At 42.1% G+C, this 1,057,397-nt stretch overlaps 29 protein-coding genes and 1 long non-coding RNA gene across 64 annotated transcripts in view; 12 read left to right on the top strand and 18 right to left on the bottom strand.

The window, feature by feature from the left end:
- ppargc1a (peroxisome proliferator-activated receptor gamma, coactivator 1 alpha) overlaps window positions 1-28,758 on the bottom strand; it is a 308,069-nt gene extending 279,311 nt beyond the window's left edge. For all 3 annotated transcript variants that reach the window (XM_079580342.1, XM_079580341.1, XM_079580345.1), the window contains exon 1: window positions 28,624-28,758. In XM_079580342.1, coding sequence (XP_079436468.1) covers window positions 28,624-28,704 — 81 coding nt within the window. In that variant the 5' untranslated portion in view covers window positions 28,705-28,758. The remainder of the gene's footprint in view (window positions 1-28,623) is intronic.
- Window positions 28,759-67,504: 38,746 nt separating this feature from the next.
- ccdc149a (coiled-coil domain containing 149a) lies at window positions 67,505-75,952 on the bottom strand. 4 transcript variants are annotated; one of them, XM_079579807.1, is made up of 13 exons: window positions 75,749-75,952; window positions 74,946-75,107; window positions 74,837-74,875; window positions 74,563-74,670; window positions 73,998-74,114; window positions 73,466-73,638; window positions 73,261-73,333; window positions 72,954-73,032; window positions 71,764-71,908; window positions 71,557-71,633; window positions 71,192-71,224; window positions 69,411-69,503; window positions 67,505-68,582 (listed from the first exon to the last, which is right to left on the bottom strand). In XM_079579807.1, the coding sequence occupies exons 1-13, from the start codon at window positions 75,827-75,829 to the stop codon at window positions 68,023-68,025; spliced, it is 1,740 nt and encodes a 579-aa protein (XP_079435933.1). In that variant the 5' UTR covers window positions 75,830-75,952; the 3' UTR covers window positions 67,505-68,022. The 4 variants fall into 4 exon arrangements, with proteins under 4 accessions (XP_079435933.1, XP_079435936.1, XP_079435935.1 ...); XM_079579808.1 differs by having other exon boundaries at window positions 67,506-68,579; XM_079579810.1 differs by lacking the exon at window positions 71,192-71,224 and having other exon boundaries at window positions 67,505-68,579.
- Window positions 75,953-81,650: 5,698 nt separating this feature from the next.
- On the bottom strand, window positions 81,651-84,836 carry LOC306980433 (uncharacterized protein). Its single transcript, XM_079579806.1, has 6 exons — window positions 82,996-84,836; window positions 82,752-82,915; window positions 82,467-82,687; window positions 82,278-82,407; window positions 82,100-82,200; window positions 81,651-82,015 (listed from the first exon to the last, which is right to left on the bottom strand). Exons 1-6 carry the CDS (start codon window positions 84,053-84,055, stop codon window positions 81,769-81,771), a joined length of 1,923 nt encoding a protein of 640 aa, XP_079435932.1. The 5' UTR covers window positions 84,056-84,836; the 3' UTR covers window positions 81,651-81,768.
- A 2,425-nt stretch (window positions 84,837-87,261) lies between these two features.
- lgi2a (leucine-rich repeat LGI family, member 2a) lies at window positions 87,262-93,657 on the bottom strand. Its single transcript, XM_079580668.1, has 8 exons — window positions 93,308-93,657; window positions 93,155-93,226; window positions 91,923-91,994; window positions 91,387-91,458; window positions 91,086-91,157; window positions 90,842-91,011; window positions 90,559-90,723; window positions 87,262-88,411 (listed from the first exon to the last, which is right to left on the bottom strand). Exons 1-8 carry the CDS (start codon window positions 93,484-93,486, stop codon window positions 87,594-87,596), a joined length of 1,620 nt encoding a protein of 539 aa, XP_079436794.1. The 5' UTR covers window positions 93,487-93,657; the 3' UTR covers window positions 87,262-87,593.
- Window positions 93,658-96,275: 2,618 nt separating this feature from the next.
- On the bottom strand, window positions 96,276-103,657 carry sepsecs (Sep (O-phosphoserine) tRNA:Sec (selenocysteine) tRNA synthase). The gene is made up of 12 exons (XM_079580442.1): window positions 103,577-103,657; window positions 102,743-102,858; window positions 102,489-102,643; window positions 102,297-102,415; window positions 102,028-102,186; window positions 101,767-101,920; window positions 101,578-101,680; window positions 101,372-101,501; window positions 100,234-100,325; window positions 98,644-98,737; window positions 98,419-98,509; window positions 96,276-97,101 (listed from the first exon to the last, which is right to left on the bottom strand). The coding sequence occupies exons 2-12, from the start codon at window positions 102,854-102,856 to the stop codon at window positions 96,858-96,860; spliced, it is 1,455 nt and encodes a 484-aa protein (XP_079436568.1). The 5' UTR covers window positions 102,857-102,858; window positions 103,577-103,657; the 3' UTR covers window positions 96,276-96,857.
- Window positions 103,658-114,368: 10,711 nt separating this feature from the next.
- On the bottom strand, window positions 114,369-147,323 carry LOC306980858 (solute carrier family 24 member 2). Of its 9 annotated transcripts, none has more exons than XM_079580373.1 (12): window positions 146,923-147,323; window positions 145,224-146,260; window positions 132,502-132,540; window positions 131,409-131,517; window positions 129,164-129,178; window positions 125,257-125,307; window positions 122,279-122,377; window positions 120,392-120,474; window positions 117,798-117,932; window positions 117,625-117,714; window positions 116,513-116,679; window positions 114,370-115,161 (listed from the first exon to the last, which is right to left on the bottom strand). In XM_079580373.1, exons 2-12 carry the CDS (start codon window positions 146,118-146,120, stop codon window positions 114,912-114,914), a joined length of 1,935 nt encoding a protein of 644 aa, XP_079436499.1. In that variant the 5' UTR covers window positions 146,121-146,260; window positions 146,923-147,323; the 3' UTR covers window positions 114,370-114,911. The 9 variants fall into 9 exon arrangements, with proteins under 9 accessions (XP_079436501.1, XP_079436503.1, XP_079436502.1 ...); XM_079580372.1 differs by having other exon boundaries at window positions 132,502-132,548; window positions 145,223-146,260; XM_079580370.1 differs by having other exon boundaries at window positions 132,502-132,552; window positions 146,923-147,322.
- Window positions 147,324-152,822: 5,499 nt separating this feature from the next.
- Window positions 152,823-154,896, top strand: rpl34 (ribosomal protein L34). Its single transcript, XM_079580206.1, has 4 exons — window positions 152,823-152,978; window positions 153,055-153,154; window positions 154,579-154,682; window positions 154,776-154,896. The coding sequence occupies exons 1-4, from the start codon at window positions 152,914-152,916 to the stop codon at window positions 154,855-154,857; spliced, it is 351 nt and encodes a 116-aa protein (XP_079436332.1). The 5' UTR covers window positions 152,823-152,913; the 3' UTR covers window positions 154,858-154,896.
- A 610-nt stretch (window positions 154,897-155,506) lies between these two features.
- Window positions 155,507-156,904, top strand: ostc (oligosaccharyltransferase complex subunit). The gene is made up of 4 exons (XM_079580234.1): window positions 155,507-155,721; window positions 156,033-156,126; window positions 156,225-156,422; window positions 156,620-156,904. Exons 1-4 carry the CDS (start codon window positions 155,583-155,585, stop codon window positions 156,636-156,638), a joined length of 450 nt encoding a protein of 149 aa, XP_079436360.1. The 5' UTR covers window positions 155,507-155,582; the 3' UTR covers window positions 156,639-156,904.
- A 365-nt stretch (window positions 156,905-157,269) lies between these two features.
- On the bottom strand, window positions 157,270-164,442 carry etnppl (ethanolamine-phosphate phospho-lyase; the record flags this gene model as incomplete). The annotated part of the gene is made up of 13 exons (XM_079580542.1): window positions 164,360-164,442; window positions 164,062-164,180; window positions 162,821-162,980; window positions 161,246-161,320; window positions 160,963-161,056; window positions 160,216-160,332; window positions 159,951-160,033; window positions 159,641-159,866; window positions 158,520-158,674; window positions 157,978-158,067; window positions 157,640-157,770; window positions 157,441-157,505; window positions 157,270-157,359 (listed from the first exon to the last, which is right to left on the bottom strand). Exons 1-13 carry the CDS (start codon window positions 164,416-164,418, stop codon window positions 157,270-157,272), a joined length of 1,464 nt encoding a protein of 487 aa, XP_079436668.1. The 5' UTR covers window positions 164,419-164,442.
- Window positions 164,443-168,251: 3,809 nt separating this feature from the next.
- col25a1 (collagen type XXV alpha 1 chain) lies at window positions 168,252-220,428 on the bottom strand. Of its 7 annotated transcripts, XM_079580381.1 has the most exons (34): window positions 220,366-220,428; window positions 217,391-217,417; window positions 209,367-209,438; window positions 208,694-208,810; window positions 206,749-206,784; window positions 197,827-197,853; window positions 195,018-195,062; window positions 192,479-192,523; window positions 191,301-191,327; window positions 190,476-190,520; window positions 184,002-184,034; window positions 183,869-183,904; window positions 180,573-180,617; window positions 179,102-179,164; window positions 178,282-178,350; window positions 177,585-177,629; window positions 177,005-177,049; window positions 176,757-176,834; window positions 176,495-176,518; window positions 176,097-176,141; window positions 175,755-175,799; window positions 175,517-175,597; window positions 175,371-175,433; window positions 174,459-174,509; window positions 174,028-174,054; window positions 173,819-173,899; window positions 173,159-173,194; window positions 172,693-172,746; window positions 172,548-172,601; window positions 172,381-172,407; window positions 172,170-172,223; window positions 170,630-170,707; window positions 169,075-169,113; window positions 168,252-168,567 (listed from the first exon to the last, which is right to left on the bottom strand). In XM_079580381.1, exons 1-34 carry the CDS (start codon window positions 220,411-220,413, stop codon window positions 168,565-168,567), a joined length of 1,665 nt encoding a protein of 554 aa, XP_079436507.1. In that variant the 5' UTR covers window positions 220,414-220,428; the 3' UTR covers window positions 168,252-168,564. The 7 variants fall into 7 exon arrangements, 6 of the variants coding, with proteins under 6 accessions (XP_079436507.1, XP_079436509.1, XP_079436511.1 ...); XR_013794059.1 differs by lacking the exon at window positions 172,170-172,223 and having other exon boundaries at window positions 170,630-170,736; XM_079580383.1 differs by lacking the exon at window positions 172,170-172,223.
- On the top strand, window positions 183,281-652,710 carry LOC306980883. Its single transcript, XR_013794060.1, has 3 exons — window positions 183,281-183,370; window positions 649,665-649,806; window positions 649,838-652,710. It is a non-coding gene; the product is annotated as an uncharacterized lncRNA (long non-coding RNA).
- LOC306980613 (collagen alpha-1(XXV) chain-like) lies at window positions 278,850-383,388 on the bottom strand (the record flags this gene model as incomplete). The annotated part of the gene is made up of 4 exons (XM_079580039.1): window positions 382,804-383,388; window positions 382,532-382,601; window positions 283,636-283,680; window positions 278,850-278,920 (listed from the first exon to the last, which is right to left on the bottom strand). Exons 1-4 carry the CDS (start codon window positions 383,035-383,037, stop codon window positions 278,850-278,852), a joined length of 420 nt encoding a protein of 139 aa, XP_079436165.1. The 5' UTR covers window positions 383,038-383,388.
- Window positions 388,492-392,872, bottom strand: larp7 (La ribonucleoprotein 7, transcriptional regulator). 2 transcript variants are annotated; one of them, XM_079580489.1, is made up of 13 exons: window positions 392,795-392,872; window positions 392,247-392,449; window positions 392,034-392,134; window positions 391,878-391,961; window positions 391,599-391,763; window positions 391,414-391,516; window positions 391,048-391,323; window positions 390,528-390,681; window positions 390,298-390,440; window positions 390,109-390,221; window positions 389,134-389,293; window positions 388,961-389,052; window positions 388,492-388,828 (listed from the first exon to the last, which is right to left on the bottom strand). In XM_079580489.1, the coding sequence occupies exons 2-13, from the start codon at window positions 392,446-392,448 to the stop codon at window positions 388,754-388,756; spliced, it is 1,668 nt and encodes a 555-aa protein (XP_079436615.1). In that variant the 5' UTR covers window position 392,449; window positions 392,795-392,872; the 3' UTR covers window positions 388,492-388,753. The 2 variants fall into 2 exon arrangements, with proteins under 2 accessions (XP_079436615.1, XP_079436614.1); XM_079580488.1 differs by having other exon boundaries at window positions 392,735-392,863.
- On the bottom strand, window positions 394,387-398,050 carry LOC306980614 (protein NLRC3-like; the record flags this gene model as incomplete). Its single annotated transcript, XM_079580040.1, has 5 exons — window positions 394,387-394,708; window positions 394,909-394,986; window positions 395,385-395,468; window positions 395,531-397,235; window positions 397,762-398,050. 5 exons carry the CDS (start codon window positions 398,048-398,050, stop codon window positions 394,387-394,389), a joined length of 2,478 nt encoding a protein of 825 aa, XP_079436166.1.
- Window positions 398,474-498,807, bottom strand: LOC306980836 (ADAMTS-like protein 1). 3 transcript variants are annotated; one of them, XM_079580327.1, is made up of 26 exons: window positions 498,462-498,807; window positions 451,995-452,111; window positions 424,795-424,922; window positions 417,858-417,903; window positions 416,692-416,928; window positions 416,150-416,276; window positions 415,997-416,071; window positions 415,127-415,284; window positions 413,773-413,884; window positions 413,515-413,653; window positions 413,379-413,429; window positions 413,099-413,303; window positions 411,799-411,946; window positions 411,337-411,421; window positions 408,183-408,469; window positions 406,159-406,288; window positions 403,847-404,057; window positions 403,555-403,734; window positions 403,328-403,481; window positions 402,332-403,256; window positions 401,764-401,891; window positions 401,122-401,236; window positions 400,838-401,036; window positions 400,636-400,745; window positions 400,018-400,238; window positions 398,474-399,842 (listed from the first exon to the last, which is right to left on the bottom strand). In XM_079580327.1, exons 1-26 carry the CDS (start codon window positions 498,519-498,521, stop codon window positions 399,736-399,738), a joined length of 4,455 nt encoding a protein of 1,484 aa, XP_079436453.1. In that variant the 5' UTR covers window positions 498,522-498,807; the 3' UTR covers window positions 398,474-399,735. The 3 variants fall into 3 exon arrangements, with proteins under 3 accessions (XP_079436453.1, XP_079436452.1, XP_079436454.1); XM_079580326.1 differs by having other exon boundaries at window positions 398,474-399,845; window positions 498,462-498,805; XM_079580328.1 differs by lacking the exons at window positions 451,995-452,111; window positions 498,462-498,807 and adding an exon at window positions 428,851-428,974 and having other exon boundaries at window positions 398,474-399,845.
- plin2 (perilipin 2) lies at window positions 508,822-511,763 on the top strand. The gene is made up of 8 exons (XM_079580247.1): window positions 508,822-508,844; window positions 508,977-509,023; window positions 509,165-509,360; window positions 509,718-509,800; window positions 509,962-510,247; window positions 510,877-511,055; window positions 511,128-511,241; window positions 511,314-511,763. Exons 2-8 carry the CDS (start codon window positions 508,994-508,996, stop codon window positions 511,752-511,754), a joined length of 1,329 nt encoding a protein of 442 aa, XP_079436373.1. The 5' UTR covers window positions 508,822-508,844; window positions 508,977-508,993; the 3' UTR covers window positions 511,755-511,763.
- cdca9 (cell division cycle associated 9) lies at window positions 511,901-513,538 on the bottom strand (the record flags this gene model as incomplete). Its single annotated transcript, XM_079580041.1, has 7 exons — window positions 511,901-511,994; window positions 512,063-512,152; window positions 512,362-512,443; window positions 512,872-513,047; window positions 513,114-513,154; window positions 513,231-513,362; window positions 513,433-513,538. The coding sequence occupies 7 exons, from the start codon at window positions 513,536-513,538 to the stop codon at window positions 511,956-511,958; spliced, it is 666 nt and encodes a 221-aa protein (XP_079436167.1). The 3' UTR covers window positions 511,901-511,955.
- Window positions 515,109-556,271, bottom strand: dennd4c (DENN/MADD domain containing 4C). Of its 3 annotated transcripts, none has more exons than XM_079580312.1 (35): window positions 556,263-556,271; window positions 535,147-535,302; window positions 534,670-534,814; window positions 529,913-530,165; window positions 529,765-529,834; window positions 528,420-528,589; window positions 527,910-528,151; window positions 527,737-527,803; window positions 527,589-527,647; window positions 526,938-527,082; window positions 525,547-525,722; window positions 525,335-525,435; window positions 524,579-524,803; window positions 524,041-524,186; window positions 523,844-523,882; window positions 523,344-523,474; window positions 522,849-522,981; window positions 522,531-522,737; window positions 522,329-522,457; window positions 521,468-521,615; window positions 521,238-521,375; window positions 520,456-520,569; window positions 520,237-520,368; window positions 519,070-520,109; window positions 518,792-518,981; window positions 518,580-518,671; window positions 518,328-518,500; window positions 517,997-518,155; window positions 517,575-517,782; window positions 517,394-517,504; window positions 516,950-517,087; window positions 516,752-516,869; window positions 516,455-516,611; window positions 516,312-516,376; window positions 515,109-516,181 (listed from the first exon to the last, which is right to left on the bottom strand). In XM_079580312.1, the coding sequence occupies exons 2-35, from the start codon at window positions 535,298-535,300 to the stop codon at window positions 516,045-516,047; spliced, it is 5,712 nt and encodes a 1,903-aa protein (XP_079436438.1). In that variant the 5' UTR covers window positions 535,301-535,302; window positions 556,263-556,271; the 3' UTR covers window positions 515,109-516,044. The 3 variants fall into 3 exon arrangements, with proteins under 3 accessions (XP_079436438.1, XP_079436437.1, XP_079436439.1); XM_079580311.1 differs by lacking the exon at window positions 556,263-556,271 and adding an exon at window positions 547,105-547,426 and having other exon boundaries at window positions 535,147-535,311; XM_079580313.1 differs by lacking the exons at window positions 523,844-523,882; window positions 556,263-556,271 and adding an exon at window positions 547,105-547,426 and having other exon boundaries at window positions 535,147-535,311.
- haus6 (HAUS augmin-like complex, subunit 6) lies at window positions 548,220-552,930 on the bottom strand. Its single transcript, XM_079580207.1, has 16 exons — window positions 552,483-552,930; window positions 552,299-552,394; window positions 552,149-552,227; window positions 551,942-552,074; window positions 551,713-551,857; window positions 551,292-551,354; window positions 551,109-551,166; window positions 550,871-551,044; window positions 550,591-550,787; window positions 550,376-550,505; window positions 550,196-550,298; window positions 549,865-549,925; window positions 549,464-549,611; window positions 549,291-549,389; window positions 549,080-549,215; window positions 548,220-548,932 (listed from the first exon to the last, which is right to left on the bottom strand). The coding sequence occupies exons 1-16, from the start codon at window positions 552,614-552,616 to the stop codon at window positions 548,304-548,306; spliced, it is 2,385 nt and encodes a 794-aa protein (XP_079436333.1). The 5' UTR covers window positions 552,617-552,930; the 3' UTR covers window positions 548,220-548,303.
- On the bottom strand, window positions 553,274-557,767 carry plaa (phospholipase A2-activating protein). The gene is made up of 14 exons (XM_079580360.1): window positions 557,522-557,767; window positions 557,092-557,285; window positions 556,904-557,004; window positions 556,314-556,434; window positions 556,062-556,229; window positions 555,832-555,967; window positions 555,567-555,736; window positions 555,328-555,479; window positions 554,816-555,035; window positions 554,624-554,689; window positions 554,455-554,532; window positions 554,271-554,378; window positions 554,038-554,205; window positions 553,274-553,956 (listed from the first exon to the last, which is right to left on the bottom strand). Exons 1-14 carry the CDS (start codon window positions 557,668-557,670, stop codon window positions 553,388-553,390), a joined length of 2,400 nt encoding a protein of 799 aa, XP_079436486.1. The 5' UTR covers window positions 557,671-557,767; the 3' UTR covers window positions 553,274-553,387.
- On the top strand, window positions 558,130-562,720 carry zdhhc21 (zDHHC palmitoyltransferase 21). Its single transcript, XM_079580235.1, has 8 exons — window positions 558,130-558,239; window positions 558,624-558,788; window positions 558,877-558,975; window positions 559,301-559,412; window positions 559,478-559,616; window positions 559,687-559,803; window positions 559,897-559,940; window positions 560,799-562,720. The coding sequence occupies exons 2-8, from the start codon at window positions 558,635-558,637 to the stop codon at window positions 560,929-560,931; spliced, it is 798 nt and encodes a 265-aa protein (XP_079436361.1). The 5' UTR covers window positions 558,130-558,239; window positions 558,624-558,634; the 3' UTR covers window positions 560,932-562,720.
- LOC306980861 (nuclear factor 1 B-type-like) lies at window positions 571,655-646,434 on the top strand. Of its 7 annotated transcripts, none has more exons than XM_079580389.1 (12): window positions 571,655-572,239; window positions 575,844-576,375; window positions 615,962-616,018; window positions 619,124-619,192; window positions 622,502-622,622; window positions 623,597-623,718; window positions 629,638-629,766; window positions 630,303-630,487; window positions 635,284-635,425; window positions 635,601-635,683; window positions 641,036-641,124; window positions 646,241-646,434. In XM_079580389.1, exons 1-12 carry the CDS (start codon window positions 572,222-572,224, stop codon window positions 646,371-646,373), a joined length of 1,680 nt encoding a protein of 559 aa, XP_079436515.1. In that variant the 5' UTR covers window positions 571,655-572,221; the 3' UTR covers window positions 646,374-646,434. The 7 variants fall into 7 exon arrangements, with proteins under 7 accessions (XP_079436515.1, XP_079436514.1, XP_079436517.1 ...); XM_079580388.1 differs by having other exon boundaries at window positions 571,660-572,239; window positions 629,635-629,766; XM_079580387.1 differs by lacking the exon at window positions 571,655-572,239 and adding an exon at window positions 572,776-573,547.
- A 46,776-nt stretch (window positions 652,711-699,486) lies between the features above and the next one.
- Window positions 699,487-735,208, bottom strand: LOC306980616 (B-cell scaffold protein with ankyrin repeats-like; the record flags this gene model as incomplete). Its single annotated transcript, XM_079580042.1, is given in 17 exon segments — window positions 699,487-699,525; window positions 708,048-708,065; window positions 708,067-708,128; window positions 708,360-708,389; window positions 709,777-709,978; window positions 711,032-711,219; window positions 713,393-713,449; window positions 716,311-716,517; window positions 716,679-716,742; window positions 725,788-725,984; window positions 727,201-727,315; window positions 728,677-728,819; window positions 728,890-729,028; window positions 729,119-729,261; window positions 730,624-731,019; window positions 731,413-731,519; window positions 735,080-735,208. Coding segments are annotated over 16 exon segments (2,013 nt in total). The 5' UTR covers window positions 731,426-731,519; window positions 735,080-735,208.
- Window positions 735,209-735,334: 126 nt separating this feature from the next.
- LOC306980862 (protein phosphatase 3 catalytic subunit alpha) lies at window positions 735,335-833,914 on the top strand. Of its 3 annotated transcripts, XM_079580393.1 has the most exons (14): window positions 735,336-735,672; window positions 775,329-775,529; window positions 793,297-793,421; window positions 794,520-794,631; window positions 795,279-795,424; window positions 797,516-797,655; window positions 803,943-804,020; window positions 809,441-809,535; window positions 821,905-822,030; window positions 822,941-823,012; window positions 826,618-826,702; window positions 827,823-827,920; window positions 829,487-829,516; window positions 832,234-833,914. In XM_079580393.1, the coding sequence occupies exons 1-14, from the start codon at window positions 735,612-735,614 to the stop codon at window positions 832,434-832,436; spliced, it is 1,572 nt and encodes a 523-aa protein (XP_079436519.1). In that variant the 5' UTR covers window positions 735,336-735,611; the 3' UTR covers window positions 832,437-833,914. The 3 variants fall into 3 exon arrangements, with proteins under 3 accessions (XP_079436521.1, XP_079436519.1, XP_079436520.1); XM_079580395.1 differs by lacking the exons at window positions 829,487-829,516; window positions 832,234-833,914 and adding an exon at window positions 828,183-828,476 and having other exon boundaries at window positions 735,335-735,672; XM_079580394.1 differs by lacking the exon at window positions 829,487-829,516 and having other exon boundaries at window positions 735,337-735,672.
- Window positions 833,915-836,125: 2,211 nt separating this feature from the next.
- LOC306980876 (uncharacterized protein) lies at window positions 836,126-844,602 on the top strand. 2 transcript variants are annotated; one of them, XM_079580415.1, is made up of 13 exons: window positions 836,126-836,478; window positions 838,367-838,426; window positions 839,314-839,397; window positions 839,465-839,554; window positions 839,630-839,713; window positions 840,559-840,588; window positions 840,748-840,807; window positions 840,882-840,923; window positions 840,999-841,097; window positions 841,902-841,926; window positions 842,012-842,094; window positions 844,285-844,416; window positions 844,459-844,602. In XM_079580415.1, the coding sequence occupies exons 1-12, from the start codon at window positions 836,412-836,414 to the stop codon at window positions 844,296-844,298; spliced, it is 738 nt and encodes a 245-aa protein (XP_079436541.1). In that variant the 5' UTR covers window positions 836,126-836,411; the 3' UTR covers window positions 844,299-844,416; window positions 844,459-844,602. The 2 variants fall into 2 exon arrangements, with proteins under 2 accessions (XP_079436541.1, XP_079436540.1); XM_079580414.1 differs by having other exon boundaries at window positions 836,131-836,478; window positions 839,462-839,554.
- A 1,882-nt stretch (window positions 844,603-846,484) lies between these two features.
- Window positions 846,485-851,953, top strand: LOC306980946 (DNA damage-inducible transcript 4-like protein). Of its 2 annotated transcripts, none has more exons than XM_079580494.1 (3): window positions 846,485-846,816; window positions 850,178-850,326; window positions 850,760-851,953. In XM_079580494.1, exons 2-3 carry the CDS (start codon window positions 850,236-850,238, stop codon window positions 851,248-851,250), a joined length of 582 nt encoding a protein of 193 aa, XP_079436620.1. In that variant the 5' UTR covers window positions 846,485-846,816; window positions 850,178-850,235; the 3' UTR covers window positions 851,251-851,953. The 2 variants fall into 2 exon arrangements, with proteins under 2 accessions (XP_079436620.1, XP_079436619.1); XM_079580493.1 differs by lacking the exon at window positions 846,485-846,816 and adding an exon at window positions 849,730-849,990.
- A 2,792-nt stretch (window positions 851,954-854,745) lies between these two features.
- Window positions 854,746-868,214, top strand: spag17 (sperm associated antigen 17; the record flags this gene model as incomplete). Its single annotated transcript, XM_079580543.1, has 48 exons — window positions 854,746-854,935; window positions 855,436-855,573; window positions 855,703-855,762; window positions 855,831-855,959; window positions 856,033-856,192; window positions 856,293-856,478; window positions 856,550-856,728; window positions 856,812-856,958; window positions 857,036-857,102; window positions 857,564-857,676; window positions 857,752-857,952; window positions 858,595-858,693; window positions 858,762-858,909; window positions 859,192-859,401; window positions 859,480-859,517; window positions 859,593-859,706; window positions 859,777-859,931; window positions 860,016-860,119; window positions 860,198-860,265; window positions 860,344-860,589; window positions 860,665-860,779; window positions 860,847-860,984; window positions 861,079-861,183; window positions 861,270-861,391; window positions 861,639-861,741; window positions 861,869-862,023; window positions 862,786-862,894; window positions 863,001-863,155; window positions 863,232-863,355; window positions 863,483-863,841; window positions 863,937-864,122; window positions 864,553-864,677; window positions 864,822-864,952; window positions 865,152-865,285; window positions 865,378-865,566; window positions 865,773-865,886; window positions 865,946-865,997; window positions 866,066-866,150; window positions 866,222-866,272; window positions 866,341-866,434; window positions 866,519-866,594; window positions 866,668-866,707; window positions 866,810-866,868; window positions 867,185-867,321; window positions 867,390-867,568; window positions 867,655-867,715; window positions 867,784-867,931; window positions 868,138-868,214. The coding sequence occupies exons 1-48, from the start codon at window positions 854,840-854,842 to the stop codon at window positions 868,212-868,214; spliced, it is 6,081 nt and encodes a 2,026-aa protein (XP_079436669.1). The 5' UTR covers window positions 854,746-854,839.
- Window positions 868,215-868,703: 489 nt separating this feature from the next.
- Window positions 868,704-878,785, top strand: LOC306980859 (transmembrane protein 151A-like). Its single transcript, XM_079580379.1, has 6 exons — window positions 868,704-869,267; window positions 874,867-875,205; window positions 876,227-876,361; window positions 876,634-876,773; window positions 876,871-876,910; window positions 876,981-878,785. The coding sequence occupies exons 1-6, from the start codon at window positions 869,199-869,201 to the stop codon at window positions 878,169-878,171; spliced, it is 1,914 nt and encodes a 637-aa protein (XP_079436505.1). The 5' UTR covers window positions 868,704-869,198; the 3' UTR covers window positions 878,172-878,785.
- Window positions 878,786-929,223: 50,438 nt separating this feature from the next.
- Window positions 929,224-1,057,397, bottom strand: part of LOC306980998 (pyruvate carboxylase, mitochondrial-like) — a 362,010-nt gene continuing 233,836 nt past the window's right edge. Inside the window, exons 13-27 of the mRNA XM_079580544.1 lie at window positions 1,007,793-1,007,937; window positions 1,006,734-1,006,823; window positions 992,873-993,094; window positions 983,175-983,331; window positions 976,325-976,565; window positions 973,496-973,663; window positions 971,964-972,045; window positions 961,791-961,948; window positions 959,794-959,880; window positions 944,574-944,753; window positions 938,322-938,496; window positions 937,962-938,035; window positions 932,949-933,089; window positions 931,011-931,112; window positions 929,224-930,189 (exon numbers count right to left, since the gene is read on the bottom strand). Coding sequence (XP_079436670.1) covers window positions 930,040-930,189; window positions 931,011-931,112; window positions 932,949-933,089; window positions 937,962-938,035; window positions 938,322-938,496; window positions 944,574-944,753; window positions 959,794-959,880; window positions 961,791-961,948; window positions 971,964-972,045; window positions 973,496-973,663; window positions 976,325-976,565; window positions 983,175-983,331; window positions 992,873-993,094; window positions 1,006,734-1,006,823; window positions 1,007,793-1,007,937 — 2,172 coding nt within the window. The 3' untranslated portion in view covers window positions 929,224-930,039. The remainder of the gene's footprint in view (window positions 930,190-931,010; window positions 931,113-932,948; window positions 933,090-937,961; window positions 938,036-938,321; window positions 938,497-944,573; window positions 944,754-959,793; window positions 959,881-961,790; window positions 961,949-971,963; window positions 972,046-973,495; window positions 973,664-976,324; window positions 976,566-983,174; window positions 983,332-992,872; window positions 993,095-1,006,733; window positions 1,006,824-1,007,792; window positions 1,007,938-1,057,397) is intronic.
- Window positions 1,027,062-1,057,397, top strand: part of LOC306980618 (leucine-rich repeat and fibronectin type-III domain-containing protein 2-like) — a 46,107-nt gene continuing 15,771 nt past the window's right edge. Inside the window, exons 1-6 of the mRNA XM_079580044.1 lie at window positions 1,027,062-1,027,560; window positions 1,028,376-1,028,986; window positions 1,051,001-1,051,588; window positions 1,051,662-1,051,824; window positions 1,054,564-1,054,734; window positions 1,056,441-1,056,602. Of these exons, the coding sequence (XP_079436170.1) occupies window positions 1,051,027-1,051,588; window positions 1,051,662-1,051,824; window positions 1,054,564-1,054,734; window positions 1,056,441-1,056,602 (1,058 nt within the window). The 5' untranslated portion in view covers window positions 1,027,062-1,027,560; window positions 1,028,376-1,028,986; window positions 1,051,001-1,051,026. The remainder of the gene's footprint in view (window positions 1,027,561-1,028,375; window positions 1,028,987-1,051,000; window positions 1,051,589-1,051,661; window positions 1,051,825-1,054,563; window positions 1,054,735-1,056,440; window positions 1,056,603-1,057,397) is intronic.

The raw sequence follows: 1,057,397 nt of genomic DNA on the forward strand, positions 1-1,057,397 counted from the left end.
GGGACCGGGAGAGAGCGAGAGGAGGGTTCAAGATGGATGTGAGAAGGGAGTGTATCAGTCCAGCAGCACAATGGCTACAATTAATCAAGAGCGGTGTTATTTCTTATCTGGAGATTATTTAGGAGAGGGAGGGGCCGAGATGGGACGGAAAGGTGAGAGGGAGCGCTCAGCAGAGGAGGTGCAGCCTTTGTTGGCTGTCAGATGTTTCCGCGTCCAACAACACGGTTAAAATTTGATGTCCAAGGAAAACAAAACCACAGAAGAAAGAGGCAAACAAAGCAATATTTGCAAGTGAAGCAACCAGTCGTTTCACTGTAGTCAGTAATCTGTAAATCTACTTAATAGACATTTGTTGCTATTACTTTTCTACCTGCAAAACCAGTCAATGTGAATGTATTTTTTTTTTATGAATGGACTTTAATGTACTTTTTTCATAAATGCTCAAAAAAAAAGCTCAACTATGATAGAGAACAATAAACTAACCTCTGAATACTAAAAGGGACTATACAGAGTTTAAAAATGTTTAAAAATTATGTATGTTCCCCCTACATGTTCCAGCAATGTCCTAATGTGTAAAATGAGCTCAGACCTATTCACCACAACTGCCTCTAAAATCCGGCACTGTCACTCAAAAAGGTGTTAATTCGGGTCCGAATTGCCGTCATGCACAACCTTAATATAGAAGGTGCAGTTACACATATGACCTGAGGTGGCAGTAGTGAGTATAAAATGGCAAACTTGCCTCTAACTCTAGCCCCTTTAAGTCACAATATAATTCTCGTTTCTTTCTTTTTCTTTTCCAAAACACTTAGTTTGGAAATCACCAATATCAAATAAATGCATGATGTCAATATCATGGGTGGCACGGAAGTTAGCGCTCGTGCTTTACAGAAGGTCCCAGGTTCAATTCCCACCTGGTCGGGGCCTTTCTGTGTGGAGTTTGCATGTTCACCCTGTGTCTGCTCCGGTTTTCTCCGGGTGCTCCGGTTTCCCCTACTACTAAAAACATGTACAATAGAGTAAGAGTGTGAGAGTGCACATGGGGGACGATGGATGGAAATTAGCTCAAGGCTACAATCCAGCGTGGCGTGTTTACATGCATGAGACCCATGTATGTTCAATAACATGCACTGTCCCGACCCAATAAACCAATAATAAATCATTCTGCAGCATATAGTGGTAAATAAAAGACATTAGAACATTAAAACATTAGAATGTTAAAGGGGCTAGATGCAAGTTAGCCATTTTATACTCACTACTGCCACCTCAGGTCATACGTGTAACTGCACCTTCTATATTAAGCTCGTGCATGACGGCACTTCGGACCAGAAATGACAGTGCAGGATTTTAGAGGTAGTTGTTGCGAATATGTCTGGGCTCATTCTACACCTTAGGACATTGTTGAAATATGCAGGGGGAGGAAAACACTTAATTTTAACATTTTTATACTCTGTATAGTCCCTTTAATATCATTAAGATATGGTGACTTGAATAAATCCTTAATAAGCACAAATGTGGACATATGTGAAATCTAGACCAAATATTGGAAAAGTTCTGAAGAGGATCATCATCTTGTGCTTTATTTATTCATGATTTTCTTAGAAGGTAACGCGCATCTTCAGTCCTATTGCATGCTAAAGATACCTAAGGACATCAGTAATGCCAGATCTAGTGAATCTCCGGGATGGCAGTGCTTGAATGTTCCACCATTAATATCGGATCAAGCACCTCTCCTAATGACTCTAATATCAATGGCCTGCACTTACAGCGGCACAGCGCCTCCCGAAATGTCAACAGTGGCATTTCATGTGCTAATGCCATATGGGTGCATTGGGCTGGTAAAAAGCTTTTCCTTCTGTGCTCCACGCTCAGATGCTAATACCTCGCCACTCTCTGGTCCGCTTCATTCTCGGGCTTCGTTCTGCTAGATTAGCGGGCTGACGTGTCGCAGCGGGCGGTGGCTTACGTAGGAACCGGGTGGGGGGGGGGGGGTTGTTTGGTGGGAGGGCCATTGTGAGTCAAGAGCAACAGATTGGCGTGCCGTAACAAAATGTGCGCACTCGGTACCCCACGCCTCGGCCCCCTCCAGTTCAGTCTCCGCAGTGCAGCAGGTAAAAAGGGCCCCGTTCCACCGAGTTATGCAATCCATTTTTTTTTTTTTGGCAGAATAGACCAGCCGGACTGAGGCCACCGTGCACAGGCGCAAATGAAGAAATGCCTAGCTTGCCATGTACCATTTAGATAAGTAATAAACGCTACTGATGTCGTCCCAAATGGAGATCCGTTGTATTGGCGAGTGATGAGCTGTATTTCATAGTACACAAAGAGGGTCCAAGCGTTTGCTCATGTGTAAAAGTGGATCAGCAGCAGAGTCATTTGAGCATTTTCACTCATGCAGAATTTCACCAGATAAGGGAGGAAAGATGATTCTATCGCGGGGTGTTGCTTTAAAAGTTGATAAGCCAAATCAGGATGGCAACACAAGGCCGGGGCATCTCCAAAACACCATCTCCTGTTCCTGGTTTGTGGTGGACAGTACATGGCAACGAGGCCCAAGAAAAGAAAAGAGATGGAAGCGACAGATGCAGCGTGCACAAAGGAAAGTCTGTCACTGTTGCTTTCATGGCCGATAAACAGAATGCTTTTTTATTCTTTTTTTGCTGGACACGTAGCATCATGGTGTGACTGGGTCTATGGTGAAATGATTACGCATAACTGACCAGAGTTTTAAGTCCTACGTTATTATAAACTAGCCAGACATGCGGTACAGTTAGACGTGCTCAGTTGGGCCTGCTCTCCTCCAGTCTCTTTGTTCCTCATCACAGTCCATAACCCAAACTGATTGACCACTTTGTCACTCACTTCACGCTAAGCTGTCCTTGCCTTTTTTTGCCCCGTCAAGCGACTGTGGCTCTAAATCTTTGCGTAAAAGATGGGAATCGTGCCCGGGCATCTCCTCACAGAAAGGATTTTGAAATTAGGTTGATAACCTCTGGGACATTCATTCCTGCCGCCAGCAGTTGTCGTGACCCGCAGGTCTTTGCCCACACCTCCTTCCCTGACCCGCTCACCCCTGCTCACCTCTGATTGCTGGTCACCTGCTACTTTACATAATTCAAACGGAAAAATCGGATATATTTGGGCCGGGAAATGTTGAACAAGAGGTGCTGCCAAAGAAGGTCCAAGGGTTTTGTAGTAACACTGAACACTTATTCTGATATTGCGGGGTCCTATTATAACATAACATGATGCTAAAGTAAAGCAGGAGTTGGCGCAGTGGTGGTAGCATTGTTGCTTTGATATACAGTAGTAGCAGAATTAGAAGTGCTTATAGCAGTTGTTTCACATGGTTTAAAAAAAAGGGGGGTGAAAAATAAAAGTGCTGATGCCCGGAGAACGCCTGTGTTTATCTGAACTGAGATCTGCAGATGAGCTGACTGATCTAAAGCTAGCAGGGCTGGGGGCAAAATGAGATTTCTAATCCTAAACAAATTCTGAGGCGAGGCAGAACAGAGGAAGCGGAGCGCCCTTATTTACATAGACTGGTATCACAAACACAGAGCGACAAGCGGCCGGCCCAAATGTCAGCCATGTTTGACTGACCTCATAAGGCACATTAATGCCGACATAACCTGCCATTTAGATACAACGCGGTAATCCAGGTTCACGGTATTTGACTATCAGGAGGCCTGTCCGCAAATTCATTACAGAGTCCACAGGCCTGGACATGAAAAGCAGCCGTGTGTTTTCTCGAATCGCCTGAAGACTGCGCGGAATCCTGAGCGGAGTTATCACGGCTTTATCTCTGCATGTGCTGACGGAGGGGGAACGGGAATGGGTTCAGAGTGGAGTATGCATATAGGCCAGGAAAACATTTCATCTTAGTATTGTTCGCAAACAATACTGTATTCTTGTTTTGTATTCATATGAAGAAGAAGAAAACTAGCCATGTGCTTATAGCATTGCCAAAGAAGATCCAATTTGTTTGAACTGGGGAGTGAATGAAAAGGAAGGAAGAAAACACACATAATGTATAAGATTAGATTAACTTAATTGTTCAGCTGTACTGTATAGGAGTTTGTTAATACTCCTATACAACTACTTTAATCAATCATGCAGGATTTCTGTTATTGCAAAGGTTTCCAAAAGACTACTCCTTGTACTTACACAGCTTATCTTGACAGATTCAACTAGAAAAAGCAAGTGCAGGCCCCAAAATAAAGGTGAATAGGTTTACTTACCCAACATTAAACGCTAAAGTCTTGCACTATTCTAAAGCCGTGAGGAATAGCAGTCAGACTCGCTTGTTTTGACCTCACACTCTGCGAAAACAGACAGCGGCTTTTCATTTGCGTGTGGGGAGTCGGCTGGCACCACTTCCAAACACGCCATCACACCTTGGCACGGACCATAGACCATCCACACGCTTCTGGAACTGGCGCTGGTTTCCCCTTTCCAAAATCTAAGTTTAGGGCCCGGCGGTGACGCAAAGTAGCAGTATTTTGGGATAACGCGCGTGGGTTCCCAAGGAGCCGCTGGAGGTAAATTTAACTGAATGAACACGATTCCAGTCTCTTCCAAGCGTTCCAGTGGAGAAGTTTATTTTGGGCCTTGCCGGTGTACAAATGAACGGGCAAATGCCACACAGTCGGGGGAAAGGGAAAAAAAAAAAAAAAGAGCTCAGCATGACACATCTGACATTGCAGCGGGTCCTCGAGCCAAGGATAGGTGCGGACGAGCTTGTGTCCCACATATAGCCACATAAGGCTCCTGTGGTTTTTGTGAATGCTGCTAAAAATGTCTGATGCTTGATCACGACCTGCAAGGTGTGAAGGTTACACTGTGGCCAAAAAATAAATCTAAAACTGTACACAAACTCTATGCATTTCTAATCTCTAATACAATCGCTATCAGTTGCTATACAATCCTTGAAAAATCATTCTTTGGGTCACACAGAGTTTTACAGCGATCTTTTTGGATTGCTGTAAGCCGAACTGACTGAACTCTTGCCTCGCATCAAGAGGATTCGAGGTTCTCTACGGAGTTTTTATGTTGTAGGTTTTCTCTGGGTTTTCTGGTTTTCCCCATCAATCTAAAATGGGCACAATAGACTAATCATCCAGAATCCTCACCAAGCCTAATATATAAGATTGGCTAAGCCTGTTGTGCGACTTGGCGGGTGTAGATATGTCCTCCATGTGGTCTGCATCTCTCGAGAGATTATTAAAAAATCATTAGCTCAGTCGAAAAATCCAAAACACACAGCAGCGTCCACATTACTGCAACAGCAGTAGAAAGACTTCCGTGAAAAACCCTGTACATTGAGAACACCTGCTCGGGCCGACTGCGCTGTCCTAGATTTACCCAGTATATAAAAAGAGAACAAAAGACAAAAAAGACCATTGTTATAAAAAATAAAAAAAAGTGTGTGGTTTTCAAACGGCACCAGTTTCCGGGTTTCCTGTTGCAGGGCTTTGTGCGGACGCTGCACTTTCTGCTCTCTTCCTGGGTTTCATGTAAAGCGATCCGTGGCACACTGCTTTTCCGGACCGTCTTCAGTCATCCATTTTTTCAGCCGTGCCAACTTGCGCACTTTCAAGTCCCTCGTCTCGTCTTGAACAACTGGTAATCGGAAACCTCAACCCGCCGCCATCTTGGTTCGCATATTTGTGGGATTCATAGCTTAAAGTGATAGTCTGTAAGTTTGCAAAGTGAGGAGAGATAAGAGTGACATTTTAAAGTAAACAGTCAATTTCATCCCTCTTTGACCAGAAAGCCCTTCTTAGTCTGCAAGATGAGGAGGGCAGGAACAGAATTTTCAAAAGCAAATGATCAAGCTCCTCCCCCTCCCTCCTAATTGGTCCTGACAGGCTGATTCACAGGAAAACCTCGCCTCATTGGTCAATGCGGGAGGATACTAGACTCTGATTAGTTGCTTAGATCTGGGAAAAATGAATACATATATATTATTACTTACTTTACACCAAAATGTAAAACCAGGTGGTTCATTTTGCACATTTTATCACATTTGTAAAAGATTTAGACTTCCAGACTATCACTTTAAGTGCCTTTTCCATAGTAGACAATATTATATGTCCACTTTAAAGGGAACAGGCTACATCTGCAAACATTTTCCCCTTGTGTTGCTTTCTTCTAGGGCAAAATTGCAAACAAAGACATTAAAAATACCTTTCTTTTCAGCCCAAACAAGATCTGATGAAACTAATCACTCTAAAGAGACATTTAAAATGTCACATTCAGTCATAAACATCACATCACTGGCTTGTGCATGAAGAAAACAATGAATAACCCCACGTTGCCATTTGAGTGAGCGACAGGACGAGTATATCACTTGCAATGCGCCCGCGAGCCAAACAGGTTTATGATGGGAGAAAATTCAGATTTGTTTGGCCTCGGGCTTTGTAGACCTATGCCAATGCAAAGACTGATTGTTCTCAGACAAGGACAAATGAGCACTTTACAGAGGCTCGTGCAATAATTAGCTCCCGCCAGGCCCGAGAAAAGTTGATGCTTGAGTAGGTATGGAACATTTAACTTCGGAAAAAGGAGGGGAACGGGGGGGGGGGGGGGGGCTTGAAAGCCACTCCGGGGAGGCTAAAAGCGTGCCGTCAATCAGCGAGCAGAGGTGACACGAGGTGAACTGTGTTTCTGAGGGTTTAGACGACATTAACAACTTTCGCTGCTCGGTTTACATGCACGAACAAACTGCAGAGCGCGGTTCAAGTCTTATGGGCCCTATTCAGCAGTGATTCAAAACGAAGAAGGTCCATAGTCAGTTGAGTTTTAGTGGATTACAAGTGAAACACAACAACAGTAAATACAAAAAGGTAACGATTGACACTCTTTTTTTATGTTACACAAAAAATGGTCGAGAAGGTTAATATTCCTGCACGTTCCTTATATAAATATACGCGTTTGCCAGCACGTGTGTCGAAGCCCTAGTGCTCCACGGCTCGTTCTCCTAATCGCGCGGAAATCCAGACTACTTACAGGAGCAATGAGGGACGTAATGAGAAAGTAATTTTGACTAATTTTCCGACCGCTCCGCCGCCGTTCTGTGGGCGCCGTCTGCGTCGTTATAAGCCACATCTGCAGCGGGACGCGTGCGACGCGGAGAGGCGGACAGGAGTGTGAGGGGAGAGAGTGACAGAGCCTGACACGGTGTGAGGACAACAAAGACTGTCAGAAGTCCGTACTCACACTGCCTCCTGTTGTCTGGATTCGGCTGCTAACAGCACAAGACGCTGGAAATACAAGGAAATGATGCAAAAGGGAAATATCCAGAGATGCAACGCAAACCATAAATGATTCAAATGGCCAGGCTTTTCAAAATGTTGGCTCTATTAATAAATAATGTCGTAGGATTTTGACTGGGTACCGTTGCATTCACCTATACTTTTAGAAGGGAATGTCTTGCTAAAATGTCAGCGTTTTGCATTGTTTTGTTCTTTTCTTCAGCCAGTGCAGTTTGATGCCATGTGAAGACAACTAAACTTCATAATACTCCCATTGAGCGAAAGCCCACGCCATAATATCATCTAAATCTTTGTTGAATAGTCTAACTCCCAAAGTTCGCAGCGGCCTGACACGCTAAAACGCTAGCTCATTTGTGGCCATCCATTCCTCATCCCGTAAACTGTGGGAAAAAAACATAGGCCTCACCTGAAACGGCTAACAGCAACTTGACGATGACATCCAGAGAAGGGAAAATGTGGGACTTGTTTGGCGATCACAAGGGTTTTGATGCCGCGCGCGTTATCTGAAGACGCAGTGCTTTGCCATTACGGTGCCCCTGCGCTTATTATAGATTCCATTAAGATGGCAGTTAAATTGGATGTCCCCCATCAGCTGCGGAGCTTGTTGTTTGTTTTAGCGGGCGGGACGCTGAGTCACACGCAAGTATTATTAAGTCTTTCGGTTGATAGCAGATGAAATGAAGAGACAAAGAAGCAGCCGTCCATGGGAGTCCCCCAGCTCCGGTAAAACAAAAAAAATCTGCCAATGAATGACTCATAATGCAAAAGAAAAAATCAAAATAAAATCGCGCTTTGAAAGGTTGCAGGTACCAAATCGCAAAGGCTATGATTATGTAGGTAAAATAACAATACACTAAAATTGATAGAGTCTAAAACATATTGCCGTATATTACAGTCACTCCGGAGTATACGTCGCACCAGCCAAAAAATGCACAATGAAGAAGAAAAAAACATATCTAAGTCGCTCCGGAGAATAAATCGCACCAGCCTTGGGAACTACTTGGGCATGGAGGCGTAACTGCACTGTTGACAAGCCTCTCCCGGCATCACGTTGTTCAAGCTCTCATTTGCAAACTCGTTCCTCTACGGCCATCTACCTTTTAGTCCACGATTAGCTTATGTTGTGTTCTTCATTGCAGAAAAAGTAACCTCCGCTTTTCGCCAGCTAGATTGCAGCTCGATCTAAATCTTCAGTGGCACAGGAGTAGCAGATACTGGTACGCAAGCCAAGAGCGCCCTCTAGCAACTGTCAGTATGAAAATGAATATATTTTGATATATAAGTCGCACCTGAGTATAAGTCGCACCCCCAGTCAAACTACTGTATGAAAAGAGTGCGACTTATAGTCCAGAAAGTACAGTATATCTCTTTTCATTGACCAATAGCCAACCTTAAATATCCTGAAAAATAAGCTAGGACCATATCTTGATCATCTTTACCCCTCACTACATCACTACATTTGACCACAATGGTATAATGTTGAGATATGCCGCGTTTAACACTACATTACGGGACAAACCAAGGTGACAAAAGCTACAAATCAGCTTTTTCATGACATCTCCATCCTAAATGCCTTTTATGCCCGTTGTATGATTTCCACATAGCTGTCAGTTCAGCCTTTTAAGACATTTCCTTTGCATGGCTGAGAAGCGAGCACATTGTAAATGAAAGATTAGTGCAATTTTGTTACATCATTGTGTGCCGCTTCTCTCGAGCTTATCCTGATTTGTAGCGCACTCCCTTTTTGCCATAGACGTAGTGGTCCATGAAGTGTTGTGCAGTCAACGCCATTCAATTAATACAGAGCCACCATAAAATCACTATTGGGATGACGAATGGTTAAATGAACAAGTATGCACAGGTGAGGATCGGTGAGAATTTATGCCGGGAAGCTCCTCCAGTGATGACGCTCGATATATCCCACACAAGGAGAGACAGGTAAAAAAGAAAAGGCCCCGTTACACCTCACACCATCAACCAATAATGGCCCGTATGAATATTTACCGCCACAGTCGCTCTGCCATTAGGCCACAGCCCCATTGGAAACGTGAGGGACGAGACACCGGGACAAAAGGAGGATTACTATCACTAGAAACAGATGTAGAAGGATGACCGGATGGTGGTAACGCTTTTGTCAACATTTGTTTTCCGCATCACAGGCGTAAAAAGCTGCTGTAAATATGCACCATGCAGCTGCTCAGAGGAGAAAGACACCTGTTGTCAAAGATATGGGTTTAAATTTGTATGAATTTCGTTAACTCATGAACAGTACAAACGATTACTGCCACCTATTGGCCACTCAAGCTGTGATAATCAGATCTAGTCAAGTGACTCAGGAATTAGTATACTTTTCTTTTTAACTTGTTTTTTGAATGCTGATTTGGGCTTCACAGTTCTTGGAGCTGCACTTGTTTGGGATAAACACAAAACAAACTACATTTCTTTTCAAACTAAAACAAGAGCCAATTACTACTTCTCTACAAGTTATTTGGTTGCAATTTAACTTGGTTAGACAGCTGAGTGGTCTTCACCGGCAAAAGAAAAAAAAATCTCTAATGAATAAAAAAATGTGTCATAAAAAGCTGAATAGGAGGCCACTGTGTGCAAATGATGCAGATCTAACAGTGCAGAATGACTGTGCCATGTCAGAGCACTACAGGGCGAATCAGTTTTTAATTTACGCTTTGCCTCATCAAAAGGTTGTCTTGACTTAGTCATGGCTGTGATAATTGGCCCAGGACATTTTTGGCTTTCCAAAGCTGGTTAATTTTGATTTTGCTTGCGACCGCTCACTCTAAGTACATTTGGATGTGGCTGTCAACTTGCATTTTCTGGAAAGACTTCAGTTTTGTAAAGATATCGTTGAGGAAGGTAAACAGGGGAACAATTTAGGTTAATTGTGACACCAGTTGAAAAATAGAGGTCTTAAGACAAGGCTGGCTGGAAAATTTATGGTGTCCAGCATGTAGTTCACGTGGGTTTCAATTAGCAGTGTCTAAATGAATTAAGAGGTGTAGAGCCATAGCAGTTCCAGTGGTGGTATTAACCTGGTGCTTCTCATTAGCCACCCCTGGCTGATAAAGAGAGGAAGGGGAGCGTGGTGCAGACAGACACCTCTCCTGACATGGGTGACAGAGTGGATCACACCGCCTCATGAATAGTAATGGGCACAGACATGTCCCGCTCTCCCTGGTGTGAGCTGACGGATCCCCGTGTCAGCAGGCCCCGTGGCTGGGGAAAAGGGACTGACAACTGACTGAGATGTTCTGGAGGCTGAGGCAGGAAAAAAAAAAAAAAGAGCCGGGCGTGACATGAAGGCTGCATCATAAGATTGTTTGTCTGTCCGGAATGCCTTCATCGCCTCCCCCTCGAGTGAGTAAATAAAGAGTGTTTGCCGGCCGAGGAAGTGGGACTGGATTGTTACCTGGTGGCCCCTGGGTGAGCACCGAGGCGCCGGCGCGTCTCAATAAATCAGGCCAAGCTTAATGCACTCCCCCCAAACTATTGATAAGGCCGCGCTCAGGCAAATGCGTCTTTTTCTAAAGGGGTGATGTCACTGATAACCCGACGGGCACGCGGGCTTTGTGACTGACCCGGGACTGGACGATCGATGGCGGCACAATGGCGAATGCACAGGTGAGCGGAATGTCAAATAAGAGGCAGAAAAACCAGCGGAACAAAAGCACAGTTTCTAATGGAGAGAGAAGTGGCGGCGCTGGCTGAGAGGGCCAGCGTTTTAGACAGGAGCCACAAAAAGGCATTCTGAGGAGAGCTGTCGGACATCGCGATTTAGCCAAGTCTACAAGCTGAGAAACAGGACCAATGTACAGCCGCTCACAATGGGCTGACTGGAGATTTTTCCGCCTTCAGTCATTCAGAGAGGGCCGAGTATTGAGCTGTGGACTCAGATCTGCACACAGCTGGATGCACAATTTCTCCCCTTGATATCAACAAAATGATACATTACTCATTAGACAGAACACATCCATATAGTTTTGAACTGTCAACATAAAAAGCAACAACAGTTCTTTTTGTTTAAGCAGTGAAAGCTTTTTTCCACCACTCAGTTCTGACTGTCGGGACAGGTAACGCAAGGAACTTCAGAGATGTCATGTTATCGTCCTAATTTCACCACTTATGTCTCATCATTCACAAACAGAAACTAAATTGATTTAGTTCTGTGGGTTCCCTATAAGTGACAGGTAACATAACCTTTAAAGAAGGTTTCCATCACTAATAAGCCTCACTAAAACAGACCACATACCTCGTCAAGACACTCCTCGGCAGCCTCAGGCACACAGGAATGTAAGGCATCTGTTAATGTCCTGATAGAAATGTACCCAGCGTCATGTTTCAGTCTGCTGGCACAAAATATGACCTGGTGTAATGCAGAGTATGTCCAGGACGCTATTTCTTTTTTCCCTAGGATGGGAACGGCCACATTTGCATATTGATTCCCTGATTGGTCAGATTCGTGCTAACGCCTGCAAGACACCTTTTGTAAACTCCACTATCCTTAAGGTTAGGGCTAAGGTAAGGTTTAGTTTAGTTGGTTAGTTTGTAACACTCCACTATCCTTAAAGGGACTAGATGAGATTTGACATTATTATACTCACTACTGCCACCTCAGGTCTTACGTGTAACTACAGTTTCTATATTAAGCTCATGCATGACAGCAATTAGTACCCGAACTAACACCTTTTTGATAGTGCAGGACTTTAGAGGCAGTTGTGGTGAATAGGTCTGAGCTTATTCTACACATTAGGACATTACTTGGGAATGTAGCGGGTGGAAAATACATAATTTTAACATTTTTAAATTCTGTCTAGTCCCTTTAAGTTTAGGATTAGGGTCAGGTATATGGTTAGTTTAGATTAGTTGAAGGTCTAGTTGTTTTGTGGAGGTGACGTCATGGTTGGAGCTCCACTTATCATTGGCTGCCAGTGTCGGCGACTGGCCAATCAGGAAGCGACTGGCCTTTCCCATCCTAGGAAAATATGAGTAGACAAAGAACATCAAAGTGCTTTAAGCCACACAAACTTACAAAAAGGCACCGAAATCTGAAATCATTAAGTATGTACAATTAAACGTAAAGAATGCACAGTCTAATAAATAGAACTGTTTCTTTTTTCTTCTGTTTTGCCAGGATCGTCCCTGTGTTTAGTCCTAACTCTGGGCAGCAGGAGACCCTCCTGCAGAGGCCAACATGGCACTAACTTGTCAGAGATTAACTTTGGCGCTCGGCCACGGAGAGAATTGTAACCAAGCAGAGCTGTTTTAAAGTCTATTCTCTGAGTGAGGCAGGATCTCACGAGGGCATCGGTGCACGCTTACAGGACGGCATGTCATCTTATCTGCGATTTCTGTCTGGGACTCCCAATGAAGCTAGAGCATAGACAGATTCCTTTTGTAAAAGCAGTGTTAATGTTTAAAGATTTGCTTTATTACACTTTCTGTGTATGTCATAAGAGCTAAATTATGCGCATTACAGTTCACGGAGATCACATATTACGCAGGTGCTACTTGCGTTTATAAAAGTTCTAAAGGCTCCTCTACATGAGCGAGCGCCATAGAGATGCTTAAGCCAGCCCCCACATTGTAAATAAACAATTTGAGCAGTTAAAGACTTCCAGCAGTTGAGCAATGTTGTTACATAAAGCTTGTGACAGACTGCACTGACGCACGCTCCATTAGATAATCTTTGACTCAATTTGTTTCTATATTTATGTTGTAGTCATTTCAGTCGGAGCAGCGGACATAAAATGCACTTTGAATGGGATTTGCGCGGTAGAAAAATGAGCGGATGCTAATCTCAAATCTTAAAGACCATATTAAAAGCAATGCCAGGACGTTTACGAGCGGCGTAATTTATCATACGCTATTAATGCTGGGGTATTTTCTTCTCTCATTTCCGCATTAATGTGATGTGGGCACTGAGGCGCCGGAGTCACCCACTGCAGGTGTAGCTTTACGGCGATTTCGGGGGTTGAATTGAGAAAAGACGAGTGTGATTTCTGCCATCGATTATTCAAGCGCACAGTGTGTCCCTCTAATCGCTGTCCCGTTGTCACTCAGAACAATATCACGATCGCATAAGGGAGAAGAGATTGGGCGCCTCAGCAGGAGAAATAGGAGACAGATCATGATTTGAACCTCTGTCCACCAAACTGTCTTTTTTTTTTGGTTCTTCCTAACTCCGGGGATCAATATAGCATCACCCACAATTGACATAATCATTTGTGATAAGATAAAGGAGCAAACACAAAACATGTATGAGCCTTTTGTGGTTTGTCGGTGAAGCCAAGCCTTTCGACACTTGTCTCATTCAATCACGTTGAATCAGTCATTTCCGCGGCACGTTTAATCTGGTTTCCATGCGCCTCACTTTGCTCTGCGGTTGTGTGTTGCCGTGTTCAGAGGAGCATCATTTATCGCGTGCTTCTGCAGCTGCTCGGAGGTTGGTGCCTGTGTTTCAAGGGGGGGGGGGGGGGGGGGGTTTGCTTGTCTCCGTGTGCTGGACGACTCCTGGTTAAGGAATCAATTTGACTGGACAGCCTTACAAATTGCATAAAGAGACAAAGTTGTCCTTGGAGTGCGTCACCATTGATTGATGGCTCAACACGCGCGCCCCGTAAATCCTCCCGACAGAACGGAGACAAATCTGCCCCGCTCCTGGGCCCCGCCCCCTCCGCTATTCTCACGACTCCCCCCATCTGGCCTTGTTTCGACCGTCCATGAGCGAAAAGACTGAGCAATCACAATAAGTGCAAGTGCGTTTGTCTACTTTTCTTCAATGAAGTTTGAAGAACGAATTCACCGTTTTGGTATGATGGGTGTTGTAATTGCAATTTGATTTTTTTTTTTTTTAAATCCAAGCTTCAGTTCACGGAGCGCATTTTAAACACATCCAGGAAAATAAATCCCAAATGAAAACTGATTAGGTTTGCTTATTGCAGCCATTCAAACTGCGAATAATTGTGCAGCCCTGCAACAAACACATACTTATGAACAGGAATAGAGCGATGGTGTGTTGCGTTGCCTGGCAAGCGGAGTAGCAGAAGATAGCAAAAAAGTTCAAGATTTACATGTCTTGCTCTGACTTCTTTCAAAGCTATTGTGCAGTGACAGAGGAACAGAGCAAACCCGGATACGTTTTTGGGGAGAAGAAAATGTTGACTTACAGGCAAGTCAGACATTTTATATAGTGTAATTCAATATTAGAATTTCCCTTTCCCTGCATGAAAAGCAGTCACAGTATTAGAGTTATATAATGATAATATGAAGTTCTCATTGTAACCATCCTAAGCCAGGCCATCATAAGCAGTCCCAGTTCAGCGTCTGGTTTGAGCTGTAGGCAAGTGGGAAGGGCATCTGGCCTTTCCCATTGACTGTGAGTCAGTCACACAAACCCAGCTGCATTCAGTTTGTACCAAAGCACCACATAATACTCCAGATCAACCATTCCTTTACCATTATCGCTCAGCAGTATGAGCACCGTATAAGACGCTGATGTAACAAAGTGGTGTGATATAAATCAACTGTGATTATGCAAAACCTTTTGTTCAGTTTTGTAAAATAATTAATAATTACTTCAGCAATCAGTAATTATACTCCTTCATTAAGCCATAATTGGTACTATAGCAACCAGTGGGAAGAATCAAAATCTACTCTGATATAAAGACTTAAATTAGTCTATTATGGTAATTAAATAACAACGAAGTAAAGAAAGAATATTATTATTATTAAGATTCTACTAAGGATGCAAAAAACATATATGCTGTATTTTAGAAAGTACTGTCCCTGATTGATAATAGTGCTACCTGTCACCACTGCTACTACTATTACTAGTCTTTTTAGGCAGACAACCCAGAAGGTGACGCAATCGTGACCGGGTACAGCACCCTGTAGATGTCCGCACCTGCTAAATGGTAAATGGCCACATTTATATAGCACCTTTCTACCTGCTTTAGGCACTCAAAGCACTTTACATCAAGTAACCGGTCACTCTTTCATGCATAAACCAGTGTACACAGACACTGGAGGCTAGGTGGGTGAAGTGTCTTGCCCAAGGACACAACGACAGTGTGCACCTGCAGGATTCAAACCACCGATCCGCCGATCACAAGACAACCCGCTCTACTCTCTGTGCCACCGTCGCCCCAAGGATGACAGTGCTTATCAAGCCCTGGAACCTGGCCCATATGGAGGGAAGCTGAATTTAACTAGTTGTCCCTTTCACTTCTGTGTGGACACCAGTGCTCTGAACCAACACTCTTCTCTGCCTTTATCGCTAAAAATACTTACTTTGGCTCTTTGGGATGAGCAGAATATACAACTACGACGACTGCTACTGCAAAGACTGCTAGCAGTATTATGTCGTCACACATAATATCTAGTCCACATGAGCATCAGTTGAGATAAAAACCATTTGAGGGGGTGCTGTGTGGAGAGAATGTCAGTGTTCCCCGGGGAGGCCACACCACTGTTTGTTTCTGCAGAAGAACACTGCGGGCACCTTCTGCATCCGCGCTAATCACAAGTGATCAGTGCACTTGTGCAAGATGCCCACCACAGGGAGAAAAGTGAGGCAACAGAATACATGCGAACTGCACATACAGAATCCAAAAAATATTATATTATTTGTAGGTCACTATTTTCAACCATCAAAATTCGTCACTATCAGTTCTATACGCCATGTCTTGGAAGTTGAATCTCCAAGTTGTTCCAGTTTTGCAAAGTGTGCATTTTAGAACAATGCTCCTTTCTCTGTTCATAGCCCAAAACACCTTCCAAGACTTTTTCCACTGCACTGTACGCGTCATAAAAGTAGGGCAATGTGTGAAAACAGCTACTTTATGACTCCCGCACCTTGGGCTTGACTTCTTAATTCGCCAGCTTTGTTCTTGTGTTGGCAAAAGAAGCCATCTGTTTAGTACACTCCTTGTCTTTCACGACGGATACAAAAGTCCTAAGTCGACACAAGGGGAGGAATATTAGATTCCCTCAGTTGTAGCCTATGCATGTTCGTGTCCTCCTGATCTTCATACCGTAACAGATAGGCATAAATTATTTAGCGGCCTGTTGCCGTGAATAGCTTGAGCGCCGAAGAGTGGAGCGAGGACAGGGGGGAAATTAACAGCAATCGGCTTGCTCACGGCATTTCAAAGTACCACAACATTGGCATAATTAGATCCCCTCTCTAGGAATTTTCTCCCAGCAAGACAAAAGCGTCCCTTTCTCTCCTCTTCCTCATAATTAAAACGCAGCTTGTCCAGTGTGAAGGTGCTCCAAGACGCCGTAATGAGAGTTGTGCATGCTACGCTAGGCTAGCTATCGGCCGTTTAGAAATTTTATGGCACGGATTGCTGCGTAAAGGTTGCAAATCAGACGAATGAGAGATGAAGGACAGCTGCAAATGGCGGAGTGCGGCCCGAGCAGGTAATTAACCAGAGAGGACCTCCCCAGGTAACGGCCTAATAGGCGAAGCAAGCGCCGACACAGATGGAGGGAGGCGGCTGGAAAACAAGGAGCACTTCTCAGTCAGTACAAGGGGGGGAGAAAAAAAAGTTGACATTTCACAACAGGTCGCGGCCAAATTTAGCACCGGCGTCATCAGTGTCGCCATCAACAAAATACAGTTGCATCGAAGAAGTTCAAGCCGCCGAGTGTCGCCCATGTTGGTGGCCAATTATCTCGACAGCAAATGACAAACAGGACATTGTGAGTCAACAGGAAACAGACAGAAATTTGGCATTCATGATTTTTAAAGCGAGCACATCACACTTACTGTTTGGGGTTATGTGTGACTGATAATCCAAGCCAAGTACTTCAACTTTCCCTTCTAAATCAGTTATACAGCAAAACATTTTTCACACAACATCAGTGTCAAATCCAGTCGTTTTGTTTGTTCCCTCACAAATGCAGAAATGACAAAAATCCCTGTGAAACTTCATAACTTCTTTGACTTTCTTTGGTCCCTTTCAAACATTTCTTTAACTGCCAAGTTTTTTTTTTTATATGGTCGGACCTCAACTGTCAGTTTTTCTCATGGCGTACCAGACTCTGTGTATGGAATAGGAAGATCCTGCCCAGCTATAGCAAGGATGGGCCATGGAGAGAATTATTAAAAAGTTACTGGGCTTAGATTTGCGTTTATTCACCTAAATCTACTCAAATACATTCATGTCTTTGGATGGGGTCCGGATGCTGAGTCGCTGAACAGAACAGTAGCAAACGGAGGACACGCAGGCCTTGGTCATTATTCCCCGCGCCAGCTCTGTGAACATAAAACAGTTTACAGTCTGTCAGTATTATAAGGTTAGGGCTGTTGTAAGTGTTGAAAAATAGTCTAAGATAAACGCAATGTGGTTTGTCCTAACTGATGATGTGCGGCTGTAAACAGGGAAGCCTTTTTCACAACAATTAAAGTGCGAGGGCGTATTGATTTCCGATGGTGCTCTCCGGTGCCTCTGTGGCTGTCACACCGAGGCCCGGGGTAAGGTGACCATGTCTGCGCTGGCCGTGATAAACCCGGCTGCTTGTGGTCAGCTGCTCCTGTTTACTCCAAACACTCACTGAGCACTTCTCCACGCTGCACTGTGGGATTACACGCTGCACTGTCAGGTGATGAAGTCAGCAAGAGTCAAAGCTGAAAGTTTAAAACTCCCTCAAAGACAAACAGGCAAATACAGGAGGTTTACACAGAAGCATCATGGGAATTGGAGTCAACCGAGAAGAAGGGTCACAACTCCAGGCACACCTCTGTGATAAACAACCATAAATCAGAAGACAAGCTGTCAGTCCAGTAGATCCATCATGGCCGACCCGCTGCGTCCAACACACGCTGCACCTCCACACACGTGTCAGTGTAAGGCGGACACGGGCAGACAGAGAGAAATGGCCCATGCAGATTGATTGGCTCTTTAAATGAGTGGCAGTGGGGTTATGTTGATCGATTCCATGGATAATTGACTGATTCGGGTGTTGTTAGACGTGAAGTAATGACTACATGTCAGCGCTGTGATGCAACATAGCCTGGGGGCGTCTTAACTTCTACAAATGACTTCGAAACTCAAGGAAGACCTTGTAAAGAAGAAAACTAAATGGTTGAACTAAACTGCTGGACAAAAGAGAGAGAAAACAAAACAAATTAAAAACACAGCTAATTACAATCGTTCAGATTTCAAAATTCACACCACATCAACTGAAGGCAAGCAGTTTCCCAAAAGGAAAAATAAGCCAGCTTTATTATGCCAAGAGGTGGCGACTGGTAAAGGGAAGGACACTGATGCATAGAATGCAAAGCGACTTTTAATTATTCTTGGGAAAAGAGCACAAGCCCTTGGCTTGTTTACCACTTTACCGGAAACTGCTTGTGATTGCTTTGTAATTATCTCCTGGATAATGTAAAATTCCCCCTCCCCCTTTGGTCCACTCCTTCATAGTGCCACACGCAGAAGTGATCAAGCATTCATCATTTAGCCCAAATGTTTGGACTTTTATTTGTGGGAGGGGGAGGCCGGGCTAATAGATTATGGGTAATGAAGCAGCTCGAGCAGGAACACAAATAGGACTTGTTGTTGTGCGAGACAGTGAGGCGCACCTCTGCTGGATAATCACTCTTCCTTTTGTCTCATGATAAGCCTAGAGCCTAACCTTCACCCAAACAGCCCATCATTTCCCCTCTGTGAGACCTAATGAGACATTAGCCATACTAACAAATGGTGGAGCAGAAAGTCAAAGTGACTTTCCAGGTAAAGGCCGTTTGCCGGACCATAATCAGTCCCAGAGTGCAACTAAAAGATGGAAACAAGTCGGAGTGTGTGTCTGCTGCGCGCTGTGGCTTTTACAGTCCGCCTCTCAGGGCCCATCAAAACACATGTAACATCTTAATACGCCTCAAATAGAACAGGTAATCTGCCAGTGCCGGGAGCAGTCTGAGCCACTGTCCACTCGCCCCAGTCCCACTCATTAATACAGGAGCAGCACTTAGATGTGGAGATAAACGAGTGGACCTGCGTGTTGAAGCTCATTATTCACTACACCATTTTATGAGTTCTGTAAACACAATTAAAACAGTTAGCATGCACACGGCTGTAAACGCCATGCTACAGCGCTCTGATTAGCATAGTGTGGAATGAGCCGCAGACCTAATCCTAATGTTCATCCAATACACATGGCACTACATGAAACACTAATGCATGCTTGAACATACTTATTGTTTTTTGGAGTTGTGGGACCGCAGATTCGGGGGGGTTGATGAATACAAGATGAATAGAGAAAGCTGGTGACGCGTATGTGCATAGAGGGCCGCGTTCCCCCCGCCGGGCCTCCCTGCACAATTAGCTCGGCTCATCCCGGCTTTCTGCTGATGGGGAAAATGTGCGCCAACCCTGAGTAGCGCGCAGTCCGGGGAGTCCAGCCTGTTAGCCGGTCGCAAGAACGCGGCTGTATTAGGTTTGTATTAAGGCGGCATTAGCGCGGCGTATGGGTTCGGGGAGCGGACACGAGTGGGTTGGACCGGAGCCCCATAGAGTTCTCCAGATCAAACACCTGAACCAATTAGACGGCCCTCCTCGAAAATCCCCCAAGACACTTACAGTAATGTCATAAACACTCGCACGGCAGCAGAGATACTGTAGAGGCGGATGGGTTTAGGAAGTGCTCATACCTCCCTCTATCACACAAAATCAACCATTTGGAACTTTTAACCATGCTATAACCGTCAACTAAAACATACCTAGACTAGTAATCCTGTTCTCTTTCTTTGTTTCTTCTACTGCTGAAGCGGTTTCATCTGAATTTCCTGGACTTTGCTGTGCAGTAGATAGAATCCGGATGTCTTCACTGCATTTTTAGCTCATAAACTATCACCAAAAACAGATTTGAGAACTTGTACAATCAAATTACGTATTGGCATCATGGATTTGTTAGCATGCTTTTAGCTAAATACGGTGGCTTGGCTTGTATCTTGTTTTTATCCCTTTCAGAGCAGTCTTCACCCATCAAGTGCATTCACCATAAGCAGAATAATTAAAATGATTGAAAAATGGTGCTCAAAAGCAGATATATAAGTCACAAATGCATGTATACACTTTGAACCTGTGTGTTATTATGTTGTGTTGCAGAAAACTGTTTTTTTTTTTTTCTTCTCTTAAATCTACAAATCAAGGCTTAGAGGCTGCAACTTTCTGTATCAAGTGCAATCGATGGCTCTTTCCACGGACATAAACGTTTGTGAGTGTTCCAAAACTACATGATTGAAAGCGATGGAATGGGTTTAGTATCGTTTTGGAACCATTTTGGAGCAGAATGCAACATAACAAAATAGAAATACTCAAAAGAGGTATGAACACTTTCCCAACCCGCTGTATATTTAGAGCGCAGAACTGAACAGGGACCAAGCTAAAGAAAAGCTATTATGGATTATAAAACAGGCTGCTCGAAAGATTACTGCTTTACAGGGAGGTCTGTGCCAAACACTGACGAAAAATAAACTTCATGCCTTGATATGAACTCGAAGAGATGTCTTGTTTCGGAGGGACTTTTTTTTTTTTTTTTTCAGCATTGACATTGGTCGGGTGTGTTTGCATGCACATTAATCATTAAGATTGTGTTTTTGCAATGCCCTGAAGACACTGAAGGCCAAGGCCTGAGCGAGGGGACACTGGTACATGATAATATTTGGAGAAGAGGGACTTTCTACGGGGACGTGATGCACATGTCTGAGTCACCAGCCAAAAATACATTAAGTGCAGCATCCAGTGACAGTGGAAGAGATATGAGCCATTACAGCTTTGGGACATGGCTTAACACAAAACAGGGTTCAGTGCAGGCAGAAAAGGCACATCGAAACACGGATCCAGCAGCTTATTTGTCTACCTCCTTTTTCTTCTGGGGTCAGCCACGCTAGCACTTTACAGCACAGTATTAGCCTGGTGAGAGACACTTATGTGGTGTATTAAAGAGAGGGCATTATGCTTTGTGCAGGTATTTGGTAATATAATCTCAAACACATCGTCGTCACTATCCAATATTATTATCCCGCAGTTTCACTTTCTGATCCTCAGTGCAGGACAGAGTGAATGACAGCACAAGGGACCAATCAGAGGAGGTGCTTTGTGGGCGTAAAATGTGTCTGACACGTTCATTGGTTTAAGCATCACACGGTCTGTTGTGGTCTTTCCTAAAACTGGACCCAACTCAGTCTGACACACAGCGGATTTTAGGGAAATGTTTCATTATTTGACGACTCATTTGGATGGATTTAAAGCTGGCGAGGTGCGGGAGCTGCTGTGTGTTTGTGGAGTTTATAGAAGTCCGTGGCAATGTGGGCCTGGATATGTTCTGAGATTGTAAATGCATTGTTTGGCTACTGCTTAAAGGGACTATGCGGAGTTTAAAAATGTTAAAACTAAGTATTTTCATCCCCCTACATGTTCCAGCCATGTCCTAATGTATAGAATTCGCCAATACCTGTTTACCACAACTGCCTCTAAAATTCTGGACGGTCTCTCATAAAGGTGTTAATTCGGGTCCGAAGTGCCGTCATGCACGAGCTTAATATAGAAGCTGCAGTTACACGTCAGACCTGAGGTGGCAGTAGTGAGCATAAAATGACCCACTTGCATCTAGTCTCTTTAAAGATGTCGGATCATTTGTTTTACTGCGGTGCTAGTTCTGAGAGCCATATTGATTTTGTGGCTAAAACAGGCTCATGTTGCCGAATGAGCACTTTTTCTTGCAGTATTTTTAGTAATTACTTTGAACAGTAATGAGCTACTTTTGTAATACTCTAACTCACTCAATTATAGTCAAAACACACCAGTCATACTTCATTTTGTGGTGATTAAGGCAGCAGCTAGTGATTATTTTGATTTTGTTTTTAGTTACAGCAAAAGAAGGTCCTCATACAAACTACTATATTGACGCCGGTCTGTTATGTGATTATTAATAATATCAAAATAACAGGGACAAATATATTGCCAAGTTAGAGCTATCACAATATTCGCTGACACAACATCCCCAAAGTATAGTTTTGCACAACTTACAACAACGTTAAAACCGAGTGTAAAGAAGCACGACGACTCAAGCTTTCATCTCTCCTAAACCAACTCCTACCGCGATTTCTCCCAGCAATGAATCTTTCTTAGTCCAGAAAACTGCTGTGCGCTAACTAGCTAAACAAACAAAGTAAACACTGCGATAATGGCTAAAGATAACATCCACAGTGAAATGAAGGGATGAAGGTCAGTAATTGGGCGCTGGTGAAAAGGGGGGGTTTGTTTTGCTCCTGGCGGGGGTCCAACTTGGGCACGTGCGGTACGGGGCTCCTGGGCGGCTGCGGGAGCGGAGGTTAAGAAAAGCAATTAATCGTCAGCGGCGGTAATCAAAGGAACCTCCCCCTCCAGACACCTTGAGAGAGAGAAACAGAGAGAGAGGAGGGAAAAGAGTTGTTTACAGATGCCGCGGGTGCGATCAAAAGAGCCGCCACCGGGGCCCTAAGTCATTTCAGGTGGGATTGATAATGCTTCACAAGTTGAATTCCATGTTTGTGAGAGTGCTTTTTACCTCCCACTGTGAAGGAAAGGTTTTTTTTTTAAAGCCGCTATACGACTTTCATCTGAGATTTAGGGAAAAGTATCAAGAGATTGTCAATGAAGCCTTTTTCCCACACATAATCAAAAACAGAGCGGAGGATGCGCACTTCCTGCTCCAGTGTGACAGCTCTGTATGAGAAGACTCAGATCTATGCAAACTGATACAGGGGGGCAACTTATTTCAGGAAACTAGCATTTCTTAAGAGCAACTCGTACTTTTTAAAATGACAAAGTTTCTCGTTATTAGCGATGTACGATTGTTCAAAATGCGAGTACAATTTAATTGCAATATCTTACTAAAGCAATTTGTTTATTTATCAAACTGTGTTAAAACAAGACAAGACAAGACAAGAATAAACAAGGTTGAAATGTAACTAAATTAGGGAAATCATGACGAACACTGAACTTTTGTACATAATAACAATAATAATGCCTTACACTTGTATTGCGCTTTACAAGCCTGTATTACCAAGTTTCTCAAAGCGCCACACTATCGTCATTATTCATTCACTAAATACTCCATGGTGGTAAGCTACTGTTGCAGCCACAGCTGTCCTGGGGCAAACTGAAGGAAGCAAGGCTACCAGTCTGTGCCATCGGCCCCTCTGACCACCACCAACCACTCACTCATGCACCACGTTCACCCCAGGCTTCCTGGTGTTACCAAACGGTCTCCCATCAAAGGCCCCACCAGGCCCTTCCCTTCTTAGCTTCCAAGATCTGAAGGATTGGGCAGAGCAAAGGCCAATACATATTCAAATGCAGTATTATTTTAGACTATTTTTTTAATATATAATTTATATATGTAAGTCTGAGTTAGAGGGATATTTGAGCCATTTAGCTAGTTTTCTCCCATTGCATCTTAGTTTTAGAGTAAGACCAAGCTGACCCTTTGTGATGCTTATTTAATGACCTTTTGTCTGCAAGCAAGTAAGCGATTTCCCTGACACGCAAATTCATTCACAAATAATGATATATCTGGTATCCACATGTAGTATGAAAGGCGACTGAGAGGACGCTGTCATGACTCGATGGCCATAGTCGCGGCTAAAGACAGGCGAAACATACAGGCGCTTGCATAGACGTTACATTACTTAAAGACCCAAGACTCAACATCAGTTTTGTTTGTTTTTTCGCTTACAAAATGTCCACCTTAGTAGCTTCTATAGACCTGCCCAAATAGTAGAAAATGCTGTAGTTGTAACAAAGACACCTGTATGAACCACAAAAACAAATCCAAAAATGTATTAGATCACATGCGCTACCGAACACATGATGCATGCTTTGACTTTAATCAAATATTACAATTTGTCAGAGCAAAAACCACAGCTTTACAGCAGCTTTACAGCTTTAATTCCAGCTTTCCAACTTTATGTACCGAAGAGCCATCGACGAGAGCCGCCATCACAAAGACAAAGGCATCATTCCCCCTCGGTGTCTCCGTTTCCCTCCCCTCAAACGGTTTTTGATGTGACGCCTAAAGTACAGCTCTGGCACAACACCACAGCATCTGCAGCAGCGGGTGAGCACGTTTAAACAAGTACCACTCGAACGCCGCGAGCAGGACAGTTGGTCCAGAAACAGAAAAGAGAACCCAAATAAACTAGGGTTTACGCAGCCAAAAACAGTGCCTCCTCAAACCAAACTACGCTAAAATGAGCTTAACGTGGAAATATCTTTCAAAAACATTATTCTGTGTCTCTTAGAATTGATATTTTATATATTGATACACTTTCATTTTGGAAATATCTTTGCTAAGAAAGCACAAGCAAAAAAATGACATTCTGAAATTGGCAGTGGGAATAACATGATAAAAAACTGTGAAAACAAGCTTTCACTTTTAGCTAACGGCTAGCAAATTGATGGCACTACAGGAGTTCTCAAAACTGCTTGTATGCAGAGAACTACAACCTTGGTTTTGGCTAGGGGACAAACTTATAACGTGTTTATGAGCATTTAAAAGTTTATTTTACCCAATACGTCTCAATCCAAAACATTTCCAACTCAAACTTAGCCTTGCTCAGTATAGCACTTAAGAATCATTTCATATAGTGCACTGCCTGCCCCGTGAATGGCACTTGTCTTATGAAATTGAGCTCTGTGATGAACTGTAATGTGATAAAGAAGTTGGCAGGATCTACAAAGAGGGTGATGCAAACAAATGTAAGAACACTAACAAGAAGCGTACTATATGGCATGCGCACTTACCGTTATAAAACTGGCACTATCAAAAAAAGGGTGAGCTGAGTACTTTGCGGATTGGTCGATTGGCATTGCAGAAACTTCAGAGGCAAATCAAGAAGTATAGAAATAAGAAAATGTATAAGCAAAAGGTGTTTATAGTGTAATATTACAGAAAGAAAAGAGAAAGGGGAAAAATGGCACATTGAGTAAACTAAAAGAAACTAAAAACAGAGTCTAAGAGTTTAAGTTAAAAAAAAGTAGTAGTGGTGTTTTAATATGTTGGATGTGAGTCTACAGCAGGCTTTGATTTCTCTGAGTGGTAAAGCTGCTCTACAGCCCAATATGTGCTTGGGCCAAGTCGGGCAGCACTCCTCCAAAGTGGCGCTCGGTTAGCCAGTCTTTACGAAGAGTGAAGTGAAGTACGGATCAAATACAGAGCATAAGTGTGCACACAAAAGGAGCTGAATTTAACTAAGCCATGGCGCGAGTAGTAACACGGCTGGGACTTGCTGTGATGAAACGTGCTGTAGGCAAGAGCAGACGCTTGGAAAAAAAACGGAAAAAAAAAAAAAAAACGCATTAGTCTGTGTGCCTGTGTGAGCGCACTGAGGTACCTGCAGCTTTTTAAAATGTCCTGAATGATGGGCACCAGTCTTTTGCGCCTGACTGCCGAGTACTGGCACACTTTTTTGTCCGGACTAAGTGAATACATTGCTTTTGAAGAGCAGTCGGCCCGAACTGGGACTGGGAAACTGGAATTCTCTTTAGAAAAAAGCTGCTCAAAATGTGTGATGAAACTTTCAGCACCACGGACAGCGGCCCTGGAGTAGCCTGACTAGGGAAGCGTGTGTAAGAGCGGAGGCAGCCCACGAAACAGCAGTGAGCCGATGAGTTCATTTGATAACTGAGGCTTCATCCTCTCAACCTCATGCATTTGGCTGTTTATGTCTCAGCTCGTCCGAAAGTGAAGCCGTTCACCCCAAACATGCACACACTCCTGAGGCGGGCCCGCCCTGCTCCCCTGTCTCTGGGTCCTGGCTGCATAATGCAAGGCCTGAACCAGCCACTCAAGCATGAGAGGATAATCTGGCCACAAGGACAGGCTGTGTCAACATTCCCTTTCCTTCCTTATTTATTTCTTATTTATTTATGTAAACAGCAGCTGCAGGACTGAGGAGACCGGTGTGCGTGGCTACAGATGAGCCACACTCACAACTAGGGCAACGTTTCAAAAGTACAGCGAGTATTTAGTTCAAAGCCAGCCTGAAAACTGACAGCTGAAACCATTACATTTGCACTTATCATTTATGTTTTGCTAATTTGATTTGTCTTCAAGTGTAATATTACGTATTGAAAAAATAATAAGAAGAAAAACGAACAAATTGCAATCTATAAACCTTGCCTTGCTATAGGGTTGGGCGATATGGACCAAAAGTCATATCCCGATATATTTAGGTTGAATATCGATACTGTATGTCCCGATATTTTTTCCACAAAGTGAGAGCTGTGAAATGAAATGTTAAGTCAAAGTCAGCATTTAAAGAGACAACAAAATAAAGTGCTCAGTTTAAGATAAACCTTTTTAAACATCAGCTTGAGATTGCTGAGGTTTCTTTTCTTTTTTTTCTTAATAGCTTATCTGAATTTGAAATATCCTGTGATACACCATATGGTCTAATTCCATATCTCATTTAAAAATATATCGATATATCTTAAATATCGATATATCGCCCAGCCCTACCTTGCTAAGCCTAGTGTGCATGGAGGCTACAACCCTTTGAATCTGCAGATATTTACCTTATCATTCATTTATTAGTTTCACGATAGGGCTGAACGATATGGACAAAATGTAATATCTCGATGCGATACGATATAACTATGGGTTAGGTGAAAATAAAAACATAATAATAAAGAGTGCAGTTTTATTGATGAAAATCTACATCGTTTATGTCTTGCTTTAATGTTTTGAATGTTCATATCTCGATACGACACGATAACAATATATCTTTCGTCCCTGTTTCCCGATGTAACAGAACTAGCCTTGGTCAGAAGTTTGACAATGTCTGATACAAACTCTTTATAGAAGACTTTAAACGTGGATTAATTCTTGCATTCACAGCAACACACAATGATGAATTCCGGATTAGGGCTTGGTAACATATTTGTGCTTATAGCTGACATCTTGGCTGAGTGCGCGTGAAACCAGAGAAGCAACTCGTGTCAGAAGAAGCAGATGGAGTCTTTAAATGTCTGATGTCTGTCGCTCGAGCGTTTCACAATGATCGGCCTAAATCCATTTTGCAGCCACAACTGGGCACTTTTTGACTCACAATGACTTGCATTTCTGATTCATGCTTCCTTTTGTTTCCGGTGTCTAAATAACCGCCACAATATGAGTCTTCCGCAGCCAATCAGCAGGCAGCAGCTGGAGAGGCTAATCCTCTTTAATTTGTGATTATTTGTAATTCTAAATGGTAGCCCCGCTAAAACCGCAGGAGATTCATTGTTTAAAGGTCCTCCTGCACTGTAGCAACCTGGATACCGATAAGAGAAATAAATAGCCTGTATAGATATCCCCGGCTCTCACTGTGCTGTTCAAGTAAATTACCATAAAATCACTGTGCAAACATTTGGCATCAATCGCCGAGTATGAAGTGCTAAATAGCTGTGAGCCCTCTTAGCATTCATAAGGAGCATTTCATTGGCATTCTTGTGGCTGATGACTTTAGCCTCACACATTCCCCGCACAAATTAGAATGTGAGAATTGAGTGGGATTTCATACAGCAGCACGGTAAGTGTATTTTAAAGGCAGCGCTGATTAAGCTGGAGGGAAAGAGTGGAAGAATGAGGTAATTATCTCCAGTAGACTCCACTGTTGTGCTGTGAGGAAAAAAAAAAAAAAAAAAAGGGGGCCCAGTGCTGCAGGATCAAAGTGTTCCCTGCATCAAACCCTCTCAGCATAATCCACGCCTGCATCACCTGGCGTTCACCTTACCTGGCAACCCTCAAGTCCCAGGACGCACACACACACCGCTACATATAAAAAGAGTAGCAGCTTCTCTAGCCAAAGATTAGACTTTTTTTTCTTCTTCTTCTTCAAAAAGTTAAGAAATGCTAAGTTTGTATTTGCCTCCCGATTATTGACAGAACGCTTGGCATAAGATTTATTTTGTCTACTAGGTTAAATCATTATTGATCCAGGGGCAGGATGCTTGAGCCTTTACCGGGAGCTGTTGTACCTTTCACGGAGTAGTTTGGAGACTATACGGGGCGCTTACTCCGCTACTTTTCCGTTCAATTAGAGGTGTAATGTCGCGGAGCAAAAAAAAAAAAAAAAAAAAACTTTATAATGAGTAGTAGCCCACACAGCAAACTGCGCACGCTGGCAATAGAAAACGCAAATCGCAGTACAAGTTTGCATGCGTGAAGTTTCCCGAGAGTTTCGACTTTTACGCATGTTAGCTCTCCAACGCGCGTAAAAGCCGTGCGGGCACATACGGAGTTGCCAGAGTGTAAAAAAAAAAAAAAAGGCAGTGATATTTCAGACGGAGACGTGCCCTACCTGCTCGTAGCAACTCTCCCAGGTGAGGTTGAGGAGGCAGGACGAGAACAGCTCATCTTCGCTCCGCGCATAGCCCTCCATGGTGCAGCAGACACTCAGGCAGGCAGCCGTGTCGGGGGTGAGGAGGAGGGGGTGGGGGGGTGTTTTAATCCCTCGGCGGGTGTCTCCTTCTTCTCCCTTTTTCCCGCGTGGAGTCGTCCCGCGCCCCCGCTCTCCGTGCTCCGTCCGGCGCCGTGGAAGCTCGGATCAGACGAGCCTCGCGCTGGGCTGGCTGCTTGTCTCCGCTGTCACGTGGTGGGCACTTTCTTCCCCCCTTCCCAAAAAAAAAAAAAAAACATTGAAGGGAATTTTGTGTGTGCAGCGCATAGGCAAAAGCCTCCAGATGTGGCTCAAAGCGGACGGTACCACATACGAACCAATAATAAAGGTGTTTTGTTATTGTTTTTTTCTCCCGCGCAACTTTAACTTCCGGTTTGTGATTCATTAATTGGACCCGGTGTAGCGATTTCAAACTACCCCCCCATTCACCTTACCCCCCGGTACTTTGAAATTGATTTCAGACTACCGGGGGGTAACTTGAAATCGATTTCAAATTACCCCCGGGGGTAACCTGAAACTGATTTCAAGTTACCCCCCCTGATTTCAGATTACCCCCGCCACAATATGTATTGTTTGTTTGGCACGGCTGTGTTAAATAGAAAATGCCCGGATGTTAATTGCTAATAATAGCTACAACTCTCGTAACTTTTCATCTGGTAAGGTCAGCTTTTGTTCGGAAACTCCACTATCCTTAAGTTTAGGGCTACGGTAATGTTAGCTTTAGTTCGTAAACTCCACTATCATTAAGTTTAGGGCTAAGGTAAGGTTAGCTTTAGTTCGTAAACTCCACTATCATTAAGTTTAGGGCTAAGGTAAGGTTAGCTTTAGTTCGTAAACTCCACTATCCTTAAGTTTAGGGCTAAGGTAAGGTTAGCTTTAGTTCGTAAACTCCACTATCCTTAAGGTTACGGCTCCAACCGCGGTTCCTGTAAGGTATTTTATGGATGAAGAAAGCAGTTGAGAGGGGGGTAATCTGAAATCAGGGGGGGTAGCTTGAAATCGCGTTCATCTTACCCCCGGGGGTAACTTGAAACTGATTTCAAATTACCGGGGGGTAGCCTGAAATGGGGGGTAGTTTAAAATCTTTACACCGGTGTGAGAGTACATGCTACTGCTAATTAGCTTTAAACTTTGTTGCAGCTAGCACCTTTTCTTGTCAATTGAAGGCAGTGATGAGTGAAGTTTTAAGTTTCAGTTCCAGCCAAAAAAAACATACTCACCTGTTGCTCGATTTCAGTCACTGTCTTTTTTTTTTTTTTACCATAATGTAATCACAGAAATACAGTTGTGAGAAAGAATGGCAGATGTTTAATCAACCTCTTAACCCCCGCCTGAACCGAGCACATTTTCTCCATTTTGGCTTTATCCAAATCTAAAAGCTTCTTGAAAACAATAATTGAATAAAAAAACACAAAAAATAGTTTTGAAAAAGCAACAAAGAAGCAACAAAAGAGTGAAAAAAATGTGCCGGAAAAGCAACAATAACTCGAGAAAAACGCAACAAAAGAGTGACAAAAAAATAAACTAAATTTAAAACATGACGAAAACACGTAAAAAACAACAATGAGTCTTAGCTTTCAATAAACACGTAAAAAAACAACAACAATGGGTCTTAGCTTTCAAATGTGGCGTTACACTGGTCGATGCCCTTTTAGATTAGGGTAAGTAAGTACGGAGGTAAGTAAGTGCTTTATTTGTCATTGTACAACCGTACAACAAAATTGTACTGGAGAGTTAACGCCTAAGCTTCATTTCGACCTGGATAGACTCAAACAGACGAAGCAAGGAAGATTTATTGACACGTATATTAGTTTTGGCGATCAGACCCCAGCAGTAGACATCAATGTAAGTATGAAAGTCAGTATGGATGAACAGCTTGGAGTTAGGGATGTCTTCCCCAGAGCCTGGACACTGGTGGTGGTATGGAGACCTGTGAAGATGTAGCAGGGAGAAGACGTGGATGGAAGAGGCGGAGATGGGGTGGAGGTGGGTCGCAGCGCAGCTGGGAAGCGAACGAACCATGATTGCTGGGGCTTAAACGCTTGACCGAGGGCGATGATTGGCAGCTACGGAGGTGCGGCTCTTAGCTGATGGCTGATATGGAGGTGTGGCCCTCTCGGATGGATGGATGGATGGATGGATGGATGGATGGATGGATGGATGGATGGATGGATGGATGGATGGATGGATGGATGGATGGATGGAGGTTGAAATGTGCTTGGTTAAAGGTGGGTGGTAAGAGGTTTTGGTTAAGGTACTTAATTGGTCAATATACAACAACTGTACATTGATTTGATTTATTTTCAGTGGAACCTGTTTCGAAGAGCTCCAGACGCTGTCATTACACAGTGAACACAGCGGGATTTACAGTAAGTGACAATGCTGTCTCTGTAACTTGGATGGATTGAATTTCCTAACTATCATGAAAGTCAGATTATCAAAAAAATACATATATGTCATCCACTTCGAACACCGCTTAGGACAAGGAAACAACATACAGTAAAAAAAAGTTCTTCTGAATGTTTTGACAGTCTACAAAAGCTATCTGAGCTCGGTAAACCTTCCCTTCTATTCAGAGCTACAGAGGACTTGTACAGTGAAAAGGGCATTTGTGCTGGTCTCCTCTTCCCTCTCTTCTCTCTGCCTGCCTGCCTGCCTGCACCAAAGATGCTGTACCCGAGCTCATTTAAGGAGCTGTCTGTTGCCTCCTTGTTTATGGTGATGTAGGACAGGCCTTTTGTTCATCATTCTTCAGTCCTGGCCCCTGCGTTTGATCAGACTGTTTGCCACGCATGAGCTGTACGTGTTTGAAGCGCGGTCAATCGGCGCCCCGCTCTCCGCATTTCCCTCTTTCTTGGAGAGAAAGAATCGCTGCGGCAGGGAGAATATGAAGAGACCCAAAAATGACAGGCAAACGTTCCCATGCTCATATATTCAGGAGAAGATACACGATAACGCGGTCTTATTCTTCCAGATGATCCTCGGGAGACTTGTTAGCGGTGTCAATACTCTAAATGGGGTACGGAATACAACACATTTCTAGGATTTTGCAGAGACAAAAGCAAATTTGCTGTTTTCGTTGCTAATTTTGCTTATTAACTGGGTAAGTATTTTAGTCCAAATTGGAAATGGATAAATTAAATATTACCTTCCCAATAAACCAGCAAAACAATGTATGAAAGCACGGGTATAAATGTGTAAAAAAAAAAAATTTCATATAGATGAAGGTTTAATGTTCTAAATACTGTACTTACTTATAGAGTTATAGTGCAATTTAGATGAATAGCTTCCTTCGTTCTCTATGTATGGCTTGCTTGGCTCATTTGTCCAGCAACTTGGATCAACAGTTTGCGGTCTATTTAAACGTTTGGAGCTGCTTCAATCTCTTAATAGTGAAAAGCGTTGTGTCCTTTGACATGACGCTTCACCCACCTTACTTTCAAAGGCCGTGCAGTTTTCCCCTGTTTTCAAACTAACTTTTTGCCCTCTTGCAGTATATTAAAATTTAAGTGTGTTTGCGGTAGCCATAGAAGCAGAATGGTAGCGTCTGCCAATGAGTTTGTCTGTGAAACTATCAGGAAGCTGAACTCCCTCACTTCCCTGCCCTCCCTGTACTTCCAACACTTACTCCACATCCCCCGCTCCACAACAAGGACGAGAGAATGAACTATTTCAATTCATTGTGAACTGAATTGACAAATCTTTGAATCTTTTGAATGTTCACGGCTTTAACATCAACATTGTTAAGTTAGATGGAGGGGGCAGGAGACAATACAGTAGCTCTATAGCAGTGGTGTAGTCTACGTGATACGCAGGTATACGCCGTATTACCACTAGAAGGCCTGCAGAATTTCCGTATAACCACTACAAAGTGGGAAAAGATACGTATCACTCATTTGCACAGTGTTATTTTTGCGTTTTCTGTCCGTTTGGAGACCAGCACAAACTCCACCACGCGGTGCTATACCCTCCCCTGAAAACGAGAGATCACAGGCTCATCCCTCTCTCTCTCTCTCTGTCCCTCTCGACAGACCGACTGTTCCCTCTCAGCTGTGCTCGTGCGCAATTGCGCACATCTCCGGTGTAGGCTACATGAGCACACCATAAAACCCGGCCTGAGAATAGCTCATAATGACAGAGGCTTATTAACCGTCGTCACGGCGCTGGAGGAGTCGCTACGTCTCAGCTCATAGACACTTTCCCTGTTCATCCCCGCTCTGGGAGTCCACAATGCAGAACGCTTCTCTCCCCCCCCCTGCAGCAGCGCGTGAGAGCGGTTTGGGCAAAGGCAGTGACAGGTGCAGGCGGGAAACAATCTGTATTACAAAGCGCTGAAGTCCACGGGAAAGACCGCGTAGACTGTTCCAAGTGTGCGTTTTACTCTCAGACACTGAAGCTGTGCCTTGACAGAGACTGAAAAGTGGATGTGCCCCGCCCACAGCGCTGACCGAGCCACGCGCGCTCCTGTTCATTAAAAAAATGTCCTAAAAGAGTGGTTCTCCAGAAGCAGCGCGCATGGTTTTGCGAGTGGGGGAGTTTGCAGGCCCAGAGCCCGGTGATTGACTGGTGGAGGGGTTGGTGAAAGCTGACTAGGCTTTATTCATTGAAGTTTTCATTTTGGCTTCAGTCCCACAGCCTTATAGTCTAGATCAGGGGTCACCAACCTTATTTCAGCTGAGGGCGACTTTAAGAGCATTAAGTTGTTCGAGGGCGACCAGTTAAAAACAAATCCTAAAGACTTAAACGTACACTGTTCAATTATAGGATATTGACCCCATATTATATTAAAATAATAGCTTTATTTTAAACTCATACCGAGTCACAAGAACCGAAATAAATGTAATTTTAAGAATTAGATTCAAGAAAATGAAGTCCCAAGGGCGACTGGACATGCCCCAAAGGCCCCTGGGTGCCCGCGGGCACCACGTTGGTGACCCCTGGCTAGCTACAGCCTTTGAATTTCTAGAACATTCCTATAGGTCTATTGCTTGTTATTTCAATAACATTTATATTCAGTTTGGTTTATAATCTATTTAATTCTCTGATACATTTAATATTAGTAATAGTATGTGACGGACTATTCTTTTCAGCGCATATAATTGGCTATCCCCCACGCCTGCTAAAAAATACAGTATACCCACTAGAAAATTAAAGACTACACCACTGCTCTATAGGTTCTTCACTGTGCACAATTGATGAAAATAACCAAATAGAAAAGCCACATGTTAAACTTGCTCATTAGAATGTTACAATGTCATGTGAATGCATCCAAGTGTAAAGAGACTTCAAGACTTTCTCTCTGTTTTGCCCATTTTCTCCAGACTATGATTCACAAATCCTTGCACTGAATCACAGCAGCCACATAACAATAGCGTGTATGATTTCATGTGACGACATCCTGTATCTCCTCGGGAGCGAGAGTTCATAATTGCTCCTGTCAATTATCACATATTGTTATTTGTTTTTCTATTGAGGTTGTGCCCACTCATTCCTGCACAGATGAAATTCACTGGACGCACGAGTCACTCCAAACTGGCGGCTCCATTTTAAACATGCAGCCAACACCACGCCACTTCTCGCCGACATAACCAATCTATCAAAGTTAACTCGCCGCTACGTGCATCTACTCCCGTATCACGGAAGAAAGGGGGTGGGGGGACCCGGGCGAGGCAACTGTCATAGATGGCATGATTGAATTGTTCCCTTGCACTGTCACCAGAGGGGCTATTACTTCAAATTAGCATACAAATTCGAAAGCGGGACAGATGGATTTGTCACATTCCGGTCGCCATCTTCCCTGCGAGATTGGCCGTGCTTTCGCTGGGATACAGAGATAAGACACCTGCTGCAATTGCTGGTTGGGACACGGGCGCGGGACGAAGGGAGGAGGTGGGCGGATCGACTCCCCTGAAATGCTGAGGTGTTCTACAATAAACTCGCTCTACCCACGGTCTCCGGTGATGATGTTGATGATGAGGCACCATTTTGGGCACAGTGGGGTAACGAGAGATTGAGCCGGTGATTCATGCTCCTTTAAAACTACAATGCCTGTCTGCTATTTGTATACGCCGGCTACTTTTGTTGAGTTACTGTCAAAAAATGTACATAAAATGCCCCCCAAAGTCAGCAGCGCAGGCACAGAAAAGTTGCTTGTGTCAGTAGCAGCTGTGAGGGGAAAAAAACGTACAGTAGAGGAGATCAAGATAGCGGTTTTCAAAGTGTGGTGCAGGCAATATGGATTTTGCAGGTTTCTTTCCATGGTTTGGTCTAGTTAAGCAATTACTAAGTTTTAGACTATTGATTGATTCATCTTTATACTTGTTTTGTTGTCCTATTTTAGACGCGGTTTAGTCCTAATTCGTGGTAGTTTCTAGCACCACTTTCAAATACGTAGATGTTACAATTCTATCCTGGTTTAGTTTAGTACCGTATTGGTTTAATCCTAATTTGGGGGTTATAGTTTCTAATTTAGAGGTGCTATTTCCAGACTAGTTTAGTGCAGTAGTTTATTTGCAATCGGGGTTTACTCCTGGTTAGGATAATTCCTGGTTTAGTCTTACTTTGCTATTGAAGTACTACTAGGTTTGGAGGTTGTAGTTTCTAGATCCATTGTTTAATTGCATCCTGGTTAAAGGAAAAGGCCACTGTTTTTCCATACTGAGATATGTTCTTACCTTAGCTTAGACGAGTTGATGCGTACCTGTCTGGTCTTTATGCGTGTGCTCAAAAGACCAACGATGTTGTTTGCATTTAGGCAAGACTATATTGTAAGGAGTGCTACGACATCCGTGCAGTAATATCCTTACTTCACGGCACGGACGTCGAAGTTCTCGTAAGGTTTTATTACGCCTCACAGTATAGTATCCCTTTTTATCCGTGTTTCATGTTGTGTAGCTAGACTTGGATCATGTAACTGCTCACGTAACTGTATTTAAATAGGGAAAACATGGAAGAGAAATTTGGTCTTTTTGCATGACTGAGCGCACGTGTAAAGACCAGACAGGTACTCATCTACTCGTCTAAGCTCAGGTAAGAACATATCTCAGTATGGAAAAATTGTGGCCTGTTCCTTTAAGTCCAGTCTTAGTCCTGGCTTGGTCCTGTTCAGTGTCATGCTTTACATGAGTTTAGTCCTTGTTGATCCTGCTGGTTTAGTGGTTTCGTTAGAGAGATTCTGAAAAGACATTTTAATGAGCTGGGACTTGGGTCTGAAAAGTTTAAGAATAAGAGGAAACAGCTATTGACCTCAGATAAAAAGCCCCTATTTAGAAGGCGTATTATTATGGCCAACCGACCAGTGCCAGACACACAATTAAATCTAAAGAAAATACTTGTTCTTGCAGTGTGGCCTCATATCAGCCACGAACAAAATACAACTTGGAGAGGCAACGATTTTCATTCGTAATTATGGCAGCGTGAATCAATGGGAAGTATTGAGCATGAAAAACTGTTCTTACCCCAGGATCAATTCTATATAATTTCCAAATCAGCTCAAACTAATGGCTTTTCTATCGGCTTCACTTAGCCGGGGCTACTCTCCCCGGCACCGTTTTTTTTGCGCTTCTGTGTACGTTCCCCTGCAAAAGGCCATCCACTTAAAACGGCGCCTCCCAACAGTCCAAAAATATTAAAGCGCACATGTTAATTTCCTGACTTAGCATATTACACAATCTGCAGGCTTAATTTAAAAGTCCCATAGCAGGTCTGGTATCTCCGGCTGCCTTGTTCCAGACACTACGGAGAGCGCTAAAGTTGCTTACGTCTTTAGTTCTCGCACTATCTTTAGAGCTACAACCTGGAAGATGAAAAGTTAAGTTGCAAGCGGTTGTGCTGATTTCATAATAATAACAAACAAGGCAGCTTTTATATTGTGTTTTCTAGCTTCTGTGCTTTGGGATAGTGTCTCCCAACTAGGATTACGGGGACCCCGGGGTGTACCGGAGCCCTTAGCAGGGGGTAGCTACAGAATAATCATATTTTTTTATGGAAGTATACCATTTGAATATTAATCTTTCTCTGTAGTAATTACCAACTTAACAGGCATACATACATCAGGTCCTTCAGCAGACTACACTGTATCTACATTATAGCTCCCATAAAAGTGGCTTTTGGGGGGTTTCTGTGTGTTCTGGTAAATAAATATGAAATTTTCCAAGGTGCCGAAACATCGCTTAATATTTCCGCCCAAACATTTTGTGCATATAATTGTATTGTTTTCTATTATTTCCAGTGGCGTGGAAACAGCAGGTGAGTTTGCCATGTCCAAGGCAATTTTTATTTAAGAGGATTAGCTGCATAACAAAAACAAAACGCCAAAGAAAGACTGTGTGTGGTACTACAGTGGAATTGTAAAATGTTTATTTGCATTATTTATTTTTTTGCATCCATCTTATTTGGCCTCTTTCATCCAGCTCCAGTAGTGAAAGGAAGCCAAAGTGGATTACTCTGTCGAAAAAGGAGTAAAAGTAATAAGATTTAACATGTCAAATGAAAATTACTGTGAAATAAACACTTATTCCACATACTTTTTGTGTAGGAATACTTTTTTTTTTATTCCACTTACTTTTGCTGTTTCTCTGGGATGGACACTTCCTCATTGCTCACAAGTCACATAGTTTTGTGAACCCAAGAAATTGTCTTTCCTTCAGTAGTAAGTAAATACCGATTATATAGTTGTGTAATCTTATATTACTAGCCTTCGGCCGGGCCTCGCTAGTCTCCACATTTGATATTCTGAGATTATGAGTGATTACAAAGAAATGTCCAACCCGTCACACAGTTCAGCTGTAGAGCAGTGGTTCCCAACCCATTCCAAAAACTATGGCCACTACAAATGTTGAAAATAATGAATGCTAAAAATAATTTCAAACAATCTGCAATTGGAGTGTTTGATGCACCCGTGCTCTTTTCTTATAAACTACAACGACAATATGTTCGCTAAACTCAGGGAATAGAATTCAAGAGACAGTGGGATAATTATGGATAAATATTAGGGGTTCAGCTGTAACGGTTTGGTTCACGGTGCAGGACCCGTGATTTGGTGCATCACGGTAGTGCACAATCAAAAAAATAATAAGTAGGTTTTGAAATGAAATAGCCTAATGATGGTTGTTAGACAGTATTTTTAACTGTACAATAAAATTGGCAATGCGTTCAAAGCTGCTTTAAAATGAAATATACCTCTGGGCTCACAATACGTGAAAGCAAAATAGAAAACAAATGGTACAGCAGCAAAAAAAAAAAAAGAAAAAAAACTACGCAGTGCAGGCCATGCGCTCGTTAAGTTGTAGTTTCATTTTCGCTTTTACTCACACGGAGAAGAAATCAGTCGGAGCAGCGCGTGTGATTAGAGGCTTTTGGGCAATGTTTTGCGTGAACTGTTTTTCGGAGACAAAGCTTTAGAGACGGAATACTGTCTGGATCTATAATGAACCACAGCCTCGGTCACTGCAGGAGAGACTTAAACAAAGACGCGCAGATGTCTTTTGGAGGATGTAACTGTACCTGTGCGGAGCGTCTGCAGGTTAGCGGTGAGTGACGATGACACACATCGCCCTGTTTGGATGCGCGTTGTTGTGACGGCGGGTTGTCCTCGGACAGCAGCACCGCGGTCCATATGGACCCGTGGTCAATGCCCGCGGCTGGTGGGACCATCACGTGGGGGCCGGCCGCGGATATAGCGCTTTTCCAGACGCTCAAAGTTGCTGAACAATTATGCGCACATCAGCCCCCACCACCAGCCACCAACCACGCACAAAGTCACTACTGTCGCCAGGCTTCCTGGTGTTCCCAAACGGTCTCCCATCCCAGTCCTAACCAGGCCCGTCCCTGCTTAGCGTCAAAGTCGGTATGGGAAATAAACATGGCGGCGCCCAGGCGGCGGCCATTGAGATAGCGTTTTCTATAATAGATGTTTATTGTGTATCTTTGCTGAACCTAGTTAAATATAAAGGCTTCAATGTACAGAAGGCAGTTGTGGGTGCAAAACATTTCCAACACAATTAAAACCTCCATAGTTTTCCTCTGTCCTCCCCATGACTCTACTGTACCAGGCCTGTCTTGTGCATCGACACAAAGCCTCAGAGGAAGACCAGGCTCCGTCACAGCAGGGATTTTACACTGATCCCTCTCTGAAACACTTGTAATTAACATCCTCTCTCACTCCAACAGTTTCTGAAGCTATCAATATCCCAGTGAGCAGATTCTCTCCACTGCCAAGCAGCAGCTGAATTTGGCAGGTCAGACATGCTTTCTCAGCGTACGCTTGTGCGAGTATAGACTAGAGTGAAAAAGTTGAGATGCACGTTAGCTACATCACATAATCATGAGAATTTCAGTCATATAACAAGCGTTTTATTTGACCTGACAGTGTGTAGGACTTTACAGTATTTTGCTGAATAAATGTCTCACTTACCACCATTAAGATTCATAAGTGACTGGAGCTTATAACAGGAGCGTTGGCCTTAAGTGGGCTGCCCTCTTGGCTGTAAGATGCATACCGTATTTTCCAGAGTAGAAGTCACACCAGCCAAATATGCCTAATGAAGAAGAAAAAAACATATATAAGTCGCTCCGGAGTATAAGTCGCTCTTTCGAACTCATTCCTCTAGCTGTGGTCATCTAGCTTTTAGCCCGCGATTAGCTTTTTTGTTTACTTCAATAAGTAGCCTCCACTTTTCTCCAAGTTCCTCATTTAAGTCGCACCCCCAGCCAAACTATGAAAACAAGTGTGACTTATAGACCGGAAAATACGGTAAACAGTGGCAGTGCATATACACAGCAGCTTTATCAAGAGCCAGCCATCTGTCCTAGTATCAAGTGTGTATGAATAAGCACTTTGTAGTGGCTCAAAAAGTATATGTTGATGATAATTAACCAAATCTGTTGATAGCAGGAAGATCATACAAATCATACAAAGACATTGCCTCACAGTGGAATGAAAAAGATTGCAAATTTGTCTCAAATAAAGGTTAATATTGTCAAACATTTATGTGAACACAATAATAATTCATCTTGTCAGGTTTGGTTGTTTTAGATTACGCCAAATAAATTTTGCATAGAAAATGCTTTTCATCCCTCTGAGCCGGCGCTGAATTGACTTGATTTCTTGCTCACAGAGAAGCTGTGCTTGTGGTAGAATGTGGGTGTGCTGAGGACAATATCTATTAACGAGATATGAAAATATGAATAAAAAACATGTTCCGTTTTTAGTCTGAGGGCATATTTTGCTGAAACACACAAAGCTAACAAGGGCAAAAAGTAATAATCATTTGCAAAAGCACCAGAGACAAACAAATGCAGTCGGTTAATGTAGCCAATAAAATGACAGAAGGGGAAGTTCGATAATGGAGGCCATTAAAACAAAGTAATGGAAGCTCAAGGTAGCAGCTTCACTCTCTCTCCACTGATAAAGCAAGTCTCACAGTGTGCTGCTGTGTCTACGACCTGCTGGAGAGGACTGGGAACGCTGCTGGGTGCAACTGTGTGACCCTGATAAGAATAAGCTTTCAAAAGATGATTCAATGATAGACACGAGTCAATCAGGCACTGCCCCCTTCTTCCATTTGATTCTGAAAACGTGTCCGTTTCACGTCATAAGCAAAAGGGGGAACTTAGTAATGGTAGCAAGTTTGTTACTATTCTCGTCCAAATCCATTTTTTGATTTCCCACTGCAGTGATAGCATTTTCTGTGTTGAGCTGATCATTGGGGGCATGTCTTATACTGTAGTCCGAAATGTTACGCAGTGTGCCTTTAAATATACTGGACATTAGCCTTCCGACACAGTAACTAGGCCTGAGTCACAATATCAGTGAAGGAGGGTGCCCAACCAATTTCCCGATCCCCTCGAGAACTGCTATCAACACGATCCACAAATAAAAAGTGTGAAAGTGCAGCGCTGGGTGAACCGGGTCTGAACTGTTTAATGTCAAAGCGGATCGTGTGCGCGCGTTTATTGAGTCCCCATGGTTGGTTGGCGCCGCTGCTCTGAACTCAGGGGTACTTTTGCCTCCGTCTCTAATGAACTCAGGAAGAAGAAAAAAAAAAGGCGCACGAGAGAGAAACGGCATCCCGAAACACCTGCTTTAAGTGCAAACTGCGTCTAAACATCAAGTTAAATCCACTTCCTCCACTCTCAAAGACCCTGGCGCTGCCTTCAAAGGAGTCAGGATTCATCTGAATGAGCAGCATTCTGCTTTGGCAAGCCCGAAGAGCAATTACAGCCGAAGCACACCGCTGCCTTTCCACTTACACCTATACATTTTGTACAGACATGTATTTTCCCCCCATCCCGACAAATAATAACTGACTCCAAACACTTCACTCTGGTTGAGTTTGCAGGTACACATAGTAAATACACTACACCACAGTAAATGTTAACTTTGGAGGTGGAAAAGAGCTTCAACAATCAACCAGCAGAAGTATTCCTCCTCAAGAATTTGTATATTTTATTTTGCAGTAGCAGTATTAGTAGTAGGAGTAGTAGTAGGTAGCCCCAACTTTGGCAGGTACACACTTTTACTTCTTTGTATAGTTCATTATAACAAGAATAAGATTACTGTATTTTCTGGACTATAAGTCGCTCTGGAGTATAAGTTGCACCAGTCAAAAAAAATGCATAATGAAAAAACATATATAAGTCGCTCCGGAGTATAAGTTGCACCAGCCATGGCAAGTTCCTGGGCATGGAGGCGTAACTGCACCGTTGACAAGCCTCTCCCGGCATCATGTTGTTCGAGCGCCCATTTGCGAAGTCGTTCCTTTAATTGTGGCCATCGAGCTTCTAGCCCACAATTAGCTTTTTATGTTTAGCTTTTCGCAAGACTTTCTTTCTACAGTTTTAGTGGTACAGGAGTAGCAGATGCTGGTACACCAGCCTAGAGCGCCCTCTAGCGGCTGTCGGTGTGAAAATAACAAACGTGGAATTATATATTTTGATATATAAGTACTGAGCTCCTCACCCGATCTCGGAGGGTGCGCCCAGCCACCCTGCGAAGGAAACTCATTTTGGCCGCTTGTATTCGCGATCTTGTCCTTTCGGTCATGAACCAAATCTCATGACCATAGGTGAGGGTGGGAACGTAGATCGATCGGTAAATCGAGAGCTTTGCCCCCCGACTCAGCTCCCTCTTCACCACGACAGACCGATACAGCGACCGCATCACTCAGTTACCCGGGAGGAGCTCGGAGTAGAGTCGCTGCTCCTTCACGTCGAAAGGAGCCAGCTGAGGTGGCTCGGGCATCTGTTCCGGATGCCTCCTGGTCGCCTCCCACGGGAGGTGTTCCAGGCATGTCCTAGTGGGACAAGGCCTCGTGGAAGGCCCAGGACACGGTGGTGGGACTATGTCTCCGAGCTGGCCTGGTGTCGCCTCGGGGTCCCCCCAGAACAGCTGGAGGAGGTGTGTGTGGACCGGGAAGTTTGGGCATCTCTGCTGAGACTGCTGCCCCCGCGACCCGGCCCCGGATAAAGCGGAAGAAAATGGATGGATGGATGGATGGATGGATGGATATATAAGTACCTGAGTATAAGTCGCACCTGAGTATAAGTCGCAAACTATGAAAAAAGTGAGACTTGTAATCGGAAAATACGGTATTACTCATTCCAAATCTGGTGAAATATATCCAAAACTGAAAGTAAATACATCTTAAACTGTCAAAAGCCATTCTCGAGTGTCACCTGCCAACACAGAAGACATGGAGAGAATCTCAGTACAAGATCTGGCAGCTGCCGACCACCGCCTTGGCCAGCCGGGGGGGCGCTAGAGAGCTGCCAGGTGGTTCCGTCACTGCAGGGCTCACATCAGGGTCTCGAGGGCTGCACCAGAAATAACGGGAGAGACGGGCCAAGCCTTGGGGGAAACACACTCCTCTGGCGAAAAACAGAGAATCATTTGGCAGGTTAAAAACACAAGTCAGGTTTGATTAATAGTCACTGTCACAGCTACATCCTGAAGCAGTTATAGCGTTGACAACTATTTCTTTTTTTGGTGCGGCTGCAGAAATGCAAGTACTGCTAACTTCTGAAACATTACAGGACATTATGGGTGCAGTGCTAACCTCTGTTTGTCTCTGCCTGGCCTGATTTCCTGTTGCAGATACCTATTTTCAGGATAGTATTTGCATTAGAACAGGTATTTCGATACTTGGTTGATATACCCGTGAATACCATTGCAGGAAATTCTTTGCATCGACTCGTACTGCCTTCCAGGGGGGCCATTATGTTCCTACACACCACTCGCCTCGCAAAGTAAATATCGTTTGTAAATGGCTTTTATCAAGTGACACAGTGGTTTCAAACAAAAGGAGGCAGCGGTTAAACAGAAGCCGCTCGCGTGTGTTCTTTACTTAAGGAAGAGCGCGTCATGAATAAAAATTAAAACTCTTTGGTGACGGCCAGCGCTCGGCGGAGAAGTAATCATGGCAGGGCCCATTTTTCATCCAGGCAATCCCAAACAACTAATGCAATTACAGGGGGAACTTTCTACTTAACGCTCCCCACACAAAAGGCTCGCGCCGTTTGGTTAAAAGATTTTTTATTTTTTTCCTACAGATGCAATTATTGACCTTTGCCTTCCAGAGAGCTGACGCTTAATGACCGGTTGCATGTAAACTGAAAATTAGCTTTGAGCGCTGACGACTGCTTTACTTTCATATTTCTCTCTCCAAAAAAATTCAATTTCAAACAATCACTTTTGGTGGATTAGCAACTATTGATTTAAAACATCAAAGATATTTTAGACACAAACTGTACTTCCTGCAGCTATACTTTAGGATGAAACATAAGGTGCATTTTGGCTTAAAATCTGGGAAGGAAAATGGTCACTCATAGACTTATACAAATAATACTAATAATAAATGTGGAAAATCAATCTATCCAGACACATCAGAAAGTGACTATTGACTGGCTCAAACGCACAAGAATCAGATATATTAACCAAGGGCCAAATCAATGGGATGAAAGGCTAAAGGTACATTAAACCACATTGGCTTCTGAGAGGCACTTCTGTGGAAATGTCACCAAGCAAATGAATCCCACCCAGCCAAGTCCTTGTGCAAATCGCTACTGATTTCTTTTGGGGTTTTCCGTTTGGTTGGCTTCTTCACGCGGCTGCTCTTGTGTTCAGTAAGTGGAGAGGAAGGCGGGGGAAAAGAGAAATAAAAGGTGCGTGTTAGAGCTGGCGATCCGTCCACACTGGGATGGAGTTGAAAAAGCATAGGCGATATCTTTGACAATCAGAATAAATGAGAGACAATCCAAGGAAACATCTTTCATTTTTGTCCTGTGTTTGATGGACAAAAAGATCTGGTACTGTAAGCCTTACAGAAACACTGCTTTGACAAATGTGTGCTGTCATGTACCTGCTAGTCTGTCCCTGAATAAGTCGTCAAATGAAGTGACAAAAGCCTTGCGCGATCGTGTTGTTTGCTGACTCTCCGGAGGCACTTCTTTGACCTGTCCATTTAGCGGCGGGTGGGCCTTTGACACAGCATATCACAATCGATCCGCTGTAACCAGATATTATAAAGCTCCTGTCTAGAAACTCTCCCGGCCTACTGTATTTGTGGCCACCGTGTACTCAAGGGCTTCTTCTTAGGACTGTGTTACTGTCAGCAGTTGGAATCAGTGGGAAAATGCTTAAGAGTGCTGTTTCTTTTAATTAAGTGGATGTAAAAAATGAGTGAAGAATTGACGCAACGAATTAGGCAACGTTAGGCAAGACAATAAACTTTAAATCCCCCTTTAAATGCTTGTAAACAGAAAACGGAAGGTGCAAGAAATTAAGCTGCTAAATAGCGAGTGTAAGTGTATGTGCTATGTAAATGACAGAACGCTGCGTGAGTTAAAAATGCGCAAAACACTCTATTGCTGATTAACTTTTGCATGTGCTACTCATTTTTTTTAAGAGCTTTACAATGTTGTTTGTGTCTGAATGTTTCCTCAAGGCTCCTCCCGAGTCCCCAAGTATCCAGGAAATGCTTTCCCGACCTCTCAATCACTCCGGAGTATAAGTCGCACCAGCCTTGGCAACTACCTTGGGGATGGAGGCGTAACTGCACCGTTGACAAGCCTCTCCCGGCATCACGTTGTTCAAGAACCTCTTGCAAAGCATATCATTTCATCGCGGAGTACCGGAGGGCAAGATACATTCGTCATAGCGTCGCTGCGGTAGGCGGCACGGTGGCTGAGAAGTTGTGCAGCAAAGGGGTGCATGGTGGGAGGGGCAAATGGTGAGTCTGCTTGGAGAATCAGGAAGTATTGGAAATTTTGTGCAAGCAGTACACCAACAAAGTGTGAGATAGTGATCAGGATGTGCTTGAAATGCTTACCACATTGAGTAACTCCCTATTTAATTTAGGGATTTACTCACAGGATAATAACACATATTAAAAACATAAGAAAAGGCATAAAGTATGTGATGGCTCCCAAAAAGTACTTAAAAATATATACAATTACTACTCGCCTCTGCTCTGGACGACATAAATAAAAGCTGATCGTCTCGCTTTCCCTTCCCCTCATTTCCCCCCAGTCAGACAAGGCCAAAGCAACTGTTGCTGCCGACTGTAGTGGCTTTTATACGGGGAGTGGGGGGTCAGTCACGTTCCACTGGAGGAATATAAAGGGAAAGCAATAGCCAAGGTGATAGCGCCACTATTGATGTAACCAATTTCATTCTCAAAATGGCGTTTGCCACAGTGGACTGGGAGAGATGAGTTTAATCTCAGAGGTGAGATGAAAACTATATTATGGTGAGAAAAGGGGGAGGGAGCAGCAGGCGATGGAAGGAGGGGCAGAGGTGGCGCTTGGTTCGAGCACAGTGACGCATAGGCTTTTAAATATGACACGAGAAAGGCACGCGCAATGCCACTTAAGGCTATAAAATAACACTTAGAATGCAAACTTGGAAGAGCCGTTCATTTGCCTATTTTAGTCATTCATTTTTGGGGGTTTCTATTTACATACAGAGATCTACACAGCCATGTATGCACAAAAAGCTTCTGTTATTGAGGCTATACGTAATATTGTATCACAACAGGGGAACAACTCATGGCTTAAGGCCGATGAAATGTCAGTGGAATAAATAAGCAGCTTTTCCATCTTTTCTCTATTTATCTGCGGATCCTCAGACAACGCAAAGCAGATCGCAGCAGATAAGGAGTGGCAGGAGAAGACGGTGAGGGTGGGCAGGGTGTGTGTGTGTGTGTGTATGTGGTGAGGGGGGGCTAACCTTTCACTTGGCAAATCCTGGATCAATTACAAACACCACACTGGTGCCGGGCAGGGACATCTCAGCCATGTTTGTTGACACAGAGACCAGTGGGAATAAGATGGGTTAGAAAAAAGTCATGTAGCCGGGGATATAGAGGGAATGACGGGGCTTAGGGATGTACTGCTACATTTTAAAAGAGAAACAGCAGAGCAGAGGAGGGTTGAACAAGTTTGTTATATGTAATGGCATAGTACCTTATTATAGTTCTCACACGGACGGCCATGCCATCTTCTGCTAAACCAACAGGCGAATTACAAGTGAGAGGGGTTATATAAAGTTTGTTTTGAATCACATGGGATTGGGAGAGTCTTCCATATTATTGTGGTATTGTATCGTGACTAAAGCGGTACATCCCAGCCATTCTCCAACATTTTACTGGCAAAAAGTGTTGAAAGAAAAACAAGAAGTTCCCAACTGGCGCAATCGGCAAATCTCTCCAGTCACCCTTAAACATGAATACTGAAGAGACAACAGGTGCATGTATCTGCTCAGCTTACTCTCAAAAACAGACAGGAGCCAAGCTGAAGACGCCTCGACGTGTCTCCACAGCGTGGGATCAGGTTTTGTGGATATGCCAGTTCTTAGAGAAACGCTGCTGTAGACTTTGTCAAAAATCACAAGAAATAGTACTAGATGTAATGGTGCCTCTTAGGAGGCCTGCTTTTGAAACGCACCGAGAGCACAACAACGCTTAAGGCGTTTTTCAGCCCCCAAATGCGTCATCACATGAGCGTAGCATGTGCTGTAGAAAGTGGAGCACTGCGGTTAGCACACATGGGTTTGATGGGGCCCAATGGCTTCAGCTGTGAATGATTGTTCATTGTTAGGCTACAATCAGAACATGTGTTTGAGAAAGTAGGAAGAGAAAGGAAAAGTGGGTACAAATAAAAGTAGTCAGAGTAGTGGGAGGCTTATGTAGCAGCATTGCAAAAGCAGGTTAAGATATACTGTTTATCCCCGTAGAGAAATTCATTCTCTGCATTTGACCCATCCTCAATGCCGCTGGGCCGACCTGTTGGAGCAGTGGGCAGCCAGCGTAGGCCAGCGCTCGGGAACCCCCTGGAGATGGGGACATCTGGAGGCTTTTAGTGGTAGGGGAAACCGGAATACCCGAAGGAAACCTCCGCGGATACGGGAACATGCAAACTCCACACAGAAAGGCCCCGTCCAGGGATCAAATGGTGTCATGCAACAAAAAGAGCTCCAATAAGTTTGTTAGTAGATGTGACCACTTTTAATCGAGTTGCTCTCCTCCTTCTGGACTACTTACCTAGAAGCTCATGCCTGTATGTCCATAATCACACTGAAGTAAACGAGGCAAGACTCTCTGGAAAGCAAAAACCTGCTGGAGTCGACTGCAAGACAAAGCTTAGAAGTGATGGCAGAAGTATGCATTATTCCCATCAGAAGATATGAAGTTGGTGGCAGCTTTCTACTTCCTATTTCCAGTGTGACTGTTCTGTGCAACCATCTACAAGCAATACTGCAAGGCATAGTTGCGGGAGATGTGTGCAAAAATTTGGTACCTAATAACATTTAGCTGTCACAGTGTGAAAACGTCTTCTGGTAAAAGCAACTTCTCTGTAATTTCTCATTCGCGACAGAAGAGCAGAAAGCTATCATCATACACTTTAAGATGAAAAGATAAAAGCTTTTTGTTGCATCAAGTCAATAACAACAACAAGAAGCAGCAATTTTCTTGGCATTACGAAACATACTTCACAATGTGCTATAAAACATATTTGGAAATTGGACAATCTTTTACTTCTTGCTCTTATCATACAACTTAATATCAACACGCACAGACCCTTTACTGTCCGGGTTATGGGGTGTCTCTGAATGACATGCCGCAGTGAGTGGCCAGAGGAGCTCTTTATCTCCATCAGGGCACTTGACTCTGCAGCGGCACAGTCACATCACTCCCTCCTGCCAATCGCCTCTCCAGTGTCATCGCTCTCTGCATGCGAGTGGCTCTTCAAAAAGGCCTCTCATAGCCAAGCGTCCATGCGATATACAAACCCTGATCCAATATCTCTGTGTGTTCACTTCGACTGAATGTGCATCCCAAATGGAAAAAACCAAGGGCTAGGAGAACATCCGTGGGTCTTCAAAACAAAACAACATAAAGGGTCATCTTGCTCAAAGCATAAAAGCGCTCATGTAAGTTGTCCCATGACTCATGCACTGTCTACCCTTGTGATAAAAACACGTATACAAAGCCTAACGGTGCTCTCTTGGCTGATACGGGACCACAGAGGCAATTTCACACACTTGACACACTTCCTTTGTAGCTGTGCCTCTTTAGCGCGCTTCAAGCTGGGAGCTGTAGAGTCTCTTAAATCCCACCTTTTAACCAGGGATTTCTCTCCACCCTGAGAACGCCGGGGTGTTTAGTTATTAATACCAAGAGGCCTGAGTCCCTTATTCAAAGAGAGGCCCGAAAATACAAACACAAAGGCGTTGAACTATTATGAACCAAAGCTAAATTAATAACTTCACAGAATCCTTGGCTTTTCTCGGATACATGCGGTAATTAAGGAGAGAGAACTGGGGCTGATCGAATCGTGTTCAAGTTGAACTCAAACATAATCAATGTAGCTAGACTAAAGGATAATAAAGGATCATATTTTAGCTAAAACTTTCATCAACTGACAAACGATCATCGATTAAAGCCGGAGCAGGACCTGGAAAGCTCTCGATGCTTCAAATGAGCAAATGAAGTTGATGACACTGTCTCCGTGTACCGCAAGTATAGGTCCCCGGCAGATGCCACCATGACACCCTCTCACATTTCACGTCTTCTGTGTGGCCTCATTGACTACATTGATTCTGAAGGATTATCTGGCGCGGGGCCATTTCACTGCAACGCCACGCTGGCTCCTTCCAGTCTGTTGCAGCGCAGGATAATCCCAGCTTCTTCATCAGTAATATTGTTAGGCCATCATCTCTGCATGTTATTTCTGGGTTATTACCTGCAAGAGAGGGAGTACGGCCGCTCGCAAGGGTCATTTTTCAACATTGGGATATAGGGATGTAATGATGCGATGTGATTTTAAATTCAGTTTTAATTTAGTTACTTTTTAAGTGAAGGAGGTGGGGGGTTAAAAACATGGTGTCTGTGTATCATTACATCAAAGTCGAAGTGTTCATTTTAAAAACAGTGAACGATTCATTGAGTTATAATTGGATTTTTGCCTTTATTAATCCAGAAAAGTCCCACTGACATACAGAATGTAATTTTGAAGGAAGTCTCCTTGCACATTTAGTGGTCGGGGAAACCGTGGCACCCAGAATGTGCAGACATGAGGAGAACACGTCCCACCTAGTTCAAGAAGCCAGGACCTTCTCCCGCTGAGGAGCAAATGCTAACATAGATTGTGATCATGGACTGTAAAATTAAGAATGAGGCTTCCTACATAGTGTTCAGCACTGGCTAGCTGAAGCTCGTCCATGCTAGCAATTTGACTTGGGTTTTGGAGCCAGCTCTATGATTTAAAATAGGGCGAAAATAAAAAATAGTAAAAGAATGTTGTGTAAGACAAATACAACAAAGGGCAACAAAGTCCTCTTACAGTCTATCATTGTGATACGTATATATCTTTCTATCTACTGTATCTATCTATCTATCTAACTATGGTATCTATCTAACTATGGTATCTATCTCTCTGCTGTATCTATCTGTCTACGGTATCTATCTGTGTACTGTATCTATCTACGATATCTATCTACGATATCTATCTACGGTATCTATCTACAGTATCTATCTGTGTACTCTATCTATCTATCTATCTATCTATCTATCTATCTATCTATCTATCTATCTATCTATCTATCTATCTATCTATCATCCATCCATCCATCCATCCATATATCTGTCTATCTGTCTATCTGTCATCTATCTATCTATCTATCTATCTATCTATCTATCTATCTATCTATCTATCTATCTATCTATCTATCTATCTATCTATCTATCTATCTATCTATCTATCTATCTATCTATCTATCTACTGTATCTATCATTTAAATGGTCATAAGTTTTCAAATGATGACCATTATAGGAAAAAAAATAAAAGCTCCTAATTAAATGCCTGATGAGTACATTTGCCCCCCATCAGCTGATCTTCAAAGGGCCCTTCATAGGAACAGACAGCCCCTCTTTGGCGCGTGACAGTTTGCATTGAGAGCCACTTGTAGTACCACCTGCACTGGCACACGGTTGGCCAGGGATCTGACACAATATCAGCTCAGAATCAGAGGCAGCGAGCGAGCGCGAACGCACTCACAACATCTGATAGAGGCGGCTGATGAATGAAAGAACAGGGGCGGCCTGTGTAAAGGTTTTTTCGTTTGTAAATAGAAGTTGAATCGCTGATATTATTGAATGACAAGTTCGTGGTATAGTTTAGCGTAACCAAAGCCAGGTAATTCCCCTCGCAGATCTCTTTACGTCAATCAAGTCAATTTAGCCTCTGTTTTTTTTATTGTACCCCCCATCTGATGACCTTTTCCCCCCTGTGAATCCATTTGTCAGGGGCCTGTCTAATTGGTGGAGGTTGCCGTCTGAATGTGAAGTTGCGCTGCGAGTAAATGTGCCACTCTCGCGTGACTGACTGAGCGACCCATCATGTGACAAATGCAGGCATGTCAACGCCAGCCGCCCGAGAGGAAGTAGTGAAAAAGAATGAAGCGTCGCCGCGTCTGCCGCCGTGCATGCTAACGACAGCATTAAAAACCCCTCAATTATCATACGGAGCTCGATCCACGTCCCTCAGATCCAGTCGGAAAAGCAAGAGATCGTCCATTTGGGGGCACTTTAAACTTTTGGGTGGCCAGAGTTTGAATACATCCCTTGATTGTGTGTTTTGCCAGACATTTTGATTTCAAGAGCGAGAAGTCCATGAAGATCTGAACTTCAAAACCAGTCCCTTCTGTGCACAACCAATTGTTCCCATCCCACACTTTGAGATCATTAAAGCTCTGGTGTTATTTGCTTTCTATCATATGATGTTGCAAATCTTAGGGCTCACATTTTGTCACGGCAGAAGCAGCGGCAGAGTGGCCCATGTGCAAATGTGCCGGGGAGATAAAAACGACTGAGAATGCAGTACTTTCTTGGGCTCGGACGGCGTGAGTAATACCCCAGTTATAATTTAGAGCAGGGAATCGCATGCCGACAAGGGCGGCATATGTTGGGTGAGTCAGTCCTGCGCAAAGCTAAGGAAAGCAGGAGAAGACAAGTCGATTCCAGCAGCGTGAATGGACGGGGACCGCACGATTTCGAAATAAATATCGAGATGCAAAGTTTCTGCAGGAGTTAAGACGGAAATCCAATTTTTTTTTTTCTCAAAACAAATGTACCTGTTCGGAGTGGAAGTTGCCTCTTGTATGCAAAACTCAAAATCATAAACAAATGCTAAACAATGCAGCGGTTGAAAACGTGGCTCCCTGTTTAGCGCACATTTGTTGTAACTATCGCTCCATCTGACAGAGGAAATTAAACCTGGGCCGCGTTGTGCGTTTTCCCCGAGCTCCCTGTGGCTCTGTTGTCAAATGCAGCAATCATAGAAAACACATCCACATACATATACAGATATACACAGGCAGGCAGGGGAGGCAAGGCCGGGTTCATTATTCCAGTGTGCTGTATTGTAGGGGGGAATGTGAGATGAGACCGCTGCACTGATGCATAACCAGCAGCAAATCATGGCAGATCAGTTTAGTGGAGCTGAACGCAGGAGCCGCTGGGCTGGCAGACAGACAGGGATCTGAGGAGGGGGACGGGAGGAACAGGGCAACAATGCTATAAGGGCCTGTTACCAACCGCTGCGGCATATTGTCCATATATTCAGTGTGACAAATATCATCTACATATGTATTGCATAGACTCAGCATGTGAATAATGGATACTGTGTGTTTCAGTGGTGCATGTATAGGATGACCAACACAAAAGGGAGTGCAAAAAACAACCCCGACTTTACATGATGGACTATGGCTGCCTGTCAAGCCGTCCACTGAACCATGTAGGGTGTTGCTGCTCCTTGCATGAGTTTGCGGATGGTGACAAACACGGTTTTGGCTGAAAGGAGCTGGCAACTTTGGCAGTAAAGCTCACGGCTAACTACCCTCTGTATTTTGTATTTCTACAGGTGAGGCCAGTTTGAGATCTTTAGGTCATGCAGTACCGGGTTATGATCAGGTCACTAAGCCCATTCTGAGCTAAGTGCGTAGAGGCGCACACCTGAGTCTACCATCCCACACAGGTAAGCGAGGCTGAACTCTCTCCAGAAACAGCAGTTGGTTTTGTTCAAATAAACAAAACAATAATGTAGTAGTTGTAGCTGTTATCGTGCAGGGATATTCACATGTTGGGCCAACTTTGTAACATTGTATTGACAAGTGCAGAAGAGCTTGAAGTATACAGGGAATAGGATTCAATAATAATAAACCAATTCAGATTTTAAAATGCAAAAACTATTCACTTAAAAGCATTTGGACATTACAAGGTGTTCGAAGTATAAACCAGCGTCTCTATTCTATACTTTGAAAATGTTTTTTTTAATGTACTGACTGTGGACAATGTTTGCTAGCTCCCCTTAAAATGGCGGCTTGATGGTGACATATAATAATTCATAACATCTCACAGTCATTGTTGTCATAGTCGTATCACACAAATGTAGTAGTAGTAGTAGTAGTAGTAGTAGTAGTAGTAGTAGTAGTGGTACAGTTTTGTACATAGTAGAGTTTCTGCATAGCAAGAAGGTCCTGGGTTCAATTCCGATGGGATCTCTCAGTGTGGAGTTTGCCGTGTCTTGGTTGAAAACTGTTTTCTAAAACAAAAACAACGACAACTCTGGTGCTTGGCCTCCCCTGTTGATGAAATTCTGAGATTTTAAATCTTACAGGGACTTTTCTGGGTTAAATAAACAGCAAGACAAAAACAAAATCTGACTTTTAACTGAACACCATTTCTAAATGGCAGGGATGGGGGGATGAATGCAAATGAGTAAATTCTTGTGACATACAATAGTGGCCGTCATTAATATCCAGGTTAGAAGACTACTGTTATATACAAGGGCAGCGGAGACGGTCGCTAACAAAAAAAAATCTGACATTTCTTCCAAAGTGTCTAATCCATGGAGAAAGGCTGGCTCACTTAAACTTTTCAAAGGGGTTAAAACAAAGAACAATAGTGTCTATTCCTGTAACAACCATTAGCTCTTCATAGCTTCAGGGATTTCTGTGGGTCACAGCCTGTGTTGTTGCACCACCTGCAGGCCCCTGGGAGTAATGCAACTACTGTAACAGTTGAAATCATCAAGGGATGAATAAAGAGAGAGATAAATCAGCCGAATATGAAGATTTTGACACTTTTTTTTTTAAAGACATACAAATAAATTCTCATGTAGAATGGTTCTTAAACTTTTCACACCAAATACCAAGGAAATCATTTAGCTTTCCATGTTGTATCTAAACCATGGTCGATAACTGGACCGAAGAACCAAGCCACAGTAGGTGTACACAAGGACAGATTTAATCAACAATGTGAAAGAATAGCATTTAAATGAACCACAGACCTGCAGAGGACCAGCAGGAGCAGCTGGCGTGCCATAATTTGAGAACTCCTGCTCTTGCACTGCTCTTGTCTTATTGTGCGTGGGAACTGAGTTAGCATGGCTTCATTTGTGCGGTTTCCTCCTTGTGGATTGCTCTCCCGGTTAAGTGAACCGCACCCTGATGGCCATGTGCCTCTTAATCAACACGCTGACAAGTGGAAACAGTAAATCTGAATGGATTGGTAAAATTAGCCGGGGTATTAATAGCCTATCAGGCCTCTGGAAGCAGCAGCTGCCACCGAGGGGGAAGTGGGTATCTTTGCCAAAGAGCTGTAAACAGGCTGGCTGCCTTCTCCTTAGGGAGCGGCTGTGGATTGGCAGAGGTGGGCAGTGCTTTCGATGTGTAGTAGTAGTCTTGTTACTTACTTGAGTAATATACTGTTAATCAAATACAACGTTGAGGTCAATTCTTTTTTTCTTTTTTTTTTCTTTTATCTGATTTGTACTTCAGTAAGCGCTCAGTCCAACAAGAATTTCCCATCATAGAGTCTCAAGAGGCATCATCAGCAACTAATGATCTACCAGCAGGCTGAGTATATGCCAATTTTGAGAGGGATTTATCACATTTGATTTTTGTTTTTGTTTTTTTTTGTTTATTCATTCTACATTTGTGTGAATTACTTATTAAAGCCTGTCAATATAAAAAGGGACATAATGATTTATGTCCACTATCCACTTTTATTGTTTTGGATTGACACTGACAGAAGAACAGTTATGGCCGCTCTACCCTCCTCTGGCTTATATGGGACATCGCCGGGAACCTGTCCACCAGTTTTCCTTGTGACCCCGAAAGCCACTGTCTCCAGCCAGGCTGATAATAACTGAGACATTTCCCGCAACCTCCCGCCAACGCTGATGTTTTGAAGTTAGCCGCTGTGGGCGAAGCTTAACCACTTATCTTCCCTAAACAGCTGCGATAACTTTTCTTGTTTCTGCGGTTCATTACTATCTATTTGCGGGAGTTAAATATCTAGGAGAAAAACGAGCTTCTAAATGAAACCGTCAGATAAAAAGGGTGGATCTTGCCCCGCGATCATTAGTCGACATCAAAGTTGTTGTGGGGGGGGGGGATGAAGAGGTTAAGACGCGCTGGAGGGAGCCCTTTTGAACAGTCAACTCGGCTTTAGACCTACCGCACATTAACTCCTTTAACCCAATTAGGATGAGCTGATACATAAACTCACTGGGAGCGCTAATGTCTTGGATTGTGGAATGTGTGAATCAACAAAATAGGATTTGTGAGTATTGAGATTGCGATAAAATTTGCGATGTACCTTTTTTCATACAAGTGGAGTGAGCGTATTATGAGCACTATGACCCGGAAGTATTGCTCTGATGATAAAACAATCAACCTGGCGGCGGAGAATATTGTGTTACGAAGTCACTTTGCCCTCTGAAAGCTGTGAAACACGTGCCCAGAGCCACCTTAACCAATGGGCTAGCAGGGGCTGGAGCCCAGGGGCCTACCATAGTCAAGGGCCTATCAGAATTAAGGGGGAAAATATAATCATGTCAATCACTTCACTTTGCGGCAGGACTAACCATATGCGATGATTGCGCTAAGCTCCTATACTGTATGTGCACTTGGAGTAGGCCCGCCCTACCTGGTCCAGAGGGATACATAGGAGTAGCAGAGTTAGGGTTTTTGTGGGATTTAGTGTTAGGGTTATAGGTTAGCATTAGGGTTAGGGTTTGCGCTGAGGCGAGGTGGGGCCTACAATTCTGTTTAAGCCCAGGGGCCTATGGGTGCATTAAGGCGGGCCTGCACGTGCCTACAAACTCATCCCCCGTGAAAAATCAGGATTTTACCAATAAGGAAAGTTTGGGCCACGACATCAACATTGACAAACTCCATTTTTTGTTTTAAAGGGTCTTTCCTGCAAAATTGACTTTTTGGAGCTTTTAGCCATGTTGTTTTGCTAATTCCTCATCAAAAACACCCCCAGTGTGTTTTTTGGCTTAATTCTATGTTTACGGCCTGATTTTAATTTGTAAAACAGCTTTTAGATTATTTCTCTCTTAAGAAAGAAATAATAATAAAGAAAAAAAGGTGTCATGATGTCATGTTTGCACCGAAAGCTGTGAAGAAGGAGCTCTTTCTAACCTACTCTGGACCCCTGTTCTTTTTTCTCGCTTTTGGCTGAGAGGTACAGGACTTTATTCAACCTTCCTAAAGAAGAGGCCACTCGGCAGAAGTTGGAATTCCTTTCCGGGATTCGGCGACTCTCAGCCAAAATAATGTTTTTCTGTGACTGTCTCTTGATGGATGTTTGGTGAACCTTCTCCAGAACCAAAGTGGATTAACTTTTATAACCAACGCGAGTCCCATAACGTAAACAGCGATGGACCAGAGCGGTGAGTCAATCAAAGCGCGTGTTAGCTTGTGTGTTAGCTTGTGTGTTAGCTTGTGTGTTAGCTTGTGTGTGTTAGCTTGTGTGTGTTAGCCATTTATGAAGGTGTATTGCAGATGTCAACTCTTTATAACTGCATCTTGAACTTCACTTTTTGCTGTGTATTTATATTTCCACTACTGCAAAAGTTGCATGAGCAGAGAGAGGGGTGCGGAGTTAACTGAATCCAAGCGCTTTGTCTTCCGGGTTATAAAAATACCTCCAGAAAATACTAAAATTGTGTGCTCCATAGTGGTAGAGGTACAATATATCATATGAATGCCTATTCTTTACTTTGGAATGGCTAAAATAGCATGCAATTTCAAAGAGCGTGAACAGAAATATGGAATTCATTCACTCTAAAACATAAGCAGACGACATGGAGATATCTTGTTGTTTCAGATGTGCTACCTGAGCTAGTGACAGCCTTTGCGACATGCCAATAGCGACCATTCAACTCCCGGTTTTGATTCGACTGTGATGATGTGAGGCCATCATTTAACATCTAAAACTGCAAAATGTATTCAAAATGACTTGTTTCTGCACGTCTGAGCAACCAGGGATACCACCAGTAAATCTAAAATCAATTACTAGCCCTCGATGGAGAGCACTTCAAACATCCAAGGCTTCATTCCCGTCGTAACAAGCTGCATGTATTGATCCCGCTTTAGCAAATGAGAAGTGACGGGTTTACTCACAACACTCCGAGAGCCAATGAGTGACAAATGATCACTGCAAAACAAGGGCTTTTCCAGATTTAACAAGAGAATAATGGCACGATCAAGCACACTTCCTGTTAGGGCTGAACAATTGTGGCAGGAATAAAGTTGGCATGATTTAAATAAATGAGATAAGTGCACATGAAAACACAAAAATCACAGGGATGATAGGTTGCATGTTTGATGTTTGTGCATATTAGTCAGTTATGCTTCCTGCTGTACACTAGCCTAACTCAAGTCTTGGAGAATATATAAGAAAGTTAGCAACTAAACAATTAAGGCTGGGACAAAATTGGATCACAATACTTTATGCTGCATTGCCAAGTATCATAATTAATCAAGCATCTCAGTACTTTCAATACTTGTGTTTGGAGGTCCTGTTCAGGCTATTTATTCACTACCCATTCACACATTTACTTGCTTGAACTGGTTAAAGTACCCCAGAAACAGATCCCATATAGAATGAAAATCATCTACCTTCCCTTTATGTCTGTATTCTTTTTAGACATTACTTATCATAATTACTTTCTATATTGCAATACGTATCGGATCGTAACAAAAGTGGATCGTCCCAGCTATTACACTGTATGTACTTTCCTATTTTAAAAATGTTTTATGTTCAAAATTATGAAACATACAATTCTACAATTCCTCTTTTGTGGAAGATTATTTAAAAAAGAAAGAAAGAAAGATAAAACTAACAAAGTGCTCACCTCCAGGGTTTCCTATATATCAGATGTACTGTTTTATCCTATACAAACTATATTAGTCACAGCTTGTCAGAGGTACAAAAAATTGTATAAATCTACCCAATGTAATTAAATTTTCAGCCCTGATATTATTATACAACCCTTTTAATTATTATTTTTGATCAAGTGGTTTAAAAAAAGATACCGTGTCATCATTGAGACAATAATCATGCCAGTGGATATCAAATGATGACTCTCTCAGTCCCCATTCAGCTCTCTCTCTCTCTCTCTCTCTCTCTTCTTTTCTCTCTCTCTTTATATCGCTCTCCCTCTCTCTCTCTCTTAATCTCCCTCTCTCTCTCCCTCCCTCTCTCTCCCTCTCTATCATCTCTCTCTCTCTACCTCCCTTTCTCTTTCTATCCCTCTCTCGCCATTTCTTTCCATCTCTTTCTCTCTCCCTCCCTCCTTTCCCTCTCTCTCCCTCTCTCTATCTTTCTCTCCCTCCCTTTCGCTCTTTCTTCCTCTCTCTCCATCTCTCTCTCTCCCTCCCTTTCTCTCTCTATCCCTCTTTCTCCATCTCTCTCTCCCCTTCTCTCTCTCTCTCTCTCTCATCTCTCTCTCTGTCAATCTCTCTCTCTCCCTCCCTTTCTCTTTCTATACCTCTCTCGCCATCTCTCTCCATCTCTTTCCCTCTCTCTCCCTCTCTTTATCTCTCTCTCCCTCCCTTTCTCTCTCTATCCCTCTCTCTCCATCTCTCTCTCCCCTTCCCTCTCTCTCTCTCTCTCTCTCTCTCCCTCTCTCTCTCTATGTCCAGTCCATCCGGCTGTGACTGAATTCATCATTCCGGGCATGCCCTCCATTACACATCGCTGGACAACATTTGCAGGGGGGAAAATATAATAAATGACTTAATTTCAGAGATTTGTGGGCAGGGCCAAATCTGGGTCGCGCTGCTCATTTTTTATACTCCCAATATTTTTCTACCTAGCTGTAAATTCTGATCCCCAAGTAGCGCGTGTTAACATCTGTCAATTTTTGGATTTATTTCCAAGAATTTCAAAGTGTGTGACGAAAGTCCAAACACCACGACGGAAAGATGACTTGTCACATCCCTTTGTTTGGGCCAACAGCCAGAAACGCGACAAGCCAAATGTTAAAAGGGCTTCGCCATAAGCATCAATCCCTAAGCTGTAACACATCACTCATTCCCTATTTTCCTAACAAAGATGTATATTCTTGAAAGCTGTTATCTTGCTTGGGTTCTTTCATCTCCATCGTTTCTTTGATAAGAACGTTTTAGCGTTTGCAGCGATGAGCAAAGTCCAATAAACTGAGAAAGCAGGACACCCTTTGATTCCAACAACCAACGTTTCATTTTAAACCAAACCACTTCTTCAGGGCAAAAGTTAGTGTCTTCATCTTCCACCAAGATGTCAAAGTGCAAGGCAAATGTGCTGGATTCTACATCAGTCAAACAGGAATTCTCATACATCCTGGCATCAATAAGCAAGGGCTGATGAATAAAGATGTATAATTGCTACCATGCTGGATACTATGACCATGGACATAAGGACCCAAGATGGCGTCCACAGTGTTAAAGTTGCCATCACACTTTGCGCCACTGACCTCCACGGGGCAGTGCCAGTCCTTGTCCCTTATGCTGAGGACACAATGTTCTCCCCTGGGCGCATTAGATCAAGCACATTAGGATTCTGATGGGAAACGCGTCTCCCATTTTCAATCTCGCAAACATTTTCAGGGGCCAGCGTCTCGAGCATTTGCGCTTTACGCTCTGCGACACATCATAATTGCTCTTAATCAAGGCAAATTAAACTTTCAAATTTGGTAGAGGATGTGGATGACGGGGGTCGATAGAGAGAGCGGGGCGTGGGCGGGTGATCGTTCCCAATATCCTAATTTAACAGTCGACGAACAACAACCTTCGCTTCCACACCGACAAACAACTAGTCATTATCCATCTGCTTCATGGGAATAATGTCTGGCTCGCCGTGACTGTAAAGCTCCCCCCGCCGTCAGCGCCAGACACGCAGCTTCCTCCCACGGCAGTTCATCGACTCAACGTGACATCAACCTGAGGAGAGGGATTCACAGCTACCTGAAAGTAATGATTGTTTTGTAGGTGACACGTCAGCGATTGATACCTTGAGTCATCTCCATTTAAGAGCGCAGTGTTTGCAATAAAATCTGTGTACAAACCACATAATATTGACTACTGATTTGTTTTATTTTAATAGTTACAGATTCATTGGATTAGCAGCTCTTTTCCTCTGCTGCCTTACTTCAGGGGGTGGGGAGCAACCAAGTAACTGTACTCTGTACTGCAATTACCGGCAGCCCAATTAAACTTGACTTACAATATCTTTAGGAAACAAGTTTGGTGGGTCCCTTATTAGTTACAATGGCATCACTTTATTTTACAGTACCTTGATACATTGTACCTAACTAAATTTAGTACAATGTAATGTGCTCTGTAACAATCTGTAATAACTTGTACCTATGGATTAGATACACAATGGAATAACTTGTATTAGTACTTTGTAGGTACATAATGTAATAGGACACAAGACCCTATGTCTTATTACATTGTGTACCTACAAACAACATATTATTCCATTGTGTATCTAACCCATAGGTACAAGTAATTACAAATTGTTACAGAGCACGTTACAGAGTACTAAATTTAGGTAGGTACAATGCATCAAGAGTAGTGTAAAATAAAGTGCTACCGTTATAAATATATATTATATATAATTTCTTGAGACTTGACCTTAGTCTCTTAGTATTTATTTTATTTTAGATAAGTAGAAGCTTGAGAATTATTTGATTTGAGCACCTTTGGAGTCATGTAATGTTGTTTATGTTGCTTGTGTGTGAGAGGGGATGCATTATTTGACTTGAGGCCCATCATTAAACGTGTGCTGATCAGGGTCAATATGAACGATTGTCCTGTATTGAGCGTTGTGCATTACATTACATTATTTTGAATATTTTTTGCATTAGAAGTGTAGTCACACTTAAGGGGTCCCCTGGTTGCCTTGGGCCCCAAGCAGTTGCTTAGTCTGCCTGTAGGTTGGGCCAGCCCTGGTTACATAGATCATTATATAATACATAATCTTTATCGAAATACTAATACAGGCCCCTGCATAATGTACAGCAATGACGTTTTGTTTTGTTTTTGTGACATTTTTATTTGCTCAGCTCACACTCAGCTGTTCAACCAACAAACCGCAGTGATTGTATGCATCGGGAAAGCAGCGGGATGAAGGATTTGTTCTTATGGACGACAAAATGGGTTCCCGCCTCCTTAACAAGCTGTTATGAAGTGAAGCGCTGAATCAGAGGTTGCAAAATTCCGCCAGTTCAGCCGAAAAAATGTACCTTAGGACTCGGATGAGGTCACTAATTGCCATCTCGTACATATGCCCAAAAGAATAGAAAGCACTAAAAAAAGACACTATTATGATGTTGTTGAGTTGCAGTCCTTAAGAAGACGTCAGCCATAGTTCAGAAATCCACCATGGCACCAACTTCTCATTTTGAAGGTGTGTGAGTTTATTTTCACTAAATTACCAATAGAAAATTAACCCAAAAACTATAATCCGTGCAAAAAGTATCCTGACTTCACTCACCACTCGAAAAGTCACTACTGTACTGTTCGTGATTTTTGCACAGTTCCAGCAATAGAAGAGCTATTTACTCCCATTCAAGGCACACAAAACAGAAGCCGTTTTACAAGAAGGCCCTAACACAGAGAGGCACCCACTCTATTAAGCCCGTACTTCAAATGACTGCCCTTTAAAGACGATTCAAATCTTACCAGTCTTTTAAATGTCAGCCAATCACGCGAGCGAAATGCCAATGCCTGGTTTGGACGAGGTAAATATTTCATAATGGCTTTCAAAAGCAGGTATTAGTGGTCACTAAATGAGAACAAAAAGCAAGAGGACTGCTCTTATGGTACTTGGTAACAAACATTAAAAAACTATACATTCAAGTTTTTGTTTTCTTTTTTTGGTATAGTATATTATCAGCTACTTTTGCAAGAATATGACTATGTTGCAGAAAGTTTGAGTTCATTCAGTGAGTTATAGAAGGTTTTTGTATTAAATAATTATATAGACTATTTAATTATCATTAGTAATTGTCCCAAATGTAACCTCTTTTATATTTAAACTTTTTTTCATTGCTTTTTGTTCATTGTACTCACTTTTTCATTGCACTTTTGTCGCTTTTTCATCAAATTTTTGTTGCTTTTTCATCCCTATTTTTTAGATTTGGGTAACGTCAATCTGGAGAAAATGTGCTCTGTTCAGGTTGTGGTTAAGAGGTTAAGATATCTTATGTTTATCTATTGTTTTGAAAGGGGCTATAATATAAATCATCACATTAGAACAAAATATATAATATAAAAAAGCAAATGTGTCAAAGTCAGCAGTGCAAAGTTTATAGTCACACTGCAGCTGCAAACCAAATACCTTCAATGTCATTTAAAACTATGCAGGTGTATTATATGGTGGTATTAAAGTTACAATCCAAAGCGAATCGAAGAAGAAGTGCCACACATTCACAAACTAATTGTTTAGTTTGATCAGTATCTGCGGTGCGTTTTCTTGATTGTAATTTCTCGTCTTTGCTCTCCCTGGTCCACTTCCATTGCATCGCTGCCTATTAATACTCACCATACACAGCCTTCAGAGCAGCATGTGGACTTGCATAATGTGCTAATAATGCATTAACAAGAAGTTTTAACAAGTCTCTGGGCTGCCAGTGAAATTTTATAAGGGTAAGGCATTTTATAAAATTGGACAGCCGAGAATTAAATGTGCTCAGTATGGAGGTTGTTAGGGAGTTTGGGGGAATATGCAAATGTTTGGCAAAACTTTAAAAGGGTATTTTCAGTTCAGAGTATTGGGATGATTATGTGACTTTTGCACATGAAAACATCCAAATAAAAAAACTATGCAATGTAGGAATAACTACTTTGAAGGAGCACATTCATGTCAGGAATTCATTACATTACTTCTTGTTGCGACTTTCTCAATTATAACTAAGCTTAAATATTAACTATTTACATAAACAGAAATCAAACCTTAAATTTATTAAGGTTTGATTTCTGTTTATGTAAATAGTTAATATTTAAGCTTAGTTATAATTGAGAAAGTCGCAACAAGAAGGTCTTGGGATGAATTCCCAGATCAGATGTGCTAAGTTTGTTGTGTCTGGGTGGGATTCCTCCTGCTGTTTGCAACCCTCATCAACCTAAGATAACAACAATATTCCATCTTAAAGCTCCTGGTTGAGCTCTGTGAAATGAAGCCTTGGCGTAAATTCAACCTGGGAGACCAATTTAGCGTCACCTACCTCCTGTCAATGATTGTGTCTTTGAGGGTCACACCTCCATAGCAGCCAATCATCGCCCTCAGTTCTGCTTTGAAGCCTCTGGCATTCATGGTTTGTTTGATTCCCAGCTGTGCTGTGACCCACCGACGCCCCTTCACCGCCTCTTCAATTTGCTGCATCCTTCTCAGGCCTCCCATACCAACATCAGTGTCCAGGCTCCGGGGCAAGACATCTCCAACTCTAACCTGCATATCCATTCAAAAATTCATTTCATGTATCTCATGTCTACTGCCGTGGTCGCCAAAAATACACATATCAGTATGTCAAATAATCGTTTCTAATCGTTGCTTTTGTCTGATTGAGTCTATCCAGGTTGAAATGGGTTTCAGCATCTTTTTTCCGAAACCCACTTTAAGGACTTTTGACCATTAAAAATCTATAATATTCTGTCTTTAATTGTTTGCTGTGGCAATACTTCAAATTTTAAAACCCATGGACAGCCTCTTCACTACTTGCTACGGTTGCACTGTCTTGGCCTTTATCAGTGGGAAATACAGATAAAAGATACTCTCCTGGGGTCAGTAATGGTTACTATATCCTGTCTTAACCCTAGCGTGATTTAGCTTCCCATGCGACATAAAAGTCCAAAACAATATGACCACATGTCGAGACTATATACAGCAGTTATACAGTTATGGCGTTGGACTCATATAGTATATAGTGCTGATTCCCACACGACAAAGGTCCTGTCCACTGTTATCACTCTGCCCCTCCATCTGCTATCTTAATAGAGATCTGACTCTATATGCCGTGGCTGCGCGATGACCCCTGGTTTGGCCTTTCCGCTTATCGGCCGCCCACCAGCTCCCGCTCCCCGACATCTTGTGCCTTCCACTGACCCCCCCTTCACAGCGGGACAGAGGGAGCATGTCTGTGTTGTGGAAATACTGACACCGTCGAGGCAGGTCACAGTGATAAGGCCTGTGGATGCTTTGGAAAGGTAAAAATATCTATAAAAAATGATAGGATATAGGATAGGAGTGGATATTCAATTGGGGATAACACTTAGACTTTTTATCGATCAACTAATAACAACAACATTAAGTGGCTGCTAAAAACAAATAGATTCAACTCTTTATTTTGTGTTTTTCATAGAACAAGTGGTGCATTTAGGCGTAGCACACTTTATATATCTCCACATGAGGCACAGTGGATGCAAATGACTGACACTTTATGCCACTTTTTTTTTTTAATCACTATCATCCACTTTAATAGCAGCTTGTCATCAACAGAGCAGAAAGTTACACTTCCCAAATCGTAGCCCCAGGGGACAGAGCACCCGCGGGGATTGGCGTGTATCTTACAGGCACGATATAACTCAAATTAGGAGGAAAAAAAAGTGTGAAGTGGTGGTGTATTGGCCACCACTGGCAGGGGCATCCAGTCGGTGTTGCAATTAACCCTGCTGAGTGGTTAGCTTGGAAACTGCTGGCTCCAACTGCCCTGGTCAACCCCTGCCCCTCGAGGCATTGAAGTACCGATATGGCGTGTGTGTGTTCGTGTGTCAAAGTACCTCAGCCCAGTCGCCTCCTGCTCATACAGTCTCACTTATTAGAGCCGCCGAGTGTTGTAGTGACCCGGCTGGTCTCTCTCACACTGCTCAGAGCCTAGTGATCTGGGAGTCACAACAAGGCAGGTTCAAGTGCTGGGTAAAAGTTGAACACAGCTTTTGGACAAAAAAGTTAGACAAATTAAAGCTGGGACATGATATTGTTTTGTTGCATAATGGTGATGCAGTTTTTGTTTATTTCCTTTTGCATATAGTTTTTGTATTGTATTGTTCATGAGGGTCAACAGAGGGTCAAAAGTGATCTTGAGTTCAGGCGGGACAGGAGAGGACGGGACTGCAGGACAACATCGAAGCACTTCAGATTGACATTTGGTTCATAACTTTTCCAAAGCATAATGTTCTAAAGTGCCTACAGTCCCTCCTGGAACCGCCACCGTAACGTGGTGGAGGGCTTTGAGCGCTCGAATGATCCTGGGAGCTCTGTTGTCGGGGGCTTCGTGCCCAAGGTAGGGTCTCCCAAACTGGTCCTAGGTGACGGGTCAGACAAAGAGCGGTTCAGAAGCCCCTTATGAGAGACCAATAGGCCCGGTTTGAATCGTGAGGCCGTGGACCCACCACCTGCAGGAGGAGCCATAAGGGGTTGGTGCAATGTGATTTGGACAGCTCCAACAGCTGCCCCCACGGATGGATGGATGGATGGATGGATGGATGGAGTGCCTACAGTTTAAAATTGAGATGAAGCTTCAGCGCAAATTCAACCTGGAAGACCTACCTGCAGCATTCATTCAGCGCCTCATCACCGGCAGCTCTTCACCAATCATCCAATCACAGTCCCATCTCAAGCTGCACCTTCGTGTCAGTCGATCACTGCAGCTGCTCATTCCTGCTTCCGCCATTCATTGCCCAGGATCACCTTCTTAAGCGTCCTCGTCCATTGCTCGGCCGTTGCCCAGCTGTGCTGCAACCCTCCTCCGCCCCTCCTCTGCCTGACCTCTCCTCTGCTCGTCGTTGTCAACTGGCCGCCCCGGATCTCGTCCTCTACCACCACCAGTGTCCAGACTCTGGGGGAAGACTCTGTCAATCATTCATCATCGCCACGAAATTCATATCGTTAATTCAATCTTCCGCCGGGGTCTGAGTCACTCTGTTTCTGTCAGTCTTTTCTTTGAATTGGTGGGCAGCTGGAAATCCTGTGGTGGTCACTACGGTAACCGTCAAAATGCAGATTTTTGTGTAATGTCACTGTCATTACTGGGAAAATCCACATGAAACAAAAATGGTCTCAAAGTTAAATGTCTTCTCAGTCAGCACAGTCTAAACTAAGGTGAACAAATTTTCTCTGAAAGGTGTCCAAAAGTCGTGACAGTATTCAAAAACATGTGCGTGATGAAGCACAGTAGAAAGGCCTTTCTGCAATTAAATACATACAGTGGGGAAAAAAGTATTTGGCAATAGAATGTCTATGTGAAACTGACCAAATACTTTTCTTCCCCACTGTACATATACATACACACTGAATTCTTAATTTTGTCCTTATCCTTGATCGAACTTCTACAAAACCTTAACAATTTGATCTCACCAAGTAGACAATTTCCACATCTTCAGTAGTGTAGGTACAGTCGCAGCTACAAAGTTCCCAAATCCGACAAAAGACACGCATACAAATCACTTTTCCAACTCACCTGAGTGTTTTGTAGATCCATCAGTGCGCTCCCCAAATAAAATTATGAGTTGAGGGTTGTCGCTGTCACAGATAAGAGGCTGAGAGGACTTTTTGTGGCTGGTACTGTAGCACTTTATCTGTGGCCGTGGTGATTGGTTATATCAGCTCTCAGCAATCCTCTTTAGCTCTCGGGGCATTGGGAGAGGCAGCCTGAATCTTTTAGCTGTGTGACAAGACAAAATATTGGCCAATAAAACCCAGACAGGCAGCACTGCTCACAGTCTGAAGAGCAGTCTGATGGATCTTTAGAAGTCTGGAGCGGGCCGTGCTGCTTTTTTAGGATCCTACCTGGATGTTGGATGAAACACTTTGAAGAATTTGGCTCGGCTGTCTGTGTCTCATGATCGATCTTCCAGAGACCCAGTAACAGCCTAAAAACAAACTGTTGTGCATTAGAAAAAGTGTAAACTTGTGCAATTTGAGTAGTGCATCAAAGTTTTTGAAAACTTTAAAATGCCTGTCCTCCTATGTTTTGTTGGATGTAGTTTTTTAGTGTTTGGCACCAGTTTGAATATCTATTGATTTTTGTTCAAAACATGACTGGTCTGACTGTATGTGGCGGAGCAGCTGCCTTGCACACGGCTGACACTGGCCACACACCGCAGCCTTTTTCCTCTATTTCTATTTAATACAGCTCTATTTCGTGTCACAGATTAAAAATAGCAAGTCGCCTTCTGCAGAATAAGCAGTTCATGGATTCTGGCTTTGACGCTGCGTTTGCCTGGAGAGGCCAGCTGTCACCTGCACCAAAACTAGACCTCGGGCAGATTTCATCACACACTGATGGGGACTATAAGGGCAAATGTGTCTTCTTTTTTTCTTCATTTTGCATAAAATCCTTTGCTAACGAAGAGCGTAGACCTCTCCCAAGACACAGGACCTACAATAGCTCGTAATGGTAATGGTGTACTGAGCCCATATCTGGACTCAAATTGAATGTACATCTTATTTTCCCAAAAATCTGCATTAGACCCATTCTAGGATGCTATTGGGGCAATCTGTAAGGAGAACTGATGGAGAACTAATGGTCAGAATCAGCTGGCTGGAGGGTTAGCCTATTGTGGATGTTTTTTGGGGTTGATGGGGGAAACTGGCGCACCAAGAGAAAGGCCCGCACAGTCCGGGAATAGGCAAGAGCCTGGCAGTGCAACTCATGAACCACACAACCAAATATCTCATGAATTTCCAGAATTCATAAAGAATGAATTATTTAAAACTAAAGCACAAAAGTGTAATTCAACAAAGAGATGCTAATATATATCCATTAAATACTGACGTGCTTTGTAGATTCTGTATCTCTTATCCATTATTTTCTGCATAATAAACACAGAAGAATAATATCTCCACATAATCAATAGCACAGGAGCCACTCGTTCAGGTTAGTATTTATTATTAAAGCACAAAGTCTTCTTGTACTGTTAATAAGGCACATGTAAGGCACAGTCTCCATAATAAACAAGCATCAGTCAAATCTGTTTCTCTATTACCCACTTTCATGCATGTACACGTCTTTCTAGCATACATGAAAAGCACTGTTATTATATTAACTACAGAGAAAAAAACTGCACTTATTGCACTGATGTCCCTTTGGAAGTAACACAAACAGCAGGGATTTTCCAATCACACAGGGAGGAGAGCTGGGAATTTAGAAGTTCAGGTTTGTGTATCTGTTATTTTTGTAGCTAAATTCTTTCTGTAGGGCATCAAGTTTGAAACTCCATTGATTTCTAGATTGCCTGTTGTTGCAGAGCAACAAGCCTGTGTGGATAAAGTGCACCTCGGGCTCAGTCAGTGGTGGCTGTAAAAGTGTTTTCTCTGTTTTATTGACTAAAACAGAGCTGCAGGCTGAAGAAGTGAGCCAGTTCTGCAGCGTTTTAGGAATGTGACGAGTGATGAACACAGTCATCAATAGAGATGTCACCCACAAGGATTTAAATAACCTCCGTAAGTCTCTGATGTCAGACTAGGCCAGGTCGGCAGAGTGGCAGGTGTCAGTCTGTGCAGTTCCACACTGAATGTCCCAGTTGGCCGTGCTTGACACATCTGGAGCCTGACTATCTGTTCGTGGCTCTGAGTCTCCAACACAAGCCTCAGGTTCATGCTTAGACTCAGGGTCCTGGGACGTACAGTCCACACGAGGCGCTCCACTGTGATCCTCTGAGGAGTGCCTGAGAGAGAGCCATGATAGATCAGGCTCAGAGGGCGGGGCGTCCAGAGCAAGAGCCGCCTCCTCCCCCTCCTCCACAGTGCAGCACAGTCCTTCATCCTCAGCTTCTTCCTCCTCATGTCCCGCCTCCTCCACTGGACTCCGCCCCTCACCCAGCTCCACCAGGGCGCCCTCTTCAGTCAGGGTCATGTCTTCCTCGCTTCTGTCTATGCCATTCATCTGCACCCCCACAAGAGGAGCCAGGCTGCTGAGCAGTGCAGGTGTGTCTTCCCTGCTGACGCCATCTGTGCCAAGGTCGCTGCCAGCGGTGTGGCTCTCCCGTGATGATGCATGCGAGCTTCTGTTGTCTGGCGCTGCTGGGAGGAAGAGGAGACCACTGGTCATTATAATCACCTGCTTAATACAACGCCACAAATACAAGTAAAGAAATGCAAAGCTGTGACCTTTTTGAATTCAAAGTGTGAAAACTTTTACAACATGACAAGAAAAACACATACACCAAATAAAATTAAATATTCACAAAGCATAAGGATAATTATAATGAAAGTTTCTGACAAACCCCATCCCTTTCAAAGTTTGACAATGTAGTCAACGTAAAGTCATTTCAATTACTTAAGTGACTGAAAAGCTTCCATGGCAACAGTCTAAATATAGCCTCATCACTCCGGACATGGGACATTTAGAGGAGTGTGACACCCTTCATATCTGTAACAGCTTAGTTCTGCCTCTTCACCAAAGTCTGTTCTAACTTGGGAGATTAGTGACCCATATGTGTGCCTGTGCAGGTGAAAAGGTTAAAAACTGCACTGAGTCTCAGCCACCTTCTCCCACACAGGACTACTTCGGGAGAGAGCAACATTACTAAAAGTGGCATCCATATTTATGGGCCTTCATCCCTCTCCTCCTCCCTCCTTCAAAGAGAACAAGGCACAAGTTTGTGAATGTCAGCGGACGAGAATTTGCTTCACATTTCCAAAATGCCATGGCATTTGGGCAGCTTGCGCCAATGAGAGGGAGAGAGCAGTGCAGGCGGGAAGGAATGAGACCTGGGCTAAATGCTCCAGATAGTTGGGACGACTTTTTAGCACACACACAAGCTAATTACAGTTGTTTATGCCGTTAGCTGTTTGTGCTCTTATCAATGGAAGTGAGAAGCTAGTACTTCCACACAATTACACACTCACCTTTGGGTGGCAGCATGTTTGGCTGTGATGTGACGCGTGTAGGATGGAGCTCTGGTTGCAGATGTTCCTTCACTGCGATATTGTCTTGTGCTCCTGCAAGCACCGAGAAGTTACTTTATTATCAAATGAGAAACTTCTGAAGGGTGCATCCGTGTTCGCTCTGAGTGCAGCTGATTCAAGGACACGTCAGATTTCATGTTCACAATCTCACATGCAGAATACAAACAGACACACATGTACGCACTGCAGCCATCACAGGAAGTGGCTATGCTTCTCTGTCATCTGTCTTCATTAGTGATGGCTGCACGCCTCTCAGGCTGACACCATATGCTAGTCATAGGGAGTCTGAACGCCATAAACCAGAGACGAGAAACACACACAAAACTATCCACGCAAAGACACACATGTGCTCCAAACATGTGCCTGTGTCCCTCGTCGTTTTCATACAAAACCATGTGAACAGTCAAAGCCTCGCGTGTTTGTTTGTGCAGCCAAGTGTGAGGCGCAAAACAAACAAATGAATGAGAAAACGGATGGCTGGGTGACACCATGCATGAGAGATGTGAATGGAGACCAGATTGTAATGGACACATACCATATTGTTATGAATGTTTAGGGTCTACTCGGAAAAACACACGGAAGAAACCTGCCGTGTTTAAATTACAAAATGCACAATTAATATGGAAGCAATCTTTTTTTCCTTTCTTTCCATTTTTTTTAAGACACTTCCAAATGTAGATAATATAAAGTTATCTGAAAACAGCTTAATATCCGTCTCTACAAGGATTTTAAGTATAAATCTTGCTGCCGTAGATCTTCATTCAAAAGGAAGTGTTTTGGGGCCTGAGCTGGTTAGACTGTGTATCTATCAATCCGCGTGACTGCATTGATGTCAGTGATATTGTTTGGAGCTGTCTCTCATTCGTAGATAACACAGTCACCTCGAGACATCTTCAGACTGCAGGTATAGGCAAAGCCAAGGCCCCTCCATCCGATCCCGTTTGCCCTTAATATCCATCAACCCAATTTCATATCACATCAAGGCCGCAGACAGTCGCATCTCTCTCTATATCGGTGTCTCCCTAACTGAGCTGGACAGCGTGGTCGGCAGCCACTCCGGGCCCTTGCCTACAAATTCCCTAATAACGGCACATTCCCCTAAATGTGTTTGTAATGTGGGCAATCATTTTCAGTAATGGATGCTTGTCAGTTTTATGGCGGTGAGAATGACAGTCTCATGACAGGGCACCTCTATCCAGCCACAGCCCCTCCACCTCGGCCGACTTCAGCGCGGCCCAACATCTCCCTCTAGTGGGCAAATATGAGTGGGTTTCATGTGCTCATTTCAAGCGCAAAAAGATTTTTCAAACTGGGAGGTTACTGGGGTTTTACACTTACGAAGATTGTTCAAAGTACTCAGAAGTAAAGTGTTTCCCTGCACAGTAATTTTGTCACCTCATCTATTTATTTTAACGACATAGCCTCAACAAGGTTTCCTCCCTTTTGATATATATCATTTTGCTTTTCAAGTTTTCCTGATGCTATGGTTTTTAAAATTTTGACACACTCACTCAAAATAAACCCGGTGCGATATTCAGCGGCTGGAATTTGCCAGAGCTAGCAACCATGGAGCGTCACAGGAGCGGGTGGTCAGTGGGAAATGACACATTGTAAACGGCGGGCATGAGATGGCACGGTTTCTGGACATCTGCCCAGATGTGTCCTGGCATGACTTGGTGGAGGGCATGGTTGGGGCTAAGTGGGGCAGAAGGAATACATACTCCCAATTCCCACCGATACGTGGTAGGTCAAGCCTGAGATCCAGCCGGAGAAGAGAGCAGAAAAGTGATCAGGTATTGAGAAACAAGAGAAGGAAAATAACTCATTACAGGAATACAAAAAGAACAAAAATATTTTATAAATTAATCTTTGCAACATACATAATCTAGAGTAATTCATTAATAGGCTAAATGTATCGATAAATGACCTTTGTACGCATACAAAGCTAAATTAATATTGGCAAATGAATTGAACAGATACAAGTTTTTTTTAATGAAGAGGCAATGCTCATGGGCTTAGTGCAACAACTATATGTCGGGACCCTGTTTGAGTGTCATATCCTCGAGCTGTTTCAAGGATTACATACCCGGAAGACTCCAGAGACCAGATACTTCCAGTGTTTTTAACTTCTTCTCCAAATCTGCTACACGATTCCCCAGTATCCTGCAGTCAGACAAATAAGATCAGCCAGCTGTTTGCTTTGGAGGTGGGGCTGAGCACGGCAAACATGACCCCGTGTGCCAGCGTAAAATTAGAAATCATTGACTTGCAGAAGGACAGATAATTCCTGTACCTGTTGGTGTGCCTTTGGTGTTGAATGACCAGGTTTTTCTCGTGAATGGTCTCCAGCAGCGCCGTAGCCAGGGACTTGAGGTCGGAGATGGACTGTGGCGTGGCTGGGAGACTGCAGCCCTGTTCTTCAAGTAGCATTTCTTGCACTGAAGGGGAAAGACAGAATTTACAAATGTAGGAATGGTAATACCTATGTAAAATTTTAGTACTAAAGTTGCTACAAATACTAAAACTGCAACTAAATCTCCTATTGTTTTAATCAGCAAGTCCATAGTGTAATGGTAATCTGATTCCCAATTAAATCAATGAGCTCCAAACTATACACATCCAAATCTAAGGAACAAGTCTGGTCCTTGGTACAACTTTTAAAGGGCAACGAAGTCATGCAACATGAATACTTACAACTGTTGTAAGGAGCACTTTTGGATTAACAAAGGTTTAGTCAACAACATTTGGACAATTAAAATTACGCTATAACTAAAATGTATTATTTGGATAAAACTTGACTTGAGAAAGGTGCAGCACAATATGAGAAAAGAAAAATCTATATGTAATAAATATTTGATACAGTGTATATACAGAATTGCAATATTTTTTTTTAATAATTTAATGTCAGGTGGAGAACCTCATTGATTTTGTTGTGGATTCTTGCCATATAGTTATTTTGTCACCCAATATTGCAATAACAATACATTTTCAAAATATTGTGCAACACGATTTAACAAAAACTAAATTACATTGAAATTGACACTCTTTTCCCAAAGTCGAGCAAACCATTTGGTAAAGTTCGAGCCTGTAGGATAAAGTTGAAGAAAAGTTTAATGATATTTAATCGATTTAAGGAGGGTGATATAACAAGAGACGGCTAAACAGCATGACAAGAGCGAGGCAGAGATGGAGAGCTACAAACAGCTGTCTACTAGCCCAGACTCCTCTGACTTTAACTCTGGAGCCCACTGTGCTGCTGCTGCCTGCAACTGTCAGTCATGAAGGCAGCCTCGTTTCCCTGCCAGTGGTGCTCACCATCGCTCACAATACAATTAGTATCTCAGCAGGGATCCGGCTTCAACTTGAACGGTGCTTTGAGACACAGTTAAAAACATCTTTGAGGGACAGTTTGGGTATTGAGGATGAGTTTGACTGAAAAGATCAGTTTAAAGTTCAATTTGAAATCAAAACTTTTGTTTATACCTTGTTTAGCAGACAGAACACCGGTGAGGGGAGTGCTGTTGCCTTTCCCGAAGGAGTTTTTTTTCCTCTCGAGAGCAGCCTGCAAAAATCATGGAAAGTGGAAGAGGGTCAAAGTTTAAAGTATGATCAAACCCCACTCCCCAACCCTCCATCTCATTTGAAGAACGTTTTCAAGTATTGCTTGTATTTTGTTTTCTTTCAGTTGTTAATTTAAACAAGTACAGACATTTTACAGTACATTCAGTAATGCCTGTCGCGACATTTGCCCATTATCTAAACTATCATTTCAGTAGAATCAGACGGATACCTTGTACTTCATGATGTTCGATTTCAGCAGACCGACCTCCTCCTGGAGTTGGCTAAAACGATCATGCAAATATCTGCAATACAAAATAACAATGTATGTAATTCTGTTAAACACTATACAAATGGCCTTACCCATAGTATAGCATTATGTTATATGGTTAACCCAATAAAGCAAAGAGGTTTATAGTAAATTGTTGTACCTTTACCTGTTCTCCATACAGAGAGCATCCACATCAATGAGACGGGATTCATTGTTGCCTAAAATATGATTTAGTTCCGTGTTGAGTCTCTTTGACTTGTCCCTGTACACGTTGCGTTCAGCCTTGACATCCTGCAGCTCATCAGTCAGCGCTTTCACATTGTTCTCCATTTCCTCCATCTGAGAAAATAACCAGTGTTATTAAATTTTAGTTGGCAGGTGCTTTTAGACTTGTTTAGTCAGTTAGACTTTGCTATGCATACAGTTTATTTTTACTTTTAGCAGCTACGGAGCCTCTCAGTGTGCATGTTGGCTTAATATAAGTTTACTTGACAGTTGACACTGAGTAAAGCTTAAGCACAACTAAAAAGCTGTGAGGATGTGAAAAAGTATGGAACTTGGATGGTGCAAGGAAGCTACCAATTTCAGAAAATAAAAAAGGATGATGACGGATAATTAATGAGAAAAAAATTATCAAAACTTTAGAGTTTTTTTTTTTTTTATGGGTATAGGATTATAAAAAAAGCTAGCCAACAAACCTTTAGTCCTGCTTTTTCAAGCTGCTGAACCAGATCTTCACGCTCATGCGCAGGGAAATGACGTGCCCCGACTTCTTCATCACCGAGCCGCTGACGGGTTATTGTCATCCTCAGAAGCTGCAGAAAATTTAAAAAAAGTATCCTGTTTTCAGAGGTGGATACAGTAGCCGAAATATTTACTCAGGTAACAGTACAGGTACTTTAAATTGGCTTTACTCAAGTAGTTGAACAAATACTCATGTGAATTAAAATGTAAAAAACGTATTCTTAGTAAAAAATACTAGAGCGTAAAAGTCTCTGGCATGTTTTGGTAGTGATGTGATTAATTCACTAGCAAAATTTTCTGTAAAATAATTTAAACATTCTGATTCTGACAAGTAATAAAGTAGGCTAAAAGTAAAAGGTGTTGTGTGTTCGAACTACTCAGTGCACTTCTTTCTAAAAGTTGCTTGAGTATATAACGGAGTGTAATTAATTGCTGCTAACCTCTAGATGTTATATAAATACCTGCATCCAAATGCTTTGCCTTGTCTGTTCACGTGTGTGCTAGTACAGGTAATCTCACCTTGTTGTCCCCCTGGGCCTCGGAAAGCCTCTGCGTCAGCTCCTTAACCTCGTCTCCAAGCTTCTTGTTTTTGTCCCTTGAGTCTCTCAATAGCTGTGCTAAGTTCACCTCAGGAAAAACAGCAAAATATTAATGAACGGACCATTGCTAAAAAGAAAACATCTTCTAACTACATTTCATTATTTGACCCTGAATTACTTAATTTTTTTCCCAATTCATTTGTCTGTCTGTGACTGTAGATCTAGAATATACTTCTTGCACGCACAAAACTTACTTGATTGCGTTTTTCCGGTGGCAGAGAGGGATCACCGTCCTAAAATACATTCTTTAATAGGTAAAACTGTACGCACAGAACAATCTATCTAATTTTAAGAAATACGTACAATAAGTTCTCTGTATTTCTTTTTCAGTCCTTGGTGGCGCTCTCTCAACTGGTTGGCCATGAGCTTGTATTGGTCCCTCTCTTGCTGACAAGTGTCCAGTTCTTTGGATAGAATAAGCAAGGCTTCCTTCTTGCTCTCCAACTTGCGCTTGCAAACTAGGAACTACAAAGAAAAGATCCCATGTCACACTCATTCAAACTGGGGCAAACCACTAACAGACCATTAGCAAGGAAGTAACAACTGGGTGTGCAGCAAACCATGATACCAAATACACAAGTTTTGTTTTTTGTTTTTAACCACAACAAATATTTCTCAACTATTTTGTGATTTTTTGATTAATTTTAATATATATATATATATATTATATTATTGTAAAAAGTTAATTTAACATCGCTTGAAGTATTTTGAGAGATGTTACGACTGGCCGTATCTCTTGTTCCCATAGCAACCACGCAGGTGATTAGCAACATCTGCTACTTTTACATCGAAAACTGATAACCCAATTCATCAAGACCATGCAGTCTATGATCAATACCGACGTTGCCCTGTCATTTGATCCTACAGGTGGGCGTGTGCGCAATTTTACAAAGCGTGATATGTCACAAAAAGAGATCCTAAAGCTTCGCAGCCGGTGAGCTAGCTCTTTAATAGCATGCTAGCACACTTCACCAGATACATGTTTTGTGTTCTTGAAGCATTATCATTTCAGCATTTGATCTTGTGTAACATGTGTCCTTTTCTATTTCCATATGGAGCAGAAAAAGCAGCCTGTCTTTGCACGTCGGTAGCCCAGGATGACTTACCTCGCTGACCAGCCCCTGCCAGTCGCTCTCACTTCGCTTGGAAGACAGCATTTTGGGCTCCACGTTGCAGAAAGTCGACATCTTAATAGGAGTACCACATCAGCGAGCGACCTCACCTTTCCTTTCCCTAATTTCTTGTTTATCTTGCAACGTCATACGTCACTGTTTTTGCCTCACGTGGGCAGTCACCATCACCGCGGACACCTAGTGGTAAGAAATAGAACGCCACACCTCCAATTTCTTTTCCACAACATAGGCACACAATGATACAAGGTTTTTTTTCGTTTTTTTGACATCCTTTAATTATTCGTGCATATTCTATTAATCTTTTCATCGCATTTCTCCATTTCACTCTCCACATAATATTTTTTACTTTCATAATTACATAACACAAACACCATTTGCAAGAAATAACAAATACATGTTTGTAAAGTGAGGACATTTTGGGTGGTCCTCACTTATTTGAAGGACTGTTTGAGGGTCAAGATGTGGTTTTAGGGTTAGGGTTACTTAGAATTGGGTTTAGATAAGGGTTGGGGTTAGGATTATGGTTAGGGGACTGAACTTTAGGGTTAGGGTCTGGGTTGTACATTATGTCTATGAGTGTCCTCACTAAGATAGAAGTACAAGATTGTGTGTGTGTGTGTGTGTGTGTGTGTGTGCGTGTGCGTGTGCGTGTGCGTGTGCGTGTGCGTGTTCCATAAATAATATGGAATTATGCTATAATATTATGCTATGTCTCTCCGTTTGGGCCCTGAGAACTCTGCTTGGGCCCTGTCAGAGCATTAAATCATGTGCTTAAATTGGTATTAGTGGCTCCTCTGCACCAGGGCTTGGTTTGACGTGGTCTGCTGTGGCTCCCTACTCCCTTTGAAACATTTCTCTCAGAGGTGTCTCAGAATTCCACCCCCGTTTTTTGGCAAATTTGAAAATTGATCCAAAAATATCTGGAAAACGCATCATCACATCAGCTTCAACTGCTTCCACAGGACTGGAGAAAAATAAGTGAATACACTATTATTTAAAGGGAGGCATAATTCAAAAGCAAATAAAAATATCAGAACTGCTGGCAACAACAGCCTACTTACTGATGTTCATGAAGGTTTCGTATGAAGCGCAAAAGACCCAGGGTGTTTTCAGGATAAGCTTTGCCTCTTTTGTCCATTGTCTGGACTAACTCCCTTGAGAACTGCAAAATTGTGTATAAAACCAATGGTTAGAAAAATGTTTATTTCTCAGTAATATCTGTTTTCAATTCTCACCTTTGTTTTCCAGTCACTTGTGGACCCGGCAACAACAAATTCTTCCACTGCAGAAATTAATTCATCTTCAGCTTTTCGGCTGTTGGCAATCTCTTCGCGGTTCCCAATATTCCTTAAGTACTCAACACGTCTAAAAGGAAAATGTTTTGTCACTAATATCAAGTACATATTAATTACTTCTTCCTTACTTGCTCTTGGTCCAGAAAAAGGGGTGGCTTAAACATTCCTCAACATTGGGTCTGTTCCTTGGTTCTTCATTGATCATCCACTCAATGAGGTCGTTCGCCACCACATCCTCAACATGTTCCAGGCTGTATTTTCCAAATAAAATGTTTGTCTCACATACAACTCCTTTTCCAAAGGGATGGTGTCCTCTAGACAGGATATAATAAATCAGCATCCCAGCCACCTGTAAGGTGTTTGACTTGTAAGGTGCCCCACTTTCCTCCTCGTTCAAAGTCTCTTTGGCCATCCAGCATTTTGTCCCAGCACTGGCCGTCCGCAGAGTGGTTTGACCTTTGTGCAAACGACGACTTATGCCAAAATCAGCTAATCTTGCTCTTCCGTTTACATCTATAGAGAAGAATACAGGTGAAATACAGTTCTCATATACACTATTTAAAGTATATTCTCTCACCTATCAGCACATTTTGTGGTTTTAGATCCCGGTGAAGAATAAGAGGTTTCTGACTGTGAAGCACCTTCAAACTTTCAAGGAATTGTTGCACCAGTTCTTTCAGTAGAACATCATCATTATTTTTGAGATATTCTTCCAGTGTGCATTCACAAAGCTGAAGAGCCAAATATCCAAAGTTCACATCCTCTGCAGCATCGATGTATCGCACGATAGAGGGATGGTCCAACTCTGGGAGTCTGAGGAATCCTTCCTCGTTCTTCAACACCCGGTAGTTGGATTTTGTCATTCTCTTAATGGCCACTTCAGTGCCATCGTCTCTTAGCCCCAGAAAGACCTCAGTCCCATCACTGCCTTTAGCTATGAGGAACTCTGCATCATTCACATACACCATACTTCCTATATTAGAGACAGCACTTTGCTCAGAGCTGTGAAGCTTCTCCAGCTTTTCCCTCCACCTTTTACTGATCTGGAGCCATTTGTGTTTTATCACTGAGGTGACCTCACATTCAGAGTTTGTTCTGGTGAAGTGACCATTGAGTCGCCTCAGTCCCTCTTTGAGCTTATCGTGCATTTTCATTTCTGCAGAGGTCAGAACATCTTCAGGCACAGAGGAGATCCCCACTGAGGTGAAGATGCTGGCAGCATGTTTAAGTGAAAGTAAGTTTGCAAACACACCATATGTGTATACTCTAATTTCAAAGGAGTGTTTATCTGTAGCAAATGGAGCTATACTGTTACATAATATTTCTATAAAGTCACTGTCCCATGCTTGGGCCTTTGTTGTTTTCTGTGTTATCACATACAGGGTTTGAATGACAGTCTGACTCAAATCAGCTCTGTCTTTTAAACACTGAAGTAAATGAGGGATTATCCCCACTGTCTGCTGTAGTGGTATTTCATCTATAGTGCAGGAAACTGTATGTAAACTATTTATAGCCCTATTCATAGAAAGCGTATGAATATTTGGGAAACGAGTGACAACATTGTTAATATAGAAATGCAGATTACCAGTGTCTTTCAGCCATTTGATACAAAGTTGGCTGTATTTTTCTTGATTTGGTCCTGTTAGAGTTAGAAGCAGTTCGATGATGATGAAGTGGTACTGTGGATGTTCTTTGAGCATGTCACTGTGAAAACTTGCAAAAACCTCCTCTGGAGTTTTCTCTCGTTGCAATATTTCCAGTTCCAAAAAGCACCTGACATCAGAGCATAACTCATCCCCTTCTGAAGCCAGTCTCCCGATCATTTCAGAGAGCTTGTTGTTTAGCATGTTGGGTTCAGTTGCTGGCACAGGTGTTATAAGTGCTCCTGCAGATATCAGCATCTTCATGACATTTAAATCTTCTTCAGAAAAACGTGGAGATACCTGGGCTTTTGAGGTGCTGCATTTTGAAACATAATGAAGTGCTAAGAAACCATTTGGGGATTTTATGTTGGGGTCTGCCTGTTGTTGCAAGAGAAAAGTGCACAGACTCATTTTCCCAAAGAAAACAGCAGCCATTAATGGAGTTATAACATCATTCAGCTCTTTGCATGGGTAAAGACCATTAATGTCATAGGACTTCATGTCTTTTCTTAATTTCTTTAGACTGTTGTTTATAATAACTTGTATTAAAGTGTGTGTTTCGCGCACAGGAACTTGTGATTTTACTGGTGAAGTCATTTCTTTACTCCAGCGAACTGCAAGACACAATACAGGTAATAAAACCACATGGTGAAGCTACTTTAAGAAGCAACACAGCAGAACAAGTTATAAAGCATTTCTATTGTGTCTGAATCAACCGTCATTCAAAAGGACGCAGTCTTCACCTGACCAGTATGTGAAATTATACGATTTGACAGTTTTTTAACAAGGTCCAGTCCAGATTGTGTCCAGGTCTGACTGAGCAACACACACCTTCATTTACACAGACCCAGATAAGGGAGCCGCCACACAAGAAGTATGTATATAATCAAAATTACATTTTCAAGAGAAACATTTGAGAACATCTCATCTACTTTAATGTTTTTTGCCATCATTATCCGCTTCAAACACACACCTTTCTAAAATCAGAACATGCTGTAGGAAAGTAGTAATACTAAGTGAATATCTATGTTTGGCCTTTTACCAAGAACAATAATTAAATGAACTAAATCATGTCTATAAACTCCCCTAGCTTAACAGAAAAGGCATCAAGCTTCATAGACAGACCAATCCTTAAACACATTTTTTCAACTTCCACCCAAATTGTGTCATACTGTACATGCATGCATACACACATTTACGTAAAAGGACATTTTTCTTACAATGATAAACAAAAAACGTTCAATGTCAAAATTTAACATACAGTACCTTTTCAATGAGTTGGTAGGCTATGGCTTTGAAGTTTATTCGGTGCTCTGTCTTTATTCTTCTGCTGATTTTTGATCCTACAGTTTCTTTTCACCTCCACCCACTGACAAACGTGCTTGTCGAGACTTGAAATGTATGACAAAGGGTAGCTTATTATACGCTTATGTTCAACACCAGTGCAATAAAGTGTAATAGACATGTCTCTTACCATATCAAATACTTAATTTGAACATAATGTTTGTACCTTTGGTCATATTTTTGTATGTTTTATGGTTTGCTAATCAGTCTCAGTTGCTTCTTTTCCCCCATTGCTTTGACTCATGCTTGTCTAAGTGCAGTAGGCATTTAACATAACATTTCCAATCATAATGTTTGGGTAGTTTTCCCACAGCCATTATTTATGTTTTGCTATTATTCTCTAAGTCAATGTCTGCAAGATGATGGATACAATTCTTAGGATTTGCATATGATATAATAGTCCCTAAGTCTCTTAAGGCCAACAGTTACACTTTACAATAAAGCTGTGTGTGACTGTGCGACACAACCATAATATTTTAATAAAGTAGTAACAATACTAGTAATTGCAATACATAGTTTTAGCCAGTAGGTAGCACTGTAATCCTGCAGAATTTCAAATGCATTTCAATGGTTCTGTGTTACTGATTTATTTATTTTACTGTTATATGCAAAACAAAACACATTATATTTTAAGATAAGATAAGATAAAACTTTATTAATCCCGAAGGAAATTCATTTGCCAGGAGGAGCAGCATTAAAGACATTAATAAAACTATTATAAATTTTAAGATCTAAGTAAAATATTTATGAATACCTATTTATAAATACATAGATTGTACAGAAAAACTAAACAAGAAGTGCAATTGTAACTTATGGCCCTTATTCCACCTTACTAAAGGAGGAAGTATTAAAAAAGGCCTTTGTACGCTATGTAAGATCCTAGTTTTACAGAAAAACTATGAGCTCCTTTGGCCAGCTGCTACCACAAGGCCGCGCCAGAAGTGAATAAGGCCGTAGCTACTAATGTAACATATATTACAATTTTAAAGTAGCCTAACTTGCCCAACACTGATCAGGAAAAAAACAATCCTGTGCTTCCCAACAAAGCTGCGTGTGACTGTGCGACACAACCATATTGTTGCAATACATAGTTATAGCCAGTAGGTGACACTGTAATCCTTCAGAATTTCAAACGCATTTCAATGGTTCTCTGTTAAAGGTTGTTGTCTTTTTGGTCTTTACTGTCATGATTCTTAAGATTCTTCGTTTTTTTGTTTTTCCCCCCTAATATAGCAGTCGAAATGATATTCAGTGCATTTGTTACGGATGCCTCCTGGACGTCTCCCTGGGGAAGTGTTCCTGGCACGTCCCATTGAGGGGAGGTCCCGGAGAACGACCTAGGACACCCTGCAGGAACTACATCTCTGAGGGGTCTGGAGATTCTTTGGGATCCCCCCAGAAGAGCAGGAGGAAGTGTGCGTGGATAAAGAAGTCGGGCCATCTCTGCTCAGCCTGCTGCCTCTGCAATTCAACCCCAGATAACAAAAGGCATTGATTTTATTTGCACCTCAAACAAATTGTTCAATTGCCTTTATTTAGTGAACCATTTAAAAGGCAGTACACAAATAATGACAAAGCAACTTGTTATAGTTTATCATTTTTGCTTTCCTTCTATAAATCTGACACATTGTTTTTTGTTGTTCTTCTGCACCTTGTTCTGTAGGCTCTGGCTTTTACTTATATACAAATCATGCAGCATGTATTATTTTTATTATTTTTTTGTTTTGCCTTCTGGGTCTTTTGTCATGTCAGTGCATTGGGACTCCTGGACTGGGACTCCAAGTGTGTCCTCTTCCTCAGGGCCTGGGTTGACGCAGCCTGGGGCCCCCTCCTCCCTTTCAAACATTTCTCTTAGAGGCGTCTCCAAATTCCACCTCCGTTTTTTGGCAAACTTGTAAATGGATCCACAAAGATCAGGAAACAATGCCATTACGTCAACCTGGGCTGCATCTTTAGGGCTGGAGAAGATTAAAGAAATACATTTTTACTGACCATTCAAAAGCAAACGAAAACAATTAGAAACTACTGGTAACAATACTTACTAGTGCTCATGGAGGTTTCGAATGAAGCGCAAAAGTCCCAGTGTGTTTTCAGGGTAAACTTTGCCCCGTTTGTCCATTGCCTGGATCAACTCCTCAGACAACTTGAAAATTATGAATTAAATCAGATGGTTGTAAAATACACTTTGTTATATTATTATTGTAGTATTTTAGTCCCCACTTTTGTTTTCCAGTTTTCCATCGACTTCTCAACAACAAATTCTTCCACTGCAGAAATTAATTCATCTTCAGCTTTTCGGCAGTTGGCAATCTCTTCACGGTTCCCAATATTTCTTAAGTACTCAACACGTCTAAAAAGAAAATGTTTTGTTACTAATATCAAGTACATATAATTACACTTCTTCCTTACTTGCGCTTGGTCCAGAAAAAGGGGTGGCTTAAACATTCCTCAACATTGGGTCTGTTCCTTGGTTCTTCATTGATCATCCACTCAATGAGGTCGTTCGCCACCACATCCTCAACATGTTCCAGGCTGTATTTCCCATTGAAAATGTTTCCTTCACACAGGAACCGGTTTCCAAAGGGATGATGGCCTCCAGACAGGATATAATAAATCAGCATCCCAGCCACCTGTAAGTAACACACAATATTACAAAATGTTATTGTTTCATTTTTATGAGAAACTTAAACCAACCTGGATATCAGTGTTTGACTTGTAAGGCGTCCTGTCGTCCTCGTTCAGAGTCTCTTTGGCCATCCAGCATTTTGTCCCAGCACTGGCCGTCCGCAGAGTGGTTTGGCCTGTCAGCAAACGACGACTTATGCCAAAATCAGCTAATCTGGCTCTTCCGTTTACATCTATAGAGAAGAATACAGGTGAGATGATGAATGAAAGTTCTCTTGTACACTGTTTAATTTCTCTATATTTTTATTCTCACCTATCAACACATTCTGTGGTTTTAGATCCCGGTGAAGAATTGGAGGCTTTTGACTGTGAAGCACCTTCAAACTGTCAAGGAACTGTCGCACCAGACTCCATTTTAGTTGAGCATTGTCATTATTTTTGAGATATTCCTCCAGTGTGTATTCACAAAGCTGAAGAGCCAAATATCCAAAGTTCACATCCTCTGCAGCATCGATGTATCGCACGATAGAGGGATGGTCCAACTCTGGAAGTCTGAGAAATCCTTCCTCGTTCTTCAACACTTGGTAGTTGGATTTTGTCATTCTCTTAATGGCCACTTCAGTGCCATCGTCTCTCAGCCCCAGAAAGACCTCAGTCCCATCACTGCCTTTAGCTATGAGGAACTCTGCATCATTCACATACACCATACTTCCTATATTAGAGACAGCACTTTGCTCAGAGCTGTGAAGCTTCTCCAGCTTTTCCATCCACCTTTTACTGATCTGGAGCCATTTGTGTTTGACCAAAGTTTCATCCAATGACATTTTAGACAAAAATGGCTGAACATTAGATGGTGATTCTTCAACGGGAACACTGACACTCTCACTTTGGTCTTGCACCTCTGGCTTGTCCTTCTTTTTCTTCTTTTTCTTTTTTTTCTTTTTGACTGATCCAGAAGCCACTGGGTTTTCATCACATTCAGATTTTGTTCCGTTAAAGTGACCATTGAGTCGCCTCAGTCCATCTTTGAGCTTGTCATTCATTGTCATGCCTGCAGATGTCAGAACATCTTCAGGCACAGAGGAGATCCCCACTGAGGCGAAGATGCTGGCAGCATCTTTAAGTGAAAGTAAGTTTGCAAACACACCATATGTGTATACTCTAATTTCAGAGGAGTGTTTATCTGTAGCAAATGGAACTATACCTTTACATAATGTTGTCATAAAGTTGGCGTCCCATGCCTGGGTCTTTGTTGTTTTCTGTGTTATCACATACAGGGTTTGAATTACTGACTGACATAGTGTCTTCTCTTTCAACCAAGTAAGCAAAGGAAGGATTAAAGCTTCTGCCTGCTCCAGAGGTATTTCATCCATAGTGCAGGAAACTGTATGTAAACTACTTGTTGCGCTATCTCGATATTATTTATTTATTTTTGAGAAACGGCTAACAAAATTCTCAAAATAGGATATAAGATTGCCAGTTTCCTTCAGCCATTTGATACATAATTGGCTATATTTTTCCGGAAAGTGAGGTGGTAATGAGAGAAGAAGTTCTATCATGATGAAGTGGTTCTGAGGATGTTCGTTCATCATGTCAGAGTGAAACATTTTAAAAACCTCTTCAGGAGTTTTCTCTCGAAAAGCAATTTCCAATTCCAAAAAACACATGACTTTGGTGCATAACTCGTTCCCCTCTGCAGCCAGTTTCCCGATCATCTCAGAGAGCTTCTTGTTTATGTCGTTCTGCTGATTTATTGGCACAGGTGTCACTAATGCACCTGCAGAAATAAGCAGCTTCACAATGGCTTCCATTTTATTACAGGCTGCTATCTGAAGAGCAGTGAAACCAATGGGTGAAAATATGTTTGGGTTGGCCTTTGCTTCAAGCAGACGTCTCACAAACATAGGTGGAGCCTGGTGTGCTGAGGCACAATGCAACGCTGTGAATCCACCTGTGTTCATTATATTTGGGTCTGCCCCCTTCTTCAAAAGAAAATCCATAATGTCCTCATTATGAAGAGAAACAGCAGCCATTAATGGAGTGAACACATTATTAAATTCTTTGCATGGGTAAAGAGCATTGATTTCATTGGACAAAAGTAGTTTTTTTAAATCCTTGTTGTTGTTAATAATGCTCTTAATTAAAGGATGTGTTGTTGTTGCTGTTGTGTTGTTATCCAAGGATATTTTAATGTTGAATTGTCCAAAATTCATTTTTTTTTTTTCACTTTACAAAAGCTGTAAGACACAAATGCATCATCATCAGAATTTTGTTCAATCCAGTTTGTCTCCGTACAGGATTTTATCAGAGTGTATTTTGAAAAAGATTATTGTTATTATTGTACAGAACGTCATATATTTCTACTGTATACATTCTTGTATTTTTGGTTTAAATGCAAATGTAATGAGATGTAATTTTAAAATATTGCACTCTAGACTTGCCATATCAAAGAAAAACAGCTTGTTAAAGATGTGAAAAAGGTAAATGTGGGTAAAACATACCATTTGATGTTGAAGTCGAGTTAGAAAACTTTAATGTAGCTCCACTTCCTCTTTGATCCACCAGCATGGATTTATTTTTTTTACTGCTCCACCCTCTGACTATGACTCACTAAACAGGTAATGCTGGAATGAACATTGGACTATGTAAACACGTCAGCAATATTTTGCATTCACACAGACAGGTCTCGATAATTTCACTTATTCTGAAAAGAGGAAGTGCAGATAGTCATTCAAAATACTTAACAAATAATAAATATAATAATATAATATTATATATATATAATAATAATAAAAAGATATTATAGAATGTGAATGTAAAGTTTGCTCGTAAGGTAGTTAACAATAAAATAGATAGATTTTTGCTATTATTATATATTTTTTTAAATTATTTATCACATTTACTTTTCAGTAATTTTCAGTGTCTTGCTTTGATTCTGATTCAGCTCTTTCCATGGATAAATTAATATAGAATAGTTCTGCAAGCTTCCATTCAAAGAACTGTAGATTGTATTAAATGTAGGGCGTGACAATGCAGAATAATAATAATTATTATTCTATTTAATTTGACTGAATGTTTCAGTCATGTTCATGTTTAAAGGTAACCTTTGTGTGCTTTCAAATGGCACAGTCCAAAAAGCTGCGACAAACAACAGCTTTGAGACATGCACCCTCTCCCCATTGAGAAGTGCTTGCCTGGCTCTACCATACTATTCCCTGTCCATTCCACGCAGAAAAGAAGTGGGTGTGGTTTATCAGGCTAGAGAAGTACTCCCTTAACTTTCAAAAAATCCACAAGTAACTTATTTCTGCCTCGTTGTCATTGTTACAGAATATGCTCTAGCTTATTTTCTTATGATCATTTATAAAAGAAACGCATGCTCCAAATGTAAACGTACGTGGCATGAAAGTTCATAATTTTATGTTGCATAGGTGTAGCCTGCGATACATTTAACAACTTGTCAAAGTAGCTTTGTGATATTGACAATACGACCTATATTATAAAAACATATTTCACGGCCAAATATCAGAACAAGTAAAAGTGGAACATAATTCAATGTATGATTGTCAACAACTAACAAAACCCCATAAAATATGTGTTTTAATAATTTCACATGTTTATTCTAAACAGATCAAACATACATTAGATTCAAAATACTTAACAGAGGACATACAAAATGTTCACTGAAAGCCTGCCTTGCATATTGAGTTTTGGATTGCTATTTTGTTTGATCTATGCTTTTCCTAATCAGTTTAACTTTGTAATTACAATAAATGATTTTGCCTGGGGATCATGCTCTTCCAAGCTGCACTGTGTCAAAAGGTGTGAGATTGCAGAAACATTTATACATTCAAATTTAAGTCAACATTAGAAAAGCATAATATTTACAACTCTTTTGTGAAATAGCATTGCTTCCTTTGCTTAGGTCCATATTTGTGAGCAATTATGTTATTTTATTGCCAGTTTTTCATCTTCTATTAGGGCTTTTCTGTCAACTCAACTTTCTCATTAACATAATGATTACAAATCCTTTTAAATCAGTTTCATTACTTTACATTACAAGTTTTACAGTTTCATTAAACCTCACTATGATCATTTACAACATCCTGACTGTGTCAAACATTTTTTTGCAATTAAAAGTTTGTGCTTTCAAAGGCATTCACTGTTTGGCATAAAGGAAAAAGGTGTGATGCATATTAGAGCCACTAGGTGGCAGTGTAAGCCACACAACCTCAGCAGATAAGGCAACGTGCAGTTCTTCACCAAAGAGACATGAGCGGGTGCGAAAATATTTCTCCTAGGATAGTTGGCAGAGTGAAACGTCATACATATATGAACCAATCAGCTTAACCCTGACCCTGCCCTAGCCACTAACCCACTAACCTTTAGGATAGTGGGCTGGTGCCTGATCTTAATACGTCTCTCATTGGATGATTAATGTCCACCATTTACCAACTATCCTTGGAAAAATATTTTTGCGAGCGCCGTTATTTCCCAAGATCAACAGTTAGTCTTACATCTTAGACGCTGCAAAACAAGATATTCAAAAATAAATACAATAAAATAAAATTTTGTAAATTCAGTCGCTCTCTCAAAGTAAAACTAAGAATAACTTTTTTTTTAAATACTCTTCATTTCAGTGAACTGACTGGTCACGAGTCCAGTGAACCAAGAACCAGGCCTTTTAACATCGCTTGCTGTTCCAGTCCTAAACAGTGGCAGTGTCCATAAGGGGGGCATGAGACAGAAAAATGTTTCCATATTGATACATAAAACACGGCATGCTTGAGAGCGAGGGATCTGCTGCAGTAACCTCAGAATCCAAGACGAAATATGTACATACATTCTCAGTCTTTCGATTTACAAATGCATCTTGTTTGTGGAAGACGCTGATCGTAAATAAACGGCTGCTCACAAGCTCAAGTCGATGATGATGTGCTCAAAGATCTGCGTGTTTCCTTTGAAGCTGGATGCAAAAACAAAGTCCCTGCGGTCGGTGGAGACCACAGTGAAGGAGCGCGGCGCCTGGATGTACACCTCCTTAAAACGCTCAAAAACCTTCCCCTCTTCGTCCCACAGGTAGATCTGAGAGAACGTGTAGTCACTGCCCAGTGCCAGGTAATGCCGATCTTTAAAAGAGAACGGCTGGAGAATCATGGACCCCCTTGAAGGCAGAGCTTGGACCTCCGCAAACTGCTTGGTGCCCCAACGCAGAACTTTGGAGTCACCGATGTAGCGCGTCATGGTCAGATAAAGCTCCTCCTTGATACGGAAATGCTTCACCGCCACAACATCTTCCATATTGGGAATCTCGCCTTGGAGGATGAACTTTTGGTTGCTGCGGCTCCACTGGTATATGACCGGCACTTGAGAACGACTTGCCAAGATAATGTGCGCCTTCCCGTCCAGGTCTAAGACTTCAGCATCCGTGTCCCGGTACCACTCGTGAAGCGACTGGTACGAGTAAAAACCTTTGTCGTTCCATTTGTAAAGGGTGGAGAGACCCGCTTTTGAGCTGTCCGCGACCACGAAGAACCAGTCGTCGCCGATCTGAAATGCCTCGATGTCGTTGGGCTTGGAGATTTTGGAGACCTCGATGTCCTGGAACTTGCTGAATCTGCTTTGGTCCTCGTCAAACTTGTAGATGTGGGAGCCTCCAAAGAGCTGAGCCACGATGACGAAGACTTCATTCTGGATTAGGACCGACTTACACGCCACAATAGACTGACCTGAAAGGTATAGAAAAAATAAGTCATTTTCTGCATCGTCGCATTGCAGTTTTCATCATGGAAAAGGTCTTCAAAAAGTAGTCATCTGTACCGAGTAGATTTACATTTTTAGGCATTTAGCCTCTGTTTATAGTATTTGACAAGATAGGCCAACTGTATATACCCTGGACAATGACGAATTATTTGCAAGGTGAACATAGAGCACATGTATCAAACACAAGGCCCGCGGGCCAGATTGGGCCCACAAGATGATTTAAAGTGGCCCTTTGTTGGGCATGAATTTCTGAATATAAAAAAAATAAGCCCTAGCCCATTCCTGTGCGGAGTTGTGGAGTTAAGAAATAACCAGAATGCTAAATCCAGCCTCTAGGGGGCAGCTTAAATTAATAAAGGGAAAGAATTCTGCATGTGTCCAGCAGAGGGCACTGACATAATATGACGTCAGGATATAAATAGCCAGTGTTTGGAATAACGCCGTTTAAAAGAACGGCGTTAGGTAACGGCGTTATTTTTTCAGTAACGGAGTAATCTAATTCATTACTCTCCTCGTCGTTACAACGCCGTTATCGTTACTGGGTAAACAAAGTGGCACGTTACAATTGGGCTGAATGAAGCGCCGCGGTGTCAGCATGGGGAGAGCAGTGGAGAGGGTGGGCGGTGTCTGACGGAGCAGAACACGCACATCTGACTGTCCGTGCAGAGTACTGCATCGCGCTCTCTGCTCCATAAACTACTTGTGTCCCCGACCCGCGGCTTGTCATCCCCACAGCGCGGTGCAGCCGCAGGGGAGAATCAAGTTGGTGATCATTGATCAGTAGTGTTGGAACTTATTTTTAACCCAAAGACGCAGTGGACGCGGTGGAGACACGTCTTTCTCCCTCTCTCTCTCAGCGCCTTTCTTCTTCCTCTCTCCCCGCTCTCCGCTCCATAGAACAGTGCAAGGCCACTAACCTTCTGGGGCATGTAAACTTATATTTGCTGTCGATTGTTTCACGGAGAGACATCATGCTTGTGCGTAAAGTCTGCCCTGATCGTTGGCACATGTTTCTCTTGTTCCTCCCCATTCTCTTTGAATACGGCCATATTCCTACATTAATAAAACAGCGGCGCAAATACAATACCACTCAGTCACAGGGGCCTCCCCCACTCACCCCCCATTCAGTTCATTCAGTTACTATGAACATCTTTGAACATCTTTGAACACCTGTCTGTTCTAACCATTTCAATTGACTTGTGAAAACAGCAACAACAAAAAAACAAAATTCTTTGACATATAGCAACACAAATAGTTACTTTCCCTGGTAACGAGTTACTTTTATTATAGAGTAATTCAGTTACTAACTCAGTTACTTTTTGGAACAAGTAGTGAGTAACTATAACTAATTACTTTTTAAAAGTAACGTTCCCAACACTGTAAATAGCATATTATAACCATGTGGTAAATAGTCAGTCTGCGGCTGCAATAGTAACCTACTGCCATCCAGTGTACAGTGAATGGATAATGACTTCATGCAGCACTTTGAGAAGCGTGTGACACAGGCTGATGAAGCACAATAAGTGTAAGTAGTAGTTATTTATTAGTCCTATACAATATATGCGGCCTGCGACCCGCCGTGGGGCTGAATTTCGGCCCATGACCCAAACGAGTTTGACCCCTGCCAAAGAGGGATACACAGAAGGAAGATCATCCACTTCCATCAACATTGCTCAATTTGTAGAATTTTGAGTGAAATTCCGATTTTTGTTATTCTACTCTTCTGCGTCTTGACCTCTAAAAATCTCAAATCTAAAAGCTTCTCTACTGGAGAGCTTACAGCCTCTAGGCCAGTATAACGTCTGATTACAAAGCTAAGGCCTACAAAACTGATCTATTATTTTTCCTCATATTGTATTGTCATCACTTTTTTTTTTTTTTTTTTTTTTTTTGCATTTTCATCCTCATTTTTGTCACTATTTTGACACTTTTTGTCAAGAAGCTTTTAATTGGGTAATGCCTTTACCATCATGCTTTTACGGCTAACAACGAGCACTTACTGATAGGGATGCAGTATATACAATGCGTGGCAACAACAGTAGCAGCAGCAGCAGCAGCAGCAGCAGGCTAGTTACACCTCAGCCTCATGTGTTATTAAGTATTTCACACAAACCTGTGATATTGTCGTAGGTCCTGTAGTTCATTTCTATGTGGTCCCATTGGAAAACCATGCAGCTCTCCATACTGGGCGCAGCTATCGCCACATAGACGTCATTCTTGAAGCTGAACGTGTCCACAGACAGGGATTCTGATGCGATCGTCTGATGGAGGATGAAATCTGGGGAGAGAGATCATCATTAGGCGCAAGTCAAAAAATGTACATGTTATTCAAAATAGAACAAATAGAACATTGGTTTTTGAATGAGAACTAACTGCTTTTCGCATGTGACTCCTACCAGTTGAAATGCACTCGTTCTGCAGACTGGTCATGTCGTTGAGCCTCTTGCCCTTCATCTCCTCGGGGCTGGCGCACACGACATCGGACACTGTGGCGTTGGTGTTTTTGAGCCACGTCATCAGCCACTTTGCGCGGCAGTCGCACTCAAAAGCATTACCCCGCAGATCCCTGGAAGAGGAGCGGCGCTGTTACGCAACCACAGGCAGTCCGAAACAACAGATTACACTATAGGGGAGACTTACAGTTCAATGAGAGAGTCCAGGTCACTGAAAAGGTCCCGGGGCAACGCTTTGATGTTGTTGTTAGCCAGTGATCTAGGAAAAAAGTCGAATACATTAAGATACTTATAGGTCATGTTAGAAAAATATGGAAAAACTTCCTTATAGACCATATAATAGCACAGTAATAGCTTTATATCATGATGGAATATGCACTTACTGAACTAGATGATACATACTCGTTTTCACACAATAATTGAGCCATTTTAAGTTCACAGAAGCTCCTTCTTTTTACAAACTAAAGACTTAAACACAGTGAACTTACAGATGTGTCAAGTCTCGGAGTCCTCTGAAGGCATATTTGGAGGCAGTTTCAATCTTGTTACTCTCTATAAACCTGAAAAGGACATTATTCATTAATTAATAGACCATTTGATAATACTGATGTTAAAGGAATTGACTCTGTGCATAACTTCAAACTTCCTGTTTCGATCCAGCACGCCAAAATAAAAGCACCATCTTATTCATTAGGTCAGCGGTTCATTAGTTACACTTTCTTTCTGCCTAAGTATTAACAGACAAACACTTGCAAGTACCTGCTTAACTAATCAATGAGACGAGCTGTGCGCTTTTATTTTGCTGGATCGAAACAGGAAGGCACCTCTTGGGCGGTGTTGTTGTGATTTGAAGTCATGCACAGAGTCAATTCACTTACAAATTTGAGGAGGATAAATGTTGATGAATATGAAATGCCTTATACCACTTGATGAAATATTGCAATGATATTCCTTTTTGTTTTTACATTTCATACAAGTCTCAGCATGCACATACAGTATAATCAAACAATGTTTTTTTTCTTACAGATACTCCAGGTGTGAGAGGCCAGAAAAGGCATCATCCCTTATAGTTGTGAGAGAGTTGGAGTTCAGGAGCCTGTCAAAGACACACACAGATAAAGTGCACATGCCAATTTTGTTTTACCTCCTTGACCCCCGCCTTAACCGAGCACATTTTCTCCACATCAGCATTACCCAAATCTAAAAGCTCCCTGACTGGAGTTTACAGCTAGAGTGACGCCTCATTTGAATGCTACAAAATAATCTAAATGGATCTTTTCCCTTGCGTTGTTGTCACTATTTTTCATGGAGCTTTACGATTTGGGTAATGGTGCAACTGGAGACAATGTGCTTGGATCAGGTGGGGGTTAAGAGGTTAATAAACTATATAAAAAAGTTAGAAAGTGCAGCCTCTGACTGTAAGGGAATGGCTCCTGCCTGTAGAGATATAATTCAGTTAAAGCTTTCTGCTGCCCGAATTCAAGGAGCAAAAATGGAAAATATCACTCGCCTGTCCAATCTACTGTCTACACTGATTATGGATTAGTTTCTGTCTATACAAATCTGAATGTAGTTTCCAGTGTCAGGGTTAGGGCCACAACAGTCTTTAACAGTCTGTAATTGCCCGGTGACCCGCTGGTTACAAGGTCAATGCTTAACTCACTACACCACTCCTCCATTAATCCACTCATAATCATTTACCAATGTTGAAACTGCTGGTGTCAGTGCAGAACCATTCAACTGCTCAAGGCAAAAACATCACGCGTGACCTCCCCCCTGCCCCACCTCACTTTAGGATGACACCATTGTGCAGAGGAGACACAACACGGTGAAGATTGATTGCTTGAGCTAAATCGCTTGTAGAAGTCATTCATCCCCAGCCCCTTTAAAAGCTCTCCCTCCTAAAAGCCGAACTAAACTCTTGTGAAAAGTGCATTACAGTACCTCCTAATGGACACTTGGAACAGGCTGCTGCCTCTGTGTTTCCCCTGCACCAAAACTGCATTTAATTCTCCGGCTTTTAGAGCCACTGCTGAACTAAACAGCAGGAGAAATCAGAATTAGGAGTGATTTTTTTTTTTCCCTTTCAGAGCTGGATATCCTCTTTTTCATAACCACTGTTGTGTGCCTATAAAGGAGTTTCTTTTGATCAGATCTGGGTGATTGGAAAATGAAATAAATGCAATAAAACCCAAGTTCTGTATTCGGACAACAACTCTTAAAAAGTCAATACATTTTAAAAGGACATATACTCACACGAGCTGGAGAGAAGGCATGTGCGCAAACATCCCCTCCTTGATCTCCGAAAACGTCCCATTCACGATACTCCTACAATGCAGAACATGTAGTTAATGGCCAACCTCAGCTCGCGCTAATAAAGCTAACCCAAAGGCGCACGAAGCCCCTCACAGTGAGTGGATGTCGTTGGGGGTGATCCTGGGCGCGTAGTTTGACCCCACGCAGATGATGGACTCCTTGGAGCAGCTGCACGTATGGGGACATTTCTGGGGCTTCCTGCAGTGCCCCGGCTGAGGCACGAGGCAGCACAGCGACACGAGAACCAGCACTATCCACGCTGCTCGAGGCATCTTCCCTGTCGGGCTCGCATGTGTTAAAGTGGATCGTGGATGTCGCTCCCCTGTTTTTTTTTCTTTTTTTTTTTTTTTGGTACCCCCGAAGCGACTGAAAAAGGCACGCGGTAGAAGCTGCAGGAGGAGGAGGAGGATGTATAGGGACGCGTCCACCCCTGCAACAACACGACGAGGAGGGAAAAATGCTGCACTGACTCGCTCAGCCTGACATCAGCAAATCAGACAGCAGCTCCCCTCCATCGTGCGCTTTTTTTTTTTTTTCATTATTTATTTACAGCGGGTTCACTGTGAAAAACCGATGCTTAAATAACCGCCGGCACGCACTGAGCAAATATGAGCAATTCAAAAAATCTTACATGAATTAATGCATTTGGTAAGAGGTGTTTGCTATATGTAAGGCCCAAATATTTAATAATAATAATAATAATAATAATAATAATAATAATAATAATAATAATAATAATAACAATAATAACAATAATAATAATAATAATAATAAATAAAATGACCCAAAGAGCCAACTCTTCTTGAAAATATCACATTCTAAAATAGCAGCATTTCTTTATTTTTGTATGTCCAATGTGAAGACAAAACCAGATCGAAATCATCTAAAATGAGGCATCCAGATCAAACAAGGACTAAATGATGTCCAAACCAGGACTACACCAAAAATCTGCTTTAATTTAACAGAAATTCAAGCGATTAGGAAGATTTATTGAAATGTATATTAGTTTTGGCGATCAGACCCCGGCGGTAGACATCGATGTATGTATGAATGTCAGTATGGATGAACAGCTTGGAGTTAGGGATGTCTTCCCCGGAGCCTGGACACTGGTGGTGGTATAGGGGACCCGTGAAGATGCAGCAGGGAGAAGCCGTGGGCAGAAGAGGTGGAGATGGGGTGGAGGCGGGTCGCAGCACAGCTAGGAAGCAAGCAAACCATGATTGCTGGGGCTTAAAAGCAGGACCGAGGGCGATGATTGGCTGCTACTGAGGTGCGACTCTTACGCTGATGGGCTGAGGTGGAGGTGTGGCCCTCTCGGAAGCAATCATTGGCTGGAGGTAGATGATGCTGAAATTAGTCCACCAGGCTGAATTAAGGCCGAGGCTTCATATAAACCACACCTCTAGCAACCGTTAGTTGCAAAATCCATTGGGAGTAACCTACTTCAGCACCATGGACAGCTCCTTATGGGGGGCTATAATGGTGGTGGTGGGTTGGCCAGAAAAGCTTTAGATACATTTTGATCTAAATTTAGTATTACATTCTTCATCTGCTACTGTGATCCAAAACATTAACAATAAGATCTTTGCTCTTTTGTTGTGCACTTGAGCTTAATGCAAATGCAAATTTTGACTGAACTGAATTGATGTGATGTGCAGGAGAAATATTTAATATGTATATTAATATTTCAGTAGCATTATCCGGATTGACTCCAAGCACTCCATGATGCTTTATGGACTATACGCTAATAAGTCTAATAAAAGTATCTTCCAAACTCTAGCAGTAAGGTGTGGTTTTGTTCTTTGTAGCTGAAATCTTCTGTTAGTTTTGCTCCATTTCTGTTGGGTGTCTACATCATCCAAGAGTCAGTGAGTCCCTTTTCCCCCAAGAGATTGTGGGTTTTCAGAGATGTGCAACACTCATTGCATTATTATTCTGTTAGATTTCATTCAATATAAACCGTCAGCCTTTGTTAAATAAACACCAGTAAAGAAATATAGTCTAACAATTTTGAGTCTCTTCTCAGCCTCTGTTCTTTTCTCAAGCTGTGAGCTACTTTCATAATTGAATCGATCACACTCCACTTCTCGATATCTTTCATTTGATTTACATACTGCACCACTCTGGTCGATAAAGGGGTTCCTTCACTCGTCTGGAGAGAAAAGGGGGTTTGATGGACTCTGATCAATTGGCCACAGCATCAGCAAGAAGAGGACAGGCTTTGTCAATGAATACAGTCACATCATTGACAAAAATGTACACACTTTCTCTGGGTTAAGAATGTAATGTGTTTGTGCTATGGTTTGAATATGAAACAACTGTACTTCTCAGGGCTGCACAATACAGCAACGCACATTTATTATATCTCTAACTAACACTATAAGAGGTAATGCCACATCCATATGGCAAGAAATCCTAGAGGGCACATCTACAATTTTTTTGCAAACACGACCTATAACAAAAAACATAGCGCAACTTTAAAATGTGCAAAAGGTCAGTTCGATTTAGCTCCATTTCAGCACTGTTTTGATCCTGATTTAGGTTTTCAAAGTCTTGTTTCAGCCCCACATTCAAGCTACTCATCAGTTAGCTCAATTTCGCCTCATATTGTGCGGCCCCCGGGCCTTCTTTCTTCCACTGGAGTGATGGCTGCTGATGTGAGCTCTCACTGTGCTGCATTGAGCCCGTGCTGCTGGTTACAGACAGTGTTTTTCCACTGGTTGACTTCAGCCTGGGAACAGTAAAAGTGTGCTGAGACAGCAGCCTCTCGCTCACATCCAGAGCTGCTGAGGACAGTCCTAACGCTTGCTTCGCTTTCATATCATTTGTCCTGACAAACAGCGCTTGCTGACGTACTTGCATGCACACCTGGGCTGCTTAGGAAGAGCATGTAGCCGCATCTTCCTATACACAGAAGACAATATGATATAGTGGAGTGTGAAAGTCCCAGGCAGGTGTGGGGGAAAAAAACGCAAAAAATGTATGCTTCTTCATTTTTATGTAATTTCTTTTATTGTAATGTAGATTCAGGACATGTATAAAATGATTATCTTCATGCTGTGACCAAAACCTCACTTAACCAAGGGCAGATCTATATTTAGCCCACTGTATTGATTATGTGTTACTTGGTATCTGTTACAGAGCCTTGGAATAAATGGCCGCTCCGGTACACACTGCTTGGATTGGGTTTAATGATTTGGATTGTATTTCAACTTGCTGCAGACAATTTAAAGCTGCATTTTTGTCTTTAAAGCCATTCAACGTAACGTTTTATCCCACGACTAGAATAAAATACACACATATATACATTATCACGAATGATTTTATTGGTTATTCTATTTCGTTTGAACTGCGCATTAGGAGAACATCTGGTGTGGCTGGCATGCTTACTGTATGTGTCACAGTTTTCTGATCGTTTAATTGCTCCAGGTATCCTCCACTGATCTGCTTTAATAAATAAACAGAGACAGACTGTTTCTTGTAAAAGCACTTGATCATAATTGCTCAGTTGCTCTATTCTTTTAAATAATTTATCTTCACAAATGCAAAACCTTTTACAGCAATTTAGACAACAATCAGCAGCATCCAGCAGTGGGATGATGTAATGCTAGACTTGTTTCTCTGTAGAGTTTGTTGCAGTAAGTTACTCTCCCGTGGCGCAGTCTGACTGATTCTCTGTTGGCTCGGAGGGGGCACTTTTAGCTGCCTCTTTCTTCAGGCTCTTGAGGCACTTGTCCAGTCTCTTGATGCACAGTGTCACGTCGTCCCGAGTGATGCCCACGGCAGAGGCGGCGTTGAGGTACGGGCAGGGGTACGACTCAGAGTGGGACATGAAGCCCCGGAAAGTGTGTCCAGCGATGGTCTGCTCCTTTCCCAGTGGAATCACCCTGGGAACAAAGGCTGGTTTTAAAAAAGGATTATGAGCCACAAACTGAAGGCAACCTCTTAACCCCCACCTGAACAGAGCACATAAAATGTAAAAAAAAAAGAAGCAAAATGGCGACCAAAACAAGGATGAAAACATGACAAAAAAGAGACAAACATGTGACAAAAACGTGATGAAAACATGACAAAAAAAAGCAATGGAAATCAACAAAAAAGCGATAAAAACACAACAAAAAGTGACCAAAAAAAGGGATAAAAATGTGACGAAAACATGATAAAAAAAGCAATGAAAAAAGTCAACAAAAAAATTATAAACACAGCAAAAATGTGACAAAAAAGAAACAAAAACATGACACGAAAAAGCAACAAAAAAGTGACAAACATGTGATGAAAATGTGATGAAAACACGACAAAAAAGTGATAAATACACATCAAAAAGCGACAAAAAAGTGATAAAAATGTCTTAAAAACCCTGATAAAAAGCATTGAAAAACACAACAAAAAAAAGCATCAAAAAGTGACAAAAAAGGGGGAAAAATTAGACGAAAACACGATAAAAAAGCAATGAAAAATAAATTAAAAAGTGACAGAAAAGTGAGACAAACATGAATAAAGAGGCAAAAAAAGAGACAAAAACACAACAGAAATGCTTCAAATATGTGACAAAAACACAGTGACAATCTAACAAAAAGTTACAATCACTTTTGTAGGTCTTAGTTTTCAAAATGAGGCGTTACACAGCATCTAAACCCTCCAGTTGAGAAGCTTTTAGATTTGGGTAAGTCGAATTGGAGAAAATGCACTCAGCTCAGGCTAAGAGGTAAGAGGTTAAAGGTAGGTAAAGGAAACAATTGAATACACGCTTCTTTATTAATATCAAAAGAATCATGATGGAAAAAGATGTCATCACTGAGCTAAATAAGTGAATAAGATAAAAGAAATTCTTGGTAAAATATGAGAAAATACAACAACAAAACAAAGAGATTGAGAGCATTGTCCAGTCCGTTTACCCCAGAGACACCGCCCCTCGTGCAGACAATAACGAAACAAGCATCCATTTAAATTCTTAGCAGGCCCTGTTATGACGGGACAGACGATCTAATCATCTAAAGTACGTCCCGCTCCACTGTCCTCCATCTGGCTGATTGCTCATTTGCCCGGGACAGCTTTCCCCCCCCCCACCTTTATTTTGATGGCACTGACAAGGCAGTATATCAGAGCTTTACTTGGTGGTACAAAAGGTGATGTGCAGGAGTCAGAATGCAGTATTTATTTTGATTATTTTTTCCACACTGCCCAGAATATTGAATCTTTCGAACCTGGCTCCAGACACTTGGCGCGTGAACAACATGGACCCGAGCTGCGTCACTGCCTTGTCATTGTCTCCTTGAAATCCACTCAGAGACATGGCTGAGGAAAACACACACATTATAGGATTATCACTCATTCAGGAAGTCATTATTGATCCTTTTTACGGAGGCAATATGAATCTGAAGTGGTGGCAGTTTTTTTTCTGCTTACACAGCACATGGGCTTAAGCTCACCCAGTGAAATGGGGTTGTGGGGGGTGTGGAGTAGCCTCTCTCCGTGGGCAGAGGCCAGACTTTTCAGCTCCTGGGCCAGGAATGAGTAGATCTCCTGCAGACAGACAAGACGCAGGGGCTGCTCAGAGTGCAAGGTGCACAACGGGGCTATAAATAGACACTCCTTAACATTGTGCTGCCGTGGTCTTTTTATAGAAACACGGTCGGCAAGAACAGCGGGTTTTGGCTCGGCGCTAATCGAGCGAATCTCCAGCATCAGAGCAGGAAGCGTAAGGCCAAATACTTTCCAGTAGCGTGACCTCATGCATAAAGTAAAAAGGCTAAGAATTTTAAGTGTGGACGTTACTGGGTGCCTGCCACTTCCACCTGACTGAGATTTTAATGTTTTTTGCTAACACAGTCTAAAACCAAAAGGCAACCTTAACTTCAAAGTGCAAAATTTCAGTTTTGATCATGTTTTTAGTAATTTTGCTCAGTCTTTGCTTAGGCACCGACCGTTTACATTTATTTCGATACTTATACTAAATCCAGCTCCAAAAATGATTCCTTCCATTTCATTTATTTTGCATTTGTATCATTTGTTTAAGGTGAAACAACCAAGAAGACTACAAAAGGGCAAAAAAACACTTTCGAAGTTTGTCTTATTTTTCCCCCATGTAAAAAAATTTCCATTTTTTTCCCCTTAATTTTCCCCTGTTTGTGCACCTTTTTTTTTTTTTTTTCTAAATGCTGCATGTTTTTTCCATTCCCCCCCTTTTTTTCCCAAAATGCTCCCAGTTTTTCTCCATCTTAATTCCCAAGTTTTTCACCCCATTTTATCCCCAAGTTTTCCTAGTTTTTTTCCACATTAATTCCCAAGTTTTTCTACTTGAATTGAACATGTTTTAGAAGTCCACTGTGTAGACACTATACAAAATGGTATATTATCCGGTATATTAATTATTTACACTGTGGACCATGGTAAAAAAAAAAAATCAATACGCCTGATGGCATTAGGTCATGTGAGTGGCTTCCTAGAAAAACTGTCTCCTGCGTATAAAAACAGATTTTACATTCATACTACACCACCCCTTTTAGGATATGAGCAAAACGCTTCAGGCATGACCGTATACATTTCACTATTCCCGTAAATCTACCTTACTAACAAAGTACGTCATTTCTAGGAAGTGTAAAACATTTATTTCTGTGCTGGTTTGTTTCTAGTATTGATAGATTCACTCTATGTTTATTGTACTGCAGTTCAGAGGAGCGAGAATACTGCAGTGTCTACATTGAGAGGAGGAGGCTGCTGCTGCATCGTGAACAGCACTGAGCCACGAGGGAACATTTGGAAAACTTAAAGATCCATTTAATCTCCCACTGCAATCTCCAAGTGAGCCCTCCGCCGACTTTCTCAGTATAAACCTGGACTCTGGTGAGGTTTTTAAAGAAGGCTGTGGGCAAATATCGATGCCAGAAAAGTGAATCCACACAGCTGTGTTTTAGACAGTAATCTCATCTTTGATCATTTAACCTGAGATACTGGGATGGTGCAGTACATGCAGTATTCAGTGAAATACTTAGCAGGAGGAGAAGCTGTGCGCTGTGTACCTTCCTCTCACACAGTAGTCTCTTGTAGCCGCTGGCTCCTAAAGTGAGAAGGGTAATCAGGACGTCCAGGGAAGGAGAGGCCGAGGCGCGACCTGCAATCAGACAAAAGTGACTTTGAGAAGGAGAAATAAAGCGGGACAGAAATGTAAAGACATCCGGTCACATTGTGAAAGGTCGCAAAGTTTATGTGTAAAGTAAAACGATATTTCTTCAAGAATATAGGGAAAATGTACAAGTATATGTCTAATGCAGTGCAAAACTAAATCAATACTACAAACATCCATCTTCATCTGCTTTATCCGGGGTCAGGTCACGGAGGAAGTCTGAGTGAATGATTGCTGAAGGATAGATAACGCACCTATGTATGTATTCAAATTAGTGGTGGGGCTCCATTAAATATCCTAATTGAGTTAATTATGTTTTTTTTTTAATTAATTAATCCCAATGAATTGCATTTAAACATAATTTATTTAGGGGTTGTATTTCATTTTTAGAGGTTTAGATGCTTCTTTGTATTTACCTGCATTTTAACTCATTTGAAGTGACTCCTGTGTGATCATGTCAAACACTTTGAAACACAGTTTGATTTATTTTGGAGAATGATATTTTTAAATAAGTGAATGTTGGCTTAACTGTGTGAATAGACAAGGTTGTATTTGGCTTTACGTGTTGTTTGTGCCTCAGCAACGTCTGCAGGAAAAAAGGAAACTGAAGTGTCGAAAGTAAAGTGCAATTAATTTCGCTTCATATTTTAATCACACTAAACCTTATGTAATTAAGCAATCGTAATTAATAGAGTCCCGGCCCAAATTCAAATGAAATCTATGGTTATGCTCAACTTGAATGACCCAGTGAAGGTCACCAAATGGTGTCAGTGCGTAGCAGAAATTAGGGCTAAGACACAATCAAATTTTAAGCTCATATTTGACATGATCATGTTAATTGACAGGTCTACAGCCTCCTGTGGCAAATACAGCGAGGACCTTTGATAAATAAACGAGAGACAATCTTGTACTAAATGGTACTGAAGTGAAAAGTAATCATTCATTCATTCATGAGATGGATCCATGAGAAAAATCAAAAGCTAAATTTTTGGCCATATTGCCAAACTTTGATTCAGGGTCTGATGAGAATTCACCTGGATACATTTTGCTTATCTCCTGGATAAAGGCATCATCAAAGCCTGCAATTATGGCGCCACCTACTGGAACCATGAAGTTCTTGTCCAAGCTCTGTACAAAGGCATCAACTCTCCCAACTCTAGAGCCCTGACAAGAGACACAATCAAGTCAGCTCGTACCTATAGCCTTTATAATTCAAACACAGCATCTCTGCATGACATACCTGCTGTATAAGGTGCATGCACTTAGATGACTGTACTCCATACGCGTTATTAACAATGTGGGGAATGTTGTGTTTGGAGCACAAAGTCGCTAGCTCTTCAAGTCTATTGGGAAATCATGAGGAAGACCAAATAAAGTCATAAACATACAACCTACTAGGACATTATCATCAGATTACTTGAATGATTACCTGTCAGGAACGCGAGGAGCGAAGCATGAAGTCGTTGAGTGAACACAGAGGATATTTTCAGCCCCGAGTTCTTCAATCTTTCTCTTAACGGCCTCCAGGTCTGTCCGCAACTCATCGCCTTCAAGAACATTCTCCACCACGACTGGTTCATATCCTGAAGGAAAGAGATAGCCCCCATTAGTTCTTAGTTTTGGTTTAAGTACTGGTTTTGTATTTGATTGCATTTTTAACAGAAATACAAAGATTTCCAGTACATTTTACCTGCAGTGATCATGGCTTTGAAACAGGACTTCTGGTCGATGCGAGGCCAGATTATGAACCGAGCTTTAGGTCTGCGATGCCGAAGGGTCAGGAAACACAAGGTCAAACTCATCCCCGTGGCCATGGGCACAACAAAGCAACTAGACGCACTTCGGACCCCTGTAAATCAAACTGCATCACATGACGCTGTCATCATATCTCCCACAAAAACAAGTGTCATCAAACTGTAGTCGAGAGTCTGGCAAGGACCGGACGAAGTTTGCACAAACCTGAGAGCCTCAAAATGTCCAGAACAATAGAGTTTGTTAACTTGTTGAGCAGACTGGATCCTGCCGCTTTGGGTTGAACAGCAGCAATGTCCCCGGATCGACCAATGCCATGGATCAGCCTATGGGGAAGGAGACCACGACAAATTCATGAACTTATTCTGAAGCGGTATAAAACACTATCTGCATCCATGCCTGTAATGTCGTCTGGCCACAAGGCTGGATGCGACCCTGCCTTCTCTCTCCCCGACTCCACAGTTTGAGAGGAAGTTATTACTGTCCATCAACGCCAGCTCACTGAGGAAAAGCTCAATGGTGCTCTCACTCCACCCATGCTCCGGACACTTGCCCTGTCATACAAAGAAACAAAAACAGAAACAACAAAAAGAAGCAAATGTATTTAACCTGTAGGAATGACAATGGCTTTGAATGTGACCTCTTTGCCTCACCTGTTCTAGCAGTTGTCTGATAAGTTGCTCATGGCCACGTCGCGCCTCTGAGCCCTGTCTGATGTAGGACGATGAGACGATCTTCTCGCTCAAGCTGATGTTTTCACTGTTCATGTCTAAAAATACATTGAAACATACTTCATGCACTTTTACTATTGCAAGAGATGCCATCAGCAGGGCTTGATAACAACACAATAGCCAAAAGATTTCTGTTTTGCCTAGGAACCCTTTCACTCTCTCAACATTTGATTTCAGTGAATAGTCCTGGAAAGCCATGCTGTTAAGAGGAGAAATATGTGCTATAAAGTAATCCAAAGGGTGCAATGAAATTAGGGGTGAGTGAGTAAATTACTGGATAGTGTTTGAAAAGTCAGTGCCAGATCATGCTAAATGAAAACTGTGCATGTGGACAACGTTTTAACCTCTTAACCCCCACCTGAACCGAGCCTTTCTCCAGCTTGACTCAAATCTAAAAGCTTCTTGAAAAAGTGTCAAAATGAGGCCTATACGCTGAAAGCTCCAGAAGCTTTTAGATTTGGGTAAAGCCGAACTGGAGAAAATGCCCTTGGTTAAGGCGGGGGTTAAGGGATTGTGTATGGCTTCTTCTTGTTATTTTGCATTTTATCGCTTGAAAATAATATAATTCAGAACCTAAACGAAAGTGTTCACTTTAGAGTTTGCACGTGCGCATGCATTCATACTATTACATTGAGGAGTTTAAGAGTTGCACTTGTCATTCCTAAATCCATATTGCGAATGAACGACTGATGAGCTACAAGGTACCGTAAACTTTATATGTGCCCAGTCATCAAAGAGTGAGTGAAATAAACACACCTGACGGTCACAGCGTGGACAGAAGTTCAGTAAAAACATGTCATGCAGATACCCGGAAGAAAGCGTGGGCGCTGTGATCATGTGACTAACATAAAAGTCAGACGCACACGCTACGTCATATTACGGCGACATCCTGCATGGTTGGTTGTTGTTAGCTCGAAGCCAAAGCTCAAATCAGTTTGCTGAAGTGCCTTTAGGCCAAACGCTGAGAGTTTTGGTGAAGCAGCGGCTGACTGCGGCCGCTGACGAGATATTTATGTTGTTTGAAAAGACCATTGCGGAGTATGAGGTGGAACTGTGTCGCTCCAATGAAGAGAACCAGAGGAAACTGTTAGACTCGACCTTAAACCCCGTTGTCCTGCTGCCCAAAGTGGAAGCTGGGGCCCAGATTCACTCGCAGGGTCCAGGAATGAACCGCGAAATCCCCGAGACTCTAGAGCCTGTCCCAGAGATTCTGTTCTGTGCGAGACTTCACTTCTCAAAGAGGAAACACAGAGAGAGGAGGACATCAGCCCACAGCTACAGTTCCTCGAAAACTCTTCTGACACTGACAATAGTGAACACTGGGGACCTCCATTCAGCTTTTTAGCTTCATAAATGGAAGATCTCTCCTCAGAGTTTAATTCCCCACGTGGGATCAGTGCCACTGTTATCAATAGACCCACGTCAGAAACTCAGAAACTGATGATGAAAGCTGATAGGACCTTTCCTGATCCTGAAAAGACAACTTTCCAGTGCTCAGTTTGTAAGCAGCGTTTTGGGAGCAAGGCTGACTTACAAAGCCATGACAGAGTTCACACAGGAAAGAGGCCGTTCAGCTGCCCCACCTGTCAGAGAGCCTTTAAAGAAAAGTGTAACCTTGTAATGCATATCAAAAAACACACAGAGAAACCATTCAGCTGTACAATATGCAATAAGGTGTTTCTTACAAGGGATTTGCTACACGCACATAAGTCACACACAGCAGAGAGGCATTTCAGCTGTCCCACCTGTCAATGAGCCTTTAAACAAAATTGTCAACTTGCAACGCATCTGAAAGACACACAGGAGAGAAACCATACAGCTGTTCGATATGCAAGAGTGCGTTTCTTACCAGAGGTTTGCTCAAAGTACATCACAAGTCACACACACAGGAGAAAGGCCTTACGCTTCAATTTGTAACCAAACATTTACCCTAAAATCTTATCGGAATGCACATAGCAGAGGAAAACACCCAGGAAGCCACATTCCAGCTGTTCAATTAAGCTGAAACATAACCAAAAGGGTGTGAAAGAAAAGTTCATACACAGACATTGGACCCCATTCTAAAAGAAAATGTACAAATGTACATTATTCAATATCAACGTGCGTTTTTTTTTGTATCTCTTTGATGGGAGTAATCCAACAAAATACCTTAAATAAAAAGGTGTGTTGTAAAGCTCAGGACTGCTGCCATATTCCTTATGAAAAACCAATGAAGAGTTAATGCACTGTTAAAAATATTGGAGTTATGATACACACAAAAGCATTTGGGCACTACCGGAGGAATACAATATGTTTTAATGTGTCAATGATAATGTTTCAGTCCATAACCATATTAAAGCCAGGCATATTTGTTTTAGGAATACAGATAGGAAAATCAAAATATGAATTGTAAATTGAATGCCATATAGACCATTGCATGTATTCCAAACAGTAGTGTTCCTTCTGTTAATGGATTACTTTCTGCTTTGGATTTAGCAGTTTGTCCTTCCTCCTCCTGCGTCGATAAAGATTTGCAATTTATCGAGAACTGGATATAACATCTTGCTACATCCTATTCAAAGACATAAGGCATATTTTTGTTCATTATTCTCCATCTTTTGATCCTTCCTTCACTCAGAAGGCCTGCAACTGTGGTACCGGTGTGTCTCTTCTTCAGTGCGAGGTTCTTGGGATCTCTTGGATTTTTGGCAAATTGGTAAAGATACTGGTAAGAACTACACTGTTTTAGTAAAGTGTCAACGGTTTTATTAACATTAAGAAAATGGTCAAAACAATAATTGATGAGACAATACTAGATTAATCAACAGTAAAACATTTATTTTGACTTTGTTTAATATATACACAACATCAGTTCACAAGCAAAATCACAATACAGCCATCTCATTTTGTTTTCCGCATTTCCACATTCAAGGGCCATTTTAATTCGGAACACATTCTTTTGACTTGTTACAATAGATTCATTGTGGCAAAGTAAGCAGAGCCACGCTTCCTCTTGGACTTGCAGAGTCATGCCGAGAAAGATGGCAATTTGATGGCATAGCAGGGTTTTTCAAAACGACAGCTATGCCAACATCTTGCCTTCTCTCCCGGCACCTTTTCCATGTCACGTCGGTCTCCGTTCATCCATTCAGATTCTTCAGCTAATAGTGACAACAACAACAACAGCAATAGTTAATTCATGTCGTAAGTCAAACAAAAGCATTACTTCACACTGCAGATCATGTTCGGAGGTGATGACTGACTTTAATTTTTAGCTAGATCTGATTTGGTACGCACTAAGGAATTTAAAATCAAACCTGCATACTCCTGTCCGAGGTCAAGTTACCCTGTTTTTGCAACCCACATCAACAAGCTTTTCTTGTTATAAAAAGAAAGGTGAAAAAGTCCATGTCAAGCCTCGCAGTAAATCAGTTTTCTCAAATACATTTATTTGGGTAAGATACTGCACTTCAGAGAGTAGTTTGTGTGTGTATTGAGTAAATTATTTTAAAGTAACAGTTTGAAAAAAGTGAGTACAGTGACAAAAAATGTTGACAAATGGGAAAATTTGTTATTGGATTTAATGCAGTATTTCACATTATTTCATCCTTTATGTCACTAACAAAGCTGAGCTACTGTAACTCTAAAACATAAGTATTTATAGTGCTCCCTTTTGAGGAGAATGACTGATTACAACGTTTAGCTACTTATCCCACCTCTGATTGCAGATCTGTGGCTTCTTCTGTTTGGATCCGATTCAAAGTCGGATTTTGAGCCACTAGTTCTCCTTAATTCTAGTCCTAACTTAATCCCATCTTTGCTCTGTTCCTTGTTTACCTCCCTGACATTCACAAAAGACAAGCCTTATCCTTTCTACAAAACGAAACACCGAAAATAAATATGTACTTACTCATAACGCCAAGCAGGATGTCGACCTGTAACTACCATCTGTAATCCTCAATCCTTCAATGTCTTCAGGATCTAAAGCAGAGTGAGGATTCCATGGAACTATATTTCCCAGAGGTCCGTGCGTCTTCTTCTTCTTCTTCTTCGTGTGTCGGCAGATGAAGTTATAAAGAAGTTGCAGGGAGGAGGAACCTTTCCCTCTTTTCCGAGGCACTGCCCATGAGCGTAATGTGTGACCTACAAAGGCTTAGAGGTTGGTTCAAATTTACTATTACCCAAGCAATTATTTACAAGTCAGAGTTGCATCATCTGCGAAACGTGGGAATCCGCCCTGGCTTCTTCAGAAGAGCTTTAAAAATCACATTAAATGGCCTATATGGAAAACAATTATTAGTAAAGCATTAGTTGTAGTAGTAGTAGTTGTTAATTTGTTGATTATTTACGAGTACCTAAATAGATGTTGGTTGTGGGTGTGTGTTGCCATAGTAACACTGTGTACCATCCTGGTGTCTGGCTAAGTTTTTGGTTGAGTATTTAAGGATTGTATTTTTGAGACAATGATGTGGAATGTGTTGTGACTACTAATAAAGGGAGGTTGTTATAGTGTTGCTAAATATGCTCCACATTTTCAACCAGGAAATTAGTACGCAGTCAACAATGTTATTTTTTGCTTCTCTCTCTCTTCATTTCTCCTCATTTAATGAATTAATGAATATCAGCTCAGCCTAAAACGTAGGATAAAGACCTAATTTAGAGAGTCTTCATGAATCACGTGTGACTCAAATGTCTAGACGTTTCTAGTTTGGGCTTCTTTTCAACTCAGGAAGTGTCAGTGCTTATTTTGAACTTTTTCAGCAGATTTTCCAGCAGTGAGTCAAAGGTTTGTGTGTGTAAGTCAATATTGTGCGGCCTGACTCAATAACATCAGGAGATTTTATTTGTGCTATTTTTTTATTTTTTTATTTACTCAAACCAAAAGCATGTTTAGTGAGTAAGATGAAGTAGTATGAAGATATATTTCGGACACCACTATTATGTAAATGTATTGCAACAGAGCCAAATATACGCATTTATTCTCCAAAAAAAGTACATTTTGACCATGAACAGGGCTCGCCTCTCCTCAGAGCTGACTCGTAACCAGCTCGTCTCCATGGAGATGTTGCTGTTTCCTTTAAAGGAACAGGCTACCGTTTTTCCATACTGAGATATGTTCTTACCTGAGCTTAGACGAGTTGATTACGTACCTGTCTGGTCTCTGTGTGTGCCCGTGGAAGAGCTCGATAGCTTCTAACCTCACCCCCGTTTGGAGCTTTAGGAATACATTGGGAGAGGCCAAATGCTAATATTTGGTCTTTTTGCATGACTGAGGGCACACACAAAGACCAGACTGTTACACATCAACTCGTCTACGCTCAGGTAAGAACATATCTCAGTATGGAAAAACGGCGGCCTGTTCCTTTAACTAAATGAGATCCTCTAATGATGAATTTTTCATATTCCACAAAAAAAAAAAATACCATTGTCACGTTTCCTGAATTCAAATAAGTTGGATATTTGTCCTTGACTTGAATATAAGTACAAATAAAAAAGGATGCTTCTTATTTTAAGTGCAAAAATACATACTCCACCGGTAGATTTTTTTTTTTTTTACATGGCAAGTCAAGATTACTCAAATTAAAGTCAAACATTTTTAATTTGAGTCATTTTATTTGATTGTAAATAGAAATTTGTAAGATATTTTTTGCAGTGTAACCTGGAATGTTAAACTTGTCATTTTTGTTTTTCTTTTGGTAGCATCTTTTTTGACTACTTGTCCTCTTACTATTAAGTATACTTCATTGGCCATTGGCTCTCTAAGTCGCAGCAGTTAACTTTGGCGCCTCTGTGTGACTCACTTCCTCAGACCACACCTGTCACTCCCATTGAACAAATACCTCCTCACGTACAAAGGCCCGGCGCACGTGGGTTCGCCTTTCCATTACGTCTTTATGTGTGTTTATTATGGTTACCGAGAGGATTCCTAATGTGCTTTTTGTCTTAGGGCCAAATAGGTGAATTCAAGATAATGTAGGGACGGGTGAGCTGCATGCCAAGGAAATAAATAAAGAGTCTGCAGCGTCACCTTTGAGCAAACACGACAGGTGATGTAGGCTAAGTGAACCTTGTGCAAACGTCATCTTAACATAATCTCTCCTTTAAGCATGGTAGTAGCTAATTATTTTATTTGTAAAGGCACACGACACAAGGACAGATACAGTCACTTTACGTGCAAAAAGTCTGAGAAAAATGAAATAAGCCTATGTGTGTTTGTTTTTTGAGGTTATTCCTACTTTTTCTTCAGCCCATCTCAAACCCCTATCTTTCTTACTGTGTATCCAATTGTGTTTGTTTTAAATATAAAGCTATAGTAAAGCATGTTGAATTCCTAATTCCCACAAGGTTGAAGTTCACACACCCCAGAACAAAGCCTTTTTCTGCAAATCCCAAAGATCCCCCAATGGGGTTAAAGGAATAGTTCACCGTTTTTACACACTGAGATATGTTCTTACCTGAGTTTAGACGAGTTGATGCGTACCTGTCTGGTCTTTGTGCGTGCCCGTGGAAGAGCTTGGTCGCTTCTAACTTCACCCCGTTTGGAGCTATAGGATTACATTGGGAGAGGCCAGTGCTAAAAACATCGTTGGTCTTTTTGCGTGACTGAGGGCACACAGTTCTTCCATACTGTGATATGTTCTTGCCTGAGCTTAGACGAGTTGATGCGTACCTGTCTGGTCTTTGTGCGTGCCCTTGGAAGAGCGTGGTAGCTTCCAACTTCACCCTGTTTGGAGCTATAGGAATACATTGGGAGAGGCCAAATGCAAACAACATCTTTCGTCTTTTTTGCGTGACTGAGGGCACGCACAAAGACCAGACAGGTACGCATCAACTCGTCTAAGCTCAGGGAAGAACATATCTCAGTATGGAAAAATGTTGAACTATTCCTTTAACATCTGGACTCTGTGGTGACCAATCCATGTGTAAAAATGATGGCTCATGCGTCCTGAACTGCTCCCTCAGTCAGCTCATTCTTTGACCCCATGATGTTACTGACCCGGGACCTGACTAACATCAGCAACCCCAGATCACACAAAGCCAAGTGGTGACTTTATTTCAGCCATGCAGTAGGCTATGTAAAGTATATTGGCTCTCCACCCACCCCTGTGTGTAATAGTAAAACGTGGTCACACCGATGTTTCTGGTTCCCTCCACATTAAGTCGTTGTGACCTAAGTTCAGGCCGAATGACGCATCCACACATTACTACTTTACTTTAGTCACTGTTGAGTCGTGAGTCACTTTCTGAAGACCCCGCTCATCTCGCCGTCTCTAAAATAGCACAAACATTGCACTTAGTCATGACTCCACCGTGCAGTACCCCCAGTAACAACTCAAACGGCCAACTCTGAGCGCCTTTAGTGCCTTGTGTCTCGAAAACACATGTGGAATTGATTAACTTAACTAAAATGACTAAACCGTTGCGAGGCATGGAAGCTGATTCAGTGAAAATTATACTTTACTGCTTAACATTTCTCTGTCACTATAGGCTACACCCATCTTCAAAGACTCTGATGCGGCTTTGCATGTAAACAAAATAAACCCATAATGTATAAGCCCTGTAGATTACAGGCAGAGGGGATCATTTGACATTCATTGACTTTTTGTTTTCTTTCACTCTTGTTGTAGTGAGGGATAGTAACCAACCAGGTTAGTGACATCATTGGCGTGTTGAAGCAAGTGACGAGTGGGAGTGGAGAGCTAGCTGTTTGTTGGGTGAGGATGATTTTAGCAGTGACATTAGTCTTTTCAAAGGAGTATTTGAACTCACAGTGTTTGAACTACACAAGCCTACGATGACAGAGCGAGATTGAATAGAATAGTGCAAATTATTATTAATATAGGGTGAATTCGGGATGTCAGGTAATTTGGGACAGGATAAGCATAATTACTTCAGTTCTATAAAGTGTAAGCCTAAATCAATAGCCCTGAATTCTTGCTCTGGGGGTCTATTTTACCCTGTGGCATGAAATGTGGGGATTGGTCAGCATCAAAAAGGAAGTAAAAAGGAAGAAAAAAACATATTGTTGTTTTGCCTATCACACCCCATTGGAAACAACAGTGTCCCAAAACGTGTTCTCTGTCAACCCCAACAAAACTGCGAGTAACATTTTGTAAAAACATCACAGAGACTTCAGATTTTACATAAAGAAAGAGGACTCCCTGAGGATTTCAGGGATATATCACATGCTGGGACTTTGTCTTCACTGTGGGCAAGAGCATCACAAACAAAAGTCACAAATGAAAATAACAAAAATGGTCCCAAATTACCTGAAATGACCCTGTCTACCTCAAGGGCTTAAAAATGAGCAGCAATAAATACGCTGTAATTACTTTTTATGTATGTCAACACCAAAATAATTTAATCCTCTCTCACAGCTTATTCATAGTTCAACTTAAATGAGTCTTCTTTCTCAAGAAATGTAAGCCCTTCGAGGGAAACGCCGAATTGGGCAACCTCACATTTTTGCAGCCTCACACACGTCCACAATGAAGTCGTTATGTCGTGAGTCGTCACTAGAGGGCGCACTCTCCCATAAATCCACCGTTAAGTAAGAGAGGATAGATTTAATACAAGATTAAAGGGGAAAAGGTCATCGGTGGAAACTAATACAAATAGTCATGTTTAAATTGAAGGTGCATGTGTTTCAGGCTTTTTCTCATGCTATACTCCTATACTAACATACAAAACAACATTCTCCACAGCCATTGTTGCATATTTGAACGATCTTTATTCATTTTATAATATACTTTGTGTTGAGTTTTTACATAAAGAGACATTTTTCTTTTACACATATAGATTATATCGTGGTTAATTTGTATCTGTATATATGTACACTTTAAATAAATCTTACAATAACACCAAGAAAATAACATTTACAGTGCAAGAATGTTGAATAGTGGTCACCCTCTCGTGCCTTTTGTTTTTTTTTCCTTTTCTTTTTTTTTTTTGAAACATTTTTCCCTCGGTCGAGCTCGTGCCCCTCAAAGATTCTGTTCGTTCGAAACGGCGGCGAGAGAGGAGGGACATGAGGAATACCTGCGTCTTGAGTGAAATGCGTTTTTTAAAGGGTTTTGGTGTGGCGAGGTGTGCCCGAGAGCAAAGGTTCATGGGAGTCGTAGGCCTTAGAACACCCTCCGAAACGAAAAACAAAAAGAAAGAAATAAAGGCAGGGATTTTATTTACCCATAAACAGTTACATTATCATAGTTTGTCATGGCATTTTTGCATTGCGAGACCCACTGCTTTTCGAGCTCTTTTTAAGGCAAGACACTAAAGACGATTAATCAAAGCGAAATCACTTTTTTTTTTCCTCATTTAGCAAATCACAAAGCCAGTGGTTGAAATGTCCGACAAAAACATCCGTCTTCTCTTCCTTCTCTCGAATAATTCTCCTAGATGATGCGGGTCTACTGTAGTGTCTTGCCTTGAATCTCCCCCCCCCCCAGTCCAAACCAATCCGACGTCGCTGTCCTCTTCCATCCCCGGAAAAAAAACGGCGCAAAGAGAAGTTCCAAACTTTCTATTTACAAAGCAGTCCTTCAGGAGCAGCATCTGTAACACACTTGTTGGGTAACCAGCCCGTTGATCGACAATTGCATGCATTATTATTATTTTTAGTTGTTTTTTTTTAACCGCACACATTCGACCTCGATATACATACGACTATGTTACACTTAAGAGGGAGTACTTTGCTGCTGTACAGGTGTTTGAGGTAAAGGAAGGAAGGAGGAGTAGCAGAGATTTCTAAATATCGTTGGCTACAAGAAGCTTTCCTCGCGATGTTTAAATCTCTTACCACGATCAGCCCTGGAGAGCCTTCGCAAACGTAAAGGAAGGTTTTTTGGGGGGGACTACGGGTCACTCGGATCGGGTATCGGATAAACGGCCTATCCCGCGTTACAGACAAAATGGGTTTTATGCTCAACATTTTCTTTTTCTACACACACACACACGTGGTATAAAGTATTGCTGTTTCGTTTGTGTTTCCCCACATTCTAGTTTTTCTTAAAGAGATTATGCATCTATAGGTCCAGTATCAAAACACACAGAGTGGGAGTATAGGTATAGTTTTTTGTTTTTGTTTTTTTTTGCTGTAAAATACTGCTAAGTGATGATGCCTCTACTGTAGTTCTTTATAATGTATGAACTTGTGTTGAGTGATTGCACGCATGCACACGAAAGCACCTCGGACTGGTAAAGGAAAACTGCACTAATAGTCTCGGTCGTTTTTACTGTATGTCGCCCCTCCACCCCCCCCCCCCCCAAAAAAAAAAATGTGGTTAATTTTTTTTTTCAAGGCTGTGTGATAGTATTCAGTATATCTTTTGTCATGCAGGCCGTTTCTACGAAGCACTATACACCAACTAGTCTAAATCAATTGTTAATTTCGAACATATTTAGCTTTTTTTCCCGTTTTCTTTTTCGTACCACCGGTGAGTGTGAGTATAAGCGCGTACGTATACTGCATTGTCTATGTCTAGCGACTTTCATGTACGTTTTTAGATCCGTCGCCGTGTGCGAACGCGTAGAGCTGTACAATCAGAGCAAAGGGGGGAATTGTGAGAAAACAAATTGGCGAGAGGGCTGTTTTTTTTTTTTTTTTCTTTTTTAACGAATACTGCTACAACTACTGCTACTTCTACGTCGTCTACTTGTTAAATGATCCTAAGATAAATGAAGAAACCTGCCCCCCCCCCGAATACACATTCAGTGGTGAGAAGATGACAGGGAAGAGGGGAATTTGTCAAGTCTTAAGTGGAGAAAAAGAAAAAGGATGTCTTCTGTTGAAATGCGGAAAAAGGCGAGGAGTCCTGCACGCACAAAACTATCTGAGAACGGACAAATATTCGAAAACTAAAGGTCCATCCACGCAGTCCACAGTTTCCTCAACAGTTTTGTGTCTCTCCTTGCAGCCCCCGAAACTCCTCGCGTCAGGTTTTCCTTCTCTTGTTCTTGAAAAGTTGATCGAAAACGTGCGTCTCCTCCCTCAGCTGAAATAGCAACACTAAATGGCATGCATAATGTTTTTTGAATGTTTTTTGGCCAACACACCCCCTTTTTTCCCCCCTCCCCAGAAAAAAAAAAGAGAAATAAATAATTTAAATTCACACGTCACTCAAATCCAGCTAATGTCTGGGAGAGGTCCAGCCAGTCGCCATGTAACATGAAGAAGACTCTTGCTCGCTCGCTGGCGTCTTCTTTAGGTCCAAAGATGAAGGATTTACGTGCAGGGCTTGACATTAACATGAGCCAACCTGCTAATCACAACAGAGTGGACTTTGGCTATGTATGCATTTCGTTTCACTAGCCGCTTTGCCCGCACGAAATAAAGGTAATGCTATGAAGCAAAACGCAATGGGAGGAAATGCTAAATTTAAACATAAAAGCATCAAACGAGAAGTAATTGATGTCAATGTAACTACAGTATGTCTAAAGTAGAGCTGCACAATATATTGTTATTGTAATATTAGGTGAGACAAAATTACTGATGTCTTCCATCTGGGTGAGATTTATACATTTAAATAAATGCATTTTAACTTACAAAATCTGCAAAAGTCAGTCATACATTTTCTAATTTGGCTTGATTTTGGTCCTGGTTCAGTATTTTTTAAAGTTTAGACACAAAGGGGTGAAACTAACAATTTGTTACAATCTTTGTTTACATTTATTACAGTTATAATTACTTAAAATATAACATGGTCCATTAATATATTATTCAAGACCAATATCAAATAACGTTCTTGTTTTCTCATACATTGTGCAGCCCTATAGTCTCAATCCATATTTTTTGGTATTTATGTATTATTATCAATGATTATTTCCATTGAAAATTGTGAAATAAATTCAGGCACATTCTAGTTTGATCAGTAAATATGATTAAATAGAAGAAAAAAAATCTACCTACCAACCTAAGGATAAATGCCTTGTAATGAAAATTGAAATGGGCCGGCAGCATTTGCGTAAGACTTTGCCACACACTGACCGGAGAGTAGACGCTAATGCCAAGTCCTGAACGCGTAAGTTCGAACAAACACAAATTTTATGTAATGGTTGCGTGTTTGATTCCGGGAGCAACAGCAGCAGCAGCAGCGTAACGGCGGTGGCCTCCTTATATGCTCACGGGGCAGGTGATGATCCGATCCTCCAGCATGACGCTGACCACCACGAAGACGAAGTACAGCAGGAACATGATGAAGCCCAGCAGTTTGCTCATGCGCCACTTGCAGGCGGCGATTGAGATGATGACGAACAGCAGCATGAGGAAGAGCAGCACGATGGCGCAGAAGAGTCCGTTGGAGCTGACCTGGATCGGGCCGAAGCCGCTGAACATGGACCACAGGAGCCACGGGAACGGGAGCCTGTGGACACACAAATACGATTGAAATGTCCCGAACAGTTATTGATCATAAGTTATTCTCATGTCGAGTACAATCATATTTCCCAAAATCATCTTGGGAGCCAGGGACTTTAAATCCTGGTAGTGCATATTCCCACTGCCTCAAGGGTCAGTGGTCTGATCCAAGCAAAACCTCTTACCCCCCACTTCAACCGAGTGCATTTTCTCCAGTTCGGCTTTACCCAAATCTAAAAGCTTCTCGACTGGAGCTGACAGCCTATAGGCCAGTGTAATGGTGCGTTCCAGGCGACTGGTGACTGGTAAATTTCCCACCTCCCACTTGGAAAAATGCCTTGGAACGCCGACCGAACTGGTAATTACAACTTGTAAACTCGGAAACCTCAAGACTGCTACGAGTTCATATACGAGATGAAGACAGTAATGGCGGCCCCCAGTGGTGGAGCGCAGCTAGTGATAAAACTGTACCACGGCATCAGTGATGTGGACGTTAGTTTTAGTCACAGTTTTCACATGTTTTTAGTTATATCTGGTTTGGAGAAACTTTCTAATAACGCTAGCATCGTATGAGCTAACAGTTGTAGCATTAGCCGTTTTCTTTACATACGAGTTTAATCACCTGGAACGCTCTGAGGTCGTAAGTCGTAATTTTCCAGTGGGAAAGATACCAGTTACCAGTTGCCTGGAACGCACCATTACTCCTCACTCGAAACCTAAGACAACTTTTCATCGCTGTTTTGGTCACTTTTTAGTTCCTCTTTTGTGGCTTTTCCATCACTTTAAGATGCATTTTTGTTGCTTTTTAATTGTGTTATTGTTGCTTCTCTGGCACGTTTCCCCATTTCAACGCTTTTTTCAAGAAGCTTTTAGGTTTAGGTAAAGCCTGCTGTGCTATGCAATGAAGTATTTATCTAAAACTTCTTTCGCTTCTTGATTTTCATGTGATCTCCCCTTAAGCCCCTCCCACTCCCCCTTCTCTTGCTCTCCTTCGCAGGGCAGCTGTTTCAATAAAGAGTGAAAGAGAGTAAACCTATGGCGGGTCATTTTACTTTGCGATGAGAGGATTAAGAAGGTATACCTGGTAAAAAAATATTGAAATACTAGTTAACATATAAGGAGATTATGTAATGGAGCCATCGATATCAGGTGAAAGGAGCTGCAAGTTAAGATTGTTTAGGTCATTATTGATGACTTTATACTGAATGGACAATGCTAAATAACCAGCTTAATTAGGAAGGAATCAGGAAGTTTGCCATGTCGGTCTGTAACTGTCATATTACACCCTTCATTGCAAAATATTTGGAGTATTTGTAGATTAAAGCATCCATTTCAATAATAATAGTTTTGTGGCGTACCCAACGGTGATGTCAAAGATATTGGATCCTACAGAGCTGGACACTGCCATGTCGCCCAGGCCTTTGCGTGCCACAATGACACTGGTGATGAGGTCAGGGATGGAGGTTCCAGCTGCTAATATAGTCAGACCCATAATCTCCTCGGTAATCCCAATCGTCTCTCCAACCTGCCGAAAGAGAAGCTACATGTAGAAACTAAGCTTTGGGATGGAAAAAAAAACAACACAAAAATAACACAAACTAATCTTTCACTCTAGCTATTTTCAATTTTCTTCGGAACACTGGCAGCTGTCATGAGTGGCAAAACCCTAGTCCAGAAAAAGGACATTTCACATGTTCATGGATTAGACTGGAAGGATTATTATGGAATATGCAGATCGATGTGGTCAAAGAATATAGAATTTTCACACTCCACACCATTATGATAGTGCCAAGAAATTATACAAATATACATTCACCCAGGGCCGGCCCTAGGCATAGGTGACCCAGGCGGCTACCTAGGGCGCCTAGGCAGCAGGCATTTTTGAACCGCATACTCCCGACATTCATAACATCGCCAATTTTTGGACATAACTTTGGGACAGAACATGATAGAGACTTGCAACTAGAAATTTCACTCCGGGGAGCCATGTAACCTTGAACATTTGTATATTCACTTCAGAAGTAGAGGTTCCACGTTTCATGATGCACAAGCTCTGTTTTTTGTTTGTTTTTTATATAATAACAATTTCAGAATCATAATATAATATAACAATGATATTCATTATAAAACAAAATAGCCTTTTCCATATCCAAAGTGTGTTCAAAAGGATTGGGGAGGGAAAAAAACAACCTATAAAACAAACATAGAATGCTATTTGGGTTGAGAAAATTCCGTAAAAGAAAGAAACATACAGAAATATGAAATGGAAATTAATAAATTTACATTACTGTTTAATTATTATTTCTTTTTTTTATTTCCATTTAAATCGTTTGTTTGGTTGTTTTTTTTGTTTTTGGGAAGGCATTGGAGATCACCTTTCAATCATCTCCAATGCCCACACTCAAAGACTTGAAGATGAAGATGTTTTGCTTCAGTTGTTACTTCTTTAAGTCTAAATGCTGTTTTGTACCTGGTGAGCCCACCACACCATGAGATAGGAGAAACCTGCGATCCAACAGATGGCGCCCACAAAAGTGACGGGGAAGAACTTCTTTGATGCCTGGAAAAATAACAGTTCAATGAGATTCAAATTCCAAAGCATTGCCAGAAAAAATCTGTCATGGTCACAAATGTTCCTGGTACCGCTTTCCGAACGTCAGGCAGCGTGAGCCACAGCGGGAGCACGATGGGCATGATGAAGAGGTAAGTGAAGCGTTTACGGTACGACTCGGGCCACGACAGGCTCAGAGGCTGGTCCTCCTCTTCCTCCTCCTCTGCCTGAAGGTACACAGATTAACACGCATTAATGTGGTCCCACAAAGACTACATTTTTGAAGTGTGGCAAAAAACAGACAGACATCAAACTGTCAGCGGCAGTGACCTCAGACAGTGGCTGGGTGAGCGTAATTGCGGCTCTATGTCCCAGTCATCAGGAGTGATCAGGCGGCTCTGCAGAGACTCTACAGAGAGTCTGGCTGCAGCTGCCACAGGAATATCAACTGACACTTCTCCATCCAGATTGGAGAAACTGAAGATGACATGGGCCATTTCTTAAAGAGTGTTATTTATTAACTATTCTGTGTCTGACCTGGCGCTTTTGTCAGCAGTCATTTCTGCTTACTATAGGAAAACACAATTCATAATTAAACAATAAGGTACAATAACAATGCCTTCTGAGACTGAAATCCAGTCCCGGATCCCTTTGTATGCAATTAGACAGTAAGCTCAGAGCCAGGGGACCGGGACAGGTCCTCACATGCACATTTGAATCTGCTCCTTCCGGGACCTGTAAAAAGGATTAGACCAGTGGATTTTCAAAACATGTCTGGTAGATGTGTAAAACATTACCTTTAAAGAAATGCAAAGTGACACTCTTCATTTGGCATTCACTGCACTTATTCATGTAGAAAATCATAGTATTAAATATGGCGGAGAGGCTCATGAATCATGAAGCTCGGAGCAGAACTGCCTGGTAACCTTGGTAATGAGAGCTGCCAAACAAAGGCAGCGCTCAGTATTCTGATGTACCCCACTCCACATCCAGATGGCTGCATTGTTCAGGTAAAATGGCCAGCCCCAGACCAAGGCTCATTCCTGAGCCGATGCCCCGGGACCAGGCTAGGCTCTAATACATGTAACTATATCAGTCCAGTTGACGATGTTTTACTCATGAGCTCACACTATCCTCATGTATCATAGTGTATCCTCACCCAGCTAATGTGTCAGATTAGTCATCATGTTGTAGCTTCTTCAAAGAGCCCTCATCCACCATATGGGTTTTCTTGTGTTCAATGTGCGGCCTCAATGGACCCCTCAGAGCTGCAGCGCCCCGTGTGGGTCACTCTCCAAATGCCAGCCCCCAGGGACTTCCAGCGCCCTGTGGCGCCTCAGCCGGCAACACAGCCAACTCTGAGCTTAAAGGCAATGACTTTTAACAGCCGCCGCAGCAAGAGAGGCCTGGTATTTTCTTTGTTCCAAGAAGAAAGCATGTGCTACTAAGGACACAGCAAAACAACCTGAGTGGAGTCTCTTCAAAGTATCCAATAGTTATAAAACGTCAACATATGATTTAGTTACAGCGTTGTCCACAAGTCTTAATTCATGACTATAAAGTTACAAGCAACCAACTGTAAGAAATTGTTTGACTGTGAGTCTAAACATTCAAATTTTTCGCAAAACAAGAGTGCATTTGACAAATATGCAGATGAGTAGCAGTGAAAGTATATCATCAGAAGAATTCCTCTTTTTTTTTTACCTGGTTGTTCCTTCTAAGACCCACCGTCATATGTGATATGTAAAGTTTTTAGTTTATCATCTTTAGCAAGAGTGATCTTGTGTGGTTTTGGAGTGATAGTGTTTGTACTGCAGGCTGCTCCTTTTACAGTGACCTTAACCATCCTCTTATTCCCCAAACCTGATGACTGAGTCCAGGAGGAACAGAACAATTAGTATGACGGCCTCCAGCTGACACAGACTGGCACAGGCGGGACGTGTTTTAAAAATAGCATCAAGTGGGAATTAGATATGCCAATATGCTCTTCTAAAGTGACTGATACACCACCTGGTTAAGGTGGCTCGGTCCCACCTGGCTCTGCCAGTGCGGAGCTTAGGGACGGCCAAAAATACTGGTTTTGAAACATTTTCATATTCAGGTAAAAAAAAAACTGTTATAAACAGAGGAGTGAACGATAACTCTGAAAGTGTTTGTGAAGGCTCTCTTAATCTGAAACAAAGAGGTCGATACACAAGGTCACGGTTGGAAGTGAAAAACACTTTTTTTCCTGGGAAGTTAAAATGATGTAGTGCTTTCATCTGTAAAGTTAGTTACATGAAGAAAAAAATATTTATATATAATTTGTGGGTTCCCTTTACCCCGTGGCTCACTTGAGCTCTTCTCTAATTGTGTGCCGGCAGCAGCGGGCCAGTGAACAGTGTGATTACAGAGCTCAGTGGGAGGAAGGCGTGTCGCTGGCAGATCCAGCTGAAACACAGGAGCCCGCCCAACAGCATGCTGGGAAATTATCAGCAGCAGTGACCTGTGCTACAGTCGACACTAACTTAGCATCAGTCAGACTCAAGGTGAAACACGGGCAGATGAGAGGCATCAATAATTCATAGATGTCAGTGAAACTTTGATATGAGTCTCTCTGTCCCTGTTTCTTTCTGCCGCAGTTACAAGGCTTCGCTTCAGCACAGTGTAATTTTGGGTAATAAATATCTGTCAGAGGGTGACGTACCGTTTCTCCTTCTTGGCCGGCAGTTCCATTCATAGGTGGGGTGACCTCCACTTCCACACAGGAGCTGTTTGGAAGGTTATTCTCTGCACACATAAAAAGTTGAAATAATGTTAAGGTCTGCGTTATAGTGACAGGAACTTCACATCATTCTCATATAATTTCAGATAATACTAAATTATATTAAGTAGGTTTGAGAACAGATGATAAAGGACAACAGACTTTCACTACAAACTTACCAGGATTCTGATTAAAATGCTAAGATGTTAATGCCTTACTGTTAGCATAATTCTGATCAACATCTAAGCGACTTTGATTGTGCTACACCGTGGCCATAAAAGCGCTTCCTCTGGGCCTTGCGCTAATCCTTTGGTTCAACGCTCTTTGATGTGAGAAATGCATGAATTACAATTGCCTCTGACTGCGATGGATTTAAATGCTGCTTGAAGACAACACTTGCAATCAATTGGGCTGTTCTTGATAATGTCATGCTTGTTTAACATCAGACGTGAAGCTCATTCATTATTTCATTGGACGGGTTTAGTGGCTCACGGAGTAGCCCCGTGTATGAAGTGGCTGCAGTTAGGCACGCACAATATATCACCGTACTATCACAGTCACAATTTTAGGTCACTGTCTTCTATCGGACACAGCCAAACACAAGAAGCCATGTTTACTTGAAAGCAGAACTAAGTAACTCATGCCCCTAGAGGCCAAACGCGCCACTGCAGGTGTCTTAGCATGTTGCGTTTTTTTTTACTCATTAATTGGCCATGAGAGTAAATACTACACTGACAGAAAAGACTAAGGGAGAGAGGGATATTGTACATCCAATTACACAGTGGAGATCATTTTTTTCACTCAAACTTGGCTGCAAATACTGTTTAAGTGCCCGTTAGCCTGTTAGCTTCCTCTTTGTGATTCTTTGAGTGTGTATTGCGCCTCTGACCCCATGCAGGGAAAGCTGCATGAGTTGACTCTGTGCATAACTAACTAGCATGACAACGCCGCCCAAGAAGTGACTTCCTGTTTCGATCCAGCATGCCAAAATAAAAGCACACAGCTCGTCTCATTGATTAGTTCAGCAGGTACTTGAAACATTACAAGAATATAATTAAACACACACATTGTAAGTGTTTTGTCTGTTAATAGTTAGGCAGAAAGAAAGTGGAACTAATGAACTGCTGAACTAATGAATAAGATGGTGCTTTTATTTTGGTGTGCTGGAACGAAACAGGAAGTCACTTCTCGTTATGATTTGAAGTTATGCACAGAATCAATTGTGGTTTTCTGGCCAGAGACACCGGGGAAGGTGAAAGACCCCCCCAATAATCCCATTAACACTTGTATTACCCCCAGAGGGACTACGGAAAGGATTTATTTAGGTAAACAAGTTACTTAGTTTTTTAGCCTTGCTTAAAACTAAGTATTTTCCTCCCCCTACATGTTCCAGCCATGTCCTAATGTGTAGAATGAGTCCAGACCTGTTCACCACAACTGCCTCTAAAATCCTGCCCTGTCACTCAAAAAGCTGTTACTTCGGGTCTGAAGTGTCGTTGTGCACGAGCTTAATATAGAGACTGCAATTAAGTATAAGACCTGAGGTGGCAGTAGTGAGCAGAAAATAACCAACTTTCATCTAGTCGCTTTAAGTGTATTTTTAAAATATTATCTTATTCGCATTATTATTTTTTTGTTTTAATATTTTGAAAGGTACTTTGTTGAAGAGATTTAGTAAAGTGTTTCAAAAATAAGACAGGTAATAAGAATATACCAAAAAGCTACAGAAGATGTGTTGTGATAAAACCATTTTCAACAAACTGCACGTTTTTTAATTAGCCTAACTAGCTTGACACATTTTCTGAATATATGCAATGTTTAAACTGTTACCTGCACGGCTCGCGACCCCATTGGCCTTCTCAATATCCTCCACTTGGCATTTCTTTTTAGCAATCTTATGAAGAATGGATGCTTTCTCTCTGAATTTACCTGTAAAAAAAAAGCAAGTGGGTCACGGTTAAAACCATAAGCACCATTTTTTTCCTTTCACTGCCAACTTTGACCCCTGATAGGTCATGTTTCCGAAGTACATTGCAGTGACTTAACACAAAACTGCTGCCTAGACAAGACTGTGTCATCATAGCATATCATATACTGATGATCTTGCAATGTCCCGGGCCTTGGGAAGAAACAATCTCTTGTTAAAAGATATGGGCAGTGTTTACAGAGATGTCAGATTAGTGAAGAGGATGAAGAGCAAAAGGAAATAAAAACATGAACACATTCCTTTACAGGGTAGTGCTAAGGTTTTTAAGGCCTTCTCTTATCAATCAGAATCAGCTTTATTTCATTGTTACTTAAATCAGCTGCTCGTATAAAGTCCTAGAACAAAAACCTTAGGATACCCTGATATACTACTGTATGAACAAACATAAAATACAACTGTTTAGTACTTTTTAGAAAGATTTACAAAGACAGTGACTGAATCCTATCCCAACATTTCAAGTGCTGTTGAATTCAGTAGCCGCTGACCCTATGATCTGTAGCTAAGTTTAGATACATCAAATGTACTGAAAATATCTTAAATCTCAAACTAGTCATATGTCTTGGCCTTATTTAGCAGTGTCATATTTTAATCCTGTTTAAAAGATCACATGGGTCATGGATGTAGACTCATTTCAATGCTTTAAGGATTGTACTTCTGTGGAAAAAAAAAGTTTGAGGACCATCGGCAAAAATCATTGATCGTTTCCACGTCATTGCACTCATTTCCTGTGCATGCCATAATAGGCCTGCGTGTTTTGTCTTTCTAGCCAAAGCCAATTAAAATCAATGAGAAAGATCCTTTTATAATTGTTTCACGAATGGTGGACTAGTCTCTGACCTATTGACTAAATCTTTAATGTCTCCCAAGGAAGGACCTCCTCCATATTCTCCATGTTGTAGAGCCACAAAAATATCACACAGTAGCATTTTGGTTTGGTAAAGTGCAACTCTAGCTTGGATGCAATATCTTTTTAAAAAAAATAGTTATTAGTACCATCAGATGTTCATGCACACTGACCAAACTGTTCAATCACATGAATAACAACCAAGATTTGAATCTTGATGTTAAAAGAAATGGACACCACTCCCTCGACAACACCACAGTCACTCAATTTTCCCTGTCAGCTCTTGCCTGTTATGCAACCGCTGGCTGGATGACTCACAACAGTTTGCCCAATTCAGCGCCACACATCTGACATGCGAGTACAAGTAAAAGCCCCCCGGGTGAGTGCTAAGGCAAGAGTGATGCATTAGTCAGTGAGGGAGATGGGTAAAAAGGCTTGAGCGTTTCTGCGGGGGCAGAAGAAAAGGGAATCAATGGGGGAAATCTTGAGGAAGGGATCCGTTTTGTTTAGATATTTGTGTGTGCGGAGGTGGTGGTGGTAGTGGTGGTGGTGCTCCAGATACAAATGTACTGTAAGCTGTCATGTTAGGAAGACACCATTGATTTTTAACACTGATTAAAACAATACAAAGAAATACATTATGTAGATGAGGCAAAACATTATGACCAACGACAGATTTTGCATCACCCATAGCAATGACAGGCTTGCTCTTGAGAGGTGTTCTTGGTTGATTAAAAAAAGATAGGTAGTTGGGTTATTTTTCTAAAGTTTTGATCTTGTTAAAATGTGGAGGGCTGAGGCCAATACATCTGGGAGTGGCACTGTTCATTTCAGTAGTTAGGTCCAAAAACCACATTAATTGTATGGCCTTCAAATGGTAAGAGTTATGCAGTGGTTATGCTTCACAGCCAGATTCCCACCCGGACGGGACCTTTCTGTGTTTGCACGTTCTCTCCGTGTCTGGGTATAGGTTTCTTGCAGGTGCTCCGGTTTCCTCTACCACTAAAAACTTTGGTCACACTTTATTTTACACTGCCTTGATACATTGTACCAAACTAAATTTAGTCCATTGTAATCTGCTTTACAATTTGTAATAACTTGCACTTATGTGTATTAGTACTTTGGAGGTACATAATGAAATAAGGCATAAGAGCTTAGGGTTAGAGTTTGGGTCTTATGTCTTATTACATTATGTACCACCAAAGTACAAATACACATTGTTCCATTTTGTATCCAACCCTCAGGTACAACTTATTACATATTGTTGCACTTCATATTACATTGCACTTAATTTGGAAGGTGCAATGTATCAAAGGTAGTGTTAAATAAAGCATTTCCAAAACATTTTTGAGAGTTAGTCCCATGATTAGTATTTGAAACGACAGTACTTTGTAAAGAGATACTGCGCTTTGTTACCAGACTTTCATCTACCCCATGTTGAGAACCATTTTTAAACGGACTATAATTATTATGTCCATGTGTGTCCGCTTTTGACGCAAGCGTGAAACAATACCTTCACATTAATCCATGGTTATTATCAGAACAATTCCTGCGGGCCAGTTTTTGTTTCAGGCAGCTCAAAAATTCAACACTGTCATTCTGATCTGGATAGTTATTATGTCATCTGGTTTCACACGCATGACTTTTTCTGTTATGGACGTGGTTTTGAGAACTTGAAACTTGAAACCCATGCACATGTAAACAGCCATTATTACTGTGGCTGAAAAAACTGATTTTAATTTCTTGCGTTCCCTATGGGTTGCAAAACAGTCGGATGGTCATAACGTTACACCTGTACAGAGATCGAACTCAAAATAAAGCTGAAAAATTATAAGCAAAAAAATGGCACAGTCACGATTTCCACTGGTGTTAGTGAAATCTTCAAGAGTCACGGGTGAGCAAGCAAAAATCAAAATCTGGAAAAGACACGATGGATGACTGACTGGAAATAGTCAAGGGAAAACTTTAGGGGCTTACCTTCCTCAGTCATTGAGTGATAATATTTTAGTTTCCCATAAGTCCCAAGCTCTACAACATCACAGCAAAAGACAAGGGTAAGGCAGCAGACACACACAGATAGGAAAAGAGTGGACAAACAGTACAGGTCGATTCGGCACACGAGTTCACACGAAAGTCACAACAAAGAGGACTCCCATCACCAGCCCATCTAAAGCGCTGTCACAGAGAGGGCCAACGGGGTAGTAAATACAGTTGTAAAATAATAAGAGATGCACGCCACGGTGACTCAGAGAACAGAACAGGATGACAAGATATTTACTGGGTCAAACATGCAACAAAAAATATGTCCTCCTCCTCCTCCTCCTCCTCTCCCCTGCGCCAATGACTCAGCGTTTTATTCCCACTATGAAAGGCAGACAATTCATATGATTCTCTGAGCTGAAGCAGTTCCTCCCGTTCCCGGTACAGTAAACAGACACGGGTCAGCATGTCCGCGTGATGAATAGACCCCACAGAGCAGACCTGCAGCAGCCATCAATCCAACAACCTGCACACTACAACTCCCATGGTGCTGTGGGAAGGGCGCCTGGGTCACACGAATGCAGTGGATTAGGAAGTTTGGTCGGACAAAACTTAAGATCCTTTATAAGTTTGTTAACACACTGGCAAAAAGCGGCCACTAGAGGCTATAGAAATTTGGAGTTGGAAACTGTGTTGACCATCATTAGCTAACAAGATTAGGGTGGTATTTTCTTTATTTTTTTTATTCTGAAATAAATAATATTGAAACAAAGTAATTAAAGCAGAACTAAGTAACTCGTGCCCCTAGAGGCCATAAGCGCCACTGCTGGTATCGTAGCATGTTACGTTGTTTTACTCATTCATTGTCCGTGAGAGTAATTACTTACGCTGACAGAAAAGACACAGGGAGAGAGGGATATTGTACATACAATTACACAATGGTGATAATTTTTTCCACTCAAACCTGGCTTTAAATACTGTTTAAGTGGCGCTAGCCCGTGGTTAGCTTTGCCCATTAGCCTGTTAGCTTCAGTGTGTATAAGAAAGTTGCAATTGTGTGTTTTTTTTACACCAGAGGGAGATGAAAGACCCCCCAATCATCCCTTTAACACTTGTATTACCCCCACATGGACTACGAAAAGGATTTATAAAGGTAGAAAAGTTACTTAGTTCTTCTTTAAGTTTGTGAATTTTACATACAATAACTGTTGGATTGTGTCAGCTGTGCTACTAAATCCCTTTTGGTTGGGAGAAGGCGGCTCTGACTCATACACTGTACCGAGCAGGATGAAAACCTAACGGGACTACCTAGGTAGGAGTGAACGTGCTATAACCTGATGAGGGTAGAAACAAAACCCACAATCTTGTTCATGGTCTTTAGCACAATACAACATTAGTTGAATGTTTTCAGTGTCAGCGTTTTGGCTGTAGCACATTCTAAACTACAGATATTATGACTGTACTAAAGTCTTACTTGACATATAAGCCCATATATAACTTATTTATCCTGGGTTCACAATTGGTCTCCACTGCTTCTATGCTGCGATACTTTGTTTCAGTCATTTCAGAATTGTTTCAACTCGGTTTTGCAATCCATCATCCCTCAACAACAATAAGTGCTTCTAGCCGCAACTACTTATTATCATTAATGCTTGGTTTGTCGTTAAAAAAAAAGATTATGTAACACTTTCCAACAAATATGCACAGTGGGAAACTCAACAGCACCAATCTAATGAGATGAAATGGCATCCACATCTCAGATTGCCTTTTCTCGTCTGCTACACTTCCAGACAAGTGCTCCCATCTCGCAAGACGCACTACAACCAGGAGAAAGACGCTCTGGGGGCAATCAACCCTCGTACGAAGCCTGTCCAGCACACAGAGGCGTCTGTCTGTCGTTCTGCACGGAGCACGTCGTTGTTGTTGTTTACCAATCTGCTCTCTTGTCCTTGTGGCCGACCTCTAAACCTGGGGCCATGCTCGTGGGGGCTGGAGTGTCAGGGAAACTCAGTCAGTGCAGAAGCAAAAAGGCTTTTAACATTGATTTTTTCACAAACCCGGAACAGGGTTTGCTCCAAGGGAGAGAGGGAGTGTCTGGGTACTGGACAAACAGATGCTAACTTACTGTGTAATATTATGGTAATTGTCTAGTGTTGATTACATGGAGGTGCGGCAAAGTTAACACATGTTGTAAAAGGTATAGCAAATACTACATTATTTATCACGCATTTCCAGCCACATTACTTTGCCAACAACATAATGTATAGAGTGCAGTTGATCTGTAAACAGTGCACACACACATTGAAGGAATGGACAGCTCTTCTAAAACCCAAAAAATGTCAATCTATCACATGTACATTAATGGAACATAACTTTCCGTTGAGCGCACTGTGGGCGGCTGACTCCAGTGAGGGGATTATTGAGCCATGTGGTCAATTGGAACACAGAAAGCACAGCTGGCTGCAAGCTGGACACCAGTATGTAGCAAACTGGAAATAAGAAAATTACTACTATTCTAACATATATTCCAAACTTGCCTATAATTGCTGCGAAAATCCACAAGACAATTTATCTCAAAGTTAGAAAGCAACATTCATTGACTGAATGATGTAATTGATTATTGAAATGCAAGTATTTTTTTTGCAATCAATGCTACGAGCGCACCCGTTGCATAATACAGGTCAATGCTGCTTCGTATGGATTTATGCTGTTACGCCCAAATGACCTTCTCTTGTCATGGTGTCATGGGAGGCAGACTGTGTACTTTATCTGGCTCATAACTAATGGCGTCGTCAGAGATGTTCAAGGCTGTTTGTGCATTCTCAGCAATAGACTCCCCGTTATCACAGTGAGATAATGGTCGGAGGTTGAAGGACGGCTATGGCTCTCTTCCATATCCTCACTTATAGTATAGTACTGGAATGTAAACATCAATCATGAAATGCTAAGCATCAAAAATAAAGAATACAGACATGCTGGGAAGGACAAAATATTTACGCTTCTTGCAGACTACACACATTTAAGGTGAATGGACTTATCTATTTCCAATTTCCAGTAGCTATAAAATACAACGGTACAGACCAAGATGGGCAATGTCTTGGCAGCGCACTCTATTAGTCAGCTTCAAGCCCACTGAGTCAACCACAAATGAGATTGATGCTAAAAGCAGAACTAGAATGCGCGAGAACCTAAAGATGACATCAGTTTGAGCATTACGACCAGTAAATCCATGATCCATCCACGAGGCTAACTTTAGTGTTTGAAAATGGTCTGAGTCACCGATGCTTAAACTCCTGTAGTTGCGACTTAATGCTCTTCTGATGAAAGAGACGTTGGCGTAAGAGCCACTCTAGCTCCCACGTTTCTCCTCACAGTTCAATATTTCATGCCACTCATACGCGATATTGTTGTTGTTGCTGCTGATGCTGGAAAAACAAGACTCCTACCGGTAACAAACAATTAAAAGCATATTATTAAACCAAAGGGCATTCACAAGCAGTTTTCTTTTCGCCCCTTCTGCATCGTCAGAGTCCTAGAATCAATGATCCCTTGTTGAGAATGGCTAATTGTGAAAAAGCCAAATTCAGCCGACTCCCATTAATTGCTCTGTCTCGTTTCTATCGACCATCTTCATGAAGGGCATGTGAGGAGGGCTGACACAGACTGGCACGGTTCGGGACGAAAACAACCAAAGCGCTCTGGAGACGACCACGACAAGAGGACACAGAGGATTGGATCGAGGACAACGGGGGAAACAGATGGGAAGGTCCAAATATCCAAAAGGGAGAGAAAAGTACAGCTGGGGGGGATAATGGTCAAAGTAACAATGGAAGAGAGAGACGACGGACGACACACAAAACATTCTGGAAGAGAGAAGAGGGTTGTAGCGGAAAGAGTCACTCACCAGAGTCAGCGAATTCTGAAGGGACAGTAGAAGAAACAGATAGGAAGACAAAACAGAAGAGATAAATCCAGTGGTAGAAGTGCAATGGTGTAGTTACAAAGGAAATAGTAATTGAAAGGTGTCCATGCCACATAGTGTAAAAGGAGCAAACTCGTGATCAATGCAAAGTTCTCAATCCCCAATCCATTGCTTAGTAGTCATGGTAGAATTATTACGTTTTTGTAAGCAGTAAGCTGTGCTGTAATATTGCTCGAACAGTGGCGCTTGCTGTTTTTCCAACACTTCCATCTTTGAAACGCACGCACACACACAACCCCACAATCAAACACTACAGCATATTAAGATCTTTTCTCGCATGAGTCATTGACCTCACTCTATCCTTGGACTTATTTTGAGAGTGCTCTATGAAAAATGCATGTCCAGAGCAGTGCCACCTCCCCGCAGAAACCCGCCGTTACTTAGAGAGCGCGCAAGGACACGATGGACGCCGCCTTTATTCTAACGCCGCCTGGCCTTTAGGTGTCATCCCGGTCGGCATTTGCAGTGTATTTACGTTCAGTCTTACCGCGGGATCTTATACAACAATGGCCCTTTTCAACCGGCAACAGTGGGTATTTTTAACAGCAAGAAATCATTTGAATGTACTGTTCTTCTTCTTTGTCAAAAGTTCCAACGTACCAAATGGAAATCACTCCATTATGTATTCAAATCGAGCCCGAAGTGTTGCTTTTGTTCTTGCAACTAATTAATTCAATCCTCAGTCATGTCACACGGCGCCTCTGCATTCATTTCCAGGCCGTCATTTGCCAAAAGACTCATCAGTATAATCTGGTCAATTGCACAAGACACTCAGTGCGGCTGCTGAATGAGTTGAATGAAGTTGAAGTATTTATATTTGTGCGTTTTATAGGTTTAAAGCTGATTGTGCTTGGCGGAGCTACGCATCTTGCTGTAGCACAGCATTAGCAAATCATTCTATCAGAGGAACTGTGTTACATCGACGTAAATAAGGCACACTTTTTAATATCTATGGTTCATTTTAGATTCTTGATTCTTTGTGCCTAGATCTTTACACATGCTTTTAAACCCACATCTGCTGCTTCAGAAGGTTCACACTGCACTTACTGCGTGACTCCGACTGACAAATTGAAGGAATTGTGTGGAAATTGACTGTTTGAGCATAGAGCTACATTAAAACACTGAATCACTGTATGACCAAAGTGTCACAAGGAGCACCAGTTCATAAATGATTACAGTTACCGTATATACAATTCAATTCAATCCATACTCACGTGCCCTTCCTTTGCAATTAAAGTCAGCCCGATAGCTACAAGGCTGATTCTTTGCAATGGACGGCCAGGGAGCACGTTTGTTTAGTCATGTCAACATGTAAATGGCCAACTCGGAGAGAAAAAACCTCTTGCAGCTTCTGATTTACATTTTAATCACAACGATGCCTGCTTCGGTGCCTGACGACAACTTGCATGTTAATGGGCACCTTATACCACGTGTTATAAATCCTGACAGGGATTTTTTTAAGCCAGGCTGTTGTTGAGAATGTTGAGAAATCTACAAATTGGCAAAGAAACATATCCTCCATTCTGTCTGGAAATGTGAAAGTGGCGCTCAAAATCAGACATGTTCACATAACATAAAGGGCAAAAGTTCAGTAAGCTGAAATCCCATAAATATTCATTTTGAAGGATTAGGTTTTCCGACAAGACACTAGTTCCACCAGCACTAAATCTGGACATTTCCCCGAAGCGAAATGTGATCTTTCTACCACACGCGATATGTCAATGCCTGCTTGCACCCGCATTAATATTCAACATTTTGCATAGCTTTGAAGCCAGTGCATGGATTGGCATGACACTGATTCTCCCATGGCTATTAACATATATTTCCCCTGTGTCGCATTGCCATTTCGCAATCCCCCTGGCTAAAGCTAATAGCTTGCATCTGGAATTAAAAGAGGAAGATCTTCTACCTCAAGGGGACTTAAGCACAGTGGGATCAATTCGCTGTGGGCATGTAGAGATAAGTAATATGGCTAGGAAGGCTCATATTTTATTGAAACAATACAGAGAGATAGATAGAGAGAAAAACAGAGAGGAAAACAAGGATCAGAATCATGATAGCACTGTTCACTGTTCACTTTCATTTATTTGTTTACTTCCTCCCCCCTCTGAACCTGTATTGTATCTTGGACCTGTGCCTTACCAAAAACAGACAATGAGCGCTATACCTTCACTTAAAGGGTCCAGTGTGTGGATCATGAGCTGGAAGATGCTGTTTCTCATCAGACTGTTGTGGAGGGAGGCTGAGCTGCCCCCTCTCTGGAGCCGCGGTCGCGCCTGTGGGACAACACGAAACAATTACACACCCTTCACATATAGAGAGAATGAACTCCAAGGGTATGCTCATTAACTGTGAAGCATATGCATGAACCAGCCCAGTGTAAGCACTTGACCCAAGCCATTTGTAATCTGTAAAGCACTGCGGGGGAATACACAGCACGTAATGATAGTGAATTACAATCTATTAAGAACTTTGTGATGCAAATGCACAGATGAATGTACATGTTTAATCATGGACACGTGATGCTGCACCATCTTTGATGTCCCGGGATGGCAGATGATATTCATTTGTTTCATATTACAAAGAATAACACAATCCAGGTATAGGCAAAGCCATGCATTTAAGCTCAATTTCCATAGATCACCAAAGCAAGATGATCATGACTTCAAGGTGATGCATGAAGATAGTCAACACAGGACTCGACCTGAGAAAAATATACACAACACCAACTCCACCTCAAGCTACATCCCTTAAGTTATGATGAAAAGTCCCAGACATTGTTCTGAAATTACCTACAGCCTTTGCCCAAAAGATGTTGGAAAGATGGATGGATTAAATGTGTAGACAAATGACTCCCTAGGGACAGAATAACCTAACCCCCCCCCCCCCCCCCCCCATTTCCTCCTCACTCCCCAAGGTCACTGAGCTTGGAACAGCTGTTGAAGCAGCGTCTGGTCTCTTGCTTCTCCACAGATGAAGGTAGGAGGTGTCTTGCATGTCACTAGTTTAGAAAAAAGGTTCTTCTTCAAGCAATATGTTCTATTTTGGATTTAAACTGTGGCCGGAATTAGGAATAAGATTTATAGATTTCGTTTTGCCGTTTGCATGATATAAGTACAATAGGCATATATGGAAACAGATGGAGTTGCCTCAGCCCTCATGTCTCACTTGCTCATTCAAACAAGCCTGAGAGAGTTTTAACATGAAAGAAAGAACAAAACATGAAGAAAACGAGACCAACACAAAAACGAGATACCTACCGACAACTTGCTGTCATCCTCCGGCGCCACTGGACTCGCCTTCTCATCCAACAATAGGAGAAAAGGTGAACAAAATAGGGAGGGAAGGGGGGGGGGGGTAAAAAAGAGAAAAAAAAAACAAGACATACACGTGAACATACGTACGAGACAAAAACACAATGACAAGACAAGTACAGTACAGTTACGAATAGGGTTGGTGACACTGACTGACTTTGATACAACTGGACAAGACTCGACATAATACAAACTGCTGAGCTAAGCTGATTAGATTTCACTGTCATTCACAAATATCATTTTAATCGCGGAGCTCAGCGTTTAGCATAGTCATAACATGGAAGGCTTGTACAGGAATTTTAAGGAAGCAGTGGAAGCAATCACTGATAAAATGTAAAGAACATTAGTACAGAACTCCCGTGAATGTGCATTATTAGTGCAGCATGGAAGCGTGAATCTTCATCTCAATTATTGGTAAGTAACTACAAGTCAAACATTTTAACTTCAACACTTTCTACAGACATTTTGTACTTGTCTTTGTGTGGAAGAAAAAAAAAAAACATCCAAGCCAAAGTAAAGTGAACTCTTTAAACCATCTCTTAACTCTGCCACCATCGCTCTCAGCGGGCCCATTTGGCTCGCTCCGTCTGTACTGTAGCACGTTATTTCTGAAACAAAAGGCTTTCACTAACTGCCTCACTGAAGCGTGCTCACTTTATCTCCAAAAAAAAAAAGAAAAATGTGTGTGTGCGGATAACAGTCGCTTTAGGCCTATGTTTGCGACTACAAAGGGGGAGACTACACACAAAGCTTTTTTGTTCAGATCCCAGCATATCGGGCCTTTGTAACGCGGCCTACACAGTTTTCAGACAGAACATGTGAAAAGTGTGGAGGCAGTGGCGTGTGTCGATATGCCGCGGCATGCCAATACGAATGAAAATGATCCAGTTTGATCTGTCATTTTAAATGTCAATATGTGGAGTAGAGATGCACCGATCCGGCTTTTTTGCTACAGACACCGATACTGGGGTTTGAGTATCTGCCGATATCCGATATTTACCGATACCGAGAGACTTTCTTAAAAGTAGCTTTCTTTGAGTGAAAAAAATAGCTCAATAAAGTCATATTTTATTGTCATTATGGTACAGATCAAATATCAATGATGTCTATTGATAAAGTCTTGGATTAACATTAAACAAGGATCACTGTACTTTTTCTACACTAATTATCCTTTGGTACATGACGCTTAGGTTACATCAAAATAAACAACTGGACCATTACAACTAATATTATTTCTTAAACTAAACAATCAGCTTCAGCAGTGGTTATTTTATTGTATTTGGCTTCTTAAGTTATTTCTATCATAGTTTCTGACCCAGCCTTGATTAATTTTCGTTAGCATTAGCATGCTATTGCTAGCGCGGCATTTTGCGCGGCGATCAACAATTCATTTGCGGAGGTTAAAACTAAATCAACGATTGCATTCACCAGGTTCTTAGCTTTAAAATGACATACAGCCCATATTCACTTAGATTTAGTCGGTAAAAGTTGCGATTTTAAGGCTTTGAGAGCCAAAACTGACATCGCTGCAGTATCGGATATTTGTAGCCGATACCCGATATCGTATTTTTTCCAGTATCGGCTCCGATATCCGGTGCATCCCTAATTTGGAGTTAAAGCATTTGAGTGCATTACAACTGTTAAAATTACATACACTCAATTTACTGTAAAATATTTCCCTTTCCATGAACTTTAGCTAACAGTCTCTGCGCCGCACTCATTGTGACAACACTAATTTCTGCAAACTCCTCATAATTTTACATACATTATCCCCCCTGACAGTGTAATCACACAAATGTGGAAGCTGGAATAGACCAGTTGCCCCCCCCCCAAATTAAGCCGAAACTAATCCTAACTGGCTTTTTCCATTTCGGATCTTGGGGGTAATTCTCCCCATACTTGAGGTGTAATTATTCTATTTCACCCTCCTCAAAGGCAAGTCAGTAAAGAGGCTTGGGAGTGCGAACAGGTGAACGTGCCAGATAGAGATTAGGCTGCAGGGCGATCATTAAGCCAGCGTTAAATATTATGACTAATAATCACATAGGGAGATTAGTATGTTCTCTAGAGCTGCTGCTGCTGCTGCCTCTTCCGGCGGCTCTTATGTAACGCTAACATCAGGATGGTTCTTGGAAGCGGATCAGCGGAGGGAGCGTGCGACGCAACGTTCCAGGGAATTATCGATAAGAGTGTGACATCATGCTAAACTATTTCCACCAGTTTTTTTTTTTTTTTTTTAGAGTCGCGGCTTAAGAAGGAAGTAAGTCTTGCCTTTTTGACATGAGATAAAGATTACGGTGTGTTTCATAAGGCTGATTGGAGGGCACAAAGGGTGACTGTATCAGGGAAGATTGTATTTACATTGTCAAATCATAAATGGAACAATGTGATACAGTTTAATAAGGTGATTAACAGTAATACATGTAATCAGAGCTAAAGGCCCAAGATAGAAACCCAAACCTCACAATTCATGAGTTATCATAATGATCAAATATGTGCCTGTTTTTCTACATTCATAGAATACATACTTTGAATTGGTGTACTAAAATGATCTACTTGCTTACTGGCATGTTATGTAGGAGAGGTGACATTGAGAACATAGAACTGTAGATGCACATGGACATGACATAAATAAATCACGCTTCCTATCTACTGATGTGCGAGAGGCGAACCACAACTCATCTCCAGGCTTTTTACCATCGCACACACATATAGGATAGTACAGAAGCAATGTGATGTCTCCCAGTGTACCCTATGAGAACTGTCCATCCACAGTCGTCACATCATGGCTCCCGCCGTGGGCACTTCCCCATCCTCTATGGCCTGTTTGCCTTGAGATGATAATGATGATCTTCGAGAAAACGGGGGCGAAAAGATGCACAACAAAGTCAAGAAGCCCATCCACTTACTAATTAGTAACCCCTTCATTTTTTCCCCCTAACAAGCAGAACTAATTACAGTAGCTGCCACGACGCTGATTTCCCACAAGGCAATTGCTCCCCATACACCCACCCCTTTAAACCAATCACACAGGCTTTTAAGAGCAAAAACTGCTGTGTCATTTTAGCCACTGAATACAATCTCCCAGAGGTGGAGCACACGCAAGCTCAAACTTCACCACTCTAGTCACTGTATTCACTGTATTGAAGAGTTTCTCCACTGACTTCATGCTCTGTCGACTTCCACGGTAGAAAACCCTAGGTATTTCATACAGACTTTTTCTATTGGAGTCAAACATATTACACTGTGATGTAACTCCAGCCGCAGACAACCAGACAAAAATAAATCATTATGTCCCGCATCAGGTCGCCCAAAGGCAAATGGGCTGCCTGGGCCTTTTCCAAATTAACAGCCAAAAAGCACGGCACGCACATCATATCTGGATTATCTTACAATTTATGCCAGTAATAGGCTCTACGCGTGGAATGTTGCACAAGTGCACAAAAACATCGCTCACTCTGGAACATCGCTCATTCCAGCGGACGTCCTGAGCTCATAACTGTTTCCTGTCCTTGTTTTAGCCCTTTAGAAAGTCAAGTCTGGCCAAATGCAAATTTAAACACTGCGTGAGAGAAGACATTTTCCGGCAGATAAACATGTTTGTAAGTGCATGTGTTCAAGGTGATGGCTAATGTCACTTTGAGGTTTTGTCCTATAGTAACTTCCAAATTCATTCCTAACTTCCAAATTCTTCACAGGGATGAGTTTGTAAACACTTTTCACTGGGTCTCTTCTCAGGGTCACTGTCACAGAAGTGCTAAGAAACTAGCCTGCAAGTTCACAACATCGATAAGAATGCTTTATAATGAGATGCACAATGTTTTTCCTATAAATCACTGAGTTTACAATGTACTGAAGGAGGACAATGCAAATTTTGTTCAACTTAAATAGATATAAAAAAAAAAGCCTCTGGCATAGGGACTTTGAAGGGGCTAGATGCAAGTTAGTCATTTTATACTCACTACTGCCACCTCTGGTCTTATGCGTAACTGCAGCTTCTATATTAAAGGAATAGGCCACCGTTTTTATATACTGAGATATGCTCTTACCTCACTTTAGCCAAGTTAATATATCCCCGTCTGGTCTTTGTCCGTGCGCTCTGCCAGGCAAACGGAGCACATACGCAGTCTCTCCCACATGTCATATAGCTCCAAAAAAGCTCACGATAGAAGCTACCAAGCTCTTCCACGTGTTCCCTATTTAAATAAAGTTACGTGAAGTGTTTTCATGCGAAGTATATTTACACAGAAATGTAGCATGTCGATTTTATAAGAAAATAAAAAGGGGGACTATATTGTGAGGCGTAATGATACGAGGAGTAAAACGTCCGCGCAGTAACTCCTAAAGGTTATTGACGGAAGTGAGCGGGGGAAGTCTTTAGGAGTTACTGCGCGGACGTTTTGCTCCTCGTATCATTACGCCTCACAATATAGTCCCCCTTTTTATTTGCTTATAAAATCGACATGCTACATTTCTGTGTAAATATACTTCGCATGAAAACACTTCACGTAACTTTATTTAAATAGGGAACACGTGGAAGAGCTTGGTAGCTTCTATCGTGAGCTTTTTTGGAGCTATATGACATGTGGGAGAGACTGCGTATGTGCTCCGTTTGCCTGGCAGAGCGCGCGGACAAAGACCAGACGGGGATATATTAACTTGGCTAAAGTGAGGTAAGAGCATATCTCAGTATATAAAAACGGTGGCCTATTCCTTTAAGCTTGTGCATGACTGACACTTCGGACCCGAATTAACGCCTTTTAGAGTGACAGTGCAGGATTTTAGAGGCAGTTGTGGTGAACAGGTCTGAGCTCATTCTACACATTAGGACATGGCTGGAACATGTATATAATATAATATAACATTTTTTAAACTCCGTATAGTCCCTTTTAACAAATGCTAAAAAAACACAATCCAAGCTCATTTACATTTGTCTTATTAGTTTATTTTTTCTTATGTTGTTGTTGAGTTAATATTTTTATTTTAATGGATTTATTCCTAATGCACTCCTGACACTCATGACACCTTTTTTTTGTAGGTTACTTGATTATGAGCACTTGCTTTTCACATCAAAATAACAACCAACTCGAAAGAAAATGAACATACTGTACTGTATCTATTCTCGGGTCAAAGAAGCATTACAACCACGATGTGTTGTCATGGCGTTTTTTTCAACACACGGAGGTTGCACATCTGTCCGAAGCCATCACTGTCATGTAGTATGTGGTCATATCTCCCAGAGGTGGAGCACACGCAAGCTCAAACTTCACCACTCTAGTCACTGTATTCACTGTATTGAAGAGTTTCTCCACTGACTTCATGCTCTGTCGACTTCCACGGTAGAAAACCCTAGGTATTTCATACAGACTTTTTCTATTGGAGTCAAACATATTACACTGTGATGTAACTCCAGCCGCAGACAACCAGACAAAAATAAATCATTATGTCCCGCATCAGGTCGCCCAAAGGCAAATGGGCTGCCTGGGCCTTTTCCAAATTAACAGCCAAAAAGCACGGCACGCACATCATATCTGGATTATCTTACAATTTATGCCAGTAATAGGCTCTACGCGTGGAATGTTGCACAAGTGCACAAAAACATCGCTCACTCTGGAACATCGCTCATTCCAGCGGACGTCCTGAGCTCATAACTGTTTCCTGTCCTTGTTTTAGCCCTTTAGAAAGTCAAGTCTGGCCAAATGCAAATTTAAACACTGCGTGAGAGAAGACATTTTCCGGCAGATAAACATGTTTGTAAGTGCATGTGTTCAAGGTGATGGCTAATGTCACTTTGAGGTTTTGTCCTATAGTAACTTCCAAATTCATTCCTAACTTCCAAATTCTTCACAGGGATGAGTTTGTAAACACTTTTCACTGGGTCTCTTCTCAGGGTCACTGTCACAGAAGTGCTAAGAAACTAGCCTGCAAGTTCACAACATCGATAAGAATGCTTTATAATGAGATGCACAATGTTTTTCCTATAAATCACTGAGTTTACAATGTACTGAAGGAGGACAATGCAAATTTTGTTCAACTTAAATAGATATAAAAAAAAAAGCCTCTGGCATAGGGACTTTGAAGGGGCTAGATGCAAGTTAGTCATTTTATACTCACTACTGCCACCTCTGGTCTTATGCGTAACTGCAGCTTCTATATTAAAGGAATAGGCCACCGTTTTTATATACTGAGATATGCTCTTACCTCACTTTAGCCAAGTTAATATATCCCCGTCTGGTCTTTGTCCGTGCGCTCTGCCAGGCAAACGGAGCACATACGCAGTCTCTCCCACATGTCATATAGCTCCAAAAAAGCTCACGATAGAAGCTACCAAGCTCTTCCACGTGTTCCCTATTTAAATAAAGTTACGTGAAGTGTTTTCATGCGAAGTATATTTACACAGAAATGTAGCATGTCGATTTTATAAGAAAATAAAAAGGGGGACTATATTGTGAGGCGTAATGATACGAGGAGTAAAACGTCCGCGCAGTAACTCCTAAAGGTTATTGACGGAAGTGAGCGGGGGAAGTCTTTAGGAGTTACTGCGCGGACGTTTTGCTCCTCGTATCATTACGCCTCACAATATAGTCCCCCTTTTTATTTGCTTATAAAATCGACATGCTACATTTCTGTGTAAATATACTTCGCATGAAAACACTTCACGTAACTTTATTTAAATAGGGAACACGTGGAAGAGCTTGGTAGCTTCTATCGTGAGCTTTTTTGGAGCTATATGACATGTGGGAGAGACTGCGTATGTGCTCCGTTTGCCTGGCAGAGCGCGCGGACAAAGACCAGACGGGGATATATTAACTTGGCTAAAGTGAGGTAAGAGCATATCTCAGTATATAAAAACGGTGGCCTATTCCTTTAAGCTTGTGCATGACTGACACTTCGGACCCGAATTAACGCCTTTTAGAGTGACAGTGCAGGATTTTAGAGGCAGTTGTGGTGAACAGGTCTGAGCTCATTCTACACATTAGGACATGGCTGGAACATGTATATAATATAATATAACATTTTTTAAACTCCGTATAGTCCCTTTTAACAAATGCTAAAAAAACACAATCCAAGCTCATTTACATTTGTCTTATTAGTTTATTTTTTCTTATGTTGTTGTTGAGTTAATATTTTTATTTTAATGGATTTATTCCTAATGCACTCCTGACACTCATGACACCTTTTTTTTGTAGGTTACTTGATTATGAGCACTTGCTTTTCACATCAAAATAACAACCAACTCGAAAGAAAATGAACATACTGTACTGTATCTATTCTCGGGTCAAAGAAGCATTACAACCACGATGTGTTGTCATGGCGTTTTTTTCAACACACGGAGGTTGCACATCTGTCCGAAGCCATCACTGTCATGTAGTATGTGGTCATATTGACTGAGTAATGCGCTCATGGAGGCCGCGGAGGTCACCTTGTCAGGCTTCTATTCTTTCATACAGACGTGAGGATGATCCATTCTGATGAGAACGGGGGCTTTCAGCAGATTCATCGAGCCCCAGCACAGCTCCTAATTAGCTCATTAGAGACTTTCTGATTGCAATCACTTCCATTTTAAGAGTTTGCTTTAAATTCCTTTTTCTGCCGAGTATGTGTGCAGCTGTGATCTACATAGAGAACCTTTTACAGAAATCATAATCCTGTGTTTAACAAATGATGGGTATAGCAGAAATCTGATATAACATTATGCTTTTAAGATTGCCAGTCAACCGTCTAAAACGCCCCACATAGGATAGTAAGTTACCAATCCTGTACTTCCACGCTGGCCATCAGACAGATAGGGATCTCTGTGCCGCCCGTGATGCTTTTTCAGCGCAGTTACATTAGCTAATTCGACCCCGCGCTCAAAAATAGCTCCTTGATCGATAGAGCTTCTAGCAACGTTTCACCTTCAGGCTCTCTCCTTTGAGAGAGACAGAAGAAGAAAAAGAAGAGATCTAATTTCATCTTTTATTTTCCAAGATTGTTTTGTACTCTCATGTAGCGGAAGGATTACAAAATCAAACGTAAATTGACCTTCACAATCCCAAACCGGTAACAAACTGAGTGTCATGTAATGTATGTGTACACAATGGTCAGTCAATCCATGTTTTTTTTTTCTTCGATTATTCGAACACACACCGAGCCTTTGGGCTACCGTTACAGAAAGGCAGAAATAACACCGGACAAGAATAGTTGCGAGAGCAGACATTAGATACAGCTGGAGCCAGACCTGGAGACAGTAGAGTACGCAGCAAAACGCCCGTGAGACTAAATACAGCTTCTGTTGCTACTCATTGGCTTATGAACGATCGGACTTGTTCATGTCCTCACACTGGACCCTCCCGGGGCCATTACAGGGAGAATGGCAAACACAAATGTGACACTAAGGAGCTAACAAAAATATACCGATAAGAAGTATTTCTACACGATAAATCAGACTAATAAGGCGATAGGGAGAATACTTGAATACATGAATTAATGAAACTACATGAAACAATTGAGCAAAGCGAAATTGCTATGCACTTTGAAGATGTATGATGATTTGTATGATGTATGTTGGTATCCGGGCAACCTTCACTAATCAATGACACAGACCTCTTGAGAAAAATGCACTCACAAGGGAATGGTGGATAATAACTTAAGGTTATTCACAACAGCAGATTTGTATGGAAAAAAGAGCACATAGAAATAACATAAGTAAAAACATTATCTAGGCAAACGAGATGTGTGAAGATAAGGGTTAGATTGGGAGACATGTGTAATATAAGTTTTGCATAAGTATGATCCATCTCAGCAGTTAAAACACTGCGGTGCTGTCCATGGTGCTGGAATATGGACCAAAACTTTAAATTATATGTAAGATAAAGTTAAACAAACTAGTTCTTGGACCCGACTTTTTAACAAACATTATAGACACATTGGAGAGAGGAAAATAATGGCTGAAATATTACGTTCTTTGTGAATTAGACAAATTGACCATACCTTTCAAATATAAACCTACATGTGAAGAGAAGAGATTAAAGGCTTACTCTATCCACTCCAGTCACCTTTACATCCCCCTCTCCTACTGTTGACTTGATTCTACATAATAATCTAGTCTAACAGCCAGACAATACAGTTAAGATAATTAATAAAACAGAAACACGAATGGATGGCACTATATTAAATTAGAGGTCGGACTGGGCAGTTCAGCGAAAGCAGAGAATAAAAATCCAACTATTCATTTTTGAAGAGCGTTTGACGTCACATGACTACTATACATCAGCTCACTCGGTCATTCCAGGCTAAACAGAGCCGTTTTACTATCACTACTTTCAACACTATATTAAACACTATATTTTGACTACCTACTTTCCTTTGGAATCGCCGATAGACACTGACCAGCAACCCCAAGCTACTCCAATTCAGTAGCCGCCGCTTTTCCCAAACACTTATCTGACTAATCAACTTTCCCCCATATCATTTACATATCTTATTTCAATTAGTCACAGAAACACTTTGTCATGATTTGTGTCATTTTTTTTCTTCTTTTCAGCCCGCTACTGTGCTCAGTATTCTACAGGAAAAACCTTGTAGTCAATTCAAACAAACCTTGAACTACTTTTCAACAGTGACAATGATTCATCTTCATCAAGGACATTCTTACAACTTTGTATGAGAAACGCTTGTGACTGAATTCAACAGTCCATAGCAAAGGAGGGCTGAGAAGTATGACCCTGGCCGTGCGAATCTCTTTCAGGCCTTTTTCCTGTTCAACAAGTCATCTGCCTCCAAGTTGATGAGCGTAATGATCTACAATACCAGATGCCCTTTCAAATCATGTCCATTTATGCTGGTCCCAGACTAAGAGAGTTTGAGTCTACAGACGCACTTTTACTTGTTCGTCCTCATCTGGATATGGTGGAATACTAGCTTTACTTCATCTCAGCTGTGCGTCATGAAAGACTAAAATACCCAGCTGGGATGAGCGTGCGAGGTGGATCGAGGTGTGCAAATACAAATAGCAAGACAAGCAGCGTGTGAAAACAGGTTGTATGTGCCAATATTATACGGCGTCAGCAGTTGGTGCATCATTGTCAAAACCCGCGGGGAGGCAACGCAAATATAGTCTGCTCCCTGCACACAAGCCGCTTTGTAACTGATCTTTGAAGCGCATCCCGACGGAAGATCTCGCCTCCGTCACGCTATTTATAGATCAGTAATGCATCAGAGGTTGCACCTTCCATCTCAGCAGAACCAACATCTGCCTTACTACACGTTGGCTTAGGCAGCATTACAGTAGCAGCTGATAATGTCGCCGGACGCACACTTTCGAAGTCTCTGCGGAGAAGTTATGGTTTCAACAGGTTTCTCGGATCCTCACTACGCATTGCATTTAAACGTGTGTTTTTAAGAAGAAGGAAATGATGTAAACAAATGGTCTACTATAAATGTAAATGTCTATCCTCTGCATACTGAAGCTACAGAATCCACACACATGTACGCAGAAACTTTCTCCCATTTTGAGACTCGGTTACGATCTGTTTACGCGCAGCTCTTATTTTTGTGGGCGTAATATCTGCACGAGTGAAAAGGAGGAAAAGCGTAAACTGGCACTGGGTGACCTAGTGCTCTGTAATCAGATCTTTGTCCGTCTCATAGTCACAAACTGTACGGCCAGACTAAGAGGCTTAGCTTTATACAATTAAAGTGAGGAAACAGTGGAATGATGTCAGATGTATGCACCCTAAAATGATCATGGGCTAATGTACACCAATGTATTAAAACTGCCAATACTGTCATGATTTTATAGTATATATGATTTTTATAGTTATTAAATAACATACACATCTATTCGACATTACATTTTATCTGTACGTACTGTATATGCTGTGAGAAATACTGACAACCTGCACAAATCTCCTAAACCGCAGTACCCAGAGTTGCTCGTTGATGGTTTTTGACAGTTAAAATGGACTGTTGCAATTTGAGATTAAAACACAATAGCCCAATTGTTGAGATTTACAATAGCCCTCATACCAAAACACTTGTGACTACACAAAGGTTCTGAGCACCACTCAGAGCAGAATAATTAGGTCAAGGTAACCTTCCAAAATCAACTGCACAGGACTGCTTCCATTTGTTAGAAGATGCATTGCACATTTTTTTTTTGCATATTACAATAAGTGCATTGTCTGTGCAGTGTGTCTGTGAGAAGTTGAATTAAACTATGAATTGCTATTGATGTTGTAAATTTTAGTCTTTTATTTCTAAGGAAGGCTTTTATAACTTAGAATATAATTGAAAAATGAAGTATAGAAATGATCATATTAAAAGCAATAATATAGTATGCCGTGACATAGGCTCAGCTATTGGGCCTGTGTCACCGTCAAAGGACAGAAAAACAAAACTCTAGATGGCGTTATAACGGCTCATGAAACAAATCTATATATCTTTATGTCATCATGTCAGCTGCCTCTTGTTCAGGGTGACCTCAGCAGTTCGACTGGAACATCCCACTTCTCTAATGCCTTCAATAATCAAAGGGAAACCCATTTTAATCATAGGCTTAGTCTGTAGCCATTGCAGCAACTGTCTCTTTTTCCTGTACAAAGCTCACGCGCACAAAGAAAATTAACTATTCCAGTTAACAAAGGCAATATGGTATTAACTCAGTGAATCCCATCTGTTAAGTTGGCTGTTTTTGGTTTTGTGTGTCTTCGCTTCTGATGTGAGACTATACACACGATGCAGGCGAAACTACATTTAATCTCAATCATCGCACATGCCCCCAAGTGTCAATGCGCGATTAAAATGGTGTTTAGATGATTACATTCTAATAATAAGTCGTCCCCTATTCATCCTTTAGATTGAGCCCATAACAATACGACCTATCGATATACTTGAATGCATTTCCAGCTTTTTAGAGGTATAATATTTTCTTAAATGCTTTGCAAAATTGTTTCCTTCCAAAAAAGTTTGTTAATGCATCCGTCTCTCTTGGCTGAACTCCCCAAATGTAATTGCGACTCAAGGTCACTTCAATGTTCCTGGCAAACAGTCAGTGCACCTCACAACATACTTTTTCCTAACACTGTCGAGACAAAACTGCATTTTTAAAAAACATTGTGACTTGCGGTCTGAACATATTTGATTATCCTGAAAGTCCAGATTTAACAAAAGCTTGATGATACAACTTTATCTGCATTTTTCATTTCCATCTCATGTCACAAAGAAATCTAAATCCGCCTCGGTAATCGGTACATAGTATCAAACTGCCAAGTGCCATATATCAAAAACAATTACAAGACTAAATTTCACAGTTCACATGCGATATATTAGTAACAATCTATAGACTAGAGCAGAGATGATAGATGATAGAAGATCTGGAGCTCTAAGGGATTGATTTGCTAAACTGGAGTAGAATTTGAAGAGAATTACACATTTGACTGGTTTATTAATCCCTCCATGGAACACAGTGTGACAGATCAGCGCAGTCTGAGTCCAATCATTTTAATGCAGAGATCAGTTCTTAACAGATACTACTCCCTTAGAATCTTACCTGTCTGCGACGATTTAGGATCAGTGGCAGTCTGAACATTTAGGAAAAGTATTTGCTTTTTATTTCAAAGAAGAGTTATTTGTAACTCAGCATTATCAGTAACTGGGCACATGTAATGCTGAGGAAACCAACTCACCTTGGGCTGCACTTCCACTTCTACCACTTGGTTCTTGTTCATGCAGTTTTTGACAAAGCCCTCCACTTGTGAATTGCACTTCATGAAGATGACATAGGCTGCATATCCAGACAGCAGCAAGATACTTTCCCAGATGGAGATGTAGTTATCCAGGAAGAAGATGATGAGCATGATGAGGTCCAGGATGTAAAAGGACACATCTCTAAACAGTGGCCACCAGGTCAGATTGAGGATCTCTTTAGAGAAAATGGCACACATCCCGATGACAAAGAGAATGTTGAAGACAGCAGAGCCCACAATGGTCCCAATCCCAACGTTACTGTGAGAGATGAAGACCCCTATTATGGAGGTGAAGAGTTCTGGGGCAGAGCCACCTGCCGCCATGAAGGTGGCCCCTGCCACATCATCAGAGATGTCAAATTTCTCTGTGATGACTGTCAGGGCAGGAACAAAAAACTCATCACACACTATGGCTAAAGCTATGAACATGTAGATCATGCCAAACATGTGTAGGACGACTGCGCCCTGGCGCCTCTTCTCCAGGGAGAAAATGTCCGGAGGGTAATCACCTTGACTGTGATTGCTATTGGCTGTAGATTGCATGGCTATTGGCATGTCCACTGACACATTGGGATCCCTCTGGTTTTGGGAGAAAAGTAGAGTCCTGTGGGGGGCAGTCTGACTGAGACTGTCCCGAGGCAGTGCTGGGTCATTGAGGCCACCTGAAGTCCAGCTCAAGGCACAAAAGGAGACAGCACTTAGGGCCAAAAGGCTGAAGACCAAGCCAAGGATCCGCACTGGTCTGAATTTTCTTCGCACGCATCGGCTGAGCGGCCTCTTGCAAGCAGAGCCCAGGGGGGGACCCTGCTCACACATCTCCACACAGGGCTTATCCATGTCTGTAGCACCGTGTCCTCACTCTCAAGAGCCGATCACCGGAGACACTGCATGGTCATGTTGTCCTCTTCAAATCAGATGAACAGATTCAGCATGCTTCCCAGGGTCAGGTTTGCCAACCCAAGACTTCATTCTAGAATCTGTTGGAAAGACAAAACAAATGAAAAAGCTCAAATTAACTGTGATTCTCGGCTGCATTACATACCAACAACCAACAATGATACAGTGCAAAAAAGCCTTTAAGAAAACAAACATAAAACACATCTCATAGGCTGCAACAAACTAACACAGAACCAGTAGCCCGACAGCCTACATGTATGAGTTTGTCATATGTATGCTGTATTAACCTGGTAAAAAAAAAAAAAAAAAATAGTTAGAGCACGCAGTTGCCCTTTAATTCAACAAGACCCACATTTTCAGTTAAGCAAATAACCAAGCGATCATTCACATAGTTCAAACTATGTGTAAAAGTAAAGCAACAAACGCATCGATAGCATAGTGCTTCATCAAGTAGTAAAATAACAATGTGTCACATCGTAATGTAAATCATCTAACGTGATGCACCTATTAGGCCGAAGCAATAAACATATGACGCCGCTGCTCAGGTTGACAAGATAACACACTGACCTGTTTGACTTTTCTGCAGCAGCCTCTTTCCTTTACACTCAACATCTGACAACTCTGACTACGTGTCCTTCTGTGTTGCCTTGTGCCCCTGACTGTCTGATAGATACACCATCCCTATACACGCGATCGATCCGGTGGCATGATGACGCGCGGACTGGTGTGGATGGAGCCTTACCTTTGTAGTGATAGAAAACAGCACCAGCAGGTTGGGTCGCAGTTTTAGATGTGGAAATCAGGGGCGTCTCGCTGTCATTGAGCGGCTGTGACTGCTCTCCGACGACAGAGGATGAGCTTTGGTGTGTGGTGTGCGTGTGTGTGTGTGGGGGGGGGGAAACGCTTCACCAACTGCGCTCGCCTCTGTGTGCTCACATCAGCGCGGCGGCAGCGGCAGCATCTCCGTGTGTCCGCTGAGAGAGGAAAAGTGCCCTCGCTGATGTAGCGGTGCCGTGTTGCGCTGGGCAGGGCTGATCACGTGAGTGGCTGGTGTATTAATAAAGCCAGGTGAACTGCAGACAACCAGCCCCTTATGCCAGGCGCACGCAGCGGGAGCTTCGATGATGTTGCGCTTTGAGGGAGGAGTTGCCGTGGTTACACAGCAAAGGCTGGATTTACACTTTTTTTTTTTTTTTTTTTCCATCCCGATGATGACGAGCTGGGGACACTGCTTCAGCTCATTTGCTGGTTTACGAGCACGTCTAGGGTCATTTCAAGGTTATACTCATTCACACCGAACAACACTTAAATTCGCATCATCAAATCGCTCCGCAGTCCAAGCACTAAAAGGTCACGCACTTTCAGACCGCGTAGTTCCATCGCCATAAACCCCTCCTAGACCACTTAACATTAATCGACAGTCCAATCCTGTAGGACAGAACCACACATGCAATCTGTACACACTGTGACAAACTATGTGTGACACTAATGGCCTCGTGCTGTATAATAAATCATGATTCACTGACCTCATTGATTGGCCCCTCTCTGTCCTCTTCCACCAACTGGAGCTGTCATTGTTACCTAACAGGAAGCACAATCACCCTATGGGTTATAGCTCTAATAATCAAACTGACAGAAATTCACAGTCTTGATTGTCTCTTTCACTGTGATAAGAAACTTTCGTAAAGTCAACAAAAGATGAACAATGCAACTGCTGCTGACACAGTTGGTGGTGACTGCAGTGGCTGTCTCCAAAACAATAAAGTATTATAATTATACTAAAAAAGTCTGCCTCATACTCATTGTGCCAACAAGCAGAGCGTTTGCTATAGTCAGACAAATTAGTGCAATTGTCTCACTGTTTTCTAGCTCTCATATGATTCCACATTCCTGTGCAGAGAATATTAATGTGTGCTGCGAGCAGGATAATGACCTGAATATGAACCCAAGTCTACAAATTACAGCTGCCAATATGTTTGCCTGTATCAACTGACATGCCAGTCTGTCAGCTCTTTCCCCCCGACAATAGTGCGCCAGTCCAAGCCATGGGTTAAGGCTGGATCTGGCTCTGTTTCCAGCTTAAAAGTGATGACTATTGACAGGTCATGCGTGCCACAGGAAAGAGAGGGGATTTGGAAGACTCACTGTGGCCTGTTGTGTTGATTTGTCTGAAATCGGTCCTGGGACAAAACAACAGAAATTTCCATGCCCCACCCCCCTCCCGCCAGGCGTGCTAAATCCAAGCCTTTGTGCCCCACATAGTTGTATGGATTTGTCAGCATTGGGGCAGGGGTGGCGGTGGGTACAGGGTTGATGATAACCAAGCAAGTTTGTTCTGGTGAAGAGGGATCAGCTAGGCCAGAGTGAGTTGAAGCAGAATCTTCCAACAAAATATTGCTGTAGGAAGTGGTGAAAGTGCAAAACCACATGTGTTTTATAAATGACTTGCGTGGATTAACCTAAAGAGGCTTGGGGAAGACCGCCTGCCGTTCAAAAATGTGTCAATCTAAACAATTTGCAACCGAATGGAAAGATGCGTATAGTGGAATTAACCAGAAATGTGAGCGAACAGTATAAACTTGTTGCAGTTTTAGTGGGCTGGTAAGCGCCTCTCTCGAGTCCTGTGAGGTGTTCCATCCTGGGTGGTGTTTGTCAATCTAGATGAGGCGGAAAACAGAAAATGTCGTGTTGAACGGGAGGATATTTGAGCACAAACTGTAGGTGCGAATGAGAGGTGAAAGTTGTTCATCAAATCCAGTGAAACGTGTGAAAGTGGAGTCTTGTTTTGCTGGATGGTGTGAATAAACACGGAACTGGAGATGCATCACATCACTCCAGCATCCAATATCACAGTGAAAACCTGACAGAAAATCATGCTTTGGGGACAAGTTTCCTCAGGTTTGCTTTCCACAGTGCGTTGCTCCTCAAGCGCCTTTCATAACAAAAAATATACATGCCTTTCAGTCATGTGACTTTTGTTGTTATGGTGGCCATTTTGAATACCGAAGTAGAATTATGCAGTACTACGACACGTAACATTATATCTACTCAGGATATAAAAGAAAGACAACTGATTGATTGTGACATCTTTATGTAGTCGTAATCATCGCTCAAGAAGATAACAGTGAGTCAGTGTTTAAGGCGTTAGCATGCTACCGGTTAGCATTTAGCTCCATCAGTGCAGCTCTGACCTCTCCAAGAGAAAGACCTGAACCACACTCCAAACACCTAGCCTTGGATACAACATGTGACAGTGGTCAGAGTTGAGCTGTTACTGTAGTATTTCTGGTAAGTGTTGAGCCATTGACAGTTGGTTGACAGTTGCTAACCGGTAGCATGCTAACATCTTGAGCAGCTTAAACACTGACTCAGACTCTGTTGACATGACAAACTGTAAACATCACAGAGAGAGGTTTTCTGTTTCCTCTTTGATGGGTTAAATTAGTCTAAGGAGTGAAGCAGATCTTTAGTAAATCCGGCTATAGCTCGACAGACAGAGCTGCTACGTCTGTGCCACATTTGCTGGTTATATCACATAAATATACATCTCTAGGGCCGTGTTTAACTGTTATCTTCTTGAGCAATGATTAAGATTATACAAAAATGCCACTTTAATTTTCACCCTGAGTAGAGATTTTGTTTCATGTTGTAGTACTGCATGATGCTACTTCGGTATTCAAAATGGCCAGCGGAACTATGCGTGATGTCATTGGAAACGCATGTATACAGACAAAAACTTAATAATATAACATATAGACCTTGTATACAACCTGCTAGCTAGTTTAGGGCTCTGCCAAATGTATTAGGAAAGCAATCTCAAATTCTTCACGTTCTTTAACAGACCTTTAACAGCCCAATGCAACCATGTAACTTTATATATGAAATCAATGTCCTGCTATAACAATGAGTCTCGAGGCCTTCTCATTTACTTCACATTGTACTTGTGTGACACATTTCTCTCTTGAATGATTGGCGGAGGTCTAATCGATCTTCTTTTCTTGGCGCGACCATACACCGGTTAACCATTACAGGCCAGTGTGAGGGAAGGTCAAAAAAGACAAGGAAATGGGCTTGTATTGATCTGTCGCGTTCATCCCTCATTTCACACCGGGTACTCTGCATGCCTTTTTTAAACATTCAGGTGAAAAATAATAACACTCTTCCTTGGAATCTAATTTGTGGTTGACTTAATGGGACAGCTTGACGAACAGGAAACCGAAGAGTGGAATGTTGCTTTTGCAGTGGAGCAAAGTCTACACGACGTCACTGTATTCTAAACATAATCCAATGCCTGTTTCACTGAACTGAACCGTCTGAAAATCGTGTTTTTCGGCAGGACAAGGCAGTCAAAACAGCAATGGAAAAGGGGTTTGTAAAGGGGGGGGGGGAGTTGAAAAATTGTTCATGCTGTGATGTCATACGAACGGCGAAAGCAGAGCCGTAATCCTATTTTAATCGCTGTGGATTTATTAAACAGGAGCAGCAGGTTTAAATCTCAGCAGATTACACATAAGGTCCAAGGAGATGTGGACAGGGGGTTGAAAGGGACTTACATAATCATGTCACTTAAGGTGATATGGGTCATCTTTGACTGGACACAGTGTTGGATGGATTTAAAATATGTTTCCGGCCACAGTGTAAGCAGTGCGATACGTCACAGCATGCGCCCCGTTTGGGTTCTGTCCATTTCCTTAATATACCGCAGTTCCGGCTCCAATGGCTCCATTTGCAAGACAGCAATGTTACTTCCTGGTACCCAGACTGATGACTGCAAACAAAGAACATGAACATAGCTGAGGTGCAGAGATTGTAAACTCCCTGGCACATCAACAAACTGTTGCCCGACCATAGTTTATTGCGATGGTGCGCTACTGTTGCGAACTCGTAGAATAATTTGACAAGAACTACAAGACAAAGAAACAGCAGATGTCTGAAAAAGGATTTTGTGTCACAACAGGTTAACCTTGGCAAGTGACACATCTGGACTTAATCAAACTCATCCGTTACCAGAGCATGCTCCAGGCTCTAAAGGTCACCGTCTAACACAAAAGATTGACTGGGGAGAGGCCCAAAGTGAGACAGATTTGAAACATTTCAGTGTAAAAATACACCATGTATAAAAATAGATGAGTGCAAAACACAATATTACACTGTACACAGTCTTGTGTTGCCACTGAACTTTGCCTTCACCAAATTGGTCTGCCAAGCTCACCATCTGTTGGCTGAGTCTGGCAAATACCCGCTTGTGACACAGTGCCTCTTTGAACAGGAGCCATTTTGTGCTGTTCCTCACAGCATTTACCACTTGGATCATTTTTGATTTCGTGCACATGGCTGTTTATGCTCAGTGTTCAGTATACCATATCGGAAATATGGCATGCCAAAAGCAGAGCAAAGCAAACTGGGAGTATTAGTTATTAGAAATCAAAATCTGTAGTAAAATTATGTGGACATTATTGTGTGATATCCATATACCGTGCACAAATTCATATTCACAAAAACTGAAATGTATCTGCAAACCTTGGGAGTCTTTGAGTAGGCCTACTCAGATGTCAGAGTTGAAATGCCATCAGTGCTTGGGGATGGGGTATAATGTCATATCTGACAGGGAGTCGTTCTTATGTTGCTGTTAACCAAACGGTGCTTGAAGGGGATGGGGAGAAGTTTATATGAAATCAAAGAAATCTCTCTCATGAAAGTCTTAAGGGTCTTTTGATGTCACAGTTGAAATACCATCAGTGACAGGCCGACCTGGGTTGTGCAATGATTAGCCAGGAACCCAAGGAGATATCACTACTTAAACAAAGAAAAAATATTAAACTACTCAAAGATGATTATTACTAGAGCAGCCTCTACTTCAGCCAGACAATGCAATGCTGCCACCTACAGGATATCTACGCATAGAGTTCTTTCGACGGTGAAATTTAGTATTTAGTATTTAGTTAAGCTATTATTAATTAGCATACCTGTCACTCGAATTAAATATTCCATATATATTCTGATGGTAATGTTAGGTTTATTTGGCAAGATAAAAAAAGAAAAAAAGAAAAAAAAACAACAACCATAAAATACGCACAAAACACACCAGTTGGAACAAAAACAATACGTTGATAACGAAAAACGTGAGGACTTTGTTGTTTTTTATTGTTTATTTCCCAAGAAAACCTGAAAGCATATAGCTATATTATCTTATGATTTTTAAACACGATGTTTTTTTTTTTTAGAGAGATTGTTTTGTATTTGCTTACCTTACCAATGATTTCTAAGTTGAAATTGTAATATAATGGAAATACCAACAGGGGGCAGACTCGCGGGAGAAGGCTTAAATAATTTTTCCCTGGCCTTCTTTCTTCCTCTTCCGGTCGCGGCTATAGCAGGTATGGCGACGCTTCTGTTACTCTGGCATAAGACTACTTGAAATCCAAAGTAATCTCCAGGTGGAGACAATAAATGTGGATAATATTCATAGCCGATTAAGATAATAAACCTATACGGGTCGATCCCCCCGATAATTGTGGTTCTACTCTGCCCGTAAGACGTGATATTTTGGCGATGTTGAGGGGCTTATAATGGCCGCTTGATGCGCTCCCACCATGTATGACTGTAATAGGGAGATAATGCACACATTTTCGGTTACTGTTTGTATTAGCAGCTCCATCGTAAAACGTTTAGCTTTCGCATCTTGGCTGGTTCCCTCTCAATAACATCAGTTGTGTGTTTTTGTAGCTTCAAGATGGTGCAGCGCCTGACGTATCGTCGTAGGTTGTCCTACAACACAGCCTCCAACAAAACCAGACTGTAAGTACTCAGAAGCACATGTGTTTTATTATCACAATCAGGACTTATTTTAAAACATCCGTGTCCCACTTTATAGGTCTCGGACCCCTGGTAACCGTATTGTCTACCTGTACACAAAAAAGGTCGGCAAAGCCCCGAAGTCCGCATGTGGCATCTGCCCAGGAAGACTGCGTGGAGTAAGTCCTCTCGATTATTTACAGGAGTCTAAAAGCTGTTGCATCTCTGGGAAAATGTTGCATTCATTGGGTGGCAGTTATCAAGAATTGGGGGAGGCTGTAATGCCTTCTAATGGTCATGAGAGCTCTTTTGATCCGCTGGAAAGATGAAGCTAAGACGTGCTAGCTTCATCTAAGATGATGACTTCATCTTGGCTTCATCTTAGTTTGCTTGATGGAGGCCTGATTTGTCCCCCTTCGTGGATGGTGACCAAAACTCTCAGCATTCAGACCAAAAACGACGGATGGAGGCTTTTTTTTTTCTGAAAGGGATGGGCATTTTTTATATATTTTTGGAGAACTTTTAACAAGTGTGCTTTGGTATCAAAATAATCTAGAGAGGCCTGAGCAGATGTTAAAAGGCTAGATTTTGCCGTTGGTCTGGTGTGGCCTATACAACCCATGTTCTATCAAATGGATTACTTTAAACAAAGTAGGAAATTCTAAAATGTATATAAGGCTGTGAAAAATGAAAAGGCTGTATGACCTTTGGCTACTAATGCTTGTACAAAGTGCTGCACTCTTGCATCTGTAAATGTAAACAAACTGCGTTGGTAGCATCTACAGATGGCTCATCAGCAGAGGTGGATAAAGATGCCGAAATATTTAAGAGCAAATAATTCTGCTCAAGTAGAAGGGAAACTTGAAGACTCAAATAGTCACTCTACTCAAATTACTTGGTGGATTTGCTACTGGAGTACTGTGTATATACAAACTGGGAATAATAAAAGTAATGGTTTCATGTAGTGACTATTTGAGCTCAAGTCTAATTTGTTGAAATCAAATGAATATACAAAACCTTTCAGTTTAGATTAATTAAACTTTGATTCATTTGTATATGTCGTGAAGCTTTTGTCATAGAATCACTCGGTAGAAAAAGTAACCAAATGTTGAACTCGCATAAGAGTGTTTCCTTGAATTACGGTAACGCAAGTAAAAGTACTCCAAGTAAACTGTAATCCAAGAAGTAATGTCAAATTGTTTCTCAAGCACTGTACATGTAATTAAGTACTACCCACCTTTGGTCACTAGTAATTAACTATCACGTCATTCAAAAGTTTTTTAAAAGGGACATTGTGTTAATTTATTCTACAATTATTGTAGCATTCTAATGGCTTTTAAAAATAAAGCTCTTTGGTTGTACTGAGGTTGCATTATAAAAATAGCCTCTTGGATGAAATTAAACAAATGGCTTGGCTGTGATGAGGCATTTAATCATTGCTTACTTAAATTCATGGCTTCGACAGTAGAACTAATATAACATTTCTGATAAACATCATTTGCCAGAAGATTTGTTTAGTCATGACAATGCTTTTCTTTCAGCAAAACCACAGGCAAAGAAGGGGATCTTTCCGAATATGTAATAAAATGTCCTTTGTTTTCAGATCCGTGCCGTCAGACCACAGGTTCTCATGAGGCTCTCCAAAACAAAGAAGCACGTCAGCAGAGCTTATGGAGGCTCAATGTGCGCAAAGTGTGTGCGAGACAGGTAAGCAGCCATGTGAAAGTTTTGCTCGTCATTATTTCACTGAAGTGCATTTTAAAATGATAAACTAAAACTTTTTTTCTTTTTCATTTGAAGGATCAAGCGTGCTTTTCTGATTGAGGAGCAGAAGATCGTCGTCAAGGTGCTGAAGGCCCAGGCACAAAGCCAGAAAAAGTGAAATGTGTTTGTACAATGAAAATAAAATCCACCAAACAAATGCTACTTGTGTCATAGTTTGTCCAAATGGTTCATTACACTGCAGCTAATTTTGTATGATGAGTTATATTCTCTGTATTTTCAAGGTTATAAAATTGTATGTGGTATGGCTTCGGGATCCACCATTGCCAGAGGATGAATACACATAATCGTATGAAATATTGTATTTTCTACTCAAGTTTTTATTGAACAAGCTATAGATTATGAACCCAATAACATTGATTTAACAGACTCCGATAGTGTTTCCATGCAGTTCCAGATGGGAATTTCAGTTTTTTACATTTCCTGAAATAGGCACGCAAGTCCTGACCCACTTCAGAATCACTGATATTAATGTCATAGTTACTTTCACATATCCAAGCTCGACGTTTTTTCATGAATAGCTGAGCCTCACATAAATGCTGCCACCTCTTGACTGCTCGTGCAAAGTGCTATTCAGTGACTGTAATTAGTGATTAAAATTGGTGAACATTATCCATTTGATAGAATACGGAAACAACGCAAATAAAAACAAAACAAAATAACCGCTCATGTTTGTATATTGATTTTATATCATATTTACACGAACGTAAATCATGTTTTACGCATTGACGTCAGACGTAGTCGCCGCTTCGTGTGCTTCCGGGACACGTCTCCATCCAGTTGCAGGAACCGTGCATCTGGGACATTGGTCTGGGAATATAAACCATGGAGACTCTGTACAGTGTACCGTTTACAGTGCTGGAATGTCCAAACGTAAAGCTGAAGAAACCCTCTTGGCTGCATATGCCGTCTGCCATGACCGTCTATGCGGTGGTCATTGTGTCCTACTTTCTGATCACTGGAGGTAAATAATGCTATGCTAACCAATCTGCAATGAACATATCTAAAAACATATAGCTACTTAAAGTATGTTCACTGTGCTGTCTTTTTGTTTTGTTTTTTGAAATTCATGTTCAAAATGCGTTGTTTATACTGTCAGTAGCTTTTCCTAAAATACAGAAAGCTAAAGAGCTAGTTGATAGCCCATCAGTCAAGCGCATTATAATACTGCTTTCTTACATACTTTAGCACCACAGGATTTCCCATGGTGATCTAAGGTAGAGTAATTTCATCTCCACATTTATAAAGATGTGTCAAATACCCCTTGTTTTGTAGGAATTATCTACGACGTTATTGTTGAGCCTCCAAGTGTGGGTTCAATGACTGATGAACATGGACATCAGCGCCCAGTTGCCTTTTTGGCCTACAGGTATTACCCACACGATCCCCCTGACTGTGCACTTGAAATGTTGTGATTATTTAACATGTTATGATTATTTAATATTTAACATGTCACTTGATTTTCAGGGTGAACGGGCAATACATTATGGAAGGGCTGGCCTCCAGCTTCCTCTTCACAATGGGAGGTCTCGGCTTCATAATCCTGGACAGATCAAATGCCCCCAACATTCCCAAACTCAACCGATTTCTGTTACTGTTTATCGGCTTTGTGAGTGTGCTCCTAAGCTTCTTCATGGCCAGAGTGTTTATGCGCATGAAGCTGCCGTAAGTTATTTTGTTTGTCCTTATTTCGATTCATATTATTATTAGTTAATATTGAAACCCAAAGCATTACTCAAAACCCACCTACTGGCTTTTTTTGATTCACCAGTACAATGTTAAGTGTCTTTGAGTGTTCAAAAAAAGCGCTATACAAGTCTGATTAATATTATCATTAAAAGCTGTGTTTCTTTTTCTTCCAGAGGATACCTGATGGGATAAAGTTGCACACTGCCACCCGTTGAAGCCATCCAAGGATTGATCATGAAATGAAAATGAACTGCAGTCTGTAGATTTGGAGACAAAGGCACTGATATTGTAAACAATACTTGTGTTCATATTGATCATAGACAAAAGGGTCAATACTGTAAAAACTGAACTATTTGGCCCCATCTGTGTCTTATTGAAAGCCAGTCTACACATCATTTGTATAGCATTATTTGTAATGCTTCGAATTAATACACTTTTGTATGAGATAAATTAAATCTTGTTTTCAGATGTTGTTGCTGTTCTTGTTTTAGACAGACCTTTACAGTGGAAACAAGTATTAAGTGCAATGCAAGAATCCTCCAATAGGTGGCGTTCTAAGCTTTTTTTAGACAGCAAACAATGAAATGTATGTTACATCAGTTTAATACATGTTTTTAAAACAGCTCTAGTTCAAAAAGCATTTTGCATTTAGTGCAATGTATTCATATTAATACAATTAAAAATATTCACATTTCATAAATAGGCAGGACCATCAAGAAGAGAAATATAATTAACACTTTTTCATTTGTATATGTGCAGCTTACAGCAGTATTGCAGTTTACTTAAAAAAAAAAAAAAAGGATTTATTCCCATCAAAGCAGCATTATGTTTTGATCCGTTTGCTTCGAACCGCTTCCTTCTTGCCTCCGTTGCTGTAGATCACACTGTGGTGATGTTTGTTTTCATCTGATACCTTAAATACAGCATGACAGATATAAGACATTAAGATTTGCTCTTTAAGTAACTCGGATGTTGGCAGTCAGGTTTAACTTGCCTTTGTTTTCCCTCCTTCATTGTTGACACTTTGCTTGTTCGTCATGCCCAATGCAAGTTCAATTTCTGTAAACAATGTTAAATCGTTTGAGCTCTTTCAGGCACCATGAGCTATCATTACACCTTGATACTTAATTATTAACATGACAAAAAGAGGTCAGTGCCGCCAAGAAATAAATGATAAGGCATTGGATAAATACCAGTGAGAATGTGGTCAATCTTTTCCACTACGAAGTCAACGTCTTCTTTAGCAAAGCACATTGGCGGCTTGAACTTGAGCACATTGCGATGAGGTCCATCTGCACTCAAGAGGATGTGCTGCTCCTTTAGCCTAAGGGAAAAAAAGGTAATTCTCTTAAACAGTAAAAGCAGATAAACATGATTTGAGTGGTTGCTAAGCTGATCATAACAATCTGTAAAGACAACTAGCATGACCCTACTGTAGATCGCTGACACATTTTTAAGTAGAGCCATTCATTGGTCGTCTGTATTCTCTGCTTCAAATTTGTATTGTTAAATTGATTTTTAGTATGTGTACCTGTAAATGACTTCTTGTGCCTCCGCTGTAGCTGGGGTTAGTTTGTGCTTGTCTCTCACCAGTTCCATGCCAACAAAAAGGCCACAGCCCCTGAGGGAAACACCATAATTTTAAACACATGTAGGCTGCTTTCAAGAACATATATAACCTAAAGATAGGGTGACCAGGCGTCCCAGTTTACCCGGGACAGTCCCAGTCTTGAGCCCTCTGTCCCATGTCCCAGTGGATTTCTCCAAAACCATTGAGTTGTCCCAGTTTCCATAGTGATTGCACCACTTAAATAGCTAAAAGTCTATCACCTCAATGCTAATTGGTCCATTAAATTGACAATAGACTTTTATAAACATGAAGTTTGGTGAAATGGGTAAAAAAATAAAATAAAAACCTGGCTCCCCCCCACAAGCTCCCGATGCTTCCCAGTTTTTAATGTGGAAAATGCAGTCACCCTACCTAAAGATTAATTTTCTTAGGTAATGTATGGTCTGTTATCTGTTGAATGCACTGGACCTATAGCTCCTGGTGTAACTGTACATGTACCTCACCTGATATCACCTATCAGTGGGTGTTTCTCCTTGTGTTTCTCCAGCAGACCGCAGAGGTATCCCCCCACACGCAGTGCATTGCCCTGGAGATCCTCTTTCTCAATCACATCGAGCACAGCCAGGCCGATGGCACACGACACGGGGTTACCGCCAAACTGTGAAATCGAAAACCCATCAGAGAGGAACAGCCACGCCGCGTTTTGGTCAGACTTAAACCACACACATGACATAGGCCGACAGGCGAGTGAAGCATCATGGGATGACAATGCATGATTATAATGTGACAGATATCACATGAAGTTGATGCACAAGCAAGTTATTTGTGGCGGCTAAATGACAAGGTTAGATAAATCTTTAAAATATAAGTCTTTCTCTCATATTAAAGGAATAGGCCACCGTTTTTATATACTAAGATATGTTCTTACCTCACTTTAGTCGAGTTAATATATTCCCGTCTGGTCATTGTCCGCGCGCTCTGTCACGCAAACGGAGCACATACGCAGCCTCTCCCATATGTGACATAGCTCCGAAAAAGCTCACGATAGAAGCTACCAAGCTCTTCCACGTGTTCCCTATTTAAATAAAGTTACGTGAAGTGTTTTCATGCGAAGTATATTTACACAGAAATGTAACGTGTCGATTTTATAAGCAAATAAAAAGGGGGACTATATTGTGAGGCGTAATGATACGAGGAGCACAGCGTCCGCGTAGTAACTCCTAAAGACTTCCCCCCGCTCACTTCCGTCAATAACCTTTAGGAGTTACTGCGCGGACGTTTTACTCCTCGTATCATTACGCCTCACAATATAGTCCCCCTTTTTATTTGCTTATAAAATCGACACGTTACATTTCTGTGTAAATATACTTCGCATGAAAACACTTCACGTAACTTTATTTAAATAGGGAACACGTGGAAGAGCTTGGTAGCTTCTATCGTGAGCTTTTTCGGAGCTATGTCACATATGGGAGAGGCTGCGTATGTGCTCCGTTTGCGTGACAGAGCGCGCGGACAATGACCAGACGGGGATATATTAACTCGACTAAAGTGAGGTAAGAACATATCTTAGTATATAAAAACGGTGGCCTATTCCTTTAAAAGTTGTTACTGTTGTTGTACTTACTGTGTTGAAATACTCCATTCCTGAAGCCATGAAGGCCTCAGCCACCTCTCTAGTCGTGACCACACACGACAGAGGGTGCCCATTGCCGATTGGTTTGCCCATGGTCACAATATCGGGCACAAAATCCTCTCCTTGAAGCTGGAAGGCCCAAAAGTGCGAACCGACTCTGCCAAATCCCACCTGGACCTCATCAGCAATAAAGATACCCCCAGCTTTTCGGACATGCCTGTAAGAGAAAGTATAGTAGTATTTAGAGTTTGTTCTTCAAAATTGAGAAAAATCCAAAAAAGTGGATTGCTGGTTTACACACTCTGCCACTTTTTGGAAGTAGCCCACGGGGGGGATGACCTGTCCACCACAGCTCTGCAGCGACTCCGCAATAAAGGCAGCGATCTGGTGAAAACAAGCGCTTTGTGTCAGTTTATGTAAGCCTGGCTCATAAAAGCAACTCATCGTTCTGACATCTACAAAATGTTATCCTTTCATAACAACAAACCAAGCTACGGGAACACTTACATGTAACAATATTACCCAACCTTCAACCAAACAAGGCATTATGCACAGTAGTACTCTACCTTTCCTCCCTTTTCTTCAGCTTTGTGAATGATGTCTTTCACGTCATCGGCGTATGCTGTTGCTGGATCTGGGTGGTCCCTTCTGTATTCACCCCTGTACACATCTGGACTGGGAGCCTGTTCAAGAGGGGAAATTCAACTTAATACTGTCAATGGAAGTTTCAATGCTTTGGAAAGTCCTCTCTCTTATTAACTCAGTTTGTTTATAGGGGCTAGATGCAAGTTAGCCATTTTATACTCACTACTGCCACCTCAGGTCTTATGTGTAACTACACCTTCTATATTAAGCTCGTGCATGACGGCACTTCAGACCGAAGTAACAGTTGTGGTGAATAGGTCTGGGCTCATTCTACACATTAGGACATGGCTGGAACATGTAGGGGGAGGAAAATACATACTTTTAACATTTTTAAACTCTGTATAGTCCCTTTAACTCAGTTTATCCACTCCTATGCAACATGAAAACTATGTAAATATTGTACATTTGTGTTATTTTTGTTTTATTTCACCATTTACCGTGCCTTAACGAATAAAGCACTTGACCTTGTTTTGAGGGTTGTGTGACAAGGTAATGAGGCCTTCTTTCTTAGAGAGACACAAAGTTCCTCAAGAATCAAGTCGGTGCACATTTCTGGGAGTGAGCCAAGCCCCAGTCTGTAGCACCTAAATGAAGCAGTTGGAGAGGAGCGACCTGCCACAACATGTCACGTCATGGCTGTTTAATAGTGTACACAGGCCGGCACTTACCACATGTACACACGGGTTCATCTCGTAACTGGACAGCTGGTGAAACTTGTAGGGACTGATGTCAATGAGCGACGAGACGTGACCGTGGTACGCGCTGCAAACACACAAAACACATAGGCATCAAAATACAAAATACACATACCAATAATTGGCTAGTCTCTATGTGAGGTTATCGTTTTATTTTTAGAAGGGAAATAAAAAAAAAAGAACTTGCATTACCTTCCCTTATAAAAGTCCCTGAAAACATTATCTGGCAATGATGAAGCACTTTTCCCAGACTTACTTTTGGAGGGTGATGACGTCTTTGTGCCCCGTGTACTGCCAGGCCATGCGCAGGGCCAGGTCGTTGGCTTCTGAGCTGAAAGTTCAAAGAGCAAAGGTAACCGTGAGTTAAAGAGTCACTACAGAACACACAGGGCAAGCACTGTTTGACTTCCCAGGACGAGGGTGACAACAGGCCACATTTATTAGTGCTATTACAATTACGTTGATCAGTGGAAGGGAGGAAGGAAGAGGGAAAGTTCTTATCTTCTCATGTTTGTAGTGGAGAGCTGGTTTATTGGAGGATGGAGGGAACATCTTCAACAAAAATTGAAAGTGAGAAAAAAAGATAGATATGATTAGATAAGATAAGATATAATTAGGTCATACAACATTTTGTGAAATACTCATGGTGTTTAATATTGTTATAAAGCAGTTCATTATCTTTTTGTCTCTTTTGTCCATACTGGTAGGTTCAATGAGTTCGCAGACCTGTCGGCCGACTCCGTACAGGACGTGCCATTGTCGCGCTTCTTATCTATAGCCCACTTGGCACTAAAGTGTTTACTTGTAGAGAGTTTCAACCAAGTTTGCCGCAGGTGCTGTTATATCAAGCCAGTGATAAGGACGCCAAGGGTTGGATACACCTTGGGCTCACATATAGCACTGTAAAACATGTTATTGCAGACAGCGCTGTGGCTGCCTAATTCCGGTTCACACTGAAGACGCCTGGGTGAGTCAATAAATAACGTCTAAATAAAGGAAGCACTGACGCAGCATTTGGGCGGGGGGAAAAAATATCACGATTGAGCCTTCGTTACATTTCACTGTGGGAGTAATGCCATCTTAAGTTATCCACACTTTTAATCCCATGCGCCAGTCCTTGGGCAAGACACTTTATTCCCACTGGTGCATGAATGTGAGAGTGAATGGATGAAAGCGCTGTATGAATTGAGATCATTTCCCAGGTGGTTTGGATGGTCATTTTAGGGATCTGATACGTTTAGGAACACCTGGTATAGATTCTTATTTGAAGGGTATACAACAATCAATCAGAAACAGGCGATGAAGACTTGGATTAGCTTGGGTAAACAAAACTGTGAGCCATGCATTTTCTGCAAGCTTTGTTTTGTAACTAGGTTTGAGCGCACTGTCCACGCCAACAAGAACAGGAATCTCAAATGAACCGCCACAATCACTCTGTATGGACTGAAAGTGCCTAGATATTAAGGTTTGCAAATAGCATCATAGTGTCAATGAGTTTATGCAACACTAAAAGCACATTTCCCCTGAAAATATTTTAGGAATGTAATAGATGTCTCACTTATGGCACTTACTCTGCAGCATGTTTTGTTACCACTGTTATTTGTTACCACTTGTTGCGTTATGTTTTGCATAACATGAACATAAAGTGGTGGCAAAAAGGTTCCATACACCCACCACACCTTTAACATTTGTTTATTCTGCACACAAAATATACAAAGCGAAATTACTAGCTGTCACGATGTAATCAACCACCATAGTCCACACCTTAAAAACAAAAGCTTGTGTTGCCATTTGTTTTTGCAAGGCGACTGAAGCAGTTTCATGCACCTACCCAGAATTTACAAAGTAGCAGACAGACAGCTTTTCCGGCAGCGTGGATTGCAGTTTCTGGGCGAAAAGGACAATGTTGTCGTGCAGAAAGCGCGAGTTGGTGTTGAGAAGCGCCATCTGACTCGCGCCCGCCTTCACCACCTCGGGGTGACAATGGCCCACTGGGGAAATAAACAAGAAAAAGAAGCTAGAGCTAGACACTACTCTTCTACAAAAAGCAGAACGTTGGGTCAAAGAAAGGCAAGCTATAACAAATCATATGAGGCAATGGATTGGGCAGCGTGAATTAAATGACCTAATTCTGGGAAAGGGTTACTTACAACTGCTGCGTTATTGCAACTATTTTTATTTATTTTTTAAACATGTGTTGACACAAATGGACTATTAGTTTAAAAGTACAGAAGAAAAATAATGAGTTCTTTCGGTCACTTGCTTTTCGGAGTAGTGGCCTATAGTCTCATAGTGATTTTTATGTTTTTCAGTGTCCTACAATGTACAACGTAGTCATTCATTTACTCCATTCTCTGTACTAAGCTGCTACTTGTAGCCGCAGTCGCCCTGGGAGTGACTGGCCTCTCCGATCACCCCCAAGTTGCACCAATCACTTCCAAACTAAATTCACGTTCAAGCGATAAGATAAGATAAGACAAGACTTTACTGATCTCACAATGGAGATCTATCAGCTCTCAAGAAACAGGAAATTTAACTATTTCCTATAGCATTTTAAATTCCAGTGGAATAGGGGTTGTTTCATGACCACGTTTTTTGTGACTGTAAATGTAAATGTACTTTGTATTTCTATGTTGTATTTTTGTGAAGCACTTTGTGACTTTTGTCTGTCAAAGGTGCTATATAAATAAACATTACTTACTTACTTACTGTCAAGAAAATAGACACACTCAAGTAATAGTACTTATATACAATGAATAATAGCTTTAACGGGCAGGGTTAATTCAGATAATTTGGGACAGTTTTTGTTGTTGTTTTTAAGGTTGCATGAGTGTCTTGCCCATGGGCAGCACATCAGTTTGTACCAGTCAGAGTTGGGATTCAAACCGCTGACCTTTGGATCCATGGATGAAAGCTCCAGCCAACTGAGCCGACCAGTTGGCACTACAAGTTTTTATATGGGTTACAGTAGTCATTGAAGTTCATCAAAGTATATTAAAACTGTATTCACCCCATTATTGCTACATATCTATTGTCATATTATTGCTATTAGTACAGTGGCTGCGGATTTACCATGAGCTACATTGTTGATGCAGTCCAGGTAGCGCTGTCCGTTCTCGTCGTACATATACTGGCCCTTTGCTTGCACAATCTTGATGGGGTCATGGCTGAAGAAGATCTTACACGAGGGTCTACAGGAAAGCACCTATTAACTTGGCACAATTGTCGCTTGAAAATTAGATAAAACAAATACTACAGCACATTCTTAGTGTATGTCATAGCAAAGACTCACAACCTTTATTTTTCAGTCGGAAGAAGTAAAAAAAATAATTTAAAAAAACGTTAAAAAAAAGTAACTGTTTCGACTCACCCTATATGCTTTTTCCTCAAGTCTATCGTTCTGCTCTTCTCAAGTTCCACGCCAGACATCTTGCTGTCCAGAGGCTCACCTCCCGGTCCTTCGCGGTGCTCTGACTGTACAACTAAGCGCAGGAATGGGCCGGCTTTTTTATATAAGCGCGTCTCTCTCGTGCTGCCACCTCCAGGCGATAAGTGAGAATGCTGACTATCAACATGCATATACGTAAATCTATACAAATCAATAAATAATAATATGAGAAGAAAATGTAAATGAGTGAATAAAGCTTAGCACACAATGACACACAATGACACAATAACAATATTAAGTTGTATATTTGAAAGTCTGCATTTATTTGGCTCCAACAGTACAGTCAAATGAAGTCACTTGAAATTATGGTGAACATTGTGTCAAAGCAATGCCAATATGGAGAGACAAGAAATGAAGAAAGAAATACTTATCATTTTTAATCAGAAATACAATTAAAGTATATCAGAAAGAACGTAACATATGTTCCTGTTTTCACTGTAAAACAAAAAAAAAAGCCTAATAATTGGATGTATCTATCATAATGCCAAAAGGACTTCAATTATTTTGTTAAAGAAACTCGTGAACAAGAATTGTAGCTTTTCGCCAACTCACTATTGTCATACTGATGGTAATAAATGTGTAAAATATTTTGGCACTTCAGCATGTTACAATGAACAAAACATTAAAACTCCAATAAAAAAAAAAACTCTAAAATGTATTAAAATAGCTGCACTCACTATAGATACAGCACCTGTGAGAACAAAGTGAAGACACAAAAAAAAATATTTTGAAAAGAAACAACAAACTTAAGAAGAGAAACACGGTGAACTTCCTTAATGTCAAAGTAAGCATGTTTTCAGGTAGTGGTATACAAGGTAGCACACAGAGCTATCCAAATCACATACAACGCTGTGACGTTTTAGCTGCATTTGGTGCTACACGCATGAACCAAAGAAGAAAAATTGCACTTTTGTCAAAATGAGCACACATTTCAACAATACACCTAATAATCCACTGTACATATATCAAACTACATTCAATGCGAAGATGGAGAAATGAACGAATGTGTGACAAAGCTGTATAGGTGACTGCATTGACTTGAGCCTGCATACATCCAGGCTATATTCAGTTTTTTTTTATACATACGATTTTAAAGAAACGTACCCCATGATAAGGCCTATACACAGAAGTAAATGCACAAAGTAACTCAAAATTACCTATTCACACAGTACCATTTTCCAGCTTCTTCATCTTAACCTTCTGGACGTATAAAAAAAGAACTGGAAGGAATGCTGTTCACAACCAAAACAATGCCTTCGCTTAAGAAATCATAGAAAAATAAATAAGTTTAAAATATGGAGACAATACACATAATATATGCACAGAAATTGTTACACGGACAAACCAAGCAAGCAACCGACGACAATAAAGAAACTTGTGTGCAGACGTTCCCACGGGTGGAGCTCTCATTACTTCCACTACCAGAACACTTTGATGACGTGAGACTCATCCACCTGTGGTTTCAGCTGCATCACAAGAAACACCGGTTGCTCGCTCTCACTCGAAACCATTGACCATATGTATATATGACTTTGCAACCACAACTCCATAACCTCCGTACAAAAAAAACACTGATAACGGTGTTGCTGATTGTTCAAAAGGGAATGTGACATAACTGGCCACAAGTTGCACTAGTTTATTTCTGGTTTGCTTGTGTGTTTTTTGTCAGGGAAATGTACTTCACTTTAACTGACAGGAATCTTAAACTAGGGCTTCACAATATATATATATATATTACCACTATCCATAAGAGAGTGTGCAAGACTCTGAAAGACAGTCTAACCTTTAAACTTTTGCTCATGCATATGGTATGTCAACCTATACATGCCTTTCGGTCATCGGTGACTGTTGTTGTTGTGTTGTCCATTTTGAATACCGAAGTAGAATTATGCAGTACTACAACATGTAACAATACCTCAGGATACAAATGAAAGACAACTGATTGACAGTAGTATTTTTATGTACTCGTCATCATTGCTCAAGAAGATAACAGGTAAAACACGTCCCCAGAGACGCACGTTTATGTGGAGAAACCAGTGAGTCAGTGTTTAAGATGTTAGCATGCTACCAGTTAGCAGTGAGCTTCGACAGCAACCACAAACATAACCTTGGATACAACTTGTGAGCTGTTACTGTAGTATTTCCTCAGTGTTCATAGATATGAGCCACACATGTGTTTATCGTGTTGAAGCCATTGACAGATGACAGTTGCTAACTGGTAGCATGCTAACATCTTGAGCAGCTTAAAACCTGACTCAGACTGAGACTCTGTTGACATGACAAACTGTAAAAATCACAGAGAAAGGTTTTCTGTTTCCTCTTTGATGTGTTAATTTAGTCTGAGGAGTGAAGAAGATCTTTAGTAAATCCTGCTGTAGCTTGACAGACAGAGCTGCTACGTCTGTGCCACATTTGCTGGTTTTATCACATAAACGTGTGTCTCTGGGGCCGGGTTTTCACTGTTGTCTTCTGAAGCAATGATTATGAGTATATAAAAATGCCACTGTCAATCAGTTGTCTTTCATTTTTATCCTGAGTAGAGATATTGTTACATGTTGTAGAACTGCATAATTCTACTTCGGTATTCAAAATGGCCGCCGGAACTATGTGTGATGTCATTGGAAACGCATGACGCATATTGTTTGCGGTAATAAGTTGTTTTGCGTGATTTGCTTATATTGAGCAGCCCTACTTAAAGTATGTTAATATTGTGTAAAAAGTCCTTCTGCATGCAGCAAATCCACTGCACAAGAAACATCTCATCAGCAAATCCAGCGTCAACAAGAAGCACATGTGAAAGTAACGGAACAGCACTGGATATGATGAGCACTTCAATGATTGTTCATGTGAGTGTATGCTCTGGGAAAGCTATGACCTATGTTGATTTAACGCCCTAAAGTGTAAAAATGTTTCATATGTTCTGAGTGGGGAGAAAAAAAAATCCAATGTTGTTAATGTACAATGCTTACACAGGAATGAATAAAAGCTTGAGGCACAAAGGCTATCATACACAAAATATAAAATGCTTAAGAATCAGAGCAAAAACAAAAAACATGAAAAAAAAAAGAAAGTGATTGCATCATGTTGAAGCTCTCTGCAGATCTCCAAATCAGCTGGTCTCCCAGAAGACCACTCATGTCTACAGCACTGTCCATTCCCACGCTTGGAGGGGGTCCTGAACGCATCTCCCCTCCAAAATAGAAAAAAAAAAACCTTAATGCGTTTCCCAAATGCTGTTGGATCACAGCCTGCCAAGTCCTCCTCCTCGAGTTCGGGAGACAAGCTTTCCAATCACTGGAAATTCGCCCAAACCAAGAACGTGGCGCTTGCACGGTGCGTTCAATGGTGAAAGAATAAAAAAAACCTGCTTGTATGTATCACATCAGCAGGTGTCACCACGATAAAGCGATTATGACCGACTTTACTTTCTCTCGGCGTTTCAGGCGACCAGCCATGGTGTGACTCCCTTGAGATCAGAAGAAAAGAACAAACGTCCAGTTGTTTTAAGCGTGGATTGTTAACGTCCATGCCATTTTTTTTTTTTTTACACACCGCAGAAGCCAACCACGAAACAGTGACGTATGTACAGCACATACTATAAATAAACTCACTATTTATCCATGCTTTAGGGGTGCAATGTCCTGCTTGTCACAGTCTGTTTTTTTCTTTTTCTTTTAGTCTTTAAGAAAATGGTGAATGTTGCAGTGACAGGACAAAACACACACAAACACCGAGCGTTTTGGTGTTAGCAAGCCAGTCCAAGTCAGATCCCCCCCCCCACCCCCCTTTTTCACGCTCCACGTCTCCATCTTCAGTGAACACGGCTGGGCTACGGGACTCCAGTCTAGACCATGCAAAGACTGAAGGGAAAAAAAGTTCTGCCGCCAGCCCGGGATCTCGACTTCGACGTCATGAGAGTGGACACACACACACACGCGTTGTTGTTGTTTTTTTCTCCACACGGCACGGCGAAGTGAGTATAAGAAGAAGCAGCTTCAGGACGATTATCTCTTTTTGTACACATAGACTTCTTTTCTCGTAGATATATTTTTTTTGTCCATTAAAAAACTATAAATACCATAAAAGAAGCATTATTTACAAACTCCATGCGATTGGGGTTAGAGTGATCACTGCAGAGAAAAAAAAAAAACACAGGGGAGAAGAGATATGGATATGAATTCATTAGTGAGTTATTTTACACACTTCACACTGTCACACAATAATGAAAAAACATGCTGACATAGTAAATATTCACTCTAAGATTTGTGACATTTTACACCTTAAGGCTGCTGTACCTCGTCTTAAACTCGTCTTTAATTAAAATTCAATGTTATGCTTTAGTAATGCATTTATACTGGGCGTTTCTTCCGGTTTAAACATGGTTTACAGTAATCTTAGACATGATTTACTCCAATTTAGGTCTATTTTACATCCACTTTTGTCCTGATTTGATCTTGAACTTTTAAGGTCAAATATATGATGACGTGGTACTTGGTGTGAAAAGTTTGAGAATCTTTGCAAATAAATATTACTCTAGGAGGAAAATGTATAGGTACAGGAGCTTCAAAGATAAATGTTCTGCAGCATTGAATTAGTAATAAATATTGTAGTAAATGTTTAAACGTCCATAGGCTCACCTTTTGCCAGCATCCAGGCATCGGTAATCCATCTGGACCCTGTTGATAATCAATAGGACAAAAAATTAGGACTGAACATTTAAATATTGAAGACCAGTTGAGCTGCTGCATATAAGTATGTACATGTAATTATAATGGATTAAAGTTCATATTTGTGCCTATTTGACCTTGTAGTACCCAGCGGCTGTACGAGTGGTCAGCATGGCACGTTTACTTTCGATCACGGTGGTTTCTACAATGCTCCTGGATCAATTGTTTCATAGGTTTTCTGGTGAGAGGCTTCGTTAGCAGTGAAAACCTTCCAAACAACTGATCCTGGAGGGTCTTAGAGACCACTGTGATGGAGAGTAAAGGCGCCATGCTGACCACTCATACAGGCGCTAGGTACTACAAGGTCAAATAGGCACAAATATCAACTTTTTTTTCCCACATAAAAAATTGCATAATGCACCTTTAAAAAACAGTGATTATGTTCTTATACTTAAAGATGCACTATGTAACTTTTGAAGTGAAAAAAAAATCATAATATTTGTGTATATTTGACCTTTTGGGACTCAGTGGCGTTATGGGTGCAGCATGACACCTTTACTTTCCCTCACAGTGGCGTCTATGATGCTCCAGAATCAATTGTTTTGGGGTTTCTGGCCAGTTTCTGGTATGAACCCACACAAATCCTGATCCTGGAGTGTCATAAAGGCCACTGTGAGGGAAAGCAAAGGAGCCACGCTGCACCCATAAAGCCACTGAGTCACTACAAGATCAGATATACAGAAATATTAAGATTTTTTTTTTCACTTCAAAAGTTGCATAGTGCACCTTTAAAGTAGTGTAAATAAAAAATGCTACTTTTTATTGTCACAACTATTACTTTATAAATAGCTTATGTATGTTCTTCATGCACTTCTCACTGCAAATGATGTGTCATGCAAAGCAACATGTAAATGCTGTTGTAGTGCCCAGAGAGGAGTTTTGTGTCATTGATGAAGCGATATCTGGGCACTATAACAAATGAAGGCAAAGTATGTTGTATAATTGCGTCAAAATAACAACATGACAATAATGAATGAGATCCTAATGAGCTACTTACCTATAACACTACACTACTGTATTTGATACCTTACGTTCCCATGGTCTGGCCCAATTGGTACATAGTATCCACAGGAGGATGGGAAAGTTAACAGGGGGGTGTTTCACTGTCTCCAGGAGAGTGTTAGCGAGAAGTCATAGTAGGTTTATGAAGGAATTAGAGGGAAGGATAAACATTGCTATTATATTGCCAAAGGAACAAGGTATTTTTGTTAAACAGCACTTAGTTGATATGGAAACTTGCATGACTTTGTTGGTTATCAAAAGCTCTTATTGTCAGCTTTTCTGAGATGGTGTGATGTTAATAAAATAATGAGAAGTAAACTTTGGTGGTAACATGCTCGCCATGCTTTTATGACTTTTATCATACTTTGTTTTGTTCTTTTTAAAGCTTCCAGGGTGACTGGAGGTGGGACGCATGCATAGAAAAGGTGCAAATGGGTAGCAGGAAAAAAGAGAAATACCGTACCAATTGGCATGGGGCATCCAGCCCATCCAGACCTGGCTGCCCTGGCTCCCCCTTTTCACCCTTAAATCCCCGGAAACCCTGTTTGCAAAGATGACCTAGGAGTGTTACTGGGAGAGAGGCGGAGGACTCTTAGCCTGTGTCTTTCCACTGGGACAGACACAGAGAGGTGCGAGGAGGAGCTGCCCTGTAGCTGCCGTTACCACTCAACCCAACCCAATTGCACAGTGTTTGGAAATAATGTCATGCTTGTGTGTCTAAAAAGAGCATCCTTATTTCAGGTTGCAAAGAGGTCTCCCCATAAAGACTGGCACAGCGTCACCACAGGGCACTCATCCTGGTTTAGACCCAGCTACAGGAGGTGGTTTCCAGCTCAGACATACCAATGGGCAGGGTGCATCTAATCCTGGCGCACCCTGTTCTCCTTTCTCGCCCTTAGGCCCTTTTTTGCCCTTCTTTCCCTTCTCCCCCTGTGAATACAACGCAGTGGTCAGATTTTTTACAAGAATGACTTTCAAAAGATAACGGGGCGGCACTGCTATTAGAAAAGGGAGAGATTAAAAAGGGGGGGAAGCTTTAAGGCCAAAGGAGAGGTGGTCAATTGGAGTTAGATAGGAAAGTGCTATAGAAGACTGGGCGTTCTATAGCAGGGAGAGGACACTTTAGAGGGAGGTCAAAGGGCACAAAGGATGAGAAAGTGTAGCAAGGAAAAAACCTCTGCAAAACAGGGTTACATCATTGAACTGTATCCCTTCTTATTTGTGTTAGCAAAAAAACCACTTATCTTGCAAAGGATTAAGCTTATATGCAACATGAGCCAGACAGTTAGTGAATAGAAAACCATTGGATTGCACATTTTTCACAATTTCTGCTCTTTGTTAGATTTAAAATGTCTTACGGCATGCAATTTTGCCAAACGCAGGTCAAGCATAACATTTGGACAACTTCTGTTATTGCATAATGTATATTCCAAGCGTCAAAGAACGGGATACAGTTTCACAACAAAGTAAAGCCTAGACTACACATGTATTATTAGCAGCTAGGAATACGGAAACGTTCAGTCGAGTCGCTAAAGCTCAGGCTACAAGAGGTGAAATTGTTATGTGCATGCATGTAAATAAAGAGAAAACAGTTATGCACCTTATGCCTGTTGTCAATGGACATGTTTCAACGACATCTGCGAGGTGTTTTTCGACACTTTGTGATGAACTTTGAAATGAGGTGACAAATATGGAAAGGTGGGAACAAAAACTGAGTGGAAATTTAGCTTTTTCTGTGTGTGTGAAATAGTCCCATTGTTTTGGTTCATTTCAAAGAGACTCCATGATCTACAGTGACCTGGATGTACATTAATAAACACTGATAAACCAAACAAAAAAGTGAAGGATTTTGTTGTTAATTTATGCAGATCTTGCTGAAGCTTTTGCGCAGTACTCTATGACACGACCAACCCTAGTGAGAGGAGGTATCCACTGTGACTGTCCATTGACATCAGTCCTCTGTAAGGCTTTAGAGACTTTACAGAGATCTACTGTACATCTACCTTCTCTCCTCTTTCCCCAACGTCGCCTTTCTCTCCCCTTAATCCTGGAACCCCCTGTGAAAGTACAACTCACTTTATTACTGCGACTCTGCGCTCGGCTCAGAAAATGGACACTCTTCTGATCTAAAGCCTCAGCGCATTATTGACATGTATAAATGGAGATGTACAGTGAAGCTGTAACTGCGCATTGTGGCTATCGGCAAAGACTTACGTCCTGGCCCGGTTGACCAGCCGCTCCCTGCAAACAGCAGAAACAAACAATTAAGTCTCATCTTCGCTTCCATTCCTCTTTTAAACGGTGGCAAGTACATGTATTTTTGATGTTCACTGGGGGAAAGTGTCTGAACTGTGTCTTGTCCTTTACATAGTTGTACTTACAGGAAGTCCATAAGGTCCCCTAGGTCCAGGCTCACCAGCTATTCCCCTTTCACCCTACAACACAAGCACGCCTTGTTATTATCACACCAATAAACATGCTTAAACAAACCTTATAAGGCTCTGCTAACACTTAACAGCGACTTACTCTGTCGCCCTTTGGCCCAGCTGGACCGGCCGGACCCACAGGCCCATCCATACCCTGTAACACCACAATCACTGCATGAATGAAAGGTTTAAAGACAAAGCCAGTTCACAAAATGATATGTCCAAGATCCAGATGTGTGTGATACATTTGTGATGTAACCAGCACACAGAGCTGCTAGTGCACGTGCATCGGTCACAGAGGACATTTGTAGCACTGCCCACACAGTTAATATATGAGTGTTTGTTAATGCTGAGTTAATAACACAACGACAGACAAGAGCTTTCATTATGCGTCTGACAGGTAACTCTATATGTCTATATGTCTACTTGGTGTACACTCTCTTTTCATAATCGGATGAAGTAGCTGTATGGTCTAGGGTGTTGAGGGGAAGGGGGGTGTGATGAGGGAGGGAGGGGGAGGGAGGCTGGAGTTAGGTGGTGAAGCCTCTTGGTCGCATGACACTCACCCGAATGCCGGGCTTGCCGTCCAAGCCGGAGGCTCCCTGTGTGGTTATGGAGGTATGAGTGACATGAACAAGGCGGGATTAGTACAGATGAACACTGTTATTAGGACAGGTTGATGGCAGGGTTTTCAATAACTTAATAGGTTGCGTTCACGTCATAATACTCCAAAGACTTTTTTTTTTTTTTCAAATTGATTCCAGCTTCCTTGTCAAAATGCTGTTGTTGTTTTTTTTACCTGGTTTATTACAAATATGTGTTTGCAGGGCCAACCCTCATTAAATAAAAACTGCCGTCATATATTTTAAAGTCTATTTGATCAGAAAATATCAACTAAGGTGGAAGATTTTGTTGCATATACAGCATAGATTTAACATTATCTTCTAAAGAGATCAATCTGAGGACCCAATCTAAAAAAAACAGAACATTGTGTGGATGTCTCCTTCAAAAACAGTGAATTGTCCATGAGTTATTATGGGCCCCCCAATCTTCACATGAACTCAACCTATTATACCATGTTACAGCGGTCAGTTCAGGCACATGAAAATGAGCACAAGAACATGAAAAAAGGCATTGCTGAATTACTGCCACAAACAGCACACATTTCACTTTCAGTAGCTGTAAATACACTGCTGTATCCAAGTACTGTCTGAGTCTGTACTTACAGGGAGACCCAGTGGTCCACGATCCCCTTTGTGGCCTGGCTCCCCTCGAATACCCTTCAACCCATTCAACCCTGCCTCGCCCTAAAACACCAACACCCGCGTTAGGTTAGACACTCAATGGGACTAAAGCAATGAGGCGTGTGGCTTTAGTGTTAATGTTAGATCAACACCATGCTCTACACCACAGTTTAGTGCTATGCGGATGTTACCTTTGAACCAGGGAAGCCATGGGGACCCTGAAACACATCATACAAAAACATTTTAATTCAAAAGACAAAGAAGCCATGTGAAAGACCACCGAAACTGCCCAAATTAAACTGGCAACCTATTACCAATGTATCATTCATTCTTAATAGAAGAGAAACGTAAGGTCAGGTGCTTTATTTGTTTTTAACTGTACAATGAAATTTGTCCTCTGTTTTTGTCTTCTTTTGGGATAGTCCTTGTTTAGAATTACTTTATTCACCTTTAGTCCTACTTATATCATAACAGATCTAGTTGAGGCCTTACTCAGCATAAGATTAGTCCTGTCACAGACTTGGTTTAGATCTGATGGTACTCCAAGAGCCAATCTATGGTGGACTTAATGTAGCCAGTGGTCTATGCGATTTCATATTTTGACATTTTTTGGATAACCCACCATTGGTCCCGGGGGTCCATGGGGTCCTGGAGGCCCAGAAGGTCCAATGATCTATAAAAAAAAGTCAAAGTGACACTACATTAAAATACTATATCCAATCTAATACTACACCTCACCCAATAGCAGTTATAATAATAATGTTATTGGTTATGTCTATCAATAGAATAGAATAGAATAGAATAGAATAGAATAGAATAGAATAGAGAAGAAGAAGAAGAAGAAGAAGAAGAAGAAGAAGAAGAAGAAGAAGAAGAAGAAGAAGAAGAAGAAGAAGGAGGAGGAGGAGGAGGAGGAGGAGGAGGAGAAGAAGAAGAAGAAGAAGAAGAAGAAGAAGAAGAAGAACTTTATCTGCATAACGCCTTTCAGAGACAAACTAGTCACAAAGTGCTTTACATGAGACTATCATGCACCAACAGTCCCTCTGACCACCAACGCGCATCCATGCACACATATCATTCATCCTGTCCAATTGTACATGTTTTTAGTGGTGGGGAAACCGGAGTATCCGGAGGAAACGTAGACATGAGGAGAACATGCAAACTCCACACAGAAACACAGACACAACAGCAGCAGATTAACCTCATCAAAAGAAATGGGACGGAACTGACTGAATGGCATTGGGGGGCTACAACTTACTCAGCGACAAATTCCTGAACCCATTTTCTTGGCATAAGGAATTCTGTATCTCTATAGTCATGACAGGAGCCCGAAGTGGTGAGACAGTGGATGGCTATCGTCATCTAAGATCTCATGACTGAGACAATGCACTACCTTACTTTAGTACAATTGTTTCCTTTAGTACGAAGAGACTATGTGAAATATCAGTACACTCTCAATTAAGAACTGATAAACCCTTGTCAAGATGTGATCACTGACGTCAAAACCTAAGATGCAAGAAAACCATGAACTTACCGAAGTACCTGGTGGACCTGTCAGGCCGGCATCGCCTTTATCCCCTTTCACTCCGTTCGTGCCCTGAAACAAAACCGTTTAGAAACCCACATTTTAGCAGCCATCAATCTCATGCTCAAAGCGTTCGGGGCAGTTCTCTGACTTACAGGGAGACCGGGCAGACCTGTCACACCCTTGTCGCCTGAAGCTCCTGGCATTCCCATGTCTCCCTTTGAACCTTTGTAACCCTGGGCAAAAACAGGTCGCACAATTTCATTTTTAGTATTTGATCTACTTAGATTATGTGTTATATTAATTGCGTCCATATTCGCTCATTGGCCATTCATAATAAACAGCTTTTTGATTTAACATTTTGTCAAAGTTGTAGAAGTTGCAGAAACTCACTCTTTCACCATCCAGTCCAGGGAGGCCAGGCATGCCACGGTCACCCTGAAATGATATTCAAATGTTATTGAAAAGCTTGATGTAATAATCAAAATCCAATGTGTGTATATTATCCCGTCAGTGCCCAAGAAAAGTACCAAAGCAATATAAGTTTAAGAAAGGTAGACAACAGGACAGAATTTGAAGATATTTCCCCTGTCCTCCAAAAGGCTTCAGTTCAGTTCTTGGATGAAAGGTGAAAAACTGAAAATGATCCATGTACCGCCAGGGGCTCTGTACACCTGATGGGAAACACTTCTTATCTTTGCTAAAAATCTTATCCAAAAAAAAAAATCACTTTACCTTTAAGCCTGGTGGCCCAATTGCTCCAGGAGGCCCAGGAGGACCCTGTTGAAAACGAAAAAATGTCTTCAAATACAGGTAAAGCATATTAACTACTCACTGGCAATGCACAAAACTGTTAGTACACAGTTATAAAACATGAACATAAGGCTGAACACATGCCAAGTCACACTATGTTCTTCTGCAAAACAATGAATTAACAACAACAACAACAACAACAGGTTATCGGCCGGGCCAAACCAAAGCCAAGCCCTGCACTTTCATCCCTGTTAGGTTTGACGTTGGGTGTTTGGGAGCAGGACAAAAGCGGTATAGTCTGAGGGTTTGGGCCCATGCAATGTCAACGACAATGAGGAATGGCTGGTTCACATGACACAATACACAGAGGAGTTTATTACCGTCACAGTAATAGTGGTAATCTTCTGCAGAGCGCCAAAGGAGTGGAAGCATAGGGAGGTGAGATAAGATTGTGGAGAGAAGAAACCTTTGCGTCAGCTTGTTTCACAAGACTCCATAAACTGTACACCGCGGCTTAATTTATACACGCTGAAGATTAGAACCCTATTATCACCTTGTAAAGGCTATATCTATATTGATTTATCAGCATTTTATTTCCAAAGGCTTGTACATTCAATATCTATTAAATAATAAGTGTCTAACCTGCAAGGCCTCCTGTATGTTTCCATTATAGTCGATTATTTCAGTGGCACCTGGGTCGCCTTTCTGCCCTGGTGGACCCTGTAAAAAAAACAATTAACGTTAAAAACAATTGAAGTTATAGCTATATTATAAATATACATAGTCAGACTATAGGAATATAACAGTGTCAGTTGGCTGTGAGTGCTGCCCCCTGGTGGTAGTTACAGGTCAAACACAACAAGAGGTTTTTGCTGTCTTCCCACACTCACCTTCGGCCCAATAATTCCCACTTCGCCATTATCTCCAGTTTCACCCTGTAAAGAACACATTGTCTTACACATTTCCTCAACAGTACGGTTCACAAAATGCTGCTTTCTAAAAATGTGTAAAGTCAAGCGAATAAATATGTGTTTCTTCATTTCCTGAAGTGACAAACATTGTGAAGAATTTTGCTAAATTTGCTCTATGAGACAACAGGAAGTACAAAGAGCTGTAATTGTTGTACTAGCCATTATGGGGGATATTTTGGCTATTTGGAAAGGAAAAATAAATACAGAATGCCATGAGCAACTTATTTGTAATTGATTAATAACTTTCCACCTCTGATTTTTTTAAAAACACAGACAGTGGGTGGGTGTCGGTGGATCTGTGCTTGAGCACTTGCGTGGGCTTGGGTTGGATAGAGGTGAAAAGAAGAAGAAGAAAAAAAACAAACAGGCTACAACTGCTATGCCAAATTTAGAATATTATTAGTCATGTACTTGTGTTGCCAGCTTTATTGTTCCTACAAATCTCTACAGTGTACGTTTATGCACAAATTTAAAAAACAAAACACACTCCTATTCTTACCTTGGACCCTTTAAGACCAGGCATGCCACCTTCTCCTGGTGAACCCTGTCAAACATCAGAAACACATTACAGCTACCTGGTGTTTAAGTGTAAAATGAACTCTACGGTTGACAAAGCAGCTCTGCACTTTAAACCCACAACTGGAAACTGATATATGCGCACACTTTTCTTGTCTCTCTTCAATACAGTATCTGGCATTCAGTTTGATAAAGCTGCCACACAATAGTCAGAGTGCTTATTTGAACTGTCCAGTTGATAAAGAAAGGGGCGAGATCCAGATCTGTGGCCTGTCCTTGTTTAGACTAGACGCGGAGCTACCTGCTGGATCACAGCCAGATGTAAACGGTCATAAACCTCCCCGCGATTGGTTTATTCTAACAAAACCCCCCGGGGGAGAGACCTGAATGTTCTTAACCGTAATGATTTTGCCGGCTCTTGTTATCACAGCTGGATCTGGATAAATGACCACTGTGGGAATTGTTCAATGCTGTGTGCGTCAAGATGAAGTCAATGTAGCTATGGATGGGAGGCAGCAGAGGGCAGCAAAGGGCAACGACATAAATAATATGAGACACTCCAGCTTGCATGAATAGTGTGTTGGTACAGAATCTATTAACAATGATTTATCCTTGCTGGTTTTGCCAAAGCACCTTCTTCCTTTTGCACAGAAAAGAAAATGTACTTTACATGAACTAACCTTTGGTCCCATAAGTCCAGTTTCTCCCCGTTCCCCTTTTCCTGCGGGACCGCGCTCGCCCCTCTCGCCCTGTTCAAAAGTACACATTGGAGCTTTGGAGGTTGATTGAAATATCACAGAGAGCTGCTGAGTGTAGATTTATTCACAACAACGGCTTCAAGTCTCGGGCGGGAATGTGCGCACTAAGCGCTTTTACAGACGGTAACGTGTGTTTAAGTCTGAAATTATTTATTTATCTGAAAAGGCACAATGTGATACGCATCTACTCAGCATCAGGTCAGTCATGCGAATGTTTTGTTTCTTTGCTTTACATATCTTAAAAAGCAGAGTGTGACCCACCACAATAAATGATCAGCTGATACTGAAGCAGAGTACACAACATTTTCTGAATGTTTTAAACCAGATGCCCTTCCCGATACAACACTTCTGTACACCTATATCTGGCCTCGGATTAGCCCCTCGCGACTTGAATGGAGGTCTGTCATTTACCTGAAGGGAGATAAGAAGGCCAAAAGAGGGCGCTGTGGTATAATTTAAGGCACATCAGTGATATTCAGAATCTATCTATAATTGATCCAGGTTTCCTTTTGTTTTTTGTAACAAACAACAACTGCAGCTAGATTAAACAGGTATAGGCCATACTGACTACGGTATATGTAATAGAAAAGCCACCTCTTTCTTTTGTCTTTCTAGATTTCCATTCAGAGGATTTCTATTTCCAGCTGAATAAAGATCCTATTGATGTAAACGCACCCTCTAATCAAAGCCATTTCTTTCCATTATCCGCACACTGTTGCAGAGAATGACTGAAAGCACTGACCTTAGTTCCTGGGAGTCCTGGCAGCCCGGGCTCTCCCTGTGGACCCAGAAACCCGGGCTCTCCCTGGAAATAATCACAGCAAATATTAGTCACTTTCCCACAACCCCCCCTCTCTCAATGAGCACTAGCACTTCATCCAAGTTGGTGCTAATGAGCTGGAGACACAAGACGCTTGGCCTGACAGATCACAGGCACATGCACACAGACACTGGGGGACATGCAAACGCATGGACACAGGAGTGTTAATGTATCCCTTTTAGCAAATAGTCTGGAAGATCAGAACGGTCCGTTTCAACGTGTTTTTTGACTCATACTCTTCACACAAGGCACCTGCTATCGGATCATCAAGTGCTTTTCTTATAAACCAAAGTCTGCTTGATATGATGACTCGATGGGCTTTTTTTTAGCCGATGTATCATCCTGGATGTCTGAGTTTCCTGTTCAACCAGTAATTCACTACAAACCAAGTCTAAACCTGGAATATAGCAGGACTAAGCCAGGTCAAAATTACAACTAAACCTTACAATAAACCTGATCTGCAAAAGACCCCTTTTATCCACCATTGTTTTACATACCACAGTCTGAGAACCATTCATTTAATACATTAATAAACTCAACTTTCACCATTGTTGCGTTACAGTATGAATGGCCAAGGTATGCACATGCGAATGAGTTGAAAGCATTGTTAATAAAATGCAGTTAGATCAAACGTTCGGCCCATAAGCAAAAACAGGAGTGTATAAAAGTAGAATGAAAGTGTTTTTCTTTTTTTTTTACTAACAATGCCAGCACGCAAAGAGTGGAAAAACAATGCAAAACAGCAGCAAGCATCTCTTAAGCATTCCTCGCAGAGCAGTGAAGCGGCTAGTTCTAAGGTCCACTGACTTGATAGCTGCTCTAGATGGCAGCGTAATATTAATACGGGCCTTTATAGTTTCACCATCTTCCAGTGTTTTTATACGACACTGTAAAAGTCAATCTCCTGAAGGGAAGACCATAAAAACCCTGCTGTGTGTAGATACCAAATGCCACTTCCAGGAGCGTACACAGATTCACCAACTATTTTCCGCTCATTATTTTTTTGCGGATTTTGTATATGCAAGAACATTATTTCCTATTCACCTTTTCATAATGAATGCTCTGAACTGGTTGGCATGGCAGTAATGATTTTCAAAGCAGTCATGTGGGAATGAGAGCATCACAAGTTCAAACCAGCCCCAAACTATACATAAATTAACAATAAGTCTGAACTACTGAACTATGCAGCCCAATCCAGTATGCACACCCAATATCTGTCAGTATGTTTAGTTTAGTTTAAAGGTTTTTTCACCATAACTAAAGTCGAACCAAGTCTAGATTGTGACAAAAGTCCACAAAGCGTCTATAAGCTGCCTTCAAGATGCTTCAACAATGAAAGCAAATGGACATGGGGACAACACCGGGGGAGCGACAGAAACAGCAGAGCATTTACCTTTATTCCCGGGAGTCCAGGCAGCCCTGGAAGTCCTGGCTCTCCCTACACAGGAAGAGTGGCACACGTTACCGCCGAGCCAAGCTAAGCTGAGAAGACCCTATTGGAGGCCATTGTTGTGGAGTCTACAAGCTTCAAAGTACTGTGTCTCTGCAATCGCCTGCTAACTACTACAGTGGGAAAAGCAGCCTACTATGGTTTGCTGTCACCATGAGGCAGAAGAAGGTACTGCACATGCACGTTCGGAGCATCTCATGCAGCTCGACAGTGATTAGTGCTGTTATGGCACTCAAGCGTTTCAAACGGTCTCTGTTCTTCTGTTGCTTTGACCATTAGATGGAGGATTTGGCTTTCCGTCCAGTCATAAATTGTTTTAGAATACACTATCTTGAAGTATTGTTTAGGCCTGTAGCGCTAATTTTTTTTATTTCACCTGTGGATGGATTTTCCAGCCAGAAAAATGAAGTCATTTAAGTTAACCAAACACATCACATTATAGAAAAAGAATCCATGTAAAATGCAGTCAAATGTTTTTTCCTATTCTCCCACTGGGGTTCCCTGGGGTTAGGACCACATAACTTGACAGGGAGTCAGTTTTGGGGTGCCAAACTGCAGGACTTGACACCCAGGTTAGGAATCACTGGTTTAGGCCACTGTATGAGCTGAGATCAGCAGGAACTGCAAAATAGCTAAAAAACACAAAATGTTTTGAACATGTCAACCCTAGCACCATCCAAAGTATAGTATGCACTGTATAATGGCTACACAACTGCATAACAATAACCATGCACCCATGACAGTTACTTTTTTACCATCAAGGTTAGTGACAACAGACAAAAAGGTCATCCAATCATCAGTACCACCCAATTTAGTCTGGTTGCACTCTCAATGTTCCACAACTTGTTTTGTTATTGTCAAATGGAGGACCATATATGAGAACCATATCATTTTTTCATTTGGAATTGGGTTTACAAATTTACCATATTGACAACTGCTGAGCCTGTGAGAGATTGAACAATGGCACACAACCTTTTTTAAAACTATAGCTCAGTCGTCTGTTTTTGCTGACAGGAAAGACATTGAACTTCATGCCATGTTTTCATGTGGATGGCCCAGATATTAACTTTTATATCACACTAGGACAAGGAATACATAGGAAATAGCCATTCCAGGAAAAAAAAACAGTTACTGAAACCCATCCATAGTTTTTAGAATGATCTGTAACATGAATGCAGCCCATTAGGTAGTGCGAATAAAGACTTCTGAAGTCTGAAGAACTTGCATTGTGGTGCTCTAAATTCCAACGTGTAAAAAGTCTTCAATGTCACTAAGAAGCTGGCAGTGCTGCTGGAGACTTTCCTCCTTCACCAAGGTCAAACCCCCGTCAGCTCGGCTCTTGTTAACACGCGAGTTTGAGTAACACGGTGGAGCGACGGAAAATCCGAGAGGTCAGGTCCCATGCGAGGCCGCTGGGAGTCTTTGAAAACACCCTTTCTGACTGCAGATAATTTAACGCTCTATGAATGCTATTGTATTTACGGCATATGAAAAGAAAAGCTCCGTTGCCGCGTGGGAATGATCAACTGCAACGACACTCTGGGGGATTTGGAAACAGAGCTGTAAATTTTCAGTATGCCTTGTGAAAAGAAGTGTCAAATCCATGAGTAAATGTCTTCCTCGTGAACTCCTAACGCGAAACCAAATGCCAACCAAAGGGCAACGGCTCAATCTGTGGGGAGAAATTTCCCGCTCTACGATGGACACCGCAAAGGAAATTCACACTGATGTAGCATAGTTTTTCAGCCAAACAGCCTAATGAGTCGGAGTTCCCATCGTAGAAAACGATTCAGTCTGTCTTCTGTATGGGGTTGCTTCAATGTCTAGCTGCGACATGATTGTTAGTTGCTGATGAAGCCTCTTGAGCTGAGAGCCGAAACATCTTCAACACTGAAACAACCCAAAACAGACGTCTGATTGATCCCTTTTCTACGGCGTTAACATCAATCGCTTTCATTGCAAAGGGTTTTTTATTCGGCGAGCGTTTTACACAGCAATATCGTCTCCATTTGTCTCCCAAATGAATATCAGACTCGATGAAAAGAGACTGGAAGACAGGCTAAAGTCAACACAAACTGGACTGAGCAACACGACGTCCTGCAGATGTAAGAATGTGACAACCGTGGGCCGAAACAAAAAGGCATTCAGCATTTTCCCTCTATCTGTGAGGATTTTTTTTTTACAAAGACAAGAAGAAACAGAAGACTGGATCAAAACATTTGCGGGGCCAAAGCAAATGTAATTGAAGTCGGGATGCTGTGATGGACCGAAGTTCTAGCTCCAGCCTCCCATGGACTGCGCCACACTTTAGACGGGCCCAAATATGACAGGAATGCCCGCCTTCCCCTGCGTTATGTCAAAATATTACAACATTTTCATCTGTTCCAATAAGCTGGGATAGAGCGACTGTTGGGTTGACTCTGGAGTGATTTACCGCCTCAATCGATTTCATTTAGGGAAACACTGTTTAAAGCAGAGCTAAGTAACTCATGCCCCTGGAGGCCATAAGCGCCACTGCAGGTGTCGTAGCATGTTACGTTTTTTTAACTCATTAATTGCCCGTGAGAGTAAATACTACGCTGACAGAAAAGACAAAGGGAGAGAGGGATATTGTACATCCAATGACAGAATGGAGACATTTTTTTCCCCTCAAACTTGGCTGTAAATACTGTTTAAGTGGTGCTAGCCCACAGTTAGCTTTGCCTATTAGCCTGTTAGCTTCTTCTTTGTGATCCCATTTTGTGTTTTTGGGCCAGAGACATCAGGGGAGATGAAAGACCCCCCAATCATCCTATTAACACTTGTATTACCCCCACGGGGACTATGAAAAGGCTTTGTTAAGGTAAACAAGTTACTTAGTACTGCTTTAATCAGACTCTCCATCCATATAGAGAGAGGAAGAAAATTGACAATATCTTTCTATCATTTTAACTGTCTTATTCCATAAAAAGAAGTTAGTCTAGAGCTTTGTCTTAAACAGGAGGATGATTGACAGCAGTAACCAATTCCTTTGTCCTTACTGGGCAGCCAAATATTTAGCCCAGACCTTCTTTTAATTCAGTAAATATCGATTTAGCCTTGATTGGGCGACGAGATGCCCTCCTTGACACAAGCCTCTCCACACATCCAAGCTTGTGACCAGGACAACATTTCTCAATAGTATATTTGAATGAGAATGCGCTAATGTGCTAAGTTAATGATTTCACACCGTGCCCATCAAACAACAGAGCTCGAGTTACCTTGTGTCCACTTCGTCCAGGTTCACCGGGTTCACCCTAAAAAACAACAACACATACTTTTCTCATCTGCTATTTTGCTTAAGGTATGAATCCACATGTAGGTGCATTATCCTGGCCAATCTTTTGCACTCACCTTGATGCCTGCAGCAGAGGAGCCAGCGTCTCCCTGTAAGCACAAATGGACAAATAACACCAGTTAAGGCGAAACCAAAGGAAGGCAATTTGTCTGAACAAGAGAAAAATGTCTTGCTGGGTGGTTTTGGGAAACCTCTGATATCGAGTTTTTTTCTGCCATTTCACATGGTCCTTTTGGCCTCTCACGAACAGTTTAGCCATTTTGTTTTGCAACTACATCTACGGTGATTGTTTTTAATTGTCGGGACCAGAGCCTTGTGTTGTGAATAACACGACAGAAAGGTACATGAGGAGCAAACGCTTTTTATCTGAAGATCATGTATAGTATATCTTGTCATAAAGTGTTTTGTATATAATATGACCTTTAAGTGATTTCTTTACATCCCCATTCAAGTCTATCCCTGTGTATTCTATTGTAAAGGCATAAACCATTTGGGGCAATAACTATGTTTACTGTAGTGGTGGTTGTGGGAAATAGGGGTTTCAATCTCTGGTGCAAGGCTGCGGTTTCACTATACAACTCACTGCCTCAACTTTATGATGTCCTAATGATACATTGCACACTATGGGCACGTTTAATGTATGCTTTTTTTCCAGGCAGTAAACAGCGTGTTAATGTTTACAGCGAAAGCTTTGAGCGCAGCCACATCTTCCTTTGCCATTCTAGATTTTATATGGGAATTTTAACATGTTTGTTCACATTCATAAGAGGGCCGAGACAAAAGCATGAAAGAGGTTTATAGTTTCTCATCATGTTACCGCACCTTAAGCCATTTCTGAATGTGGTGCTTGGATTGTGTGCTTTGGAAACGGAAGTGAAATCAATGGCAGGTTAATAAGTTATAAAACTAAATCTACCCATTGGACTTCATCAAAAGTGCAGTTACACATAGATATCGGGGTAGGCATAGAAAAAGGTTGTGGAAAGGAAAGCTGCTATGCTCATGTAGTAGGGCTAGCCAAGATAATGTAGATTTGCGCTCATCTGAAGCTTCCAAAATGTTTTTTTTTTAATGGTCAGGTGATAAATTAGTGCAAAATTTTGGGATGGGAAAACTAGCAAAGGTGTAACGCATGTGAGAGAAATAGCATCATATCTGTTCCAAAACTGGCACTGGTCTGGCAACGAAAGAGTGCTTTCAAAACAACAGTCACTGAGGTAATCCGCTCTGAAACCCAAAGTTGTTTGAATCTGTCAAAGCCAAAATGGGATTATACCTGCAACGCAAGAATGCCACATCTGTACTGAATTTCAGCAAATAAAACAAATGATCTCACCTCAACTACAGCCATTCTTTATTTATTTTTTTTGGAAATGCAAAGCCAAGATTAAGTTTTGCCCTATTAATTACACAGCAAGGCTCAAGTTACTCCAAAACATTATATCCAATGGGACTATAAAATGAAATAATTTTACATAGGGTTAACGACTATACGCTTGCTCTGTTATTAGCACGCTCAGACACATTTACGTTACTATAATTATTGCATTTATGGTATTGGGAATGGTATAGCAATAACCAAGCTTAACCACTTCTGCATATGCACTTCAGGACTACCTTAGCAACTCAACAAACCACCTCAGTGAAAAACGCTAGACCTACATTTCTTTGCAAGTGACACAAGACCGAGGGAGCTGAGGGGAGGCTTTAATCATCGCTTTAATCTTTTCCAAATGAGGCTCTGCGCGGCGGAAAAAAGCGGTGGATTTTGGGAGGTGAGCGGAGGTGTGGCACAGTGTATAGCGCTGAAAAGTCCCGCTTGGGCCAATTATCGCCCATGAGGCTCCGGTCTGAGATCCAACCGCAACCGAACGGGACGAGAGCTGTCACCGCACTCCCACTTCATTACAGTCAGCCGCAACCATCAACGGCTATTGGCACCGGGGGTAATGATATAGTAATGTGTGCAAATATAGGGACGTTTTACAGCTGTTTGGACTAATGGGAGCCGCGCTATGTCATGATATGGCCATTAGAGGAGGTGCATACGGCATGACATCTACTTAAAACCAATCATCCAGGTTATATTTCCCTAGTGCCCGAGGAGAAGCAAGTCGGCTCACAGTAAAGAGGCATGCTTTTCAGGTATTGTTTAACTGTCCTTTCCATACACTGAACTAATATACTGTCATAAAACATAAAATATCAAAGCTTATTTTCGGCATGTGCGCCACCTCTGGTCCAAAGATGAGCAATCGCAGCAGCTGAGTATTGTCAGTGACCTTAGACAATATATGCATGGCAGCACACGCTACGAGTGGCGCCCGAGGCCAAGACAAAGCCGTGCCAGCCTCTGACACGGGACCAGTTCGCGAAAGCTTGGACCGGATCTTTACACTCCGAAATTACACCAACTGCTGTGCCACGCCGGTCCACGGCCAAATGCCTGGAAGTTCCTGAAAAAATACGATTCAACCTTTTAATGGCTCGTAGTTGTTCACGGGGTGTTTCTGCAAGCTGCAGTGTTAAATACAGGGCCGGGCACAGCAGCAGAAAGTGGTGAGTAATGGATGTGCTACTAGTGAGACCCGGTGATTAAATATTAATAGCCCTAGCTGATTATGGCGTCAATGCAGCGGGCGAGGCAATTAAAAATGTAAATAAACAAGAGTGATATTAATGTTCTACAACACGCTGGTCGCTGCCTGTAAATTTGTGGCATCTACTTACTACATAACGACTGAAATAGGCAAGAATAATTCAGTCATTTGCATCTAAATTTCAATGGGATGCATTTTATTGAGACACTACTAGCAAACTAGTTGGGCAAATGTATCTCCTGACTCCTCACTGACAGAGAGAAGGCAGTGCAGGTCGGCCATCACATCTCCTCCCCCCTGGCCCTCAATACTGGAATCCCACAAGGATGTGTTTTAAGTCCCCTGCTCTATTCACTTAACACTCATGACAGTGTGTCCACTTCAGAGTCCACTGTTATTGTCAGGTTCGCAGATGACATAGCTATGATTGGTCTGATCTCTGGCGATGACGAGACAGCCTATCGCTTGGAGATAGATCATTTGATAGACTCGTGTCAACACAACAACCTGAAACAACGGAGTTCACAATGGACTTTCGCAAGAGCAGGCCGGAACACTACCACCCTATGAACATCGAGAGAACACCAGGGAGAGAGTGGGCAGTTTTAAATATCTGGGGGTGCACATATCTCAGGACCTGAGCTGGACAACAGTAAAAAAGGCTCGCCAACTCTTGTACCATCTCAGGCGACTGAGAGACTTTAGACTCTCACCCCAGGTCCTGAAAAACCTTTTACACCACTGAGAGCGTCCTGACCGGCAGCATCACAGTGTGGAGGGGAGGCTACACTGAGCAGGATTGCCTGGCTCTCGGGAAAGTTGTCCACTCGGCAGAGAGGATTCTGAAGATCAGTCTCCCTAAATTGGATGACATTTACACTCAAATTTCGGCACAGAAATGCCGACGCAGGGCAGTGAAGATCGTGAAGGACACCAGACATCCTGATAATAACCTGTTCTCCCTGCTCCCATCAAAGAGGATGTTATACTGCATGATTAAATAAACTAAAAAATAAACTAAACTAACTAACTAAATGTATCTCCTGTGCCTCATGGTAAGAAGGTCTAGGGTACCATTCTCTAGCCTTGTAAGATCTTCGCGTAAGACTGCATTTTCCTATCACAACTTAGTGTTTTCTCCCCTAGCACTACAAGAAGCACCTTCTGGTAGCAGGACTCCACTGAAAATGGGGGTTTGGTTCTCAATTGGCCTTTATTGACCACTTTAAAGCTAAATCAATTGGAAAAAAGGGTAAAAAGTATAGACATTAAGTAATTATGTTCAACTTTCTGATGACCCACAATGCAGATGATGTCGCAACATGGCAAAAGAAGCCAAATGAGTGTCAGCTGTGAATTATGGCTCGAGCTGTTTCCGCCAATGTGTGGATTATCTCTTACAACGCACTCCTGAAATTACAAATCGAAAAGCTCAGTACTGGTGCAATCTCCCAGACGTTGCCTTCTATCACAGGGTCTCACTCCGCGGCCCCCCTGCAGTCTAAACAATCCCCTTTTGTATTATGGCATCTCTCCTTCACAGCTTCACCTCTCACCTCTCCGTCTCCCCACCGGTGCGTGCTGCGTATTGTTAACTTTGGCATCTTCAGCCTTCGAAAGATTAAAGACGCTTTCTCACCCCGTCTTCCCCCCCCCAATCCCCCCGTCCGCTCTCCGGTTTCCCCCTCTCTGTCCCGCACATGTCCAATACAGACTACATTCTGCTCATAGACCCAATCTGTTAAAGTCCTTTGGGTCGGGTATTAAGTTATGCCTTTACGGGAAGTCCGATTGTTTTTGCCATATGTTCGGGTTACTGACATTGACAAATATAATGAGGCTATGCTATTCAATGACACCCTCTCAGCGTGTGTCGCACCTTCTGTCATTTTGTCCTATTTTCTGAACAACAACCAAAAAAAAATCAACTTTTTACCATATTTTACGGCAAGCACAGCTGAGGAAAGTTTTATCGCCTTTCTTTCCTCCACACATGGCATCTCTGCATCTGCGCCCACCCCCTCCCCAAATGGTGTCTCTTTGGCAGATGTATCTCGACAGCGGTGAAAAAAAACCAAAAAAAACATCGGGCCGTAAAGTGCGAAGTTATCAGAAGTTTTTTTTCCACGTCGGGCTGCCATAAATTGATGCTGACGTTTTGAGCACACTCTTTGTAGTCCACGGTTTACCGGTTGCGTTATTGCTTTTTCTGAAGCGCACACTTTTGGAGCGTGCTCTTGGCTTGCGCTGTTTTGCTAAATTGACCAAAAAAACATTTCAGGGAATTTGGTAATCATTTTCTCCAATGCTTAACAGCTTACGATTTCTGTCAAGAAGTCATCCATGGGAATCAAAACGTTGAACTGTTTTCACTTCCAGCTTGTTCTTCTCCTATAAATACCCATTTTGATACAATAATAGCAGTCAATGTGGCGGGTTATGGATGGAACATATTGCTCTTTTGGCTGTGATGTTGTTGCACTAAACAAAATTTGGGAAAGTATCCTCCAAACAACATCTCATCTTGGATACAAACATGAATCTATTACAGCTTGAAGCCTGTACAATCTGTCCGGCGTTTCTCTCTTTGCGTTTCTTGGAATCCCAACGTGACAGGCTGTCTCCGTGATAAATGCTTTCGGAATTAATGCAGCCGCCATCCGAGCAGAAAGGGTAGCACCGGCGTAGCATCGCAATTAAGTCCACAATAAGCACAAAAGGGAGTGTCGAGAGCGGAGACGGCGTGTGTGAGATCGCTACAGCTGATGCCACTCCACTTACATCCCGCACACGAGGCGGGCCAGAGGAGCTGGTGCATGCGTTCAAGAGGCTTCTACAGAGCAACGCTTCAACACATAGATGATGAGGTACAAGCGCGGAGACCAGATAAAGCGTACATTGAACATACTTTGAGACAAGAGCTGCTCAGAATCGGTCTGGTTATGGACGTATGGAACATGTAATGGGTTCTATTATTCAAAGAAATGCGGGAAATCCAAAACAGAGAGTCAGTAAACAGGATTACACAGAGTCTTGTGTGAAGGAAGAGAAACCCCTTTGATGAGGAAATAACATTATAACATGGCAAAAAGAGCGAACAAAGTTGATTTTGCTTGATATGGCTCTTCCTACCCACCGCCTTAACTGAGCACATCTTCTCCAGTTCTGCTTTATCCGAATCGAAAAAACTTCTGTACTGGAGACTTTACAGCAGGGGTAGGCAACGTCAGGCTCGGGGGCAAAATTCGTCCCTCCAGCATAAAACCTTTGGCCCCCAAGAGAATTTTGAAGAAACAGTTATTGATAAATCAGAGACCAAATACGTGAAAAGGACTCTGTCAGTATTTTCAAATTTCCCAGCAAAACACCCCATTAGGTCTTATATTATGTGCAAAACTTATATTTGTAGAAAAATGGTGCTTTACTTTGGGCTACAATAGTGGGTTTCGGAAAATCGGCCCTCCATGACACAAACTTGCCTAACCCCTGCTTTACAAGCCCATATAGGCCAGTGTAACCTCTTACTTGAAAGCTGTAAAGTTGATCTTAAGAGATCTTTTCCTCACATTGTCTCCTTTTAATCACTTTTTTTTCCGTGTTTTTGTTGCTTTCTCATCACTTTCTAAAATTTCTTTTTTCTCTTTTTTTCTTTTTTTTCAATGCTTTTTTGCTGTGTTTTCATCCGTTTTTTTGTGGCTTTCATGTTGCTTTTCCATCAATCTCAAAAGTTGTGCTTTTGTTGTTTTGTTTTTTGTTTACTTTTCCAGCATTTTTGTCTCCATTTTGCTTTTTTCGAGAAGCTTTTCGATTTGGGTAAAGCCAAACTGGAGAAAATGTGCTCAGTTCAGGTGTGGGTTAAGAGGTTAAAGTAGCATTGGTATTTTGGGCTAATTTTCTTAATTATCATAATTGTTGATGATCTTTACATACCTTCTCCCCTATTTCTCCCTTCCGTCCATCCTCGCCCATGTCGCCCTGTGATGACACACACATAAAGATCCATAATTAGACGACGTCATGCTGGAAACGGTGCTCGCCTCGATTTCTACCTGAACTTACTCGCTACAGCCGCCCACAGCCAAAGACAGCACATTATGTTTGATGCATCTGGCTCCTCGCATACTTACAAAGCTCTGGAGTGAAAACTTCGAGCATGAAACTTGAGTTTTATTGCAGTTCCTGGCAACTCGGTTAGCTTTTCAATTTGAATAAATCCTGATGATTTTATATTAGGAAGATGATAAGTGTATTAAATCATGAGCTGTACTAATCTGACATCATGGCTGGCGCTGAATGCGAGCTACTGCTGCAAGGCGCACCGTGACTTTTTTATGAAGTTTTTTTTTTTTTTTTTACTGTTTTCAATGTTAGAGTCCACTTCGATTAATATTCATGATGACGCACGACTTCAGCAGGAGCCTCACTTTTCTATTTTCATCATGTTTCAGGCAGTCTAGCTTCATCTGTTCAAAGAAACAAGTCACATATATGTATATTTTGTTGGTGGCGTTGTGGGGCAGGCAGCCGGTATACAGGGATTCAATTCAGCCCTACTTCACTTATTTACAAATTGCTACAGATAAGTATAAATCTTGCAGACAGCACTAGTCCATAGACATCTTTGACTCACCAGCGGTCAGAACTTTGGGCGCTCGGTAAAAGTCAAGTCATTTTATGTCGAAAGCTGCTCAAACACTGGGGGGATCTCGGGCTCACGCTTAGAATAATGTTTAGAGATGAGAGTTAGCACGTTACCTTTTCACCTCGATCTCCCATTTCGCCCTGTCGGGAAAAAGAAGCACGGATTAGGGACAATCTCATGTGTGGGATCTAACAACCATTGGGTCATATGGAATATCAAGGGCAATGTACGTACAGTATTATGGGACAAAAAAAGAAGCAGGGAAGAAAAGCCTTGACAGAGGTGGAAGATTTCACCAATTAACCTCTCAACCCCCGCCTGAACCGAGCACATTTTCTCCAGTTTGGCTTTAGTGCCAAAAAAGGGTAAAAAAAAAATGGTTAAAAAAAAGAAAAAAAGACAAAAAAAAAGGGTAAAAAAATTGCATCAAATGGGTCAAAAAGCGCATAGAAGTATCAAAGAAGTGTCAAAAAAACAACAAAAAATGTAAAAAAAAAGCAAAAAAAAACGTTTAAAAAAAAGGATCAAAAAGGCGCCAAAAAAAACAGTAAAAAAGAGTCAAAAAATTGTCCAAAAAAGCGTCATAAAAGGTAAAAAAAAAACGAAAAAAAGTGTAATAAAATCTTCACTGTAGAGAGCCAAAAAGGGTAAAAAGAGGATCAAAAAGAGTCAAAAACGCATCAAAAAAGTGTCAAAAAGTACAAAGTTGTGTCAAAAAAACGTTAAGAAACCTTGACAATAAAGCGCCAAAAAGGGTAAAAAAAAAGGCATCACAAAAGGCATCAAAAAGGCATTAAAAGGCGTCAAAAGGGTCAAAAAGCATCAAAAAGGTCAAAAAGGGACAACAGCTTCTGGACTATAAGCTTTAAACTCCAGTCAAGGAGCTTTAACATTTGGGTAAAGCTGAACTGGTTGAGGTGGGGGTTAAGGGGTTAAAAACCTTCAAACACGACTACACTTACCAGGGCTTGGCATTTGCATTCAAATTTCAATACCCTTAATAAAATTTCTTAAATCAATCACAGCCAAAAGAGAAATGTACAAGTGTTTGAATAGTTGGTGTTAATGCCCTTACTCATCCAGCATAAAATAATGTAACAAAAAAATGCAAATAAACACATTTCAGAGGTGTACTATGGCAGGTACTTGAGGCAACACACACCTAGGACGTGCTGAATGAAATTTCAACACAACACTATGAAATGGGACGGTGAAAATGCCAGAAAAAACAAGTTTGATGTCGGGGCAGGGGTGAATTGGGGTTCAAGATAAAATTGGTCAGACGGCAGACCTTGGATCCTGGGATACCGTCCATCCCTGAGAAGCCCATATCCCCCTACGGAGAGCAGAACATAACACACAGGGCTGTTTCAACAACTCTCTGATGCCGGGTCGGGACATTGTTTTTCCTCAAAAGCTTCAGATAACCTTTTGACCTTTACTGAGGGGGGGTTACTCTTATGGCACAGGTGTTGCACATTTTCACTCCACTTGACAACGAAAGAGCTCTCAGCACATTGAAAACGGATTGTCGCGGTTATGAACCAACGCTAAATTAATCCCATAAAATTCAATAAAACCGCATGAGAAATTACGGCGTATAAACAAACTGATTAGGGGCTTAATTATCTTTGGTTCGAACGGGGATATGCAGGGGGGGGAGAAGTAGAAAGTCGAGTCCGGGTGCCTGCGGTTAGTTCGAGCTTGTGGGTAGCATGACTTCAAACTGACAAACAGACCTCAAGTGAGTTTGATGCCAAAGACAATTAACCTTTTGACCTTTTCAAACCAGCCACGACAGCAGTGAGAGCGGAGAGAAACCAATGCGGCCGGTGAACGAATACAAACGTCTGCTGGAGTCAATGCTGAGGGTTTTTACAATTAAAGAAGATACATGATTCTGGCAACAACTAAGCCTCTAAAGCTGAGCACAGTTTCTTCAGTTTGGCTTTGCCCAAATCTAAAAGCTTCTCGGAGAAAAGAGTTGAAAATAGATAGAAATGAGGATGAAAATGCAACAAAACAGTAACAAAAATGTGACAAAAAAGTGACAAAAATGTGTGACGAAAACGCAACAAAAGAGCAACAAAAATGTGACGAAAAATGTGACGAAAAAGCAATGGAAAAGTCACAAAAATGAGTGATGGAAACGTAACAAAAGAGTGACAAAAACTTGATGAAAAAGCGACAAAAATGTGTGACAAAAACGCAACAAAAGAGCGACAAAAATGTGATGAAAAAGCGACAAAAATGTGTGACAAAAACGCAACAAAAGAGCGACAAAAATGTCATGAAAAAGCAATGGAAAAGTCACAAAAATGAGTGATGGAAACGCAACAAAAGAGTGACAAAAACTTGATGAAAAAGCGACAAAAATGTGTGACAAAAGTGCAACAAAAGAGCGACAAAAACTTGATGAAAAAGCGACAAAAATGTGTGACAAAAACGTAACAAAAGAGCGACAAAAATGTGATGAAAAAGCGACAAAAATGTGTGACAAAAACGCAACAAAAGAGCGACAAAAATGTGATGAAAAAGCAATGGAAAAGTCACAAAAATGAGTGATGGAAACGCAACAAAAGAGTGACAAAAACTTGATGAAAAACTGACGAAAATGTGTGACGAAAACGCAACAATAGAGCAACAAAAGAGTGACAAAAACGAGACAAAAACGCAATGGAAAAGTCCCGAAAATGTGTGACGAAAAAGCAACAAAAGAGCGACAAAAGAGCGACAAAAACGTGACGACAAAGCGAGGGAAAAGTGACAAAAATGTGTGACAAAAATGCGACAAAAAAAGCAATGAAAAAAAAGTGAAATGAAGACAAAGTGAAGAAACAGATCGGTTGAGATGAGTTTTGTCGGTCTTACCTTTCAAACGAGGCGATACTATAGGCTGTAAACCTTTAGATTTGGGCAAAGCCAAACCGGAGAATGCACCTAGTTAAAATAATGACTTCTACTCCAAATATAAGCACAACTGTGTATTCGGACAAGCATACACTGTTCTCTTTCCATTGATGTCTGGACTAGATTTCATACATTTTCACTTGATCAAAAAAAAAAATTGCATTACGTCTTTTTTTAGCATCGCCTCAAAAGTCCAGCGCACTCCTATCACCTATCAGCTCACATATGGAACTGCTCCACATGATGACATTTTGTGATTACCGCAGTCTACGGGGGTGCGTATCTATGTTTGATCAAAATGCTGCGTGCCAGTTACAGTGCCCCAGCTGGTATAGGCGACCCCGGCTATATTTTTGGAGTTCGACTTTCTGCATGAGTGACACCTACATACCGTGGCAGATTGTGTTTTATAACGGCGCTGGGCTTCTATTTCATGGGCGCGGGGCAAAATGCACCCCCATAGAGGTATAGAAATGTTGGCTTTTTCACTCTAAAAATGAAACCTATCTACTCTGGTTCCCATTACAACCATCCATCCATGTCCGCCACTCTCTCTCCCCCGTCCGTGTTTAAGATTAACCAAGATGGCGCCTCTCGTTCCGTTTTCCTATTCGCTCTTGTCACGTTCTGCGACAGCTCGGCGGAGAAATACACCCTTTTACCTCTTCGTGTGATTGTGTCGCATGCAGTTTGCAGAACATTTTAATATAGAAATGAGCCGGAATTGTGTCATTTAGGGCCATTTTGCGGTTCGGACTTGACTCGATGGAGCCGAGGGGATTGCGAGTGAATGGGAGAGTGGTTTGAAATTGTCAGAAGGCATGGGCTGGACATTCCTGGTTTTAAAAAAAAAAGCCTTTGTCAAAGAAAATTATAGCCAGTTCTTTTAAAGTTCGTGTGAGTGGTTCATCGACTCTCACCTTCTGTCCGTCCACACCTGGGATACCTGGAGGCCCAAATGAACCCTGGGGGGAAAAACAAGTTCAATATGGATATATTATTCATGCAACCAGGGACTGCAGATAGAAACAAGCTATTTGGCTGTAATCTGGTGCAAAGCATATCTGTCTTTGAGCTTAATGTCTGCACTGTCCCTTCAATAAAGACTAAACTAAACAAAACAATAAAGGTCAAAGTATGGTAATGGTATTGCTCAATGGACTCATTATGACCACTGATGGTGAAGTGAATGGCACAGCTTAAGTGATTATCCGGTTAGTTTATGTTTTAGAAGTTGGCAGGGTTGGCAGAGCCATTTTTAATGTCCAAATACTATATTAAAATGCCACGATGGCAAAAAAAACAAATCTGTACATATTTCTTAAGATTTGCAAGCATTTCATCAAACAAAGGAATGAGGTGAAATGTTGATAGTCAAAAGCAAATTGGACACAAAAAGTGACTTTTGAGCGTAACATTTTGGACAATTTCTGCCATATTTACATACCAGTGCACACACAATATGTACACATTACATCAATACATCAATATATATACTTTATCTATGTAGGATGTAGTATACATATGGGAAACAAATATCACAGTCAGTCTAAAGAGGGAAAACTTACTTCTCTGACTTCTTAAGAGTCAAAAACATTCCATTGAACAGAGGAATGAGGGGACATTTTGATATTCAAAAGCAAATTAAACACAAGCAACTTTTGAGCAAAAAACTGCAGCTGGATTGGTGATGTGACATTCATGATCAATCGGCTCTTTTGAACGGCAAAAAGATCTTTTTTTCAGTCAATTTTATCCAGAACTCCCTCAAACAAACTCAAGGCCGGCCCAACAACCTGGAACAGGCAAAAGCTTTTTGCACTTAAGTCAAAGCTAAAAGTAATTAGTCAGAAAATTGCTGCCTCTTTTTATTAGTTGTGGCACAAGATTCACAAACAAATAAATAAATAAATAGATAAAGATCAGTCCCGTTGTAATTATTTAAATCAGAAAGTGTGTCCTTTATTGATAGCGTCTTAGATGTTGTGTGTTATCTGGCTGCTGTTATTAAAATTTCATATTTAAAAGAGCCCAAAGACTTGGCTGCCAGTAAAGAGCAGCGCATCACGCCACTAATTCATAAAAAATGGGAAAGTGGGGGCGCATAAGATATTGATCAAGCTTGAGAGATCAGTTGTGAGAATAAGCTCCACTAAACTAACACAAAACATTGATGAAAGGGGTGACAAACATTAGTGTTCTTGTCTTTTTTCCATGTGATATATGCCATCACAGCCTATATGTAAGCCCAATTCGGCCTTCAGGTCACACAATGCCCCTATAGCTGCTCTCCAATACACCAGTCTAAACAGTTCCAGCTAATGTTACTTAATCTCTGTTAGTTAAGAGTTTTAGCACATACTTAGCTTAGTGGTTTTTGCCAGGTGGTGAAACAGCACACGTTTCCAGCACCGTTCATTCACATTACCGAGCTGGTCATAATGTTCTGCCTGATCAGTGTACATTGGACTCGCCAACCCAGACATAAACACAGTCCGGACAGGTTGGCTCGAACATACGTGGCTTTTAACAGTCCACAGAAGCAGCCTGTCTATTGTTCACTCTCCTGCACTTCATACACACAGTCCTACCAGTATAAATATCCCCTGTCATATTTTAGGCTCTGCGAAGTTACGGCCGATAGCAGCAGCAGCAGCAGCGGGCCGTAGACTGGGGGATTCGGGTGAAATTTTGCTGAGTTTCAAAGCGGGATTTGAAATATGCAATATATTTTAGCGACTCTCTGGTCTCTAGTTTGCAGTAAACATGTTCTAACAAGCTCGTGGTTTGATTTCATTGGCATTTTACCCCTTTTCATAATATAAGAGACTTATTATTACCACAGTTCACAAATATAAATCACTGTAGGTCTGTGGTGGATTTTGAAAATGCTTCAGCTTTATGTATTTATTTAACCCTAATCCTAATGAGAACTATTATGGCATCTGTACTGGGTTGTCTTAGTGTTGAGGACGTTTCTACCGAGTAAGTAGGAAGATTAAAACGACTTTTACTCATTATTTTGTCTTTGTAACATTATGCACACGCTGGGATTTGAAGTCAAAGATCCAATACTGAATATACATATGAGTTGGGCACCGTCCTTCTATTTATCCAACTCTAATGAAAGCAATTTGCAAAGTGCGAGCTCTCTCTTGATTCCACGTCCTCAATCAATCACTGGCTTTGCAAAAAAACAAATTAGTCAAATAGCGGGCCTTCTGTGCGAGACACCAGCACGTCTAATTGCGCTTCGCCTGCGGGCCTGGCGTGTATGAGTCATTAACACTGCAGCGTGTCATCGATGACCCCCTCCTCGCCCCCCCCCACACACACACACACACCGACGGGACGGCCCAGACAGGAAGCGCGTGATTGGGTTACACTGAACAAACACTGGCAGCTACCTGACGGCTGGATATGGCTTACATCTGTTCTCCACATCAGCCTCTCTCTCTCTCTCTCCTCCATCTCACTCTCTTCTCTATCTCCCTTTTCTCTTTTCCACACCTTCTCATCTATTGACTTGCCCTGGCTGTGAGCCTTTCGCGGCTAATCTCCAGGTAAACAAATTCCGGCGCCTTTTTCAGCTGTTAATGGGCTGTTGAAGTCTAATGAAAGCCCAAACACTTTCTGTTTTGCTAAAATAAGCAGGTTATGTTGATATTCGTGGCCACTATAGAAACAGATAACAGTGGGAAAGTATTGGGAACAAGATGTTGACCTTACCTTGATTCCGGGCGGCCCCTCTGGTCCCTACAAAGGCATAAAGTACATGTCAGATTGAGAAAGCTTGGAAACCATTAAAGGGACATTTCAGGATTTTATCCAAAGTGTTGTTGACTTCTAGAGATTTTTTTAAATTTTTTATTCATGCGGTCCTTATATTTGAAGAGTTTATTGGTGCTAGGCTAGTGCATGTCTATGGTAACTAGTAGCCTGCGTTAAAAACAATCTGACCTAAGCAGAGTGCACCTGAGGCAAATCACTTATAACACCAGACTACTGATATAAATGTCTGTGTTGACTGAATCATGTTTTTAAATATAACCATTTTGCATTTAAAAGAACTTACATTTGAGTAGCATCAGCTTCCTGGTCGCAAGCTACGCAGCTGTGGAGTGATCTGCTAGGTTACCGCATCTACAGTAGTTTGTTTACCTGAGCCCGGCATTACTACACGTGGGATTCACAAAGGAGCTTTCTACAAATCAGACATGGCAATGTTTGGAGGACGACCCCATGATTTTGAAGAGGTTTTTTTTACTAGTTACCATAGACATGTGCTAGCCTAGCACTACCACTAAACTCTTCAAATATAAGGACTGCATTAATAATAATAAAAAAAATCTCCAGAAATCAACAACACGCTGTATAACTAGGAAATGAGGCCCTATGTCAAAAATCCTGAAATGTCCCTTTAAGTAGTGATATGACAAATCCTTGTTTTACAAATGAGTAAGTATTACTATCTTCCTTATTGAACAGCACAATAAAACGTCCCAGATCAGGGCAATGAAAAACAAAACTTCTGAAATTGAATTTTCCATTTGTCGGACTCGGTCTACTCCCCAGTCTACTGTCCAACATTAAAAGAACTCCATTACTTCGCTGAAGTGGGCAAATCACAGAAGAGAGACAGTATTACAGGTTACTGCTAAAAAGCAATCTGCATTTAACTCTAGTCAGATGTGTTTGGGAGTTAAGTTTCACTTTGTGTGCAACAAATGCCCCATCAGACTCGATCTATTTATTCCTTTTCCTCTTTCTGTACACATAGTAATTTTACGTCGACTTAATGTCCTTATAAGATGTCCTTGAAGAGCTTACACCAAAAGGGCCTCACAACAATGCAATGAAATAAGACTTCTAGCAGGATAGATGTCTCCCCAGTGCTTCAGGAGTGGCCATCTTGGCTCCACTGGTCTCATTCGCAGTGGCACAACAGCTCATCAACACCTTTATCCTTGGCTGCCATGACACATCGTGGTGGCCAATGGTTATCTCACTGATGACTGCCGAAAACTACGCCATTTGGCTCATCAGCAGCCCGTGCGTGTCCAGACCCTGCCCCACGCTTTTCTAATCCTGTCATCCCACTCGTGGTGATACAGTAAAAATGGCAAAGAACCAAATTTGTTTCCCATGTAAAGGAAGTGAATCATATAAGGACACAATCAGGGTGAAAAGTCTGACTGTCAAAGTGGATTTCAGTGAAAAGCTGCACTTTAGGGGTGGCCAAGTAACCAAGTGTCCAAGCGCATGTTTGGCTTTGGTAAAAGGACAAAAATAATGACCGCTGAAAACAGAAGTGTCTGCACAATGTTCACACACATTTTTCCCATAATCCTCTTTGAGAATTAAAAACTTTCCGTCTAAAGTAAACTATTCACTTTGGGTTGAGACAATCACCATGAATAATTCTGATTATGTGCTCTCTTCTAAAAAATATGAAAGATTTCTACTTTTTCCGATTTTCCATGGTTATGTGAACCTTGGCTTTCTTAGTTTGTACTTTCTAAGCTCCTCCAAAACTTTCCTTCCCAGTATACAAGCCACAACTAAAAGTTCTCACATTTGGGGAAATTGCCCACACAGTTGCCATTTCACAGCGGATTTCACTCGCACTTCGACGAAAACCTCCGAGAACAGCTTCCATTATCTCAGACCAACAAAAGAATAGGGTTTTCCTCTGCTCGACTTTAACGGCCTTTGTTAGCGATCCTCGGTACGCCTTGGTAAACATCTTTATGGGGCTCTAGGTATGTGGGAGCATGTGCCACTCGCCTGTGCACTAATTAGCTTGGCTACATCTGAGAGCACTCAAGGGCTACTGCCTGGAAGAGGAAGTCATTCACAAAATCCCGCCTTGGACCGTGACATTAATGGAAATGCAAGAGAAACAGCTTCACCATGGGACAGATATATAGGGCTTTTGTGTGTTTTCTGCACTACAACACGGATAGGATGATGGTACTTTCTCCTTCCCATTCCCGTCATGTGAGGCACCTATTGTTATTTCCAAACACCGATCTTTAAACAGCGTAAAAATTAAGTCTTGCTTTATTTTCCTTTTGACCTTCCAATCAAGTAAATGTACTCCTGTTGAATGAGAGAAAATGCTTGTACTACTGCTTCCACTACTACTACTACTACTACTACGAATAAATCTGACAGCATTTCAGGATCGGACAAACGGAAGTCAAGAGCAATTGAGGAAATCCTGACTTGGACCTCGACGTTGCCAAGTTCAAAAGTCCTCCTCGGCATCAGCAACCCTTGACCATCTATTACAAGGGATTTTCAAATGTGCAGTGTCGTCAAAACTATTCAGGCCTACAGCAGGAAGCACTACATGCCCGAACCTTTCATTCATTCGGGAAACAAACAATTGAGCTGACAGTCCGGTCCCCCTCCCACACTCGAACTCTCCTCAGCTGAAGTACTTCCTCAGAGTACCTTACGAGGCATTTGCAGGAGAAATATTTGTTCTGATCAAAGCAAAGAACAGCTCGAGATTTGGAGAGTATTGGTCAAAGCCTGCTGGACTTTCGGCAATATCATAGCTTTATTGACGTTGTCTTACAATATAATCACCAATTAAAGAAGGACATGAGCGAGGAATGGTGCTCTTAAGCTGGTCTATTAGAGGTGTGGGTTACAATAATATGGAGCTTACTGTACACAGAACCCGCGGCTTACGAATCATTGCTACACGAGCTTTTGATCGGCGACCTGTCAAGAATAACAAAGACTACAGTTAACTGGAAAAAGTTATACTATTTTGACTAAAGTATATACTGTAAAAAGTGGTGCAGTCAGTCTGATTTGAAGCATTTTACATTATTATTCTACACTTTGTTTTAATCATTCCATAATTATTTAATCATTCCATAATTATTTACTATCACTTTTACTATCAAATGAAGAACCACATGAGAAGGATAATATCTTTGATATATAGACAGAGGAAAAAGAATGACAAAGAACTTTAAAGGGACTTATACGGAGTTTAAAAATGTTAAAATTATGTATTTTCCTCCCACTACATGTTCCAGCCATAATGTGTAGAATGAGCCGAGATCTGGACACCACAACTGCCTCTAAAATCCTGCACTGTCACTCAAAACGTTGTTACTTTGGATCCGAAGTGCCGTCATGCACAAGCTTAATATAGGAGCTGCAGTTACATGTATGGCCTGAGGTGGCAGTAGTGAGTATAAAATGGCCAATTTGCATCTAGCCTCTTTAAAATGTGGAGAAAAATATTTTTTTATTGTATCCATTATATAACTTTGTCTTGAACCCTTTTCTTTGTTTTATCAGTGGAAGTTTTTCCATCATGGTGCTTTTTTCCACCCAAAGGAACACTCTTTCTACAACGTATAAAATCCATTGTTAATTGTCTAAGAGGCTGCCTCAAATGTTTGCAAACTAGAAGAGCCAGAACCCAGAAGAAACTAATGAAGCTTCTTGATTAATTCAAAAACAACTTAACTATTTGAAAAGAGCCTTGTATTGTACCAATCTGTAAAGGTATATTTTAAACAATTAAATGGAAAAATATAATGTTTTCTTAACCATCACAAGTAATGTTTCAAAACAACTATTTGTACATCTATATCTATAAACCATCCATGACCATCTGTCTTGATATTAAAAATGTACTCTTTATTTACATACCACAAAGAAAAGCTTCGTTTTGCACGAATTTCTATTGTCATAAGAAGGTATTATAAAAATACATAATAAAAAAGTATGCATTTCTCTAAAGAATAGCACATTTGTTTACAGAAAAGTTACTGTACATACATTTAAAGCCTTCTGTTGTTTTGGCTCAAGATTAAAAAAACACAACTGCAATGTGGGTACATCCTCCGCTGCAAATGAATAAATCGCTCGGTGAATTCCAGATGCATTGTGGGTCGTATTGATTTGGATATGAAGAAACAGATGCATGTTTTCTGTTATGAATTCTGCAGTGTACACAAGTGGATTTCCATATCTGGCCTTTTTGAAGCTAAACCAAGGCTGCGAGCCACCTTTACTGAGCCGAAGACCCCCTGATTTACCCCAGAGGCCTTATGGCACTGATGATTTTGAATTGAAAATATTTCCTTTCTCTTTTTGTATCCCGCCTCCCCCCACCCACAAGAGCTTAATCCCCCTAACCAGCTCCATATGTCCCGGGACGACGGCTGCTGGAAAACTTTTGGAATCTGCCTTTTGCTGTTGTAACAATAGCGTCAGAAAAAATCAAGGAGTTGTGTAAAGTGGGCAAGAGAAAAGTGCATTTTGATGAGGCGCTGACCTTAAAATCCCTTCCTTCGAGATAATTTGTCTAGATCTAAAATATCACAGAATATATAGGCACCTCGAGCGCATAAGGGTCTAATTTGAACTGATTGTCAAGTGTGCGGGCTGAGGCAGGTTTCAGAATACAGCTTTATTCCCTCTCCAGATCCCAAAATAATTGTTTATAAAGAATGTTTTTCTAAATCATTATCTTGTCCTAACAAATTTTACCTCCAAGGAGATCAGTGTTATACGCAGTCGGAAAAACTACTGATACAGAAAGCCTCTACTGCTACCACAACAACTGCTGCTTTTAACTATAACTATACACTTTTCAGAGAAAGATACTTTCATGTCTCTACAGGGAAATCTGTTCTTCACATTTGACCCATCCTTCAAGTTCAGGTGAATGATCACAGTGCAGCAAATGGGACCCATCTCATCCCATCAAATCTTGAGCAAGACTGAGTACTACACTTCTATATTACTTCTCATGCAGCTATTATCACTAAACTCGAACTAGGACTTCTACTCCACCACTGCTGCTTTAACCTCTTAACCCCCGCCTTAACCGAGCAGATTTTCTCTAGTGTGGCGTCAAAATGGCGACAACAATGAGGTGAAAACAGAGACACAAAAAAGACTCAAAAGAGCAGCAAAAAAGTGACAAAAATTAGATGAAAACGAAGATGATAAAGTGACAAAAACAAGTGATGGAAAAGTGACGATAAAGTGACAAAAACAAGATAAAAACGCAACAAAAAAGCCGCAAAAAAGTGACAACAACGGGGCAAAAATGCGAGGAAAAAGATACATTTACATCAGTTTTACAGGTCTTAGCTTTCAATTGAGGCACAGAGCAGAGCTTCTTGAAAAAAAAAAAGCGTCAAAATAGCAACAAAAACAAGAAGAGAAAACGAGGATGAAAACGCAACAAAAAAAGTGACAAAAACGTAACAAAAGAATAACAGTAAAGTGACAAAAATGTGCCGAAAAAGTCACCAAACGCCACAAAAACACAAGGAAAAAGATCTGTTTAAATAAGTTTTGCAGGTCTTAGCTTTCAAATGTGGCGTTAATCTGGCCTAAGATTTTAGATTAGGAGCTTAAGTTGTTCACTACCAATACTGCGATTACTACTACAGCTACTTCCACCGCACGTAACTAGACAGAAGCAAAAGTCAAAGAGTTGCGGGTTAACTGCTACTGGCCGGGAGAAAGTGTAACCCGAGACGCAGTGATTTCATAGTATCTTTATATAACCACTGGGAATCGGACCTGACTAAAAGGTGGATAGATTTCTAAACAATGACATTATTCCTTGTTAAAAGTACATTAGTGTCACACGGTGTGTATACTCGTGAAACTCAATACTTTATCTGCGAAATTACCTGCCGTGCATGGCAAATCTATTTTATTCATAGCCGCACACCGGGGCTCATTTTGAATGGGAGTCTCCATTTGTCTTGCGGGGAGATACTGCAGCTGTCTGGAGTGAGTGGTGGAGTGGCGCTGAGGGGAGTGCACCTGCAGCCACCGGAGATCTGTCAGCAGATTAGCACTCGCAACGGGGAGGTGTCTGGGAAAAAGCCTGGACGCGCATCAGAGGAGGAAGACACCGAAATGTACGGCTACTCCCGCTACTACGACTGCTACACAAACACTGAGCTTCATCCCAGTGCTATTCCTGTCCGAGAGAAATGCCAGATGTAGATAATGGAATAAAATATAGACATTTGACTGCTGCACCTACGACCTAGGGCTGTCACGATAATTACTATATCGACTTATCGTTCAATAAAATGTTCTTTTCTAACTGAAGCAAATTGAGATACATAATATTTCATGTTTATTGTAGCTTGTGTGGTATTTAGGGTTTTGTTTTTGCACTTTTAGAACAAAGGTTTATGTTTTAGAGTTGACAGTATCTAGTATCGTTAGAGTCAATATTATCGTGTATCGCGATACTTTCCTGCCTCAATATATTGAAATTCAAATTTGTTCTCGTGACAGGCCTAGTACTACCACAATTATTACTTCTAAGACAACACCAATGGAATAAAATATAGACATTTGACTGCTGAACTACTACCTACTATCACGATAAATACTATATCGACTTATCGTCCAATAAATTTCAGATAAACGATATATTTTTTGCCTCGATATTTATCGTCTGTACATTTATTAGTATTTCCCCCGTATTTTTTCTTCGCAGAACTTTCTTTTCTAACTGAAGCAAATTGAGTTACATTATATTTCATGTTAACTGCAGCTTGCATGGTAGTTTAGGATATGATGATGCACTTTTAGAACAAAGGTTTTCTGTCATTTTTATGCCGGAGAGTTGACAGTATCTAGTATCGTCAATATTATTGTGTATCGCGATACTTTCCTGCCTCAATATATCGAACTTCAAATTTGTTATTGTGACAGGCCTACTACACCAGAAAGATCAAGATGTGTCCTACTGTACTTGTAAGCTGCTTATACTGTGACTACTACAGGGACAAAAACACAAACTGTCCTACTACTGTATTGTTACCTTTGAACTGCTACTATATAGACTCTGATTTCTGGTATTTGTATTACTGATTACCACTGAAACTGTCAGTACACAGATAAAATGACAAGAAAGAAACTACTGCACAATTGTACTGTCCTAGAGGAGCTCCTGTCCCTCAACTTCCTCTGAACCACCGAAAGGACCAGACACGAAGGCCTCAAAGATCACAGTGTGCAATCACCTTTCACCCTTCCCCGCATATACAGTGCTCGGAGCTGCACTTGTATAAATATACAAGTGTTTTTGGCCTGTCACGCTTTCCGTCCTCCGCTTTCGCCGTGGAATTTTGGCTTCCCTGATTCGATGTAGCTTTTACGAGGAAACTTTAATCAGCTTCTTTATTTGCCGAGCACCACAAGTCGTATCCAGTTGCGGCGAATGGAACTGGCCCCCGCCGCTGTACCCTGCTACTACTACGGTTGGTTTTGTTAAGGAAAACAATCAATTTTCTTGCAGGCATCTCATAAAACGTGCCATTATATTAAGCTTCTGTGTTCCAAAACAGTTGGATGAAAACTAAACACGCATTAGAAGTGGTGGCAGTCTCCTGAGTTGACACTATTGTTAAACTTGTAGACAAAAAAATAATAATAATTGAGAATCTGGAGATTGTTGGCGACTGAGAGAAAATGACTTTTGCTTCAGTCACCCCATTAAATTAAGAAATAAAAAGTAGAATAGACTGCAGATGCAAAACGGAAATAAAGTGAGTGCCAGGCGTTTGACATAATCACACACAAAATCAGTTTGTGTACCAGATGAGCTTCCTGACCGGTCCATTCTTTATTTATGTAGACTCAGAAGCTTGATATCTCATCTGGCATGGGTTAACAGCTTCACTATCTGCCATCTGCCTATCAGTCAAGCTCATCTGAACTTGGGTAAATAAGATCCGAACCTAGACTATAGCTTTTGTATAGAACAAGAAAAAGATGAGTCAGCACATTTTATTACTATTACTTTGTTGGTTAGAAAGTGTAATGTTGATATAAATCAGCTGAAACCACATATACAGTAGATTCACTTCCTGATTGACAACCCTCACTTCCTGATTCACAACCCTCGCTCCCCTTTGCTGAGCAAGTTTCAAGAAAGAGAAAAAGGAGACTATTGTGAAGCTACGGCAAGAGTTTTACTCCACAATGAAAGGATTAAGCTTAGCAAGAGATCGAGAGGGGAGGACAGCACTTCCTGGATACGTACGTTTGTGCATTTGCTTTCATAGCTGCATGGCTAATTTGCATACTGTAGCTTTATGAAACAGCTGTTGAGATAAAATAAGGCTAAATGTTATGGCTCATTTGGGTTTTTCTCTTCAATTGTCTTTATTTGGACACTATGTTGTTGCATATGCAATACAGTAGGTGGCAGCATGCGCTTTTGTTTGCCTGCAGTCTGCCAATAACCTTAAAGAAGAAGAACAGCAGCTGTTGGTGATGTCACTTCCCCTTCCCCCGGGTAAGGACAGTCAAATTGGGCAGATGCTGCTGAAGTTCACTAACTGCATAGAGATCTAACAGTTGACCCCATGAAAGGTTAAGGATCAGGAGCTAGGGTTAGGACATAGAGGCTATAATTTGATGGTTTCGGACGCAGCCAAAGATTACTCAAAGATGCGCAAGTGGCTCCAAAGACAACTCCAGGTATGTTCTTGATGAGAGAACAAAATCCTTTCAAACAGCCACATAGACATAATCAATAAGAGTCATTGTCAAGTCAAAAGTACACATTAAAAACATATCTAAAAAAAGTAGCCCCTATATTTTTAAATCAGCAAAGTCAGTACATACCAATGGCCCTGACTCTCCTGGATGTCCTGGATCACCCTGCAAAAAAGAAAAAAAGCACAGCCATTTCAGCACCAGAGGCCAAAACAGCCTTGCGCGACTTCTAAATTCATTGCAAACTATGCTCATAAAAGTTCATCCAAATTTCTGGTGAGAAGTGCATTTTCCACATTATGGCTAATACAGTAACACGGGGACCCGCGCGCCAAGTGGGGCTTAGCATTGACTGGCTCACGCTCGGGAGTTGGCTATAAGCAGTAATCACGCTGTGCCACCTGTACTACCCTCATACACTCACTGTCTCGGCATAATAACGGGCTGATGATATATTCACTGTGTGCGTTCTGCTCTGGTATTCCTCAATAAAGACGTCAATGGAAGAGACAGAGGAGGCAAGGCATGAAAGAAGAAGAAAGAGTAAGAAAAAGTATGTCAATCATGTACCAAGACTGACCTACATTGCATAATTTTTTAGTAGGTTTTCAAAGTGGACAGGGGTTGTTTTGAGTTGTTTGTCCGAGAAGCTTCTGCGTGTTCATCAGAAGGAGAATCAAGCAGGGATTTCAACTCTCCTCATTTCTGGCGCGGTCCACAAAATAAACCAATGACGCTATTAAAATGTCAAATCCTGGGGAAATTGTTCATGTAAAAGCATTTGGACACGAGAGAGTTAGACGGATTTACCAGCAGTGACCCAGCTGCTAATGGAGTTGTTCCATTCCAGCTGACAATTTGGAAAACCTCTATGACAAATGAAAATCCCTGGACAATTAAGAGCTTGCACAAACAAATAGATCTACAGCAATGATTAGAGAAAAAGTAAGTGTCAATATTATTTTGTTTACTATGTGCACTTTTTAGACCAAACCTAATGGTAAACCTCAGCAAATATTTCATTGACTGTCATTACATCACATCACTGTATCCCAGTCATTCATCCACATTTCTATGCTTTCTGAATGTGATTTACAGCATGGCATATAAACTATGTGCAGTTGTATCGCTCCAACAAGTGAAGTCTAATTTCTTGGAAAAACAACACAACTATTTTAACGCATTTCAGGCAGCCACTGGCAGAACCGAGAACTACACCCATCACTCACTTGGACGCAAACAGATAAACAGCACTTAATTTTTTTTGCACTCAGCGAGATCTGCCAAGGCAATAAAGATCAGCTGCAACCGCTGTGGAGTTTACGGCTCGACGTAATTGACAGGCCTTTTCTGTTTCTTCTTTCTCACACAGGCGCAGAGCACATACATGAGACCAGAGCCAAAGATAGACTTTAAAGAGTGGAAAAAGTTACATTATAATGTGGGTAACAAACGCATAAACATAAATCCATAGAGTGATGTGCGAGTAGGATGCTCTTGTGAAGATGTTAAAGTCAAATTAAAATAGGGTCAAGCCCTGAAGGCCAACAATTCAACTGAGTAGTACACAAATATCAACTAAATACAGTACACACAAATATCTACTAAAGGGCATCGGACAGTCCTGAGCTGAAAAATAACTATGGTTAACAATGACTGGAGGCAACTTTTGTTGGATAGACGCAATGTGTTCTTTCACCTCTTAACCCCCGCCTTCCCCAAGTGTATTTTTTACAGTTCGAATTTACCCAAATCTAAAAGCTTCTTGACTGGAGAGCTAAAGGCCAGTGTAACATCTCATTTGAAAGCTGAGACCTACAAAACTGATCTAAATTGATTTTTTCCTTGCGTTGTTGCCACAGTGTTGTCTCCTTTTGATTGTTTCTTAACGCACTTTTGCCTTTTTTTCCCATGCCTTTTCCTAAATCACTTTTTGTTGCATTTTTGACACATTTTTCAAGAAGCTTTTAGATTTGGGTAATGACAAACTGGAGAACATGTGTAACCTACACAGAACCAGCTAGAACATCAGCATCTGATTTTACACAAATTAACTGATTTAACCTGTACTTACGGGCAGACCAGGAACTCCTCTGGGTCCGTCTTTGCCTGTGTCCCCTGGAGGCCCTCGGGGCCCTGGAGGACCCGGAGGACCGGGCGGCCCTGGTGGTCCGGCCTGGCCCTGGTCGCCCTGTAGGACGCAGACATTAGACATGAGTAGAGTCTGATATTGTTGGATGCACTGAGGCTGGAACCACAGCAGATGAAGAGTAATAATGAGAAAGTGGCTACAGGCTATAGCTTCATTCTAATGTGAGTTCTGACTTATGTTTGACACTAAAACAATAATGATCCAACAGTAATTGATCAGATTTAAGGCTGACGGGTTAATCTTGTAAAATGCATGCAATCCAAAGTAGACTTAATGAGATCAACAGAGGCTGTAATGGACTCAGCACTCAATAGAAAAGGTGCATTTGTCAAACTAAGTGTTCGCCATTATGCCAAAATACACAGTGCGTGTGGGCCATTAATATAATACATGTAATGATGAATATTAAAACAAAACATTAGCCGCTCAATATCAGAGAACATAATAATGTGCCAAGGCAATAAATGACAGAACCATTAAAGCTGGCTCTGACGCAGTGTCTTTAATAATACTAGGCCGTATGTGTGTGAGGTTTACATGCAGACTGCAGACTGAAGATGGCACAGTGCACAGACAGAAGAGACAGAGGAACTACCTTAATGAGCCGTCGCTTTATGAGCTGCTGATCAGCGGAAAGAAAGCCATGATTGATCTTAGGGAAGACCATCTGAGCAGGTGTGAGGTCAAAGATCGCAGGTCAGAGGTGACAGAAGATTGAAGATGCATGAGATCCCAGAAGAAGGAGGAGGAAAGAAACGGGGAAAATAAAGTTTGTTAAAGGTCTTTGTTCATAAGGACTGCAACAGGGCTTTCACAGTGGGACAAATCCGCACTTTTCCACCAAAGAAGCGGTTAAGTGAGGAAGTTTAGACTTATTTTTTGGCATTCAAACCCATAATTACCACCTCAGGGGTGCGAGGGCGCCACAGCTGACTCGCGGTCCCCAGAAAAATGTGAATTTATCCTTTCTGTAAAGCGCTGTTGACATCACGGAGCTGCTGAGTCCGACCCGGGAGCGGCACACACTGCTCGACCCTGGAGTTGAGGCTAATTTCCCGCCTTGTTCCTGTCAATGCCTTCATTATTCTGCTACTGTCCATTGGTATTAAGTGGCTTCATCCATCGCTAAAATAATCCCCAAGAACCAGATCGGTGGATGGAGGGATTTGTGGTGAGCCGTGGGCAGGCGCTGTGCAAAAACACTTGCCACTTTGGTTGTTCCCATTTCGAGTTCCTTCCATTCATTTATGCATTAACGTGCTCAAGCCAGACCATGGATTGGTTTTTGAATGTTTGATAGTATTAAGTTTATACTGTGGTAGCAGTAGCTCAGTTTGTAAAAGCCTTCATTATAAGGTTGGTGGCTTGAACACTGCTACTACTAGGAGGACTAGGGTTGCGTCCTTTTCTAAACTGGTGACCAGGGCTGGGTATCAGAATCGGACAGTAGCTTTTATTTGGTTCATTGTCAGGAGATGCGGTTTGGCTGACGGGTCGGACCGAACAGCCTGGCACCACCGCCACGACAAACCTTCATGGTCAGGATCTGATTGCTGTGCAGAGCAGCCAACGTGGGCAGCCCGGGCAATCCCTGAAGACGACAAACAACACACAATGGCACAGCACGACATGCATTACGTCAAAACATCACATCCACCCCAAAAAAAAAAACATGTTACAAATAGGTTGCGTTCATGTGACATAAGACAAAAGAGTTTATACTTTGAGGCAGAGGACAAGCCACAATTGTTTAGTAGAATTTGCCTTTAAATGTCAAAGTGCTGATGCTTTAACTCTCTACTCAGCCTGCAAAAACCCAAGGTGATTATATATCTGCTTTTTACCACAGGATTAAAAGTAGTTGGCATTATTCAATCACACAGCTATATTCAATTGAAAGAATATACCTGCTGGCCTTTCTAGTTTATGCAAGACATTTTGAAATGTATAGATTAAGGCTGGGATGATCCACTTTTGTCACGATCCAATTCATATCATGATACTCAGGGGCCGATCCGTATTGCGATGCAGTAAGTAATTATAACAAGTGATATGTTTATGAACCAAATGCAATTTGACATTTACTGAAGTGTTTAGTGTTGAAAAGTGCATTTACAAAAGTGCTGTGTAACTGTTACTGGTAAACAAAGTAGTGTATGATTAAAACATGCCTCCAAACACAAGTATTGAAAGCATTGCGATACTTGACAAAGTATCGATACTTGGTATCACAGAACAAAGTATTGCGATCCATGTCCGATGCGATATTTTGTCCCAGCCCTAGTACAGATATTGTATTATTCACATAAAATGTCTCTTTGCATTTGTTTTTAGTAGGCCTGTCATGATAATAAATTTGAAGTTCGATATATTGAGAAAACGATATTATTGACTCTAACGATACTGTCAACTCTCAGGCATTTCATGACCCTTTGTTCTAAAAGTGCATAATCATATCCTAAAATACCACACAAGCTGCAACAAACATGTACTATAATGAATTTGCTTCAGTTAAAAAGTTTTACAAGGAAAGAATAGGGGAGAATGCTAATAAATCTGCAGACGATAAATATCGAGCCCAAAAATGTATCGTCTATCTGTTTTTACTGAAAGATAAGTTGATATAGTAATTATCATGACAGCCCTATTCTTTAGATGATGTTACATAGACATAGACCAAACTCTATGGTCTCTGTCCTTTATCTTATACTGCAATATCACATTCTTGTATGTCATGAACGCAACCTATTGGTGTTAGAATCATTATTAGAGGTCACATGGCTTCACAAACACTTTCGTAAATAACCGAAAGCCAAAACAACATGTAACGCTTGTTTGTTGACGAACGGACAAGGCGTTTACATTTGTCGTGTCCAAGTTTATTTTGTGGCGCTGTGTCCGTCGGTTCAGAGACAAGTGAAGCATTTCCTGTTGCTTCCTCTCCAGTAAACATTGGCCGCGATGACTATCATAAAGCAGACTTTGAGCTAAAACATGACTGTAATTTTGTGTCTTTGAGGACATGAAGAAACCAAGACGGGAATTCAATTAAACGTCTGCCAGTTGTCGCGGTGACAGATGACAGATCTGACCACTAGAAGTGAGCAGTGACATGAAGCACAGAGTGGATGGTTTATAGATGGATGCCAAACCTAATACACATTCTTTTTTTTATTTTAGTAACTTTTCTTCCATTTTGATGATTTTTCGACACACGCTTTGTAAATACCTTAATCTTAACAGCTTATTGCATGCATGAAAAAGGTTGGAGAGCGCAGCACATTTGAATCCCAAGTTTTCATTGTTTACGTTAAAATACCAATTTCAGATGCCATTGCACCTGAATAAACCAATGACCGTGTTCTTCCCAAGACTGGCACACTTACATAAACATGGCCTGATAAAATCTATAGCCTTTCCCAAACAGAGCTCCAGTGCCATCCAGAGATAATTTAAAAAGCATGGCTCCAAAAGGGGGGGAAAAAAAGAAAAGGGATTTCGATGAAAGCTAATTCAATTCCACTCACAAACGGATAGGCTTACCCAGCAGACAATAGCCATAGCTGTGGATTGAGTGAAAATATTTCTCAAGTTATTTACAACCTCAAAGACAAAAAGCAGGAGCGAAAGCAACATTATGGTCAAAGAGAATGGACAGCATAAAGCCAAAGTGAATAGTGAAGGAAACATAATTTGGGTGATTGGCAGTGGTCCACAGAGCGACTGCATTCACAGTATTCGGGCAATTTCCCCATCCGAGGCGATTTATCTCATTTAAATAAAAAAGGAAAAACAAAAGTAACTCGAACAAGGCAGATGTCATTCTCAACCATTCACTAAAGTCGGCTCCATCGTTACTCACATGCTAATTGTTGCTTATGTTTTGCTAGGTTATGTGACTCCCTCCAAAAATGTATCACAGTTTGGTTCACTTAAAGCAGCACTAAGTAACGCGTTTACCTTAACAAATCCTTTTCGTTGTCTCTCTGGGGGTAATACAAGTGTTAATGGGACGTCTTTCATCTCCCGTGGTGTCTCTGTCCGGAAAACCGCAATTGCAACTTTTCTGCCTCCGTGTCGGAGCCACCAATACACACAAATTGAATCACAAAGAAGAAACTAGCGTGCTAACGGGCAAAGCTAGCCGTGGGCTTGCACCACTTGCACCACCATGTTTGAGCAAAAAAATTCTCTCCATTGTGTAATTGGATGTACAATATCCCTCTCTCCTTCTATCTGTCAGCGTAGTATTTACTCTCACGGACAATTAACGAGTAAAACACTGCAACTTGCTACGACACCTGTAGTGGCGCTTATGGCCTCTAGGGGCATGAGTTACTTAGTACTGCTTTAAGGCACCATTTAACGGAATAATGATGAGGGAGAGAGACATTTCAAAAGCAAACGATTGGCAATACAAGGGTAAGCCATTATGATTTTTAATGGCCATTGGATGTGTATCTGATGCCACAAAAAGCTGAAATTTGATTTGAATAATTGATTCTATGTGATTTAGCATTTAGCCTGGTGCTCACTTTTATATGCTAACCATCTATCTAAAGTAAAATCTCAAAAGATCATTGATTAATCATTTCTACCTCGGCTTTGATATAAGGTAAGGACAGTGCTTCCTAATAATGTCGGGCCATGGACGAATTGGGTGGCAAGTGAAATTTTATTGTGAATAATCGCTGTGTAGTGTCCTCAAACACAGCTTTTATCAGCTCTATCAGGTCTAACTAACTATTTATCCCACTGTGAGTCAAACACTGTCCCTGTTTGGTGTCCCGAGGGAAGAGGTGTACAACCGGTCCCACTAAAGAGTCTGGTTTGGAGGAAAAAGGTTGTTCTACATCACATTGCCATTGGCCACTGGAGCCCCTGGTCTGGAGCAGGAAGATCTCACATTGTGCCCCTCCTATGCGAAAAAGGTTGCGCCTAGTCTGCGTTTAGAAACATAAGGTATATTTCTGATGAGGGAGCAACATTATAGCATGGTAGAAAGCTTTCAAAAATATATCAATTGTACAATACCCCCAACCCCTGTTAAAGAGTCAATAGCTCTGCAGTCTAAGAAGTTCAATAATTTAGCAACACAAATTTCCATTTAGCTTTAGTAAGAATACCCATATGACGCCTTTTCAATTGCAAAAACGATAACGCTATCTAATGAAGCGTCTGGATTACATAAGACAGTGGTTTGAATTTTTTTGTACCCCGTTGCTTTTAAGCCCTGCCAGTATCTCATCTCTGCCCTGGGGTCCGGGTTGGCCCTGTGCACACTGGTGTCTATGTGTGAGGACGATAATGACAATGCGGTTGATGGGGATTCCTAACCATTCACAGATTGCACTGTTTTGCCTCTCTCCTCCAGATCGGATGTGTGTTATTATACGACGGGGAGGAGCGGCGCGCGCACGGCCCGCGGCGCAAAAGTGACTGTAGTAAACAAAAAAGCCAGATACAGTCATCATAGACACTGGCCTTTCTCAACCACACCAAACAACCACAGCCCATTGCGCACGAGCGGCATGCAGATGGCTTTAATGTACTTAGGAGTGCAGTAATACATTCATTTGAAGCCTCAGCTTTGGCTTGAGAATCAAGCGTCAAATTTATCTCAACTGAATTTCATTTTAGGGCTTCTGATATCATCTGCAAACAATAAAAGACCAAAACACTCCTTTGTTCGCAAGTCCAAAATCTAGTCCTGGAAATTGCATAATCCGTGGCTCTTTATCTTGGAGCAAAAATTGTTAAGTGATTAAATTCCATCATACAGTGCCGTGCGTGAGTTTATGAACAAAGGCAGGAAAGTCTTGGGAAATTTGTCCATTGCGTTTGACCAGACAGTGCCTCAGCGCTACCTTTAAGGAGCAGAAAGCCAACTGCGCATGGAGAGCAGATCTCAAACCAGGGTGGATGGGGGGAAACCAGAGCACGCAGAAGAAACCTGGACTCTCACCCACCACATCAAGTAACCAACATCTCAATACAAGACGGTTCTTGTTGTTTTCTCACCAATCTCTTCCTTGCAGCTGCAGCCAGTGCCATCCTTCAATCGGACCACACACCTTTCCGTAATCACAGTAACTCCAGTTGACGAACGTCCCACCAGAGGAGCGCCAACGGTGGCCACACATAAGTTTGTCAAGCGTAGCCAATTTATTATTTGTTGCTTGGTTAACCTTCCACTGGTGCAGTTGAACTCTGACCTTTGGGCCGGAGGAAGCGGGTGACATGTGGCCAACAGGCTGCACAGCGCGGTTTTCTAGGAAGTAACGCTGTCCATATGGTCAGCTATCCTTCAGGTCGATCAAGGCTTTGGCAACAAACAGCCAATCAGGTATATTAGAGCACGAGACTATTATGTATTAAAGCACCATTATGCCTTTTTTTAAGTCCCAGTTAGAGAGTGTATTGTCTGACTTGTTGTTTGGCAGCAGTAGACGCCCAAATGCTTAAAACAACATTGGTTACATAGGGTAAATGTGAGAAAAATGAGCGGGATAAGCGAAGATGCGGTGTAGGGTAAACTAAGGCCAATATGTTTTGATGTGCAAGAAGAAACCAATGTTCTGTGGCAACGTTTTGTAGAAAGTAATACCATTTCCCGTAAATAACGCATGTTCTTATTTGACTCCGTTGAGATAAGAATCCGAAAATAATCTTCAGAGGAGCGATGACTGAGATTTTTCCATGTTTTCCAAAGCTACAGACTTTTTCTGTTTACATCGAAACACGCAAATTGATGCCTTGTTTCTGCCACATTGATCCGGAAAAACGTTGGTTTGGATCGACCGATATTAATAGTCATGTCCACGAATTGAACACATCTGGTCGGAGAAAGCAAAAAAAAAAAAAAGCAAAAAAAAAAAGAAAAAATTCAATACGGCGCTCGAAACATTTGCAAGCAATAACATCCCCTGCTATATACAAGAAAAGCATATGCCGCGCTTTAAATGTGTCCGGGCTGTTTACGCCGGGGCCGCTCTTTTGGCAGACGCCGGGGCTGGGGACGACACACTGGCTTGTTTACATGTTGTCCATATGGCTTTGATTGAGTCGGCGAAGCCAATAGTGAGCATGAAATGAGCCGGGCGGATTCAAAAGCTCCAAGGTCGGCCGACGCTTGTCCTGTTAGGCCTTCATTTATTAAGGGAAATCTCGCTAATGTAACCCTGCGCCATTGCCAGGGCTAATCTAATGCAAAACGTCAATATTGCGGTTCCCGGTAATGTGATTCCGTGGTGACCTATCCTGTTCCAAAGCTGTTGTGCCACAAAATTCACCCACAGTTATCGAACATCGCCGATATCAAGCGCTTCTCTGTTTGTGGGTGACATTTTCCCCCGTCAGTTAGGGAAATGTTCAAATGGACAGCTTATTTATTTACACTACAAGACAAATAGGCCTCGGCTGGCCCCTGCTGCAAGTCTTTCAGCCACGCCAATGTTTCTCAACTATAAATCACCCAACGGATAGAGACGGATGACCCTATTTCACAGGTTAAAAGGCTAGAAATTATGGCGGCGAGCATGAAATCCGAACCAAACGGGGATATTTCAGCCTTTGTGAGGGCACGTTTATACCCTTCCTGCTTCACTGTGGCGGTTTGCGACTTGTAAGACAACCCAATATCATTAAAAATTAAATAAGGAACTGCGAAAAGTGTTGGCAGATTTTATTACGGGCATAAGGCAAAGAAGTATAAGGATTGTAGATCTCCCGGCTGTCATTGGAAACCGTTCAAGCGCGGTATTATAGAGATGCACTTTGTCACTTTGAGCCCACTAATCAAATTTTGCAGGGGGAAGGTCATTCGTATAGACTTCCACATCATAAGAAATGCCTATGCGTGCACAAGTGGTCCCCGGAGGACGGATGACAAAGTTAATGGGCAAAGAGCACTGAGATCTGGGTGGCCGCCAAGATCTGATCTGTTTGGGAGATGGCTAGTTTTTTTTTTTTCCCGAGTTGACAAGACAAACCATTGTGTTGAACCGAATCATTTAGAGAGGTTGAAAACAAACCAGAGGCTGTGATGATAGACAGATAGAGAAGAAGTCAGAAAATGTGCGCGTCACGTGACTGGGTAAATGCAGTCTACTTTAAACAAACCTGCGCAAAGAGAAAAAAAAAAGGTCCATTTATAACGGAGAAAAATGATTTCTGGTGTTTTGAGCCATTCATTTCAAGCACGGTCGAGCACGAAAGAGCACTTATATCCCCGTTTAGAAGCTGCACTCTTATGGAAACGTCAAGCCGCATCGCTGGGAATGATTAGTGCTCAGAGCGTCGACTGAATCGTCAGTGATTACAGACGCAGTTGGCTTTCCAAGTCAATTTCTCATTCCTTAAAACGTCGCTTTATGTTAGATTTGTAAGGGATAGTTCTGCGCGGTTGTGAAAGGAAGAAAAAAAAAGTGTACCGCATCGTTCCAAGGTGTCTCGCGCTGATTTAGGGGGGAAAACGCTGTTAAATTTGCTTGTTGCGTTTGGCCACATGGGAGGAACACTATCCTAGGAATTTCACGCATCTCCAACCTCTTTTTATTTGAAAAAAACAAAAAAAACAAATCACATGCACAGTCACACATGCACAGGCAAAGCACATACCCGGGGTCCTTGGTCTCCTTGATCCCCCTGCAAAAGACAACACTTAGTATAACAAAATTTACCATTGAAATAGAAGAAGTTCACATTCATTTCTCGGTATTGAATCAGAATAATTACAAGGCTCAATCAATATCTTGGCCGGTGGTAACTTTCTGCATATCAATCATCCTATCACTATTATTCCTCTTTCACCAATTTCATGAATCAACACTCCTGTAGTTGAGGCTTCCGTAAAACTGTGCCTAATACTTTAAACCATTCCTATAAATATTGTTAATAGCGCAATCAAAACTATTCTTTGTGGTGGGGGATTAAATCACTTGTGATAACATCTGCTGAACTGGATATCAGTGAGTGGGAGACGGAACGCAGCGGTTTGGTGTGTGAATGCGGCGAAGTCACACTGCCAGGCCAAATGTTACGCCACAAATGAGAAATGGTATTTTCAGATACAGTAAATCTTGCTCTTGTCTTCCCATAGGCACAGAGTTCAGTTGCGATGACTTTTTAACCTCTTACCCCCCCCCGCCTTAACCCGAGTGCATTTTCTTCGGTTTCGCTTTACCCAAACCCACAAAACTTGTTTACCATAATAAATCCTTTTCGGGGTGGGATGACTGGGGGGTCTTTCATCTCCCTCTTGTGTCTCTGGCCAGAAAACCACCCTTGCCACTTCCCTACCTCCAGGTCGGAGCCACCAATACACACTAATGGAATCACAAAGGAGAAGCTAACAGGCTAACGGGAAAAGCTAACTGCAGGCTAGCGCCACTTTAAACAGTATTTACAGCCAAATTTGAGTGAAAAAAAAAGATCTCCATTGTGTAATTGGATGTACAATATCCCTCTCTCCCTTTTCTATCAGTGTATTATTTATTCTCATGGGCAATAACTGAGTAAAAAACCGCAACATGCTACAACACCTGCAGTAGCGCTTATGGCCTCTAGGGGCATGAGTTACTTAGTTCTGCTTTAAGGGATCTTTTTTCTTGCGTTGTTGCCGTGTTGTCATAAATTTTTGACGTTCTTTTGCCGCTTTTTTGTTGCTCCTTTATCACTTGCTCTTTGGGGACTTTTTAAGCACTTTTTGTAGTTTTTTTGTTGCTTTTATGTTACTTTTTTGTTGCTCTTATGTGGCCTTTTGATTTACGCTTTGATGCTTTTTATCAGGAAGCTTTTAGATTTGGGTAATGCCAAACTGGGACAATGTGCTCGGTTCAGGCGGGGGTTGAGAGGTTAAAGCACTCGAGCACATCCTGCAAACATTACCGTCATTGTTTTGTAGCCTGCTTTGATAAAAAACTGCAGCTTTCTCCCATATTAAACCTTGGCGGACTTTGGTTTCAGATGTAAATGAGAGAAGCCCCGCACTTGGACATTGAATTATATCCCTAATCTGTCCCGGAACGGATAAGCGAACATCCCTAACCCCTCTCATTTGCTGCACTCCGCTGCTGGGGCTGGCAGCTTTACAACACCGGCCGCAGCAGTAAAATGAGCTCAACAACTTATCACACGCCGGCAGGAGTTTTTCACTCGCACAAACTCGAATGCGAGGCCTGGGCACTTTCAAATAAAAACAGGCCGTGAAGATTGGGTCCAAAAAAAGTGGGGGTTTTAATGGGGAAAATGTTTGTGAATGGTGCACGCTTGGTTCATCTTGGGTGGGAATGTTTTTTTGTTGTTGTTTTTTGTCGGTTAATGTTTGCAGTGAGGGCGAGATGGCGTGCTTTATATGAGAAGTTTAGGTGCGTGCATGCACTCAATCATCTTAATTAATTGTAACTGATTATTTTTAATAGATGAATTTATCAATGTAAGTTTAAGTGATATTTCAGGATTTTTGACATAGGGCCTCATTTCCTATTTATTTTCCTATATATATATTTTTTTAATTTAAAGAGCTTTGTAGTGCTAGTGCTAGGCTAGCGCATGTCTGACCAAAGCACAGTGCACCTGAGGCAAATCACTTACAACACCAGACTACCGATTTATTTAGCATTTAAGGTAACTTATATTTGAGCAGCATCAGCTTCCTGGGTGCTGGCTACGCAGCGGCGGAGTGATCTGTAAACCGGATCTACAGTAGTTTGTTTACCTGAGGCCGGCATTACTACACGTGGATTTCACAAAGGAGCTTTCTACAAATCAGATATGGCAACGTTTGGAGGACTACCCCATGATTTTGAAGAGGTTTTTAATGCAGGCTACTAGTTACCACAAAACTCTTCAAATATAAGGACTGCATGAAATAAAAAAAAATAAAAAATCTCCAGAAATCAACAACGAGGATAACTAGGAAATGAGGCCCTATGTCAAAAATCCTGCTATACCCCTTTAACTATGTATCTGTATCATTGCCTTATCTGTGCTCACCAAATGCTTACACATTTACTGCAAATTCGCTCCGATCATCGTGTCCTTTCACATGAATATGAGACATAAACATGCACCTGTTTCCACTGCCTTTGCCTGATCCAGAGCTTTTATCATCTCTGTAATGAATGGCGGTCTCATTGGTCTCACAGTTTTAAGCCCAAAGCCGCGGGCGCACATTTGTCCCCGCGTCCTGCCGCGTCATAAAGAGACACTGCGGTTTATTTTGCATGGATCGCTGCAGTTTTATGGAGGAGTGCTCAGCGAGGCATTTAAAAGACTCCAGTTCGGGGCTCGGGCTTTTTCGCTCATTATTATTATTTTTTTATTCCCTCTGCTGCAGATTTGTAAATGTCACTAGAATTTGAAAACTCGAGACTTTCGATTACAAACCACAATGGCCAAGATATATGTTATTGTATAGGAGTGAGTAGTTATAAGTTACACAAACGGTGAAATATTTGATAAGGCTGCAATTGATTCCATATGTTTGAACAAAGGATATCAATTGAAGGGAACTCGCTGGTTCTGGGTGTAAAAATACCATTCATTTTTTGTGACAAATGGAATAGCTTATGGAAAGGTGGGCAGTCACTCACCTTCTCACCCCTTGGACCAGGAGGACCCTGTGAAAAGAACAAAAACATAATAAGACATTGTTTCATTGGGACTTTTTCCCATCACTTCAGTCGTTCGGTGCCATTGGACAAAAAAAAGCAAAACAATTGTAGAAAATTGCAAATAAACTGCCAAGCCTGGGTTGCCAAACGTGACTGCCAAACGTTGCTGAACAAGACTCGACACAAACAGTGACATTTGAAGATTAACAAATTGAGTTTTGATTAAACTAACATTGTTTACTCGTGTGATGGCACGTGATTAAGTTTTCTTGTCATGAGTTGGGAAGGCAGAAACTAAATCATCATAGGTGGTTTACACAAACGCACGGCCAAAGCCAAAGACGAGGCCGAAACTCGGATCCATGTTTACATGATGCAGCACCAAATACAGATTCAACTTAGAATCATCAAGACCAATGATGCAACTGATGGGGCACGGGCTCCTTCTGGCGTCATTTTTCAATCTTTCTTTTTAATCTTACAACATATTTTTGGCATGTTTTGAAAGAACAATCATGCAGTTTAGCCTTGGTTTTAGAACTGGATCTGATTCAGACGCTTTAAGATCTGGCTAAGCCTTGATTTAGTGATGGCGCATAAAGGCCAAGCATGAGGTGAAAGATACGATGCTTCAAGGGTATGCAACACCAGGACCAATAACACAGATCAAGTATTTGTTGAAGTTCACCAAAAAATACAGAAAATATTGCCAATTTCTTCACAAAAAAGAGATTCAAATCCAGTGCACTAGAACTATAGGTTTTGTAGCTTTCAATATGGTTCAATCAGCATGCCGTGACTCTTGGGTGGGCCTCCGTATTTTGAATCGAATGAGGTGTGTATCCATACACTTTCCTCGTAACGATTTAGGATTTAAAATAGCCACTTGGACACGGCTGATGGCGAAGGACCAGGCTCTTTGCCTTAGTTTGAGGTCCAACTTTTGAAAAAAACTCAAAGCTTTTGGAAAATTCGCCATTAGTCCAGCAGTGACTAACTGACCACCCGCTTTGCAAGAATCTTTCTGGGCCACTGCAGAAAAGTCCTGCGCCATCTATAACAATTGAAATTCTTCTACAAAAGCAGCCGGTTCAACAAATTGGACAAAGTTGCCAGAGACTGTAAAATGAGGTTTAAAATGTAATTCTTTCACGTGGAATATTCCAAAATTTGTATTAATCTCTGTTTTATGAGTCTATAAGGGATTGGCTCGTCTAAATTTAACATCTCAGACATGTTGAGGAAGTTTAGGCAGCTTAAAGTTTGTTTGTTTTTTCCCGTCTTGCAGTGAATTGTGTTTGCAGACGTTTGAGAATCTTCACAAAGAATCGTGATGTTAGGAATACGTGAGGAAAGTTCCATCGTTTTACCCCGAACAAACTCCCTTTATGCAGTTTGAAAACAGGAAAAATGGAGCGTCAGTGGTGGCCCCCAGGTGCCTCATGCAGAAAACATTCTTACGGTACGTGAACCTAATTAAAATGTACAACTGGTAAGCTTCACTATAGCATGTTATATAATCTTGACCTTTGAGTTACTTCTGGAGGCAAACCTCTTCTTACTAATGAAGATTGTGGTTTATGAAACGAGTCAAAGCTCTATCGTGGATCTGCAGTAGAGTGGTCTTGGATAATGAGCACTGAATGAGGCCATTTAAATCCACCATTTCATGTTTGCAAGCTCTGTAAAATAGCCAGGTACCACGTTTTTGTATCAGTTAAGAAATTGAACACTTTCATGCACTCAACTAAGAAAAGTGTGCAAAAATTGTTAGCCTCATGATACAGTGATGGTAAAAGCCAAAGTATAAGAAGAGAGTGACAGACGTATTATGGCAACTAGTCAATAATATAAAGAGAAAGTGCTGCCATTTTTATAATAGCTAGTTGGTTTCCATAGACATCCAACATTGTACAGACGCTATGACAGTAATCCACTGGATTCGTCCATAGACCAGTGAACCAGAACAGCAGACTTCTCAGCATAACCAAATCTCCACAGCACATAGTGTAGACCCGAGGTAGGCCAGCAGTTATCCTCAGCCAATTTCTACCACAGTGCATTGTGGGAACAGAGCTGCAGCCAGCTTTCTGCCTGCTCTCTGCCTTTGGACATTAGTTTTGATACAAACTTAACTATCCGTAGCTTTTCGTTTATGTTTAGCAGCGTCGGTGTTGGCGAATGAATGGATTCACTTTAGATCTAAATCGTGTGGCTGTGAACTTGTGCTCTGGTCTCTCATAGAGCAACATCAAGAGTATATTTCATAATTCAATAGACAGAGGTGGAAGTGAGATGTACGGTCTTCTAAACAACATAACTCACATAGAAGTACATGTGCATCAAAATTATTCGGCAGCAACATTTTGAGGATATCAACCGTAACCTAATTTAAAGCAGTATTAAGTAACTTGTTCACCTTTATAAATCCTTTTCGTAGTCCGGGGTAATACAAGTGTTAATGGGATGATCGGGGATCTTTCTTTTCCCCCTGGTGTCTCTGGCCAGGAAACCACAATTGCAACTTTCCTGCCTCCGGGTAGGAGTCACCAATACACACTAATGGAATCATGAAGAAGAAGCTAATAGGCTAACGGGCAAAGCTAAATGCGGGCTATCGCCACTTAAACAGTATTTATAGCCAAGTTTGAGTGAAAAAAATAGATCTCCATTGTGTCAGCGTAGTATTTACTCTCACGGACAAATAATGAGTAAAAAAACGCAACATGCTACGACACCTGCAGTGGCGCTTATGGCCTCTAGGGGCATGAGTTACTTATTACTGCTTTAACAATGGTTATTTTTGGTTTGCGCCCACTGAAAATGATCCCTCTACCCGCTTTATATCTTTATATATCTGCGTGTTAGCCTTGCTGATATACAAGCCTGCCATTGTGTAGGGTGTTGGCTGCTTGAGGCCTATAGGTGGAAAATTAATTACAGTTTAAGATGCCCAATGCAAACTGTTGAATTTCATTCCCACCACTGAAAACACCACAGCCAAGCAACTCATACCGGCATTGTAACATTTTTATTTTTTCATGAAATAGGGCTGTTATAATAATAATTTATGTTTCTTGTTCCAAACTTCCAAAGAAAATCCAGCATATAATAATTCTCACTTTTTTGGAACCACATGTAAAATACACCTCACTGCCAAGATAGTTTTTCTGAACATCTTTTACTCCTTCTCTGTAATGCAAAGTGAAGTTGGTTACATTGTCAGATTTGGATGGCAGAGTTCTCCATGTTGCTTGCGGCTTTGGCTTGAGTTTTCTACATCGTTTTTCTTTTCTTTTTTCTTACATCTCCAGGCAAACCTATTCACATCTTTCTCTCACTCTTTTGTTTCTTACCAACAGCTCATTCGGGCCGTTGCTGGAGTTGGTGGTCGCACATACGGTTTGGCCAGGCCCCAGAAGCTGAAGTATATTCTGGGGTTGAAAAATGCATCTGAATTTCTATCTAGTGTCTTCACGTACACTCAAACTCTAACCCTCAAATATTTTTTTGATAAAGCAGCAGATGATGGAGCTTGTGGCTGTGCCGTTTCCAATAAGAGAGTATAGTGAAGTTGCTGCGTGTTCAGTGCTATGTGCAATGGCATTAAAGCAGTACAGTGTGTGTTTTAAACCACAGACAAGAACATAATAAAGTCAATTTTGTCTTGTCTTTGGTGATTTGACACAGCAAATCATCTGTCAATCATTCTTATAGTGATACATTTCTTATCAAACTTTTTTTTAATAGAGACTTCGCAGAGAAAAGAACATTGACTTGCACTTAGGGGGGGCCTCCCTTTTGGATAATTACTGCATGACCATCAATGTTATGAACGACCAGGCTATTTCGTCAGGGCTCCTGTCTTCTTCCCTCATGGCGCCGGCTTTTGTGCGCCTGGCAGCAGCGTCCTCGATGGGGTTAAGGTCTGGCCTCTGCGGTGGCCAATCCATGTGTGAAAATGACATCTCATGCTCCCTGGACCACATTTTTCACCATTTGAGCCCAATAAATCCCCACTTTGCTATCTTGTGTCTGCGCCACCAAGAAAGAAAAATCTGGCCATTCACTATATTCAGCTAGCCTTAATCCTCGGGCAGAAAACCTTTTAAAAGTATTAATTGTGTACAGGCCAATAGGGAAACCACAACACCTGCATGCTGCCACCAACGCAGGAGGAGAACATGTAAACTCTACAGAAATTAGGAGTGAAGTAACTCATACCCCTAGAGGCCCACTAGACCCCTAGCATGTTGCGTTTTTTTTACTCATTAATTGTCCATGAGAGTAAATACTATGCTGACAGAAAAGACAAAAGGAGAGAGGGATATTGTACATCCAATTACACAATAGAGATCTTTTTTTTTCACTCAAACTTGGCTGTAAATACTGTTTAAGTGGTGCTAGCCCACAGTTAGCTTTGCCCCTTAGCCTGTTAGCTTCTTCTTTGTGATTCCATTAGTGTGTATTGGTGCTCCGGGTCAGAGCAGGGAAAACTGCAAAGTGGTTTTCTGGCCAGAGACACCAGAGGGAGATGAAAGACCTTCCAATCATCACATCAACACTTGTATTACCCCCAGAGGGACCAAGAAAAGGATTTATTAAGGTAAACAAGTTACCAAGTACTGCTTTAAAGTGCAACAGAAAAGCACAGAATCATACTAATAATAGTCTTAAACTTACAATGTGCTTCATATCGTCACATTCCAGTATACAGTTGGGTAAATTCAACATTTTCAGCAAAAGTATATTTTAGTCAAGCAGAAACACTGAGATGAGCCTAGAGCACCTGCCTCGAAGTGCCTTTTGAACACTTGCCAGAGCAGCAGCGGCAGTAAAAGACGACCACAGCTTACTAGGTGCTGATTGGGTTCTCTCCGCTGAGCAGACTAAACCCACAGCCTCCACCACCATGTACTGTTTGCTCCTTTGAAACGGTCTTTTGTGAAACGGCTGTTTAATAGTGTCTATAAAAAGGCCTGCCGTACTCACTAAACTTCTTGGACGCGCTCCAGTGGATACTGTCTGCTGTCTGAGTGATGTGCAAATGATGGGCTGTATAATGAGCAGGTGCGGAGCGTGCTACCAATCATTCCCACATTTCCACATGCTTCTGGGACAGATGGAAGCAAGCAGGGAGCGAGGACTTTCTGTATCTTCACTATCCTTACAGTAAAGTTCAGCTACGGTGTTTAAGTACAGGGTGAAGTAATATTGCTATTTTTGCTGTTGACACCAACAATAAACAATATATTTTGAATTTCCTGAAATCATGTTTCCATTGGTGTCGGCAAGTTTTCTCTTTTTTTCATCCACTCTCTGTCCAAAGACATGCATGTGTTCATTCTAAAATCTAGTACATCTACTTACATTGCTTACCATGTGAGAGTATGACCTTGTCCTTAGCATAAAACATCATTTTTCCAGGCTCTACACAGCCTTAAGTCCATAGTTACTGGATGTTCAGCAAAAGGGAAAGAAACAAAGCTACTACATTTTGTTTATAGTTGCATTTAGGGGCAATAGAGAACGAGATTGAATGTTATGAATTCAACATAATGGAAATGGAAAAGATATTTCAGGGGGAACAAGCTAACACTGTCCAGAGACTTGGCTTTAAAACATTAGCCTTAACACATACAAACTGAGAAAAGAGCTACAGAACAACTTTGTCTGCTGGTCCAGTTTCAACTAGTTTCATTGCACTGAATGTAGCATTTTCCTAGAATATTTAGCAGTTTTGACAGCACAAGGTCCAATCGTGAAGAACTACAGAGTGAAACAACCCTGTTCTGTCTCTTGATTGACACAAGCATCATGGATTTATCAGTGTGACAAAATGTGTAAAACAAACATTGCACTTAACAGACTGACTTTTTTCTTCTCCATAGTGACGTGCCACAATGACACAGTTCCTGGACGAAATTTGGGAATTCAAATTGGATTTGATCTCTTTGTTGTTCCAGTTGCTACGAGACAATCTAACATTCATGAAAATCTTATAAAGCTGAATTTCTTTCCACTTCATGCCCAGCCAGTTTGTCTCAGGCCAATCTTTTCCTTTACTATTTTCAAGTGCCAACACATAATGGGAGTATTTCTTTCTTATGGCCATTCAAATGTTTGCACTCGCGCCTTGTCAATAGTCTCCCTTTGTCCCAGTGCAATTTTCTTCCACAACAAAACGCACTGTTTATTCTTTATTCTGTAGCAGTGCAGCACTTGCAGAGAACTGCTGGGAATGTATTAAGTATTTCTCCATCATTATAGAAGTCTTCGTCACTTCTGAGCCTGTTATGCGGCAGTGCATTCATTCCCATGGAGCAGCAGCGGAAACAGTCTTTTTACAATGGCACATTCTGTGTTTACAAGTGTGTTGCGGCTTTTCTGTTGATGTTCGAAAAACAGCAAAACGATGTGGATTAGCGATGGCTTCGCCGTCTTTCTCTTTCCCAGCATTTCTCAAACTGTGGTACAAGCACCACTGCTGGAAGACTGGCTTCTTCAGGTGGTACTCAAGTTATGCGTGTGCTCCCTTTTGGGTTGGTCTTCAGGTTTTGCCCTAGCTTTTACCTGATTTAGCGGAGGTTTTGACCTAGTCTTGTTCTAGATCAGGTTTATTTCCAGTTTTTCCTTTGGTGGTGCTTGGTAAGAAAATAATAGGAACTAGTGCTCTAACCATAATCATCTATAGTGGTACTAAAAGTTGTTCTACATTCCAGTTTACGATATCACCCATATTGATTTTGTCATCCTGCCTTTTCTATCGTTACTCGCCAAAGTGAACCAGTCGCATGATGGTTTGGGCAGATGTGTACACCGGATGCCTTTCCATCCTGCCACAAACTGCCATACCATACAAGAACTGGAGCAAAATATGAGTGTATTGTCCATGCCTCGAACCTGCGACCTTCTGATTCACAGACAAATGCTTAAACCAGCTGTGTCCAAACTATTTTTTTGCCCGAGGGCCTGATTTTTCCGAAGGCTTTGGCCTCTGGTGGACATAAAACACGAACACCCATTGCTATCACAAATAAAATCCACAATCAGCACCTGAATTGAAGCAAGTACAGTTGACTTTGAGTGAAGAAAATGATCAATAGACTAGATCAATAGATTGTTTGGAGGGCTGCATCTGGTCCCTGGTCCTTGATTTGATTAGACCTGGCTTAGACAATCGCACTGCTGAAGATAAATCATGTGCATTTCGATTCTCAAACCTATTCTCAGACTTCCATGGATCTCCCTCTTTTTGTGTCAGTGTGCTGTAAACCGTCAGCCAAGCCGGGATAAAGCTGAACATCCAAGCACTCAAACCAAAATTTGCTTCGTAAACCATCATCCTAATTTCACATTGTCTTCGGTTCCTCTTTAAATCCCGGACGCCCATTCTCCTCATTCCTCCTCTCCGGTAATTTTGCGCAGAACGTGACAGATGAAAACTTGACATCCTCTCAGACGCAGGCAGCAGAAACGGAGCTGGCCCGCGTCCACTGATTTAGCTGTTGTTGACATGAGCAACATGATTCCCCACGGTTTGGCTGCACAATCTTGTAAAGCAATCCACCTAATCCGACGAAATACGGAAAGTCATGGAATGGGAATAGCCTTGTAACCCCTGTCTGGAGCGGAGCTGTATTAGTTTTCATCATGGCGACCCGGGATCCAAAAAAGTCTATCTATCAAAAAGAGCTCACATCCACGCTGGAGCAAGTGGGCCAAGTTAGCTGGCAGCCGCTTCGAAGTCGAACCCGATCCCACATGGATTCAATCATTTCACCCCGGAGCATTGGCATCTCCAGGGCCAACAACTACTGCTTTTACAACCTGCGTTTTACAGGCGCACAGCTTTCTCACAAGCAGCCCTACACAATATGCATAAACATGTGTGTACACAGGAAGCCGTGGGGCAGGGAGTCCAGGAGGCGGCAAGTGTTGACAAAGGGGCGAGTGAGTGAAGAGGGGCAGGTGAGGAGTGCTACTGGCCACAAAAGCAGGACACGGGCCAAAGCAAAGCGTCCGACTGGGGCCAAATCCTGACTTGTGCGCTCGTTTGATGCGAAAGCGAAAATATTAACTGGCCATTTGTGCAAATAGCTATAAAAGTTAACATACTTTGACTTTATTTTTCTGTTTTTCTCATAAACTCGACATACCAAACAAAGTGGTGAAGCCATAAATTTCTCTAATGCGAGAGCCAAATTTGAAGAACATGTTAGGCTTATTTTGTGTTGTTCTCATAGTACAATTGTAGTCGTTTCGACTTACCATATAAGTTTAATTTAAATGTCCATCACTCATTAATAGTTGATGTTTTTACTGTATGAAATCCAAATACCATCTATGGACTAAAGCAGTACTAAGTAACTTGTTTACCTTAATAAATCCTTCCCATAGTCCCTCTGGGGGTAATACAAGTGTTAATGAGATGATAGGGGGGTCTTTCATCTCCCCCTGGTGTCTCTGGTCAGAAAATCCCAATTGCGACTTCGCTGCCTCCAAGTCGGAGGCCCCAATACACAATAATGGAATCACGAAGAAGAAGCTAACAGGCTAACGGGCAAAGCTAATTGTGAGCTAGCCTCACTTTAACAGTATTTACAGCCAAATTTGAGTGAAAAAAATTATATCCATTGTGTAATTGGATGTACAATATCCCTCTCTCCCTTTGTCTTTTTGGTCAGCTCAGTATTTACTCTCATGGACAATTAATGAGTAAAAAAACGCAACATGCCACGACACCTGCAGTGGTGCTTATGACCTCTAGGGGCATTAGTTACTTAGTTCTGCTTTAAAGGAATAGGCCACCGTTTTTACATACTGAGATATGTTCTTACCTTAGCTTTGACGAGTTCTATTGGACCTGTCTGGTCTTCCCCCGTGCCTTCAATCACGTAAACACAGCGCAGACGGCGTTAGCATTTAGCCTCTCCCTCTCTCCTCTATAGCTCCAAAACAGGTCAAGATAGAAGCTACCAAGTTCTTCCACGTTTCCCCTATTTAAATATGGTTACGTGAAGTGTTACACTACAAAGTATAATTACACAAAATTAAACAATGTGGATTTTCTAAGCGGATAAAAGGGGGAACTATATTGTAAGGCGTAATAATACCAGGAGTAGTTCGAAATCCGCGCAGTAATCTTCACTTTACTGCGCAGTAATCTTCACTTTACTGTGCGGATGCCAAACTACTCCTGGTATTATTACGCCTTACAATATAGTTCCCCCTTTTATCCGCTTAGAAAATCCACATTGTTTAATTTTGTGTAATTATACTTTGTAGTGGAACACTTCACGTAACTATATTTAAATAGGGAAAACGTGGAAGAGCTTGGTAGCTTCTATCTTGACCTGTTTTGGAGCTATAGTGGAGAGCAGGAGAGGCTAAATGCTAACGCCGTCTGCGCTGTGTTTACGTGATAGAAGGCACGGGGGAAGACCAGACAGGTCCTAAAGAACTCGTCAAAGCTAAGGTAAGAACATATCTCAGTATGTAAAAACGGTGGCCTATTCCTTTAAGGGTAGGATATGAGCAACCATTGATCATTCATTCATCAATGGAAATTTAAATTCGTAGTAAAGTATTTTGATAGTTAGAGAACCTATATCACAATTCAGAAACATTTTAAGGACACTACAAAGATACACCATTGGCAAATGCATAAGGCATACATAAGGCACAATAAAATCAAAGCATGTATTTTGATTAGTACCATATCACTTATCTGACTCTTTTATGAGTTCAGCAAATGTTTGGGCTCTTGGAATTGTTTAAAATGTACATAGTAGCAGAAGTTTTCAGATAAATCACAATCTAAATCGTGCAGCCCTATGAAGCATGGTGAATTGTAGGCGACCAAGGAGGATTTTTTTAATGAAGTGAAGAACGACATGATGTTTCTTTTACATGAGAGCAGACGGGGCACAGTTTTAAAACTTTATGGAAGCAAGTGATTCGCTGTTATGCAAGAAGTGAATAAAGTACTTTGCCACTTGCACGTGAGCTGCCAGTCAAGAAATAATTCCAAATTCTATAAGCAATTTACGACTTGACAGGGGGCAAGAGACCTGTCAATCTCATCTGCCACTCAAACGTTAACAAGAATCATTGCCTTTTTATCTTGTTGACATCTTGACTTGCAACGAGACTGCTGACTTACGTTGTCATTAGGCAATTTTTGTGCAATTTTTCTTCGTTTTCTTGCTGAATGAATAAATCAATACCGCCGCGCTCCCGTTGTGAGTGACATATCTCTAAGTCTCTCCATCTGGTAGGTCTACTGCTGCCTTAGCTGTTTCGCTCTTTGCCTGGGGGGAAGTTTTTCAACTTAATGGAGGATGGGGATGTGAGTAATCAGAGTCGAATGGGCAGGATCGGACAACCACAAGTGGCTGGTGGAAATGTGGACATCGAGGTTAGGCAGGGATAGAAAACCACATTGAAACGGCGGACTTCGCTGTGGCATCTGGTTCCCATATACACAGCATATCACAATTAGGAGAAGCTGAGAGCGTGTGCATGCATTTTTTTGTGCCGAAAGACTATTGTTGTGCACGTGTTGTTTGTCAATGAAACCTGCGGTGGGATTAAGCTAGGTGTTCGTTACATGCAGTATGCGTAGCGTCAAAGAAGGAGATTTTGGACTTGAGGAGAGGAGGTGTTTAAACAGCTTTGAGCAAAATTGTAGGCGTTGCATCCAAATAACAAACCTAACCTTTCGCTGGACAACAGCAAGCACAGTATCCTTGTCATAGGTTTGAATAAGGGACAATTTTCCATTCGCAGAAGTATCTCCTCTGCTTCAGTTTCAACCGCACTGGCTTCTTGTCGAACGAAGATGCAGGAAAATTATCCTTAGCACAAATGCCGTCAAGTGTTTCTTTCCAACATTAGTTTCGAACCGTGCCAAGGCCTATACCAAGTTAAGGTAGTGGCCGTCCCTGCGAGAATTCGGTCAATTTAACCAGTGACGGATGCTTTTCAACACCATAGCGCAAAACCGTACATTTGGGCTGAGTTCTGCTTCTTGTCATTTGCAGACAGACATGGGATGGGTACAGCATTTACGTCAAGAAAGGTCATTTGAGTTTTGTCAAATTGAGTGCCAACAGCTCGAGAGCGATGCAGTCAAAGAGAATACTGTACTAGGATGAAGAGGATAGGGCTATACAATGACGCAAATGATCTGCTGGCTCACCCTGAAAGGGAAGTTTGCCAAAAAGTTTCCAAATTCATCACATAAAGAATCCCACATGATTGGAAACATAAGTGTTGGCAATTACCCCGGTTAGTGATCATGGGTTCAAGCTTGGGCACATGTTGGACAATTGTTAGTCACTAGTGGGCAACTGCAGTTAGTTAAAAGACCCACCTCTTGATCTTGAACTAGTGTGGTTTAGTCTGTGCTGTTTTAGGTTTATAAAAAACAGGGATTCAACCTTCAGTTTCTGGTAGAACATTGGGCATACCATCCAGTCAACTTTCATTTACTCACTATAGGCAAATTTGATTCTCCAATTGACCAATGGATGTCTTCGATGGGAAGATGCACCCCTTCCAACTTTATTTCCACTCCGAGTGAACTGGCACCTCTTGCTCGGCTGTCCTTCAGGCTCCAGCTGGGACATGTTTTATTAACAATGGTAAGGCTGCCATGAATAGCACATGATGAATAGCGGGCACCATAGTCTTTGCTTCACCCCTGCATGCGTAAAAGGTCCTACATTATGTACTATTCAGATGCTTGAACAACTTTTTGACACCTCAGGCTGTGGTGTTTCATGCTTTATAACTTACATAATGTATTTGTTTATGGAAAGCATACAATTACAAGCATACAAAACGCCTGGACTGAATCCATTTGAAAATGACTTATTATCTGTTAGCAAAGACATGGGTATCAGTACAGCGACGATCAAAGAAGTCCTGCCACCAAAACATAGGAACATCAGTGTTTAACTATTGAGACTGAATCACTCAAAAAATGAATGAGACAGCAAAACTTATCAGCAAATGATATTATAACATGCTCGGGAAATGTCTGTTTAGCAGTTTAAAATCTTGGTACCAGTGCAGTACAACAGATCAAATTGCTGGAAACTGTCTAAACTTGAGGTCTTTAATCCCGGCAGAGAAGCAACACTTGAACATACTTGAAGTCTCGAAGCGCAGTGGCCTGGCATGCGTCTCCAATGTGGGACTGAGGCATGCTTTAGCGGGCTGCACTCGGTTTTGGTGTTTCCAACATTGTATCGCTTTCAAATATGTGCCTTTTCCTTCAAACCGAGATTTCAAAGCGGCTTCTTTTATAACCCTGTATAATTCTAATTTACTATGGCATGCAGAGGCAGTGCACGGGGCTGGTGGTACAGTGGGCAGCGAGGTGCAGTCTCGGGGATGGTATTTTATGCTTGATTGGCGCTAAATGGTGTGCGCACACAGTGGTTGGAGCATCGGCTTGATGTTTTGACACAGTGCGCCCTTGAGGAGCCGCAGAGAAGATGAGGAATACGATAAAAAATGAGAAGTGACGACTGGATCACCCCACAGGCCTCTCTAACCTCTATTTCAGTGGCAAGAGTTGATACACTTTTGTACTTCTAGCCAAGATCTCAATGTCATCTATAGTATACTGATAATAACATGCTATTGATAATAACATGCTTTTAATATGAGGTAAAAATGTATCTCCTGATTGCTCTGCTCCACTGGTTGATGTCACGAGGTGGTTCACTCTTTAATTACCGTATTTTCCAGACTATATGTCGAACTATTTTTCATAGTTTGGCTGGGGGTGCGACTTAAACTCAGGTGCGACTTATATATCAAGTCGCACCTGAGTATATAAATATATAATTTCACATGTTTGCCATATTCACACTGACAGCCACTCGAGGGCGCTCTAGGCTTGTGTGGCAGCATCTGCTACTCCTGTACCACTGAAGAATTAACAAACGGTAATCGAACAGCAGAACGAAAGTTTGGAGTGAGCTAGAAACTTGTCGGGGACTGGCGAAAACGCGGAGGTTACTCTTGTGGAATGAAGAAAACAAAAATCAGCTAATCGCGGGCTAAAAGCTAGATGGTCATGACGAGAGGAACAATTTCGCAAATGGGAGCTTGAACAACATGATGCCGGGAGAGGCTTGTCAACATTGCAGTTACGCCTCCAGACCCAGGTAGTTGCCAATGGTGCGACTTATACTCCGGAGCGACTTATATATGTTTTTTTCTTCTTCATTATGCATTTTTTGGCTGGTGCGACTTATACTCCAGAGAGCGACTTATAGTCCGGAACATACGGTAATTCGTAATATAGGACAGGAATATTCTGACTCCACTTCTATGATGACTTTCTTTTTATTCTCAAAGCTAAAAATATGAATGACAACTCTCTTTACAACTTCTGGCAAAGAATACTCATAACAACACAAGGAAATCGCACTGACAAGCCAGGTCAACAAAGCGAATCACACGTCGAAGCACCGATCACAATCTGCCAATGAGGAGCACTCTTGATTTGATTGAGGAGCGCCTCTCCCTGTGTCCACAAACCGCACCCCCCCCCCCGCTGCGTTCATCAGCCCGGAGAACAAGCAACAATTAAAGCCGCAAGCGGCATCGAACGGCCCTCGCGGGCCGTGCCTCCTTTAGCGCCTCTATGTAACCGTACCTAGGGCTCCAGCGTGGCCGAACTGCATTTTATTGTCCTGATGTGCCATTAATTTTTGTCAGTAAACATCTCAGCTACATTTTTAGCCACTCCATGTAAGCAATGGCTCCAGCCTGCAGAGGGCGCTAGCGCGCCCGTAATCTTTTTAATTTAAGAGATAGCATCAGACGGCCCTGGCGGGCCGTACTTCCATGACCACTGTCCACAAGCTCCTGACAGGGGGCGCTAACGCGCTGTAATGTTGCATAATGTGACATTTATGTGTCAGCCCCATTACAATAACATGGGGGGCCCCGGGCATCACCATGGCAACACCGTACAAAGTACGATATGGGTCTCATTGGCTTTTTGGATCGGGACGCCATCAACTATTTTTGTACCGAATTTCATCCATTTCCGACAAACTAATTTTTTTCCCATAATGCATTTTTTCTTCTGCACCTGGAGGGGGCGCTATCGCGCCCAATGGCACTTTTTCCACATTTGTTGCGTCCAGGGGTGAAAGGTCAACAAAATGTATATTTCCGATTTTTAATCGGAGTTTGTTTGTGCGAATGGGAGCGATTTTTAGTTTTTGATGAATCGCAAAATACTTCGGAAAGATTGCGGCTTCGCCACAAACGAACCATAAAACTTAGCCAAAAAATTTGGATAACTTTTGATGCCCCACATCTGGAGATGAGCTGGAGCGATTTTGAGCTCATTTGGTGAAACGCCCTAGGAGGAGTTCGTTAAAATGCGATGGCACCGAAAACGCTGACTCAGCATTCTCCAGAATTCCTGTGAAAATGGCGGACTTCCGGTTTGTCAGGGGGCGTGGCCACTATAATATATTTTTTTTGTCGTCACATGACGAATATCTGTACCGAATCTCGTTGCTCTACGACAAAGTTGACATTGGCCCGGGTTGGTCCCGCCTCCATAGACGCAATGTATTTTGATTCACCATGGCAACACCGTACAAATTACGATATGGGTCTCATTGGCTTTTTGGATCGGGACACCATCAACTATTTTTGTACCGAATTTCATCCATTTCCGACAAACTAATTTTTTTCCCATAATGCATTTTTTCGTCTGCACCTGGAGGGGGCGCTATCGCGCCCAATGTTACTAATTCGCATTTGCTGCGTCCATGGCTGAAAGGTCAATAAAATGTATATTTCCGATTTTTAATCGGAGTTTGTTTGCGCAAATGGGAGCGATTTTTAGTTTTTGATGAATCGCAAAATACTTCGGAAAGATTGCGGCTTCGCCGCAAACAAACCGTAAAACGTAGCCAAAAAATTTGGATAACTTTTGATGCCCCACATCTCGAGATGAGCAGGAGCGATTTTGAGCTCATTTGGTGAAACGCCCTAGGAGGAGTTCGTTAAAATGCGACGTCAGCGTAAACGCTGACTCAGCATTTTCCAGACTTCCTGTCAAAATGGCAGACTTCCGGGTTGTCAGGGGGCGTGGCCACAATAATATTTTTTTTTTGTCGTCACATGACGAATATCTGTACCAAATCTCGTCGCTCTACGACAAAGTTTATTTCGGCCCCTCCCCCATTGGCGTAATGTATTTTGATTTTTGTAGGTGGCGCTGTCGCGCCATTTTTTATTTCCCCAATATGAAACACACATTTAAATTAATTTTTCACCGGACCTGAATTTTGGGCAAAGTTTGGTGAGTTTTCGACTATGTTCAGGGGGTCAAATTCCTGCTCAAAGAGCAGAAGAAGAAAGAAGAAGAAGAAAGAAAGAAAGAATAATTAAAGCCGCAAGCGGCATCGAACGGCCCTCGCGGGCCGTGCCTCCTTTAGCGCCTCTATATAACCGTACCTAAGGCACCAGCGTGAACGAACTGCATTTTATTGTCCTGATGTGCCATTAATCTTTGTGCGTAAACATCTCAGCTACATTTTTAGCCTCTCCATGTGAACAATGGCTCCAGCCTGCAGAGGGCGCTAGCGCGCCCATAATCTTTTTAATTTCACAAGTAGCATCAGACGCCCCTGACGGGCCGTACTTCCATGACCACTGTCCACAAGCTCCTGACAGGGGGCGCTAACGCGCTGTAATGTTGTATAATGTGAGATTTATGTGTCAGCCCCATTGGATAACATGGGGGGCCCCGGGCGTCACCATAGCAACACCGTACAAAATAAGATATGGGTCTCATTGGCTTTTTGGATCGGGACGCCATCAACTATTTTTGTGCCGAATTTCATGGATTTCCGACAAACTAATTTTTTTCCCATAATGCAATTTTTCTTCTGCACCTGGAGGGGGCGCTATCGCGCCCAATGTCACTTTTTCACATTTGTTGTGTCCAGGGGTGAAAGGTCAATAAAATGTATATTTCCGATTTTTAATCTGAGCTTGTTTATGCGAATGGGAGCAATTTTTAGTTTACGATGAATCGCAAATTTCTTGGGAAAGATTGCGGCTTCGCCGCAAACAAACCGTAAAACTTGGCCAAAAAATTTGGATAACTTTTGATGCCCCACATCTCGAGATGAGCTGGAGCGATTTTGAGCTCATTTGGTCAAACGCCCTAGGAGGAGTTCGTTAAAATGCGACGTCAGCGAAAACGCTGTCTCAGCATTTTCCAGACTTCCTGTCAAAATGGCGGACTTCCAGTTTGTCAGGGGGCGTGGCCACAATAATATTTTTTTTTTGTCGTCACATGACGAATGTCTGTACCGAATCTCGTCGCTCTACGACAAAGTTGACGTTGGCCCCGGTTGGTCCCGCCTCCATAGACGCAATGCATTTTGATTCACCATGGCAACACCGTACAAAATACGATATGGGTCTCATTGGCTTTTTGGATCGGGATGCCATCAACTATTTTTGTGCCGAATTTCATCCATTTCCGACAAACTAATTTTTTTTCCCATAATGCATTTTTTCCTCTGCACCTGGAGGGGGCGCTATCGCGCCCAATGTCACTTTTTCACATGTGTTGCGTCCAGGGGTGAAAGGTCAATAAAATGTATATTTCCGATTTTTAATCGGAGTTTGTTTATGCGAATGGGAGCGATTTTTAGTTTTTGATGATTCGCAAAATTCTTCGTAAAGATTGCGGCTTCGCCGCAAACAAACCGTAAAACTTAGCCAAAAAATTTGGATAACTTTTGATGCCCCACATCTCGAGATGAGCTGGAGCGATTTTGAGCTCATTTGGTCAAACGCCCTAGGAGGAGTTCGTTAAAATGCGACGTCAGCGAAAACGCTGTCTCAGCATTTTCCAGACTTCCTGTCAAAATGGCGGACTTCCAGTTTGTCAGGGGGCGTGGCCACAATAATATTTTTTTTTTGTCGTCACATGACGAATGTCTGTACCGAATCTCGTCGCTCTACGACAAAGTTGACGTTGGCCCCGGTTGGTCCCGCCTCCATAGACGCAATGCATTTTGATTCACCATGGCAACACCGTACAAAATACGATATGGGTCTCATTGGCTTTTTGGATCGGGATGCCATCAACTATTTTTGTGCCGAATTTCATCCATTTCCGACAAACTAATTTTTTTTCCCATAATGCATTTTTTCCTCTGCACCTGGAGGGGGCGCTATCGCGCCCAATGTCACTTTTTCACATGTGTTGCGTCCAGGGGTGAAAGGTCAATAAAATGTATATTTCCGATTTTTAATCGGAGTTTGTTTATGCGAATGGGAGCGATTTTTAGTTTTTGATGATTCGCAAAATTCTTCGTAAAGATTGCGGCTTCGCCGCAAACAAACCGTAAAACTTAGCCAAAAAATTTGGATAACTTTTGATGCCCCACATCTCGAGATGAGCTGGAGCGATTTTGAGCTCATTTGGTGAAACGCCCAAGGAGGAGTTCGTTAAAATGCGACGTCAGCGAAAACGCTGACTCAGCATTCTCCGGGCTTCCTGCCAATATGGCGGACTTCCGGCTAGTCAGGGGGCGTGGCCACTATAATATTTTTTTTTTGTCGTCACATGACGAACGTCTGTACCGAATCTTGTCGCTCTACGACAAAGTTTACTTCGGCCCCTCCCCCATTGGCGTAATGTATTTTCACTTTTGTAGGTGGCGCTGTCGCGCCATTTTTTTTTTCCCCAATATGAAACACACATTTTAATTAATTTTTCACCGAACCTGAATTTTGGGCAAAGTTTGGTGAGTTTTCGACTATGTTCAGGGGGTCAAATTCCTGCTCAAAGAGCAGAAGAAAGAAAGAAGAAGAAGAAGAAGAAGAAAGAAGAAAGAATTAAAGCCGCAAGCGGCATCGAACGGCCCTCGCGGGCCGTGCCTCCTTTAGCGCCTCTGTTGCCACAACCCTACCAAGGGCGCCAGCATTGCCACACTGCATTTTATTGCACCGATGTGCCATTAATCGTTGTCAGTAAACATCAAAACAACATTTTTAGCCCCTCCATGTGAATAATGGCTCCAGCCTGCAGAGGGCGCTAGCGCGCCCGTAATCTTTTTAATTTCACAATTAGCGTCAGACGGCCCTAACGGGCCGTACTTCCATGATCACTGTCCACAAGCTCCTGACAGGGGGCGCTAACGCGCTGGAGTGTTGCATAATGTGAGATTCATGTGTCAGTCCCAATACGATAACATGGGAGGCCCTGGGCGTCACCATAGCAACACCGTACAAAATACGATATGGGTCTCATTGGCTTTTTGGATCGGGACGCCATCAACTATTTTTGTGCCGAATTTCACCCATTTCCGACAAACTAATTTTTTTCCCATAATGCAATTTTTCTTCTGCACCTGGAGGGGGCGCTATCGCGCCCAATGTCACTTTTTCACATTTGTTGCGTCCAGGGGTGAAAGGTCAATAAAATGTATATTTCCGATTTTTAATCGGAGTTTGTTTGTGCGAATGGGAGCGATTTTTAGTTTTTGATGAATCGCAAAATACTTCGGAAAGATTGCGGCTTCGCCGCAAACAAACCATAAAACTTAGCCAAAAAATTTGGATAACTTTTGATGCCCCACATCTCGAGATGAGCTGGAGCGATTTTGAGCTCATTTGGTGAAACGCCCTAGGAGGAGTTCGTTAAAATGTGATGTCAGCGAAAACGCTGACTCAGCATTCTCCGGGCTTCCTTTGAAAATGGCGGACTTCCGGTTTGTCAGGGGGCGTGGCCACAATAATATTTTTTGTTTGTTGTCACATGACGAATATCTGTACCGAATCTCGTCGCTCTACGACAAAGTTTACTTCGGCCCCTCCCCCATTGGCGTAATGTATTTTGACTTTTGTACGTGGCGCTGTCGCGCCATTTTTTTCCCCCCCAAAATAAAACACATATTTAAATTAATTTTTCACCAAAATTGAATTTTGGGCAAAGTTTGGTGAGTTTTCGACAATGTTCAGGGGGTCAAATTCCTGCTCAAAGAGCAGAAGAAAGAAAGAAGAAGAAGAAGAAGAAGAAAGAAGGCCGTGCCTCCTTTAGCGCCTCTGTAACACCACTACATTTTATTGCCCTGATGTACCATTAATCCGTCAGTAAACACAGACGAAAAGTTGCATTTTAGCCTGTCCTTGTGAATAATGGCACCCACCTGAAGAGGGCGCTGGCGCGCCCACTATATTTTATTGCCCTTGAGTGCCATTAATCTTTGTCAGTAAACATGAAAACGGCATTTTTTGCCTCTCCATGTGAATAATGTCTCCAACATGCAGAGGGCGCTAGCGCGCCCATAATCTATTTAATTTCACAAGCAGCATCGGGCTCTATTTCACTGACCACCGTCTGTGCCTCGATTGTTGCATCTCCATTGCCGCGCCTCTGTAACCCGACCGAGGGCGCTAACGCGCCAACTACATTTTATTGCCCTGATGTGCCATTAATCTTTGTCAAAACTAAATATTTAGCCTGTCCATGCGAATAATGGCTCCAACCTGTAGTGGGCGCTAGCGCGCCCCAAATCTTTTTTGTTTCACAAGCAGCGTTGTACGGCCGTATTTCAATGACCACTGGCCACAAGCTCCTTATAGGGGGCGCTAACGCGCTGTAATGTTGTATAATGTGAGATCTATGTGTCTGTCCCGTCAGAAAAACATGGTGGGCCTCAGTCGTCTCCATGGCAACACCGTACAAAACACCGTGTGGTTCCTATTAGCTTATTTTATCAGGATGCCATCAACTATTATTCTGCCAAATTACATACATTTCCTACAAACTAATTGTTTGACTACCAATGCATTTTTTCTTCTCAAACTAGAGGGGGCGCTATCGCGCCCACTGTCATTGGTTTACATTTGTTGTGTCCAGGGGTGAAGGGTCAACATACTGTTTCTCTTTTTTTCATGGGAGTATTTTCACTTTTGTAGGTGGCGCTGTCGCGCCTTTTTTATTTCCCACAAATGGAACACATATTTAAAAAAAATAAAAATCATTTTAACATTGGGTAAAACTTTGTGACTACACATACAGAAGGCGCCAACGTGCCTGGCATTTCTGACTTTACTTACATTAAGTGTGATTAAATCATGTGAGCGATCAGGCAAACACATGTAGGATCTCATTATGCATCTCCACCAGTCATCAATGAACCACTATTCCACAGATTTAGCTTCTGTGTTGATTTATTTGAGTAAACCCAATAAAAACGACTTACATGTTCAATAAATGTCATGCTATTGTTGCAAATGCAAATATGCAATTCTCTGGCCACTTTCTGTCCTTTCTTTAAGAGCAAATATTTTCCATCAGTATAATACATGTCTTATTTAATTATTGGAAATCACGTCATCACAGGAGTAAAAGTATATCTGTATAATATCTGTATATAAAGTACAAAGAACTCCCAGTTTAGAAACTACATCTCTCAAACTCCAGTCTGAGTGATTAACCATTGAGCCAAAGACAAACAGAAATCTACTAAGAATTGTGATAAAATAACTCTCCCCTGATCACACAGCTCTTGTGCAGATATAAGTATCTCAGAAACAAATAATCTCTCCTGTCCTGGTTTATATTTGTAGTCCTGAAACTCACTAAACTAATCATGTCCAAACGGAGGCTGTTTCTGTGTCTGTTTCTGCTCCGCACAGAGCACGTCTCCTCAGCCCCTCCCATCCCTGTGTATTTTCTGCCCAGTAACAGCGCCCCTCCCCTCCCCCACGAGCCCCACCCTCCCCTCCCTCCGCTCTGATTGGTGGAGAGACGGCGCTATCTGTGACTCACTGGAGTCTATAAATAGAAGGGGGAGAGGACAGAGCGTTCCAGACTTCTGGAGAAGTCACTTGTGAGTGAACCAGAATTGTCCTCTCTACCTTTGGCTTGCCTTTGCGATCATCGGATCATTGGATTACTGTTTTTTGGTTGTTAGTCTTTTGTAGTCTTTTGTGAGTTTTATCGTCTTTTGTGTGGACTTTTTTTTTGGATTGAGGACATCTTCTTCGGCTGGAGAAAGGACCGTCTGATCGTCTTTGACTTCAGCAAAGAGCCACTTTCCCAGGAGAAGGTAAGAAAAAACAATGTTTTACTCTCTTTATTGCTGTTTATTTCAAATGTTGGGTTAAAGTGCTAGCTTTTTTGTGATTAAGTTTAGTTTTGTTTGTTAGCCTATTGTTCTCAGATGCTAATGTTGCTAGCAGGTGGTGTTTGAAGACCTCGTGCATTAAGGCTGGCTTTTGTGTGATTTAATTTACTTCTGCTGGATGCTTATTGTTGGCTAAATGTCTATCACACTGTTGTAGGTTGACAGAGTTCATTAATGTTGGCTTTAGTTTGATTTTCGTTTAGTTGTGGATGGAGGCCTCGTGTTTTCTTCATATGCTAATGCAGCTAGCAGGCTTTTTTTCTATGTCACTGTGCCCTGTGCAACGTGTTCAGTGATCACATAATAGAGCTAAAATAATGGCATAAAGATGCTAAATGTGCTATCACGCTGTTGTAGGTCGACCACATTCATTAATATTGGCTTTAGGTTGATTTTCGTTTAGTTGTGGATGAAAGCCTCATGTTTTCTTCATATGCTAATGCGGCTAGTAGGCTTTTTTCACTGTGCCTTTGAAGTTGCGTCTCATGCTCCGGCGGCCATTACGTCTCTTCCATGTGCTATTATCTGCATAACACGGGCGGCCATTTTGTGTCTCATGTGTAACAGGGCTCTGTTTTATTGATCCATGTTAACTTTACTGTCGTGTTCTGACCTGGCTCATGGTCCAGTCTCAGTGTGGTACTGGTTCAGACCTAATGTTCCTCCTCGTGAGAGGTGTCTGTGTGATGGAGAGCCGCCATTTTGATTCTGGGACTGTGTTTGCATTAGACCTGCTGGTTCATCTTTTTTTATTCGTCATGTTGTAAATATGTTTTGGAACAGTTTTATAGTGTCACTTAACACCTAATGTTTCTTAAACAAAATGGCATGTTTTTTTAAAAACTGATTTTATGGAGATTAAGTTGGCTTTTCTATCCTTTTCAAATCACTATCTTATTGAAGTTGAATTGTTTTGTTAGTGAGGAACACTCTTATTTCTTGTTTGCATTAGGTGAAATGGTCCAGTTATTAACAGTTAGATCCTCTGTGGTGATGTGTTTTTTTTGTGTTTCTCTGCTGTGAGAGCGTGTGTGATGAGGCTGTTTTATTGTGTGATGTGAAGGTAATGTAATGTAATTGTGTAATGTTCTGACTAAGGTTATGGTTCAGACCTGCTGTGAGGGGGAGGATGCTGCTCCTCTGTTTGTTATTGCAGCCAATGCTGTCGACCTGTTGGTTCATGACTTGTCATCTTTCATGATGTGGAACATGTAAGGATTAAACAACTCGGAGCCGTGCATTCGACGGTTATAATGCACGACGCGGAGTCAAGAACACCACGACGCGCAGCGGAGTGGTGTTACTCCGCGAAGTGCATTATAACCGTCGAATGCACGGCTCCGAGTTGTTTAATCCGCTTATACCATGGTCCCACAAACGTAACATTTATAATAAGTATAAGTTTCATTTACTAAACTCACTAATTATGCCAGACCACCGGGACTATTTTCTGTGGATTATTAGCCGGTCACTGAAGGCTCGTCTCAGAGCGAGTCATTCTCCGCAGCTTTTACGAGGATCTCAGTCAGGCGCAACCAAACAACATAAGCACACGCTGCATCGCCAGAATCACAACACAACAGGACTAACCGGGCACTTTTCCGTGGAAGTAAACACCGATGTGCGGCACTCGTGGGCAGGAGTTGTTTCACTTTTACGCTGTTTAACCTGAAGCTAGCTAGCTAGCTCAACGAGCTCAACTGTTTATGGAAACAGCTGCGGTGGAGTCCGCCTACACCAGAGCCCCACGAACTGAAACTTTTATGATTGACTTTACTAATCCAGCCAAATATGTTTAAATGCTGGATTATTTTATGTACGCCTGAAAATCATGAATAGTGCCTTAACCGTTTTCAATAGAAATGGAAAGCTCATATTTTATTAACAGTAGCTAACCTAGCTGCTCACTCTCCTCTACTTCACATTTATCAAACATTTTGTTTTGGCCAAACACGTTGAAATTAAACAAAATCCATCTCATACGTTCCTGTCAGTCACTAATTACGTGTTTATCTGATTCAGCTGTGTCATGCGTTGCTATGGCGATGCCCACAGCGGAGTGATATCCCAGTGATTTAACTACCGGACTACGTGTGCGGTTATACGAAAATAATGCACGCTTGTTAGCACCCACCAGCCAATCAGAATCGAGTATTCACCCAGACCATGGTATAATCAGATTTATTGCACATGTTCTCTATGAAGATTTCTGCTTTAGTTCTGATGTTCTAGGTTAAGATTGAGTTGGTGTTTTGTGTTTTAAGTTGCATCGTGTATTTCTGATTAGTCCGCTTTTTGCAATTGCTTATCTGATCTGTTTGTGAATGTCTGAAATTGGCAATAGTTTTCAGTTGCTCATATAATCTGGAATGTTCCCACTGTGTGGCTTTAAAGTGATGGTCTGTACATTTCAGGCTAGTTTCTCGTTCTGTTAATGTCCTTGTGTTTTACTTAAAGCTTCATTGTGTAACTTTTAGGAGTGTTTTAAAGACCACTGTGATGGAAAGTAAAGGTGCCATGTTGACCACTCATATACAACCGCTGGGTCACTACAAGGTCAAATACACACATTTGATCTGTTTTTTCTCTGACACCTCACAAGTAAATCATCATTTAAAACTGTTGTGAAGAAGTCTTTGTTCTTGGTTTTGCCTGTTTGCATTGGGTGAAATTTGGAGCACAGTTAGCCTCTGTGTGGTGGTGTTTTTTGCTGACTCTCTGCTGTGGTAGCGTGTGTGATGTACAGGTGTTTATATTATAATATCTGAAGTGCAGTGCTGTGGGCAGCCATTTTGTCTTTGTAAAAGGTTCATACTATCTTGTTAGGTTAAGTCTATTCCAGTTTTGTTCTTTTAGTAATACAGAAGGTTTAGTTTACCTGCTTCACTAGTTTCAATCACTTCCTGTGATCTTCCTCTGGAAGGAGGGAGATGAAGAAGATCACAGGAAGCGATCGAAACTAGTGAAGGAGGTAAACTAAACCTTCTGTGTTACTAAAGGAACAAAACTGTAATAGGCAGCCATTTTGTGTCTGCAGGACAGTTGCTCAGGCGGTTTTATTGCAATGTGAATATACATGGGTAACACTTTATTTTACATTACCCTTGATTACTTTGTACCTGCCACATTTAGTACAATGTAATGTTCTATGTAACCATAACACATGGTTACAGAGCAGATTACACTGTACTAAATGTGGCAGGTACAATGTATCAGTGGTAGTGTAAAATAAAGTGTTACCTATAAATGTACTGTTATAGTGATTCATGTCAACATTACTGTAGTGTTCTGGTACTGGTTCAGACCTGATGTAGGGTTTGTACTTGTGAGAGGAGGTTCTATGTGTTTAAGGACAGCCGCCATTTTGTGTCAGATATGATACTGCTAATGTGTTTGCATTAGACTTGTTGGCTCGACTGTGACACTTCACAAATAAATCATCATTTAAAACTATTTTGTTCTAGTAGCTTAGCTGTTTGTGGGGAACAAGTCTTTGTTGGTGTAGCCTGTAGTGTTGTGTGAAAATGTCCAGTTTTGACACAGTTGGCATCTATTTGTTTGCTTTTTTTCTGGTTCTCTGTTGTGAGATTGCATGTGATGAACAGGAGTACATATTCTCTGAAGCGCAGTGCTCTGGGTGGTCATTGTGTGTATTGCAGGTCATTCTGTTTTATTGTGTGACATGAGGATAAATGCTATGAGAGCGTGTGTGATGATATAAATGTAATGTTCTGACTAGGGTTATGTTTCACACGTGTTTGTCCTTGTTTGAAGAACACGTCTGTGCTGAGCTGTGTTTGCATTAGACGTTTCAGTTCATGATTTAAACATCTTTAATGTTGTGGACAGTTTTATCAAGTCATGTGAATGTTCATGCAGTGATGATGACAGTCTTGTTGAAGACTTGGTTTAGTTCTGTGTTTTGGGGATCATTTTAATATGGCAGGTCTTCTATTCACAATAAAGTCTGACCCTGGCTCATGGTCCAGTCTCAGTGTGGTACTGGTTCAGACCTAATGTTCCTCCTCGTGAGAGGTGTCTGTGTGATGGAGAGCCGCCATTTTGATTCTGGGACTGTGTTTGCATTAGACCTGCTGGTTCATCTTTTTTCATTCGTGATGTTGTAAATATGTTTTGGAACAGTTTTATAGTGTCACTTAACACCTAATGTTTCTTAAACAAAATAGCATGGTTTTTTAAAAACTGATTTTATGGAGATTAAGTTGGCTTTTCTATCCTTTTCAAATCACTATCTTATTGAAGTTGAATTGTTTTGTTAGTGAGGAACACTCTTATTTCTTGTTTGCATTAGGTGAAATGGTCCAGTTATTAACAGTTAGATCCTCTGTGGTGATGTGTTTTTTTGTGTTTCTCTGCTGAGAGAGCGTGTGTGATGAGGCTGTTTTATTGTGTGATGTGAAGGTAATGTAATGTAATTGTGTAATGTTCTGACTAAGGTTATGGTTCAGACCTGCTGTGAGGGGGAGGATGCTGCTCCTCTGTTTGTTATTGCAGCCAATGCTGTCGACCTGTTGGTTCATGACTTGTCATCTTTCATGATGTGGAACATTCAGATTTATTGCACATGTTCTCTATGAAGATTTCTGCTTTAGTTCTGATGTTCTAGGTTAAGATTGAGTTGGTGTTTTGTGTTTTAAGTTGCATCGTGTATTTCTGATTAGTCCGCTTTTTGCAATTGCTTATCTGATCTGTTTGTGAATGTTTGAAATTGGCAATAGTTTTCAGTTGCTCATATAATCTGGAATGTTCCCACTGTGTGGCTTTAAAGTGATGGTCTGTACATTTCAGGCTAGTTTCTCGTTCTGTTAATGTCCTTGTGTTTTACTTAAAGCTTCATTGTGTAACTTTTAGGAGTGTTTTAAAGACCACTGTGATGGAAAGTAAAGGTGCCATGTTGACCACTCATATACAACCGCTGGGTCACTACAAGGTCAAATACACACATTTGATCTGTTTTTACTCTGACACCTCACAAGTAAATCATCATTTAAAACTGTTGTGAAGAAGTCTTTGTTCTTGGTTTTGCCTGTTTGCATTGGGTGAAATTTGGAGCACAGTTAGCCTCTGTGTGGTGGTGTTTTTTGCTGACTCTCTGCTGTGGTAGCGTGTGTGATGTACAGGTGTTTATATTATAATATCTGAAGTGCAGTGCTGTGGGCAGCCATTTTGTCTTTGTAAAAGGTTCATACTGTCTTGTTAGGTTAAGTCTATTCCAGTTTTGTTCTTTTAGTAATACAGAAGGTTTAGTTTACCTGCTTCACTAGTTTCAATCACTTCCTGTGATCTTCCTCTGGAAGGAGGGAGATGAAGAAGATCACAGGAAGCGATCGAAACTAGTGAAGGAGGTAAACTAAACCTTCTGTGTTACTAAAGGAACAAAACTGTAATAGGCAGCCATTTTGTGTCTGCAGGACAGTTGCTCAGGCGGTTTTATTGCAATGTGAATATACATGGGTAACACTTTATTTTACATTACCCTTGATTACTTTGTACCTGCCACATTTAGTACAATGTAATGTTCTATGTAACCATAACACATGGTTACAGAGCAGATTACACTGTACTAAATGTGGCAGGTACAATGTATCAGTGGTAGTGTAAAATAAAGTGCTACCTATAAATGTACTGTTATAGTGATTCATGTCAACATTACTGTAGTGTTCTGGTACTGGTTCAGACCTGATGTAGGGTTTGTACTTGTGAGAGGAGGGACGATGTTCTGTGTGTTTAAGGAAAGCCGCCATTTTGTGTCAGATATGATGCTGCTAATGTGTTTGCATTAGACTTGTCGGCTCGATTGTGATACTTCACAAATAAATCATCATTTAAAACTATTTTGTTCTAGTAGCTTAACTGTTTGTGGGGAACAAGTCTTTGTTGGTGTAGCCTGTAGTGTTGTGTGAAAATGTCCAGTTTTGACACAGTTGGCATCTATTTGTTTGCTTTTTTCTGGTTCTCTGTTGTGAGATTGCATGTGATGAACAGGAGTACATATTCTCTGAAGCGCAGTGCTCTGGGTGGTCATTGTGTGTATTGCAGGTCATTCTGTTTTATTGTGTGAAGTGAGGATAAATGCTGTGACAGCGTGTGTGATGATATAAATGTAATGTTCTGACTAAGGTTATGTTTCACACGTGTTCATGTTTGAACACGTCTGTGCTGAGCTGTGTTTGCATTAGATGTTTTAGTTCATGATTTAAACATCTTAAATGTTGTGCAGCTGCTGTTTTACCAAGTCATGTGACTATTCATGCAGTGATGATGACAGTCTTGTTGAAGACTTGGTTTAGTTCTGTGTTTTGGGGATCATTTTAATATGGCAGGTCTTCTATTCACAATAAAGTCTGACCCTGGTGGGTCTTATTGTTTGTGTAGGCCTTGCAGAGTTCTGGTTCTTGTTTAGTCCTGTAGTGTCACGTTTTTACTGTACAGTTTTGTGCAACAGTTAAGTTGATCTGTTTGTGTATGTTTTGGTTCTCTGTGTGAGATTGTGTGTGATGAACAGGAGTAGTTCAAAGGCTTTGTATTTTAAAAAGGCATTATGTTTACTCTTGTTGTTTCTGTGGTGCTGTGGCCATGTTGTGACTCACAGGACAGTGGTTTTGTTGTATTGATTCATGTGAACTTTCCTGTAGTGTTCTGGTACTTGTGAAAGCGTGTAAGAGGATATAATGTTTGGTTCTCTTTCTGTTTGTTTATGTCCTTGTGTCTTAAAAGTGCATTGTTCATATTTTAGATTTAATCTAAATGAGTTCTGTTCTTGGGAGGACTCTGTTTACATGGTTTGTTTGTAGTTTGTTGAGTTCTGGTCCAAGCTTAGTGCGGATGTTGTTTCAGTGTAAGGTTTGTTAATGTCCTTGTGTCTTAAAGCTACATTATGTAACTTTTATGTGGAAAAATAGTTTATATTTGTGGGTATTTGACCTTGTAGTAACCCAGTGGGTGTATGAGTGGTCAGCATGGTGCCTTTACTTTCCATCACAGTGGTCTCTAGGATGCTCTAGGATCAATTGTTTAAAAGGTTTTCACTGCTGACTGAGCCTCATCAGAAAACGAAAGTTACGTATGTAACTACGGTTCTATGAATCCCGGATGACCGCCAGAGCTTCTCTGTCAGTGCTTACAGCACCGCCTCTGGCGGTCAGGAGGGAACCTACTTAACAATTGATCCAGGAGTGTTTTAAAGACCACTGTGGTGGAAAGTAAAGGTGCCATGTTGACCACTCATATACAGCCGCTGGGTCACTACAAGGTCAAATACACACATTTGATCTGTTTTTACTCTGACACCTCACAAGTAAACCATCATTTAAAACTGTTGTGAAGAAGTCTTTGTGCTTGGTTTTGCCTGTTCGCATTGGATGAAATGTCCAGTTTTGAACAGTTAGCACCTATTTGTTTGCTTTTTCTGGTTCTCTGTTGTGAGATTGCTTGTGATGAACAGGAGTACATATTCTCTGAAGTGCAGTGCTCTGGGTGGCCATTGTGTGTATTGCAGGTCATTCTGTTTTATTGTGTGATGTTTGGATAGATGCTGTGAGAGCGTGTGTTAAGAACAGTAGTGTTGGCATGGCTGAAGGTTCAGCCTCAGTATGGTGCTCATTCAGACCTGATGTAGTGTTTATCGTTGTGACAGCACATCTGTGTGATAGAGAGCGGCCATTTTGTCTCAGATGTTTTGGTTCATGATTTCTCATCTTTCATGTTGTGGAACAGTTTCATTGTGTCGTGTATTCATGTTTGTTTTTGGTGCAGACTTGGTTTTGTTCTGTGTCTTGTTGATTTGATTTATTTGTTTTCATTTTAAGCTAACTTGATAGATTCCTCTAAGATTTAATCTTAATGATTTCTGTTCCTGGTGGGACTGTTTACATGTTTTGTATAGTTTGCATTCTGGTCCAAGCTTGGTGCGGATGTTTCAGTTTAAGGTTTGTTTCTCGTTCTGTTTGTTAATGTCCTTGTGTCTCACTTAAAGCTGCATTATGCAACTTTTATGTGGAGAAAATAGTTGATATTTGTGGGTATTTGACCTTGACCCTGAAGTGCAGTGCTTTGGGTGGCCATTTTGTCTTTGTAAAAGGTTCATACTGTCTTGTTAGGTTAAGTCTATTACAGTTTTGTTATTTTAGTAAGACAGAAGGTTTAGATTACCTGCTTCACTAGTTTTGATCACTTCCTGTGATCTTCCTCTGGAAGGAGGGAGATGAAGAAGATCACAGGAAGCGATCGAAACTAGTGAAGGAGGTAAACTAAACCTTCTGTGTTACTAAAGGAACAAAACTGTAATAGGCAGCCATTTTGTGTCTGCAGGACAGTTGCTCAGGCGGTTTTATTGCAATGTGAATATACATGGGTAACACTTTATTTTACATTACCCTTGATTACTTTGTACCTGCCACATTTAGTACAATGTAATGTTCTATGTAACCATAACACATGGTTACAGAGCAGATTACACTGTACTAAATGTGGCAGGTACAATGTATCAGTGGTAGTGTAAAATAAAGTGCTACCTATAAATGTACTGTTATAGTGATTCATGTCAACATTACTGTAGTGTTCTGGTACTGGTTCAGACCTGATGTAGGGTTTGTACTTGTGAGAGGAGGGACGATGTTCTGTGTGTTTAAGGAAAGCCGCCATTTTGTGTCAGATATGATGCTGCTAATGTGTTTGCATTAGACTTGTCGGCTCGATTGTGATACTTCACAAATAAATCATCATTTAAAACTATTTTGTTCTAGTAGCTTAACTGTTTGTGGGGAACAAGTCTTTGTTGGTGTAGCCTGTAGTGTTGTGTGAAAATGTCCAGTTTTGACACAGTTGGCATCTATTTGTTTGCTTTTTTCTGGTTCTCTGTTGTGAGATTGCATGTGATGAACAGGAGTACATATTCTCTGAAGCGCAGTGCTCTGGGTGGTCATTGTGTGTATTGCAGGTCATTCTGTTTTATTGTGTGAAGTGAGGATAAATGCTGTGACAGCGTGTGTGATGATATAAATGTAATGTTCTGACTAAGGTTATGTTTCACACGTGTTCATGTTTGAACACGTCTGTGCTGAGCTGTGTTTGCATTAGATGTTTTAGTTCATGATTTAAACATCTTAAATGTTGTGCAGCTGCTGTTTTACCAAGTCATGTGACTATTCATGCAGTGATGATGACAGTCTTGTTGAAGACTTGGTTTAGTTCTGTGTTTTGGGGATCATTTTAATATGGCAGGTCTTCTATTCACAATAAAGTCTGACCCTGGTGGGTCTTATTGTTTGTGTAGGCCTTGCAGAGTTCTGGTTCTTGTTTAGTCCTGTAGTGACACGTTTTTACTGTACAGTTTTGTGCAACAGTTAAGTTGATCTGTTTGTGTATGTTTTGGTTCTCTGTGTGAGATTGTGTGTGATGAACAGGAGTAGTTCTAAGGCTTTGTATTTTAAAAGGGCATTATGTTTACTCTTGTTGTTTCTGTGGTGCTGTGACCATGTTGTGACTCACAGGACAGTGGTTTTGTTGTATTGATTCATGTGAACTTTCCTGTAGTGTTCTGGTACTTGTGAAAGCGTGTAAGAGGATATAATGTGTGGTTCTCTTTCTGTTTGTTTATGTCCTTGTGTCTTAAAAGTGCATTGTTCATATTTTAGATTTAATCTAAATGAGTTCTGTTCTTGGGAGGACTCTGTTTACATGGTTTGTTTGTAGTTTGTTGAGTTCTGGTCCAAGCTTAGTGCGGATGTTGTTTCAGTGTAAGGTTTGTTAATGTCCTTGAGTCTTAAAGCTGCATTATGTAACTTTTATGTGGAAAAATAGTTTATATTTGTGGGTATTTGACCTTGTAGTAACCCAGTGGGTGTATGAGTGGTCAGCATGGTGCCTTTACTTTCCATCACAGTGGTCTCTAGGATGCTCCAGGATCAATTGTTTAAAAGGTTTTCACTGCTGACTGAGCCTCATCAGAAAACGAAAGTTACGTATGTAACTACGGTTCTATGAATCCCGGATGACCGCCAGAGGCGGTGCTGTAAGCACTGACCGAGAAGCTCTGGCGGTCAGGAGGGATGAAATAGAACGAAAGTTACGTATGTAACTACGGTTCTATGAATCCCGGATGACCGCCAGAGCTTCTCTGTTAGTGCTTACAGCACCGCCTCTGGCGGTCAGGAGGGAACCTACTTAACAATTGATCCAGGAGTGTTTTAAAGACCACTGTGGTGGAAAGTAAAGGTGCCATGTTGACCACTCATATACAGCCGCTGGGTCACTACAAGGTCAAATACACACATTTAATCTGTTTTTACTCTGACACCTCACAAGTAAACCATCATTTAAAACTGTTGTGAAGAAGTCTTTGTGCTTGGTTTTGCCTGTTCGCATTGGATGAAATGTCCAGTTTTGAACAGTTAGCACCTATTTGTTTACTTTTTCTGGTTCTCTGTTGTGAGATTGCTTGTGATGAACAGGAGTACATATTCTCTGAAGTGCAGTGCTCTGGGTGGCCATTGTGTGTATGTCCTTGTGTCTCACTTAAAGCTGCATTATGCAACTTTTATGTGGAGAAAATAGTTGATATTTGTGGGTATTTGACCTTGACCCTGAAGTGCAGTGCTGTGGGTGGCCATTTTGTCTTTGTAAAAGGTTCATACTGTCTTGTTAGGTTAAGTCTATTACAGTTTTGTTATTTTAGTAAGACAGAAGGTTTAGATTACCTGCTTCACTAGTTTTGATCACTTCCTGTGATCTTCCTCTGGAAGGAGGAAGATGAGGAAGATCACAGGAAGCGATCAAAACTAGTGAAGCAGATCAGCTAAACCGTCTGTCTTGCTAAAAGAACAAAACTGTAATAGGCAGCCATTTTGTGTCTTGCAATACAGTTGCTCAGGCGGTTTTATTGTATGATGTGAATATAAATGGGTGTGTAATAACACATGGTTACATAGAACACATGGTTACAGAGCAGATTACACTGTACTAAATGTGGCAGGTACAATATATCAGTGGTAGTGTGAAATAAAGTGCTACCTATAAATGTAATGTTATATTGATTCATGTCAACATTACTGTAGTGTTCTGGTACTGGTTCATACCTGATGTAGGGTTTGTACTTGTGAGAGGAGGGACGATGTTCTGTGTGTTTAAGGACAGCCGCCATTTTGTGTCAGATATGATACTGCTAATGTGTTTGCATTAGACTTGTTGGCTCGACTGTGACACTTCACAAATAAATCATCATTTAAAACTATTTTGTTCTAGTAGCTTAACTGTTTGTGGGGAACAAGTCTTGTTGGTGTAGCCTGTAGTGTTGTGTGAAAATGTCCAGTTTTGATACAGTTGGCACCTATTTGTTTGCTTTTTTCTGGTTCTCTGTTGTGAGATTGCTTGTGATGAACAGGAGTACATATTCTCTGAAGTGCCGTGCTCTGGGTGGTCATTGTGTGTATTGCAGGTCATTCTGTTTTATTGTGTGATGTTTGGATAGATGCTGTGAGAGCGTGTGTTAAGAACAGGAGTGTTGGCATGGCTGAAGGTTCAGCCTCAGTATGGTGCTCGTTCAGACCTGATGTAGTGTGTATCGTTGTGACAGCACATCTGTGTGATAGAGAGCGGCCATTTTGTCTCAGATGTTTTGGTTCATGATTTCTCATCTTTCATGTTGTGGAACAGTTTCATTGTGTCGTGTATTCATGTTTGTTTTTGGTGCAGACTTGGTTTTGTTCTGTGTCTTGTTGATTTGATTTATTTGTTTTCATTTTAAGCTAATTTTAACTTGATAGATTCCTCTAAGATTTAATCTTAATGATTTCTGTTCCTGGTGGGACTGTTTACATGTTTTGTATAGTTTGCATTCTGGTCCAAGCTTGGTGCGGATGTTTCAGTTTAAGGTTTGTTTCTCGTTCTGTTTGTCAATGTCCTTGTGTCTCACTTAAAGCTGCATTATGCAACTTTTATGTGGAGAAAATAGTTGATATTTGTGGGTATTTGACCTTGACCCTGAAGTGCAGTGCTGTGGGTGGCCATTTTGTCTTTGTAAAAGGTTCATACTGTCTTGTTAGGTTAAGTCTATTACAGTTTTGTTATTTTAGTAAGACAGAAGGTTTAGATTACCTGCTTCACTAGTTTTGATCACTTCCTGTGATCTTCCTCTGGAAGGAGGAAGATGAGGAAGATCACAGGAAGCGATCAAAACTAGTGAAGCAGATCAGCTAAACCGTCTGTCTTGCTAAAAGAACAAAACTGTAATAGGCAGCCATTTTGTGTCTTGCAGTACAGTTGCTCAGGCGGTTTTATTGTATGATGTGAATATAAATGGGTGTGTAATAACACATGGTTACATAGAACACATGGTTACAGAGCAGATTACACTGTACTAAATGTGGCAGGTACAATGTATCAGTGGTAGTGTGAAATAAAGTGCTACCTATAAATGTAATGTTATATTGATTCATGTCAACATTACTGTAGTGTTCTGGTACTGGTTCAGACCTGATGTAGGGTTTGTACTTGTGAGAGGAGGGACGATGTTCTGTGTGTTTAAGGACAGCCGCCATTTTGTGTCAGATATGATACTGCTAATGTGTTTGCATTAGACTTGTTGGCTCGACTGTGACACTTCACAAATAAATCATCATTTAAAACTATTTTGTTCTAGTAGTTTAACTGTTTGTGGGGAACAAGTCTTTGTTGGTGTAGCCTGTAGTGTTGTGTGAAAATGTCCAGTTTTGATACAGTTGGCACCTATTTGTTTGCTTTTTTCTGGTTCTCTGTTGTGAGATTGCTTGTGATGAACAGGAGTACATATTCTCTGAAGTGCCGTGCTCTGGGTGGTCATTGTGTGTATTGCAGGTCATTCTGTTTTATTGTGTGATGTTTGGATAGATGCTGTGACAGTGTGTGTTAAGAACAGGAGTGTTGGCATGACTGAAGGTTCAGCCTCAGTATGGTGCTCGTTCAGACCTGATGTAGTGTGTATCGTTGTGACAGCACATCTGTGTGATAGAGAGCGGCCATTTTGTCTCAGATGTTTTGGTTCATGATTTCTCATCTTTCATGTTGTGGAACAGTTTCATTGTGTCGTGTATTCATGTTTGTTTTGGTGCAGACTTGGTTTGGTTCTGTGTCTTGTTGATTTGATTTATTTGTTTTCATTTCAAGCTAACTTGATAGATTCCTCTAAGAATTTAATCTAAATGAGTTCTGTTCCTGGTGGGACTGTTTACATGTTTTGTGTAGAGTTTGTAGATATCTGGTCCAAGCTTGGTGCGGATGTTGTTTCAGTTTAAGGTTTGTTTCTCGTTCTGTTTGTTATTGTCCCTGTGTCTTACTTAAAGCAGTACTAAGTAACGTGTTTACCTTAATAAATCCTTTTCGTAGTCCCTGTGCGGGTAATAGAAGTGTTTATGGGATGATTGGAGGGTCTTTCATCTCCCCCTGGTGTCTCTGACCAGAAAACCATGTTTGCAACTTGACTGCCACCGGTGCGGAGAAAGCAATACACACTAATGAAATCACGGAGAAGAAGCTAACAGGCTAACGGGCAAAGCTAACTGCGGGCTAACGTCACTTTAAACAGTATTTACAGCAAAGTTTGAGTGAAAAAAATATTTCCATTGTATAATTGGATGCACTGTAACCCTCTCTCCCTTCGCCTTTCCTGTTGGCGTAGTATTTACTCTCCAAGACAATTAATAAGTAAAAAAATCATAACTTTCTACTACACCTGCAGTTGCGCTTATGGCCTCTAGGGGGAAGAGTTACTTAGTACTGCTTTAAAGCTGCATTATGTAACTTTTATGTGGAAAGAGTTGATATTTGTAGATATTTGACCTTGTATTTGACAGTGGCTCTGTTTTCTTGTGTCATGTGAACTTTACTGTAGTGCTGTAGTACGCAGGTTCTGGTTCAGACCTGATGTCGTGTTCTGGTACTTGTGAGAGCGTGTCATGTAAGAGGATGTAATGTTTTGTTCTTTCTCTTTGTTAATGTCCTTGTGTCTTACTTAAAAGTGCATTGTTCATATTTTAGATTTAATCTAAATGAGTTCTGTTCTTGGGAGGACTCTGTTTACATGGTTTGTTTGTAGTTTGTGGAGTTCTGGTCCAAGCTTAGTGCGGATGTTGTTTCAGTGTAAGGTTTGTTAATGTCCTTGTGTCTTAAAGCTGCATTATGTAACTTTCATGTGGAAAAAGAGTTTATATTTGTGTGTATTTGACCTTGACCCTGAAGTGCAGTGCTCTGGGTGGCCATTGTGTGTATTGCAGGTCATTCTGTTTTATTGTGTTGGATTGATGCTGTGAGAGCGTGTGTTAAGAACAGGAGTGTTGGCATGACTGAAGGTTCAGCCTCAGTATGGTGCTCATTCAGACCTGATGTAGTGTTTATTGTTGTGACAGCACATCTGTGTGATAGAGATTTTGTCTCAGATGTTTTGGTTCATGATTTCTCATCTTTCATGTTGTGGAACAGTTTCATTGTGTCGCGTATTCATGTTTGTTTTGGTGCAGACTTGGTTTGGTTCTGTGTCTTGTTGATTTGATTTATTTGTTTTCATTTTAAGCTAATTTTAACTTGATAGATTCCTCTAAGAATTTAATCTAAATGAGTTCTGTTCCTGGTGGAACTGTCTACATGTTTTGTATAGTTTGCATTCTGGTCCAAGCTTGGTGCGGATGTTTCAGTTTAAGGTTTGTTTCTCGTTCTGTTTGTTAATGTCCTTGTGTCTTACTTAAAGCTGCATTATGCAACTTTTATGTGGAGAAAATAGTTGATATTTGTGGGTATTTGACCTTGTGTTTGACAGCGGCTGTTTTCTTGATTCATGTGAACTTTACTGTAGTGTTCTGGTCTGGCTTAGGGTTCAGCCTCAGAGTGGTACTGTTTCAGACCTGATGCAGGGTTTGTATTTGTGACATGTCTGTGGTAGGAGGAGGGATGCTGCTGCCCTGTGTTTAAAGGCCCTATGTGACTTTGTTGATTGCAAACACAGAAAAGGAAATCACTAAATTAAAATGTTGTTTGTGGGCCAAACTCATTCCTAACTTTCGGAAACATATTTGTAGCATCCAAATTTGTCAGTTTAAAGGCAATATATTAGACCTGTTGGTTCTTTCTTGTTGTGGAGCAGCGTCATGTTTAATGTAGTGATGATAACACTGTTGGTGCAGACTTGGTGTGGCTCTGTGTCTTGTGTACGTCTTTTTTGTTTATTGCCTTATACCTGATGGGTCCCACTAATGATGAATTCTACAGTTCAGATGAATTCTACAGTTTAGATCATTTGACTGTTTTGAGTTAATAGTTTTTAGTTGCTCATGTTATGTGGAATGTTTTGATGAAACGGGCCGTAAATGACTGTCTTCTTGCTACAACTGAGATAGTGGCTTAGTGCTGCTTGGGATAAGGTCTTTCTTTTGTTACTCTTTGGTGAAAATTTGGGAAGTGGAGCGTTTTCTGTTGTCAGATTTGGAAATGTATTGTCTGTGTCTGGCAGGTTGACTAAATCTCACTTTAGGCTATATTTGGTGTTAAACTAGATACATCTAGGATCATGTGGTTTTGGTTTTGCTGGTTCTGGCTTGGTCCATGTCTGGTCCTGTCTGTGAGGACACTGAGGACAGAAGTTGTTTCACATTAAACCTGAATTAAATCTTTAGCTGTTGACAGTGTGGACTGAGTCATACCAGTCCATGCTGTGGTCGTCTCTGCCTCAGTCCATTGATGCCAGAATGAGGTCAGTACCTTCTACAGCACCATCACAAGACTGAGGCTAGGATGATATGAAGTGTTGTTTCTCTATGCGTCTGACTTTAGTTTAAGACATGGCTACTTCGGTTTGATTGTTTGACCATTGTGTTGTTTACTCATTCCACTTTTGTATTTCAGATGCCGCGCGGCAAGGGGTCCAGGCGATCCCTTGCGGCCAAGAGGAGGAGGGAGAAGCAGCTCGCGGGGCAGTGCGCTGTTCCTGAGGAGGAGCTCGCGGGGCAGTCTTCTGTTCCCGTCGAGCTGCTCCCGGGGCAGTGCGCTGTACCTGACGAGCTGCTTGCGGGGCAGTCCGCTCTTCCCGAGGAGGAGCTCGCGGGGCAGTCCCCTGTTCCCGTCGAGCTGCTCCTGGGGGAGTCGTCTGGTCCCGTCGAGCTGCTCCCGGGGCAGTCGGCTGTTCACGAGGAGGAGCTTGCGGGGCAGTCCGCTGTTCCCGTCGAGCTGCTCCCGGGGCAGTCGGCTGTTCCTGAGGAGGAGCTCGATCCCTCTCCTCTTTGGCCCCCCATCGAGGAACGTAAGTGGATTTCAGAATACTTCCACCTCCTTTTTAATTCTGTTTGATATTACAATGATTTCTCTTGTCTTTGAAGCCCGTGGACCCGGCTACCGACACCGTCCCCAGGTTTGGCCCACTGGAGTGTCCGGGAAGCAGCACCGGCTGGTGCTCCCGCAGGAGTCTCCCGACAAGAAGGCAAGTTCATGAGTTTGAGAAGGAAATAAATGTGTGACTTTTGATGTGCTGACAATCACTAAATACAGATTGTTTCTTTTTTGGTCTTAGTTCATTCTGCTTGTCGGGAACTCCCATCTGCGAGCCATCGTGGACCAGCACGTGCCGATGCAGGAGGGGCACTATTCCTTCGGCTTCAGCGCGACGCCTGGTGGTGGACCCTCGCACATCCACAGGGAGCTGGCTGGGACCACCCTGCCCCGAGGTGGGTACAGTTGTACTAGCAACATTTTAGCCTTTTAAAAAAAAAAAAATATTTTTTTTTTTTTTTTTTACATTTTTGAAATGTCTCATATAGTTCAGCACGTTTGACCTCTGACCCTTCTCTTGTTGTCAGAGCCAGCTCTTGTCGTTCTGATGGCACCCTGCAACGGACTGACGACGTGCCGGACGTTGGACCAGGCTGCGAGGGAGTTCGGCCAGCTCCTGGCCTACGTCTGTGGACGCTGGCCCAAGGTGTGTACTTCACTTCTATGAGGTCTGAGTACTTCATTATTGTATTTAACTTGTCTAAATTGTAATTTTGTGTTCGTAGGTGTGTGTCGTGGATTTTCCACCTCGGCTTAGCGCTGGGGTGGAGATTCAGACCCTCCTTCGGCAGGCGTACCACCGCATCGCTGTTGGCATGGGTATGTATAAAAAATGCAACTGTCATCACTATTTTCCTTAGAGTGGCGCATACTTTAACATGTTCTTTTTGTTGCTAACATCTGTTTTACGGATCCGCTACTTCCGTGTAGCACACAAGTTTCCCCGGAGCAAAGGGCATCTGTGGGCCAGGGATGGTGTAAGTACAGTCTCTCTCTTTAAAGTTGACCATTTTAATGACTGTTGTTTTATTTAACGTGGGTGAATGATGTGTTTCAGACTCACCTGAGCGACGACTTTGGCATGCCCATCCTCGTCCAGCTGCTGTGGCAGGCGTGCTACATGCAGCTGGAGCTGGATGACGCTGCCGCTGTTGCGCCGGTGTCTCCTCCCCCGCCCCGCCCGGTCACCAGGAGGGTTTCCCCAAGAGTGGAGGTGCCCGAGCCGCCGCCCGTGCCACCTCCACCCCCTCCTGAGTGGACCGAGGTTCGACGGGGCAGCAAGGTGAGATACTGTTCCTGTTTTGTTAAAGCATTGTTAACTGAAGTTGCATTATACTGACTGCTTTGTGTTTATCTCCGTCACTCAGCCTGGGGTCTCCCCCGTGAGCCCCAAGGGACTGCTGCAGGCGCAGGAGGTTAGTGTTCTACTCTATAAAGCTATGGTTAGATTGTGAGTGCTGTGACTAAACTGTCTGTTTCCTTTGTTTTGAGGTGGAGACCGTGTTCTCCTTTCCCCTGTCGCCTTGCCTGTTCAGCCCTGCCATGCTGGTGGAGATGGAGCGGTTCTCTCCATCTCACGGCGGCTGTGGCCAGGGCATCGGCTCCTTTCCTTCGGGAAAGAAGGTAAGTATCAGATCTTGTGTGAAATGTTGTTGTTTAATCTTGATTTCTAAGCTGGTGAAGTAACACGTCTTTTTTTTTTGCAGACGTCTCGGGCGAGGCGTCGCAAGCGTGCTGCCCCAAAGAGACGCCGGCCCACGCGGCAGGTAGGTGTTTTTAAGGCTGTGCTCATTATACGTTCTAAAGAAACTAATGCATATTTGTTATTTTGTTTATTGTAGGCGCGGGCAGCACAAGAGGTTGTGGCGGTGAGACCCGGCTCATCTGCCAGCTCCGTGTCTACTATGGAGGAGGACCAGGTCAGTGTCGTTTAAAGAGGCTGAAAAAGTTTTTACATTGTAACTTCTTTGATTATTAACAAACGTTGTCCTCTAGGTGGCGGCAGCTGTCGTGGAGGTGACACCAGGAACGTCACCTACCAGCGTGGTCATCCTGGACGGCTTCCTGGAGGAGGAGGTGTGTGTACTTTTTATTAATTGACATTCTATGATCTGTCATGAAGTAGTATCTAACACGTTATTCTTTTTGCAGCTGGAGTTCGTGGATGTGGGGGTGATTCCAGGAGCATCACTCACCAGTTCCCCCGACGCCCCAGTGGTCTTCGTGGACCAGGTGAGATGATGATTTTTATGTATCATTTTCAAAAGCAGCTACACTGAACAGAGTGAGATCCGCTTTAGTTTGAGAGATGTCTAATGGTTATGTGTTTTCTTTGTGACTTGTAGATGAAGAGGACCAGCCCCCTTTCAGCCAGTCAGCCTTCTCCACGCCGCAGCATTCCACCAGCTGTCCACGGGGAGAGCGCTTCTGACGCCAGGGACCAAGATAAGTCTTGCATTTGTTGTGCACAGTCTGACATAGATGTTAGTGATAGTGAAAGCCTTATCACGTTTGGTAGTAGCAATGTAGAGATGGAGGTTGATAGTCCTGTAGCTTGTGCTGATATAGTTATGGAGGATAGCGTTCCTGTTGGTATTCCGAGTTGCGTTAGGGGTAGTTTTCATCAGGCTGATGACAGGTTCCCGTATGGAGGGGCTCAGTGTGCAGCCATAGCTCTGGTGGCATTAGCTAGGCACACTGTGTCCAGTGTGTTTACATGGCAGCAAAAGGATTTAGACAGGACTTTAGTGATTGGTGATGCTGTTTACACAGAGCTTAGGGATAACGACCTGACTCATGGGCACGAGCTCTTACTAGCTTCTGACTTGCCCAAAGAGTCAGTTATTGATGGTCAACCGTTTGAGTTTGAGTTCAGTCAGCCGGTCGCTGGGGCTGCAAATGTACTTGAGAGTGAGCTGATTGTTTCCGGTACCTGTGTGACCTTAGATGGTGGTTTAAGAGAGATGTTGGCACACTATGATGCATGTCTACTGACGATGTGTGGCAACACTTGTGCAGTCATTAAAGACAGCGGTAGGTACGCGGTGGTGGACTCACACAGTCGTAGTGCGACTGGGATGGTTGACCCTGATGGTAAAAGCGTTGTACTTTACTTTAGCAGCCTGGATGATTTATATGCTCATTTTTGCGCGTTAGCTGACTGTTATGAAGTTGAATATAAGTTGTTTGAGATTACAGGTGTTGTTGTCGTGGTTGTTGGTTTGAAGTGTGAAGCGTCTGAGGTCATTTTGCCTCAGAAGCCTGACACTTCTGACCAAAGGCCAAAGCGTAAAAGGTCAGTTAAAGCTAAGTCGTCTGTTCCCAAACGCACAGTCACAAGTAAGAGGGTGAAACGTGAACGTGAATGTGACGATTTGGATGTTGTGTGTTCTGATATAGTTATGGAGGATAGTGTTCCAGTGGATAGTCCTGTTGTAGTGTTTTCTGATATAGTTATGGAGGATAGCGTTCCCGTTGATATTCCGAGTTGTGTTAGGGGTAGTTTTCATCAGGCTGATGGCAGGTTCCCGTATGGAGGGGTGCAGTGTGCAGCCATAGCTCTGGTGGCATTAGCTAGGCACACTGTGTCCAGTGTGTTTACATGGCAGCAAAAGGATTTAGACAGGACTTTAGAGATTGGTGATGCTATTTACACAGAGCTTAGGGGTAACGACCTGACTCATGGGAATGATAACTTGCTACCTTCTGACTTGCCCAAAGAGTCAGTTATTGATGGTCAACCTTTTGAGTTTGAGTTCAGTCGGCCGGTCGCTGGGGCTGCAAATGTAGTGGAGCATGAGCTTATTGTTTCCGGTACCTGTGTGACCTTAGATGGTGGTTTAGGAGAGATGTTGGCACACTATGATGCATGTCTACTGACGATGTGTGGCAACACTTGTGCAGTCATTAAAGACAGCGGTAGATACGCGGTGGTGGACTCACACAGTCGTAGTGCGACTGGGATGGTTGACCCTGATGGTAAAAGCGTTGTTGTTTACTTTAGCAGCCTGGATGAAGTGTATGCTCATTTTTGCGCGTTAGCTGAGTGTTATGGACTTGAGTATAAGTTGTTTGAGATCACGGGTGTTGTTGTCGTGGTGGTTGGTTTGAAGTGTGAAGCGTCTGAGGTCATTTCCCCTCCAAAGCTTGACACTTCTGACCAAAAGCCGAAGCGTAAAAGCTCAGTTAAAGCAAAGTCGTCTGTTCCCAAACACACACACACACCTAAAAAGACAAAGCTTGATCGTGAATGTGATGTTGATTGGGATGTTGTTTGTACCGGTGCCACAGATGATGCTCTTGATTTTATTCCTCTTCAGGAGAATGTTTGTAGGGCACTGTGTAAGAACCTAAACATTGACTATGAGAGACTCGCTGTAGCAGAACCAGAAACAATAGATCCTTTGAGATCGTTAAAGTTAGATGTGCCGTGTACAAATGATAAAATCGTTGCCGACGGTAACTGTTTCTTTCGCTCGATCTCGCAGGCTGTTAGTGGCACACAGAAACATCATAGGAAACTTAGACTTGCGGTCGTTAAACATCTTAAAAGTAATGCATCAAAATACAATAGTCTTTTGCGCGATGGCTGCTCTTCTGTGGCCCAGTATATTAACGATAGTAATATGCATAGAGTTAACACGTGGGCCACTGAGATAGAGATCCAAGCAACAGCAGATCTTTTATGTGTAGATATATATACGTTTTTGAGTGGACGTTGGCTTAAATATGGTTGTTCTACCAGGCCTTTGTCAACCAGCGGCATCTACCTAGAAAATATTAACAATATTCATTATGAAAATGTAACTTGCGTTAAAAACCCTGTGACCCATAGTTGTTACGCAAGCTGCCAAATTAATAGTTCTATTCTTATGGGTTACAACACTAGGTCTAGACAGGTAGATGCCCAATCAGTGGTTAGTCCAAACACTGAAGCGAATGTACAAAACACTAAATTATCCAAGTACATTCAAAACAAAAAGCATAAACATTTAAAAAACAAATATGCCACAATTAAAGATAGACTGCGTGAAACATTGAGAAGTAGATATAGGGAAAATGTAGATTATAGAGAGGGAAAGAAGACTGCAAATAGAGCTTCAGTCAACCTTAAATATAGAGAAGATGTAGATTATAGACAGGTAAAGAAGGCTGCAGTCAATCTTAAATATAGAGACAATGTAGATTATAGAGAACAAAAAAAGGCTACAAGCAGTGCTGCTGTCAATCTTAAATATAGAGAGAATGTATTTTATAAAGAGGAAAAGAAGGCTGCGGTCAATGTTAAATATAGAGACGATGTAGATTATAGAGAACAAAAAAAGGCTGCAAGCAGTGCTGCAGTCAATCTAAAATATAGAGAGAATGTATTTTATAAAGAGGAAAAGAAGGCTGCGGTCAATGTTAAATATAGAGACGATGTAGATTATAGAGAGAAAAGGAAAGTGGCAATCAAGGCAGCAAATAAACATAAATATTGTGCTAATACAGAGTATAGACAAAAGAAAAAGACCGCTAGCATTAAAAAGTATGAAGATAACTTAAAGCACAAACACGATGTCAGGGCCGCCAGTAAACAGAAGTACAAAGATAGTCCCAAACATAGGCAGAAAGTAAAAACCTATAGTAAAGTGAAATACCACAAAGATGAGCAATACAAAGCTCAAACTCGTGTTGCTTACAGAAATCGTAAAAGGCAAATTAAGCAACAATTGGCCGATAATTTTGATTTGGTTAAGGAACGCTTTTGGCGGGAAGTTGAACACGGTCCTGAACACATTTGTTGCGTGTGCTTTAAATTATTATTTATCAACCAGGTCTTACCTTGTAGAAAGGATGATTTTATGGCTGATCCTAAATGTGCTGCTGTTGCTGAGGCTTGTATCTCAGATGCCTATTTACATACGTGCAGTAAGAGTTGTCCGTCACCGTGTCCGCTGTCTGATTGTAGAGGGAGTTTGTGGATCTGCTACACTTGTAACTCCAAACTTAAAAAGGGTCAAATGCCGGCTGAATGCTCAATAAACAATTTACAATTAGATGATATTCCTCCTGAACTCGCGTGTTTGAACACAGTCGAACAGCATTTAGTGGCGCTCAATATAGTGTTTATGCAGATGTACGCTCTGCCAAAGGGGGGTCAAGGGGGGACTCATGGTCCGGCCACATGTGTGCCGTCCAATATTATTGACACCACTAAGCTGTTACCGCGTCGTAGCATGGACGGATGGTTATTACCTGTGAAGTTAAAGCGGAAACTTACTTACAAAGGCCATTATGAATATCAATACGTCGACACGGGTCGCATTAAGAGCGCGATAGCATTTCTCAAAGCAAACAACCAGCATTATTTAGACATAGAGTTTGATGAAGAGTGGGTTAATGAGTTTGTGAGGCAGGAAGAGGAAGCTACGGATACGGGAGCGACACCAATGGAACAGGGTCAGGCGGCGCAGGGACAGGCGTGGCAGGCGGCGCAGGGACAGGCGGCGCAGGGACAGATGGGGGCTGCACAGGGACAGGAGGCGCGGGGACAGGAGGCGCGGGGACAGGAGGCGCGGGGACAGGAGGCGCAGGGACAGGAGGCGCAGGGACAGGCGGCGCAGGGGCAGATGGGGGCTGCACAGGGACAGGAAGCACAGGTCCAGGGGGCGAAGGGGCGCGCGGCGAAGGGGTGCGCAGCGAAGGGGCGTGCAGCGAAGGGGCGGCCGGCAAAGGTACGCGCAGCGAAGGGACAGAAGGGGCAGGGACAGAAGGGGCAGGGACAGAAGGGGCAGGGACAGGGGGGAGAGGGACAGGGGGGAGAGGGGCAGGCAGCACAGGGGCAGGCAGCACAGGGGCAGGCAGCACAGGGGCAGGCAGCACAGGGGCAGGCAGCACAGGGGCAGGCAGCACAGGGGCAGGCAGCACAGGGGCAGGCAGCACAGGGGCAGGCAGCACAGGGGCAGGCAGCACAGGGACAGGCAGCACAGGGACAGGCAGCACAGGGACAGGCAGCACAGGGAGAGGATGAAGATTTAGATGATGAGCATCTCCATGACCGTCAGCGTCATTGTATGTTCCAGGACACCTTCTTTATGCCTGCAGATATGGCTCAGGAGGCTCTTGACCACTACTTCCAGGGTGTACTGAATTTGGCTCCGGCAGAGGGGAACAGTCCAGTGAGTTTGCTCACCGATAAGGAAAATGAGGCAAAATGCTTCCCAAAAGAGTTCCCCTTTGGGCGTAATACGTTTCACACCCGTAGGCCTGTTCGTATTACTTTGTGCCGGTATTTCATTAACAGGCTATTGCACGCGGACGGTCGTTTCGCGCGTAATCTTAAATTTCTATTCATGGCTCTGTACATGTTGGAAGTAGAGCAGGTTGTATCGAAGGTCTCCATAGCTTTACGAAAGGGACATGCGTGTCAGGGTTCGGGTAATGCTGCTGCAGATGAAGAATCTTTGGAAAATTTATTACAGTTTGATAGCGGTTATCGTTTTTTAAAGCCTATTAGAGGCACGCCCCCATACTGGCAAGCCACACTCAAAGACTTAATCGCGATGGTGCGCCAGCTCGGTATTCCAACATGGTTTTGTTCATTTAGTTCGGCAGATATGCGTTGGCCAGAAGTCCTCGAGGCCCTGTTAAAAATAGAAGGTAGTACCAGGAGCGTAGAGGACTTAAATTGGGCAGACAGATGTGATCTTTTGCGTCGCCACCCCACAACTGTCGCCCGTATGTTTGATCAGCGGTGGCATAGATTTCAAAATACCGTCCTGAAGTCCCCGGCTCACCCGATAGGCGAAATTATAGATTCCTTTTATCGTGTAGAGTTTCAGCAGCGCGGAAGCCCTCACGTCCATTGTTTATATTGGGTTAGAGATGCTCCCAAGCTCGGAGTTAATACAGACGAGGAGGTAATTGACTTTATTGATAAGTACATTAGTTGTGAATTACCCTCGGATCCAAAATTATTGGAAAAAGTTACTTCAGTGCAGCAGCATTCAAAGCGTCACTCAAAAACCTGTAAAAAGGGAAAAAAGAAGTGTCGCTTTAATTTCCCACGTCCTCCGTCCATGCGTACATTTATTAAAAAAGTAGACCCGGAACAGGAACCGATTATGCCTAAAGAGGAAGCTGTGGCGTTTATGACTGCACTTAAAGATGCTATTGTAGATGAGAATGTTCCCATTGATAGTGTGCAGTCATTGTTTGCAGCTGCCGGTTTAACACAGGACTCGTTTGAAATGGTGTACCAGGCTTTAGGCGGTCACACTCATGTAGTTTTAAAGCGGGGGATTAAGGAAGTCTGGATTAATAATTATAATGCGAAATTGTTGGATGCTTGGGATGCGAATATGGATATTCAGTTTGTTGTAGATGCGTGGGCGTGCATAGTTTATATAATTTCATATATTTCTAAGGCAGAGAGGGAGATGGGTTTGCTCTTGGGCGCTGCCCAAAAAGAAGCTTCCAAAGATAATGTTAGTGCAAAAGAGGCATTGAAAAAGTTAGGACGCGTTTATTTGCATAATCGTGATGTCTCTGCGCAGGAAGCTGTTTATCGCGTTACAAACATGCACCTTAAGGAATTCTCACGTAAAGTAGAATTCATTCCGACGGGAAACAACATTGTTAGATTGAGCAAACCTATCAGTCAGTTAGATGGTGATTCGGCTGCGGACGATATTTGGATGACCAACATTATAGATCGCTTTAAGAGTAGGCCAAACGATAGTACTTTTAATGATATGTGTATTGCTTCTTTTGTATCTGAATACCGTGTACTTAGTCAAACAGACACATGTCAAAAGGCTATTCCTTTACAAAATTCTTTAGGTGCTGTCGCTAAACGGCAGAACACCAAGCCTGCAATTGTTAGGTATGCACGGTTTTCAGAGACAAAAGATTCAGAGTTATTCCATCTAAGCATCCTTCAATTGTTTTTACCATATCGCGATGAAGCCGACCTTAAGCCGGCTCCATACGAAACGTATAAGGACTTTTATGAAAATGGGGAAGTGCGCTATAGTGACGGGTCGGTGCATTCGGTGAAGGCGATAGTTGATGCGAATAGGTGTCGTTTTGAAGTGGAGGCTGAGGATCTGGATGAGATCCAAGAGGCAATGAACTCTGAAGAGCTTTTGGAAGAGGCATGGGCCGATCTCTGCCCAGAGCTGGAAGTTGAAAGGTTGGAGTCGAAGGAGGAGTTTAGGGAGATGTTGCAGGAGGTCCTCTCTGAGCATGAGCAAGAGCCCATCCCTGACTTAGCTGTAAGGAACGAGGACATTTGTCATTTGGAAAGGACAAATGTTATGAGTCGTCCAGAGGGTCTTGCACTTTTGCGAAGCCTGAATGAGCAACAGCTGTCCATTTTTTACAAAATACGGCAATGGTGCTTAGACAAGGTTGCCGGTAACAACCCTGAGCCATTGCACGTATTTATATCAGGTGGAGCTGGCACCGGGAAGAGTCACCTGATTAGGGCTATTCAGTACGAAGCGTCGCGGTTATTGGCTCCTATTTGTCATAGTCCCGATAACATTAGCGTTTTATTAACGGCTCCGACCGGGATAGCAGCGTATAACTTAGAGGCGGCGACAATCCATACGACGTTTTCTATCCCTGCGAATCCTCCAGCAAAGTATGGTAAGCTCGGAGAGGAAAAGCTAAGTACACTGCGCGCTAGATACATCGATGTTGAAATTGTTGTAATCGACGAAATATCGATGGTTGACAAAAGGGTTTTTGAGTGGATTGACGGTCGTTTGGGTCAAATTAAACAGACGGATGAGGAGATTAAATTTGGAAACGTTTGCGTTATTGCAGTTGGGGATTTTTATCAGTTAGCTCCTGTTGGGGGGGAGGTTCTGTATAAAGAAAATGTAGGCGTCGATTTTTTCAACGATTTGTTTAAAGTAGCGGAATTAAAAACTGTTGTTAGACAACAGGATAGTACTTTCGCGGACCTCTTAAACCGGCTAAGAGTGCGCACGAGAGGGACACCCATGCTCCAAAGCGACATAGATATATTGAAGCGTCGTGAAACAGGCGAAGAGCCCGACGTATTGCATATTTTCGCGAGGAGGGTTCATGTTGGGGAATATAACTTAAGAAAGCTTAGTAGCGTTTGTTCAGAGGTGATGACCATAGAGGCGCGTGATTTTGGGATTGATAAGGGCTCCGGTAAAATTAAGGAACTCCATGGTCATCTGTGTTTCCATAAGTCCAAAAAAATGAAACCTAGTTTGGCGGAGGCACTGCATATCGGCGTCAATGCACGCGTTATGCTTTGTAAAAACATAGATCTTTCTGACGGTCTAGTAAATGGGGTATGTGGCATTGTAACTTATATAGTCGAAGATCCCCAGAACAAGAGGTTTCCTTTAGCTATTTACGTGAAATTCGATGACGATAGAGTAGGTGCGAAGACAAGGAAACAGACCCGTACCCCTGCAGACCTGACTGGTTCTACCCGCATAGGACCAGCTGAAGAACAGGTGAATAAACGCACCGAGAGGCGTAGACAGTTTCCGCTTAAACTCGCGTGGGCCTGTACAGTACACAAAGTACAAGGGGTAACTGTAGATGAAGCTGTGGTGTCCCTGAAGAAAATATTTACCGCGGGTCAGGCGTATGTGGCCTTAAGTCGCGTCCGGAGTTTAGAGGGTCTTGTAATTCAAGACTTTTCGGAAAAGGCCATTTACTGCAAGGACAACATTAAAGCCGCGTTAGAGAACCTGCCTCCCTTCGTGGCCGACAGTTTGCCCTGGCACAGACAAGAGGCACATGTTTTGACAGTATTTTTTATGAATGTACAGGGATTAGCCCGACATGTGTCTGACTTAGCTTCACGCACACAGCTTTTGCAGCCTAACTGTATCGCTGTGGTAGAGACATGGTTATCTGTAGACTCATCTTTTGATGGTTGTCAAATTGAAGGTTATACCTTCCATAGTCGTCCCCGTAGTATCTCTTACCAGCGCAGTAACCACACAGCGTTGGTTAGTTTACGTGGCCAACAGTACGGTGGAGTTGGCATGTACTGTGAGGAAAACCTTAACTATGAAATCACAGTACGAGATTTCGATTTGGAGTGTTTAGTTAATTATTTTGCAGAGCATCAAATCATCATAGCAGTAATTTACAGGCCACCGTCTTATCCCATGTCTCTATTCAAATATAACTTTGACAGGTTTTTGAATTGGCTAAGCTCACATTGTGCCACTGTGGCTGTGATGGGAGATTTTAATGACGACGTATTGAAATCTACAAGTCTCTGCAATTTTATGGTTGAAAGAGGTTATGTTCAATACGTTACATCTCCCACAACTGAGAGAGGGACATTAATCGATCATTTTTATCTAAAGTCAAGTGATTACGACACTGACTGTTCAGTCGTGCCAACATACTTTAGCGACCATGAAGGGATCGTCTGTTCTTTTAGGGGGAAATGCGTTGAAATGCCGCGTTTAGATTAGATTTACTTCATAGTTTAAATGGACAGCTGCTGTTTATTGTGTCGGCTCATCACATTGCTCCTTACATATGACTTGTCTTGTCTCTTACAACTTTGTCTTCCCATGCCTTTTCATTATGCCCTAAGCAGTCCATTCCTCTCTTGATTATTGAGCATTCAGGATTGACTCTTTGTCAAAATTGTATATAACATTTTTATAATTGGCAGTAATCATGTATTCTGACTTTTGTGTGTGTTTGTCTTTGGAAACATTTCGAGTGTTGTATATATTTATGTGTTGGTTCGTTTTGATGATAGCTTTAGATGTTGGATCATGGAAATTCAGTGGAGTATTTTGAGATATTTATTTGCAGAGGTTTTCTCTTTGCTGACAGGTTTTTTGTGAATCATGCATTACAATATTGGTCTTCCTCCTCTCGTCCTCTTTATTAGGTGAAGCTGTGCTCAGTCTTGTAGTTTTCTAATGTCATCTTGTCAGACTGGGAAAACTTATCTGTGACAGGAAAGTTTTCCCATTTTGTCTGACAAAAGTACATTAGAAGACTACAAGCCTTTACACAGTGACATCATGTGAAGAGGGAGGTTTCTGAGGAAAACCAAACTTGTAAAGCAGGTGAACAAACAAACCTGTCTGTGAAGAGACTGCTCAGCTTTGGATCATGTGTTTGCTGATTTAGGCGTTGTAGTTTTAGGGCTTTCGGTTGTAGTTGTTGTTACTGTTTTAGTTTTGGCTTTATTGTGTGTTGTACCTTACAGTGATGCGTGCACACATACTGTAAGGTTTGTTGTCTCTGGTCTTGAACCATTCTGACTGGTTCAAAGGGTCCCTCGAATGATCAATTAATTATGTAATGTATATATGCATGCCAAATAATAATGTATGTATTGTATTTATATTGTATATTTTTATGTACTGTTATGTATTTTATAATGTATTATTGATAGCAGAATGTAAATCATGTATTCAATTGTAATGACACTAATAATGTTAATAAATTTTCCTCTCCTTGAACCACCACCTTATCGTGGTGGAGAGGTTTGAGCGCCTGAAGGATCCTAGGAGCTATGTTGTGAGGGGCTTTATGCCTCTGTAGGGACTCCCAGGGCAAACAGGTTCTAGGTGACAGGCCAGACCAAGAGTGGTTCAGATCATATTAAATTAAACTACAATGAAGTTTTCACTGATTTATCCTCATTTTTTGTTGTTGTGTATGATGTAAATAGGTTTGAATGTATTCACAAAGTTTTTAAAAAGTAGTTATTTTGTAATAATGTGACAGAAATTGAAAATGTTTTGTGTTTGTATTTTAAGCGACGGTTGTTAATGTTTGAATCATGTGTATAAATGTTTTGTCAATGTCAATTTAAAGAAGTGTTCAACTCAATAAATGTTTTGTTACACTTGTTATTGATTTTGCTTACATTCAAGGCTTTGTCATTTTTCTGGTATAGACATTTTATGACAAATTACAAAGGCAGCAGATGAAAGAATTCACAGACATATAGAGCAGATTAAGTGTTTAAGATACATGACATGTTTATCTGTCAGGTCTTTTAGAATGTTTCCTGCCATTTTAGCTGCAACTTTTGAACACAAAGAAAACAGAGGTCATAATTGATTTTGGGAGAGAACGAGAAAACGCCTCACAGTGGTCTGTGGACTGATTGGGTGGAGGTGGAGAGGGTCTCAGACTTCATGTTAGGTCCTCACTGATCTGCACACCCAAAAACCTGGAGTGTAAACACCTGCATTATTAAAGTCCCTATACCTGATATTTTTATTTCAAATAATCAGCTCTTTTCACAACTTGCAGGGTCACTTTTCAGGATCACTTTCGCCTATCATTTTATCATAGAAAGCATACTACTTACATACTGCTGCACAGCATGGTGTGCGAGCTGCTGCTGAGAAGGACCTGCAGTGTGTGATAAGGACAGCAGACAGGATCTTGGGCTCCTCTCTGCCAAACCTGGACAACATCTACGCCACTCGACTGCTCACACGTGCAACCAACATACTGCAGGATCCCACTCACCCAGGAAACTGCCTCTTCACTCTCTCCTCAGGCAGCCTCCAAACTCCCAGGGCACACACAAACAGGCTGCAGAACAGGTTTACCCACGATCAGTGGAAACATGGTGCAAAGTGCAAAAACAGTTGCGTTTGTAATCCTTTTTCAACTTAAGGTGTACTTTTAAAATAAACTCATGTTTATGATCATTTCTTATGGTATTGGGATAAACGGGGTAGAGACTGAGTGCACTTTAGTGAGGTCCATCAGTGTTCTGGTCTATGGTTCCATTGTATAAAGATCTGTCTTATCTTTTCTACTTCTAAAAAAAAAAAAATTGCATCATTAGGTTGTGTTCTCATGATGTCACAAAAACAGCCTACAATTTAAAATCAAGTTGGCACAGAACAAATTTTTTACGAATTTTATTGTAAACATGATTACTATTGGTTTATGGCTGGACATATCCATATGAAAGAAAACTTGTCCCAAGGTCCAGCGTCTTCTCTCAGGACATGAACTAACATCACATGACTTTCTCATGAAGGCATCCAAATGTGCTGATATTTTTAATTTGTCTTGATTTTTGGCTAAAATCTGTCACAATGTTGAGGATTTTCTGTCAACATTTATGAAATTAGGTCAATATATTTTCCCATAAATGTTCAGAGAAGATTATTGTAAAAAAAAAAAAGAAAAAAAAAAACCAAAGTGACTGTGAGTGGCACTTTCCAGCAATAACAATATGTTTGGTCACTGTTTGAGACGAGATTACGTATGAATGTGAGACAGTGCATTTTGCCTTTCTCAGGTAAAATTTTAGCCTCTCCATGTGAGAAAACCGCTCCAACCCACAGAGGGCGCTAGCATGCCCAAAATCTTTTTCATTTCACAAGGGAATTTGTACCTCCATGTCCGCTGTCCAAACGCACCTAACAGAGGGGTCCCATTGGCTTTCTTGATCGGGATGACATCAACTATTTTTGTACCGAATTTCATCCATTTCCGAGAAACAAATTTTTTCCCCATAATGCATTTTTTTTCTGCACCTGGTGGGGCGCTATCGCGCCCAATGTCACTTTTTCACATTTGCTGTGTCCAGGGGTGAAAAGTCAGTTTATTTCCGATTTTTAATCGGAGTTTGTTTGAACGAATGGGAGCAATTTTTAGTTTACAATGAATTGCAAAATTCTTCGTAAAGATTGCGGCTTTGCCGCAAACAAACCGTAAAACATAGGCAAAAAAATTGGATAACTTTTGATGCCCCACATCTTGAGATGAGCTGGAGCGATTTTGAGCTCATTTGGTGAAACGCCCTAGGAGGAGTTTGTTAAAATGCGATGTCAGCGAAAACGCTGACTCAGCATTCTCCAGACTCCTTGTCAAAATGGCGGACTTCCGGTTTGTCAGGGGGCGTGGGCACAATAATATTTTGCGACAAAGTTGACGCTGGCCCCGCCTTCATCGACGCAATGTATTTTGATTCACCATGGCAGCACCGTACAAAATACGATATGGGTCTCATTGGCTTTTTGGATCGGGATGCCGTCAACTATTTTTATGCCAAATTTCATCCATTTCCGAGAAACTAATTTTTTTCCCATAATGCATTTTTTCTTCTGCACCTGGAGGGGGCGCTATCGCGCCCAATGTCACTTTTTCACACTTGTTGTGTCCAGGGGTGAAAGGTCAATAAAATGTATATCGGAGTTTGATTATGCGAATGGGAGCAATTTTTAGTTTACGATGAATCGCAAACTTCTTCGGAAAGATTGCGGCTTCGCCGCACACAAACAGTAAAACTTAGCCAAAATATTTGGATAACTTTTGATGTCCCACATCTCGAGATGAGCTGGAGCGATTTTGATCTCATTTGGTGAAACGCCCTAGGAGGAGTTTGTTAAAATGCGATGTCAGCGAAAACGCTGACTCAGCATTCTCCGGACTTCCTGTCAAAATGGCGGACTTCCGGTTTGTCAGGGGGCGTGGCCATAATAATATTTTTTGTTTGTCGTCACATGACGAATATCTGTACCGAATCTCGTCGCTCTACGACAAAGTTGACGTTGGCCCTGGTTGGCCCCGCCTCCATAGACGCAATGTATTTTGATTCACCATGGCAACACCGTACAAAATACAATATGGGTCTCATTGGCTTTTTGGATCGGGACGCCATCAACTATTTTTGTACCGAATTTCATCCATTTCCGACAAACACATTTTTTTCCCATAATGCAATTTTTATTTTGCACCTGGAGGGGGCGCTGTCGCGCCCAGTGTCACTTTTTCACACATGCTGTGTCCAGGGGTGAAAGGTTAACAAAATGTATATTTCCGATTTTTGATCGGAGTTTCTTTGTGCGAATGGGAGCAATTTTTAGTTTTTGATGAATCGCAAAATTCTTCGTAAAGATTGCGGCTTCGCCGCAAACACACCGTAAAACTTAGCCAAAATATTTGGATAACTTTTGATGCCCCACATCTCGAGATGAGCTGGAGCGATTTTGAGCTCATTTGGTGAAACGCACTAGGAGGAGTTCGTTAAAATGCGATGTCACCGAAAACGCTGACTCAGCATTTTCCAGACTTCTTGTCAAAATGGCGGACTTCCGGTTTGTCAGGGGGCGTGGCCACAATAATATTTTTTGTTTGTCGTCACATGATGAGTATCTGTACCGAATCTCGTCGCTCTGCGACAAAGTTGACGTTGACCCCGCCTCCATCGACGCAATGTATTTTGATTCACCATGGCAACACCGTACAAAATACGATATGGGTCTCATTGGCTTTTTGGATCGGGATGCCGTCAACTATTTTTGTACCGAATTTCATCCATTTCCGACAAACTAATTTTTTTCCCATAATGCATTTTTTCTTCTGCACCTGGAGGGGGCGCCATCGCGCCCAATGTCACTTTTTCACATTTGTTGTGTCCAGGGGTGAAAGGTCAATAAAATGTATATTTCCGATTTATAATCGGAGTTTGTTTGTGCGAATGGGAGCGATTTTTAGTTTTTGATGAATCGCAAAATTCTTCGTAAAGATTGCGGCTTCGCCGCAAACAAACCGTAAAACTTAGCCATAAAATTTGGATAACTTTTGATGCCCCACATCTCGAGATGAGCTGGAGCGATTTTGAGCTCATTTGGTGAAACGCCCTAGGAGGAGTTCGTTAAAATGCGATGTCAGCGAAAACGCTGACTCAGCATTCTCCGGACTTCCTGTCAATATGGCGGACTTCCGGTTTGTCAGGGGGCGTGGCCACAATAATATTTTTTTTTTGTCGTCACATGACGAATGTCTGTACCGAATCTCGTCGCTCTACGACAAAGTTTTCTTCGGCCCCTCCCCCATTGGCGTAATGTATTTTCACTTTTGTAGGTGGCGCTGTCGCGCCATGTTTTTTTTCCCCAATATGAAACACACATTTTAATTAATTTTTCACCGAACCTGAATTTTGGGCAAAGTTTGGTGAGTTTTCGACTATGTTCAGGGGGTCAAATTCCTGCTCAAAGAGCAGAAGAAAGAAGAAAGAAGAAAGAAGAAAGAATAATAATATTTTTTACAAAAACAATATCGTCGCTTTCGCGACGATGTCATATTATACATTTTTGGAAAGCTTTCAACGATCCGCACGCACCCGTGGGGTTCCTGGGTGGATGACGAGCGCTTCGCGCTCGTCATCCACTATATACCCCCATTCACACTATATACCCCCATTCATTTTAATGCAATAATAAGTATAAAGGGCCCACACCTTTGGTGTGGGCTGTCACTGTTTTACACGGTGAGTTTACGGTTGACATGGGGACAGCGCTTCGCGCTGTTTTTGTGCGCTCCGCGCACTTGGGTTCAGTGCGCTGCGCGCACTGCGCTGTGATTGCGATTACAATAGGCCCTTGCGACGGCAGGCCGCTCGGGCCTAATAATATTTCCGAGAAAAACAATATCGTCGCTTTCGCGACGATGTCATATTATACATTTTTGGAAAGCTTTCAACGATCCGCACGCACCCGTGGGGTTCCTGGGTGGATGACGAGCGCTTCGCGCTCGTCATCCACTATATACCCCCATTCACACTATATACCCCCATTCATTTTAATGCAATAATAAGTATAAAGGGCCCACACCTCTGGTGTGGGCTTCACTGTTTTACACGGTGAGTTTACGGTTGACATGGGGACAGCGCTTCGCGCTGTTTTTGTGCGCTCCGCGCACTTAGGTTCAGTGCGCTGCGCGCACTGCGCTGTGATTGCGATTACAATAGGCCCTTGCGACGGCAGGCCGCTCGGGCCTAATTAAGTCACAAAGCGCTGTAATGACTTCAGCAGGGTCAGTCCGCCTGTGTACAATTTACACACTGTTCCTCCAGTTAAAGAGGGGGGTCGGTGGGGGCGCGTTGAATATTCATGTCGGCGCGCCCCAGCCATTACAAGATGAGATCACTCACTGGTGTCTCTTTTTTTTTCTTTTCCGGCTTCTCGGGTTTTTGAATGTGATGATGTGACCGAAGTGACTCATTGTCGAGAGGATGTGAAGTTTGAGCTGTATGTTAAAGCTTTAGTATTTAAGGCAGGACACTATGGGGGGAAAAAAATAATAATATCAATGTGAAACTTTACTGTCATTTTATGCTTTCAACTAAAGATAAAGCAATTTATGCATAAAAATGGCCAAAACTGCCCATATTTTCACAAACATCTAAATAATTGGTCAAGCCAGGTTTGAATTTGTGATTTTATTGTGTTGATATATCAGTTCCAAGGATTTTTTCAGAGGGGAGTTAGGATATCTTCTTTAGTTTTTAATAAGCTTGTTAAAATATCTGTAAAATTCAAATGGGTTGGGGTTCAAAATTCAATAAATCTGGCTTGGAATTACATATTACAAATCCCTCTGTAAAAAAAAAAGACTCTTAAGTGTAAGACTGGAAAGTTTGGAGGCTGCAGGTGCTGCTAAAGCGGAGAAGTTGTTCCAAGAGTGGAAGGAAAACTTGATTTTGAAAGTTCCATGATCCATATTTTACAGAGTCATCCCGTTGCCTTACGACACGTGGACACCAAACATGTCGATATTTGTGAATGAATAGGCATGGAAAAGATGAGATTTCCTGAAAAACTACGACATGTGGGTCTATAAAATGCGAAACATCATAAAAAGTGAGTTTGGTCTGTGTTTTGCTCTGACATTAACAAACATTAATCACTATCTTACATTATGTTGGTTAGGAACGGGTAATTCAAACTTTCACTTGGCCTGTCACTCTTTCTACCCTCACTCTCTATCTAAACATATTGTCTCTCTGGGTCTGCGGATGTATAGACTGTCGGACATCCATACTAGTATCAGAAGGGGCTGCAATGTTTCCATTTCTTTTCTGTGCAACAAAACTTCGGGATCAACAAGGTAATAAAAAGCTCGAAAATGTTGAATTTGCATAATGCCCCATTTGAAATTAAGATTGGAATAAATTGGGCTGCTGGGAAGAAATGATAACACATTAACGTTTACGAGCGTCTTGTCCCAAGAATATGAAGATAATATAACATCCCAAGATAGCCATTTCAGCACAGGAAAAAGACACATTGCACAGTACTGTCTGCTTCAACCTTTTCTTGAGATCTATTCAAGCAGGCATGCCTTCTTCTATTATCGTCTATTGTTTATGTTTTACAAAGAACATGTCTTAGTATTCTTACATTTGAAAAACATCGTGCACATTCACATTGGTGCAGAACAGGTTTGCCAGAAATGCAGCGCCCCAACCGCTTACAACCCCTCTGCAACCTATAATGACTTTATGAGATTTTATGGCCACAATTGAAGCAACGTCAGCCATGTCTTGGTGACCTGAATTTGCCATTTCACGCCCAGACAGAACGAGCCAGATTCATAAAAGAAAGAAAAAAAAGCAAGTGTCCTATACATTTTCTTCTCGTGGTGTAAGAACAGACAGCTCTTGGACTCCTCCTCATAGCCAGCTTTTGTTGTCAGTGGAGCAGGCCTGGCGAGTGTACCAGTGAAAAGTCGGACCACCTGCACTTACTTACTTCGCAGAAACCCCGGGAGCGAGTGTCTCAGAGAGGCTCCGAGGATTAACTTACGACTTTTATAGCTCATTCTGCACACGCTATTACACCCATTCAATCACACTTTGCCTCCGGGCCATAAATAATTTTAACAGAGCAGCACATACGCACAGTGCCCGCTTGACCCTGGACCGCGGCGAACTGTCAGAGGGCCTTACGCATGAATGTATGGACCACTCTGGAGTCAACTGTTTTGGGGAGAAATCTGGAGTTTTCCAGTCGCTGAAAGAGGAGAGGAGCTAAGGGCATTGGCAAGGTGATGAGGTAACATGAGTGCAGGCTAGTAGACGGGATATTTCAGGGTTGGGGTTATCGACTATACAAGAACACATTTGTTTACCTGTTTGTATCCATTTAGTTTTAGTGGCTGTTTCATATGTAATGGGTCACTCAGAGTCACTGATTTAACCTAATCCAGGGGTTCTCTGTCATTAGTTTTTCATTATTTATATGAAAGTACAACTTTAAGGAAAAGGCCACAGTTTTTCCATACTTAGATATGTTCTTACCTGAGTTTAGACGAGTTGATGAATTGTTAGCATTTAACCGCATTGAATTTTATAGGAGTGAAGATATTACTGTGTGGATTGGGAAGGTGTTATTACGCCTTACAATATAGTACCCCTTTTTTTTTCGCTTAAAAAAATCAATGTTATATTTTGTGTAATTATACATGGATTGTGTAACTACTCGCATAACTGTATTTAAATAGGGAAAACATGGAAGAGGTTGGTCGCTTCTAACTTCACCCCGTTTGGCCGAATAGAAATGAGTAGAGGCTAAATGCTAACAACATCTTTGGTCTTTTTGCATGACTGAGCGCACGCATAAAGACCAGACAGGTACACATCAACTCGTCTAAGCTCAGGAAAGAACATATCGCAGTGTGGAAAAACGGTGGCCTGTTCCTTTAGCTTTAGAACTACATTGCATGGTGTGGTTTAGGCCTGTTTTAGACCTGTTTTAGCCCTGATTTGTCTAGTCCTGGGGATACTTCAACAGCATCTGTGTATAAGAGCTGGGGTTGCTGCTGTTGGTCAGGTCGAGCTTCAGTGACACAATGACTGAACCCAAAGCCCAAAGAATGACCTGAACTTCCTGAATGATCAGGTTAGCCCATCAATGGATTTCTTCTAATGGCTCTTAATGGGCATTTCCGTGTTATCTAGACTAGACCACTTCTCTTCTACAGAAAAGACAAGGACCATATAGTCTGAACGGCTATGGATAGCAAAAAAAAAGAGGGAAAAAAAGTCATATAATAACACGAAAAACCCACTGATCAAACAAACCCAGCACGAGAATCTCCCGCACTGGGGTACCAAGGACTCCTGTCGTAACACACAGTGGCCTCGATCCATTCTGGTGTCCATTTAAATGTGGCTTATTTAGCAATTTTACCTTCATATGGGACCAACTGTGCAAGATGTGGAACAGGCATACTTACAGGAGGTCCTGAAACAAAAAACAGAAGAGAGAAGAAGTATATGGTTAGTGTTTTCAATCAGCAATCAAACAGATGCAGATCATCAATGTCCCCCGTAAAACCACATCTGAAGCACAGGGCAGGACGTTCAGAAATCAAAGACTGAGGAGAACATGTTGGTGGGACATTTTGTGAACTGGCAACAGAAAAAAATACAAAACCTATAAACTTTGGGCACCTGTCTTTCAGTCCACATTGATTTGCATATTGGCAAACTATACATCAGATTCCATCTTCCTACGCAACACTATTTACCAGCTCATGGAACTGATACAAAAGTTAAAATGGCGTATGACCCTGTTTGCCTGTCCTGCATTTACTGAAGCAATTACCTATTTTTAAGAGGTGTCGCTAGTTTCCTTTTCCCCTAATTATCAAAGCTTTGTATCACTGTCAGAGCTCTCCAGAACACCCCAAATAACACTATTAAGTGGGCACCCAGCTGTTGAAAATTAAGGTCAGTTTTTACTATAGTTCTTTGGGACTAAGGGGAAAGTGCAAATGGCTCCTGCAGCTGGGGCATTCAAGGAGCGCTGTCCTTTTGATGCTCGCCCTGCCGCTCTTTTGTATGCTTTTTATGGATGGCTGAGTTACAGTAGACCACTTAGCTTTTAATAAACCTGCCCCGGTGCGCGAGTTTGCCGACAATTCCCACTGTGTTGAAAGACTCAGCGGGCAGCGTTCAAAGAGCAATTATGGAAAAGTCTTAAAGGCCCTAGATACTACCGAACGCATTTCCTCAAAAACACAAAACATTTATTGTCACTGTCTTTACGTGTATGGTAAAATAGCACCACGATCTGAAGTAATTTGCATGAAGAATGACTTTTATGATTTCAGTGGTCCGTGCAAAGAGTTGTGTGAAAGGCCCTGAGCAAGAAACAATTTGGAGACATAGCAAACAGTTTAAATTCAACGAACTCCATCTGTCACAGTTTGAGAACGAGAGGTGCATTGATCCAGCTTTTTTGCTACCGATACCGATGCTGGGGTTTGAGTATCTGGACTTTTCTACACTAAATGTCCTTGGGTAAATGAAAAGCTTTAGGTTACATTAGTATAAACAACTCACATGAAGTGATCTGATCATTACAAATATGTGAGATCAGTTATTTCTTAAACTAAAATACAAACACTTGGCTTCAGCGGTGTTTATGTAAGGGATAATGTATAGAACGCTGGTCATTATTAGACTACTTTAGGTATTTCTATGTTAGTTTCTGTCCCAGCCTTGATTTGTTTTTGTTAGCATGCTAGCTTTAGCATACTGTTGCTAACTGTGGATTGTTTGCGCAGCGATCAAGGTTGAATCTAACTCAGGGACTGAATTCTCCTCTTAGCTTTCCAATGACATACAGCATGCCCATATTCACTTAGATTTAGGCGGTAAAAGTTGTGTTTTTATGGCGTTGAGATCTAAAACTGGTATCGGTTCAGTATCGGATATTTGTAGTCGATACCGTACTTTTTCAGTATCAGCTCCGATATCCGATTCCAGTATCGGATCGGTGCATCCCCATTGAGAACATCAGAAATTGATTACATGAGTTCAAAAATTCAGCCGATGTGACGTTTTTGATCTCCTTTGTGAAGCTATGTTTGCAAACAAGGAGTAACTTTTCCAGATCAGTGGAAAGCCGCGAGGACACTTCTAACACTTTCCAGCATTGACCGCATGTTGAATCATTTCAAAGCGCGGCTTCCACTTCCACAAAAACGTCTTCATCCTAACCATGTCCTACCGCCGCTCTTTTCCTTTCCGTATGGCGGCGGTACACAAACACGCGGCTAATGAAGTATCCCATTGACTTTGGGCGCATGTGCAGACACCGCTATGTCTTTTTCCTATTTGTCGTCCCTGTCAGCCTTTGCCAAGTCTAGACCTGAGGCTTCCTGCTCCTTTGTAGATGAGTAAAAGGCGTCGCACAGACTCACACCTCAGCATGGATTTTGCGCGGGGGTACGGGGGGGGGGTAACCTGCGGAGGCTTAGTTACTTTTGGGTTTTAACGAATCATGAATTAAATATGCCTCGCTCCGACGTTCGCCGCTGTTGAAAACTTTAAAGAGGGTAATTGGATTTGCAGAAGGCTTACAGTGCAGAAAGCGGTACGCCTGTGCCCATCAAGGACTGAATCTGACTGTCGCGCGTTTTATGTGTTTTCAAATGTGCTCATAGTCTGGCTTCGGGCTGCTATACTTCTGTGCTTATGCTCATTTCTTTATAACTTTGAATGTTTAACTGTCTTCCGATAGTCCTTGCCAACTGAGTATAAGGAGATGGTAATGAAAATGCCAATTAGAGACCGAAAAAAAGTTCGGGCACCTGATCCAATGGGTAAGTTAAACTACAATTTCTTAGTTAGTGGTTGTTGGTTAGTGAGTACTTGTTGCAGTGGAGGTAGTTTGGGGATTTGGACACAAACCAGCACCTGTTACTCATTTGGTGGTTTAACTGCGACAAACCTTTTCACTCTGTCCACTCCGGTTTGTTCCAACGTGTCTGATTTGATAACACTACAGTATTGTGGTCAAACGTAATGGCCTTCTTATAGAAAACTAAATGTTACGGTCCATCAAGCAGCTGTTCTCCATTGTGTCCGCTTTAATAGAACCACTTGTGCCGCCGTGAGTGGCCTGTGATTGTTTTGCTTGTTTCCCATTGATTTGTCAAGAGGGAGCCGTTTCCCTTTTCCCCCCACAATCGCTCGGCCTGATCGGTGACTGAAGAGCTGTCTGTGCAACAATGGGGTTTTCGTTAAAAAAAGGAAAAAAAGCCCTGGCTTGGTGCTGTGGATGTTTACGGGAAAGTCGACTGGCGCTCAGACCTGCGCGTTGCCAAAACATTGATCTATTGTCCGTCTGTCAATGGATTTGCTGTTCTTTCCATCATTTGTGGCTTTCACGCTGGATGGGAACAAGTGAAAGGCGTAAAAAGCCCACACCGCAACCCTCCAGATTCTAAATGCAAAACAGGGTCTCGTAGGGTCCCGTGCTACATTATTATTACCTTATTAAGCCGTAAATAAAGGTAAAACTGTGCTTCTGTACAGAAAAAAACAAGTACATTTGTTTTAAACTTCAAAGTCATGTCAGTGGTTCAAATCCAGGATGTGCTATTGTTGTGTTCTTGGGCCAGACACCCACATTACCTTCATTCTACCTCTACCTGGTTTCACTGTCTGTGTCTAGGGATCAAGAATAAACATTACAATTAAAGCTAAACCAGGGATAAGTTGTGTTTTAAGTACCATGCTAATGTGTCTATTTCAAAATACATAGTGGTTCAGAGGGACTAAAGACAACTCCTAGCTTCTGCAACTCTTAAAATCACAGGGGCCACACGTTTTATAGAGTGGCATCTGACATTAAAAGTACATTTAATTATGAAGCAAATGCACACCGGTGATAAGTTGCTTTGATGAGTCAGCAAATGAAAACTGAGGCAAAAGCGATCTAGTCATAAAAGGAACTTGACATTATCACTTTCAGTTATAATGTCATGCAATTTCCACTTCTTTTTATTAGTCCGGTTCACTATGTTTAGATTTCCACTGTCTCCATTTTCGTGGAGAGTATGACAAGGGCAATGTTTCCATTTTGCCCTTGTCATTTGGTAAAATTGTGCAATTATACCATTATTCCATTATGGGGAGTTCTGGTCATCGCTACGGCAACACCATGAAAAATATGACAAGGGTTTCATTGACTTTTTTGATTGGAACGACCAAATGGAACTTTCTGCCAAATTTTGTACATTTCCGCCAAACTACGTTTTATACTCCCCATATAAATCTTACCGCTGTTATCGCACCTTCTTTTTTCAGAGGAAATGGAAACAGTGTTTTTCTGATTGCTTATTTAATAAAGTCTTCTGTATAGTCTATAGTTTTGATACTCGAAATTACATAGTGAACCAGACCATATGCTTTGTTTGAACTTATTGACGCCTCAGTTGAGCCCAACAGTTCCATTTCTATGGACAATCAATGGCTTTTATGACCAATGTATTGCCCTTTTGCTCCGCCATGACTCAGTACTTTACAAGGACACTCGTCTTCCACCCTCTACTTCTCCTCGCTCTCTTTCTATCGCTCTTTCACTTCTCCTCTCCCTCCCCCGAAACACCGCCTCACCCCAGAAACCATTATCACTCCGCTATCAGGTGTATCCTCCAAACTGCTGGGGCTGCCTCCTGCCAAGCGCGTGTTCTCGCTGTGGATTCAATTTGAGGCGACACTTTCCATCTGTGGGGCTGTCACTGCGCGGCGTGTCCGTCTCCTTGATTCTCCGGTGGGTCCGAGGGCTTGTGTCGAGTCAGCTTCGTGGAGTGACGATTTGGAGTGAGTGGTGCAACGCCGGACTTATCAGCACATTTGACCAATCGCGTCGCTCGGCATTACTAACCTGCCCAAGTAAAGCTTTTCTGAAAGGCGCAATACCAACAATATTTCAAGTTTACAGTGCACATTTGAAATACAAAGTAAGACCCCTTTGAGACAAGACAGTTTGTTGCTTACAGAAGACATTGTAGTCCCAGAAAAATTACAGCAAATTGTGATTTTGATTCAACTCGGAAAGTAATATAGTGTTCTTTACACGCTTGAATGAATGACCTCTGTGAAGGTTTATGAAATTGGAGAAGATGGTGATTGTTGTTGGCCACATAGAAATAAATTACTTACCAGGTTCTCCATCTCTGCCACGTCTTCCCCGTTTCCCTGGTGGTCCTGAAAGAAAGCAGAGGCAGTTGTGTCAGTTCTTTGTCCAGTTTGTTACTTGCAGTTGCAGGAATGTTCCAATGGTTCGTTACTGTGAGAGAAATATTCCAAACTGTGATTTTTTTCATTTTTTTGCTGTGAGCAGTACACTCAACACGACCACCACCACTACTGATATAAAACATTTCTTAAGCTGTCATTTGTACTGGGTTGCCTAAGTGTTGGGGACATTTGGGGACCTTGAGAGGCTTCGTCAGCAACTCTTGATCTCATACAAATTGTCTACAATAGAAAACTCCTTTACAACTGAGAACTTAAACACAAATCTCACTGCTACAGCTACCACTACTTCTGAAGTTTCCATTTGCTCTGATATGTAAAAGATCAATAATAACATTTATATGGGGAGTAAAAAACGTAGTTTGGGGGAAATTTACAAAATTTGGCAGAAAGTTCCATTTGGTCGTTCCAATCAAAAAAGTAATTGAAACCCTTGTCATATTTTTCATGGCGTTACCATAGCGATGACCAGAACTCCCCATTTACTCTAATGGGAAAATGATATAATTGCACAATTTTACCAAATGACAAGAGCAAATGGATTTTTTTTTCTCATTGCTTATACCATAAGGTTTCCAATAATATATAGTTGTCGGTAACACTTTATTTTGCACTACCCTTGATACATTGTACCTAACTAAATTCAGTACAATGTAATGTGCTCTGTAAGAATGTGTAATAACTTATAACCTATGGGTCAGATACACAGTGGTATAATATGTATTAGTAGTTTGTAGGTACATAATGTAATAAGACATAACTCGAACCCTCACCTTAAGCCCTAACCTTAAGTGTCTCGTGTCCTATTACATTTTGTACCTACAAAGTACTAATATTCCATTGTGTATCTAATCCATAGGTACCAGTTATTACATTGTAATCAATTTAGTCAGGTACAATGCATTAAGGTACTGGAACATAAAGTGATACCTAGTTTTCATACTCTCCATGAAAATCCAACAACAGTGGAAATCTAAACATAGTGAACCGGGTTAATAGAGCTTTTCTACCTTCCTAAGGCCCAACGTGCTCGACAGCAAAGAACCAGTCACCCATTCGCACTCTCATCGACACACCAATGTACGCATACACTGATAAGACAACATAGTAAATGTTTGACAACCAGGGATCATTAAAAGTGTAAAATTATGAATGAAACATTTTAAGAAATTCCCACTCCAATTACTACGCACCTCAACTCCCACTACATCTGCTGCTTCTGATGCCGAGAGAAAACACATTCTTCTCAGTCAAACCCTACAAGTGGTTTGTTTTGAAAGGTCGTGAAAGGTAGTTGAGCATAAACTATTTTGAGCCGCATCAACTCATTCCTAGCTCTCACAGTACCTCTCGCACATAGTCATGTTTCACGTGGAACAATGACATGTTTCAGGCACGTGCACAGCTTTGTTGGAGTGAATTGGGGAGACACATGATTCCTAACAATCTATAAAAATACAATAAGAGATGCTAATGTTCACAATATATGACTGTGGAGACAATAGAAATTAACACTACAAAATGGAATAAACTGGCAAAAGAGTTGAAAATACTGGCTTTATCTTTGTTTGTTTGTTTGTTTGTTTGTTTGTTTGTTTGTTTGTTTGTTTGTTTGTTTGTTTGTTTGTTTGTTTCTTTGTTTCTTTGTTTGTTTGTTTGTTTGTTTAAGATGCTGCAAGTTTGTGCTTTGCTTGTTTACTTCGCGGCTTCATTTTCTGGCTCTTCTCTGTGAACAATGCACCCGAGCTCCAGCCCGGAGGAGCAAACAATTACACGCTTTGCCAGGTTTTACACACTCAAGGCCTGACTGCTCGCTATTGTACACAGGTGCTCCTCTGTGACAGGAGAACGGATTCACAAATTTATCTCCTGAAATGAATTTGGTTCTCGCTTTCTTTCCCTCGGAGCAACACAGCTGTCGCCGAGATGGGCAAGAAAGGGAAACAAACTTTGACGACCGCAAAACAAAAACAAAAGTGGAAGATGGGAAGTTTGTGGAAGAAAACTCTTGAGTGTCTCTTGCCTTACTTGGCACGCATATTCTCCATAATTGTTCTGGGCATTTGATTAGCTTTGTTTGTAAACTAACTCGAAGTTTAGTTATTTCATAGAAGAAGTGAACAAAATGCCACAGTCAGGCAATGGCGGCATCCTTTGTGCCGGTTCCAAGCCTGTATAAACACAGTGAGAGGTCCGTTTTAGGAGTCAAGTTTATATACAAATTAATATGTGTGGTTGGAAAGCCTCTGGACAGGAAAATTACAGAAAAAATAAGTTATTTGCAAGTTATACAACCAATCAAAAAAAAAAAAAAGTCATTCTCATTTGGACAAACAACTGTGTGTGGTCAATAGAGCTCCGACATGTCAGGCTATATTCCAAATTTCCAAATATTTGTTAAGCTTTTCATCAGGTTTATAATTCGTATGATATTTATCTTCAACATTTATGTCAATATCTACAAATCTAGACACCAGTATTCGTAAACAAAGTGTGTCCGGGTCTGAACCGCTGCGCTGATGTGTAAAAAAAGTTGGCAGGCGACCTCGGATGGCTTTATATGTCCAACACACAAATCGATCATTGAGTGTATCAGCGGGTATCCATCTGTGAAGTTTCGGGGAGAAGTCAAAATAAAAGAAGTATGGCTTTAACGCCGTGCTTGGCTGATTTATGGGTCCTCCGACGTGTTACCGGGGGCGCAAAAAAAAAAAAAAAAGCAGGATTACGTTGCACAACTCCTCTGCTCGACGCTCCGGACCGGGTTCTATCCCACTGTTTGGCTCAGGCCGTTGGATGGGGGCCAGGATGGTGTCAGAGGCTGCCAGTGAGGGGCCAAGTGCAGTGTGAAGAATGTAACCACAGGTGGAGACTTTACTACCGCTCCCATCAGCCCCGGCTTCTGCAAGAGCGCGTTATTGAGGTTTGTAGAAGAAAAAACACTTGGCAACAAAATGGGAGATTTTGACAGTTGATATGTCTGTTGATGAAACAATGCATTCTTGAATTGAGTGGTTTGGTCGGAGGTGGAGAATTACTTACTACAACTAAAGTATTATTATATGAACATAATACTTGGGATTGGAAGGAGTTACGGTATAGTAAACACAATTATAAGAGGGAAGGGATTGATGGTTTACTTAAAGCAGAACTAAGTAACTTGTTTACCTTAATAAATCCTTTACGTAGTCCTTCTGGGGTAATACAAGTGTTAATGGGATGATTGGGGGTCTTTCATCTCTCCCTGGTGTCTATTTCCAGCAAACCACAGTTGCAACTTCCCTGCCCTCAGGTCGGAGGCGCAATACACACTTGTAGAACCATGAAGCAGCAGCTAACAGGCTAACGGACAAAGCTAACTGCGGGCTAGCACCACTTTAGCAGTGTTTACAGCCAAATTTGATTGAAAACAAATATCTCCATTGTGTCGCTCTCCCTTTGTCTTTTCTGTCAGCGTAGTATTCACTCTCACGGACAGTTAATGAGTAAACTTACTTAGTTCTGCTTTAAGACCTGCTATTGCCATTACAGTGCCTCAATCATACAACATCCACCAGCACATCAGCAACTAAATGACTGATAACACTGGCAAGGTACAACCGTTTCTCTATATAGAAAAAAAATGATTCCATCTGTATATATCAGCTCATCGGAAATCTACAAAAAAAACTGAACCAATCCTGTAGCTACAGCATCAAACCTGACATACTCCCACTTTGCCATTGCGGTAAACAACAAATATTTCAAATGTTCCGACGTAAAGGTATGCAGTGCAAAATGTACTCACTTAAAGTATTCAGTTACAGCCCTGTATATGGCAGCTGGTGCTCAATGGGTGGAACGCAGAGGTCAGGACAAATACCATTGAACCATATTATTTCTTGTATCACCATGATCTATAATTTATACAGCTTGGTTTTCTTCACGGTTTAAGAAAGAAGATATTTCACTACAACAATGCCAAAATTGGGGCCAAAAGCAGCACAATGTAATTCTTGAAAGGATCACTTAAACAATTGGAGCAGAAGCCAAAACAGTTGACATCACAGCACGAAACTGCTTTTAAAGAAAGAATACTTGAGCACTGATTTAAGTGCTGAGAGATGCTCAGTTTCTCATCAGTGGGTAACACTAGAGTTCCTCCAAAACATTGGGATTGGAATTTGGATTTGGATTTTGAAAGTCTGTCCCAACTTCGGTCATGGAACGACTTGTAAAAATGTGGCTGGTGCTCCGGGTCACCACCGTCTCCTCCTCGACAATGGGTTTAATTTTAGGATGGGAATAAATCAAGGCAGTCGTTTTTTTTCTATCAGATTTTTTGGAAACAACAGGAATGAGTATTGAAATGATGAAAGAGCAAAGTTAAATAGCGGAGAGTTGGATGTAATATAAAAATTCCACATGATGGTTGCATGCTAACAAACCCCATAGTGGTCTTTGAATGCAATTTTCAAAGTTTATTTTGTAATGGATCAATTTGTGTTACTTCAAGTTGACCAGTGTATCATTACAACACACATTCGGTTGTTTTGGTTTATATGAAGGTTACCAAACTAAACTGATTATGAAGGGCATGAATGCACAGTGGCAGCGTGATTTCATGTTGAATCATTGCATGGATGAAGGTACTGGAATCGATTCCTGGGTGCTGTGAAATTTCCATAATATTTCCACATTTAGACAGGCACTCCAGCAGTCCTCACCTATAAGAACCACCTATAAGGCAACAACCTCCCTCTCTCTCGGTACAGCTGTGTTTTTTGCCTTTTTTTCTGCGAACTGCATTTGTGGTTTCTGAGCTCCACATTGTTTTAATGGATGCTTTTTGCTTTCGGAGTCCTAATGATCCTGAAGAAAGTCGCTTTTTAAAAGTAAACAAACAGCTAGCTTATCAGCAAACCCCATTTGAGACCTACAAATCTCTTCTTCTGAGACACTGAAGAGGGACCAAGTGCCCCCCGCACCTGCAGCACAGTGGAGGTGTCAAAAGAGGAGCTACAGGAAACATAAAAAAAAGGGACAAACGAGGAGGTATCCGGGCGAGACTCACAGCTCCGCCACACATGCCTTCTTTTGTTCTGGCTCATGGACGTTCACTGGAGAATAAAACAGATTAACTGCTAAGCTCTTCCCAGAAGATGGTGAAAGACTAGGGGAGAGAATGGAGGAAGCTGCACTGGAGGAAGAGGAAGGAGGAGGTGCTGACCAGTGCAGGACACCACGCTCTGAAACAGGGACAAACCCAGGAGGCGGTGCACCGTTTCAGAGGATCACAGTAGCACTGGAAGCAGCCAGCCAGGTTTCCTCCGGGTGCCACGGTTTCCCCTATCTCCGGGTCAGGTTGACCCACAATGGCAGTGCAGCTTAGTTGCAGCGGCTCAGGACAAACACCTGAACACTATTTTGTTGCATACTTATACAATGACAAATACTTAACTTACCGGTAAACAAAGCAGTAAAGGCCCTGTACCATTTTAATTGTTAGCAGGTTCAAACTCATTCCCAACTTTACCAACACATTTCAAACAACCCAATTCCCCACAGGGCTGGCATTCAAAGCACTGACACAGTAACTATATTTTATATTTAGATACAAACGCACAAGGACTATGAAGTGCACCTGTGTTGGAAAGTTAGAAAGTGAGAAAAATCCATCAAAACCCCTTTGATTCATTATGACAGGCTTCCAAACAATAGCATAAACCCACAACTGCACAATGGTCTCGATTTCCTTTGTAAATGTACTATTTTTTCTGCTATTTTAACAAGCTAACTGGGATCCTCACAACCTCACAATGAGCCTTTTGTCCGGGACACAGACAGTAGTAGTCATTTTTTAATACCATTTGGCACAAAGGGAATTTGGCAGCTTTGTGAAGCATGCTGGGCGGCTTTGTTGTTTTACTAAACTCACATTGTTAAAAGTCAAACACAACCCGACGCTATGATTGTGAAGTTTATAACCAAACAGGACAAAACCCATGCTTTATCACATACAATTATCCATAAAGAATTGACTGGCGGTTAAAAGGCTAACAGCTCCATTCTCAAATTCCACCAAATCAATCAGACGGATGTGAAGCGGCAGACGTTTTTACAAAAGCATCATTGTTTTAGACCTCGATATACATAATCAATCCACTCAAAACTTCTCTCAAAATAATACGGCTATTACTCAGACGGAAAGCCCAGGCCAAGCATAACAGGCCCACATCCGACAGAAGGAAGCGGGGTTCGACGAGGCTGGCTTTTGTACTTCGCACCGAGCTAAATTGTTTCTGGGGAAGATATGAATAAATTGAGCCGCGTGGTGCGTGCTCATAAAGTCATTGGTTTCAGTTCAGCGTGAAACATGACATTTCTCAAAAAAGGCTCTTTTGATTTGAAGAGGAATGGGAAGATTACATTTGTAAAATGTCTGAGTAATAGTTTACATTTTGACCGTGGAAGTAGTTGCTTACCGTATTTTCCAGACTACAAGTCACACTTTTTTCATAGTTTGGTTGGGGGTGCGACTTATACTCAGGTGCGACTTATTTGTCAAAATATATAATTTCACATGTTGGTTATTTTCACACTGATAGCCGCTAGAGGGCACTCTAGGCTTGTGTGCCAGTATCTGCTACTCCTGTAACACTGAAGATTTAAAAAACAGTAATCGAGCAGCAGAAAGAAAGTTTGGAGTGAGAGAGAAACTTGTGAGGGACTGGCGAAAAGCGGTGGTTATTCTTACTGCAATGAAGAAAGAAAAGCAAGCTAATCGGGAGCTAAACGCTAGATGGCCAAAGCTAGAGGAATGAGTTCGCAAGTAAGAGCTTGAACAACGTGATGCCGGAAGAGGCTTGTAAACGGTGCAGTAAGGCCTCCATGCCCAGGTAGTTGCCGAGGCTAATGCGACTTATATTTATGTAGTTCTGTATAGTTTATGGGGCCGCACAATTAATCACACATGAATCAAAATCACAATGTAATCATCAAAGTTGGCAACATGGGGGCCTGTGCACATTAAGGTTAAGGTGTACTTTTGTTGTGTTGTGAGGTCACTAAAAACCATGCTACCGTCCCAAATCTTGAGCCAGGATTCAGAAACCCAACCAGACACACAGGGAGGACATTCTTTTTAGGCTATTTATTTGACATTTACTCCATCATTTACGTGTGTCCGCGCTTGAGCTAATTTCCTGTCATGTGGATAGGAAACACCCAGTTGCAGCACAGACGCAAGCTTACATAGACCAAAGCCTCTTACTCAACCATGCCACTTCTGTTTTTCAGAGTGGATGTACTGTGAGTTGGTCCTGGTAGAGTCTGTCTTAAAAAAAGGTAGCTGCAGAGTTGGACATGCACAAATGAGGTGGTAATCCATTTCCACCAAAATTACGGCAATAATGCTGTCTCCGAAGCTGCTGTTTGGAAATGAATGGCCTGTCAAAAGAAGTGCCGTTACAACCTGTGTGCACTTTTGACATCCAATCGACTTTCCACAATAACTTTGGAAACTGCGGGATTAGCCCAGTTGAAAGCGCATTTCCTCAAAATCTATCAGTGTCGTCAAAAAACAGTGAGGGGATTGAGGAAAATTTAGTGGGATAGGGCTTCACTATAGTTCATTTAATCTCGCAACATGGATGGATGAGTTTATTAAACCTGGCAACACTTTGGGGAATCCAAGGCAAAGGGAACTAAAGCTGTGCGAATGCTGGCCTCCCTTACCGTGCAATCATTTTTAACTTTACAAGGACATATTTGTGGGAACGTCCTGGCAATGACGACAGCAGTTGTGCTCCAAGATCCTTATTGCCATGCATGACAATGAATAAATCAACATGTAAAATGCTCATTCATACAGCGGCTCTACTGTTCAAGGGGAAATATGGAAATCCACTCTCATACAATACGTCTTGCTGGTGAAGGAAGTTACTTTGGTCATGTTTCTAATGTTGACGTAAGAATTATTGGACATGTTGGCTGCTTGACTCTCTTTCAGTAAAGGCCTAAACAAAGTCTGGAGATGCACAGGAAGATGTGATCCAACACACTGCAAATGAATCAAGCGTAAAGTCTGCAGTATAGTAGTTATATCTCTATTGCTAGAAGATTTATAATACAAGACAAAAACATGCAGCTTTTGACCAAGATAAACTGCTGCTCAAGGAAGAGATTAAAAATGTTAAGACTATGTATTTTCCTCCCCCTACATGTTCCAGCAATGTCCTAATGTGTAGAATGACCTATTCACCACAACTCCCTCTACAATCCTGCACTGTCACTCAAAAAGTTGTTATTTCGGGTCCGAACTGCCGTCATGCACGAGCTTAATATAGAAGGTGCATGTATGACCTGCGGTGGCAGTAGTGAGTATAAAATGGCCAACTTGCATCTAGTCCCTTTAAGCTTGGAGTTCTTGGTTGTTCAATATACAATGGATATTGATAATTGATAGCGCTTTTTCAGATGTTCAAAGTTGATTCACAATTCTGTGCATTATTCATTCACACCATTCTTGGTGGTGGTAAGTTGCTATTGTGGCCGCAGTTGCCTTGGGATAGACTGACGGAAGCGAGGCTGCCAATTTGCGCCGTCTGCCCCCCCGATCACCACCAACCACTCACACACACACACACACATTCACCCAGGCTTCCTGGTGTTCCCCGGAGGTTTTCTATCAAAGTACCAACCAGACCATACCCGACTTAGTTTCCGAGATGTGACAGGATCACAGCAAAAGTGGAATGGCCTTTACTATGTGTTGAACTATATTATATTAAAACAATAAATCTAATGGAGTACATACTCGGCTGTTTGTAAAGGCTTTTGTACCAATCTTTGCAATTTACTAATTAAAATCATTCTAATTGCATTTCCACTATGACCCCTAATGGGTATAAGTGGCAGAAAACCTATCGCTCATGCTAACCTTGTATCACATCAATAAGATCGCTCCAAAGCAGCAATAGTGTCAACAGTCAGACATTAGCTCCTGAACAGAAGCCCTGTGGCCCCGTAAACGACCTCGCTAACGACATTTTGCTAACCACTTAACTTCCATAGACCTTTCAGTCTGAACTTTAGCAGATGAAGTGATGGCAGGCAGAACAAAGAGGAGTTTCCACGAGCCACTGCGAGTCCCATCGACCTCAAATATGACCTGAAATACCAGAAAATTCCCTCAAATGGAAATAGCATGACAAAGTACAGTTAACCTACTCGACGTAGTTCAGTGGTACACTGTCAACCACTCAGTGTAAACAACACAATCTATTTAGCGGCTGCTACAACAGGTCATCCAAAGTTTGCCTTGTCAGTCGTGAGAGGCGTCCCATGTGCTATGAGGCTCGTAGTTGATAATTGAACAATCGTCAAAGGGGGAACATATCTTTCTCCATTGTGGTTAACTGATACAAGGAACAGATTGCAGTGGGATAGTTAGCGTGTAATATTGATCAATTTTATGGAGTAACCCGATCATCAAACGTTACAAGCAGTACTTTTGATTTACCGACTATTCAAAGAGAAAGACTGTTTGGAAATAAAATAAAAGATGCTCTTTTTACACTAAACTGATGGATAATTTGATGCTCCCTTTGCCTTGACATGAATTCAAACCGAAATCACAAAAGTTTTTTTTTTTTTTTCAAAGAAAGTTCATGTTTCTGTGACATACAGTATATCTTCATTATCTGTCGTTATTTTGTGCCAAAGCTATTAGTTCCTCAAGGAATCAAATGATTGCAGCCATTTCCAAAATAATCTGTTCCAGTTGCAAACAATGTGTGGCCCAGATTTCGCCGTTCTCTTTAAAATTCTGATTTGCTCAACGGCGGGCGGCGTTGTTAAAATTTCAGTTCCCATCTTCGCCCTTGGTCGTTATGAATGGACTGTTATGCGCCCAGAGACATGTTTACATTAGCGCTGGACCAAAGTATGATTAGTTAGCTGGAAATACCGCCTTTGATTTATAAGATGTCCGTAAAGCAAGACGTCTCGCTGATTAGGGCCTAAATTTAATCTAACAAACAGTCATGAGGGGCAATGAGCGGTGACGCCTACCGCACCAGTCCTAATGGAACACTCCGATTCGCAGTTTTCAATTACAGCTACATGAAAGTGTTTCGATAAAGTTGTTGTGGAAGCTCTTGCAGCGCGGGTTGGGGCTAATTCGCTGAAACAACAGGACACTTGTTATTGTCAGTTAAGCTTGCGGCGCCAGGCAGCAGGAGTCGGAAGGCAATTATACAAAACAGTGTTCGTTACATGGCAGAAAATTGCAACTCATTACGGAGAGTAAACGAAGCATATTTTTTAGAGGACGTTATTATCAGCTGAATGGAGTGATTTCGCTACACACCCCCTGATAAATATGGTAATTTCAGCTCTTCATGCGTGCGTTTGTGAATATGTCGATTGGTACGCTCGGTCCGTCCTGACTCCGCTCGCGAGTTATCAGTTCATTACGCACCAGAGTCCATCCATTAGGAGGTGAGAAATGTGTCTGTCACTGTGGGCTCCATTAACACCGCATCAGGCAGATTGAAAACTGGATTAAAACCCATCAGTCTGTCCAATCATGCCGGACATACCGCTCCTGATGGTTGCTTAACTTGTCAAGAGCTGAAAGTCAGTTTTTCTCATGATATCCAATGACATACAGGTGAATTGTTGAATCTAGAATTAGAGATGAACCGATCCAGCTTTTTTGCTGCTGATACCGATACTGAGGTTTGAGCATCTACCGATATCCGATATTTACTGATGCCAAGAGACTTTCTTAAAAGTGTCATTCTCTGAGTGAAAAACGTATTGATCTTACAATGGAGAAGAGTCAATTAAAGTCATATTTTATTGTCATGCTACAGATCAATTATCAATTATATCTATTGATAAGCTCTTGGATAAACATTTAACATGGATGACTCACATGAAGTGATCTGATCATTACAAATATGTTACATCAGCTATTTCTTAAACTAAAATACAAACACTTGGCTTCAGCGGTGGATATTTTATTTTATTAGACTACTTTAGGTATTTCTATGTTAGTTTCTGTCCCAGCCTTGATTAGTTTTTGTTAGCATTAGCATGCGCCCGCTAGCTTTAGCATGCTACTGCTAACCGCAGAATTTTGTGTGGCGATCAAAAACACATTAGCAAAGGTTAATACTATCTACGTGACTGCATTCTGCATTCGTTTTTAGCTTTACAGTGATATACAGCATGCCCATATTCACTTGATATTCACAGAGCCAAAACTGGTGTCGGTTCAGTATCGGATATTTGTAGCCGATACTCCAATATCCGATCGGTGCATCCCTATCTAAAATGCTCATAGTGAATGAATGACAAGCAGTTGTTGTTTTTATCTCCCCACACATCAACGCAAGTGCTCGGTGAAAATGAATGCAACACTGGCTCTTTTGACATTGCAGAAGCTTTTGGTGAATGTTGTCTGGAGCGTTCGCCTGATATGTAGTCACAAAAGTATTCCAAAACTTTGAATCGTAACAATGCAATGCGTGAATCTTTCCTCAACTTTCCAAAAACCTGAATAGTTTGAGTGAAAATAGTGAAAATGAACAGCCATGAAAGTAGCCTCCACAGTGTAAATCCATTTTTAAGGTTCATAGTTGCCAGAAAACATTATGTAAAATGCCTTGATATGAAATCTGGAGCATTGCCGTATTTTGGGAACACAAATCACCTTTGGACAACTTGCTGCTATGCTAATTGCACGTGTTGTTTTTGCACTGACAAACAGCTCGCAGTCTGGTCAATCTTTTTACACCTCACACTGAAAAGTCTACGGCATGCAAAGGTAAATGGTTTGCATCTGACTATGGCTCGCAGGCATGCATGGATCATCTCCACTTTGCTCCGGTTCAGTGTGGAGGCTGGAACAACCCGCTGAGGAGGAGGAAGGAGGAGGAGGAGGATGCTGGGCCTTTGGAGAGAGCCTTTTCATCACCTTCAGAGATCAATGTGTTTTCCTCTGGCATTAGGCTGACTGCTGGGATACTTGAGACCCACCCCATGCTCCTCCGCACACTGCATTTATCCACCCGGCGATCCTGGCCGCGGTGGAGATGGGTGCACAGCACGCTCGCTGATTAGGAGCGCTCCGTAATATGCTGATCGATTGGCCCACTCCCATCGCTTAGGGCTGCCAGTTAAATTGGCAGCGATGGCCTCTTTGACGGATCTATCAAATGGCTTCACTGATGACTGTCTAAAGTTTGGCTCAAGTGCTTCTGAACCCTACAGAACAATGTACAGTATGCAGTTTGATACCGAAAAAAGGTTATCTCAGGTCTTTCCCAGTAAAATGAGAAGTTGCCGCTTGAGTTTACTGTCATCGCTAACGTTTTATGTTAGGTATCTGGCCATATTGCTTCACATATTCAGCCGCACATGCATAGCCACAATTACAGAGCGGACAGTTGAAGTGAAGCTTTCGAGTCTGACTTCTCACGTACTACTTAGCCGAACTGATAAAAAACACACATCATCTGCCTCAATGCACCACCAATCTCCTCCTGAGTGTAATTTATGCTCTCAGACTTGCATGAGCATGGGATTCAAAGACACTGAGCTGGGCTAACATTGACCAGGCATTAATGAATGTACTCAGCATATGTGCACAGCAGGAAAAACAACCCGGCCCTAACCTAGCGCTCATCGATTACCCACCGGCAGTGACTGATTTAAGCCCCTGATCCACGCCCTCCCATGGTCGATCAATGGGCCTAATTAGAGCTGAAGATGCAAAGATGGACTGGGTTTGCATGCTGCAATGGAATCTCCGCATACTTTTACTTCTACTTTAGAAATGTTCTTATTGAACAGTAATAGAGCAGTAATACTCAGGGAATTACTCATATATTTTTCAAGCTTATCCATGCTTGAGAATCAAAACAAATCAAAAGAAAACCTTCTATCATTTCAAAGGTCAAAAGTCGTGCGATAGATTCATTTTCATATCCAAATGATTCAATATATTAAGACGTTTCAAAGTGCAATGATAAAAAGAAGTTCTGAAGACACTTTTGCATTTTATTTTACAGACCAAGATTTTTTTAGTGTCCACTTCATTCATGTTGGATCTCTCTCCATCATGTCCTCACCTTCTTAATTTGGATTCTCATTTTTAAATTGATCCCTTCATTGGCTTCGGACCGCAGATGCTTTTGAGGTTTAGCGAGGGCGTGTTGCATACCCGTATCACGCGCCCCCAACCGATGCCGTTGTATCATGTAAACCTGAGTTGGGAGTTGCCGGGAATATTTGGAAGGGCATTCAAACAGCCGAATTGTTCCTTGACCCCACGAAAGCCGCACAAGGCACTTGGTGCACGATTAGCCTTCTGACCGTCGCTCTTGTTCGGCTTCAAATGAAATTCTTCATACGCATTTATGGCTATTGGATGTCGCCCTGAAATCGTAAGTAACCCAATACCCGGCGCTCGCGGATGACATGACTGCTGGCTGACCTCATTGACGCGCGGGGATGTGAGAGCCAGTGCTGTCCCGGGACGTGTATGTGTCTGAGAGCGTGCGGTTTAGCGTTAGCGGTGCAGCGCTATATCATGCGAACCGCAGGGCCCCCGAAAAGCGCTCAAGGACAGTAAGTGCAGTTCCTCAGCTCAGATAAAAATCACTGGAGTCACGCCAGAGGTATGGATATACGGACGTCAAAATGCTATTATAACCCACTAGTGTTTAAACGGCCAGGCGCGTTTTGTTTGTGAACCTTTTGCCAGAGTTTTATTGTTAACATAAGCTTACACCGAAGACCCATGCGCCGTATCCCAGCTATTGGTAAAGAGAAGGCTTCTTTATTGAGTCTGATATCTCCGTGGGTCTATATTCTCATGTTATTTTTCTTTAAATGATCCGATGTCAAAACGTCCACAATATTTTCCAACATCTGTCGCGGGCCAGGCCTCCTGACCGAGGCAATGTGGGCAGGTTTTCGCGCTCCTTTGATCTTCCCCACAGATATGCACGCTGTATTTTCTTTTGTCTTTGCGCCGTACTGTATCTCATCCCCGGAGCTCGCGGGGGATCGGCTTTCACTCTCCGCCACTTATCAACCCGCATTGGTGGTCTTAGGGCTGGTGTGTTTACTTGAGCGCACCGTGACCCGCTCCGGATTATTCCAGCACAAGTCGGAGCACGCGAGCGCGACGGGTGCACACGGGCTTTGTGTCATGGAGAGCTTGTCAACAGCTGAGGGGAAAATGCATGATGCAGAGGCTGATGATAATGAAAGGGAGGGTGAGGGGAGACAGAGGAGAGGAGATCCCCCTTGGAAGGATGAAAGATTTGGGGCAAAATGGAAATATACTGTATGCAGACTTCAGTATGTGGCACGCGATCGTTGGAAGTCATGGCAATTTACTGGATTCGTCATATTACCATGAGATAACGTTGAATGAAAGTGTATTCATTCTTTCATGGGCAATTACTGCTTTCTATACTTTTTAGCTCCATGCCATTTCCATCCAGTTACTTACTTAAAAACTCCACTAACATTAGCCTCTTAACCCCCGCCTTAACCAAGCAAATTTTCTCCAGTTCAGCGTTAACCAAACCTAAAAAAGCTTCTTGGAAAAAAGCGGCGTAATAGCGACAAAAACAAGAGGAAAAAAAAAAGCAATAAAAACACAATAAAACAGATGAAAAAAAAGTGATGAAAACTCAACAAAAGTATGACGAAAAAGTGACAACCACGCAAGGCTATATCTTCGATCAGTTTTCACATGAGCCGTTACACTGGCCCATAAACTCCAGTCGAGAAGCCTTTAGATTTAGGTAAAGCTGAATGGGAGAAAATGTGCTCAATTAAGGTGGAGGTGAGGGGTTGAAAAAAGTGCACAAAATTTGAATAATAAAATTAAAAAATCTTTCATCATTGCGTTGCTTGCCAACTGTCCCATTACTTACCAGGCCAGTTGTAACACAAAGGATTTGATGTAAGTGATAAAAACTATTCATTTGAATAATGTGACATGGCTTTTAAGCATGGGCACTTTATAACAGGCCATAAAAGTACATTTATTGCCTTTATGCTCTATTGAGTTGTAGCTAGTGTCTATTATAGGTGACTGCCAACCCACCAGCAGATACAGAACCATTTCTCATCATTCTGTGCATTGAAATCACATGTGAGCAATTCAACATGTGTACAGTATATGGAGCCTATGGAGGTGTGGACAGCCTGCACAGGGAGGCTGACGCTGTGAAGGACAGTTAGGTGTACAGTTACCAAACGGGAAGAATGCAAATGTCAAAACAAAGACAGATAATAGCATTTGGCATCGGGAAGTCTGCACGCATCCATCCTTAACGCGTCAAACACTACCTGCCTTCTTGAATTTGCAGCACGCCAATGAGCCCAGACGCCCCTTATACAAAACACGAGACTGGAAACGCAAATAAAAACGTCTTCATCGAGCTGTCAACCCAAGCTTTACAATCCCAACGTATGGTTTATTTTCAAAACACGGGAAAGCCCTCCGAAGCAATTAAACGGATGAGCATCTTTCCTTCCTTCCCCACAAGCCGGGCCTAAAACAACTCGATCAAAAAAAGAAAAGAAAAAAAAACAAAAAACGATGAGACCACAGTGCTCTGTAAGCCCGTGCAAATAAACGGTTATTCAGGATGGAAAGCTATTAGCCTAACAAGCCAAAATTTCCTCTGAAGAATGACTGCTTCTGTTTGTTTTTTCACCAGTCCCATCCCAGAAAACAACCTGACTACTCTGCTACTTTGTGGAGCATTAGTTCCTCCTAATAGGCAAAGTATTTGTTTGAGTTGGCATTTTCAAATAACTAGGTCCCCAAAAGTCCCCAAATGGTCCCCCAAAGTCCCCAAAGGGTTCCCAACAGTCCCCAAATATTGTTTTTTCAGTCACAATTATGCACAATACCCTCCTTAATGTGTTTGAAACAAATGTATTCCTTGGCCTTCGACTGACCTACAAGGCAAGCCAAAAACAACGGAATCAATAAATAGGGGACCACAATCCACGGTCTTGTCTTCGAAAGAAAAAATTAGCTCGTGCAAATGAGCTGTAATTCAGAATGGAAAAGAATTATTCTAACAAGCCAAAATTTCCTCCAAAGAACCACTGCTACTGTTCGGTAACCTCTGTCCACTTTCCAAACACCCCACCTTTGCCGTAATTCACTTTAATAGGAGGTGTTTTTCAGTTACCAAGCGTTCTCTGAGTCATCCCCGCCGACCACAGGCTTCTTTAACAGGCCCGGTGGTGTAAAGGGAGACCTTATAAACGCTAATTCAATGTAATGCTATTTCGAAGAGGCCAATGAAGAAGCGAATCAGTGCCTGACCTTTTACGCAAGCAGTTATTGTAGTTAGAAGAGCTAAAGCCGGCGAGGTGTGAGCTCAATTGATCACTTTTCACAAACACAAATGACACTTCAAGTTCTCATGACATGATTATATCTTTGATGAACCACAGTTTGTGCGCATCATTAAGCCTATACATTCAGTACAGCGGCTTACCCAAAGATATATTTTCAAAGAACAAGTAGTCCAACTCACGAGGCCTGTTCAAGGATGATGACAAACCTTGCATTAAGTTGCTAAGTATGGGATAAATGAGTAGGAAAGACCGCAGAATCTGTCCATAAGAAAAGTCTTGTTTGACATCAGCAGCACCAAGTCAAACCAAAGGCACGGACCATGAACGCTGGCGTCTGCCGCTCTCAGGCCGTGACTGGGTTCAAACGCATGGAGCACGTCACCATTTAAACTGTAATCAAAACAGTCGGAGAGCCCGGCGAAACACGAGAAACACAATTAGAGTAATTGTATTAACTAAAATATCTGGTGCGAAGATACCAGTGCGATGGCATCAAGAGGCCCGCAGGCATCATAAGGAAATGGTAACACTATGCCAACTGTGGAGAAAGGCCGATTTTTCACCGGCCCTTGAAATCTATCTGTGATTGTTTGGAGAGCATTAGGCCAAAGCGCCACTGCATCATGTTTCCACCTAAAGTGTCAGTCAGAGTGACCAGTTCAAAGGTCTGAAGGGGTCGCCTGAGGGGGCACGTTCTCGCGGGACGGCCCTAATCCTGACCTGTAGTTTCAGGTGGGGTGAGGGCCTCGGAGGAGCAGATGGTGGGGCCCGACTTCTCATCAAGACACATTGTTCCTATTATGGGTTTATTCTGAAGGGATTCGCCACAAATACCGCCACGCTAACAACCAGCTCAGTCCACAGATGGCAATGGCCTCGCAGGAGTAAACATTATACCCCTCTCACATGTGTTGCATAAGTAGCGAATTTATGCAGCGACTCAAGTCAGGTTTTGTATAAATATTTAAGAGAGCTTTGACAAGTTTAACACAACTTTTGGCTGATAAAAGCAGATTCTCGCCCATAAAGCTGTCCGATTAGATTCCAGAGGTGTCTGCGGAGATATGGCATGTGCGAAGAAATTCAATTTTTCAAAGAACTCGCACAGCAGCCCTGAAGTTTCTGGTCCTCATCTGTTGAATCAGATCACACAGCCCAACATCTCCGCGTGCATCGCTCGCACCTAATTCACGTTTGCTTTCTTCCACTGCTTTACAGCGGAGCAGGAGTGTCGAACGAAAGCTGCAGATTTGGAGGCGCTTTCACAAAATCCCTCACTCTTGACTTGCTCAATTTTTTGTTACGGAAATTTGCCTGTTTCATAAACTTAACTTGTACTTAAAAGGCTATAGCGCCGCTTAAACAGTATGAAAATTGTTATCTCCATTGTGTAATTGGATGTATAATATCCCTCTCTCCCTTTGTCTTTTCTGTCAGTGTAGTATTTACTCTCACGGACAACTAAAAAAACGTAACATGCTACGACACCTGCAGTTGCGCTTATGGCCTCTAGGGGCATGAGTTACTTAATACTCCAGTGCTGTAAGAAATAGTTCACTCAGAGTTGCCCGAGACAGCTCTTGGACGCCACTCAATAGACAAGGTCAGATATGAAAAACAAACATGTCTATTGACTGGCTGTCCTAAATGTTGAACCTAATTGGCCAACAGAAGGTACAGATTTGTGTTCTTTCGCGGTTTAGACATCACAGAGCGTCATCACTTATCACCGCATCTTTGCAAATGTCCCCGTTTATTAAAGCTCTTAACCGGAGTGGCCTTTTCGTCCTCTTTGAACGCAAAGGGCACGGTCGTCACATGTGTGGTCGCGGCCTACACAAGAGCACAGGCTTACGCTACTGTCTGAGCCCATTTTCATTAGTGCGCTGGAAATGGACTCAAAAGACACGCCAGTTTTTGCGGTTGTTGTCACTTTATTTGGTCAGAGAAAGCCACATTTTTGATCCCCGCCCAACTTTTCGTTTTCGACTTTCCCCCCACTGTCATCGTCTGTGGCCTAATTCTGTCTTTTAATAAAGCAGCCCAAGCCTTTGATTAAACAAAAAGCTGGTGAAAGGTGACAGCAACATGCATGTTTTAGGCTCTGCAGACATGAAAGGGAGCGGACCATTAGACATGCGGCTGACAGAGAAAAATGACTTGTGTTTTCTCGTTTATATGTGGCATGGTCAGAAGTGGGTTGTCTGGTTGTTTACAAGGTAATTACTCAAGTAAAAGTTTTCAGTATTCACAGAAAAAGCGACTTAAGGACTGTCTGAACTTATTGATCTCTGAGTTCTTCCCGTCTCTGTCAGGTCCAATCAGGAGGAAGCTTGATTGTTTACTTAAGGAATATCTCTCTTCTTCCTTTTCTTCTTTCGCCAGTAACTCAAAGTAAACAACATATTTAAGTAAGTAACAACTCTTTATAAAAAAACATATTTTTGAAGGACGATTTTTCTCAAAAGATTGATATAACTACTATCCATCCTGAAATGATCGGTTATGGAACACAGGTAATTCAATGCAGGAGACCGTCTTTAGCTCTAAATCAGAATAGATCCTATCGCAGCTTTGTTCAGCAACTCAATAGGAACATTGTATTCTGATGGATTTCAACTTTGGCCCGCAATGACACAAATGGGTGGTCTGAAAGTTTCATCCAATGCTACCATTTTTGGACAACGAGTTTTAGTTCTTGCAGACAATCAACTTTTACAATCAGTTCCCTCCCGCTATCGCAGGGTGTAATATCCATGCGGCTAATGTCGAGCTAGCAAGAAGAATTGAATCTCGCTTGTGTTCTTTTGATATATGGCAGATAGACGGGGGCTTGATCTACTCTAACGCGACTCATTACTGGAGAGATTAAAGATTATTGGCAGTCTTTAATTTCAAACATTTGTGAGTTTTCATAAACTCCATGAAAAATGCCGCTCTATTGCTGCCAGTTGGCCTCAGCTACCAAATAACGTGCACCCCTCCCTGAAGTTTAAAGGCTGTTTACATCCAAAAGCTAAACATTCTTATGATAAAATGCAACCACAAGAGTAATTATTAGCACAATCCTCTCGTGTAAGCTGCTTTTTAAATCTTTATTATGTACAGCTTTCAACAGGTAACACCCTACATATGTTGTTCTTGTTTCAAATCCTTATAACAAAACTAAAAGGGATTAATAAAAAAGGATTAAACAATCGGAGCCGTGCGTTATACAGTTGTAATGCACGATGTGGAGGCTGCCCGTCGTGGTGTTCCTTCGCGAAGTGCGAAGGAACACAGTGCGTTAAAACTGTATAACGCACGGCTCCGATTGTTTAATCTGCTTATACCATGGTCACACAAACTGAAACTGTTCATTGTGCCCTGTTTGCTTTTAATATTTTTTTCTAAGTCTGGGGCTGGAGTTATTTCATGTTTAAAGCTGTTTTACATGAAAATAGTTCCAGCTCAAATGTTTGTCGTTACTATTGAAACAGCTGCAGTGGAGTGATATACGTTTGTTAAGTGTGACGTCACGACTTCCGCTTCCGGGTCCTAGCATACCGGCTAATATGCGAGAAAAAACCCCATTAAGAACTCTTTAATACAACAATCAATATTTCTGAAGCTCAATGGGGAGTGACTGAACTTATTTCTCAGACTCATTAGCCAAAAATGCCGCACCTACTGCTAAAAAAGTATTATTTACTAACGTCTGTACTTCCGGGTTTAGCGTAGCTGCTGCGCTGGTAGCATTTATCTCCGCTAAACTGGAAGTACCAATTTTGGTAAATATTATTTTTATAGCAGTAGGTACAGCAATTTTGGCTAATGGGTCTGATAAATAAGTATGCAGTAAATTTCTGTTGAGTTTCAGAAATATTGATTGTGGTATTAAAGAGTTTTTCGTACTTTCTCACACATCTACGACCCCAGAGGTAGAGCTGTGACATCACCACTTAACAAACGTATAGAAAAGAAATGCCCAAGTAGCAAACGTGTAAAAAACTAAGCTATGTTTCCTTTGTGTAACTATATGAAAAGGTCGGAGGAAGAACATCATAATGAAGCAATAGACTTTGGCCATAATACTACCATTGTGGGTCATACAAACTGAAACCAATAGTTCAAAGCATGGTTAGAAGCTATAAAAGCAGATTTGGTGGGATAAGTCTGAAACTCTGTAGCAAACAACTTAAATCTCAATCCAGGCCACTTGCCTTTTGAGAAGTACAAACCTTTCTCCCCCAGAACCCAGTGCTGATTGTGGGCCTGCTGAAGTCAATTACTCGTGCGAGTGGCGGCATGCTGTTCACATTACAATTGCCATGTTACGCCGTTCATTGCCGCGTATGTTCCACGAGAGCCCGTCACCGTGTTGCACTTGCGGGAAGCAGATAAAAGAACTGCGCCAATGTGTTACTGCGCTCCTAAAAGTGCGGCTGAATTATGCAAAGCCAGCATGGGAAGATCCACGCTCAACAGCATGACAATCCCTCTCTGAAATCTAACCATCTCTGTGGCCGCGGGGACGCTGCGGTTATCCCGTGCGGCAGGCCGATTCTACCAGCTTGCGTCATGCCCGTTAGCTGCATGTGGATAGCCGGTATGTCGCGTGTTTGGTTAACTGCCTGTAATTGCTCTCAACACCTATAGCCTGGGAGCTTTTCCACCAGTGCCACTGTATCAATCGGCCCTGGAAACGTGCCCGAACAGGGGCCGGGGCGGCTAATCTCCCACAATCATTCGGTGCGTTCAAAGGCAAGTGTGACTGACGTAAACATTAAACATTCGCACATGTGTGGGGATTATAAAAGTGAGTCATGAGAAGATTTTCATTTGCTTAAACTTTAGCCGTAATAAAGAGGGCTTTCAGTTGTAAATGTCACTGGAATAGTGGGGATTGCAAGGCAGGCTTTGCACTATATGAAATTATTGTTGGCAAAATATGAAATTCTATAAACTCCTAAAGCAACTCCTACAGCGACTCACTTATGCGCTCAGTCCTTACCGAACCAAAATATAAGAAGAAAAAGACGGACAAATCTATTCATCCTTGCTAAAACTTTCTTTTTGGCTGTACTAGGAGGAGATTTACCAGGAAACATTGTTGCTTTTGTCTTGGTAATAATATGGGAATAGGGCTGCTGAATGCATTTCCCCTTGTTGTCCGTGATTGCGATGCTATTTTCTTCCTATTACCAAGTTATTACCGTTGATAAAGTAAAGCCAAACTATTAAACTAAGCTTAAGAGAGGATGTAATGCAATATTTCTGCAACAACAACAACAACAACAGTGCATTTTTACCAAATTCATCCTAGCTACTATCCATCAAGTCATTCAGTCGAAAAGTATCGATTTCGACCGCCTTCATTTGATGCAGACTTTTTAACGCAGGAAAAATCCCAAAGGCACAATCAGAAAATCAGCCTTATCATCCTCTTTTACAGCCTGTCGTCAGCAGCCGTCTTCGCAAATCAATGTTCCTCCCCTCGTCTTTGTTTTGACATATCATCCGCGTTTCACTCTAACAAGCATCTCCTGAAGGGAACTCTGCTCAGATGAGTTGATTATCACAACAGACGGTGAGAAGGCGCGAGTGTCGAAGCATGCCAGGATTCATAATAAGGCGTTGGTGGTGGTGGTGGTGGTGGGGGGGGGGGGGGGGGGGGGGTGTAGATGTGAGAAAGTGCAGGAAGAGAAGTGTCTAGACAGTGAAGTTGGATTTCAGGGGAGAGTTCTTGGCCTTTTTCACCTACAGGCTGCATTAGCAAACATGAGAGGTGGCTAAATGTTCCGGGGCCAGAATCTATCACGGAAGCTACAGCGCAGGTTATACATAGCAATACTACTGTAGCCACTGCTCCTCATGCAAGTTTTCTATATATGCGTTTTCATCTAAGAGATTTTTTTTTTTTTCAATATTACAACATACAGTATATTCCGAGGAAAATGCTGAACTGTTGCCAAATCTCAAGTCTCTTCAAAATGAATCAATCGCAAGTTTAGACCTTATTTAGTTTCTTGATGTTTCCCCTTTTCAAATGGTGAAAGATGGAGGTACTTGGACAAATAGTTTTTAGCTCTCACAATGTATTCCTGACATCCCAATTGCTCCCATGTTACAACTAAATGTGTATTTTAAGACCAGCAGGTGAGGAAAGCACTTCTTTTTGGTCTTCATGTTGGGTGATGACATTGCTGCGATACCACCCCCTAGTGGCAAGGAGCGACTCCAGAAAGTCCACGATAATATGGAAACCACTGGGGACTGGCTTTTATCGTTTCTAAAAATAAACTTTTCTCCCACAACAACTGGAGTGATATATTTTTAACTACGCTGTTTTTGTTGTGTTCATTTTTAAAGGTTTAGCTTTGGGCTTTGGTTGACAGGCCCAGGAGAACTGTGGAGTCTTTTTGTCGCCCGCTCGCCTTTTTGGCTTTTTTTGGTATGTGTTCTTTGGGAGGTGACTGAGCTGCCATTATGGATTCTTTCTTGAATCGTGTTTTATTAATGTGAAGGGGGAGCAGTTTTATTATTTTATTATTTCATCTCCCCCGGTGTCTCTGGCCGGAAAACCACAATTGCAACTTCCCTGCCTCCGGGTTGGAGGCGCAATACACACTAATAGAATCATGAAGAAGAAGCTAGCAGGCTAATGGGCAAAACTGCAGGCTAGTGCCACTTAAACAGTATTTACAGCCAAGTTTGAGTGAAAAAAAATGATCTCCATTGTGTAATTGGATGTACAATGTCCCTCTCTACCTTTGTCTTTTCTGTCAGCGTAGTATTTACTCTCATGGACAATTAATGAGTAAAAAAAAACGTAACATGCTACGGCACCTGCAGTGGCGCTTATGGCCTCTAGGGGGTTGCTCAGTACTGCTTTAATACTTGTTTTTGCAAATATAACCTCATAACACTCCACTTAGTTTTGCTAGCAGTCATTGTTACATTGACATGCAAGCAAAACAATTTGGTCCACAAATTCCCAGCTGATTTTGAATGCAACATGGACAGGCTTGTTCAATCAAAACATGTTTAATGTAAAAATGCTACTGATTAGTTGCTGCTATTGTCACACAATCATCTCAGTTTCTGCAGCTAGCGTTGTTCTGTTCCATAACTGAGGGCTTCAAAAGGTTTTACCATTTCCTATAAAGCTTGGGAAACTTCGTCGGGCTTTGGCCTTGGCCCAAAGAGAAAAAAATCTTCTGTAAGGCATGTAGAGGAGGTTTTTTTTTTCTTCTTTACTTTTTCCCCTTGCCCCATTTGCAGATGGTGGGACTCCGGTTTGCTGGGTTCCCCCTGTGCCAAAGCCCTGCCAGGGAGGCCTCTTTGATAATGAGACGTGCACACAATTTACAGTCGCTCTACAATAAACGTGCAACAATGGTTTCCACATAACATTTGACAGAGTGGACTTTTATAGCAATGACCAGGTTAGGTTAATAAGCCCTTCTTTGTCATTGACCAAGGTTTACCTCACCGCTCCTCCCTTTCTGCCCTCGGACCGATACATCATGTTGTCTTGAGTCAGCCGTTTCCGAAATACTCCAGGTCTTTTTAAACCAGACATAGCCCCGGGATGGCGAAGATGGATCACCTAATAACCCCTTAATGCCCTCCTTAACTCCAGTAAGAGCATTGGAAGCGTAAAAAGGCGCGTCCAAAGTCACAAAAGCCGGATTGTTCGCAGTTGTTTCTTGCATCGTCGGTAAAACAGAAAAAAAAAAGCAGCTCAGTGGTTATCCTGTCACATAAAAAGACACAAGACAAGAGGCACTGCCAGAAGACATTACGCATGTGTGACCGTACCACAGTAGTCTCAAAAGTACAACCGGGCGAAACGAAAAAAAGCCCCAAACACCCGTTGTTGTTTTGTGATTTGTGGATAGCTGGAGTAAGATCATGGGCCCACAGGCTAAGTTTTGTGCCAAGCGGATGATGCAAAGGGAAAAAAAAAAAAAAAAAAAAACATAAGAGAGACCAAGGGGTGTGGGAATTGGAGCAGCACAAGAGTCTCCAACCTGGCAACCTGTGTTTGCTCAGCGTTCGACCAGACACAAAGAAGGGCCGAGGAAGGGACAGAGGAGGATGTGCACAAGCCTGTCTTTTATCAAGTGGCAGCCCCCCCCCCGGGACATCAGTCAGTTTTGTCTCTGAAAAGTTACTTAGAGCAACAGCATGTAACTTGCTTTCTCTCCCAGAACGACGCCTTAATCCTAATTTATACACAAACATGAAAGGAAGTCTGTGCCATATAGCTTTCTCGGGATGAAAAAATCACTGTGATATTGTTCTTGATATTAGATTAACCCCAAGTTTGGCTAAATTCATGGTACATTTCTTTTCATAACTTGCAAACCACAGTAAGTTGATGAAATGAGAGTGAAATTACAGCATGAAAAGGCAGGCACCATATTTGATCATACGCCCTGTTCACTTAAACCTAAAGTTTAAAGCACCTAAAGCATGTTTCAGTTGTTTCATTATTAGTATCATTATCAGAAAGTGTTGTTGAAAATGCTGGATACAATGATTTTCTGGATCATTGCTAAACGTACATACGGTTTGAGGGAAAAAAGCCACTTCCAAAACTATAGGGAGTAATCTGACTTTTCTGACAAGCATAGATATGTTGCGTTTGCTCTGATTTTAACTCAAAAGTAGCTAATACTCCCTGGTGCTTTTTTGACCATGTCTTCTTCATTCATCACGTTGTCCGCTGACGCATACATGAGCAGATGTCTGGACAGCTGACATATCCCATACCGGAGACATTTCCTCTTACCCCACTAAATTTTCCCCCCTGAAAGCGCTTTGTTCCTGTCCTGTCGTCTAATGTCTCCGCAGCATATGCCAGAAGGATTGACAGAAACCTTGTCCTAAAAAGCGGACTCTCTTTTTTAAAAGACTCCTGTAAGGGTAATTGGTGTTGTCCTGGGAGTGCATGGGGGGAAAGCCAGAGACAGGTGCATCCCATGGGCTCAGATCCACTCCGCTGAGACGGACTTAGGGGGTTAGATGCTCCAGACGAGGTCACGGGCTGTTTTGACTTTGCCACTCTGGTTTAGTGAGTTTGTGGCAAGTGCTGACAGCTGAATGTAAGCAAAGGGGGATCGGCATCTCTCAGGGGGCAATAGCTCTTAATATAAGCTCAATTTGGTTTTGTGTTTTGGTATTTCTATCTATGCACAAATTATGGTCTGGATACAATATTTATGAGTCATATTTTATCAACTAACACTATAGACTTGCCTTTCTAATGCCCAATTGACAATTCATCTAAGGACAATGTATTAGGCTAATCTTCAACTGTTTTCAATAGGACTCTTTGTTGACTCATCCCAACTTTTTTGGTAATGTTTTACTGCCAGAAAGTCTAGCTATTACTGTTACAACCCTAGGTAAATAAAAAAAATGCATAGAATATAGAAATGTCTCTTTTCATAGAGTTAAGTGCCACTTCTTGAGAGGTGTAACAAAGTATCCACTCATGTCGTCGGAAAATGCCAGCTTTTGTCCTGTTTGACCTAAGGCTTTTATCGTAAGACAAGCACTTCCTGAACCATGGAAGAAATTAATGCAAATGCATGCTATGGTTACGGAGGTAATTATAGCTGACCTGATAAAACGCGGCAAAGCGCTCTATTAAAAACCAAAGCCCTCAAAAAAAATAATTAGTCCCAAGTGTCGCGGCCTCTTTCGCCCTTCGTAACCCGAGGTTTGATTGCTAATTAGACGGACGTTGATGTCTAAAATTTTAGAGTGCGGCTCATTTAAATTTCGTCACTTCATTTAGAAACACACAGAGACCTGAAGGGTTTTACAGATCGCTTTTAAATAACAGGAAAAATAACACTCAGCAGTTGAATTTGGTTTGGCTAAGGCCGTATAAACGATGGATATTTCGCTTCGTTGTATGAAGTAAGGACAATCATAAGCTGCCAAAGGTTGATGTAAGTTTTCAGGTTGTTCTCAAATTATTCATACCAAGTGACATCTTTCAATATTTCACTTCCTGGTTACGATCAGGGACGGACAACTGTTAAACTAGGACAAAAAGTGTTTCAATCTGGGCCAAAACCTGGACTTAATCATAACTAAACTGGGTCTGAACTAAACCTAAAGCCCCACTCTATGTAATACTGAAGTACGTAATAAATGGACTTGGTAGACTTGATCATTGCGGGTCAAAACGTTACATAAACCACAGCATCATGCCCCTCGACTACACTGCGAATGTCCATTTGAAAATACATGAGTACAACCATCCAGCGTGAATGCATGTCTAGAATCCAATTCCTATTGCATCAAAATGTTAACCGCGTCTTGACATTTCAATCCCACCAGGTAATTGCTGCATTTTGTCCCGGGCCTGAGCAGAGATAAGGTATGATCCTTTTGAGTCGAGCTAATAACATGCCAAGTCATCTGTCCGCAGCAATACAGACATAACACGTAAAGCGACAGAAAAACTGAAGCTGTGCGACGTTAGGGCTTTGAGCATGAATGTAAAGCCGTCTGCAAAGTGCAATTGGAATAAAGTAGTGTAAAATATTAAACATATTTTTTATTGTTTTTATTTATTTGTGTTGAATGAATAAATGATGATTCGGGAGTGAACATTTAAACCATGTTAATGTAGATGCGGGACCCGGATAGTAAAACCATTTATCGCCATTTAATTAAAGATGCAAAAGGCTTAAACCATTACACAGAATAGACTGCAGATAAATGGAAATTAATAAGAGAGCTTATGTATGTGAAAGAAATTGTATGAAAATCACTTTTACATGCTTGTCAATGAAGTGGCAGGGAGTGGGCATGTCAGTTTTCATCTCCTCATTGAGTCACGTTGTGTTGGCGCGTGTTCACCTCCAGCAAAGTCGCACCAACTTTGACTTTTGCTCTTTTGCCGGTCATTTCATTCTCCCATGCAACGCTAGAGTCGCGCCACAATTACGATCTTGCCAAATGACAAGGCTGACTGTCTCAATGCAGCTTCACAAGAGGATTCAATATCACATCAATAAAGCAGCAGAGGCTTGAACACACACTGACTTCAACTACATTGTATAATATCATTAAGAGTTGCCAGAATCCGCCCACAAAAACACACCCATTTGTCCATTCATCTTAAACGCAGACCACCTAAAGTCTAAGTGGCCAAAAGTGATTAAGATTAGTCCGTCCGTTGTACAGGAAGCCAATTAGCTTTGCCGGTTTGACGCCGATATCACAGGCTTGGTTGAACCCAGGCACGTATATCGATTACACTTCGGAAACCGACCAGACGCGCTCGCACTTTTGTACTGGCAATCACCGTCTTTCATCGCGGCGGCCGAGGAAGAGGGGGAAATGAATTTTTTGCGTCTTTTACGGGCCGTGATTGGGAAGTGGTGGAGGGGAACACAGTTGTCTTTGTTCATAGCCGCATGTGCTTCAAATTAGGGTTCGACTTGGCACTTGCATGCTCCCCTGTTTTATTGCGCCATTGGGAAGGCATATTGAATGGCACCGTCCCGAACCGTAGCGCCTGACAGCAGTTGTCTAAAGCGGTCACGAGGGTGCTAATGGCTTTGTGTACCATCTGCGATAGAGGAGATTGAGAGGCCGTACCGAATGAGCGATGGCGGAGGATTTGAAAAGGCTCAAAGGGGCAAGAAAAATCATTATGAAAACGGGGGCGAACCTGGAGACAGGAGCGCGACGTAAACAAGGCGGTCAGGGGAGATTTGGCTGAGATGATAAGGACAGAGCCCGGCCACTAATGAGTATTGGATGGAATGGGAGAGAGAGGAGGGTGAGCGGGGTATTGACAAGTGCGCATCAAGACGGCACCGTGCAGCTATTTCAAAACAACAGTCACATCGCTGGGATAAAACAAGAGTAAATCTGTGACGATATTATCTTCAAGAGTTGATTTGAGTTGTCTTGGGAACCATACTGTATGCTCAAGTATTAATTAGTTTCTTTTTATATCCTAACCACAAACACAAAGCATTTAAACACCATTGGTTTCATCATGTAAACGTAGTTGCACACTGGAATATACAGATGGCGCTTAACAATAAGTGAGCAAGTAAGTAAGTGTTTCATTTGTCATTGTGAAACCATACAAAGAAATAGTGTTCAGGTGTTAGTCCTGAGCCGCTGCGACTGAGCTGCACCGCCACTGTGGGTCAACCTCTTGGAGAGGAAAGAGGAAACCGTAGCACCTGAAGGAAAACTGGCTGGCTGCCTTCAGACCCTCTGAAACGGTGCACCGCCTCCTGGGTTTGTCTCTGTTTCAGAGCATGGTGTCCTTCTTCCTCTTCCTGCTGCGCAGCTCCCTCCGCTCCATAACAGTCTTTCACATCTTCTGGGAAGAGCTTAGCAGTTAATCTGTTGTTTTCTCCAGTTAATGTCTATTAATGTCTATTAGCCAGAACAATTAGCCTACTATTGTTCTATGTTCTACAATTGTTCTGTCTTGTCCGGATACCTCCCCCTTTGTCCATTCCTCGTTTCCTGTAGCATCTCTTGTGACGCCTCAACTATGCTGCAGGTGTGGGGGACTCTTGGTGCCTCTTCCATGTTTCAGAAGATGAAATGTGTAGGTCTCAAATGTCTTTAGCTCATAAGCTAGCTGTTTGTTTACTTTTAAAAAGCTGCTTTCCTCAGGACCATTATGGACTCTCTGCAGTAAAAAAAAAATCAGCCTAACTTCACAAAAACATGGCATGTACAAAAGTATCCAGTAAGACAATGTGGAACACAGAAACCACAAATGCAGTTCGCAGAAAGAGGGAAAAAACACACAGCTGTACCAAGAGAGAGGGAGGTTGCTGCTTGTTTACAGGTCGCCATGACGATTCCCGAAATAAAGCACTGTACCTCTCATCTATCAACACAATAGTAATGCAGCCGATCTGCTCCACAAATGCCTCCAAACACAACCTATCACTCACTCACAGATTTACTCACAGGGGTCAGGAAGCGTCTTGCTCAAGGACATAATGCTGCTCCACCGTCACCCAATCTCCACCTTATATAACCATATAAAACAAAGACAAACCTGGACAGGAAACTACATTAATAATGTATCTCCAATTGTATTTGCTGTTTGGCCTCCAGATACTGCTGTCTACTTATCCTCATAATTGAGAACGAACCTTGAGGCTTGAATTTATCAAAACAAATGGCCCAAATCAAAAGTAACGATTCTCCTAACTTTTAAGCACCAGCTAGCTATAGCCATTCTCTCATGTTTACAACATTATGCTGAGCTCTAATAAAGGATAACCTATTAATTTCTACTTTCCCGCAGCAACAACAACATCATAAATATTGAAAGTCTACATACTAAAAAAAAACGCATGCTGTGCCTATTCGCTCTTATGGTTTATTAAAAAGGTTGTGCAAACACATTATAATCGGGCGAGGTCAGCTCCAAAGAGGCTAATTGCCCGCCGAGTCTCGGAGATCCCCGCGTGCCTACTGCTCCTGTGTGATAATTGCGGCGAAGAAAAATGTTATTGTACTTGCGATGCCGGTGCGGAGCAGGTTGGATCGCTCCTGAGTGATGGTAGGCAGCGTTTACTCACAGCGCAAAAACACCAGAGGAGCTGTAGCGGTAGTTAATTGGGGAGCGGACATGTGTTTACTTTGCAAAGTGAGAAGGGGTTAGGGAAATTATCGACGGGGCCGGGTTCTGGTGCAGCGCCGCCTGCCCTTGAGCGCTCTCTCATGCTGGCTGCAAATGGAGCGTCTGCTTGGAAATTTCAGACAGGCACGTTTGCGAATTATTATTAAGGCAATGGTCCTGAGTAAGCATGAATCATAGAGGTAAGAGCAAACAAGTATGCGGTGATTATTCTCCAGTGGATGCGGTGCGTTTTCTTAGTCGTTTCCAAGAGAAGCATTTGCTCAACATGTTAAATGATAAACACTGGTGTTACCTCTATGACCTCTTCACTTTCTCAGTCTAAAAAATGCAAAAGGAAACTATAGACCTCCATTTTGAAGGCAAGAGTTAGAAAAACAAAGGGGGCTGAAAACAAAACAGTTTTAGTGAAGATCATTATCGGTGTGAGATGTGATATGTTCCAGAGATGCAACGATCCAGCTTTTTTGCTTCCAATACCGATACTAGGGTTTGAGCATCTGCCGATATCCGATATTTACCGCTACTAAGAGACTTTGGATCCACCCGAAATCCTCAAATACGTAGTTCTACGTCCTGATCCAAGGTAAGATCCTGATATGGTCAACTGTTAGATCAATATGCAGTTAGAAACTAGAGCTTCAGCAGCATTTGCCCAATCCGACCGTCCTTACCATAGACTGTAAAAAATAATAGACAGTCTAGCAAATGGGCTGTAATCAAATGTGCTTTGCTTGCAGCACATTTGCTGTGGCATTGTTTCAATAAGCATTTGCAAAGTCAAAAGATCCGGTCTTGCATTTATTTTCCACCAAAATCTTGTATTGATGATGAGAGAGTGTGACCACAACGCAAAGCCTTCTCCAGCACATCCCAAAGATTCTCAATGGGGTCAAGATCTGGACTCTGTGGAGGCATGTGTGAAAATTAGAGATGCACCGATCCAGCTTTATTGCTACCGATACCGATACTGGGGTTTGAGTATCTACCAAATTCCGATAAAAGAGACTTGCTTAAAAGAAAATGTTATTTGACTCTTTTCTCCATTTTAAGATCAAGAAAGTGATATTGTCATGATGTTACAGATCAATAACCATCCATCCATCCATCCATCCATCCATCCATTTTCTTTCACTTTTCCGTTTCCAGGTCGCGGGGACAGCTGCTGGAGCAATTTTTACCCTTTCTCGTCCGTTGTGTCAGTTCTTCTCAAACCCACACAAATTGCACCCACTATCAGACGAGAAAGTGCTGTCAGAACTACGCGGTTAGTTTCCTCCCTAAACCTTGTAGCATGTAGCGTGCTCTTCCAGGCTGCTGTTCGAGTGCCCTTCAAAACATTCAAGAACATTGTTTATTTTTCCAAAAGTGCTGAGCGGAGAGAAAGGCGACATGGGCGCTCAGACAGGCGAGGAGCAACTGTGCAAATGCGGTTGACATTAATAAGCAGGCAGACTCTGACCCTTTTAAAATCAGACTGCTGATGCATAAAGAGATATGTGCGGAGGAAGTGGCAGCAGACGCCTGGGACTTCCACACCGGGAGACCTCCGCCGTGGGCTCGCAAATTCTCAAGAAGTGCAAGGTAAACAAAGCTGACGGAAAATGCTATAGCGTCTGAGAAGTTTCGAGGAAATCGCCGGGAAATAAGACGATGAGGGGAATACAGATTTGTGAAAAGAAAAGTCTGCAAAAATGCCAAGAGAAATTCTATAAAGGTGGAGTCCAAAGCTTAATTTTGTCTGTGAACCTACATTTCTCTTTTGTTGTGTGGTGTTTTGTTTAATTCAGTGGCTTTAAACTGGTGGGTCGGGATCCAAAAGTGGGTTTCAGAACAATTTCCAGGGGATTGCAACACTTTTACCAGTGAATGTTTCTTTAAATATTTGGTAAATACAGGGCAGAGACCTGACCTCAAACACAAACATCATTTAGTTCATGGGTTATGCTCTTTCAAATGAGCCTCTGAAACATGTCATGGTGAAGAATCGACCACAAAACTGTTATTATATTTACAAGTGTAAGTTTATCAGTCAATATCAGAATCAATTCACACTCAGGACACAGGATATTATTCAGATTCATGAAGACAATGTGCAAGACTTGTTTTATTTCCGAACAATGTGGTCAACTGTGGTCAAGATCCCTAACTTTCCAAACACATTCATCACAATCCTTCACTGGGATGAGTCTGTAAGCACACAAGTTTAACCTCTTAACCTCTGCCTGAACTGAGCACATTTTCTTAAGTTTGGCTTTACCCAAAGAAAAAAACTTTCAAAAACTAGCATCAAAAAAGTGACAAAAATGTGGCAAAATGTGAGAAAAATGAGAAAAATGTGATGAAAAAGTGAGAAAAATGTGATGGAAAAAGTAAAAAAAAAAATGTGATGAAAAAGTGACAAAAATGTAAGGGCAAAGTGACAAAAAGTGGGAAAAATGTGACAAAACAAGACAAAAAAGTGAGAAAAATGTGATGAAAAATGTGAAGAAAAATGTGAAGAAAAAGTGAGAAAAATGTGAAGAAAAAATGAGAAAAAATTGACAAAAAAGTGAGACAAATGTGACAAAAAAGTGAGATAAAATGTGACAAAAAGTGAGAATAATGTAATGAAAAATTTGACAAAAAAGTGAGAAAAATGTGATGAAAAATTAAACAAAAATGTGACAAAAAGTGATTAAAACAGAAAACTGGCAAAAAAAAAGTGACAAAAACACAAGGAAAAAGATCAGTTTAAATGACTTTTGTAGGTCTTAGCTTTCAAATGACGGGTTCCACTGGCCTATAGGCTGTAACCTTTTACATTTAGGTCAAATGAACAGGAGAAAATGCACCTGGTTAAGGCGGGAGTGGAGGTCCTTTCATGGTGATGCTAAAAACTATCCTGCTAACTCTGCTAAGATCAAAATGCTTTATAATTAATAACACAGCACAAATGTCTAGGTACTTTTACAATATCCTATGACAGGAGGACAGGAAAAATTTCATTCCACTACTAAAAAAATAAAATGGGGTAAAGGATCTCTATCATTGGCCAGCTTCTAATATGCCACAAAGTGATAGAAGTCACAACTTTGGAAAATGATATTTAGCAGTTACCCAACACCGAAAGAGCCATCCAAATGCGGTCTGAAAACATTTATTGCTCGATTCGCGGGAAGGGCGAAAGACAGATCCAATCTTTAGTCGACCATTCCGCCTTTAACATACATTCAAAATCAAAACGTTGTGCAAATTTGGATTGGCACTTCCCAGACGCAGTGTTGAAACCTTTACTTTGGGGAGAGTGGAACTTATCTTTGAACATGCATCTGGTACAAGTCATTAACACCCACAGTGAAAACTCAACACCATTACCGCTTTATGTTTCCAGCCTCGACTTATGATCAAATTAATTCCTGGACAAGTAATTGCCAGATATTGCTCTTACACGACTGTTGACTCTGGCGGGACGGGCAGAAATCACTGATATGCCTTTGAAATAAAAATAAAAAACGTATTTATTTAGGCACTGTGACTGTGGGGCGCCATTTGCCAAGACCTATAGCTCTGGCACGGCAGCCCCCCCTCACATCTGGGCCTGATTCAACCGAGTATTTTCACCAAACAACGTGCAAACATGCGTAATGAACAAAACCCACTCAAGAAAATGCCTACATGGAGTAAATAAACACAGCAAATTGAGACGCAACGAGGCAATTTTGGCCCCTATTTAGAAAAAAACAAACAAAACAGATGCTCGAGGGGCCCCTACGCCGAAGACTTTAATGAGAGCCGATGACAAGCGATGGAACCGGGTCAATGGGAGGTTTTGGCAGTGTCTGTGTGGCGCGGGGCAGGAGGGGGCTGCGCGGGGAAGAGTCCAAGGTAACAGCGTGTTTTGGAGCGCTCTTTGAAAGAATTATACTCGCCTAAAAGCTTCATGGGACGCAATGTGAGCATCGGTAACGACCCACAAAGCTTAAGACATAAATTCTTGTTCATAAATTATACAGGGTGCACCTCAAATGCAGTAGACACGGCGAAAGTATTCAACAGGCCTTTAACCTTTTAACTCCCACCTGAACTGAGCACATTTTCTCCAGTTTGGCGTCTTCTGCTAAAAGCTTCTGGAAAATAAACACCGAAACAGCTATGAAAACGAGACGTAAACAAGGCACGAAACGCAACAGAAATGGTACAAAAAAACGCATTCGAGCCGTTACTAAAAAACAAAAACATGGCAAAACATGACAGAAATGCAACAAAAAAGTGACGATGCGGTAACAATGCGGTCTTAGCGTTCAAATAGGGATGCCAGTATCGGTGATCGGACCGATACCACATGCTTGTACTCATACTCGTACTCATTCATCAGGTCCCGATACCAGAAACCGATACCACTCTCCGCTGAGGAGAGAAAATAGCAACAAACTGGAGAGTTCTTTAGTGGAAATACAATATTCCACATAGAGCTGACTTTATTACAGACCACAATCCCTAAATCTATTTATATGTTGCTAAATGTTGTTAGTGCTGCAGCGTGGAGTCTGCAGTGTTTACAAGATACAGGCTAATGTTGCTAACTAGCCGCTAACTTGCGGCAAGCACTTCTGCCGATTCTTATAGCGTTTTATGCCCAGGGGTTTATTCATCTGAAAAACTAACCCAGCGAATGAAAAGTACTCAGAAAATCCAAAATAAAGAGATACAGCATGTCCACATTGAGCGAAAATGAGCTGCAGCAAAGCAATCAAATTCCTGTAGCAACTCGCTAAGTGGGAAAATATACACAGAGCTGTAGTAAAGGTGAAAAGAGACTGCAGTAATAAGTAACCATCTCAATTCTATTCTTATACAAAAATTATAAATGAATAAAGCATAACCATTAAGGAGCTTTTGGACATTTGTTCTGTCTATGAAGGAGAGGCAATAAAAATAAATTTTGAATGTAAAATAAAAATAAAATAAAATGGCATCTGTTCAATTCTGATATAACTTATCTTAAAAGTGTAGCCTACTGTACTCAAGCAATGAGTAGCTAAATTAATGAACCAATCTGCTGTGGAAAAGTCAGTCTATAGGATAAACCGTCTATTCACAAAAAGTATGTTGAAGAAAATGCCTTGTACTTGTATCGTTATTCGGCATCGGCAAGTACTTAAATCATAGTACTCGTACTCGTATTGGTTTTAGAAAAAGTGGTATCAGTGCATTCCTACTTTCAGATGAGGCGTATCGGCCCATAGGCTGGACATGGAGAAAAGGTGCTCAGTTCAGGCGGCAGGTAAAGAGGTTAAGAAAGTTTGGAGACGAGAAAGCAGCTCAAACTGTCAAGCTTTTAGCAATTGGGTGAACTTTACAGCAAACGGATCCATCCAAAAAACACAATTCTAAGCCAACAACTTTATTTGTCAGACAAACCCTTCACTTTTTGCAGAAAGAGAAACTCCAAGATGAACTTTCTCCGAGTTTCTTTACGTCGGAAATATAGTGCAAAAGCAAAACTGCCGCATTGTGGGAAAGTCAAGAACGGGTCACGGCGAAACCACATTATCATGCAGTTTCTCTCGCTGCTAAATCTCCGCCTGAAATCAAAAACCTCTTCGGGGACTGCGCAAGTATGTTTTCTTTCATTTGTCAAAGAGTAAAGTAAATTCACCTCCGACCTTATCGCCGATTTCGCATCCTGGAAGCACCGAACACGGCTCTAGCGGGGCAATCATTTGAGAGCGCCTTCCCCCAATGCATTCAAGACGATTATCAAGTCGCTTTAAAAAAAAAAAAACATCTGTAAAAAATCAAATTGGTGTCTCTTGGATGGCTGCGTTTGGGCGTCATTATTTCATTATGTGAGGGATGAAGGTCTCCTCGTAATTATTGCTGATGAAATGAAACGCTTTCCTGTCAGGCCTTCCTTGCGTCTGTGACATGTTTTGGCTTTCGGAGCAAAGGGTGGGGTCCCGGGGATGTTGCATGATGTTTTTGGGGAGACCACACAATACGTGCTAAGAGCTGGCCTAATAGGGAGAGATTTACAAGCAAATGAGGGCGAATCCAACATCCAAGCATGGGGCGCGGTAAACACGAAGGGGCACGGCAACTGGATGGGACTTCACTCGTATTCTCTCGTTGTACAGGTGGTGAAGAGTTTCTGGTGTGGTGTCCCAGTGGTCCCAACGCTTTATATACAGAACATAGCCACATTCAGCCAACTGTGATCTCTCTGAGCAGGTCGATGCCCAGTTCGGACACTCAACTGTGGAAGTGTCGTAAGAGCACTGACAGCTTTGAGTGTTGGAGACCCTTGTTGAAGCAGATGTTGTCTACGGCCCTTCTGACCCCGTTCACAAACACTAAACGCACGAGGTCACACATGTGTGAGCCGACCATAAGCACCGACTGAGAGCTCGGGAGTAAACACATGGCAATGTAGCAGTAGCAGAAGCAAGCTGTTAACAGGTCCTAATGAAGTTCCTATGTCGACCAGTAAGAACACACTTTAAAGCAGGCGTAGGCAAGTTTGTGTCATGGAGGGACGATTTTCTTCATTGCCGAAACACCCAAGGGCCGAAGTAAAGAACAATTTTTCTGCAAATGCCAATGCTTTACATCAGTGGTTCCAAAGTGGCAGGGCTTTGGGATCCACCATTACCCTCGGATGACAAGCCGAGGACCCAAAAAAACCTGTAATTTGTCATATATAGTAAAAAATATTGTATTTTCCACGCAAGTTCTTGTTGAACAAGCAGTAGATATCCCTTTAAGACTGAAATTATGATCAAAACAACCCAATAGCATTAATTTTAACAGACACAGTTAGTGTTTCCATGCAGTTTCAGATGTAAAATATTGAATAAAAGTTCCCTATAGACTCGTGACCCACTGAAAATGGTTCCGTGACCCACTTTTGGGTCCCGACCCACCAGTAGAGAATCACTGTTAAACTGTTAAACAGTGAAAATCCCGCTTGGTCATATATAATGTTAACATTATATATGACCAAAGCGGGATTTTCTGACAGGACATCTCTTATTTGCATAATAATATTTCTCAAAATCATCTTGGGGGCCAGAGGTTCTGTGCTGGAGGGCCGGATCTGACGTTGCCTACCCCTGCTTTAAAGGAACAGGCCACCATTTTAACATACTGACATATGTTCTTACCTTAGCTTAGCTTAGAGTTAATGCGTACCTGTTTGGTCTTTGTGAGTGCGCTCAGTCACGCAAAAAGACCTAAGATTTTGTTAGCATTTGGCTTCTCCCAGTGTATTCCTAAAGCTCTAAATGAGGGGAAGTTAGAAGCGACCACACTCTTTCACGGGCACACACAAAGACCAGACAGGTACGCATCAACTTGTCTAAGCTCAGGTAAGAACATACTTCAGTATGGAAAAACTGTGGCCTATGCCTTTAACGAATGAATGAAAACTTCCATATGGAGAGATTGGGGCTGTAATTATCACCAGAAGTGACTTTTCTTTGTGAAGGAAATACCAGATCTTTCTAACAATTGTGCAGTATGCTGATGATGCCATGACAAGCTGCAACGCTATCCTCCCAATCAAAACGTATTGTTGTGTGGAACATAATGCCAACCAGTCTGATCTCCAAGCACCCGAGCTACTGCATTACTCTACGTTCATAACTAAGCGTGTTGCATGATGGCAAAGGGGCACCAAAAAACAAGCTGTCACTAGAATAGAGAGGCAGCGCCAAGCATTTATTTAGACAGCTTGTGTCTATGGTAGGGGGGAATGCAGACCACAAACTCCAGGGGCTGAGTGCGCCCGATTGTGCACAAAAAAAGCCCCGTGTTGAGATTGGGTTTCAACGAGATTAGAGAGCCTCAAAGTGGTAGCTCCTTTGGCACTTTTACTCCCGAGGCCTTTTCATGGGGCGTTTAGCTCTACTGTAAAAGGCATGACTTATCCCGGGATGAGAGACGAAACATGTTAATAGGCCGACCTTTTCGGCATTACATGTGTCCGTCCAAAAGATCCAGGCATGTTTCAGCAGACAAAATGAAGTCAGGGAAAGTCGCTGAGGCGAGGCTTTCGCTCTCCGTCTCATCTTTTAATGTTAATGGTAGATGGGAATGCGGCGGTGGGGATGCCTGCGGCTGTGGTTTCCTCCCCCCCCCCCCACCTCGAAAAAAAACCCTCCTTGGGTCGCCGATATTATTTAATGAATCACTCGGGGTGGCTTAAAACACGAGCAGACGGGTGCGCGCCCTCCCGCCCCCCCGCCGAACCCCCCGCACGCTCATCGACCTCAAATCACAGGCTGCGAATGGTTCACACGGCTTTTACGGCTGGGGCTTCACACCAGCGATGTCATTTCATCTGCTCGGTAGCGTTCTGTTCAGGATCAGGATATAAAGTACAAAATCATATGGACACTGCTCTGATGGCTTCAGCAGATATATTGGACTGTGCAGCATTAGAGGAACATGCAACAGCAATGATGAATATTGCGATGATGTATTTTGATGGACTGTTTTGGCTGAGTAAAAAAGCGGTTAGAGCTCTCGCCTCACAGCATAAAGGGTCTGGATTTGTTTCCCGGATTTTTGGGGGGAGTTTGGGAAGAGAATCTTATTTATGTAGCACTTATGCCACCGACAGTGCAATGATTAACCTCTTAACCCATGAAACCACCGAGCACATTTTTACCCATTTGGTTTTACCCAAATCTAGAAGCTTCCTGAAAAAAGTGTCAAAATAGCAAGAAAGATTTTGAAAAGAAAATGAAAAAGATGAAAAACTGATGAAAAAGTGACAGAAAAGTGACAAAAAAAGTGATGAACAAGTGACAAAAAAGTGATGAGAAATTGACGAAAAAGTGATTAAAAAAGTGTTCGAAAAAATGACAAAAAAGTGTTCGAAAAAGTGATGAAAAAGTGACAAAAAAAAGTGACAAAACTGGCAAAAAAGTGATGAAAAAGTGACAAAGAAGCAATGAAAAAAATGTCCAAAAAAGTGATGACAACGCAGCAACAATGCAAGGAAAAACATTTGATTAGATTGAGTTTTGTAGGTCTTAGCTTTCAAATGAGCCGTTACACTGGCCTATAATAAATAACCTTTGACCTTTGGGTAAACCTGAACCGGGTTAAATGCACTTGGTTAAGGGGGGGGGATAAGAGATTAACTTGGGAATGCATGTTCTCCCAATGCCTGTAGGTTTCCCCATCACTAAAACATGTACAAAAGCAACCACCCTGGACACCCCTGGAAAAGAGATTCTGAATCTCAGTGGGATTATCTGGTTAAATACAGATGTGTTCAAAGGTTTATCAAAACATCAGTCATTCTGAGCATCACAAGATCTGAACAGGACAACACCTGGACTACAAGAAGACTGTATAACATCTAACCAAGGACAACATAAGGGCCAAAGTCGGACTAAACCATCACTAAAGTTTCTCTAAACAATACCAGACCTAAGGAGGACAAAAACATGAATAACTTCGACACAAAAATAAAGAAAAACTGTAACTAAAGAGGACAAGGGAAGTTTTCAAACTGAATTTTTACCATTTCAATAAGATCTGTAGACAATGTGCAAAGACCTCAGCTGTGTTTATTTTCTTTCTTTCCACTTCATTACGCCAATCATACAGATGAATTTACCGTAGCAAAGTTCAACAAAACAGACTGCTCCTAATTAACAGTTCACCTCTTATATATATATAAAAATCAATAAGAGGAAGATGACTCATAATAAAAATGTGAAGGAGAAAATGAAGAGCCGTTCACAGTGTCTTGGCGCCAACAGAAGCGTGACAAAGCTTTCACTGAAGGTGGTTTATTCAAAACTCAATTAATTAACGGCGATAGCGGAGTGCTTCGAGGACGGGCTCCAAAGGAAAGTGGCTTGAGTTAAAATATTAATCAGAAACTATCACACATTCACAGGAAAACTTCTGACAGGTCTGTGCTAGGAGCTTGTGACTTTTCACCAAAGTACCTCATTTTTACACCCAAGTGAGGAGAAGTTAATCGAATCCAGAATAAACTTTTTGGAGATCATCAGGGCACTGAAGCAGAACTGTGTATTCCGTGATGTTGAAGTAAGACATTGCAAATCCTCAACAAAGTCTAACGTATTCCGCTCTGTTTGCATGGAAATCTAGACTTGTGATGCCAACAGCTTCATTTGATCTCGCAATGAATGGTTTGTGACAGTGTTCCACAGTAAAAAATCATGGCCCACTGCTAACCCTTTCGCTAAATCGTTAAATCAAACTTTTCGCGTATCAAAGCAACCAAATCAATGCAATGTGACTTTTCCAAATGAGGAAACTGAACGCATTTACTGAACCCTTAAAAAGGTGATCGGATTTTCTGTTTTGTTCTGATTTTTCTATTGGCCATTTACAGTTTAGGTGGACATATCACGCATGATTGAGGATAGAAGAAAATATTATTGTGGCGCCTTAGCCTTGATATTCTATGTCTGACAATATGAAGTAATGTCCATATGGAAAAGACAGTAAGGAGTGAGACTGGGCTGGTCAGGACTTCAAATTGGCCATGGAGCACCCTCTGCAGGCAGCACTGTCAATGACATGTGATAGAAAAGTGAATACATGCATTCATCTTAAAGGTACACTTTGTAACATTTTGGACTATACTGTTGCCGTCAAAACAAAACATGCTCCTAATAAAATCTCAAATTCCACTGCCTTTCGTCACATCTCCATGGAGACGAGCTGGAGACGTGCCCACGAGGTGTTGGCGGATCGATATCACAGTATCGATATATCAATACCAAATGGCTACTTTTTAAGTATCGATATTGGGCAAATAGTATCGATAGTAATTTGCATATGTAAAAAAAGGCGTGGCAGCAATTTAAACATAAAAGGACGATTTTAATCTTTGTTCTGAGTCGAAACAGTCCACAGCAGCAGGGGATTGAACTAAGCCAGCCATTAAAGTATCAATTTTAAACTTTGTTTATGCATTTAATTTCACATTAACATTGTTTAATTAACCAGTTAAAGTAATATAATTGTAATTTATCTATTAATTATATAAAATAACCAGTTTTTAAAAAGTATATTGATTGAAATACATTCACCCATATTAAATGACCAGCATCGGTATCGCTATAGAGAAAAATGACCTCAAAAGAATCGGTATCGTATCGATTCCAAAAAATTTGGTATCACCCATCCCTAGTACCCACTCCCGGTAAAGATTACAGTCAAATCTCAGGAGAGGTGAGCGTCATAAATGTTTGTTTGTACATTTATGAAGTATTTTTCATTCATGAAAATGTCTGTCATAAAACAATTGCTTATATTTCAATTTATTTATTGGGTAAAATTCTACACGGTGTGGCTTTAAACTAATGGCATGCTAGCAAATCAATAGCACCGCAATGAACACATGGGCATAAAACTCCTCAGTTTATGGGCTTTAAAACCGTCGAGAAAAGTTTCACGTTCCATCTGTGACTCGAAATCCAGGGAATACAGATCGCCGCAATTCAGCAGTAGAAGAAGAAACAACCAAGGTGAACAGGATTACACATAAGTGAAGAAGCAAGCAAAGTGAGCAATAATATAAGGTTAACCATGTGCTACAGCCAAATCCATCAAACATCCCAGTTTGTCTCCCCATCATTTTCAGCCGACGTAGCACAAAACGAGCGGCGCGCATGTCTCTCCCCGCCCGCCTCTCATCAGGATGCGCGTTACAATCATTAGGAATTTCGGGGCGGTCGCCTCTGTCTAATCTTCGCAGTGAGGGATAATGCGAGGTGACGCGGCCCATCAATGCGAGCCGCTCCTCGTTTGCATGACTGACTCGGTTCGGCAAATTGTGCGGCTGCTAATGAGTCGGTGCAGGGCCTGTACACAAGATGAAGAGCAGAGAGGGGGAATAAACTGCGGCGTTCTGCCATTCTTCCATAACAACTCCAGAGTGGAAGAGGGAAGAGAAGTTACTCAATCTCCACAGCTGAATATAGTAAAAAGTGAAAGTATCATTGTACCTAACCCATAACTCACAACCCGCGTCTGCTTAATGATATTTGCACAAAGCAGCTGAACATTTTTACTGACAGTCCCCGGTATTATATTAACACTGACACTCCAGACATTTCTTTGAACGTCCTTAATGGAGAAATAGCAGTGCTCTTGCGTACTCTGTAATTTTAGGGTCAATTTTAAAAGCTTTATAGGAGCATAACTCGCAGCCGCTTCTCTTCGCCGCTTTTCCCGCTGATTTCGTACGAAGCCTTCCCTCTCATGTGGGTGCTGACAACGCCGGATATTAATGAGTCCAAGTTCGGGGCCGTATTATCCTGTCATACGACTGCCGTAAGTGGTTTCAGGCATCCTCGGAAAAGGAAAGAAGGAGAAGAAAAAAGAAAAGAAAAGCCATGGGAAGTGAGGACATGCTTGTAGCCAAGGTAAGAGGCTTGATTAGCCAGCTGCTTTCTGCCCGAGTGCAACCTTTCTCTCCCAATCTGAGCGAGACGGCGTAAAGAAGACAGTTCACTTTGAATCTGTCGCTGGGACCGGTTTTCAGAGCCGCCGTAACTGGAAGGGACATGAGCGCAAGGAATGTCATTACAGGCAGACGGGGGAATTGTATAGTATGTGAATTCGTCCACCAGGAGCTATAGTCAGGCTTCCTGAAATGCGTTTTGCGGCATTAATGTTGCCTGTTCAATTTGTTTTTGCCTCTTTTCGCCGTTTTATAGTGACTAATCTGCAAAAGTGTATTAAGCGACGCCTCATGGGGACTGGACTAAGTGATTTTCCAGCTCGAGCGAGATAAGTCATTTTGCGTGTATTCCCAACATTACAGAAAAAAAAAAAATGCTTTTTTTGCCATTTACTAACATGACGCTCCAGCAAATTTGCAAACGGCATTTTTGTGGTTATCCAAGCCCGTAGTATTATCAGACTATTTCATGGACTACATATTTTTCTATAATTGACAACATTAGAAACTGGCTGCCAAAGCAACACTCATTTCAACACCGATACTCATTGGGCTTCAGATGACATGCGGTGACATCATCTGCATACCCTCTATTCAAGAACAAATATTCTTCATCGATAGGGCTGGGTAACGTTACATTGTGTTTGATATCTGTACTTGGTTTTCCAGATTGGGAGGGAGGGCAGGGAGTTCAGCTTCCCGATGGCCTTGTAAATGAAACTGTCCTTCAGTCGACTGGCACTGACCCGTAGATTCCGCAGTCTCCTTCCTGTGTGATGGGTGCGTAGGGTACCTGGCGATTTTGACGGCTTTGCGGGTCGATACCGATACCTGAACGATACTTTTTCCGATACTTTTCCCGATACCTATACTTACATATTTGTCATCTAGAACCAGAAAACAGAACAATAATGTGTGGAGGATCTGCAAATGTACAATATAGGGTTCACCTCCAATGTCAAGAAATGTGTGGGGAAAAAATTGGGAATAATTTGGGGGGAAATTGTGGCAAAAATTAGGAAAAATTGGGTAAAAAAAAAGAAAAAAGGAATAAATTAAATATTAATAATAAAACATTAGCAAAAATGAGGAAAGAATCGGTGCAAATAATGGGTACAAAAAAACCCCAAACATTTATTTGAGCAGAAACAACCAAGTCACTTCCTTTAATGCTGTCCCTGGACCAACAGCATCAAAACTTGGATCTAAAGATGTATGATTTTTTTGATATCATTCCTTTTTTTTTACCAGTAGTACCTAAACCTTTTTTCCAGCACCAGACTGGTATCCTTTTATCCTCATCAATGGGCTCACTATATTTCGATTGCAATTACCCTTGCAGCTCACTACTTTGCAACCGAAACATCTACTTTCATCACAACTTCCTTCTACTTCTAAAACCACTAAATATCCAACATCTACCATTCAGTTGATACCGTGATTACTCCAAGTACCCTCTGTGCCATTGCCCGAAATAAATAAATGAATGAACTTTAACTAGGCGAGCGTTCAGTGATTTTAACTCAGCGAGGGAACGAGGAAAAGAGGGGAGGCCTAATCAAATATTGATGGAGATAAAGGTTAACTGCTCATCTCCCGGTGACTTTTGATGACTAATTTATTTGGCACACACCGAACAAGCTGACATGGTGCCGACTTTGAAAAACGGAAAGGGGAGCGTCTCAGTTCCTACGCCGATGTTCCGGGCTGCAATTAGCGCGAGTGCCCTCCAGACAGTGTCATCCCCAATGTGTGATTGTGAATTAGCCCGCTCGTCACCTGCTATTTCACTGTCTATCAAGAGCTAATTACCAGAGCGCATTTCCAAAAAAAAAAGGGTGAAAGCGGCCTCCGAAAGTCACCAGTCATGTATACTTGCAAATGCACAAGACAGAAATGCTAATGCTTTAATGGACCTTGAGTATGTAGAAGCCATTAGCAAGCAAAGTTTTTGATGTTATCTAAAATGCAACAAACTTAAAACGTCATTAATTGAATGTGAACCATTTAATCTGCTGCACATTCTTTGTGATGCCACAGGTCCTAGACAGGAAACCTCAGTGGTTGTTAAAGGATCTGTATCATGCTATTTTAGCCATCCCAAAGTAAACTATAGGCATTTATATGATATATTGTACCTCTACCACTATGGAGTACTCATTTTTGTGAGAAATATAAGTATTTTCTGGGGGTATTTTGCAAACCTGGAAGACAAGATGGTTTGATTCAGTTTCCTCCGCCCCCTCTCTCCGAGCTAATCTGCCCATGCATTAATAGCAGTAAGAAATATAAATATCACAGCAATAAGTGAAGTTACTTCACAATGCAGTTATAAGGAGTTGACATCTGCAACACAGCTTCATAAATGGCTAACACACACAAGCTAACACGCGTTTTGATTGACTCACGGTCCATCGAGTGTTTACATTATGTGACCCGCGTTGGTAATAAAAGTTCATCCACTTTGATTCTGGTGAAGGTTCACCAAACATCCATCAAGAGACAGTCACAGTCGCTGAATCCCAGAAAGAAATTCCAACTTCTGGCGAGTAGCCTTTTGTTTCCTCCGTGACATTATCATTAGGTAAGAAAAAAGAACAGGGGTGTCCAGAGTAGGTTAGAAAGAGCTCCTTCTTCACAACTTCCAGTGCAAACATGACATCTGTTCAGTCGGTTAGGGGGTGCGTTTGTTTTGTCCGCAGGGGCAGTGCTGACCTTTTATTTTTTATTATTATTATTTTTTGTATTACAACAGAAATAATGAAAAAGCTGTTTTATAAAGTAAAACCAGGCCGTAAGGCATTACATTACAGACGTTGGGCTCCTCCTGTTTGACACTAAGACATAAAAAACGTCAGAGTGTCACAAGTCAGTCGTTCACCAGGAGAGGGCGGAGCAGCTGTTCAGAGAGCAGGATTCAGGAGGATTGCTGAGAACTGCGTGAATTAAGCCAAAAACCACTCTGGGGGTGTTTTTGAAGGAAGGAAGGAAATACCTTTACAAAATGGCAAAAAGTCTTCCATTTTGCATGATATAGGTCCTTTAAAGCTGATTAGATTTATTTTCGTACATAGCCTTTACTAGGACAGTTCAAGGAAAAGGGGTCAAAAGCCAGAGATGCAGGCATTTTACCAAAAAAGAGTCTCCACTGTATTTACAAGTGACAGCGTGCTAAACTTAGGCTCTGGATATTAGCGTGCCTGAAGCATCAGTCATTTTACTACACCGGCATTACTTCGTTCTGCGTGTGGTAATCCGGTAGCCACGTTAAATCTCTGATCACGCATCATTCGGGAGCGCGTGACGATCGAATGCGCCCGTAAATGCCTCGTCCTGCCCTCATCTTTAAAAATAGCGCCCCCTCTGCTCAGAAGACACCTGACACGGCCACTCTGCGAATGGGCGTGCGTTGGTATGTTAAAGCCGCTCCAGAATGTTGCGAGCATCCCGAGGCCGCGTTCCATTTCAAAGCCCCAAGACGCCGACGGACGCTGTACTCTTCGGGGGGCTATTTGAGAGAGTTGACCTTGGACCCCAGTCACCCACACCGCGATCGCTGTGTCCCGCTGTGCGTGCTTTCAAGAGATCGGCTTTTTAACCCTGAAGACGGGCCTGCGGAGTCGCCGCAAAACAAGGAGCTTCCGTGGTGAGGATGTCAAATTTGAGTGTTAAAGCAGAACTAAGTAACTCAAGTGCCTCTGCAGGTGTTGTAGCAGGTTGCATTTTTTTATTCATTAATGTCCGTGAGAGTAAATACTACGCTGACAGAAAACACAAAGAGAGAGAGAGTGATACTGTACATTGTGCCACAACCCAATTACACAATGGAGATGTATTTTTTTCACTCACAGCTTTGCCCGTTAGCCTGTTACCTTCGTCTTCGTGATTCCCTTAGTGTGTGTTGCGCCTCCGAGTTGGTGCTGGGAAAGTTACAAGTGTGGTTTTCTGGCCAGAGACACCAAGGAGAGATGAAGGGAAGGGACTAGATGAAGGGACTATGAACAGGATTTATTGAGGTAAATAGGTTACTTAGTTCTGCTTTAACGGAAGGATATTTAGAGTGCACTCTTACTGGTTTAAAAATGGCGCGATAAAACTGAACTTAAGTTGCCTTAAGATGCATATCAAAAGGCCACAAACACGTCTTTACAATCTCACTATGTAGAATTGGCGAACATCCTTTGAAATCTTGGATCTTTCTGTAATGAAACTATAACTGGAGGCCTGCTGTAGCACTAATTATGGTAACGAGAGACGTCTTTAGTTGTTGCTTAAACTGGTTTTAGCTATTGGATCTGGCAACAAAAAGGCTATTTTTCATGTCTTGATTGGCTATTTTACTCACAAAATAAGCTCAAACAACTTTAACATTGTGTGTAAATCCTGAATAAACTGGCATTACAGGTCTTCACTGATGTCAAATGGAGGCCAGTAACCATGGCGACTCACTGCAAAAGGTTTTAAGACCTTTGATAACTCCAGAAAACATACAAATCAACTGGTCGTTCACTTGTATTTCTGAGCTGGTTCTTTCTGATAAGAATTTGTAAAAACGAAGCCAGAATTAACAAAGCCCAGACTTTTAACTTGAGTAAACAATGCTTCAGACGTCCAAGAATGTCAAATTAAAAATAACCAATCTTATCAGTAAAATAATTAATTCATTTCAACATTTTTCTGGGGACACAGAATAATAAGGAATATAATGAAATGTTAAAAAAATACATACATACCCTCACTTTAACTTGCATAAATATACAAATTATCGCTATCCCACTATAGTAAACTCCCCGGTTCTAACGCCTACTCCACAGTTCATCATGCGCTATGTGCGTTGCTATCTCTGGAGGGAACCAGAGGTTGTGCTAACCTTGGCCTCAATGCTCCAGCTATTCTCCCCGTGGTCTTAATGGCAAACGCATTAGTCAGGGCGTGCCAGACGTAGCTCTCCGTGCCAACGGGAGGCCTCGCCATGCCAATACAAACCACGCACACTGGCCCCCAACACTGACTCGAGTGTAATGAGGTCCAATACCCAACAGGTGGCATTATTTATAGAGAGAATATAGTCACTGAAGGGGGGATGAAGAAGTTGTAGAGGGGTGGGGAGAGTTGTGTAACAGGATGATTGACAAGGGGGAAATGGGTGACATGGGGTTAAGGGATTTTGACAAGACGGCAGTGAAATATGGTGGCAATTTTACTACACAACCTTTATAGGGCTGCCAATATGCAGGATTTAGAAAGAGCAGGAGTGTCCAAACTTCGACCATACCAGTTTTTGCTTATTTAAATCAAACTTAAACAACAATAGCCTCAATCAAAAGTAAGCTCTGATATTCCAAGCCTGAATAAAGGTGTAGTCTCATCGTAAAACCAAACAGTAACCCACTTGCTTTAGTGTTTCAATACATTGACTATCACTACAGAGCATCTCGTCATAGAAGGGGGCGGTGGCTTCGCCGAGGGGAAAATAGAATCTTCTGGGAAACACAGTTTTTCACACTTTTTAGCCGTTTTCCGGCGAAATATAAACTTTTTTATCACATACAAATAAAGTCAAGTCTAAATCGGCTCATATGGATGTTCATTCACAGCAGATTGTTCAGTAGAAGTGAAAAAACGGAAGTCGTCGCATTAGCACGATACTAACATTCTCCATTTTTTATGTGCTGTTGAACCACTTTGCTCCTCCCCATGTCTTTGTATCTTTATTTAGTAGAAAACTATATTCATAAATAGTACTGCCCTGACGAAGGCCTATACGGCTGAAACGCGTAGGCAATGTTTCAATCTAATGGCCATGCTGCAATAAAGGCCTTTTACCGGCACCTTTTCTTTGAGTGCCTCAGTTTTGTATCTTTTTTATATTCATAAATAATTTGTTAAAGTAGTTTTTGAATAATCAGAGAAAGCTAAGTTTAGTTTCCAAATTGTTTTCCCCCCTTAACTGTTTTCAAACATGACCATAGGGGGGTTACAGAGATATCGTCTGTATCTATTGGACCGGCAAAAAGTTCAAAATGACAGAAATGATACTGGACAGAGAAAGCAGCAAAGTACGTATGTAAATTCTTAATTAAATCTATTGAACTTGCAGTACTAGCTGTTGATGAAGTTCACTGGACTCCAGTATCAGTCTATCGTGACCAGCCAAGTGGTTCATTAACGCCTTATGGATAACAGAAATTGCACCATAAAGATTTCCACATGGCGAGAAGTTTGAAAAGTAAGGGAAAGCTACTTCAAGGTGTTGCATTACCATGACCATTACAGTTCCGTTAGAGAGGTTTATCTAAAATGAATCATGAAACCTTGTATATTATAACAGCTCTTTCCTAAGTAGCCCACTCAACCAATATCCAGCATCCATCAGTCTGAACGAGGGCATATCACTTGGGAAATGGGTAAAATACCATAAGTAGGGATCATTTGCATTACCCTAATCCGAGCTGTAATGACCATAACAAGCAGATTGATGAGATTATTTTGTGATTGGCCGGGCTGATGCTGTTTGCAGAGCTCAGCTGGCTGCCAAAATCCTCCTATTAAGACCCCGGGATTAGAAGTCTTTTCACTTGATCTCTCTGCCTCGTGTCGTGCATTAGAGAAAAGCCCACCCCAAAGATGGTCAATACGCCGTCTTTTGGTGAAGGAAATCAGAACCTTGACCCTGAGGGAAATGAAAGGAAATGCTGGAATACCTAACAACTTTCATTTTTAGTCTGAATTTAATGTTGAAATACACTTTCGTAAAACTACTGCGTTGCGAAACTACTGTCAACGCCGTTGTAAATCCATGGTGCTAAAACTTTGGATGCAACACTAGTTTTCTGGTTGAAAAGTGCAGTGCAATTACACGGTGCAGATATACAGTACACAGGGGCTTAAGGGGCTATAAAGCCATTCATTCAGCGAAGCGGTGCCAGCACAGTTTGGATGTGTAACACAGACAGGGGAAAATAACATTAGGAGACTGCGGTAGTCTGGGCCACTTCAAAGCCTCATTTAGAGTCCCCACTGCGGACTTTGAAGCTAAATGAGTGTTTATTTGCATTACATATTAATTAGCAAAAAAATTCCTTCAAAATCTGAAATCCTCGCACGGCGTCGGGGTAGGATATATTCAGAGCAGCAAGACCAAATATCTTTGAAAAGGGAACCGCGACTTGTACTCAGTGTCATGTCGCATTTGTCAGCGCGAGACAGACATATTGTTGCGCACACGTTGGACGCGAACAGCAGCATCTGGCAAAGCAGTCATCGGTTAAACAGAGTGATGTGAAGTGACATACCTGGAGCCAGTAGAAGGAGATCCAAGGTGATTTTCCCCGGTTTGATGGAATAAAGGAAGAAAGAGAGAGAAAGGAAGAGAGAAAAAAAAAGGTTAGTTCTGTGTAAGGAGCACATTTCTAGCATTGAAATAAAAATGACATCAGCGATTGAGCAAATGGTTCCATCTCACGTCAACGTACAATGACTATGCTTGTGATGCAGCTTTAATGATTTAATTTAGTTGGTATGGTTTAGTAGGTAGGTAGGTATTTGGCATTACACGAACAGTGCCTTGGCAGAAAGCAATCTTCCCCTTGTGCTTCATTTTCATACATTTTTGACTTTTCCCAGATCTGCCTGCGCTGTAAGGCTGGTATTTGCACGCTGTTGCTGTTGTGCTCATAAAACAACACATTGCCAGTTAAACCTATACACAACATTCTTGAGCTGTCAACATAGCTGGAGTATGTGGGAACATGCCGACCTTCCACAAGGCGATACCTGAAGCCACCGTGCAACCAACACCGCGTCCAAACGCACCCTCCTCAGATCCATTTCCAAAAGACGGCAGCAGAAGGAAGAGACACCACCTCATCCTTCACAAACAAAAGACTATTTTATCTGTTTCCATCATTTTATCAAAGTGTGACATTTTGCCAGCGTTGCCATAACAGATAAGCAGTTTTGTATGGAGTGTCAGTCCAAGTAAAATATCTGCTCAGCTCATTGCATATGTAAACATCTGAGAGGGCCAGGGCTGTCGACTTTGGGATATATTACCAGACTGAACAGAACTAAGCAGATGGATTTGTTGACAAGTTTTCTGGCCAAGCCATGTAGTGTGATGTTGACGATCATAAACACGGGGCGCACAGACCAAACATAAACAACATGCATTTCTTACTAATGCACCACTGAATGTAGCTTATTTATGTGTAGCTGTAATGTCTTGTTGTCACAAGGTGCGCTTGCAATAAATGACCATGCGGCGCTGGTATTTTGCTGCGCTCCCTGCAGTTTTCCTGCGAGCTGAGCCAGCTGATCGATGCTCGTGGATGTGCCAGGACCAGCCTGTGCACTGTGTGATAGAGAATGAATGCTACACATGCATAAGCAGGGCTTACAGACTGTGTGTCCCGCTGCTCATTAGGGATTAAGACGTAACACGGAAGTCAGCTATTCATGTAAAACAGAGGCCTTTGCAGTCAGCGCATCAAAATGATGAGTAGCTCAGGCCACATTTCTGTTTAGGCCTGTGATAATGTGCTGCCGTGTGGTCGGTCTGAGGTAACAATGAATGAATTTTCATTACAACACATTGCAATGGTATATTTTTCACTGAAGTATTTACATATTTCACAAAATTCTACTGCACCAGATGCCTTTAGAGGGGCCATAAATCCTATATTTGGACGCCCGATATGTCTCCTGTTTATAAGAGTTAAACCTGCCAGTAAACCTTGGGTTTTGCTAAAGAGCGCAGAGACTTTTCCAAGCTGCAGGGGCAAATGACTGTGGCCCATCTCCATGTAACAAGCTGCTTTTGTGGTGAGCTGCCAGGTCAAAGCCTGAATTCGACCTCATTTTTCCAGGATAGTTTTTGCATGAGCCATGGCATTTGGGAATGCAAAAACTTCTGATTGTTGCAACATGGTATAACAAAGTCTGGACTTTCCATTGAGCCTTTAGTCGAGCAGAATACTTCTGTTAATTTTCAGTGTCTGCACATTTTTCTGCAGAGTCCAATTATAGGCTTTTTTCAAACACAGCTCTATCTTTCCTTTGAACTGTTTTCTTGCCCACCTTACTTTCTGCACTGTCGATACTTTGCCTATCCTCAGCAGTAGAACTGGAGTAGCCGCTACCTCAAGCGCTAAACCACATGCTGCAGATGGTGTGTGCTACTTTGATTTACACGCCAGTCTTCCTTCGTTACACACAGCGCCGCCACAGAGTCACATATGGAGGGTGCTGAAAAGTCATCCGGCCTGATCAGAAGCGCCTTGTGACAGCCCTGCATCCTCCACCCCAGAGCCGCACTCATTTGAGCTGGATTGTGTTTCTGAACAGCTAAGGACAAGGAGAGAATTCAAACACATCCCCTGCACAAGCTCCTCTTTGGTGGCCTCTTTTTAAAAAAAAAATATTTTCATAAATCAGAGTGGGGGTACAGGGATGGCACGGGGACAGAGGAGGGGACACCCGCGAGGGGAGCAGCTGTCTTTGAGATCGCTCCAATGTGTGAGTGCCAAAGAAAGAATCCTTTTGTTTCCCCGCGGTTTGGACTTCACCGCGGACCTTTAATGTGCATGGTGCGCACAAAGGCTCCATGCATGAGACCTCAGGAACAGAGAGCAGCATGGGATGTATGGCTATGCACAATGTTTCAGCCTGGACATCGGACTGAAGGCCAACAAAGATCTACTACACAATTACCGTATTTTCCACACTACTATAAGTCGCTCTGGAGTATAAGTCGCTAGGGGTGTGACAATATATCGTTTTTCCAATACTTTTTATTCCGATATCAATACTTTTGATGACATCATGCATATTAATGAGTGACATCATGCGTATTAATGCAGTAGCAATGCTCTCCCACTTTCAGTCAATAAAGGCCAATAATGAGAATTCAGTCTGGACAGTCAAGGGCCTCACTTGGGCCTGTCACACAGATGCATTACTTTTAATGAATAAGATTAATTTGGGGTTGATTTATTCCTTTTGAAACAGGACTATGGTTTCTTGTTTATTTAAATGTAAAAAATTGATGCCACTTAGACCCATTTTCAGTGTGTCATCATGTGATCATTTCTTGTGATCATTAGGGTACTAATGTACATGAAAACAAATGTAAATCATGAACAATATGTTGTATGTTAAAAAAAAAAGTTAAAAACTGCATGTTTCTTTAAAAATCGTCATGTATCGTAGGTTATTTTTGTGCAATATATTGATTATTGCAGTATCGGCGTATGGTGAGATTATCGTTAACGTGAGTCATGTATCGTGTATCGTATCAAATCATGAGGTACCCAGAGGTTCCACCCCTATAAGTCGCACCATTGGCAACTATCTGGGCATGGAGGCGTAACTGCACCGTTTACAAGCCTCTCCCGGCATCACGTTGTTCAAGAACCCATTTGCGAACTCGTTCCTCTATCTGTGGCCATCGAGCTTTTAGTCCACGATTAGTGTTGTTTTGTTTTCTTCATTGCAGTAAGAGCAACCCCCACTTGTCATCTTGATTACCATTCTTTAAATATTCAGTGGAAGAGGAGTAGCAGATCCTGGTACACAAGCCTCGAGCGCCCTCTAGCGGCTGTCAGTGTGTAAATAACAAACATGTGAAATTATATATTTAGATGTATAAGTCGCACCTGAGTATAAGTCACACCCCCAGCCAAACTATGAGAACTTCATCGATCTCACTCTGCAATTTTAATTCACTTTAAACTTATGAAAACACATTCCTTCTGTCTTTATCCCATGTGTTTCATCCTCAGATCAGATAAAACTCACAGCCTCAAGCGGAAAGCTGTGTCTGCTTCAACCAAAAAACTAGATCAAATATTTTGCAACTGCAGTGGATTAGGCCACAAGGTCAGATTCCTGTTTAATCAATGTAAACTCCCTGCACACATTTTTAACCAATTTAATCTAACAATAAAACAAAGGAAGACTGTCTTTGCTTTTTAGCTCACACAAAACGGAATGATCTACACGCACATTCCGGGCACTCGTATAGTTTTGTCAAGTTTAGCACAGAAACAAATGACTTCTCCTGTAAAAGTAGTCGGTGTCGCTTTGACTTTCTAATGACTGCACATGTTTCAATATTAAAACGTTCCGCAGCTTTCCTTTATTAATTCAGAGCTCTGTCAAAGTGCTCCGTCACGGATGTTGCAAGCGACCCCGTTCCCCACAACACACGGCTCCGGTGTCCTGTCCTCATCGATCCGGGGAGGAAGGAGTTGAACAGATGTGGGCTGCTGTTTCGGATGTTGGGGAAGAGTCTTTTAACTTCAAATCTTCTTCTGAACATGGAGGAAGTGGAGCTATGACATAACCTTTCAGATCATATTGTGGTGATGGGGGAAAGACGTCAGGCTGTAATGCTTTAGCCAGTGAATTCATCAACGTAAGCCAGGGCTCCATCGCAAAAGAGGGTTAAAGATTAGAAAAACGGGCTGTACCATTTCGGGTTGTACTCTGAAAAACAATAGAGTAAAGCAATGTGCATGTATTTTAGCTAATACATATTCAAATTGTGGCAAGTTGAATAGCTGAAAATGGAAAACTACTTCAATCGACTCTTTAGTTGAAAGTTATCAAGCAGCAGACTGAGTTCCCTGTTGGCCGTACGGATACGCTTTGGCTTAGAGGCAAAACCGCCCAAATCAAGAACATCTCTTTATAAACAAGCTGCTCCAGTGGACTTTAGGGTAAATTCTGATGTCAAGTAAGGTCGACCAGCTGATGAAGCTCAACCAAAGAATTTTATATTTTGAGAATTATTCATAACATAAACACTATATCAGAATGGGCTTGCATCGTGCGCCGTTGTGGTCTAATCAAGATAGTGTACACAAGTGGTGTATTACTCTCTATAAGTGTAGGATTTACCTTGAAGTGGCTGCAAGTCAAAGCTCGCAAAGTACATCCTGCTCTCATGACTAATGCAATTATTCTAGGGCTATATTTTATGAACAGCATGTACTGAAACATGTTAGTGGGTAGGTAGACAAAGCATACATTTGCCTTATGTTCTTTTAGTATTTCTTACAATATTTTTAATTTTTAAAGGTGCCACCAGCTAAAAGGTCACGTGCTGTATGTGTGAATGCTGTAATCAAAGCTGTGGCATTGTTTCAAAAAGCTTCTGCAACAGATCCAGTGTTGCAGTCACTTTTTACCAAGATCGTGTATTGATGGAGAGAGAGTGTGACCGCTTTAGCTAACATTATGTACTGAGCTAACAACAACGCTGTGCCAAGTGGCCAATGTGCCGTTTGCAGGCTGAGAAGGTGGCACACAACCTGGGGCTCAATAGGGTGTTCCAGCTGAGTATGCACATGTTGAGAGTCCGAATAGAGGTAAACACAAGACAGGTGCATTGTTTAGTGGAGGCGAAAGGTTCTGTGCGCCCCAGGTCTTGCTACCCATAGATATCATATAATAAAGGCTAGATGTCTTAAGGTGCACTCACTTCTGGCATTACCGGCGGCCATCTTGCCACAGGGAAGCTTTCTGGTGAGCTCTGTGGTATCTGAAGTAAAGTACGAACACAAATCCTCTTATCTCGCTGAAATCTTGACGGATTTACAAACGGTTTGGTTTCTTATAAACGTTATTAAGGGGGATAGATGCAAGTTGGTAATTTTATACTTACAACTGCCACCTCAGGTCATAACTGCAGCTTCTATATTAAGCTTGTGCATGGAGGCACTTCGGACCCAACTTTTTGAGTGAGAGTGCAGGATTTTATAGACATTTAAGAGACATCTAGCCTTTATTATATGATATCTATGGTGCTACACAGCCTGCTGCGGGCGCATTGGCCACTTGGCACAGCCGTGAGCATTTCACCGGTAAACGTGCATATCCACGTCCATTTCTCCACATTTGTTAGCATTTATTTTTTGATATAAGAAAACTTGGATTGAATGTACTCCCAATAACCTGCTTCAGTCCCCCTGATGCCCAAATCAAGAATCAGGAGGCAGAAAACTCGCTGTTGACCTCAGAAGGTACAAGGGAAATCTCGCTTTCCTTCATGTTCTGATGTGACAAGTAAACCGCGGGAACAGAAGAAACCGTTTAACCTGCCACTTTTGCATTACGCTCAAGTTGTAAATAACTTAAATTTGATTGATTCCCAACATTATAAATTGCATCCTCGGCACATAAATTATAACTCCATGTATGAATTTTGGCATCGCGAGGTGGATAAGTACTGCTTTGCACCGACCCAAAACTCAAAATAGGACATAATTTGCTGTCGCTAAATAACCACACACAGATGGCTGTTTTTGTACTGTTGTATTTATTGAAATTGCATTTGGGGAGTGAAAAGTGCACAGCTGACAGTCTTTTAAGTACAAGGAAGTAGTTATAGTCGTCCTACACTATATAGCGTAATGGAAGAAGGTGATTCGAGTCTTTCTGGCGTGATTTTGTGTATTGATTTCCCTGTAATGCACTCCAGGCATTACAAGCGACAAGGGTTAAGCTCCTATTGCCCAATGATGGAGTGCAAGTTTAGTTCATTGGCTTCGAGCACAAGTGTCTTTCATTCATTATCTGCAACATAGTGGAGTACATCATGTCTAATTTCCTTGGCTTTTTACTGCCACTTTGCGTCTGCGGCGCTCCCCGAAGCGGTCTGAAGTCGGATTCAAAGGGTGTCCTTGAACGCCCCGGGCACGCACAACCGTTTTCCACAGGAGTCGGTTGCTTATGATTAATTGTGATGATTATGACACAGCCGTATAAATGCCAGTGCGTACCACCCAACCGAGACATAATGGAACATCTGTGCAGACTCGTAAAAAAAAAAAAAAGTCCTATTCATTCAATTCACTGCTTTTAATAAAACTGTCTGGGAATCAGTCAGTCAAAAGAAACTGGGAGGGGAAGCAATATGTTCAGTATAGGCTCAGTCCATGCTGGGAGATAATGTCCAACAACTTATCGTGCACCTTTCACTAAAACGTACCGTCAGTTCATGCTGCATAATAAACGGCCTGATCTGGGGCTGCTGCAGATGGTCAGGTCTAGGTTCAGCAACACTTTGTGCCAAAAGAATGACTACCTGGATATCCTGCATTACCAATGGATGGCATGGGCTTATTCCGAGATGACGATTATTCATCGGGGTCACGTTGTGTTTCAGGGAGCATGACACATCCTTTTCACACATGGATTGGCCACCGCAGAGTCCAGTCTTAACCCCATTGAGAATCTTTGGCATGTCTTGTGCAATCCTATCCCATCTTGCAGGATGTCAGATTCTACACAAATGTTGAGTGTCCGCATCTAGGTGAACATAAAACTACACAGCCTGCAACGGGCGCATTAGCCACCTAGCACAGCGCTGTAGTTAGATCCATGCTAAAGCGCTATAGGTCCAATGCCATCTAGGAGGATGTCATATTCCAAAGAGTGCAAATATCTCAGGACAAAGACCTGAGCATTGATGGGAGTTGTTTTGTTTAATTGCATGAAACAAAAAATGCTCATAGCAGACATTTCTGGGTAATTTTGTTAAAATGTATTGAACAAAAGATACACAGACCTTGGTTCCCCCACTGCCAATAGTCAGACAGTCGGAAACAATCAGAAAGCCCTTAGACAACTATGTTTTGGGTTGCCAAATAGCTAAGCAATGCAGGCATAGAACCTGTACAAATGACCATGGCAACACAGGCTTATTATTGTGTTGTGTAATTTTACTATGACAAAATTGACTTTTTAGAGGTTGGACTCACATTAAAAGCATACCGGGAGTTTGAGCCAGTCATGTATCTTTCAGTAATCTATGAATCTTCCCCCGCATAACACACTCACCCCATTGATAAAACGTCTGGACATGCTCCAGTTGGAAACATTTTACATTTTCTGATAAGAGATTAACTATTTGTCCAGGCATGGTTAATTGTGTTGCTAGGCAGAAGATCAGCTAATACTGTACATGTAACTTGAGAGAGAATCATAAACGAATCGAAAGAAAAAAAAGCATGACAGCAGAAATGGGGGCCATGTTCCACTGACATTTGTCCAGTAAAGTATCTAGATCAACCCACTGTCTCCATATTTATTTTGGTATCTTGTGCAACGATGGCACGGCGGATTAGGAATCAAATATGGCACTAAATTAACAGGTGTGAATAGTGTCTGAGTCAGCCCGTGAAGCATCCTCGCTCATCTCTTCCAACTTCGCCTCTGATGTGGATCCAGCAACAAAACGGGGAGAGTAAATACATGCTGCAAACATACTGGACGTAACAGAATCACTGCGCTGTAAATCAAACAGACTCCCACACCTTCTCTCTCCTCCCTCCCACCCTCTGTCTCTCTCTCTCTCTGGTAGCAGTTAGTGTCAGCAGAGGCGATGGGGGGAAAGTTGGTAGCCTGACGCCGCGCGGGCAGGGTGTCGGTCTGACTTGACACATGGTTTTGACCTGGGCCAAACTCTGACAGGAGTGAGTAATGGGCCTCTCCTGTGCGTTTAGGTAACAGCCCTCAACCTACAACAAGCTGCTTAGTACAAGATAAGCCACCGGGGACACAGTAAATTTAGGAAAAACGACTAGTTCAATGGTTCGATGTCGTTCTGGCCACAAATCAAGAGTAAAATTGGATTATTCTGAAGATAAGTCAGTGTTTGAAACTAGAACAACTTCAAAATATGAAAAAACTGCATATATAAACTGCAACTTGAGTGGTAGTAACGAAAAATACAGAATTCCTTCCCATCACAACAAGCAACAGTAGCTTTTGTGGCAGATTTTAAAAACACAAAAGAAAAAGAACTGGGCCGAAAAACAACTGGATCAAAAATCAAGGTAATATTTGTGGTTAGGAGGCGAAATGTCAGAGGGAACTAACGGCCCACGTCGGAGGGATTTGGAAGCTAAGGCTGGATGTTGACAGCTTTGAGGGAATGAGTCTGAAGCCCTTGTCAGTCATTTGGACATGGCCTTCAGGGCGATGGAGGGAGGCAGTGGTCAGGGCTGGTATTTTATTCAAAAACACTTTTCTGTGTGTGGGGACTTCTGTTTTTCATTCTCTCAAGATGGGAATTGTGAATGCGTCCACAAATGACCGGGAGGTGGTGTTTTTGTCGTTGGTTGATTTGCCTGTTGGCGAGAGAATAATAGTACAAATTCATTTTTGTGTTTCACTCACGCTACTTTACTGGTATATTTTGTTGTAGAACTAAGCAGAACTAAGCAGAACTAAGTAACTCATGCCCCTAGAGGTCATAAGCGCCACTGCAGGTGTCGTAGCATGTTACGGTTTTTCACTCATTAATTGTCCATGAGAGTAAATACTTTTATGACAAAAAAGACAAAGGGAGAGAGGGATATTGTACATCCAATTACATAATGGAGATTTTTTTTTTATCACTCAAACTTGGCTGTAAATACTGTTTAAGTGGTGCTAGCCCACAGCTAGCTTTGCCTGTTAGCCTATTAGCTTCTTCTTCGTGATTCTATATGCAATTGTGGTTTTCAGGCCAGAGACACCACATCCCATTAACACTTATATTACCCCCAGAGGGACTATGAAAAGGATTCATTAAGGTAAACAAGTTACTTAGTTCTTCTTTAAAATAATGTATGTGTGTGCATTATAACAACACTAAAACCTAAAAATTGCAAGATATAGGCCCATTACATAATTTCAGAATAGCCACAGTATAATGTGCCAACCCACTAACTTTACAAGTCTTAAGTTGGTGCAATCACAGCAGTGTTTCATTCGTATCCATTTCCCCCAGACATGGATTGTGGCTCTTCCATTAATTGGCTCATTTAGCGAGTGACACAAGACAAACTAGTTAAAGGCCCGCAGTCTGCCCTCAGTCGGTCGGACTTTCTCGGAGTCCGCAGTTAAAACGGGGGCTAATTTCCTCCCCATTAATCACACGAGTCCCCGTCCCGACAGCAGCAGGACTACACGGATCATCAAGATTTATGTGGCTATCCAAACGTTTCGCAGATCAACTCACAATGGACTGAAGACTAAACAGAGAATGATAAATATTATTCCATCGATTGTTTTTAGACAGTATTTCAGGAGTGCCAACTTCTCTGTGGAAGGACATTCGCTGTGTGAAATTTGTGAAAACATATCAATGTGTGCATGTGAGGAATCGCCGTGTGCAGATGGATGGCTAACAGATTAAGTTCAACATCCTGTCTCCAGGGGGGTCGGACAAGGAGGCAAAGGATACTGTTTGTACAGCCCAGGGAGGTGTCATCAAAAAGCCAATTGAACAAAAGACGCATAACATGAAAAATCAACTTTAAGCTATTGAGTTGTGTCCTCATCAAAAAATACACTGCACAACCAGAAAAAAAGCTGCCACCTGGATGTAACTAACTGTTATGATCTGGGGTTGGTGCAGTTGATCAGATCTAGGTTCAGCAACACACCTGCTAAAATAAAATAAAAAATCAGGTTTGAAATCTAGGAGTAACCATGGACTCAGACCTGAACTTAAACAGCCACGTCAAAGCAATAACATCAGCAGCTTTTTACCATTTGAAAAACATTGCTAAGATCAGAGGAATAGTGTCAAAACCAGACTTAGAGAGACTCCAGCAGGTTAGATTACTGTGACGGCTGCTCACTGGCCTCTCTAAACTAGCTGTTAGAGCTGTAACACTGCTGCTCGAGTCCTGACAAGAACCAGGAAATACGACCATATTAGTCCAGTGCTCCCGTCTCTGCACTGGCTTCCCTTCACTCAGAGTATAACATTTAAAACAGCTCTGCTTGTGTACAAGTCTTTTCATCGTTAGCACCAAAGTTCATCCTGACATGTTAGAGCCGTATGAACCATCTCGGGCCCTGAGATCTTCAGGGAGGGGTCTCCTGGTGGTTCCCAGAGTCAATAATTAACACGGTGAGGCTGCGTTTCAGTTTCATGCAACTAAAATCTGAAACAGTCTTCATGAGGATGTGAGACAGGCCTCAACTCTGACAATGTTCAAATCCAGGCTCAAATCTTTTTACCCATGCACATGACAACTGAAAGTATTTTATCTACTTTCTTGCAATTTTATGCAACTGTGAATCACTTTGAATTGCTTTGTGTATGAATTGTGATCAATAAATAAACTTGCCTTGCCTATGTGCCCAAAGAATGCGATCAGGTGACGACCAGAGCATCCAGAATGACCATGTTATTCCCTCAATAGATTTATTCTTCTCTGACGGCACAGCATATTCCAAGATGACAATGCCAGGATACATCAGGCTCACATTGTGAAAGAGTGGATCAGGGAGCACAAGACATAATTTTACAAGCATGGACCACAGACTCCAGATCTTTACCCCAGTTTTATAATGCGTCATTCCTCCCATTACTGTCTTGAGATTGACTACACAACATAAATGCTGAGGTATAAGATTTAAGCCTCAATTATGCATGACATATCCACTATAAAAACTCCACTATAAATTGAAGTCTTGTGGCCACCAAGATGGTTTGTACCCAGGGCTCAGACTCCTGTGCTGAACATTTTCCTCCCGCTATTGCTGTTTGAGGGATCATGTACAGAAGCTTTACCGGGGTGTCAATGTGGTTTCAGCGTCTGAAATGTTCAAACGCTACGGAGTTACCAGCTGCCTCCATGTGTCTTTAGTCACCAATGAGCCCTGTAAAAACATCTACACACTCTCAGCGTCCCGATCGAGTCCACACACGAGCAACACTTGACACCGGGAGCAGTCGTCCAGCGGATCAGGCGCAAATAACCAACTCGCACCACTTCAGCTGAGCCCAGCAGACCACTGTGGCCGCTTGTTCACTTCCGCAGCATCTCCAGTTCACAGGGTTCGAGGCAGACGGGATCAACAACAGGGCATCAGCTTTCATTGTCTGAACCACTCACGGACGTCTATTTAAGATCAAAACACACCTGCTTTGGGTACAATAAAACATGCTGGAAAGTCCCATGAAAGCTACTGTTGGCACTGTCTGGTTTGATTGATGAAAGAAATAAATGGTCAGATAAAGATGTTTTTTTTTTCCCACCAATAGCAGCAACAACAGAGGAGATTCCCGCACACTGCCAAGCTTCCAGACAATGAATAGCCCGAGGTGCACTGAATCCGTTCTCTCTAAAAGCTTCAATTTTTAATCAACTTTAAGCATCATCTGATGAATTGATGTTGTGGTGAATCCTCCTTATTGTGCTACAGACTTTTTTGTTTCGGTATACGGATAAAACTTATATTTGAATGGACGAACCCTGCCTACAGGGATTGGACAAGAAGAACTGAATCTCCAACAAGGACTGGACATTCTGTGATCTTGACCCATATGCTGAGGGACTCCCATCGGCCCTGGGTCTCTATAAACTGACAGTCCATGGGAGTGGATCTCTCCTTCTGTAGTTCTCCCCAAGGTTTCTCTTTTCTCCCACTGGGTTTTTGAGTTTTTCCTCGCCAGGCTGGAGAGTAAAGACAGGGGCCACCACCTGCTGCCGACACTTATTTGGACTTTATGTTTGCCTGAACTTTACATTGTCTTATTTACTGTTCTGTTTTATTGCCTTGATGTTTGGTTCAGCCCAATGAGGCCCTGTTGAGATATTCGGCTATACAAAACCTTTGACTGATTGATTGATCTGTCGTCCAAACTTACTCATTACTTTCCCATTGCCTTTCCAACATCCTGATTTTTTACAAGAATGAGTTTAAGAGGACACAACTTTAAAGACCGTGCAATTCATGATCAATAAATATATTTATTTTTGTCTTTTTAAAAGTTTTTATAATTACATGCTGTGGGCAAGGGTCTTTTTCACAAAACTGATCTTTTACACAAACAGGTAAAACGCCTTTAAAGGCAAAATACAGAGTTTAAAATTGTTAAAATTAAGCATTTTCCTCCCCCTACATGTTCAAGCAATGTCCTAATGTGTAGAATGAGCCCAGACCTGTTCACCTCAACTGCTGCTAAAATCCTGCACTGTCAATCAAAAAGTTGTTACTTTGGGTCCGAAGTGACCTCAAGCAAGGGCTTAATATAGAAGGTGCAGTTACACGTATGACCTGAGGTGGCAGTACTGAGTATAAAATGGCCAACTTGCATTTGATGTGCAAAGTGTTCATATTTCGTCAACTTAGCCTAGCAATACAATGTAAATAACAAAAAAGTGCACAGCAGACAACAAAAATATTACACAAAGTACGGCAAATAAATCATTCAGTTAACATGTTGAGGATAGCAATAGCTGCTCCGGATGCTTTGGGCTAAAGAGCATGTCGCTTGTTTTTTTTGATAAACAACATCACATCCGAAGAATGCTCCTGATTGGCAGCAACACTACAGCCGAAGCTCCTGTTTTGAACTGCAGTGCCCTTCGAGTACAATAGTCTTGGCACAGGAGCAGAGCACTGTTTGTAGTGACAGGCTCGTCCAAAGGGGTCCCGTTGGGAGTCCACAAACATGCTGTCTCACCAAGATGACAAGGCCCCATCAAACACTACTCACAATGGAGTCTCCGGGATGCTTACAATGTTGGCCTTTCATCCTGGAGCCAAAGTCGCTTCGAAATGTCCGGACAACAACCCCCTCTTTTCTGAAACCGGGGGCCCGCACTGCCATGGCGCTAAAAATACTCCTCCAGCTATGTTACTATCATCGTGCAACGCTAGTGGAGATGCATTTGCAAACTTCCCCTCTCAAAAGCTAGATGACATCGTGTGGGTGGGTCTCTCCAGGCGCCCATAAACTTCTAATACATAAAGGCAAAATCGGGATTTTCGAACAGAGCGGGGCTATTTTGTTGTTTAATTTCAAGCACTATTAACTACACTCGAAATGCGAGGCACAGCCCGGTCTCACTGCTTTGGTTCACCAACTTTATTCCCCGTAACTTACTTTTTAACCTTCTACAAACGTTTAGCTTGAATAACTACAACTATGCAGTGTCCTGCTTTGTGAAATGGCCATGAAACCACTGGCCCAATACCCTATAGAAGCTGTGTGATATATGCTGCAAATGTACTCGCTGAAAGTTTGAATTCCCAAGTGCATCTTCAGAGAACGTCTTCGATTCAAAAGGCTCTCCATCATGATTTGTATCCGAATTCTTCAGACAAAAAGGCCCACGTTCCCCCAGTTTGCATGGGGATATCTCTTTCCATGTGAGGAGCACCTTTAGATTTGTGGGTTTTCTAAACTTTAAGTGTAGCATGAGGGCTTTAGCAGCAGACATAGCCTACTGTGCCTTTTTTTTTTTTTTTTGCTTGAGACACAATACCCCTGCAGCCTTGAGTTCGCTGTTGGCAGAGCTGTCACTTTGGACACATTAAACTCAGTCTGGGTGGGCAGCTGGAGGAACCCGAGACGCGCGACGCCGGTGCCAAGTCCTAAGTCGGCGCTGGTCCTCCGGGGCGCAATTTCTAACCTTACAAACTTACCGGGACAATGACTTACAAAATTGAGTGCTTAATAAAATGTAATACGACAATGTGTTGCAAACTGGCATGAGCAGAGCTTGGGGATTGCCTTGAAAAGGTAATACCCGTTAAATTGAAATTACTATTTGAAACTGTATCACGTAATTGCAAAGTCTTCAAAGCAGGTAGACCAACTTTTTATTTTCGCTGTATTCCCTGAGCTGTAATAGTACGGGGGGGAGTGTAGGTTTTCGACAGAAATTGTCATCTAATGCCTAAAGCTGTGTCATTACTTGAAAAGAGAAATCTGCACATTTATAAAACAAAGAAACAAAAGACTCTAGTGCATATTCAAAACCAAAACAAACCTCGAGGCCCTCTGTGCTCGTCCAGAGATAGATCCGCGCGCTATCACTTTTGCACTTAGTTAATGACCCCCAAAGTATCTGAAAAGCGACTTCACATATTTGAGGAAAGTAGAGTCCTATGTGCAGGGTTGCCAGATGGGCCAGAGTGCACTATGATGCAGTGAGGAAGGGTGGAGGGTTCTGGAGGGCGCCGTCCAGCGCGAGCCAGACAACCGGGGACTTTCACTTCAGCGGCGCTCGGTGCACAGCCTTAATCCAAGCACAACAAAATATGGCTCATGGAGTCAAATCTGGCCTTGTCCGTTATTCCCTTTAGTATTTACAGACTGGACTGACTCAGACCAGCAGCGACTTGCTAATGCCACGGTGACGAAAGGCCTACTCTGTTTATGACTAACCGTGTTTACCAAGTTGTGAATGCTCCCCGAGGAAAAATTTAAGGACCTTTCCCAAAATACCAATATTTGCATAACACCGGCTGTCGATTTCATGCTAGGATTTACAGTTCGGGGCGGCCATACTTCTCACACGGGGGGCCCAGCTGTCAGCGTTTGCCTGTTGTGTCTGGGGTGAAACAGTAAACAGGATCGTATTTTATGTATTTTTTAACACGGGATTTGCACTATTTGACCGAGGGGCTGTATACTTAACAACTAACCTGTCAGCAGCTAGAATGTCTGCAGACTGGGCTTGACTAAGCTGTGGGTTCACGCAGCAGCTACCATGTGTTGTCTTCTGTGAATGCCTGGAAGTTTTCAATGTCATGATAGTCACAATTAGCAAATAACAAAGGTTCTAGTTATTTAGAGTATAAAATATGTACTGTAAACAACAATGCATCGCTTCTTTATGGGCTTTTAGTATGCTTAAAGCAGAACTGAGTAACTCATGCCCCTAGAGGCCATTAGCGGCACTGCAGGTGTCGTAGCATGTCATAGAGTAAATACGACACTGACAGAAAAGACAAAGGGACAGAGGGATATTGTACATTCTGCCACAACCCATTTACACAATAGAGATCATTTTTATCATGGAAACTTGGCTGTAAACACCGCTAAAGTGGCGCTAGCCCACATTTAGCTTTGCCCGTTAGCCTGTTAGCTTCTTCTCCGTGATTCTATTAGTGTGTATTGCGCCTCCGGGACACCAGGGGGTGATGAAATACCCCCCAATAATCCCATTAACACTTGTATTACCCCCAGAGGGACTACGAAAAGGATTCATAAAGTTACTTAGTACTGCTTTAAAACCTGCTGTTGTGTGGACCTCGCCAAACACGTTTTGAAATGCATGTGATTCTTGTTTAGCAGTTCATATTTCAGTCTTCTACAAAATGCTAACGTGACTCCTGATTTTAAAACATAAATCGCAATAAGTTTTTTTTGCAGTCCTACTGAAGGTCACACTCCAGTTCATCGCCTATCTGTCAGATTTAGTACCAAACTATTTTCAGATCTGGGATTAACTTGGATGACCCGCCGATGGTGCGAAATGTTTTGAAACTTTGGCTCGAAAACAGACGCTTTGCACACGCAGGGTTTGAGTATCAGTCGATTTTGCTAAAAAAAAAAAAAAAAAGAAAGAAAGAAAGTGGGGGAGTTAGTGCTACTGTTATGGCTGTCCCGTTTTGCAGCTGTCCACAGCTTGTTGGCAGACATCCAGACCAATCTCTCCTGTCTGAAGACGCTATGATATCCACACTGGTTCGGGACATTTCATAAGAGTTCCAATATCTACAGTGGGGAAGTGAAATTACATGTGGAACAGTCTTTTATAGCTTTGCATGACAGTAAATAGTGAGTATATGAACTGCTAAACTAAAACACATTTCTGTTTGTATAGAGGCCACCAGGATTGATGCATAATAGGACAGGTTTTTTCTTGCAGAGGACAATGTATCATTTGTACAGCCAGCGATTTGCTGATAATCGATCAAATTGCAATTTCTATTTCTCTTGCCGCTCAGGAGCCCGACTAAAGGTACGTGAAACTACCCCAAGGTGAGTCTCCATGTGCGAGACCAACAGCTCATCCACACGCGCTCGTCTCGTCACTCACCCAAATACATGGGGGATTTGCGTTCAGCTGCTGCGTCTGAGAGTTGATCCTGCGATTGGTGCAGCAGGTGCAAGTTCCCTGACCCACTTACTTTATTGTATACTCTGTTTTGTGTGCCTTTTAACACATGACTGACATGCATGGCTCTTCACACGGAAGTGACAGTCTTGTATACAAAGGCAGCTGCGGTAAATTGGAATACCTCCAGAAATATCTATGCGTTCCTTGTGGGACCTCTATAGCGTGTAAAGATACTTCCTTTACGTAAAGCCAGGACTGGGGCCACAATGTGAAGTGGCTTTGCAAAGATACAGACCCTGAAAGAGAGTATGGTCCGTGTTTGCGGTTCATCTCAGTTATCGTCATGCTACTCAAAATTCAAATAGATTATTTCTTCTGAGTGAAAAGTGGTGAAAACAGTGAAATAATTCAGTTTAATGTTACATTGACGTGTAGTTATAGAGTAGGCATGTCCAACCTGCCCTCAGGCTTCTTGTTTTATTGGCACACATCACCAGATATACTTTTTACTGCAATCTTTATAGGAACAGGCCACCGTTTTTCCATACTGGGATATGTTCTTATCTGAGCTTAGACGAGTTGATGCGTACCTGTCTGGTGTTTGTGCGTGTGCTCAGTCACGCAAGATGTCGCTAGCATTTAGCCTCTCCTCCTCTCCTCTATGGGGCCTAACGGGGTGAAGTTAGAAGCAAACCAATTCTTTCACGTTTTCCCTCTTTACGTGAGTAGTTACACGATCCAAGTACAGTTACACAAAATGATACATGGCGGTTTTCTAAGCGGATAAAAAGGGGTACTGTATTGACTCTGTGCATTAATTCAAATCATATCAACTCCGCCCAAGAAGTGACTTCCTGTTTCGTTCCAGCACGCCAAAATAAAAGCACACAGCTCGTCTCATTGATTAGTTCAGCAGGTACTTGCAACATTACAAGAATATAATTAAATACACACATTGTAAGTGTTCTGTCTGTTAATAGTTAGGCAGGAAGAAACTTGAACTAATGAATAACATGCTGCTTTTATTTTGGTGTGCTTGATCGAAACAGGAAGTCACTTCTTGGGCGGCGTTGTTATGATTTGAAGTTATGCACAGAGTCACTTGTAAGGCACAATAACACCCCTTAGGAGCACTTCGACGTCCGCACAGTAAAGTGAAAACTGCGTGGATGTCGAAGTGTTCCTAAGGTGTAATTCCACATAATTAAAGCCTCAATAAGCAACATTTATTGTGAGATAGAGCTGGAATTTTGGCTCCAAGCCTACATAAATGCATAGGGCACGGTTTAAACCTCTCTTTAATACAACTCCCAAACTTTTTGCAGAGCAACCTCCTGTCTGCTGTACCATGTCTGTAGCCTACAATTGTAATTGTGTAGATTAGGAAATACTTCCTTAATAGATGCAACTATGTATTGCTCAATGCTGACTGCACTCTTCCTTAATTTGAAAGAATTATTCTGCATTGCTCAGGTTGTGACTGACTGTCTTATGTTTAGGATGCACTAATCTCTGTCTCAAAGTATTAGCAGGTTTGAAAATAAACCTGGATCAACTCAACCAACCCAGTCCATTCGACGATATTGGAACATTTCTACTACCATGGACATTCTTGGACGAGGGAAAGCCCACACAAAGTTATAAACTGTGCAATGTCAATGCTACATGTGTCCAAAATGATTTAAAAAGCCAGTTTGTATGCATACACCATTACATTTAGCCACATCTCAGAGCTGGCAGCACATTTATCAGGGGTCACGCTGCTGGCACAGGGGATTTCAGGGTTTCCCAGTGTGGCTTCAGAAAAACAAAAGCCGTATTGAAAATAGCATGCTGTTTTGTTTCTCCTTGAAGGTTGCTAATAGTTCCCACATTGTAAACATTTCACCACAAGCCTGCATTGAAGGGAACGTTTCCCAGAAGAAGGGGCAGTATTGGCACCCGTCAATCTCAGTGTGTGTTGCTCCCCAATGGTCCTGGCAGCGACAATAGAGAGAGATCGGTCGGACTTTGGAGCAGCGATCGGCGTCCCTGTCCCTGCTGCTCATCATTCACAGCACATAATTTTCCAACGAGCTCTGGGCCAGTATTCAACGTACCACACACAAAAGAAAATATGCTCAGACGTTTTATTATGGTTAAAGCCAAAAAAATGAAATAGCACTTCATTTTCTATGTAACCAATGACACTTATGTCTTTTGGCACTCCTTGACAGGGACCAACATTCACAGTAGTTTGCTTTCTTAAGGCCGTTTGGGGAAACCATATATTGTGTGCACGGGCCGTGACAATCCGTAATGAGCGGAGAGAAAGTCTGTTTATTTAACACAGTTGTAAAGGTACAAATTTGTCTTTCGAAATGATGTACTGCGCGCTTGTCTGCGGGATTTAAAGCCAGCTGGAGGCTAATCCCCTCGCTCGAACCGCCACCTCACCAACCATCCCAGTAATGCACGAGTCCAGCGTGTCTCCAGTGTCTGAAAACTTTCCCCAAGAGAACTCGTTCGCAAACTCAAATGTCACACAAAGTTTAAGGCGTGCAAAAATATTATAACCGCTTTCTGGGTAACCATTTCGTAGCGTCACCCCCGTGTTTTCTTTGAACAAAACAAATTCAATGTTATATAATTTCCACAAGGGGACACACGACAATGCCAAGACAACCCTTAACACCACATTACAGCGTAGATACTACAAATAGTGCGGATCGTGTTTCTATCAGCACTCGCACTCGCCGGCTAAGTGTAGGAACAGATGGGCCCAAATCTCATGTTTCCTCTGTGTTACTATTCTAGCCGTTAGTTGTTCTGCCGCCTGCATTACTGATCTGACTGGCCCCGGCTAAGGTCAGAGGGCTCGCTCGGTACATGCTCGTCTACCGTAAACAACTGGGCAGCCCTGTCATCACAATGCATTTCTATACTGCTGCAGAAAGCTTGATATATAATGTAATATTGAAGATTGCACTGATGCTAATCCTATAGAGCTCTGGTTCCAATGCAGCCTAGGTGGTCAGACCCTGAATTTTCGGGATTCCTAAGCATTTAAATGGATATTATATTGAGTGTTGTTAAAGGGAACATGTATGAACAAATGAAATGAATAGAAATGCCATGACTTTTTTTCATAAAATACATTGCTTTGTCAGTGTGTTAAAGCAGTACTAAGTAACTCTTGCCCCTAGAGGCCATAAGCGCAACTGCAGGTGTAGTAGTAAGTTACGATTTTTTTACTTATTAATTGTCTTGGAGAGTAAATACTACGCTGACAGGAAAGGCGAAGGGAGAGAGGGATATTGTGCATCCAATTATACAATGGAAATAATTTTTTTCACTCAAACTTGGCTGTAAATACTGTTTTAAGTGACGTTAGCCCGCAGCTAGCATGTTAGCTTCTTCTTTGTGATTCCATTAGTGTGTATTGCTTGCTCCGGTCTGGTCGCAGTCAAGTTGCAAAAATGGTTTTCTGGCCAGAGACACCAGGGGGAGTTGAAAGACCCACCCAATCATCCCATAAACACTTGTATTACCCCCACAGGAACTACGAAAAGGATTTATTAAGGTAAACACGTTAGTTAGTACTGCTTTAAGGTGTGTTGGGATTCCGTTGCCGCTGCATCGACTGGTAAAAGAGGTCACTGAAGGAAAGAGGTTGGGAATCCTGTAAAAGTGATCATCCCAAAAGTGCTTCTTCTAAATACAGTGCATTCAATAGGTTTTCAAACACCCAGGAGCAGCCGGACACTGAATCGAAGTTGTTGAATAGTCGTTTTCTTATTTCTCCTTGAGTTTGCAGGCGTCGACGTCCGATCGTGGCATCCCTGACATGTCCGATGGGCCTTGTGGGTTTTTTTGGAAAGGTGGAGGTTGATAGATGAGCTTTCGGGGGGGGGGGCGTCACCGAAAAGGGGACTGAGTGTGTCCGCGGCCCATGCCAAAGAGCAAGAGCCTCTGTGTCTGCCACCTGCCCCATAGCTGCACATTCAAGGTCTGGCAAATGCTGTCAACGCTGGCTGGCTCCAGTATTGTTTAAACCACGTCGTGACCTAAGGTTTACAGCACTGTGGACCTTCGCCCTTTACCTTTAAGGGCTCTGAAATCACACATTGTTTTTAGTAGATTCCTCAGAGATTTTTCAGCTTGAGCTCCATTTAAAAGGGTCAAGGTCACTGCCAAGCAAAGCACGTTTGTTCCTTAATACTATTAGCCTTTACTATATAATTTCCCTCCACTGCACCAAATAAAGACATGATTTAACGGCACATATTTACAGAGCTGAATATTTTTGTGAACTGCTATTAAAGGGGAGCTACAATTACAAAGACTGTCCATATTTTACTCAGCTTATGGTATGCTCACGTAGCGCACATGTACAAATCAAGTGCTTTATGCTCCTAATTAAGTACCCTATCGCTTGTAAGTTTGCCGTTTTTATTTGACACTGTTATGTATCCAAATAGCTTTCAGTATTCACATTACAAGTGGTCACGGGGTATCTCTTATGTCAAAATCAGCAGCGGCAGCCAAAACTCACAGCCCATTGGCTGGGGCTCAGTATTAATCTCACCATCAGAGTAGTGAAAGAAAACACTTTGAAAGCATCCCGCAGCCACTAAAAAAAGAAACCTCCAAGGACACGGAACGTCTTGGCTCGGGGGCGGCAAGCGAAAATCACCACGCCATAAAATCATTTGAAAAATCCTTAAAGAAAACAGAATTTGAGCCGGGAAAGATTAGGCGGGCGAACCGGTTTAAACTGAGGTGGCACTGGAGCTCGTAATGAGGCTGTCAGGATTGACTAAAGCCACTTTGGCAGGAGCCTCCCCACAGCTGCAGCACAAGTGGACTGGCACTGACGGAGAGGGGGGATAATGTAGTGTATGTGTCAATAAGTGCGGCATTATGGTGTGTTTGTTTGAGTTTCCATTTGAGGGCTATTTAGCTGGAAAGTGTAAAATTCATTGCTGTGATATGAGCGGCGTCTTGCATTACTGCGTATCCTCGTCAAAGCCGCACTGCAGAACAATCCAGGAAATACACTGCCATGCTCTGATATTTCAATGGAGCGCCTTTAGCTTTGATTACAGTACTGTGGTGCTGCTTCAGTAAGCTTCTGCAATGCTAAAAGACCTTGTGGCGCAATGTGAGCTTGATTAATCCTGGTATTGGCATCTTGGAATATGCCCGTGCCATCAGGGAAGAAGAAATCCATTGATGGCATTACTTGGTCATTCAGGTAAATGGACTCAACTTCTATAGCGCTTTTCTACCGTTATCAGGCCCAAAGCGCTTTACAGTAAGGAACCAGTCACCCATTCACTCTCTCATTCATACACCAATGTACACAGACACTGGTAGTCAGCTGATCTCATTCTTTGGACACATAGCAGTGTTGCTGAACCTAGACCTGACCAACTGCAGCAGCCCCAGACCAGAAAAGTTAGTCAACCTCCCTAACCCCCACCTTAACCAAGTGCAGTTCAGCTCTACCCAAATCTTAAAGGTTACAGCTTATAGGCCATTGAGTAGCAATTCATTTGAAAGCAAAGACCTACAAAAGTCATCTAAACAGATCGATTTCCTCACGCTGTTGCACTGCATTTTCATCACTTTTCTGTTGCTCTTCTGTGGATTTTTTTGTTATGTTTTTGTCACTTTTTTATTGCTATTTAGTTGCATTTTCATCACACATTTCTGTTGCTATTTTGTTGGACTTTTGTTGCTTTAATTCAAGAAGCTTTTAGATTTGGGTAAAGCCAAACTTGAGCAAATGGGCTCGGTTCAGGCGGGGGGGGAAGGGGTTAAATCCAGGTGGAGACTTTTTGTAGCTAGATGCAAGTTGGCCATTTTATGCTCACTACTGCCACCTCAGGTCATACGTGTAACTGCACCTTCTATATTAAGCTCTATATTAAACAACTTTGAGTGACAGAGCAGGATTTTAGAGGCAGTTGTGGTGAACAGGTCTGGGTCATTCTACACATTAGGACATTGCTGGAACATGTAAGGGGAGGAAAATACATAATTTTAACATTTTTAAACTACATATAGTCCCTTTAAGTTTGGCTTCCTGCAATCAAAGCAATTGTGCATCACTGTAAGGAAAGAAAGTGCATTTCTCCTCAGACAGCTGAACACCTCACCTTTTTTTTTTATGGTTTCTTGCGATGCCAAAATTGCATCGGCTAACATTGCGATACCGGTTATTTGACATGTATCGCTGACATGTATTATCCTTGACTTACAGCAGAATAAACCCCTCTAAGCCGCGCAACATGGCTAATATCAAGCACAATATGGCAGGCAGATCCTATTGACAGCCCTGGAGGGTAAACACAGACAGGGAGCAGAAGGAGGCCGGCCTGCTCGCGCTGTCATCTGTTTCGCGTTTGACTGGGGTCGGCTTTGGCCAAAACAGCGGGACGGAGCAGGCGGCGCTCTCACCTTCCGTAATCCCCTGCGCAGAGCCACCCCGGAGGTGCCGCAGACCTGCACCTGTCCGACGGGGGGATTGGGGGCCCGGTCCATTCCAGGCCCATTCAAGAGGGCCAACAAATTATAACAGACAAGTGGTGTCCTGCTGTTGAAATGTGAATACCCCCAAAGGATGTGAGTGGGAGAAAGGGATACTCGAACTGTGGCGTAGGTGCAAATGGTGCAGGAGGATTTCTTATGATGGATTTTCGGAGTCAGAGTCCAGTTTCAAACGGAAAAATCAGCCTAATTTTTGCTAACATTTCATGAGATTTGGGCCTAATTTTACAGCTGCTCTACAGATTGCAGCCTTGTATTAGCTTAGTGGACTTCTATCCTCACCGCCGGCTCATTTCAAGGAAAAGGTGTTAATGCTATACCTTGGCAGCTCCGTTGATACACTGGACGAGGGCCACGCTAATCCACTATGTAATGATCGCTCAAGTGTTTCGTTTTTTTTCCATCTCTCCGGTGGGCTCTAGGATTCTTTCTCAAATATTTGCTCATGCTTGAACTACACCTCCAGTTTCCAAATGAGATACTTAAGTAACTACACGCTTATAGAAGGGATATGTACTGAATAAACTTTTAAATAGCTGTCAAGGATAGGCAGATTTTCATTAACTCGTGAAACAACACATTATGAATTGACTCTGTGCACTTCAAATCAAAACGTCGCCCGAGAAGTGACTTCCTGTTTTGATCCAGCACGGCAAAACAAAAGCACACAGCTTCGTCTTATTGACTAGTTCAGCAGGTACTTGCAACATTACAAGAATATAATTACAAACACACATGTTAAGTGTTTTGTCTATTAATAGTTAGGCAGAAAGAAAGTTGAACTAATGAACTTCTGAACTAATGAATAAGATGATGCTTTTATTTTGGTGTGCTGGATCGAAACAGGAAGTCTGTCAATAATCTCTTGCCTTTGACTTTTGACAGCACGTTTTAAATTGCAAGTCATTCATCTCTGAAGCACATGCGTGTAATAAAACCATTCAGTTTGCAAATATATACAATGAAATGCTTTGGCCACAGCGGGGGGGGCCCTCATAACCACCAGCCAGCACTTAGCATCCCATCGTGGTTCGACTCTAATTCCCCAAGTGTCATTGCGCTGCAGAACAGAGCGCCTGTTGTTCGCAGCGACTTTGCCTGTGTGGCGTGGCCTGTTCACCTAATGAAGCATGGCCACTTCCTCGCTCCCCAGCGCGCCGCCTCTGCTTCAGTGTGAGGAGGAAGGAAGCAGGCGGGCTATAAAAGGACCCTAAAACAACAGCATAGGAACATAGGATGAGGCGCCCTACCCCCAAAACTACTGTTGTATGTGGAGTCCTTAGGTGTGCGACCGCTGAGCCCTGGGTTTGAAGTGGCGCTGTCTCTCAGAGTGTTAGCCAAAGCCGTCTGTTTGTCTCGGGCTGGTCAATGCAGTGGGGCTTTTTTTTGGTAGGTGCAAAGGTCTCACCTACGCCTATTCGATATTGTATTGACACAAGGCAAAGTGTGAAGTGTCATGCCCAAGAACACAGCAACTTGAGATAGATTTTTTTGTGTGAGTGCTTGAAGGAAGAAAAAAAAAAGTGTGAAAAATGTTGGCACAAGTCTAAAAAAAAAACCTTCTATTTCACTTTCCAACATCCTCTCTCTCAAGTGTAACCCTTCTGATCTTTGCTTTTAGGGCATCCGTCCGCTCCTCCACTGCTGCTGCTGCTGCAGAAAACCCCCAAAGGGAAGAGGGAGAGCGCGCGTGTGATGGAGTCAAGGCACTTTTCGTCCGGGATAACCCGAGAGAGGATGGTTTCAATGAACAAACAGGGCAGGGGCAGTGGACCACATGAGAGGGACTCCGATGGAAACCCCTGGGTGCGTGCTGCAAATCAAAACCAACTAAAGCGTTTTTCCACATATACTTGTAGGAGACGGATGCAGAGACAAGTACAGCCTGGTTCTGCCACTTTAGAACACAAACACTGATATCCATGTTATATATGTGCTAAAGTAAAAGAACGCTCAAATGGTACGGTATAGTTTAAAAGAGGGCATTCCCAGGCACTAATGCTGCATAATTTACTGATTTTTCTAACATTTTCATTCATCAAGATTGATTTACTAGCTCAGTGATCAACTGCCATTCTCTAATCGCAACCACTCAAATTGCGATCTTGAATTTGTTGCTATTAATCTTGCAGCCCGACCAAACGCAGACAAGTTTGCTCCTGTCCTGTTACTTTTGGATAGAAAAACAGGGACCGCTTTGATTCCAGGAGCAAATATTGACTTGTCCAGTGGAGCTTGGCGGCGGCCGGGGGTAAAAGGGGCAGAGCTGCTCCTGAAGGGTGCTCCCCTCACCTGCCGCCGCACTGGGACGGGAGGACGCGGGAGGGCCGGGGGACACGCGGGCGCACGAGTACACACTAACTTTTAAGTGCACGATAATGTTTCTTCTACATGACTTTCTCTTTGCCAAACCGGAGAGCCATGCCAACGGCCTGTCGAACCTCTATTTGATGTTCTACATGATCGCAAACTGAAAAAACATGGTATTTTAAATCTAAAGTACACATACCGTATATAATGGTGTCTTATAGACATGCTTTTTGTATTCTTATTTCAGGTTTTATCATTTATATGAATGTGTGCGCAAAGAAAATACACTTGATGGGTGCTCTTGTAGGAAATTGGGAAGTTGCTTGGTGCACCCTCCACTAGTAGCAGCATATAAGTCATAATTTTTAGATAAAGGCAAGCTAATCCATAAATGGTGCTGTGATAAATACAGTGCAGAAGGGGTCTGGTGATGGTTTAAGGACTTATAATGCACATCTCTGAGTTCTTTATACAATGCAAAACCCCAGGAAATTCTGGTCAGAGCACAGTAGTAGTACAAGCAACTAAAGTATACAGAATACATCAACACTGCAGTGATATTACTCCAGACTAGCGACCGACCGATAGGGATTTTTGGGGTCTGATACCCATATGAAGGGGGTTGGCATGGCTGATAGCCGATAGGCAGATATTCTAAGTTATTAAATTGTATGCACTATTTTGAATCTCTCAAATAACCTATAGTTTAACATGTATTGTTATAGTAAAGGTTTCATCATTGAAATACAAAGAAATATAGCTAACAGAGGTCGACCAATGGGGTTTTCCAGCGCTGATATTTTGTCTCTTCTATAATCCTGTGTATTATGCTTCAAAAGGTGTCAGTGTTGAACTGTGACAGCAGGGGGCGCTGTATATTCATGCTAAGTAATTACTTCAGAGGGAGCTCGTTTGAAAGACAAAAGTCAGTAGACTCCAAAAACAAACAAACAAACGGTCAGTCTCTATTTCTTATGGTTTCGAAATTTGAATATAAAATACTGTAGGTGTACAAACTTGTGACCACAATGTTTTTCCGCTCTCCTGAGGCCTATTAAGCTCTGACAGGAAGTCCCTATCACTTCCGGAGATATATGCCTTTTAACGGCTTATATCGGCCGATAGCCAATATTGAAAATACCGAAATATCAGCCGGCTGATATATCGGTCGGGCCCAACTCCAGACATAGTGTTGCCCATGGTTACAACTTACAAGCTCAAAAAAAGACATGGCTCCCTTTAGTATCTCCATATTTGCCCAAAACCTGATTCGCGTTTTCCAAGCTTCATACGGATGTGGTAACAGCCTAAACAAGCTATAGTGACAACAAGTGACAATGCAGTAACATCAATTGTCCCGCAGCTGGAGGCACACAACAGCGCTCGCCGGAGGGAGACCGGCGCAGGGCCGCGAGAGAGGGGGGGAAACCTTTTCAGGACTCATGGCATTTTGTCAGAGCAGATAAAACAGTGTGCCATTTACTCTCACCGAAGCAGCCATCCACGGGGCGCACAGTCACCTCTCACAGGGCCTGCTATTTCGAAGGTCCATTTAATGTGGCCTCCCAAGACATTTATATCATTTATCATTCTGAAGCGTCAAGAAAGCCCCTCCCTGTTTTCCCTTTCCCTTAATTTAGCAAAAGCAAAAATCCAAATGCATTTTCTGAGCCGTGTTTGCAGAGGGACTTGGCCCGTCTCAGGGAGGGTCCATATCAGCGTCACGCACACAGGCCGCTCACTGGAAACAAAGAGGGGGATTTGTCCACCCTAATCTCACTTCTCCCGGTCACTTTTGTCCAGAACAGCCGATAAATCCAGCAAACAGCAGCTTTCTTCCGCCGCAGACTGTGGAGTGGAAAAAAAGTGGCATAAAGCGACAGGATCAAACAAAGAGAGAGAGTGCGGTAAGAACAGACGACTCCTGTTCGGCGTGGGCGAAATGGCCACATACAGTAAAATCAAATCGTGATCTGCTAAATTTGGAGAGCTGTAGCTAATATCGTGCATGTAAGGTGGTTCTCTGTTCAACACAGTCAGTTGCAGAGATGAAACGAGCTGGGATATCTGGCCAGGCAAGCATGAAGATTTCTTGAAAATGTGGGCAGCACCATGAGACCCCAAAGACCTACAAAGAGAACATATTAAGATAATTGGACGACGATTCACATTTGGTTTGAGGAAAGTTGTGAACGTGACCAAAATTTGAAGATCAAGAGGTGACGAGTGTGTTGTTTCTGTTCAACATTTGGGAACCAATTTTCCTCCACTTACGCAGTTATTAGCCTCTCTACCTCTGACCTGAAACTATGAAGACGTCAAAGTGGGGGGGAAAAAATGTACAACAACAGACCCCTCGTTCTTTCACTGGTTAAAAACAACTTTCTGCAGACAAATGTAGATCTCGAGGTAGTAACAGACCTGGTGCGAATGAGGGAAGCCACTGCTCTACTTCCTCACATGTTGACTTTGGCCGGTGTTCATGCGTTTCAGTGCAAGAAAGAGGGAACACTAGAGAAGACTGTCAGAAAATTCCAAAGAAACCAAAATGTTGAGAGAGTTTGTAAAGCTCTTCTCCTACAACATGCCCCAAATGTTGTGCTTTTGAGGGCCAACGACCAGCCTCATAAGCCTCTTTTCCACTGGCAGACACTACACAGCCCAATCCCTGGTCAACTCGGTTGGGCGTTGAGCTTTTCGACTGCCGAGGCCAGGGCCAAACCGGTCTAACCAGGTGTAAGTTGTGGCACCAACCAAGTGTTCTAAACCGCAACTAACGGTTGATTGGCCAGAAGAGAGAGGAAACCCCTTACAAATTTAAAGGGATATTTCAGGATTTGACATGGAGCTTCATTTCCTCGTTTATCCAGAGTGCTGTTGATTTCTGGAGATTTTTTTTATTTTTTATTCATGCAGTCCTGGAAGAGTTGAACCAGGAAGCTGATGCTGCTCAAATATAAGTTCTTTTAAATGCAAAATGGCTATATTTCAAAAATGATTCAGTCAACACAGACATTTATATCAGTTGTCTGGTGTTATAAGTGATTTGCCTCAGGTGCACTGTGCTTGGGTTAGACTGTTTTTAATGCAGGCTACTAGTTACCATAGACATGCACTAGCCGAGCACTAGCCTAGCACAACTAAACTCTTCAAATATAAGGACTGCATGAATTAAAAATTTATAAATATCTCCAGAAATCAACAACACTCTGGATAACTAGGAAATGAGGCCCTATGTCAAAAATCCTGAAATATCCCTTTAATATTTCACATAATACCGCTGTCCTAAAAGGGGATTTTGCCAATATTAGCATTTAGCCGCTGTTAGCGCAACTATAGCGGGTGCTACCATAACATTAGCATTGCTTACCTTCATAGTTTGTATTTTAGCTGCTTTTTTCCTGTAGTATTCCTCTGAATGATTCTATAAACCCCACTAGAAGCAGCATTTGTCCACATTAGTTATCACAAAAGTTTACAAAACTTGTAATGACCTTCTGCACAGTGTGCACATCTGTGGGGGCGCCGCCCACAACAATTGCAGTTGTGTCATGTAGTGGAATCACAAGCATGTACTGGGTCGATATGTGACAATGCGAGTACATAGACCGTGGCGTGTGCGGTAGAACCGTGTTCAGTGGAAAAACAGCTTTAGTTGCAGTGTTATTGCTACAAGCCAGCGAACAAACACTCTCAAACTTTAAATCACACTGCAAACATTTGACCCAATAAGTAGAACACAATAGTCTTCAAAGTGATTGGTCTCGCACCAGCTCGTCTTCATGGACATGTAGCTGCTTTACTCAGACAAGTTTAGTTGTGCTTGTAACATTGCACCATACAACCATGGGATCTTGCACAGTGTGGCTTTAAGCGCTCAGATTCAGTGGATGATTTTTCTCTTACTTTGCCTGAACTCAAATTGCGCTGTACTTGTTTGACGCATAATATGATGTTATTCTTTCGTTTGGTTAGAAACAGAAGAAACACCACAATGTCCACATTTAGCCGCAAAAGTAACTTTATAACTTCTACCACATGTGTTTCTCGCCCTCACATTGCCACAACCGTGTGCCACTTTGCCAATATAAATCGCTCACAATAAATTACATTTGTAGCTTGTCAGATTTCAATGGATTTTCATGTATTCCGCATCCAATTCAAACACAAATTATATTAAGTAATTTTTTCTCAGTACCAACCTTCAGAAAAAAAATTGGCTCTTTCTGCAAGCGAAAGTTACTAATAACATCCAGCTCATCAGTTTTAAGTGCAACTGGATCCGGCTTCAAAATGTACAGTAGATTTATGGCCGTGACATTCATAAGCTGGAGTGTCTGAGCTCCTGTGGGACGTGCTGTGTCTTGGTTTAAATCCTAGGTCCCTCTGAGTTATGCCATGTTATTCCCCGTTCTCACTCGGATGAAACCTACACCCTGCTTTTATGAGAGCTTGACATTTGCAGAAACACAGACGTTACACCGGCCCATACCCAGCGGCGCGACCTCCATCTCCACAACTGTTGGAGCGGGCAGATCTTCACAGGAAAAGGGGAACATCTACCAAGTTATAAACGAACTCTCCAAGATCCATAATCCTGCTGTAACGTGACATCCACAGCTCACTGTCATTACTCCATGCACCACTTGGAAGCACAACGGGGGAAAATGAAAAGAGAACGCTGTTGGCGCTCGACACAGCTGTACAAAGCAATGGCATGTCATTTCCTATTGAGTCAAACCAAGTGGATGTCACATGCGGTCACATCTCCGCTCTGTCACCCATCGCATCGGGTGCTCGCCAGTGTCACAGCGGATTTAAAGAACGTAATTTCTTTTCGAAGGTCGAAAGTTGAGCGATTCGTTACAGTTCAGAAAAGATATAATCGTCACCTGGCCCACCTTGAATCAGTCACAGTGACACCCAGTACGCTATCTACCACCGAGGCAACCCGCAGCGGCGATAACCTTGAGAGCTATGGATTCAAATGTAATCACTCAGCGGAGGATCACGGGCGGCAACGCAATCTGCCTTAGGATTTAGAGCTGGCTGTTCGACACACGCGGAACACAGGCCATGGGAAAAGCACGGAAAGTACTTGTGGCCGCACTCAGGAGCACAATAAACATTTACAGTGCGCTAAAAACCAGGGCGGCTCCAATTAGGTCATTAATCCTGGGCTGTCGGCAGGTGCGGCGCATAGAACACCAGGAGCAGAGTCCGAAAAAAACAGCTTCAAGAGAAAGATCAAATAAATTATGCATCTGCCCATTGTTGGTGGTTGTAAAAGGGTTGTGTCTTGGGCAATTTTTCATATTGACAGGTCCAGAACAGGAGAACATATTGCTATAGCTCCACCGCTGACGAAACCGACAAACATTTGCCAGGTTTCAAATGACGAAAAAAAGAGCTAACAAACATTTTTGTTTATAGAGACATGGCTGAACAACGATGATTTGGACGGTGCTCGTTCCACCGTTTTCTCTTCTGCAAATCTCAAGCATCCGTATCACAGTCTCTCCAGTCCAAATCTTGATCAGGTCCAACAGACTGATGCACAGCTTCATTTACGAGGCTGTCAGGAAGCTGAACTCCATCCGAAAGTCTCTCCGCTGCCCCCTACAGTGCACATGAAGTGCTGTAGAATTGACAATAATACTAGAGTTATACTGGAATTGTTCATTGAGGTCCTTCAAGAGCCTCGTTTAAACAAAGGCTGGTAAGTGTATTTGGAATAGTTTTGCATTTGAAAGACTCACGGAACTATGTCAGCACACAGAACTCAAGAGTTAACCAAAGGGAATAATGGACAAATATTTCTGATCATTCCAAGGCGTCCGCTGAATCCAGGGCATTTAAATATAATAAGACAGATGTAATAACTTATCTAAATGAATATATTCATGAGAGATCTAGATAGCGGGACATATAACTCAAATTTCACTGATTTATTCTGGGTCAACGCATAAGTCGGATATTACAGCTAGTCTTAAAAGAACATTATGCTTTCATGTTACAATGGAAATGTATAAAATATGCATAGGGGGTACAAAGATTTACAAGCTTATGCATTTTTCACTCCGTGGGCCATTTCATTAAAACCGATCCAAGGAGGCTGACAGAGCCGCATGATGCAGACGAATGGTATTTTGAACTATGAGATCAGCTTTCGACGACAGTGACAAGTCGATGAGAAAGTTGTGACAAAGCACAGCCCGCAAATGAGGACGTACGCTCATGAGTTACCAAGCTATTTCCAGGCTGTTACAACAAGTATCACAGCAGTTTATCAAGCTGTCCAAAATTACCACTTAACTAGCCGTCTAGCCAGCTCAGAGCGTATCAAGTGACCGGCCAATTCAATTAAGAGCGCGCGGGGGTTGTCTGTCTCACCGCTGGGGTTTTTTGAGCTTTAACTGCGGCTTACACAGCTGTTTCTGCCTGAGCTTCATCAGATACATGGGGAGGGGCCCGTTAGGTTAAACTTGCCTATCCTATCCATACAGCCCTGTACTGACTGATGCAAGGGCAGAGGGCAGGTGAGCCGGCTTCAGGGCTTTTGGCGTCAGATTGTCTTTGTTGTCCCATTAGGTGCCCCTGCGACATTTGCACAGTGATGTCACAGTATAAATCAGGCCCATGAATTAATGAAAGAATTAAAAGAATTAATGAAAGTAGAACATCCATCCATGGTTAACCTGTTACTTGCTGTTGCCCCTGATCAAGGACTAGGGATATGTTTATTATTAGGGTTCAGGACTGCATATGTGATCTTTAGAAACTAGAAGGTCTTGGCTTTCAAAGTAAGTAAGTAAGTAAGTAAGTAAGTAATAAATAAGTGAGTGCTTTACGAAATTGCGTTGTTTGGTTAGTCTTGAGCCAATCAGCAGGCAGCCATTGTGGGCCAACCTGACCAGCATGTTTTTGGAAGTCGGGGAAACTGGAGCACCCGGAGGAAACCAGGCTGGCTGCCTTCAGTGCTCCTCTGAAACGCTGCACCGCCTCCTGGGTTTGTCCCTGTTTCAGAGCGTGGTGTCCTGCACTGGTCAGCTCTTCAAAACATGGGGGATGCGGAGCAAGACGTCACAGTGAGCATGCAAGAAAACACAGACAGGAAGAGAAGCAGGTATAACGATTTTAAGCCGGGGGAATTCAGGTTGACCTCTTGACTTAAGGTGACCACTGTCAAACTGAACCCACAACTACTCAAAATGATGTACTTACTGATGTCCTGGTCACTCACACGGGTAACTAGATCTTGCTTTACGAAAATTCTTTCTTTCACCGTCTCCTCGAATGCCCCCTTTTATATATTAATTCCTGTAGCTCCACTTTTGAAGCCTCCACTGTGCTGCAGGTGTGGGGGGAACTCGGTGCCTCTACAGTGTTTCAGAAGATGAAATAACCCTAAGCTCTCCACTCATCTGGATATGCATAATTGCTAACCTTAACTCTAAACCTAACCCTAAGCTGACAGAAACAGGTTAAAAGCTCAGTAAGTAAATTTTGTATAATATAGTTGGTATCACAGAAGAAATTAAATTAGAGTAATTCTGAAGGATTTCAGAGTTTAAGATGCAAGTAGGTAAATGAAGCTAGATTTGTATATACAATAGTCTGCTCAACAGGCCAAAGGATATGCAGAAATGTTACTTGCTTGCTCACAACACACTTACATGTATTGGTGGTTGTACCGTGGCATGGAAACACCCAGTATTGCAGTTTCTAGGTTGTGCCAACGTGAGACACTCTCCGCTGACAAAATGTGAAATGTTGTCATTCGTCATGGTGAATCTGAGTAATATCTGGATGTAAATTACACATAGAGTACAAACACTCCTCATGGTTATTACTTATTCCGAAAATTGTGATTGAAATGCTTTGCAGCCGTTTTGAATTTTAGAAGATGAAATTAACCAGACCACAAGAACATCAGAAAAACCTTTAGCCACTGGTAATAGATTAAGTTACCGCCACTGTATTATGGGAGGACACGCATGGCTGCTGGAGCGTGCTGCCTTTGCCGCAGTGTCACTGTTTTGCCTGTATTTTTTTTTTCCTCTCTCTCTCTCTCTCTTTCCCTTTTTTTTATATTTTTGGTTCTTATGTGTTTGCCTGTTGCGCTTATTGCTCCCTCAGATCTCCGCCGAGACTCATATTTCATGTCACATTTAGCACGAGGAGGAAGAGCCCCTGATGAGCTGAGGGGGCAGAACATCAAGACATGGGGGATGTGGAGCAAGACGTCACAGTGAGCATGCAAGAAAACACGGACAGGAAGAGTGATTTCTGAGAAGCAGGTACAACGATTTGAAGCGGAGGGAATTCAGGTTGACCTTATGACTATAGGTGACCCCTGTCAAGGATCTAGCTACCCGTGTGACTGACCAGAACATCAGTAAGCACATCATTTTGAGTAGTTGTGGGTTTATTCCTATTAACCTATTCTAAGTATTACACCAGATGCTCCTCCTGCAAATCCTCTCCATTGATCCATCCGGCGACTGCTATTTCATGTCACATTTAGCAGAGCTTTGCAGCAGAAGAGCCGCCTGGTGGAGTCCTGCATCCCTCCGTGAGCAGCTGAAAGGGGGAAGGACCATCAAACAGAGTCCAGGGGATTTCGAGCGCGACGTCAAAGCGAACAAACACAAAGACGGTGAGGAGCAGAGGCAGTAAAAATGTCTTTTAGGTAAAAAAAAAAAAAAAAAAAAGGAGAAAAAAACACCAAGCGCTTGATCCTGGCGTTATTCTCTTTGAGCCGACCTCTTGGTGGCGCCCCGTGGGAGTCTGGGAGCGTACATCATCCGGCCGGGGCCCTGGGCGAACTCCACATGCTTCCATCACTTTTTCCATTTGGAGAGATCGACCCGAAATCCCCGCTGCTTTCGGATGGCTTGAGGGATGGCTTGCTTGTTTTAGCACAGCCTAAATGTTATAAAAAATTGGAAAGAGCCGTAAGCTTTGATAAATGCTCCGCAAAGAAAGTATTACCGGCGATGATATACTGCCTCAGACTAGATTTGACTCTATTGCTTCATAAAGTAAATCCTCATTTTAAAAGTGGTATTATGTTTTAAGTGTATTGATTTTCGGGAGTGCACGTACATTATTGAGTTGGCACAAAGTTGTAAGGACACCAAGCTGTCTTTCATTAAAACTTTTCCCTCCTTACATATTCAGTTTGGAAGAATTCAACAGATCTGTATGTTGCCGATATTTGGGGGCTGATAGTTGTCATTTTCACTCAAAATATAGGATACAAAATCCGTAAAAAACCTGCAACTGCCTTAGTGTGTGGATTGTGAAATAGTCACATAGCTCTCTGCCATTTTTGTGACATTAAAGTAGCTCACATGGTGGAAAAGGTTGGATAACTCTGCTGTAGACTGTCCTTAAAGTTAAGTAACTTATGACCCATAAGCGCCACTGCAGGTGTCTTAGCGTGTTGTGGTTTTTTACTCATTAATTGTCCGTGAGAGTAAATACTACGCTGACAGAAAAGACAAAGGGAGAGAGGGATATTGTACATCCAATTACACAATGGATATATTTTTTTTCACTCCAACTTGGCTGTAAATACTGTTTAAGTGGTGCTAGCTGCAGTTAGCTTTGCCCGTTAGCCTGCTAGCTTCTTCTTCATGACTCCATTAATGTGTATTGGTGACTCCGACCAGGAGGCAGGAAAGTTGCAAGTGTGGTTTTCTGGCCAGAGACACCAGGGGGAGATGAAAGACCCCCCCAATCATCCCATTAACACTTGTATTACCCCCAGAGGGACTACGGAAAAGGACATATTAAGGTAAACAAGTTACTTAGTTCTTCTTTAAGGTGCTCATCCTTATGCTAGAGCTATAGGACCAACGCCTAAAAAGTGCAGCAATCGACCCAATCTATGGTTTATGTTTTACAATGGCTTGGCTACCCTTTTCATTTATCCTGGCTAAGAATGAGCACAAAAATAACACTTTAACCGTGCTATAAGCTGTATTATGGTTCAGCATTTGCCGCACCGTCCTCACCTCAAACCGACTCTAATTTAAAATGCACTTAATTAACTGGCTTGGTCCATTTGAGCTGTGCCAGTAGATCCGACCGCAAATCACCACTCCCTTCTCCATGTTTCTTACATTCTAGCCTCACGCACCCTTCGCTGTAGATCAACGCGCAATAATTTGGTCCCTTCGCAGGATCCTGAAACAAAATGTTAAATTACTTGGCATTAGGGTTTGCTGTTTTTGGCCCGGGGAACAAAAGGCAGATTCAGACTGGAACTGCCTCTCAGCCCGTGTGGACTTACTGTAAATGGTGGATAAAATAAACAGTCAGTGTGTGCCATCGCTGCATTGTTTGCTAAATTATCTCCCAAATTTCCAGGAATGCCCAGGACCAGGAGGGAATATTAGGCATAGTTTTGATGGTGAAAAGTCATGGCTGTCGAAATGGCTCCCCTAATGTGGCACGTAACAGTGAGTTATTTCGCACACCAGCCTGTTTTATTTGTGATGCCTGGTCTTATTATGTTGAAGTACAGCAGCGGGCAGCGTTTGCACCCCTTGCCACGCGCCTTCATGCCAGCTGGAGTTATTGGTTCCCGGGACACAAAGTCCAAGGAACCAGTGTCCCTTCTTTTTTTAATTTGTACTAGTATTTCCACGGCCCGGGGCGGATACCGTGCTGTTTTTGTCGGGATTTGAAATTGTCGACAGACGCTGGCATATCATCCGTACGATCATAAGGAGTGGGGGATAAGTAATGCTTCATGAAGACAAGCATAAAGGGCTAAATTGCTTCCTAAATAAGAGGCACATTTTACAGAGATTTGCGTTTGACATGTGGCTCGGTTTGTGCCAAAACGAAATCTGACTTTTACATCAAGGATGGAGTTGAAATTCCCAAAGCTTTAGAGACGTTAGAAAAGAAATGAAGAGAGTACAATAATCAACTTAGGAAAATAGACAAAACTAAATTGAGATTTGGCATGGACGATATGACGTGAACCATCATATCACGATTTTAAAGAAGAACTATGTAACTTGTTTACCTTAATAAATCCTTTCCATCGTCCCTCTGGGGGTAAAACAAATGCTATTGGGTTGATTGGGGGGTCTTTCATCACCCCCTAGTGTCTCTGGCCAGAAAACCACCCTTGCAAATTTGCTACCTCCGGGTCGGAGGCGCAATACACACTAATAGAACCACAAAGAAGAAGCTAACAGGCTAATGGGCAAGGCTAACTGCGGGTTAGCGCCACTTAAATATTATTTACAGCCAGGTTTGAGTGAAAAAAATGATCTCCATTGTGTAATTGGATGTACAATATCCGATCCCTTTTCTGTCAGCGTAGTATTTACTCTCACGGACATTTAGTGAGAAAAAAACGGAACATGCAACGACACCTGCAGTGGTGCTTATGGCCACGAGGGGCATGAGTTACTTACTTCTGCTTCAACTTTACAATGATTTATGTGCACTTAATATCTTCTATCCCATTTTCTACTCCTCAAAGTTCCTTGTTACGCTGTGACTGGTTGAATCCGCCCGTCATTCAATGAGAATATGACCTATAGCACGAGTGAGAGGGAGAAAGAGCCTGCGCTTGACCATGGACTTGCATTAAACAGAGAAGCAATGAATCACGACATGATGTTCTCTCCAAATTGCCAGATCGTCATTGGACCCCTATCACGATTTGTTTTATTTTTCTTGCCTAGCCCTTATGGAGAGCATAGACCTCAGCTAAGGCACAAAGGGTGGAAAATTGAGGGCCCAGAGCTACAACGCAAATATCCATTGTTGTTGCCACAGATAACAAGAGTGATTCGGTTTCCAGTTACAAATATGATAATAAAAATTCTTTAAAGCAAAAGTGAATGGCCTATTCCGACTTAAACTTGCACACAGTATAGTGCATAGGTTACTTTAGATGTTTTCTCCTTGATGTCACAGTCATTGAACAGTGCAGCAGCTGTTGTTGAAGCCATCACTGGGCCTTCTTCTTGTCTAAGTCTATTTTAATACAAGTGGGTCATGAGTATGTGCTGATGGGACGAGGGTCGCAGTGGTCACAATGGGAACTTTAGTGGGACAGAGGCCGCGGTTTGAGTCCAGTGTCAGAGGGCGACTGTAGGGGTTTTGTGAGTGGAGCTTTTGTGAAGGATCTGCACGAGGACTGAGGAGGCACATGGCGGGGCAAGTGAGCTTCCAGGGGGGGCAAAAGAAACAGCAGTCATCTCTAATGCTCAGCTGGAGGTAACAGGGTAATAATATGGCAATTACATACAATTTCAAGGTTACAAGTAAGTTCGAAAGAAGTCAACGTTGAGCTAGAAGAAAAGAATATAGGCCCCTGTGTCGAATCACAATGCGTGGAAAAGAAATGGCAAAGACTTATTCTCACAGGGGATAAAATAACAACTGGACAATAATGTAGAGCAGCTGCTACGAGTTAATGGTATGGCAAATACATGTCATTTAAAGCAAAAAAAAAAGGGAAATTATTGAGCTTTGCATAGACACACAAAGGAGCACATAATCAGTTCCCATTGATAAAAGCACATTTGTAAAGCGTGAGTAAAAGGAAAAGGTAAAGTTTAGTGTTCACAGCTAAATTGTGTTCTATATTTGACCCATTCCATACCAGCGCAGAACCCGGGGACCTTGAAGGAACAGGTCACCGTTTTCCCATACTGAGATATGTTCTTGCCGGAGCATAGACGAGTTGATGCGTAACTGTCTGGTCTTTGTGCGTGTGCTCAGTCACGCAGAAAGACCAAAGACGTTGTTAGCATTTAGCGTCTCCTAGCATATTCCTATAGCTCCAATCTACAGTTTCATTGCCATATTGCCACAGTTTATGTTTTCCTATGACAAAATGTCCTATCAGTGTTACAATTAGGAGAAAGTTCACGCATGAAAATAAGGCATTTTGGACATGGAAATTTTGTGTTTATATAATTTTGTGGTTGTGCAAAAAATAATAATATCCGGAATAAATCATACAGTCTGTCTTATGACCAACAAAAGAAATACCAGTACAAATGGCTTATTCCAACCACAACATGAGATTTAAGAGCTCATAACCATGAAATAAATGTGCTTCCTTTAACAGTTTGAATTGCACTGCCCAATATAATGCAATGACAATACAGTGCGGTCAAAGAGAGCCTTTCATTCACTTCCAAGTTGAAATAAGCACTGAGCATAGCCTCTCTGTCTGTCTCTGGCATAAAAATGACAATGGACCGTTCCTTCCAGGGCATATGCGGAAATTCTGATGGCCAAAAGCATGAGGGATAGTGGCTTTAGTTTTCACTGGGACTCAAACCGTTGGGGTCCATTCGGTTCAGACTAGTTCATCAACTGCTACACCGAATCATCTCTAACTCACGATACCTGCTCTGCTTCTTGCGTTTGTTCAGTCAGATCAGTGTAGAATCGTATAAAAAAACAGACAATATCCAAATCCGGTCATGAACCATCCTCTTCTGTGTCCCAGGGCCTTTGAATCAGTCATAAAGTCGAGAGCAGCGGTGACACGGGCCATGTAAGAATCGCGCTGCGGTCGCCCATTCACGCTCCGTCCCCTCAGGTTAACGCGCAGTGGGGGGGGGGGCAGAAGTGAGTGCTGCGCGTCATTAACCGGGCTTTCAGGGCTGGCATGCCTCATCGTCTCCCGTCAAAAGTGCTGCGTCGAAGGCATCAAAAGAGTGAGCATCTGGGCTATTTCCAGCAGCATGGCCTTTATGACGGAGCCTCGTGTGAGAATTGAGAATGAGAGCAAATGTTCCATAATCCTAAATCACGACGGCAATGTTGATATTGGATGCTGTTAATCATGTTTTATGCAGCAGCGTATGAATGGGCTATATGAATACTGCAGCTCTATAGTGACCCGGGACTAGCTTAGGCCTCAAGGCATGACAGCACACACGCTGGCTTGGGCTTGTGACTGACCTTAAACAAGTCACTGGGAATGACCTGCCCCAAGACGTGTGGACAATACAGCAATTCACTCTGTACCTCCCAACATAGGAAGTGTCCAGTCGCACAAATGTCTTGTGTGTTTCCTACATAAAAGGTACAAACAGTGTACTCCTCTTAGACCTTCAGTTACTGAACCGAACTTCAAGATGTGTCGATGACATGGGATCTCACTTCCAGAGTTAGACTTGGCCACGCCTCAGTGATTCAACACCGAAGCCTCGAGGAAGGGCTTACAATCAAATTGAAATTGCAATCATGAATGTCATAAAGATTGCAGTTATGTAGGCAATTTAATGTCCTGTAGAGAGAAGTGTAAAAAGTCTAAAAGTCGGGCTCTATAGAGATTTTATGTATAGAATTTGCAAAACCTGTATTACAACTTGCATTAGGTAACCAGGATTCTGTGTCCTTAATAAAGCCTTTTTGTTGCTCTTTGTGGCTGTTTCACCACTCCTTAGTCATGCTTTTTGTCACTTTTTTATTGTGTTATTGTTGCTTTTCCGGCACGTTTTTGACGCTCTTTTGCCACTATTTTGTTGTGTTTTCGTCCTCGCTTTTGTCGCTATTTTGAGGCTTTGTTCCAAGAAGCTTTCAGATTTGGGTGAAGCCAAACTGGAGAAAATGTGCTTGGTTCAGGTGGGGGTTAAGACGGTTTAGCATTTCATCACTCATTCTCAAATTTGAATACTTCTTAAGAACTGAATCATGGATTTAAAACTTAGATTAAAAACTAATTCAAATCACAATTTAGTTTTGTCCCAGAATTGTGCAGCCCTTTCTTGTTTGAACCGGCGACTCGGCTATAGAACACAGACATAGTGGGTGACTAGAAAAGGGGCACTTTTGTTACATAGGCTCACATTTGAGCTCAATAACTCTTATTTATTAGTCTCTGTTGAGCCATTCTAGACCTTTGCACTGGTGGTACTATGTAATATACTGCATAGAGGCACATACCACCCACGACAGCACTTACTCAGTTTTCTAATATATCAGCACCTTCACCGTGGCAACGTTACTAAAGCTACATTACACAGAATTCCCCCCAATTCAATATCAGTGGCCGTCCAGACACTGTTGTACAACTTAAAACTCACTTCACTCATGGGAAGTCTTTGAACTTTTTAGGTGGGCTATTTTACCTGCCTGCATCCTTCTTCCACAGCTGCAGTAATTCTCCAAAGAGCAAGGGGTGAGGGAGGAGGAGGGGATCCCAACATTTACCGACTGAAGTGTAACATATGGAATCTAATCCTCTGCAATCCTACTCAAATGAAAACTAACTTCATTTCCAGAGCTAGAAAACATCCTTCACGCGGCGATCCGGTCGTTCTGAAGTTTTCCCAGGCTCCATCCTCCTTAACTTCACTCGCGTACATGCATGCACAGGCATCGCTAATCTGAACCCGGGCTAACTGAAAGCAGCTGGCTCCCGTGGCTACCTGGAAGTCTGCTCAGCTTTACCTAGCACCCAGTAATTACGCAGCCGTTTGGGCAACCTCCCCGGCAGCGGAGCGGAGCGCGCACACTGGGGAGAATTCAAAAGCTGTCGGTGATTAATCAACAACGTGCCCGCCGACTTGAGGATATCGGGAGGAGATTGGCACAAATGTAAAGGCTATCGGGCCGCTGGGAGTTGGACAGTTTGTGAGGCGGAAAGGGGGGAGAGTAACCCGATTTGGCCACGAGGAGTTGAAAAGGGGTCGATTAGGGCAAGAATGTTAGTTTTACGGCTGGTGAAGCGAAATCAGGCACTTGGATGTAACCTCGACTCTCTGGCCACTATATGGGATCTCGGTGGAAAACTAAAGATGATTTTATTGACTATTATTTAGTTTTAACAGACATAAAGCGAAGTGAGCAAAAGGGGAGTGGAACAAATGGGGACTATAAAGCGCCAGATTAAAAAATAAATAGTCATTATTTCTTCCCTTCCAATGAAACATCCCTAAACTTTATTTATACCCCGCATTTCGTACACAAGGCAACTCAATGCGCCTTACAAAATAACAATCAGGTTAAAGTCAAGGCACGTACAGTACATAAAGCATCAAGATATGGGAAATACATAGTACACTAGGTCCATCTTGGAATTTTTTCTTGGGTAGGGGGGAGTTGAAAACAGGTCATGAACACAGATACTGAAGGATTGGGGCGTGGTTAGGGAAATGTGTTTATATGGTTTAGCTCAAGAAATGAGTCTGGCCCTCTTGCTGCAGGGAGAAAAAAAATAAATCATACAAAACATAAGAGAAAAGAAAACTACAGGTGTGTTTGTGGCTTGATCTTTCTCCTTTTATTTGTCTTGGATTAGGCTCTTCCTGTGTGCTGGGTTGATAATAAAGCATGTCAGACGTATGGCCAGTGACTATTTTCCAGTGATGTTTTGAAACTGTAGCCACATGTCGACGCGCTGCCCTCTCGCCCCGGCCGCCCAGCGCTGGGTGTTTAGTGGTGGGGCAAAACAAAGACTCATTACCACCGAGTCCGATGTTGCCGTTTTCTCCGGGAGCACTTGGCAGAGTGTTTAGCTGTGAGGCTTTTTGAACGCGTTTACTTGAAGAAATGCTGCCGAGTGAGAAAATGGGGGGGGGGAGAAGCGGGGCGGGGTGAGAGCAAGAGAGAGAGTGTGTGTGGGTGGGGAGGTGGGGGGGTATGGGTGAGTAAACAGGGAGAGAGCTAAGCACCAGTGGTTGCTGACTGCACATTTTATTATGGTCCCATTAAACAACGGGCCCTCTATGGAATGCAGATCCCAGGGGAGGGGAAGGTGCGCAAAAATGGCAAAGTAAACTGCGTGCCAAAGCTAAAACAATCGTTTGAGTCGACTTGCAGACGCATGCCAGGAGAAATTATGTTTTTACGCAAAGTGGTTCTGACAGGTTTGTTTTGAAGTAAAAAAAAAATTCTAATTGTATTAAGGTTTTGAGTCATGTTGGACATTTCAGACGAGGTTTGTTGCTATATACATTTTTCAGTATCAGTGCAGTAAAACATGTTATGAAGTCAACATAGTCAGCTGGAATTGCTTGATTTAGAGATGATGTTTCGCCACAAAACACGTCCATTTTTCAAAGCAAAAACAAAAGCCAGATATTATAGTGCAATTATCTAATATTTAAACTTTAATGTGTTAAGTTAGCGCAGTAATATCAAACTGGAACGGCTCCTGTTGGCACTGTTTGGATTCAAGCATGCACCTTATAATCACAACAAAGTCTCGAAACGTTTTCAAGCACTGTTATAGTGTTTGTAGAAGCAGACCATTCCATAAAAATTAGTATGGCTTAGTAAGAAGTGCTCCAGTTTGCTTTAGTGACTGTGACTCTGCCAAACTGTAATTCACGGTTTAATTTCTATAGTGTGAATGCCCAAGTTCAGAACATGTCATTATCTATTAACACACATGCTTCAGTAACTTTGCTGCCCTTACCACTTTTCTGAGAACTGGATTCCCTTCTTTCATTCTTGTTATTCCCTTCTTTAGTCCGAAGCTTTACACGCAACATGATCTATTATACACTGGCCCTACATCCAACAAAGCGCAGCAGCCAATGTTCTTAATGCTTTAACGTAAGTGCATAGCTTACAACAGTTTGCCTCTTGACACGATGATTACATTCCATATGAGTAAAAGTCTTTCTCTACATTAATATCCCTCATGTTCATGACATACTTAGTTCAATATAGAGCGCACTGATAGAAGTGAGCTGTAAAATGTCCTGAAGCCATACGGACCATTGCACTGTCTACGCAGCCACTCCATCTTCTATGACAGCAATAAAGTCAAGACTGTGAAAAGTACATTATGGGCTCTCCCCTCAGAAAAAAAGAAAGAAGAAGAAGCTTCATCGGTGCCACAGGCCGCCTTTGATATACAAGAGAGGACAACTACTGATGCACTCCCAGTAAAGCTGCATATGGACGAGTCAGGCACGGGTAATTGACTACACTTGGGCTGAAAAAATATTCACAAGTTTTGTTGCAAATCTCTTGACTGACTTTTGACCATCTCTTTCCACTCCAACTTGGCCCCAGACAAAACGAAAATTCCCAAATGTCTACTCTTGCCTATTTCTACAACTTGAGAATGATCTATTTCATGCCTCGCCAAAATGAAAAGACAATGCATGATATTCCCTTCACCTGTCAGTGTTCTGCCTATAATTGGCATCTTTTGCATACAATACCTTGCACGCAACACATGGTTTTAATACATCACTGTCCATTGAAGAGCTGTAAAACAATGGACATCTTTTTTTTTTCCTCATCGAATTTGTGAAGTCTCTGAGATTAAGCACAAAGCCGTCTTGGTTTTATCATCGCTGCGCTTCATTTGAAATGCACTGTTTTCTTTGTTTTATTTTTGGGCCTTACAGAAACACGGCTGGAGAAAATAAATGGGCAGGCGTACAATTGGGACGGAGAACAGAGCGCGGCGTGATTGGGAGAGGCCAATTATGGTTAATACTTCCAGTACTTTAGCTCATTACTGAAGGAATTCCCACTCCGCTGATGACTCACTTTACTATTGATAAACCACTTGTGAAAACTTTCAAATATGGCTCATTAAGAAATCTATTTATACTAATTGCGGTCGCAATCATGAATTATGCTATAAAAACTTCAACTTTCTTCAACTTCAGCTTAAAGTGATGAAGAAAAACATATTCAGTTAACATGCAGCACATGGAAATGATAAGCACTCTTGCATACAGTAGGTAAATCAGTGGCTTCAACAATGCAAAGTGGCACAGTGTCTGACTCTCGTCTCAAAGCAATAAGGTCCCGGGTTTAATTCCCGAGCCAGATGGGGTTCTTTGTGGTTTTAACATCGTTCCTATATTAGAGTGTGTTTGCTACTGGCCATTAAACTAAAGCTTGTACAAGGATGGGTCAATTAAAGTTAAAGTAACTCATGCCCCTAGAGGCCATAAGCACCACTGCAGGTGTCATAGCATGTTGCGTTTTTTTACTCATTAATTGTCCGTGAGAGTAAATACTACGCTGACAGCAAAGACAAAGGGGGATATTGTGCATCCAATTTCACAATGGAGATTTTTTTTCGCCCAAACTTAGCTGTCAATACTGTTAAAGAGGCGCTAGCCCGCAGTTAGCTTTGCCCGTTAGCCCGTTCTTCTTCGTGATTCCATTAGTGCGTATTGGTGGCTCTGACCCGGAGGCCGGGAAGTTGCAAGAATGGTTTTCTGGCCAGAGACACCAAGGGGAGATGAAAGACCCCCCCAATCATCCCATTAACATTTGTATTACCCCCAGAGGAACTACGAAAAGGGTTTATTAAGGTAAACAAGTTACTTTGTACTGCTTTAAAGAGGACAAATTTCCCAAGTGGATTAACCTCGTACCTCCCGCTATAACCGCGCATTTACTCCTGTTCGGCTTTACCCAATTCTAAAAGTTGTATAGTTTTGTTGCTATTTTGTTGTTGTTTGTGTGTGTTTTTTTTGTTGCTGTTGTTTTGTTATTGTTGCTTTTCCATAACTGTCTTTGATCATTTTGTGTTGCCCGAGTAATCATGGTTATAATCGTGAAAACTTTTGCAAATTGTTCTGACTTTCCTCTAAAAAGGAAAAACTTGAAAATCTGAGGTTTTACGGCGGAACAAAGCAGTTCTATGTTTCTGTCTTTTTTCCTGGTAAGTCCTGATGAAGTAAAGGTTCGAAGGTCATGCAGCCCAATAAAGCAGCGGACATGTCTTTCACTTTGTCATTCCAAAATGGACTCCCGTCGCCCAGATGCTAACCACCACCTGGACGGTCCATCGGAACGTCCCACCACAAGCCCCGGCTCTGCTCTCTGTCACTGCCTTCGGGGTTCCTGAGAGGTCAGCGACACGGTGTTCACACTTACTGTATCCCATTTCCATATGGGCCAGTGGAGATCCATTTTCAGCCCACTTGAAGAAGTTGTGAAAACATGTCAGTTTCCTGCTGCAGGTAGGACTGATGCGGTCCAGGGTTCACATATGGCTCATTCAGAGCAACTTGGACATGCTGCAAGTTCTCTCCGGGCCCCTTGTAATACATTATGCTGAACTAATATCAATTATCGGGTCCGAATTGCCAAAAATCAAGGAGATGGATGTCAAATGTCATGCCAAATGTGAGGAAACGCAAAACGGCCAAGATGTACCCGCAGCTCAAAATGTTTCTCATCTTTTTTTCAATAATCATAGGGCTCATAATAAATAGCAAAATTATTATTATTGGAAGATAAGATGACGCAGTATCTATTAAGGCGATACACTTTTGTCATGATCCGATACGCATCCCATACATATTGCAATACAGTAAGTAATTATAACAAGTAATATGTTTATGTTAAAATGAGTCATGTGTCCAAAGTTTATAAACCAAACACTGTTTGACATTTACTGAAGTGAAGATTGAAAAGTGCATGTAACTGTTGCTGGAAAACAAAGGAGTGCATGACAAAAATGCCCCCCCTTACATGAGTATTAAAAGTATTAAAATATACTTGATAAAGTATGGTGGTATCAATACTTGGTATTGCAGCACAAAGTATTGTGATCCGATCAGATATTTCCTATTATCTATGGTAGGGCTGAATGATATTGAAGTAACTTGCGATATGACTGTGCAAAATTGCAATAACAATATTATTGCGATATTTCACAAAACCATTTCAACACGATATGTTCCATTCTAAGGAAACGCAAATTGTAAGTAAATCGTTATTCAACCAATCAGGACCAAAACAAGACTAAAATTGAACAAAATTAGGAAATGTTTAACTAAAACGGAACTTCCACACATTTATAAGTTCAATGCACTATTTGTTTTTGACTGTGTTTGCAAAAAAAATGTGTCGATCTCAGTTAAATGAAGACTTTGGTGATGCTGTGATATATTGAGGCTTTTGCGATACGCGATTGCATTGCCTAATATCACCATACGATATTTTTTGTGGTATAGTGTGCAGCTCTAATCTATAGCCTACAGAAAGATGCCATTATGTATTGCAAATCACTGAATTCTCTTACCTGTCTAAGCTTCACACATGTTTGTATGGTGACTTAATATGTGCACAAGTTCACTTTTTGTCATGATTTTCTTGATTTACTTCCATTTTATCCTGTTTTGTCCTTTTTTGGTCCCGCTTTAGTACTTTTTAAGCACTTATTTTCCGATTCAATAGAACTTATAGTGTTGAAATGTTTCAGTAAAACATTGCAGTACAGTCATTATCGCAAAGACTGTTTAGAGTTTGTTTGGCCTTTGTCATCAGATGTTTAAAAACCATGAACATAGCCTTTGTACCAGCTAACTTCATGTTTGCTTTCACCACATCCATAAATCTATTCTCTGGGCTTCTTTTGGTTTTCCTCGTGGCCTCCTGTTCCTTGGCAGCTCTTGCCTCAGCATCCTACACTCACTCTCCCTCCTCTGTCCACCTGTGCACATGTCCAAACCATTTTAGTCTGGGCCTCTCATTTCTCACTTCATTTCCAAAACACCATGAGCTCAACCAGAATTTTGTTCCCGTTGCTAATCACATCCATCCTCATCGCACCACAAAAGAACGGCATCCTCCAAGTTCTGCCTTTTTGTTCCCTCTTCCTCCAGGGCACTGTCTCAAAAACCCAACAGCATATGGTGTAGGAACGTCTTAGCATTTTCTATTCTATTCTGAAGCTGAAATATCAAGGTGCCACGTTGTAATAGTGAAATTGCAACAAGTCTGAGCGCTGATGTATTTCGAAAGTAACAGAAAGCAATTTATGTCTTGAGTGGTTGTGAGAGAAAAAAACACGCTGTCAAGTTGCTCAAATGTTTTGGTGGATGGTAACTGTCTCACAAAAAGTTGTCCTTGAGGCCTATATAACGCTCTGCAATATAGAAATCCTCTGCTTTTTTCCACTAGCTTTTGCACAACTGGTCTAAGAGCCATCTTAATAGGCATACCATGTAACATTTGTACCAGTAAATAGAGTAAAATACAAGCAATAATTTGATTACCGTATTTTCCGGACTATAAGTCGCACTTTTTTTCATAGTTTGGCTGGAGGTGCGACTTATACTCAGGTGCGACTTATATGTCAAAATAGGCTTGTGTACCAGTATCTGCTAAGACTGAACACAAATGCCCCCAATAAGAAAATCCTATTCTGCAGATTACAAGCTGCAAGTAGTGAAATGTGCAGCCGAAAACGGTAATTGAGCAACAGAAAGAAAGTTTGGAATGAGTGAGAAACTTGTGAGGGACTGGCGAAAAGCGGAGGCTAATCTTACTGCAATGAAGAAACCAAAAGAAGATTAATTTGGGCTGAAAGCTAGATGGCCATGGCGAGAGGAACAAGTTCGCAAATGGGTGCTTGAACAATGTGCTGCCAGGAGAGGCTTGTCAATGGTGCGACTTACAGTATATGTTTTTTTTTTCTTCATTGTGCAGTTTTTTTGGCTGGTGCGACTTATAGTCCGGAAAATACGGTACAGGTGGAGATGAAAAACACACAGCATCTTTACTTTGCATGCTCACCTCTCCTCAGACCTGACTCTTTACTGGAACTTTACTGAAAAAAATAAACAGCCTCATGAAATTATGATGTTGAAATTTTTGATTTTATGACCAAATACCATTGTCAGTGTCCATAGGAGCAGCATCAGTTTAAAGGTGCATTATGCAACTTTAATGTGGAACAAAAGTTGATAGTTTTGCATATTTGACCTTGTAGTGACAAAGCGGCTGTATAAGTGGTCAGCGTGGAGCCTCTACTTTCCATCACACTTGTCTCAAGGACACCCCAGGATCAATTGTTTGGAAAGTTTTCACTGCATATGGACCCTATCACCAGAAAACCTACAAAACAATTGATCCTGGAGCGTTATCGAGACCACTGTGATTGAAAGTAAAGGCGCCATGCTGACCACTCATACAGCTGCTTTTCACTACAAGGTAAAATACGCACAAATATTTGTTTCCACATAAAAAGTTGCATAATGCCGCTTTAAGTTTTGCGACAGTGTAGGAGGAGCCCTTGGCCCTTTCATCTGGAATATTACGCAGTGTGGATTTCCCTTTCCATTCTTTAGTTTCAATGCAGGTCTAAAAGAAATGTTGCATACATTAAGAATGCATTGCAATTTTATTTTTATTTTACTCTTTTCTCAATCATTGAAATCACACGTCTGATCTAAAGCAACAGATTATGTTATTGTTCAAACATCAAATAGCCCAACTGCCACTGGAACTCCCAAACAAGCGCCTTCCACATTTCCCGCTTTTATCCCAAACCTCCACGGAGCACTAAAGCGGAATAAATGTGTCCATCTACTGGCCATGAACGGGAATTTCAGCGTGATTTCCAAAAGAACAAGTGAAGTGAGCGCGGGGCAACATCATCAGTGGTCAAACTAGAGCCCCCCCTCAGAGCGTCTATGTATAGCACTGCGTTAAATGCCTTTCTGTTTCTTTCTGTTAAGTGTCAGCTGTCTGCATGCTTCATAGTGATCATCGGCGCAAATGCAATGAAACAGAACTCCAGAGACATGACTTCCATTCATTTTGCAGCACAAAAGCCAAGCCGCAACACCCGGTAGGCCCGCAGAAGGCACACAGTGTGACAGAAATGTACAGGGAAAGTGGGTCTTTTACCTGGTGGGCAGTTGCATTCAGGTGATGTTTGTCTGGCAGTGCGTATCTTGACGTAGTTCTCATAGGAACGCTGCAGAAAGAGAGAAAGAAGAGCCAAGAGGATTAACACGTGGATCAATTAACATGCAATTTAGCCACTTTGTGATTTAAATGAGGAGTTGGCTTTGAATTAAGCTGGGTACGGTGTGATTTGGGACTTCAGAAGTTGGGGATGAGGGATAATTCACAGCATAGATAAAAAATAAAAAATGTAATTGAAAAAAAATGCTCACCTGAGATAACAGCTCGTCCACTCTCTGCTGAATCAACGAGTTAAAATCCTCCGCGGAATGGCCAAAGGTGTGATCGCGCTTCCCGCTCTCCAAATCCACCACTCGGCTCCTGATGTCAGCCGCGTTAAAGCTCAGAAAGACGCAAAAGGCGACGGAGGCCACCGAGAACAGCGACGAGATGACACCGAGCGCCGCGGAGTGACAGTTCCGTCTCTTCTGGGCTTCTTTCTCCATGTTTGCCGCGCACTTCTTGATGCTCCTCGTGTTCCTCCGGGGTGCTGTTTTTTAGTGGGTAAAACAACTACTGCTGCACGCGCTGCTGCTGGGAGCGAACTGCATTTGGCGCTGTGTCACCAATCAGAGCGCTCCGCTACGAGGAGCGACGGCGGCTCGACGCACGCTACAGTGGACGTCAAAATACAGTATGGAGACTGAGAGGAGCGCGCCAGTGAGTCCTGGTAACTTGTTGCGCTTGGCCAAGTAGACTGCACGTGTGATTATAACACAGTAATGGAAGTAGTGTGTAGAATATGCGTGCGTAAAAGGAGACAGGGCAAACTCCTACTGCGGGCTCCTTGCTCCTCTGTGCTGCTTCTCCTTCATAACACGCCTCCCAACTCGACACACGCGGACCCCATGCTCAATTAGAGGCAATTGTCAGAAAGGGGCTGGGAGACTCGAGTCTCGCAAGGTAGTCATTATGAGCCATTAGCCACTTTCCTGTTCTTTCTGATATAGGCCATGCAGCTCCCATGGCAATGTTCTCAACCATTAATGCACATCTGGGGTTCTATGCATTATAGACTTTTGAAAGTACTTATTGACGCCTTTGCAGGGTCTGATCACTTATAATGCGAAAATGAGTAAAAGTAATTGAACCTTATTTTTTAAGAAACATGCAACTCTCCTCAAAACTAGACGTTAATCATTATCAACACATTAGTTGTAGTGGAGGCAATCTGAGCACTGAAAATATCAGAACGCAGGGCCGGCTCAATCTGTCATGGGGCCTTAAACAAAATTTGATTTGGGGGCCCTCACAACATCCAGGCGATCCTAGCCAATTTGGTGCCCTTAGTCTGAATGAGCCATGTTTGGATTATATTTAAGATTAGGACTATATGTACCTCACTCACTGTGCAGTCTTTAAACATTGCTGTGAGCGATCCAGACACGAAGAGCCCAACATCACAGTTCAATCCTCCTGACATTGTGTCCATGTTTTCAGTCTTCTCTCAAAGCATTTATGTCCCAATAAAACAAGCTCCCTCTGGTAGTTCTTGGTAAATTGTCCTGTACATTAGTATTGGTAAATGCTCTCAACTTATATAGCGCTTTTCCACCTACATTAGGCACTCAAAGCGCTTTACAGCAAGGATCCATTCACCCATTCATACTCTCATTCATACACCAATGTACGCAGACACTGGGGGCAATGTGGGTGAAGTGTCTTGCCCAAGGACACAACGACAATGTGCACTTTCAGGAGGTGGGATTCGAACCCCCGACTTTCCGATCATGAGACAACCCTCTCTACCATCTGTGCCACTGTCGCCCCATTTACCATTTACCATTTACATTAGTATTGCTGTTTAGATTAGATTACTAGATTATTATAAAATCTATGAATAAAACAAAACTCGCATTCAATTGGGGCTTTCATGTGGGAGCATTATAACAAATCTCAAAAAAGTCAGTTTAGTGTAAAAATTATGTTTGAATTTAAAGCAATTGCACCACAATCAGCAGAAAGATACATATAGAATGCATTTTTAATAAGGCGTGTGTATGACAGATCAGTGTGAGATGCCATCTGCCCACCTCAATGATCCTTGGAGCCTTGATCTTTACAATACAGTATATTGTGTATAGGCGGATAATACTTGTAGACTTAAAATATGTTAGGTTCATTGAGGAGAACATGTGTAGGATCACTTCTTAGCACTCCTATTCAAATTCCTATTTATTCCCATTTCTTTTAATGCCATTACTTTTCACATGCATTATTGAGATCCACCACAGTGAATGGGTCGATTGATGAAAAGAGAAAATCATAGGAATTCCATTTTGCTTCGTCCACACTATATTTCAAAGTGATCCACACAGCAACATAATGAAAAGCAGTGGCAAAAGGAGACAGCTGCAAAAGCACTTAATTACTTCCACAAAAGGGCGGAAATTACATATTCATATCAGCAGTTGGTAAACACACTGGGGCGGCCTGTGGATATGAATTCAAAATGCACTCCTCTTTGCACATGAATAACAGTCTACAATTTCTCAGAGATACCTAAGAAGGTACTATAGTGTATTGTATAAGCGAACACAACAGAGATGCCTCTGATCAGGATTGTTTCCAGAACAATGAGACTGACTGAGAAAAAGGAATCACTTTAAAGATTGTGAATATTAGCAAGCACTGGCAAAGAGGAGAATTTATATGTGACCAATATGCAACTAACTTACACGTCGTCTTTTTGATAGTGGTAATGGGGGGGGGGAAAGTAACCAAATTGACAGTCATTTGGCTTCTGTTTCCGTGTCTGACATCATGTGCATACTCTGACATGGACCCATCAGAAGAACACAGTCAGGCTTGTAAATTGCAAAATACTGTAAATCTGAAACAAAAAATAGACCAAGGCAACAGGGGGAAAAAGCAATTTGATACAAGTCCAACTAATAACAAATTTAGGCTTAATGATTTCCATTCCAAGACAAATAGCTAAACATCATGGTTGTGATAAACACTAATAATGTGTGCGAACCTGCTTATTATACAAGTATATGTCTCCATCTAGTGACCAAAAGACAAATTGCAGCAGGTTCATCATAGACACAAACGTTTGAAGTCAAATGGATTTCAGTTCAGCTGAAAGGTCACCCTCCGTAATCGAGCATTTTAGAATATGATGAAGTTGACGCGTGCTCATGCTTTTAACCAGAGTGCAGCTAGTTTGTGTTGACAGATGGAGACCCTTTTAAACCACGTAGCAAAGCTTCCCCTCCTAGATATTCAGTCCATTAAGCGCACCCTGCATTATGAATCTGATACGTGCACAATTTGGCCTTTAAAAACATTTTGTGAATAGCAGCATCTGGCGCTCTGGAATTACGCGCCTTAAAAGAACATCTTTGGATCTCGCCAGCGCGCGCGTCCTCGCCATGACAACGATCCCGCATCCGAGTGTAATCCATTAGTGTTTATTTTTAGATACTCCGACGCTGCGTGCCGCTCTCAGTCACCTCACATGAGCCATGTCCTTACGGTAAATTATTTAGTTGATTCAGTAGGTCTCTTGCAAAGATCTCTAGCGTTAGTAGGGTTACCGGGGATAATACGCACGCACGCACGGTCGCACCTATAGGCTCCGTGGTGAGACACATGAGTGTGATACTGAGAGGCAAAGGATAGCGTAGGAAAAAAAGGCATCTGCGGACGACCAGCCATGAGGTAAGGACAGGCTATTATTAGTGCTACCGCCACTGTAGGATATTGGCACCTTGAAAACTCCATGCTGAAATAGCAATGTTGTGTATCCATTGTATACTTTCAAATGTCCAGTTCAGAAGTTGTCTATTTTCCTTGGTTGCTTTGGACGTATCTCTAACTTTGGGCTGTGCTATAGTATATCTGGTTCACAACTTTTGGTGCAAGAAGATTTCAGTGTGAGAAACACTCACGTTACAACATCTGTTTCTGGTTTATCAACATAGTAAATGAAGCCCATACCTCTGCTACAACGTTACTAGGCAAAACTTTGTGTTGATGAGAGTAGTAGCAGTAATTAACTCAACTTTTATACTGCCTAATCTACTCTACTCTCCCAAAATTGTAGTGATTTATACTGTACTGCAGCTAACTTGACTGTCTGTGCTTGTAGTAGACACCAAGGCCTGAGGGGCTACCACCGGCCTGTCATGATAACGGAGTACCAGGACAAGTTCCACCCTCCCAAGTGCCACACCGCTCAAGTCCTGGGCACCAAAAACATGCACCCCTTCCAACAACAGTTGATGGCCTTGAAAAACAACAAGGAGGACAACAGGATTAGGACAGGCAGTGGTGGTGACAACGAAAAGACCCTGGAAATACCAACTTTTAGGTAAGGCTTTTTATAAAACACATACAAACACATAGCCTACACTTCTGAGCCTACTATTTGAAGTTTGTAGATTCTAATGGTTTGTTCAACATAGGAGTGTATGGCATTGTTAGAAATGTCATCTACTTGAGATAAAAAATTATACATGTGTGACAGGTCCGCCTACGTGGCTCAGAAATGGGCAAACCATCCCTCAAAACTACCTCAGGTCACCAACTCCAAGCCCATGAGCCCCCAGAAATGTTGCTCTGCTCAGTTCTGTCCTGTGTGCGCCAAGGAAGACAACATCACAATCTACAAACGTAAATATAGATAATTGTATCCTTTTTTCCCCCTCCAAACAATACTTTGATACCAATTCACAGCTCTTTATCTCTCGTAGGTGACTTTCAGGAATGGAAACTCACTAAGCGCCCGCCTTTCAAACACCACGACAACCTCAAAGTTTTCCAAGGTGTGGGTGCAGAAGATCTAGACGGCAAAGCGCGCCTGCCAATCGAAGGAACAACGAGCTACAGGTCTTCTTTCATTCCTCATCCAGTGCAACCGCGGAGAAACCAGGAGAAACCACGCTTCCAAACAAGCAACTTCCAACTGGGGCAAGCAACACCAATGTGCAGTGGTCACTGCTCTGATCACTGTAAAGGCAAGGTCAACCACTCCGTGACACAACGGACAAAGTTCCCCAGCGATGACAAATGCGATGCCGACAGGTTCCGCTCTACTACGCTGGCCGATTTCACCAAGCACAAGCTGCAGAGAACAAAGCCAATTATACAAGCAAGGGAGTCTCAGGAGAAAAGCAAGGAGCCTTTCCAGGGGACCACAACTATGAAGGATGACTACAGGCAATGGGATCTTCCACGCCGCCGCGCCAAAGACACCAAAAACAACGGCAGAAGGGGCTCTGACCAAATCTCCTTTTTGATGAACGCTTCTGAAGGCGATCACTGCAAAAGGTGCCATCAAAGCAAGGATTTGGACAAGAGAAGAGGAAATAGTGTCCAGGTAGAGTGCGCGTCGGCGGGCAGCACAGGGTACCTGCCACGGTCTGAAGTAGCAACATGGATTAAGTGCAATATGGACAAGGACCAAGCCCAGATGGTCAGCTGCATGGTCTCCTCCCGAAACTAGGAGGCCGACCACAGGTTGTGGAAGCAAATAAAAATGACGCATACATATATACATGTAGTGATGGCAGCTATTTTTGTGCACCTTTTTGAGCAATCAATCAAAATGTAATCAAAATCTCTACATTGGTCAATCTCAATAATCATAGGTCTTTATAATCATCAGGTTTACAGCCTTTTCTTTGGCAGAAACACAACCTCGTTTTGGAGTTTGGATGAGACAATCGGGAGATGTTTGTGGATAAAATGATACTGGGGAAAGTATTTTTTTGTTTGAGCTGAGGTTTGTACAAAAGATTTGTCTTGGTTAATGAATGAGCTACATGTATTTATTTTATTATAGAAAAAACAATATCAATATGGGGGGGGGGGGGTCATGATTAATTCTACTACTTCTTTCATTATTAAGATATGTCAAAACTATACTCATGGTCAAAAAAATCATTTTATTAAAAAACAAAAATCTCAGGGAATTTCCACATTATCTACTGGAGAAGTTTTAAAACAAGTCTATTTACATAATGTACAGTTTTCCTAGTTAATGAAAATCAACACTAAAAAGGTTGCTAAGCGAAAACTAAAAAGTAGGCATTTTTTGTCTCCAGTGCAAAAATATCCTACAGGTCACCAATAGTTAACTTAATGGACGCAGAAATCTTTTTTTTAAATTATAGCCAAAAAGGCCTAACTGTCTTAAGCCTAATGGATCAGTCCTCAGTCGTCAAAACGGATATGTTTATTGGCCTCCTTGGCTCTGGCCATGATGATTTTCTCTGCTTTAGATATGAGCTGAAAGACATGAAACAAAGCAGTACATGCATTGATTGTGATATTGATTTTTGTACAAGTTACTGAACTAAAATTATGTTGTGAAAATTCAATATACAAGTAAATGACATGTCAAATTGATAAAGGGCTCACCTTCTCTGTCCCTCGCTTCTTTTCTCTTGGACGATTCAGCTTAACTTGACGATCCACCAGGATTTTCTGCCAATATCGCTGCTCATGATCACCTTATAGAGGAAGTACACCATGCACTTCAGCATACAAAATCATTTACTTTGACAAGAAATGTATTATTATTAAATGTCTACCTGAGAGGATCTCGACTTTCCAGCTGTGTTCTTTGTGTAGTTCAGCCTTAACAGCATTCACAGCTTTGGTCTGTTCAGGCGTCTGGAAGCGGATATGAGCCTCAACATCTCCATCTGTGGTGTCAATGTAGGCCACTGGGGCGATTTTCGACAGCACTTCCTAAGAGGACAGAGAAATTAGTACGCTCCCTTCACTATTCATTAGAATTTAAGCTGTAAGTGGGTTATTAAACCTTCTGTTGGTCTGTAAATGCAGTAAATTAGAATAACTGCCTTGTATAAAATTGCTGTCTCAAAATGGCTGTAGTGAATGTCTTGAAATAGGCCCCTGTTTCTTTAAGAACCTCTGACCCTTTCCGACACGCCCCCTCCATGGCATCAGTGGGGAGGGGGTTCTGCTGAGGAGCAGTGGTTGGTTACTTGGCTGGTGGTCGGAAGCGTCTCCAGGAGGTGGGGGCGTTCCTAGGAGGACTCAGGCAAACCTATCCCTAAAATGGCTGCCATCAGAGTTTTTACAGATTACTCAAAAATACGTGAATGTGCGATGGCAACACTTCAGGCATGTTTTTAATCAGGGAATGACATAACATGATGTAAAGCTTGAAAAAGTCGATTTTGCATAACATCCCCCCTTTAAAAAACAACAGCAGGGAAACAGAAGCCAAATGATGTGTCATTTGTTCCGACTTTAAGTCAACATTGAAGGTTCTGTTTAGAAGGAAAAATTAAGTTCATTCTCTCTTTGTACCTTGAATAGGTGTACCATGTTTTATATTGGATACAAGATCAAATCTTTGCATCCAAAATGGCTTGTGAGAGTAAATGAGTTACAAGTCAAAAGAGAAAACTTTTTTGTGTTTGGCTTGTTGGTTAGTGTTAGTGTTGGAAAAATAAGCTCTAACCAAAGAATGCACATTAGCTTTATTGAATTAGTTAGTATTAGTATTAGTATTAGTAATTAATATTTCTGATTACTTTGATGGTCTTCCTTCCTGGTAGTGGCTTGCTATCTGTAATCTTGAGGATGACACCGCTGACAAACTGTGGGCCTTGTTTTGTCATCTTGTCATTTCTTTCCTCCATAGAAACTAGAAACAGATACCACACTGATGTTACATAAAGTCAAAGAACCTCTACCAAAACAGGAAAATAGAAAGTACTAACCATGCTCATCTTTCTGTTTGGTTTCTGTGTCTTTTTGGCTCTTCTGGTCATTGTGTTCGATCTTTGTGATGCATTTCTTCAGAGCTGCCATGCTGTGTTTCTGCAACGTCAAGTACTCCTGCTTCAGTTCAAGCCATTCCTTCCTTAATGTTGTGAAATAGTAAAGAAATTAAAGGAAAATCCCCAAAACATTTACATTACATTGTTTTTTAATTAAATACATTACTAACTTTGGTAAAACCCGTAGTGGAATGACTTCCTCTTCGATTTTTAGCTTCTCCTTGTGCTTCTTCTTTCTCCTCCTTTTTGCTTTGATCCCCGAGTCATCCATGTTTTCTTTTTCATCTTTAATTCCGTCTTTCTTACTACTTTTAGTCTGTCGACCTGTTAGAAAAATAACAATCATTTAATCTTTGTTCAACTTTTTAACAAATAACAACAAATAACTCCCACCCATAATTAATTCAAATTGTAACATAACCAGTACGTATAGCACATGAAGTAATGGTATATCAAGTTTAAAGATATGAGCAAAGCACATGAACAGTTTGGTCACAGGATTGGTGAATAAGAGGAAGAAAAAATCACAGGTATTTCATGAAGACCACACACAACATGCAAGTAGAGCAATAACAATTAGTCATCTGAGGTATAAATAACCTTTCTATGCATCAGGTTTTCAAAGGTATCATGCTTCATGTCAGACTAGATATATTTAATCTGGATTAGAAGTTGATTAACATTGCATACTACTCTTTGAGCCGTCCTCTCCAGTTCCACTTCCACTTGTCTTCCTTATTTTAGACGGTAATTCCCCTTCTGAGGCATCTACTGTTTGCGACCGGCGTCTCTTTTTCTCTTTGCCCGGTGTTTTCTGTGGGCGGCTTGCCTCGGGTTCACTCTTCCTCTTTTGCCCTGTCGACTCTGCTTCCATTGGCTGCTCTTTATCTTCATTCGCCGAATTCTGTAACGAGGTGCTGGACTTCTTTTTCTTCTTTTTGCGCTTTTTCTTCTCCTCTTCCTCACCTAATGCCAAAGAAATACAGTAATCAGGGCTACAAACCAATGGCAAACTAGTGAATATAGATTACTTGTAATATTTTATGTTTTTTGTACTTGAGGTGGGGTTTTCAGGTGGCATTGGTAATGGCTTGTGGCTAAGTGTCTTGGGGAAAATGCCTGGCTTCCTGGGTGCATCTTCAGGGGGATTATTCAACATCTAATTTGAATAGATCGCAAACAAATATATACATTATTTTGACATTTTCAGAAGAAAATATTTGCATATTCCATTATATTACCTCAATGGCCTTCTGCGCTTGATCAACTTTCTCAAACTCGACAAAGGCAAAACCCTTGGAGTCACCTGTGCTCCTGTATCTGGGGATGCTGATATACACCACATTCCCGCATTTGGAGAACACTCGCTCGATCCAGTTGTGCGTGACGTCTTTTGGCAAAAGTTCCTGTAACAAAAGAGGTCAAGTCACGAAGAAGAAGAAGTCATTAAACATAAGGGCAAATGGGGCACCGAGATTCAAAGTAAATAAACAATGGAGGTCAATGAAAAATGTACTCACAACATAGACTGTGCGACATTCCTCATCCTTAGGGGGATCACCAATTGGATGCAGACGTCTGACTTTATTTCCTTCAAGATTAATCTGGCAAAAAAATCTAATTAGCAACATGCATGTTAAAAAATGTCTTGAAAGAGCAGCTTTTCTCTAAGATACCTCAACCACAGATGAATTCTTCAATGCTCGTGCAATCAGCTTGGTGTCAGCGGTCAGCTTTTTCATTCGATTAAAACTAGCCAGTACCGATAAATCTACATCTGTGAGGGTAAAAAATAACAACAATGTTTTCCCAACAAGTATCAAAAGGCTCTACACCTGATACATACAACATACACATAAATAGATACAAAGTATATCATCATTTCTTACATCCATGATCTGATTCATCAAGGAGTTTTCTCAGGAAGCGGTCTTTGTGGAGGTTGACATCTCCAAACCAGAACTCCACTTGCTTCTTCACATCAGTCAGGAGTTGTTTCACGCGGGACCTCTTCTTCTTTTCCTTCTCCTTGCTCTTCTCACTGGAGCCAGCAGCATCACCAGCCACGGCCCCCTTCTCTGTGTCAATCATCCTGGTGGGACAGTTAGTTAGAAAGACACATTTAGTCTATATCACTGAATCATGGGACGTTCATTATCTGTGATCACCCATGGAAACTCTGCATTGGTAAACACAACGAACTAAAAGAGAAAACAACCCCATAATGATTCTAAAAAGTCAATCAAGCAATCTGAATAGTGGATGAGTTAGTGATCTGCAAGGTTAGCAATGCCCGTGCTAGCACTTTATTTAGCTTTATTTAGCTAGATTCTCTTGCAAATCAAACCCAAGCTCTGTATAAGCGAACACCACTCACATATTCTCTCAAATGTAATGCTCAAGAAAATGATGAAAGAAAAAGAAAACAAGAACAGACCTGTTGGCTAACTTTAATCGCAAGCGCAAGCCATTAGCCTGTGCAGTTAGAGGCGTCGCAGAATTACATCGTCACTGAAGGAGACGGGGGGCACGAGGAGGTGTGTCGTTGGGTCTGATAAAATAGTAAGACGCTTTACTGATTTTATGTTTTATTGACAACGTAATTATACAATATTTGTATAATGCTTATATACACACCATATATTACATTATATGCAGCATTGACTTGCAGCAGTATACTCAGTGCAGCCTTTGGGTTTGCTTCTGTGTCGCATTTGGATTAAAATGTATCTTCGCTCCGTTTGAACTGAACACATGTTGCAAATGAATAGCTCTTTTCAGTGGAAATGAAGCTCAAACTCTGAATTCATAGTGAGGTTTTATATTTCTCTTGTGCCTTGACGTTTCGTGGCCGGTTAGCTCAGTTGGTTAGAGCGTGGTGCTAATAACGCCAAGGTCGCGGGTTCGATCCCCGTACGGGCCACTGTATATTTTCCATTTTCTTTCAGAAATATTCAAATTATGGCATGTTAAAAATAAATGCAGCATAATGCAGCCTAAAATTCCACAGTTACCATGGAGATCTGCCATCTTTGCAGCTGTTAGCATATATTTCTTTTGAGTAACAATAGTGGAGAAAATAGCTGTGGAACAACTCCGTTTGCTGCTGAGTTACTGCTGGTAAATACATCTAACACACTGTGGTGTTCAAGTGTTTTAATGTGAACAATAACTCCAGTATTTTTACTTTTAAAATCTCCATTAGTTTACAATTGCTGCTAATCCCATAATGCTTAGTAGTAGTAGAAATGTATGTGTGGGGAAATTCATTTGCAGTGAGTGGAAATACACAAGGACAACAGTGACCACAGCAGACAGTACAGCATCCAAACATTGACAACATACAAAGAACAAACCATGGCCCATCAACCACAATTTAAATTATGCTAAAATAATCATTACCTACATTCTTTAAAACCTTCTCTGACAGACCAGCTGTACAGAATAGAAATGAAAAATCACAGCTGGTCACTTTATATTCTTTGTTTGTTTAATTGTAAAATGGCTTGTGACTGCCTGGTCCTGTTTTTAGACTGGGCGGGGCACCTGTACCTTCGACCTCAGGGAAGCAACTCAAACTCTCTTAAAAGAGGATGTTTTACGTCCGATAATATTTTGTCTGCTTAATCTAGAGCTCGAGCAATATAAATGTCCTGCAGACCCTTGATAGGAACACCAAGGATGTTGCTTGCGCCTGTACCTATTTTCCTAAGGGAGTTCTTTTGCGCATCAGTCATGACAACAGGTGGTGCAAAAAGTCAGAGCACTCTCCACAAAAGCACTGTAAAACATTTTCAACATGGTTTAATCCACTTGAAAGGACACCAGTTTCTTCATAAAATATAGTCTCTGTTGACTCTTTTTAGTGATCTGTATTTTTGTCATTTAAGATCACACCCAGATACTTGTGCTCAGAAACGGAATCAATGACTTCTCCTTTTATGATGGTTGGGCTGTGTGTAGACTCTCGCTTGAAGTCGAAGGTCAGCGGTCGCTTAGCAATATGACATATGTAAAACTGATTTTTGCTCAAAAAGATAAAGTACTTTGAAGTTGCTTAAGCTTTTTGCTGGTATCCTCTTCTGTACAACATTCAATTCTGCTCTCTATAAGTGTGTGCAAATTCTTGTAGAAGGTTTTAGCCCACTGGGCCTCTAAGAAGTTCACTGAGATGTTGCACACTTTGTGGAGCACCGTGATAAGCTTCTCATTGCTGCTGACCTCACATCTTTTAAAGACCCACTCTCCCCAGGCATCCCACATGTCATCATCTGTGAAGTTGGTGGTGATGCTTTCTTGAAAAGAGCATGAATCCACACAATCTTTATCACCCAGGTCATTCCATATGGCTCTGTGGTTAAAGTGGATAAGATAAAGAAACAGAACATCACAAATATGTTATTATTAAATTACATTTGTCATAGCCAAAAGTGATTGGTTTAGTCAGTGCAGTAATGGTTAAGTCTGTCGGTATAGGTTCAAGTCCTTGATTAGTTTCTGCATTATTGTTCTAGTCCAGCTTTGATAATCACTTGAAGTTTGTTCACTTACACAATTTTTTGCAGAGGATGTGGAGTCAAGTCAGCAAGTGACTGAAGACCCCGTTGACCCACTCTATTTCCTTCCATCCTGTGATGAATTAGTTAAACGTGTTCACGGTAAGTTAATGCCATTTTAACTCATTCTTATGTGTTTGCCAGCATTCTTTCAGTTCCCCAAAATGTGTCACATGTGTTCTTCTTACCACAATTCCTTGAGCTGCTTATTGTGACGAATGGCATCAGAAAGAATGACTAATTCGTCGTCACCAATATTTGACCAACCAATGCTGAAATGAAAAGAAAACAAGCAATGCAAATTCTGAGATTAGAAGAGTGAATTTAGTATTTAAATCATGTTTATTTATCATTACCATTAATACTATTCAATACTAATACCATCCCCTTCAGGTTTGGGACATCACCACACCAAACCTTGCTAAGACTGCATAACATTGAAACCTAATAGCTTATCCACCAAGTTCTTACCCGAGATCTCTTATCAGATCTGATTTTTGCAGAACATCAGCAATGATCCAAACTGTGTCCATATCAAGGGTGTTGTCTCCAAGCCTTCAAAATAAAAATGCATTATGAGAAGAATGCCAACAGAACTCAATCCAAAAACAACTCACCATAGATTTTCACATCTAATTAAATGTGGATAGATACTTCTTAGTCCTTTGCATGTCAGTCCTGTTCCTGTCAGATCCAGCTCCGCTATTGCTCCATATGTGAGATTTAGAAAGTACTTCATAGCATTATAATCCATTTCTGAGAGCGTTTCATCACTAACATTTATGCGTAAAGTTGTTGGTTGCAAATCAAGGCCCAAATCAGCATCCTGCTGCTCGACAAGACAATGCAAATAGTTTAGGATATTTCCTCCATTCTCGCACAGCATTGTAATATTTCTAATCAGCATCTGACGGTAAGAGTGAACTTTTTCTTTGCTGCAGCTCAAACCTACTTGTCTTGATAGTAGGCTGGAGTTTCGTTCAGCAAGGACCCCAGAAAGAAAGCGATTGAAAAGGTCTAGGTGTCCACTGTTTGCCCCATCCCCCTTACTATTTAGTACTTCCTCTGGGATTGGTTCATCTGTAACAGCACAATATACTGCTGCAAAAAATTCCTGAACTGTAAGGTGTGCGAAGGAGTAGACTTCTTCCACACATCCTGGCTCTTGGGACATTGTTTTGTCAAGGAAGGCACCAACAAGAGCGTTTCCCTCTAAGGCTTTTACATCAGGGTCATTGCTATAGAAAAGAGTTTGATGCTCCATAAGTTTGTGGAAAGCTAACTGGCCCAGCTGTAGCACTATAAGACACAGTGGTTGTGCAACATCTGCATCTTTAAAAGTTTCAGCTCTTGCTTGAGTGTGAGAGCGAAGCATGGCCACCAGATATTGCATATAAATGTCTGTCATGGTCTTCGGGCCTTCTCCACATAAATCTTTGTTGTCTTTAAGGATGCAGCACACTATGTAGCAAAAAGCAGGTATGTAACACAGTGTCAGCATTAACTCATTTTTTGATACAAATGCAAACATTTGGTCTGCGAGTGGTTTGTCTTGGAAATAGCGGGAAAAGTATTCTTGGACTTCGGTCAAAGAGAAACCAGAAATGAGAACAAGTCGGTCGATACATCCAACTGGGACGTAGTTGATAGCGGTAGGTCGACTTGTCAGTAGGACGGATGCATTGGGAAGCAGTTCACCTTGTATTAAACTCCCAAAGATCTCCACCACCTCAGCTTCTTCATCTGGTTCAGTCACAAAACAATCCACATCACATTTTCGATATTGTTTGAACTCATCAAAACCATCTAAGATGATTAGCAGTTTGTGCTCATTTGCTAAAATGTTATCCAGCTCTTTTGCCAGGTGTTTGTTTTTGCGTAAAATCAAATCTTGGAGGTTTGTTGGTTTCTCAATCAGGTTGAAGTCTCTGAAGGTCATATGAATGATGAAGTCAAACTCAAGGTTTGCTTTACCCCTCCCAAAGTCAAACAGCATTTTCTGAACCAGAATGGTCTTGCCGATGCCTGCAACCCCTGTCACCAAAACTTTCTTTACCAGCCGCTTTCCATTTGAAGTGAAGAGCGCATTTGGGGCAATTTTCCTGTGAGATGCAGACTTGTTCTGTAAAGACAGACGGTTTTGCCCAAACGTGAGCACCTCATGACGCTTCATCTCTAAACCCTGATGTCCATCCACTAAGAGGAGATTGACATAATGTTCAGAGAATAAGATTTTCTCTCCATGCCTGGTGTTGTAATACAGCATACTCTCACTTCTGCGCTTGAGGACTTCCTTGTGCTTCTGAATGACTTTGATGTACTCTGAAAGGGAAAATAAGGTGTGTTAGATTTGTCTGAGCTGTGTTACATTACTTTGTGGTACAATAACATACATCAGGCTAACTTTATCAGCTGCTAGTCGGCATATTGTTAGCTGTGCCTAAAATACAGTAATCGTCTCACAGGCAGCCGCAATCCTATTGTCATGTAGTCTGTTTTGGAAATGTTTTTAATCATAACTTTTTGTGAAGTCATGACACACAGTTACAGGATTAAGAGCTTCCCAAACAAAGATAAATAAGTCCTGCTAGGAATAGGTGTTCTGGTAACATGTGATGTGCTAATAACATATTTATTTTCTTAAAGAAAAATATAGGCATCCTGGAAATGTAAATAAATGTGTATGAGATCAATTTTGCGATTATATAATGGCATACTGTTGGTTATAAAGTTTTTATCAATACATTTAATCTAAAAGAAGCAACTCTTTATAAAGTAGTATCATGACCACTACTCACCACTGATGTAGAGTTTTAACAAAACATATGTACAGCAAAAATGGTCCTACCTGTTGACTGGCTGTTGCTTCTTGACTGTGTCTCTTGGTGTAAACAGCTGTTGATAGAGAAAAGGGCATTGGCAGCTTCCTCTCCTTTGCACTGCACGATATCCAGCACTTTGCGGACTCTGGCCCTGGGCCCCAAGTGACACAAGACGTCCTCTCTGTCATCTCGACTGAACACGCCACGGTTCACGAGATTCTCCAAAAGTGACTCAATGTGTCCTTCAAGCTCATCCACAAGAGAAACACGTAACACTTGTACAGCTTTTAAACAAGAACCATCTACTTCCACCATGATGAGTTCAGTCCTGCATCTTCTGCTATTGTTATCTTTACCGCAGGTTGCTTTCATGTAAATAGAGAAATTGTATCAGAGAAAGAAAAAGGGGAAGTGTCTGAGTAAAAAATTCACAGCTGCCTGTATCTGTGACGTAGGCATAAGAGGTTATTCTGGTTGTTCCTGTCCATCTGTATTAGGAGGGCATGAACAACACTTAACTATACTGTCTTTTAAACTCCTTTGAACTATTCAAAATAATGCCCAAATAATAATAATAATAATAATAATGATTATGATAATAATAATTATAATAATAATAATAATAATAATAATAATAATAACACAATTCATAATAACAATAATAATAATATAATTCATAATAACAATAACAATAATGCTTTCAATCTTTTTTTCTTTTTTATAGGAATGTGACTCGTTTTATTTAATGCTTTTCCAAATATCAACAGAGAGCAATGCATTATGTCACCAGCAGGGGTCCCCATAACGTTAATGTCAATACAATCTACAGGGCAATGAATACTCAGGCATTTGATATTTACAGATATATACATGAAAACGTACATTAAAATAAATAGTCGAAGACAAAAAAAACATATTTACATAATTTAAAACAATGTTTTTTCACATAAAACATTTTACTCAATGAAAGGCCTTCAGCTAATCTGTGTGCTGTATTAACTACCAAACTTTAATGTCATGTATGACATGCTCAAAGTGAAAAGTGCAAATTTTCTTGCTGGATGAATGTTTCAGTTATTAATTTCAATAATTGATTTTATTCCCACCAAACGCTTTCATGACTGACCCAAAATTATGTTCATTAATTACAGTCACTCTGTCACTAAGTGGTTAAAAGGAACTTTTCTAAGACATATCTCACAAAATTAAAACTATGAACACTATTTGTTACAAACCATAATTTGAAAAACACCTCCTAAAGCCCTGTTTTCAACAAAAGGCCTAACGGAGTTGGGAGTGCAAAAGTCACTCTTTTTTTTTCCTGAAAATGTCAAAGAAAGGTATTTGCTTCAGTCAAACTACTCAATATTAGATTAGTGCAACTCATGCCAAAGCAATTTACGTCAAACCTACTCTTTGTTTGGCCAAAACCATTAAAACAACTGTGATCCAAATTCATTTTAAACGACCAGCCGCTGCTAAACCACCCATAATAAGCCAGGAGCCATTATCCAGCTGACTATTATTCCTCATTTACAACTTAGAGCTTTAAGCTGCTTTCCCTCCAATATAATAAAATTGGATCTGCTGCAATAAAAGCAAATATCCAGTGATTAACACAGGGCTCTCCCATCAAGAGATTTTGTTATATATTGTACATATGGTATTTTCACACCACACAATGAATGTAAGGTGCTTCTATAAATCTCAGCCATTTCACTCCACCTTTTGGAAAACTGGTGCAAATAAAGCTCAATTAGTTTCCCTAAAAACAGACACACCACAAGTTTCTATTCACATAATTAAAACAGGTGTTTTGGTGTTGGCAAAAAAACGGAGGCCTTCATTAACAGTTCATCTGAAAACATTCCCCAGCCAAATCTGTTTGTGGGTAGTACGAACAAGAATCCGTCATATTGGCTCCCCGGTCCCCACTGTTCGGTTGTGATGACAGTATGTGGGTTTTCGCTCTGTTTGTCCAGTCCACTTCATTCCAGAGCTCAAGTGTTTCTGCAGGAGTGACAGCAGCGGCTCTTGAACTGAGGCAGGGGGCAGAGCTCAAGCTGCCGGACTTTATCACAGTATCTGGTGCTGTCTCGGCACTCCCCTGCTGAAATCAAAGCAAGAAAGACAATGCCATTGAAAGTCCTTTTCATCCGTTACTCAGCCCTCAAGAACACTCGGGGTGCAAACGAAAATTCAAAGAAGGGGGATAGTATTTAAATTCTGTCTTCACATCAATTCTGAGGATAAAACGTTCCTTCTTCATTTTGTGTCTTTACCTCTGCCACAGGACAGTATGTTGCACCTCTGCCAGCTGGAGGGGCGTGGCTTCCACATGCAGTGATGCTCTCTTGTGGCCTTCCCTGTTCGCCGGTGCACACAGTTGACCAGGCGCGACTGGAAACCATGGCGACCACACGAGGCAGTGCACTGTGTCCACGGACCTATCCTCCACTGGAGAGCGCAGGCATCAGTGGAGCAGTTCTTCACAGAGATGGGCCTTCAGAGGAAAACAGAAGGTACATTTTACACTATTACACTTAAGCCGGGGCAGCACTCTCGTTCCCTATTCTGTACAAAGACTCTGGAACCTTGTAGTAAGAGTACACAGCCAGAGTGGGAAGGGAAGGGGGTAGTGGCGAATGCTATTAGAATATGTGCGGCTCAATCTTTGATAGACAGATACTGATTTCGAAATTCTTCTGCAAATTAAGATGTCCAGGAAAATTGGGAGTGTCTGGTCTCCCTAGGCATGTGTAAGTTCACCTGTTGCATGCTTGTAACACTTTGTTGTTTTTCCTTCACATTGAACCAGTTTTACTCTCGCCTAAGCTCTAGCAATATATCCGGATGATTGGTCAGCACATGTTCAGCAGCATTAGTTTTTTTATGTTTACCTTTGTAATCCACTGCAGTGCCTATAGGACACTTTGGTCCCATTCGTGTCCTGGCAGTAAACATGACGGTGCTGTGTGGCCAAACTTGAACCTACACACTGGCCATGGCACTACGAAAAATGAAAAATATTCAGTATAATAATGAAGTTCCACTGTTTACAGTATATAGACTCATTGTAATATACTGTATTCTTCCTTTTACCTGGCCCCATGGAGTGGCTGCCCATCTGACACAGGGCAGCATGTTGCACAGTCGTGTGTGTGATGGCCTACGTAAGGTGCAGTGATGGATCCCCACTTCTTTGGCTCTGTCATCGGGACCTGTCACACACCGCACCCTCCTGCGCTGGGACCCTCCTCCGCAAGCTGCAGAGCACTGAGTCCATGGCTCAACTTGCCACCTAAATCAACAACATTTTTGAAAGACTGTACAAAAATGTAGCATTTGCAAGATGTACGCAGGCTACAGAACAGTATGGGAAGTACCGGAAAGCGCAGGATTGACCGACACAGAGCGGCACAATTCGGCTCGTGTTACTCCTGTCATCGCACACATGGCCTCCAATGTTGTTACCCCGGGGACACCCTCCTCCTTTTCCAACTGCAATACAGCAAAGAGTAAAATTTCAGTATAATTTTTTTTGGTATTTTTTATTATTTATTCTCTCGTCGGTATGAATTACATTTTGTTTTACATGGAAAAAGAAAATTTATGGCTTTAAATAAACATCCCAAACTTAATATTGAGTACACGCCCTCGTGTCCGCACGCTAAGCTATCTCATTTTGAATCATGCCCTAGCCCCTAATTGTTGTCATATGTGAAGAGGATGTGCAGGAGCACTGAATAATCAGAATGACTGTGCTTTTGATGGTAGACAGTGCAGAGGTGACCAGGCTCCGGACATTCCCCAACACTGAATCACTGCCACTGACGGCAAATTTGAGTGGCTGCACGTGTGTTTTCCAGTTGAAGACAATGTTTTCCCAGAATCACTTCTCCAGAACTACAATAGAGGAATTACGGCAAAAATGAAAGTACAAATTCAATGTGACATGCTGTTTAATCTTGCATTCCAGTGTGTGCTACAGCCTAGCTTACAGTATTATGTTTCAAAGAAATTCTCACCATTTACTTGCAGCCAAGATGAAAGAGTAGCGGTCCCAAGACGGTTCCTTGCGGTGCAGGTGTAAAGCCCCTCGTCCTGTTTGTTTGGTGAATGTATCATTAGTGAGCCACTCGACGAAGCAAATACTCTGTCAAAACAAATAAAAAACACACAGACTGTTTAATATAAGGCTATGTCAACTTTCAGATACATTTAACTGTCTTATAATTTGTGTCACAATATCGTACATATTAACACTACTCGAGTATGATTTTGGTATAATTCCCTATATACTGTAACTATTTCTTGTAAGCATCCCCCTCCCTGTCTCTGTAAGTGCACTTTCAGGCCAACATTGTAAATAAGAACGTGTACTTAATGTTTTGCCTGATAAAATAAAGGAAATATTTTGACTTAACTTTTTGACACCTCTCTTCTGGTCATAAAAGCAGTTCATAATTTAAAAGTATATATATGATGTAAATGATTAGCATAAACACACACGCAAGAAATTATGTACTCCTTTACATTCAACTTTTTTACTTGAGTAATATTACTTTGAAAATAAAAAGTGCAAACACAATGTACCTGCTACTGTACTGAATTGCTTTTCCATTCTTTGTCCATATTATAATCGGCTGTGGACTCCCCAGCGTATCGCACTTAAGCTCCAAACTTGCCACTGGTTTTTGCAGTAAAACCGGCACTCCTATGTGGACTACTTTTTCAGATGAAGATGGTGCCACTCCTACCCTTCGGGGCTGCTGGATGATCACGGGTCGTCTTGGCCTTGGCGTTTGCACTTTGATATTGAAATGAAGTGGGTTTTGAGTTGGCGTGTCCGGATGGAGAGTAGACTCATTGCTTTCGCTATGCATCTTGGTTAGCTCATTTAGCAGGTGTGCGAGCTGTTCTTCCCCAGACACACTGTGCATGACCTCATCCAGCTTGTGGCTATCAACAATAAGCACAACTGGGCCTCTTTCATCTTCCAGGGTCGACCTGTCTTTTTCACTTAAATACAGTTTATCAGCATCTTTTACATCCTGGAAAGATCCTTTGAGAGCTATTATGCGTTCCACAATGTTGTCATACTGGTTTAAGGAAATAGGTAGCGCAGTCTGGCCAGGCTTTTGAGGTCCAATTAGCCTTGACAAGGCTGCTTCCGACAATGACAGTTTCTGCTTGCTTCCAATTATCTTCAGAGCTAAATGTTCCCTTGTTTGGCCGTCAAGGCAAGTATAAACCCCAGCATCAGAAGGAAGTAAGTGGTAGATCTTCACATATCCCAGTGACGTGATGGAGAGATGCGTGAGGCTGAATAAAGGTTTCCCATCCTTTAGCCAGTGGATGTGCCCTTTCCGGATGCGCCGTGTTGGACAGCGAAGGACAACAGGAGTCCAAGGAAACAGATAGGCATAGCCTCCAACCAGCAAATGCAGCTTTTTGCCCTTTCTCCACTGGACATACACCTTTTTGGGGGGTCGGTTGGTGACTTCTGGCTTGATTGAATCTGTTGAAAGACCACTCACATGAGTCACTTAACAAGGTTTTATATTATTACTCTAAAGAAACCAAGCCTACTTTCACAGACACTGAGGGTACAGGGTCGGACGCTGTTGGGATGGGCAATCTGAGAACAGTTTTTGGGAAGTAGTGTGTGATATCGACCATCTTCTCCTTGTTTCCTGCACACGGCCTGAAGCCTCTGTACACCACTGCCACAAGTCACCGAGCACTAGCGATATAAATGAGAAGTATTTCAAATATGTTACCTAGCTCTGCAATGATAATAAACTGACATTCCGTACCTGAGACCACTCAGTGGTAACCCACATCGCGGGACAGTCCTGCCTGGCACAGGTCTGCTGGGTCACTGGACTCTTTGAGGGGCAGAAAGTGTCTGGCAGCTCCAGAATGCTGCCATCTGCCAAATGCTGTTTGCACATGACCTGCCTCCTCTGAACTCCTCCACCACAGCTGCGAGAGCACTGCAGCAACACAAATACAGAGGTGCCATTTCCTTTAGAGAGGGATCACCTGGATTATATCTACAGTCTCCGTTAAATGCATCACTTATAATCAGATGTTTACTGGCCTCACCTTGCTCCAGTCACGTGCGTCCCACATGGGAGGGCAGTCGAATCGGTTGCATGCTTGCACAGGGCTGGGCTTGGGGCTCTCACAGTCCTCCACACTCAGGACCTCTGTGTGGTTACTGCCGCGATAGGGCCGGCGAGTGCAGGCCACTGAGCGAGTCATTAGGCCCACGCCACATGTAGCAGAGCATGAGCTCCACTCTCCAGTGTCCCACCTGTGAACACAGTGTTTACTGCCAAACTGTATCATGGACAATATATATGATAAGCATTGGCTGCTTATTAAAATGTCAGCACTGCACACATGGTTTAGTTTTGTGTGATATGCATCAAAGCCTGGCTTCAACTCTATCCTCCTCCCGCTCTGATTAGTCACAGCTCTTATAGATTGTGAACATTTATTTCAGGCTTGTTATCCTCACCAAAAAGAAATGTAGTCAGGAGCAGTTCATGTTTGTTCAGTAACCCCAAGAGAGCACACTCTTGAATGTGTAAATTCATAAAAAACAAATTTTGTAAGAGACTGATTCATGGAGCTAGGCTGTGGTCTCCCCTGCAGACTGTGATATTGGAGAAATCCCATGGCAGGCCTTTTTAACCTTGTGTTTTTTTCCACTGACCTGTGTGGCTCACTATCCACACTGTTGTCCAAGCAGCTTTCACACAGGGATTAATAAGCAGCGTTTTCTATTCCATCTTGAAACCAATATGGCTTATGTACAACTTTAGCTCACGGCGTCTAACTGTAACCGTTATGGCAGGGACTTTACTTTAGGCTTGACAGATTAGGTAATATTTTAGAAACTATCCACCGTTACTCCGGGGTGCAGGACTGAGGAGAATTGGGAATGGGGCTTGTTTCTGGACCGTTACGATTCAAAGCCAAATCCTATGGCTGTTTTCCCTTTCGGGGGGGAACAGTATCCAAGCAGAGCGGCTTAATATGGGAGGGTGAGGAGGCCTTTGGGAGGGAGCGCAGGGCCAAAGGAAACACGTCCAGTACAGCGTTTGTTGTGCCTGAAAACAAGATTGAAAGCTTGAAAAAACAGCCGAGAGCGAGCCGCCGGCCTCTGGGCTTTCGGACAGAGTGTGAGCGGGCAGCACTGACAACAGCACACGGTGTTAACTTGAAGCGTGTGGCCTACCGCAAAATCACTCGCAAGCTGCGTATCCGCCACTCGTCATAACGCTATTTAATTATTCAGCTATTGCAAGACACACTTAATACAACTTCCACCCCCCCCCCCAATTTCAGAAGTTGCAGATAATATCCATCTTCCAAGCTGAATTGTTCATATTATCCAAATTCCTTTTATACAATAAGCTTTCAGTCTGAAAATAAAAAATATGGCGCTCAAAGGGAGAGTCATAATGCATTACTCTGCCTCACCACTGGGGACCAATATCTGCGTGAGCACTATATCTCTCTGCGAGTTGTTCCTATTAAACATATGGTCTTAGTTTTATGGAAAATACTGCTCCCTAAGGACAAATTCTGACCTTTCTCCTAAAATGCATTATTGCTCACATGAAAAGTCTATTTAGATGTCAGTGCGGTGTTATAAATGTAGTCAAATATATTTTCAATAGCAGCATGTGTTGAGCACTTCTTTACCAGATAGTTTCCCTTTGTCAGATACTATTTAAGGACCCAGTGTTCATTATTTATTGCTTGTGTGTTTCTCTTGGAGGTGAGTTTGTAAGTATGTTTATGGAGCTTTACTGTTTTTTTGACACCTGTCTGCTGTTACATTATACCGAAGGATGAAACTCGTTTTATCCCACTACTAGACTGGTTGAACCTGTACTAAGTTCTTCATGGGACAGTTGCACACAAGTCTAGTCCGGACCCGCTCCCCCGATACTTGATCCTATTGTCTCTGATTGTGACCAGGCTCCGTGCAGTTTCCAGCTGACTTCATTTCCTCCTCACAGTGATACAACTATCCATCTCTGTCACTATAACTCAGCATCACTACAAGTCAGATGGCTACAACACTGACTTCATTGGCTCAAGTAGTTTGGATTAAGGGGGGAAAAATGTACTGGATTAGTGGGATTTCTGTCTCTCTCGAGTATGTTCAACTATATACTGTATACATTTGTGAGGATTGATCATTTCAACAGGTATTTTGTTTTAGGGCTGTTCCAGACATGCACTTAAGAATATTACCCTCACACTGCTTATATATTGTTCAGCATTTAAGAGCTTAATTGGGGTAATATTTTCTTAGCAGATGCAGCCAAAAGCTTCTCCAACTCTTCCTTTCCTTAATCTTATAATGACTTTATAATGGGCTTTGTAATTGTTCCTACCTGGGCGGGCAGGGCTGACGGTTGCAGTCCTGGAGGAGTTGAGGAGGTCTTCTGGAGCTCTCACACTGACTCTGGTCGGCTGCTTCTCTCGTCTGTTTGTTCAGGCAGATGACAATGGCCTCTTGTACACCTGTGTGCGACACAAAGCAGATATGCAGTATTCAAGACTAAATAGACTTTGCATTGTTGCACTATTTCACTACCTCCATGTATCTGATATTATGTCCTTGCCCTGCACTTTACAATGATTTGCCCGCCGTGGCTATAACTGTATTAACTGTATAAACAGGCAGCAACCTCCCCCTCTCGGTAAGGCTGCATTTTTTGTCTTTTTCTGTGAACTGCATTTGTGGTTTCTGTGCTCCACATTGCTTTACTGGATACTTGTGTACATCTTTGCTGTCTTTTTGTGGGGATCGGTGGATTTTTTTTTTTACTCCCATTTGAGAGTTATAAATTCATTATTCTGAGACACTGACGAGGCACCAAGACCCTCCACACCTGCAGCACAGTGGAGGCGCCACAAGAGGAGCTACAGGAAACAAAAAAGGGACAAACAAGGAGGTATACGGGCAAGACTCACAGCTAAACCACACATGACTTCTATGTTTCTGGCTAATGGATGTTCACTGGAGAATAAAACAGATTAACTAAGCTCTTCCCAGCATATGGTGAAAGACTGTTGTGGAGCGGAGGAAGCTGCACAGGAGGAAGAGGAAGGAGGAGGTGGAACTGACCAGTGCAGGACACCACGCTTTGAAACAGGGACAAACTCAGGAGGCAATGCAACAGCCAGGTTTCCCTCCGGGTGATACAGTTTCCTCTACCTCCAAAAACATGCAGCTCAGTCGCAGCGGCTCAGGACTAACACCTGAACACAATTTCATTGTATGCTTGTACAATGACAAATAAAGCACTTACTTATTACTATGTTGCACTGATGCCAAGATGAGCTAAATGTTTGGGTATTCTGGGAATTATGAACTTGTAGCACTTGACATCAAACTATGACAGTGTTGATTCTCTAAACAGAGAATCAACACTGTCATAGTGTAGGGCTCGTGTTCCGTTATGTTTCTTGGGCTTATGGGATCCTTCTGGTCTTTAAACATCATACATCCTCACCCAAGCGACACGAACAAGGTTGATCTGGACCTGGCCTGTGCCCGAGCAGCAACCCAAGGATCTCCCTTTTTTAACCAGTGCCTTCTGAACGCTCTCTCCACTGTGCCTGTGGCAGTGGAGATGGCTCTTGATTTCTTCTGCCCCAAGTGCATAGTAGGCTGCCGCCTGACCAATGTTACATTCCATATCATTATTCCATATGTACTTTTATTCTTATGGGGGATGGTTTAGTGCACCCCCGTCAGTATGCAGTACATTTTTTCAGCCTTATTAAAGAAATAAATATCCAATTGTAAAGGATCCAGAGGACATACACATTACTTTACCCTAAGCCTGTGATGTCCGACTTTGTTGAACATGAATAATTCCGTCTGTTCCCAAAGTTGGGGACACTAGCAAGAGCTATGTCCTGAAATCGGACTCCTCTGTAATCATCCCACTATTTTAGAGTTTGGGTGGGATAAAAGCCGACGCCCGTGCAAACAAGAAATTAAATTAGCTGGGGACACACAAAGCAGGCACACGGACCTAAAGAGATCAAAGGGGACCTTAAATTAAGATGGCGGAGTGTTTATGCCGACTGTCTGTGTCTGGCACTGGATTCCCGACAAAGTGGGTGAGGCTGTAAGAGCAGAGCTTGTACTACGACCGTTAACACCTAATAATATTCAACTTTTCCTTGTATTCACAAATCTTAAGTTACATTATCCTCTTTAAACATTAAGTATGAGGCTGAGCTGAGGTCTTTTTTTTTACCTTGCCTGCTAAAAGTACTCTGAGTCTCTCAGCACATGGCATGTCAATTATTTGACAACTGAATTAGTTTCAAAATATTTCTGAAGACAATTTGTTGTAATATTAACCATTGAAAAGTACTTTGACCATACTTCTCAACATACCTCCCCCACAGCTCTCTGAACACTCAGTGAATCCCTCATACTCCCAGTCGTGTAGCTCTTCCCTCTCAAAGCTCTTCTCAGTGGGGTCTTTCTCCTGCTCCTCGGCTCCAGTGCAGGGCGTCCTGTAGCAGGACTGAGCCTCGGCCGGTTTGACCCCCTCACACTCGTCATCGGGCAGGTCGGCCACCGTTTGAGAGAAGGACAGCAGCACTTGGCATTTGACCGTTCGATGCTGCACACCAGCTCCACACGTTTTGCTGCACGGCTCCCAAATCCCAGGGATAAATCTAAAGAGTATGATAAAAAGTCATTTAGGTAAAATAAACTCAAGCAATGCCATTATACTTAACAGCTGTGTGGCACTGTCAGTGGCACTTTTTCCCCAGATGAAATAAACTGAGCGTTCTGTTATTAGTTTGCTTGTGGAAGACAGCAAACTCTCCCTTTCAAACTCATCGTAACTTTACTATGTATACAAGAGATTAAGTCATCTTACAAGTTTGTCTAAAGCTGATGTTAACCTCTTAACCCCTGCCTTAACCAAGAGCATTTTCTCCAGTTCAGCTTCACCCTAATCTTAAAGGTTACAGCCTATACACTGCGTTAACAATTGTTATGCAAATTGTATTTCAGTGTCATAAAGGTAAATTTCAATGAAACTCATGGATGATATTGAGTCTCAGGGCTCTTTGAATCACTGACATCAATCTCAGACGCCTGTGATGATTAGTTGTCTTAAAACTACTGAAAAAGGACATTCCACATTATTAAGCAATAAGCGAAAGAAAAAGGCTCTCTCTGCTGATGAAAAGCATGAAATAGCTGAATGCCTTCGACTAGGTATGAAAACCTTCGATATCTCATGAAAGATTAAACATAATCATTGTACTGTTAAGAGATCTGTGGCTGATTCAGAGCAGATTCTTATGCAGATAAAGGCACAATGACGACGGTTTTTGTCAGACAAATACATCAGATTAAGAGAACAGCTGCTACAAAGCAGCAAACAGGTATTTGAAGCTGCTGGTGCCTCTGGCGTCTCCCGAACATCACACTTTTTCATCACATTTTTCTCACTTTTTCGGCACTTTTCTGTTGCGTTTTCATCCTCTTTCTCAGCTCATTTTTGTTTCTAATTAACGCTTTTTTTTTTTCAAGAAGCTCTTAGATTTGGGTAAAGCCAAATTGGAGAAAGTATGCTCAGTTCAGGTGGGGGTTAAGAGGTTAAAGAATTTATGTTCAATAAACAAAAATGTACAGTGTGTCCGAATGAATAACAGGTCTCACAATGGTGGTGCAACAAAAGCAGAACACTAAACTTGACGGGGCACGTCATATTCTGGTTGCGTTAAAAATAGTGTGATCTAACACCAATAATAAAGCTGATATTGTACGCATTCTTAACACAACAGACTAAAGGTCAGTCTGCACGAAGCCCATAAATTTGCAGCTTGTACGCTCAAACTACATTCTTCCCTGGTTAACCTGTCTTGACCGCAGCACGAGCGCACCCCGGAGCTTCACAGGACAACTCCATAAAATACTCATAATCACTACACAGACTTGGCTCCGTTGCGGCTGCTGGGGAGCTCGTTGAGATTTGGGCAAACAAATGAATCAGCGCGCGGTCCGACTTTGGACTAACAACATCTGCGTTTATCTTCACGCGCTGTTAACCGACATCTGTTGTTCGGAGCACAACCCTGATTTCATTCAAATAACTCATTACACTAAAATGTCTCCTAATGTTATCAATTACATTAATATCCAAGATTTACTTCCTCTTAATGGTCAGTACTGAAGATTGTGACTTAATTTGTGTGCGTAACATTTTTTGGCTTCCTGTCACTACTCTTGGTTTGTGACTTAACTCTATTATCCGTTGATTGCTATGCTTTACACGCAAAAGAGCAAAAAGTCTGGCATTTTGGGGCATATTTTTCTTTCTCTCGCTCCGAGATAAGTCAACACTATGTTTCGAACTGGCTAGCACGGTCGCAAACGCAAGTCACGCAAGCTTATTATCCAAACATTGTCCATCTTCGGAAGAGAGAGGTTGATAGGTGAACATCTGGGGCGCTCCGCTGAGGTAATGCTAGTAGCTTTTTTACCTTAAATTACCTCATATAAAAAACACGGAAAATGACTTTACATGCGTTTGGCTGTTCGCGCATTACCTAAAACATTATGAAAAGTCAAGACAGGTTAATACGCTCAAACACTTGTCCTAACAAATCTAATCTAGCGTCATTTGTAGACTTTTTTTTTTTGGCAAGCGCAGGTGTGTTGAGATACATGCAAGGATATTATGACAGGCGTGTAAAAAAATAGGGGCTCCAGCTGTACGCTTCGACTTGAAACGTTGACGCAAATGGCCGCTGACGTGAACACAAGCACGATACTGTGAAGGTTTTCAAAGGAGCAGTGAGGCCTGTCCGAATCAATTTCACCTCAAGGTAAATTTTGAGCTGCACTTTGCGCGGCGTAACTGGTCTGGAATCAGTGCATGCTCGTCACTCTCTGGCTCCCATACCTCAGAGGCGACAGTAATAAAGTGACCGAACAGTGTTAGAGTCTGTTTTCCGGGTTATGAACCTTTATGTATGGCTTCCGCAGCCACTTATCCCTCGATGTCTCATTTATGGGGCGCTTCAGCAGAAGAAGAAACAACCAAAGCGAATGAAATAGGCCACTAGAGCAAGAATGCTTTGGATGAGGGAACAATCTAACCTGGTTAAAAGCTCAAACAAGTTGATTGTGCAGAATTGTCTCTCTTTGTTCTCGTGCTGGCTTTTACCTCCTTGTAATTTCTCCTATAGATTATTGAGCAGTTCAGCAAGCCAATTTACCCTTCTCGACTGGAGCTTGCAGCCTATAGGCCAGATTATTTGAAAGCCAAGACTGACAAAACCTTTTTCCGTGCGTTGTTGCAGTGCGTTTTTGTTACTTCTTTGCTGCACTTTCATCGCTTTTTGTGGAGTTCTTGTCCAATTTTTGTTGCTCTTTTGTCCGATTTTTGTTGTGTTTCCATCCTCGTTTTCTTCTCTTTTTTTGTTGCTGTGGTGAAGCTTTTTTCAAATAGCTTTTAGATTTGGATAAAGTCAAACTTTAAGAGGGGTTAAGAGGTTAACAAAGCATATAAATGAACACTCACTTTGGCTCCTCCGTCACAGCTGTCTCCTCCTCCAATTCGCTGGCCTGCTTTTGCCATGGTTCCTTGGCTTCAACAGGCTGTGGATCTAAAAGAAATGTATAGGTCATTTTATTAGATTATTACAGTACAATGTGTGTGTTTACAATCAAAGTAAAAAGGTTAAGTTCATGTCATGGCCTCTAATGAATAGGAGGAGTATAATTTGTCCGACAGTGATGCTATTATCTGCTTCTTGAACATGCTTATAAGCTCATCCCTCTGAAGAATGCCAATAATGCTTTAGGAATGTTAGGAATGACTGTGTCCCTCTTTCATTGTTTAGAAATGAAAAAATGAGCACCAAAACTTTAAAATGCATTGTATCTTTGGGATGTTTTGATCTTGTTTTTGTATATGTTACCATAAAGGATGAAAAAGGATCCGGTTGTATTGACAAGACAGTTCACTCAGGAGTCAACCCACCTACGGATCTGAAGCAGGGCACGGTCACCAGGCACTCCTCCTTGATGTGTGGTTTAGTGGTGGGGTTGCAGCCTCCGGCGTGCAGCCCCCTGTGGTCGATGCACAACACCACTCTGTATCGCAGGCCCTGGCCACACGTTACTGTACACTGTCGAAAGAATACAACCTCTTCACTCATCCGTTTTTAGATAGCGATAAGGCTAACGTTTACATTTTTTCCCTCCGTGATTATATCTTGTTGCATAAGGTCAGCTCAAGGGAGGCACACACAGGCAAACGCGAGGCTTCCAAGCTTCCCCACTGCGGCGTGCTCAGGGGTGAACCTGGAGCGTCCTTTTGCCAAAACAAGCATTTAAAGTCGAGTTCACAAGGAAGAATGTGCTAGGTAAACAGCCGGCCAAGGTTTTCAGAGCGAGGCCACAAATATGCTCCGAGGTTTTAGCAGCCAGCAACTGATAAACGTGAAAAATCCCCAAAGAGGTTCATTGAGCAGTTCAATGGGACATTTATGATCAGTGTAATCGCAGCATCACCATTACTGTAAGGAGGATTTAGGTTTGGCTGCGCAATACAAATTTGAATTCGAAGGTGCACAAATACAGATAAAAATTAAAAAAAACAGTAATCCTTGGTACTGTGTACTGTATTTTCTGGACTATGAGTCACTCCGGAGAATAAGTTGCACCAGCCAATTATGCATAATGAAGAAGAAAGAAACATATATAAGTCGCTCCGGAGAATAAGTCGCACCATTGGCAACTACCTGGGCATGGAGGCGTAACTGCACCATTACAAGCCTCTCCCGGCAGCACGTTGTTCAAGCTCTCATTTGCAAAATCGTTCCTCTAGCTGTGGCCATCTTGCTTTTAGCCTGCGATTAGCTTATTTTGTTTTCTTCATTGCAGTAAGAGTAACCTCTGCTTTTCGCCAGTCCCTCACAAGTTTCTCGCTCACTTGAAAATCTCTTTCTGCTGCTCGATTACCGTTTTTTAAAATCTTCAGTGGTACAGGAGTAGCAGATACTGGTACACAAGCCTAGAGCGCCCTCTAGCGACTGTCAGTGTGAAAATAGCAATTATGTGAAATTATATATTGAGATATATAAGTCGCACCTGAGTATAAGTCGCACCTGAGTAACCCCAACCAAACTATGAAAAAAAAGTGTGACTTATGGAAAATACGGTACTTTAATGTTTGTCTGTTTTTTGTAAAGTACAATGCTACCAATAAGGCCTCTGAGTGTTAATTTGTGTGCTACTCCTGCCAATGCAGGTATTAAAGCCTGTCAATAGTTACTTACAGGGGACCACTCTTGAGCGTGCCATGTGGGGCACTCGAAGGTGTTGCAGGGCTGGATGACGGCCGTTTTGGTTGAGTACAGACACTTCCACTCGTCTGTCGGGGTGATGTTCCCCTGCATGTCCTCTTCCACGCACGTCACCGAGCGACTTTGTACGCCGCCGCCACAGGAAGTAGAACAGGCGGTCCATGGACTGTTCTCCCATCTATACAACGGTTTAAAAAGATGTTTGTTTTATGCTTACGTCAGTCTACACTTTTGAAGTTTTGAGTGCTTTTACCTTGGCAACGGGTGGTAGAGGTCATATGGCATGATTTGCTTGTAGCCATCACTAAAAAGAAAGCCATTGTTCATTCATTTGCATTGTCAACATGAGTGATGGGTGACTGACGGCAGCATTTGGCAGCCATACTAACCTGGCCAAGCAAGGCTCCATGTTGCACTCCTGTAGTTTGGGTTTAGGTTTTACATTCTCTGGGTAATAATGGCAGTACTGGTCCACCACCACTCGGCCGGTGCGGAGGTCAAAGCACTCTGCCGATGTGAGCTGGTAGCCTGCACCCAGAAAAAAAAAAAAAAAAAACAAACAATGAACGCCAGTCACGGGGAGCTTAAAAAATGGATCTAATGTAACATGTAATTTCACTTGCTGGAAAGATGCAAAGTTTCCTAACCTCCTCCACACGTGACAGAGCAGGGGAAGAAGTCTGTCTCTGTCCAGCGGTGAATGATCGGCTGGTAGTAGATGTACTGCACCACGCTGTCGGCGCCGCTGGAAAACTGCACCTACGGGAACAGTGAGAGGTTTCAGACACTGCTGCCATTTCCACAGTCTTGAGTGATGCGGCTCATTTACTTATCCAAAGATCCCACTCTATTCAGTGGGCTGATTACAAATTTAAAACTTAATAGCTTTTTTATTTAGTTCGCTGCTTGTCCTCATAGGTGCTCTAAGTACATGCTGTATATAGATAATTTACCATAAAAAAAGATGACTATAAACATCCAATAAAAGTTGATGAGAGAACCGCTTCTTATCCAATATCTTGCCATAACAACACCAAATACCATGGCACTTTTATTGATAATAAATTGAAATTCCCCTCCTGCTTATTCGCATTTCGAGTGTTGATTGTGGAAAGACGTTCTGGCAGTTTGCAATACACTTTCCATTCATGACAGTTTGACCTGGCCCCGAAAAGATTAGAAAATTACAGTCACCGCGGCTCAGATTTCTGTCTGCTCACTTCTCATTTATTGTGCTTTGCCGACTTTAACTGTTTACGAGGAGGGAAGTTTTCACAAGCGTTTCCCTCTTTGTGGCCTGTATAATTTTAATACAGGAAACCACCAGAAATTTCACACCTATTGTGCCAGAGAGTGGTAAAATAGTTTGTGTATTATTGCTGGACTTTACATTATTAACAATGTCTTATTTAGAAAGGAGAGATGACTGATCCATGCGCGGTCCATGAAAGCATCAGGATCTTTTCCCCAAGTTCCTTCACTAACATCCCTCAATATATCTTAAGTTATTTGATGTAAAATATACCAGTTTACCTAAACAATTTGCATTTTGGTACAGAAGGAAACAGTCTACGCCACAGCCCCAAACAGTTGCTCAGGAGGCATCAGTAGCTCGACAGGCATTTCCAGCTAGCTCCCCCAAAGGCTTTCCATATGGCTACTCCAAGTGATTGGGTTACGAACACAATGAAGAGAATCTGAAAACATTTAAGTAAACCTGATAAAGATAAATTATTCTTTTTCTTCTTTGTGTTGAAATTGTGCCTTTGTTGCTAAATGTCCAGGTTCTCCTTCGCCTCCATCCCAAAGCTCAGTGGTTTTGGGAGCCTAAAACGACTGCTGACTGATAAATTAATTGTGATCGCTTAGCCTTATGATGAATCCTTGAATGAGAAGAACTTTGTGATCAAATAGTACAGTACAACTGAACTTGTGCCACAAAGGTCACAGGAAAAATTATTCTATATGAAAAATATATCGTTCTACCAATAATGTACTCACTTTTATGGTGAAGTCAGCTCCAAGTGGCCCAGTGATCCTCAGCACTTCCTTATCTGAAAGCTTCTGGTAGTCCAGGGTGGTGTTCTCGAGATGGTACTGTCCAGACTGTTCCAGGACGAGTTCACCTCTCGCCCCCTGTAAAGTCCTGCTCTCCACGTCTATAACGAGAACAAGTTGATTTGAATACAAACTTAAAAGAATACAATCCTCAATGAGATATTTCAGTCAAGAGCCAGGAATACAATGATAGAGATGATAGAACCAGATGTTAGAATGAAAATACAAACTCCACAAACAGTAGAATGAACATGATGTAAGTGTGTACCCTGTCATTTCATAGCACAACACTGACTTCTGTTACCATGCTGGGAAATCACCCGCCTCTTCTCCATTACCATTACTATCGGTTTCCCGTGGTTGCATTGTATAACAAGATCTTTGGCACATGGGCCGGTTACGTAGGTTAGAATGAAACAACTAATATCAAGTCAAGGCAAAATGACGCTTGGAGTCCCAGTTTGGCACAGCCCAGAAGCACATGGTGGTCCGCACATGGGCCCGCCTTGTAGCGAGCAGTCTGACCTCAGTTAACCCCTGACCTCGCCGGGTGCCGTGTGAATACAGCGGACATTTAAAACAATGTCAAAACTCGGCAACAAGCTGTAACCCCTGGCGACACATGGTTACAATTTAGGTGCCGATTCACAAAAAGAGGAAGTTTGGAGTGATAATGGAACAGTGAAACTTACATTTTGATCATAAAATCAAGAGTTTGTTTGCTCAAAGGTTTGTGGTACATGATGCATCTGACAATATAAAACAAGTCATCTTATTTGGATGGAAGGGCACCCTGGACCTACCAGGACTTACACAAGTGATCCGGGCCTTTCAGCACCAGCCGCACATGCCGACTCTTATAGGGAATCGAGACCACTGTGTCCTCAGCTAGGAAACAGAAACAATCAAACAAAAGCTATTACACCAGCGCCTGAAACATTCATTGATGTTACAAAGCTCCTGTACTTTTTCCTGATGCATGCTGGGATTTGTAGTGCCCCCGCACCAGTCTGCAGGACGAGCCGTCTCCATTGCAGACTCCACAGTTGTCTTCCTTCGCCGTGCTTCCCAACTCGTGATCACAGCCCACAATCTGCGAAGAACAAACCGCATCAGGAAAATTGCCCCTGATTTATTTATTGTGAATACTAATGCTGAGACATTGTTTATTTTGCTTTTCACCGCCCCTATTGTTTCCCATCTATTTACATAATAACACGGCTCTCAGCAGGGCTTTAGGTTTCACAAAAATGCTCCTCGGCGCTTTCTATTTAGCATTTCTTGCACTGGTCCGACACTGATTGATGGATTTGTGCGTCGGCAAGACAAAACTCCAACCACAGATATCCGAAGTATGGTAAGAAAACAGGCACAGATTGTAATGACACTTTGCCTAGGGATGTAATTCTACTCAAGTGGGTCGAAAATGCATGCTAAATATTTCCCGTAACGTCAGTCAAAAACCCATTATGTTCATTGATTATTCATTGCTGGAGCATATGGGGCACCTGACACGCTCCGCTGATGCACATGTCCAGGGATTCGGTGTAGCAGCGCGTTCCGTCCAGTACTTTCGGGGCTAACTCCATTATTAAACCCGAAGCCCGGGATTTGCACTTGAGCGCGCAGGGGTTTTCGGGGTCGTTGGGGATGGGCAGCCATTCGTGGTACTGGCCCTGGTATCGGACGTCCGCGTGGGCCGAGCACTGCTGGGCACGGAAATCGCCGGCTTCCGGGGGACAATCCTGGAGAGAAAATTACAATGAAGTTAATTGGGGAACATTTTTGACAATATGGAGGATTACTGCCATTATCAACACTATACACACATGCATACAAATTGGTTCACCACGTGTTGTGAGGGTTTATTAAAAATCATGCAAGATATTATCTGCTAGCTGCAACCCTTAAAGCAGCACTAAGTAACTCATGCCCCTAGAGGCCATAAGCGCCACTGCAGGTGTCGTTTACTCATTAATTGCCCATGAGAGTAAATACTACGCTGACAGAAAAGACAAAGGGAGAGAGGGATATCGTACATCCAATTACACAATGGACAATTTTTTTTCACTCTTGGCTGTAAATACAGTTTAAGTGCGCTAGCCCGCAGTTAGCTTTGCCCGTTAGCCTGTTAGCTTCTTCTTCGTGCTTCCATTAGTGTGTATTGGTGGCTCCGACCCCTAGGCAGCGAAGTTGCAATTGTGGTTTTCTGGACAGAGACACCAGGTGGAGATGAAAGACCCCCCAATCATCCCATTAACACTTGTATTTCCCCCAGAGGGACTTCGAAAAGGATTTATTAAAGTAAACAAGTTACTTAGAACTGCTTTAATACTTTGGGAAAGCGTCAAACATGGGAACATTTATTGACTAAAGTTGACAGCTCAGAAACTTCATTGTCAAGCTGTTTCACAAATCAAAATGCAACCCCACATTGATCTCCTCATCTTTTAACTTTGAGGTCAACTTTGAGGCCTTGTGGAGCGCAGTAAATTGCATATTGATTTGTCATAGACTTGCACTTGACGCCCTTCTTGACGCAATATTCTGATAATGATCATATTCTAGCTTCAGGTTTTTTATCTTAGCCTGACCCTTGAGTTTGTTTCAAATGTAAACTTCTCCAGGGAGCTATTTGGCGCCCGTTGCATGGAGATGAGCGCGCTGAACTTACCACATTACTGCATGTCCGATACTTGATATTCTGCCCCTCGCAGCTTCTGCAAAAAAAAAGAGAAAGAATGAACAATTTTACTAAAAAATACTCTCGGGGTGAATGATAAAACAAACCACAACACACAGGGGGATTATGGGCCTAAGGCTAATGGTGTTTTGACAAAAGACCCCTATCACTTTGAATTGCAGTGCAGTAAGAGAGCGTGCTGGGCGGACATGGCAAGTTGTAAAACAGTGGAATGGTTTCAAATGCTTAGCGGGATGTTTGTTAAAAAAAAAGAAAATGAAATGTTGAGTCAAGAGCAATAAATTCAACCTACTGCCTCACAACAATAAGGCTTGATTCCCATACAATGGTTTCAAATTATAATTTTCCAAAGAGGTGCTCTTGAAACGAACTCGAGATCTGGAGTTGGGTCCCTGTGCGCTCAAGTGCTCCTCACAGGTTTACCAAGCAGCCGAATTATGGGGCAAATGCAGAAGGTAAATTACCCCAGGGAGACAATCAAGTACCTCTTAAAGGAACAGGCCACTGTTTTTCCTGCTGAGATATGTTCTTACCTGAGCATAGACGAGTTGATGCGTACCTGTCTGGTCTTTGTGCGTGCGCTCAGTAACGCAAAAAGACCAAAGATGTTTTTCCTCTTCCTTTAATGTAAATATTATGATATTCTGTTATATGGGGTGCTCTGATCAGAAGGCAAGAAAACTTTTGTTTTTTTCCTTTTTGTCTGATTATGATTATTTCTACTTTGCATGTCGAGGCTGCTAAATTATGCTAAATACCGTTCAAAGGTTTATCAGGGTGTCCAAGCAATCCTTATGACTAACTAAAGGTTCAAAATGTGCTTCCCGCCAGAATTTAAGACCTTTGAGGACAACTCTATCTGCGCAAGCGTCCTATTTGTAAAAGCAGGAGTCACAAATGAAGATGTACAGCTTCATATTAGGGGAAGGACAGAGGGGAAATGGAGAAAAGGGAAATCCAAGGTAATGTAAACAGTGGCTACTATAGCTTTATATAGCGGCAGTAGTTCATGCAGACTCTCCTGGGCCCTCCTTCTGCTCAACACATTGGAATATTTTGGCTCACAGTGTCCCAGAATCAAATTCTAATGTAACCACTTATAGAAAATTCAAATTCCTTTACGCTTTGATGGTGAAGTGATGATTTCCTATTGATACCGCCCTATGATGGGACTATTTCCCCTGATCCTATTGAAAAATAATCAAAAGGATATTTTTTTACCCAAACTGAGGACATAAGAGAGATTCCAATGTCATTTGCCATTAGCTAATCTAGAATCATGATTGGAGGCAGCATTGGAGAGCTTGGACTTCCCAGACGAAAAGAAAAGCCAGGGAGGATTTTATAGTGTTATCCCAGTGAGCGAATGTGGAGTGTGTGGCATGGCAAGAACATTAGATGAATGCAGACGGTCAACTCAGCCAAGTAAAATAGCGAGTCACAAAAGCTAAAGCCGCTAGTTGAGAGACAGGTAAGACTGGAATCAGGCTGGAAAATTGCACACAGCTAATATTAGATAGACACTTAAAGTAGCATCGGACACTCAAGCAGCAATACATCGACAATGCTATATTTTGCTGTGTGTTAATAAAATAAAGCATTTGGAAGATAACCTACAGTGTAAACCTAAACCTAACCTAAACTTCCAGCTCCCAGCAAAGTTACGAGTCAGGTCTGAAGAGAGGAGAGTCTACTCACAGTGAAGACGTATATAATATGAAACACACATTTTCCATGAGGTAAGAACATTATGGTTAAAAGCTCAAACGTGTGAATGTATGTTTTTTAATAAAAAGGGGGTAAAAGCTCCGAAGGAGAGGCTATAAGCAGGGGCTACGACTCAGACTTGGGATCCATCGCGGCGTCATCTCAGGTTAAGGAAAAATGAAAATGGCTGGAATATCAGGATCCCTGTTTCAAATAACTCACAGACTTTGACCTTCCTCTGCCAAAAATATACAAAAGTGCACTCAAGTACTTCAAAGCGCCCCACCGTAAAACTAGCATATGCCGAATTTTATTACGATAACATCTAACAATATCAAATATGCAGCCCGATTCATCTGGTGCGTAATGTTTTTGTATTAAATGTCGTCAACGTATCCAAGTAAATTAAAAGGAATTGAAGAGCGGTTTCTCTGACCTTTGCCATCATTTTTGATCAATACGCAGGGAGTGTGGAGATGGCAGTTTTAGTGATGCCACAGATGTGCTCCTGCTGTGCGCGCTGCTAAAGTAAGAAGAAAATACGGTCCAACACAAGCAATCGACGTGAATTAATTACTTTCACTTTTGAGGTCATGTTTTCACTTGCCTTGGTGTCTTGTTAGCGAAGTAGCTCAAAAATAACAGTCACATTTCAATAACAATAGTCTACAACGGTTAGTAATGGGCGACAAGGGAAATAGCACTTTTTGCGATGGTGATCCAAAACACCACGTGGATCTAGGAATGTCTTGAAAAAAATATCTGTGTCAACACAAGCTAGGTTAAAACATTGGGGAGATATTATTCGTTTAGTTGATTCTTGATAGCAAGCCTGAATAAATAGAGGAAGTTTTTTTAGGAAGGACATCCAGCTTAAAACCAATGGCCAAATCAATTTTCCAATCAGGGGTGCTGCTTAAGACCAAGATTATTCTAAATGTGTGGTACTCAGAGAGTCATTGGACATTTCAAATAAGGTCCGGGCACACATTATCTCTACTAGAGATGCACCGATCCGATACTGGTATTGGATATCGGAGCCGATACTGGAAAAAATACAATATCGGGTATCGGCTACAAATATACGATAGTGAACCGTTACTAGTTTTGGCTCTCAACGCCTTAAAAACACAAGCTTTACCACCTAAATCTAAGTGAATACGGGCATGCTGAGGTAGTTTTAACCTCCGCAATTGCCGGGCAAAATTCCCCAGTTAGCATCAGCATGCTAAAGCTAGCGTGAACATGCTAATGCTAATGAAAACAATTACGTCTCGGTCAGAAACCATGATAGAAATACCTAATGTAGCCTAATAAAATAAAATAAGCACTGCTGAAGGAGTATTTTAGTTTAAGAAATAACTTATCTAACATATTGTAATGATCAGATAACTTTATGTGAGTTGATTGTATTAATGTAACTTAAAGCCTGTCATTTACCCAAAGATATTTAGTGTAAAAAAGTCCAGTGGTCCTTGTTTAATTTTTATCCATTAGTTTATCAATAGATATAATTGAGAATTTATATGTAGCATCATGATAATTAAGTTTGACTTTATTGATATTAAAATTGAGAAAAGAGTCAATAAAATGTTTCACTCAGAGAAAGCCACTTTTAAGAAAGTCTCTTGGTATCGGTAAATATTGGATATCGGCAGATACTCAAACCCCAGAATCAGTATCGGTAGCAAAAAAAGCTGTATCAGTGCATCTCTAATCTCTACCATTGCAAGATAAAGTCAATGCCTTGGTGGTGGTTTCTTTAGATGTTTCAATACATTTGACTTTCGCATCAAGTAACCCGGGTACAAGCACGGCCCACTGTAGTTCACTTGGCCTTGGCTGGCGTATTTCATAATGAGCCTTCTCCAGTTTCATATTTCTGAAGGATGCATGGCTTTTGTTAGATTTACTACTGTTTTCTGCATTGCGACACAGAGGGTGGTCTCTATACACTGTGCAGTCAGTCATGCAGTCACAGTGCCAGGCTCCGGTGCCACAGCGTTTCCAAAAGAAAGCTTAATGACAACTGCTGGCTAAATTGGCTTTAAACGCAAACTTCAAAAACAGCTGCGGCACGCCACTGGAGAACTCCCAAAACACCAGGCTCATTTAGCCCCAGTGCCTGCTACTTCTGTAATCACTGACCCGACGCATTGTAAAAACATCCTTATCAGTAATTACAAAGTTATTTCAAGGCCTTGGGATGAAGAACCATTTCCAGAAGCGCTGTCACCACGCATTATGAGTTGCGCGATTCTTTCTAATCATCATTTACTTCGAGCGGGGGGCTGGAGTGTGTTTGGGAATGGAGAAAAGAAAAGTCCAGATCTTCAATCGTTTGCCAGTCGCGAGACCCATAAATCAGTGACTATTGCCGCTATGTGCCACAACACCCAATCCATATGCCAATACGGCTTGAGATGAGGAAGCCTGTTGTTAATAATGTTTGGTTCGTGCTCTTAGGGGCAGTATAATAGAAAACGAACAAACTCTGCTTAGGACTTCCAGTGGGTGCAGCATGGGTAGAGGAGGTCATAGAGTTGATATTAGTTGAGGGTGTTGGCAGGTATCCAGTGACAGTCTTTACTTTCCAAATAGTCATAAGGGCCCTAGTATTTTTACTTTTAACAACACTTGTTTGATCTGCCACCGGGGGACAAGCTGCTACCTCCTTCCTACCTTCTCGCAAGCAAAGTTCGCCAAGAAAGTCACATACATTAATGTGATTGAGTAACCAACACCTAGAATGCTGCGCACAACCTTAGCACCTTTTAAAAAATGGCAAATTGCTTTTTACAGCCGGGAGCATTCTGAGGTTTTTCTGACCAAAAATATATTGGGAGAGGAGTGGGTGTGGGGAGAGAAATGGTGCACCTCAAAACACACAAAGCTTAATATTTACTGTGGGCACGAGTTAATGCTAGGGGCTATTTGGCACCTAAGAGGCCTGAGGTGCAAACACATAAAAAAAAGTAACATTGAGTGTTCTGAGCGACACTGAGACGCTTGTGAAAATTGTGTAAGAGTTTGCGTCTTGTCTATGGAGCATTTGTGAGTCATTCTAAATGAAATATTCAATCTAAGCAGTCGTAGTGTGTGGTAATAGTGCCACGTTTGACTGATTAACTCAATATGGCTCTTTTTTGTTATCAGTTTCAGCATCCCGTCAAAAGCTCAAAAAACATTAGCTTTAAGGGAGACACTGTGGAGTCTACGGGCCGGGTCCAGCTGACTGAAAGGGCTTCATTCAGCTGTCGGGAAGCTGAACTCTCCCAAGGAACATACATTTTTATTGTTGTAGCATGCAGAGAGCCCATCATGTCCACTACAACCTCAACTGTTTTATGACCTCGCTGTTTGATCTCATCACTGCTAGCGCTCAAAGGGAGGTGACCCTGGCGCTTGTGGCTCACTGGCTACCTTTCACCAGTGCGTAGTACATTCTCGGAACAGTAAAGTACAGGAATGCAATGAAGTCACCCTGCAGCTATTTCCCAGTCTATAAAAGTGACAGCATTTCTATGGAAAACATACCAAATCACTTTTTTTCAACTCCAGTACTTCATATATTTGTAATTGTCCACTTTGCCCAGTATGGCGCTAGTATAAAGCTTTCATCTTGGTGCTAGAGTCCAAATTTGAAGCTGTAAGTCAATGGGGTAACTTTGGCACAAGAAGAAAAGGTCCGGAGATCTTGAGACTTAAGCTTACATGATGAGAAGGGGATCCGACCAGAGGGAGTTCAAAGTTTGTCGCATAAAAGTTATTCAAAACGACAGGCACTTCTTTGGTGAGAGACAGTGATGGTGATGCGTTGTGCCATTACTTACAAGCAGATTGTTCCAGATGATTCCAAGACGTGGGCCAAGCGGCTACAAGGCGAGTGGGCAAGTGGTATCAGTTGACCCCTGTGGACTATTTAGCATGCATCCTGCGCGCTCCCCTTACAACCTCACGGGACGGGGACGATTGATGAGATTTACTTGTGCTATTAGGGGCGAGAGTCAGTTTTATTTGACAGCCAGGAGGGAAAAGAGGTCCTCTCCCTTGCCTCCCCGTGATACTCAGCGCTAGCATATGGCGCGCTAATGGAAAACAGGCCTGTCGCAGTTAAACAGAGGATTACCTTGACTAGTGCTTGAACATGCGTTTACAAATTGTCCGAGAGATGGTTCCATTTATAAGGAGTCTAATGATCTTGTAACTTGAATGGCACCCAGGCGTTAGACCTTAGCTACAGATAACCACAGATTAACGTAATCAAAATGGTATAAAAATACAACTTTAATGTTTTTGCACAAATTTTCATTATTATTAGATTATCCTTGTATAACTACATTAGTAACAAACAAACAACAAAAGCGTTTTCTTTTTTTTATGGAACCTGGGAGACTCATTTCAGCGTCTCCTACTTCAAGCCATTGATCATGTTTGCGAGGGTCACACCTCCACCTCAGCCTATCAGAGCAGAGCCACACTTTCATTGCAGCCAATCATTGCCCTCTGTCCCACATTTAAGCCTACAGCGTTCATGGCTCATGTCTGCTTCCCAGCTGTGCTGCGACCCACCTCCACCCCTTCACCGCCTCTTCCATTCATTGCTTCGCCTTGCTACATCCTTTGTCGGTCTCCCTTAACACCAGCAGTGTCCAGGCATGATAGATAGATTGATTGATTGAATGAATGATTTTAATGACTTGGAAGAGAGTCAGTTGCAAACATAAATACATTACAAAATAAAATAACAGCTTAACACAGTCACATAGCTCCGGGGGAAGACATCCCTAACTCTAACCTACCCATCCATACTAACTATAATCCATATATCGTTGTCTACTGCCGGATTCTGATCGGCAAAAACAACTGTATATGTCAATATATCTTTCTAATCGCTGCTTTTGTCTCTGTCTGAGTCTATCCAAGTTGAAATAGCTAGTGTGTTAATGTGCTAGATGTACTTTACTGTCCCAATAAAGAAATGTGTCCTCTGCTTTGATAAACTGTCTGAGGTTTTTTGCCTATATGGCGCATGTTTTGTGGTTGATAGGAGAATAAAACTAGTTTGTGACATATATCCCACTGTAGGCATCTTTATTACTGAGGGTAACATTATAACATGGTCTCATTGGACAGAATCCTGAACCAAGTCCAGCGGCGGGGACTGTATTCAAATATCGAGATTGCAAAGGACCCTTACTTGGAGCTGAGACATCTCCTCAGTGAGTAGGATGCGCCCCCTCCGCAGGTACGAGAACATTCACTCCACGAGCCCCAGGCGTCCCAAAGCGTGTCCCTGTCCTCTTCCGACCGGGCGGTCCTGGAACTCTGCACAGCAACAAAAAGCAAAATATTAAAAGAAATCAACAAATAGTGAATAAAAAAAAGGTCTTGACTCATTCTCTCAAATCGTTAGAGCGCAAAGTATGGGGGTTTCTACTGTGGGTTTTTAATTGCATTGCGCTGTATTTGGCAGCAAAGATGACTTGTACTGCTCAAGGATCCAAAATCAATATAAGGAGAAGATGAATTTGTGGCCCCAAGGACAATTCACACCTCCGATATGGCCCGCGCCTTTTCTGAAAACTCTCTCTACAACATTCAAGGTCTGCCACATTTTTCAAAGAACATTACAGCCAATCTAATTCATGCCTAAATTTGTTTATATATATTGGAAGCACCTGAAGCTTCCTTTTGATTATAATTTTGCAAAACAGTCTGAACTTTTGAAAGTGACATTGTGCACAGAAAATGGAATAAGAATGCTTATGCTTGCAGGAAAAAAAAAACTTTCTTTCAGGGACACACAGGCAAAAATGTGCTGCTGATAAATAGCAGAAAATTGACAAAAGTAAATGGAAAGAGTGGCACTAACATTGGCACAAATGCAGCTTAAAGCTCCATGGCACAATGACATTCTTCTGCAGAAGCCAAACGTATGAAAAAAAAAATGGTCCGCTTTCTCCAAGAGTCTTTGATTTTAATGAAACCATGACTGTGTATTGTAGAGCTGACAAAACCATTCCAACACTTCTATTGTGAGCTGCATTTTTTAACTCCATCGGGTATCGGCTTTGGGTTTGATGGGAACATAAAAGACAGGAAAAGCAACAGAGGCAGAAAGTGACTGTGAATACAATAATTTGATTTGAGAAGAAGTAGAGCTGTGTATGTTTTATGTATTTTGATCTATCATGCATTTTCTCAGGTCGAAGGCAAAGTTGGTATAGCACAGTGTAATGTAGCAATGACTAAAATAGTAAAAGTGGTAGTTCCAGGAAAGAGTCGTCGGTAACAATGTCTATTACGGGAGAGTACTGGCCCCAGATGGCCCCTTATTGTATATATTTTTAGATATCGGCAACTATTATAGAGGTATACATTTACAAACACAAGATCAGAAGATTGAATGGTCTTCAACTCTGCAGAAATATAGCTCTGCCATTACCTGTAGTGTAAGAGGAAATAGCAGTACAGTGCAATACAGAACAGTTTAGTGGTACTTATACTTATGTGAAGCCCTTCTTTCACCAAACCATCAAACCATGTTCTCAAGTCTCAGGGTGACCCCACTCACCGCAGACACATTCAATAAGGAAGTCTAGTTTGTCAAGTTTATGTGCAGCACCTGCTCTTAGGAAGATTTATGCCCCCCCCCCCCCCCGACAGGGCATTTACAGTGAACCTATAGGATTGGCCGAGGAAGTTGCTTTGACCTTTGTTGACCTTTCTTCCCAACAGCGCAGCATTGTGCGGACCCTGTCTGGTAAGATAAATGGTGCATGGAGGGGGGAAGCAGATACGGGCCAGAATATTGTTCTGATTGTTTTCTTTGGGTCGCAGATGAGGAAGCCAGTGGAGAGTTCACAATATTAGAAGTCAAGTGGACTGATGTAAATGGGTGTCATTGCAGATGAGACGCGCTCTTGGCACAGCAAGTGAAAACTCCAACCACAGAGAACATACTGCTAGAAGCACAATGTGGGATTATTGGGACTGTTTACAACTACTCTTACTACCTACACTGAGGAGAACCACTACTATACTGTTTAGTTTGACTTTCACTTCGAAAGACTTTACCTGGGGTTTTTGGGGGACACATCCGCCATGGAAGACCAAGTGATGGTGAGACCTTTCTGTGTGGTATTTGCATATTCTCCTCTAAAGATCTTATGGCGGCCACAGCTGCCAGCAAAACAACTCAGTGGGGGTCTATGTCTAAAGAATTTGCCGACACTGTTTCAAGAAATGAACTTACCAAGGGCAAACATTTCCAGGCTGGTGTACAGCAAAAGTCACCAACACAGGCCAGTGCCCAGTTGCATACCTTCCACAAACTTCATCCAAGGAGTAACTACGCCCGTAGTGCACAGTGTAGGTACGACTTCTATTGTTGATGCAATCATGAACCAAAACTACAGCAAGGTTTTACGGACAGAATTTGCTCCAAGGTCACACAATTGAAAGATAAGGAGAGCACATTACGTTGCTCCAAATCTTAAGTTAAAGTAAGCCTATAGCTTAGATTATCAGCCACTGTAAGAGCAGAGGATATAGTGAGGTCTAAACAGATCCACTGAAGCGTGCAGCATAACACGCCGCTGCTACTTTCTTCCCCGCGCCAACTATTTCAAAGTTTGGATCTTCTGTAAATAAACACAAACTGAAATCTGGGCCGCTGTTGAGCACGCCACCCTCCTTTGAAAAGCAATCAGCGTATTTTGCACTCAATTACAAGTGGGCGCTCTGTTGGGAAGCCAGAGGAGCAAGAGCAGATGAAGGAGATGCGAATGGGGAGTAGTAATAGCTTGTTTGGCTGACTGTGACTGCATTGTTCTCAACCAAGGAGGTCGGACATTAGGCTCCGCTCGCCCCGATAGCCGGTCCTGTCGGGATTTGGAGTCAATAATTGAGTGTATCAGATAACTACTTGGATGCGTTTCTCGTGGCTACATCGTCCCCACCTCCAACGCTATGATCCCTCCAGGGCTTTATTTGGACTGGCCCGGATCACCCAGGGAAACCGCGTGTTGGATCTAGATGCCGGGCAGAAAATATTGTCATGTGCGAACGAAATGATAACTAAGATTGTTGAAATAAATCATCAATCATGTTTTCGTATGAGAGTTAATGATTTTTCTGTCAGTTATTTAGGTTCGGTTCTGGACGACTCTCTACAGATTCTCAGAAACCCCAAAAACCAAAAGTCTGCATGAGCAAAGGTTATTTTTGGTGGGCAACACCAACAAATCAATAGGCAAATCACGGCACACTCATCCACTGTGGGGAGTTTGGGGACCGCAGAAGCCAAAAAGCGACTAAAGCTAGAAGAGAGATCAAACTTACTGAATCCACTTGTCTCTTTTTGATCTAAAAGAGTATCCACAAATTCTTGGATTGCGTATATCCACTGTAGCCTTAATTTACGGATTACCCAGTCAAACTCTCACCCTCAGCGCTTTGGGGCCGGACGTGTGATTTTAAACTTTAGGGGAGGAAAAGTAGCACATGTGGCTCCCAAAGCTCCCTTGGCTGTCACCCATCCCGTCAAGAAGGAAATGAGGAAACGGTCGGATGATAAAAAAGGCGCCTCTGATCGCGGTATTATGTGTTATCCTGATGGACAGGTCCGATTTGAGTCACCTGTCAGAATGGTGGGAGGCTACGGGGACATTTTCCGCCAGGATGGAAAACTCCTTGAAGAGAAATCGGAAACTTAGTGCCTTCTTTTGCAGACTGTGTCAATATACGAAACGTGGATGGCCTTTTCAGTTGGCAGGACACGCGATCTTTGCACATCTGCTCAATCCCTTGTTGCGCGGGACATCCTGTGCTTGACATCACACTGGCCATCATAGTGGTTCCAATATGGGACCATAACAATGAAAACAAAAACACACACTTTATGGGAGATATGAAGATGATGAGGTGATAATATAAATTGTGGCGATATTGCTTTGAGGTTCACAGCGCAATCAACACTTTTTGACAACTCAGCCTGAATAAGTTGGGAATGGAAGGGCATCTGGCTTACATAAAACTAACATTTGCTGTATGGTGACCCCAGAAAAAGGAAGAACTGAATGAAAACATGCACTTCAATTTTCAACAGTCAAAGGAAAAAGCAAAACTCCAGTATACAAGGGTGAAGTGAGAATACTTAGAATTCTTGCATCACTGATAAGTTACACCTACTATAATTGACAATGTACAACACCAAGCATTTTTTTAACAAATCTAGACAGCAATACTGTACCAGGATAATAAGTGCGGTCAGTAGGAGCTGGTAGGGTGAAAACTCCTGCTCCATGCCTGCCCAGCGTCACTGCCTCTGGGGTAAGATGCTCCTCTATGCTGCCTTCTCCTCACTGGGCTTCCCTGGCTCTGATCTCCGGGACTAACTCGTGAACAGGCGCAGGAGGAGGAGGAGGAGGAGGGGGGAGGAGGAGGGGAGCTGGGAGGACCTGCTCTGGGTGTGTGTGCATGTGTGTGTGTGTGTGTGAGAGAGAGTGATTTTTGATGGGGGGATGTAATCTCAAAGTTCCAGGTCTGGCACACGGGCCAATCAATAAGGTCTTCAGTGGAGCGTGCTACTTTGAAACATGGCACGGAGCCAGCAGCGACTTCACAGCTTCACACATGCTCTGGACAGATATAGGGAGGGCATAATGACAAACAGTCAAAGTGTACAGCTAGTGTGCTTCTAAAAGTAAGACAGTGTCATTTATCTATTGACTGTGTTATCACGTGATGCATCTCTTTTTACAAGTTCGTGGCCATGTTTCACAACTGCCGACCCTTTTCTGGAAACGGCAACAGCCTAGAGATCACCTTTAAAACCAAAATGACGTATATTTTTATATTCTGAACATGTAAGTCGGTGGTGTGACGCATACAAACAAGCCAGGGCGCACATGAAGTCACACTTTCGGTTTTATTACATGTAAATCAGATGACATTGGCCGGTCAACAAAGCTATCGGAGTGGACGTATTCTAGCCTACGGTAGTTCTCTCCAAACCCTTTATGAGAAAAGGGCTCGGAAAGGAGCTTCAATAGAGGCTTTCATAACATCTGGCAGTTTAAGCCAAGTGAACATTTGCACTGAGGAGGTGGGAGAGAGCCAGGTGTCCCCGGGAGGGACAATTCTCCTGAATACAGAGGAAAACAACCAGTCAGATGGACAGCTCTTGGCACAGGCAGAGCTCACTGTGCTTTACATACAAGCGTTTAGTTTTAAAAGCAAAACACCATGAAACTCTCTCTCTCCCTCCCTGTTTTTCCATCGAATATATCAACAAGTCCTACCTAGAAACCAATACGTGACAATGTTTCTGTTACCAAGTCGAATTCTAGTGTAACGTTGTTTTCAAATGATGTAATGCACTTTTATGGAGTTAGTGGCACTTTGAATTAAAATAGTTGCCAGATGCCCTCCTAGAAAGTTTACCAAGGACTACAACTAACACAAAGGTGCCATGGCCTTAGTGCTGAGTGTTGCTCTGATTACAAAAGCCTGATTCAAAAACACAAAGCCAGAGCAGTAACATAGTCCAGTCTGTGCTCGTGCCAACCCACTGGTGCCCCTTAATGTGACTCACAAGGTAGCAGGGGCTATCATTCAGGCATTTAACCCTGACTTTCCAAAGACAATAAAATCTCTGTGCCCCCCCCCAAAATCAGGACCGCCAATCCGCCTCCCAATCAAACACCAAATCAGAAACCACATAATCGCTATCAATTAAGGCCGGGAGGAATGTGCCGCACTCCAGAGCAAACAGTCAGAGGGCCTAATCACAACAGAGCAGCGGACAGCGGCACCGACAAGACGCACATGCAAAAGGGAATAAAATAGGAAAGGTGTGGTTTGCCAAGTTGGGTTTGGTAAAATGTTCGCTGAGATATGTTTGCTGTCAAAATACCAGTTTTTAAAGCCATACGCGGAACATTCCAGGTTATGTTGCAACTTCACACCAGCAACTTGGATTGAGGCTTTAAACAACAACAGCAGCATTTATATTTTAACGCTATATCATGCCAAAAATAATGCTGGTGTAAAGAAAAGACAGTAAGGACACTTTTTCCAAATTCAGCTAATGGCAAGCAAGCAAATCGATGGCGCCGCGATGAACACACTTTGAGCACAGAACAGCTCAGAATGGGTCCAGTGATGGATATCAAATATGGAAAACTGTTTTCTGTGTCATATATGATGCCATATACAATCCAATAGACTGGTGCACTTCAGCAGTAGAAGAAATCAAAATGAAAAGGAAGCTAACTGCTACACAAGGTAATTTGTAGTTTAATGATAAGAGTTGATTTTGCTTGATGCGTCTCCTTTAAAGCAGAACTAAGTAACCTTTGCCCCTAGAGGCCGCAAGCGCTACTGCAGGTGTTGTGGCATATTGCGTAATTTTACCTATTAATTGTCCGTGAGAGTAAATACTACGCTGACAGAAAAGACAAAGGGAGAGAGGGATATTGTGTATTGTGCCACCACCCAATTACACAATGGAGATTTTCCCGCTCAAACTTGGCTGTAAAAACTGCTTAAAATGGCGCAAGCCCAAAGTTACCTTTGGCCTGTTAGCTTCTTCTGATCGTGATTACCAAATAACAATGTTCTGCAAAATGATCAGCAACAAAACATATAAAATGAAGTCAGGACTTTCTTGTACCATGTCAAAAACCTCACAACTGAGAGCAGCAAGGAAGATGTTTTCCATTAGTGTGTATTGGGGCTCCGGGTCGGGGCAGGGAAAGCAACAAGTGTGGTTTTCTGGCCAGAGACACCAGGGGGAGATGAAAGACCCCCCTAATCACTCCACTTTTTACCCCCAGAGGGACTACGAAAAAGATTTATTAAGGTAAAACAGCTACTAAGTTCTGCTTTAACTTTATCTCTTCTAAACCCTTTGTAGCACATAACCTGGCATTTTAATCGCTGGCATTGTAATCTTGCTGTGTGGGTCATTTCTGTGTGTGGAGTTTGCACGTTCTTAAATAAAGCTATAACAAAGAATGCTGTGAGATTACACCATGAACCCAGCCTTGTTTAATTACAAATGTTGAGTACAAGCCAGACAAACTCAGCTCTCTCCTTAACACCGAATGTATTTAGTGGCTCCAGCGAAGTGGAAGTGCACGTTTTCACAAGTCTACACCGAAATTATACCCCGCAAACCTTTTTAATCCACGACTTGGGTTTATTTGCTTTCACTAGAAATCCTTCTCACGTCTGCAAATGTACCACTACAGAAAATAAACCGAGGCCTCTGTGAGTTCGAAAACCAAACAGCCAGAAGGAAATGAATGTGATATTAGGGAATACAACACGCTGGAGGTGTTGTCTGCCCATTCGAACAATAACCTCTGAAGACGCCGAGATGGGGAGAAATGATCACGTATAAAGTTATTGTAAGAGGTTACTCGAGTACGTTTACTTGAGTTACTGGAGTGAATGCACTTCTGGAGAAGGTTTACGTCTGTTATTCTTAATCCTGCAAAAGGGACATCAAAGCGCCCCCTTATAATTTATGTTGAGGCCAGGGTTTAACATTCAGGCGGCGTACGAACAGCGATTTGTCAGATATTACCCCCCTCCATATGTCAACAATGGAATGGGCTACACAGGTGAAACTTGGCACACAGTCAAAATCATATCCTGATGACCAGTAATAGGCTGCAGTGCTTCTGTTAAAAGCTTTCTGGGCCTGTTATGAAGTGTTTTAGCAGGACAGCTGTTTTATGAGCTTCAGCTTGAACCACCCTCCACCGCCCGACCCGAAAACCAGGATTAAAACAAAGGCATAATTTCCCGAAAAATCACTTTGAACGATTCACTCCAGATGGGAACCTTGTAATATGGCAGCCAATAGAGATAAACAGTTTTATCCATACAACCTGTTTTATGTCTATTGAATTTGTTGTTCTGAAGTAGGATTGATGCAGCTGTGAGGGATGAAGAAAACATATAAAAGTGTTATTACTTCTCGCATGAGTTTGCGGATGGTGACTTCTGCAGTACACCAGCCGGAAAATGCCAATGGGTACTTGCCCCATAGGCTAATAACGCCAAGGTTGACCCATCCATATGCCCATTCCACAGAGCAGGAGTCCGCAACTTTTTTTCTCTGGGGGCCACATTATCGTTCCTGACTGTAATGGGGGCCGGGCCGGGTTGGCTATAACATAAAATTGTATGACCCAGACCAAAATGCAGCAGGCCTCATCGTGAAGTAGAGATTACAAGCCTAGCACAGTCATCCCCACTACTATATCCACAAGATCAACATTTGATTCCAGGCACATATTTGTTTAGCTATAGCGGTTTGCAAAAATAGTAATCATTCTTTCATCAATCATTTTTATTTTGTAATAAAACATTGCATAATGTGACTAAAATAATATCTGCTTGTATTGTGCTTTACAAGCCTGTGTCACAAGTTTCTCAAAGTAACACTATTCATTTTTCATTCACTCCACACTCTGTGGTGGTAAGCTTCATTTACCACGTGGCTATAATGTGTTGTTTATATCCTGATCTCTTATGCCAGTGGCCCTGCTGGACACATGTGGTATTCTTTTTTATTTAATTTGATTTGCCCACAGGCCGTAGATTGAGGACCCCTGCCATAGAGCCCCACTGACTTTTTTAGCAGGACACATTTTTCATACACCTCTGTTGAACAGGATTGCTACCGCCTTAAATTATCACATGATTTTATATTTTGTGGAAAGCTGAATGATCTACTTTAAACACACTTACTGTATCATGCATCTTTCATTGCTAATATAAATGGCTCCATATGAACGGCTACTCTTCTGGCATAACTTAACATAACAAAACTCCCTACTCCCAAAACCAGACTGAGTTTAAGTAGCCTACTGCCGCCCACAGCAAAGAGGAAGAGCAGGTCAAGAAATCAGGGATCATTGGTGACATTTATAACTTCCTGAGCCCCAACCGTTTCCCCATTACTACATTCAGGAAGGCTCATGTGTTTTAGCAGCTTTCTGGTCTGGTCCCTCAGCACCAGCAGCACCAGCCCCCACTTTTGCAATGTGGCCTCTTACTTAACCCAACCCGGACCACTGCAGCGTTTTAAAGCAGGTATGACAGGATGGGACGGGCATAAATTAGCCGTGTAAATCCGCTGGAGTGGCCCAATCTGCTTTGCCAAGGTGGGCCAGAGGGGAAGCAAGAGGAGCGTGGGACCAACATCAAGTTCTTGGGCAAGATCCTAAAAAGCTGTAGATTATTTATGGACTTCCACCAAGCACCAAGAGCTGATTGATGCCCCATGCTTCCAAATTCAGACCACATTGCCGTATCATCTGGGTATTATGCGCGGTCAGATGGGTTTACACGACTTGTCAGTAACGTAACTCGATTTCCTGAGAATGCAAACTGAGTAGATACAATAAACTGAAGTTACAAAGAATGTGAACTGAAAAACAATTACACAGTTTTATGTAACAGAATGATCTCCTAGTCTGACACAAACTAGTCTTGTCAGACGAGTTCGAAAGGCTGCTGCACGTGAACAACACTGGACATGGTTCAGGCCTCACGGGTTCAAGTCCTGGCTCTGACAGTTTGCTGAATGTCTCTCCCCTGTCTTTACACCATCTTTACCTCTTTTTACCCCGTACTGTCCTGTCCAATACATCTCACAGGCTAGAAGACCTTTAAAAGTGCTCTCTTTTACTTTCTGATTTACTCTTTCTCTGTGTAATAAATATTTATATATTTACTTTTCTTGACAAAATCGCCTCCCATGAACCTTTTTTTTTTTTTTTTTCGTATTTTAGCCAGGACAAGAAAGTCCCCTTGAGATTGGAAATCCCTTTCTCAGAATCCTCAGACTGAAAGATATTATTGTTCACTATATCACATTGTGATATACAGTTGTATTTGTTTCAAAAGTTTACATACCCTGGCAGAAGTTTTGATTTTTTGGCTCAAGCAGAATAAAGTGAAGGTTAGTGGCTATCTCAGTCTCCTGACCTCAATATCATTGAACCACTGTGGGGAGAGTTCAAACATGCAGTTCATGCAAGTCAGCCCAGGAGCGTACAGGAACTGGAGGCATTTTGCCACAATAGACTCCAAGCTGTCATTAATGTTAAAGAGGCAATACACAGTATTAAGAACTGGGGTGTGTAAACGTTTGATCAGGGTCACTTCGGTACTTTCTTTTTTCATTATGATTTAAAAATAGCAAACTCAGTTGTTTCACCATAAATGGCTTCACACAACCACTAACTATGAGTGAATAGAAAACCTTTTGTGATATCTTTCAAATTCTTTGAAAAATTGTCAAAAATCTGCCAGGGTATGAAAACTTTTGAGCACAACTGTATGTGCTTCTAAAGTGGACACTGCTCAGTGTTCAGCATCACATCCCCCTCTGATGGTCCATTGAAATGGAACAGCAGACATGGACAGTCCCTCGTGTCCCTGTCTTCTTTCTCTCTCTGTCTGACTCTGATCCACTTTCAGAGTCTCTGCATGGTCTTTGCGCACTCCCTGCGATATCACAGCAGCCATGACATAATGCTGCACATCACGAGCTCGCAGCGGCATATGGAAGCTGAACGGAGTAATCAGGAGACATGTGGACGGGAGATGGACAATTTGCTCTGTTTTGTCTGTGTGAGCGCTGAAGCCCCGCCATTGGCCGCTTCGATAAACAACAACTGTATCCAAACTGTGCCAGAGCAGAGAAAGGGAGTGAAGAGTAAACGGTCTGGCACGAGTTGAATGAACAGGAAAGATGCATGTTATTGTCAAGTTTGAACTGCGGCCAAAAAAGCAAGGCACTTTTTGGATGGAGCAAAGCATTGAGACGTAGAAGCTCTACTCAACACAATATCGGCGCCTGATGAGTGTTATAGCAGCACATTGTGAATGAATATGCGCTCAGGACATGATTCTGTTACAAATCTTTCCACCAAATGGTAGAATTACATTATCGCAGCATACAATTTTAATAACTAATGGGCGCTTGTGGAAGTTGGACACCTTTTTGAAGGGTGTCTGGTAAATTTTACGTTGAAGCGACAATTTATTCCCGTAATTTGCGCTAATCAGCACTCGGAAACCCAAAACCAATGGCCGCAACAACCTCCATCAAATATGACACATCCAGCCATGCAAAAATGTATGTAACAGGAGCGTAACCCCTGAAAAACAAGGATGTAATTCAAGGGAGCTGCTCTTTTAGGCCGCTCGTGATGCCAAAAGACACAGGGCGAAAACGCTGGTCAAATGCACAGAGCATCCGAGCGCAGACATGAAACAGAGTCTAGTTAACCTCGCTTGTAATTATCATGCAAGTTCAACGGCAATATTTCATGTGAAGACACTAAGCAGGAAGTCCAAACACAGAGAGACCTGGCTTACATCACTGGATTATTATTCACCGTAGTCCACATTCACACCCGAGACTTTTCTGATCTTCTATACATGCCTATGTTCCAGAAATGCAAAAAAAAAAAAACACATGCTTTTGATTTGGGAAAAAATATACATGGCGTGTTTTCATTGGCAGCAGGAAAAACTGATAGTGCGACGATAAACTTGGTCAGAACGCGGGCTGCGCCTTCGCGTGCTCCTAAATTTGACACTTTGTTAAATAATGATGCAATATTGGGAAGTTCATAGGGCGACGGTGTGTTGTAGTGACCTGTGCCTGACCCAATATGGAAGTTATTAAGAACAAAAGTGCGACACCTCCAACACATTGTTCCAATTCCCCTCGGAGCCAGGCGGAGATTCACTGGATCCTGTATTGTCAGGCAATTAGAGCCGCAGGCAATTTCTCATCCCCACAAGAGAGCTGTCAGGGGCTTTGCTGTCTTTGATTTAGCTACTTTTTGAATTTCAGCCACGATAGTAAAAGGAAATAAAAATAAACGTGAGTGAATGAAAGACGTGGGATCTACTTCTCGATTCTTTTTCAGGTGAGGAGAAAAAACAAGACTTGTAAGGCCAATGAAAGAAACATTAAAGGCAGGAATTATATATTAAAAAGCCATTAGATATTCATCAATCCAAGACTGGAAAGTTTGAAGTCTGTAGGTGCGATTAAAGTGCATAGGTTGTTGCATGAGTGTAAGGAAAACTAGATTGTGAGAAAACTGGACCAAAGGTTTTGTATATCGCCTTTTGCCTCAGCTTTCTCCCAGAAACAAATGCTCGCCCTGACCAAAGACTCTTGCAAAACATCTCCACATTGCGAAAACAAAACAAAATTCAAAAACGGGATTTTTTTTTTGAATGTGTTTGAGGAACTGCTCTCAACAAAGTGACGTGAATGTAATTACTTAATGTCATTGCATAATCTACGCTGTGAAATCTCTCCTCGAGCAGAAAGACGTGGGATGCTCTTGCAGTGTCATTTTTTCCACATCTCGAGGTCTGTGGGCAGAGGGTGAATGTGGAAATGTTAAATTACGTCTCATGTGAAGTTTCTATTTCTGCGATGATAATAGGCGGCCGCCGCTGGCCATGGAAGCCCCATATCAGTGTCTCTGAATGTCCTGTGGCTCAGAGAAGAGAGAGGAAAGGTAATGGAAAAAGTGTGCGCGAGAAAAAGCTCTCAATATCAGGAACCGGGGGTTTTCTGTTTGCCAAGTAATACATCATAAACTTGAATGTGCTTTAAGAAATGTCACTCTTTGCTTTGGGCCGTTTTTAAATTATTGTTTATGGGCTGAAATGTAATCCCGCTTCTTTTCAGTTTACAAAACACCATCCAGAAAAGCCGACTCGTGAAACTCGATCGGTCATTTGTCATGTGTCACTTAAATGTGGTGGTGAAAGAAATGACTTCAAAACTGCGCTCGATTAAAAGTATGTGCAACAGCATTAACTGCAACCACAGACATAAAGGAACTAAACTAGTGAAGTAAGTAAGAGTAGGTGACAGTACGAACACCTACTACAAACAATGGAAGTCTTAGCTGCCCATGGTGACCACATTTACTACACTATTGTAAGTAAGTAAGAAAGTGCTTTATTTGTCATTGCACAATTGATCGACGAAATTCGTTCCAGAGCGTGGTGTCCTGCACTGTGTCAGCTCCTCCACCTCCTTCTGGTTCCTCCTGTGCAGCTCCCTCCGCTCCACAACAGTCTTTGATTATCTTCTTTCTCCCCTTTTTGGATTCCTGTAGCGCCTCTTGTGACGCCTCCACTGTACTGCAGGTGTGAGGGGCTCTTGGTGCCTCTTCAGTGTCTCAGAAGAAGAAATTTGTAGATCTTTTGTTCATAAGCTAACTGTTTGTTTACATTATTGACCCTCTGCAGTAAAAAAACAAACCTACCTAATACGTTGGTTAAGTCTCTAACGTGCTTTAGCCCTATTCACTATGATGGGATTTAGCTGATTTTAACCTGCTCTAGAGCCAACTACAAGGCTAAGAAATATTACATTTATGCTGGATTTTCATTAGTGATGCTTTTTTGTCATTAATTATCAAATTTTTTTTTTTACACAGTCAAGGCTTATTTTGAAAATAAAAATATCTTCATTTTACTTGGAGATATGGTGAGCTATATTGTTCGAATTAGTTGTATAACATTTTTGGCCTTTTATCCGTTGTTATATCAGCAGGAGATACAGATACAGTTGTGTTTTTTGCTGTATTTATCAATGGAGCGTTTGCTGCTTATTATACTATATGTACTTAAATGGAGGGTCAGTATTGAGCATTTGTGAGCTACTATTACAAGTATTTGTGTCATTTTTGGGTGTAGTCATATTCCTCAAAATCATCTTGGGGCTGGAAGATGCTTGACTGCCAGACTCTCCCTGACTGATTTTGCCTATAAAGACACATGCATGTAAACACGCCACGCCAGATTCTAGTCTCTGTAAAATATACACAAGAACAGAAGTAGCTTTGGATCAATTCTTCCTCATCTGTCTCTGGATTGAGAAAAGTGCCCCGGTGCCCTGATTTCCCATGAGTCTTTGGGTCTTGCAGCTGTCTAAATACGCTACTGTAGTGAGCTCCCTGAAGGCTTTGGGCCGATACAGGTGCTGAAAATGATGACAAATGAGGAACAGAGGCACAGGCTGCACTTAAAGCTCTTAATTACAAGCTCTCTTCCAGGAACTTGAATCACAGCCCCAGTTTAAATATTAGAGATGTCAAATGAACCATTTCTACAGAAATGAAAGCTCCTTTTGTGAGTCATGCTTAGACTGCATTTGAAACCAATCTGAGTGACACCACAGCTCTTAAGAAAACAAAAAGGGAAACTTGCCTAACAATTATAGGAAGTGTCATAGCTCAATACTGGCCTCGTGTGTTGGAAAACTAAAACTACAAACATATATATAACATAAACAAATAGCCTTGGTTTTTAAAGTCCTTACCACAAAAACTCAAAAGACACTTCTAGTATTCATTTGTTGTGCATATGAAACAGAGACCAATTAGCTAAGGTATTTTCTACATGTTTATAAATAGTTGTGCAATGCCGTGCGCTGTGATTTAGCCCAACATAAGGACACGCACACAGCCTGACGGGACTTGTTTTACAGTCTGAGGTGGTCTAAGCATTTTAAGTGTGGCACAGATGTAGCTATAGCTCCTGGCATAAGCCTCTAAATATGAGGGTATTTGTCAAAATCCCGTCTGCTTTTGTGCACGCAGACACATCCATAGATTGAGTAAACACTGCATCACGACTTCTTTTATGCCTATAGCCGCAGATCAGTGGCAGCGCACTGGGTTGGTCTTGCCCTAATTGCTTTGCGCCTCTGTGCTAGTCAGCCCTAAAACCTCAGTAACTCCCCTTTTCCATCATCACTCCATCAACTGCAGAGATGCCAAATCAAAGAGGAGCCTGTTTACAGTTTCCCCTGCCCCGTCATTATCCGCTGAGGTCATACAGACACGAGAAAAGTGACTGTAGGAGATGGCACAGTCATAGTCTTACTCATTGCCTGACTGGGGTATGATGATTGATGGCACTGTATTTTTAGCACAGATTTAGCAAAACATACATCTTTGGGATAAAACAGCAGATAGCGGAGCTTATGCAGGGGACAGTGTGGGACTTCTCCTAGATGTTTTTAGTCAACCAACACCCTGGCACACAGCCCAAGCCTGGTAAACGATCTTCTCAACTTATGCACAGTCAAAGCAGCCATACCACCATAAATCTCAAAGCTACAGCGTTCTTTAAGTCACCTTTTGATGGTATAAGAACTAGTGGGGAGGGAGAGAAAAAGTACTTGATGAAAATCCTACAAAGACCGTACATGTCATAGTGTCATTCTGTCTTCCTCGCGCATCTGGAAGGATTTTGAAACCATTTGCTTTGAAAAGAACAAGGCAGTAAAAAGTAAAACAACAAAGACTCGCGATAATGAAAAAATACTCATTGTGAAAAACTACACTGGAATCCCATTGGGCTTGGCACTAGAAGAGGGCTTATTTTTTTGTGTTTAACATATGAACAGTCATCTGGGAGGAATTAATACGTAGGACAAGCTACTTTTATCGTCTAAATCAGAGGCGCTTTTGTTTAACGTATTCTTGAAGACAAAGGCATGTAACGTAAACCCACATGCCTTTTGAAACAGAGCTTTCGGTTCGACCTGCCTGCCGCAAGATAGGGTCATCTTAATCAACGTGGATGGAGAAAGTCTATGCTGATGAACAAAGGGCAAAACATAACAGCGTGGTGCAAGCAGATTTATTACATAGTCTATCCATGTTTTTGGATAGATGTAGTTTAAAGCTGGGGTATGTATTGGAATTTATTTAAAGAAAGACATCATAAAAATGAGCCTGTTCCCCTTCTTCAGTATTCTTGAGCCAATTACCCAATCAGAAAACAGAATCAAATCTTACTTATGGCAATATATATTTGGATTGAATGTAGTAATATAAATCTTTCTCTGATTTAAAATGGTTCCTACTTTCTACCAAAATCCCAGCCCCTGTCAGCAACCAGTCAAGTTAAGTCCTTATTAGTGCAGCATCAGTAACTGAACTCTGAAGTGTCTGAGCTTTCAGGTTTGGTATGTCCACATACTGACATTGAGTAAATGCAACTTGATCATCGCACATGTCATATACTTACCATTAATACTTAGTTATTAGTCATGCACCAATTGCACCTGTAAACCTCTTCACCTCGATTTTGGCTTTACCAAAATCTAAAAGCTTCTTGGAAAAAGTGTCAAAATAGCAACAAAAAATGCTATTCACAATTGTTTCACAGGAAACAAAAAAGGGACAAACAAGGAGGTATCCGGGCGAGACTTACAACTAAGCCACACATGTGACCTTTTAGATTTAGATAAAGATGATGCAAAGATCAGAAAGAAAATGCACATGGTGAAGGCGGTGGTTAAGAGGTTAAATTTACAAAGTGTGAACCATGTTACCGCTGAAGTGGATAAACCAAGGAGTAAGAAGAGCCTGAAACAAGTCCACAGCTCCAAACCAAAAGAAAGCGGCACTTATGTTAATTTAGACTCAAAGGCCTCACCTCTCGCTGTAGAAAGAGCCAGTTTAAGTACGGCTTCTTGTGTTGCATTTCACCTCGGAGCATGGACAGGTGCCAAAATCATTTTTCAATTTTGTGGTTTGTGGACAGATTACGTTCTCTCCCAGGGCTCAGCGGAGCAAAAACTCAACGCGAACATGAGCAGGACGGTTCGTTACTGGCCTTGTTGCAGGTCCACCACGCTCTACCCGTGGACTTTCTCAAGCAAGGCCACATCGAAACCTTCTTTCAGTACGCTCCCAAGCAAAAAGTTAAGCACCGGATTAATGGGATTTCTATGTATCCAGGGAATGCCGCTTAAAGACAGACAAGCGCCATACCTCATGCCCTGCTTAACTTGAATTTAAATATACTTTGGGGACAAGACTGTGTTGTTACCATAAAACATTCTTCAACTACTTACACTGTACTACTAAAGTACATCCAATGCTAATTTTACTTCTCACAGCTCTGTAAAAAACGAGTATGTGGTATTCCTTATGGGTGAGCTGCATGTTTGTACAACTGGTGTTTTACATGCTTCGCCAGCACCACACACAGCCATTACCCCCCACATTAAAGACTGGTGCGCCATTGGCTCTGGGCTGCTCCCTGGCCATCGGCTGTGGCCTGAACCGCACAGTGCATGGGTGGCGGACCTCTCTCAACACCAAATAATTACTGCACGCTGGATGCGAGCCCTGATCTGCAGACCTAAAAACACTGAAGCTCATGTTGGAAGTGTTCACAAGTTATCAAAGCTCTGAATACAACGAAAAATAATGATAATACTAGCGCTAATTAAGTTTGGTATTTCATGCTTTGTAACTAAATCTGTAATACCCAAGTATACAGAACACCTGCACTCGAGAAGCGAAACAGTGCACAGAAAGCAAAAAAGACAATATACCTTTTATTGTACCGAAAGCCATTTAAGTGCTACAATTATTTAAAGCAGTACTAAGTAACTCATGCCCCTAGAGGCCATAAGCGCCACTGCAGTCGTAGCATGTTGCGACAAAGACAATGTGAGAGAGGGATGTTGTACATTGTGTCACAACTCAGTTACACTGCTAAAGTGGTGCTAGCCCGCAGGTAGCTTTGACTGTAAGCCTGTTAGCTTCTTTTTCGTGATTCTATTAGTGTGTATTGCGCCTCCGACCCGGAAGCAGGGAAGTTGCCGGGTGGTTTTCTGGACAGAGGCACCAGGGGAGATGATAGACCCCCAATCATCCCATTAACACTTGTATTACCCCCAGAAGGACTACAGAAAGGATTTAAATGGATTTTCTATCTTTATCAGGCCCAAAGCGCTTTACAGCAAGGAACCAGTCATCCATTCACACTCTCATTCATACACCAAGGTACTGGAGGCAAGGTGGATGAAATGTCTTGCCCAAGGACACAACGACAGTGTGCATTTGCGGAAGCTGGGATTCGAACCCACAACCTTCCAATCACGAGACAAACTTTTATTAAGGTTAACGAGTCTGGTGAGTTGTCAAGACACTGAAAACGTTCTTTCTGATTTCTGAAAATATTCAATAACTCAAAATAAGTCTGTCACAGCACCATCAATTTGCTAGCATGCTGTTGAATGAAAGTTAAAGCTTGTTGAGAGTATTTTAAACAGTGTCATACCCACTACTGCCTGTAGAGGGAGCTCCAGGCTGATTCAAAATCCCTCCTCATGTCTTTACATAGACATTATTTCAAATTGTATACAATCAGTGCTGAGGTCCCCGAAATGTTTAAGCCTCTATCATGCATGAGAAGTCCACTTTAAAATCTCCGATCGGTCTGGGGAGCAGAATTAGAGTCCTTATAGGTTACATACAGCAGTCCCAAAGCAATTTACTTCAGAATAAACATCTTGCCCTCGACACATCTCACTTTAAGTAGCTGCTACAGTAAATCCAAGAACATGGGTGGGAGATTCCCCTTAACCAGAGCAAGATCTTGTAAGACATTATTGTTTGGCTTCCAGACGCATAGTTTTGGGCCTAGAAACAAATCTTTTGGCTTTTATTGCCCTCTTATTTAACCGTAATGGAACCACATTTATTGCACAAAAAACGGGCCTAAAGTGATCTCGCCCACGTGCCGCACACAGAACGACCACAATGAATAGGCGCATTAAAACAAAATAAGCCACACTTGGCGTCAATTAGCGCGAGCCCTGCCAAAAAGACAGAGTGGATTCCTGGATGAAACCTTTTGGCGTCAACAGATTGTGCGAGTGTCTGTTTGTGCACGCAAGAACGCAAACATGTGCATCGGGGACAATTAGCAATCAATCATTTGTGGAGAAATGTGCCGTTTCGTGCCAAAGGAGGAGGAAGGTGAGGACAGAAGCGAGAAGAAGCTTGGAGGGGGGGGGAGGGTGAGCTATCAGCCATTATCCGGGGAGAGTGGACGCTTCTGTGGAGCGCAGCAACTATGGAAAGAAATCGCAAACATATGGGCAGTATATGGGAGTATAGAAAGCGTATATAAGTCATGTGTATTGCAACTTTGCCCAATTATCCAGACAGGCTGTTGTGAAAGGCATGTGACTCTCGTATTAGTTTAGCAGCTAACACTCAAATCCAGTGGACAGATCATGCATAATAGAGGCTTTAGGGCAATCTTTTAGGTAAAATAGTAAATAATCTAAACCATGTATAGAAAGACAGTGGGAACTGGGGATTTCGATTTGGTCCGGACCACACTTTGCAGGCAGTAGTGGGAGTGACATGTTATAAAAGAGTGAAAACAAACCTTCAGGAGCATTTAACGGCAAGCTAGCAAATCCAGGGCAACTTGAAGAACATACTTTAAGCACAGAAAGAGTCCATTGATGGATGGTGGGCTTTAAAAATGTAAAGGACAGGTTTTGTGTTCCATTTGTGAAAATTCAGCAGCAGAAGAAGAATGACCAGAGCGAATAGGATGATTCGAAACTATGCGAATGAAGCAACATACAACATAAACATAACTTTTTAAATAACTAACCCACCTTTTATAACCACAAATGCTCTTAAATATGCAGCCAACGTTTGCAAACCATAATGCTTTCTTTCTACAAGGATTAAAAATAACTTAGTGTGCTGCAGATCGCCTGTGGGATAGGAAAACAAGTCAGTCACCTGTCTTTCCCTTCCCTGGAGAACTTTTGATAGATGCCACTGCAGACTGTGAACACAAAGCTGCAGTTTTAGAGATGCTGTGACGCTGCACAAATTCTTTTTAACAAATCTACTTTTTTAAACTCCCTGTTGATGCACCCAATGAGCTGAGGGGAAAAGAAGAAGAAGACAACGCTGAGGAGAGCTTTCAGCCATCACCCGGTCTAAGTGGATGCTTCTGTGGCATGCCATAACCTTGTACAGAAATCACAAACACATGAGGATTACAGGGCATGTGCAAGTCAGCATGAAAACACAAACAAGGCCACGATGTTTTGCCGGAGACAGTGAGCGGGCGGGCGGGCGAGCGGCAGAAGTCGTTTTCACACTCCCCTTCTCCGGGGTTTAATGTGGGCGCTGTGGTGAGGGCCTTGTCCCTGGTGGCATTACCTCAGCCGCGCCGCTCCAGCACCCGCGGAGCACCACATCAAGAGCGCGGAGACACCGGCGGTTCCCAGCAGCGGCCAGGGATTTACTCGACGCACATGTTTGGTGGGATAAATACAGGGGAGCGAGAGGGAGCGATGTGGAAGCCGGAGCCACGTGGATCAGCAACAGTTTTCATCAGCGCTCAGCAGTTTCCAAAGTAGAGCAGAGTAGGAGTTGCACTATCCTCAGATACTTCACCTCTGTTGTATTAAAGTTAGCAGATTCAATAAAATGTTAACTATGCCTTTTTTTTTTATGCCCCCACCCCAAAAAAAAAAAAATCACATTATATTTTTAGAATTTGCAGCAGGCCAATTAACGCATTGAGTGCCGCGCTATTCTATGTAATAGCTATGGACACATGCTATGTCTCGTTTGAAAGGTGAGACTCCAACCTCTCTGTAGGCGATAACAGTTTAATTCTATGTGCATCGGTTCCTGAGAAATCTAAGCTAAACTGAGGCTAATTTTGATCAAAATGACAGATTTTTTTCTAGATTCTGAGATAGTGTGTGTTTTATGAAACACACTCCTTTCTGATTATCTCCTCTCTCATCCTCTCTCCTCTCTGGACAGGCACTAATGTTATAGGAAGAGGCAAGTGCCTAAATATCTCCGTGTCAAAGTAAATTTTCAAGGACAACATTGTTGACACACTTTGAAACACTGCATGCTATCGATAACTTTTTATCACGTGTGCATTTAAACAGCCTGGTCATCCTTGGACCGTTTCTAACCATTTAAAAATTCAAAGAAATGTTAAAATCTCAACTATTTCGATCTGTACATGGGAAGCTGCTTTGTCAAACGCGCTCCAGAGAGCGAGAGAGAAGTGTCGGCTTTGCAGCTGTTCGAGGCGCAAAAGAAAAGAAACGCAAGAATATATGAAATGTCCAGATTGTGACTTTACACACGTTTTTGATCGTCATTTATTTCACTTCTATTCATCACAGAGCTGCCAAAATCACACATCAGGTGTATTATTTAGAGTGTCTAGTTTCACAATAAAACCCTGCAAAAACAAGTTTTTCCGTTTTTGGCACTCAATGTGTGGGCCACAGGCCGTAGTTTGGACACCCTTGCACTAGACACTCGAGTTGGAGACAACGAAGATGGAAACTTCTGGGTCAAGTTGAAAGTCAATTTCAGCTTCATTTTATATGTTTATTTATGCATGTGCTTATTCATCTAAATAGGACAAACAGCATGAAAACAATTAGACTCAAATATTTTTTTTTACAAACACGATTTCCCGTAATCATGCATTCTGTCACACATTCAACCTCAAACTTTGAACAAATTCCATCTGTCAAAAGGTGCTCCGTGGCCCAAACGTTACGTGTGGCTTTAAAAACTTTGCTTACATCTCGTTTAATACCGAATCCCGGTGCCAGAATATCTCTTACAGAGCTGGCGGAGCAAAAACAAACACATCCAGGATTGTAAGAAATAAAACAGTTATTAGCTCTCTAAAATATACAATACAATGTTCCAACAAAAGGAGACAAAAAAAAAGCTTGAACACTTCAACTTTAAAATATGAACAGACCAATGATTTCACACCGAGGACATGAGATTATGCAGATTATGTGTGTGTGTGGGTGGTCACAATTGATTGGGAAGTACGACATGGATAGAAGCTCCAAAAAGTCGTTTTTTTAATTATCTGTCACACGATATGTAGGGCGTAACATCTGCACTGTTTTACAAATCCGAGACACAAGCAGAGAAGTGGTGGTGTACCAGAGTGCGCCATGTGAGGGAACGTCACAATAGTTTTATTATACTTTCGAGACGTATCGCCAGAAAACACTGATGAAAAAAAGACTCAGGCCAAAACACCATCATTGCCAAAGCTAACAAACCCATCTTTCTAATGAAGACAAATGAACTGGTTAATTGTGTAGGACAGTTGGCCTTTCCACCTGGCCCTGCATGCAAAAAAAAACCCTGCTGCCAGCTCCAGTGCAGTTCCTCCGGTCTGTAAGTGCTTATGCTCTCTCCACATGCCACTGACACTTGCCCCGGGCCTCCCTCCTCTAACCCCAATTACACTGAACCCTGACACGCTGCCAAGAGCCCCAACCGTCCAGGACGCGCTCATCCAGAAGCAGGAGCCAATGGTCATGAGTTATTTACACTCTTTTAAATGTACTTAAATAACTATAAGAGGAACAAAAAAAGACAAAAGAGTGTTTATTTCTAAAGTAATATATCAAAACAGTGCTCATTTAGTGGTTTATATAAAGTAATGACAACTCAACCTGGCTTGCTTTTATTCTTAAATCCGTCCCTGCCCTGAAGCGTCTTTAAAAAACACCTCTGTTGTGCAATCGAGCATACAAAATCATTATAAGGTCTGGACAGCTCGGCATGTGCTGAGTTGTGACATACTGTAGGAAGATGAAAGAGAAGCCGGTGTTAAAATAAAGGCAGATATTTTCAATGGAGGATCATGGGACGAGTACCAGCGTGCTGCGGGACAGTCCTCACCTCAGCTCCGGTCTATTTAAAGTGGCGGTCTAATGACTGACTTTAGAGCACACTTAGCCGCCCCAACCCGTAATATCCTGGTCATTCAGCTGTAGATTACACAACATGTCACTCACGGCAGCAGTCAGGGCATCCGCAGACAAAGTGCGCTCTTGCTCTGGTTAAAAGAGGGATAATGACAAAGAGACGACACGGAGCAGCACGTTTATTAAAGCGCGCATTTCCGATGTGCAGAGTGAGCAACTGCATGAGACACAGGATCTTGGGAATACACGTTGATATCAATGTAATGTGGGACGATGATTAAGCGAAACCTTTGCAAACCATCAGAAATGTGCTGAAGTGAGCCTTTGTGAAATGTGTTTTTGAGTTTAAAATTAACTGGGTGCAAAAAAAACCCATCACATTATACTTCCTTTTTAAAGCAGTACTAAGTAACAAGCTTACCTTATTACAACCTTTTCGTGGTCCCTCTGGGGGTAAGTGTTAATGGAATGATTTCATCTCCCTCTGGTGTCTCTGGCCAGAAAATCACACTTGCAGCTTTCCTGCACCGGCTCGGAGGCCCTAATACACAGTAATGGAAACACGGAGAAGAAGCTAAAAGGCTAACTGCGGGCTAGCACCACTTTAGTAGTGTTTACTGTCAAGTTTAAGTGAAAAAAAATATCTCCAATGTGTTATTGGATGTACAATATCCTTCTATCCCTTTGTCTTTTCTATCAGCGTAGTATTTACTCTCAGAGACATTTAATGAGTAAAAAATAGTAACATGCTAAGATGCTAAGATAACAGTTTTGGGAGTTATTTTCTGATTTTGCCTTTGACATTGCAGTTCATATTGCAGGCTACTTTTCTAATTTTAATATTATCATGTAAACAACATATTGGCCACCTTTATGCAGCATATGTTCTCTTTTAATCAGAGGAGATCCATAATGTGTACACCTTTAGTGCAAAAGGAAAATTGAGCAACCAGAGGAAACCTTCACAGACATAGGGAGAATGTGCTGACTCCAAACAGAAAGACTCGGTGTAGGACTCAAACCTGGGATATGGGAAGTGCTAGTTACAATATCACAGTCAATAAGCGCAAGCCAAAAAACTATCACCATTATATCAAAAACACTAGAAGTGAGTCATTACCTGTCCTGGACCTGTAGTCATATTAACATATCTGAAATAGCGATTACTACCTGCAGTGCACAGAGGGCGCAGTCCAAAATGTTGTCACGTCACATCATTGTTAGGGGTGACACAGCGGCTACATGTCAGGAAGCCATTTATATGACACGTCCAAACAAATGAACGCTCTACTATTTCATATGAAAATTGGGTGTTGATTGATTTACACTCAAAACGTCTCTTTCTCCGAAATGGCACAAATTGTATTCACAGATTTTTTTACGGGCGGATTCAGATCGACTCGTTCAAATGTCAGGGTCCAGGGTTGATCAAATTGTATAGTAGCTCTCAATCTTTTCCGACACAGCATCTCTTTAACTGTTACTAACTGCCTGTGGTCACATTACAAGTCAGAGCATAAAGGGTCACCTTTCACTCACCCCTTTTAAGTCGCCTGTTGACAAGTAGATCATCTTTGCCGTCTAGACCGAAGCTTGGCCTTGTACTGAGCCTATTCTTAGCATTGAACTGTGTCTTTCTACTCATTTTCTCTCCATTAAAGCGCTGAAATAGTCAGTTTGTGAAGTTCAAGGGTTATGAGCGGATATGATCAGAGCTCACAAGCAAGCATATGTGCATGTGTTGCGTCTCTAGATCTTTAGATATAGGATTTTAGTGAGGAATACCAAGCTGGAGGGTTAGCCTGTACTCGTAAAGGTTTTATTTGGCCTGCAACAACTGCTCATTATCTAGGATCTACTCCACCACAGTTACTGGAACAGACAGCCGGCGTTTGTTAACTCCAGACAAGAACTTAACTCATTGAAAAAGTCGAAGCGTAAAAATGATTAATTGCAGCCGTTTAAATAGATGTGATGGAAATACTCATTCACAGCCAAACAATGAGTGGGAATATTGTCTGGGAGATTTATGTCTTGTTTCTGTTTATCTTCACAGACCATCAGTCACGCTGCTAAATGGGACGACACACTTTCTCATAGAGTCAGCGGCCAATTCATCCCACAGACCCCCTACAAAGGGACTAATTCTTTGTATGACCGACCACTGGGTTTTACACTCTTTGAAGGACGAAGTATCTCTGAAGTAGAAGGAAGAGCAAGTGCAAAAGAATTGATGTATCAATTTTGGAAACTTGACAATATTATACAGATTGAATTTTGTCATTTAAGAGTGTATTGGACAAATACTAAAGGATAACAGAGGAGAAGTGGGCCGTCAGGACAGCTTTTTCAATAGAAGAACTTTTAACTGGGCTGCCAGGGGGGAAAAAACGTTGCCATCACAGAAAACAATTCATTTTGGGGAATAGCGGCTAAAGGTGCCGGGAAGGTCAAAACTCCTGCCCACAGAGTAACCAGAGAAAGCGAGTGCACTTTTGGAGTTGCACCTCCTGGATCTCTGGCTAATTAAGCTGAGTTTGTGTTGGCTCAGAATCAAGCTTAATATTGAACCAAGCCCCAACATAGAACAGGGGCGGAGGGAGGACTCACAAGGGGAAGCTCCTGGGAACCTTTAGGAGAGCGGCAGAAACCCAAGTTAATCTCATCAATTATGCAAGAGAATAATACCATTTAGGCCCACATTACATGCTCATGTATTCCAAATCAGTCATTTTCTATAGTGTGCAGCGGGCTAGAGGCAAGTTTGCTTGGTCATTGCTGTGTTATGACATCACACGAATAACCTCTATACAGTATAAACCAATCAAAGGGGCCTCCTCAAGACAATTTTAACCTCTTACCCCCCGCCTTAAATGAGTGCATTTCTCCTGTTTTACCCAAATCTAAAAGCTTCTTGACTGGAGAGTTCAGTCTCCTCGCTCTTCCCCTCTATTTTTCATAGCATTTTTTTGCCTCTTTTTAATCCTTTTTTGCCTCTTTTTCATTGCTGTTTTTTTACCTTTTTCATTGCCTTTTTTACCTCTTTTTCATCGCCTTGTTTGTCTCTTTTTCATCACCTTTTTACCCTCTTTTTTATCGCCTTTTCCCCCTCTTTTTAATCACTTTCCCCCCTCTTTTTCATCACCTTTTCCACCCCTTTTTCATCCCCTTTTTGCCTCTTTTTCATCGCCTTTTTCCCCTCTTTTTCATCACCTTTTCCACCCCTTTTTCATCCCCTTTTTGCCTCTTTTTCATCGCCTTTTTCCCCTCTTTTTCATCACCTTTTCCACCCCTTTTTCATCCCCTTTTTGCCTCTTTTTCATCGCCTTTTTCCACCCCTTTTTCATCCCCTTTTTGCCTCTTTTTCATCCCCTTTTTGCCTCTTTTTCATCGCCTTTTTCCGTCCACCTTTCATAACTTTTTTCTCCTCTTTTTCATTACTTTTTTGCCTCTTTTTCATTGTTTCTTTCTCACTTTTTTATTGCTCTTCAGTGGCTTTTTTTTATTGCGTTTGTCACATTTCCCCAGAAGATTTTATATTTGGGTAAATCCAAACTGGAGAAAATTTGCTCAGTTCAGGTAGAGGTTTGGAGGTTAATGTAAATGACGACTGTTCTAAAGAAAAATACGGCTATAAAGGTGAGCCGTTGAGAAGCTCCTCACAGTACCAGCAGCTCCTCTCAGCACCAGCAGCCTTCACCTGCACCTGTGTGTTGATAGCGAGAACTTACATAGACCCGCATTTATTCGAGCTTCGCCGAGGCAGAGATGGCGCACTTACAGCATGTGGGAGAGAGAGCGAGAGCAGCGAAAATACCATTTCTATGATGTTTGGGTCGAGTTTCGCTCCAAAACCAGCTGATGCATGTGCAGAAATTTGCTTGTGGTCAGCTGGCCCGTAAATCACAGCGCTGCCTATTACATGACAAAATCCAAATGTTGTAAAGAACGAAATAAAACGGTGGTTTCTTGACTGTGCGACACTGTGAGCTTGTACCGCAGATTTCAGATTTCGGACTTCTAATGAGTGTTTGAAATGGCTTTTCCATCGCGGCCGTAAAACGCAGTTAAACGCAAGGCGAGACCGAAAACACATTCTCGTATAAGTTTTCAAAGCGAACATGAATATTAACGTGAAATCCAAAAGGGAATGCCTGTACGGTGACCCCCTGACCTATTTTAAAACGAGGCGCTGTGGGCCGTTCCCATACGCTCTCGGTGATCCTGCTTTGAACGGGGATGGTGGCGGTTGTTTGAAAAGAAATACTGATCGGTGTTCAAAGGCAGCTCAATCTACGAAGAGGCCGTGGGTCACTTAATCAAGCAAAGCCCCGGCCTGAGAAACGCGTAGGGGGTGATGATTTAGTAGTTCCAGATCATGCAATGTGCTAATATGGAAATGCAAGAAAGAGACAAAAGCAAAATAGGTTTGATCAGCGCTAATGGACTCCTCTCAAATGGAGCCAGGACTAACACTGACTTTGACCCATCAGATAACACACAGCTGGGTGTCGGGTTATAGGGAAACCAAAAGTCATTGGGAGGTGATGACAGAGAAGTAAAAGATAACTTTTTTACTCCAACAAAGTGCAGTGTACGCCTGTTTTTAAGTGGCAACCTGCAGCTTAACCCTCACACCACATCAACTCATTTTCACCTCCGCTCCCACAGCCATTCGCCTCTAATCTGTGCATGAATGGCCTAACAGCGAAGGGAGAAGGCAGTGCTCATCAGCAAAAGAAGGATGTTTTTTTTCTTTCACTTACAGAGTCTTCTGGTTTTTGGCTGCCGTCGTGAAGGGGCTCTTCGTGGAGGTGGTCCCGGCGAATCAGGGTGAACTCTCGAATGAAAACGGCATCGTCGTTGTTGGATGCAGCACATATCTATAAAAGAAACAATACATTTTTAATATTGCATTAGCAATGCCAACATAGTGGTCCGTGCCCCGAGCTCGTAGCAGAAAGGTTGCGGGAGTCGGCTTGTCTTTCCAATATTCACATGCTGCTGTCCATCACAAAACATGCATACTTCAGTCACTCTATTTGAATTGTAGAGGTTATATGCGGTAATGAAGAGTTGTGAGTAGGGGAGACCGGGGCTATTTGTTACATTTTTCTTTTACTAGAGTTCAGTGCTCATCAACAGAAAATCCGACAAAAGTCAGAGTTTCATTAAAAGAAAGATTGAACCCTTGACTTGAAGTAGACCTCGCTTCCTTTTTCTATCATATTGCGATAATGTCAACGTCAATGTCAATTTTATTTATAAAGCACATTTAAAAACAACCATAGTCGACCAAAGTGCTATACAAGAACAGTAACAATATGTACAATAAACACAATAAAACTTAAACACAGGTAATATATAAAGGCACAAACTGTGTCTGGTCTACATGGAACCAAAGGCCAAAGCAAAAAGATGAGTTTTTAATTTAGTTTTAAACTCCTCTACAGACTGAGCCGAGCGCACATGTAGAGGAAGGCCGTTCCTCTGGACACACCATTGGATTTAGGAACAGACAAAAGGAGCTGGTCAGCAGACCTCAGAGCTCTGGAAGGACAGTAGAGCTGCAGCAGTTCTGACAGATACTTAGGTGCCAGTGAATTTAGGCATTTAAAAACAATCAGCAGAATTTTAAACTTGATTCGAAAGGGATCTGGTAGCCAGTGTAAAGAGGACAGAATGGGAGTGATGTGCTCCCATTTTCTTGTGCCGGTCAGCAGGCGGGCTGCGGCATTTTGGACTCCCTGCAGGCGCTGGAGGGATTTAAGGTCCAGCCCTGTGTAAAGGGAGTTACAATAATCCAACCTTGAAGTGATGAAGGCGTGGATCGCCTTCTCTAAATCTTTTTGTGGCAAGTAGGCCTTAATTTTCGTTAAATAGTTATTAACCGTCAACCAAATTAGGTCGCCAACAGACGCCTCTATAAAAGATTATGTTAAAATGAAGTAATAATAAAAACATACGAGACACAAAGGAAAAAAAATCCCAGCATTTATGCCCCATGTGACAAATAACCCCTCAGTCCGTGTGACAAATAACCCCGAGTGTCTACTTCATAACAATGTAAGCTAGCTAACAAACGGCTTTAGCATGTCATTGGCTCAAAGCTGACGTCTCTGTCTTTCTGATCAGTGTCTTTTGTTTATGGCACAAAAGGAAAGTGCTCAGTACAAAAATAACCCTGATATTAAAGTTAATAATAGCATAAAAGCATAAAAACAATCCCGTCACGTCTTCAGTCCAAATGAGAAAATGATTATTGGAAGAGAAAGAGAATATCAATACACCAGTACCAGCCTACAGCGACCTCTAGTGAGGCTATAAAAAGCAGTTTGATTTACCCCGTATGACAAATACCCCCAGTCTTCTTCTAAATCGTATTGTAGTAGAAGTCATCAACTGGACTGGGTTGTTTGTTAAACATATACAAAACTTTGCAAGATATCTCATGCAAAAGTTTGTGATTCAACAAAGTCGTTTTTAAGAAGGAGCAAGCCACGGAGTACAGCAAAACAATCACAACATAGGTTTTTTGTTCACATTCACAAAGCTTTATGTATTGTTTCTCTTAGTTAGTATTCAAAACCACATGTGCCATTGACTCTGTTGGAATTCATCAAACATGAGATGTGAGATGAGGGGCTGAGGTATCCCGCTCCTGCACAGGGAGACAGATACGGGGCGGCGGGGCATCCTGGTTCAGGGTCATTGACAGCACAGCCGGGCCCGCATTCTGGTGCAAGGTGCAACAGAGGGGCACACAGCTGCTCAGTGTGGGTCACAGAAAGGTGGGCGAGCTACTTCAACTGATTTATATTATGGAAGAATACGTGTGGATGCCAAAACAACAACAAACACATGTGTGAGAACCAAGTAGAGGTTGTAGCTCTGCTTTTAATCATGAAATGTGCTAATTGTTCTTGTAAATCCTAATTTGTCTCATCAGCCTGCCTCACTGTGGCTTTCCACTTAACCACAAGCTAACAGTAAAGACGCCAAAAAGTTTGTACTTTGAAAATAATATTTGGATTGGACTAATGTAAGATTAATTTACTTTCCCCCCAAAATGTTATCATGTATGTAACAGACACTGCCTCACTATCAAACTAATGCCAAGACACAAGGAGACATAAAACAGGGACCAGAGGCTTTGTAGGGGGTCATAGACTTTTAGCTGGGGAAGCAAAAAAACTAAATGGTGCTAAGCGACTACTGCAAAACGTTTACTGTTTGTGCGTGGGAAAAAGAGTTCAAGAGGGACTTTAAATAAGACACATACAGGCTGGCCCTAAAACTGCTGATCTACAGCCACTTTAAGGACTGGGAAGCATCTGACTCAACCCAGCACTGCATAATAATAATAATACTTCTATGGTTTTATATAGCGCTTTTCTGGACACTGAAAGACGCTTTACATTGCATTATTCATTCACTCCATACTCTGTGGTGGCAAGCTACTGTTGTAGCCACAGCTGCCCTGGGGTAGACTGACGGAAGCGAGGCAACCAGTCTGTGCCATCAGACCCTCTGACCACTACCAACTGCCAGGCTTCCTGGTGTTGCCAAACGGTCTCCCATACAAATACCGACCAGGCCCTTCCCTGCTTAGCTTCCAAAGTCTGACAGGATTGGGCAGAGCAAAGTCGGCATGGCGGTAAATGCATGCGGGTACTGTAGTTTGTGATTACCTTAAAGGGACTAGGTTAAAATTATGTATTTTCCTCCCCCTACATGTTCCAACAATGTCCTAATGTGTAGAATGAGCTCAGACCTGTTCACCACAACTGCCTCTAAAATCCTGCACTGTCACTCAAAAACGTGTTACTTCGGGTCCGAATTGCCGTCATGCACAAGCTTAATATAGAAGGTGCAGTTACACGTATGACCTGAGGTGGCAGTAGTGAGTATTAAATAGCGAACTTGAATCTAGCCCCTTTAATAAACACTTTCCGTAATCCCTCTGGGGATAATAAAAGTTTTAGGAGCCACCACTACACATTGACAGAATCACGAAGAAGAAGCTAACAGGCGAACGGGCAAAGTTAACTGTGGGCTAGCGCCACTTAAACAGTATTTACAACCAAGTTGAAAAAAAGTATCTCTTGTATCATTGTGTAATTGCATGTACAATATCCCTCTCTATCTTTGTCTTTTCTGTCAGTGTAGTATTTACTCTCAAGGACAATTAATGAGTGGAAAAAAAGTAACTCTGCTATGACACCAGCAGTGGCGCTTATGGCCTCTAGGGGCATGAGTTACTTAGCTCTGCTTTAATATTATTTCTGTAGTTGAAGGCGTGACATTGAACTCTCATGTGATTTTACTGAGAACATGCATTGCCTCTGCTGTCAGCCTTAAACTTACACTGGGACAGTACTGGGGCTTCTCAAAGGTCCCAGACAAATGTTTTTAGGTCAATGTAACTAAAGGATATGGTATTATCTCACCGCAATAGAAAAACACATGTATTTTAGCCAGAACTGTAATAAATAAATCGCTAAACACGGCTATTTCTGATGGTGTCAAAACAACTTTAACGTCTTGCGCCCTTGAGTGCTAAATACATTTTGCATAAGGGAGAAGATAAATAACTGTCGAGCCCTCTGCACTGAACCAAGGCCCTTCCATCAACCAGAGCTGGAAATAAATGTTGCGCAACGCCAACCCAAGTGTAAAACCAACACGCTGTACGCTACATCTATGAAAAAAAAATGCCAACTCAAATGTACTGAAAAGCACTTACGCGACCAGATGTCCTCGCTCAGGGCTAGAAAGAGGCCGCTTTGAGATGAACGCTGATTGTTCGCTTCTCGTGAGATTTCGCTCCTGTTTTGCGGATTGTTTTCTCACACACTTTTAGACACAGAGCCTTTCTAAATCTGACAGCCATTTCCTTTGTCAGTTTAAGGCTTTCATCCAGCCTCCCACTCAAAGGCATGGGATACACTGGCGCCGGGATCAGCAAAACCTTTCCCCACTAATATTGCATACAAAACTACTTGTACTTAAAGGAGAAGTAGATAAACTTTGCGTTATGTTACGGAGCATGATCACACTGTAGGGACATGCACGGTTCCAAAGTATTACACTATCGACACTGGCAGATTGTGGAGTTGTTCTACAGCAAGGCCAAGTTGCTTTACACATGCTTTGTGCTGACATCAGTGTTATGGGATTGATTCCCTGACAGTTTGCTGAATGTCAAACCCTTACTCTTCCTATACTGTCTGGTCCAATAAAGCCTGCGGGGCCGAAAAAATCTTTATATTGCGAAGGACACTAGTTAGGTCTCACAGGCAGCAGACTCTGGGGGAAGCGGATACTCAAACACTTTCCCGATCTCATTTTTATTCACTTCCACAGATTAATTATCCAGATGCCACTATTTTTTAATAAAGAAATGCCTCGTGTTTATAGGTATTGATGGGCTGGCTTATTAAATTCTTAACTGCTGCCTGGTGAAATCTACTCAGTGGTTGTCGATTTATGTAGTTTGGGGATCCGCCTTCAACTTATTATGACAAGACGTCAAATGAATACGTACATTTCAAGCCATTTGCAGTTTCGCACCTATTTTACTAAATTTGCGATTGACCCTTTATATGGTACTTATTGGAATAGTTTGATATAAATAATTTCAATTTAAGAGTGTTATTGGGGGACATAACACAAGTTGGGTTCTGTTGCAGAAAATCAATGTTAGCGAAGTTACCATATTTGGTTCCTTGCCCCTTGCCGGGACTATACAGAGTTTAAAAATGTTAAAATTAAGTATTTTCCTCCCCCTACATGTTTCAACAATGTCCTACACGAGCTTAATATAGAAGGTGCAGTTACACGTATGACCTGAGGTGGCAGTAGTGAGTATAAAATGGCTAACTTGCATCTAGCCCCTTTAAATGGTAAAAAAAAAAAAATGTATATATACTGTAAACGAAGTTACCATATTTAGTCCATTGCCCTTTAAGTGGTAAAAAAAAAAATACTTTCAGGTCTCAGGGGTGCTGGTAGTCAGGAGATGTTGTATTTGTGATATTGATGTTTGAATGATCACACCTGTCAAAGGCAAGAGTTTTCATAATGTGATAGTGTTTTTTATGCAGTGGGCGGGGTCAGTCACCTCCAATGGTGTTTGCCTAAAGATTTACTAAAAATAACCTTTGGCAACATAAAAACATAGTCCTAGGGTTTATTGGTTCTTTTGTCAAGAAAATACTGTAAGTATGAATAATAGGTGCAACGGGCATGTCCAAATATGTGAACAGGGCATATGATCAAATATGGTGCCTGCCTGTTTCATGCTGTAATTTCACTCATTTCTCTACGCCTTCCAAACCCAACACATACAGTATACCATCACGTAGCACAATTATTCATCAATAAAATGTGTGAGTTTCGTCAACTTACGATGGTTAGTTTTCAAGTTATGTAAAGAAATGTGCCATGAATTTAGCCAGACTTGGGTCTTTTTCAGACTTCAGAGAAAACAGGAAGTTGAGAGCACGACAGGTCTCTGCTGATTGGTCAAATGCAATCTGTGATGTAGGGTGATCTCTTCTGATTGGCTGAGTGAGGACTAGATGCTTCTTTACTTTACTGATGTGCGGCAGGGAGGCTGTAAAGTGTGGAGAAATTACCACATTGTCATTTGCCCTATAAAGGGTTAATTTCTTCACAAAGGTCTGTTCAAGCACTTGCCTTTTATCTCATAGAACTCTCCACCCAATCCATGTTGTGAAATGATCCTGACAGAGGTTAGGTCAACGTACGCAGACTTTAATGCCGGCCAATCCCACTCCGTGCCACAATACAAGCGCGGCTATTTCCAGTGTGTGTCCAGTGACAAAGTTGCGAGGGGCGGGCGACGTACGGGGGAACAACTCGCCGATTCATTAGGCCCCAAAAGGACTTGTATTTCAAAGAGTGAGGAAGAGGGAAGGAAGTGAACTCTGGAGCGGGTCAGGCCTTCAAAAAGCACATAATCAGCCATAATAACACAAATATGATATCATAATTGAGCCTCTCTGTGACGCGGTGCCAGCTTCCATTCGCTGTTTGGGTGGAAAGTGAAGAGTGAGACACTTTTTGCCCATGCTAAAGGCCAAAAGGAGGATTTATGTTTCACGGGCGGCTGCGTTTGATTAATAAGTCCAATGTTTAGATAAGGACAAGCAATTCTCAAGACTGGCTCCTGTCTGGACGAAACTGATATTTTTGGGTAATCCACTTTGCAGAGGATTTGTGTAAGCCTTTAGTTAAAACAATTTAAAAGAGGAAACGTTCAGGCTACTTTTTTTCCTATATATTGAAGTCTATTCATAAACTCTAAACACGGGATCCTTTTCAGTATCCTCATTTAGCATTAGCGAGCCCACACACACTGATGTTTAAAGGGGATTTTGCCACTTACAGAAAGGATCCTCCGGATTATGAGTGTCTTTGCCATGATATTTTCTCATTACAGAACAAAAACCTATAGCTATATTGGGATTTCATAGGAAAATAAAGGAATGAGTCACCAAAAGTGACTTAGCACAATCTTGCTTAACAGCTTAACCCACGCCGTGCATTTTCTCCAGTTCAGCTTTACCCAAATCAAAAAGGTTACAGCCTATAGGCCAGTGTATCGCCTCATTTGAAAGGTAAGACCAACAAAACACATTGTCAAACTTTATTGTCATTTTTTTGGGTCATTTTTTCATCACTTTTCATCACTTTTTTTTTTTATCATTTGTTGTCTTTTTTGTGTAATTTCATTTCATCACTTTACTGTAATTTTTTGTCACTTTATTTTTAATCATTTTTGTCATTTTTTTCATCACTTCTTTTTTCTTTTTGTCCTTTTTTGTCCTTTTTTGTCACTTTTTAATCACTTTTTTGTCATTCTTTCGTCACTTTTTTGTCATTTTTTGTCATTTTTTTCATCATTTTTTCATCACTTTTCCATCACTTTTTGTCATTTTTTCATTACTTTTTCGTCATTTTCTTCATCCACTTTTTGTCATTTTTTCATTACTTTTTCATCACTTTTTGGACACTATTTTGACGCTTTTCTCAAGAAGCTTTAAGATTTGGTTTAAGTCGAACTGGAGAAAATGTGCTTGGTTCAGGTGGGGATTAAGAGGTTAAAGGCATTTTCTTTACCAAAATGGAACAGCCCTAAAGCACTATACCAATACAATTTTGTAGACTTTTTGAGGTTCTTTACACAATTTAGTTTTTTCACATATTGAGTTTTACTTTATAGACTCATTGATAATGGCACAATGAAGAAAAACAAGATATTTAGTAAGTAAAAGTAGAAATAGCAGGGGCAGAAGTAGCAACAAAAAACAATAATGTGAGAAAGGAACAGCATAGCACTTTCCACTTTTTTTGTGAATGTTTCTCCGGCAGATCTCTCCTTTCCTTGCCTCCTTCCCCCGTCTCCTCACAGTTTCACTTGTCTCCAGCGTTGACAAAGTGAACGTTTTCCTGGCGCTGTCAGCATGTGTGAGGCATCGACACAGAGTTACACCCATGTTTGAACGTCTCACAGTTACAGTGGTACCTTCTACATGATGCATGAGCGCCTTTTTATTAAACACACGGCCTTCTTCTCAAAACAGCTGAGATCCACTTGTAACAGGAGTCAGGACACCCATTCAGCGCAGAGGGTGACGGGAACGTGTGTTATTTATTATTTTAACCAAGACTTTGCAATTATTCAAAGTGCAGTTTTTTTTTATCTATTTAAAAGCCAAGAAAGAGAGAAAAAAGATTACAATAGCCACGTAAATGAGGGTGAAAATGCAACAAAAACTGACAAAAACATGATATAATATAATGGGAAAAAATCTATGAAAAAGCAACAAAAAAGCTACGACGAGTGAGAAAGACTCCGCAAAAAAAGTGTCATAAAACGCTTAAAAAAATGTGACAAAAACGTGGCAAGAAAGTGACAAAAAAGTTATGATCACTTTTGAAAGTCTTAGCTTTCAAAGCTAACACCAAAGCTTTTAGATTTGGGTAAAGCCGAACTGGAGAAGATGCGGAGGGTAAGAGGTCAACCCTCACTGTAACCGAGCACATTGTCTCAAGATCGGCTTTACCCAAATCTAAAAGCTTCTTGACTGGAGAGCAACAGTGTAATGCCTCATTTGAAAGCTAAGACCTGATCTAAAAACGTTTTTCTCGCATTGCCATCATATTTTCTTTTTTGCCACTTTTTGTCACATTGTTGTTGGGTTTTACTAACTTTTTTATCACGTTTGTTGTCGCTTTTTTGTGACATATTGCTGCATTTTTGTTTGTTTTTAAGACCAAAAACTGCCAACATGCTGATTGTTGGTTTATTGTTTTATTGAAGTCTTGCAAGACACCTACGCACTCACTTTAGTACAAGAAATCTCCTTATAAGGAATAAGCACGTCAGTCCGTCATTGTCGATAATGTCAACTCAAGAGGGCAGAAAGAGGGTGTTGCGTCAATAAAAGCGAGACTTTGAACACTCGGTTTCCTCCTCAGCTGCAGCAGTGTGTACCCTCCACTTCATTTGACAAACCCATGAGAGACTGGCGACAACTAAATCAGCTGAAGACAGACTATTCAGATGTGAAGGTGCTACCGATGCACGTAAGAAGTCACGGCAATGGAGTGGAACACATCACCTGCACATGAGATTGTAACTGTCATATCTGCCCTGAGAGAGACGAATTATCTTCAAAAGAGGAGCTCCAAGGATTGGTTTCCTCCAGAGATGGCCCTGTTGAGAAGAAGGCTGCACACGGGGATGACAATAATAGACCAGTGCGCCCTGTGGCGTGAAGACAGTCTTGTTGAATTTCTGGATTATGGCAACAAGGTGGACAATGTATTCGCCCGTCGACAAGAAGAAAGAATACGTGAGTCTCTGCAAATGTACAAAAAAAAGTACAGTAATACCAATCAGTAAAATCCCAGTCACTTTTTAAAGCAGTGCTAAGTAACTAAGTAACTTGGGGGGTCTTTCATCTCCCCCTGGTGTCGAAGAAGAAGCAAACAGGCTAATGGGCAAAGCTAACTGCGGGCTAGCACCACTTAAACAGTATTTACAGCCAAGTTTGAGTGAAAAAAGATTATCTCCATTGTGTAATTGGATGTACAATATCCCTCTCTCCCTTTGACTTTTCTGTCAGCGTAGTATTTACTCTCACGGACAATTAATGAGTAAAAAAACGCAACATGCTCCGACTCCTGCAGTCGTGCTTATGGCCTCTAAGGGCATGAGTTACATAGTACTGCTTTAAGGTATTATCGTAATAATATCAAGCAGATAAATACATTTTAAATCTTGTTTAATTACATGTATTCACATATTTTGCTTTGTGACCTAAATTCACAAATATTAAGAATTATATTTATATTCTGTTAAAGGATTTAAGTTTTATATATAAGTTGGACTGCTGTTTAAACCTTGTTATTTTTGTCCTGGTTTAGAAATAGATAGTGTTAATATTGTCAAACATTTGGCCTTCTCTTGGTGTAGACCTGGCTTGTTTTGTACTGCTGATCATAGCAAATACATTCTTTCCATCTGCAATAAAAGTCTATATTTAAACTACAACAAACTTTCAATAGCACGTGTATTACCCAGGTAGTTGCCACATTAATAGTGATGCAACTTGTATCTATATTTAACAAATGATCTTAAAATAGCACATCACTTTCTATTTTAGTCCATGTACGCAAGATTTGATTCTAATTACAGCATCCTGTTTGTTTTCCCTTTTGTATCTCAACAGCATCAACATCCTGCCAGTAAGAGGCCTGATCTGCTGACTCAAGAACCGGCCGGTTGACATTTCTAAAGCACAGACCAATGAGAAAACACTATGCGGTTTTGTAAATATGTATACAAGGAAAGGAAAGTAACCTACTCGACCAAACAGAGCGCACTCTTCGCTTCACTCGATCCATGAAAGACGCTGAACAACTACAACACGGGACAGCGGACCCAAATGTGAGGAGGACGCTACGATACGAACGGGTCGGACGAAATGGAGGCGATGGAGGGGACCACATTAACTGAGCTCAGCGGCGCACAACTGGATTTCGGAGAATACGGGACAAAGCATGCCCGGCTGCGCAAGAGCAGCTCGAAAGACTGGTTTCCCCCAGAGATGAGCCAGCTGGGACAATGGGTGCACGCCTGGATCATAGCTGAACAACTTGACACTTTCGCAGTGTTAAATCTGCAAGAAATGGAAGGTAAGGGAGTAAACATCTAAACAACAAACCCAAGATCTTCCAGGTGTTCAGATAAAGCTTTTGTTGTGGTTGTGTCGTAATTCGGGGGGTCAAATTTCCACTGTTTAGACTCCTTAGTTACCTCGGGTTAAACAACAACTGGAAGGCAATGACCCGATGATCAACAATAAAGTTTATGTTAAACGCCTGAGGAACAAACGGGGGTAATTCGAGGCAATACTGGAGTCGTCATCATTGTGCTGACGTAGGGAAAGGGCGTGCGACGCTGAAGGAATTGTAAACGACTTTCCCCCGGCCAAGTTTCCTCCTAACCATTTACACTGACGGACAAAACATAATCCCAGTTCACGTCAAATCCACGATGTTTACGTTTTGTTATGTCTTTCAACAGGTGCTCGACAAGTTACTGCCAGAAATACACAGAGGACCCACGAATGGCTCCGCTCCCCAATACAGACGATGTAAAGCTTTGTAAATGTTGTAAATAACTGTAAATAAATGTACAGTTTGTTACCCTGGTTTGCATCATTTCTATATCAGGAGTTCCACCACTATCTTTTGACCGTAAAATGATTGACCCGCAGTACAGAGATCAGATATGGTAATGCTCCCACCAGCCGTGCCCTCTCGATAAATCACAATGACCACCAGATGACTGCAACTCGACCAGTCTTAATCTCGCAGCGTTGGCACAGTAGCATGTCCCGCGCTAAGTAGACAGGCCGGCCCACCTGCTCGGCATGTGTGTGGGCTTCAGCTTGTTCTGTGACCTCAGTGTATGAAGCGAGGGATGACTTTGGAGAGGTTCAGCTTTACCCAAATCCACAAGGTTACAGCCTGTAGACCAGTGTAACAGCTCATTTGAAAGCAAAGATCTACAACTACTTGCTCCTTTGGGTTTTGTCACATTTTCAATGCTTTTTGGTCACCTTTTTCTTGCTCTTTTGTGGCTATTTTTCTTGCGTTTTTGTCACTTCTTGTGGATTTTTTGTCACATTTTCAACGTGTTTTTGCCATCCTTTTCTTGCTCTTTTGTGGCTATTTTTCTTGCCTTCATGTCAATTTTATGTTGCTCTTTTTTGTGAATTTTTTAATCACATTTTCAACGTGTTTTTGCCATCCTTTTCTTGCTCTTTTGTGGCTATTTTTCTTGCTTTTTTGTCACTTTTTTGTGGATTTTTTGTCACATTTTCCACGTGTTTTTGCCATCCTTTTCTTGCTCTTTTGTGGCTATTTTTCTTGCTTTTTTGTCACTTTTTTGTGGATTTTTTGTCACATTTCCAACGCTTTTTTGGTTACCCTTTTCTTGCTCTTGTGTTGCTTTTTTCATGCTTTTGTTTCTCTTTTTGTCTCATTTTTTGTAGCATTTTCTGCACTTTTCTCTCACGTTTGTGTCACTCTTTTGATGCATTGTTATCCTCATTTTTGTCTCATTTGTGTTGCTATTTTGACTCTTTCCTTCAAGAAGCTTTTAGATTCAGGTAAAGCCAGACTGGAGAAAATGTTTTAAGTTCAGGCGGGGGTTAAGAGGTTATGGACAAAAACTGCCATGAAGTAAACTAGTAAAGTAAACAAAGCATCATCAGAACTACATCAAAGCATCAGAATAGGCCTACTGTATCGTGAGTGCTATTCTACAGTTTTAAATCTCCCACACTTACAACATCCTCTAAACTTTGTTGCATTGTACCGCCGTGTGAAAGGTCTCTGTTCTCTGCTCAGGCTTGGATTGAGTTGAGAGAGATACCATGTCCAGACACATCACTTGTCATTTCCTGAAACATGCCAGTTCTTCCTGAGGAGACTGACTTTGAACCGAACGCACAGAGGATGCTTTAGTAAGACTCGGATCGCGGATTAAACCGGGTTTATCCAGGTTTGTCGCTGAGAAGAAACAGAGACCTCCGTAGATTAGCGGTATGTTATTCTAAGGCTGCGCTCTGTCAAAAAGAGTTGGATTGACTGATGCTGTACTATAGAACAATGGTCTGTTTTAGAACAACTTGTCGAGTTGTAGATGGTATATGCCATTCATTTGATCATTCATTGATTCGGTCTAGTGTAGCTGAGGCCAATTACTACTACAACTCAAAGGCAAGGTCAAAAATGTTTTACCAATTTGGTGATTTAAATAAACGATGTAAAATTGCTTGACAGTTTTTTTTACTTTTCTATGTCCGGTCTATATGGAGAATAATGTATAACATTTTCTACAAATGAACAGCACTTTGGTTGTGGTTGGTTGATGGAAGGTGAAAATGAGACGTGTTGAGGCAGCAGCTAACAGTTTCTTGTGAACTGCTCCAAGTTTCACGCTTCGAAAAACAGCTCTTGAAAGTGTGTTAAAGAGTGTGTTGAATAATTATATGCAGTTACTTTCAATCGCTTTATTAACCTCTTAGCCCAGACCTGAAGCGAGCACATTATCTTTAGTTTGGCTTTGCCCAAATCTAAAAGCTTCTTGAAAAAACGAGTGACATAAAAGCGATAAAAATGAGATGAAAAACAATGAAAACGCAAGAAAAAAGGTGACAAAAAGGTGACAAAAAAGCAACCAAGGAATAAGAGTAAATTGTCAAAAAAAGTGACAAAAAAGTGAAAAACATTTGACAAGAATGTGACAAAAAGGCAAGTAAAAAGATCTGTTAATATGAGTTTTGTAGGTCTTACACTGGCCTATAGGCTGTAAGTTTCAGTCCAAGCTTTTAGTTCAGTTCAGTTCAGTTCAGTTCAGTCAACTATTTATCCCGCATTCCCTGGGGCAACTCCTTTAGAGCAGAAAACATACAATATAAAACAGCCACACAAACCGCCTACATACAAACAAGCAAGTCGAGCTCACACAGAGATATTTACAGTCTGCCCGAATAACAGGCAAGAGACAACCTCAGATTAAATTGAATTCAGGAGTCGTACGGCCTCTGGGACAAAAGATTTCATGTAGCGTTTCCTCTGAGCGCATGGCAAGCATAACGATGTCCTGAAGGCAACAACGAAAATTCACCATGTAGGACATGCTCTGGTGGAGCAAGAGTTGTCTTGGCTTTCCAAGAGATTTGCTGGTCACAGAAAGCAGGTCCCTTAACTGAACTCCATTGATTTTAGAGCAGGTTTTCATAGCTCGATTCAGACTATTTTTGTCTTCATGTGAAAGGCCTTTAAACCAGCAGATAAAAGAAAAAACTAAAGGCTCTGGATAAATGCTTCATAGAACCGCAAAAGAATTGTGGGACAGACAGAGTAAAAGTAAAAGGTCAATTCTTTACTGACCGCGCTTCACAAGAGCAGCCGATTTGGGTAAAGCTGAACTGGAGCAAGTGTACTTGGTTTAGAGGTTTCGTCATTACCCAGATTTTTGAGTTACTGCATAATAATCACATCGGCCGAGCTCTTCATTCTATAAACATGAACAAAACATGAAAAAAACATCCTCAGCAGGATTTGGCTTCTAAATAATTCCTGTACTGCAGTCCATCCATCCAGGCTCTGTCTTCCCTGGTGCCCACTGTAGAGACAAAAACACCATTCGTCTGCGCGAGTGCGGCTGCTGCCTATGATAGATTACACAGCGCTGTGCAGAAAGGCTGTTCCACCATGTAACACCAACTGAGGAGGCGATGTTAAAAAACACTTGTCTTGTGTGGAGACTGCAATTCGTCAAAGAGAGGCTCAGAGGGCAGGTAAAGGTGAGAGCGCTCGAGCATTAAATTGTGAAAAGAAACACATCACGGGATACAGATGAACGGCGGCGTGTTGGTTTAGCAAATTTGGGGGTTTAATTCATTTGTTCTGGCAACTGTCTGCTTTTGTACATTCAGACAGGAGAGAGGAGGGGTTCTTAAAATGTCAGAGTGTTTGTATTCTAAGCATGACACACCTGCTTGATCATGTTATTTCTAATCACTCTGGAGGAGAAAAGGAATGAAATAAATTCACTGGTAATAAGGCAAAGTCACTTATTTACTTTTTGAATGTTGAATATCATGCAAGCATTTGATTTTTAGAATTTTCGACAAGTGGGATATACAGTAGGTAACGGCTGCATTTGAAGGACTTTTGACTGTTCAAATGAGAGGCTTTGATAATTATTATGGTCCTGATTTGTCATTACTTGAGACCCATGAATAGGAGGTGGAATAGGATGTGTGAACTAAGAGTGGTTGTTATAGCAGCACAGGATCAATGGACATTAGGGCTATTGTGAGTAGTAGCAGATTTTTCCTTACAATACTCAAATAACAATGGGCCTCATTCACGACACGTTCTTATGCACAATTGTGTTCTCGAGGCCCTCTTAGGAAGGTTTTTGGCATTCACAAAACTTATTCATAGCTGAGAACGTTCCTCTGCAAGGACAAATCCTAAGAACAGTCGGGAGGACTCTTATGCACAAAGAAATCTCCCTTTAATAGTTTGCTCAACCGTTTGGCAGAGCCCACTTCATCGAATCATGTGTTGTTTCTAATTCTGCCTATCACTACCATTCGGTTTTAAGTTTGTAATACTCAAAATATCCAGTTTGGACTAGTATTTGGAGGGGGGGGGTGGTGTTGGGCTTGTTAGGGCTGGCCCAGAGCAGTTATGCTGGTTTAGAGCAGGTTTGGGCCTGTTCCTACCAAGTTTGGACCAGTTTTAGAGCAGTTTTAGACTGGTTTGGACCAGTTTAGACCAGGTTTGGACTGGTTTGGACCTAGTTAGACCAGGTTTGGAATGGTTTAAGCTGGTATTGACAGGTTTAGAGCTATTTTTCATTGGTTTAGAGGAGGTTTCGATTGGTTCGACAAGGTTTAGATCATGTCTGGCGGGACTGGTGTGTGCTGGTTTAGATCAGGTTTGGACTGGTTTAAGGCAGGCAAAAAAATAAATAAACATGAACTAATAACATTGATGTTTGTCCTCCAAATGCTAAGAAAGTACAAAAAAGGGTGCAGGGAGTAACATTGAAGGGTTAAATAATTAATTAATACATTCCAAAATGTAACTATAATTATCAAAAATTACAGATGCCTTTATACGGAAATAAGTTGGTAATATCACTTGTAGCCTACTTTTATTAATGGCAAGTAACAGACCAATGTATTACTGCTAAAACTTTTAAAGGCTGCCGTTCACAAATAGCATTAAATGTTCTGCATTAACGTTATTCAATAAAGACGAAGGTCGGAATTGATCTCACGACCTTGTGTTTACAATGGTTCGTGCTCTACTCGTTGAGCTACGTGGGTGCCGCTGCTGCCGCATAGGACTGACCCGCAGGAAGAGAAGGAAAACCCTTTCACAATGTACAGGTTATATATCTATTTAAACATTTTGTAATGAGAACTAATTCAAAGGCCCAAAGGTTTAGGTGTGTCCTTCAGCAGGTAGAGATTTTTTTCTTTTGGGGTTTTCTTGTTTATTATTTTTTGGATTCGTGTTTTGTCTTTTATATCCTCCTCTGCTTGCTTTTGCATACGGCACACTTTTTTGTCATTATATAGAGAATCATAGGGGGTGACATATGCTAAATTAGTCCTCACACGCTTTCAAGTTGGGAGTCACAAAACTCAGAACACACATGCAAAGTATTTTTCCTACTTAAGAACATGTCGTGAATCTGGCGCAGTTTCCTGACACTGCCTTCATAAGTACAAATTTAAAGAAGTTTCACATTGGATTCTTATTTCTGCTTTAGGAGTCAGATACACTTATTAAAATCCATCCTATATCAACCAACTCACTAGAAGGAAATTGTACCATTCCCGCTTATGGATTCGTACTCGACCTGCCATGACAACTGCCAATTAGAGATAAACCGGCCTAATTGGATATGTGCTGTGTAAAGCATGTACAAGGCAGAGCAAAGTATTCGTACAATGAAACACATAAAGCATCTGTCGGTTTATGTCACATCAGTGGATACACGGATTCAAATGGACAGCTGGTACAGAGCAATTACAACACGAGGCTCCGCTGCGGGCCAGTGAGTTCAGGCTGGACCACGGGCTACATCTGCTGCTCCTGCTACACAGATCCAACAAACAGGCTGATTTCGCACAGAAGTGACGGGATGATTGATGACAACGTTTTTATATGGGCTTGTGTAAGTCGCGAGCTGAAAAATCCACAGCGTTTCATCTTGGGTTTTTCAGTAAGGAATGATACTCGCAAGGGAAAAAAAATAGTTATTGAGGCATACGGCCGAATGGAAGTCATGGAAAAAGGTGTGCACGAACCAAAGCATCAAAGTAAATTGCGTTTTGTGGGTGAGTATATTGTGGAAACATTCATTATGTCGGTCAACAGAAACACCCAATTCATATAAAAAGGAGTTGCCGGTGTCACCGATAGCTCCATAAATATTCAGATAAAAGAGTTGGGGATGGTCGGGGAGAATGGATAGAGAAAAGATAGATGGCGCTTGTATCTGTGCGCCTTGAGTGCCTTTTAGATAACAACAAGTCTGTTCTGTGGACTGAAATCGCCTTATATCGGCCAAAAAAATAAAGGAGGAGGCTTATTCTTGTCCATTATATTTGATTTACTGGTTCAAAGTGACCTGGAAGCTTTAATTAAGAGAAAGCGCTGGAAAATGTTATCTTGAATGAAAACATGGCTGTAACTACATACCGCGCTTTACGTAAGCCTCCACAACCAGGGTTGATACTCCAACCGATTTTAAATTACAGGCTTTTATAATGAACTGGCAAATGCTCACACTGTTTAAAATGCAGGCAGTAGACCAGACCTCCCCGTAGGCCAATCCATTAAGCGATGTTTTCCTTTTTACAGAAGAGATCAAAATCTGGCTATATCTTCGTCACCACCGCAGGAGCCCAGTGCAAATTAAACTTCAGCTTTCTTTTGAATCAATATCCAACGTTTTACCCATGTCGGGAAGATTTAGCATTTGAGAAAAGACTGAAATACGAACTGGTAAACTCGGACAAGATGCTCACTGCAGCTCAGTCTAAAGGGCCTAATTTCCTAGTTATCCAGTGTTGTTGTTGTTTCTGGAGATATATATTTTTCTAATTCGTGCAGTCCTTATATTTGAAAAGTTTAGAGGCGCTAGGTTAGAGCTGGGCTAGCGCATTTCAACGGTAACAGCTAGCCTGCTTTAAAAACAGTCTAACCCACTCCACAGTGCACCTGAGGCAAATCACCAGACTACCAATATAAATGTCTGTGTCGATACAGTAATTTTTGAAATATAAACTGACCTTGCATCACATGAATTGCCGCATTTTGAGGGACTATTTTCAAGCAGATCACTCCGCCGCTGCATAGCTTACAACCAGGAAGCTGATGCTGCTCAAATAAGTTCTTTTTAAATGCATAAATGGTTATTATTCTATCGACACAGACATTTATATCGGTAGTCTGGTGTTATTAGTGATTTGCCTCAGGTGCACTGTGCTTGGGTCAGATTGTTTTTAATGCAGGCTACTAGCTACCATAGAAATGCGCTAGCCTAGCACTAGCCTAGCACCACTAAACTCTTCAAATATAAGCATGAATTTAAAAAAAATCTCCAGAAATCAACAACACTGGATAACTAGGAAATGAGGCCCTATGTCAAAAATCCAGAAATATCCCTTTAATAAGATCCCAATGAGACACGGTATTTACTTGTTTGCAAAGTATATTATAGGCCTAACGTCTAAATAATTGTTGTTTTGCAATTTCGGTGGAGGGTGGATTTTCTCTGGTAATAATAGGAAATTCCAAACTCTATTTGAGGATGTAAGAAAAATACCAAGATAACCAGAGAGAAATTGCCATCCATGAAGAAAAGAAAATGTTCCAATCCCTTCGAAGTTTCCTTAATCTGTCTTGATCCAAAAAGCCTTCAAAATTTACAGGGAATTTTTTTTGCGGCATTCCTTCACCCAAATTAAGCCGCTCATTTCGCAGCGCTGCCCAGCAAATAATCTTGATTTCCATATTCTATTAAACCATGATCTCATCTGGTTGGCAGGAAAATACCGTAGTGAAACGATGCCCTGCCTGAAACATGGCATCTTTACACAGTCCTCTATGCCTCATTATCTTTGAGTGAATGGTCACTGCAAGCTGGGCACACAGTGGAAAGAATTTGCCTGTTTTTTTTTTGTTGCTTTTTTTGCACAAGTCAATAAAGTTCTCTGCCCCGCGAACAACGCAGCGCGCACTTGGACCTCGCGGTTTGCGTGCCTGTTCCTTTTTACGACCATGTGTTCTGATTAAAATATAATAAAATCGACATTACATTCTGACAGAGCTGCTGGCCATATGTTGCTGCTGTGACATTAAAGTCGCTGACATTGAGTTTCGCTCCCAGACAATGCTGTTGTCTCGCCAGAATATCCATAAAACGATACCGCTCAGGCAGACGAACTGCAGGAGGGTCACACGCAAAGGACAGGATCCCAGGAGCAGATGGCGATATGCCCCGAGAGGGAACGGCCACAACAAAGCTAGTGTTTGGATTAATACTCCGTTGTCTTGAATTGAATAATGATGCAGTAAGAGGAGAAAAAAGTCCAAAACAATACACGAGGATGCTGCAGATGCTCGATTACACGGGGAAGGCAATTTGAGAGATGGTCAGAACTGTAGATATAGCATGTATATGGAAGATCGGAGGAAAATAGTATCCATAGTGACACAGGGAGAACTTTAACCACCTTAACCCCCACCTGAACCGAGCACATTTCCTCCAGTTTGGCTTTACTGAAATCGGAAAGCTTCTTGAATATATAGCGACACAAAACCAGACAAAAATAAGGATGAAAGAAAAACAAAAAAAAAGACACAAAAAATGACAAGAAAGCGATGGAAAAGGTGGCAAAAATGTGACAAAAATGCTACAAAAAGCCTCAAGGGAAAAGATCCATTTAGATCAGTCTTGTTGGTCTTAGCTTTCAAATGAGATGCTACACTGGCCTATAGCTCTCCAGTAAAAGTAGCAAAAATACTGTTTACAACTTATTGTTAAGATACGAAAATGAGAGTGTTAACTTTTGCTTTGTTTTAGCAGAAGGCACTGTCATATAATAAGCAGTGTTCCAGAAAGTTTACATAAGCGTATTATCTAATGCCTCAAGGAAAATATTATGCCAGCAACAACATGACTGACAGCTGATGTGAATGCGCAGTTATTGCTTCGACTTGTGACAATGATGCCAAGGTAAAAAAAACTCTCCCAAACATCCCATTCATACTTGCATAATTGCTTTCAAGAGGTGGAATGTTGTGATGAATGACACGGATGACACTTGGGAGGGAGCCAAGATGGCGTCTTCGCTCGGCGGCGGACCCGTCGTGCAGAGAAAAGGGTCTTGGCACATTCCTGCTGTATTAAAGGCGCAGATCAGAGGCGCCGGGAGGAGGTTTATGTGGCACCTCGTGTGTCCGTGTTTGTCTAACTTTATGTTCTGTGAGCATGTCTCCCCGAGAGCCCCTCTAAATGATCAAATGTTGTTCTCCAGTCACTGTAAAACATAAACAGTCTATTGGGCATCTAACTTAAATAGGTCCAATTGTAGATGTTTTAGTTTTACTTTGTTATGAATTTGAAGTAAAATCTCAAACTATATATTTTAGTTGTCTTGATGTGTTAGAATTTAAAATACGAAAGCATCTAAAGTGAGTAAAGTGACTGATTTACAGTGTAATGAACACACCACAATTAACCTCTTACCTCCCCCTTAACCCCGCGCATTTTCTCCAGTTCAGCTTTACCCAAATCTAAAAGCTTCTCAACTCGAGAGTTAGTGTAACATCTCATTTGAAAGCTAAGACCTTTTTGTTGCATTGTCGCCACTTTTTTGTCACATTTTTGAAGTGTTTGTCTTTTTGTTTCTTTTTATCACTTTTTTTGTAGCTTTTTTGCCATGTTTTCCTCACTTTTTTATAACTTTTTTGTCACCCTTTTTATGGCTTTATAACATCACTTTTTTGTAGCTTTGTTGCCATGTTTTCCACACGTTTTTGTTGTCGCTTTTTTATTTCATTATTGTTGTTTTTCCAGCACATTTTTGTTGCCCTTTCATCGCTCTTCTGTCACTTTTTTAACAACGTAGTTTAGCTAATGGCATGCTCACAAATTCAATGTGCTGTAAAAAATCAAAACACACAGTTTGAGTGCAGAAGTGCAATGAAGGGCTTTGAAAAGGCAGACGACACTGTGTGAACAGAATCACCCAAACTTGTGAATGATGTAAAATACTATGGCAGGTTCGTCACAACGATTTCATGGTTTAAAGCTCCAAAAAGTCCTATCATTATCATAACACTGACTAACCGCCTTTTGGGAATATTAACTGTATTTGGTGTAGTGTTTTAGCTTAAATATCTTTCTAGTTACAAGCTTTGTTTCCCAGTTTGTTGAATGTAATCGAATGTGTTGTATTTTACAGTGTTTGCCACCTTCCCCGCGGGGCCTATGTTTTGTTTTGTAGCTTGCATGTGAATATGTGCAAATTCCTGACATTTCTGTTTATTTGCTCAGTGTATGCTAACCATGTCCATTCATTCCCGTATAGGCCGGGCGAAAGTGAGAGACAGCGTATGCTAGGTATGTTTGTTTTTACATTACAGCTCCCAGTGGGCCCCGGCTGACAAGCGCTCCGTTATCTCAGAAAATCATTTCACTGCAAGCTGCAAAATTAGCTCGTGGCCCTCCCTGGTCTTCATCGCAATCTCCGTCCGTATGGCTAACGTCTTTATTAAAAAAAAAACGCAATGGAGTTCTTCTGAAACGGAAAGATTTGCTTCTGGGGGCATCTCTGCGCTGAACCCAAGTCACTCAAACTACTACAGACATTCTTTCCCAAACAAAGCTTTGTCAGTAAAGATAACACTCCACTTGTTCCAACAGCGGTGCTCTTAGGAGTGACAGTTTCCAAATAAGTGGGAAGAATTACTCAGCATTCTTCATGTAAGTGCTGCTCACTCTGTGCACAGCACTCACGAGTAAGTTTAAGTATGTGGAGTTACAGAGAGGGTTTGAAAGACTTTTCTGTTAATATTTCAATAAAACGTCGGTAGTGGGTGGACCATAGACTGTAAAAAAAATGGACGTCTTATGCTCACTCCTCCCTGTTTACCATAATGACCACGGCTGTGGGGGAATTCATGGAGGATTTACAGACTCCCCTCCCCAGCTCTGACGAAGCATGTTCATGAAAAGGACATACGGGCGGGATTTTCACCGTAGACTCGGCCCTTGCGTGACGTGTAGCTCGCGCTGCTCCAATGCTAACAGTCCGACCCTCATTAAGTACGAGATTTCAAAAAATCATATTACGAAAACCATATACCAACCATTCATATATTGTGATTAACCCAGCGTTATCTCACGAGGAAGATCTAGCCTAGTCTAGTGTTGAAAATATTGAAACCAGGGGTTAGAGTTGTTTTTAGGGTGTCTAAACTCCAATGCTTTTCAATGGGGGCCTAGTGGTGATATGGAGGTACTACAGCAATGCCGGAGCAATGACGGCCCCCAGGGTTGTGGTCATAAAGCAGAGCAGCCAGTGGCTATTGGGGGGAACATATGATCTATAATTGATGCTAAAGAACATTATTTTGGGTATTAACATTTTACTGAAAAAAGTTTGAAATAATGTCAATGACGCACCTTCTGCCAGCCGTAGTGAGAATAACACATTATAGAACAGTGAAAACAACCTTTCACTATCAGTTTGAATTTTTGAATCAACCGCCTAAGCCCTGCCTTAACTGAGTGCATCTTCTCCAGTTCAGCTTTACCCAAATCTGAAAGCTTCTTAGATTTCCTTGTGTAAAGCTAAACCCATTTGAGACCTACACATTTCTTCTTCTGAGACACTGAAGAGGCACCAAGAGCCCCCACACCTGCAGCATAGTGGAGGCGTCACAAGAGGAGCTACAGGAAACAAGGGAGGGACAAACGAGGAGGTATCCGGGCAAGACTCACAGCTAAGCCACACATGCCTTCTATTGTACTGGCTAATGGACATACACTGGAAAATAAAACAGATTAATTGCTAAGCTCCTCCCAGAAAATTGTGAGAGACCGTTGTGGCGCGGAGGGAGCTGCGCAGGAGGAAGAGGAAGGAGGAGGTGGAGGAGCTGACCAGTGCAGGACACCACGCTCTGAAACAAGGACAAACCCAGGAGACGCTGCACCGTTTCGAGGAGCACTGAAGACAGCCGGCCAGGTTTCCTCCGGGTGCTACGGTTTCCTTAAAACATGCTGGTCATGTTGACTCACAGTGGTGGCGCAGCTCAGTCGCAGTGACTCAGGACTAACACCTGAACACTATTCGTTGTATGGTTTGTACAATGACAAATAAAGCACTTACTTACACATATACAGGAAATGAGGATGAAAACAAGCAAAAAAGCATCAAAAGAGTGACAAAAACGTGACAAAGCAGACGATAAAAAAGTGACAAAAAAGCACCAACAATACGTCGAAAAAGTGACAACAACGCAGCACCAAAGCAAGGAAAAATCTTAGCTCAGTTTTGTAGTTCTTAGCTTTCAAATGAGGCGTGGCACTGTATAGGCTGTAAGCTTTAGATTAGGGTAAAACTGGAGAAAATGTGCTCAGTTAAGGTGGGGTTAAGTGACAAAATTCATGAGGTTTGGCTCAAATTAAGTAAGGTATGTTCATATGTTAAAGGCGACCCAAATTCAGTTGCAGACGCAGCACCACTTTCCCCTTCTTTTAAGTGGAGAATACCTGAACAATATAGACAGGAAAGTGAAGCGGCGTTAGGATTTTCACTCGCAGCCATTAAGTTGTCAGCTGCAGCCTCGATTGCCTTTTTACTCACACAACTGTCAGCAACATGATAGTCCTCTTTGTGGGTGTCTTTTGTCCAAAACTTCAAAGTAACACTCTCTCCATAAGAAGCGACTGACTTTCTTTTTTTTTTTTTTTTTTACAGCCCAGTCGAACATGAGCGCTATCAGATGGCTTTATGAAGTGTGGGTACATTGTCAGCGTATGGAGAAGAAGAAGAAAAGAAAAAAAAAACTGACATTCAAGCTGTAAGTCTTTCGGGATGACCTCACACGCTATGGTCATGGGAGGTAACTGGTTCATGCACGGGACACGTTGGGGGAAAATGTGCTAACTTTAGGAGGATGCCAGGCCAAAAAACATGGGAGGGATTGTTGACTTTGGTGGTTCTCTCTCTAACAAAATAGATACCTGCTGTCACTGAGCTTGGGCCAACGCGGGGAAGTGGCAGTCTATAATGTGAGGAAAAGAGTGTAGTAGGAGTTGGATTGCCTCAAGTGCATTTATCTCTTGAAGAAATTGTCTTTTTTTTTCCATTTTTTGGCTGCCCTATGCCCACCTCTGTTAAGAATGTGGGCGAACACGCTGAAATCAAATGGGTAGTGAAGAAAATAATTGGCTTTGGCCCGGATTTCGCCGTGACTTTGAGTTCAGCAATGCAGCGGTGTTTACACAGCTGGGACGAGTGCCCAGGTCGCCTCAGCGGGGCGCATGGGTTTGGCACAACTGGGCACGGCTTCAGAACAAAGTCTACCGGGCGCATCACCTCTCCCTGTCCTTCCCCCACCCCGCTCGCCGAGGCCGGGTTCAAATCCACTCGAGTCCAGGAGCCATCTTGTAATCATCAAGTCGACGCGCGCCAAAAGTATGTCCTTAAGCTCTTAGCAGCGTCTGTCAGTGAGCTACGGTAATGGCTCCCGTGGCGAAACGTCTTCTCCAAACTCTCTGACAGGACGCCCATGACAGCTATAGTCTTTGGCAGGGAATACACTAAACTATGCGAAAACGTACTTACCTTTATGAACTTCATAAAAAATAATTCTCCAAGCGTTAAAATTTCAGTTCAAAAGTCAGCCTTTTTAACCTCTTAACCTCCACATAAAGCGGAAACATTTTTCTAGTGTGGCTTTACCCAAATCTATAATTTAAAACAAAATCTGTTTTGAAGGTCTTAGCTTTCAAATGAGGCGTTACACACAAAATGAGCTTGATTGAAGGCGGGAGGTATTTTTTAGGGGAAACAAATACAAATATTTCTGCCATAGCTTGAAAAACACAATTCAATGCAGATTTTAAAGCAGTACTAAGTAACTTGCATACCTTAATAAATCCTCTCTGGGGATAATACAAGTGTTAATGGGATGATTGGGGGGTCGTTCATCTCCCCCTGGTGTCTCTGACCAGAAAACCACCCTTGCAACTTTGCCTGCATCGGGTCGGAGCCACCAATACACACTAATGGAATCACGAAGAAGAAGCTAACAGGCTAACGAGCAAAGCTAACTGCGGGCTAACGCCACTTAAGCAGTGTTTACGGCCAAGTTTGAGTGAAAAACAATTATCTCCATTGGGTAATTGGATGTACAACATCCCTCTCTCTCTTTGTCTTTTCTGTCAGCGTAGTATTTACTCTCACGGGCAATTAATGAGTAAAAAATTGCAACATTCTACGATACCTGCAGTGATGCTTATGGCCTCTTGGGGAATGAGTTACTTAGTTCTGCTTTAAAAAATGCGACCAAAAAAAGTTTTGAAGGTTTAAGCCTTCAAATGAGGTGTTACACTGGTCTATAGGCTGTAAGCTCCGATTGAGAAGCTTTTAAATTTGGGTAAAGCTGAACTGGAGAAAAATGTGCTTGATTGAAGGCGCAAGGTAAGAGGTTAAACCATTTTAAGCAATGGAAATGCATGATAATGTGTATTTTTAGGGGAAACAAATAGAAATATTTCTGCCTTAGTTTACAAAACACAATTCCATACAGGTTTTAATGAGGAAACGTCCCATTACAGAGAGAAAAGCTCAATTAAGCAAAGCCCTATACGATTTACTCACAACAATTCCATTCGCATTGCCTTTAAAACAGATTTCAGTCCCTTTTTATGTTTCTTTGTGTCCTTGACGGTATGAAACTCCCAGTGCTTTGGCATATCGAATGGTTGGACAGTCTCCCACACGGGAGTCGAGGCACTGAATAAAGTTTATTGTCAAGAGGAACAGGTACAGATCGCTCAGAGTGAACAAAGTGAATCTCCACACATCCAGCCTGCGACGCCAAGACGCTTTGTGATGATACATTATGCTCGACTTACAATCGTAACACACTAAAAGACAGGAGCAGCTCCCATAAATTCTTATAACTTCGAATCTGATTGAAACTATGGGAAAGGGAGCTGAGCGGGTACGTGATGCTTTTATCGTGCAAAATCGACTTTTTTGAGATATACATCATTGGGTTGTGCTGCAGAAAAGCAAGGCTAAGGTGTGTAAAGTAGATGTAAAAGCCTTAATGCATAATGATATAGGACCTTGAGTTTCATTTAGCTCATGCACAAAGCAGAGAACAAACAAAAAGAACCACATCAATAAAACATTAAAGTTCTTATCTTATAACTTTTCAAGGAAATATAATAGGCTCTTATCGAAAGCATTCAGACCACCAACACATTTAAGTTGCTTTGTTCAAAACCATAGTTATTCAAATGAAGGCGACATTTAAGCCAGCTGTCTCTTAAAGCGTGTACAATCAGAAAAAAAGAGAAAAATCCTGACAGCGTTGACTCCTACTGACATCTTAAGTTTCAATCTGATAGTCGTGAAAATTGCTCGTGCAAACCAAGACCTTCATAATGTGACTGTGGCAGGCCTCCATTGTAGCTGGCGTGCGGGACAGGGACGGGGTCAAATTCTGCGGCTTTTAAAGTGTCAGAGATAACAGAGTGACACCAAGACCCTGGGGCTGAGTCTGCAGTCAGAATGAGGTCAAGTGCAAAGCTTCAAGTGTCTTCACTAAATGTGTATTAGAAAGGCATGTCAACTACATAAGTGCTGCATGTTTTTCAGGAGAAACAAGGAGTGTTAGAGTGGAAATGGACCATCTCACAAGAGTAAACATACAACGCTCAATTAAAGCTTGGCCATAGAGGTGGTTCCTCGTAGCAAACGTGACGAAAACATGATGAAAAAGCAACAATAATACAACATAAAAGTGACTGAAGAGGGACAAATATCTGATAAAAACATGACGAAACCACGACAAAAAAGCAACAACAAAAAATGATGAAAACGCAACAAACACATGACAAAAAAACCTACGGAAACACTAGAGAAAATGCCCTCGGTTAAAGCAGAACTAAGTAACTCATGCCCCTGGAGGCCATAAGCGCCACTGCAGGTGTCGTAGCATGTTGTGTTTTTTACTCATTAATTGTCCGTGAGAGTAAATACTACGCTGACAGAAAAGACAAAGGAGGAGAGGGATATTGTACATCCAATTACCCAACGGAGATAATTTTTTTCACTCAAACGTGGCTGTAAATACTGCTTAAGTGGCGCTAGCTCACAGTTAGCTTTGCCCGTTAGCCTGTTAGCTAATTCTTAATTCCATTAGTGTGTATTGGGGCCTCCGACCCGGTGGCAGTCAAGTTGCATTTGTGGTTTTCTGGCCAGAGACACCAGGGGGAGAGGAAAGACCCCCCCAGTCATCCCATTAACACTTGTATTACCCCCAGAGGGACTACAAAAAGGTTTTATTAAGGTAAACAAGTTACTAAGTACTGCTTTAAGGTGGGGGGGTAAAAAGCAAGGCGGGATAATAACATTTAAAAACTGAAACACAATGATCCTCTGAATTACTACTCGTCCGCAACTTCTCCTCCTTCACCACCTTATTCCGCCACGCCCACTTCTGCATCTTATAGCCACAGCTCAGCAATGTTTATTTGCACCAACAAGTCAACATCAACTGTTTCTCTGTGCAGCCTGTGTCCGTGTAGTAACTGATTTTCCCCTGACATCTGCAGTCGTATATTAACTAATACAAGGGAGGCAAATTAACACACAAAATCAAAATCGTAGCCTAGGCTCTGAAAAGAATTTGCATTGTTTGTGATATAACCCGAGTGATCTTGTTGGTCGTACCCCCTTTCCCCTGCCCAACAACCAGGACAGTATAACTTCACAGTAATGCCAAGAAAACATGATATCCAACCTCAATGCATCTGGCACATAAAATGTCCTGATATTGATACAGGTGGCCTCCCAAGCCGAACAATAGCCGTCCCCATAACGGCTCCCTCTGGAAATTGAACAGCCTGCCCCTGGCCATGTATACCGTGTTTCCAAAAGGACCAACGGGACCCGAGAGATTAGCCCCGGTGCCCGTAAATCTGATGCCTTGAGCAGGTGGACAGGTAGTGAGCACTCTGTTAATCTTTAAGAGTTTGCTGGTCAGGAAGAAGGGAATTATAGGTCACGGAGAGGACAGTGAAAGTTAGACAGTCGGGGGCAGAGGGAGGGCGGGGAGGGGGTGTTGGCACTGACAACGCTGACAGCTTTAGAGATGTGATGACAGCCGAACAAAGAGCTACACTGCTTTAACTTTGTGGCAAATGTTGGAAAATGAACCATTTTAGATTAGATTTTCAAGTTATTTAACCTCTGGAGGGAAAACATGAAAGTCTCTTTCAAATAGAGCCAAATATTGTGCAAAGGCCAACTACAGCTGCTTGATAGAAAAATGTGTGGCTTTCATATAAAATGCTTTCAGTCAGAAAGTTCATTGTAGGCTTTTATTAAAAACGCCGCCTGGACACAAAAGAAAGTGTTAAGCTTTGATTGCAGCATTGTTGTGGCATTGTTTAAGCTTCTGCAATGTCATAAGATTTATTTCCATCCGATTTTTTCACTAAGATCTTGCGTCGATGAGGGCAGCAGTGGAGCAGATGGTAGAGCGGGAGAGCTCCTGTGGGTGCACATTGCCATTGTGTCCTTGGATACCACATTGGTGCATGAATGAGAGTGTGAATTGGTGAGCGGTTCCTTACTGTAAAGTGCTTTTAGTGCCTAAAAACGCCATATAAGTGGAGACCATTTACCATCATGGGAAAGTTAGGACGCCAAAGTCTTCTCAAGCAAATCGCCAAGATTCTCAAAGGACTGTGAAAATGAGGTCTTATCCTCTCTGAACCACTCTTTCACTAACTGAACCCGATGAATCCAGGTATTGTCATCTTCGAATTTTCCCATCAGGGATGGAAAAATCCACTGAACATGGTCATTCAGTATATTCAGCTGACCTCATTCTTTGGGCACATAATGTTGCTGAACATAGTCTGCACTGAGCATTATGCAACTGCAGCAAACACAGATCCAGGTGGCGACTTTTTGTGGGCCATGCATTGTATTTATCTATTCATTTATTGACTTGGATCAGCTGCACAGTATAAATTAGTCATTCCGAAGCATAATAAAATGTTTTCCATGTAATTAAAATCAATGAATAGAGTTTGGCATAAATTGTACTGTTTCTTTGTTCAATCTTTCAGCATTTGTTACATGCATTTTGCTTACATGCACGGTAATTAAACCAAGCAGTGTTTTTCAAGAGAAAACCACCCAATTATTTCTCCCAAACAAAATCTCAAGTCTCTTTAAGTTATGCCGGCCACAAATGCAAAAATCAAAGGGCTCCAATACTAACTTTCGTGGTGCCAATGGATTTAGTGCAAAAAGCAAAAGAACTTACTGTGTGGGCTTTTTTTAATTTGAAACAAGTGTTGGTCTGTCCTTACATAACCCGGTATAGGGGCGAAAATACAGCTACAACAAGTAAGCACCAGCAATAGCAATTAGCATAACTTTGCGACACATAGGCTTTGACATGCGAGACATTGATTGACAGTTGCAGAATCCTACCTACAGTGTAATATGATTGTCTATTGCATATATAAGTAGAGTTGATTTGCAACAGTGAGCTTGAGGAACATCTGGTGTCAAATCTATTCAGCGACCTGGATTAGCAAGGCGGAAAGATAAACATGCACTCCATCGGCGCATTTGTTTGAGCAAAATGTCAAGAATCATTTTAATCACCAAAGGGGTAAAGCTTTCCAAAGTTGTCAGCCGAACTGGGTAGGTTTGAGTTGAGGACGTTGCGCTTCTTAACGGTCTTGACGACTTTGGAAAATTCTGGATGATTCTTAATGTGTAATTCAGTAGTTACTGGAACCTCTGGGCTGATGCAACAGATTGGAAGGATAGGCCAAAACAGTTACTGGTGCACACCCATTACACACCACATTACACATCTCAGATATTTGCCAAAATATTTCCCAGATCCTACCTCGAAGAAGCGAGAAGGGTTTTCGCTTTTCGCTGGAAATGCTCCAGTCCGTCTAGTTCAAAGCTACCGCAGCTCATTTGTGGTGCTCAACAAAGGAAGAACGAGAAGCCTGCGTCCAAAAGGGTGTGGCCTCTCAGGGGTCACGGGGTCGCTCCTGTTGCACACTGTCCGTTTGACCCGAGATGAGCAGGAAGCCCCGGAGCGGGAGAGTTGAGAGGAGGCAGGAAAGGGAGCGGCTGTGAATGCACCCCGACACCCAGGGACCAGGAGGAGTGAGTCAGCTGATGAAGTGCTAAGTGCGAGGGATAAAATACATTAGGGGGGGGAAATAACGTGATTTATAGCGCCAATGGTAGGTGCTGCAAACTTCAGAAAATGCAGTGGAAACCTCAACAGTGACCAGTCCCAGGAGCCTGCTTAATCCAGTTCAGAGTTAATGTACAGCATTATATATATATTTGTGTAGAAAAGCATGGTGAAACATTCCACAAAAGAAGAAATTTATAGATAGCAGAAATCTACATCTCATCCCAAAAAAATCGCCAAAAACTGACATTGCAAACCTCTGTTGAGACATTGACCTGATCTTAGAGATGTAAACTATAACAATCTTTCTTTTTTTTTCTCGACAGATGTTTTTGTGAACAGACTTAACACCACTGAACGATTATGCAGGAGTAAAAAAATTTTTACCACAACAACAAGCTAAAAACGGTTGACGCCAGTGTGGCTCCTTGCCCTTTTTTTTTTTTTTGATTGAGTCTTTTCATAGACAGGCAGAAATCAAATACATCAGAGTGGATTAAAGATAGTTATGTAAGGCTACACTTTCAGAGGGCTCGAAAAGATAAGTGCAGGTCGGTGCTTGCATCTCTCCAGGTTGTATTTCAGACACACATTGCTGCACGGAGGGGGAAAATGATTGGAGGACAAGCGAGGCCCTTTTGGCACATATTGTCGAACATGAACCTACATCCTCCTGCGCGTATGTGGGGCTCACGCGCACCTGCATGATACAACAGATCTGGTTACTTAATAGCTCCCCACACCCTTTTGTTGGAGAGTGACAGACTCTTGTTCTGTACTTTTTTGACCAAGTCATCCTCATCAAAAACGTGCCAGGAGTTAGTAGCGTTTTTGCTTTGCTCATACAGTTTTGAGTCATTTGGTCATTTCTTCTACTGCTGAAGCGATCCGATCTGTATTTCCTACATTTTATTGCATCATAGAGGGAACCCAAAACTATCCACCGAAATTTTTGAAGCCATAATCCATCATTAGACTCGTTTCAAGCAGTTCCGCACGTAAAGTGTGTTCATCGCGGCGCCATCGGTTTGCTCAAAGTGCTCGTTTTCTCCATTTCATAGCTTGTCATTCCCACTACTGCCTGTAGAGGGCGCACATGCCAATTCTTGAATCCTGACCACTCCAATCTTTTCTTTACATTATGTCAAATTTAAAAATGTAAAGTATCAATGCTGAGTTTCCCAAAAGAAGGGTTTAATGGTCAGTTATGCAAAAAAAATATGCTTGTTTGAACAAAATAATGAATTCATTATTGATTTGTATATAATGGGACTATATTAATTTCTTCAAAATTGTATGTACTTAATTGTTAGTATACAGAGTTCGGGAAATTCCACTGTTACCGTGGAGATCCGCCATCTTTGCTCTTAGCATCATTTTTTTTTTACTAACATAAGTTAGTATAGTATAGTTAGTATAAAAAGTGGAGGAAAAGTGGAGGAAAAAGCGGTGAAACAACTCCGCTAGCTGTTGAGCTACTACTGGTAAATACACCTAGTACACAGTAGTGTCCATGTGTTTTAATGTGAACAATCACTTTAGTATTTTATCTTTTAAAGGAACAGGCCACCATTTTTACATTCTGAAATGTTCTTACCTGAGTTTAGACGAGTTGATGCGTACCTGTCTGGTCTTTGTGCGTGCCCTCAGTGACGCAAAACGACCAAAGATGTTGTTTGCATTTTGCCCAATGTATTCCTTTAGCTCCAAACGGGGGTGAGGTTGGAAGCTCTGGTAAGAACATATCACATTATGCAAGAACTGTGTGCCCTCAGTCACGCAAAAAGACCTAAGACGTTGTTAGCATTTGGTCTCTCCCAGTATATTCCTATAGCTCAAAACAAATATCTCAGTATGTAAAAATGGTGGACTATTCCTTTAAAATCACCATTAGTTTATTATTGCTGCTAATCCCATGATTCTCAGTATGACATCACATTCTCCAACTCTATAGGTACCCCTTCCAAACTTGGCCTCACTTTGTCGTCTTTGCTGTACACCAGTGCTCATCAACCAGTTTCATTTTGAAACGTCTGAACCCTGCGTCTACAATCTCACTTATAAAAAACAACATGGCCTCATTGTGAATTTGTCCAGCCGTCTCTCAGCAATACACCCGTCTACGTAGCTAAACGTTATGCTATTATTGCCCAAATCCACATCTGCTTCATAAATTAGCGGTCTGCAAGCGCTGTCAGGAAAATATCTGCTGCAAAAATATTTGTTGTCAGCATAGATTAGCCACTGCAATTACCGCCACACTTTGTAATATTAACGCGGAGCGAAATGAGGTGATTCTGGCGTGTCGCAGCTACGGGCAAATGCAATAAATTCCTGAGCCGTTATGTGAAAAACTCCCTGCCCCTGCGATATTTAGGTGTAACTGTAATACACTTGGACAAAATTGCAAACTGATTGATAGAACAACTGTTGCGAATATGGCATCTTGATTTATACGCTGTGAGCTATGGGAAACAAGCGTGCCCGCATTGAAGCACGATTTTCCAGTTACGCTATGCAGTTTGGATTAGCTTTAGCTTCAGTGTGTCACCTCTTTAGGATACATAGCCCCATTCGTCTTCTCCGCGGCGCTAAGTGCAGTCTTTGTAATGGCTACGAAAACACTAACAAGGCAGTAGATCAGGCTCAATCATACTTGGACACAATTAAAATGGGAACAGCTCCACGCCGCGTCAAATGAATGGAGTATTGTTTTCAAAATATGAGAAATGGTTTGTGTTGCTCTGGGTCACACATTTCACATTGATAGATGGCTCTAATGAAGACACGAAAAAATTATGTGGGAGAGAAAAAGCTATTAGTTTGATGCTTGAGTTTTCACTGCTACTAATCACAGCAAAATAGTTTTATTTGGCCCTTTGGTCAATTTTGTAAAGCTTTCTAAAAAATGATCAAACTGGTTACTCTCTTAACCCTCACCTTAACCGAGTGGAATTTCTCCAGTTCGGCTTTACCTAAATCTAAATGCTTCTCGACTGCAGCTTACCGTCTATAGGCCAGTGTCACGCCTCATTTGAAAGCTGAGACCTATAAACCAATTGTAACTTTATGTCACATTTTTTAAGCATCACTTTTTCATTGCATTTTTGTCATTGTTTGTCGCTCTTTCATAGCTTTCTTGTTGATTTTTCATCACTCTTTACAACCGCTTACAACATATCCAGAACCCTGCTGCTAGAATCATCACCCACACCCGTTCCTCAGCTCACATGACACCAGTTCTGCAACAGCTCCACTGGCAATGAAAAGAGTACAAACTCCTCCTGCTAACCTTCACAGCTCTCCAGAACCTGGCTCCCACTTACTTCTCCGACCTCATTCAGCATTGTTGTCCACCCCATCCTTTAACCTGACCACCATGGGTGCTCGGACCTTCAGCCACTCAGCACCCAGGCTGGAACTCACTCCCACTAAACATCCGATCACTGGACTCTACTGATCTTTTTAAGCCCCGCCTTAAAACGCACCTGTTCAGAGCTGCCTATTCTCGCCAGGTTTGAATTACCTTTTTATATGCTATTGTTTTTTACCCTCTTTTAAGTTTAAGGTGACCTTGGGTGGTAAAGAAGAACTAAGAAACTTGTTTACCTTAATAAATCCCTTTTGTAGTCCCTCTGGGGTAATACAAGTGATAATGGGATGATTAACACGAAGAATAAGCTAACAGGCTAACGGGCAGAGCTAACTGTGGGCTAGCACCACTGAAACAATATTTACAGCCAAGTTTGAGTGAAAAAAAAGATCTCCATTGTGTAATTGGATGTACAATATCCCTCTCTCCCTTTGTCTTTTCCGTCAGCGTAGTATTTACTCTCACGGACAATTAATGAGTAAAAAAAACGCAACATGCTACGACACCTGCAGTTACTTAGTTCTGCTTTAAGAAAGGCGGCAACAAATTATATCATTATATTATTTTTACTCTTAAGTCGTGTTTTTGACGCTTTTTTTGTTGTGTTATGGTTGCTTTTTCGCTACTTTTATTGTTGCGTTTTCATCATCGTTTTTTGTGTTATAGGTGCTTTTCCAACACGTTTTTAGATTTAGTATTAGTGCCAAACTGGAGAAAATGTGCTTGGTTTAGGAGGGGTTTAAGAGGTTAATTTCAGTTTTGTATTATTACCATTTTGTTGTTGTTATTTATTTCTTTATATTTAATGGAATTTCAGAGCTCAAAAAGTCCATTGTAAAAAGAGTGACTGTTGCTGCATCGCTGTGACACCTACTGTAAAAGCAACCTTTTTTTTGCACTGAATGTTCGATTAATCACAAGAGTAATTTCTAAAAAGGTTTATAACTACCAAAGTTTACTGAAAACTTGTACACAATAAAAATATGCTAATCACAGCACACGAGGCAAGTCATTTGTAGAAAGAAAAAAAGGGACTGCAATGATAAAAGCCCATGTCAAAGGTACAAATGATTCACCCAACACGTTGTTAATTGCTGCCTGTTTTTGCCTGTTGTTTATATCAATGATGAAAGTGCATTCTCCATTCTCCCCAGCTCAACCCTCACGACCTGTCTATAATAAATTCTCCCAGTGTTTATGGTCTGCGCTCACTTCCTCCTTCCCACACACACCAAAATATCCTCGCGGGTGCTGCATACTTGGCACGGCCCTGGTTCCTTCTCCGTCGTGTAATGATTTGCCCGGTAACGATTACCGCCTCGCGCGATGATAGAGAGGTTTGGTCGGTACCTGTCCCAAACACATTCCAGCCATAGCCTTCTCTGCCGGATCTCTGTTTAGCTAACGTCTCATCCTGACGCATGTCTGTCAGCGCGTCACGCTGTCGCTGATGCATTGGCTCAACGCACATTAAGGCACTTACTCTTCAGGCGAGTGCAATCCATTTGTCTTTTATATCAGTCAGTCAGGCTCACAACAACCGCTTTGGGCCATTCAGAGTGGATTCAAAAAGCTAGTGTGTGTCTTTAAAAGAGGGCAGCCCACGCAGGCGAAGTGAGGATACGAGGGGTACTGTTTATAGGGAATAGATATAGGGTATACAAAATAATAACAGTGAGACAATAACTTGGAAAAACTTCTAGCTTCATGTCAATCACCATTGTCAAAAAGAAGGATGAGGCAAACAACAACTTGCGGAAAACTATAGTGCAACTTTTTTTCTTTATCTTATACATAAAGTATAAACAACAATCCAGACCATTTTTCATGATATTTGCAGCACTACAGCGTATTCTATGTTATAGCTATGGACACATGCCATAGCTCGTTTGAAAGGTGAGACTCTAAGCTCTCCGTAGGTCAACAGTTTAATTCTCGGTTCCTGAGAATACGCTAAACAGAGGCTAGTTTTGATCAAAATCACACATTTTTTTCTAGAAACTGAGATATCCTTTCTGATTAACTCCTCCTCTCTCCTCTGTCCTCTCTGGACAGGCACTAACATTATGGGAAGTTGCAAATGCCTAAATATCTCAGTTTCAAGTCAATTTTCAAGGACGTTTTGAAACACGTGTTGCCGCAGATCAATCACTTTCACTAATCTCGTGTGCATTCAAACAGCCCGGTTCTCGGATTGAAGACTTTAACAGGATGTTTCTCAGCCATCCTTGGACCAATTTTAACCATTTAAAGTCTCAACGGGTTCGATCTTCCCATGGGAAAGAGCAGCTGTTTGCTGCGCAACACCACGCCCTCTCGGACTTAAAAAAAAAAAGAAGAAAAGAAACGCAATAATATATATGAAATGTCCAGATCGTGACTTTTTTTGATAGTCATTTATTTCAGTTCTGTTCATCATCACAGAGCAATGTCTGTCTAGTTTCATAATAAATAAAAAAGTTGTTTTTTTGGCACTCAATGTGTTAAGGAATGGGTATAAACTGATATGAAGTGACAACCAACTCAAGACTCGTTTCGAAATTAAACTTTCCATATTTTTTTCCCATAGACTTTTCAAAACGTTAAAACAGAAATTAACTTATGTATCCAGAATGTTTAATGATCACCTGGAAACTTTAAATTTAAGTTTCTAAAAGAGACAAGAAAGTAATATTTCAGAACCAAATACAGTGCACGGGCCATTTAGGAAGTTAGAAATGAAGGAGTCTCTTATCTCTGTTTGTCTGTCACTGCTGAGCTTAAATGACACGGCCACAGGAACTTTCATGAGATAGTATCGGCTATAACCATCTAGGTGGCTTTTTCTGGCCACCTGGTCGCCCCAATCCCAGCTATTCCAACTATGAGCCAAATCAAGCTTAAACGAGAACTCTTCTGCAGATAACACAAAAGCCCGTATTTAAAAACACACAGAATCAACCAACCAGCAGCGGGTGAGAAAGATGAGTGACGCGCTCAATGTCAAATGTACACTTTTCCAGGTCACGGTTGCCAAATAGTTTCTGCGCCGCATGCCTGTCATCGCGGAGACCGGGGTGGGAGGAGGGGAAGGCGATGAGAGGATTCATACCAGCAGGACGACAGATTGGAACAAGCTCGACCCGACGCAGCAGACAGCGGCGGGATAACGGCGGCCCACGCAATCACATCAAAGCTGGCGAAGCTGGAGATGATGTCACCACGCAGGCGGAGGTACGCTGGGCCGAATTCCACAGCGGTACTTCAAATGCAAACATCTGAGCCCAAAAAACAAGAGGCCATGCGCTGCGCTTTTCTCATGCAGATTATTCAGTTGCGGAGGTGGAGGTCGGGTGAGAAACCGATCATTGTGCGACACGCAAAGGACAGGACGGTGCAGGACCGTAATGATCCGAGAAGGTCGTTCAAAGTTTAGAGACAAGTTCAGTAAAAGTTCACACCTGCTGCAGGAAACGGCAGAGTTTTGTCTGAAGCTTTGAAGATATAACGGGAAAGATTAGGAGAACAAAGGAGACAGGTGACTTGCTGCATTAGTTTATGGCAAAAAAAAGGCTGTTTCTGTCTATTGTTAATCCGTCTAAAGCCTGGTAAATCTAGAACGGGAGAGGCATGTTACAGCGAGACCCCAGGCTAGACAGAGTGTGACCTTTCCTGGGTGTCAGACAGAAAATACCCTGGTTGTCTAACATGCACTTTAGGCTATAATGGGGATGGTTTCCCAAGCCATTTATGTAGGGCCTGCATAAAGGGATTGTGAAACTATAGATACAATTAAAACTGATGTAGCCACTTTAAGAGGAGGTTGTTGTGATCATTTTGAACACACAGAGGGGGTTCTGAAGCTACTAATGAGTGAGGGAGGAGGAAGGAGGAAGGAGCCAGGGGACAATTAGACGACCATTATGGCACTTCGAATTGTGAAAGATTCAAAAATTACTCAAATGTTTTTGATGAGGAAACTAAAGAAACTAGAGGTGATTCTGCTTTCAACAAAAAATAATCTTATGGTTATCTCTTGAACACTATGGCCCCTTAAAATAAAAATACTTGCTTGCTACTACCAGGTTGCAAAAGAAAGGCTTTTTTCCTAAACAAATACTGGAAATACTTGAACCATGTAACACTCACTATACCTATATCTGAGCACATAATGTAGTCCCCAGACCTGACAAGTGAAGTCAGCGGCAATCCCAGAGACACGGCCCACTGTTTTAGTGCAGGTCACAAAGGCTCCGCTGGCCGAGGTAAATCCACGTAGCTGCCTGGGAATAGGAAAGCAGATGAACCTTTGGTGTCTGCTCTAACATTGCGCCGAAACAAGTTACTTTTGGGACTATATTTGAATGAATTTAATAAAAACACAGACATTATTTGCATGAAATGTAAGGTGTCCACTCAATATGTGATTTGCAGATGGTAAACAACAAAATCAGGTCTAAAGTAGGACTAAACCTGGACTACACCCTGCACAAAACCAGCTAATAATAATCCGAGTAAATCAGGTTCAGATATAAATAAACATATAAATAAAAATAAATGATATTGCCAGTGGGACCGGCACCAGGGTTTGAGAACCCCCGCGTTAACATATTGCGTTTATTGACTTGTGCGCACCATTACTGTGGAATCCGCTTCTGCGGGCGCTCGCTCTAATCCAAACAGCACCTCATTTGTTAGCCGGTGTTTAGCTCCGTGTTTAGCCGTGGCCAGGAGCACATGTGGCCACGAGGGAAGCAGATGTGAGAACCCCAGGAAGCATCGTTAGCTCTGCAAACAGCCCCTGCAGCCAGCCGTGGAGACCCTGCCAGAGTCCAGCTATGCGCTCCCTCAGTCAATCACTTCTCCCGTGCACATTCAGCTGTTCATGTGCTGCCGTGCAATATGTGCAATTAGAGAGGGGTAATAATGTTGGGCTGCAATCGGCTGCATTTACTTGGACAGGTTTATCAGAAATTTCCACTCATGGATGAATACTAATTTGGCTTCACTTTACCCATCTGCAAACAGTGTCATCTGTTCTATGTGTTTGTTGTTTGTAAGATATTGGGTATGTAAGTGTTTTTGGAATAGCTTTAAAGTTTAAAAACCTACCTATCTTTGTCCACATTCTCAATCCGAAAACCCACAGAGCCTCATGCTTTGGGTTGCCAGATCAAGTGGTAAAATCCAGTGTGTAATAAACCTAAATATATGGCATGTTAAAGGTGCATTATGCAACTTTTTTCATGTGAGGAAAAAAAAAAAAAGTTGATATTTGTCCATCTGTACGAGCTTGTACAGCTTGGCGCCTTTACTTTCGATCACGGTGGTCTCTTAGACGCTCTAGGATCAATTGTGTTGTAGGTTTTCTGGTGAGAGGGTCCGGTCCGTCAGTGGTGAAAGCCTACAAAACAATTGATCCTGAAGCATAATACCACTGTGCGAAAGTAAAGGCGCCATGCTAACCACCCATACAGCCACTCAGTCACCACAAGGTCAAATATGCACAAATATCAACTTCTTTTGTTGCATAAAAAGTTGCATAATGCAGCTTTAAGGCAACACAGCCCCCCTTTTTTCTGTTGCCTCCTTTGTATAGATAGACTGTAACATTAAATTGAAAATAGCACATTTTCAGGAAATATAGGCAGCTTGAAGGACCTGGGTTCAATTTCCACCTGGACAGAGCCTTTCTGTGTGGAGTTTGCATGTTCTCCCTGTGTCTGCATAGGTTTCCTGTGTAGGTTCTCCGGTTTCCCCTACCACTAAAAACATGTAGGTGAATCCTCCAGCCAGGTGATTCTGACCATCAGCCTGGCTCCACATCTGGAGATGGGTCCCACTGTCATCGCCAACTACTCTTTAAGGGTTGCCCCAGTGGCATCAAAGGATGGGTCAAATGCAGAGGCCTTAACACCTTAACCTTCACCTTAACCTGATATACATTTTCGGCCACACAGTCTAATATTATGAGGCCCTAATACATATTGCATTAGAGTATACCATTTTGAATCACTTTCTTTTTTCTTACACATGAGCAATATACAATTCCGGACTTCCTTATCCAGCTTTCTTTGAACAGTTTCCCATGCGCAGGGTCAGACATGAGTTCACGTTTAGTTGTTCCAAGAAACTTCAGTGAGGATGCATGATTCCTCACCGATGGTTTTCCTCTGCCTCTCTGGTGCTTGGCCCTTCGGTCCGGGAGCATGCTTCACGTAACTGTTCCCCTCTCACCCCATCAATACCGCTTTCTTTTCCACCTCAATGACGCCTCCGTGTCAGTCTGCGTCCACTTAATTTCTGGTTAAGTTAAATCCCATGTCAGCATCACGCAATAAATTTCATCTTTGTATATTCGAGAGTAGCATTATCTCTCCATCGGCAGACGCGGTGCTGTTTAAGAAGGTTTGATAAATAGCTTCCTTTTATTTATTAGTTCAGTGTGCAACTGTGAACAAAGATGGTGTTAATTATAGTAGCCACATGAAAGTCCGCTTTTGGCTCAAAGTATTCTCAAAGCTTGTATGTGCAACTATTCAGAGATGGCAAGGCAGATGAGTACATTTGGCTCTCATAACTCAAAGCTTTTCATCCCAATGGACATGTATCTGTTTTGTGCAAATGCATTCAGTTCAATCATTAATGTTTTTGTGCTAATCAGTAACCGTATAATGAAAGTTCATTTAATTGTAGAACAAAAAGCAAAAAGTGTCAGACCATTTCTTTTCACAGCAAATATATCTTGGTGCGATCTTAATTTAGATGTGAAGTTTGAGGTTTGCTACAGTCTGGTATAGTACAGCTAGTTTGTACATGCTGTGACTTGAGGGATATTTTCTCAAGATAAAGACTGCTATTTTTGCATCTTATATCAAAACGTCGAACTTCCTCCATGGCCTATCTGTAACAATTTTTGTTTTCTTTGTAGCAACGGACTTCCTGACTGTCCTTCCTTGAATGAACAACCTGACAAACATCCTTCCAATACCCATTCCACTCATCACGGGACAGGGGTGCTCCTTCTCCCCCCCTTCAAAACTACTGGCTATGATCCCACAATAGGGGGCTGCATGATATTGGAAATTAGGAAAATACCTAATTGCACTTTTTAGAATTCGATCCAAAGAGACTTTTTTTTTTAAATAGTTTGCAGAGGACAATACATACAGGACATACAGCAATGCATACACCTGTAATTGCAGCCTTTACGACACACTGGACTTATAACAGCAACAACAATTGAGATTTTCATTTGGTCATGATTATTCTTTCAGGCCGCTCTGTTCCAACTACCCTGTCCAAGTTCAAGACTGGGGCAAAGAACTTCCAGGATCCACTGCCATAAGCCAAACCGGCGACTGTACGGCTATAGTCTGTGTGGGTTTTGCATTCGTTTGTGTGAGAAATGTGCGGACCAGATGATGCAGAGAAAAGGCGCTGGAACACACAACGGGATAAAGCAACAACTCTCAATCACGCTGATGGGGACAGGATGCCAGACGCTTTCAGGCTCGCCAATGACAAATAAACCTTGTGATGAAGGAACAAATAGGGTCACATGGGGCCAAACAGGAAGTGGGGTGTTTAAGAAAGGGGGGGGAAAAACAGCCACCTGCACAATCGCAAAGGCAGGAAATCAGACATGGGAGCTAGTATCAACAGAATAACCGATCAATTGCACGTTACGAGGATCTGCTGTAATGTTCCCACCTACTGGTCACCTTTTGTCAGTGATACAGATCAACGTAAACAGCGATTCCCACGCCACTGAAGTGAGCATAAAAACATGATGTGGGTTTCAGATGGTAGAGAGGCCGGTTCATCTCAAGACCAGAGGGTTGGCACCTCAAATTCACACTCCCACGGATGCAGACTGTCATTTTGTCCTCTGGCAAGACACTGTGAATGCACCGTTTGAGCAATGATGGACGGAGGGGCCGATTGGCAGCCTCGCTTCTATTAGTCGGGGCAGCTGTGGTATAATAATAGCTCGGAATGAATGAATGAATAATGACTACATTACAGCACTTTGACAAGCTTGTAAAGATTGTTAAAGCAGCACTAAGTAACGTGCTTACCTTAATCAATCCTACAAGTGTTCCCTACAAGTGATAATGGGATAATTGGGGGGTCTTTCATTTCCCCCTGGTGTCTCTGGCCAGAAAACCATGCTTGCAACTTTCCCTGCCTCTGAGTCCGAGCCACCAATACACACTAATAGAATCACGAAGGAGAAGCAAGCACGCTAACTGTGAGCTAGCGCCACTTTAGCAGTATTTACAGCCAAATTTGAGCGGAAAATAATATCTCCATTGTGTAATTGGGTTATGGCACAATGTACAATATCCCTCGCTCCCTTTGTCTTTTCTGTCAGCATAGTATTTTACATGCAGTGACACTCATGGCCTGTAGGGGCATAGTTACAGTTACTTATTTCTGCTTTAAGTGCAAGTATGATTACAATGCACTGGTCTCATAATAGCCTGCTCCTTGTCCCAGTCTTTTCTTGTTGACTAAATGACCACCAACCATGTGACTAGCTCCTCCACTCGCTAAGGTCCATGCAGTAGTTGCTGGGTTATGCTCCAGTGCCTCGTGCCTCTTAACAGGAAGATGTGAAAGAAGATCTAAATGTCAGACTTCCATCATGTCCAGGCCCCACCCCTTCTTTAGAAGTAAGGAGCGAATTACCCTTTTATAGAATAAATATTGCATGTGGCATATTAAAAGAATTACCATTTCAAAGCTGCACAAATCCCCCTAAAACTCATTATGCATTGCGATACTTGGGTTTGAATAACATGGCCTTTTGCAAACACATTAAGGAAACATGAATCCAAAACGCTATGCCGATTACTGGCACCACTTGCTTTGAGCGCTCGGTCACAGCATGTTATGAGAGCTCCACATTAAGTGATTGAAAGGCAAAACAACACTATTAAGTTTCACAGGGTTTGGAAGAGTGAGACCGGGCTGGTTTGTTCATTAATTCCCGATGTTAACTTGAAAATGAGCTTGCGAAAGAAAGTGCTACACATGACGAAAACGCGCCAAGTCAGGTTTCGCTTTAAGTGTCACTCACCATCGCAAGATCATCCCAACGGAGATGCAGCCAAGTTCCGTTTTTTATTCATTTACTTTAGGAAATTCCTCTTTGGATCTGATTTACTCTTAAGACTTTGAAACTGGCCGAGCCTCTTCGCATCATGTCTGGCCGTTAGCTTCTTGTAAGAGCCCCCTAAAACTGAATCTGGAAGCTGCAGGACTCCACTAGCTTGGCCTCTTGAGTATAGTACGGAGCTACTTCCTCTTGGCCCGGCGCGATCGGGATGAGTGCCTGCTTTCCGGAGGTCCCGAGATCGAAAGAGCATTCGAGCATCCCCCTGTCCGAGCACCTGAGGAATGCTAAGAGCGCTCCGAGAGAAAAGTGAAACATGCTGCGGGTACCCTGGCAATTTATAACAGCTAATTTTGCCCTTGGATTCAAAGTTATATTGTACACACACATTTCCACTTCCAAAGCAAGAGTCTCGGACGGCATATTAAGCCCAGATGGGAACAATGAGATGAGTATGGAGTTTTCTGCTGTAACTGAAAACATTTGGTCTTGTTAACGCACTCCAAAAACTTGCTGGATCCATCCATCACTGGCCAGATGTTTGCGAAGACTGTTCCTTTACTCAAACGGGACCTCTTCGGATGAATACATTCTCATTTGGCTACAAAGGCACTGGTGAACCCTAATTGTATTGAAATCCGTCTTTTTATGATGAAGTGGAGATGCTGGAGAGGTGGGAGAAAGAAATGATCTATGTACAAATGTATTACTGTTTATGACCACCACCACTACTACTACTACTACTACTACTTCTACTACTAGGTCCAGGTTACTAAAAGTTACTAAAACGATTTGCATGCCGTGACCCCGCTTAATCCTGCCGTCTGACCCCAGAGCCGCCCCCGTCCCAACGACTCCCAACGCACTTTGATCACTGCGATTTTTTTTTCTTTCTGAAGGCCCATTTCCTTGACAAAAACATCAAAATCGAACGCTTTCTCTGGCCTGTTTCCCTTCGAGCCGAGTAATTAGAGGCAAGGCATGGGCTGCGTTAGCTGTGGAATTGTCTGGAAGCCGACTAACGCGTATGCCAATTAGTGAGCCGTATTCATCATCCCGGTTCCCAAACGCTGGAGAAAATGTCAAGTGCTCGCAAGTGTTTGGCTGTCAAGTTCGGTTTGGTGGCTCTGTGTAAGTGAATGAATAATGTGCAGACGTCCACTGATAATGCTTTAAAAGACTTGCTCTAATTTAATTTACTATCCAATTTTATCCCACATTTCAGGCAGAAGCTTTTATGAAAATATCATGAGGCTATTATGCAATTTCTCCATCCGTGAGATCAATAAAGTATCATCTTATCTTATCTTATCTTATCTTAAAAAGCGTTCCTTTGAATACCTCCGCATTGATATTCTACGTTTTATAATCTGACATGATAGCAATGAACAGAAAAGACGGAGTGCTGAAAATGATCAGCATAACTGTCTTGTCTTGGGGGGACGAGTGACTTAATGTGCACAATTCCACAGAAATGCATATATGAACGAAACAAACTACTCATATGTTTTTGACAAGAGAATCATATAACTCAAAAGCTTAGAAAAGATTTTTTTTTTAAACTCGACTAAAGAAGTTGCATTCTGTGAAAACCAAAGAAAAGGGAGGGGGGTTTGCGAGAAAGAATTCAATCAAAGCATGTAAAATGGGATTCTCTCTGCTCCCAGGTGTCAAAGCATTACTCACACTTAGCATTCAAAGGGAATTTTTCTGTCTGTGGAGTGGAATGCCACCTCTAAATCTTCATCTATAGACTGTGACATTTCATAAAGTCATAAGGAAGCAGTGAGACCGGCTACTCCTCACACCACTGTGCTGGTTACAAGCAGCTTTGGAAAATGAAAGTGGTTTGTTTGCAAGACATGAATGTTACAAGAATTTTAAGACATTCTGTATCACTGAGTTAAGAACTGTCCCTAAAGATCTTGGTTTGAGGACAGAAACAAGGAATAAAGTCCTGGGTTCGATTCACGGATTCATGTGAGCATTATTTCAACATACTCTCAAACAGTGCTTCCTCTGGGGTTTCTGGTTTTCCTCATCAACTGCAAGCTCTTAAAACTGACAGATTCCCCCAGTAGCATTGAAGGATGGGATATAAAGTATGAAAAGGACACATTTCCCTACAGTGACAATAAAGTCTACCTTGACCTTAACCTTACTGAGAGAATTATTGTACGTGTTCACACTGACTACTCCGTCTGACCATATGCATGTTTTGATTGCTTCTAGTCTATATAATATCTATGTACATGGATACATTCTTCCGTGTTCCTCTTCAAAAACCTTTTGCTCTCTATTATGTCATTATGTCACCGTCAAAGGGAAGGCAGTTAAATTTAGGGCTGCACAGCCACAGGGCTTTTGGCACTCACATACAGATCCCTGCTTCAGCAGCCATAGACACAAAAATAGAGACCCATTCTTTGGTGGATCTGACCTACGGAGCTCGGATGAAAGAGAAAAGGCCAGTGTGTGGAGCAGGAACCATGGTGGATTTGGACAGTCTGAGGGTCAGTGCGGGGTGTGAGAAGAACGTCTGTTGCTGACTAAGGGGCAGATGGGGAAGTCTGTCAGGGAGATGGCAACTGGCTTTGTCAACTTTTAAGTGGCAGATGCTGAACAACCAAGGGAACAATCGGGTCAAAGAAGCATGCGTCAAAAACTATCTTATAACCAATAGAGTCCCATTGATGAGAAACACTGCATACAAAACTTTCTCCGTCCACTTTTTCTAATCCAACTTCCAAGTCGAAATTTGTTTGACAGTTTAAATCCAAGATTAACATTACAAAGAGCTAAAGATGAGTTGTGATTGTAGACAAAAGTTCTTGAGCTGTCATCTGTGCAGGGGTTGTTGCAATTGTTTCCTCCTGTATGACTGAGAGCTAACTACAGACTGTTATTTCTTTTGTAAACAGAACAATTTGTAACACACATGTAAATAAAATACCCCTAAGGATAGACAGAAGACATTCATTCATTCATTGCTGTTTTGTGTTGCAGTCTATCCTCCATTCTTAACCCAAGCCATGCGCCTACACTAAAACATTGCGCTTGAAAATTGCTGGAGCTTTTTTTTCATCCTGAGGGTGTAACTTATAGCTTTTGCGGCGAGTGATGCTTACAACAGTGCAATAACAATGTCGCATTAATGAAAGACATGGTACAGGAGTCTATGTTTCTTCAAAGAGCGCAGCTTTCAAACATCTTCAAAGCTAGGGCCAAGCAGATGGATGCTTCTAACTAGCAGACACACACACACACACATGTCAGAAAGTCCCGGGACGTTGGCCTAGAAAGAGTCCCCAACCTTTCGAGGTCCTCTGTCACTGACACACGGTAATTACAGTTCAAGCAGCCGGAGTGTCTACAGCACCAGTCACCTTGAAGTGCCCCATTAGCACCTGCCGTGGTCATTTACACATACTGACATCCCGCGCGGTTGCTTAACCTTACATGATTTTCCAGGGACAATATGCAACCCTAGCTGTATGTAACATGGCAGGAAGGATGCTGCTGATAATCTACAGAGAGCCACATCAGTTTCTCAAAAAGCTGCCTAAGCAGGTTTTCACAGCGGGGCATTACGGGAATGATCTATTGTACACCTTTGAAAGAGGATTCCTAAATAATAAGAAAAGGGGTATCAATGCCTTTTGTAAAGCAAAGGGGAATTTTCTGAATAGAAGAACCTTTCAGGGAAATTACCGGCTCTAGTTATTAATATGAGCTATCCTTTTAATCTTTTACTATTCTTATTTTTCATATTGGCTACCCTTTGTCCTACACTTCAGTGTTAGTGTCCCTATTTCGAATTTAACTGCCATGGTTATTACAATACTTATGTGTTTTGCATATTCATGAATCAATCGCAGCGGTCAACAACATCATTTATTTCAAGTGCCTGGGATGGTCAATAGCCTATAACAGCACAAAACATCACCTGAGGTCCAGTTTTCAACGTCAGGCTCCGTTTTCAGACGCAGAAGACATGAGCAACAGGTGTCTCTTCACTGTCCCAATAAACGGTCCAATTAAAGCCACGACTGACAGCGTTCATCTGCTGCTCAGATTTGTGAATGGAAAAAGAAAAAAAGAAAGGGGGGAAAAAGGCGTCTTTACCTTCAGCCGGACCGTGAGAAGCAGCAGCAGTCCAAACGTCCACATCCAGCCTCCTGTCATCTCTCTGGCGCTCAGTGGAAAACTGCAGAGCCGCGGAGCGTGCGTAAACCCTCTCGTCTATGTCCCACTGAGAGAAACCTCCGTGTGTCACCGCTGCGGGCTGCTGTCTCTCCTATCTGCAACTACTGCGCGGGGAGAAAAAAACACACAGGGGAGCCTCGAGCTGCTGGAGACGACATGACACTTCACGGCCGCTTCCAGATATTTTGTTCCACCAGCAAACACGTTGCTGCTAAATTTATGTTTGCATACCAGGCGTGCGTCAGGAAAGGGGGCTCACCCACCTTACATTCTTAAAGAAACACAGTCCAGCCGAGTTTACACGCGCTGTACGTGCGTCGCGCACCTAAACACGTGCGTAATGGCTTTCTTGTGCAGGGCAGGAAGGCAGTTAACGATGAACGATATTATTAGCGTGAGATCAAATAGGTATGTGCTTTGTCTTAAGGTCATAGCACTTGCATAACGCACAACGGGTATGCTCTTTATACCTGCAAATAAGCCTAAACATCGTCCAAAACACCATTCAATTAAAAAAAAAGTAGGTTTTTAGATTATTACCACGTGATAACTTTATTACTTTATTTTATTATTATTATTAGCCAATTAAGGACAATTTAAGCTACAATTTTATGCACCTTACCAAGAAACTTACTATAACTTGCGTTGGGATTTCTGCTCAATTTTTTGTTATTGGTTTATATTTGACTGACATTACCAACCATGAGCCATCTAAGGTCATGAGGAGCTTTATCTGACCTAAGCTCTTGAATTGGAGACACACTGGATGGAATGAACCATTTAAACTCTTGGCTTTGGCTGGCATTATGGAAGCTTACTGTTATTTCTGATTTACCTCAACGAGACCCATGTCATTCCTACAGGCTCCAACAAAAACAGCTAAGCAGGGTCTGCGTTGCGTCTTCTGCCATTTTTCTGCCACTGCTTTGAAATTAAAGAAAAATAGGGCAACATTTTTTCTTTCGCTCGTAGAGGCTCTATATTCATATATTACTATGATTATAACAACACGCTACACCTACTTCACCTACTTCACCTGCTGCTGCTGCTGCTGCTGCTGCTGCTATGGACACTACTGACTAATAGTACATAAACCAACAAATATCCAACAAAAATGGTAAAAAATGACCTCACCATACCAGTCATGTTACGACTTCAAGGCTATTACAGTCGTTTGCCTGTTACTGTAGTACTCCTACTATTACTCCTACAGCTAATGCAACTTGTAATATTGTTCCAAATCTGACAGCTTATGACAACTTCACAAGCTTAAAATGTAATGACTATTTGTTCCAAAACAACAAAATTCAAAATGTCATTATTACATTAATGTTACTGCAAGTATTACTTTCAGACTACTTCTAATGCCATTGCGACCATTTAGTTTATTTTCTTCAGTCATTATACACATTTAGATCACATCTCACATGTTTTTCAAAGATTTTATACATTATACAATAAGAAAAACGTGTACTTTGAGTATTTAAGTGGTAAATGATGCCTGATCGAAAGGGGTTTGGCTGAAGTCAACACTTATGCTGCCTAACCCCTTTGAAAACTGTGACACTATGTCCAAAGATGACATATAATACAGTTTCTCTAACACCAATGATGGTAACACATAAGCACTAAACTTAAACTTCAACAGTCAAAATTACGTTGTGCGGCCGCAATTAACTTCAACGACTTGCACTACTAATACCACTGTGTGTACTAATACCACTGTGTGTACTAATACCACTGTGTGTAGTTGAGAAATATGAGAGAAAATTCTAGAAAATGTCAACTTCCACATGAGCAAGCAGAAACATACCACTGACTTTAACTTAAGCTGGTTGCGTGACAATATTCATTGACTTCAACATCTTCCACTTCACTTGGCTGGGAATGCTATAATCGTGACCGACCATTGATTTGACTTTGAAGGCTTATTGCGTCAGGTGGTCCTTTGTCACTCCTGAGACTGTACGTTGGTCCTATAACGTTCTTAAACATGTCCTCTGAACCAATGTAAAGTGCCCTTACAATGGCACAGGCACGTTAGGTATGAGCTACCTGAACGTCTGGCTGACACGTACTCTTCAATTCATCTTTATTAACGCGCAGGAATGCAAGTGTTTATTTCCACAGAGGAGAAGCGAAATGAACAGGACCAAAGGCGGGGGTGCCAATAATTTACTTTCCATCTCCATGCTCAATTTTGAGGCAGTAATGAGAGGTCCAGCTTTTGGGTTAGCAAGGACACGTTGCAAAATACTAATGTGGAAGACAAAAAAAAAAAGAAGTCAAGCCCAACCACTGCAAGAAGTTATTATGACGAGACTCATTTGACAAAGCAACCCCTGAGAAGAAAGATGAATGTGCACTGCATCATTAAAGTGTACCGCATCATCCATCTCCAGATCTTGAGCTAAGTTTGCATCTTTATGTGAGCCAAGAGTGCCATTCACCCTCCCACTGTGTTGCTACTGACTTTGAGTCGTGACCTAATATGTAATGGTTTGCTTTTTTCCGTCCTGAATAACACAATTAACAGAGGAAGTCCATGAATGCAATGATGGGCTGGATGCTTGTGACACACTTACTCACAACCCCCTTCTTTTTCAGAGCCAATAACCCTGCTCCGAACCTGGTCGTCTGGAGTGCAGGGGGGGATACACTGTACAGTACATGAGTCGGTTTCAAAGTCAAACATACCCCAGGCAGCTCAGTGGCCCCCAAATGAGTGCGATGGTTGTGTCCCTCTCTGCCTGACACCAAACATCAGCTGTTTGATCAGTGAGATTTGGCCCGAGTAAAGTCAAAGTCACGTGTGTTCAAAGGGAAGGCCAGGAATTTGCCACATAACAGCTAAAGTAACGGTTTCCCAAACTGTAGTGCGGTATATATGGTACGGACATTGCTTCAAGCATTTCATGGGCATTATTTCTGCACAATTTAAAAGAAGATGTAAGCACTTTCTATGTCTTGGTATAGACCTGAGTATGGCAATTGTTATAGATTAGTCTGGATAGATTTGTTTTTGTTCCGTTTACATCCAGACTGAACGAATCCTTAAAGGAACAGGCCACCGTTCTTCCATACTGAGATATGTTCTTACCTGAGCTTAGAAGAGTTGATACGTACCTGTCTGGTCTTTGTCCGTGCCCGTGGAAGAGCGTGGTAGCTTCCAACTTCACCCCCGTTTGGAGCTATAGGATTACATTGGGAGGGGCCAAATGCTAAAAACATCTTTGGTCTTTTTGCGTGACTGAGGGTCCACAGTTCTTCCATACTGAAATATGTTCTTACCTGAGCTTAGAAGAGTTGATGCGTACCTGTCTGGTCTTTGTCCGTGCCCGTGGAAGATCGTGGTAGCTTTCAACTTCATCCCCGTTTGGAGCTATAGGATTACATAGGGAGAGGCCAAATGCTAGCAACATCTTTAGTCGTTTTGCGTGACTGAGGGCACACACAAAGACCAGACAGGTAGGTATCAACTCGTCTAAGCTCAGGTAAGAACATATCTCAGTACGGATGGCCTGTTCCTTTAAACCCTTGAAACCTGAACTAATATGTGATTTACTTTTAGTTCTATTCGTGCTTTTTCTGCTGCTTCTATTGCCCCTTTTTTAATATTCGAAACACTACTAGGACTGCTATAACAACTACAATTTGACAACGAGGCTCCACAGTTTGCCCACAAAGACAACACTATATAGAGATTCCAAACATGACAGATGCAAACAATATGAGTAAATTTGTTCAATGATTCCAAGCAATTATGAAAATGATTGTGCATGCTTTGATTTATTTACCCCACAAGGCTGAGCAGAAATTAAAGCACCAACATTTGCATATAAATTGTTTCATCTTGTCAACAGAGGCATCCCATTGTCTTACCATCTCCCCCAGACTCCTCATCTTGTATGAATTTCACAGTCGGGTTGTAATTAGTCTGACGAACGCTGTTATCTCAGTGCATAGCAATCCATGATTCATACCTTTTCACTTCCAGGAAGACGCAAACGGTTAATACAAAAAGGGTCAAGCACCAGATCCGCACCCGCAGTTCACAACGCCTTCCACCGCTGCCAACTCAATTGCACTTGAGATTTATGCATCTAGCGCTATTACTACGGCCCACTCTCTTCCCAGAAAAAAAAAGAAAAAAAGACCACCTGGGCAGGGATCTCGCCGTGTTTTTGACAGGGTGCGTGTCCAAGCCGCGGTATAAAGGAAAAATAAAATGACAGTTTGGCCTGGCTGTCAAGTTACCGCCACTCCGCTCCATTTAAGTATTTTCACTTTTGCATGCCTCAAGTGGTGCTTTAAGTCTCAACGTCCGTCTGATTGAAAAATTGCACTGAAAACTCCGAAGCAGAAATGAAATGAAGTCTTGTTTTCCACATTATTTTTGGCTCTTGTGTCAATCCAAGAACTTGCAAAACAAAGAGATTGTTTGTGTAGGTGCCCAAGTAGAAAACCCAGGGATATACAGATCACAACCCACACTTTTAAAGGGGCTGTACATATTTATTTATTTTTTTAAATAGAGTAAAATCCATTTCACCTCCTGCAATAGCCTGTATTGTGTTCGTAGACGTATGGGGAAAGAAAAGAGACAGCTGCGAGAGTCATTTGTAGCATATTATGAGCGATCGTAAACCCGGAAGTAGCACCAATGCTAAAAATAATTAGCCCGGTGGAGGCTCTTACCGCAAATACTAATAGGTCACTCTGCTGTTTAGATTTAGAAGTTTGAATAAGTTAAAATAAACTTAACATTACAAATAGCTAAGTTTATTTTAACTGCTCCCTCAACTATTTTAGGTATTATAGACCATGAATGACAAAAGTATTTAAGAAACAGGATAACACAAGGACCTTTAACAAACGCAAATTCTTTCTAAGTGGATATTTAAGCAGCTGTACTCCGTAAACAGTCTCCTGGACAAGCACAGCCGCTTCGACATTTGTTTTTCTCAATTATACTGTCATTGCAACAACTCGCTTTGGTTGTCAGCAACAGAGAATATAGGCTGAGGCAGAGTGCGGTGCCAGCGCTAACAGCCGGTGTGCTAATCCCACTGTAGCACTGTGAAAATGGACTGCGACTGTGGTAGAAACGAGGAATGACTGTGGTAGAAACAAGGTCATAAAGGGATGGAGCTGGAGCATTATTAGCAGATCCATGACCTCGAGTCACACAAGGCCAGAGGTGCCGTAAAATTGGCTAAAATCTGTGCTTGGAAGATTTACGCCAGAACACTTGCAAAGCGAAAGCAAGCAATCGCTAATCTGTGAATATGTTGTTTATGCAGTTTATCGCTGAACTCTCCCCTTGCCTCCCGTGTACATTTTTGCCAGTTCTTTTTTTGTTTGCCTGTTTATTCGCCATACGTTTGAAAGTAACATATTAATTTTCTGTATGAGCTTTTACATGTGGTAGAGTTCACATTAAAGCTCACTGAAATAGTGGAAAACCATTACTAAAAATCATTGGCGGGGTGCAAGGCTATTGAGACGCATTGCCCTTTTCAGATATGTTTAACCTTTCCTAGTTCATTTTCCCACTGGATCCTCTCTCTCCACAGGAAATGGGCACAGTTGACTCGGACGCTTTGGCTAATGAGCTGGAGCCATTATGTGCGGATTATGTCCAACAGGTGGGCTCCGCTTAACAACAATTTGGGCCTCATCTGCAACAAAGCCGCAAAGCCAGCGGTTCCCTTGCTTTCCTGTGTCGTTGTTTGTTGAAGACTGAAGTAATGGTTATTTCAAGCGGGTGGCCATCGACTTGTTAAGATGTAATTCACTTGAGCATGCGTGACCTCTCCAGCAGCTCCGGGGGTGGCTCGAGGCTGGGAACAATAATAATAGTGCCAAATTTGGCAGTGAGATAGAGTTCAGATGGAACGGCAAGAATAGACAGCTGTTAGTATTACTCTACTGTGGCAGCTCTGACCAATTTTGACAGGAGCCACAAGTTAAACAATTTTGTTTTGGTATAGGGAAGTATAGCCTGAATGGAGGGGGAGCTTTGTGTCTGAATGTGCTGACATCGACCTTTATCCACCCTCAGGTTATAAGCCTAGTATTTTAAAAGTATCATTTTACTTATAGAATTGTCCAATGATCAGACCAACCACTCATTGATCAATCAACTATAACAATTGCACCACACATGAAGACCACATGACCAAGCAGTAGCCCTTGTAGGGTAACTGCAACAGTCAGTATTTGAAACTGAAATGTATGGTTAAGTTTTTAATATATTATCTTTATTACCTGCTACAACAGGGTAACTTGACAGCACATTGAGGACTTCACCCTTTTTTGCAAACCCAGGCATCTCAGATTATCAGAAAAGTGCACTGGAAACTTCCTACTTTGAAAATCTCACAATAACTACACTGTATAAATCTCTTTTACACTTGTAACATGTAGCTGTAGTGACTGCTGTGACATTCAAATAGCTCGGCTGAGAACATAATGCCCCATAATTTGAATGTCCAGCGTTTGAGTGAATCAGAGGAGCGTAACGTTGCACCAGTCATGTCATTTTCTCCCCCCCAATGTTTTGTACAAAGACGGCTAAACTCGGCCACTGTGTCTCCGGCTGTCCGCACTCTTTCTCTGCCTCTGTGTGATCCGGAGGTGTGACTCTTTCCCAGCATTAGTCTGCTGCAGGTACTGTTACACTGGGGAGCCAGGCTTGGCACGTGGCCCGTTGAGTTCACTGTAGTAGAGCTATGAGTAAAATAAGAGATGAGGCATGAGAATGACTTCCAATAGTATTGCCCATATACACTAAAGCTATAATAGTTTGATATATTTTAAACGTTTTGTCTAATAATTTAATTGCTTTCCTCAATTTCTTTGTGATGGTATGCCTTTACACTTTATATTGAACTTAAAGGGGCTAGATGCAAGTTAGCCATTTTATACTCACTACTGTCACGCCAGGTCATACGTGTAACTGCACCTTCTATATTAAGCTCGTACATGACTGCAATTTGGACCCGAATTAACACCTTTTTGAGTGACAGTGCAGGATTTTAGAGGCAGTTGTGGTGAACAGGTCTGGGCTCATTCTACACCTTAGGACAGGGGTGTCAAACTCAAATACACAGTGGGCCAAAATGTAAAACTTGAACAAAGTCGCGGGCCACCATTGAACAAGTAAACCTTTTAATATGGACCCAAACAAGATTTGCTTTAACATTGAATATGGAACAAGCAACACTTATTACTATACAATATATAACTTAATAGTCCAGATATGCAAAATCTGAAAAAACAATGTATAATACCGGTGGGCCAGCTCGAGTAGTCATTTGGTATAGCCTCGCGGGCCAAATATAAGGGGCCAGAGTTTGACACCTATGCCTTAGGACATTGTTGGAACATGTAGGGGGAGGAAAATACATAATTTTGACATTTTCAAACTCTGTATAGTCCCTTTAAGGTTGTTTCTGTACTTGAAAAACAGCACATTTTCCTACATTGAAAGCTTTCGAATTAGGAGTAATATATTGGTTATATTGGATGGGGAAAAACAAGATAGTTTACAGAATTCCCAACTTTCTGAGTCTTACATAGGCTATTGTTGAATCTTTTTCTTTTATACTCACGAGGGTACTGCTGACTCTAGAAAGGCGTTAAAGTAACTGCGTGCATAAGAACATGGTTTCAACTCATCTTTGTGACAAATAGGCCCGTAACAATGTGTTAATTAATCAGGGAAACAACTCCATAGTTTGACTGAGATGCGGGGCCCTTGTGGCTGCAGGGGCCCTATGCAACTTGCATAGTTTGCCTATAGGAAAAACCGGCTCTGCTTATGAAAAATATAGGCCTACATGTTGTGCTTAAAGTAAAGCTGAAAATGAGTTTACTTAAATAGCCAAACTCATCCTCGTCTTCATTTAGTTCCAGCACTTCAGTGTAGGATCGAGAGGAGCTGCGCCTGAACCACTAAAAGAACAAAACTCTATCGCCATCTAGTGACCAAAACACTCTCAGTACCTTCAGACAATCCACTGGCTCGCGGCACATTTTAAAGTCTGTACAATCACAATCATTTCTGCCACATACAAGCTAAGCACAGAAACAGAACTGTGTGGTTTGTGGTTTAAGTGACATAACAGGCCATCAAACCTTTTGCAGAGTTTGTTGTTAGCTTTGACGGGGTTCTTGTTTGGACAATGAACTGAAGTACCCCCTGAGGTAGGCCTGGACGAGACAATCTAGATAAAGAGCTCACCAGACACGATGACACCGAGGCATGATGTCATCTGTGACCATTTGTATAAACTATGTCGCCAATAAAAACGAGAAAATGTCCAATGATGATGTTGGTTGATATTGTTTTAATTAGGCAGTAGTAATAATACATTTTAAATTAGATAAATGATTTTAAGAGAATGTATCTTGAAATTTTGTATTTTAAGCTGTGTTGGGCAAGTTACTTTAAAATGGTAATATATTGTATATTAGTAGTTACAGCTTTAAAAATGTAATATGTTTGTACTATATTACTGTTTCAAAAATGTAGCTGAGTTACACTACTTTGAGTTACTTTTGGCAAAATATAAACTGAAAATAACAATAATGCCACTGTGCATTACTGTTACTTATTCCCATTCCATCATAATTTGTTTTAATGATGCTACAGGCAACTACAGATCTTATACACCAGTGTCCAACTTGATGTGGTGATGCATTTTATTTGGGGGTAATTTGGCATTTTTTGTTCTTACATCAATACAAACCATTTAAATGCACTTGTAACTTGAGCGATTTGAATTGTAATGACTAATATAGTCCCGTAATTTTGTTCAAGTAATATGTTATATTCCTTAGTTACTGTAAAAAGTAATGCATTTTTGTAACTCTGTACTTTTGTAATATGTTAACCCCAACACTCATTTAAAGTCTGTCTAAGCTTTATTTATAGTTCTATTTTTTTGTTCTGTACTCAAAGTTACTCACTTGTAATTTCATCTTCATGGATGGACTCTTTACATTTGTTTTAGTGCTTTATTCTGTTGACAATGTTTGATTTTGAATTCACACAAATAAAAATAGGATGACCACTCGTCTCTTTCAGGTTGTACTGTACAGCCACAGACCTTTTCCCCGAGTCCCACCACATCAGATTATGTCTCAATTTTAAAATAGTGGCAAGTGAATAAAACTGTAGTTATATTCGACATGTATAATGACATCCATATGAAGGATGTTCAGTATTGTCTATGTGAGAATGTTTTGTAGCCTTTTGTCTTGCATGTTTCAGTGTAAAATATTAGATGTGGTGTGTCTGCCAATTCTTTGTCTAATATATTAAATTCATACCTGCCCCACGCTTCAAACAACCTGTCCCACTTTCACTCTTTCTGAGGCGGTCACTATAGAGGAGTGGTTCTCAAAAATCACGCCACGCGGATGGTGTGGATCCAGCGATATCAAATGACCTTTGGTTGTCATTACATCATATAAAAGTGACGACGTGGACAATGAAGCATGGTCAAACCAAAGTCTATGATCAAATAATGTGAATCATCAAAGCCCATGTCAAAAGGGCTTTTTGAGTTAGAAGTTACAATAGAAGTAGAAGAGTAAGAATATCCTGCTAATTATCCTAAATGAATGAGTTCATAAAATAGTAAAACAAAGCCTATGTCTATAATAAAAACAAATTAGAATGGGCCACAGAAAGATTAACAATGCGAGTTAATTCCAGAGGTGGATGTTTTCAGGCTAAGCTTTATGAATCAGGACAATAAAGACCAATCTGTAGCATTATCCCACACTTTACTTCCCATAATTAAACTTAAATCAGTTTTTCCTGGTATCACTTTATTTATTCTTATTATATGTTTTGAAACTTGGCAGCTTGAACATGAGAAATATACAAATTAAGCCAGTCAGTTATCTAAAACTAAATACACTCATTAAGATTTAATTTTAGAAAGGCCAACTTAGTTTGAACCATTTTTTTTATTTTTATTTTTTTTTTTTCTGCCAACACTGAATAATTGGATTTCCTCAATCTCCCTTTTGTCCACTTCAATAGTTTACAAAATGAAAGCACATCTCTTATCTTGTAAAATTTGAGCATAATTAGTCGACCATGTGATGACAGGCTGTTCTAAAGAGAGCAACTTTTGGACGTTCACCTTTGCCCTAGAAAACATGCGTCACTCTTTACGGCCCCCACTCTCGCGATAATTACACAATATAAATACGCAGCAGTCACTAACCTTTTCATTCATCGATCCGAGAGCCTAGTGTTCAACCGACTCTTTACTATCGCAGGTGAGTTTTTAAACTTATTTTGGCTAAGAACAAAACAACAACTTTGAACCTCTTTTTTGTTTTAGAAGTGTTGAGTTTTCTTATAAAAAAAGATAAATTCCTGGCGTGAAATAAGCATTGTCCTCTTTTCAGGACTGACTCTAACAACAATGGCAGCAGCTGAAGTTATCCATAATCAGGTGAGTTAGTCTAAATTGCTTTATCTTTACATGAAATAGCCTGTAAGTGTCATATTAATAAGGCATATTTTCACTGTAAGAAATGTCTTGTCTGAATGGAAAACTTTTTTTTTTTTAAATAACTACTGTTTATGTTGACAGAATGTGGTAGAGCGGGTGGTCAGCCTCCCTCTGGTCAGCTCCACCTATGGCCTCGTCTCCAGTGTTTACTCCAACACTAAAGACAACCACCCTTACATCAAGACTGTGTGCGAGGTGGCCGAGCAGGGAGTCCGAACAATCACCTCTGTGGCCCTCAACACCGCCTCCCCCATCCTCGACAAACTGGAACCCCAGAGTAAGTACTGCCAGAGCCGAAGCCACCAGACAGGCTTGATTACCTATACGTATTTTACAAGACATTTTTATACGTGTTGCATACCGTTCCTCCACATAGTAATAGTAATAAAAGCAGCACACCGATTTTTAAAATACTTCCTCCTCTGGTAATTGCACATTGAGTCAAACGGAAACTGATGAAAACCAAGCAACATGCGTACTTGTTGTGAGTCACATGGGCAGAACAGGGAACTGAGAGATTGACCTTTCACCCAAATGTAGGATTACTACAAAGTGACTCATATTTGAAATAACAAAGGCTCTTACTCCACACACACACACACAAACTGATTACTTATTTTCTTTCCGATTTCAGTCGCTATTGCCAATGATCTGGCTTGCAAAGGTTTGGACAGGATCGAGAAAACATTGCCAATCCTCCACCATCCCTCTGAGCAGGTATGTACCGGCATAATGTCCCGATTAGCGAACACCGGATTCAAGCCCACTTATGCAAAACCCAAATTGGCCAGTGTCCTCGTATGAGCTAACGTGCATCCCATTTCCCCCCCAAATTATTCCTCAACGATTGCATTCTTTGCCTCAATCTCTCTGCCCAGATTGTGTCCAACGCTAAAGACGCGGTGACCAGTGCCAAAGATGTCGTAACGGGGACCGTGTCTGGGGCAAAGGACTCCGTTTCGGACACTTTAAACTGCGTTGTGGAGAAGACCAGGGGCGCAGTGCATGGTGGGATGGAGAAGACCAAAGCGGTGGTCAGTGGCAGTGTCAGCACCGTCCTGGAGAGCAGAGTGGCCCGCTTGGTGACCAGCGGAGTGGACACAGCCATCAGTACGTCCGAGAACCTGGTGGAGCAGTATCTACCCCTAACTGAAGATGAGCTGGGTGAGAAAAAAAAGCAAACACATTGGCTACTACTTATACTGTAACAAGGGCCTTGGAACCATGAGCAGCTTTTTGCGACATAAACAAAGCTCACATGGTAGAATAAGACAAACAAAAGCCTTCTGCTCTAAATGTTTTTGACATGCACACACCATTATCACTTTTACTTTCATATTTTTGGGAGCTTAAGGCAAGAATAATAATGCTAACATGCTATGCTGCCTTCTTACTGACCAGTTTGTCTTTTTTTAGTTTGTAAAGGCCCAAATCTTCCTGTCTCGTAACTAAAAAGGACCTTTTAGAAGTCCTCAGACAAACAGGCAGTTGGCTGTGTGTACTGCACTTGCTTTTAATCAAGCAGCTGGTCTGAGCTGTTTATTGCATAGAGCCAGTTTCCAGAAAATAATAACGACTTGGTGGATTATGCTGTACCAAGAAATAAAATCTAAGGAAGTGCTTGAGTTTTTCCATTAACAAAAGAAGCTGTTGTTTACAATCTCACACGGCCGGGGTGAGCTTAAAACAACAATCACAAGCACTGTGTAGATGTCTTTATTGACCTGTGAACTAAAGCATTGGCTAATCTCTTCAGGACACTAACCAGACCCTTATGTGTTCTTGTTTAACAGAACTGGAGGCGAAAACTGTTCAAGGGTTTGATAAGAATGACCCCAGTTACTACGTGCGATTGGGTTCCCTGTCCACCAAGGTCAGAAAGAGGGCCTACACAAGAGCAGTGGCGAAAATTCAGGACGGAAAACAACGTAGTCTGGGGTTCATTTCAGCGCTCAACTCTACTGTTGATGTGGTAGGCTTCAGCACATACTTTCAAGTACGGCTAAACTATGTAACTTGAATTTAACAATATTTTTTTTTGTAGATTGAATATGGTCGGAAAAATATCAATGGGGCTAACCAGATGGTGCAGGACAAGCTCAACTCTTTGATGGCGTGGAGGTCCGATGGTCAAACGGAGCAGAGTCATGAGGCAGAAGTCAGTGATAATACAATTGTTGAAACACAGATAATCATATGTGCCAAGTCTAAATATTTCTGTTTTCTGCAGGTTATCGAGTCTCGCACTTTGACTATGGCCCGCTCCCTCACGCACCAACTCCAAACCACCTGCCTCGTCCTTGTATCCGGTCTGCAGGGCCTTCCCAACAACATCCAGCAAGAAGCGCTCTCCCTCAGCCACTCCGCCTCTCAAGTCTACTCTAGTTTTAACAAAGCGAAGGTGCTGGGTGACTTGCCCGATAGCGTTTTGACCAACAGCAGGGCGCAGTTAGGCAAAATGAAGGATTCGCTAGATCATGTTATGGATTATTTGGTCAATAATACGCCGCTGAATTGGCTGGTTGGGCCGTTCTATCCACGCATGGTTCCAGAAGCAAACGGGGAATCGCATTTGGAAACAAATGACAATACGGCGTCGTCTTGTCAAGTGTCACAGCAGAGCGGGCCCATTTCTGTCGAGATGGAGTCCTTGCAGTCAAAACAAATTTAAATGTCTTACTCCATAGTCAGTTTTTTTGTTTTTTTTATATAGTGAGGCGTTTAAATGCCAAAGTGCCTATAAATTTGATTGCACTGTTGCCTTCTGCCCATAATGTTTTCTTGCTTCTTTATAGCAATGATAGTGAAGTAAACCTGAAAAACTTTTATTTGCTTTTTAAAATGCATTGTAATACAGAGTGGACATTTTTCTTCATTTCTGACAGCGACTTGACAGATGATCCATTAAAGTCTGAAAATAAAATGTTGTTAGTGTTTTTATTAAGTCGCACACTTTTATAAAAAGGTAAAAAGTCTTACAGAGAGACGCTGGATTTGACACCACGCCACATCATCCAACAGTTCCACGTTGATGTCCTGATCCTTTGTGTTTTCAGAAAAGCAAACAGTCTGGAGAAGAACAGCATCTTTAGACTCTGAATACAGTACAACAACTTACGAATTAGATTACTGTATTGCTATGCATGTTTTAATATTTGCAAAGTAGCCACATGCATGAACAGCATTAACATTAAACAAAACCTCATTATAATTGTGTCTACTCAAAGACACAAGAATCCATTTGGTAATCAATTTGGTCCACCGCCCTTCCTACTTACCTGCCCTTGCCTCGTGGTGACAGAAATGTGTGCAGACGAACCAGTCATGGAGCAGTGCATATCGCCAGTCGACAGTACAGATCTGGGATGACATTTTATATTACTACATCATCAGCAATTTTGCCTTTTACTTACTAACATTCTTGACAAACCTAAGCTTTGGCTTTTTTGCCGAGCTTTGGCCGGTCTGGAGGCTCTCTGTTCTTTTCACTGAAGCTGTAGTGGTCCTGGCAACAAAACAATCGACCAATAGAGTGAAGAATGAAAACTCCATCCACCATGGACCACTTGTTTCAGTAGTAAAACACTCAAATTGCCTTGACAAACCTTAAATTCCCAGTGCTGATGCTCTCGGGTAATGTTCTCATCCTTGTATGTCTTCCTCCCTAAATGTAAAATCCAATTACAATTAGTTATACTGCAAATTGTATTGGGTATTGTATTTGTAACTTTTTTCCCCATCTACATGACTACTTAGCCTCAAAACCCTTTAAAAGAGTCATTACCAACCTTTTGGGCCCTGCCTCTTGCAGCAGGAGTGGCCTGCACTGGTGGAGAATCTGCTGATTTACCTTGACAGGGAAGCAAAATGAATGGTATTGCTTGACATGAATCTGATTTCTATAGCACTTACATCTTTTGCTGGCTGCTCTTCTTAGAGGCTGTTGTATCTCAAGGGCTTCATTCTGCAAGTTACAGTGCGCATGCAGTTACACCTTTCGCCTCTAGATGGCGTTTATCCATTTACTCACCTTCATAGCAATAGAGACGTCACTTGCTGGCATTTCCTCCTCTGCTATAATCATAACAAGAGATAATTTAGGCCAATATTTTGGCCTTCTAAATTTGAAGCATGGACCCCAACTTACCGCTAAGTAAATCTCCCATTCGCATGTGCTTTAGTGAAGGGGGCATTTTCATCAGTTCCACTCTGAAAAATGTGTCCACTGTGGCCAGCAGATTTTCTGTTTTGGCTTCTAGGTCCCTCATACGCTCTTGTGCTGCCAATTTAACATGTATTACTACGCTATATCGCGATTTGCGAAAATTCTTCACATAGTTGCTACAAACCTTCTTTCTCAAACTGTTGGATAAAAAGGGCCAGCTTGTTGCGTCGCATCTCCCGACCTGGGTCATCATTTTCGAGGTCCTGTGATTTCTTAATGCGCCTGGGCATGTTTTGTGTCTTTGGCAAATGAAGTGAAACTATAAGGTCCAAATAATTTACAATTTCTTTTTAGCAAAGGAGATGGCGATCCGTGTCCTCTAACAGCAGCAGGTGCAATTAATGAGGAGGAGGGGCACGAGCTCTGATGCGCGAGCACTTAACATATTCGCCTACGATTGTTTTAAGGTAAAAAAAAAAATGGTAAAAAATAAAATAAAATAAATAAAAAACAAAAAAAAAAGAAAAAAAAATCATCATCAAGTAAAATGCTATTCATTTTACTTCTAACAGTTAATTTATTCACAATAACAACATATTGTTCAAGATGACCTAAGTTTTGGTTGCTGACACTAATTGCTGAGGTAGGTAGTAATCAGTTACAGAAATTGTACCTCTTATAGTTTTTTCTTACTTTTTTTTTTACTTCTACTTGAGTAAAGTATCTGCACCAGTTGAGTATAAATAATTGTAACTTTTTCCACACGGAGTAAATATTCAAGTTGCAAATGTCTCATTTTGATCTTTGCACCTTGTTCTTTAGAATTGTTTAGCTTTTCCGCATTTTCTGCCATTTTCTTGGGTAATTTTAGTAACTTGTGTTGAATGAATGAATCACTGAATAAAACAGGGAAATATCATTGAATTCAAGGATGAAAAAAAAAGGTACACTGTACACATGAGCAAATGATTGACAAATAAATTTATTGCAGCGCATTTGTTGACATTCAGCTCCTCTCCACAGGACGGTAGAAACCACTTGAGTTATTGTTTCTGTACATCTCTCCCAAAAGGATGCACTAGGCTACAGGGTGGCATCTCTTAAAATGTTAAAAAGAAAAATTTGATTGTTAAACATAAAATGAAAAAAAAAAAAGCAAAAAAAATGAAAAAAATGAAATGGACATTATCTGCCATTCAAATAACAATACAAAAATAAAAATAAATAGATTTTTTTTTTTTTTAAGTTTTGGAAGAAAAAACTATTTTGTTAATTGTGATCTGAATTAATTACCGCCACTGCTAAACATCTGACATTTACATGTTACAACAATTAATCTGTACAAGTTTGTTTCTATACCATTTCTAAAATAAAAATCAATTTATCCACACATCATCGCAGCATTTTGCCTTTTCTTGCTGGTACTAAATGGAATGTCGCAAATGGTTATGTGCATCGAAAACCTTAGCGCTGCGGCTTTGGGCCGCTGTGTGCAAGCCAAAAGCAATCAACAAGCAATGTGCACACTTAGGGGCTCAATTAGTTTCCACGTTGTTATATAAACAAGTTTTCATCTAAAAACCACTCGTGTGTTCCTTGCAGAATCGGTCTCTGTAACAAGAGTTTTCATATGGTGGTCATTTGGACTGAGTTTTGAAGACTTTTTGCCAATTGTGTAAGAGGCATCTTCAGCTCAGGGTTCCACAGATCTGTACACTGGAGGGAAAAGTTAGTTAGGGCTGGGCAATATATAACATTTTATCTATTTTAGACACATACAGCTTTAATAGATAATCATATTAACAGATTTTAAGTATGAACAATGTCTGTATTCACATCATTAAGCTACAGGCCTTTTTACATGAGCCTGGATGAAAGGCAGCCACAGAAGAAGACATAGTGGGCATAGTGTGAGAGACCACAATTTAGACCCATTTCACACATTTCTATTAATAAAAACATACACTTTTTCCATTCATTGCCCAGCCCTACCCTAAGCGGACGTATAAGCCGAACAACTGCGGTGAAACTCGAGATCGTTGGGTCACTTCCTCTCCTTTATATGACCACAGAACAGTTGTTGTGACTCGACCTGAGGCAGAGTCATATCTATTCTGTTAGGTCAGATGACTACTCTTTGGAAGCACTTGCTACAGCGGACGACTGGGAGTTTCCATAAAGAGTCTGTCTCAGTGTATTCTGTGTTGGTAACAATCAATACATGAACACCAGCACATTTCTGGAATGTTGTAGCTTTAACAAGATTTATGGAAAGAGTGATTGTCCTCGGTCCGTTTCTCTCTCATGCTGCAAAGATATTTACATAGAAATAGGTGTCGTTTTTCAAAAAAATCTTTAAGACGTTGTTGCTATTTGTAGGAAACCTTGGTTTTTGATTTCAATCCAGTAAAAATATGTACAAAGAAACAGGCATTAGAAAGTGCACGATGGGAACGGTCTATACAAGTTCCGCCGCTCACACCAAATTGACGATTTAAAATGGCGGACACACACACACACACACACACACTAAAGAGGACCACAAGGGCAGTAAGTCATCTGAGAGGAAGGAATCTTTACAAACCATATTTACACAAAGTCCCATAAGATGTGCTGCAAAGTTCCAAGCAATTTATGCACAAAATAGTCCCACATGTCGCTTGGAAAACCACAAGATAATATGTTTAAAAAGGCAGACAACGGGCATTTCTTCAAGTCCAAAAAAAGTGTTTAGTACCATGTCAAGTCAACAGCTTCCGAGTCATTTCTTAATCCTTGTGTCTTTGCATTTTCTGTTCAGATGAATGGAGCGCCAAAACATTTGACACACCATTGAACACTGGGGCTCGGCGGGCGGTCGATTCGGTGCAACGCTTTGAGCTGCTCTGCGCTGAGTTCCTCGTAAGCTGAGCGGTACTCTCTGTCAAAGGCCTCTGCATGACGAAAGTTACATACACATTAGATACAATAGCTTAACTGCAATTACTTCCAAATCAAATCAAAATTGTAACTAAAAAACATCCTGTGTCACCATAAGGTCTTAGGGTCCATGTATTCACTTACCAACATCAATGTTCTCTCGCCCCAAAGCCACCAGTGAAAGAAACAGTATTTCTCTATAGACACTCCTGTAGGCACAAATATATCCAGTTTGACATAAATATGTTAACACTTCAGAGTTTATATTGAGTTTTTACAAGCCTGACCTTTGCCGTTTGAATCCCTCCGGCTGCCTCTTGATTTCTCGAATCAACAGATTGATAGGCCCGTACACGTCATTGGTCTGGATGTTTCTGACAACAGTGTTGAGGAGAGTACGGATTTCCTGGTGGTCTGTTGGAGCCAGCGTTCCCTTCTTTTCCACTGGAAATTATGATAAACCACAAATCATTTTCAAATATGAGAGCAGTCTGACCTCTTGTGGGGAAAGGAAGAACTGCAGCATCAATTCTCTATGAACATTTTCTTTAAAACTGAAGTATTTAAGTCCAGCGCACACTTACAAAATGTCCTCCAAAGCAGATATAGGGGATCCCCAGGTTCTTGGTGCAAATTGACATTGTCCCAGAGAAGCTGCACAAACACCTGCTTACTGTCCTGGGACAGCGATGTCAGAGGCAGCTACATAAAATAACAATTTTAGTATTACATGCATTAGATGAACAAACATTAGTTTGAAACTAATAGGCTTTGTACCCTACCTGCACTCCGTTGTTGCAGTGTTCAGAGGTGAGGATGAGGCCGGGCAGGTGAGTGGGCAGATCTAGGCGACGGAAATACCACACCAGGTTCCAGAAGATGATCGGGTGTTGGCTCAGGAATTTGTGTGTGTAGATCACCTGCAAAGACAGCAGTTTCCCACATTATCCATTAAGCCTCCATAGATTGTAATGTTATTCATGTGAGAAAGCCAATGATATGTAGCCACAACAAAAATCTGCAGCTATAGCCCCCATGACCAATCACTCTCACACTCACACACTTGGGCAAGGTGTGTGTTTTGCCAAAGGACAAAATTACAGTATGCAATGGCCGGAGAAGGTTAGTGTGCTCATCCATGGCTCAAACCTTTTGATCTGTGGATGAGCGCACTAACCACTGAGGCACACTCCAAAATAATTGTGGTGAGACAGCCTGTTTTGTACCTGATCCCCCTCATTCTCCAACAGTGTCTCCAGCTCTTTACGCAGCACCAGTGGGCTCAGGTATGGGACAGACACAGGCTTGGGATTGGGCCGCTTTGCTCCCATGCCATCCTGTCGCACAAAATAATCAGTCATATCCTTATTGCACCCCATTATATCTGGTACATTGTGAAACTCTTACCGACACCTCTTGCAGGCTGCTGGGGAGGCTGGTCGTGGATACACCATGTCCCGGATGTCCCGGTCTCTGATATGAATCGAGGCTCTGAAGTGGCCCCCCGACGCTGTTGCTGCGAGTGAGGGACGTCCCGCTACATTTGAGCTGCGTTACTGCCGCCTTGTGCTCCAGTAAACCGAGGGGGTCTGACTGCACTGGCTCCGGGACGAGACTAGAGACACGATGAACAAAACAAAATGTGTGGTTTTGAGTCCAATGGTTGTTTCAGCCAAGGTTTGCGAAGGTCTGGACACATTTATTCACTGTAATTCCCCCAGCTCTACTGATTTTCTGCTTTGCTACTGAGTTTCTTTTAAACCCAAGAGCACAAACTATTTCCTCCACAAATGCAGTATAATTCTTAGCTTCAAGTGTGTGCTACATACCTCTTGGGAGTTCCCAGCTTGTCATCAGGGTTCTTGTTAGATTCATCCTCTGGAAACGACACCAGTTCTGGGGCTTTGATGTCCGCTGTGCTGCTGGTGGTGGGCTGTGTGCTGGTGCTTTGGATACTCTCCGCAGAGGCGCTGGGATTCATGTAGAAGCTGGGGGAAGTGCGATCGAGTATGACACGGTTTGGATGGACAAATGTTTTGACAAATGTTGACAAATGTTGAAAAATGAAATGAGAAATGACAATAGAAATGCCCACTTAGCATTTATATTGTCATTTCTCATTTCATACAATCTATACCTACATTATACCAAAGAATTTACCTGGCTGAGCGTAGGTCATGAAACTCTATGTGCAGCAGTGGCAGGAAGGCAGTGCGGCAGAAAGGGCAGTTGGTGTTGAGGTTGGAGTCGTCCGCGGTCCATCCTGCCATGATCTCCTCGTCATACACCAGAGCTTCACAGGTACGGCACTGAGAGCAGCTGGACATGAGAACCTGTGGGTAGACAAGGTATGGATGTAATCTTAATCGCGATGCAACACTGTGGTTTATAAAAGAGCGGGAAAAGTCTGACCTCAAGAGCGATGTTTTGAAAGATGCTGGAGCAGGAAGCATGATGCGAGCCTTGTTCAGAGTCGAGTCCTCTGCCGCGACCTGGAGTTGGATCTGCAAGAATAAAAAATATATATATACATGATTATTACAGTGGTAGCCAGTCAAAAAAACACAACAAATCTCCCGACATGATGCAGCAGGCCCGTGAAGTTAAAGCGAGTTTGTACTTACGTGTCGGTTGCGTGCCCCGGCCCGTATCACTGCTGCCGCTGCTGCTGCCCAAACTGGTGCAGCTCTGGTTCAGGCCGTTAGACACCAAACCTGGGATTTGGCCTCTCTCTGGACTTTCATCTACATCATGGGACAACAGCAGGTTTTCATCAAGGTGAGCGGGGAAACCACCAGGAGGACCCTGCTCATCCTAGAGGGGGGGGGGGGGGGAATAAAACATGACTTCAATAAACATATACATAAAAATGACACCCGCTTTTCAAAATCAGTGGGCTCACCTCATCATCTGAGTAAGAGTAAGCGGAAGCCACCGCGTCCCACACTTTGCTGGCTACAGTCGCCGCCTGCTTCATGCTGGATTTGAAGACATCCATTTTGGGCCCGGACAAAAGCGTATCCATTTTTATACCTGAAAATGTGTTCATAACCGACCCCAAAGACCCTCCTTGCGAAGACTTGACGAGGGCTGTGAGCGAGGCCGATCTAGGAGCAGGACTCCCCGACGTGCTGGAAGGCATTTTCGTCTTCGCCGTGAACGTTTTGGACCGCGTCACAGCGTTCGGGCTGCGCTTTGGGGTGTCGCCAGGTGAGCCCGTGGGAGTTTTCACCTGGGGGACTGGGAGACTGGACCTCCGCTCTAAAGTCTGCTTCATCTGGGGGGAGTCCATGCTGTCCTTAGGCGGTTGCTGTAGGTCCATGCTCGAAGATTTGACACTCAGAGGGCTTTGCAGGCTCATGTACATCTCGATCTCTTCGGCGAGGTTTCGAGATACGACAGCAGGCAGGGAGCGCGGGGTGTCCTGGCTTGTCACAGAGGCGGACTCTTCATTTTCAGACACTAATCGCGACAAGGGATCAGCTCCTGCTTCGACATCCGCTCTCTCAAGTGACGGCACACGTCCCCCCGCCTCATCCTCCTGCATCTCCATCTTTTCTTGCTCCTCCTCTGCGTTACCTTCAACTTTGCTTCCAATTTCTTGATCTTCTGGTGCGCCATCTTCTTCCGGCAGTTTCTCCAGTCCCGATTCATCCTCTGGCTCTTCCTCCAAGTCTTTAAAAAGTGCCTTTGGAGCAATGTGCGGTGGAGGGCTCTGTCCAGTGCTGAGCGCAGCAGCCAGTATTCGTGCGTCTGCTCCCATCTGGCTGGCCATGTGGTCCACGCCTTTCTCCAAAAGCATCCCGGCTCTGGTTTCAGCGCTAAAGCTACAGCTGCGCTCAGAGAAGGATTTCTGTCTCTGCTTTTGGGACTGGCCTTGTGCGGTGTCATCTTCAGGGAGGGATACATTGTCGGACTTACTGTGCCGCCTGAACAGTTTTCCTACAAAATGGAAAACAAGATGACACTTTGTGGACATAACAGCGTTCCACCACATGCCTTAACCACTAGACTATCGGCTCCACAGACCAGACTAGTGTTCATTTTTAAAACAAAATATGAAAATGACCTGTTTCTCTGCCTCCATCTAAGCTCCCCGTGGACAGTCTGACGATACTCGCTGTGGGCGCGTTCACATCTTTGGGACTAGAAGGTTCAGTTACTGCTACCGCACTGTCCACTGAGCCAGCAATGTCCTCACCTGGATAATAAGAAAATAAGATTTTAAATGCACCATAAAATTTCAAAACAAAATCGATTAAAAATGATATGTAGAGCACAGCTTTACCACTGCACTGTGCTTTGTCTTGGTTTCTTTCTTCAGAAGAAATGACGGCTGCAATCAGTGATTCTGCCAGATGTAGCTCGTCTTTGGAGCCATATCCCTGGTCAGAGTGTTGCCCTGCATTGAAAAAAAAAAAGATGACAGTGTGGTCTCTTTATGTAACCTCTTGACCCCCACCTGCACCGAGCACATCATCACAACCTAAAAGCTTCTTGAAAAAAAGTGTCAAAATAGCAACAATAACGAGACATAAATGAGGATGAAAATGCAACAGAAAAGTGACACAAAGCGATGAAAATGAGGCAAAAATGGGATGAAAACCCATCAAAAAAGCGACCACAATACGAGGAATAATATGACCTTATGGATCTGAGAAAATGCACTTGGTTAAAGGGTAACAAAAAACGCTTTTTTATATATATAAAGTGTACATCATTGTGGACCACAGGATTGATATTTTACATTTTAAAACTATAAAACTTTTTTTGAGTATGGAAGGACACTTTATCACCAAGGACAATGTACAGTATCTTGCTTTTTTTGTTGGAGCACTCAGTCAGCTGTCTCTCATAGCACAGAAAAGACACACTTTCATTTTTAGCTTTTTAACAGCATGCTAATAAAGCAATGGCGCCATAATAAATACAGTTTGAGTGCAGAACAGCTCAGAATGGGTCAAGGGAGGGCATTTGAAAGAGCCAAGGCACTTCCATCTATCCATTACAGAACATCACCCAGTAAATTAAACGAAATGTTGCATGTGTCCCATAAGTTACATTTCTTACCTGTGTTACAGTGGTTGTCTGTTGTGTCTTTCAAACTGTGACTATGAGCAAAAACATTATCTTCTCCATTGACTTCGCTTGAGCTGTCAGCACTCCCATGGCTCAACCGGTCAACGTCTTTGCCTGTTGAGCTCCCCACTGTGGCATTTGAGAAGAAAACCAAAAATCAGAATAAGTGTACAAAGAAATAAAGAACATTTTAAAATAAATGATTGATATGTCATTTCTACCTGTGGCGCTGTGTGTGGTTCCCTTCTTGGTTGACGTTTGGACGACAGAGTGCTTGAACTGGGCAACTCCTCGTAACACGTTTCTCAGCTTGGTCCACATGAACTGACCGCTGCGGTTTCTGCTTGGCCATGGGCTTTCTAAAACCGCCTGGATAAACAACAAGCCACTGATAAGAAAAGTGCTTATGAACATGACATTTTTTTTTGCTTGTCTATTGAAAAGATGTCATTATGCTTTTCTTTTCTGTGGTGTTTTGGCTTATGTAACTGCTGTCAATAAATGGCTTTTAACTTTCTCCAACTGAGTGACTTCGATCTGTGCCACATTGCAGATTTGTATCATTTTTTAAGACAAGATTTATGACTTTTAACTATTTGTTATCTAGCCTTGAAGAGCACCTGATCACAGTTTTATTTGTGGTTTGACCCAGTAAAGCGCTTCATCTGCCTACTCATTATATTATAGCTTTTAATCCCCACAGATAACGCTGGTGTGTCATCTCAGTTGCCATAGTTGTTAGCGGTTGAAAGAGAAAACAAGCAAGTGAATGTTTCATCTTAAAAGTCGATGTGTGAGTGAGAAAAATTGGCAAGCACAATGATTTGAACGAAGAAGTGCAAGACAGTGTGGTCTAGACAACTGAGTCAGAGCTGGACTGTACCAAGTTGGCAGTTGCCTGTATTCATTAAGATGGCCCAAGAAAATAAGTAATATATTATGCATTATATGCATATAGCACTGTATATTGGATGACATCACACAAGATGAGGCTGTGGTTACTAAAACTTGGAGGGTGATCATAAAACCATGAGTTATCAGTACATTTCAAGACGAGAAGTTTTAATTTCAGACTCGGGTACCTTGTTGTAGTATCCATATGTAATGGCATTGGGATGTACCCCCGCCTTCTTCATCTCCACCAGGACCCGCACCGCCATGACAGGCAGGCCCCACACTCCACATAGCTGCATAACTACTCTGTAACACACCTAGAAAACACAGAGCCTCAATGTCAAAAGAAAAACCAATACAGTACAGTTAAGGACTTGACAACTGCTTTACCTCGTCGAGCATTTCGACCTCAGTGGTCCTCATCTTTAGGAGCACATTGTAGGCCTGCTGCATGGCTCTGCTTTTGGACTTGGCCAGTCGCACGGCAGCGGGAAGACAGATGAACCACAGGCTGTAGCAGTGACTGAAGAGGCAGCGTGCCCACAGCGGAGGGTTTGAGTAGAACCGCTTTGCCATCTTATAGGCCAACTTGATCTCCTGTTAATGTGAATAGTCCATTAGTATTAGTATGTCCATTCATAAACAGTGTGACTGGATGAGGATACAAATCGAATAAGTAGAATCAGAGGAACTTGGTGCAAAACTCACTTGTTTGGTCCTTTTGGCCAGAAGAGCAGGGCTGTTGGAGAGACTGGCACCTGCTGCTCTGGTGCTGAGTGCCGGCCGAAACTCCCTGGGTCCGTCAAACAGGTTGGTATTCAATCTGGGGAATCCTTTGTACCTGCAGGACAGAACCAAAATATTTAGTACATAGTTAACGAGTTTGGGTAACGGTGCACCAAGGAAGACGCAACTAGTGATAGAAATAAATGCAAAATTACAACCACTGCTGCTGACAGGTTGCCTTGTGACACTGGTTCAAGGGTGGCTCAAATCCAGAGCCGCAATTTCCCCCCACAAATATCTAAGTTTACAATATAGCATTATGATGGCAAAGTCTACTCCATCTTTAATGAAAAAAATACTACTCTCTGAACAATACTCCTCGCATCTGTAAACCCCTCTGTTTTCATCTATTTGCTCTAAAGCCTTTGGGTGCAGCTTGTATAACACGGTTACAGTGGCAGTGTTAAAATTCATTACGTGTATCTCTGAGGTGGTTCAGATCCATCTTCCACCGGAGGTTCGGGCGGCATCACGAACACCGTGTGCTCACTTTTCTGGGACTCGTCCAACTCCAATAACTTTGTGTCCTCGGAAGACTCCGCTTCAACCTGCAGTCCAAGAAGAACACTTTACACTATCATTAAGACAAGTAGGAACTTTCACATTACTAAGAAAGTATAAGATGTGCTACGCAAAAGTCTAGGCAAGGTGAACATTACATGGAAAATATGTTCCAAGGCTTCATTTTGATAACCAATTGCTCTTGTGATGGAGAACAACAGCATTATAACCAAGACTGATTTGCAGTGGCATTAAAAGCGTAAATCATGCTAATCACACTCACAGCATGCTCCACTGATTATTGGTTACGATTGGTGGAAGTCACAGAAGGAAGGATGATTAGGAGGGGATAACAACAGACTTTTCAAAACAATAAAAGGGGAAAAGGAAATTGTGATTACAGTATTAGCCATTACCTTGGTGCCTTTGTCGGTGATTTTATCAGAAGGAAAAAGCTGCGAGGAGAGGAAAGAGAGCAAAGGAACAGGCTGAATCAAAGGAAATTTCACTTCCTCATACCCCCAGTGGATGATGGGTAAAATTCACAGATTAAACATAAAAAAAAAAAAAAGACTCTTTCCGGTGGATAGAATGACGTGAGGCTTCTGCTCACCTTTTCCACGCAATCGTCAAAGAAGGCCAGGCCCGTGTCTTTGTCGCTGACGAACGTACACTCCTCGATGAAGCGGATGAAGATCTGGGTTTTGGTGAGTTGGGAGTAAAACTTCTGGTGGGCGCGGTCTCGACTTTTCAAGAAGCCTTAATGGAAACAGATCAGTGTTCACGTTTCGTCAGTGACAACACAATGATTAACTCTCCTGAAATTTTGCATCGTCACTGTTATTCTGAGGAGGAGCACATTTGTTATTTTCTTATACGTTTGTGCCTTGAGTTTTACAAAGCAACTCAGTGCAGGATGAATGAAGTAGAATCATCCCCCATTAGCTCATAGTTAAAGACGAGCTATGATTGATGGCTTAAAACATTCCTCCAATAGGGCAAAGCACTAAGCAAAGTGATCTAAAATGAAGGTGCTGAATTATGCATGCACTGAATTAACCCTTCAATTCCATTAAGACAAGATCACCTCGACAACTACCACACTGTCTTGCTATCAATCACAATAACCGGTTCCAGTGCTGCATCTGCACCTTGTAGGTCGTAGAGCGAGTCCGCAGCGGTCGCCTTTTCCGACGGGGCGGTGGTGATCGGTTTGAGGTAGGAGCGATAGCCTTTTAAAATGGAGGCCATGAAGCGCAGAAATGCCTCCTGGATCTCCATCTCCAGTGCAGTTTTCCTCTTGTGCCACGTGAAGTCCGCCTCGATGGGGGTCATGTCCACGGCCGAGCCCTCCTGTGTGGGCTGACGCATGGACACTGCAAAATAAAGTGAATACCCTGATATTAGGTACTTTGTACAGTTGTATGATGACAAATAAAGCTCCTTAACCTTAAAAAGTGTAATCCACAAGAAGCATTTGAACAAGTCGAACGTTAGTAAAGATAAGTCGACCGATATGGGTTTTTCTAAGGCCAATGCTGATTTTTTGGGGTATTTTTATCCAATATATTTGACGATTTTTCCAAATGTCTGGTCTATAATGAAGGGTCTTTCATAATACTGTAAATAGGGAGTCTCTTTGTCCCCTCATATGAGTACAGATTAGACCATTAGAAGCTGCCATGATATTTCAACACAAATAAAGAAAATGAATGTAGTTTCTTCTTACTACGTTACAATGTTTACCTAAGGGGTTGCTGATTGTTTTAACTATGTTCAAAACTCATTTGGTACACAAGATAAGCATGAAACATGAGTCGTTTCTCAAAGAGGGTGAACAAAAATGTGGAAGCCTTTGGGTAGTAACTTGGAAGTGGGAGACCCTCAGCTGTAAGTGTAGTTCCTACCTGTGGCCAGCTGGTGGTGCAAGTTGCTCAGTGAGTTCACCAGACTCTTGCCGGGCTTCTTGGGGAGGTTTTTCCAGTTGCCGTGTCTCTTCTCATCAGACCTGCACCGAACCATAACAGCAATTTAGCACAAGACAACCAGAAGCACTAGAATTAAAATCTTTGACCTTTGTTTGGTTAATCTGGGGTATAAACAATGCTTTGACTCTCACAGGTAGATGGTGTTGGTGTCTAGGTCCACGCAGACGACATCGGGAGGCGGATCGTAAAGGTCGAAATAGCGGGAATCCACTCCCACGATAAAAGGTAATGGGGCGTTGAGGACACCGGCGAGAGAGAGCGGACAGAGGGGGATGTAGGGACACTGCCACTGAAAGGGGAAGAGAATCTGGAACGAAATTCAACAACAAATCAAGTCAGAAGAGCACAATCAATCGCAATGGATACAATTAAAAAACGGCTGCAATTCTTTAGCTAGTATACAAGGTACTCTGAAAACTGCCAAAATGTATCAAGCCTATATATATATAATATAATCTGAAATGCATTGGCTTTTTGTATGAGCTTAGCAGGGCATATTTCAGTCTCCCATCAAGCGTAAACCTTCTGAACTGGTTTAAAATGTGCACCATGTGAACAAAATCTTGACTTGCAAATCTACAGTGCTTCTAAAAAAAAAAAAAAACACACATAATCTTAAATCAAAATTCAAAAATGCATCTTAAGTTCAACTGGCTGCATCTGATGACGAGTTTTACTGTCTGCTATTAACTAAGACGGTTATACAGTAAAAGCTTTGGGGGGGATTTGGAGGTATTGTGACATCCTGTGTATTCCCAAGTACAAAGTAGAACGACGAACCGTGTTTTGAATGGAAGAGTCAACAACTAAATCTCAGCAAAACTAAAGTTCAAACAGGACAAATAAAAACATTGGATAAGTGCCTCTTTTCACTTTGATGCCATTCATTTTGGTCTCACGGTAGTTGTAGACTAAGCTTTTTTTCTACTTCCATTTCTTCTCTTCCATTTTTTTTTATTAACATAATGTGGAAAGAAAAGTACCATTGCAGTTCATTTTAATTTATTGCTGCAAAGCATGAAGAGACTATTATAACGTATAAACAACTGTCTGTGCAGCATGTAAACTAATACCATAAAAGGAAGCAAACATTGGATTCTGACAGCACTTTTAGCTATAAAAATAGCTGAAAGGCAAAAAATAAAGCAATTAAAATATGACTAGTTTTCTGAATGTCAAACATGTTAATAGAAATAGTCCTAGGACCTCTGGCAAAAGCTCAATCTCGTAATCATGCACAGTGCTTAAACCTCAACTAAAACAAAATAGACAACAACAATTCCCCCTTGTCTCAGACTATTCCACAATAGTACCAAGCCTTGATTCAGAAAGAGCACAGTAAAACAGCTGCATCACTTTCTAAGCATCCTTAGTTACAGTAACTTGCCCCTTCTTTTAACAAGAGTCCATCACAATGGCTGTATATTTAGACGGTGCACCTCACATAACACTCGACCCTTTCCATTAATAGCATAATCTGCTCTAAATAGCAATGTAAATGCGCCGGGTGCAGACTACTTACAGCCACCACAGCCTCTGCGACGCCCGTGAGCACGTCGGGCCGCAGCGAGTGCAACAGGATCTTGTTCTCCAGTAAGACGAAGTGCAGCAGCGCGGCACAGTTTTCGGCTCCGAGGTTCATCAGCAGAGTGCCATAGTCCGCTCCACTGGAAGAGAAAGACACGGGACACGAAAAGGTGGATACTTGGGCGTATCTTTATTAATCTTTCATCATTTACCATTTAAATGAATGTGTGTGTATGGAAAAGACTTAAGAGGAGGCCTGTTCTTTACTACATCTCATCTATGCTTAGTGCGCCCTCCACTGGCAGAAGGGGAACATAACCATGGTAAAAACATCGTATGAGCCACCATTATAAGCCATATTAGCCAGTCGTGTGGCAAGAAAGGGTACAAGACAGGAGCCTCAATCACTAGTGTTTATTGGTTGTATTTCATGTTTAAATTGTAAAATAATAACCTCAAATTACAGTATATACAAGTTTTATAATTGCATAGTGAGGCTAATTTCTATAAAATTCTTGTACGTTTGAGTTTCAATGATTGAACATGTTCTTATCCATCTACACTTATAAAGCCAGGCCCAAAGAAGGAATTTCTCACACTGATCAAAGGCATACATCTAAAATGATGAACTTGCATTTTTACATACCTCAGTGGTAAAGGAGTACACACTGGCTGCGAGAGGATTAAGGTGTCGTGTGCAGATAGCTAAAAGCAAAGTTAACAGAAACATATGAGAAAATAGGTTAGCATGACACAATCTATAGTACTTATTGGATTGTAATGTGTTGAATTACCTGAACCAAAATTCGAGGCCGCTGAGGTGACGGGAAGGACACATTGAGCATGAAGTGAGAAATGTGCCTTTGAAAGAAGAACAGAAAAAAGGTCAAATTGGACAATTTAGCAATAAGTTGTCTTTTGTAGTCCAAGAAGCAAGTGTGAGAAATGCACCAGAAATATGACTCACTTCTCTATGGGCAGCGGATGAGGGCCTGAGACGGACAGTTTGTAAAGGAACATGAGGAACTTGCGAAAGGACTTGAAGAAGGGCCATCGGGACAGCACGCAGATGCACTTGTTGGTGTTGACCGCTCGGTTTGGAATCATCTTCTTCTCCACTGTGGTGAGGAGGCCCAGCTGGATCTTCTGCTTCTCGCTCAGTAAATCCAGCGGGTACGGCTCATAGAACTGAATCGCTGCACCATACACCTAGAAACACCAGTTGTCAATCATGTTTATGCATTTTACTGCCATCTAGTTTTAAAACGCTGCTTTAATGCATTTGACATTTTCATGGCATTTTATTTTTGTTACATTATCAAATAACCTTTGCGACACCTTAATATTATGAAAATGTATTTAAATAAAATAAAGCTTAATGTCACTGTATTTGGTTATCAATATACATTTTACACTGTGATTATAGGCATATATACACCGTGTTTATTGTAGCATATAGGCTACCTGCCAAACTCACCTTTTCACCAGAGGAATTGGTCAGAACAAATGTGGAGAAGACAGGCAGCGGGTCCCGTGTGTTTGGGGCCCAACACTCGATTTTAGCGCCCATCGGCAAACAGAACAGAGGCACCGACTCCGACAAAGGGAACGATTCATAATCCTCCTCGGGGTAACGGAAGATCAGACCTTCAAACAAGCAGATTAAAGCATTTAAGGACTGGTTCTTTTTGCAGAGAATACAGCATTGTGTGAAAGCCTAGAAAGGGTTCAAGAAAGCCTCACATATAATAAAACAAAAAGTTAAGAAATCGGCTGAAAAACTCAACTCTACACTAATTGGACGTCTGACAGTTAAAAAGCCTGTGTTTGCACTGTACTTGAGGAACGATGTATTATCACAGTAAAACTTTGGACGGCAATATTTAAGGAAATAAAGCCACTTATTCATTCGAATTAGTCATGTCGAACTCTCAGCCAACAAAGTGCTAAAGTGTTTAATGCTGCACACAAGTCTGTGCAAGTCTGGATAACAAGCTCGGCAGGAAGCGCCCATAGTCTCGAGTGAATAAACCGTCGCTTCGCAGGAAAAAGGGCAGCCTCGAGATAAACTCGGCGAGAGGCGAGAGGAGGGCGTTTGTGTACACATGTTTATATGAATCTGATTGAGCGCATGTTACACAATGACAGGTTTCAAAGGCCAAAGCGGCAGCGGAGTGTTGTGCCGGAGCGGACGTCACAAATGCCAGTTTTAATGAGAAATGGCCATCTGTTGCGCCATCACAGATAAGGCTTTGAAATACTGACGCCCCAAATGGCAAATGGAGTGACATAAAAGCTATATAATTATGAGTCAGCGGGTTGAGGAATCCGCAATAAATGCCAATATAAAAAGTGAGAGTTCGTATCTTCGGGCATAACGACCACGCCTAGTAGTAAATGGAGTAAAGGTGTGCCATATAAAGCAGCCAGCGAGATGACGAAACCGTTCATTTGTTTTTGTTATAAATTCCCTTGCTGAGTTATGACTTCCTTCTTTGAGGACACAAGCAAATGCACAGATAAAGATACAGTGGGAGGAAAATGTATGTGAACGCTTTGGAATTTCTCACATTTCTGCCTAAATTGGTCATAAAATGTGGTCTGATCTTTATTAAAATCATAAGAAAGAATTTTTATTGGCCATAACATGTAAACATTCACAGGACAGTGAGGAATAAGTAAGTACACCACCTGAATCTCGCTAAACTGCAGCAGTTTTGTAAAGAGGAATGGTCTATGATTCATCCTGATCGTTGTGGACGTGAGAAAAACCATTCACATACATTTTCCTCCCACCGCATCATCTAGCATTGGGAACTCACCTGCTTTGTAACTGATAGAATTAGCTGAAGATACTGATTTCTTGTAACACAGGAACACATTGGATCCCCACTACAAAAAAAAACAAAAAAAAAAACTTAAAAACAAAGCTTTTCCCTCTTCATATTACATCGTCGCAATTTCACAGACCATGCCGCAGTTGAGGTTCTTGTCCACTTTGCAGAAGGTGTGGGGCGGCGTCTCTCCCTTGCTGGTGACAATGATGCAGATGTCGGTCACGGCGAGGGAGTTCTGCGGTTGGACGGGAGGCGCTCGCCGAAGCGTGATGAAGATCCGCTGCGACGTGGCCGAACTGTTGTTGACGTTAGCGCAGCGTCCGTACGGCGTGGCCTGGATCACCTCGCAGCCCTGGATGAGGCGCTCTTTGCCTTCGTAGAGGACGCTGAGAGAAAGAGAAAACATCGAGTCGTTTACCTTGAGTAGGGCATGAGGCCTTTAGGCTGACACTTCAACATGTTCCCACTGATATGTCAAAATCGATTAATGAAAGGACCGAGAGTTTGCATTACATTTGTGGCTTCTTGCAAAATGGACACAATGGATAAAAGATAAACCCACTTGCAAAACTACAGCGCTAATAAAAGGCAGATCTCAACGCAGACACCCTTTCTTCTTTTTTCCCTTTAGTTATACCAAATCGTCCGCCAGAAATGTGCATATTGATTTGGGAAACAATGAGACAATGGAGCTCAAACGCGAAATAATAATTAGGTATTGAGCACAGAAACTGATGGCATGTGCAGTGGAAAAACTCACTCGGTCCATGGAGGATACTTAAGCCGTCACTCATAGCTTTCATTCCTTTCTGCTGCCAAACTGCGATGATGCAACACTGACAAACTCATGCTGCAACACATACGTCGTAAATGTGGCAGTTCGATGCACATGATTAAAGGGGGAATAGAATAAGTATTTGCTGTTAGTAGCACACAACTGCAACCTCCAAAATATATTACAACTATTAACATTACTCCGACAAGTGGTCCCTGCTTCAATGAATGCGATCCACATTTACAAGCAAGAATGAAATCCAAGTGCTAAAAAAAAATCAGCAAAATAGAGACAAAAAATACATAAAAAACCCACAAAAGAATGACAAAATAGCAAAGAAAAAGAGGTGATGAAAACGCAATTAAAAAAGCCACACAAAAGCAAGAAAAGAGCAACAAAAAAGTGACAAAATGAGATGACAAAGAACTTGAAAAACGTGACGACACCGTGGAAACCACACAAGAAAAAAGATCCATATACAGTTTTGTAGGTGGTAGGAGGTCAAGTATTTGAGAGGAATGACTTCATTACTTTACATTTGGTTCAAAACAAAAGAGGAGAAAAATGCATTCAATAAACCCTAATGAGGTCGTGCAGAAAGAATGACATTCCTTGGACATGATAACATCAGGGCACCTTAGGATTTGGAAGGAAAGAAAATGAGCTAAATAATGCAGGAAGATCTGAACTGTAACAGCGTGAAGGGGAGCCATGTTTGTGTCTGCAACCCCACAGTGACAATCAGTGTGTGGCCGCTTTGTATAACCAACCATGGTCTCTATTCAGGGTCATATTCTACCGCTTACATAAACTCGTCTTAATGTGACACAGACTTTAGCTGAGTCACTGACAGCCCAGACAGTCCATGGAAAAAAAAAAAAAAATCACAAATGTGTTACATGTGTTTAAACTTGTGTAGACTTTATTGTAGAGGCTGCTGCTCTCTTCTCAGCGTGAAATATGGTTTAATTCAGGTGAGCAATCAGTGAAGCCGTTTTTCCCTTGGTGCGCTCAACAAGCTCTGATAGCTCTCCACAGGGGGGGCCCCAAGTTTTGATTACAACCCACTTAGAGTTATAAATACGTTTCGAAAGCAAATTAGAAAAGTTACAAACAATCGACTTCAAACTTGTCTAGCGCTTCTTTCCTCTGCAATGCCTTAAGTACGTGTTGTATTTAGCAAATAGTCCCCGAGGGCCTGCGCTTCTGGGAAACTTGTCGGGAGCAGCGGATCATTGCAATGCGCCGCCCGGGGACCTATCCTCAGATCTTTACCTGTGGGAGCAGGATTACCTAGATGGAGGCGTAGACAGGAAACCCACTCAGGCACGGGGAAATCATGAAAACTCCACACCCGGCGAAAGAAACACCCGGCTCAGAGGGCAGCCTCAGCTCTGAAATGTCACCTTTTTGCCACTGCAGCAGCACCGAAGAATAATTTACAGGGTCCAAGTTTAAAGTTAATTCACTCAAGGGGAACAGGATGGAGCAGGTGGGAAAGAGATTAGCTTAATGGAGAGGAAGGCTCTGCTGTTAAAAAAACATAACAATGACCTCAGTAAACAGGCAGGCCCATTATAAAAGCACTGCTGCATAAAATATCCCATCTACTTTGACATAAGCCGAGCCAGTGGAACCTTGTGTGTCTGATGTGTTGAATAAATAAAGTAAAGTATTAAAAGTAGTACAGAGCAGTGGTTCACAGGATCCCCTGCCAGTTTAGAGCTTCACTTAAAGAAGAACTAAGTAACTTGTTTCGCTTAATAAATCCTTTCTGTAAACCCTCTGGGGGTAATACAAGTGTTAATGGGATGATTGGGGGGGTCTTTCATCTCCCCCTGATGTCTCTGGCCAGAAAACCACAATAGCAACCTTTTCCTCCGGGTCAGAGGCACAATACACAATATCACAAAGAAGCTAACTGGCGCTTGTGGCCACGAGGGCTATTAATTGCACACAAGAAAACATCAATGTCCCTCTTATTCTTGAATAAGTTAATTTGAAATAACTCATTTAAGAAATCTGTCCATCTCAACTCACTCAAAATTAGACAAAAAAAAACCCAAATTCACTTCAAATCAAATCAAACTTTAGCTTTTCATACCAAAAGGTATAACAAAGTGCTTTACAGATTACAGCATTTAAAACAATACGCCTGGCACACCCTCCCATCCCCCTGAATATACTTTACGTGTATTTTTTTTTTTTTTTAAGTTAGTTATTTCAAGAAAGCTTCACTTTTCGCAAAGTGCCAAGCTTTTCAAAGGATGTCCTTGTGCTTTAATGGTTTTTAAACAGGCAAATGGCACTTTTAGGCTTGTGTTTGCATTTGCATTATTAAAAGAGATCATTTTTTCTTTTGTGTAGTGTTAAAATAACACCACGCTAACCTTCCAACATGCTTGACCAGTGATCAGCCATGAAAAAACCTCTTGAAGGAAACATGACTTGACATTTGATCTTCTGTTTATGCTCAGAGGAGCGGCAGAGAAGCGGCTAAGTCTATTCAATTCCATTTGGTTTCTCCCACTCACTAAATATCTGGCGGGATTAAAGCTATTGGTGTCAAGTGCAAGCATGAAGGAAATGGCCTGATGTGTTGCAATTGTAAACATATTAAAATAGTGGGTGGGATTGGAGTCAAAAAGAGGAGAGAGAGTGAGTCTATTGTTGAAACTGGAAACTGCAGTCAGTCACACATACACACAACAGGTTTGCAGAGGAAGAAAGCAACTGCTAGGATTAGTGGCTAGTCAACTATTAAAAAGATAACTAATTCATTGATCGTTCTCTGATCTATAGTAGACTCTAACACAGGCTTTATAACAAATACAATGTCATAAAGCAATTTTGTGAATCTTTAATTTATCACAATTTTTTGAATGAAGGTGTCAAAACTGGTGCCCTGATTGATGAGGAAATTTGCTGAAAAAAGCTCAAAGACGTAAAATAAGTACATTAACACAAATATCACCACAGGAAAAAAGTCTAGTCAAACAAATATTTGTTTGTTTTCTAGACTTGTTGTTTTCTAGCCTTCTGCAAAAATAAACAACCGTTAAAGCCCTATAGCAGAATACATAGCATTTGCCTAATGTATTGTATAGTAAACTGATGGAACATCTACATTTTTTATCAGAATAATCAGGAATTTTCAAGTCATTCTTGATGCATTATATCAAACCCTTACAGTTTGGAGGGTCACTTGTTACATGCTTTTAAAAAGACACTTGTAAGTAAACAGGCGACTACTGAACAAGTGAACCTTCATAAGGAGAAGGAGTGGCAGCCTTAGGCAAATACCCTGCTCTGCCTTGGTTTCCGATTCATTTGAAAGATAACAAGAGGAAGCAAAGTCATTTTGTCTGATTGGTCAAGAGCCAAATGGGGAGGGACAAGTCTATGATGTAAAACAATGAACGAATCCGTCAAAATCAACCAATCATTACCTATTGCTCCTCAAAAGACAAAAAATATGCAAACACAGTGAAGACAATCGCCACTCTATTTTGTTATAGCACCTGTACATTGTGCTGACAGACACGTGTGGTACAACATTCTTTTGACAATAGTGTGTCAACATGTTTGACATATCTTTCTCGTGTAGGAAATAACTCAAATGTTTGCATTGTGTTTGCACAAGAGCCAGATACAGTGAAAGGATTGCAATGTGTTTTGAAGAATTTATAGCTACAGCGTACAACAAATTTAACAGTAACTTTATGAATGTCTTGATGCGCAAAACCATCGATCAATGTAGAACCTTGGACTGAAAGTATAATTACACTTAGCTATATAAGGATAAAGCAAAATCCAATCTTTTTATAATCCAGGGATGCCATCTCCAATATTGTCTGAAATGTTTTCATTAGAACTACACTTTAGAAAAATACCTACATGCTATTTTTCTTTTTGATTAGATTATGTTTTAAATCAAAATTAAGTTCACAGTTGACATTTTCAACACATTACGTAGCACGAAGACAGAAATATCAACTGCTAATCTGATACAATGCATTTCAAAACAATGGTTTACACATGATCCACATTGATTATTTCATATGTATTTAGTATTTACACAAATAAACAGGGATTCATTCATCATGAAGACTCACCCGATGTCGATGAGAGGCGGTTTGCCTCGGCCCCTCCTGTAGCAGAGGAACAGCTCGGGGCTCTTGAGGCTGCCATGGTTCAGGTTGGCCGGCTGACCGCTGTACGTGGTGTCAATGCAGGTGAAACCCTCGGGAACCGTCTCACCTGGGGACAGAGCAGCCATATTTAGCGGATTCATATATTTGGTCATAGTCTTTGTCAGCCTAGTATTTTTGCAGAGAAAGAGGGAACACCAAGTAGTTACTGAAGTAGCTATATGGGCACTGACATTAACAAATAAACAAAAATGGACAGAGGGGACACGATCCAAGGTCCACATCATACCACATATACAATCATTGTACAAGGAGCAAATAGCCAAGCATGACATCAACTAAAATCACTTTACTAAATGCCAAAGTATATAACTATACTACACTACGACGAAAGCTAAACTACTTTACGTCTAGAGCAGCACATTCTTCAGGCCCCGTTACCTGCAGAGCGGTTGATCACAGCCAGGTCAGTGATGGGAGCTTTGGGCCCCGTGGACTTGGCCTCGGACAGGTCCTGCTCTAACGGAGTGGACTTGTCCGTGAGCCCGGCCACCACAAAGTAGTCGGTGACGCGGTGGCCTTTGTCCTCAATCATGGCTGGAAGTCCTGAGAAGAAAGAGTTGTGATTATAATTTAAAATAGGGAAATAAGATTGGAACATGGAAGTCGTTATATGTGGCGATCCTTCAGTTGGAGGAGTTAAAGATATTGAAGCTAATCAGGTTTAAATAGGTTGAATATGTCATAGGAAATCTAAACGACAAATTGCTGCAGTCATCAAATGTAAATTGAAACAAAGCATCTCAAACCTTTGTATTATAGATGTATTTACTTTTCTTCACAATGTTTTTTTAAAAAGAATTTGTTTGTGCTTTTCCCATTACATCTGATTTAGCTGCATGTCAAGAAGACCAAAGCCCCAGCATCCTCTCATGGATAGAGGGATGGACTGTGCACCCTGAATGCTAAATAATACTGAAGCCTAGCTGTTAAAAGAACCCTTTAATGCTCCACAAAGAGGGAAACCAAAAGGATGAACCTGACGTCTTGACATGAACAAACACACAGCGATTGTAGATCACTGCGCTGCTGAAAACATGTGGAGAGATGAAGCAGAATGAAAGGGCTCACAGGAATGTTCAGAAATGCCTCAGTGAGAATAAATCAAGTCAGGGCTGTCGATAGAGCATGAGAAGTATGGAGGCTAATCTCTGCCCAAATAAGCAAGTAAGCAATATGCAATAAGCAAATTATGGAACATGACAGAACTAGCTACTGAGCCGATTCATCATAAATGACATTAGTTCATCCAGTGTCTTTGTTGCATCAGTTAGAGAGAGTTGCACCCAATATAAACATAAATATGTGTGGAGAGAAACAATAAGGTCATCAAGTGTATTCTTAAAGAGACTATACGGAGTTTAAAAATGTTAAAACCAAGTATTTTCATCCCCCTACATGTTCTAGCCATGTCCTAATGTATAGAATGAGCTCAGACCTGTTCACCACAAGTGCCTCTAAAATCCTGCACTGTCACTCAAGAAGGTGTTAATTCGGGTCCGAAATCCGTCATGCACAAGCTTAATATAGAAGGTGCAGTTACACATATGACCTGAGGTGGCAGAAGTGAGTATAAAATGGCAAACTTGCATCTAGCCCCTTTAATCTAAAGAACGGAAGTGCAAAAAAAATGTTTTACGGAAACATTTACAAATATAGATGCTTCAAAAACAAAAACACTCAATGATAACTTTATCCAAGTGAAAAAAACACAATCTAGTGTTGAAATCTGTGTCCCTCGTATCAAGATGAGGAGAACAATGGCAGAATTGTTTTGGGTATTTTGGAAGACAAACAAAATATTGAAGTTCTTGCATCAATGTTACATCCTCTTCGCGAGCGGTTGGGACCTGCACGGGAAGTTCAGTTTTTCCAGTGGTGGATGACTCAGCTGTGGCAAAAGGGGAAACAAAAAGAGAGTCTTTGAACGCTGCACTCAGCAGCCTGCTCCGGGATGTATGACGCAGAGAAGTAACTGACCACTGGACATTTTACACAAGTTTTTTGTCCCTTTCCTTGTTCAATGTAATGGGAAAATAAGATTACTATAATCTATCCGAGTTTGAAAGCCAAGTTTCTTTCTCTTACAGTACTTCACTAGTCAGATTTGATTCATTTAAAGAGTACATTTACGAAATTATAATCAGATTTTGACTCAATCTTGTCATTTGACACAGGGGAAACTACTTTAAAAAATGTACAGTAATTTCTTTCATTTCTAACTTTTCATTAGTAACGCCTTTGGTATTGACAATATTTGGTATTGACAATATTTTAAGTATATAAACAGTATATAAACAGGTGGTTAGATCTGACAAGGGCTGAAACTAAAGATTATTTTGGTGATGAAAAGAAAAAAAAATTAACAACATTTTTTCCACATGAAGCTAAAGCGATGAAGATAATGAGCCTACTTTAAAGGTGCATTATGCAACTTTTTTGCAAAAAAATTTGAGTTGATATTTGTGCATATTTGACCTTGTAGTGGCCCAGTGGCTGTACGAGTGGTTAACATGGCGCCTTTACTTTCCATCACGGTGGTCTCTACAACGCTCCAGGATCAATTGTTTTGTAGGTTTTCTGGTGAGCAGTGAAAACCTTCCAAACAATTGATCCTGGAGCATCCTAGAAACCACTGTGATGGAAAGTAAAGGCGCCATGTTAACCACTCGTACTGCCATTGGGTCACTACAAGGTCAAATACACACAAATATCAACTTTTTTTCCTGCATAAAAAGTTGCATAATGCACCTTTAAAGTAACGTTTGTAGGATGCATTTGATTGGGGACAGGTGCTGGGATGGTCCACATATTGGGAAGAGTCCATATATTATTTCCCGACCTGGTTTTATTTATAGCCTTTTGAAACAATAATCTCATTGTTTCAATGAGATTATTGTTTAATAATTAATTATTAAACTTGATGTCAAGTTTAATAATTAATCAGTTGTTGATTTAATCAATTAGTTGTTTCAGCAGTGCCTATCCCTGTAGGAGAGTATTCAGCCTTGTCTACAGTATCTGATCTTATGATGGTAAAGATTCATTGTCCACACCTGCTCTCCAACCATGGATTTACTGGCTCAAAGGTAAATTGTCTATCCATTCATTGACCCTAAAAACCAATGCATCTTAGGCATGTTATTTCACCAAACTGCAATCAAAAAGGACACATTTCTTCTCTTTACATAACATACAAATCAACAAACAGAATAGTCAGCCCCACAGTCCATAGTTTTGAGAATACATTGCCTTTTTGTGCAGCATAATTTCGATCCGATATTTGTTTGTCAGTGCGCGTTTAGATAATTGGTCCAAAATGTTTCCAGATGATGTTTTGTCTCCACACAATGAAAAGCCGCTGCGCCACTCCAATAACACTGTGCGAGCTCTGACAAACTCCAGCTCTTTATTTTATGATGATTTGAAGCGGCAAAGAAATACAGACGCTGTGTTAAAAGAGGTTTACTCTGGTGTATCCATGGCTACGTCCTCCCTGGTCAGAAACACCATTGAAGTGCAAAACGCTGCTTTCCGAACACTTCTGCCTTAGAAAAACCCTGTGCTGTTAAAATATGTTCCCATGCACCAAAGAGAGAGGAAGATTCCAGGGCTGTAAATAGAGGCAGCATTATGCAAGCGGTTCTCAGTGATGGTTTACAAGTTTCGCCTGGTGGAATCCCGACCATTAGGAAATGTACTGGTGAGCCTGGAGGGAGGGGATTTGGATTTGAGCAGTCCCAATTACCAAAACCCAAAGACTGCTATTATTTACAACAACATATCCAGACTCCATGGGATCTATATTCTGAATTATCGTATTTTCTGAACTGTAACTTGCTCCGGAGTATAAGTCGCACCAGCCTTGGCAACTACCTGGGCATGGAGGCGCAACTGCACCGTTGACAAGCCTCTCCCGGCAGCACGTTGTTCAAGCTCTCATTTGTGAACTCGTCCCTCTATCTGTGGCCATCGAGCTTATAGCGCGCGATTAGCTTTTTTTTGTTTCTTCATTGCAGTAAGAGTAACCTCATAAGAGTTTCTCACTCACTCCACACTTTTTTTCTGCTGCTCGATTACCATTTTTCTTTTTTTCTTTTTTAATCTTCAGTGGTACTGGAGTAGCAGACACTGGTACACAAGCCTAGAGCGCCCTCTAGCGGCTGTCAGTATGAAAATAACAAACATGTGAAATTATATATTTGGACATATAAGTCGCACCTGAGTATAAGTCGCACCCCACCCAATTGCGACTTATCGTCCAGAAAACACAGTACTATGATTGTTGTTTAGCACCATCTTCTTCTTTTAAACATAGTCAACTTTTTCATAAATAAGAGACACAAGATTCTGGTGTAAACACAATATGATGTGCCAGATTCTTCTTATTTTAGTCCTGCAAAAGTTTCATTTCACAAGCTTAATATTTTCTTAAGTAGTAAGTCGCTCCTTGCATTATACTGTCCTAGGAGGGTTTAGAGCGTAAAACTATTTGACGTTTATCCATGATGTGTCAGAATTACTGCAGTCTGCGTAGCAGCTGCACCTGACATATTCTCTCCACGTAATTCAAGTTGCTTGTAAGAGGAAATGTGCAGTTCTGCTCTTCGAGACAAAAACATGAAACAAATACAGCTTTCACGTGACGCACATCTTCCTCACTTTTAACAGAGAATAAAACCAAACAGAGAGAACGTTTATTATCTTGCACATCATAAATGAATCATTACTCAAACGCTGGTGGATCGACTCCTCACTCTGCACTGGAGTGGAAAGTAGGCTATACCTGCATTAACTTTAAGGTCACACATATCTGTTATCTGTGAAGCATAAACACAACAGCAGAGCACACACCACCTGCCAGTGCAACCACAGACCAAAACAGGTGCCTTCACTCACTACAGAGCTTTTTTAAATACATTAGGTGTAAAAAACGCTTGCTTTCCAGGAAACATTGGGGCTTAAAGAAAACTAACCCCTGTACCACAAGCTAAACATTTAATCGCTTAATCTTTAAAATTTACAGGATACTTTGCAGTTTTGATGCCACAATCCTAAGCTCTCTTCAAACAAAACCCCGTATCTACCATAGTCCCTCAAAAATGTAAAGGTTTTGACAACGGGCAAACCATGGTCTGTGGGTGATGCCAGAGCCTCTTTAAAAAAACAAAAACAGCCAATTAAAATTGAGCTTCTTTTTAAAGCAGCAATAAAGAGCAATAAAGAGTAAAGTAACATAGGCAGCAGATTATCAAATGTTATTGCCGACATCCAAATAGACTTTGAAGAAACTGATCAAAACCAGCCATCATAATCTATTTACAGTACAATATCGAGCGCATCCGATGACGAAACTGACGGGAATCACTGAACTAGCATTGGACAAGTTACAAACAGTGTGTACTTTGATGATGCAACGATATTTTCACCCAAGGCCAAACACGTATTGGCACCAGCCGAGAGCCTATAGTCCGTCCTGACGCTGAAAACCTTTTGTATCCTGCTCTTTTTGCCTCCACACAAATCTATCTTTTTGTGACAGAAACACTTGCGCCGCTATGGCAACGGCGCCCCAACAATGTCATGTGCTGAGCTGGAAGTGAGTAGTGTGCTGTTACTCTAGCCGTGGAAAACTGATCCGGACCTTTTAAGTTTAGCGACGCTAGCATGCGCTGCGTGACAAAACAAACTTCCCCCTTTGGTCATGCCTTAGAGGGATAGTAAAGAATGGTTTATTGGCCATTTTATGTCGGCTAAGGAGGTAAAGTATTACAGCTGAAGCACTCAGAGGAGGCCGACTCCCTGTAGAGATCAGAGTTATGTTGATAGATTGCATCAAATTACCACAACAAACAGGATACATTTTGGCCAGCACTCAATTATTTTATTTTAATGAATAGTTTACTGTCCTATATTGTTGAATCTGGCCTTTCAAGCTCCATTTAAAGTGATAGTCTGTAAGTTTGCAAAGTGAGGAGAGATAGAGTGAAATTCAAGTTCCTCCCCTGTATAACCAGCAAAATGAGGAGAGCAGGAACAGAATTATCAAAAGTAAAGGATCAAGCTCCTCCCCCTCCCTTCAGATTGGACCTGACAGGCTGGTTCACAGGAAAAGCTCGTCTTATTGGTCAAAGTTGGGAGGATACAAGGCTCCGAAGACCAGGTGGTCGATTTTGCACATTTTATAAAATTTGTAAAACATTTAGACTTCCAGACTATCACTTTAAGTAGATCTTTTCACATATTGTTACAAACTGCATGGGAACAATATTTTACCTCTACCTTCCCTTAAGTAACCTCCATGTGAATGCAGGCTTGTCTTTCGTCTTTATGGAGGAGTGAATCATCCAAAAATGTCTGGGTCAAGATAACTAATCAATACTTTATGCAAGAGCCTATGATGCAAACAGACCACGCAACATTCATATGGCCTGCTGAGCAAGTAAAGCACAGCCGCTGTAAATGGTGCTGGTGTTGACAGTGCACGGGGCTAAAAGCGTGTCGAGAGAAGTGAGGAATAACTCGCGCATGTTTCTGCATGAACGCGAAGTAACCGCGACCTCATGGGGTCAAACTGTAACCCAACAGACAAAGTGTCCCATTAAATTCCCACTGTATAAAAGCCTGGCGTTGTAACTCGAGTCGGGTCGCCTCTGAAGGTTGCGCTTTGCCCCTCCCTGTCCATGTGAAAACCTGTTCTACTCCTAAGGGATGACAATAGAGTGTCACTTGTATACTTTTGTCAGAGTCCCAGGACGGAGGATACAGTATTACTAAATAACAGGCCTGTGTGTGAAGTTATAAGGATGCTTGATCATGACGCAGGTGTACGAAAACAGAGCTTGGAAAGACTTGGAAGGTGCATCTTGGAATCAAAAGCACAATGCCCTTTTGTTTTGCCAACACAATTAAAAAAGGAATACATTAACCTTTTCGGGACTTGACCTGGAAAGCTACACGGGCTAAACGACAGGTGTTTGGAGAAAGATAACACACTTGAAACTTGATCAGCGGTATCGTACTATACTGAAATCTGGACACTGCAATTCCCTGGTGGCCAAGTTTCTCGAAAGTCCAGTCGAGCGTGTGTTGAATGCTGGCCTTAAGAGCAGAGCAGAGGAGGAGGCTATAGCCACAAATGCAAGAGGGGAGGTTTTACTGGTTCACTTGTGCCAAACAGATTGCTTGAACACCCACTTGGTTGGTAATGCCTTTGAAAATGCCTTCCCTTTCTGCCAAATTTAATTTCAACCAAGCAAAGGTGGTTAAGAGGGATGACGTGAGGAGGAGATTTATCTATTTAAGTAGTTCAATCCCTGTTCTCCATCCCCCATGGCCTACACACTAAAGTGATCTCATCGCTCTCACACAAAGGGCCTGGAGGCTGGTTCCCCCACGTCTGAAAGAGCTCCACTATGTGTGTAATAGTGGACCGGACAGGGGTATGCTTGTGTATCGAGCCTCAACTAGACAGATGTACTGGCTTGGTCATCTTGGTCATCAAAAGGCATTGAGTGGTACAGTAAAGATGTCACTGCAACATTCGAGATGACTTCATTGTTTCTTCAGGAGGGAAATAAAGATAGTTCTTGGATAAGCAGCTACGGCTAAGGTCGTACTCTGGACAATAAAGTTTTCCTATTTGTATAATTTGACCTCTGTGAGTCGACTTTTACGGCCAAATTCCTGTAATGGAATTTTCCAATTTAACTTTTTAAGCAGCATGGGAACTGACATTCTCTCTGTTTATCCTACCCTTGTTGTGTAAACAGGAGCCAATACCACACCCATAGTCTTCTTATATTCTTATATCTTCAAATATACAAGTAAAGCTGCCGAAATGCAAGGTTTTCAAAATGTTTTCTCCCGAGATGATGAAACGCCTGAGAAGAGGCCAAGCAGCTAGAACAGTACATGAGGTAAACAAAAAACAATGATGGATTTTAAGTGCCAGAAGATGGCTCATATTTGTGCAGTGTTGGGCAAATGTATTATATTTGCATTATATATTACTGTTTCAAAATTGTAGCTGAGTTACACTACTTTGAGTTACTTTTCACTAAATATAAACTGAAAATAGTAAGTAATGCCAAGTCATTTCCTTTTCCTTCACTTTCCCCTATTCTACTGGCAACTACAGATCTTATTCACCAGCGTCCAACTTGATTTGGTGCTGCATTTTATTTGGGGGAAGTTTGGTATTTTTTCAGTCATACATTAAACGCCCCCACTAACTCAAGGTACAAGAGCGTTTGTAACTCGAGTTAGTAATTAGTCCGTCATCCCTCTTAACCACCTTTGAATTGTAATTAGTCATTACAATTCGAGTTACTTGAATTGTAATGACTAATATATTCCCGTATTTTGCGTAATATGTTATATTCCTTAGTTACTGGGAAAAAAAGTTTGATATTTTTGGAACTGGTTACAGGTTTCCCCCATACTGCATTTGTGCCGTGGAGACTCACTCAAGGTGATCCTCTGCCTCCTCATCACCCATGTGGGATTTGTTGTAGGTGGGATACACAGTAGGTAGTAGGCAATGCATTTTTTTTTTATAAACGTGGTTATGTTTCAAGCAAGAAAAAAAAGATCAATTATACTGCATGTATCAGTCATAATGTTGAGCCTGGTACAGACTGCTTCCTTATACAGGTTCACACTATAGACCCGGCCATGTCAGCTTGAGCAGAAACACAGCTTCCTCAAGTGCCACTTAGTCTCTTGGGCATTCTGTGGCTCTGCAAAGCAAAGCGGCTCTTGCTGCCACCTGTCAGCACACCGAGCTGTCACACAAAAAGGCCAGTCCCAAAGCGAGGTGTCAATGAGCTGACAAAACCTCACTTTCTTATGAGACAACCGCAGCTTTGGGTAATGCGGCAAAAACACAAATGGGATTCAGAACAAACACAAGACATACCATGATTAAATATAGGACACTTTACAATCGAATAAAGCTCATCATGTCTCGTGATTGGGCCGCACAGAACTTAATGCGTTTGCATACAACCTGTATTTTTCCACACTGCGTTTCTTTGCTCCATTAAAATCTTCATGCACATGGATTGTGTTTAACAGTTTATACTGTACATTTGCAGCGGCTGCATCTACCCCTTGGCTCCAGATAGATGTTGATAGCTCCACGATCATATCCATATGCACACAATGTTTCTGTCCAACTGCACGATTCAAACAAAGAAGGAATCAACATTGAACTCTGCCCCTTTGCCATGTTTGTTTAAACCTGGCAGCTGCTTTGATACGAGCTACACAAAATCTAATTTCATTCAAAAGCTGTAATACAAAGCCACAATTTCAACAGACAGCTTGAGGGGATATTGGCATTCTGAAAACAGAAGGACTGTTTGGGAGAATACACCATTAATGGCTTGGCATTTTTGAAACCATTTGTTTCCAACTATCACATGGCGCTCGTATGTCAAACTCGACTGTTTTCTATTATCCTGACAGGCTTGACAGCATTAAGAACAACCCTGAAAATCTGTCAAATTTACTTTGTCACGATGTACCTGTGGACTGAGAGTGATTGATGCTGCCTGAAGATCGCTGTTGGAGCAGGATGATGCCTGGCCAGCCATACTAGACGGCAGGTTAGTCTGGAAACGCTGCAAGAGGTAAAGCTAAAGCCATCTCTCATTCAGCCCACAAGGCAGATGTGGCTATTGTACAGGAGATGTAACCTCAGCAATAGATATTCAAAATACTGTATAGTACAGTAAGTTCAGTAAGTCAAGTCAAAGCCCATACACATAATTAACAATTTCTTTTGCTTTGTTTTGACGAGAGTTTCCAACCTTTGAATTTAAAACTGCTAATGTTTTTTTCCTCTCCCAAACAACATGCCACGTGACTTGACTTCCATCCAGGTGCTCTCCAGACAAGAGTCCTTCTTCTTGGCAGACTCCTGTGTCTTAGCAACAATCATTTCCCTCTCCCCGAATCTTTGAACAAACCACTACTACTGCTGTATTCTTGTCCCAATCCACTGTCTACACTACAACATTAAGACTGCTTTGGTAAAAAAACAAATCGGGAGTTTTGAGGCAGCAAAAAAAAAAAACGTCACAAGACCGACTCCCTCCCTGAGCGTGACAGCCCAGCGGACAGAGCATTCTTTCCACTGTTCCTGAGGCAGAGGGCAAACTCATTGGCCTCGCTAACTACCCCAGGCTGTTACCGGCTCAGATGCAGACTTTACAACTACACGGCCCATCACTGCAAAGCCAGGTCATACACAGGAAGGATGCAGTGGTTCTTGGTGTTGCCACATGGGTACAATCTACAGATGAGGTCACAGTGCATATTTTCTACTTTCTTCATGGGTATTGGCTTTTGGTTGTGTTATTGCTGCATGCTTCTACATCCCCCCCCCAGTAGTTCTACTTTAGTTTTAGCCCAGCCATTTTCCCTGTCCCAGTCAGTTTACATTCATCTCAAAAGGGGTACATCCGATGAAGAAACCGATTTTGTCATTTGTCAATCCGACTTTTGTCCCGTGTGTCTAGAGTCCATTGTGGCACACTCGAGTGCCTTGGCAATGACTTATTTCCTCCCCTCCGCTCCCCTTGATCACCTGACGAGACCGGCTGCGGAGACAAAGTACAAGTTCAACGTACACAAAGCCAGAGCCGCAGCCATGACCTACTTTATACCTGCTGCATGTAACACAGAGGGGAGAGGAAGGGAAGGTAACTCTCCACTCCCTTCACCAGCGGGCGCAGGGGCCAAGGCTGGGTCAAGACAGAGCAGTTGTGGTTGGAGTTCCACGTGCCATATTTTGGCTTTTTGAAGTCCATCTATGCCACAACTCGGGAATAGTGAAAGTATAATAAAGTTTAATGATCAAACAGTGAGCATCGATGTGGGTCATTTTAGCATGATCCTTTGTATTTTGAGATATTATTGCTAATACATATGAGACAGACTTGCCAACCTTTGAATTATCTTATTTACATATCCCCAATAACAAAAAAAAAATACACAAGTTTTGCATTGACCGAAGAGGAAACCCTGACTCTTGCTTGGACTCGTGCCTGCGCCCTGGAAACCTAAGCCAGCGATGGGAAGCAGGAACAGCGACTGATGCCCTCAGGGTTTAGCTCTATACACTGGCAAAGACTCAAGTGCTGAGGCGTAGATATGCCAGTACCTTGGCAATGGAATCAATGGCATCTCAACTGAGCCCAGACACACACACACACAAACTAATAGTCATTTTGACAGCTCTGTGCTAGATATAGGAAACCATAGTGGCAGATATTCAAGTCACTCATAAAAGGGGAAGTCTGGTGGAGGTAGTTCCCTGTTCCTTTTCCATGTAAAACTTAATCACATTCAGCAAAGCATTGGCTAAGGCGGGATCTTCTGTCAACATCAACTTCATTGAGTTATCTTGCAATGTATTACAAAAGGAGGGATGCGTGTTATTTTGTGCATATGTAAATTTGTTATAGAGGAGTCAACTGAAATTGGCATTTTATTGTGGATAGCCTAAAATGTATGTTAATTTATGCAGGCTGTGCAATATCTAGGTTAACATGTTCTTAATCCCTATGTTAAGAACCCAAGTAATGATCATCTGTCTAACCAGGCTGTAAAATAATCCAATGAATGGTTGAGTGGCATAATGTTGAATAGTTTTTACATCTTATTATTAGTTTGTATAGTTTATTATTTATCTAAGTATATGTTATAGGCCTGTGTTTTATGTTTCATGTTGCACGATTGAACCGAAAAAATTAAAATAAAAAATCCTAGTGTGTGAACCTGTTCCCTAACAATGCCAATGCAAACAATTCCGAGTCTGAAAGTCTGTTAAAGTTGGAGAAAAAAGGTAAAGTGATCATTTTACTTAAAGCACCTGCATGACACCTCGGTTTCCTCAGAGCGTGCAAGAAGGCTGATAATCCAAGGGCCCAAGAAGAAGAAGAAGAAGAAGAGAGCACAAGACTGGGGAGGGGGGGTGTTATGTTCCCAACTGTTGCATCCGAGTGACTCCCCTAACTAGGTCAACTTTCATGCAGCAGGCGCACAACAACGCAGCGTATTTAACAAAAGACACGTTCCCCCTCCTGAATAATACGGAGCCGCGCGGTGCATTTGATACGTGGCTGCTCCTTCTATCTATTTCCGCGGTTGGATAGCGCACGATGAAAGTGTGGCACAAACGCGCAGCAGCTAAAACAATGTCTAAGCCAGTCCCTTGTAGCCTCCGCTGGGCTAAAGTAGCATTTGGAAAGAGTTTCCCAGCAATGCGTAAAGTGCGTAATGCCGCCAATGCAGGTTGTAGTTTGTTAAAATAAAACATGACTTACTTACCAGCTGTTCACACTGCGGTCAGAGACAATGTTGACATGAAGGCAACTTAACCCGCTTGTAATATCCCGTGCGTTGTTTGGGCAGTCAGCAATGTGCTAAACCAGAAAAAGAAAAGACAAAAAAAAAGAAAAGCACGCAGGGAAAGGCTACAAAAGATAGTCCGGAGGAACTTCTGGTGGCAACACTTTCATCTAAAGTTGTCGGCAGAGGCAGGCGCCATGTTTGTGTGTCTGAGTATGATAGTTTTGTTGGTTGAGTGAGAGGTCCTTCCTAAACGTCTCTTTCAGACTGGAACCGCCCAGAAACGAACACTCTCCGCCACCAGCAGCAAGTCGAAGAGGCGCAGCGCGCACCGCGAGCGCACAGGACACGACTTCCGGACAGCGCAGACATTAAAGCAGCCAGATTATTTGAGAAATGGTTCCATCTCATTGCGGTTTATTCTCACCGTGTCAAAGTGCAATTCTATCATGATTTGAACGATGCATCTTTTATACATGTTTCAAAAGTAAAAATAGAGTCTCCAGCTTTATTTTAGAACTTTATTAAAAGTGCAACTTCCCGTCTTGTCTACATATGAACAGCTGACTTTACAATCATCAACAGTGATGTGGTTGATGGCGCCCCCTATTGCTCTTTTAGTGCAAATACAATCTTTCAAAGCAACAGGTGAGCAAAGATAACAAAAAGTATTTCAGGCGTCTTAAGACATAAGGAAAATCTTTAATCTTACTAGAATAGACATACTTGAATGCCTGACATTTAAAGTCACACAGCATTAACATTACAGGTTATGTGTCGCTTTTGACACAAGAGCAACTAAACGTTTGCAATACTCAAAACACCAAGTGTGCCAGTTTTAAGCATTAACCCAATACAGGCGGGTAATGTCCCGCTCCCAGTCTCAAAGTTACATATCCAGAGAGCGCACCCTGTAAAAGATTGCTGGTTATTGGTGTTAATTTTACAAATAAAAATACTTGCAATTTCAAAATATTATTAAACTGCGTGAAACATTTGCCAGCATTTCTATACAAACCACACTTTTTATAAGTTAGTAATTTTATTTATGTACAAATAGTAATTTGCAGAAAATTCATTGTGCTTCAAAAAAGGTGAATGGAGCAAGTTACGTTTACAGGTATGTACAATTTCCTTATAACAGTTTACGTCAAGAATAATAATAATAGTACTTCAAGTCATGGTGAGAATGTAATGAGTTTAGGGAGGCTGTAGTCCTGACTGGATGTGGCCGGAGTTTCCAGTGCATCGAAATCCAAGGAAAACGTTTTATCATCATTTTTTTTTTCTGACTTTATTGGGTCCATCAACCAATCAGTGTCCAAAGTTGGGATATCCGGAGACAAGAGGCGCTCTGGTACACGTATTTGACCATCAAATAAGAGGTCTGTGCGCTCCAGCTGTGCATTTGTAGTTTGTTTCAGGTCTTTCAGTAAACAGGGCGACAGCTCCTCATCCAGGCTCAACAAACTGTCACAACTTGGCATCTCAGGAAGAGTCTCTTGGTCAAGACTAAACTGGACTGCACTGCTGCCTGTCCCACTCGGGCTGTCCATGAAATCTGTGTTGAAAGTGTCCCATCCCAAATTAGATTTCATCAGTGCCCCCTGCTGGCAGATAGAGGGAGCATGCTCAGTAGCAGGGGGAGTCAGCTTGGGTTTGCTTGGGGCAGTAAAAGAGGGGGACGGAAAATCAAAAGTAGGATCGTCCAGAGGAGTGAGACGTCCCATGATGCTGTCAATGGAGTGCAGTCTCTCAGCTTTGTCCTCCGCAAGCGCCTTTCGCCAAGAACTCTTCACATCCATAACTAAGGGGAGAGATTTTGCTTTAAATAAAAATATATATTAACTTTGCCTTTTACAGCATATTAAGACTAAGGCTTGTTGGACATTTTTAAAACTCAGAAATAGTGTTTTATGACTAAACTACAGAGATGTTTAACAAAATAACTTACTCAAGCTCTCAGGCGTCCGGGGCAGCTGCTTTCTGGTAGAAAAGGGATCTCCATGAAGTGTGACGAGGAGGCCCTCCAAGTCCAGACCTGTGGCTCGGCCTGGAGTGGTACCGTTTGTAGTTACTGCATCTGCAAACTGATACAAAGCAAAACCAATAGGCAAGTCACATCAGAGACAAAGGTATTAACCCACAATGTGTGTCTCACTTACCTGATCTGCCAGATTATCACACTCCTTTGCAATTATGTCACTTTTGGACCTCAGTGAGGTGACCTCTGGGAGTTTAGAAGGAGCGTCAGGTTTCCCAACCTGCAGAACAAAATAAAAAAAATGAGTGGATTTGTTTGAAGGTCACAAAAACTAAAAAGCTAGAATGCACCAACTTTAGGTGGAGGAGCAGGTTTAGTCTTGGGAAGTGAAGATGGACCATCAAACAGCCAGTCTAGAGAAGTATTTGCCCGAGATGAGGCTCTCTCTGATAATTGATCATCATTATCTTCATCATCTTCATCTTTTGCCAGACAAGTGTTGCTTCAAAAACAAGTATTTTCTTATTAACGCAATCATTTTCTCATCTACAAAGTCAACCATGCTTAAATACAGTCCATGTTAAATTAAATTGTCTGCTCCGTATCTGTCCGTGACGATTTCACTCAATTCGCCCCGGTCATCAGAGAGCATGTATGCTGTAGGGAGGAGTAGTGACAGACAGACCAGTACTTTGGACTGTCCAAGTATCTACCTCCCAGCGCCTCATATTTCACCATTGTCTGATAATAGTTACCTCATGTTAAGTGACAGCTCCTTGACCGTCTCGTGCGGTGTTGGCCTCTCCAGTGTTTTATCTACAGAAGATAAAATTGTATGAAACATTTCACAAGTGGGACAAGGCCTCGTGGAAGACCCAGGACACGGTGGTGGGACTATGTCTCCGAGCTGGCCTGGTGTCGCCTCGGGGTCCCCCCAGAACAGCTGGAGGAGGTGTGTGTGGATCGGGAAGTTTGGGCGTCTCTGCTGAGACTGCTGCCCCCGCGACCCGGCCCCGGATAAAGCGGAAGAAAATGGATGGAATGGATGGCATTTCACAAACAAAAATAAATTACGTTTTGACTCACCAAGGAGCCTCGCAGGGTACTGGGAAAATATGCTTTTGTTATAACTTGCTTCTGGGGCAGGTTCAAAAGACAGTGGCGCCATTGGAGACAGAAAACCAAGGGCCTAAACAAAACAAAGACATATTTCAGAACATCTGTAGTTTTAAAAGAGTCTTTAAAAGTTTGAAAAGTAACACTCACAGGGTCTTCATTCAGAAAAGTAGTTAATGGTGTGTTTTCAAGAACATCATTCCACTTTCTGTCCCACTCCAATTCCAACTCCCTAATGGCCACTTTCACTTCCGGAGCCTCTTCTTTCGTGATCTTTTGCCTACATGTATTACAAACAGCATTTATATTAAACAAGCCTATACTCCACCTCATGGATATTTGTGAAATGATAAAGAGTATATTACCTGATGTGGTGAAGATCTTGTAACACACGGCTCATCTGCTGACATTTTTGTTGCAGTTGCTCAGGCACGAGAGGAGTTTGAGGGCAATGGGAAACGCGAGTTTGTTCCTCCTTCAACAACTCTAGCGCATGGTTTGTCAGCTCAAGCACACACAGGAGGTTCAGCTGTCCGCCCTCATAAACATTCCCACAACTTAACTGAACAAAGAAAACCACAGTTACAAAACCATGTCACTTTGTATTTCTGTATTGACTAGGAATTTACAAAGAGAGCCAACTACCTGATGAGAATGTTGCTGAATTCTTTCCAGCAGACAGGGGGCAATTTTGAGAGCTTTTTCAGTGCCATCAAGCGTATACTGGTCCACATCTCCCTTCAAGACACACTGCACGGCACGCTGTTCCTCTTGAGTCGAGGACAGAACCTCTTCAATGGTTGACCACAAGGCACGCACCTAAAATATGTATATAATAGTTTCATATGCATATCAAGGTATGAGGCTTCAATGATTTGGGTACCTTTGTTGCCTTTTCAACAAGAGCAGTTTGGTCTTGCACTGAGTCATTACTGTGTCTCCTATTGGGGAAAAAAGAAAAAGAAAAAAAAGAACAATAAGAAGTTAAGAAATTAAATCATCATTATTAAAATTATCTAAGAAAAAAAACACCAAAAAGACTCAATATAAGCAAAGCATCACGTACTTGAGCAGCTCGTCATACTTGGCCACATCTGCTCGAAACTCTTTCATGGACTTCACCAGTGCTCTTAAAAGAACAAAACACAGGTGATTTCAATTACACTGATTACAAACATCGTCAAAAACAGGTGCACTCACACACAAGTAAATAAACAGATTTAGGTTGGATCGCAACTACGTGAAAGCTTTATGTTTAAACTGTAACATCCAAAAGGGTTCATTTGGTCTAGTAATTATGTTTTAGATTTGTATCAGGCCACTTTATGGTCTGATGGGGATTAAGCTCACTTCCTACAGTCTTCTTCACAGTGACAGCAAGAGAGGTGAGCATTTGAAACAGTTAGGGATGAAAAACTACAAACTGGTCATAAATATAATATGACAATTTTCGTTGCAACACAATGTACAGAATTGGAAGGACTTACTGCGCTCTCTTTTGATAATTTTGGAGAAAGAAATCCTGGTCTACAGCAGTTTTCAAAAACCTTCTTTTGATCAGGTTTAGTCTCTTTGTCGCCATATCCACGGAGGAAGCAGGTAAAGCAGCAGCCTCTGGAACCCAGGTGCCATCTGTAAGACAAGTCACAGATCATTTACGTTCTGGCCTGTAATCAAAGGCTCTTTTGTAATATCCACAGCCAGACAGTGTTAAACCTGTATTGAACGTCTTCATCTCTTGCAGCATCACATGGTTGGCCAAGTGCAGCATCAGTGTGACAAACTTTGGGCCCCCAGGCGAGAGGAACAAAGAAGCTTGGACCTTAGAGCCTGCATTTGCCGTCTCATCCTGGAGAAAAACAACAAATCAATACAAAGACATGCACCATGTAACATTTACTGACTCTTCAAACACAACTGTACCATTAACTCTCTCAACCAAGTGCAGGTGACTTTCCTAAACTCTGCATCGGCTTTGGGGTCCAGGATTGGCCAGCAGTGCCTAATGGAAACGACATTGAAAGTAATACACTTTAAAATAAACATGTTAAAGCATTTGTCATTCTATCTCACCTGTACAATTCATTAAAGCGCGTTGGATCAAGTCTTTCCAGAAGAAAGTGTGCTACAATATAAAACGCATCCTTGTTTGGTTTGTCAAACATTGCCCTGGGGAACACAAATAAAACAGATCAAGAAACACAGCGTTATCAAAAAGTGACCAAACGCTTCACTTGAGTTTCCATCTAATACTCACGGCCCCAAGTTGATGTGTTTGGTACTGGTCTTCGAAGGCAGGGAGGCGATTTCTTCCTCTGAGTTAAATCCCAGTCCGAGTATCGCAAACCAAAGATATTTGCCGTTCCTTTTCTGCATCGCCGCTTTCTCCATTGCAAATTGCTAATGGAAGAACTGTTGAGTGAAGTTTCCTGGTCCGTATAAGATCCAAAGTAGCTCAGTTAAAACTCAAAGCAACATTCACCGCTAGCCCGCTAGCTACAAACTTTGCGGCTAGCTAACTTTCGAAAGAGCCCTGCGCTCCTGGCCGCACATTTGGGGTTATTTTGGTTCAACAAAGGAAATCAACCATATGACAAATTCAACGTGTCAAACATGGACAAGATTGAAAATAACAAAAGTGCAGCGTTAATAAAGTTCAATAGGCTCACTGAGCAGGCAGGGAAAACAGCGCATTCACGAGTAGACCGCCAATATTCCAAATAAAACCGGATGTTATGACATTGTACTTCCGGTGCAAAGTTTGATATTACACTGATACATTAGTTTGTTTTTCCGGCCTGTGCTTTTCCCCCCCTGTATTATATTTGTGTATTATTTACAATATAACGTAGTTTTCCAGTTTCGACTTAATACAAACTTCATAAATCAAACGCAGACTTAAACAGATCATTCAGTTTCAAGCTTTTCACCACTTTATTCCCAGCAAAATGAGAAGTTTCCGGCCTGTGTTGCCTGGGGTTGGTTCAGTTTATTGATAGTGTTGAGAGTAGAGAAAAAAAATTATGTCTTGACTTATCTAAAAGAAAGCTAAAAGAAAACAACCACAATTCATCCATTCCTTTTATTATTGATAGTGTCACTCAAGTCATTCTTACGAATATTAATTAAGAAAGAAGTGCATTTGTTGCCTATTCATTCCCATCACACCAACTCTTTTAAAACCAGCTGACAACACTCGGCCACCTTTGAGGGGTCAGACACAGAGGAATACTTCGATATCTGGGAGTTGACACCCAAAGATCGCGCCAAGTCCCGGGCAGTTTGGTCTGAGGACACGGTGGTTCCCAACGCGACCAGCAGCCTGAAGACCGCCTCCTTGTCTTGCACGGTTTCCAGAGCTCGACTGGCCACAGACAGGCACTGGGCTTTAGCCTCCAGGTCGGGTTGGCTATGGAAGCAGGCAGAGTAGTTCAGCACCAAAGTAGCCAGAGCGATGTGGATGTTTTTGTTGCAGACGGAGGCCAAGTCGGCAGCTCTCAGCAGCACCGTTTCGCGTTGGGACATGAGCAAAGATCTTCCATGCCTGCCGCTAAAGCAGTTACACAGAGTCCGCAGAGCCAGCATCTGATTGGCTGGACGCCCCTCTGGCCTCATTAGGCTGAGGAGATGGTTGCATAGCTGTACTCCCTCTGCCTCGCCGCAAAGACTTTCGTTCACTTGAGGGTGTCTCACTGCCAGTCTCAGTATGTCCAGGACTGGGAATACAATGTCTAAAGAAACAACAGACGCATTAATGAGCAACTCCTGACACCAAATAAGAAAAAGTAGCAATATTTAAACATATTAGAGACCTTCTGGCCAGTGAGTTGCTTTCCAGAGTAGGTTGATCTGTTGCATCGAAGGAGCAGGCTCAGAGTTGGATGCGCACACAGAAACCAGAAGCTGATCAATACTTCCCAAAAGCTCTTCTGTCAATTTATGCTCTTGGGGGGCTCCAGCATTTAACTCCTTCAATTTAGCTAAAAATGTAATACATTAGTTATTGCTTTGCAGCTTTTGTGCAGTTAAATATAAAGGAACTCACCCATGATCTGTGAGACGTTGGCTTGCTCAAAAGTCACTCCATCCGTTTTTGGAAAGTAAATGTTTGTTGTGGTCCGCCTGAGTGCAGCAGAGGAATAGGCGCCTCCTCCTACATAAGTATGTAAAATGTTAATATATGATTTAATATGTCAAAAAACAATTATGCATTGTGGTGTATGGTTCACCTGTAAAGGGATCTGCTACACCCCCAGGTGCACTGGAGTTTGGAACGGAATCGGAGCCTGGGATGTAGCGACCTGCCCCTGCAGGAAAAGGAACACAACAAAGCTATAAAACAAGCAATTAAACTAAGATATTAAAAATTAAGAGGTAGTAATAAAAATAAAAGCATACCAGTAAACGGATCAGCTCCAAATCCTGTGTTGTTACCTAAAGATCCAGGGACGTACCGATTACCTCCTAAGAGTTATCAAAAGAGATAAAGTATTTGGTTTAATATTTCCCTTGTACCATTGTGTTGACATAGTAACTAAAACAATACTTTATTTGTACAAATATCTTAAATCAAGCTACACAGTGTCGTACCAGTGAAAGGATCTCCTCCTTCTTGCTGCGCTGGTCCAACCACATGCCCTTTAGTGTTTTCAATAATAAAATTGGCAACTTGGTCCAGGAACATTGGACTTAAGTCGTTCTTCTGTAAAAAGTTATGTGCTGTGAGCCATGGGTCCTCCGTGACGTTGTAAGGCAGCTTCATGGATGGCCCTCCTTCATTGATGTCAATAGTGAAGACATAATCATATTCCTGAAAATAATGAAAGTATTAATACAACATGAAACCTTATTAGGTTTGAGTCTGGTACAAAAAAAAAATCACACACAACTACTACACAAACAATGAGTGAAATTCACCATTGACCATTGTTCAAAACTGCACAATACAAGTAGCACTATGAATCATCATCGCTACTTAATTATTTCATTCTTTTTGGTGGACAACCTGTGTAGATTTTGTTTAACAAATAGAAAATACATTTATATAACGTTAATATCAGGCTCCCACACAGGTATGTAATAACCAGCAGCTTAGGATTTACCTTTCCCTCATACACAACACTCTTGGAAGTTTGTTGGTTTGAGCCTCCGACCACATCTCCAATTTTCATCCAGCGACCGTCGCTAACGCTCCACTGATAAGCCTCGACTTTATCCCCATCCTTAATCAGGCGTGTTTGTCCGTCACGATTTCCTAAAGAAAGAATGTGCAAAGCCCGAGTTCTTACACAGTAAAAATAGAAACATTGATCTCACTATTATAAATATCTGTTCTTCTCACCAGGCTCATCCAGGTGCTCTCTTCCAGGAAGCTCTTCCACTTTTATGTCTCCAAGGTCCCCTGTCTTTGGGTCAATAGTGGCCTTTGAAAGCTCATCTTCAAACGCCTGTATGTCCTCTGCACTTGCAATTCTGTCCTCGGCCTCCGTAAACACGCGGATAATGCCATCACTGTGGAGAGGTCATATGTAGTTAAAACTAGTGAGTTAGATATAAAATAAAAGCATGGTTGTGTTGTTGTGATATGTGGAGAAAGGAAGATTTACCTGGCTCCAACTGCTATATCACCATTAGGCAAAATACAGCAACACCACACAGACTGGGCTGGCAATCGGATAGTCTGCGCACACTCTCCCTTCCTCCATATCCGTACAGTTCTGTCCTCACCAGTGCTTACAAAATCTGTAGCCGCAAAAGGTGAATGCAGTGAAATACAAGACTCCAACATCATTTGAAGTGAGTAGATTTACTTTAAGACTACATTTCATGAACCCACCTTCGCTATTCGGGAAAACCGCCATGCTGTAGATGTAGTTGGTGTGTTCATAGTAAACATGTACACACTCCCCTGTTACTAACCACCTTCTGATGCTCCCATCGTTGCTACAGGAAAAGAACTCCAAGTTGTTGAGCACTGCTAGTCCTCTTACACAGTCCTCATGGCCTAAAAGAACAGATTATGAGCGTATTTCAACACCAAGTGGTCCAGCTGAGTGTAAAATGTTTCGAGAAAAGTTTATCATCACACCTGTATACGTATGCTCACATCGGCCTGCCTTCCACAGCTTTATGGTTTTATCTGCAGATCCCGACAGCATAAGGCCCTGCTCAGGTAAAATAACTACAGCCCACACAGCTGCAGAATGGCCCTGCAACAATTAAATAATGCCCTGTTAACATGTCTCTGTAAGCTCGATCATACAGGAGTTGCCCATCCTAGATGAAAGTTATTGAGCCATCATCTGCACTCTACAGTTGAAGTGTTGGATGTTTCGCATGTGATCCAAAAAGCTTCGTCAGCAACACATAGGAATTCTGACCACATGCGGACTAAATAAAGACAACTGGGGAGGGGTTGCCTTGTCCTTATGCCACCCCTCGTTTGAAAGACGAGTCTTCATTTAGTTCACCTGTGGTCAGAATTATTTAGTGTTGTGGGTGAAGTTGCTTGGATGAAACACGAAATGTGCTAAATTTCAACTGCAGAGTACAGATGACAGCTCAAGAACCTTTGTCTGGGATGAATACTCTGCTATTTTTCCCCCCAATAGAACATTTATTGTTAACAATCAAGTACATAAGGCAGAAAGTGTGAACACCACCCAGCAGACAACATACCTGCAATGTCATCATGCATTTCTCATTTAGCCAGACCTTGGCTGTAGTGTCCCAAGAACCACTTAAAAGGGTCCCAAATTTGCCGGAAGACAATGTACAAACTGTGAAGAGCAGACAGTTCAGTGAATTACTACTCAATAGTGTACATGTACACCTAATAAAATTAACAGTCAATATGTGTAACTTACCTGTGTTTTTGTGTCCTTTGAGGGTGTACAGAGGTTGTGGATTGTCCAGTGTAAAAACACAAATATTATTGTCATTTCCACCAGTGGCAACAAGTCCACGAGGATATGTGTCATTGGGAGCGATGAAACAAACACAGGATACGAAGTTAGAGTGTCCGGACATACAGTGCATCTCAGTAAATCCTCTGTCAGGACTGTAATAGAAAAGGAAAACAAACACAAAAGCAAAGTTTCAGGTGAATGACAAAGCTAATTTTATACCAGCTCGTTTTCTTGCAACAATCTTACAATCAATAAAGTCAATGGTAAGGGTGAATATCTAAATTATGCTACCAAACTCCAATATGTCCTTGATTAAGACATAAGAGCTTGGAAAGTACAATAAACTGATGCAAAAGTAGTCCCACACCGCACTGCTAATGAAAGCTACCTTGAGTTTGGGACCCAGATTCTTCCGGTGCGATCTCTTGACACCGAAACAAACGCTCCCTCTGGGAAAGCTGCTGTAGCGAGACCTCTCACGTCCATTTCATGACCGGGAATTGAACACCGGAGTTTATAGGAATTCTGTGATGCCATTTTTGTCCTAAAAACACTGAACAGTCCGATATGCCAAGTAACGTTGACGTACCATCAACAAACACCGGCAGCTAATGCTAACGGAAGCTGACCCCGTGCCAGGAAGTGGAAACGTCAGAGAACTGAATGTCGCCATCTCGCGGCCAACAATAAGCATGACCGGTGTTTTCGTTGTGTGAGCTTTTGATAAATTAAAAAAAAAGCCTCGAGCACAGGGTTAATACGTTAACAGTAACATTTCTGTCGTTTTGCCGATTAAGACAGTGATAGCTAATCCTTGGTTCGTCCACGTGCTTTTAAAATTTCGGAGCACATGTTTTCATCACTGCGTTTTTAGTGCGTAGCTTCAACACCGCTTTTAAAATAACCATACAAAAACACTGAGTTTTTGTATTGTTGTTTGGACTATTGAACCCAATTGTAGTTTGTAAACATTTCTTTTCGTGATCAAACCGGAAACGAGGTGTAGATGATTATCACAGCTAACAAAATGCACTTGTCCCGTCCAGCCCACAAGGAAGTAGCTCTGGTTCTATGAGCGCAGAAGAGGACAGTGGACAGAAAAAGAGGTATTTTTCCTTTTTGTAACTTAAATCTGTTTGCGGACAAATGCTTTGTTAGTATGAATATATATTTAAAAAAAAAATCAAGGTTGCTAATATTTGCTAACATGGTCAGGCTAGTGGCCAAGCCCATACTGAGCTATCTTTACAATGAATGATGGAGGTATAATAGAGTGAAACCTATTTTCTTTCAGCTGGTTCTACCTAATATGTGCCTGTAGAAGTGCACAGGGACGTGTTCATTTTATCATACTATTTTTTCTGTACAGATTGGTGTGTTACTAATGTGATGTACACTGTGTACAATATATTGCACAATATATTTGTTATATGTGAGGATATATATATATATTTTTTTACTAAAGGTGTATTTTGTCAATACTTTCACAGTCCCAGGAGCCATGAAGTTACGCCTGCACTGTGTGGTGGACCCTACGGGTTGGCTCTGCATCAGTGTGGTGTTTGGAATCTGGCTCTACAATTCCTTTTTTGTACCAAAACTAGTTCTGCTTCCTCACTACAATGAAGGACACATACCATGGGCTATAGTTGTCTGTAAGGACACCGGATGATTCAAATATCTTCTACATTGTCATGTCTTATGTAAAATGATGGATGCCTAAAATTCTGTTTTCATCTTTAGGTTATTATATTGCATCCGCTCTGTGCTTTTCGGCCCTGTTCAGAGCTTCCACTGCAGATCCTGGTCGTCTTCCTCCAGATCCCCATATACCTCACTCTGGTAAAACAAAAGTCACTGTTTCATGTAAGGGTGTGAAATCTATGGCTAAATGTGGCCCTCAGAACATTTTTTGATTGACCGTGAGTCCCTGAACTGTCCTAAATAACAATAGTTAGACATGTACAGCTTCAAAAATCATTATGGCATCATAATCTGAATCAAATTGGACAAATAATCTTAATGTATTTGTATTATGATCGTGACTATACATTGAATTGTAAATGTGTTGATAATAGCACTTTGAAAGAGAGAGACAGGACATTGTTGAAGTAATAGAAAAGCTGATAATACATGTGCTTATTAATGACTGTTGTCTTTTGAATAGAGCGAGAACACTGGGAGTTGTGCAATAAATGCAACTTAATGAGACCAAAGAGGTCCCATCACTGCAGCCGCTGTGGCCACTGTGTCCGCAGAATGGACCACCACTGTCCTTGGTAAGAATAGCTTTACAGGTTAATAATAAGTTGAGGTATTCATTTAAAACATTATCTCTCTCCAGGATTAATAACTGTGTGGGGGAAGACAACCATTGGCTCTTCCTGCAGCTCTGCTTCTATGCTCAGGTTCTCAGCTTGTTCACTCTTGTCTTGGACTTCTGCCAGTACTACTACTTCCAACCACTGACACAACTGGATCAGGTTCATTTCGCTCTGAAACGTCCAAATAATAGCCAGTGGCTTGCGTTTTACATATCTTTTGATCTTTTAGGAGAAATTTACAACGCGTCATGAACTGGCTCTAGTGCGAGTTTCAGCGTTCATGGGCGTGGTCATGTTTGGTGGCATGACCAGTTTGTTCTACACCCAGATGACAGGAATCCTTTCAGTGAGTAAAAGATTGTTAAAAAAATCAGGTTTGACTCGCTGTGACTTTGTGTACAAAAAAAAAGAAGTACTGATTAAGCGTTGTATTTTACAGGATGTTACAACCATAGAGAAAATGTCACAGTTCTCAAATGACATGTGAGTATTTTAAGTTTACTTGATTACTTGAAATTCAGTTCCCTTTGTCTTGTTATAATGAATATTTGGGCTGAAAACACACTCTTCTCATTGCATACAGCTTTTACACTGGGTTCAGGAAGTATCCATACCACTCTTCTTATTCCTCTGTTATACCGTTGAAAAAATCTAAAACTTGAAAAATGTATACCGTATTTTCCGGACTATAAGCTGCTCCGAAGCATAAGTATAAGTATATTTTGTTTTCTTCATTGCAATAAGAGTAACCCCCGTTATTCGCCAATCCCTCACAAATCCTTCTCGCTCAGCCCAAACATTCCTTTGCACTCGATCTTCAGTGGTACAGGAGTAGCAAATACGGGTACACAAGCGTAGACCGCCCTCTAGTGGCTGTCAGTGTGAAAATTACAAATAAGTGAAATTATATATTTTTTATATATAGTATAAGTCACACCCCCAGCCAAACTATGAAAAAAAGTGTAACTTATAGTCCGGAAAATACGGTACTTTTATAGAGGCTGCACTTTCATTATATATGGAATGAATACACATAACTAAACAATAGCAAGAATAATAACTAGCACAACAATAATTGAGAGCAAATCGGTTTCTTTGTTTTTAACAGCCTTTTGATTTACAGAAGAAAGAGCCAATGATGAAGTGCGGAAAGACAACATTTTCTTTATAATTTTAGTATCTGTAACATTTTTCTTTTAAATTTGTATCTTTATTGAGTGTTTGTCTAGTAATCCATGACGGATATGTTTGTCTATAGAAAAGAAACTTCTACGATTATGCTACAAAATAACAGATTTTTATATATAAAGGAATTCATAAAATCCAATGATTTCTGTGCAGATTAAACTCGAAGAAGAATTGGCAGCGGGCGTTAGCTGAAGTTTGCGGGACTCGATGGAAACTCCTGTGGCTGCTTCCGCTCAGAGCTCGGCAGCCTCTTCAGTCGGGACACCTTTATCGCTCTCATGTTTAGGTCAGAGATGCTTTTTTTCCCTTTATACGTGTACAGATCACAGGACCTATAAGAACACCATATCAACTGGATGCAATGTCTACTCTCGATTTATCAGAGGATACTTCCAAACCGTTTTGCATTTTTCTTTGCTTCTTGACTTGAAGACTGAGGACTCTTAAGAATCACGAAACTTCACTGGATAATGTTGTTATTTTTGCTCACTGTGAACAAACTATGGAAAGTCATTGCGTCTGGATAAAAAGCTCACTCAGGTTATATCAAAGACTTTACTACTGACCTTTAATCAGCCACTGAATGAGGACAACTGCAGCGTCTATGGGATTTTACATTTTCTTTATGAAGTCGGTGCCTTGTGTTGTATGATCATACTGTGTTTTGTTGCACAAGCTGATTTTAAACTTCTGTTTTTAAATGTTTTTTTTTCTATGGGAAGCAAGTGTGAAGTTTTCGGCAAAGGGGAATGTTGCTATTATGCTACTCAAAATCAGTGGGTATATTTTCTTATGTTTTTCTGTCTTTTACTACATATATTGTCAGAATACAGTGTGCTTCCTACAGTAGCTGTTGGTGAATGGAGCTGCGTAGACCTATACAGTGATAAAAACACAATTATTCATGCAATATTTTCTCTGCAAGTTACAAAATATCTTGCCTCTTTGGGATCATATTTCGTGTAAAAGCTGCTCAAAGTGGTGAAACGAAAAGCGCATGTGGTTTTTGTTTTAGTCAGCAGTTGCCAGGTGTGTGTTCAAGATTGTGCTGCCCTAGCTGTAGTATTGCCTGGTTCGTGTAACACTTACTGTAAAGGGGCACAAGTCAATGTCCAAATGGTACTGTATAAGGTCCATGTTTATTATCGGGACAATATAATTAGCACTGATTTTGTTTGTGTTTTTAGATACTTCTAACTGTAGGATGTGGCTTTGAATATTTGCTACATTATATACAATACTACTTGATATATTATAGCAAGATGTCCATGTAAACAGCCGCTTGGAGGGTTTATAACAGGTAGTTTAAGTGCCTGCCCTGTAGGTCTCATGTCACCCCTCTTTCCTCAGCGCCGGTCTCTATACAAGCCAAAGACCATGGGAATCTTTGCAATAATCAGTAAGCTGACTATCAATGCATGTTTCACCAAATACCTGCAGCTATAGTTATGCACCGTTTGTGTGTGTATACTACTGGTTTTGTCGTATCTTTTGAAATGTTTCATTTATATTTATTGTGCGGTTTTATTGTTGTTTTTAAAGGTAAGTTTTATTTACGGAGCTTTGCTTTTATATGTGGTACTTAATCACAAGAGGTTTTTGTTTACCGTTCTCAATAAGCCATATTGTTTTGATAAGTAGTAAGAGAGGACATCTTGACTTGAATACTGTATCCAATATATCTATATTTAATGCTGCTGTTGAGGTTTAAATACTTTAATTTTATGTCGGTGTCAAGCCTCGAGTTGTTTTGTTCTATCTTCTGCAGTAAGACTTATGAGGGGCGTCCGCCACCGCTGCTTCTGCTGATGTGTTCTTGTCCATATCCAAACCTCCAAAATGATGGATTTGGTTTCAGAAACCGTTGCAGTTAAGGATATGATTAAGCACCAAGTACTGTACTTGTCATCATTTCATGTTTGTATGCAAACTCTGGTATTGTGTGGTTATCCAGATTACAATAAAATCATGGTTAACATCATCTGGTAGTGATTTTGGCAAAGGTTTAACCACGGCTCAGTGAGACGATCCACATTCTGGCTGTTTATCAAGTCTCTTTGCTCCAAGTTTTTTGTTTCAGAAAAATAAAGATATATTAAAAAAAGTAGGATTCAAAACAATAACTAGTTTATTTGCATGAAGTCTGTGCACATGTGGCTTTATGAATTTATTTTATTTTTGTGATATCGCTCTCAACTGTCCTCAAGAACAAAGACCCTGTTGTCTGGTGCCTTACGTTTCTATATGCCAACTGCCCAGCATGATCTGTACCATATAGCTTCAACATAACAATCATAGCCTGCGTCTGATCTCTTTAAGCATTTTTGTGTATGGCATAACAATATGGGCCTGTCAGCAGACTTGTTCCCTCGTCTCCCTCCAAATGCTCATTGTCCTGAAGTGTTCTTAGGTCCCAGTCAGGCGTGTGTAATTTGCTCATGATCCGTGAACCTAATCTTTCTGTATTGTCCAAAATGGTTACATGTTCTCGGTATACTTTGCACATACACACGGCTCTGTCCTCAGGCGACCCCCTTTTTTCAGTCGGGATTGCCTTACCAGGAGGCTCATTTGTACCGAGCCACTGATAGGTCATCGGAGACAGGTTCGGGGAATTGAGAGCTGGGCAGCACAGTGTGTACTGTGTGGAGCATGACCGTTAAGTTTCCAAAATGGATACACTTGTTGACATACTGGTAAAATAGTCAAGTCCTATAGCCACATTAACATGAAATACCGTATTTTCCCGACTATAAGTCGCTCTTTTTTTCATAGTTTGGCACAGGGTGCGACTCATAGTCAGGTGCGGCTTATATATCAATGTTTGTTATGTTTGTTATTATCATACTGACAGCTGCTAGAGGGCGCTCTTGTGCACAGAAAGTGTGGAGTAAGCGAGGGACTGGCGAAAAGCGGATCATTATCCATTTTTTGGCTGGTGTGACTTATACTCCGGAGCGACTTATAGTCCAAAAAATACGGTATTGCCTTATTTGAGCTATTAATAACACTGTTTTGGCTACTAACCACTCTGCATGCTACTACTTCATTTGTATGTCTACCCAAATAGCTACAAAACCCTAATCAAGAAGGTTTTTTTCTTTTCTTTAATACCCTGCTTTCATAGCAACTGCTCTCTATTGTTAAAAGTTATTTATTAATCTGTGCCTCGTGGCTTTTAAAATGAAGCCATCCGATTCCATACAAGGTCGGTCAGACAGGGTTAAACAGGCTTATAATCTCAAATGATGCTGGTCAACTGTGCTAATTAAATGAGAGGCCACCTGCTACTGTTACAGTCCGTGGCATCTGGCCGAACAAAAGAAACAATCAACCACGGGGCCTAATAAATAAAAATACGCCCATGTTAGAGCGGAAGACCCATGTACCTGTTTGCTTCTGTCTCGCAGAGGAGTTAGGCCACGGCTTGGCGCGTTGTTTGATATTTTGTCCCGGCCTAGACAAGGATTAGAACTTAAGAAGGCAAAGTTTAATGTCAGTGATTAATTGCTTTCAATGCGCAGTTTGCCGCCACAAAACGGATCATTCTGGATCACAACGCTTGGTATAATTCAACAATCTCTACCGTGTGTGTTTTTGGTGAGTGATTCATTATCACAGTGGGTTTGAAACCCCCAACCTCTTATAATGGCCTGTTCTTTTTTTCCTGAGTAAACATTGCATATACAAAATATATTAATGGTATAATTATTATTTCCAGATGGTGTGTGATGTAAAAAAAAAGAATTAGAGGATTTCTTATGCAGGTTATTGAGTTTACATGCACTGCAATCTTAATGTAAATGTCCTATAATCACAATTAAAAATAAATTATAAATATAATCTGAATGTCAATACTTGTGTGCTTTTGTGCTTTTATCTTTATACTTTTTATCTTATTTAAAAACTAACTGATAGCTCACAAACTCACATGTTCATTTCACCCCTCTTTGCCCTCATTACGAGTGACTTTCTTCCCCACACTTCCCGCTGCGTTCCTCCATTGGCAGCTCCATTCAGTGAACTTTCCAGATACTGAAGTTATTGATTGGTCCCTATTGATTTTCAAATAAGCTCTCGTTGTAGAAAGTAGAAATCCAATTAAAAGTTGAACTTGAAACGCTTAATCCAATCTAGACGATGATATTTATCGATTTTACGCTCAAAATCAATAAGGGCCTCGCTGCGCTGTGTGTGGGAGAGCGCCTGGCCCCGAATGGTCCCTGCTTTCCCCAAAACACTAAAGCAAATTGTATTTTTACACTGACAACAGACTGTTACGGGGACAAAATGTTATCCCTACACAATTCACAATATTATGATGTAAAGGTTTCCCCAACTGATTTTCAACATCAAACGTTGCTGCATGGTTAACTAATGCAATATTAATCCCACAGGAAAAATAAGGAGTCCTCATTCTCTACAAGCAATACACTAAGTAGGTATCTGACATTTCTCTCAATGATACCCACTGTTGTGTTTATGAATACATTGATTTATACAGTTCCTTTGTTGTCAGTGTGAACTTGGTAATCGCAGTCAAAAATCCAACTTTTAAATTACTTTGTACGTTTCTGTTGCAAGAGCTTGTAAACTCTTGTAAAAGTCCAAACATAAACATGCTTCTGATGTGATTTCTCCAGTGGGTTGTCCAAAATATGTAACATTTGGAGGTTGAACAGCTGTAAATATAATCTCATGTTTGAATTTCACGTCAAAACAAAGCAGAAGCGTCCCAGAGACGGAGATGTTGGTCCCATAAAAGTTAGGAGTCAGGCCTGGGAATAGCCTTAAGTCTTAAGTTTGGGGGGAATGTTGTGCACAATGGCTTTAAAGCTGCATTATGCAACTTTTTAAGTGAAAAAAAGGTTGATGTTTGTGTGTATTTGACCATGTAGTTGTATGAGTGATCAGCATGGTGCCTTTACTTCCTATTGCGGCGGCCTCTACAACGCTCCAGGATCAATCGTTTTGTAGGTTTTTCTGGTGAGAGCCTTCGTCAGCAGTGAAAACAATCCAAACAATTGATCCTGGAGCGTCTTAGAGACCACTCTGATGGAAAGTAAAGGCGCCATGCTGACCTCTTATACATCCACTGGGTCTCTGCAAAGGTCGAATACACACAAGTATCAACTTTTTTCCCCCCACATAAGTTGCATAATGCACCTTTAACTGTAGTTTTAAACAAGACCATGACAAACTGAAAATCAACACTACTCAAATACTACAACAAATGCCGCTCCGTTTGACTATCCCACACCTCGAACTTGAAAGTGATTCAACAATCCAGTCCTCCACTCTTTGGTCCTGTGAGGATTTGGCTGTTAACTGATGCTATAGTTACAGTTGCTGGGTCCGCCCACGGTCCTGTCGGGGAAATCCAGCTGGCATCAGGAGGCCTGAGTGTGGAGGAGTGGAATGCAGCCGGGGCAGAAAAGGTCCTTTCAAACGACTGTTCAGATAACTTTGGAAGGGACTGACAAAACATTGGGATTTTTGTATTAAAACTAATGAATGTTGATGTTTGTATTTTACACCCCTGGCCTGATCGGGGCTCATTCACAAAAAGTGCAGTCCTTTCCAGATATACAGTAATCATTTATTCATAGCATTGAATCCATCTTCTTCTGCTTATCCAGGGCCAGGTCGTGAGTCAGAGCAAAGACTTCCAGACTTTCCTTTCTCCTGACTCTTCCTCCAGCTCAAGAACAGTGGATATTCAACTCCGAAACACCGAACACTGTATTTTGTGAGCATTTTCAAATATTGCGTCACACACCACAGGCTGCACTCTCATGCGCTGGTATTATACAGAGAGGCTACAATCAAAGGGCAAAATCGTTATCCGTCAAAAACGATACAAGTGGCTAAATACACAGATGACAAAACACGGCATAGCTGGTGGTCCATGTTGATGTTAGATCATAAATGGGAGGTCCAGGGGGCAGAGGAGGGAGGAGGGGGGGGTCTACCCGTCTCTGTGGGTGGGGGGCGGTGATAGTTACAGGTCATGGATGCTGTAATTACAACAATAAGGTCCAAATCACCGGTCAAGCTGTTGTGGGTGCAGTTTGTTATATTTCCCCCGTGGTGCGAGCGTGGCCCTGACTCGGCTTATACTCGGCATGTCTCCACGGATGCTCCCCTGATCCACGAGGTGTTGACCGCGTGGACCCCTCGTCTTCCAGCCCTGGGATAAGAGGAGGAAAAGATGTCTGGGAAGATGAAGGAGAGGTCGGTCAAATGGCAGCTTTGCTACGACATGACGGCCAGGACATGGTGGATGGTGAGACAAAGCTTCCTCAGTGCATTTTGTTTACTTCATAGAAAAGGTTTATTGAAAAATATCTAGATCTGTGGCCCTTCTGTAGAGGTTTGCTAAGATATTCTATTCATATTTGTTTCATTTCATTTATAAGCTTCAGTTTAATAGCAATTTCCTTTTCGTTTATACACTTTGTTGCTCTACCACATTGTCTGAAATCCAAAAAATGTTTGTCTTAGCAATTGCCACTGGAGTCGCAAGCCTGTGCCAGTCCTAAGCCTGCATAAATAGATTTTTTTTTCATATTTGGAAATACATCTGTTGCTTTAAAGGAACAGGCCACCGTTTTTACATACCGAGATATGTTCTTACCTGAGCTTAGACAAGTTGATGTGTACCTGTCTGGTCTTTGGGCTTGGTCGCTACTAACTTCACCCTGTTTGGAGCTATAGGAATACATTGGAAGAGGCCAAATGCTAGCAACATCTTTGGTCTTTTTGCGTGACTGAGGGCACACAGTTCTTCCATACTGTGATATGTTCTTACCTGAGATTAGACGAGTTGATGTGTACCTGTCTGGTCTTTGTGCGTGCCTGTGGAAGAGCGTGGTCGCTTCCAACTTCACCCCCGTTTGGAGCTATAGGAATATACTGGGAGAGGCCAAATGCTAACAACATCTTTGGTCGTTTTTTGTGTGACTGAGGGCATGCACAAAGACCAGACACGTATGCATCAACTCTTCTAAGCTCAGACAAGAACATATCTCAGTAAGTAAAAATGGCCTGTTCCTTTAACCATGTAAATCAAATCACAATTAATAATGAGCTCTATTTCTTACCATTTACTTTGCTCAAGTGCAAGACACTTTACTGACTCGAAATGTGTGGTTTTTCTTTTCTTTTTCCACTAAACCCTCAGTGACAAACCCCCTTGATTTGATGAACATTATAGCCACACTTTGGCATTTAAAAGCATGAAGGTAATCATGATACCAACACTAAACTACACCCTTGAGTCCAGATTACGAGCTAAAAGCAGAAGTATCTCGGCGTTCCTGAAGTGCACCTCTCCTGCACTGTGCTAATTTGATAGTATTAGTACAAAGGGTCCTTGTGCGGCCCGCGCCTTTCCCATGCTGAAGAGGCAACCGGCTGACATTTCTATCTGCATATTTATTTACCCGTCCCACTGCGGGCTCATTGTGCCCGTGTTTAAGTAGCGGTTTGTCTGGCCGTTTCAATGCAAATGAAATGCAACGCGGCGCAAGTTCTCAGGCCACGCTGCCATCAATGTTTTGTCTTCAGATCACAGAGAGGAGGTCCACTCCCGAGAGCGACACACTGTTGTGCTCAAAATAAGAACTGCTTTGGTTTGTGGTCATGAATACCTTGCTGAAGGATGAAACCCATTGGGCACGTTTTGGATACACTCTCAGCTCTCAGTTGTTTAGAAAGATTCTCATAGTGGTTTTGTAGTTCATATTCCGGTTTTCTCATACTTACTTACTGTCATATGCTGCCTAAATGTGTCTCATCTGTTACATTATTGCAAGAATGGACACCTGTAAATCATGATAATAATGGCTTATTATTTGAGGAAACATACTATGGCTTTAAGAAGTCCCATAAATGAGTGGAGGAAATGATCCAGTAACTTTCCCCTCTCTGAGTCACACAGAAGCAGCTGTTAATTAGACGGAGAATATTAAAGATTGGAAAAGGTCAGACATGCTTCTGTCATGGCAAATGTGCGAGGCCTTTGGGAGATGGTGACGTATTCACGCACAAGAAAAACAGATCAGAACACATTGGTTCTCAATAGCAGCATACTTGGAATATTACATGTTAAGACTTTTATTAACAATCTTTAAAGCCGCGTAGAATTTTACCCAATAAATACAATTGAAATACAAGCATTTATTTTATGACAGATATTTTCATAATTGAAGCTCATAAATGTACAAACAAACATGTGCTTTTGCTGTGAGCGGCTCAGCTCTCGTAAGACATGACTGTAACTTTACCGGGAGTGGGTGCGTCTCCAGCTCGTCTCCATGGAGATTGGAGAGTTTTAATAGGCTAGGTTCTCATCCAAATCCATTCTTTGATTACCCACTGCAAAAATAGCATTTTCTGTGTCGAGTTGGCCATTAGCTGCATGTTTTGTACTGATGGCAACAGTATAGTCCAAAATGTTGCGCGGTGTGCCTTTAAGTAGTTTCATAGCAATGAAATTTGGTGTAAGGTGCAATTTAGAGTGGCTTGGTTTCTGCATGCATCAGGAAGGGACTTACATAACTGTGCGTATTGTCACTTGGGGTAAACAGGTTTGCCACTCCACTTCAAACAGCTGTTATCAGAGTGGACTTTGACACTTTCAAGAAGAGATAAAGATATATTAAATCTTTGTAGATTATAGTTTATACTCACCATTTGCTGGTAAAGCTAAAATGAAAAAAAAAAAAAAGCTAAAATAACAATGACAATATGCAATTTCATACAGTTTCATACACATTTTGTCTCTTCGGTACATTGTAAACTCAGTCATTTGTGGATAAAGTACTGTGCATCTAATTATAAAGCATTTGTATCAATTTTGTGAACTTGCAGGCTATAGTTTGTCAGAATTTCTGTAACAGTGACCCTGTTTACAGACCCTGCAAATTGTGAAACGTGCTTATAAACTCATCCCTGTGATGAGATTGGAATCTAAGAATGTGTTAGGAAAGTTAGGAATGAGTTTGGACTCAGCTGACAATATGATTTACTTTCTTCCTTTTTCATTGTTTGCAAACCACAACATGTTTAAAAAAAGGAGCAAGAGCAACATTGAGTTCAGATTGGTTTATAGTCAATTCGACCACATGCAAAGTCCAAACAGAGCAATGCTCTCTGACCTTTGGTGCAAAGTAATATTACAATGAGCAGTTTGTATGACACATATGACCGAATCAGAGGATCACTTTGTACCCAAGAGAGGTTTGCTATGAAGCCACTAGAGGGCGGTACGTCCATGTTAAGGAGGCTCAAACTGAGATAGCTGCAGAAGCCATCTGTTTCCCTTGTACTGACATGATATAATACCAGTCTAATGAGAGGAGAAAGATTATTTTATTGTATTTCAAGGTATTTATCCTAACAGACACATGAAGCAGAAACTCTTGTACGAAATAAAATAGAATTGTTGGCTTGTATCAAGCCCTTTTCTTGATGACAGCTGTCCCTTAGAATAAGCATGTATTGTATCCAGTACTGCAGACTGTACTTTGAAAGTGCTCTTGAACTAGTCATGTCGCTGCCATTGGCCCTAATAACATAAAGAGGGTGTGGCTCACCTTTGCCCCTTGGTTGATAGGATTACCCTCAACAGGAACAAGTCAAGAAAATGAAGTGTTGACTTAGTTGCAAAAGACCCCTCCATTTCCACCTCCTTTTCTTTTATAGAATTGTTCTTATTGGTGGTGGTGCAAGCACAACGTTCCCTCTATAGGTGTTATACTAATGTTTAGTTGGCTGAATATTACAAAGAAATACAGCATGTTTTAGCAGGTTCAGGTTCGGTTTATGTTTAATCACATTACCATGGATAAATGGGTGCACACCACAGAAATACCATAATTGCTATTAGACTTTCACTACACTGTTACTGTCCTGTGTTAGCATTTAGTTGAAGATCTGAACATCAATCATGATCTTTGGCCTCTATAATGACAGTGCTACAGCAGAATAAGTAGTGCTGACCTTCTTGTTATACCAGCTGAGCGCATCAATGCCATCCCACTTTATCAGGAGGAAGTAAAATATGTCTTGCTTGACTGGCGACTAACTCAAGTCATGTGAGTCATACTTTATATTCAGTAACAGTGATTGTCAATGGGTGGTTATCTGTACACTTTATAGAACTATCCATCCATCCATTTTCTTCCGCTTTATCCGGGGCCGGGTCGCGGGGGCAGCAGTCTCAACTTTATAGAACTACACAAACAATAATACTTTACTGCTATTATTACAACGCAATGCAGCTTCTATGCAGTATGTGACAATAGAAAGTTATTGGTCAATAAAACAGGCCTGCAGCATACAAGCATACATACGCTGCAGTAGTACTGATATAACACAGTATGTGTTGCCAAAATGTACAGAAATATCCAATTTATTTTTAGGCCAGTACTCCTACTGGTTTATTCTAGTAAATTCATCCGACACTTTGTCCTTGTCTATTGCATGATATTATCTAAATCATAATCAACTATGATTAATGATTGGAGATATGTCCATAATAAAATATCCTATGTAAATGTGCCTCCTATGTACACTCATTAATCTAGTGGGCAAATATCAAGGGGTCTGTCTACCCCCACCCTCCTCCTCCCCAACTCGGATCAGTTCAGGTCGGCTGTCCGGTGCGCAGCTGACCAGTGCGTCAAAAGGAGCGGAAGTGAGGGGCCCAGGGTACGGAGTCCCGGGGCCACGGTGCCTGGCCAATGGGAAGCCAGAATGATCCCACTATTGCAAAACGAATGAGCGTCAAGTTACAACATAAAAGATACGGACAATTCAGGAAACAGGGCTTTTGGATTTTCAGAATTACAGACCAAAGAATCAAGGGGTAAACTGCTCATCACGACTCAAATCAAATATGAGTAAGAAAAGCATAAAACATTGTTTGATTATCATTATTACGCGGTAATAAGTGCTTTAATGATTAAGATATAACAGGCATACAACATCCCCTTTAATTTTGAGCACAGGCGATTCTCAAACTACTCCAACAGCGACAGTGTTTTAGTAGGAGTTTAGGACTGCCCCTAAGTTTGCTGTAACAGTGTTACAACTTTCACGTTTAAAAGTCTATAAACACAAGAGCTATCGGTTTATAAAGCATTATTGCGTGATTCCAAAGCTGCCTTTATTTAGACAGGACGCACAGGAAGCAGCGCGGTGTCCGTGTGTGAGTCCATGGTTAGTGCGGAGGGCTGGAGGCGGCGCAGCACCAGACAGTGAAAGTGAAGGCGGAGACCAGCCCTGCGCCCAAAACTCAGCCTCTTCTGGATCACGTTCAACTCCACTGAACAATCCCAAAACCATCCAAAAACTCGGCCTGGAAGAGGAAGGAAGGCAAGAAAAAAAGAGAAAAAAACGTGTGCTGCTCCTAACTTCTTTTCGCCGCGATCTGCCAAGAATTGTTTTCCGGTGTTGACTTTTTGCGAGCCCTGCAAGAGAAACCCCTCCAAAGCACAAAGTTGAACGTGAGAAATGTGAAGCTACCGGCTTGTGTGTTTCAGCCAGGCTCCGGGATTCCCTAATAATCCATGCAGTACAGTGCAATGGTACGTGAACATGGACTACTGTTGTTTCAATGCTGTTATAACGCTGTTTGTGTCTTAAATGATGTTCCCGTCCTTATGACCGGTGAAAAAGTGCAGTTAACGTAAAGCGGACCACAACACACACGTCGGGCCAAGTCTGTAGAGAACTTGGCTCACGTTCCTCCAGTAGCCTCTGTTAACATTCTCATTCCCCCATAATTTGGCACTGTCCGCGCTGTGCGCGCGTGTAGAGCAGGAATAAAGAAGCACAGGCTCGAGGAGCTCCACGCTTTAACCTCAAGTTCAACACTATACAGTTTGAAAATGCAATGGCTTATTTAAAAACAAAAATATTAACGCTAGTCTATGGCGTTCAGATTTATTCATGTGGAGGCCAATTATTGTGCAGTAATATGAGGAATTGACTTTGGTTGTCTAAAAATATAATGAAGCGCTTCCCTACAGTTAAAATGATTTGTGTCCCCAAATGTCAAAGTCTGAAGCTAAAATAGTCATACTATGAAAGTCTATGTATTTATTATTGACATAATTGATTACAAAGACCATGACCTGCTGAACTGGGCAAAGCAACTTAGTTGACGCTTGTCAAGGCAAAGAGGGCAACCTGTCCAAAATGTGGCGTTATGTTACATTATCATTCAAGTGGGCTTGTCCAAGTCTCTCTAATGGTCGTTAGTCGTGAATGAACAACGTGCATGTGGAGTGAAGAAGGCACAGGACAGTGCATAGGGCTTATATGTGTGTGCACAGAGCAGCGGCAGGAGGAGGAGTGTGACTGTGTAATTACGTGGGTGAAAAAAAGAGAAAAGTTGGGTCTGATTTGCTGGAATCGCGCAGGACCCAAGGTGCACCGGTTGACTTCATATCAACTTAGTCTAAAGCAGAGCTGAACATCACACACACTCGGCGCCCTCTGAAGCTCTTCACCATGCTTTTATGAACGACGTATCACTCCACGGAGACGCGCAACGAGCCCATACGTAACACAGGAGTACGCAGCGCTTGCACCGGCCACCACGAGCAGTGTTACATCTGCGAGCGCTCTCACTGTGTTCTCCGTCCTCTGCTTTATTCCCTCTTTCTCTGCGGAGACGACAATCTTTGGATCTGCAGAAACTCACGGATGTTCTTGGATAATCATTTTGCTCCTTCTTGACCTTTTACGCGGATAGCTCCACAGTATTGCGCGCTGCGCTCCGGTCCTGGAATGGCGCGATAAAGTGATCACAGAGGAATCAATTGAAGAAGTACTTTACCGTCCCTGACCGTAGCCGCTTCGTCATGTATTCTCCTATTTGTCTCACTCAGGTATTTATGCATTTGTTGTCTACGGATCTTTTTTGCTTTCTTTGTGTTTTAAGTGATATTTTTTTTAAAGTTTCCTCTGGACAGAATTTTTAAACTTTTATATTTAGCAATTTTAACGAGATTCCTTTAGAACAAGATTCGGTGTAGCTTTTATAATTAATTTGACCAAAATGTGTGCGCCTTTTGACCACATATGGCACTTTCTAAAATGTCCAGCAATTGTTACAAATCATTCCCCAGTTCTCAAACTTTACAACACGTGCGTAAAGTTGCTGCGTAAAGATGTTTTTTTTTTTTTTTCTTTTGCGCTGAACGGTGTATAGGTATGCACGTCCACCTCCGCTCTCCCTCTGCCCAGACCGCGGCGTCCCTCGTGCGTGTGGTTTGTGTATAATTTGAATTTTGGAAATAACAACCGCTTTATTTAAAGGAAAGGGAGATAACGCCACTTTCTCCATAAAAAGATGGAACAGACGATAAGCGGCTTTGAGCGGTTGCTTTTTGGACCGTAGTGTCTGTGTCTGCAGTGTGTTGGCTGACTCACTTTTATTGTTTATATTTTACTTGGCAAAAGTCAGTGATTGACTGAGTTGTGGTTAGTTTGTACTTATAAGGATTGTGCTTTATGGCTCCAAATTAACACTAATACACGAGCTGAGACGCCATTTATCTGTAGGAATATTAGAACAATTTACCAGCTAATGCTCAGAGAAATACTTGCTCTATTAATTTATAAAAAAAAACGTGTTGTCCTTGAAAAACACTGATAGGTCTTAATTCTTATCTTATGAAAAGTGTGGTAAGTTATTTAGGAATTACAGAGATTATAGGGAAATTATTACTGCCATGTCAGTGTTGACAGCTTATTGCAAAGTAACACACTTTCACAAAAATATGTTGAAAATGTAACTTTTAAAGCTGATTGTGGAGTGAGTTTCAGTTTTTTTTTTTTCCAACATTACAGAGCAAAGTAAAGTTTGAGTTTGCAGAGCCAGAGTGTGGCTTGTGTGGAGCGTCAGTCAAAGATAGGGAGTGGATGTGTGTGGTTTCCTGCCTGTGTGAAAAAGTACAATATCTGGTCAACTTCTGTAAATCCTGATCCAGAGGCGACTGGTTGTGCTTGATTAAATGTGACGTTTTAATGTGGAAACTGAAAATAAGTTTATGTTTTCAGTCCTCATGTGGCTACTGCTATTTCTATTGCCGTGCACACCACCACTGAAACCTGCTTTTTACAATGGCACGAAGATAAAACGTATTTAAACATAATTATCATATTTTTGGTATTAAAGTACTTGTGTGAAGACCCAGAGGCCTGCAGAAAATAAATCAATAAAAGTTCATGAAAAGTTTTGCCTTCCATGTGGGATTAGTTTTGCATGGGCCACAAAGTGCTAAAATGTAGGAGGTTTAATTATAATGAAAAACTCATATTTTTTCCTCTCTTTTTTTTTCTTTTTGCAAATAAGTTTTAAAATGCTTTTTTATTGAATACACTGCTTTGAAGAGGCCGTAATGTAGAAAAAGCCTTTACATTTATAATTAAATTCCCTGGACCATTTATTATTAGTTTTATTTTATTAACAAAGCTATAAAGTTGTACATTCAAGCAGGTGTACAATGGAAAAGTCAAGCTGCTCAGATCTAATGACATTAACGAACCGCAGCTCTTGGAATGAAGAGGAGCCAGTTCTCTCCTGGATTAACCTCAAACCTTTAAATGATTTGACACAAGCCTCTAATGAGTCCTAATGTAACCTTTGGCAAATTCCTTTCTTATTTTTCACCTCATTCGCCTCCGCTCGGATTTGTCTTTTTGTGTTTGAATCCAAAAAGCCGCTTTGTACACCTAATGCACCAGCCAGTTAATAGCAATCTACTTCCTATTTCTGTGCCCACTTCCAGATTACCGCGCGTCTCGAATGCAGGATAAGTAGAAGTTGGTATGTAGAGTTTGATAAGAGTGTTCGGAGTGAGGAGCGCATATTCTCTGGAGCAGCACAGGCGTCCGGCTCTCAGCAGCTCTGCTATTGTACGGCTGGCCGCTGATACAAACACTGGAATTTCCTTGTCATAGCTGCAGTACAGTCAGGTCTTTTTGAGAATGGTAATTCAATTAGTGATGTGTAAAAAGATAAGAATACAAAAATAACATCCCTCTTATGTGACCTGTTATAAAAAAATACATCTATAGATTATTGATATGATTTAACAGAATATTAGGCTCTCAATAATCTGCGATTCAGATTTCTGTTAATGTGCCCTGCTTTCCCCTCATTTCTGTTCTTTCCTTCAGGATGAATTTCATCCCTTCATTGAGGCACTTCTCCCTCATGTTCGTGCCATCGCCTACACATGGTTCAACCTTCAGGCCAGAAAACGCAAGTACTTCAAGAAGCACGAGAAGCGGATGTCCAAGGATGAAGAGCGCGCGGTGAAGGATGAGCTCCTGTGTGAGAAGCCTGAGGTGAAGCAGAAGTGGGCGTCCCGGCTGCTGGCCAAGCTGCGAAAGGACATTCGGCAGGAGTACCGCGAGGACTTTGTCCTCAGTGTGACGGGGAAGAAGGGCCCGTGCTGCGTGCTCTCCAACCCCGACCAGAAGGGCAAGATCCGCCGCATCGACTGCCTGCGCCAGGCTGACAAAGTGTGGCGCCTGGACCTGGTCATGGTCATCCTCTTCAAAGGCATCCCTCTGGAAAGTACAGACGGAGAGCGCCTGGTCAAGTCCCCGCATTGCACCAACCCAGCACTTTGTGTCCAGCCGCACCACATCACAGTGTCCGTCAAAGAGCTGGACTTGTTCCTGGCGTACTATGTGCAGGACCAAGGTAGGTCCAGCCTGTTTGTTTTACTCTGAGAGCGAGTGTGTGAGCGAAGGCTTGGCAAGGTCAAAGGTCACATGTGTTACTTTTTGGCAGCGCTGCGAACGCTGGCCGAGAATACAAGTGCAGTCGCCAGACAAATAAACAAGAGCGAACAAGTCTCTCAGACAGAGCCTGCACACATGCTTTTCTATCATTTAAAATACACAGACCTAACATTTGAGACGCACCTTTCATATCGCAGTACCTTCAAAGCAGTAACATAATGTTCATACTGCTGTATTCCCATATTCAGGCTCAGGAAAGATTTGTAGTTGAATTTTAAAATACAACATTTCTCCATTCACCAAGTAGGCTCATTTTAGAAACCCAAAATGTATTAATAAGATAAATAAAACTCTTTTATAAAAACTGATATTCATAATTCTTTACAATATTGCTATATTGGTAAAGAAAAGAAAAGAAAAAAGCGTCTGTTAAATGAAACACATTTCCTCAATGCTGTGCTCCAAAATCATCTGCTTCACACAGAGGACGCTCTATCACACAGATTCACAGTTTCAAATATGGAATCGCAGTATATATTGAAATTCTCATGTGCTGTGATACATTGTAGCACGTGGGAACCACCAATATTTAGGAAAAGGCGGTGTATGGCCAGCTCATTACCATGAAAGCCTGAGCGCCATTTTGTGTGATAAGTGCCAGGGAAAGCAGAAGGCACAGCACACAGACAATAATGGTTGCCACTGGCACCGGGCTTGGCATCAGAGCCTCTTTTGTGTCTTTTGTGGATGCCACCGTTTTCTACTTTACATCCGCTGCATTCTCATCTGTTCAATACTAACAAGATTTCACTTTTTTTATTCCACAAATAAAAAACATTAAAATTATCTTTCAATGGCTTTGCTGCACATTTGTGCTGATTGTAGTTGCTGGACCTTTAAGAAATTGAAATAATAATCGGAAATAAAGTAATTGATAAATTGAAGAAAAGGTCCATTATCAGGAAAGTGTAAATGTCTCAGCTCCATGAATATAATCATCCTGATCCAGCATTGCATTACGGATTAGTACGATTATTTACCGGCGTCCGCAAAATTTCTGCCGCATGAAACTTTGGCAAAAAGAAAATAGGATTCTTTCACCAGATCACAGAAACAGGCGCGCTTTTCTCCGTTTTTGTTTTTGCGTCTTTTCCTTTTCTTAGTTACCAAGCAGTGCCCGTCTCGAGACAATGCAGCCATATTGTGGTAGCGTGCGGCGCGCCGCCATTTTGTTTTACACTGTGCCAGGCAGGCAGGCGAATCACCAGTAATGGTTGTTAGAGGTTTGGAGGTTGGCATCAAACCCTCTTTGTCTGCTTGCAGCATGCCTTTGATTCGTTGGTTGGCATCCGCAATGCAGTGGGCACGTTGGAAAGTTTTTTGACTGTGGTAGAATGGAGGCCGATGCCTTTGTTCTGCTGCAACTGCACGAAACAAACAAACATACAATCAAACACAAAGAAAGTAGCAACCGGCTTTGGCCCCGGCCGAATGTGGAGTTGGTGCAAAGCGCTAAAATGGTCCGCTCAGAGCTTTTAATATTGTACTCTCCCAAATCTGTCCTGGCAGCCGAACAATCCCTCAGTGTTAGGTAATTGAGAAATAAAAGTATGCAGCCGCTGCTCCTTACAAGATTGTTTTTTCTTATTATTTTTGTCCAAATCAATATGTTGGTAGTGTATTTGTATACGATTCTGGTGGGTAGCTGCTGAGAAAGGTTGTGCGGTTGGCAGTGAGAGCCGTGTGAGAAGCGAGGGCACTCCGCTCCTTATTGTGGGCTAGGGCGCGTTGAGCCCAGCAGAACGGCAGCCCCATGTGCCCAGATGAATGCCCGCCGGGACAGGGCCGGGGGCAGGAGTGGGGGTTGTGGCATTCATTGTGCCAACTGCGGCTTGTGTTCAGTACAGGCCCTGCTCCGTCTCTCTCGCGGCTGCTGTAGTTGCCAACACATTTTATAATCAAGTGAAATCAAGTGATACGGAATAGGACAGATAGGATATTGAATTTGGGAAACCATCCTTCCCTCCACCTGGATTCATGTTCTACATTTCCAGTTTGACGGGCTGATGGAATAGCTGTAACCAGGCATGAGAATAACTGTCGTGTTTGGGCATGTTGGAGCATCTTAGGTTTTGCATTTGTGAAGCAGCATTTGTTTGTTTTTTCCCCTTCACAAAATCAGGTCTTTGTTTTTGAGAATTTATTAGATCAAGGTTATAGGCTCTTTTTTGATATAGTACATTTGATTCTAAACAGAGCTGTTGAGTCAGTGTTCTCAAACGTACTTAAAATGAGTGTTAACTTTGGGGGGGAAAAAAAATCATGGGACTTGCCCGCCGCTTGACAGCAGTGATGAGAACTGCCGGGGTTATCCACTGGTATGGAGTGTAGAAGTCAAGGTCAAACAGCTTTCCCATTACTCTCCAGCTGAAAGTTAACACAGCCATAAAACATCGTTATCCTGCCTCCCCCCACCACCACTCCCTGACGTAACTTTTTTTTTTCCTCTCACCGTCATGATAGTTTGTGGAAATGGATGGATTACCTCCCCCCCCCCCCACAATACACGCTCCCCTTGTTAACAGACACCTTGTTTTACGAGCGCCAGACTTAACCTTTGCCCCCGGGGGTTGCGACCCTTGCCGAGAGATGTGGCGGGGTGTCCTATGAAGTGTAATTGAGCAAAGCAGATCAGTGGAAACAGGCCCGGGGCGCGTGCAGGAGGAGGTTTGTGCCTAAAGGAGGGGGGGGGGGGGATCCGAAAGCCCCCCGCCCCGACCCCCAAGTCAACCCCTCGTTGGCCTTGTCAGCGGAGGTCAGACCCTCGGCAGTGGCGGAGCATCGCTGGTCTCCCGGCAACTGTTTGTCTCGGGCTGGTGGTCCCCGTTTCAGTGGCCCGACCTCTCATGAACCTAAGCATCACAGACAGTTTTTACTTTTACCGTTTTTAGCCCGATACGACTGATTACGACTAAATAGGACAGTTTAAACCAAGTACAAGCACAAAGGCTGAAAACAAGTTTAAACTAGCACCGTTCCGGATTTAAACAGGTCTGAATCACAGCGACTAATCGTAGACGAGCGATGAAATTTTCAGTTCGGATCATTTTAGTTTAGACCAATCTCATATACAGTGTCGTCTATGGCCTGCTTATGTTGTTGCGTGGGGTCTTGTTTTCCGGCCGGCTGCCTCGGGGGCTGTGGCCTGTGCGGCGGTCTAACCTTCGGGTCACACAGTGTTGGTCTGGTGACTTAGCACAACCTCCCCTCCCCTCTCTCTCTCTCTCTCTCTCTCTCTCTCTCTCTCTCTCTCTCTCTCTCTCTCTCTCTCTCTCGCCTCCTTATCCTCCTCTGGCATCAGGAGGAGTCACCCCGCGGCACGCTCGCTGGACACTCTCCCACTGTCCTGCTTATTTTTTTCCTTGCATTTTTTCTTCTTTTTTTTTTTGGAAACTGGAGCGGGCACAGCTTCTAATATAACCCTTTGTACAATATTAGAAAAGTTGATGGGGTAGCCTAATAATGAATGATAATTATATGAGTCATGGCTCATAAAAAAAAAGTGGTACAAGGCTATTCAAATTAACTGGCTCTAACCCAAGAATAAACAAGCTCTAAATAATAAAACAAAAAACAGTCCTGCACACTATGAAAAAAAATCTGATATTCAATAGCATCCTTGGATATTTGTGTGTGTTTTTCTTCAAATTGTGTCAAAACAAGACTTTAAAAAAAAAAAATCCTAAATCCAGATCAAAACAAGGCCAAAATTAAAAAAAATATATATTTATGGCTGTTTTAGCAAAAGAGCTCAAGGTTTGTGCCATATATTTTGGATTCCCATGTTATAGATATTGTGTCACCTTGTACTGAGCGGCTAAAGCCTTCTATGAACCGAGGACTGTAGGACTGCGCACATGCCTCAAGTAGCCTCGGTCAATTCTCATCTTTCTGTGTGGGATTTTCCGGTCTTTTGTCCCATCCTTCTTTGCCATCAGGGATCACCCCCACGGCACGCTGCCTGGACTCTCTCTCTCTCAGTTTTCCTTTTCCCTGGCTCTCCCTCAAGTCCCAGCCTCCTTCCATGACAGCTGTCCCGGGGTGAAGCACTTGGCCGCAGAAACGCCAACCGCGCTCACGCCAGCAGCAAAACTTACTTCCATTCGCTTGTTATTTAAAACGTAATTACATTGCATAACTCCCAATCATTCCTTTATTTATCTAGCAATCGCCATCTTTTTTTTTTTCCTTTTTTTTTTTTTTACAAATTTGCTAAAATAAACTCATCGGGAAAGCCCCCTTAAAAAGCCGCCTTTGGAGTCGTGTTTGGAGAAGTCTTCGTAGTGAACTGTGCAACCTCGTGCTTAGCTTCTATCCTGACTTCCTTATTAGTATGCAATAGAGCCTGCAGTGTCTGGCTACCTCTCTCCCAAAGCCATAACCTATCGAACACATTCTCTCACTCTAATCCACTTAGAACTCCCTCCCAGCTACACCGCTTTGCCTTATTGATTTCCGCTTCCCACTAACTGTCTTCCCGATCGCTTTTTCTCTCTTAACCCGCAAGCTATTTAGGCCTATGTTTGTTTCTTCTTATTCTCTTTGTGTGTTCTTTGCTCTCTCTCTTTTTTTTTTTTTTTCCTTTTGCTCGCACATTTGTTTCATGTCATGTCTTTTTGGGTAAGCTCTTGACCGCGTTGTGTCTTCATCTGACTTTTTCGGTGGGCTTTTTTTTTCTCCCTTCTCTTCCCTTCAAAATGCCTAACCTGAGTGCATTTGCCAGGGCTCTGTGTGGCTCTTGTGTTATTAGCAGCGGGGTTTAGCGCCGGCAAATACCTCAAGGCTTAAACAGGCCGTGTTACCTCCTTAGCCCTCCTTTTGTGCGCCCTGTGTACATAAATCTCTATGGAAACGAGGCTATAGTCCGCGCAGAGGGCATGCAGACGAATGTGGATGCTTTCCTTTTTGTACTAAATTTACAACTCCTGCCTCGCTTTCGAAGACTTTCTTAAACAAAACCAAAAAAAAAAACGGGACTGTGCTGAAGCCTCGGATATTGAATTTGAGGGAATTTTCGTGGAGATGGTTTTTAGATTTAACTGCTCGCGGACACTTGTGTTGTGTCCACTTGTATGGTCTTACAAGGAGGGAAAAAACTGTCTTGGATAAAGTATCGACTTACAGTGGAAAAGGTCTTAGTGTCAAAGTCAAAGTGAGGTTTATTGTTGATTTAAGTATGTGTGATGTACATACAGTAAAACACATCAAACTGGCCAGAGTTTTGCATCATCAAAGGGTTGAAGATGGCCAAATGTTATCAGGATGGGTTAGGAAAATAATTCAAATTAAACCAGGACTAACTAGGTCTCAACCAAGACTTAATTCGTTCTAAAATTGGACTAACCTAGGACCTAGCCACTGGGAGTGTGACAATATATCGATTTTGTGATATATCGCGATATTTTGCGGGACGATACGATACGTTTTATTCCAAAATCGATACTTTTGATGACGTCATGCATATTAATTACAGACGTTGTGCATATTAATGAGGTAGCAGTTCTCCACAGTTTTCACAGTCAATAGGGGCCAATAATGATCAAGAATACAGTCAGAACTGTAGGGGGCAGCACTACAGTTTTAAGCCCTTTGGCCAAACACTGTGATGATGAATAATATGTAGTATGTACAAAAAAAAAACATAATTATAATCGCAGTATCGGCGTATCGTGAGATTATCGTGAGCCATGTATCGTATCGAATTGTGAGGTACCCAGAGGTTCCCATCATGCAGGTCTGTACTTTGCACACACTATCATGGTAAATGATAACACGGGTTAATGCAGTTCATTTCCCAGTCTCTTACATTGTTTTTACTGGGCACAGCTCTGATTCAACATATTGCCGTTAAAACATAAGCTCTGTGTCCTGTTTCCTTGTAATTACCACAATTATCACACATTTAGACATCAAGCTATTTCCGTCTTATTCCCGTGCCATTTCTGTGCTGTAAAGCAAAGTACTACTGTAAAAGTAATAAAACTTTCCATGAAATCAGCCGAGACTGCAGAACCGCCGGTGACACCTGCGCCACAGTTTGAGAACCTCCAGTCTAGTCCATGGTTAAGACCTCACTGCACTTTCCCAGGCTTTTTTTTTTTTTTCTGTGTGGAGAGAGGACCCCCAAAAAGCATTTCCAAATTCCCCTGAGGCCACTTGACTGGAGCACCGGCACCTCCCATTCCTCCCCCACACTGCTCCCCCCCCCTCCCCCCGTCTGTCTTCTGGTCATCCCAAATGAAGACAAATGGGTACATTCACCCCCTATCCCAAGCACCACACTGTACCTCACTGTCCGGGGCCTCACAAAAGGCGCCCCATAACCATCTCCTCTTTGCTTATAGATGGACAATGTTTACTGTAGGAGCCATACAACTTGGCGGTATTCCTTGGCTCGTGCAGGTGGTAGCTCGGAAAAAGGAAGTTAGGCTAATGTAAAGATGTTTTTTGACCTTTTATTTTCCCGAGTCAGCGAGGAAGAAAGGCACCCCTCAAGTACCAGACTAAGACTTTTTTTTCTTTCCCTTTCCCCCAAAAAGCCAAAGTCCTCTTAACCCAGGAAGGGGGCCTTGTGAACAACCAATGAAGGAGAGAGAGAGAAAAAAAAAAATGAAAAGACGTAGACAGACAATCAGTGTGGTTGCCCAGGAGACACTAACTTCTCTGTACCCACCACCGCCCGCCCCTACACCCCCGCTATCCCACACTGCTTTGCCCCATCAAAGTCTTTTCAGTCTCGACAGGGCCGATCAGTAGCCTAGAGTGATGGTTGTCTCCTCTTTTGTCTGGCCTGTACAGTATGGCCCATCACTATGACAGCTCGACAAGACCTGGGGTGGACAAGTGAATGAAAAAAAAGTTGTGCGAAATGTTCTTTTGGGTGGGCATGTTGATGTTTGGAAGGGGAGGGGGGGAAGGGCTGCTGCTGCTGCGGTGGTGGATCCCTTGAGTATTTTTTCTTTTTAGCGCAAGTGCACAGGGTCAAAGAAGGGATATGGTGTCTGGGGCTTGGGAACGGCCCGCTCCGAGACGCGCCCCATTGAGTTGTCAAAGATAGGGGGCAGAGCGCATTCACTCCTCCCTCGCATATGTCAGGTTTACGCACGGAAATCATGCCAAAATTTGGAAACCGTAGATGCTGTATATTATCAAAAGAACAATAGAGGTGACCGGGGTTGTTTGCGCTGAAGACTGTAGTAACAAAAGCAAGCAGTTTGGTTCGCAAAGCCAAGACAGTACTCCAAGAAGATGGGATATTTTGTTTAACGCAGTCATGCTGTACTACAGTTTAAAATGTGAACAGTTTGTTTTGTACATCTTACAATTGTCCAAACTAGTAAACAAAGAGTACGCACTACATGAGACGAACAATCAGAGGGTCTTTCATTTTAAGACATTCGGAGCAGCAGAGTAGTAATAGCATCGTGGCAGTAGAAACAGTAGTAGCAGTAGTAATAGTAGTAGTGGTGGTAGTAGTAGTAGTGGTAGTGGTAGTGGTAGTAGTAGTGATCTCAAACTGTATGTATTGAGTAGTGAACTTTGAATAGAGAAGTGAAAGAAACTTCAAGTGTAAGAATGATGCACTAAAGTTACACTGGATTTAATAATGAATAATATTTTGTGCAATCTTGAATTGGAAATCATACTTGTAATTACAATATAATCTCTTAGTCGTGATGTTGAAATCGATGAAACAGTGCCCGCATGAGTGTAGCGTAGCTGCAGAGCAGACATGTGTGCGGACATGCGAAGAGCCCACTGTTGTTTGCATTGATTAAAGCCTGCTGCAGCATTAACAGCATGGTTAATGAAGCCCGTTATTTTTACTGGGCAGGAGCAGGCCCTGTTTCCATGGTGCCCACTGAAAGCCTATATGATCTGGCTCCGGATTGCTCGAATTCTTCTTAAATTGGCCCTCTTTCTCTGGGCAGGCAAAAGACTCCAGCTGGCATTTTAGCCGCACATAACTCCGCGGGAAAAAACGGTTTCTCATCGGCAGAGGTGGGCAGAGAAGGCAGGAATGTGCGTGCTGGAAATGTTACTTTCGAATGCCACAACACAGGGTAAAAAGTACTCATCGAAGTTTTTGGGTTGATCAAGACAAACCATCTCAATATTTCCCAACGTAAAACATTTGTGAACTATCAAAGACAACTCATTTACACATTCACACCAGTGCTCAAAAATGATTAACGGCAAAAGTATAGAAGTCGAGATGGAAGGTTATAAATGTAGCTTCTAACGAAACTCTTGCTCAAACACACGCTTTCCCTTTGCTTACTCACCTGCGCTCCAGCTCTAAAACCCTGCATTTAGATGCAACGAACCGCAGAGGATAACAACAGAGAGCTCCGGCCCGCTTCGGCAGGGGAAAAAAATTGAAAGTGTTTGCAAAAGCTCGCGTTAGATTTAGTCAAGATTGTAATTACGCCTGCAACATGTGCGCAGACCTACAAGCCACAATTACATTGCGGTGTTGTACCAAAAAATAACTTGGGCATATCTCTTTTAAGCCCTACAGCCACTGAAATCGAGAGAACGAGGTCATTGGCTGAATGTGTTGCTGTCATGTAATTCACGTTTGGCCTATAAAATGCATACTTTGTTTAGTGTCAGCTGTGGCTAATAGGTCTGTTGTAAGAGCCAGCCTATTCTTTTTTTACCACCTGTACTGTGTGGTTCATATACAACCACAGAATGTTAGATGAGTAATGCTCAAACTCATGCTTTCTTATGCGATCCCAGCTGAGCCTGCCTGGTCTTTCCCAGGAACGTCTTCATCCACTTACACAGTTCGCAAACTATTAGACATTTTTTTTTCTCTCTGGAGTTTTTTTCTTCCTTTTCTGTAAAACCTCCTCGCTGTAACTTGGGTTGCCATGTGTGTCTTGTTAAGGGCAGTTATGACAAATGGCAGCAGCTGTACAAACTAATCTCTCTGTAGCTTTCACACATGGCGCCCAATTAACAATGGACCACTGTGGGGCCCTAATCCGCGGTGCAGCCATCCTCTGGTCCCGCTCGCCGAGCCAAGCGCCCCAGGAGACTCTTCCCTGCAACGCCATCCCGCTACACAGCCCCTAACTCCATTCAGATGGGAGCAGGGTGCGCACCTCGTACACAGGAGCGGCCATGTTTGTTCCCATGTTGGGTCTTCTCCTGGCTTTTGTTTGTGTGGTGCCGCCTTAACTCTACCACAAGAGCTTGGCTTTACATTGAGTAGACTTGAGCTAGGAACTGTGGAGGTATTGTTGCGCCCTTATGCTCTTTTTTGTAATTCAAATGTGGGATGCTTGACAGGATTTGGATTGGACTCTCACTTGCACCTCGAAAGGTGACTTCATTTCTTGGATAACATCGGAGTCTCATGTAAAGTGCTAAAGCAAATTGACTCACTGTAGACATAATCCAGACTGGAGTCCCTGGAACTCGGGCTGGCACTGGCGCAATTCATGACGTCTTACATTTCCTGATCGGCCCTGTTTTCATTTGGATTAGAATCTATTAAAGCAGAACTAAGTAACTCATACCTCTAGAGGCCATAAGCGCCACTGCTGGTGTTGTTTTTTTTACTCATTAATTGTCCGTGAGAGTAAACTACTACGCTGACAGAAAAGACAAAGGGAGAGAGGGATATCGTATTCTGCCACAACCCAATGACACAACGGAGATCATTTTTGTCCCTCAAACTTGGCTGTAAATACTGCTAAAATGGCGCTAGCCCAGTTAGCTTTGCCCATTAGCCTGTTTGCTTCTTCTGATTGCAATTCCATTAGTGTGTATTGCGCCTCCGGGTCGGAGCAGGGAAAGTTACAAGCATGGTTTTCTGGCCAGAGACACCAGGGTGAGGCGAAAGACCCCATCACCATCCCATCAACACTAGTATAACCCCCAGAGGGACTAAAAAGGATTTATTAAGGCAAACAAGTTACTTAGTACTGCTTTAAACCGCACTTGCTCATGCACCTTGACGGAACATGATTTTAGGTCAGTGTTTTCGGTCTGTGCTCTCTAAAAATGGGTAAATCTCCGTCATGTGGGAGATCTCAGAGATTTAGCTTCTTTTGATATGGATATTGCGTCACCTAATATTGCATTAACGATAATATGGCGATGCTATGCCACACTAGTTTCTATAAGAAGCAGTGACTTGCGTGACTTGGACCTGAAAACCCGTGACCTCACTCCCAACATTAGATACCGTCGTAAGCCTCGATAAAAGCCGTGGCGTATATGTTCATTGTACATTTAAGTAGTGGAACTCGCTCACATGTATTCTGCTCGTGGGCATAGGCATTACCATCGCTGCAGCTGCTCTTGATAGATTTAGTAAAGTGGATTGAGGAGCGGTGGGTGGGAGTGTGTGTGTCATATAGCGATCCTGTCAGTGGGCATATTTCCAGTAGTTGATGATAAACTGCTGTTTTCTTGGGGGCCCCAATACGGACGCGCTGTGTAATGCACTTAAAGTGTGGAGGCAGAGTGCACCGGGTTCCCCCCTTGCTCTCGTATGTTAATGTATGTAAAGGCCGCGAAACCTGAGCCAAGAGTCTTTACTTAAGTCTTCATGTAAACTTTGAATCGGTTCCAACGTAACTACTAGGCATGCACGGGCAGAGCTTTAAAACTTTCCTCAAACGGTTAATGTACATAAACATGCAAAGGGTCCTGGCTGGGAATAAAACAGGTAAATCAGTGGAGAAAAATTAATACACTCAAAAAAGGGCATTGCTAGAAGTAAGCGGGAAGGGCTGACGTCTGCTAAGCTGCTGGTCCTGTCTTGTGAAGATAAAGAAACGTGCACGTATCTGGAGTTGACCTTGAAAATGTTGTATTTCAGGGATAAATGCTCCCTCTCTCTTAAGCCAGACATTTGCATCGAACAAACAGCTTTGATGTCCTGGTGAAATCCTAGTTAAGTCCTGTTGGCATATGCTTATTCAGTCCTGGTCCAAGACTGGTTCAGTACTCATATTCACAAATATCCAGGAAAACACCAGTTGCCATTGAAGACCTTATAGTATAAGGACAATACGCAGAAAAGCTACAAACTGCAGCTTAAATGAACTGCCTTCTCAACCGTTTCTAGTCTAAAGCTATGTTGACTGGGCTTAACTGATCCTTGCCATTCATTATTAATTCAATATCAGTGTATTCATCAAAAAAAAAAAAAAAGGATGCAATGCTGGTGAGTGTGAACTGTTGTTTTGACATTTTCCCTGCTCGAACAAAGCCACAAACAGGAGCTGCGAAAGGGCGGCCGGCGAAAAAGGGTCGGCGGACATCAGGAAGGCGATGCAGTCTCTTGCCAAATCTATGACATGAATGAAACAAATGGAAGCGGGGAAAAAAAAAAAAAAAAAAAAATTGAAATGGTTGGGGTGTGATCTCTGGCAGACCGCTGTGAAATCGGTGCCAACTTTTATGAATGGCAAAACCGCTGCTGAGCTCATAAAAAGGGAAAGAAAAAAAAAAAAAGAGAAGAAAGACCAGACTTTTTTTTTTCCTCCTTTTTTTTTTTTCTCTTTTTAATCTGCCGTCCAAAAATAATTAAGCAAGCGCGGGCCTTCTGGTGAGTCTGGAGGAAGCCACAAGACACTTGACTAATATCGCGGCGCAGAGGGGGGACGGCAGCACGCTGGAAAGATGAGAAATAAAGGCGATTTTTTTTGTTTTTTTTGGGTGAGAGGGCACTGGAGTTACAGTTGGGCGTTAGAAAGTCAGCTATTTATCAAAATCCCAACAATAAATGAATACAGAAGGCCGTGTTTTGGCATTGAAATGACAACTGGCTTTATATGATCACTTCAAGAGCGTATGGTATATGGAGAAACACTTTCAACACTTTAATTTGCAACCCAGTACTGCACAATATATCCAACTACTTGTCCTGCTTTGCCCAGTATTGTAGATCTGAGTAAATTGAATCAATAGATCACTTGCCTTGGACTCTTTCTCTTGAACGGGACGATGGAAAGAGGAGGAAGGGGCTCAGATGTGTGTTTATATATAGGACCTTGACCAGGGAACAGTTACAGGACGGGGCAGTACCACCACGCGGCGGGACAGGACGGGGCGTATCACATGCACCCGATCACGTACACCACCACCTCCCAGCGTGACAACAAGTGTGCAGTATGTAAAAACAATCGAGTGGAGTCCGATATACAGTAGAGAGAGGCCTGTGCTGTACATAACCATGGTGCAATATTTTCCTAATCCCAAAGTTTTAAATTCAGTTCACGTCGAACATTTGTAACATGTCCAGGAGCACTAACACTAGAGAGAATACTGGAATATGTATGTAAACTAATTCAAGAATCACAGGCATTTAAACTGCAGTTTTAGAAGGTTTTGTGCATAAGTCGACACCATGGAGTCAAGATATTTGGCTGTTTGGGGGTATTCTAGTAACCACATAATTGGAGCCCTTGAGATGTTGCTAATTGCAGGCATTCAGGTTGCTATTATGACTATAACTATCAAAATATCCATATAAAAAATCCTCCATGCTGTTTTTGGACATCCTGCTTTGTTTTGCCCTTGTTCAACACATTTTACGATGTTCTTTTGCAGTTCTCGGTTACTTGATTTCCCCTTGATGCCGCGCAACTCCAAATCGCGTCGCCGTAGCGCTCCACTGTTGTTTTTGTGACTGTTTTATGGGCCCGTTTTGTATGCCATCAACATCACCTACGTCTCTCACAATGCTCCCACTGTTTCGCCGGGCAAAAAGGCTTCGCAAACACACACAAAAAAAAGTGCGTTCCCCCATTATGGGCAAATCAAAGCAAACGTTATCAGCGATCAGCATATTCTCACCAAGAGACACAGTCGAGAAGAATGCCCCATTGACTGATACCGCGGCGAGGCCAGTCGCGCCGATCGCTGAAGAAAAGGCTGCAGTGTCACAAGTAGAGGAGCCCCCCCCCCTCCACACACACACACACACACACCCGAACACATCCAATAATCTCTCACTGTGCAGTTTCAGACACAGCTTTGGGGAAGAAATAAGAGGCCACTGCAGATTTGGTAATTCGTTTAAATTGATATAATGAACTGAAAGCTATCTCTTTTTTGAACTCCTGGCAATATCTCGACATAATTCGCAAACCGTGGCGGCTTCTGTACAGCTCAAGTAAGGGAAATCTCGGGATGACTATTTCATAAAGACCAATGTTGTGTCCTCTTTTGAATTAGGCGCGTGCAGCCTTGGGTTAGTCCTAGTTTAGAGTCAGTCATAGGCAAACAAGAGAGGAGGAGTGTCTAGGAGGCGCTGCAATACTCAAACTTTGTATTCTCAAAGTTAACTCAAAATTTGCAATTGTTAATTAAGATTGTGACAACGTATCGATTTTCCGATATATCGCGATATTTTGCGGGATGATGCGATACTTTTTATTCTGATATCGATACTTTTGAGAACATCATGCATATTAATGAGTGACACCATGCATATTGATGAGGCTGCAGTGCTCCACTGTTTTCTGTCAATAGAGGCCAATAATGATTAAGAATTCAGTCTGAAAAGCAGGGGACCAAACACTGTCACACAAATATATTACTTTAATGATAGTTTTAATAATTATAAATAAGATTAATTCATGGTTTCTTTATTCCTTTTCAAACAGCGCTGTGGTTTCTTAATAAATAAAGATCTTCTTCGTCTTCTTGTTTATTTAAATGTGATGAAGTGATGCCACTGACAGATAAATGACCCATTTGAAGTCAGGGATCATTTATTCACTTCAATGAAAATGATGAATAATATGCAGTATGTTTAAAAATCGTGATGCATCGTAGGTTATTTCTTTGCAATATATCGATTATCGCAGCATCGGCGTATCATGAGTGTCCTGTATCGTACCGAATCGTGAGGGCCCCAGAGGTTCCCACCCCTACAGACGCAATTTTGTGTTTGTTTAGCTCTGTCTATTCCCCACTATTCATCTTTCTGATCTTGTATTGGATCTTGAATTTCAAACATAAATTCTAGTCTTATCACAAACCTCAGTAAGATATTTTTCCTATAATCACGCAGCCTTATTGTCAGATTCAGAGAGATTACCCCGCAGTCATTTTTTCCTCCGAATCGTACGTCTTAATACTTGTGGGATCTTAAAAGGGGAGGGGGGTCCCGGCTTGAGGAGGTATTGTTGAGGTGCTGTCGCGCGGCTCTGTCCCATGCTGGCGTTGGGGAGGGGGAAGCTGCTGCGAGGGGAGGGGGGTTAAGAGAGACCGTCACCTGCCAGACTGCTGGAATGTTAATGCCGTGGCGCTGATAATTGGATTTTGTACACACCGTCTGTGAAGAACATCCAGCAACTTTACCCCTATTATTGTCCCAACTTGGCCCGGGACCCTCAATAGCCCCTAGTCTAATGTTGATACAAGCACTCGCGTCTCAATAAGGACTGTTTACAATGTGTGTGAGTGGAGTGGGAAGCGGAGAGTGTCAGATTATCAAGATTGGGCAAATAGCAGGAGATTTGTCCGGACTTAAAGTTGGATTTCCAGTCGGATTTTTTACACACGATTTTTTTTTTTTTTGGCTCTGAAAACCGTGCTGATATAAACCTCTCTGGTCTCCCTTCTTTCTTTTTTTCCCTTTTTTTTTGTTTTTTTCCAGCGAGGCTTCGGCGCCGCCCACTCAAAGGTCAGCGGTCACGAGGAAGCGTATCGGAGGGGCGTGTGCGAGCCGTACATGATCCCGGGATCATTAGGGAAGTTATGGCTCTTGTTTTGCGGCGGGGCGGAGAGAGGGGAGAGGGCCGTGACGCACTCGTTCCCCCCCCACCACCACCACCACCCCACCCACCCTCCTTTGCTTTGGCCTCCCGAGCTATTTCCACTGCAACGGCTTGAGCTGGTTAAAACGTCTCGGGCTGCACTGACCTAAATTCCACATATTCACCTCAGAAGACCCTTAGCCTTATTCAGCCAACTGTTTTTCACATCGCCTATGGTCCACGCTACTCTGCTGCGGACATGCGCTTGCTTTGTTTGTGTTCAAAAAGTTCCCCTTCCTGTACGTAAGGAAGCCATGTATGAAAACAGTTCTTCCCAGCTGCGGCGCTTTTCCCCCTTACTCCAAACAATGACAGAGACTTTTTCTCTTTTGGCACACATGCTCGTTGTGGTTAGATAAACAGCCACTAATTGCATTTAATCTCTGTTAAAGTAAGGCATTTGGAACAATTACTTTGGTATGTTTACCAAACAGCTGTTGTGGGGAATTTTATTCTCGCTTTCGGTCTTAAATTTAATTCATTTGGTTTTGTCTCACTGGTTAAGGGGAAAATAAGAAAGGCTCTAAATTAACTTGTGCACGGCTTGTACTGCGGGTCACTGACAATGTGGAAAGTTTGACTTTTTTCACTTCCAAGACGATCCTTTTCACCCTTTCCCTTATATTACTAGACATAGGCTTGACTCTGGATGCTATGGGGTTGTACAATGAATCACAACGTCAAATGGTGCGATTAACATTACACCATGTCCTTGAAAAACAGCAAGATAACCTGTCCATTGCGTTTAAAAGTTGACATTTTGTTATTACAATACAATAATGCTCCTGGGTAGGTTTAAAAACGTAGGTGTTCAGGTTGTAGAAGTAAGACTGCCTTGCTGTTCTTTCGCTTCTAACCTGGCAGTGTCGTACGTATTGTGTCAGAGTGTTATTGCATCAACAGTAGTCTGGAGTGGACACCACCTTTGGGCGATTGTAGCCGTCCTCGAGGCTGAACTCGGGCCAAGTGGATGTTGTTGCAGAAACGGCCAAACGCGCAGCAGCCAAAAACACAGGCTTCCAAGAGGCGCGAGTATGCACAGTCACTGGATACGTTAACTGTGCTTCTTATAAGAGTTTTTTTGGGGGGGACGCAATGGATTCATCCCAACGTTTTGCCAAAGAGAAAAAACGATTTGGCCGGCTCAATCTGGTCTTAACAGAACAAAATAAAGTACGAAAGTGTAACCAAGGCAAGGCTAGATCTGTGCCAAGAACGCTAGACCTAGTTTTGTTCAGGGAAAAGTAAGTTCGGAAAAAGAAACCGTCCAACATAAGAACACTGCACATCCCTCGTTGTACCTGTCCCATATTTTCAGCACCCCTCAACGAAGGCCTATACCGCAGACTTTGAATTATAAGCATCGAAGAACGAATTTGGCCTCCGCTTTCGGGAAGATCCCTAAGCTGGTGATGAAGTTGCTCTTACGTCTGTGTGACTTGACGTAGCGCATGTGTTTAGTATCCATAATGAGGTGTTGCAAAATGCTCCGCGCTCGCTCCGTATCTCTCTCCCGGCTCACCCGCCACCTGTATAAACAACACAGCGCTATTGCGAAACGGCTACAGTGAAAAGACTCTTCCCCCGGCCCGTTGTCAGAATGAGGTCAGCGAACACTACTCCTTTCTCTCCCTTTCGCCCCCCCCCCCGCCCCTTCTTTTGCCTCGGCATGCGTCGCTATAGTCGTGGCCCGTGCGCCTTACCCGCGCTGTTGCATTTTGACACCATTTATTTTGTTACATTTGCAGGTATAGACTGCTGTCCCTCTCCCATGATGGGTTCAGTATTGATAGAGTAAATAGAGATGCGCAAGACGAGACCAAAACATGGCTTAAATAGAACTCAAGTAGGGAAGTCATACCCATAAGTTATCATAATATTCAATAACTTGGCGATTGCGCTGCCCAAGTAAGGAACATCCCAAAAGGACAATCCACAAGTTCTTCATCTCTTCAATCAAAGTTCTGCCTCATTTTGACAACCAGATCAACAGAAGAAATGTCGTATGTATATTTATACCTTTGCTTGTCTTCAGGTGACCCCTAATCACGTAACCCTATCATAGCCACACACAAGGCCCAATCAGTGACGCAACAGCCCCGCGCAGGTATCGTATGCGCGCTGTAGTAGGAGCAGCTAATCACCGTTGCGCACCCTGCGCCTCAAGAGAGAGAGAGAGAGAGAGAACGTCATGCTCCCAGAGGCACAGCTCCATGTCTGGGACGCGCTGTGTAACGGGATCTCCCGAGAGGAGCACAAAATGGGCGCTTTGTGTCCCAAGATTTGTCCAGACAAACCCCAGATAAGGAAACCCAACAAGGGCGAGCCGAAGGAGCCTGTGCAAATAACCTTTAATCTAGGTCAGGCAGCCAGATAGGGCCGGCGGTGGTGGTGGTGCTAGGCTAATGACCCGCAGTAACGGTGACGTCGGTGATAACGGCTTAGTGAGGGTGTTTGGAAGTGAGTAGGTATTTGCTTTGTGCCGTATCATAAGGTTATTACACTTACCTTTAAACATGTTTACTTAGTTTAATATACATTTTAACATTTGTTCAATTCATTATAAAAGTATTTCCAAGTTTGTTTGTTTTATTTGGGGTGGGCCATATCGTATTGTATATCTTAATCGCGATAAAAAAAAATAATATCGTAATTTTTTACATCATTGTGTATGCGATATCCTTTATGTTTCGCTCAGCTCCATCAGAGCAGCATAAACACTGACTGGAACATGGGGACAGGTGCTTGAAGTAATTTGTCCATTGTCAAATATCTTGAAATATATCGTTATCATGATATTTCTGTTTTATATTGTGATATAGATGTTAGGCCATATCGCCTTGCCCTTATATTTATGCAAAAAAACGAATAATCTCAAATAATGTGTTGTGATTCGGTCTACATTTTGACCCAGACACCCAACATTTTAACCATATGTCTAATCGATTTCTCCCCCATTTTGGAAATAATTGAGGTACGGTTTTAGTGGGGCTGCATGATATATGACGAAATGATCATTACCGCAATTATCACAAAATCAGTGGCATCTACCCTCTAATACCCAAGCAGACAGTAACTTAAAAATGTGCAAAAGTTTCTTCATTCTTAGACAGGCTTCATAATATTCTCCCCTCTGTGTTTCTGTCAGTGGTAATGATTAGGGCATACCCGACTCTCAGGAGGACAGCCGCGACACGCCTCTCTCTGTCCCCTGCAGCCATGGCTTGTGTCTTGCCACATTTTTCTACATGTCCCCAAATAGTTGACGGGGGACAGGACCAAGATCACTACACGGACCATATGCGCCGGCAGACCGCAAAATGCTGAAGCCATTACTTGGCCCGCTCTCGTCAAATTGGAAGCAGGAGCCAGAAACAGCAGCGGCAATAGCTAGTTTTGGCTGGAGCGTATGCGGGCCTGAGTTTGTATGGGGAAAGCCGGTCAGATGGCAGTGCTCATGCTGACTTGTTGACGGCTAATGTCTTGTTGTCATAGGGCTAGCGCCTCCTTTTTTTTATGACTGCTTAGCGATGTCTTTCAAGTCCGCAAGTGTCTCTTCATAAGTGGGTATTACATGGCTCTTTAATAGTTATTGGCTCATAATTCGGCGTGATTTGTTTCAGAAGCAGGAGTTGTTTTTTTTCTAAAGGGCCTATGTCATGCAAATCTACTTTTTGAGTTTTTAACCATGCTATAATGTTATTTCCTCACTTAAAACATACCTAGAGTGGTGTTTCAGTAGCGCATGTTTCAGTAACGCTACATATCACCGTCTTTCGCACTTAAAACGCCAGTTCAGTCTCCGATAACCGTCACACAGAGATTCCCATGAAGGCTAGACAACATCATCAAACTTGTGCTGATCCTGTTCGTGGTAAAAACTCTCCTCCCCGTTATGATTTCATAGCATCGTTGCTAGGGCTGGGTACCGTTAATTTCTGTCTTCGATACCGGCGCTTTAACAATACTTGGTTTTCGATACCGATACCTTTTTTCAACACCCATGCGAAAATATTTGTCATCTACAACCAGACACGCAAATTTACAATATCGAGTTCATCTTCAATGTCAAGAAATGGGTGGAAAATGGGGAATCATTGAGGAAAAAATGGGGGGAAATTTTGGGGGGTGGAGAGAATCTGCAAAAAAGGGAATGAACTGGGTAAAAATTGGGAAAAAATTGGGGAAAATATTAGTAATAAAAAATGAGTAGAATTGGGAAAACAAGAAAAGTATGGAGCAAAAATAAGAAAGAAAATGGGGGAACTGGGGCAAGCATTGGTCTTTTTTTGTTTGTTTGTTTGTTTTAAATGGGAAAAAATTAATTAAAATTGGGAAGAAAAAAAATATTCATTTGAGCTGAAACAACCAGCTCTCTTCCTTTCACGCTTTCCTTCCACCCTACAGACATAAAAACATTTTTCCGATACTACTTGTTACTACTGGAAGTATTTTGTCGAAACACACTGTATAATATTTTAAGTTATCCAACAAAATATCAGGGCTAATGTTTCCAAAAATGTAGTGAAAGCCCCGAATAAAGCATAATAATAAACTCCTCAAGTTTATTTGTGGTTGCTGGAAGCGCACCAGTCGTAAGATTGCGTTACATGTATCTCGTGATCATATTATATTAATGATGAAACCTTTGTCCAACACCCTGTTATTGTAAGTTGCAACATAACTCTTCTGCTGTTCGGATAGAAGAACTTCCAGCTTAATATAATGAGGTTACTTCTTTAGCTTGTGGCTGTTGTATTTCTCGAAAATGTATCTAATGCATTAGTTGAGGGGATTGTCTTACATAGAGTGCTACATACATCAAGCACTATAATTACTGGTATTCTTTTCTCCACTTCATTGTTAGTAATTATATATTTTGGTTTCCTTCTTCTTTTTTTTGCATTTTTGAAGGAACAGGACTTTATTTGGATGCAGCGGTAGAGCTTGAGTAGCAACGGTCGCACTGAACAAGTAGCTGATTTCTTCTTCTTCTTAGTTTTGTGGCTGTTTAAGGAGGCATTATAGAGAGTTATGTCACTCTATATGGTAACAGAAATGAGTGTCAGACTTCATTCCTATAAATCTTTAGATGCTTTTTGCAACAGTAGGCTACATTCCTACATGAGCACTTACCGGTAAAGTACATTTTTCTTATACAGTGGCCTTTGTGCAGGTATCTTACGCAGAAAAAACATGCTCAAGATAAACACACCCACCACTTCCTCAATGCCTATCAACCAAAGTGATATCCATGTCTTTTCTGTCCCCTTGTGGGTCTTGTAATCTTTTTTTTTTTTTCCTCCTCTTCTTCTTCATTTCATTCTTTCTTTGGCGGGGAACGATCGGCGGGCGTTGTTCGTGGGATCGGAGACTTATCTTCAAGCGTGTCTGTCATCTGCTCCCTCAGACAGAGTGCTCTTTCATTCGCCGCACTCAAAAGAGGGTTCACACAGATTTAAGAGCCCGCATTGTTTGTGCTCCACGATGCTTAATCACTTTTGATTGGGCACCATATTAAAACGCAGGCCTCCGATGGGACGGCGGCGCGGAGGGGGAAATCTTGAGGAGCGCCGTTGTCCCGTCGGGGTGGAAGATGAGTACAAAGACCGCGAGTTAAGCCTCCAGTTCTTCAACTTGATACCAATGAAAATATTTGAACTCCCCTGAGTGCCGTTTTAACTGGGTAAAATGTGGCTGCAGTAAGGCTCTTATCTATAGTTATACCGGCAGAACTTGGAAATCTATTGTAGAAACTGTGCCAGGACTAAAGCATGATTGTACTTAAACAATATGCACTCCTGATAGAGAGCCTGCATACTGTAGTGCGAGCAACCCCCTTACTGTACTTCGAGAACCGCCAAGTTAAGCCAAGACAACAGTGGGAAACCCAACACCCGAGTTACATGTGGCTTTACTTTAAAAATTCATCTGCCCTTTGGTTTACAAAGTTGTCCCTCTCCCACACTGTAAGGGCCCCGGCATTTAGGCGGGAGGTTTAGCCCATGTGTCTCTCTTCTGTCTTATCTTTTGTCAAAGCCACGGAGGCCAAGACAAACCAAGGCAAAGCCAGAAGTCAAGGACAAAACCAGAAACAAGCCAGGACTGCACCAAGACTCGAATCAAGAGTCTAAACCAGGACTTCCCCCTCACTCCCACTTCGAGCCCATTTGACTACGGCACTGATTACTCTCACTGTTTACATATTCCATAGAGTGCATGTGGTAGATAAAACCCTCCTGATTTTTATCCCCGCGGCCACAATGTGCAAACCACTACGTAATAATGTAAACCAAACGGTGCAGCTGCCCTTTCATGTCTCGAGTGCCAGCTCTGCGTGCCGAGCCAGAGTTTTGGAGAGCCCCGGGTTAAAGTAGCATCGGCTAAATTGGAGTTTAGTCTGACACGGGTTTTGGCGGGAAAAAAAAGTGCAAGCATGGATAGTTTGGAGGTCTTCAGAATCAGAGGACATCGCACTATCCAAAAGAAGTCTTCAAGTGTTACTAGCACTTAAGTTGAAAGTTAACTGTGTTTTCAGTACCGCTACTTCACATATGGCGGTTTCTTTGGAAAGACCATTTACGGTAAGGGATGGGCGTTCTGATATGAAATGTGATTAATGATCTCGGCCTCAGCACAAAAGGGGGAAGTCGCGCTCCCTGCGAAGTCGGCTGTGGGATTACGGCACAGGGCTGGCTGGGAATCTTGGCATTAATTGGCCCGTTTCTCCCGCGGCTCCGGAGGACGGCTGCCACTCTCCTTGGCGCTTTGTGCGTTATCACTCTTGAGGTCCTTTGCAGTAAATGTGTCACAGGGAAGGGAAAAAAAAAACGGTAGCGGACTAAAAATAGCCCCAGCAGTTCAACATGTGCGTTTCCCATCACCTCGCATTTGGGTTGGAGAGTGTCTCGAGCCACTTTGCAATATTAAAGCCTGTAATGAAATTAAACTCTTGGTATAATCAAGAGCACCGCAGGTTTTTATAGAGTATTCATGTGTAATGTCTAAGTATAGAGACAGGTAATATGATTAGCAAAGAAGCAGAGAGACAAGGAAAAGTGGAGACCTTATGCAAAGGCGGTGGTCCTATCTGTGTTCATTTAGACTCAAGCTGGGAGATCTTGTAGTTCGGGGATAATTTCTGTTTTTCCTTATTGCTTACAAGAGCATTGACGGACTTAAAAGCTTGTCCTCATAGGCGCTCCTGACCCAAATCATTTCTGAGATGCTCAAGTTTTCATAACAAAAACGTTGCATTAATTGGCGTCTTCCGAGTCCAACCGTTTCTTATACCTGCCCTAAACTTTTTACTGTTTTTCTGTTATACCATTGGAACATCTGGAAGTGTCTATAATATGCTGCGCAGTCAGTGCACCACACCCCTCGCGCTGACGTGACTGACTGGCTGCCTCAGGGCCACCACTCTTTACACATAACCTGCTGTCAGGACACACAGCACACACATGAACTGTCTCAACCCTTTCATCAGAGTTTACAGAACACACAGTTCACTTATCAGCCCATGGCGTCTTTATTAATAACTACAGACCTGTTAAGTCGGGCTGGGTTTCAACGGGCAACGGCCCACAAGTAGTTGATAATGATTGATAGAAGTGCTCATAATGCACTTAAATGTACACAAACCGCTAGATCAGTACTGAACTGATATCCAAAGGCATTCAATGTGCATAGAGAAGTGGAAAATCTTTATGTTGTAGTGTTAGATGACTTTTTTCATTCAAGAGAAAAAGCATACTCATAGCTTGCATTTAAATGTTTTCCCCAATCAACAGTTATTGCCCCCTTGTGGATGGAGTTAGTATTGCTGATCATACCTCCGAATGACTTCCAGACAAAAAAACAAAGATACTTTGATACATTACTGACCTTTTCTTCAAATTCTCTCCAAAATGTAGCCGTTCTGACTTATCTCAACAACACCTAATCGCGTCGTAGATTCCAAGTGTAGCTAAATGTAGCCCCAATCACTTCCGACTTGGTTACGCACTTCTCTCCGGCTTCTCTAAATCTAAGCTTAATCCACCCAGTACAAGCTCATCCCACTTAATTTGTTTGCTTCATGTAGATTCTCCAGTGACATCTAAGCCATCACGTCAACAACCCCAAGTGGCTTCTAATACTGCGAACTCAATCTCTGCGGCGCGGCTTTGATGCTGCCTTTATTATATGTCGACCAGGCTATTTTATTTCCAACTCTTCGTCTTGTTTACTAACATTGAATGATAAGGCTTTCAGTGCGCACGCCGAAGATGAATTCCGCTACTTACTCGGCCACATGGGCAAAGCTAAGGCCCGCTTTAATCAAGACATAAGAGCGGCCCGTTTCATAAAAGCTACTTTGTTATTTGATGGGAAATGGTGAAGAAGAAGAAGCACACATTTAGCATAAGCCTATATCAAAGAATGTCTTGATGTATGTAATGCCTCTGTCCCATAGACTTTTATATTTACAATCCAGCCATTTTTCCTGGTTGTTTGTTCCAATCGGTTGTAAAGCAGTTTAGCCGGATGTTTTACGATGTGCTAATGATCTGCTAATTCTTGAGGAAAGCAAAGTGACCAGTTTGTTCAGGCAGAGTGTTTACTACCTATTGACCCTTGACCTCGTCGTGTCAGGGGCGAAGTCAGAGGCAAGTTGTCGGAGTGCTAACACTGTGGTATGTAAGCGAGTGCACTGCTACTATTGCAGCTGCGGATAGTCAGGTCATTGCAATATAGATACACTTTTTTTTTTTTTCTTATTGTAGCGCATTTTCTGGCATCTGGCATCTGGCATCGGTAATAGGTTAGAAAAGAGTTATTGTTATCAAGCTTTCTGAGTTGTACTTATGATTCATTGATGTATAAGTGTGGGCTTGTGTTTTGAGTGTGATAGATGGACACAAAGTCAAAATGCTGGTTTGCGGAAACATGCATGAAAGAAACCCTCCAGATATGTTTTTGATGAGGGTAAAGCAGTGCTTCGCCGCGATTGCCCACAGCTCCTGACAGCTAACCTCAGTAGCACTGAAGGATGGGTCAAATACAGAGAACACGTCTGCCTACAGGCGCGACAAACTCTACCCCATTCATCAGTTTACTGTTAGTATTTGCATTGGACTAAAGGCTTGTCAGTGACATACAATAAACTAATGGTTGATCAAACAAGTGGTGATTTAGTGTCACAATGTTCCCTGCTTCCTACCTTTGTGTGTTGGAGAAGTCTGGGGTGCGGCAGCGGATACATGGCAAGCTTCGACGAGGGAAGGAAGCCTTCAGTCAAAGGCGATCACTTGGGGCTTGTGTTATCCGAGCAACTAGTCCTCACAACTGTGGACTTGGGAACTGCTCGGCTCGTAATGAATCGGGTGAATAGGTGGAAAGGTGTATATAAAGTTGAGTTTTTGCTAGCAAGAACCCTGAGCAAGCCCTTAACTTCCATGCCTGCTGTTGCATGGTCTGTCTCCCCTTCTCCGCTCACTTATATAGGCCTCTCCTGTAACCTTGAGAGAAGCCTGCGCAGGCCCCAAGTTCAACGAGTGCATGAGGCATATTTTCGCTGAGCGTGCTTGGACCGCCCCGCTTAAACCCCTCGACCCCCACCCCCCAGACCCCCTCCTCCTCCTCCTCCTCACACTCCCCCTTCGTCCCACTCCCGGCCATACATACATACAGTACATACAGCGCCTTTTTTCCCTCTCCTCGCCTCTCCCCCCTTTCTCCTAAAGAGGACTCCCTGTACGCCTCGCCTTTCACTGCACTAGCAAAGGAAATACATTATGTGTAAAAAGAATTCCATATGGTGTCATACGATCTGCGTAATTCTCTCACAATTGATAAAAAAAAAAGAAAAAGTCACCTTGCATGCACAATTCTGCCTTTGTGGAGGTACTTATGGTCTGGGCACTCGATGTACTGAACTCAGACAACCTTTTACCAATTGTGCAATGCAATGAAGAATCTGCCAAAAAACCCCGAGCGTAAATAATTAATAACTTTACTTTGAATAACTGTAGCACAAGCTGCTCAACCGGTTTTGAACATGACATGTCCTCCTTTTATCATAATAATAATTATGCCTTACACATACCCGGGCCTCCTCTCTCGACTGAGCTGTGTCTGTGGCTGTCCTACGGTAGGGCTCTTCCAGGTAAAAGCTGTGCCAAGTTCAAGTGGCTTGGACCGAGCGCTTACACCACAAATGGGAAGTGTTTTGAGCGGAGCTGCCAACCGCCTGCTCCAAGTCTGCAGTGAAGAGTTACATCGTGATGTTCCATAGTGTCCGTAACATACGGCGGGAACAGGCCCCGGGGTCTGGCATATCTGCGAGGAGACGTATGCGTAGATACTGAAGGCGTTACAGTAAAGTGATGGCCTTTGGATAGCTGTAGCAGTTCCCATGGTGCAACACTGGAGTCTGATCTTTTAAAACAGTGTCATATTACAGTAATGGAACCAAAATATTAGATTGTATTACCTGGGATCGCAAAACAAAACCAGTACCAATCAGCAGAATCTGGATGCTCAAGCGAACCATGAAACTTTCACAAAGTTTTTCTGCATTTTTATTGATTTTTCATTTCAAGTTTTCACCTCCCCTCCACCAGTGCTGTCACAAATTTATAATCTACCGATAAAGAAATCGATCACAAATCTCAATTGTTTACTCTAAACCCTCTCCGGAAACCAATTATACCATACCCTTATATTCCCTGCATTTGGACATGAGTAGGAAGATTTTACAATAAGTGTTTGACAATGGAACATCTCCCCGAGGCGAAACTAACGATGCATTTTGACAGGCGCTCGCATATTTCTGTTAACATTCGACGCCTCGTGTAAGTAAACAGTTATGTATAGGCCGCTTTCATGAAACTCCGCGCCGCTCGTTGGACGTGGATGCAGTTAACTCAAAGCTTTCGCGAAACCAAATGGGAATTGTGTACTGTTGCTCGAAGCTTTCGGCGCCAGCAGCGTTCTACATAAATAAAACAGCTCGTCCCGCTCCTGCCCGCCCCTGAACCAAAAAGCTGCAGCTACCCTGGGCCAATATTTACCCCCGCCTTGTGTGCCCTCTCACCTGCCCCCATGATCTCCGCAAATGATCTTTTGGCACCCACCGGTAGAGAGAAAACAGCATGCTCGGGTGGGCTGGAAAGGGTAGTGGGTAGTCTAGTTTGCTGGGAGGGGTGTGTGTGTGTGTGTGTCTTTTTGAGTGGACAAATCCTATCAGGGCGAGGAAGTAGAGGAAGCAAGCGAACGAGGAAGCAGCGCTGGGAGGGTTGGTCGGGCTGGTGGGAGTTCAGAGTGTGGGTGGATTATAAGGAATATAGAGGCATGAACAAGAAAGAAAACAAAATGGGGGGAATTCCTGTCTCTCCCGAAAAAACCAAGTGGTGGAAAAAGTGACTGCTCCATTTTTTTTTTTTTTTTAACTGTTCATACCGTTCCATGTCAGAACAGCCGAGCATTGGCGTCATCTGTGCAAATATTTCGAGAGATTACGATTCGGGAAGCCTCGTGGGAAAAGGCTTGAAGCGGCGGCTCAGCGAGGACAAGACGACTTAAACGATTTGCCCCTCCGAATTTAAGCAAATACGTAATTGTGGAAGGGAAAAAAAAAAGCTCAGGTGAGGCTCCGGTGTCCGCTTTTGCTCGAAGTGTCATCCTCCGCGACTGCCGTTTATCCAGTAATAATCAGGGAAAAAAAACAAAAGCGATGGCGAGAGGATCGGGCTTGCCGTGCCCGAGGAAAGCGGCACGCAGCGCAGGAGCACACCTCTGTTGCATTCCTGGCTTTTATATAACCACACTCTGGGATGACTCATCTTAATTGTGTGTGCTCTCCCACTGTAGTAAGCCGCTTGATATTTTATCCCCTTCAAAAATCATGTAAAGAAAACTACCGGGCAGCGTTATAGGCAAGCTAGCATGCAGGAAAATAGCAAGGAATCCTGTGAAATTTTCTACTGTCTCTTCCTGCAACAAAACTCAACTCTTACCTGATATCTACACCTACAAAAAGCGTCCCTAAGTTATAAGAGCATTCAAATAGTGTGCCCAGGCCTTGTTCTGAATGACAAACTTAGCCCGTACATTGTTTATGGCGGCTCACACAACACAATCTGAAATTAATTTAGCGCCTGTCGTCTTCCCCACTGTAAACTGGCGCTGCGCAGCCAAACCACATGTTGTTATTGCTGCAGTGGCAGAGGGGGCTGCCCCAGCAGGCCTTAGTAGCACAGAACACATTTGCTCCTTGTGTTTTTGCCAGGAATGTGCAACAGACTTTAGCCGCTCTCTTTCGCTCTGGTTGTGCATATTCACTTAAAGAAGCGCCTAGATAAGTGAGCAGGTACTGGTTAAGGAATGGCATGAATCCTACACTTTAGTCCTTGTGTAGACCTGGTTTTGCCCACGTCTACTCCTAATTCTGTCCTCTTCTTTCTCTATCTTCGTGTACCCTTCACAAACCCCGTGGCTGCGGTAAGGCGATGGGAACGGCACTTAAGCCTTAGATTAGCGTCGCGTTCTGATCCCCTCCAAGAGATATTTCGCCCGGCGATTACACGGTGCTTTGTTGTGGCGGGCGACGCACTGTTGACTGTATTAAGCGCTCCTCTGTTTATGTTGGAGCGGAGCATGCGGGACCGCAGCATAGAGGGGGAAGAAAAAAAAAAAGACGACGGGCGCACCTCAGCTGATGTTATAGCGGCTATCTCAGGACGCTTTTGGAGGGCCCTTGAGAGAAAGAGGAGCTATATTTGGATCCGTGCCAGCTCTCTGACCTTGCGGTGGGCACAGACGTTGTCACTCCCTCTTTGAATTATGTGAGAATCAGTTTTATGATCCTGTTATTTTTTTTAATACACTGCTCTGCATGAGAATACGAAAGCCCACCATAGAGTCGCTTCCTTATTTGGGGGGTTTATGCAATTGCCTCGCTGGTTTCCTTTGTTAAAGCTTTCAGCGCTGGACTTATGCCAAGAGAGGCACCCTGGCCACAGTCACTACTGTACAATATTATGGAAATTTATAGGATCTGGATCTGGATGCCAAGGAATTAGATGTATTGCAATAATGTTATGGGATTGTTGTTTGAGTCCTGTCCACTTGTGCTATGATCTAGCTCTATTTAGTCCGGGTTTAAAGCTGGTTTAGTTCAGTTTTCGGCGCCTTAGTCTAGCCTCCTTGATGAGACTTAAAGGGCATGTGACACATTAGACACGATTTTTGCTCAAACATAGTTAACACAATTATATTTAAGATTTTGCCAAAGATTGAGCTTTCTTTAGTTTTTGTTTATAGTGTCACTTCCTTATTGGACTCCGACAGGAAGTGACATAAATAGAGGCTAACAATTTTAAGCTGTTGCCGTGCCAACCATGTTAAGTCAATCGGAAATGGGTCAAACTGCTATGGACCTTTTTACCTTTATCTATGTCACTTGCAACTGATGTAGTATTTAGTCGTATGCCTTACACTAGTTTCCGTTATCACTCCTGACTGTATAGTATGTTGAGTATTTTTTCGTAGTGTTAGTATTTTGGGTCCCTAAACTCTCACGCCGCCCCCCCCCCCACCCCCCCACATGCTTTGATGGGCTCCAGCTCTCTGCCGCCTCATTAACAGGAGTAAGGGTTTTACTGGCCACGCGGCAAAGCACTGGGCTTTTAACCACCAACCAGCGCCTCAGCCCACCGCCCCGGGACCAACACGCAGCACACAAGTGTCTCACCTGAGTTACTTTATGACGCTGTTTAGAGGGCAGTGAGGGGGTTTGATTAGCGCGATTAGGTTCTTTAACACGGCTCGACATCTTGACGGACTGCCCTTGTGACCAGTCGTGGGTAGAATAGCCACTTCAGCCTGTCACAGTAACAAATTTGAAGTTCGATGTATTGAGTAGGAAAGTATAGATACAGACGGCATCTCTGGAATCGGCCATATATGGTCATGTTTGAAAACAGTTAAGGGGGAAAACAAATTGGAGAAAAATCTAAACTTTCTCTTATTATTCATAAACTACTTTAACACACGCTGAATTATGAATGTAGTTTTCTACTAAATAAAGATACAAAGACATGGAGAGGAGCAAAGTGGTTCAACAACCCATAAATACATAAAAAACGGAGAATGCTAACCATGATGCTTCATGTGCTAATGCTAACGCTAGCTACGACTGCTGTTTTTTCGCTTCTGCTGAACAATCTGCTGTGAATAAACATTCATATTGACCCGATTTAGACTTGGCTTCATTTGTATGTGATAAATAAGTTTATATTCCGGCAGAAAATAAAATTGTGAAAAATTGTGTTTCCCAAAAGATTCAGTTTTCCCCCTCGGCGAGGCCACGCCCCCCTTCTATTACGTGATGCCGTCTGTATCTATCGCGATACACGATAATATTGACTCTAATGATACTAGATACTAAAAATGACAGTAAATCTTGGTTCAAAAAGTGCATAATCACACCCTAAAATAACATACAAGCTGCAATAAACATGAAATATAATGTAACTCTATGTGATTTCAGTTAGAGATGAAGTTTTACAAAGAAAAAATAGGGGGGAAATGCTAATAAATGTATACACGATAAATATCGAGCCCAAAAATATATCTATATGTATTTATCTGTTATTCATTGAACGATAAGTCGATATAGTAATTATCTTTCTAAATTGTCACATTTGTTAATGTAAAATACCCTATTGTACACATAACACAGTGATTAATGTAGATATCTAAACTGATGTGCAAATTATATTTCAAAAACTAATAAAATAGTTTGCAGAAATTGTTCTCCTGCAAGTGCATATTGGAGAAGTCAAGTACCGGGACATCTGAGTAAATATTATGGCATTTCCTTGCGACCGAAGAAAACATCACTTGCTTTTTTCCAACTGTGTGAAAAGTCTTTGTTTTCGTAGCCTAAAAATACACATCGCAATGACCCAAATCGCTAAAACATGATGCAACTCCGCGCAACAGATCGGTCCAAAAATGATGACGCAGCACAACCTCAAGGATCAGTAAAGACGAAAGCCACTCATTTTGCACCTGCCACGCCGTTCCCGACCGAGGTTGTAATGGTAAAAATAAACTGGCTCCACATCTGTTGGCAATGTCAGTAGTCTGTTTTTATGCTTGTAATGACACATTAAACTCTGTGGTTCGCTTCTCCCTCCCTCCTTCCTAAAACCCTATGTCCCATTCCAGTAGCTCTCTCTCCCTGCCAGGGAAATCTTTGGGAATGACTGTGCGCCTTGTTTTCTTTGTCTGTTTTGGGCCAAGATCTGGGTCTTTTGGATGTGGTGGCATTCTATGATCGGATAATTCCCTTTTCCCGCAGTCCTTTTCTCTTTTTTTTGTTGTTGTTGTTGTTTGTTTGTTAAATTTTAGGTGCAGTGTGTGGGTGCGCGTTTGGCAGGGTAGGCGAAAGAGCGCAGACAGTGGCCTATAGGTGGCCCTTAGCCGAGCTGGAGGGGTGCCATTTCGCCCTGTGGAGGCAGCAGCACCCAGTGGGTCGGCCTCGCCGCGTTGCGTGGTCTGGGCAGAAGCTCTTGCCAGCGGGATCTCCTTTTGGCTGTGGCCCGACGCTGCCGCCACAAGTGCTGACAATCACTGACACATCACTGGCAGAGGACGCACACAGAGCACTGCAGTCAAAATACTGTGACTTGCAAAAGCAGAGGTGACCAAACGGATCATTGTAGGACAGGTGGACAAAAAACTGCCCAGAAAAGAGACAAATGATATTAGTAGAAATAAAATGATTGATAAAAAAGCAAAAAAGTCAAACATTTTCTCTCCTTTCTGTCAATCTAGGAGTATCAGAAATTGCTATAGGCTTTTATTTCTTCATACTAATGCACTAGGTCAAATATAAAAGTCAAAGCAATAAAAGCAAAAAGAAAATGATTCATTACCAGCCCTTCTCAACATCATACAGTTAACTTTTGGAACTTTTTTTTACTTGATCATGAATGCGTTTTAAATTTCAGTGATTTCCAAATTGATTTCCGCGAGTTTGAAGGCAAACACAACTGATTTTATGCGTTTCGCTCGGGGGCGAGGGCTCTTGGGGCGTTCGCGTGCTTGGTGTGAGATAAACATGTAGGTAAGACTGCGAGTTTGTAAGCCTGCCTCCTTATCAGCTGCAACCAGAGCCCACGCTCATAATTTAACATTTCGCGAACTCTTCGAACTATGCAAGCTGCGAAAGCAAGAGTTCGTTAGATTTTTTTTTTTTTAGCCGAAAAAGGTGTGTTTGATTTCACAACAATGCCACGGCTGAACAGAGAGCGCTTGTGTGATGGGGTTCAAAGGGAAGTCGGAGGCTAAAAGCAGTTGAGCTCCGCGAGTATCGCTACCAAGCTGTCCCTGAACTATGATCTGTGGGCCAACTCTCATCTCTGGGGAGAGAGGGGAATTTCCCAGAGCCCTGAACGCCCCGGCATCTCTCATTCCCCCCCCCCCCTCCCACCCTCACCCTCCTTCAATCTCTCTCCTCTCTCCCTGTCCGTGGACCAGTCGAGACGCGCAGGTCTGAGAGCCCTCCTCTCTGTTACTGGCCTCCCATGCCCATTGCCACTCAAGCAGCAGGGGTCCGCCGCATTTGTCTCATAATTATCCGAGTGGACGGGGGGGTTGTGAAGATGAAAGGGGCGAATCACAGTGCTGCTCTGTCAAAGGTCTGTCTGCCTGGCTGGGGGGTTTTGGATCTTTCTCCTCCGGTCCCCCCCGCCCGCCCGCCCCATCCCACCTCCCTCTTGTTGCTCGCGCGCGTCTCGCCGCCACTTCACGCGCACACTCTCCTGACTGTTCCTCAAGAGCGTAATCGCCCGACGGTGAGCGCTCGTGGACTCGCCCCTCCCACACCCCACACCCCCCACCCCCGTTCTTATGTACGAGCCCCCCCGCTGGTTCATTCACAAGTACAAAACTGCGAGGAAAGAAAAAAAAAAGAAAAAAGTGTACCCCCCACCCTCACATCCTGAAAGACTCAAAACTCTCCGGGCCACTCTGGCAAGCTCCGCCCACAAACCCGGCTGGCCCCTCCCTCGCCCCCTTCTGCAGCCACCTTTCTCCTTCTTCTCCTCTTAACTACTGGCTAGGAGTTAATGGACTGTTTTGGCTAGTCTCCAGACGCTGAGTGTCACCTCATTAGCCTATAGAGGCGCGCTCCCAGACTGCTCCTGGTGTGTGTGTGTGTGTGTGTGTTTGTGTGGGAGGAATACAACAACGGAATGTCATTGCGCCCCCCCTCCCTCACTCCAAAACCCTCCCACCAAACACCCTTAGCCTCTCTCCCCTTCCCACCACTACAATGAATGGGAAAACACGCATGCATAATTAAGTCTATAGTCTCGTCCTTACTGCAGCCGCTCTTTCCTCCGCTATAAAGGAAAAAAAAAAAAAAAAAAAAAAATGCTTGGAAGTTTGCCACTGTGTGAAGAAGAAAAAAAAAAAAAAAAAAAAAAGCAGTGTCTTCAAACTAGCGAGATGTGGCCAACCTTCCACCCCTGGTATGAACCTCCTCTTTCTTCTGCAGGGCCCTCCGAATGGCGGGGTGGCAACAGCGGGCGAATGTGAATGCCACCCGGTCCTGCCAGTCAATTACGCCAAAACAAAGCTAATTGTTTGTTTGGTGCATACCCCGAAAAAGATGCCGAGCTCGGGGCCATTGATGATGGGGCGGGTGGGGGGGTGCCATTGTTTCAGCGCAGATGCAAACTCGCTTTTTTCTCACAGACGAGACTTGACGCTGATTAAACTCGTGAATGATGAGACCACACTTTGACAAAATCAGCTAATCCGCGCTGCTTTTATAAGTGTAAACAATGTTGGCGTTTCATCTAGTGAGACGCTTTTCTCCCATTCAAGCGGGCTAGGTTCGTATATGACTACTTTCTTTTTTTTCTTCCAGTAACAGTCCGTGACAACTCAGAAACTTCTTCTTCGTCTTGTCCGCGACCTCGTTGTTTTGCCGGAATCCAGCGACGGCTTTCCAAAAATACGAATCGATAAAATCTGCAAATCCTCACATGTTGACAACTTCTCAAACTCAAATTAAAAACCGTTCTGCATAGAATTGGTTATTGACCATTTTAGACAATAATCAATTTTGAAAACGCTTCAGGATTTAGCACATCATTTGCTACATGCCAACTTCTTTTTCACCACAGTAAATTGTATGCTTTTGAGTGTGCAGTCATTCAAAACATTTTGATTTGGCTCAGTCTTCCATTTAGCTGGATTAAATTGGTTGTTACTGACTCTTCTCCCTCACATCCTAAGTGCATTTATCTATTTTGGGGAATTGGGATGGTACCCTGGACACGTTGTGGAGTTAAGGCAAGTTCTGAGGATGCACGATTTTGGAAACCAATGCCCAATTGCAGTGAGAACAGAACAAATCAGGAAGTACAGTGGTGGATTCGGGGGGTATGTGCTGAGTGCTGACTGGGGCCCTCCTGCTCATTTTTCATGGGACAGATGAGGCACTGTGTCGCTCCGTGTCGTGTAGTTTGTCTGCCGCGCGGCCCGACGACTCCGCCACACATGTACAGCACAGATCAGCTCGCCGCGGGACGCTGGGCCGGTGCCCATGTTTGTCTGCGCTCTGCGTGTCAGCGTGTGCGGATCCTGGGGACTCGCACCCGGAGCTGCTCTTGTGCATGCTGCGGGAAAGTTTTTTTTTTTTTTTTTTTTGGAACCGTTACAAAGCGAGCAAGTTGTTTTGGTAAATTGTTGTGACTCGGGATTCCTGCCAACTAAGTCTGAAATAATTTGTATTTAGAAATCATACTTTTTTTTTTTTTCCTGGACAGCACAGTTGACGGAAAATCATAGGAAGGAGGAGGGTCACATGCTTTTGCAGTAGAGATTCGTTTCTTCAGTGCTTTGTTAGAAAGTTGCAAAACAAGTGCACAATATTACAGTACATTGACCATGATGGCGGTTAGAACTTTTGTCCTTGAATCCAAAGGTCAGATCTGACTGGTGCAGACTGTCGTGGTGTCCTTGGGAAAGACACTTCACCCACCTTGCCTTGATGGGCCAATGATTGGAAACGGCTCTTCCATCAGCCTACCCCAGGGCAGCTGTAGCTATGTATTAAGCTCACCAGACTGCAACACTTCAGTATCGCACCACTCTTTACCCCTTTTCACTCAAATTAAACGTACACACCAAAAAATATCTGCGTACAAAGACACAGAAATATAAACATTTCAGCCCATTGCGTTAAAGCTGCTCTTTAAGTATAGTCCTGCTCTGGGTAATGGACCTCATATAACTCACGACTACCCACTTGGGACACAGTGTGTACCAGGATGCCGTCTGGATCGGAGACTTATGGATGCAGTGGGATCAGAGCCCAGGCCCCAGAACAATACCTTACAGTGCGTGAACGTTCCCTCCTCGTCCTGAATACGTCTGTGGTGTCTGTCTTTCACAAAACCAGCCAAAACGCTATTGTTCTCTCAGACGTTTCAACTTTGGCCCTCTCACTTTCTCCTGGCCTTTTGCCTCCTTTTTTTTTTTTTTTCCTTTTTTGTTCTAGCTGTGTGTGTGTGTGCGTCTGTGCGTCTGTGCTTTGGTAACCCATCCTCACTATATACCTGCATCCCCCCCCCCCCCCACCCGTCCCGTCCCGTCACCGGCCCGACATTCGATAGGGAAGGCTATCCGGATTACCAGGTGCTCCTCCAAGCCAATAAGAAATACTCGCCTTGTTCCAATTATGAGATAATCATTACAGTGTCACCCGGGGAATAGACAGAACCGGGGGGACTTAGACGAGGGGATTTGAGGTAGAGGTGGGCAGTAACGGGATACTTCTGAACCAGTCCAGTCTGTTAATGAAGTACATTTTCCAGGACTATTTCCTAGCTTTTAAGTATATATTTTTGGAGCACTTCTTACACATTTGATAAAATATTGGCGAAGAATTATTTTTATTTTTTTCCTCATTCAAACTGGCTACGCGCTCTCATCTTCCCAGTCCAAGATGGCTGCCCCCTGTCTCCCGCTGACCCTCACCATTCATATCAGTGTCATGCGGTCCAAGCCGGGTGCCAACCTCTAGCGGGATACCACGCATAAGTCGGGCCGGGGGGGGTTCGATGCCAAAATGCGGTGTCTGCGAGCTCGTAGGGAGGGGCTGCGGCGGGGCTTGCGGCGGGGGGGCATCGCCAGTTGGCAGGCTGGCACACAATGGTTGGCACCGAAAGATCCTCCCCTCAGCAGCGGGCACATTTCCTCGCCGATATCTTTTGTTTGGCTTGTTTGGGTTGCGGCTCATCCTGATAAAGGCCACTTTGTTTAGACAACAAAGCGCGAGGGAGGGTGAGATAGAGAGACAAAGAGGTAGGACAGCAGAGAGAGAGCTGGTTAAAAAGGCGGCAAAAAGGAGATCGCAGATGGAGAGGTGCCGCAAAGGAGTGAATGGAGACATATGGGAACAAGGAGGCCCAAAAGACATAGTTTAACTGTATAAGGCGATATTGTCAGAGATACCCAATAACACATATACACACAGACAGTATGGAAAGGTACAATGGAGTCAGGATAGTGTGTCAGGCAACGGGACAAAGATAGACAGATAGTGAGCAGAAAAAAGAAAGAGATTTGGAGAATAGAGCAGGTTCTGGCGGCGGTTGGAAGGCAGCCCGAGCGATGTGAGGTCATCTGCAAACTGCCAATGATAGAAACCAGGAGCAGAGGAGGACACACACACACACATTGTGCATACAGGCTCATGTGCTGCACTGTCATGGCCTCCAAACAAACACTCTTAGATTTGGTTTCCATGAAGCTCCCGCGGCCGACATCGAGAAAAGGAGGAGGACACTGAGCAAAAAGTCTGCATGGCCACATCAAATATTTACTCAGGAGCAGCTGTATTGTCGAAACATTACGCATCGGAGCTGTGTTGTAATGAGGTCGATATTTTCTGCCCCTCTCTGTTCCTACTTCTCCCGGAGTCTCCCTCCCTCCTGCCTCCCCGGGCTGCTGAAATGCGTCTTGGCTCAGGACCCATGCCTCTGGCAGCCAGAGTGCTATACATGTGCACAGAACCCTGCTCGGCATAAAATGGCTGCCAGACAGGCTTCTCCTCCTGAAATGTCGACAGCGGTATGCATCTGCAGGCTGTGCGTGGCGCGCGTGCGCACTCTTATTTTGTGGGGGATATCGGTATGTGTCTGCAAGTGTTTGTGGGTAAGAACCGTGCACAATCAACATGAAAACTATAGTTTCCCAAACTATGAGGCTAATTTGATCCACACAGCGTTGTGTATGTGCATGTGTAATCTACTGTTTAGTGGGACCTGAGCGGGTATCATGCCAAAAATGTGCGGGGTGGGTTAGTGGAGTGAGCGAGTGTTTTAGTGATTATAAAATCCATGCGGGTAGCACATGGGCGTGGAGAAACCTCACAAGAACTGAGAAACTTTTTTGCGGAGCCAGATTTCTGTTGCCATTACCCCTAATTGCCCTAATGGTTACAGTGGTATGATAAGTATCCCGGCGGACAAGAAGGTGTAAGAACTCATGGACACATCCAATAGCCACCAGCCGCCTGTGCTGTTTTTTCCTTTCTGCTGAGTAACAGAAGATAATCTGATTCATACGTGCTTCCTTCATGAAACGGTTTGTTTATTTAAACAAGTGGCAGGGACAGAGGGTGCCAAGAAATGTTGTTTTTGGAGCGGACGGTGAGTGTGCGTGTGGCGTGTGTGTGTCAGACTCCTCCAGCCCTGCCAAGCTCCCAGGGCAGAGCCTCCTCCACCACAACTGTTTATTTACAGCTTCCTTCACTGTTTATTTGAACTCTATCGGATTGGCCCGGCTTCTGCACAGAACACCTTTCAGACACAGGCCGAGGTCTCCTGCCCTGTAGGCCCTATTCTCCCCTTATTTTCCATAGTAATGTAAACTTACATAGTAGTATTTAAAAGACCTGTTGATTCACAGAACAGTTCCTGCAATTTACTCTAAAAAGTTATAATGTTACACTGTGTCCAACCTTAAAACGGCTAAATTTAGCACACACTGTATTTGCCTGGAGGAGGTATAGAAGCGCTGCCCTTCCTGGGTCAAAGGTAAAATGTAATGCAATAGGGGAGGTGTACGGCTCTCGGGCGCAGCCTTGGCAGATGTGCCATATGCTGGATCCACCTTGAGTCGTCCAGGTGGTCTCTCCTGGTGCTACAGCGGGGCCTCATGCTGGAGGATGCTGCCTGGGATCTCTAATTGCCACGACCATCTGCTCTTTTTGTCATGGTTGCCTGTTCAGCCCTTGAAGTCGGGGGGAAAAAAAAAACGCAAAACAAAAACACAAACTCTGATCGGACTTAAAGCCACTCACCCCACCCCCCCCACCCCCCCTCCTTCCCCTGTATACTGTAGCCCTCCTCTTCTCGCTACATTCACCTTCCTCTTCCTCCCCTCGCTCTCTCTCTCTCTCTCTCTCTCTCTCCTTTTCTCTGTGTCTTTTGCGGCGGGCGTGGAGTTGGCAGTGGTAACGAGACTGATGGATGACTCTGAAAGTGGCATGGGGGGGGGGAGTGTGAGGGTGGGGGGTTGGGGGGGGAGACGAAGAGACAAGGCCGCCCGAGCTCCCCGCAATCACTTTATAGACATGTACTGTGCCAAGTCTACACAAAACTCTGCCTCGGCCACAAAAGCCGCTTTACAACACCAGTGTGTGTGTGTGTGTGTGTGTGTGTGTGTTAGTGTGTGTGTGTGTGCGTGTGTGTGTGTGTGCGTAGAAGGAACACGCTCCTAACTGCAAGCAAAGCAGTGGGAACTGTTTTTGCTGAGACCATACAAATGAATAGACGCACATAAATAATTTTAAATCTTTTTTTTTTCCACGGCAGCCTACTAAAACTTGAGCTATGTTTTTATGCTATCCGGAAGCGGGACCCACATACATTATAAGCCGCGCATATATCTTCGTTTTAGGCCTATTCACTTACAAAACAAGGGGGATTTTTTTTTTTTTTTTTGCCTCTTTTCTTAACGTATGGTCCTGCTCCCTCCCTACTTTGTCATCGTTGAGCTGCGGCCAAGAACATTCTGTTTTTGCAGCACTGTTTAATAGTCAAATTTAGGAGCAGGGGGGGAAACAGGCAAGAGAGACACAGCAAGGGAACAAGAAAAAGATAAATCTCTTTTTTTTTTTTTTTTACTTTTCAAACCCCCTGTTATTTTTTTTCTCTCCATCCAACCGCCGTAACACATCAACGGGGCAGGGGGAAAAAACAGGCGGTTGTTGCGAGTGGAGGGTATCTAAGTTCACTGTCTATTGCCTCTTGTCTGTGTTTTAAGGCGGAGATGATAATCGGGACTGCTGGTTCTCATTGGGGGCTGCTTGTCTGAGGGCATGTGTGTGGCTCGGACTGGTTTCAATCAATCCAGAGGTCCACGTTCGAACGCCTTGTATGGTTTTTTCTGAAGGATTTTTCTCCCAAACAGCCATGACTTGATTTACAGTACAGCAGTGTGCACAGGTTTTCAGGGAGGCGTGTCGAAAGGCAAGGATAGGGTTGTGTGTATTGACAGTATAGACAATTTTTCATTCATATATCATGCCCTTTTCCTGCGAGGATTCATTCTGATGATCCTTTCCTTTTGGGAGACGACAGATTTGCGTCCCCAGAGAGGTACAGCACACGTCAGCTCCGGTTGCCTCATACCAAAACCCTCCTGGACCAAAGTCGGTGGAAAGAATTCCACTCATGTTTCCTTGTCGCTCCCCGCCCCTCTTGTCCTCTGTCCTCTCCTCACTTTTTTTTTTTTTCTTTTTTGTTCTGCGCTGAGCTTGTACCTTGCGCGGCACGACCTGGACACATTCCCCCCTCTGGATGCCCCTGGCTCATACCGTATAGCACTTGTAAGCGCTGGGAAAAGGAAGAAACGTTTATGCCGCCACACCTTTCACAATGTTTGTCCTCCTATTCATGATAATGGTGGGTAAACAGATAAGAAAAACATTAGGACGTCAGGCGAGAGCTGTTTAATTGAAGATAAAAGGCTGCTATCCAACTGCGTGTGAGCAAAGTTGTAGTCTGTGCATAGGCTTATTACCTCTATATACTGTATTCTTTTTTTAAATCCCTAAGTAAACTTTAAAATCAATCATTTTAAAGTAATAACTTGCACGTTGACACAATTGTTTGCAGTTGTTTAGCAGTTGCAGGAGTTGTAGTAATAGTACAATAAATAGAAAGTGGATGCGTAATCAATTTCAGTATAGTTTCATTTATAATATTAGAAAAGCAATTGTAAGTCAGAAACAGTATTAGTTGGAGCAGAAGCAGTTAAAGTAATAGTTTTTGTAGTAAAAGCAGTAGCAGTACTGAAAAAAATAGGTGCAAAGATCAACACACTCAAAAAGTGCATTACACGCTAACTAAATAGACAAGGGTGTGGGTTGTCATGCTTGAAGTTGGACTTAACTTGAAAAGGATTGTTACTTCAAATAAATGCTACTCAAGGAGTAATTATGACAAAATGACTATTACAAAGACCATTTATTTCAACATTGACTCAACTTTGACCTATCCAAGCCTCTCTCCTTGCCCTGTGCACTCGTTCTGTTGCTCTGGCCTACTTTTTTTTTTCCATGACTGTACAGTCCTCAACCCGGTCTTATCTCTCCTCCTGTGTGTGTGTTTGCAGACTCGCAGCAGTCAGGAAGTCCCAGTAACAATGAGCCAGGCAAGAACCCTCTTCCAGGTATGCACTGTGTCACTCATCATCTCGGGCTGTCATCGCCCTATTGTTCACATACAGTCCAAGCTATGCGCGTCGCAAACATACCTGGTTGCACTGTAGCGTTACAATGCCTTTGAACACGGCAGCCTATAGCTACTGCAGCGAAGGACTTGGATATTAAAAGAACAGACAGGTCTTTCACTTGAGCAACTTTTTCACCTTTTACTTCGACTTGGTTCATATTTTGAAGTAACAGTTCTCTTCCTTGGTCACTTGCAAACTTTAGTTAACTTTCTTGTACCCTTTTCGTAAGAATTGTCTCTGCACATCATCATTTTGCATTATTTATATTTTACACTGAAACGTAACTCTGTCTTTTACCTTTAAAAAAGTGTAAAACCAATGCTTTATCATTATTATTTTTCAAACAGCTCTCAATACTCGCTGTGCTCCAGTTGTATTTTCACCCGGTGCCTTTTTCCTATTTTTCACTTTTGCTCGAGTATGTTTTTTGACTGCACTTCCCTACTCGGCTCATGTGAAACTGGTTGTCAAGAAATCTGGGGCATAGTTTATGTGTTATGTGGAGACGTGGCATAACACTGATTTCTATTTACTGTCAATTATTAATCAGCTTCCTGCCTGTATGCAGTGTTGGAGAGGATACTTTGAAATTGTGTTTAGTTGCAGAATACTGAATACTTTCCTTAAAATGTATTTAGTAATGTATTGCGTTACTTTGTCCAATCAGAGTACTGTATTCTGAATACTTAGAATACTTTCACGTTGCTTTGCATTATGATCATGCATATAAGGGGCGTATGGTTAAAAACAAGTGGCTACACGTGTTACACCGCCTGTTATAAACTTATTTGCCACTAACTCAAAATGCATGAAAGCACTTTGCAAATACCCACAGCCCCAAAGAACATAGAGTTATGAATATACTTGTATCTATGTAATTATTCATTAGCTGGAATGTAATTTGCATAATTTACTAGTATCCCTTTGATACTAGTAAAGTAACTATATTCTAAATACCCTCAAATGAGAGAGTAACTTTACCTGAATACAAAATGAATATTCTAAATACATGTATTCAGTTACAACACTGCCTGTATGAACGTACAATAGAAATGCATCAAAATTTCTAGCTTTGCCGTAAAAATCAACAAGACAAAAGATAAATAGAAAATATTATACTTCTAAAATGTATTAAGAATAAACATTAATAATTAGAAAAGCAAAACATTTTTTTATTGAATCATTTGAAAACATTTCATTCACCATATATTGATTTGGATAAAATAATAATGATATAGAATTTTGATGTTAATTTATTAATTTACTTGATTATACAAACTCTACTCTTGGTATAAGGCTTGTCATAAATGTAGAATAATCAGAAAATACGAAATGATATTCTAAAAAAGAAATTGTGTGGGCAATGGTGACGTGCAGCCAAATTACAAATTGCACCCACATGACACACACTTATTAGAGAATTTACTTTTTCTTTCTTTCTTTCTTTGTTATATGATGAAGTTTCAAAATTCTCCTGGTCAAACTTTTCAAAATGCACTCCACGACCGTAAACTCCGAGTGAATAAATTGCCTCAGATTTCGCCTGGATCCAGCGAACCATCATCCTCCCTGACAGCCCTGTTGTTCCCCCGGACTGACCTGCGCGGTGTCGTCACAATACAGGAATGAAAATAGCTGGCGAGAGGCATGATTACTTTTTTTTTTCTACCTCAAGAGCAGGTTACGCCAAAAAAATCGCATGCCAAGAAAAACACGCCAGCGAGCCAATGACTAAGACCTCGAGAGTAGGCACCGGTCCCCCCCCCCCTCCCCTTTTTCGCTGAGGCCGCGAGCGCACTGGAGGCGGGAGACTGACTTTTGTAGGTGCCAATCGAGCCGCTGATCTCTCTTGGCAGGCTTTCTGTGGCATTGGCATGGCATCAAAGAGCAAGAGTCATTTGGGTGTCAGGAACTTGTCTGGGAGTTTTAGCTGACGGACGGCTTTTGATTACCCCGACGCGCTATACATTCTTCGGACGGTGGATTTATATACGAGAGCTTGTTATGAGATGTCCCAAAATAAACCAAAAACTTCCTTGATTGACCACACCTATTTTAATGCTGTAATTGTTTGTGCCATTGTTCCATTTTAACTTCTATTTTGTTTCAGTTCTCCCTCCGATTTTAATTTCTATATGGAACAATGCACATGTCGAAACAACACAGTGCATCACATCGAATTTTAACCTCTGAACCGAGTGCATTTTCTCCAGTTCAGCTTTACCCAAATCTAAAAGTGTCTCGACTGGAGCTTACTTGAGCTTAATTTGAAAACTAAGACCTACAAAACTGATCTTTTTCCTTGTGTTGTTGCTGTGTGTGTCACTTCTTTCACATCTTTTTCATTGCTTTTTTTTTTATTACAAGTTTCTGTCTCTTCTTTATGGCTCTTGCGTTGCCTTTTTATCGCGTTTTTGTCAATTTTGTGTGGCACTTTCATCGACTTTTTTGGCACATTTTTGTCACTCTTTTGTGGCTTTTTTGTGGCTTATCTGTTGCATTTTCATCCTGGGTTTCTTCTCGTTTTTGTCGCTATTTTGAAGCTTTTCGATTTGGGTAATGCCAAACTAGAAGATGTTCTCGGTTCAGGTGGGGGTTAAGAAGTTTTAATCAAATTGTTTACGATATTCGGCTCTTGACTTTTGAATTGCCAGGTCTACAGCCAATTTTGATGCAATAACTTCACCTGTTTCTTACTTTGAGAGAATAAAATTGTCATTTTAGTAGTTTAATGGCACTAGAGTGGACGCCATTCATATTTTGCATAAACTGAGGCCTGTTCATTAAGTCTATCTAATGTGCGTGCTTCATATTCTATCCATATTAGCAAAAGTTGTTGATGTGTTTTAATGTGAAAAATATAATTGAAGAGAAAATCGGTAAATCAAAATGAGGAACTTCATGTCCATGTCTGTTATCGTGAGATATTGAGGAAGTAGCTTAAGGTAGTAGATTTGACAGATTTACTCCTATTACCAAATACATTCCTTACATATCGTCCCAATGTTGAGTAACACGTTTCTGTTCTCTGTGTCTCTGCAGTGTACTTGGAGGACAGCTTCATCAAATCCGGCGTCTTCAGTGTTTCCGAGCTGGTGCGGGTGTCCAGAAGTGAGTCACGGCGGCGGCTACTTTTTAACTTTTGCGCTGATCATTGTCTCAGCCTTCTTTGTCTGTTGCGATATTACGGGGTCACGTCCTCGCCTCACCTCTCCCTCTCTCTCTCTGAAGCATCAGATGTACGTACAGTGACAGAGACTATTTACTTTCAACGTTCTGTTTCCAAGAAGCTCTCGGCTCAACTGTAACCTTGCCCCCGTCTGGTTGTACTGTAGCAGATCCAGTTTAGCGGGTTTGGAGGTTTGCAATAACATGAAGCGTTCACCTGTGCAGGAACCGAAGCTCCCTGTTTAGACATGTCGCTGAATCTAAGCCGTTTAAGGTTGTTCTCGGAGGGCAGCCCCAGGCACCGTTTACCTGTGATGCCTTGTACATTATTGCATTATACAAGACTGGCATGCACAATGGGCCCATTCAGGGAGACAGCTGTGGAATGTGAAGCAACAATCGACATTTATCAAGGAGATTTTACAAGATGTTTTTTTTTTTCAGTTCGGAGGTTAATAGGAACACCATATACTATAAGTCGCACTTTTTTTCATAGTTTGCCCGGGGGTGCGACTTATATATCAAAACATATAATTTCACATGTTTGGCTTGTGTACCAGTATCTGCTACTCCTACTACTGCGGATTTAAAAAACGGTTATCAAGTGGCAGGAAAAAAGTGTGGATTGGGCGAAAAGCGTATGTCACACTATACCGCAATGAAGAAAACAAAAAGAGCTATTCGCGGGCAAAAAGCTAGATGGCCACTACTAGAGGAACGAGTTTGCAAATGGGAGCTTGAACAACGTGATGCCGGGAGAGGCTTGTTAACGGTAGTGCCCAGGTAGTTACCAAGGCTGGTGCGACTTATACTCCAGAGCGACTTATAGTGTGGAAAATAATGGAGTAATGGAGTCACATTGAGACTTTTACGTTTTGACACGAGCGGCATGCCTGGTGTTTTGCCGACATAAAATACAGGGTCCGAACATCATTGACGACAGTGTTAGGAGTTGGTGCACTTCTTTAGCTTTTATTAGTGGGCCACATGCTTGAGGAGTCAGGGCCATAACCACCGACACTCGCGTACATTTATCAGCATATTAAAACAAGAAAGTTAGTCAAGTCCCTGCACATCCCATGTCTGATCTCTGAAGCATTTATGAAAGACATTTGACATCCTCTCGAACCCTTTGAAATGGTGTTGTTTTTGTTTGGTGTTTAGCTCTGCCCCCTAAGCAGATGGCACTGGTGCGAGGGTCTCCCGTGTCCGGGGCCCGTGGCTCTAAACGCGACTGAAGTTTTCGGAAGGCTGGAATTTTAAAAAGGTCACGAAAGGCTCTAGAGTTGTCAGTCAGTCGTCTGGTCACTCCCTGGGCAGATATGTGATCGGGCTGGTGCGTCCATCGCCACCTCTCTCTCCCCATCTCCCCTCTTTGACTCCGTGCTCGGGTGAGACAGTCTTTGAAGTCCATCAAAGGCAGGCACGCTCAAGGTTCAAGGCTGACCAGCATTCGGAGCAGGCCGCTCATTAATGCAAGAGCAGAGAGCTGGGCTGCGTGGTCAAAAGTATTATGTCAACACTGAGTGGGCCTGAGGGGGCAAAGGAAACGGTTGAGCAGTGGCCATAGAATTTAGAGTGGACGTGCACTGGCAAGAAACAGGTGATACAGTACAAGTCGCAACTTCGGTGTCACAATATGTGCAATATGTGTATCATAAGACATCACCCACCTGTTACTACTGCAGTACAACCGTGCACTGCAACTTTTAAGGTCATGAAGTACAGAATGGAAATAGTCTGGTGCAGTGGTTCTCAGCTGATTGATTAGCTTTGAGACCTCGCTCAACCTTTCAAAACAAGTCGCGGTCCAAATAAAAAGATTAATTTCAACACCTCCACAACCACGAATAAAAAGTAACGATCTTGTCAGAATGAAAGTTTTCTCAACCTAAAATCCATTCAGGTGGTCGTGGCAAAAAACCCACTTCGTTCTAATCTCTTGTTAGTCGTAAAAACCTGAGCTCGTAACATTAGACAGTCGTCTCCCTGCATCACAGTGTGTACAAGTCAAACTGGGCGCAGTGGCCAAGTGGCATCATAAACATGGTGTCTAGCCAAAAGGGAAAATGCAGTGCGAAGGATATTTGTGGGGCTGCTCGCAGACATGAATGAAAACAATAACAATGGTTTGTATTGAGAAGGGGCCGGCGCGCACGCATTCCTCCACTCGCGGCGCGCTGTGGTGGGTCGTGGGGTAGGGGGCGCTGCCAAGGCCTGGAGTTTGGGGTTTGCCAGGGTTTCTGGTCGGAGGAGGCTTTTGGTTCGTGGATCGTGCCAGTGGTGAACCTCAGACCACAACAGACAGAGCCACACACTCTGTGCTCTCATCAAGTCCAAGCAGCGAGAAGAGAGAGAGAGAGAAGGAGAGAGGGAGCCTTTAAGCTTGAAACAATATCCCCGAGCTGGACCGCAATGAGGAAAATAACACCTTCATTTGAGCAGTAAATCATAATAGAAGACAGGGTGTGATGGCAACTGGTGGAGAAGGTGGATGTAATTTGCCTACAGTACAATAAGAAAACAGATTTACAGCATTCTTATTGGAAGTTACTTCATTTTCTTCGTCAAATCGGTCTCAATGTTAAGCTAAAACTCCTCTTGTTTGCCCCGCAGTTTTAGCTGTATAATCAAATGTAATGTGATCAACTACAGGATCTACTAATCACTCGCAGCGATCACTTCTCCCTGAGTTGTTCAGGAAAAGCAGGGGAAACAAGTCAGCAGTTTTGGACCATTACACAGCATTTTTTTAGCCTTTGGTAAAACTCTGCACAACAGCCCCGCGCTTGTTTTTAATCTCACTAAAGGAGCCTTCAAGGAGATTCATGGATTTTATCTGTCTGACTTTCCTTGCTTTGCTGCTAACAATATTGATTACGCAGAACTTTAGGGGCGACTCACTTAGACAATTGGATTTGTTGTGCACTTGAGATAATAAAAGACAGTAAATGCACTCTCAGGTAAAAGTTTTGTCGCCCGTGGCTCCCCTATAGCTCTTCGGGCTTCAGTGGCTTGTTAATCAGCAGATATAGTTGGGCGGTCGGGGCAGTTAACCTGTGAATTGGGAGCGCTTGATTCGATACACGGGGCCCGTAAGCCTCTAAACTCAAAGCGTCAATAACAGTCGCTCAGGCTTTGCCTTACGATTAATTGCGCATCCCATTGCTCCTTGTTCAATCTTATAGTGCTGACTTGTAACTCGCGTCTCTCACGGTGATTAAAGCAGTGTCTTTTATGTGTCCTCCGCAGTGCCCATCACCCACGGAGCAGCGGTAAACTTCTCCATGGCGGACATGCCCAGCCAGCCCTACTACCACGATCTGAACTCCAGCGTGGGGCTGCATCGCTCCCTCTCCTCCCCTCCCGGCAGGTCGGTGCAACTTCCAAAACTGCAAATAAGCAAATCCAGCAGAAAATAAAGGAAGGTTAAGTCTCTGCAACCTCGCACAGCAGTATCTTGTTGGTTGACGAAGTTGGTAATGTGATATCAAGGGCAACCTTGTTTGGAGTGTGGATTTTTTTTTTTTTTTCAAGAGGTCCAATAGAAATGCTAGAATAGAGTGGATACTGAGATAATTGGGCAATAGAGGCACCTCAGCCACTTATTCTGTTTATGAATGCGGTGTGTGTGTGTGTGTTCTTGAACTTACGACATTGTGAGGACCAGTTTGAGTTTTTAACTAAAGTGAGGACATTTTTGGAAAGTGAGGACAGTTTGGGTGGTCCTCACTTATTTGAAGGACTGTTTGAGGTTCAAGGTGTGGTTTTAGGTTTAGGGTTAGTATTGGGTTAAGATTAGAGGTAAGGGTTAGGGGCTTAGGGTGAGGGATTAGGGTCTGTATAATACATTATGTCTATGCATGTCCTCCCTTAGATAGAAGTACAAGATTGTGTTTGTGTGTGCGTATGTGTTCTTGTACTTACGACACTTGGAAAGTGAGGACATTTTGGGTGGTCCTCACTTATTTGAAGGACTGTTGGAGGGCCAAGATGTGGTTTTAGGGTTAGGGTTAGGGTTAGGGTTAGAATTGGGTTAAGATTAGGGTAAGGGTTAGGATTAAGGTAAGGGTTAGAGGCTTAGGGTTAGGGGTCAGGGACTGTGTAACACATTATGTCTATGAGTGTCCTCACTGAGATAGTACAAGATACACCATCAGTTACATAATAATGAGAAAGTACAACTCCAAGCCATAATGAAATGCAATTCATGAAAAAATGCAAAGCTGTAGCCAACCTGGTCAAAGGATGTGAAACTGACCAAACATAAAACACTGATACAACAAAATGTCTTGCTCACACGGTGTAATTCAGTGTCACAGAATAATCATGATACTCATTTTCCAGTAAAAGGCCCAAAACGGTGAACATGGATGAGAACATGGACACGAGCCCGACCGGTCCAGACTTCTACTCCTCTCCGAGCTCACCTGCCAGCAGCCGGGCTAACTGGCACGACCGGGACGGAGGTGAGTTAGCTGTTTTTATGTCCGACTTCCTGCTATATCTGCGGGGGGGAGGTCCGTTCTGCGCGGTTGCATTTGAAAACGTTGTGGTTTGGCAAAGCAAGCCTACGTGTTTATTGAGTCTTCCGCTATGCGTGTCCGTCTGAGTGTTGTTATCAAATAAGTGGTAGATTGCAGACATTTCGATCAGATATTGCAAAGCCATACACTAAAAAAAGCAAGCAACTATTTCATCACACGTGTATTGTGAGTGGGCTCGCTTCTTCTCAGACGTTTTCGGTTCGCTTGTTTGTTCACGACACAGCAAGATATAACCTGTGATGTTCCGCAGTGCAGCTTTAACTAATGAATGCAAAGGAACTACTTTATGCAACTTGCTCAGTCAGCACATACTTGTTACTGCTTGTCTCCGAGTCTAACATTCAAATTCACAAACCTGGCCTTGGCCCTTATTTAATGCAAATCGTATGTGCGTTTACCCAATACACTTCAAGTTTCTTATTCACACCTGGACAGTTCATGTGCGTAATTATCTTGCCAGCTGTCAAAACCATCATGCAAGCTGCTCTATATTTGACAATGCTAATTCCTCAAATCGAGAAGTATTGTGGCCCGATTAGCGTGTGCTCAAGCGCCCCTGCCCCGTCTCCCCGCATGTAAAGTGCATCTGGTTTCCGCGCTCGTGAACCTGCTCAACCCTGTTAAAATACATACCATGACAGAGATAGCCGCTGGCGTCACTCCACTTGTACGGATGTTCGAGCACTTTTGAACCGGAGTTTTTCTTTTTTTTTTGAATGCAAATCGGGAGTTCTCTTCTCTCTCACACCTGTCACACGCGCGCGAAGGAGACACCGGACTGTTCACTGAAGAGTTATGACAAGTACACAGTGTTCTAGCTGCAGCACCTGGGGATTACTCTCTGAAAAATCCCATCCTTCCAGTTGTTTTTCATCAACTGTTGCCGTGTTTGGTTGAGAAGCGGTGTCACAGTGCGGTTCATGGAGTTTGCCTTCGATGGTGTTTTGGTCAGACAAAGAACAAATTGTTTGATTCCTAATGTACCACTTTTACGGGAAACTATCCATAAACCAACACCTGCATTTCTACAGTTTCTCTCCTTCGCCTGGTTATTAAACTACAAGCTCTTCTACGATGTGAATTAAACCTCTTAAAGCTCACCTTACTGCCCCGCTTATATAGGCTGTAAATGGTCAAGGGAAAAGGCAAGGTCAGAATAGCTTGCATGTCTCATTATGTTGTCTCCTGGTGCAGAGCGAAGTAGCAGAGTCGCCGGCTTTTTAATTAATGCCTCAGTGTCCCGTGTTTCCGGATCATTCTCGCTCTCTATTGACTTCTCTGCACACTACAGCGCCCGGGCCAGTCGCTCAGATCCACAGGCGCAGATGATCACTATTGGCCAGAGGTGTCCAGAGTGCGGCACACATCACTGCATGGGGTCATTTGGAGTATTTATGCCGGATACAAATTAAACAGAGCAGAGAAATGGACAGAGATACGATTGATTATATCAGTAGTGTTGTCACAATGTTAAACTTTCAAACTAAATTTCAATTACAGGGATAAAACTGAATAGATTAACATTTTTGAACCCCTTTTGTTCTCTTAACTAGGAATGGGGATAAACAATAATATCGTTAACCGCGCTAAAAAATGCGTCAAATAATCGATGGCTAAATCCATCAGACAAACAATGCCGGTAACTTAACCGGGAGTGTGTACGTCTCCATGAAGATGTGACTAAAGTCAGAAGTATTTCAGATTTCAGTAGGTTAGCTCCTCATCCAAATCCATTCTTTGATTACCCACTGCAGAAAGAGCATTTTCTATTTCGAGCTGCTCATTATCAGCATGTTTTTGTATTGATGACAACAGTATAGTCCAAAATGTTACACAGTGTGCCTTTAAATACTTTATGTCTCACTCAATGTGACATTTACAGCAGACAATGAAGAGGAATATTTAATCATTGCCCAATCCCCATCGTTTCTGCAGTTTCAGTTATTTTTTTTAAAACCATAGGCAAATATCGTGATAATATCGTTAATTATTTTGGCCAAGATAATTGCATTATTTTTTTGCTCTTTTTTGTTTTGTTTTGTTGCTCTTTTTTGTCACATTTTGACTTTTTTGCCCAAAAAGCTTCTAAATTTGGGTAAAGCCGGACTGGGGGGAAATGTGCTCAGTAAAGTTGTGGGTCAACAGGTTAAAGTTAACATTTGGTTCTTTGACGTAGTCCTATATGATGAAATTGTCTCTCTCACCATCCATAGTTTTATCATGATTACATAAACACAGTAGTGTCATTTTTTTTACTTTTACTTTTGACACATCGATTCCTGCTCAGTTGATTATAGATACAAGATCTTGATTTAGTTTCAGGGTTTTGATCAGATCTGTATAAAATGCATTGCGAGATGGTAGATCCAGGTCTGCTTGTATATTGAAGGAAAACACTGCAGATTTGTTGTTTATTATAAGTCTCAAGGGAAATTGAATATTAAAGTTTCAGCCACAAGCGAAATTTCAAATAGCACACAAGGAGAGGCTGTGTTCATTTTCACGTCCGCAAATTGGACCGACATAAAACGTTGCGCGGCTCAGTCATAAACCATAAACCACTGGAAATACCACCTTTTCAACAGCAGATTCCCTTCGATATATATGCTTTTAATTTGACGGTAATAAGCCCCATGACTGAAGGGGGGTGAACCAGCAGATGAGCCTCGACAGCGGCAGCAGCAGTGGGAGGATGGTGGATGGGTGGATAACCACAGACCACAGCAGGCGTGCGCTCTCCGACTCCGGCCCAAGTCCCAGCGCACACACTCGGCCCGGGCGCATTGTTCCGCATAAACCCAGACACTCAGGGCGAGCCGCGGTGGGCAGGAAAACTCTCCAAAGACGGCCATTACTCTGTCAGAGGAGAATAAATGAAAAAGTGGGGTGATATTGAACCCATATGAGGCCGCGTTAAGTGCCAAGTGGTCAATTCTAGCACATGGTTGTCATTCGGTGTAACCTCACGACGTAGGGAGAGAAAAGCCGCTCGGGGGAAACAAGCGGCTATTGCAATTGTGCAGCAGTGGCTTTTTGGCATTGTGCACGGCTAATCTAAAACATGACTTCAGAACAAGCAATGGTGTGGCAAAACAGTGAGATCATGTGGCTTTTGTTAGTAGGAAACAAACTATGTGTGAACCAGTATTAACCCAACAGTCCCGCCCATCCCCTTACCCGCCCTGACTCACTCTGCTTTTCTGTTTATCTGTTTAAACTTAATCGTTACATGAAGCAATGTTTCCCACTTCGCTGAAAATATCTTGAAAATAATTCCTAATATACTAACGCTAACAGCAAGCCAGAATGTTGATGTAATCGTCTGTTCTCCTCATCCATCAATGGTCATAATGTCTTGCTTGACCTAAAAAAAAAGAGAAAGAAAGAAAAGGCCATGTGTGTGTTTTAACGCTGTGTGCACTGTAATACAAGTCGACTTTTTGAACAGTGCTTAAATACTTGTAATTAATTGTCCGGTTTAATTTCCCGAGGCAGTCCGGTCTCTGGAGGACTTAATTAGCGGCAGAAAACGCTGCTATTCACATGGAAACATTTTACAATAATATCAATAGAGCTGCATCATGTCGCCCTCTGATGCAAACGTTGAAGAGTTTAAGCCTGCATCCTCTCATAACTTAAAAACAGAGAAATCCTCAACTTCTTATCAACTTTGTCACCCAGCAGGCTCTGCCGAGACTGAAGAACACCCTTACGCTCAACTGCATTCTGTTTCTAGCTCTGTGCGGAATTATTTGTGCCAAACTAAATTGGCGTAAATGGAAAAGTTTTACATCAGATACTCAAAATGTATACTAAACATAAAGAGTAAAAGTTAAAAAAAATCATTTAAAAATGCCGTCATGATGTCCATATTTATTTACAAAGACAAGATGAATGAATTTGAACTTTCTGGACCTCAGGGATTCGTGGCAGACCAGAAACGCACTTGATGAATGTCGTCTAAGAAAGAAACACAGGCCATTGCATTCCACGTCTATTTGTTATCACGCCGCCTTCAGACACCGCGTCCAACCGGGGAAAATTGAAAAGCACACAGCCATGACAGCGGAACATAGCTCAGGAAAATGTAGAGCGCCGATAATGAGCAACTTGTTGGCATAGTTTTTTTTTTTTTTGAGTTTATAAAGTCGAATTTAGTCAACATATTTCATGTTCGAGCTGAGCCTTCGGGATTATTCATGGGGAATTACAGTTGCTTGTCAGGCCGCGGCGAGCAGATGCCACACTGTAAAATTCAATTTAAGATTACGTGAGGGTCTTCAGATTCCTAAATCCTATTTGGAGGGCCAGCATTAGTTCACTGGGTTTTATTGTGCGGGAAAAAGTTGCGGTTCCCGTAGCCGCCTGACTGGCGATGTTCAGTGATTTGTGGTAATTCCACAGATCATCATTGATTTTGACATCGCAGTTCATTTGTCTGGTAATTTGTGAAGTGCATTTGTCATTGTTTGCAGCTCCTCCTGAAGACACAAGTCCCTGGATAACACTAATCCCAGGCAGATAGAATTGGGACTAATGCAATAATTAGTTTTTGGCACCGACTACTCCAGATATTGTATACAAAAGTTTAAGTCAGTGTGAACCTTAAACCAATGTGTTGCTGCTAAGCTCTTTACATTATGTTGCCATTTATTTGAACTTTCCAGTTTTGTATGAGAGGCTGCTGCAGTTGAGTTCATCAGAGAATCACTCTTTAAAAATAATGAATTTGTTTTTACTAGGGCTGGGACGGTCCACTTTTGTCACGATCCGATACATATTATTACGATACTCAAGGACTGATCTGATGCGTATTGTGAAAACAGTCATGTGTCCAAAGTTTAGAAACCCAATGCCATTTGACAGTTTTTGAAGTGTTAAGGGACTAGATGCAAGTTGGTCATTTTACGCTCACTACTGCCACCTCTGGTCTTACGCGTAACTGCAGGTTTTATATTAAGCTCGTGCATGACGGCACTTCGGACCAGAATTAACACCTTTTAGAGTGAAAGTGCAGGATTTTAGAGGCAGTTGTGGTGAACAGGTCTGGGCTCATACACATTAGGACATGGCTGGAACATGTAGGGGGATGAAAATCCTTAATTTTAACATTTTGAAACTCCATATAGTCCCTTTAAGATAGAAAAGTGCATTAACATAAAATGAGCTGTTACTGGAAAACAAAGGAGTGCAGGATAAAAATGCCCCCAAACATAAGTATTGAAGTATTGCGATACTTGGTATTGCAGCACAAAGTATTGCAATATCCAAATCCGATCCGATGTTTTGTCCCAGCCCTAGTTTTTACACACTGAAATGTAATCATCCATCATATACATCTATATTTTTCATTCAAAAGTTGTCATAGACTTGCACTAAAAAGGTATTACCTGTGACCTTTCACCTTTGGCTGTTTATATACAGTACTATGGCAACGAACTGTCCATTCCTAGCAGTTTATGTTCATGGATGGTTTTACACTAAGCTAAGCTAAACCGAATAATAAACAAAAGCAAGCCTGGGTTATATTTGATCAAACAAAGTGTTTCCTCCTATATTCCTGTAATACAGTATTGCAATATAGTTTGATTTTACAAGAGCTCCGGGCCCCCAAAGTGTGATGCGTAAAGGTTGAGCTAAAAGTCAGCCTGGTATTTTTTCCAGATTGACTTATCAACCCTACATAAAGAACTCTTTTGAAAATGTAAGATCACAACGTAATTCAGACGTACAATGCCAGACGACTTTCCACGCAGCAAAGATGTAGTTTGTGCTTGCACTTGTCTGCCTGCGCACCCCGCCGTCCCCTCCCTGACCTTGCGCTGTGTTCCTCCCCAGCAGACATGTCCTCCCCCACCATGAAGAAGCCGGAGAAGCTGTTCAGCCCCACCTCTCCGCAGGACACTTCGCCACGACTCAGCACTTTCCCTCAGAGCCATCACCCCGGACTAACAGGTGTAGGACACAGTGGTGAGTATCCCGGCCGTAGACACACTCACGCACACACACACACGGCCACCACAAAGGCGCGCACGCAGCACACGCAATCTCCATCCGCCCACTTAGAGCCACGGACCCACTTCTCCTGAGCTAAGCACTTGAGGAAATCCATCTCAATACTCCATTTAGCCGCACCGATCGATAGTGAGGTCTTTACTTAACGCTGCCTGGTTCTATCGCTCCTCCTTGTCCCGCAGTGCATTGTGTCATGGTTTGGTCCCAGTATAGCCCTTGGTTCCAGTTTGGGTTCTGGTTCATCCCATGTATCTGAAGTTTTCACTAGGTAGTCATCTTAAGTAGGTTGTTTTACATACTTCTGCTACGTGATTCTTTTTATATCATTTCAACTACTACTCCTGACCCAGTTTGAGCCAATAAATGCCAACAGACTTTCCCTTAGCTAAGCACTTGAAGGAATCTATCTCAATTCCCCGATTCCCCCTCACAGATCAATAGTGACGTCTTTACTTAAACTCTCTCTCCCTCTCTCTCTCTCTCTGTTGCAGTTATATCGACGAGGAGCCCGCCGCCGCACTCGCCGCTGCAGTTCTCGGCCTCCACCATCTTGCCCCCGGCGCCGTCACCGTATTTCTCGCACCCCACGATCCGCTACCCGCCCCACCTCAACCCAGGGGACCCCCTCAAGAGCTATGTCCCGTCGTACGACCCCTCCAGCCCCCAGAGCAGCCAGGTTCGTCCAGGGGTCCATCCTCTCTTTTACAATTCTATATATACTGTATATTAGAGATGCACCAATACCGATACTGGGGTTTGAGTAGCTGCCGAAATCCGATATTTACCGATACAAAGACACTTTCTTAAAAGTGGCTTTTTCTAAGTGAAAAATTTAGTTTTCTCCATTTTCAGATCAGTAAAGTCATATTGTACTGCCATGATGTCACAGATAATTTATGTCTATTGATAAACTCTTGGATAAACATTTAACAAGGATCACTGGACTTTTCTACACTAAATATCCTTGGGTAAATGACAGGCTTTAGGTTACAATAATATAAACAGCTCACATAAAGTGATCTGATCATTACAAATATGTTAGATCAGTTATTTCTTCAACTAAAATACAAACACTTGGCTTCAGCAGTGGTTATTTTATTTTATTAGGCTACTTTAGGTATTTCTATCACAGTTTCTGTCCCAGCCTTGACTAGTTTTCGTTAGCATTAGCATGCACCCGCTAGTTTTAGCACACTGACGCGGTTAGCATTTTGGGCGATGATTGAACAGCATGTCCATGTTCGCTTAGATTTAGATGGTGAAAGTTGTGTTTTTAAGGCGTTCAGAGCCAAAACCGGTATCGGTTCAGTATCAGATATTTGTTGCCGATGCCTGATATTGTATTTTTTCAGTATCGGCCCTGATCTACTGTATATCCTTGAAAATCCCAGACATTATGTTTTCTTTATGTGTTAAGTCCAAAGTACTAGCCCTGTCTCTTGCTATCTTCTGTTCAATACTATTATTATCACCTCCACATCCTCTCCTTAAAGGGATAAGACACAAGGAATACAAAGAATACTTACAGCAAATGTTTCAAATCACTTAAAAAAAATCCCTTTTCACCTGCTGTGTCTTCTTAATTACTAGGAAATACTTGATTTACAATAATGCGCTTGAATCAAAGTATTTCTCTTCCACCACTGGTAGAGTATGCATGAGCCAGCCCGCCCGCAACTTAAGCGGCTGAATTTGGCACGACTTCTATGGCCCGCAGTAAGTTCACTGTTATCTAGTTGGGCTCTGCTCCCATCTGACCTCAAGAGATTCGAGATTAGATAAATTACGGCATGTGTTTTTCATTTATTTGTTGTGTTGCGTTCACAGGCAACCGCCTATCCTCTTTTGCTTTCGGCTCCTGGTCACATCTCTTATTATAGCCCCGACTGCAAATAGCTTTTTATTTAACGCTCTGCCAAATTATATAATGGAGGCATGAAGAGTAGGAAGCTCGGCGTGCAATTTTTAAGTTATAAAAATATATTAACTTGAATGGCTTACAAAACAAAAGCAGGTGTCACGCCTAAGTGGTTTTAAAAAAGGAAATGAGCGTGTTTAATGTACCGGTTGGCTCCCGATGAAGGCACTCTTGGCAAGGAGCATCGCGGTGTCTGTAGCCAAAATAACTCTATAAAAAAAACTTGCAGCGCTTTTCCATCAAACTTTCTCTCAAGACTTTTGCATAAATTTTACATTGTGGTCTGTGACTCGTAGTTTTTACAGGTAAATTTAAAGCAAAAATGCTTGTTCGTGCAGCACTCATCAATCATGTGTTTAGTCTCTATAAACTTTTAAGTGTTGACTCTCTGTTATAAATAAATGATGTTATGAATGCTGTGAATGACGCAGAATCACACTCCCAAGACACATTTCCTCTTTGTGTGTCAGGGATGTGACCTTATCTCACTTTCTGTAATGTTTCAAATAACATAAACAAAACCGGATCATCTTGATTTAGGAATTTTTCACAGCATTTCCTCATGTGCAGTCAAGTGGGAAAAAACTAGACTGGAATCATAACAAAGAATCAGGTTAAAAATATCACCCTCAAACATTTTTGGCACAAGATTCTGTGGACTATGATTTCATATGACATTGTAAGTAGTAGATAATAGCAAGGCCGACCTATAATTAGAGCGTCATCATTATTAAGTCATATAGTTGAAGCGTTTCACACTGACGTCTCACTGACACCAAATCACTTTACACTTTGCTTAATGATTGGTTCTTTTGTTCCCAAATTCTTATAGAAACAGTTTTTTTATTTTTTTTTATTTTGTGTTGAATCAAGATTGAAAATGATTATGAGTGTGAGATGCTTAAACCTAAGTCAACTTAAAGTGATAGTCTGGAAGATAAATGTTTCACAAATTTAAAAAAATCTACCACCTGGTGTTTCATTTTGATGTAAAGTAAGTAATAATAAATATAAATATATATATGATATTTATTTGGCTGTAAAGTTCCTCCTTCCCGGACCTCAGCGACTGATCAGATTCCAGTATCCTCCCGCGTTGACCAATGAGACGAGCTTTTCCTGCGAATCAGCCTGTCAGGTCCAATTCTGAGGGAGGGGGAGGAGCTTCATCCTTTACTTTGGACATTTCTGTTCCTGCTCTCCTCATTTTGTAAACTAAGAAGGGCTTTGTGGTTAAAGAGGGGAGCGATTTGATTGTTTAATTTCAAATTTCACTCTGTCTCTCCTCACTTTGTAAACTTACAGACTATCACTTTAACATGTACCATGCTGTAGTTCTCACCTTTGAATTACCAAGACACGCCACACTGATTAGTTGGGAAGAAATGCATAAAAACTGATTTGCAGCACTGATTTGCATGTCAAAATAATACACATATGATCAGTTTTACATCAGATGCCCAACCTGTCTTCAACCTCTCTATTCATTCGTACACAAGGCCCCATGCACCTACATTAATAGTCAATAAAAAAGTCTCTTTCGTTTAAAGTACAGTGCAGTTCATTTGACTTTTTAAGCCTCTCCTTGTGACACTGAAGAACTGTATATTTGCTCTTATAAAATGCTCATGGCAAGGGTTATGCTTCATTCCCAGGCTTGCATTTGCAGTCAACAACCCATTGACTCCCTGAAGAAGTATTGCTCTTGCGGTCACACGTGAACGGTCGTACTGTATGGAGACATTGTAGTAAATCATGCCGCCGGGAGCTTATTTTAAAACACAATCTGGGCCCGGGCGGAGAGGCAGCGCTAGTGCAGTCTGCATAGATGAGAGCGCGCTGTTATATTTATGTGCGTTTTATATCCCCACTGTTCTCACTGTAAACAAAGGGGCTCGTAGACGGTTTTTCTTACCCAGCGCGGGGAGCTCGGGGTGCGGGTAAGAGACCGGGGAGAGGAAGGGGGTAGCGCTGGTTCTCCGCGGGGAATGATTAAAGCCGGGTCTCGGCTCTCGTGCAGAATTAACCGGTTGTGTCCCAGTTTACTGCCTGTAGTTGTGGCTTGGCAGAGTTTTAGGTCGTGATTCGGGCCAGGTTTGCAACTGTTTCTGTTCTGGTTTAGCCCGAGTTAGAAGTGCTTTATCCTGGTTTAGTATCAGCTCTTGTTTAGCATTTTTTAATCCTGATTTAGTCCTTGTGAAGTCCTTGTTTAGTCATAGTTTAGCCTGTCAAACTGTTGTAAAGCAAAACCAGGAAGATTCTGCACATTTATTGATCAAAACTCTGCCTCTACAGCTGCATATCTGACTGAATTAGCAAAAAAATGCCTGCTGGAAGTTTATGAGCGCAAACCCAACATGGCAACCCACTCCTATAGTCTCTGGTCTAAGCCATTATAGAGATCTGACCGGCCCTTTGCTGCTCGCGAAGCCGCGCCTATTCTAACACGGCGAAGAGACCAGTGAGGGAGCGAGGAAGGAAAAAGGGGGGATCGGCGGCAAATAACTTGGTGCTTAATAATCCGGTGGACGAGTGCCAGGATGTTTTTATGCTTGCTTTAACCCAGATTATATTACACTCTAATTAAACATTCTATTCACATCGGCGGGAACCCTGCGGACACAATTCTCCCCCTCGGCAAAAAAGGCCTGTTTGAGTTTTGAACTTGAAAATGGACGCCCCAGCCAGAGCCCAGCCGCCCGAGAGAGTTAGCCCCCACTAGCTTTTCTTTATTTCTCAGTCCATATATAAAGTCCCATTGCCTCCGCCGGATCTGCACTCTCTCACATTCACCCCATTGTACTCGCCAGCACTTTTTCTTTTCACGGCCCGGCTCCTCTTAAATTCCCTTTATGGCCGACATTAAAATCATTGTCTAAAATCATGTAGGAAATCCATTGTTGCCCCCGGCCCCCCTCGGGTTTAAGTAATAACTGTGACAGAGTCGGGCCACTAACAATCCTTTATTCACTGTAAGCTGTCCACTCACCTTTTGTTGCTCTTTTGAAGAGGGGAAAAGCAAAATAGAAAGGAAAGTGCTGAGCCTTGTTAAACCGCATTTAGTAATAACTCCACGTGTAATAACAGTTTATAATGTCCACTTCATTGTGTGATAAACGCACGTTTTGTGATGAATTATCTCAATGCTTTTAGCAACTCAATTGGTGTAAGCAGTGTGGTTTTATTCCACTTAAAAGTGTCCGGTGTAAATCATCATAGAGGAGTCAGGTTTGCTGCATGCTTGTAGTAGTTTATTGAGATTTGCCTGATTGGATTTTTACAAGCTTGTAAACATTAGACTCTTGGACATTGTTGTTCCTATGAGACGGTACATTTTGGCAGCAGACTAAACCAGACACAACTGTTTTGATTTGTTTTTTTAATTTCTAGCTTTCAGGTCCCTTAAATCTTAAAATACAATTAGATCTTGACCATTCTGGCTCAAAAATGGACATCAATGTGGCGTTTAACTTAAACCTGTACAAAAAGAGAAGCCGTGGCGTACATACCTTTTGTTTCTGCTTCATGCTAATGTATTTGTTCCCCTCTCACAGCCGAACAGCAGTGGTCAGGTGGTTGGAAAGGTCCCGGGACACTTCACCCCAGTGCTGGCCCCCTCCCCTCACCACGGCGCTGTCCGACCCGTCTCCCTCTCAATGCCCGACACCAAGCCTCCAATCCCCACATCCACAGAAGGTAAGACACTCATTCTTTTCAAATCAGCCTGCAGTAACTTAAAAAAAAAAGGCAAATCTTGGCTTTTCTTGCTTTAAAATATATTTGAACACATACAGCATCTCTCCGCAAACTACCAAAGCAGGGAAGAAAGATCTATTTGGCATTGAAATTGATATCCTCCTTTGCTCCACAGGCTACTCAGCCCCTGGCACCCCGACGGCGAACCGCTTTGTGGGCTTGAGCCCTCGGGACCCTGCCTTCCTCCACCAGCAGCAGGTGAGCCCCCCAGCAAATACTCTGTTCTCCCCACCCACCCACCCCCCCCCCCCCCCCCCGACTCTCACCTCTCCTCTTTTCATTTCTGTCTTTCCTCCATATCAAACCCCAACACAGCCCCCTCCCCGCCCCCCCAGCCCCAAAGCAACAACATGTATAGGTTACAATTAGCACTTATTAGCACTAAACTTTCCGCACATTCCCATCTGACAGCAAACCGATGCCAAATCAAAACGAACTGCATGTTTGTACGAGGAGTTTTCCATCAGTGTCCCGAGTTTTTTTTTTTTTACAACGTAACTCAGTGTCAAGGTCAAGCCGAAGTAAGGAACGGAGGTGTGAGGAAGCACATTATTGTTATGCGTCCACAGCTAATAAGACGAATGGGACATGTGGGCGTCTTTAACTGCGCAATGTGCTCAAGTCTTTTTTTCCTTTTCATCTGAACTGACTCATAGTTTCACACATACGCACGCTTTACTTTGAGTTCGGCTGTTGTCTTGAGGAACTGATATTTGGACATAAGCAGTTGTTACAGATTAAGTGTTTTTCTTGTTATTGGTTGCATTCATGCGTTGTCATAGCAGTCTAAAGAGCCTATGTTGTTTCGTTCTGAGAAGGAGGGCGGCTAAGAGCCCTATGAGAGATATTGCCCTTTTACTGAGGCTGCACGGTATGAACAAAGTCTCAGTCAGACGGAAGACCTCTGAGGTTTTGAGATAGATTGTGGCTTCTTGAGATATGGATGTAACGTCACTTAATATTGCCACGACGATAATCCACATCACAGAAAACAAAAGCTGGCACAAAGTTGATGTGAAATCACTGAATTGATTTTTCTCAATGAAAAGTGGTCGCCTTATACAGTCAATCAGGGGCGATTGTTGCAAATTTTAAAGGGCACACGTTTCTTATTCCAACTTTGTAGACCAGGGGGGATAACAGTTGTGATATTTTCTTTCAAATATCTCCAGATTTCGACATCTTCAAATCCGTGACCCCAACCTATCGCTGTAGTTTATGTAGGGATGCCTGTGTGCTCGTGAGGTTAGCAGGGTTGCGGTGTTGTGGGACGGGGGAGAAAGTGCGCCCCTCCCCTCCTTATTGAAAGCGCTGGTCCCAGGCCAAGGCTCCTCCAACCACAGCTAATTGAATGCATCTGCACGCGGCTACATAATTATGGCTGGGTCTCTCCTCAGCGTCTCCTGGCTTTTTTTTAATGCTTAGTAAAAAATGACAAAGCTGCCCTCTGTTTTCCTCGCTCCTCTTTCTCTCTCAATTTTTCTTGATTTCATTCTGTTTTGGCTTTTCTTTTCCCATTTGTCCCCCGAAATGGGAGAGCGAGTTTGGCGTGTCGGTGCTTTTAGTGTTTGTTAATAGAATGGCTATTTTCTAAGGGAAGGTGCCACAAGCTAAACAGATCATTATGCATTTTAAACGAGGGAATTAACGTTGGACCAGAACATAAAAATCAGCACATTTTTGGCAAGTTACTACAAACATGTACCTAATATACGAGCAGTCGACAAGCAAAGCATATGTTATAGAGTGTTATTCATTCATTTTTGACACGTAAAACATCTAGTTTCGTGATGAATATTAGGAGACCAAATGATAGAATGCCGCTTTTGTCGCTAAACATAACTTAGTATGTCACTGATGGAGGCGCTGATAGAGTGGAGGAGAGTCCGGCTTCTCTTGGCTGCGGCCGCAGTTTGTCTTGCACATTTTATAGCGGCTCTGCAACTTCTTTCAGTGGGGCACAAAGTGACTACACAAGAGCCGCGGCCTGTAGAGATCTCCCTCCAACACATGCCTCTGGGAGCACAAGGCCTTTTTTGTTCCACATTCAAAATCAAAATTATACAGATATTAATAGCAAAAGCTGAATATTATACGCTCTTTTGGACTATTCGTTATTTAAAAAGCCCATTTTTCGTAGATTTGGGCTCAAAGCACAAACTGAAAGGCATGGTCAGGGATCTCTTATCTTCAACCCCAAACTATATTTAATCTATCTTTTTAATTTTATTTGTTACACTACATACAAAATCCAGTACCCCAAAAGCAATTATTTTGGACCTCAGCATTGATATTTTCTGTGACAGACAAGGCTGGTCAGAATTTTGAATTGGCCTTGGAGCGCCCTCTGCAGGCCTTAGCGAGAACGACACATTATATAACCTTGAAAACAAAGCGTTCACTTTCAGCTAAAGGATCAACACCTCAGGGCGTGGGGATTTTCTTGACTTATCTTCACTCCGTGCTGTGTCTCGGTGAATAGACGCCCCTTGTTTGCTCAAGTAAGTCGGCGTGGACGCTCGCAGATCCATCACGCCGCTGTATGTCGCGGTCGTCGTGGTTTCTGAGGTATGATTTTAGCCCCGTCAGATCTGGCCCAGCCCCTCGAGACTAAACACTGAGCGCTCCGTCTTTGTCCCCGGCCCCATGGCAGCTGTTTACTGTATGGAATATGAGAAGCTTATTGACTCTGTGCTGGTCTCCTACTGAGATGAATGCAGTCCACAATGCAAAAATGTCTAGGTTGAGTGTGGTACGGTTTAACGCTGGGAAAGTGAAAAGAGTAAGCTTGGATTGGTCACTGCTGGTACCATAGAGATCTGTTTTATAATGGTTAGACCTGGATTAGTTTGTCCGTGTTGAGTCCTGATTTTATTTATTGGTTTTGTTCTGTTAGTCCTTCGTGGGTCTTGGTTTTGACCTGGTTTGGTTAAATCCTGGTTTAGTCTTGTCTTAAGTACTAATCACTTGTTAAGTCCTTGTTTAAATCTGATTTACTCATTTTTAAATGCTCGGATTTTGTAATTTTCCGGGAAAACGGTCAATTTTTCCACCACTCTGTCCTCGTTTCACCACAGCACCCACTCTATTAAAATAACTAACATCCCGCTAATCGCTCGCGTCTTTGAGCATCACTTATTTCAAAATCTCACACCTCTAAAATAGAAAATCCCCTATAGATCGCTCTCGCGCAAGTCAGAGTAAGCCGGCTCGACCCACCACCACCACCACTGCCGCCGCCGCCGCACGCTTCCACACCTGCTCCGCCATTCCCAGGCAGCCCAATGTACCCACCATTCAAACCCTCTCCTTGGTTAACCCCTCCTGGGAATGCCACCATCCAGCATTCCTCAGGGAGAGATCCATGATCAGATGTCATTTGGTATTATCTAAGGAAGAATCCTAATCCGCAATCTGCCCGCATCTGTTTGCTAACGTTCCCAGCAACGCTCCCTGTATTTTTTTTTTTTTTCTTTCCCCCCCCCCACCTCTTTCTTTTTTTTTTTTTTTCCCACTGCCTGTGCCACTCTGATGCCAGCGGACAGATGGCAGGGCCCTCGAGGAGCAGTGGCACGGAGCGTCTGGCCCAGGCCGCGCTTTTGTCATGCGGCAATAAAAAGACGCAGGATACTACAGAGCGCATTGTTTCCCATACACTTTTATTAGCCAAGTGTAAAGATTGATAAATAGAGGGCTCAGAATCTGAAGGGCGTATTGTGTAAATATACAGTGCTTTGAACAAAAAAAAAAATGGGTAGAATTTTATTTGGGGGGGAACGTAGCTGGGCGTGGGAAAAAAATATGTGGTTTAGATATTGAGGATATTGAGAATTTTTTGCATGAGATACCAAACTGACTCGTAAAAAAAAAAAAAAAAAAAGAAAAGCATTCTGACCTTGTGTCTTGGCAGAGGTCTAAACCTCCAGGTGCTTTCACCAATCAAACTTTTTCCTTTTTACCCACAGTTCACAAACTTGGTGCCGTGACCCCAAAAAAGTGGTCCAAATCAAACTAGGTTGGCAGTAGTTATAGATTTTTTCTTTTTTCTAAAAGTACAGTAGTTTGACAGGTTGGAGAAGGGTGTTGCTGCCAACCTCCGTCCAAGGCTTTCTACTTTGACACTGTGCTATAGGAATACCTCAATTCCACCAAAAAATAACACTCAAACCCTTTGAATTGAACCTCTTAAAAAGCCTAATAAACCTCACTGCAAATGCCCCTTTCCAGTCCAGTTTCTACCAACAACATCCCTGAATTTAAGTACAGCTTAAGCAGGCAGCCACCGCCGTTTCCCCGGTGCATCTCCTGCAGGTGCTTGCAGTTAAAAGAATCGCAGTCTTGACCGCCGCAAATGGTGTTGAATATTCAGCTATATCTGATTAAGTCCCTCTTAAGAGCCTCAGCCAAAAAAAGAAAAGAGAAATGTCCGCCCGCCCGCCCCGCCGCCGCGCAGAGTGCTAACAGTGCAGTTTTAGCCGAGGCGCATTACTAAATGAATGTGTAGCTCATAGGGCAAGGTTAGGTGAGCCGCTCTCATCTGGATTGGCGACACGTGCGTCCGCATAATGCATGTAAAGGAGGACGCCGTTTGTATAGCTTTTTTGTTGCAGTCATTTGTAATCCCGGAGCTTTTCCTTAAGAGCGTGTTTTTTCTTTAATGTATGAGCGTGTGCGTGCGTGGATGCTTTAACTTCATTGTACTTTGACCCCCCTAATCAATAAAAAACAGTTAGCTAATGAAAAAAAGAAGTGGGGTATGCTCCAGGGTATATGTCCTGAATGTAAAAGTGCACTTATAGAGAAGCGGCGGTTTATCGATGTCGGGCTGCATGCATCCAGCGGATTGCATGGCTTCAGTGGCTAACAGAAATGCACTCACACATGTCCTGCCAAAACATACTGTAAAGTAAAAGCACTCACCTTCTCTAACTAACTAACCAAGTCTTGCCCTTTCCAGGTAACCAGAGGTGGAAAGTAGCGCAGGTTCAGGAAGGAAGATGATGATTTTTTGAAAGAATAAATCAATTTCCACTCGTATAGGAGTGATTGCAGTTGAGACAGATTACTGAAACATTACTTTAACCAAGCATTGTGCATTTCGAGATACATACATAGACATTTTACACCCAAATAGTTGTAGATGTAGATGTAGCAGTAGTAGTTGTAGTAGCTATTGCAGCATCTCATAGTCATGATGAAGTCTAAGCACTAAACATTCAGTATATGTACATCTCCTTAACTTCATAATAGTTCAGAACAAGAATATATAATTGATTATTTCTCATGGATCGACTTCCTCCACCTCTGGCCCCCTCCGACTAACCGCATGCCCCTTCTTCCTGTCTGTCACTCCCGTGTTCATAGCCCTTTTTTTTTTTTCTTTTGAAACTGTCATCCATGTTCTTAACCCCATTCACTCACTGTGCAGTAGCTCCCCACCCCCCCCACCCCTCTGCATGCTCTGTGTCCACTGTGAAGTTGTGTAGCGGTGTAATCTGAAGTGGAAGTTGTCTTGGCCCAGTGATCTGACCGCTAGGTTTCAATTGACAGCTGAGGAAGTGTGACTGGAGCGTGACTCAAAACGGCAGGCATTATGGCCCCAGTGCCACAGACGACACTTTGGGGATTACTTGGCAAAGGTAACGATTCTCATTCTTTCACGCCCTCTCTGTGTCATAATGCAACGTACATCCAAACATCCTGTCTGATTGTCCCTAAACCATCCCACCGTGTTCATGTCGATGTGTTGTGCGGTGCTAATGTGAGTAGATAGAGTTTTAGCCAGTTGTATTGGTGCTTAACTATTCAGAAATGACACCTCTGGCTTAGTAGATTAGTACTGTACAAATGAGGTGCTGACCTTGAAAAAGAATATTCAAAGCATCAATAAATATCTGAAGTAGAAGTGCTCTAAAGGGATCTACACCAAAATGGTTGGCCCTCCCAAAACTGAATTATGTAAGTCTAGGTTTTGACACTTTATCCTTACCATTGTGAGACAGTGCCTGTGTCTCTGAAGTGAAATAACTATCAAACCAGCTGGATTTTCTTGAGAACATGTTGCTTCTCCAGAGCTTGGTTGGTGACTCTGACTCCCACAAGATGCAGAACACATGGCAAGATGTGACAGTGCAGAGGTGTTTGACATTTCCTCCGCCACAATCTCTGTCAAAGCAGCATGTTTGGTGGTCAAGAAAATCCAGCTGGTTTGATAGATATATTTACTTTAGAGTTTCTAGTCCTAAGTCCAAAGGCATTTGCCAAAACTCTTGTAAACTCTCTTTCCTCTGAGCAAGGCCAGCTTTAGTTATTCTAGTGAATGAAGTCTGTGAATTTGGTCCAGCTCCTAAAATGACGAATAAAGTCTGGGATTGTATTGAACTACTAAAGAACTTAACTGTAACAATAGAACACTTCTACGTGAACTGTAAATTCAGGATTTTCTGTATTGTTTTAGCATTACTCTAACTGGGAATTTGATGTGAACGCTCTAGGACTCTCTGTAGTAAATGTTTTATTTTGGCAACATCTTTCCCTCCCTGAAAAAAAAAAAAGCCTTTGCGCAGCGCTGTAATTAAAAGACATGAGCTCGAACCAGCGTAGGTAAAAGAAGTCATCCCAGGTCAGCGCTTTCAAGCCACGTGAATGTAGTCTACAATTTAACAAGCTCAGTATTGTCTGAGTGGGAGTCACGCTTTACTCTCCTTAACTTAAACTCACATAAGACTCCCCCCCCCCCCCTCCTCACCCTCCTCCCCTCCCTCTCTCCCTGCTCCCTTCTCCTTATCCTCTTTCTTTCCTCTCTCATCCCTCTGTGCAAAGGAAAAACCTGAACCGGTTCACCTCCGCGGCGCACACAGCCGTGCAAGCGAGCTGAGCTAAGCCGTTTTCCTGTTACGTCCCCGCTCTCTTCCTCTTTCCCTGGAAGTGTGTGCGGACGTGTGTGGGAGATTGTGCGAGCGACTTTGCAAAACACACATAGCAAGCCCCTAAACAGGCCTCTTAATAGGCCAGTGGAGGTAGGAAAATGTCCCCTAAAGCGGCCGAGGCTCCCCCTTCTCCCCAAGTAAACAGTACAGTATACGGTAATAACTCACCGCTATACGCATTCTTAATGTTTATGACAGTTTTGCTCAGCTTATTTGTCTTGTAAACGATATAGTCTTCATTCCTTTTGGCTATTCCCTACTTCCAAATCCAAATCATGCCTCCAAACATTCACACATTCAAACTTGGAACTGGCAACAAGCGTAGATTCAGTTGTGTGGCTAGAGAAGAGAGTTTTAAGTTCTCTTGTTACAGCTTCTCAAAAGGATAATCCAGACAAATTAGCAAACACTCCCTTCTGTAATTGTTTTTGCTTCTTCCAAATGTTATCTTCTTCTCTCATGTAAAATGATTGAGTGTGTTCAAGCCGATCAGCTGGACCTTGTCCCCCTGTATCTGGGCCGCCCTTTACCGGAGCGCTCCTCGGTGCTAGCCCCCTTAAAATTAAAACTCCAGCCAGACCTGCATGTTGCCCATTGTGCAGGAAATGGGTCAGCAATCCATTAAGATGCCATCAGATAATCTAATTTAGGGAGCTAATCCTTAAACCAAGTGCGCTGTACGCTGCGGCCCGCGGTGCGCGCTCGCAGAGGGGGCAGAATTAGCCGGGGTTTTGGTGGAGGCGGACGGGGACAGCGGAGGCCAAGAGGGGAGAGAGAGAGGGAGAGAGAGAGAGGGAGAGGTGAGGTGAGGGGCGGCCATCTTGGGAAGGTTACCTAAGGAAATCCCATGATGGAGGTCATGTTGTCAGTCACGTCCTAAAAGTGCCCGGTGGAGCGGACAGCGGAGAGAGAGGGCGAGGCGTCACCTAAGGACAAAAGGAAACGCAAGTGATCTGTTTGAGCGGAAGGGAAATCGATGTAAAACGTTTGTTTGTAAACTGAATAAAAGACTAAGGACTAAAGTTGAGACAAATTGCAAAGTGCTCCACATGTTGAGATCAAATGCTTATTTTTCTTTGGTAAAAGCTTGTAATAAAAAGGCACTTTATGTACTCAAAAAAAATTAAGCCTTTATTTCAGGTGCCAATAAATCTTTATTGACTTTATTATTATTATTTAAAAGCATAGCAGCCCGTAAACTTCCTTTCACATCATGCTCTCCGAATTCAAAATCATTTAGCTTTTTTTTTTAGTTTTGCTGTAAAATTTAATTGAAAATATTATCAAATGTATTTTAAATATTCATAAATTTGTATTCTCTTTTAAATTACCTCAAAAAGAACCAGGGCCAAAGAGAGTAATTTTAATTTCTGTAAAGCTTGTTCTATAAATTTCCTGTATAAATAGCCAAGTCAATTTAAAGTAGACAACTAATATTAATTCAGGAAATGGACTCAGGCATATTTGCTTTTCATTAAAAACAAAGGGAAAGGGTGAATTAAATTAAACGTGAGATTACGTATACACAGAAGTATTGAAGAAGCTGAAGCTCCCGCGTGTGGTCACAGCTTGTTATTTCAACATCCTAATTACCACTGATGGCACCATTTGTGATTCTTGAACCTCGGGGGCTGTGGCTTTTTCTTTGCTTCCGAAACCCCCTGACCACTGCTTTAAGTCACAAGACGTAGATTCGGAGCGACATCCATCGATCTTAACAAGATTAAAAGCGATCGTGCAGGCCGCGGCGGTCACAAAGGCCCCGGCGAGTGCAGCTTTTGTGTCTGTGTGGTCCCCCCCCACCTCCCGAAACATAAGCCATTACCTGTATAGGCTTTCATAAAACACAGTGATGTTAAAAAAAAAAAAAAAAAAAAAGGAGGAAGAACAAGCCAAAGGGAAATGTGCCGCCCCTGTCCCGATCTGAGCTCTCTTTGTTCAGGGGGAAGGTAGGAAAAACTTAATCTCCCGTTTCCTGTCCGATGATTTTTGGCAGGACGAGAGCAGCGAGGGAGAGGCGGGAGGGAGAGCAGTGTGAGGATGGGCCCTGCAGGAAAACGCTCCGGATTAGACCGGAGGTTAACTCCTTATATACTGAAAATGTTAGCAAACTTTTACCGTGTGTGTGTCTTAGGTTATTTTGGGCAATGTATTCTGGCTCCCTTTTTTTTTTGGCACAAGGCATTGTTATGCCGATTTGCCTGAAGAAAAAACGTTTATTTTAGGGGTTTTTTGCTTGCATTTCAATCGACAAATTTTCCAGTATATAGTACTCACCTTAAGCTACAATTATTGATTACCACAAGTCCCAGTTGTGCAGGTGAAACTAATTTTATGCTTAACATTTTTGTACTTTGCACTTCATTTTTAAACTAGTTTTATGGATAAAAAAAAAATCCTTAAATAAAAATAAATCTGTTGTTCAGGACCCTGCTTATGGCCCATAGGTACACTGTAAAATGTAACATTGTTTCAACTCAAAAAACGTATTCCAAGGGTTGCCAAGAATTTGTATGTTGAACCATTAACATTGAACACATTGAGCTAAACTCACTGTTTTCAGTTGTAGCTGACGTTTTTCACTTCAGACAGCTGAAAACAGTTATGTCAACCTAAGAATGCAATTGAACTGAACTGTCCAAAGAAATGAATCTCAATTTTTAAATGGACTACATTGTAAATTTGTTATTGGTTCAGCATAAAATGCCTCGGCAGCCCTTGAAATTAGCTTTCTGAGTTGAAACTACTTTACATTTTACAGTGTAGGAATGGCTCCAGTCATCGACACCTAATAGCAGTTTTGAAATTCATGACAAAATGTTTCAGTTTCAGGCTTTGCAAGGAAAAATGATGGTCTGCCAAAGCCTTATTAACACTTATTAAGACTGTAAAAATGATAAATAGACCACTCTTTCAAAAGAAACAAATACAATTTAATTAACATAAAGCACAATGTAAAATACGCTTTATATTTGGATTCATTGGCTTCCACTAGTGCGACAGGTATTCCCAGCAGCGACTGGCTGTGAAGAGGGCACAGTGGTAGGTGGCATTGCAGGAGCCCTCAGATGAGTGCTCACTGGGGGCCTTTCGCAGGACCGGGCGGGTATAGGAGCGGTGAAAAGGGGGGGGGGGGTGTAGGGAGTGGGGAGGGCGAGGGTGGGCTAATTATCTGACATCTACGTAGCTCTGCCCGCACCCCACGGGAACAACATGCCGTTTGTTCGCCACTTGCGTTTTCAGTTAGCACCGTTGCAGCGCCGGAACAATCAGTGTGTTGTTTTGCCATTAGCGTGAGATGAATAGGGATGGGACAGCTTTGTGCGAGGGTGCCCCCCGCTCTAAACCCCCCCACCCCCCACCCCTTTGTCAGTGCCACGATCCCACAACCCCTCCCCTGTTTTTTTTTTTTTCTGTTTTTTTTTTTTTACCCATCGCAACCCCCTACCACCAACATCACCTCATCTACAGTCAACACCACTCTCCATGCTTTTCTATGCATTAATCTGTGTCAAATTATCTTTATATCCGAGCGAAAGGAACACCTGTGGCTCAGTAAATTACAATTATATTGGAAAGTCAATAGTCTCATTTTAAGTCAATTTAAAAAGTCAGTTCATACCAAGTGAGCTGTGTTTTATTACAATATACTTGTTTATCCTACATACCAAAGACCCGCAACACCAGGGCAGCATGTGGCTCTCAAACAGATCACTTTACTAGATCCTAATTATTACATAAAGTAACGATGATATAATGTCTGTAATGTCCTGTAATTGTATTGACTTTTCTCATGTGTTTTGTCTCTCCTCTTGTGCCCCTGCAGTCCTGGTACCTGGGCGAGCTTAGTTCCATTCCAAGTGTCGAACGGGACTCCGATTCTGCCAACAAATGTCCACCAGAACTACAGCATAAACATCATTGGTGAGCCACTGGTCCAGGCCGAAACTGGGAACTGAACACACACGAGGCTGGATTAGGACCCCCCCCCCCCTCCTCCTTCCTCCCCCCTCCGCCCCCTTCAGAAGGTGGACTGGTCGGCCCGGGATGGTGGAGAGTTTGTGTGTGGGGGGGTGTTTCATTTGGTGGTGCTACCCAAGCACTGCAGATGTCTTCAGCCATGGATGAAACCAGCAAGCAGTATATCCACGCTGCACAATCTCCACTCCCCCTCTAGTATTTTCCTTTGGTGAACCCTGACCCCCAGACTCCCCGTGTTATTGGGCCGTGAAGAGCAGAGCTGAAGCAGGAGGAGGAAGAATCAGAAGCTTCAGGTCTGATGTCTCCTGGCCCCAACCATCCACACTTCCACCAGCCACCAGTCAGTCGTTGTGTGCAGGACTTTCAAACCCATTCAAATACTGTGATGTATAGATGCCTTAATGTTTATTGCATGACACTCTAGTCTCTTAGTGGTAATCTTTTCCATGTCGAGGGATGTTCATTGACACAAGTGAAGGGGGCGGTACAACCTCTGGCTGGTGGATGAGACTCAGTGTCTCACTGTGTACCCATAGGAACAAACATGTGAATTCAGAGTGTTCTTCTTCCGTTTGATTTCTGTTTACTGTGATACGACTCTTTGTTCAGACAAATGTGTTGTTTATTCTTTACTTCAAGAATTAATGTAAACACGGAAAGAGTTGAGAACTCTTGATGCGGTTTTCAAAAAACACTAAATGCTAGGCCTGAGATTGGACCCCTCATAAAAGAATTTCTCCTTTTCAAAAGGACTTAAAAGCAAAAATAAGGAATAGAGGCAAGTGCAATTGAATTTTTGAAGGGAAGCTATCAGTCTGTCAGCCCTAAGACTCTAAAGCAGGGGGATACTTATTAAACTGTAAAATGTTTATGAAAACATACAAATTAAATTTCAGTCACCTGTCCGTGTGCTCAAAGAGAAAACATCAAGGCCGAAGGCAGGCACTAAGCTACCTGTTCAGCAGCACTTCTTTCTAATGCTTCCCATCAGAATGGGGAACTCTTATTTATTTTTGAGGAAAATGACTAAACAGTAATGAACTGAAACACAAAGTGTGTAAAAATGACTTCACTTTTGATGCTACGATAAGATCAAGAGCATATGCATTTGGCCATCAGCTTCTAAAGCTTATGTTTACAGAATATAATATGGAATGCAAAGTATTAATCATGGACAATTCATGCAAATGTACAGTAAGCTTATGTGAAAGCTGCGCTATGTGCAAGGTTAGCCACAGTGGAGGAGGTCTGAAACTGAGACGTCATGAACCAGGTGGTGGCAAATCCCTGAAATCCAGAATTGTGCACGGCATGTTCACAGCCATTGCCTCTCGATCCTGACGTATTTATACAGGAAATCTCTCCAATATCTCTTAATTTGCACGATGACATATAGTCCACATTACGTGCCTTGCCTTTGAATATAGAGACATCACTACACTTGTTTTTGCTGCATTTATCATTATAGAAAAATTAACATTTTTATGATAAGAATTGTTTTGTACTCTGAATGAAATTGTTGATTTTTAACTTCATGTACTACTCTATCTCACAGTTACATTGCATATCAAGGCTGTGTATAGTTGCCGTTTGAAAGTTTGTAATCAACCAGCATTTTCAGTATTTTGGTGGTTTTTCTAATAACCTGTCATCTTTTTGTTTTCCTTTTATTTCAATGCTCATTTTGTTCATCTTCCAGTTACTATTGTGGAGGGTGGATTCAGAATTATGAAAATTATGCAATACCAAGTTTTGCCTATGTAGGTAGTGCTTATAGATGCGTCATTATTAGAGGCTAGTTTGGAGATAGACAATATTGTAATGCATTTATTTTGTTGATATTGTTGATTGTCGTTGTTGATGTTGATGATGTTGTTGTTGCCGTGGGTGATTTTTTTTTTTTTTTTTCCTTTTTCTCGACCAAAGTGGGGACTGCTTTCTATGCAGTGCATGACAAGGTCTTTTTGATTTTCTCTACAACAAATCAGCCCAACGAATGTGGCGAAACCAGAGTATTTGAATTTGGGAGGGATTTTTTAATTTAACTTTATTATTATTATTATTATTATTGTTAACTGATTGTTTAAAACCACCCTTGGTCTTACTACGGCTGCAAAGTTACTGATTGGTCTACTGTGACACTTCCTCTAACTCTCCACTTGGGGTGCTAGCTCGCAACATTGATTCATTTTTTTTTATCACAGGAGAGACGGCTTGACTTGAGTTCGACAATCATTTTGAGAATCACCTTTTTTTTTCTTCTTCTTCTTCTTTCTCTTAGAGTCCCATTGTGTTCCCTATATATACAGATGGAAGACTATCGCCGTTCAATTTCGCGAATGCAATTTTCCCAAGTAGATGCCTTATAAACACTACAGCGAAGTGGCCTGTGATCTGCGCAACAATCACATACCGACGACTGCTCATGAGCGCTGTCCGAATCAGCTACAGACAGGCTCCGGCACGCCTTTAGAAAAAAAAAAAAAAACGAGAAGTATTTTATAAGTGATAGATTTGTATAAATGTATATACGATATGCACATTACTGTATGTCAAATCCTGTCCCCCAGCAAGAGCGCCCGATAGATGCTTAAATAGAACCCAGTAGAATCAAAAAGCATAGCACTTAAATATAGCACATAGGCAATCATCATCTTCCCCAGTTATAACCGTATCTCAACAATAAGTGGCTACACTTTGGAATAACTCGCATTACTGTGCGGAGTATGTGTGATGGTTTTTATGTCAGATGGCTTATATTGTAATAGGTCATCAATGGTGGGAATGAGAATAAGCCCCTCTAGTTAGCGTTAACTATCAATTTTTTGATCCTATAGCCTATTGCACATGATTGTAGAGGTAATGCTTGAGGTAAATGTGTGTTTATTAAGTATTTATAAAGGTAATGTTAATTGTTTTCCCCCATGAAGGCAATGTTGGTGCAGTTTTGCCCTTAGAAACCACAATATGCAATAGAACAGATCTGGAATGGATCTATCGAACCTTCTTAAAGCAGTACTAAGTAACTCATGCCCCTAGAGGCCATAAACACCACTGCAGGTGTTGTAGCATGCTGCAGTTTTTTACTAATTAATTGTCAGTTTGAGTAAATACTACACTGACAGAAAAGATAAAGGGAGAGAGGGATATTGTACATCCAATTAGACAATGGAGATATTATTTTTCCCTCCAACTTGGCTGTAAATACTGTTTAAGTGGCGCTAGCCCGCAGTTAGCTTTGCCCATTAGCCTCCTCGTGATTCCATTAGTGTTTATTGTGTGTTTTCTGGCCAGAGACACCATTAACGCTTGTATTACCCCCAGAGGGACTACGGAAAGTATTTATTAAGGTAAACAAGTCACTCATTACCGCTTTAACCGTTTGCACTACTGTCCCACTAACTCGCACACGTACGATTCATCAGCGCGCAATAGTGTCGAGTCATTCTAAAGTGTCGCCAATCTCTCAGGCGTTACAGCAGGGCATTATTTCCTATGTACCAATCAAATGTGAAAAAAAAATAATTTCTTGACGTCTATTTTGCACTCTTTCCCTACAATCGTGAAAGAACCCCCCCCCCCTCCCCCCTCGGAGAGTTAGCGGCGGCTCTCCCAGTGCTATCAAGAGGGCTACTACTTAACTTACACGAAGCAGGAAGTAAAAGTATTTCCCTCAAGTCAAGCCCAGTCTCTCCGTCTTCACCCTTTGTGCAGAAATACGATAGATTAAGCCACCCCGTCCTATGTGCACTGTTTTTGAAAATTTCTTTTTTTTTTTTTTTTTTGTGGATAAAACTTTGTGTAAGTGCTTTGCAGCCATTGGCCATCGGAGACCCCCCCGCCCCCCGCCCCCCCCACTGAAGTGCATTGTCCCCGAGAGTGTGTGAGCGAGTGCGTGTGTGCGTGTGAAAACGTTGTCAGGGTCACTGTGTATTTGAATAGGAGCTTGTACATAAAGGGTAAATATCCTGGTTTGATCGCAGTTGTAGTAGTGGCAGCTTGAGCGAGTGAGTGCCTCTGACATTGAAACGAGTAAAAATGAGGGTCTTTCTATTTGAAATAAAAAAAATAATAATGATATCCTGCCATATCGAAAGACAGGAGTTTGTACACTGTAAAACTTTGTCTCTTATAAGCCCTTATTTGTAAATCTTCAATTTTTGGGGAAAAAATGAGTCAGTTCCATTTTAGGAAATGTTATGTTCTTTTTTTTCAGAGGCTGGATTTGAGTTAGAACTCTCCAGATTTCCCTTAATATGAATAACTAGAGTCTAAAGTGTTTATGTTGTATTTGTAAAGTTGAAAAAACGAGGGGAAATCTATAGAAATTCGTGGATAAACAGCAACAATGAAGGCTTTTTTTATTATTATTGGTATTATTATTTCTGAATCTAGTGCTTAGATATTTCCATGTGGGAAGCATAAGTATTTGAATCGTTGTTCTTTCATTAGTGTGGCCATAGCGAGTGACGTGATCTACTCATTTTGTTTAATTTTTTTTTTTTTTTTCATTTTGGAAATGGGTGTGACGATGAAATTCTTGTCCAACAAGACTTTTTTTTTTTTTTTTTGTGGTGTGAGTGTGTTCTTGTAGCAGCTGGGAGGTGACGTCACTTGACCAGTAGAAAGGCCCCAGATTGCACCTGGAGGGAGAAAAAAAAAATGCGTGAAGCAGGGTAAAAATGAACTGCAGTGACAAACGTCCTTAAAATGTCCTTCTTTTTTTTATTTGGTGATTTTTTGAATTTTCTATCAAATCTATTGCAACTTGATGCGGTGCTACGCCTAATTTCCGACTCGCCAACAATGAGCCCAATTTGATCTTTAAAAAGAAAAAGAAAAAATGTCGCTCAGAATGATCAGTACATGCTGATTTTGCACTTTCTGTAAATTTGATCACTTTGATGCAGGTGCTTGGGAAAAGGGTACTGTACCTTCCAGCTGGTAGTAACGTGTCAAGCATGTGCTACGCAGGTGTGAATGTCGGACGAGGCTCTGGAAATGTTAAATCAGTGTTCCACCAATCAGCTTCTTTTCTAGAGCCTCTCGATTCACAATGGCAACCTTATTTTGTTTTGAAAAAAAAAAAATGAAAAAAAAAGTATTATAATGTCTAACAGGACGACTTTATGCAAGGAGGACCTGTGGCACTCATGCAATATGTATGAAAAAAATGTCTACATGCAGACTTTAAATTGCTTTTTTTTTTTTCCTTTTCTATTTGTTTCTCATCTTCTTTGTACATCTAGCAATACGCCCACTTTGTTCCATGTACTTCTTTGGCTAGCTGCTAGTCACTTGGCATCAGGTTGTTCCTATAAAAACATGAAAACCAGCATTTTTACGGGATGTAACATTCACCAAAAGAAGACAAAAAAGATAGCAATGCAGTGCCTGTCCAAGCTGTCCAAGTGTCTGTTGTAAATACTTGTAAAATGTGATGATTAAACTTTCATATGTGACAAGAAAAATGGCATCACGCAGAACCGAATGTGGCATCTGGAAAATTGCTTTTGCTATTGTTAATTTTTTTTGGTTTTTTTTTTGGTGATTTTCTTTGGATAAAAAAAAACAACAACAACAGTGTCCGCACACAATACCCGACATCAAGCTTGCTTATAATTGTATTTCTGTTCATGGGGATTTGGAGTGGATGCTACATGATAACGCTAACGGCGCAGTGAAAGGTGGAAATAATGTTTGTTTTTTTGTTTTTAAATAGAAAAAGTCACCATTATTTTCTGCAGGGCTGACTTACTTTTCGTTTGGGGTCTTGTGGCACTTTTACTTCCCTCTGCGCACACGTGTATTTATGATGCAAAGGTGGATTATGGACAACAACAACAACAGCACCAACGAAACGATATGTAAACTGTCTCCAGTAGTGATTGTAGTTACACTGCAATGTGTGCAAAGGTCTATGTATGTATCTGAATGTACGTTTTAGATGACTTTTTTGGGTAACGTTTTTGTTTTTCTTTTGTTTTTTCTCTTTATCATTTACAGTTTAGGAGCCGCAGGTGTCCAATGTGAACTGTACTATAGTGAAGGCCTTGATATCCCTTCTTCTTTTATTGATTTTAGATACGCCAAGCTAACATGGGCAAGCGCCTCCAAGCTGGTTACATTTGGTGCAGGGGCTAAAATTGCCACAAGATTAAAGTCAATGTAAATAATGGCTCAACTTTTTGTGATTGTTACTGTTATATCCAGCCTATACTGCTAGCAGCTGTTTTTACTGCAGTCAATTACTGGAAGTGGATATATTTCCTATGCAAAACTGTTTAAACAATAAAATGAGCTATGCTACAGAAATGTGTCATGTGGTTGTTTACGTTTTCAAATGGATAGTTTGGGTTGAAATGGAGCAATTACAGATTTAAGAATTTTCATTATGCTAAGTGAATGTGCCCATTATAGTAAATTAATATTGTGTAATGTTTTTTGTCAAGTCAGGGGAGGTCAATGCACTCAGAGTAGTTAGCTGTAGCGTGTTTACTTGACTTAGCTAATGCTTCTAATCTTGTTTACGAAATCCGATGAAAGGAATGTGGCTGCTAATAAAAGTGTAGAGTAGGGTGACTTAAAACAAAGTTAGACATCCGTGAGAGAATATCCAAGAACACAACTTGGGTTGCAGAAGGGGGTGGGTGCATACCTATGTTCCCTGGGTGCGATTTTTTGTTTGTTGGTGAGTTGGTGCGTCAACCAATCACAAGTCATGAGAGTGAAATGTCATAGATATATCAATCAGCTTAACCCTGATCCTGCCCGAGCCACTAACCTTAAAGCAGTACTAAGTAACTTGTTTACCTTGATAAATCGTTTCCGTAGTCCCTCTGGGGGTAATACAAGTGTTAATGGGATGATTGGAGGGTCTTTCATCTCCCCCTGGGGTCTCTGGCCAGAAATCCACAATTGCAACTTGACTGCCACCGGACCGGAGCCACCAATACACACTAATGGAGTCATGAAGAAGAAGCTAGCAGGCTAACGGGCAAAGCTAACTGCGGGCTAGCGCCACTTTAAACAGTATTTACAGCCAAGTTTGATTGAAAAAAAAAATCCCATAGTGTGATTGGATATACAATATCCTTCTCTCCCTTCGCCTTTTCTGTCAGTGTAGTATTTACTGTCACGGACAATTAATAAGTAGAAAAAATCGCAACTTGCTACACACCTGCAGTTGCGCTTATGGCCTCTAGGGGCATCACGATATAAAAAATAATATGATAACGATATTTGAAAATGTGATTGATAATGGACAAATTACTTCCCAATTAAATCCCAGCTTTACACCTATTGGAAAGATGAATTTAGTGATATTTTCTTTTTTTTACGGCATATTTATTTCCTCGCAAATATGATCTACTCAAGCAATTTACATCCTTCATTTCATTTAACTTTATAAGCACCTGTCCCCGTGGTCTAGTCAGTGTTTATGCGGCTCTGATGGAGCTGAGCGTAACATGAATTATATTGTGCCCACATCGATATCAAAAAATACAACGATATCAAAAAATTATATCACGATAATGATATGCGATACGATATGGCCCACCCATAATGACAACAGTATAATCCAAAATGTTACGCAGTGTGGTCTTTAACATAAACAACCAGAATACATATCATTAAACCAGTTAAAACATGTTGGCGTCATACATTTAATCTGACAAATCAACCTTTTCATACTCAGCAGGTCACAGTCAAAGTCAAAGTGGTTCTCTTGGCTGTACTATTGTGCGTTTACTAAGCCAATTAAAATGTTGTTCTCCTTAATCCTGCGAAAGGAATGCTGTTCCTTGTAAAACTGTGGAGTAGACTAACTTTCAATACCGAGGAACACGCCTGATAACACTACATGTGAAAGCGTTTCCATCTCTAGAACATGCTGGTCTCATACATACTTTTATTTGACAAATCAGTGTTGTCAGTTCCCCTACTTTCAGTCTCCAAGACAGTTTTATAGACAATGCGATGTAAAGTTTCAGCTTCCTCAGAGGGCGTACTGTACGTGCACTTTTTCGGGTCACGTGCCTGAGAGTGCAAAACAAGGTTAGTGCCTTTGCTGCTGTGGGGTTGTTCGAGGACATTGTCAGATCAGAGCGCCATTTACCTTTCGTATTAAACTAATTGGATTTCTTTGATTCTCAGCAGTGTGTCTGTGGCAGTCTTCCCCGAAAAGCTAACGTCAGGTTTGGGTGTCCCAGAGCGATCCCTTGACCTCATGTACCCACGGGCCTTCTGTGGTAATTCGCCAGCTAATCTACTGTAATACCTCAATCCCGCAGGAATGGGAGACAAGCCTCAAACCCCAGACTACAGCGGGTCGAGCGAGGTAAGATTCATGTGGGTCACTGTGTCACGTATGAACAAGCTCTCATCTAATAAGCTTTCCTAATGGGATTGAGAACACGGGAGAGGCAAAAGTTAGGGGTAATCAGACAATTAAGTGTTCTTAGGAGAAAGCCATTGGGTTCAAGGTAACAGTTGGTGACGCCTACATAAGTCTGTATGCAGCTTACACCCGTTCACTTGGCTGACTGAGCAGAGTGGTCAGTGCAGGTCACAGGTTCGATTCACAGACTGTAGGGGTCTTTTCGTGTTGGATTGGCATATTCTTCATGTGTCTGGTTTGGTTTTAAATCGGTGCTTCTGTTCCCTCTTCCAACAATCAAGGTGCTGGCTTAAGATCTGGAGATTGGTCAGGCAGGTTATTGAAAGATGGGACAAAGTTCCCCACAGGCCAATAAACTAGGCCTTAAATTGCATGCAACAAAGGGCTTTAAAACTATGAAACTTTTTAAGTGAAAAAAAAAAAAAAATCTGTCATTTGTGCATATTTGACCTTTTAGGGACTCAGTGGCGTTATGGGTGCAGCTTGGCACCTTTGCTTTCCCTCCCAGTGGACTTTATGATGCTCCAGGATCAGGTTCATACCAGAATTTGCCAGAAACCCCAAAACAATTGATTCTGGGGCATCATAACCACTGTGAGGGGAGGTAAAAGGTGCCATGCTGCAACTATATAGTCACTGAGTCACTAAAAGGTCAAATACGCACAAATATCAAGTTTGTTTTTTTTAACATAAAAATTAACATCGTGCATCTTTAAGTTTCAATGTACAGTTAGAGACCCTGTACCTGATTTTTTCTTTTTTTTTTGCTTTTTAATTAGATGTCCACAAATGTCTGTATTTCAATATACTAAAGGAGGACAGAACACATTTTGTTCCACTAGAAAAAAAAATCAGAGCACACCTTTGTAACAGTGACAGTAAGGTATGGAGTAAAGAGGTCCATTCAGCTTTTTCAAATCATTTGCTCATGTTACATACTGTAAACTATTTCTGTTGGACACAAATGATTGTTGTTTTTAGAGCTGTGATGTTATAATACAGGGTTGCCATAATTTATTATATTAATTTATTTTAAATCTTGCTCGGATGACGACCTCTCTTTAAGTGGGCTGGTACGCACCGGTACGCAGTACCGCCACTTCCAAAAATAGCTCTTGAGCGTACCGCGACCTCTCCGTGCGCCAAGATAAGAACGTGCTTTTAGCGTACCGGTAAGTTCATTTGCACATCTGTTTTAATTCTTTGGCTGCTCCGCCGCTTTTCAGAGCGCCCTTCACATGCACGCTTCCTACTTCGTCCCACCGTGAGCAGAGACTACATTACCCATACACCCTTGAGTTGTATGAGTGAAAAGCGCGGTGCGTCGCTGTAGCCTCTGTAAACAACTTTACGCGATGCTCGTCCACAGAAACAAGCGGATCCCGGGGAGGGTGTGTGAAACGCAACCATCGCTGCCCGGTTAAAATACAATGAACACTTATGCTCTCCTGGCTTCAGAGTAGTAAAAGAACAAGGTTGGCTGACCCCACCTGTGCCGCGGTCATTGAGGTTCTCACAGGTGGTGACGAGCACGAGAGCCATGTGCCCCATTTGGCCTTGTAGATGCGATAAAAAACAAAACAAAGCGGTAAATATGGATTGAAACAAACTTCTGCGGACTGAGATGAGGCGGACTGCAGACAGAACGGAGCCTGACAAACTGCAATGACAGCACAGAACATGGAAGTGTTGCCTGTAGGAATCATATCTGCAACAGAGCCTCAGAGACACCCACCTGTAAGAGTTCAGCTAAAACAGTCTGTCTTCTAAAGGTAAGACTGGGCTTTCATTACTTATTTGTGTCCACTTTAAGCACTGCCTTTGTATAAACATCTACAATACCCTATTGTCGTGTAGTTGTAACACCATCACTTGGGTGCCATCTTCGGCCCATCTCTCCACCTCGGTGTGAAGGTGGATGGGGGCACCATTTGCTCTACACTTTGGCCTATTGTGGCCCACCTGGCCCAGGGCATACAACCAGACTTCATTTGGCTATCATTAGAAAAGCCCAACAATGTGGCACCGCTGATATAAAATTACCCGATCTATAATGGTAATCATTATGCCATTTATCAAAATTGGCCAGTTGAGTCAACATCTGGCTTCAATAGGAGCCGGTGAGGGTCTTGGCAGCGTCTTGTACCCCTACATATTTTCCACTCGCTTTTATCAAGCCCTGCTGTCAGTGATTTGACGAAGCTAAATAGACGATGATTTGGTCCTATTATGTTACGCCGGGCTCAAGCATGGGAGATTTGTTGATTGCCTTTGTGTTTGTCCGTATTTTTTTGAAGAAGTAAGCGGCGCCTAGTGGTCCTCCGGAAACACTGAGAGAGAATAGATTCGAAATTGCGATATTCGATAACTGTTTTGAATATCGCAGCAATTTGGTAATAATCTCATACACATCTTTATCACTTTCTTACACTTTGTTGGTTTGAAAATGCAATATTGGTCTAAAACAGCTAAAGCAAAATGTACAGTTGATTCACTTCCTGATCTTCACACAATCTCACCATATGCTCCTCCCACCCCCTCCTGCTTGCTCCCCTTCACTGTACAGCTGTTTCAATAGAGAGAAAAAAGGGGGGGGGAAATCTAAGTAAGTGCTTTATTTGTCATTGTACAACCGTTAGTCCTGAGCTCCTCTGATCCCCTAAAACGGTGCACCGCCTCCTGGGTTTGTCCCTGTTTCAGAGCGTGGTGTCCTGCACTGGTCAGCTCCTCCATCTCCTCCTTCCTCTTCCTCCTGCGCAGCTCCCTCCGCCCCACAAAAGTCATTCACCATCTTCTGGGAAGAGCTTAGCAGTTTTACTCTCCAGTGAACGTCCATTAGGCAGAACACTAGTAAGGATAGAAGGCATGTGTGGCTTACCTGTGAGTCTTGCCCGGATACCTCCTCGTTTGTCCCTTTTTTGTTTCCTGTTGCACGATGCTTCCACTGTGCTACGGTGATGAGTTTTTACTTCAAGATGAAAGGATTAAGCTTAGTTTAAAGATTGAAAGAAACATTTCCTGACCACAGGGGTTGCTTCTTGGGTACAGCAGGACATTTTGGGAGCAGCTGCCGCGGTGCGAAGAATAGCCACTGGGAAGATCCAAAGATTACTCCAAAGAGCGTGAGTGGGTCACAACACAACTACAGATATAGTTTTAATGAGAAAACAACATTGCAACCCCAAGGCTAAAATAGAATAAAAAGGGAAATCCTGACGAAAATGGAACCTTTGCTATTTTAATAAGTTACTATGTGTTTTTGTTTTAGTCTGAGTCAGCAGAAAAGGAGTAAGTCTCAGTCGGATGGAAGACCTCAGCGATTTTGCAATGTAATGTGGCTACAGGAACAGCGCAGCACGCACCCTCACACCATCCCGACCGCGCTACAGCGCTGGACCCGAGCCAATGATAGCACAAAGAAGTCTGTCACATCCCCGAGTTTTATGGGACAGATATAATATTCATCTTGTGCTGGACGAATCAAGTAATGAATTAATCTGATCCTCTCGTGACATCAAAGTCTAATGCACTTAAGCGGGAAGTCATTACGGCCCCGATCCGATTGGTTTATGGCCACGGGAGGAATTTATATGGACAATGCGGGGATCATGACTTCAATAGAGAGAAATATAATCACAAAATAGCAGGTGAGGAGGGCCCACTTATATCATTAATTCCTCTAATGTCAGTCAGGGGCGACGCACCCAAATGTAACTTTTACTAGTCTGAGTGCAGAAGAGGACACCAGCGGTATATGGGACAGTGACGCCCAGGAAAGGACAAGTGCTTTCACCCTTTGAAAGATTGTGGTGTAAGAAAAACAAATGCAAAAAGGTTACAAACATCTCGTACTATTATAACACAAGCTTCTGAGTTTCTCAAAAGATAGAAAACCCCTTAACTTTAAATTTAGAGCAAATAATAAATCTATGAATTAATGAGGACAACAGTGGTATAGTGGGCATTGGCCATCGTCATTGCCACGTATGACTAGTTGTATCAGGAGGGACAAATGAATAAACAAACATACCAGCTACAATATAAAATAAATACAGTATGCATCTGTAGCCTCTATTAACAGTTCTCACATACGGGGCACATACACTGGGAGTATTCAAGTCAAGTTTCTTCAAGCTGTTTTCATTTTATTTGTCCATGAATCCCTGCCTGTTTTGAGCCCTGAATTTAAAACACAGTCCTTTACTTAATCATAGATTTAGCCTGGTTTAGGTTTGGTGTTCTGGTGAAGTTCACCCCATTCCAGCTTTGGCCCTGTCGTCGTTAATTGTCTAGATTTGTCCCTCTCTCCGGTCCCTGATTTGTGCCTCTCGTTTACATTTGGGTTAATCAGGACTCATTTTTGTCCGTTGACGACTTGGAGAAGTGAACATTTCCCATGGCCGTACTTCTTCTTAGAGTAGAGTGTGCACAGGTGGGCTCTTTCTGAAGAGGGGGAAACATAAAAGGGTTGGTGTGGTGGAGGCAGCCAGTATTGTGTTTGTATGTGCCAGGTTTGTTTGTGGCATCTCCGCCTGTCTGCGCCTTATGCAAATGGGAAGGGGGCTGGGAGGGGGACCGTCCATGGGAAACTGCTGGTGCTAATCCAGCATGTTGAACAGGGGAGCACTTCTCAATGACACTTACACCCCCCACCACTGCTCTGTGTACAAGTCATGCAAACATACACACACACCACCACCACATATGTCACTGGTTTTAAAATCGTGGGTCCGGGTAAGACTTCTTTTCATGTGTTTTGCTCCATTCATGATTTAGTTAACTAATGGAAACAATATAGGGATCGGTAACAAGTTCCATTTAATGAAGAATACTTATTGTGTCTATAGATTGATTTCTTCAAAGAAACGAGCTCTTGTAAGTCATGCTTTTTTTCTTCATTGCAGTACATGACTCATCCCAAACACACCAACACCCCGACCCATAAAGAGCACACACACATTCTCTCTCCCACAGACTTGAAGTTGAACACCTGTTTCTTTGACTCGCATCCTCACAGACACGCTCTAATATGTATCTGTTATCCCACGGTCTTAGGTCCTACCTCTGTCCGCCGGCAGTAATACCAGGGTGCTTTGAATGAGATAACAACAAGCCCTAGTGTACGAGCAACCTCTACGCAGGCTAATAACACACTACAGCCGCGGTGCATGGGTTAGACTATGAAATTTATGCAAATGCGTGTGGGAATACACAGGGAGAGCTCAAAGTGCTATTTAAGACTAGTGTGCTTCAGACGGCCCTCCTTTTTTTTACTCCCAGGGCCCTCGTCAAGTGCATTTTTGCAAACAGACGTGGGCTTATACAGTGAACAAGGGACATAGTCAAATATTTGTCCACCAGGGCTCTAAGGATTTCAGTGTTTCTAGCCATTGCTAACCAAGATTAAGTATGCGTATAAAGGTTTTTTGATTGGTAGAATTAGATCTTTTTTGCAGTCAAGCATGAGAGTTGAATGTGCTGCTTATAGGATTACGTCTGTGTCACCACTAAAAGACACACTGAAGGGGCTTTTCCACTGCAGACACTACACAGCCCAGTGCCTGGTCAACCCGCTTCGGCGAGCTTTTAATAGCGGTTAAACCGGTCTGACCAGGTATACGTTTTGGGACCGACCTCAGGCTGTGACCAAAGCGCACTAGAGCGAGACTAACGTGATGTGAGCAGACGCTGGTCTCTGATTGGCAAACGAGAGAGAGGACCGCCCTCAATATTAACATGCTGGTCATACGGATTTAATATTTCCCAGCATCATACCGCTGTTCTAAAAGGGAATTAGCATTTAGCCGCAACTTTAGCTGGTGTTAGCATAACATTTGCGTGGTTCTTACCTTCATAGTTCGTCTTTTAGCTGCTGCTTTCCTCTCGTATTTGCCTTGGCGCCTCTGAATGATAGACGGCAGCATTTGCCCACATTTGGGGGCACCGTCCAAAAAGTTAAACAATGGCTCAAACTGAATCAAACTTGTGGACACAACAGAAGTTTATAACAGTTTATGGCAAACCTTTTCTAATTTGTACTATTTGTATTGATTTATGTAAATGCATTAACTATTTTATGTCTTAGGGACCAGGTCTGTGAATAAGCTGTTGGCATTGGTTATTGTAACAATGCTTCTTGTTCTGTCCCTATCAAATAAACATATATAATAAAAAATAAAAAAACTGCGGTTGTGTGGAGTAGTGGAAACACAAGTGTGTACCAATGCGGATACAAGCAGAAAAGCGCCTTCAGATGGTCATTTACCAAGCGTTTTCTTGCAAAACGAGTAGTACGTGCAAAGTTATTAGTGCATTGTTTACTCACATAGCACTCTCTCAATTACATAGGCCATCCGATTTGGGGCCTTGATGCAGTTATACAAACAATTCCAAATGTTAAATCAGGCACAGCATGCCCTCCAATTATTATATTCTGTTTTCCAGCTTGCACTCACTATTTAGCATCTGTCTTGATAAATGACCCCTTTTGTAAATCATCATTTTGAGCACTTTAAAAAGAGACACACTGAATATGCGGGATTACTCATGAAACAAAATGCAGCTCAACTTTTCAGGAGGAAACTACAAATAAGTAAGTTCAGAAGAATATTTCATAAATCAGTTTCCTGTGCCACAGTTTGAAAACCGCTTAGCTACAGTATATCTGTAAAAAATGCCTCCATCATGCTAAACCCTTTCATTTTTTTCAGAGCAAACCCACCTGTGCACACTCCTCACCGCAGATGACCCGTTTCCCGAGTCCAGAATGCATATAAATATAAATGCGAGACAGTGCCAGACGTCTGAGGCCTCGACGATCATAGTGATTCACAAGCGCAGGAATGTGGACGGGCTAAAAGAGGTGTGAAGGCCTCTTTCGTTTTGTCTGTGTCACTCGGACCCAACTTCCCCTGTTGAATCAAAGTTATGCCCTCCTCCCCGCACTGTCGTCTGCCTTTACTAAGATGGTAATGTTCACCTTAAAACATCTTTACTGTACTGTGGCCTCAGCCCCTTTTTGCGCCGCTGTTTGGCCGCCAAGTTCCTATCAAGCGGCCTGATTTATGGCGCTTGATGCATTCCTTGGCCCTGGCGCGGAAGGCAGTTTAGCTGAAATATGAGACGCGATGCAGAGAACACGCTTAAGAGTGGGTCTAGCAGCAGACTTTCCCTGCAAAAGCCTGTGCTGGGGCTGAGGATTCGGTGCAGAAATGAAACAAATGCGTGGCGATTACGAATAACGAAAGCCATGTTCTAAAAGTCAATTATTGTATGCAAAATCAAGTTAAAAACAGGGCTTAAGTCGGGACTAAATGTGTCTCAACCAGGACTACAAGGAAACATGAGATCAAAACTGGATGAAAGCTAAACCAAGACGATAATGAACTAAACCAGGATTGAACTATGTTTCAACTAGAGCAATGGCAGTCCTGAACCAGGAGTAAACCAAGACTAAGCTGATAAACCATCATTAAACCAGGACTTAACCAGGAGTCTAAGACAGGTCTAGCATACTGTAAGTCAGCTGTCCGGCCGCCCACAAAAGCTGCTTTTGTTGCGGCTGCACATGGCCACGTACAGGATCAAACTGGTCCCGCTCTGTTCCATGTAAATTGCACACAGGTGTACACAGGAAGCAAGAACGACACCTTTATGGTTTGTAAATGGCTTTCTTGCTCGTGTGCTAAGTACTTGTGATCAATCATAAACTGTCTGCTTTTAGTTATGGCCCGACACAATGGTTCTCAAACCTCGCCTTTGTGGGTAATATACTGTACTTAAAAAGGACTAAAGCAGGACTTAAGAAGGAATTAATACAGATATAACGTATTTTCTGGACTATGGGCGCTCAGGAGTATAACTCGCACCAGCCAAATAATGCATAATGAAGAAGAAAAAAACATGTATAAGTCGCTCTGGAGTATAAGTCACACCAGCCAAAAAATGCATAATGAAGAAGAAAAAAACATGTATAAGTCACTCTGGAGTATTAGTCGCGCCACCCAAAAAATGCAAAATGAAGAAGAAAAAACATATACAAGTCACTCAGGAGTATAAGTCGCTCCAGCCAAAAAATGCATAATGAAGACAAAAAAAACATATATAAGTCGCTCTGGAGTATAAGTCGCACCAGCCAAAAAATGCATAATGAATACCAAAAAAAACATATATAAGTCGCTCTGGAGTATAAGTCGCACCAGCCAAAAAATGCATAATGAATACCAAAAAAAACATATATAAGTCGCTCTGGAGTATAAGTCGCTCCAGCCAAAAAATGCATAATGAAGAAGAAAAAAACATGTATAAGTCATTCTGGAGTATAAGTCGCTCCAGCCAAAAAATGCATAATGAAGACAAAAAAAACATATATAAGTCGCTCTGGAGTATAAGTCGCTCCAGCCAAAAAATGCATAATGAAGATGAAAAAACATATGTAAGTCGCTCCGGAGTAGAAGTCCCACCAGCCAAAAAATACATGATGAAGAAGAAAAAACATATATAAGCCGCTCCGGAGTAGAAGTCCCACCAGCCAAAAAATACATAATGAAGAAGAAAAAACATACATAAGTCGCTCCGGAGTATATAAGTCACACCAGCACCATGACAAGCCTCTACCAGCAGCACGTTGTTCAAACACCCATTTGCAAACTCATTCCTCTAACTGTGGCCAGCTAGTTTTTAGCCCGCGATTAGCTTTTTTCGTTTTCTTCATTGCCGTGAGAGTAACTTCTGCTTTTCGCCAGTCCCTCACAAGTTTCTCGCTCACTCAAAACAATCTTTTTGCTGCTCGGTTACTGTCCTTGACTGCATATTTCACTACTTGCAGCTGGTTATCTGCAGAATACAACATATCTGCAGATACAGGTGCACAGGGCAAACTATAAAGAAAAAGTGCGACTTATAGTCCGCAAAATACGGTAATGTAGTCAACTTTACCGAAGCTTTTATCAACCCGATTAATTTGTATACGCTTCCACATGGCACATGACCAGTTTGTTGCTGCTGCTGCCTCAACTTGTTTCTAGCTCTCACAATACCTCCTACTCATGCTGATTCTGAGTCAATTGTCAATTGAGTCATGTGGCTTCGGCAGACAATGAAGCGAAGCAGGTGGGCCACCATAGAAATAGATTCGACTCGTGTTTGCAGCGTGAACATTACAGGACAACACAGCAAAATAAATGCACGAAAAGAAACAAAATCAGACACCCCACTTTAAGACGTAGCTGCTGATTTACCAACATTAGCCGATAAGCGAAAACAGACCCAGATATTACTCTATGCATCCTTCTTGCACACTGCATTGCTTTGTCTGCGTGTGGACGTACAACAGCGTGATTACATGCTTTATTAAGTGCTGAAGTGCTCTTTGCTGAGTAAAAGCAGATGTCACCGCAAGTAACTGTCGCTGCAGCCCGGATCCGGGTGCCTGTGGTCAGTGTCTCGGCCCGCTCCGATCCCCGTGCGGTTTGCCATCAATTCAGCGCACAAAATCATCACCAGACTGGAGCGCTCACAGACCAGCGCTGCTTCATTGGGAAAAAATGTTTGGGTGCGTGTGCCATATTAGAGTGCAGAAAGGCGAGGAGGACAAATGGGATTATTGGAGGAAGCCAGCTCGTAGGGCAAAGAACTTACATTTAAGTTCAAGTTTTCCTCACACTGTGTAAGGCTCCGCAGGTTATTAAAATGCATAGGAAATGTGTAGCTGGGGAAGTTAGAGTAGACTGTACACTAAGGGCTGTGTATTGCCAAAAACGTCACAATATGACGCATTCTGTGATAAGTTTTGAATAAGGTCCAGAGTCAAACAGCACTAAATCTTTTATCGTTTTCCAATTGAATCACGATACAGTACTAGCATGATTCTTCATAGGCTGCAGTACTCTCGGTCTGAATACTATGTGCATCAGTTGGTATACTGTTTAAAGGAACAGGCCACCGTTCTTCCATACTGAGATATGTTCTTACCTGAGGTTAGACAAGTTGATGTGTAAATGTCTGGTCTTTGTGTGTACCTGTGGAAGAGCTTGGTTGCTTCTAACTTCACCCCGTTTGTGCGTTTGGAGCCATAGGAATATGTTGGGAGAGGCCAAATGCTAACAACATCTTTGTTTTTTTTGCATGACTGAGCTCACACAGTTCTTCCATACTGAGATATGTTCTTACCTGAGTTTAGACGAGTTGATACGTACCTGTCTGGTCTTTGTGCGTGCTCTGGTCTTTGTGCAAGCGTCCAACTTCACCCCCGTTTGGAGCTATAGGAATACACTGGGAGAGGCTAAACAAAAACAACATCTTTGGTTGTTTCAAATCAAATCAAGTTTATTTGTATAGCGCTTTTCATACACGTCATGTAACACAAAGTGCTTTACAGATTTAAAAACATTCTCTCACACACACCCACCATTGTGCGTGACTGAGGGCACGCACAAAGACCAGACAGGTACGCATCAACTCGTCTAAGCGCAGGTAAGAACATATGTCAGCATGTAAAAACGGTGGCCTGTTCCTTTAATACAGATTTCACCATCTGCCTCACCACATGCATCCATCTCATGCGATGGCCTATAATGGGAATAAGCATACAAAAGAACAAAGCTTGACTGAATTTGACTTCACTACGTGTGCGGTTTCATCTTTACGTTGCCCAGAGAAAATGTTTAAATTAGGTCGAGGCGTTGGTTACCTTGGGAATGACGGTGGAAAATTACAAAAACTGCCCGGTTCCCATACTGTCTGGTGGCTTTGTGGTCGCCCCGGTCACATTACTGATTTTGCGCAGGGTCTTTTCCGTGCAGATTTAGCTTGTTTTCCACGCAGGGCTGCCTCATCGCGTCGGTTTCCCCCTCCATAATAGCGTGTATATTAGGTTAATTCCCCTGTCTGCGCCCTTGACCAGCTCCGATCCCGGTTCGGCTCCCCAGGTGACGCACAGTGGCAGCCCGGCACTCTGTGATACTGCAATGGGTTAAACGCGCTGCCTCCACTGGGAAAAGAAAAAATAATTTGGAGCAATTTGCTTTGATTACCCTCTAGACCAGGCTACTTTAGCTTTATTTAAAAAGTTTTACATCCTACTCTGACATAAGGCCTATCCAAACACAAGCAGCTGCAGGAGAAGGAAGAAATTCAATATACTGCTGTAATGTTGTTTTGTGGAAATGGTTTAAAAGCAAAGTTTATTTTACATTAGAAAGAATAACACACACGTCCACCAAATGTACAATAAAGATGGACTAAAACTTGATTTTGTAAGAAGGTCCTGGGTTTGAATCTGGGAAAAGACAGACAATAATCAACGGAAAACAGTGTATATACATTTTGATATTACGTGTGATTTCAACAAAGGAAAGTTAACATCCGAATCAAAATTTTAGCACCCTTGTCCTAGCTGGCACATAGCATTACTTTTGCATCAGCCAGTGCTTTTTAACCACGATCACACCTTGGATGATAAATAATGATTTCAACAGAAAACCACAAAGAATTTCTTGTTTTTGTTACCCTATTAATTGTTAACGTCCAAAATCCTACTTTTCCTTTCATCTCGCCTCTTCCCATATGCTCCTCTTTGTGTTTTGCAGCCACAAGGACAGTCGGGCGCAATGTTTACAGTTTACCCGTGGTACGTGGCATTAATTAATCATAGCACATCTGTAAGTGTGTGTGCCCATTTCGCTGCCTGTTGTTTGTGTTACAATGGTGCCGTGGCACTTTGGCACCTGCGCTACATTATCAACCTAAAGGCCGGGATAATAAGCTGCAGGTGCAACTCCTGGCAAACAGGGAGGAGACGGAGGGGGCTCTGGAGTGTGTGTACGTGCGTCTGTGGGGTTTATACCTGCTGTCGCCCCGTTCTACATGACGCCAAGTCCACTCTGATACTGTCGCACCGTACACCTTTTAGCAGCCGTGACAGTGGCTCATTCACAGAGCTGCCGGTCCTTCTCCAGCAGATGACATGGGTCGGATCTGATTTAGTTCAGGTTTAGACTCGATTTTGTGGTACTATAGTCTGGTTTTGGCCTTGAATAAACCCGACTAAATCGTTTGTAAGCTTGACGTCCACCTCAGATGGTTAAGTGGTCATCTTGATTGTTTTTGTCCCTTGCCTGTGTATGAATGATTAGTGGGGATCTGGCACTGTATTGGCAGCCAGGTTTTGGTCAGTTTACCCCAGGCCAGATGTGGCTGTAGATATACAATAGAAGATTATCACCAAGTGTGGAGAGGGGATGAATAATGGAATTCTACACGCATATGATTAAAGGGACTTTACGGAGTTAAAAAGTTAATATTAAGTATTTTCCTCCCCCTACATGTTCCAGCTATGTCCTAATGTGTATAATGAGCCCAGACCTGTTCACCACAACTGCCTCTGAAATCCTGCACTGTCACTCAAAAAGGTGTCTTAATATAGAAGCTGCAGTTACACGTAAGACCTGAGGTGGCAGCAGTGAGTAAAAAAATGACCTACCCCATCTAGTTCCATTAAGTTAACTTCGGTTTAGTCTTTTGTTTGGCTTTACCCAAATCTAAACATCAAATAGAAACAGAATTGAAGCAATAACACAACAAAAAAGCATTAAAGAAGAGATGAAAAAGTGACGAAATGTGATGAAAACACAATAAAAGGGAAAAGATCAGTTTAGATCAGTTTTCAAATAACGTCTGGTCTATAGGCTGTAAGCTCTCCGATCAAGAAGCTTCTAGATTTGGGTAATGCCAAACTGGAGAAAATGCTCTTGGTTAAAGTAGGGGGTAAGAGGCTAGTACCTTTTATCCTGGTTTAATTCTGGTTAGCCTGGCATTTTAGGGTTAGAAATTATGCATATTCAAATCTTAAAGCGTATTGCCAGCAGAGGTTACAGTCTATATGCCAGTGTGATTTCAATCAAATCATTTAAAAGCCAAGTCCTTCTCGTTTCGAAAACTACGTGTGAGATCTATGTAATTTGCCGTCCCTAACCCTAATCATGGAGTATGAGTGAGACAGAATGCTTACACTTCTCTTGTGGTCACACACACATAACACAAATCAAAGAATAATTATGTATTTCATTTCTTTATTCTTAGCTAAGGTGGATTTCTGGTTCCGATTTTGCGAAGTTCTTCACTGCTCACCTGCTCATGTACTTTTACATTATTATACACCATTTAGCATCTGCAGCAATAGCCTTTTCAGTAAGCCAGCATGATTCGCCGTGATGTTCTTTTGTCTATCACCGCAGCCTCCTCTCACGCTCCTGTCGATAATTATTGATGTTAATTGCCTTGATGATTACGCTAATTTCTTTATAGCTGTGTTGGCAGGTATGCAAAGTAAAAAGGGGCCGCTGGTTTGGAGGGGCGGGAGGAGCATGCTCTATTTGAAGTGACAACCAATGAGAGGAGCCAATCCACTTCATGAAAATCTAATCATGTGATGAATGGGGTAATGTATGGACTGTGGCACCTTCATATTGAACTCCCACCTGTGTAAATAGGAGGTGGAATAATTGTTTATGTTGGGGGCAGCTGCGTAGGGTGCGTAATGGGAGCAGAGAGGTCCGAGGCGCGGCTGGTATCTGTAAACTTCACGGTTAACCCCAAGAATTCTACAATAAACAAACAAGACGTGGAAAGGAACACAAGCGATCTTTTCATGAAGGGTAAATTAGGCTGCCATTGTATTACCATTACTACCAGTTATACCCCTACTACTATTGGTACTTATTTGTGTAGTAGTGTGGTACAAGGCTGAGTATCTTTAAACTATGGTTAACCACAGGAATTCAACATTAAACATATTACATTAGGTCAAAAACACACATTTTTCTCAGTCGACCATGACTTTTTATTTATATATTTTTTTAAATTTCATTTTCAGCAACACACTGCAAAATTTATAGCCAAGGCTAATTTGCAATGTCTGTCCCTAAAAGTGTTTTTAACCTCTTAACCCCCAGCAGAACCAAGTGTATTTTCTCCAGTTCGGCCATACCCAAATCTAATTGCTTCTTGAAGCAAAAAAAAGAAAAAGAAAAAAAAGAAACAACAAAGTACAAAGTACAAAAACGCAACAAAAAGTCACACGAAAGATTGCAAAAAAAATTACAAAACGCAACAAAAAGTCACACAAAAAAATTACAAAAATGCAGAAAAAAATTACAAAAAAACAACAAAAAAATACAAAAAAGCAAGAAAAAGTCACACCAAAAATTGCAAAAAAGCAACAAATAAATAAAAAAGTGACAAAAAAAATATCCAAAATAAGACCAAATAGTGACGAGAACACAGCAACAACACATGGAAAAACCATAGATCAGTTTTTCCGATCAGGTCTTAGCTTTCAAATCAGGCATTACTCTGGCCTATAGACTGTAACTTCCAGTCTAGACACTTTCAGGTTTGGGTAAAGCCGAACTGAAGAAAATGCACTCGTTTCAGGTGGGGGTAAAGAGGTTAAATGCGATACAGTTAGAAAAAACATTTACATTAACATCAATTCTGACATTACCACAAAACAATGTCTTCCAAGTCTGGTTATGCATCTAACCTTTACATCCTGTATATTCACAAAGTGGGTGAAGTGTCAAGAACACAATGAGAAATGACCACCAGGAGAACCTAATGCATTGGCTATTAAAATGAAATATACTGTATATGGCCTAGATATAAAATTAATAGTGTATTTTGATTCTCGGATTGGTGAATGACATAAAGATGATTACAGTATTTTCAATCCCTCACCTGCACAACATTTACTGTACTTTTACTGTGCTGAGCCCCCTACACACTCACAGTAATGGCTTCCAGACTTCATGTTGCCGGCCTATGATTGAGCGCTCTCCTGCGAGGTTTTGGATCCGCCTCCAACCCAAGCATTTCGGTGAGAACTGGAGTGGTTTTGTTTGTTGCACCAGTGTTTGGTAAACTTTCACACTCGAGATTATTTTATCGGTTTGACCTCCATTTGTTCCAGTCGAGTCCCAGTTGGATTGTTGACCAAAGCCAGTCTAGTTTAGTCTGTGTTAGGCCTAAATTATCCTGGGTTTAATTAAGATTGTATCCTGCATAGTCCTGATTTGAACCGAATTTAATTCTAGGAGGTGGGCTGTGGTTCTGGATTAGGTCAAATATTATTCTTGGCTTTACAGGATATTAAGTCATGTCCTTGTTTAGCCCTAATTTACATCAGACACCAAATCTTTTCTACTGTGAAAAGTTTGGGGATGGCATTTTTAGATCAGCGCCTTTTCACACATTTTGACACCTGGCTCTTTGTGTCGGGTTCATCTGTGTTCTATTTGCTCGACCTCCAGGCCATATTCCGCTTTCCTTATTAAAATTGAAGCAAAAAAAAACAAAAAAAAACACAGCATACCTACAACAGCCTGTCTATTTACGCGGCACATCAAAATGACAAATCCGGAATCCTTGGTTCAGATGTAAGGTAGTGAGCGCAGCATATGGCGCCGCGCGTGTTCAAAAACCTGGCAAGGAGCGGCGGATTAACACAATGAAGATTCGCCTCTAAACGGAACTCAAAAGAAGTCGTCATTAAAAAGGGGGTCTGCAAGTGTAACCTTCACTTTTATGTGCCCAGGGGAGCGCACATAAGACAAGAGACGGGGGATTTTTTTGATACGCGGCGGACGCCACGGGGAGAGAGCTTTAGGATCTTCACATCCACTCGTTGGTTCCCATATGGTCCATGGAGCTAAGGATGAGAAAGGCAAAAAAAAAAAGAAGAAGTCCCATATGCGCCTCTCTTCATTAGCTCACAGTTAAAGAGCGGTACCTACGGCAGAAGCAGCTTGACTGTAATGTTGATAAATATGTCAGAAATCCAGGCAGGATATGTTTAAAGCAGTCTTGATGTAATATCCAGTTTACAGTTGCACTGATGGGGCGTCGTTTGGACTGCGCGTAGGGATTTTTCCAAAAAACTTGGATTGTTGCATCTATTTCTCTGATTGTTTGATGCAATAGAGCCTCGACAGTCTTGCTCAAAATACCATTCATATTTCTCAAACTTTTTCAAGAATTCTCTGAAGGCTTTTATGAAACGCCAAAATGCTTTACAAAGTTTATGGTCATGACAAGAATCCATCATACAAATACTTTTTCCAGGTGGGCAGGAGTGTAAAAAAAACAGTATCTTGCATAACTTCCTGTTTCGATCCAGCACACAAAAATAAAAGCACCATCTTGTTCATTAGTTCAACTTTCTTTCTGCCTAACAATCAACAGACAAAACACTTGAAATGTGTGTATTTATTTATATTCTTGTAATGTTGTACCTAAGTACCTAATGAACTAATATGGTGTGCTTTTATTTTGGCGTGCTGGATCGAAACAGGAAGTCACTTTTTGGGCAGCGTTGTTGTGATTTGAAGTCATGCACAATTGCTGTAACAAAGGTTTATAGGTTTCATTCAAACTGAGGAATGTTGTAGGGAAGTAGGCTGGTACGCAGGACCTGGATACAGAAGGCGAGTATAAGCAAAGAGTAAGGCCACGCCCAGGTGGGTGGAGTGACAAACACGCACAGTAGGGACCGGGAGAGACATAACAAAAAACACAAAACAAAGAGTGGATTCTGACAGGATTCAGACACAGCAAATATCTTAGTGTACAAAGAAGTGTTAATGCGATCACATTTAATTTAAAGGGGCTAGATGCAAGTTGGTCGTTTTATTCTCACTACTGCCACCTCAGGTCATACGTGTAACTGCACCTTGTATATTAAACCCATGCATGACAGCAATTCAGACCCGAAGTAAAAACTCTTTGAGTAACAGTACAGGATTTTAGAGGCAGTAGGGGGAAGGAAATAAATAATTTGAACATTTTTAAACTCTGTATAGTCCCTTTAAAGGTGCACTATGCAAGATGCAGAAAAAGTTGATATTAATCCGCATTTGACCTTTCAGATGCTTGGGTGGTTTGCATAGCGCCTTTACTTACCATTCTAATGGCCTGTAGGTTTTTTAATTTTTCACTACTGATGGAACCGTATCCATGGTTGCATAAACATTCCCGAAAACCTACCAGGAATCCTAAAAAACCTGAAATAAGCATCATAGGAGCAACCGGGATGGAAAGCAAAGACGCCAAGCGAATCACCCTTACAGCTGGGTTAAAAAAGCAACTTGAACCTTTTTTTTTTAACATAAAAAGTTGCATAGTGCACCTTTAAGGCTCTGTTAAAGGGGCTATATCATGCTATTTTAGCCATTCCAAAGTTAAGTATAGGCATTTATATGATATATTGTACCTCTACCGTTATGGAGCACTCATTTTTGTGATAAATATAAGTGTTTTCTGGAGGTATTTTTCAAACCCGGAAGACACAACGCTTCGATTCAGTTAACTCCGCCCCCTCTCTCCGCTCATACAACTTTACCGTAATATAAATAAACAGCAATAAGTGAAGTTACTTCACGATGCAGTTATACGGAGTTGACATCTGCAACACAGCTTCATAAATGGCTAACACACATGCTAATATGCTAACACACAAGCTAATATGCTAACCCGCGTTTGGACTGACTCACCCTCTGCTCCATCGCTGTTTACATTATGGGACTCGCGTTGGTTATAAAAGTTAATCCACTTTGATTCTGGCGAGGGTTCACCAAACATCCATCAGTGACAGTCACAGAAAAACAATATTTTGGTGATAGTCGCTGAATCCCGGAAAAAAAAACAGCTGAGTGGCCTCTCCTTGAAAAAGGTTGAATATAAACTCCTCGTCCTCGTAGCCAAACGCGCTTCTTTTTCTCCGTGACATTATCGTTAGTTAAGAATAAAAAACAGGTGTCCAGAGTAGGTAACGAGCTCCATCTTCAGCTGCAGCGCAAACATGACTGATCTGTTCAGACTCGATGTGTTTGTTTTGGCCTCAGCTGACCTGGAAGCACCTCGGGCACATCCTTTTTTTTTTCTTCTTCTTTTTTTCTTTTTCTTTTTTACATTTTTTACTCTTTGTTTCTCTCTTACGACAGAAATAATGAAAACGCTGTTTTACAAATTAAAATCAGGCCGTAAGCATAGAATTAAGACATTACATTACAGACATCGAGCACTTCCGTTCCGCTGTTACGACACAACTGAACACTCAGTCGTTCACCAGGAGAGGGAGGCGCAGCTGCTCAGAGAGCAGGATTCAGGAGGATTACTGAGAGCTGCGTGAATGAAGCCACAAACCACTCTGGGGGTGTTTTTGATAAGGAAATAGCATAACAACATGGCTAAAAGCTCCAAAAAGTCGATTTTGCATGATATAGGACCTTTAAAGCATCATTTTATTGCTATTTCACACTCACACTGTCATACATCGACTCATTATGCTCAACCCCTTTGCCTCCATCAATGAGAAAAAGTGAATACTAAAATGATTCTGAAAAGTTACTCAAAATATTTGGCAATTTTAAACAGTAAAACTCTTACTTGACCTCTGCTAAGTCATACTGTAGCCTGTATATTCTGTTATAGGGAACTTTCACTGCATATAGTTGTTGTTCTAAGTTGCAAACTACTAATTTACAAAGATATAAGGCCCAAAACCTTTAGACCTCTTTCCAAACCAACTCCTTAAATTCTATCCCACAATGCCACACTCCATTCCCAGCGCGGTGCCCCCTCTTTCTACGAAACTCAGCACAAAGTCTTCATTGTGCCACTGCCCTCATTCAACACTCTTTTAAGAATTTCCCTATCCCCACCCACGGCCCGGACAAACCGCCCAAAATTAGTCATATGCACCTCCGTTTTAAATTTAAGAATATATACTTTTGATTCATCGGCCGCTGTGACATGCCAAAATACCACTTATTGGAGCCATAAAACTGTGGCTGACCTCATTATCTGAATAAAGCACTCAAAGGCCGTCCGAGGTGTTAATGCATCGCAATTTCCAATCGATGTTCCCAGGCCGGTGACTTCTTTCTCCTTGGACTTTCTGCTGAATAAGTTTCTGGAGTTGACGCTTCATTTAGTTTATGTAGCCCGGTGTCGTATAGTTTTAAAGGGACAGCAGCACATCTTTCAAAGTGAGGGGATAAATGGAGATATTAAAAAGGGTTTATGCAGTAGGTGGTCGTATATTTATGTTTACCTTTTTTTTCTTCATTTTTTAGTGTGCTCTGGTCATAATTCTTATATATTAATGTGCAAAAATATTTTAAAGGCTATTAAGGAAAAAAGGACAGACCTTGTTTGTTCCGAGTCACTGGCCTTGTCTTGCAATGGCAGAGAGCGCAGAGGTGGACACGATACTCAAAATGCCATGGTTCAGGGGTAAATGCTTCATATTTCACAAATCTATCATAGCAAAGAGATCAAACAATAGCAAGATAACTAAAGGAATTGTCATTTATAGGTGCGATGTTGATGGAATTAAAGCTGTATATCCAGTGTGGAAATTGCATTGGTAAATAGATTGGTGCCTACTCCCAAGTGGACAGCTTTGCTAACAGATGTTTCCTTGAATTGGACCCCTGACACCTTTCGAGGTCTCAGGAAATTCCACCATCCTAAACCCATTTGCTCTGACAGCTTTTCTGTGTGTTGAAGCGCACGTGTGTAATATTTCCTATCACCCGACAGCATCAATTTGCACGTGGCCTCTCTCCTTTGACACTTTTTTTCTCCCCCCCCTCTCTCTCTCCCCCTCCCCTCTCCGTAGCGGCGCGGTGGGAACAAAATACAAACCCGCCAGTACCTTGAAGGAGAGGTGTTGACACCGGGCCGTGCACCAATGAATTGCACCGTTGCCTCAATTAGCTGCAGGGGATCCAGTGTCAAGAGCCATGAGGACAAGGGGCGGGTCATACGATACCCTGCTGTCACCTACCTGCGGGACCATAGTGTAGTCTGACATATCACGCGCCCGGCTTATTTTACATACATTCGGCAGAAACGTAGTCGCCGTGCAGGGAGGCCCTCGCTGTCTCGGGGGGCCTTGAACTTCTCATGGAGCAAAGGCATGCGTGTAGCTCGGGACAGGCCTGACGAGGGACATGTATATGCCTATAGGGCAGAGCTGTAGATCAACACGGGACAGGACAGAGGTGCACAAGTACAAGTTATCATAGAGTTCACACTGGAGGTGACAGGGACGATACACAGCATGTCACTCAAGTATGATGGGTGAATACAACAATATCAAGACCGATTTCCTCAAAGCACCACACCATGTACTTTAGATCGTAAGCTTTACAGCAGAAAAAACGGAGACATTCACAACAGCGTGGAATAAGTAAGTGAACCCTTGTATTAAGCAAGCAATAACTGCTTTTCTGTAGTTCAGGATGAATCTTGGACCATTCCTCTTTACAAGACTGTTGAGATTCCTGGGTTCACTTACTTTTTCCTCCCTGTCCTGTGAATGTTTACATGTCATGGCCATTAAATAATGTCATTGTTTGGGTGGTATCAGTTCAAGCAGACACTGTTTACTCATTCTTATGATTTTGATCAAGATCATACCACATTTTAAGCCCAATTTAGGCAGAAATGTGAGAAATTCCAAAGCATTCACGTGCATTTTAACAGAATGCTTAGACTATCTTTGGACTAGACCATAGATAAGACTCAAATCTGAGGCCCTAGGGGTGGCTTGCCTCCTTCAGGTTGGTAGGTCCTTGCATCAAGTAGAGGAGTTCAAGTATCTCGATGTCTATAGAGGGAGAGAGTGTGGGGTGTTTTAGGCATTTCCACCTAAAAATGACCCCAAGTTTATCTTCAAAAATATCACTTCATATTATTAGTGCACATAGTTTTACATACAGCATTTGTGCTCTTGCAGCGTGTCCAAGGTCTTCCCTGGGGTCAATTTTTAGGTGGAAAATGCCTAAAACACCCCACACTCGCTCCCTCTTTTTCTCGTTACCAAGACATCGAGATACTTGAACTCCTCTACTTGATGCGAGGACCTACCAACCTGAAGGAGGCAAGCCACCCCTAGGGCCTCAGATTTTAGTCTATCTGCGGTCTAGCCCAAAGATAGTCTAAGCATTCTATAAAAATTCAAAACGGTGGTGGAACATTGAGGCTGAATGTTTTGCTGTTTGCTAAATAACTGCCAATTGCGATCTTTGAAATGTATATTTTTTATTGGATTGCTTCAATTATGTAACTATTTATTCCCCTAAATCTCAACATTAGTATTCTCCGAAACCATTTCATGTGTCTGCATCTTCGTCTTACTCTCCCCTGTCAGATCTTTTCGCAGTCTCTGGAAACCTCCACCAGTTGCCCGGAGGAGCCGAGGTTAAGGGGGCATTCTGGCGCAGAGGATGCTCGCTTTGGGGGCTCCTGCAGACGGGAAGCAATGCACCACGCGGGGGTAGACCTAGAGACTAGCTTCTTCCCTCCGTTACCCCTTGAGCCAACCGAAGCAAAGCACCCCCCCCCCCCCCCCCCCCCCCCCCTCATCCCACCATCACCTTTTCCACCCTGCCTCCCTCTCCTCCGAGCGCCATCTGATGTGAGGTAACATGTGAGGGCGAGGATCCATCTGGCCACGGTATACGCTAGCAGAAGGTACGGCTAATTAGGCTTGATTTGCCGGTGCACCTGCCTCCAATCTGGGGGGGTTGAATGGGAGTTGGTGGTGGTTGGTTGGTGGTGGTGGTAGTAGTATGGGTGGAGAGTAGGGTGGATCTGCAGACCGGAGCACAGCGCAGATTCACAACCGCTCATTTAGGACCGCGGTTTCAGGACAACCAAGGACACACACTGGGATGGACCGTGTTAGTTGAACCAGCCATCATTTGCTGAAATGTTAGCGGATTTTTTTTTTTTTTTTAAAAGCAAAGTGTACGGAAAAGAGGTATTTGTCCAAACTCTTTTGTGTTAACTTATTTTTGCTTTTGTATTTTACTTTAAAATCTCCCATAATTCATTATTATAGAATGCAACAGGAATGAACTCAAATCCTGCTGTGTCCCTTAACCAAAATGTGACTATATTTATAATCAAAATTAATACAAACAAAATAATCTTTTACCTTTTGCTATACACATCCTATAGATCTAAAAAAAAAAAAAAAAAAGTAGGTTTCAGTGAAAAATACGTGATGTCAACGCAGCAACAACGCAAGGAAAATAAATCTTCAATGCCTGAACTTTCAAATGAGGTGTTACCCTGGCCTAGAGGCTGCCAGCTCCAGTCAATTTTAGATTTGGGTAAAGCTGAATTGTATGTATGTCTTGGGGGGCCAGAAAACATCAAATTGGGGGCCAGATTAAGCCCCTAAACCTGACGTTACCCCCTGCTATAGAATACAAGGTAAAAGGTAACATGTAAAATATAAAGAAATAAGGAAAATACATTAAATATATTATATTTGTGTGTTGTACAAGCGTTGCATGATCTTCCCAACAGCAGATGGCGCTCTCTTGAAAAAAACACAGGTTGTGAAATTGCGGTGTTCCTGAACATAGACTGATCCTGAATCTGCAGCTTCTCCGGTCTGCGGGATACCGGCCGTGGTCTTATGGCGGTTGTAGGATGCACTATCTCTCCAGCCTCCCGCCCCCACGCTCGCTCGCTCGCCCCCCTCAAGGTGTAATCATTGGGTAGCTTGTATGGGGAGCGCCTGCGGGTTTTGACGACCGGAGGATCCTGGGAATTCATTAGGAAGTAGGTGAGGGCCTTGGGTTGAACAGGACTTTTGACCTGACTGTGTAGGGAAGAAAAAAAAAAGAAAAAGGTCTAAAGCAGAGGACGATTCAAAGGGAAAAGGAGGAGGATACTCTTAGTTGAGACATTTTAAGGATTTCCTAGAGCTGGTGTTCTCAAACTGCGGGGTGGGATTGGAGGAGGGGGGGGGTTGATTTTAATCTCGACCTCCTGAACATTCAGTGTGGCTATGATTTTCCGCCGCTCTTTTTTTATTCTACGGTACCCAAAGACCACTTTCGGTATTTGATGGAAAACGATGAAATCAAAATTGTCTAGAGGATTTGACTATAAAGCGTCACTATTAATTAAAGTTGAGGCTATAAAAATACTTCGCAGCGTGTGCCATTTATGAAAGACTTAGAAGTTACAGTCAAACCCTGTACCCTGTCTCTGATGGTACCAGAAGGATTTGGCAGGATCATCTTTATTTAAATCTGTTAATGGTTACGTTCTGAGTTGACCCTAGGCTTGGTCCTGATTTAGACCTAGTATTTCGTTATAGACCAATATGGGGGAGAGTTTTTGACTTGACTAGGCTGGTTCCTGACTTTGAATTGGGTGATCTCTCTAGAACCTTTCATAAGACCTTAGTTTAAAGCTTATTCAGTGCTTTTAACAGATGATTTAGTATTGATATAGCTGGGCAATACTCATACTAACACTCGAGAACCACTACCATCAATCATTTCGACAGGATTTTCCCTCTGAATCTAAAGCTTTAAATTGTTTACCGCGCGCTTATTTGGATGCAGATGGCGTGATGCGGGAGATGTTATGTCCACATGTTAAATGCAGCATGTTCATGCGGCTCCTCTGTTCCCTGTCACAGATACCATTTGACACAAGAGCTCTTCAGGGGCCGGTTATTCCAGGCCATTGAATCCACATCAAAACCAGCTTGTGTTTCTGAGGCTCCCCTTCCTCTGCTATTGAGACGGTAGGCCTGTCTGCGCCGCGCTGTGCCGCCGCATTAGCCACCGCAAATATGGACAAATCTTTTCAGGAAAACAACCACATTGTCGCGCTGAGTTTCGGAGAGGAAGGGAAGAAACAAGATACTTTTATTGAAGAAAATTGAATCGCGATATATTTTCTACAACACATTTGGAATAGATGTTAATTCAAAACCTTCTCTCGTGTTTTGGCATTAGTAGTAATGACAGTAGTGCTGTAATAGGTGTGTATATAGAAATGGTAGCAGTAACAGTAAAGTAGCTGTAGCAATTATTTTATTCTCATAGAAAAAAGAAATGTGTTCACTTTGCAGTTATTCAAGGAAAAAACGAGACGTCTGGGAGTATTAGGGAATATTTTCAGCAATCATAAACCTGGAAGTAGCACAGTAAAGAAAGTTGACTAAAACATGGGTTCCCAAAGTTTTTTGGCTGGGACCCCACGTAAACAACCCATCCCATATAGTCATTCCTTCTTATGCTACTTTAGGGCAGAAAAATACATTTTAAAATCAAGTTAATATACATTTAAACTGTTTATTTGTATATATATATGAATTTGATATATGGATTTCACAAAACATATGCTGTTGTACACTTTAAAATCTGCTAAAATGTGCATTTTTCCTTTTATTTAATCTTGAACTCATCTGGGGACCCCCACCCAAGGCCTCGTGACCCCCGAGGGGTCCCGACCCCTACTTTGGGAACCACTGGACTAAAAGAGAGCGTGCGTGAATTTAAATTGTTAGTCAGGCCAAACTCATTCCCAACTTTTCCAATTCATCCCTAACATCCCTTTTTTTTTTTTGAAGTATGTGTTACTTTAAGGGAGATATAACATCACGGTAATCTAATAGTCTATACCTATAAGACTTATAATATAAAGGTACTAAATCATTTTTGAACTACCAGTGCTTTTTCCCCCCCAAGCACAAATTTACTTCTGCCTGGATACAAAGCAGCGACCGTTACATCGGTAAATAAAACGCTCTTTATCCAACCAGGATTTGGGGGGAATAAAGCAAACAAAGCGTTCCTATTTGTTTCCCTGAGGCCATACTCATAACTCCATCCTATGGCGCTTGGGAACCTTGTTGTTTTTTTTCTTCTTCTTCTTCTTCTTTTTCCGGGGGAACCGAGCAAGTAATCCACAGAATGATCTCATCGCACACACAAAAGCTGTGTGCCACTCTAGATTATTTTCAAATTAGCTGCTCCTTTCACTCTGGACGTCCATGTGCAGAGGCCCAAATTAAGGCTTGCATTTTAACGAATGGCCTGAGTGGATTACTAATATACCACGGCATATTCACACTGGCTAATGTGAGAACAAAAGTCAGGGTGCCACATTCAAATTTGTAGTAAATGTGGTCAAATTAAACGGCTACGCGATATCCAACTACGGTCAAAAGTGCTTTCTTGTTTTTTTGGAATACCGATTTTCATTTTGTGCAGCCATAATATCAAATTGCTATTGCGAATTCAGCTTCTTTTGGGATGTGAGTAGATTATGCTTTGACGAAGATGATTTTGAAGCTTTGGGTTAAGATATAAACGTGCACATATTGATATTAATTACTTTATCTCTAAAAAAGAAGTTTGCTGTTCAAAACACTCGTGCTTCATCACCATTATGGCTTTGTGTTTTAAAATGTAATCAATGCTTTATAAGTAATTAATATTTATCCCTTCAGTTGTTCTACACCATCTAACCTGAGACATATCATGCATCCATAAATAATGCGCGTATAGCTTTGGCTCCTGGCGAGACATCTTCTCAAGACCGTTTTCATCTCATCCTTTTAGCTTCGGGCATCAGGTTCTTAAAAGACTGCGGTGAATCAAAGCCTCACTTTCTGTCGGATTGGAAAAAACACAAATCTTTGAAAGTAGTTGATCCGATCTGAACTTGTGTTTACTTTGAACCCGTCCTTCTTTTTTTTGGGCTTTGGAAGTGCAGAAGAAGAAGAAGAAGTCTTAGCAGGAGGGGGAACGGCGGCACTTGAGTTGTGATTAAGAAAATGGATACTGCCCTCTTCTGGCGGAAGCAATCATCGCCTCAATGTCAGTCTTCTCGACAATTACACAGTTTACAAGTACAGTAATCAGCGGCGGGACAAAGGCGCGGGGGCACAGCTGAGCGCGGCGCGTGGAAGGTGTAATTACCGCCATTTTTTTTTTTTTTTTTTTTCAGATTATGTATGCGATATATAGGAGGTAAGGAGTCATCCATACATGCTTTACACATAAATCAGGCTTTAATCAGGCATAGATATACACGTGTGTGCCGCTTCAAACAGGGCATGTCTGAATGTTGCTAATTGGGACATATACTTTAGAAATTACTGTTTGTTCAACAGTTTAGACATAGCAGTAGTCATTCTATACAGTGTCTCAATTAGGCATTTAATAGTAAGAAAGTTATGTTGAGTTTTTTTTTTTTTTTTGCTGGGGGGAAAAAGTACGTGTTTGTCATTATGAGACAGGCCTCAACTCCAGACCAATTCTATTATGTATTAATTATTCTATTATATATGCATTAATGGTTTGTCTTTTATGTGTACTTTAATGTAGCCCACTTATACTAGGCTACTTGTAACTTTTTTTTTTTACCAACACATCCTTCCTCACACTTGTGTACACATAAAGTCGCCCTATAATATATCTGAGCTTGTAAAGGTAAAATTTAAAGCTCTACATTTCGGACGCAGCAGAAGCCGCAGTAGTTGATGTAATTGTTGCCAACCACTTGTAGAAGCAGTAGCCCGTTTGTGGTATGTTATTACTTTAAAGGGACACTTTGTAACATTTTGTATTATACTGTTGCCATCTGTATAAAAAAAAAAACATGCTCCTAATGACCAGTGTAGGGCTGGGCGATATGGACCAAAACTCATATCCCGATATATTTAGGTTGAATGTCGATATACGATATGTATCGCGATATTTTTTTCACAAAGTGAGAGCTGTGAAATGAAATGTTAAGTCAAAGACAAAGCCATGCAAGTAGTTTTATTGAAAACTCACTATAAAATGTAAACATAAGCACTGTATGACAAAGCTCTATAAGGTGCACATTTAAATAAAATCTTATATAGAAATAGCCTAGAAAATAAAATAGGTCAATCTTTTTAGCAAGCTCATCTGAATTTGAAATATCCCGATATATGCAATATGGTCTAATTTCATATCTCATTTAAAAATATATCTTAAATATCGATATATCGCCCAGCCCTACAGCAGTGGGTAATCAAGGAATGGATTTGAATCAGAACTTAACCTGTTTAAATCTCAAATTCTGCTGATTTTAGTCACATCTCCATGGAGACGAGCTGGAGACGCACCCACTCCCGGTAAATTTACAGTCATGTCTTCGGAGAATTGCCTCGCTCACAGTAAATTTATGAGGTAGTTTTAAATTATGAAAATATCTGTCCATACAATGACTTGTACTGCTTGTATTTCAATTAAATGTATTGGGTAAAGTTCTATGCGGTGTGGCTTTAAGTACCTTCAAAAGTTTTCTCTTCTTAATTGAACACTTCAGTTTCGGTACTGACAGTAGTGGCAGTGGAAGGATCGATACAGTTGATTTGAAGATAGGAGCAATAGAGCTCATTATAGGTGATTCTCAAACTGTGGCGCCTCAATTTGATCAATTAAAAAGGTTTTGTCATCTTTTCTTTATGTATCACCCAGTTTTCAAATCATGTAGTCCAACTTTTAGACCTGGTTTAGTCCCGATTTGAATTTAATCTGGGCAAAGTAGTATTTGGAAGGTCAAGGTGGTTATGTCATGAGTTTGAGAATCCCTGTTCCACACTTCAAGTCATATTGGTAAACTAAACCTTTGTGATACTCATTTAGTGTACACAGAGCTGTACGGGTAATAGAGTCCCGGGAATCCTGCATCTGTGTTTTGCCCATGCTTGTCCGTAAATCACCTTTCACATTCACATGCTGCTCTGCGTGGACCTGTTTCCCTCCGCACAACAACAACAACACTGAATAGAGTTAATTAAGCCGTAGATGCAGCTGAAATTACCATCCGTTAACCAGTTTACCAGTCGGCCCCATTGTGCGGTATAACCCGGCAATTCTCTTGTTTTACGACCAAAGCATGCCATTCATTATAATAAATCCCATATGCTTCCGGTCGTCTCCCTCGCGCCCTCTCGCTCTCTCGTGCGTAATCCATCGTGGTATTTGACGTGGGTCAGATCTTCAGGCAGGTGGCCCGGGAGGTGGGGGAGCATCACCTTCCGAAATCCGCACTTTTTTCTTTTTTTTTAAGCCGCCGTGCACCCCTGAGTTATTACCACTACTACTACCGGGGCCCCCCATTCACAATTAGTCCATAGAGGGGGGACCAAAGCCCGGGGTAATGATCTCTTTGTTGCGGCTGATCAACAAGAGAGGCGACGTATGACTGGGAATAGGCCGAGCGGAGTCCCGTATTGAGCGATATCGTGCCTTTAGGGTACTCGCTCTCCCTCTAAAACAATCAGGCGCTCCCCTCGTTAGAGATGAGCGTTCACATGGGGCGTGAGAGTGAGAAGTGTGGGGGGCCAAAGATATGCGCGTTCCCACAGGCCGTACATGCAGGCAGCCACTTGATTTCATAACGCTTTGAACGCCATTGTGTGTCAAATGTGTCTCAATCTTTCAAACAGTATTCAGCGACTTTCATTTAATTTCGCCTTCATGGAGCAATTCAGCTGCCACGTTTATACATCTCGGTATTTGGATTAAAATGGTTTTAATTAATCGTAATCTGACTGCTTAGTTATGTTTTATGTCAGAAATTTTGATCTGAAGTTAAATCAAAGTTTTTGATTTTGCTCTTCATTTCTTAACAAATACTCACCGATGCCTTTGTAAGGCATTTGTAAAGAACTGGTACTTTGTGCATTAAACAGTAACACTCCGTGCCATCCCTGTGCCTATGGTTCAGGTTACAAAAATAGTAAAAAACATTCATGACTATTGTTGTGCTCATAAATAATGAGAAACGCTAGGGCTGTCACGATACTTACTATATCAACTTCAATAAATAACAGATAAACGATACATTTTTGGGCTCGATATTTATCGTCTGTACATTTATTAGCATTAGCCCTATTTTTACTTTCTAAAACTTTGATTTCTAACTGAAGCAAATTGAGCTCCATTATATTTCATGTTTATTGCAGCTTGTGTGGTATTTATGGATATGATTATGTACTTTTAGAACAAAGGTTTACTGTCATGTTTATGCCAGAGAGAGTTTAAGGTATCAAGTATCGTTAGAATCAATAATATCGTTTATCGCGATACCTTCCTCCCTTGATATATCGAACTTCAAATTTACTATCGTGACAGGCCCAAGAATCGCCTTGTAAAGAGTCAAATTATTTAGTATAATGATGGTAAATACATGAATACTTTCAGATTATTGGACTGTTGCCAAAAATATAGAAATGATCTGTCGAATTTCTCAATTGGTTAAATAGGAACCAATATTTCAAGTTCCATATAATTTTTACAGCACATATTCTTGCTTTATATAGTTTAATAAATAAAGATTTTTTTAGGATTTGAACGCTGGTTTGCCATTGTGTTCCGTGAATACAGATTTTCTAATTAGCCTCACGTCTTCTTTCCCTGTGTTCTTGGCAACGTCCGGGAATCATCGCCGACCAAAATCTCAAATCCAGCGTAAAGCATTCTCTACATGCCGCATCATATAGTCGTTTGGTTCGGTATTCTTAGGTTACTTCACAGATGTGCAATGCCTATCATTTTTCCAAACACCTTTCACACACGCGCGACTCCATTTCTTTCGGCTCACTCGTGTCATGCCAAAAACAACACGCTCCCGGTTCCAAGCCAAACAGACCACTGAGAGGACATTCTTACTCCAGCTCACCTTATACCTCAAAGAAGAAGGTTACGGGCTCGTTTGATCGCCGCGCCAAATGGTTTGAAGTATTTTAATATTTTCAAATTTCTCCTTAAGTGCGCGCTCTTGAATGTAGCTTGAGACTGGATTTTCTTCTTTCTTTTTTTTTTTTGGCAGCACTGACCATCTTCCTTGGCATTGGGTGAGAGCTGGCAACATGGTGGCACCGGCATCTGTTTTTGGCTCGCGGTGCCAAAGGAGGAGCCAGAGGAGGGACGGAGTTTATTTTACACATTTGGAATATCAAAATGCATTTTCTTTGACGTTTTTCAATGAATTTCTGGTGAATGAAATCTGCAAATTGCTATTAATGTGGAATTTGTTTTGGACACAAAATTCGATTCTGCTTTTGTGTCATTTTTTTGATACCTGCCCCCCATGGCTAAACATTTACCCCTGAACTAATACATTTTCCTCGTTTCCAGGTCTGAGCAATATTGTATCATTGCGAAATATGACAATGTGCCTTGACAGAGCTCTAGTAACACCGTTCTCTTTGCGTTTTCATCTTTGATAGACCTTTCTTTGTTCGTAGCCTGCGTATTACTTCAGTTCAGTACTCTATGTTCATAAAAGCCCCGATAGGTTGAATATAGCATGTTTTTTGACGGTAGAAGCTTGGCCTGTTTTCAAATTAAATCGCATGTGAGCATTTATTAGCACGTGTGCACCCACCGGTTAAGCCCGTCTTTGAAGTGGAATGCGAAATCCCCGCCAACACGCCAAGAACAGAGTCAGAAACGCACTCTGAGTGATTGGTTTCAATTTGAGTTTTCCTCTGTAGTTAAATTCAAGACTTGAGGGATGTTGGCCTTTATAGGGAACCCACCGCTAATTAGCCGAGCACACCGAGCCCTCCATACCCGAAATAGTCCGCGTTACGTATATATCTGCAGGGATCTTGCATATAAACACGCTATATTGACCATAACTTGGCAATTGCGAACGCGCTTTTTTCCTCAAACCAAACAATATAATTTGGCTTATTGATGACTGGTGCTCGCTAATGTCAGCCTGGCGTCCTTCCAAAGATCTCGATACTTCAGCTTTTTGGCAGCGGAGACGTTTTTTTTGCGTCTCCTTGTGATTGTTAAGATGATGTTACAGTTGTGTGAACCCTGCGATATTAACAGTGTGCGATCGGCATTGGCTCGGTGATTACAAAGACACAAAGATGTCAGTTGTGAAAGAGCCCTTTTACGCCTTTTCGTTCCTTTTCTTCCTTTTTCTTGGCGTCTTGCAAAGAGCGTTCACCGCCAATTGTTCAGAAAGTGTTGCTTGGTACATGTGAGGGTGTGCGCTTGATGCAGTGAACTTTCGAAGGAGGGGGATCAGTCACTGCATGTGTGAAGATCGAGAAGTAAAGTTCATCATCGCAGCTATACTTTGCATGGAAACAGGTCTATTTTTTAGTTTTCTCCTTGGAGATGTGTAAGATTAAACGGTTATAGTTTGTATTGGGATATTTTAGCCTAGAATTCTTGTAAGTTGAAGTAGTAGTCGTAGTGGAAGCAGCAACACTAGTACATTAGTAGTATTTTTGCCATTGAAGTTCAATAATTAATGCTTCTCATGTTGTATGAAATTTCAAAAAGAAATACGCCATAAAACCCCAAATTTGAAGTACCTGCCAGCATATGGTACCGTCTTTCCTTTTTTCCGAGGCGTGAATGCGCAATGAGCTCTTCTCTTATTTCCGGACATACTTTTTAAGACAAGTGCTGGGCAGGCTGCCACCCCTGTACCTTGTAGATTAGACTTCTCCACTTCTTCTTCCTGTTTGAATCCATCCAGGTGCACTCTGGGAACGCTGCCATGTCTATCCCTCGGTGCGCGCCGCGCAGCTGTGGGCGCCACCTAAATTTGATTCCTCTCCCCGTAGCTATGGCAACGGTTGGGGTATTAGCCGGATGGGTGCAGTGGTTGGTGCCAGCGGCGGGATGGGCTCCTGGTCGCAGCTCATTGGCAGATGACATTGAGTGAAAGCTGGCATTGGGAGATTAGGGGATCAGATGCGCACACAGAACTGGTATGAAATGTAAAATCAATGCCATGAGGTTTTGACACGTCCTTACACTCGATGTCGGCTGATAAAGTGGGCTCAGAATGTCTTTTTATTTATTTATTATGTAGTAGTAAAATCATCCAAATGGATTTTCTTTTGGTAAACATTCTACATTACTTATCTCACATTTTGAAGGAAATTATCTCATTATTCTCATAGTCACTACGACGAGCCTCTGAGTCTGTTATCAGAGGCACAATCATGAGTTTAAGTCAGTAGTTTGCTCACTGTAGAGCACACTTTATTGAATCATGTGCTGTTTCTCCTTCTGCCTATCTCTACCATTCTCTACCAAGTGTATAATACTCAAAATATCAAGTTTAGATTAGGGTTGGACTAGTTTGGACTGGTTTATGCTGGTTTGGACAGGTTTAAAACTGGCTTGGACTGGTTTAGATCAAGTTTGGACTGGTTTATGCTAGTTTGAACTGGTTTAGACTGGTTTAGACCTGGTTTGGATTGGTTTATGCTGTTTGAACTGGTTTAAACCTGGTTTGGACTGGTTTAGACCTAGTTTGGACGGGTTTAGACCTTGTTCGGACTGATTTAGACTAGGTTTGGACTAATTTAGACCTGGTTAGGATTGGTTTAGATCTGGTTTGGACTGGTTTATGCTGGTTTGGACTGGTTTATACTGGTTTGGACTAGATGCTGTAGCTCCACCTCTCACTTAGGACACAAATTATAATTAATAGTTATACCAGACAAACCCAAATGTTAAATAGATTTTTCGATTGTTAGATTATTTCTATGACAAACATTTAAGACAATAAAGTGCAAAGAATTAGCAGTGTGCATGCCCTGTTGTGGTTTTGCTGATGATCGTGCCTGGTGTGAACCCAGGTATGGCGTCGCCCGTTAGGATATGAGTAAGAACTTGTCTTACTTGAGTTGACCGATAACTGAGTAGGATTTCTTTTCTCCGTTTCTGTGTCCCTAGTTATGGAATAAAACAGTTTAGACCCAATAACAACGCTGTCTTGTTTACAATACAAAAGACAGTTTATACGATATGAACATTGTTTACATTTTTTGTTTTAGCTTGTCAATTGTCCAATCAGAAAGCAGAATGAGCCCCACACTTTGATCATTGGGCCAAAATCACTTGAAAAGACTCTTCCTCGCCTCCAAAATCCCTGCACCTGTCCTCAATCAACTCCTATTTATTCCTAAATAGGAGCCGGCCTCCAGTAAGTAAAGCTCAGAGTCTGAATTCTGAGATTGAGGTATGTCCACAGAGGCAACCAGGTTAAGTTGTGATTGTAGTACTGTTTATAAACCGCTTAAAGCACATATATACTGAGTTTAAAGCATACTTCCTGGATCCACTGTACATCTTTTATAAGTTACTCCATCACTTCCACTTTCTGCTTTTACATCCACCATTTAATGTGCTTTTTGTGCGATATCGCTAAATGAAAATGCAATATTTACTGGTGTAAATCAAAGCATAGGAGCATTTTAAAAGGGGGTTATCAGATCTTGGCTTCCTACACAGATAAGGAGAGTGCTCTAAGATTTAAACGGATGCACTGGCACGTTTCCAGAAGGCAGAAATTCCTGATGTGACCTTAACTATTGATTTACGACTTTGAATAAATAAGGCGATGTTTAGCTAAAAGTACATGGGGGCATTACTAAAAAGGCAAGGCTGGGAATATAGTCAAGACTTTGCATAATTCTCCTTGTCGTATATATTCTTCCTAATTACCAGTGAAGATCTATGCAGTCAAAGTATTCTGTTATGTTACGGTAAGTTCAAAAGATGCCTCTTTATAGTGCGAACCTATCAAACTTTGTAAAAACTCAAAAGTTGTTTAAACTGGGATCAATACAAGGGTAATTTCAAAAGATCATGACTACGACAAAGCCAGAACACACATTTTATGTTCAGAAAAGATTGGAAAAATCAGTCATGACCCATTTGTGCATACATTTACTGCCTTCTTTTGAAAATATATTGGATTTTAGCCGATAGCAATACACTGTTCAAACATTGTAGAATGAAAATAGCATGGTAGCTAATAGCGCAATAACATAATGGCAATGTAGTGTCTTAACTCAGTAGGAAAGTGGAAAATTACCAGGAAATATGGTTGAAATGTTGCCAAATGCATTGTCCCCATTACCGTGCTATTTCCACCCTATTACTGTTGATAATTTACCAATATATATCGTGCAGCCCTGCAGTGCAATACGAGAACCAGAGGCCGGTTTCGTGGAGTCAAACCATCAGCCGGATTCCCAGTGGCCCGGGCTGCTGCGGCTGGTGCCTGAGTGGGGGGAGGACTGAAAAGCATTGGCAGCTCTGTTAGCTTCTGTTTGTCAGAATACCAGATGCCTCACGCCACATGCTTCAACCACTTTGATTTCATCTCCGTGCAGTTGTTGATCAGATCTGTCTGTGTTTGACGCAACCTGCCTGCCTCTCCCCTACTCACTTTTTATCTCACCATGCTGTAGAAAATGTAACATTGGCACCGACAATTTAAAGGTATTGCACGTTCTGATTGTTTTCAAGAAGGATTAGAATTTCTCTTTTTACCTAAAGGCCTTATACTCGTTTTTATGTTATAGCGGTGGAATAAATCTTGTTTTGTTGCCTACCCACCTGAACCCATCTTATTTTCTCCGGCTTTACCCAAATCTAAAGCTTCTCGACTGGAGAGCAACAGTGCAACGCCTCACTTGAAAGCTAAGACTTACAAAAGTCATCATAACTTTTTTGTCACGTTGTCACCGCATTTTTGTCTTATTATTTTTGTCCTGTTTTTGCCACGTTTTTATTTTTTATTTTTTTTGCTTCGCCAGCACGTTTTTTGTTCATTATTTTGTCACTTTTTTGTCTCGTTTTTTGTCACTTTTTCTGCATTTTTGTCATTTTTTTCTTGCTTTTTTTGTCTTTTTTTGCCACGTTTTTACTGCTTTTCCAGCATGTTTCTTTGTGGCCCTATTGTGGCTTTTTCATCACTTTTTTGTCACTTTTGCTGCATTTTCATCCTCGTTTTCGCTTTTTTTTTTTTTTTTTTCAGCTTTTGGGTTTGGATTAAAGCCAAACTGGAGAAAAAGCTCTTGGTTCAGGCGGGGGTAAAAATCAAGTAAAGGGCCTTTAATAAGTCGAAATGATATAACCTAGATTCCTATCAAAATAAATCATGTTAAACTTCTGTAAATGTAAGTCATGCCTGTTTTTTCTCATTTCCAGTCAGCCGCCTGTCTGGAGATGTCACCCACTGTCCATCTGGTATATGGTTGCTGTGGGGCCCTTGCCCACTGTCCGCTGCTCCTTTCTGGGGCTCAGCGGTGGTGCTGTCCAACTTTGATTCGTCACTTATTAGGGAATAGGAGTCCCCACTGTGCCGTGTCCAGTGATGAGGAGGAGAGCGAGGGGAGCACAAAGGGAGTGTGAAATCAGCGACAGTTGTGCCTTTTACGTTCTGCAAAGGCCACCACTGTTCCTGGCCTCCTTCATCTGTCCGTAAACATATTTAGAAGACAACAAGATGAAAACGTGGGAATTAGACCACAGCAGAAGCAATCAGTTTGACCACCGGACTGGTTTATTTCGTTATTATGTTACATGCAACACCCACATAAGTCCAAGGCATTATTATTATTATTATCAGTAATTATACAGTAATACAATAACACATTATCACGGTAATGGTTGAGTGAACACAAGACGAGACCCTTGACTTCAGTTCAGTTCTACTTGCTCATGATAAACCCAGCTCCCTTTGCCCACTCCAGGTGAATGCCTCTCCTCCTTCATCCCTAACACTATTGACCGCTCCCCTCCTGCTTTAAAAGGCTCAGGCTGCATCCATCACAAGGGGATTAGAGTGGAAAAGGCCAACTGGGATCACCGGGAGCGCAGACCTCTTCCACCCGAGCCAACACTCAAGCAGGGATGAAGCAGGGACGGCCCGGAGGGAGCCGGAGTGGGCCGGGAGGTGGCATAGTTTGGATTCCCAACGTGAGTCCGGGGAATCCGAAGCGAGGCCAGATGGCACGGGCCCCGGCGCTGTTTGGGAACGGCAAGCATACGGCGCGGCGGCAGGCATGGCAGAAGGTAGCAGGGGAAGCAGCGCCCGGGTCAGCTCTTGATGTTTGGACGTTCCCCGGAGCGGTTCCTTTCCATGGCTTTGAACAAGAGAGCATCTCCCGCACAACGCCGCGCCACATCCCCGGCTTAATGCGGCGGTTGACTTCAAACGCAGGCCCTATTCCCTCCTGCCCAGAGCCTCCTGAGTTCCCAACATATGTTATCAAGACTAACATGGCACCGAGCACTGTGCGTGGACATGTGTGTTGCCTTTTTCTTTTCTTTTTTTTCTAATCTCGCCTCAACTTTCATCTCGTACAATGCCGTTTGACTCGCTCGTGTCGCCGAATCGCAGCCGGCCGTGCCAATGCCTGTAGATGTCCTGTCACGCCAATGTGCCTTCCTCTGCCATAGACTCAAGTACAGAGCGGTGGCAGCCAATTATATCAGCTGAGGGTTTGCGAGACAGATGTCCAATATGAGCAGGTTAGCACTAATAGGCAGGTTTTGAAACCGCAGTAATTATTCATCGTTCGCGGAGCAGTAAAAAAAGAAGGCACGCTAATATCTGATGGTGAACGTGCTTGACAGGTGTCTCCTGTGGCAGAGGCCGGTATGAAAACATCTTAAAAACACATCCATGGCGACGCTGTTTTTTTTGGGTGTTTTTTTTTTTACACCTACTCCCTGACTTTTACAAAAGGCGCTCCTCTGCATATGCGCGCTGATTATCTCTCTATTTTGAGTCGCAATAACAGTTTTCGGGAGCCAAGTGTGGTGTTATGCTTGTTGTTGCGTCTCCGTATCCGTGTATAGACTAAGATCCCCTCGTTATTCTCATTATTGGTCCATCTGTCTTGTTGGCAGAAGCCCACTAGTATGGAGTTAGCTATGATTAACATTTAATCTATATGATTTTCTAATGAAAGCAGGAGAGTCGCACTTGGTAATGATTGATTTGTCTGTGTTTTAAATAATGGATCAGATTGGCAATGGGCGGCGCGCTTATTATGGCACCATTGTTCTCTTTAGACACAATATAATTAGTCAACTATGTTTCATGGCTTCTATTGCTATCAAAGTGAAAGGAAGTATTAATGGAATGAGTATGCTGTCGGTTCTAGCGCTGGGATTTGTGACTCATTTATACATATACAGTTAACAGTACAATATTCACTCATCTCTTGTGTTCATTCAGTATCCAACTGTGTGAGGTTACATAAACGATTTATCCGAGCAAAAATCTGATCAAAAGTTTTGACTCATTGCTGTCAACGTGACTGAAGGTATTAATAGAGCCTGTATGTTGTTTTTTTTCTCTGTGTAGCAGCAGAAGTTTCCCAGTGTGTGTCCGCCTGCGTTTCCTGTTCCATATTACACCAAGTGACCACTGCTGCGATGAAGGACTGTGCACTTTTACCAGCTCTGCTATAGTGTTTTCTCAATCCATGCTGAGATACATTATGCCCCTATATTCAGAGAACTGCCATGGATGTAGCAATGCAATATTTAACACCATAATCGTGTTTCAGGCCATATGTTGACTTCAAAAACGAAAAAAATAATAATAATAAATGCACCAAGGTCCTGAGCTATATTAGTCGACTCTTCGCACATTGATCCAACACGGCCTGTATAGATTGTGAATGAGCCACAGACAAACAAACAAAGATTCATTTTGGCAAGTTGCTGAAGCTTTGGAATCAACATAGCAAATCACCTGCCTTATATATTTACTCGTAGTGATATCAATTCTCAACAGGCGACTTGTTTTTCTTCCTTGATCACGCTATCAATAGACTAACCCAATGACGTCAGAGCACCCCATGCTTACCAATACACACCCGCATGGGGCCCGTGACGTCTCTGTTAGTCATTGAGCACATTTATGCAACCGTTTTTCCAAAAGCGTCCATGCGTCTTGCTGCCAAACACTCGGCACCTCTCCTCTGCTCCTTCTATGTGCAGATGGCTCCAACTCTTGTAACATACGTGCATGTATACCCTCTATAGGCTAACGCAGACATCTGCCGTACATGGCGACATGAATAGAGGTGTTGGCTGGGTTTCAAGCCTGGGAGAGCTCAGCCTTTTGTGGGTGAGGAGCTCTTTGTGGAGGTGCAGAGGATGGAGGGCGGTGTTTACCATGAGCGCTGTGTACCTCTGTGGCTCCCAACAACATGGATAACGAGATATAGTTATCAGTGACAGGAGCGGGCCGCAAGGACATGCCTGCATCAGCCACACTGCAAATGAGATGACAGTGCTGCTGACTACAACCTTTTCAAATTGTTTTTTTATTTGATGGCTTCATATAGATCCAATTGGGAAAGGTTAAAGCTTGGTGCCAAGGGTATATTCTGTCCTGTTCGTTTTTTATATATATAAGGAAGTCAATTTAAAACAACACACAGCAACAGAAGCATATCATTCAGTGATATAATATAACGTAATTTCCATTTGCTAACTTGACTGATACATAACATCAACTAAACTATTGTAACATTTCTGTTGTTGAGTGTAAAAACACAGCTTATATACGGCTCAATACTGTTACTGTTGCAAATGTTCTAATTTATCCAGGCTCTGACATTGCACAAATGTAGTCCTTGGGTTGTCTGCTGCAAAAGCAATCTTGCGGAATACTAAGTAACTCGTGCTAACTTTCCCACAGAAAACGTGCTGTGATTTTATGGCTAACACTGTATAGAAATAATCTAACCTCAAAGAGTTCTTTATTGATCGAAAATGATTGTAGGACACAAGTCATTTGCATAATGATTTGATCTTCATGCCAGATGCCCGTCCTGACCTTCTTTACCTTCTTTACCCTTGCTTGGGACGGGCTTGTGCAGCACCCTGGCTCGTGGATGGCAGTTTGACCTTGCGTCCTCTTTCCAAACACACCTCTTTTATAAACTTTTCTAATCTTTACTTTCCCTTCTTGGAACAGATGCCACTCACTCTTATCTCCGCACTCAGACCAAAACATTAAAGCAAATCAGCTGTGGCACACTTTATCCTCCCTCTATCCATGTGGCACAACATCTTAATTGATTTGTTCCAAAACCAGCTGAACTGACTCGTAAAAAAAGAAAAAAGGCAAATCTGCGCTATATGCCCCTTAGATAAGTGCAAAAGAAACACCATGTTTGCTTTGAAGAGCGTCCAGCAATTATGCTGGGTATTTTGTGGACAAACACCATTGTTCATGGAATTTTTAGGGTCGAAGCAGCGGCCCTGCAGATGATTTATGTATTCAGCTGGGGGATGGAGGCGGCAGTGGTGGCGGTGGTGGTTTCGAATGGGCAAATTTCATCTGGCTGCAGCGGGGCCTAGGGCTTTAACATAGGCAGGACGGGTGCCAGCTCCTCTCCGCGGCCATTGTGCTTTAATTAACCTACATAGGAGCTGACTGCTTAAATGTGCAGTGATAGATAAGGCCCCCTTGGATGATTGATTTATTTACCGCACAAGCTGGCGATTTCCATAACATTACGGCCCCAATTACTACAGCCATAGGAGGGACAAAAGTCATTATCAACTATAGTGTCGCTGTATCTGCGTAGGGTGACAAGTGACATGTGGCAATTGATGAAAATTTTACAGTGGGCATTTTTTTTAAGCAAATGACGGCCATTTTTCTTTATTAAAACTAAAAATTATGACATCATTTAAAAAACAAAGCGAGGAGTAATAGGTCACAGTCAGGTAGATCCATTATCTATTATACTATTTGCTGTGTTGTTATACTGTTGTGTACATACATAAAGACAATTGTGTTCTAAAACATTTAAGGATACAGTAAAATATAATCATTTTGAAAAAGACAAAGTGCCATTTAAAAGAATCTAACTGCTTGTGGGGTAATAGGTCACCGTCAGGTAGATCCATTATCTCCAAAACTGTTTTCCTGTTTTGTTGCACTGTTTTGTACACAAAGAAATACAATTTTAGTTTAAAACATTGAGGGAGAAATTGTCACCGGATCTTTCTTACAAGAAATTCATCTTTATCTCACTCACTAATGTATTGCTGTAATATAAAATGATTTGATATTATATTTTATTGGATATAGTCGTATGTCTGTCACTCATTTTCCTATAGTTTATTAGCCTCCACTATACCCTTAAATGAACGGGCATGACTTTAAGCTTCATGTAGCTCCTCGACCAACCACTCCCTGATGATAAACATTGCATTTCTTTATAGTCATCAACTTTCTCCGGGGAACATTAACAGGACGCCATCTTTGGAAGGTGAGTAGTGTCTCAGTGAAGGACGTGTAAAGTGACAGTGGTTGTGTACATAATGAAGAGCCGGTGAATCACAGACACTGTTTTATATCAAGCAGGAGCGGATCGGCGCTTTGTCAAGTGAAGCCTGGCACTGTCCCAGCACCAGTCTGATGCGCGCGACGTCTCCATCAGAGAGCACTAGAAGGTAACGCTGGGATTAAAATGGGCACTGCTGGCACCGGCAGGCGGGCAGCAACGTGGGTTATTTTCTTTTTTTTTTTTTTTTCCTCTTTTTTTCCCCCCCCTCTTTTTTCTCGCTAGGCCATTGTTCCATATGTGCTCCACCTGCGCCTCTCGGAGACTCGCGCCAAACACACGGCCGACGGATCGAGCATCTGAGCTGATTGGAGGTTGCCGTGGAGACGCTGGAAGCCTTTGCAAAAAGAGAGAGAGACGGGAGGAAAGAGAGAGAGAGAGAGAGAGAGAGAGAGGCGGGTGTGCGCGCTGTAAATCTCAACATGGTATTTTTTTAATTTAGGAAATTGGCAAAGGAAGTGTGGTAAATGAATCGTCGTTAATAATAATTCACATATGGGACAAAACACAATTAGGCTGTTTTTGGCTACAGGCAAAGAGCACCGCCGCTCCCCTCCGAAAACGTGAGCTCATCTCATCAAAGGCACTTGAGCTCTCCGTCGTCCCAAGTGTAGGAATACTGTGCCTCTATGGCATAATGATGTTTATGGAAATAATAACAGTAAAGATTGTAATCGGACACAGACAGCGGCGACATAAAGACATCAATCATGTGAGGCGACAATACGCGAATCATGATTAGCTTCAAAACAGTAAGTGATAATTACGACGCACATTTTCACCGCAACTTTACGTGGGATTCTAGCTCAAATATGTAAAATCCATTGTGAAAATAGAAATACGTCATCGAGCAAATAAATAAAGCAAAAGAGGCAGATTTCATAAGATTATTATTTTTTTCTTTCTCATAAAGTGTTGGGAGCGCAGGAGAGGCAACCAGCAAAGCTCACCCGTAGCTTTTAATAACGCCATGGCCAGCTTCCAGCTTGAGCCGGGCGCTGTGATTGGCTGATCCCTTCACACCCTGGCACCTGCACTAGCTCAGGCTCCAGGATTTGTGTGTACGGGGGTAAGAATCGTGTGTGTTGCACGATTGGAAGCATGACACGACGAGAATCAAAGGCCTTCACCTGCATCCATGTGAGAAGCAAAAATCATTAAAATGGTTTCAGGCCATGAGCTGTTGCATAAATTCCCCAAAACTGATTTTTTTTTTTTTGGCGAGAAAGTTCAAAGTACATCATTGTGTAGGGGTGGGTAATACTCAGCTACATTTACTTGAGTGTCTTTTTTTTAAAGAAACCATATTTATCTCCAGTTTTGCACCACTATTGCTTGATCATTTCTTTACAGTTGAATTTTCTGTGATTACGTCAAGTTTCTGTCATTTACAGTTACTGGATACTTTGTAGTGATATCATACTTTCACTGTCTCTGAAGTCATTATTTGGATGACAACTTTTTATTTCTTCTGGGATAAAAGCGTTTTAAAGCATGTTACTCTTAATTACTTGGGTAAATATTTTGGCGACTCTACCCCTCTCTGTCGGTGCGAGGGATTCTTGGCTTGCCTTTGGTATAGCAGGTGTGTGAGAGAATAAGGTGCCTCCTCTCTAGTTTGCCGACAAAGCCGCGGCGCTGCTCACTGCTTGCTGTGCTGACCCACGTATTTGAGCATGATTAGCGCCCCCCCCTGCAGAAAGCGGCTGGGTAAATATGATATGTGCGTTAGCGTGTTTGCCGTCATTCATTTGAGCATTAATCCATAATCCAAACTAAACTGCGGTAAACAGCCGTGTGTGGACGCCGCTGTGATTGTTCAGCTGTGATCGGAGCGGGTTAATGTCTGCAAAAAGGAGATTTGGGTTCAGATACAGGCGCGTGGATTTGGGACATTTTCTCTACACTTTGTAAGTTCTGGGAAAAAGTGGGGATTCTTTTGTACTGAGATCTCAAGATTTACGCCCCGATAATGGAAGAAGTCATAACATTTTGCTGCTTTAGTAGCTCCATACGGAATACTGTTCTATCACTGCGACTACTTCCTCTATTATGTATTATGTAGTGAAATACACACACTCGAGGCCTCTGTTTTTGATGAGGGAATGTTTCAACATGGCTAACATTTCTGTTTCGTTTGGGACTCTGCATGTTAAAGGTGCACTATGCAACTTTTTATGTTCAAAAAAGGGTCCATTCCAGTGGCTTCTATGATAGATACAGACAGCATCTCATCATAGAAGGGGGCGTGGCTTCACTGAGGGGAAAACAGAATCTTTTGGGAAACACAATTGTCCACTCTTTTTAGCCATTTTCTGGTGAAATATGAATTTATTTATCACACATGAACAAAGTCAAGTCTAAATTGGGTCTATATGGATATTTTCTCACAGCAAATTGTTCAGTAGAAGTGAAATAACGGCAGTCGTAGCTAGCGTTGATGTAGCATGATGCTTACATAAAGCATCATGTTTGCATTCTCCGTTATATATGTATTTATGGGCTGTTGAACCACTTTGCTCTTCTCCATGTCTTTGTATCTTTAACTATATCAATAATTCTGCACATAAGATTTTTCTCTTCTTTGTTTTCCCCCTTAACTGTTTCAAACATGATCATATATGGGTGATTCCATCTCTGATCTTGTCAATATCTATGATTCAGGATCAATTTTATTTCAGTTTTTTTTAGGGTTTCTGGTATGTTCTTGGAAAGGAATGTATAGGCAGCCATGGAAACGGTTCAATCAGCAGTGAAAACCTAAAAAACATTTGATTCTGGAGCGTCTTACAGGCCACTGGAATGGTAAGTAAAAGCGCTATGCTAACCACCCAAGCAGCCGCTGGGTCACTGAAAGGTCAAATACGCATTAATATAAACTTCTTCTTTTTTTTTTTACATAAAAAGTTGCATAGTGCACCTTTAATGAGCACACAGACTTATGCATGTAAACATGTCATGCCCAATTGTAGCTAAAGGCTAATTGTGATCCCTTGTCCCCCACTCACACTCTCAAACACACTCTTATTTTACTAGCCTATTGTACATGTTTTAAGGGTCTGGGGAAACCGAAGTATCTGGAAGAAACTTATGCAGAGAGTTCCACACAGAAAGGCCCCGTCCAGCCTGAGATTGAACCCAACATTTTAGCTGTGGAGCCACTACGCCACCATGTCGCTCAAGACTGATCCATTATTAACAGCCTACTTTAAATGTACAATGGTAAATGTCTATGCTATTGTTATTTAACTCCGAAATATTTACGTAAAATGTGAGGTAATTCACAATGTACACAACATACACAAATACATGACCTTAAATATACACCTCAAGGAATGTTTTTGAGACCAAATTCAGCCTGTAGATCGGTTTGTGGAAGGCAGCAACAGACACACTGACCTGTGCAGGAATTAGCCACTGCTGCTATGCTCCCCTGCTAACCCAACAGCTTGAACAGACCTGGGCATTACCATAGGCACAAAGACCCTGCACTGAGGAAGTGCTATTAATCTTCTCAAAAGCGTAGGAGTCACTGTCGGCTCTCGTGCGCTGCTCCCGGGGTCCGCGGACAGGGGGCGCTCTGCGGGACGTAGCTCTTGGCTCCCGATCAGACAGGTGGGAGCGGGGAGAGGGTGAAGGGTGAGGGTTTACCTGTGGTCCGGAGCAGATGCGGGGACTGAGGGGGGTGCTCCGCGGAGGGCACAGTGGCTCTCCAGCTTTAAAGGGTTATAAATGAGACCAGAGTGGGGGAGTGACGCAGCAACTGTCACCACTTCAGGATAGCTGTCATTTTTCATATAATTCCTATATTTCTAAAACATATTTGATTGGAAACAAAAAATTGGCCACAGAATGGGTTGTTTCAATGGAAAATTTGCTTCTCACATCAAGAGGCGTTATCGGCAATAAGCCACCTTTTTGCAGCAGGCTGTATTTTTTACTATTGTGGTAAAAAGATGCTTTACCACTGATTGATTCCACACATTTTCATGTTAAAAAGCAACTGTCAACAATGCCTTGAGGAGATTTTTTGATGGACCCTAAAACAAGGCAAAGCCATCCCAAGTAGATCAATATGAACATTACACTTAATACTTTAACAACACAGTACAGATAATAGTTTAAAAAAAAAAAAAATACATTTAAGTTTATACATATTCATACATTTAAAAACAAAACATGTCACTCCAAGGATTCAAACGATGCAGTATATTATACAGTTTAAACATATATACAGTATACATATTCATGTGTCTTTGCATACGTTCATGGGAGTTCATGAAATCTAACCTCAAAAATACACAAAGGAAACACTAACCTCTCTCCATCCCTCTCATTTCAATGCAATCTGTGCCATTTGCTTTGTCATAAGCTTTTGTAGTTTTGCTGCCGATGTAAATATGAAAGTATAGGGTAATGTTTTACTCGGTGCTTGGAAGTTAGGGCTAAATGTCTACCGATAACCTGTTTAATAAAAAAAAGTAATGTGGTGCGTAGTCGAAAAGGCTTCGGAGCACCTACTGAATTCCTTGCTTTGAAAGTGAAGGCCTGCACTAGCACTGATAAAGACTTGAGATTGTGAAGGCAGGAGAGAGTCCCTTTATACTGAATTCATAATTGGTTTGAGCCTTAGAATTTGGCAACTCTTTGGGGCTCATACTGCTTTCTATTAGTTGAATCGTTTTGTGAATTTGAACGGCTTTCCCTCCTGAAAGAGAACACAATTAGGTCAAATTTACAAAACTCTTACCTTTACATTTCCCTAATAAAGCACGGGATCTTTGAATGATGCCTGCAGACTGAGCAATCGTCTTCATATTATTATGTAAAGATACGCCGCTGCACTTATACTCCGTCAACAGCCCATAAATTAATTAGGCGTCATGTAGTCGCACACTTCTGTCTGATTCCCATGGGCGTGCACAAACCCCACTCTCGCACCTCTGACCTTTCCTTTTAGGGGGGCTTCAGGGAAAACACAATTGGACTTTGCAGATCAAACCAAGACTAACTTTGTTCCAATTATCTGCCGCACATCCATTAGGCGTTTCAAAGAGGAGCAGATAAAACAACGCAGTGCCCCACTGTCAGGGAAGTGCTTAACTACGACGTAAATCAGAATTAAAGGAGGGGGGAGGAGACTGGGGCTCTCTGAAGTTTGCATTCATCAACATAATGGTGTCTTTCCCATGGCTTCTGTCACCTCCAACATATAGTTTAGTCTAAATACAAATGTGTATTCTAGACATGCTTCGAATATGATAAAAGTATAAGCCTGCTGGTACTCCATGGAGAAAAAGTATATTAAAAAATGGAGACGATTTTGAAATAGTTTTTACCCATTCTCAATTTCAACAAATATACACTTTACCAGTTTACCATCTACAAAACCAGCAAATTTGTGAACAATAAAATGAATCCTTAAAATCAATGCACACAACAGTCAGAAATTGCTGCTTTTACAGAATACTTTATGGGGGAAATTACTTCTGCCAAAAAATAACAAGTGAGGTACAGGGCCTATAATTAGTGCAGCTGTAAAGTTATATGTAGGGAGGCAATGTACTTTTGAGAGGAGTGTGTAGCATACTTCCACTTATGCTGCTATTTGTACAAATACAGCAAAAAATTATAAGTCAGGAGCAGTGTGGTACCCTAGTGTGTTAAGGTATATAACATAACACAAGACATAATAAGTCCAAAAGTACCGTATTTTCCGGACTGTAAGTCACACTTTTTTCATAGTTTGGCTGGGGGTGCGACTTATACTCAGATGCGACTTATATATCAAAATATACAATTTCACATTTTATATTTTCACCCTGACCGCCACTAGAGGGCGCTCTAGGCTTGTGTACCCGTAATCTGCTACTCCTGTAACTGAAGATCAAAAAAACACTGAAGATTAAAAAAAAAAAAAAAAAATGTAATCGAGCAGCAGGAAGAAAGTTTGGAATGAGCGAGAAAGTTGTGAGGGACTGGCGAAAAGCGGAGGTTAGCTAATCACGGGGCGAAATGCTAAATGTCCACAGCTAGAGGAACGAATTCGCAAATGGGTGCTTGAACAACGTGCTGCCGGAAGAGGCGTGTCAACGGTGTAGTCACAGCTCCTGGCCCAGGTAGTTGCCAAGGCTGGTGCGACTTATAGTCTGGAAAATACTGTATACCTCTTTATTATGTTTTAGGATAGTACTTTCCAAATCTGATATTGCAAAGAAAGGTGTAAATTCCGACACTCTTGAATAATGCTCGTCTAAAAGTTGCACCATAAATTTCTGGTTGGAGCATCCTCAAACCTAACTTGTATTGGCTCTTAAATAAACACAGCTTGCTCAGTGTAGAAGTGTATGCCTGTACAGTAAATGTGTGTGTGGACTTGTCAGAATAGATGTATCCTGCCGAGGAGCTGCTCTTTTCACCTCGGGGCCCGCCAACGCCGAACAGAGCTCGCATTCAGCCTCCCAAACGTTTGTACAGCGAATTCCATCTCCTCCATCGCCTTTTGATTTTGATTCATTCTCTCTCCCTCACGCACTCTCTCTCTCTCTTTCTCAAATCCTATTTTCCTCTTTGGGTTTTTTTTTGCAGTGAAGTACCTTTTTGTCCCCCGTTTGAACTTGGCTGAAGAATGGCGGCTCAAACGGAGGTCGGGGTGAGAGGGCGAGTGATGGGCAAAGTGAATCACGGCATTAGGAAAACAAATATGAAGAATTAGTGAGTGTGGTGAGGGGGCGCCTACGTTGAATGAGGCTTGATTAAAGACGTCAGGAGCGTTTTGAGGAATTAGCTGTTTAAGTAAAAACTAGACTTACCACACAGTTTTCGGAGCCACCTCTAAATGAGCGGTTTTGTTCAGTATTACTTCAATAACATAGGTGAGCAATGGTACTCAGGTTCTCCTCTTGTTCCTTGGCAACTGGTTGATTTGCTTATCTGGAATTTGATCAAGTCCCTTGTGTTTGTAGAATTTATTTCCCTGTAGGGACATTTGTCCTCTGCATTTGAACATTGCTTCAACCAGCGCCTCAGAGCAACCTGTCTGGAGCAGCAAGATTGAAACAAAAGATCTCAGCACAGCTTGAGAGCTCCAAAAAATGTTTAATGCTTGCACCACAGAAGTAACGTTTCAGGCGTGTTAGCCCTTTATCAGACGACTAACACGCCTGAAACATGGCTTCTGTGGTGCAAGCATTCAAAACATTAGGGAGCTCTCAGGCTGTGCAGAGTTACTATCACTTTTTCCACTTGTTACTTCTCGCTCTTGCGCGCTGCTCAGTTGCTGTTGGATGTTAAGGTTCCTATCTTCTAATCTCAAGGCTTGGTCTTGGTTAAAATGACCTAACAACAACTGGGGGTAACCAGGAAACGTCCAGAGGAAAACCCTCTCACACACAGAGCGGACATGCAAACCTAACACAGAAAGCTGTGAGGCGAGAGTGCTATCCACTCAGCCACCGTACTGGGCTGTTTAAAAGATTCAGGGCTGGTTTGGTCCCACTTAAGTCCAATTGTATTAAACTAAATGAATCCAGTTTTCAATACAGAGAAATATTAGAACTGAGGAAGCTTCCTGGATAAGTGGGGATTCTTTTTTGTGTAAAAACGACCCAATTCGGATATCTTTTTTTACTTTTTGAAAACCACACCTGGACAAATGTACAAGTAATTCTCTGGGTGGTGACTGGTTTGTGTATGGATCTTTCCAATGACCGTCTAACCGAGGTGCTCAGTAAGAAAGTCAATTTACACAAGTTTGTATTTTTTGGGTTGAGAACTTATTCTCCTCCACAAAATTTGAAAGATGAATATAGTAGATTCTCCTCCACAACATTAACATAAAGACCCCAAAGTAAAAAGTACATTTGGCCATTTGTTATTGACTCTAAAAGCCTAATCATGCACCCTCTATGAACAGAAGGTGGCGCTGTGCAGATGTTCTGTTAATTTTTACTTCTATTGGCATAATATTTGAATAGTAGTATCTGTACGTTTACTCAACTTAAGAAATCGAGTACATTGACCACCACTGCCGTCTGCTCTGTACATGCTGGAGCATTAACATGGACATTTCTTTTCCATTCTGTTTTAGAGGTCCATTTTGCAGCCTAACAACAAACTCACTTAAATAACCTGTTTCTTGTTTTAACCAACCCGATCTTACCAGTGCAAGTGCGTAAACCCCCCACAAAGCAGAGTCGCAGTAGTGTCTGGAGAGTCGGTGGTAGGTGTTCAACATTTGACTGGAAGGGGTCAGCTCAGAACAGGCTGTTCCCATCGCGCCCCGGTCCATCCATACTGTATGTTAGCGCTGGATTAGAGGATGAAAGAATGCCACTGACTGTGAAATTGCCTGATTTTTATCGCGGATGTTGGGGAGCAGCTGTGCACAATCCTCTGCCCTAATCCCGCGACGGGCTGAGGAGAGGCCTGGGTGAGGAGGGGACCACTGTGGCGCTGTCTGTGTGTGCCCTTATAGTGTGTGCGTGCATTCGATGAGGAAGTTATGAATGCTTGTGCTTAAAGGCCTCTTGAGCGCACTGGTTAGCTCAAACTTACACCCATGCTGGACTCCCCAGAGTTTTCCCTCAGCAGCTCGGATAGATGCCAAAGACTTTTTTTTTTTTTTATGTTATCAATTGGATGTAGATATGGTAAGTTTACAGCAGTATTATTGATGCGTTTAACTGTATAATCGTTTGGTTATCTGACCAAACCACAGCATAGAGAAAGCAAAAGCACCGGAAAGTTGTTACGAAGGGATTAGGTTTATTTTTATATAAGTACCTGGAAATACTTTGGTAGCCAGTCTAATGGGCTTATTTATCTTGCATTGGTAAAGCTATGCAAACTACATTCCCTTCACATGATGACTTGAATTTACTACATAAACATAAATGGACCTTTTTCCACATTTGACCTTTAAATTTTTTCACTTTTTTAAGATTCAAATATACCCATTTTTAGCGAAGTTGCTTTTTTAGAGCTTTTTACCATTTTACAATGTTCTCTCGTCAGAAACATTCCTGGAGCTGCATTTTGACCCACTCCCGCATCTTTGAGTCAAGAAATCTTTGAATCTTCTCCACTGGCTATTTTTAGCACCGAGTTGGCTGCTCCCGAAAAGCTCCCGTTTTCCCCAAACAGCTCCTCCTGAAGTCCCGATTATCCAGGAAATGCTTTACTCACCTCCCGGTCTCTTGCTTAACTTAAAGGGACTATACAGAGTTTAAAAATGTTAAAATGATGTATTTTCCTCCCCAATATGTTCCAGCAATGTCATGATGCTTATAATGAGCTCAGACCTATTCACCACAACTGTCACTCAAAAAGTTGTTACTCCGAATTGCCGTCATGCGCAAGCTTAACATAGAACCTGCAGTTACACGTATGTCCTGAGGTGGCAGTAGTGAGTATAAAATGGCCAACTTGTATCTAGCCCCTTTAATCATCACAGATTCAAAACACTCACCATAGTTTCACTATAGTCACACAAGACACACACAGACTTTTCTCTCTCTCTCTTTATTGAAACAGCTGTGCAGCAAAGAGGAGTAAGAGCAGGGGTGGGGTGTGGGAAGGGCTGTTTTAGATCAATATTGCATTTTTCTAACCAACACAGTGTAAGCTAGTGATTGAGAATTGACCAAATACATGCAAAAAGCATAATACCCGCTATTTAATCATCGTACTGTTTACAGTTGTAGCCGAGCAGCATCATCTGCCTTTACTCCCTGACAGTATTGTGAAAAGCTCAGAAACTCATCCTTGTGGAAAAATTGGAATGTTAGAAATGGATTAGGAATAAGTTCGGAGTTTTGCACACTCTATTATCATTTGTAAACAAAACAATCGGGTACAGGGCCTACAGTATGTCTTGCAGTTTTTTTAAAGCAGTACTAAGTAACGTGTTTACCTTAATAAATCCTTCCCGTAGTCCCTGTGGGGGTAATACAAGTGTTTATGGGATGATTGGAGGGTCTTTCATCTCCCCCTGGTGTCTCTGGCCAGAAAACCATGTTTGCAACTTGACTGCCACTGGTCCGGAGAAAGCAATACACACTAATGGAATCACGAAGAAGAAGCTAACATGCTAACGGGCAAAGCTAACTGCGGGCTAACGTCACTTTAAACAGTATTTACAGCCAAGTTTGAGTGAAAAAAAATATTTCCATTGTATAATTGGATGCACAGTAACCCTCTCTCCCTTCACCTTTCCTGTCAGCGTAGTATTTACTCTCCAAGACAATTAAAAATCGTAACTTGCTACTACACCTGCAGTTGCGCTTATGGCCTCTAGGGGGATGAGTTACTTAGTACTGCTTAAAAAAAAAACAATATGTAGAATAATTGTATATTCTTCAGTTCATCTATCCACCTATTATGTTTAGGATATCGCTGAACATTGTTGTGGGTAGGGCCGCGCAAAATATCATCAACTTATTGTTATCGCCATGTATCACAAGAGAGGTTTAGATTTTTCCTCAGTTAGTTCCATTTTCACCTTGCTCCTGATTCTGTATTTTTCATCTTGTTTCGTTAAAGAAAATGACCAAGTGTTGCAGTGTTGTGCAGCCCTATCTCTTAAACATGGAAAGCCAACGCAATCAATAGAATATGTTTCTATTCTACTTTCATTAAATGCACTTTTGAAGACAGATAGCACTCAAAAAGCAACACACACACACACACACACACACACACACACACACACAAAACTGATCAAAAATGTCGCCTCATAATTACAACTTCAATCACCCACGTGTGAATAATGCATCGTCATAACAAAGTAAGTTGCATTTGAAAAAGCTGGGCTGTGTTTTTTTGATCTCTGTTCTTTGATGCCCCCTCGTATCGACACCAGCGCAGGGGCCCGGTGCGTGTGTGGGAGTCAGCGACGCCCCCCCCCCCCCCCCCGTATCCCTGTGACGGTGCCGCGCTCTGATTCCTCGTGGCGGCAGTGGCGTTATTTGCATAGAAGATGAATCGCGGCCTATCGCTGCGGCCATGACAGAAATATACACAGCAGGTGACAGGCAAGCATATGCCTCCGAATGCCATGGGGTCCCGAAGCCGGATAAACCTCCAAAGGCTAACTGGCAGGTCTAAGTAGCGCCGCGGCATTATTGCATATTATTCACAAAGAGCATGATTGAGGACAGAAATGTGCCCGCCGTGTACCCAGCTGCTGCGTTGGCACACAACTCTAGCCTCTGCCCGCTTCCCCCCCTCTTCTCTTCTCTTTCTTTCTTGGACTTAGCCACGCATTCACAGAATTCCCCATGCTCCTCTTATTCATTCATTCAGCCGCACTAGGCCGCGCTGTACCAACAAACTGGTACCCACCGGTGCCAATCCGCCGAATACTTCAGTGCATCGCAGCAAATTCAGATTTTTGACAAGTATATTCCACTCTTCATGAGGTTGAATTATAAAAGGGCTTTTTGTTATTTCTGAAATTGTGTTTCGTTTTCACATGGGAGGCGGTTTCCTTTGCTAGAATGTGCATGTGCTTATATATATAGACTATATTTGCCCTGACATCTCCCGGCATATGCAAACTGGAATCAAAAGTGTGCTTCCTAAAGAAGAAGAGTGCTGGCCTCTAACCTCTAACATAAAGTGCTCTTGCTAACCTCTGCTTTTCATAAACATTCATAAACACAGAAGGCTATATTTTTTTTTTCCATAGCGTGTCTTCCCGGACCGTGAGGAGGTCAGCAGGTGCCTCTGTGCTTGCCAGATGTCTCCTTCTCTCACACAGGCACAGATGGATGGAGGATGTGGAGATATTTGGAGGTGAAGCGCCCTCTAGTGGACAACAGTGATTAGATCTTGGGAGTATTGCAGGATGTGTGTATGGAAAGCTTCTCAATTCCTCTGCTTATAAGATCCAACTTTATCCCCGGTTATGTTCTTTTACATCATTATTTCATTTTTTAACAGCCGCACTCTCCACACGACCAACTTCAGGGACGCAATTCATACATTCATATCTTACATTTTAATTTGTGGTCCAAACTCATTCCAAACATTTCTAACATCCCAACAAAACTACATTTATTCCACTATCAAACATAAGGACCTTTCATTTATTATAAACCAAGCATTACTTCTTTATAAACTCATGAACTGGTTTGAATGTATTAGCATTGTAAAAGGTCTGGAAAATGTGTCAATAGGAAATTGCTGTTGTTTTAAAGTGAGAAGTGGTAAGTTTGCAAAGTGAGAAGAGATGGAGTGAAATTTGAAAGTTAACAATCAAATTCCTCCCCTCCTTAAGCAGAAAGCCCTTAAATGAGGAGAGCAGGAACACAATTTTCAAAAGCTTCTCCCCATCCCTCCTGATTGGCCCCGGCAGGCCGGTTCACAGGAAAAGCTTGTTTCATTGGTCAAAGTGGTATCCCGGGGATTCTCATCAGCAGGAAAGGACTTTAGAAAAAAATATTCTTTTTTAGTGTTACTTATGTTAGGTCAAATTTCAGACCCAGGCGGTCAATTATACACGATCTATAAAATTTGTAAAACATTTAAACTTACAGACTATCACTTTAACTAGATTTTTTTTAGCCATGTTAAGATGTATTTGTAAAACCTTTGTATTTTTACTTTTTGTGCTGTTTATAATTGATATGTTTGAAATAGGTCTCTCTTGTAAATGAGACATTGAGTCTTATGGGATGAACCTGTATAAATAAAGGATGAAAAATTCTTTATTATAGGGACAATTTGTTACATTAAACAAAACAAATCGTCAATAAAGAGAAGACATTTTTTTAATTACTAGCAAATACAAAGCAGTAACAATGCTGGTTATTTTGTGCTTAATGGACAACCAAGATGTATTACTTTATCCGTCATTTAATTATGTCGTTTCATCAATTTACTTCTGGCCTATTCAAGCAACTGTTTCGAGATGAATTGATAAAAAGCACAATGATTTCTTTTTTCCCTTCCCCTTTTTCAGCGGATGAATTCGCAGCATTTTGGCAGAACACAGTCTTCATCATGACGTATCATTAGGCCTGTAAATGCATAAAATCCTGTGTCAGAATGTATTTTTACAGTCGTTGGGGGATAGAAAGAGCGTTTGGGCCTCACCTTCACCGTTTGTCAGCTTTCCAAAAGAAATTAGCCTGCGAGACATGTGCTGTATTACCCTAATGATTCCAACATACAGCCGTAACATGTGGAATAGCAGTTTATTATATAGCATGAATAAAGCAAACCTACGTGATGTCCTTTTAAGGGGCTTGTTGTAAAAATCCGCCTTCTCCGATTGGCTGTTCCTGGGGCTTTCATTCGCCACGGCACCTAAGGGGGAAATTATACAAAATGTACAGCTGAGCGCAGAGAGTATAAAGAAACAAAAGACTCCCGTTTAGTGCTTCTGAAACTTAGCTACATAAAACATGGCACCGGGGATTTGAGCGCATAACACGTCCCCGAGGATTAATTCCCCACCGTTGCAGCCGGGACTGACTGGGGGAACTACAAAGGCACGCAAGCGCACATTTTCCTCTCAGATAAGTTGCAAAGACTCACTTGGCGTGTGATGAACGATGTTGATTTTATCTGCGGAGAGAGGGAGAAAAGTTATTAAGCTGTTTGCAGTATACAGTAAATGAACTCATATATATAAAGGGCACATACTGTATAACAACATCAGGCAGGAAGATTATGCAGCTCCTTACGCAACTGACTGTGATGCACTGGCGCTGGAGACTCAAAGCTGCTGTTTTAGAAATGTTTTGACCCCAGAGAAACTTGCACATCTTTTAGCAGGTCCTAAACTTTTACTGTACAATTCACCTTGGCACATTGAGTTGCCTTGTGTACGAAATGTGCAGTATAAATAAAGTTGCCCTGCCTTGATACTGACTAGTTTTTAACATCATCTATAAACAGATCATAATGAGATAAATCAGATTCATCTCTAACTGCAATACTTATTGTGGGCTTTTCAGGCCAAAGTTACTTCTTTCTGAATTTCTGCTATGGTCATTACCAAAAGTAGCTACAAAAGTTTCACCTCGTTACTCTTCAGTTTGGGGATGTTACTTTGGGTTGCCAGTTTGCAGTGGTTAGTATCAATAGTGGTGAGACGGCATACCAGAGCAAAACTCTTGGGATCAAATCCCAGACTGTTTGGGCCTTTGGGTTTGGCGTTTGTATTTTTTGCCATTGTCTAGGCGGGTTTCGTTTGGGTGTTTTCCGGTTTCCCGAAATCATTCAACAATGCACTGCCTGACCCCCAAAAAAATCTGGATTTTACTGACTGTTCTGACCTGTGGTTGCTGCAGTTGGTCAGGTCTAGGTTCAGCAACGCTACCCAAAGAATGAGATCAGCTGACGACCTGAACATCCTGAATGTCCAGGTTATTGCATCAATTGCATCAATGCCAGGATTCATCATGCTCACATTGTGAAGGAGTGGTTCAGGGAACAGGAGACATCATTTTCACACATAGATTGGCCACCACAGAGCCAAGATCTGAACCCCACTGAGAATCTTTGGGAAGTGCTAGGGAAGGCTTTGTGCAGTGGTCACACTCTCCCATCATCTTAGTGAAACATTAATGCAACACTGGATCTTTTGACATTGCTAAAACATATTGAAACAATGCGACAACAAAAGAAAAAGGCTGTTGGTGTCAAGACTCTGCTGCACCCATCAATTATTTCTGGGGTGCTTGGTAGTGGTTGGATAGGCCATTGGTGCAGATTGGCAGCCACATCTTTGTTAGTCAGCAGCACCACTTTGAGTGTTCAAAATAGTGCCATAAAAGGGAGATGCTTAATGGTGTGTGGTCCAACCATACAGACAAAATGATAAGGCGAAGAAGAACAATACAATGCATCACAATTGCATATGGGACTGCATGAACAAGGAAGAATAGCAGGTGGTCATAATGTTTTGCCTGGTTCTTCTATTTAATCTCCACACAGAAAGAGCATTTACCATAGAAGCTGTCATCGTGTTTATCGTTGAGGGCGGCCGCCCTCAGCTGACTCAACTTATCCTGCAAAAAGAACGTACAGTTAATAGGACGGCAGCATCTACACACTACCAAGAACTCACTTGTTTTCATCTTCCGAGATTTCCATAAATTGTCTTGCGTGATTATGTGCTCTCTGTGCTGACAAATGAAACAAATTGAGCCCTTGGAGTTGGGTCATAAATCTTTCATACCTTCATGGTGGCTCAGTGGAAAAAATGTGCAAACGTGGACCACAAAAGACTATAAGAGGGGAGACATTAACATCACTGCAGAAGACTAATGTTATTGCACTTTTTCCTTCACGTCTTGTGTCTGTATTTTACGGGTTTCTTTTTATGGCGTGACATAAATTCACTCTTTGTAAAATAAAAGGTTCGGGAGAGTGAGGTTGTTTAATGTGGTTGTAGTGCCTGATCTAGACCACAAGAGGGCAAGCACATGCAACCATCAACAGAAGAGACGCTTGTAAAGTGCAAATCAAGTGTTCATGGTTTTCTAGTTACCATTCAATATGATGGGAGAACACTTGTGATGTTTTATGATTAGAAAAGTGCATGGTTCATCTAAAACCTTAAGTTATCAGCAAATTTAGGCAAAACCTTAACTATAGTTGGGTCCTGTGAATAGGGTATTTAGTTGATGAAAATGTGTTTTTGTGTGTCTTTTTTACTTAGATTCAAACACATAAGCCACAATAAGCCAGAGTAACACCTGCAAACTGTAATCATGACATACTGGAATGATGAAAAATGGTACGAAACTGGTATGTGTCAAGTGGCCAAATCTGAATACAGATTATTTGCACAGGTGTTAAAAATGACTACTCAACTGAAGGTTAATGGGGTAACTTTGTTCAGGTGTGTAAAAATGAAAGCATGGACATCAGGGGAATATCTTTCCACTATCCTCCCATGACTGTTCATCTGATAAAATGCGCTAAACTAAATAACTTTCATAATTATAAACCTTTCTGGCAACCTGAGCGCGCCATATTCATGATTTACAGGCATCAGCCTCCATAGCACTTCTCTCTGCCAAAATTGCAAACAGCCATATAATTCCACAAAATGCCACTTCCTTCAATATGTTTACTTGTGTCAACTTGTTCTTTTCGTGAATGTATGTTTTTTTTTTTCTGCAGGCTGTGGAGCAGATGGCGGTGAAGTGCCTTGGGTTGGCATCTCCAGTTTATGGACTCCAGAGCATTGATTCGGCCTGGTGTGTGAGAGGATGCCTTGCCTGTTGCGTAGCCTCCTTCTGGACGTGCTGACAGTGGTTGATGTGCCCCTTGGCCCCTTCAAAGAAAGGGAGCGAGCCAGCCCGGGCCCTCTGATGGCGTACTGGTGCTGGGAGCGCCACAAAGGTATCGTAGACGGGAGAGAGTGTGTCCTCGCGACCTTGAGCTGATAGGAAAGGGATAGTGTCAGGTAACTAAAGAGAAAACCATTCACTTAAACATTAGCAGGCCTAGTTAGCAGACGGTGGTATGTGCACTTCTGAAGGTTGGCATGCTCCTTTTCAGTTTTAGGTTGTATTTAAATTAGCAACTGTGTCTCAAACAAAACGGCCATGACCTGTGGAATCCCCCAGGGGTCAGTCCTGGGACCCCTCTTATTCAAACTATACATGCTTCCATACTAATACACAGTAATAATATGTCCTATACCACAACAATGCAGATGACATTCAGATCCATGTGTCACTGACGGCAGGTGAATATGGGCCTGTAGACACACTCTGCCACTGCATCGAACATCAGTTTGTGGATTCCAAACAACTTTCTCCAACTAAACTCCGGCAAAATTGAAATCATTGTTTTTTGGCCCACGTAGAAAGTGTTATCAGTCAACTTGAGTCTCTCTCTCTAAAAAACAAAAAGTTGGTTTGAAATCTAGGAGTAATCATCAACTCAGACCTGAACTTAAACAGCCACATCGAAGCTATAACATCAGCAGGTATACTGTCGAAACTGAGACTTATCCGTGCATTTTGTCTCCAGCAGGTGAGACTACTGTGACGGCCTGCTCACTGGCCTCTCTAAACGAGCTTTTTAACATTTTAAACAGCTCTTTTCATGGTTTAGCACATCTTTTTTATTTGACCTTCATTTAACCAAGGAAAGTCCCATTATAGATAAAGAATCAGGGAGAACATGCAAACTCCAAACAGAAAAGCACCCACCTGTCCAGGTGGGAATCAAACCCAGGACCTTATTGCATGAGCTCTAACCGCTGAACTACCATGTCTCTTCTGGCATGTTAGAGCCATATGAACCTTTGTGGGCCCTGAGAACTTCAAGGAGGGGTCTTCTGGTGGTTCCCAGAGTCAATGATAAACATGGTGATGCTGCATTTCAGTTTTATGCAGCTAAAATCTTCATGACGATGTAAGACAGGCCTCAACTTATTTTCACTTGTGCATATGAAAAGTTTTTTATCAGCACTCTTGCTTTTTTACTGTAATTTAATTCATAATCTCTCAAACTGCAAATTGTTTCATGGGTCAGACAAAATATCCATATTTGGGTCATGGCATGTCATCCGAGGCTGAGGGTGCGTCCCAAGGCCATACCAGTTGAGGGCCACTGATAAATAGCACACCAGACAGCACACCATTGTCCCCCTGTAGTGCCTTCTCTCCTCCTCTCTCTTCATCGACTCGATTGCGTGAAGTGTTGTTATGCGCCTCGTCTTTAATGTTGCAGAGTGGAGAGGATGTGCGGGCTCATTGTCTCCTGACGCGGGTGATCGATGCCGCTGTCATTCAGGGCCTCAGACACTTTCACCACAGCAGACAAATGCTCCTGTGTGTGTGCCGTGCCACCGCTCCTGTTACTCCGTTAATTCACTTTGCTAATCTTAGACACGGCCATCTGGGCACAAACATGCTACCTGTTACACATAATTGCTCTTTAGTATTAATGTGTTGTTCCCTCTTCAAAAGTTTATGTAAAAAAAAATAATGGCGTAGAATAAAGCCATAAAACAGACACCTAATAAACATTGTTTTCATTATTCATGATCATTTGTATTTGTATTTTGTTTAATGTTTTACATAGTAGCCTTCTTTCTACCACGTCTGTCCTGGCTTGCAACAGGCATTTTGGGGTTTGCTTGTTTGTTTGTTTGTTTGTTTTTTTGTTTGTTTATTAGGATCCCAGTTGGCTCTATGACAGCCAAAACTTCCCTGCTTGTGTGGCCCAGCTCTCGTTGCCTATGTATTTTGCGGCAATGAAGAATTAAGAAACTTAAGCTGTTAACTGCTATTTTAGGGTTAGGGTTAGAGTTATCTTCTCCGATTATGCATGTCCAAATCTCAAAGCAATATGGACAGGAGAGTTTACCTATATGTCAGTGTGATTCTAGTTTCTAAAAATATTCGTAAGATCTGTGCGAGTGAAACACAATTTGCATAACATATTCCGTTCCAAACCCTAACCCCTGAACCTGAACCTAACCTTAATCCCTGATTAGGGGGGTAGCAAGGAACAGGTTTAGCAAATGTACAGTACATTACTCAAAATGATTATGTTATCTTCATAATTGGTAGTTTCTGCTGTTAACGGCACACACTTACTTTTTTTAGCAGGGTGAGAGTAGAGCTCGGTTATGCCCAGTTTCTTTGTCTGGAACACTGTAAAAGCAAATGAAATGTAATTATAATATTCACTCTAAAAGGTGACCAAGATGTATTCCTCAAACATCTCTAATTACATAGTTCAATCTACTAAAGAATAAATGAACAGCTTATTAGCATGGCATGACACTATATGTAAATTAGCATTCAGTATAACCTCAAAAGTCAGTTGTGCATTGTGTCTCTTTCACCAGAAGGTGGCAGCGGCCACACATATTCTAAATACCTTACAACAACAACAAAAAAAGATAAATAAGGCCCATGCCATTTGCAGTAACTTGAATTATAATAACGTTCTCCATAATTTCACTATAAGACCTTTAAAGATGCTGAGCTTCTATTGCTAACGCTTGGTTTGCTGAATGAATGCTCTCTCTGTTAACCTGCTGTTGTGGAAATGCTTTTCTTGGACCGAAACAAGATTATAATTCAGTCTCCACACCCTGCCACAAATTCCCACCTCTGACTACTTAGTATTTTCTCCATGGCACCACAACATCTCTGCATCTCACCTCAGTCTTACAGCACAGTCTCCTCTGTTGCTCACTGCAGCAGTACATTGTGAGTGTGGAGTAGAGCGCTATTAGTGCAGCTACAACACCGCTTGGCCTCAAATACCCCTGTTGCCCATATTACTAGGTACGCCTTTTGCTTCTCAGAGATTGAAGGTACTTTACATAAGCTATTTCAAGGTTCTTCAATCATTTTTTGTATTTGTTTTCTGTGTACTGAAGCTACTGTGATGTTCATTTAGGCATTAAATCATCCTAAATAAGCAGGAATCAAAATCAAACCACTCAGCACCAATCTTTTTAACAGAGTCAGGAAATTGTTCAGTATATGTACTGTAAGAAGATCACTGACATCAACTTCTCTAAAACGCCACAGTCAAATCAACAAAACACTTAGTTTGCTGTACTTTCTCCCTGTAGGATTAAACCATTTTCATATTTGAGCATTTCACATTAATTCTTTCCACTCGTGTGGCATTCACTACAGACTGGCTCCACAGCTAATCCTTCACCATCACTGCAGAGGCAACATGTGATCCTTGTGTGGTTCTGTGCGCTGTCTCAATAGATGGAAACCTCAAAATCTTTTTTTTTCTTCCTTTTTTGTGCTCTGGGGACAGGGACGATGGAAAACATGTGTAATGACTTATTCTGGCTGACTTGCTATGGCCAAGATTGGTTGCAGATGGCTGTCCCGCTGAGAAAGGGAGTGGATTTGGGGGGAGTCCACTGGTGCTCTCCCTGTAGGAAACTCACCAGGGAGGCCCTTTACTCAATAAACATTGCATTGTTTACATGCGGGTAATTAGTGATTGTGCCGTATTGTCTTAAGGGATTCTTTAACTGCAAGTGTACGCTTTAGGTTAGACTTTTAATAATTTATCGCCTTATTAACACAAACCATTTTAGACATTTCAATTGCATAAAATATTAATGTTGCACTGCAGCAAAATCTAATGTGAGCACCAGAAAACTTGGTGACTAGGCCTATATCAGTACAGATGCAGTTGTAGTAGTAGTAATAGGAGCCGGGGTGGTAGCTGTAGAGTCATCGCAAAAAGAAAAGCAAGGTATTGGAGAAAGATTAAATATTCAAAAGGTTAAAGGTTAGCCTGAAAACCAAAATATGTCCCTGAACATCCTGTAAAATATGTCAATGAAGGATTTGGTCATGTTTCTAATGAGTATAAATGTGTAAACATGTACATATTCTTTGCATATATTACCCACATAGATGTTGCCTTTGCTTCTTGTATTACCATTTGACTTGATAAACCCTTCATTACATATGGTCTTTAGAGATGACACGATTGCAAATGAACTCCTGATGTTTACATTTGCCAGATGAAAGAGGGGGCTTTAAATGATTCATATCCCTTAATAACGGCCCGTCATTTTGGGATGTTTTCCAATCTCATGAAATATTCATCGTGCTCAAATTGAACAGAACCGCAGCCTCTCGACGAGTCTCTCCGACTTCCTCCGCGGTGTTTGTTTTGCAGCGGGCACAGTACGAGCCGTGTTCTTATGGCTAATGGGATCAAAACAAACTTCACTTTCCTCCTCTGTCTGTTCGGCACTTCACAAATGGTGCTTTCCAAGGCCCTCCTCCTGCCCACGCTCTCCTCCTCACACAAGCAAAGCACTGTTTTGACTTTTTCAAATCAGAATTATGTACAATAACTGAAATTTTAACCGCACTTGCCACTCTTAATTTTATATCAATTGGTCTTACAAAGTTTTACACTAATCACTCTGACAGTATTTTATTCACCCTGTCACTCCTAAATATATTCTATAATGATTATGTAGCCAATTTTATATGGCTAAATTTGAATAGCTTTCTTTCTTGTTCTGTGAAATGCGTTGAATTACTTAATTAACTTCCCAATAATAACATAGCTGTCTTATTGCAAACTATACAGCACGTTTCCCCCAACTAAATCTACCTGAGGCATGGGATAACATGGTATACACCTTTAAAATGTCTATTTTGCAAAATTACTCCCGTTGAAATGATCAATTCTGCGGTAAGTTTTTAAAAATACAAACTGGACCATTGTAAGCCTGTGGACTACAAGCACATAGCGTATTTTCCGGACTATAAGTCGCTCCGGAGTATTAGTCGCACCATTGGTAACTGGGCATAGAGGCGTAACTGCACCATTGACAAGCCTCTCCCGGCATCACGTTGTTCAAGCACCCATTTGCAAACTCGTTCCTCTAGCTGTGGCCGTCGAGCTTTTAGCTCACGATTAGCTTTTTTTGTTTTCTTCACTGCAGCAAGAGTAACCTAGCAAACTAAAACAATCTGTAAAGCTTTCACAGCAGGTCATATGAGTCTACCTTTAGCGATGTAGTTGAGCCTGGCGTCACTCATTTCGGGTCGTGGGGTGGGCGCTGGCGGGCGGTTAGTGATCATCATAGTCGGTCCGGGATTTCCTAAATTGTCATCTGCATCTCCGAGCCCAAACGCTGCGTACGTATCCTCTTCCTCCTCCTCCTCCTCTCTGTCACTTACTGGCTGCTCTTTCTGACTGTTGGAAACGCTCCCTGTGAACAAATTGTTTACCACTCTCTCGCTTTTGGAGAAGTTCACGCTGTCAGCTCAAGCGCCACTACACATTTTGCCATCAGCGTGAGAGGATCTGTTTCAAATGAGCTGTGTGGATCAAAACGCATTTCCAATATGGAGTTTTTACATTCGGTCATACCTGTGGTGTGCATCGTTTCATTCGCGCTGGAGTCGCTGTGGTCCTCTCTGGTGCTGATCGTTTTCTGCAAGAACAGAGCAGAAACCAATTGCTTTTTGTTTTAGTTAAAGATATTACCGAGAAGACCTACTCCAAAAATGCAAGAATGGTCCCTTTTAAGTGGCAATTTGGTAACATAGTGGATGAACTAACCTTTGACTAAATCAGTGAATCCTGGCTAATGCTGCTGCAGACTGTCCTTGTGTCTTTGGGCAAGACACTTTACCCACCTAACTTGTCTGAATGAAGTAATAGGACACCGTTTTCACATACTGAGATATGTTCTTACCTGAGCTTAGATGAGTTGATGCGTAACTGCCAAGTCTTTACGCGTGCACACAGTCACGCAAATAGACGTTGTTAGCAACGTAAATACAGTTACATGAAAACACAAAATCGGCATGTTTAATTTTGTGTAACTATACTTGGAACTGTATTTAAATAGGGAAAACGTGGAAGAGCTGGGTCACTTCTAACTTCACCCCAGTTTGGAGCCATAAGACTATGCTGGGAGAGGCTAAATGCTAACAAGCATTTTGTCTCCCTTTGTGTCTTATTTTAAGTGTAGGCTACTAGTAAATCTTATTTTAAGCAAATTATTGCTATTTCAAGGCAGTCCAAACCTGCTCAAAATCAGTATTAATTGTCTTCATGCAAGCACATTTCAAGCCATTTATCTAGGATAATATGGCATTTTACCCGTGTACCCCAAGGCAGCTGTGGCTACAGTAGTAGCTTTCCATCACTGAGTGAATGAATAATGTAGAACTTTAAGAAGAACTAGTATAAGCCACTATTTTGATATACCTCATATAAAGGCAGTCTGCTCAACACAGCAAAATCTGATCATAAATAAGTAAAGGACATAACTTTTGAGCTCTTGACAAAAAGATGGTCTGAGTATGCAGGATGAATGAAATATGCATGAATGAAACAAAGGTGAGGTATAGTATACACTTTTGATGAGGCAACAACATTCTAGCCTTGATAAAAGTTTAGAGTGATACAAGTCATTACATTGTGACCATATTTTTTCTCAACAGTGAGCTGGAACCACTGGAATACTGTAAGCCATTGTGCGTGTTAGTCTTGTTTTTGCATACATTTCACAGTCCAGAAAATAACCACTGGAAGTATTACATACTTGCAGTATATCCTGCCTACATGCCATCACCATACATCACTCAGCTCAATCCCATCTCTGTGCATTGAACATTCTCACAACACTGACATTTCTCACCACAACGGCCACGGCTCAGCTCATCTAAGAAACAATTTGAAGGAATGATAGGAATTACATAGCTATTCTATCACCAAGGCTGCCAGCTCCATCTCGCAAGTCTCCTCTGCAGCATCAAAGCAGCCGAGCGTGTTTGCTAATAACATGCTGAGGGACATACAGTACAGGGCATGATCAGGGTAATTATGAAATCAGACATCTTCCCCTCTCTGTCCAAACATATCATTTGGTGAGCAACTCTGTGACTTCAACGGCGCATCCGGGATTCAGCGCCGATAGCATTGTTCATTTAGCACAAATGAAGCATAAATTCTGTTATTTCTTAACACCTTTCACACCTGCCTGTAGCTGTTAGCCAATCAAAGTCCGCCTACGCTTTTTCCTCTTTGCTTTTTAAACCATCTCTCAAGCCATACATATACAGCCTTTCCCCACTCGTATCTGCATCATAGCAACAAAACCATCAACCAATCTTAAGGGACTATACCTTATTTTGAACCTTTTTAGTCAAAATGTGACGAAATGGATATTTTTATACTATTGACTATTTGGGATGACCATTAACAACATCAACAAATCATAATATGGCGCTAACTTCACGCATCAGGCAAAAATAATTTTCCCTCTATAAAAAGAAAAGTCCCTCCCTTCAACAAATGCATCCCCTGAAACATTACATCACCAACTTTGACTTAATGAATAAGCAGAGTGACTTTGAAGTATCAGAGTAGTAAGTAACTCACGCCCCTAGAGGCCATAAGCGCCACTGCAGGTGTAGTAGCGTGTTACGTTTTTTTTACTCATTAATTGTCCATGAGAGTAAATACTATGCCGACATAAAAGACAAAGGGAGAGAGGGATATTGTACATCCAATTACACAATGGAGATAATTTTTTCCACTTAAACTTGGATGTAAATACTGTTTAAGTGGTGCTAGCCCGCAGTTAGCTTTGCCCATTAGCCTGTTAGCTTCTTCTTTATGATTCTATTAGTGTGTTTTAGTGACTCCTACCTGGTGGCAGCGAAGTTGCAATTGTGGTTTTCTGGCCAGAGTCACCGGGGAAGATGAAAGACCCCCAATCATCCCATTAACACTTGTATTACCCCAAGAGGAACCACAAAAATGATTTATTATGGTAAAGTTACTTAATACTGCTTTAATCCAGGGGTCTCCAACCTTTTTTGCCCGGCGAGCTACTTTTACAAAACAATAACACCAGAGAGCTACTTATTCTTCAAAAACATGGAGTTCACCCAGGATAGTTTAAGGAAAATAACTTGAGTTTTGTCCTTTTATTTTATATTGATTGAAAGAAAATTCACCAGTAAGTGCGTATATAGAGCCACCTAGAGAGGGCTGGAGAGCTACTGGCACCATATCCCTGCCCTAAACAAACAGGCTCTTTCTTAATAAGTAGCAATTCCCGGAGACTGCATCCTTTTCGATCCAAATAGCCAATTTTGCCGGAAAATACCAACCAATTTTGATTACATTTCCGTTGGATGTGAGGATTGGACCGGGGATAAATCAGTTCTTAATCAAGAGTGCAGGACTTAATCAGGCTCTAAATGAGGACAAAATGAGGGCTTTATTAGAACACCTGTCATTGGAGACCTAAAGAGAGGCACTGCTAAAGAGCTTTACGTGGCTCTTCTACCTGTCCAACGTTCACCATCAGTTTAAAACAACATGTCCTCTCCCGATCCCGCTTGTCCATCATATTAATTAGCCTATGTCAGTGCACAGTGAGAATATGCCACGTAGCTCGCTTTGATTAAGACATCTTCCACACGCAACAGCAGGCCTTGGCTCCGCGTGCAGTTCCTAAGCAACACAAGCATCTCCGCCTCTATTGCAACATTACTCTCTTTCCTCGTGCTGCAAATGACTTATCGGCTGCATTACTTAACAGTGGAGGTTCAACACATGGGCCAACAGGTAGACGGGGATGTGGTAATTACCAGGCCAGCGTGCGCATCAAATGATAATGGCGGGATGCCGTGCTGCCTGCCTCGTGTTTTCACCAGTGCGGGCCCCGTTGTTCGCCGATTGGCATGCTACGGGCTTTATTTACTAACCACGCGGATGCTAAATGATGTTACAGATGTATGAGTCGGCAGGAGCTCCCGGGCGTTTCCACACGAATTCGCTTCACCGAGAGCAGCGGGCGTAATGCGGTAATCTCAATTGAATCTGGCCCCGGCGCAAGACGAGGAGCGTAAATCTGTTCCCGGCTTGAAATAATAGTCACCGTACGAGCATGCTGAGGCTTTCTCTGTTGCCTGTGAGCACCGCGTTTGCTCTGAATTTACGGCTGCTTCGGGTACTACTTATTGCTGTGAAGTAACACCACTTACCATGCTTGTTTTCTACAAATATCCTTCTTCATTTCAGACACAACATGGTCCATACTATTTGCTACCTTCACTACTGTTACTAGACCAAACACAACTTATTACTGTATTCTTTATCTAACACAAAAGCTCTCTAAACTGTCCCTTTTATGCTACGGTGAGTGAAAGGTCACCTGAGGGCAAACTAAACTTTTCACACTTATTTCATATTGTATTTACTGAGGGGAGTAGGAGAATGTGTTTTTAAATTGAAACCAAACCTTTGCTAAAGGTACTATAAAAGAAAGCGGCAGTTCTTTTTCATCTTGTGTGACTAAACAGCAGAACTCTCTTCTTTTGGATTTGGGGAATGGTGTTAAAAGAGAGCGTGTTAGTAAAGGGTCAGCCTGAATACAAACTGTTCTGGGGACTCGGTGAATTGACAGCAAGATTCGAGCTCCCATTTCGAAGTATTCAAATAGAGAGTAAATCCTTGGACTTTGCTTATATAAAGCCACATGCAAAAGAAGCTGTGTGAAATCAACAGATACTTAAGTCAAAACTCTATTTGCCTAGAGTTCACCTACTGCTTATACCACCTTTGAATCTCAACACGACAACTATTAGCAAGAGGGATGTGCCGATCTGATACTGGCATCGGATATCAGAGCCGATACTGGAAAAAATACGATATCGTTTATCGGATGCAAATATCCAATACAGAACCGATACCGTTTTGGCTCTCAACTTACAAACACAACTTTTACCACCTAAACCTAAGTGAATGTGGGCATGCTGTATATCATTCTGAAGTTAAGAACCTGGAGAATTTGATCGATGACACAAAAGGCGCAAAATGTCATGGTTAGCATCAGCATGCTAAAGCTAGCGAGAGCATGCTAATGCTAATGAAACAAATCAAGGCTGGGTCGGAAACTATAATAGAAATACCTAAAGTAGCCGAATAAAATAAAATAACCACTACTGAAGCCAAGTGTTTGTATTTTAGTTTAAAAAATAACTGATCTCACATATTTGTAATGATCAGATCACTTTATGTGAGTTGTTTATATTAATGTAACCTAAAGCCTGTCATATACCCAAGGATATTTAGTGTAGAAAAGTGATCCTTGTTAAATGTTGATCCAAGAGTTTATCAATAGATATAAATTATCTGTAACATCATGACAATAAAATATGATTTTATTGATCTTAAAATGTAGAAAAGAGTCAATAAATTTTACACTCAAAGCCACTTTTAATAAAGTCGCTTCGGTAAATATTGGATATCGGCGGACACTCAAACCCCTGTATCGGTATCGGTAACAAAAAAGCTGGATCAGTGCATCTCTCGTTAACAATCCTACAGTCACTCTTCTTTGCAATTGATACATCTACCTAACCTGGCTAACACCAGGCTGCTGTGTGCGCTCGAATTATTTCGAACTGCACAACAGCCTGGGGACCATGGCCAAATCTCCGGTGGATTTGGGAACCAATCACAGAGCGAGGAGGGACGGCAAGACGATGACGCACTATTCGATATACGGAAGCTTGTAGTTTATTTACGGATAATTTAAAAAAAAGTTTATTTACGGATCCAACATGACAGCAGCAGACACGATGGTATTTTTTGATCAAGCTTTAGACCTTGTTCTAAATAATTTAGCTCAAAAGTTTACAGCGGGTACGTCATACGTCATCTCATACGATGATATGATTGGCTGGGGCTACGTGCAGACGCATGAGACTTTTTTTTTTTTTTTTTCGTATTGCCCAATAAACGACTATGGACGATCGTAAACCACACCTCTCCTACGAGAAAATGAATTGGTGGTCCCCAGACTAAATATCATTTGTGATTTTAGTCTGGTGTTAGCCAGGCTAACATCTACCAGGGAATTCCTTACTTTTCCTGTTTATTTAGTTTATTTCTCATTTTGGTATTTCTGTACTATTGCGCATCATCCAAAAACCTCCATTTGTTCCCCAAACCTCCATACTTTCAGCATTAAACACATTTACAAAACAGGAGCGCCTCAGTCCGCAAGCCAAATTTACGGCCCACCATTAAAGTATGAAATAAGAACAATATGTGTGTGGAGGGTAATTACTGCGAGGAGGCTGGATATTACGGGCGGAGGACATAAACAGTGCGAACGAGAGCGTGGCCATTTCTATATTTGTATTCCAGTTATGCTCTTCGTGAATTATTCAGCTTTCCCCCCGCCGGAGCAGTTCACAGCTAATTAACAAATGCAGGAGTGGTTGCTGGGGTGGACCGCTGGATCTGATGCGAAGTGATTCGGAGTGAAAGAGAGGGAGAGGGAGCTGGGGACCCATCCATCCAGCGCTTATTGACAACGCGCCGCTCCAATCACCCATGCACCCGGCCTGATTAATAGGAGGTGGGCTGCTGCAAATGAGTTAATGGAAGAGCTGAAGAATGGGAGCCACAGATATTAACCTTGGCATTATTACTTAAAGCTACACTGCGGAGCTTTCCGGAATACAGTTCACAAGAGCCGTGTACTGACGTAAAAACTAAAACATAAACAAGCAAAATCAAACTTTTAGGTTGGCTAGAGCAGCAATGCCATTTTTGCAACAGGTTTAAGGCGAGGAGTATCCACAGTCAATGTATATAATGCATGTAAACGCATACATTTCTAATAAGGTAAATGGTTTCAACTTATATAAAGCCCTTTTCTACATTCATTAGGCCCAACGCGTTTTACAGCAAGGAACCAGCCCCCAATTCATATGCTCATTCATACACCAATGTGCGCAGACACTGGAGGCAAGGTGGGTGAAGTGTCTTGCCCAAGACCGTGTTGGCTCACTGTCGTACAGGAGTTGTCCACCTTCAATTAAGGTTCTATTCTAGAGTCATCTTCTGTACCCTGCAGTTGAAGTTTACGCTCAGCCCGGAGACTAGATATATATTGTAGTTCTACAAAGGTGTCTAGTCCTGTTACTACAAAGGGGTTTACCTGCAGGTAAGAGTAGCCGTTAATAGAGGGGAGGGACTTAGCTAAACCTCCTGTGGTCTATTTACCTTATTCCGGAGGGTGCCGCCATGAATTGTGCCCGCCCCTTTTCTCCTATCTGTTAAAATCAGTTACTACACGAACAAAGCCGATTTCAGGCCCCGCAGAGAATCGGTGCAGTGTTGACATGTTGGTGCAAATGAACATTGGACATTTTGCACAAATCAATCCACTAAACATCAGATTTGAGAACTTTTTCCCTCGTTCTCCGCTTAATGAACGGGCTTCGCGCTCGACCGGAAGTGTCCGGACAACGGAAGTGCAGAGACAAAGCAAAAAGAGTCAAAAGTGGGCGGGGCGGAATAAGGTGAATATGTAGTCTGCGGCTGAGCTTAAACTTTAGTGTCGCTGACGAAGCCTTTTGGATGAGAGGCGACACGGTCTACACTTAAACTGCAGAGTGCAGAAGATGACTCAAGAACCTTCATTGAAAATGTCTTGCCCAAGGACACAACAACAGTGTGCATTTTCAGGAGCTGGGATTCGAACCCTCAACTTTCCGATCATGAGACGACCCGCTCTACAATCTGCGGTAACACATGTAGCTGGATTATTTCTACTGTGCCGAATGTTATAAGTAGTTAAATAATAGTACTGCTGTAATGCTATTACTTTAACTTTACCCATTATAATGAGCTCCTTAACAATATGCTGCTGGAAAGTAAAAAGGTTATTTTATGAGTAACCGAAGAATCGGTGAAACAATGAGGTACAACAAAGGATAATGTGTAAAATAATTGAAAATGTGTTTTGATTTAACTACCGAAGTCACTACTTGTACTTTCTTTTCCCATTAATGTCCTTATTCACTAATGCGTGACTGTAAAACCCTGCTGTCGAGTCGTTTTTAGCCGTCAACATGGATTCAATTAGGCTTTTGTGAAATATACACAAATGTCAGTGGCTTGCGTTGAACCTGCACAGCCATAGGTCGGGTCCCAGTGGGTAGACCTGCGTTTGACTGTGCTCCCCCTGTCAGCTCCCCATCACTCTGCATTAGCGATTTTGCTATTGGAAAAGTACATTTGCAACAGCTGTCCAGTGTGTAAATTTCCCATGAGGGACAATTCTCCAAAGGTTGACAATCAGAGAAAGTTTTAAGACGCTCTACACGTGGAACAGCTGAGATTATTGGTCTGCACAGAGCAATCGCACGCTGCCTATTGCAAACTGATTTAATTTAACGCTTGATAAAGGCTTAAAAGGACCAGCTCTTGCGGATTATTATGGACTATACTGCTATATGCACTCAGCCGTGTAGCTCCTTATATGTGTCACAATATAGGGATGCCATATAGCAACCCAATAGATATGGTTTAAGTCTTGTTAAGTAAAACACCACTGACAAAAGCAATGATTTCCCTGCTTCCTCATAATGTCCACTGTTTATTGTTATTGCTATGGAAATCATATTCATCCCTGTGTTCTTTAGATTGTCGTCTATTTTCAAGGTAATAAATGTGTTTTATTCGACGGTAGTAGCCATTGTGAAAGTGAGGCCTTCAGAAACATTCATCTGTTTACTGAATGAATGAATGGATTCACATTATGTGGTTTACAGCACACCACCAACAACTGCATTCATAATGTCCTTAGCATAAAATGAAATTAGCATTGGAAAGAACATTATAATGCTAGTGTCCTCTAGCTTTATTAAATAAACGGATGTGTGTGCATGCACTGGATCTATTAATGGTAGATTGCTTCTCATTAGTGGCAAGAGGCTGCTCTTGTATTCCTCTAAGTAAAGCGGGAAAGGGCTGGGGCGGGGACGACCTCTCTAGATTAGCATGAGAAAATGCTAACCATTATGCTGGAAAATCTTAACATTAGCAGCTGCATTAATTCACTGAGTGCATGCAGACCAAGTGCTTGACTGGCCTCTGTGTACGCATGAGCAAACGGGCCAATGCTCCGTGGGGTGTGCCAGGAGAAACCACAGTGATAAGGGGAGCAGGGAAGAGAGTCCGCCCACTGCTCAGCTTAAGTCAGTTCTGACGGCAGGGGTGAAGGTGAGGGCTGAGGCCTGATCCAGGTCACCCTCCCACCTCCCTGCTCCACTGCCTTCATTATTGATGAAGCACCACTTACTCTCACACACTATAGCTGTTAGGCATTCCCGGCTACAACTGCATCTCCCGGCATCTCAGTCTTAAGGTGCTTTGTGTTGTTTTCTCCATATCGACTTGTCAGGTACTAGAAATCTCCAGCATCTTCCTATTCTGTCAACACTAACAGACAAATTATGCCCCTTATATAGTTTAAATTGGCTCACAAATCACTGACATGACACTTGCCATCTTATATTGGCATTTTGAGGGATGTCTCCATTGTAAATCGGGTCAATAAAAGATAATACTACACACATTTCCTATCATTTCTCACATAAAGGTGATGGCTATTGCAATAAAGCATTAAGGGTAGATTCTGTCGTTGAGATGTTACCAGCGTTTCCTTCAGCAGCACATGAAGCTCAGTGTGACCATGTTTCCTCGCGATCTCTGTTGGGGTGTCTCCATGCCGATTGGCCGCTTGGACCGCCTTCGCTGCTCCGGGACATTGCAGCAGGACACTGGAGAGACCTTTTAACCCATGCAGGGCCGCAAAGTGGAGCAGTGTGGGTACTTCCAAGTCACAACTTTCTGAAAAATAAATCAGTCAATGTAACTTAAAGAAACCATGTCATTACGGTCAGGTCTTGTTCGTTCGATTCTCTCTTGGCTTTGGCCGAGGTGTCCCAGCTCCTCACCACGTCTGGCCCTGGCACGGTCAGGACCTGAGGCAGAGCTGGTGCCAGGCTCCGTATGGCCTTTCCTGAGACCTCAACAGACATACTCACTAATGTAATTGTGAATCCTTGCTGCTGGTTCACCACTATAACCCACCCTCACACTAACAAGAACTACACTACAGCATGTGGTGCATTGTGGGTACTTGTCGTGAACGATGTCTCCCTGGAAAGTAAATCAGTTAATATAATTTGAATGGACGCCGCTAACAAAGTGCCATTAGACGTCGGGCAGTTGCATGATGGTACATTACGCCACACTTCCTTCCTCCCAGGTGATCGCTTGAAGTTGCGCTAATGCGATGTGAGAGGGGAAACAAAGAGGCTCGGAGGCTCGTATTGACCCGTTTGTCGTGGAAACATTTCCCCGTGCCCTTTTAAGCAGAATTAAGGATCAATCTCCCAGCTGATGAAGCCATCAATCTGCCACATAATGAGCCAAGGAGTAATGGAGGACTCTCATTGCGGATAATGTTCACAGGAGGAACGCTCTGCAGTGTTCTCGGGGCATATGGGTGCTTACAGCTTCAATCGGAATTTTTGACATTTTGTTGATGCATTGGCTACGGCCATTATTCACCAACAAGATGCTTTGTGCTGGTTTGTACTTAAAGATTCATTTATCAGAGTGCACAGTAGGGCTGCAGGATAAGAAATGCAATATTCGATAAATATTACTATACTGATGTTAATGCTATGTTTGATGGTAGTTTGTTAGGACATATTTAAAAACATTTCCAGGATACTTAGGACGTGAGGAGGAGCTTTAGTCACTGGACAAGATTCAATGATTACTCAAAGAAGCGCAAGTGGGTCGAAACACAGATCCTGGTATGTTTTGGATGAGAGAAGAACATGGTAAAAAGCTCTAAAAAGTCGATTTTGCAGCAAAATATTGGCATGCAATGCTTTAGCTGAATTTTACAACCCCAGGCTTATTCCTTTACCATTTTAAAACCCAGTAAAACAATGATAGTCTCACACTGCAGAGCCCCCCTTTATCCCAGTGCATGATTGTGCGCAGATGTTTTTCATGTGTGGTTGAAAGTATCTTCCCCGCTGAGCCGTACCTCTTTCAGGTGTGCCTTCCCTCTGCAGTCCCTGAAACCCTCCGCTGGGCATTCCCTTCAGCAGCATGGAGGACAGCGTCTCATCCAGCTTCTCCACAGAGGGAACCCGAAGAGCCTAACATCCACACAGCCAGCATATCGTCACACTTAAAGATATTTTCACACTCCTCGCGCTAACATCGTCTTTGGACCGGACAGCCATTAAAAACGCTCGGCAAATACTGATTGCTCAAGCTTGCCTGATCAAAATCAAATTAAGTATTCACGGCATAAAATCCAAGTGGCTTTTTATTCCCCCCCCCCCCCCTCTCTAAACACAAAAACACATCAGCAGAGGTCGACTCATTCACTCTGCCTGTTCCTTTTATTTCTTCCTAATGGCTAAGTGAGTCCATTATAAGCCATAATTTGAGGGCGCCAATGGACTAATTTCTATAACAGTGTATTACATAATCATGAGTCACTTAGAAACCTAACATTCGGTGTGCGGGAGAACAGACCAGCGCATTAAAACGTGCCTCTGTCTCTTCGAGCTCAGGCATCACTCGGATTTGAATAGTAAGGTTTGATGCTCTTGGTGAGATAGGATCCTGGCTGGCTCTTCTTATTCAGTATGCAAATTCATAATTCCGATGTAATGCCATGTAACTTGTTTGAATGGACACGACACAAAGGTAATGTGCAGTGTTAAGTAAATCTCTTCTGGTTTAGATTGAAACGATTTCTGTGCAATGCCTAGTAGGGATGGGTACTGTTCAATTTTTTTTTAGACACCGGTACTTTTACGGTACTTGGTGTTCATGCAGATACCTGAACGATACGCATATAAAATATTTGTTGTCTAGAACCAGAAAACAGAACAATCATTTTTCGAAGATTTTACAATAAGAAGAAGAATTTACAATATCAGGTTATTCTCCAATGTCAGGAATTTGAGGAAAAATTGGGAGAAATTCTGGCAAAAAAGTGTAAGAAAAATTAGCAAAATGGGGCAAAAAAATCAGGAAAAAATGGGTGGGATATTAGTAATAATATTAGCTGAAAAACCAAGTCACTTCCTCTAGTGCTGTCCCTGGAACAACAGCATCAAAACTGTACATGTATTTTTTTTTTCAGTACCTGCTTTCGATACTTTTATTTTTTTCGACACCAGTAGTGCCTAAACTTATTTTCGATACCCTACTGGTATTAAACAGTACACAGCCCTAGAATGTAAAATCTTTGTTAGTGTGGAAGCTACAGTTGTGCTTAAAAGTTTGCATACCCTGGCAGAATTTTTGACAATTTTTCAAAGAATATAACAGATAGTTACTGTGTTTGTGGTAGTTGTGGAGAATTTTCTGTATATAAAATCTAATGCTAATCATGTTAATGCTAATCATAAACATCGGATCAAGGTCATTTTTGGTACAGGTCTTTTTTCATTATGATTTATAGAGAGCAAACTCTCATTCTGAGTTTTAATCTTGCCCTTACCTGGCACATGAATTGGACAGGATCAGTCGCTTTATACAGAAGACTGCTCATCTCCTCCAGGCTGCTGTAGTACAACAACTCTGTCTCGTTCTGCGCTACACCGTTACTTAACACGGTTACTTTGACAATGCCTGCCGGGAAATCTGAAACAAAGACACACCAATTGTTCATTTCAATCTACACACGCATGTCCTCATATATACTTTTTCTTACCTGGGGCATTGACGCGTAAAACACTGTCGCTCCATCGGTTAGGCTTGACTTTAACGATCTGATCATCTTTGGAGAAAACCGCCGCTGTGACCTTGGCTGCACTTTGATTCTTTAAAAGCAGAAACACCTCCACAGGGCTCTACAAAGGAGACAGATTGGCAAATTGCTGAGCAGACTCGGTACAATTGATAGTATGAAATTGCTACAATAGATGAGATCAGTGCCTCACCCCACAGGGAACTCTGGAGGGAACTAGAAGAACTGTGGATAAAACATTGTGTCCTGTCGTTAGTTCCTTTTTGTGCATCTTTTGCTCTTCTCGGGGTGGTTTTCTCGACACAGGGTTGGCGTTTGACACTGGAGATAATACACCTATGAAAATGCCACAATTAAGCTGTTTAGAATAAAAAGTACAGACAAATTCTGTGTTTAAGATGTGATTATGAAGACACAGAACTTGCCTGTACATAATGTCATTAAAAGATAGAAATAGAAGTGGCCCTATACAAACGCCCTGAGGTACTCCACGACTAATTACTCCTCTCTCAGCGATGCCACCATTAAAATACATTCAACCTCTCTTAACTCATGTAAAGAGCACAGAGCCCTCGCTTGTTGTGCAGCTGGGCGAGCCATAAAGTAGAGCAATATCTAAATGCCGCACGCACTAAACAAAAGCATCTCCACGTTTGAATAGGAAGCAGCACTTGTGGGTTAAAATGTAACTGTTTTAGTGCGTCCCTGGCATGAAGCACCCCACTGTACGGCAGCGTTGGGAGACGCGGAGTGCACTTGAATTTGCATGGCTTGCGACAAAGTAATCAGTCGCCACAAAACAAAAAGGGCTAGCGATTTGCATCTGATGTTCCTCCTGCGCACACCTGTGTGAAACAAGCCCCCTCAGCGTCTCCATGATTCTACAAAGAAAGGGCAATTAGAAAACAGGGCAGTCGTCAGAGAATAATCCGTGGGGCAGATGAGGATACGTGGAGATGTTGTGTCTGAGATGGGGATAAAAAATATTAGATGTCAATCTTTCTCATGCGCATGGTCGATGGGAATTTTGAGGTTTTGAGCCTCTGTTACACTCAATACAAGGGAGCAACCGGAAACAAGCTCAACAGCCTAAAATAAAATAAAATAAATGTGACCAGTTGAATCTAAACCTAGCTCATATCTGGAGAAGAGCTCTTGGCCGCTCCATGCCCAATATCCCAACAGGTTACCTTTCACTTTTTTTTTTTTTATAATTACATTGTTGCCAAAACTGAAGTCCTAGTGTGCTGTCATTTGGCATTAGATAAAATTCTGTTATGGTACACCACATGCTTGTCAACTGGTGTTACACTCATAAAAAGATATTTCAATAAATGTATGATAATCGGACCAGTAAAATTCACAAAAGCATGCATTATAACTTTATTTTAACCCCACTGAATTACAGCATAGATCAAATATTCTTTAAATAAGTTTATATCCTTAATCCAACTGTGGGATCAAGGAGAATCCACATCCCTCCATTTATTCCTATGTTATTATTTGAAAAGAAGTTGCTTATTTGTTTTTATTCTGAAGAAATCTACACTCAGGCTTAAGTAGAAGCTATACTTTTCTTTACAACACATATTTAAAGTCTGACTGCTTCATGCTACAATGGAGACTTAGTTGTTCTTGGTTTTTTTTTACTTTTTTAAATTGCATGTATTATTGTTGGTTAGTTTGATGATTTCCTACCTTTTCTTACGACATCCATCACAGCAGTCAGGTGCTCTCGCTGATCCTGCTCACTTGTTATCTGCAGACACTCATGTTCATTTAGAGGCACCAGGTCCAGGAAAGGCTTCAGGCGGTTCACCCCACAGAGCAGCACCACCACACGGGACGCGGGGCTCAAAAGCCGGGCCAGGATGAACCTCTTCATCTGACAGAGCCCCTTTAACATGCCCTCAGACAGGACGAGGAGCTTACACGTGTACTGGCTTAACCGGGGAAGGTCGTCGCTTTTGGAGGATGCTGTCCTGATGTCATAGAGGCAGATTGCTTCAGGCGGGATAGCTCCACTGACGACGGACTGCAGGTATGTGGCCCATTGCTCGGCTGATGTCTCAAAGATGATCAGAAGTTCTTGAGCTGAAAAGTATACAGCATGGTTGTGCGAGAGCTTGGAACGGAAGAAAGAAGAGCCTGCTCATGGGGTCATGGTAGCGGTGGACATTTTGGATGACTTTTTTTGTGATAAAAAACCTAATTATTGATTGCTAATACAATACAAAAGAATGAAAGAATAAAAATAATCTTGGACTAAGTCAATGGAGATGGGGTATCAATTTGATATTTCAATTTTGTGATACCACACCTTAACATACAGATACTACCTACATTTTAAGCCATGATTGTCACAGTTAAATGTGCTGTGAGCTGCTGCATACAAAGTATCAAAGCCTGTCAAATTGCCAGGGGTTATGAGTCTAATAATAAAGTTGCAATTAGTGAGTAAGAGAAGCAAAATAAAAAGCCTCTTACCTGTGTGGTTCATGGCTCCGGCGGTGCAGTTATCTGACAGGGCCACTGATAGAGACGAGAGGACAACGCTGCTATTGTCAGGAGGAGCCCAGATAAGAGCCAGCTTCCTGTAGGTAGTAAAAGCGTCATGGGACTTTTATATAGCACCACACTGTGATAGCAATGTGCTTAACCTTGGAATGATGTGTAGTAGAGCAAGTGATACATCTCAGTACAGCTTCTAATGCTGCTAATTGTATTTTTTTTCAATGTATCCAAACACCATCCTTATTGTGTTGATGTTAAAACCACCTGTGCCACTATCACTAAATATTTTTAATTACTATCAACCCGGCTTCTACGTTTATTCTGTGCAGACTTGATTGTGACTTTGCTGGAGATGCTACTGCTTTGCTTTGAGCACAGGCAGTGAACGATGCACTCTCTTACCAAGGCATTTACCTGAGCATTTGGAGAACATTTGGGTATCAGTGGCACAGAGCCGTGGGAGCATATTTTGGTTAGAAGGTGCTGAGGGACAAGATTTCCACCAAAAAATACTTTTCTGTGCTTATTTCCCTTTTATTAATATCGCCTGCAATGCGCAAACCATCCACCAGGGTGTGCTGCAGCACCCTCAACACCCTGGGTTCCCTCGGCCTTGCCTGTCTGTTTATGGTTTGCGTTTTCCTGCGACACACTGTATCTTAAGAATGTTCTGCAGTGTGGCTTTATTTGAGTAAACATATCTATTACAGTTTAAACCTCCCACTTAGATTCCAGGGAAGGGCATTGCAGCAGGAAGTGATAAAGTTTCGTCACGGACCAAACTGACCCGGGTTTAATTAAGTCTGGTTGCGGCGCTTCGGGGGTGCCGGAGCCGGACTAGACCCCGGGCATGTTGGAGCTAATGATCTGCTGTAATGTCTCCACTACAGGCGCAGATAAAAAAGGATGTGAATGAAATGCTCCTGACTTGCGCAGTCCCTCGCGCACGGCACAAATGTAAAAATCACTGCGTCATTAACCGTCTCCACCTGACAAACAACTGTCTCTCCATAGCCGGTTGGCCTCATTTAATTCCTTCCAGCCACAGAGGGTGGGGGAAGCAGGTGGAAGTGAAAGTTTATTTTGTATCCTGTATGCAAAGTGTCGAATTCCATTGAATTACCAAAGAGATCATTGTGTTCCTGTAGTAAACCACACATTTCATCCAGTTAGGTTTTCTGCCTGCGTATCAAGATGGGTGAAATTATGTGGAAAAATTTCAGCTTTTCTGGTGTTGCAAACTGGTAAAAAAAAAATGAAATCACACATTTGTACGCGCTGACATTGGAGGAGAATGAAATATGAACTGCTTATCATAGGCTTTTCAGAACCTGCGTGTAGGTCTTAAAGGGATACATCAGAATGTTTGACATAGGGCCTCATTTCCTTGTTATCCAGAGTGTTGCTGATTTCTGGAGATTTTTTTTTCACTTTTATTCATGCAGTCCTTACATTGGAGGAGTTTCGTGGTGCTAGGCTAGTGCAAGGCTTGTGCATGTCTATGGTAACTAGTAGCCTGCATTAAAAAACCTCTTCAAAATCATCGGTTAGTCCTCCAAACGTTGCTATATTTGATTTGTAGAAAGCTCATTTGTGAATTCCATGTGTAGTAATGCCGGCCGCAGGTAAACATTTTGCATTTAAAATAATTTCTATTTGGGCAGCATCAGCTTCCTGGTTGTAAGCTACGCAGCGGCGGAGTGATCTGCTAAGTTACTGGATCTACAGTCGTTTGTTTATCTGCGGCCGGCATTACTACACATGGAATTCCCAAAGGAGCTTTGTACAAATCAGGTATGGCAGCGTTTGGAGGACTACCCCATGACTTTTAAGAGGTTTTTAATGCAGGTTACTAGTTACCATAGACATGCGCTAGCCTTGCACTAGCCTAGCACCACAAAACTCTTCAAATATAAGGACTATGCTTATTATTTGCCTCACAAAGACAGGATATTTCCATGTTTGCAAAGGATATTATATGAGTTACTAATAAGTTGTCATAAGTCTCCTAATTCTCCTCACTTCTGTTGGGAAAGTAAGGTAAGGTAAGGTACTTTATTTATCATTTTTCAACAACTGTACAATGAAATTTGTCCTCTGCATTTGACCCATTTAACTGGCAGAATGTCGGAATCAGTGTTTCTCCCGTTATTAAAGGGAGCGCTAGAGAAAGGTTTTTGTTAATGAACTGCTATGGGATGATCGGGTTCATTGCAGGGAAACACAATGCCCTAATTAAAAATCTTTTATTGTGTGTGGGCGCAGTTTTATGATTATTACATGTATCTATTAATATTCACAGCATAATTTATCATGTTGTGAACTGTACTTCTTGTAGTGGTAAAATCACAAATAACTGCGCTCTTTTGTGAGTAAAACATGTTGGTAAATATATATGTGTATTAGCTGAAAAATGCATTGAATGACATTACTATGGTGTATTCTTTCATATTGTTCTGTCCTTTCCTTCAACATTACATGTAGTCAGTTACTCAGACCTGTGCTCAAAGCAAAAGGAGACGGACTGGTGATGTCCCGCTCCCAGTAAAGCACCAGCATCTGAGAGGAGGCGAGACTGTAGAAAACCCCTCTAAACTCTTATCCCCCCCTGAACCAGTTTGGCTACACCCAAATGTAAAAGCTTCTTGACTGGAGAACAACAGTGTAATTTGAAAGCTAAGACCTACAGAAGTGATTGTAACTTTTGTCATTATTTCGCCTCTTTTTTGTTGCGTTTTCGTCAGTGTTTGTTGCTTTTTCATTGCATTTTTGTTGCGTTTACGTCACGTTTTCATCACTTTTTCGTCACGTTTTCGTCAGTGTTTGTTGCTTTTTCATTGCATTTTTGTTGCGTTTACGTCACGTTTTCGTCACGTTTTCGTCACGTTTTCGTCACATTTTTGTCACGTTTTCTTCACATTTTCGTCACATTTTCGTCACGTTTTCGTCACTTTTTTGTCACGTTTTCGTCACGTTTTCGTCACTTTTTTGTCACGTTTTCGTCACGTTTTCGTCACGTTTTCTTCATGTTTTCGTCACGTTTTCGTCAGTTTCGTCACGTTTTCGTCACATTTTCGTCACGTTTTCGTCACAGTTTCGTCACAGTTTCGTCACGTTTTCGTCACGTTTTCGTCACGTTTTCGTCACATTTCCGTCACGTTTTCGTCACTTTTTCGTCACATTTTCGTCATGTTTTCGTTACATTTTTGTCACGTTTTCTTCACATTTTCGTCACATTTTCGTCACGTTTTCGTCTCATTTTTGTCACGTTTTCGTCACGTTTTCGTCACGTTTTCTTCACGTTTTCGTCACGTTTTCGTCACGTTTTCGTCAGTTTCGTCATGTTTTCGTCACATTTTCGTCACGTTTTCGTCACAGTTTCGTCACGTTTTCGTCACGTTTTTGTCACGTTTTCGTCATGTGTTTTTGTCGCTTTTTTGGTTATTTTGACTTTTTTTCAAGAAGCTTTTAGATTTGGGTAAAGCCAAAGAAAATATGCTCGGTTAAGAGGCTAAACAAAACCTGATCACACCCATAATCAAATAAAAGCGTGTATCTTATTATATCAAATGAATGAAATATACAGTATGGCTTTAAAATAACACTACCCTTACTTAACTATTTCAGCACCTGAACCCACCTAAACTAAATCATCCCATCTCTCCACACGGACACAGAGGCAGACATCCCTCGTAGGTCTTATTCACACAGCTTCTCATCCCAGCCCTTTGACAAAAAACTGTACACACTCGCCTCGCCACACGGCCAACAGAACCAATCGGAGCGCGTCCTCCCCTTTACGCGGGCGGGACATCATCAGCACGTTCGGCTGCGCACTGCGCTCCGACAACTTGATACAGAGTAACAGTAAATCAGACCGAGCAGCTCCTCCAGCAGCAGCAGCCGCAGCAGCAGCAGCAGCAGCAGCAGCAGCAGCAGTGAAATTGTAACCCTGTTGCGAGTGTATTTTTGGCCGCTGCTCGACCCGAGTGAGATCACCACCAGTGCGGTCCCCTTTACTGGGTTACACCCGAAGAGAGAGTTGTCCAGCCCCGGGGGAGAGAGCACCGCAGGGTCCTCCGCTCTTCTTCTTCTTCTTCTTCTTCTCCTTCTTCTTTTTCTTCCCCAATCCATTTCTCCCCTTCAAATATTTTTTTTATAGCGCGCTGGAAATGTCCGAAAACAAGCCGAATGACGAGCCGAAGTTATCCACGACAGACAGGGTGGTCAAATGTAAGTGCGGTCATTCTCTGTGAGTCGCTGTATTTATTTTGTCTGCGCTTGATCCACATCCACACACACGTCTCCCATCGGACCTTCTCTGGCTGGCTTTGGTGGCTGGCTGGCTGGCAGACTTGGAGAATCCCCCCCCCCCCCACCACCACCCCTCACCCCCGGCTGTAAGCCTTATAGCAGGCAGCAGCGGCAGCAGAAAGACCCCCAAATGTAGTCAAGAGTTGTCGCTCGCCGCTGCCATAGAGGAGGAAGAAGGGTGTTAGCCGAGCTTTTGACAGCGGCACACTCAACTAGGAAGTGCGGCTAACTCGCAGTGTGTGTGTGGACCAACAACAACAACAAAAAAATGGCACAATCTGGCGTAGCCTTTTTTGTGTGTGTGTGTCTTGTAGCCTGTTGTCTTGCTATCGTAGACAGAATAGCTACGAGCAGAAGTGTGCGTGATACTCCCCCCCCCCCCCGATCATCTTAGGTCCACAGTTGTACAGTAAGCTATATGCATGCACATATTGCACAATCGTTGCATTCAAGCCAAGGGCGATTTTCCCTCATTTTGCATGCATCACCAAGCATTTTTCTCTTTTTTTTTTTTCAAATCTTGACTAGCCTTTTTACCCACTCATTGCATAATACTATTCCGTGTTTTCTGCGCACACATTCTTGGAGTATTCCTGCCATATGGGGTTGTGTGTTGTTAGCCTATGTTTACTGGTCTGGCATTCCACCTTTGCAGTCTACCATAAGAGTGAGAGAGAGAGCCATAAAGATCATAATCAACCTTTCCCTTGCAATATAAGTAATGTGACTTGCCCAACATTATGTCAACCCACGGCAGCTGATTTCAAAACACCCATTCCGTTTGGTTTTGTTGTGAAGCCTTTTGCATGCAATATCATCGCGTTTTGCCTAATGTGACATAGTGTTCTTCTGCCCCACTTGGTTCAAAGCCAGTAATAGTTGCGGGCACTATTCGGCAGGCAGTGCAGATGACAGCATGCCTGCTCACACAGGGAATTGTTGAGTAAGGCGGCTTTTTGACTTCACTTAAACGATCTGTCTCATTGCACAAAAAAGCAAAGATTCTGAAGACCCTGTTGAAATGGACTATGTTAAAAGGCTTTGTTTCTGCTCTTGGTCTATACTTGACAGCTTATCTTATCACTGTGGCAGGGCTCTTGTTAACCCTTGAGTGCTTTTGTACATATCAAATGGCTGCACTTGAAATCAGTGATATGTATACAGTAGAATGAGTCGCACTGTCCTTTTTGTGTGATAAAAATTTCAAGCATGCAGGCGCTGTGTTTGGTATGTGCTTGGAACAGATTTCGCTGCTGTACCACCTGGCCTCGTGTTTTATGCTTTTTCCTTTCAAAGCGCTCTCTTTTGTCTTGTCAAATGGCTAAGGAAGCGTCACTATTGTGGATGCCTCATCAGAGTTTTCCCTTCTCAGCATTAGTGAGGTCTGCTTAGCTCTTCAGGTTAAAACGTATTGATCGGCTGATTGACGCTGTCAGGGAATCTTTAGGATAGCGCTGGACAATTAAATTACATCTTTAAGTTTGGAGCACCGCAGAACACGACCTATTTATACTGCCAGGCTGCACAAACGTCTATTTGAAATTGCAAATTGGATGACTGCATATTCAAATATTCATATTCGCAATGGCTGCAGTTATTTGTACACAATGTTGGGAAACTGCTAAATATGTTGACTTCATGGGGTGTTATATATAATATGTAGGACGACCTAAACATATTCTAAAATGCATGACTCTGCACAATCGAGATTTTAAAATATAAATCATTAGCCTAACCACAATACAATGGCAAAAAAATCCTGTTTAGTTAACCCCCAAAAATCTATTTTGATGTTCTGTGTAGATGATGATGACTATTATTCAGATGTGTTGTTGAGGGCATGCTTACATGCAGGCTAAAGTGCAAACACAGTGCAGTGCCCTATGCATAATTCAAAATATGCATTATTACTATGTACACACAGGGCCAAATGACTAAAATAAATGCTATATTGCCAAAGTATTCACTCACCTGCCTTGACTCACATTTTGAACGTGAGTGACATTACATTGTTAATTGTCGGGTTCAACATTCAGCTTTTGCAACTGTGCAGGTTCTCCACAGTGTTGTTTTATGGGAATTACTGACCATTCTTCCAGAAGCACATCCGTTAGGTCTCATCCAACTCCTTGATGTAGGAAGCCTGGCTCTCAGTCTCTGCTCTAATTCATCCCAAAGCTGTTCTTTAAGGTTGAGGTCAGGATTCAGGCCAATCAAGTTACGCCTTAGCAAAATGTAGTCAGAGGAGCGCCGTTCTCCTGGCAACTGCCAAACCCAGATTTGTCCATCAGATTTCCAGATGGAGAGGCGTGATTCCAGAGAACATGTCTCCACTGGAGTTCAGGGGTCCAGCGTGCTTTACACCACTGTATCCAACACGGTGCATTTGTACTTGGTGGCTTGGATGCAACTTCTTGGCCGTGGAAACCCATTCAATTAAGCTCCCTACGCAGCACTGTTCTCGAGCAAAGCTGAATGTCACAATAAGTTTATAGCTTTGTAGTGACTGACTCTGCAGAAAGTAGGCGACCTCTGTGCACAAGCGAACACTTGCAATATAATCTATATTATGCCCTAAAAGAAACTTTACTTTTCTTATCAACACTTGCATCATGCTTGCTGAAATAAGCTCAGAGAAAAACAATAACAAAGACTAAATTCTTCTACTAAATCACAATCTGATTTTTCACAGCCCAACTCCAAGCGTCTTACTCTCTCTGAAACCTCTTGGGACCAATTTGCCTTTTCTATACATCAGTTTAAAGAAGCCCCTGTTTTGGTAATGCATCAGTATTATGACAACAGAAGCGGCAGCTGTGTACAAAGCACCAAATCTAAAATAACTGCAGGCCAAATGTGTGAAGTAATTTGTTTTCAGCCGCTGCCTTGTTTGCCCTGCGACAAGGTGTCAGTCCAACTTATCATAAGTGCTTTGCATCCACCTGTTTCCCAATGCATTACCGTAATGCTCCGGAAAGCAACTGCTGCATAGTAATTACTCATAAGAGTTTAATCAGCCAAGGCAGGGACAGCCGCATAATTCTGATCATGTTTGCACTCCTGGATAAATAAATCACAATATAGAGGCAATTTACAATATAGCGACTGGTTTTGACAGGCCGGCTTTGCTATTGTGATAAGCTTGACTCAATTTTCACAGAACTTATCGTTTGAGGTGTTCTACCTTTTATGGGAGATTACACAAATCCAGCCCGTGTTGAGAATTTGCATGGCGTTGTGGCTGGAAGGGCGTCTGACATTTTAGTGAGAGACTGTAAGACTGGGAGTGCAAAAAATGAAGAACCAGGAAATATTGCCAGACTCTCCCCAATATGTTTATTATTCACTCATACAAGATATACAAGCCTCACTGTAAATGTATACCCAATTATATCGGCCACTAACTGGAGGGTTGGTGGTTCAATTCCTGTCCTGACCCAGGGTGGAATTTTGAGAGACCCATATAGTGCCATGGGCTGGGCAGCCATTGTGAAAACTTGGCACTCGCAATGGCTCTCTTGCTAATAGATTTCCACAGTTGAATCTTAAAGTTGCTCTATGACAGGTTATATTAACTATGATGTTTACCTGAGTTGAAATGAAATGCAAAGTCAGGTATAATACAGTCATTATTGTCCTTTCACCATCTACAGAGGCATGCTGGGATATGTTGTTTTTGTGTCCCCCGGGAGCCTCAGTCTATTCTCCCAATGGAGCGGGGTCTGCCTCTGCATGTCGGGATGGATAACATGTGACATTTGACTTTTGAGTCAGGGCCCCTCGCACTCAGACGTGCGTAGGTTAGAGACTCACTGGTGGTGACAGCGGCACGATGCCAGCCCTGAGCCCAGCCCTGAGCCCAGCGGGAGAGATCGCAGTCATTTATAGACGGGAACATTAAGAAATAACATAGATGCACACTGTCTGCATATGGCTTATGTCATATCACTCGAGTCCTAGATGAATCTACAGTGCTTAGGAGTGCACAAACATGAGAAAACATTTTGTTGTTTTATGATTAAACTGAAAAACTGTACACATCGACATTAGGGTGGGCCTTAAAATTGAAATTTAAAAGATTTAAGTTCCAACCCCTGGAATTCATTGTAATAGTAGAGAAACTCTCCTCAATTGGATATTATTTAGCCCATTGGTTTAGCAAATGTATGGCAAACTTCAAAGTCAATGAGGCAGGGGTAAATGTTGGAATTTGAAAAAAAATAGAAAGACTTTTTGTGACTATTCCAGCCATTTTTTACAAAAAAAATCGACATATTATAGAAATCAATTCTCAAATCTCCACAATGATTTGTTTGACTGCTTCTTTATTAATTGCACTCTGTATTAATATTAATTTAGTTCATGCATGAATCCAAAATGTATATCATATTGTCTAGGAAAATTATACATATGGGCACTAAAATATTGTCAGTGCTTATTGGCTATTAGCTGCTCCACACAGGGCATAAGAAATTCTCTAGCTTTAAGTTTAAAGTTATACATTTAATTCACAAAATGAACAAATAAGTATGTATTGTTTGTCCCCACACCCCCATACACAATTTCCACCTTTCTGTGTCTTTGTAGACATTTATCTGCTTGTGTTTCAGTCGATCAGCGCACTTGATCAGTACCTAACAAGACTTAATGAGCTGTTGCCCATTCCATCTCATCTCAAATGTCCAGCAGATTAACAACACGCTGCCTTTTTATTTACTGCTATTTGACAGCCATCTTCTCTAACCAGTCAACATGGGAAACACCCACACGACTAACATTGAGATTGACAGAACAATGTACAGACAACCCGTCACACTCTGACATCTATACATTGTTATGCCTTCTCCACAGCTGTTGTCTTGAACAGACTGCATCATGGCGCGCGCCGTCTACCTGTACAATCTGGTTCTCCAAGTGCACCTTTACCGCTCATTAGATTAGGGAGAATTAGGCTCTGTTGTGGATTTGGGGCAAAGCAAAGCGCTGGATTGGGCCAGATTAAGCCCCATATAGGGGGATAAAGGCAGCTCTGCACTTGTGTTTGTAATCTGACTCCGTGCATTAGCCGCTGCTCTTGCTAATTCATGGGAACAAATGGATGCGAGGTCTCAATACAGACACAGGGCCCGGCAAATCTGTTTAGCCAGGTTAGGTTTGGGATTGTTGCCGGGACTAAGGACGCAAAGAGGGGATTTTGGAGTGTTTGAAATGCACTGTTGGTACATAAAGGGATTTTCAGTTGTATTAGTTTATGTTGTGTTTAAAACTACAGCCGCTGCACTTTAAATAACCCTTTGGATTTACACAGGCTTTGCTTTCCGATACAGTCGAATGATTCTATAGCTTTTCCAAAATGTCTTTTCAGTTCTCATTTGTTGCAGCTCAAAATAGTAACGCTGAGTAATAGTTTGAGGGCTGTCATTTCAAGAACTGAGCTACGATACTGCACTTAGCTTGTCCTTAATATCTTCTTAAGCACTGCTACAAGTGGTCATCAGCTCGTCCCAATTAGCAATAAACAAACGTAGTGGAAAATGCTGAAATTGTTCCAAAATGCTGGTTTGAAATGTATATTGAGTTGGTCATGCACGTGACATGTGTTGGCCATAGATCATCTCTACCCACTGTTCTGTTTTCTTTGGTGAAATCATCCTCTGACTGCCAACAATGCCAGAGTATTTTCTTTTCGCCGCACTCCGGCACACGGCCCTTTTCATGAGGCTGTGTGGCACACAAACAAAAGCCAAATGAGAGGCTGCGGTGAGCGGGAGAGTAGTGCCGCGTGTGCCATTAGATCCCCCGTGCGCTGTCACCAATCAATCAATATGGTGTCTGCAGCACATGTAACTACTACACGCTGAGCGCCCAAAGCCGGGAGAGCGGGGGAGGTGAGGATAAGCGGACTGAACGCACAGGCAGGGAGGAGAGAGGGAGAGGGAGAGAAAGAGTTTGTATGTGGGGGGAAAATGTGCTTCCTCACCTCTGATCTGGCTTCGAGGCCACAGGAACTGGAGCTGTGGGGAGTTCTGTGGGGGCAGGAGCGATGAGGCATGTAAACAAACAGCACTGCGAATGGCAATGGGAAATGCAGAATGATGCAGATTAGAGAAACTGAACTATATCACCATCGCGTCATAGTCCCTTTATGAATGGATGCAATGTTTATTAAGTGTAAAGCATCATCTGTTTTTTGAATTAGTTTAATTGTTGTGAGTATTTTTGGTACCATGTGAGCTTCTTTTCTGCAGTAATTTCAAAGATACTAGAGGCAAAACACAAAATGACTTTTGAGTTTTACCCTATATTTACTGAAGTGCAGATTGTGTTCAACAGGTTCAGAGTCATCAAGCGTATGTTGAAATGTAGAGAGTCTTTGGGGAGCACCTTGGAGAGGGCTGGTTGGACATCCCTTGTTTAAAATGTGCCCTGTGAACTGATATTAATTAAAACACAAATCCCACATCTACTTGCAAATTGGAATAGAGAAATCCCAATGAGACTAAGGATAATAGGCCTGATAAAATAATGATTTAAATAACAATGAATAGGCAATAGAATATGATTATTAGCAATATCGAAAGGAAGCTAATTATATGCTATGAGATATTATCTCTCTAAGTGACCGAAACAAATTAACTTATCTGTTGATTTCCAGGCACGCGCACAATTCCCCTTTCGTTTTCACTGGGATTTAACAAACGCAGCTGCTCATGGTTCTTTTGGGACTCTTCCCTTGGCAACGTTATGCAGTTATCATGCAAAAATTGATACGATTTTGCTTTATTTTGGACTGGATTTCACACTTTTCTTCAGTTTCTTCAGTTTTTACCAATGAGTATTCGCCGTTTGGCATAATACGCTGATAACCTGGTTAACGCCAGACTGGTGTGTGCGCTCGAATCATTTCAAACTGCACAGCAGCCTGGGGACCATGGCCGAAATTTTCGTATGGATTTGGGAAGCAATCACAGAACGAGGAGGGACGGCAAGATGATGACGAGCTATTCGATATACGGAAGCTTGTAGTTTATTTACGGATACATTTTTTTTTTTTATTTACGGATCAAATATGACAGCAGCAGACGCGACGCTATTTTTCGATCAAGCTTTAGGCCGTGTTCTAAATAGTTTAGCTCGAAAGTTTACAGCGGGTACGTCATACGACACCGGATATGATTATACGATTGGCTGTGGCGACGTGCAGACGCATGATAGACATTCGTAGCGCCCAATAAACGACTATGGACGATCGTAAACCACACCTCTCCTACGAAAAAATGAATTGGTGGTCCCCAGACTAAATATCACTTGTGATTTTAGTCTGGCGTTAGCCAGGCTAGTACGCTGAGGCTCATGAGACAAAACACTGTGGGTCTTACAATTCTCACGATTAACCTTCCGTGAGCTTTTATAACCACGATAATTGCAAAACCGGTTAATCTTGACATCCCTAAATGAGACATTTGTCCAAAATTGTTCTGGTGCATATTCAGTACATTGTGTTGATTTACTTTGTCACCACACACTTGAATGATTATGTAATTTATCCAAATAAGTGGCAACAATGCGAGCTTTAGATATGTTGGAAATGGTTGTGTTATGTTTGGTCCAATTTGCTCCAACTTTCTATCTGTTTCGCCACGAAGTAGTGCTCCAATAACCCAAGCACATTAGGACAAGTTTGTTTTCATTCTTTGGGATTGCCCCAAGCTACAGGTCTCCAATCCAATGACATGCATGCGTAATTGCAGCGTTAGTGAATGAACATGAATGAGTCGTCTCCCTGTGTCTCTGTGTCACCGCAGCGACAGTCTGGCCGCTGTCCAAGTTGTAAAGTCTCATTGCGAAGCCCCTCTATCGCATTGGTCACTGTTGGTTCATTTACATTTCACTTGTGATAATAATAAGAGAGAGAGAGAGAAAAAAAAAAAAAGCAAATGGCTGCCTCATCTGTTGAAGTGTTATCGCCAAATACATTTGAGCAAAAATAGACTGCAAGTAATGTCAGGGCGTGTGAATCATTAGCCCAACACTGACTCAATTCAATTAGCAGACGCTAAATGAGAATGTGGTTTTAGGCCAGTAAATGTTTTTGACTGTTTTAGCAAGCACTGTACACAAGCCTCGGAGCTCAACTAAATACTCGAAAAAGGCTGGATTCTCGTGAAATACTCCGTACATGGGTCACCGTTGATAATTACTGTGGGTATCCGCACGAATTCTTCACTGTCGGTACAATTGAAGTAGCTATACAAAACTGGTGACAATATTTAGTGGCAGACAGGTCGCAGGATTATAGTAGACTGCCATATCCATTGTTTCGTCTAGTTATTTTTTAAAAGGAGCATGTAACAATGAACCCTGGCTGCCTTTATGAGAAAAAAAAAAGAAAAAATGCTACAGGTTCAGCACAAAAGGTGGAGCTGACATTTTACACAACGCTGAAGACTTTCTCTTAAAATGGGAAGCATAATGCCGCAGTAATGGTGGTGACAGTAGCAATTTGAGCTGGCTGGCGCTGGTGAGTGGAGTGTGTAGGAGGAGTATAGGCAGCATGCGAAGGGAAAGCCAATCAAAGTGCGCAAGTGGCTATAATGCAGTCCTGAAACAGAGACCCGCTATTTCAGATTTTCGATTATTCCCTCGGCCTTTTGTGAACCGCCCGGCGCTATCTGTGCTGTGAAAGTCTGTGATGGCTTTGCCGCAATGTCCCCGTGTGATTAGTTTTGAAGAGCAAATGTGCGCTCGCTTTGAGGAGTTTGCCTTTTGAAGTTTGCTGAATCTTTAGTTTGGTGGTAATTCATTTGACGGCCGAGTCATGTTTGCGTACTGGTGCTGGTCTGGAGTGCCGTCGCTTGGACATTATTGTGGTGTGACGTCAGCCATAACATTATCAGGAGGAAAGTCCACTCACGATTTGTGGGTCCCGTCGTGGGGCCTGGCTTGTTTTGGCCCGTTTCTTGTCTACATTTATCCTAAATCATATGGGTTGGATATAGTACTGTTCCCCGCTACATTGTAAAAGCATAAAGACTGTTAGGAATCCACTATGGCAGTCTTCCAGCCTTTGATATCAGTGTAGCCACATTTAGATTATATAGAAAGTGCCAATATCGACCTGATTTCGATGTACTGTATCTCTTGTGCACCTGTTACACCTGTTACTGGGTGGGGTACCTTCAGCCAGAGGATTTTTCCCTCAAAGTATACATGTTCGAAGCAGGGGAATTCAATATTTTGATAATTGCTGCATATTTGGCACAGTGCTTAAGTGACTTCCCACAACAATAGGCAGGTGGTCCTAATGTTACGGCTGATCTGCGTGTTCCTGTTTGCCTTTCTCTTGAGCAAACAATTGAGCTTAACAGATTAGGGAAATATCCCTTTAATACATGTGCACCGCATCTGTGTCCTTTTCTCTATGTGTTCAATAGATTCAACCCACAGCCCACAGATGTCACGAGCAAACAAACCACTTCAAGAGGCTGTGTTGTAAGACTTAACATCACTTTATGATGTTCTGATGAAATTGCACATTCGGATAAAAGACATACTTGTACTAAATAGTGGGCTTATTTCGGTGGATGGGGGCAGGTCATGGCAAGTATAGTGGCGACAGATGTGAGGGTAGATGCCCAGGCTGCTGTTCACGTTTAAATACAGCTAGTAAAGCCATCTGTGCCATAGCTTGCAAAGTGGATTAGTGTGTACTTTTTGCTCACTGACCACTGTGGCTAGTCCTTTTTAATGGAAACTTGCTTGGTTTTGATTGTGCTTTTTGAAATGCCATGTAGTGGTCATCCTAATGCATAAAATCTTTCTTTTGCACTCAGTGATAATGAGGAAATGGGCCACTTGAGCTGCACATAACATCACAATCAAATCGAACTTTGCAACTAGAATGGTTAGAATTATCACAATGGCTGCAATTATTTAGATTGAGAGTGGCTGAGGAGCTCAGTTTCCCAGGAGGAGCTAGAGTAGAGTCGCTGCTCCTTCACGTCAAAAGGAGCCAGCTGAGGTGGCTAGGGCATCTGTTTCAGATGCCTCCTGGTCACCTCCCTCGGGGGGTGCTCCAGGCATGTCCCTATTGGGAGGAGGCCTCATGGAAGGCCCAGGACACGCTGGTGGGACTATGTCTCTGAGCTGGCCTGGTGTTGCCTCGGGGTCCCCCCAAGAACAGCTGGAGGAGGTGTGCGTGGATCGGGAAGTCTGGGCATCTCTGCTGAAACTGCTGCCTCCGCGACCTGGCCCCGGATAAAACGGAAATGATGGAAATGATGTCTCTGTAAGAATGAAATAGTAAAGAAATATAGGCGTTAAAGTTGGTGAAGACTTAGACCTGAAGCTATAACTTACAGTTTCAATTAACAGCCTCAGCACAGCCAGATCAAAACACTTCGATATAAAGTTGGATTATGGACGTTAAAAATGTGGACAGTTTTGTGTTTTAGCATTGTTTTAATTGTATTAAGAAAGTACAGAATGAAGCGCTGACACTGTAGAAGAAGAAACGGCTAAATTGAACAGGATTAACCGAGGATTACTCAAAACTGCGTCAATGTAGTGAAATACTACTCAAGGTATGTCTTTGACAAGGGAATGCATGACGTTGTAACATGGTTTAAAGCTCAAAGAAGGCATGTTCATTTATACCGCGCATTTCGTACAAAAGGCAACTTAATGCCTTGTGTAAAAAAGCAGATTTTGCATCATATGTCCACTTTAACATGCCAATTCTTCGCAAAGATGTTCAACAGCTTTCAGGGAGCAGACTGAGCCAGTAATGTTTGCAATATTCGTCTCTACCAGGCTAATTGTTGTTAGCATTTGTGCTACGTCTACTTTTACCACAAATATCTGCGAACACGATATACTGCAAGCGAGGACATTTATTTGAATGAGGCAATTTCAATAGGTATAGCCTTTTTAAATACATGAAAATTGAGAGTACATATTTTTAAACAGTGACTCCTTGCTATGCTATAAGAAAGTACACTAACATTGAACTACACTGGCACACAGATACACTCAGCACTGTGGGTTTAGATTAAAAACATAGAAACGTCACTGTGTTGTGACTCCGTGGCACCCCAGAGAATAAGCACATGCACTTTGACAGGACGGGATGTACAGTATATCACGGTATGAGCCTAGAGTCGAGATTGCTTTTCGTGTGCACTTGTATCACGCGAGCATCTGTACTTGTTGAAAGCGCCCACTCGCACACGTTAAGATGCAAATGCTGCGAGCTAGTCCCATAAAAGAGTGATGAATATGCAGATTTTTTTCATTTCTAATACGTGGGCATCTGCGGAGGATAACGCATGAAACGGCTGTAATATACAAGCTGTGCACTTTCTGCTCGGCTACAGCAAACATTGTTTTTTGAGAATGTGATGCATTGATACTGAGTACAATGCAAATGCTTTAAAAGCAGGTGTTCAGGCTGAGAGGAAAAAATGTGCTAATGTATAAAAAAAAGTACAGAAAAGAAATAGAAAAAGTGAAACGACAAAGATGGCAGTCGGTGCACTTGAGTAGAATCATCTTGCAATGGTCGACAGTTAGAGCTCAGGCTGCACAATTTTGAAAAAAATATAAAAATAGAGAAACATTTTTGTGAATAGTAATAATCAGTTCACTGTGGGTATTTTTAACAAGTGTAGGGACATTAGCATTTGAGAGGCAGTTGAAATATGAACTGAATTCATCTAAGAAACCGCGAGGTCTAGAGGGTTGGCATGGTGGGTAATTATTTCATGTGTTGTTTGCCATATGCATTTGATAGTTTGTAGGGTTCACCTTAGGGCTGCACAATATATTGCAAAAAAATATCATGTCGCGATATTGGGTAATGCAATATCCGCATCGCAAGAAGACACAATATATCGCAACGTCACTAAAGTCGTCATCTGATTGATATCCAGTTTTAGTCTTGTTTTGGTCCTGATGGAGTGTTTGACGTCTTGTTTTGTCACTATTTGCTGAAAAACTAGTTAGAGGTACTTTCAATTTGTGTTTGATTAGAATGGAACATGTCGTGTTGAAATGGTTTAGTGAAACATCGCAATATTGTTATCGCGATTTTGCACAATATCGCAAGCTACTTCAAAATCGTTCAGCCCTAGCTCTACCGCGAAACAGGGCTGAATGATTTTGAAGTAGTTTGCGATATGCGATACGGCTGTGCAATATCGCGATAACGATGTTATTGCGATGAGGATCTGTATCGTTTATTTCTTGCTTTTTCGATTGTAATATATTGAATGTTCATATATCGATACAATAACGATATATCTTTCAGCCCTAGTTCACGGTCACCTATAGATTGACCATACTGATCTAGTTATCCTCGATATCTGAAGCCACAATGAACTTCTACTGTGTTACTTTGCAGTCCTTTGGTTTTGGTTTTAATTCCGGGGCCTTCGGTCGTTTCTGGTTGATTAGAGCAACATGGATGCGGGTCCGGAGCTTTAGCCAACTCAAGACTTGCTTTTTGTATTCAAAGACGTTATTTCCTGCCAAAGATTTGAGAGTTCAACTTCGAGAGGACAGCTTGACATTTTCCAGGGCATTTCTGCAATCGGAGCCCTCCACCACAAAACCACAAAACCAACTTTGAACGTAATATAGAGCAGTTGATATGGGGCGCCGTGTGTGTTGGCCTGGCAGTTGTTTGCACTGCTATAGTTTTGACCTCGCTTCCTAACCTTTTTATTTACTGCTTGTTCATTTCTGTGAGTGGAGCAAAGGGATCATCGTGTGCACACAGTTCCTTATTATTGGCAGACAAATCAATGGTTTTAATCAAGTGTTATTTCAGGAGCCAACGGAGTGCACAAACCGTTTTCATCTTGCTAAATTGTGTTTTCATAGCTGGGCTGAATGATTTTTTTTTTTAAATATCTTATCTGAATACAGTTTTGATAGGATTTGTGATTTATGTTGCAAAGACTCATTTTATAGCCATGTATTAAAGTCCTAAACTCGGACTTGTGACTCGTTTTGCCAATAATTTCTTGGACTTGGATTTGAACTCGTACTCTGAAGTCCTTGGTACTTATGAATATACGCTTTTATTACCAAGCTTGATTGTTCTAATTTCATAAATTCATAAGAGTGGACACTGCTTGGACAATGACAAGAAAACTCGACTTCGATTCTGCCTCTGACTTCATTTTAATGACAAAGCGAAAACTTCGAATTGACTTGGCAAATCCTACAGTATGTTACTCAGACTTTAGAACGATGTGGTCTTGAAGGTGACTTAGACCCGCCTCCATCTCTGTTTATAGTGCCACCTTTAAAAACATTCATCTTGCTTTACAAAAAAGAACTCAATTCCAGTTCGGCTTCAGTGTACAGCAACCGCGACTTAATTCCCCAGTCTGTTAAGCAAAAATTAGCCTAATTAGCGAAACTTCTAATTACACTACAGACGGGTAAATACACATTATTTGCTACGTGGTTTGTAGAGCTCAGCCGGAAACCCTGGGAGGACTCCGCTTTCTTTCAGGTGTCACTGGCTGCCAAGCTAACAAGTGCCTGGTACAGGAAAGAGAGAGAGAAACTCCAGCTATTCAAATACAGCTGGAGGCGCGTTTATTTACTCTTATTCACATGCGTTAATTATAGACCACCTGGTTGAAAATTAGCCCGCCGCCACACGTGCCAGTGGCTGCAATTGGCATCAAGGATAACAGTCTGTCAACTTGTTCCAAAATTGACCTTACAAAGTATAGTGCGGTAAAATTAGCATGTGTGACAAGACGGTGCTGACATGTTATTCTGTTCGTTTTTCCACTGCGAGGGAAGCACAGGCTGCCGTTATTATTATTGTGTGTGCAGAGTGCAGTGTGGGGTCTACTGTGTTAAACTAGGTAACCCACCCTCCCAATTTAATATCGTGCCAAGGTATTAAGGTTGACCCCATGGCAATTCCTCGCTAAGCCTTTTTTATGACTTGCTGCGATCTACCAATGTTGGCCTGAAGTTTGTTAGATTGAAGAAGTTTGGGGATGATGGCTTCTTTGGAAAATTAAGCTAGTGACAATATCGAGTCAACTTTTAGCCATGTTATAACATTGTTAATTCATTTACTTGGGGTAGTATTGTTCTTCATTTACGCAGGCTTGAGTAACCCTGTTTGGTTTGGTCATTTCTTCTCCCATTCCTAAAGTTATTTGTATTTCCTGGAGTTTCCTGGAGTGTCTACCACATTCCTAAAGTCCGTAAACCATCACCTGACCCATTCTGACCGCATTGTTTCCTCACCAATTGATTTGTTCGCCTGCCGTCAGCTCAAAATGAAAGCTTGGATTGTCCATTTAAAGCAGCTGTAGCAAAATATCCTGCAGTTTCGCTTCTTTATCGTATGAGCGACAAAACAACGTTTACCCTGGATACGTAGGACCTCAAGGAGAGTTTTTGGAATGCCAAGTACAGCTACTGTAGAAGACTGAAAGATTACTGAAAGATGCACTAGCAGCTCGAAACACTGCTCCGGATACATTTTTGATTAGAGAACAACTTTTTAACATGGTAAAAAGCTCTAAAGCGTACATTTTGTATAATACACCCAATTTAAAGTGTCCTTTTATAAACACAGAACTTATTTTATGTTATAATACTTAAAATATCAAGCGTGAGATGCCCAGACATAGTTTTCCAAACCTCGATTAACCCAACTAACGCTACACCTACATGGCACTATACATTTTGCCATTTTCAGGCCATGTTTAAATTGGATCCAGGATTGGTTTGTTTGCGGGATGGGTGTCAGAACAGTATTTTTCCCTCTTATGATGATAAGGGAGCTGTTGCTAACCTATAAGGGCCAATCTCGGAGATGTGGCCACATATATAATGGTTTGTTGGCACTAGTCGGCACCTTTAGTTGTCTATCTAATAATCCTTAAGTGGTGGTTATAATGACATGATTTGAATGGTGGTGTACAGCAAAGGTTGGCTTTGCATGCAGCAACGGGTTAAGTTTTCCTCTGAAGCTGATGATGGCTGTCCACTAAGTCTTTCCTGCCCACGCGAAGGAAGAGAGAGAGGAGAGCGAGGGGGAGGCCTGACCCACTCACTCAAAAACACACTGTACAGAGGCTGACCATGAGTCGTGACTAAGCTGTGCGAGTGAAGAGGTGTGCGGTGGACACAAAGGAGAAAGTCTTTTGTACTAGGGCTGAGCAAAAATTATGGAAATCTCCCAAAGTGCTTGCCGTTTTTAATATTGCCCTGTAACTGGCAACATCTGAATGGGCCATTTATAGAGGAGCTTGCATTGTTTATGATTTTGCATCGAAACAGAACCAATAATGTGACACTTTTCATAGCTCCGCATACCCACTCATTTGGCTTCTGTTGCCATGTTGTGACATCTGCATGTTTTATTGTGTTTTTGGTGTCATTTATTTCTCTCATATCTTCTGTATAGGCTTGTTTCGCAAAGTCGAGCAAGTTCCACCGGAAACAGTTTTATTCCTTTGTGTACTACAGCAGTTTCACACAGTTTTGATAATGTTGGGGTAGACACGCTCAAGAGAAGTTTGAACTTTTAACATTAATGAGGAACGACTTGTCTGTGATCTGGATATTGCCAAGTGGTGATAATTCAAATAAATTGCAACTGTAAATGATCTACTGTCGGCGGCTCTCAGCCAAACGTCAGTGAGGTATAATTTTGTAAATCAGTTTGCCTCGCAGCATTTCTTTCTCTGTGTGAAACATTCAAACTGATATTTACCAGGTCAATCCTTCTTGTTTAAACTTAGACGGTCACGCCCCCTTCTCCCTGACAGTGGCCCGATAACAGTTGCTAGGCTGAAGCAGCTATCTGCAAACCGATATCCCATCAGTCTCGGCTCCCAGCGCGTTAGCCGCTTTAGCCGGATTGCTAGGGGAGGCTGGTGTGTCCCTCGTTGCTCCCATTGATTTTGTGTCTGTCCAAACAGCACCGGGATCCATGCATTACTATGACCAATCATTTGATCTTTAACGTCCTCCTGCTGCCTATTAGATCAAGAAGGAGGCGCTTTCGTCTTCCCCTGTGGAGTGCGGTTTATGAACACTTGCCGTATTGATTGACACACGTAAATATCTAGTCCTCTCCATGCGGCGGATTGGCTTGATGCACTAGTTAGCTGTCATTGTTGCAAAAGCGTGTCGGTGCATGCGCCAGTGTGTAGTCGCTTTCTCTTTCATATTTGTGCGCTGATGGTTCCCCAGGAATGTCAAATCAGCCTTTGGGAAGAAAATTCCCTCCCTCCCTCCCTCCCTCCCTTACTCCATGGGATTTACTCTTAATGAAAACCAAAGTGTGAAAGATGTGGTTACAGCAAGCTTGTGGTTGTATTACTACTTTGACTAAGGTTAGGTTTTAGATTAAAGTTTTCAAGTCAAGTGTGCTATGGGAAAGGAAATAAAAAGGCCATGTTGTTCTGTGTTGTAAGAAAACACAGTACAAGAAAAAGAATGATCTGAAGCAGGTTTTCCCAAAATGTTATCTTTAATAAATATACCTTTTGGACATCGGCTACTTGAGTGTGCGATGCTGCTTCTTTGTATTTTTAAGTACTGTGGATTTAAAGCCAAGAGTTTCTGGAACGATACCTGCTGCATCAATGTTTACATGTGAAACACTTTATGCTGTGGATGTATATCACTGTTTATTGAATGGACGTGGTTTTCTAGATTGTTTATCATGGTGTAATACAAGGCTTTTGAGAGTAGTACGTCTTTTAGATCGCAATTTGAATGGTGACGATCTCTGTGCAGGCAAATGGCCTTCATGGCTTCTTATCATAAAACCGGCTAACCATGAAGTTCTTGTATCACTCTGTCTTGTCGAGGGGCTGTCACGATAATGAATATATCGACTTATCGTTCAATAAAAAACAGATAAACGATGCATTTTTCGGGCTTGATATTTATCGTCTGTTCATTTATTCGCATACCCCAGCTTGTGTGGTATTTCAGGATGTGATTATACACTTTTAAAACAAAGGTTTACTGTCATTTTCACGCCTGAGAGTTGACGGTATCCAGTATCGTTGTCAATAATATCGTTTATCGCGATACTTTCCAGGCTCAATATATCGAACTTCAAATTTGTTATCGTGAAAGGCCTAGTCTTGTCTCTTACGTTAGATGTCCATGTTATAACTTTTAGTATCTGAATATTTATTGTAAAACACAAGCTGCAAATCTATTCACAAACGATCAGCCATAGTGAATAGAGCCTTTGCTGTGGAACTACACAATCGCTGCTGTTTGACTCCAGAAACCATACAATTCAAAAACCTTGGATTTAGTTTTAATGAAAACCAGCACTTCTCCAATGTGTCAAAGACGTGGTCACATCAAGCTAATATCCCCTTGCAATGTGGTTTCATTTCTTCTGCCAGCGAGGTTTGTTTGTTCGATTGTTGGCAAGAAATGGTTGGATTTTGATTAAATTTTCCAGAAAGTCTGTTGCAGGGGCTTGATGAGTTTGTGTCATTGCAAATCTAGCTACGTACAAGGAGTCGCCAGCCAGTTTTGCCCTAGTTTCTGGATGGAGGAGGAAAGCGTCACAAAGAAATCTGTAAGAAATTCAAGTCACAAATCGGTGCCATTGGGAGATAACCTTGTTTTCAGTATTCAAGACCAGTTATCAAATCCTGCCATTTTATTCTTATAACGTACAGCCCTATTACAAGCCCTGATTTACAGTATCCCACCCCCCGCATGAACCAGCGCCCCGACTGTTGAGTGACACAGAGCGTCGAGTTACTGCTGAGTAGAAGTTTGGGTAGGTCCCGGGCCGTGACTCACCCGATATGAAGAAGATAAAAGTCCTGACAGCTCCTCCACTGCGCCTCTGCTCCCCGTCCCTCACTCGGCAGCGACCCGTACATAAGACACGCTGTACCACACAAGGCGGATTGTTTCTACTTTCTTTATCTGTCATGTAATCCTGCTGGGCCTCTTGTCAATGCAACTGAAGTATACCTAGCTACCATTCCCACCCTCATTCCTTTTCAAATCGACAGTTCCACTTTGTTCTTTTTCACTGTCAGTGACCCATGGCGGACTCGTGTTGTAAGACCAAAACACTCATAAGGCTCAATCCCTGTATAGAACGTAACGTGATCCCCGCGGCGGTATGTGGCAAGCCTTGAGCGTGGTCTTATCGGGGTACGAATCAGACAGTCGGCTGGTCAGAAAGTGTGTCTTAAAGTGATCTTGACACATGGTAAAAGGGGGATTAAGAAAGGGCTGCAAAAGTTGTATTTGCGAGCTGGCAATGCATTTCGGTTGCGTATTTTTCTGGTTTAGATATGGAAGAAGATCAAATGTTTTATGAGTTGGGACTTGGTGTGAAGAGATTAGAACCACTGCTCCGGTCTCTATGCTTGGCTTGATATTCATAGTCAAATTGCTAAGAGCAGGTCGCCATGTTCACAAGATTCTCCACTCTATTTTAATGTCAGAAGATAAACCAAACAAAACTCTAGACATTAAGTTGTGCAGTGTTTAAATTGGATATAAGAATATTCTCTCTTGGATAGATTTTGAGCAGGGGGATTTTAGACTTTCCAAATGTAAAGAAATAGAGTCTGGCCACTGATATTAAAAGATTTACAGTACACAGTGCAAAGAGCAGAGCATCTGGGACTGTGAGTTCCCTTGGGGCGGTCCACATGTCAGGAGTCTCTGACCTGTCGGGGACACATGATCCCTCTGCCCTGTAGTGGACCTGTGCTGAACCTGTGTGCACGACTGTTGTAAGACCTTTGCTGTACTGGGGCAATGAGGAACATGAGCGGGGCAGGCCACTGCAGCAGGCCCAGGTTTATTAAAGCTCTCTCTGTGATGGTCTGTGTTTGATTGGGAGCGGACTGTGGAGATGGCTTTCAAATGCAATGCTCTAACTGGCTTTAATCTGTGCTGCTAAAGTCTGCACAGATGGGGGCTTCAGCGTAATACTCCGTTTGTGAATTTTGAAAGTGCTTTCTCTGCACTTTAGAGGTCAGCCCGATGACACCGAGGGATGATTTACTTACAGTCACTTTTAGCCCACAAGGGTTGCATAATAGCGGCTACTTCAGGGACTCCGTCCTGGCATTTCCCTGATATATGGAGCTCCCGTGGAGGGGCAGTAAAGGCGGGCAGGGCGAGTTTGTGTGCGCGTGTGGCTGCGACAGAATTATGGACTGTGCTGAGTCAGAATTCCTCTTCTCATTCTTTATTGACCTGCGCTCCACCAGCAGCAAGCCATTTTGTTCAGAGCTGGCAGAGAGGCGTCCTGCTGGCACAGGAACCAGCCACACCCACTCAGGCTTGGACACAGGGAAAGAGAGAGGGGGGAATGGTTATGGCCATGCCGGCAGCTCGGAGCCTGTTGTCCTGGCAGAGGTGAGAAGAGTCCGGCTGTGCCATCCCACTGTCTCACCACCTGCCTCCCTCCAAACACCGACATTCTGCCGGAAATGACCCCACTCTCATGTGGTTTTATTCAGTGTTAAAGCGTGTGCTTTCTGTGCAGCCCTGTATGACTTTTTTTCAGGTAAAAAGAGCACATGAAATCAATTTCAAGCTTGTTTGCTTTCTCCAGCCTCCCTTGCCCTTTAACACCCCAGAGAGGAATGCCATTTCACATATGTGATGGGGCTATTCTTGTATGTTTGGTGGGGTTTGCCCTGGTTTACAGGGCGCTGCGATAATAGCACTCCCTTTTAAATCGAGTAACCCTTCTGTCTGAGGTGAGTGAGGTGAGCCTTAATAATGCTGAGGGACAATGTCTTGTGGAGCTGCATTGTATTTGGGTCAGGCTTGGTCCGGTCTACGTCTGGTAAATATAGAGCGGCCTCATCCCCTCCATATGCATCAAGTGAGTGCATTCTAGAAATGCCAATATCTCTGCTGCCAACAAGCCCTCCTTGGGAGGTGCGATCACGCCTGTTGAGGCATATTATCTTCGAGGCAAGCTGTGAATGAGTACAGAAACAGAAGTCAGATGGAGTTACTCCATCGGGACAAAGCTGCACTTTTTGGGTGGCTTATTCCAATGTCATAGTATAAAAATATGATACATACTTATTCGTCATCTGCTTTTGACCTGTATACTAGTGTTTCTGATATGAGCTCAATTGACAGTCAGAAGCATGTTTTCTTGCACCATCTTTGTTCTTGTCTGTCATTGCAGCACAGGGAGTCGTGAGGTCACTCAGTACTGTCTGGACTGAGCTACCCTGTTCAGCACTCGTGCACATGTCACTGTGCACTGAGGACAAGTGCCTCAAGAACGCTTTGTAAAGAGCGCCTGGACTTTAAAGAGCTGAGAGCTTAGGGCTGAGGGCTCCAGGGCTTGTGGACATATGTTCTGGATAGCTGTGTTTCGTCACTCCTTCCCAAAGCATGAGCCGTCCAAAACACTGAGTGTTCACACAGAGGGAGTTTTGTGCTTGCCTCAAACCCAGCCTGTTATCCAAACAAAAAACGCTCCTCTATGACCTTTTTATTTACCACGGCTCAAAAACACTTCGGTGTGCAACTCATCACCGAAACTTCAGTTTGTAATGCCTTTGAGCAAATAAATAAGGCGAGATGCACTACAAGGCAAAGAAACCTATTATTTGATCATTAAATATGTCAGATGTTGGCAGAAAACAATGCAGTTTTCAACCATATTACATTATCTGAACTAGATTTTTCTTGTAACACCATAATTGCTTTTTACTTCGTTTTAACAATAACAAATGTTTTGCCTAAACTGATCAAGTTGTTTTCACATTTGTTGAGGATTCTCAGAATGTAAATGGTTCAAGTGTGTCTATAAACAAACTGCAATATTTAAAAAATCATAAATCTCATCCATAGTTTTCAATTCACTGTTGCTGCTATTAAAACGTTTGACTTTTATGTAGCACAGGTCGCTAACCGTTTGAACACATGAAAGCATATAGCACCCTCTTTTCCGGATCCCTTTCATTGCGCCGTCACTCGCCATGCTCCAAAGCTGATTATAGCGCCTTCTCTAATGAAAGCTAATCCTGTGTCATGGTATTGTGGATGTGGAGGAGGAGGGAGGGAGAGGCGAGGGAGGGAGGGAGGGAGGGAGAGACAGGGGGGTAGGTACGGCAAAAGCAGAAAGCTAGCAGGAAACGTCTTCTTCAGGCGCTGTCACTGGCTTTTAAGGAAATGCCAGGCAGCGTTAATGTCGCTGCCAACCGAGAAATCCGCTTTCTTCTTTTCTTTCATTACAGTGTGTGCCGTAATGTGTTTTGCCTATAGTGAGGAACCATTTAGACAACACTGAAACCAAAGCTAGGCCGATTGTTTGTGGATGTGTACAGTAGCCGAGTGTAATATTATTACCACCTTCCAGTGAATAACTTGCGTTTTTGTATTGCAACTTGTTGAGTTTGTTTTAATGAAGTTGTATTGGGTAATAACAGTTCCCAGTCAGAGGTGGTCGGTAACTTTCGATAAGTAAATGTGAACCCTCTCATGTAACCATTGTCATAGCCATAGTGGTCGCAATGTTATGGCTCATTTATTCCATCCACACTACGATGCCAACACAAGAAACTGTTTTTATGATCTACTTTTATTGATCGAGGGATTTTCCTCTCAATATGGTCTGTGTTGACTGCCACAGGGCTATCAGCAAATAGATGAAACTTTCTGATTGCAAATCCTGCTGTTTGTCTTCTAGCTCACTGATAAGGCGATGGCTTAGACACGGCATCTGAGTTCACCCCTGTCACTTCTGTTTGTCGAACTCTACTTTTTTAGCTTAATTCAAATTGCACTGAAAGCTAAGCATGGCATTGGACTTAGCATTATCATGTTTTCCTTGGAAGTACGGGGAAAGTCTATCTATTTTATTCATGCATTTAAGCAACACTCTTCCTTATACCACAAATGCCTTATGTGTTGAAAACAAATGTGATGCTTCTTATTCACAAAGTAGGGGACTCTGCTGTATGGTTAATTCCCTGAAAGGAACAGACAACCGTTTTCACATGCTGAGATATGTTCTTACCTGAGCTTAGACGAGTTGATGCGTACCTGTCTGGTCTTGACGCGTGCGCTCAGTCACGCACAACGACCAAAGATGTTGTTGCATTTGGCCTCTCCCAGCATATTCCTACAGCTCCAAACGGGGGTGAAGTTGGAAGCTACCACGCTCTTCCACGGGCACGCACAAAGACCAGACAGGTACGCATCAACTCGTCTAAGCTCAGGTAGGAACATATCTCAGTATGGAAAAGCGGTGGCCTGTTCCTTTAACCCGGTATGAAAACGGTAAATCAAATGTGGGAACACTGACCTACACTATGACGACCCGACCTGCACAGCGTAAATAAGCAGTTTAGTCCGAGTTAACCCTTAACACCGTTTAGTGAACCAGCAGTCCCGACAAAAAAGTCAGCACGGGCGCTCGTCCAAAATAGTTATATCAGGCTTCGGCTATTGGCCCCCGAATTTCACAAGCGGTGCATCCTTAATGGGTTTTGTGCAGTAAAATTGACTGGCTGTCATCGGGGCCCTGGCTATATAACTCAGCGGAGATCTGCAGAGACCAGCTTTCTGCGGACAGTGGAGTCTGGCACTTGATGGTTTTCGGTGATAGATTGACACGAGCGCCTCCCCTCCCTTTCTCTGGCTGTATTTTTCAAGCCGACTGCTGATGCGTTTTTATGTCATTGATTCCCCCCCCCCCTCCCCACGCTCTGCCTGACTCATGCCCCTCTCTCCCCTCCAAATCGCTGTAGTCATTTGCCAGGCGCGATCCCCCCAGCTCCCTCGCGGCCGCTCGCTGCGCTGATCGATCGGATCTAGCATTGACAGCAGCACGCCACACGCCCTTCCACCATCACTACCACCCTCAATAACAGGGACATCCCTTTTAACGCATGACCGATAAAATGGTTCGCCTATTATGCCTGTTTGATCATGCAGTGGAGAGGAGATGTTGTGTGCAAGGGCTTTATCTTGGCATTTCCTCCTCCTGACTTTTTCTACCATCAAAATCGTGGCCTGTTTTAGAAAATGCCCACCAAAGGGTCCCACCTACTCAGTGCTATCAATCTCCAGCCTTCATCATCCATCCATCCATCCATCCTTGCATGCGCCCACGCCTTCCCCCTCCGCATAAAGCCTCTACATCGCTAATTAAACCCGGGGCTGCCGGAGCAACCGCGCGTCCAATTCACCTGCTGCTGCATTTTCCGCTTCTCGAATGTTATCCGGATTACCTACCTACCGGCGTCTTGTCACTCATTCTTTGCTAGCTTTCCCAAACCAAGCGCTACAGGCCATTTCCTAACTGAATGTGATGGCCTTTGATAACCCCCCCGGCTGACACAGACAAGATGCGGCCGGGTCGTTCCCGTTTTGCTACAGAGGCTTGTTGTAGCGCGTAACCTGCTTGCCTCAATAATTGCGATGTTCAGATTACCGTCGTCGTCGGCAACCTCGTGTCATTGCACTCCATAGCTTGTCAGTGGCATCATCGCAGCATTGTGTTTGCTGTGCAGTTCACAATGGAACATTATTTTGCAGCATTTTCAGTATTATGCAGTGATGTTTTGTCCAGGTATGATTCAGTAGTTGATTGAAAGAGCTTGGTGTGCACTCAGAACACTGTTGTAATCGTTCACCCATTTACATTCGCACACCATTGTACACACACACTGACGATGGCGGGCAATCGAGATGTCTTGCCCAAGGATACAGCAACAAAAGGAGGTGGGACTGAACCAGGAACCGTCATGTCAGTGGTTGAGCAGTCTATCAACTGAGGTCCTGCAACCCTCTATAATCAAACCTGAATGTAGAGAACGTAGAGACTACTTCAAACCACCAGTCAACCACCGGATCTGAACTAGATCTATAATGGGACTAAACCAGGTCAAATTTCAGCTAACCATAGAAACCCTAAAGGCCTTTAGCTATAAGCCCTACAAATGTTTACCAAACATGTTTGAATTGAGCTGTCTATTCTCATACAAATGTATGGGAATTCATGTCATTTTATTAGCATATTAAAAGATTATGTTTAGTGAGCACTGGATGTTTATCCGGCTTCACAAAAAGCAGAAACTTGACTGGATACGATTTAGCATTTAGCTCAGAGTACATTCGTCAGTGATTTCTAACTAGGCTTTGACCTCACCTAATTGTGGTTAACAACAGCTAAAAACATCTGGATCTTATATAATCTGCTATCATGTTTCATGGCTAAATGTGCTACATGTTAAAATGTGTTAAAATACATTGAACGGACTCTGAAAACGTTTCCTGGCTGACTTGCTAACAGTCCGCATCGCCGTTTCGCCTTTTTATTTCTATGACTTAAAGAAGAAATAAGTAACTTGTTTACCTCAATAAATCCTTTTCGTAGTCCCTCTGGGGGTAATACAAGTGTTATTGGGATGATTGGGGGGTCTTTCATCTCCCCCTGGTGTCTCTGGCCAGAAATCACACTTCCAATAGAATCACGAACAAGCTACCCGTTAGCAGCAATGCTAACGGGCAAAGCTTGCTGGCGTGATCTCCATTGTGTAATTGGGTTGTGGCACAATGTACAATATCCCTCTCTCCTCTTGTCTTTTCTGTCAGCGTTGTATCTCACGGACAATTAATGAGTGAAAAAACAAAGCAACATGCGACGATACCTGCAGTAGCGCTCACGGCCTCTAGGGGCATGAGTTACTTAGTTCTGGAAACTTGGACTATCCCAAAAGAGGAATAAAAACATTACGAAAAATTGTCACCAAGTCCAACAAAGTCTAAATAAAATCATTGTTAATCTGTCTTTTTACTAAAGAAAAACCCTTTACCTCACAATGTATTGTATAAATGGCTGCAACAAAGCAACAGAAAAATCATGCAGCCTTTGAAAGAGCAGTGGCATTCTTGCGCATGCATCCTGCCTGCAACACGCTGCCAGCGCCTCATTTGAACCCAGCGTTTTGATGGATGAAACATTAGCACAGCAAACTCCACAAGCGCTGTTTCCCTGGCAACCCTCTTTGCTTACTTTTATCCAATATTCCCTGTTTGTTGATGCAATGTAAAAAGCTTGTCCCCGTTCAGGCAGATGAGGACTCTTAAAAAGCACATTGAACAAAACACAATGATGATGAAAAGTTGAAGCGATTGCATTAAATCAAATGTATTATTGTAAGGACTCAATTAATATCGGCCTTGGAAACGGGACACTGGGTACAAACACAGCGCACTAGACGCACTGTTAGTCATAAAAGGCAACCATTTATGCTTTTAATTAAATATTTAAGTCAAACGATTTTCATACGACTTGATGCATTACCATTATCATTGAATGCAACGTTAATACTTGATGTGTTTGCGTCTGGGGCACGGTTTATCAATGCAAATGTTCTCCTTGACATTTAGCTTGCTCAGTCTGATGTCGACTGTAGTTATTTTGCACCTCCGGGTTTTTTTTTTACTGTCCCCTGTCCTGGGCTTCCTCTGCACAGCTCTATACCATGTGTGCAACAGCTGGAAACGGTATATCAGCCAGGAGCGAAAGGTGCTTGTTTGGAGAGCGAGCGTTGAAGTTGTTCTGACAGGTTGGCCACGCACCAGGATGGTCCTAGCGTCACTCAGTCCACCACCTTTGTGATGGAATCTGCTCTGTACGCCCTTTGTTTTTGTGTTTTACTTTCTGTGAGGCGGCTACACTTGTAATCTCCTTCTTGTCTTGTGGTCATCCTGCTTCCAGCCGCAGCCTCCAAACCGTCCCCATACCGTACACGGCATACTGATATAATTGACAGATTTAAGTGCTCCCGGCCGCAGAGCTGTACACGGCTTAGCTCTTTGTTCGGAGGCGCCGTGTATCTTTACTAATGCATGGCGAACGGTGCGCTTGAATGGTTTCGCCCCTGAAGCTTTCAAGTCTTTAGAATTTCCATCACTTATGAAGGTCTGAATTCAAAAGGATGACCTGCATTGTTATACAGTATGTGTGCATGTCAAGTATCTCATAGCTATATGGGTAGGGTTATAGTGAAATGGTTGATGTTACATTGAACTGAAGTAGGGATTTCAACAATGTTACGGTTATCACTGTTTTGCAATATTATTCTACAGAGCCCCAAGTGAGACTGTTTTGACACTTTTTGGTTGCAAATATTTTTTGCACCAGTGCGGGTCCATAGAAGGATGATGTTCTTTTTGTACCTGTATATTTGAAAATACTAACCTAGTTAGTTGTAGAGGTTGTAGAGGATGAATTGAAATCGTAACAGCAAGGGTGTGCATTGTTGAAATACATTAGCTTTTAGGATGCTTTTGGGACATTGGCACAGCAGTACAACCAACAAGGGCTGTGCAATTAATCGAAATTCAATTACAATTTCGATTATTAACCTAAACATTACAAAATTTGCGAAAAAATGTTTTTTTTGTTGTTGTTTTTTTTGTTTTTATTTATTTATTTATTTTTGAATTTTATTTATTTACTCAAAAAGACAAACAAACAATACATTTGACAAACTAACACCAAGGCAGGATTGCAAAACAACACAAAATACAGTAAACAACAGTCTTGACTCGACAGACAGCACAGCACTTCAGCACAATGCATTCCAAAAAAAAAATGGTAGTAGATTTAGTAAATGTTTGGTTGATGATGAGGATGTTCATCCTTTTAAATTATTATAGAAAAAACGATTATTAAAGATGCCCTCCCGCTTGTCCATCTGAAGCGATCTCACGAAGCAAAGCAAGCTTGCGTTATTTCATGCCGCTGGTATTATTTTCCCTTCATGTGGCTCATGCTTTTGCTTGACATAAAAACAAACAGCGCTGTGTGATGACGTCATCAGGCTACTCAGTTTACTTGTGCAGGTGTGAGGGCTGGCCAGCAGGGGGCAGGTGTGAAACAGAGACCTCTCCTCAATCAAGACATACTAAAAATCATTTGTACTTTTATGACTGTTCAGAAAACAGAAAATATTCAGCAGAGATTTTGGATTAATGAATAAAATAAAGATAGACTTTTTTTTAAAGGCAACAAATAATCGTTTGAATAATCGTGATTTCAATTATGACTACAATAAATAATTATTTAGAAAAAAGAAAAAAAAATTAAATAATCGAGCAGCCTTTCAACCAACCATGTTATTTTGAAGCCCAGCTCGGTATTAAGGGAATGCTGCTTTTTAGAAATCCACTGAGCTTTTAGCGTATTTATCATATTCACACAAATTTCCATTTAAAGCATGTGTAATAACAGAAATATCGTCGTAGTCAAAATGAATGAGTTCTATTCAAACAGTTCACACAAAGGTCACACCATCCAACACAATATTGCTCTACCACCATATCTGAACCACTTTTAAACAGGACTTGTCTGGGTCAAAACTACAGCTAAAATAAAGCAGCTCTTGCCACGGACTAACCTTAAATGAGAACAAAAAAAAAAAGTGAATAAAGCATTACACAAAGGCTAGAATTACTGACAACCCTGCTACCTACGCAAGTCCTCCGTGCTTTTATAGCATTCTGCACGACTCATGTTAAAGGTTTTCAGAGACTTTTGAGAGGTCAGATCTGTATGTTTTGGTCATGTGCACTGGAAAGTGATCTTCTATAAATCTAAAGAAGCTGAACTTTGACTTACAAGGCGGTTGGTCCAGAGGAAGAAGGAAGAGGAGATTTGTGGATGCAGTGAAAGAAGATGCATGATGAAGTTGATTGACAGAGATGACTGCAAAGAGTAATTAGACCGGGTCTTATGATTCCGACCTTTTTATAAAGCTGACGAGAAAGAACACGACATACAGCCCAGTATAGCTGTGCATATTTGCGATCTGCTGGTTCTCAATATTAAAAATGCACTCCATCAAGTTTCCTACATTACAACCTTTTCTATTCCGTGACTTACTCTGAAAATAGTATTCAATATTAAATTGCAATTCTTTGAATATCTTTGGCCAATCTTATATTAACGTGATCCTGATATTTGGTGTTTTGTGCACCGGAGGCGACGACATGCTGAATTCACCCCACATTAATCACATATAGGGGATATAACATTTCTATGGCGTTACGGATTCATGAATTATTGATTGACAGCGGTATGTTCCTCACGAGATGCTTGAAAGGAGTGAAGTTCATTCGTGCAAAAAAAAAACCCTCATCTCACGCCTGACATATACATGATAATTCAGTATTCATTTCAGGCATACAATACTGCAAATAATTAATTGCCTGGTAGTGGTGCATATCACAGTTGAGTTGCACTTTTTGTCACGAGCGACGGTAGCCATATGATCTCAATCTGCTGTATTATGCATGTCAGTAATCAGCCAGTGAATGTGGAGTAATGAAGCGATGGGCTGCTCGAGGGATGGCATTTTGAAGTCTGTTGCTTCCGGATAAGGCCTGTGCTTCATTTGTCTGCAGCATCTAAACGTACAGTATTACAATTATTAATACAGGGTTCCACGATTTGAGCAATACGCTAACAACCGAGATCGAACCGGCGCCCTTTGCACGGAGACGGCGCATGCATCCTGATCATAAGCCGTGTGTCTGTCTCCTTTCTCTCTCTATGTTGTGTTATGTTTTTTTAACACTGTTTTTGGATGCAACATTAAAGCAGCGGCAGCTCGCATTTGCCGAATGTGCCTCGGGCGATTTCTTTGTATGCCGCGTAAAACAAGCAAATAGTGTTGGGCCCTGCTTCATCCTGGTCTTGTTGCTCGCCTCCCGCCATATTTATGATCAGGAGGAGAATTTCCATGTTGTTTGTTGCGGGAAGATGCTGTCTGTGCTGCTGGCAAGAAACCCTAGCTTTTAAAAAGAATAGAACAATGGTTGTGCAACACTGTGGAAGGATAAGTGACAACAGTTGAAGAAAATAATCTCTTCAATGTCGTGAATGTGGATTCATTTGACAATTTAAGTGAAGCGAAGTTAGCAGTTAGCGAACCGCACAAATTGGTAAACCTCGTCTTTCTATTTGACCATTGTTTGTTCATTTTATTTGCGAATTCACGCAGCTGTCAAGTCCTCGTTTTGCTTTGCTGTTGCTGAGTTCTCCACTCTCTGCTGTCTGGAGAAAAGGGGCTTCTTCTTTGACGTGTCCGGTGTCAACCCCCGTCCCACCCACGCCCGCTTGTGTATGCACCATCATGCTCGCTCAGCTATTTCTTTAGGGTCAATTTGGTATCTGAGGGAAAGATGCTGCGGCTCGCACTATTTTAAACCATACAGGGATTTATCACAGTGTGGCTTGCCTCTCTTGCGTTCTCCGCCTTATGATTTCATTAAAAAGAATTAATTTGTTCTATCACAGCTCGCTCATTGGCCACGCTCCCAGTTACTCGTGCTTGTGCTGTAGGACTGGCTGCTTTTTTCTTCTTTTTTTTTTTTACTGGCAATTTGTATCAAGAGGCTTTGCACCCTGTGTTTGTCTGGGGCAGGTGCAATCAATGATGGCAGCAGAGATCGGAGTGGTAAAAATAAACCGGGCTTTGACGTGAGCAGGGGTGATGGTGAAGGTAGAAATTGACCTGTTGAGGCCAAAGACATTGTGTATACAACTAAATTATTAGATCAGAGAAATATTGGCTCTGATTTAATAAGTGTTTCACGGTACATTTCGCTGGTCTAAAGCCTGGAGAAATAGCCGAGGTCGGCAGGGACTGCTGTGTTAAAGCTGCCCTGTCTTTTTGAATTGTTTTCGTCAGTAGATGGTGTAGTGAACCCTGCTCTGCTCCACCACCACCACCACCACCTGTTGGGGTAAGGGGTGTGTTGGGGGGGGGTGCTTTGCGAGGTGATGGAGGTGCAGCACAAAGCCCGCTGCTGTTTGCGAGTGTGGTGCATCTAGCGGTGCTTGATGGGAATGCAACGTTGCCAGATCGGCTAAACGGGGTCGCATAGGGCAGCTTTAAGTAAGGGATAATGTATAGAACGCTGGTCATTATCGGGAAAATAAGCACCGACAGGGCGAACCGGACCCCGACGCGAAGCGGAGGGGTCTTGTTTCGCCCTGAAGGTGAACTGAACACACAACATAAACGTCGTACACTTTTATGAAGGTCGAAAGGTTTATTTAATGAATTCCGCGACAAATAGTTCCCAAAAGTTTGCGCGTTGCTCGGCAACGTTTGGCTAGGCTAGAAGCAGCAAGGCTAGTAGCTAGCCTAGCTACTTAGTTGAAGGTGCAGTTTGAGAGGAGTAATGGTGGTGAATCTCTTGGTAAGTTGAAAGTCAGACTCACGCTAACTTCACGAGCAATTCCCCCAACTTCTCTCGCAGTGACGGGGACAGAGATAGTGTCCGCTACTACGTACGCGCGGAGTGATATGAAAGCACGAACTCCGTTGCCATTGGCAGCGGTCATTATTTTTTTCAGAGGTCCTTTATCAGAAAATAATGACCGGTAGAACGTTGGGAAATCCCATTCAAATCAACGGAGCGTTCTACTTACGTTGTGAAGAGCCGTATAATAACTGTAGTTATATGTTGTTTTCATGTTTCATGTTGCACAATTGAACCAAAAAATAAAAAGATCCTAGTTCACTAACAATGGCAATACTTACTAGCACTTGCTTTTATCACTCTCACTCCAAAATGTCATCTTTGGTAAAAAACAAAACAAAAGTGTACCCCATGTATAGAATGTACTTTTTCAATCGCTGCATGTTGAGTATACAAGCATCCTCTGTTGAACTACGGCCCTTAAACCTATGATGACTGGCCTTGTTTGTAGCTCGTGTTTACCGCTGTGTGCGCACCTCTCTGACACTTGTTGAGGAATTGCTGATATCTGAGTTGGCAAATAGAGACCTGCTCGCCTGTGTGCCCAACTAAATGAAAAGAGCAAATGCAGCAACAGCAGGTCTCTCTCTCTCTCTTTCCCGGTCTCTCTCTCTCTCTCATTAGTCCGATCTGTCCAGCGCTGTGAGCCTCCCGCTGCCTCGCCCCTCGGAGAGACTTTAGCCGTGAACTACACCAACCTGAACATTTCAACAGCTGCATGCTTCTCGAAGAGGCAAGACGAGCGTCGAGGCGAATGTGTCAGTGTTGTTCTGACTCCAAAAAAATAAAAGCATGAGCGATACAAGGCCACACTAAACAGGAAAGGTATTGTTGATGTCCATCGGCAATATCAGTGGCTTTTTCATAGCAAGAAATATTTATTTCAAACTGCATTCACCACAGCGCCATTGATTTGTTAGCATATCGTTGGGTAAAAATGGAGGCTCGCATATGATTATTAGCAGGTTCCATACGCTAGGATAGAGCATTTTCCCCAGCACAGCTCTGTTGACTTCCTGCTGTTTTACTGCACAAGAAGAAGCATCAAACTGGACAAACCAGAACATTTGATGCAGCCCGTTTCCCCGCTGTTTTCACCGCCCTGAGCCCAGCTGTGCAGCATTTCTCAAACGGCAACACAAATGTCCAGGCAAATCTGTGTCATCTTGTCCGGCTGCAGTCCTGGTTCATTACTGCTTTGGAACTGGCTATATGGATGTTGGTCTTCGTTTATTCCTGGTTTAGACCTTGTTTACAGAGTGAACCAGCCACTCCTGCCCTCTTTGTTAAAGCGAATCGTTTCAATTGTTACATTTTACAACAGTCAAGGCTAGTAGTCTATTTGAATACTATAGCGCTGTGGTTCTAAACTGGTATGACGACAGGATCCAACACTACTCCGGGATAACAAGCCGCGACCCAAATAAGACTTGAACTTGCAAAAAGCAAAGAGAACTGACATTATGATTAAAAACAATTCAATAACAGTCATTTTAACCATTTATAGGGCAAGTGACTATTCTTGGTAATTTCTGCACACTTTACATATGGCCTCCCTGCTGCACATCAGTAAGGTAAAGAAACATGGAGGCCTCACTCAGCCAATCAGAATAGATCACACTACATCACAGATTCCACTATGGGGATTTTGACCAATCAGCAGAGACTGGTCGCACTCTCAACTTCCTGTTTCTCTCTAAATTCATGGTACATTTCTGTCCATAACTTCAAAACTAACCATAGTAAGTTGATGAAACTCACACATTTTATTAGTGAATAATTGCGTGGTATATGTGTTGGTTTTGGAAGACGTAGTGAAATAAGTGAAATTACAGCATGAAAAAGGCAGGAACCATATTTGATCATACATACAGGTTCACTTAAACCTTAAGTTAATTAGTTTTGTCCGTATTTGGACAGATGCCTGTTGCACCTATTATTCATAGCACAGTATTTTCTTGACAAAAGAACCAATAAACCATAGGACTCTGTTTTTATGTTGCAAAAGGTTATTTTTTAGTAAATATATATATTTATTTAAACACTATTGGAGGTGACAGACCCTGAATTTGAACTTATTTATTTCAAAGTATTTCAATGAGTGCCCTACAAAGGGTTAAGTTTCCGTACCTTTTCTGCCCATAAATATGAAAAGAAATATTTTCTAGGAAAGGTTCATGACCCACTGACCCACCAGTTGAGAACCACTGCATAGCGCTCTCGTTCACTACCTGTACAGCAACACAACAGGGATAAACCTTCTTCTTCAGACTAAGTTAGCCTCACATCTGCAGATTATGGTTGGATTAGATGCTCTCAATGTCCTATTTTATTCCTCATTAACCCATATTGTGACAAGTGAATCTTACATCTCTTCATAAATTCCTCTTCATTGCTTAAAATAATGGTGAAACCACTATCTCCCATGAACACCAGTGATTAGCACAAGACATCCGTCTAAATATTAAGAAAAGTTTAAGATAGCCCCCGGATTTTCTAAGTTTAGTCCCTGATTCATCTCCAAATCTAATGTCTGATGGATGACTTTAATTTGTAGCCTGGAAATTAGAATGCTAATCTGAGACAAATTATCGGAGAACTTTGAGTCTCTTTCACTCTCTCGTCTTTTTTTCCTCTCCTCTCTTGTGTGCAGAGGCTGGCAGCACATTTTCCGCTACATAACAAGAGTGAACCGAGAATTGGTCGAATTAATGAAAAGCAAAAGGAGGCGGCTAATGGATACCAATTTTCTGTATCTAGCCTTGAGTTGCAGGCAGATCGCTGCGGGTCAGAGTTTTGCCCTGTATTAAAAATGCACAGATGAACAAGGTTTTACAATTTTCTCTCAGGCTTCAGGCGCCTATTGATCCAGTAGATGGAATTACTTCTCCACCCCTTTTAATTAAGACTATTTTGAGACTCTGCTGCTTTAATACTTGAATTCTCTATCAGCCGGCTGTTACTCTGGTTTAGTTTAGTCATGTTGAGTCAGTCCAAAGGCTAAGATGTTTGACCTGAAGGGATTCTCCTTTTGTCCTTCTTTCTTTAGATAGTACCAAAGGTTCGTTGTCCGATCCTGCACTGTGAGATGTTAAGCTTGAAAAGATTATTATTATCTCCGGATAAATATGTTTATAACGTTTTTTTATATTAAACGCTATGGCTTATGAGCTTATTAGTTAAGAACCAGTTGAGACTTGTTTAGAGTTGATCATTCGGAACAATATACTGTAGCTTTTTCATTCCTTGCCATGTATTATCAGTTCCCTCAGGTGTAGGTGACTGAATTGTAAATTTCCTCTTGAATTTTGCATGTTGTTATAATGCCGCTGGAAGAAACGACACCTTTCACACTTGACTGTACAACCTCATTTCACATTGTGCCGTGTAATGTTTAGGCAATGCCGGGGTGTTACTCTTGTTAATAACGACAGGGCTGTTGGAATTTCCACCGGAGGAAAAGTTCACACTGTTTCCATTGTCGGCACCAGGAAACACGGAGAAGATGTGTTGAGAGGTTGCCAGTGCACCAACAGCCACCGCTTTTCACTTGACCTGTATTCTCCAACTACAATACCGCAGTGTTTCCTGTTGGAATGTGAGGGATATGTTTAGTTAATATCACCTCAGTGGAAGTGGTTCGGGTGAACTCAGATGGGCTGTTATGGGAGCAACAAAGATGATGTGTAAATAAAGGGTTGCGAAGAGTGACACGGTTGACTTGGGTGCTATTTTGTCCGGGTGTGTTCCTCATTATCACCATCTCTGCTTCACGGCTTGTGCGAACATAGACTTTTGGATTTTCTGTGTGCCACTTCGGAAGGAATGCAGAGTGAAAATAAAGGTAGTTTTCCGTTAATTTTTTTCTGTGAAATTGTATATGGTTAAAAGTTAAGTTTTGTCATTAATGGTTGCATAATTTTTAGATTTGTCTGCTGGAAAATCTGCATGGTAGCATTTAGCATTAGCCTGTATCAAACAAAAAGCACTGGAAATGTTGGTGTGATGATGCTGGTGCTGTCACGATTATTATTATATTGACTTATCGTTCAATAAATATCAGATAAACAATATCTTTTGGGCTCAGTATTTATCGTTTGTACATTTATTAGCATTTTCCACATAGTTTTTCTTTGTAAAACTGAAAGCAGTACTAAGTAACTTAATAAATCCTTTTCGTTGTCCCTCTGAGGATAATACAAGTGTTGATGGGATGATTGGGGTGGTCTTTCATCTCTCCCTGGTGTTTCTGGCGGGAAAAAAAAACACACTTGCAGCTTTCCCTGCTCCGGGTCGGAGCCACCAATACACACTAATAGAATCACGAAGAAGAAGCTAGCAAGCTAACGGACAAAGCTAACTGCAGTATTTACAGCCAAGTTTGAGTGAAAAATATTATCTCTATTGTGTAATTGGATGTACAATGTCAAGTCGTCTTTTCTGTCAGTGTAGTATTTTCTCTCACTTATTACTGCTTTAATTTTTGACCCAGATATTACAATATGATTATGCACGTTTAGAACAAGGGTTTACTGTCATTTTTATGCTTAAGAGTTGACAGTATCTAGTATCTTTAGAGTCAATAACATCGTTTATCGCGATATTTTCCTGCCTGAATGTATGAAACTTCAATGATGATGCCGGGTTAGTACCAAGATGATGCGTAGTTTTATTTTCTGAAATGTTTGGAGAATTTGCTCAAAGTCTTTTTAATTCAGTCATTCTGCCCACAAAGAGAAATTGCATCAATAAATGTGACTTGATGCGAGATTCGCGCAGATGGAAATCAAACTCTACTCATCAAGCTCATGTAGAAGTGAAGAAAGCCTTTGTGGCGCTACTTGGAATGGGTTGGAAAGCAACTTACAGCAAACAATAGGGGAACAAAAAACATTTGCAAAGAAAGAAATGGTGAGTCACTAAGGCTAGAGCCACAGACCTAATAGCTGGTCAAATTAGTTAAAAAAAAAATGACAAACTTACTGAACTCTCTGAACAGACGTGAACGGCCTTTTTTAAAATTGAGCCAAAATGAGTCTGCGCATAATCACCTCCCATTATTGTGGAAAAGGGCAATTTGCTGAAACATTTTTAGCCCTTTGCAGAGAAAAGTGTCAGTGTTGCGTGAACTCGGGCCGTGTTAGCTGGACCAAAGCCGGCGACGCGGCGTGGCGAGTCTCGGGTTTCTGTTTTAATAACCTCCTCTTTGTTTTTCCTTTCACGAGCTTCGCGTCACCTGTCACTGGAGACCCTTTTCGACTTTTCTATCGTGACATAATTTTCAAAGCTGCTTGTCACGTCTGATCACTGCAGCCTACGATTTCAGACCTCTTATTTTGTTCGCAGCCTACATTGGCAAGTTGAGAAAGCTGTCCCCTGACTTCGGTTGCGATTTGGTCAAGTAATTAGAGGAAGCAGCTGTCAGGAAGGTGCAAATGTTCATAATTTGTGGTCGGTCTTGTGGCCTTGCAGTTTGATTTTTTTTTTGGATTTTTTTTTTCAGAAAGTGCAGCAGCGTGTATAGCGCTACCTTGGGGGTTTGCATGTCATCTGGCCCAGTGCTTAATTAGATAGCACAGCGTGAGATCGTGTTAGGAACCGCAAGTTTGTTTGATGATAAGAAAGTTTTGCTCCGCCAAATTCGCATGAGTCATTCATTAAGACTTAGCTGTTGGTTTTACGCTTTGCAGGAGCTGAAAGAGAAACGGGTTGTTAACTAATACTGCTTTAATAACTCCTACATTTTATTTTATGTGCAGAAAGAAATCAGCAAAGGCCGTAATGGGCCATTAGCATTAACTTCTCTAGAGCAAATGTTAGCATAATTGTCATTTTTGTTGAACTATTTGGGATTTGAAGCTTAAAGTGATAGGAGAGAGGAATTTCAAAAGTAAACATTGGACCTGAAAGCCACTCCTAGTTTGAGAGTTTGAAAAGTATTTGTGTCGTAGCCTTAGTTCGTAATAATTGTTGTAATTGCACTTTTGTATATATTTATGCACTTTTTGCCTTTTTTTTTCATGCCGCAGAAAGGGCCGCATGAAAGAGGACAAATAGCATAGAGACACATTACCCTTTTCAAGACTTTTGACTCCACAGTCTGTGCTAAAGCAGGCCGGTGTGAGGGCTAGCTTCTGACCCGTCTGTCTGTGGAGGTGCAAAATGTCCCAGACGGGCTGACATGAATGTGGCTGCTCCCTGGCCTCTCGGTGTAAGTCCAAAGCCCCTGGTCCCAGCTGGAGCTAGAGTGTCACAGCAGGTGCTCTGGATGAGGGCAGCCTGGGGCCAGAGTAACACTATATGGGATGGAGATCTCACAAAAACAAAACTATTGGGTATTGGGAAAACTCTGATTGTAACTATATAACTTGTATGGTTCATGGGGCGACAGTGGCGCAGTGGGTAGAGCTGGTCGTCTCATGATCGGAAGGTCGGGGGTTCGAATCCCAGCTCCTTGGTGTGTCCTTGGGAAAGACACTTCACCCACCTTGCCTCCATTTTCTGCATTCACTGGTGTATGAATGAGAGGGTGAATGGGTGACCGGTTCATTGCTGTAAAGCGCTTTGGGCCTAATGAATGTAGAAAAGCACTATATAAGTTGAGAATGATGTGTTAGATCCGCAGTAATCTTGTTTTTACACTCTTGTTGTGCTAAGGATTCAGTAATGTACCAAAAAGCTTTTGTATTATCCACTTCAAAACAAGAATCTCCACAAAACACTTATTTTATAGAGAGATCATCTTTGCTATTTTTGAAATGCAGCTTTCTTTTCACCTACAATTGCTGGCTGTCACAGAACACCTTCTTCTTCTTCTTTCCTGGATTGCAGTAATAAATCTCTGCCTGCCTGAGTGGCATTTTGATTACCAACAAGAATTGTAGTTCACCACAGTTCTTCCTCTGTCAATAGACACTGACCACTGCGGCCAGGGAACACTCGACAGGAGCTACAGTTTAGGAAATGCTCTGACCCAGCCGTCTCGTGTTGGGCTCTGCAATTAATCGAAATTTAATTGATGCAATCTCAGACTCTCGGAAATCTCAATTATCGTCAAGTGGGTTTTTAATCTTCAGGTCTAACAACCAATTTTGTGGCAGTAACAGCACCTCGTATGGAGTTTAGAAGAGTCCATTTGAAACGTTTCTTACATCCCACCATCTAAACGTTTCAATTTCTTGTTTCTAATTCATCATCTTTGACTATGTTCAATTGCTGCCCGTCATAAAGAAGAAATCCACCTGTCCGGTTGCTTTAAATACCAAGCAAAGGTATCTCGTGTCTTCAGCCCTCTGATAAAGGCTCTTATTTCCGCTGATTTCACCTTCGGGAGAGACTCTTGTCGACGTATACTCGGTCTCTCGGGCCATCGACATTACAGGACCCGGGGCTTTGCGGCTTCATGCAATGTGCCCAGTCTGCAAGCGCATGCTAATTAAAACCGCACATGCAATTTTTAACAGTTGAAAAGTCCCTCGCGCTCATTTTGGAACCTTCAACGTGTCACTCGTGGGTCGGCGAAAAGAGAAAACGAACAAAGAACAAGCGCTAATAATGGTGTCAATTTATGAAACCTCAACTTTCTTTTATGCGGTAAATGTCAGCTCGGCGGTGACACAAGCCGCTTTAGAAAACATTGAAATTCTGCTACAACGTTCTGTTCATCGGAGCCCAGTGTGGAGAGCGCGCCTGGTTATTTGCATAGAAATAGTCTGTTTCTTTACTCCCTGATTAGTTTGGTAAGTACAATGTCGTGAATTAGAATGAATACGTTGAGGGTTTTTGAAAGCGGTGAAAGGGATTGCATTGAGCTGCGCTAAAGGTTGCGTTTTGTATGAAAGAGTTGATGATTGAAACTGGAAGCGAAACACTGCTTTGTCATAGTTTGTTTACTTTCATTACAGAGTCTCCGTGAACAAGCTTGATTATATGGGAACCTGTGGAAATAGAAAACTGAACCTTGAAGTATCCATTAACATCTCCCCAAAATGAATCATGCTGAAGTTGTCCACGGAGTCTCTTGAAAGGGTTTTGTCGAAATCATAAAAGAATCTATCAGCTCGTATCAAGTTCTGGTCAATGGTTCGCTTTCAGATTGATTTTCATGCAGGTCAGAGGTCTCCAAACAGTTGCTGGGCAGCCATTTTCATTCAGCTCCCCAAAGGCAGTGTGCTTAAAAGTTGTCAATAGGGATGTACCAATCCGATATCGGAGCCAATACTGGAAAATACGATATCGGGTATCGGCTACAAATATCCGATACTGAACCGATACTAGTTTTGGCTCTCAACACCTTAAAAACAAAGCTTTTACCACCTAAAACTACGTGAATATGGGCATGCTGTATATAATTGGAACGCTAAGAAGCAGGAGAATTGTATTGTATTTGCAAATGTATTTTCAATCACCGCACAAAATGCCACGCTAGTAATAGCATGCTAAAGCTAGCGGGAGCATGCTAATGCTAATGAAAACTAATCAAGGCTGGGTCAGAAACTATGATAGAAATATTTAAAGTAGCCTAATAAAAGATAATAACCACTGCTGAAGCCAAGTGTTTGTATTTTAATTCAAGAAATAACATAGGATATTTGTAATGGTCACTTTGTGTGAGTTGTTTATATTAGTGTTAACCTAAAGCTTGTCATATACCCAATTTAGTGTAGAAAAGTCCAGTGATTCTTGTTAAATCTTTATCCAAGAGTTCATCAATAGATATAATTGATAGTTGATCTGTAACATCCCGTCTCTTTGTGTCGGTAAATATCGGATATCATCAGATACTCAAACCCCAGTATCGGTATCGGTAGCAAAAAAGCTGGATCGGTGCATCTCTAGTTGTCATAGTGGTTGTATGTGCATTTTTCTGAAGTGAAATGAAAGAGATTTGTGTTATTTGTAACTGACTTAAATAACTCGAGACGCTTCGTGTGTAGCTTCCCTGCTCATGTCAGTTTGATCAGAAGTCAGAAAGTGTGCACTGCGGTTTTAAATATTGAAGAGAAATCACTGGGATCATAGCAGCGGAGTGGTAAATGGTCTCAGAGGGAGGTCTGAACATGACTCCCGTGGGGCGCTGCTCCCCTGAAGCTCCAAAGTACCTGCTAATCAAACAGCTTAAACGCCTGCACTGTCTGCTGTGGAATTAACCGTGCGTCCTCCTAAGCCCTTTCGTCAATGGAGACGCTTTAAATATGAAAAGTATGAAATTATATCAGCGGTAATGGATTTTTTTCCCTCCCCTCTCCCTTTCTTTCTCCACGCAGCTGTGCCGTTCCCCCCCAGTCACCGGCTGACAGCTAAAGAGGTGTTCGACAGTGATGGGAAACCTAAAGTGGACGTGCTCAAAGCTCATCTGACGAAAGAGGGCCGCGTGGAGGAGACGGTGGCTCTGAGGCTGATCGGGGAGGGGGCGGCCATCTTGAGAGCAGAGAAAAATCTCCTGGACATAGAGGCTCCAGTCACAGGTATGAAGAGATGTCTTTTATAAGTGTGCCACATTTTTCCACACATGCCTTTAGCTTTGAATACAGCACACATTCACTGTAGCGTTGTTTCAATAAGATTCTACAATGTCAAAAGACTGAGTGTAGCATTAATTGTTCACCAAGATCTTGTGTTTGACGATGGGAGAGTGAGACCCCTGCCCTAAACCTTCTCCAGCACATCCCAAAGATTCTCATTAGGGTTTAGATCGGGACTCTGTGGTGGCCAATCCATCTCACGCTCCTGGGGCATTGTCATCTTGGAATACGCCTGTGCCATCAGGGAAGAAGACATCCATTGATGGAATAACCTGGTCATTCAGGATGTTCAGGTGATTGGGTTTTTGGGCCCATAGTGTTGCTGAACCTAGAGCTGCTGACCAACTGCAGTGACCCCAGATCATGTTAGTTGGCGTTTGACAACAAGCAGTGTTTTAACCTCTTTTAACCCCCACCTGAACTGAGCACATTTTCTCCTGTTCAGTTTTACCCAAATCTGAAAGCTTCTTGAAGGGTCAAAATAATGACAAAGACAAGTAGAAAACAAGGATGAAAAAGTTGAAAAGTGACAAAAATGTGACAAATCACAACAAATCAAATCAACGTTTATTTCTATAGCACTTTACAACAACACTTGGCAGACCAAAGTGCTTTACATAAAAACACAGGGAAAAAACATTATGTATGTGTATATGAGCTCTTCAGTCCAGAGGCTTTTAGATTTGGGTAAAGCTGAACTGCAGAAAACTCACTTTTAAGAGGTTAATAAGAAGATACAGTAGGAGGGATGCATTTTTGGACTGCAAGAAAGTTGCATCCTATACACTGGTGTATACACTGGTAGTCTTCTGGTTTATCTGGACATCAGTTAATCAATCAAAAATATTTTATTTGTCCTTGAAGGGCAATTAAAAAGCACACCGAGTGCATATGGTGGAATAATAGAGAGAGCAAGAAGGTGTCCCCTCCATTCGTCACCAATTACTGACTCACACACCATGTTCATACTTTTGTGGCCATGGACACACCAATCCCAAAGACTGAATTCATGCTGCTGCCCCTTAGCCAGTGTCATCTCATTTAGAAACTCTGAAATGTTCTATTTTTTTGATGCAAGAAATCCAATCAAACACACAACATGTACAACATTTGTCAAGCCATGATTTCGTAAATTTGTTTTCTTATCCCTAGTGTTCTTTTTGAACCAAGGTAAAGAGCAGTAATTGCTTTTACATTTGGCTCTTGCGGGCTGCCTTCTGTTTAAAACCAATAACACCGGTAAACAACAATGGCTTACTTTTAGAAACAGTCTGGAAGCCAACATTACAAATCCACAGCAGTATTGTCCCACACCCAAATCCTAATTTCCTCCCTCGTTCGCGGCTCCAAAAAAACAAAAACACTAGTGGACAACAAGGCTTTAGACGTTTAGCGTGGGCAGCCCGAAAACACACGCTCCGTTCATGAAGCCGAATAAAGTTAATTTTCTTAATTAAGTGAGTCACCGTGCCCTCGAGCTCCGCACGGATCATAGCGCCGCGTATTTTAGGAAACGCTGATCCTTACTTTGACCAATTTGTGCAACTAATGCGATGACAGAGGATCACAAGAGAGAGCTCCTTTGAAAAGATACGGGGAAAAAAACAACACCTCCTCGCCTTTCTGACTCGAGGAAACCCATTTTGGTAAATACTGCACTACAGCACAGGGCTAGCTGCATTAAAGCCGAACTTTCTGCCGCAGCCTGTTTTTGGATGCCAAGATTTTCCACAAGATTTCCTTTGTTCACAGCCGAGCGCTCTTTCTCCGCGCTGTAGTTTTGGAGCTCATTCATGCCTTATTTCTCTGAAGGTGAATAGCGTTAAGGCAATTATTTTTGATATTGTTTGCAGAGGATATCTTACAGTCTCCATGGTATTGTATGTTATAGAACCTGCTGATCCTGTAGGTTACACCTCTACAAACACGCTCTCCAATGTTACTCTTGTAAAGTTACGTTTCTCCCAAATGGTAATGCCCCGGATATGTTTAAAACTGAATCTTACAATTAAGTTGAGACACTGCAGGTGACGAGGGGGGGTAAAAAAAATCAATTTAGAAATATAGATTTGGAATTTTTCTTGTAGATTTCTGACATAAAGGCTTTATGTTTTTTGCCTCGTTTTGGGGGATACAAAGCTCATTAAATTGGGTCAGGATCCTTGTAATAAATAAATTAACCCCCACCTTAAAGCAGTACTAAGTAACTTGGAGGCCCCAATACACACTACTGGGATCACCAAGAAGACGCTAACATGCTAACGGGCAAAGCTAACCGCACTTAAACAGTATTTACAGCCAAGTTTGAGTGAAAAAAAATATCTACATTGTGTTATTGGATGAACAATATCCCTCTCCCCCTTTTGTCTTTTCTGTCAGCGTAGTATTTATTCTCATGGACAATTAATGAGTAAAAAAACGTAACATGCTACGACACCTGCAGTGGCGCTTATGGCCTCTAGGGGCATGACTTACTTAGTACTGCTTTAACCAAGCACATTTTCTCCAGCTTTACACAAATCTAAACATCTCTCAACTGGAGCGCCTACACAGCCTATTGGCCAGTGTAATGCCTTATTTGAAAGCTAAGACCTACAAAACTCATCTGTGCTTTTTCCTTGTTTTTGTTATCACGTCTTAGTTTTTGTTGCATTTTTAATCACATTTTTGTCACGTTTTCGTTGCTTTTTTGACACTTTTTTGTTACATTTTTGGCACGTCTTTGTCACATTTTCATTGTATTTTTGCTTTGGTCGTTTTTTGGTTTTATTTAGTGTAATGTAACTGTGATTAAGCCAAAAACATGTGACCAAAAAATGTCAAATAAGCAGCAAAAACACAATTAAAAACAACAATTATAACAAGGAAGAGGCTTGAGTTTTCTAGGTCTTAGCTTTCAAATGAGGCCTATAGGCTGTGATGTCCAGTCGGGAAACATTTAGATTTGGTAAAACCAAACTGGAGAAAATGCATTCGGTTAAGGCGGGGGTTAAGAGATTAAGAGTAAAGTTGTCTCTTGTGAGGAAAAAATCCTTTTGATAAAACGACCAACTCTTTTGTTTCTAGGCGAAAGCTTACAAACACTGAACACTGGAAGAAAAGTGCAGTGACTCCTCTAAAACATAAACCAATCAAATCAAGTCACAATTGCAATACTGGTCAGACAATTCCCGATCGGATATTCCTGCCCTGGTAAGAAGGTAGTAAATGCATGTGCACTTTGATTGCGTTCTATTGTTTTGCTTTTCTTCCCGGTCAAGTGGCCTGTCCCCATATTAGACTTTATGATTAGCCGGCTTTGATGTTGTAATCACAGGCCAAGACCTCCTCCACGCGTCTATGGCAACGCACCGTTTACTGATTATTCACCTAAATCTCGTCCGTACGGCCAGCGATTTGTCTCTGCTTAAACTAATGAATGCAAGGTGCCTCTGAATCTAAACAATGTGGAGCTTGAGTCATTGTCAGGGGGGAAAACAAACACTTGCAGAGCTGGTTGCGCCCTATTGCCTGCCGTATACAAAGTCTCTATTGAGTTTACTGCGTAATTCCTCATTTTAAAGCCACACTTCTTTATGTTTCACGGGGGAAAAAAAGGACAAAATACAAGCAATTGTTGGAGCTTGTGTGGCGCTCACATTATTACCCATGTGGCTGTGCCCTTGTAGGTGTATGCGAATGGACTTTGTGCCTTGCTCTATTAATACACACTTTAATATCTCCTGCACTTTGAAAATTGTGTCATCAAAACAATCCATATCAAAGGCCAGCGAGTTCGTATCAACACGTGTTAATTGTTTTATAGCTGGTGTTCAGTTTTTAGTGTCTAGTCCGAGCTTGTTGTTATAAACCTGTTCCTACAATAGGAAATACACAGACATTCCTCACCTATTTGTTCTCCTATGTTACTTTTTTTTTTACTTGTTGCTTCTCTTGTTGCTTCTCCATGTTTTCTTTCCATCTATCAAGCATTTTGAACTTTTTACCTCGTTACAATCTTGTTCTTTCATCAAAAAACATGCCTTGAGTTGTGTTTTGAGCCACTCGCGCTTCTTTGAGTGATCGTTGAATCTTCCCCCCCATGGTTCTTTTTTTTTACATCAGCAATTCATGGAAAGCTCCTCCTGTGTAGCCAGAAAATGCTCTCCACAGCTCGCGATCAAAGCTTAATCCTTTAATTGCGGAGTAAAAATGCTTGCAGTAGCTTCACTATGGCAACCGCCTAGTCGTGAATTGGAGCAAGATGGGATGAGGACGGGACGGGAGGAGCTTATAGTGTTTTGGCTCGAAAAATTAAGAAATTAAACTGCTTGATATTTTGTTTCTGCTGTTTTAGGTCATTACTATTGCATTTTCTAACCAACTTAAGTGTAAGATGATGATAAAAACTATTTGAGAATTTTAGCTTGAGAGTATTACCTAGTACCTGCAAAAAGCATAATACCCCCTCTATAAGAACACATGGCTGTCTGAGTACCACAGGAATTATACCAGGTCCAAACCAAGAAATGTAACATCTTAACCCCCACCTGAACCAAGCACTTCTTCTCCAGCTTGACTTTACCTAAATCTAAAAGCTGACTTGGAAAAAAAAAACAAAAAAAAAAACTATCAGTTCTATAGGTCTTCACTTTCAAATAAGGCTTTACTCTGGCCTAGCGGCTGTAAGCTCCAGTCGAGAAGCTTTTTAGATTTGGGTAAAGCCGGACTGGTGAAAATGTGCTCGGTTAAGAATGGCAGAGGAACCTGGGTAACACCTGAAATAGCCCATGTATCACTGTTTATTTTTTTTATTACCTGTTTATTTGCTCGTGAAAGTAGTGTCCCCAATGCGTCAGAGTGGACTGGATTCATTTTCAACCATGCTTTTTATTTCTTGTTATTTTGCAAATTGTGTCATCAAAACAATATCCCCCTTTCGCGTCTATTTATTCCCACTTTCACCCTTAACCGAGAGCGTCCTGTATCCCTCCTGTTGCACTGCGATTATGTTGTACCCATATGTGAAGCTCTGTGACAGGCGCGCTCCTATCTCGTCGGACCAGTAAACCTGCTCCTTTGTTGTGTTACATAGAAACAGCCCACTGCTTGTGTTGTTTGGAGCTGGCCGACTCTGGCTCTCTCTCTCTCTCTCTCTCTCTCTCTCTCTCTCTCTCTCTCTCTCTCTCTCTCTCTCTCTCTCTCCTCCCACGCAACACCCCTGTCTCAACTCTACCCCTCTCTCCCTCCCTCCCTCCCACTCAAACCTAGATCTCTCTGCTCTTAGAACCTGTCTGCCCATAAAACACGCCTTTGTGGAATAGACCTCTGCTTCTCAAACTGCGGTGAGGGGTCTGGCTTGTGGTACGCAGCAGGGCTTCTTCAGAATTGTTGCAGTTTAACATATGAACATAATTATTACTAACAAAGCCTAAAACAAAAACACGTGGGAACTTGAAGATGTGTACCTGTTCAGTTTTAGTCATGATTTTAACTTAATTGTTGATCTTTTTCCCTGAAACATGGATTATCCTGTTTGGAGTCTTCAAACTTTACCATTGCAACTTCTCTCTTCTCTACAGCTTAGATTTCCCTGTTCAACTATTTATATAATATGACTGTGTGCCATTTTTTAATCTTCCTATGTCAGGCTCTTTCCTCCCTTTCCTCCTCCAACACCCGTCACTGAGCGCTCTCCAGTTTCAGCCAGCGCACGGTCAACAAATTAGTATGTAAATATTTATCATACATGCAAAGCACCATGACAGGTCTGCTATCTCGCCTAGTCACTTCCTGGTTTGGTCAGGGCCAGATGGCAGGTGGGGTTTTCGTGTGTGTGCGCAGGGAGGGGCCTGTCGGGAGTATAGGACGCAGAGTACAAGCTGCTCCCATGGCCTTCCAGCAAGTCGCAACGCTCACAGAGTTTGTGCACAAGAGACCAAGGCTGTTCACACTATTCCTGGATTGCTGGTTATTCAACTTTAGTTTATAGTACGAGATGTTAAAGGCTGGGCTCGGGAAGTGTCATCAGGCTTTTTTAAGCTGTAACCCTGTTGTAATTAGGGATGCACTGATCAGATACAGGTATCGGATATCAGAGCCAATACTAGAAAACATATGATATTGGGTATTGGCTACAAGGTGAATATGGGCATTCTGTACCTCATTTTGTAGTTAAGAACTGGGGATGTAACAATTAATCAAAAAATCCATTTAAAATCCATTTAAACTGCTTAAAATGTGAATTGATGTAAAAAATAAAAGAATCGATGTTAAAGCCACCCTCAGCTACTCCATTGTGCCTGACTGGAATACAGTAGTTGCATTCTCACATTGCGTCGCTAGAAACAGCGAGCTAACTTTTTCTCAAGACAAGCTCCACACCTCCCCCCGCCTCAAGCCCAACACACGCCACACTGTGTAAACACACACGTGTGGGGATCGAAGCAGCAGTGCTGCAAAAGTTAGCGGCTACACAGTCAGAGATTAGCGTCAGTGGCTAACGCAGAGTTTAGCATTATCACAGAAGTTTACCAAAGATGGTAAACTGACAAACATCTGACCAACCTGCACGGACTCTGCTGAAATCCTTATCAAATGTCCATTTGTCAAATAATCCAATATCTACAGAGAGCTGTCAGGGCTTTTTCCTCCTTTTGATTAGAAAGGCTGCCTCGGGAGGCTCCGAGGCGTTCAAGGGTTGCGATGTAAAAAAACTGCACTGTAAAATTAGTTCTAAATGGTAGTATTTTGTTCAAACTGCCTCTATGATGCTCCAGAATCAATTGTTTTGGGGTTTCTGGACAGTTTCTGGTACGAACCCCTCAACACAATTGATCCTAGAGCATCATAAAGGCCAATGTGAGGGAAAGCAAAGGTGCCATGCTGCACCCATAATGCCACTGACTCATTAAAAGGTAAAATATGCACAAATATTAAGATTCTTTTTTTCCACTTAAAAAGTTGCATAGTGTATCTTTAAAATTGGAAATGGAATCGAAACGGGGCTTGAGTGACTCGTTGCATCCCTTTTGCCCACTAATGAAAGACAGACCCAGTGTTGTGTTTTGTTTCATTCATGCATGTTTGAGTCATCCTCCTTAATGCGTTTGTCTCTGTAAAGTTTCAAAATGCCGATCAGCTGATGTTATTTTAACGAACACAATGGTGAGTTCTTGTGCAAAAAGACCGTAAGTTTCAGAAAGGAGGGTCATTGTCAGGGCAGGAAGGTAAAGATGAGCGATTATACTTCCCCAAACGCAGTCAAGTTAAAACTTTTATTAGACGCAACATTTAATTCTGACTGAACTTCCACAAATGACATAAAAACCACCACAACTGTAACCTCTCTATCCAAGCTGAACCTATCATTTTGCCCTGACGCCTAACAAAAGATGTAAAACTCTTTTCTCATCTGCTTTAAACTTTGTACACTGAACTGTTTTTGCTTTCCTCCCAACGTCATTTTTTATTAGAGACCATTGGCCGCTTACTGGAATACATCATTGCAAAACCACAATATGTATCATTGTTGTTGTTGTTTTTTACATGACTAATCGAGGAGGGAGTCTGAGTGTAATTTATTTCAGCTTCATCGTTGTTGTGGTCTGAGAGCGGCTGGTGTCTGGTTAATGTCAGGAGCGTGAGAGACATAACCTCCATCGTAATTCACCATCATTGATCAGTTATCAGGAAACCACCAGACCTCGACCGCAGCGGAGTGGAGCGCATGCAAATACAAACAACATGGGAGATATGGCTTCTTTTTAAGTGCATTATTCTAGGACATTACGCCGCCAGAATAATTGTCGTTTATGCAAATTGTGGCCAGTCAAAGTGAGATTTTCGTCAACCCTGCGTCCACAATATAACATGTGCTTAAATCTCACAATGCTCTCCGAAACACAATATCACGCAATGGAAAGCCTACATTGCAGGATGCTGGTTACCGTGGTTACTTTTCATTCTGAAGGTCAACGATGATCCAAAGAATCGAAGTGTACTTTTGTTAAGTGCTTCATTTTTGTGCAGAATTTCCTCTCCCAACTATTACTGACGCCGTCAACATGTTTCAGCCTATTATTGTCCGTTTTTTGGGAGTGGCTTGGAATGCATCTGGGGAAGTTGCAGGAATTAATTTGGACTAACTAACAAGCTCCTTTTATTTTTTGTTTTGAAAATAGAAAAGTTTGTCACAGAGCCTTTTTATAGCTCATTGAAGTTTCCTCTTTGTTTAATTAGACACGATACACAAAAGAATGTTTGAATTGCAGTAACGTTAATGAATGTGGCTAAATTCTGAAGCATTTTCTGCTTGCCGAAGGGAAATCACTGTGAATATTTCATGCTTTAATGTTATTCATCACTAGCTTGTAATTTTCCCTTCTAATTTTGGAGATATCTGCAACTCACATATTTTAATCACTCGCCTTAATCTCCATGTGCTTGCGGCTCATTGTGCGTATGTGTTAAGTGGAATTTCCTGACTCCGTCTTGTTAAGGTCGCGCCGCGTCCTCCTCGTGTAATTTGCGGAAGTGTTTGCTCTGTGCGGCGTTCTCGGACCATTAGACCTTTTTGAATGGCCGCTTATGCTATTGCCTCAACATGAGAAAAACACACAGCGCTTATAGATGTCAGCGCTGTGGACTGCTGCTGCTGTCACTACAGGAGACGCTACGGGGAAATAGTTAACAAGAACAGTGGACAGAGCGATTACGAGGGAGTGGGTTTGTTTGTTGTTCTTCGCAATGTTCCGGCATGATCAGTAATGGGCAAATTAATAAGGTTTTGGAGCAAATTGGAGGCGACATGTTGCTGGTTTTGACGAAGCCTCTTGAGATGAGAAGCGAAATCTCAGTTGAAAATGATATGACTGAGAGCTCACACTGACATGATGGTATCCAGTTGGGGAGAAAGTGCCTTAGTGCAGGCTGAAGATGAATGCCAGGATTGATGTTAAAGCAATGGAGTTAATCTCTTAACCCTGACCCGAACCAAGTTTGTCAAAAAAAAAAACAAGGCAACTAAATAGTGACCTAAGAGCAGCAAAAAAGTGATAAAATTACCAAAAAAGCAATGGTCAATGTGACAAAAATGTAACCAAAAAGCCATAAAAATGCGCTGAAAATAAAAGTGACAATAACAACAAGGAAAAAGGATCAGTTTAGCTGAGTTTTGAGACATTACACTGGCCTATAGCTCTCCAGTCAAGAATCTTTTTAGATTTGGGTAAAACTAGACTGGAGAAAATGCACTCGGTTAAGGCGAGTTAAACTTTAACTTGTTTAGTGTCTCCACTTCAGACAAATGACAAATTCACTTCAATTAATAAGGTTTTTTCTCTGTTATATTTCAATAGGTTTGGTCTAATCTAGAAAAAAAAAAAAATACTAATGAAACTTCCACTTTGATTATATATTGGATTATAACACTGAATTGAGTAGTCTTGATTTAAAGCAGAACTAAGTAACTTGTTTATCTTAATAAATCCTTTTCCTAGTCCCTCTGCGGGTAATACAAGTGCTAATAGGATGATTGGGGGGTCTTTCATCTCCCCCGGTGTCTCTGGCCAGAACACCACAATTGCAGCTTTCCTGCCTCCGGGTCGGAGCACCCATACACACTAATGGAATCACGAAGAAGACGCTAACAGGCTAACGGGCAAAGCTAACTGTGGGCTAGCACCACTTCAACAGTATTTACAGCCAAGTTTGATTGAAAAAAAATATCTCCATTGTGTAATTGGATGTACAATATCCCTCTCTCTCTTTGTCTTTTCTGTCAGCGTAGTATTTACGCTCACGGACAATTAATGAGTAAAAAACGCGACATGCTTCGACACCTGCAGTGGCGCTTATGGCATCTAGGGGCATGTGTTTCTTAGTCCTGCTCTAAATGTGAAAGTTTTTTTTTAATTTATTTTTTTGTGGTGTTAATGCTTTTTTCATTGACATCAGCATTTTCAGCTTCTGTTTTACTAACCCTCTCCAAATCAACATAAAAATGCTTGAATCAAGAGAATTTCTGTAATCTATTGTCCACCTGCCATATCTTCTTTAAACTACTGGAATTATATTGAGATACTGTGCTTTAGGTTTTGACAGCCACAGCATGGCCACATAAGTCTTGAAAGTTGAGGGTTCTGTTTACAATGAAAAGGATGTTTAGTGCATACCTTTATAGTCACTTTTTAAGTCATATTCCAAACGAGTCTAAAACCCCAATATTTTATCACAGATTCCAATACCTTCTCCATCAAACAGCCCGCTCCACCGCGGCTCTCCCTTTGACTGGCAGCAGTCTTTTGGAGTGGCCTGAGTAGGTTCTGAAGCCTGGTTGTGTAATGCCTGCTGCCCACTCACTGTAGCTGCTGCTGCTGCTGCTGCTGCTGCCGGTCCCGCTGATCTGCTGTGGCTGTTACCGGGGGAGACCACTCAAAACGCGCTCACAAACGGCGGGCGAAGCAGTGGACGGACTGCGATAATGCACTCCCACCATCTCCTCTGCTTATGTGGGCTCTTTGCTTCTCACCTCGTGCTGGCGCGCTGTGTGACAAGTAGGCAGGTACACTGTGCAAAAGAGTGGACCTGAATCATACTCAATACATTGGCCGAGAAAGGGGAAAAGAAGTCACTTTGTATGGTTTTCAAAGATCTGTCATTTTTAAGTACGTTCTTAGGATTTTTACCTAGGTGTTAAGACTTCGTATTATCTCTGATCCATTTATTACATCTTTTTGGAACCTGATGTGTCTATTTCAAGGTTTTTGAAGGTTTGATCGAGTGAAAGTCAGAAAACTATAATATCATGTTTATAGTAATATTAATAAGTTCATTCTAGTGGTTCCAAAAAGTCTGACTCCGAGCACCGTTTAGCTCTCGAATCGATGAACACAGTGAAGGATATTCATACAAATATTTAGCTTTCAGAAAGGCTAACTTTAATCTGATATTCATGACATTCTAATTAGGCTGATATTTATTCAGGACAGCGCTTATTAATCATACATACATTAAACATGTAAACATTTTTTTTATGAATGAATTGATTTGATTTTTTTTTTTTCGTTATTTGTGTGGCCACTTGCCGTTTTATCAGTCCATGAGTCTAGACAGTTCATAGTAACGAAACACACATGACACTCATGCAGGTAAACCGTTGCCAACATCTCATTTCCTTCCGTGGCGCCGCATTTACGCTCTCAAACAAACACGCTCTCATTCATACGAACTTGCAGCACCTCTATTCCCACATGGTCTGCCATCCCGCTATAAACCAGGCCCGACCCTGCTATGGCGGCTATGGTGATTCTAATATTCTGTACCTCTTTGGCCTTATTTTGTTAAACTAAATAAGTATACTGTACATCACAATGGCTTTAATCTACCTTCTGTGTTCAGTTGGGGCATTTCTGATCTTCTTCTTCTGCGCAGATTCACGAGTTCGACTGTGAATTGTTGTGTTTTAGAGTGTAGCAGACGAGTCAAGTCAGGCCACCGTTGATCCTCATAAAGCAGGGGTGTTTATAGGAGAGGAGAGAGACATTTTTATCCCAACATGCCGAGGACCGTTAAGGTGACCATAGTTCACGACGGCTGCCAGTTTAAATGCTTTGTCCTGGTGTGATTAAAGCGTTTCCTCTGCCACATCAACTCCGCTGTTTGGCGTCTCGCCGAGTGACAGTGTTTCCGAAAGGTCAGGTGACGCAGCGGAGCGCGGACATGGAGTGTGTTTGACAAGTGGAGGACAAAGGTGGTCCCTCAAAGCGGGCCCTCCTGCCGAGCTAATATTAAAAGGGTGGTGGAAAACGGACTACTAACTATCCAGGCTTTCTCCTGCTATCGCTGCTCAAGTATCCTCAAAGGATTAAGCGCGGTGCTTTGTTTTGTAAAATCGCTCAACTTTGGAGAATCTTTAATTAGACTGAAAATGGATGAAGGAGAATTAATAAATGAGTGAAAAAGTGAACACATTCTACATACAATATAAACATACACACGACCTGCTGAAGCAACAGATTCTTTCTTTGTTCTCATGTCTAGGAAAAGGAAAATCCAATCCATTATTACCTCAAAAGACGAGACTAAGCTCCTCTCTCTGAAAATGGCATGTTTTCAAATCCAATCGGAATCTATAAAGGCTTTCACTGGCTTTGTTGAGTTTTTGGAATAAACACACACCGAGGCAACAATGGTGCAACAGTGGGATGTTTTCAAAAGACGAATACGAGGTTACCTGAGACCGACTTTCCAAGGACAACTAAGTGAGTAGAGGTGAAGAATAGTCACCTCAATAAGCATCATGAACACTGACAGATGAAGGGGAAAACTCACCTCTTTTTAAATTCTTATGGTACTGATCTGATCATTGCTAGTAAAGATGCACTGATTCAGCTTTTTTGCTACCGATACTGAGTTTTGAGTATCTGCCGATACCCGATTTTTACCTTATACCTCAAATGGCTTTCTCTGAGTGAAAAAATGAACTCTAGACTCTTTTCTCCATTTTAAGATCAATAAAGTCATATTTTATTGTCATGATATTACTACAATTATCAATTATATCTATTGATTAACTCTTGGATAAACATTTAACAAGGATCACTGGACTTTTTTTTGCACTAAATATCCTTGGTTATATGACAGGCTTTAGGTTACATTAATATAAACAACTCACATAAAGTGATCTGATCATTACAAATATGTTAGTTCTATAATAAAATACAAACACTTGGCTTCAGCAGTGGTTGATTTTATTTTATAAGGCTACTTACTATGTTAATTTCTGTCCTAGCCTAGATTAGTTTTCGTTAGCATTAGCATGCTCCCGCTAGCTTTAGCACACTTATGCTAACTGCGGCATTTTGCACGGCGATCAAAAATGTGTTTGCGGAGGTTCAAACTAACTCGCCGATTGAATTCTCCTGGTTCTTAGCTTTACAATAATATACAGCATGCCCATGCTTTTGAAGGCGTTGAGAGCCAAAACTGGCATCGGTTCAGTAGACCTATCGGATATTTGTTGCCAATACTCAATATCGTATTTTTCCAGTTTTGGATCGGTGCATCCCTAATTACTAGTATATTCAGTGACAAATGGCTTTGAGAAAGTTGTCATTCAAATGCCCAACTATAGGCCTTTAGAGTCTAACAATACTATGCAGGTGGTCATAATGTTCTGTGGGCGTCCATTGCTGTCGTGATCCATGATGGTTTAAGTTAGGAAGGCCTCAGATAGTAACAGACAGCAGTCAGGAGCAGCATTAGCCGGGATGATGGTCGCTAGCAGGGACTTATTTAGCGATCGGACACTCGTAACGAGATTGTCTTTTTGAAGAGGCTCCCCGCTGCGAGTTGAAACAGTCAGACCGTGTGGATTTAATAAAAGACAAACGCTAACGGCGAGGTTTACGACACCTCCAGGCAGGAGAGGATTCGCCGCGCCGTCTCCCGAGGCTCGTAACTCCGCGTAATTGCTCTTCCAGCGCTGTCCTCTGGCTACCGCTAATTGGCTATCTCTCTCTAAAGGACTTTTTTTTTTTCTATCTTTCCTTCACCGACTCTTATTGTGTTTCATACAATGCGGCTTTTGAAAGAAGAAACGCCGCGCTCCTCTTTTCATTTTTCTAATCATCATGTTGTTAATTACTTAATTGGGTGAACGCTCTTGACGAATCCGACATGCCGCGCTTATCATCGCTGTCGCTGTGTTGCCGTTTTACAAGCTGATGGCTATCTCGGCTAATGTGAATTTTCCAGCTTGTTTACCGAGGCTGGCGATGCTTTATGACAAGAACAAAGACGCGAGCATTAACCGGCGTCTAATTGCACTTGGTATTTACTGACCTACGAGCATCGCAACCTCAGAAGTCGAGTCGAATTTGGCGCATTTTGTAAGCAAATTAAATGCAGCGAGAGACGAGCGACCCTGTGAACTAACCTTTCGGGATAAGGCGAAATTGGCCAAAAGCCGTTTAATCAGGCCTCCCCTGTGTGGGCGCTAATAGTTAAACGCAGCTAACGGGGATGTCCTTTGACCTTTCCACTCCTTCGAGACTCACCGGGTCGTGTGAGGCCGCAGAAAAGCCCATTTCAATTTGAGTGATTTGAAATCCAAAAAAGAAATGTTCAAATTCAAATGTTCAGAATTTGAAATTTGCTTGCAATCTCTCAATAGAAACTGGAACACCATGATTGTTCTAACACACTTAAACGATCGGACAAGGGGAGCTTAAAGGCTGATGTGGATATAAAATGTGCATATAATCACGAAATGACGATATTTCAAATTAAAGGCACTATACCTGGTGTTTTTTTCTCGTAATGGATGGAAATTTGTTTTGTCCTTCTTTAGTATATTGTTAACTCAGACATTTGTGGGGAAACAACTCTGTGCATCTAATTATATAAAGCATTTGTTTCAATTTCATGAACTTTCAGGCGAGTTTTCAAGCATTTCTGTGAAAGTGACCCTGAAAAGAGACCCTGTCAGTTGTGAAATATGGCTGTATCAATTCAGTTCAATTCAACTTTATTACGCCCCGAGGTCCAAAGGGACAGTGACATAATGCAATATAAATATAGTATAAGCCCTTCCCTGTGAAGAATTGGGATGCTACAAATATGTTAGCAAAGACGTAGCGTTGTCGCCACTTTTTAGTTTTTTTATTGTTGCGTTTTCATCACTTTTTTGTCACCTGTTGTGTAAGATTTTTGTCGCTTTTTTGTAATTTTTTGTTGCTTTTGAGTGGGGTTTTTTTATGCTTTGTTGTTGAGTCAATAATATTGTTTATCGCGATACTTTCCTGCCTCAATATATCGAACTTCTAATTTGTTATCGTGACAGGCCAAGGTGGGGGTTAAGAAGTTAAACCACAGCTAAAAAATTTATTTGGCAGCTTCCTCTTTCATTGTTTGTTATGAAAACATCACATTCACCCAATGAAGAGAAAGAAATACAGGTATTTGTTTCATGACGAGTGTTTATTATTACCTCAATAAAACGTGCATCTTAACTGTGAGTGGGCCTGCTTCTCCTCAGACCGGACTTTTGCTGGGAGCAGGACATCACCTGCTCGTCTCCATGGAGATGTAGGACTGCACAACCCCATAGAGACTAGCACTGCCTAAATAAATGTCATTGTAACCATTAAAATTGTAAAATTAAAATTTTTTGCTATTAATTGAGCGACCTCGTCTTTGCACTTGTTCTTGATACATTTTTTTTTTCTCAACTTTTTGGAGGAATTTGGGTTACCGCATCCAATAGCTTCCACTGAAACAGAATAGGATGATGTAATGCTGAAGTCCAGTGCGGCTTGTTAGCAATTATCTGTTAAAATGACTATAAAAAGCCAGATGTGTTGCTCCGAGTGCACAAATGGTTGCAGCTGAGAGCGCTCCAGTAGTTCGAGTCCATGAACTTTTCGTGCACTTGGCAAGGATGCATCTGTGCACCGAGGATGTGGTGAGAAGCAGCTCAAGCTCGCCGTCCATTTCCCATCGTATTAGCTGCAAGCATTGGCCATACGCGCTATAGTGGTCATTGAGATTCAGACCACGGTATTTGACTAATGTGTTGTGTAATAAGGACAAACAAAGAGTGCTTAACTAAGACCAGGACTAAATAGGATTGAACTGCAGACCTTCCATGTATAAGACAACCAATCACTATTGAATTACCTTTTTTCTTTTTTGAATTCAGCACCGTGATATATGCCTATTTTCATTTATCTACAGTCGTTCCTTTTTTTCTATAGGGCTTTCATGCATTTATTATGAGCTTATGCTGTCACAACTGTGCGATGAAGTGAAAAAGCAGATGTCGCGTGAGTTCTCTGGGGAAAAGGAAATCATACTGTGTGACTTGAGTCTAACGTTAATTCACAGCATTATTTATGACTGTGTTTGTTACACACTGTACTTCCTGTCAGTGAGACTCGGTTACTACTGCCTTGACGCTTAAAAATAGGTATAGAAGGATTTCCTGCCACGTGATTGACTATGATCTTTGATATGTTTTATGTGATACAAAAACTTTTCCAAAAAAATGCTTTTCATTCATGATTATCACCATGTTTGGTAACTAGGACCAAAACAAAGCTCGGCCAAGAATTAACCGGGTCCTAAACTCTTAACCCCAACCTGAACCGAGCACATTTTCTCGAGTTTGGCATCACAATAGGGATTAAAACAAGGATGAAAACACAACAAAAATGTAACCAAAAACATGCCAGAAAAACATGCCAGAAAAGCAACAGAAAGGCAATACAAAAGTGAGTCAAGAGGTTAATCAGGTTTAAACCATGTCATACTAAAGTCCGATCAAGTAAAACATTGAACATTCTTTAGCATGACAAACCCATCCTACGCGCACGCTGTCCTAATCCCCACCAGGACTGGGTTGAGCTTTCCTGGGTGGAGTTTTCATGTCTTTGTCTGGGTGCTCTGGTTTCTCCTACCACTAAAAACGTGTACAATATGTTTCCCTCTGGAGCCAGGACTCGCCTGAAAGAGATTCTGAAACCTCATTACCGGCTAGATATAAAGGTCAACAAAACATCCAGCTTTCAAATCCCTATGCCACTGTCCAAAAGTCTCTCAGAGACTACCCAAAACATACAAACATGTTGCCTGGCGCTGCCATACTATTCCTTGTCCAGTCCACGCAGTGAAGTTAGTCTGGTAACTGAGCATTTGGAGCCGTTTGAACGGACGGGCCTAACGCGCACAGATTGTCCCATCCTGTCTTTCTTATACAAAGGGCAGCTCTGATGGCTTCAATTTGAGGTTTTGTCATTGTAAATAGAGAAGAATTAAGATGTTCTGCCCTGGCTACCCTGATGGTGATCGCCGGATGAAAAAGGCAGCATTAAAGGGATATTTCAGGATTTTTGACATAGGGCCTCATTTCCTAGTTACACAGAGTGTTGTAGATTTCTGGAGATATTTTTGTTTTTGTTTTAAATTCATGCAGTCCTTATATTTGAAGAGTTTAGTGGTGCTAGACTAGTGCTAGGCTAGCGCATGTCTATGGTAACTAGTAGCCTACATTAAAAACCTCTTCAAAATCATCGGGTAGTCCTCCAAATGTTGCCATATCTGATTTGTAGAAAGCTCCTTTGTGAATTCCACATGTAGTAATGCCAGCCGCAGGTAAACAAACTACTGTAGATCCGGTAACCTAGCAGATCACTCCGCCGCTGCGTAGCTTATAATCAGAAAGTTGATGCTACTCAAATATAAGTTCTTTAAGATGCAAAATGGTTATATTTCAAAAATTATTGAGTCAATACAGACATTTTTTTTGGTAGTCTGGTGTTATAAGTGATTTGCTCAGGTGCACTGTGCTTGAGTCAGACTGTTTTTAATGCAGGCTACTAGTTACCATAGACAGGCACTAGCCTAGCACTAGCCTAGCACCGCTAAACGCTTCAAATAAGGACTGCATGAATAAAAATAAAAAAAGTTTCTCCAGAAATCAACAACACTCTGGATAACTAGGAAATGAGGCCCTATGTCAAAAATCCTGAAATATCCTTTTAAGAATCTGAACAAAAGTGAAATCTAAGCCTGGATTAAACAACCTCAACTAGCACCTGTATAAGCGATCTTATTCTTCCATTTCATAGACTGACATATCAGAAGAAGCAAATTGCCTCTCATTGCGTCGAAGTCTCTTTCATGTGTAAAAATAGCCTCGATTTCCTGACACGTCTTTCTTATTTTCCAGTTTGCGGCGACATCCATGGACAGTTCTTCGACTTGATGAAGCTGTTCGAAGTGGGGGGATCACCAGCAACCACGCGCTACCTTTTCCTCGGGGACTACGTCGACAGAGGGTATTTCAGTATTGAAGTGAGTACTCTTTTGGTTTGGCGTCTTTTTGAGCCTGATCCGCCGTGACATGTGCCAAAGCGCTGTTTATTAATAGATTTTTTTTTTCTTTGAGCGCAGATTAAATCGGGCAGAAAAATATTGGAGCGGTAATAGGCTTTTGTAATAACTGGAAATGTAGCCGCGCAGATGCCGCACAGTAGCTCGGGGTTATGTGGAAGAGTGTGTTTTTAATATTAGCATAACAATTCGCAGGGAATCTAGGGCTGCGGCGCTGGGATGGTATACCTTTCTTAATGAAAAATAAATGTCTTTTGGAGCTCTGTCATATGCGCAAGCTGAAAAACATACCAGATTCATTTGTCATTAGATAGAGTTCAGTACATGACGAAAGGTATAGCTGCAATAACAGCAAAATTCAGCTAAAGGCAACACAACTTCAGGAGTCGTGACTTTTTTAAAGCAGTGCTAAGTAACGTTTTTGCCTTAATAAATCCTTTCCGTAGTCCCTCTGGGGGTAATACAAGTGTTGATGGGATGATTGGGGAGGTGAAAGACCCCCCCAATCATCCCATCATGGTGTTTCGGGCCAGAAAACCACGCTTGCAACTTCCTGCCCCCAGGTCGGAGGCGCAATATACACTAATGGAATAACGAAGAAGAAGCTAACAGGATAACGGCCAAAGCTAACTGCGGGCCAATGCCACTTAAACAGTATTTACAGCCAAGTTTGATTGAAAATTGTGTAATTTAATGAACAATGAACAATATCCCTCTCTCCCTTTGTCCTTTCTGTCAGCGTAGTATTTACTCTCACGAACAAATTAATGAGGAAAAAACCGTAGCATGCTACGACACCTGCAGTGGCGCTTATGGCCTCTTGGGGCATAAGTTACTTAGTACTGCTTTAAATCAACCATCATATATGATTAGGCATATTTCAAGGGACAAGTATGTTTCATGATCAGAACTAAACAGGATTAAATCAGGACTTGATTGAGAAGAATACAGAATCAATCTCATAATCAATATTAATGCATTTACTCTAAAGATATTTTTTGCTGAAAATCATGCCTTGTCAAATGTTCTTTTACTAACGTTCCTGTTCTTGTGTTTCAGTGTGTGCTGTACTTGTGGGCCTTAAAGATCCTTTACCCCAAAACACTGTTTTTGCTGCGTGGGAATCATGAATGTAGACATTTAACAGAGTATTTCACATTTAAGCAAGAATGTAAGTAGCTCCTTTGCCCCTGCTCTCTCTCTCTTTGCCTCCTCACGTCTTTGATTTTTCACACAAATGAAGTCTGTGACATTTTGAAGGGGAATCGAGTTAGTCTCTGTAAAAGCTTTTCATTATTGTCCGTTGAGAGCTGCCACTAAACCTCAACAAGTCCCCGTGATATTTACATAGAACAGGAAAGTCTTATTTAAGTGGACTGTTTCTTCAAAGTATCATTGCTAAAGGTACTTAACTTGTAAAAACTTTGTCAAGTGTAGAGAGTTTACTTTCTTGAGGACATTCTTTTTTCAAGCCGAGCTCTTGAAACAAGAAGTGTAAAACTAAACCTACATTTTGTATTTACAAAGGAAAGTCAATTCTGGGGTTTGCGGTAAATGAACCTTTTGAATTTCTTGAGTAACACATTACCCGGAGAACTTAACTACTCCACCCACCTCTGCTCCTTTGTATACTTTGTGAGGAAGTAAAAGCCATGTGAAACTGTTCTGCTAAAATGCGTTTGGGATATTTTTCTGACCACGTCTCGCAGCCCTTTCCGTCCTGTAGCGCACACTGGCCCAGTTTACGCGGCCGCTGTTGTTTGACTTGGCAGCGTGTAGCACTGACCCGCCCCTGTGTCTCCCTTTCCCACATGACAGGTAGAATTAAGTATTCGGAGCAAGTGTATGACGCGTGTATGGACGCCTTTGACTGCCTTCCGCTGGCCGCTCTTATGAACCAGCAGTTTCTCTGTGTACACGGCGGCCTCTCTCCAGAAATCACAAATCTCGACGACATCAGGAAAGTATGTGACCTTTTTCATCTCTTACAATTTCCTAAAACTAACACTGTCGCTTTCTGTTCCGATGTTGTTGGATGGCAGGTTTAGAAATGTTGATCATTTGGCGAAATAGAAACATAACAACAGGCTTTTGGTTTATTGATAATTGCAGGGAATATTCCAGAAACATTATGACCACTTGTAGGTAAGCTTAGGGAAATGTCTATCCATCCTTTGGCATTGCTTTGGGAAACCTGTCAGGAGCAACCCAGTGTAGAGCTTAAGAATTAGTATGTATAATAATTTCAGGTGCAAAACTTTAGAAATCTGGTTTATTTTATTTTTTTCTGGATATGCAATGTTGATATTTCACTAAATATTTTGTGTTCCATCAAAAATGCATCAAATTCAATGTTATAAATATTACGAACATTGTCTTGAAATCATCTCACGACCTCCACATCAATGTCCCGGGACCTCCACTTTGGGAACCTCTGGTTTTGAGCATGTCCCAAAACCTTCTAGTGGTCAGTATCCATCAAAAATGGAAAATGTACCACAATTGTAATTTTAATGTTGTGTAGAAAGGCCCAACCAGGGACTGGAGTGAAAAGTTAGCACTAGCTAAACACTCTTTTTACAAAGCATCAGCTACAAACTTGTTTTGTAGTACCGGTATGTTGAATTGCAATGTCCCTGTCTTGCTGTCAGACAATTTAAGCGGGGTTGTGTGATTATTGAAGATATTATTTTTAGTGGTGGATGGCCTTAATTATGGCCTTTGTTATTAATTAATCGCAGTTAATTGCATGTAAGCATAATTTATTTAGCAGTTGTATTTATTTTTTAGACATACGTTTTCGATGCTAGATTTTCAGTGGAGATGTGAGGCCTGTGTGATCATTTCAAACACTTCAAACAGCAGCTTGATTTGATTTGTCTTTAATAAGTTAATGTCGCCTTAACTGTGTGAATAAACAAGTTTGACAGTAAAATTGTTTTTGTCCTGAAGTAACATCTTGCAGGAAAAAGAAAAAGTGTCAGAGTTGGAATTAATCGCAAATATGTGTCGGCCTTAATTATTTTCATCAATAATTAAGTTGTATTAAAGCATTTTGTATTTTAAAACCACACGTGTGAGTAAATTGCGTCAAAAACATCAACCACAACAATGTTATTAAACCAGATTGTAAGGTTTTGACCCTTGGAACTAGTACAAGCACGTTACATGAGGTCTCTTCCTGTTCACATCAATATTTTGCGGGGTTATGATGACCTGAAGTTTAGTTTAAGCTACAGCAACTCATCAGTTTCATAGAAGATGTCATACTAGTTTTTATAGAAAAGCATCAAAGTGCACATTTAGCAGCAAACCCCATTTGTGCATCCAGTAATTGGGAGGAGGTCATTATATGACTGGTGTGTGTCACTGTGTCATCTATTTAGCCCTCAATTTGTAAATCGAGGAGATCCGATTATACGTTTTAGACATTAGAGCCATCTTTTATATTTTGTGTGTTATGGTTCCCGTTCAAAAATTAATAAGGACAAACTTCCTCTGTTGATATTCATGAAGTTGTCCTTGCTCTACCTTAGCCCTGATTCATGACTCGGATTGCGGGGAAATTGCACACGCCTGGTCTGGCCTCTGTATCTGATTAAAAACATGGAGGGGTGGGATCCCGCTTTCAGACTAATTCAATAATTCCAATTGGATTTTGTGGTTGCAATCAGAGGCCATGCATAATAGAATTTGTCCCATTGAAGTGTCCATCACGCTGGTAGCCATCCTTTAAAACCAAGAGCCTTTTGTTTGTGATACGGCCCAAGTTGGCAGCATGCGAAACTACTGTATCTTACTTCCTCCAAAACAAGTGCAATAGATGTTTTTAGCGAGTTGACAATGATTACTGCAAACCAAACTATGGTGTATTTTAAGTGCAAGAAACTTTTACTCCTGCTTTGACCTTTCTTCTGTTCATTCAGCATTTTGCCTCTGTAAAGCTCCATACAAATCTAAAGAAAAAGCCTCAAGCATCACAATTCAATCACATTTCCAAAAGCCCATTGTTCCATTTTCTCGGCCTGACTCTGCCGTCCTCATCTCCTCCACAGTTAGACAGATTCAAAGAGCCGCCAGCGTACGGGCCCATGTGCGACCTGCTGTGGTCCGACCCCCTCGAGGACTTCGGGAACGAAAAGAGCCAAGAGCATTTCACACACAACACAGTCCGGGGCTGCTCCTACTTCTACAGGTGAGGGATTATACTCACCACAACTCTCTATTTGTTACAGTGAAGGTAATAGTTATTGTGCTTGCTTTTGTCGGAGCTGTTCTGTTCCTGATTTAGTATTTTTGAAGTACATACTGTGTTGAAATGTGTGAGTAAAATATTGTTTGTGCAATGATAACGACAGTAACCAAATATTGAGATTTGTCCTTATATTGTCAAACGAGCGAAAACGCAGATTGTCAAGTATCTGTCTCCAATTAAAAACTTCAGTAAAGAAATGGAGCTATAAGTAGCGTATGCGAAACTAAAACGACAGCATGTCATTTACAAGTATAGTGTAGCTAATTGGGTTTATTGTTGTCACCAAACCTGAAGCCCGCCCACTCACCACATACCGCCGCTCTTCAGAACAGCGAACACTCTGACAAATATGTGGGGGGAAAAAATATCACCTCAAAAACAGTGGTTTGCTTCAGGAAGGACATCCAGCTTAAAGCCAGTGCCAAATCTATAAGAAAATATAATAGTGATTTAGTAGGAAGAAGATTTGTTTGTATAAGCTGATAAGAACTTGATAACGCTGCACTCTTTTCCTTTAATAGAAATTCTACATCGACTACCATTGAAATAGAAGTTTTAAGACTAATATGGAAAAAAGCAAAACTACAATGTCGCCGTGACATCAATGTTCAGACTTCACTACAGACTCCAGAATCCATTACTAAAAGTTAGTGGAAAATTACATTGACTGGTAAAAAAGCCACAGCTTCTATGCAAGCCTGAGTATAGATATTTGTAAGAATGGAAGATCATAATTTGAACTTTTTTAGCATTAGATTTCAACTCACTGGAGTAAATAGCGAGAATTAGATACGTCTTTAAGCCTTTGTACTTCATGACAGGTAAAACTCGGTTCAGTGCAGAGTGAGACTAATCAATGCCGAAACACTCCATATTTGAAAAGTAAAAGACTAGTTACGTGCAATCCGAGCAGAAATACTACTAATTTGTTGATGCTGATGGAAGCCTTTTGCCGGTGCTCTTTGCTTCTGTCTGATGCGCTGCGGCTGAGTGGGAGAGCGGCTCTAGTCAGAACACTGTGTGCTTAAGCATATGAAGTCCAGGGCCAGTATTTATGTAACCCCCATTCCCTCAAATTGAGCTGAGTGAGTCGGCCAGTGGAGGAAACGCACAGCGCAAGCAGCCTCCTCCGCCTCGCAATGTAATGAACTGGCACATTACCTCCAGGCCTGGACCATTCTTTTAAATGTCCTCAGAGCGCCGCGCATTTATTATGGACTGCGCTGTAAGCATTCAGTCCCCAGACTCCGGGCAAGACCCACTGGGATGAAGGGATTTCTCCAGGCTACCCATGTGCGCCTGTTGTTCTCATGTTCTTGGTTATTAATTAAAACTTAATGGGTACATTTTTATTGATTAGCAGTTGCCATGTCATCTTTTAAGGCTGCTAGAATAAAGATAGGAAACTCTCTCTCAGTGATTTTAGAAATATAGACTTTGCATTACCTAATATATTGCACATTTCAGAAACTTTTTCTTCCCTATGAGCTTTAAAGGGACTATAGGAGAGTTTAAAAATGTTAAAATTATGTATTTTCCTCCCCCTACACGTTCCAGCCATGTCCTAATGCGAAGAATGAGCTCAGACCTGTTCACCACAACTGCCTCTAAAATCCTGCACTGTCTCTCAAAAAGGTGTCACGAATTGCCGTCATGCACGAGCTTAATATAGAAGGTGCAGTTACACATATGGCCTGAGGTGGCAGTAGTGAGTATAAAAGGGCCAACTTGCATCCAGCCCCTTTAAAGCCTCAAGAATAAAGCACATTCATGTACAGTACGAATCTCTCCCCCTCCTAAGTGCCCTGCCTCAGTATTGCTCCAGTTAACCTCCTGCCATTTGGTGCAAATTCCTTCTGAGTCTTTTTTCTCCTCCGCCGTCCACTTCATTTGCCCACGACACTGCGGCTAATTGGCATCACACCGGCACAGATGTTTTATGACAGTTTTAAACCGTGACCATTTCACAAGACCCCTCTCTTTACTGTCTTCCTGTTGATTCTCTAGGTCTTGCGCAGACCAATTATTTTTTTTCCTCCTTCTTCTGTGACACCCTACAGGCATGCTCATAACACTTCTACAAACTCAACTCAAGCGTGAAATTGCGCTGTTTTCGAAGGGTCACGCTGGTCTGGCTCGGCTGCGAAAACAGATCAACAAAGCTTGACGTTTTTAACATGCATAAAAGCTGATACTGGACATTTTTACACAGGAAATAATTGAATGGTTCAAATCAATTTGTTGCAGTTGTAATCCCGTTCAAAATGGACGACCGGGCGTAGCATTTGACCGGTCACAGGTGATGTGAAATAGCACGGATTATCTCTTCAAAATGGTGCCGGTTAGCTGGTGTGATGTACACATTTGAACCTTTTTTTTGCTAAAGTTGAGATGTTTGAATGCAGCAGGAACAATGAGTTTAGATTTAAAGGACAAATATGTGACAACTGGGTCAGAGCATCTGCAAAACTGCAGCTCGAGAAGTGTGCTCAGACTGCAGCTGTAAGTATCTATCCATGTTAAGAGGTTATGTACGTCAAGTTACTAAAATATATATAGATTTAATCAAGCAAATCCAAATGATTTTCCATGATTTAGTAGTTTAAAAGTAAACAAACAGCTAGCTATTGAGCCAAAGACCTACAAATGTCTTCTTCTGGAACACTGAAGAGGCACCAAGAGCCCCCACAACTGCAGCATAGTGCAGGCATCACAAGAGGTGCTATAGGAAACAAAAAAGGGACAAACAAGGAGGTATCTGGGCAAGACTCAATGACACATGCCTTCTATTGTTCTGGCTAATGGATGTTCACTGGATATTAAAACAGATTAACTGCTAAGATCTTCCAAGAAGATGGTGAAAGACTGTTGTGGAGCAGATGGAGCGGAAGGGAGAGGAAGGAGATGGAACTGACTAGTGCAGGACACCATGCTCTGAAACAGGGACAAACCCAGGAGGCGCTGAACCGTTTCAGGGTATCAGAGGAGACTGAAGGCTGCAAGCCAGGTTTCCTCTGGTGCTTCGGTTTCCCCGACCTCCAAAACCATGTCAGGTTCACTGTGGCGGCGCAGTTCAGGACTAACATACGTTACGATGACAAATAAAGCATTTACTTACTTTATTTCATGGTACTGTCATCTTGGAAGCTTATATTATTAGGGAAGAAAAAAGTATTTCTTTGGGCAAATGTCATTGGTGAACAACCTAGAGATGGAGACTCTCACCTATTTGCTTTACATCAGACCAGGTGGTGTATCTATTATTTATCGCAGTAAGGTTGCTAAAAATACCAATGCTCAGATACTAATTGATTGTAAACCTAGAATCGAAAGTAAATGCTTGAGCAGTTATATTTTACTGTCTTTTCCTCTTCCTCATAGCAGCACCTCCCATCTCCTCACACCAGCAACCCATTTCATGTCAAAAATTATATATGGATTTTTTTTATTTTTTAAATGAGTTTGAAATTTCAGTCACACTCTTTGGCTGTCTATTCCGTAAATAAATTCCCAATTCAATCACAATTCATTGATGTAGAAATGCACAAAACAAAGTAGTTTCCTCCGCCTTCTCCCGTGGATTCACTCACATCTGTGGCCAAGAGTTGAGCAGATGGCAAATGCTCCCAAAGTCAAAAAACTACCAAAAACAAACCAGACCGAAATGCATTTGGTCGACTGAAAAAATCTCCATATGGCTCGCGTCTGCATCTGCTGCAGGCAATCAACTGGAAACTACTATTCGTTCTCTCTTTCTCTCTAAAGGGCACTGCCTCTTTAGAGCCGCAACGTTACAAGTTTTAATATTCAAAAATAGTTCACAAAGGTGGGGCTGTTTCTGTGAGGTCTCTTAGCAAAAATACATCCACACATCGTCCACAGATATGCCACAGACCTTCATAATGTTCCTTCATGCCCTCCACTTGCTGATTGTCATACGGTGGTACTTCCCAGTGTTTTTACAATCAAGACACCTCACTTGTTCTATTTCAGTGCTCAAATTTCCTCCACCATAAAACATGTGTGTGTAGATATTCTTATCAGCCTTATTTGATGACGTCATGGCAACGTGTAAACAAGCAGCACCCTCCCTCTCTCTTGTTACAGCTGTTTTTTTTTACTTTTTCTGCGAACTGTGCTCCACATTGTTTTACTGGATACTTTTGTACGTCTTTGCCGTGTTTTCGTCGGGTTCAGCAAAAAAAAATTACTGCAAAGAGTCCATAATGGGTCTGAAGAAAGCAGCTTTTTAAAAGTAAACAAACAGCTAGCTTATGAGCTAATGACATTTTATACCTGCAAATTTCTTCTTCTGAAACACTGAAGAGGCACCAAGATCCTCCACACCTTGTAAACCATGAAATTACAATGCGAAGGTGTTTAAGTGTTTTAAAAGTTTAATTAATTCATGACCTGATTTTAAATGTAAATGTAACTGTATTCTATATTCTTCAATATTTAGTGAATCCTTCAATTAAAATCTTGCATTTATTCAACTTTAATGAGTCACACTTTTAATTTGTTTTGGTTAGAAAACAAAATCCAACTTTTGCCGTTTTAAATTCTCCCCACAGTCTTTGAACATTTCTTATGCAGTCCAGCAGTCTCTGCCGTTCATTGTGATTCCAGTCTATTACACAGCTCCGCATGAAGCCACTTTAGATTTAATTATGTTTCTCACTCTGGCTATTCCGACTGCGTTTTTGGGGTTCGCTATTTCTGTGTTTGTCAAAGGATCATTTGCTAAAAATGTTTGGCAGATTTCGTTGACATTTTTCCAGCAAACGCCAGAGCAGGATGAAGGTTTATGGAATGGAAAATTGTTAAAACGCTGATGTAGTTTTATTGGTGGTTGGTTTGGCTCAGAGGTTCAAAGTAATCGGAGCAGTTACTTGATGTTACTGATCATGTGAAGTAATGTTACTCAGCTCAGCTCGGAAAAAAATCCACTATTTCTTATTAACTTTTTATTAATCGTGAGTATTAACTTTGACAGCTTAAACACAAAACAAAGAACACTTCATTGATTATGGCCTTTTTACTATTACAACCACTGCACATAATTAAGTTCTTGTGTAGAACTATCATTGTTATTTCGGGATGAGCCACACATTGATTACTCGACTAAATGCAACCGCTCGTCTTTTAACTGGCACCAAAAAACACGATCACATCTCGACGATTCTAAAATCCTTGCACTGGCTCCATGTTTGTTTTCGTGTTGAATTTAAGATTGTGTGATTTGTTTATGAATGCGTTCATGGCCTCGCCCCTCGGTGTCTCTCTGACCTGCCGCAGACCTACACTCCTGCAAAACAAATCGTAAGCTGCGAGGGGACCGCTCTTTCTCTGTGTCACTAGCGATTTTTAAAGAGACTAGATGCAAGTTGGCCATTTTAGACTCACTACTGCCACCTCAGGTCTTACGCGTAACTGCAGCTTCTATATTAAGCTCATGCATGACGGCACTTTGGACCCGAAGTAACAACTTTTTGAGTGACAGTGCAGGATTTTAGAGGCAGTTGCGGTGAATCGATCTGGGCTCATTCAACACAATAAGACATAGCTGGAACATGTAGGGGGAGGAAAATAGTTAGGTTTAACATTTTTAGACTCTGTATAGTCCCTTTAAGTCCCAGCTGAAAACCTTTTTTCGGTTCTTCGGCTCTTAACTTGCATTGATTCATTATCTTCAGCTGTATTTTGTAGACTGTTTTTATTGTTACATTTATGATACTGATTTTATTTTGCAGTTTTTCTACCATTTAGATGCCTGTTTTTTATGATGCACTTTGGTCAATGGTGTTATTTTGAAAGTGCATTATAGATAAAGCTGAATTGGATTTTCTCTCTCTCTCTGCAAATTCCTTCTCTAGTTTGTTCTCTGTCCCTGCTGAAGTTTTGTTTCCCGCTGTTCAGTAATAATCCAAGTATAACTTTGCGAGTTTGATTCTAAAATAAACCGCACAGCTGTATTGCGCACTTCTACTATTATTGTCGTGTTTACCCAGATATCCAGCCGCAAAGAGCTTTTTTCACGACAGTTCTTCCAGAGCTTTGAGCGAGGCTTGAGTGTTCTCTAACTCCCGCCTCACCTCCCCTTCTCTCTCCCGATCGATGCGCGCCTTGACTTATTTACTTATTTCTATTGATCGCGCTTCATGATCTGACTGCAATTTCTCTTGATGTGCGCCTAAACCTAATGCCTTCTCTCTCTTGTTCCGCAGCTACCCCGCCGTCTGTGACTTTCTACAACACAATAACTTATTATCTGTTATCCGGGCCCATGAAGCGCAGGATGCAGGGTGAGTACGGTGACATTTTGGCATTTTAGTTTTGTTTTTTTTTTCTCTCGCATTACACCGCCCCGTCACGCAAACCGAGTGATTCAGAGCGCAGGTATGACATGAAAAGCCTCCCCGCCGGTTTGAACTTTGAGAAAAAGTCCAAAGAAATCAGGTGACATTGACAGTAAGAAAAATGAACTTTTAAACAGTTCTGTTGTAGAAATATACTGACACCGAAGATCACAAGCTGGTGTGCGACAAAAGCCTTGGCCTAATAGTAGTTTGATTATTACTATTAGTAGAAAAGGTTTGTTTACCGATACCACTTTCTCTAAAACCGATACAAGTACTTTGATTTAAGTACTTGCCGATGCCGAATACCGATACGAGTACAAGGCCTTTTCTTCAACATGCTTTTTGAAGTGAACAGACTGACTTTTTCACAGCGGATTGGTTAGTAATAAGTTCATTTATTCATTTACATTTCCTTGAGTAATGTAGACTACACTTTTAAGAGACATTATATCAGAATTGAACATATGACATTTTATTTTTTTTATTTTTCATTCAATATATTTTTTAATTTTTATTGCACAGTCCATCATAGAGAGAACAGCCCATGTCTAAAAGCTCCTCAATGCCTGTGCTTTATTTATTTAGCTTTTTTAATTTAACAATAGTAAGGAAAGCTGGACTGGTCTGCCCTCACTAAGGAAGACCGTATGTCCTATTTCATTCAAACTGATATACTATTGAGCAGAATTAATTTACCTTACGATGCAATCAGATGTACTGATCCAAACTGTGTTGACGTGAATCACAGGAGGGACATTTGTGCATTCTATAATGGAATAGTAAGTGCTCTTGTTGAAAGTGGTAAACCCTACTGTAAACGGATGAAAAACAATAATGTTAAACGGCCTGGGTGGAATAGGTACGTAGCTGGGTACCATGAACTGGCCCGTGAAGCTACAAGGGAGTGGGCACAGGCTGGAAAACCTCGACAAGGTCCTGTGTTTGAAAACAAAAAGTTCACTAATGCTAGATACAAGTACGCCATTAGGTTCATCACAAAGAATGAGCAAAGCATAAGATCAGATTCATTGGCTGGGAAGCTCTTGACAAACAATGTTATGGAGTTCTGGAAAGAAGTACGCTCCCTTAACTGCAACAAGACAACTTTGCCCTGTACTGTGGATGGCATTTTCTGGTCCAGACAACATAGTAGAGCATTGGAAACAGCATTACGATGCTCTCTTCAACTGTATACACACAGAACAATTTAATGTAGAGGCTATCGATATGGTCGAATGTATGAGTGTCACGGCTCATGATGTGTATCAAGCCATAAAAAAGCTGACAGACAATAAAACCTGTGGTGCTGATGCTATTTTTGCTGAACATCTGAAAAATGCCAGCAATAGACTATCTCCCCTTCTGGCAATTTGCTTCACCAGCTGTATGACCCATGGGATTCTGCCTGATGCACTCCTCTCTATCACCCTGGTCCCAGTCATAAAGGACAAAGCGGGTAGAATGGGAAGCTCGGACAACTATAGGCCCATTGCCCTTGCCAGCATTGTATCAAAGGTCCTTGAGAAAGTACTGTTGTGTAGATTACAAGATGTGATATACTCTGCAGATAACCAATTTGGTTTCAAGGCAAAGCATGGCACAGACTTATGCATATTTGCTTTAAAGGAAATTATCAGAAAGTATAAGAGTAAAAACTCCTCTATGCTCATATGCTTCATTGATGCATCCAAGGCATTTGACCGTGTGAACCATGTAAAGTTATTTATCAAGCTGCGTCAGCGAGGAGTACCTAAGTATATTTTGAGAATCTTGGCCTACTGGTACGCCCACCAGGTGATGCAGGTGAGATGGGGCAGTAGTGTGTCGGCTCCATTTGGTGTTACCAATGGAGTGAGACAAGGTGGAATCCTCTCTCCTGTACTGTTTAGTTTGTATATGGATGAATTGTCACAACTGTTAAATGTGTGCAGGACCGGCTGTATGATTGGGTCTACTCTTGTAAATCATCTCATGTACGCCGATGATGTTGTTGTTTTTAGTCCAAGCAGTGCTGGGATGCAGGAACTTTTAAACGTGTGTTCCAAATATGGTGTGGACTATGACATCAAATATAATGCAAACAAGAGTGTCATAATGATTTGCAGAACAAGAGACGATAAGGTTTTGAACTTTCCGTCATTTAATTTGTGCGGGAATAATCTGACCTTGTGCAGCAAATACAAATATTTGGGACATTTTATCTCTGATGATTTGGCAGACGATGATGACGTGCTCCGACAGTGCCGCATGATGTATGTGCAGGCTAATATTCTTGTGCGCAGGTTTGGTGCGTGTACAAATGTAGTGAAAAGGACACTGTTTAATGCCTATTGTACCCCACTTTATACAGCACACCTGTGGTCAAACTATAAACGTTCGAGCATACGGAAACTTAACGTGGCATATAACGACTGTCTAAGAATTTTGCTGAAAAGACCTCGATGGGAGAGTGCCAGCCACTTATTTGTTTCTGCTGGCATCCGAACTTTTCATGCTGTTTTGAGAAATTTAATGTACAGATTTCGGCTCAACAACTGTGCCAATATGATTATTATGAGCTTGACAAACATCAAAGTCAGTGCCACGCGCTACCAGTCTGAACTGTGGCAACATTGGTACAGTTGTCTGCTCTAAATGTTGTTGTGTGTTTGTTTTTTCGTTTTTAACTGGACCTCGAGTCTGCAATAAAGGTTGATGATATTGAGATGGTTACTACAGCTGTGTAGATTTTTCCATGTGTCGCTCAATATGGACATGCTATATGTTTTTAGTCGCTGGGTTAGTTTTTCAGATGAATAAGCCCCTGGGCATAAAGCCACTTGAGAATCACCAGAGCTGTTAGCGGCTAGTTAGCGGCTAGTTAGCATCATTAGCCTGTATCTTGGAAACACTGCAGACTCAACGCTGCAGCACTAACAACATTTAGCGACACATAAATAGACTCTGATTTAGGGAGTGTAGTCTGTAATAAAGTCAGCTCTATGTGGGATATTGTATTTCCACATAGTTTGTTGCTATTTTCTCTCCCCAGCTGAGAGGTGCGTCGGCTGCACGTCAAGTGGTATTGGTTTCTGGTATCGGGACCACATTAATGAGTACAAGCATGTGGTATCGGCCCGATACCTGATACTGGTTTCGGTGTCGGTGCACCCCTGGTTTAGAGTAATTGATATCACGATTGGGACACTAGCTTTGAAGTACAGTATGTTTGTTTGTATACTTTATTGTCCCCGTAGGGAAATTTGTCTTCCGCATTTAACCCATCCTTCGATTCCACTGGGGCAACCCGTAAGGAGCAGTGGTCGACGGCTGCGCCGCGCCCGGGGACCCATCTCCATGAGGTGGAGCTGATGGTCAGAATCACCTGGCTGGAGGATTCACCTACTGCAGATGTTTTTAGTGGTAGGGGAAACCGGAGTACCCGGAGGAAACCTACGCAGACACGGGGAGAACATGCAAACTCCACACAGAAAGGCCCCGTCCTGGTGGGAATTGAACCCGGGACCTTCTAGCTGTGAAGCGGAGGCGCTAACCGCTGCGCTACCGTTATTGTATTAAGTACAATACCCTTCAACTCAGCCTTTAAGGGGAGACACTCTTGTGACTATCACTCGTGTGACTGTAAATAAGAGGGAAGTGAACCAAGTCATGTTTTGTAAATGAACATGCGCTAATGAATAAAACAAATTGATATATCTCTAAATGGAAAGCGTTTCCCTATTCACCTGCAGTGTTTTGCCTTAAGCACATCTCCCGTCTCTGCCTCTATACATATCCTTACATCTCATTTTACCACTGCATCATGTATACACGTTGGTTCTGTGTTCGTCGGGGGAAAACAAAGCCCATGAGGCTCAGGGTTTTACAGGTGGGTGGTGGATCCCGGCTGATCTCCTGTAAGCCTTGGTAGAGTTGGTGGGTGAACACAATACTCTGTTGTTTACCATCATACTCCCACAGGACAGTCACATGGGACCCCTCTCCTCGCCCCTGATGGTGCCGCAGTCCCAAGTCTGCTTTCAACAACATTTAATTACACATTTATTAGATTTTTTTTCTCATTTTCTTCTGACTAATACAGTGATTGTGGTTAGGTTTATAATTTGATGAGCATGAGTTTGTAGTGCATTTTTTAACACATTCAGGAGCATAAATATTTGAGAGATAAGACCCTAATAAAATTGGATATTGCAGTATACTGAATTTGAGATTTGCTTATTGCGACCACTCAAACCGCAATTTGGTTTCCAGTTTGATTGATTGTGTAACAGCGCCATTTTTATAATCTTTGAAAACTTCCTGAGGTTTTCGTCCACAAATAAATCTTGTCAGTGTTGTGCTCATCCATTTTGGTGACACACGGCTCATAACAACAAGGCTGTGACTTATGGGGGCTCGCGCAGGGTATGCCTCACCAATAACACTGGGATTCTCCCCTTAGAGGCCAGTGTTCCCATGTGAGTGCTCAAGTTGTGAAAGTGAGGTTAATTGCTCACGCTAATCATATCCCAGTAGGTTAGTCGGAGCATGCAACCACCTGGTGGTGTGCTGTAACCAGGGACTCACTGGTCACTGTGGGAAGGCGCTAGAATCAGGAGGCTTCACTTGTCATAAATTAGCACTATTACAGTGTGTGTGTTTTAAATTACACTTTTATATTTATTTTTTTACACTTATATTTTGCTAATGTTTTTTTAAAGCAGTACTAAGTAACTCATGCCCCTAGAGGCCATAAGCGCCACTGCAGGTGTCGTAGCATGTTGCGTTTTTTTACTCATTAGTTGTCCATGAGAATAAAAAGTACGAAATAAAAACTCTAATAGTAAAGACAAAGGGAGCAGGGGTTGATTTTGTACATTCAATTACACAATGAACATCTTTTTTTTTTCACTCAAACTTGGCTGTAAATACTGTTTAAGTGGCGCTACCCTGCAGTTAGCTTTGCCCATTAGCCTGCTAGCTTCTTCTTCGTGGTTCCATTAGTGTATATTGGGGCCTTCGACCCGTAGGCAGCAAAGTTGCAAGTGTGGTTTTCTGGCCAGAGACACCGGGGGAGATGAGAGACCCCCCAATCATCCCATTAACACTTGTATTCCCCCCAGAGAGACTACGAAAAGGATTTATTAAGGTAAACAAGTCACTTAGTACTGCTTTAAATTAGATTTGCAAATTTAAATCTCTTTCATCCGGATCAGTTTTATTTTGTAATTATGATTTTGAGGACACATGAATATCAAATTTATTGTAATAGTCAATAATAACATCCCAGTATCTTCAGTAGTGGGAGAGAGAACTAGAACATTATATATTTTTTCCGGTTTCAACATGCACACCTTGTACTAACCTGTTTTCTCTTTTCTCAGATATCGCATGTACAGAAAGAGTCAGACCACTGGCTTCCCTTCACTTATCACCATCTTCTCCGCGCCCAACTACCTAGACGTCTACAACAACAAAGGTGAGCTGAATATAGGCCGTCATATCTATCTTTGCCTCTTCTGCCTTGGGAAGTTCACGAGCGTTGAAGAAAGTCGCGCTGTTGCACTTCAGAGAGATAAACATTGATTTTTCTTGCGGATTATAGTAGAGGAGACACGCTCGGTGCATTAGTGGAGTTGGCCACAGACATGACACTCTCTGACCACAGGGAGGGGCGAAGGATGGTGAAACCTCAAGTGGTTGTAGCAGGTGCAGGAGGGCTGCCGTACTCATGGGGGGTAGAGCAGATACTGTACTTGAATGTTGTTCCTTTTCCAGTAGACTTCAATGTAAGAGTAGAAAAGACGTGTACATGTTGAATAATTCATACTGTGACTAAGTATGGAAAACATTAAAATAAACCAGGACATAACTTAGATCTAAGCCATAGTTTTTCAGGTTAAAATGACTTTTAAACTAGGATAAGATTTTTAAAAAAGCATTTTAATGTTTAAGAAAAAAAGACTCCCCTATCTTTCAGCTTTTCAGGGTGAAGGATCTGGGAACTATTTTGGCCGATCTGGCAAAGATTTTAGATGATATAACAGTGTTTAATGAGAGTGTTCCGGTAACTGTTTTGGCCTGTTCCCCGAATCCATCGCATCAATCCAAAAGTGTTCCTGAACCTGCTCATTTACAAATGAAGCACTGCTGTTCACAACATTGGAGCTTTTAAATTCAGCACTGAGGCGTAAACTACATGTACTTGATTAGGGGTCATGCATGAATCAGTTTAAATATGTTTATAAATAGAGAAACTTGTCCCAAAATGACTCAAGTAGTAGTAGCTGAGTAAATGTATCCAAGTACTACCCACCTCTGGCTATAGCACAGCGCCCACTCCCTCCATAGTCTGTTCTTTCTGCCCGTGAGTCAGCAGTGTCCCCGGAGAGCAGCGCGTACATCAGCTTCAGTGGCGGCGGGGCAGTGAGAGGGGTGGAGGCGGCCGCAGTGGGCAGGCCTCCGGAAATGGGATCGGGACGCAGGAGTGAGGGATGGCTCGGCTCCGTGCCGTTTTCGCAATCGTCTTCAGACGAACTGCCACAGTGAAGACTTATACTGTAACTGCTGCTCGTGTTGGAGTAATACACAGGGGAGCGGGGGAGGCAGAGCTCTTCTTTTTTCTGTACTATTTCTTATATTGTAGTACTGAAGGTTATGGTGTGCTTAGGTTTTGGTATTTAATATGAACTTTAGAGATGCTACAATATTGGAAATCTTCTGAGGTTAGAATTGAGTGAGAAAAAGTAAAGAAACCTTCATGGACCAGTGGTTCAGTCCCATTATATATTTGATCTTCCAAGTACCACCAGGCCAGGATTAAGGTTAAATACAGACCAGACAGAGTCTTAAACGGCTTTGAAGTTGATCTAAATTGGACTAAATTATGTGTAAAGTTGGAGTAAACCTAGATTGAAATGGTCTGAAGCGCATTTTATCCAAAATCTTGGAGAAAACCGAATAGAAAAATGTACTTTCGGAATGAGAGCGGGTTGGGGATGGGTTGGCCCCTGTTGAGCCTCCACAGCCTTAAAGTTGACAGTACATACTTGTGTGGTCGGTTGTAATGGATGTCGTATTGAGCGCCGCTTTTTGCCACGCCGCTGCCTTATCTTATCTGCGAGAAGTGTGTGTTCCCTCAGCCCCATCAGTCACTGTCTGCTTCAAAATGAGCCGCATTTTTCTCCAAATCTGTTTTCAAGTGACGAGCCTCGACTTCAGAATCGCAGGCGCCTACAGCTGAGAGGCACCCCTCCAGCTACGTGTCGCCCTGTCGCTTTTCATAACGGGGCTTTAGCAACTTCTGATTATGACATTTCCGATTCCCAAATGTTTTTTCTGAGGTGATGTGTGAAAATTGTTGTTGGCTGAGAGTGCGCTTATTAATTGCCAATTTTGTATTATTTTTATGAGGAAAGTTTGAGTAGTTCTTTGTATTGGAGTCGGAACAGAATCATTTTTCATCGGGGCCCTTCTCTGCTGTAGTGAAGGGTGCCGGTTTTATGGCGCACTTGGAACAGCATTTACGCCTGAACTAAACAATGGTTATATCTTGCTGAATTTGGGTGAGCAGATTGAAAAGATTGCCAAATGTGTTGATCGGATCAGGTTACGTAGCTCGTGGTTGGTCATGATCTTTTTTTGCAAGATTTGTTGTTCTTTAGATTATATTTATCTGAGCACAAACACTGTGTTCCTCTAAAGTTCATAATATAAACATACAGAAGTACGGTAGAAGTATGACGAGGGATGCACCAATCCGATGCTGAAAAATACGATGTCGGGTATCAGCTACAAATATCCGATACTGAACCGATACCAGTTTTGGCTCACAACCCCTTAAAAACGTAACTTTTACCACCTAAATCTAAGAAAATATGGGCATGCTTATCATTGTAAAGCTAAGAACCAACAGAATTCAACCTCTGAGTTAGTTTCAACCTCTGCAAACGCATTTTTGAAGGCCGCACAAAATGCCGCAGTTAGCATCAAATGCTAAAGCTAGCAAACTAATCAAGGCTGGGACAGAAACTAACATAGAACTACCTGAAGAAGCCAAGTGTTTGTGTTTTTGTTTAATAGATAGCTGATCTAACATATTTGTTATGATCAGATCACTTCATGTGAGTTGTTTATACAGTATTAATGTAACCTAAAGCCTGTCATATATCCATATATCCATCCATCTTCTTCCACTTGTCCGTTGCCAGGTCGTGGGGGCAGCTGTTAGAGCTTCCCAAATCAAATTGCACCGGCCCCTTATGGCTCCTCCTGCAGGTGGTGGGTCCACAGGAGGACGGCCTCATGGTTCTAACCGGGCCTGTTGGTCTCTCATAAGGGGCTTCTCATAAAGGGCTCCTGTCATATACACAAGGATATTTAGAAAAGTGATCCTTATTAAATTTTTATCCAAGAATGTATCAGTAGATATGATTGATAATTGATCTGTAACATCATGACAATAAAATATGACTTTATTGATCTTAAAATGGAGAAAAGAGTCAATTACATTTTTCACTCAGAGAATGCCACTTTTAAGAAAGTGGTATCGGTATATCGGGTATCGGCAGAAACTCAAAACCGAGTATCAGTAGCAAAAAAGCTGGATCGGTCTCTCTCTAAGCATGACTGTGACCGTTCTTATTATTCTGTCACACTTAAGTTTACAGCGCAGTAATGACATTGTTGGGACGGGAAAAGCATGGTAACTTCTAGAGATAACAAGCGGCGCAGGTTTCCTGCTCATTTACAGTCTTTACACAGGGTTAGCATTATGGTTAAACTTATTACCATGTATAAAGTAGAATGACAGGGGTATGTCCTTTCTCCTTCAGTAATTGCCATTTCATTGCCATAATTACTACACTTGCTCTGTCACTACGCTTTCCGTTAGCATGCTTTTACTGTGCTCGAAAGCAAAGTGCTATTTTCCCTTGCCTTTAGCATTTCTTGCACTTGTGACTTTTGTTGACACTTTTCTTGATTGATATCGCCTTGATTCACTAAAAGATGTGTATCCTTACTAACTAGTCCCATTGATGCCTTTCTAATAACTCCTGTAGGTGGGGTTTGAAGTCTGTGTAATGAATTGCCCTTTTCTTGCCCGGGCCCGGCACCGCACTGAGCATGCCCAGTGATTGATGGCTGATCCACTGGCCACATAAATCTTGAAAATGGGGAGGGGGGGCAGAAACGGCGGGGGCATCAGAAAAATCTATCAATCCACAGTGCAGGGAGTCGGCAAGATTACCCAAAGAAACAGCATGGCCCGAGAAGCAGCTAGACTTGAAACTCTTCAGTCTAGACGCTGGGCAAACTTGTATCTATCAATTATAGCCTTGTCTTGGTGATGCGCAGTCAGTCAGAGCTAGAAATGTGGCAGCGCCTTGGCAGGATAAGGAAAAATGGAGGGTGCACGCGAAAAAGCAGCAAGGACAATAACTAACCAACGTGTGAGTGAACTAGCATTTTAAACACTATTGGAAAAGCATGCAGAGTGGAGAGGACTGGGAGGATGAGGTTAGATTGCGAGCGGTTTTGTATTAGTGGAATGTTTTCTACTGCATCATTATTGACTGGCACACCAAAGCCAACAACTGCATCCTAATTGTTCTAATGCTGGGGTCAGCATAAAGGCTAACCTGCAAAGATGCTATTGATGTCAAAGTCTTACTTAATTCTGGGATGCAGTTGCTAGTTTCCATGGTAGGCCTTATTTTATACAGTATAGCCTTGTAGTCCATGTGCTATGAAGCATAACATTATGACCACCTGCTCAAAAGATGGAGCCACACCTTTTTTGTGACTATAACCTGACTTTTTTCTCTTTGTTGTTTTCTTCAACCGTCAGTCACCGTAATGTTATTTGATGAGTAAAGGCATGGTATTTCACCCTAAGTTGTCCTCTTAACAGCTCTTGACTGTCCATCGGAGGTGAAGGGGAAAAAGGGAGTGGTCTGATTGGCTTCTGGCTCAGTCACTGGGATAAATAAAAGCAGAGTGGAAGCTGTGGGTGCCAGCGCTGGCCCCCGCTCCTCCCCTCCTCTAGTGCAGTGTGGAGCTGAGGAGGAAAGTGTCCCGGACTGCAGATGCCCACCCATCTGTTCTCATACGGGGCAGCGCTGGTGTTCCCTGTAAACAAGGACCACTCGGACCGAGTTTTCATACAGGAATAATCAAGACGGAAACAACACAGGGCATGTTTGAAGGTTGTTCATGGTTGCTGCGTGGGATTGTAGGCAAGGTGTTGCATAGGTTAATGATCCAAGACATACCAGCCTCCGCATCAATCGTGTAATGTTTCTGACAATCATAATGAAAGAAAATGAATACCAAAGGGACGTTTTATATAGTAATGATCAGTGGGCGACCGCATTGCAGCATCTCCAGATCTTAAGCCTGAATTTTGGTCAGGGGAGGATTAGCTTACTGTTATGCTTTGGATGTTAAAATGTAGCAGCCGCTAACATTAGGTTGATATTAGGTAAGGTATGCTTTATTGGAAATTTGTCCTCTGCCTTTGACCCATCCTTTGATGCCGCTGGGGAAACCCGCAAGGAGCAGTGCACCCTTGGCTAGAGTATTCACCTATTGTGCTTGTTTTGAGACTTCCTACACTAACTTTATGTACTATTTTTTATGCATTGAGGCAAGTATGACTCACCTTTCAATATGGCTTGAGAAGCTTTAAATAAACTACAGTCAAAACAAAAAGTGTTTTTGGCATTTCAACCCATTTCAAGGGTCTAAACAATTTACAATCTGGTTGGATAATGTTTGATTTACTTGTTTATATCGTTAGTTGTTTAAAAAGACCCTGTACCAAAAAAGGGAGTATGTTTCTCAACTTTTAATGAGCATGATTGTGAGAGACGGATAATGTTTACAAAGTTAGCCTGCGCCAAGCTAATTATTTTAGCATTGGTTTCATAACATTCTGTGGGCTTTTTTATTTTCCCCTCAAATGTTTGTGCAAACACGGGGGCAAAGTTGATTTTATGCTTGCACAAATATGGGCCAAGCTAGCCCTTCAAATGTCAATATACATTCTTTCAATTTGATTGTTTTTGAAAGTTATGTCTCGAAATAATCTTGCCCCCAGCTCAGTGCCTCACAGCTCCGTCTTTGGCAACCCCTGAGCAGTGTTACTAGCCAAGTGCTGGTTTATCATTCAATAGAATCCCTGTAAATATTATGTATTTGAAATCCATATCTGTCACTTCTTGTATACACAATCTGCCATTAACATTACTGTCACATGATCACATGTACATTACAACACCAGCCACCTGCTCATTAGTGAATCATGTGAGGCTATAAATAAAAAGAAGTGTGTTAATTGATAGTCAGTGGAAAAACAATGATGTTTTATTTATTATTTATATAACCAGTGTTTTCATTCGTCTGAATTGCAGAAATTAAAATCCCCGAGCTGCAGTGCACTGAGCAATCCCCTCTCTATTCCCTGCATGTCTTGTATGTAACAGTAGCAGGGCACTAAATGTAGCGGGACGGCACAAGTGTGTGGCGTGGAATACTAACCCATGAGAAGACCTTGAGGACAGACATGTGCTCAGCACTTAGCACAGTGAGGCGCACAGGAGACTGGGAATCTCCCCCGATCGTACCGGGAGAGAGGGAGAGAGAGGGATACAGGGGAAACCAGCCTATAGGCACTCCCTTCTGAATATTTAACGAGATGGGCGTCGGCCTCCCCAGATTTGTGTTACCATGCCAGCAGGATGTGGCCTCAGCTCATCCTGCGCAGCCAACATCGGAGCGCCAGAGCCCCCTAGTGGCGGACATGCAGAGTCCAGTTTACATTTGGCATTACTCGCATCTTCAAGAAACATGGAACTCAGTTAACATTTCATGTAACAATAGTAAGTGTAAATATTTGTAGTCGCAGTAGTAATTTTGACTTGTATTATGTTTGATGTAATATTGATAATAGTTAGATTATTGTTATGATTCTATCACATTTTGTTGTTGACTGCAGCAGCTCAGGATGCTCTCAATTGTCCGTCTGTAGAATGTGCACATGATGGAGAGTCAGGAATTTGCCTCTTCCCAGTTTGCAAAGTAGAGCGCAGTACTTGTAGTTGTAATAGTGGTATTAACTGTAGTAGCCAAAGTAGCAGTAGCAGCAATGGGATTAGCAGCATTAATGGAAGTCGCTGTAGAATTGTTTTACATCCAAACTGCATCATATTGTTCCTTCAAAGGTAGTAGCAGTACTAGCAGTTCCAGTTTTAATTGTAGTAGTAATGGTTCTAATATTGGCAGCAGTAGTAGTAGTAGTAGTGAAGCGTAGTAGCAGTAGTAGGATTTGGAGCAGTTGTTTCCCAGCCCTACCACATCTGTTTTGCTCAGCACACTGGGCGGTAGTCGGGTGTTCCTTTAAAGGGAATCCTATTTGGTTTTTACAGTGGGGAGCTGACCTTCTCCTCCGCTCGTCCCGCTCGTCCTGCTCCACGGCTGCGTTCGCTCAAGTGCCTGCAGCGTGTTTATGAACTCTGCAATGTTTATGCAACGCCTGCCCACTCTGCCACGGCTTTGTACACGCCAACGCACCCTCACAAACGCCCACCGCGGCTCTGAGGACCGCAGGAGCACACTGGACCATTGGAGTTGATATTGATATTCCGGCCTCTTTGTAGAAAGTGTTTCAAAATAATAGAATGGGAACAAAATTCACTATAAATGCGATTGTTTGGGATTATGAAAAATGATTGAACCTTCACAAAATTATAATCAATGTATTACTTTTTCTTGTGTGTTGATAGGGGGGGAAATGTATGTATAGTGTGTAAAGGAATATAAGAAAGAAAAGGAATCATGCTAAATCTATGTCAAAGTAGAGAAGGGGTAGCTTTAATGAATTGACCCTCAACAATCAATTGTTGTGCATTTGATACATAGAAGATAAAGATAATAATCATGTTTGATTCATCAGGCCTTTCGTGGAAACGTAGACAGTCTTCTGGGAATGACTTTTAAAGTTCTGGAGAGCTACTGGAAAGCTACATGTTGGAAACACCTGTGCGACTTTACAAGTTGGGCACAAAACTACTTTATCTGTGCATGTATTTATAGAAATTGTAAAAGGGGGTGGAGGGGACGTGCTTTGTGCTGCACATTATGTGTTTCTGTAAGATCTCACTTGTACAGGACTTTTCTAGTCTGTCTCATCCAAGAAGCTTCGTCAGCACGAAAGATCTTTGTTTGGCAGCTGGCTAGTATACCGTTCCAGTATACCGTTCCAGTAGGAGGAGTTTAACTTGTACCACCCATCTTCATGTCAATGCCAACTTTTCATTTTTAATAATGTTTTTTTTAAATTATTATACCACAAGCATAATGGCATAAAGCACATGATACATTTACAGAATAGTGAAACAGTCAATGTCAACTTTATTTCTATTGCACATTTACAGCTTAAAGGGGCTAGATGCAAGTTGGCCATTTTATACTCACTACTGCCACCTCAGGTCAAACGTGTAACTGCACCTTCTATATTAAAGGAATAGGCCACCGTTTTTACATACTGAGATATGTTCTTACCTAGCCTTAGCCGAGTTAATATATCCCCGTCTGGTCTTTGTCCGTGCGCTCTGTCACGCAAACGGAGCACATACGCAGCCTCTCCCACATGTCATATAGCTCCAAAAAAGCTCACGATAGAAGCTACCAATTTAAATAAAGTTACGTGAAGTGTTTTCATGCGAAGTATATTTACACAGAAATGTAACATGTCGATTTTATAAGCAGATAAAAAGGGGTACTATATTGTGAGGCGTAATGATACAGGAGCACAACGTCCGCGCAGTAACTCCTAAAGACTTCCCCCGCTCACTTCCGTCAATAGAAGCTGCTAACTCGACTAAGGTTAGGTAAGAACATATCTTGGTATGTAAAAACGGTGGCCTATTCCTTTAAGCTCGTGCATGACGGCATTCGGCCTGAAGTAACACTTTTTTGAGTCACAGTGCAGGATTTTAGAGTCAGTTGTGGTGGCTGGAACATGTAGGGGGAGGAAAATACTTAGTTTTAACCTTTTTAAACTCTGTATAGTCCCTTTAAGCAGCCCAAAGTGCTTCACAAATAAAATCCAATGACATTTATTCTAAACAGCTACTCCCAACTAGTTCAAAAAAGCTGCACTTAACTTAGCTCCACCATTAGCGCCCCTCATCACTCACACTGACTCCTGCTTCACGCTGAGTCTAGCCCTACGCTGCAGGAAGCCTTCTGACCTGATTCGCGTCGCCCGCCGAGGCTCAGAGCTGCTTGGGATGCCAGTTTTGATGACTTGCTATTCCCGACTGAGAGAAGCCTCCACCAGGAAAGTCCCCCCCCCCCCCCCCTCCCCTCCCTGGACGGTAACCCAGCCTAGCCGACGGTGTCCGCTTTCTACCCCCGCATTTGGGCCACCCTGCCCGGGCACGCCGCATGTTCAGGATAGCCTCCCCGCATCTAAATATATTCCCTTCTGCACTCACGTAGTCTTAATCATGGTCGAGGTCAAATCTGGCATGTTGTGGTCAGTGTTTTGGATGCTTGTTACTATAGAGCGCGGCCAACGTGTGATTACGGAGAAGGGCAGCTTCTTTGTGGCGCTAAGAAAAGACGAGGCTTGATAGATGAGCTGCGATTCGGTTTTGTAGGGGACTATTTGTTTCTATTACACTGTAAAGTAAATATTGCTAATGGAAACTGCGAAAGATCAAAAGTGACAAGGCTACACGGAGGTCAAATCATTTGTTACAAGATGAAAAAAACGATATTGTGGACAGCACATTGATTACGTGGTTCAATTTTACCAGTTGGTTTTGAATCCATGAAGGAGAAACTGTATAATAAACATAGAATTAGATTTTTTTAATGTACATGCTAAGCAACTAGCAACAGTAGGTTTTCTCAATTCTTTAGCTTCTATGTAACATGCGTTGACAACTAAGAGCCTTCATTTTTCACAGTACTTTTTTTTTGGGGGGCCATTTTTCAGAGAATATGAATGGTGATAGGAATGGTGCACTGTTCAGCACAGTCATAGTTGATTCCTTCAGATGTAACGTTTATCGTTGTGGCCAAAAAGTCCCATTTCATTCAGAACTATTGAGGTTTGTCTCTGTGCTGTTTGGCATATTGTAAGCAGATACTTTGTGGTATTTGCGAAGTAATGGCTTTCTTCTGGCGCCTTGGCCATGCAGCCCATGTATCATGAAGTGCCTCTTTATTATGGATCTTGAAACTTTTGATAAGGTTCATTTTGGTATTTTTTTTTTTTCATCATGATTTAAAAAGACCATAAATGGCTTCACACAATCACTAACTATGAGTGAAAACATAGTTAAAAAAAATAAAATAAAAGGGGGTATGTAAACGTTTGAGCACAACTGTATGTGGCAATATATACCATCAAATGTATTTAACTATTATTAACTGTATCTTCATCATATATATCATCCTACCCCGCCCACGCCCTAGTAACCCAGCTATAAGTCGGACTTGCCTCTGGTCTGTGAAAATTGCCTGCTGAAATTACAAATGACTGCATTCGCATTACAGTGTTTATTGCTATCCCAACAGTTGCCCCGTTGCCCCCGGCCTCCCCTCTCTCTGAGTAATTGATGTTTTGTATGGTAACTAATGAAAAGTGCAGCGGCCCAAATGCTGAGCCATGTGTTCAGGAGGGGGGGGGGTTTTCACATGTTCGGTTTGGTAAATGACCAGGTCCGGCGGCGTAATCGATACAGAGGAAATGTCCTAAACAGAGGGAAAAAAAAACCTTTCTCTGCAAATTGAAGCGCTTTTCGTCGGCGCGGCAGTTTTGATGTGTTAATTCATGTTTTGTACTGTTTGGTGGATTGTAGTCGTAGGGATTGAAGGAAATGGAGACCAGGATTGCTCCGGCATACTGCAATGCATTCTAAGTTGGTAGGGCTGGACGCTTTATCCAAATGTGAGTGATTGGAAGTAACAAATTGCAAAGACTGCAGCTTTTTAGGCAGTATTTAACTTTTACTATGGTTCTGGAACTTTTTGTGTGCTCCATTTTCTGTAGACCCATCTGAGGATACTACCATAGATACCACTCTTATTCTAAATTAACATGCACAAAGCAAAGTGAAAGTAGCATTAACTTAAGGGAAACAACTGAAGCTTTTTCTAATTCACTCAACATGCTGCATACAAATTTTTCCATTGCATAAAACCACATACATTGTTTAGAAATGCACTCCCCCTGAAGCAGTGGTTCGATAAGCCGTTTGATAAAACTGCACTTTAATGAAAATGAACAGTGGATTGCTCTTTGTGGTGTTTTGGCCTTCAGGCAGAAAGCACCGTGGACTCGTTCAGCGGTGGATTGAAGTGTGTTGAAAAAAAGCTGAGTAGGAGCAAGGTGTAGGCGGCTGGAGGAGCAGAACATCGGCTAAATTATAATGATTAAAACAGGATTTGGTTCACATTAACGGGAAATATATCTGAGGTGTTGATTTATGCTTGATCTAATGATGAAGTGTGAGAACGCTCGCTTGTACATTCAAAACTAGGTACTCAATCAATCAGTCAATCAAAGTTTATTTCTATAGCACTTTGCAACAACACCAGGAAGGAAGTGCTTCACAGAAAGATAAAAAACATTTAAAAACACAAAATTATTACCATATTTTCCCGACATCTACCTGGGCATGGAGGCGTAGCTGCACCGTTGACAAGCCTCTCCCGGCAGCACGTGGTTCAAGCATCCATTTGCAAACTCGTTCCTCTATCTGTGGCCATCTTGCTTTTAGCCCACTATTAGCTTTTTTGGTTTGTTTTTTCATTGCGGTAAGAGTAGCCCCCGCTTTTCGCCAGTCCCTCACAAGTGTCTCTCTCACTCCAAACTTTCTTTCTGCTGCTCGATTACCATTTTTTAACCTCTTAACCCCTACCTGAACTGAGCACATTTTTCCCTAAATCTAAAAGCTTCTTGAAAAGAAGCATCAAAATGGTAACGAAAATGAGACTTAGACAAGGATGAAAACATGACAAAAATGAGGCAAAAGATAAAAATACAAAAAAGCGGCAAAAAAGCTTAAAAAGAAAAAATTACAAAAGCGTGACAAAAGAAATGTCAAAAATACAACGAAAAGTGACAGCAACAACACAAGGAAGAATCTTTGATCAGTTTTGCTGGTCTTAGCTTTCAAATGAGGCGCTACACTGTCCGATGAGGCTGTAAAACTCTCGAGTCGACAAGCTTTTAGATTTGGGTGAAATGCGCTTGGTTAAGTCGGAGGTTGAGAGGTTAAAACTTCTGTGGTACAGGAGTAGTAGATACAGGTACACAAGCCTAGAACGCCCTCTAGTGGCTGTCAGTATGAAAATAACAAGCATGTGAAATGATATATTTTGATATATAAGTCGCACCTGAGTATAAGTCGCACCCAAAGCCAAACTATGACAAAAAAGTGCAATTTATAGTCTGAAAAATATGGTAGATCCTGGACATTATTCTGTGGGTTCTAGGTGTTAAAAGCCAGATGAGTATTTAATCTGGACTGGGTATCGGGAAATTCTGAGCATTTATTTTTTCTTCATGTTTTTGAGAAGTAATATTCAAAGTAGCAGTTCAAATCCTGGCTCCCGCTGCTGTCGTGTTCTTGGGAAAGACATCACAACAATGAAGGTGTCATTGTTTGTGTGAGTGTAGTGTGAGAGTGAGTGAGTGGTGTTGGTGGCAGACTCTCTTCTCTCGGTCTACCCCAGGGCAGCTCTGGCTATACCTTTTCATTTCTACTCCATGTCATATTGTCATCATCATAGTCCATTTGCAAACACATCTTTTCGTCTCTTTCCACAGCGGCAGTGCTGAAGTACGAGAATAACGTCATGAACATTCGGCAGTTCAATTGCTCGCCTCACCCGTACTGGCTCCCCAACTTTATGGACGTCTTCACCTGGTCCCTGCCGTTTGTCGGAGAAAAGGGTACGTCTATTCTCCAACGATTTCACTGTGGAATATGAACACTCACCTGCGCCGGTTAATAATGGAAATGTGCCTGCCGTCGAGAAATGTGGCCCCAGCAAAGCACTTAAACATTTATAATCACACACTGTGATGGGATAAATTATTCAAATGCCCAAATATGTGAATAAATGAAGTGCTAAAATTGATTAAATGGGGTGGAATGCCTTTCATTTCCTTTTGCAGGATTAATTATAGATTGAGAAAGTAGTGATTTTCTTACTTAACTTTCTAATGGTGTCATGCATTATGTAGTGTCTTTGAGTTGGTCACACCTGCGGAATAAATCAACACTATTCAACAGTTCAATGCACAGTATCGAGCAGAAAGATCGATTGCAATGTTACTTTATTTGTTGCCTTGTTGACTTAAACAATGAAACATGGCTCTTAAAAGTGCATTGTTTTTTTATTGTGGAACCACAGAAACCTTCGAGGTCATGACATCACAATTCCCTTGTTCATTTTATTGATTTGCAGTACACAAACATAAACCTGTTTAATGTTTTTATCATTTCATCAAGTATACCTTATCTGTGTCCGCAGGAAAAGTGGTAAACAGGTTATAACAAATGCAATGTTCAATCATGAAAACTCCAAACATCATTTAAAAGTTGCCTATATTGTAGTGGTCCCATTTAAACTCAGTGTGGAAGCTACGAACATTAACATTAGAATATTTTCAAATAATTCCATGTAGTCATATTTTCAGGAAGTGACTCAACATAATTATAAATCATCATAAATTCATATTTTGACCACATTTTTGAACGTCAAATCAAAAGTCCCTTGCTCAGTTCTGTATTTTGCACCATATTCTCTTTTGCTTTTCAAAGACTAACTTCTTCTCTTGTTCGTTTTGTTTCCTGTAGTGACCGAAATGCTAGTGAACGTACTGAGCATCTGTTCCAACGATGAACTCACGACTGACGAGGAGTTGGATGGTAAGAAACTCCCAACAAGCCACTGCTGTGCCTTTCTTATCCAGCAGAGGGCGACCTTTACCAAAGACGAGACTTCCCATATTTGCTCCCAATATGAACTACATGTTTTGTCTATACTGTTTTCCAGATTTAAAGTAGCTTCATCATTGTCTTTTAGATATTTCCCAAGCATTTAAGACAGACACTCGGTTACACAATATTCACGGTAATTTGTTTGGCGAAGGGCCGATCTAACGCCGAGGTGACCAACTTCCTAAGACGGCCTCACCCTTCGCTGCTAAACAGGAAATGACCTCATCCTCTCCTCTGTAAACAGCACAGAGGGGCAGAGTGGCAGAGTCTCGGGAACAGCTTAAACAAACACTAAAAGATGACAATCCCCGGAAAAATAACATCGGCTGCGGTCACATTAGTTCATTTTCACACCAGTTTGAGACATCTTCCCGCTCCTCTCTCCCCCCCAACAACATCCAAGGCTCTGTTTGCAGCGGTACCTACAGTGGTGGATAAGGAACTCTAGTAAAAGTACACCATATGAGAGTAGTGTTAATGAAATACTACATTTATGTGACAAGCATTACTGTACACTGCTAGTACTTGGATGTAGTGTTTACAAAATGTGTACTACAATTTAACAAATAAAATATTGAACATTTCTAGAGGTCAGTTCGATAATTGGGGATTTTACAAGAGAGTTCGGGAAATTCCACTGTTACCATGGAGATCCGCCATCTTTGCAGCTGTTAGCATGCCTTTCCATAGACTAACATTAGCTAAAAATTGTTCAAAAAGTGTAGGAAAAAAGCCGTGGAACAATTCCGTTAGCAGCTGAGTTACTGCTGTTACATACATCTAACACACTGTGGTGTTCAAGTGTTTAATGTGAACAATAACTCCAGTATTTTACCTTTTAAAATCTCCATTAGTTTGTAATGCTGCTAATCGCATGATGCTTAGTGATATGACATCACATTCCCGAACTCGACTATCAGTCGATCTAGCACGGAAAAAAGCCGCTATCCTCCCACAACTCCCTAGGCCTCAGGGGAACAGAGAAACATTGCGATGAAAATTGGTTAGCTACAAGTTTGTTCAATAATTTCTGAAGCACAGAACCTGGTGAATTGAATCTCTGAGTTAGTTTTCACCTCTGTAATTGTATTTTTGATCGCCGTGCAAAATGCCGTGGCTAGCAGCAGTATGCTAGTGCTAACGGCTGGATGCTAATGCTAATGGCAGCATGCTAACGGAAACTAATCTAGGCTGGGACTGAAACTATGATTGAATCAAGTGAAGTAATAAAGTATAATCGGCCACTGCTGTAGTGGTCAAGTATTTTTGTTTTTACAGGATTATAGACCAGACATTTTGAAAAATCGGCCAAAAACATCGGCCGAGCATATCGGCATCGGCCAATATAGCCCCCAAAAAATCTGCATCAGCCTTAGAAAATCCCACATCGGTCGACCTCTAACAAGTTCTCACGCTCCACCACTGTATTTTTTTTTTTAAGTTTTGCATTTCTTTCATTCATCTTTAAGCTCTCCCCTCTTCTGCTGTATTTTCACATTACTGTCTCTTTCACACGCTTCCTCATTGTACCTGCTCACGTGGTCACACTTTCTCGGTTTTGCTTCATCTAACTTCTCTTTTTCTGTGTTTTCCAGACTTTTAAGTTCAAGCCATTTATATATATATATTTTATTATTTTCCCCTTCACTCGTTTGGTACTTCCTCTTTGTCTTTTTTTGTTTGTTTGCCTCTTTGCCATCACTGACTTCTCTGTCCTCTCTTCTTCTCTTCTTCTGGGGGTGTTTTCATGAGAAGGACAGCTAATATATCCCCCTAAAAAAGGTACAGACTGTAGTTGTTGTAGCAGCATGTTCGAGGATAGTGATAGACAATGCCTGCCTCCCTGCCTCTCTGTCTTAACTTAACGCAATTGTTTTAAAAGCTAACATTCGCACACTGGCTCTCTTGTGATCTGCAATTACTACTACATCGAAAGCACTCGTGTGGAGGAGTGAACATCGTAGGTGGTAAGAGCATGAGGGACTAAAAAAAAAAAGTTATTCTCGTGTATTTGAACATTAGTTTTACTCATTTTAATAGAATTATAGTAGGTTGTTGTTAAGAATATTCCTGTCCAGTAAGTTAGAGTAAAACAGTCTGGTACTGGTCCATAGAGATTGGATTTCTCCCAAACAAATCTGGCGCAAAACAGAGAAACAACCGCTTTAAACTGTTTTTTTTTTTTTTGGTTTTTCCCGTGTTACTAGATTTGGTCTTCTCTCATACTTAAAAATGAAATGACCACATGTCACATTTTTCTGATTGATTTATGGAATGTGGCTTTAAAATGGAGCATTACCGGACTGTGTTACTCAACAGTGAATACATAAAGTAAGGATTTGTGAATGAAAAAGGGTCACAGGTATTTTAGTTTTAACCTCTTACCTCCCACCTTAACCGAGCACATTTTCTCCAATATGGCTTTACCCAAATCTAAAAGCTTCTTGGAAAAAAAAAACGCATCAAAATAGAGACAAAAACAAGAAGAAAACACCATAAAAAAGTGACCAAAAAAATGAAAAAAAAAAAGCGTTGAAAATGCAACAAAAAAGTCAAAACAAAAGCAACAAAAATTGGATAAAACTCTTCAAGAAAGTGGCAAAAATGTTGCAAAAACATAATAAAAAGTGACCAAAATTGCAATGAAAATGTGACAGAAAAGGCAAAGAAAGTGCAGCAAAAAAGTGACAAAAAAAGAAAATGAAAAAGAACGCGAATAAAGTGACGAGAACACGGCATCATCTAGTAGGTCTTAGCTTTACAAATATACTTTACCTATTGACTATAAGCTCCAGACGAGAAGCTTTTAGATTTGGGTAAAGCCGAACTGGAGGAAATGCACTCGGTTGAGGCGGGGGTTAAGAGGTTAATAGGGTTAATAGTACTTGTGTGAGTTTCCCTATAATAAAACATTAATAGCAATTATTACACACAGTGATAATTGAGGGAAATGCTTTATTTTTTGTCTATTGCCGTGTTTACTTAAAGTCTCACCAGTGTAAAGGAAATGAGTGAAACTACGCGCTGCTAGGGTTGATTATTTGAAACGCACAGTTGGGGCCGAGACCGCCTTTGTCACCTCTGTCTTTTCCATCACCTCAACCTCATTCCCATTCCTCATTCTCTGCTCATTTTCCACATCTCATCTCTGGGGCCTTTATTCTAACAAAAGAACGAAATACGCTTTCCACGGTGGAGGGGAAACACCGAGCGTGCGCAGGGCTCGCTCACAGGAAGGGCTGTGAGCTCCACGTATGGGACACGAGATACTTTCCCAAAAGTTAGCATGTCGGTGTCATAACAGATAGCATGAGCGCAAGGAATGCTGGGATTTATTGCAGTGAAGTGTGAACCAATATTTGAAACCACAATAACCAAAATATGTTGCATTGTGGGGGGGGGGGGGGGGGGTTAGTTAGCGTTTGCCTAATTAGGTCAAGAAATCCTCTTTTTAGACAATGCACTTCCTGGTTCAGGTCGTTGTTTATGAGTCCCGGTTTTGTTTGACTGTGTTTTGACTGTGACCCCGCCAGGTGCCACCGCTTCGGCCCGAAAGGAGGTCATCCGCAACAAGATCCGCGCCATTGGGAAGATGGCCAGGGTATTCTCTGTGCTCAGGTATGCACACACAGGACGTCCTGAACTGCAGGGGAAATGCAGTGATTCTCTAGAAAAGCTTTTTAATGAAAGGAGTGAGCTCTGTGAGTTTGAGCTGGTCTCCCTGGAAGATCATAACTACACACCGTTGTGTAGTTGAAGATTGTTTTTTTTGTTTTGTTTTCTTTACTGAATTTGTGCTGACCGTCATTTAGAGACATTTATTTTAGTCACTACTTACTTTGTATGAATTTGTAAAATGCAGTTTGGTTGGTTCTTCTTTAGTGAGTTACGGCTGGGTACAAAAGAAGGTTTAGTTACTACTGGTATAGAAAAAGGAAAAGAATACAGGTACTGAAAAGAAACATGAAATCCTGTTGGTCATTAAATATAAAAGAAAAAAAGGGAAAGACAAATTGAAAAAGAAAAAGCAAAAAAATAGGAAGACAGGTGGAAAATTGGGGTAAAATTTTGGGAGAATTATTTTTTTTTTTAAACAGAAATTTGGGGGAATTGGGGGAAAATTTGGGGAATAATGTAAAAAAAAAAGATTGAAAGTTTTATTGCAAACTTAGAAAAAAAAATGTAAAAATTGGGAAAATTTGGGGGGGAAAATATGGAACCTTTTGGAAAATAACGTGGAAAAAAATGGGGGAAAATGGGGGAAAAAATAAGAAAAACTTGGAAAGTGTTTTGTAGTTTTGTAGTCTAGATGGAGTTTGTCATTTTATGCTCACCACTGCCATCTCAGGTCTTATGGGTAACTGCAGTCTCGTGCATGACGGCACTTCGGACCCAAAGTAACAACTTTTTGAGTGACAGTGCAGGATTTTAGGCATTATGGTGAACAGGTCTGGGCTCATGGGGGAAGAAAATACTTTTAACCTCCATATAGTCCCTTTAAAGGAAGTTTTGTGGTTGTTTCACCTCAAACAAATGACACAAATGCAAATTAAATGAAAAGGAATATCATTAATCTGTTTCCTGCTTCTATATGACAAATAATTTAGTATAGATATCGACAAAAGCATCGCTCAGGTATTGGTATCGAAAACCAAGCATCGTTACAGTACCGGTATTGAATGAAAATGTAACGATGCCCGGACCAAGTTACTAATACATTCCCTTGTCTTGGTTGCAGAGAGGAGAGTGAGAGCGTGCTCACTCTGAAGGGCCTGACCCCGACGGGCATGTTACCAAGCGGAGTGCTGTCCGGAGGGAAGGAGAAGCTAGAAAATGGTAAGCGTGTCGCCGTAGCAACATGGACCCATGGAGCAAAGACGCATACTCCCCCCTTAAATACAGCAGTCCCCATGATAGCACTGTTCGGTGTGCAGTCATGCCATCACTTTGACTTCGATATTTATTTTGATCCATATAACCACTACCGATATTCTCCTGAAATAAACGACATCCTCCGTACGCTCATCCTTTGTAACATGCTCCACTCCTATCTGTTTGATCTCAAATGCTGTGTGTTTTTCTTTCTCCTCTTTCCCAGAAACCGCAGGTATAATCCAGTTGTGCAAGTATTTTTGATGTTGTGTTTTTTTAAGTTTTAGTTTAATCTCCCATGTTGAATTTCACACTTGCAAACCGATATTTGACAAGACGCCGCAGGGAAGAATTGGAAGCTCACCAGCCATTTTATATTCGAAATTTGTCTTGTTCTGTTTCTCAAAGCAAATATCAAGATGTGTGATTCTCAACTATTATCATTTAGAAAGTCGTGCTTCATTACTTCGTTGGTTCAAACTCGAGCTTAAGTCATCACAAGTCCAAATAGCGTTTCAAACTGTTTTAAAGGGGACACATCATGCAACAGACTTCAAAACCATATCCGGAGTTCTGTTCCATTTTCTGCTGAACATTTTGATGAATCCAAGTCTATAGATCATCAGTAAACCCATTCTGAGCCATAAAGTGTGTTCATTACATTGCCATTGATTTGTGAACTGCTGGCTAAACACAAAAGCCTGTTTTCAGCGTTGTCCTGCAGAGGGAGCTCCAGGCCAATTCGAAATCAAACCAGCCCGGTCGCTCACTCCTTGCTAGACCTTACTGTATATCAAATTACAACACCTAAAATATCAATAAGGACACATAAAAGAAAGTTTGAAACCCCATTTATGCATGATGTGTTCACTTTAAATGTTGTGAATAACTTTGCATAACTGTATGCAATCAGAAAGTTTTAAAAATGCTACTATTCTTTAGTTATAGAGCTGAGATTGTACCATTTTATAAAACACCAGTAGATCCAAGTAGTTTGCTGTATGTACTAAGCAATATCTTCACCGTCCCATCCAACTCTTTACAAACCTGACGCTTAAAAATCTTTCAGTTCATGTACTTCTTTCTTCACGCATTCTTCACTTCTGGATCCCACACACGCTCCACATGCTCCTCCAACCATCAAACTGATTTATTCTCCTCCTCCTCCTCCTCTGCCACCGCTTTTATTTGTCTGACACCCAAACTGTAATCAGCTGAACTAACTGTCTCCTCTCATGTAGCTCCGTCACTGTGTTTCTCTGTCCGCCATCTTGAGTTCTTCTTCACGCAAGCTGGAGTCGAACACATGTCTATCATAGGTCACATCTCCTCCCTCTCCCCTCGTATACGTGTGCCCTCCGCCCCTGTCCTCTCAGTCCACACGCCTCGTCATCACACTGTGGGAGGTTGACTTGTTGTTGACTTGTTGTTGTGGCCATTGGCTGTGTCTTTTGCTGCTCATTGGGACAAATTGAACTCCTGCTCACCTTCTCTCATCCGTTTTGCAACCCCCCTCTTCTTCTCCTTCAGCTACTATTGAAGCTATTGAGGCTGAAAAAGGTAAATGGGTCTGGCCACCCTCTTCTGTTGCTTCCCATAGCAATAGACAGGGGGCGCTCCGCTGGGTTCTTTCCATTCATCTCGCTGGTGCTTGAGTAGAGTGTGTTGGGTGTTTGGGCTAACTCGAAACATGGCTTAGTTTGATCTCAAGTCAGAGTTACAGTAAGTAAGTTCAGGAGAAAAATGTGCTCACATCGGTTTTAAAGGGGAAGCATTTCATAGCACAGATTTTACAGTCTCCACAGTCAGGCTGTGTTTGAGTGAGAGCACGCACAAGGCACTGCTGCAATATGTCTATTTAAGGTGAAATATAATTGATGTAAAAGCCTGAGTAAAGTAGGATATTTGACTTATTTTTACAGGGTTATTGTTTATTACTTTGGGGGTTCCCTCTTATCTCACAGTGCAAACCCAGTTTTTAACCAAAACCCTTAAACATCATGTGCCTCCTGCTCTGCCCTCTCTCAACACAGCTCTCTTGCTATGAAATCATAATTCAGTATTTCCCCTTTGAAATGACTGAAGCAGTTGTGAATTGTTGTTGCTGTATCATACGTTCCAGTTTATTGTAGACTTTGAATTGGTAGCGAAACAAACCACTACTGTTTGCCAAAAAGATATGATGTCCATTGTCGGCAGCGCAAGAACAACCTCAACTGCGAGCTAAATAGTGGTGTGGCAGCTGCTATTTACGTGAAGTGTCCCGTACTTCCTCTCCAGCCCCATAGAGGACACTGCTTCTCCATGTGGACCTGTCTGCTGTGTCGTGTTCCTGTGAGCTAATCACCTGTGTCTGACCGTGCTATGCAGCAACACACAATCCCCCTCCAAACAAACACCAACAAACAGACCTCTATCAGCCATTGTCCTGTAACTTCAATGAGGCTGGCTCAGATTACCCATAAGCCCCTCTTGCTGCATGCTCCAGCAGACAGTACAGTGTTAGCACAGTGCAGTGTGTGTCCGTGGGTTCAGTCCTCTGTGGAAGTGAATGTGGTGGGCTTCTCTAGTGTCCCCTCTGTCTATTGTCTCTGAGTATCTTCATCTCGTCTTCCCTTTGGCTTTACTCTGTGACGTACAGGGCTCAAAGACCTGCGGGGTCTGCAGGTGTTCAGCCACAAGCATCTCACTTAATTATTAATAATTATTCATATCATTATTAATGATATTAATCAAATGAATAGAACCACACGCATGAACTCTCTTACCATTGTATTTTCAGAATGGTGTTTTCCAAATGGCACAGTGAAAACCTGCAGACCTTAAGGCCTGGGCCCAGTAGACATTAGAGGTGTTTAGTTGGTTCATAGAACATAGTGTTTATGTGTTAAGTAGTGGTATTTTACATTGTTTTATGTTTTATAGTGTTACATAAATAGTAATTACATATTTTTAATGTTGCTTTGTTTAAACAACTGAGTTCGTATTCAATTGATAATTCTGTACCGTCTGTCAAACAGTTCGACTGAACAATATTAAATGTTAAGAGTAACAAGCACAGTTATTATAGTAAATAGCTTTACTCTGTATAAGCGGTCTAATCACATTTGTAACATAGTAAATTCGTCTAGAGATGCACCGATCCAGCTTTTTTGATACCGATACTGGGGTTTGAGGATCTGCCGATACCCAATATTTACAGATACCAAGATACTTTTAAGAAAGTGTCTTTCTGTGAGTGAAAATGTAATTGACTCTTCTACACTAAATATCCTTGGGTATAAAACAAATATGTTAGATCAGTTATTTCTTTAAGTAAAATCCAAAAACTTTATTTACTTATTTTATTTTGCTACTTTAGGTATTTCTATCATAGTTTCTGTCCCAGCCTTGATTCGTTTTCGTTAGCATTAGCATGCTCCCGCTAGCTTTAGCACGCTATAGATTTCGGGAATGTCCACAGTTACCATGGAGATCCGCCATCTTTGCAGCTGTTAGCACACATTTCCATAGACTAACATTAGCTAAAAACAGTATAAAAAGTGGAGAAAATAGCCGTGGAACAACTCTGTTAGCGGCCGAGTTACTGCTGGTAAAAACTAACTCACTGTGGTATCCAAGTGTTTTAATGCGAACAATAACTCCAGTATTTTAACATTTAAAATCTCCATTAGTTTACAATTGCTGCTCATCCCATAATGCTTAGCGATATGACGTCACATTCCCAAACTCTATTGCTCACAGCAGAATTTTGCACGGCGATCAGAAATATATTTGTGGAGGTTAATCCTAACTCAGCGATTTAATTCTCCAGGTTCTTAGCTTTACAATGATATACAGCATGTCCATATTCACTTCTTTTTTTAAGTGGTAAAAGTTGAGTTTTTAAGACATTGAGAGCCAAAACTGTGTTCATTATCGGATATTTGTAGCCGATACCCGATATCGTATTTTTTCCAGTATCGGCTCCGATATCGGATGCCAGTATCAGATCAGTGCATCCCTAGTTTTTAGTAAGCACGTTATAATAGATCAGTCCAAGGTTGTGAGTTCGGCGTATGTATTTAGGGGCATTAAACCTACATTTTCTCTCTAGACCGCAGCCTACAGGTATGTTTTAATGTGTCTCCACAGATGCAGGTTTTGTTGATTATCCACCACGTTAAGATCAATAATGGGCTCATTGAGACCAGAATACAGCTCTCAGTTTCCGTTCTAGTCACAGTCAAAAGATGAGCTGGGATTTCTGAATGTAAATCTCCTCCTTCTGTCAACAGCCATCAAGGGCTTCTCTCCACAACATAAGATCTCCAGCTTCGAGGAGGCCAAAGGTTTGGACCGAATCAACGAGCGGATGCCCCCGCGCCGGGACGGCCTGCCGACCGACGCCAGCCTCAACTCCCTCAACAAGGCCCTGTCCTCAGAGACCAACGGCACTGAGCCCAAAGGCAGCACCAGCAGCAGCAGCAGCATCCAGTGAGCCGCGCTGGCTGCTCCGCGGATATGCCTTCAATCTTAGTTTAGTCCCGTCTGTAAGTTCCCGCCGGTTCATTTGTTTCGGGCCCGACCCCCACTCCACAGTATATGTCAGAACGAAACCAAGAGAGTACCATGTTATCGCTCATTCTTACGTTTCTTCAAAGACCCATTTACAACAAAAGGAAAAGTTGTTCTTATTATTGTACGTTTACAAAAATACAGCACTAAAAGGACAGACATGAGATCTTGTTTTTAACATAAGGGTGTACAAACTAAATAAGGACTATTTATTGATAACTTTTTTTGCTACTCTTATAAAATAGCTCTGAAATGAATTAGGCAGTCTTAAAAAGAATGTTGCAATGTTGTCGAAATGCCAAATGATGGAACGTTTTATGATTTTGTACATATTATTGCTTACCTCAGGTTCTTTTGGTGTGTGCTTTGACCTGATTTTTTTTCTGTATAATGGCTAAATAGCTTGTTAATGAATACCTATTTTCTTGAGTTTCATAACTGGAATTTACATTTACCTATCTATCATTTGCAAATATGTTTATTTTTGTGTCTTTTCAAAAAGGGAGGGGTGGGTAGATTTATTGTGGCTTGCTGGAACTGAGTGTTAATTTCTCTCTTTTTAAGTATTGCGAACAAAGTAAAAATAGAGAACCTATATTGTGTAAAAAGAATAATAATACAGTGTCTGCCTATGCATGTTTTCTTAAAATCAACCAACGGAACTAGAGGATCTGAAACCGTTTGGCTGTGGAGGCCTGTTTTGAACTGCGCTTTAGTGAACATATATTGGAAATGTATCCTGCGTACTTTAAACACCGACCACCATGACGCTATGCCTTCTTTTTGTAATTGAAGCATTTAATTATCTAAAGACGGTTGAGGAAGCTGTATTTTTAACAGGCGCTTGTCAGTGCACAGTCCAAATACGCATGTTTGACAATTCTTGTGAGGTTGTGTGGTTACATGTGGATCTCAAAAATGCATGATTAGCTGTTAGCTGTGTCCATATACCAGGTTTTAAAAATACAACTGAATCTTCTTTTTTTTCCCCTTTTTTTTTCGTTCTGTTTTGTAAAATTGTGCCACAAAAAAAAAAAAAATGTCATTTATTATTTAGAAATCTGCTTTGTATATCAGTTACAGGTTTGATACTGCTCAGTACTTTAAGAAAAAAAAAATACTTAGATCTTTTTTAAGAACAGCTTAAGTGCCCAAGTAATTCACTACACGACATGAAGCCTTGCTTTTTGTAATTTAACTTCAGAAACTGTTGGCAGATGAGGCATGCACTTGCAACTATGAAAAGTATTTTATATAACTGTTCAATAAAAATGTGCATGAACTTGAGATGCACCTCTCCTGTTATGTGTTACGTGTGCCACTCGGGCTGCCCCACAGTCGACTTCATGAATATGCAACATGTCCAATAAAATCTACTACCAAATAACATGAGAAATACTTCAGGTACTTTCTTAGGACATAACGGTATGGAATTTACTACTGATATACAGACACTGTTCAGGGGTTCCGTTTTTTTTTTTTTTTTACTGTAGTGTTTATACCTACAGTAGCGTGGAAATTGGCACATGCCCCCTTGTTATTCATTTTGACTTACCATTTATTTTGTTTTTTTGAGTGGCGAGGTAGGAAATGACTTTTTGGCAAGTTCACAGCGTTTCCTCATCGTTGACCTGAGGAACCTGTTTGATTAAAGTGTCAGACTGAAGCCAAGTTTTATGCCAAAATATGTGAACCAAAATAAGAAAACTGCAGTTTATTGCTTTGGAACACAAATATAAATGCTGAGAGATAGTAGCAAAATTGGTCACTGCAGATTTTCACTATAACTTCTGCTTTGAATTGACTCTGTGCATAACGTCAAATCATAACGTCGCCCAAGAAGTGACTTCCTGTTTCGATCCAGCACGCCAAACTAAAAGCACACAGCTCGTCACATTGATTAGTTCAGCAGGTACCTGCAACATTACAAGAATATAATGAAATACACACATTATAAGTGTTTTGTCTGTTAATAGTTAGGCAGAAAGAAAGTTGAACTAATGAACTGCTGAACTAATGAATAAGATGGTGCTTTTATTTTGACGTGCTGGATCGAAACAGGAAGTCACTTGTCGGGCGGTGTTGTTATGATTTGATTTTGAGCACGTGGCTGACGCGCTCTTGCCTCACAGCACTGCAGTCTTTCCCAAATGCAGAGAACATTTCCCTGCACAATAATAACACGTTCACGAGATGGTGTGGTATTTAGGGATAACAATGCATTTTGCCAAGAAACCAAGAAAATACCGACAATGTTTCCTGATAAATGCCATGAAATACCATTCAACCCTGTAAAAACGGCATTTGCGTTTAGAACGACGCCAACATGTATGTGCCCTGTTTTTTTTATGCATTTCCCATGCCATTACACTTTTACATATGCTACTTCCATCAACGTGCACACTATTAATGCTGCACGGTTTAAAGTTGAGGAATAAAAATGACTACACACTAATACTGTCACTGTTACTTCTATGTCTTCAGGCCATTTCAATCACACACAACACCAAATGAGAGGAAGTAAACTCCGGCATCCTGTTTTTGGAGCCAGCCAATAAACAATGGCAGTCGCAGGAAAAATCAGGCAGGTTTGGCAGAGATAATAGGCAATTCATTTTTATTGTGTTGTTGGGACTTCGGTTACAGTACATTATTAATTTAATTGCAGAGTTAACTACAGTCCTTTACGATGTGTACGGAAACTGTCTTAATTATTTGCTCATTCTTCCCCAATCTCTTTATCCAGCAAAGTTTTACACAATCGGCCTCCTTTTGTTTTAAAATCTGTGCATGTGACGCACACAAATTAGAAAAGTGTTGTGTGAACTTTTGATGAACATAGTATTTCCTGTTTTCATTCGTAGGAAGCTGTTTCCTCGAGACGTTTTTATTTAGAATACATTTGGGAGAGGCTGAGCTCGGGCTAGGTGTGCCCTGCTGTACGTCACTGGAAGAATTTGCAGTGATAAGTTGATTTCCTTGTTCAGAATTAAACAACATTGAGAACATTTCAGTTTAAAGGCTCACTGCATAACATTTTGGATTCTACTATTGAGGACTTACGCTATTTAAATCTCATATTTGGCTGCCTTTAGTCAATATCGCCATGGAAACGAGCTGGAGACGTCCCCACTCCCTGTAAAGTGACAGTCACGGGACAACACACATCTTTGTTTTGTCCGTTTTTAGGGATCTCTCAATGACAAAAATACCTGTAATAAAACAAATACTTGTATTTTACTTATATTTATTGGGTGTTACGTGAGGTGGCTTTAAGTCCATGGCTTAAAAGAAAAGATGATGGCTGGAGTTGATCATCTGTCCTGTGTTCAATTGTATTTTAGTGTTGCAATTCAATGGGCTCAAATTTTCACAGACATGTTAGAATGTTCTAGATGTACCACAAGGTTCCGTGCTCGGACCACTGCTTTTTCCTATTAAAACCTTTACTTTTGACTTATTGTGCTCTCATGCTACTATTTCACTACTTTAATCACATCCTCAATTTAGGTCCAGGCCAAAAGATTCCACAGAAAGAAATTTACACTACAAGAAAAAGAAATCAAGTTCTTTATCCTCCCAAATACCCAACCCCAGTGATAAAGCATTCCATTTTTTCCGTAATAGTAATAAATGTGAACAATCAATCAGAATGCCTACAGTATACTTAAGATTCCTGAGATTTCCACCGCCTTGCACTGGTCTCCACTGAAGCCGCCCTCTTTACGTCAGGAAGGGGAAGCCAGTGTATTTCCTCCCTTCTTTATCTGAAGGAAATGCCCAAATAAGCCACGGCCACAGCAGCGCAGCAGTGCCCACAGCCCGGACACCTTCCCCACTGGTCACTCGGGTTGGCTTTGAGTCGGCGGGAGAAGATTTTCAGGATTAGAACTTCAAAATGTCCATAAAGACGGTCCGGGCGACTGTGCTGCTTCTACTAGCAACTGCCCATGTGTTCATTCCAGGTAAGTCCAAGCTCTGATAGTTTCAGATGGAGGGCAGGGCTCTATGTTGAAAGTGCTTGTTAGCAGTTGGGTTCATAAGCGGCCATATCAACCATATGGCCTTAAACCTTTCTATGGATTACAAGTGTTTGTGAATGAACAACCATTCAGTTTAGGAGATGAAAAAATAATTGAGCTTAATGCAAGTTCTTATGTCATGTGCTTGGCCCAGTATTACAGAGATGTTACCTTTAAACCAGGGAAAGCAGTTTTAATGGTATGAATCTGCTCAGTCCTGTATTCCTTAATCAGGTGAAAATAACTTAATAGTTACAATAGAAATATGCTGCTTAGTAATCCACCCTAAGAATAAAAAATTAAACAATGAATTTAGTACATGAAAGTGTTGCCAACATATAAAAGCGCTAAAGGCAACCATGTACTGTATGTTTGGTTTTGGTATTCGCACAGATAAAGATCAGAGGCTGGTTCCAAACATCACAACACTTTGAGCGCAACCTCAGGGCCATGCAATCTCCAACTTATTTCCGTTCACCCAGAATGAGATAAGACGTCTTATATCATCATACTGTCATACTGTCTCTAAAAAGAAATGTAAAATTGAGGAGCCAACTGCACACAACTTTTTTTCTATTAAAAATTGCTGTCTTGAACTCTATGACCCTCGCTCACAAGTTAACAGTTTTGCTCTGAACGTTACATTTTTTACTAACACATTGATGTGTGTATATTTGCCTGAAGCTTTTAAACAAGACGCCCTTCCTGACACACTTACATTGGCCAAGCTTAGACCTGGAACATTTGACTCGCGTATCGTTGGATGTTATTTGTCCAAAGGGGTGAGGGTGTGTGCCTTCAGCTGCTTCTCTAAAATAGCACCATTGAAACTTGTGCATAAACATGAAACAATGCAGGTTTGCCAGAATAGTCAACTTCTATTTTCAATTCATATTCTCTAAATGTCAGTGTCTTTTAGCTTCATGGAGCAAAACAAGGGCGGGTCTCTATTTTGTTTGTTTTCCTGTTCATTCAAATCCCTTTTTTTTTGGGACAACGGATGCTGGTGTGAAGAGTTTAAGAACCACTCAGCGTTTGACAATGCATGAATGTGAATAATTCAAAGTGTTTATATCCGTAATTGCCTAATTAAGTGATGAATGTTTTAGCCAAAGTGCAGCAATACAAGACAGGCCCAAGAGTGGTGTGAAAAGCCGTGTAAAAGCAGTCAAGGCTCTGGTCAGTACAACAATAGTTTTATAGGACAGGATACAGCTTCACTCAGTCTCAGAGGAAATCCAGCTCAAAAACTTACTTTATCTCCTCACCCTGTGTCTGACTCTTGGACCTATCACACGCCTCTGTCTCAAGGCGCTTTCAAGAGGTGCCAAACAGGAACGCTACAAATAGGATCCGTCACCAAACGAGTCTGAAGAGATTAGAGACGTAGTATGCTTTAATTTAGTTGATCTCATTACACACCACTTACAATTGTATGTATATCTGACCTTCCAAATACTACTAGGTCTAAAATACAATCTGGACAAAACTGGGTCTTAAGCTGTTTTAATCTTGTGGAAGGATATAACTTTCATGAAGGCAGAAGAAATAAAACAAAAGTACATAAAAAGTGTCAACCTAAAAAATAACCTTATCACACATGTTATTCTACATCTAAGAGGTAATTGGGCAGTGTGTTATCTGTCGAAAGCCCACAGTTTCAGGGAAAGGCTCTGAATTGCATCATTATACAGTATGATTTGCCAGTACATGTACAAAAATACACTGTACACGGTATTATATATGAATATGCACGTGGCAAATCCTATATCCTATTACTAGAACTATCCTTCCATACTGTAATTATCTGACTGACTTTTTCTTATTGCAGCCTCATCAGAAACAACGGTGGCTGCAGCACCAGTAACACCAGCAACACCACCTCCAAAAAGTAAGTGTATTAATGTAAGTTAACTAACATGTGTTTATTGTGACGATAAAGAGTAAATAAATTCTCGAGCAGGGCCACAAGGGGTCAGTAAAGTAACAAAGCTGATGATGCTGAAAACATTTTTTTTATATATATATATTTGTGCATATTTGACCTTGTACTGACCAATCGGCTGTATGAGTGGTCAGCATGACGTCTTTACTTTCCATCACAGTGGTCTCTAGGACGCTCCAGGATCAATTGTTTTGTAGGTTTTCCTGGTGAGCTGTGAAAACCTACAAAACAATTGATTCTGGAGCGTCCTAGAGACCACTGTGATGGAAAGTAAAGACGTCATGCTGACCACTCAAACAACCACTGGGTCACTACAAGGTCAAACACACACAAATATCAACTTTTTTCTTCAAATAAAAAGTTGCATAGTGTACCTTTAAAGGGGCTAGATTCAAGTTGGCCATTTCATACTCATTACTGCCACCTCAGGTCATACGTGTAACTGCACCTTCTATATTAAGCTTGTGCATGACGGCACTTCGGACCCGAAGTAATAGCTTTTTGAGTGACAGTGCAGGATTTTAGTCAGTTGTGGTGAATAGTCTGGGCTCATTCTACACATTAGGACATTGCTGGGACATGTAGGGGGAGGAAAATACATAATTTTAACATTTTTAACCTCTGTATAGTCCCTTTAACTAGGGGGGGGGGGGAAACAACTTAATTCCATTACTTGTAAAAATATCAGGTACAGGGCCTTTAAGTATGTCTAAACCAGAAAACACCTCACATAAAATCAGCACAGAAACATAAATGAAATGATCTCTATTGAAAATACCACCAGCAGTACCACATTTTGAGAACCACTTCTAACGACTGTTCTTTTCCCTTAGCAACACAGTCCAATGTACTTACAACCACAACCACCCGCACCTCAACTGCTCCCCCTGTTACAACAACTAAAGCCATGGACGCTGGTAAGACAATGTGCCCAGTGACGTCATGTGCTTCATCGAACTTTACATTTGTATGTTTTTCTAGCAGTGAATACAACTACTATTGCCTCAGCCCCAGTGACGACAGCTGCGAAAACGGAAGCTCCCACAACAGCCAAAACAACACCGGCCGCAGTGGGTAAGGAGAAGTTTTTTTGTATCCTTGGGTATTTGTTGTACATTAGTTTACCATGTGGCTCCTCTGTTTGTATAGTTGTTACACAGAAGGCAATACCGACTGTGACGGGTGGCCAGCGCAGAGTGGACCCACCTGTGACAGAAGCAAACACAAGCACAGGCAAGATGGAGCTTTGGATTACCTCTATGTAGCAGTGTGTTGCTGAAATCATGTCAAAAGTAGAAATTTTACAATAGCTGCAGATCTATTATACACACCTCGCAATTATACGCTGTTTTTGAGCATTAATGGAAGTTTCATTCTGTGGAAAACCCCATTCACTGCTCATGATGGAGAAAGGAAAAAACATTTTCTGTAACAGATAGACAGACAGCATAACAACATATAGATAAATAGAAAGGTCTGACTACATTCTGAACCCTGCTCAGAAGGTAGATTTCATTTCATTTATGCTGAAGATAGAGCTGGGTACCGTTAAACGATAACAGTCTGGTATTAAGAAAAATAAGGTTTAGGTACTAATTGCATCGAAAAAATGAAAGTACCGAAAGAAATATAAAATCTTTATAAATGAAAAACAAGATGAAAAAAAAGTGGGGGGAAAAATGTGGGTAAAATTTGGAAACAAAATAGAAAATTGGGGGGGGGGAATTGGGGGAACACATGGTGGAAAAAAATTAAGAATTGTCGAAAAAAAATAATAACAGAAAATTGAGAATTGAGAAAAAGCATGAAAATGTTTTTTAATAATTTGTGGAAGAAAATAATAATTAAATGGAAGGAAAAGGATCAAATCAACATTATTTATCCGTTTTATGGTTCTGTATAACAGATAATTTTGTAAAGGTATCGAAAAAAGTTTTGTTCAGGTATCGGTATCGAAAGCCAAGTAAATTGCCTGTATTTTTAAAAAAAAGTTGGTACCCAGCTCTAACCGTATGAAAATCAGTCATTATATTATTGATAGAAACAGCAGACTATTAACCTTACTCTTCATTTTTCAGGCACTACTCCCTCAGTTAAACAACCTGCAGGTACGTTATACAGTCTACTTCACAAAACATCTGACCCAATGTCCAGCATAGTCGTTGGTTATGCAATCAGTGTTGGCCAATAGATCTTTTTCACGACATACAACAGGCTTTTATGAAAGAAAATTATGTTCACAATACTTTTTTATATGTACTTTTTAGAGACACCGGCCATTACGACTGTAAGCGCTAAAGGAGAAACAACAAAGCAGCAAAGTCCTGGTAAGAAAGTAAAACTCAAGAAGGTCCCTTTATTAGAAATAGAAAAGCCGCTGATATCATTTCTGTGTCGACAGGTCCTCAGTCCGGCACAGATGAGAAAGTTCCACCTAAATCAGGTAATCACGCCGTCTCAATCTATTCATAAAGTTGTGTAATGCGTGAATGTACAGTTTGTTATCATTATGCTGCAGATAAGAGGCTGTGGTGGATCGTGTTGCCCGTGCTCCTGGTCGCCGCCGCGCTCATCCTGGTCCTCCGCTTCAAATGCAAGAAGGTCGCCGATCACACAGGTGACAAACACCTGCAGCTACAGACTTTAAAGGGAGAGTTCCAGATTTTTGACACAGGGCCTCATTTCCTAGTTATCCAGAGTGTTGTTGATTTCTGGGGGAAAAAAGAGTTTGGTTATTATTCATGCAGTCCTGATATTTGAAGAGTTTAGTGGAGCTAGGCTAGTGCTAGGCTAGTGCATGTCTATGGTAACTAGTAGCCTGCATTAAAAACAGTCTGACCCAAGCACAATGCACCTGAGGCAAATCACTTATAACACCAGACTACTGTGTTGACTCAGTATTTTTTGAGATACAACCATTTTGCATTTAAAAGTATTTCTATTTGAGCAGCATCAGTTTCCTGGTTGTAAGCTACACAGTGGCGGAGTGATCTGCTAGGTTAGCAGATCTACAGTAGTTTGTTTACCTGCGGCCGGCATTACTACACGTGGAATTCACAAAGGAGCTTTCTACAAATCAGATACGGAAACGTTTGGAGGACTACCCGATGATTTTGAAGAGTTTTTAAAGCAGGCTACTAGTTACCATAGACATGTGCTAGCCTAGCATTAACCTAGCACCACTAACCTCTTCATATATAAGGACTGCATGATTTAAAATATATATATATGTCTCCAGAAATCAACAACACTCTGGACAACTAGGAAATGAGGCCCTATGTCAAAAATTCTGAAATATCCCTTTAAACTTATTATACTTCCAAGGCTACACATAACAACAGCAAAGCATCTAAAAACAATTATCATGATTTCGTTCAATGTAAAGCCACTTGAAAATGAACGCTTTTGTGCTCTTCAACAGACACCCTTGACACCGGCACTGAGAAGTACGTTTTTCCTCTGGATTGAACATGATTTGATCAGACACGCCTAAACACAGTGATAATCCTTTTTTTTTTTTTTCTGTTTCAGTGCCTCGTTCCAGAGCCGTCCCGAGAGCACCAAAGATGGCGTCATGCTGCTGGGAGTGAAGTCATCCGGGGCAGAAGAAAACGGTGAGCAGTCTCCTCATCTTTGTACAACAACGAGTCCTCCTCCTATAAAATGACAACAAGCAGCTTCATACATGCGTTTTAGTCAGTCACAACACCACAAAAAAAACTAATAACTGGCTTTTGCAACTGTGTTCCTTCCCGAGCGGCTCCTGTTCTGGCATTCTCGCTTAAGTGAACGCGGGTTCCCAATTATTCCAGGGAAGCGAGCCGGCTTTTAATATCTCATTGTGCTGCGCGGGGGCTGATGGGATTTTGCCATGTAGCCGAAGGTGTTTCCTGCGATTGAACCCCAGCACGCCCTCGGACCAGCAGCAGCCCAGTATGACAGATAGCGACTTCCTTACATAAACACTGATTATTGCGCGCTCTAGCCATTGTACGACCCGTAGAAAATGTCAAGGCGGCCCGGAGACTGCTGTACGTTGTGAGCTATGCGGCTGCTGTTGTTGAGGTATGTCATGGGATGAGATGTGAACACACTGTCCACACTCGCTCACCTCGTAGACGTAAATACCAGTGGATGGCCTTCCTTCCTCCATACGGCCCAGGCTGTGAAGGAAGCGCCGTCACGCCTAAGGAATTTCAGTGAGAATGAGTTTATGTTGCCACAAAGTGTGGGAATATTTAATCATGGGGCATTTTGTCTCATGATTGACATTTACTTCTGTTTCCTCACTGGGCACTGTGGCTGTTATTTTTGGTGTGTAAATGTTCCAAGCAACAGTTTAATTACGCTTATTTTAACCTCTCACCTGAACCAAGCACATTTCCTTCAGTTTTACCCAAATCTGAAAGCTTCTTGAAAAAAAAGTGTCAAAGTAGCAACGAAATTAAGACAAAAAATGAGGATGAAAAAAGCCACAAAAAAGAGCAACAGAAGCAACACTTTATTTTAACTCTAACGTGATACATTGTACCCAACAAAAGTTTGTACAATGTAATCTACTTTATAACAATATAACAATCTGTAATAACTTGTATCTATGTAGTACATACACAATGGAATAATGTGTTTAAGTACTTTGCTGGAACTATGTAGTACATGGAACTATGTAGTACATGGAACTATCTATGTACCAGTGGCCATACTGCTTATGCTAGTGGCCATACCGCCTATGCTCTGCCCAATCCCGTCAGACCTTGGAAGCTAAGCAGGGAAGGGCCTGGTCGGTACTTGGATGGGAGACCGTTTGGGAACACCAGGAAGCCTGGCGAATGTAGTGAGTGAGAGGTTGGTGGTGGTCGGAGGGGCTGATGGCGCAGACTGGTTGCCTCGCTTCCGTCAGTCTACCCCAGGGCAGCTGTGGCTACAATAGTAGCTTACCACCACCGAGTATGGAGTGAATGAATAATGCAATGTAAAGCATCTTTGAGTGTCCAGAAAAGTGCTATATGCATTATTATTATTATTATGTAGTACATGCACAATGGAATAATGTGTTTAAGTACTTTGCTGGAACATAATGTAATAAGACATAAGACCCTAAAGGCCATATATGTCTTATTACATTATGTTCCTCCAAACTACAAATACATAATATTCCATCGTGTATCTAACCCATAGGTAAAAGTTATTACACATTGTTGCAAATCAGATTACATTGTATATTAATATTTCACTGGTACAATGTATCAAGGTAGTGTAAAATAAAGTGGAGCGGGAAAAAGTGAAAAAATAGTGACAATAAAGCGTAAACAACCAAAAAGTCACAAAAGAGTAACAGAAATGTGACAAAAACGCAAAGAAACAGATCCCTTGAGTTGACTTTTGTAGGTCTGAGCTTTCAAATGAGGCATTACACTGGCCTATAGGCTGTGTTTAGATTGGGGAACCGGAGAAAATGTACTTGTTATTGCGGGGGTTAAGAGGTTAAGGCCTATTATGTAATTTCATTTGAAAGCATGGAAAGCAACAACCTTGACTGGTATAAATGATTAAACTCGAGTGGTTTAATGAATGTTAAGAGTTACAAAATCAAAATCAATATTTGCAGTGCTGTGTTATGGTTGGGCAGTGTCCATGTCAATCCCTGGTTAGTGGATTCAGACAGCGGTTTCTTATGCCCAAACAGTCAAAAAGCTAAAATACATAATGAAAACGTTTTGGGAGTAAGTAAAACCCACTGTGCATGTCATTTTGCACGTACTCACCAGCGCCCTCTATTGTCTCTATTGTCCTCTATCTTCCAGCTGCTGCCAGATAAAGCCCCTGCTCTGCGCTCGTGGAGAACCCATTGTGACTGCCCATTCACCCAAGGTCTGACATAACATGACATTTAGGAGTCTGCTTGTTTTATTGTTGTTTTTATTGCTTTTTTAAATGTGATTTTTTTTTCTTTTTTTTCCTTTTTTTTTTTTTTTTAGAATATAATAAACAACACTGAGATGATTATGATGACAAGACATAAAGGGTGTGCTGAAAATATTTATCATCACCTCAAATGTTCACAACAGGACCAAACACTTTGTACAGCGTCACCTCAAATGTATTGGATGTAATAAATCACTTTCGGTTTTTAAAAAGTGTGTAATTGTACTTTTTTGTTGTGTAAATATTAGATACTGTGTTATAACAACTGTTTTACCCCTGGGAAACTATGTCTGCTTGGAATTACAAGAAGAAATGCAGTTTTTGTATTTTACTTTGGCTCTTTTGGGTCAAACAGTCGCTGACCTACATTTTTGGCCCAGTTGTACGGTGTTAGATTTGCCTTTCACCACTAGAGGGAGCACGCATTCAGCTCAGAGCCTCCGGTCCGCGCGCAGGCAGGTGCGTGTTTATTACAGTCCACTTTACAGAGCAGTGAGATATGAGCTGACTGCGTAAAAGTGGATCTGTGCGTTGACCTACTGTTCAATATCCACAACACAGCTCTCAAACAGTGTCACTGAACTATTTTTCTTTATGAAGTTAACAGGCGTGTTGTTTTGAAGCAGGGGAGTGTGGTAGTGAGGAGGTACGCGCACTTTGCAGTAAGATGAGACTGGCTATTAGCAAACAGGCGACCAAAGTCCTACAGCCGAGGCCATGAGGGGCCTGGCAGTGCGCCGATCACTTGCACTAGCATAGGCCTATAACTGCAGTATAATGCCCTCCCAGCGGTGGCCCAGAGGTTACAGCTGTTTAAAACACATTTATTAGTAAAATATACTATAGTACTGTACGGTAGTGATCATTTGTAGAATACTATTTCTATGTTAGTTAGTTTTATGTTAGTCAAATTGACCAAATAATGTTTTTCACACTAAAATATGTTATATATTTTAAATGGCGTACGTCTTATCAACTTCTCAGTAAAGGAACTATAAAAAACGTTAAAGTGCATATTGTGCATGTTGAAAATCTGACTTATTTTGAAAGATAGAATCAGGTGCATGATCAGGAGGGCCAGCTCCGTCCTGGGCTGCCCCCTGGACTCTGTGGAGGAGGTGAGTGACAGGAGGGTGTTAGCCAAGCTCACCTCCATCATTGACAACACCTCCCACCCACTGCACAGGACTGTAGAGGAGCTGAGCAGCTCTTTCAGTGGAAGACTGAGGTACCCTCAGTGCAAGAAGGAGCAAGGCCTTCATCCCCACTGCTGTCAGACTGTACAACAAGACTGTAAAGTAACATGTGCAATAACTCCTTTGCAGTATTTAAATCACTTACCTGTGTCACTTTATCAACCACCTGCACTATGATGTAAACCTGCACTGCTAATACTGACTTTAACATTTTTTATAGTCTGTTTACTTAATTATTTACTGTTTATAAACTATTTTACTATTTAATCATTTTTGTTTTATTTTCTCACATTTCTGCCTAATTGCGCTCCCTGAGTGTTTCTAAGAGCTGAATGTAACAAGTACATTTCTCCATTGTGAGATCAAGAAAGCTATCTTATCTTCTCATATCTTATCTTATCTTATCTTATCTTATCTTATCTTATCTTATCTTATCTTATCTTATCTTATCTTATCTTATCTTATCTTATCTTATCTTCTCATATCTTATCTTATCTTATCTTATAATTTATTTCAGTGAAACAGCAATGTTAATGAAATGCAATGTTGGGCTGAAAAGTTATTTTTATTTTTTAAGCTGCTGACAGAAAGTGACAGAGGTAAAGGTAAAGTTCTATTCACCTTATTCCGCCATGAATTGTCCCCGATCAGTTACTACATTAATACAAAGCCGACTTTAGGCCGCGCAGATGAACAATGTAGTGTTGACTTGTTGTTGCAAATGAACATTGGACATTTTACACAAATCAATCGTCTAAACATCTGATTTTAGTGGCATTTTTCCTCGTTTGCTGAACACAATTTCCTTTTTTACAATTTTTATGGTTTTCGAGAAGCTTTAATGGAACTTTTGAATCCTGGATAATAATCATCATTTCTGTCTCAAAATGTCTTCTTGTATATTGCACGTGCAGGAGCCATTCCCCTGCACGTGCACTGTCTCCCGTAACTCTTGCCCCGGCTGTCTGGCGTGTGGTGAAAAGGCACGACTCAGCAGAAGCGCAGCAGCAGATGTATGGATCCCTGAACCCAGTGCAATCCACATACCGGACGTCCCGTCGCCTACAACAGAGGATCATCTGCAGAGCCTCGGATTAGTAACACGAGCCACTACACGTTTCAACTCCCACTCCTCCATTCAGGAGACTTGGCACAAGAAGGGAGTTCACAAGCAGAAGGAAGCTGGCGTGATTTACAACCAGTTAAGGTCAAATGGTCAGTATCAAGTGGTCAAAGGTTATGGTTGTAGTACTTGCAAACCAATGAACACAACTTCGACTTACTGTGGCATACAACTTATAGACGAGCTAATAGAAAATGATATCTGATATCTCTTACACTTGCTTGAATACACAAGGAGAAGCGGTAGTAGTTGTTGTTGTTGTCGAAAAAGTAGTAGTAAGAATTGTATGTAGCTCACAATCAAACCAAGTATAATAAAAACATCAACTTTAACAACCTACTTTAGCATGTATGTGAAGCATCTCTAGCCCTGCCAATAGAAATTAACATCTCTGAAATCTGTCAAAGATGTGACAGCTGTAGTAATCACCCCGGGGCTCTGCCAGTGGTCAAACTTACCACTCACTGCTACACATAGAAAAATCTTCTTCTTCTTTTTTTGTATGTATGTCTGGGGAGATTTTTTTCATTCCTCTGCATTTACCCCATTCTTCAACCATCCCCTCAGGGCAACATGTCAGGAGCACTGACCTGCAGCCATGCAGCGCCTAGGGCCCATCTCCAGGATCCTGGTTAAGAAGCTGCCATTAGTTGTAGATGCATTTATTGTACACATTTTCAATTGATGGGGGAAACAGGGAGAACCTGCAAAGCTTAGAAAGGCCCAACTCAGTCAATCATTGAACCCAGGATACTTTGCTGTCAGCAGATAGCACTGAAGACTAGGAACTACAGAAGGTTTTCGATGCAGCAGCAGAAAATATAGCTTTATTTAGCAGAAGAGGTTGTTGTAGTCCTGGCAAACCAATATCCTTACACAAAATTATTCGTTGTGTGAAATAGATAGCCTCCGCTAAATTTCAGCTGACCTTGCATACTTTAGACAAATTCAGACACTGTCATTTTCCAGGGACAATTAACTTGTGCCCTCGGGGTTAACTGTTGCTTGTTAAATGTTTTCATGACGACAGTAGAGCGTGTTGAAATGTGTGCCACTAGGTCCGAAAGCCTTATCATTCTCATAAAGTAAATAGGCCTCATAAGCAGCGACATATATGGGTCAGGACCTGATTGAACCTTCACCATATGCATCTGCTATATTTACCACCTTCACTGCAACAGGGTCGAACTTAATATTGGCGCAGCAAATTTTTACGTTTGACAGATACACATTTGGGTACAGCATCAGAAAAATAAAATTAACAATGAATCAACTCAAGTGAGGTGGTGCTAATTCATTAAAGCCACACTTTAAAACATCCCCTCCTGTAACCGCCACCTTAACGTGGTGGAGGGGTTTGAGCACCTGCATGATCCTGGGAGCTCTGTTGTCGGGGGCTTCGTGCCCCTGGCAGGGTCTCCCATGGCAAACAGGTCCTAGGTGACGGGTCAGGCAAAGAGCGGTTCAGAAGCCCCTTAAGAGAGACCAACAGGCCCGGTTTGAACCATGAGGCCGTCCTTTTGTGGACCCACCACCTGCAGGAGGAGCCATAGAGATAGAGAGGAAAAGTAGAAGATGGATGGATGGATGGATGGATGGATGGATGGATGGATGGATGGATGGATGGATGGATGGATGGATGGATGGACTTTAAAACATTCCAGGCCATATGTGTCTATGTCAATACAGCCACTGAAACCCTAATGCTCAGCTGGACACTGACCATGCTGTTTGTCAGATTAAGCATTTGGTATAGAGGACCTTATTGTAACTTCATGTTTGGCTACCTGTAGTCCACACAGCTTATTCTTGGAGACAAAAAATCATGTCTGAGGCGAGGTAAAGGCCCACCTGGCTATCTATTGTTGTGAGGTGCTTTAAAATGCATGATTCCCTTGATGAACAGCAAGTTAAGTCTGATCTGGGAACAACTGGGGAAACCTGTCAGGAGCAGGAGCTATCAGTTTTTAGCCAAACGTAAAGCACTTGATAGGGAAATGTGTGGTTGCATTGAAAGGTGCATTTCCGTCACATCAGCAAAACAAAACAACATCATGTTTGTGAGGACATTTCTACAGTTTCTACGTCTGCAGCCAGTGCATGTGACTCTTTGGATATACAGTGTCTGCTTTGGTCCATGTGACGGGAGAAACTCTCGTTCATAGATTCTGTTACCCCCACTGGGACGAGCTGCTGGGGGCAAGTATGCCAGATCCAGTTTCTGAGCGGGGCAAATATCTTCTGAGAGGTAGAGTGACTGGGATAACAACTGCTTTTAATGCCCCATCTACTGCATATTTTCAGTGTTTTCAGTAGTATGTGGCAGCCGTGGTGCATACTCACACTTTTATTAGCAAGAAGTAGTCAAATAATGAGTGCAGTATCCATTAAAAAAAGAATCATCTCAATCTGATGGCATTCACTTGGACTTGGAATTGTGCCTCTTTGACTCAGGGCCTGACATTGCATTGGTGAGAGGACTCGCCACAGACTTTCTGACATTGTAGCAGAAGTAGTGTTAATGTTAATAGCAGAAAAGTCCAGAGTGACAAACCAATCATTTGTACTATGTATTGTATACTGCAGACAATACTTCACTTTTAGGCTTCAGACTACAGGACAAGGATGCTCTATGATTCTTATGACTCTTGTGACAAGAATAGCTAATGAAACGGGCAGTTCTGAACTGTTTTGCACAGGTTTTAATTGTGTTACTGCAATGTACAAAGTGTTTGTACTTTGAGCATGATTCGCCTGCCACATCTGCTGATAGAAGTGTAGACATAACATGGAAAGAAAAGGAAATAGCTGACACTGGCAAAAAGGCAAGTTTTGTCATCTGTACCGCCATCAAATATGACTGTAGCACATTTTTAATTTAAGTTTATTAAGTTTTTGTTCATTCTGCCATTTGGCCTACTTACATTTTTCCCAATCGATCACTTTTTCAAAATCAAGTCTCAAAGGTTACTGGGCAAACTGCGCTCACAGATTCACCCAGAACAGTAGCAACACGTTTACGCGAACTGAATTGGTCAATTATTTCATTTAACGCCCTGACACAGCCAATCAGGAGCGAGCTGGAGTGTCCGCGGAGGAGCGCGCTGATTGGTCCAGCCCTCTGGTCAGCTGAGACAGGAGTATAAATGAGCCAGTGAAGTTACTGAGGGGAGAGTGTTTGTGTCTGAGTCCATTTGTCTGTCTGTGAGGGAGCGGCAACGCCTGTGGCAACTTTATTTATGGAAAATCACTAAATAATATTTAAGGTGGGTACGAATAACCTTTGTCATTTACTGTAGCGGTTACTATGTGTGAACATGAGGGAAAGTTTCTCTTTCTTGGAGAAGGGTTGGGTTAAAGTGGTGCTGCCTGGGTCCAGATGATCCGTGTGTCTTTTGAACGTAGATCGTGACGTTGTTGTTGTTGACATTAGCGCTGCTACTTTGTTCACAGGCAGCTTTGTTAAAAACAGAACAACAACCCCATCTAGAAGAAGTAGACTTCTGCCACCATGGTCGCCACAAGCACACTCAAGACCAAGACTGGAGAGTGCATCTCTGAGCTGGTGGACCGGCGCTACGACCAGGCATGCATTGAGAAAGGTGAGGTTTTGTAGAACCACTGTGGTAGTTTTTGTGCTGTGAGCTGCTGGAGGTGCACTTGTTTATGTCTGTGGTGCATGGCTGCAGCAGAGCAGGAGGGAGGGGCGGGGACACAAGTCATCTCAGGATGAAGTCATCCTTTAGCCTCTGCACAGCAGCAGCACAAAATGCCATGTTTTCCCTGAAATAAAGTATATGCCAGATTTGTAGCAGTATTTTTATTCTACTGTTTGTAGATTTTGTACAAAGTGGAAACAACGGGATTTACCAAATGACATGTATGCAGTTTATATAATGTCAAAATAAAACTAAAGTATGTATGCATTCATTTATTTCTTTAGCACGTTGGAGTAGCCATTAAAGAAATGTATTCAGATGTGTGAATATACAATGTATGTCTGTACTGACCCCAAATGTTTTGTCATTCATGTAGAGCTGGACTTCTGGGAGCGCTGCCTGGTGGAGCCTGAGAGGGCAGTGGATGTGCAGGGGGACAGAACTTGCCAGCAGCTGGTCAGGATGTTTGAGAACTGTTTGTCTCGGTCCAAAAAGACCACACTGCACTGTTCGTCTGTGCTGGTCCCGGAGCGGCTTACCTGGAGAATAGCCCAAGAGGTGCTTCGGCTGGCCTCCTGTGAGCCCTGTGGTCTGCGTGGCTGTGTGCTCTACATCCACCTAGAGCTGGACAAAGGTGTTAAGCGGCTGGATCGCATCGTGTACGACTCCTCTGTCGTGCCCACCTTTGAGCTGACTCTAGTTTTCAAACAGGACGGCACAGCCTGGCCCAGCCTAAAAGACTTCCTTTTCATGGGGACATGCTTCGCCCCTTCCTTTAGGCACACACTCAAACTAAGTCCAGGATTCAGACTGGTCAAAAAGAAGCTGTACTCCTCCGCGGCAGGCACCGTGGTCGAGGAGTGCTGAACCTTGTATTTGTGTGCACTTATTTCACCTATTCTGACACCCTTGTGTCGCCTTTTCTACAGTGTTTTTGTACAACGTGGTTTGTCAGTGAGAACTATGAGCCGGTCAGTTCTTTGTGGATCTGGGGCTGTAATGTTAGAGGCTTGTGCGAGCATGAGCCTCAGAGGGTTTTGTGAAGTGCATTTCTATCAGCAGATTGTATTAACTATAGGTTCTCCACACAATTTTATCTGGAAGTTTTTGCCAATGAATGTAATATTTGTATTTGTTTTGCGGGGACACTTTAAAACACTAGCCACTTTGTTTTAGGTACAGAATATGAAAGCACACATGTAGTGTTGACTGGCTGATGCAGCAGTCATTGGGGCCATAATTATATAACAATGTTTAGGGCTAAGGATGTTCTGTCTTTGGATGTCTCATTTGCTGCTGTTTTATTTTTAATGTGGGAAATGTGACTGCCTTAAATCCAAGAGAAACACTTTGTCTTTTGAGATTACCTGTGTATTCAGGGTATCTCTTTTATCATTGTATACACGCTCAGTAGCACCTAGACAGTTAGCAGATTGTCTGATTGTGACGCATAAGGTTTTATGGAAGGCCATTGGATATCCAGGTTGTTTGTGGTTTTGGTATCTTCCAGTTTTGCACATTTTTGATAGTAAATGTGTTTTTGTCTTGTCTACCAGGCAATAAACTATTTAAACCCTACCTCAAGTTGTTGGTGCCATTTGTATCACAAAGAAAGTATTGACATGTAGCTTGCAGTATATGCTCATGTTGCGGTGCTTATGGTCAGTGCAACCATGACTGAACTCTTCAGCTTTAAGCAATAGGCTTTACAACATGTGTTAATCTCGATATTGACATTCTAATCAAACACACAAATCTTCTTCCTGTGACCGTGTGTGACCTTTGAGAGTAAAGTGTGAAGCTCTATAGTTTGTGTGGCATTTCTCAGCCTGTAATGATTTTTAATTAGTGATTTTTCATCATCCAAACAAACAACCCCAGTGTTAGTTTGCAGCTCAAAGTCAATTCCTGTATTTCCAAGTACAATCAACTGTAATCTGACGACGCACTGTCCCTAGTTGGAGGTGACTGTGCTGTTTACTGGTTGCACAGTCGGGCCATTCATGCACCAGCAGCAGACTGACACAGATACAGCGAGGTCAATGGCCCAGGCACATGATCTTGTGCAAAATGCATCACTTTCATTGTGAAGGGACAAAGAGGTGGTGTCACGTCACTACCTCGCCCGACTTTCTCCAATAAACATCACCAAAACACTGCAGCATTGAAAATGCCAAAGGGGGGTTGCATCAGTTGCACGGGGGCACGGCCTGTAATGGTGCACCTTGACTTGGAAAAGTACTGGAGGGTTAGGGTGACCCGCCATGGTGACCGTTTCGCTGAATCCTCTGGGGAGACTTGAGACCCCCTCAGTCTGTCAACAGGATTCTAACTGCACTGTGTGACTGCACGGTTTCCCAGTTTCAAATATGCTTCCCGTGGACAGGGGTGAAAAGAGTCAGCAAAACTATTTACTCAAGTTAGAGTAACTTTGAAATAGTTTTTTGAATGGGAAAATGCATATTAATGACTAGTGCTGTAAATACTATGCTGGATTTAGTTCAGAACCAATTTCCCGTCCCAGAGTGTGTTTTAATGTTTTTTATTTAAATGTCTATGTGTACGTAGTAAGTAATACTTTAAAAAGCTACTCAAAAACATGCACTACTTCAAAGTACCACCTGCCTCTGCTGGAGGATCTTTAGTTTTTCATACTCCAAGATTTTGTTAACAGAGGGATTCACCGACTTTATGATCACAGTAGGCACATTAGTGAAAAGTCCATTTGCAAATGTTCCCCAAGTCACTTGTCCTTAACTTCAGATCATTGGAGGATGGTTTGCGGTTCAGCTGTTTCCACGTTTTCCATCTGACTGAAGAATCAACCTCTCTTTGGGAATAAGGAAGTCTGACGAATGCCTCTCTGACTGATGCAACAGCTCCTGTGATCCTTGTTCGTCTTTTTATGTTTATGGAAACACTAAGTAGATTTTACATTTTAAAGATTTATTTACATATTCTTATTATAAAACCACCTTGCCATAATTCTATCTGTCAGTACAATTTATGGGCAGTACATACCTAAGAGGAACAGGAACAGAATGAGAAGATGCACTGGAGTCTTTCCAGGACACCGGGCTGCTTTTTTCATTTGCCTAGCGATAAATTGTTATTAATCTGTTTATTTGAATGTTTTGGCAGTCATATGGTGAAAGATTAGAATGTATGCACTTAAAGAGACAGACAACAATCGCAAAGAACAATAAACATTGGTAGCTATAAAAACTCATTTGTTATTGTCAGTGATCACATCCATCTACATTTTCCTCTGTGACCAAAATGACTTTCTACCATTAGGCCAAATCTATTTTAACTAACTCCACACTTAGCAATTACTATTTTTTTTTAAAAGCCTCTTGTAAATAAATATCAGAGTCACACGCACATGTTTAACAGCCGCAGCGTAATCCTTAAAATAAGAGGTATTTTGAGATGTTGCTAGGCTATATGCAGCACAGTGTTACTATACAGTCCCTACACAACTCTCCTCCCACTGGGATGACCTTGGTAGGACACTTATGGCGGGCTTTCTCTGGCATCTCACTCTGACAGCTGTTCAATTGGGTTTCTATGGAAAATGAACGAGCTTTATATGAGGGCAGAATCTGCTTCAAATATGAGACCTCTTGGATGAATATAGCATCACCAATTGTTGTGGAGGAAAACATGGAAGTAGGCCTCTTGAAAATCCTGCCTCTTCAGCCTCAGCTACTGCTGTGATAGTTATACTGAATATGCATTTGTTTTGCTTCTATTCAGTAATAGGTTGTGTTGTTCACCACATTTGGGTTTGCATTATGGAGAACCATTCTCCCTGCTTTACCCAGATCTTGAAGAGTAGTCAAATATCCAAACTCAGTGACACAGTAAAATGCACAGTATGTATGTATTAATTTATTTCATTAGCACTTTGGAGTAGCCATTAAAGAAATGTATTCAGATGTGTGAATATACAATGTATGTCTGTATTGACCCCGAATGTAGTCCAATATCCAAACTCAGTGACACAGTAAAATGAAAAATAAAAGAATAATAAACAATATTAACCCCAAAAGAAAGAAAAAAATAACAAGAGGATGATTACAGGCTGCAAGTAGCCTGTCTTTAGGTCGAAATGAGCCCAATACTGCCATCTAGTGGAGAAACTCGAAAGCATTTTCTTTTTCCGCCCTTTTTATTTTTAGTTTAGTTTGTTTCCCGTTTTTTTTTTTAATCGTCATTCTACACCCATGGCATGTGGCGAATTGAAATAGTTTTAGAATAGTAATTTGCTTTTACGGCAGCCTGAATAGTTCATTTTACCGTTCGCGTTATGACGTTGCTATGGTAACGCCACACAAACCGAGGCTGTGCAGATGAAGTGCAACAACAGCAAACTCTCAGGACAGTTATTTTCTCTTTTGCAGAAGCCGATGAAAACACCATTGTTTGGTGATAAAGTGTGCTCAAGTCAGATATGGCGCCAAAGCCAGCGAAGCCCAAAGGCTCGGCCAAAAGAGAGGCAGAGAACAAGAACTGGGAAGATGCTTTGATTACAGTATCCTTTGAAGAGGTTTGTTTTACTTTGTATTGTCAGTGTACTGCTCATTTATAAAATATATTTTTTGACTAAAGTTATATATTTGTTGCCATAAGTCGTCACTTAAAGTTTTTATCTTCCGAGTACTAGCTGCTAGCTAGCTTGTTATTTAGCGACCACATGTAACCCATAATAACCTATGTCAGCGCATTAGTTACATGTAGCTACATCAAACATCAGCCTCGTGCCAAATGCTCTTTGACATTTTATATTCAAATATTCAAATGGTAGCTGGAAAAGTAGTTGTTGCTTAAATTAAACAAGTTCAGAAAATAAATATACAGATTAGTAGTTATTCTTTTAAGCTCCATAAATGCAATAAGATGTAAAGAAAGTCGTTTTGAACTGTTAATGCTTTATTTTTCTGTAAATTTGATGAACATTTTGACTCTGATTGTTTAGTTGTTTTTTTTGTGTAAATTGGTATTTGAAAGCCCTCACATTATTAACATAATATGATCTTGTCCATCCAGGATTCATGGAAGGCCTGTGTGTCTCTGGTGGTTGAGGGTCCAGGAGATGAAGGGTTGATCCAGGCGCTCACTGCAGCTGTACAAAAACCTCAGCGCAAACTGTTCACAATATTGACTTGGGATGACACCCAAGCAAAGGTAGATTTTTTGTTCAAACGTATTAATATTTATTTACTTTCAATTTTATCCCCTGTGAAGCTTTTATATAGGAAAATATGTTAATTGCTTTCTGATGTCCTTGTTGCCATTTTTCCTTTCACAAATCAGATCCATGAATTTGGAAATCCCAAAAATAAGAAACGGGAAAATGGCCCCATGTTCTTTGAAGTAAGTTGTAAATTGTAAAGTTGTTTCATTAGAACATTTTATTTATATTTTTATTTTTACATGTATAGGTCACAGAGCCAGCAAAGGTGCTGCTGGATGCAGGGGAGGAGATCCCTGTTGATCTTTTGGCAAAACTGGTCAAATTTCAGTTGCTGCAAATCAAAAGCGATGATCTACTAAGAAGACAAGCGGAGCAGGCAAGCACACACCCGTACATTTAGCAGTTTAATAGTAGCTCCTCAGAAAACTGTTTTGTTTTTGTCCTACAAGGTTAAACCTGTGGAGGAGACGGCAAAGGCTGTTCCTCCCTCTTCTGCGAAAGACAAAGGAGGCGGGGCTAAGAACAAGAAGGGAAAAGCTCCTTCCCCTGTGCTGGAGAAAAAGACCAAGTTGAAACGCAGGGATGAAGTTGACCCGCCGGACTACATCGGTAACAACTACCAGAAATGTTTCAATCAGAACCTCAATCAACTATTTATGTGTAATATATTGTAGTCGTCTTTTCTCACTTTGTTCTTGCTTGGCTGAAGACGATGAGCCTGATGACGGCCCCCAGCACTACATCCTGATTGTTGGATTTTACCACCCGCACTTGTTTGGGGCACTTGATTCCATTGGTGTTCAAGTCTCCAATGTGATTAAATTATTACCTGAGATCAAAAAGCAAGGAAAAGAAAATGTTGAGGAAAGTGAAAACGCGCCTGCCACTGACACAGGTAGTGCTTTGTTGACATATATTTCATTGTAAGCTACAAATTGTACGTTCTATATTTTACTTTATATTCAGAGCTAGATGAGGATTACATGATGAGGCTTGCTGCTCACACCAAGAGACTGGAGCACTTCTGGTCAGGCCTGCGCTCCCATTTGGACAGTGGGCCTCCAGACTCCAAGCTCCATGATGTCGCTCAGCTCAACTATAGCGTCAGTCTCCCTTTTGCCAACATAGAAGACCCAGAGGCTAAGGTGAGCTCATAATGTGTACAAAAAAAATGTAATAATCACATCACAGTCTCTCTAACAGACGCGATACTGTTTAACCTCTCCAGCTAGCTTTGGGGAGTAATGTTTTCGAAGGCGTAGCATGTCTCATCTATGACTCTCTGGACTGGCGAAGGCAGCATCAGCACTACCTGGACAAGTTAAAAATCATCGATGTGCCAAAACTTTCTGCGCCTGAACCAAAGCCTGAGGAGGTACGTTCAATCAATACTGCATAAGGAATGGATTTGGAATGTTTTTTACATGTGTTCCAAATATTATTTTTGTCTAGCCAGTAGTGTCAGCCCCTTTCCCCCGAGCCAAAAAAAAGCCGTCACCGGAAGTGGACCCGATACAAGGTAAAATACATATCATGCAAAGTATACATTTTTCCACATTCACGGACGAAGCTGTTGAATTTAGCTGTTTCTTCTTCTACGGCGTCAGCGCCTCATTCCGTGCTTTCCTGACTACAACTGCATCATTGTTCAAACCCCAAAAAAGTGTCAACATTATTGATTTTTTGTGCTCGAAGTGTGTTTATCACGCACTGCAGGAGCACTCCCAGAAATTATTCTTACAGCTGCCAGCAGGGGGAGCTCCAGTCAAGGCTTTCACCAGCTCTTTTGCATTTCATTGTTACTATTTATTTCAAACAGACCTATTATCAATTCTAAATAAGGCTACATGATTCTTTTTAGAGCACTTTGATAAATGCTTATGGGGACACAGTTTTCTGCTGGTTTTCATTGGGTATAATACCAAAAAAAATGCTGTTTTATTCTAACAACTAACATTTTTGCTGTTGTTTTTTGCCTAGAACCCCAGGTGCTGACTACAGATGTGGACATGTCACACTACAACAAACTGCTCGACACAGTTACCCCTGAAGCTTGCTCTGTTCCCCTCATGTTACACTGCATGCTGGAGCAGGTACTGTATGTAACTGTATGTTTGGTTGAAATGTGTTAGATATCAGACCTTTATCATAGAATTCTTGTTTTTTAGGTTGTCTTAACTTCAGACTTGCCCGTCCCTGCTCCCCCTGATGACACAGGAGCCGCTCCTGATTCCCCTGACCCCTACTTGGACCCGTCGTTGGTCGGCTGCATGCTCCAAAGATTCCTCCCTCTAGTTTACACCCAAAATGAGAAACAGCATTTGGTCACCGGTTTGCTCGCTATGGTGCCTAAGAAGGAAGATAGAAAGGTAAGAGCTGGACACCCCATGCTGCAAAGAATTATGGGTAGTGTCACATGGTAGTGCTTGTAGCATTGGTGGTTCAGTGGTAGAATTCTCGCCTGCCACGCGGGAGGCCCGGGTTCGATTCCCGGCCAATGCACATTCCCTTTTTCCCTCACCTCGTTCGTTCCACACACACACACACACACACGTGCCCACCGTACTTTCTGAAGGGTCAAAGGACAGGCAGAAGCACAAAGGCATGAGGGCAGTGTTACAAATAGTCTGAACACAGGAGAATATGAGCTGGGTCAGTGAGCGGAGCGGGGGATGTGGCGAAGGAGGGGCTGCCTTTTTCAAAGCACGTGATCCAGAGGGGGAGGAGTTTTTGCAGAGAGAGAGAGTAATGAGCTCTATTCTTGTAAAAAATACAAATCAGTCCTTCAAATAATGTAGAAATGACAAACAGCAGCTCATAGAGAAATAACTGCTTCCCCTGTGTGCGCTTTAAGCATTCCTTGTATGCCTTTAACGCTCAAACAGTATTGTAGTGATTTGTGTGACATTTTCAAAACAGTCCACCAGAGGGAGCAATAGACAAACTATCTATGGTAACCCTTACTCAACAATAGTGATTTATGCTGTCTCCCCCCCCCCCCCCTTTCTTAGAGACTTTTAGAGACGTTTGGAACAGATGACAGGAAATGTTCCAACCCCCAGGTTTTCAGACATCAGGATGAAAGGGCGCTGCGCCTGAGAAACAGCCACGTAATCGCAATTCACTAATTCTTTAATTTTGTCTTGAGTTTGTGATTAAGTCCCTGTTCCCCTCTCAGGCCGGGGAGGAGTTTGATCCAGTGGAGGTGGAGAGGGACACGCTCAGGTCGTCTCCAGTGTGTGACCTGATCCAGTCTGTAGCTCTGCAGAAGAACGCCACCTGCTGGATGGCCATTAAACAGCAGCTGCAATACTACTGCTCTAATGGTTGTCGACGCACTGGACTCCATTCATACTGTGCTATTCGGGATTTCGTACAAGTGGGGGTGGTTTAGCAGGGACACTGTCACTGATACTTGGGTGTTCTTGGGTGATTGTAATGATAAATATGAGTTTGGGTAATTTGGGTAAACACTGAACAGCAGAAATTCAGAATCTATATCTGCTAATGTTAAATCCTGTCACCACAACATTGTATTATTTTTCCTATGCCGCTGTTGTCCCATATCTCAGCATCTAATCTTTCACATGCACTCATATCCTGTGTAGATGTTGTCTCATGGCCCGAGGTGGAGCGCTTGTTTGACCAGAGCGTGTTTGAGAGTATGGCCCTGACTGAGCTCAACCATAAGGGGGTGTTGGAGAAACCCACCGGACCACCGTTCCCATTACGATCAGCACAGCTCACGACAGCCGCAATACCCTGGGACGACCCGCAGACGTTTGCTAAACAACAGCTTTGGCATCTGCGGAACCAAGGTCTGAAACATTCATTGTTGATTAAAACAAAACATGACGTCAAATAAAAAAGGGTTTTGCTTCATTCTGGCTTCCCAGGTCCAACATTCCTAACTGAAGACCCTGACAATACAGAGGTATGTTATTGTATTTGTTGTCATTTGTTTTCAGCCTGCATCCCCTTTTTTGCATGTGTGTGTATGCCTCTAAAGGTTAATAGAGAAGTTCCCATCCATTTGGAGCTATCGGACATTCAAAGCTGCAGACAAAGAGCCCTGTTTGACTGGCACTACACAGAACACCACAATGCCGCCACATTCCCACAGGTAACATGCTATTACTGCGTCTTTTTGTTTCTATTACAATGATAGATAATTGCTGAATATTTTGGTGTAGGTTCTTCAAAAGGCCTCCGAACAATACGTCTGCTTGGACACTTTTAGAGGAAGTAATAAAAACATTCTGTATGTTTATTGTCATAATCCCATGAATAAGAACGGCCAGTGCAAGAAATCCTGGGATGTAGCTGTACACACAAGCATCAAGTTCAGGTTAGAATTTCACCACCATTTTCTGTTTTTTTTAGTGTGCCATCAAATCTCCTGACTTTTATTTTTATTCTTCCCTTGTATTAGGAAATATCTGGAAAATGTGGCAGATAAAATTTCTGAATGGACGAATGAGGAGGAGTCTAAGAGGGAGGCAATGAACAAACAAACTCCGGTTGAGACGCAAAAAGGTTTGTCCTCATATAAAGCTTCAGAAAATAACAGGATCGTTTTGGTTGTTATTCACACAACAAATCACTTTGTTTTAGAGAAGGAGACAGCTCCAACTCCAGTCGACAAGGAGGAAGAGCCAGCCATCAGGAAAGATTCCCTCAAAGTCAGTATCCAGAAAAATACAAAATAGAACGGTTGTATAACTTTACTGGCACTGAATTTGATGAACACACACATACAGGCATGGAAGCTGGAGGAGGATCGCCTGAAAGAGGAGGAGTTGGCCAAAAAAGCCAAGAAAGAGCCGGCGCAGAAAGGCAAAACGGCCAAAGAGGGCGCCGCCGCTAAAGACAAGAAAGGTCCAAGCAAAGCCCCACCAAATGCTAAGAAGGGCCGATCGGATACAGCCAGCTCGGACAAGACTGTCACAGACTCCGTCGTAGTGGACGACATCAAGGAACCAGACCAAACAGAGGAAGATATGAATGTAAGATTGCATAGTTATATGGTATCGTGAGGAAGGAAGATGACCACAGTAGTAATATTGACAATCTATTTGCAGGGATTTACAGGGTACGATATGGACGGGAAGTTGATCCACGTTTCAGGGGATGTCCAGTACCTTTACCCTTCAGACGGAGGATGCATCATTGTTGAAGCTGCCCGCTATGTAGAAGGTACGAACAGTGGCAGCGATAGAAAAGTAAATGAAATAAAAGTATGAATGTGTCCTTTTTATTCTAGGTTCCAGTCTAATGAAAATCGCTGTTAAAAAGGACGGCCATAGTTTGTACACACATATAAATCATATTGTTGAAGAGCTGACACCATCGCTGCAAAGTCAACCCAATGAAGCTAATCCACCCATTGAGGAAAACAAAGGTAAAGTCTGGTATTGTACGAAACTGAACGTGTCTTTCACAGTGACCTTGTTGTGCTAAAATAGCTTGTCTGCCTGTCTGCTTTTCTGTGTCAGCGTCTGCAGGAAAAGCCATAGTGAAGCAGGGCTCCCTCACCGCTGTGCTGGACAGCGGAATCCGCCTTTCGTACAGTTTCTACGGCCCGACGGGACAATGCACAGGTGCAGCATTAACAGTCTAGTTCGGATGCTTGATCACTGTACTATAGACATTAGCAAATTGTTCTACATTTGGTTTAATCTTTCAGAGAACCCCCCAGAACCAGCAACTCGGCTCCCAGAGACTTCCACGAATGAGACAGTAAAACAGGACCCCAAGGAAACACAACCAGAGCATCCATCAAGTCCGACTGAACCACAACTGCCCCAGGTCTCAAATCGTACAGTAATAATAATAGGACAAAAAGCTGGTCTGTTTTCTGGGGCACCATAGTAAACCAGTAAACCATGGTCATTTCTTGTTCTTGCCTCAACATTTTTCTACCAATATGCCATCTATTCCTCTTGTACTATCGACTCTTTATCCGATCTGCTTCTAAACAATGACCCAAAACTTCCCTCCACGACTTTAAAACCATTATTATTACCTGTTCAAATTTTTTTTTTCCTATACTCAGGACGTTGAAACTGGGTTAGTCCCCCCCTCTTGCCCATTTAACAGCCTCAGCCTCTCTCTCCCCAACGGCCTCCTGCTGCAGTTTCTACGTGAGGATACACAAGGTCGGTGCCTGCTTATGCCCCGTGGACTGAAATTAACCAGTCAATTTAAAGTGCCCTTGCCACAAAGTTATATGCTACTGTATACTGCCAGGGAAGACATTCCTACCTATTAGTTTGCTGTGTCTAGGGGTGCCGCCTGAAGAAGTGGGGGTGCAGGTCCGGCTGAGTTTCCCTTTGCATGAGAAAGGGAAGATTCCTGATTCGTCCCTGTCGAAAGAAGCGTCCCGTCTGGTCACGAGTCAGGGCGTTGTAGTCCGCAACATGAGGGATGGCGCCACAGAGGTGCTTACACACACAGATTGGAATGATAAAAGTTATCGCTAACTGAGGAACTAAAAGGTCAAAGAAAGAGAGGGATGGGAATATATACTTTCAACAACTTATATTTTTACTGGGGGACTCATACTTTTGTGTCATAATAAGGAATTGGTTAAAACTACATTGTAAAGACCATAAGAACCCAGTTAGACAATGTAAAATATATCATATTCTATAATTCTGAGTATATACCAACCAAATAAACATAGTCCAAGTTGGAGATAGGGCTGGACAACATTTATAGGTACGAGTATTGTACCAGGACAAAATGTTGAGTGGCGGTGGGTTCTAAGACAGCACAAAATATAATTTATAAACATTATTCTATTCATTGTTCTCTAGATCATGAATTATGTAGCATACCAAATAAGTACTGCAGTAGCGGTACCGTAAACCAAGCTGCCTGAAGTACTGGTACCCAAATTAAGACGCAGCCCGGAAGTGTTTGGTAGTTTTGGTTTTAGTAACTACCTAAGACGCTCCAGGATCAATGTTTTTTTCTGCTGATGGACCCTCTCACCAGAAAACCTACAAAACAATTGATCCCGGAGCGTTGTAGAGACCACTGTGATTGAAAGTAAAGGCACCAGGCTGTGCACTCATACAGTTGCTGGGTCACTGCAAGGTCAAATACACAAAAACATCAACTTTATTTTCCACATAAAAAGTTGCATAATGCACCCTTAAGTGTAGCAGTATTTACCTGGTCTTGTGTTTGTTTCCCAGGTGCTGTTTACCGATGCGTCTGTGAGTTTCAGTCAGGATTCGGGTCCTGTCTGGGCGCCTGTCACTGACGTAGACAACTCTGCAGCGGCAACCGAGGATGGCACAAAAGGTTAAAGCCGGGCAAAATATTTTAGGAAAGGAAATTAGATTGTTTGCGGTGATGTTAATTTGCATTCAGTGCCGTGCTTCACTGTTATTGTGCTTTGTCTATACAGAACAAAACCCTGCTCACAATGGAGAAGCAGAGAGAGGGTTTTGGTCAACAACGACGCCGTCTGGAGCGCGCATTTGCACTGTCGGGACGAGCCGCAAATGCTTACCCACTCCACCGCTTCTACTTTTTAAAGCCACCGACTTCATGACCAAAGAAGTAGCTCCAAATTCTGCCCTATTTCCTCGGCAAAACAAGTTCAAGTTCTGAGTTATCCTTGTTTGTGTAACATCAGGTTATGGTGACCCGGGAGGATGGAGTGGTGTCTGTCCAGAACCCGAACGGATCAACAACAGTGGAGCACGCTGATGGGACCAGGATCACAAGTCTCTATGAAGACTCTCTGCCCATACACACAGGTTAATGTTTGCAGTACTTTCACTAAATATTGTATCAAGCATTTTTAACATGCTGCGTCAAATGGTACGAACAAGAGAACAATGTATATATACCGTATAATATCTTCGACCTTTGCTACCTTTTCAGGAGAAAGGCCTGAAAGCACAACCTTTAAGTCGTCCTTTGATGAGTGCGCCACTAGCAGCGTCCTGACCATTGGTGATAACAGAAGAGAAGCAGCAGACACTTACCCCAGCTATTCGGAGCTTGGGAACAAGGAAAGAGACCGAGTTGGAAGCACCATTTATGAAAACAGCGATGAGAGTTTGTCTGGGAGTAGAAAGACCAGCAAAAGTGAAAATGATTGCGTGCCCATAAAAGAAAAAGTAGTTCTAGTGGAGAAAGACGGCTGTGCCACTGTGGTCATGTATCCCGATCGACACATGGCTCATATCTTCCTGGCAGATGGCACCGTCATCACCGGGAATAACAAAGGCGCATATCAGGTGTGTGGGTAGTGAACTCATAAATATACAACAATTAGACCTCACAAAAGCCGCTTGCCTATTTACCTCACCATCAATACTTTCACTCGTTCTAGGTCTTTCCTCCAAACGTGGGTTTATTCCAGATACAAAGCGACGGGAAATGCGTGTACACCTCTGATGCACTCGACAGCCCCAGAGCAGATAAAGGCGGCCCCGCGAACCAGAGCGGGGTTTACATCATGAGCCACTGCGGAGGCGTGGCCTGCGACGTGACAGATCCCGACGGGAACCACTTTCAGGTCGGCGCGGATACAGATTTACAGTGCCCAGAATGAGAGGTCAGCGTTATCTCATACAAATGATGGGGCCGCAGAGACGCAGTAAAAAGTATTGTCAACAGCCGGAGACAGAATGATGCTGATATAACGACGATAGTATTTCACTGAAGTGTATTGTATTTACAGTGGCTTGAGAGCGTTTTCCTCTTTGTTTTGTCACAGTCTGAAACTAAACCAAATTCCTTGAAAAGCCAATCGCTTGAGAGACACTTGGACTTGTATACTGATGAGCCATCCTTTGTCAGTACTGTTATAAAATTAGACTTCTATTTAAAGATTCGGACAGGCAGCTCGGGGGCGCTGGGATGGGGTTGCGTCAACAAATTAGCAAACTAAACATCGTCTCAAGAAGCAGTTTCTAACTTTGGTTGTTTTTTTTATCTGAGCACAGGTAGCGGAAGACGGGGCGATATCTGTGTTAAACTTAAGTCCTGCTTCAAGCAAATTTGGAAACAAGGATGAAGACGACAGAGAGATGGGTAGATCTATTGGAGCACGCTATGAACACAACCCAAGGTGACCCATTTAGTAATTGCTTAACTGTAAACCATTTAATACTTTACATAACCTCAACATTCTCAATATTTTCACTATAGAATTGAACTTTGTTGATGAAATAGATTAATCTTGATCCGTCTATTCGCATCACATTTGTTCCAGGCTATTTATTGTGTATGAGAATGGCTCAGGAACTGAACTACTTCACTCTCAGACGGTGGAGGAGCTGCTCTTTCAGGCTTACTCTGATCCTACTGTGGCCATCACGAAGGAACCACTGCCTGACACACATGGTATAGCTATGGCTCAATGCTGTACATCTACATTTTTTGGATCATTTCTGTTCATTTGATTTCAGTGAATTGGTGCTAGGTTTTGTTATTGTTTTGTTTAATTATGAGATCAATATACAGTTAAATAATGCTCTAGATTCTACTTGCACTTGATACTTAGGAATACAATTAGATGGTTTGTTTTGGTGATTTATTTCAGATGAGTTCGGCATTACCATCATGAAGCCGTGCCATGAGAGTGTGTGGTCGCAGTGGCTTTTGGCAAAACAAAAGACAGACATCACTCCCCCTAACCTCAGAAACCGCAGCTGGCACAACTTCCCCAGAGTAGAGGTGAAGCTGACCAAATTTACCCAAAGATCCCAAAATCGCAGTATCACCGAGAGCCAACTAGTATTTTTGTGTGTGTTTATTTTGTAATCTAGAAGCCGACTCCTGGGCCCTCTTTTGGCACCGACATGGTGCGGAGTCTGTCTTTCACTCCCAGGTCGGGCGGTTCAGTCACTCCGACTCTGCCCCTGAGGAGTTGTCCCAAAGTGTTGGAGATTAGGGAACTGCAGCAGCACCGGCCTTTCACATCTCCACTAAGGAACACTTTGGACACTCAGCTGAAGGTGGAGACAGAAATAATGCACTATTTATGATGAGAGTTACAAAGTGAAAAGAATGATTATGCATCATAGATATTATGTCTTGCCATAAGCAGCAAATGAGCTTTTGCAATTGGCCTTGGTGCCCGACCTTTTGTATTTCGTTTATGCTGGATTTGTGTAATCTTACTGAAACGTACAGTATCATGGTGGCGTGACTGTGACTATAGGAATACATTGAAAGCTTAATGGAAAAGGAGCAGAGATTGGAACAGATGAAGATTAAAGACCCTCGTTCAGGGAAGGAGAGTGGCCATTCCAGTGATCTGCTAGATCTAGTACTGGTGAGAACAAGTACATCTTAAAATAAGTACAGTACTTCATACTCATTTGGATTGTGTAGTCTTTTGCAGACGAGGAGGACTCCTTACAAAGCGCTGAGAAACTGATTTCCGGTGAGATTTTCCTTCCTTCTACAGCAATATAAAAGGTTCCTACATAATTGAGTCTTTGTATTTTGTAGACATAAGCAGCCTGTACATGCAAGCTGTGGGAGCAGCAGCAGAATCGGACGCTTCAGATGACACGAGTTCACCTGCTTATCAGAGGTAATGAACAGAATAACATACTGTAGTCTCCTCAGCACATGAAGGTTTTAATAGTTTTCTTTGCTTTCCAGCTTTGCCATTGTAAAGGATTCAAAATGGCCCGAGAGGCATGCCCAGTATAGGTAACAAAAGCCTTTATCTCAGTATAAATTGCAAGTCTGTTACATATGAATACATTTTTTTTTTTTAGACTGGAGATGTGTGAGGAGAGAGCATGCAGAGACGCTTTAAAAAGGAAGACAGTTGTTCCTTATTTCCACTTAGAGAATCTTCCACTTTACGAGGTGAAAATAATGGGAAAAGTCACCGTAGGTCCAGCATTTTTGGCTATTACAATTAATGATCACATTTAACTTGATTTTGTGTAGAGTCTGCTACATCAAGAAACATCAAACACACGGAATCAAGCTTCTCCACCGATGCAAAAGCAGAAGAAAATAAGATGTAAGTACAGCGCGTAATAGATAAAATGTTGGTGCCAATCAAAAATGAAGTTAAAGCATGTTCTTAAATGCAGCGCCAAAACCCGTAAAGCCCACGGCCTCTCCATCAGCGACGTAATTATACCCTTCATTATGGACAACAGGGTTTCTGCATATTTTCACACATTTTAGCTTCTTAAACAGTAAATTAACATTGCTCATTGTGTGTGTTTTTAGCCCTCCAGCAGTAAAATCAGCAGCTAAAAGCCCCACGGACTCTTCTCGTCAAACTGCAGGTTAGTTCAAGACTGAAAAATTGCTCTCACTGCGAGGAGATAATTAACCTCAGAGCACTACTTATAATCCATCAGAAAACAGTGAAGGACACGGTCTAAATGCTATTTTTAGCACAAACAAGCAATAAAATACACTGACAGCTTTGTTTTTAGTGATACTGTTCATACTACAGCCAAGTACGTGCTTATAATCATCCAACCACAATATTTATTAAACCTGTTGTCATATTGATGTGTTTATTATTATTATCATTCATAGTGGCTTGTATAGGCTTCAACATAAGTGGCACATTAATATATCTTGTGTTTTCTCTAGCTGAAAGCAGTTTGAAGGCATCGTCCATGCAGTGCAAATCTGTCAATGTAGATGTCACTGGCCAGCCCAGAAAGTCAAAAGTCAAACTACCAACTTGTATCAAGACGACTAAACCCAATAGCGTTCCCAATCACCAGGTAGAGCTGTGTTTTAAACCTGTATACATTCTAATGGTCTCTTGCTCATAATGTATTTATCTTTTTAGTTTCTGTCTGTAGAAGAACCAGTGAGGAGGAAGTGCCGCACCATTTCACTCACAAATCCAGATAATATAGTGAGGGGCTTCCACCTCCATCCGCCCAGAGTCGACTTTGGTGCGGCGCTGGAGGGAACAACCTCCTGTGTTACTGTGGTCATGAAAAATGTGGGTGTGGATACATGCAGGTACATAAGTAATTTGATAGGTGATATTTGAGGCATCAAATTCAACTGAGGCCTAACCAAATATGTGTGATTCTCTTTTTTGTAAGATTCCATGTCAAACAGCCTCCTCTGAACACAGGTCTGCGAGTTATCTACAATCCGGGGCCTGTAAGTGCTCATTAACGCGTCCATTTCTTTGATATTTCTTATTTCCAAAAATACACTTCCCTCTATAGGTTGCAGCTGGTTTGCACACTGAGCTAAAAGTTCAGCTGCTTGCCTTGTATTCTGTCCAACCTGGAGAAACGGAGAATATGAGGTCCCTCTCACAGGACATCGCCATCCACACTGAGACAGAGATCCTGTACCTGCCTGTCTCTGCTAATATCCTTTCTGGGACTAAAGGCTTTTCTAATAAGTATTAAGCAACTAAGAGATGCACAGATTTCCACATAACCTTTGTAATAATCAGATTGTGAGCCTGGTCGCAACGGAAAACAATCTGAATGACAGATGGTGTAAATTGAATTTGCCTCATGGTTTACCTTTAAGGTGGAAACGTGTATTTTATGATCCTTAATTGAATTCACTCATCCTTTCTGAGAGGCAGTATTCCATCTGGATAAAGGACCACACCAGCATCCGGCACATACAAACTCCCAGATAGTCCAGTGGTCTAAAGGCAACATAATAATATAATATATAGACAGTTTGACAAATGTGCATTGTTTCAAATTAAAAATATTAAAACATTTTGAGTCAAGATAACAAACTGGAATCTTTAGGGGTTTTCCAAGCCCTTTCTTGAAAATACAGTTACTTGTGTTCTTGAGATTTGTTGTTTGAATTTGTCATATATTATGCTTAATAGTGTATAATTCAACAGTTTTAGTAGGCCTATTTGGGATATTATTTTTACTTAATGCTCTTATAATAGAAGCATAACGAAATCAAATATTTCTCATCAAAGAACCACTTTTCATTGTTTTCATGTGTGGCTAAATTCTAAACGTTTGGCCTGAGGTGGACTCTTGGCTCATATTCCCATCACGCCTTGTCTACTGTACGCATATGAACGGGAAGAGCCGTGCATGTGCGCGTGCTCGCGGGATGTTAGTACGTGACGTCAGCTGGAGGACTAGGCGCAAGAAGAGTTTAATGATGAAATGCAAATGACGTCCAGGCATGTTTCTCACTTTCCATTCGTTTAACCCGAGAGTTCAGCGCGTGTCTCGCAGTTGAAGTTGTGCCTTTACGTCAGCGTCAGACTCTGTGGGTTTCCTCCTGGCGCGCGTGCACATGCACACGCTCCAGCATCCGGAGCGGAGGCGATGGATGCTGCCGTGTGAAGCGGGAGGAGAGGGCGAAGCAGCGGACGCGCGGAACGTTTTGTCGGGCAAACGCACGATGGAGAGGTTAAAGAGATAAACACTGCACGCGCGGAGAGGCTCGGGGAAACAACAACAAACGCGCTGAAGCGAGAGAAGACGAGGCTTGCTTGCCGCAGGCCCCGCCATGGTGAAATCGGATCGCAACTTGCGGCGGATGGGGTGACCGAGCTCGCTGCTCCGCCGGGGAGGTCCCTGCCTTCAGCGACGGGGAGGGAGCTCCAGAGCCCGGGCAACGCGAGGGAAGGAGCGGCAGCGGAAAGATGCAGACGGAGGAGGACACGGCCGCCGCACAAGAGCCCATTTTGGAGGAAGGGTCAGGACGAGAGCAGGTACGAAGGACATTCTCTCCAGACTAATTAACGTCAGGTGTTTCACTTGGACAGCTCGCGCGCATCATTCACAAACTGCAACCTCATCATCACCGTGAGTCTGTTTGTGTTTCATACATTTGGCTTCTCTTGAACGTGTTTGGCTTTTTCAAGAAGCGGCCATCCGTCTCTGAATTTCCAAATGCAGCAGAGTGCCTCGTCTGCGCGGCTCAGGGCTGTCAAAACATAGTCACGTTTTCACTAGCCTTGCCTTCTCAGCGTGCAAGGGCACTCCGGACTTTGGCCAGATTACAGCGAGACTGGAGCGTGTGCAGACGCCGCAGGACTCTCTAAATCCCTCTTTAGACCAATGTTATGGTTAATGACAATGCCTATAACCTATACCTTGTTTCACAGCTGCTTCCTCTCATTACACTTGCCTTGGCCTTTTTTCCTCTCAGAATGTGTTGCAAAGGTTTTATCTTGCATGCTAATCCTCCATCATTCTGGTGCTGCTATTGCATGAGTGGCAGAATCAATTATTTATAGTGAAAAAAGGCAGAATGCTGAATAGATTGGAGATTTCAATTGCAGAAGACTTCATAACCCGACTAGTAGCAGCAGAAAAAGCCATGGTTAACTCAGAATGTGGGCTTGCCTGCTCCACACAGTCGCTCGTAATTGCACTACTTAACATGATTTGCCCCCAGTCTCTGGAGTGCACAGACTGTCAGCACATACTACACACATGTGATGGAAACGTGTGTAGTATGTCCACGTCCACCACATACAGGCAACCAAGATATGGTGTCCGATCATTTCCTTTTGCGTCAATGCGTGAAAAACATTTCTCATCATGGACTTTATCATCACTGTGTTCAAATATTGATTATTTGTTTTTTTCGTATTATGCATCCCTATCCCCTTTTAGCCAGAGAGGGGTTAAAAGGCTTCATGTGATGTGACGTTGGATGCTCCGAAAAAACCCTCTCCGTGAGTCTGATTGGACCAAAAGTGTTGGCTGCTTACACACCCCTTGTGGTTCCTTTGCAATTTATTTTAACTATACCCAAAATGCAAGTTTATCTACGGAATAAGAAAGTGTACATAGGATTTAATGTTAAAGGAAGATAACATAAATGAAACACAGTTATGATCATAAAACAAAACACATGTAAAAGCAAAGAGTGCAGCTAAAACAGTTGCACAGCTGAACAGAAGTGTTTTCTCCACACGTTCTTCTGTTAGTCTGTTCCAGATTCTGAAGCATAGCCTCACCATGTTTAGTCCGAGCTCTGGGCATCAGCAGGAGAGAACTCCTTGAGCTTCTCAGAGCCTGAGATGAGATGAGCCTGCATTTTGGCACAAAAAAATCTATTTTTCTGAGTGACAGGAAGCTACTGCAAACTGACCCAAGCACTGGACTAATATGGTTTTATTCCCTGGTTTTAGTCAGAAGGACTCAAGCCCATTCTTAAGATTAGAACGTAAGATTAGAATGAAGTCTTAAAAGCTAATTACCATCACTTTGCAGAGCAGTTAGACAAATGACCTGCACATAATTAAGCTGAGCAAATGAAACGGCTCAATCAGTCACTGTTTGCCCATGTGATTACTGTATAAAACCAGAAACCCAGTCTCCTTCATGTTTCCTCTCCTCCCTTCCACCCTCACTTCCTTCTTCCACCCATGCTTAAGGCGTTTCCCTTTCATCTCATCAATCCTTTCTCCAAGATTTGCTCATATTTAGTCGAGTTTGGCGTCCTCTCTCCCTGGAGGCTGGCGTTGGATTTCAATTTGCTGATTCCGAAAAAGGACGTGACACTTTACACCTGCGTAAAGCGGCTTCGTAAGGTCTTAATTTCCAACAACCCAGATTTTGTCGTTGAGTAAACACAAATTCAGCCACGCAAATGTTTACTGATGCACCTCGTGCTCCTCCTGATGTGGGACGGGGTAAATAGGCACCTGTCATTGGAGATGAATGGCTGTTTTTTTGCTAGTGTTTTGCGAGCATCAGTGCACTTCTCTGCTCACTTCATTTGCCTCCTACATGCTCCCTGTGCTAATTATAGACACTACAGTCACACCTAGTCATCTCTACGAGGCAACAGAGAGAAAGGAAGACAGAACGCATTTCCAGTAATGGTACAAAGGGTCGTTAGCTGAAATTACATGGCGCAGGTGAACAAATGTTTGAGTCTGGAAGATCTATGGTCAGCGAGGGAGCATTTTTCTTACTTTTCTTCAGGGGGCTGACAGCAAGCATTAATAAGGAACACAGTCTGAAAAATGTATCGGGCTCGGGCTGTGTGACTTGCCATATAAATACAAAAGAGCTGTTTGTGTAACCTTCAACTTAAACTAAAATTGGGCTTTAGAAATCAGATAACCGGAAAATCAGGAAGAGTATCTGAGCATATGCACATAAAACGTTAGGGGGTTTATTCAGAGTCATCAAAATCAAAGACAAAATGTATAAGGTCCTAACCAGCTACTAACCAAATCCTCGAAGGTTGACACTAGAAAGTAAACATGTTCTTTTAAATGTAAAATGTGAAAGCCGTGGTTCAGGCTGTTGCACATGTGGAAGATCGCTGTATCCAGTTAAACCAGGCTTTGAATTCATGTTAAAGTGGTCACAACAGCCCAGAGCATCTATGCATCATGAGCTCGTTCTTCTGTCTTTCGCTGGCCTCTATGACTGACATGAGTATGTTGCTTCAGAAACAAACTATTATTGGGCCAGTCCAGACTCCAGACCCTGAAGCTCTGTCAGTGACAGCCCTTCTCTTAATGACATCCCATAATCGCATTTATCCAAGCCCCTTTTCACTCATTTCAAAGACTTATTCAATTGTGACGGAGAAAATGGCGCGGGATAAGCTCGGTAATAGCGTGTAATTGGTGTTTTAATAGGTCCCGAGAGGAAGACGGACTGAGGTGTTGATTGAAATGTCAGAATTTTAGCCATTTTGATAGGAGCATTGCCGCAAGCTATTTCCTCTCAGAGCCACAGAAGCTTAAAATAAAACCACAAAAGTAAAGGGAGAATTTCAAGGCCACATAATTTGACACACCTTTTTCTTGTCCTCACAATGCCTTAAATCAAATAGCTTCCAAACAAATTCACAAAGGGCCAGTTCTAGCATCAAAATCCTTAAGAAGCTGTGACTTTGAACAGTTGTTGTTACCATTGATGATCTCAAGCCAGTCCCGGTCGTCTTCCTCTGACCTCTGGCACCCTCCTCAGCCTCAGGAAGCTCCGGCCCCTCTCTGTAAACCCAATCCAGCGCTGTGGTTGGAAGTCTCACATCAGCAGTTTCTCTGATAGACCAAGACTCAAGCCTCCTGGCACCCACCACCGTCCCCTCCCCGGCTCCAAGTTTGACTTGCATTTCAATACCTGTCTTCTTAATGCTCCTTTTAAATGTGTCTTTAAGCATTAAAGCCACACTGCAGAACATTCCAGGCTGCATGTCGCTAGTATGTCACAAGAGAAACTACAACTGTTGTAAAAATCAATAAAAACATTCCCGGGATACTAAACGATCCCTAATAATGTGGCAGACAATTGAACTTGCCAAGAGAGGATGAGTCACGCTTCCTGCCTAAAAATAGTTTAGAAAAGACCTCCCTGTGACTCTGTCCATGTTCGACAATATGTTCATCTAAACTGTGTGCCGTGAGCAATAACCACCAGTCCCTTCTCTAATGAGACAAGTGAGTCACTTGTGCCCAGATACTTTTCACACTCAGCGTTCGCTCATTGCCGTTTGGGTTTTATTGTTAGTGTTTCCCATTTCGGCTGCATCCAGGGAAAGTTCAAGCAAAAGGGCAGAGCAACATTTGGCAAAGGAGAGAGAGAAAGATGAGAGACAGATGCGAGTAAATGATAAATGTGTGTATGCAGATTCCCGGAGAGAGGCAGTCTGTCACCCAAAATGTCTTTGAAAGAACACCTCAGCTCCATCCCGCATTCATAAAAAGTCCATTGTCATTTTGTATCACTTTCCTCATATTTACTGCAGAGGGAGGGGATATCTGTACACAAATAAATGACTACAAAGTATCTTCCACATTCACTCAGGCAGTGGCGCAAAGTAGACTGATGGAAGCGATGCTGCCAATCTACACCCTCGGCCCCCGCGATCAACACCAGCCACTCACACCATTCCCCATGCTAGCCTAGTGTACATGTTTTTAGTGGTACATGTCTGTTTACATCTCCACAGTAACCTCCAGTCGGTTGACATGTTTGGGGGACATAGATTGAGCGCTAGCAGCTTGACCGTTTATCACTTGGTCTCACTGTCACGTAGTGAAAGGGGGACAGCGGAGTGTGACAGCGGCTGCTCTCTGCGCTCAGGGGTAGAAAATTACAACCGCATTGAGCTGGACAGACCCGGGCAGAGGGGGAGGAGGGGGGCTGCTGCTGACGGGACAGGCCCACAAGAGGAGAGAGAGAGAGGACATCGGTGTCAGCTAAGAGTTGTTGTCATCTGCTCATGTAGACAGTCTTTAGTGTGCAGTGACTCCACGATATCTCAACTTCAAAATGTGCAAAATTTAAATTTGAGTTATGTTTTCCCTATTTAAGCTCCATTTTAGCCTTGTTTTGGCTCTGATTTTTGTCTTTTTTTTGTTTCGACAACACAATTTATGATTTTTGTTGACATTTAATGTGACTTACTGTGTTGAAATGTCATTATTGTAATACTCTTAAATATGGCATTTTTTTCTCATGGCATGCTAGGAAATATCTGTAAGTTTCCAACCCTTCACATAAGGTGTTATGTTGCCTAAATAACTGCATTCAAAGCATTCAAAATTAATTCAAGTAATTAATCTTATGGTCCAAATACCTGGTTTCGTTTTGTTCTAGATTTAAAAGTTGAAAACAATGCGACGTCTATTTTTCCTGCAGATAATGCACTGTTGAGTGGCCCATTCCAGGCATGAAGTGTACTTTTCTTACACCTACATGCCCTGTCGGCTGTATGTGCCCAAACAGCTGGTATCACGGTGACAGCCCTGAGCTCAGAACACTCTAGAACTACTGTGCTCCTCTAAATAATTCACACTCTCCTGAATGCAGAGAATAGAGACAGAGCCACACAGCGTCTGTGTTTCTAATGCACATGGGCCGGACAGAGAGAGAGAGAGTAATGTGATGTACTTAGAGAGGCCTCAGCTCTTCCCCTGTGCCCGTCTCGCTCTGAGGAGGTAATGCATTCCTCTGCTCCAGACCTCAGCCACATCCCACACTTTAACAAACACATGTTTATCTGATTCACCAGGGCACGGCTGGGAACTGGTTACTTTTAGCTCCAGCACAACTGGAGTCAAACGTATAACTTACATTTTGAACTAAAAATATATCTGTCTAAACTATTGGTGTGGTTGAAAGGTCAGTGGATCCTGCATCCAGAACTGTCCAATGGCTTCTCTAAGTTTCTATTTAAGCTTCAGAGAGCTAAGCTTAAGACAGATCTGATCACTGTCTTTGTGAAACAACTTACATACTATATAGTCATACAATATCTCACGTCATGTTTGTGAAAAGGTGGAATCCCCTGCTCCTGTATTAGCATAACTGACATGGTCCTCTCTCCTGCAGCAGCGGCCGCAGCAGCAGTCCCTGGCCTCCTCTCTGTGTCGAGAGTCCCATTGGAAGTGCCTGCTGCTGACTCTGCTGATGTACGGCTGCTTTGCCACTCTGGCCTGGTGCGCTCTGTGCCGTGTGCCGGTGCTGGGCTCCTCCTCGCTCCCTCTGGGCGCTGACGACGATGCTGCCTCCGCGGCTTATTACAGCGACATCCTGCGGCTGGAGAGCCCCTGCTCCAGCGGCTACGTCTACATCCCCCTGGCCTTCCTCGCCATGCTCTATGTGGTCTACCTGGTTGAGTGCTGGCACTGCTTCTCCAAGACCGCCATGTTGGCCCACGCCGAGTTCCAGGTACACCATGTAACACATTATTGAAAAGAGTTTGTTCAAACACACTGTTTCATGGAGATGTAAGCACTGACTAAATGGGCGCTGAGAACACACGGAGCAGAATGAAATCCCTCTTTACTTCATGCAGCACATTGAAATGTTTCAGCTGCAGCTCTCGCTGTGTTGTCAATCAGAGTTTAAAGAAAGCCCTGCTCAGTGGAATTGAACTGACCTCAGGCCAATCTCTGTGCCTCCTGCTCCGCGCCGCTCATTAGGAACTTTTCCCAAAACATATCAGTCTCTTTATCTCTCCACTTTTATTTGACTTTATTTATGAGACCCACAGGCCCCGACGCTGTGTCCGGACGACTTCATTAATGTGACCATTTCAGCACTTCTGTTGGGTTTACTGCGGAGCTAGATTAGTATGGTATGTTTAGCGTTACCCTGGTTTTCTGTTTTACAAAGCTGGATAGCTTTTTAGCATGGCGGATCTCCATGGTAACATGCCCTTAGCGCATAACCTGCTCTAAACGGGGTTCAGTTCTCATTTAAAAAATGAAGACGGCTCTTTGACCAATCAGAGGAGAGAATCCTCCCCTCTCTCAGCCAAACTCCTCGGTTTGGAGGAAAGGGTTGAGACGCCAAGAAGAAAAGGAGGAAGTACCTCAAGTAGCAGCTGGAGAATTCCTTTATACTTATACCGGTTTTAGGGGACTACATGATATAGATTTATTTAATATTACAAGTGCCCCATTAAAGTGGTGATAAAGATTGTTCACAAATGAACTAACTCCTTTCTCACCTTGTCGCTGCTTCATGGCGCTGTATGATTGCCATGAGTTTAGTGATGGATTTTGAAGTTCCGATGTCATGATTGCTACAACACTTATCCGATGTCATGATAAGTGTTGTAGCAACACTTATCCAGAAGCTCCATGTAAGAGAAACCAATCCAGGACAAGTTCACCCTGCTTTGTAGTTTAGCCCACAGGTCTGTTAGTGCCATAACAACACATGAAGCATCTTTGTTTGTTTACAGGAAGTGTATGAGCGAGTGCAGCGCCTCCAACAGGCCACTCCGTGTATTTGGTGGAAGGCCATAAGTTACCATTATGTGAGGAGGACCAGACAGGTGACCAGATACCGCAACGGAGACGCTTACACAACCACCCAGGTGAGACGCACCACATCATCAGCACAAACACCCTGCTCTTGTCATGTGGCTCTGTATCTACTTCATTTATCATTTTGCACGATTTTTATGCATGTTTTAATTTTTCCCATAGTGAAGTAATGCTGGGCTGTGTGCACCAGCTGTTTGCAGTAAGACATGTATTCTTCTCTTTAGAAACATGCTTCAGCAGTTGAAACAATAGTCATTTTTAACAGTGCATCATACTGACTCCAAACACTCTGCCCTTCCTCTGTCTGCGCCTTGTGCCTCAGGTGTACCACGAGCGTGTCAACACTCACGCCTCTAGCTCAGAGTTCGACTACGCTCGATACGGAGTCAAAGATGTGTCCAAGGAGCTGCTGGACCTGCAGGTGCACCCCGCCGTGCGCCTGCGCTTCACCAAGTGCTTCAGGTCAGAATGAGATTTTACATTTACACAAGGGCATGTCTGCAACTGTGAGGAACGGGAACAGACTGAAGAAATAATGTTTGTTCTTGTTCTTGTCCAGCTTCTCCAGTGCACGCGCTGAAGCTGCCTACCTGACTCAGGTAAGTAACATTAAGTTAGTGAATAAATCTTTTAATATTGTAAACCTGACATGAATGTTTGTTGTTTAAGCGAGCGCGCTTCTTTGGTGAGAACGAGGGCTTGGACGACTACATGGAGGCGCGTGAGGGCATGCACCTGAAGAATGTGGACTTTCGGGAGCACATCCTGGCGTTCCCCGACCCGACTCATCCGCCCTGGTTCTCCCGTCACAGAGTGTTCTGGCTGGCCTCAGCGTTCCTGCTGTCCTGGCCTCTGCGTGTGGTGTCTGAGTACCGCACGGCGTACGTGCACTACCACGTGGAGAAGCTGTTTGGAGAAGACGAGGACTCGGCTCTGGGAGGAGGGGGGCTGAGCGGAGGGGTGCGTGACGGAGCAAACACTGAGAATGGGATCCACCCCGGAGGAGTGTCCATCGGCATCGGCCTGAACGGGAACAGCTACAGAGCCATCTCACGGGTCAACACTGTGGACATGACGGAGCTGGAGTGGCACATCCGCTGTAACCAGCAGATGGTGCCCAGTTACTCCGAGGCCCTGCTCATGGACCTAGACTCCAGCAGTGGCACCAATCCCACAGCCAGCACCCCCATCTCAGGCCCCGGGACCACCCCCAGCCAAGGCAATGCCACCCCAGCGCTGGCCCCTGCTTTGGCTCTGCCTGTGCTCTTCAACTCGGCCTACCTCCTGCAGAGCTGCCCTCGCTGCCGCAGGACCACCTCCAGCTCCAGTCTGCCCTCCAGGCTGCGGGCGCCCATGGGCACAGCTGCCCTGCTCAACGCCACTGTGGCAGGCATCAGAGCGGCGGGACAGGGCAGCACTGGCCCCGGGGGCAGGCTGGTGCTCAGCCGCAGCGGCTTCTCACTCGGACGACTGGGCAGCGGGCGGCAGAACAACCTGTTCCACTCCCGGAGCATGGGCGGAGGCCTGGCCGGCAGCAGAGAGGAGGGCAACAGTGGCAGTGTGGGTGCGGGGGGTGGTGGCGGAGGGGGGTTCTTAGGGCTCGGCTCCAGACAGGGTCAGAACAATGAGGAGACCAGAGGAGTCCTGGAGGGAGAGGGCGAGGAAGAGGAGGAGGAGGAGCAGCCCGAGGAGGAGGTGCGCATGAGAGACAACCGAGGGCGGACCGGAGCAGACAGAGAGGAGGACACAGAGCAGGACAGTTTAGGAGTCAGAGAGCGCCCCCCGTCCTACCAAGAGGCGTTCTTCTTCCCTGTTCTCATTATCCACGGAGAGGAGAGCTGCCACGCAGACGACATGTGAACTCAAAGTGAGCCAGGAGCTGAAAGAGAGACACACGGAGGCCATAGTTACAGTGCAGCAGAGTGAATAAAGGGGCGAGGTTTCAGGAAACGATTGGAGAGACTTGTGTTGACTGTCGGCTGTAACGGAGGCGCTGAAGTACCTGAGAGCAGGAGAAGAGCTTAGATTGGCTCTTAGAGGAACCCGAGTGTGAGCAGACTGTGTTCATGACGTCTGAGCGTTCACACATGAAAGGAGGAATCAGAGAGAACTGTTTCGAGAAAAATCTATGCAAGAAAATGGGTGGGAGGAGCAGTTATAAGAGCAGCTAAGAGTGCGGTGGTGAAACGCGCTGCTGCAGAGTGGAACCAAGTGATCAAAGTGTGGTTTGAAGCTCAGGAGACAGAAGCGGGCTGCACACACTTGAGATTGTTCTTGGATAAAGTTAGAAATGCAGTATTAAAGCCCAATGTAATGAAATGTTGAATAATCCGTGCGAGAATCACAGAAAGGCTGTGCTGTAGCTGATTAACAGGGTCTATTTCTCGGCTTAGGAGCAATGACAATAAATTTAACAACGAATATCAAAGAAAGGCTTTGAATGTACTAAAGAAAATCAGAAAATGGACAATAATGTTACAGCCAAGATCTTAGAGATGGAGCTATTCAAATAAAGATTGTTTTCCAAAAAAAAGATCAAACTGGATGACTATATGAACGGCCTGTGAGTAGCATCTTTGTGATCCATTTATAACAGTAGTTTGGACTCATGTAGTGATTTCTAGTTAGATTTCTAGCTACTTAGTTATTCAAAACACTAAACACATCGTCATCCTTATTGCCAGTGAGTTTCTAAAGCCCAAAGAAATCTGTGTCATATTTCATTTCCATCCCATTTACTGCACATCTACTATCCTGTGGTGGTAGAGTAACAAGATAAAATCATTACTCAAGCAAAGTGAAGTCAAAAGTAATCACTCCCATTATTATCAATCAATGAGAAGAAACAAAATCCTAAAATAAGTAAATGTAACTGACTACGACTCACCTCTGTTAGCTACCTGCTGTTCTACTTCAATACAGGGCTGGGATGAAATGACATTTTAGCATCTTTACTATTTTCAAACCATAAAGCAGGATCAAACCCGGTCATGTTTCTAAAAGGCTGCATATAAAGTCCAGGCTGGTTGTACTGTTAATAATCTGTAGCGTTTATGAATCTTCCTGGAGCTCCACCCTTCCCTTCCTGCTTTTAGAGTGCAGCATTTCACATCGTCCAGCCCTGTGTTACTGTTACTGCACGAGGCAGGGTCGGGTTTCATCTCGGCTCACGCCACTTCCCTCACTTCGTCTGGCTCTTGCTGAGACGGACAGTAAATAGATGTGTGCATAAATATTAGAGTCACTACATGTATCCCATCATCCAGGCCCCGATAGACTGTATGATCGGCCCAGATCTAAAATAAAGCTGTATTTTGTGACATAACTTCTAACAAGCATCACTGTAGGTGGATCCAGAGGCTGCTAACACAGGCTGTTTTAAATATGTCTGTACTGTATGTAGTAGTACAGTAACTTACATACAAAAGTACATTAGGATTATCATTCAAACTCATTCTGACAGTGAACTACGGCATGAGGAGAAACGGCCTCCTCCTAAACTGGACGATAGAGATCACTGGGCCTGACCACTACCTCCTCTCACCTGCAGAACCACGCTCTCCACCAGGCCTTTACCGCCTGCTCACCACTTCCTGTAGGTGCAGCACAGAAGCTAATCTTAGCAGTCCAATGTAGCAACAGGGAAGGCCATTAGACAAATGGGAGAGTAAGTCGATGCATTAGGAGCTCAGAGTGTGAGCTAACCAGCAGAGATGGCATTTTCACAACATTAACATGAGGAGGGATATACAAACAAACTACTTACTGTGCGGCTGTGCATGTCCACTGTATGAGACATATCCAAAGCTGTAAACTGCAGAACAGTGCACAGCAGTACACCGGCCTCTGCGTCGGAACAATTATTCTGTAAAAATACGGTGGACATTGACAGTACAACTGGTGCCGTAAATTACTATAACCAGCTGTTGATCAGAGACCACAAGATGCAGAAAAACTCAAACTCTCAAACATGAGTGACCTTCTTACTGTGAGGCTAAACTTTACTTAAAAAGCATTTGCTCGTTGTCTCTTATCAACATGTAGGTTAACAGTATTTTACTGTACACAGTATTTCTACTTAACTTGTATTTTTATGTAAATGTCATCAACAGAATGTTACTGTGGGTCTGTAACAGAAGGCAGTTGGTCTCCAGCTTCGCTTCCTAAAGAAAACTGAGCCACTTTGCCTGTTTAAAGAGTCCCTCTATCTCTGTCTCAAGCTAACAGTGAAAAGCACAGTGCAGAGAGTGGCACAGCCGTCTTCAACAACATGCAGCTAACCTGGATTCAGCAGAAACAAGGGACGCTCCAGAAATGCAACTCTCGGCAAAGAAAATAGAACAGGACGATGACCCACTTTGTACAGGACACATAACGGCATATTCACATGCAGTGATCATGAAGCGAACGCGGCATCGCAAGAGCAGCACAAAGAAAGCAGGACAAATGTTTCTGTGCAACAGAAAGCACTCCAAGGACAAGAGACGGGACTGAAGTCCGACAGAACAAATGTGACATAATAAGACTCATTTTTACAGCTGTAACTCTTCATCTTCACATGTGGCTAATGTTTCAGTGTCTTTGACCACAACCAAACAAGCTTATTATCTTTTATTGTTTCAAATCAAAAGTATCCAAAAATGTAATGAACAAAATATCAATTTGAGCAAAAACACATTTGTAAAGGGTTGTAAATCCTTTTTGATGTACACACACAGTGCTGTGCACAAGTTACTCAGAGGCTGAGGAGAATCCAGGCCTGAGGCCGACGGGATTCTGGAATGAAAGTGTGACTTGTGCACAGCTCTGTTTTATTCATGAGCATCATCTGATCATTGCGTTGTTTCACTGTGGTGTGTTCAGCTGCTTCAGGTGTGCCAAGAGAACCACATGCCCATGATGTCTTACACTGAACACAGATGTGCTCTTGCATGTTTAGCAGCAGTTATACCCAGACGAAGAGCTTCTTTTAGACTAGACGTTCAGAAATGAATCTATCTCAAACACGCTGGAAGCATGAACTGTTGCCTTTGCATCCGACGTTGCCAACTTTAGTTCTCAGGATTTGGGTTTGATGCTGCATTCCTGTGCCACACCTTCTTCCTTACACATCTACAGTGGATTTTACGAGCAAAAGTCAGCAATGTTAGTGTCTGTTTAATTTTTTTTATTCACTAAAAAGCTAATCCCTGTCATTTGTAGCAGTTGGATTTGTGGCAGTGGACTGTAAATTTAAAAATGGCAATTTCTCAGGAACAAACCATATTTACGTTATTATATTGTTGATTGGAACTTCAGTTATCATTTGGAGATTACAAAAGGGTCAAAACGTTGACTAAGCAACTCCAGATTTGGCCCAGGGCTTAGCGTTTAAACTCTAGGGGCCGCTGCCTTATTCTTTGTAATGCAATTCAGTCTGCCAATGTAATAAAAGATTTCAGAAGCTGTCATCTTGGCCAAGGTGTTTTTGAGCTGTTGCTGTTATATTTCCCAACTAGCTCTGTCGCTTCTAAAGTTCTTATGTCCAAATTTTAGCTGCTGAGAAAAGACAGAGTCAGAGATGTAATTATCAAAAACAGAACAGTTTATACTGAAACAGTTTACGATTCAACCTTCCTCCTATTTACGGCAACGACACCATGACCATTGGGTTCATGAGAGCGAGCGGGTGCTGACCTCCTTCCACAGGACAGACAAAATACCTTCAGCTTAAAATATAGCTAAATCCAGGTGACTTCCTTTAAAAGCTTTTTTTCTGTGGAAGACTCCTGGATTACCTGGAGTTTACACAGACATCTTCACTGCGGGGTAATGAATGTACCTGAATGTCTCACAAAGCAGTACAACACGGTCTTATAACTACGTCTAAAGGACATTTGAGACTCTGTTATGATTGGTTTAGTGCTCAATCTCTTGTCCGGCTTTGCTGCCCCACACATCCCCCATGGAGCTCCCACAGCGACATTTCTGACAACCATCTTGTTTTTGCATAAACTGTCACATGACTATTTTACGGCTCATACTTGACACTGAACAACATGACCAGTGTAAATGGTCAGTACTTTTACTACTGTCTTATGTGGTCATCGGATGGTTTCATGCCAAACACTGTAAAAAACATCCTGCTTGGTTTGACTGGAGTCATGTGGAGTCCAGCTGCGTTTGTGATGAACTTTTTAAGGAAAATGAAATGAATAGCAGCCTTTTTCAGATGACTTTTTGTCTTTAGTTTGTATGATTTCTTGTATGTTTTGGACCTCTTTAGACTCTTTAGATGATGAACTGACCCGTGAACACCATTAACACTCACACAAGAGATGCAGGTTTGGAGATGGTTTAGAGTTTACCACAAAAATTCGCCACATAATAATATAGAAGTAGTAAATTAATAATACAAGCCACTGCATGCTTTGACACTTTCTCTTTTGTTGATCAGAAATGCTGCTGGACTTCACTAATGCGGTCGAACCAATGGCCAGTTCTCACAGTGTAGATGTTGTACATGCAGCCTCTATGGATCAAACAATAATGTCACTACATGAAAGTGGTACATTATTGATTTACACAGTACCCATGTGTAATAGCCAGGAATGGGCTTCTGTTTAAAGCACCTTTTTGAGCAAAACCTCAATATTTAAGCCTAGTACTACAATGTAAAGTGATATGAGATTGTCAGTATCACAGGGGATCAGGCGCGTGGTCGGGGATCATGTTCTTGAACGGGGATGAGCTGGTGGCAGTCGTTTTGTGGCTAATCCTGGATATGATAATGACAATTTATTATCAAACAAATAAATGCTTGGTATACAACCTCTGGACTTGTTTGCATATTTGTACAGGAAAGTGCATGTTAATGAACACACTTGAGACTCATGTGTGAAAGATGTAAACACACCACACTGGATTATAGCCATAACCTAATTTACATCCGTCGTCCCACACTGGCAAACACACTCAGTAATCGTGGCCAATTGTACATATTTTTAGTGGTAAAACCAGTATAGTAGAGGAGGTCTGCGTGGATCAGGGAGTCTGGGCATCTCCTGAGACTGCTGCCCCTGTGACCCGGCCCCGGATAAAGTGGAAGAAAATGGATGGATGGATGGATGGATGGATGGATGGATGGATGGATGGATGGATGGATGGATGGATGGATGGATGGATGGATGGATGGATGGATGGATGGATGAATGGATGGATGGATGGATGGATGGATGGATGGATGGATGGATGGATGGATGGATGGATGGGGACTTTCCTAGTTAAATAAAGTTGGGCTGTTGCAACGTATGACCTGGAATGTCCCGCAGGATGACTTTAAGATCAAACTAGTGAATGGACGACCATTTTACAAGCAGTACTACAAGTGTAACCCTGTATGAACTACTACTGCTGCAAATACCTGCATCTATTGACAACTGATACTCTGCCTGACTTGAGCACTTGCATCCTATCGTCTTATGCCTAATGCATTACAAAATCATCAAAATGAAATCCAATCCTGGAACTTCTGTGTGCACTTCTCTGAATGTTAAACATATTTCAGCTTCCACTTTCTTTCAAAGAATCAGGACCAGGTGCCATTTTGCAGCTGAAAGTATTTCCGGAATAGTTCAAATGGTTGTGCTTTAGAAGTAAGTGGCTGAATGAGCAATGGTCCTTCGCGTTGCTCTTATTGGTCCTCATTCAGGAGCCCTTTTTCCTGCAGCAATACGATGGTAATAGTTTGATTCATAACTTGCAGATAAACAGACGGACATCGTGGTTTCCTTTTCCACGTTAATAACAGAACGTTTTGGCATCGTAAAGAAGACACTAGAGGGCACTAGAGCTATAGAGCTATCAGCTATAGCTGATAAACCTGCCCCTTATGGACTGCTATACTTTCTGTGACGATGTTATATAGGCTAGTGTTGTGGGCCCTTCAGCATATTGGAAGGGCACCCATTCAAATCACGTGTTGTAAACCTACAACAGCAGTGAGTTGGACATTTGCATTCTCTTTTCTGCACATCATTTAAACTGTCTGGGTCCAAATAAATGCGTTGAGATAAATTTGTGCACTTGGCACTTCTTGGGGGCTTTAATGGATGCATTCCCATTGAAGCTCATCTGCACTGCATACGTGATAATATAAATTCTTATCACAATATCACATATCGTGCTTTTCAGACCTTGCTGGCCCATAAATTGTCATTTTATTGTCATATATAAGGCTGCTGTTTCCACACTCCCCTGTATACAGCTGGTCATCAGACTTGAAATCTTTTAGTTGCCATTCCAATTGTTCCTTGTTCCCTGTTCCTCTGTAGTTCTACAGCAGTTACTTGATTTTTCAAAGCTTTTATTGCCCTGATCTCAGAAAACCCTGGTTGAACATTTTCTTTTCCTTGCCACTCAGATTTACAATTACAAATCCCTGGAGTGTAGCCTTTCCCTGGAATGTATTAGAGGATGATGAGCAAATTGATGTAGCCTGATCTCATAGTGCTTTCCTTGAAAGGCACAAATGGAAATGCATAAATGGTCTAATGGCCAAACTAGTAGTGTTTTGAGATGATTTATTACTACAGTTTGGTCATCAAGCTACTGACAGTGTGTCACATGGATAATTGCATCTAAGGAGACACCCCGAGCTAGTCCTCCTGGCTGCATGGATCAACTCCACATCATTTCACTATCCAAAGGCTTCCTGGGAGAGTATGCATGTTATCATATGTGTACAGTCCAATCAGAAATCATCTTTGCAGTTCCTAGAATTGCACTTTTCGGGACCAAGATGTCTGATGTATTTCCTAGTTTGGGGATTTTTTTTTTATTTATTTTTTTTTGCATATTAAAATGTATATACAGTCATTTGTAAACAAGACAATCTTGTCTGATGGAGCTGATGCTCCAGATAGACCTTCAAGTTTCACATTTGTGCAATTGTTCTATTTCCTGGCTGGATTAAAGCCTTAATTCCTTTTTCTAACAGTCAAAATGCGTATAATATAAAATACATAATATTATTATTGTACAACAGTATCATTGCCTACCTCCTCTGGCATTCCTAACATGTATTCCAGGATGTGACCACTAGGTGGAGCTGTAGATCCACTCACGTCTGTCCAGACAAACCCCCAAAGCCCAGTAGAGCTCCACATCCATCAAAGCTTCTACTGCTCTTGATTTTGCGAGAAATACCCAAAAGACAAAGCGGATTAGCCCAAATTTAGGAAAGTTGATTTGAGTGAGGCCTGTTTTACAATTGGTAAAACGAAACCAAGCATCTCACACTTGAGCTTTGAGTGTGAACATACTTACCACCACCAGCTACATCCTGTGCCAGATCCGTCATTACACTTTTAGAAACAGGGTTGGGGGAGTATATCTGCTATATCCATATTTTCAGGCCCTATGTGGTTATGGAAGACAACGGAAGATCTTTTCCTTGAGGGAAAAAGAAAAAAGATCTGCACATTCTGGCTGTACTGTAGCTGGCTACATGAGTTGAGCAATGTGATTCAAAATGCATTTCTCAATGAACCAAGTAGGCTATCAAGATCTGAACTTTGAACTACACTGAACAACTCACAACCTTGGACTAAACCAGGACTAAACTCGGTCAAGCCAATAATAATCACTGTTTGTGTGTCGCTGTCCATGGTGCTAATCTGCATGCACACTAACCATATGCGCAATAGGGGCCAGTGCAATAGTGATCGGTGCTCAAAGACTCAAAGTGTGACTGTTTATAGTCTGTGTCCAGCTGTCTTTGAACATGTCCTGTAGTCTGTGTCTACAGTGTCTTTGCATAGTTCGTGTTTTTATAGGATGTGCAGATGGAAAATAGCCCAAGGCTATCATATGGCATATTTACATGTGTTAAATGTGCATTAATATGGATTGTTCCCCCTTTATCACAAAATAGAATAAATAGGCTAAATAAATCTATTCACCCTGTGAGTGGAATTATCGGCTAATCTTATGCTAAAGCTTCTGTAATGTTAGAACGATGCCAGTTTAGCTATCAAGTGCAATGTTCATCCTAATAATGCTTATGTGAGGTAAGGCGTATCTGTAGTATCGTCATATTTATGGGCGCTAGGATTTCCTTAAATGCGTGCGTCATTACGTCATTACTTCAACACGCACAGATGTTGACAATCAAGCGCGTTTTTCGAGCGCTCGTGCGGTGCAACCATGTGGACCTTTAGTTCTGCTACGATTGAAAACCTGTGGAAAACCCTCATGTTTTTAATTTTTCAACAAGAAGACTGACATCACTGACACGGCCCAACTACGGTCCGTGAGATTTATCACATTTTGAAATCTGTTGTGGGCTTTTTATACAGTATTTAGCAGAGGTGGGACTCGCAATTTTCGAGACTTGAGACTTACTTGACCAAAAGCTCCAAAAAGACTTGACTTGACTTGGGACTTGCTGTTTGTGACTCGAGACTTGACTTGGACTTGAGGCCAATGACTCTCAATGACTTGCTGTGACTTTATATTTATATACTTTAGTGAAACTGTCGAAAGAACGGGATTGATTTGGTAAAAGTGGCGCATGTTTATGGTAATTAGCCACATGCGTGTTCGGTTTCCCGACGGAGCGTCTGATCAATACAACGACGTGTTTCTTTGGATGCATTAACCCCTTAACCCCCGGTCGAACCGATTCCACACAGCCCAGTGACAGCGGGACTCAAGGCTACGGAATCTATTTTGAGCAGGGGACCAATAAAAATCTAAAATATTATTTTATATTTATCTTTCTTTTTTTTTTTTAAGTCGGCCCCCTTCCTTAAGATGCTGTCCCGGTCATTTTGTACATAGACTGGAGCATTTAAAATATATGTATTTTGAATTTTGTGGCGATTAAATATTAATTAGACTTTAAATCCAAATCCATGAGATTTTAAAAAGATTGATTTTAGCCTAAATTCCAAATTGCTATATCTTGAGAAAGCACTTGTTATTTTCAAGATTAAACACATTTTGAAAAGTAGACACGCTGGCGTTTGTGACTTGAGGTGACTTGCCGGCTAAAGCAAGACTTGACTTGACTTGACTTGACCTGACCCTATGACCGATTGACTTGGACTTACTTGGGACTTGGACCTTCACGACTTGGACTTGACTCGAGACTTGCATTTAGTGACCTCTGGTATTCGGCCAACTTGACAAATGTGCCACAATATTGTAGAAAAACAAACGCTATGGCTGCAATGCTGTTAATATGTTTATCATTTATGACTATACATACATGTGGTTAGGTCTGTCTTGTCCACACTCTCCTCCCTGCCCTCTCTATTGCCCACTTCTCTGTGCCTGATAAACGCCCTCCTAAGGCCTCCTCTTGTCCGGACACCTGCCACACCAAAGCACCTTCTGCTAATTCCCTTGGCAGCACCTTGGCCCACTGCTCTGCTTCTTTTGCCCCTAGTTTCTGCACTGTCTCTGTTCCTCCTGCTAAGTGCCCTGTGCTGTCTGCTTCTTCTGCCAGACGCGTTCAGATCATTCCCCTTCCTGATGATCTGCTGCCAGACTATATCCCCGCTCGTAAGGCCCAAACCTCTGTCTCTGCTAAGGCGTCTTCTCCTAAGCTCACTAGGGCTCCTAAGCATGTACCCTCTCCTGCTAAGCACCCTCAGCCTATGCTCCTAACTCCAGGTTTGCACATCTCCTGCAGAAGAAGGTGAGGCCTGCCCCGCCGTAGTCGTGAGGAGGGTGGAGGCCTATAATGAGCAGTGACGTTCCAGTATTTTTAAGTTTTTTAAGTAGCCTGTAAATACTTTTCACCCCCTACGTGTGAGAGTGAAAATGAAAATAAAAGGGTAAAAACAACCAAAACAGTTAAAAGAACAGCTGAATAGCTTGGTGCTACGCCTGTCTCACTTGTGTTTGTCTCCCTGCTGTGGTCAGTCTCTCTTTAGGCTTGACTTCCTGGTCTCAGTTTCTCTCAGTCTTCACTCCCTGCTGCCGTGTCATCACCCTCGCCCCGTCCACTTTGGTACAGTGGTGACATTTGGCTTAAAGCAGTAAACCCGAATTCAAGTTCAGTCTTATTGTATTCATATATTTTGTATTTCTCTTAGATGATGTGCCTGCTGTTGGAGTCACTCACAGGACCAAGCCGGTCAGCAGGGCCCACCTCCTCTGCATGAGTGTTTGGTAAGAAATGACCTGCAGTGACTTGATTGCTTTTTGTATTCTCTGCCCAGTTCGCAAATCCGTAACCCCCCATTTACACTGAATGTGTCATGTGTGCTGTTTCCTATGGTCGTATGAAGCGTGCATTGCATCTTTAATAGTCATTTTGTTGTTATCATTTCTTAATATCCATTTATATCCATTTCTTAGACTCTATACTGTAGTGTGCTCACTCTGCCGGGAGCTCACTTGTTTTCTCCTTGCCGCAGATCTTCGGTAATATTTAATTTCTGCAATGAAGATTGACTAAATTCAAATGTGAGCCAGCTAAACTTTAGTTAACAAGGATATTACGTGAAGAAAACCGTTTAGATTTTTGTCTTTTTGCCTGAGAGTGGAAGCTATCCATCATTTAACAAACCAGCTGTTTTCATTCGTTTGTGTTGTATTGCGTTTAGTTCAAAAACCTGTCGCTGTCGGCTGTTCTCCTCCGACTCTCGCTTTGCATTATGGTATCGCATTATGGCAGTGTGTCGGGAAACATGACACACTGGTGCAAACTGTCAGTCAATGGATGGGAATTCTATTGTAATGGCAGACGTGCATGTGACCGACCAGAGATGGTTCATGTGAGAGGGTAAAATAGGGTAAGAAGAGCAGCAACACGTGATATTGTAAACACTATCCATGTTGTGTATCCCACTCGCGCACATGTGGTGAGTGCTGCCTGCTGTGGCGGAGCGTCTTGCGGAGTCCTGCTGCAGTCAGTGGAGCGGAGGATGAGGAGAAGCAGTGGAAAGGCAAAGAAGAGTGCAAGGAATACAGAACAAATCCAAAGCGACACGAGTGGACATGCTTAGGCTCCCTCTCCACTAACACAGTGATCCTGTTTGTCCACACTTTTAATCGTCAGGTCCACATCCAGGGAGCTGCCACATTTATTGAAATTAGCTTGATGGATCTTTCTCTATATACCGACATAGACCCTATGCTACATTTAGACAGTGGTCACTCCCACTACATCATTACCTCTTAAACTTTGCTTTACCCGGTTTGCACTTAACCCCTTGAACCACAGATTATGACCCATTGATAGTCCTGTCCCATGCAACCTTTCTGCTGGTTCTTACTTTGTCCAGAATCTAACTAGCATTGACTTGGTCATTAAAAAGCATGGATTTGTTTGTGTGTTTGGTGAATCCCAATTTCTGACAATATGATTTGATGATTCCCTTGAAAACTTTAGTTCAATAACTTGGGATTCTTGCATTTGTCCATTTGAAGCAAGAATATACTGTCACTCAGATGTTTTTGTTCCTATTTTCTTTCAACTTTAGTATTTCAGGTCAACATTTTTTGTGACACTTGAGCAAAATCAGAGAAAAAAACGCTTTATTCAACCAGTAGAAAATTCTTTAAAAAGCTTTTTTTCATAGGGCAAATGTACTTTTAAAACATCTATTTAACATTGTATGCTGTTGTAAAGTTTTTTTCCCTTAGTTTTTCTTCATTCCTCTTATGTTACGAGGGCATGAGCGCTAACTAGCAGAACGGTTAGCGCTCGTGCTTCATTGCTGAAAGGTCCCTGGTTCGATTCCCACCTGGAGGGGGCCTTTCTGAGTGGAGTTTTCAAGTTCTCCCGGTGTGCTAAAAGGGGATTTTGCCGATATTAGCATTTAGCTGCTGTTAGCATAACCTTTGCATGTAGCTTACCTTCATAGTTCATGTTTTAGCAGTTTCTTTTGTGTTACATTTCCCTCGGTAGCTCTGAATGATTCCATAAACCTCACCAGAAGACTGCATTTGTCCATCAGCCGCATTGAGGATGAGTCAAATGTGGAGAATGAATTTCCCTACAGGGTTTAATAAAGTATATCTTCACCTTAGCCTAAACAAACAAACCGTACCTTCAATATTACAGGACGGTCAGTTGACAAAAAACTTGCAGAGCGCTTTGAAGTTTAATTATTAATTTGTTTTTAGCATGCGAGCCCAACCAAGAAGAGACTAGTAAAGAAGTAAAGGTTTTGAACATATACTCCACAGTGTACCAGTACAAATCTCAAGTTCAAAATACAGTGGCCTATTTTTTATAAAAACAAAATTTAAAAAAAGTGTCCCTTTTTAAATTAATAAAAGTTTGTCTTTTTCTTGCTGAGGAAGAGAGTAATTGGTCTGTAGCTGCATGAGTTTTTTTTTTTTTTTTTTTTTAAGGAAAAGCCAAAATGATATATATAAGATGTGAATGTGTGTTTTGAGTGAAGTTGCACCAAACAAGTCACCAGCCAATGTATCTCTCTGTCCAAAGTACAACATGAATCATAGAAATCACAACCTGCCGTTTGTGCACCTCGTCTCATCTTCATTTCCCTGTGCCGTTTCCACACCTCTCCTCTCCCACAATCCTCCGCTCCTCGGTATACCTCCGCCGCTCGGTCTAATAATAGCCATAATGTGTTATGAGCATGCGGCCGCACTGGCTCGCAGCGCTGCTCATTCGCTTCCTTCTCAGCCGCTGGTGCTACTCTCCTCGTCTGTTTTTTTTCATGTTTTCTTTTTCGTACCATATGGTCTTGGTTTGAGATTTAGTGCGAGGTCTCGCCCATTCTCCCCCGGCTCACCCCCATCGCTTTATAACACCATTTTAGAGAAACATCCTTTTCACCTTTCTTTCCAACTGCTTCCTATATAACACTTCTCACGTGGAATAGGTGATCAGAACATTCTCTCATAGACAGTATGGTGTGAGATTATACATAATATACCAAAAACACCATTATCTAAAGGTGAAAAGTACAAATTGAGCAGTTTCATCTATGGTGAGGACTAAAAAAGTGCAAGTTCTGCTTCCTAACTGTCTTAAATATCATTTTTTTTTCTCTTTCTCATCTTTCTTGCATTGTGTGACTCCAATTGTCTCTGCAAACCTGGATCTGCTGATAATGTAAATCTCCTGGGGCAAAATCCATACGTTTCTATTGTAGACCCCCCACCGAAATGTGCATAGAACAACTAACACAGGGACAAAATCCTTCATTAAATGTGCATACACCTCACATCTCCCACCTCCCCTTTAAAGACAACATGAGATAGGCATAGACAGACATTTTTGCCTTTAATTCCTGCTGTTGCCGCGTTACTGGAGCCTCATTAGAGCACCCAGGTAGAAAGAGGGGCGGCCCACGAACAGAGGAGGCTTCCTGAATGCCTCTTTCCCTTTGCTCACTATTATAGAGGCACGCAGACATAGGCGTGACTTTTAGAGCCTTGGCAAAGAAAGTATAGCTCACAAACTAGCCATTACACATGCATTACGGAGCAGCATATTGTTGGTTATTTTTGTTTTCGCACAGCAACTTCCCTGAACTAAAATGTTGGGACATGTGGTGCCAGTGGACGGGAGCGTGTACAATATGCTCTTGCCATATTCTTAATGAGTGCTTCTTTTTCACAAGTACTTCCACATTATGACCTTTCAAGTTCCACCAGGCTTTTATCAAGATCATCCCATCATATCTAACGTGGGTGTGAACCATGCCTAAACCAAAAACTCACTCACTTAAATTCATCACTGAAGCATAAATCACAGAACTGTAATTACGAAAAGAGCAAAGGTAGAATGTCGTTAACTTCCCATCCTCTGCTTCCAACAATCAAGCCAAAATATGCACAATAGGCGAACAACCACCTGTTTGGTATCCCTGAACAAATTATTTATTCTTTTTCTCCCTATGAAGAGTATTTGGTTTTGCAGGCGATGTTATCTGAGAGTTGTGCGGCTGAACTCCTGACCCCTGGCTCTCTGCTGCTGCTGTTTACAGCCTGCTTTAATTACTGTCACACTTATCCTTGAGCTACTTACCGCACTTTACTTTATTTGCCGCGCACGGTAATTTTCACTTTGAATGGCCTATTAACTGTATGGGCGACTTGTTTTGCGCCGTGGCCTTCAGTGTCAGTGAGGTTAAGAAGAAAGTAATTAGCCTATAGTTAGCCTCTTTACGGCTACAGCGCACATAAGTTAAACGCATTACATTATTAATCAGTGAGAGTGTTGAGTTATATCATCAACCAATAATCTCTGCAAACGCCAATGTCTTTGTAGAGTCGTGGTCAGCTGACGGGTCGGAGCAAAACATTGTGAACTTTGTAATGCGCTGATGACGTGCATTGTAATAAATGAGGAAATTAAAAAAAGAGTAGGACAAGAATGTTGTAGTGTAGGTTTGTCTGTCCTGTTTGTTGCTGCTGTGGGCATGTCATTGGCTGCTTCCCTGATGGGTGTGGCTGCTCCTGCTCCCTGGCTGGCTTGTTGGCACACCTGAATCCACTCATCTCATCACCTGCAGTATAAAGCACGGGCTCTCCTTCACTTCTCTGCCAGATCGTCAGTCTACTTCAGTGAGAAGACTTCTCAGGCCTATTTTTTGAATGTGCTATTTTGTATTCGGATATTTTTCTAACTGCCTTTTCCTGCTCCCCGTCAGATCCTCGTGCCAGTTTGCCTGCCAGAAACTCACCTGCTCCACTCCGGATCCCAGCCTCGTCCCGCACCAGCCCCAGCCCTACTTACCTGCTCCACTCCACCTCTACCCAGCCCAGCCTTTACCTACCTGCTTCACTCCAGCCTCCACCACCTTGTCTGCTCCATACAACCACTATCTCTGTTCCGTCCTACCAGCCATCAACCAGCTTTGTATAAATAAACCTTGTACTCACCTTTCTCTCCGTCCTCTGTTTGGGTCTGCCTTGCTCAGATTGTAACAGTACGATCTGGCCAACATGAACCCAGACGATCCACAAGCTGTTGAACGGGCACTGTCCAATCAAGGAAATTTGCTCGGTCAACATCATCAGATGCTTCAACAACTTATGGACGCCCAGGGTGCACTCGGTCAACAGGTAATTAACATTGGAAAATTGGTTGAAGGTTTAACGGATAAGATTGCCGGTGTTTCAGTTGCTTCCGCCAATTTGCAAGAGCTTAATCAGAATCCAGCTGCTACATCAGAGTCACCTGTTCCTCCACCTGAGCCGTATTCTGGGGATGTGGGCAAATCTAAGGGTTTTCTCCTCCAGTGTTTGCAAGTATTCAGACAACGGCCGCAGACTTTCGCTTCGGACCAAGCCAAGGTATCATATGTCACCGGGTTGTTAAGAGGAAAAGCACTAGACTGGGCCCAAGCGGTATTGGGAAATTCAGTTTACCCCATGACCTATGAAAGATTCATTGCTGATTTCAGGAAAGTGTTTGCCCACCCTGATATTGCTGCTGACGCTGCCAAGAGACTGTTAAATCTTCGTCAGGGTTTGCATAGCGTAGCCGAATTTTCTATTGATTTTAGGATACTGGCTGCAGAGTCAGGCTGGAATGACCAGGCACTACGTGGGGCTTACATGTTTGGCTTAAGCGAGACTATGAAGGATGAGCTTGCTTCACATGATGAGCCTGAATCATTGGATGATTTAATCTCTTTGTCTATCCGTTTAGACAACCGGCTACGTGAGAGGAGACGTGAAAGAAACTCAAGGACCCAGTATGCTCCTCCAGCCCGTCCAGCCCCATTTTCTCAGTTAAGGGCAACTCCCAATCCAACTCCCAGCCCTGTTCAGTCACGTCCGTTGCTGGCGTTACCTCCTGCTGAGGAGCCCATGCAATTGGGTCGCACAAATCTTACTCCTGCTGAGCGACAGAAGAGGTTCAGCCTGGGTGAGTGCTTCTATTGTGGTCAGCCGGGCCATTTTCTTCGCACTTGTCCCGTACGGCCAAAAGACCAAGCTCACCAGTAGGTGTGGGAGTACTGGTGAGCAAGAAACAAGATTTGTATACATGCCCACGGTTTCAGATTCAAGCTACACTCAGTCATGCTAACCAAACACTACCCCTGTTAGCTTTTATCGACTCGGGAGCAGAGCAATGCTTTTTGGACACTAGCCTCGTTAAACAAGCAGGCATACCTTTAGAACAATTGAGTGAACATGTCAAGATCTGTGCTTTAAATGGTGACCTTCTCGCTCTGGTCACGCATCAAACTGTTCCCTTACACCTGGTTCTTTCTGGTAACCATCATGAAGATGTCCGTTTTTACGTTTTTGACTCCCCCCAGTGTCCCTTGGTGTTAGGCTTCCCATGGCTAAGGGTGCACAATCCAGTTATTGATTGGGTTTCTGGAAATATAATTAGTTGGAGTTCTTTTTGTCACTCAACCTGTCTCCAGTCTGCCATTCCTCCAACAGAGGGCGCTGTGGTGACTAAGCCCAAGCCTCCTGACCTGACTGGTGTTCCGGATTGCTACCATGTTTTGGGTGAGGTATTTAGTAAGGAAAGGGCACTATCTCTTCCACCTCATAGGCCCTATGACTGTGCCATTGATCTACTTCCCGGAGCGACTCTACCAGCAGGACGTTTGTACAACCTTTCGCGACCAGAGAGGAAAGCTATGGAGGTGTATATCAAGGATTCACTGGCAGCAGGTATCATTCGACCTTCCTCTTCTCCTCTTGGTGCGGGATTTTTCTTTGTGGAAAAGAAAGATACTACACTTCGTCCCTGTATTGATTTTCGTGGCCTTAACAACATAACTGTCAAGAACAAATATCCGTTACCATTGATTTCGTCTGCTTTTGAGCCTCTTCAGGGAGCGAAGTTCTTTACCAAGCTGGACCTCCGTAACGCTTACCACCTGGTACGGATAAAAGAGGGTGATGAGTGGAAGACGGCTTTCAACACCCCCCTTGGCCATTTCGAATATTTAGTAATGCCTTTTGGTCTTACCAATGCACCAGCAGTTTTTCAAGCTTTGGTGAACGATGTGTTGCGAGATTTCCTGAATCGCTTTGTATTCGTGTACATTGATGACATTTTGATTTTCTCACGCAGTTTGGAGGAGCACAAGACCCATGTCCGCCAGGTTCTACAACGGCTCCTGGAAAACAAGCTTTACGTGAAAGCTGAGAAGTGCGAATTCCACGTCTCATCGGTGTCTTTCCTTGGTTACATCATTGAGGATGGAAAGGTGAAGGCTGATCCCTGTAAGATTTCAGCAGTGGCGGAATGGCCGGTTCCAAATACCAGAAAGCAACTCCAACGCTTTTTAGGTTTTGCCAACTTTTATCGCCGCTTCATTAGGGATTACAGCAGGGTAGCAGCTCCCTTAACTAGGCTTACCTCCACCTCCATTCCCTTTACCTGGACCACTGAGGCTGCCCACGCTTTTGAGGATCTTAAGCAAAGATTTGTTTCAGCACCCATCCTTATGCAACCTGATCCGACCAGACAGTTTGTAGTAGAAGTTGATGCTTCTGAAGTTGGCATTGGTGCAGTCCTTTCTCAGCGCTCCAGTGAGGACAGAAAACTCCATCCGTGTGCATTTTTCTCAAAACGCCTGTCTCCGGCTGAGCGCAACTATGATGTTGGCAATAGGGAGCTTCTAGCAGTGAAGTTGGCTTTGGAAGAGTGGAGGCACTGGCTGGAAGGGGCAGAGCAGCCATTCATTGTCTGGACTGACCATAAGAATTTGGCCTACTTAAGTCAGGCAAAGAGACTCAATTCACGGCAAGCACGCTGGGCTCTGTTTTTTGGCCGTTTCAATTTTTCTATCACTTACCGTCCGGGATCCAAGAATCTGAAACCAGATACCCTCTCTCGCCTGTTCCTGGAAAAAGAACCTCAATCTCCTGACACCATTCTCCCTGTCTCCTGTGTTGTTGGATCCTTAGTTTTGCAAGTAGAGTCAGCAGTGCTTGCAGCCCAACACACTGATCCCGGTCCTGATCACGGGCCTCCAGGAAAACTCTTTGTTCCACAGACTGTTCGATCCCAAGTTCTACAGTGGGGACACGACTCTAAGTTTTCATGTCACCCTGGAATCCAGCGCACCCTATCCCAAGTCCGTCGTCGCTTCTGGTGGCCATCGATGGAAGCAGATGTGAGGGAATACATTGCTGCGTGTCCAATCTGTGCTCGCAGCAAGGTGTCACATCAGCAGCCGGTAGGTCACCTCCATCCTCTTCCAGTACCTCATCGTCCATGGTCCCATATTGCTGTTGATTTTGTGACTGGTTTACCCCCCTCCAATGGTAACACTGTTATTTTAACCATTGTTGACCGTTTTTCAAAATCTGCTCACTTTGTAGCCCTTTCCAAACTCCCGTCCGCCCGTGAGACTGCAGATCTGTTGGCCCAGCATGTCGTCCGCATTCATGGAATCCCAGTTGATATTGTTTCTGATCGTGGACCGCAGTTCACCTCTCAGGTATGGAGGGCTTTTTGCAAGGCTTTGGGCACTAATGTGAGCCTCTCTTCTGGTTACCACCCGCAGAGTAACGGTCAAACTGAGCGAACCAACCAGGACCTGGAGGCTGCATTACGTTGTGTGGTGGGGAGCAATCAGTCTACCTGGAGCAACCATCTCATGTGGGTAGAATACTCTCATAATTCCCTCAAATCCTCTGCCACTGGACTGTCTCCTTTTGAATGTTCCCTTGGTTTTCAACCCCCCTTGTTCCCTTCTGAGGAAACTGATGTTGCTGTCCCATCTGTGCAAGTACATCTTAGACGCTGCCGCAAGGTATGGAATGATACCCGCAAGGCTCTCCTACAAACTACTATAAGAAATTGCCAACAAGCAAATCGTCATCGTTCCTCGACGCCGCAATACACTCCGGGGCAGAAGGTCTGGCTGTCTACTCGGGACTTGCCTCTGAAGACTGAGTCCAAGAAATTGTCACCCCGGTACATTGGTCCTTTTGAAGTTGTTTCGCTCGTCAATCCAGTCGCTGTCAGACTCAAACTGCCACGAACTCTTCGGGTTCATCCCACCTTTCACGTGTCTCAACTCAAGCCAGTTTCGTCCAGTGCTTTGTCCCCGCCGGCCGTGCCCCCTCCGCCCCCCCGGGTGGTTGATGACCTTCCTGTGTACACGGTCAGTCGGCTTCTGGATGTCCGTCGACGGGGGCGTGGTCTCCAGTACCTTGTGGACTGGGAGGGGTATGGGCCCGAGGAACGTTGTTGGGTTTCTCGGGCTATGATCTTGGATCCGGATTTGGTTCGGGATTTCCATCGTCGCCATCCTGCCCTGCCTCGTCCGCCTAGTGGCGTCCGTTAGTGGGGGGGTACTGTTGTAGTGTAGGTTTGTCTGTCCTGTTTGTTGCTGCTGTGGGCATGTCATTGGCTGCTTCCCTGATGGGTGTGGCTGCTCCTGCTCCCTGGCTGGCTTGTTGGCACACCTGAATCCACTCATCTCATCACCTGCAGTATAAAGCACGGGCTCTCCTTCACTTCTCTGCCAGATCGTCAGTCTACTTCAGTGAGAAGACTTCTCAGGCCTATTTTTTGAATGTGCTATTTTGTATTCGGATATTTTTCTAACTGCCTTTTCCTGCTCCCCGTCAGATCCTCGTGCCAGTTTGCCTGCCAGAAACTCACCTGCTCCACTCCGGATCCCAGCCTCGTCCCGCACCAGCCCCAGCCCTACTTACCTGCTCCACTCCAGCCTCTACCCAGCCCAGCCTTTACCTACCTGCTTCACTCCAGCCTCCACCACCTTGTCTGCTCCATACAACCACTATCTCTGTTCCGTCCTACCAGCCATCAACCAGCTTTGTATAAATAAACCTTGTACTCACCTTTCTCTCCGTCCTCTGTTTGGGTCTGCCTTGCTCAGATTGTAACAAAGAAGACAGCGTTTCTCGACTTGGATGACACAAATATAGCCATGAAAAGATGGTGAAAAGGCGGGGCTTGTGCTGGAGGGCAGAGGGATCAGGTGGCAGTCAGCGAAGAGATAAATGTCATCAAAACATAGTCGCTTCATGTGTAATCTGCCGAGTTTGATATCAACTGTATGTGGGCCTGGCTATGTGGAGACTGTTTCCTCATAGTAGTCCAGTTTCCACTACTCCTTTAAAAATATATATAATAGGGTATTCTCCTGTTCTTCAATCAAATAAATAGCCCCTTTAAAAGTGCATTATGGAGCTATGATATTTGTGTGTATTTAACCTTTTCTTTCCTCTACAACGCCCCAGGATCAATTGTTTTTAAGATTTTCTGGTGAGAGGGTCCACCAGCAGTGAAAAACTACCAGAAACTCTTAAAGCAATTGTGCCTGGAGCATCATAGAGGCCACTGTGATGGGGAGTAAAGGTGCCGTGCTAACCAGTCATATAAATAATGAAATACACACGATATTACATATAAACACACACTGAGCTGATAAACAACATAAAGTATAAATCTTATGAGTCATATGTTGCTTGTGCGACACCCTGAAAAAGCTATTTTGAATCTCCAGTGGAACGTTCCTGGTTAATTAAAGGACAAATACTATTCAACCTGAAAAGACTCACAGAAACAGAGTGGCGTTAGGAAGGTTTTATTGGACATGAATGGTAATTGGGGAGGTGGAGGGGCGGAGGAGGGTTGCAGCACAACTGGGAAACAGCCGAGTGATGGACGAGGGAGCTTATAAAGGGGATCCTGGGCGGTGAATGGCTCAAGCAGGAATGAGCAGCAGCAGATAGTGGCTGTCGCGAAGGTGCAGCTTGAGATGGGAATGATTGGTGATGAGAAAATGAATGCTGCAGGTAGGTCTTCCAGGTTGAATTGGTGCTGAAGCTTCATTCATATCAATAATAGTACAACAATCCCTTCCAAATTTTGTCCATGTTTATACCTGATTTAGTCCTATCCTGTGTACTCTTGGTTTGTCTGTTATGTCCTCCTAAGATGTCATAATGTAGTTGTTGCGTCAGCTAATATTGAGACAATATCGACAAGACAATATCGTGTTCTGAAAGCAAAATGTTCCTGTTTCCAATAGAATAGCGTTTTTTCCTGCTGTACTGCTACGGTGCTGAGCCTAGTAAAGTTGTACTATATCCGTTTTACCATATATTAATATTTTAAGGGTGACTAAGGCCTTAACCCGGTGTATGTAATTGAGCCTATAGTCGAGCTGGGACAGGGCGGTCATGCATACATTCATGCACTGTACTTGTACTCGAGAAATGATTCATACTCCTTCACTGTGTCTACGGGTGTCCGCGGGAGACTTAATCCACCGCAGTGCATTACGAGCGGCTTGAACTGTTGCCGCCGCTGTAAGGTCACGTCTGAGAGGCCCACAAGTGCCCACAGGTCCAATCTTTTGCTTGTTGAGAGCGGATGAAAGTTGTTCAGTTTGATGAATGGAATGGAGATGTTGGCACTTGCGAAGTCCATTCTAGGCTATTCTATAATGCTGTGTAAACGCGATCCAGTCTGAAGTCAGTGTGCAATGACAGATGTGATTTAAGAGACTAGTTTGTGTCTGATATAAAGGAGGGTTTAGAACATCACATACCAGTCTGTTGTAGCATGGTTCCTCCTTACTTACATCTTTTTGAGGCTGCTTAACAAATGCCATGTTTAGCAGAGCAGCTTGAGGTGTTGCTGGCTTGATCGGCTTTATTGAGCGCGAGCCTCTAATTGAAGACGATGCAGATTAAATACTTGTTTCTCTTGGCTCTCCCCGCCTCTGTGTCTGTGTGGCTGGCAGCCCTTGGCACATAAAAAAAAAAAAACAGGCCCGGGGAACGAGCGGCTATAAATCCAGCGCGAGATGATTTTTCACCGCTCAGAGTCACATTTCATTTTGGGCACAATGGAGTTGACTTTTACTGTGGTCTTTCTTACAGGGGGATAGAGACGCCGGAGTAATGCGCTGCAGTTGAGATGTGGTTTGGAAAAGGCTTGACATTTCTGCGAGAGGTTCAAGGTAACGCCAAAGCCACGACCCAAGCTTGATTGCATGTAGATCCCAAAGGCAGTTGTGCACAAAATCTTCAGCAGCTTTTGTCACTGATTGGTGTGTGCGGATTAAGCGCCATGTCGTCCAACTATTATCCTCCAACTTTACCATTCTGGATGGGTTTTTTGTTTGTTTTTACCTGAAAGTAACAGGTTTGGGCTAATGGTCTAACTCCTCCCCTCAGGATAATGTGTAAGAATTCAGTTTCCAGATCAGTGACATTTCAGAACTGACAAATCTTCTCGGATGAGTTTTGCTTGTTTTCAAAGCCATATTACACCCTAACTATTAAGTATATATATATTTTTTTAGATGTGTATATCAATGGAGGCCGTTTTTGGAACTCTCACTTTTTAATACAGATGCAACAATTACTTATTATTCTGTTGTTTCCCCTTGATTTGATTGTTTTGCCCGGCCTTTTGTTGGGCTTAAATCAATGTAAAGACGGCAGCGTTTGCTCCACAAACAAGGTTGGTAAAATACACTTAGCAGCAGTCACAGTGCATTGGAGAAACAACAGGGAGCCATTGTCTGAGTTTATTATCAGGTTGTCGCGCTCTAATAACTTGTGTTTAGTTTCGACTGATTGTTTTAGAGAAAATAGGTAAGTTGGTTTTGGCTCTGCAGTATTGGTGGACTAAAGTAAGCTCGTTTTTGTTGTCATTTAAAGCCTGATTTAGCTCAAGACCACATTATGTCTCTTTTAGCTTTAATGTAGGCTTAAATTGAGCCTGGAGAAATGTTAAGGCCGGTTTATTCTATACACTTTTGTTTTGCTCATCCTTTCAGCCAACTTTAGATCGATGCCTTTTTTAAATGTGTAAAAAATAAATCCCTCTCTTTTAAAACCCAATCAGCGTTACACTGGAGAACTACCGGGAATCTGCGTCTGAATAGATTTTCATCAGGTTGTTGCAGCCGCCGTCTTTGGTAATTATTGTATTTACTCTATATTGGCTCTGTTTGCCCGTGTTTCTGTGATTGATTTGACACTTGGTAATTTCGACTGAACGCATTAGTATTCGAGCATAGCAAATCGTGGAGTCATCAAGGAGCAGAGGATGCGCCGCTGTAGCCGAGCAGTGATGCAGAACCTTTAGCAAAGAGAACTCTGTTTTATTTCTCTAAAGCACAAGTGGCCTCATTAGATTCAGCTGTAGCGGCAGCACACAATCTAACCTTAACACAGTCGGATTCTATCAACGTGATCTTTAAACCATATTTTAATGTTCTCGCATCTGTAACATAACAAAACAGCCTCTCCACCTCCTGATGTCATAGCAGCTATTGTTTAAAGACTTGTTTTCCTTGTTTTCTATAAATCACATTATAGATTGCATAAACCAATGCCAGGGGTGTTTTAAACCCAAGTGTTTTCAATGGTTTATGTTAATTCTTGATATGTTTTAGGGTGTTTTTATTGTTTTATTTGTGCATCAGTAGCTTCATGAATTTCTCCCGACCAATAACGTACCTTTGACCTTAACAGTGTGGCCTTTATATTGTACTACTATACTGTATTGGCTGTGCACATAGTAAGTTTATAAAGATTCACACAGCTACTGGGTTTTTCATTAGTGCCATTGTGTGTTTGAAATTTCTTGGACATATTTACTCTGCTATTTGAGGTCTACAAAAAGTAGCCCGCAAAAATAAATCTTGCCCGCAAGTTTCTTCTAAAATATTTGTAATCAGTTTAGCCTCAAACAAAAGACTTAGCATAATAGACTGCCTTCAGAACGCCACCTGGCTCTGCTAAAGCTGTGCCAGCAGTATGAATTGATTTGATTATCTATTCAGGTGGGTGAAATGAAGGCGATAACAACTTTTAAAGACACCGCCGCGGAGACTTCTTGATCTAATTGGACTCTGAGCACTGATGTTTTTGATCTGCAGATTCACAGGTCGAATATGAAGCGTGTCTCATCTCCACAGGAAGTCAGTATTACCACATCAGTGAGCCAGAGCCGGCAGGATTTTGTACTCGAATGTACTCTTACATCAACGTTTTGCATGAGAGAAAAGCCAATTGTTTCTTCACTCGGGCTCAATCGCGTCTCTTTTTCTGTAGAGAAAATATCTAGGACAAACGTTTACATATTATTGGAATAATAATCTCCCAGTTGTACAGATTTCTATTATAGTTTTCAAAAGTCGTCATTTAGAGTGTGCTGTTTTAGAATGAAGACTTTTGGCCCCTCATCCAAGCATTTAAAAAAAAAAAAAAATTCAGTTCCTTCTGGTTCTTCTGTCCCTCTAGTAGGCAACTGTGCTCAACCTTGTACAAATTGCTAGAGCATAGTTGTTGAAGACATTAACATGGCCATGATGTTGCTAAGACTCGGGTTGGAGACTGATGTTGGGGATGTGGGGCTAATTTTACCTATTTTATTTTATTTTTCCTTTATTTATGCTGGTGGTCTCTTGAGACTCAACCTCTCATTTGCAAGAGAGACTTGTTTTGTAAGAATTACACCAAGGAGACATAAAGCATTAAGTAATAAGTGTTTTATTTGTCATTGTACAAGCATAAAACCAAATAGTGTTCAGGTGTTAGTCCTGAGTCGCTGCCACTGAGCAACGCTGCTGCTGTGGGTCAACCTGATCAGCAAGCAATTGGAGGAAGCTGGCTGGCTGCCTTGAGTGCTCTGATCCTCTGAAATGGTGCACCGCTTCCTCGGTTTGTCTGTTTCAGAGCGTGGTGTCCTGCACTGTCAGATCCCTCCGCTCCACAACAGTTTTTCACCATCTTCTGGGAAGAGCTTAGCAGTTCTGTTTTATTCTCCAGAGAACAATAGTAGGCATGTGGCTTAGCTGTGAGCCTCGCCCAGATACCTCCTTGTTTGTCCCCATTTTGTTTCCTGTAGTGCCTCTTGTGACGCCTCCACTGTGCTGCAGGTGTGGGGGCTCTCGCTGCCTCTTAAATGTTTCAAAAGAATACATTTGTAGGTCTCAAATGGGTTTAGCTCATAAGCTGTGGGCTCTGTGTAGTAAAAAATCCCTACACCTTACTGCTATATGTAATGTAAAATACTGGTCATTGTCCCTCAAAGTACCAACACTGATGTAACACGGGCCAAACATTTTAATTAAAAAGATGGTTGCATCAGGTGGTTGGAGAATCCAATGCAATTCGAAGCAACACTTTTGTGAATACTAAAAATATGGCCTAAAAATACACTTATGGTGCATCAAAAGAAGTCATTGAAATCTATAATGTTTAACTGGCTGGATGTATCAATGAGTGTGATACTGTGCTGTCTCAAGTCCCACTAAAATATCCTGGATTAATCAGTTCCAAGCTCCTCTCATATCTGTTTTGTAGCAGCAGCATGAAAAAAAAAAGGTCAAGGAAATACATATAGTCCATGGTCCTTGGGTCTGTTTCAGTGAAGCGAAAGGAGCATTTATACAATACTGTGATGTCGCCCAAAGCCACTGTTGCTGTGATAAGCACCGCCCACAGCCCATCCTTGACCCCCGTGGAGAATAGATCAAAGTTGAATGAACTGGCTGCACTTAAGACCCATTTATCTCCGAGGCCCGTGACAGTACAGTGCGTCTTTACTATAACACAATATGAGCACAGATAGAGCAGGAGTTATGCAGCAGACTGATATTGCTGCAGACAGTACTGTTGATTCATGGGGATTTGGCGCTGGGGCTGGGTGAAGGCGTGGAATGCTAAGCGGCCCGGGAGCCGGTGGGACAGAGGTGAGCGGAGGCAGATTTGAAGATGGATAGCTGTACAGGGAGCAGACATGTGTCACCTTGGCTCAGACTGAAGGGCATTTGTGTGAGCACGCTTTCGGCTTTTGACACTTTGTGAAGAGTGATGAGCGCCGCTGGCGTATCTGTGACTGTAAAAGCCGGCGTGCGGCGAGGACAGCCTCTGCTCCGGTTACCTCGGCTGCCTTCTTGTTTTGTTTCTGTCAGCAAACAACCCTCCCAAAAGAAAACTAAACACAGTGTGAATTACAGAGGGTCTAACACAACAGTTTGATTTTAATTCTGCTTTGTTAGAGATGTTATCAGATCGTACACTAGCTGATGTATTAAAATTTGAGTTTCACTGGTTGATTTTGTCACCGTTCTCGCCAAAATCATGTAAATCAAGACCCAGCGAGAGCTCAAACAAACCCATGTTCATATTAGCCCTGTCCTCATCGCTCTGGTTTCCTATTGCTCAGAGAATTGTCTCCCCAGGGCCTAGTGCCAAACACATCTGACATGTTGGATCCGTATGAACCAACTCGGGCTCTGAGAACCTCAGGGAGTGCTCTCCTGCTGGTCCCAGAGTCAGGAATAAACACTCTGAGGCTGCGTTACACTTTCATGCAGCTCAGCTTTCTGGGAATGTGGGACGGGCCCTTCAAATCCAGGCTGAAAATGGTTCTTTAAAAAAAAGATGTTTGACACTAATGCTGTATTATGTCTTTCTTACTAAGAGTTTGCCAGGTTTTCCCATAACTCACTCTCGGCACATAGGAATAAACAGCTCTGTGTTCTAATGCTCTGATGTTGCCCATTAGAAATACTGTCTCACTGCACTATTTGTATGCTGTGTAATACTGTGGTGTGTCTGGAGCTGGGCGAGCACTAACCAAGCGGAAATGACAGTAATTAAGTAAACGAGCCACACGTGCACCTGAGGGGAGAGAGGGGAAGAAGACGGAGAGAGGGAAGAGGGAGGAAGCGTCTCAGTCGACAGGGCACAGTGTAAATTAAAACGCCAAAACAATGAATATCTATGAAATGACTTGAATCTTCGTCTGAGTAGTTTGGGGTTATTTTCTCTCTGGAAGCAACTTAAACTCCACTTATTTCTGAAAAGTGTAATTGAAACCATTTATGGAAGTGAATATCTATATCCGCCAATTGTGCAGTTTTGCAAATGATAGAATTGCCACACTTGAACGTTATGGCGCGTAGTCATTTTATGTCCCATGTGTACAGGCATTTGGTCCACAGGGAACACAGTAGCACCCTGGCACTCACCCATGAAGTCTCTTTCACACATGTATTTGCTGTAAGTGGCCTGAAAAACTCCTCACTTGGAAGTAACGCCTTCAGCGGTGCTCATGTCACAGATGTGCATCAAAATCATTCATTCTTGTTAAAACATTACGTACAGCCTGTATGTAACCCGTCCTGTGTGACTTGAAACTATGACAAACAGGCTTTAGTCATTCCTGTGCTGACAAAGAGCCATTGTAGCCAGTAGAGGGAGTGAAGCAGGACTTTTACACAGAAATGGAGGAGGAGGGGAATAACATTATTACATGGTTCAAAGCTCAGGGAAGTTCGTTTTGCGGAGTCTGCATTTTCGCCTGCCTTTACGCCGCAAACATTTTATTGTGACTTTGAGAGAGTGAGATGCTCAAAAACAATGTTCCAAACCGATGAATAATTGACTTGGCAGTATAATATTCAATTATGCTGGCGCAACACCGCGCAACAGTATACAGCAATCAGAAAGCCTGTACCTCTGCAGACATCTGGCACGTAGGGGAGGACGAGTGGGAAGCTCTCTGAAAATATAAATGTAACCTTGACTAAATCAGTTTGTAGATTTTCATTTGCAGTGGTCTGGGGTATTGCTTCATCCTGGTCTCAGTGGCAGCGCGGTGTTCATGTTAATCATTGGACGGCTAAGGTTCTCTGCCCAGGGCCTTTTCTGGTGGGAAATAACTACCCACAACAACATCCCACCAGTTACATTTGCTAAAAATCACACAATTATGGAGTGGAAGCATTCTGAATTATAGAAAGTTATACTATAACTTTGAGAGGATTACAAGGGAGATTGCCTCAGACTCTTGGGTTAAGGGTTAGGATTGGAGAAATAGACTGACCCCTGTACATCATATTCTTCCCCTGCCATCCTCCAAAATCAAATTTGCTTCAGGGTTAGTATACAAGAGCAACAAAACCGTTGTAAATCTGAAAACATAAAACGTATCAAAGCCTCGTGCCAGGTGGTTTCTGATTGGAGTTGGAGTGCATTTTCTCCCTGTGCCTACGTAGCTTCCCCTTTCCAATAAAACTATGTTCAACAGGCCACAATGAATGACCGGATGGAAACTAGTTTATGGTTACAAACAATGTTCCTTTTGCTGCATCTTATGGTTGGCCACAGTCAAAGAAAAACAGCAGGTCTGAGTAGAAGAGGAGATGTTGGAGGACACATACCAGAAGTGAAAGGTTTAGCCTCATCACCTGTGAAAAGAGCCCATTGAAGTCAATAGAAATAACTGGAACATCTTACCCTTCAAAGCTGAGGTGTTGAATGAAACTCTGAACTTATCGACCAGGGAACAAAAATGTCTTCATGTTCCACGAAGACATTGAAGATTTTGTCAGACAGAAGGTTGTATGGCGAGTGAGTCATTGTTTAGGCACATACACTCCCACCTGTCTCACATGCTACTTCCTTCCTCCTCCTAAACCAACTGCAGCATGCTAACAGAGTACCAGATGGCCCTGTAATGGCTTTTTTTCAAATCCACTGGTGTCATGTACACGTGGGACGATTTATGCAAAACGACGTGCTTCCACTAGCGTCGTTTTGATGAAAGACATCATGTCGGTACAGTTATGGGTGTACAGTAAAACCTCATGTGTGCAAATTAAAGAGGATGTGGGTTAATGCTTTACACAATGACACCCACCTGTTCAATCCTGGGAGAGTACAACCGTTCTAATCTTGGGAACATGTTTCGTAGTACAAATTTTAATATCGCCACCCTAAGCTATTCCATTTGTGCCACTTTGTCCCGCAGAAGCAGAGACAAGCTCCGCACGCCCCCCACCTCACACACCTCTCACCTGCCCCGGCACCATGTAAACACAAACAGGTGCAGGGAACGCAAAATAAGTGCAAATGTTTGAAGCAGCAACAGTTAGCGCGCTAAAACTGCCAGAGCTTAGCATTATGACAGAGGATGACTGACCTGCTCTGATGCAGCTGAAATCCTCATGAAATGTCCATGTCCGTTTGTCTAATAATCCACTATCTACAGGGAACCGTCAGGCCAGTTTTCTGTTTACAGAGCACACACCACCCATGGCACCAGAGGGAAGAGTATGAGGATCTATTATGTGCTCAATGCCAGAAAATACACTTTGGCGTGGAAAGTTGCAGTTTCGCAGAAGTATCAATGTGTTTACTTTGCTACATATCTTAAATAAGCACCCAGAGACTCCAAATATTCCTGTCTTCCTACTTAAAAAGGTTTTTGAAGGATTTTTCATTATCTTTATTTAAAGCCAAACTCATGCCCCTAGAGGCCATAAGCATCACTGCAGGTGTCTTAGCATGTTTTTTTACTCATTAATTGTCCGTGAGAGTAAATACTATGCTGACAGAAAAGACAAAGGGAGAGCGGGATATTGTACATCCAATTACCCAATGGAGATCTTTTTTTTCACTCAAACTTGGCTGTAAACACTGGTTAAGTGGTGCTAGCCCGCAGCTAGCTTTGCCCGTTAGCCTGTTAGCTTCTTCTTTGTTATTCCATTAGTGTGTATTGCGCCTCTGACCGAGAGGCAGAAAGTTGCAATTGTTGTTTTCTGGCCAGAGACACCAGAGGGAGGTGAAAGACCAATCATCAAGTCCAATCATCACATTAACATTTATATTACCCCCAGAGGGACTACGGAAAGGATGCATTAAGGTAAACAAGATACCTACTTCTTCTTTAAGTCCTAGCTAATTTTGAACTGTGAAAAAGTTGGTTAAATTTTAATTTTGAAATCTTATTTTGTGTTACATTAAAGCGTTTTGTTGTGAGTTTTTAGCCAGTGTTAAGCCCAAGTCCTCCCGTTTACTCTCCTTCCCCTTCAAGCATTTTTAAACAAATTGCCTTCCACATCACAAAATTTCACACCCAACAAAATATAGGCCTTGAGTGATTTTGTGTAGGAAGCAATTTTACCAGCGCCCCCATATTGTGCCTGAAGCTTACGCGCAATACAGTAGAATTTGATCCTCCAGCAGCAGTCCTTCATAGTAACGCTCAGCCTGCCTTCAAGTTCAAAGCCCTACACATCACACGCAGCACTATGCTCTGATGGACCTGCCGACATGTGCAGCCCCTCCATCTCTCCTGTACATATCCAACATACCGCGCAGCCACACCCCGGGGCTCGGTTGGAGCAGGAGACAGGAGCGCGCTGCCATGGTCTGAGGCGCGTGTTATGAGGTGGACCACTCCGCTTTGATTGAGCCCAACAGCTGGTGGTGAGGTCCGCGGGGAGAGACCGTGTGATTCAGCGGGAGAATTGTGCCCTCCATCTGCCAGCCACGGATTTCACTCACTGTCACTTTATGGAGCACAGCTTGAGAAAATAATCAGTGAATATTTTATATAGGTATGTCCCAGGATGTTCTCACAGCTGTGGGAGCTGTTTGAATATTTATGTGGATAAATGCTGCTGTGAAATAGCTAGAAATAATCATCATCATCATCATTATTTCATTTTTATTGAGCAGCATGTAAAAGGCACACTGTGTAAAGTTTTGAACTATACTTTTGCCATCAGTACAAAAAAGTACAAATCAGTACAAATCACTGCAGTGAGTAATCAAAGAATGGATTTGGATGAGGACCTAAGCTATTTAAAGCTCAAATTCTATTGGCTTTAGTCACATCTCCATGGAGACGAGCTGGAGACGTACCCACTCCTGGTAAAGTTACAGGTCATGTCCTAGGATAGCTGGGCGACTCACAGTAAAGGTACATGTTTGTTTGTACATTTATTAGTTAATTTTTTTAGTGATGAAAATATCTGTCATAGAATAAATGCTTATTTCAATTGTATTTATTGGGTGAAATTCAACACGGTGTGGCTTTAAACACCATTTAGCTTTTTCTGACTTTATAATTTAGTCTGATCTTTCTGCACAAACTATTGCGAAATCATTTATTACAATGAGTTAAACAGTTCAGTTCCCCCTGGACATATACGTACTAATATTGAATGGAATTAGGTCTGTCCCCTGAATACTCCTCATGTGAGGAGGAGTCAGACCTGCCCCTAAACCTCGGTTTTCCCTTTTTAATGTCCTGTTGTTCTCCTGGGAGTGGGTATCACCTCTGCTCTGAAGGCAGCTTTCCGCTCCAGCAACAAACAGAGCTCAGCCAAGTGCTACTTCTGCGTCAACACAAAAGCACTCAAACAGTGGCACAATACATTTACCAGATATAACACAGAGGAGAAACCAGCCATAACCTGGTCGCTTCTAGTTAAATGGCTAATTGTTCTGACGGCTCATTTGCTTGATTATGCTGAAGTTGTTAGCTGAAGAGGAGAAAGACATTTGCCACAACCCAGTACCAATGATTACTTGACTAGCTCTTATGTGAATAATGGTAATAGTATACAGAGTGGATTGTAGTAGCAAGTACACTCCAACAGTTTGCTCTTGCTCTAATTTCTTAAACTCATTTTGTCTCCCACACCTACACAGCTCTTCTTCTTTCTCCTTATCACAGAGACGACATGTATGCTGTAAAATGTACAGCCCAGACAGTGTGAGTGTGTGAGACCAGCCTAAACTTTTTTATTTTCCCTACGTAGAGACAGCAGCAGACCCAGACGTCTCTAAAAATGTCCTCTTGTTTGCTCCCCTCAGTGGAGCAGACAGAGAACTTGACCTTTTGTCTGACTTCAACCCCCCCCATTTCCTCTCACTTCATTGAGAACGGCGTCTGCAGGTTATTAGAAATTACAGCAAAGCATTGTGGGTATATATCTTCTCAATTGCCCGATGTGACCCCATCTATCTCACATTATGACTTCTTTATAAGGCCTGCCGTCTGAACGCTGCTCATCATCTCGCCACTCACTGTTGTATCCAGGGCGCCACTATATAGTTCCCCAATGGGTAGTTTTAGAATAAGATGGCAACATTGTAAGGTTATGACACAGACTTGTAAGATCAACAGTTAAAAGAACAGAATCTTGTACTGTAAATCCATCCCTAATGTTGTCTATCACATTATTTTCTCATGTTCTGCACATTTCCCCTTCTGCTTTCTGTACGTGTCACCGCACTTAAATCCCCATCTCTTCCCCCCTTCGCCTCCGTCTTTCTGCAGGGGACGTCCCAGCCATCCATCACCCCGCACTCCCCAACCACCCCTCCGTACCCACGTCCCGGTCTGCAGGCAGGAGCATCAGTCAGACATGCTTCCCTTTATTTTGACGTGTGCACCTGTCCACTTGTCTCCCCTCGTCTTGTGCGTCCACGCCGTCTCTGCAGCAGGTACTTCGCCGTCTCCAGACTGTCCGAATCTTTCTTTTTCAAACTGGGGGGAGAGAAAAATATATAAACATAGGTCAGTCTGCCGTTTCCAAGACGATACAGAGCCAATGCTTGACAGCCACCGGCAACGGAGGACTGTCCCATCGCTTTACACGGGACATCAGAGTAAGGAGACCAGATTGTCCGAGTCAAAATCTTAGGAACACGGGGAATTTTGTGCCAAATCTTGACTTTCTTTTTCCCAAACTACCAGCAATAAAGATGCATGGGGCGAATAATTCAGTGGACTCGCCGGCACTGCCTGCTCCGCCCCTTTGGGTTAAACTTGACAGCATTAAGTACACTTGACTCATGACGGGGCCACACTAAAGCGGCGCCCTGTGCAGCTCTTACTCAGACCCAAAGCGCACGCTGCCTCTACAGCGGCAGCCCAGCAGGAGACTGATGGCGTCGAAAGCCCTTCGCATACTCGCCGAGGAAAAAGGCAAGCGCCACTTTCTGATTGCTGTTGTGATGGGTGCAGGGGGCTATACAGGCTATTCTAAAACTGATTGCCAAATAATGAGACCCCAAGACGTACAAAATTTTCATTAAGCCATGACCGAATGCAGGTCAGAGTTTGAAACGGTACCAAAACAGGATATCTAAACATCTATCCTTATAGCACAGAGCAGTTTTACCTTGAAAGAAGAACTCAGTAACTTGTTTACCTTAATAAATCCTTTTTGTAGTCCCTCTGGGGGTTAATACAATATCCTGAAGAAGAAGCTAACAGGCTAACAGGCAAAGCTAACTGGGCTAGCGCCACTTAAAGAGTATCTACAGCCAAGTTTGAGTGAAAAAATTATCTCCATTGTGTAATTGTATGTACAATATCTCTCTCTCCCTTTGTCTTTTCTGTCAGCGTAGTATTTACTCTCACGGACAATTAATGAGTAAAAAACTGCAACTTGCTATGAAAACTGCAGTGGCGCTTATGGCCACTAGGGGCATGAGTTACTTAGTTCTGCTTTAAATGTATAACTAACTTAAAATAGTGTACATGTCTAGAAAATACCCCTTACTTAGGAGAGTCACTTGCGAACATAAATACAAATACAAACCAATAAACACATTACAATAACAAAAGACACCCACAGTGGCCCGGCTGAACACAGTCACGTTAGTTGTTCTCGTTTTGATATTGTTTGTGTGTACAGAAGGGGATCCTAAACCTCCTCCCACATGGCAGCAGCTCATACTCACAGTTGAGCACATGAGAAGGATTGGCTATGATGTTACGAGCTTTAGTCAACGTGGACTGATCAAAAATGCCCTGCAGGGAGGTTGGAGGAGTGGACATCCCCGTGATTTCTACAACTCAGAGGCCTCATAGTTTTCTCAGTGTGACGTATATCAGAGTGTTGGAAGGCAATTTACGTGTAGGAGACAGGCAACACCGCTGCAGGCATTATTTTGATTTATTTATTTGTTACCTCATTGAATCACGGTACAAAAAAGTTGTTGTTTTTGCATGATAAATCCCTATATAAGCCTTAGATTTTCACCTAATCTAATATCTTGTTTGACAAATCTAGTTGATGTTAGTGACTAATTTGTCATGCTAATCAACACTTAAGGGCTCTGCAACCTTGAACAAAATACATTACATTAATACAGAAGAAAAGATGCTTTGTACCAGATCTAGTTCATGCTAATTTCCATCTGCAGTCCCCAGGCTGGTGCTCACAACATTCAAATACAGGTTAAAAATAACCATCTGTAACATTATTAGTCCATTATTTACATGAGCTTAACCATTAACCATTTAAAACTGATCTGAGGGATTACTGCAACATAAAATACAAAAGAAAAATGTTTCTGCTTCGAAAACCGCTATTTCTCAACTTGACATCAACAACTGCCAAAAACCTGTTGGAAAAGGCACCCGGGTTTGCCTTAATGGAGTTGTCAGTCTGCCTCTACCTTTTACACCTCCGAAAGACGGATGGAGCTTGTCAGCGAGTTTAATGCCATTTCTTAACTTAATAATGGATGCAGATGGACTTTAAATAGCCCCACGGTTAGAAGGCAGGCTGTGTGTCGGTGATCCCACTCTTGTGCACTCCTCCCGTTCGTGCTTGGCTGGCCCGTATGAGCCCTGTCTGAGAAGGGCCTAGATTACAGGTGTCAAACTAGCTCAGCGTCCTGACAACTGTAACAAGCGGCCTGTCAGGAGAGAGGAGGGTAGAGAGGGGAGAGACTCAGAGGGACGCCGCATCACGAAAGCAGGCCAAAGGACAGAGCCGAAATACAGACCGAGGCGACACAGACTGAGAGATTGACGAGTGAAAGGGAAAAATGCTGCTCAAACTTTGTCTGTTTTCAGGATGCACAATATATGTAGTGACCAGTTGTGTCATTTTGATCTTGGGAAAAGCTTCTTCACCCACCTTTTCCCGTGTGAATGTGGAGTAATAGTTGGTTGGAGAGACTGTTGGTGTAGATTGAATAATGGCACACTGTCAAAGCTGTCGAGCGTGTAAAGCAAAGTCTAATAATGCCTTTCGTTTATACAGCGCCTTTCAATATACCCAAAGCGCTTTACTGTGCGTTGCAATATTTTTTGATGGATGATTCGGCTGCCGTGGAAAAAGACTGACGGAAACGTTCGCCTGCATCCTCTTCCCATGTCCAAATTTACTCACGCAGCTCAGTTGGTAGCGGAGGCAGCATGTCAGGCCCATGCATACAGACTTTCCTCTTGTTATTGTGCATATTTTGACACACTTGTTTAGTCGTAGGCTCTGGAATCGCTTGCTTTTGCCAGTGTCCCTCGGCCCGAGCGCAGCTGTTCAAACAGGCAGGTCCAGCGGATAACATCGTGCGGTAGAAGGCGAGCCCCTGTCTGTCCAAAGCGATGACAGGCCTAAATAATACACACCGCTGTGGGGTCATCAGTTACGGATCCGCCGCACAACCCTGCGAGTGAAGGCTTGGCATTTGGGCCCGTCCAGATAAGATTTTCTCTCTGAAATAAATTGTAATCGATACAGACGCGGACTGATAGAAGCTGTCCGGGAGAAACGCATGAATCTTTTTGCACAATTATATCAACGGCTTTCGACTCCGCTTTGTGAGGGCTCGGCAAATGCCAGGAGAGTGTGTTCCGTTTTAATGGAAGTCTTGAATGTTTACGCTGGTTTAGAGACGACTGCAGCGCTTCTCCATCTTCACAATTCATCTACTTGTTTCTTTGCTGAGTGCTACATAATTAATCAAAATAGCAATTTGAATTATTGAAAAAAAGCAAAATAGCGAACGCTGCACATATTAAGGATGTCCTTTTGTAAACCACAAAGACGCCGTCTCCATGGGGTCGTATTTCATATAAAACAAACCCTGTTGTTTAGACATCCACAAAACATGTTCCTAAATGCATTTAAAACATCTCCCAAGTCATCCAACCCATGAGTGCTGAAGCTGAGATTTATCTTGCTCAATCCTGCTTTTTTGAGTGAGGGACTTGTCATGTGAAAAGCGCTTTACAAATTAGGTTCCTTTCCTTATAGTAGACTTGCAAACCTAAGCATCTTTGAGTACACTGTGCTAATAAATGTAGAGATTGACAGATGTAAATCCCGCCCGGACTAATTGGTCCCCATGGTGAGCTTGCAGGAGGCAAACTTTATTGCAGCCAGAGGTAGGGCACGGCACCGACTTTCACGACTTTTCATCAGCTCCTGTGTAGTTGACATGTTGGTTCTGGTGCTCTGAACTCTGGGATCTGATGTCTGGCTTCTTTTTTGTCCCACTGGCAGTCATATGCATATAAGCAGATCTGACTGTAAAGGCTATTCCCAACACTGTATGCAATAGTTGTTGGTTAAAGTCTACATCACCAGCTGCCTCTGCTATTGAAATAGTGACCAAAAATCTTTTTTTACACAAGGCATCTGGTTTCGATCTCTGCCCCGTAATGTCCTTGAGTTATCTCTGCAGTAAGAGTTTCGCAGTGAAATCTGGCATACAGCTGGTGGACATGCGGGCCTGGACTAGTGCCAAACATCTTTGCTTTAATGAACATGAGTGCAGTGCTGTACACGCCAGCAGACTGTGAGGGCGCAGTCATGGGTCAGGGCTAAACCTTTTAAGTATCTGTGTCCAAGAAAGATCACACTGGTGGATTACATCTAGCACACTTCGACTCCACTGGCATATTCAGACTTGTGTGAACAGCTGGCAGATGTTCTCCCTTTTTGCTCTCTTCCTTTTTGTCGTTTTTAGTGAAAAAATGTTTCCATCCCCTGCACAGCCATACACAACTCATCTCTCTTCATTGTTGATATATCTATGTGGATAACTCTATCTATGGCTGGGGCATCTTACTGATAACAACCAGTTATCTCATAGGTTTACTATAATATCACCAAATTGAAATACATTCATCAGACATTGTTGACTTGAGTCCTATCTGGCAAGCTTTGCCGTTAGTTTCACCATCTCTGTGAATGATTGGTGTTTGTTTTCCAGATGGGAACATCTCCACATCTCCAGCACTTACACAAGGCTCTTGTAAGTAATCGGCCTTGGCACAGGACTTAAGAGGAAGCTCTTACATTGGAGAAGTGCTTTTTCAGGTTTTGGCAAAATCCAAAACGGGCAAAAAGATTGGTTCCCAAGAACATCGAGAAAAAATGACAAATTAAAATGATTGTATACATAGTTGTTGTAGTGATGGTGGTAATAATAGTAAACAACTCTGCATCAGGTGTACATGCTCTGACGTGTTGCACCAGTGGTAGAAGAAGCAATACGAGGTAGCAATAGTTTAGTATCTCTTCCACTTTCTCGAGATGCCGGTGATGTCATCACTGCATGGCAACAGTGGTCAAATGAGTGTAGAGCTATGAAAGGGGTTATTTGTTTTGACATTCAGTCCAGAGCGATTTGGGCTTTGTTTAGAATGAAAATGATGCCCATACCCTCAAAAGTTTAACAGTACTTACTTATTCCCAAAGTCCACAGCTCCCCTTTGTTATTCCGCAGATCCCATGGGGGCGTCACGATCATAGCCTTAGACTCTAGTGTTCAGCACTTAGAATGACACGATCAAATGACAATAACTGGGACTGTTGGTTAATTATAGATGCATGTGGTAATCAAACAAAATCTATAGTTTCTTTGTGCTTGTTTTGTGGACACGCTTTGGCGGCCTGTCAGCTGTGCCTCTGCAGTCGTCTCCGTGTCCCGGGCCCCACTTTAGGACCCACTGTTTCTGGTTCTCTTCACCAGCCTCAGATCAAGCACAGTTATAACTGCGCCGCACTTGACACTTGTTACTCGTCCCCAACTCCCTAACCAATCATTTCCAGCCCAGTAAATTAACAGTAAATATTGTAAATCATCACATTTCCAGCACCAACGCCTTCAGAGTTGTACTTTGGAGTCCAAGTGCTGAGAGTTTGACATTTACCGCCACGCTGTTTTTTATGCCTGCCTCTGCGTATAATATAGTGCTTTTGGTGGGAGAAAATCCATTCGTGCTTCGAGGGAGGATCAAATGAAATGCTAAAGATTTATAAGCAGCGTATGGCATAAGGCAGTGTGCTATAGTGGTTTTATTACCCCATCATTTACCTTTAATATGACTGTAAGTGGACATCAGAGGCGGAACGAAACAGGATGTTTTTGTTTGAGAGAGCTGGGCACACATGAGCTACACTGCCTCACCTAATACAAGATATTTCCAACCAAATGATTATGTTCTTTAAATATGAATGCAAAGGAGCCCACAGCTATTGATGAAAGAAACAATAAAGCATGAAATAGGATCTTTTGGTGATGTCTGTCTTCACTTCTGCCCCGAATCAAGCCACTCTTTTGCACACAGCCTCTCAGAACGATGAGACATGATGTTATTTTTTCAGATAGATATCAGAGGCGCCGCCGTGTCGAGAGACCATTACAGGCCCCTGGTCGTGAGTCCATTTTGTGCCTTGTTTTTTGCAGAGGAGGTGGCATATTTCAGTCGATCTCTCGGAGGACCGCAGTGGTCGCAGCGCGCGCAGAAAGAGCACTCCGATAATTCGTTAGCATTAGCGAGCTGTTGTTTTGCTTTGAGAGAAGTGGCAGACTCCCCGAGGTACAGTAGCAGTCGAACAGAGCTGCGTCGGTATATTGACGCGCGCTCACCTGTTTGGGTCAATACGCTGCTTCACAAATGGAGAAATGGACTTTGTAGACGGAATAATGGAGGTTTCTTAAATTAAATGGTTTTATTGTTCGCGAGAGGAGTACAGAGGTGAAGGTTTGCGTCTGAGTGCTTTTGAAAATGTTCCACTTTTCAGACAGCTCCAATGCCACATAGAGAGCCTGCTTCACTTTAGTTTGTAGACGTTGTTTATGATATGTTGAAGGACAAAGCAAATTTGATTCCACTATATGAAAAGCATAGACCCTTTAAGTGCGGTGAATGCATGTCTCGTGGCCTATGATCTGCTCCAGACAGCTGTTGCATTCTTCTGTGTGAGTTATTGAGATCTGTGTCGTTATGCCTGAACCTGGCTGACATGTGAATAAGGCTTTGATTGGCCCGTCACACTGACAGACCGTGAACAAGGTTTTCATACAGGCTCAAAAACAGGCACTTTGTGAAATGGAAGAGAAACATACATTACTTTAGCTTGTTGGTTAAACACCTGAGCGCATTTTCACCAGTTAGGCTTTACCAATAAAAGTTCTTAATAATTATAATAGTGCATTAGTCTTATATAGCACTTTTCCAGTCGCTCAAAATCACTTTACAATTTTGTGCATTATTCATTCACTCCATACTCGGTGGTGGATTGTAGTCACAGCTGCCCTGGGGTAGACTGACGGAAGCGAGGCAACCTGTCAGTGCCATCGGCCGCTCCGTCCACTCACTCACACACACACTACAGTCGCCCAGGCTTCCCAGTGTTCCCAAATGGTCTCCCCCGGCAACACAACAAAAAAGTCACAATCAATTTTATCGAGCTTTCAAATGAGGCGTTAATCTGGCCTATAGGCTGTAAACTCCAGTCAAGAAGCTTTTAGATTTGGGTAAAACTGAACTGGAGAAAGTGTGCTGGGTTCAGGCGGAGGTTAAGGGGTTAAGTCGAATGCTTTTAAGTTTAGATGCTTAGTTTATGCAAATTAAACAGATTTAGAACAGATGAAGTCAGACAGTAATGCGTCTCAGTCTACAGGAAAGGTCAAAGCTTGTGACTTATGACACAGTACAATCAATGCCAAAAGCCAAAACATTCTTCGTGTCTTGTGGTTTCATTCTATGATTTGTCAATTTAACCCTTGGAGAGTCAAATATTAACTCTTTAGACAGACGAGGACTTAAGCAGCGCAGTGTGATACGTACAGTTTTAATAGTCACGTCGAAAAGGGAGCTATGTGAGTACCATATTTTCCGGACTATACGACGCTCCAGAGTATTAGACGCACTAGCTGAAGAAAAAAACAACAGGCTGAATTGGCTTGCTGCACAGTATGGCTATGCTAGTTCCTCTGACCTGAAGTTGTGAGCGCCAGTACTTCCTGTCTGTATTCTTTTCCTATAGAAATTAGCTCAGACCTGCTGGAATAATAATCATATTTTCTAAAGATTACGTGGTGGACAGTGAGTTTCCTGGTAGATGATCATTTACTGTGTGTTCAAATCTTGATGTAACGAGTTCAGAGGAGACACCTGTGATCATAAAGGATTGATAGTTTGTCTTGAAGCTAAAGGCTAACATGCTATAAAAAATGGAATAAAAATATATAGCGATAAAAAAATTAAAGTAGGACAAGATGGTTTATATGCAGATTAGTTTATATTTGAGGCACTATTACAAATTTTATAATAAAATAAAAATATAAATGAAATTAATGTTAGCCTTTAGCTTCAAGACAAACTCACTGATCCTTATAAACATAGACGTCTCCTCTACGGAAATATTTACACTGTACAGCAACTCATTAACCTGAAGTAAGTGATCATCTACCAGGAACTCACTGTCCACCACAGAATCTGTAGGAAATACGATGATTCGAACGAGTCTAAGCTAATCTTAATGGAAATTAATACGGACAGGAAGTACTAGCGCCCACCGCTTCAGCTCAGAGGAACTAGCGTAGCCACATTGTGCAACAAGCTAATAGGCGTACTGTTTGCTAACGTAACACATCGATGGTTAGCTACATGAAGCATAAACAACAAACTACATAGGTGTCACATAAACAGTCCAGATAACTATAGCATGAAGAACATACCAAACTCTCCATCTCATCCACATCACTAAATCCATTGAAATCTTCATCCTCGGTGTCACTTCTGAACAATCGCCATGGCAATGACCTGGGCACTAAGGCGTAACTGCACCGTTGACAAGCCTCTCCCGGCAGCACGTTCTCAAGCTCTCATTTGCGTTTCCTCTAGCTGTGGTCATCCCGCTTTTAGCCTGTGATGAGCTTTATTTGGTTTCTTCATTGCGGTAAGAGTGACCTCCGCTTTTCACCAGTCCCTCACAAGTTTCTCGCTCACTCCAAACTTTCTTTCTGCTGCTCAATTAGCCTGCAGTGCCCTCTAGCGGCATGTGAAATTATATATTTAAATTTAAAAAAAGAAAAAAGTATAAGAGTATAAGACGTATGCCCAGCCAAACTATGAAAAAAGTGTGAGTTATAGTCCGGAAAATACGTTATTCACCCTGGTTGTTTCGTTTTCTTCTGCTGAAGCACGTCATCTTGTATTTCCTGGATTTTGTTGCTTTATAGGCAGAATGATTTTTAAACTTTGTAAAGCATAACCTCTGTGTTCTGAGTCGTCCTGCACTCACTGCATTTATCAGGGCACCATCCATTTGTCAGCACGCCATTGACCAAAAGTTTGAGATGCAAACGCCCTGGTGATGAAGTAGCCCTTGCGTACACAGAAATTATTTACACTTTAAAATAGACAATTGTGCAGCCATTACAGTCTGTTATTTATCAAACTGAGTCTATAAAATGAGTTCCTAAGAACGTCGTTTGCAAATAAAGTAAGTACTTGACCAACAGCTCTAAAACAGATGGACTCCCCAATCTGATTTTTAATATTGGGCCCATAACATTTTTCAGTTGAGTCATAATACTTTGAAGTAGCTGTACGTCAACACAGTCAGTCCTTCACTCTGTCAGTCAGTTTTATGCCAGCTTACGTCTTTGTTGACAAAAAGCAGCAGGACACCTCCTCTCCTCCCCACGCTCGCCTTGTCTTCTCGCTGCTCCCGCGGATTATTCCATTAGCCCGACATGATTCGTGCCATGATGTTGTCGCGGCGACGCAGCCGCTCCACAGCTCGCTCTCGCCGGCGTGTGTGCGAGGTCTCCGAGGTTAGCCTAACGAGAGCGTTTAATTTGGCCACGTACGGTCGCAGGCGGGCCGCGGGCATCCACGTGCGGGGAACGCGGGGCCGCTGCCGGTAATTGGTGCGAACTGAGACAACAAACATGTATTTAGCCGTGTTCTCTCGGTGTAATGTAATGAGGGAGAATGGGCAGAAGGTAGAAGAGGAGTTTATGTGGAAAGCAATTCAGGTAGGTCATTACACCAGCACAGATGAAGTCAACTCGACCTTGGAGCAGTGATTTATGCAGTAAATACCATGAAATCTCAAGGGGATGTTTTTTGTTGTTGTTTTTTAATATGGGAATATAGAAATCTGATTCAAATGTTTTAGATTTAGCTTTAAGGGTAGATTTATGGGAGGGAGTTCAGCTTCCTGATAGCTTGGTGGGTAAAACTGTTCTTCATTCGACTGGACCTGGCCCGTGGATTTTTGCCTGGCTCTGCCATTCTATTCCCTGTCCATTCCACGCAGGGCATTAGTCTGGTCATGGAGCAGTTGGAGCAGTTTGGGGGCGGGCCTAACGTGCACAGCATAGTTTTGGCTTATGTTAATGTTAACTGAACTAACAACATAGTGGTGTTGCGGGTGACGTAAGCTTGTATTTTCCCTGTGATGGACGTGATTGGTTCGGCCTGTTTACCGTGTATGTCAGACCCACCTTCTTTCACGCAGAAAGAAGTGGGTGTGGTTTATCAGGCTATGTGGGTTTTGCAATCTTCTCCCAAAAGGCATTACCTTGAAGAGACTGTGTGATGCTCCCTGGTGAAATTACATTAGAAACATTTATGGGCAATAAGATTGTGAAAAACACTGAACATGTTGACTTTCATTCTATGTAACGGGGTCAATCATGGTGTTTGTTTTCATGCATCATAACACTTTATTCACTATTCACTATTAGTCATACTAAAGTCACAATTCATAAAACACGTACAACACTTTCCTAATGTTTCCTAAACAGATGCTGTGTGTTGCCATAGTAACACTGTGCACCATCCCTGTGCCCCTGAGGAAAAGGATTGGGCCTAATCGTCTTTCTGTGTCTAAGTGACTCATTTCTAACCCTGGCTCTAACCTCTCAATGCACAAAGGGCGAGTCTTTCTTGTGTTTTAGTAAGTCTTGTTTAGTTCTAAAGCCTGTATGAGTTGCTGTGTGAATGAACAGAGAAAATAGTGTGAAGTTACTGACGGCCGGACAGCAGAGGGTCCAACACTTCCATGGAAAGTGCTGACTCCGGGCTTCAGCGGTGAATGAAGAGCGATCACACTCCTGACTCTCACTGCTCTGGGTCAGGAACATCGCTAAGGGCCAAACTGTGTTGAGCTTTGGACTGCAACAAGGCAGAGAGAGGAAAGGTGCTCCCAAAGAGAAGGGCACAAAAATGTCTGGCTTTTTCTTCTCTTTCTTTCACACAACAGATGGTGCAGGTCTGTAAATGTGAGGGTCAAGATGCCCGAAAGCTCAGAGCTGCAAAAACACACCGCTGTGCACCAGGGAGGCTGGAGTTGTGGTGAATGTTTTTAAACAACACTGGATTGTTTTTTCCAAATGGTGAAATGAGAAATGCGTCATCAAACTGTTAAAGAATGAATGAACTGTGAATATTTAGATACACGACATTTGTGCAGCTATAATTGAAGTAACAAGTTGTCAAAATGAGCCATCTTTATGAGGGTGTCTGATTGAGGTGTATTCAATGCTTTTGTTGCTATTGGGCGCTAGTGTAAAATGAAATGACCACGTCTTCGATTTCACAGCAGCAGAGCCGTCCCTTAAGGCCGACTAATCCTGTAATTTGTTCAAAAATCTTTTCGAGATAAAATGACCTGGTAAATGCGAGCGCAGAGTGAATCCTCATTGATTACGTTTTTCCCAAGGTAGTATTGATTCTTTTTTACCTCTATAACTGTGGAACGCAGAGAAGAAAGACCTAACGCCCTTCCTCCAGCTCTGACATAACAGAGCGTGAGTCGCCACATGACCGTATGGCGTCTCAGAGACCTCAGATCAAACCTGCTCCGCTTAGGATTAAACCAGACTGACATGGATCAGCTCTTCACCTGGTTTACTTTGGCTTTTCTTTGCAAGTCTGGCTCAGTCCTGAAACCTGGCCTAGGCTCAGAGCAAGAAGGTCCTGGGTTTGGTTTCAAGACTGAATTGACCTGTGTTTGCGGAGTTGACATGTTCTCTCACTTGCTGTACAGGTTTAAGGCTTTATAGGGAACTCATTTTTTCAATATCATGCAGAAAATCAATGTGAGCAAAGTTACCATATTTTGTTCATTGCCTTTTAAGGGTTAAAGATGTATATATAAAATATGCAAGAAGTACTTTGGTCTCAGGGGTACTGGTATTAAGGAGACGTTGTGTTTTGTGATATTGATGTTTGAATGATCACACCTCATAGGCAAGAGCTTTTGTAATGTGATTGTGCTTTACAGCAGTGGGCGGAGTCAGTCACCTCCAATATTGTTGACCCACAATCTTTTACTAAACATAACCTTTGGCAACATAAAAATATAAGCCTAGGGTTTATTGGTTCTTTTGTCAAGAAAATACTTTAAGTATGAATACTAGGTGCGACGGACATGTCCAAATATGGACAAAAGTAATTTACGTTAGGTTTAAGTGAACAGGGCATATGATCAGATATGGTGCCTGCCTTTTTCATGCTGTAATTTCACTTATTTTACTATGTCCTCCAAAGACAACTCATATATCATCACTTAGCACAATTATTCACCAATAACATGTGTGAGTTTAGTGAACTTACCATGGTAGTTTTCAAGTTATGTAAAGAAATGTACCATGAATTTAGCCAGACTTGGATCTTTTTCAGACTTCAGAGAAAACAGGAAGTTGAGAGACCGGTCTCTGCTGATTGGTCAAATGTGATCTGTGATGTCGGGTGAGCTCTTCTGATTGGCTGAGTGAGGACTACATGCTTCTTTACCTTACTGATGTGCAGCAGAGAGGCCATATGTAAAGTGTGCGGAAATCACCAAAAATCAGTCACTTGCCCTATAAAGGGTTAAGGACAATAGATGTAAAAACAATAAACTTAGACTTAAAAACAAGGCCAAACAAATCAAAGCGAGGATAAGCGTGATTGTAAACCCAGTGTAACTTTGTATCCAGCCTGGATTTATTATCTGTTCAGATTCTGATTCCTTCCTCTCAAACATTTCCTATTTTCGTATAGACTTATTTACAGTTAACTCCGCTTAGCTCTTTGCTGACCCTGCTCTGAGCCTCGATTATCTCTGTTACTGCTGCGTAAAGCCCAATCAGGCACAAATCGACTCATGGCCACTGACAACAGTTTTGAAGGTATTACTGACGGCTCTACCTGTACGACAGCGCGGCGCCTCAATAGAACAAAGGCCCCTCCCCGGCTCTCTTACATAAGACTGCGCTGCGCTGCGTGTCAGCGGGTTACATATATGCATATACCTCACACGGCTGAGAGGCTCGTGATGCCATCTCGCCGCTCTGTGATGGAGTGCTGTAATTTGCAGCCCTCTCCGCTTCCTCTCAGCATCACCTGCCTCCACTCGAGTTGTTGATTTCTCTGGGTTTTCTCCAACTCGCCTCACACTGAGAGTCTGAACAGCTGCAGCTAAAATCACGCTCAAGGAAGAGCTTCTTTTTATTTATAATTTTTCTTCCTGTAGATTCCTTTACATTGTGGTTTTTCCTCTTTGTTATGTGTCGAGATGAAACGGTGCTGATGAAAAAATGACGTCACAGTCTGAAGACAACTTTGTGTTTGAAATGGGGCTTTTTAAGCGCAACATGGCCGCGGGACATGCAGCAGGCAACCGAGGAATCCTGCTTTATGTCCTGATAAAAGAGTTACTGTACTTTACCACAACCCCGGCTGCATTGATTCATTTTGTGATTTGTGATCATGTTATAAACTTTTATACGGATTTTTATTACTTATTAACGTAGCATTCTTGACTCTTGACTCACTATTATTTACCGCAGAGGCAATAATACCCAAACTCCCTATGTTATTGAATATAATTAATCCTGCAACTCACTAATTCTAGCCGACCTGTACTATCTGGAGCCCTTGTGGGGGAATATTTTGAACTAAAAATACTTTCAAAAAGATCAATATTTTATCGTTCATCTCTGTTTAGGTCTCTTACAAATTGTTGCAGCTTCAATGATATGCACTGAACAAAAGCGGCTGATCTTGGAGGTCGAGGAAACCAGCCAATCGCGCCTTACCTTTTGGCCTGGACGTCTCTGTTGTCACGGTAACAGAACTTTATTGTGAGGTGGGGAGGAGAGGTGTGTGAAATAAAGGCGGCTCAGAGCTTCAGATTGTTCATCCCGTACTGTGTCTATAGGGACTATACAGAGTTTAAAAATGGTCAAATTAAGTATTTTTCTCCCCCTACATGTTTCCACAATGTCCTGATGTGTCGAATGAGCCCAGACCTGTTCACCACAACTGCCTCTAAAGTCCTGCTCTGTCACTCAAAAAGGTGTTAATTCGGGTCCGAAGTGCCGTCATGCACGAGCTTGATATAGAAGCTGCAGTTACACATATGACCTGAGGTGGCAGTAGTGAGTATAAAATGACCAACTCTCATCTAGCCCCTTTAAACATAACATAGTTCTCCATAAACAAGAGCTCAAAACACTTTGTTCCACTTGCTGATGTCACGAGGTATTGCTCCATTCTTGCTAAGCGCTTGCACAAGTAGTTTTAGCCTTATCAAACCACTTCAGCATGGGTGTTTTGTGTGTGTGCAGAAAGTACAGCTAAAGAGAATATATAAAGAATATATAAAGAATATATAAAGAATAAAAAGCCATCATGTCATGACCAGCTCCTGGCCAATGCTTGATGTATTCATTGAAACGGGATTTGTCCGAGTGGTGCCATCGATCTGTTGAGTTAATTGATGTGTGAATAGTTAAGTCGTCACTATGTGGCCGGCCTGTGCCTCCGTGATCGACTGGTGCTGAGGATAATTATCCATTTAATGTAAAATAGGGCCTGTTTTGTGTCTGTATTTGTGTGCTGCCAAACCGGACCAGACCGCATGCCCCTCACCATGAGGGACATGTCTTGTGGATGATATGTTTGTTCTCCTAATAGCTAAACCATAATAACAAAAACACTTTTCATTCTATTTCTGTACTTTTCAACTACTTTCATCCTCATCTGTTGCTATAGAAACCCCTAACTGTGCTTCTCTGTGGTGAAATACTTGGAGCACTCCGCCCCAGAGCCTCATTAAACCAGAGGTCAGTCTTTTGCGTTTAATTGTCAGACGCAGCGTGACGCCTCGGAAAGCCACAGAAGCCAGGAGTGGATTCCCTCTGCTCGTGCATATGATTATTTTTGAATATATATATATTTTTGTGTGTAGAGTATGTCTGGAAACCACCCACGAGAGTAGAAGCTTTTAGTGACAGACTCCTTTATTGAAGCAGTCAAGGTCGCAGCAGCCAGAGTGTTTCCTCCTCGTCCCGACGCAAATTTGATTATGTTACGATTAATCAGGAGCCGTCACTCAAGTCGGCTGATTATTAGCTCATCCTGCTTAAGACGGCCTCCTTTCTCTGCAGCAGGGCCACTTCCCTGCATTGCTCAACTATCCACACTTGTGTGTCGTGATCTGTGATTCTCATTTAAACTGCAGGTGGTGGAAAGCTTCGGACTCTCCAATTTCCTGTTTAAGTCTTGCAGATGTTAATACAGCTCCATGACTTTTCTGTTTGAATGGTGAAAATGTGAATGAAGCCTATCCATGGGTTTCAGTCAGCTCAGTGTTGTATGATATACATGCCATTTAGAGGATTTGTAGTATTCAGATGAGAGAATATTTTGTTTAAAAGTGGACACATCATTCACATGTTTTATAATTTGAAATATTGTCTGTGTACAGATTGGACACTGCTATGGCTGCTCGGGATTTTAGCTGGAACTCCATATGCTGGCAGCAGTGGGAAAGTGAAAAACAGTTTCTGCTAACAGCGAGGGTAGCTGCTCCATGGCGCCGTAATGAACACACTTTTAATGCTGGGCAGCTCGGAACGGTTCGGGCGATGAACTGTGTTGAGGACAGTTTTGTGTTTCATCTGTTGCTATAGTCTAGGAAGAACAGATCAAAACTCTTCAGCTCTTGTGTAGATTTTGCATGACTTGTCGCTTTTATATTATTATTTTCCATGGAACTGGTCCCACTTGCTTCATTTGAAACCCACGGATATGCTCCTGCCCTCCATCTGCGACTCTAACATTCTCAAGTTCCAGAACAGGGAGAGATCTTCCTCGTTCTTCCCCTGAGAGTTGACTTGACTGCGGCGCTAAGCTGTCTGCACTTCACGGTGAATCCAGCGGCTTCAGCGGCTGGTTGTGCGTGTAAAGTCTTAATTGTTGAAAATGTCAACTAGTGGCTCAGATCCAGCGAGGGGGAGTGGCAGCTGATCGATAGTGCCGGTTGAGCGACAGAGCAGATTGATTCCGTGTGGTTAATCAGTCCTTAATCACATCCACGGGAGCCGTTTGAAAGCAGCGGGGAGTCTGCGCTCATCTGCGTCAGCTGCAACAGGAATTAGAGTGTTTGTGCAAGCGCCAAACAAAGCAAATCCTTCGACACATCCAGAGAGCAAGTGCACTCTGATGAGCAGCAGCAGACACGGGAGGATTGTGTGTCATTAGCCTTGTTAAGTGAGGTTTTCCTGTTGGCACTTCATCTGTTAAATCGTGCTATGTTAATTAACTAGACTTCAACTGTGTCTATTGTTAGGGCGCGTTAACTCCAGTTTATGTCTCAGTTTGAACCTTGTGCATCTGATTTTCCACTGTCAGGTTTACCGACAAGTTTAATTAGGCTCTGGATTTTATTTTGTATCTTGAGATTTGTCAAGTCAGGGGCAATTAGGACAAAAGAAACAATTATGGATTTGACATTTTGCTTCAGTTTAAACCCCACTGTCACTTTCTTTTTAAGCTTGTTTTTCTGGCGGTCATTTTGAATACCGAAGTAGAATTATGCAGTACTACAACATGTAACAATATACTCAGTCATTGACAGTGGTATTTTTATGTACTTGTAATCATTGCTCAAGAAGGGAACAGTAAAAACACGGCCCCATAGACGCACGTTTATGTGGAGAAACCAGTGAGTCAGTGTTAGCATGCTACTGGTTAGACCTTTCCAAAAGAAAGCCCTGAACCACACTCCAAACATCTAGCCTCGGATACAACATGTGACTGAGGAAATACTACAGTAACAGCTCACCTCTGACCTCTGTGTTCATAGATGTGAGCCACACATGCTTTTATTGTGTTGAAGCCATTGACAGTTGCTAACTGGTAGCATGCAAGCGTCTTGAGCAGTTTAGCAGTTTTGATTTCTGACACAGAAGGAGTGTAAGTCAGCACTTATACTGTACTCATCTCACAAAGGTGTGCATTAGTTAAAGTGAACAATGTGCAGGAGACGATTTAGTCCAGGGATATTGTAAAAACTCCACTACCTCCTCCTTTTACTGTTTGAAAACGAGAAGTTAATGTAAGACACAAAGTCAGAAATGATTCATAGTTATTTTATTGTTAAGTTTTATTACGCACAGACATAATGCCGACAATATTCACTACGTTCTCCCCTGTACCGCTCCAACTCATTCTAAGACATGGGACACTTATTAGCAAATCACAATCTATCACATTCAATCAAACAGCTTCTGGGAAAAAAGAAGAAAGCATTTTGACACAAATTCAGCTGAGACATTTTGAATCGGCAGGCGGCCCGACCTGGCAAAGCGAGCCCATAAACAGTTGGATTGGTTTCATAAAAACACTCAAAAAGGAAGGAAATGTCAAAAAGCCCATTTTCATAGTCTCTGCGGAAGTTCAGCTCCAGATCACTCCGGCTCGACAATAGGTCAGCACAATATCCAAAACAAAGGTTTCCCGGCTGTGCACGCCACTTCGAGACACAAACAACTACACACACACTTAGTTATTGCATGGATAGGAGCCATGTTTTAAGATGTGCAAATTGACTTTTCAGGGGGAGGGGACATGTTGTAGACGATGAACACAGTGAGGAAGCAGGAGTTTGTCATTACTGTTAGAAACACTCATTTGTACAACCCTCCTCACTTTACTTTATCTCCCTCTTCTACAGGATTTCACATGGGAATGGGTTGAGGCAGTTGGACCGGGGCTCAGGAGAAGAGACGCACCAGGTTTGTAATTAACTGTGGCGGAGCTGCTTAATATTGATGCATAGTTCAAAAGGGGACTCTCTAACTCCGGGGCAATGGAGCAGATACAGGAAAGACTCCAGTCACGCACAAACTCTCTATGAATGTCTTTAAATGACTGAAGGGAGACAATTATGTTTCGCTGTTAAGATACGACGCGGCGCAGTGCTTTGACTTTGATCCAGGAGACGGTCAAGGGCAGCACTGGCTTCAACGCCCTGTCCTGTCGTCGTGTTGGGATTGTAATGCTGTTAATTTTTTTAAATTCCCAATATGCTCTGGACAAAATCATATCGTCCCCTAAATTTAAATGATTGAATATGCATTTTTTTCAACCATTTTGCGCCAAGAAAATGTAATTCCCGAGAGTCCCGAGAGTCCTCCATTAGTCCAGCTAATTTCACATCATTCATTCATAAATTAATGAGTGTAGCCTCAGAAAAATCCAGCCGCGTGACATCGTTAGTGCACCGTGTAATCCCATTTACACCTCGCAAATCCACAAGAGACCATTTGGTAATCTCAGGCTTTTTATACAGCAGATTAAACCCTCACTAGTCATCCTTCAACATCACACACATGTGGGGCTCTGAAGAAATGCCAGGTTAAGCCCAGCTTTGCTGAGTCAGGATAATATTTGGGATAAGTAGGCCAATTCTTGGATTTCTTAAAACAGCTTCAAAAATTCTCTTTTTACTTTTTCTTCCAGTGCCTTGGTCTTTCATATGTCTCTCAAGTTTATCCTCAAAGACACCTTTGTTACAGAACAATCAGTCGACAAAAACTTCCAAAGCACTTCGAAATTTGAATTTTCAAGATACTGCTTGTGTCTCATTGGGTTTTTCACAAGTTTAAGAGTAAAGCAATGTTAGGCCTCCCATCACAGTGCACCTTCAAACCCTCATCTACTCGGACAAAGACAAACAATTTTGAGAAGTTCTTATTAACAATATCATATGCACAATACTTTCATGTAAATTATTGCAAAATTAAGCGTTCATTCATATTTATTTAGTGTTTGAAATTGCAAGCAACGTAACTATTGATTTGTTTGTTTAAACTTTCATTACAATTTGTGCAATGGACAGAACCCTGTGTTTGAATCCACTTTCGGCAGCGTCTTCGCCATAAAAACATGTTGTGCTCGTGTGATGGACAATACTTGATACAAAGTTCCAGACAGCAGTCGGGACAAAGCATCTTTTTTTCGCTCTCTCCTTTCGACTCTTCACTTTCTTCAAAGAAAATAGCGAGTCTACATTTTAGCAGTGATTTGACATTCCCAGAATGCATTGCAACAAACGTTAGAGATTCACTTAGAAAAGGCGAACGCGCTACAAAACTAAACCTCTATGTAAAATGAATAGGTTATTCTTTTGTCCATTGCTTGTTGTCAGAACTGTGCTTACAATTCAAAAGGGACAATTTCACGTCCTGGTTACAATCACAAAGGCAACAAAAACAGTGTCCACATGTAAACGCAACATACCGTCTGTTAGTATTTGTAGGAACATTATAGTCGTCTACCTCTACAACATTGAACATTAACTACAATTGGAATGTAGTCACAATGAGATGTTTCACAGACTGTAGCTCTGCGCCACGTTTGGCCCCATTGATCTCACTATGAAGTCAAAAGCAACTCTGAAAAGGTTGGGACGCTGTGGTAAATGGGTTTTTCAAATTCACTTTTAACCTTAGGCTTCGCAAAGGACTTTGGTGAGAAAAAAGTATAGTTTTTATTTACATGTTAAACATTGTCCCAACTCTTTCAGAAAGTACATGAAGCCACAATGCCCTATGCTATAGATATGAGTAATTAAGACTACGCTCCCCTGTGTAGATTGTGTATCACCCCCGGTTCCCCCTCGCCACGTGTGCTGTGGCTGCAGCGCTACTCCTCGATCTCCAGAATGAGGTCGTCTCCCTCCAGAGAGGACTCCGGAGTCACGTGGACCGCTTTAACCGTCCCGGACACGGGCGAGTTCACCACAGTCTCCATCTTCATCGCAGACAGGACACACAGCGGCTGACCCTTCTCCACCTGGACATGACAAAACATTCAGCAGGTGAGGCGCGGGGCACAAGCTGGTCTTCAACAAGGTGCCGCCTGCTTCATGGATTGGAATGAAAGCATTACATTAGCACTAATAAGGACATTATTGGGGACAAAACAGCAGGGACTTGACAGATTTTATTATTTTAATCCTACATACCCTACCTTTGAGTACAAGATATAAAAATGTTCCTTTGTTCAACATAAAGCTTTCATCACGTATCGACTCCGCAGTGGATCGTACGTGCTAAAGCAGGTATGGGCAAACTTTTTGATGCGAGGGCCACACTGGGGTTCTTGAACTCGCCAGGAGGGCCGGATCAGTTGCGGTTTGGGGAACTTCAAACAAGTGCATTTCTCAAATAGCGTAATGGCCTAAATACTTCCTTTTTTTAAGAGAGAAAATAGCAGCCGTTATGCATCATCCTTCTTCCCGTTAGTACAACTTTGGGGCTTGGTGGGCGACTGCGGTGATGCAAAAAGCGGGTGCAGTTGAGAGTTTGGGGTCTCAAACACTATAAGGCTACAGTATACATTTGCTCCACTATCAATTATATCTACAGTTCCTAGTGATAAATCAGATGCAAAAAAAAAAAGTGTGTGCGCTCATTTTAGGAAGTCATTACAAATTAGCACCTGGCAAAGAAAATCAGGCCTTAAGGGTGTTGTTACTAAGTTATGAAGGTGTCCGTGATTAAATTCACCTCTAAATCTGTGCTGCTGTGACCTCCTTTTCCTAACGGCACTTTGGTTTGGTCTTTGTTGTAGATTGAGATCCAATAGTGGCGTATTATTTTACAGGGACTGACCTTAGCTCCGACCTCCACTTTGACCTCCAGGACTTTTCCAGGCATCGGCGCTCCCACTTGACCCTTGATAGATTTCTGAGCCTTGGGATGGAATTTCATTTCCTGGAGACAAGAGAAAGAGCCATTTCAGAGTCTGTATCTGTCAGGTCACTTGGCACCGCGCTCGCCCTGGGTTTGGTGCAGCGTGAGGGGGAGAGGGGAGAGGGGAGAGGGGAGAGGGGGGGGAGGGGGAGTGCAGCGAGAGCAGAGGTGTACACACAGTTCCTGGACAGCGGGAAAAGACCAGGAAGCAGTTAACAGGCAGTAAAGGCTTGACCATCTCAGCAGAAACCACAATCTAATCAAAAAGTTGTACTTCGCTCCACTCCATTTCAAGCCCTATTCTCTTTTATGTGCTTGTGTAAGCTCTCAATTGTCCAGGATTTTTTCATCATTGTGAATGTTAATATTGCCGACTGGACTGCTCATATTATTACATTTTTCCCTCAATATTCCCCCAATTTCTTCCTCATTTCCTCCCCTTTTTACACATTTCTGACATTGGAGATAAACTAAATCTTCCAAACAGCAGGTTCACTATGATCTTGTCGATGATATCTTGCCCACCTCTAATGATGAGCGTGCTAAGCGTCTTTCCATTCTTGTAAACAACAGTTCTTTTTTTTCTTAACGGTAAGGCAGTGTCAAATAGAAGCTGGCATTACAGTGGTTTCATGTTTGCATCTGATTATACTGCAAAATGCTCATCCAGTCTCCTCCACTAAAGTCTCAGTCTTGAGCACAGAAATACATTTAGTGAACATAGAAGCACTCCTGGGTGCCCTAACTTCACGGTGATCGTGTTAAAACAAACAGCCCTAATTTAAACTGATGTCTGTGAATGAGCTTTGGGAGCAGTGTCTGCAGTGGAGTCTGAAAAGCTTGGAGTAAATGATAGTGTATGAATATTCAGTTTATGCTCTTGGGGTAATCTACATCATACGTAATATTTATAATACTAACGTTATTAAATATTACCCAGCTTCCAAACAAATGTTTACACCAGCCCAGGGATGAACCTAATCCGACGTGATGCATCTCTGACTCAATGAACATGCTATCATGACTTTAATCATGTTCAATCTTCAGTTTTAAAACCTTTCCAATTAGAAGGTTCTATCTGACATTTTTATCACATTTCCTTGTTCCTGGACCCCTTCTGTTCACTATATGCATTTTTGAGGTTTATATTAGCAAAAACGGTAACACTTTATAATAAGGGTACATGAATTCATCATAATCATGACTTAGTTCATTATGAATTCATGTGAGGTCATGATTCATGATGAAATACTCATGAGTTCACACCGTTAATTCAGGCAATGAACTCATTAATGATAATGATTAGTTCATCATGATCATGATGATTTTTTTGCTTGCGAAGAAACCAAAACCACACCAAGGACCAAACCTTGTATAACCTTATACACCTTTAAACCTATTGCTCTCCTAAAACAGGTTCTGTATCTTTTAAGTTAACAAAGCTGCAGCGCTTCATTTCAAGGGGCACATTCATAGTGAACTCATGATGAACTCACCATGAGATCATTTTAGCTGTAAGGTTATACAAGGTTTGGTCCTTGGTGTGGTTGGTTTCTTCGCAAACTAAAAAAATCATCATGATCATGAAGAACTAATCATTATCATTAATGAGTTCATTGCCTGAATTAACGGTGTGAATTCATGAGTATTTCATCATGAATCATCATGACCTCACATGAATTCATAATGAACTAAGTCATGAAGTCATGTACCCTTATTATAAAGCGTTACCGCAAAAACATTATGTTCTCTGATTGATCAACTCTTTAAACCTCAATATCTCAGAACTACTTAGAACACAGATAGAACCTTTTATAATTCTAAAAGGACAACGTGACACAGTTACCATTACCGTACCTTCATGGCGACGGTGTCTTTGACGAGCACGGAGCGCAGTTGTCCGTTGAGTTCGAAGAAGACCTCTCTCTGTCCGGCCTTGTTCAGGTCTCCCAGAGCCAGAGCCTTAATGTGCAGGATCTTCCCCCTCTCCAGCTCCACCTGCCACAAGCAAAACAAACGTCAGGAGATTTAGATTCTGTGTATGTGACAACAACAATAGCAGAGTAAAGACAGTGAGCTGGCGCAGTAGTTGAGTATTACTAACTTTGACTATGACTCTCTGCATTTCTGACACACAGAAGAAGAAGTTTGCTCTATCTATGCATCTACTTGAAAACAACATAAATCAAATACTCTGCGTTTAATTAAACCTTGATGTACGTGCAATCAATGAGCAGCGCGCAGCATGTCGTCCAGCAGCTGTTCAATCAATAAAGTTTATTTTGACTCGCTGTTGCCTGTTTGCGAGAGCTTTAGCATGCTCCAGTGGCCTCCCCCGAAGTAAACAAGCCATGAACGCGCTGTGAAACTTAGCATTTCTGACGTGGAGTTGGAGCTGGCAGTGGTGCAGACAGGCTGACAGAGAGAGAGGGAAGCCGGACGGAGGAGAAGAGAAAAAGACCCAAATATGAACTGTAAACCCGGGCTGGACCGACCACCTGCTGAAACGTACCACGGCCAAAGACACGCGAGAGACGCTCGCTCCTCCGTACTGTTCTTTGTAAATCTTCATTCATCTCACGCTTTGTCCTAAATCTCATCGCGTCTGTCACAAAGCACGCTTCTGTTTGTTTAACTCGGTCTCTCATGAATTTTAATTTCTCCTTCTGCCAGTCATCAACGTAGTTACACATGCTATAAGAGGCCTGCTTTAAGATGAAAATGCCATAGTTTACGTTGCAAAATACAGTGATTTCAAACTTTCCCTTAAAAGTTCTTCAGCGCTGAGAAACTTGGCAGCACTTGGAGCCACATTTAAAAAACCTGACGAGCAGCGTGTCTCGTAAACAGATCAGAGTAAATACCAACTTGGACTCGCATCAGTTCCAATGACAGGATGAAATGCAGTCCACTCCTCCGCGCTTATGAATGTGTGCGAAACAGTTTATCCCCGACTGCGGTTTAGATCTCTGCCTTTCGCCTTTCATCCGCTCCTCCTCCTTCGTGTTTGTTGCACTTGTTGACTTTAGAGCTTCAAGTTGATGTATGAATAACAAAGGCCATTACAGCGCCGTGTATTCATTAGCCTGATTGAAAATAACGGGTGGCTACGCTGTGCATCAATAGCAAGTGTGATACAAAGTAATGCGCCAAGTCAAAAGAGACGCCGTGGGTTTGTTGTGCTGTAGATTAAAAAGTTTTCCTGGTGTGGCAGGGAACAACAATGCAAGTTCAGCCAAACAATCACTCCCTTGATCAAGTTTAGAGCTGTCTCTTTGGATTTGAAAGGTTGCACATGTACAGTATGAGCCCATCGACATTATTTGTATAAATCCAAGCTTATATGCCAGTTGAATCAGCAGCATGTACCTGTGTGGCCTTGTCCTGATGTACCAGAGAGAGAAATGACTAACAGCTCAATGACTCACCCGTCTTAAGGTCAGAGGATGTGGAAGTGCGAATTACTAAAAAGCTGCTGTCACTCGCTCTCTCTAACCGGCGGTTTGCAGTCGGGAACAACGGCGGCCGAGAGCTCTCATTGTGGATTTGCGGCAGGATCCGACACAAGCGCTAAAACAATGGGCAGTGATTACAGCGGGAGCCTCGATATCCGGAACGGCATCAACAACATTATCGGGCCGCGGATGTGTCAAATGGATTTAGGGCTTCACGGTGTTTACAGGCAGATTTCAACCGGCGTCCAAACTCCGGCTGCCAACGTGTCGCCGCTAACCACTAGCTTTTGTTTCAACTTGTTCAGCCCTGAAGTAAACACAGCAGTGGTAATCTCCAATAAACAAGACTCTAAAGGATTACCGGTAAAGAGTCAATGCTGTGTCATAGAGTAAACAATCCAGTCATGATCAGACCCTGAGAGAAACTTACAGCATGAGTGTTTACGTCAATGTCTTTTCCACCCACTTCTCCTATTGTTCATGCTCTGAGTTATAGGTGAACTAAGCCAATCACAGTGAAGTGTGAACTCGCAAAGGAAGAAGTTAGCTTTACTTATCAATGTAATCTAAAGCTATCATGCATACTAGAAATCCTGATAGAAATCTAAACGCTGCTATTGTAGCTTTTCTTTTGCCATATCATCCACTACTACTATATCATCTGGACCATCCCTTCTGCTGGGCATAAACCAGCACAAAGGGTCATGGCTTTCCTTGTATTATGGCCTTCCTCTACTTTCACTTTCTAAAAAGCATAGAAATGCAATGGTTGGGGCTGAATAACCTGCTTGATAAAACAACAAGGAGGCACAATCTTGGATAGACGGTCATTTTTGAACAACCTAAAAGCTACAACAAAACTAACCAGCAAATCAATGATTTGTTGCAATACGCCAAAAGGTCGAAAGCAACATATTACCAACAAGAGAATCCAAAGTGAACCCACAAACGTTACAGTTATGGGGAGTTTAGAAATTCCTTTAATGGAAAAATTGGCATTTACCATCACATCAACCCTTGAGTGTCTTTGTCCTTCTCACTGACTCCTCATGAACAGCAGCCCTCGCCGGGACGCCACAAAGCAATCAGGGGCAGTGATTTGCATGGATGCGAAAATAAAAAGCGCTTGTGCGCACCTATTAATTAGCTCCGGGTTGTCGTGACACGGTTGGCCCACGCTGCCTCTCCGCTCACACCAGTTGTTTTGTTGAGATATGTTTGACTAAATGAGCACTCGTCGGCGCTCACTGGGCCTGTGGTCAGCCTGTTGTCCACACGTTTGACTCTGCACTGCCTCCTGACATGTACGAGCACTAAGTAAATGTCATCCGCTAAGTCAACATCCTCCCGCATTAGTCGCACAGACACCGCATAAATTAGAAAACATTGGCGGACTGGAGAAGTACTTTGCAAACAGCACAGAACTTCTAAAGTTCAGGGGTGAAATACTTAGTATACAAGCCATATGAGCCATATGCGACGAGGAAAATATATAGCCTATTTTGTGCTTACAACTTTTCCTTAAGATCCCTTAAGTTCCATTCACATAAAACACAAGACAGAAAGTTATTTACACATGTATATACAGCTAACAATCAGCTAGTGCTTGACTAAACATGTCAAATACACCAACACCTATTATTTCCATACTAACAATGAATTTCACCTATAACCAAGCAATCACCACCAACTATGTCTCCCTCCAACATTTTCAGTCTGGCCACCTACATTCAGCAGATTCACACACGGGCATGGATAAAAAATCTTGGAGCCAACTTTCTTTGAGCATCTTATTTCCCTCTTTTGTGTCTTTGAGCTCAAATTGGGGCTCCTGCTTTTATCATTGACGCTTTCTTTGTTCTTCTCTAAGAGTCCTATTCTTCAGCACAGCGTTATTAGTGCACTGGATTGCAATTTAACTCAACAAAGTGTTAGTCTTTTCCCCTCCCAAACGAAAGCCACTAGAGCACCAAAGCCACCAGTTCTCTCACTATCTTTACACATTTATTCTTGTCAAAATGGCGATGGTCCAAAAGTGGCTCTGCTAATAGACCAATAGATTAAACAATGCACGCAACTCCAGCTCCGAAAAAGCTGCTTTGTATTCATGCGTTCAATACTACACGGACACTATTCTCTGTTTCCTGATTGGCTGATAATCACACACAAGTGAAAGAATGGAGCACCTAATATAAAAATCAATTAACACCATCGCAAGGCCATTTTGCCGCGGTGAAATGAAGCAGTAATTAAGCACAGATGCCTTTGGACACCGCGATTTAAATCTGTGTGTTGTGCCCAAAGAGAAAATTGGGGGAATATTGGACAAAGCGCAGAGATATGAAGCGTAGAAATGGTTTATAATGAATGATGCGGGTCAGAGCGATAATTAAAGCCGTGCTGCGAGAACAAGGAGCGATCAATTATGAGGGATTTAGAGACGCGCATTTTAACAAGGGCCAGATGGAGCGGACTGTCTCACATCACCGTGCGATTTTTACATGGCGCTCAAAAGGCACGTTAATAAGACAATCAGGAGTGACTGTGGACAGTTGCAAGGCCAGTACGCACACTTAATGAAAGAGAAGCTGGCACAAGGAAGGGCATTCGTTACAGCCCCAGATTTAGACAGTAAACATTTCCCATCGAACTTCTGTCTGCCAAAGTTTTCATATTTCATATTTTTCAATTGAGCCTTTTAATAATCACTATTTGGCGCCGACGCGCGAATGGAAAATGAGCCAATTTTTAAAGAACTGTTTTGTACCCTTTCCAAAAATATTTCAAATGTGATTTCATGCGACGCAAAGCCATTCATCATGAACCGCTACATCCATCACACTTTGGCGACTACATCCAAAAGAAAAACCTTATCTGTCTCCGAGCAAAAACAACAGCAGCAGCAGGTAACATTTTGGAGAGGAGCCGTTGGTGACTTTTGCCAGTGTAAAACATCACAGGGCGAAATTAAGCTCGGGGAAGGCCAATCTTGTGTCCGCAGGGATCAGGAATGCGGTTTGGGCTTCTCCTGATACACAGTTAATATCTGCAGCCTCCCCGCTGCGTTATCAGCACTTCACTGCAGCAGCCGGCCACATCAAAGAGCCACATCGACAGCCACTCAAGTCACAATGTCCCCTCCGAAACACAAGCACCAACCAAAGCCATTAACAGTAACGGGATTAGGGATGTTTGGTGATTCGTTTAGTGGTTCAATTTGCTGGTTAGTAAGACGATTCGTTAATGACGGTGACTTTGAAGAAAGACCAACTCAAGTAAGGTCACTGCAATGGATCAACCTTTTGCTACTGCTTCTGTTATATGGTAATATAATGTTCAGCTTTCTCCTTTTGTACTGAAGAAAATGAACATGTACACTTCACATTTCTCTGCTTTTCTTTATAATGTTACATACCTCAAACTCCTCTGCGATTTTGGGTCCATCCAGGAAGAGTCTGGTGTTGAGGCAGTCCACGGGGCCGAAGACAGCTGCACAGAGAGATACAGATATCACTTTTAACTTGGAAAATGTTTGTGCAGGGGTCCCCAATCCTGAGGAGCTCCCAAAGGATTTCAGCAGTTCAACATGAGCTTCATGAGTCTAATTTACAGATGCATTTTATTTTCCTGACCCAGTGATTGAGATTATGCATATTTTGAACACAATACTCGCCAAAGTCCCACAGTGCCTTTATTTCTCTTATAAAAGTAGCTAATAGAGAAAAATGGTTGGAGACGACCGCTCGAGTACAACAAATGCTCAAAACAAACTCACAAGTGAACTCCTTGTACTCCTGGAAGACCTTCGGGTACATGGCGGCGGACATGACGTCCTCAGGTGTGATTTCATCTCCGTGTGCCGCCCTGAGCCCCTCCTCCAGAGCTTTGAAGTCCATGGGAGGCAGAGACGCCCCGGGACGGCCCTCGATACGGGGCATGGACTTCAGCACCTGAGATTGAAGAAACAACCACAGAGCGATCAACAACAGAATAGATTCACGTTTTATATGGAAATGAGAGTGTTATTCGATCATTAATATTTATGTGACTGTTTAACCTGGATGTACCATTGCACTTTTATCTGGTAATGAACCCTGGTATGTTGATAGTAGCTCTGAATACCATGTTTTTGAGCTTTACATATTGACTCATGAAAACTTTTTTTTCTTTATTTGTCCCAGTCCATTGATTGAGAAACAGTACTTGTTAAACATTACCTTTGCATTAATGCACTATTGAAATAAGAATGTAAGAAGAACGAGGGTTGCATTTTCCAATATGCAAAACCCTGACAGAGCTTTTGAAGTTTGTGCACATGAAATAGTGTATGGCAGATCCCAGTCAAGCCAAACTCTTTCAAAGTCAGCGCAGACAAACCCTTATCTCTTTGGAAATGTTCTTTCCTCTGGGCTCCTTAAGCTGAAAGTATCCACAGATAATTAAGAACTGTATTTGATAAGCCATCACTACAGTAATTCATTCTATTCACAATAAAAAACCCTTCTTGGAAATACTGTATTACAAGTCTGCAACTTCCTTTTTTACTATCTTTTGACTTGGTTCGGGCCCCCCTCTCTCCCTCTGCAGGGGTGAAGGCCCATCACAGCTCGGTGCGGTGCTTGTTGTCACACACCTTTGTTCTCTGCAGACTCGCGGAGCAGGCCTGAACAAAGCACAAATCTGAGGCTGCTGTTGCCTCCGCCTCATGATACGACACTTTCCCTGCCCCTGCACTTGTCTCCCGCTGCATACGGCCTGTCGACGCACACAGAATTTATCCTGCTGACGAAACACTGTCAACATAATAGGATAGATATTTCTTTGAGCTCAGGTAAAGAATGGAGAGGTAATTGTGTAGAGCTTGCCGATTGAAGTATATGTGGTTTCAAAAGAGGATGTGAGCGTACTGGGTTAATTGAAAAACCTTTTATGGTCCCATTCTTTGTGTTTATGTCAGCACGATGTAAAGCTAAAAGCATCACAACCTCAGCTAATCTATGCCATTAGTACAGCAACCACACTGTTTACATCAACAACGTGCGCTTAGGTTTCAGATAACTGTCTCTCACAGTCATAAAACAAAGAATGACAGAAACCTTTCAAACTCTACACTTCTCATCATGAGAGATATGGGTGATAACAGTGATACAGAGTAATACTGGGCTGGCAATTGACAATACAGTCCATGCATTAAAACTTGGAAAAGACCTGGAAGGAAGGAAGGAAGGAAGGAAGGAAGGAAGGAAGGAAGGAAGGAAGGAAGGAAGGAAGGAAGGAAGGAAGGAAGGAAGGAAGGAAGGAAGGAAGGAAGGAAGGAAGGAAGGAAGGAAGGAAGGAAGGAAGGAAGGAATCTGTCTGTCTGTCTGTCTGTCTGTCTGTCTGTCTGTCTGTCTATCTATCTATCTATCTATCTATCTATCTATCTATCTATCTATCTATCTATCTATCTATCTATCTATCTATCTATCTATCTATCTATCTATCTATCTATCTATCTATCTATCATGAAGATCCCCAAAGTTCATTCAGTCTACCCGATTATGTTTCTTCTTCAGCAGAATATTGCATTTGATAGTTGTGTTTAAATTAAATGTGTGATACTGGAGTGGTAGTTCATAGATTACTTTAGAGGACAGTGAAATAAAGTATCTGTAGAATGAACGTGAGCAGAGCTAATCACATATTAATGACGTGTCCTCTATGGTCTATCTATTAATAACTTCAAATGAGACAATGAGAAAGCCTGGAGGCAGAGTTACTGTAAAGCGCTACCATTAACTGTAACCACTTTATCTGCCTTTTACGACCTTTTTCATCAATAATGTAGATCTTTCAGAGCACACGAGGGTCGTTCTGGGCTTCGATGATCTTCCTGCTCTGTAATGTGTACGTGCTGGTGCTTTGGCATTAGTCACTGTAGTGCTAACTGTGCTAACACTGGAGATAGCCTTCATCAGTATGTGAGGCGGGGACAGGCTCATTAACATGGCGTCCTGTGAGATGCTTGCGCGGCGACGCTGGGGTTGTTTAAGTGAGAAACACAGACAGATAGTGACGGCGCCTGGATTAACAAACGGAGTCGAGACGCACTGTTCCTTCAAGGTTATTTGTGCTGTGTTCGATCAGTCAACCGCTGCCTTTGTGCCACAGCGAGCCTCACGTTCTTACACGGAGCTGCAGAAGACATGGCGTCGGATATTAATTATCTTACACAGATTTTTCTCATTACCCTCCATTTAGTCTATTCAGTACTTTTTATGGCTCATCTCTTTGTGCAAAAGCAAGGAAATACAACTCCACATTATTCTGATTAGAGCTAAAGAGTTGAGTATTAGGTGTTGAAAAGTAAATTTGCATTATACTTTTTGCGTTGGCATTGATAAAGCTGATGGTAGACTACAAATACCCAGGCTTGTGGTTGGATTTACTGTCTTGGTTATGTATTATGTTTTTCATAGTTATTGATGGTTAGTGGCATGAACTGAAAACTCAAAGTGCTCAACATTTGAAGGCTTTCAGTTTCTCAGCACGCAAAAAGTGAGCAGTACATTTATTTATTTCATAAGTGTCACATATCACCGTACTATTTCATCTCATACGTACATTAAGACATCACCTGATCAGTAACAATCAGAAATGGATCAGATCAAAGTAGGATAAAAAACGATTGTATAAAGCAGGCGTATTAATGCGATTAGGGAATAGTAGTTTCCCTTCCTGCATGTATGGTATGTGCGAGCTCAACACATGAATCAGACTAAGCCATGGGGAAACACATCAATCAGACCTTTCACAGATGTGAGGGCACTGCATGTGTCTGTGTGACAGAGGCTGCTGGAGCTTCTTAATAACTAATTAATAGCACCAGAGCCTCATTAAAGAAACATTACAGCTGCCATGCATGCAAAAATCCATAGGCGTATCTTTAAGGTGCAGTTTAAGTGTAAGCTGGCACTACCTATCACCGCAGGTTAACTTTAACACTAATAGAAAGTGTTTAGAAAAGCTGTGAAGTGAAATCTCATGTACAACCAAGTGGATTCTGCATGCTTTCGGGGAATCGAACTCGAGACTTTCTTGTTCTTGCTACTAAAATTTTTTTATATTGAATGGGACATTCTTAAAAATAAAATCTTTGGAGCTTATTACAGTTTTGATAAATTCCTGTTGGATTTGGTTGTTTCTTCTTCTACTGCTAAAAGCGCTCCACTTTGTATTTCCTTGGTATTTGTTGCAGACAAGACCCAAACAAATATATTTTAAATGTAGAACGATTGTAAACCCAGCTGAAGTGTGTGAATATGACGGGGAAAAAGAAACAAGCCTATTCTTTGCAAACCTCTGCTGGCGTCTGTGGATGTGTCATTGTTCCGGTTGAGCGCAGTTTGTATGTTGGTCCCTGAGAAATAGAGGGACTTTTGGCTGCAGGGCAAACCGCTGGCTGCATCTGAAGAGCGCCACGCTTCTGTCACACTGCTCATTAAATTTGGATGTGCAACAATCAGCAGGAGTGTCTTTTAGTTAACTGCACATGTACGTACAGAGATAAGATCACTATAGTGTCGAGAACAAAGTGGTGCCGCACAGTCTCTCTAATAGAGCGGTCGCGCGGAGACAAGGCTGGCATTGTGTACGTCAGAACAAAAAGAATCACTCAGATTGCCAGGGCCAGGACAGTGGGGACGGCGATGCCAAAAATGACAAACAACTGGTCATATAATCCAGACAGGCTGAACATCACTGCGAGGAGACGAGGAGACGAGGAGACAAGAAGACGAGGAGATGAAGGAAGGAGGGAGGACAAGGAAAAGTTCTGACTTTTCCTTGTCTGTATTTGCACTAGAGACAAAAAACTAAACAAGACTCATTGTCACATTGTCAGTTCTTAAAGTTTTCAGATCTCTTTGAATTGTTTCTATTTATGTAGCACTCTGATACTTTGTTCTCAATATGTTAAATCTAAAATGTTTTGGAAAAGTGAAAAAAGAAGTAGCTCCCAAAGTGGGGGTCGCGGGACACTGAAGTGGGGGTAACAACATTTCTGACATTTAACTTGATTGAAAAAAACATATTTTAGTGAAATTAAGCTGAATCAAATCTATCAAAATAAAGACTCCAAATTAACCTTTAACCCCAACTTTAACAGAGTGCATTTCCTCCAGTTTGGCTTTACCCAAATCTAAAAGCTTCTTGAAAATAGCGTCAAAAGAGCAACAAAAGCGAGACGAAAAGGAGGATGAAAACGCAACAAAAGATTGGTAAAAAAGTAACAAAAATGTGATAAAATGCAACAAAAAAGACACAAAAGGGGAACAATAAAGTGACCAAACGAAATTGACGAAAAACAAAACAAAAAAGTAACAAAAACGCCACATAAGGGCAATAAAAAGAGATGCTTTTAGATTTGGGTAAAGCCAACCTGGAGAAAACGCACTCTGTTAAGGCAGGGGTTACGAGGTTAACATAATTATAAATGCTAATTTCATTTTACAGAAGGGGGTCCTTTGTTTGTTGAGTCATTTGGGGGGGTTTGCAGCCTGAAACGTAGTTCTGCCACTTTGTAACCTTCAGAAAAGTCAGCCTTGTTGAAAATTCCATTCTTTGCCCATGATGATTCAGAAAAAGCACAGCATCATTCTTTTAACCTTTTCAGTCTCAAACTTCATAATAACATAGTATAAATATATATAAATACTTCAAAATAAGTAGATAAAACACTTCCTGAACTCACCTAAAGGTGTTCAAAAGATTAGCTCAGAGATTCTTGCAAAACATGCCACATTAATTAAATCCTAACTTTAAAAATTCAGGCCGTCCGTGGTTGTCTGATGTCGGGTGATGTAATCAGCGGAAACGGTCGACTCAGACCACGATGAGGGCCGGTGGAGCAGTCATGTGACCACTTTTTAGATCAGCTACTATCTGCTTTGTTTTTATGCAACAACTAATACATGAGCAAGTCAGCCATAACTAAATGACCACTGATGGGTTCAAGTTAGTGACCGGCATTATAAGTTGAAATAATTTCCTCACTGTTTGAGAACTCTTGTGGGGCCATCCCGGTCTGCAGTGGTCAGACAAAAGGAGGCAGGTGGTCATAATGTGTTGCCATGTCTCCATTCCTATGTGCAGACTCCAATGTGAAAAATAAAATGTTTCTCTGTTTTGGGGGGGGGTTTAAAAGACGAGAGAGATCTATGTGCAGAACACGCACTATTTCCCTTCTGCCCTTTAGAATGTGCTGCGTGGAAACTCTGAATACATTTACATGAATCAGACACTTTTTATTACCTGTGTGGATAGTTTAAAATATAGCTTTGAAGTTCGACTGGGAAAACGAACAGAATGCTTTTCTTTTTTTTGCACATTTCCATATTATTATTTATGCTCTTTCTTCTGCTTCTCCACAACAGGAGTCATGCCGGGCTGTGAACTGTGGGCTTAAGGTACACTCAGGACAACTCTTCTTCAGTCCCATATGCAATTACACAGTAGTTGCCTATATATTAACTTTTATTCAAAATATAGTTTTGCCAGTTTTCACCTATTGTATTAACATTGTATTCTAAACTATTGCCTACTCTGACAACTGTGGATGTTTATGCATGTTTTACTTCCCAGATTATTGCATGGTCTCCTTTAAGGCCCTGTCCCCGATTTTTCCTGTTTTCAAAGTGAGACAGGGCGAGTTTGTCACTTTCCAGTCGCATTCCTAACATCCGATTCCCGGCGGGGATGAGTTACAAAAAGCTTGTTTCAAAACTTTCAGGGGGCAAAGTGGAGCTCTAATAACAAGCAGCCTAACAGTGCATCAGTGTGAGTTTGCGGAAAGTAAAAAATAGTTACAATGCAGCCAGTGAATCTCTTTTACTCACAAATACTTGCCTCTATACCAAATACTTCACTACAAATGTATTTCCTAAAATTTGGCAGAATATACAGTAGGTAAATCACTCACTCTCACCCACTGCTAATGGTCTGGTGAGCTCCTTTCCCTCTCCCCTTAACAGCCGGTGTGGAAGAGTACCTTGGATCTGAACGGCTCTGGGAATCCTCCATGTGGAATCCCGATGGCTCCCTGCAGGAATTCCACCACAGACAGCGGGAACGACAGCTCATCCGCCCTCTCCTCCACCTCTGCCCTGCTCAGGTCGTTCTGCACCATGAACTGAGCCAGGTCACCCACGATCTTGGAGGATGGAGTCACCTAAGACAGAAAATAGAGAAGAGCTGTTATCAGCAGCGTGGCATGTTGCTATGTTAGCTTTGGCGTAATGTTTGTATTTCATCACAGACGCAGCGGGAAAGCAAAAATCCTATGCACACAGATGAGCCGGCTCAGAAGGCTTAGGATCCACAGAGCTGCCTCTTTGCATCTCTAATAAATGGCTTTCCCTATTGTACAGGAGCCCCAGGCAAAAGATTGATTTTTTTTTTAACTAATGTCCATTTTGAGACATGTAATAAAGCCTTTGAAAAACGAATGAAGATATAATTTTATCCTGATTAGTTAGAGTCACACAAATTAGTATTCGTACACAAGGCAACTAAATGACTATTCTCTACTGTTAGATAACACTGCAAAACATGTTAAATTAAATGATATAAGAGACGTTCCTTGAGGATATGGTAACATGTGGCGGCTGTGGCTCAAACAGTTTAAATCCATCTTAACTTGATTAAAATGTATTTTCTGCCCTAAAGTAGCAAAAGAAGGAATAACTTTGTAATGGGGGTTCCAAGTTGTATATGAGTCAATGTTTGGGGTCCCAGCCAATAAAGGTTGGGACTCCCTGTTCTATTGCATGAAAGAATATGGTGTGCTTATAAGAGGCGGTGGTGGTCGAGAGGGCTGAAGCAAATAATAATGGCATACACTTGTATTGCACTTGTCACAAAAAGGTCCCCTCCGCCAGGGATCGAACCCGAAACTTTCTAACTGTGAAACCCGAGCCCTAACTGCTGTACCACCGTACCAAGGTTGATACTGAGTGTGGAAGGCAAAGGAATAGTGCATCAAATTGTTAAAGGGATATTTCAGCCAGGCGTAATTTCCTAGTTATCCAGTGTGTGTAGTAGTGGTGCTAAGCTAGTGCTAGGCTAGTGCATGTCTATGGTAATTAGTAAAAATATATATATCTCCAGAAATCAACTACACTCTGGATAACTAGGAAATGAGGCCCTGTGTCAAAAATCCTGAAATATCCCTTTAAGTGACTTTTAGCGCAGAGAAAAACATAAGATCTTGGTGATGGCGAGGTGATTGTGTTACAGTCCTTTCTGTGTGGAATGTACATGTTCCCCCTGTGTCTGCGTACACATTTACTACTAATTTGCTGGTCAAATATAGGTCAAATAACAATAATGTATTCGTATTACTGCAATATAATATAATAGTGTTCGTACTGCTGGTCGAAGATCTCGTGTCACATGAACTTTCTGGAAAAATCTCACAAATGTTGCAGTATTTCAAACTCGTTTATAATCTAGCTTTATGTGCAAACCCTTTTTTTTTCTCTCCCTGCTGTTGTCAATCGAAACAATGCAGTCTGTCAGTACTTCCCTGCTGTGCCCAGAGCAGGTGGAAACGCAACTATCCACTATAATTCCACCAAAAGAGGGAAAAGTGGTGACAGTGTGGTTTTCCTAATGAACGCCGTGTCTCTCCGCATTAATCTTCGACTGACCACAAAAAACAGGAGGCTGGAGCTCAGAATGAGAAATGAAAAGCTGTTTACATCTGCGCACCATCTTTAATCACGGCTTTGGCAGCTCTGAACCAAACTGTGCCGCCCTTTTGTGACAACCTCCATAAAAGGGAGAGGGAGAGAGATTCATTAAAATCACATGTATTCTTTGTTTCATTATTTACTACGCCAGCATTAAGGTAATAGCACTCCTGATTTACATAATAGTGATAAGTGAGGTCATTTGTGACATAGACCTGAAAATCAATGGTACACATTGTTCTTCTGTTAGAAAAAGAAGTGTCAGAGTGTATTCATCTGGAGGTGGACTTTAAACAAAGGCGGTGGGAAGTGGAAGAAATACAAGTTTGTAAATCAAAGTAAACAGCAACAAAAAAGGAAAAACAAACGAGCACGATTGAAGTAATAACCAATGACAGATTTTGTAAATATTTCATGACCTATCAGTGTGAACAGGTATGAGGTTCCCGAGACAATTGTCCAGCGGTTGCCAGCTCCTTTGGCTAAAACCAGTTTAGAAACTCTCTCAAACCTGTCCTAGTAGTTCAGTAGCTCATTGACTGAAGGTTCTTAGCTTTCAATTGCAGATAAGCAGGTTCACATACACTGACTAAAGCCTGTGCTTGTGTCCTAATTTGCTTGGTGATCCAAGCTCAGTTGCAGTGATTTTTCTTAAATCACAAAGAGCACATCCTACACACATTACCCTTAAAGCAGAACTAAGTAACTTGTTTACCTAAATAAATCCTTTTCGTAGTCCCTCTGGGGGTAATACATGTGTTAATGATATGATTGGGGTCTTTTATCTCCCGCTGGTGTCTCTGTCCAGAAAACCACACTTGCACCAATACACACTAACGGAATCACAAAGAAGAAGCTAACCGCGGGCTAGCACCACTTAAACAATATTTACAGCCAAGTTTGAGTGAAAAAAAATATCTTCATTGTGTAATTGGATGTACAATATCCCTCCCTCCCTGTGTCTTTACTGTCAGTGTAGTATTTTCTCTCACGGACAACTAGTGAGTAAAAAAACGCAACATGCTACGACACCTGCAGTGGCGCTTATGGCCTCTAAGGGCACGAGTTACTTAGTTCTGCTTTAACGATATCTTTTTGAAAAACAGATACCCATTATTCTCCCTCTGCCTTTGTCCTAGCACCAAAGAGTCAAACATTTTACAGGTTATAGAATAAAATTCAATGAAATGTGTTTTTTGGCACCTTTTTCAAGTAGGATCACACTATACTCTTTAGGCCGCAGTGTTGGTAACAGTCTACTGTGTTGTTAAGATCTGTAAAGTTACACGCTGACAGAATAGTGGTGCGCAGAACGGGAGTGTGGGCCGGGCACTTCACTAAGCGTCTATTTCCGTGCCAATTAGCGCGCACCGGCTGATATCAGATGGAGCCGGAAAAGCCGACGAGTGCGAAGACTTGTGAACAAATACAGATCAAACTGACGCTCCCAGTAGACTCCTCGTACCAAGAAGCTGACACCTAGTTTAGTGGATGTCGAATTATCCCATGAAGAAAAGCACTCACATGTGTTAGAGCGAGCAGTGGGAACGGGGTGCACCCTGGGGACGCCGGCCCAGCGGTGGATAGGGCCGCTCCTGGGAACATTTTTGTTCTTAAACAAGCTCCATCCAGCCAGTGCACATGGTCTCTAAGGACTGGAGCATGGAAGCAATGGACGCCTCACCTGCCATGGCAACGTGTCACTTAAAAATGATCTATATCAGCTGTTACCAAAGTCCAGCGAGCCCCCCTCAACAATATCAGTTCACGTAGCTGAAGAAGAATGTCACATTCTTACACATATACATAAAAATCAGTAAAATAAACAATTACAATGGGTTAAAAATTGATGCAAACAAGCAATTTCCAACAAACTATCGGTCAGCATCAGTCAAAACCACAACAGTTTCATGGGTTTACAGCGCTCTAATCATCCACACTTTCCTTTGATCAGTTTATCTAATAGTACAACATAACCTTGAAATAACTAGTGTTTACAGAGATACTTGGATTCAAATGGGGACCTCAAATCCCCAGGGAAGCCATTAACGTGGTGTAGATTTTGAACAAAGACTTCAAACTAAAACCAAAGGGCGCCGATACGACTGTGCAGCGATGTTCTATGTCACCTCTGTTCCCCCAACTTCGTCTCCGTAGTCTCTAGAGCCCACTTTTTCCTCATTTCTCCCTCCGCCGTTAAGGATTGTGCCCGTTTCTTCCATTATCCATCTTCATGAATTGCCCCCTAGCTCCTCTCCTAACAACTCTCCTCAAAGACGGTGCTTGACTCCGGACCGTCGTGTCGTAAATCACGTTTTCGCCTGGACCAACTACAGCAACAAGATTAATTGCAATTTAATACAACGTCCCGCTGAAAACTACCAGTGATTATTGTATTAGTTTAGCAGGTCGTATTTAAATCAAATGTGAATTGAACCTTTACTTTAAACAGAAATCTCATGCATTCAAAAAATCCCAGAATCACAGTGAAGGAGTATCACGTTTCGATGAATTGCTCAGCTTCAAACCCCATCACGCGCCAGGGGAGGGAAGATTGTATTAGCAAAGGTTTGGAGTCTGGGGCTGCTGTGGTAAATGGTGAACTGCGATCGCACTGGGATAGAGAAGTGATTTCCACAGATTCGGGTCTATCTGATAATGTCAGTTACAGTTACCAGTTCACAATGTCTCAATCCTGAACCCAACCGGAGAGAAAATCTGAGCGAAATTAGAGACGCCTTTGCACCAATCCATGGGTCTGAAGTGATGGAAAACTGGGATATAGTTGGTAATAATAAACAATTCAAAATGAGGTTATGATTTTGAAAGGGCAAAAGTCCGTAAATGGAAAACATGTGGCTTCCCTAGATTGAAATGTGAGGGGAAAAAAGATGGACCTTTTATACTTTTAGATTTTATAATAATAATAATTATAATTATTTAATTTTAAGGACTTTGTGGTCATTGAATAGATATAGTTTGTGTGTCTCAATCAAGACAAGTATACAGAGGGTATGCTGATGATGTCACAACACAGCAACAGAACAGAAGAGTCAAGTTTGAGTGATGGAATTTGTTGTTATTTTGATGATTAGTCCAAATTGCTGAGGGTTCTGTAGTTTGGAAGTAACCTCTTAACCCCCACCTGAACCGAGCACATTTTCTCTAGTGTGGCTTAGCGACAAGAGGCAACTACAGGTGCTCATCATATAATTAGAATATCATGAAAAGGTCCATTTACTTCTGTTATTCAACTAAAAATGTGAAACTAACGCAAAGTGACTTATGTCAAGCCTTTGTTTGTTTTATGATTATGATTATGGCTTAGAGCCCATTTTTAAAATATTCTTTTTTTCTGAGATTTTTAAAAAAAAAAATTTTTACAAGCTGTGAGCCACAATAATCAAAATCTCACTTTGCATGTAATGAGTTGACTAGATGCAAGTTGGTAATTTTTATACTCACTACTGCCACCTCAGGTCTGCAGCTTCTAAATTAGTGAACAGGTCTAGGCTCATTCTACACATTTAGACATTGCTGGAAGATGTAGGGGGAGGAAAATATTTAATTTTTACGTTTTTAAACTCTGTAGAGTCCCTTTAAGTTGAATAACAGAAGTAAATGATATTCTAATTATATGACAAGCACCGGTATAACACAGTTAAACAGCGACAAAAACACACAAAAAAACTTGATAAAAACAACATGGCGACAACATGACAAAAAAGTTACGATCAGTTTTACAGATCTTTGCTTTCATACTAGGCGTTACACTGGCCAAGCTCTCTAGTTGAGAAGCTTTTAGATTTGGATAAAGCCGAACTGGAGAACATGCGCTTGGTTAAATTGGGGGGGTCCATCCATCCATCCATCCATCCATCCATCTGTCCGTTACCGAGTCGTAATTCACATTGCACCAGCCCCTATGGCTCCTCCTGCAGGTGGTGGGTTCACAGAAGGCCAACCTCACGTTTAAACTGGCCTGTTGGTCTCTCAGAAGGGGCTTATGAACTCTTTGTCTGACCCGTCACCGAGGACCTGTTTTCCCTGGGAGACCCTACCAGGGGCACGAAGCCCCCGACAACGGAGCCCCCAGGATCATTTGGGTGCTCAAACCCAGTGGGGGGTAAGAGGTTAAAATGAAGTGAAGGGTGCACATCTTTGATAATATCTACAATTTGACGTGATACTAATCAATATAGCTGCTTAACAAAGGCAATTGAAGTCTTTCTTCTCCCTCAAACCTTGCAAACCATGAAACAGCAGTGATCCAACCCAATCCACGCTCAGACGTCTTAATTTAGCGGCTGTCTTCTTCTGCTCGCTCACCTCCCAGCCTTCCACACTGACCTTTCGCTGGTATTTTTAGCTCCCGTGTGCTCCTTACTGCTTCCTCAGGGAAACATCTGGCTCTATAACAGATACACCCTCAATTATTCTCACTCGCTGCTGCCAACTTTCCCTGTGCGGCGCCGGAGCATTTTGAAGAGTTATATTTTTCTGAATGCACGCTGCAAGAGTAGGAGTCAAAATGAGCTAAATGTGAGGTGGGATGTGAGACTAAATGTGGTCGGTGTAAAAGAACACATTTAAGTGTTGCTAATGCGATGCATGGGGAATGGGGAACAGCGGAAAGAGCATTTTATGAGGTGTTTTATGCTATAGTCAAAGCGTGACACTTGAAAGTACGACTGCAACATACTGTACATCGCCAAATAAGTCTGTCGCAATATCGCGGCCGCAGTTTAACGCTAAATCACACAGTTCGTCCATCCATTTTTCTTAACACAAACTTAAACAACAAAGTTACACTCAGTTCATTTGTAGTCATAATTATTCTACTTTTGTTCCATTATAATGTAATTGTTTAGGGGTTTCTTGTCTTGTTTTGGTACAATTTAACGAAAAAATAAAACAAATTGCCAATGATTTTTGTTTAAATCTAATGGAAGATACTGTTGAAACCGTTGTTTTTTCTCATTTCGAGCAGCCCTAATTGACAAGAGTAAATTATGGCAATGTGTCCAGGGACTTATATTAATAAAAAGTGTGGACAGAAATGGAAATGTTGACAATTAAACTTTTTTCCACCAATAAAACCATACTCTCTTGTCTCAGAGTGTTCATTCAATCTACAGAGTTAGTGAAAAGTCCTCAATATTGTCCTGCATCCACACTTTTGTACCCAGTAACTGGATGTGCATTTTTGAGCTGCCTCATTCACATAAATTGTAGTATTTTCCTAGCCTGGCTAACACCAGACTAAAATCACAAGTGATATTTAGTCTGGGGACCACCAATTCATTTTCTCGTAGGAGAGGTGTGGTTTACGATCGTCCATAGTCGTTTATTGGGCGATACGAAAAAAAAAAAAAAAAAGTCTCATGCGTCTGCACGTAGCCCCAGCCAATCATATCATCGTATGAGATGACGTATGACGTACCCGCTGTAAACTTTTGAGCTAAATTATTTAGAACAAGGTCTAAAGCTTGATCAAAAAATACCATCGTGTCTGCTGCTGTCACGTTGGATCCGTAAATAAACTTTTTTTTAAATTATCCGTAAATAAACTACAAGCTTCCATATATCGAATAGCGCGTCATCGTCTTGCCGTCCCTCCTCGCTCTGTGATTGGTTCCCAAATCCACCGGAGATTTGGCCATGGTCCCCAGGCTGTTGTGCAGTTCGAAATAATTCGAGCGCACACAGCAGCCTGGTGTTAGCCAGGTTAGTATTTTCCAGCCTCCGAGTCAATCACAACAGCTGAAAACAGTTTGTTCAATGATATGCAGTCACACGAGGACAGTGCACATTCTGAAGGCTCACTGTATCTGAAAGCACTTGGGAGCTGTTTTTCGAGGACACAAAGACTGTACATGTTATTTTCCTATACTTTGATATGTCGCAGCTGCATAAATGTAGCTGAATGTCTTCCTCCTGTTATCATTCCCTCACAGCGGGCGGCCATCTTTCTCCCCACCCCCCCTGTTCCTCCGCGACACTTAAAAGCCCCATTTTAACCTCATACCGCAGCCTCTCATGTTCGCTCGTGCTCTCGCTCCCTGGGCCCACGCTCCCACACTTGGTCTATTCTTACCACTTTGCATGCTTCCTCCGCCTTCTGTCCATCTCCTTTCACTGCGGCTAATGCGTGGGTAAGCGCCGCGTCTACAGGGAGGGCGCTACGCGGGGACAGTCAATGTGTCTTTGTGGCAGATATATTTGTTTTGAAATGCGACGCTATAGCCCAGGACCTGGAGTCCCCTAATGGGCCGCGGATTACATGGTGCAGAGTAGACAACACACAGAGAGCGAGTGAGTATATGAGTGGAGTGAGGGATAGCGGCTGTCAGCAGAGGCCAGACACGATGCGAAAAAAAGAGAAAGAAGAGCCATTTGAAGTGCTGTTTGGATGGATGCTGAGTGCTGCAAACAGGCCGCACTGACTCATATGCGCCTCCACCAAAGCATTGTTTAGGCGGCGGTTCGGTTTGGGTAATCAGTGGGTGGAGCTAATTACTATAGTTTTAACGGTGTTTACAATCAAGTCAGGTTTAATGTATACCCTCACATGATAACCCCAAGGTATTATTAACTAAGGCAGTAGGTAAGGTGAACATGCTTTGCTGATATAGATGAGCATTAAGAATCTGAATTGTTTTTATAGGTGAAAAGAGACCATGGAATAGAACACAATAGGAGGAGAATCAGCTAAAGTATGAATTTACTAACATTTTCGTGAGTTGGTGGATTAGCAAATGTATAATAAAACAGGAGCCACAAGGTTTGCAATCGACACTAAGTAATATTTGTTAACATGTTTTGGAAAAAGTCAGGCAAAACTGAATAAACTGATCTATTCTACAGCACATACAAATCATGTGTCTTTTGTGTTGCATGACACCCTAGAGGTTCAGTTTGCAGCACATATGCAGGGTATCATGAGTTTGCATCAAAGCTCAGAAAATGTGAAATGCAGTATTTCAACCCATTTTTCACATGCTTTCACATTTAACTGTCCAGAGCTTAAAGCAGTACTTAGTAACTCATGCCCCTAGAGGCCATAAGCACCACTGCAGGTGTCGTAGCATGTTGCGTTTTTTTACTCATTAATTGTCCGTGAGAGTAAATACTACGCTGACAGAAAAGACAAAGGAAGAGAGGGATATTGTACATCCAATTACACAATGGAGATCATTTTTTCACTCAAACCTGGCTGTAAATACTGTTTAAGTGGCGCTAGCACGAAGTTAGCTTTGCCCGTTAGCTTGTTAGCTTCTTCTTTGTGATTCCAATAGTGTGTATTGGTGGCTCGGGCCCGTAGGCAGGAAAGTTGCAAGTGTGGTTTTCTGGCCAGAGACACCAAGGGAGATGAAAGACCCCCAATCATCCCATTAACACTTGCATTAGGGACTACGAAAAGGGTTAATGAAGGTAAAAAATATACTTAGTACTGCTATAAATTTACAATAGAGGTCCTTCCTCTTGCAATGTCGTTTATTATTTACATGGATTTGGGGTTGGCACAAGAAACAGACTGGATTGTACAATAATGTGCAAATGAATAACACATTTATATCTTCTACTGCACCATACTGAGGATTACTATGTCAAAACCAAAACTGTCTAAATGCTTGCCCCACTTCGCAAATTGTGGTTTGAACTGGAGCAGGTGTTCCTCATGCATTTTTCAAAACTATTTCCCAATATTCCCGGCGCTACATGAATTCGGCGCGGGAGTCAAGCGGGGAGCAGTATAGACTTCAGAACAGCGGGGGGAACAGAGTTAGGAAATGGGAGGCAGAGGCATAGACACAGAGCTTACACATAATGATGGCAGCAATGGACAGATGCAATGAAGTGCACTAGAGGCAGAGCAGAGCAGAGACATGTGCGGCCCCGTAGGCAACGTGAGCGCAGTACCTGGATATATCACCAGTGTGAGTGTGAGGTGGGAAAACACGAAGGAGCAAGCGGTGTAACAAAGCCAAACATTCAGGTCGTACTGTTCTGTTATGCTGCTGGTCGTATCTCGCAATAAAGGATTTTCCCTTTTATAGACTTTCTCTCCGGGTAGAGGTTTTAATTGACATGATAGTGAGCAGTGTGAAATCGAGGAGTGGAAATTCAGCATATTGTCGGAAGCACTTTGCTGAGGCTGGCAAAGTGCCTGGCATGCGTGCTGCAATCTAACCCCTAGGCAATCCAGCAGCAAGTGGTGGTAAAGTTCTAGCTTTTTTTCGTGGAGTCTCAATAGCAAAATATCTACTTTTGATTTGTTCTTATAGGGGTGGACAATCTGTGATGAGAATGGGAGACAAAGGGAGTCCTTTTCTCATTTCCGAAGAAAAAGACTTCTGGGTGCAGCAAAAGAGGACAAGAAGTTAGTTTGAGTGAGAGAAGATACATTGAGTCTTAATATGCTATAGTGTTGTGGAGGAAGAACTGAACAGAGAATAAAGAGAATAAACATATTACAGAAAAGCATTTAAAGGGTTAAAATTACCATTGGGGTTTTATGTTGCCAGAACTTGATATGCCCCACTCAATGCAACTTGTTTAATCAAAATTGATCAATGCTGGTAATGGAGTGTGGCACTAGAAATACTGTTTTCCATTCTGCTATAGCTTTTTAATTAGGGGACAGTTTTGCAAACACCTCAATTACTACAAAATGAAACGCACACATCATTTGCTGTGTGCTGTGAGTTGTGAGATTGCGTTATTAAAAACAGAGGCTGTGGGCAGCGCTCCAGATAATTTGTCCTCCGGCAAAAAAAATGACTTTCACAATAAAATGAGTTCTAAGAAGAGCAGTAGTTAGACATTATATAAATCAAAACAAAATCATATAGTTTTAGATGTCAGAAAGACCTGTAAACAAGCTTTCAGGTGGAGCAAAAGCTAAAGACGTTAAAGAATGTGGGAAAAACAACAAACTCAAACACCTTAATGTGAAGTGAAATGTGTTTAAAGAGCATATTTTTTTGTTTTCTTTTTCAAATCTACCAAATGCTTGACATTTGTGATGTTTATCATTTATCTTTGAGCATAAGGTACGAAACACTAAATTCCATTACAGCAATTATCAGATTTGAGTTTGCCAAGACATCCATCAAACTTTCTTTCTTCCTTTGTTAGTACCTTTTGAAAAAAATTAAAAATCACTGGTGTGAAATTATGATGAATTATTAAAGGCATTACCTATTCAAACTAAGTGATCTCTCCACAAACGCAGACTTTTCTACAACTGTATACAAAACTATCTCTCCATACCATAGCTTATTCCATCTCCATGGGCTCATTTATTGGTCAAATTAATAATGTTGCCATGGATACGAGCAGCTTGGGGAAAAAGATATCCATATTTTCTGTCCACACCTCTCCGTTTATGCAGCGTTTACAAAAGTATGACATCATTTATCTGGCTGCGTGTGGCCAGAAGGCCCAAACACAGACAAATATCTGTGTTTACAAAATTATCTAAATAGGTGTGGACTGGGCCTTAAATGTCTTTTACAGGCCAAATGTTCACGTCTTACTGTACCATAACAATAAACATTTGAAACAATCTAAAAGGTATAGTCTGCTACTATACTCAACAAATACAACTGTCCATAAAACTATTCCAGTTCCATTCAAGTTACTCAAGTAAATTCCTCTTCATGATCTCAAACACTCCCCCACAGATGTATCAAAATATTAGAGGTGGTTTGTATCCGGGGGCGATGCTCCTCGACAGCAGGAGGATGAGAGGTATCTAGCAGGTGCACAACAAAAGGAAGAAGCACAATAGCGTCCCTTGTTCCTTGGCCACTCAGCTGCTGGAGAAACAACTCTTTCTATTTGTCTACTTATCCAAGGTTTCTCTGGGCACCGCGGCTTCTTCAGCATCTCTCTTCATTTTTTAGAATTCAGCGCTGAAGTGAGCCGTGCATCAACACCAATTCCTTTCAAATCAAGCTTGTTGATGGAAAAAACTCAGCACGGCCATGAAAACCAATAACGCATTTAAGGCCAAGATAAGCGAAAGAAATCTCAAAAGAGGCTGAGGGAAAGAATCCCGATGATACTGGCAGATTGAATCTTGCAGAAAATGATGTACATGCAACAATACTGTGCAATGTGCTGGTCAGTAGGTCAGCCAGGAACAGTAAGTAGCATGGGCTTGCAAAGAAATTCATTATAATTAGTGGTATTCAGCGGCAGTAAGTTACCGGATAAAGAAGAAGCTAATTTTAGTGATCGACTAAACTGTAAAGAAATTACTTTTGCAAATTAAGGTAAGGGAAACTGGTTTGTTGTGAAGTGTGTAGTGTTTCTCCTTTGGTCAAAGAAACAGTTTAGCATGTAGTATATCTGTATTCTTTCTCTAACTGTATTCACATACGAACAGCTTTCTCCAGTTAATATCTGCCACCAGTAAATAAAGTCGGCTTTCAGCTAAATTACAGTGCACAAGTGGACTTTCTTTTCAGAGCTTTTATAATAGTAGCTATTCACTTCCCGTGACGCTGCTCTTGCACCTGTCCAAGGGTTCGTGCGTCAGGCTCATGTAGGGCTGAAGGTATAAGCAACCGGGGGGTCAGGCGGCTGGATAGAAAGTCAACCCGGCTGTAGCATTGAAATAATGACACACTCAAAAGCGGCGCATATGCCGTCTGAATACTTTAAGTAAGTTCAAGTGAAGAATCAGCTTTGCACTAGGTATTTCTGGACATTCAAAGTTGCTTTTATACAAACAAGGGCTGCAATTCATCCACAACCTCAATTGAAGGTCCAGGTCTAAATGACATCCATACCTTCAATAAACTTCTATCCATTTCAGGGTCAAAATGCCTCCACTATGTCTATACAAAAACCTTCAGAGCACTTTTGCTTTCTGTGGGCGTTTAATATACACACATAATCTAACTCTAAAAGCAGTTTGTAAACCTGAAGAATGCATAAGGTTAAACTAATTTATACGTATAAATGATAAAAATGTAGCCTGTAACCCAGTATTCAAATCACTGCGCGTAGGTGTAGAGGTGCTTGTTGCAATATTGGCGCTGATCGTGACTGTTTCCTAAATGTTGTGCAGTAACACAATGACTTTTCTGCCCCACACCAGAGGATAATGGCCGGGCCGCACAGTGGGACTTAACTCTCTGAAAAACCTGGCAAAAACCAGTCAAAGTGCAGCCAAAAAAAAAAAATCTATGAAACATTCTGAAGCCAGTTTAAATCAATTTTGGCTTGTTTTGTTTTACTTTCGGAAACATTCTGGATTTCAACAGAGGCACAGCAAATAAACAAAGAATTTGGAATCAAGCGGAGCAGTGTGCAGGCAATCAGCAGAATGAAAGTTATATTATTTTAGGGGGAAAAGGTTGTATCTGTAAAACATTATCTTAGTGCAACATCTTAATCTGGAGGGTTTTTTGTGAGGAAATAACAGTGGCCTGTAAAGGAACAACAGTGCTGTGTGTCAAAGACGAATCTCCTTTGGGAAAGTAAAGCAATCTCGTTTTTTCTATAACGTAAAGGATATATATATTGGAATGCATTCATTCACTTAACTCACACAGTTTGTACTCACCTTGTTTAGCTATAGTCACAATCTCGCAATACTATTACACTTGATAAAAAACTAAAAAAAACCTTGCTTAAGACGCCAATAACAACTTTCCTTTGAAGCACCTGACAGTACAGTAATAGTATAATAAGCCTGGTATTCAAAACCTCAATTACTACACTCACAACCACAATTACCACAGATACAGGATGTGGTAATTGTGGTAATTACATGGTGATGATAGAAATGGCACACACCTGTCACTCTATATTATCTTATAGCATGCTAATGTGCAAATGCAAATCTCTTGTTGTCACTATAGTTACCATACTAAATAACTTGTATTACTTGTATTCCTGTGCTCTACAGTAAAGTGAGACCCTTTTCTTCCTGAAACTAGTTTTAACCTACAAACTCAAACTATTACTTTAAGAACTTGCCAATCCAGCAGATTTCTAGCTCCACAAAAAGTGCAGATGAAACGATAACGAATTGAATTAAAGTATAATCAAAATCCAACATGCGCAGAGCCACCGCCAAAAAAAAACGCCAAAAAAAGTTTGCAATATCTTGTCATTTCCCTTAACTGATCCACACGACTCCATTTTGACGCCCCTAGCAGAGATTCAGTAGCACCATCGCCCCATCGAGTGAGAAGCATCGAATAGTTCAGTTAACGGGACACGGGGAGAGGTGGGACCCATGGGCGCATTGGAGCAACATTGGCTTGTGCAGCGAAGCCCGCCAAGCCCTAATTGAATTGATAGGGAGCATCTGGAGGGAAGCGGCTTCGGAAAATTAGAGAGGCCAAGCAAAAAACAAAAAAGTGTGGAAAAACAAAATAGAGGAGCTAGCAGGCTAATAGGGAATCCACAGCTCTACACTGCAAGCTAAAATGAGAAAGATAGCAGAGGCAGTGGAATGAAATAGCAAGGAGGGAACAAGATGGTGGTTTAACAAGGAGAGCGTATGCAAACCGCGGGACAGAGTAATTTGGAGTGAGTGAGAGGCCCGCTGAAAGAGGGATGGATCTCTTAGTAAATAATGAAAGCCAGAGAAAAACAAGGAAATGAATGGGAGCTAATGAAATTTAGGGGGGACTGTGATAGTGGAGTCCTTTCTACAATTAACGCCTGCAAAAACAAATTAAAAGGCGTCACAGAATTAGGAATAAGCACTGGGAGAGAGAGTCACTTAAAAACCTGTTGAACTGTCGAAAAATGTAACATGTATAAACCAGAAAGTAATTCACAATAGAGGTCGTCCGATATATCAAGCCAATATTTGGGGATTTTACAATATCGGCCGATCTAGCGCCAATGATCGACCCCCCATTTTTTGCATTGGAAAGAGAGCAAAATCCGGGATTTAAACCGAGAGAAACATCGCAATGAAAACTAGTTTGCTATAACTTTAACGAAAGTTAGTTAGTTTCACTAAACCTCGGTCAATATGGACATGCTGCATGACATTTTGAAGCACAGAACCTGAAGAATTCAATCGCAGTTAGTTTTAACCTCCGCAATTGTGTTTTGGACCACCACACAAAATGCCACAGCTAACAGCATGCTAATGCTAACGGCAACTAATCAAAGCTGGGACAGAAACTATGATTGAATCACCTAAAGTAATAAAATACAGTTACTGTAGTTATGTTTTTACAGGATTATAGACCAGACATTTGGAAAAGCAAAAAATATCCGTCAAAAATATCGGCCGAGCATGTTGGCATCGGCATCAGCCTTAGAAAAAACGATATCGGTTGACCTCTAATTCACACAATAAGATAAAACATAATTGTCATGACAGTATCTGATTGTGACCCATTTGAGTTCATGAAAATAAAAGACACGAGCTCACCAGCTCCTCTGTGAAACTGAGATGAATTGAGTTTTGCAGTGCCTCTTTGAGCCCTCTGTTGGACCCATTTGGGACATGTGCGGTTGTATTTGATGTCGTACCTTAATGAGATCTCCGAGCAGTTTGTTGGCTTCAGTGTAGGCCTTCTTCACCGCCTTGAACTTATTCCCCAGTCCCATACTGTGTGCCTGCAAAGAAGCGCAGCCAAAGTCAGTGCAATGGACGACCACGGAAGAAAAAACCTTTAGGAAAAACACAAGCCGGGCATTTCAGCCCAAAAAAAAAAGTGTGATTTAAAGCCGTAATTTGCCTAGTGACACCTGCGGGTTCTTTAATTTACTCTGAAGATGCTCATCTCACAGAGTAGAGAGAAAGAAATATGCTGCATCGAGCTTTTGTTCAAATTGGGTTGAAATAAACAGGCCAGAGAGAGAGAGAGCTGCAAGATGAGGACACACTAACTACTAGAGCAAAATCTTAAGTACCATCGTTTTAAGATAGTGGCAGGCAAGTGGCAAAAGAAGCACCACATATAACCACAGTGACTACTACTACACTACTACTACTTCTTTTTACACAACATATTCTATTGATAGTAAAATTAACAGTTACTTAACAACATAGCATGCATAATTGTGGCTTATAAAACTGCTGTGTGCACCACAGTATTGATATTTAAGTATATAGAAAGAAAACCATATCACTAGGACTGTGTTGGTTTACATCATGATGTTTGGTTAAAGTGCCCCCCGCAGGCAGCAGTGGGACTTTTCTGTTGTAAACATAGTACAAGATTTCTTTTTGATGGCAGCCTAATCAACATACTTTGAGTGCAGAACTGCTCAGAATGAGCCTGGCAATGGTTTATGGACTTTAAAAATGACACTTTTATGACACAACTTAATCCAAGAAATACAAATCAAAGCACTTTAGCACTAGAAAAATCCAGCATGATGTGATCCTTTTTATCTATAAAGGTGCAAGCGCTGCAAATTAACTGCTGCTATAAGCACTATGATATGTCACAACGACATCTGTTACTGTTTGCCTGTGTTTTTGTATATGTCCCAAATATCAAATGAACCAAATAAATAGCAAGTATTGATATCAGTGTAATTTAATGTTGCTACAACTGGCCCAAGAGCAATGTTGTTACATTAGCTGCTAAAGTGCAAATACAGATACAGACGGCATCTCGTCATAGAAGGGGGCGTGGCCCCGCCGAGGGGGAAAACAGAATATTTTCACTCTTTTTAGCCATTTTCTGGCAAAATATAAATTTTATTTTATTATTAAATCTTATTTATCACATAAATAATATAAATAATAAAGTAAAATCTAAATCGGGTCCATATGGATGTCCATATGCATCCAGTTATCGTTCCCCGTTATTTTTGTATTCATGGGCTGTTGAATCTTTATTTAGTAGAAAACAATATTCATAATTCAGCATTTTCTCCAAATTGTTTCCCCCCTTAACTGTTGTCAAACATGACCATATATGGGCGAATCCAGAGATACCGTCTGTATCTATACTTCTATGACTTCTATGACAATGAATGCTATTACAACTTCTGATGACCTTTTCTCTTACACACCTAATTTGCTTTAAAACTAAAATGGGTATTTTTTGTATGAACTTTTTACATTACTTTCCTATTTCCATATAAATGCCTTGCACTATACTGCTCCATTTCTTATTTTACAAAAGGACAATATCTCCAAAGAGGCTAGAGTCATTTATTTGAACAAAAATAATGTACCTGTAATAAGGCTTCTCTTTGGCAATGCACAGTTTTCCATCTCACTGCAGGAGCCTATAACACTGTATAAAGGGAAAATCTAATCTAAACGCTCCTTAAGGATTCATAGACGATAATAAAATACCACTGTGTGCAAATGTGCAGTATGACCGGGCGTGGGATGAGTTATATCAGCTGTAAATTGTCTCATAAGCAGAGCATCACTAATCCCACATCCAGAGGATCCCTCCGTGATGAAGAGTTCATATTAGGTTTTTGAATGTGTCCCCTGTGGTAGAGGTGGGGTAGCGGGTGGGGGCAGGGGTGGGGGCAGGGGTGGGAGGGCGCGTCAGTACCTGGAAGTGCAGGTTTGTGTACTGTCCTCCGGGGATCTCATTCTCGTAAACGTCAGCGTTCCCAGACTTCATGGTGGCGGTGCAGTCGAACGGAGCGTACAGGCCTCGCGCCACCTCCCAGTACTCGCTGTAGTCGAAAACCTTCTCCAGAGCAATGCCTGGGAAACAAAATAAAGACATGAATTATATATTACGTATATCTAAGCATTCTTTAGGCCAGCTCAGCAAAGATATTTTCCATTTTGAAACCTTAATTATTTTCATGTAAAGAAATCTCAGTAAGGAGTCAGACACTGGGCTGGTCAGAATTTTGAACTGGCCGGGAGCACCCTCTGCAGGCAGTAGTGGGAATGACACATTGTAAAACAGTGAAAACACACTTTCACTAACAGCATGCTAACAAATCGACTGTGCCGTGATGAACAGATTTTGACCATAAAACAAATCCAGTGATAGATGAAATTCAAGAACTTTAAACATGTCAATGACTTTTTCATGTTCCCATAATGACGGAACACAATCTTGTAAATTACTCAAAACTGCATGACTTCAGATATGTTTTTGTTGAGGGAACATCGTGGTTAAAAGATAAAACGCATGCGCTCAGTCACGCAAAAAGAATGCTAAATGTTGTTAGCATTTAGCCTCTCCTCCTCTCCTCTATGGAGTCAAACGGGATGAAGTTAGAAGTGACCAAGCTCTTCCACGTTTTCCCTATTTTAAATACAGTTACGTGAGTAGTTACACGATCCAAGTATAGCTACACAAAATAGAACGTCAATGTCAATTTCCTAAGCGGATAAAAAGGGGTACTATATTGTAAGGTGTAATAACACTTCCACATCTGCACAGTAATATCTTCACTCCTATAGAATTCTCTGTGTGGATGTCAAAGTGCTCCAAAGGTGTTATTACACCTTACAATATAGTACAATATAGCACCCCTTTTTATCCACTTAGAAAATTCAAATGTTCAATTTTGTGTGCTTATACTTGGATCGTGTAACTGCTCACGTAACCGTATCTAACTCCCCATAGAGGAGAGGAGGAGAGGCTAAATGCTAACAACATCTTTGGTATTTTTGCGTGACTGTGCGCACACGTAAAGACCAGACCGGTACACATCACCTCGTCTAAGCTTAGGTAAGAACATATCTCAGTATGGAAAAACAGTGGCCTATTCCTTTAAAAACATCCATACTGCAATAACAAATAACTACCGCATTGTCTTCCAATACTGAGCACCCCTAAATGGAAAAAATGACTATATGGACACTTACCCACAGTTACATAACTCACTGCAACATGTGTGACAGCTTCTAAAATTGACTGCACAAGTGCATGAGATGGCGTTCAACATATCACTTTTGACAGGAAACTGATATTTTCTAAACCCACCGAGTCCAAGTCGGTAACGGCCAGAGCCTCCAACCACAGCCAGCACTGGGGACACTGCGAATATTTTGGTCTTCATTTTTTATAGTCAGCTGGAGAAAAACCCAAATGTCAGACGGCGGGACATTTCTACCGCACACAATCCATCTCAGACTCCAATTCCTGAAAATTTCATGAAGCGAGAAAACATTTTGGGAGCTCAAAAATGGGTTACATGCCAGTAAAGCTTTTTTTGTTTGTTTGTTTTTTCTTCTCCCCAGCCGACTGACGAACAACTAGCACACTTATCAGCATTTTGGTAATTCGGTCAACATTTGTCAGGCGTGTGCTCATTAGAAGCGTGTGATGCTCTCCGCTGGGGACTGTTAAGGTGCTAAAGCAGATTACTTAAATACTATGCTAGCTTTAATCCCAAAACAGAAGTGGCAGCGCTAGGCAAATGATGACACACATCAACTATGCTAATTACACTAATGTGACAAAGTTAGCCTCAAAGTGACATGTAGGAAGTTTATGGGATTATGTCTGGCAGAGGTGGAGGATTTACTTCCAATATATGGAAAAGAAGTGCTACTTTAGAGGCCACACTGCTTAACATTACACTCAATAAACTAAACTTAATGAAATACAAGAATTTTATTTTTATTACGAATGTTTTTAATGGTGAAAAATAGCTCAACAGTGTGAACGGACTCAATTACGGTGTGTCTATACATATAAATACAAGCATCGGTTTCCTTTCCTCCATCATCCCTGCTGTGGTCTTAGCAGGAACAATGTTAGACTTGGGAAATTAATGAGAAACTAATGTGCACGTTGTAGCTACTTGCACGGGCCTCCTCACCAGTCGGTAATTAGCCTCCATTCAGTTCTCTGTTTGATCGCGCTCTTCTGTATCCTTCATTTAGACCCTCCTCTGTGAAATTACTGTTGATAACAGTGCGAGATGTACGAGCGAGCGCTATTGCACTGCCATGTGCCGCTGTGGTGTGAGGCCTCATCAACTGCGGAGCGTCTCGCATTCAGATGATAATATGCATGAAAACAAACAGTAAGCTTGGGTGAAAACTCGAGATTTCTGCCCTCGATTTGACTGCCAATAACGCACCGCTCCCTCCTGACATCACACACCCCCTCTACCTTTAGCTTTTCATGAATATTAAGTGCCAAACAAACAAGCTTTTCAAAAATTATGGTTTCTGCTGTAGAGATTTGGAGTCGAGTTACACAATCAATGCAAGATTTCAATTGTTGGGAGATGATTACAATAACGCTAGCTAAAGATTCATGACATGCGTTCAGCTTTCAATGCTAGACAGTAATAACAGATGATAGCAACTTGCCCAAGGACCACATGAACTCAGCTTTACCTTTACAGCGACAAAGAATATTCAAAATGGTCGACATAGGTTAGATATAATCTGTTCTCTTCAAAAAAGCGATAGCCTTTTTTGGTTTGTGCCGGTCTTCAAAGTCTTTTTCATTTCCCTCCTGTTTCTGAGGTGCTCCAGTTCAGGGCAGTGGCTGTAATTTATCAGAGGCCGGCTGTGAGCGGGTCAGACCTCAGAGCCTGTGGTTAGAGTCGGGAGGATTTTTGCGAACAAGTACTTCTCACAAGAATGGAAAACAACTCCAGTCATGTATGAGCGGGAATAAGTTTTGAAATGCGTTTTATTGGAGCTGGCGCCAATCATACCCAAAACATCATCAGCTAATTTCCTCACCTGCGCCAACTCACTCCAGCAAAATGCTAATAAATGATGGTAAAATTAGGATACCTTTGCTTGGAGCGTTATACCGTGCAATTAACTCGGCCTCATTTCCATCTCTGCTTGATAAGATATTCCGAATGTTTTGCCAACATTTCAGCTTGATTTACTTATTATAAATATGCGCGGCAGCCATGAGCATTTTACTTGTTCCTGTACAAAAATATGTACTCTGCATTTGGCCCATCCTTCATCTAGTTCCTCTGGTCAAAACCGTCCCATGCAAGTGGCCGACTTCAGTACTGCACCCGGGGATCCATCGCAAACCCGGACAAAGGCTAAGTTTTCGTCAAATGCATGTAAAAGGATACACTCTTTCAACCTACCTTTGCAAAAACAGCATTTCTCTATTATCAAACAGAAACAGCTATGTAGATCTTTCCCTTGTTATCTATGATTTTGGTCTATCTTATGATTTGTTTCATAATACTTTTACGCATATACTCACTCCACACACCAAACTCCAAACACACATTAATCAACTGTTTGAACGTCCTTTCCATTTACCTTTTGTTACTTGTCACCTCATGTTGTTTCTCCCCTACTTATGTGCTGTATGAACGTGTTATGAGTGTTTTGTCCAAAAAAGAAAAGAAAAAAAAATCTATCCATGCAATACAGGTGCATGTTCAAAATATGATTCAAAGACGCCACCTGGCATATACAAAGTGCCTTCAATACACTAGTGATTACCCATTCCAACATTCATAAGAGCCAAACAGACAAACAGCACTGAGGCCATAAAGCCTCTATGGACCGGGCGAGATGAGCGTCGTGACAAGACAAACTCTTGGCTGAGAGCAGATGATTGCATTACAAGAAAGAAAAGGCTTGGGCGCTGTACATGTTTGCGTTTATGTGTGATAATCGATGCCATGTCTCTCCTGTGTGAGCTGCATTCAATGCGCGCTTGGTTGTTGTTGCGGTTGGAATGGCGCATCAATAAAAGGCACAGAGGAGAGAGGTGCTCTTTAAGGTGTGCCATCACTCACTGGACCATTGTGTTTCTGAACGCATAGCACTGTGTACGTGCCAGGCCTGCCGTCGTTTACATAAAGTATGGCGCTTCAGAGACAAATGAATTAAGCAGGGGAGAGGTGTTGGCGGAGGGATGATCATTTCAATTCTAATGAGGGTGCTTTCTGGTTTTTTTTTCCCTTCCTAGATTCTCACAGTCAGTCATCAATCTCCAAAAATGCAAATATATTACGTTCATATGGATACTTTGACCTTGAAAAACTAGGACTAGAACTTCACTGTAATTTCTGGAAAACTAAAGCGGAGTTTTGTTTTATAAAAGGATATACCAATATATTTATTTCCTCGTTCAAAACATACCTAACGTAGTGAATCACTGCATTTAGAGCAAAGTGATTATTGGAATTTCATGAATAGAACAGAATAGAAAAGAAAAACCTTAAAGTCTGCCAAGCGCAATGACAGAAATGAAAGAACTTTACCTTTGGTTTGCTCTCGCATACACAGTTCAAAACATTTAACGTCCATTTAATCAGTGCATTGCAGACACAACAGCAGCAGATTCACCTCATCATAGAAAAGGAACAGACTGAGCAATATTAGGGGTTACCACTTACTCAGCTTCCGGATGGCACAGAGCACAAACGGATTCCTACACACATTTTTCTTGGCACAAGAAGTCTGTATCTCTGCCCTGATGGAAGGAGCTCAAAGTGCTGGGGCAGTGGATGATGGCTATCGTCATCTATGATCTTATAACTGAGACGATGCACTGCTTCACTGTGATGCTGAGATAAATATGTTTGCGGTTGGCCTGCGATTTTACTGCCCTGTTTACAACGAAGTGGCCAAACCAAGAGACTATGTTAAATATCAGTACATTTTCTGCTTGGTTGTTTTTCTCAATAACAGTGAGTCGCCTCCTTGCATAGTCAGTCCCTGCTTTCTGTTTTAGATCAATTTCACCAATGTTGTGGATGACAAGACGTCCGTAACTTGAATCCTCATGGTGGCAGAGGTGTTTCCACACACATTCAGAAGGTCCTGTTTACACTGTGTCTGGATGAGCTTTCTCCAAGTGCTCCTGTCTCCCCATCAACCTAAAACATGCACAATAGCCAACGCCCTTAACTTAAGCACTCATGAGCAGCCCAGGATTTGGTTATGTTCCTGGGAGCTGCAAGTTTCTTAAGCAGCAATGGAGGATGAGCCAAATGCAGAGAACACATTTCCCAATAATGTAGCAATGGCAACTCTACAACTTTACTAAATACTTTCAGCAGTACTACCAGTACTTTTACAACAATTGAACTACTGAATGCAAACAATAATATTCACTTAGAAATACAAGTTCCTCCTCCATTCATGGTTTTGTATCATCACCTTTTGCCTTTGCTGACTGGATTTTGAGAACTTTGGACCATTTACAAAAGTCACTGGAGAGGTATGTATGGAAATGTTTATTGCTATGGCAACCACCCTAATATTAAAGCACTTGAAGCCCATATATAGGGCCTTCTCCAGGGCCGTGAAGAGGCCACGCGTCTGTACCAAACCGAAGCGTGCTGCTCTCCTTTGTAGCGGCAATAGTAAAGTGCAGTTAATTGCTTCGCCGCTGAGTGAGAGGGAGGAGATGAGAGGCAGTGAGAGCATGGGCCGATGGGAAAAACTCACAGAGTGGAGATTGAGAAGAGGCTGATTAGTACTTTGTAACGCACACAGCAAGGAGAGAGGGAGAGAGAGAGGGGAAGGGGAGAAGGAGAGAGGGGAAGAAGAGAGAGACAGATAAAGGAAGGAAGGAAGGAAGGAAGGAAGGAAGGAAGGAAGGAAGGAAGGAAGGAAGGAAGGAAGGAAGGAAGGAAGGAAGGAAAGAAAGAAAGAAAGAAGGAAAGAAAGAAAGAAATAAGGAAGGAAAGAAAGAAGGAAAGAAGGAAGGAAAGAAAGAAGGAGAGGAAGGAAAGAAAGGAAGAAGGAAAGGAAGGAAGGAAAGAAAGAAAGAAGGAAAGAAGGAAGGAAAGAAAAACAGAGGGAGCAACTAGATAGATAAATGCAGTAAATAGATATAGAATAGATAGATAGAGTAGATAGATAGAGTAGATAGATGATACATTCGCTAGACAGATAGATACACACAGCAGTACTCCCCCCCCCGGTAAAAACAATAGCATATCTGAATAAGTGCAAATTAAGTCCATTTAAGCTATAATAAGAATAATTATCGAATTAATGGTGCCGTTCAAGACTTTCGGGGTCGCCTTACAGATTAAAGAAATACAATAAAAGCAGCATGGTGCTTTTGCTGTAAAACACACTACATAATGACACTACAGAAAGACAAAGAGCATTTACAACAATGTGTAGTGTGTCACGTTTCATGGGCCAGTCTGACTGAGCGGCTGTTCGGGGATTGATGACTGATTGAGCTCCCTGACAGCACAGGGCACAAAGGAATTCCTGTACATGTTCTTCCTCCCACAAAGAAGTCTGTATCTCTGCCCCAATGGGAAGAGCTTAAAGTGTCTGTCATTGGCCTGGGAATTTACAGACTTGTATAGCGCTGTTTTTGACAGTTTAGTGACCAGACGAAGAGAGAAGAGACATACAGACATACAGACATACAGACAGACATACAGACAGACAGACAGACAGACAGACGGAGAGAATGAGAGATATGAGACACAGTAAACAGTCGGGTCAGGCAACTCTCCAGACCAAGACTTGATTATAAAAAAGCTTGACATTCTCCTCCAGTCCGGGATTAGCAGAGGAAGGTGATGCCTCTGAAAGAAGTTGACACTAAAATGAGTTTGGGAATGCATAATACATGTTGGTGGGTTCACACTGGGATAGAGTACAAAGTAGAAACATGTGTGTGGATGGGAGAGGCACCGCAGAACAATCAGTCCCCAGTGCCCCACACTGACTTCGCATGAATATTGAGACTTAAAAAACATGCTCTCAGTGGGGACGACCTTGTCTGCCTCGCTCTGTCTGCACTGTACGCTCAACAATTGATATTCTGTCACAAACCTGGGCCAGGGGAAACTTCCGCTCTCACATACACTCACATAAACTTCAATAAGGCTTTCCCACTTGACTTAAATATGAACTACAACTCAATAGTATTACATTTGCCAAGATAAATACATAAAGGCAACATTTTGTTTTTATTTCTACTTATGCGAAGGTGAGAAGGATGTGCAGCCGAGAGAAGATGTTGGTTGGTAGGAAGACTATGCAATATAATAAAGACAATACAAGAAAAGGCGCTTAACACAAAACATCAATTTAGATCACACTTCATCAACAGCTCCCTACAAATCAAAGTAGAGCACCTTAAAAAAACCAAGTGGACCGTAACCAGCTTATTTCTGAAATGTCCTGTCAGGCCATCTTGCTCACTGACCATTGTGGCTATTCTTTTACTAATGTAACTAAATAAAATACATAAAAAACATATGTATATTGATCTATATAACACAAACACACATTTTTTAACCAAGAATATTTATAACACGCTTATCGTAGAAACCAAGAGCCCCTACACTTGCAGCACAGTGGAGGTGTCACAAGAGGAGCTACAGGAAATGGAAAGGGAATAACGAGGAGGTATCCGGGTGAGACTCACAGCTAAGCAACACATGCCTTCTATTGTTCTGGCTAATGGACATACACTGGAGAATAAAACAGAATACGTGCTAAGCTCTTCCCAGAAGATGGTGAAAGACTGTTGTAGAGCGAAAGGAGCCGAGGGAGCTGCGCAGGAGGAAGAGGAAGGAGGAGGTGGGGAAGTTGACCAGTGCAGGACACCACGCTCTGAAACTGGGACAAACCCAGGAGGCGCTGCACTGAAGATCAGAGGAGACTGAAGCCAGCCAGGTTTCCTCCAGGTGCTATGGTTTCTTATACCTCCAAAGACATGCTAGTCAGGTTGACACACAGCGGCAGCGCCCTAAACACTATTTCGCTGCACACTTGTACAATGACATATAAAGCACTTATTTACTTAAAAAAATTCCAATCCGTCAACTGTCCTTGGTTGTTTTAGTCCTTTTCTACAATGGACTTTATGAGTTTAATGTACCAGTGTTTGGCTTGGTGTTTTGGTAATGTCAGTGAAGTAATTAAAACATTCTATTATTAACCTAAAGTACATTTAATTAAACCCTAAAATAGATCAAAAGGTGCTGTAGAGACTGAAATGCTGGTCTTCAGGCAAAAAGAAACTGAAGATGCCCTCGATGTCCTTAAACTTTTGGAGGATAGTAAAGTACACAGTGCAGTCATAGCCTGTTGCCCCTTCACTGTAAGTACCGGTGAAGTGGAGCATTTCAGTTCCAAAGCCCGGGCCACGTATCTCACTCAGCACACAGCAGGCCCTAATAGTCCGGTTGCCGAGTGCGCTATTAGAAGAAATGGCTTCTTGTTGGAGGGCGCATTTGTCCCCGTGCGGCCGTTAAGTATTGCAGGAAAACAATAAGTCCACACACCGCAGTCCGGCGCGGAGAGATGTGATGTTTACTGTCAATGTGAGCTGAGCCGCAATGAAAGCGCTAACTAGACGCTAAAGTGACAGACAGCCTGCTTATCTATTCTATTAGAGATGCACATAAAGGCAGCGCGCATATAGGGAGGGTAAGCATCCGATAAAATTCAAAGGCAATACAGCTCTCCGGTGTTACTGCGCCACGGGGGGAATTTAAACACTTATGTTAATGACAAAAACAGTAAAGGTAATGCATTTGAGAGTGCCTTGTCTTATAAAGATTGGGCTGCATGATTCTGGATACATATCTAGAAGTTATTGGTCGTCGTTGAAGAGACCATTGTGAGAGATACTCGAGTTTGAGAGTGAACTAATAACTCACTTTAGACCAATGCATTACTGTCTTTTTCTCTGCAATAAGATCCTTGCAGAGATAAGGTCGCACATAATGATCACCTCACCTAATTTACAGCACAATGGGAAGAAAATTGTATTGTTGGAGGATTTTGTGCGGCCACAATACATCCCTATTTCTGGAAGCCTTTTACAAGCACAATACTCTTTCCAAAAACCCATCTGCATCTCACTTATTGCATCTGGACGGCAGCACAATTCGACTTCTTGCTTTAGTTCTCCTTATCCCTCGCCTGCCACATAATTGGCTGTATGGTATATGCTGTCACAGGACACACCGCTTCAGTTCCCCTGGACTTCAAGCTGCAATTAGTGATGGGCCGTGTCGTCTATTGATATTCCCATTGATTTCCTCACACATGTAAAGGAGCCTGAAGGAGCGGGGATTTAGGAGATGCACCGCCTCATTAAAGAGTACATTTCGTAATAAAGACCAGACTTGGCAAGATTCCAAAGTGTTTCTTCTGAGACACAAACCAGTCTCATCCACCTCCGTCTTCCCACATAAAGTCACTCAAAATATTCTATAAGTTATATTTATAATACAAGCAAGAGGCAAATCGTACAAAGAGGCAAATTTGATGCTGCTCTGGAGTTGGTGACTTTGAGCCAGCTAAATTTTCAAGCTAAGAACTTTTGCAAAAACAGGACTCTCCTAATCTAGCATCCGCACCTGTGCCGTTTGGACTGGCCTTTCCTGTTCACTTCAAACCGAGCGGCGTCTTGTGACCACTCCAGTCGAGCCGAATACAAATTGTAACACAGAATTTCTGCAAACTTTAGGGAAGTTCCAGCCATTTAAAGATTGTAATGTACAGTAGATGAATGTAGATGACAAAGGGTTATGCTTCATGGGCGCACACTGCATCATGTAGTGAGCAATAGGAAGTGTCAATGGTTTGAAATACAATGCAATGGCAGTGAGGGAATAACCAGTCATTCAGTACAATCAGTTGATCCCATTGTGTATGATTGTGAAAGAGAATTTGAGACTTGAATAACGCCATAAGTACAGGAAAAGTGGAAGGCTATTTTAAAACTCTAGTGATTGATTTAAAATGTCATAAAAGTCAGGCAAACCAACAAAAGCACTGCATCACATGAATATGGTAGAGGAAGCATGGCTCATACCAGTGTCAAGCTTGGTTCCTTTAGAGCAGGCCACAATCGCTCCCATACTGGGCTGAGAGGTCATCCCCGCCATGGAGTCCACCTAAGAAAAGACCACAGCTGTTTCACACACAAAAGAACATTAGGACCACCAGCTCACTTATTATGGGTCAGCCTTTACACACTCGGGTCCAGCTGGTCCACCACTGTTGTTGGACCACTTTGATAAAAACCGGAGGAGCGGAGGAAAACCCATTTGGGAGAGGCCTTGATCCGGATGTCTAGCCATAACAATCTTTGTACCTCACTTAAATCTTTTCTATGGCCCATTTGCTTGTAACACCTTCACAAATTGTCACTTTCAACAAAATGTTCCATGTCTCTGGGGTCCTGTTATGTACATAATATGCTTCCCTTGTAATTCAGATTTTCACAGAAATGCATTCGACTCACTAGCAATTCATGTTTCAGTCTTCTCTCAAGTGGTTATGCTCCTGGATATGTTTATAATGTTCATATTCAAAATATACATGGGGGTATTTCCCAAAACAGTCGTCTCCTGTTCTGTAACCAAATGAAATATGCTGATGTTGACCCCTTTTATTTCCCTTGTGACGTGTCAAAAGCAGAATAAATGGAGAGATTTGGTGCACCTCAGTTCTTCATGTCCCTTGCACTGCCTCATTTAAATACAGCCCATGGACTCCCTGAAGTCTCATCTGCATGTTTTTAAGGAGGTATTGATATCTGGCACCGCTGTATTGATAACACATCAACGCAGAAGGGGAAATGATATACGGCCAGAAATCAATACATAGGTGCGCCATATTAGCATGTATTGACCCAAATGTCAAATGTCTCCAGGAAGTGTTTATTTTTTCATTCAAAGAAAAAGCTATTGAGTCCACCAACCCGGACTGGCTAGTGGAGTGTGTTATAGTGTCACTTTCACTTGGCAAGGTGCAGAAAAGACAAATTGCAGCAAAAGCAGGTGGATGGTCACTTACTTTATTTGCTACAGTGGAAGTGAGAAGCTCAAGAGCAGAGTCTAAATAGCAGCCAATTGTTTTAATGAAACGGTCCTCGCTGAAGGCACGCATCAGCGCTCATGCTCAAGGACCATTAGGAAATGGTCCCTTTTCTGTTAAAGGGACGTTTTGCAAAGAGGGGAGAGAAGAACACTAATGTTGGTCCACATAGTATTGTATCAAAGCTTACTCTATAAGACTTTGAATACTTATTTTAAATAATGACCAAAAAATAAGTCACATTAAGTCACATCGTTGTTTCTTTCTGGTGTTTCTCCAGCACGTCATAAAAAGTTTTATTTGTGCATTTTTTCCCATGATATAAATCTGCTAATTCATTCAATTTAAGACAGAGGTGCTTCTCCCTGCATTTTGTGAACAGTGTTTTTCTTGGAGATGCTGCAAAGTTTCACAATACACAATCAATGGGCCATTCTTTGTGTACTCTCTGTACCCAGACTAGCTCACAAAATGAAAGACATTTTCTCCTATATTTCAATGAGTGACTGCATGCCTCATACTTACAGCGACATCCACTACGTCAGTCCCGGCCTCGGCACACGCCAACATGGCCGCCACTCCCGCCCCAGCCGTGTCATGGGTGTGGACGTGGATGGGAATGTCGGGGAAGCGGTCTCTCAGAGCGGTGATGAGGAGCTTACTTCCTTCAGGCTTCAGCAGACCCGCCATGTCCTGCACGGAGAAACACAACCATAGGTAAAAGCCGTCTACATGGAGTCATTCTCTGTCCGAAAATAGCAAAAAACCCACAGTCAGCACAGCAACAGCTCTTTTCGCATACGTTACGCAATTACCACATTTATGGAGGGTGCTGTAAATTAAACTCTATCGTAGATCTTTGTATTTGGATTTGTTTTCTTCCTGGCTCGGCAAATTGCATTATCATTTTTTCGGAAAGAGACCGGCAAACTTCGTTAAATAAGATTAATTTGGGAGCACCTGCCTTCCCCCTCATTAGTGCGCGGATACAGAGCACCGGCCCGAGGCTGGAAGGCTGGCATAGACGGCGAGGAAGCGCTGGTAATACTGTGGATTTGGCTCGGCAAAAAAACAACAACACAAGACAGGGGGAGGAAAGGCTTTTAAGAAACACTACTTACAACAAAACTAGAGGGGGCTATTACTTAATTATCATGTTCAAAGTCCAGTATTATGACTGTGTGCCAAAACTGGCTATCAAGGGTTCCCAAACAGCCTGAGATAGTTTCGCAGAGTACAAATCAACAAGCATTTAGCTCAATGGTTAGTGTTATTGTCAAGCCATTATGCAAACAAAGTAATTCTTCATTATGTATAAAACTTGGTGATCATAGTTTAGAGCTGTAAAAACATGTCGATGTTATTCTTGCATTCGTTCAGCGGTGTAAATTACAAAACAAAAACAGCAAAACTAGAATAACTTTGTTCAAAGGGCAATAATGGTTTGTTTGTACGCCAAAATTGGCCATGAATGGTTCCAAAACAGTCTGAGATATGTTTGTATTGTCTTTGCAGCTTCAATGATGATTCCACTTGTTAAAATTTTATAGCTCAACAGCGAGAAACAATTTGATTTGAATTGATAAGTTATTCATTAGCATAACAAAACAATAGCTGCTCGTGGCGCCACTGTGTTGAGCTCTTATGCTGGAGATTAATTGATATTAGCAGAAATTACGGGGTACGCTCAGATCTGCTTTGCTGGCGTCTTTTTTGTTTTTTTGTTTTTTCTCGATCGTGCCGCGCTGTGAAGTCGCTTTCCTCTGTTCAAAGTTAACCTCATTAGAGCTTTTATGTGATTAGGCGCCTCGCTCTCCACAGCAGTTGCAATGCTTTATTATTTTGCAATGGAAAGTACGCTGTCACGCTCCAATACAGAAATTCATAAGCTGCTATCTGTCAATTCATTTAGATAAGTAGCTTAGGGAACTTATTCCAATAGTTTGCAAAACGCGTCAACAATTAGCAGGTGCGGGGGAGGAGCGGGATCGAAATGCAAATCAAAGCCATTACCCTGTGTCTGTGTGTCGCGCGTTTGGATAAATTGATTATGTTGCAATGTCTGTCAAAACAAGCGGCAAGGAATAATATTGATTTGTCAGGTGCAAAAGCCTTTAGAGAGGTGGTTAGTGGGATTAAGGAACACGGATCTGATTTGTGTCCTGCTATTATCAAAGTATTACCTGTTAGATATACAGGGTGCACATGATATGTTTACCTATTGCAATAAAGCTCGGGATTAAGCGTGTAATAAACCGAGGGATCACTGTAAGAGGCAAACGATAGGAGTTAGCGCCTATAGAAAGTGTGACTATAACAGCAGTTCTTCACTTTAGTGCTTTGATTCATCTGTAACGTTGCCAACCGCTTTCCGGTACCTTAAGATGTGTGGTGTAAGATCTCCTGCTGTTTCATTTTAATGCTTCTATAACTGTATATGAATGGATAGACTTTGACTCATAGATCATAGCAGGGAGAGATCCAATCCAGTTAACCTTTTAACCCCCACCTGAGCCGAGCACATTCTCTCCAGTTTGGCTTTACCCAAGTCTAAAAGCTTTTTGAAAATTGTGACAAAGAGCCACATAAGAACCACAGAAAAAAAATGCAAAAAAGTGTTGAAAAAAGGACAAAAATGTGTTAAAAAAATCGCGTTTTGTAGGTCTTAGCTTTTAAATTTTGGTAAAGATGATACAAAGAGCAGAGAGAAAATGCACTTGGTGAAGGCGGGTGTGAAGAGGTTAAAGGATAGTACAACTGAAATGCAAAGTTTCTCGCCATCGTGATTTATGGATGTTGAAAACTAGGTGATGGAGCTGAGGTGGCTGCTTGTTCTGCTGCAGCCAGACTGTATTTTCCACTGCTTTTCCAATTCTTTACAAAGATGTGCAGTCTGGGACCTTGTGTTATTTTTATCGTCCAAAAAGGCGGCTTAATTTGTGCAAAAACAGTAAAATTTAACAAGAAATATCGGACTGAAAATGAGCATTTTCTGCCAAACCAACAGGTGTTTTAACTACATGCGAGAAAGTCATCGAGTTTGTTCTGAATAATACATCGTTCAGTCTTCCTCTGACTGTTTAACTGTGTAATTCCAAGTTGTAATTGTAACTGTTGCGTAACTTTTTGCTGCCTCTTGGCCAGAATTCCCTTGAAAATTTTTTTTTTTTTATCGCAAAGGGTCTTTCCTGGTCAGGCTGGGACAGGGTTTTGGCAGAAATGGCAGAGTTGCTTGAGTTGGATGAGGGGTAAAGGTAGAGAGCAACAGTAGGTAGGTAACAGACGGTACTCACACACTCTAGTCATAAAATAATACAATTTAACAAAGTACACTTGAGTATACAGTTCACCGACCTTAATGCACAGAATATGGGTCCCGGCTTTGACCAGCTCGTCGGCCAGTTTCAGGTAGTAGTCCAGGGAGTACTTCTGCCTCATGGGGTCGGACACGTCGCCTGTGTATGAGATGGCCGCCTCCACAACGCCCCCTGCTGCCCCGGCTGCCTCCATGCCCAAAATCATGTTGGGCAGGTAGTTCAAGGAGTCAAACACCCTGAAGATATCCATACCGTTCTCCTTTGCCACCTCGCAGAACCTGCCAGACAAGAGATTAATGTTGAATTTTGAGTTTCACAGCCCTCCCTCTTTCATTTCAAACAGGCAGATTATCACACCGGCGCTCATATACATAATAAGTTTCTTGCACCGCGTTTTCTGCATAATACTCCACATTCGGGTCAGGATAAGCAGTTTACATCCACTTCCATATCAGAAGTCATAAATATCTCTGCACCTGAGTAAGTACAATATTGAGATGATTTCCATAAACAAGTCGGTGAGCTTACACAACCCACAGGAAGACACAACAACAACAACGACGACGATGTGCACAGGCGCTATTATCACAGTTGCAAGTGCTAAATCCTGCCTTTTATTGCCTAGGTCCCGGCGCCTTAATCAGCTTTTTCATAAACTGGGAATGTATGAGTGCGCTGTAGCACGGTGTTGTTAGCCCAAATGCATTCTTCGCACACACAGAAAACCCTTTGTCTCGGCGAGTAAACAGATAAGGCTAATGTAGAGCCACTGGAGGATTAGCGGCTACATGACTGCGCGCCATTTGGTTAGCATACAAATGAAACGTAGCTGAATTATCCAAAATGTACATGAGTGAGCACAAGGTTTTGATGGAAGAAACTAAATTATGTTATTTATGGAAGATTGTAAGTAGTGGCGTAAGTTACATTTAGAACCAGGTTTTTGAAGGTTCAAGGCTTAGAGCTATAGGCCTAATATAAACATGTGATTCTTGGCATTGTGAATTACAAAAAGAACTGAAGCTTAGACTTTGTTTAGTATTGGCACTACAAAAACAGTCTTTTATCTTTGCCCCACTGAGCTAAACCAAGATTGATTGATTGATTGATTGATTGATTGATTGAGAACTGAACTTAATCTAATGCTGTGTTCCACTTGTGTCGGAAGTCGGAAAATCTGACCTGGACGTTTTCTCCGAGTTGAAGCCGTTTTACTTGTTCAGGTCGGAAACATCGGAGGAAGACACGTCCGTAAAAGTTTACAGAGAAACTTCATTGTAATATTATACAATAGCATAATGTATTTATTATAATTGTTGTAAATACAGTGATCATTTAGTAGTTTAAAACTTTTAACCGTTAATAAGACGCTAGCAAAAGAGCAGTAAATCTATGTTTCGCGTTGACATTGAACAAGGCAAATTGGGAAACATCTGCCAAATACCACGGTTTATTGAAACTTTACATTTGTTACATTTTGGGCGCAGCCATCTTTAAATGCTCCTTCTCAGGTTAGCAGATTCTGTCCCGAGTTTCCGAGTCGGAATTACAGAGTTGGTGCACGTTCCAGTTGAACTTTACAAGTCGGAGCTTGGAAATTCTGACCTGCAAGATCAGAACGCACCATAAGTCCTGTGATCGGGACCTTAGGTTTTAGGTTTCTTTGTTAAACGTAGAATGACATTTGTTTTGTCTTTCGTTTATTGTCTTTTGTGAAAAAGTTAGTGGTCTCAAGAAGAAATAACAATGAATGATGTAAATGTCAAAACATTTCTAACATGCCTCATTGATTAAATATACTCGTATAGGTCAGTGCCTTGGCAGAGGTCTTGGCACGCATATTGCTTTGAGTTGTTCTGTATAGAAATCAATGTATTCATAGTCTTTCTCTGCAGAGTACTGCAAATGTTTTTCTGTCAAACGCGCCCACTTAGCAGCCACACGACCCTTCACATCCCCCGGGAGTCTGAGGTAAGCTTGATGTATCCAGGCTACTGTACTGTGACCTGTGAAATCCTGTTTAAATCAATTATACAAAATGAAATTAGGCTCTGATTTGATTCCGTTAATGAAGATGCTGGAGCCACTTTGCCGCGGGCCGCTGCACCGCCAAAAATGTCGAGGGTGAGAGGGAGAGAAAACCAAAGTGAGAGCGGGAGGGGGAGAGAGTGTGTGTGAGAGAGGAGGATGAGCGGCGAACCACACAAAAACAGATCAAAGCCATTAATCACAATCGTGTGCAAATTTCCTGTGGCACTCCCCCTACGGGACACACGCGGCGGGACAGAGGATACCACAACAGGGGAGGAGTAGTGAAAGATAGGGGAGTGATCAATTGATGAATAAAAAGGGAATGAAGAAAAAGACCAGACAGAGCATTGTGACCACATCCAGTCTACTATTGCGGGTCCCCTAATAGTGACTTGTGAGTAATCTGCAAACTGCAACTTCCAATACAACAATAGCGTATTCATGCATGACTTATGTAACCAACTCTATGCTATAATAGATACCATATACACAGCCTGGCCACAAATAACGGTCGCCACCCCCTCAAACAAAAGGTCACATAATGTTAGATCTCTTTTCTATATTTGTTCCGATAAGCTCCTGCGATATCAAAAGATTTATTTCGGTCCAGTGTTGCATTCATTTTTTACCAAGGCAGCGACTTCTGTGCAAAGCCTTTTCCAGCACATCCCAAAGACTTTGTCGTGTGAAAATTATGCTCCCTGAACCAGTCTTTCGCAGTTTGAGCCGGGCATTATCAGAGAATGAAATGAACGGGGCCAAAGAGAGTATTTCGATCACATTTTGCTTAATTGCTGAATGACAAATTAGCAGCTATATTCGCACCAAGCCGTAATGCACTGTGTATTCTTATGTCTTATGTATTACAACTATCACAAGAGAAGCTACAACCTTATACAACCATCCCAATTTTGACATGATCTAATTACTTGTCCATGTGTCGACCTATTTACCGCCTAGCAGCAAAACAACGGGACAAAATGTTCCCTTGCCCACTCACTAACACGTTCCATAATGAAAGCACGCGCAGCACCCGTCATTGGCGATAATGCTATCCCTGACCAGCGCGACATGGCTTTGATTGGAGATGAGCGCAAGAACAAAGTGTGCTATAAGTGCAGTCATTATATGTACAGGGGACGTGCATTAGTCACAGAACCTTCGCTTACACGGACATGCCAGACTTCCGCGTCATCGAGTTCCCCCATTTGGATAAGAGTGCTGTGTGTGTGTGGGCGGAGGTATTCCTAGCTCTAAAACGCATTACCGCTGTGCATCTGTATCAGCGATGCATCTCCGGCTCTTAGGCTGAAGTCACTGGGCGATGATACGAGGGGCGAGCGCGGGCCCGCAGAACATGAGCGGACCGTCGGCTGCACTGACCTGATTAAGTGCGTGCGAGTCGTGTGGTTTGTGGCCGCGCTAATGTGCTGCATCACATCTGAGTACATTAAGAAACAGAGACACAGCCAGATGCACAGTGGAGAAATGAGATTTCCAATAGGAACGCTTTAGGAAGTCATTTGAGCTTCATCAGGCTGGAAAAGTGGAGCCGCTTGCATTATTACGACCATTTTGGTTTGAAAAATGTAGTATAACCTTGAATACATGGATTTTTAAAGGCTATTTAGCAACTGTGAATGTTTGAATAGCTATAGGCGGAGCAGAAATGGGCAGAAAGAGGCAATGACCGGCAACAAGATATTTTCGCAATGAGAAATGCATGTACTCTGCTATGTGCTTGGTTAAATACAAACTCCAAAAAGTAATTATAAAAACACTACCTGGATCTGAGGTTGCTATTGTCGCTCAGGTCTAGATTCAGCAACATTATGTTACATTATGTTACGTCCAAGGAATGTGGTCCGACATAAGTCAGTAAGTAAGTAAGTAGGTAAGTAGGTAAGTAAGTAGGTAAGTAGGTAAGTAAGTAGGTAAGTAAGTAAGTAAGTAAGTAAGTAAGTAAGTAAGTAAGTAAGTAAGTAAGTAAGTAAGTAAGTAAGTAAGTAAGTAAGTAAGTAAGTAAGTCAGTAAGTAAGTAAGTCAGTAAGTCAGTCAGTAAGTCAGTAAGTCAGTAAGTCAGTCAGTAAGTCAGTAAGTCAGTAAGTCAGTCAGTAAGTCAGTAAGTCAGTCAGTAAGTCAGTAAGTCAGTAAGTCAGTAAGTCAGTAAGTCAGTAAGTCAGTAAGTCAGTAAGTCAGTAAGTAAGTCAGTAAGTCAGTAAGTCAGTAAGTCAGTAAGTCAGTAAGTAGGTAAGTAAGTTGCTAAGTAAGTAAGTATGTAAGTAAGTCAGTAAGTGAGTAAGTAAGTAAGTAAGTAAGTAAGTAAGTAAGTAAGTAAGTAAGTAAGTAAGTAAGTAAGTAAGTAAGTAAGTCAGTAAGTCAGTAAGTGAGTAAGTAAGTAAGTAAGTAAGTAAGTAAGTAAGTAAGTAAGTAAGCAAGTAAGCAAGTAAGTGCTTTATTGTGATTGTACAAGCATACAACGAAATAGTGTTCAGGTATCAGGTATCTGTCTGGCTGCCCTGTCTCCTCTGAAACGGTGCAGCGCCTCCTGGGTTTGTCCCTGTTTCAGAGCGTGGGGTCCTGCACTGGTCTCATCAGCTCCTCCTCCCTCTTCCTCCTGCAGCTCCCTCCGATCCACAACAGTCTTTCACCATCTCCTGGTCTGTCCCTTTTTTGTTTCCTACAGCTCCTCTTGTGACGCCTCCACTGTGCTGCAGGTGTGAGGGCTCTTGGTGTCTCTTCAGTGTCTCGGAAGAAGAAATGTGTAGGTCTCAAATGGGTTTCGCTGATAAGCTAGCATTTTGTTTAACTTTAAAAAAAAAAAAAAAACTGCTTTCTTCAGGACCATGTAGGACTCTCAAAGTAAACAAATCCACCAAACCTCCACAAAAACCAACAAAGAAGTACAAAAGTATTCGGAAAAAACAATGTGGAGCAGAAACCACAAATGCAGTTCACAGTTCGCTTCCTGTTTTCATGTCGCCAAGTTCATGGGTAAACAATCACACGTCATTATTTGTGTGAAACTCACATTTTTTACCCAATCTCACATTAAGTAACGTTAGCCTCTCGTCTCAGGATAAAACCCTTTCATTTTGAGCTCCCTTGCTAACTGACCTAACCTAACTCCCCTATATCAATAATTCATTCCTGTTTGAACATAGATGTAAAAAGGATTGCAATGTTTACTTTAGCACATGAGTCAACACATTATTTATGCCTGTCATTTATTATTACCGACAACTTGATTAAACATGTATTTCATTCGCCGTATATGCTAAGTGAGGACAAAGCTATTGGTCAGCCGTGTTTATTTCCACAGCGCCTGCCTCTATTGCAGCCGGATGTTTTTGAAATGGCTTGACAGTGACAGACAATGGTGCATTAGTAGCATCTGGCTGATCAAAGCACTGTATACAGAGAAATGCCTTGGGCCTGGTTTAGCAGCTGATGTACATAAGAAATTACAGTATTTTTAGTTTTTTTTTTTGCATTCCATCCGTCGTGTATTGTGTTCGCCAACAATCTGAATCACTCCATGTACACATTACGTGGGTTATACCATTCATGGCCATGCAAGGGATAAACAACTGCAGTATGTCAATGCTATTTAAAGCTCCTATACATACAAGGATTATCTTTTCCATAAAGAAAAACAGATTGGCTACAGTGTCAGGATTTGGAGCCAAAACAATAGATTTATGGAGCAAATAGGCGTATTATTGCGTATCATATTTCCTTCGGCGTTTCTCTTCTCGGGTCGCAATAGAAAATTTCATGCATTAATGTGGAAAGATTTGCATATTAAGCAGCTTTAGGTTGAACAATTTGGTTTGGGATGGGACATGTTCTTCCTGTTGCAAGATTGTTTATCCAGGCTTGGCGCTAGAACTAAACTGGCTTGTCATTGCTTAAAAATGATAAAATTATGAATAAAATGGAGAAAAAACTGTAGGATATTCAAGAAAGGACACAACTCTAGTCAAGTGACCAAATGCTGATCAACCTCTGGCTGTTTATAAGCCAATTTGGTCAGTTAAGTTTTATACATTGATTTAAATCTGAACATACTGTATGAGGGAGTCAAATATGAATTTCCGCTTGTACAAAAACACTGAAGGAAAAAACTGTGGACTGCTCTCAAAGAAAAGGCCGAAACGTATGCTAAAACAGAAAAACAGAAAAGAAAACTGAATTTTCCCCTGTTTTTATAAGGGTTTTTCACAATGGTTTTGCCATTGGTCTCTATGGTCCTATAGCCTTATTATGTTTATGTCCTGTTTATGATGGTCCTGCTGTTTTGTGCCAGTTTGCTCCTTTGCAGTTGATGTTGTTTTTATTCATTGACACATTTTTCACCTACATGTTAACATGATGCATCACGAGGGGCTTGTCAAAATGTATTGTATTAATGCATTTACTGATACAGACTTCAATTCATACTTTTTTTAATGCTGTTTTTTAAAGTGTGTAAATTTTTACAGCACTAATTGATTGCTTGACTTATCCAGTCTTTTAAAATGGTGACAGCTGGTGCTTGTTCACTGCCCTGATGAAGACGTGTTGGCGTGGTCCATGTCAATAAAAGACTTTTAATCTACTTTTTGGACACAGTGTTGCCTTGGATCTCTTGCTTTCCTGCCGTCCACAGCCATGGTATGGGTTTAGCAAACGTTTATCTGCTTCAGCATATGAATTACTGCTGTTCCTTGATTAGCATTCTGCGGTCATTCATAGGCCTATAGTTATATCATTTTTGTTCTATGTGTATTGATCTTGCTGAATAAAATCAAAGCCAACACTTTACAAAGAAGGTCCTGGGTTCAGGTATTTGATGAGGCTGTGAATGAGCTCACTTGAAGACGGCGTTATCGGGGTAGTTGGTGTAGCCCACGGCGTTGGCCCCTCTCAGCAGCATCTGAAATGGGACGTTCGGGATCAAAGCCCTGAGCTCCTGCAGCCTCTTCCACGGACACTCGGACAGGAAGCGCATGGCCACATCAAACGTTGCACCTGGACACAAAAAAACATTTACAAATAAAAAAGTTCACTTCAGAGCTTGCAACTTCAACCGAACTTTAGTATCAAAGTAAATCAAAGAAAGTCTGCCAACTTTTCTGGCCAACTGTTGCCTTGTTCCAACTAACAGCTTGTTTGTGTGATGTGGTCTTGACATTCCATTTAAAATGTGCCACGCTTCAGAGCTGAACATGTTGTGCTATACATTCCTAAGTTTATTTGTCTTTGTAACGCAGTTCACCAGTTTGCACATTTATCCTGGACACTCAAAGCCGCTGCACAGCTGACATTGTGCGTGTGACAATTAAAAGGTTTAACGTATTTGAGAGCTTTTGCATGAGCATGTGGCAAAGAAAAGAAGAAAACCCTTTTATCTTACATTGCACAAAAACAGAAACGGCAAAGCACACACTGAAAGAATCCTAAATAAAATGTGGGACTTAAACCTTATTCATAGCACATGCTTAGACTTTCATCTTTTCCTTTTAAAGTAAGATTGTTTGGGTGGAAGAGTGAAAAAGAGGAGATAGCGATCTCTCATTTCCCTTTCTGGGGGAGTAGATTAGTGAATCTCATACCCGTTTATCATATCAGCCAGAAATATGGAGCCTCCAGTGGGTTTCTGCTGATCCAACACTGTCATCATTAAATTTCATTTTCCGAGTCCTCATACATTTGGACACGGGGAGAATACTAAGCACACTCGCTTGTTCTTAATCTTCACTCACACTGAAGTCTGAAAGCCCCAGAAAACCCATCTCCTCCACTTCTTCAATTGATTTCTCATTTTAAATTTGATTTCAGCCGCTTGACAAAGTAGTGGTTTGAACGGAATTAGTTCTTGTCCATTGCATCCATCAAAGTGCGCTCCCAGCATGTGATACTCGGATCACACATATTGATTGACATTGTGTTGAGAGAAGCATTATTTTACAATCCCAGCGATATTGCTCCCATTTTTCACTTGTGACGGCATTCATGGATTTTGAGCGAGGTCAAATTAGGACCGTTGCTTTGGTAAACAACAATTCAAAACAAGTTGCATTAATTTTCCTTATGTATTATATCAAACGGTAACAGATATATGGGGATGTGGCCATGAATAAGCGCACATTCTGTAAGAAAGTTCACAAATAGGCCACTCCTGAATGCATTACTAAGTGCCCTAACCTGGTCACTATGCCAGGTCAAGATTTAAATGTAAAGCTGCCAATATAAAGCATCAATATTGCTGCAAAATGAGAGATTCATATGGGACGGCGCAGTTTGCTTTGATAATAGTGCATTGTGGATATGGAGACAGACAGCTGGTCCCACACATTGAGCTATTAGGCAGGGGACCACGATGAGCCTGCTGTTTTTTTGTTTTTTTAAAAAGATGAAACAAACTCCAATCTGTCATCACGGGCAGCTCACATAAATAGACTGAAAAAAATGAGCCATGTCCCATCATCACATGCAAAATCTTCAACAGGCTTGTTAGAGTTTAAAGATGTGTATTATGTGTATCTACACCATCTATTGGTGAGTGAATTAAAATCTGTGAACATAAATGCAGGGGAAACTATAGAAAAATGCAAATAGTGAGTTAAAGAAGTTATATTTTTGTATGTGATAGAAATGTGCAATTCCTGCTACTAACAAAATACCAATTTATTGGACTGTAAGGCAAGTGGCAAAAACAGCCATTACATTACACCATAACAAAACTAAACTATTAGCACGACAACAACAAAAAACTATTGGAATAATATAAGGGCAATATCAAATAAATCGCCTGAAGCTAATAAAATGGCCTATCACAGTGCTTTATGTGGCAATAAGAGATTCCCCTTATTTCCCATAGTTACAGTTAAGTCAATAAGTGTTAGCTCTAAAGGGCAACGTCACCACTTTGAAAGCTAACACTGCTAAAAGATCACCTCTCCACTTCTAAATCCCCCCTGATGGGAACACAAACCTGAGTCTCTCTCGCCGATAAAGGGGAAGCCTGTGATGCACATGATGATTGATGGCTGTAATTTCGATCGGTGATTTCCATAAACGTATATCTTAATTCAGTGGTGATCAGCAGCTTGGATTTTATGGGCCTGATGCACCAAACAGTTAATCTCTGGAAATCAATTTTTATGTCATGTGGGAGTCGGTCTTCTTGCTCGGGGTGGAGTAGATAAAGAGGGGGCTACGAGGATGAGTTTAAATTGGGCTCTACTTTACAGTATATTTAGCCTTTCAAGCACCAACAAACCGCGTAATCCGGGCAACCATTTGATTTAGAAAAAATATACAATTCCCCACTATTTTAACTAATGATTTGTTTTCTTGATTTTCATTGTGTTTTTGATGCTTTTTATTGTGTTTTTAATGCTTTTTATTCTATTTTTGCTCTGTTTGGTGTTACTGTGAGGCACATTGAGTTGTCAAGTACATGAAATGTGCCATATAAATAAACTTGCCTTGCCTTGCCTTGCCTTGCCTATAGGCCTGTCACGATAACAAATTTGAAGTTCGATATATTGAGTATCGCGATAAACGATATCATTGACTCTAACGATACTGGACACTGTCAACTCTCAGGCATAAACATGAAGTAAACCTTTGTTCTAAAAGTGCATCATCATTTCCTAAAATACCACATAAATTGCAATAAACATGAAGTTAAAAATCAAGGTTGTACAAAGAAAAAAAGGGGGGAAATGCTAATAAATGAACAGAAGATAAATATCAAGACCCAAAAATATATCCTTTATCGGCTTAACGATAAGTCTACATAGTAATTATCGTGACCCCCAAATGACATGATTTGAGTAGAGGTTTTTGAGTATTGCAACTGGACTGGATTGTTGGAGACGAGGACCTCTCTTCTCTTCTTGCTCATGAGCCATATGATAAAACAGGAGCTGGAACCCCAACCTTTACTCATTAAATAACCATAATACTGTGCTGTGGTGATGATTACTGTCGCTGGGTCACTTTAACGAAGACCTGCTGCGAGTGTGATCAGAGGTGCCCATTATATCAGAGAGAAATTGTGTTTCAATCCCTCAATTACACCTAAGGATGGGCTGTGTTTTTCCATATAGCCTCCTTATCATACAACCTGCTGTTAGAAAAGAGCTGAAACGTCCTCAATTCAAACAAACCAGTGCAGTCCATAATACGGCAATATGATTTACGGCAACATCGCTTTATTATAAGGTTGTACAGCAAAAAAAAAAAAATCTAATGCAATAAACCTAGAGGACAAAAACCAGGCCTAAACCTTTAACAAAACCAGAAATCCTTCCATTAGCTTGAAGCAAAAGTAAACCAGGATAAGCCTGAACTAATCCAAGTTCAAAACATGACTAAACCTGGATTTCCTCCGACTAAAGCAGGACATAAAAAGGACCCAACCCACCAAAAGAAGATTGCACAGCCCAATCTCAGACCTATTGTTGGATGTTTAAAGTGTTACAAGACGGGAGAGTCTGTACAGTTGCCGCTGCGAGCTCTGAATCGGCCGCGCACTGTTCCGCAGTAATTAACCACGCGCCGTCCGACCATCTGATAAATTTGCACCGTGCGACGAAGATATGGAGGCCTATAGAGACTGTATGTAACGTGTCCCAATTCACAACACTGTATTTTCCACGCTCCGACACAGCGACACTATATAAGGCACAGGGACCTAATCCTCAAAGGCCCTTCTGCTTAATCTCCTCAATGATTCATTTTGCCTCTGAGCTGCAAAAACATGTGAAAGCAATATCCCCCATCTAAGACCTATAAAAAAGGATACACACATAGGGGATATACAGTGTAGCTGTCATCTCCCTTTAGTGGAGTCTACGTCAAATGCACAATGTATAGGGAGTTACTGTTATGCTGCCGTATCGGTTCCCTTGGTCATTAAGTGATTTATGAGCGCATGTACCAAAAGGAGCCTCTACAAGACTTTGCTGACAATGAACTTGTGCTGAACTTTTGTGCCGGAGACAGTAGCGGCGGTCGACACACGTGTGGAGTAAGAACAAGTGCAACGCGAGGTGAGAGCGTCGGCGAAGGGTCACGGGGCTTACGGTGACCTCCTGACAACGTAGCAGTCACCGCAGGACATTGGAGTAATGGGAGGTAGAGCGCGTGACGGCAATCCAATGGGAGTAACCATCAGTGTGATTTATAACGGCCTGCAAATCAACAACAGCGTCAGGCTACACCAACCACTGTGGGCGAATCAGCGAGAGATGAATGAGGATTATATAACACATCTACTTGCTCGAGTAACGCTGGGCCTTTACATCTGACCGTCACTCACTCAGAGCTTGATGGAGGCTGATCAATTGGAGGGGTGTGTGGAGAGCTATTAGTCATAAAAGCACAGATTTTGTAAATGAAAATATGACCAAATAGGCAGGCCACCCACCGCCTATTAGGACAGTCTCAAAGGATTTTTTATTTTCTATTTGGCCTTCAAAAAAAAAGCAACATGATTTCGTGATTACTCCATTTTTGTGGTGGTGGTAGAATGCCTTTACGATTGAAGAGTACAGCACAATTTTACACTGCACTGGCCAAAGTAATAGAGCAACGGTCACCAGGCAGAGTGATTTTTGGAATTTAGAGAACTGCAACACAGGATGGTGAAGTGTCTTTAATCTCTAAGTAGTGACAAATGTTTGAGGTTTTGCAAAAGTGACTCCCTAAATAAGCAAAGTATGACGAGCCTTGCATATCCCTATGTTCTGTCAAAAGGGCGAGGAAAGACACTTGTTAACAAGATTCCAATGTAGCTTTGGACCTCACTTGCACTGCTTAAAAGTCTAGCGCCAAAGAGTTTCTTTTTATCTAAACATTGCTATGACCCATGTGACAACGCTGCTTTTGTACACCAGAAATAAAAAAGAAGCCTAACTCTATGATTGAAAGGCTCTTGAGCTCTGTCAGGCTTGTCCGTCCTCCCGCTTTCCGCCTTTTTGCCCTTTTAAGGAACAGATCCTGTGTGTGTGTCTGCTCAGTCCTCTCGTAGGAGAGGACTGAGCAGACACACACACAGGATCATCACTATAATGGGGCTGAATGGCTATTCAATCTCTTGTATGTTTCTATGGTTCTCACATTATGTGCCTCACCTGTTATCCCACAAATATTCCAAAGATCATAAAACCAGAAATTGCTGGCCTCAAACTTTGAAAAATTGCAGAGAATGAAAAATCACTCATTTTCACTGGTCTAGCATTTGTTTACTAACATCCAAGTGATGATGTTTTGGTTTTAATTGGTATTTCATCGTTGCCTAAACAGACTCTTACCATGTTACCCATTCCTTCATCCTATTCCTGAATCTGGGGATTCAGAAACAACCCTTTGTGACCAGGCACTAAATATAGCCCCATATGTTCAATAAAACATACGCTATACCCCATAGATCAGCTGCAGTGGCGTTATGCTTAGCTCAGCTTCTGTTTGACGGGAACTAAAGGAATTTCTAACCCTCCTCTGTGGCTCTTTTAGGATTAATTATAGCTTATGTACAGTCGCTTTGATATTAGTCTTCTGCACAGAGAACACTGGGATCGTCCTCCTGATCCTTATCATAATAATTAAACTCTGTTCGTGCCCGCTATCTTTCACACTCCGTACCTCGCCTTGCAGTCGTATCTCCCACCATCCCGTCCCACTGATTGCACCCTATTGTTTTTGCCTTTTTTTTTTGCGCGCTGCGAAATTCACCCGCTTGAGGACACAAAAAAAATCTCATTCCATACATCGAAGCTCGGCAAGTTCATGCTCAATAGACAATGATTGTACCTTTTGCTTTGCTCTTGACTGAACAGGGAAAATCACATGTTATTGAAAGTTCTTGAGGCATGAACGGCCCCAATAGAGGACCTGTATAATGTGCAATTACGCTCCAAAATGGCAAGAGAGGGAGACGCAGATAACAGTGTTGGAAGAGTTCGACAATGAGAACAATATTACATAAAATAGTCCTTGATGAGGCCTCACTGTGAAGAGCAATTGTTTAAAGTGAATCAAAGAGGTGAGTTCATTTGCCCCGTCACATACGAAGTGATCAGGGATATCCCAAAGCAGGTCTGGATATTGATTTTTCTTTTTTTAATGCTGTATCAAAATGAGGAGTGATTGGCGGATGCAGAGATATAGACATTGGCTCCGTATTGTATCTGGTATTCACTCAGCTGGTTTCTCATTATTATCTGTCAAACACGAGATCCATAAGTGATGTTACCACCCACACTGTATCTATTAGTTCATTTAATTTGATGTTTATTAAGATCCCCATCATACTTTGGCTTCTCCTCCACCAGGGGTCATTTTACATCATCACATTACATTTCATAAAAGCATTTCACAGTTAGCTCATGTTCATCTCAATTCTTTGCATTAAGGCAGGGGTCGGCAAAATTGAAGGTCAGAGGATAAATTCTCTGGCCTCTAAGATGATTGTGGGACAGATAATTACACCGAACACAAGTAAAATGCTGTCAACTCCTTTAAAATGCCCTGGTGGAGGAACCCCAAACCTCCATTTCAGATCTTTATGATGCACAAAACTAGAATTAGTTGGAAGTGGTCTATCACTCTACTCCCCAAAGCATTCCTTTATAGTTATATTATATTGAATAGTTTATTTGTTGAGCGCTTTACTGAAGAAAAAATACTTGGTGTAAAAAAATAAAAGAATAAAAAAACCTTTTGCGCAGCACTGATTCTCTGACTTCCAGATAATCAAAAAGGCACGCATAGGGTCAAGGTTTCAAAGGTTTTAACCCAACAGCCTGCTTTTACTGGTGAACAAAACCAAATAACAAAGTCTCTCCAGTGCTGAATACGGCACTCAGAGAGAGAATATCTCCTGGTAGAGTGGTTCAGAAAGAAAAAGGACAGTTATTCATTCCACAGTGAAAGTAACTCTCTGGTGTTTGAGGAGATAAGAGGAGCAGCATAAGTAAATCACTGGGTTATTTGAACAAAACGCCTCTGCATTGGACTCATAGAGGAGTATTATGTTTGTCCAAGTGACCACAGTGAGGCATAGGGACCGCTTAGTCATGTTTGAGCGACTACATTCATGGAAATAGACAATAGAGATGATTAAACACTGTACTGAAAAGAACAAGAGTGTCGCAATGGGGGAAAATGTCTAAGCTTGTCAGGTTATGTTATAAATGCAAAAACTATTAAAGCACTTTTATCAGGACGATGTTTTGAGTAAAACTTGCCATCGACTAATACAATCCAGGTCAAAACTCGGGCTGAATAAAGTCTAAACTAGGGCTAAACATGGCTTAATTTCCAACAACTGGCTAAATAGAAATGTCTAATGGGACTTTCACTGTTGTCCATTTTTTCCCCCATACCCTAACTTTAATCTGAACAAAGCAAATGAGTATCTCCTTCCTCCTTCGAAGCGGTTCATGTAAAATACTGTTCACCATCATCCATAATCGTCCATCTCCCTGACAGTTTGGCCTCTGAGAGCATACACACGGTTAGGGCTTTTTAAACAGCTGTACATTTCAATCAGGCGCAGGCTTCTCGATAGGATTTGACTCATAAAGAGCACTAACTGTAGCATCATTCCGCTTTGTAGACTGTGTCCGTGCTTTCTCACCGAAGGGCTGTATTTCACGTTAGTGGTGGGATATTAAACATGTCTGTGGACTTGAATCAACTGCAGGATGAGCAGAGCTTTAGTGAGACGTCTCTGCTGAGGTGTTGTCAACTGCAGACCATCAGTTATAATGGCTCACGGCATTACACATGAAGACACTTGCAGAATAAGAGAATCCTCTGCTGCTGGAGGAATAAATGACACTTGCCTTAAGTGAATGAAATCCTGTGATAAAACAGTTTTTGAACTAGAGCTACAGCCGGTCACGGTTACGTTTTTCCGAATGTTATGTGAGTAAAAATAGCAGAACTATGACTATATTTTCACTGCCACTACAGCTGCAAGTGAACTTGGGTTGCCTTTGAGCAGTGTATGAGGACACACAGTTTTTACTATATGTGAATATTCCATTCCTCATTTCAGAGCCAAGAACCCCCAGAGTTCAGGCACAATGCTTTAACTACAGGAAACTGCAGGAGTATTGTGGAAGAGAGAGAAGAATGATCTGCAAAATGAATACTTACAACATTAAAGGGATATTTCAGGATTTTTGACATAGGGCCTCATTTCCTAGTTAGAGTGTTTTGGAGATATATATATGTTTTTAAATTCATGCAGTCCTTATATTTGAAGAGTTTAGTGGTGCTAGGCTAGTGCTAGGCTAGTGCATGTCTATGGTAACTAGTAGCCTGCATTAAAAACAGTCTGACCCAAGGACAGTGCACCTGAGGCAAATCATGTACAACACCAGACTACCCATATAAATGTCTGTATTGACTGTACAATTTTTGAAATATAACCATTTTGCATTTAAAATAACTTATATTCGAGCAGCATCAGCTTCCTGGTTGTAAGCTACGCAGCTGCGGAGTAATTTGTTTACCTGCGGCCGGCATTACTACATTTGGAACTACATGTGGAGGACTACCCCATGATTTTGAAGAGGTTTTTAATGCAGGCTACTAGCTACCATAGACATGCGCTAGCCTAGCACTAGCCTAGCACCACTAAACTCTTCAAATATAAGGACTGCCCATGCAACGTTGGCCTTTAGATGAACGATTTAGATGAACGATTTGCAGAGCTGAGACATACAGCATACAGTAATCCCCAAACATTTTCTTTATTGTGTACCTTCGAACCATTAAGTTCACAGCAAATTTTCGCCCTTGAAACGTTCTACTCGTTTAACCACGTCACAAAACGGTCAGTGATGGATGTCAGTGTGACTGCGCTGTGATTTCAAGTCTTTACTAAAAGCTTTTTGAAGTTTAAACAGCCCCACTCTGTCTTTATCAGGACTTTGACGGTGAATATAGGCCAAGACTGTCTCCCACACGCACCAATATGCCACCAGCGAAAGTACATTACTGAGAGGCAGTGTAAAAAACAAGGAACACTTTCTGACGAGACGGTGGTGGAAAGAACTGCTATTGAAAGCTTACATTCTTTGTTAAGAAAACGAGCCTGCTGCATTATTCTTGAGTAATTTACATACTAGAAACCACATGTTGTTCATTATTTACACACTTAAAGGAGTGATTCATATTTTAAAGGGGCAGTGTCATAGAGTGTGTTGTATCAGAGGCATTATCAGAAGAGTTGTTAAAGACAGCACAGCACTTAAGCCCAATTTTCACAGCGGCAACAAGAGGACATTAAGTTATTTAGAGACGCATTAGCATTGCATAAATAAAAAACTTTTCTTCCTAAGCACTTGAGGAGCATTCGTCAGCAAAAAACTTTTTAATCCAGAAAGTTTGTGCTGAGTTGGGAGTCCGTTAACAAGTTTAGCAATGGTCATTATAAACATTTCATTTAGGAAACCTGTATTCTGGATTATTGTAGATAATCCAACTCTGTTCCTTTGACTCTTTAAAGTGGATGTTTCATTTCTGAGTGTGTTCCTGAACTGACCTCCCCAGTTCTCCAGGCTGTACAGGTTGCTGAAGTTGTGGCTGACGAAGGGAGAGATCGTCTTGAGGTCGTGTGTCCGCACCCTCGTGGCCAGGAGCGACTGGTGCGCATCTCTGAACGTGGTGTCCATAAGGAGCAGACCCTTGTGGGCGCGCACGGCCTTCGCGAAGCCCTCCGGACCGTCCCGCAGCAGAATGTCCCGGAAACCGATGGGAGGGTCGCCTGAACAAAGGAGACAAAACACAGATGAATAACAGAGATTAATCCTTTATCTTTCTGAGATCATGTGCAAAGAAAAACGATTTGTGCAAAGCAGGGTCAATAATAACTTTTGCATCCCCCTTTGTGCTTCCAATTTGAACTGTTACTTCTCACACAATTTCACATCCCATTGCCCACTCAACTCCAATAAACATCCACCAAGACACATGTTTTTTACTGGGCTTTACAGACACGCAGGCAGCAGGTAAACACACATTGTTTACGGCGTATTCTTGCGCTGATAACAAGTCTCGCAGCATGTCACATCTTCTGCTAATGAGGTGGCCACTGTCTCCTGCGTTTACGTTCCCCCATCAACCATCACGCCCAAGTAAAAACAAGCCAAATAATATAGGAATATAAATACGAAGCGAGCGGGCTTGTTAGATTTACCGCCCACAGACTTGCGAAAAGGGACTCCAACTGCTTACAATAAGTGATCAAGACACTGTTCTGCTACATAAAGGATGCAATTTCAGAGGGGGACAAAGTGTGTGTGTGGTTGCCAGGTTAAACAACGTTCAGGGTAAGTGATGAAAGTGCGGCAGCAGGATGAGGAAAAAAAAACATCTTGAATATTGCATCATTTTAGTACTTTATTGAACCATTTGAACACAGTACAACCATAAGCAATTTGTGTTTTCCAGTAAATTGTATCCAAACAAGACTAATACTAATTTTCAGTTGTTACTGTGTAGACAAATTGTTATTGTTGCAAGTAGAAGATGCAACACGACACAGTTCCAATAAAGTAACAGCATAATTGAAAGATAATTTACCACATAAAAGGTCCATTTGAGTAAATATCATGTGCCAGTCTTTGCCAATGCTTTTTGGCTTTTTGGCTCAATGGTTCACTCATTTACCCCTGAACCATAGCACCCTCATTACGCTTTTTGAGCCAAATCTCTCAACAGATTGTCAAACATGGCCCTGCTATATAATATACCATTAGCGTTCAGAGGAGTAGACTTCGTGTGGTTGCCAGGTTCAAAATGGTTCAAGGGCAGCTGCTCAAAGCGGTTGAAATTCAGAGTCCTGTCTGCTCTGTCACTCCCGTCTTTCAGGGCCAAAAGATCTCAAGACAGCTGCATCAAAAAGGTGTCAGCTGCTTTAAACTCTGCAGAAATATTTGAGCTTTTACTATATTTCCACAGAGCATGGGTTATACCTTTACGTTGACAGATATACAGAGGTTGGATGAAGTATTTACCCTTCAATCACAGGGATTAATAATCTTGACCAATGGGCAAACAGAAGCTAAATAAATAAAGATAATGGTGCCCTTCTGTCTTGCAGGGAGGAAAATTCATCAGATTATCATCACAACTGTCACAACCTTTAAGCTTTACTTCCTTTCTGGTCAACGGTCAAAGCATTTACTCCCACATTAAAGCACTGTTAGGAAACGATATACAAAGCCAAATCCCTGACTGTATTGCCAATAAAATGCAGCTTAAATTACAGCATGTATTGGATTTCCTTCTATCTTTGGCAGTGCAAAGGAATTCACCACTGAACTTGGGCCAGTATCTTTCAATGTTGATAAAAGTGTTGATAGGCAAGTGACATGATGCCTCGTCCATTAACAGTGTTGGAGAGACCTTTCAGGATGGCCCCAGAGGAACCAAAAGAACAAGGCTGTAAAACCTGGCATTTAATGGGAGCCAACGTTAAGCTCCCAGTGCTACATAAAACAAATGTCACTGCTAAAAGCCAAACAAAGCACTCAGGAGCCCCCCCAGATAAACAACATGGTTTTCAATTTGTACATGTGGCTGCCGAAACAAACACTCGGAGGACACTTTATTAGGTACACACTCCAATTACTTTCAAGTCATGGTCAGTTTGGTAGATTTAGTCAATGCCTTGTCACCTACATACTTACAAAATGCATGGATTTAATGTGACATTGCTCTGCATCCATATCTTGCATTTTAAACATTCAAATAACGCATGAATATAACACTACATGAGTAATAATTTGGTGGAACATTTTATAATAAACTACACATTATTTAGCCTTAATAAATGATGAGTTAACGCTTAATTCATCATGCACACTACTACACTTAATGCCTAACTCATAATGAATAGTTTTTCACATACTTCACTTATTTGTTGTTAAGTAGTTATTATGTTAGTTACACTTATATTGTTTATGATTAATGAAGTGTTAACTCATCACTTATTAAGGCTAAATAAGGTGCAGTTATTAAAAAGTGTTACCAATGTGGTTTCTTGCTTTGAACGCCCTCCCCTGGCAGCATGGGGAAGGATCCAATGTCAAAATAAAATAAAATTATGTTTGATGATGTGTAAGGGCTTTAAAAACACAGATAAAACTGATACAGGGTAAACCAGATTACTTAGACTTGCTTGAATGAAGTAAAATAATAAAAATATACAGGATGCATAATATATCTGCTTCAGTGCGCCACAGGTGCATTAGTGCTAGTCCTGCATCTAAAAAATGAACATAAATGCATCTCAATGATGTGCTCAACTACAGCCCCTCCATTAGCGACGTGTCCAAAGACACAATATCGGTTTGAATTGATCCGAGCAGGAATTAAACCGTAAACCTTCACATGAGCGGGCAAACGCTCTACCCTATAAATCAGCCGGCCATGCACACTGTCGTCCTCTCTCCTCTGCCTCCTCTTTCCACTCTCAGCCCGGCAATTAAACATTCACACAACCAGAGGCGTTAAAATATTGGAACGTGGAATTGCAATCTATTTTTGCCACAATCATCAATCAATTAGTTGAGTTAATGAGGAACTGTGTGCGAGCAATGTCGTCCTCCAAAACCACAGCTCCCCGTTCCTCTTCATCCCTCCCCCCTTTCTCTCTCTGTCCCACGGTTTGAATATTCGCTCCTGACCTTTTATAGCTGCACTTCATCCTTGAAAACAAATGATCTCGCCTATAATTGTCTCAGAGCAAAAACAACTCGCTAAAAGTAGAGACGTTTGGTGCGCTCACATGAGAACAGGGGAGACAAATTAGCCTTGCAGAAAAGCTAATACACGCTGGAATGGGGCTGTGCACAATCCCGGCGCCGCGGCTAATTCATAAAGACGTTTTGAGATCTCTGAGTCACATAACACCGTACGCATGAAAATATGCTTCGAAATGAGAGCCATGCAGCAAGGGAACTCATCTTACTGCTTGTATCCTGTTTATAGAGGCAGAGAAAGTTAAAGCCACCCTGCGGAGCAATTCAGGTTATGTCTCAAGAAGTCAAACTGTCGTAAAACTAAAGCAAATGCACAGTCAATGCTATTGTTGTAGTGGGCGATCACAAATTCATTATTTGAAGAAGACCTAATGTAACCCTCCTGGAACCGCCATCTTAACGTGGTGGAGGGTTTTGAGCACCCAAATTATCCTAGGGGCTCTGGTGTCAGGGGCCCGGTAGGATCTCCAATGGCAAACAGGTCCTAGGTAACGGGTCAGACAAAGAGTGGTTCAGAAGCCCCCAACAGGCCCGGTTAGAATCATGAGGCCATCCTTCTGTGGACCCACCACCTGCAGGAGGAGCCATAGGGGGCTGGTGCAATGTGATGGACAGATGGATGGATCTCATGTATTTAAACCTCATGTTTGGCTACCTCCAAAGCAAAGTCGATATCTCCATGGAGACTAAATGTGGAGACGTCCCTCTCTCAGCAAAGCTACGAGTCTGGTCTGAGGAGTGTCAGGTATTTTTCACCATTACAAACACTGATAGGGAAATGGAGACTTGAATTATTATTCTATTATTCTATTTCTAGGATGAAATGCTACAGAGTCTGGCTTTAAATGAAAAAGGGCTGTTATGAGCTAAAGCTGGAATGTTTTTGTTTAGGGGTAAACGCCCTATCCATTGAGCTATATCAGAAAGTGAATTTGTCTCTACGCTGACCAACTGTAGCTGTAGTTCCAACTATCTAACTAACGATTATTCTGGTAATCGATTCATCTACCGATTATTTTTACGATTAACTGATTAATCGCTTAGCTGTGAAAGGTGCATGGAAATTCAAATCAAATTTTTCAACCACATAAAGCTAAAGTGGCGCCGCTTGAGGACATGTTGATGGCGTAAACTTAAAGTGGACGTTTATAGGAGGCTCTTTGTGCTAATTCTGCTTTCTGATTGGATGTGACAAAGACAGATATGTATTACATTTACAATGTACAAAACACTACATACACTAACACAAAACAAAGTAGGTTTTCATCAAAAATACTTCATTGTCATGTCATTTATGCTCTATTTGAGTCTGTGTTTACTAGACAATGATAAATTGATTACTAAAATAGTTGTCAACTATTTCAATAATCGATTAGTTGTTTAAGCCCTACTAACACTCTTATGATTCTGACGGTTCATGCTTTGAAAACTTTGACTGTTATTGGAGTAATTTCACAAACAGGTTGACCAGTAAACATGGTCAAAAGTCTAGGTAGTGAACTGTGCTTCAAGTCCTTGACACTGTTGTAGGTCAGGCTTAAGTTTCAAAGACATATATGTAACTATATGCGAAGATGAAATTCCTAAAGGTTGATCATTTGATTGAACATTAAGTGTAAAAGCTAAATACAAGGTAATGCAGAACAAAGCGGTGCATTGTGTTTATGTTATATGAGTAGGAACGAGCTACAAAACCTAGTACCGACTTGGTGTTTCAAAATGGGGGTTTTTGCCTGTGTCAGGTGTCAGAGTCACAAAGTGCTGCCGCTGCTGTTTTGTGTGGTACTATACAAGCTTCTTAAAACACAACGTCGGGAGTGTAGTAAAGAGATGCCCAAGTCCCGGGAGGTTTAGAGAGCCTGGCAACTGACCCACTTCCACGCACAAAGGAGGGCTCTGCATTCAAATCACTACGCCCACTTCTTACTTTCTCCCTCCTCTGCTTCCTTATTTCGATCTCTCCCTCAACTCCCTGTCCTCTGTTCACACTGCGCCTGAGTTGCCTTATGTAGCTCAAAGATGGCTGATATCAAGTGTCGCTCAAGCATTCCCTTTAGAAGTAAATAGCGTAGGCAGCAGTGGGGTTCTCACACTTTGCACACAGCACTTTCTTTACCGTCTTTAATGAAGTCAAATCAGCCTGGGAATCGAAACAAAGCTGAACTAAAACGTACAAAAACAGGATTGTAAAGAGTAAGCCAGGTCTTAACCCAGATCTAAACAGGGCTGAGTTAGTCCAGCCATCAACCTCAATAATAAACAAGCTTGTGGACCCCGCTTTGGGAATCGCTGAGTAGAGTAGACTGACTTGAGTTGTCCTAACCTGACAGCTGCCTAAAGAACACCTCGTCTCCTCCCATTTTAATTGGCACTAGTGACTGGGAGTTGACACTGGTAATTAAAAGTGCGCCCTGGTAAGACGGGAGGGAGACAGACCCGCTACCTTAAGTGTGAACATGTGTTTTCTCTCAGAGCTGTCTCCTGATGATAACTACCATCATGCATGTCACTAGATGACAGAAATGCCTAATTGTAGCTGGTTTCATTATAATCTATAAAATGATGGAATGACAGCAGATTAGATTAAACATCAGATAAATGTGTGTAACACTTTGTAGTAATTAGACACTGTGCGAGAATAGGGGACTCCAGTTGCGCCTGCGGAAAAGAACAATGCAGTGCTTTAAGAACAAATAGACTTGGTTTTGGGGGAACATATTTAGATTTGCGTTGCATTGTAATACAATAGGCTAATAATGCTGAAAAGAGTCTACTTTTTTTAGTCCTTTAAGATTTGTCGTTTCAGTTCTTGTGTCCCACCTTCCACTCCCTCAATTGTCCAAAGTTTTAACCTTGCTTGTTCTATTACAAGACAGTATTAGTAGTAGAAAGACCGCTCCTCCACGTGGTGCAATATGGACACCGTTCTTTTGAACCATGTAGCGTGTTACTGTTACTGTGTTATTACTTTTTGCATGATTTTGCTGTAAAATATAAAACACAGATTGTCAGACTTGTAAAATTAGCCGGAAAAATCATGGATATGTCCACAACTCCAACTCTGCAGGACATTTTTGATCAGTCCACATTGACTCACAGTCGCAAAATCTTAGCCGATCCTTCTCATGTGCTCAGCTGCCGTCTCGGAGGAGGTTTAGGATCCCTGTTTGTCCTCACAACCGCAATAAAAACTCTTTTGTACCACACTCCATCACATTAATGAATGAGAACAACTAAATACTATGTGACTGTGTTAAGCCGGGCCACTGTGGGTGTCCTTTGTCTTTTTGTAATGTGTTTATGTGATTGTATTTGTAATTATGTTGTGCAACTGACTTTCCTCCAAGTCGAAGACAAAGGATTAAATGAATCTGAATCTAATAGAAGCCTGAAAATGCCTACACAGAAAACCTGCCTGGGACAAACTACCCCCCTGTGGTCAAATCCCTTTGCCCATTCCGTACATCCTCATGCTTCGTGCCCTTAAAGGGACTGTACGGAGTTTAAAAATGTTAAAACCAAGTATTTTCCTCCTACTACATGTTCCAACAATGTCCTAATGTGTAGAATGAGCCCAGACCTATTCACCACAACTGCCTCGAAAATCTTGCTCTGTCACTCGAGTTTAATATAGAAGCTGCAGTTACACGTATGACCTGAGGTGGCAGTAGTGAGTATAAAATGGCTAACTTGCATCTAGCCCCTTAAAGCAAAGTCCTGCAGTATTTTGTCTCGATCTTTCTAACTTATCTGTCTGGAACCTTGAGCCAGAGTGTAACCAATATGCTGCTATTAAACAACAACAGCACTAGAATTCATTTTCTAGTTAATGGGCTAGGATTAGAAGTCTAGGTGTCGACTCGGAGAGAGGAGGCAGAGCCCAGAATTTGCTTTTTTTTTGATGGTACCATATATTATGTAAGAAAAATATGTGGACAGACAAACATTTGGAATGGCCATTCAAACCCACCAATAACAACCATGGTATGTACAAACAAACAAAGAAAATATGTCCACTGCCTAACACAGGAAAGTGAGGCGGGACTCTCTGGCAAACAACAGCCTGCCAGGGCCAATCAAGGGTCAATTTTGTCACTGGGATTCTATGGGCTTGGATCCTTTACAATACAAAAACTGGTCATAAGAAGAGTAGTGGGCAAAGTGGTTAAAATCAACTTAAAGTCTATACTGTAACGATATCAAGTAATAGCATATATATTTCAGTACCTCCACAAGCATCTACAGTCTGTACATCTATGCTGTAAAATTATTCTATACCTATGACCTTGCATCATCAGGCACATATATTTCATGAGGTCAGGCCTGGCGTGCCCCTGCTTAACCCTCTGCTTGTTTATGTGCTGTTTTCTGAGCTATAAACACTCTCTTTCAGACCAGTGCAGTTAGTGGTGCGTGAAGAGGATATTTGCTGATTTTGAGGAAAAATGTAATGGATGAGAAGCGCTGACTCCGCCTATAATTACCTGCGCTAAACTAAAGTGCAGCTTCCCTAAGCTTTTAATGGGACTGTGTATGACCAGTATGCGAGGGAATGGAGCGACACATCTCTGATAGGATTACATGGTTAGGGAACTGTGCATAAAAGGATACTAATGTGGCCATACTGTACACTACAGAATGTTTAGATGAAGAAATTAAAGTAGAATAATGTCTTATTAGTGGCCACACTATCGGTTTTACGTTGTAGGAGTAATAGTAATAGCAGCAGAGCATTCTTAACATTTTAAAGATAAATACTCTATTAAAGCGCAACAATAGAGAGTGTCAATTAAAGCCAATATATTCTTTTAGTGAGAGAAGTTAGGTCCAAATTCGCAAAACTCTTCTCGTGAATGAATGGGACCATGGTCAGTAATCTGGCGTTTTGCCTAAGTGTGTCGTAGAGAGCGTTACCAAAGGAACACACTGCAGACTGACAGCTGTAATGACGAGCCTGTCAGAGAGATGTCAAACACGTCTCTTCTCATTGGCTCCAAATCACTGCCTCACTCGCTCGCGCCATTTTGGCTGTCCGTCTGTGCAGAACTGCCGTGCAATTTTAACACACATGCAAAGTTTAAGTGCTGTTTGACTGCTGCTGCTGCAACGTTCAGGCTCCACAAAGAATGAAGCCTGTACTCAAGGAACTTCGAAACAGATGCATCTTGAGTGATGTTAAAGTACCTAATCTAGTTCATATTTACAATCTAGAAACTATGATATGATGAATACACTGCCTGGCCATCAAAAAAGGTCACACTGTAATATTCAATGTACAACTCTTTCACCATTTTGGCCCAATTAATTTTTATCTAGGAATATGCCTGTGCCACCGTTTGCTACCTATCGATATCGATACTCGAACAATACTTTTTTCCGATACCTATACTAAAATATTTGTCATCGAGAACCACAAAACTGCAAATTTACAATATCGGCTCCATCTCCAATGTCAGGAAATGTGTGAAAAATGGGAGAAAATTGGGAGAAACTGTGGCAAAAATAAGAACATTTGGGTGCAAAAATAGGGGGGGGGAATTGAGAAAATATTAGTCATAAAAATGAGGAAAAAAAGGGTGGGAAAAGGGAAAAAAGATGGCAAATATTTTTAAAAAAAAAATTAGGGGGAAATAAGCAAAAATTGGGGGAGGGGGAAAGTTCCTTTTATGCTGTCCCCGGACCAGCAGCATCAAAACTCGGATCTAAAGATTTAAAAAAAAAAAATCTGGTAAATTTCATTTTTCTGATACCAGTAGTACCTTAACTTTTTTTCTGATACCCAACTGGTATCATTAAATGGCACCCAGCCCTAACCAAGACCCGACCAACTACAGCAATCCCAGATCCTGGTGTTGACTTTTTTTTAGGCTTACTACCTATAAAGTACAACTTCTACAACTGTTACAAGAAGTACACCTGCTGTAATTGTTTAAGCACATCGCTGCCGGCATTTGCTTTACTCATATTGATCCCAGTGCTATCGCCTCACCTGTTTTAGCTGCCACTCTTCCATGGATTTGATGTCAAAAAATCTGAATGACAGAAGGCCCCTCATTTATTTCTAAACACAACTAATGAATGTTAATAGAATATGGACCTGTTGTGCCTTTAGGCTAAAACCGATGTGTCGCCGTGATTGCGAACAGATGTTGAATATTGTACTCGCTGCTTGTTCTTGGGCTTAACAACACAATCCTTATGACAAACAGTGGCCACGTGGCGCTTCTGTATTCACTCATTTTTATTGGTCATTACTTTGAACGTGCACTCGGAGGCAGCTGTGATTAACCTCTGCATGTCCTCCATTAAATAAATTCACGCTATAATAAGAATAGAGGCGGGGTAGGCTCAAGCGCAATCTCTCCTTTGGCAGTGCGCCTAGAGTAGAGAGTTCAGGTAATGACAGTAATGAAATAATGACGCTGTCAATTTGGCTTTTCAGAAATGAGTAGGACTGAACAAAGTAGTATCGAAATGTGATTTTTCTGACAAATATGTATGCATAAATCCACTTTAAAACTTCACTATGCACACTATATAACCACATCCACTTCTACTGTTTCCTCACGACACCTTTTCACAATTACTCACCCAGTAATCTCCAATCCCCCTTTGCTATAATTCATGTCAGTCTGACCACCTAATCTGTCCCATATACGGATTAAGACCAAAACCCTGGTGTGAGGTCTCCTTTCGTAACCCCCCTCTCTCTCCCTCTCCTTCCTCTGCCCTCGCCCCTCCCACCAGCGCGATAATAATACAGGCCTAATCCCTGTGTCCTCTCAATCCCTCACTGAATGAAAGAACGGGATGGAGGCACATTACAAATCTCATTACTAGTCTTTAGGTGCGGCCGTGTGCGTGCCCAGGCGGCATAACCACATCATCAGCGCTGTACAGGAGAACCGAGTACTCAGGAGGACTATAGTCACACCTGACCTGTGTACTGCACTTACTGTAGAAGATAAAAAATATGATTCCTTTTATAGCTCTTTAGAGCACAAAGAAATACTATTTGCCCCAACACAGTGCCACTCCAGCTGCCCGACACTTTGACCTCTTCATTCATTTTAATTAAAGTTCACATTATTAACCTCTTAACCCCCCGACCTTAACCAAACGCATTGCAACATCATTTGAAAGCTACAAAATGGATTTAAACAGATCCTTTTCCTCACGTTGTTGCCGCGTTTCAGTCACTTTTTTTATCATCATTTTTTTTGTCACTTTTTGTTGTGTTTTTGTCGCATTTTTTGCCACTTTTTCATCGCTTTTTTGACGCTCTATTGTGATGTTTTTGTTGCTTTTTCGTAACTTTGTATTTTGCCACTTTTTTAACATTTTATCTTGTTTTGACGGGGTTTTTGTGCGTTTTCATACTCATTATCATCTAGTTTTTATCGCTGCTTTGACGTTGTTGTTTTTTGGTAATGTATTGAAGTACAGTGTTTTTGGGTTTGGCATGGATTAAGTAAGTAGGTGCATTCAGGTGTTAGTCCTGAGCCGCTGCGACTGAGCCGCACTGCCACTGTGGGTCAACCTGACCGGAGGAAACCTGCCTGGCTGCCTTCAGTCTCCTCTGATCCTCTGAAATGGTGCAGCGCCTCCTGTGTTTGTCCCTCTTTCAGAGCGTGGTGTCCTGCACTGGTCAGCTCCACCTCCTCCTTCCTCTTCCTCCTGCACAGCTCCCTCCGCTCCACAACAGTCTTTCACCATCTTCAGGGAAGACCTTAGTTAATCTGTTTTATTCTCAAGTGAACGTCCATTAGCCAGAACAACAGAAGGTATGTGTGGCTTAGCTGTGAGTCTTGCCCGGATGCCTCCTCATTAGTCGCTATTTTGTTTTCTGTAGCTCCTCTTGAGACGCCTCCTCTGTGCTCCAGGTGTGGGGGGATCTTGGTACCTGTTCAGTGTCTCAGAGAAATGTGTAGGTCTCAAATGGGTGGGTTTAGCTGATAAGCTAGCTGTTTACTTTTAAAGAGCTGCTTTCTTCAGATTATACACAGTTTACACATAATTCAGTCTATTCTTCACTCTGGTTAAACCCGGTTTAATCCTGATTTGATATTTGACAAGGCCTGGTAGTATTTGGAAAGTGAACTATTCTGTCAGGTGATATTTGCTGTAACCTATAATCACCCCAACCCCATAATGAAGAACTACATTATGTGCAGTTTAACTTTCAGGTTTCATGCCACTACTTACTTTTTCCTCTAAAATTGCAGTCATATAATTTGTTTAGGCAGCCGGTTTATCAGTAAAAGGAGAGTCGACTTTGCCTTGACTCTGCATTCCCCTCCTGCTACAAGACAATGGCCGGTGACTGTTTTAAAAGCACCATTTGCATAAGTGCGCGTGCATCAACAGCAGCAATCGTTCCAGTCGCACTTGTTGTGCTTCGGAGGTGCCACGTTTGATTAGTTTCGGCTGATTATGATTCAGATTATTCACATTATTTTGTTAGGAATCCTTGTTTACTGGCGCCGCCTGTGAGCTGGAGCAGAACGAGGCAATGATAAACATGTCAAACTCTGGCGGCAGACGATTTTGTTGTTGTCAAAATGAGCAGCTGTGGATATTTGTGCCATTGTGCAACTCTGAATAATCAAATCTAAAAAACTTCGAGAAGTGACATAGGAGTTTTTTTTGTAACTTGTTTCATATTTAATCATTCACGGCATTTGGGGCCATCCACAAAAAAAGAATGCCTTTAATTTGCAACCTCCTTCCTCGCAGTGAGAACGCTTTTATTTAAGACCCCGCGGCAAACCCGTGTTTTGAATAGTATATTTTACGAAATTTGCACAATTCAGTCAGATGGAAGATATGAGTGAAAGTAAAGTTGAATTTACTCAATTGCAAATGTAAATCTACTTGTGCTATGCCACTCCTGCACAACATAGATTAATAAAGCATAACTTAACTTATATTCATCTAGTCTACTAACCTTGCGTCGCAGCTTTAAGATGGCATTGCTATTATCTATTTTCTTCCTTGCAGTTTCTAAAGATCCTTGAAGGAACTTAAAGAAATCCAATACTTATTGCAGGAGGTTGTGGTTTTCCCGGAAGTTTGTGTTGTGCTATAATGTTATTAATATTGAACCTGGTGCTGGGAACATTAGTGCATTTCCCCAAAAAATATACAAATTAAGACATCACATATGGATTTGTATTGATTATCTAACCTAATATGCATTTTATTTCAGAAAGTCACATCCTGTTTTGTTCTAAGCAAACAGTAAGTGGTGGACTAAGCCATAAAACGAAATGAGTGTACTTGTGGCACTTGATTGCATAGATGTACATTATGTCCAAGGCCCAGCATGGGTACAAGCACAGCATGCTCAACATTAGCTTCTATTTATTCAAAATGAAAACATCTGAACACTTCTTGATACAAACACATGATGTTCCCTGGGGAAGCAACGTTCCTTCTTCAGGGTCAAAATGAAAGAAGTAACTTGCTTACCTTAATGAATCCTTTTCGTAGTCCCTCTGGGGGTAATACAAGTGTTAATGGGATGATTGGGGGATCTTTTATCTTCCCCTGGTGTCTCACGAAGAAGAAGCTAACAGGCTAACGGGAAAAGCGAAGTGCGGGCTAGCACCACTTAAACAGTATTTACAGCCAAGTTTGAGTGAAAAAATCTCTCTGTGTCTTTTCTGTCAGCATAGTATTAACTCTCACGGACAATTAATTAAAAAAACGCAACGGGCTACGACACCTGTAATGGTGCTTATAACCTCTAGGGGCATGAGTTGCTTAGAAATGTGAACCGTAGAGTACATTCAGTCTTTAAAGTAAAACTGACCATTCGTCTGATAAGTTTCTCACTGCTAGGCCTTTCCAGAAGTAAATGGTGCAGAGGAGTGGGAAACTACTGCCTTGAACAAAGAACTTTCACTTGTCACTGCCGTACTCACCGATCACCAGAGCACCCCCCCCATCTCCCTGAGAGCCAAACGGACCATAGAGGAGTAGCCCCAAACGCCTTCAGCTACTGCACTCCCTCCGACAGCCCATTTGTCACCGGCTCCCTGCTTTAAACCACAGTGGCCTTATATTTGTACAAGTGTTTACATTTTAGCCACTGGAGAATCAACAGCCCGCAGTCCAGTCTTTATTCTGTTTGAAGAAACTTGGAAATGTCTAATCAAAATACTTTCAGAAGAAGCAAGATCAATGTTACCCGCTTGGAGTACAAGGAAGTGCCCAAAGACCCATCTTCAGATCTTGAGGTTTGCAGGCCAATTGCACGTGACTAAACCCTACATATTCACATTACTCCATTAAGCCCTCAAACTTATAAAAAGCTGTTTCATCAGCCAGCGAGAGAGCAAAGTCACATTGCCTTTTTAAATCAGCCCAAGCCAAATCAATCCACAAAGGGCAAACTGTAACATTATTACAGTTAATGCTATTCAGTCTGACTCATATTATGCCCCTAATCATGCCATAAATCAACAAATTATTCACAAAATCTTCAATAGTTACATAAGTGCCATTTACTGTGATGAAATAAGAGGCTTGTCCAACAGCGCAGCGTGGAGAAAATAATAGTGTTTCTTAAATGTCGGAGAAAATGGTCTGACAGAAAAAAGCGAGTGGAAAAAAAAAAGGGGGCAGAAGACGTACCCATGGAGACAGCGGGGACGGCCGGGTCTATGGACGAGGGCTTGGCTTTGACCGGGATGGGCGTGGTCGGACCGTTCACCATCACATGACCTGGGGGGAAAAAAGCACAAGGAAGCCTCTCTCAATCAATCCACATTTGGGACTGGTTTAGACTGTCTGTAGCTATGGCGATCATGAAAAACATCACATGAAAAGCATTATTTTGACTACTTCTAAAAAGGCAAAAACAAGAGAGTATTGGTTTTAAATTCCTCTACCATATATTCATAATTATATGTGCAGTCGTGCGTCATGTTAGTCATAATTGCTGGACCTTGATAATTACTCTGTTTCATTGTTAAGCATCGAGACGAGCAGCAGCAAATCACCGTGTATTGTGATGGTCAATAATGGCCTTGATGACTCAATGAGGTGGTACATGAAATCGATCTTGAACTTCATTACTGGATTATTTGTGTAGACTGGCCTCTAGTGTTACCATTATTGCAATATGAATCATACAGCTTGAAGTTTTCATCCCTTTAAATGTGTATTTTTTTTGTCCTTGTGTTTATAAAAGTATGGATTTGCTCATCATTGGTCATCCAGCTCCCCTTTATTTCAAGGGATGCCACAGAAAATCGTGGGCAAAATACGAAAGATAACGCTAATAAAAACCCATCCCTTTCAAAATACTTCTCCACTTCTCCACAATTTCATATACTGTAGCTCATGAGTTTTGAAATTGGGTTTCAAAAGTCTTAATAAGCAGTTAGAGCGCAAAGTCACATTGCCTTTGTAAATTAGCTGAAGCCCAATCGATCCACAAAAGGCAAAACATAATATTACAGTTATTCTACTTGTTTTTTTTAAGCTTCATATATTGGAGGAAGTTGAGCAGCAGCCACAACTTGTTTCTGCATCAGACAATACAATACCTCCTCCATATCTCAATTCCGGTGATTCACATAGATTTATATGCACTAATAGAATTATATAAACAGCCAAGTGGTCTGACTCTAATAGAAGAAAATACATTTATTAGCATGATTGAATAAGCTTGAAGAGTTGTTCACTGACCGAGGTAGTGCAGCAGTTTCTGGGCTCGGTTCTGGGTGGGTTTGAGGTTGAACAGGTCGGGGTTCTCGTCGATGAACTGCGTGTCCACAGTGGAGTGCAGGAACTGGTGGTTGGAGAAGACGTTCTGCAGGAAGGGGATGTTTGTCTGTGGAGGGAAAATGATGACATTTAGCCTTGAAATGATCATATTTAGCTTGTTCCACTTGGGCGTCTGCTGCTCAGGGTCAGCTATTTGGGTCGAACGCATCCTCAAAAACATTTCATATAAAAGCAGCTGCTGACGTGGGGAGCGCTTACACAAATCAACTGTTCGAAGTAATTACGTTTTTATTTCCTTGTTTGTTTGCCTCAAAAGTATTTTCACGGCAATTAGCTCTTCAGTGTACAAAGAACACGACGAGTGAATGTGCGAGTACGAGAGATGTAATTGCCAGAATTAATTTCATTATTTGATCGGCGGCTGATTTCGCTTTCCTCGTATGCATGTCCCGAACAATGTTTTTCAATTGCATGCCAGCGAGCAAAGGGAAAACGGCTGAGGGAAAACGGCTGAAAGAAGACGTAGAACGAAGCGGTTATTTGCGAAAAGCGGTTCAAAGTTGCATGTTAATAGATTTGGCGGGCTGTTTGGGATATGTTTACGCCCGTTTCATGTCTTCACAAAGTGCAGAGAGTGCGACGGGAGCGAGGGGGAAGCTCATTTGCATATGACCCGGTGTATTGAAGCCGTGTTTGAAAAGCTGCCAATCATCCGCCGCCGTTTATGAGCGGGAACAAAAAAAAAAAAAAAACGGGCTCGAAAACGTCGCAGGCGAAGCAAGGAAGTGTTGCGGCATCAATTAGGGACATGGAAGTTTCTGTGCAAATATCAAATTCGGGCTCATTAGAACATCTCAGCTCGCAGCGTTTTCACACACCTGTTGGATACTTTGGGCCCACTATTGCTGCATGTAAATGTTTAGACTGACTTAACTCATTGTTATAAAAAGGCAAACTGTTGATTTTTTCCCCCCTTTAATTCAGCTTCTCCCTCGTCCTCCAGTGGCCGCCCACATGCCAGCTCTAACAGACACTCATTTTACCGTAGGGTTAAATAAACATGAGGGTAACAAAGCGTGCATGATATAATCTCCATTTGATTTGAACCAGAAATCAATATTATATTAAAGACGGCCTCGAACAGACGTGCCTGAGCAGTTTCTAAACATAGGCGTGACATACAAATGACATTTACACTGGCTGATCAATGGTTTTACAGTTTTGATTATGCGTTGTAGGATTGGGAATCAATAGAGTTCAGAACACATGTAGGCCTTTGGTTAAGTGCCTTTTCCGAGCTGGTTGGGGCCATGGAAATGTGTAGTTAGCTGGCTGCTTTTGGCTATTGCCCCTTCCCTACAGAGACCCATGCTTTTACCCTTCTATAATTCATCAGAGTGGAGACAGACACAGGTACAGCTACACAGTCTCATCATAAAGGCTATTTAAAACCTCCAATAACACGAAGTGGAAGAAAATCTGGCTCACTGCAGGATAGAGGTTAGATTTTAGGCCCGAGCCCGAGCCCGGGCCGGGTATCATGCATGAGAGTCGGGTTCGGTTCGGGTCGGGTCGGGTTTTAATTTTTTATTTAAATTTTTATTTTTTTATCTCGAATAAGATACACGCATCACCTTTTTAGTTTAATTAATACGAAATCTGATCATAACCTTCTTTAAAATGGACGAATAGTTTACTACTCTTGTGGAAAGACAAACTTTAGTAACAACTGTTATTAAGCATCACGAGCAGAGCATGCAGTGCACACGTGAACGTGGCCCCGCCCGCGCCATCAATCTCACAAATATGATTGCGCGCTTCAGTCAGGTCTGACTCTGCAGCACTCCACGCACGGGCTGTCCGGTCTGGTCTTCTGCATACCTTTTGGGCAGAGCTGCGGTGCATGTGTGCGTGAGCCCATCCCACCCTCCCCCAACCCCGCCGCGAGGCGCCGCGGTTCTGGCAGCAATAAAATGATAAAATAACGTCGGGTTTATTTCGGGCTCGGGTCTACATTTTACGATAATTGGTCGGGCTCGGGTCGGGTCGGGCTTTATGCCCGCGGGCTCGGGTCGGGTCGGGCTGAATTTTTTGGGCCCGATCTAATCTCTACTGTAGGAGTTGTTTTACCAAGTGACTAAACAGGTAATAGTTTCTTTTGTTCTGTTTGCTTTATTTGAGTTTTATCCAATCCAACTGTATCCAACTGTTGCTTAAACAAGTGCATTTTCTCCAGTTCGGCTTTACCCAAATCTGAAAGCGTCTTGACTATGCCTGCATTTCATTAAGTGTTTGTAGATGACGTTGGCAACAAAATGCTCTGACTTTAGTATTACCGGCAAGACTGCATTTTTACAACAGTCTTAATCCAAAACTAAAAATAACAGGACCGACAGCATCTGCAGTTAATGAAAGAGAAGAACGATAGCAATGCCATTCATTCTTAGGTTTGTCCTCTCCGGGCTCCTGTACTGATCAATGTGTTCATTATGAGGCTGCTCAGTCTGCCTTGAGCTATACACAACACAGTCTACTCCTCTAATGATACAACAACACACAAAAAGGAGCGGATACACACACAGTTATAGACTCGGAGTTCTCTGTGTCTCTGCAGAGGGCCATGTCTGATTTGGATGGACTCAAAACAACTGCCTGGCTCCAGGATCGGTGCACGCAGCATGCAAAAGACCACAACAATAGTGATTATGGATCTTGTGTTGAGGCTGCAGATGAGTGTACGTGTGCTACTTTTCCTTCAGTCCAGGGAAAGAAACCACAGCTAAATGGAAATTGATCTAGGCATGTTTTCAATGATGGGTTGATGGTGGAGTGCCACATAATGCTTTCTTTTCTACGTCTTCAAACTTATGACGATCAGGGGCTGGGCAATTAATTAAAATCTAATCGAAATCACAATCTCTACTTTTGCCAATCTCAATAATCGTCATGGGACTTCCTAATCGCCACGTTGACAGCCATTTATTTGTCAGAAACAGAAATTTGTTATGAAATTAGGATGAGAAAATGTAAGATTCTTGTGCGTTGGATGAAGCTGGAGGAGAGTGTTTGCTTTTGTTTGAGCAGAGGTTTCTATAAATGTTCAGGAATCAGCTACATTTATTTTATAATGAAAAAATACAATCAAATTGAAAATTGAATTTGATTAAAAACAAATGTGATGATTTTTTTGCCATATCGTCCAGTCCTGTGATCCTTTTGTAAATTTGCCCTGTTTAATTACTGTATTGCTAAAACATGTCCAATAGGTGCTGGGATAAATGTTTTTGTTTTGTGTGAGTACATACATGACCGTGTTCAGGTAAATGAATCTCATGTTTGTTCATTAACAGGGACTGTTCACACCAAGTAAATAAATAAAGCCACACTTTCAAATAAATCTCGATTTGGAGCTGATCAGTGAAAAACTTGGATTGGTTTCTGTCATTCTCTACGGATGAAAGTGGTGAGTTAAGAATGTTGAAATGGGTAAAAAAACCTCCACTTCCAATTTCCAACATGAAAGAATGACAGAAAATACCTTTTGAATAGTAAATATTCAGATATATTGTACTAATCTAACTGCCTTATTGAAATGTTTATATGTGTAACACTTGTCTGTGACAATGTGACTAAGCTCTTTTGTCTTGTCAAAACAATAATTCATCAGGTTGCCATCCCTTTCTCCTTTTTAATGACGACACTTGAGACTGTTACAAACACACATTCTCAGCTTAGCACATCTCACTCCTGACAAAGTGTAAACTCAAACAAAAAAAGGCTAAAGTTGCTCTTATTTTATCCAGCGACTGTGTTTCTGCCAGAGTTGTTATCCCCGATGTTAATACAAGCACAATTTACACCGCGCCGTAAAATACAGTCTGGGAAAAGGAGGGAAAAAAAGCATCACCTGCTAGTTTATGAGCACTCGTTGTTCACAATCTGTCCACACGCGATTGGATCTGCTTTGTCACTGCAGCGAGCTGAGATAGTGAGATTGCCCGCGGCACATGTGTCCGGGAGGATAACAGTGACTTTAAATCAACACGGACTGACTAAGGAATAGGCAGGTCATGGTTCAAATGGTCGACTGTGTCGAAATCAGGAAGTGCACCATGTAGACAGCGATGTATAGAGATGTAACAGCACTTGGAGGCCAAGGTCAAATTCTGCTGTTTGTTTGGTCACCTCAAACACTGCAATGAATATTTAATGTCTAAAATGCTACGCTGCCATCAGAAGTTAACTTTAGTCATGTCAAAGGAAAGAAAATGTATATATAGCACTGTATATGCGCTCGATGCAACTCACAATTCTTTCATCCTCATCATATCTGGATAAAGAACCTTTTTATAAATGGGTTTGACAACTTTCCTTATTTAGTTATATTTAATCCTTGTTTTGACACAATTGGATGAAAATACAAACACAAATTGCAGTAATGTCATGTTTGCATTATCCAATATGGTTATTGTGCAGTTCTGACAAACAAAGGAACAGCATTAAAACTGCAATAGTTCCCAGACATTACAGGTATTTTAAAGAGTGTCGCAGATTAATTGCCCAAATGATAGAGAATGGTTATAATGGAGGGCCGATATTACGGTCAGATCTGACCTTTAATCTTGGGTTTGAAATGTCCCGTCACCAGCACATGCTCAACATTAGCCATCTGTGACATTTAGCCATAATGAGGACAAGAATTTTCAGTGTTGGGCAAAACCACTTTTACGACATCAGGGTGACCTTAAGCAGCCTCAAGTCCAATTATTTCATATGTTACACTGACTGGCCAACAAATGAAGGCACCAAACAGTATCAAGTATATCTTCACCTATTAAAATGCTTGTTTAAGCCCCTTGTCTCCCAGGCATGCTCTACCATCTAGACTGGCTTATTTACGCTTTCCCTCTCAAATCTTTACTTTACTTTATATTAAGTGACACAGTGTCCATCTTGGAAGAAGACACTGATCAGCCATCTGACTGATTTACAAAAAAAAAAAGTCAAGTTTTTGTCAGGATTTTACTAATTCAGGTCCTAAGTGACGGGTCAGACAAAGAGCGGTTCAGAAGCCCCTTATGAGAGACCAACTGGCCTGGTTAGAATCGTGAGGCCGTCCTTCTGTGGACCCACCACCTGCAGGACGAGCCATAGGGGCTGGTACAATGTGATTTGGGCAGTTCCAACAGCTGCCCCCACGACCCAGCAACGGACAAGTGGAAGAAAATGAATGGATGTATAGCTCAATTTTAGCCTTGCTTGAATTGAAATTTTGTATTCCTAAAGCCTTTTTTGACCAAATTTGATAAAAAATTCTTTCATAATTTAGTAAAATATTGCAATATTAAATATAAAACAAGAGGGGCATCTATCTTCAAGTCTATGTCAAATCAATAAAGCCGATTCCTGCCGAGCTCGAGGGCCATTTGCAACAACTCCACAAGGCAAAGGTGGAAACAAAGGAGGAGACTGTTCCTCAAAAGCCGTACAGATGAAAGACACGGGACAGACAGCCCATAAAGCAGCAGACAGTAGCCACAGTGGTGCGGCGATGCTCTCGGGCGCTCCCTCTGTGATTAGGAGTTGAATAGGGGACTTGTCAGGTCATTTGTCTGCTTTCCTCTCTCTCTCTGTCTCACCCTCTCCCCTCTGCCCGGCCCATCCATCCGTCATGCCTTAACCACTGGCCCGGACACGCAAACACGATCAACGTGCAGCCCGGGGACCAGCGGCAGCGCGCAGACACTGAGAATTAAGGACAGTCCATAACACCCCCCCCTCTTCCCTCTCCCTCTCTCTCTCCCTTCACACGCGCTATCAGCTCCGATTTAGCCGAGCCCGACCCAAAACAAACACGCCTACGCCTAAGCACGGCAGCAGACCCGGGCCAGTAAACATTTACAGCCAGAGATGGACAACAGAGAGCAGTACATAAAGCGGACCAATGGGTTTAGTGTGGTGTCAAAGTGAAAGTGAGTATAGTCCAGTAAAGAGGAGACATTATAAAACTTGGTCCTAATGCAACAGAATAGAAAGCACCAAACGTTCCTCAAAATGACTAAAATAATCGATTGTTATTGCTTTGTAGCCCAAAATCACATAGGATTCACAATCTCAACGTGTAGTTCTCAAAGCTGGATAGTATTTATGGTAGTATTTTCAGCCTCAGTTAAATGCTCAACCCAGGAATTATTCTCATGTCGAGACAAATCCACTGGCACTTTGTGAAATGAATATCTTCCTCTTAGAAAAGTATTCTTGCCACTCGTCCATGGAGCTTAGGATTGTATTGTCAAAACCGCTAAGATTTGTGTTCACATAAAAGTATTTAGACAGTGCAGTGTTCTGGATGTATTTACACCCGAGGTAACTTATCGTAAAAACTCCATCTTGAGCTCTATTGAAAATACATACAAAGTAGGAGCGGCAGTTTCAAAGTAAATTCTCTCTGGAATGAAGTATTTGCGCAGAGAAATGCAGTACTTTTGTGCAGATAAATGCATGAGAGAAGGCGTGAAATAAATGGGAGGTCACACCCGACAATGATCCCATTTTAGGTTTGATTGCCTTGGACGTTTCCATTGGCTCCAATATTTAAGCTATTTCAAAGTCAAACCACTATCTGAATTCTGCTTTGATATCTTTGAGTGAGTGAGAGAGAGAGTGTTTTGCTACATTTAATAGAAAATGATCAAGGTGAAGTCCAACTCCGGGTCTTTGCTCTCTGTCAAGTTTCTCAGTGTGGATTTCGTGTTTCGCTCTGAGCTGCAAACTTTAATCGCTGTTGGCTAAAACATTACCAGCACTGGCTTTGGCGCGGAGATTAGCATTCACATCACATCGCCGAAACCTGTGGCAGAGAGCGATGTTAAAGCACATATCTAGTGACAAATGATCAAGCCGCTTCCAATTCTGACAGGTCAACAAGTATCCATTGAAACGAGGAAGAAGTGGAGCTATCAAACGCTACAATCTTCAAAAGCAGCGGCCGAAAGCGGGAATCCAAATCGCTGCTCCCGATGATCCCAAATTATATTCATCAAACTGACAAAAGTTCAAAGCCAGCACTGAGACAATAATTCAGTTTTGTGTTTTACAAATTGGGGCGTCCGTTTTCAGCACGGACCGGGAGTTTTGGAGATCAATAGGAAGAGTGCAAATTGACTGAGTGTCACAAATAAACTAACTAATAATCATTTTGGCCATAGTGTTTCTGTTTCTCGTCAGTTTGGCTGCATATATTTAATACTTTATAGTGTCTTGCACAAGAACACAATGACAACATGTGTTTTACTGAATAAGTTGGTATAACTTAAAGGTGCATATTAATTCAGCGACCCAGTGGTTGTATGTGGTTAGCTTAGCGCCTTAGCATTCCATCCCGGTGGCCTCTATGATGCTTCAGGATCAATTTTATTTCAGTTTTTCAAGGTTTCTGGTAGGTTTTCTGAAGGGAATGTATCCGTAACCATGGATACGGTTCAAATAGCAGTGAAAACCTAAAAACAATTAATCCTGGACCGTCCTACCAGCCATCGGGATGGTAAGTAAAGGAACTATGCTAACCACCCAAGCATCTGCTGGGTCACGGAAGGGTCAATACATATTAATATCAACTTTTTTTTTAGATAAAAAGTTGCATAGTGCAGCTTTAATGTATGCGTTGAGAAAAGCTAAGAACAATTATAGCTTCCTTCAATTTATTCACTCTTCACTTCTTTAATTTACCAGGTCAATTGAGAACAAATTCTTATTTACAATGACGACCAAAACAGAAGCTTCAGAGATTACAAGGTTGTAATTGTATATAGATATACAGTAGATATCACAAGGAGAGAGTAATAAATAATATTCTCTCAATACCATCCGGAAAATGATGACTAATGTTTACCTATTCAGAAATGGTGACTCAAAAGCGCATCAGAAAAACAAAGTGACACGTCGGACATTATTGAGCTGGGATCCTGCTGCACAAATCTATACTGTTTCCCTCCTACAGCTCTGCGCCATCTCACCCTGTACCTCCACTCTTGGCACTCACATCCAGTCCTTATAACCTAACTATATCCGCGTTAACTCAGGGGTTCATGCGTAATTAACCTGCAAAGAGCCGGGCCACGCTGCGCTCTCCCGACACGTCATCACGAACCTACAGTTTAAGAGCTATTTGTTGATAGACGAGTCACAAAATGCAGGATAACACAGAATATCTATGGCTGTAAAGACTGGGCAACATGACTCCAGCTGGTCCCCTACAAGCTGAAGGAAGGTACAGCCATTTCCAACATTTCATAAGTTTGAAACATTATTGCAATGATCCAGCTACTAGTATTTCTGTTAATACTACTATGTCTTGTATTAATAGTTTCATTACAGCAATTATGCAAAAATGCAACAATCTGCTATTAAAAGCGACCATCATTACCTCGTGCTTTACAATATCACCTGTTGCTATATACAACATTTACTTACTAACATTTGAACTATTTCCTGCAAATACTGGAATACACCATTTCATATAATAAATTGCCACACACACAATATGTTGGTAAAACTCAATGTGTCAGGCTTAGTTTGTATGAGAAATATTTGTTGTTTTAAGCTCCTATCTCCTGCTAACCAGAGCAGTTACAGAAAGGAGATACAGTTTGTTGACTTAAAGCCAATAGCTGTGGGCTGCCTGGACAGTTCAGCACCACGGACAGCTCTCACGCAGAGGCAGCTCAAAAACAAAAGCTGGGAGGCATGACTTCAGCACTGCCTGTGTCCAAAGAAAGAGAGATATCTGAAAATCCACATCCTTCCTGCCGTTTCCGCTGTAAAGTCTTGGATAAATCAATGAGACGTGATTTTAATCTAACTAGATATCCATGCTCTGGTGGAAAACAGCCTTAGGCATGGCAGGATTTCATTTGTTTTTTCAAGATATTGTTGTTCAAAATTTAAAGCGAGTAAAACTAGTATTTGCAATGACTTTAATATTGCATGAGAAATAGTAGCCAAAAACCATAGTCTTAGTGGTAGCAATAACACACCACATACTTTGAATGGAGCACCTGATAAAATGCCACTGTTCTACACATCTCACTTTGACGGTTTTATTTGTTGGAGACAAAGTTCTAGTGGTAAATGTCAAAAACAAAATTGCTGCTAATTTTCCGCTGGGGTCTGGAAACAACCTCGTCTTTGTGAAAAGCACAAATGCTCATACAAGTGGAACACCTCACTTGTCCTTCTGGTCAGAAAAGCTATTTCTTGAAACCTTCCATGGCTACAAATGCTGCCATTTTGAACAAGAATTCCAGTCGTAGGTAATTGTTTGCAACTAAAGTGACCTTGAGTAAAGCGAGCGAGAGGAAGAAGGTGTTAAAGCACATGGTTAAACAGTGGGCTGTGTGGTTCAAGTCCTGATGAACTGTTGGGAGGAGCCACTACTACTGCTACTACCACCAACAACTAAAACCACCTTTATGTTTGTTTTACCACTACAACTTGGATTGACATGGCTCAACTACTACTTGCTTCATTTGTTACTCAAAGCAATACTTCAAACCCCTCTGGAGTTAGTACTTCAAAATACTTCCTCTCACTGAATAATTGAACACAGTTGAGGCGAGATACATTCACGGCAGCTGATAAAATGCATACCTTGAATGATTGTGGTAAGAATGCACCTATAGGTTCTTCTGGGTAACAGCAACAAAGGGCAAAGCGTCAGATGTAGCCTATGAAAGATCAAAGTCCGAGGTCCACATGTTCTATATGATGCATACAGAACAGTAAATCCATTCAGACCTGTCTCCATAAGCTTGTGTTTATTATAATGGATAGAGTCAAATCTCTGCATCTCAACCAATATCTTAAACTATCTTGAACCGTCTCCATGGTTACATGTAGATTCCATTCCAACCTACCAAAAATCCTGAAAAACCTGAAATAAAATGGACCCTGAAGGATTATAGGAGCGACCGGGATGGAATGTTAAGGCACCGTGCTAAACACCCATACAGGAACCTTTTTTTTTTTTTACTTACATAAAAAGTGCACTTCAACTACTAAAACATCAAGCAACAGAAGCTAATATACATTGGTGCGGCATGGGCATTTAAAACATGATTTTTATTGTTTTTTTAATTGCAAAATTAATAAGCTGCTATCTCTCTCACACATGGGGCACCATGCGGTATGTAAACCCGTTTTTACGGTCCTATATGCCTCCATATTGTTCCCCATTCAGTATGTTTATTGGCTTTCACATTGGCTTTCCTTAATGCGGTTTAAATCACAATGCATGGGAGTGGATGTCAAAACTTGATTGTTCTATAGGAGCAAATCACAGCTCCCTTGGTTGTCAAAGGTATCATTAAAGAGCAGCCCGCTGAATGCAGGAAATCTGGCACTACATTTTCTCCAACATTCACCATTACCATGTTGTGTAGTTTAGCCCAGTACTGCTCGCCAGCCCTTGTGTGTTATATGGCCAAATTACAGCTGCCTCAGTTGTAAAGCTAACATTGTAAAGTCAGTGCATGGGCTCATAAATACACAGAAGGCGTACATGTATGTAGGGCGCTGACCGAGGTGCTGAAATTGCTTCCTGGCACAAGCTCTCACCCTACCAGACCCATAAACCTGAAACTGCAGAAGGAGAACAAGTGTAACATGCAAAACTCCACTTTCATCTGCCATTTCAACTGGTGCCAATTTGGCGGCGTGATTAGCAATAGGAGTCTGGCGAGGCTAAGCTGCACAGAGCTGTTTGCTACACCTACATTTGACTAGTCACTGTGTCCCGCTGTGAAGGGAAGCTGCATTTGCTAAGTATGCCCAATAATCCAACAGTAATGCGATTGTACAGCTAATGATCTGGGGAGGAGCCAGGGTAAACAACTGCCTATAGTTAAAATGGGCATCAAAACAGCACCCCTGACAGAGACGATCTTTGTGAGTAATTGTACCGCAAAAACAAAAGCGAGAGAAGTGAGAGAGTCCCCGATTAACTTTTCGAGTAACAATGTAGGGCTCTGCAATTAATTGAATAAGCAATATCAGCAATGGGTTTTGATTTTGGAGAGTAAAATGGGAACTGTTTGTGTTAGATCAAATGGAAGGTGGTGTTTATTTAAAATGTTCATCTTTTCTATGTTGTACACGTACCATGTTTATTTCTAAATGTGGAAAAATGTTCTTCATCTTCTGAAATCATGGTTCTTGTGGGAAATAAAAGCACAATTTGGTACGAGCTTTAATACATTTTTATCAAGTGCTAATACTTTTGGGTGGTGTGCGCAAACAACTGATTGCTCCTATCGCTGAAATGGTCCCGATCACAGTGCGCCTGACAGAGAAGATCTTTGTGAGTAATGTTTAAAGCCGCTGTGCAAACACTTTAATCCAGCGATGACACTTTATTGGAGATTGGAGAGGGGGTGTGTAACGCGGCGCGCTGCATTCCAACTGCCTGACGGTACGTGCCAAAGATGTCAGCCGCTGATGCGCTCCATTCTGCGCTCGCTGCATTGTCTTGACAAGTGCTCTCCAGGCTACAAACTTTTGTGCTTCAAGTGCAATTTTAGCAAGTGGCACATCTTTCTGCGGGGAGAGCGTTCCGTGTGCGCGCTCTACCAGGTTACGGCAAACCGAGCAGAGAGAAAAGCGTATTTCAAAGTGTCCAAAGCGCGCAATCGAAAGAGTTTTCATTCACCGCAAATAAACAAAGGAATCACTCTGGTAAAGTCGCAGTTACAGAGTTACATTCCCTCAAAAACATTCACCTTTACTGTGTGTAAGCTGACCTACCCTCGGACCTGGCTCAAAACGTTACTAGAGGCTTGTTTACAAATAGTTTATTATGATAACCAATTGCAGAAAAGCATTGTGGGGTCTAGATGATCATTCGGAGCATGTTTGGTGGCTGTATAGTTGCTCTTTTGTTCCAGCAACATATAACCTGTATGTGAAAAAGGTAAGACATGCCGAGAATCATCTTGCAATAATTAAAATACACAAACCATGAATACTCTATAATCTTCTGCCAGATTCTCGTTTTTGCTTGTGTTAGTGTTTGACCATATCCAAGGTTTTTAGGAATGTCGTAAGAGAAATAATCAGAACCAAGCAGTAAAAAGTCTAATGATTGAACCCATAAAGGCAGCGATAATAAAAAGCCCTATAATAAAAAACAAACAAACACACAGTTTTAATCCTTCCCTGAATCTAAGTTGTCAAAAATAATTTAACATTTTACAGACTGCGAGTCCATTTAGAAATTCAATCCACCTTGCAGCTACAATAAATGTGCACTTGTCTTTCCCACTGGGCGTATCAAGCACAAAGTGCTTTTTTTTTTTTATCCTCACAGTGGATTTGCCAAGGTTTTTTTTACTTGATAATGTTGAAAAATGACCTACGTTCTTCCTCATGAGCTGAAAAGGATCTGGCGGCAACAACACTCTAAGCGGAGAAATCATTTTGAAGGCGATGTTCCTAATGCGAGGAGTATAAACAAAGTCAGACTGCTATGCAAACGTGTCAGGCAATGAGCGCACAAAAGGCATTTTATATTTTACCGATCGCTAGTCATAGAAGTGAGTCTATTGTGAAATTCAATCAATGAGAAGTACCTAGTAAGGCTTATTGATCCAGATAGATTTCCCCTGCTTCTACATTTTAAGGTCTTTTCTCCCAAGGTCCATGCCTTTTCTTCAGACATGTGACAACAGTGCAGATTTGTTTCACAGTACCGTTCATTATCTATTCAATTCAATTTATTAGCTGTCAAATGATCTCTCACACACACACACACAAAAGGACCACAAGGCCAAAACGGTTTTATAACATGGATTTTTCTGCCAGGAGACAACCGCGCACATCTGTCAAACACAGTAAATGTCAAAAGAAGTCACTCTATTTGCATCTGCTGGCCTTGAGTTCCACATCGACTAGGCCTGAATGCATCTAAACGCCCATTGACAAAGAGTATTTAGCCACAGCCAGCTTGGAGCTACAATAAATGTGCACTTGTCTTTCCCACTGGGCGAATCAAGCAGAAAGTGTTTTTTTTCCCTCTCACAGTGGATTTGCCAAGGTTTTTTTTATACTTGATAATGTTGAAAAATGACCTACGTTTTTCCTCATGAGCTGAAAAGGATCTGGCGGCACTAAGCGGAGAAATCATTTGAAGGCGTTGTTCCTAAAGCGAGGAGTATAAACAAAGTCAGACTGCTATGCAAACGGGTCGAGCAGCCGCACTTTAAGACGTGGCAGTGGGTTCGGCTGTGTCCTTGTCGTTCATTAGAAGTAGATTGAGACAAATAGAGGAGGGATCTGGCCTTCTATCTTAAAGCTCCACACCACTTACCCCTGACACCGGAGCCGAGCGGGTGAGAGAGCAGGCGGCTGGCATTTAGCGGGAGGGAGTATTGGCTACAAGCAGTGCTGGACATGTCCTTAGGGTGAACTGAGCATGTTTAAGTGCAGGCAGTTGGCTTTGTGTAATGTCAGTCTCTGCTCACTGCAAGAAGGTCCTGGGCCAGATCTTGTGGCGGCGCACGGGGCGGCGCAGGCTCTTGGCGAATTATTTTCCGAGTGGCGGCGCTATATGTGCCATTCGCCTCCGCCACCTGTGAGGGGGCGTCACAAGAGGAGGTGACTGCACTGATGGAAACACGGCTGACATTCACTTCCTCATTTACATTGCACTGTCTTGCGTTCTTTCTTAAGCCTTAGGGTCTCACAGGTCAAACTAAAAACTTTATTTACCCCATCGTGAGCTAAACGATGTTCACGTCTCGAGAGAAAAAGAGCTACAGCGTCCGCTGTGGCGCGGGTCGGCCCGTGCTTGGCTTGAACGCGAAGCAAAACAAAAGCACATGTTCACCCCACACAACCACTCTCCTGGACGCGGAGTCGATCTGGTTGGAGGAAAATGTGTGTGTCTCCACCCACTTAAATGCGCTATGTCTGGAGTGGCAAGATCACAAAGTGCGCTCCTACTGAGCGCAAAATGTCACGTTATTGTCTCCGTTTTGATGCACAAGATCGGGCCCCCTGAGTTTGATTCCTAAGCCTTTCTCTGTGGAGTTTACATGTTAACATGTGTCCTAGGTTTTCTTCAAGTGCTTTGGTTTTTACCATAAAACTAAAACATAGATAATAGGGCCAAGACTTCCCTGAAAGAGTGAATGAAAAGATAATATTGCAAAAACCTTGTGCTTCTTGCATTCCTTTTAAAAGCCTACAGTTGCTGAGTTTTCTGCATAAATGTGCAGGTGTGGCATCTTCACACACTCATTTTCATGTTTACAGTCGAAGGTGCTTAATGGATAAATGTGTGCTGGTTTATTCTAATTCTGGTTAAATTTAGACGCTATTTCACAGGCTCAGAGTGACTCACACTGTGTAAATAAGTCCACAGTTTGTGACAAACCAGGCAAGAGACAATACTGGCTCAGTTTTAAAGCAGTGAGATTAATGTAAAGTCTATTTTGAGCATTCACACCAAACAGTGAGTAATTATATGCATGTTTTGTGTCTGTTTGAATAATGAAAATCATTTGTAATTATAATTTCAAGCTTCTCAGTCGCAAACTACCTCACAAAGTAACATATTCGGCAGTGTATTACCAAAATGTCCACACACAGCACAGTCTGAGAGCTTGTGTTTGCTCAGCACAGGTGAGAAGGCCCAGTCTGTGGATCCTTGTGGCCCGGGTCAGTGGGGCGACCTCCTGCAAACGCTTCCACTTTCAGCCCTAATTCAGGCTGACCAAACAGGAGCAGCTCTGGCCTATTTTTTATTAAGAGCAACAACAGCAGAGGAATGAACAGAAATAACCCTGTCCTTCCAACTGCTCACACCATGCTGTGCTTTAGCTTTCCTTGTTGTGAGTGCTGCAGTCAGGTAAAACTTCAGGTACTTCAATGTGTCAGTAGGAACAGAAGCACGCCTTGATAAATACATAGTCGGTGAGGTAGCTAACCTTTGTTACCATGCATAGCAACATTTTTTGACGTCTTGCTTAAAGGTACATTACCAATCTTTGCCCTCAGATATGAAGAAAAATGTTCCCATTTAATATATCATCATCAACCTTTATTGCAGACTCGAGGTCCAGTTAAAAACAAAACAAAAACAAATAAAAATATAGATTTCACTGATAATTATAATCTTGATTTATTCACAAAAACAAAAACCTTTTATATGATGATTTGGGCACTTTGGGTTGCCTGATGGCTAGTACTAGTTTGCAATAAACCTTTCACTTTTAAAATGAAGCAGCATAAGTAAGGACATCTGATATGAAACTAGTATGCAAAATCAATGAGCAAAGCATAAGTCAATGGGAACCAGAGTGTCTAATTGTCAATATCACTATTTCACATTTTATTCTTAACACAACAGAATATTTCTTTAGAGTCAGCCCTGAATGACTCTGTATGTGCATAAACAACATGTACCGCAGCTGTATAATTACTGTATTACACACTGCATCCATCACGCAGCAGTGGTCTGCGTTGGTTTATCCTCTCACCAAGGTCACTCACGTCTCCCTTGTGTGGACGGAGCGCCAAATCCACTGGAGGTTTGATTAATTGTGAACAAATGAGCCATAGAAACCGCGATTGCCTCGCTCATGGAATACATGCGTAGAGTTGTGTTGTTTCATTCAGGCAGGTTTTAATAATACGGCACATTCAATCTGTCAAAAGCTCAAAACATTTGCCCTCCACCTGCTGATGTCATGAGGTGATGTTCTCAACAACTTCAGCTTTATTATTATTATTTCAATGCTCAAATTGCCTCTTATGGCGGTTTCACACCAAAAGTGTCAAAAGCGCCAGGTTTACATTCAAAATACATGGAGGACGCGGCTCGGGAAGCGTTGACTAATCACGCTTCATGGGCTGCGCGTTTTGAAGCTTTTCGCACATGGGAAGCTTTTGACGCGGCCGACGCTAAAGTTGACAAAATTCACGCGCGTCGACCAATCAGCGGCTTTCCCGAACAGTGACGTTGGAGCAGAGCCACCGGCAGCGAATATCCTATGCTGCAGATGTAAACAATGGAGGATTAGCTTCATGTGTTGTGAACCGGAACTATAGCAGCTCCGTGACTTTTACAAAGACACACATCTGTGTTTCTTTATTATTATTATTATTCTTTTTTCAATCACATAGCACCAGTCTATATCTCACTACAATGTTGACGAAACCTTCTGTTGGTCTGTAAATGCAGTAAATTAAAATAACTGCCTTGTATAAAATTGCTCTCTCAAAATGGCTGTAGCGAATGTCTTGAAATAGGCCTCTGTCTCTTTAAGAACCTCTGAGCCTTTCCGACACGCCCCCTCCACACGCTGTCTGTGGCATCAGTGGGGAGGGGGCTCTGCTGAGGAGCAGTGGTTGGTTACTCGGCTGGTGACGAAAGGAATCGGGGCGTCTCCAGGAGGAGGGGCCGTTCCTAGGAGGACTCAGGCAAACCTATCCCTAAAATGGCTGCCATCAGAGTTTTTACAGATTACTCAAAAATACGTGAATGTGCCAAGGCAATGCTTCAGGCATGTTTTTAATGAGGGAATGACATAATAACAAGTAAAGCTTGAAAAAGTCAATGTTGCATAATACCCCCCCTTTAACCTAAACACCCAGGATTAAAAACAGCGACAAGAAAACTCATTTGAGTGGCTGGATCTGCGCTGGGAATGTGTTTGGGCCTTGATAATGCCTGGAGCATTCCTTCCGGAGAAAGCTAGAAGAAGCTACTAAATTCTAAGCTGTGGTCCAAATTTATTCCTAACTTTCCTAACATATTTCTCCACAGGGACAAGTTTATAGGCATGATCCACACCTGGCAGGGTCACTGTCACAGAAATCTTAGAAGACAAGCCTAAAAGTTCATATAACTGATACAAATGCTTTGTGATTAGATGATTATTATCTTTTTCCCACACATGTCTGAACTGAACTGAATGTACTAAAGAAGGACAAAACTAAGTCATTCTTCTTCTAGTTTCAGTCATTGCTCATTCACTCCATACACAATGGTGGTAAACTACCTGCCGACAGCTGCCTCGGGGTAGATGAGAGGAGGTGAGGCTGCCAGTCTGCGCCATTAGCCCCTTCAACCACCACCAACCCCTCACTCACACACTACGTTCAAAAGATGGCCTCTCCGTGTTGGACCTTGCTTTGAGCGAGCTCTGCTTTGCCAGGTTAAAAATATACAAGCCATAGGCAGTAATGGAAAAAAAATGTGACTGACAGTAAAAGGGCTAGCTGCACAGGCTATAAAAGCAAATTCAAGGTGGCAAAATGGAGAGAGGTGCAGATTGAGAAATATTTAGAAGATGAAGGAGCGAATGAGGGTTCAAATTGAGTGCTGGGCTGAAATGGAGATGTCTAAAAAACAGCTCATCCGCGGCCCGACAAAATATAAACTCGATTTTTCCCCCCACAGTCTCTCATAGCAATCTGGCCGATGTTTCATTTCCACTTTATATACGAATGTTGGGATTACACCGCGTCCGGTATCTTACAAGTTATTCCGTGTGCGGTGCTGCGGTAATGGGGCAGATACATAAAACAGCCATTTCCATCAAGTGCTCAAGCGGCGTTCTGAAGTCGGCAATGGCTTGTTCTTTGCTGATCACTCTCATCTCCCACAATGCCCCGCTGAGGTCTCTAGACTCGCTCGCTCCTTCTGTCTCCTTGCTTTGCTGCCTCACGTGTTGAAGTCCTCGCACCGATTCCTTGCTAATCATCCTCGCCTCCTCTGCGCTCCCTCTCATCTCTCAGCTCTGGCCCCAAGCCGCTCGGGGCGCGAAGAGCGGCGGCTTGTGCGTGTCACACCAGTTGACTTTTATCTCGTCCTTCTTCCGCCTACATACCTTCAAAAGTGTCCTCTCAGCACTGAGCTAAATACTCTGTGGGGGGGAGAAAAGTTACAAATGCATAGATGCAACTTCATGCTAATTACGGATGTCAAAAGATACAAAGCTTTATAGTTATGTTCTAGCCTGAAGCCTATTTCTATAATATCATGGCTCAACTTCAAGCTCATTCTAATTGAACAGGGTTTATGAGAAAATGTGGCTGAGCAAAAGGGATTTTTTTTAATCAATAATGTGACCCATCTGTGCCCCCAGATATGAGGTAAACAAATCACATGTTGGCTGTCGTGTTGGATGAACCATACCCCTCTCTGATGGCTGATGAGCTACAGACATTATCTGCATGTTCTTCTTGTAATTCTTTCATTTGAGTTGCAAACACTGTGACACTTGACTTAATAATGTAAATCATGGAGCAGTGTTTTTTCTTCTTTTGGCTATTGTTAGAATGTTAGTGGGAGGAGGGATTTCACCTCTGATCTCTCACAAAGTGTAGATGTTCTTCCATTTGAGCAACGCTAACTCACACAAGGGCATTTCAATGGGTGCAATTACTCACTCGCAAACATCGCAATTGTTTCGGGGGAACATCATCCTTCACAAACAAAGTCTCCTTGTTCCATGGGGCCTTATGTCTACAATAAAACCTCCTAACACAGTACTTTTGACCTCTACAAACATGTTCCAAAATGAATGTGATGGATTTAGATGGATTTAGTATTGTAAATCGCAAACCTATTCACAATCGCAAATCTCAATTGACATTCTTCTCATGCTGAACGATCACAGTACAGAACATTTGTGATTTCTTATACAATAGAACATGTGAATCCCTTATAATTACTTCTGCACCCATTTTAATACCTTATACATATTAATTGTTCAATATTGGTTTTGCATATTACTCGCTTCTCATGCAAATGGACTCTACTGGTCAACAGGGAAGTGAGTTTAATAGGGTTAGCACTGGTTGTATGACGGCTTCATAGTCGGTTTTGCGTTGATGGACAGCCACATTATCCCTATATCAGAGCCCTATAGGATCTAATAGCTTTTCAATCCAACAGCCATTCCCTGGGTCATGAAGTACTTGAGTAATTCAGCCATCCCTCTCTTCACACAATGGATATATTCCCTTTTAATCACTCCTCTCATTACTGCCCCCCATTATTCCAACTCATCTTTCTGTCTCGCAGCTTCCGTGTCTCCTTCACGTTCCCTAGTTCCTACCTCCTCCATCCTTTCCTACCCCCCCTTTCCCACCCTCCTCCCATCTCTCTGTCTCCCTCTCTCTCTCTCTCTCCTCATCGTCGCACTCTCTCAATCTGGCAGTCCGACGCTCGGCGCTACCGGAGACGCATCGCGTTCTCTCTTCTTTGGGAATCACTCACGCACACACGTCGCACTTTGTTTTCCGAGAGAAGCACGAGTGGAGAGCAAAAAGCAGCGGATGCTAATGCCTTTGAGTGGATGGCGAAGGGAAGGAGAAGTGACAGACAGGACAAGTCAAAGAAAGTGGAGAATCTCCCTTAAGGAACGGCGGCGAGGGAGGGATTTCTAAAAATACGAGCACAGCTGACTCCCAGCGTTCTGGTGTCCCGCCCGCCCTTTCCCGCGATTTGCCGCATCCTTCTTCCATTCAGTACCTGTTTGGTGGGATTAACATGACTTAAAATTCAATCAGCCTCGCAGCCTGACGGAGGAGAGCGACAACGCGTGCAGCTGGCAACGCGCAGACAGAGAGCGAGAGAGGGGAGAGATAGGCGGGGTGTATGTCCATGGAGCCAGAGATAGAGAGATGCAGCGGAGAGGCGCACTGGAATGAACTGCACAATAAGGTTAGTAATTCAAGCTTTTGTTTTAATCCGGGAAGGGGGCAAGGGTAGATGAGGGGAGATAAGGATGCAAGACCCAGAAGAAGTCGTGAAAAAAATTGTTAGAGGAGCTTCGTATGTCTATCTATGTGTGTGTGTGTGTGTGTGTGTGTGTCTGTGTAGGGGGGGACCGTGAAGTACCAAAGTAGCCTCTAGGGAAGACTGCATGCTTGTAGCAGATTTGGCCCAGGTATAATGACTTTGTGCGGGCTATAGGGATTTTGATTGACAGGATGAGAGGGGGGGGAAAGAAAAAAGGGAGGGAGGACTTTTGAACTGGCTGACATTCATGGCGTGAATCAATAGCCCTGTTGTTTCATTAGAAGGGATGCAGAGATGAGCACAGAGGGAGAGAGGGGAGAGGGAAAGGAGCGCGGCATGGCTACTTAAGAAGATGTCTGCGCGGTCGCTCCCCCGTCTCCATCTCTGGTGCATTTTTGCCATAGAGAAGGGATTTAAAAAAGGTCTCGCAAACTATTGATCTCCTTTGATGGACAGGTGAGGGGCGGCGGGGGGGGAAGAGAGATGGGTAGTGGCAATGCAAGGAAGAGAGATGGGAAGGGGGGTGGGAAAAAAAGGATTTAGGGCAAGCCTCAAGCGAAACATGATAGACGTATGTCACGGGAGTAGCGGTCGGGAGCCAGTGCATGGGGGAACTCAAAGGGAGGTCAGAGTGGAGGGTGGAAGTGGCAAAGGGAAGGTGATAATGCAGTATAGGAGGGAGTCAAGAGTAGTGGAAGCAATCACAGAGAATCCATATCTTTTTTTTTTTTTTTCAGGTCTCGCTTTTGTCCACTCAAGGTCGAAGTGGAAGAATGCCCACGACGGACCGTGACTAAAAGACTTACACAACAACAAGAGGCCTGCCCAGGGAGACACGCCTAGGGAGCAACTTTAGGAATGGAGAGGGGAGAAAATAGGAGATAGGAGACAGGTGCGAGGAAAGAGGATGTGTTCCCGGAAGCCAACAACCAAGGAAGAATGAGGGAGTCCTATCAAGAAGCCATAAACTGGATTTGCCCTGGGATTTTTTCTTAAAGTCTCCATTTCGGAATACAGGATCCACAAGCGAGTAATTCCGGATTTTCCAGGTTTTCTTCATCTCTACGAGCCCTGTAAGAGGATACGGGAAAACGGAAGGGGGGATTGGCAGAGTTTTGCGAAGCTGACCTACATGAGCTTTCCGATGCGTGCGTGGCGAGGTGTTGTGTGTACGCGATAAGGAGTCGAGGCAAGAGACTAACCCCCAGCTAACAAAGCCTCTAGACCGGAGGAGGAGGAGAAGAAAGACACCTGGGGCTAGCGTTCACACAAACACGCCAACGCACACACGCATCCCTGGATAACATGTGGAGCTGATCTGGATTTAAGACCCACACAGACTGAAAAGGTAACAGCAGTCGTACGGCCCTGGTGCCTCAGATGTAAAGGTGAATCTGTGTGCTGCATGATTGGTTGGTTGGTTGGTTGGTTGGTTGGTTAGACAGTCGGGGGTTGGTTGGGAGTCCAGGGGCGGAATTATTGGGCACATCAATCCTAGCACTCACCCAGGACTCTCTGCATCCATAAATATTAAAGGGATGTGCATTCCCAACACAAACAAGAGAGAAAGAGAGGCCCCAGCTGTACATTACAACCCCCTACTGTTGCAAAGATTTATCATGTCAACTATATATAGTTTGATTTAATGCACAGAAATCTTGTCTTCGAATAAATGTCATGTGCTTTGAAGTCTTGTATCCAACAATTTCTTTAATCTGTCCAACTTGGGAATATGGTCTTTACAAACTTGCCTGGATAACATAATAATCATAGTTTGTTGACTGTTGAGTGAGTTAACACAATAAAGGTTTAAAAGACTCTTTAGGAAAAGATTTAGGACTATTGTGAGATGCTGGCTGTTAATAAGCACAGTCCACTATAGATCTACATTTGTGCATCAGGAAATAGAGCTACAAATTAGAAAATAAGTCCAGAACTTGCCACAGCATCCTAGTTTGGTTAGGTTCTTCATTCCTCCTGCATCTATCCAATTACTTTTTACTTTACAATCTCAACAATCGTTGTAGGTTTTATTAGATCTACCAGCCAAATCTGTGGCAGCTACATCACTTGGTTTGGTGGAGTACAACAACTCTAGTGTGTTAAATGATGAGTGGAAAGCATTCAGGTTTCTTGTATGAGCTCAGGTTTATTCAAAAGCTCTATTTTGTCAATGTTCATGAATTATAATAGTAACAGCTATCTTCCCTTGCAGTTCTTCTGCACATATTCCACCTCACCTGGTCCATGTTAAACTTTGCGTCAGATGCCCAGGTCGAAACACATTTTTAGCATTGCAAATGACCATGTTTGACCCGCAGGCTTTCAGTTTCACACCTCACAACCTCACCTGCCTTCAGTCGCTGCCTGTTTGTTTGTTTGGTGGGCAGCACGACAGCTCCAAGCCTTGGTTAGAGGCCTTTCTTTTTTACGTAAGCTGGGGCCAGATTTGGCACACTGACACAGGAGATCAGGGCGGCCGAGTGGATATATGGAAGGGATCACGGGGCCATGAGAGCGAAATGGAGACTACAACAGAGGGAGGGAGAGGGGGAGATAAGGAGGGAGGAGCGAAACACCAGGGCTTGACACATGACAATGGACGTGCGGCGAGGTCAGATGGAGGGATTTGAATGGTCAGAGGTGCACAGGATGACAAGGAATCACGAATGAGAGTAGTGACGGAAAGAACAACTTTTAATAGATATAGTTCAAGCCCAGATGTAGGCAATGTAATTAATATTTCAAGATAAGGGAAGGACTTATTGTTTGCTTTTTACTAATTGCCTGAAAAGGTTTGGTAACATATTAGCGAGATAAGTCCATTTCATTGTATCCCAGGATTCCAAGCAACCTTAAGGAATGAATAATGGGCTTTGCTTCTTAACGGATACAGCCACACGGTTTGAGCCTTGAACCCTACTGCCTTGTGTGAGGTCTTAGCTTTACACGCTCTTAGTTTAGCTATTTTTTCTGACGCTTAAAAAGAAAAATGAACATGACCATGACGGTGATTTGCGTTAAGGTCAGATTGAGACATTTCAATGGACCGTGTGGGAGGATGACGGATGGCACTGGGAATGGAAAATAAGGATAGATTAGTTGCGAGATAGAGCCATGGCAGAGAGATAACAAGTAAACATTGTCGATACGGTGACAGAAGTTAGAATGAATGGTGTTCGGAGCCCAAAATGACATAAAGACAAATAAAGAAACTCGAGCGCTGATTGATTAAAAGATGGCGAGACAAAGACAGCGACAGCAAGATAAAAAGGTTAAAGATGATTGGCTGTCAGCTGATAAAAATAGTCCGGGAATGTTTTAGAATGACAGATGGCCATCATTATTACACGGCTCGATGCTGGATTATCGCTCACTCTCGTGGTTTGCCAACATTCAATCAACCGCACACAATATTTGGGTATGAGCGTAGAGCCATACCCAAACTATGGAATGAAATGGATATGGAAGCGGGGCAAATGAAACCTGAACCAAGCCCAGTCTTGACCAGCCGAGATTAACTGGGCAAAGACTGAATGAAGGCTAAATCAGAACTCAACCAGGTTCACATTTGGACAAGATCAGAATCAGGCTGAGTAAAGGTTTATGCTTGAGCTGAATCCTCAATAGGCAAAAAACAATGGAACTCCCTCTTAATTCAGTCAGTGCTACACCAAGTTAAGGTTTGTGTACCACTAGAGCTCTTTGTGCCACATTGTGATGGCAAAGATAAAGTCAAAACCAGGACTAATCCAATGCTAATCCAGGAATCTATCAAATCCAAGTCAAGTCTTAACCAAAATTGATTACCAATGTGCACACCAAAGTCTGAGAACCCCTCCTTTACACCTGCAGCTAACTACAATCGCTCATCTTAAATAGTGTGTAGGATCACTAGCGCAGTAATGAGCTAGTTAGACGTGAGAGAGTAAAGAGAGGGAGGGGGGGTTCCTCAGGGCTTTTGTGCGTGCAAGACTAATGCAAATTATGAAACGTGGCTTGGGAGAATCCTACCTTAGAGCAATATCTATTATAATGCACAGCAGAGTCATTTATCTATAACAATATGAACTTGAACAATGGGGGTTTTAAAATAACCGAGGCATGGCTCATAACAGCAGTTCTGACTTTGAACAATTCTCAGAGCCTTTTCTTCTTTTAAAAAGGAACAAAAAAGGCAATTTGATACCCATTAGCCAACTCGGGAGGGTATTATTGGCTCGGGTTGTCAGCTCCTGCTACTCATAAGAATATACTGCAGGTGAGTGTCAGTAATAAGGAAGAAAATAGTGGAGTAAAATCTCAATTATGTGCTTGTGCCGCTGCTGGTGTTGATGCTGCTGCGGCTATTGTCTGGTATAGCGAGGCTACAGTGTATGGGAACAGATGGGTGGCTCACTGTTGGATGCAGGGAACTTGGCCAAAACGAACAGACCGGCAAATGAACGCGGAGAGACAGGCGCAAGTGGCAGCGGCGTGATTGAAAACACAGATTTATTAATTATGGAGGGAAAAAAAATCTTAAGGTCAGGGACTGTTGCTGGGCAGAAAATGGAGTATATGACTGAGTGGGGCAGCGCAAATAATCAAGAACCACTCATTTAAGGGTGGCAATAACTGGCCAGTCCATACATTTGCAGCAAACATACTGAAATAAATGGCGCTCTAGACTCTCTAAACCTGAATAAACTGGAAACAATGTAGTCTGCATGCTTAAAATGATAAGCAATTGTGCTCCTAGGACTCAACTTCCTCCACATTGCTTAGTCTAGATTCTACTCACTTCAATCTGTGCAGCATGATGGATAGTACAGGTGAAGGACAGCTCAAAGCTTGAGGAGTTAACCAGCTTCAGACAGAGATTTCAGAGGATGAAACAAGGAAGACACGGTCGATGTCGAGAGAGGTGGCACTTGAAGGATGTTCGTAGGGATGACTGAATGACAAATGGTGCAGAGAAGGGAGAGAGGGGGGAGAGGGGTTAGAAGGAAAAATAAGGCACAAGACATGAAAGGAGAGATCTGTGTCAAGAGCAGAAGAGGCTAAGAGCAAAACTAAATTAAAGGGATGGAAATACAGTAGATCTAATCAAGACTATATCAGGTCTATATATATAAGAATGAAGATTTCAGAGAACGAAGCCAGGCATGCATGGTCAAAGTCAAGGAAGGTTAGGTGACACTTGAAGGATGCAGTGATGGGCACTGGGGTGTACTCTAAGATGGATGGGTGAATGACAAATTAAGCTGGAGAGAGATATTTCTCAAGAAAGCAGAGGAGATGAAAGAATCCGACATGAGGCTGGTGTCAGGAGGCGCCGTGGTTTGGATGACAGACAGAGGGGCTTGGTGATACCCTGATGAAGGGCGTAATTACAGGACTGGCTGTTTTAAGATAGGGCGGCGCACACGTACTGTCGCTGCACAGGCCACTGAGAGACTGGGTAATGAAGAGCGAGAAGGCAAGGGCCGACACTTGAGAGGGACATGATAACAGAGAGCGGATAAGGGAATAATGTAGAATAACAATGTGGGAGAAGAGAGGGGGGCTCGGACTGAAGGAGAGCAGTCCAAATGGGGTGTTAAGATGGAAATGTAATGGAAATGTTCAAGCAATGAGATACAGGTGGCTTACAAATTAAATAGATAATGGTAGCAAAAATTGAAATTTGAAGATTGAATTAAAGCCATTCTCATTGTAGACATTTCCTTAACTTTTTCCCCTTAATATAAGTGACCAAATGTAGTTTTGATCAGGGCAACTTCCATCACTATGTTTTTTCCCCCAGAATCAATATATTCAGACAGGTATTAAAACAGATATTAGATGAAAGACTGGAGAATGAATGATAAAATACTTTTGCTATGGCAATTAAATTGGGAGTTTTATCATTTCAAACACATGTTGATCACTTTCATACATTTTATTTGTTATAAAAAGCTATAATGATCTAAAACATCCCTTCCCTTGGCTTTAGTTCCATTTAAAATGTAAATTGCTGTTGTTCCCTTAAGACCCTTCTCCCCGCGCTCCCTGTCAAAACACATACCATTCTGTGATAAAGTTTTCTGTATCGGAATGGAAAAAAAGCAATGCAGGCGTCACAACACTCCGAAAAGTTGCAGCACAACTGTTAGCTCCAAAAAGTCTATTTCTATTCCATCATTTGAATGGTGCTCAAAACCTAGTCCATAAGAGGAAAAGGGCTTGTGACTATAATGGATGGAGAGAATAAAGTGGACTAACACTGTCGTAAACATACAAGAGAGCCAGACATGATGGATAAACAGAGAGCGAGGAGTCATGGATCTTGTTATTGCACTTTGCGGATGCGTAATTATGTCTGAATGAAAGGATGGGAGGACACGCATGTGGGGGGAAAAGCAGCAGAGATGGAGGGGTGACGGAGGGGTGAGGGGACGGGTAATTAAAGTGTTGACAGTCTGTTTAGGCGCAGCGGGCAACTGATGAGCAGAACAAACCGTAACCACGACAACCACCGGAGGCCCACCGTGGGGGAGTTTTTGGGTGGGGTAAGGGACCGGCGGGGGGTGCAGGCAAAATGGAGCTCGGGATAACAACTGTTCTTTTAAGTGGAGGTTTAAAGGTAGGTTTAAGTGGGCTGGGCTGAACTACATGCGGCACCTGCCAAAGATGAAATTAAACTTGGACAGAGGCCAGAATATGCCAGCTCAAAGGGGAGAGTAAGGAAAAAGATTTAGAAATGCTTAGTGCAAGAATTTTAAAATGTCATGCCACCTTAGAAAACATTTGGCTTCACAACGTTGAATGGAGTGTTTGTACCGGGACTAAACTCAAATGAAACAGGACAAAATGCTAACTCAATATCTATCGGAATCCTCTATATGTTCACACACAATAGAAAAGGGAGTACATACATTTTAAATGGTTAGTTACTGTGTAAACTCATGTCAATAAGTTAAGCTAGTTTTAGACTTTAACACTGATTTTACACTATACTGTAGGACAAGACCAATTTAATTCCACTAGGAGAAGAAAAATATGGTAGCCTTAAAACAGAGCCTTTGATTAGTATAAAAACAGGATAAAACCATGACGAACTCAAGACGAAAACAGATCAAAAATTGATAATCCAAGTCTAAATCAGCATCAGTTTAAAGCCACATCCCGCAACATTTCACCCAATAAATAGGTTAACATATATATACGCATTTATTTTATTACAGATAAAGATTGTTGTTGAAAAATACCCCAAAAAGTTACCAAACTCCAGCTCGACACCACAGAGATGTTCATAAAAGGCAGCCAAACATGAGATTAAACAGGTTAGATCCTCATCCAAATCCATTCTTTGATCACTCATTGCCAAAATAGAATCTTCTGTGCCTAGATGGCCATTAGGAGCATGTTTTGTATTGCAGGTTGAATCCAAAATGTTACGCAGTGCGCCTTTAACTAAATAAGAAGTCCAAAAGCCAAGGAATCACTGGACATCAGAACCACCGATTCTTAGCCATAACGAAACATATTTTTTGAAACTATCTGCTAATCTTCATAACCATTTGAGAAAACCAACATTGAGGTGGATTTCTTCTCTCAAACTGTTTAGCATGTGAAATTTCAATGCACGCCGATACCATATTATCATTCATGATCAAAACGCTTTTCGGGCATCAGTATGTTCCAGCACCTGGCAGCTGCGCTCACCAGCACTTAGCATTTGAGTTAGCCGTTTTTGCATTACAAGCACCCGGAGCAGATGCAGTGGTTGGGGACGCTCGGCTCAATCAGTGTAGAGCCTGAGCACATGGAAGCTGACAGTCTCTTTGCCACTGTCTCGTACTTAGACACACAATACAGTCCAAGTGTGACAGGAAAGTTACTGCTTGGTAATTAAAACTGGGGGGACTGTTTAGTCTTTACTGGGTTATCTAATAGGGGGTAAATGCTCTTCGTGGAGAGTAACAATATAGTCCGCAGTTGGATTCGCTCTAAACCAGGACCTGCTTATTTACAAAGGATTTCCCTGAACATCCCCCTGATCGTCAAATCCCCCCCAGTTCTACGGTTGCATCCACGTAACTTCGGAATCAGCCAATCAGAGTCCGTATAATTGGCCCAGCGTGGTCCCTGATTGGATGGTAGACGTTGACGCACCAATTTGCAGCTTGTTGACCAGTGTTTACATTTAATTTATGTTGATTAGGCTCCGCTGGGTGAGCACAGGCGCATCAAAGCAAATATTCAAACAAACGATTTGGGGGGGGGAAAGGCAACAGCACTTGAGCACAGGAGAAGTGTACAGTTTGGTGATGTCTACATCTCTGACTGAGAGTCATATTGTATTTTTTTTTTAACAAGCAGTAATGACCAAAGTACTGAACACACTGTAATTCAAGTGGCATCAGCGGCCTATATTACTCTATGGGAGTGGTAGAGGCCTCGAAAGAGGCACAAAACCCCATATTCTCATATGATTCTTACCACCTTATGCCTACAAATGTATCTTTTTAAAGTTATCGTTCTAAGTATATTCAGCTGATATCTTTAGCTCTTAACCAGTACTTAGAGAATAATCTTGCTTTTCAATTTGCGCTGACAGGGTAAACTTTGTGTGTGTTTTTGTTTCATGCAGTTAGATCTAAAACTATTAAAAGAGGTAAAAAGGCTAGAACAGAACCTCTTAGCTGCCCTCCATCTCAACTTACCACTATAATCTCCAAGAACTCTATAATGTCAAATGAAAGCACCCTATTAAGGAAAAGATGCTATGTAAACAACTAACGTCTAACGCTTTGGGAGGGAGAGAGAGAAAACTGCGAACGCACTGCATCCCGGGTTGATTTTTGGGTCAGTTATTTTGCTATACTCGCGAGTCGTGTCAAGCCCATGCAAATGTGTGGGCGTCGGCATTACTATTTAAACGCAGGTCCTCTAATGTTTTGGGATGTGTGAAAAAGCAAAGAGGATTAAGAGCTTAACGTACTTAAGACAACCAACCTAATATTGTTGTTTATATTAAAATTTCATAGTCATTGGTCCATAAGCAGACAGCATAAAACTGTTTAGGAATTGTACTGCTTTTTCCTCAACCATATATTTGCAGACCATAAAGGACAAGACATAACACTATCAACATTGCATTTCCTAGCTAATATGCAACAGTAGAAATATGCTTTGATGCCACGAAAAGCGATGTTATTCACTATTCATATAGTTACAATCACCGCTTTCACATTCATTTCCCAGTAAAGCAGTTGAAAGCAGGGGCACGATGCGTCGCCTCAGGTTCAATTCGACCCTTTGAGGTGTGAAAACAAACGCATACAGTAGAGTCATCAGACATACCTTTCAGCATCTATCTATGATATAAAAAAAAGCGTGACCTACTTCTCTCACACCGGGAGGCACACACGGTGGCTTTGCATCGCTGATTATTGAACCAATTTGTGTCCCATAACGCGCTCACAGGTCAAAAGGAACTATATTTATCAAGCGCCTATGAATGCAGCATTAACAAACATGCCCGGCATTCACTCGCACCAGCAATGCCCTTCTCGAATACAAAATAAAAGCACCCGCAAGCTAGTGTTCCCAAAGACAAACGAGTAAATGGTCTTTGTCCAATAGCACTTTGGTTGCAAGTTGTCCCAAATAAGGTTAAAGCTAATTTGTGCTTTACTGACCTCGCATAATAAATTTGTGTACTGCATTTGATCAATCCTTCAAAGGTTTATTTGGGAAACAAGAACCCACAGACACTCTTGATTTACTCTTAATTAGGATCTATTTCAGTCCTGTTTATACCCGATTTATTTGGCACTTAAAAATCCAAACCGCCAACGTAAAAACCCAGCGTAGGACCCACTAAGAGCACAAATGGCTCTCAACGCTACAGCAACACATTTTCTCTATTGTCACTGAAGTTTGAGCTCAAACTACGCTAACCTGGATTGCACTCGTGATTTATTCCGCATCTTGCCAGCGTTTATCATCCCGGTGAAAACAGAGAGAGCAGCTGCATATTTATAGCAATACAAAGAAAGCAGCAACTAGCCGGCTTTTGAGCACGCTGTAGCCCAGACTGCTCGGATTCCAGGTATTGTGCGGCAGTGGCCTAGATCAGTTCAGGTGGACAGCTCTATAAGGATCACCGAAATGCCAACAGCAAAGCCTCTGTGTATTTAACCTGCATATAAATTAAACATTGAGCGACACAGATTCATCAAGATTCCAGTGCCATTTAGGCTTTACAAAAGGACTGCATCTGATGAATGAAGACCCATCTACCGTTCCATCACCCTTCTGCACAATATGGCATTAGTCTGAAGAGCTCAGCGTATGGAAAAGCAAAATTGCCGAGAGGGGTGAATTGCAATTTATTTTTTATAGAGACCGGAGCAAATGCAATTTCCAAACCAAATTGTGTGATCGTTAATCAACAGTGTTAATTCGAGTTATGTGGTTTTTGCTTTTACTTCAGCGCAATAGTTAAATGTATGGTAGATTCACCCAGTTTACAACATTGTATCTCGTCACACAGAAAATCTTTTACTTCCCTCCTGCTAATCAGTATCTTATTAACAGCAAACACACTGCAATCCCTCATTCGACATATGTATCATGTTTCCCTAAATAATTTGCTGCATTAATTGTCTGCTATTAAAAAAAACACAGTGTTTTATCAGCCTCGGATTTAACCACGTTACTGAGCTACTCAATCAGACGCAACCGCCATCTGGAAAAGGCAAAGCATCAAGACAGAGAGAATATTGAACTGCCTGCTGCAATATGACAGCCATCCGCCAATGAAAGATGACTCCCCTCCTATGTAAAAAGGCTACAGAGGAGACAGAACTGCTATGGCTTGTTGGGCACTTTATCTCCCTCAATTGCTCTGCTGTGTTTGCAATCGTCGCCACGCAAATACAGAGTGGTGTACAACTAATATGTAAGCAGTTGAGTGATATAGAACGTGATTTAACTGTTGCCGGACTAGGTGTACATTATCACTTTTTGACAGACACCCTCCATTCAATCAGAATCGAGTATTCACCCAAACCATGGTATAAACAGCAATGTGCAATAGATTTAGCAAGGCGTGAAAAAATCCTAGTGACTCATACAAACTGAATATTTTCGGAAGACACAAAAATCTTTTAGTTTGTAATAATACTGCTGACTCTGCAACTATAAGCAAGCTAAGGATTAACTGATGAAGGTCAAGGTTTCCTGGGGACTAGGTACTTATATAAAAGTTTGCACAGAATTGGCACAAAAATGGCCAAAGCTGCAAAACAACTTAAAGACACCATTAATACAGCACTGCACGCCCATAGAACAAACCTAAATTGATCTAGCCCAGTGTGTAATGGACACAATGCTGACTCAGATCTTATAAAACCTCCACATTACCCTTTAAAATGAATAACAGCTTCATATTAAATTGCGCTGAAGCCTCTGGTTGGAGCTATCTGTGGCCAAAGATGTGCCAAAGAAAATCACCGTCTTATTTCTTGTTTGCCAATTCAATTTACCTCCCCGCAAATTTAATCCCGGACTTGCGCACCGGAGCGGCGTCCCACTGGGAGCAAACAGAATTAGGAAAACATCAGCAAAGAGGAGATTGTCTGCCGCAGAGTTAGGAGTTCGACAAGACAGGAAAAGTTTGGACAGAAAGGCATCGAAGCTGGCAGCAGCTTTACAATCAAATGGCCACGTGCAGTCGCTTTGCTGTGATTACTTACTGTTTCTTGCCTCTATTCATAATCGTCCCAAACTGCACAGTGTTTGTGTACATTCAAGAACTGCAAATATGGCATATATCAGACAGCAAGGGTCGCAGTAACAACCAGGTCCAATTGCGGAGAGGGCAAAGATGTTAGCTGTGACATCAAGTATAAAATGTAGTCAGCTCATAGGGCCAGGAGCACGGGACCGGGCGCACTTAATGCCATGCTTCAATGCTTGGGATTTTCTTGTCCGCCATTTCACGAGTCCCCACGGTTCACTAGTCCTCAGCCGGCGGTAAATCAGAACAGTAGGTTAGCCCTGCCTCCTGGATTCAGCTCATCAGCCACTTCCTGCTGTCCGCCAAATGAACACTTGGTTAAAGACTAAAGAGTTTTCCGTGTCCGTGGGATCCAAAAGTAGCAAAGAGAGACACCTTTTCAGTCTATTCTATACATTTCGACCTACCCCTCTCCTCTAAAACCAGCTTGAACCACTGAATTGCCCATGGATTTCAGATACTTTTAACTACTCCCTATTTAGATAAGGAACTCTGGCCACAAGCACTGCATTAGAAGCAAGTTTGTCTTTTCCCAACGACCTGCAACAAGCTTTTACGGTCTTTCTCAGCAGCGAGTAATGTGCACAGGCGAAACCAAGCCAGACCTCCGTATAAACCGTTTAATTCCTAAATCGATGGCTGGGTGGACGTATTCCAAAGGTGCGGGGAAGGAAAGCAACAAAACAAGAATTCTATTTAAAAAATGTGATTGTGCACTGTTTTTGGAAATAGAAACAATTATAAAAATCTTCCGAATAGGACACGTTCCAACAGGATTTAGACAGTGGGAGCTGTGCAAACTAGGTTTTTCTGCAGCACCAAAGAGAGGTTAGGGAGGAATTAGTCGAGCGCTGCGTTTCCCAATAAATGTATTATTTTGGAGCCCCGCTGTGTTGGAGACCACAATCCTTTTATTTTGAAGAGAGTACGCTGTAGCTCCATTCACTGACTACCTCAGGGGCTCAGTAAGCTTTTTCCTCTATCAATACCCCCCTGCCTATAAAGCTGCACACACACATGACTAAAAACAGAGTCCAGCACTGGATATTACATTGTGTCAACTGTTCGATCCTGACTTGATTTGACATTTAGTTCAGGTTTATCCATTGTTTTGGCCTGATTTAGAGCTTTTGCTGTATAATTTTTGTACTGGTCATTATGCTTAACAGGCATAAACAATTATTCACTCCAAGAAGGTGCCACAATATACAATAACATAATGAATACAATATTACATAATATATATAATACAATGCAACTGCAGATGAAGAGTGACATTAACAGTAGAACACAGTTAAAAGCTTGGCATTGTTTTAGTACATTTTCTGAACAAACATTTACTGTTTGTTTTTTTCCATGTCAAGATGTAGCCACATTAGCTTTTATCCTTTGACTGCCCATACCCACACTGTAGGGTATGCAGGTGATGTTACAGCATTGCAACAGCATTGCAACAGCATGGCAACAGAAGCCAAATGTGTCAATTTAAGATCGTTTCCATGTTTTGAGCCTCAGTCCACACTCAGTGTTATGCCTAATTCAAATACAGAAAACATACCACAAGTTGAAAACCACTGCTCTATTCGCCTTATTCTGGAAGTTTGTGTGGGTGCCACCATGAATTGTGCCCACCCCTTCTCTCATTTAATCAGTTAACATCGGACTGGAGAAGTCAAGATAAAATCACTTACTACACGAAAACAAACCCAATTTTATGCCGCGCAGAGAAATAGTGCAGTGTTGACATGTTGGTGCAAGTGAGCATTGAACATTTTACACAAATCAATCTACTAAACATCTGATTATAGCAGCGAACATTTTCCCTCCTTCTCCGCATAAATTAACAGGCTTCGCGCTCTACCAGAAGTGTCAATACAACGGAGACAAGGCAAAAAGATGCAAAAGTGGGCGGGGCGGAATAAGGTGAATAGGACCATCCCATAAGGCAGGGGTACTCACCTCTATCTTACAACCTCTGGCCCTCCAGATGATTTTCAGGATTATTACATATATCTAAGATAAAATGACAGTTAAAGTACTCTAGAAATGTGAAAAATACTGTCAATGCCTTTAAAATGACTTGGCAGAACACACAACAACACTAGCATGTGGAAAGTGATGCTTCACTTTGGCCCACAATTGGTCTTTTGACGCTGAAGAAAATCGTCCCTGCCATGTGGTCTTGTTTGACTAGATTTAAAAGGGCAAAGCACTTTGATTTCCAGCTCCACGTTGCGACATACATTACGGCTTTTAAAAGAACCACAAAGACACCGGAACAGTCACTAATGGAGTTGTTGAACATGTTGCTATGGCTACACGTTTCAAGCATTTGACCATTGAAACATGAATAACAACATAAAACTGTACAAGTGTGTGCACAATCACGTTTTGAAGTTTTTGCCCATTTAAGATTCAACCACTGACAGCCCAACTTATTCTCAAGTGTTGTGCCAATCTTCCCTCGCCTCTTCTGCCTCGGCCGCTCGGGATACAATTATAATAGTTTGCAGTTTTAACCCAGTCACAGGCAGATTAGTGCAGCATATGCTTTGTGTCAGTCCCAATTATCAATAAATGCAACATATATTAGGCACATCTTCCCATCACAAGCCAGATTTAAAATGATAAAATGTGTCTAAATCAGGACCTCTTGGGGAAATGATCATGACTGGACTTAAGCAGGTCGATTCCACTGAATATACATGTTTAATACCTTTGAGAACCACCAGAAGAAGCCTGTGTGCCCATCAATTGGGCCTGAACCATTGGCTCAGAACAGTGTGTCCAGATATTTGACTGGTACTGCCAAATAAATATTCAAATCAGTTGGAGGCAGATGATTCGGTGTAGCGCCTCCATAAAGGAAAGGCCAAAAGAAAAGATGAATATTTGCTCTAGGCCAAACCAAACATCAACAAGCGGCTTTCCAAAAATCCAATTCAAGTCAACTTGTGACATCTTCAAATTCAAGTGCAGCGCATACTCCAGCGTCCCTCTCCTCCCCGCGCCCGTCTCATGATTGCAATGGTTTCCAAACTCATTTTCAACACAGAGTGCTCGCTCTCCTCCTAATCAAATCCACTCTTCCCTCGCTTGTCCTTCCTTCTGACAGTGACTAATGGTGGCCTTCACCCGTTTATCGCCTTTACATATTTCTCTGCCTGGATGCTTAACGACTCACGCACACTTCCATTGTCCATACTGTCAAAGTCACCGCTCCATCTTACTCCCCCAATATCAACTGTTCCCAGAAGATTTAGAAGTTTGTCTTGGCCCCCGAAAACAGTGAGGCCTTGCTATATTGCCTCTGCTAAATCAAAACAGTAGGGTAACCTTGCAGCCTATTTTGGCAGATCCATCACTCCTTGCCACTCCAACACAAGAAAATACCACACAAACAGTTTTTCCCTTTTTGTTCACCAAAGTCAGTTCTGAAATCGTATTATCCGTGGCAGACTAGAAAACTATATTTAAGAAGTAAGAAGAATCAATTGCAGCTCCGTCTCAAAAATCCTGATGGAAAACTTTGTGAAGGCTCTATTGTGGTAGACATTGTCAGATATCATCAACTGGACTGGTTTGGTAGAGGATGTTTCGCTTCCATTCCAAGCTTCTTCTGGCTTTTGCAGCCAAAATGTCTGACTAAGGTGTGGTCAGTTTAAATAGGCATTATCATCCAAAGAATCCAGAGTGATCAACCTGCTTTTGGCTGTTGTTGTCAACCTATGAACCAAGAATGATCAGGACTGAATTTTACTTTATAATCAGAGTGCAAAATTCAGTCCATGTTTTCTGAACTTCTGGCATCGGTAAAGTCTCAAGAAGCCACTAAATCTTCTCTCTTAATATCTTACTGATGGAGAAACCACATGAAATCAACATGCCGTACTGTTACATGGGGTTTGGCTTGCACTATGCATTTGTATGTAGAGAATCTGAAGAATGTTCAGCGACGCAAAGTCTGGGTGTCCTCTTTTGTAGCACTACACGCGCGTCTGTGTTTTCTACGTTTCCATTGACCAAACAAACCAAACGACAAAGATGGAATCTATACGAAAAGGAACCACTAAACACGGACGGACTCCCCCCTCCATCTCGCTCGGCCATGTGTTCCATTTGCGGATGTTGTTTGCCTTCGCGCCCAAAAACAGCTTGTGCCTGCTTTCTATACACAGCGGACCAAAATCTGACGGAGGAGTGACAGTGAAGTGATAGTATCAAAAGGATAAGTGGGCTTAGCAAACATGCGAGCGGTGTGTGAAGATGCTACGTGGGCGTTCTTTTGTTCCTTGCCTCGAGAGAAAGAGAGCGATGGATGGAACGGGTGTATGAGTGTATGCAAAAGTGTATGCTCCGACCCCCCTATAATTATGAGTGTGTGGGTAGGCTGTTTTGGTATGCGCACTGTTGTTTCTGCGGCATGCAAGCGCTCACCTAATATCGAGGGCCCGGGATTATGAGTAAGCGCGCTGGAAGAATTAGCGCGAAAGGCTACTGTGTGTATCTGTGCCAATGGATTTATACTGGCAAATAGATCAAGTAACACTACACAGCCAATCAATGAAATGTCAGGGCGCTCTGGTTGGTCTTTTGAGGAGTGTCCAAATTCATATTATCTTGGTTAACAGACAAATTCAAAGCAGCTCTTTTGCTTTTGTAAAGTCTTAAAAATAGCTAGTTACAGATCAACTAGTGTTAAGTTAAGTGAATCCATCTTTTTGTTACAGAAAAGACTAATGAGTAAGCTTAAAGTTAAAGTAAGCAGCAAGGGCCTCAAGAGTTTTCAAATGGCTCACACACACACAGACACAAATTGGTTTTCCTTAAGTCTGTCATATATTTATGCTTAATGCCAAATGGTTTAAGCCATAGGGTCCAGCAACCAAACTCTCAGGGCTTTTTGGGTTGACAGAATAATTAGTACTGAGTCGCCTTAAGAAAAAATCCTGCGTTTAAGAATTCGAGCAAGCTCTAAATTGCAATCCCTCGATCTCTGGGTCATAGTGTTTCCAAAAGTGCAGATCATTTGTGGTTTTTCATCTGCAGTGGTCAGTATCTATAAATAAGTAACATATCAGAGAGAAAGCCCAAATCTCCAGTGTTACTACTTTCGTCTGTATCTAAATCTGCATTATCGGAGTATTCCCACACCTACAGTAGCCGTAGTGGCGTTAGGGGCCGTAGCTGCCACACACTCCAATCAGGCCGTGGATTACGGCGCTGGTGATAAGTGGCTTTCGAGAGCTAATACAAATCCTCTTGTTTATAAACACTGCAACATTCCCTAAGTCGATTTAAGTCGATTACTGGCTAATGGCATTTGTGCATCCAGGCAAACCAAACACAGAAATATGCAGATGAGAGGGTTACGCAAGCAAGGATATGCATGAGGGTTGACATTAAGGAAAGGTGGGAGAATAAAAAAACATCTAGAGTTGGCAAAAGTTAAGGAACTACATCAAAACAGTAACACTAATAGAAAATAGTATTCTAAGCACAAAGAAATCTTGCAAAAATTAATCTCAAGACCACACCCAAACACACAAATTCTTTCATGTGTGCATATGGCCGGTGTTTTACCTTTTTCACACTTCCATGGATTCGAGGAATGCGCCGAGAATCCCAGAAATGTTGACTGTTTTGATGACACAATCCCAATCCCACGTCATCACACTTGCAGCTAATTGAAAAATATATCACGAAAAAGGAATGGGATGTAAAAAATATCTTAAATGTTTAAGTAAACCTTTGCAATAAGATTCTACAAAAGACTCCAACTTCACACTTCTTTCAAGTCTCAGCTCTCATTTTCACGGGTCAAGTTCAGACGCTCTGCAGGAGGAGCCTTTCTGTGAAATATATATCATTAGAAAGCTATTAGCAACCGCCATTTTCAAAAAAAAGGAAAAAAAAAAAAGGTCTCCCGGGGGCAATGGTGGGCGTTTAAAAGAGAAACTTAACTCTTAAGAGAAACTTAAAGATGGCGTTTCAAAATCGTGATCCAGTGAAACAAGTTCCCTCCACTTTTAGCTCATGTTCTGGCTCGGGTTTCTCCATCCGTCTGTTCACACTCTGGGGAGGTCGTGTGAGGCTGTGTAGTGAGAGCTTTCCCCAAAATAGAGTTAAAACAACAACAAAAACCACTAGACAAACATGGCTGCCTGTGCCCTCATACATTACCCATTGCCTTTGAGCGTACATGCTTTTGTCTAATGCGATTGTGAAGTGAACACTCGCGGGACACTCAAGCGCATTGTCCTCTGCTCCAGGCCCCTGTCTCTGCTGCTTCTTTTAGGCAAAGAAAAAGCACCAAGGCAGACATTGCGCCTATTGTGACCGAGCTGATAGGAAGCTTACAGAGTACAAGGCGCCGCTCCCGTGAGTCTCTTCCGTCCTGTTGCAAACTGAACTGAACGGAAATCCTCGAGAAAGCTCCAAGTGCAAAAAGTCAAGTTTGTTTGCATAAAACAGGCTTTAAAAACTACAAATGCAGACACAGTGCAAACATTTTAAGCATCCGTCTCTAACTCTTAAAGGTTCATTGATTTTTGCATTGATGAGAATGAGAATTTACACCAGGACTAGAGTCTCTCTCTGAGTTCATGTTTGGGCGCAATATCTTTACCACAGGATATTTCTGCAGTAAATTGCCTTTTTTTGCAGTTTCGGTATATCGTTACTTAAAAACATGCCCACTACTGTAATTGACCATAGAGTGGGAGGTGTGGAGATAGCAGTAGGCATTAGACCTTCACAGTACAGGAGCACTGGGCTGTCAGCGCACAGTGTGTAAGATAAGACTTTATTGATCCCCTGAGAGGCGCGGCAGCAGCACGAGAACGCGCTAAAGAGGTCGGCGCAGATAAGGTAAAAACAATGCATGACCAAACGAGAATAAAAAGGTGTTTGACTTACAACGCTGTACAAGTTATGTGAGAAATTACTACATGCCTGTGTGTGCTGCTTTCTCCAAGACTAAGATTTTGTGTTTCCACACTTCAAAGCTTCAAAGTAGATCATTCACAGCATTGACAGGCTGGCAGATGAAGTGTAGCGTTAGCCTTTACATCATGGCATCTGTTCCAGAGCGAGGCACGAGCTGAGGATCCCAAGATGCAGCAAAAAAATAGTGGTACTATAAATATTCAAGTCTAATGGGAAAAAAGACATTGAATTTAGGTAAAACAATAAAAAATAATCTGTTGAAAGGACACACATAGAGCAAATAAGCAGACAATGGTTAGAAATAGGTGTGTTATTTCTGTCTTTGTCTTTGCATGTGTCCTCTCCAGTTTCCCCAACCACTAAAAACGTGGACATTAAGTATTTGATAAAGGTCAAAAAGCTAAGCTGCTCTAATTTATGATTTCTGTGTAGGTGGCTTTGTAGCTGTCCTCCTGAAGTACAAAAATTACACTGAATGGTAAAGTAGGACTAAAAATAGAGTCAACAACAAGCTCAAGTTAAAAAGACATCCTCACATGCTCTTCTATAATACCTGCAAGCAAAAGTGGCGAGCTGAGACAATGTGCAACAGAAAACGCAACCAGGGCAAAGGCATGCTGAAAATAGCATATCAATTACTTGGACAAAACGTTAGCAGAAAGCAGGAAAGAAAGATTGCAGCTTCCAAAACATGGATTTAAAGGGAATGAATGGGCAGAGGCAGGAGGGTAAATGAACGGGACACTGTGCTATCCATCTCCGCTGGTCAGATCGATCAGAGAGGGGCGGCGTTCGGTTACACTCAACTCACGTGCGGAGCCAAGATTCACCACTGTGTCTAGTTGCAAATGAGATCCAGACCGCTATGGGGTGGGAGGAGATGGTAAAACAAGAGTGAGAGGGGAAAGATCTGATGAAACAATGGTGCATAGAGTTTAGGGCATGGATGTGTCTGTTGCGTCCCCATATGTCCCATTGTGAGCAACCAGCATGGCAGTCTCCAGTCCCCAACTGTGTCACAATATTTGAACCGATATCTAATGCAATAGTCACAAAATTAATCAAATATTGCCATTTTTGTTCAGCCCTACTTAGATCTGATTCTGAACTCAAGATTCAAGGACAGTATGAGGGCGCCTAGCGATCCAGAGACATGACAAAAAAGGACACAAGGTGGTGTTAGGAGGTAGGAGGGGAGGGAGGGTGACTGATAACATTGTCGGGTTGCCTCAAGGGCGGACAAGTGCACAAAGGAGGAGGAGAGAGGAAGAGATGTAAAGAAAAAGGGGGGGAAACTCAGAAATTTACGAAGCGCCCAGAGGCACACCAGGGGTGAGCGACGATGGAGAGATGGATTCAAAAAGATAGGACTGGACAGAGATAAATAGTGCAGTGTGAATGGGCAAAAGAAAAGACTGTGTTCAAATCTTTGGACCGAGATGCAGCAGGCACATTTCTACGGAAGAATCTGCAGAAATGATATAAGAAAATGCTTTATGTTTAATATTTCTGTAATTACATTTCACATCGTCTTTTCCTCTTGCTGCACTATTTAAGTGAACTAATTTCAGCCTAAATCAAAGGCAGACCAAAGCATAAAATGGGCTGTGATAAACTTGGCATCAATCTAGCCAGCATAAAGTCAAGTTTCACTCTTTATTAATGTCTATTTAGTCCCATTAGAGGCAACAGGAGCTTGACAGTGCCATCCAAGCAACTATGAGCCTTAGGCAGGGAACACCATTTTAAATTAATGGGCAATTTAGACACACCAATTAAACTGTCAACAAGTCAGCGCTCGACAGTTTGGGAAAAATACTGGCTTCTGCTTTTGAAATCAGTAACTTCACCCCAGTGAGAAAAAGTCAAGGGTAAAAAAGGGGGGTCAAGCCTTGTAAATTGAAAGCGTGAAAATTAGAAAGTGAGAATGGCGACCCGTGCAGTTATTACTGGAGTGAGAAAAAAGGCAAAGAAAGATAAAGGTCGTGTGAAGGAGTGCGGCGCGCTCCAGCATATTGACATAGGGCCGGAAAAGCAAGCATGTGGAAGCATTAGCAAACTGCAGTCGGAAAGAAGAGTGCCCCACTTGTTCTGCTATATCTGACGCTAGCATTTTTCAAATCCTCGACACAGGGCCAAGTATACGAGACCTCCCAATTGGTCCACCCCAGGGAAAGGATGTCACTGAAGGCGCTTTCGACTGCTCCGTCAGAGTGTCTTTCAGTCGACAAGTTATACCATGGATTAATGATCTCCTGTGCCATTTAAAAAGAGCAATGACATAAGCACCCATAGGTTAAAGTCCCATTATATTTCTACTCCTTTTGCTGGAAACACACACAGTTCAGTGCAAAAACGTTGAGGTCTAAAACAGTTCAACAGCTCAACAATCAATTCCAATGCTTCTGTCGCTGCTTTAAAACAATCTGGAGCCGCCAAGTTGCTCACTTTGTTATTCTGCATATATTAAAGCACTCTTCACATACAGCTTTTTTCACACTTCACAAAAAACATTCACACAGAACTGTATGTTTCTTCATCTTTTCAGGCCAAATCAGGTTCAAATTTAGGACACGCTCGCCGCTCTAGTACAAACAACACTCCGTTTGGAAGCACACCAAAGCAAAGTGTGGAGTAGGCATGAAAAAAAAATAAAAAAAATACTTTGATATCACGGCATCTTCAATATCTGTGGCCCGTTTTGCTTGAGCTATTCAAGTTGCAAGTCTAATGGAAAATATTGAGCGGGGCAATTCGCATCTTCCCTTCAACGCGGCGTGATATATGGAGATGCGCGCTTATATGTGCCTGTCAAAGTATTGCTTTTCATTGCATATATAATATTATGAGGGCATAATCACGGAGCTTATGGAGATCCTCGTTTCCGGATTGCTTAACATATAAATACTGCCATCTTCCTGCTACGTCTGAGTCACTGTCTCGTTTCCCTGTCTGCTCTCCCTTGCTCGCCTCTCCGACTGTTTCCGACACACGAGCGCTGTCACTCCGCCGAGGGTGCAGTTGCTATGACGACTATTATGCATGCCAATCAGCCATCCGTGAGTCATCCTTTACACCTTTCCGTGTTTTTTGGGGCGGGTGTTTGGGTGAGATTTCCTGCATTCCCTGACAGCACAGTATCCCCGTCATGTGCAGGGGTGCTGTTTGCAGACAGGAGAGGGAAGCAAGTGCTATGAGTAGATTAAGGTCATGTAAAATATCTGTTGTCCAAGTCCAATGCAGCTGGGGGAAATGTTCAGTGGGGCACACAGTTCAGCGGCTTCTACAAATCTGGAGCGAGGTCTCCGAGAGCCTAACAATGTCCAACTAATGAGTCAAATTCTGCAGCAGAGGCCTGGGTTCCTTATTTTCATTATATCCTGTACATCTTATACATAAAAGCACTGTGATGTGAGATATTGTCTAGAAGAGCAAAAGAAAGAAGAAGAGAATATGAAACAGCGAGAATGTGGAACAAAGCAGAAAATGGATTATAAAAGGATTTTGCTTGTTCAATGTTCAATCCAAATTTGGAAGGGGTGAATGGTGCACATCTTTGCAAACCTAATGTATTCCATGTTAGGTGTTCCCAAAGATTTTCTCTCATTGACATATCAGCGAGTCCAACGCGCTCAGAAAAGTAGTGCATGAAAATCAGTTTCAACAATATTCACTCGAAGAGCAAGTGAAATGCTATCCCTTCACTGTGATTCTCCAGGCCTTGTTTAGATTTCTTTTCAGAAACTCTCATGGGAAGTTTTGAGGGCCCCACGGCACAACAGCAGCGCCTCTGGTCATCTTGAGGCTGGGATGAAATCCTGTATCCCGCTGACCCAATTTGATTCCTCCTGACCCAGAGTCTTAAGAAAGACTTGATGATATAACACCTACTTAATCCCTTCTCATGGGTTTCTAGGTAACAGTTACTATGGGGACCGGCTGTCTTTTGGGATGTTGATGCCGGCTGTGAGCTGTACAGTGAAGAGGCCAGGAGCTGGATGGGCAAAATGTAAAAAGTATCGCAATTGTCGCAAATTTATGCTCCGGACGGGGATTTTATGCAGTGAAGTGGATGCAGGGCTGCAGAGAGGTGCTTATCTGAGGCCTTGCCCACACACAGCGCCCGTGTGGAGGACGAGCATTTGTTCAAGCTAAGTCTAGTCGCAGTAGGTGGAAGGCTGCACAGCAAAGACAAAAATCACACTTCAGACTTCTCTTATGAAACAGTTTTGAAAAGCGCATAAAGGGTCCTAACTCAAAGAACTTCAAAGAGTCTGTGGCAAATTCAGTGTCTCTCAACCACTACTTGTTTTGGCATGTTGTGTTCATTTTCAGCCAATCTATCAAAGTTGTTTTTCAACCAGCCCAAAATAAAAAGCTAAAAAGAAATCGTTTTTGATGTTATAATGAGTCCCAGTGATGTTACACTAAGCTCACGTTATTGATTGCTGGTTATAAACAGTGCATTATTGATAAGAAACACACATTGGTAAATATTGTGTTTGTTGAAGTCACTAAGTAATTACTATTGATAACCATATGATAATACCAACCATCCAAGCAACCCAATCCAGTTGACAACCTTTTTGAAAACCTTTGCTATGATGATGTGTTCTAACTTGGTTGTTTTTCTGTCCTTAGGTCTGTGGACAGTCAGGCGGTCTACCATGCCTGTGCCCCCACCCCCCGGCCCCCGCAGACAGACACACCCGCCCCACGCACACCTCCATCCGAGACAGAGGGCGGAAGGCTTCCCCCCTGCCTCCCTGCTCTCCCTCACTCTCCCACCGCCTCTCCTCATCTCCCCATTCGCTCACCTGGTCCACTGTGCCTGCCCCCGGACTACAAAACGGACACTTCCGGACTTCGCCACATTCCCGGCCTTCCATTGGCTCACGCTGGTCACATGCTGCCTACTGCCGTCGCTGATTGGTGCGGGCGAGACGTGGGGGATGGTCTCCACCTGTCCCTTCCACTGCGTCTGTCGAAACTTATCGGAGTCTCTAAGTACTCTGTGCGCGGACAAGGGGCTACTGTTCGTCCCCCCGAACGTTGATAGGAGGACAGTGGAGCTACGTTTGGCTGATAATTTCATCACGGAAGTCGGAGGAATTGATTTTGCCAACATGAGTGGCTTGGTTGACCTGACTTTGTCGAGGAACACCATCCATCACATACGACCAATGGCCTTCGCGGACCTAGAGAGTCTCCGCTCACTGCACCTTGACGGTAAGTGTTAGTATAGCATAAGAGCAAGATCTATGCAAATCAACCTGCCGTCAATGACGTTTTTTGTGTCTAGGTAATCGCTTAACCATTCTAGGACCAAGGGACTTAGCAGGTTTGGTCAATCTGCAGCACCTGATCGTCAACAACAACCAACTGGTCAAAATCTCCGTGCAAGTCTTTGACGACTTCTTGCTAACGCTGGAGGACCTGGACCTATCCTACAACAATCTCAAAAGGTACCTATATTGGATTCCCACTTTCCATGTTGCAGCGGCGGATTCTTTGTTAATAACACGGGGGTAAAAACAAAAAGGCAGCAGAACTTGAGTCCAAAGGGTACGCTGAACAAAAATACAAGTCTTGTGTGAGCACGAGTCAGCAAACACAGTAAAGTGGAGCCGGCGCAAACTGCTGAGGCGCGGTGGATGAAAAGCTCAGAAAATTGAAAGTGAATCAATTTTGATGAGGTCCTAATTTTCTTTGACTTCGATTGTTGAAAGACAGGCCCGCGCAGTCTCTATTGTGAGCGAGCTATAGAGATCCTCTTTATGGCTGTCTCGATCCGTTCTGTTCCTTTCATATCTGTAGCGGGGGACAATGAAGGCATTTAAGACGTCGATCCATGCCCGTGTCTTCGGACAAAATAATAAGGAGAGACAAAGATAATATTCATTACCCTTTCACTACCAATCACCTTCATAATGACAGTCCTCTAATAGATCCAACAGCTTCAGCCTGTCACTGGTGATTAAAACGTTTCATTTGTCTCCCCTACAGGAGCCCGGGCACATGTCCAAGAGCCATTGCAATATAAGACAATAATAGCCTGACTTTTTGTGAAGCACACATTAGCATCTGCCATTTGCCCCTTTTTACGGTTACGGGTTGCCGCTCAGCATCTTTACTGTTTGTGGTTCTAAATAAGACCTTGCTATCTCCATGACTGACAAAAAAACAAAACAAAGCAACTGTATTTTGTAGCATGGTTTTGGGCAGGGTGAAGGTCATCCACTGCCAGGAGACACACAATTATCAACAACAGAAGTCCAGCTCTTTCTCTGTGGGTTTTTCAAAAGTTCAGCAGCACAAAACTTCTTTTATCATCATTTGTATTGCAGGCCACGCTCCAAGGTCACTTACTATTACTTTTCTATTCATACTTTTCCAACCGGAATCCATTTACAAAGATGACAGAGGGAAATGACAACGAGCCTGTTAAAATGATGTCCTTGTTTTACGATATCCAACCTTCTACTTCACTCTGTGGCCTAATCTAAACCACAAACACCATTTAATGAAGCTATTACGAGCCCGGTATCGCTTCGACTCACAGGCCTATCGTCAGGAGACACCGTATAGACAAAGAGGCTGACCATCTGCTGTTGTTTGCTGTACACATTAGTAATATCCCACAGCTCATCTCTTCCTTCTTTCAGTGGTGTGATTAAAATCAGAGCAAGCGTGCGTTTTCAGCTTAGACAATAGAAAACAACATTTCCTTGATTCACCAGCTGCACTATATAATAAACCTCAAAGATATAATTGTATACATCCATGTAATTGTACAGTGTGTGGTGTACTGAGATACTGTATGTACCTCTGAACTAATACAATAAATTTCAAAAGGTGTTTGCATAGGTCAAAAGTACACGGTTAGAATGTCTTATCAAAAAGATGCTTGGAGACCAGAACTTTGTTTGTTGCAGAGAACATTGTATAACATGAAATATTTGCTGCTTTTGCAATTTTCCTGCTGAGCCCATTCAAATTCCAATTCCAATTTGATTGCGATTGATCTTGTTGTCGCTTCAAAGACTAAATATCTCATTATGTCACTTCACAATCCAATGGCTGTTTATTATATTTGAGCGCTCACACTTTTCCGCTTATGACTAATTTGTTCAAAACAGTTCGTGAGCGCGACAAGAGATTGACTTCTAAATGACAACGGTGGCGGCTCACAGATGGGATCGGTATAACGGCACGAAACAAGGATTGAGAGGGAGAAAAAGCATCTGCTGTCGCTGTCTGTCAAAATCTATTAGTCTCTGTTTGGTCTTAATTTGAGGCGAGAAGCATGAATGAAAACATGTGAGCTGTGTGCATTACGCGGCGGAGCAAACGGGACAAGATGTACGGTTAGTGCATATCAAAAGATGATGATCAATGTTTTTGAACATGAAAAAACTACATTCATGATTACATATTGCAAAAGATAACATTAGTAGTTATAGTAGTTATAGTAGTAGTAACTGTAATACCTTTAGCTTTGATTTGGTAGTGCTGGCCCAAGTTAGACCAAATTCAATGCTGCTTTAAGACATTTCAGGTTAGTTCACATGTTAATCCTTCTATTGCCATTGATGATCCTGGTATGGACCAAATTCAGTTTGTTTAGGCATAGTTCAATCCTGAATTAGTTTTATGTGCAAGCCTTGGGACACATTTATCCAGTACTTTATCCATACAGCAAAGGACATTTTGTCACATGCATTGTCAGTCTATTTTGTTACTTAAAGACACTCTATGCAAGTTGGCCATTTTACACTCACTACTGCCACCTCAGGTCATACGTGTAACTGCACCTTCTATATTAAGCTCGTGCATGACGGCACTTCGGACCCGAATTAACACCTTTTTGAGTGACAGTGCAGGATTTTAGAGGCAGTTGTGGTGAACAGGTCTGGGCTCATTCTACACATTAGGACATGACTGGAACATGTAGGGAGAGGAAAATACATAATTTTAACATTTTTAAACTACGTATAGTCCCTTTAAGTCCTGATTTATAGCATAAATACGGTCATGTTAAATTGCAAGGGTTGGACCTGGTTTACCCTTTTAAGTGAGTCAAAGATGGTACTTACTTGGAGAGCAAACTGTTTCCATTTCCGTGAAACGCTTGAGGACCGCGGCTCTTTTCTGTTTATTAAAGTGCCAAATCTCTCTGTAACTACTTTCTCTATTGCCCGCAGAGTTCCTTGGGAGTCCATTCAGAACATGGCCAGCCTGCACACGCTCAACCTGGACCATAACTTGATAGACCACATTGCGGAGGGGGTCTTTGGGGAGCTGTATAAGCTGGCCCGGCTGGACATGACCTCCAACCGGCTTCGTACCCTTCCGCCGGATCCGTTCTTCGCCAGGTATGGCTTAAGTTCCGCCTCTTTTTTTTTTTCCCGTCACAATGTTCCTAAGAAGTGGCTTATGGTGGGGTTTGTTGTGGTAGACTGCAGAGCAAGGGAAGCGGCCGCTGGCACCGTAACAAGTACTGTACTGCTGTGAAGGCATTTAATTATTTATGGAAATGTGTGCAATACGGGGAACTAAGCCCACTGTCTGCAGCTTTTGTCTCCCCTCCAGCTTTCGTCTCATCTCCAGGTGGTTTTTGGTCGGAAATCTTTGAAAAGCCTTTGAGTTTCTTTCATCTACCCGCCACCTTTCATGTATTATTTTGTTTGTAAAATGTAACTTTTTTATATGTTTTCTTTTTGTGAGGTAAAGGCAAGCATTACTAAATAGACTTTACCCAAGAAGAGCATCACAAAGAGCAATAGTTAACAAACGTCTTTCTTCTTTAAAATGTTCAATCTATTGAACTTTGATCATAATTTAGTCAGTTAAGAAAGTTAGAAGAGTTAAAACAATTACTCAGCCATGCACAACATGCACTAAACGCTATGACAAGATATCTCCCACTTATTATTTAGGGAGTTGTGTGTAATACAGGCTGTGCTGCTTTTGTCCCACGGGGGATTCTGAGTCAGAAATCTTTAAAAAGTCTTGATTTTTCTTTCATCTTACTTTCCACCTTTCATGCACGATTTTGTTTATAATGTTCGGAGTGTTCCGCATCGCACAATGTAAAAGAAAAAGCGGTGTATATCCAAGAGATCAAAGCCTTACATAACAGTCATTACCTGCCCACAGGCTTGTCAAAACAGACGCCAATTACAAGGGGGTAACGAGAGGACTATCCGGCTCATTGTGGAGCTGCCAGCCGAGCTCACAGTAACTCTGAAATATCTCAAGAGTCCAGCTGCGACATGGCGCAAATGAACTGTGCTCAGAACAAGTGAGATTTCCCGCCAAATTCTCTGGGAGCCCACAGTCTTTGAGTGACAAACTGACCAGTGAAGGTGTTGAATAGTAAAAAAGTGCTGACTGGAGGGTCAAGATAACGGCTCGTGCAGAGCTGTAATGAGAGATAATGCACTCTCTCAATCAGTCTTTTTGTCAGAGGTACAAACATGTGTGTTTGCTAGTTTGGTTTGGATTTCAAAGACAACACCTTTTTTGATGTAATGCTCTGATTGTTTAGCTGATGGATGAATCTCTGTGGCTTAAATATATCCAGGTGCTTTTATCTCGGCATGAGGCACAGGAGAGTAGCGTCAGAGCAGGCAGCGACGGTCGTCTCTCTCTGTTTTATAGATTCCCTTTGTATTACCCACTGTTTTCTGAGCAAAACCCACCTGCTACCAAAGATTTTTTTCTTTTTTTTTACTTTGTCAAGAGAAGTGCTAATCTGATGTCAATAGTATTTGCAATTTTCATAGAACTTTGAATGTATTATGTAGCTGCTTTGTGTATTATGGCTCTGGTGTGGGTGTATGTCAAGCTTTGTATGTAGATCACACTGAAGCTAAATGTAACCAAAGACTATTTCTAGCACATTTTAGGTCAATTGTAATGAATTCCAACAGGCTAAAAGATACTTATCACTGCACTTCTCCTTTCCTTTAAAAAAATGAAATAAACTTTCACGGGGTCATCAACTACTCTTCACCCTCATACCCCACATAGGTATTACTTCCTCACTCTAATCTTCTTTATATTTGGATATTCTCAGGTCCCAGACAGGTGCTATAAGCCCCACTCCTTACAACGCAGTCATCAGCCTAAACTTCGGCGGGAACCCACTGCACTGCAACTGCGAACTGCTGTGGTTAAGAAGGCTCATCAGGAGGGACGACATGGAGACGTGCGCCACTCCCGTCCATTTGGCCGGAAAGTAAGTCACGCTTTGGATTGTGTGAAGATTAACTGGTTTGAACAGTTTAAAATAGCAAGTAGCCTCTTCAAAATGTTCAAAAACTGGAATAACAAAGATGATTCACAACAGTAAAAGGAAGTGACAGCTGAGGTGTTCCTTTTAGTCGGACTTATGACCATTCAATAATCAATGTATTTCACTCTGTGCGTAATCCAAACCTGAAAATCGGAATAAGAGCATGCTGTGTATAACTACATCAAATTGATCTTCACACCACAGCAACATAACATAAGATATTGTCGTTAACACTGCCCTATACTGCATGGTGTGTATATCTAATAATTCCCAGCTCTATGGCCGATCCAGGGGCCTCAGGAGCTCATTAAACAAACACATAAACACATTTGTTCAGATCCTGTGTCGCGGACTAAGTTGCCGTGTGATTCTCCAATTCGTTTGATCTCACGCTCGCGTACTTAAAAGAAGCGAGCCACAGCGTAAACAAAAGATTGAGGACAAAATTGAACATCTGCCGCCGTCGTCTGTCATCACTGTCATCATTAATTACTCTTTGTTTGGCGCGGCTTTCTGCAGGCGAGCAAACAAGAAAAATGTTCCGAGTCACATTCCGAAATTAACTCCAGACTTAATGTGACGGGAACCACGCATAGATCTTTAGGGGAACATCAAACTGTCCGGCAGGAAAACAGTTTGGACGTGAGCTAGTTTCAATGGCGTAATTCATCCGGACAAACACACACAAAAAAACAAAAAAAGTAGAAGGTAAAAGTAAAATCTGAAGAAAAATACGAT

This window comes from Gobius niger (assembly GCF_951799975.1).
Source record: "Gobius niger genome assembly, chromosome: 21".
Lineage (NCBI taxonomy): Eukaryota > Metazoa > Chordata > Actinopteri > Gobiiformes > Gobiidae > Gobius > Gobius niger.

What these genes read in the sequence shown, in the direction of transcription:
- ccdc149a (XM_079579807.1), bottom strand. Translation starts at nt 75,829, where the DNA reads ATGTCGACTTTCTGCAACGTGGAGCCCAAAATGCTGTCTTCCAAGCGA. An exon ending in TTGAAAAAGCAGGACTAAAG is followed by an intron (nt 73,639 to 73,997) that starts GTTTGTTGGCTA and finishes TTATTTTCTCAG; the next exon opens with ATGGAGGAAATGGAGAACAA. An exon ending in AAACATGCTGCCACCCAAAG is followed by an intron (nt 68,583 to 69,410) that starts GTGAGTGTGTAA and finishes TCTTCCTCCCAG; the next exon opens with CAGCGCCAGACAACAGAAGC.
- LOC306980433 (XM_079579806.1), bottom strand. Translation starts at nt 84,055, where the DNA reads ATGGATGAAATACCTCTGGAGCAGGCAGAAGCTTTAATCCTTCCTTTG. An exon ending in ACCACAGAATGTGTTGATAG is followed by an intron (nt 82,916 to 82,995) that starts GTGAGAATAAAA and finishes TCTTCTCTATAG; the next exon opens with ATGTAAACGGAAGAGCCAGA. An exon ending in TGGAAAACTGGAAAACAAAA is followed by an intron (nt 82,201 to 82,277) that starts GTGGGGACTAAA and finishes ATAATTTTCAAG; the next exon opens with TTGTCTGAGGAGTTGATCCA.
- lgi2a (XM_079580668.1), bottom strand. Translation starts at nt 93,486, where the DNA reads ATGCCTCGAGCAGCGTGGATAGTGCTGGTTCTCGTGTCGCTGTGCTGC. An exon ending in ATGCCTTCTCTCCAGCTCGT is followed by an intron (nt 91,995 to 93,154) that starts GTGAGTATATGT and finishes TGTCTTTGACAG; the next exon opens with GCTCCTGAACTCCAACTCTC. An exon ending in CTCTCACACCTGGAGTATCT is followed by an intron (nt 91,459 to 91,922) that starts GTAAGAAAAAAA and finishes TGTCCTTTTCAG; the next exon opens with GTTTATAGAGAGTAACAAGA.
- sepsecs (XM_079580442.1), bottom strand. Translation starts at nt 102,856, where the DNA reads ATGAACAGTGAAAACATCAGCTTGAGCGAGAAGATCGTCTCATCGTCC. An exon ending in GGACATTTTGAGGCTCTCAG is followed by an intron (nt 102,187 to 102,296) that starts GTTTGTGCAAAC and finishes TTTGATTTACAG; the next exon opens with GGGTCCGAAGTGCGTCTAGT. An exon ending in CGCCAAGTGTCTGGAGCCAG is followed by an intron (nt 97,102 to 98,418) that starts GTTCGAAAGATT and finishes CTTTGTTCCCAG; the next exon opens with GGTGATTCCACTGGGAAAGG.
- LOC306980858 (XM_079580370.1), bottom strand. Translation starts at nt 146,120, where the DNA reads ATGGATAAGCCCTGTGTGGAGATGTGTGAGCAGGGTCCCCCCCTGGGC. An exon ending in TCACTCAATGACTGAGGAAG is followed by an intron (nt 122,378 to 125,256) that starts GTAAGCCCCTAA and finishes TTTTTTTTACAG; the next exon opens with GTAAATTCAGAGAGAAAGCA. An exon ending in CCGGCCAAGAAGGAGAAACG is followed by an intron (nt 117,933 to 120,391) that starts GTACGTCACCCT and finishes GTGTACCTTCAG; the next exon opens with GCAGAGGAGGAGGAAGAGGA.
- rpl34 (XM_079580206.1), top strand. Translation starts at nt 152,914, where the DNA reads ATGGTGCAGCGCCTGACGTATCGTCGTAGGTTGTCCTACAACACAGCC. An exon ending in GCCTCCAACAAAACCAGACT is followed by an intron (nt 152,979 to 153,054) that starts GTAAGTACTCAG and finishes CCCACTTTATAG; the next exon opens with GTCTCGGACCCCTGGTAACC. An exon ending in GCAAAGTGTGTGCGAGACAG is followed by an intron (nt 154,683 to 154,775) that starts GTAAGCAGCCAT and finishes TTTCATTTGAAG; the next exon opens with GATCAAGCGTGCTTTTCTGA.
- ostc (XM_079580234.1), top strand. Translation starts at nt 155,583, where the DNA reads ATGGAGACTCTGTACAGTGTACCGTTTACAGTGCTGGAATGTCCAAAC. An exon ending in CTACTTTCTGATCACTGGAG is followed by an intron (nt 155,722 to 156,032) that starts GTAAATAATGCT and finishes CTTGTTTTGTAG; the next exon opens with GAATTATCTACGACGTTATT. An exon ending in GTTGCCTTTTTGGCCTACAG is followed by an intron (nt 156,127 to 156,224) that starts GTATTACCCACA and finishes CTTGATTTTCAG; the next exon opens with GGTGAACGGGCAATACATTA.
- col25a1 (XM_079580380.1), bottom strand. Translation starts at nt 220,413, where the DNA reads ATGTTTTTGTTCTTTTCACAGGGTCCTCCTGGTCCAAGGGGTGAGAAG. An exon ending in CTGGTCTTAAAGGGTCCAAG is followed by an intron (nt 177,050 to 177,584) that starts GTAAGAATAGGA and finishes TGTTCTTTACAG; the next exon opens with GGTGAAACTGGAGATAATGG. An exon ending in GTGGACCACTGGGTCTCCCT is followed by an intron (nt 173,195 to 173,818) that starts GTAAGTACAGAC and finishes ATAACCACACAG; the next exon opens with GGAGCCTCCGGCTTGGACGG.
- larp7 (XM_079580488.1), bottom strand. An exon ending in ACCTGAAAACCCCACCTCAA is followed by an intron (nt 391,324 to 391,413) that starts GTACAAAAAACA and finishes CTTTGGCATTAG; the next exon opens with GTGAGGAAGAGGAGAAGAAA. An exon ending in AGAAGCGAGGGACAGAGAAG is followed by an intron (nt 388,829 to 388,960) that starts GTGAGCCCTTTA and finishes CATGTCTTTCAG; the next exon opens with CTCATATCTAAAGCAGAGAA.
- LOC306980836 (XM_079580326.1), bottom strand. Translation starts at nt 498,521, where the DNA reads ATGACAGGAGGCTGGATGTGGACGTTTGGACTGCTGCTGCTTCTCACG. An exon ending in CGTCAGCCCTGCCCGCCCAG is followed by an intron (nt 404,058 to 406,158) that starts GTAGGAACAATT and finishes CTGTGTTCACAG; the next exon opens with GTGGGACACTGGAGAGTGGA. An exon ending in ATCTTGGCTGCAAGTAAATG is followed by an intron (nt 401,237 to 401,763) that starts GTGAGAATTTCT and finishes GCTGTATTGCAG; the next exon opens with TTGGAAAAGGAGGAGGGTGT.
- plin2 (XM_079580247.1), top strand. Translation starts at nt 508,994, where the DNA reads ATGGCAGCAGCTGAAGTTATCCATAATCAG. An exon ending in CGACAAACTGGAACCCCAGA is followed by an intron (nt 509,361 to 509,717) that starts GTAAGTACTGCC and finishes TTCCGATTTCAG; the next exon opens with TCGCTATTGCCAATGATCTG. An exon ending in TCCACCATCCCTCTGAGCAG is followed by an intron (nt 509,801 to 509,961) that starts GTATGTACCGGC and finishes CTCTCTGCCCAG; the next exon opens with ATTGTGTCCAACGCTAAAGA.
- dennd4c (XM_079580312.1), bottom strand. Translation starts at nt 535,300, where the DNA reads ATGATTGAGGACAAAGGCCACCGCGTCACCGACTACTTTGTGGTGGCC. An exon ending in ACTCTTACTCAGATGATGAG is followed by an intron (nt 518,982 to 519,069) that starts GTGAGCCCACTG and finishes CCCCCCCTCTAG; the next exon opens with GATGAGCAGGGTCCTCCTGG. An exon ending in GCGAGAGAACATTGATGTTG is followed by an intron (nt 516,182 to 516,311) that starts GTAAGTGAATAC and finishes TTCGTCATGCAG; the next exon opens with AGGCCTTTGACAGAGAGTAC.
- haus6 (XM_079580207.1), bottom strand. Translation starts at nt 552,616, where the DNA reads ATGGAGAAAGCGGCGATGCAGAAAAGGAACGGCAAATATCTTTGGTTT. An exon ending in CGCTTTAATGAATTGTACAG is followed by an intron (nt 552,228 to 552,298) that starts GTGAGATAGAAT and finishes CGTTTCCATTAG; the next exon opens with GCACTGCTGGCCAATCCTGG. An exon ending in GAGCTGTCACTTAACATGAG is followed by an intron (nt 549,612 to 549,864) that starts GTAACTATTATC and finishes TTGTTTTTGAAG; the next exon opens with CAACACTTGTCTGGCAAAAG.
- plaa (XM_079580360.1), bottom strand. Translation starts at nt 557,670, where the DNA reads ATGGCATCACAGAATTCCTATAAACTCCGGTGTTCAATTCCCGGTCAT. An exon ending in AGAGCACCTGGATGAGCCTG is followed by an intron (nt 555,480 to 555,566) that starts GTGAGAAGAACA and finishes TTCTTTCTTTAG; the next exon opens with GAAATCGTGACGGACAAACA. An exon ending in CAACGTCTCACAGATCATGG is followed by an intron (nt 554,206 to 554,270) that starts GTGAGTTCCTTT and finishes TTACATTTTTAG; the next exon opens with CTAAATTGAAGGAGTTAAAT.
- zdhhc21 (XM_079580235.1), top strand. Translation starts at nt 558,635, where the DNA reads ATGAAGTTACGCCTGCACTGTGTGGTGGACCCTACGGGTTGGCTCTGC. An exon ending in TCCCCATATACCTCACTCTG is followed by an intron (nt 558,976 to 559,300) that starts GTAAAACAAAAG and finishes TCTTTTGAATAG; the next exon opens with AGCGAGAACACTGGGAGTTG. An exon ending in TCACAGTTCTCAAATGACAT is followed by an intron (nt 559,941 to 560,798) that starts GTGAGTATTTTA and finishes ATTTCTGTGCAG; the next exon opens with ATTAAACTCGAAGAAGAATT.
- LOC306980861 (XM_079580386.1), top strand. Translation starts at nt 573,521, where the DNA reads ATGTATTCTCCTATTTGTCTCACTCAG. An exon ending in CTGGCACGACCGGGACGGAG is followed by an intron (nt 623,719 to 629,634) that starts GTGAGTTAGCTG and finishes GTTCCTCCCCAG; the next exon opens with CAGACATGTCCTCCCCCACC. An exon ending in TTGGGGATTACTTGGCAAAG is followed by an intron (nt 641,125 to 646,240) that starts GTAACGATTCTC and finishes GTGCCCCTGCAG; the next exon opens with TCCTGGTACCTGGGCGAGCT.
- LOC306980862 (XM_079580393.1), top strand. Translation starts at nt 735,612, where the DNA reads ATGTCCGAAAACAAGCCGAATGACGAGCCGAAGTTATCCACGACAGAC. An exon ending in TTTCACATTTAAGCAAGAAT is followed by an intron (nt 794,632 to 795,278) that starts GTAAGTAGCTCC and finishes CCCACATGACAG; the next exon opens with GTAGAATTAAGTATTCGGAG. An exon ending in AGACGTCTACAACAACAAAG is followed by an intron (nt 809,536 to 821,904) that starts GTGAGCTGAATA and finishes CTCTTTCCACAG; the next exon opens with CGGCAGTGCTGAAGTACGAG.
- LOC306980876 (XM_079580414.1), top strand. Translation starts at nt 836,412, where the DNA reads ATGTCCATAAAGACGGTCCGGGCGACTGTGCTGCTTCTACTAGCAACT. An exon ending in GAAAGTTCCACCTAAATCAG is followed by an intron (nt 840,924 to 840,998) that starts GTAATCACGCCG and finishes ATTATGCTGCAG; the next exon opens with ATAAGAGGCTGTGGTGGATC. An exon ending in CTTGACACCGGCACTGAGAA is followed by an intron (nt 841,927 to 842,011) that starts GTACGTTTTTCC and finishes TTTCTGTTTCAG; the next exon opens with TGCCTCGTTCCAGAGCCGTC.
- LOC306980946 (XM_079580494.1), top strand. Translation starts at nt 850,236, where the DNA reads ATGGTCGCCACAAGCACACTCAAGACCAAGACTGGAGAGTGCATCTCT. An exon ending in CCAGGCATGCATTGAGAAAG is followed by an intron (nt 850,327 to 850,759) that starts GTGAGGTTTTGT and finishes TCATTCATGTAG; the next exon opens with AGCTGGACTTCTGGGAGCGC.
- LOC306980859 (XM_079580379.1), top strand. Translation starts at nt 869,199, where the DNA reads ATGCAGACGGAGGAGGACACGGCCGCCGCACAAGAGCCCATTTTGGAG. An exon ending in AAGGGTCAGGACGAGAGCAG is followed by an intron (nt 869,268 to 874,866) that starts GTACGAAGGACA and finishes TCTCTCCTGCAG; the next exon opens with CAGCGGCCGCAGCAGCAGTC. An exon ending in TGGCCCACGCCGAGTTCCAG is followed by an intron (nt 875,206 to 876,226) that starts GTACACCATGTA and finishes GTTTGTTTACAG; the next exon opens with GAAGTGTATGAGCGAGTGCA.